Genomic DNA, 959422 nt, shown 5'->3' with positions numbered 1-959422 from the left:
CAGACATTACAGCTGATTTTCTGTAAAGCTGAATAAATAATTTGTATTCAAAGTAATGTTCAGCATCATCCAATCACTGTCAACCATGTTAAAATAAAATGTAGCATTATACAATTCAGAATCTATGCGCTGATTATCATTGTCCCATGTCTGCCAAACATGTTTAGTGGTCCAAACATCGTCTGCAGCCTGAAACTGAACTTTTGGTCGGATTTTAGGATTAAATGCACTTAGCTGCATAAAGAGCAATATGATGCACCCTTGCTCCCTATTTAGTGAATGACTTAACCTCCAGAGTGCTTCTGTCTGCACTGGTCTCAGAGTAGTTCGAAAAGCACCTTATTTTCATCCTAACTCCATATAAAGCCTCTGAAACCAACATTATTCAGCTTTTGGATGAACACATTTATTCTCAATGTGAAAATGTACAGTAAATATATATGAATGCATTTACTAATGTTAATGAATACAACCGAATTGCACAGAGATAACATAATAAACCAAAATGTAAATTTAAATGAAGCGAAATGACCCACAGATCTGTTAATGTTAAAAGTTATTTAAAATAACTAACATGCTTTTTCTACTTTTGAGGGAATAACATTCTAAAATCCTTGTATGTAGACATCATGTTTATCAGCGCGCTCACGCGGGCCAAACCCCCCCCCACCCCCCCAATGTTTTAAAGCAGCATATCAAACGAAACAAGACACTACTTTTTACAACCAAACAGGTTTCAATGAAAAGACTTTTGTTGGTGCTGCGTCCTTAGGAACATTTCAAGGACACCGACGGCACGTGTCACGTGACTCGGTGTGGCAGATGTTAACCCTTTAATTGACAGTCTAGAGTTTTGTGAACCGTATTTAGTCGATTTTATTCATTTAAATTATGCGTTGTTTACATTTATTAATCTGTTAAAGCTCATGAAGGGTTGGGGAGTAGTGGAATACATGTAACGGGATTACGTATTTATATACAAAATATTATTAACTGTATTCCACTACAGTTACAATTTAAATAATTAGTATTTAGAATACAGTTACATTCAAAAAGTATTTTTATAACTGAAGAGCTTACTTTGCATTTTATTGTCATTTGTTTAATTTATTATTTAGTCCTTTCAGATGGAAAACATTTATCCATATAAATAATAAAAAGTGATACAAAGTGCATTTGAACAGCGGTGAAAACACTTTCTTATGATGTGTTACATTCATACGTGCAGACAGAGAAGTACGATTGAAGTAAGTTTGAAGCAGAAGAAATAAAAATAAACCTTGGATAAATTGTCAGCTTTATGCTAAGCTAAAATGCTATTTCTAGCCATTTTACACTCATGTTATCAGACATGATCATATTTGTTTATCAAGAAAATTTTGATTATAATTTCTTTTTGTCTATTAAGACCTTTGATATTAGGGCAAAAATCATATTCTTGATAATAATTTTTTCATTTTTTTCCTGTAAAAATATAAAAAAATCCTTAAAACAAGATTAATTTGAATTATCTTGTTTCAGAAACAACACTGCATAAGATATTTCGGTTTTTCAGATAATATATTTTTAACATGTGTATTTTGTCTTACTGTACTGGCAGAGTTTTATAGTCAAAACAAGTGAAAATATCTACCAGTGCTGAAGAAGTAATCCAAAGTATTTAGATTACATTACTGACCTTGAGTAATCTAACAGAATACGTTACAACTGACATTTTACAGCATGCATTCTGTAATCTGTAGTGAAATACATTTCAAAGGTAACCCTCCCAACCCTGAGCTCATGTATTATTTGAGCTGTAAAGTTGCTTAAATAATACTTTTTACGATCATTTTAGGGTTTATGGCGTTCTGTCAGCATGGTAACAAAACTGTACAATTGTATATAGCTTTAGACAGAAAAGGTTAGGAAGCGATTTTGTCACACTAAAATCATATTAACACTCATTTACATATTGTGGCTATATTTTGGAAATAATTATTATTATAAGGTTTATAGATTGGCCCCATTGACTTCCATTGTAAGTACCTCACTGTAACCCAGATTGTTTATTTTTTTTAAAGAAAAGGAGGGACGAGTCAAAACAAATTTTTTGTGGTAATCAACCTTTTGCCACAAATCCTGTCGATTGAGCTTAACTTGTATTGAACCCAGACTTTTTCTTTAATACTGGGCAATACAACTAAAAGTGATGTTATATGAGGCAGATTCTCTGCATTACAGAAACACCATTAGAATCTCTGTTACATTTTCATTGCCATAGTCTACAGATGATCTTAAAAACATATTTTTGGGCCAAAGAAATGTGTAATATGGAATCATGATATGTCGCAGACAGCAGCAGTAACAGGTTTAGAGAGGGTGTGAGAAATGTGCGAATGACACAGGTGTTGCCCCCATTAAAACACTCCACAATGTGCTGAGTTTGTTCATGTTATTTGTGGGGTGAGTAATTGGATTCCAGACGTGTCATCAAAGCATATTAGAAAACAATCTAATGTGAAATCACATGGCGGGCGAAAAGGCCACACGGCACTTACCATCAAGAATAAACAAAATCCATGATGTCATTTTCCTTTGGCCTCTCCAATCAATCATTTCCATGCTGATTTTCCCCTTCATAATGCTTTGTCTGTAATTTCTCACAGAAGTTAATTCTTCATTTTCTCTTGAGCTGTAATTCTTTTCTGCAAACATAGGGAAGCAATCTTTCATTATTAATTACAGGTTTGGAGGTGTAAGAGACATTTTTACCATAGCCTTTAACCCTTGCTTTTTTAATGCGATCTGTTTCATCCATCAGTGTTGGGGAGAGAGTCAAATAGAATTTATTTCTGACAAGTCCGGGATTAAAGTATAACATTTCGGTTGCATTTGCTTCCACCCACGTATAATCAAGACACACGCACATAGTATGTTGATAATAGTAGATAATATCATAGCAAAGCACAACCCATGATGAATAATACAGCTAAGAGATTCAAATTATCATATTAATTATAATAATATTATGATTATATATAATGATCTAAAAGGAATATTCCGTGTTCAATACAACTTAGGCTCAATTGATAACATTTGTGGCATGTTGATGATTATCACAAAAACTATTTTTTAAGAAAAAAAGCAAACATCTGGGTTATAGTAAGTCCCTTACAATGGAAGTGAATGGGGCCAATCTGTAAATGCGGTCTCTGCTGCCATTTTGATTGGGCAAGGCCCTACAAGTATAAACTAAAACTTCGTAAAAAACGTAAGATGTAAACAGTAGTTTTGCAACTATTAATTGAACAAATTTTATTCTTAGCAAATTTAAGCTTATTTATGTAAATAACACACATTTATATATAAAAAATATATATTACATTTGCCAGGAATCCCTTTTTGAATGTATTGCTCATGTTGCAGATTCTGTCATTTACCACAGTCGTTATTTTTTATTTGTTCCAAGCAAAAATTTTATTTACAGAAATGCACTTACAATTGAAATCCATGAGGCAAGAAATTACATTGTGATAAACGTGAAAATCGACAAGAGCCACAAGACTTTAACATTGTATTTGCATGAAATTGATGCGATAAAATCACTTACTAAGCTTGTATGTGGAAATACTTAGGGCAAGCCCAATACTTGCCACATAGACTTCCATTGTGAGTGTATTATTGTAAACGCAATGTGTTTCTACAAACTGAGGCACAAGTCAAAATTATTGTCTGTGGTGATTGATGACATTTCAAATCACAGTTCCAGGGAAGCAAATGTAATTTTATTTTAGATTTTACCATTTTTAATAAATGCAAAACTTAAAGTTTTCAAGCTATGCAATTGGCACATTAAAATAGCTAATCAGAGGTACTTTAATTAAGAAGCAGCATTAGTAATCACCTCTCCATAAGAAAGAAAGTAATATTCATCATACATTGTTATCATCTTATCATTTAAGAAGGCAGAGGGAAAAAAATGTAATTCACAGTTACAGCTCCAATTATCCTCTTTTGATAGGAGCGCTGCCGATGACCTCATGATTGACAGAATTATCACATAATAGGACAAACTCATTTTACAGCATAGAAACACCGGTCACGTTCTGATAAGCCAAACCACCAGCAACCAGTCATCAAACCTCAAACCTCAACTGCAAAATACCATTGACTTCATTTAACACGGGCCTTGTACTGATTGTTATCGCAGGTGTCGGAGAGGATGATATTCAGGAAACAGGAGAAAAAGGAGGTGGGTCCATTTGAGTCTCTGCTATCGTTTTTTTAGCCAGCAGGGGAGAGATTTTTCTTTTGAGGCCAAACAGAGAGTGTGAGATGGAGAAAGTTTGGACAAACAGCAGGACCGATTGCGCCAATCACAGTTTATCCTGCTTCACATTAGGCTGACTTGTCAACATGTGGTTTGGAGAAGAATGCCATTGACTAACACCCCGTCTCTGTGAGTGAAGCCCACCGCTGGTTTCCAGAATAATCCACTGACCCTCAGTGAGCAAATAATGTGCTGTTGAAAGCTAGTGTCAGACCAGCCACTAGTATTGTTTGAGGAAATGGATTTTATGGGGTAGGTTTGTTCTCATATGTGTCTTATGAAATGTTAGAGATGAAACTGTTGCAAAAAAGCAATTGCTAAATCATACTATGTATTTTGTTTTCACAGGTATAGCAACTTTTTGGATATCTACAACTTAATGACAAGTGCAAATTTATTTTCTGAGTTGTCACCAGGATTTTCCGAGATAATCCCGATCATCTGTCCTGGTAGAATTTCATTCCATTTCAGGATGCAACAATTTTAACAGTTTCCTGATGCTTTCGCACATCTGAGCACTTGTTTTAATGCACACCATGCAAGAAGAAAAAACTGAACAAACGTGCTCGCTTAAATTGCTCTCTCATATGAAACATCAGAAAGTCTGTTTTCATTTTAGTGTATCAGTTCGTTCACACAGTTCATGTATGGGAAACCCTCCTAAACCTTGCTGTCCACCTCATATAAAACATTGGAAAGTTCGATTAATTTTAGTGAATCAGTTTGTTCGGATGATTCATGTACATACATTGTTTTAAAGGACTGCTTCCTAGGCACTGGGTTTCGGCTTATTTGCCCGTGATGATGCATTCATAGGGTGGAGTGCAAGCCAACTGAATTGCGTGATGGTATAGGGTTTCAAGGCCACCGCACCTGGGTTGAGCTCCCATAGCATCAGCTACTGACAAGGCGTCGAAGTTATCAACTTGAAAGAAAAGCTGTAGTTAAGCCATATTATTAAGTGTGGTGAACTAGGCTACTTTTAACTACTTTAACTAAAAGGGTAGCATTAACTCAGTGACAGAATAGGTAAATATGTTAAACTTTGTTGATGCTATTGTTTGAATGAATTATATGCGGTTTTGCAGTAATTTGCATTACAAAAAATAAACAGTAATATTTTTATTTTTATTTTATCATGAATATAATCTTTAAACTAAGTAAGAGTTAAGGGTCAGTGTTTAAACATATATTTTGTATGAACTGTAAGATTAATGACCAATGTCTATAAAGTCCATCCTAGAATAACTGCAGAAGTTCACATAGATACAATTGTCCTTGTTAATTGGCTGATGAAGGCTTTTGTTGGCAATTGATAGTCTATGTATTCCATTTCAAGAGCGTAGTCCATCAATAGACCGAGATGATGCAGGCAGAAATCATTGAGGTGTATCGCAGTTCAACCTGGCCGGTAATTTCGGTGAGGTTCGGTTGGGTCCATCCTAAATCCAAGGTTCAGACAATGGCATATGAAATATCCCATGTCTTATGGTTGGAGTTGGCATCAGTTCATCCTCTGAAGTCCATCATAATAGACTGAATTGATGTTTGGCTGGCAGCGGCTGCATTTAGTCATCATCATTCAGCGACACGTAGCAGTAGAGTCCAACACGAAGCAGGAATGGTGCTGGATCCAGCCGGTTCTGGTGTCCTCAGGATAGGAGTCCCGAGGTTGAGACAGGGAAACAAATAAAATAATATAAGCAAAGATGCTCATGATCAATGTTTCTGGTTTCTGGTTCCGGCAGACTAAACTAAAGCAGCCTAATTGTGGGTTGGAGGATAAATTAGGTGTATGCCTGGCTAAATAGATGAGTCTTTAGTCTGGACTTAAATTGAAGGAGCGTGTCTGCATCTCGAACAGTGTTAGGGAGACTATTCTATAGTTTAGGACCAAATATCAAAAGGATCTACCTTCTTTTGTGGATTTTGATATTCTAGGAATTATTAACAGGCCAGAAACTTTATAGGGAATGTGGCAACCCTTGTGTTGACATTTTTCCTGTCGAAAAAAGAAGTTGTGGTGGAACATACTGTATCGAAAGGACTTGTCCTTTTTTATTTTTAAAACCAAAAGCCATTCATTTACATCACAGCCGTGGACTATAATTTGATAATTGCTATTGCTAGTTGTTGCAGATGATATTAGGGGGAAGGACATTCTCATTTTAGAAAGAATTTTATTGGACAAAACGTAATAACGTTCACATTTAGGGCTCTATTATTGTGAGTGCACAAAGCATAGCGCTATCCGCTTCGACCATGCACAACGTCTTATCCAATTTTAGTGAGAGCGCTAATTCTAAATGCAATTCAAATGGCCATGGGTGGGAGTGTTTGCGCTACTGTGGGTGTAGGCGCACAAACTGTGGATGTATTGTATGTAAATGAAGTGGCGCAAAGCGCAATTTTTCCTGAGAAACATGTCATTGCGCTAAGATATTTTAATACCACCGCTAAACTCAGCGCAAAGTTTAAATTCAGTTCCTGATTTGCAGTTTTGTGATTTCACAAGCAGGTGGTAATAAAGTTATTGTCCAAATTCTGAAAGTACAGAACATTCAATCGCTGTTGAAAAAATTATGAGAGTTGTGTTAAGCTTTCTAGATGTCATGGTTAATTTTTTCATTTATTATTATTATTTTTATTGTTATGTTTATATGTATTATTATTCTTGTATATTTACAATTGTAAATATTATTTTATTTTAACTAGTAATTTTTAAGTCACTGCAAAAGGGGAAAAGTTGGAAAAAGTTCAAACAAAAACTTTTTTACTCTTCATTATTTTTTATTTTATTTTCATTCATCTGAAGTGTAACTTGACATTAGAAATATTTTCGGTAAAAATGTTTCCTGTTTAAATAAATTAATAACAATTTTCAAAATCGACCAGTAGAAGTGAAGTGTGTGCCAATACAATCACTGTTAATACTAGCCATGATTTGTGTCTGTCGATGAAAATTATTAATAATAATTACATAATTTAATGGAGTGTACATCCAAATTCTGACGAGAATCACATTTCCCATGCGTATAAAAAGAGCATGTCGCTGTCGTAGAAATATTCCTGACATTCATCAAGGATGCAGTTAATCCACAAAAGAATGTAACTTTCTTAAAAATTCTTCTACTTCATTGCAAACAGTCCATTTACACACTTTAATGTCTTGTCTTTGTTTAAATCATGTGTTTGAGGGAATGGAATATATAATAGGGTGCAGATGTACCACTGACTTGGCACTTATGAGTTAAGGCATTGCCATGCTCTTAATGCTTGCACTCTTAAAACAGGGCCCTTTGAGAGAAAGATGATTTGTTAATATTTTTGGTACATATTTCTAAAAGACAAAGGCTGTAAATGTGTAGATCTGCTAAAAGTTTATTTTGTCATCTTTTAGAAGTACATTAGTTTATACAGTAAATGACCTCAAAGCTAACGGATATGCACTTAATGCCACAAAACTTCCAGAAATCCACAAACACTTCCAACTTTGGCCACTGGGGGCAGTAATTAAACTTTCGGTAAGCACAGACCAATTTCAGCAGCAAAAGTTTCGACATTCTGTCACAGAATTTACTCCAACGTCAGTCTGGAAAAAGACCCTAGTAGTCTCACCAGTTTCAAAAGAGATCTCAACAATGTCTCACACTGTGTTCAGTGAACTTCACTTTCATGAATTCTGAAAGAGCAAATGTTAAGTCCAAATGATTACAAATTGTGACTATAAACTTTTAATTTCTTTGTAGCAAGTTTACTTTGCATATAATCCTAATTGTCTTTTAACAACGCTCTTTGCTCCTGGAAGAGGACTATAATATCAATTGCCAAAGCTTTTCTCGAGAGAACGCGCACCACCCACGCAGCTCTGTGATGTGGGAGGCTAACGCTGCCCCGGATCTGTCTCATGTAGTTTAGCAAAGCACTGTAGACAAATAAATGCAATACAGACCACTGCAAATACCCAGGGAAGTAAACAGAAGAAAGTGTTAATCTAATTGTATTAGGAGCTGCAGTGTCGGTTTCAACCTTCCAGTGCAATCTATTTGATTCTATCACGGAGAAGATAACCCTCTGTGCTGTCTTGTTTGTTAAGGCTGTTTTATTAGAGAGCTGTCCAAGGTGAAGCACTAAGTGCATCTTTATTGGTATTTAATCATGTCTGTTGATAATCTAAGGGAGTATTTTTCAATGCAAAGGAGAGAGGGAATTAAATGTTCTCTCTTTAAATCTGTACACAATTATGTTCCTTGTTATGAAAAATATCATAAATGATAACTCTTTAATGGAATACTTTTCTAGAAAATAATCTGATTAAATGTGAGCAAAAAGAGACATATGGTTAGCTTAAAAGGTTCACCCAAAAGACTCACACACACACACACACACTGTATATGTACACAGATGAGCCAGAACATTATGACCACCAGCCTAATATGTGGTTGGTCCTTTGCCTGTTGCCAAAACAGCACCAACCCACGAGGCATGGACTCTACAATACCCCTGAAGGTGTCCTGTGGTATCTGGCACCAAAACATTAGCAGCAGATCCTTCAAGTCCTGTAAGTTGCAAGGTGGAGCCACTGTGGGTCGGACTTGTTGGTCCAGCACATCTCACAGATGCTCAATCGGATTGAGATCTGGAGAATTTGGAGGCCAAGGCCAACACCTTGAACTCTTCTTCATATTCCTTAAACCATTCCAGAACAAAGTGTGCAGCATGGCAGGGTGCATTATCCTGCTGAAAGAGGCCACTGCTATCAGGGAATACTGTTGCATGAAGAGGTGTACCTGGTCTGCAATGATGTTTAGGTAGGTGTCACCTGTCCAGGGTTTCCCAGCAGAACTTTGCCTAGAGCATCACACTCCCTCTACCGGCTTGTTGTCTTCCCCCAATGCATCCTGCAAACAGCACTGTGGCAGCAGTGGAGTCATTCATGTTCCTGGGCACTACCTTCTCACAGGACCTGAAGTGGGAGACACACATTGACTCCATTGTGAAAAAGGCCCAGCAGAGGTTGTACTTCCTTCGCCAGCTGAGGAAGTTCAACCTGCCACAGGTGCTGTTGATACAATTCTACACAGCAGTCATTGAGTCTGTCCTCTACACTTCAATAACTGTCTGGTTTGGTGCAGGTATGAAATCAGACATCAGAAGACTACAGAAGACAGTTCGGACTGCTGAGAGGATTATTGGTTACTGTGTTTTGTGTCACATTCCTCCCATAACCATCACCAAAATTTCTGTGACTTGTGTCATAGTAGACCTTCTTCTGACTGTTCGGACCAGATGGGGCAGCCTTCCTTTCCCTCGTGCGTCTATGAGTCCTGGGCGCCAAACACCATGTCGCCAGGTTTGTGGTTTGTCCCCACTCGGACCACTGTCGGTAGGTACTCACCATTGCTGACCGGGAGCACCCCACAAGCCTTGCTGTTTCAGAGATGCTCTGACCCAGTCATCTGGCCATAACAATTGGTCCGTTTTCAAAGTCATCAGGTCTTCACTCAAGCCCATTTCTCCAGCATTCAACACGTTGACTACAAGAACTGATTGTTCATTTACCATCTAATCTACCCAGACCTTGACATGTAGGCTTTTTAGGAGATGATCAAAATGATTTGCTTCACATGTGAGTGGTCATAATATTTTAGCTCATAAATGAATATACATTTGTGTCTCTTTATTTTTGTTATCTTCTAATGGTTGTTCAAAATAATCTTTGACAAAGTTGATTCTTAAATAAACTCAATTAAGTCTCCTGAGCTACGAATGATCAACCTTTGAGCAACAACATTTTCCTTTTGTAATGTCTCTCATATAGTTTCACTTGTCATTCTGTACAAATAAAAAAAGCAAAAGCATCAAATGTGCTAAGGCACCTAAATATGCCCACTGACAATTACAAATCTGCAACTTGAAATATATCTGATGTTTTAGTTTCAAGGACTTCTCATTGATGTAAGAGGTTGGCGTGTGTCCACTGAGATCATTAAGAAGCTGCAAATCTTTGATAAAATGCCATAAAGCTATACTCATATACGGTGAAAAAATAGCCGTCTTTGGTTTATCAGAGGACAAGTGAGCTACAGTAGAAGATTCATGAGTGTTGGTGTGGACGCAGCTTAATATTTGCATTTTGGAATATTTTATTGGTTAACACTCAATCACTTTCACAACAATGACAGTTCAAGAACAGAAGAGTCAATAAGGAGCAACTTGCAAACAACACGTGCCCAACAGCACACAATTAAATCAGCAGAACACATTTGGCATTTCTCTGTAGTCTTAATTTCATTTCTTCATCTGTATGCGCATCTAGTCTTGTGTAACATACTAAATTTATTTCAGATGAACAAGAAACTGAGTAGGAGACACTCAAAACTCAGTCAACGTAGTTTTGTTTGCACACACACACACACACACACACAGAGAGAGAGAGAGAGAGAGAGAGAGAGAGAGAGATAGATATTTTCTCCCATGTGCATATTTTTCTCTTTTAATTTGTAAATAAAACTGTTCTAACATCCCAACCCTGCTAGATCCAGGTGCACATATTTCTAAATGATATTATAGCCTCATAGTCTTTCTGAAAATGCTTAATCATGTCTGTTAATAATCTAATATACTACATGTGAACATAGGTCTACCACAAACTATATATATATATATATATATATATAGATATATAGATATAGATATATATAGACCACAAAATGTCAAAATAAAAAAAAAAACACCCCAAAACTGCTTTTTGTAATATGTTTGCTGGAAAACTAACCTTCTACACTAACCTTCAAAAGTTTTGAAACACTAAGACATTTGTGTTCTTAAAGAAATGTATGTTTCTCTTCACCTCATGCATTCAATTGATCATAAACACTACCTTCAACATTAGCATTGCTGCAAATGATCATTACTGTTTGAGATAATTGTTTACATATTTTTATTTATTTTAAAATTCAATTTTACCTGTAATGTCAAACCCCATTTTAAGCAGTCAATACTACAGTCTAACAAGTTATTAATGACTTATTATTCTAATGTGCTAAATTTGGTACTTAAGAAATATTTTTTTTTGTTAGAACATTTGAAAGTGGTTGTGCTAATGAAGTATGGAAATCACAATACAATGTCTTGTTTTCCGTTTCAGTATTGAGTACACCTGATTTCTTGCAAGTTACTTTAACCTTGCAAGTCCAGTTTTGGTTTTAAAATGGCCTAAAAAAGCAAATTTCTAGAAACGTATTAGTATATTGTTCTTTTGGGCGTTAAAGGCTTTATTATGCAGAACACAAACGAAGATTTATAAAAGAATATCTCAGCTCTGTAGGTCCAGACAAAGTTAATGGTGAGTTCCAAAAAGCACATTAAGGTAGCACAAAGGTAATCAATATGACTCCAGCGGTTGAATCAATGTCTTCTGAAGCAATCTAATTGATTTTGGGTGAGAACATAAGACCAAATATCCTTTTTTATTGTCCATCTTGCCACTACAGTCTCTAGGCAAGATCTTGATTTCAAGCTCGATTACACTTCCTAGTGCTTGAGCATGCGCAGAGGGCAAGATGGCGCTAGGAAGTGTAATCGAGCATGAAATCATGATTTCCAAAGAGATTGCCAATGTCAGGTTTTATATTTCAGTCTGTTTACACCCAAAACCGATTGGATCGCTTCAGAAGACATGGATTAAACCACAGGAGTCTTATGGATTACTTTTATGCTGCCTTGATGTTTTTGGAGTTTCAACATTTTGGTCACCATTCACTTGCATTGTATGGATATACAGAGCTTAATTTGTGTTCAGCAGAAGAAAGAAATTCATACACATTTGGGACGGCATGAAGATGAATAAATGATGAGAGAATTCTCATTTTTGTCTCAACTATTCGTTTAAAATATTGAGTGGTATATGCTTAGAAATGAGTATTATGGACGAATGGATGCATCAAAGTTTGAGGTGTTGAGCTGTTGTTGGAAAATAATGGAAAATATGCATGAGACGGCCCTACAAGCCAATGACATCTTCAGGAAGTGATGCAGAAAGCATGGCATGAAACTTTACCTGGACATCTTGAAAAAACTGACTGACAGAATGTCCGAGGTGTCATTGCTGCAAGCGGAGAGCATTTATTTCAATATTTCAATGGTAATTTTTACCATTATAAATATATTTAATTCTTGGTCAATTTAAAGCATCAATAAAAATAATTGCATTTTCTTTCACCAAACTTTTTTAAATAGTGTTTCCAAACTTTTGAAAGGTAGTGTAGTAAGACAATGCAAAACTTTTTATAATCATGCCAATAGTTCCTCTTGAACCTCAATGATAAATAAAAATGCTATTAATCTTTTTCTCTGTCCACTTTCATGAATCTTAGAACTGTCCATTATTCGGTTCCAAAAGGGTTAACTGCAGTGCCGCTATCCTCCGCGCGCTCCCGTGCAAGCGTCCTATTGGCTGCGTGGCGGCGGCGCGCACCGTTAATCAGCTGCGCGAGCGGCTGAGTTCATCTTCTCGCACGCGTTACAGGGATGGCATTGCCATACGCAGCAGGGCAACACAACACTACACACCAGGAGCGTGCACACAGCAAAATCCCATCAACTGACGCACCGGTGAACATTACAGCTGTGCACGTGCAGACATCACTGGCCAGCGCAGCATCAGCACCAACATCAACAGCAGAAGAAGCTTAGAGTTCCTCCTCTCTCTCTCTCTTAGAACTGAAAGCAGTAGCACATCATCATCACAACAGTAGGAGGCGAGCAGATCACATCATGCACTGGACTTTCCTTGCGCCGAGACACACACTTAGATCTGTTTCCTGAAACCCCACGCGGAATCGATTCCTGTCTCCGAATCCGAATCAATAGCTGCCATTTTTCCCGGACACATTGGACAGATAACAAAACTATAAGTCTATACGTTTCTTTACACTAGAGCGAAAGTGTTGCGTTCATTTTCAGTTCTATTATGACTATGTAAAGTTAATGGCTATAGACTATATAGAAATGTGAAATTTAGTGCCTTTTAAAGTTTTAAATTAACTGCATTCGTTAAAAGTTAGTATTTAAGAGTAAGTTTAGCTCTTTGTTTATAAGTTTTCGACATTTCCATCACATTATCTTCTACTAGAGAGGTTATAAGTATCAAAACGGACCCTGATTCAAATTCTGTTATGAATGTTACTCTAATTTTGGGTCAAACAACAGCCAGAACATTCATATATTGGAGGATATGGTGAAATAAGGTTTTGAGGGAGTTCTTCTATATACAGCCACAGTCGTTGGTGCACTTGAAACTTTTACGCGTAAAAGCGTACAGGAGCGCACAAAGACGGGCATCTCTCATCACAAACCCTCTAAAAGCAGCACTTCTTTCTTCTGTAAGCCGAAAATCGAGACGTAGAATGGCTGATGAGCGTGTTTCCATCACTAATGGGATTGCGCTGCAGTGATTTCTCGCAACGGAGGGAAGCCTGTGCTCGCAGATATCCACACACACTCGGTTGGTGTAGCATCGCGGCGCGCGCTCGGGGATGATCAGAATCTTCCCGGATTTCAGTGTTCAGGTGACGGCGGCGACGGCGGCTGCAGGTGGGGGAGCCGGTGGAGGGATGCCGACTGTGTCTCGAGTCCCGGGAGCTACGAACGGGAATCCGCAAAACCTCCAAGGTTTGACCTCTTACCAGCAAAGGTATGTCGGATAAAAACATTTTGTTGTTTTTTCACGTTTATGTGACATTCATAACATTCATTTCACATTTGTTGCGTTCACACAGACTGTTATAAGGTTAAAAGGAAAAATGGACTTTTGCTACATATTAAGTCTCCTGAAACATCATTATTACACTAAAACCCATGTTTTGTAGTTACTTTATAATATAAAAAAGACAAATGACATAAAGCGGGTCGTTTATTGTACTCTAAAGTTTGACTTTCTGTCAAATTCCAGAACACACACTCAAACACGCGCACAGGTGTAAATAAAATACATAATATGCTTGATAATCAACATGCATAAAGCGTATAATGTACTGAATTCAAATGGATCAAATAAAGAGACATCTTTTCGACCATAATATTATGAACATAATAATAGTCATTTTGATGCACTCAAAGTATTCCAACACACACGCACACGCACACACACACACACACACACACACACACACACACACACGCACGCACGCACGCACGCACGCACACACACACACACACACACACACACACACACTTGTTGGTGCAGCTATCATTATGAGAACTCTATGAACTATAGAATCAATCCCCTAACCCAACCCCTAAACCTAACCCTCAAAAAAAAAGTTCTGCATTTTTACATTTTCAATAAAACATCATTTAATATGTATTTGAAAGCAATTTGAATGATGGGGACACTAGAAGTGTCCTCATAAACCACAATTATAGCATAATACCCTTGTCATTACCAGTTTGTAACCTTAAAAAATGTCCTTGTCAACTACCCAGATCTGCCCACGCACGCACGCACACACACACACACACACACACACACACACACACACACACACACACACACACACACACACACACACACACACACACACACACACACACTCAGAATGATCTCGCATGATGAAATTACAATGATTTGCCATGATAACTGCATGTAAACTCAATGCACAATATATCCATTTACTTTGCCCAGAAATACTCAAGTAGCGTTTTAAATAGATCAGAAAAGATCACTTCTAGACATTTACAATGATGAAGTTGCAGTTACAAATCTGTAATCACCAAAGAAAACACCATCTAAAAGTAGGCCTACACATAGTTTGATTATGATTTACAAACAATAATACAAAAAAAGTTTGTACAGTTGATGAACACACTATATATTGTTTTAAATTCTTTATTGATTTAGTCATGTAGCCTATATATGCATATATTCTGACATACATTTGAAAAACATACAAACATACATTTTTAACTATCTTAAATTGGCGTCGTTGAAAAAGACTGGCGTTAATGAACGTGAATGTTTAGTTTGTTTGTATACCAGCAGAATAAATTGATCAAATTCACACATGCTAACATATTCTGTCACGTTCAATTAAACAGTCTATTTACCGCACAAAAGAATGAGCAGGACATTAAATGGGGTGTTTGACAGCACATGACCTTGACAGGTCACAAGTTCTGTAATGCACAGTTAGAAACAGGCCTTTATTTATGTCAAGACAGATTGATTTAGTACATCTTGAATTAGATATCGATGTTAAATACACTAAATAATATATTTATTGTGCATTGGTGGGGAATAAAAAAAAAAAAATCTCGCATACTTTGGTGTTGCGCCCATGTTTACGCAGTACACTATTTCTAATTTTTCCATGACAACTGTTAAAAAATGCATAATTGGATAAAGACTCATTTCTTTAACTCCGGGTGCTTTGACATTATGCAAAATCATGTTAATCCATTACCCCTAACTACAACATAAACAGATAAACAATATTATAAGTATATGCCTAATTGCGATTAGACCTGAGTTGCTCCTTAAATTAGGCGTATGCGTTGATTTTGACACCTGTCAACCATATGATTCAAATTTTATGTTCTGAATTTATCATAACGTGTCATTAAAACAGATATAAATAAACGCAACTAGTTGTTGCTCTATAATTGACGCAAGAGCAAATATTTCCATTTGTGCATTAGAAACAACCTGTACATTCCCAATAAACTCAAACTATTTCCAACTACAACTGAGTGGCGTTGTTGCGCCGGCAGGAGAGGAAGATGAGTGGGAGAGAGGGGCAGAAAAAGATGGAAAATGCGAACAAACACACCGAGAAACGAGAGCTTTAGAGCGCGCGGTGTTCGAGGGGTCACATCCTGATTTAAATGCCCCGCTGGTGCACTGATATCTACCCTCATTTACCCCGAGAAAACCCCCGTGTGCGCGAGGACAGCCGCCGGATTTCCACTCACTTTTCTTGGCATGCCTTTGGATCTCAGTCTCGGCTGCTCTCCGCGCCTGTCTGCACGCGTTTGAACACACGGAGACACGGGCACGAGCGCTTCGGAAACACCGATGGCGTTGTTTAAATGCTCGCGGTTCCGCTGTCAGCTGCACGTCGCGTGAAATCCGAAGGGGGGGAAAGTAAGAAATCAAATAATTGCAGGAAGATGGCGCCCACCAAGCCTAGCATACAGCAAGACCCTTCCAGAAGAGAACGGTAATAGCGCTTGGTTTGTTTATGTCTCTGTGTAAACAGCGCGCGCTGACGCTCGCGAAGCTCGGCGTGCATTTTTGTTGGACTGAGATGTGCAAACTTTGCCCTTTCCGCACGAGTGTGTTTGAGGGGTTGGGTAACAGGTATAAACGCTGAGAGAAGGCGTGTGTATGTGTGTTTATGCTCTGTGTGTGTGTGTGTGTGTGTGGTGTGTGTGTGTGTGGCTGGACAGAGGACATGACCGTGGATTGAATGTGTTGAGCGATGTGTCCCACCGTTGACGCGTTTCGCGGGAAATGTGTGAACATTCGAACGCGACATTGTTGCAACATTGTATCCGTTTGTTTCCTCTGAGCGTTCGATTTCGCAGCTTTAGGCCAGGTTGAGGTTAAACACGCTGTCTGCTGCTGAGAAATGCTGCTGCTGGTGTGAAATATGCATCAGGCAGCTGTTTGAGGAATATTTAATGTACATATCAGGAATACTTCAGCAATGCATTGGCTTTGATTAGAAATACTATATAATGATGAACAGAATATATGCACTTTCATAATCTGCGGTTATGAAATTAGTCATGACTTCTTGCTTTCTAGATTTGAAATTGTGAAACGACTATATATTACATACAGTAGGCAGTTATGTTTTTGCAATTTTCTTTTTTGAGGAGTTGAAATCCTTTTTTGGTGCATTGCATTTGTTGCATGCAGTGTTTTTCTCTTATTAGAAGACAAGTGTGCCACTAAATCAATCTTGTGCTTTCTAGATCTAAAAATTGTAATAAAAGATTGTTTTATTTACATTAGTCAGGCTGTTATTTTGCTATTTTGTTTGAGTAGTTGAAATCCTTTTAATTTCAAGTGCATCAGTCATTCTACACTTGTGTAGTGGTGTAGTAAATTAATCTACAGTTGTGAAATTACTTTCATGGTTGTAAATTGTAAAAGAGGACTCTTCTTGTATACATTAGTCATATGCATGATTTTTGTTGCTATTTTGTGCATTGCCCTCAGTAATCGAAAGCCTTTTGATTACAAATGCATCTGTATTCTACACTTAGACATTTACAGGCTGTCAGATCCTGTTTTAGGATTTCGCCGTTTCTGCACATCAGAGATTACATGTCAAACTCATATAATACCTATGGTTCACATTTTCTATTTCTGAAAGCTTTTAGGAGTATTAAATTAGGCAGTGATCTGTGCAAGGCTTACAGCTTGTTGAACTGATGTTAAATCGTATGCAATAATTCACCTGCGGTGTGTATACAAAATAGCAGCCGTAGAGCCTGTGACATTTTACAATGTAAATACGGCCTGCTTCATATACTGTACTGTGAAATTGTGTCCCTGACCGGACTGTGAATGGTTGTCATGTGCAAGCTTGACTAAAATACCTCATTGAGTGCGATCATTTTATAATTCACACTCAAAAATGCACAGATTACACTAATGCACCTATGTCAAAATAGACCACAATGTTTGAATTACATTCAACCCCATGCCAGTCATAACAGCAGGAGATGTTTATGCTAATTTGTGTGCCATTCCGAGCATATCACAGAGATAGAAATCTTGAAGGAATTAATTTTGAAGAAGGGAAACTTCAGCCGGTGCAACCAGTGCCTCTCTTTTATCACCTGTTTTCGAACAGCATTCTGAAGGGCTAAATTGCTCTCTGTGATTCGTTATTTGGCTGCACTTTAGAGTTGAGCCGTATAACACTAGGCCTGAAATTCTCAGGGAAAGGTTTGGGAGTTTATTTTTTAACGCAGTGCTGTTTACTAGGTGTCGTTGCCTGCTATAGTTAGTGTAGGGAGGTGAGAATTGTGCTCTTGGGCTTGGCAACTCATAAGGAATCGGACGAGAATTCGAGAGCGATTGGTTGGCTTGAATTTATACACAACACTTAACACAAAGTTGGCTTTGTTTTGCGAAAGCAATGCCTCCCTCCCTCACTGAGTGCAAACAAAAGTAAAACATTTTTCAGTTTCCTTTCCTACGGTGCTGTAGTGGTTGTGAAATTTTGTTAAATGCTTGGTTTATTTGGCATTACTCATAAATGATCATTTCTGTAATAATCCTTTGCATGTTTGTCATAACACTGTGATATCAACAGGTCCATTAAGAGACTCTTTATTTGGGTAGTTGGCACATAACGAGTCCTTTTTTTAGGTTAAATTTTTATGTGAATGTATAAAGGAAAGTGTATATCTTTTGTCTTTTAACTGGTTGCCATTTCTTTTAAGTTTAGCAGCATTTATAATCATCTTTTGGATGACAAATATTCCATGTAGTCTTTTGTTGAATACAAGGTCATACAAGCTGCTTGCATTGTAGTTTTAGTAGCTTTGTTAGTTTCAGTGGGCTGGTTAAAAATATCGACTTTTAGATTAAAGGGTTAGGGTAAAGGTTTAATCATTTTAGTGTGATAAAATCACTTACCAGCCTATTCTGTGTAAAGGTATATCCCATTTTACTTCTTTGCCTTGACGATGCAATGCTGTAAACCCCAAAGTTTTAACAGAAAAGTAAATGTGTGCTTTTATAAAAATTAAAAGCTTTAAATTCTTTGGACATTAAACCATCCTGAAAGGGTTTCCATTGTAAGTGACTGCCTTTTTTTTTTTTTTTAAAGAAAATGAGAGACGTCCAATTATTATTATATATATATTTTTTTGTGGCAATCAGCATTATGCCACTTGAACTTAACTTGTATTGAAACTGGAATATTACGATCTTCAATTAAAATCCCAAGATCGATCTTTTACTTCAGTTTTGGTTGTGTTGACGATTATAACTAATACATAGCAATTGTACTGCATAGTTTGGGGTGTTGTTAATTTTGAAAATAATTTTGTAATGTACGTTTCATAGTGGGCATTCAAACTGAAATATAGGCCTTCCTAAATGAATCAGATTTAATCTGATTGATCTTTAATCTTGAATCTAATTGAATTGAATCGTGAGCTTGTGAATTGTAATCAAATCAAATTGGGAAATCTGTATCGATACCAAGTTCTAGTTTTAGATGGAGTATAAAATATTGCATTCAGCACAACTTCCCAAAAGTAGTCCTACTGCTTCTCAACTACCCATTGCTGTTCTTATTGCAAAATTGTTGTGGCTGTTATTAAAATCGCATTTCATTTTGTTTGACATTGTGCAAGATTATGTCTCGCTGAACTCTCAAAAGCTGAGAGGTAGAAAATCCCAAAAGTGACATGCGGAGGGTGTGCTTGTGTTAAGAGACAAAAACAAAGCGGTTATTTTCTCTGAATTCTGGAGAGGCAGACAGCCCAAGCTGTGCTATACTATCACACAAAGGATGCAGAAATTCCATCCGTTGATTCACCAGCGTCAACCACGGCGCAGAATGGAGGCAAATAAGCAATTCTGATGTGTATTTATCACAATTAAAAGTGATTTGCAGCCCCCATCTGTGGATGCTGCTTGGCGTGTTGTGCAGTGATTATTGCGGCGCTCACCAGCCACCACTCGTCTCTGTTATTGTGAAGGTCAGAGAGAGAGACAGACATACAGAAGATGCATCCCGCAAAGGTAATCCTGTAGCCCGCACTCCTGCAGCATTACTGAAAGGCTCAGGGTGTGAAAGCCATTATCAAAGCCATTGTGATGTACATCTGTGTGTTTGAGGAAAAGTGTTTGGTCGTCTGTTTGTGTGTCACATGTGGACATTCCATTCAAGTACCAGTGAATCTGTTGCAGGTGGATCTGTCACCTTGATGCAATGAATCACTGACTGACCAGAAGGAGCCTTACTAAATTCTCTATAAAATTCCTATTTTTTTATTTTGCCAATATGTATGTGGGTTTCTAAAGGTTAACCCAAAAATGAAAATCCTGTCATCATATAGCTACTCACCCTCATGTTCTTCCAAAACCGTATAATTTTTTTCTTATGATATGATGTTACCATGTGATGTTAGTTTTGCATCATTTTTCCTTACAATGAAAGTGAATGGTGACTGAGTCTGTCATTCTGCCCTAAATCTCCTTTTGTAGTCCACAGTTTAAATAAAGTCATACAGGTTTGAGTAAATTATATAAACTATTCCAAAGGATTTCATTTTTGGGAATGTATTATTATTATTAGTTTTAGTTATGATTATCATGACTTTTAGAAAGGCTACTGAGTATCTAGTTCTCTAAAAGTGGTTCTCAACTGTTTGGAAATGTCGCGACCAAAAAGGGGTTGCATGTTTGTACTAATAGGGTCATGGACAGCAGGGAAAAACAATGCTAGATGCAAAGAATAAAATTCAACTAATTACATCCACTGAGCACTTTATTAGGAACACTATGGTCCTAATAAATTGCCCGACATGGTCTTCTGCTTTTGTAGCCCATCCGCCTTGAGGTTTCACATGCTGTGCGTTCTGAGATGTTTTTCTGCTCACTACAATTGTACAGAGTGGTTATCTTAGTTACCGTAGCCTTTCTGTCAGCTCGAACCAGTCTGGCCATTCTCCGTTGACCTCTCTCATCAACAAGGAACTCTTCCATCCGCAGAACTGTTGCTCACTGGATGTTTCTTGTTTTTGGCACCATTCTGAGTAAACTCTAGAGACTGTTGTGTGTGAAAATCTCAGAAGATCAGCAGTTACAGAAATACTCAAACCAGCCCGTCTGGTACAACGATAATGCCATGGTCAAAATCACATTTTTCCCCATTCCGGTGGTTGATGTGAACATAAACTGAAGCTCCTGACCTGTATCTGCATGATTTTATACATTGCACTGCTGCCATACGATTAGCAGATTAGATAATCGCATGAATAAGTTGGTGTACAGGTGTTCCTAATAAAGTGCTCAGTGAGCAAAATAAATTGTTTTAACTTACGTAAGGGAGGAGAAAATGCTTCTTGCTTAGAGCCAGATGCCATTGCAATTCAAGAGACATTTGGAAACCGAATGTCAGTAGATTTTAGAACTGACACTGTGGATTGACCACCTTTTGTTAATTGTCCAAACAGGCAGTTATGGTTATGCTAATCTTAAAATGGCCAAATATTGGCCAATAAATTGGTCTAAGGCTATCCTAGTTGAAAGGATAATCGATTTTGTTGGACTTTTCTAAATGTTATTTTTCCATGTATAACCCTTAATGTTTACAAATTTCAGAAAGATTCTTCGTGCATGTAAGTATGACAACAAACCATACATAACTTTTTTGCCTTATGTGTGTTCATGCAAAGTGAATCCTTGAGTTCCATATAGTTGCTGGATGCTACATCTCAAATCTGAATATCATTATATTACACTGCCAGTGATATTGGTAAGATCCTTACACCCTTTCTACACCGTGCGTGTCGAAGTGAACGTATTAAACCATTTATTTGTCTCGTTGGTAGGAGTAGCGACAGTGCGTGCAGCGCAAAATGGAACGGGAAATCCGTTTATTGTCGTCACGATGCAACGTGCTGCAACTGAACGCTTTTAGTGTAGACAGTTTCACTGATTATAATGGGATCTATTTGCTTTTTATGCACCGCAACCTGCTGCTCACATCCGGTGTAGACAGGGTATATTCAGAAGGAATTCAGGCAGTATACTTTTCAGTCAGTGTCAAAGAGAAAAGATTATAGCCGATTGTGCTTTAGGCAGCTAGTGTTGCTTTTTAATATTGCAATATTAATATGGTTTGAGATCCAAGGTCTTTGTCTATGCGCTGAATGTCCGCAGTGGTTTTAAGACCTTCATTTAGTATGTGGCTGTACAGACAGATGTGCTGCCTGCTGACTCCCATCTGCTTCTTTGGTTTGGCTGTGCAGCCCCCAACCCCCCACCCCAGAGTAGCACTTCTGAGAGCCAATCAAACTGTACAGCATTTCCTGTGTAGGTGTGTAATTATCCTAAACGTATTGGCAAATAAAATTGATACAAATGTATGACGTACTTTGCGTTTGACTATCCACATTTGGGTTTGGCTCTCCACCGGCACAGAATACATTTCATGACTTTCAGTTTGGTTAAAGATCCTCGAACATCCATTCTTCCTCCAATGCAGACCGAGTTGAAATATGCTGAACGTGTTTCTTGCTACTGCTCATTGGCTATGAAATACCACTATAGAAACATACAGTACAGTGTGACATGTGTTGTCTGATTCCCAAATTATTGACTCTCATGAGCCAGTTCTTTTGAATCTGCAGCACAAAACATTCTTCTTACCAAGCAAATGACTTACATAAGCCCATTCTTTTTAATGAATAAAAAACTTACTGAACCCAATTCATAAATTTTGTCATGTCCGACTTGAAACGAACCAAGAATTCAAAAGGAATTACTGAATAGTTATTGATATGACCATGTGTAGTTAAAGATACACATTTGAGTTTTATTTTTTGAAATGAGTGGTATTTTATAAAAACAAGTGAATGACTAATATGTCTTCGTTACAAAAATCTGTCTAAAGACACCATTTCCAAGAATCTGAATTTGAAATGATTTAATCATTTGGTAACAGGCTGCTGTGAGCAGCAAATCCAATAAAAGATGTATTTCTTATTTCCAAATATTTCTTTTTCAGAAGTACTTTGGGGGCCTGGGTAATTCAGCGAGTATTAACACTGACTACCACCCCTGGAGTCGCGAGTTCAAATCCAGGGTGTGCTGAGTGATTCCAGCCAGGTCTCCTAAGCAACCAAATTGTCCCGGTTGCTAGGGAGGGTACAGTCACATGGGTTAACCGCCTTGTAGTCGCTATAATGTGGTTCGCACTCTCGGTGGGGCACGTGGTGAGTTGTGCGTGGATGCCGCTGAGAATAGCGTGAAGCCTCCTCACACGCCACAAGTCACAAGATAAGATGCACGGATTGATGGTCTCAGACACGGAGGCAACTGTGATTCATCCTCCGTCACCCGGATTGAGGAAAGTCACTACACCACCACGAGGACTTAAAATGCATTGGGAATTGGGCATTCATAAAATAAAAAAAAATAAAAAAAAAAAGAGGAAAAAAAGAAATTATTGGAACCAGAATCGTTAAAGGACGATACGCACCCCCTTTTTGAGCACAAACCATGAAAATGACATACCTGAACTTAAACGGTTGTATTTACTGGACACTTTAGAGTATGGACACAGTTGTAGTGTCTTTTGAAAGAAGACATTTTGGGCTTTATTTCCCAAGTTTCAAAATTAATATATGTTGTTACTTTTTAAAGTTAGAGAAGCTGAAGTTTATAGTAATGGAAATATTTTGTGCTGAACTTGTTTTTATAATCTAAAAAAAACAAACATTATTAGTACCAAGACAACCCAGAAATACAATGTTCTCAAAGCCACAAGTCTAAAGAAGTTACGTTTCAGATTTGACGATGATCTAACAAAAAATGAGGTTCCTGCAGCTTTATTCTCTGTAAATTCGCTGGAAGCGTACAGAGTAAAATTAAGGCTCTGCCTTTCAAGATGACACAAAATCTGACTGCACTGCTTGGTTATTGTGAATAAAACTACGCCCCATTTTTTTAAATAGACATAAATGAGACTCTAATATATAAGATAATATACAGTTTCCATAATACATGTGATTGTTCCATAATACCCTTGATTATCAATTTAAAGTTAACATGAAACAGTGTTTGAAACAAATGCTACTTCTTTGATTTGCTGTATTTCTGGGTGAAATGGAATATTCAATGAGGAAAAATGTAGGGCGGGACCTGATTTTATCCATTAGGAATTTATTGGATATTAAAAAGTGGTCTCTATATGACAGAAAGTTAAGAGAGCTTAGTGAGGCCAGCCAAAAAGGAAAGTTGTTTTTAATAACTTGAGTTTCTCCACCTCTGAAACAACATTTATTTCGGCTAAGGTTATCAATGTCATGTTAGTGGGAAATTATAATATCAGAATATTGGAATTCATGTTTCAAATGCTGTTTAATGTTGTAATGGCAGTACGAACATTACAGCCTCAGTCATTTTTTCCTCCTTATCAAGCAGCAATTTAATCATTGACACCTGCATGGCCCTGATAGGCAATCCCCTATTTTGTGTATGAAATTACAATTGATTATTCCGGTTAGTCAGAAGAGTTGCTGGAAGACACAGCCCGATTAACTCCACCTGGACCGGCCTCACACCTCATCGTGATACCCTCTGCACACCCATTATAAATAAATGTATTGCTACATATGCTCGCTAGCCCACCTGTCACTTTAATAACCAAATGTCATAGCTGCAATTTTGGCTGTAAATGGAGGTAAAGCCCCCATCACCTCGCCTCACAAAGGAGCTACAACACACGGAGGTATTTTCTCTATAGCATTCCTTACGCATGTCGTCACCTAAAGAAGCCCCCTTCGTGGGGATTTACGGACTGCTTTTGTCCAAACGTTTTCCCAGGCTTATCGCCAGCTACACTCATCTAAAGCAGCTCTGCGGGACGCTGTGTCAAGCAATTCCATGTCTCTTGCCACTTCTTGTGCTTTGACATAGCAAAGCCAAACTTTTGAATTGATAATATATCCGGCTGTAACAGAAATGCTGCGTGTGACATGTAATTGAGTAATAGCATTGCGCTCGTCATGAAAAGTCTAAAATTAGCTCACAATTCAGACAAATGGAGCCCTTTTCCACTGGCAGACTGTGGAAAAGGTCAAATTGCTTATTGATACAGCATAATAGCCATCAGCTGTTCAGTACTTTCATGGCTTTGAAGAAAATAACTTGTAAAAGTAATGAAATTACTTGAAATATAAATGATACGTGAACAATCTGCCTATCTATCTGTCTGTCTGTCTGTCTGTCTGTCTGTCTCTGTCTGTCTGTCTCTGTCTGTCTGTCTGTCTCTGTCTGTCTGTCTGTCTGTCTGTCTGTCTCTGTCTGTCTGTCTCTGTCTGTCTGTCAGGTGTTAATTTTCTACATTTTACCCTACTAAGATAAATTAATAAATATAAATACAGTGGCAAGAAAAAGTATGTGAATCCTTTGGAATTAGCTGGTTTTCTGCATAAATTGCTCATAAAATGTGATCTCATCTTTATCAAAGTCAAATGTATAGACAAACACAATGTGCTTAAGCTAACAAAACACACACCATTATAATCTTTCATATCTTTACTAAACACACCCTATTAAACATTCACAGTGCTGTGTAAAAGTAAGTGAACCCTTGGATTTAATAACTGGTCGATTCTCCTTTGGCAGTAATAACCTCAACCAAGCCTATCCGGTAGCTGCGGATTAGACCTGCACAGTGTTCAGAAGGAATTTCTGACTATTCTTCCCTACAGAACTGATTTAGCTCAGACAGATTCTTAGGATGTCTGGTGTGAACGGCTCTCTTGAGGTCATTCCACAGCATCTCTGTTGGATTAAGGTCCGTGCTCTGACTGGGCCACTCCAAAGGGTTGATTTTCTTTTTTTAAAGGGAGAGTAGCCACGGTACTATATCGTTTCAATTTATAGACAATTTCTTTAACTGCGGACAGATAAATATCTAAGCTCTTTTAGATAACTTTGTAACGCTTTCTAGCTTCATGCAAAGCAGCAATTCTTGATAGTAGGGATCTCTTTTTTGCGAGGCATGGTCCACGTCAGCAGATAGCAAACTCAAAATGTTTGAGTGCTTTTTGTAAGTCAAAGTAGCTCTAACCCACACCTCCAATCTCATTTCATTAATTGGATGCCAGGTTTGCCAACTCCTAACTCTAATAAGCTTTTGTTGATGTCATAAGCCTAGGGGTTCACTTACTTTTTCCAAAGCACTGTGAGTATCTATCTATCTATCTATCTATCTATCTATCTATCTATCTATCTATCTATCTATCTATCTATCTATCTATCTATCTATCTATCTATCTATCTGTCTGTCTGCTCTTCTAATAAAACATGCCATTATGTTACAGTTAACAGTCAATACAGTCAACATTAATGACTGGTAAATCCCAGAAATTTCCCTTTGTTTTATTAAAGCAACTATACCACAAACAAGCATTTTCATTGCCTCTTAATGATTTACAAACTAAGCACAGGATTCACATTTAAAAGAATGCTTTTGGCAGGAGCTATAGCAATTTGATTTTGCTCGAGAACAGAGCCGTGTTTACGGCATAACCGTGTATTCCAACATCAGAGCACTCCAATGGCTTTCAGATGGTACTCGAAAGCCAGAAATGTATAGGATACTCTTCAATGGAACAGAAAGCAACTTTTCAGAAGGCATACTTGAAGTAGTTGAGATTTTGCGAGGTCAAAATATATTTTTCTCCCTCCCAGATGTTATTTCATGGCTGTGCAGCTTTCTTCTCTCTAATTCTTTTCATCTCATTGTAGCCCCCTGTGTTTGAAAGTCTAGGTCAATAAGGATGGGCACATTGTGAATTTCATGATCTGTGTAGTGGAACAAATTGAAAGCAAAGCCTATATCAATCACGCTGAAGGCAGGGTTAATTGTTCTTGCTTCACAAGAACTCTGGACAGATAAAGGCGTAATGAAACACTTATGCCTCTGATGTGGGCACTTCTTAGGATGAAATGATAGAAAACAATAGAATGTTAAATCATATAGTAATTACTATGGTGCAAAAGTCAAAGAATGAGAAGCCAAACAAAAATTGTTGTCTTTGATGTCTGTGCCTTTGAAAGGTCCTGATGTATTCCACCTGTATTCTTTGCCCTTGAAATGTATTTTTTGTTATTACTTTTTTTATTGATTCCAATATTAAAACATATAAACAAAACATAAAATACAGAATAAATTATTCCCAATAAACCCCGACTTCCATCCACTGAGGATGATCTTTCTGCCAATAATGACTCAGGCTAGGACCCAACGTTTTAAATATGTATCTCCAATATAAATACCCATCCCATCACCCAGGATGCAGAGTCTGGGGTATAATGAAAATGTCCAATACCTCACCCATAATGCTCAGAACCCTCAACCAAAATTCTTAACACATCCCCTAAAAACATGTGTTGTGTCCCTGTCTTCTGATTGGCACCACCAGAAGGTGGGTGTGTCTTTAAGACCCAGCCTTTACAACCTAATCAATATATATCATAAATGGCATCAGACGGACCTTTGCATCTCTAGATGTACTGTAGAATTGATGCTTTTTAGAATCCTAGCCCACTCTCTCTCCGAAATTAATTTTTTAAGGATATCAGAAAGAGTTCCAGTAGCTCAACTGGCAGAGCGTATTGCAAGCGATGACAAGGTCATGAGTTTGATACCCATGGAATACACATACTGATTAATGGATACCTTAATTGCATTGTGGGTCACTATGGAATATCTGGTTCACTTGATGCTTTATTCCTATTCAATTTAGCCATAGTACTGAATAAAAACCTAGGATTGTTGTGGTTATTTTCTATGAGTTTGCTGAAATATGCTGACCTGGCAGCTTTTAGTGCCTGTCTGTAACTATAGACACTATCCTTCCATGCATCGTGAAATACCTCTAATTTTGTATTCTTCCACGTGTGCTCCATTTTCTGTGCTGCTCTCTTGAGAGCATGAGTGTGATCATTGTACCATGGTGCAGGGCTTATTTCTTTAATTTTCTTTAATCGAGGGGGCCACACTATCGAGAGTGCAAGAGAAGACTGTATTTATACTTTTTGTAATTACATCAAGTTCTTCTAGACTTTCTGGCTTACTGAATATGTGAGACAATTCTGTAAGATTATTAGTGAAGCTATCTTTAGTGGTCGAAAGAGTAGTTCTACCTGAATGATAGCGTGGTGTAGATTGAGTAACATTAGCTGATCGCAGCAAACAAGAGACGAGGTAATGATCTGAGATGTCATCGCTCTGTGGTAGAATTTTATAGTATGATCATCAACTCCATATGACAGAATTAAATCTAGCGTATGATTATGGCGATAATGCCATTATTGGTTCAAAAGACTTCAACTTACTGAATATCCTGTCCACTGAGTTACACCAAAATCTTCACTGTAAATTGTAGCAACACCTCTTCTTCGACCCTTCAGTCGAGGCTCATGTTTATAACAATAACCTTGGGGAATAGATTCATTTAAAATTAATATATTCATCTGGTTTAGGCAAGGTTTCAGTCAAACAGAGCGCATCCAAACTATGATCTGTAATAATTTAATTTACAATTAATGCTTTGGTAGAAAGAGAACTAATGTTTAGGAGCCCTACCTTTATATGATGTTTATCTTTAATTTTTTTTCCAAGTTTGACCTTAATCTAATTTTTTCTAAATTATTTAGTGAGAGTTTTGTGTTTGGTAGTTCGGGGAACAAACACAACCTCTATGTGATATCTAGGTGATGCAGTATCTATATGTTGTAGTTTATGTGACCTGTGTGACATCTCAAGGCAGCTAGCAGACGTTCAGATTAACCACTTTGTCTGCTTCCTGACCTGGGCCCCAGTAAGTCAAATACTTTCATTATTAATACTATGAGCCAAATTACTAGAGAGAAGAGCAGCACCTTCCCTGGAGGGATGGAGTCCGTTACTCTTTAACAGGTCAGGTCTACCTCAAAAACTCTTCCAATTGTCTATAAATACTATGTTATTCTCCAGACAACACTCAGTCTTGCAGCCATTCTGTGACACTAATCTACTATAAAACTTGTCACCACGATGAGCAGGGAGGGGGCCAGAGCATATTACAGTGTCTGACATCATTTTTGCAGGTTCACACACCTCTAGTTATCTCCGACTGGCGAAGCTGGACATCGTTAGCACGTGCATACTTATGTGCGCTTAGGTAGGGTCATGCACACATGCGAGTCTCGCACATGCACAGACAAACGTTTATTTATATTATATATACGTTTTCAGCATTTAGTTAATTGAACTCTATAGCCCATGACGGCTATCAAAACACAGTGGGTAATTCTGAAAATTAATGAGAATGATCATTCCTAAAAGACTGTTCCAGACTTTGCCCAAACTCATTAACTAAATCTCTCATTTAAATACATTCTGAAGACTTTTAGGAAAAGAAAAAAAACATTATTGCTATGTAAGCATTAAACAGATTTGAAAATGCTGAGATGCTGAATTTTATGTAAGACTGAATGTATGTCAGTCTATATTCCTGGATGGAATCATGCACTTAATGCTTCTATCTGTTATAATACAGAAAACCTTGTCACATGGTAAAGGAAAACAATCCAATGCCTCGGTCAGTTTATTTGTCTGCCATATAAATTTAGTTTGGAATTGTTGATCTTAGTTTATTGTATATCCTCAGTGACCTTTACGTGTAAGCAAAGCTCTTCCCAAAGCTTCAACCATAATAGACCACAAAACCAAATTCAATTTTTAGATTTAAATGTCCAACAACGATAATTTTGTATTAGTCTCACATGAGCATATTGTAAACAGCCATACTCACGTGAGTATGACACAAGACACACATGACCCTCAAAATATGACATAACAATGTATTTATAAACTTCTTACTCATGATTTACTCACTCTTATGCCATCCCAGATGTGTACGACTTTCTTTCATCTGCAGAACTCAAACTAAGATTTTTAGCTCTCAAGGTTTACACAATGCAAGTGAATGGTGATCAGACCTTTGTAGCTCCACAAAACACATAAAGGAAACTTAAAAGTAACCTCACCTATCACATCGCTTCTAAAGATATGGATTTAACCACTGGAGTCTTATGGATTACTTTTATGTTTCCTTTATGTGATTTTTGGCGCTACAAAGGTCTGATCACCATTCACTTGCAATGTAAGGACCTTCAGAGCTGAGATATTCTTCTAAAAATCTTTGTTTGTGTTTTGCTGAAAAAGAAAGTCATACACATCTGGTATGGCATGAGGGTGAGTCAATTATGAGAGAATTTTCATTTTGGGTGAACTATGCCTTTAAAGAGCACTCTGCGTAAGTCCATCGCAAACCTTTTGCACTGTAAGTCACTTTGGATAAGAGCATCTGCCTTAAATGTTAATGTAATTTAGAGTTGATTTACTGTTTCATGTATCTTGTCTATTCTAGCCCTGTCATCTTTCTTGTGCTAATGTTTTGAAGTGCTGTCATGTTCTGCAAGCCATTTCACAGCTTTATAGAGCTCCTGATAGCACAAAGTAATCGTTCTCTTTCTTATCACCATCTTCTGATGGTTCCAATTAGATTTTAACAAATTATATCGGACTCGTTCCCTCTCTCATTGGCAAACCTGTAGACATTACTGCTCAATTTTGTCTGTTCTCAGTAATACCCCTCTCTGCCTTTACCTCAGAGACTTAAAAACTCTGTACCTTGGAGACAGAAAAAGTGTCTGTGGTTAAAAATATGAGCAATCGAAAGGTTGGAGTTTCACGGTCAGGTCTGTGGAGGGGTGGGAATGAACCAACAACTGGAGAGTGTCTGAGGTCGTGATCTTAGTCCAACATCGATGTGCAGGTAAGAAAGACCCTCATTTCTGTGTCACCACAGGGAGACGGCCCCAGAAATTGGCTTATAGCAAGTACTGGATTTAAAAAAGGCAAATTAATTGTAGATTTCAAATTTCCAAATGGTTCTGTTGGCTGTTTTATATTTTTAGAACTTCAATCATGAAACAGAATTTTTTTAGGGTAGGCCTCTACATTTTACAAAGCTTAACCACTGCAAAAAAATTAAAATAGAATATTGGAAATAGAACATTTTTACACAATGGGAGTTAAATGGAATGCTTTTCGCAATAAGTACATTTTGGGAGCTGTAATTGTAATCTCAGTTATTTTCCTGATGAATTGTGCAGCCCTAATTTTTATATATTTAACTGGATAAAGTTCAGCTGGGAAACCAAATCCACTGAGCCCCAAAGAGCTTAATGCAAAGAGGAGTGAGAGATTGTCAGTTAGGATGTTAAAAGTGCTGGTCTTACTTGCCCTGTGGTCTGACCAAGTCTTGACGATGGAAAATCAGCTTCAGGCTAGGACTGAGGGAGCCTCTGGCACTGTGTGTGTGCTGTGTGTTTCCCTCTGAACTCTCTCTCTGCTGTCAGATGTGTGTCTCTCGCCCAGCAGTCATGGTTTACCCTTTCAGTGCCCACTCGAACCCCTTAGAGAAATCCCCAAAGAGCAGGCTTAAAAGAACACGGACCCCTCGGAATCATGGTGGGGCTTCAAAAACGTAATGAAATCATATTAGTTGACACTCAAATAGGAGCAGAACTTGTGATGTTAGTTGTGTACAATTGTTTGTTTCTTTATTGTGATGGCTGTCATACTGTCTCCATTTGTTTGCAAGCTTTTTTTAAAGGGGCCATACTGTACTTGAGCTCTCTAGGTTCAATACGATTTGTTTTTGCACTCCATAAGGTTGTTTCATTAATTAGTATATATAGTGATGAGAGATAAACAGAAGGATACACTATTTCAATAATTCTATACATTTAATTACAAATCTTCTGATAATGTTACATTTATTGGTTTAGGTTTATTGCACAAAAACAGTCGTACTATAGTTTATAATGATAATTTTCCACCTTTTTGGGGGGTATAAAGGTATAGTCACGGTTGGGAGGGTTACTTTTGAAATGTATTCCACTACAGATTACAGAATACATGCTGAAAATTTCATTTGTAACGTATTCCGTTAGATTACTCAAGGTCAGTAATGTAATCTAAATACTTTGGATTACTTCTTCAGCACTGCTTTTTTTACTTGTTTTGACTATAAAAACTCTGTAAGACAAAATACACATGTTAAAAATACATTCTCTGAAAAACCTAAATATCTTATGCAGTGTTGTTTCTAAAACAAGATAAAGCAAATTGATCTTGTTTTAAGGATTTTTAGATATTTTTACAGGAAAACAATACAAAAATACCATCAAGAATATGATTTTTGCCCTAATATCAAAGGTCTTACTAGAAAAAAAGAAATTATAATCCAACATGAATTTTCTTGATAAATAAATATGATCGTGTCTGGTAACATGTGCGTGTAAAATGGCTAGAAATAGCATTTTAGCTTAGCATAAAGCTGACAATTTACACAAGGTTTTTTCTATTTCTTCTGCTGCAAACTTACTTTAAACTTCTCTGTCTGCTCGTATGAATGTAACACATCATAAGCAAGTGTTTCACCGCTGTTCAAATGCACTTTGGATCGCATCATTGATATGTATAAATGTTTTCCATCTGAAAGGACTAAATATTAAATGAAACAAATGACAATAAAATGCAAAGTAATCTCATCCGTAATCAAAATACTTTTTGAATGTAACTGTGTTCTAATTACCAAAGATTTAAATTGTAACTGTATTGTAGTGGAATACAGTTACTTATATTTTGTATTTTAAATACATATTCCCATTACATGTATTTAGTTACTCTCCAATCCTGGGTATAGTAATGAGTTTCTATGAGACCAGCTTGAGTATGTCACAGCACGGAAGTAAAATGTATTGTGAACGCCGTTTCATGTTGAGGTTTACTGATTTTTTTAACATAATTTCAATATATTTTTTTAGTTTCACCAAACATTCCTTGAATTAGTTTGTCACAGAAAACTGCAATTATTAAGGATGACCCTATTGTACTCTGAAATACTCCAACAGCAATACCAGCTAAACTTAAAGAATACAGCCTGCATACTTGCAGCAGAGATGTGTCACAAGCAAATGCTGAAGGGTTAAAAGAAATCAGCAGGGGGCGGAGCTGTGCGTCAATATTTGGACAGTTACTGTGTAGCACACCAGATGAACGTAGCATCTGCTGTGCGCCAGAGGAGACGGGGTGGGGGGGTGGGGGGGTTATTGTGAAGGCTGGCACACAGTATGTGCCCAGACACATTCCACAGGAAGTCCTCCGATTCTGTTGGCATGCATGCCCGGTATTCATCATAAATATTTTAGCAATATCATAGCCCGACCATGCCCGAGTCATTTTGCCAAGCGAGGTGGGAAAACATTTAACTCTCCCCCTCTCTTTCACTCTCTGATGGCTTGTAAATAATTTTTCATGCTGCAAATGTCAGTGTATTTATTTCACTATGAGCTGCATCATTAGATATAACAGGAATAATCTTAAAAATCTCACTTCAGCTATGTATAATCTTGCGCTTCACTTCAAAGCCAGACTGTTTACCATATCAAGGCGATGCTGTCGGAGGGTATTTCTCTATGCTTGTTTACTATGAAATTGGCAAAATTGTCAGGAATGGAAACACAGAACATTTTTGTTAAGTTGTGATGCTCATTAAAATGGATCTTCTCTCTCTCCCTCATGGCCTTTTGCTCGTGCAAATGTTCTGTTGAGACCGTTTGTAGACATTTAAAACATTTTGTATTCCTCCGTCTTGCTTTGTCTCTGCTGTGCGTGGTTTAACCCTCGCGAGTGCATAGATTGTCCTTCTCTCTGATGTAGATCCGTTAATGAGATCTCTGACAAATATAGTAATGGCCTTTCAGATCCGTATTTGGTGAGTGGAAAGAGATTGTCTGGTGAAATTATGTCCCGCTTCATTTAATAAAAATGGCTTGTTGCCAGTAAATTCTGTAACATTCTGTAACGCGTACGAGAGACAAAGGCCTTTTGCGGAAAGCCTTTATTTATGTTATTTTATCGGTTTATTTGACCAATAGAGTGCAAAAGTCTGGTTCCCGGAAGTAAAAATACCATTTATTTATTTCCATAGGGGTACTGATTTATAACAAAAACTTTTAAACCTTTAAAGACAGACCTACCGTGAGATCTGAGGTTGTTGATCGATGGTATATGCTTCTGCTAAAGCCTTAAAAAAAGTCTTAAAAAAAAGAAAAATGTGTTTAAAAGCATCATTTCTGATGAATAACTACACTACCCATGATCCCGAGGGGGAAAGAAATCAACCAATCAGAGAATCGTGGCAAACAAAGTGCATCAAAAGAGCTCTGCAGCAGCTGCCCATTCGAGTCAGACTTTCTACACTTTCAAACTACTTATATATTTGTATATTGGAAATTTGCAATAAACAAGGTATATCAAGTATAATCTTTAATCTATGATTGTAGTTCATTCCTTCATTAATGTCATTTTGTCTGATTTACAAACACTTTTTCTTCAAATTAAGGTCTATAATGTTGTGATTCGGACTCTTCCATGAAGTACTTTCCTAAAATAGAACAATTCTTCTGAAAACATAATGGCTGAAAAAGTGAGCTGGGAAACCTGTTTGTAAACTATTATTAAAATTCCATTTGGTGAAACTAGTGGCACAGAAGTTGAAAGTTTGAGGGCTACAAGCCCTCATGTAAAGGACAGTTCAGTTGTTTGGAGCAAGAAACCTTGATTTAACGTTATAAGTGGATTTTCTTCGAAGGTATTATAAATGTCCACAGCAGGCCTGAGACAGACTTCTCTGCTCTGTAGACCTCGGCTGAAGAGGCTTAGCTGCATTTTTGTTATCCAGCTCTGGGTAGCGTCTGAACCACGCAGATTGTCTCCCTCTCTCCTGCAGTCAGAGTGCACATAGAGATGCCAGCAATGATGAATGGGGCACCTTGTCAGTTAAAATGAAAATTCTTAGCCGTATGATAGCTTCATATTAATGCCTGTTTTATGGATTGGAGCAAGTTGTCTGAACAAGATGGATGTGGGTGATGAGAGGAGAGATACCAAATAAAACGGCTCCTCTGCCTTCATCAGGAGCACGGGCTCCTAAAAACTAAAAATATTTAAATCTGATTAGGCAAAAAAGATTATATTGTTTTTAATTGAACAAGCCAATTTTCTCCATAGCTATATTCATTTTTAGCAACAAAATTCAAAACTTTCAAGACAATGAGCCCAAAAGTTTTAAAACGATTGTTAAGAGAAGTTAGCATGGTTTTGATTTCTTTTTGGCTCAACCAATGGCATGAGTTTGGCGCAGGGCAATTTGTTTGATCGACCAATGGCGGATGGTGGGAGTTTTTTTTTGGTATTTCCATTTTAGTGGACACCAGTGGCGCAAATACGCCATACTTCAACTTCATTATACTTCATCAATGCTGATGTAATTTTTTCGAATTTAAAAATGCTTTCTTGTATTTCAGATTAAAGGAATACCCTCTTTATCCCTCATTTATTAAAAAAAGAAGGAAAAATTACAGTGTCTGACAATGGAAGGGAATGAGGCCAGCCCATAAATGTTAAAATACACATTATTTCAAAAGTATAGCCTCGAGAGGTAAATAGTATGTGTGTTAACCAGCGGCGTAGCTAGACCATGGCTGATAGGACTCAAGCCCCGGATCTTTTGTTAATAGCCCAAATGTTTTTTGTGATCCTTACGGCTTACGGCTTGATGTTCATTACATCAGGGTACAAAAGCATCAAGGCAGGCTTCAATTCTGGCTACAAATGTAAATGAATTCCAATCAGTGATCCCAACTTGCATTTATTGATAGTTCTTGTTCGGTTATTCGGGTTTCATCGGGAGTCGGTACGTGGGAATAAAGAATGTATATTGCAATTTAAAATTAAAAGACATTGAACTTGTCAAATGATTGTACTTAAGTCTGCACACCAGAGCAAAAGGTCGAAAAAACACTCTCTTACCGTTTATCAAGTGGTGAAATTTGCCTTGTTAAAAACAACCTGGATTCATGCTTAATAACAGTCATGAAACCCAACGCAGGTGTTTTTTTTTTTTTGATCCAAGATGGCGGCGCGGTAGCACGCAGCGGCCACTCCGGATCCACAATGGTGCTATTTTTGTTAAAAAAGCCAGACTTTTGCAACACATCGGAGCAACCGGTGTTCGTGTCTACCATCGCCAGACACTACTGAAATATAAGACTCATGCAAAAACCAAGCTGCATGATGACCTGCAGGAGGCGCTACGCGTACTCGGCTTGCTGCAGAGACCAGGCCTCCAGCCCTCGGCGTCGCCTGATGCCGGTGGCAGGGGGAGAGAACGTCGTAAGCGGTGTGCGAGAAAGCGGAAGCGCGGGAAGAGGGTGGGGGTCAATGCTAGGCTAAAAACAAACCCTAGCCGGCCGGCTCTCCCGTCTATCCTGCTCTCAAATGTTTGCTCCCTGGACAATAAACTGGACTATATCCGACTCCAGCAGGCTACGCAGCGTGAGTTTAGAGACTGCTGCGTCTTTGTTTTCACGGAGACGTGGCTCAGCGACAGAGTTCCGGATGCCGCCATTCAGCTAGACGGGCTCGCCTCGTTTCGTGCCGACAGAAATACAGCTCTCTGCGGTAAGACTCGCGGTGGTAGCTTGTGTGTTTACATCAACACGGAATGGTGCAAGAACTCTATGCTAGTCTCTAGTTACTGTTCATCGCTGTTGGAGCTTGTGACTGTTAGATGCAGACCTTTTATCTACCACGGGAATTCACCACTGTTTGCATAACCGAGTTTACATTCCCCAGCGCTAACGCTAAGGAAGCGCTCTGTGAACTGTATGGGGCTATGAGCAAACTGCAGAATGCTCACCCCGACGGACTGTTTATTGTCGCCGGAGATTTCAACCATGCAAATCTCAAGACAGTGCTCCCTAAATTCCATCAGTATGTGGACTTTGCAACGAGAGGGCGAACGCGCTTGATCTTGTTTACACAAACATCCCAGGCGCGTGCACGGGCGGAGCCCCGCCCTAACCTCGGCTACTCAGACCACATCTCTGTTATGTTAATTCCAGCATACAGACCGCTCGTCAGACGCACAAAACCGCTTCAGAAGCAGGTGAAAACCTGGCCAGCAGGAGCCATCTCTGCTCTTCAGGACTGTTTTGAGTGTACTGACTGGCACATGTTCAGGGAGGCTGCAACATATGGCGATTCTACCAACTTGGAGGAATACACAGCATCAGTGACCAGCTACATCAGCAAGTGCATTGATGATGTCACTTTCTCAAGACCATCACCACACGCTCCAACCAGAAGCCGTGGATGACTGCGGAGGTGCGCACGCTGCTGAGGTCCGAGACTCCGCCTTCAGAGCAGGCGATAAGGCAGCCCTAAGAACAGCTAGGGCCAAACTGTCACGGGCAATCAGAGAGTCAAAGCGCGCTACGCCCAGAGAATCCACAGTCACTTCCAGGACAGCGGTGACACGCGGCGCATGTGGCAGGGCATCCAGGCCATCACCAACTACAGGACAACATCAGTTGCCTGTGACAAAGATGCCTCCCTTCCAGATGCGCTGAACGACTTCTACACTTGGTTTGAAGTGCAGAACGACGTGATGGTGAGGAAGTCCACCCCTCCTCCCAACGACCAGGTGCTCTGTCTTACCACGGCAGATGTGAGGAAAACTCTAAGTAGAGTCAACCCACGGAAGGCTGCTGGACCAGACAACATTTCTGGCAGAGTGCTCAGAGGATGTGCAGACCAGCTAGCAGATGTTCTTACCGACATCTTCAACATCTCTCTGAGCAGCGCCATTATTCCAACGTGCTTCAAGGCCACCACCATCATCCCCATGCCAAAGAAGTCTTCATTGTCCTGCCTCAACGACTACCGTCCCGTCGCACTTACACCCATCATCATGAAGTGCTTCGAGAGGCTCGTCATGAGGCAGATTAAGACCCAGCTGCCCCCCTCACTAGACCCACTGCAGTTTGCGTATCGTTCAAACCGTTCAACGGACGATGCCATCACCACAACCCTCCATCTGGCCCTCACCCACCTAGACAATAAGGACACATACGTTCGAATGCTGTTCATAGATTTCAGCTCAGCATTCAACACAATCATTCCCCAGCACCTGATTGGAAAGCTGAACCTGCTGGGCCTGGACACCTCCCTCTGCAACTGGATCCTGGACTTCCTGACTGGGAGACCTCAGTCAGTCCGGATCGGGAACAGCATCTCCACCACCACCACACTGAGCACTGGGGCCCCCCAGGGCTGAGTTCTCAGTCCACTGCTGTTCACTCTGCTGACTCACGACTGTGCAGCAATGCACAGCTCGAATCACATCATCAAGTTCGCCGATGACACGACCGTGGTGGGTCTCATCAGCAAGAACAACGAGTCAGCATACAGAGAGGAGGTGCAGCGGCTGACGAACTGGTGTAGAGCCAACAACCTGTCCCTGAATGTCGACAAAACAAAAGAGATGGTTGTTGACTTTAGGAGAGCACAAGGTGAACACACTCCGCTGAACATCGACGGCTCCTCTGTGGAGATCGTCACGAGCACCAAATTCCTTGGTGTTCACCTGGCGGAGAACCTCACCTGGTCCCTCAACACCAGCTCTATCACCAAGAAAGCCCAGCAGCATCTCTACTTTCTTCGAAGGCTGAGGAAAGCACATCTCCCAACCCCCATCCTCACTACATTCTATAGAGGGACTATTGAGAGCATCCTGAGCAGCTGCTTCACTGCCTGGTTTGGGACTTGCACCGTTTCGGACCGCAAAGCCCTGCAGAGGATAGTGAGGACAGCTGAGAAGATCATTGGGGTCTCTCTTCCCTCCATCAAAGACATTTACAAAAAACACTGTATCCATAAAGCAACCAGCATTGTGGACGACCCCACACACCCCTCACACAAACTCTTTACCCTCCTCCCGTCTGGCAGGAGGTACCGAAGCTATCCGGGCCCTCACGGCCAGACTGTGTAACAGCTTCTTCCCCAAGCCATCAGACTCCTCAATACTCAGAGACTGGTTTGACACACACGTGTCCTGAGTTGCACTTTAATTACTGTCACTTTATAACTGTCTGCTACCTCAATAACTGCTATGTGCATAGAACATTATCTCATAGTATGTTATGTTTACATTTTTAGAAACTGTCATCTTTCTGCACTACTGAGTACTGGTCGGCGCTGCACTGTCTATTGTCCTGTTCATTGTCAGTAATTTGTTGTACTGTCCTGTACTTTTTGCACATGTTTGCACGTGCACTTTATATAGGTATATATAGGTAGTTCATATAGGTATTTTATTTCGTTGTGTAGTCTCATGTGGTCCTATGTTGGTCCTTTGTTGTTTTTATGTAGCACCATGGTCCTGGAGGAACGTTGTCTCGTTTTGCTGTGTACTGTACTAACTGTATATGGTTGAAACGACAATAAAAACCACTTGACTTGACTTGACTCAAGTTGCCTTTTATATATATTTTAAAGTTATTTTTAACTTTACTCTGTGATCCCACGATGGCGTTTTATTGGCACATTAAATACAAAAATGAGAAAGGATTTCGATAACAAAGTCGTAATATTTTGCGAATAAAGTTGTAGCATTGTGAGATTAAATTTCGTATGAGAATAAAGGCAAAATTATTAGAATAAAGTTGTAGCATTTTGAGATTAAGCGATTTTACAGAATAAAATCATGTTAATATCTATGTGTGATGTCTCGTGGCTATACTTTTATACGTTTATAGACTTGCCCTATTCACTTCCATTGTAAATGCTTTATATATACATACATACATACATTTGTTAATTGATCTTAACTTGAACCCGGAATAATCCTAATATGTAGAGGCAATTATAAGACAGCCATTTGTTGGTTGATTTTACCAAAATGTGTTGCACTGTCTCTGTGGTGCTATCAGAACCCTCTGTTTATTAGAGTGGCCCGTCCATCCCGACACAGAAACATTATCTTAACCAATGGCGTGAGTTTAGGGCGGGATGATCTTTTTGTACAACCAATGAGAGACTGTTTGACAATAGTGATGATGTTTGCAATTCCGTTTGGTGATGATAGTGGCAGCAAAATTAAACACTTCACCCAGTTGATGTGTTTTATGGCTTAGACCTCTTTATTGAACAATTATTTTAATCCCTATGGAGAAAACGAATGGAAAATACCAAGAGCGCTGAAAAAGTGGTCCGGCATGTAATGAAGCATTGTGCTCCAGAACTGTAGCATGAAAGTCCTATTACATGTAGCCATTTCATTAGCATCTATTGCGGTCCAAAGTCCATCTCCTTTTTCTGGCACATTTTCTCTTTCTGCATGTCTTTCTGTTTCTATCATTTGGCTGTGCCTGAAAGCTTTAAGTGTTGTTCGTTCAGAGGTCTGTTCCCGATTGGCATGCCTCTCAAAGCTTAAGTGATCTGTGCAGACACATTTAATTCACACCCGTTCAGTGTGCTTTCAAAGCAATGATATTGATTCAGGAAAAGAGAGAGAAAAATCTCTGTTTTCCCTCTTAATTTTAATGTTTACATTCCCTTTTTAATCCTCGTGTCTTCTTTTTTTTTTTTTAAATGAAATCCATCCATCCCTTCCTCGTCTCTCCAAACAAATAGGTAATTACGCGGCTGTGAAATGAAATGGACCTTCAGTGAGCGGACACATGAAAGAGGGGATGGAAAGCGAGCTGAGAGCTTGGACACGGTCACAGCGAGAGGTCTTTGAGAGAAAAAAAGACGACTTGAATGTAGAGAGGGAGGGCTGAGAGTTGAAGCGAGAGAGAGAGAGAGAGAGAGAGAGAGATTTCAAGCCCTGGCTGGTTGCTAGTGGCCATGAAATGATGTATTTCAGCATCAATGTACAGGAACCTTTACATTCAGCTAAAAACTGAAAGAGGTAAATATCTGTAATGTTTGGTGTTGTTTTGTCCCAGAAATTTGAGTATTATATGTGAGTTGACAAAATGTACATTTATTATTATTTTTAGCCAATATTTGTCTTTCTTTTTTGATGATTAGGCTGATAATAATACCATAACCTTTTTACCTAATTCAAACAATATGTAATTTTTCTATGACAAGCTTTAAAAATACAAAGTAGTGAATGACAACAATGAAATTTTTTTTTTTGTACAATAGTGGCTGATGACCATTATTATGTCAATATATAAACAGTAGTATACAAGATGTGCACAAAATAGCATTTAAACAATCATATAAATTATTTCCATTGAAAACTGTTGATTTTGACACTTTTGTTATCAGCTAAGTGGGAAAAGTTATTTTTGATTAACGTATTAAACATTACAGTATGTTCAGGTTGTCTTGTCTGTGATAAAATTTAAAGAAGAAAAATGTTTTAATGCCTGATTGCACTTTATTTCATCTAGTGTGGATGCTGTTTATTTCCCTTAAAACAATATAGAATAATCAAATTGGCCATTGAATCATAATCCGCCATAATGACAAGAATTGTCAGCTATTGGTACAGGCATCGGTCAAAATGTCTATATCGGTTGGGGCTGTGTCGATACAATCAAATATTGATTTATTTCAATACTGTTTGTAATGATATTTTATCGATACTTTAGATCATATATCAATATTTATATTCAACTATTTGTGTTGTCATATTATGTTAAACATTTCTGTGATTATCCACTGGCTGGTCATTTTTTTAGATGTCACTCATCAGTGTTTGGGTAGTGTAGTGGCGAAGAAGTTCAGCACTGAGATCTTTTCTTTATAGAACACCTTAGAGGACAGGGCGGGAATTAATTTTTTCAAAAGTCTTGCGTGCCCTCAGAATAGTTTGCATTCCCTTTAAATAAGTTTGGCATTCCCTCACAATAAATTGACCATGGTTTTACTACAGTAACCATATTTTAACCATGAAATTCGAAGTGAAACCATAATAAAATGACAGGAAAACGAAACTAAGGTAATAAAAACCATAATTTTGTGGTTACTATAGTTTTACTATATAAATACTGTAGATGAATTACAGTTTTATTCTAGTAATCTTGTAGACTAGGAACCACAGTAGGGCTGCAGCTAGCAATTATTTTGATAATTGACTAATCTAACGATTATTAGAACAATTATTCGACTATTCGCCGATTATTGCAATGATTAATTATTAACTCTTAACTGATTATTCAGCTTGTGCCCCGACATAAAAGGTTGTATTAAACGTGCTTACTGCACAGTGACACATATATTATGATACAATAAGTCACAAGTCACCATGTTATAACCTAGCTGCATTAAGCGTACACGTTCGAGGGACGAGCATCCAGAGTGTGCATCAGCCGGGTGCAATTTCAGTCTCTCCCCCTTAGATCGGGACATTCGCACAACTCATAGAAGAGGCGCTGACTGCACAGAGAAATGCCAGTTTAGAAGTTTTTAGTTATTTACATGATCTGCTTCCATATTATATTAACTTTTTATTTATTTATTTATTTTTTCCCCAATTTGGAAAGCCCAATTCCCAATGCACTCTAAGTCCTCGTGTTGGCGTAGTGACCCACCTCAATCTGGGTGTCAGAGTACGAATCTCAGTTGCATCCGTGTCTGAGACCGTCAACACGCGCATCTTATCACGTGGATTGTCGAGTGTGTTACCGCGGAGACATCCATCCACCATCAACTGCGGCATCCACGCACAACTCACCATTCGCCCACCGAGAGCGAACCACATTATAGCGACCACGAGAAGGTTACCCCATGTGACTCTACCCTCCCTAGCAACCGGGCCAATTTGGTTGCTTGGGAGACATGGCTGGAGTCACTCAGCATGCCCTGGGATTCGAACTCGTGAACTCCAGAGGTGGTAGTCAGCGTCTTTACTCGCTGAGTAATAGTTTCAGCCCTAAACCACAGTTTTTGGCAGAAATAATTTTTATAGATATTTTGTAGTAAACATGACTTTTATAGGCTAACCATGTTTTGCTTTTTTTTTAGGCAGAAACAATGGTTTAACTATGGTAATATTATATTAACTATGAAAAATAAGTTAAGTAACCATGTTTTTTTTTTTTGGCGGAAATTATGGTTTTAATTCAGTAAACTGTATTCATATACTAACCATGGTTTTACTATATATTAACCAGTGTAATGCGTGTGGTTACTATGGATTTGCTATTTAACAGTGGAAAATTTTGTTTGATTCTTTCTTTTTAACTCGTGTCCAAAGACGAGATCCACGCAATGTATTTCTCATTGAATAATGTCTGTTTTTAATATCCTTTCTGTTCTTTACAGACACTTATTACAAAAATAACAAAAGAAATGTTTTATTCTAATTACACATAGCACGTAGTATACTGTAATTAAGCCATTCGAACAAAACACTTCTGTGAGAGTCCCTGCTGCTGCTCTTAAAGACACGGTTTAGCACTTTTTCTACATATCAGTGTTAGTACTTGTAAATAGTATAAATTAGGCATGTAAACATCAAACACATGTAACTATATATACAGTATATATCACACCGATCAGCAACAACATTAAAACAAGCAGCCTAATACTGTGTAGGTGCCCAACGTGCACAGCGACATAACACATCTCAGAATAGCATTTACCACAATTGTACAGAGGAGTTATCTGAGTTACAGTAGACTTTGTCAGTTCGAAACAGTCTGGCCATTCTCTGTTGATCTCTCACTCATCAACAAGGCATCACTGGATGTTTTTTGTTTTTGGCACCATTTGGAGTAAATTCTAGAGACTGTTGTGTGTGAAAATCTCAGGAGATCAGCAGTTACAGCACCAACAATCATCCATGCGATTATCTAATCAGCCAATCGCGTGGCAGCAATGCGGTGAAGGAGCTTTAGTTAATGTTCACATCAACCATCAGAATGGGGAAAAATGTGATGTCAGTGAGTTGGACCATGATATGATTGTTGGTGCCAGTCGTACAATTGTGGTGAGAAGAATATCATCACCGAATGCTATTCTGAGATGGCGGGTTGGCGCTGTTTTGGCGGAACGAGGGGGACCTACACAATTTTAGGCAGGTGGTTTTTAATGTTGTGGCTGATCAGTATATATATAGATATTCAATTTCAACACATCATATTTATTTATGGAATACATTGAATTCGTTTTTTTTAATCTAACATATGATCAAAATGATGAAAAACTAACAATATTATTTTTTAATTAATATTTTCTTAATTTACCAACTTAGAAGGTTCCCTGTATAATTAATGATTTCCTATTGTATGAAAGAAAAATACATTTATAAATTAAATATATAAGGAATTTGAATTAAAAGCTTGTGAATCAGAATGTATTGTTATACAGTATATTGAACCGTGACATATGTACTGGATGAATCACGTTATATCGAATCGTGACGTGTGTATCACAATGTGTATCGTATCGTGAGGTGCCTGGTGAGACTCAGCCCTAATATCGGTGCATCACTAATAAAGTTGATATCTTAATATTCAGGTTGTAAACTGCTTTGATTTTAAGCAGTCCTTATATTTTAAACAGTCTTTTCTATGGTATTGCTTTACTCATAGAAACTGAATATGATTTAGTGGACCAAAGGCCTAGAGCTTCCCATCAAAGCAGTTCTCTGAGGGTTTGCTGCTCGCTGCTTGTGTTAATGACAGTTGTGCTGACTGAGAACTTTAAACAGTGACAGCAAAGACCTTGGGTTGGTTTTCAAGCTTTTGTGGTGTCTAATTATTGTTCTAGTGAGCAGATGTTTAGGCAGCATTGCCATCTTATGATATATGTAAGAGAGACAGCCTAGAATTTGTTTATCTCAAGAAAGTAACTGAAGTGGTCTCACTCAAATCTCCCAATGGAAATCAGTCTAATGAGAATCTTATGTTAGAACAGGCATTCTGTTATTTAATAGTGCCATGTTTGAAAACTTGAGACATTATTAGGATAAGATCTTGCATAACAATGATGATGTTACTTCTTCCTAACCTTTAGCTCAACTGCTGTCTCAAATGCAAAACAACTTGGTCTCTCATTTAGATATTTTGTTTCGTCACCATCTCGCCAGCATAGTCTATTCTGCCCATCACAAACAAAACGAATTGATCCAATCCAAGTGCTTCATTGGTGATGTCACTTTATCAATCCCTGTTTTCATTCTGCCCATCCTTTCTACTGTACTACCTTTAAGTATGTGTCTGCCATCTATTTCTATGCTCACTGCGTAAGTCTGTCTTGTTCTAAATCTGTCTTTCTTCTTCAAACCACTCTGACCTCACATCCTCCTGCGGTATATCCATTTGTATTTATTATTTCAGTTTAGGATGGTCGTCTCATTGAAATATGGTGTGTGCACATCTTTCATGTTGCCCCGGCCCCTGTTTTATCTAAGTAATGTGCAACATGTCTTTTCTTTCATGCTGCATTAGACTGAACTAGGAGATGCAGTGAAAACATCCAGGGTTTCAGCACTAAATTCCTCTTTTAAGATGCATAAATATAAACATGATTATTGAACACAATGCATCAAGAAGGGTTAAGGTTGACAAAAAAAATAAGAAAAAAAATAAACAGAAAAGGAGTGATTCTGAATTAAACGTATATCTAAAGAAATTACATTTTACTGAAAGAAAATTAAGCTGACACAAATTCCTGTTAAATTTACAGTAACATCCTGGCAGCTGCGGTTGCCAGAACTTTACCGTGAAACATATGTCATACCGTATAATATGCTGTAATTTTAACAATAGTTTACCGTGAAAGTACAAGGATTGTCTTGTTAATTATAATATAAAATTTTACTATTAACTACATGGTAAAAAAAATCATTATTTTACAGTAAAATTTAATATATTGTGTTATAATATAATTTGTCACTGTATAAGGAACGGTAACTACTAGTTAACTAATTGTGTTTTGTACTGTAGAAATGTTATGTTCTTTTTTAAATAAAAAATATTTTTTATACAATGTGACATTATATTTTTATTATCTTCAGGTAAAGCACCCCCCCCACACACACACACACACAAACACACCTCATGGTACTATTGTCTTTATGCTGAGTTTAAAAAAAATACTGTACTGTATTTTTACTGTAAAAATGACTGTATCACAAGTTAAAAGTGTCATCATTGAAAATAATGAGAATTACAAAAAAAAGGCAAATGAGACATTGAGGGGGGTAATGTGCTTAATTGTTTTGATTAACATTGTTAATTATTAAAAAGTAAAAAATGCATTATTTATAATTGTCAATAAAAAAATATGTTACAGACACTTTTTTAAACTGTAATATTTTAAAAATGAAGTATTACAGTAATGAGAATCCCCATTCAGGAAATAATATGAAGAAAGAAAATATTATAATATTTATGCACAATTATTTATACACTACCGGTCAAACATTTTGAAACATACACATTCTTTATTATATATAATATATATAATTTTTTATATATTATATATGTATATTTTTTCACATTTTAGAGTAATAGTAAAGTCAGCAAAACTGTGGAATAACATAAATGGAACTATGGGAATTATGTTGTAACTAAACAAAATCATAAATAAATAAATCTGTGTTTTAGCATCTTCAAAGTAGTCGCCCTTTGCCTAGAATTTGCAGACATGTACTTTGACTTTTTCTCAACCAACTCTTGAGATATCACCATGGGATGCATTTTAAACAGTATTGAAGGAGTTTCTATATATGCAGGGCACTTATTGGCTGTTTTCTTTATTATTTGGTCCAAGTTATCCATTTCAAAAACATTTTTAATAACATTTTTGTTTTATAATTAAATAAATGAATTATATATATATATATATGATTTTGGGGTGAAATAAGACCTGGAAAAGTTTTCATGAAATTCATGCTAATATTGCCTTATGCCTGTATAGCCACTGATATATCATGTATCCTTAAGCAGAATCATGCTTCTGACAACAAAGAGAAAGTATACAGATTTGGAGGTTCACAGCATGTCATTGTAGAATTGATCCACCTCTTTATTTCTCAGTTCTTCTTATAAAGAATCTCAGGCGATGCCTTCATACTCTCCGCATGCCCATGTGATCCAGAGCAGAGAGGAAGCTGTCAACATGCTCGATGCCTGTCAGACATGGAGGCTGAGCGATGGATGCTCTTCTCTCATCCATCTGCCCTGCTTTATGTATATAGGTCAAAGACAATAGAGCGTAGAGAGAGAGAAGACTACCACTGATAAAGTGCAGCAGAAAATTAAATGTTAGCGTGCTGTGGTATCACAGAAAATGACAAATGATGTGTGGTAATGGTCTTAAGCTGATAGCAATGCCTGGTTCCCAGCCACATTAATTCCAGCAGGCAGGTCCAGGATGTGGCCACAAGCTTGTGTACTGTTTTTTGTGACCTGCAGTGGAAGTTTTGTAATAGACCAAGCTACTGCTGAGGAAAGCTGGAAGATAAAACGGAAAACTTTAAGAGGAAAACAGCAGATAAAGTTTCTATTTATTTACATTTAAATAACTGTTTTTTGTAGCGCCTCTCTTGGGCTTTAGTGTGTTTTTGTACTTTTATTTTCTTGCCCGAAAATACATGCTGTTTTAGAGTTTGAATAGACATTCATCTGTAGTAAACCATGATTTTGTTTTTGCATAGGGTAAGGCTTTTGGCAGTTGGCATAAAGTCTGGTCGTCATAGAGTACAACACTCTTGTTCGTGAAGTAAAAATCCCTTAAATTGTTTTGCATAGGCGAATTGATTATTAACAATAAATAATACATATTTAAATACAGACCTTCCACGAGCTCTGAAGTTGTTAATCGATGATATATGTTTCTGTTATTCCATCTTAATATTTTTTAAACTCTGTGATAGTGACATTTCTGATGAAGAACTACACTGCCCATGAACCTGAAGAGATGAATCAACCAATCAGCTAATTGGGGCAAACAAAGCACACCAAAAGAGCTCTGCAGCGCACTGTGAATGACACTATCGAGTCAGTCTCTCTATGTTCACCCGCAAACAAATTATATAATTGTATGAATCTGAATATTGGTATAAAATGTATTAAATATTTTTCAAATGAAATCAATAATTCAACTATATATATTTATTTATTTTACTTAATTCGCAGTGCTTCCCGGGATTTGTAGTTAATTTCCTAATCTAAAACAGTGCATGTGTATTAAAGTACACCGTCTTTAATCTTTGTCATTTCTCCAATTTTTCAAATATTTATTTGGTTCAAATTAGGGATTGACATTCATCAATAATTTGTTATTGTAATATTTAAGCTCATAAAAAAACTAAAATTCGAATATTCTCTTATTTAAATGAAGGTAAATAATGAGAAAAAGACATTGTAAAATATTTTTTTTAGTCATAAAAAATAAAGCTTCTAATTATAATCAAAAGAAGCTTCTATAATGTCCTGTGTTTTTATATATATATATTTAAACAAGCAATGCGTGAATACAAAATAAGAATAGATTGAAAGCATTTAAGCTCATGCAAAGCAAAGAAAAAGAAACCACTAATGAAGTAGACTGACGCAGTTAACGTACAGGGCGAGTATAAACACGCGCCATATAATAGTTATCATGTTTATATTGTATCTCATGTTTTAGTTGAGAAAAACAAGCATATCCACATGTTCAGTAAACTATACTCATTTATACACACCAGTTTAAATTATGGAATGTCCCTTACCTCAGCTCGCATAGTCTTTCTCGGATGCCATGTTGTTGTTCACAGAAGTGTCGCGGGGATCACGTTGCAACGGGGATGCTGCTTTCTAATGAGCTGCACATATACGAGAGTAAAGTGTACACCGCTTATCAAGTACATTTAAACAGGAACCCATAGTCCTGCCCCATTCTCATAGTGAGCCACATTCTCACAGTAACCCACTTTTCTGGTGTCCATCTGTCTTACTGAGTGACAGAACCGTTTGCTCAACAAATGTGATCAACTTTTGTATACACTCAACAGCGCCACCCAGTGCTTTCTGTTATAACTGACAGTTTTAGTTTGTGTGTTCAGGATTTAACATGCAACTCACTGTATATTGCCAGCAAATCAAAACTTTGCAAAATTCGAATAGTATTTTTACTATTCGAATAATTATTACAGAACAAATATTCGACTACTCGTGCCCATCCCTACTTCACATCAAAGTTTATAATTTTGTGATTGACCTTGGTTTTTTCATAAAATCCCTATGAACGAAATTAGTGATAGACCGATATATCGGCCAGGACAATTAATCGGCTGATATTTGGTCAATTTCGTGATTATCGGCATTGCCCGATAACAGTGTTTGCTTGGAAGATTATAAGAAGTGTTAACTTCTCTTGGTATCAGTTTCAGTGCATGCAATGCATGTATCAATAAAAAGACAACACTTTCTGTTTTCATTGTTTTTTTTAATGCAAATTTCAGTAAATATTGCATAAAAATAAGTGTTGTTTCACTTTAGAAATTTTGTGAACATTTTGATTTGCTGTTGTTAAATTGTATTATGTTAATCTGCATTTATATTGACCATCGGCCATCCTTCTCTCTATATATAGAAAAACCCACATTGGTCGACCACTATACAAAATATATGGGAGAACTACTTCCGGGACCAAGGCGACTGAAAAAGTAGACAGACTCTGTTGCTCAAAAACATCTAATTGATATGTAAAGTGACTAATGCTGCCTTCAATCAGAATGATTGTATTAATAATATGAATGCCGTCACAAATTTGGAAAATAGCAATGAGAAATGCCCCAACTTTCAGAGTTGGGGATGTATACATTCTACATGATTGCAATACTTTCTATAAATGGTCCGTAGTTGAGCCATCTGAGGTTTAGATCTCGCTAGCTTCCTGGAGAACACAGTGTGAGAACACAAGAGTGAAAGTGGGTGAACGAGGAACAGAGTGAGTGTGTATCAGCCGTCAGCAGGTACACTGGTTTTACTCCTGGCATCTCAACGTCTCAGAAATCACCACAGTAAGAGTAGCAGGTTTATCAATTTCAGCTGGCCAACTGCACAGCTAAATGTATGTGAAAGTTAACAAATCCCTGAGGTAAATTGAGCCAGATTTGAGCTGTCTGTGTGAGAACACTGAGGTGCGACATGCTGGATTGAACCTAATGCCTGAGGCTAGTGCAATCAAACTGACAGTTGAAGACTCTCCAGTTCCCAGTTGGGGAGAATCTCAACCACACAGCAAATGACTCACCTTAGAGCAAAGGGGGAGGGAGATGCTGTTACATTGTGTTTATTGACTATTAAAGCACTCTGCCAGAGTTATGATTTATATATACAGTATATATTCTTGTGTGTTAGAATTAAGGCTACAACTGCATCACAATGCGCATACAATCAGTACTGTAAAGTATGAGATTAGTGCTCCACAAATCATAGTATTTAAAAATAGTATAAAATGTTGTACTGTTTATCAGTGGATTTCTGAAGTAGGCTCTGCATTCGTTCATGCATTTCAGGGCAAATTATAAGCACAACGCCTTATGCTACGGAAAGTGGGGGAATTTCTGATGGCTCTATTTTGACTTTTAAATTGATGACTTGGTGAGGAATGCAAGGCCAAAGCTGCCACAGCAGTTTGTCTAAGTGCATGAACCTGATGTATGTAATTATGCATTTTTAAGGTAATAATTTACTGTAGCTACTGTAGATGCTAATGTTTACATGCAAACAAATACATGAAGATGCATTTTTTTTTACATTATAAGTCTCAATACCAACCTAATGCCATTAAAATTATGTTACTGTGGCATATGGCTGGGTAGTTTCCAATGCATCACAATCTTTATTTAAACAATATCGATTCTAGAGGCAACCCTATACAATGCGAGAGTAAATAACATGCATATGAAACCAAATTTCACACTGTGCAAGATTTGCCACTGACCTGGTACATTTTCAAAATTCACTTATCAGTGATTGAGTTGTGTATTGGCGAAGAAGCTCAGCACTGAGATCATGTTTGTCCAAATATGAGATCCACATAATCCATTCACCATTGAATAATGTCTCTTAATATCCTTTCTGTTCTTTACCGTCAGTTGGAGAACAAAAACAACAAAAAATAAACATTTAACTCAATAAAACATAGCACTGGTGCGGTCAGGAAGCCATTCGACTCCTCTCTCATTAATAATAACTCAACCAAAACATGGAGAAGCTCTTTACTGAACTGCCACCATTCTTAAATAGACAGTACCAGTTTATATGTTCTACAAATCAATGTTAATACTTGTAAATAGTAGAAATTATTAGTGCTGTCATTCGATTAATCGCATATTTTTTTTGTAGTTAACGCAATTAATCGCAGAATTAGAAAATGCTGAAATTTGACACCATATATACTTCTTTTCCTGTCAAATAAATGCATTTATTTCATAGGAAAGAAAGCAAAACAATATGTTGACCCAAATTGGTCAACCGCTTCAAAGAAGTACTTTGTGCACTTTCCCATCAGAAGTACACACTTTTAGTGTGTTGTTGAAGTATGTGGTTTGGGATGCAACCTACATTTTAATTGAAGATAGCTTCATATTGTAGCTTTGTTGATGGGTTGTCAGATGATGCCATACAAGAATGGGAGTTTTGTTTCAAAAGTGTTGCATATGGGTTCATTTATATCCATGTACAATATTAAACAGTTGCATATCTTAGAGACACATCAGAAGCTTGCACAGAGCAATTCATACATTTCTCTCCACACAATCTTGCACAGTCTGTCTATAATGCGTGTCTGAGAGGGAGTAACGTGTGTCCTCCCCTGTGGTTGACTTGTGTGGTGATGCATTTGTTAGGGGACGTGAAACGCCATCAATGACAAGCGCATTTCCTCTCACTCGCCCGTTGCTGCCAAGTGAACGCCTGCATGTTTTTCCTGAGTGACTGTGTAAAGTATTGACATCAGCTGAATAAATAAACATAAGCTGGGACTTCACTCCCAGGGCCACTCGAACGGACGGAGAAACAGACGTGCCGCTCTCTTCAGTAACACCCTACCCCCTCCCTTTCCTTGCCGTAACGGAACATTTACAGACAGCACAAACAAGGCCGCTCTAATCCCCGACCTCAGCACAGGATATTTATCTTAGCCGCTAAATAAATTGATTAGAAAGCGCGAGTGAGGAGACTCGTCCATCAGGCGGGCATTTCAGGGGGAACTGCATTAGGGTGCCGTTAGAGGACATCGCTCTAAATGACCCTCCCCCTCCTTCCTCATATCCATTCCTCCTCCACGATCATGCCAATCTCTCCTGTTGGTCGTCGTGTACACATTTTTTTTTTTTTGAGAGGGAGGGCACCAGTGGTCATTCTGGTCAGTGGAGCCCTAAGACATGACTGTGATAAAATAAACCCTTTTAACAGCTCAGTAGTTCTGTTGATATGTGTAAGATATGTGAGTCTAGTGGTGTTGTTTTCGTTTAGCATGCAAGAGGACCCAGGTTCAAATCTGACATGATAGGTATTTTTAAAGGGATAGTTCACCCAAAAATGAAAATTCTGCCATTATTTACTCACCCTCATGTTCTTCCATACCTGTATGCTGTTTATTTCTGTGTAGAACAGAATAGGAGAATCTTGAACAATCTTCGCATAGCTTTTTTAGCATATCATCAGAGTTAACAGCGGCAAAGTGTTTTCAAGTTACAAAAACCTAAAAGCACCATAAAAGAAGACCATATGACTATTCCAAGTCTTCTGTAGTCATATGATATTTTTGTTTGAGGAACAGACTGAAATTTCAGTCATTTTTCTGTCTCAAATCAAATAATGTATGTATTCAGTATACAGCTCTGAAATCAAACATGGCCTAAAGTTTGGTTTGGATGTCAGTTACATTAAACGTCATCGGTTCTCCCGTGTCTCGTGACCAAATAGCATGACTTCCTGTTGCACATTTGGTTACCAGACGTTATAAGAACAATGAGGTTTGATGTTATCGACGTTGCCACCTTATTTGACATAAGCACTTTATTAATATGGTTTGATTTGAGGATGAATAATAACTTGCATTCCGTTCTGTTCTTCGCCTTAAGTGTACATGCCGCTTCAGAAGTCTTGGAATATAGTGCATTCGTCGATTACAACAGTGGTTTTATTGTGTGTTTTTTTTTTTTACTTTTTCAAGCTTGACAGAGCGAAGTCCCTATTCACTTACTGTACATTAGAGTGAAATAAACCAAATGAAGAATGAAAATGTGACTTTTTGTATTACATAGAAGAAATAATTTCATACTGCTTTGAAGCGACATTAAGGTGCGTTAATAATGCCAGAATTTGAACAAGTACAAGTACTGCTTTTTGTTGTATTGTTGCACAAATAAAACTTTTGACACTTTTTTTTTTTACCTACTACAATCGTGACCCTTAATAATACAAAGTGGTGGTGGCGTGGTGGGCTAAAGCATATAACTGGTAATCAGGAGGTTGCTGGTTCGATCCTCACAGCCACCACCATTGTGTCCTTGAGCAAGGCACTTAACTCCAGGTTGCTCCGGGAGGATTGTCCCTGTAATAAGGGCTCTGTAAGTCGCTTTGGATAAAAGCGTCTGCCAAAATATGTAAATGTAAATGTTTTTTGTTGTTGTTTTGTCTGATGGGGCACTTGAAAGGTCACGACACTATTCGTTTTTGTCTCTCCTACAGCGTGTGAGTGACTGTGACATAGGGATCGGTGATATAACGAAAAGTTTACTGTTTAATCGCAATGATTTTGCTTGCAATATAAAATTAAGTATCGTAAATATTGCAATGATTTTAATGTGCCGTTTAGTTGGCCATTAAGTTTCATAAAGAGTACATTTGTAGACTAATTTCACGATCCTTCAGGGCTGCACAATTAATCAAAATAACACCAAAATGTGTGATTATAAAACTGCAAAAGGCTGCGATTAAAGACAGAATAAAAATAGTCTGTATGCGCTTGAGAATAAACGGGTGATGTGCTGTTTTTGTGTACGTGCTGGGCTCGTGTTTTTAATTAGATCTCATTCTCCTTTGTGTTCATTTAGTGAAAAACTTAGGGGAAACATGCCTTTATTATTTTTAAATAGAATTTATTTATATGGAAGGCAGATTCTGCCAATTTTAAATAAATTAATACAATTATCAAATGACATATGTCTGGGTAAAAATAAACAGTTTCCAGTGCATCACATTATTTATTTGAATAATGGAGGCAACCCGCTACAATGCAAGTAAATCACTCGCATATGCAACCAAAATTCATGCTGTGCGACTATAAATGTCTGTGATTTGCCACTGGCCTGGTACATTTTCAAAATGTTGGCCCATATTGTGCGGACACTTTTTAATAATTAAATGGTTAATCTGCTTTTCATTTTCATTTGTACCCATATAAAATTGGTAGAATGTGCCTTCCATATTATTCAAGCTCTTTAAAATAATGAATGAGCTTAGCTACAATTGCTGTTTGGATGAAATGAACAAAGAATCACTTTTAAGCCATTTCAGAGCAAATACATAATTATATTGTATATATATTGTATATTGAATATTGTCAATAGGCTGAAAAATATTGAGAAATAGGCCTAATTTTATAGCCATATCACACAGCCCTACTGTGACATAGCTTCACTGTGCCTCTTCATGGGCGTCCAGACACCTGCCTGCCTCCCTTTTGCATATGTACACAATATACTTAATGGGTCACCAGCTCCGACAGAAAGAGGCGATTTTCAGAGGGGGGAGGCAGTGGAAAGTGGGTTTCGCAGGCCTCAAGTTAGCTGGTCTCTTTTCAGATAATTCAGTGACAAAAGGGCCTGATTTCAGCCCGCATTCACGGCCAACCAGCCAGGACACATTTCCATTTTTTATTTCTACACAAATGGTCCTCTCATCTCTTGTGAAATGTTTCAACCCTCTTTGGAGGCTCTGAAAAGAAATCTGTTGCTTGTTGCCAGAGTTCAATTTTTTTCTTTTTTATCAAACAATCCACCCTCTATTTCTGCAGTTTACATATAGAGTCAATGGGTGACATTCACTAACTGTGCGAAAGCACATATTTATGCATAAAACCTGAGTGCATACTTAATCACACAGAAATCAGGATTCTTCAATAAGTATGCACTATATTTTAGATAAAGTATAGAACCAACTCAAACCACACATACGCATAACCACATTTGGTCTTAGAAACATGGAACGCAAATCTTAATTATTTCAGAATAACAAAAATGATGTGCATTATAGCTTGATCTGGATAGATTCAGCATAAAAATGTATCTGATCACGTGTAGACTAGGCCTTTATTTATTGTGGGTTTCAACTGGTTGTGAGTACATTTTCGTAAACATTTTGCAAGACCATTTTCTGTGCAAACTTGTACACAATTATTAGTTAATTAAACCCAATATATTTTGTTCAACATTGTTCATCAACTTGTATTAAATAAAGTTGTCTGCACGATTTTCGGAACTCTGGAAATGTTCCGTCAACAAGTTCAATTGTATTTGTCCTTCGTTTTTTTTCTTCAAACTCAGTTATTTCCATTTAGCTTCCACTATGGAGTTATTTTTGGGAGTTCTTGTGTAAATACATTTGTACTGCTGGAGCTTTTAGGAACGTCCTAAATTGCTGCCTGACAATTCATTTAGGCTAAAATTCAGTAGCTCCATGTTGAGGACACACTGCCCTTCCATTTGCTTAGGAATGCAGGGGAAAGTAAGTTATTTATGGACCAGATTAAACACCCAAAATTTACTGGCACTGTTAAGAGATTTTCTCACTAAGCACAAATCCAACTCCGCAATGGTAAAAGCATTCGCTTCAGTGTTGTCTATTGAGTAGCATCATTTCATTGCAGTGTTCGGGATTCATTGGTTCTGGACAATCAACTGTTTGATATTACTTAGGAGGATTGACCGAAAGTACACAGTGCAATGGTATGTGTTCATATGAAAATGTAAAAGCAACGTGTGCTGACATATTTTATGAATTTTGTCCTGTGGTCATGTGGGATTGACTTAATTGGCCAAGTGTGTGCAGGGCGGTAAAACCTCACATGATGGCTGACATGTTTGCAAATTTGATTTCCTACTCAAGTCGCGTCGCTCACACTCTCCCTTGTAAGATTTTATTGGAGCTGAAATCTAATTTATCATAATTCAAACATGATTCAAAGCACATGTCTTTCAGTTGTCTAAGCCATTTGTTTCATTCAAATATTTGCTTTGCCCATATTGAGTTAATCCCACCTCCAGTAAATCACATCTCAAAGCTCTGGGGCGCTTGAGATGAACGATATGATGAAGGAAGACTGGACAGAAGAAAACACTGTGTGCGTTTTGATCAGGGATGGGCGTTTTAACTAATGTTATTTAAAATGTAAATGTAGTTTATTCTGATTTACATTACAAAACAATTGTGCATGTAAAATGATGTACGACACTTGAAAAATATTTTGCAGAGGAAAGTAACAATGGGAGACGGAAAACACATGGCACTTGAAACATGCTAGTGATTCATTGTTTTCGTACAGCTTTGACGTAGACCTGAACGAGTTTCATGCTCAGTTTTGTGTAATTAAATGAATCTTACAGTATATTACTCTTTCACAATGTCAGTTTAACTAATCAGTTGTCAGTTCAGCACACATATTGTTTAGCTTTGGATCCCAGTTATGAAGTCATATTATAGGGGGTAGCCTATACATCCATGTGAACGATTTGTTAAACAAGCATTTTGTTTGGCCGAACACGTCCGTGATAAGTGCTACAAAAGCATAGCTGGACTCGTGCGCACCACCACCTGAAGGCGGTTTTTTTACACGGGTCGTGGTCACTGCGTGTTCCCTATCCATTTTCAATGAGAGAGACACGGAATATGGCAAAACAGATGCGGCATTCGAAGCGGTTTTGGGGATTTTTTAAGTTCATATGTAGCACTCCCATTGTAATGATTGATGTGATGTTATTTATACCAAGGGCGTAGAGTCCAGTGGGGATGGGTGCAACCCCCCAATATTTATTCAATGATCAATGGAAACATGTAAATGCTTTACGCTGTCACGGTCAGTCACAATCGACCACATTTTAGAGCACCTGCCGCCTTGCTGTCAACAGCCAAGAAGGAGATGTGCGTTTGTGTACATTATTTTAACTTTTCACGAGGGATGGGAAATGATGCTGAGTGAAGCTTTGATGCTTTCTGCTGAGTGTGTGCCATGAGTGTATATGATTCAATGTAATAATAATAATAATATTAATAATACATAAATACGACAGGTTTGTTTGAGGCAATTAATGTGTTCTAATTATTTTGTGGTTTTTATACTATTTGTAAGACATGATATATGATAATGTAATATGAATGCCATTTCTAATTAGACTTAAACTTGAAATGCTCACATGACTTCACAGTCAGGCCAGAGCCCTTCTGAAAGTTGATCTTACAAGGTTAGCTTAGAAGAGCGTAGCATGACAGCCCCATAGACATTCTGTGGTCAGTACACTGGCGAGTAGATGCTGAATACAGCACTTTTGTAAGGAAACAGCTGATCTCATATTCCAATCCACACTTCGCTACGGGGCGTCATTGGAAATTGCGCTTAGTTCTCGATACACGCCTTGAAGCTTCAGTGTCTTATGCAACATTATTATGCTTGTATTATTCTCACAGAATCTTCGCACGGCTTCATATCCAGTTCTTATTGGAAAGTTTAAATAATGTACACAAACGCACATCTCCTTCTTGGCCGTCGTCAACAAGGCGGCAGGTGCTCTAAAATGTGGTCAATTGTGACTGACCTCACTTCCAATTACAAACACGCCCCACAGTATAAACTCCCACCAATGTGGGGATGTCAATGTCAATGTGAGAATGTGAGGAACTTTTGGAAAACAGTGTGGACGGAGAGCATTTTGAAAACAAAATGCAGTTTTCAAATATATTCCTATTAATGTGAACGTAGCCTTAATATAGACCTTTGTGCTCGACTTCTTCAGACAGGGAAAACGATGATGTATTTGTTGACATGTGACACAGATATGTGATTCATTCAAACCAAAACAATCAAGATGGCAGCCCATGTTGTTGTGCCGTTGTTGTGCCTGCTTTCCACTTTGATAGCGTTGTTAAAGATAAATGCTACTTTGTACAACATTCACATTGCATTCCTTGAAAGGCAACGGAAAGTTTACTTGTAATTGCTGTCCGGTGCTGGAACACGAGGACAGCGGCATTTCAGACCGTACTTGGAAATGACACAGGGCCATGCTTCTTGTTTTATTTATTTATTTATTTATTTTTGCATGCTCAGAAAGGGCAATTTATGTGTTTTCAGATGTTTCAGTGTGGACAAGCAACTTTTGGAAAACGTTTGAAAATGGAAGTGACGAGAGCGTTTTCGAAAATGGGTTTATGTACTGCCTTTGTACTCGGTTTCTTCCGATTTTTCACATTGTTTAAAATGTTTGTACAAAAACAAGAATTTTATCTCAGAGGTTTGTCAACTAGGTATGTTAGCGTGTGTATTTTTTATTTTGGTTTGTCGTTTTAGCACAATGAATTTCAATAAACATTTAATCATCAACATTGAAAGGTTCGAAAGGCTTTAGCTCTAAGTTTTAAACAAATAGCTTGGAATTTAGCTAAATTATCTGACTTATGCGTGGATCTACTGCATGTATTATATTGTGCTTGTGAGTTATGGCAATCGTATAAAACTTAAAATTAATTTTAAGTGTCTGCACTACAGATCGCTCTCCAGTACTGAAGCAATCATGAGAGATGAACATTTAAATTGCGACTGAAAAGCAGGATCCATCTTTACTGGAACAAAGGATTGCTGCTCGCTCTCTCTCTCTGTACTAACAGCATCCTGCACACTGCCGCTCTGTGACTCCCGAGTAAAGGCATTCACACTCTGTCATGGGAAAGTGTTCATGGAGGAAGAGAAGAGCCCTTCCACTCCAAATCTCCTTTTGTGTGAGGGCCCTTAATTGAGCCCCGCTTTGAAAACCAAGGTGCTAAAAGAGGGACTTGAAATTTATTTTTCCCTATCAATTAAACAAAATGAACAATATGTTCTGAGAAAATCTCCTCATCTGCTTGTACACCTGAAAAAAGCTAGTCTTTTACATGCACGCACACACACACATAGGCTGTGGGAATTTTCTCGTATCCCGTAGCACCACAGATATTGGTTCCTGTGTAAGAGGGGCCTGTATTTACAAGGCTTAGCGATGTCGGTGCAACTGTGGACGGCAGAGATAACCTGACTAATACAAGCTTTGTGTCTGTGTTGAGAGATGGCAGTCAGCTGCCTCTTATTAGGCCAATTTAATTAGACTCATTTCAATGGAATTAATTAGTGCAGTGCCACAAGATTTAAAAAGGAAGGTGATTGAAGTTGTGCATTTTTTCCACCTCTATAAAAAGCATTGTTTCATAATTTAATTTCAGAAGTACTTTTATGGGATCTTGGATCTTTTCGCAGTGTAGCCAAGCGGTAGGAATAATATTTGAAACCATTATAAAGGTGTCGTACTTGCATTGTTCTTGTAATTGCACTGCATGCTGGTATAAATGTCAGAAGTTCTCTATCTGTCACTCACATGACGTTGTGTCAATATAGTGACACTAGGGGTCATGCTTGGGAGCCCCGAACACCTCTGATATTTGAAATAAGGCCAATGAGAATAGGCGAGTGGAATTCCACTCCCCCAGACATACGGTATAAAAGGAGCCGGCTTGCAACCACTCATTCAGATATGTACTTCGGAGTGGAGCGTTGTTGAGGAAATCCTCTGAATTCCATTCACCTCTGACGAGAGCAAAGCGAGAGTGTTAAGATGGCTGTTGGATATGGTTATTCCAGATGGACAACACATCTGTAGATCAGAAGGACCTCTCATTGAAGATGGCCCTCCTGACTGCACTCACTTCCATTAAGAGGGTTGGGGAACTGCAGGCATTCTCTGTTGGCCATACTTGTCTGGAGTTCGGTCCGGCATACTCTCACGTGATCCTGAGACCCTGGCTGGGCTTTGGGCCCAAGGTTCCCACTACCCCTTTTTGGGATTAGGTTGTGTACCTGCTAGTGCTTATTCAGGTGGAGGCAGACCCAGCCTTGTCGTTGCTCTGTCCAGTATGCTCTTTGCGTGTTTACTTGGACCGCACATAGTGCTTTTGACGCTCTGAGCAGCTCTTTGTCTGCTTTGGGGGACAGCAGAAGGGGAAGGCTGTCTCCAAATAGAGGATTGCCCACTGGATTGTGGATGCCATCACTTTGCACACCAGGCCCAGGGCGCGCCGTCCCTCCACTAGGAGTGTGACATCCTCTTGGGCCCTGCCAATCGATGCCTCTCTAACAGACATCTGTAGGGCTGAGGGCTGGGTGACACCCAATACCATTGTGAGATTTTATAATCTCCGGGTTGAGCCAGTTTTGTCCCGTGTGCTAGCAGGTACGAACAGGTAAGTATGCGGGTGTACCGCTTGCACACAGTGTCTTTCCCCTCCCTGAGCACCCTGCGGCAGGCGAATTTGGTGGAGGAATTCAGCCAGGCCCAGTACTTGTATTAGTATGCCCTGTCAGGTCAGCCCCTTTACTGGGATAGGTGCTCCATATGTGGTGGTTCCCTGTCGGTAACCCCATGTGATGTACTTTTCCACTGTACAGTTTCCCTGACGGTAAACCTGTGTCTTCCCTTTGGCAGAGCCCTGCTGTGCCACCAGTTGCTGCACTTGTAGAGTTCCTCCCTTCCTGGAAGGACCTACCACAGGGGCTTCTTTCCATATGTGGTACTTCTCGGTTGGTCCATGTGACATATTCTTCACATGTTAACCTCCACTTCGGGCAGGATGTGGTCTCCGTGGTGTCTTTTCCCCATGGAGAAAAAGAACACCTTCCACAATGCGAATACATCTGGCCCCAGTTAAGTGAATTAAAATTTTTTGGGAGAAAAAGAAGATAAAAGGCAGAAGCAGCTGGTGCGTCTTGTTCCTATTGTAAGTACATCTTGTCCCCCCCTTGGGGTATGAGGGACTATGCGACTTATGTTGGGCATTGGAAGGTTACGAGTGGCCTGCCTGCACCTGCACCACTGATCCACGTAAAACAGTTCAGCTGGTTGTGGCGTTTTGTATAGGGACCCCTAGTGTCACTACATCAACATATCACTGAGCAAGTGACAGATAGGGAACATCTTGGTTATTTTAGGTTCTCTGATGGAGGGAACGAGGCGTTGTGTCTCTCCTGCCACAACACTGAACTATCCGCTGAAATGGCTGGGACTCTGTCTCGGCTCCTCACCACAAACCTGAATGAGTGGTTGCAAGCCGGCTCCTTTTATTCTCGTATGTATGGGGGCTTGGCATGCAAATTCCACTCACAAATTTTCATTGGCCTTTTCTCAAATATCAGAGGTGTTTTGGGCTCCCAAGTACAACCACTAGTGTCCTTACAGCGACACAACTTCTGGTTCCCTCCATCAGGGAACGGAGGTTAAAACAGTAAACAAGTCGTTTTTTATTGTAAGTTAACAGTTTTTTTTATTGGAAATATTTATATGCTATACAAAAGCCTATTTTTACAGTTTAGTGAAAGAAGTTTAACAACTGTAGTAATCTCATTTTGTATGGTCATTACTGCTAACTAGATTTGTGGTGTTACTTTATGAGATTTTGGTGCTTTTTAGAATGTAGCTTGTAAGAAAAAATTATCTTTTAACCACAAATCATTTAAAAATTAATGTTCACTTATTTACTTAATCTCATGTTGTTTCAAACCTGACTTTTTTTCTTTTGTGGAACTCAAAATGAGATGTTAGGCAGAATGTTAGCTTCAGTCACCATTCTCTTCTATAGTTCTATAAATATCAAAGCTGAAAAATAACAAGGACCCCCTTACTGTCCTTTATGCAAATGTGTGTGTGTGTGTGTGTTTGTGTGTTTGTGTGGTGGGATCAACTCCTTCTATTTAATTTGTTTCTGCCTGATTTGACACTACAAGGCCATCAACTGCTCTGTTGATATATAGAAAAATGTTGCTCTTTGATATAAACAGGAGTCTAAAGATGTTAGTATTTGCATTCGCTGCAACTGTAAAAATGTAACCTCATCTCAGCACACCAGCTTTACGTCTAAAATGTACAACTTTTGAACATTTGATATGGAGATAAGCTGAGAAATTTGTGGAGATTTACATATTTCTCTGTTGCTCTGCTCTGTGTGGTGGGTAAATTTTTAATCAGTACAGAGGAAAAATTAATCTGCTATCCCGGAAAGGCGGAACAGTACCAGAGGGATGCTTACAGTTTCATTAGTTGTGTTTTGTCAAAACGCGCAACTGATAGAAAGAGAGCAAGAGAAGGAAAGAAAGAAACTGTGTGAGGAAATTTTGTCATTATTTATTAGCAGTCATGTTGTTCCAAACCCATTTGATGTAAATTTTTGTTCCGTGGAACACAAAAGGATAATGTTTTATTTGAACCTCTCCTCTTTTCCAAACAACGGCAGTTCAGATTTTTAATAACTATGTTGGCTCGACAACGCCTACAATATGTTATTAGTTTTTTCCAAAGTCCCTAAACAAAGACCAACATTTCTGATGTAACTCCTCCTACTTTCAAGCAAAATACACCAAACTTGGCATAGTTATTTAGAAAGTTCTAACTTGGGCACTAGCTAGAGCACCCTTGCAATGACCTGCAACCAAAAAGAAAACCCTATCAACCCATTAGAACAGCCTAGCAACACATAGTAAACAGCCAGAACAGCCTGGTAATCAGCAAAAACTAGTTTTATTAAACAAAATATAAAATAAAAACTCTCTCAATAGAGGAAAAGAAGAACTAAAAACTGAACTAGTTAAATACTAGAACCAAAGACAAGAACAGCAAGACATGGAGAATGAGTGTCCAGATACATCACAGGATCCAGACATCATGCTCCTAAAATGAAATACAAAACCAGACTGGGCAGACTGGGGAGCAACCACTGAGGGCGGCCACTGAGAGCCGGTTGCTGGGAAGTGGTCAGACTAAACTTGGGCGGCCACTGCGCAGAGTTCAGACTGGATGTCGATGGTAGCTGAACAGGGATCTGACTGGCCGCTGATATCGAATGGGTGCTGGTAACTGTACTGAGCAAAGGGCTAGTCAGTGGCCATTAGAGACTGGACAGGATAGTTGACAGCCTCAGTGAACAGGACAGACTCGATGACCACTGGGAACTGGACAGACTCCATGACCACAAGGAACAGGACTGGGGAACGGCCTCCGTGACCGTGAGTGTTTACAGCAACTGGGTAAAGGCCACCGTGGCCATGGATGCTGGCAGTGGCAGGGGAATGGCATCCATAGCCGTGAGCACTGGCAGCAGCAGTGGAACGGCATCCGTGGCCGTGAGTGCTGGCAGTGATCTCCTCGTCTGAGATGCAGAGGCAGTGGCCGAGGCATCCACTTCCATGTGGGGGGTATCATCATCCTCGGGTTGGGATGAAGAATGGAGGTCCTCCGAGGAACCTGCTGTGATGAACTCATCCCATTTCATGGCCAGCCTGATGGTCTCGAGAAGACTCCCACCCTCATCCCGATCTGGGACACATGATTTAATCGGTTCTGTCAAACCTGCCCTAAAAAGCTCAATAAGGCAGCGCTGATTGTGTCCCAGACCTGATCATCTCACATCCCACGTGATGTGTTGCAGCTAGCTTTAGTGCGCTTTAACCTCAGTTCAACTCTTGTATCTTAACAATGTACATATTCACTTAGCTTGTGTTGAATTCAACTCACATTTGTTAAGTGCTGCATCCACTGAAGATTCGCTAGCTGCTACATTCTTTATAAGCTACAACTGTTTGCCAGACCAGCAGAGCAGCCAGGTAACTCCGCCCCTTCCGCTATGTGCAGCAAGCTGAGTGCATGAACACTTAGTTTGTGTGCAGGAAATCAACAGCAAACAAGCTAATCAGAGTGTGGAAAATTCTCGAGATTACTCTAACCCCTGCAGCACCTGCAACATTTCTCACAGATTTCTCTCTCTCTCTCTCTCTCTCTCTCTCTCTCTCTCTCTCTCTCTCTCTCTCTCGCTGTTCTCTTCCTGCTTTAGGGTAAAACTCTGCCTGGAGAAAATTAGATGTGCATCGCATCTATATTGTCTCAGTGAGTTTGATTAATTACTGTATATAAGGCACCGTTCAGGGATATGTTCCTGCAACCTGTTTAACTCACAGGGAATTCGGCATGCAGACAGATGGAGCGAGAGTGATGGAGGAGAAGGGAGAGGCATTCTCGCAAAACCTCTTCTGAGGGGGAAACAATTTAGAGTGTTAGCAACTGCCTGATAAGAGGTTAACAATAGTGCAAGCTTTCCCTCTCTTCTTTCAGAGCCGTATAGGACTACAGGGAGGGAAACGTCAGTGCCATCTGACAATCACTGGCTCAAATATATTAATATATGGAGACACGGAGTGTTCGTACGGTGTTTTACTGAAGTGCTCCATGAGAATGTGTGGAGTTTGTTTCAAGGGAGTGGAATAAAATGTTAAAAAGAGATGGGTAAATTTACATTTTAAGTTGTCTTTAAGAATGGCAAAAACGTTCCCATTTGATGCGCTGTCAGAGAGCGTTTCTTTAGCAAACACAAACCACAAAAGCCCAAAAGACTTATGAGAAAACTTTCATTTTGCTTTTTACTTTGTAATTCATCTACTTTCCCTCATGTTGTTCCAAACTCATGTTGTTTTTCAAGAGATGCCAGACAGACTGAAAGAATCAGTCGCCATTCACTTTCATTACCTCTTTGCACGTACGATAAAACTAGTGAGATTACACAAGACTGGACGCAAAGGTGTACGATCAATATGGAGTGATCTCCATTCATGCTGCTGTCATGATGAAACAGCTGCTCAAATAGTATTTTCAACATCACAATATCTTTATTTTTTAATGTAATGAACATACAAATAATTGCAAATGAAAACTTTAAAGCATTCAAAGAGTTTGATGATTTAATGAAGCAATGTGGCACTGTTTTCTGATGTCAAACAATGAATGTATAATAAAGTTTATAAAGTTAGTCCACTTGAGCCTTCTCCCAGTTCTCCCATCACTCATTCTTACCATTTCGAGGGCATAAATGTGGAAGGGCTAGTTTTTTAGAAATGTCTTTGCTGTGAATCAGAATCTCATGCAGCATTGCGATGTAAACAACTTGGCGGCGCACATACTGGCAATCACGGTCATAAACGGTCTAATATAATCAATCATTATAAACATTTTTAAATCATATTATGCACTCACTGAGAACTTAATTAGGAATACCATGGTCCTAATAAAGTGCCCTACGTCATCTTCTGCTGTCATAGCCCATCAGTCTCAAGGTTCGACATGCATTCTGAGATGCTATTCTGCTCACTACAATTGTACAGAGGGGTTATCTGAGTTACCGTAGCCTTTCAGCTCGAACCAATCTGGCAATTTTCCATTGACCTCTCTCATTAACAAGGTGTTTGGCTGATTGGATAATCACATGAACAATTAGGTGTACAGGTGTTCCTAATAAAGTGCTCAATTAGTGTATGCTTAATAATATAAAATTCCTTCCTTCAGTATGTCTGCTGTGAAGTGTAAGGCGAACTTGTGTAAATGCAGCATGCATTAAATAACTCACGCTGGAGGATTAGTCAGTACAGTAAGACCTCACATGCAAAGAGGTTAATTTATACAGTAAATGTCCCTGGTCTTATTGTGCAATTCAACAGTGCAAGCTATTATAAAGAAAAAAAGTTTCCTCTCATTCTTCTCATTTTGATTCGTAATAAAATGTAATTACTTCATCTCTGAAAAAAAAAAACGTTTCTGTTGATATAATAGAGGCCATATGGGCAGTGACAATTACGTAATATTAAAGGAAAGTTACGGGCTCAATACAAGTTGAGATCAATCAACAGCATTTGTGGCATAATATTGATTATTATTGAAAAACAAACAAAAAAATATATATATATATATGTTTACATTAAAACGTTTACAATGAAAGTAGATGGGGCCATAACATAAGCATTAAAATACACACTGTTTCAAAAGTATAGCCACAAAACATAAACATTATGCATTTTAACATGATTTTAGTGTGATAAAATTGCTAACAAGACTTATCAGAGTAAATAGCAACAAGTAATAGCAACACATAAGCAATTTTTTCACACTAAAATCATGTTAACATGTAGCATTTTTTACGTCTTGTGGCTATACTTTTGAAACATTGTGCATTTTTAATGTTTATGGACTGGCCCCATTTACTTACACTGTATGTGCCTTCAGGGCTGGACTGGTAATCTGGCATACCGGGCATTTTCCCGGTGGGCTGACGCACTTTCGATAAGCTAAAATGAGCCGCCGCGTTATACAGAACGGACCACAAAACGATATGCAGAAAAGGACCAACAATTTTTGGGCCAGTTGCTATATAAAATCCCGGGCCGATTTCTGTTCCCAGTCCAGCCCTGTGTGCCTTACAGTTTTCAAGACAGTGGGATTTTCAAATAAATGAGGGTCGAGTTGGAAATATGTTCTGTAGTAATCAACATTATGGCACAAATGATGTGGCAAAATAACATTAACCAGTTAGACAAATAACATTGATGCTGTCTTGACAATACATTGTCTGAAAGTTGAAAATCATTATATAAGCGTACATGTTAAAGGTTTTGCAGATCCAACAGAAAAGATTAAATAGATAGGCCGACAGATACGTTAATGTGAAAGTCAAGTCTATGGGATTTTTGGCCAGTTTGAAGGTCAGATACAGGAAAACCAATAGTCTGATCAGTTAGAAAAGACATAGGACAGTCTGAATGTCTGTACCAAGTTTGGTGGATGTAGCCTGAAAGCTCTAGAAGGTCACAATCAGAAATTTTACTAAGACATGCATATAGACACACTATCACACAAACATAAGCACCACAATCAGAACACAGACAACCAGAAGATCTATGCTACTCCCTGAAGGACAGGCCATCCAGCACAGATGTATGTCCTCTTTGAGTGGCAATGAGATGGAGCGTGTATTTCCCCCTTCCTCCTCAGAGTTTGCATGACTGACTCCAGGCCCAGTGCATTCTCAGCTAATGCTGAAACCGAGGCACTGGTCCTGGGCTCTCACAAGGGGCCTGCAGTTCAACAGTGGAGATCGCTTGACAGACTACAGAGTACCTGCGGGCAGTTTGTTAACTCAAAGAGGCCAACCCTTGTGATTGCTTTTGAGCAAAGTGAATCTACTGGGCAAAGTTGGGAATTCAGTACAGAAGATTTGCACTCTGGGTTCAGAGCCGAGGAAAGTTAAAGGATTAGTTCACCAAAAAAATTAAAATCCTGTCATCGTTTACTCACCCTCGTATTTTTCTGAACCTTTCTTTCTTTTGTGGAACAATAAATGAGATATGAGCTACAATGGGTTCACTACCATTAAAAATTGGTTAAATGTAACAATTTACGGATGGAGCCACATTGAGAGCCCCATTTCTAGGATTAAACCACATAGGGCCTTAATAATAAAGATACAAAAAGGAAAGTTTGTTCTGAACCAGATAATATCTAAACTTTAATAGCTAAAAGGATATTAAGATATCTTTAATACTTATGAAGTTATAAGCGCTTCAAATTTGGAAAACAATACATAAGACTTTTATAAATTTTTGGATTCACACATTGGCATATAATGCAACAAAGGGTGCTGATGTCAACTGAGTTTAGTAATAGACCTACCTATAGCCCCTTTCACACATGCAACCATGTACATTTCAGGAAAATCGTTTGGTTGCCTTTACTGGTAAATATACCACATATGCTATTCACACATGCAACATAATTTGTCATCTTGTCAGAACTTTCTTAAGTCCATCTTGACCTCGTCGAACTGAAACCGGTAGACTTAAAGGGGTCATGACATGAGAAACCAAATTTGCCTTGATCTTTTGGTATATAAGAGGTCTTTGTATCATTAAAACGTCCTGCAAGTTTAATATTTTAAGACGTCCTCCCCATTCTAAACAAATCATTTATTTAATCAAGCTCAAAATACAGCTCGTTCTGGATTCATGGTTAGAAGTGACGTGTCGGTTAGAAGTGGCGTAACAGCGTTTGCATATGACCGCCTCCAGCACAAGATAACTACGCTTTAAGCGCCAAGACAACTCACGCTCATTTCAGTATCGCCGTCGCCTCACAAGTGTTCAGTCGATGGACAGCGAGCTCTGACAGAGACTACTTGTGCACAGGAAAATTACGATGCCACACAGATGTGCTGTTCCTGGCTGTGGTCAAACAAAACCTCTGAATAAGCTGCCGAAAGATCCAGGCGTCAGGGAAAAATGGATGCAGTTTATTTTTTGCGGACGTCCCAGTCACGGCAGTGTTAACTTAAGCGTTTGTTCTGTACATTTTAAGGATGACTGTTTTGAGAACAAATCTCAATATGATGCTGGCTTTGCCAGAAAACTGTTGCTCAAAGATAAGTCCGTGCCGACTATTCTGGGAACAACGACGACGCAAACTGTAAGTAATCTATTTTAAACTTTAAACTACTTTTTAAAGCGCAATTTCATTCATTATGAATAATCACAGTGTTTTTACTTAGTTTACTTGCATATTGTTCTGGCTGGAGGCGTCAATAATTGATACATAGGCACTGGCGTTAGCCAATCATAACAGTGGGCGTTAACACTGAAGTCTTAAATGGAAAACGCCCCCAAAACAGACTGTTTGAATCAGAGGATGAGAAACAGGGTGGGAAAAGGTCATAAATCACTAGATTTTAAAAGTTTTTCTTAAAAAAAAATATATTAATACTATAATTGCACCTAAGGGAACATAATAATACAATAAAAAAACCCATGTCATGACCCCTTTAAGGCTCTGTTCACAAATAACTTCAATATGGAAATGTATAGGTCATGACACGACTTCTCATTAAGGGAAATTGCCAGAGCAAAATGTATCTGAATTTTTAAAAGGGTTATGTTCACACATTCCATCTAGGGATGCTCCGATCGATCGGCCATCAATCAGTATCGGACGATATTCACGTCCTATGACTTGATCGGTAATTTGGCCCATGTCGCAAAACACGCACGGCTCCTTTAAGACATCAGCAGCACTGTCATGACATCACAGAGTGTGGGAATATTGGCATAGTGTTGGAGACGTATGGTGAATATGAAATGTTTTTGTACTGTTCTGTTAATGTGGCGTTTCACATGTGACAAGGCAAAGGGAAAACAGTGGGAGCTGCAAAACGGTCCTTATTATCGCTCATGGTGACCAGTGGAGTCCAGAAACATGCGGTCTTGCCCTCATGAGAGAGCATAAAAGTTCAAGCAGCAAGTGAAAAATGAACTATTAATTAACACAGAGAATCATGTGTTAGCCTATACTTGTTTTAAAGAGTTATTAAAACAATAATAATAATAATTTTTAATAAGCCTTTTAAACTTTTTTTTTATCAAGACAAAGTGATATTACTGAGAAGAGGAAAATTCAATTAATAGTGACAGTGTGCAGAAAGCTTACATATAGGCACTTTTGCTAGATATCCTGATAAAAGGTGAAATGATCGAGATCAGTGTCGGCTGACAAGAAGATTTCGGCTGTAAAAAACCTGATTGGATCATCCCTAATTCCCTCTAACCTGAAAATTATACAGCCTTTCTGGAAAAGGCTGTTTTTGTGAAAGAGGCCTGTTTTCATTTGAACCCCCCTACTACAAAATAATGGATCAATCCGTACATATTGATCCATGGTATTTAATATTTTGACTTTCATCAAGCATTTTCATCTTTTAGGTTTGTCTGCATTTAAAGTATTAACAAAATAACAAATTTCAGCCAGGGAAGTTTCTGAAATTTGGTTGATTTGACATGGAATAACACTATATAGGCTAGGTGTCAGTGAGCCTGTTTACATGCACACCAATATGCTGATAACTCCCAAAAATTAGCTTATTAAAAAAATTAGACAAAAGCACGAAATCTGAATTTACACACGTTTAAAAAAAGAGTTACTTTCCGCTTTTGACATCTAACCGTCAACACTTGTGCACGTTTGATAAGCCAGTAAGAACGTCAGTAAAGGTGTTTACATGTATCGTTTATGACCTTAAAGGTAATTACTTTACATTAAACGCGTGAAAGAACGTGCATGTAAACACGCCTAGTGTTTTATTGGATTTTACTTTCTGGATTTCTTCCTTTTTTAAAAAGAAAGTTCAAAACCACTCAAGCATTGAATTGAGCAATAGGAAAACCCTTGTGCAAAGCCATCAGTTGATTGGCTGAAAAGTAGAAGCATCTCCCATTCCATAAAGTCAGACTTCAGGGAGAGCAACTTCCTGTACAGTTCATTCTAGAAGCTGTTTCCATCCTGTCAATTAGCGTATGGTCTGTTCATCCAGTCGTTGTTTTTTTGTGTCATTTGACTGTGACTTCTTGATAGCATAATGGCAAAACTACTTATGTAAACACTTTAATGTTCACAATGCATGGTGCAAGACGCTGAGAAAGGAAAAACAATGGTGAGGCGCTGACGTGCGTTTGCTCGGACACATATTTACATAGTTTTGCCCTCCTAAGTACTCTGTTGATTTAGTTAGTACCCAACCCTATCTAAAATGACACTTATTTTGACATAACGTCCCCTTTTTAATAGCTAGCAAAGGGAAAACATAACCACATTCATCTTTAGATATAAGAATTCTTGAAATAGGCTATTAGCTATTTATAAAAGATAATAATCTGACTATTTACTAAATATTTGTAATTAAGACGAATATGAAATTGCAGTGGAAATGGCTTTTAATGATTACTTCAACCTGATTTAATCACATTTAGAATAATTAAGCTTATGAGGCGAATTAGCGAATTTTTTTAGGATTATTCAAAATGTATTTGCATAAGCTAACTGCTGTTTTAATAAATTAAATGAAGCAGACTTCAGAGAAAAATAACAGTATTGGTACCCTTTATAATACCTCTCTTTATGCCATCTTTACCCACTATGCCAATGCTGCGTTGTGAGAACTGTTCTAGTATTGAATGAGTTTCTCTTCTTTTCAAGTATGTGATGGCTGGGCCGTTTCTTTGTTGTTACTGGAAGCCTGTTTTCTAGCCTCCTTTTGGGCCCTTGCCGACCCGTCCTTGCCAAGCGCACTTGTTTGCTCCCTCTCTTTCCTCCCCCTCTTCTCTCTCCATCTCCTCCTCTTTCTCTAAACACCATCAAACTAATTTATCTCGCATCCGCAACATCTGCCCCCAGTGTGTGCGCTCATGGAAGAAGCAGTTTAGTTTAGCAAGCAACACAAATGCGATTTACTCCCAGACATCTAACGGTGAAATGTGGAAATCTTTCATGAGAATTATCAGTGCAGCACTTGAACAGTTCCCCTTAGTGCTTAAAGGTGAAGTTTGTAATTTTTGTGCCACTAGCAACACACAAACGGAATTGCAAAAAATATCAATTGTTTCCAAATATGTCAATGTTTTTACACTCCCTCAGGCTATGATATTATTGTTTAATAGTATTTCTTTCCCAACCCATATGGCATTGGTTACATCAGCAGAAAAGATATTTGAAGGTTATTACATTTTGATGAAAGATCATGGAAGCAAACAGTTACAGGGTTCCAACAGTCATGAAAAACCTGAAAAAATCTGAAAATGTAAAAATGTCTTGACTGTTCCAGGCCAATTTTTGCTAGGAAGTGCTAGCTTGGTGCTGCTCTATTGCTCTAAAATGAAATGTTCCCCAAAAAAAATTCTATGGCGTCACTGAACATTTTTTTCCTTAAGTTCCTTAAAGTACCTTGCAGTTAACGCTTCTTAAAAGAACCATTTTAAAGAAACGTTTTATAGTTTAAAGCAGTGTTTCCCAACCCTGTTCCTGGAGGCACACCAACAGTACGTGTTTTTGATGTCTCCTTAATCTAACACACCTGATTCAACTCATCAGTTCTTTAGTAAAGACTCTAAAGACCCGAATGGACACATCAGACCAGGGATATATCCAAAATGTGTACTGTCGATGTGCCTCCAGGAACAGGGTTGGGAAACACTGGTCTAAAGAATGTTTTCCACTACAAAGAAACTTTAGTTCAAAGGGAAGTTTCCATGGATGTTAAAGGTTCTTCATGGAACCAAAAACGTGCAGATAATGGACATTTATTTTTAAGAGTGTTGCTGCGCAATCTGCATAGCTATGCTGTCTTCCAGCAAAAACTGGAGAAGGCAGTTTTCCTGGCTTAGCTAGTTATTCCATGTTGGGAACCAGCATACACAACAATAATTTTCTTCATTAAAAAAGTTGAACTCCTAAAGACATGTATTGAATTTTGCAATATATGTAGGAAATCATGACCACTCACATTAAAATGAAAACTCCAGTCATATCAGTAACCTTATAAGAGCTGTTAAGAGCTTATTTTACATGGAGAGGGTCCGCACATGGGGGCTGCCATGTTAGAATCACATGACCAGCTGAATACTTCTCCCTTAATCTCAGAAACCGTCCCCTTATTTTACATTTTCACACTGATTAAAGTCATCATGGTTGACTGTGAATATCACATTTCTACAATGACATCTGAAACTGAAAACTTTTGATTTTAAATGACGCCTAGTGGCATCCAAGCCACTAGGTGTCAGTGTAAGTCCAAGATGACACAAAGACTAAATTTACCGAGTGCAGCTTTAATTGAATTTGTAAATTAACTTTTGGTTTGTTGTATCTTTAAAGTGAACATGAAATTAAAATGGATTATTTTTATTTTATTTTTACTTTATACTTTACTTTTAATTTGCATTCATTGTGCACAATTCATCAGTGCACATTATTCCCAAGAGAAAACACAATCTCAGCTCATCAATATTTAATAACTTGCTCTGCTTCTGAAATGACTTTGTGCTATAATCTTTGTGTTAAATTGTCTTTCCTGTAGCTCAACTGGTAGAACAGTGTTTTTAAAGGTCAAGATCATGAGTTTGATTCCAAGTGAACTAATGAAATATATACCTTGAATGCATTGTACGTTGCTTTGGATAAAAGCATCTGTTAAATAGGAATAAGGAATCATTGCTCCGTGTAGCCATTATCAAGCGGAGCTCAAATCCTACAGAAATAGACTGGAGCTGCTGCATACGCTATCAAGCATATGTTGATATGGTGTTATATGGCCCCTGACCCCTTTCTCTTACTGTAAATGAGGTGAAAGCACAAAGAACAAATACAAATGTGAAGTCAGACCTCATTCACTTGGATCTCACTCCTCTGCATAATTTGCCAGGGTCTGCGGGCGTCAGGAGTTAATATTGCATGCTGGGTAATTGCGGGCAGGCAATGCAAACATCTCTCTCAAGTGGCTGATGAGGGAACACACTCAGACTGTTGGCATTTGTCAACTAAATCATGATGTCTGTCTGTTGTGTAATTTTGCATTTAGTAATAGTGGAAAACAACACTCCAGATTCCTTAGTGAATGTAAAGATGTTACGCCTCTCGTATTTTGATTGTGATTGGTTTTTCTCAGTAACGTCAAGCGCAAGCAAATTCTACAATAGACATTGTACGATAAAGTCATTAGCTTTTAATAGCTAGTATTGATACCATAGAAAGAACAAATCACATTCAGCTTTATATTCAAGACCTGAAACAATCCATGAGCTAATGGCGTTGGTGCACCTTTAAGCTAATTGCAGTTTTCACAGATGTTTGCGACATATATGGCGATCGGATCTCTTCACAAAGCATGTGCAAATAAAACAATAATGGCTGTTAACTGTAGACATAACTGCCTGAGGAAAAGTGATTTACTAAATTTGCCATGAAAATATTTACAACAGTTATTGTGCTGATTCTGTGAGGAAAAAATGATCAAATCAAAGGAACAGGATTTCTCTGTCTAGTTAAAGATGTTGGCCTCTGTGAAGCATTGTGAAGTTGTGTTTAGCAGTGTAAAAGCCTCTTTTATTTAATTTGATTTGATTTTATTGTTAGTATTTGGCCTGAAATCAGTGTTTGAGCAGAAAGCTCTTTTTTACGATAATTTTTTCTTCATCCAACGGTAACAGTTGACATGTTTACCGCTTGTGTAATCTATGTTCTTATGTCCCACACTCTGAGGCTCGCTGCCACGAGTCACCCGCTTGAACCCGACGGAGCCCGATTCATCATGATGGGGACTGAAACAAGCTTCACCCCTGACCTCTCCGTTTTCTATTGAGATGAAGGCCGAGCCGCGAGCTTCTACAGCCCAACCCCCCACCCCCACACCCTGCCGCGCAGAGCACTGCTGCGGCCCGGTTCTGCTCCCGTGGAGAAATCGATACACTATATCTTTCCTCCTGACCTGCGCTGTGACCCTGATTGCCGCTCGCCCGTCAGAGAGCAATTGGTTTGAACAGCAGAGCCTGCGAATAAAACAAGTCCACATTGACGTGGAAAAGGTGCCTTGGCTCTTACTTTGAGTGAGCTATTCACCTTGGCTTTGGTTATAATCATGCATTACATGAAATGACGAATTCCTTTCATTATTGATCATTGTGCGCACTCCATTCTTGTGAGCACTTGCCCCTGTATATAAACACTTCTGACAGGCCCTGGCTGGCTCCGTCCCAATGCTCTATCAGGTATGGATGCACATCGGCAAATGGGTTGTTATATATACAGCTTGTAGATGAAATGGAGCAGGCCGTGAGATGCCAGCTGTAAAACTCTTAAGGGCATGCTGAACTGTATGACAGCAGTTCTTCTTAAAGGGGTAATGTCCCTATTTTCCACTGTATTAACCAGGGCGTTCGGTCAGTGCAGCAATAGACATTAGTCAGAGATGGCACGCTAGAGAAAGGAGGAGTGTCGGACCACCATTTTCCCCTTTCAGTTAATAAAACCAATCACCTTTTTGATCATCAACTGTTAGACATTGCCTGTTTGTTTACTCTAGAATATGCAGTAGCTGGATGAGCATATATGAGTATATACAGTAGGAGCTTTACTTGTACAGTATGTCTAATGCCTATATAGAAAATAGTGTGCCTGATTTCATGAAAATGACTTGGCTGTGGCAACATTTTTGCAAAAGGATATAACGTTGGTCCTTACAGGGATCGCGGCGAAGGTGAAATTCCCACTAAGTGGCTCTAAAAATGAGTTACATTTTCTCACAAACTTAAGGTTAATGCTGGATTGAGTTTTAAATCAACAAAACCTACCTGGCGGCTGTGGCTCAGTTGGTAGAGTGGGTTGGCCACTAATGGGTTGGTGGTTCAAATCCCAGCCCACACAACTCCACATGCCGAAGTGTCCTTGGGCAAGACCTTGGCCAATTTAATCCCATTGGCAGGCTAACAGCTTGCATGGCAGCTCAGCCGCCATTGGTGTATGAATGTGTGCGTGAATGGGCGTGAATGAGTGAATGAGTATAAACCTAATGTGAGAATAAAAATGCAATTACTGAAGAAACCACAACATTTTGTGGTGCTTTTATGACACTTTCAGCTCACGTGTCGACTCGTGTGCTCTTCAGGATTCGTACCCTGGTCCTTTGCATCGCAAGTGCAACACTTTATCAGTTCAGCTATTGCGCAATTTGATCACGCCTGAACAAGCCTTACAAGTCATACATTGTAGTAGAAGTGTTTCGATGTCATAAAATGAACTGATAATCTGCTGTTTTACTTGTGAGTTAAAGTCATTGTTGTTGTAGCGCCTCTAGAGTTTAGTGTTTCACAAGGCGATATGCACAACGAGCCACGTAAAAGTCATTTAGCAAAAATGTAGGTATAGTAACATGATTCTATGCAACCAGGTTGAATATAGCTTTGTGGTGGCGTTACCAGAATGGAGGCTAAGGCGACTGACTTACCATTAAATGGACTTTGGCCATAGGTTTATGCAAACAAAGCTTTGAGAGACATAGGTACAACCTAAGGACTATATCCCACATTATATTGGTCAGTCTGAATTAAATTTTGGCACACATATTTCGAGAGAAGACATAAAATAGATTGAAAATATGACAAATATGCTAAATTACTTTTGATATGAACTAAATTTAGACAAAGCATCTGGAATTCCCATCACTGGTCTAAACATATGCAAATGATGTAAGGGGCGTCAAGGTAAATTACATCCCTAAAGAACTGCTTTAGGCTCAACAACATTAGAGTTAAATAGAGACAATTACAAGATATTTCCTGGAGTGGATCAATGTGGGTGTTTCTTTGCTTACTTTTTTATTTTTTGTTACAGAAATTGCAATACAAAAGCAATTAAGGACATTTTATGGGCGAAGAATTGTTTTCTGTACAACCTAAATGCATTTTTTGAAACAAACCTCAGAGGTCAGAGGTCCGAAATTGGGTTATGATAACAAAATAAATAAAAACGAATCCACCAGTGTTTAAATGTGATTCACTCATTAGTCATTATTAGAAAGCCAGAGTCTTCCAGCACAAAATTTAGAGTTTTTAAGAACATTTTCACACTGCTTTTGGCTGAGAAACATGAAAACATCTATGTTTCCCTTCCAGATGCAATGTCGTGTTTTGTTCCAGTCCACCTTTGGCATTACTCCAGAACTTTACACCAAAAAACCTACTCATTTATTTTGCAGATATATACACTGAGCCTGAAGATATATATCCATCAAGCAACCTGACATTCTCTCTTTATTCACCTTCACACAGCAAATCAATTTCCTCTGTCCTCTAGCCTTCTAACACAGAAGACAACTTGCAAATGCAGCTAAAAAAAAAAACAAAAGCATGGAGTGGAAAGTAATTATGTTTACTCCTGTAAAGGGTTCTAGCTTCTCTTTTACACAACATGGTTTCAGTACAGTTCAAGACACTTTACACAAATACGGTTCACAATAGAGTTTGTGATTCTTTAAAAAAAAAACATATTTTCAGCAAATGATCAATGGATGATTGACCTTCAGAAAATGTTGTTTGTGTTATATTACATCAGCTGATGTTTTACATATATTCAATGAGATTTGCAAGTTTTGCAATCTTGTTACAAATACTAGGGTATATACAGTTGAAGTCAGAAGTTTACATACACTTAGGATGAAATCATTAAAACACATTTTTTACCACTCCACAGATTTAATATTAGCAAACTATATATCTACTTTGTGCATGAGACAAGTCATTTTTGCAACAATTATTTACAGACAGATTGTTTCACGTCTAATTGACTATATCACAAAACACTAAGTTAACTGTGCCTTTAAGCAGCTTGGAAACTTCCAGAAAATTATGCCAAGTCTTTAGACAATTAGCCAATTAGCTTCTGATAGGAGGTGTGCTGAATTGGAGTACCTGTGGATGTATTTTAAGGCCTACTTTCGAATTCAGGTCCTCTTTGACATCATAAGAAAATCAAAAGAAATCAGCTAAGACCTAAAAAAATAAATAAATCGTGGACCTCCACAAGTGTGGTTCATCATTGGGAGCAATTTCCAAATGCCTGAAGGTACCACGTTCATCTGTACAAACAATAGTACACAAGTATAAACACCACAGGACCATGCAGCCATCGTACTGCTGAGGAAGGAGTCACTTTCTGTCTCCTAGAGATGAATGTAGTTTGCTGTGAACATGTGCAAATCAATCTCAGAACAACAGCAAAGTATCTTGTGAAGATGCTGGAGGAAAAAGCCAGACTGCAGTTTGCAAGTGCACATGGGGACAAAGATCCTATTTTTGAAGAAATGTCCTCTGGTCTGATGAAACAAAAATTAAACTGTTTGGCCATAATCACCATCATTATATTTGAAGGAAAAAGGCTGAAGAACCCCTTCCCAACCGTGAAGCATGGGGGTGGCAGCATCATGTTGTGGGGGTGCTTTGCTGCAGGAGGGACTGGTGCACTTCACAAAATAGATGGCATTATGAGGAAAGAAAATGAAGTGGATATATTGAAGCAACATCTCAAGACATCAGCCAGGAAGTTAAACTTCTGTTACAAATGGGACTTCCAAATGGACAACGACCCCAAGCATACCTCCAAAGTTGTGGCAAAATTGCTTAAGGACAACGATGTCAAGATATTGGTGTGGCCATCACAAAGACCTGACATAAATTTGTGGGCAGAACTGAAAAAGTGCATGCAAGCAAGGAGGCCTACAAACCTGACTCAGTTAAATCAGTTCTGTCTGGGCCAAAGTTCCACCAACTTATTGCAAGAAGCTTGTGGAAGGCTACCCAAAATATTTCTCTCTACTATAACTACTATTATTCTGACATTTCACATTATTAAAATATAGTGAACATAACTGACCTAAGACAGGGAATGTTTTCTATGATTAAATGTCAAGAATTGTGAAAAACTGAGTTTATGTAAGGTGTTTGTAAACTTCTGACTTCAACTTTCAATTTCCCATTAAATAAAAATATTAAAAATATTAATTTGATCATTTTATTACAACAGCCTTGAACAAAGGGTTAAAAGGTCAAGTTTGATGGATACTTAAAACACTACAATATGTACAATAATTGAGAAGATTGTATGAGATATTCTTGCGTGGCACAATTTCATGGATTACTTTTTGTAACAGAAAAAGAAAAACAGGGTTGCACATGAAATGGGGACAATATGTTTTTGGAAATTAAAACTAGTGAAGAAAGGCAATTAATAAAATCGTTAAAATGGGGATTTTGGCCTGCCCTACCACATTTGTTATGTTTAAAATTACTTACTTTTGTTAATTAAAAAAAAAAAAAAAAAAAAAACATTCGATTTGTATGGAAGCACATGTGTGCCACATAAAAAAGAAAAAAAAAATCATAATTATGAGTTACTAAATCAGAATTATGAGACACTAAATTGTGATGACTCAAAATGTTGCCTTTTTACCTTATAATTATACCTCATTATCTAATAATTCTTATTATGTCTTATTAACATTTTTACTTAATCTCATAATTATACATTTTACTCTCACAATTATGAGATTTTATCTCATAATTGTGAGGTTAAAAATATATAATTATCATAATTATTTTATATAATTTTACCTTATAATTATGACCTTATTATGTAATAATTTTGATTTTGTTAGCTCAAAATGTTGACTTTAATCGCATAGTTATGATTCAACATCTCATAATTTTGATTTAGTATCTCATAATTATGATTTATTTCTCATAATTTTGATTTAGTATCTCATAATTATGACTTATCATATCATAATTTTAAATGAGTATCTCGTAATTAATACTTTTTATCTCATAATTATTACTTTTTATCTCAAATGTTTTACTTTAATCTCATAATTATGATTTAACATCTCAGAATTATTATGTATAATCTCATTATTTTGACTTAAGTGTCATAATTATGACTTCGCATTTCATCATTTTGATGTAGTATCTCATAATTTTGATTCAGTATCTTGTAATTATGACTTAATCTCAAAATTATGACAATGCATCTAATAATTGTAATTTTATTATAATTATTTTACAGCTTTTTATTTCATAATTATGGCTTTCTATCTCATTAATCTGACTTATCAAAGCACAATGTTTTTTTTAGTTTTTTTTTATGTGGCAGATATTGGCTTCCATAGGAGATTTGTGCCTCAAATATTTTAAATGTGATGTTAAAGTTTAACGTGTTCATGGAAACTGCTTTATAGCCCTTAACAAGATGAGCATTATATAGATAGAATACCACAAATTAAAGTAATTCTTTAGGTTTTACTTGGCAACATAATATTGTGAAACGAGATCTCTTTTCCAGCGGAGATGGTCAAGATAAATAGTTAACAGTCGCTCTTTGATTTGGGGCAGGTAGCTGTTGAGATGGAACATAAAGGAGGCCTTTCACAGGCCAGAAGGCCATTGCTAACAGAGGCGAAAGCAAAGCTGTTTGGCTTTGATCCTGAAAATACATCCAAGGCGAATCAACTGCACGCTTTTTTAGTGCGCACATGCAAAAAGAAAAAAAAAAAAGAATGCGCACACACGCATCATCCCCATACAGATGCTTTGCATTTGTTGTACTTATCGCTGGGTGGCTGAGCCCATGTTTCGTTTGGTTACACATGAAAGTAAAATTTGACTCCCCAGCTTGTCATGTATCAAAATGTTTGCCGACAATTGTTTAAAAAAATCATTTTGCTATGAAGTACCGTGCTTTCAGCCCAAGCTGCCAAGAGATGGATTGCTTTCTGGAGTTTTTGACAGGTGTAATTGTTAAGGCGTCATCTGTGCTTGTTTGCACAAAATACATTTTAGCCAACTGTAGGACTTGCTTGCTAATCTTTCTCCCATCATTTCATTCTTTGCTTGCCACTAGACAAATCTCCTGTTATTTGACCAGATGGTGGGAAATCCATTCTCATGATAAGTTGCCTCTAGTTTGCATTTAGATTACCTGCAAAAATGGAACAATTTACTACCCTGCCTCTAACCATAACTTGCAGTTCTCTTTGTATAGATTTGACTTGTTACAAATTATATAAATCTTGATGAGTATGTTAAAATTGGAGGTAATGTACGTCAGGAGGAAGAGCAGAACGCTTTAATGGAAGCTGACACAGTTCCTTGGAGCTGCAGAAACATCAGATAGGATATGGATTCTTTACTTGGCACCATGAAATCTGCAAAATGTGTCTTGTGATCTTTCAAAGAACAACCAAAGAACTTCATTTTACTCAACATTCCCTATTGGAAAGATTCTTTTTTTTTTTCAGTTGTTTTCCCTAGACAGCAGTGAGATTAAAAGAAGATCAAATTGTGACTTGTAAGATTGTACCCAGATACCAAATTCTGTAATTTCAATGTAAATTCAAATATTTCTCATCGAGTTATGCTATCCACATTAATTTTAAAGCTCTCTTATTTACGTATATTTTTCCCCATGGAGTTTTCGGAGAAATGTCTGAGACAAAGTTGATACTTTCCATTATGTCTCCTGAGCTAAGAATGAGCAAACTCGTGTATACATAAAATCTGATTGTTTGAAATTGGAGCAAAATTTTATATTTTTTGTCATTATTTGAGTAAACAAAATTGCATGTCGTAAAACAAAGGATATGTATCTTACACCCGAACGCCTCTGGCATTAAAAAAAGGTAATGATTTACAAATGAGTTAATGACAGCTTGTGCCAGCTTTATAACTAGATGACGGCAAACATGCTTTTAAGGTTTGCGGTCAATAGAAACGCCTTTTGCCCAGTTGCATTGCCTGCAGATATCCAGGGAAGGTGTATTATGTATAAATTCTCTGTCACCTTTTTTCAGTCTTACTATGCTGTGATGAGAGCTAATTTACATAATCCTTTTAAGGAGTCAAATTATTCTGTCATGTAGCAGATTTAACATGCTAGCCAGGATTCCACTGCCTCGCCGCTAATTAGTATGTACATTACAGCCCGTTTAAATTTGCTGTCGGGGCCCACAGCTACAGACAGTTGAATGTTCGTGTCCATTTCCTGGTCAGAGTACAATTTGGCTGTCATTATCAGTGGTTGGCTATGGATTCTTTCAGGTTTAATTTACTGACGTCTACTACAAGGAACTAAGAACAGAATTGAATGCTGTAAGGAATTTCAAGGGTGTATTGTTGAATATTCTTTTCCTAGCTTTCTTTTTTATATTTAGCATAGTGATTGGCTTCCTGTCTACAACATTTTGTGAAAGAAGAGCTTTCACCACAAATGGGCGAATGACGTGACGTACATTTTTTTTTCTCCGGATCTTTAAGTTATTTGAAATGCAATTGACAAAACAATTGAAGACATCTCTACTATACTGAATATGCTTTCAATTTCTTTCAAAGCAATTTTGAAATGTATTCTATATTTTTATTTTTATTAACATCTAATTAAAAGCTGAAGTTCTTGGAAAATTAAATGTTGGCACAAGTAGTTTCGAAAAATATTTTACTATTATTTATTTAATAAAATAAGCCATGAAACAATTTCGTTTTAAAGTATAAATTATTTATAATTTAAAAAACATTGTCCACCAAGTCAATTGGTGTAACCAACCTGATCTAACCAAAATAAATAAATTAATAAAAAATATATAAAACATAAAACCCTTTAGGTTTATTTATTTATTTATTTTAAATAAAAGACACTTTGACATTTTTAGAAAAGGTGCAATATGTTCAGGTCAAATGGAGTAACCCTAATAAAATCGTGACTCAAAAATGTATATTTGTAAAAAGTATTTTTTCCCTTGAAATATGTTTGAAACTTTTTTTTTTTTTTAATGAATGAGTAAGTTGTGTAAACATATGTATTCAATGATTTTTATAACTTTTACTTGATGGTTACACCACTTGCCATTTTTAACGCTATTAAATCAATTTGTTTGGTAAACAGTGCTATAAATGTTGTTCACATTCAAAGATTTATGAAATCAAGTGGTACAAAGGTCAAATTTCTGCGAACATTTTATATAAAACATTATATATTTTTTTTATTGTCATTTTTATCGACAATCTTATTAGTGAATGACCCAAATACAGTTGTAGGATAGACGATATGTTACAAAATATGTGTGACAACGTTTCTGAAATGCTAATAAAACATTTTAAGCTAATAGCCTAAATGCTATTAGAGCACAACATTTGTGTCCAAAATTAAAAATCCCAAAATGATAAAGTATAAACCTTTTAATACAGACTTACAGGTTAATTCCTTCTTGGTGTGAACATCCCTTAAATGTATAATTCACTCAAAAATGAAAATTCTGTCATCATTGTCTCCACCCTTATGTCATTGCAAAGCTGTATGTCTTTCTTTTCTTCTGTGGAACTTGAAAAGAATATGTTAGGCTGGATGTTTGCCTCAGTCACCATTCACTTTCATTGTATCCTTTTTCCATACACTAAAAGTAAATGGTGACTGAGGCTAACATTATGCCTAATGCTCCTTTTGTGTTCCAGTAAAGAAAGTAATATTGGTTCACAGCACATTTTTGGGTGAACTATAACTTTAAGTCTAGCTTCAGTCCACTATCATTTACTACCATTGACTACAAAATATCAGATTTTCCCATTAACAATACTGTAGCCTAGTGGAAATCTTGTAGATACATCCACTTTCAGAAGAAGTGCATCTGCCACATTTCTCCCAGTTTCTCGTGTCACTTGATAACAAAAAGCTGTTTCTCCCATCAACACTCTTGTTTTCCCAGGAAGCCTCCAAAACAACAGGAAATTAAACTCGCACTGTGTGCCAAGCACTTGGACTTTTCATTTCTACACAACAATTTTACTGATATCTTTAATGAAAATCAGCAGGGTCAGTGAGATAAAGCTCCGGCGTGAGACCCCTCGGAGCCAACACGCTCTAATCATCTGATTTCCAGAGTTTGGGGTGGTTTGTGGCTGAATCAGTGTTTGCTCAACATAAGTGCCTCGCCGTGACTCGAGATCGCGATCTTCAATCAAGAACAAATTGCCGGTTTGACCAAATGTGTAGATTGGAGGACGGACGGGGCAAAATTGTAATACTAGCAGACTAATTGTGATTAGAATCACATTTTCTTTAAATTCAAGCGGCACGTGATGAAAGCAAAGCCCTGGACCTGAGTGCGGCCTTCATTAGCCATGTGTCCCAGTCCACAGTCTCTCTGCTAGCGTCTTTCTCCCTGCATTCTTCTGTATTAATTTCCTCCGTGTTATACAGTGACATTCACTGAAGGTCGTGGGATGTCTTGCTCTTGCTCTCTGTTTGAGTGCCTGATGCTCATCAGGGCCTCCAGCCAAGTCGAGCTCCTATGCGTGTTCCGGATGACGTGTTTTGTATGCCGTCCAAGCAAGAACGCTGCTGCTGACAAATGATGTAATGAGTCTGGCCACCTGAGTATAAGGATCTACACTCATCTGTTTTCATACCCTCTATTTTTTATCCGTAATTCCTGTTGTGCTAATGCTGGTTCACATGCAAAAATAGCTTGTCTTCTGCCGCAAACATCATTAACAGTATTCTCTCATTTGTAAACATGGATAACACAAATTGACAGCTTTTTTCTGTGCGTATTTAACAAGGATGTAACCACGTGAGTATTGGGGGAACCAAAGGTAATTTTCTATAGAATTTGCCATTGAAAAAAAAACATAAAAGGTGCGTTTACTTGCACACTAATAGGCTGATAACTACAAAAATTAAAATCGTGTTTACATGAAATTTGAAATCATTGAATTATTTTCTGCTTTTGACTTTAAAATTGAATCAGTTATGCGCACGATTTTTACGACCATTGAATAAGCCGGTAAGAATGCAGCTGAAGGTGTTTACATGCAACATGAAATCAGGGTAATAAGCAAAAATCGACATATGCCAATCGTTTTTTGGGTCATTGACAAATAAGGTTGTCCAATGTGATAAAAATTAGAAATCTTTTAAAATTTTTGTTTAAACCACATTCCTAGAAATGTCATCTTTGGATCCATGTTGGTTTCACTAATATTTGAAAAACATACATTGCATTTTCTTACAATAAAACAAAACACAACATTTATTTAATGACTTTGAAAATGTCATGTGGTGTAACCGTCAATTAAAAGGTACACTTTCCTTGCACCTTGGAGACAAGAGTGTTTACAACATAAACGTTAATTTCAAATTATTTTTCAAACATATTTTTCAATGTAAAAAAATACTTTAAGAGTGAAGGATATCAAGAATATCAAGTCAATATTCATTTTTCTCAGTGTTACACTATATGACCTGAACAAAATGTGCCTTTTCATAAAAATTTTAAAATGCTGATATTTAATGATATCGCAAAAAAAAAAAAAAAAAATAATAATAAAATAAATAATAATACAAATAATATATATATATATATATATATATATATATATATATATTAGTTTTTTATATAATGTGTTTTTAATATTATATATAAAACTATATGACAAATGTATACATATGACATACATGTGACATATGTTTGTTACACCACATGACTGATTTGGTGAACAAAAGTTTTAAAAATATTAGTAATATTATTTATTGTATTTTTTTAAGGAAAAGTTTATTTCAAACAACTCATTCTAATATTTACATTTTTTTTCAAGAATTTCAGCTTTTAACAAGACTGATTTTATTTTATATAAATATATAAAAATGACTTTGAACTAAGACATTGAAAGCAAGTAGAAGTGTATGCAAGCAATTGTCTTGTGTGAATTGCATTTTTTATGTATTTTTGAATAAATTAATAGATCTGGACCAAAAAAGCCTGTCACGTCATTGACCCTTTTGCTAAACCATTCATGACCTTTAAAGCATTTACACGACCACACACGTTGTCTTCTTATTAAGCATAATCGGTGTAAGATCGTGATTGTAAACACATTCAATATCTATATCAAATAGTGATGTAATCAATTTATTGTCTATACCTTATGAAGCTCTGAAAGTCAACATAAAATAGTGTTCACAACCCATTTTACTTCCAAATTGTGACATGTTTTAGTGAAAGAGATTATTCACTCAGTTGTGGGAGTTGAGTTTATTGGACTTGATTGGATCGTGCAAAGTGGTAATTATAAGACAGGCAGTTGGAGGAGGGGGTTGCCATATTCGTTCATAAAAATTATTTGCTTGCCTCTAAAAAACTTTTTTTAATTTCTGCTGATTTAACCAAGGCTGTAGCTGGAGAAAATTTTTAATCAATAAACCAATCAAATCTTGTTGCTAAAATGCTATTTCACATTAGCAACCCAGAAGTATTTCCAAGTGAAACAGAATGTTCTGTGAGGACGGAACTTGATTTTATCCATCTTGAATTAAATGGATGGTGAAAAGTGGTCTCTATGTGACAGGTGGAGGTTAGAGGAGGAACGGCTCAAAAATAAGGGCCTGGTGATGTAAGCTAAAAAAGGAAAGTCATTTTACAATATACATTTTGATGAAAGATTATGAAGGCAAACAGCTGTTTACTTTAAAAGATGTGCACAGATGTTCATAGTAAGACTAGGAACGTGTATTAAGAAAGCAAATAGGGTAAATGTTATATTTAACATTGACTTTAAGCTTCAAAAGCAGGTAGTGTCATTTTAAATATTAGTTTTGACTCCCTCAGCCACTCACGTAGCACCATATCTGTGACATTCATTCTCACTTTGTCAAGTGCCAAAAAAACAGGAAATGCTTGGCGTTTACTCTTAACAACAACAATATCCCAAGCCGAGTTCTGGACATGTCCTTATTTCCATGACCTCTCTTCCACCTCAGAACGGTTGCAAACAGAATAGAGTGGCACTACTGCAGACCAGCTACTGTGTTTTCTATTTTTCTTTTCTTGTCCTGAACTCCTCCAGCCGAGCAGCCACAGTTCGTTTAGCAGTCCCCATTCTGACGTGCGTTCGGCCCGGCTCGCTCTGTCTGCATGCCAGTGCTTTCCACAGCCAGCAAATCATTACATGCGGAGCCCTGCCAAAGTTTTAAATACCAGAAAATAACACCATTTACCACATGCAGGGCAATTATTTCTGTGAAAAATTACCCAGGGTTTTTTTATTTGTGATAAACCCCCCTTTCTTAACAGAGAAAGACGATGCACAGCCGGTTCTTTCAGGTCCACGCAAAACTCCTCATTAATATTTATGGCCTGCTTTGCAAAGAAACGGTGATAAGCACTGGATGAATATTAAGTTTGACTTTATTTAAAAAACGCATTAAAAATATTCACTAAATTAAAGAAAGAAAGAGGGGGAAACCTTTAAAGAAAGGTAAAGAAAAGTAGAGAATTCTTCATGAAAAGGTTAAATAGTTCATTTTGCGTAGGCAGAGGAGAGGAAACTAACTTTCAGACAGTGAAAGAGCAAACTCTCAGCGATTTTAGTGGGCTGAAATGCAATAAAAATGTAGAATCCAACCGCAGGTGCCGGCATTGCCTTCCCGTCATTTCATGGCCAAGTTGTCTTCTCTTTGTTTAGGCATGGCAGACGATCCTTGAGGATGACAGGGGTTTCTCTTTTCATGCCATAAATATGAATTAGTGGGGTGTACATCTTTATACAAGACAATACAGGGCGGTAACGTCCTGCAGAGTGAGATATCTGTCTCTTGTCTGTGAGACAGTTGCTGCTTCTATACAATGCTTGTATTTAAGTTGCGTTAAAGTGTTGATGTTGCTTGTAGAGCATCATTATCATATGAAATGTATGATTCATGTATCTTTCTAATTAAAGTCATTGACAGCACTGGACGTACAGTATACGGTTTACATATTTGTGGAGATTGAGTCTCTTAAAGAGTACTGGTTCTTTGATAGGACTTGTCAAAAAACAATGCATGTCCACAGTTGTGATATCTATGTGTCTTGGCTCAAGTCTTGTTGACAACATGTAGAAATCAAAGATTAGTTGGCAATTAGCTTGGATATGAAGAATGCTACTGGTGTGGCCCAAAAAAGAAATTACAGAACATTTAATTCTCGTGACACATGTTGAAACTGTTAAAACAGCATCAGCATCCAGTTTTAGCTGGTTGCTGTTTAGAGTATTTTCTGTTCATCTGATCTAATTTAAGTGTGTGGTCCTATACAATATAAAATGCTTTCGCACTTAATTAATTAAGAAGAAATTCATATGGATGCACAGAAAATCAGTGGCCAATATATTGTAGGATTTGCCGACTACTGGAAAAATACAGGAACAGCATGTGTGGCCTGAAAAGATGGGATATAATGGTATCACATCTCTCTGTGAGGATTATTTCAAAATCTGTGCACCATGATACATTTGAATAATTAATGTAATTAAATAATTGCATTGATTCTACAAATATCCATTCCAGATATCAACAATTAGGTACCCCTTGACAAAAAGGTTTAATTTGTTAATATGAACTAACAATGAACAATATTTTTACAGCATTTATTAATCTTAGTTAATGTTCATTTCAATCTATACTAAAGCATTTTTAAAATGTATTGTTTAGTTAATGCACCATGAACTAACATGAACTAACAATGAACAACTGTAGTTTTATTAACTACATTAACAAAGATGAATAAATTCTGTAAACAAAGTATTATTATTATTTGTTTGTTCATGATACCTAATGCATTAACTAATGTTAACAAATGGGAGCTTATTTTAAAGTGACCAACTGTTGAATTACTAGTGAAACTGCTGATTTTTGATATCATAATTGTATTTCAACATGTTAGATTTGTTATTTCGGATATCTTGAAATGGATTCCAGATATCAAGAAATTGGAGAGTAATTAAAGATACTTTAAATGCTCTATCTTACACGTTACAATTGCATTACATTTCTTTCAGGGAGACTTGCAGACTTGAGTGAGATTTAAGATGACATTTATTCTGGCGGTCTGAAGATATTGTACTCGGAACTGTCATATCCTGCCGGAGATAGGATGCAGGGGCGAGGAGCCTACCCCCGTTTAGGGCGGGACTCAACTGGTGGTGGTGTGGTGGTGGAGGTTGCCTTGTTAGCACACTGAAACAGCAATGTGATAGATTGTGAGCAGACTTATAAAGCAATGGCTTACATGTGATTGGCTGGGAATTACCCAGCTAATGGTGCGATGATGTACAACTGCTAGTCTTCCCGCTAGAACTACGCTGCGCTTACATATATTTGAAATTGACATCGCCACTAGTGAAAACCAAATAAAAGATATAAAAATGAGCACTAGTTCAACAGTTCAGTTGTTTATATCAGAAATGGACATTTTATTTGCACTGGTAACAATCGTATTGTTGATATAAAAAATTATAATTTTTACTGGTGGGAAGTGCATTGCTGATATGTATAAGGAATCTGAGATTGTGTTTTGAACAGGGGCAAATGACAGATCATTGTGAAATTAGTTTTTTTAGTAGTTGAAATAAAAATTTTGATCAAGTAATGATGATATTTTTTATATCAAGAATGAAAATTTTGTAATTGTAATTACTGATATAAAAAAAATCAGCAATTTCACCAGTAGCAATTTTATCCTGACATCAAAAAATAGCATTTTAACTAGTAAAAATTAAATTGAATGATATCTATAATTCAAACCTTGCACATGATTAAAAGTCATTTCGGCTTGCCATACATTGAGTATTTAAAAAAATATACTCATTCATCAATTTTAAAGTGAACTTAATACAATTTTGGTCTGTTTATCATATAAAGTGATCTGATGGTTTCAGAAGAGTTTGAATATAGAGCATGAGTCATATTGATTTTAGTCACTATTGATTATCATTATATGCCAAAAAAACATTAATAAGACTTTTAAATATTTTTCCTTTAGCATTACACACTTGAATAAAAATCATGTGGGTTTGGAGTGACTTTACGTTGAGTAAAAAATGACAGCATTTTATTCATAGTGAATTATTCCTTGAAGTGTCTCATTCAAGGCCACCATGGTGGTAGCTCATAGTTTGCTTGGGGAATTTGAACCTACAACTTTTTTGGTAACCAGTTCAATTATTTTATCACTAGGCCACACCACGCCTTATTACTGAATGTCAGTGGTTGTAGAATGGCGGATTGGGTCTGATGTGACTCTAGGGTGAATCTGTACATGAATAGAGCAGTGTTGTGTTTAAGATGGAGCCCTGCTGAGATGGGAAGATAATGCCGGATTCTCTCTGTGTCTCCACCCGAGAGCAGCTTCACCCAGCCTCAGAACTCTCCTTTCTTTATGCCCCTGCTCATTAACTCTCATAATAAAACAGCAGAGCCATGAGAGATCATACTGACTGCGGCACGCTGTTAGAGGAGTTAAACCCTGCTGTACAGTCAGCATGTGCGGGATTCCGTTTGATTAGTGTAGTCCTCTACTTGTCTGAACAGCTTGGTGTAGCCTTGAGTTGTAGAGTTTAACATGCAAAACATACAGCTGACTGAATGCAAAGCAAGCAGGACTATGCAGTGTACCCAAATGGGTGGAATATCCTTGGGAGCATGTTTAAGGCCTGAAAAACATTCTAAGCAGGTATGTGAATGCAAACATTGACAGCTATGAAAAATGGTTCAAGCTGGTCTGCTAGCCTGGCCAAGCTGGTGTTCATCTTGTTTTGCTGGTCATCCAGCTGGTCTCCCAGTCTGGCCTGCTGACAAATGTCCCAAACCCCTCTTAAATCAACAAACCAGACTGGCAGACCAGCTGAGACCGCTGCATTGGGTTGTAAGTTTTTCCGTAAGTGGAGCGATACATCGGCATTTGGCATAAAATCTCTTATTCTACGGGCAGTTTTCAATTTTCAGACTTTTAATCAGTTTTCTCTTTGAGGTCAACTGCTGGCATGGTGGAGGAACAGTTTAACGAGAACCTTTCTGAACAAGTTGAAGTTATTTCAGTTGTTGTCATTTTTATAGCAAGCTACCTGAATAATAACACATTTATTTTAATGGCACAAATATTTGAAGGTACACTGTAAAAACAAATGTGTCAGGCAACCTTTAAAGGTAGTTCATGTAGTAACATCTACAGTAACTGGTTTAGGGTTGGGGTTAGGGTTAGGGCCAATAGTAACATTTTTATCGAATATGGCTAAATCACCCTGAAAAATTGGGATGAACCAAAGAAAGTATTTTTTATGTATAAGATCAAGTAGAATTATATCAAATGAGTTATGAGCCACTTTTTCAGTGTAACTTGAACTTTAAGGTCACCCCCTTACTAAGTGCTAAGTTTTGTTACTGAAGTTTATTTTTTAATGGAACAACGCTTGCAGTGCGTTGGCTACACTGAGTATTTTTGTCTTGTTTTCCAGTGAAAATATCTAAACATTCTTAAATAAATGTACTTGACAAGCAAGAAGACATATCTGTGAGTGAATGAGCCCTGTTGTCTTCAGTTAAAACGTTTAATCATCAGGGCCTTGATCGCCCCCGCTTTGCCGCAGTCTCTCAGGGCCGACTGTCAGAATCTCACCGACCTACCTCATCATGATGTCAACACGGAGAGACATTGGGGCTGGATCTTTCTCCTCCTCTTGTTTCCAAGTGTTTGAGCGTCGCTCTGCTGCAAATACACAGGCAGAACACTTGGGAAGGCAGAAGTGTGGCTCGGTCCCATTAGAGTTTCGCTCCACCCCGCACCAGAGGGAGAGCAGCTCGTGCCAAACACAGGAGCTTTTTCTCGCTATCAGCTGGAGGTTGCGCACAGTCACTAATTGATTGCAGCTGTGCCGTTTAGCGGTTAAAACATGATTTGAGGTGTTAAAGATCAAACATGCACAGGTTTGTTTATAGCCCAAAGTGTGTGTGCGTAACTGAGTTACATAATTGTGAGGAAATGAGGTTTCAAAAAGTGTGTGGGCGCAATGAAACTCTAGCAGAGTATGTACGAATGTCAGGTGAGTTTTGTTTTTGCTTGATCAGGCACCTTGTTTCGGAGCGAGCCAACAGAATATTGTACATTATCAAAGCACCTGTCAGATTTGTGGATACACCAATTTTGCATACTGTACGGTCTTGCCCAGAGCTTTAGGCTGTCTACTTTTACTCTTTCCCTCTCTCTTTCCATCTAAATCCTCTGTTTCATTTTCCCCTATCGTAATCCACTATTAAGGTGGAATTTCAGATTTTGTGACTAACTCTGGTCTTAACATAATATGTGAAAGAATGCAGCTATTTGCACTGCAGTGAAGAGGGTGGAAATGGTCAACCTCAGATGAATTAGTGGTGGTAGGATTCATTAGACATTGTCTACATAGGCGGAAATCGTGGGGGGGTTGGGGGGTCAGGATACCCCCTATCTGAGGGTTGTCCCCCCCTAAAATATCATTAAAATATATGTATTGTAAATAATATAATGATATATTCTTAAAATAATTGTTTAAGAAATAAAATTATACAAATTCAAACAGGGCAACAACAAAAAAAACCTTGGTGTTCCCTTCAAAAATTGCTCTAGAGAATTGTTATGTTTATTGTCCCCCCCCCCAAAATTTTAGATGAAATTTTCGCCTAATGTCGATGTTCTAATGTCGATGTTCTGCACTAGATTTGCAGACACAAATCTCTCAGAGCTTTAAAATCCTTCTGATTTTATCTGATGGCTCTTTTCTCACTTTTTCTAAACGGTCCAATTAAGGGTGTAAACAAATAAGATTTGTACCTTTCGTCTGCAGGAAGTCACAACATTGAAGGAAAACGTATGATGTCATTCGGCACATGGAAACTTCTGCCGTTTCTAGTCTTTGCAAGGATTCGATAATACTGAGATTCATTCTGCATTAGATAAGGTACAAAAGACATTGAGATAAAGCGGTCAGCTTTGATTATTGGTGTATAAGATTGGCCTGGAAACTAGTAGAGGAAACAGTTATCCACAATCAAAATGAAATATCACAAGTTTACCTTTATGCATTTGGCTGATGTTAATTTACAATTCATTTAAGGTTTACATTTTATAAGTATGTGTGTTCCCTGTGAATTGAATCCATGATATTGCTGTTGTTAGCACCATGTTCTACCAGGTGAGCTACGGGAACCCCTGTAGTTTATTAAAAAGTCCTACTAGTGCTGAAGAGATTTTTTTAAACCTTTCTTCTCTCTATTTTATATGGTTGCACAGTATATCAGTATAGTCATATATATATATATATATATATATATATGTATATATATATATATATATATATATATATATATATATATATATAGTGACCAATAGAGGGATTGATATGTGCCAATTAAAAAACTTATTTAAATTAATATTTTATGCCAATTTATACATTTTTCTTAAAGTACTAAAGATTTTAGATTACTATGAAAATCGATTATGAAATACAAATTATTACATGTTTAAAACTGTTGATAACCCAAACAATTAGTGAAGTTAACATGTACCATTTCAATTTTAAATTTATTAAAGTTTTCAAATATTACAATTGTACCATAGTTGTGGCATCATTTCTACCACAAAAAAATATTTTACTTGTTAAGCAAGTTGGCAAAAGTGTCAGTGGAGTTCATGCTTGAAATGAAATATGACACATGTTGTTTGAGTTTAATAAAAAATTTAAGACCCATATAATAAATACACACATATATATATGTGTGTATTTATTATATGGGTCTTAAATTTTTTACATTTACGCATTTGGCAGAGGCTTTTATCCAAAGCGACTTACAGTGCATTTATTACAAGGACAATCCCCCCCGGAGCAACCTGGAGTTAAGTGCCTTGCTCAAGGACACAATGGTGGTGGCTGTGGGGATCAAACCAGCGACCTTCTGATTAAAAGTTATATGATTTAGCCCACTACGCTTAACAAATGCATGTAAATATACCTAAAATTTGTATTATTAATTTAGATATAAATACACATTGATAAGAAATCTATAATGTCACAGTGAAATCGGAAACAGGTTGACTTTTCTTTAGCTAAAATCAATCTGTGCTTAGCGAAATTTGAAACACCGCCCCAGTGGCCAAAATGGTAAATGTTGTTGGGCGTATGTAGGCATGTGTGAGCTCCATTTTCCATGTGAATTGTCCACAGAGGGGCACCAAAAGCGAGATGTTTTCAGCTGTACAGAATGTGAAACAGTGAAGAGGAATTCAGATTTAATCCCCCAACCCAAACCTAACCATCAGTGGAATAAAATTGCAATTTTTTGGGGGGGTGGGGGTGGGGTGTATGCTCAGAATCACACTCATCACTGATTATGCAAACGTGATTACTTTCTGGTTCCTAACCCGGGCTTCCGGTGTCTAATGAGAGATGCTATAACGTAGCCTACTAGGTACTAGGGTACTGGCCCAAATGTCAATTTCAGTGCATTCCTACAATTGTATCCGTCATTTGAACTTTAAGGTTTTGTTTTATGTTTAGATGTCACCATTTCTGGATAATGTTGTGTTGAGGGTGTTCTGAACAGGTGCTGAATGGTGTTCTCTCTTTTGTAGTAATGTATCTTGCAAAATGCTTCTACAATAACCCTGACTTGTTCAAGCTTGTTAGCTTGTCGTTTAAACCTTGTGATGCATTCTCCTCTCTAATAAGCATCCTGCATATCAGGTAAATATGATTTTTGAGTGCGATAACACCATGTCGTTTTTGGGGGGTGGGGACCACAGTATATGCATACATATGAATGAAGAAGTGGTTTTGACTGGCTTCCTCAGATATTTCCAGGTGAAAACATCCCTCTCGGATTGACATGCATAAACACGGTAATGCATAAATACATACGTAATATATGGAAAAACATCCCCAGATGTTTTACTTTATGTGGGCAAAGACTTTCTATATTCTGTAATCATTGGCAGCAAAATGACACCACATGCAAATGCTGTGAGATGTTTACCCTCGAATATTTGCACAAAGCCACGCAAGATGATCCTCTAATTGGTACAGCAGCTATTTGGCCAAGTTCCAGTCTATCAATTACTTTAGCTGCTTTTCTAAAGTAATAGAGTGTAATTGCGATTCTTTTGCTCATATTAATAGGATGCAGATGCGGCGGTGTGCTAACACAATGGCAGCAACTTGCAGCGGCCAGCCATTTGGAAGTCATTTCAAAGACGAAAGTGTATGCGGGCTCCCTGTGTGCAGATCTTCATTGCTTTCTCTCAGTTCCTTTAAAGCGCTCTTTCTCTTTCTGTATCTCTCTCCTGCGCACTCTCGTTCTCTCCCATCGTGACTGACAGTCTCTCTGTTGAACTCCCCCCGTGCTTCATCGTGCAGCAAATCAAATATGACAGCGAGGACTGTAGACATAATGGAGAATGTTAGAAGATACCACTACTGTACACACACACAAATAGCCGGAGGCTTAATTAAACAGTACTGCCCATGACCCAAACTCTTCCAGAAACCTGCAGGAATGTTGCCCGTTCTCCGCTTTGCCTTGTCCTCTGGATCGTATTTCACTCTTTTATTTAATGTCAGATTTGCTAAAGCCTCCATCTGAGCTACTGTTAAACCTCCTGAAACATGACTTTGGTGCGAAAAAGCAATAAAACAGACAAAAAGGAAGACCCCGTTACCAATCTCAGGCAGAGTCAGCGGTTTAACTTTAATTAATTAAATGCTAAGCTCCATTGCTCACAAAGCTGCAGCGATTCAAACGCTGTCTTCCTGAGGGGGTGTAATTTTTGCAATGTTAGCAATGGGTGAATTCGAGCGCATACATGCAAGAGAAGCTCTGATGGCACGTTTGACACACAGGAATGTGCAAGAATCGTTTTAACAGGTCAGTTTGAAACCAAGCGGGAATACAGCAAATTGGATTTCCCTGCTGAAAAGACAGCCTAAAAGAATGTTCCGGGTTCAATTCTAGTTATGCTCAATCGTTAGCATTTGTAGAATAATATTGATTACAACAGAAAATATTTTTGTCTCGTCCCTCATTATTAAAACAAAAACAAAGAAAAGCAAACATCGTGGTTAAACTTACAGTGGAACTGAATTGGGCCAGCCCATAAATATTCAAATACACAATTTTTCACAAGTATATCCACAAGATGTAAACATTATACCTCGTAACATTTATTTTGTATAATAACATCTCTGTTCTACACGATTTTTGTGATAAATTCAGTTTCAAGGTTCATTGACATTGTGTTGTCATGACAGTGAAGTTGTAATATTATTGGATATAAACTGTCGGATATAACTTTACACAGATAAGATTAATATGAGATTTTATCGCACTAAAATCATTTAACACAAATAATTTTTACATCTTGTCGCTATATTTTTGAAACAATTCTTATTGAGCTTAACTTATACTGAAGCTGAAACTAAATTTAAAGGTAAAGCACATAACTAGTAATCAGAAGGTTGCAGGTTCAATCCCCACAGCCACCGCCATTGTGTCCTTGAGCAAGGCACTTAACTCCAGGTTGCTCTGGGGGGATTGTCCCTGTAATAAGTGCACTGTAAGTCGCTTTGGATAAAAGCATCTGCCAAATGCATAAATGTAAATGTAAATTGCTTAAAACCATCCTAATCTGGTTTGCCAATCTTAGCTGGTCTTCCAGTCAGTCCAGTTTGTTTGCTAGTTTTAGAGAGGTTTTGGCACTTTACAGCTAGTCAGGCTGGGAGACCAGCTGACTGACAAGCTAAACCAACTTAATCCAGCATAGACCAGCAGACCAGTTTAGGACAGCCTAACCCCACCTAAAAGTCATTCAATAGCGATTTTTTTAAAATCCTTATCCAGTAATCACAAACAATTGGAAAGGTTAGGGAAAGTAATGGAAATTCATTATTGGAAATCTCTGTAAAGTAATGGAATTCTCTTCTGCCCTGCAAAGGAAAAACACAGTAACTACTCCAACACTCAAACTGAGAAAGATAGCCTCAAAGTTGTTTAGTTGTAATGTGGATTTTGTTGTTAAAGCCATTTTCACTGAATCGGAGCATAGTTGAGCCAAACCCATCTTTCACCGGATGGATCATAGTCTAAGAGACCTGATTTCAGTCATTACTCAACTTTGACGAAATGTGTTGGTACTGTGTTTGCTTTTGCAGGGCAGTCTAGTGCGTAGATGCCATTCTCCATCATCCGTTCTGAATATGCCCTCTCGGAGTTGACGGATTTGGGTTTGAGAGCTATCTCTTTGCATCGCCACGCCGCTGTCTCTTTTGAATAATGACACTGATAATTTAAGGCACTCCAGTGAAAGAGAGGCGTTGATGTTGAGTAAATAGGCTGATTGGGGAGAGATGAAGGTCAGTCCCACTGCAGGTGACAAAACAGTGAATCGCAGACACCCGTTCTGCTCAATCCATCATTTCATTCCTCTGTTTTATCCTCCTCCTCTCTTGACATCCCCCTGTGCCTTCCCCCCAACAAACTCAGTATTGAGATGCTTTTTTGCTAAACAATCGTGTCTGTTTTCCTACAAGGTATTTCAGAAATTCAGTCTCATTTCAACATTAGACTTCTACTTTTATGAGGGGTATAATCAACATTTAAGATTTTTGACTGTGTTGTATGAGTTCTGGGCATTGCCAAATACCTCATGATATGATACACATCCCAGTATCACAATTGGATCGTGCTTCAAATCGAGAAATCATCAAACATGCATTTCTCTCATCATCGAAATTAATTGGCTGCGCTTCTGGGCATGTTTAGGTGATGTTGTCAAATGTCTTTGAAAAACATGACATATTACAGAGTAAAACAGGATATTCAGGATGGCCTTGATATTATCCAATGAGAATTGATTGAATTGTGAAAAGTTGTCTTTTTACTATTAAACCTAATACGGAAGTACTGATACTTTTGGTGTCCCTACAATGATTGAAAGATTCTGAGCTTTAGTAAAGATTTGGGGCTTAAGCCCCGGGAGCCCACCCTTAGCATCTCCCATGGCCTGTAGTAAACCTGGGCATTGCAGATTAGATTATTGTGTGCTCTGTACCGCCTAATGAATGATGTTGGACTTCCTATGCAGCATGGTTTTTGCTTCCTCACAGCTCTGCTTGCACAGAGAAGTGCACTTGGCCTTTAAGAACAAGTGTGGAATGATAAAGTAAGAGCTGTAGTTGTGAATAAATTGGCATCATTAGTGTCTCACTCAAGTTCATGACATCAGAGATGTTACCCATTATAGCCTACAGGAGGGAGTCAGTCTAGAAGCCTGCCAAGGGTATGCAGTTCTCGCAGCACGCCTACACTGTTAAGAGCTGGGAGACACACAAACACACACACACACACACTCTCGGTTTGAATCATTCACATTTCTCCTCTGGCACTTACAGCAAAGCATATGCGTGAGTGTCATTCACCTAATGTGAACTGAAACAGAGGCTGGGATTTGATTCTGTGCACTGAAAACTCAGGCTGTCTTTAGCTGCGTGTTGGCGCGGGGCCGAGTGCAGCTTTGAGGCCTGAGGGTTATGGCTGAGAACAGACTTATAGAGCAGCAGTTATCAGTGGGCTCATAATGACTTATCCTTGGCATTGGCTGGAAAAATATGGGGCTATTATACAAATATTTTTCCAAGAAATAAAATTATAGAAGAAAGAGTGTCATGGTGCTTATTAGCAGGCGGACACGTAATCTTTGCCCGTAGAACACCCTTCAATCACAAAGTTCTAGACATTCCTTGCTTGTTCATTTTGATCAAATATTTCAGCTAGTTTGATTATAGTTTCAGCTGCCTATAAGATTGGCAAAGACATTTTAACCATGTTTAAAGGTGAAGTCTGTCATTTCTTCAATGCCTTTCACCAATACACCCTTATAGAGATTGATGATATATTTTCTTGTTTCCTCACACACAGGGTTTCAAAAGTATAACCACAAGACATCAACAATACACGATAACATGATTTTAGTGTGATAAAATAGCTTACAGGGTTTACAGCATTGTGTCGTCATGGAAACAAAGTTGTATTATTGGATTTAAGTCTACACTGATAAGTTTAGTAAGTGACTGTATAACACTAAAATCATGTTAACACATATAGTGTTTACATCTTGTGACTATATTTGGGAAACAATGTGTATTTTTTCATTTATGGTCTGGCCCCATTCACTTCCATTGTAAATGCCTTAACGTAACCGCAGTTTTAGCTTTTTTGGGTCTCTCAGTGTTAATTTTCAGAGATCGCTAAAAAGAGTAGGAGCAAGTGGTGGTGGTGGCGTAGTGGCTAAAAGCACAGGGCTGTTAATCAGAAGGTTGCAGGTTCTAACCCCACGGCCACCACCATTGTGTCCTTGAGCAAGGCACTTAACTCCAGGTTGCTCCGGGGGGATTGTCCCTGTAATAATTGCACTGTAAGTCGCTTTGGATAAACGCGTCTGCCAAATGCGTAAATGTAAATGGAACAACAGTTTGTCTCTATTTCTAAGTGTGTGTGTGTGTGTGTGTGTGTGTGTGTGTGTGCATCTGCTCAGCAGATATGACGGCACTCTTGTCCCTGTACCACAGTGAATATCTCAGTCTGTCTGGTTTGATGTGGTGCAGCAGACTCTTCTTAATAATTTATTTGCGTAGCAGCACTTGAACAGTCTCTTTCTCTCACATACACACACACAAACATGTCTAACCCTCACTACAACCGAAACACAACCAAACAAAACTTTCTGCGTTGGTGTATTCTACAATCAAACACCAGCTGCAAACAGCCCACAGTTAGACTGATGAACTGAATTAAGTGTCAGGAGAATTGTTTATGGTGATTATTAACATTAATAGCTAGATTTAAGGCTGAACAATTTGACCACAAATCTAATTGCGATTATTTTGAAAAAATATTGTGTTTTGAATGGCTTTATGACTATTAACCTTTTATAAAAGCAAGTGTTTCCTTCTGACCAAAATTAAGTCATGTGCAAACATGCTCTACTGCCAATAGAAATACTGTACAGTTCAAGAAATATATTCATACTTGAGTTGTCTTTTTATCAAATACGCTCTGTCCTTGTTTAGAGATCTAACGCACAAACACACATACAGGTCTGGAAAGCTTCAGAGTTTACCATTCCGTTTAGCAGTTTCTTTACACCATAAAAGTAGATCCTTGTCTAATGGTTTGCATGACTTCAACAAGAACCAAATATCAATTTAGTATAATTCGATAAGAATCCAAATATTGCAAGAATTCCTAGTACTGGACAAGGCTTTGCTTTCAAAAGCACAGACATCATCATATCTTCATATCTATCCAACAACTCAACGATAAACATCAATAGCGCCCCCTAGTGGACTCAATTGTATCTGCAAGATTTGGTGAGAGATTAAGAGGGAAGGTACTGTACTTTATTCAGTGCTACGCACAGCAGGCAACTGCACAAAGAAAAATCTTTGATATTCGAGTAGTGTTTTTAATAGTTAACTAGCTGGTGCAGAACAAGTACTCGAATAGTCGATTACTCATACACATCCCTACCCAGATTGCACACATACATCTCAGAGATGTCTGTTTAAGATCTTTTCATCTGGAAAGCATCACAAACGGTTTAACATCTGCTAAACATCTTAAAAAGATCCGATTTATGAGTATTCTAAATCATAATGTCTCAAAAATATCTGCTGAATATCTAAACTCAATCAAATCTAATCATTGATCAACTGCTCTAACATTAAATATGGTGACATGTCAAAATATCAAAACTCATTGGTGTGTTTGGTCTCGAGACACGCAAGAACCAATGAGGTTTGATGTTACTGATGTGTCGTCATATTTGTTTGGAGCTCTGTGTATGAGCAAAGTGAATAAATAATAACAGAATTTAAATTTTTGGATTAACTAATCCTGTAAACCTGTATTACATGATTCCTTCAAAATGCCCTGAAATCTAATACGACCCCTCAGTTTGAAAATCAATTGTATTCTCAGATAACAAGACATTATTCTTTCTGAGTATTCTTGTGTGTCAGTTTTATGTCCAGGCAGACTAATCTGGCCCTTTTCTCTGTGAACGTGAGGTTAACTCTTTTGGTCAGAGCCATTGGCCCCTGCGTGCTAGATTTATTGTCTCAGTGATGGTAGTTGGTTTGTGGTCAGCACGTGAGCGGGGTACCATGGGGACTGTGGATTGGTTGTGTGTTATTGTAATGGACTCTTGCATGGGGAGACTTTACCTGTAAATGTCACTCACCCCACTCCTCTAGATGACATCGATAAAAGCCCCCGTAAATCACGCTGGGCGGCCCCTTCGCCCAGTCCAGCAGTCAATATTGCAGCCCAATAAACATGCCACAGAGTCATGGAACTCTGGCAAGTGTGTTTTCAAACAACCAGGACCAAGAAAAAGAGTGCTACGAAGACAAGCTTGTACGTCATGCTCCATCTGTTTGGTCTTCGGCGGCTTTCAAACCTGGTACAATGGTTTGGTGGGTAGTTGACATATAACATATTAAGCCTAATCTCTGAAATGATAGACTGACCCTAAACCTCAAACCTAACCTAACCGATAGTGTCATAAAAAAGATGAAAAACACAATTGCTTAAGCAACCATGCCATTTTATGGTGCTTCTATGACACTTTCAGCTGATATGTCAACTCACATGCTCTTCAGGATTCATACCCTGGTCTTTGCATCGCAAGTGCAACGCTATCACGCAATTTGAATGTCTTTCAACAAGCTTGGAAATGTAGTTGACTATGTAATGCAAATGTTAAAATGTATTGCTGTCCTATAGTAAATGTGTTAAGATGTTATAAGATAGCATTGTGTGAGGAACTATGTGAAAAGTAGCTGTTTATGAACTGAATTGAATTTGTGTGAAAGTGAATAAAAGTAGTTGTTGTAGCACCTCTAGTGTTCGTTTCACCAGGAAACTGCCTAGATACACACAAAGAGCCAAATAAAAATGATTTTGCCAAAATGTCAGTATAGTTTTTTGTTTCTATGAGACCAGGTGGTTTATTCTTAACTTCCTTGCTTTGAACCCGAGTTCAATTCAACCCTGGTTGAAGAAGGCCTAGTATTCGGCTCTTCACAGCATGAACGTGATCTCTACCGTTAGTTGAATTCCAAAGACCGCTAACACCATACAACCAAACCAAACTCTGATGGCACACAGACTCGTATCCGGACCAAAATCTCTAGCGTGAAATGCCCCTTACCTTGGTAGATTCTCAAGTTTTTCGATATAGGAAGTGTCTAGAGTTCTCTGTTCTTCATTTTTCTCCCAGAATGGGGTTTGATTTCTCATCATATTCTGTCTCCTGTCTCTTCTTGCGTCTCTCCGGATTCTATCGTTTACGCAGCTGAGGGAAAATAAGGTGTTATTTTACGGGGTTATGACAGGTGTGCGTAGTGTTCCTGTGTTTGACTGACTTGCTCTTCATTTTGTGTGGATTGAGGGTCTCTGTGATCCGGCATGGGTCTGCTGTACATCGACACTGGCCTTCTATGTTTTTTCTTTGGTGAAACAGTGTTGCGAACACTGTCGAAATACCAGAGAGGGAAGAATATTCTACTCTACTCGCTGTCTTTCTTGGCCTTTCTTTCTCGTTCTACTGGCCCTTTGGCAAGTCCATTCTGTTCTAACAACAAATGGTACAACACGGTAAAGCCACAAGATGTAAACATTACATGCTTTTAGTGTCATAAAATCACTTACTAACCTTATCTGTGTAAAGTTATATCCATTACTGGGAATCCAGAATTTCATTCATCAAAGCTGTAATATTGGATATACATTTTTTACTTTTGAAATAAAATGAAGGAGAGACGAGTCTATATTGTTTTTGTCAACATTATGCCACAAATAATTTTAATTGAACCTATTAACATTCCTGAGGTGATTTAAAGGGGTGAATTTATTGTGCTTACAATAATTGTTAGACGGTTGGCATTTAAAACTCTATCTTACAAGTTACATTTCTAATCTTTACATATTCTTTAAATTTATAAAGCAATAAACTACCGTACAAAGCTACAGCCACAAAAACTGCTTATGTACCAAATTCAACATCTAATACATTTTCAAGACAATTGTTGTTGCAATTTTTCCTTAAATATGCAGAATCCATAAGTCTCTCTTCGTTTGTGATGACAAAAACTACGTAAAAAAGTTTTAGCGCATCAAAAATAAAGCTGATGGAAACGCACATTATCGCTAAAATGTCACAAATGTCAACATAATATTTTTCTGTTTAACTCAAGCGCATAAACTCTATGTCGATATATCAAATGTCGTGAAAAACTGGTTTGGAATAAAATTGGCATTAACGCAAAAATGTAGTGTCACATGACAGAGTTTGCCCCAATCGTTAGTCTGTGTTAATCATAAACATATTCTGTCTGTGCACAAAGATGTTTTAAATTTAAAATAAATACACAATTCTAGGAGAAAAGCATCAGTGCTTTTTTTAAATTTTATTTTATTTTTTTTAAAAAAATGGAACACTTACAGCCCAATTCTATTAAATTATGTTTAGTTTTACTTTTGAAAAAATGCTGGCCAAATTCTCTGTATTAAATTAAATAAATTACCAACTGAAAAAAGCATTATATAAAATAAAAAAATTACCAAACGAAAAAATTATTAAATAAAAAAAAAAATACATTACCAAATGTAAAAAGCATTAAATAAAAAAAAAAAAAAGGACCAAACGAAAAACAAATATATATTTTTAGACCAGTTGGTCATTAAAAGTTGCTGTAGAAATATGCACGACATAATACAGATGTGATGGCGATTCTTTTGATTAGATGATTGTTCAAAATATTGAATATCAGGAATGTATCATCTGTAAACCCTGATATTACACTGCATATTTTTTTCTTTAATAGTTGTGCACACAGCATATACACATCGATTAATGGTCCTTGTACTGAGACAGAAAGTTTCCACCACTACTTTTGCCGGCAGGTTGCCAGCTTGAACATGGCCATGGCGATCTACTTTTGGGTTGGAACCGGTGCCAACCTGCGATATGTGCAACATCAGGACCAATATTACAGTCCTATCAGAAGGGCAACTGCTCCCTTTTGATTGCAATTCCTCCTCTTCTGTTTGCTTTTATTTGTTAATTAAAATGACAATAATCTCCCCATTTTACCCAAACTTCAGAGGAAAAAAATTAGGGACATCTGGGAGGCAAATTAGCGATAAACACACATTTCTGAATGGAAATGGCAGATTTCTTTTGCGCTAAACCAAAACCTATACAACTAAATGTTTTTTTAGGCATGACGTCATCACGCACACCATTTTTATCGATAAATGTCCATTTGAATGGAAATGGGCAGAAGGCGGCATATTTAAGACAGTGTGTCAATATAAAAATAGATAAACTTTAAAATATGTGCCTTGAGACCCCTGCTTTGTTTAATTCTGTTTTCCTCCAGACAGCTGTTTTTGAATACAATAACGCATCCTAGATGAATGCCCTATATTCTAGGTTTGGTCAAAAAATCATAAGGGGCTGATCACACAGAATGTGTTCGTGCAAGAGAAAAATGTAGACACGATGAAACAAAATGGAACAGAAATCGGGTGTCTACAGACGCGTTTTTAAAAGTTAAAATTCGCCGATCGTGGCACTAGATGCGTTGCATCATTAAGACGTCCATTTAGTTTCATGTTTATTGAAAAACATTTATGAAACACTGCAAAAATGTGGTCTATGTGAACGGCCCCTAATTATGCAGGTTCCGGTCAAACTAGTTGTTCAGACAACCCACCGACTAGTCAAGATTAAAAATAAATTATTTTGCCCGACCATCCCTAATATGAACACTTTGATCAAACCAGCAGCAGAACATATCTGGTGAACATTCAGCTCTCCTGCAGCCTGAAAGATTGTCAGGGAGCCTCACAGGGCCTGGATTTAGCATCTACAGGAAGTCAGACACGATGAGAAACCACAGGCCGGGTCAGCTGGGCTGTTTGTACGTGCACCCGAAGCAGCCCTGGTTACAAACCTGACACATTTTCAATCATATTGCTGATTCCCTGGAAATCACGGAAAGGCCACGGAGTACAATGCACCAGCAGGACATTTATGGAGTACAATGCACCAGATGGGGATTAGTTTTCCCAACATGTGCGGAAAAAGGTCTTTTTAAGGAGAATGCGTGGTGTAGAGGTAATATAGTCAGCTTTGAAAAATGGACCAAATCTTCTGCTGCTGTCTGCAATATACAGTGCCTTTTACGGCCATGAAACAAAATCAAAATGGGCCTACATTGGGCCGTGGAGACATAGTGCTTTATGTGTGTGTTTGTGTGTGTTGGAGCGTTATATGTGTAGATGCTTTCATTCAGTGGTGGTGGAATGGCATCACTCTCCATACCTGCTGGGAATTTATTGTGCCAAATGAATTGTGGCCCACAAAAGTTTGTAAATTGCAAGGCATCAATCTAGCAGAGATAGAGAGAGAAGCACGGCGACTCTCGCACCCGTCTGATATCAGTCCTTTGCTGTTAAAACCTCGCCTTTCAATTCCTCCCCATTCATCCTCCAGCTACCTCCGGTGTTTAACAGCAATCATGAAGAGCCCTTAATGAATAAAACCTCTTTAGCTTTCGAGTGCCGCAGATAAATGTGTGAACGAGAGTGTTTACACCGAGCAATTAGAATGCCACCCGTTATCTATAGCGCATCACAGTGGAGACGAGCCAATTGTTTTGCCTTGAATCAATACATCTGAAAATTTGTTTTGTTTTGAAAAATAAATACTACATTTTTAACATCAGTTCAGTCATGACAACTCTCTGAAAGATTTGGCATGTTAATATGTGTATGCCAGATATTGGTCTTGGCGGACTAACTCTGCTACACTGCTGCTGCTGCAGAAGAGCAAGTACTGAGGCTTGCTACCGCTAGAACATAGACAAACTGAGTTAAAAATGTTGACATGCTGCTGCATAATTAGACATAAATACAATCCCCCAACAAAGCAGCGAAGCTTCACAAACGCATAACACAAAAAGCAAAACCCCCCAAACAAGCAGATCTACCGCCAAGACTTGTGTACTGCTGCTGCTCCGAAAAGCCATGCAAACCGAATGTATGCTAGCTTTGTGTGACTTGGCCTGCTTGGCCGAATGGCTTAAACGGCTAGTGACCTGACTCACTAGGTAATGTGTACCTGGACCAGGAAAGCCCAGAGCTTATTCAATTAGTGACTTAGCTTAGATATGGCTTACCTTGTTAAAGAATTGCTTCTAAGTGTCATGGCCAAATTAGACCTCACTGTGCAAGCAACCACCTGAGCAAATATCCTTTTCAGTGAAACCTCTCGCTGCACGCTGCAGTGAAACCGGCTAAATTGCAAACTGAACAAATTACAATTTTAGGCAACGATACAGTATGCAATTTGATTGGCCACCCTATTACACTTCAAAAGACCTATCAGCTTACACCATGTGAGTTTGACGTATCACATGTGAGCAAGCTGATTGGCTAACAGTTAACAAGTTCGTAGAACCTATTAGTTTGCGACATTCAGAGTTTCATTCCTGAACTCCGCAATTTATTAAATGTTCAACATTATATCCAGAGATTTGCAATGATTGAATGTGAGAGATGTACAGCTTGTAATGCATTAGTCAGAATTAATCGCAAATGTTTTTTAAGTGCAAATAAATACATTTTGGAGGTGTGAATCAAATTCATTAGAATCAAATTCAATATTTTATTCAATTGAATCACATAACATTATCTATTAGTTTAAATATATCTCATACTAGTTTCTAACCTCATAAAAGTATAAAAGAAAATTCACTGATGTCTTATTAATTTTATAAATAAACACTTTATCGTCTTATACCGTTTTTTGGCTTTTGAGAATTCCAGAGTTTCTTCATGTAGGTTCATTCCTAACTGCTTTTTTCCACATAATACTACTGCATTACATCAGATCAGAGCCATTATTTCATAAAACATTTTACTATTTAAATGTGTTATTTACTTATTTTGTCATGTGTCATTGGAACATCTCAATCCATATATTTCTTTACGACATTATCAAATGTACTGGATTTACTTAAAAAACATTTTGACTCATCAAAGTTGTACTCATAATTGTTGATAGTGTGTACTTATTATGGGATGTTTGGGATGGGTCAGGGGCTGATGTCTCCTGCTTTACGGCCGTTAAGAGCTTTTCCACGTTTTTCCACAGCGAGCCATACTGGGAGAGGTCTGCTAATGCCAGCTCCTGTTCTGCCACTAGGCCCAAGACACTCCACCTTGGAGGGCAACAACATACCTCATCACCATGGTAATCCATCCCTTCTCCCATGTCCCAACAGGGATCACAGATGAGATGCACAAATATGAATTCAGTTAATTTGTATAGACTATTTCACCATACATATTGTTCCAAAACATCTTAAATTATTTAGTTTCTGAATTTAATTCCTAAATGCATAAGAGGTTTATTTGTGCAGAAGCAATTAAGGATGTATAATTACCAAGTCATATCTGCCAGAGTATCATTGCTACTACATTTATTGTTACTTCTGTAAAACTGTGGTAACGTGTGATGTATTCATATATTTCAGAATTATTGTAATATTTAATATCAATTTCCGACTTGAAGAATTTTAAGAACGTTTAAACCTCTCTTGACCGTTTTGACATCATACAAAAACAATCAAAATGGCAGTGGCTTAAACACTTAAAGGTAGCCAGGAAGCCACTTCTACACATATTTCTGTTTATTATTTAATTTTAAAATAGCAAGTGTTGCCTGGCTATAATAAATTACTTTATCTGTTCTTCAGTATTTGGAATAAGGTAAATTTATGTAATAATATACAATGTTGGGGAAACTACTTTGAAAATATAGCCATGGTATTACTACAATACCATAGTTTAACAATTTAATTAGTATTAAAACCAGAGTAACCATAAAATTGACCAAACCTAGGGGCAGATTCACTATGAATTAATTGCAGCCGCTAAAATCACAGTTTTTTTTTTTGCGAGCTAACTGCGCTCCTTTAGTGCCCGATTCACTAAAGGAATTATGCAGATCAAGCAGCGCGCACTCGCAAAATATCTGCTGAACAAAATTTGCATGCGCAATTCTGATCTAGCCGTCCAATTCAGAGCACAATATAGCCGAAGATGCCACAGACCACCGTATTTGACCCACCCTGCCGGGACAGAACCGCATCAGTTTGATTCAGACACCTGAATCATCTCTTAAAAATGCAGAATGTGTGATTGACGACACCATGCATCTGGATATGTCAGGTTATAGCATTCTTCAACATCATTTGATGATTATTTGATTCATTACTGCTGAAATGATCGTTACAAACAAAATGTTTTACAAACATATATTTTAATTAAAATTCCTGTTACCGCCTACTTTCATTAGGCAGTAATTGCGCAATGTAAGTTTAGTTTTGCGAATGAAGCGCAATCTTTAATGAGCCTAATTTATGGAGGCGTGTTTGCGTGAAAGGAATGACAATTACTTCATTTAAATATTGAAGACGCAGTGCAATTTCAGCGCTGATTGCGCTCTGCTAAATGTTATTGCGGGTGGTTTGTAAATAAGATGCAGGTATTTGCGTTGAAATACCAAATGCAAAAGTGGTGCAACTGTTAATTGAATCTGCCTCCTAGTCTCATAGAATGAATGTTACTATATACATGGAGTGGTGGTGGCGTAGTGGGCTAAAGCACATAACTGGTAATCAGAAGGTTGCTGGTTCGATCCCCACAGCCACCACCATTGTTTCCTTGAGCAAGGCACTTAACTCCAGGTTGCTCCGGGGGGATTGTCCCTGTAATAAGTGCACTGTAAGTCGCTTTGGATAAAAGTGACAAACTGACTTTTACATGCCAAATTCTGAAAAAACGTATCTGATTACGACACCAATTCACGCCTTAGTCGCCCCCTGCAGGACATTTCACTAGGAAACTGCAGCTAAACGTATAATTAAGTACTTTATTTTATTTAGCAAAAATGTTTCCGAAACTATTTCCGAAAGGTCCGAAAAACTGATTCACTTCAGTGATTTAGATTTTCCAGTTCTACATAAGAAAGTCAAGCTGTTTAGAACAAGTAGCATTGTGACAATACATCGCTACTCGTCAGTAATTCTGAATAAAAGCTGAACTACTGTAGTGCTACTAAAAACTCCTGAATGTAGGTAAGTTACCTGCTGCCCTACACTGGTAATAATGCATTTTGCTGTCATTATGACAAACTCGCACATGAAGTGCTTCTATAGAACATATCTTTTAGGAGTCTGAGGATGTAAATAACACAGAGTAGAATCTAGAGTTTCATAATTCATGAAAATTTGTACTCACCCCTATGTTGTTAGAATCCTATATGACTTTCTGTTTCTGAACATAAAGGGGGAATTTGTGCAAAAATGTTGTTGGCAGTTTATGGCAGTTTATGGTGACCACCTCTTCAAACTTCAAAAGAACGCAAGTATAATTCTGAAGTGTAATAAATGATTCCATGAGACTCATGATTGTTATGAAAGCATATAATAAGGTTTGATGAGGAAAAAAAAAGAAATTTGATGTATTATTTAGTGAAAATGTTCACTGACCGTTGATCTCCTGTGCGCATTCATGATTGGGCATGAGAGCAACAGTTCACACAGTCCCCTCGCAACATTGGGGTGTTCAAGCAAAAACTTGTTTTGTTTATCAAAAACAGGTCATCCACAGCGATAACGACAGCAGAACACAACGCAAGCACACAAAACAGAGAACAGAACTTACTAAACATGTCTGAAGAATTGATTTATTTCTATGCCCAGCCTTAATTTTTGAACGGAGGACTCTTAAATCAAACAGAAACAGAGAGGCGGCTACAGGCAGCCACAGTCACACCGTGTCCTAACCTGACAGGAGATGACTCACGATAAAATCTATATTTTCTATGACAATCAGAGTTTTTGTCCTAACCAGCAGTAACGAGTGACGGTACATTCTATCGATAGCTTGTTTTCTATTTTCGGCATCTCATGGGTAACTCCTGTTACTTTTGAGTGCAGCTGCTTTGTGTTCTTCTGTTGCTGTTGCTGTGGAGGACCTGTTTTTAGAGAAGAACATTTTTTTTTTGCTTGAACGCCACAATGTCGTTAGGGGGCTGTCAGTCAGTGAAAAGTTTCACTAAATAATACATTCGATTTTGTTTTGTTTCTCACCAAACCTTATCGTATGCTTTCATAAAAATCAGGAATCTCGTGGAATAATTTATCAGACTTCTGAATTATACTTTTGTGCTCTTTTGAAGCTTAAAGAGGTGATCACCATAAACTGCCACATTATGACATCAATGAGCACACATTTATCACAATTTACGAAAGTCATTTCGGGTTATAACAACATAGCGGTGAGTACAAAATGACTTAATTTTTATTTTTGGGTGAACTATCCCTTTAACATATCTAATGTTATTTTTAGACACAATGTGAAGGCAGCTTTGGTAATAGCCTCAACTGCCACCAAAAAAATAAATGAACCAAAATAGACTTATGCCACAGCAACAGAAATCCAATATGTAATAGGCTTAATAAAGCAAGCCGTATAACTTATAGCTCTGATAAATGATGCCCCTTTCTAGAAGTGCCCTTTATTGTGTCAGAAGCCACTTGCTGATTTCAAACCTGTGAAGATAAAACAAGGCATCGTGGGAAGTGGAGTTTCACGTATTCCTCCGAGACCATGACAGGCGCAAAGTTTCCCAAGATATGCAGAGTGCTCTAAACGAAGCGTGTTTGAGAAAGTCTTTGTTGCATACGCAAACGCATTTGAGAAATATGCCGCGCTGATTATGTGCGGGCGCCGCTTGATGGATTGGTAAGAAACGGAGGCACAGGGGCGCTGGGATTACTGTCACACTGACTAAAGAGGATTTATTTATCACATTCACAAAAAGCCTCGTCTAATAGCTCATCATGGGGTGTATTTAGAACTATTAGTACAACCACCCTCAGCTTCTGAAACACTACCTGCCAGTACGCATAACTCGAGACCTGCCTTTCCTGTCATCAATGTTTTCTTTCTCTATTTATGTCTCTCTTTTCAAATACACACACACGGGCACATGAGCTTTCTGTTCACGCGTTGATGATTTAGGTATGGCGTAAAGCCACTAAATAGATTTTCACCTTTTTATTCCTCTTTGAAAGCGTTCCAGCGAACAAAAGCACAATGCCAACACCATCACCACGCCAACAGACAGGCATCCGATGCCCTCACTGTCCATTAAAGAGGCACATGCTTAAAAAGCCTGGGAATTATTTAAATAGGCCATATTCCACTCTTTTGTTGGCATTTTTTTGTATCGTTGAAGCCCACTGATAACCTTAGCTGAGGTTTATTGCACCAAAAACAGACGTAATGTAGTTTGTCGTGAAAATTTTTTGCTCTATCTCCAACTTTTAAAGCTACACTGCAAATATGATTTTTCAGGTCAAGTATTTGTGTCTTGTTTTCCTGTAAAATTATCTAAACATTCTTAAAACGTGATTTAAATGCTTGTTTTAAGATAAATCTGACAAAATTTTGTGAACTTTAGACTTAAAACAAGACATTTTAGACATCCATTTTGTTAGATTTCTTTGAAAATTGCTCCTTGAGTAAATGTATATTTATATTGTTCATTTATTTTTACTAGAAAACAAGACTAAAATAGTTATTAAGAAAATTATGATTATTATTACTACTACTTTTCTTCTTTTTTTTTGCAGTGTAGGGTGGTTATTTTGTGCAGGAGAAAAATAGTTTGGCTTCTTCCATCATTTAAAGTAGGCTTTATAATTAAAGAAATAGTTAATTACTAAATTACAATTTAGTAATTATTTACTCAGCCTTATGTTATGCAGTTGTTTTTGTCCAAAAGCGATGTAAAACACCATAAATATTGTCCAAATAACTTGTGGGAGAAATTGAAAAAGAGTTCAAAAATTCTACTATTGTATTCAAGCAATATAAAGATAGAAATGCACTAAAATATCACCATTTCAAGTAACATTAAACGTTTCCCAAAGTCTAAGTGGGAGACTGACTAATTGAAATAACTAGTCCCCACATAGGTTGCATATTCATTGCATTGGGCATGAAATCTCTTAAACTTTCTCATCATTCACAATATTAATCTGCCAGCAGACTGTGGCTATCCGCATTCTGACAGCAATCGTGAAGCTGCATTCATGATTCACGTCAGAGCATCAACACCAGCATCGAGCATCGCTTTGAACTCACAATGACAAGCACTTGCATAGAAACACGTCACATTCTGGATTTTGGTGCTAGTTAAGATTTGGTTTTCTTCTGTGGTAATTAAAATGCACCTTACATAGGCTGAAAAATATTTGATTTCTATCACAAGTCCCCTTTGGGCTTGTTTTGTGCATCAAATAGCACTATGAGCTCCTTTCTCCGCCGTTTTATCACTGAGCGTGAAGCGCTGTCAGAGATTATTTCATTGAATGGGTTAACAACCTCTGCGGCTCTATCATAGGAAAGAGCGTAACAGTCAACTATCGTGTTGCGACAGTACCGCCCATAGAATGTCAATTGGACCACCGCGTCATGCTGTTTTATGCTAAGCTTTTAGGCTCCATTTAGTAGATGTATATACATTGTATAGTAGTTTAAAATATATTTTTTAAACTATGTGTTTCAGAAACAACCCAACAGTAATGATACTGATTTAAGTTTGACGAATCCTAAGCAAACAAAATAGCTCTTGCTTTGTTTCTGAAAGTAAGGATAACCTAAAATTTGTATTCAGTATCCAGTTTTTTAACTATTCATTAAAATAATGGGATCAAAATAGTAATTTGCTCATCAATCGGACTACACCGGTTGCACTGTTTGCATGGAGCCTGCGAGGACAGATCAATAGAAAGACGTCTTTTCTTGCCATTTTATTCCATTGCATTCAATTAAGATTGCAACTCTGAAAAATATTTATTTACAATGTATTTTTTTTTTGCTGTGGTTTCAATAGCGGTGCTGTTGATTTAGTAGTGGCAAAGCACTACTGCTGGAAAGCGGCACATGAAACACCGGTACCAATAAAAAAAATACAAATAGTGAACTCTTTACATTTTTGAAAACAACAAATCCCATAGGATATTAATTAATTATCTCCTTACACTTTTGAACATACACTAAAGTAAATCATTTTAGTTATACTCATCTTATTTTACACATCTTTTTCTTAAATTCTAATTTTAATTATGTACTTTAAGTGATTCTGTACAACAGATGCAGTGGCTGTCTGGTTTGGTCACTGTGAGGTGTGCTTATGGATCTCAGGCTGATGAATTCCAGCAGGGTTATTTAGTTTAAGTGCTGTTTGATTTGGGAATGCCAGGCAGACTGAAATTGAGATAAATGGCTGTGTGGAGTGGGATGGCCACCTCTTTTTCCAGTGAGGGGCCAGTATGGGCCGCAGCAGGGCCAAGGGTCTGCCGCACACCTGTCTTTCCTCGTTATGGAGTCTGGTGCTCAGAGAGAGACTGCTCTCCTTTATCAAGGCTTATTGGGACCTTTGGCAGCATAAACATTAAGACATGCAGAGTGATTGAGTCATGCACATCCGCTAGATGTACACACACACACACACACACACACACACACACACACACACACACATTATATATTCTATCGATCTAAAACCTGATGGACTATATTAGAATTGAATTCAACTAAACAGTTGGAACAGAATACTTTTGGTAAAATATCAGATAGATTGACAGGGAGCCATAGGGTTGTACTATTTTGTCATAGGTTTGCCAAAGATTTAGATAAAAGCAGCCTGATCTCATGAAAATTACATGGCTGTTGCAACATTATTTGCAAAATTACACTGCGTGGTTTATTACATGTATCACGGCAGTTCAGAAGTTAAATGTCTACTGTGTGGCACTAAAAGTGAGTTCTCCCAAACAGATGATGTTTTTAAGGTTAATGATCTATTGAGTTTTAAATCAACAAAACCTACCTACCTCTCCACCCTAAACCTTAAACCTAACCAATAGTGATGATGACTAACTGCAATCTGTGCCAGCCAGATATCGCTTCAGTCTACTATGATGGAGTTCACAGAGATTTAACTGATGCCAGCACCAACCGAGCTTACAGTCGAACTGCAGTGCACCTTACTGACCTCTGCCTGCATCACCTTGGTCAAAGGATGGACTACACCCTTAAAATGGAATATGTAGATAATAAATAAATTGCAGACTTCGTTAGCCAAATAACATTAGACAATGCATCTGTTTGCACTTCCGCAGTTAATTAAGAATGCAAATTCTAAGACTTTAGTCATTAATCTCACAGTAATACAAATGCTTTTTGTTTCAACTCTATCCCCTAACACTTACATAGATTACTCATTTTAAATCTTGACTTGTACTTCACATAAATAACTAATATTGGCATTATATTCATGCTGTTTAGCAAGAGGGGAACTGGTCCCCACAGTGAGCCTGGTTTCCCCCCGGGATATTTTTCTCTATTAAACAAATGGTAAATGGTCTGCATTTATATAGCGCCTTTTTAACCTTAGCGGGATTCAAAGCGCTTTACACTGTGTCTCATTCACCCATTCACACACACATTCACACATAAAATTGAAGTATTCTCTATATTAAGCTGTTAATAGCCACACTATTTGCTTTGTGCTGACAATACTGTTGCAATGTTGTGTTGCATTATTTACAATAGTTTTACCAACGTAGAGTGAAGTTACCAATTAATACCAATAAAAAAGTACCTTTTAGTGAATTTAGCTGAATAGCTATAACATATACGGCAAACTGGCAGATACAGGTCAGTCTAAACACATTTGTTTCACCCGTGTTTTAGGTGACTTTTAACGCTTGTATACTGTATCTGAATGAGCTGCCATTAACAGTCAACATACACGGCTCTTTAATGACTTTCTGACTGTGGTACAAAATTGACTAATAAGTGAGCTAAAGCAGGCTGTTTACCAAAGAAATTTGCATCAAATATGTGACAGTTTCAATTTGATAGCCAAAGCTGACAAAAAATTTACATAAAAAATCATAGGCTGATAAAGCTGGTTATTTACCAAATGACATATGATGGATGAAGTAGGTCAAGCTACACTGCTGATGTCCGATGCGCTTCATTCTTTGTCTGTAAACAGGAAATTGGTTTGTTGTATCATATTTGGGTCATCAGCGTTTAAAAACAAGCAAAACAGAAGTGTGTTTTTAGAAATTCTATAGACATAACTAGATTTGAAGTGGTGCCTGTGCAAAACACTGGTCTCACAGTTTGGACACAGCTAATGCTAGTCTGTTTTAATGGGTTTAGAGAGGTTTATGAAACCAAACCAGCTGAACAGTAGCTTTTCCAGGCTGAGAGACCAAGTAAACCAGCATAAACCATCCTAAACCAGCTAAAACCAGTAAAAATCAGCAAAGTAACTTGTTTAAAGCAGGCTTTTTTCAGCAGAGTACTTATGGTTTCCTTACCAAACACCACTAAGTACTATTGTCAGTTTTTAATTGCACAACTTTTTTTTCAATTTCTCTTGGTTTTACTGTAAATCTGAGGAGTAAATCTGACCAGAGAGAGAGAGAGCGAGAGAGAAAGAGAGAGGGATTCCTGTAGACCGCTGGTTAATGTACTGTATGGAAAGTGGCCTGCTTTGCCTGAAGAAGATCTGTAGGGCATGACAGCTCAGAAAAGGCATAAATCCACCTCGCTCTTATCTGCAGCCACATTTAGTTGCCATGGGAATTTTATTTATGCAGTTTGAAACTTCCATACTTCAGGTGAGATGCAAACATTTCAGCTGCTGCCTCTGTTGGCTGCAGCTCGGTCTCAAAGTGTGCAATGTGCCGCATTTCATGCTTAACCCTTTCATACGTACGACAAACATATGTGTTTCTACAACAGCTATTTACGTTACAAGCTGCCAGATTCAAGGCTACACAGGCTGCACTGGCCAAGCGTCTGTCATTTATATTCGCTCAAACAGTTACTAATACAGTCTTTTAAACACAGAATAAGTTTATTTTATATACATACTGTACATCCAAATTGTCACCAAAGTACCACGATAAAAAGTTTACAGCTCTTATACGAACAGTCCATACATCAAACACAATCTTCCTCGATGTTGCCATTTGTTTACATTAGTAGCGGTTGTCATTTGTCAAACATGCAGCTACTCAAAGAGTCTTTTCACATATTATGTTTATTTTATGTAACAAGCAGCCCAATTGTCACCAAAGTACCACGATAACAGTTTGAAACTCCTATACTCACAGTGAAAACATGCTGATCAAGCGTGATTATCCGATGCACGCAGCCAAGTCTGTTTCCATTAGCACTTGTCACAAACACACACACACACACACACACACACACACACACACACACACACACACACACACAGTGCAGATATTATTTGTTAATTAGTTTTTTACATCTATAAAAATAAAATAAATAAAACAAATACAGTACAGCAGACATAGCACTTTTGTTCACATGTGTACTATATTACATTAAGTATTTTATTTTATTTTTTATGACAAGAAATAATACATTTTAATATATAAATAAATACTCCTCTACACTCTTCCCACCTCTACCTGGCTGTGCAGTGTCATGTGCAAAAATAACTCACTCCAGGGGGCACTTCAGGGGAATTTAGACCCTACTTATGAAAAGGTTAAATACATGACAGAGGGATGCCTGTACCTGTCATAGAGGTGTGAAGACCTCTCTGTTGTAATCAAGGGAAAGTAAAAGTATCCATTTATTGGGTCATGAAGTGGATTTAACATTGTGTGTTAAAGTATTTGTGTGATGATGCTGTCCAGAGAGATTTGTGTAGCATTTTTATATTAAGAAAAGTTAAGAAAAAGAGATATATTAAGAAAAAAAAATCTTAAATGTCCTAAATGAAGGTTTCATTTTCTTTATGCAAAGTATACACTTATAATAAAATGAAAAAAGACATATTCATGACAGGTTTTATGAGAAACAAACCATTTGTACATTGTTATGTGGTAGCTATGGTGGTTGTTTATTGACCCAAATCAAAATTTGTTCACCCTCAAGTGTCTATGATATTTTGGTCCCTAGATTTGGCCCAGTACCTCTTTCAGTGTAAATCTATAGGATTTTCATTGCTTGTTTCAAGTCATAGCACAGCTCAACATAATATGCCACACGATTTGAGGTTGCAATCATGTCGCAGCAAAAATAATACTGCATGAGTTACTCACCAAGGTGTAGTTAAGGATCGGGGTTTTACAAACCCTCAGACCTTATTGTGAGCAATTATAATAGTGATGCTTGTCTTGCAAACATTACTAATAATATCATAACCTAACATTCTCACTTTTACAATCAAGTCCTGCTTTATTTCTTGTGAAATATGGCTTTTAGAATGATCAATGATTAATAATCAAGAACAGGCCGCTCTGTTAATCTCCCAGGTGTGTATTTCGACATCCAAGAATTTGTCTTGTATCTCGTACCTTTAATCCTGCAGGCATATAAACATTCAGACTCAAACATCATAAGGACTACGCTGTTTAGACTTCATTTAGTTGTGTAAGAGAATTGTTGTTATACTGTTACTCGCATTGAGACCTCTGTAAGTACTTTAAAGGCTGCTTTATATCCATCCTTGCCGATTATAATGGACTCAGTTAACCCCTGTCCAAGAGGAAGCGCTAGAATTAGCCAAATGGACACAGCACAGTAACAGCGTTGTGCTAACAGCGCACACTTGTGCTGTTCTAGTGTGCTAATGGGGCTGAATATGGATCACATTAGCAGGGAATGTCAGCATCTTTAAGACAGGGTGTTAAACACATTTGTATTGCTTTGTGTTGACTGTATTTAATGCATTAGCGTTAGCTTCAATTTACCCCTCCAGTGAAGTCTGGGGTATTTATTTTTTTTTCTTTCATTTATTATTATTTAGCTTTTTTAAATGGTAGATGCAGTAGAAGAGAAAATAAAAGTATGGGTATAATAGAGAGGAACAGAAAAAAAATAAACTTTTCTATACTTACATTATTGCTAAACCATAAAGCAACCACACAGAACTCCCTAGCAACAAGATGGTGTTGAAAGGATGCACACTTTTGTGGAGTGATATGATTTGAACATTGTATAAGTGTATTACATTGTCATTAGATTTATTTTTTATGTTATTATATATATATATATATATATATATATATATATATATATATATATATATATATATATATTTAATTATTTTTTTTCTGACCCACTTTTTTACCCAGATTGGAAAGATATATGAATTCGACTTTTGTTGTAGATTCCCAGCATTCTATTATTTAACTGCTTTCATCTCATTTTTTCAGCTACCTGTTTCTTTGTCTGTGTGCATGTGTGAATAATGTATGTTATAGATTTCCCAGAGTAGAGGACTGGAGAGGAGTACAGAGGAGGTGCAGGAGGTGTTGCTTGCTTTCTCTGGGTGTATTTGAACAGCAGGAAAACCTTGACCCTTTCTGCACCCTGTCTACCTGGCTCTCCGCTAGCTTCTTAGCATCTCAGTGACAGTTTTTTGAAGTGCAAGTTGACCGCTAATGCAGAATTTACACAGAAAAATTGGGAAAGGGGTTTAATCCCATCCCTTATCTCCTTGTGCGAGCGGCATGCAACTCTTATGGTCTCAATATCGCCTAGTGACATGTAGAACAGAATTTTTGTGTTTCATGGAAGAGAGAACGTCATATGGGTTTGGTACAGCATGATAGTGAGTAAATAATGCACATTCTTTATTTTTGGTGAACTATTCCTTTAAAGCAGAAACCCTGTGTGAGTTTTCTAAATTTGAAAGCACAATCCTTCCTTGTTGTTATGTCAGATTTATAAGCCATTTTCACTTTTTTATTTCTTGAATTCTGCATATCAAAGCACAACATTTCACAGAGGGATGCATTCATTTAGAGATGTTTAAGGTTTCTGTGTGCAAAATTTGGTCAGAATACACTTAAGTGCTGCAACACAAATTCTAGTTTGGTTTGCCTTCAGATTTCAGCAATGCACAAATCAATTGGTTCTACCGTGCACAATTGAGAGTTGGAACAGACAGCGAGTGTAGGTAGAAACCTGCTTCATCCGTTAGAGACACACTTATCACGACGAGCAGAGTTTTAGGACCTGCTGTGCTCAAAATTCCCTCCTGAGCCAGATTTCTGTGGACAAATAAACTCTGCAAAAATACTCACAACAAGGATATCATCTCTTGCTTTTTATTCTTTCTTAGTGAATGTAGAATGAGCTGTAAACACAAAGCAAACTTCTGCATATTTAGTCGGAGGAGAGCTGCTTTTTTGCTTGATATGATAGTACTTGAACAGATTGTGTGGCCTTTGGACTTAAGGAAAGATATTTTTGGCAATTCTCTTTGATGTGGTTTGAACTAATTACGCTGCATTGCCTCACTGAAAAACAGCTTAAACCAGCACAAAGTGGTTAGCTAGTCTTCCATCCTGGCCAAGCTGATTAGGCCGGTCTGTTTTAATGGTTTTTAGAGTGGTTTTGGACACTTGTCTGTGGATGAGGCTGGGAGAACAGCTAAACCAGCTAAACATAAGCTAAACACCAGCTTGACCAGATGGAAAGACCAGCAAAGTGGTCTTAAGGTGGTTAGCAGTGGTTAGCCAGGTCTATTTTTTGGGTTTTATAGTGGATTTGGACACTTGTTAGTGGGTCAGGCTGGGAGACCAGCTTGCTGACCAGCTAAACCAGTTGAACACCAGCTTGACCAGCTAAAACTAGTAAACCACCTTTCGTTGGTTTCCCTGCTGAAAAGAAGCCTAGCTTAAACAGGCCTAAGGTAGTCAAATCAAATCAAATCAAATCACTTTATTGTCACACTACAATGTACACAAGTGCAACAGTAGGTGAAATTCTTGTGTGCAGTTCCGAGCAACATAGCAGTCATGACAGTGACGAGACATATACCAATTACAATAAACAACATACTTACACAACACAATTTACATATCAAATGTACACATACTTACACAACACAATAATTATATACAATGCACAGTAAACAATACACACAATATAGTTAGCTGCTTTCCAAGTCTAGCAAAGCTAGTTAGGCTAGTAAGGTTTTACAGGGGTTATGGGGACTTGTTAAACACCAGCTTAACCAAGCTGAGAGACCAGCTAAACCTGCAAAACCACCTTTGACTGATTTTCCTGCTGAAAACAAAAAGCCCAGCTTAAGTTGGTTAGGCTGGTATTTTTGGATGGTTTTAGATGGGTTTTAGGCACTTTTTAGCTGGTCAGGCACCAGACATCACTTAGATGTGCAGCTAAACTAGCTAAACAAAAGCTTGACCAGGCTGGGAGACCAGCTAGTCAAGCTAAAACCAGCAAAGGTAGTATAAGGTAGTTAGCCGCAGTTAGGCAGGTCTGTTTTTATGATATTAGAAAAGTTTCAGACACTTGTTAGTGGTCCAGTCTGGAAGACCAGCTTGCTGACTAGCTAAACAGCTTGACCAGGATGAGATACAAGCTAAAACCAGCAAAACACAAGATAAACACCAACATGACCAGATGGAAAGACCAGCAAAGTGGTCTTAAACTAGCCTAAGGTGGTTACTGTAGCAGTGGTTAGCCAGGACAATTTTTTTTGGTTTTATTGAGGATTTGGACACTTGTTAGTGGGTCAGGCTGGGAGACCAGCTTGCTGACCAGCTAAACCAGTTGAACACCAGCTTGACCAGCTAAAACCAGTAAACCACCTTTCATTGGTTTCCCTGCTGATAAGAAGCCTAGCTTAAACAGGCCTAAGGTAGTTAGCAGCTTTCCAAGTCTAGCTGTTTTGGGGACTTGTTAAATACCAACTTAACTAAGCTGAGAGACCAGCTAAACCATCAAAACCACCTTTGGCTGGTTTCCCTACTAAAAACAAAAAGCCCAGCTTAAACTAGCCTAAGGTGGTTAGCTGCTCTGGCTAAGTTGGTTAGGCTGGTATTTTTGGATGGTGTTAAATGGGTTTTGGGCACTTGTTAGCTGGTTAGGCACCAGACATCAACATGCTGGCCTGCTAAACCAGCTAAACAAAAGCTTGACCAGGCTGGGAGACCAGCTAGTCAAAACCAGCAAAGGTAGCATAAGGTAGTTAGCTGCAGTTAGGCAGGTCTGTTTTATGATATTAGAAAAGATTCAGACACTTGTTAGTGGTCCAGTCTGGGGACCAGCTTGCTGACTAGCTAAACAGCTTGACCAGGATTAGATACAAGCTAAAACCAGCAAAACAAGCTATGGCTTGTTTAACTGCTTAAAATCTTGCTTAATTAAACCAAAGTCTTTCTAGAAAATCAATAACTGTCGGTCATCTTTCAAACTATGTTTCCAGTCATGCCAGTGCATCTCCTATGTACTTGAATGGGAAAACACTGAAATCTCCTAAATGGTTGGTCAATATTACGATCAAAGGACATATGTCAAATCAGCAGTAAAATCTGACAATATTAGTATCAAAATTGTTCCTATTTACCTCAGATTACGCTAAAAACTAAATTTTCAAGGCTTGTATAGCTAATGCGCATGCTATACAATGTTCTTTCACCTGTAAGGCAGGACTTCCTTTCTACATCCGTTGACCGTTGGCTGTAGTTGATCATTCCAATTTCTCCCATTCATTTTAATCGAAGTGGCCCATCTATGCTAAATAATCTCTGCTTAAACTTACATTTACATTTACATTTACGCATTTGACAGACGCTTTTATCCAAAGCGACTTACAGTGCAATTATTACAGGGACAATCCCCCCGGAACAACCTGGAGTTAAGTGCCTTGCTCAAGGACACAATGGTGGTGGCCGTGGGGTTAGAACCTGTGACCTTCTGACCTTCTGATTAACAGCCCTGTGCTTTAGCCACTACGCCACCACCACACTGTGTGCCACACACACATCTAAACTAGTCTAAAGTGGCTAGCTGCACTGGCTAAAATGGTTAGGCTCGTATGTTTTGATGGTTTTAGATGGGTTTTGGGCACTTGTTATGAGACAAGCTGGTCGATAAGCTAAACCAACTAAACACCAGCTTGACCAGTCATGTGGAGCGAGACCAGCTGAACAGCAAGTTAGCCTAAGCTTAGCTAAAACTAAAACACCACAATAATATAAATTTGCAGAATGTGACAGGCGAGTACATTTAGCATTTAGTGCTTGGCATACATGATAAATGTACACATGACAAACTACACAAGTTACAGTCTCTCAAAAACTTAAAAACTCACTTAAAAAAATAAGTGAGTGGTTAAAACTTCTGTTTCTTGTGTGAATTCTCTTTGGATAATATGTACGATAGCCCTTTAGCATCGTAGGCTATTGCACACTTATAATTTTCTTAACAATCACCACTTTCTAAAAGCACACCTGAGACTTCTTGAAAAACATATACAGTATGAACGATTTATTGTCATAAACGTCTATTTATAGGCTTCATGTTCCACTTAACCAACTTTTACCCCATGCCTGGCTCTCTTGAGAAACAACATTAGCATCAAAAATTAATTTCTCTCCGTCCAACACGAGGGAGGCCCTGAGAACTTTTAATTTAATGTTTTATTTTTCTTTCGTCAGAAAAATTCAGATCAAAGTCAAATTAAGTTCATCCAGGTCCATGTAATCTGTAATTTGGGCGCCTGGAGCAACAACATTCTTTGAGTATGGCGTTGCAGCCGTCTTTAGATGTGGACGGCGGTAATTACCCAGCTGTTGCGGAGCTGTGATTGACGTGTATTTGGCACAGACCATGTGCACTATTCATGAGCAGCATACCAGCAATAATTAATTGATTCATATGCCTGTAAGCTTTTTCTAAAATATTAACAAGATAAGATTAAAAAGGCATGGAGTCGTCAGAGCGGGGCGGTTCTGACCGTGGCATTTGCTGAGAGTCTATTACCTGGAGGAACGCTCCGTTTGTCTGCTTTGCCTGTGTGATAAAGTGACTCCTGCTGTAGCACAGAAACTTTCCTACATATACAAATAAAATGCATTTTTAGGAGTACAAAGTACATTTTTAGAAATGTGTGTATTGAGCCTATGTCTGTATTTTTGCTTTTGGATGTCTCTGTATGTATATAGGGGTGACTGGGGCTAGTTGTCACTTTTTCTACATTGAACATGTCTCAGGGCAGGTTTGATTTTTGAAAGTTAATTTCTGTTTAGCCGCATACCTTAAAGCTATTGAACATATACACCGTTCTTGCCCAGGAAATAAATACACACGTTAACCTTTTGTGACAACGTGCCCCAATAGTGGGGCATATTGTCACACTAAATGGGGCAAGTTGTCACAATGGAACTTGCCATTAAATCAGTGTCATAGGATTGATGTGAACATTAGAGAATGATGGAGAAAAATGTGTCCACCATCACAACCATTAAATGAAATCTACACCTGCATTAAACAGCTTATTATAAGCTTTTTAGGTAAATATAAAAAGTAAAACAATTGACACTACGTAAGAGTTTTCTTTAGTGTGAAAGCACCCCGAAACAATATTCATTGGGATATAATGTAGGGCGGGGCTTAATTTTATCTATTGGATTTTATTGGTTTGTGAAAAGCAGGCTTTGTTATTATTTGTTAATATTTGTTTTTCCCCCGCCCACATGGCCTTGATTACTTCAGCAGAAAGGAAAAGTCATTTCAGAGGCAGAGAAAGTTATTAAATTGTAATAAAACATTATGAAAACTTACTGTTTCTGTTTTCTTTAGAATGACATGCACTTAAGAATTGTGCACAACACAGACCAGGAACATTTATTAAAAAAATAAACAGGATCAATTTTGCTTTCTTATTGTATTTAATATTTGTGCATTGAATCATTCAGCAAACCATTTACTCTACCATCATCTCTTTGTCCCTCTATCTAATTGGGTCAACGTGATGCAACTTAAATCCATACAGCTATTATTTATTATAAACTGTTCTCCAAATGTCTGTGAATTAGCCTCAGTTTGCACTCTCTTTACACACACACACACACACACACGCACACACATGCACACGATCGTTCGGCAGCCTGCTTTTCCCATCTATCAGACGGAATCAGGGAGAGGAAGCCGTGTGAAGCTGCCAGATACTGACAGGTAGTCACCTTGCAGGTCTCGCTGCTTGTGTCATGAATAAACATGGCTGCTAGTGGCGTCCTGCTTGGAAAAGCACGCTGGCTCAGGTAATGGCCTCTCAAGCCACGAGAGACGCCCGCTTCACCACTATTACAGGCCGCGCCAAAGAGCCTCAGCTTAGAAACATCCAGGGCACCGATGTTTATTAAAGCGAGCGAGTGCTTAGACACAGACAAACAGACAAACAAACACATTTACTGTGGCCTGAGGTGGAGGGTCTCTATTTTCTGCCTGTCATCAAACTGTTGTGCACTTTTTATCGTGCATGATAGTGCAAGCAGCGGTTCTAGTGCTGTTGTTAGATTAGCATGTGATGTGCAATAGACTAGTGGAACAGTAGAAGTAGGCTTTAGTTAGATTAGATGCAATATTTAAAGGTGAAGTGTGACTATTTTTATGTTAAAATAATTTTTCTATCCCATCTTAATATGCAGAGAGAACTGTAAGTAAGTCATTCTCAGGTTGATTTCCCCCAAAAAGTCTACACTGGAAAAATCAAACAAACAAAAAAGTCCCATAGACTTGCACTGCAAGAGAGACTTATCCCATATCTGGTTGTTTTTTCTCCAAATTCGTCTACTTTCATTGTCCTAGGGGTTGATTCAGTTTATTTCTTTTTGCTATATGAGGGTCTCATTAAAACTGATTTGGAAACTTTTTACCAGGCCTTCGCCATTTATTTCTGGCACTTTTCAAATGCATTTTATGTATAGAGTTTATTGTGTTAGACTTGTCCCAGATGCAGACTTTCAATATTAATCTATGAAAATCCATTATAAGATGACAAATTATTTATTACATGTTTAAAACAGTGATAACAAAACAAAGAGTGAAATAAACACATTATTTTCATATTTATTGTGTGAAAATGATTCTTATCAATTTATCAAAATTATGACTGTCCCACAGTTCGGTCTGGACTGTAGGTATTGGTGGTATGGTTCTGTTCTAAGGCAAACTCCCCGCCCATACAAGCAGCTCATTATTTAATTGTGTGTTAGGATACATAAAATGTTAGCTATGAGACTGCACTTTCTAGAAATCCACAGCGCTAACTAGCGAATATCACGTAGACTTGGGGGTGGGCCTAGCAACCGAATAGCAATGCCTCGGCTAACGCCCACAACACCTTAGCATTATGGTGGTGACTCCATGTCAAACACTGCTCGCATCTAAATTGGTCTGTCATCATATATTTTGCAGAACGGATTGTTCGGACGAATAATGCATTTTTGTAAGAGGCCTATGTGAATGTGTTTTTGCTTAGCTGTCTACAAGAAACTGCGTTACCATGCGTTTACCAAACAGTAAAAAGGAATATATAGGCACAGCTTTAAGAATATGCAAAACTCTGTTGCTGCAATTTCTGCCATAGAGGAGAAATGGTAAATTATGCTTACCCTGACAGCATGAATTGATGTTTATGAGATGTTGAATGCAGTCAGCTATGTCAAAATATTATTTTTCACACACTGGCTGTTTGCTTTTGCGTTTGCGTTCGTGTGACTCTTTGGGGTGATGTAATTATCTGTCAATCTCGCTAAGTAAATCACTATGTAAACAGGCGAAGTGTAGCCGACGCAGAAAGAGAGACAGAGGTTTGGTAAATCAGCTCTGGAATGAGGTGGTTGTAGTGGGTCACTTGTTTTTTCTATTCTCAAAATGAAAAGCTACTTAATATTTAATGAGCAACACTGCATTTTCTTAAAAATAAAAGCAGAAGACCCTTGTTTATTTCTTTTTAAGTGTCTCAGAAGCATGTGGGTGGTGCTTGGTTGTGCAACTCGAGCCCCTGTGATGCTGTAGAATGCAACCGTTTGGTTCTGGAAGTAGAAATCCTATAAATTTTCTTCCAAAGAGAAATCTGTATTTAATGATAACTTATACAAAAGGTTGATAATCAATTGTATATGCTTCTGTTGAAAGTGTCTTTCTGCATTATTTCAAAATCATTTAAAAAAAAAAAAAAGTGTGTTTAATAGAGGAATTCCTGGTAAATCTGTGAATCCTGAAGAGAAAGTTCCACCAATCAGAGAATCCCGGCAAGCAAGCTTCGGCAAAAGAGCTCTGCAGTGACCGCCCATTTGTGTATGTCTAAATATTTTGCAATAAACATTAAATATTTAGTTTATATTCTTATCAACAAGTTTAAATCAAAAGTTTTATATTTTTGCTTCATGTGATTGTAGTTCATTCCCTTTTTAAATGACTTTCATGAACTCAATTAGAAAAGTAATAGAATTCCTCTCCTCCACATAATGCACAATTTCAGGAGTCCCTCATGTTTGTAGGACACGTTACATGCTGAAATGTAAAACTTAGTGTTAGGATTTGTTTAATTTCTAAAGTATAAGCAATAGTAATAGTGATACAGCCTTCCCAAACACTTCTAATAAAATATATAAATAAATAAATAAATAAAAAAACTATTTTGTTTTAATTTTTGAAATGTAATTTGAGAAGAAAATGTTTCTCTTTAACTAATCATCGCCCTGTTCCGTCCCGCGGCTACATGGACCAATCTAATGCTCTCGATTCTGAGGACTTTACCCATCATTCTCTGAGGCCTACAGTAGAGGAGCTCAGAGCTCTAATTAAAAGTTAGAAATCATCTCATTATGATGATGAAAGCATTGAAGGAACTTTGGAGAAGTCTAAATGTGTCATCGTTGTAAGGTGGCTCGAAATCAAACCACTTATTTCTCCCAGCAAATGAGTTACCTTGTCAGGCTGTTCACAGACTCCCTAATGGCCGTATCCATTAGTGCGGCCTATCAGCGCAGGTACGTGGATTAATCATGCTTTCATTTGGGGTGGAACATCATATGGACTGGCGAAAAGGTAGACTTCAGATTAATCAGCTGTAGTTTGATAGATATCAGTCACCGAATACACCATTCAGCCACACCGTTTAAGACTGCCTGAGCAGCCACGTTCATTTTCTTAGTCTAGTTTTGGACAATTCAAACTTTTTAGATTCTTTGATACTTGATTATCGATTTAGGCGATATATGCAGTGCCTTCTAAGTAACTTCTGTAAAGTGTCATATTTTTAAAGTAGAGCTGGATTTTAATCATGTAAGACTTTAAACATGTTACACAATGTTATTTTTCTCCACCCACATGACATTGGTAATGTCGACCGGGGAAAGATGGAGAAAGCTTTTTGGTTTTGAGTATATTCAAAGATATTGAAATTTACAAAAACAGCAACATGATCACATGGTAAATCAACATCGCCCTGAAATCACCCCATTCAGCCGATTACTGACACGCGTCATCCCCCATTAGACATGTTTGCATCAATTCAAGCAAGAACGCATGTCCTCACTAGCGCTACTGGTGACCTCAGAGACACGGGTTCTGGTTCCATGGGAACCAGGAAGTATTATTGTTCACATAAACAATGTTTAATGTGATTCTGAGGTTGCATTTTTGCTTTAAAATTACTTTTTCAATCCACTGACGTTTAGGTTTAGGGTTGGGGTTAGCATAAACTGTTAAAGATTGCGCCATAGAAGAATATGTCAGATTGCTTTTGGTTCTGACTGAACTATGTCATTGTGCAATAGTGGATGTGCAATAGTGGAATAGTGAAATGTGGATATGGAAAAATACGGACCGTTTATATTGGCCTTACGTTACCCTCTGTCCTTGCTCACATTATGTGTGTAGCACTTTCTCACCATCTTTGAAACTTTCAGGCAATTTTCCGGACTACCTTTCACATTGCTCTATCCATTATGGCTAACTTTTATCTTATTTCAATGACACAGTAGTATTTCATTTTGTGTTTGAAACTTTAAAGGGAGATTTAAAGGAGTTATGCTATTATGGGTCACTAAAGAACTATGAAGAAGATATTTTCACTTTTCCATTTACAGTATTTCAGATGATGGTTAGCAAATAATCCCAGGTACTGCAAGCAAGCTGTACAAATGAATCAAGATGCTTTGGATAAAAGCGTCTGCTACATGCATGCTTTTAAAGGTTGGTCAAACTAGAACATATTTATATAAAACAAAAAGAGAATGAATTTGTCTCTCATAACCTTTCATCAAAATGCAATAATATGCTTCAATAATATGCTTCGGATTACACCATGTAGGCGGTGCAGGCTATTGGTTAATGTTATTTCAGCTATTGGTTATTCAGGCATTGTTTTAAGCTACGGTTTCAGTGCAGCCTTTCTTAAATTTTGCCAATAATTGGCAAATTGGCATTTCTAACATTACTAAAGTAAAATGGGTTGTGAATGCCGCTGACTTTCATCCGTCTACTCAGTTGAATGAGTTCATCCGTGGTGTACCATTTGGATTGTTTGTTGCCATTTCTTTTTACCTTTCTTTTTTTGACAGGTCTAAATATAGAAATCATATTCTCAGCAGGGATTAATTTGAGTTCTTAATCGTGTCCAGGCCCAGTGGATTTGGTCTTTCAGCAGGCCACCTGTCGAACACATTAGAAGGGTGTTTTTCAGGGCAGATGGAGAGAGGGAATCTGTCCTTGTCTTAAATATTCCATCAAACCGTGTGGACAGTCTCAGGCCTGCCAGAACACTGCTGCTCGCACAGATTACTCAAACTACCTCCAGCTGTAAAGACAGCCAGCCGAAACCGTCTCTGCATGTTCTGTATTTGTGAAACAAAGCACTTGAAAGATGCCAAAGAACAATATGCAGAAGAATTGAGACAACATTTTGAAGGCCTGCTTTTCCTTTTTAACAATATGAGTGAATGTCACATAACCTGACAAACATATTTCATTCCATATTTCAAATGATTTTTCCATTCTCAATGCATGATTTAAAAGAAACCATTGCACTATAATGCAGAAAAATATATATATATATATTTTATGTATACAAAATAAGTACATACACAGTACTGCATTTGTATAGCGTGACCAGTGTAGTCTGATTCCCGAATGAATGACTCTAATGAGCTGGTTCATTTGAATCTACAGTGTAAAACATACAGCACAACCAGTGTAATCTGATTCCTGATTGAATTACTCTTGAGCCAGTTCATTTTAATCTACAGTGTGATACATACAGTGTGACCAGTGTAGTCTGATTCCAAAACAAATGACTCTGATGAGCAGGTTCATTTGAATCTACAGTGTGATACATACAGTGTGACCAGTGTAGTCTGATTCCCAAACAATTGACTCTGATGAGCCAGTTCATTTGAATGTACAGCTTGAAGCATACAGCTCAACTGGTGCAATAACTGAACAAAATACTTTCGTGAGCCGTTGATTTGAATCTACTGTGTAAAACATGCAGTGTGACCAGTGCGGTTTGCGAACAAATGATTCTTATGAGCAGGTTCTTTTGACTCTAGACTGCAAAACAGCCTGTTTTTTAGTGAATAATGTTACAATGCAACCATTCCTAATCGTACAAAAACATGCTTCATTTTCATTAAGCAAATAGAAATTCTTACTAATTTCTTATAATACTGGGGCTATGACTGCTTATGATACAGTATGAACCAGACGTGTTTTTGTGAGATTCACCCATAGCTGCCAACAAAACAGCCCTATTTATCTTCCGCCCCTTTCTTTAGACATGTTGTGATTGTGTGTTTTCTTAATCATTCATGCTGGTCTTTAAAAACCCAATTGCTTAATTACTCGGCGCCATATCGGATTAGAACTTGACGTAAGGGCCTCATAAAGTCACTTTCTCCTAATGAAGGCCCAGAGACAAATGAGCACTGTCTCTGAAACCAGAGGAATAACAGGAAGACATGGAGAGGAAATAGATGAAGGACTCACCAAGTGTTGGCATCTCTGAAGCCTTTGATTCGGTGACAGATGGGAAATTATTGGGAAAATGCAAGCTAGCTCCACTTCAGCACATAAGCTTTATGTGTATGCACACACATGGCACCTAAATTATCACTACATGTCGGATTTCATGCTGTGAATTATCACAGTCATGCTAATATCACATTTTGTAGTTTCGTTTATAATTTACCACCAGTATTTTCCCATAGGGAAGAACAATGACAAATTTGATCTAATAGGGGATTTCATATCTCAGCAATGAGGTGAAATGGAGAACAAATGGAGACTTTTGCTTGTCTCCTGCATTCCAGACAAGGAAATCTCTATAACTGTGCTCAGATTTGTCAAGATTCCAGAGTCTGCAATTAAAAGACTGAGATTTCAATATGACCAAACTATCTGAATTATGTGACCCACGTTACATTTATAGTTCTATACTCTTACTGTATTTCAACAATTGTCTTGGGTGAACATCTGAGAGAAAGTTAATAATGTAAACAAAGCACACTGTAACTAAGTTAAGATGTCACGATAAATCTGCATTTATAGATCTGAATCTTGCCCTTGTCACCAATAATGCTGATGTCATGTTTTAGCACTACTAGTAAAAAGGAAAATAGCCTATATACTGTATGTCAATATTTTGAAACATTTATTTTCTAGCCTGAACTATTTATACAGTCACTGAAACACCCATTACAGTAGATCTTATTGGTCTCCTTTACCTTGAAGTGTCCTGTGACGTCTCGTAACCCTGATTTGGACCTGATGTGAAAAGCAATAATGCCACATTCCCGTGGATAAGAGCTCGCCATAGCTGGCAATATCCTTTATAGTGGCTCTGTGATAATAATATGACTGATATTGTAGAGGCACTGGAAGTGCTGGCAGTGTGTTAACCATATGAATTCTGATTAGAGCTCAGATAGCGGTCGCCCCATTCCCGCTCCTTTATCATTCTCAAAGCAGATTGTGCACTGTCTCACCAAATGTTTTATTAGCACATTATACAAATTGCACATGCAATAAACACCATAAATAACAGCAACCACAGGTAAACAAACACACTATGGAGGTGTACATGCTAGCTTGATAAATAAAGAACAATGGGTTGAGACAATAAATTGAAAAGTATATACTGGTGCAAAATTCACCCTGTCAGCAAAACGCTCTAGCATTGGATGACTATCTCCAAAATATCTACCGGAACTATATTAAGGGGAGGTACAACAGGGCAGGCATAAAGGATGATGTTTAACCCTTTTTACTTACATTTTTTACTTTAACTAATTTTGGACTTTCTGCAGTATTTCACAAATGACCAAACATCCAAAATAATATGCATAATATAATATAGTATCATATAATGTCTTTATTTCATGATGTTGCTCTTATATTAAACACAGTGCCTCATGTTTCATTATAGGCATTGACCCTAGACATTTTACTTCACTAATTATATTTGTGTTCATTTTTAGTAAGATTTATTTTCTCTTGGCAATTTACCTTAAAAAAGGGGGCAAAAAGCATGGTCATTTACATTCAAAAGGTGTTTAATTAAATATTTTGTTAAATAAATATTTTAACAAAAGGGTGTGAAATTACTAAGCAAAAAACTTATTATTTAATTAAATTATTAATGAAAACAATTATTAAAACAAAAAGTAATGTTGACATTGTTATAACATAATAAAACATATTTTATTAATATAAATCTTATTTGTATAGTACCTTTCAAACATGAACATGCTTTTTATTTCAGGACATAAACAAGGTTCCCGCGGATCCTTAAAAAGTCTTTAAATGTCTTAAATTCAGTTTTCCAAAATTCAAGGTCATAAAAAGTCTTAAATATCTTTAATGATACAACAGAAGTCTTCATTTTTATTTAAAGAGGTCTTAAATTTGGGGGCGGAAAGACAGGAATCGTGATATGACCTAATGTGATTATCAAACTTCAGAAGAATATGATCTAATTAAATAAATGCATGTGCTGTGTCCTTCAAAGTGAAAACGCTGCACTGTTGTATTTTCTCCAAAAACGCGGGGGCTTGTAAGTGTTTTCTGCTGTTGCAGAGCAGTTCACAATCATTAGGATTGTTTACACCACTCTTTGTCTCTCTCCACTGGCTGCAGGTTCATGCACGTACTAAATTCAAGGCTCTGATGCTGGCATACAAAACAGTCACTGGGTCTGCTCCAGCATACCTAAAAACATTTATGCAGAGCTACGTTCCCACCAGAAGCCTGCGGTCGGCTAAGGAACGTCGCCTTGTCATACCAAAACAAAGAGGCACCAAAACACTTTCCCGGACTTTCAGTTTCATCATACCACGGTGGTGGAATGACCTTTCCAACTCAATCCGGGAAGCTAACTCACTCTCTGTCTTCAAAAAACTGCTAAAAATACATCTTTTCCAAAAGCACTTAACCGGTCACAAAAAAAAATGTTCTTTACATTTCTTGTTGCACTTAAATCTGTTTTGTATACTATGCTGATGATAGTGAAACTTTGTAGTATGGCACCTTTCGTTCCACTGTCTCCTTTGCCTAATCTGCATATTTTAATTGTTTAAGGGCCCTATTTTAAGAGCGCACGCGTAGGGCAATGCCTTAAGTCATAAATGCAAAGTCAGTGGGCATAGCCATATATTTTTGGTATTTTCGTGCAAGCATTGCGCACGCAAGGTCCTGTTTCCATCCTATACAGTCCATTCCCTATCCAGCACCAGTGATATAAACAAAGACAGCACATTCATAAGAAGTTGTTAGTGTAAATGGACTGTATGCAATGAATTAGAAGAATAGAAATATGGATTTACATCTAACGGTTGGCAGTTAAATGCATTTCTATCGGGAAGACACGCAGGTTTGAGTGAAGTTTAAGATGCCATTTATTTGATAGATGTAAAACAGAATGTAATGTCTCTCTCTTTGGCGTAGGCCCGTCCGGCGGTCCGAGGGAGTTGTACCCGGAACCGTCATGTCCTGCCGGAGATAGGAGGCAGGGGCGAGGAGCCTACCCCCGTGCGGGACAGGGCTCAACTGGTGGTGGCGGGGTGGTGGAGGTTGCCGTGTTAGCACACTGAAACAGCAATGTGATAGATTGTGAGCGGACTTATAAAAGCAATGGCTTACATGTGATTGGCTAGGAATTACCCAGCTAATGATGTACTGCTGCTAGTCTTCCCGCTAGAACTACGCTGCACTTCCACGTATTGCAACACAAAAAATGTAAATATTTCACTTCAAATGAAATGAAAATGTGATCAAAATAACAAAGTGGTCAAAAAAATCTAACTAAATCCAAACATTTTACTCTTTATAGTCAATTTTGCAGTGAAATATTAGTCAAAATAAAATCATAAATACAACTGTAAATTTACAATAATGATATGATCATGATCATAATTCATGATGCATATAAAACAATAAAAATAATAATTGAAAAATAATCCATGAGGTAAGAGGTGTTATTGAAATGTCTTCTGAGGAAATAGCAAATTGTGCTTTGTGCCACTTCATTTACATTAATAAACCCACAGTTTGCATGCCTACGCCCACAATAGGGCAAACACTCCCACCCATGTCCACTTTCGCTTTGCGCTGGGACGCAAATTGCACTTAGAAATAACGCTCTCATGAAAATTGGATATGACGTAGTACACGGTTGCTGCGTTTGCCCAAAATGTCTAAAGACATAATTCCAAAAACTTGTGTACTGTATTTCTAATAAAGCAAAGTTACATTTTGTTGAAAGAACATTGAAGAAAAAAGTGCTTATATTCACCTGTAGTATGTCCTCTTAATTCTAATTTGCTGCATTTCTGTAAACCCACCATGACTGCGACTTAAACAGGGTGAAAACGCAAGCAGGTGCAATTTTACAGGCACATTGAACATTAGAGACAGGCATAATCTGTAAAGAGAATAGCCATGAAACAAGCCCAGCTTCTGTAGCAAGTTGTTCAGGGTGCATTTTCCATGAATAAACTGGTTGTAGAGTAGAGACCTTTATGAATCAGTAGTCAGTATGTTGCAGCTTTGGCTTAAACCGACAAGAGATCTCTCTCTCTCTCTCTCTCTCTCTCTCTCTCTCTCTCTCTCTCTCTCTCTCTCTCTCTAACCGTTTTTGTTTTCCTAAACAATGATTGTCATCAGCTGCAAATCTGAACATGTTCCAAATCAAGGCAATATGAGAGCTCCTCTGCATTGTGCATCAATTATTTAGCTTATGTTCCTTTGTACAAACAAGCTCCCCTGGTGGAGGGATGGATGCCTGCAGCCAATTACTTCAAAATGTTTCGCTCATTCATTATTGAGGCTGTAAATCTTGTACAGGTTGTTGCGAGTCTGACCCGGTGTGGAGTCCGGAGCGCAGTGCTTTGATCAGAGCCCAGCTGACTGGAATGGACGGGGCCCAGACTCTGTGCTCCTGATGTAGGCAGGAGAAGAGCACTGGTGTTGCTGTTTCTCCATGGGTATGTGGGTTTCCAGGAGCCATGGTGGGTAATTAGACTGGTGAGGTTGATCTCAGAGCTGTGTGGGCATACCGTCCCCCACGACATGCCCTTATCAGAACTAATGGCCCTCCTCTCAGGCTCTATGCCCTCTGCCATGCTGTCTGTTTGCTTGGCGCGGCTGCTAAACGGCAGGAGGCGGATGTGAATACATGCATATGAAACATAAAACGCAAACATGTACAGCTTAGATTTGGATAGGTGCTGAGGCCTTTGTGTTCTTTTTAGCTGGCAACTAGATTGCTAGGTTGTTAGTTTGCTAGTAAAGGCCTATTCACACCAAACAGTCTGTTCTAACAATTTTCATGTCTGAAAAGGGGTGATGATTGCCTAATGATTAATGATCTGGGGTAGTAATACAAATGTTGCCAGTTAGAAAACAGGCAGACATGTTTCCTAGGCACTGTTAAGCAAGACTTTAAAAACCCGGCCAATCCTTGCAGTTGAAAAACTCAGTTTGTTTTGAATTTGGGAAATTGAATAAAGCATTCTGGCAGGTCAAAATACGACTCTAATCTGAAGGTTGACTTTGTTTACTTTGCTGAAAGACTTGTTTATTTTATGATATTATCACATTACTAAAACCTCTTAGTTGGTGTCTTTACAACAACACTGATCCAAGTATGTTCTTTTCTTTTTTAAACATGCCCTTGTGTTTCTTCTTTTTTCTAATGCCTGTCTGAGAACATCGACTTCATCACATACAAGCATCGGGATTTGAATTTGGTGTGGTTTTGTAGAGTGGAAGCTTTGAATTGAGATATGATTTATAGAGAGAGCGAGTGTGAGAGCGAGAGAGAGAGAGAGAGAGAGAGAGAGAGAGAAAGAGAAGTCTCATTTTGTCTCGGGCTTGGTGGGAGGCCAGGCGAAGTGAAGTGAGCTGTTTGGGGGACGGGTCAAGGGGGGGAAGAAGGGGATTGTGGGAAAGGAGAAGATGGCGTTGAGCCTTGGCTCAAGTAATTGTGTGCCTCCCAGGTGATGAGGGCTTTTATGCCATTAACAGTGTCTATGCATCCACAGAGCGTGCCAGCTCTTTAACGAGACAGCGCTGCTAATTTCACAGCTAATACTGAACCGTTCCACCTCAATGGGCTGCCTGCAGCAGGTGCAGCGGGGAAACGGCTGGGAGGGAAGGTGGAACCGTGAGAGAGAGAGAGAGAAACAGAAAGAAAGAGATGAGGAGAAAATGACCATTGTGCTTCAGCTAGTCAGGTGGTAATTTTTGATCTCTTTTTGATTGAAGCTTTGGCTTTCAGACATGAAGCTGCTTCAAAAAAAAGTTAAAGGAGGAAATTGCATTATTGCAACCTTACGGTCAGATTGTTTGTTCACCTTTTAAATGTATGGTCAGTTGAGATATGGATCAGAGCATATTGTTTGTGTGTTATGCAAATATGTGATTTTTAGTTTTGACCAACATTTGGGCAATTTTTACGATTTTCTGTATTGTCCGATATTTGGGCATTTAGAGATTTTAAGTTTTGGCCAATTTTTGAGCATTGTAAGATTTTTTGAATATGCTGATATTTGGACATTTTAAGATTGTCTGTATTGGCCAATATTTAGCCATTTTTACATTTTTGGTGTTGGACGATATTTGGGAATTTTGAGATTTTTGTTTTTTACTGATGTTTTGGCATTTTGAGATTTTCAGTATTACGCAATATTTTATTATTTTGAGATTTTCAGGCCGTGTGACAAGGAGGAGGGCAGGGCTGGTGGGGTCGTGACTATGCACGCCCGGACCCCAATCAGGCTAATCAGCCGAGGAGAGGAATAATGCCGAGCCGGATGCGGCAGTTCGGGAGAGAGAGAGCTACAGGCAGCTGCCCTGTATGCGTTTATGTTTGTTTGTTTTTGTGTTTGAGTTTATTAAAACATTCATCTGGTGCTTCATCCGGTTCCCGCCTCCTCCTTTTCATTGAACACTATTACAGGCCAATATGTGAGCATTTTGATATGTTTGATACCATCCAATATTTGGGCATTTCTGATATAGTCCAACATTTGATCATTTCGAGATTTTCGGTATTGGTCGATATTTGGCCATTTTAGATTGTCGGTATTAGCTAGTATTTTAGCATTTTGAGCTTTTCGTTGTGGCTGATATTTGGGCATTTTAAGATTTTCTGAATTGTGCAGTGTTCAAATTTGTCACTAAAACATTACCAAAATTCTAATTATATTCAAATTATATATCAATTTCATAGACATGACACAAAGTCCACAAGTGGGTGCAATGAATAAAAAACAAAAGCTGAAATAAAATAAAAACAAAGCTGAAATGGAGCAAGATCTCTACCTAAGGGGCTGTTCACACTGAACGTGTATTTGCACGCATCCACACATCTTTAACATGTTTTTATATGTTAACATGTTAGATGGACATCTTGGACCGGTTTTTCCACTTCTAGCTGCGTTCTGATTTTAATCTTAAATGTAACATTATATTATTTCTGTAATTATATTGTATAATGTCTCCTAGATTTTACATTACATGTGTTAAATTTGGTCTTAACAAAGGAGATTTGATCTCATTGTTATTTTGGCTCAAATGTGAGAATGTGTGAAAGTGAATGCAGTGTGTTTTATGTCGGCGATTTGGCTTTTCAGGCATTGCTTTTGCCATGTAATCGCATTGCTTGTGGCTTACCTGTGCCGCCCCAAATGGGTTTATTCACAGCTAACGGGATTTGCTTTGGTGCACAGTACTGGCGAGCTTTTGGCTTTCCACAATTAATTACACACTGACAGCTGATCAGCACTGACAAGCCCACCCTCTGATCATAAGAGAGGGGCCCCTGCTGGCTCCCACGGACCCCTACACAGATCTACATGCATGCAAGTGGTAACATATTAAGGACACATGATCAGGTGTCTGTCTTTAGAATGAATTCCTGTAATTGTTTGATTGAGTTTCATTGCACTAGATTTTAATATTTGTGTAAATGTAGGTGCAGTTACTGCTCAGTAAATGGTTATGTTTCCACAGTGAGCTTGTTACCGCATCCCCCCTCTCTCTCTCTCTCTTTCTCTGTGGCGCTTTGGCATGAGTTTCACTTTGTACAAGCAACACTGTGACCTTTTCCTTTGACAACCCCTCTTTGTCCTGCCCGTCAGGTCACCCTTGTGCTTTTAAACAGCCAATCAAACGCCTACAACCCCTATGACATAGCACACATCTGCAGGGCTATCAGAAACCATTGAGATGTCATGTCTATTTGAAGATAAAAAGAAAAGCACTGTGGGATTATTAAACCCAAGCAAACATGTGGAAAACTGCATTTTTCTGACTCACGTTTGGTCCACATTTTGAGATTTTCAAGCTTGCTTACTCTAGAATTCTGCATTAAAGGGATAGAGAGAATGAAATGAAAATGTTGTGGTTATTTACGTACCCCAATGTTGTATCAGTCTAGTTTTAATTTCTTTCTTCCATGAAGCACAAAAGGAGATGCTGACAAAAGCTGAAAAAAAGCAGAGTGTGAGACACAAACCTACATTTAAAGAAATAGTTCACCCAAAAATGAAAATTCTCTCATCATTTGCTCACACTCATGCCATCACAGATGTGTATGACTTTCTTTTTATTCGTCAGAACACAAAAGAAGATTTTGGAAACATTTCTCAGCTTTGCTGGTCCATACAATGCAAGTGAATGGTGACCAAGACTTTGAAGCTCCAAAAAGCACATAAAGGCAGCATAAAATTAATCCACAAGACTCAACTGGTTTAATCCATGTCTTCTGAAGCAATTCAAACAATTTTGGGTGAGAACAGACCTAAATGTAACTCCTTTTTCACAGCAAATCTCGACATCTTCAGCTTTCTTTGCGATCATGAGTTCAAACTGGATTACACTTCCTAGAGCTCTGCGCTTGTGTCATGGACATGGATTACATTTACATTTATGCATTTGGCAGACGCTTTTATCCAAAGCGACTTACAGTGCAATTATTACAGGGACAATCCCCCCGGAACAACCTGGAGTTAAGTGTCTTGCTCAAAGGACACAATGGTTGTGGCCGTGGGGTTAGAACCTGTGACCTTCTGATTAACAGCCCAGTGCTTTAGCCACTACGCCACCACCACTCTCAATTACACATGACTGCAGTGGATTAAACCACTGCAGTCATGTGGATTACTTTTATGCTGCCTTTGGAGCTTCAAAGTTTTGGACCCCATTCACTTGCATTATATGGACCTACAGAGCTGAGATATTCTTCTAAAAATCTTTGTTTGTGTTCTGCAGAAGAAAGAAAGTCATACACATCTGGGATGGCATGAGGGTGAATAAATGATGAGAGAATATTCATTTTTGGGTGAACTGTCCCTTTCAGTTATTAAACATATTTCACTACTGGAAATCTTTTTCATTTGTGTCATTTGAAAAATTTTCATTTGTGTCATTTGTTAAAGTTAATTATTTTTGTTTTGAAGAATTGTGGGTAATTTTAGTTGGTATTTTAGAAATATCCTACCAACATGGAACATTACAATTTAGATTTTATTTTTAACTAAAAGTGTGCATTTGTATTACATTTATGCCTAGTTATCTGTTGTTGCAACAGCTCTACGGTTTATTAAAACATTTTAAATGTATTTCTGTCGCCCTCTCAGCTCCGCCACTGTCTTCTTCCGTCTAAATAAACATCCTTCTTTGCAAGCTCTAAAGCTAAACAAAAAAGTGAGTCTAAATTGCTTTTAGCTAAGAGTGAGCGTTCTTTGTGAAAGTGTATAGTGAATTGAGTTCTGAGCATTATGAGAGTGTCTGCCACTTTATGTTATTGTCAAAAGACAAGAGGGACAATTCACTGTGAAAAGTGGCCGTCAAGAAAGCCTTAAGATGGGGTTACAAGGCCGTTGCCAGACAGGCAGTTAAACGGAACGAGTTCATTCCAGAAAAGGATTATCCACAGGGCTTCACCTTGTCTAATTTGTAGGTATTATTATTCTTTTTTTTTTTTAATTGACATCATAATTGAAGGCAGAGATTTGCAGTTAAAAATTGTGTTGCATGTTAAGGAGAGGTGTGCAATTTGTTTTCTTAGTGACTAATTTTGACCTGGTGGATGATAAAACTGGCAATAAAACTTTCAATTATAAACATGGTATTACGTGGCTCCTCCCTGGTCAGGCTGGTCTGGTTTGCTGGTTTCAAAGATGAGCTTGGCCAAGCTGTGAGACCAACAAACCAGTTTAGACTGGTTTAAGCTGTTTTTGTCTGAAAGTACTTTTGTGTCATTCAATTAGAATCCATAAAAAACTAAATTATGACTTTTATTGGTGCAAGAAACCTTGATTAACCTTTACGAGTGCATTTCAGAAAAACAATGCTTAAAATGCACTTAAAATAAAATCTTGAATGTTTGAAAGTAAAGTACAGTCTGGCTGTTGCAGTGATATAAAACAGCTCCGTCTAATTTTGACCGGTCATATGACATACTGTATGTATAACCAAGTCAATGAGAATATTAATGAGGTTACCAAGGAGATAGCATTTACTTTAATTAGAGGAACCAAGACTATGGCCTTTTTTTTACTGCGGCATGGCAACGAGGCACAAAAAGAATTGATTGGTTTTGGCATTTAGTCTCTGATCAAGTGTCATCTATTGCTTCAGGAGGCAAAAAGATAATCTAAAGTGACATTTCTCTTCTGCCGTTTTCTACACTGATGAAGGCAATTACCTCAACCCTAAATGATCATTTGCGCAAGTTTCAGCCTTCTTGATTTTTTTAACACATCTGCTGTAGTCGAATGCATCAGAGTGATTCACTAATTTAGTAAATTGAGCAATATGTTCGTTCACAAAGTGAGATAAACATTTTAAATGTCTTTTAAAAGGTTCTAAAGATTTCCCTATATTTAATCTAAAGATGTTTTAAAGGAATAGTTCACCCAAAAATGTAAATGCAATCATCATTTACTCAACCTCATGTCATTGCGAACCTGTATGGTTTTATTTCACCTGTAAAACACAAAAGTAGATGTTATGCAGAATGCTCAGTCATCATTCACTTTCATTGAATTGAAAAATAAAGATGAATTTAAACTTAACTCAACTTTATCATTGTTCAAACTCTTTTGGATAAACATCTCTGAAGTAGTTAATACCACGTTAATGTTCAACCAAGTCTTTTAGTATGAACGATACTATAACAACATTTTTGCAAACTGAGTTTTATGTGCCGCTTTTTATGTTTTGTTGCAGTTTCCTGCTGTATTCACTTTCACACAAATCACAGGTATAATGGCTGTTTAAGACTTTATAAACACTTATTTGTGCTCTATTACTCATACCCTGCTATGTTATTATATCAAAACTCTTTTACTCTTAACAAAAAAAATATTCATATATATATATATATACATTTTAACGCTGGTATTAAAGACCCACCTACATTTACACAATTATTCCAATGTGATTATCTTCAACGGTAGACTGTTTGAGCCCAGCCAAGGACGTTCGAAATGAAAGTGAAGTGAAAGTGCCATAGAAGCGACACCAAATGACGTGGTTGCTTCAGTAAATGTGCTTGTTATGTCGAATTTGCTTTTAAAACACTATTGGTTAGGTTTAGGATAAGGATGTCTGGTTTGTTTAGCTCACATTTATTGTTATGAACACTTTCTGTTGGGTTTATTTGTCGGTTGAGGGTATAGATGTCTGTTTTGTTTGGCTTAGGTTAACATTTTATGTTAGGGAGGTACATTTCTGTCATTAAAGCATCCATCTAATATTCACCTTAAAAACCTTGCCTGATTACAACATCTTTTCACTCGATTTTGGCACCCCCTGCTGGACATTTCACTTGGAGACTGCAGCAAAACGTGTAATGAAGCATGCCATTTTGGTTTGCAAAGATTTTGCCATTGTAACGTAAAAAAGATCATGAGATCAGGCTACTTATTTTCATTGCAGATACTCAAATAATATTTTCAAAGCAGCCTGAAAGCTAAAACCAGACAGCAAAATCAGCGCTGTGCAAAAGTTTTCACGCTCTGGAAACAGCTTGTTCAATAACACATCACTCATTGCTCGAGCAGTGTGAGTATAATCTTACATTAAACCACAAAACAAACTTAAATCCTATTTCCCTGAAATATCCAGGAAGAGTCGTGGAGGGCCAGTGCTATCACCCTCATTTCATATTTGTTGCATTTTATCATTGTACTTAATAAATATGTCACAAAAATGAAGGTCACCTAACCTCAGCACATCAAGACATATTTGTCAGGACAGCATAATGCCTTCCAAGTTTGTGGAACAAATGAAATTCTGCTGCTCTGCTGCACTTTGCATCCAAACAGCCATTACAACTAGCTTTATATACTGTCTGAGCAGCAGACCATCAAATAGTGTTTTTCTATTTGTTCAAGAGCAGTCCACACCAGTGAAAATAGAAAACCGTCTCTCATATTTAAAGGCATGGAGTGCATCTATATTTGATTGTAAAATTATAGTTTTACACGGTTGATACTTAGAGGATTAAGATTAATCATAGCATCTACGACTGCTCTTTTAGATCTGTGCGAGACATTTTTCATGGTCCTTAAGAGGTAATTGGTCTTTTTTGGGTGTGTTATTGCTGGAAGTTGTTTGGGAAGAACTGACCAATATCAAAATGGGAACAAAAAATGGGAATTCCATTGCTATATTAAGATTATATACAGTTCATATGGTTAATATTTAGAGGATTGAAATTGATTATAGCATCTACAACTTATGTTTTAGATCTGTTCAAGATGTCCTGGTGGTCTTTCGGAGGTAATTTGGCTCTTTTAAATGAGTTACTGTATAGTTGCTGGAACTTGTTTGGAAAAAAAATGAACCATTAGCAAAACAGAAACAGTAAAGTGGAAATTCTGAGGCTATTGTAAGATTAAGTAGTATAAAACATGTTTGTGTTCTATGGCACAGCTTCGTTTCATATTTTATGTTGCTTTTTGTTTGTTGATAAAATGTGAAGACAATATCCAATGTTTTTCTTCTACACTAACAGTCATTTTTCATCTATCAAGTCATTCTTCTTTCCCCATCTTTCAGCACTTGCAATAACTGATTTAGCATTTATGGTAGTAAAAAATTAATCTAAATGTCGGCCAACAGGGAGCGCAGAAGCTCTCGGCTGATTTATATCCGACTTAATTCAGAATGGCTTGACATGATGAACGCAACAGAAAGTGGGCAGTTGTGTTTTGGAAGTATTAAAGCGGCTGTTGAGAGCTGTTTGATTGAAAATCATAAATCAAGGAGCTCAAACCTTGGACAAGAGAGCTGAATCTATAAACACAGTGCAAAGCCTGTGCTTTGTACATTATTAGCTGATGGATTGAGTTTGTGCATATTTACTTGCGCTGAAAATGGATGAAAATTATGTGCCAGCAATTGTTGTGTATAAGTTAATTGTTGCTTTTTTACATAAGCAAAATACATTCAGATATAGTTTTAGATCTGAAGAGTTTTTGATCACTATAATCAATACTTGATAGGTAAAATTATTTAATATAAACTTTGTTGTTCAAGATATATAGACAGACAGACAGACAGACAGTTAGTTAATTAGTTAGTTAGTTAGTTAGTGACACAGACACCAGCCCAGAACTATAAATGCAAACCGAGCCCAAGGCATAGGTTCGACACAGAAGTATACACTGGCCTTAATGGGTCTGTTCCAAAATTTAGTGAGCTGCCTCACTGTCTCCTGCCTACATAAGCAGCTGTCTTCAATGGCAGCATCCTTACTGAAATGATAGGCGGAAGCTCCAATTTTTATAATGGAATGGAATTTTTATCTCACTTCTCTTGCTTTTTCCACCAAGCCGAGCTCATCGCGGTGCATTCTGGGATTGCCTACCTGAGGAAGGATACATACTAGTGATGAGAAGTCTTATTCATTTCTGTGAATCAGTTCTTTCAGACAGTTAGTTTCCATGAACCGGTTCATAAACCGATTCAGTGGTTGTTTTACATCATCATGTAATGACATTTCTAGTACGTGATTCTAACATCCTGGAGTCATGGTTTTAACACTCAAACATTTTAATTAAGCCATATGTGAACGTACATTGCTGATTATTACCTTTTATTCAATTAAGTTCTAATAATAATGGCGTTTATTGTCATCAGTTTAATTTTGCGATCCTGCATGTCGAATACGACTGATATTGATTACATCTTGGCTAATTTTCCTACATTATAGTTTTGCTCCTAAAGCAACCAATACAGACACTGATACACAAAAGTGGATATGTTCTACATGTCTTCAATTTTATTTAATAAAACCTGTCATAAGAATAGTTCCAGTGCATTTTGGTTGTCAATTAAGAAACGTACAATTCGCTTCATGCTCGTTCATGTCCTCGGTACACGCATGCTCATAGGATCAGCAGCTCAATCATCAGACTCTTCGGTATGGGGTAACCTCCTCATGGTCGCTATAATGTGGTTAGTTCTCGGTGGGGCATGTGGTGAGTTGAGCGTGGATGGCGCGGTGGATGGCGTGAAGACTCCACACCCCCTATATCTCTGTAGCAACTCGCTCAACAAGCCACGTGATAAGGGGCGTGGATTGACGGTCTCAGACGCGGAAGCAGCTGGGATTCGTCCTCCGCCACTCAGATTGAGGCGAGTCACTACGCGACCACGAGGACTTAAAAGCGCATTGGGAATTGGACATTCCAAATTGGGTGAAATTTGCCCACCCCCTCCCCCACCCAAACAAAAAAAAGAACCGAACATCACTAGTACATACGATGATACCTTAAAAATTGGCCAAGACAAGATTTCTTAAGAGGCAGCATAAAAAAGATGCCAAGTTTTTGCAACAGCCTCCTCGTCGGGAGTGAGCCTATGATGCCTTGAAATGTAGCCTCCAAAAGGAAGCTCTCTAGGTTTTAGAACAGACGCCTTGTCAAGCCAACATAATAAAGAGAAAGACTTTTTTTAAGACAATAGTCATAATAAACAAATCATGATTTTGTGGGAGCACGTGTTCCAGTGTATATTTTAGCCATTTTCGGACTAACATTGGATCTAAAATATTGAATGCAGGTGTGGGTACCTCTGTGTTGTCTTTCTTCCTTTTTGCTAAAGCTCTTGGCTGGGAAAGAAGATCTGTGGCCGGCAATCTGTGTCTCTGGTAAAAAGGCAGCAATGTGAAAGTCATTCACCGGGCGGTCTCACGAGAATCCAGGCCAAAGCTAATCACAACTGCGACCCACTTCGAGATTCCAATGACTGAATCAATTGAGCTGAGGTCTCCCTCAGGAGCACAACAAAGTCAGTGCGACTGCAACTTTAGCCTGCTGCATCCCAGCACCACGACACCTTGGTTGCCCGGCCTGTGTGTGATTGGCACAGGGGTGTGCACTTGATACTATATACAGTCAATAATACAGACCCCAGCACAGCTATTAAGTTCAGTTACGCAGTGTCTCTCCCGGGCCTTTTGTCTAAGATATTTTGGGACGTACAGCTACAAATTTACGTCAAGATATCCAATGGGGGATGTATCGAGTTTAATTTATGTATTATGAATACAAGTTTATAGCTTCATAGATGAAGAGATTATTTCATAATCATCCATTTTCTTTGTTCCCATAGTTTTGATTTGGCTGCTGGGATGTCGTCCCTTGGCACCTCACAAAATTAAGCATTTTAACAAGCATGAAGGATTTTCTTGAAGTTTTGTCAGTCTTAAGAGGTTTTCTAACAGGAACACAAAGTTTGTCTAGCTTTGACTTGTGGTAGCTGCTTACGTTACTGACATTCTCTCGTTTGTGCCAGGTTGCAGGCTCTGAGGAAGGAGAAGTCACGTGATGCCGCTCGCTCACGCCGGGGGAAGGAAAATTTCGAGTTCTACGAGCTGGCAAAGATGCTTCCCCTCCCCGGCGCTATCACCAGCCAGCTGGATAAGGCCTCTATCATCCGCCTCACCATCAGCTACCTGAAGATGAGGGAATTCGCCAACCAGGGAGACCCGCCATGGAACCTGCGCATCGAAGGACCGCCACCCAACACCTCAGTCAAAGGTAAGAGATGTTCTTCCATCCAGAAATCATATCCTATTCCAGAAAATGTACTGCAATTTTCAGTTTAAAGGTCATGTGTGAACACGACCCCTCTGAAAATCCCTGTTAATTTAGCACTGACTATTTCCCTGAATGAAAAGTTGTAACATTACCTGTATATTCCTATGTGTGAACAGAGTCGTAAGATTAACGATTTGAGCGTGTATGAGGTCAGGATGCGCATACATAAAACGGAGATGAAACAAAGGGAAATGATTCCATTTAGTCAGAGGATATGAATAATATTTGATATTTTAGAGCTGACTATACAGGAAATCTCATTGTGTATGATGCTCCAAGACTCAAATCTGAAGTCATATGGTGAGCAGCCAATGGAAATCTAATGTGTGTGGCCACAACACTGGACCACAAAGAAATGGAGATGGCAAAGAAATGCTCAAAGTGGAGAAAATATTTAGCGCCACTCACATCCAACTAACGTCGCAGTCTCTGTCTTTTCACCCAACACTGCACCCATATGCACTCGGCCTGTTCTTTTGAGACTCAGAACCGAGAATCAGCAATGTCAACGGCAGCGCCCCTGTCCCATACATCCATGTTTGTTTACATCTGTCATGCGTCTTGTAGAACAGTGGCGTGTTTCCAGGAGAGTTTGAGATCGGAACGACTTGACAGCCAGAGTGATTCTCAGTCATTTGTTGTGTGATGCCCAGTTCCTGTCTATAGCCATTCGCATAGTCGGTAAGTGAGTGATATGAGGTATTTTAAGATCCTGTTCAGATTTTAGAAGTGGTGTAGTGTAATACAGCCTAAAAGCATTTCTCTTCATCTCAGCAAATAAAGACATCTGTCGACTAAAAAATAACTAACTACTTCTTAGAGATTAATGGCATTTTGGCGCTGATGTGTGAATGGTAGCCAAATGGAAAAAAGATGGAAATCGTTGCATGTGTGAATAGCAGATGTGGTACATTTACCATTAAGGCTGTTAGGCTACACGGTACTCGGCCAGCCCTCGTTCCCTGTTCATTTTCAATGACAGAGAGGTGGCAGTCGAAGCGGTGCCACTTTCCAAGCTCGTTCACGAGAATCATGCCACTTTGTTGTGCACGACTGCACGCGCCGCACACCACGTAAGATAAAAATACTTTATCTCTCTGCGGCTGACGAGTGTCATTGACCAGTCAGAGCTCAATTATTCACAACCATTCAAACGTCATTTAGCTTATATGTAGGCAAAAACAACACAGAGAAAAATAAACTCACTGTTGCTGAATTTCCTGAGATATATAATGTTTCTTTGCACGTTTATAGTGACATAAATAGGAAAACAACCTCTGGGAAGCTGTGAGTAGACGAGTCGGTGTGATACTATGATTTTTCATTAATATTAGAAAATAGTTTGTTGCAATATTTATAGTTATAACACATTTTATGATGAAATAAGTGGCATTTTATTTATGTGCAGTCACTTACAAGAAAACAGGTAATACAATATTTACAGTAATCGCCTCAGAGACGCAGTATTTGAACTGAAATAGCAGGAGGCATTATTGAACTTCTACTTCTCGTGTGAATGGAAAACTCCTGTACAGAGGAGAGGTAGCAAAATTGCAACCAATGCTTGCTGCTCATCGTGTCCCATGTATAACTGCTGTAACAGTTAAAGGACGGGCAAGCAGGAGGGGGGAACCGGCTGAACAGTAAACAAAGTTATAATGCGAAACTCAACATAAACAAGCACAGATACTCATGCAATGCGGCCGCGCGTGTCTCTCTCTCTCTCTTTCGAACTGGCGCCTCCGACCAGTCTTTATCATCCTCCCGGCTGATTGTCCTCACGGCCCTGCCCCACCCTCCTCCTAGTCACTGCCCCTTTAATGGTAATCCAAAAATTTTCCAGGTTGCATATGTGAAAGGGGCTATTGATCCCTGAAGTGAAATAGGTTTCAAATGGTGTTTCATGTTGACTTTAATGTCCATATTCCCTTTCACAAATGCAAATGTTAAATATCAGAACATTGTTGGATTACTTTGACTGGTAAATGTGCCAAATCTGCTGATCACACATGCAAAGATTTCTCGCTTTTTTCCATTCTGCTACCATTCACACATCCTTACCAAAATGCCATTAAAACTCTGAGATATAGTTATTGTATTAGTCGACAAATGTCAACAAACAAAAACTGAGGATCACTCCGGCTATATAGATGATCTGATCACAGCATGTAAAAACAGACGCCCCCCTTCTTGGAGACACGTGACAGATGTAAACAAACACAGATGTATGGGAACGCTGCCGTTGATGTTGCTGCTTCTCTGTTCTGTGTCTCAAAAGAATAGGCCGAGCGCATTTGGGTGTGGTCTTGGGTGGAAAAATAGAGACAGCAAGGCGAGTTGGATGTAAGTGCTGTTAAATATTTTCTCCACTTTGAGCGCTTGTTTGCCATCTCCATTTCTTTGTGGTCTAGTGTGATGGCCAAGCATGTTTGATTTCCATTGGCTGCTCACCATGTGACTTTAGATTAGAGTCGTGGTGCATCATACACTACAAGATTTCCTCTATAGTCGGCTCTAAAATCTCAAATATTTTTAAAATCCTCCGACTAAATGGAATAATTTCACTATCTGTCCAATTATTATTTATTTTTTTTAAATCTTACGTCAGCGCATCCTCACTTCAGACGTGCTCAAACCATTAATCTTACGACTTTTCAGGTAAGTTCTCATTCAGGGAAATAGCCAGAGCAAAATGTAACAGTATTTTCGAATGGTATGGCCTCTAAACTGTAAATTGCAGTTGATTTTCTGGAAAAGGTTGATTGTGTAAAAGCGACGATTGTATCGCATGTGTGGCATGCTGTTGATTATGCAGATGGACACACAAATGCATTCGGTTTGAACTGCCCCTTAGGGTTCAACTATAAACATAATTATTGTAAACGTTTGTTTATACAACTGTTCATTTATATAAACGGATTATTTGTATTGTTGTGGTAATTGACAGCTTTCCATGCATGCGGCACATAGACTTGTTTAGAGTTGAAAGTAATCTGTCAATTTTCTTTAATTTTTCTATTACTAATGCAAATATAGTATCAACAGATCTTACTAATAAGACAGCAGCAAAGACAGGAAGTTGTAATCAAAACAGTGTATGTACATTAAATAACCCGGCCAGGCTGGAGTTGGCTGCACTACCAACTCCAGAGAAAAAAATAGCTGTTGGTTATAAATAAACAAGACTATGTGTCATGCCCTACAGAATCCTAATTAGTTACGAATGTCACTACACTTAAGCAGCCAATAGATTTAAGAGTAACTATGGATTCTTATTTGGACTGTAACGATTAGGGGAGTAATGGGGCTGGTTAATCAACTAATGTTGATCAATACAAATAAAAAAGATGTACTCAATATTTTCTTTTCTTCTTATAGTTGATGTTTAAATATAATATTTAAAAGAGATGACGCTCTTAGGACTTTATGAGTTTTTATTCATTTGCTGTGCTGTTTTGTGTATTTGTTGGCACATTTCTTGATGGGTATATTGGTTGCAAAATAGGCTACAATGGGGACCAGTGAAATGCTTCTATGTTGCTTCTTTTATGTTTGTCTATTTTAATACTAATGTCCTTCTTTTATAAAGTACATTATCAACATATTATCAACAGTTTGAGTATAAAAGTGCACATCAATGGAAGCAAGAAAATCTGACCTTTTGTACCAAGGATTTAAAACACAAAATGCACTAATTTGATTACATTTGACTAGTTACCTTAAAATAATGCAGAATCTGGAATAGGTCTTATTCATTTTACACTTGAACTTTTCCATTTATTAAAACTTTCAAAATACTAAAGCTTTCTGTTTCATTTCTAGGTTTAAATGTGATTTATGATCCCGTATTTGCACAAACTGTATTTAAAATAAATATTAGCTATAATAGTAGCATGTTTATGATGTTTAAGAGTTTCAACCAGAAAGGCAAAGTATTATTTCAGATGTTTGCTATTTGCATAAAAGCCATTTTCTTGCATGACTGTTCCTTTGGTTGGATTAGTTTAGAAGTACAGGTAAATGTTTTTAATTTAATGTTACCTTCATTAACATATTTTAGAAGTTTATGTTTTAAATGACAAAATGAATCACTACTTTGTACTTAACAATGAATTATTTACTGTAAATTTGGAATTTAATACCGTGAACATTGTTAAAGGCGAAGAGTAAATTGTTGCAGTTTTCAGTGGCTTTGTTCCATCCATTCCGGCCAACACACAACAGATGGTATCATTGTTGTCTCGCTTTGAAGAGCTCCATGCATTTTAATGAGAAAATGTATATGCTGAATAATTCGTCGGAGCTGGTCCACAGCACTGTTGCCTTTTACACGTCCAAGACCAACGTGCTTGACATTCAGTGTAGATAATGATGTAATCGCTGGAAATAAATAAAATGCAATGCATCCCTGTGTATTAATGAATGCTCAGCAAGGTGATTTCAAACCCTCCAGGACAACGCAAGGCTCTTTGCATCCTTCCATCTCATTGACAGCCACCATTTGAATTTAATCAGTTTTTATTTGCACTACATTTCGAACAGAACTTGTTATCGATTCCCGTTTTGCTGCTCTGCATCACTGAAGCTAATGGATACTCAGCCCTGCTCCTGAATCCTCCAAGCTCATGAATCTCTGTGCATTTTCCGATCGGAGAGAGAGGAGATGTGCCTGACCTATAGCGGTACAGCTCTCCTCCTTGTTTTTTTTTTTTTTTAGATAAAAGAGATCCATGTGTTTTGATTGGCATAAAGCTGACTGGGAGGCACGCCAGTTCCTGTAATGCAGAGCAGGCTAATACAAGCATATGGTGACTTATTGCATCAGGCCTGCTGCTCCGAGGGCAAGGCCCATTTCTCCTCTGGATTGTTTGCACACGAGTCAAGGTGAGCTTGGAGGAAAATGATATTGTTTCCTCTGCATGGAAGTACCAGTTCATTTGTCAGGCCAGACTTCCAGGCAATTTTCTTGCGACTTTACATAGAGAGCCGAGGCCAACGGTACTCTGTTATTATACAGTATTTGCAGTGAAAAGAAGAAAACGAAGTTGACTTCTTGTAAGGCATTTCTACATAATAACAGATGATTGTAACCTTTTGGGAAATCTCCGAGCAGTGTCTTTGGCAAATCTCCTGTGCTTCAGGAATGATTTTTTGCTTAGAGAAAAATCTACCTACTCTTTTTCATGTCTATGCGAATAAAGAACAATTTGAAGCTGGCATTTGTGTGACCACGATGGCTTCTAGAGTCGTCAAACACCATTAAAAACAAAGCCGCCTTTTGTGGAACGCAAAGCTAGGGTGACAAAGCATAGAATACAGGCTGATATGTGTACCAAATGCTTGCTTTAATACTGCCGTTACAACTGAAAGAATTTGACCTCCACATCTCAAGTGTTGATTTATTATCATAAGTCACGAGGCACACGAGCCGCCTCTCTCCTTCATGCCTGTTGACCTTTACCGTAATTGACCCATCAACTAATTTTTTTGGAGCGTTCTAACCGAAATTTGCTAGTCTCTGTCAGAAGCGTTTCACATCTGTTGAAGGACACTGCACAAACAAGCATGACCTTTCTGTTGTTTGGAGGCTGGCGCGGGCCCCTGACCCCCCTCCACCACCTGTGCATTCATTATTCATGCATGCAGAGCAGCGAGCAGTCGCCAAAATGCCACACTTCACCAACCACACACCCCGAAAACTCAACAATGCTGCCTCTACAATTGACACGTTTTATGCCTGTAGTTAGCCGCTGAGTCGAGGACACATACGCTCATTGTCCTTTTATGATCACCGGAAAGTGACTCCAAATTGGCATAAATATAAAAAAAATAGCAGGTTTTAATATTTTCCTTTCAAATGTAAAAAGAAAAATCCCTGTGTTTTAAAAACCCATGGCATAAACATCATGCGCCAACGGCTGCTTGGATGCTGATGGTAATGGTAACTTAATTGAGAGAAAAACAGAATTATTTTTACATGCTAAATCCAGGACCCATAGGAAAACAGAATTACAAATGAGATCTCTGTAATATCTCAATTAGCAAATGAAGAGCAAACCTGCTTCTCAGATTTTTCTCCTGAGAGAGAAAAAATGTCTTAATATCACAAATAAGGTCTCTTTTAATTTCTCAATTGTTTATCCTAGACAATAATGAGATTAAATGTAGAGCAAATGATGACTTTTGCTGGAGTCACCTCCTTCTCAGATTGTTCTCTTGAGAAAAAGACCCCAGAAGTTTCCCATTTGTCCACTCGAGTTTCAGAAGAAATCTCAAAATCATACAAACGATCTCTTTAATGTCCCAATTGTTTCTCTTAAACAGCAATGAGAATAAATAGAGCAAATTGAGAGTTTTGCTTAAGTTTTCTGCCTCTTAGATTTTAAATAATTTTTTGTTTCTCCATAGAAAAAGACTCCAGTAATCTCCCAACCATGTCTCAGATCTCAAGAGATCTTAACAGTGTCTCAAACTGTGCTCAGATTTGCTAAGATACCAAAGTCTGCTTGTCAAATTCATCAAATCCTTCCCTGACCAAATTATCTGGTCTATGCTATCCACATTCATTTTATATATATATATATATATATATATATATATATATATATATATATATATATATATAAATACTCTTACTGAATTTCAAAAACTGTCTAATTTTTGTCTATTTGTATTTCTCCTCAGGAGACAAAGTTGATCCTTATATACAACATAAAAGAGAACAACATTAAAGGGATAATTAACCCCAAAAAATATAATTATTTAATCATTTACCTTCATGTTTTTCCAAAGATATTAGACAGAATGTTAGCATGAGTCACCATTCACTTTTGTTGTATTGTAAAAGATGTGATGAAAGTGAATGGTGCGTGCAGCTTACATTCATCAATGATGACACAATTTTCATTTTTGGGTAAGCTAACCCTTTCAAGTCTCCTGAGCTCTGAAAGAGCAAAAATGTTGGGTTTATTTTGTTGTGGTGTGCTACTCTAAACATCCTGTTTGTATTGGATATTTCCTCATCAATAGGGTTATAATCTATTCAGCAGTCAGTGGCTGCGTGTAGAACGCACTGACAGAAACACACTGTGCTTTGTTGTCTGTGATTAATGCCTGATATGCAGCGGCTCGCTGTCTTTATTAGAGGCAGTGCTGGAAGCCGCCACGTGTTCACTGGTTATCAGCGTTTGATCTCTAGTGACTGCCGCATTGCATAGATGTGTCACTCAGCTGAATAAAACTAAACCTCCTACTTTTCAAGCGACTTGTTCATTGGAGGAAACGAAGTAGATTTCATAATCATCTACTTTCTTTGTTACAGTTTTGGTTCGTCTTTTGAGATGTTGTCCTTCGGTGCCTTACAAACGTAAGTGTTTAAACAAACAATGGTTGTATATAGTTATAAAAAGTTTTTTTTTTGTATCATAATGACACATTTCCAGAGCAGCAGCCAAATGTCCATGTACTTGTCCGAATTAGCATACTTTCATCAATAAACTCCTGAGAGACCTTGAAGTGAACGCCTCCCTCCCTCGTGCTACATCTTTGACGCCTCGTTCTCTTCCTGCCTGACATTTAGCTACATGCATCAGCTCTGCGTTGTTTCATACTGGCTTGCCAGTTTCCAAGTGTTAAGGAAGCTGCTTTTAAACGGCTTCAAGCTACTCATTTCATACTCATACTCAATTTGCTATGTGATATTAAAGCTATTTAAAGGAATAGTTCACCCAAAAATGTTGTTCCAAACCAACATAGAGATGGTGAAAAGATGCTGTCCGACTTGGCGTACTACTTTTCTCCCATAGAGACCAACCAATCAACAAACAGAATCTTGAATCGATACAATACAGGCATCAACTTTTAGCTAGCCTCCTGTCCAATACTTTATTTTAAGAAAGGAAATGTCAGTAAACAAATTTGTTTACTCGCTGGTCATATCCCTGCTGAAAAAATCAGCATTGCTGGTCACCAGCTTATTTTGTGTTTTGGGTGGTGGTTTCACAGTATGGAATGCTGGTATCCTCACCAGGCTTTTAAGCTAGCTTAACCAGCATCAACAGAAAGACCATGCTGGTCAACAAGCTTCACTAGCAAGGTTTAGCTGGTGAAAAGCATGGCTATGCTGGTCAACCAGCTAGACAAGCACCAAACCAGCACTAACCCGCATAAACCAGCGTAGACCTTCATGGGAATTGCATGCTGGTTAAGCTGGTCTTTTCAACAAGGATACTGTTATTTGTTTTGGCCGAATTAAAACGTACATTTTTGTACTTCTTTTAGGTCTCGGCCTCTATGAATGATCATTGTATGGCAAGAGATGTGGAACAATCCTTAAAAAAAATGTACTTTTTGTGTTCCACATAAAAATAACAGCGTATGGGTTTGGGTTGTAGGCCAGTAAATAAATACAGAATTTTCATTTTTGGATGATCTATTACTTCAAGGGTGATATATTTGTTTAAATATATAAAAAATTTTACAATCAAAGTTTGTATCTGACACAAAAACAATGAGGGTCATTTAGACCTGTTTAAAAAAACTGTTTATCAGCTTATCAACCCATCATACAGTCAACGGTGTGATCTCATTAAAAGCCCTAAATGGCTCGCCAAAGTGTTCGAGCAGTCACTTTAGCATCCTTATGTGAAGGGGGTCTTTTGTGGTGCAGGTTGGGAGAAAGGAGGGCATTGATTAAAGTGCTCTACCGGGTGACCAGCGTGCCACTCTCATTGTTAATGCTAATGAGGGAATTAATGCTTTTTGCATCACAATAGACACTCACAACACTGACATTTTTTTTCCATGACATTCTGGACTTGTTTGGTGAAAAATGGCAGGCTCAAAGGTGTTGTGCTATTCGGAGCGGTGCATCACAGGTAAAAATCCGCCCTCCCTGATATTGCTCACTCTATAAATGAATGGTAATTTGCCCAGCTGTGAGTTTGAGATGTTCTAGTCCCTAGTCCCCAGTCGTGGTGTAAGAAAAATTGAATGACAGTGAGCAAAACAGCAGTAATTATAAAACTAATTACTAAATGCTGATGATGCCCATAGGCCTTGCATAACTAAATTTAGCAGATGAAATTGCTTTTGGCTGCATTGTGGCTATGGGCATGTTTATGTTATTTTCTTCATTTTCAAATGCACACCAAAGAAAGTCATAATTGCCATGGAAACTATTACTCGTACACCTTTATTTTTTCTTTTCGTTCAGGGGGCATAGACAGCTTGAGGGGGCATTGTTGTCAAACAATGTGTTTTAATAACGGCCAAAACTGTACATACTTTGTCTTCGTGTGAGTTGATTAACATTAAATCAAATGCAGGCACAGAAATGCACTTAATTGGTTGAATAAAGCTGTTATTTCCCTTACTAAATCACATTCGCCTTGTATGAGATTTTCTAAGTAAGGTGCAAATCCAGCTAGCTATTTGGATCAGGACTTAATTCGAGTCTGCCATATATTTGAGCGTAACTGTGCTCTTTAATGGTCTATTTCTCTTCTGAATGGAGACAGCAAAGCCAGTGTTGGCAGCGCCCGCGTGAGACAGCCCTCCAGGGTGCCTTCAGTCTCCCAATAGCTTCGTTCGGGAGTGCGTTTCCTGTGTATTTGTATACACTCGTATTCTTGGGTAGCAGGTCTTTGTGTGTGTTTACCTTCGGAAAGGGCTGTATTTTTTTTTAGCAACAGCACTGGCAGAAAAAAGAATATGGTAATTGTATTTTGGAAAAAAAGTAAAGGTGTTTTGTGTTGACGAATGGGCTAAGTGCTTAAACTCTCATTGGCTGTGCTGTGCGTGCTAGTAATTAGTCCTTCTGCAAATAGGCCAGTAATGGAGAAATGAATCCAAGAGACATTTGGAATGAATATGGAGAGTCTCGTTTCCTGTGCTGTGATAAAAAGCTGTAGTCAGCTGTGGCTAATATCTTCACAAAGTATTACAAATTACCTTGCCATTACTTTACGGAGCACCAGCAAGCAGCTTTCTGCCTTTCTGCCTTTTCTTTAGGTATTATATATGAAGTAGTAATGTACCAACTAATGCCTACCACCCCTCCTGGGATATAGGCCGTCAACCAGGACTCTCCAGAAGACTCTTTCTTGTGCTTTCCTTTCAAGATCTCAGTGCCAGGTGTTTCTTGGTCTTCCTCTTTTTCTTTTCCCTTGAGGGTTCCAGGTCAGGGCTTGTTTGATGATGTTTGATGCAGGCTTGCGGAGAGTGTGCCCAATCCAGCCCCAACGTCTCTTCACCATTTCAACTTGGGCTGTGTGCTGGGATGTCTTCCGCCATAGGTTGTTGTTGCTGATGGTGTTTGGCCAGCAGATGTGGAGGATTCTTCTTAGACATGTGTTGATAAAAGTCTAGACTTTGTTGGTTGCGGTCACTGTTGTCCTCCAGGGCTCTGCTCCATACAGCAGGACCTACTTGACACTGATGTTGGAAAGTCTGACCTTGGTTTGTTGTGTTAAATCCTTGGAGTTCTATTGCATCTTTTGTTGGATTCAAGTAGCCCTTGCTTTGCCAATTCTGGCCTTGACATCGTTGTCTGTACCACACTGCTTGTCTATGACAATTTCCAGGTAGGTGAATGCCTCCACCTCTTCCAAAGCATCACCTGCCAGAGTGACTGGGGCTGTGCTAGTTGCGTTAACTTTCAGGAACTTGATTTTTCCTCTGTGGATGCCAGGGTTAGGGTTAGGTGAGTTGTCCCCCATGGACTATCTGGCAGGTCATTTCCTTTATGAGTTCCTAAGGATTCTCGTAAGATTATCTGGCACCCTACAGTGGCAGAGGAGTTTCCAAAGGGTCTCTCTATCCACGCTGCCAAATACCATCTCATAGTCGATGAAGTTGATGTAGAGGGGGGTGTGCCATTCCATTGACTGCTCAATAATGATTTGCAATGTTGCAATCAGGTTTATGCAGGATCTATCCTTGTGGATGCCAGCTTGCTGGTCTCGTAGGTGACTATTAACTTGTTCCTTTATTCTGCTTAAGATGACTCTGTTGAACACTGTAACACAGTTCAAGGACGGGACAGACACAAACGTCAACTTAAGGGGTGAGTTTATTTTTCTTTGTTTGATAACGTGCAATGTTCGCTTTCTGGGTCGGGTTCTCTCCCTCGTGCTCTGTCACTCCTGCCCTTTTTATGCCGCTCTCCTCATGTTACTGAAATTAGAGACAGGTGTTAGTCATCATTTAGCTCAGGTGTGAGCGCCCTTACCGCTTTTCTCTCCCGGACGGGCGCTTGACCACGCCCCCGCTGCCACAAACACTTTGCCGAGAGTTGAAAAAGTGTTATCCCTTTGTAATTCGCGCAGTTACTCAGGTCACCTTTCTTCTGAATCTTGATTAGACATCAGTCTTTCCATTCTGATGGTACAGTACTTGTTCCTCTTTTCAGATCTTTCCAAATATAGGGTAAAGCAATTTTAATAAGGTATCAATGTCTGCCTTCAGTGCCTCTACAATGATGTAGTCAGGCCCTACTGCCTTTCCATTTTTTAGTTGTTTAAATGTTTGTTTTTGGACTATTGTTTTTGCACTGATGCCAACCTACATATGTATACTATTATATAAGATATATTATTGTTTAAGCATAAATCTAATAAATAAATGTGTGAGGTTTTTGCTCAAAACAAACAAACAAAACAAATTGGCCAATGGGGGAAAAAAAAGCACAAGTTATTATATATTTTTTGAAAAAGGCTGATTATCATATGCAATTTTGCTTGTGAAGTAAATGTATATTGTTTTCTTTTTTTTAAATAATTAAAGATATAAAAAATAATTTTAGGGAAAGATTTTTTGCAGTACTTATACCGTGACACAAGATCTTGGTACAGTAGCTGTCCCCACCCATAGGAAGAATAGCCTAAATGCTACTTTAAAATGTGCAAATTATGCTTGAATAAATTGTGCTGTTTATTCGAAGGCATAATCACAAATTCTTGACTTTCTCACAAAAAGGCTTAATTAAGTTAGAATCTATTCTGTTTTGTTGCCATATGATTTAATCTAGCATCTTTTGAGGGAGTGTTTGCCGTACCCGAGGGTCTCGGTTACCTCGGATGGGCACGGCCATTGACAGACTCGTTTGAGGATAGTGCTGCTCTTTTGAAGAGGAACGTCTGAATGCACAGCATGAGTCTTAAATAAAGTGAAGGGCATTTACTATTACAAGTAATGTCCTTAATAATCTTGTTAGTCTAGTCTCTCTCAGTACGAGACAAATGGAACATTATTGGCTTATGGGCTGTAGTAAATAATTTAGTTTCCAATATTCAGGCTGCTTTGACAGTAAATTAGAATGACATGAAAAGAGCTTGTTGAATAAAGAAAGTATCCAATCAAATTTAATTGGCTCGACTAAGGCAGCCATAATATATTTTATAATTAAACCAAGTTGTCACAGAGCTTTATAGACCTTCACAAATCAAAGCATCAAAAATAATTCCTTTATATTCTGCTTTTAAAATGTCACCGTGATTCAACAAGACCGATTTCTCCTACAGTATGTGCAATGCAAAATAACTATAAATACATAATCTTTAAGTTATTCTTACCTGTAATGGGTGTCTGTTAAAGAAAATGTATTGAACATACCTAATGTGGCGTATTTCAGAAAATATTATGTAATAAAGCAATTAGCAATGAGACGTAGTGCACTACAGTGATTTTACCACAAGGGGTGTACTTTGGCACAACGTTTGCGATTGACAAGCAACTTAACAACTTGGTTCATTCGTACTGCATACATGTTGTGTTGTATTTACTCATATTACAAGATGACATCTCCGAGATACTGCTCAGAGCTGCTTTTGTCCTCGGACCTCCGACATAGTTTGTTTCTAAGGCAACACTTGTAACAACAAAATTGATCCTTGTCTGGCTATGTAGTTGTTTACAGCAAAATATTTAATCAGCATATTAATTCTTTAAAGGGTAAATGGTCTGCACTTATATGGCGCTTTTTTTAACCGTAGAGGTTACCAAAGCACTTTACACTGTGTCCAAATCACCCATTCACACACACACACACACACACACACACACACACACACACACACACACACACACACACACACACACACTCATATACCAATGGCGGCACCTTTTTATATTCTTGCAAAATATTTAAAGTAAGAGTGGCTATAATATGATATCAAACAGAAATATATGTAAACTACATTTATCTGTTGAGGCGGCTGCCATTTTGGTTCTTTTTACATGATGTCATGACGTTCAAGTGTACAAGATGGAATCTCATAACTATGGTATTTTCTACGTGACATGAATGTAGCATAATTTCATTTGAAAACATCCGAAAACTAAACGTTTTTAAATCGCTCTCCATTATCACATAATTTGGAAAATGATGACGGTTGGAAACTGAAAACAGTGTTTTCAAATAACAGCGGATGTGGATGTGGCCATTGAATGTGCATGAACATGTTTTGAAGTCATTTTACATTGGCTTCAAATGTGGCACATCCAATAGCATTTTTGGTTTGGAACTCTGTTTTACTAAGTTGTTTTCATTTATTAATTTTGTATTTTTTTTTCGCCCGCACGTGGAGCCTTGGTTACATCGAGAGAAAAAAGTTGTATGATTACATTTAATTAAATGATGAAAACAAACATTTAGTTTTGAAAAACACGTGCACTGGTAAATAATGCACAATTCCATCCGGGACAATTATTGGGTAAATATTTTGATTTCATATTCTCTTTTAAATTCTTTTTTTTTCTTCTCCCTGTTAACTGCCAAGTTCATTCCAGCGATCAGCTAATCTGTGCATTCTCTCATGCTCTGTTGTGATTTGGTGTTTGGTTGCAGTGAAGTTTAAAGGCGGTTAAAATTTCAGAGGAATGCCACTGAGGTGTCTGACTTCAACAGTGTTTGTCTCCCCCACCCCCCCCCACCCCCCAACCCAGGACACAAATGATTCACCCAAAACATCCAATTTAATCAAACCATTTTCTGGCCCTCAATAGCCCTCGCCCGGCTTAATAACTCCGTTTACTTGCTGTCACAAAGAGCTTCATATCGAAACCAATGGATTGCGACCATTTAAAGGCAGGTTGGGTGCAGGGCAGGAGTGGAGAGGTCGAGTGACTCGGGTGCTGGCTGAAAAACCAACCAATTCAAGCGTGAAACATTTAGCTATTGCTATCTCAACGCATGACTAACAGTTTTCGCTCACCCATATTATTCATTAAGATCTATAATAAACTGTTTGATAGTGGCTCAGCCAGTTTTTTACATTCATCTTGGCATTACGGTTGAAATGCTGAATTTTATTTTAAGTAGATGAAAGGCTAGGACGGCGACAGCTTTACCGGTAAAGTGTTTCATGTAGCAATGCTAATTTTCAGTATCCATGTAAATCCATGACTGATAATTAGTAATGTTAATGCATGAAAATGAACAATATTGAGCTAATTCAGGTGCTTAGAATGCTGTTGTTTAGCAATGCTGTACAGTCACTGTAGAGCATGCCAGATCACATTAGTCTGCTGCATTGTGCAAAAGATTTTTTGTGTGTGTTTTACCATTACCAGATTTGCATAAGTCTTTTAGTTACGCGGTTGCTAAGGCCACATCCACACTTATACATTTTCATTTGAAAATGCATCTTTCTCTCTTCATTGTGGCCTTCTGTCCACACTGAGATGCTGTTTTGACAGCGAAAATGGAGCTTTTCAAAAATTCTCTCCTAAGTGGATACATTTGAAAACGCCGTCTTCACATTGTAGTGTGGACAGGGGAAATGGAGATATCTGAAAATGATGATGTACAGTATATGTTGTCATGTGACCCAGTCATGTGTTCCATTCGACCCAAAACAATCAAGTTGGTGGCATTGTAGCGGTGTTGTTGTGTCTGATATTCACTTTGATAGCACTGTCAAAAATAAATGTAACTTTGTACAACCTTTACATTGCATTCCTTCAAAAGCGACAGGAAGTTTACTCAGAATTGCTGTCTGGCGACACCACAGTTGGACAATTGCGTTTCAGACCGTACACTGAACACCAATTTTTCTCATGCTCAGAAAAGGAATTTAAGGGTTTTCATTTGTTTCAGTGTGGACGAGAAACTTTTGGAAAACGCTTGAAATTGTAGTGTGGATGGAAACATTTAAAAAATTTCAATTCTCAGTGTTCAGTGGTGGAAAAGGCTGTTATAGAGTGGATGAGAGGTGTAAACGAAGAAAAATAAATGTGTTTTTGTATGGAAAAAGTTCATTTTTTGGTGGACTATCCATTTAGATCCCAGCCAATAATATTGGTTGCAGAAATTTTAGGTTTAACGAACAAGGTTTACCATCTAGACGTGACCTGCAAAGTCACCCTAGGTCCATATCCCAACATTTCTGCATCCTGTTTTGTCATGTACTTGACTTGGAATGTCCCAGCCCTGTTCTGCCAAGGGCTGTGTATTAGGTCAATCTGTGGACCCACTAAGAAGTCCAGACGCACAGCCCAGCTGCAGGCTAGCTCGGATTCATTGTCCATCTCTAAGCCTGGCGGTCAGCACCTCTGGGACCAGAGCACAGTCAATCAACAGATCGCCCAAGGCCGTCAACAGCGCCACATTCCTCCCCCCACCATCACCACTCAATCACGCTATTTGTCTTCACATTGTAGCCGCCACTAATGAGAATGTATATGTATGCATGAATAAAACATGAAATTCATTGTTTTTGGTAGCAGAGGCTCTCACCACGAGTAGCTTCTTGATGTGAGCCTGTGTTTGAAGTTCCTCACTGAATCGCAAGGCACGGTTGATTAAATTTGTTGCTCACTTTAAGTAATTAGAAATAACACTGACTTCTCCTTGTCGCGACGTCCTTGCTCTGAAAATCGCTGTTGGAAAAAATATTTCAGTTACCTTTTATCAGGTCTTCATGGCCTAAGATTCGTTTATTTTTTCTATTCTGTTCTTTTTGTTGAATACAAAGATAGCAGAACGCACAGCCGGCGGAATTCAACACCATTAACTGGAATTCCAGAGTTTCCTCCGGCCTGTTAATAAAATGTAGATTTGAAGAGAGACTTTAGTGTGGCCTTCCACTGCATACGTTTAATAAACTCAGAGTCACTATTGTCTTTGTTTGCAGTCTATTGAGTCACAGGCTAACTACTCTCATCGGTTCAATAGTAAAGTCCAAAGTTCAAAAGGGCGTGTTGATTTAGCAGCAGAGAAAGTTCTTACATTTTGATGAAAGATTATGAAAACCATTTTTTTTGCCTTAAGAATAATGAGTATTTCATTCATTAAGGTACATTTTGTTTTCATGGTGTATTTTAAATCAAGATGAAATCAATATCGACCCTATTTACTTTCTAAACACACATTTATTGCTCTTATTAATGATTAATTAGTGCATGTTATTCCAAAGAAAAGACAAGATTTTTTTCTGTAATATCGCACCAAAATTTTGTGACTTGCTCTGCTTCAGAAACAACTTCAAATTTCTGCTGACATCACAAAATTTCAAAACTCTCCATTTCTATCACCCGAAAACATCTGTCCAATTTAAAACTCTCTGTTGTCTTGAGACAATGCATTTCTAAAATTTCTACTTTTATAGAAACTGACAGAACAATGTTTTCTTTTGAGGCGATCTCAGAAACTCTTGGAATTGTGAACGAAGCGGTCAGATGATACTAATGCAGGACGTGGTTTAAGTTACACAAAGCCTGAAGACACAGCAACATCACATTTATGCAATGCAAATTCAAGCCAACAAACACAGATGGAAAAAAACACACTATGGCAGAGTTTAATTAAAGGATCTGCATAATTTGAATCCTTTAAAAGCAAGCGAGAGAGAGAGAGAGAGAGAGAGAGAGACAGAATGGGAGAAAGGCATGGGAGAAAACAGTGAGATCAGTGCTGCCTTGAAGTTGATATCATTTAATGACATCAGCTCTTTTACAACACTGCCGGTGCCGGCAAGCTGCCATGACACATGGACGACGCAGGAAGCGCTGATCTCCTCACCGATGTGGGGGTCCCTCTCTCATCTTCACAATTAAAGCTCACAGTCTCTGCTAAGATGCATCTTGTTCATACACAGACGGGATAACGTCCAAATAAACCAGACAAGAAAAGAAGATAGGCATTATTAATCAGCTGAACATGCTCGTCTGACCTGCTCAAAACAATAGGAATCAAGCTCGCGGATTTACACACTGCATCATGCTGGCACAAACTGAGCTTCCTTTAGCTGTAATTGGCTTGGCAGCTTAGAAAGTGATAGTAAACGACTGAATGTGCAATACTGCTGACATTACTAACACGCTGCACCGTTGTCCTCCAAGTCTGTCGGTGGTGAATGCAGTGTTGCAGATGCACTAGGGCTACAATGGTAAAACCGTTTTGGGGATTCTACTTTTAAAGTGTAGTTTGCCAAGCTAACAAAATGTGGTTCAGCTACCATTTTTAAGCTGTAGTTTGGTACACTATGTTAAGTTACTAACCAAAACTAGCTAACTACATTAAGCTATTCAAGGGGGTTGTAGGTTTTTAATATATGGGTGTTTTTTTTATTTTGGGCACTTTTAGCACTGTCGACTTTTAGAAAGTAGTCTCGTTAAAACATTTTCACCCTCTCTCTATTTAAATTTTTAATTGTTTAAAATTTGTATTGCTATGGCTAATTTTATTAGTGAAGGGTTGTTTAAGAAAGATTAGTTAATTTTGAATGAATCTTTTAAAGGATCTGGAAAAACGAGCAGTCTTAGCGAGTGATTCGTTCATTTTGTTTTGGCCATGCCTGTGCAAAATTTTAAGTTAATTTTATAGTTCATGCTAAATTGTTAGGTGTGGTGGAAATGATATAGGGTTGCCAAAAGTCCTGTATTAGCTGGGACGTCCCATATTTTAATGTTGAAACACCCGAAGGTGACCCTCCACCTCAGTTAAAATGCTTGAAATGCTTAAGTGTCCTGTAATTCCATGGCAAAAAGTTGTCAACCCAAAAAGTTGAGTACAATCATTCTTATTTAAAGGAGCAATATGTAACATTTAAAATGGGTACTGCTGTCCAAATTCAAAATATTGAAGAGAGAGTTGTCTTCCCCTCCCTAGATTCGAAGCTCACCAGGTTGAGGACACGCAACAGGAACGAACAAACTGACATTTTAAAAGTACCAAAAATAAATAATAAAGACCTGGCAAAATGTTTCCTAGTCAAGTTAAATGTGGCCTAAATATAACAATTTTTTTAGCTGTAATAAAAAGCAACCCCTTTGACATGATGGATCAAAGTTGAAGAAACATTCACATAGTCACCATTCACTTTCAATGCATATTTTTTCAATACAGTGAAAGTGAATGGTGACTGAGGCTGTCATTGGAACAACCCCATTGTAACTTTTGACAGAATTAAACATTTTGAATGAGCTATCCCAACTTGAAAGGATCATTTAATCCAAGTACAACAAATTATATCTATTAAATACCATCATTTATTATTTAATAATAATAATAATAATTTAATCGGCTGTAAAGCTCTGCAATACAATGCACAGTAAGATTTCATTGCATCACACCACAATATTTTGGAAAAAGTAGCTTGTTACTGGAAAAGCTATACTATTTTGAAACCAGCTGAACTGCTGGCATCATGTTAGAGTATAACCACATATTCAGGATTTGGGAGGCCAAACATAGTAACTTACCTTTGAAAAACGTATAAGGTTCTAAGGAAAGTTTACATGTTTGATCTAGTTTGTAAAATAACCCTGAACAACAATGCAAAATGTCATTTTTCTGTGTGCTGCATTCTGTGGTGGTTTAAGGAATCATCCAGATGATGGGAGATAAATCAAGTAATGATTACCTTCCATGTCAAAGTGGGCACATTTTTTGTTGTCGCACTCAGTCGTGGGAGGGGCTACATTAACATTTGAAACCAAAGGAAGTGTTGAGAATGACACCCCGCAATACAGAAGTATGACATTTTCTCCTCCGTAGGCAAATCTGTTCCTAGCAGCCGAAAGGCCATGAGAAAGTCTTTAATTGACAATTTCTTGAAAATTGATAAGGGGGAAAAACAAAAGACTAGCTTTGGGTTGCCAGAGTGTAATAAAGCGTTTCTCATCACTGTCTTTGGGATTGAGCCTATACAAAATCGATTTATTTCCCAGGTAACTCACAATAATTGAAATACAGACAACGTTTGCTTCCAATTTACCAGCAATAAAGATGTAATGGGGTTTTCTCTGCCATTTTAGACCTAATACACTCATTCTAAAAGCAGTATTTTTGCCAGTCGAACAAATAGCATCACTGGGGCTTGCAACCAGTAATAGGCCTGCATTGATGCACACATTAAACTTGTTAAATCAATTCGGTAGACACTTTCTAAAATGGACTGTCGCGTCTCTCTCTCTCTCTCGTGCAGTTCGCTTATACGGATGCTACACGTATCCATCACTGGCCGTCATCCCGAATGATTCAGCCCCTTTAGTTTGTCATTATTTATGCTTCAAAGACATAGACAGGGGGAAAACAAACCTGACATGAGAATATATTTTTAGAACTGGGGATATTCTGGCACAGGAATAAGCTGGACCGGCGCACACATTTATATTTAGTTCTTAAAGGTTTTGCTGTTTAATCGCTCAAACTTTTTTGGCTTGGTTTTCAGGGGTGGTTCATCAAGTATGTGGAGAAATCAGCCTTTCAGAAAAAGGCTTTGATTCATTTGTCGAGCACTACTTTACATAAATCTTTTTTTTAAGCATTTGTTTTGCATAATATTTATTAGTTGTGGTATTAGTTTTATAACACAAGTTGGTGTTACTAGCTTAAACCAGCCCTGTTAGCTGGTCTTAGCTAGTTTTAAGCTGGTCTAGCTGGTCTCCCAGCCTGATCAGTTGACAAATGGCCAAACCTGCTGTAAAACCAGCAAACCAGACAAGTCTGACAAGGCTGGGAGGCCAGCTAGACCAGCAAACCAGCTTAGGCTGATCAAAGAATAAAAAAAAGAACTACTGAAACCAGCCTACGGTTACTACTAATTTTGACCTGGTTTGCTGGTTTTAGGGGGTTTGTTACTTTTCAGGCTGGCAGACCAGCTAGACCAGACTGGTTTGCTGGTCAGCTGGTGTAGCTGTTGTCCCAGTCTTGCCACGTTGATATTTAGCTGGCCTTCCAAATTGTTCTTTGGACAAGTGCCACAAACTGCTGTAAAACCAGCAAACCAGACCAGCTTCACCAGGCTGGGAGACCAGCTAAGACCAGCAAACCAGTTTAGGCTGATTAAAAAAAAATATAATAATAATAAATTAATTAAATAAAAATCAGTTGAAAGATGAGAGTCACACTGGTCTGATTTGCTGGATTAAGAGTATTTTTGGGCACTTTTTTAGGCTGGAATACCAAATAGATCAACTTAAACCAGCCTGATGTGCTGGTCTTAGCTTGTTTAAAGATTGTATAGCTGGTTTCCAAGCCAGGGCAAGCTGACAGGTACCCAGAACCAGCAAACCAGACCAGCCAAACCATTTAGGGAGACCAGCTAAGACCAGCAAACCAGCTAAGGCTGATTTAAAAAAGAAAATTTTAAGTTGAAACCAGCCCATGGTTGGCTGGTCTACTAGTCATACTGGTCTGGTTTGCTGGTTTTAGAGGGTTTTGGGTCACTTTTAGGCTATCAAACAGCTAAACCAGCTTAAACAAGCCTGGTTTTCTGGTTTTAGATTGTTTGAAGCTGGTCTAAATGGTCTCCCATCCTAACCAGATAACAATTGCCAATAACGACTGTAAAACCACCAAACCAGACTAGACTGGGAGACAAGTAAACCAGCTTTTTAGCATTTAAGGCTGGAAGAACAGCTAGCTAGACCAGCGTAAACCACCGAACCAGCAGGAAAAAAAAAAACCTAATTGCTTTTTTTTTATAAAACAAGTGTATCAAATTGCTGTTAATAATTTCTAAATCTTCATTTGCACCATTAGTCTCGCAATGAGACCAAAGTTGTGAAAACAAAATGTATTTGGATTATTTCGGATCTTATGTAAGGGATAATCCATGGCTAGGTGTGCGTTAAACAATTTTAAATGCACGACATGGAGGCGAAGAACCTCCCGACGGAAAATCGTTTACCGCACACCTAGCAAAATGCTGCGTGCATTTTGTAAACAAACAGTGCTTCTCCTTTAGCGTTTGAGTCAGAGATTTGTGAGCACGGGTGGCCTCTAGTGGCTATAGGCAGTACTTCAGCACATAACATACACAACACATTAGTTTAAATCATCTTGCATTGCCTTGTCGGACAGCGAAAGACACATTTAATAGGTCCTGATTTCCTTCTCTCAAGCTGAATTCCATTATATCAGCTATGCTGATGAAAGTGGTTAGGAAATGTTTTCAATTGCTATAGCTCACTCTACTTGCTCTGTAATGTTATGTTGCTAGGTTTACAAACAGCACTTTAATATCGAATGGTGATTTAATATGACAAGAACTACCTGTGCATTCAAAGGTTTGAACCACATGCCAATCAGCCAATCAGAATTCAGTATTTGAACAGACCATATAAGTATACACTCACCTAAAGGATTATTAGGAACACCATACTAATACTGTGTTTGACCCCCTTTCGCCTTCAGAACTGCCTTAATTCTACGTGGCATTGATTCAACAAGGTGCTGAAAGCATTCTTTAGAAATGTTGGCCCATATTGATAGGATAGCATCTTGCGGTTGATGGAGATTTGTGGGATGCACATCCAGGGCACGAAGCTCCCGTTCCACCACATCCCAAAGATGCTCTATTGGGTTGAGATCTGGTGACTGTGAGGGCCATTTTAGTACAGTGCACTCATTGTCATGTTCAAGAAACCAATTTGAAATGATTCGAGCTTTGTGACATGGTGCATTATCCTGCTGGAAGTAGCCATCAGAGGATGGGTACATGGTGGCCATAAAGGGATGGACATGGTCAGAAACAATGCTCAGGTAGACCGTGGCATTTAAACGATGCCCAATTGGCACTAAGGGGCCTAAAGTGTGTCAAAGAAAACATCCCCCACACCATTACACCACCATCCTGCACAGTGGTAACAAGGCCTGATGGATCCATGTTCTCATTCTGTTTACGCCAAATTCTGACTCTACCATCTGAATGTCTCAACAGAAATCGAGACTCATCAGACCAGGCAACATTTTTCCAGTCTTCAACTGTCCAATTTTGGTGAGCTCTTGCAAATTGTAGCCTCTTATTCCTATTTGTAGTGGAGATGAGTGGTACCCGGTGGGGTCTTCTGCTGTTGTAGCCCATCCGCCTCAAGGTTGTGCGTGTTGTGGCTTCACAAATGCTTTGCTGCATACCTCGGTTGTAACGAGTGGTTATTTCAGGCAAAGTTGCTCTTCTATCAGCTTGAATCAGTCGGCCCATTCTCCTCTGACCTCTAGCATCAACAAGGCATTTTCGCCCACAGGACTGCCGCATACTGGATGTTTTTCCCTTTTCACACCTTTGTAAATCCTAGAAATGGTTGTGCGTGAAAATCCCAGTAACTGAGCAGATTGTGAAATACACAGACCGGCCCGTCTGGCACCAACAACCATGCCACGCTCAAAATTGCTTGAATCACCTTTCTTTCCCATTCTGACATTCAGTTTGGAGTTCAGGAAATTGTCTTCACCAGGACCACACCCCTAAATGCATTGAAGCAACTGCCATGTGATTGGTTGATTAGATAATTGCATTAATGAGAAATTGAACAGGTGTTCCTAATAATCCTTTAGGTGAGTGTATGATATTGTTATTTGAACTGGACTCAGTGTGTAACTGCTACAGTATTCCACAGCTGTCCAGTATCATCATATCCGTGTTACACACAGTGTGAGTATCTGGAGTGAGTTCGCTGGAGGGCGGAATGGATCGTCGGTGCTGTAGCTTCATTGTAGTGACTGCTTTTGTGCTGGTACACAGGTACAGTAATTAAACTCTCTCACCGGCGAATCCCCTCTGCCTGCCAGCCGCTGATGTATTATAGAGACATTCAGCTAATCGATTAAAAGTGCTCAGACAGGGGAGATATTTGACAGCCTGCGCTAAGATGAAATTAGTGTGAGCCAGGAGGAGTTTGTGTGTGTGTGTGTGTGTATGTGTGTATGCGTGGGCCGCAATTGACCGCAGCCCTATGGGAGCAGGACCAGCTAACAGGGACAGTGTGTGTGCTGATACGCGTGTAATTAGGACAGCCACGTTTCAACGAGATATTCAAATTATCCCAAACACATAACGAAAGGCATTAGGGTAAAAACAAGGGGGCTGAGGAGGAATCCAGGGGCGAGAGGAGCGGACGGAGGGGGGCAATGTGCTTTCGAACAAACTTGGCCTCCATTCACCATGGCTGAAAATTACATGAAATTATTCAGCTGCCGGGGAATGTGAAATCACGCTAATTGGCTTTTGAAGTATCCCATGCATGCGGCTAGAAAGGCCAAGGCGGGCTGCGCCGCACCAGCTCGGGAGCTCCGCGAGACCTCAGTTGATTTCACAGCTGATATTTCTTCGAATCAACACTTATTTTACTTGGCGGGCGGGGGCCTTTTAAATGTAAATCTGGTGTAAACTGCATTTGTTGGTTGGAGTGCAAACAAGGCATGAGGGTGTTTGGAAACATCGAAATAAGCAGAATTTATTACTTCAAAAGACGGCACCGACCATTTGCTTTCCTGGTAAACATTTGCAGTTTGTTTTCTTGGAACTGTTTGACTATAAACTCAAAAATGTGATGTTATATCAGCTGCAGCATAGAGAGGCAGAACATGGATTTTACAGTGAGTAAAATGAGGATTACAGTATATGCACAACAGAACCAGTGATGGGAAATAAATCAACTAACCAGTATAACTTTACTACAGTAGCTAACTAACTTTTTTTTTTGTTTATGCTACTTTTTCCAACAACTAGTGGCGTAGCAAGACAAAATATTATGTACACCTTTATAACTGCAGCGGGTGTACATCATGCCGTGGGTCCCCGGCCTGAGGCAAAGGAGGGAGGAGTGTGACGAGGAGGAGGACGGGGCCAGGCCACGGCCCCAAATCGGGCTAATCAGATGAGGAGAGGAATAAGGGCAGCTGGGTGTGGCAGTTTGGGAAAGAGAGAGCCACACGCAGCTGCCAAGTGTGCATTTGAGTTTGTGTCTTTTTGTTTAAGTTTACATTAATTATTACTTTGACTGTTTAGCCGGTTTCCGTCTCCTCCTTGCCCATTTGCACCATGTTACAAGATCGCTTCCATTTTAATGAGTAAAGCTGTTCAAGTCATTTACTTTTAGTATTTTAGCAGACAATTTTATCCAAAGCGATTTACAAATGAGTAACATTCACACAAAAGTCAACAATATTTACAGTGTAGCTGGAGTAGTATAGAAGTTACAGCAGAAAGATTTTATGTATGTGTATATATATATATATATATATATATATATATATATATATATATATATAAATTACAAATAAATCCTTACCATTTCTGCAAGTCACAAGCTTACGACCCAATTGCGACCCAATATTCCCAACTTTTCCTCTGAGGAATTAATTGTAAACATCTATTATAGTACACTTTCCTTGCCTCTCTCACGTAGACGCGCTCAGTATCAACAACACGTCTGGATAAGTCTCTTCAGGTAAACATTTGTTGTTCTTTGGGAAAATTATTTGGCTCAGAGTCTTATTTAAAGGGTCCAGAAATGACTCATCATTGTTTATTTTCAGTTTTTGCACATATCTTGATTGTTCTGTTTTAACTAGACTCTAAAAGTATGTGCAAGTCATTTTATTTTAACAGTTCTGAGATATAAAAATGCCAGCACTGAAAATGCTTCAGGGCCAGACATTTGCAGTAGCGTTCTAATTCCTTTATATATTGAAATGATCAATATATACATACAGTATATCAGCCTCTATCAATGCATATCAACCACTGTGCCGAATGCTGAAAAAAACACATTTGTTGCCAGCAAGCTTGTAGTGCTGACTAGTTGAACTACTTTAAATGATGAGTAGCTTGGAAAGGATCTATATAACAGCTCTGATATCATTGGTGACACAACTTGGTGTTGCTAACGAATCCTCATTGATATTAACTCTTCTTAACTTCCAAAATTTCTGTTTCATCTAGTGAATCAAAGCCAAATATGTCAACCTTTAAAACTTCCTTAGTCCAAACAACCATGGTTTGTTATGATCTTCCATCACCGCTGTTTAGAATCCACTCTCAGCACATTTCACTGTGACCCATACTGTTCCCGGGAATCAGATGAAAGCTCACGTCACCATCAAATAGCGTCAAACAGCTCTCTGTTAAAGTCTGTTTTCAGCAACACCGAAATCATGTTGCTCAAAAAAACACTGACATGTTTTATCTACATCCAGCACACATAATAAGCACAATAAGAAGCTGCGTTACGAGGGTCTTGTGCTTCTAAGCGGTGAGTTTATCCCAGACTGCTGCGCTTGGCCTCGCGGCTGTTTCGAGAGCAAACTGGTAAAACTGCGCTTTCAAAAACACTTGCTTTTGAACTCATGCTGTTTAAAATACAGACCCACGTCATATGCTGAAACTCCCGTTACATTCTGTCCTTTGTTGCAAACTGCTCAGTGTTTCAGCAGAAGTGCCATGCTGACCCTCTTTTCATTGAAGGGAGAGTCTGTTGTGACTGTATTCGTCTATAATGGTAAATGAATATTAAAGACATTAAATTAGAGCAGGAAAGTGTTGTTGACTGTGTTTATGTGCTGTCTTTAATCAATGAAATGAAAAGGAGTGTGCATTTTAAATGATCAGTTCATTTCCTGTATATGCTCATACCATGCACGTCTTCCATGCACACACTTGCGGTCACTAGTATTTGTATACAGACACAATGTGCACACATATGTTAATGCAATCACTATGGCATGTTCTGATATGGTATGATAGAGATCTATGTGAGCATGAAGTTAAAGCCCGAACCTGTTTGGCAAGTGAGACTTTGTTGTCCAACCCGACTGGTGTTGTCAAATTTTAAGACTGAATTTGACCCAAATTAAAAATTGCTTAATCTCTTTTTATTTCCTCTATGTATGAGTAAACCCAGATGCACAGATACTTATGGATTTACTCTGACTAAAAATGTTTAATAAAAGAAACTCAAATAATTGTAATAATAATCATTTACATTTTCATTCATTACTACCTCAACTTAAGTTATACATTAACATTTGTCCCGAACCCAGTCCAGGACAGATAGAAAACCACTCTATGAAAATGTCACCCTAATATCAAAAGAAACAATTAAGAAATTAGATTTTTACTTTTAAAAAGGCATTTTTTTATTTTTTATTTTTTATAGCTTACATTATGACAATATTAAAATGAAGATTAAGCAGCTTTTGTTTAGTAATGCAAAACAATGTGAAAAAACAATGATATAGTATTAATACATCATGGTAATATTTGTATCATTTAATTATTATTTAGTATTTTGTAATATAAGCTCATTAAGGAAGGATTTAATGAAATCTTAAGAATATTTAAATTACAATTAAGCACATTTCCCCACAAAATCCTCATTAGAGTAATGCAAAACAATGTGAAAATACAATGATGTATTATTTTAATTGTACTTATTTTTTTTTTACATAAGACGTTATACTGCATCTCATTATTATTATTATTATTATTATTATTATTATTATATTACAGTAATATGCTTTACAGTAATACAGTAAAAATACTATATTATAGTAATGAGACTCTTATGAGAATAGCCAATGAAAATAATGAGAAAAATAACATCTGGATGTGTTAGGTCAACGAGAATTTGCGTGATTGTCATGAAAATTAATGTTAAAAATAATGTGTCATTATTAGTCATTTTTTATTAGTAATTAAAATTAAAATGATTAATGGTTTTCCTTTTCTTTAAGCAAAATATCATTTCTTCTTTCTTTTTTTTTTCTTTTTTTTTTGGGATGAAAATTTGACCTGGACATGCTCTTGACTAACAGATCAGATCCGTGTTTCTCAGGACCAGTGCTTTTGATCATTAAACCCTAAACAGCATTTTCCAGAACCCTCTGTGAGAAACTCAAGCCAAGATACAGCAAGTAAGAGTTTTTTGTGGTTTGATTAGTCAGGCGTTTCATGGAAAACATGTATGAATTTGGCTCATTACTCAGCAAAGTTAGCTGAGAAATGTGGTGGGCTGCACCGCTTTGACGCTACGCCCGTGACAGCGTTTGCTGACAGACATATTCCTCCACGCCACTAACGAAAAAGCGAGATTACTTCAGCATCTCAGAGTGTGTGTGTGTGTGTGTGTGTGTGTGTGTGTGTGTGTGTGTGTGTGTGTGTGTGTGTGTGTGTGTGTGTGTGTGTGACCCTGGTTCTTGCTGAGGTACAGAAGACCCACTCGGACTGCCTCAGCGAATGCAATAAATGGAAACCCACCAGCATCACCTCAGTGATCCAGAGCCCCACAGCCCCTGTCAAACAATCATTCATGGTGAACAGCCTAAAAATGCCTCCATTGCTGTTGAATGCCCTGTGAAGTGTTCTTTTCTACAAGCCCAATTTTGTCCAAGCATAGAATGTAACTTTATGCCGAATTCACTTGTCTTTTAGTCAGTAACTAGACTTTCATCTGGAAATCTTTGCATCCTAAATCAAAATTGGAGTTATGTGGCTTTTTGTCCATATCTGTTTGCTGTAAAGGTAATCCTAATGCTGGTATACTCTTAAAAGTTGACCTGTAAACAGTTAACACGTGAAAGCATGAACAAACCTGACTTTCGTGAAAAATACCTTTGTGCTAAGAACACATTTAAACATCTCGCTAAAAATATGCCCTGATAATATAGTAAATACTTGCCATAATGTATACCAGTGTGGCTTGATCATGTTTGCTTGTTTGCCCATGAGCTCTAACTAAAATATGATGATAGTGGAAATTTGCTTTGGAGAATAGAATTCACAAAAACTATTCTTATTTAAAAGGATTTTAAACTGCTAGAGACAACACATTTGCGTATTTAGACTTTTGACGGCAAGTCTTATCATTACTGACATATTAGCCCTATGGAAACTAACCCAAGTCTACCCTATACATAACATTTACATGTTTTCTTTACATTCAACTTTGTTACAATCAAGTCATTTTATGGGGTCTTTAAGAGTAATATTTGTATACAAGCATCTGATGAACATCTTATCATCCTCAAATTTGATGTTACATCCAACAAGGAATGCTTTAGCAACGTAATAGAGATGACCAAACTCGCCTTGTCTTTACCAGCCACACCGCAACAAGGTTCCAGTTTCCAGTTCTTCTATCCTCACAGATAACACCGCGTGAAGTACTGCATGAAGCAGCAACAATTCAGCCAATCAGAACATAGTTGAGGTTTAATTTTGGAAGCATGTGACCAACAAAATGTCTTGATGTGCATCTTTGTGGCGGTCATGACTGGTCCAAACAGTCGTTCTTCTCTCATTTCCTCTATTGTCTCCTCTCCGTCTCCTCTTTAGCACATGATAAAACACTTGCTGGCTCCCTCTGACCAATCAAATTTGCAGCAGAGCAGTTAAACTATTTTATTACCGCCACCCTCAAAGCTTCTCAGTCTTCAGTACTCCCTGTAATGGTAGATTAATTTCTGGTTTGCTAATGCAATCCTGGACAAAATAATTTAAACAGGTTTTAAAGGGAGGGCCTGAGGGGGGAGGAAGGTGTTTTGTGGTGACGGTGGGTGGCTGGGAAAGAAGCAATCAGAGCACAAAAGCAATCGGTCTGTCATGGAGGACAAAGCCAGCGTTGCTTTCTTGAGGAAGCACCACAACATGTGAAATTGACCTGTTCCTTCACCTAATTCTCTGCCAAGGGCAAGTGTGTCAGGAGGGGAATGCACACACACACACACACACACACACACACAGGACAGTAGAAGAGATCCATTATGCTGCCTTCTGCAGGAGAGACCTTAAAAATGAAGGCAGATGACGAATAGCTGATAAGACCTTCTGCTTGTGGCTTTGCCTACACTGTGCTGCCATTCTGTGATAATAGCAGCAACGTTTTCTGCTTTGCATTTGTGGCCTCAGACACAGAAACCTGAGGAACAATTGGATGCAGTTACAAATACAGGGCATCATGCACAGGGCACAAGTTTGTGGTTTGATGTTACAGCTGAAGGGAAGAGTTTACAAAAGCTCTCAGATAATGCTGTGTACAAAAAGACTTGATAATGATCTTAATTAAACCACGATGATGATACATGATACGGTTTGGCCAAATTATGTTCTGTATTTAAGCTGAACCTCTATTGGGCTCGTTCTTTTGGCTAATTCTTTTATTTTTTAAATATGCATTGGCTTTTCTTTCCTTCAAAAGATTTCCGTATCAATATCACAACATGACTTCTTTAATCTAATAATGCTATGACTTTATTCTTATATTATAACGATTTTAAAGGCGCACCCAGTAATTTTTTCATCATTAAAGCAGGCGGGAGGCCACATAAGGGCCAGAGATTGACGGCTGGTCCACCCAATCAAAACTGCAGGGATATAAGAACAGTTTGCAAATAAAAAGTGTAAAAATGTATTTTTCGCATGCAAAATAGCTCACATGCATGATAATCATCATATTCCTGTTATAAATATAGTTAGTACTGCGCTTAGCACTAAGATAATGTATCCACACTTTGCCTCACTTAAATTAAGCCAGTGATTTTGCACCAAATCAGACCCGACAGCTCAAAATACAAATAATTTGTATAGGCTTACCGTAATGAATCGGGGTAAGGTGAGGACATTGTTTTGAACATTGGTTGTTTATGTTCTCAATCGATATTCTCCCGGTTTCACATTGCATGTAACATTTACCGGCATTATTACCGGCTTATAACATGTGTACAAGTGTTGTAATTATACCTGTTTACATTTCAACGTCAAAACCAGAAAATAATAAGTCATGTAATCGCAGGTTTCTTCTGTTTTCATATTTTTGAGCGTCTTGCTCCGCGTCATCTGGCAGAGTTGCAACTTCACTGCTGCTGTGTTTATGCATTGCAAATCCACCGATTTGCGAGGTGATGTCAGCATAAATAAAACGACATGTTTGATGCACTGTAGCACGTGACATCATTGTTTGACAAATTCGACAAGCTGCAACACTACAATCTACTTGCCATTTCCCATTGATCTTCTTGCCTATGTACTGTAAATCTGTTGCCCTATTGTCCAATGAGGGCTAAGCACCGCCTCTCCAGGTAGGAGACTGTTTCTCAGCTTCAGAAACTTCAAGGAAACATGCAATAGATTTAATTTATTGTCTACATTGATACATTTAACTTGATACTAGACTAAAGTGGCATATTAATAAAATTTGTTTTTTGGTATCGAAATTCATATCAAAAATCGTAATATTTTATCAGTATTTGTACTGACTACTGAAATTTTGGTATTGTGACAACTCTATTGCTGAGTACTGAATAAGCATTGATGTGTTAAACATCATATATGTATATTTATTTCAGTAGATCAAAAATATTCAGTTATTTCTTGACACAATGGCCGTCCATATACACCTCTGCCATCTCTACCTCTGACCTGTGCAATTAACTGGTTGTACTGTACTAAATCAATGCAAAGTATTAAACACAATGAAGGAACTAATTCCTCCATTTAACTCAACATTCACAACAGGATGACTTGCACCCTAATGGCTAGTAATTAATTCTTACCACCTCCCTCTCTCCCATCATATTCCCTTCCCCCCATTTTTTGCATCATGCTCTGAAGATAGTTCTACTTTTGTAATGCTTTATCTAATGCATAATGTTCATTTCAGGCCCCTAATTAGGTGTAAATGAAAATTGGCTCTGTAGAAAGATGGATTGGTGGGAAGGCATCAAACCACCCAGCATGTCTTGGAGTTGTGAGGCTGAAAATGCAATTTGGTGGAGCAGTGCTGCGAGGAGCACAGAGTTCATTAATTTTTACGGTGCAGGAACTATCCCAGAGGTGCACCTGACTTGCTTTTAGTCTACCTGGACATGAACACAAATACTGGCCCCTTTGTCTGCCACTCGCTTCTATTGCTGTTCTATTGCCCTACTGGTCCCTTTACACTGTACACACACACTCATACACCCACACAGACTTCTTCTAGTGTTCATAGAGGTAAAAAGACACAGCTTATCCAAAAGGAAAAGGTCTTTTATAACGATCTTACACTGAAAATGTATATACATCTGTATAATTTGTCAACATTATTAACTTCTTTTTGACTAGACTATATATGAAATATGAATTAATTTAAGCAAAGTGACATCAGTTTTGGGGACTTAAGCCTGCATTTGAGGCATAGTGTTGATTACCACAAAAAATATTTTTGACTTATCCCTTGTTTTATTAAAAAAGAAGCAAAAACCACAGTTACAGTAAAGCACTTACAATGGAAGTGAATTTGCCAGTTCATAGAGGTTAAAATTCACACTGTTTCAAAAGTATAGCCACAAGACATAAACATTATATGTGTTAACATGACGTTACTGTAAATGGTCTGCACTTATATAGCACCATTTTAACCTTAACGGTATTCAAAGCGCTTTACACTGTGACTCATTCTCCCATTCATTCATACACCAATGATGACAGAGCTGCCATGCAAGGCACTAGCCTGCCATTGGGAGCAACTTGGGGTTCAGTGTCTTACCCAAGGACACTTCGGCATGTGGAGTCGTGTGAGCCGGGAATCAAACCGCCAACCCTGCGATTAGTGGCCGACCCGCTCTACCACCTGAATCACAGCCATCCCACCCCTGTGATAACAATAGTGGATTTACAGGCATTACAGTGTTTACCAGATTACAGGGTTTATGCACATTACGTTGTCATGACTATGAAGTTGTAATATTGATTATAACTTTACACAGATGAGGTTGTTAAGTGATTTTATCACCCTAAAATCATATTAACATGTATAATGTATACATCTTATCGTGTTCTTTTGAAACAGTGTGTATTTTAACGTTTTAGACTTTTTAGTGTGTCATTTCTCACTTTCAGATCCTCCCAAGACCAAATGATCTGAGGTATGCCATCCATATTATCTCTTACTGTATGTCAACAATTTGTGTCTATTTGGATTTCATCCAAGGAATTTTTCAAAGTTGAAGGTGATACTTCAATGCAACGTAACTGATTCCTTCATTAATATGAAAGTATGAAAGAGCAACCTCTGAGCAGCACAATTTTCCTCTGTTTGAGAGAAAGGACAGAAAGAACAGGGCACAGAAAATGTACGTTGGGAGAAATTCCGTGCGATTGCAGTAAAATGAGGCCTGAAAATGGTGGATAATCGCAGTGTGCCATCAACAGAGGGTGTGCAAACATGAGACTCTGGCTAAACATGAGACTTCTGGCTATTGAATCTATAGCACAGATGATTGCAGACACATTCAGACCACTGTGGAACAACCTGTAATGCCACGGCAACGGGAATAGTTGTGGAAACGGCTGAAGAAGAGAGAGAGGTGTAGAGGTGGAAGTCTGTACACGAGCTGTGGCGCTCAGACATTGAAAGCTGATGTTTCAGGCTGCTAAACTACATAATGAGTCGTTGAGGCAGAAAAATATTAGCACCAGGGGAATATTTGAAACATCTCTGGGAAAGAGTAATTAAGAGCTAACCCACAATGACATGATCCACTGAGAAAAAGAACGAAGGAGAGAAAGTGAGAAGTCCCAATTTTGAGCCCCAGACTAAAGTGATGAGCAGAAGTTTAAAGGAATAGTTCACCCAAAAATGTGAATTCTGTCATAATTTACTCACCCTTATGTTGTTTCATATGTTCTTTCTTTCTTTTGTGGAACATAAAATATGTTAGGCAGCATATGTTTATATATGTATATTTATAAATACTGTATGTATATATACACACACACACACACACACAGTGGAAGTCAGATGTTACATACACTTAGGTTGAAGTCAATAAAATAAAATAATTTTTATAGTTTGTTCATTTTTAATATTAGCAAACTATAGTTTTGGCAAGTCATTTTGCACATCTACTTTGTGCATAACACAAGTATTTTATTCCAGCAATTGTTTACAGACAGATTGTTTCACTTTTAATTGAATATATCACAATTCCAGTGGGTCAGAATTTACTGTGTTTTTAAGCAGCTTGGAAAATTCCAAAAAATTATTTTAAGCCTTTAGACAATTAGCCAATTAGCTTCTGATTGGAGGTTTACTGAATTGGAGGTGTGCCTGTGGTTGTAATCAGCCAAGACTCTGGTTCAGCATTGGGAGCAATTTCCAAACGCACCACGTTCATCTGTACGCGCTATAGAATGCAAGTATAAACATCACGGGATCATGCAGCCATCATACCGCTTAGGAAGGAGATGCATTCTGTCTCCTAGAGATCAATGTAAATTGATGCAAAAAGTTCAAATCAATCCCAGAGCAACAGCAAAGGACCATGTGAAGATGCTGAAGAAACAGGCAGAAAAGTATCTATATCAACAGCAAAACGAGTCCTAAATTGACATAACCTGTAAGGCTGCTCAGCAAGGAAGAAACCAATGCTCCAAAACTACCATAACAAATTCAGACTACAGTTTTCATGTGCACATGGCGACAAAGATCTTACTTTTGGAGAAATGTCCTTTAGTATGATGAAACAAAAATTCCACTGTTAGGCCATAATGATCATTGTTATGTTTGGAGGAAAAAGGGAGAGGTTTGCAAGCCGTAGAACACCATCCCAACCATGAAGCATGGGGGTGGCAGCATCATGTTGTGGGGGTACTTTGCTGCAGGAGGGACTGGTGCACTTTACAAAATAGATGGCATCATGAGGAAGGAAAATGATGTGGATATATTGAAGCAACATCTCAAGACATCAGCCATGAAGTTAAACTTCTGTTGCAAATGGGTCTTCCAAATGGACAGTGACCCCAAGCATACCTCCAAAGTTGTGGAAAAATGGCTTAAGGACAACAAAGTCATGGTATTGGTGTTGCCATCACAAAGCCCTGACCTCAATCCGATAGAAATTTGTGGGCAGGAGGCCTACAAACCTGACTCTGCATATAACAGGACTACACCAGTTCTGTCAGGAGGAATGGGACAAAAATTCCAGCAACTTATTGCGAGAAGCTTGTGGAAGGCTACCCAAAATGTTTGACCCAAGTTAAACAAATTAAAGGCAATGCTACAAAATACTAACAAAGTGTATGTAAACGTCTGACCCACTGGGAATGTGATGAAAGAAATAAAAGCTGAAATAAATAATTCTCTCTACTGTTATTCTGGCATTTCACATTCTTAAAATAAAGTAATGAACATAACTGACCTAAGACAGGGAAAGTTTTCTATGATTAAATGACAGGAATTGATAGTTTAAATGTATTTGGCTAAGGTGTATGTAAACTTCTGAATTCAACTGTATATATATATACTGTATATTATTATTATTATTATTACTGTTTCCAATATATGGGAGCAACTGTAAAAATCTTGGATATGCATTGGTAATAAGGTGTCGAATCCTGCCTGGAGATTACAAGGAGTAAATTTTAAAAGCAAGAGACTTAAGTAAATGACTAGATGAAGATAAACAATTTAAAATTGTAAATACTTCTCATTTGTGATTTTTCTTTCCAGTAGAAGCATGAACAAAAACACACACTCAAATCATCTTAACTGTCTTCTAATCTTGGGCATTTTGCCAGATAGGATGTGTAGGAAGTCAAGGACATCCATGGAGGACAGCATGATAGTATTTGAGTGCACATACACACACACACACACACACACACACACACACACACACACACACACATGCATCCTTTGAGTGTGTGGTGAGACAGATTTTAGTGTGCTGTCTGTTAGATGCACATAAAGCTGCAATAGGAAAGTGGAAAACACACACCAGCCTGGAGAGCCTGGATGTTCTTTTAGACTCTCATAGAATGCCCCTAAACCATGACATCAGCCGTTACTTGTTACAATACAAAGAAATGCTCCAAAATCAGTCTGGACTGAACTCAAATCCTTCTTTCTCCCATCATGTTCCTGTATTCCTCCAATAACATATCCATTAAAGGTAATGAAAACCTAAAAAAAATAGTGTGGATGGTCTGAATAATTAAAAGGAGTTAGCAAAGTTAATAGTCAAATGCTGACCAAGTTCTTCAAGATTCATGGGACTCCCAAATCCACCAATCAGAATGCTTCATTTTGCAGGAACGCACTAAAGGTGCAGTTATAGGCTGTAAGTATGCAACATTATTTGCAGTGAATATTGGCAATAAGATATGATGTCACGTTCATTTTCCCACAAAACTTTGAAGTTTGTATTCTTTTTATTGAGCCAAGAGGCCAGTCAGACTGGGTGTTCAGTTCCCCTATTGGTCAAACATTTTTAGCAATACAAATTTTTCAGTTCAGTGTTTGCCAAACATGAATGAGTAAATTATGACAGTATTTTTATTTCTTTTATCCCTTCAAGAGAAGCCTGCCACTGCACTTTGGTAATGGATTGTGTACCTGTATGGCTGCACTCGAGGGCAGCGTAGGCAGCCTGTCTTGTGCTTTAATGCGGTTTGCCATAATGAATGCATTTCCAAATTAGATGACTTTTTTTTCCTCCATTATTTTCTTTTGCTCATCCCAGCAGTTATTGATTCAGTTGCATTGCTCCTGAACTTGACCTTGCTTGTGTTGGTCAATGTCAATAATCTCATCCGCCACTGCCTTTCCTCGTCAGAGCAAGCTATCGATGCTGCATTTAGCAATCGGGACTCTTAGGATCTAAAGATCCATGCATTTTGTAGGTGTCGGAAAAACACATCAGCCAGTTGGAGAGCACAGCATCCCTGACCGAAAGTCAACATGCAATCAAAATTGACCCTATTATATATTTATATACATGTATATGTATATGTGTGTGTGTGTGTGTGTATGTATATATATATATATATATATATATATATATATATATATATATATATATATATATATATATATATATATATATACACTGTATATGAAATCTGGGGCATATAGTATGAAACTAAATAGGGTAAATTTGTATTTAATGCTCCTTTAATAAAAATCGAAAATAGTTTAGAAGGAAGGCCACTGTTGTTATGTTGTTGTGAATAGGCAAACTGAACTGCTTTGAAAACACAGCATGGTTTCTGCCGTGTCTTTTACCATCATCTCTAGTCATTCTGTCGACATTCCCAAGGTTTTAATGTTAAAACAGCAGGTGTAAGCTGTTTTCTGTTGTTGTAGAAATGAACAAGTTTTGTTGTTGAAATCACTCTGTTTTGAGGATAATGTGAGTATGATGACGCTCTCTCGCTCTCTCACTCTCTCTCAGTGGGTTTTGATATGGATCGTGAGTGGACAGTGCTTGTCAGTTGGAGAGCCCTGTCCTGCTTTCTCTCGGCCCTCCTATCTCTGTATCTGACACAGTTGTTTCTGCCGGTGATGAGCAGAAATAGCACAATGATAAAATACCAAATCACTTCAGCGGGGACTTCACAGCCTCTACTAGCTTTCCATAGACAATTATTCTGCACTGAGCGCCTCTTCAAGGTGTAATCTAACATCTCCGTAGCAACTGAGCTGGAGATTTCCACTTGTGCCTCGTGCTTTCACTCTGTACGTGTGTTTTAGCGCGCAGAGATAATACCAGTTACACTGAGACTAAGCACATCCAAACAATCGAACATGGTTTTGAAAGTTTTGGACACTTGCTCTGTAATGCATGGATCATACAGCTTCCTCTTTTAAAACTAATTATGATACAGATAAAAGCATGATTCTAGATGGATGCAAGAATCTTGTTGTTGTCACATAACCTTTGTTCTTAGAGTAAAAATAACTTTTTTAAGTAGTATTGTTTGCCCACCAGAAGTCATTTTCAGATAACATTTTTTTTTACCTTCATGACAACCTTTTTTTTTTGTTAACCATATAAAATGACATAGTGTACTGATTGTGTCCTTGAGCAAGGCACTTAACTCCAGGTTGTTCTGGGGTGTGTGTGTGTGTGTGTGTGTGTGTGTGTAGTGTGTGTGTGTGTGTGTGTGTGTGGTCTGCCATCTTGGATGATTTTCTTGAGCAGCAGATTCATACACTGTTGCCTAAACATCCTTAGTGGCCGTTCACACATAAAAAATAAATAAATGTGCAATAAATCGAACGCAGGTGTCTCAAGATGCGTTTATAAAAGTTTACTATTTTTCACTGCACACAGTCAATAAAATGTGGCGGTCCCACATGACATTCTGAAAAAAATAAAAAACAGTATATTGCAGTGCACCGGTCATATACATCTGGCTTAAACATTCAAAAAACAGCGCAGAAACAAAACAAAAAATAAATATATAAACACTTTCATTTCAACAGCCCCTTAGAAGGCAACCACCTTAAAAGGCAGCATAATTATCTACCTTTTAAAAATGCCTTCACATTGGGAGTTCCCCCTACACATTTAAATGCTGCCTAGATAGAACTCAGTAGGTTTGAGAGAGAGAGAGAGAGAGAGAGAGAGAGAGAGAGAGAGAGACTGCTCTACTGTGAGGTGTCATTAGAGCAGAATGGAGCGGCTTAAATTTTGATGATATAAATGAGGAGAAAAGATGAACATGGATTATTGAACACATCATCATAAAACTTAAACCAGTCAAAGATGTTAAAAGAAACTAATTAAAACAAATGTTTCAACCTCCATCTTCGCAGGCATAACTTATTCAGAGGCCTGAGAGAAGAGAACGATCCAGCCCTGTCATTATCTCAACTACAGTAAATTATTTAATGACGCTTGGTCTATAAAAAAACATTAGGAGCACATTATGGATTGAAGGACACATGGTGGGATAGAAATCCAATGGGAGATTTAACTTACATTTGGATTAAAGTTTAAAATGTATGAAAATAGAATAGATTATAATGGTTTAATTGTTTTGATAAATCAATATTTACAGTATAAAATTTGTATTAATGAGCTGTTCATGAATTAAAAAGAGAATTGAATGTATTGGAAGACCTTGTGGGTTGCATATTCCTTTCATTTATCTTCTGTTCTAATTAAGTGAAGAGATTTATAATGATTTTAAGGATTTTTAAATGTGTAACTTTTTTGTACCCCTTGCATTGTTTAATGTCTTTAGTATTGTTTAGTGAACAAAAAAAAAGCTTCAAAATGAATCATAGTTCAAACTTTATCAAAATGTATCAATTGCAAAGAAATGTAGTTTTTATACTAGCATATAAATGTTTAAACTACGCTTAAAACATACATCCACAGGTGTGTGTTTATTGCTGTTTTGCAAATTCTTCAAACTTCCAATCAGAACTAAGAGTCGGAACTATCAGTTTTATGATTTGTGTGCAGTTTTCATTTTTGTTGATGTTGCAGTTTCTCTACTCTATATATGTTTCTGTACTGCATTAGGTATTATCCTGTACAAATCATTGTGACTTTTTCAAAAGTTGCTCTCTGAAATGCATACTTTCCGGCCTCCTCTTAGAAACATTTAGTGCATTCAAAGACGACGGAACAATGAAACAAGGAGAGTCTGTAATTTTCTGAATCAGATAATCACACATTGTAGTTGGTTTGGGCTCATCATCTCATTAACTCACAGCACTTTTACATGTGACTAAATGTGTGCAAGAGATGCAGATCTTTGTATGCATGTTGTGCAGGTGTGTGATGGGGCGTTCAGCCCTGATCATAGATCGTCTTGAGATTTATCAATTACAACGTGATGCATTGCATGTGACGCGGCTCTCCTTTCTAATGAGATCAGACATGGATGGAAATTATCCAGGTAAAACAAGGGAGTATATCAATATGAAATCCAAAACTGTATATATTTACTTTCGTAATGCGAAAAATCCGCCTCTGTTTAATGTGTATTTTTGTAGCACCATAACAACTCTCTTCTGATCTTCCAAGCTGGCTCTAAACGCATACTTGTTTGCCTTGACTGACCACTGCAGACTTATCGTAGACAGTTAGCATGTGAGTTTCGCCGGATTATATGGATTCCCATTGTGTCGTCCGCGCGAGCATTGACAGCTTGATGAATTAGGCCTGACACTTGCCAAAATAGCCGTCCTCTGTGCCAGCTGCCAGTAGAGCATCTATACTCCGTTAATTGAATTGGCAATTTGTGTAACAGTACCTGCCCCTGAGCCTTCGGTGAAGTCAGGGACCACCATTTAGCTCCAATAATCCAGGACCAGGGAATAAGAGGTTAGAGCTTCATGAAATATTATTGAAGATTTGAAATGACAGTCAGAAACCTTGCTGCCAGTTTCCCATTCAATGAGAAATAAATTAACAATAGCAATAATGTTGACTTATAAAAGCTACATTTAAATTGACTTTCTAATAGCACTAGCGATTTGAAATTGCCACTGCATGCAGTAACAAATTGCATTTACTGCAGTCTTGCAACAAATGCTGTTTGTGGCATGTCGGGTATTGAAGACTTGCATTATTTATTGAAACTGTCAAATGGAAACCAATGTTGTCTTACAATAAAATAGCATTAGACTTTGTCCATTTGCATGTGCGTCATTTGGCGTTAAGGACATTTGGATATTGTTCCTTTGCTGTTCTAGGTATACGACACTTCCCCTTAATGTTCATCATAGTGGTTGCCCAATATGTAGTCAATGTTTGATTTTAAAAAAAAATCTGCCGTTTTCTCCCCAATTTGGAATGCCCAATTCCCAATGCTCCCAAAAGTCCTCGTGGTGTCGTAGTGCCTCAATCCGGAAGGGCGGAGGATGAATCTCAATTGCCTCCGCACATTTTATCACGTGGCTTGTTGAGCGCATTACCGCGGAGATGTAGTGCATGTGGAGGCCCACGCTATTCTCCGCGGCATCCATGCACAACTTACCACACGCCCCACCGAGCGCGAGAACCACACATTATAGCGACCTCGAGGAGGTTACCCCATGTGACTCTACCCTCCCTAGCAACCGGGCCAATTTGGTTGCTTAGGACACCTGGCTGAAGTGAATCAGCACATCCAGGATTCAAACTCGCGACTTCAGGGGTGGTAGTCAGCGTCAATACTCGCTGAGCTACCCAGGCCCCCTCAATGTTTGATTTTAACATTTTTACAGTACATTTGGTCCCTGTAATCTGGAATATGTGGTTGCTTACTTATGCCTCTCCACGTGTTTTTTGACAAATAAGGGGCCAATAGTGCAGGATGTGGTCTTTTACTCAAAAACAGCAAGATGCAGCACAATGGAATGGAATTTCAGTATTGCATGAAATGCTGAAGAAAAAGCCAGTTTGTCAGAGTTGTCCATCTAGCACATTTTTGCATAGACCAACAATAAAACGTTTTTTATAATAACACAGACGGACTGCTCTAGCAGTTTTTAAAAGCAATAACGCATCCTTTGTGAACAGCTCCTAAGTATCTTCTACCAGGAATCGAAACGTTTTGATGATATACCAAAACCCAATAACAGATCCTCTAGCCGACACTTACCATGCTACAGAACTCTGCTCTATATTTTACCGAGTCGTTACTGTGTTGTGTGGCACCTATTAGGGGAGATTTGATGTATTTGTGTGTGTTTCCTCTGTAATTTATGTGTGTATGCTCAATCTGCTATGGCAGGGAGCTAAACAAGGAGAGATGCATTATGGAGAATCATGGCAGGACAGACATTGTGTTGCCTCTCTGCTCCCGCGAGCTCTCTATTCATATATCATTTGCGTCACTAGCAAAATGAAGCAGATTAATAGAGCATAATTCCTGAGATCAATATGCAATTATATTCATCTCTCAGGCTACTCGGGCAGCCATGCAGAGGAAAGGGCGCTGAATTCATGCCTTGTTCCAGCCATACAGACATGTCATTGGGCATTATTGAGCACACGCTCAAACCAGGGCATGTAAGAAGTATAAGGCAAACTCCAAGGCCCTCCACTGTCCAAGACAATATTTGAACGCCCTCTCGCCCGAAACTAGACATGTCTGATTAAAATAATTAATCATGGATCATTTTTTATTTTAGAAGTTTCAGAAAGAATTTTTTAGCATTTTAATTAAGGTGGATTATTTTAATTATTTTAAATTAATTGTAAGTCTTGAGTGGTCCCGGCCTCCTGGTTGAGAACCACTGGTATAAGGCACTTTCACTTGACTAGAGTCAACTAGCATCAAGCTACAGCGTTACTTCAGCACCGTGTTGTACACATGTCAAAAATTTTTACTTAACACTTAAAGTTCTAGCAATTTCGAAGCAATTGTGACCATATTTGCCTCTGACTTTTTAAAAGCATAGTTAATGGTTGCAGGAGATTTAGAATGACTTTAGTTTGCTATTTCTATTTTCACTTTTTACTGTCTACACTTCCTGCTTTCTTGCTAGCTAGCAACTCAAGTCTTGACTCTTGTACCGTGATTCACTACTTGTTAGTCGGTTGTATTAGGGGTAGTTTTCAAACTAGAGAGCATATGATTGAACACAAATCTGTGTAGTTGAAGATGAGTCTTCAGTATTTAAGGAAAAGACTAGTGTATTATTTGAGCTGTGACGTTTTAGGGTTTATTGACATGACATCGTCATGGCAACAAAGTTGTAAAACTGGTTATAACTTTATTATAACTAAAGGTTAGTAAGCAATTTTATCACTTCATAATCATGTTAGCACGTGTATTGTTTACGTCTTGTGGTTATACTTTTCAACAGTATTTACATGTTTACAGATTGTCCCCATTCACTTCCATTGTAAGTGCCCTACTGCAACATAATTTTTGTGTTAACCAACATTATATCACAAACATTGTCGATTGAGCTTAACTTGTATTGAACCTGGAATGTTCCTTAAAGACTTCTTCCATTTGTTCTCCTGTGAGATTCTAGAAGCTCAAAGACCTCAAGATATTCTCTTGCTCTGCATGAAAATGCTCCAGCCCTGGGAACTGTTAAGTTGATCTGTTTAAGACCGAATATTCTCTTGACTCCAGTGTCAGGACTTCAAGGCTTTTTATGATATCACTGGCCATTCTGGTCGCCAATGAGAATGAGTAGTTTGGCAGCAATGCAACACATTTCACAGCTTCACACATCAACTGACTGCTTACAAATCTCACTAAAGCACCAATCTGAAGGTCAAAATAAAGTCTTTGTGTTGAGATGCCTCACCAGTGTTATTTAGTTACATTCTCTCAGCCAATTTAAATGTAATAATTTTATTCCATTATATACAATTGTACAGTGATAGTATCAGATAGTAATACTGTGGTATTTTTATATATACCATCGTACTGAAATGTATGTATTTACATGTCCAAATAACCATCATAATACTATGTCCCAAAACCATGATATTAATATTGAACTTTTTGGTATTTTTTGTGTGGTTCGTTTTTGTGAATGGTACAAAAAGTACTTTGATGGTCACTTACAAATAAAGCTCCCTCACAGTACGAAAAATACCATGGTATTGCATTGGTACATGTCCAAAAAGCATGGTACTTCCAGATGGTAATAGTATGGCATTTTAGTCATGTACCATCTTATTTACATGGTATATCATAGACTACCATGGGACTACTATGGAAAATGTCCCAAAAGCCATGATATGATATTACCATGCTTAAATTCCAAATTAGCCATTGTAATGCCATGGTAATTTTGATACTTTTATGTTTGTGTTTGATGGCATTTCATGGTTCCTTTTTTGGTGTCGCAGAGAACATACAGAGGTGCAAAATGCTAGCATTTCTGAGATGGTTATTAAGAGTGGGACACCATCGGACTTAGAGGTAGCCTTAGACTACTCTGAAAGGAAACATTTTAACATTTGAGCTTTTTCATTATGAAATATTAACACAAACTAGTTTGGAGTTTGAAAAGCTCTTCAAGGTCAAGGAATTTGGAGGACATGTGGTTGATTTCCATCATCTTTCATAGCCAAGGATGCTTGTGTGCTGAGAGCTTTTGTCTGGAGATGACGTCTGTAAGGATAGAGAGGACAGTAATTTGGAGCTGGTCAAGTGTACTCTTAACTTTCATATATCCCTCATCTTCTCATTTGAATTGGTGTGTGTATGTGTGTTCAAAAATGATTCTTTGCCAGGTCACAATATATGCTGTTTTCACACTTGTTTGGTTGATACAACCTGGGTTTGATTGTGGTCTTTTTTCATATTGCATGATTTGGATCTGATTGCCAGTGGTGAGTGAACTGAGAAAATATACTGGCCATGAAACTGTATGATATCCACAAGATGAACGCAGTGTTTTTGTTCCACATATTTTCGGTTCAGTGACTGTTGCGCTCTATTCCATGCAGTTATCTCTGTTACCAATTATACTGCTCATTTTGACCAACATAGTAGATCATCCAGATATTCCTACATATATAAATTACAGAACATGTCATACTGTGCACAGTATACTGTACATACTGTAGATATATCCGTATTGCAGCAATAGTAACAGAATTAATGTATTATGCTATTCCAGAGGTTCCAGTATGATATTCCAGAAGTTTTGTGTATAGGCATGTGTGTGCATGCTTTGATGTGTGTGTCTGTTTGCATGCATTCATTTCACCATGCGATCCTCAGGGCGTAAGAGCTCCCTCTGCTGTTTGCTGTGCACTGAGTGTCCATGCGTCCCACCGGCTTTGAATTGTTTGTGTTCCCACCTGCAGTGGTGGCTACTGACCATGCAGCTCAAGGGATCCCAGCTCTCTCTCTCTCCTTCAGCTGTTGCTGTCCTTCTCGCTCATGTTATGCCATGGATTTTCCTCTGGGGCGGACACAGGGCTTAATGCTAAAAGCATTACTGGAGGGGAGAAGTGTGTTCACCCAGCTTGAGTCTCTCTGAAGGACAGGGGCCTCCCCCTGTCTTTCTCGGCACCTCTCATATGTGCTCACCTGGAGCCCGGTGTCCTCCTGTACCCCAAACACTCTCCCCGAACGCTAAACTGTTGTTTGCATCTGGTCCTTGAGACTCCTAAATGGCCGTTCAGTGCTTTATTACATCATTAATTGCACTTAATTCAGCAATATTACCCTGACGCCTGGCTAAGCTTGGAAAATTAAGTACAGAGCACTTTGTTATAAAATTCTCTGTAATGAGCTCTGGTGGGACAAGCTCTGTTAAGTTTGAAATCACCCCAGGCCATTTATTAGCAGAGCCTGGGCTGACTTTAAAGTTGGAAACTTTTGGAAAAAATGCCCTAAGGGCGCTGTGCTCCATGTGCTTTGCGGCTCAATGGATGTGGCGATATTAGTCCTGCTATAAACAGCGGGCTTTGTAGTGCCGGTAATATGCAGAGGGGCATCCATTCAAAGGGATTTTGATTTGCATCTGTGTATTTACAGTACCGGCGGCTTAGTATTATTTGAGCGAAAGTGTCTGTTCAACAGTTTACCGTAGCTATTTAAAATAATTAAAAAATTATTCAAAATCCATTTCCAAGTTCATTTGGATTTAAAGTGAAAGCGTGCGTGTGCATGCTGAAACTGAGATGCTTACAATGTGTGTTTCTCTCTGCAGCTATCGGGTCCCAGCGTAGGCGGAGCCCCAGCGTTGTTGCCTCGGAAATCTTTGAGCCTCACCTTGGCAGCCACATCCTGCAGGTAAGATGAAATACAAACTGTTTAAATGGTCTTTGTTCTTTAAAAAAACCTCCTGGTGTCCTTAGACTTAATTTTGAGACTAACATATTAACACATACACACGCTGATGAAGAGATGACAACCAATCATAAATTAGTTATACATTATACTGTATATATGCTATCTATTTAAACAAATTTATAAATGGGGCTGTCTATCATCTGGTTGTCGGTAAGTTTTACATAATTGCATATTTTCCACAAATACTGGCCACTAAGTTTTGCTGGTGGAATTTTGAAGTGACGATGAATTAAATGTTATAATTTTATAATTTACTCTCACGTATGTTGTTCCAAACCCATTTAACTTTCTTCTGTGGAAAGCAAAATTTGAAGTTTTAATGGATTTTTACTCTGCTATTCTTGTACAATGAAAGTATACAGTGACTAGGAGCCTGTCAACCTCCACAGACATCATTAAGGTACCATAAAAGTAGCCTATATAGCAGATTTGTCATTGTTGATTGAAATATCCCTTTAAAAGACTTATGAATGACTTACTTTTTTTGCAAACAAACAAAGATTTTAAGAAGAATATTTCAGCTCTGTAGGTCCTCACAAAGTAAATGGGTACCAACATTTTGAAGCTCCAAAATGACTTAAAAGCAGCATAAAAGACTCCAGTGGTTTAATCCATATCTAAAGAAGCGATATGATAGGTGTGGATGAGAAACAGATCAATATTTAAGTCTTATTATACTATCAATCTCCACTTTAACATTCTTCTTATTTTTCTTTTCTTCGTGCATATCGCCACCTACTTGCAGGGAGGAGAATATATGGACTAAATATTGATCTGTTTCTTATCCACACCTATCATATCACTTCCGAAGATATCAATTTAACCACTAGAGTCTATGGATTACTTTAAGCTGCCTTTATGTGCATTTTGGGGCTTCAAAATTTTGGTACCCATTCATTACCTACAGAGCTGAAATATTCTTCTAAAAATCTTAGTTTGTGTGCTGTAGAAGAAAGAAAGTCATGTACATCTGGGATGGTATGAGGGTGAGTAAATGATCAGATAATTTTGATTGTTTTTCATGGGAACTATCCTTTTAATAATCTGCGTTTTCATTTAGTAAAAAGGCAACATTATCAAATCTCAGTAGATTAGAAGTATGTTATCGCATATGAATGGTGTCACAGTCTACCTGTATTTGGCGTCTATGAGCTGTTTAACATCCGAGTAAATGATAAATGACATATCCTGAGGTCTACCTGTGTTTCAGGAAAGCTCAAGGGGCTGTGATTTTCCTATATTTCACCTCAGAGGGTTAAAAATAAATCTTGTCCATTCTTAGCCACAGCATCGGTGTCCTTTCAAATTCCTTTTAATGACACTGAACGAAAAGCGCAATTTACACCAGTCACCTGTGTCCAGATAAAAGCAGATAAGGAATATTTAAATAATGTTCGGTGGTCCCTGGACTGCCAGCGCTATTCCCTTTCGACAGGTTAAGTGTGCGACAGAGAAGCGGAAATTTCTAATTAACACCAATACCAGACGTGAAGTCTGTCGAGGCGTGGCCTTTTCAAGGAAGGACTTGTTCCTGGCAAATTGTCCCCATTAATCTTCAGCTTAATTGATTGTGAAAAGTTTTAGGATGACATTTTAAAAAAGCATGCTCGGCTGGTGATTGATCGGTAGAAAATGAACTAATAATGGATGCAAGGCAGTCATTAGTTGTGGAGCGCCGAGGCTAATTTTAGACAGCTTAAAGTGTGTTTGATAACGTTTAATAAAGAGGACGGAGGGGATGAGCTGCTAACCAGCACTTTACCCAAAGATAGACAAAAACAGCCTGCACATATGTGAATAATACACACATATACAACACATGGTTTTACATAGGAATGGTCTTGTATATCATTTTGCATGTATTTTTAAAATACTCACAAGGTTATGTCAGGGCAAGTACTTTTACCTTCCTAGTGGTATAGCTGAACATCAAATCAAAATGCACCATATTTACATTCTTAAAATACTCTACTTAATATCTCTCTCTTAATATATATCTATATATTTTATTGTCAAATTGGATGAGTAGTGCTGGTTAATTTTCTTGTTGCTGCTTATAGGAACTTGATTCAGTTATATGATGCTTTAATGGAAAGATATTTGCATTAGAGTGAATGAACTACAGAGTTGAACTTGAAATTGTAAGCTTTTGCTCTGTCTAGGTTGCTGTAGGCAACTTCATGCTGTTGTATTGTGTGACTGGTGTGACCCAGCTGACCTGGGGACCAGACTTGAGCACAGAAAATCCTCTGTGTCCCTTTGTTTATGCATAAATAAGCTGCATACATTTACCACCCAGTTTTGTCAACCCAGATAATACATTTGATAATTTTACCCACAGACCTGCTTTTATATGCAGACAGCTGCTCTAAAACGCTGATTTCTCACCGCTATTTAATGTCATGGCACGATAATATCAATAATGTCTTTTTCTGTCCCAACTTAAACAGTAGCCCATAGAAAACTGGACAGAGGTTATGTATTATAGGCTAAAGGATAGTTGTTGTGATACTTGTGGTTTTTAAAGGGACATATAATCGTTATCCATGAACATGTCACACTAAACGATCAAAGACTGACGGTTTTGCTCTATGGCAAGAGAAATCTTTTACGATTAGTGAATTTTGTCTCAGACTGCAACATTGTGGCTTTTTAAGTTTTAACATGGTTAACTCAGCCTACTATTCCTCCAGTAGTGTCTCCGCCCGCCTGAGGGTGATGCTGTTCCAGCGGTGTCAGTACAGCCTGCGCCAGTGCTTGCGGCCACAGAAATGATGGTTGTGTCCACTCACACAGCGCATTGTCATTGTCATTTGCGTGGGCAACGGGCCGGATTGATGCCGACCACAGCTATAGGTCATTAGCGGAGAGCTCAGAAGTCATCTGTCCATATGGCTAAATAATAGCATTTATATCACCCAGATCATGCTTAGCAAGAGATCAAATATAGATGCAGGGCTTCGTTTAAAGGCAGATGAGAGCTTAGTTGTCTGTGAAGGGCAAAAGCAGTGGATGATCATGAACACAGCAAGGAAAAAGAGAACCTTAGTCTGGGCTTTTTGGGAGAAAAGGCTCGTCAGTAAATGAGTTAATGGATAGTTTACAAAGCTGCTAAATGTTTACAATCATGCATGTTTTGGGAGCTGCCATATGGTCTGACCTTGACTGTATTTGGCTTTCAGCCTCTAAAAACTTCAGAAAACAAGGTATGTTTGCCATGAAACCTATTTTGCCACTTAAAGAGATAGTTACATCTCATTTACTCACCCTTTACATGTCGTTCCAAACCCTTATGACTTTCTTTTTTTAGGTGGAACATAATAGTACTGAATAAACATACTGAATATCTTGGTCGATAGCTTAAAAAAGAACCCTTAAAGTATCATAAAAGCTGTCCATGCAATTTGTGTGTCCTATTCCATGTCTTCTGAAGGCATACGATAGGTCATATGGCATGACAATTTAGCATACTACTGTTTTAAATGTTTGTTGTTGAATAATGTGTACTCAGGGATGGACTAACCACTGAAACCGATTGGGCCATTGCCCAAGGGCCTCTAAACCCAAAGGGCCTTGAGCTCTAAATCAATTATGTATTTATTTTGAGATATCTATCATAAATCCACGTAAATGTCAGCCTTATGTGAAATACAATTTGTTCAGCCAAATGCGTGCTGGATGACTCGAGTGCATGCTCAGGTAATCTCACAGGTGCAGCGCGTTTATTTGAAGGACTAAAGAGAACAGTGTCTGATTTACAAAATCCTTCCAAACACAAAGATAAGGTGCCGTTTACGCTGGATGTGTGCAAAGTTGATGGTTTAAATTCATATAAGTGACAGAATTTGTGAAACAGTATAGAGGACTTTAAAATGTTTATGTCCTGCATGCATTAATGTTTAATGATAAAGAGAAACGTGCCTTAATACCTTAACTATGTTCACAGAAACCTTTTGTAATATTTGGTTAACCGCAAGAGTTCACTAATGGTTATACTGTTATTTGTCGGGAGTCTGGAATCAAGAAAGTGTATTGCCGTGGATGCGTTAAACACAATCTCAGATAGCGGGAAATAAAGTGCACAGTGAGCTATGAGCCTAAATAGTGTCGGAGACGCCGGTTCGAGTCCCGTTTGGAGTGGGACACCAGGGCCGGTTACAATGGTGCCGTGACCCGGATGGAAGTGAGGTTTAGGTGGGGTGAGGTTTACACACTGCATAGTTATCTACCAGCTGGCTCCCGTTACAGTAGCACAACAGGCCTATATAAATCTTCAAAGTGTGAGTAAGAGTCGCACGTTTTGTGCAAGTCAACCTGTACAATCTCATATCATTACTATGACTTGTCATGACACCGGGTTGGTGTGAACTTCTGAACACAGCCGGTGGTTGATCTATTTTGGCATTCATCATTTTGCATTCATAATAAGGTTGCGACAGAGAAGTTATATGAAAGTGTTTGATCTCCACTGAACAAATTAACGCTGTGTTGTTTGTTGCTCATTGGCATTTTTTATGTGTTATAGTGATAAAGGATGATGTGCTGTAAGACACTGGCAGCCTTAATTACAATAGGAATGTGATTGCGTGTGCGTGCGTGCGTGCGTGTGTGTGTGTGTGTGTGTGTGTGTGTGTGTGTGTCTGCACCTGTGGTGAGTGCTGGGGTGACAGGACACCAAACACCTCTTAATATGTCTTGCGGCTTCAAGTTCCCGCACTCAATCTTTCATCAACTCCTTGTTTACTTTTTTGCCTTTCATTCTTCTTTTGTCATTCTCCTGTCGTTGTTGTTTTTTTAGTTTTTTTCTATTTGCATCGTCTTTGTTGTTGTTGGCTTGTTTGTGATAATAGGGCTTGGATTAAAAAGAAAAGAAAAAAACAGACACTTTGAAAACCCTTCGATCTCCACATCGGTGGAAAGCGCAAAGACGACAGCTTTAGAAATGACAGCTGTGTACATTTGCATAACATCAAGGCGGAGCGAGGCAATGTCTTTGAGCCTGTCTGCGTGCAGCTCTCACCGCATGTAATCGCAGGTTGATTTGCGGTTCAGAGGAATCGCCATCAAGGTGCTGATGCGACGGAGCATGGCTCTGCGTACGAGCAGGTAGAAGGTGGCACAGACAAAATCAAATGCATTTAAGGAAGATTTTCTTCACCTCACAGGGCCTCATCTTCAAGATGTCAAGCCCGTCTCGTATATTTTTAGAGATGTTGTGCCCCTGATCTAGAGTAATATGTCACATACTCTAATTCTAGAAGTTAATGGGTCTGTTAATGTAAAATTGAAAATTCTGTAATTATTTACTCACCCTTGTGTTGTTACAAACCATAATACCAAAAAGCGTATTTTTTTGTCCTTTTTAGAGTTTGACAGCACTGTTGTATGGAAAAGAGAAGCATGAACATTCTGTCTCATATATGAAAGTGAATAAATAATGACAGATATTTACATTTTTGGTAGAACTATTCCTTTAATTACGGAACTACTGGAAGCAAGCTTTTTGTTGTGTTTGTCTTTCCCATACAAAAAAAAAAAAAAGTCTATGAATCAGATGAGTTGTTTTCACAGGGACACAAAGCTGGAGCTTATAGACAGTCTGTCCCACCCACCTGTCAGTCAGAGCTTTGGTCAGTGTGTATGAAGGAAAGATGCTGTTCTTACGATGTCATTGAAATGCCTGTTTGACTTCAACATCATTCTGCACATAAATAACTTTTCTTAACAAGCTCACTGTTATGCAGGAAAAATGCCCATGAGCACACTTACCAGATCACAGGGCAACGTCTAATGCACTGCAATATTCCACTGATAGCTCTTTAATGTAGTTTAATAATCACAATTTTGTTATTTTGTAGTCTCACTGATATATTTAAGAACATGTTTTCCCAAAATACTGTTCAGACAAATAGCGGAAATATGAAGCGATGCAGCTTGTACATTAGTTGTATCAAATTAGAAGCATTTATTGCATGCATTAAATTTAAATCACATGATCAATAATTCACAAAATTAGATTAATGACTAATTCTGCATCCCAAGTCAGATGTGGGATACTTATCTGGATACTTCCTAATTGTCTCTGACTTCATAAAGGCGTTCCCTAGCACTACATTCAGAAGATGATGTTTAACAAATCAAATGTTGCCGGCACGTGCTATTGGAATTATTGTAAATACAAGTTTCCTAGTCGGAAGTTGCACATGAAAGGCTCCATAAATGTATGACTGGGAAACTCTAAGATAATTTTGATGCCCGAGTTTTCGAGTTGGGAGTCGCCATTAACTTTCAACATGGCAAGAGTATCGTTTCTGTAGAGAATTTTTGGTTTATTCATTTTTAGCTCCCTTTGTTATCGGTTGTCATTTCGTACATATACATTTATGATAAGCGTATACTGTAGCATAAATTTAAAATACTGTAGCATAAATTTGACCAAAATTCCATTATTGTCTGCAAGGTGACCATAACATGTATTATGATGTCAAAATAAGAGTTCCCCAAGAAATATGCAAGAATAAACCTGGCATCCTCTATGTTTCCTAAGAAAGCACTTGAATGTGACGTACTTGTAATTAAGACTTTAAAAATGGGAAGTACAATAATTCCGATTACAAATGAAGGCTACACAAATGGCAATTTTACCATTAGCTTTGCAGGTGTTAGATTGTCCGTAAACAATTGACTTACTCTCGTAAAGTTAAATCATTGATGCAGTTTATTTGCTTAAAGGTGAACATTTGCCACTAACTGTTTACATCTCCCAGGGTGCCACCTTGTTCACACAATCTGCATCTGTATCTTGTGGAATCTTAGGGTTTTCGGCAAACATGTTAAAGTTGGAAGTCTGAATTAGCTTTCTGTTGCGCTTCTCCAAGCAAGAAGTTGGAAATTCTGACTTTCCGAGTTGGAAAGAATGGAGCATTACAGCATAACAATTGCTAGTCATGTAACCTTAACTGTAGAGGGGTCATCTAAAACAGAAACTCTGTAATCATTTAAATCTATAAATTTTTTGTAACACTTAAGAATGTAGTCCGGTTGATGTTGTCATATCAAGTAACATTTTTGACTTACATACAACCAGTTAATTTACATGTTACCACATGAAGCACGTTTTTATCTGATAAAACTTTTTTTATTGTTTACATTGTACATTTGACACACATTTTGCCATGTACTTTGATAAACACCAAGAATCATGTTAAATATTTTCTGCAGTTTTTTTGTATTCTTTTTTGACTCCGGCACTATAGTTGGTATCTCGTCTCTATTAGTCCAACACTGCCTTGCATCCCGGCGCATAGATTTGTAAAAAGCAAGGCAGATGTGTTTTGTGTGTTGTTCATCACGTGGCACTTGATATCGCAGTGTGAGCGTGTGTGAGGTCAGCGCTTGCTGCTTTTAGCTGCTTTATTTACTTCAACTGTCGGAAGACCTCCATAGCTTTGCCTTCACTCACTAATTTGCTGTTGAAAGCAAACATGTCAGAGCCCCTCTTGTTGTGGTTCACTAGCTTGCATAACATAATGTGAACAGCATTTACATATCCATAAACACACAAACACACACACACACACAGCTCAATCTCATTTCATGTGTTAGATGGCTTCTTGACAGATCATCCGCTCATCCGCTGTGCAACACAATGGATGACTTTTTACACTCTTCCAATCTATTTTAACACACACTCTCTCTTTCTCTTTCTCTTTCTTTTTCTCTTACTCACAACGCTGGTACAGTATTGGCCACACGCTACTATCTGTACATTTCTCATTCAAACAGTTAATTTTATGTCACCTCATTTTGCAAATGCTGTTCACAGAGTCCAAAATTAACTTTCTGACATAAAATTACATCCATCCATTGATCCATCCACAGAACTGCCACTCACTGGGTGTTTTATGTTTTTGGCACCATTCTGAGTAAACTCTAGAGACTGTTGTGTGTGAAAAAATCCCAGGAGATCAGCAGTAACAGAAAAACTCATATCAGCCCATCTGGCACCAACAATCATGCCACGGTCCAAATCACTACGATTTTTTTCCCCATTCTGATATTTGATGTGAGCACTAACTGAAGCTCTTGACCTGTATCTGCATGATTTTATGCATTAAACTGCTGCTTCACGATTGGCTGATTAGATAATTACATGAATAAGAAGGTGTACAGATGTTCCTAATATATTGCTCAGTTTGTTGTGTGCAGGTGAGAATTGCAGTCAGACAGGAAGCAGGGGGCGCCCATGTGTGTATAATTTTAGGTGTGTGTTTGTGTGTGTGTAGCTGCAGGTGGCAGCTGTGTGCAGGTGTGTTTGAGTTCGCCTGTCATTGGGTGGCAGGTGTTTTTGGGGTACAGGTAGAACCTGAGCACATGTGGCTGGTGGAACTGATGCTCTCTGTTAACATGGAATAAGTGACCACCCGGACACGATCCACCCATGAGACACTCAGAACAGGCATACAGACTTGTGACTTCCCCCGAAGTCTTCAAAATTGGTAATGTCAAACACGAAACACGTTATGTATGAAACACCATTTCGTACATTAACAGCACAACATGCCTATACATGCTAATGCAATGATGTCAGAGTGCATATTAATGCACAGACTGTATCGTCTACATTCAGCAGACTTTAGTTACAGCACAGACTGTCAATAAAACTCGACTGGACATCACCGAAGGATTTTGGAGAAAAAAGGTCAGTGGCCAGTGTAAAGCAAGGAATTTTGATGATCTGCCCTCTGTTTCCTGCGCTGCCCTTCTTGGTTCATTAGCAGTGGGAATTTGGACAGGGAAAATGTGTGTGTGTGTGTGTGTGTGTGTGTGTGTGTGTGTGTGTGTGTGTGTGTGTGTGTGTGTGTGTGTGTGTGTGTGTGTGTGTGTGTTGGGTGGTGGGGTAGATCCACCCTTATCATTTATGCAGTCAATAGCAAGGCTTGTCTGCATTCATAATTGTATGATTTTATTGGACAGTCTTTAAACAAACATTGTCTATGGTAATGCCCTGCCCTGATGGATGGGAGAGCTTTTCTCTGTGAATATCATTTGGATAATTAAAAATGACAGACCAAATCGCCCACTGTCTTGACCCACGCTTTGTCTCCCGAGTGATGCGGCGAGATGCTGATTGCTGTCAATCACGGGTCTGTCGAGGATTGGTGAACGCGGGCAGCCGTAAACTCTGACCTGCACTGTTGATCTGAAATAGATAACAACCTTGAAATACCTGCAGAATTTCAACAGGCTGGGAGAGCGGTGTGGGGCACCTTCCAGCCACTAAACAGCCACTTCCTCGACACACTCTCACTTTCTTTCTCTCTCTGTTGTAGGGTTGGGAACCGAGAAGTAGTGGTGTTTCAATCGTGAACAAATTTGTGTTCTGACGATGATTGAAATGATACGTTCTTGTTCACTTACATGCACTGACTCATATTTTTTGTTTTACATGTATGTAACGATGTATGTTACATGTTGGCAAACACTTTTATTCCAAGCGACTTAAGGCTAGGGTATACTTAATTTTTTTCTGTGCCACTCTGTCCAGTTCATGGTCAGGCGTTAGCAATTTTAAGTATACTTGTTTGACCTCAAACCCATATTGAATCGTTCGACACATGTGCCCTTTTAGGGGAAAGCACTTAAAGGGGAAATTAACCAACTAGCGGCTTACTTATTGGTGTCTGGTATGTTGGAATAGGAGAAAGTATTTCAACACTAATAAGATAACAGGTGTCACCTTTATGTATATACAGTAGTTAGGACAAATTACTCTGTATGTGCTAAAAGAATCATTAATGGAGTCATTAAGAAACCGGAACTGTTATTTGCAATTGGAAACGGAATCATTAAAATCTTTACTATTTACATTTCTACACTCTAGTTCTTTTTTCTCCTTCCTTACACTAAGCAATGGATTAAAAAATCAATTTGTTTGTCCACCTACAGGGTTTTACTACACCACTCAGATTCTGTGTTTCATTGTCTTTTGTCATGTCTTTATTCTCCTACCTACATCTGTTCTTTAGCTTTTTGTTAATCTCTCATTTCCTTTCTTTCACTTTTCAGTTCTCGAGTGCGTTCCTATGGCCTACCACATACTTTTATATGATAATTTATATAAGCTGCCAGTTGCTTTTTCTTTGCCAGCGAGCTGTCTTTCCTCTCGCTTTTGTAGTGTGGGTATTTAAGAGCTTTAATTATAACAAAACAGTGGATGCTGTCTCTATTATCATATACAAGCAAGCTTCACTTTATGAGTCAAAAAGAGCAGAGTGCAGAAACTGTTTAGCATTTGTAAACTGCATATGTTACTACAGTATATCCCAAATGTGAGCTCTTTGAGACTTAAATATTTAAGAACATCTTAATTGTGAACTAACTGCTAATTTTATATAAATGTTTGAGCTAAATTGCAGACAAAGTCATTTAGCATTTCAAAACTGAATCTGTTTTACCCCAACAACAATGTACTGTGGTGGTATCGTGGAACAGTAATGTTACCAAATGTTAAAACCATAGTACTTTGATATATATTCAGTGCCATAGTACTGAGTGATTACCATTTTAATGTACCATGGTATTTATGTGGTAATTCAAGCAAGGTACTTAAAATAATGTACATACTTGTTGACTGCACCCCCAACCCATCTCCAAATTCAGCCAGACATTAGAAACAATACTTCTCATTGTAAAACTCCTCTTCGGGCGTGGTTGTAAAGGTATTAATGGAAAAGAGGAGGCGAGAACTGGCTTGACAATATAAATAATATTTTAATATTAAACAAATAGACAAACACACAAAAATGTTGGACAGCTGCCCATAAATCTCTCTCTGTCTGTCCCACTGCAGTCTCCAGTCGGCCTTTATCCCTCTCTGAGGCTTGATTAGCCTGATTAGGGGCCGGGGGTGTAGCATCACGACCCGGCCTTGCCCTCTGCCCTGTCACATTCCTCCCTTGTTCTCTCAGGCTGGGGTGCCCCCGGCATGATGAACACCCCCTCTTTCCCTGGGGAGGGGACAAGGGGAGGGAAACAAAAAAAATACGTACCTACGTAATGCCGATTGTGCCAAATTAACTAAAACATTTTAAAAAAGAGAGGGAAAGGCCAACATGGAGCGGCAGTGGGGGAGAGAGAGAGAGAGAGAGAGAGAGAGAGAGAGAGAGAAAAACACTTACTCGCCGGTTCTCCAATACGAAGTAGCTTGATCCTCGGCCACTCCTCCACCCTCTACTGGACGAAAGCCGCGCCTCCCCGGACGGGTCGGAATGCCCTGCCGCGTTTTTGGAGGACGGTAGGGGTCTCCCCCGTCCCTGGAAGCGGTAAACACTCCAGGCAGTTGATTGGGAGCCCCTCCTCCCCTCGCGTTCGGTGGCCATTCCACCACTTCCAGGCGGCCTGGCTCCTCCGTCCTCTGGCGGATGGCCACGGCTGCTCCGTTGGGGTGGATGGTAGTGGTGAGGACTCTACTATGGCACTCCCTCCTCCTTCCTGGGTTTCGGCACCAGTGTAAAGGTATTAATGGCAAGGAGGAGGTGAGAACCGGCTTGACAATATAAATAATATTTTAATAAGGAACTTAAACAAAAAGACAAACACACAAAGGTGTCGGACAGCTGCCTGTAAATCTCTCTCTCTGTCCCAATGCAGTCTTCAGTCAGCCTTTATCCCTCTCTGAGGCTTGATTAGGGGCCGGTATATACCATGATTATATACCATGGTCTGAAAGATTACCATATTCATGTACCATGGGATTTACCATGAAAATCAATGGAACTACATAAAAAAAGAAAACCTTTGTACATTTTTCAGTATGGTCCACTCCTCATCCATATGAAGATGGTGTACACCCCATCTATACTGCAAGCAAATGATGCAACAAAACTCTTTGTTGCGTCAAAACAAAAATTAACGCAACTTTCTAAAAATTCATGACAAATCCGAAGTGACAAAGCTAGAACACTCACGTTCGAATCAACGCAACTGTCTACTAAGTAATGATCAATATAACGTGACAATAACACCCCAGATAAAATCAACGAAACTATTTAAAAAGCCTTGAACAAACCAAAGCGATAAAACTAGAACACTACCTTAAAAATCAACGAAACTGTCTACAAAGTAATGACGAAACCGATGCAGCTAAACTAGAACGCTTCCATTAGAATAACGCAACTATCTACAAAGTAATGACCTAACCAAAGTGACAAAAGTATGACACTCCCGTTAAATCAATGAAACTGTCTTCAATGTCGCAAGCTTGCTCTATAGACAGCTTTGTTGCTTAAAATAGGAGCATGTCCGAGTGACCTAAAAGCCACAAAATGAAAATGCTCCTGTGATAATCTGCAGTTGTCTATATCGTAAAATTGACTTGTTTGCGGTTTAGTTTTAGGAGGGATGTCTGTATGAACGACAAGTCTGACTTTTAAATGATGAGGGGGAGAAATGTAGACCTCTGTCTCCAAATAGTGAATGCAAATCCGACTGTGGAAATTAATCCGCTCAATTCTCTGTTCCTCATTGTGTCGTGCCAAAGGAATTTGATCCCATTGAATAATTTCATTATAACTTGTGAGCTCTGGATTAATGAGTGTCTACACTGTAAAGAAGAAACTGTAGATGTGGAGCTGTCTTACTCCTCTCTTTCTGACTCTTTGTCTCTTTCTCGTTCTCTCCGTCACCTGCCGCAGAGTGAAACCCCAGACACAATCAATGTGCACAATGGCGTTCTTGTAAACAAGATTAATGCCCCATGTACTGTTTTAACAGCTTGTCAAGAAATCACATGAACACAATGCCAGCAGCTTATTTCACATCCGCACTACATTATTAAGCTGATATATACTTATTTATGATACTTTAAACCCTGGCGTGAACTATAGCATTAGAGAATATAGATGTACGTTCCATGTTGCTGCATGTTGTGACATTGAATGGGTGAATTCCACAAAAACATTTCCAGGGACTTATTTCACCCCAAAATCAAAAGGAAATGAATAATTAATTATATTTTGCTTAAAGAAAAATGTTATGCTAGTTTATTATTCATTACTGTAATGCAATGTTTTTTTTTATTTAGATTGCTATAAATCATAGAATGTGCAACAAATACTACCATGATGTATAAAAACTACAGTTAGTTCTGGTCCTCAAATCTGATAGGACGAGAGACGTTCCATGAGCACTGATGGTCTGACAGCATCAGCACTCGGACGCTTCACTGTGTGTATCACTCTGCTTGTGTTCGTCATCCTAAACTCCGCTTGTTTTCGTCATCCTAAATTAAAATGTAAGAGCAGTGCAGATGTGTTAAGAGCTAATATAGATAATTTATGTGTGCAATATGAGCCAGTTGGTGATGTGAAGTGAATCTGTTAGTCATTGTTTACATAGAACAGTGTCAAAGCTAGGAAATAGCTTTAAACAAACAACTTCAGCATTAAGGCTCATCACAGCTGAGGGACACAACAGACATTGATTACAGAACTCAAAGTGATTACCTCTTACCGGAGTTTCCACATTGGATACATACTGTTTAAAATGGTGGAGGAGATTGCGGTTTCTATAGTGAATGACTCTTGCTCACCGGCTACTGCGAAATAGAGATGAATACCCCCGCTTTGACGGCTATTTTAGCACTGAGAAAATCACAGCAGTGCTGATGTAAGGTAATATCGCATTCTTGCTTGTGTGATATTGCTTAAATATAAACAGTACTGTGCAATAGTTTTAGGCACTTGTGAAACATGTTGCATAGTGAGGATGTATTCAAAAATGATTCCATAAATAGTTTTCATTTATCACTTGATGTCATATGAAACTCGAGTAAACACAAAAAAGCTAAATCAATATTCGGTGTGACCACCTTTGCCTTTAAAACAGCACCAGCACACAGTTTTTCTTAGTTGTTGGCAGATAGAAATTTTAATTTAGCAAATGTTTGAGATTAACCCAAATATGCGGCTTTTACTTGTTTTTGCTTTCCTTTTTTTTTGTACGTTTTTCCACTTCTCTTCAATCTGTCGTAATATAATCCCACTAGTGAGGTTTGATATTGCCTGATTTCCTTCTTTTGGACAAACCTTTTTAAAATGAATATTAAAATGAAAGAGAGAAAAAGAGGAGACAAAGTAAGTGATTATTGCCTGTCAAAAGCAAACCACAATTATCTGGCATGAAATAATACAGATGATTTGTTAGTAAACTGATTACGAAGCCTGTTTATTCAAATTACTGAGTAGACTCATTAAAAAGGAAAAAAATCATTATTCTAAACACAAAATACTCTTGATATTGCATACCTCCTGCTGAGAGAGATTTGATTCATTTATATACTTTAATTCCCTTTATTGTTTTTTTTAAATCATGATAATCATCGTGACAATTATTAAAAGCCACAGTTAAAAATGTATGTTTCATTAGTGAACAAAATATCAAACATCATAAAAGTGACATCTGCCAACAAATTATGCTACTACTTTTCTCTGAGCTAACTTCTCTTTTTTTTCTTTTTTTTTAACAATGACTTTTAGCCATCTGGTGTCACAGTGATTTTTAGTGGATGTATGAAGTCAGTTTCCCTCAAGGTCACACAGGTGTCTTAACAGAGTAACCACAGTTCCCCGTCTGTCTCTCACTTCGACGTTGTGTCAAAGAAGCGAGGACACTAGGGGTCTCTCTTGAGCCCTGAATATGCCTCTGATCTATGAAAAAAGGCCAATGGGAATTAGGCAGACAGTATTTGCATACCCCGCCCCCGGACATACGGGTATAAAAGCGGGCAAATACGTAGAGTTCATTCAGGAATTTTCTGAGGAGGCGGAAATGGTCCGGCCACTACAGTGGCTCAGCTCAGCGACGTGGCCGGGAGGACACAACCTAGACGGTATAGTTCCGTAACCTAGACGGTATAGTTCATCACATTAAATATGGATATGTTTCACTAACATTTTGAACAGTTTTATATTGCTTTATATTTTAAAACCTAACAAACTATTTTTGTGTAATATTTCACTTGAAAAGTGTCCTTGTGATCTCTTTCTTTAAAATAAATGCCACTTGGTTTAACATTTTGTTATCAAATCCAATGACATTCATACAAGTGTGGCTTAAGTGTTTAAATACTTTAACACTGGCCACTGTATATGCATCTATTCTGCATCATTATATGCCAAAAATAAGCATAAACAAACAAGCCAATAAAAAAATAAGAAGAAAGAACATCTGAACACTTTCGACTCTGGCCTCCAGGCCTTGTCCTGCATTGGTTTAGTCCAGCGGAGGGTTTTTAGCATGCTGTTTTATTGCACTCTGAGATTGCCCCAAGGCTGTAATGTGAGAGAATCTCCATCTCGTTAGAGTTGGAATGGGAGACTCCTGTTGGTTTGGGTGCTGAAACACTTAGCTTTAATTGCATTTGATGGCGGCACTGCTAAACAAACCAGAGGAAAGAGCTTATTGCATTTCACCAGGGGTCCCGTCATGTGATCTTTAAACAGAAAGGCTTCATTTCAACATTGAGAATAACACGCTGCTGTTTATAATATTGGTTAAAGCTCTTTTGTTTTTTAGTCACTATGTTAAGACACTTTCATTGAAAGGGAGTAAGTACAGTAAATGTCTTTTCACAGTGCTGTTCTCGTCTCTCTCTCTCTCTCTCTCTCTCTCTCTCTCTCTCTCTCTCTCTCTCTGGCTATGGTCTCATTTTCTCTTTTTACTCATGCTGGTAGTGAGAAGTCATGTTCGTATAGTGACTCAGAGTTTCCCTGGGGCATGATTTTATGATCTACTGGCAGATGCAGCTCTCTCTCTCTGCTCTCTCTCTCTCTCTCTCTCTCACTCTCTCTCTAGCCTGGTTTATAATAAAGGAACCGTATTGTTCAATAACTCATAGTGCCAGTTTTGACATTTTAAACCATTTACAAAAAAATGTTTTTTTGCACTAAGTAAATGTTGCTCATAGAAAATACATTATTTCCTGTAAGTACAAGAAAATATGTTTTGCATAATGCACAAGCTGCAATTTTCTATACAACGAAATGTGTATAGTGGTTGGGGGCTGTCAAACACCAAAAGTACAAAAAAGCATGATAAAACTAGTCTAAACGCTATATTTAACTCTTCTGAATCCGTATGGTACTGTAGCTTTATTTTAGGAACAGACTGGAGTTTTTAAGTTCTTATTCACTGACAATCTTGGTACAAACTCACTCCACTGGTTGAGCCTAGTGATGGGCATTTTTGAGTAATTTTGTAGTCGAGTATTCTAACACCCTGTCTACACTGGACACGTTGGCACGGACATTCTAAAGCGTTTATTTTGGCAGTAGTGGCGCCAGCACGTGCAGTGCAAAATGGAACAGGATACCTGTTTACTGTTGGCGCCACAATGAATGCTTCCAGTTTAGACAGCACCATTGATTATAATGGGTTCTATATTGCTTGTGATGTGCTGCTCATGTCCTGAGTAGAAAAAGGCAGGATGTAACCCATGAAAAAAGAAGTACCTGATTTCTCGTGAATTAAAATGCACATTAAAAATAGCAAATATGTACATGCCATTCATAAGTTGATTTTATAAATTTGATTATACAAAAAAATTTATGAACAATATGCATTCATACAACTGAAAAACAAAAAAGATTTAAAAATAACAGCAAAAGTATTTGATCTCAACAGGAGCTTACATAGAAAGCAATACTGATGCCATTAGGATAATGCACAGATATAAACAACAAGAATCAAATACAAATAGAGTAGAATTCTGAATTAAGAATCAAAATCAAGGATTGCCATGTAATATAACTTGGTTTTGCTTTAGAATGATATCTTTTTCTCTCATTTACTGTAACACCGCAATGACTTACATCAACAGCACCTCCCAGTGGACTCAAATGTAACTGCAAGATTTGGTGAGAGATTCAGTGGGATTCAGTGGGAAAATACAAAGTAATTCTGCACGGCTCTTGGTAGAAAAGTGCAGAAAGGAAAATTGTATTTGTGATATTCGAGTAGTGTACTCAACTACTCGTGCACATCCCTAGTTGAGCCAGATTTTAATGTGTTGGACTTTAGTGTGTTATTACGACACCACAAGTGGCACCAAACGGAATTACAATGGTAAATGGTCTGCACTTATGTCATGCTTTTTTAACCTTAGCGGTTTTCAAAGCGTTTTACACTGTGACTCATTCACCCATTCACACGCACACTCACACACCACTCAAATAATCTGCTTGATGTAGAGTTTTGACATAACAACATTGGCTCAACCAATGGGTTGAGTTTGAGGTGGGACAACTGACCAATGTCAGATGGGGGGAGTGTTTAAAACTTGTTTAGATGTCCTTATTTTTAAAATTTTGTTTTGTGACATGGAAAATACACACTTTAAAAAAAAATCCATCACTTTTAACCAGCTTCTAGTCTTTGCCAGTATAACGGCATGTGTGACTGTGTCGTTGGCACCGAGACGTCTCTTGTTTTCATTATGTAACATCTGTGGGCGCTCCATGTTGCACTGTTTGTCTCACTTTCTCCACCTGAGTGCTGGAATCAGCTTTCTGTCACAGGCGTGCAGTCATTATTCACCTGGCGCCTGCCTGCATAAGTAACACCGCAAACCAGAAGCCAGACACGCAGTACGCACGGCTCACAGGCTGGGAGAGAGTGAGGGAATATAGTAAGTAAATATTCCATGCTGTTACCCAGCCATTCAATTTATTTGTTTGTGAGGACACAAGTGAATCACAAACCAAAGTCATTTCTCAAATGCCATAAAATAATGGATGACTATTTTTGAGGAGAGTGGCTATAATTTGTGTGGAATCATCCGTGTTGAACAAGCTTCTACCCCATGCCAAATCACATTTGAACCCTGAACCGATTCTATTGGCCAAAATAACTTTGAATGTACTTTATTCTATGGATAATTAGAAATCCAAGATAATGGTCATTTTAAAGCTGAAGTGTGTAATTTCTCCGCCACTAGAGTCACTATACAGAATTGCAAAACTAACAACTGATTTCAAACAGGTTTCCTGAACACTCCTCCCTATAAACTGCGCTATGGTTGATCCAATGTCGCTATGTTGGACCTGGTCGTGATGCTCTAACAAACAATACTGCCACTAACAGTAGTTTATGTATACACTTCGTACTTCGTTACCAATGTAAATATTACTGTAATGTCCTTTTAATGTAACATATCATATTTTAGAAGTGAAGCTACAATATAAATGGTCATATAAAAAACATTCTCGTTCTATGTAATGCTAATCTAATTGGTTAGCCTACCATCTTCACATACCACTAACTGATTATCCTGCTAACCTAGCATAAACCCAACACAAAATAAATTGTATAATTTGTAGCTAACGCTGCTGAAAACATTCTATCGTTCTATGTTTTTCAGTTAGCTCAGATGCTAATCAGTTAGCTTACCAGCTTTGCATACCACTGATAAGCCTGCTAACCTAGCATACAGTATACCCATTGTAAATTACTACACTACCATTGTTTATTTATACTATTTATTATTAGGAGTACCACTGCTAAAAATTGCTATGCTCTCATAATTTTTTTCAGTTAGCTCAGATGCTAATCTGATGGCCTTACACCTTTGCAAAACGCTAACTGATTAGCTTGATAAACTTGCATATACCCATCACTAGTCACTTTACTACTACTGTTTATTTGTACTATTTATTATGTATTAAGTTTCATAATGTATTATTACAAGTATAATGTATTATTATTACAAAGTGTAACATCAGTGAAGGAGATGCTTCAGTATGCTGAATAAACTGCTTTTGTGAGGAAACAGCTTATCACTTAATAAATTGACAGCCTGTCCACTAATCTTCAACATGTTTTACACTAAGCAGTCCTTTTGGAGTGAACTATTTGTGGAGTCAAACTTGCTGTCAAAATTGCTGTTTTATAAGAGAAGTCACGGACCATGGACAACTCACCCCATTTATTAGTATGGTGTCTGCAAACGATGATTTACTTTAGTAACACTTTGAAAGTTGTTCAATGACATCAGAGCCATCATAGAAGACTCACGTGATCCAAGTTAACCACTGAGCTCTTTCCTTTGGTAGAGCCGTAGAGGTTGGTATCTCCTTATATAAAAGAATCTCTGTTTTGCAGAGGGTTGAATCTTGCACTTCACCAGAGTCTTATTAACCTTGATTATGGGATATCTAGGGCATCTCTGAAGCTGACAAGTGTGGGTTTGGGGTAAAGTAGAGGAGTTTCCTGTCCTCTCCTTCATCCGTGTGTGTGTGTGTGTGTGTGTGTGTGTGTGTGTGTGTGTGTGTGTGTGTGTGTGTGTGTGTGTGTGTGTGTGTGTGTGTGTGTGTGACCAAGCACGGTCCTTGCATCCCACCCCCCTTCTCTTTGCTCTGACAGCCACTAATAATAAGGCATGAAGGCAGTCTGACAAAATGAAGACAAATGCAGCATGCTGCCCGGGAATCATAATCTCTGGTGGGTCGCACTGAAAGAGACATACTAACTGCACACGGATATTCTTTATAACTCATTCCTGTGACCTACACACACTCACACACACCATGCATCCTTAATAATTAATTGAGATTGCTTTATATTTCAATTCCTAAATTTGAATTGAGGTGGCAAACAGGATTGCAAGAATTCAGGAATGCATATATGTAATTAAACAAATATGACACCTTTAAGTTCAAATTCAATGTTAAAATACTTTCTCCTATCCCTGGTCATTATGCAGAGACAACTAGAAGTAAGGCATTTGTAAGATTCCAAGTGTAAACACTGTGTTACATTAAAAACATTGCTTTGTTTGTTTGATCATCCCAACCTTCCTGAAATAGCAATGTTGGCTTAACCTACATCATGAGTTGGGGGCAAGGCAACCTGTTAGTTTCACCAATGGAAGACAGGGAATGTCGAGGAAACCTGTTTAAAAAGAGTACTTAATTTAAAATAAATATATATATATATATATATTGCAATTCTGCTTGATGTCACTAGTCACACAGAAATGATATGCTTTACCTTCAAGCAGGGCTGGACTGGGAAGAGAAATCGGCCCGGGATTTTACATGGCAACATTGTACTTTTTTTGCATATCGCGGCGCCGTATTGTGGTCCGTTCTGCATAACGCGGTGGCTCATTTTAGCTTATCGCACTCGGTTCTCCCAATGGCCAGTCCGCCCCTGATCGGCCCCAAAGTGCATCAGCCCACCGGAAATATGCCCGTTATGCCACATTACCAGTCCAACCCTGCCTTCAAGGATTTGTGTGTTTATATATATAGTTTGTTAAAGCATTGATTATTAATATCAAACGTTGTGTACATGATTATATATTTATGGTAAATTTATATATAAAAATTTTAGATATTATTAAGAGTTTTTTTATTTATTTAATTATATTTAATTTAATTATATTAAATGATTTATATTTAATAAATTAACATTCATTTTATGGATCAGTGTGGAAAAACACTTAATTTCCCAGCAGTGTTGTAGTTCTCGAGATCGGTCTTGGTCTCAAGACCACTTTTTGTGGTCTCGTCTTGGAATCGACTGCATTTTTACTCGGTCTTGTCTCGGTAAAGAGGACTCAGGATTTTATTTCAAGACCACAACTGTGCATTGTCTGATTTATTTGTTAACATCATTACTGTTATTGGATGTAAAACTTCCTGCGTTAAATTCAAGCAATAACATGACCCATTTCTAATTAGAATTTTTTGTTACTGTTAACGGCTGTCACCCCTCCCAAAGTGAATGCGAGAGACAGGAGAATAAACTGTGGCTGTTTGGGAGATGTCAGACAACTCTTCTGTGATTCAATTTGGCTTAACCAGTGTTTTCCAACCACTGTGCCTTGAAAGATTGTTAGGTGTGCCATGGAAAATTATCAAATTCCTCACAATAAATGAATACATTTTTTTCCCTGTATTTTAGTGAAGGCATTGAGATAGTATATTTTCAATTACAAAGTATTTTATGCAACCAGTTTAAATATTTTGTCCATCATAACATTATTGTTCTAACAATATCTAGTCTGCTGTCAAACGCAATTCCTCACATGCCCATAAAATGATGCTTCATCATCACACTTGCAGTAAAATAATTCAGTCAGTGAACCGAATGAATGAATAAAGGTGTATTGTTTTACTCAAAGACTAAAAGCTGTTTATTTGTGCACAGCATAGAGTTACAGATGTTATGAACAGATGTGGCTTAATTGACACGTTTCTCTCATGAAACATAAAAAGAATATTTGAAACTGTTACATATGTTTATTAAAAGCAAATTCTTGTGTTTTAAACAAGTCCAAAAACTCAGTGATTCCATGTGTAGATTTTGAGGTACTGTAATCTTCACAGAGCACGTCTGACATCTGAACTGGTTGTAGAGACTGCCGGGTCCAACCTCTGTCAGTGCGAGTTAAGTGTTGTTTTTCTCTCTATCAACAATGCGGTTTTGATCAGGTGATACTTATAGTCAGGTGTGACATTATTTTCGGAAAATACAATAAATCAATAAATAAAAAATTATTTTCTGTGCCATTGCAAGTTATGTGCAAGAACAAATCTACAAATTGGAAAAGATACAAATTTGTTGTTTTTTCATTATCCCATTAGCGTCTGTGACCTCATTAACAGTGTACCTGTTATTTGCATTTTTTCGCATAGCCCAATTTCAAACATTACTAGTTCACGCTACTAAGACATAGTCCAGAAATATGGATAAGTTCATGAAACGGAAAACTATCAAAGATGGTTATGTGGGATAATGTTGTGCCATGGGATTTTTTTAATCGTAAAAAGAGTGCTGTGGCAGAAAATATGCTGGGAAACACTGACCAAAACCATAAAGAGTTCATCTGCAAAAAAGCATCCAAAAGAAAACACACTCTGTAATGCTTACCGAGACGGCTGGGACCACATTAAACTTTTATTGCCACTTAGAAAGGAAGCATAAATAAAGGTAAACTAAGTGTAAGTGATGCTAGCAAAGCTAGGTAGCTAATGTTAGCAATCTGCCTCGCTGCGTTACATTCAACTCGGAAAGATACAATATTGTTTAAGAAAAGACAGAGAAGACTTAAAGGGGTCATGACATGAGAAACCAAATTTGCCTTGATCTTTTGGTATATAAGAGGTCTTTGTATCATTAAAACGTCCTGCAAGTTTAATATTTTAAGACGTCCTCCCCATTCTAAACGAATCATTTATTTAATCAAGCTCAAAATACAGCTCGTTCTGGATTCATGGTTAGAAGTGACGTGTCGGTTAGAAGTGACGTAACAGCGTTTGCATATGACCGCCTCCAGCACAAGATAACTACGATTTAAGCGCAAGACAACTACGCTCATTTCGTATCGCCGTGCGCCTCACAAGTGTTCAGTCGATGGACAGCGAGCTCTGACAGAGACTACTTGTGCACAGGAAAATTACGATGCCACACAGATGTGCTGTTCCTGGCTGTGGTCAAACAAAACCTCTGAATAAGCTGCCGAAAGATCCAGACGTCAGGGAAAAATGGATGCAGTTTATTTTTTGCCGACGTTCCAGTCACGGCAGTGCTTAAGCGTTTGTTCTGTACATTTTAAGGATGACTGTTTTGAGAACAAATCTCAATATGATGCTGGCTTTACCAGAAAACTGTTGCTCAAAGATAAGTCCGTGCCGACTATTCTGGGAACAACGACGACGCAAACTGTAAGTAATCTATTTTAAACTTTAAACTACTTTTTAAAGCGCAATTTCATTCATTATGAATAATCACAGCGTTTTTACTTAGTTTACTTGCATATTGTTCTGGCTGGGGGCGTCAATAATTGATACATAGGCACTGACGTTAGCCAATCATAACAGTGGGCGTTAACACTGAAGTCTTAAATGGAAAACGCCCCAAAACAGACTGTTTGAATCAGAGGATGAGAAACAGGGTGGGAAAAGGTCATAAATCACTAGATTTTAAAAGTTTTTCTTAAAAAAAAATATATTAATACTATAATTGCACCTAAGGGAACATAATAATACAATAAAAAAAAACATGTCATGACCCCTTTAAGTATTGAATAATTGTTTGATATATTCTGTACTTCATGATGGTTTCTAGGGGAAGAGTCATCCAGAAAACCTGATGGGATGCTTGCACAAACATTTTATTGTTATAGGTGGATGGTAAAACTTGGAAAAGGAGTGTTGAATAAAGATGGTTAAGTTGATTTCAGCTCCTTAGTGTTTGTTTGTATTTGTTTGCGCATAGAAAACAAAGGAAAATGTGCACACATATAATTCACTTCTGCAATGCCTTTTTATTATTTTATCAAAACATTTATCATGGTACACTGAGACACACACACACACACACACACACACACACACACACACACACACACACACACACACACACACACTCACCTAAAGGATTATTAGGAACACCATTCTAATACTGTGTTTGACCCCCTTTCGCCTTCAGAACTGCCTTAATTCTACGTGGCATTGATTCAACAAGGTGCTGAAAGCATTCTTTAGAAATGTTGGCCCATATTGATAGGATAGCATCTTGCAGTTGATGGAGATTTGTGGGATGCACATCTAGGGCACGAAGCTCCCGTTCCACCACATCCCAAAGATGCTCTATTGGGTTGAGATCTGGTGACTGTGGGGGCCATTTTATTACAGTGAACTCATTGTCATGTTCAAGAAACCAATTTGAAATGATTCGAGCTTTGTGACATGGTGCATTATCCTGCTGGAAGTAGCCATCAGAGGATGGGTACATGGTGGCCATAAAGGGATGGACATGGTCAGAAACAATGCTCAGGTAGGCCGTGGCATTTTAACGATGCCCAATTGGCACTAAGGGGCCTAAAGTGTGCCAAGAAAACATCCCCCACACCATTACACCACCACCACCAGCCTGCACAGTGGTAACAAGGCATGATGGATCCATGTTCTCATTCTGTTTACGCCAAATTCTGACTCTACCATCTGAATGTCTCAACAGAAATCGAGACTCATCAGACCAGGCAACATTTTTCCAGTCTTCAACTGTCCAATTTTGGTGAGCTCTTGCAAATTGTAGCCTCTTATTCCTATTTGTAGTGGAGATGAGTGGTACCCGGTGGGGTCTTCTGCTGTTGTAGCCCAACCACCTCAAGGTTGTGCGTGTTGTGGCTTCACAAATGCTTTGCTGCATACCTCGGTTGTAACGAGTGGTTATTTCAGTCAAAGTTGCTCTTCTATCAGCTTGAATCAGTCGGCCCATTCTCCTCTGACCTCTAGCATCAACAAGGCATTTTCGCCCACAGGACTGCCGCATACTGGATGTTTTTCCCTTTTCACACCATTCTTTGTAAACCCTAGAAATGGTTGTGTGTGAAAATCCCAGTAACTGAGCAGATTGTGAAATACTCAGACCGGCCCGTCTGGCACCAACAACCATGCCACGCTCAAAATTGCTTAAATCACCTTTCTTTCCCATTCTGACATTCAGTTTGGAGTTCAGGAGATTGTCTTGACCAGGACCACACCCCTAAATGCATGGAAGCAACTGCCATGTGATTGGTTGATTAGATAATTGCATTAATGAGAAATTGAACAGGTGTTCCTAATAATCCTTTAGGTGAGTGTATATTAGGGCTGTCAATCGATTAAAATATTTTATCGAATTAATTACATGGTGTCCCAATTAATTAATTGCGATTAATCACATTTAATCGCATATACAAATAATAATTAAATATATAATGATGAAATAATTATACATAGTTATCTTTAAATATTTAAAAATTATATATATATATACATAACATAATATGTCATAAACATAAAATGTTTAGGTCACTGTGGCAAGTTAAATATAGTTTAATACTCAATCTTTAAGCACATCTTGAGATCCCTTAGTTTGCATTTGAGCTCCTTCAAGTGTTTTGAACACAAGAACGTAAGGCATGTTTTTGTTGTTCTGCCTACTGAAGTGTTTTCTTCACTGTATAAACTGTGCGTTGCTCATACAGCTGAAATTTCACTTACTGCCCTCTGGAGTAAACAGGTGGAACTACAAGCTTGCATTTCTCAGGAATCTTCCTTATTACGCTCCGGGAGCATTGCCATTAATTGCAATTGCAATTATATATATATATATATATACACATTACTGTGCAAAAGCCGCGACCCTGTACACAGGATAAGCGGTTGAAGATGAATGGATGGACTGTGCAAAAGTCTTGGGCACATAAGCTGTTTCACAAAATCATTTGCCTTAAGATGGTTATTAATATCTTCAGGTTTAGTATGATAATAGAAAATATAAATGTTAGAACTCCCAAACATTCCTTTTGCAAATAGAAAAGATTAGAAAAGAAGAACAGGGAGCCCTGCAACAGATGTCATGGCCCCCACAAAGCCCCCCACTAAACATTGTGTCTGTCTGAGATTACATATAGAGACAGAAGCAATTGAGACAGCCAAAATAGATGAGGCGAATTCTCCAAGAATTTTGGAACATCCGATCTGCCTATCTTTATAACTGTCTGCTACCTCAATAACTGCTATTTGCGTAGAACACTATCTCATAGTATGTTATGTTTATGTTTTTAGAAACTGTCATCTTTTTGCACTACTGTGTACTGGTCGGCGCTGCACTGTCTCTCACTTTGCCTATTGTCCTGTTCATTGTTAGAAATTTCTTGTACTGTCCCGTACTTTTTGCACATGTTTGCACGTGCACTTTATATAGGTATATAGGTATATATAGGTATTTTATATAGGTATTTTATTTAGTTGTGTAGTGTCATGTGGTTCTGTGTTTGTCCTATGTTGTTTTTATGTAGCACCATGGTCCTGGAGGAACGTTGTCTCGTTTCGCTGTGTACTGTACTAACTGTATATGGTTGAAACATCAATAAAAACCACTTGACTTGACTTGTTTCTATCAGGAAGACTCGCAGACTTCAGTGAAATTTAAGATGACATTTATTTGATGAATATAAAACAGAAATGTAATATCTCTCCTTGGCGTAAGCCCCATCTGGCGGTCCGAAGAATTTGTTCTCAGAACCGTCATATCCTGCCGGAGATAGGAGGCAGGGGCGAGGAGCCTACCCCTGTGCAGGACGGGACTCAACTGGTGGTGGTGTGGTGGTGGAGGTTGCCGTGATAGCACACTGAAACAGCAATGTGATAGATTGTGAGCAGACTTATAAAGCAATGGCTTACATGTGATTGGCTAGGAGTTACCCAACTAATGGTGTGATGATGTACAGCTGCTAGTCTTCCCGCTAGAACTACGCTGCGCTTATATGTCTAGGTGTACCTAGGAGAATTGGTGCTGTTTTAATGGCAAATTTGGTCACAATGAATATTGATTTAGATTTTTTTATGTTTAATGGACTTTGTATGATATTATGTGATAAATGAAAACTATTTATGTCATATTTTTGAAGATATCCTCACTATGCAAAATGTTTTTTTTATAGTAGTGTATATGGCAATTAAAGAGGTGAATGAAGAGGAATATTCATTTGTTTTCTGTGGGTGTTTTTGTGGGAAAGTGGATCTTTCAGATCAATTTGAGGAATGCCTATGGTTTGCATGTTCCACATTTTATTGTAAGAGTGTCATACAGTGTAGGACTCGCACTGGTCTGGTCTTGGTCTTGACTTGGTCTCGCCCTGCCTTGGTCTTGATCTCAACCCCTCAAAGTTTTGGTTTTGTCTCAGTCTTGATGCACTCTGTTCTTGGTATTGACCTGGTCTCGGTTTAGGTGGTCTTGACTACAACACTGTTTCCCAGAATTTCATTACCTGTTAAAATTCTTTGAATTTCACACATAAAACCTAACCTTACATAAACAGCGGCACGACAGGAACCTACACAATATTAGGCAGGTGGTTTTAATGTTGTGGCTGATTGTGTACATAGACGCACATACATAGACACATACAGTACACATGCACACAAAAATTATTTGTTGTGCCAAGAGCCACATGCAGCAACATATTTCTTCTATGGAGGTCAAAGGATGAGACATATGGGGCTTTGTTGATCAAAACAGTATCTCCAACATTGTGTGTACAGTTATGTGTGTGTGCAGATGGGTATTGTTAAAGATTCATGACTAGAATAAAAGATCTGAGGTAAGTTTGACTGCAGTGTTGAGGCACTGAGAGTGAGAACATTACTACAGATTCTGTACAGGTGCTATGTGTTTACCTCTGATGTATGACCAGCAAGTCCAATTCACACCTTACAAAGATTTACCATGGTAACCACAGGTCCCATCAAAATGCCATTACTATACTTTCACTACAATAAATCTGTGGCAACCCTGGTTTTTGCTACCATCGTGATCCAAATAAAATTGCTTACTAAATTGCAAAAAAAAACTGCTTACACAATTTCAAAGAGAACCCATACTTGGCTAGTTTACCTGGACATCAGAAAGCAGTTTATTGCGAGAAAGCTGTTTAAGCCTCGAAATCGGCGTATGCATTTACATGCACTTGGTTATCGGCTTTCTCTTTACTCCTATATATATATATATATATGCAGCTTGGTCAGTAGGCAGCTTTTTTCACAGCAACATAATCCCTGTGACGCCTGTGTAAATAGCAAACCCGGCATCTGAGGAAGACTGCACTATTTTATTCTCTGTTGCTTCACTTTATTCTCAGATATTCCAGAGTTGTTGCTGTATTTGCTTCCTTAATTTTCCATCACAACCTGCAGCAGAATCGGGCCGCAATAGTGGGGATTACCTCTTACGTCAAACTCTGGGATTCCCCCAGTGTACTTGAGCGCATATACACGAATGTGAGGGACTATAGTTGATATTTAAAATTGTTGTGTATAAATGGGTATAGTTTATAGTGTGTATGCTTTTCCCATCGTACTGCCAGAAATGTTGAATTCTTTCTGCTGAGTTGACTTGTTGAATTGATGTAGGGCTCCATCCTATGACGAACATGCGCACTCTTCAAAAATCTTTAAGAATGCCTAAAACCCTGGAATAAACCGTTTTCTTTAGTGTCTGTAAATGGCGTCATTAATTATTTATGGTTTTACCCTTTTATTGCAATAACTATGATATTTTAAACGGAATCTTTGGTAACCATGGTGATTTATTTTTTGTTTTTTATTTTTTTACAATTATCAGACACAGTCACATCAAACAAGCAATTGTCCTGCACTATTGGTATTTTTATTTTAGCCATTTAACATATAGTATAGCAGAAAAAAAGAAAGGAAATGATTAAGAGAAGTCCCATGGCTCTATGTTTTGGAAGGCTAGTCACTAGGCCACAGCACTGACTCTCTAGTGATGTTTATTATCATGCTAGTAATTTTTCTTTCTACCCATCATATTTACACCTCCATGACAGTTGGTAGTGATTTTCCTCAGTAACACAGTATAGAGTGACATTTAGTGCATTGAATACGTCTCGTACATTGAAATCAATGTTGACAAATGGCCCTGAGCAGAAATCTGATAGAAGTTACAGTGACCCATAACCTCGCTGAAGAACAAGTGTATGTTTCTCAATGCTCATTTCCAATGGTATTATTGTTCACAGTCTTGAGATTTCAGATGTTCTCATGGATGAACAGTTTTAAATGTGTCTTGTTGGCGAGGGGCCCTCTACTGGTCATACAAATACCTTCACTACATAACCACCTCTCCTCTCTAAACAATCTTATTGAGACCTGTGGATACACCTTCAAACCAAACATGGGTATTGAAAGAGAAGTCAGTTTAGTTTCCACATTAACCAAAGCCTTGATCTAATCACACAGAACACGGATGATTGAGTGTAAAGATATGGTATTCCTTGAACACTTCAATCGTCTATATCTTTAGAATGTGGAAGAATTGCATCTATCACTACACCTAAACTGTCACTATCAAGTAAATATATGTGTGTATATATGTTTTGAATTATTGAATTATTTTGTTTTCAGAACTAAAATGTTTCCCTCATAATTTCCCTCAAACCTTGTAGATCCAAGGTTTGAGTATGTTGAAGTTGTGGTTGTTTGGGGCTATTTGAAATCTTTCAGTTATCAGTAGCAGAAGAGTGTTGTGATGTACTGAAGACTGAGATCTGGTGTATCCAGGCAGACGCTTCATGTCCCAGGATAAAGAAGCCATCAGAGTCCTGTGAGAGTACCGGCCCCCTCTAATGATATTACACTGTTGTCAAAGGTTACTGATGGCATTTCAATCAAAGCAGATAAATGGGTGGGCGCTGACAGGAGGAGGAATTTTGGAAGGGTTTAGGAAGGTTAAAGCAGGCTACAGCAGCTTCCATCTGGAATGCATTAGCAAAAAAAGATTTATTAGCAGGGGCTCCTCAGCCTAATGTAGCAAGAGGAACAGAAAAAAATACACAGAGAGAGATGTAGCTGCTGTGAGTGTTACACTAGTTCACTATTACAATTTCTCATCACTGTAAAATGACAAAAATCAAGGGTCTGTTTTCATTGTTTATATTTTCACTTATACTTTTGAATTGTATCTTTACATGCTGTTCTTCAATATAAGGTGTCTTTTCAATTTTATATTTTTGTTCAATTTAATTAAATTATTGAATTAATTATTATTATTATTATTTATTTTAGTTTTTTCAACAGTTAGGGTGTTAATGTGTGAAATCATTGGTTAATTAGGAAACCATGTCTGGTGTAAAGGTAATTTCCCTGTTGACTGAGTTTGTCCTTTGTTTGTCATTCTGCTGGAGAGATACATTGACAGTCAATTTCCTTCTGTATCTGAACACTGTTTACTGTGGAAGTGTTCTCAGTAAGCTCCTCCTCCAGTCCTTATCTCCTCCCATAACTCCAACTCAATTACCCACCATTACGCTTAAACTTAAGGTCTTTTCACACCTTGTCCGATACAACTAAATGACACAAAAACATACAATGTTTACAAACAATATAATGCTCCAAAACTATTCACACAGGGGCTGATGCTGAATTTCCAAAATTATCTGGAAAAAGGAAAGTGGATACTCTGGATATCTGAGTGAATTGTTTGCCATTTGAATAATAATAATACAAATTAAAATAATAAAAATCAACCTAGCTTCTGATATGTTCTGAATATGTTTTTTTTTTTAAAGATGTTAATTTGAAAATAATATTTTGAACTTCCTGCTAAAGTTCAGAGAGATGCATTATTATGCTTTTAAATCTTGGTCTGCAAGTAAAATGTTTTTTGGACCAAAAATGTGGACTAGGTACAAATAAGCCTTTACCCTGTTTTTTGTTTGTTTATCTGTCTGTCTGTCTGTCTGTCTATCTATAAGTCTCTCTGTCTGTCAATCTATCTATCTGTCTGTCTGTCTATCTATCTGTCTGTCTCTCTGTCTGTCAATCTATCTATCTATCTGTCTGTCTGTCTGTCTGTCTGTCTGTCTGTCTGTCTATCTATCTATCTATCTATCTGTCTCTCTGTCTGTCAATCTATCTATCTATCTGTCTGTCTGTCTGTCTGTCTGTCTATCCATCTATCTGTCTGTCAATCTATCTATCTATCTATCTATCTATCTATCTATCTATCTATCTATCTGTCTGTCTGTCTGTCTATATGTCTGTCTGTCGATCTGTCTGTCTGTCTATCTATCTATCTGTCTCTCTGTCTGTCAATCTATCTGTCTGTCTCTCTGTCTCTCTGTCTGTCAATCTATCTATCAATCTGTCTATCTGTCTGTCTGTCTGTCTTTCTATTTGTAGTTTTTTTTATTATTATTATTAATTGCATTTGTATAACATTATGATATGAAATTAAGAATTTTGGTTCACTTGTATGGCAGACCTATTTTATTCTACTATATTTTTTAATCAATGGTTTTAATCTAAAAAGAGATGCCAGACTTATCTTTGGACATACTGAGCTAATAGAAAATCTTATTTGTTTCCATAATCGAAAGTTATGATATGTGAAAAATTTCTAGTGTACTTTGAAAGTATCTATTAACAAAGTAAACAGGACACATAATCTGCGTTGATGTTTTGATTTTAGCTGACTTATGGAACTCATGAATAAAACTAGGATCCAGCACAGAGGAAGTCACAGACAACTACTAAAACTACCTCTAAACCAACAAAAACTATGAGAAAGTTGGAATCAGCCTTCTCTACATTAAGATTTGTTATTTAGATTATTTTATCTAGCTCACAGTCTGATTACATCTAAATGATATAACTTGTATTAAATGAGGAATGTGTTGAATGAACAGATTGTCTAATTTTCTTGCATTGTTTTTCCTTTGCAAATAGCAAAACACATGCAAATCAGGAGGGTTTGAAGCATTTACTTTTGGGTGTGCATCGTAATGGAAATGTGTGTACGGTTTCTCCCCAACACCTCAAATGAATACCAATTGCATGAACATTAGGCTTGAAAGAATCATTAACTGAGTCCGAAATTGACACAGTCCCGGCAGAGAGCGAGAAGCGGCCTCTCCCCTTGGATTTCTGATCATGCTTATTGGTCTAATTGATGTGGAAGTTTGAACAGTTCAATTCACTGTGCTGTGGAATTGGAAACACATAGGCAAAACCACATGAGGGAGAGAGTTTCTTTCAAAACACTGCAATGTTTCATATGCAGTATTTATTATGAATAGTTGGTCTTTGAAAGTGATTTTGCACAGATTTATGCCTGTTGTCTGATAATAAGAGCCTGTGGGGCTTTATGTCTATTAAAGTATTGTATAGAAGTGTGTATAGGGGTAGTTGACATTCAAACCTTTGGGAAGTAGACATGTCCTTCGGTGTGACATGCTGTACACCTTCTAAAACGGTTTTAAATGTTGCTTTGCATATTTATTGAAAAATTCATTCTAAAAAATAAATACAAAAATAAAGAAAATTCAGGGCCATTTAAAATGTTAGTGAAGGCAAAATTCCTCTAAAACATGTATCAAACACAGAAAAGAAGCAGTTGTTTTCCAAAATCTCTTTAGTATTTCATTGACGTTGGCTACAAAAACACATGAATGTCATATTATAGGTCAGTCTTCATCTTTAGCATGGCAACAATCACCATGTTCAGTGTTGACCTGATGACTACCACATGAGTCGTGCTGAATGAGAAGTCAATTGCTGGTTAATTTGGGGATAATTAAGTGCCACATGGAGAGATTGCATTAAACACAAACCAGACAAGGTGACATGGCAGAAGAAAATATGTTGTGTTTTGTATCTGTGGTTTCCTTCTGTGTGTGTGTGTGGAAATGTGTTCGTCTTAGCTGATCTCACACCCAGGCTTGGCCAGGCTGTGAGACCTCTAAGCTAGATAAGACCATCTAAACCATGTAATGCTAAACGAGCTCAAGTCCAGCTTGACCAGGCTGACAGACCAGTAAGACCGACTGAAGACCAGATTGGCCAGGCTGTGAGCCTGCTAAACCAGCTGAGGACCAGCTTGACCTTGCTGAAAGACCAGCAAAACCAACTGAAATCCAACTTGGCCAGGTTGTGAACTCGTTAAACCAGCTGACGACCATCTTGACCAGACAAGCAGATGAGCAAGATCAGCTGAACATCAGCTTGACCAGGCTGCAAGAACAGCTAGACCAACTGAAGACAAGCTTGGCCAGGTTGTGAGCCCACTTAACCTGCTGAAGTCCAGCTTGGCCAGGCTGGGACATTGCTAAACCAGCTGAAGGCCAGCTTAGCCAGACTGGAAGACCATCTTAACCAACTAAATAGCAGCTTGGTCAGGTTGTGAGACTGCTTAACCAACAGAAGACCAGCTTAACCAGGCTAGAAGTCTAGCTAAACCAGATGAAGTCCAGCTTGACAAGACTGGAAGACCAGCTAAACCATCTGAAGAACAGCTTGACCAGACTAGAAGACTATCTAGACCAGTTGAAGACAAGGCTGGCCAGGCTGGGAGGCCGCTATACCATCTGAAGACCAGCTTGGCCAAGGTAGGAGACTAACTTTAACCAACTAAAGCCACCAAACCATTTTAAGATGGTTTAAACTGTTTGTTTGTTTGTTTGTTTTTAAATTGGGTTATCAGCTGTTTTATCAAAAACTCTTTTTTTGGTCTCACAGCCTGTCCAACTGGCCTTCTGCTGGTCTAGCTAGACATCTAGCCTGGTCATGCTGGTCCACTGTTGGTCTAGCTGTTGAGTCTTTCACTGAGTCACAGTTTCTCCTGGCACCTTGGCCTGAAAGAGCTGCCGCCCATGTGCTTGACTGACGTCGCTAATGAGATTTAATTAATCCCCCAGATGGGCTCATCTTTCAATGGCCCCTCAGGTCTAAAGGGATGCTGGTATTTTGGAGGAGTGGAAGAATGAACGGGTAATATGTGAATAGATCCACTTCAGAGCAGATAGGTACAAAGCAGCGGGCCACTCATGGGGGAATTGAAGTGATATTGAGCTTCAGCAGTAAATGTAGAAGAGGATTACAAGCTCTTGTGTCCAAGTAAAGAGACTACACGTTCATTCTGATGTCCTACTCATGTCCTTGTATCTCTTTTTATTCCTCATTCAATAGTTATAGCTGAGAGAACAGTGGCAGGGGTATGATTGATACACTGTCTGAAAATTTCATTTAGGCAATGCATTTTTTAGTGGTTTGAAGAGATGTATTTGGCAGAAAGAGTTCATTAAAGCTGTTAGTTTTGTATTCGAAATCATTTTTGTCATTCAGATGCAGTGTGAGAGCTACCTGAAAACTGTACTGTAAATTGTCCAGCTACTAGTTAATCATAATTTAAAGTATTAAACAGAAAACTGTCAAGTCGTTCTTTGAAAAGTAGTAGTTATACAAGAAGATATTAACAAAATGAGTAACTACAATGCAACTGCTTTGGGGAACAAAACCTTTATGAGTATCTGACAATCAAATTATGTAATTTAAATAAAATAGTTTTGAAATATGGAAACAAAATCACACTATTACATTTTACTATTAAGCTATTGAAGTACAATTAAATAGGAAATGTACTGTATAAATGTACTCTAAACAACCTTCTAATTAATATAACTGAATCAAAGACAGTAACAAAAATCTATATTTAACCAATTATTTGTTTTGCTATTTTTTTATGATTGCTCGAGTTTTCTCGACTGCAAGTGAAATACAAAGTTATGGGGGGAAAAAACGTGTTTGCAAGTTTTTGAAAAGCTGCTGTATTTGAACTCTTACTGTTATTATAGAAATGTACATAAGGGGCCGTTCATTTACATTTATGCATTTAGCAGACGCTTTTATCCAAAGAGACTTACAGTGCACTTATTACAGGGACAATCCCCCCAAAGCAACCTGGAGTTAAGTGCCTTGCTCAAGGATACAATGGGGGAACGAACCAGCGACCTTCTGATTAACAGTTATGTTCTTTAGCCCACTATGCCACCACCACTCCACATAACGAACACCAAACATACCGAACACATTTTTACGTCCATCTGCGTTATTTTTTTAAAGTTTTTCGTTGTAAACTTGCACTAAATGGACATCTGTGACTGTTTTGATGTTGTTTTAGCCTGTTGCGCAGGAGCACCATGTTAAAATTACGTTTCAATCTAAAAGAATCGTAACTTTTAAAAACGTGTCTCATAATACTGTTCTAACGTTACACAACATCTAGCTTTTTTAGTACAAAAACACATTAATTCTGAAAGACACCCAAAGCCACATAATTACTAATTAGTTTTCATTTGAAAGTGCTTTGATATTGCTACGTTCACACCTCTATTCTCAATCTGGAATGGCGTTTTACTCCAAAGAAAACAGATTGTGAAAACGTTCTCCATAATGCATACTTTCTACAACTATGACATTATCAAACTGAAAACATTGAGGCTTCTAACTTAAACAGATTAGTGTGGGCGTGGCCTAAGTCATTGTTACTTTCAGTTACAGTAGTTACTCCCCAGCAGTGTACAGATGTACACAAATCCAAATAACCTAGTAGCTGGCTGGATATCTCTGTTTGGATAGTGGCAGTTTGTTAACGTGACGTACAGCTCAAATCCATTAGTTGTGTGAGAGCGCTAATTCAAATGATTTTTTTGTAGAGGAAGCTCACCGTGCTAGCGTGTGTGTGTGTGTGTGTGTGTGTGTGTGTAAGACAGTGACCCATCCCCTTGCGAATCCCATGTAGGCTCTCACTGGCGCACAGCTATTGACATCTTGGCATTTGGTCCAGTCTGTCTGCTCTCCCTTGAGGGCCCGTTTCTACCCACCCCAACCGTGTATTGATTGGTTAATTTGATAGTTCTATCACCAATCAGCTTGTGTCTGACCTTTTGCCTTGGCAATGATGGCAGAGCGTTCATTTCTTCATCATCGGCCTTGCCATACATTGACCTTTGCAGAGAGAATGTCAGCGCGGCCCTTGATCGTAACCTGTCACTACATTTGTTATAAGTTGGATTCACCCTTGCCTTTGACACCCAATGGTGAGCCTTCATCGGAGCGCGGACGCAGACCAACAGCTTGCAGTGTTTAAAAAACACCAGTATGCCCGATATGCATTAGAATGCGGTGGCAATTCATCAAGTTGTCATAAGAATCCACATGATTTAAATGCTTAGGCTGATTTGGGTTGGTTGTTGTAGTTTTGTGTGATGTTTTATGTTGATAAGACAACCTGAAACATGGTACGCAAGGCCTGTAGTTTCACTAGTTGTCGAAATTGGGTGAATCTTACGAAAACATTTCCGGGCCACATTTCAACCCGAAATCAAAAGACAAATGAATATGGAATTATATTTTGCATACAGAAAATGAAGAATATTTTAAGAACCATTAAGAATTTGTGCATTGTGACATTTGCATGACTATTAAGCACATTTGCACCCCCAACTTGTCTTTTCAGTTTTTAGCAGTTATAGTTATTCTCTAGTGTTCCTACAGTCATGGAAAATCTGAAAATATCAGGGAATTTTAAAGTGGTGATTTCCATACCTGAAAAAGCCATAGAAATTTCCATAGCGAATATAAATTTTTTCTAGAAATTGTTATTTGTTTGTGCAATCTCTTAAATTATTGAATTGCTATTCAATAATCAGAAACGACTGGGAAAGTCATGGAACAATTATGGAAATCCATTGATCGAAAGGTGTGTGAACCCTTCTTTCGATTTTCATTGATAAAAATTTGCAAAAAATATCTAGATGGATGGATGAACAGATGGATGACCCAGGCATGTTCTTGATGCATGTTCCTTAGTAACATTCATCTTGTATTGTTTAACCTAATATCTGATATTTGCCTGTTCATAGAACAAAACAAAAAAAATTAATCTTCCATGGGTTTAGTCACATTTCTTGCATAAAAATGATACAGAATGAAATGGAAATTATTTTCCACCCTGCACATCGAGATCCCACAGGGATCTGTAATTATCACACACTTGAACACTCTCCACTTGGGAATACATCTGATTTTGCCTACTTTAAACTATCCTTCTCTTTTCTCTCTATATTATATTGCATTGAAAGAATTTAAAGGCACTCTGTAGATACTAAGCTACTCTTTTGGTACAAATATAAAGCTTTTCAAACAGGTAAAAGCTGCACTAGATGCAGTCTGGAAATTTGTTGCATAGAAAGCCATTGGCACACATGATTCTCACATCTGTAAATGTTGTTAAAGTTGTAAAACATGCTGTTTTATATCCATAATGAAGCAGCGTGATTAAGGAGCCATTTGGCGTGCACTTTGATTGCACCAACCGCACACATCCACCTGACACTGTGAATATGAGTGTGTTTGTGTGTTTATTTTTACACACCTCCTGCATCTGTCATTAAGGCACACAGGAGCAGCACCAGGCAGTTTATAGTGTGGTTCTTATGAGCTCATAATGTGGCTTTGGGTGAAATATTTACACACAACAGTCTTTAGAATTTACTCAGAATAGTCCCAAAAATAAAAAAACCATCCAGTGAGTGGCAGTTCTGTGGATGAAATGCCTTGTCGATGAGAGAGGTCAAAGGAGAATGGCCAGACTGGTTGAACTTACAGAAAGTCTACGGTAACTCAGATAACCGCTCTGTACAATGTAGTGAGCAGAATAGCATCTCAGAATGCACAAGATGTCGAACCTTGAGGCAGATGTGTTACTACAGCAGAAGACCACATAGGGCACTTTATTAGGACCATTACGTATTGTTGCAACTTTGATGCTGAAAAACTCCATTACTGTAAGGTAAAATGTGCTTGAATGTAATTAAAATAATGTCACAAAACATCTTCATGGTCTTAAAAATAGGCCTCATTTTCAAGGGTTAAATGTGACCTGGACGTGTTTTTTAAGATTCCCCTATGAAGCCATTGCAACATTGTGTCTTGGTGATCATTTCAGTGATTATATTTTCATGCAGACAGAGAATGATTCTTATTGGTTGACAAGAAATACCCGGATGTTTTGGCAATTTTATGATATGGCTTTAATGCGCTATACCTATGATTACAATGCCATGGCCAAGTGAATAGATGTGTATGTATAGCGGTGGCCAAAAATATTGGCACCCTTATATATTATTACCCTTATAGAAAAAAATAATGTGCTTTGTTTAAACTTTTGATCTTTTATTTAAAAAATTCACACAAATCTAAGCTTTAATTAAAGTAAAACTATTGAAACAGGGGAAATATCAAATTATTAAATAAAAGATTTTATTCAAAAACGCATTGGCCACAATTATTGGCATCCTTTTATTCAATACTTTTTGCAACCTGTCTTTGCCAAGATAACAGCTCTGAATCTTCTCTTATAATGTCTAATGATGTTGGAGACACCTGGCAAGGGATCTGAGACCATTCCTCCTTACAGAATCTCTCCAGATCCTTCAAATTCAGAGGTCCATGTTGGTGGACTCTCCTCTTCAGTTCACCCCACACATTTTCAGGTCAGGGGACTGGGATGGCAGAACCTTGATTTCGCGGTCAGTGAACCATTTTTGTGTTGATTTTGATGTTTGTTTTGGATCATTGTCCTGATGGAAGATCCAACCAGGACCCATTGTAAGCTTTCTGGTAGAGGCAGCCAGGATTTGATGTTTTATCTATTGGTATTTGATAGAGTCTGTGATGTATCATGTATAACAACAAGATGTCCAGGACCTCTGGCAGAAAAACAGCCCCATAACATTAAAGATCCAGCATCACATTTAACCGTGGGCATTGGGTACTACTTCATCTCTGTGTGTGCCAAACCCATCTCTGGTGTTTGCTGCCAAAAAGCTGTTGTTTTATTTCATCTGACCACAGAACCTGGTCGCATTTGAAGTTCCAGTTGTGTCTGGCAAACTGAAGATGCTTGAGTTTGTTGTTGGTTAAGAGCAGAGGCGTTTTTCTTCTTCTTGAAACACTCCCAAACAACTTGTGGTGATTTTTTTTTTTTTTTCTAGGCTTTCAGACCCCAAGACCCAACTAATTCTCCAGCTGTGATCCTTGGAGATTCTTTGGCCACTTGAACATCCTCCTCACTGTGGGTTGAGACAATATAGACATGTGTCATTTTCCAGGCCGATTCTTAAGATCTCCAGTTGATTGGAATTTGTTAATTATTGCCCTAATGGTGGAAATGGGCATTTTCAATGCTTTGGCTATTTTCTTTTAACCACTTCTCATTTTTTGAAGCTCAACAACATTTTGCCGCACATCAGAACTATATTCTTTAGTCTAACCCACTGTGATTGATGATTAAGGGAATTTGGCCTATGTATTACCTCATATTTATACCCCTGTGAAACAGGAAGTCATGGCTGAACAATTTCATATTCCTAGTCACCCAGGTGCTCTAAAAAATGTAAAATATGAATGGGAATATATTTCAGATATTTTTTACTCTCAAGATTTTCTAGGGGTGTCAATAATTGTTTTACTTCAATTAAAGGTGATTTATTTATTGTTTTATTGAAAGATTAAAAGATTTAACAAGGGTGCCAACATGTTTGGCCTCAACTGTATGAAAGTAGAACATAGGAAGGATTTGGGGTACGCTTCTCAGAGCTGAATTGAAATACTCTAGAAATCAGACCACGTTCAACCCAGATTAAACCACGGAGGTCCAAGGGCTCTTCAAAACAAAGACAAGTTCAAGACTTCCGTTCCCTTAAGGATGTGTCAAGGGCAGTCCAGACAAAAGACAAATGTCTTTTTCAGCAATGTGATAAGCATCTGGGCACCAATGCCTTTTCTTCCTGTGATTTCCTGTCTCTATTCAGCCTAATGTGGCTACACTGATTTAACCGAATATGGGACCCTGGCGATTCCTTATCTCCGCCTTAAGGGTACAGCTCACTAAACCCAGCTTTGAGTGATAGGTTTGTGTGCAAGTACAGGGTGAGCCGGGGGGCTCCGCCAAGAAGTCATTGTATTAAAGAAAGGTACGACTTGTTGGTATGATTAATGCCGGTTTCATTCCCTGGAACTTCCCTAGACAAAACTTTTGCTGAATCTTAAATTCAACAAGAGAAAAGGAGTTATTCTCTATTGATTTTCCCCTCCCTCATGTATCCTCTTTCTGAAGATGTTAAAAATTCCCATTCCGATTCTTTCTACGTCCGATTTCCTATGGCTGTATTGTAAGTAAGTGGCTCATTTTTTACGCGCTATACAAAAGGCCTGTCAATGTAGACTCCCATGCTCTGCACAATTGGTCCCTTTACATTAGACGAGAGCATACGAATACAATAAATAAATCAATGCACATTTCAAATCGCTAGCAGGGTAACAGAGTGAGTAACAAAACCATTTTTCCTTTCCTCCATTTAATGTTAATGCAACAGGATTGTAAACATACAGTAATGAGATACAATTATCAATGAATGTCTTTTCATAAAGCAAATTCCATTTTGTTTTGTTGCGGCTTCAGGTTTGTTGATTCTGTATTGAACAGATTAAAAGTAAATGTATAAATCTGAACAAGTAAAGCCACACGTTTATTTGAGATTAGTCTAAGGGAGACGTAATTATATATCGGGGAGACTGGGGCTAGTTGTCACACTTTTTACTAACCTTAGCCGTATTCAAAGTGCTTATTCATACACCAAAGATGGCAGATCTATTGGGAGCAACTTGGGGTTCAGCATCTTGCCCAAGGTCACTTCGGCATGTTGAGTCATGTGGGTCGGAAATCGAACCACCAACCTTGTGAATAGTGGCCAACTCGCTCTACCACCTGATCCACAGCCGCCCCAAATTTACACTGGAAAACCATTATGAAAAACCAAACAATTGATGAAACAACAAAACTGTAAAGGATATCAAAAAATCCTTGTATTATCCAACAAATGGAGTAATTAATAAGTTGTATAAATTTATAGCATTTAAAACACATATGCCAACCTGCAATCAGACATTTATGAAAAATACCCTTCGACCTTTCAGTTCAAATCTATTTTCATTACATAATTGGCCCATGACATGTATTCTAGTGTGGTTTCATTGTGTTCGCTTGTGAAAACTAGCCTCAGTCTCCTTTTATATTATCGTTGCAAAAGGAAGCAGAACTTATTTGTTACACAAACTAGTAGCCAAGCCAATTAACTAGCTCTAAATGTATGCCTTCCAGGTAATAAAGCAATATACTTAATCATTATTCTATATGGAATGGGATTTCCTATCGGAAACTTCCAGACTTGGACTTCTATTTGTCTAAAGGCCAGTTGTAATTGCCTTGTGGGTGAGAAAGATCCATGCTTTGATTAATCAGCTTAAAATCCTTCATTGTTCGGTCTCAATCATTTCAAATAGACTCCATCATAGAAGTGAAATCCATATCTCTTAATACAAGGATTGAAAGATGGCAATGATTTACCTCAGATGACCGTCACCACAGCTGAAAAAAATACATCTCATTGTAACATTGCTGTGCGACTCCACCAAACTCCTGTAGGAAGAAGAGATCTGTTCATTAATTTAAATTAGACCGCAATTGTTTGTTGTGTGGCTCCCACCGCTCAAATTCATAAAATTACAATTGATTCGTCTATGACGTGCTGTGCCCGGCTCTTGATGTACATGCTGTGAGAATACACTTTCCATATAGAAGAATGAGAATCTATTATTGAACTAGTATTATTGTTAGATCTAAGATTTGTAATGTTAGATGCATCACTGAAGTTCTCTTTTAACCTCCAGAGGAGAAACTATTCTCACAGTATATGCTCAAAGGAAAGGAAAATCAGTAATAAAGATGTTTTTAATACCTGTTATTTTTCTCCTACATAGTTCACCCAAAAATGTACATTTCCTCATCATTTACTCACCCTCATGCCATCCCAGTCCTGTATGGCTTTCTTTCTTCTGCCGAACACAAACAAAACATTTTAGAAGAATATCTCAGCTCTGTAGGTCAATTTAATGCAAGTGAATAGTGACCAAAATTTTGAATCTTCAAAAATCACAAAGGCAGAATAATAGTAATCCATAAGACACCAGGGGTTAAATCCATGTCTTCTGAAGCGGCATGAGAAACAGATCAATATTTAAGTAAATTGTTTCTATAAATCTCCACCTTTGAACACCTACGGCCAGTAGGTGGCGATATGCACAAAGAATGTGAACTGCCAAAAAAAAAAAAAGAAGAAGAATGTGAAAGCAAAAGTGAAAGTGGATATTTATGGTAAAAAAAGGTCTAAAATATTGACCTGTTTCTAATCCACACCTATCATATCTCTTCTGAAGACATGGATTTAACCACTGGAGTTATATGGATTTATTTTATGCTGACCTATGTGATATTTGGAGATTCAGCTTTTGGTCACCATTCACTTGCATTGTATGGACCTACAGAGCTGAAACATTCTTCTAAAAATTGCCATTTGTATTCTGCAGAAGAAAGAAAGTCATACACATCTGAGATGTCATGAGTTTAATAAATGAGGGAGGTTATTAACATTGTCACAAATGTTGATTGAACTTAACTTGTATTGAACCCGGAAATATCCCTTTAAGGATTTTAAAAACAAAGATGAAACATTTAAGTGGCAATTAAATCTTGTCCGCTATAACAAATACAAATGTCCTCCATTGCTCCGCCATGACCAAGCAGTTGACCTGAAAGAGCAAAATGACTGCAGGAGGAGGAGGTTTACGTTAATGCTCGCTATTGCACAAAGCATACTTGTGTTATGTACTGGCATAGAATATGTCATGAAAGATACAGATATTTTTTGAGATGCTGAACAAAAAACATAACGTCTTCTTGTAACAAATACTGTACACATCAGACTTTCCTGTGGTTTCAGCATATTATTATAATTTTTTTTTTACCTCAATAAAACCGTTTGATTCCACAATATTCAACTGGAACATTTGCATGCTCCCTGTGTATTCCGATTCCCCCTGAGCGATCTAGTCTGGTGAGTAAAATATTCTAATGTGTGCTGTTTTTCTTCCATTCGGTGTGCTTAAATATTACAAAGCATTTAATTATAAAAACTGAGAACAGACGCAGTCCTGGGACTGTCTGTGGGAAAAATAAATGTACAATCAAAATCGCAATTACCTGCAGAATTTCAGGGGTAAACACATCAGCAATCTCACAACAAACATGGGCTAGTTTGCATTCTAAAATGAATACAGTTAGATCCAAAGCAATTTTCTCTTATTTATCTAAGACTCCAAGCATAAATAAAGCAAGGGCATTGAAGCAATTAGCATAATTAGACTGTGGTGGTCAGGCCCTATTTGATTTCTTAAGAGGCATCACAGAGTGTGTGTGCATTTGTGTGTGTGTGTGTGTGATCGCTGTCCGGGGGGTGGGGTGAGGGGTGGGGGGTAGCCATCATTGTTAGACACTTTCCTACAGCGTGAAGGTTCTCATTACCTGCAGGACCGAGATGTAATGGCCGGACTGGCCTTGGGTCTCCAAAAACAAAACTTCTGCATTGCACATTAGCATGTTATCTGACTTATATACACTAATCAACCACAACTTTTAAACCAGCATCGTAATACTGTGTAGTTCCCCCTCGTGCTGCCAAAACCGCACCAACCCGCATCTCATAATAGCATTCTGAGGTGATATTCTTCTCACCACAATTGTACAGAGTTACTGTAGACTTTGTCCATTTGAACCACTCTGACCATTCTCTGCAGGGATCAACAGTTACAGAAATACTCAAACCAGCCCATCTGACATCAACAATCATGCCACAGTCCAAATCATTGAGATCACATTCTTTCCCCATTCTGATGGTTGATGTGAACATTAACCGAATGCTATTCTGAGACGCGGGTTGGCGCTGTTTTGGCGGCAGGAGGGGGACCTACACAGTATTAGGCAGGTGGTTTTAATGTTGTGGCTGAGCAGTATATTCGGTATAAATGCATATCAAAACACAGCAGAACAAAAGCTGCAACATATTCACTCTGTTTCAAATCATTTCAATCCTTGCTTCATCGTTTTCTTAAAAAAATTAAAATAAGAAAGACCAAACTTTGTTTTAATTTTGTTTTTTAAGATTGAATTCTGTCATTGTTTGAATGACTATAATAGATAGTCATCTTGCATACTAATGACCTCACTATTAGCCATGTATTTTGATCTATTTTACAAAATTTGAATTGAACAATATATAGAGAGGGAACCACGAGTCTGAGGCCATTAGTGAACATGCTTTTGTTTTTTATCCCATTTATATTCTACTTTAGCATTTAATAACAATAATGTGCATTGCAAGTTATATTACCAGCATAATCAGCATATATTATATTATTAGCATATTATTGAAGTGTAACTGAAATCTTTCTTATTATGATCAATGTCACAAATTTGCCTATTCAGTTAGGGAAATGTTTCCTCTTCATTTTACACACACACACACACACACACACACACACACACACACACACACACACACATATATATATATATATATATATATATATATATATATATATATATATATATATTCTTTGTTTTAAAAATTCTAACATTTTCTGTTTATTTCAAGGTTGAAATGAAAATGCAAATCCCAGATATTCAGTGTGGTCTACGATTCTTCACCTCACTGTATTCCCAGTGGATTGTCTGCCAGGCTCAGATTGATAGTAGCGTAATTATAAAGTGGAATACAGTCTTAAAAGAGTTTCTTTGATGAAAGCTTTGAAAAAGTGGCTCTGTTTTCTAGTAATAAATGTCATTAAAATTAATTTTAGTCATTGTGATCATTTTATAGGGAACTTTTGCCGAAGTTTCAGCCAGGCTACAATGAATATCTCTTGGCTTCTTTGTCTGTCCTCAATATTTCATAACTCGCCTTTGAAGTCAAACTGTTTTTCATTATTGCATGTTTTTATTTCTGCAGGATCTCTGCAATAGTTTTTACATTTCTTTTATTTCATGCGGGATGTAACGGTTTATGCTTGAGGTTATGTGCCCTACACATAGCCATGTGGCACCCACAAGTCAGCATGAAACAAAAAAGGACCCTGTTTGCTTTCAAAATACACAATACAATTAATTCCTGATGGATAAAATCAAGTGGTGGCCTACATGCTTTTCTCTTTGAAAATCCTGGTTCACTTTGAACTGTCACGTTACGGAAGAAAAATGGCTTGCTAATGCCAAGAAAGTCATATAGGTTGGGTACAACATGAGGGTGAGTAAATTATTTGATTGACTTGATTCTTCCTCTAAATCAAGCCAAGTGCCCTATTTGTTTGTACGGGCATCATATCATTTTATTAAGCCTGTGTTTAAACACATAAGCATTTAAATTATGATTAATCCTCTTTGGGCTGAGCTAAATCCCCCCCCATAACCCCCTGATTAGAGTCTTACTGAGCCTAACCTGGATGAAGCCGAGACGTGTCTGTAAACTCTCTCTTTCTCTATCTCTGTGCATGATAATACGTGCTGCCCAGTCTCAGCATTTCTCTTCAACTCCGATATTATTGTCCTGTGTCATCACCTGAAGGTGACTGTTATCACTTAATTAAATCCTGGCGAGGAGGGAGCTAGAAACAATATTGTTGCCTCGTCACCCGAAGGAACTTTTTAAAAGTGAGGTAGTTTGAACAAGGAAAGTTGGCGTTCTCTTGGTACTCCTGGAGTGATTCTGTCATATCCTTGATGGCACTAATTTAGATTTCATGTGTCAGTTGTCCAGTTGTTGGTAATGTCTAAAGAGAATGTGTTGTGTAATATAATATTATTATATTTATATTTTCAGGTTTATAGCTATATATTCAGGATTTTTAACTATACTGTATATTCAGATTTACAACTTTATATTCTGATTTATAACTGAATATTCAGGATTTATAACTATACTGTATTCGACTATATGTTATAGTTATATTTTTCCTATTTAGCCTACCCTCAACTCTCTATAATGCTCTTAAATATGTGTCTGGTCTTTTCTTCAATGTGAATTTATGGGATTATTTTGCTTTTTTTATCGTCCACCAGGCAGAAATCTTAAATCTGACAATTTAGAAAAGTAAAAGCACACAAGTCACTTCATTTAATTATATTTATTTGTATATTTTCAGATTTATAGCTTTATATTTAGTAACATTTATATATTTTGAATTTATAACTATACATTCAGGTTTTATAACTATATATTTGAATTTGCAACTTTATATTCAGATTTATAACTGAATATTCAGAATTTATACATTCAGGTTTTATAACTATATTCAAATTTACAACTTAATATTCAGATTTATAACTGAATATTCAGAATTTATACATTCAGGTTTTATAACTATATTCAAATTTACAACTTAATATTCAGATTTATATCTGAATATTCAGAATTTATAACTATACATTCAGGTTTTATAACTATATTCAAATTTACAACTTAATATTCAGATTTATATCTGAATATTCAGAATTTATAACTATATATTCAGGTTTTATAACTATATATTTGAATTTACAACTTTATATTCATATTTATAACTGAATATTCAGAATTTATACATTCAGGTTTTATAACTATATTCAAATTTACAACTTAATATTCAGATTTATATCTGAATATTCAGAATTTATAGCTATACATTCAGGTTTTATAACTATATGTTTGATTTTACAACTTTATATTCAGATTTATAACTGAATATTCAGGATTTATAACAATATACTCAGATTTAATTATATTGAGATTTATAAATATATATTCAGGATTGATAAATATATATTCAGATACCTACTGTATATATTATAGCTATATATTTCCTGTTTAACTCACCCTGAATTCTATATAATGTTCTTGTCCCTAAATATGTCTCTAGTCCCTCCTTTAATGTAAGTCTATGGGATTATTTTGCTTTTTTTATCATCCACCAGGCAGAAATAGTAAGTCTGACAATTTATAAATGTAAAAGCACACCTTTCCTCAATAAGTCACTTGATTTGAGGTGTCATGCAAGTGCATTGCACAAACAGTGGCAATTTATAACTATTTTGGCATTTATATTGTGAGCATATGAGTGGTTATTGCTTGGTTGGGCAAATGCAGAGATATGATTCTTCCAGTTTTACTTGGATCATCCTCATAATGTCTAAATTAGACATGTAACACCCCTTAAAGGGCCTAAATACATATGTGTCTCCTTTACAAAGAACAATATACTGTCCTGGAGGAAATGAAGTTCTAAGACATTGAATGAGAGCTCTCACACCTTTTTAAAATGGAGGTTTATAGTGGGTCATTTGGAGTGAAGGAGGCCAATAAATATGTCATGTTGAGTACCACCACATCCCCCTGCCTCCACCCATTTAAAGTCCCCACATGAAATGAGCAATCTAATGATGCTCTTATTTAAAAGAGGTCTTGGTGAGGGGTGTGATGAGTGATTTGAGCTTCCATGCTGGCGCCTTCAATAAAGAAATCAATATCATGCATCTATATTTGCACATTTCTACATGGCTTGTCAGCCTCAAAATTGACTTGAATGAAAATGATCTCTCACAGCTCCCAAGGCAATTTAGAAGTTCTGAAGATCTCTTTTAACACTGCTTATATGTCTTTCTCTCGCTCTTTCTGATCCTCACAAACCCATGTAGACACTTCAGGTCTTTCTTACTGTCTGTATGACACTTTTCAATATGCTCTCTCTCTCTCAAAGTCTGTTGTTATCAGACTCTATCACCCTCACCCCAATGGTAGATTGATATATTCGAGTTAAGCACTGTACTTTTGGTTTGTTTGTAATGGTAGGATAAGATCACATCAATTATGGTTTAGTCCACTGCTTTGATTTTTATATTGAATGAGCTGAAGGAATTTCTACATATTTTTTGGGATGTAATCAACACCAGATGTCTATTGACGGACCAAATGTCTGTTAGCCAAACATCAACATCTTAAAGTCTTTTTTAAACTCTCGTGATGTAATTTTGATATATACAATACATATAATATAATATAATATAATATAGCCATTAGTAATTATTGTAATTATAGTACTTCTGTTTTGTTATGTTTATGTTTTGTATCATCTGATACAGATGCTAATAGAAAACAGTCGAGCAGACTACTATTGCTTCTTAACACAAATGCAATTTCTATTTTCGGACTTCTGTTTGACACCAGACCAAAATGCATGCTCTGTCTTGTAATAAAATGTTTGTAGTTACCTAAATATTGTTTTTTTTTATTATTATAATGATTTATTTACATAACTTATGCAATAGCACACACACAAGTGTTCAGTCCAATAGCACAAATGCTTTTGCATAATGGTTCTATAAAGAAGAATTTCATATCAACACAGTATTTAGACACAATATGACCAACAATTTTGTTTACAATGTTCCGAACCATGGAATTGGAATTCTATGTAGCAAATACAGACAAGTGGAGTTATAAAAACACATTGATCTTAAAACGCCATTATCTTCATAAGTGTGCAGTAATAAACAATATTTACAAAACACTCATGCTACATCTACATTCATCTGGATACATTTGACAATGGCAAATTCCACTTTTTAAACTTAGCAAACATGTGTCTTCAGTCCAATAAATACTTATGTGTTATTAGAAGAAATGGTGATGTTTCAGTCAGTGGTAAACACTCGACTGACCCACATTTTTTGGAGCATGTTGCAATTATGTGATTTATTTGTTTTGTTTTTGTTTTTTGGGGAGGTTTGAGGGAATTTTTCTCCCCTTTTCTCCCCAATTTGAAATGCTCAATTCCCAGTGCAATCCGGGTGGTGGAGGACGAATTGAGACCATCAATTCGCGCATCTTATCACGTGGCTGGTTGAGCGCGTTACCGCAGAGACCTAGCACGTGTGGAGGCTTCACGCTATTCTCCATGGCATCAACGCACAACTCACCTATTCATCTCAATATTCAACAGAGTTCCATATCCCTTCCATGATATGCTTTCTTCCTTCATTTAGCTTTATAGACAGCTAGAGAATGAGAGAGAGAGAGAGAGAGAGAGAGAGAGAGAGAGAGAGCTGCTTGCAATGGCTTTTTCATTTTCAAAACACTCTCCATCCACACTGCTGTTTTCAAGCATTATCCAAAAGTTGCTCGTCCTCAATGAAACATATTAAAATGCTAGAATCCCCTTTCTATGCATGCGAAAAACCGCCATTGCATGTACAGACTGAAACGCAATTGGTTTTGTCACTGGAAGGCAATTCTGATTAAACTTCTTGTCGCTTTTAAAGGAATGCGTCATAAAACAATGCTATCAAAGTGAATAACGGGCACAATAACACCGCTATAATGTGTGCCGCCATCTTTATTGTTTTGAGTTGAATGGACCATATGACAACCAGATATTTCCATCTTCCCAATCCACACTACAATGCAAAGACTGTATTTTCAAATTTATCCACTCGGGAGAGTATTTTCAGTTATTGCTGACAAAAACGTTGTGTGGACGGAAGACCAAAACTTAGAGAAAAAGATGCATTTTCAATCGAAAACATATTAGTGTGTACATGGCCTCAGTTTTTTGTGGAGGGCTAGAACAATGTTGTTCTAGTGTGGATAAGAAGCAAAAAGTTGCGAAATTAATGAGTTTTCAAATGAAAACATGTTAGTGCAGACTTTGCCTTTAAACGCCATAGTTTTCAAAAGTATGTGGTAATAGAGAACATTTTCAAAACACTATTTTCGGTGGATTAAAACGTTCCTTTTCCTAACATTCTAGTGCAGATGAGATAAATGTATAGTGAAATTCATGCATTTTCAAACAAAAACATATTTGGAATGGCCTTAAAACGTCATCATTTTCAAAAGTATGCGATGATAAATAATGTTTACAAAAGACTTTTGAGAAAAACATTGTTCTAGTGTGGATAAGAGGCGAAACGAAATTCGAGCATTTTCAAACAAAAACATATTGGTGTGGACATAGCCTTAAAACGTCAGCATTTTTAAAAGCATGCGGTAATGGAGAATATATTTTCAAAGTACTTTATTTTCAGTGGAGGAAAACTTTGTTCTAGTCTGGATAAGAGACATAAACATAGCTAAATTAATGTTTTCAAACGAATACATATTGGTCTGGACATGTCCTTAAAACGTCAACGTTTTCAAAACAATCCATTTCCGTTTGAGGAAAACTTCATTCTAGAATGGATAAGAGGTGTAAATGAAGCAAAATTCATGCATTTTCAAATAAAAACATATTGGTGTGGACATGGCCTTAAAACATCATAGTTTTTTAAAGTATGCAGTAATGGAGAATATTTTCTAAATGCTCTATATTCTGTGGTGGAAAATGCCGGACTAGTGTGGATGAAAGGCGTAAATGTAACTAAATGAATGCATTTTCAAATGAACACGTATTAGTATGGATGTGTCCTACATAACAGTTTTGAAACACTACTTGTCCTACTGTTGGAGTATAAACCTCTTCTAAAGCTTTCCAATGTAATATGAAGAATTAAAACTGTTCAGTAAATGTGTTTCAGACCCTCAACCTTTTCTTTTGACTTCCTTTGGAGGGGTTCAAGCCTTAATTAGCAGAATCAGACCTTCCAAACCCTCACCCTCACCTTTTGTCTGAGCCCTCTCAATCTAGTATTTCAGGGTAGCCTGACTTCTCACTTCTGAATTCTTCAGAGATAGAGAGAGTCAACATGCCCCAGCAAACCCTGTGAGAACAGTTAATTGCAGTTGTTGTTCTTCAGAATGGAGGCCGGTGGAGTTCGGAGGCGATGGAGGGATTAGATTGGGGGGTTGCGGCATCTAAACATGTGGCATCTCCCTTATCCCCAGCTGCGTCTCTCTCTCCCTCTTCATTTTGTCTGACCTAATAGTTAATGATATGTTAATAGACAATGAGGCTGGTCTCGTCTGGCATCCGCTGTGTGTGTTAATGTGGACGTGCAGTGGCTCGGGCCGGGTGCAGGGAAATAGATTGATGTTTACCAGCTTGTATGTCCTTCAACTCACGGATATGTGTCCTTTGTTAAAGAAAATACAAGGCTACTGAGTTACAGATCATGTTTACTGGTCTAACACTGAAAGGCAGGTATGTTTTTGCTTCCGGGACAGTTAAACATAGTTGTAGTGTCTACCAGCTGTTTACAGTGCAGCATAGGTGCATCCTTTTTCTATCAAGATAATAAACCACTTCTGAATGTGCATGACGTCTTAAAAATATGTCTTAAAAAACATCATTCATCTGTAATGGATATCACGAACATGGGCTTGGGATTACTTTAGTAAACCTTTGTTAGTCAACACCATTCGCCGCTGCATCCACAGATGCAAGTTAAGACTTTACTATGCAAAGCAGAAGCCATACATCATCACTGTCCAGAAGTGCTGCCGACTTCTCTGGGCTCTGTCTCATCTTAGATGGAAAGTAGAACAGTGGAACTGTGTTTTTTGGTCCGATGAGTCCACATTTCTTATAATTTTTGAAAAACACAGCCGTTGTGTTCACGGGCCAAAGAGGAAATCCAAGCTGTTATCAGCGTCAGGTCTAAAAGCCATAGTCTATATGGGCAAGGGGTGTGTCAGTGCCCATGGCATGGGTAATTTGCACATTTGTTAGGGCACCATTATTGAAGACAGATATTTTCAAATTTTGTAGCAGCATTGTGGCAGGGCGGAGGGCGGGCTGGGTCATGATCCTACACACCCGGTCCCGTATTAGGCTAATCAAGCCTCCGAGAGGGATAAAGGTGGACTGCAGAGGATTGTGCGGGAGAGAGAGATGGTTTACGGACATGTCCATCATGTGTGTGTTTGTTTAAGTTTTATATTAAAAATATTATTTATATTAACAAGCCGGTTCTCGCCTCCTCCTTTCCATTGACTCCTTTACACTCTCTCGGAGGCATGATTAGCCTAATACGGGTCTGGGTGTGTAGGATCAGGACCCGGCCCCACCCTCCGCCCTGCCACAAGCATATACTGCCATCTAGCACCGTCTTTTCCAGCGATATCCCGGAAATTTCAGAAGAACAACTTCAAACCACATACAGGCCGAATAACAGAGAGTGTAGGGGCTAGATTGGACTGCCTGCAGTCTTGACCGTCTCCAATTGAGAATGTGTGGCGCATTATGAAGCGCACAATAAGGCAACTAAGACCCCATACAATTGTGCAGCTGAAGTCCTACATTATGGATGAATGTGGGAAAATTCCACTTTTTAAACTTAGCAAACATGTGACTTCAGTCCAATAAATACTTATGTGTTATTAGAAGAAATGGTGATGTTTCAGTCAGTGGTAAACACTCGACTGACCCACATGTTTTGGAGCATGTTGCAATTATCTGATTTTTTTGTTTTGTTTTTGTTTTTTGGGGAGGTTTGAGGGAATTTTTCTGCCATTTTCTCCCCAATTTGAAATGCTCAATTCCCAGTGCAATCCGGATGGTGGAGGACGAATTGAGACCATCAATTCGCGCATCTTATCACGTGGCTGGTTGAGCGCGTTACCGCAGAGACCTAGCACGTGTGGAGGCTTCACGCTATTCTCCATGGCATCAACGCACAACTCACCTATTCATCTCAATATTCAACAGGAGTTCCATAGAGAGAGAGAGAGAGAGAGAGAGAGAGAGAGAGAGAGAGAGAGAGAGAGCTGCTTGCAAGGCATGGCTGTTTTAAACAGATGACAAAAAAGGGCCCATCTTAATGTTACACTTTTCTCCCCCAGAAGTTTGTCTGGCTAGTGATTTATTGTGCACTTTACACAGTGGTTAGCCTGTAAACAGAGGCCGTTTATCATGGAGGGGCGGCAGGCAGAGGCACACAGTGTTCCTCAGAGACCTGCCCACAGATGCTGAGCATTTGAAGGAAGAGCAGCATGGAACAGGGAGGAGATGATTGCAGACTGGCTGGAGGTGACTGCTGCGGTCCTCTTTGTGTCTTTGGGGACGTAGGAGGCCATGTCAGTGCCTGAGGAGTCTTTCTCAGGTCATGAAACCGAGAAGAGACCCTCCATTTGGGAGAGGGATGGAGGTCTCTTGGTGGACAGATTAGATGAAGTGACAGGGATGGAAGAGATTGGAAGACCAGGATTTGTGTCCAGTAAACAACGTGATGCATTGGAGAGAATAGAATGAACATTGACTATTTATTAAAGCTGATCAGGTGCGATTACTTTAGGACTAGACAAGAAGCATGGATTCCTCTAAAATTTATAAAATAATAATATTTTAAAACCAAATTGTTTCACTGCTTTTTTTTTTTTTTCAGAAATAATAACAAAAGATTATTCTGCACTAATCATGCCAACTAATCACACCAAGTGGCATGTTTGACTTTAAGCCCCAGAAACCAATATATAAAAAGTATTTTGTGATTGAAAACATGTTCAAGTAAATGTTTTGTGAGAATTTTATTTTGAGCATAAAGTTATTGACCTATTTACAGCTCAGATAATTGGCTCAAAACCTTTTGTGGCTGCCATAAGGAAAGGTGTCAAAAAGATTTCAAATTGCATACTTTTTAGTGCCCGTGCCAGCCGAGCAACTGCCATTGAGATTAATAGTAATGCCAACAGATAGCTTTCTCCACGTATTATTGGCCTCCATGGAATCAGCCAAAAAGTATTCTGCCAAAAAAGCCTGATTCATATTGATAAAAGTCACACAACATAAGAAAGCATCTATTGTGGGTTTATTTGCATTATGCGCATGTAATTAGGAATATTGGACTACATAAAGCCACGTGGTATCAAGATCATGGCTGGAGGTGCTGATATTGTGTCTCCAACAGCCAACAATTAAGGCAGTGAAGTCACACGGGTTAATTACATATAGTCCCCCACTGCTGTAGATAATCTGTAGGGTGTGTGCACCCTGGGCAAGACACGGGTGAGTTGCAAATAGAACGACCAGGGGAAAAAACAAGGTATTGTTCTCAATGTCAGAAGTGATCTGATCACCTTTTTATGAAAATGAGGTTTACACAGGCACGGTGGAGAGCATTGCTCTCTTTCTTTCTCTCTCTCTCTCTCTCTCTCTCTCTCTCTCTCTCTCTCTCTCCTCTCTCTCACTCTCTCTCTCTCTCATTTATTTCCAAGTTTAAAGAAGCATCGGCAGCTGGCAAGAGAGCGCACGGTCTCTACCCACCGATAAAACAGTGCAACCTCGGGCTATTTACAGCATGCTGATATGCAGCTGACAACAGCACGTCCCACAGCGGCCCGCTGATGTCTAACTTCCTCCCTGAGCTCACATCTGCCGTGGCTGATGTGTTACACCAACACTACATTACACGCTAATGCTAAGACTGACCATTATGGGACAGATTTAAAATGCTAATATGTCAATATACATTCTTTAAAATGAGTACTTCACCAAAAACACCAAAAATATTCTGTCATTATTTACTCACCCTTGTGTCGTTCCAAACCCATATGTTGCTATTATGTCTGTGGAACACAAGATTAAACATTTTTAAAGAATGGTTGCACAGTTCTTTTCCATTCAATGGAAGTTCACGGTAAACCAAGGGCTGTTAACCCCGAAAAGGTCAAACTAAACAGCATACAATTAATCCATATCACTTGTGCAATATACGTCAAGATTTCTGAAGTCATACAATAGTTTTGTGTGAGGAACCGACCCAAATTTGACTGATAATTTTCCCTTCTGCTTTAGACTGCACAGCTGGTTATTATATATGTGAAAACCAATGCTATTTTGCCATCAATAGTCATGTTTCCATCCAAGTTACGAATTTAATTCATGCTCAAAATCGGAATATCATAAAATATGTTTTTGTGAGAGTCACCCATTTATTTATTCATCATATTACCTCTTTGCATGGCATTTGTGATCAGATGCTGTTAACGGATGTTGAAATTGTTGCTCTTTAATGATCTATCAAGGTTGGTCAAGGTTGTTACCACATGGGATGCACTTTTTTTTTTTTTTTGGCAATTTTGAGTTTGATGGGTCCTCTATGTGTTGTGAGGAATAAGCTACAGTATTTGTGAGTATCTCGCCTGACTTGTTTCCTCTTCTCTCTCTCTCTGTCTGTTTCCTTTACAGTCCCTGGATGGATTTGTATTTGCACTAAACAAGGAGGGGAGGTTTTTGTACATTTCAGAGACGGTGTCCATATACCTTGGGCTTTCACAGGTGAGTGCACTTGAAAATTCCTCACTCCGATCTTTTCGTCAAGCGGTGCGGAAGAGAATCTTGACAAATTAGTGTTATATAAAGTCCTGTGGGTTTGTTAGCGCCTGTTTAATTCGCGGCATTCATCAGTGCATATTTTAAGCACCAAGAGAGATATTCTCATTGGAATGCTAGCGTGTTCCCTGGCTCTTTTTGGCTTGAGTCAGGGCCTTTCAATAAACAGAATGATCGGTGAGGTCAGACAGTGAGCAAGTGACCTTCAGAACTTGCAGTCCTGTCTAGCTGAGCTACATCTTGAGAGCTAGCGGGCTTCAATCAAACCAGGTGCTGTTTCACAACAGGCAGAGTTTGTTCACTGGTGGTTAAAAAATCATCGGAATCATCTCTTGCTGTCCATCTCTAAGGAAGAGAAACTGCACAGGTGCCTTCTAGATGCTCCTTGTACCAGCTGCAGTAACTGTTTAAATCAACTTGTGTCTGTCAGTGATTGGAAATATTATGGGGTTAATAGGTTCGGAATGACATGCTTCCGACTATTTAAAAAATAAAGTAAGATGCAGCATGTGTACTGTACAGAGTGTGCACATTTTTGTATGCAATTATACCTATATAACTTGTTATCTTTGCCTTAGTGTGCAATATGCATCCATTCTGTATCCTAAAATTAATTCAACTTGACCTCCCATTTCCATTGTGATGAACAAAATGGAAGCACCAACATTTTTCATAACCTCTTCTTTGACTTATTATTTGATTGGACTAAAAAAACAGCATTCTATTGTTTAATTTTTTATTTTTATTTTTTGCATTCTGCATCCTGTTTTACAATTTAAAAATGGTATCAGTAAACAGTATATACTGTTATTCTTCCTACTGCTAAAAAAAACATTTGATGTGTCTGACTGACAAAATAACAGTATATTTAAGGTCATGTGACAACAATATAGCATTGTATAATTTCAAATGTCCATCATTGTATACTGTATACTGTTTCACAGGTTGTTGTTTTTTATTTTGTAAGGTAGTCAGTAGACAGTATACACTGTGCAGCCTGCAGTATGCAGTACGGTACTGTTTCACATACTATTTAAAAAAATATTAGGCAGTAGATAGTATACACTGCAAAGCATGCATTAAGCAGTATGCTACTGATTCACATACTATTTAAAAAAAATGTTGGCAGTAGAGAGTGTACATGTGCAGCGTAGAGTAAGCAGTATGCTTCTGTTTCACATACTATTTAGAAAAACATTTTGGCAGTAGAGATTATACACTGTGCAGTGTGCAGTAAGCAGTATGGTACTGTTTATATACTAGTTTTAAAAAATAGTTAGCAATAGACAGTATACAGTATACACTGATCAGCGTGAAGCAGAATGTTTCACATTCTATTTAAAGAAAATAGTGAGTAGTAGACATTATACACTGTGCAGCATGCATTAAGCAGTAAGACATTGTTTCACATACTAGTTTTATAAAATAATAGGCAGTAAAACGTATACACTGCACAGCATGCAGTAAGCAGTATGCTACTGTTAAACATACTATATTAAAGATAATAGGCAGGAGAAAGTACACACCCCACAGCATGCAGTAAGCAGTGCGCATCTGTATTACATACTAGTTTTATAAAATAATAGGCAGTAGAAAGCATACACTGCACAGCATGCAGTAAGCAGTATTCGTCTGTTTCACATACTAGTTTTATAAAATAATAGGCTGTAGAAAGTATACACTGCACAGCATGCAGTAAGAAGTGTACGGTACTGTTTCACATACTAAAACTAGGCAGTAAAAAGTATACACTGCTCAGCGGGCAGTAAGCAGTATGCTACTGTTTCACATACTAGTTTAAAAAAATTGTAGGCAGTTGACAGTATACACTTTGCAGCGTACAGTAAGCAGTACACTACTGTTTCACATTCTACTTCAAAAAATAATAGGCAGGAGAAAGTATACACTGCAGAGAATGCAGTAAGGAGTGTATGGTACTGTTTCACATATTAAAATTAGACAGTAAAATGTATACACTGCTCAGCAGGCAGTAAGCAGTACGCTACTGTTTCACATACTATTTTTATTAAATAGTATGCAGTAGAATGTATACACTGCGGAGCATGCATTAAGCAGTACACTACTGTTTCACATACTATTTAAAAAAATAGTAGGCAGTAGACAGCATATGCCATGCAGTGTGAAGTAAGCAGTGTGCTAGGATTCCTTTTCGAACGTATGCTTTCAAGTGCAACAATGACCGTCAGACTTCAACATACCATTTTCCCCAAGATGTAAATATCTTGCAGCTTCTAAATATAAAAAGGAACACTGGCTGTAAAAGACCATTTAAGCGTTTAAGCTAAATGTTCTGCTAGATAGAATGATTCAGATATGACTTAAGAAGTGAAGACTAAAGCAAGCTCTAAATTAATTCGGCATTAATTGATTGATGATTTTTATCAAATAATTGATTAATTCTCAAAATCCTGGCTTTTGGAATTTGGCCTGCTTTTCTCGTGGTATTATCTTTAGGTTGGCCCGTTGATAAAGTGCTTGTAAAATCTTTAGTTTAAGTAGGTTTTATTATCTTACATGGTTAAGCTTATCCCATAACTCTCGTAATCTTAATTGCCAAACCCTTTTCTTCGTTAATCTGTCCTATAGGCCAAAAAAGTATAAGGTGTAGTTTGTTATTTTCATTGTTTAATTGGAAGAGCAATTTGCAATTTTTTGTATATTGACAGTGCTATGCTAATGTACCTCTCCACCCATGCATGAAATCACCAGACTTATCTTTTTTTATTTTTTTTTTTATGTTTGATAACTAAACTCTCTATAAAACTGTCATTTTTTAATGAACTATTCCTTTATTGTCCTTTAGGCTATTGTTTTACAAGGTTTTTTTCCTGCTAATAAATTAAGAGTAAACCTTTTCGTCTTAGATATAATAATATCCTAACAGAAATAACCATTACAATAACATAAATTTAATGGGATCAGATTAGCTTTAATGTATTGAGTCATTCTAACTGTCAGATGTGCCACGTCATCTTTCATCTGCTTTTTGTCCAGCATAACGGTGAAGAATAGGTGTTTAACCCTCATGTTATAACCTTGAAAGTTACAACCCTTCATCACACTGGTGACAGCCAATAGATCTCTTCAGATCGCCAAGCATGAGCTGTGATTTCCAAAGAGCTAATGATGTCGGTTATTAAAGATTCGGGGCTTGAACCGTACTGCGGCCATTATGCTGGGCACAGTCGATAGCGTGACCTTTAAGCACCGCGACTCAATCATATGACCCTTCAGCTGCTCAAATCCAAGCTTTGCTCTCAGATATACGTAGTGTCCTCGCAGAGCACTAGAGGAGTGCTAATCTCTAAATCGAGCTCTTCCTCAATCCTTTTGAAAGTAGATATGATGCATTTTCTAATCTCAACTGTGATTTACATCAGATGGGATTCACTGCGTCACAATATGATTTAAAATACACTGTACAATGATAATAAACAGGGTGATAATATACAAGACTCTGGACTGGGTCATGGGTTTGTGCTTACGTAGGTAGGATGACATATGATTTGGGAGGTCTAGGGTTTTATGACAGAGTAGTAGGTTATATGCCAGCAAGGGGAACCAGTTACCTTGACATTTCCTGCCTGAACACCATTTTCACTGTGCTCTTAAAAGAGTGAGAAAAGTGTAATTTATTGTACCTTTGCATATACTACGGATGTTAACAGAATATTCCGGTTTCAATGCAAGTTAAGCTCAATTGACCGCATTTATGGCATTGATGGTTAACACAGAAAATAATTTAGTCTCGTCCTAAGCTAAAATCGAGGTTGCAGTGAGGCACTTACAATGGAGGTGAGTAAGGCCAATAGCTGGAGGCTTTAAATGAAATGTGAAGCTTATAATTTTATAAAGCACTCACATTAATTCCTCTGTTAAAACTCATGTATTATTTGAGCTGTAAATTTGTTTAAATCATAATTTTTACGGTCGTTTTAGGGTTTAAGGGTTTGTTGACATGACATCGTCATGGCAACAAAGTAGTATAATTGGCTACAATTTTAAACAGTACAAGTATGCGATTTTATCACACTGAAAATCATGTTAATATGCGTATTGTGGCTATACTTTTGAAATAATGAGTATTTTAAGGTATATAGTTTGGCCCCATTGACTTCCATTGTAAGTGCCACACTGTAACCCAGAGGAGGGAATAAATGTAAAAATAAATGTATGTAGTATTCAATATTATGCCACAAATGCTGTCGATTGAGTTTAACTTGTATTGAACCCCCAAAAAAATCCCTTTAAATGTGTGGTGAATGCTGTTTCATGTTGTGTTAACGTTATATCCAGTAACAGATCAGCAAGGCTTCTTACCCTGTTAAAAAATTATGCTGTAACCACCCCAAGATGCCAGCTAAAAAGTCCCCAAAACTCTTCTAAAACTAGCAAAATAGACCAGCCTAAGACTAGCAGACCATCTTTTAGGCTGGCTTAAGCAGGGTATTTATTAGCTTCTGCATTGGCGTACTGTAATTCAGATTTGACATGTATTTCAGATGTCCACTCTTTTCAGTTCAGTCTGAGAGTGTGTACACATTCTCTCCTCAAGTCAACGAAAGGAAGAACATGAAATTGCTTTTCCATCCACGGCCATTGACAACTTTGTATTAGATTAATGTGTGCGGAACGGAGAAGCCGGCAGACTTCTACAGCAAGAGCAAGCTTCTGCTGTTGTATGGCAGAAATGACCGTATTCCGAACAACAGCAGCGACTGCCCTCGGCTCTGATAACACAGTCAATGTTTTCGCTCCCTTATCTTGTCTTTGACTCGGCACTCAGATTCGTCTGATAACGAGGTTTGCGTCTGACAGTAAATGAAGTAACACCCCTTTTCATCCGGTTCGTATTATTCAGTTCAACAGATGGTCATTAAACCGTTTTCGTGGTGCTAATAACTGTTATCATCTAGCTTCTGTATGTAAATAGGCATATGGTGCCAATTTTTTCACCTGTCTGAGTTTTTCATCCCTCTCTGCTTGGCATCTGTGCTGGGTGATTAGTTCATCTCCCATTTTAATACGTGATGAATGCACAGACATCTTTGCCAGATTAATTGCCAGATATCCCAGTATGTTGTTGAGCTTTTAAAGGATAGTTCACAAAAAAAGATACATTCTTTCACCCTAATGTTTTTTCCAGATGCGTATGATTTCTTCCATGACCATCAATGTATGGAAAGATGCAATGAAAGTGAATGGTGACTGAGGCTGTCATTCTGTCTAACATCTCCTATTGTGTTCCACAGAAGAGAGTAAGTCATATGCATTTGGAACAAGATGGGAATGAGTAAATGATGACAGAATTTCCATTTTAAGGTGAACCATCCCTTTAAAGTCTGTTTATTCAAAGACCTTGTCACCGGGTCAGCGCACTCCCTGATGTTTGCGTACACAGGCAGCTGTCTGTTTTGTAATTGAGATGTGTATGTTCGCTTTTGTGTAACAGATGGCATTGTGTGCTTAGGCTGATGGCTAGGAAAATAATAATTGCGTTATTTCGGCCAAAAGAATATTAGCTTCTGGATTATGGCCATTTTCAGCCGGCACCCCTACGACTACAGCATATGCACTTCTATGAACTAGATATCCAAGGAAATTGATACATCTGGAATAAAGCTTAACCCTTATTCTGAGCTCTCATCTGCCTCGTAGGAATTCGATTCAACCAGTTTCCATGTACCCGGCAGTGTGCCTTTGCAGCCATCTTAGCTGTTGGACTGTACGCACGGCGACATCTGAATGCAACATATAATCTTCCATATGGCGGAGGAATTTTGCTGCTCAATGTTTGGCAATAGTGATTGCTCTGGGACGCCTTTAGGCAGCCCCTCCTGTCGGAATCTCAACTTCCCTTTCCTGCTGTAGGAAGATGTTTAGATGGGGCTTCTCTTTTATTAAAGGGCTGGTTAGTTATATAAAAAAGAAATATTAAAAGCATATTTGAACCAGTTGCATTCTATTAATGAGAAAGGAATACAAAATAATATTTTGCTTAAAGAAAATTAAACTTATCTTTAGGATAATTGTCATAATTTACCCTCATGTCGTTCCAAACCTGAATGACTTTCATTATTCCATGAAACATAAAATGAGATGTTTGGCAGAATGTTAGGGACTGATGGCCTCACTTTCATTGTATGGTAAAGAGATGCAAAGTCGGTTCTGAAATAATAGGTGGCTTTTTTAGAGGAGTGCACTGTCCCTTTAAGGCTTTGTTAGAAATAATTAGTGTAGTTACTGACTTACTGTTCATATGAAAATATGTAGTTAAAGATACTTATTGAACAGATTTTTATCTAAATAAAATGTATTTTTATGATATTAAAATAAAAAAAATCATTGAAATGTTACCAATACGTAGGATTGTTTTTGTTTAACATACAATAATTACACATTTATTGTATGTTAAAAAGAAGGGTTTGTAACAATATGAGGCTTTTTTGGGTAAACTATTCCTTTATCCTGTAAATACATGATAATTTCACCAAAAACATTTACCGTATATACAGTATTTGGATCTTTAGAGACCTGGCATGTATATCTGTCAAAAATGGATCTACAAAATGCCCAGATAGTGTACAATTTTCCAAATATTTTCAAGACAACTAGAAAATAATTAAATATATTTTGATGTTTTATTTTTCATAAATCAAAGAGATAATGCAACAATTCAGGATTAATCTAGAACATGATTCATTACTTTCACACTGACATTTCATGAGACGCTACAGGCTGTTAAAAGCATATTGAGCTAACATAACACATAATCTACACATAAGCTACAAAGTCACACATTAGTATTTTCTCAGGCACTTATTGTGTCTAACTAGATGCACAACTAAATCATTTCAATTGTAAAATAGTCATATCATACGGTTCATGTGTTAAACTTGCTATAGTTTACTTCCATGTTGTTTCTTTATCAAATAACAATGTCAAATGTAAATCAAGTCAATCAATGGAACAACAGCGCCACCTTGAGTAAGAAATAGCATGGATATTATGTTTGTGGGATACAGATAATTCACCATTGTTGCACAGAAAATCAATGTGATATAGTATTTATTTGTATGAATATAGTACTGATTTCTATTGTAATAAAGAAAGAAATATATAGCATGTGATAGTTAACTTATAGAGATATGAAATAATCAAAAAATATATAATTTACGGAAGTGTAAAGAACACACACTATTACATACCTAAGGCCTCTAATGACCTTATACACTTTTGGTGCTTAAACCATTATATTTATTTATATGTGTGTGTTACATTATTTATAAGAGATACTGTAGATTGAGAAATACAATAACTCCAAAAAATGGATGATGCACAGGCTGTGAAATAAGGTCCCGTGTAACTTAAGACCAGAGGTATGCGTTAAAGGGTTAAAGATTGTTTGACTTAAATCAGTGTAGTTACTGACTAGTTAAGTTTAATTATATTCAGTAGTTAGTAGCAATGATTCTTCCACCCCTCTGTTCCTATTCCTGTCAGCTATAGCTGCAGCCAAGCCTCCATTCAGGTTACAGAGTGACCGGTGTGCTGAAATTGAATGTAGACATCTGCTGTGCTGTAGGTGGCAGGGTAGTGTGTTTGTCCACCAGAGGCATGTCCACCTCTTTCCCATACTTTCACCTCCTCCCCTTCAATCAGCTGCTCTGGCCAGAGAGACTGGAGGACTATTGAATCTATTAGCATAACCTTCTGGCCCACTGTCTGATCACATCTTTGTGAGTCGATCGCCCTCACACCAGCCTTCATCTCAATCTTTAGTCTCTTACGTGTTCACCCCCATCTGCATCTATAAAGTTTATCCTCTTTCAGTCCAGACTGATGCGTTTGAGTGTCTTTTGCTCAGGGAAGCTCACGAAACCTTTCATGAATATGTCCAGGTCATATTTCACTTTCATATATCAAGAAAGAAATGAAGCCTATTTTAAAAGCCATTCATATTTTTGTATTGTAACATTATTTTCATGACAATTAAGCTTATACATTTTTTAAATGGTAAAGAATTTATACACCATTGTAGTATTGTAGTATTTGTTGTACTGCTTTGAATATGTGATGATTTAAAAAAAAATTGTATAACAGTATTTTTTTACTAAAAGAGCAAAAAATTATATGTTGCAGCAATAACAATATAACATGAATTTTCATAAAATAAGAGAATAACAAAAATACTCAAAATTAAAACATGCAGACACATTACAGTATTCAAATTCTTATTGGGTCCCAAAAACCTTTTGATAATGAGTGTATATATTTATTTATACTTTTGGATACATTTGGGAATTGAAATGTGACCCGGTCATGTTTTCGACTTCTTCTTTTTTTTCTTTGTTTTTTTTTTTTTTTCATTTATTTATTTTTCACTTGTTTGTTTTGGTACTTGTCTTGTCTTTTTTGTTTTTAATTTTTTTAGTTTTTTGTCTCGTTTGTACCGCTTACATATTAAAAATTGTGGAGGGGCAGTATATCATGATAATATTTACATATTTCTATTGTCCATTAAAATATGATACCGTAATACCGTAATAGCACAATTTTACTTAATATTTTTTTTCCTCCCGATAATGACCCTTAATTGAAATTATCCATAATTAAATGGTCTGCACAGTAAAATTTATTTTAAAGTTTAAAATAATAATAATACTTATATAAATATTTATATAATTTAAATAATCATTTAATATAATAAAATTTATTTAAATTATTTTTAATAAATTTAATTAAAATTATAACATTTTAAATACTTATATTTAAATTTTATTGCAATTTATAATTATAAAAAATACATTTAATTACTTTAAAATAATAATTTGAATTAATTTCAAGATATTGTTTTCATGCCCTGCGATGGACTATCCAGGGTGTCCCCCGCCTTTCGCCCAATGTTAGCTGGGATAGGCTCCAGCCCCCCGCGACCCTGTACACAGGATAAGCGGTTGACGATGGATGGATGGATGGATATTGTTTTCATTACACTTATTTTTTTTAATATATCTAATTTTAAGTAGCCGATAACCTGCTTAATTTTTTGAGAAAAAAACCAAAACAAAACAAACAAAACTGTATTATCACCAGCAAATGTCAGAATAACCAGCCAAAACCGACACAATTAAACAATAGAGTTGAATTCCACTAGCTGTTCTAACAGCCTATCAAGGTAGTCTTGGAAATACTGCTAAATGGATAATAATAAGTATTATTTTATTTATGATGCTATGGCAGCCGAGGGTCAGCATTTGCATGTGAGCCTGTAGCAGTGTGGAGAGAGACAGTGGCAGAGGAAGGTCATGTTTAATTGAGCAACCTGCGATCCGCAGCGGTCCCAGAACTGCCCCTTCTGTTCCCGCCCTCATCTTGAGCTCACACACACCATCATAGAGGAGCTGTCATATCATCCCCCTCTGGAACAATTAAGTTTTGTGTGCTTGCTGTGGTACACTGCTCTGAAACCACTTCTGTTGTTTCTATTTTAATGATACAGATTGAGATTTGAAAAGGAGAAGATGATCTTTATTTACAAGAATTCCTGAATGAACTAGTATACATCCACTAATGTACCACTATGCCATTTTGCCATATCATCACTCAAAAATGTTAATTTAAGTTTTCAGATGACACTTTACATACCAATTGTGAAAGTATGCATTACATGTTGGTAAATATTGCAATCTATTCTCTTGTTTGTCATTATTGGTGCATGTAAATGCTTTTAATATTTTGAATCTGCTTGGCAACTATGATTATGAAAAAAATCACCATTTTAATCCATTTTAGAACAAGTACATATCAGGATATATATCAAATATTGACTGAAAAATATCGAGCTGTATCGTCCCGCCCTAATCTAAAGTAATTTTTTGGTAGAACAGCTTGTAAATTCATTTTTAAACACATTATTACTATTGTATTGAATCAATTCACATCTTAACTGTGTAACATGGACACTGTAAGGTTAAGTATTACCGAAATATCTATCAACACTGCTTTTCAAACATTGAACTGCATCAAAATGAACAGTATAACGGTACAGAAGTGTATCAATAAAGAGGAGAATTTAAAAAGTGTTTCTTTTTAGAATCTGGTTATGAGTTTTCCATCATTATTATTAGTGCAGTCACATATTTAGATGGTTTGTTATTTATTTTTTTATTGAATAGTTTATTTAAAGTTTTATTGAATATAGACACACACGTGCTCCCCACATGGGAATAACAAACCAGTGACCGGTGGAAATGTTCCCCCGCTTCTTACATGGCTTAAAAGCGTTATTAATTCACAGCATTTAAATTGATAAGTACGACGAGCCAAATACTACAAGGGCACTCTGAAAAGCAAATAGCGACCTAGTGAAGAAATTGATTTTTCCGGCTGAAAATGACTGCATGATAAATGATTTGACTGCACTGCATCCAAGTGCTTGACAGAGATAATCTCGGCAGTCCCACCGGTGACCTTATCGTTCTCGGCAGGGCAGACGCGTCCGCACGCCTGTCTTTGTGCACGTCAAGGTTTCCTGGGGTGGCGTCCTTTAGGGAACCAAAGTTTCAGCCTTCTCCATCTTGATGTCACGCTGGAAACATTATGAGGAAAGAAAGTATCAGCGGTAATCTCAAAGTCAACAAAGGCTGTTAATAATTGGATGACTGAAAAATTGGAGGTGCGGGAGACTGCAACAGCAATTCCTGAACAATAGACAGTGTTTTGCAGTTAAGTGTCTTGATTGCAAGCAAAGTGTATATAGAGAGAGAGAGAGAGAGAGAGAGAGAGAGAGAGTTTATGAAAGCAGACACAGAGTTTGTAGGAGAGGAAGTGTTTTAAACTGAAGAACAGATGGTTTGGCGGCAAATTGTCAAGGTCACGGTACTTTAGAAGAATTTTTTTTTCTCACCGTTTGTTTAGATCCTTTTGTCTTTGTAGATGTTAGCACCTTAGATATGAATAGCATTTATCTATTTAACAGAACCTATGCACGTTGCCTAGACATTTATTTATACCTTTTAAGAGTTGTATTCTAATCTAATATTCTAATACAATCTTATAGTTGAGACCCCAAGTAGAAAATAGCATTTATTTTATTTCATTTTTTGGGAAGTATTGCTTTATTGCTCATACAAGGGCAAGTATGTAGAATACTAAATTACATTACATATAGGGTCGACATTAAACGTTCATGAAGCAAAGTAACTTTTCTGATATTGGCATTGTTTTAGAGGCAAAACAAGTTATTACATTTTGATTAAAGATTACAAAAGACCAACTTTTTTATCCCCCCTTCGCAGTAGGGTTGGGTATTGACACATATTCCCGACTCAACTCAATTCGATTCCAATTCAAAATTGCTTATGTTACATACTGTGTACATTTTTGTTACATTTTTATTGTTTGCTTGCATAATTTGTACCATTTAAAAGTATTTAAACTAGCTCCTTTCACACAAATGTAAATGACAGGAAATCGTTGGGTTGCCTTTACTTGTAACTGTACCAAATGTGCTGTTCACACATACAATCAATAAGGAAATGTATGGGTAATGATTCAACTTCGCATTAAGGAAAATTGCCAGATCAAAATTTACCAGCATTTTCAAAAGGGTTCATGACCTCTAAACTGGAAATTGTAGGTAATTTTCTGGAATAGGCTGTATGTGTGAACGCAACTATTGACATGTAGAACACGTGTTTTATCGGTACTGTCTCTTTAAGACTACCAGCATCAGCCAGTAAGTGCATATAAAAAGAAGATGTGCATAATCGTTTAGCACATCCATGTGTGATTAGAATTAAATGTTTCTTTTTTTTATGTTTTATATACTAAACAACTGACTGTAAAAACACAGAAAGTGTATTAAAAGATACATTATTCGATGACATATGGATCCGTGGATCTCATCTTTGGACACATAAAATGATTTAAACCAAACTTTCACTCTCAACACGCAGTGAAAGGACCTCTGTGCTAATCATTTATTTTGCACAGTAAGATCAGGTATTGTGCAGAAATTAAATGTTTAATTAAAAAGCATTTTTTTTGAAAATGGCTCATTTAAAAATGTCATTTAATATATGCTAAATAATATATTATTTGGGTTTTTAAATAAACAATTGCAGCTTATTAACTACTATTGTATTCACTATTAATGTACTATTACCTTCTACCTTTTGTTACCTATTTTGCATCTGAATAGAATATAACAAACAAAATTTGAATAAATATGAATATAAAACAATACAGTATATCTGCATTTATACATGACCATATGAAAGGAATTTGATTAAATATTCACTTTAAACAATGTTCGGTTAATGAACACGGTAACCAACCAGGCTAATATCTAATGCCACAGTAGTCATGCCTATGATCCATTGTCTGCCACTTCTTTACCTCTACATACCAGCACGACAGTAAATTAATAGTCCTTCTAAGTAAAGAGCATTCTGGGGTTGCACACAGAAACTTATCTACACGTAAATCTACACGTAGTGTTTTATTATCCTAATATACAGACTATGTACAGTTAATTTAAAGGGATAGTTCAACCCAAATGGAAAATCACTTTCTGTCGTTCCACACCTGTATGACTTTTTTACAATGCAAATATTGGAAACAAGCAGCCTGGACGTTCTTCTAAACTTCCCCTTTTGTGTAGAAAGAAAGTGATATGGGTTTGGAATGACATGAGGGTGAGTAAATGATGAAGTCATTTTCATTTTTGGGTTAAGTATCACATTAACTAGGTGTCATTTAAATATGAAGATTGTAATTTCTTTACCACAAAACTACAAAAATAATGACTGTTTTCAAACTGGTTTCCCGAACACTAAACAGATAGGGCCGCCCCAAACTCAGACATTGGTTTAGCTAGGGGTGGGCGATTTGACCAAAATCTTATAGTCACGATGTGAATAAATTTATATCATGATAACAATATATATCTCGATATAGTAAACGTTTTCTGGAAAATCAATAAAAATTGGTTTATATATTAAATAACCATATTGCCTATTTTTGGATCTCCAGTCAGTGAATTACATACTTTATAAATTAAAACTACTTCCTCTTTATTTGGAACATAAAATGTACTTACTTACTTACTCAAAGTAAGTAAATAAATAAATACAAATCAACCTTACCAAAATGATTAATATAACAGTATGCCACAATTCTTTTTATTTATTATTATTATTATTATTATTATTATTATTATTATTGTAAACTTTTCCCAAGAAACTTGAGATCTTCTCAAAGCAATGTGACAAAGAAAAGAAAATATAAGTAAAAAAATGTTTTATATCCAATGAAAATAGACACTTCTTGAAGAAATATATGAAATAAATATCACTTCTTGTTAAATAAATACTGTAAATGACTACTTAATGCGGAGTTCATTTTTCGGCTTTCAGAATATTATTTTGCATGCTCATTTTGAGGTGGTGAAAGAGATTGGATGTTTTAAGAGTGATTATCGTTGAGTGAACTACAGATGTCGCACCTGTTTTAATAACAAGTTTTTCGAGTGTTCCTGTTCTGTGGAGATTTCTTCTCCATTTGGGGATTTCCTGGTTCAAAAGTGACTGAGTAGCACGAGTGATCCCGTTCTGAGCTCTCCTGTCTCTACTGCACAAATATCAGAAAGCCTGCTGGACTTGCGCGCACCACAGAGCTCCAGAGACATCCTGCGCCATAGTCACGTGAAACGTTTGCGTGTCAGATGAAAAGAATATTTTAAAAGCGCCAAACGTGCAATGAAGGTCATTAAATTTGCTTGGGCTGCCGTGGAAAAACATTCAATGCTGGAAAAACCCTGTCCATTTTTCTTAAATTCTCTCAGTCTCATGTAAAGCCCTGCCCACCGATAGATAAGCCCACGCTGTGCTCATGAATATTTACATATCGTGATATTCACAATATAGTAAAATCTCTATCGGTTGACCCTTTATATCGTCGACACGATATATATCGTCATATCGCTCAGCCCTAGGTCAAGCCAGTGTTGCTGTGTCGGACCAGTGATTTGCTCAAACAAAGAGAGCAATGTTTTGCTTACTTATAGCTGTCTCTGCAGATTAAAATGGGATTGGTGAAAGTATTTTTAACATAGAAACACTTTAGGTCATTTTAGCCACATATAGGCCATGGCCAATCTCATATATGTTATATTAGATGTGTTAGCATACACCTGTCCGGAGCATGGCTGTGGGTTTGTGTGGCCACTATCACTGATCTTTAATAGATTCTTTGATAAGCACCATACTCCGAATTCTCCTCATCTGTGAACTGATACAGCCCCTCTCATTTCAGACGTCTGTCTGTCGATTATTAATGTCAGGTGGAGGATCTTGGCGATACTATCTCCAAAGTGCTGACACCAGGCTTTCCTAGCATGTCTTTGATCTGAACGGAGATCAGGAAGGGGAATATCGGATTGGAAATACGCCGGTTTGTGTGGATAGCTCACTCAAAAGGAGCCAGGATTGTGCTGATCATTTCTGTTTCATGTAGCAGAACTTTGTCATTAATTGTGTGCTGTTTTATCAAATCGAGAAAACAAGATTTATTTGTTTAAATGAAATCTAGGGTTTGTAGAAGACACATGGTATTAACAGTAATGTTTGAAGACTATGTTTGTAGGTTGTTGGAAGTCCAGAATGGCTTGTGTTTCTTTTTTAAACTACTATATTTCTAATGTGATAAATCTCACATTTTACCCCAAAATCAAGAAGAAAATAAAGGAATTATATTATATTATATTGAGGAAGGTAATTGAGGTTATTTTTAGCACCAATAAGATTCTTAGCATTGTGACATAATAGTGACAAAAGCACTTTTAACTCCAAAAGTCTCATTACCAAAATGCAACTGCAGTTTTGTTTTGTTTTGTTGTAATTCTAATCAAAGTCCTTCTAGCAAGTCAGTCCACTGTCTGCCATCTTTCGAATGCTCTCTAGAGAATATTTCCAATTATGCCACTGCAGCTCCTACCTACTTTAATGGTGGAACACCGAAATCTCGAAAACGGTTGGTAAAGTTTTCGATCAAAGAACATATTTCAAATCAGCAATAAAATTAGTCATTACTGGAACTCTAAATTGTGATTCTTTACCTCATATTACGCAAAAAAATACAAAATTTCCAGCTTGAATTGCTAATGCAGTGGCAGTAGTGGCTCAGTGGTTGAGGCTCAGGGTTACTGACCAGAAGGTCGGGGATTCAAGCCCCAGCACCACCAAGATGCCACTGTTGTGTCCTTGAGCAAGGCACTTAACTCCAGGTTGCTCCGGGGGGATTGTCCCTGTAATAAGTGCACTGTTAGTCACTTTGGATAAAAGCGTCTGCCAAATGCATAAATGTAAATGTAATGCTCATTCTAGAGTTGTTTGACAGCTGATTTCGGTTTCTAAAAGTGGACTGGCTCTTTTAGCTGTAAGGCGGGACTTCCTTTCTACATCCGTTGACTGTTGGGCACTAGAGCTCCTTGGTTGAGCATTCCAATTTCCACCATTCATTTTAATAGAAGTGGCCCATCTCGGCTAAATAATCTCAGTTCTAATTATTCTGAATGTGTTAGATTAGATAACATTCCAAAAAAAATTTTTACAGCAATTAATACAATTATGTATTTAAATCAGGGTAAAGTAGGCAGTTCAACAAATAATACCATGAAGTATAAATACTTTACAATTAAAATGTTGCTTCAAATTCAGAGGTCCATGTTGGTGGACTCTCCTCTTCAGTTCACCACACAGATCTTCTATGGGGTGCAGGTCAGGGGACTGGGATGGCAGAACCTTGATTTCGCGGTCAGTGAACCATTTTTGTGTTGATTTTTATGTTTGTTTTGAATCATTGTCCTGATGGAAGATCCAACCAGGACCCATTGTAAGCTTTCTGGTAGAGGCAGCCAGGATTTGATGTTTTATCTATTGGTATTTGATAGAGTCTGTGATGTATCATGTATAACAACAAGATGTCCAGGACCTCTGGCAGAAAAACAGCCCCATAACATTAAAGATCCAGCATCACATTTAACCGTGGGCATTGGGTACTACTTCATCTCTGTGTGTGCCAAACCCATCTCTGGTGTTTGCTGCCAAAAAGCAGTTTTTTTGTTTCATCTGACCACAGAACCTGGTCGCATTTGAAGTTCCAGTTGTGTCTGGCAAACTGAAGATGCTTGAGTTTGTTGTTGGTTAAGAGCAGAGGCTTTTTTCTTCTTCTTGAAACACTCCCAAACAACTTGTGGTGATGTTGGTGATGTTGGATATTTTTAGGCTTTCAGACCCCAAGACCCAACTAATTCTCCAGCTGTGATCCTTGGAGATTCTTTGGCCACTTGAACCATCCTCCTCACTGTGTCATTTTCCAGGCCGATTCTTAAGATCTCCAGTTGATTGGAATTTGTTAATTATTGCCCTGATGGTGGAAATGGGCATTTTCAATGCTTTGGCTATTTTCTTATAACCACTTCCCATTTTGTGAAGCTCAACAACATTTTGCCGCACATCAGATTCTTTAGTCTAACCCACTGTGATTGATGATTAAGGGAATTTGGCCTGTTTGTTACCTCATTTTTATACCCCTGTGAAACAGGAAGTCATGGCTGAACAATTTCATGTGCCTAGTCACACAGGTGTGAATGAAAGATTAAATGGATAAACAATGCAGATTTTTTTTTCACAGACTTCTTTGCTCATATTTACCAAGGGTGCAAATATTTTTGGCCACAACTGTACATATATACTTTATATGTATATTCTGTATATCTATCTATCTATCTATCTATCTATCTATCTATCTATCTATCTATCTATATATATATGTTTAATGTGTGTGTGTGTGTGTGTGTGTGTGTGTGTGTGTGTGTGTGTGTGTGTGTATATATATGTATATATGTATATATGCTTTACAGAATTAAGTTTTTGCATTATGGTAATGATCCTAAAAATTAGATTCTATTTTCTTTATGCAAATACTTTTTTCTTATGTCTCTCTTTTGATTTTAAGGTGATATTTTACCTGAAAATGTTCTTGACAGTTTATAGTCTTTCCCAACTGTGTTGAAGTTTCATAAAAGCCAGTTGAGCTACTGTATCTGACAAAAATCGAAATGATTTGAAAGTATTTGCCAGATTTGTAAGCTCGCAGAATTCCAACACTTTGTTCTCATTATGATTAGTCACACCACTGATTCTCAGTACCATCTAGAGCCACTCACACAAGTTTTATTGAGATTTGATATCATCTACCAAACAGGGTTGAAGAAAACTCTCTGCCGAGATTTTCAGCATCTGATATACTGCTGTTTTAATTAATGCTTGAATCTTCAACGTTATAAAGAGATCAGAGCTATACTGGTGCTGAAAATGAATGCGTTTTTTTTTTCTTTCTTTTTTACTGGAGGCTCAGAGCGAGCACAAGAGAAAGAAAGAGACAAGGGAGTGTGGCGAACAGATGTACGGAAAACTCTCATATTTCACTGGCTCGCTTGTGCCTCTAGCGCAGCGCGCAGTGGTTAAGAGGTGAAGCGCGTTAATGCCAGCGTGCCAGAGCATTCGCCACTGACCGCTGGAACGTAATACAACATCTGCTACTGTAATGGAACACAGCGGCGCACGCTGAACACATTGGCCACATACACATTCACATACAAATATACATACTTTCCTATTATATAGTATGCCAAAAGCAGTATGTCAATGGAGTAGTATGTCCGAATCCACAGAATTTATAAAACGGTTGGCGAGAAAAACCTAGATGACCTACTACATCTGGCAAGATTCTGAAAAATACATCAATAGTGTCCTTACAAAAAAACATCAGAGAATCATTAGTGAGTGGTGGTGGCGTAATCCACTTGAGCAAGGCACTTAACTCCAGGTTGCTCCGGGGGGATTGTCCCTGTAATAAGTGCACTGTATGTCACTTTGGATAAAATCGTCTGCCAAATGCATAAATGTAAATGTAAATAAATGAATCACAAGTGAGGCAGCTCTTTTCAACTGTAAGTGCAATGTAAGCCATGAAAGTTGTTCCTTGTGGTAACTTGTACTTGTTTAACAAAACTAAAGTAGTTTTCATTTCCACGATTGTTGTTCTTGTGTCATGGGACAATGCTCACATCCCCTGATGAAGTATGACTGGAATATATTCATATTACTCACCCACATACTTAAAAAACGTACTTTATTAATGGCGAGAAGTACGTTCTTTATAAAATGCAGTACATACTCTGACAGTATGCAAATTCGGACGCAGCTTCCATAAAGTTTTGGGGCTGACAACCACATGTGAATGTGGGAGTGAATCTCCTGTGTTTATGAAATTCAGGAGTCATTTTCGAATTCGTGATAATTGACATAGTGATTAAAAGAGCATTGTTGTGGCATCTCTTGGCTGTTAAGAACAAGGATGGTAAAAGAAAAAGAGTGGTGGTGGCGTAGTGGTTAAAGCACAGGACTGGTAATCAGAAGGTCGCAGGTTCTAACCCCACAGCCACCACCATTGTGTCCTTGAGCAAGGCACTTAACTCCTGGTTGTTCCGGGGGGATTGTCCCTGTAATAATTGCACTGTAAGTCGCTTTGGATAAAAGCGTCAGCCAAATGCATAAATGTAAATGTAAAAAGAAGCCACCAAAGATGTATTAACATCCAGAAATTGTTAGTAAACTTCCATCGACCAAGCCTGAACATTTCTTGGTCTTCCTTTCCCACGGTCAAATATTTGAATAAATAATTGAAATAGGGGACCTCAGTAGCTCAGCCAGTATAGATGCTGACTACCACCCCTGGAGTCGTGAGTTCAAATCCAGGGTGGGCTGAGTGACTCCAGCCAGGTCTTCTAAACAACCAAATTGGCCGGTTGCTAGGGTGGGTAGAGGCACATTGGGGTAACCTCCTCGTGGTCACTATAATGTGGTTCCCGCTCTCGGTGGGGCGTGTGGTGAGTTGTGCGCAGATGCTGCAGAAAATAGCGTCAAGCCTCCACATGCACTAGGTCTCCACGGTAACGCGCTCAACAAGCCACGTGATGAGATGCACGGATTGACAGTCTCAAACCCAGAAGCAACTGAGATTCATCCTCCTCCACCCAGATTGAGGCGAGTCACTACACCACCATAAGGACTTTGTGAATTGGGCATTCATAATTGAAAAGAAAAGGGGAGAAAATCACAAAAATATTTAAATACAAAAATAAAAATATTATTTAAATAAAAAAACTTTTACAGACTTAATTTAGACTTGTATGTGAAGTCTAACTTATCTCAGTTTAAAAATAACTGCAATAAAATTAAGCCAACACATAATTTTACACAGAAGAGATCTGTTAGAAGACAAAAGGTAGGTGTTCGCGACATACAGTTAGCCTCTATAAAGAAAAATGCTATTCATTACACATAAGGTGTGCTCCTTTTCTAGGTGGCATGGCCATAAATCAGGTAATAACCTTTTTATCAGTTGCCAGGGTGACACCTTAATGTGACATATCCACCCAGATGCTGTGCAAGAGAAAAATGCGTTTGTAATCTCCATGTATTCGAAGCAGGAATCCCATCATATAAGGATATAACAAGGGCTGATGAGCCCTGCGACTCGTGCCATGAGGAATAATAGATGAGGGTTGACCCTCTCACAGAGGAGAGCACACAGTCATGGACAGCCAGTACACCGGCCGTTTCCCATCTCTCACTTTAGACAATAAGAGTATCATTGAACATCCAGAGGAGAGAGGAAGACAGAGATCCAAACGAACAAGCGTTGTGAGTTTTCAAGCAAGTTTGAATCAAGTGAGGTACATTTTGTGGCCATATTATGCACTTTGGTAGTATTTTATATTTTTTCCTATAAAGTTCATTTATAATGTTTATCAAAGTTTTTTGCACTGAAATTCCGCCCTGTCCCTTACCCTTAGAATTAAACTTGCTTAATGCTACTATACTTTTAACCTTCTGAGACCTGAGCGTGACTGCTGTGTGCATTTTCCATTTCCCTTATAAATTTGTAACTAGTCACACCTAATAAACTATGTACTGATGTCTGCCAAACATGTTGAATGGTCCAAACATCATCTGCAGCCTGAAATTGAACTTTTTGTGGGATTTTAGGAGTGAATGCATTTAGCTGCATAGAAAGCTAGGTTGCTCCCTTGCTCCCTATTTAGTGAATGACTTAACCTCCAGAGTGCTGTCTGTCTGCACTGGTCTCAGAACAGTTTGAAATGCACCTTATTTTCATCCTAACTCCATATAAAGCCTCTGAAAGCAGAGATGTGTTAATGTTGAAATTAATAAAAAATTACTAACATGTTTTTAAACTTTTGAGGAAACAATGTCCCAAAATCTAAATATGTTTATGTAAAAATGATTTTTTTTTTAAAACAGCATATCAAATGATACTATAGATGCTACTCTTTACATCCAAACTGGTTTCAATAAAAGAAAACATAAAGAGGTTTCTTAACAGAGGAACTTTTGTTGGCTCTGCGCCCATAGAAGCGCTTCACGGAAATTGACGTCATGTTGTTGTGTCACGTGACTTGGTGTGGCAGAATTGTAACCTTTAAGTGACAGTCTAGAGTATTTTGAACAGTATTCAGTTGGTTTGAATTCATTTAAATTATGCGTTGTGTATAGCGAAGCCAAAATGCAACATCCACGCATGTTTACGCTGGGTCGCACGAGGTTAAAGACAACATGAAATAAAAAATGTACTATTTTAATACATGTATCTGGTCTTATCATGAACGATTAATCTGTTCACATTATTCTAATGGCATATGAGCACATGGCTTGATGAGCAGAGTTTTAGTTACTGTTTGAAGTATTTTCTTTTATTGGGAAGTTAGGCTGGAACATACTGTACAAGAGATTTTTTTTTTTTTAAATAGCCAATTGTTTACATTTGCTCAACTTTTAGTAGTACCATGGAAAGATGGTCTAAAAGCGGCAAATGTCTCATTTAATATCAATGGGTCTTCATAAACAGAATACAGGAAATAGATGCATGTAATGCTTTAACCATACGGTTGTTTCTGTCTCTTAGTGTCTGAAACTACATTCAATGTCTGATTGAATCATGGAAGAATTTTATAAGAATAGCTGACATGAAATACTTTTGGAAGGTTTATACTATATATCTTGCGGTGTGTCACGCTAGTCTCCATCTACAACTACCGTACTTCAAACCATTTTACTTCAACTGTTTTTAAGCTTTTTGCTAGTAGTTTGATAAGTATTCTGCATTCAACTTTTATGACTTCATATAAAATTAGAGAATTCATGGAATATTTGCAATATCAAAACTATACTTTTCATTTCAAAATAAACTAGTAAACTCAAAAAGGTGATTAAAAATGACGTAATATTTAAATATAAATTGTGACTAGTTACAGGACCCAAGATGTACACTTTCTCTTATACATTCATATACACTTTGACATACATTTTGGAGTTGATAAAGAATTAAAAAAAAGTCCATGGATATGTTATGCGTCAACTCCCCATTATTTAAGTTATTTTGTCTTGATTGATTTTTTTTTTTTTTTTATGTTGTACTGTATTTCCCTCTCTTTAGTCGCACAGGTCTTAACCATCACACCTTTAAAAACTCTGTATTTTCCCACTAAATGCCGCTAAGACAATTATCTGTATTTATGAACACAAGCTTGTACAAATGAGAGCTAATTATTGCGACTTAATGATTGTGCTCGTAGCCGCCACCTCCTCAGCGCCACTGTGAGCAGATAAGACGGGAAATTTGCTTAGAGGATTTTTTGCAAATGTAATTGGCACTTTGTGTACAAGGATGATAACTTCATCCATCCATTATCACGAGTAACACCTGCGATGATGCACAGCGCTCTCCGGACGGCGTGATAGATAATTAGTAATGAATCAATATGTAGAGTTTGGAGAGGAGGCGCCGAGTGCCCGAATCGTGCACCATGCGACTGATAAAGAACGAAAATAAACAGCAGAAGAACGTTAGAGATGCGGGTGAAGAATGAGTGCAGTCCTACGATCCACTCTCTGCCGCAGTTTTGGGAAGCTCTGATATCTTGCCTCCATCCTTTCTGCCCAGTTATGTCGTGAGTATATTAAGAAAGAGGGATGCTGAAGCTTCTATCTGCCAGTGGGCCAGAGGCATGTCTAAATACCTTCACATCCATCAGACAAAGCATGTAAACTGAACAGGACATGCTTCATTTGCTGCACTACAAGTCATTGAAGGTGTTTTAAATGACAGTATGCTACTATTTGGAGGATAGCTGTCATATAACACTTTACATAACAATTTTCATAAGTCTTGTAGGTAGCTAAAACAGATTTAATTAATGGTTAGAGAGAGGGTGGAAAATGGTTAATTACTAAATGATATTGCCACTTCAACACTATGTCGCCCTACCCAGCTGTTTCCTTTTACCTGGAGACATCCATAAGATAAGATGGACAGGACTAAAAATTGACTCTTGCTGCTGTTCTCTGTAGGGTTTGATATCAAGTCCATTTTTTGAAATCTAACACTAGGAGACATGCAAGTGAGCAGTATGAGTCGTGTCTGACTTATCCCTTATAGACAAGCAAATTGAACCTGAAATATTCTGAATAGGATGAGAAGGGATAGAGACAGACAGACAAAAAGTGAAGAAAGAGAAAGAGAGAGATAGAGATAGAGAGAGAGAGAGAGAGAGAGAGAGAGAGAGAAAAGTGGTCTGAGGAGATCTCATTTCCTCCTCTATAATATGGGATAAAGACATGGTTTCACATATGGTGTATTGGTAATGGGGTGACAGGCCACAAATCCTTTCATTTAAGTGCAAATTGCTGTTCTTTTTTGGAGGCCTAAGCATCTACCTGCTAATGTCATTCTAACCCCCTTTGGAAGACTTTCAGTTGTTGGTGTTTTACTGTAGACCATATGGAATTCTGGAAATAGCTTAAGTCTGTTAATTAATAATTCCATTCATTTATATGGTGCATTTCTAGGCATACATAGTATAGGGGGACTCTCCTCAATAACTACCAGCGTGCAGCCTCCACATGGATGATGCGACGGCAGCCATAGTGCACCAGTACTGTGACCGCACACTATCTATTGATGGAGAGTTGAGTAGAGTGATGTAGCAAATTCAGGAATGGGGATTATTAGGAGGACATGATAGATAAGGGCCAATGGGGGGAACTCTTTATGAGAAGTGCCCTGGGATTTTTAATGACCACAAAAGTCAGGACCTCGGTTTAACGTCTCACCCAAAAAGCCTTTTATAAAGTATAGTGTCCGCATTACTGTACTGGGGCATTAGGACCCAAACAGACTGCAGAGAGCTACAGGGTGATATGGCTGCTGATACAAAATCTAGAATCTTTAGAAAAGACATTTAGGATCCAAGCAACCATCTAGAACACCCTAGCAAGCACCTAGCAAACATCCAGAACACCTTAGCAACCATCTATAACACCCGAGCAAGCACCTAGCAACCATCCAGAATACCCTAGCAACAACCCAGAGCACCCTTGCAACCACCTAGCAACTATCCAGAACAACATAGCAAGCACCTAGCAGCTATACAGAACATCCTAGCAACACTCCAAAACACACTAGTAACCACCTAGCAACCATCCAGAACACTCTTGCAACCACATAGCAACTATCCAGAACACCCTAGTAAACACCTAGCAACCAGAACATCCTTAGCAACCACTTAACCATCCAAAACCATCCAATTGTACTATGCCCTAGCAACAACTTGGCAACAATCCAGAACATCCTTTTAACCTAGTGACTATCCAGAACACCCTGGCACCCACCTTAGCAGACATCCAGAACACTCTTGAAACTCTTGAGAACATTCCAGGGAACACCCTAGTAACCACCTAGCAACCATCCAGAACACCCTTGCAGCCACAATGCAACCACCCAGATCACCCAGCAATCACCTAGCGTCCACCTAGAACATCCTAGCTACTCCCTTGCGACCATCCAGAACACCCTAGTAACCACCTAGCAACTTCCCAGAACACACTAGCAACCACTTGGCAACCATACAGACAACACCCTTGCAACCACAGATTAACTATCCAGAACACCCTTGCAATCAAATAGCAACAATCTAGAACACCTTAGTAGCATCAAGCAACTACCCACAACACCCAAGCTACCCCCTTGCAACCATCCATAACTCCCTAGTAACCACCTAGATACCTCCCAGAATCCCTAGCAATCATTTGGCAACCATCCAGACAACACCATTGCAACCACTGAGAAACTATCCAGAACACCATAGCAACCATCTAACAACCATCTAGAACAATCTTGCAACCACCTAGACCTAACCAGAATGCCCCAGCAACAACTTAACAATCACCCAGAACACCTTAGCAAGCACCTAGCACCTAGCAACTACCCAGAATACCCTAGCAACCACCCATCAAACATCAGAAACAAACAATAGCCACCACCAAGCAACCCAGAACTCCCTAGCATCCATCCAGAGCACCTTAGTAACAACCAACAACCTCCCAGAACATCCTAGCATCAGGACAGTTAGAAATGCATGGGCACTTCAGAAAATGTAAAAACATAATTTATTATTATTTTTGAGTTTTGTTTAACAATTTAGTAATATTACATAATTGAGAATTGCATTAGAAATGACTTTTTATTTTAGTTACAGAAGTAGAAGTGAGGAGTTATGTAGTTACACAAATATAAGTTATCTTCTCACCCCTGTTAGCCTCTCTTCTCCCCTCAACTTTGAAAAGCTTGTATTATCATACGATCTTCCTTACATAAACACAGGGCCTGCCGAGACCCAGCATGCAAACGATGAAACGTTGACAACATTTTCATTAGTAAGATAGAGCTGTTGCATATCGAAGAAACAGAGATTAACATTCCACCTATTCTAGATGCTCAGATTTGACATGCAATAAAAAGATGCATACTGGGGTGCCTCGACAATCTATTTGTAAATGCATTAGATGCTAGATAAATTCACGGTTTTCAGAGGAGGACAAATCCCATGGGATGCTTTGGTGATTGCTGTGGTAACTAACGTTCTGGCTTCAAGGTGTAGATTGTGTGTTTCTCTATGAAAATGAGAGGATGAGTCTTGGTGTAAAAGCTTGTATAGGTTAAGCCTCTCCGTTCATTGTTTGGGAAATGCAAAGAGCCCCCTAGTAAGAAATAGTGCTTCAAATGTATGTAATGTAATGGTTAATTTGGTAAATAATAATAAACAAAATGGCCTATTATAGGACCACTTAGAATCAAAATGTCCCCTAAGGATAAGTGTCATCAGCCAACTCTAGATTTCCTGTGAGACATGGAGTTATTTTCTTTTGAAGCACAATTATGATTAAACTGTACATGTGTTGGACCAATGTTACCCTGAAAGCCACGGGTCATTAATTATAAAAAGATTTTTGTGGATTTCTTTGTAGTATCACACACCATTGATCACTCCACATACCACAGAGAGCTAAAGTATCTCAGCCCCTGATTAAAAAATAAATAAATAAAAAACAGTTTGATCTGTGAAATGTCACTTTAGAGATATTTTGCCTGGGGCTTCTGTTCCAACCTGCTAATTTGTGTTCCTTGATGTGAGAAGGAAAATGTAAAACAAATACTATATACTATAATACTACAAAGATTAAGGCTTAGATGCAGATACACTATGGTGTAAAGTTCAGAATAAAGCTTTGAATGGTGATTAATTTACAGAAGGTTAGTTTCCACTTGACTTACAATTGATGACATTGTAGCTTTATACAGTATGCCATGATGACAACTAAAAGATTAAAAATTGTATACAGTGTTTTTATAGCTTTACATTTAATTCCAGCTTCCAAACTAATAGTTTCATTTCCCCAAGAAAAGAGAGCTCCCAAATGTTAAGGTGTATGTTCAAACTTTTCTTTCAATTAAATGAATAGCTATATTAAGTTTTCTTATTTTCATGGCATTGTGGTGCAGCAAGCAGCAGAGTTCGATCAATAATCCTTTAATGGAACAGAGAGAGAGAAAGAAAGAAAGAAAGAAAGAAAGAAAGAAAGAAATTCCAGAATGCTCAGCCATGTTTCTCATCGGTTTCCTACAGGAAAAGCAAACTCGCTCTTAAGATAAAATGGATGATTAATTTACATTTACCATGTCTCTATAGTGCAAAGTTGGATAATTGAGAATAAATCAAATATCATCTAATAGAAGACAATGACTCCAACCTGAGGAGAGATGATGCATGGAAGAGGTTAGATTTGTGTATTTTGCTTCTATCTTTGTTGGGTTGCAGAATCAGTGGCCTTATTAGTTAGTGGTGTTTGTAAAGTCAAACATCAAATCACAATTACTATTGCTCATACTTAGGCTCAACAGTTTGTTCAAATCACAAACTCTAAGTATTAAACTTCACTGCACTGGGAGGGCTCTTTTAACTTGGACCAGTATGCAACCACTAAGAACACCCTGGCAACTGCATAGCAACGTTGTAAATATTACAATATTGTGAAAACACTCAGAAGACCTAATTAATGTTTTAAAAACACTCAGAACACCTAAGCAACTGCATATTAAAACTGAAGTTTGTCATTTCTGTGCATTAGCACCACCAAACAGAATTGTGAAAATACAAATTTTAAAGTATTTCAAACAGCTTTTTGAATATGCCCTTCATCTTCCATTGGTCAGTTTACAAACATCAAATTATACACATCAGCTTTAAACAACAGCAAATCAATGTTGTAAAAACAATCAGAACCGCAAAGCAACCACATTGAAATGTGATAAAAACACCTAAGCAACTGCATAGTAACATTGTAAAAACACTCAGAACACCGAAGCAACTGCATAGTAACATTGTAAAAACACTCAGAACACCTAAGCAACTGCATAGTAACATTGTAAAAACACTCAGAACACCTAAGCAACTGCATAGTAACATTGTAAAAACACTCAGAACACCTAAGCAACTGCATAGTAACATTGTAAAAACACTCAGAACACCTAAGCAACTGCATAGTAACATTGTAAAAACACTCAGAACACCTAAGCAACTGCATAGTAACATTGTAAAAACACTCAGAACACCTAAACAACTGCATAGTTACATTGTAAAAACAATCAGAACACCTAAGCAACTGCATAGTAACATTGTTTAAACACTCAGAACACTTAAGCAACTGCATAGTAACATTGTAAAAACACTCAGAACAGTTAAGAAATGTTTTTAAAACACTCAGAACACCTAAGCAACTGCATAGTAACATTGTATAAACACTCAGAACACCAAAGCAACCACATTGCAATGTGGTAAAAACACTCAAAACACTTAAGTAACGTGGTAAAAACAATCAGAACACTTAAGCAATGTTGTAAAAACACTCAGAACACCTAAGCAACTGCATAGCAACATTGTAAAAACATCTAGAACACATAAGCAACCACATAGCAACATTGTAAAAACACTCAGAACACCTAAGCAACTGCATAGTAACTTTGTAAAAACACTCAGAACACCTAAGCAACCACATAACAACATTGTAAAAACACTCAGAACACTTAAGAAATGTTTTTAAAACACTCAGAACACCTAAGCAACCACATAGCAACATTGTAAAAACACTCAGAACACTTAAGTAATGTTTTAAAAACACTCAGAACACCTAAGCAACCGCATATTCACATTGTAAAAAGACTCCGAACACTTAAGAAATGTTTTAAAAACACTCAGAACACCTAAGCAACCGCATAACAACGTGGTTAAAAATACTCACAACACCTAAGCAATCGCATATTAATGTGGTAAAAAAACATTTAGAACACCTAAGCAATGCTGTAAAAATAAATATATAAATTACACTTAAGCAACCACATAGCAACATGATAAAAACACTTAAGTAATGTTTAAGTAAAAGTAAAACGTTAAAAACACCTAAGAAAGTGCATAGCAACATGGTAAAAAACACTCAGAAGACCTAAAAAAACATATAATGTAGCAGTGATGTAACTGCTTATCTAAGCAACTGCAAAGCAGTGTGGTAAAAAAAATAAAAATACATAAGCAACTACAAAGCAACATTGTAAAAACACTCCAAATACAAAAGCAACCACATAGCAATGTGGTAAAAAAAAACACACTAAATCAACTGCATAGCAAACTTGTAGAAACACATAATGTAGACCATCTAAGCAACCAGAAACTGTAGCAATGTGGTAACCACATGAGTGGTTAAAAAAAAAAGAACTCGTAACACTTAAACAATGCACTTCAACATGGCAAAAACACTTAGACCACCTAATCAAACCGCTATGTGGTTGCTTCGGTGTTCTGAGTGTTTTAAAAACATTTCTTAAGTGTTCTGAGTGTTTTAACAATGTTACTATGCAGTTGCTTAGGTGTTCTGAGTGTTTTTACAATGTTACTATGCAGTTGCTTAGGTGTTCTGAGTGTTTTTACAATGTTACTATGCAGTTGCTTAGGTATTCTGAGTGTTTTTACAATGTTACTATGCAGTTGCTTAAGTGTTCTGAGTGTTTTTACAATGTTACTTTGCAGTTGCTTAAGTGTTCTGAGTGTTTTTACAATGTTACTATGCAGTTGCTTAAGTGTTCTGAGTGTTTTTACAATGTTACTATGCAGTTGCTTAAGTGTTCTGAGTGTTTTTACAATGTTACTATGCAGTTTCTTAAGTGTTCTGAGTGTTTTTACAATGTTACTATGCAGTTGCTTAGGTGTTCTGAGTGTTTTTACAATGTTACTATGCAGTTGCTTATGTGTTCTGAGTGTTTTTACAATGTTACTATGCAGTTGCTTATGTGTTCTGAGTGTTTTTACAATGTTACTATGTAGTTGCTTAAGTGTTCTGAGTGTTTTTACAATGTTACTATGCAGTTTCTTAAGTGTTCTGAGTGTTTTTACAATGTTACTATGCAGTTGCTTATGTGTTCTGAGTGTTTTTACAATGTTACTATGCAGTTGCTTAGGTGTTCTGAGTGTTTTTAAAACTTGTGCCAGCAAGTTTTGTACCCAGAAAATTTAAAAATTTTGTATATCTACTTTCGCTCACATCCTGTGAAGTAAATTGGAGACACTGAAGCAAATGTTTTGTTTTTTGAAATTGCTTCATGTCATTACTAGGTTTTTGTCTTATTTTCTTCCCCATTCTGTTATTATTTCACCGTACACTCCGGTTGGTTAGATGGTTGGTTGGTTGGTTGGTTGGTTGGTTGGTTGGCTGGTTGGTTGGCTGGTTGGTTGGTTGGTTGGTTGGTTGGTTGGTTGGTTGGCTGGTTGGTTGGTTGGTTGGCTGGTTGGTTGGCTGGTTGGTTGGTTGGTTGGTTGGTTGGTTGGTTGGCTGGTTGGCTGGTTGGTTGGTTGGCTGGCTGGTTGGTTGGTTGGCTGGTTGGCTGGTTGGTTGGCTGGTTGGTTGGTTGGTTGGTTGGATGGTTGGTTGGTTGGCTGGTTGGTTGGTTGGCGGAACATGAGTTTGTGAGTGCTGATATGATGTTTCCTTGCTGAGGGCATGGCCTAGCATGGCTGCTAACTGTAATTTACTTTTCTCTCCTGTCGCCTGCAGTCTGTCTCGGCGCAGCTCTGTTGAATGATGTGCTAATCCATTATATTCTTCAGACAAGTGTATCGACCAGTATAAACAGACTGGAGGGCATGAGTCTAAATGAAAGCCGTAGTTTCCCTCTGACTCATTTAACTAGATCCTCAAGCTACAACAGCACATAACGGCCTGCTGAATATACATTAAGAAGCCATTAAAGTTGGTGGTACTGGCAGGCTGCAGACACAGTTGGTCTGAATAGAGTTGCAATACCATTTGATGTATGGAAAGCCCTGTTGCATCCTCCTCGATAACACTAACCCCCAACCTTAATGATTCTACGTTCCATCAGACAATCAGATTCCAGAACGATGTGCTCCATCTGCTGGTTTTTGACATGTTTCTTGTAGGATGGCTGTGGGAACCATTGGAGACATGGTTGAGATGGTAGTCTTTACTGTATGTTTTTCAGATGGTTAGATTGTGATGGCATGCATATGCCAATACATATAATTTAGATGTTTTTATGTCAAAGAAAAGGTGATATTTATTAAGCAATAAGCCACAAGTGCATTGCAGTGATTTTACAACAATTAAGGGATGCCAATGGCTTTTTCATAGTTTTAGTTTCCTATTTCTTTCCAATTATAAGTAGTGAAGGAGAATTTTAGTGGTAAACAAATGTATTTCAGAGCTCATTTTGTAAAATGTATATTTATTAAATGTATTAATTTAAATATAATAGTTGCTTGTTTTATTTTTTGTTCAAATTTGTGTAGAATATTGGAGCCTAAAAGATGACATGAAACAGCATTTGTAATGCATTTAACTGTGATGTGATGTATTTTGAAATGGAGCAGAAAATTTGGTGGGAAATAATGTAGGGCAGGACGGTATCCATTGCATAAACAGTAAAATGACTGTAATGCACAGGCTGGAGGGGGTTTGTTGTTTTTATAAACTAAATATTACAATGTTCAATAAATAGTTAAATTTATTATTAATAATAATCACAATAAACAATTCTTCCACCAAGTAATGTAGTTTATTATTTTAACTGAAGGATGTTTGCGGTTGCCAAACAACGTGGCAACATGGTGCATTGATATTATTTGAGTGTGAATCGTCCAATCAGAATTAAGAGCCTGCAAAATCAGTTTTATGCTGTAATAGTATAAAAACTATTGCTATTTCTTAATAGTATTTACATCAAAACTAATTAAAAGTAATTTCAGAGGAGAAAATAGCTACATTTTTAATGCATGAATTATGGAAAGTGAAAAATATTAGAATAACTTGAACTGATGAATAAAATGTAAACAAACAAGAGACAATTATTAAGAAAGTAAATACAGTCAATTAGATTTCAAGTTAATGAATTAAGGTTTTGGAATCAATGGAAGTTGTTTTTCCTTTTTTTATTAGATGTTTTTGAACAAGAATATTGGCCATAAATTCAGAAGCACATCTCAGTGCTGTCAGTTTCATAAGAGAGATGTCACAGCACAAAAAAAAATCAAATGTTTGTTTTATTCATCGGTGCACAGCCATTGGTAAAAGTTAATAACAAGCACAACTCTCTCTAGCCCAGCAATTTGCTCTGACACAGCCATTAATTATTTGCTAATTGAGACATGAGCACGGATTCATTCATTAAATGCCACAAGACCCTTTCTGTCTCCACAGAGCACGGCGCTGCACAAGGATTTGCACGAAGAGCAACTTCCTTGTATTATTTCTGTGTATTGAATGTTCATTTTGTTCAGCTATCATTATCTTTTCATTAACTTTTCCTAGAGCAACTAGTTTTCCTATAAATTGAAGGCAACATGGATAGCGGGACTAAGTTGTGAAATTATAAATAATACCAAGATATTATGTTTCAAGGAGTGTTGGTTATTTGGTTATTTGAGACGTTACAGAAATTACATCAGAAATTAGCATAATTAATTCTGATTCAAAGTAATGGCCATCATCATCCAATCACTGCCAACCATAAAATAAAATTAAACATTATAAATTCTGAATCTGTGTACTGATTATCATTGTCCCATGTCTGCCAAACATGTTGAGTGGTCCAAACATCATCTGCAGCCTGAAACTGAACTTTTGGTCAGATTTTTGGTGTGAATGCAATTAGCTGCATCGAGTGCTATAGGATGCTCCCTTGTCCCCTATTTAGTGAATGACTTAACCTCCAGTGTGCTGTCTGTCCGGCACTTGTCTCAAAACAGTTCAAAATGCACATTATTTTCATCCTAACTCCATATAAATCCTCTGAAAGCAAATTTTTTACACAATAGTGTACATTGTGTTTAGCAGCGTGGTGTTTTGCAATTAAATCTCTCAAATTTAGAATTACCATCTCAGATTAAAACTAGAGAATCTTTTGACTCAAACAGGTTTCAATGTAAACACTTAATTTGGCTTCTTACCAGATGTATTTTTGTTGACAGTTCTCCCAAAGACAAACTCTGCTGTGATCAGGGCCATGTTGTTTTGTCACATGACTCCATCGTAAGTTTAACCCTTTACTGATAGCACAGAGTCTCCTGAACTGAGATCAGTCCGATTAAATTAATTTAAACTATGCATTGCAGCGAAGCCAAAATACAACGTCCATGCTTTTGTAAGCGGTGTTGCACGAGGTTATTTCAAACGAGCAGTTTTAACACCATGTCCTAACCAGACATGACACGGTAAAGCAAGAAGCGATTAAAGTCTACTACATGTAAATTTATGTTTTTAACCTTAGAAGATTTTGATGATTGCGTTGTTTCTTGGATGCTGGGTAGCCAAGCCCACAGACAAATCTCATCGCTAGATTAACGTGAGGAGGAATTGTAGATACAATTGTTGCATTTCAATAATGAATGAAGGGAAAGTATAGTTTGTCATTGTTTCCTGATGTTTGAGTAATGCTATAAAGGGTCTACAAAGCATTAGGTCAGTCTGAATGAAGGGTGAGGGGGGCAAATGGTTTCGAGGGGTCTTGGTGGAGAAATCAGCCGTGCTTAGTGTGGCAGAGCATGCTGAGGTCTCTAATGACTCCCTCAAGCCTGACTATCAACACACACACACACACACACACACACACACAAAAGCAGGGGGGAACAGAGGTCAGATTCGGGTATAATTCATTTATGTAGGCAATCAAAATTCTAGAAACAAAAACACACTCCAAACAATACTAATTTCTATTCTTATATTCTTGAGGAACTGCCTATATTAACATCATGGTTCATTTGTGGTACAAATATGGTTTTTAAACCAGAAAAACATGCTGTGGTTTTTACTACATTAACTATAGCTGAACTATGGTATTTGTAGTAAATCCATTACCACAAAATGTGCCAGGGTTTTACTACTGTAACCATATCCGAACCATTATATTTGTGGTAAAACCACAGTAATAATAAAGGAAAACCAAAAATAATCAAATTAAAATAATGGAATATAATCATAATCATTCAGATTTGGTAGCATTGACATGTGCAATGGCATATTAGGCATATTTCAACAGACATTCACATACTCAAATGAATGTGAATTTTCTACATACCGAAAACGGCTACACACAAATACACGTGCATTTTTATATTCACAAACTAATCCAGATAAGTTCTGTGAACCTGTTATCAGGAGAGAATTCATGAACTGGTCTCTTCTCTGGCTCTGAAGCTCCCTGCTTTGCACTGGACAATCTCTTTTCCTCTGCTAGCGAAACAGCTGTACGAAGATTAACATGAATCGGCAGTTGGTTAGTGAGTGTTTAGCAGTGCATTAACACATTTGCCACCTTAATGAGTCTCTAAGTAATTGCCTTCCTACCCCAGAATGCAAATAGTCCATTATCTACAACTATATGATTTCCCTGTACCAAAACACCAATTCCCTTTCTCTTTGCTTAGGTTGTTTTCAAATTAAACCACGCTGGATAGTGTGGTCTCTACTGCCCTGTGAGTGAGTTTGTCATGTGATTGTTTTTTAATGCGGTTTGATTTGGTTTTGTCCATATGTGCACAGTGGATCGTTGGAGACTGTTGGTTGAGTTGTTATGTTGATATGTGTAATGGGAGCCAGCTAGTAGATAGCTGTGCAGTGTGTAAACCTCACTCTCCTGACCACAAGAGGTACACTAGTGACTGATGCTAGAGGCTGTAGCCTTTATCCTCCTTGTTAGAGCACCCGCCTCCCACGCTGGAGATGCTGGTTCGAGTCCCGTTCGGAGTGGGGTGAGCAGGGCTGGTATGGAAAGAACATGTTAAAATGTTTTTGGGTTGTTAATGTTTTATATTTTGTTTACCATGTTTTACCAAATGTATCTGCCAAAATACCATATTTATTTCAATTATTGTTACTATATCAAAATCATAACAAATTAAATGCAATCTCCTTTAAACCAGACGGAACACATTGTAAATTCGGCAATAGTAAGTCGAAAGTTTTTGTAGCTGAAATCAGTCTGTGCTTACCAAATTTCTAACCACTTCCCCCTAGTGGCCTAAACTGGAAGTCTAAATGAATGAATGGGCATGTTTGAGCTCCAGTTTCTGAGAGAAATGTAGTTGTTAATTATGTATATCAGTCAACAGCAATGCATATTTTATTAACTATCCCCTAACCCCAATTTATATTTTTATTTTTAATTAGGGCTAGGCAATAACGATATTTATCGGGAAAAAATACATTTCAGATATCGATGAGTAATTCTCGATTTTTAGCCTATATTCTACATCTAGACAACTGCATTAGGTAATTATTGCTAAAAACGCAAGCAGTTCGGCCAATTTATGCACACAACTACTAACTGAATCGCAGTCATGAAATCAGTCAATTAGGAAGTAATAGCAGGCTAGTGGCTACATAGCACTGCTGTCGTGATCAATAAGGCTTGGTAGCTGCTAGGTAGCTATCCGGCTAATATGATATTGTTGTCAGCACTGCCAATGCAATTCAGCTATTAACTGAACACAACAGCAACTCTGACATCAGCACCATTGTTGTTTAATTATGTACTGTTCAGTTAAAAATGTTCATGATCCAAAGAGCTGTCACAGGCAAGAAAGTACTGTAATTCTTCTTTTCTTGTGATGTTTGATTGTCAGATGGCAATCCAGCTTTTTGTGCATTACTGCCACCTATTGAGCTGGACTGTAAAACGGCCTCTTAAAGAAAAGAGAACAACTTAAGTAAGAATAAATCCTAAACTGAGTATATTTTAAAGGTAACTTACCTTCTGGGGGGTTAACATACATTTTTGAGGTCTAACAAACATGTGAAATGTAAATATTGATATAGAATGATATGGAAAATTAATATCGTAATACAATTTTTGGCCATATTGCCAAGAACTATTTTAATGTGAAAATGCAGCCTCCGAATCACACTCATCAATTATGTGTACGTGATACCTTCCTGTTGTCTATGGGACCAGAAAAAGGTGTCTCGGTAGTGCTAGAGGCAAATTTGTTCACGCTTGGGGTGTCTGTAATTTGGCTAATTGGGGTTGATTTCAGGGTACATGAACTTTCAGAAGCAACATGTCCATTTGCTGTGTGATCATGTTGTTTATACAGTGTAAGAGGAATCATAGACACAGAATCAGATTTATTGCAGAGTTCCTTGCTTTAACTGAAGCAGAGAGGATGCTATTTGGAATTTTCTTTAATCATGCTGGATAGTGTATGCTGTCATTAAAGCAAAAGGGGGATATAACAAATACAATGAGACTGGAAAATATTTGGAAATGTTTTCTCTCAAAAAACAATGCTGTATTAAATTAGAAGATAACATAGAAGCATTTTCACTAGTGGTCTCAGATATTTGGGCCCTGCTGAATATTTATAGAGGCACCTCCTCCGTCTCTCATTGTGTGCTGTATTACAATCTGCAGGCTAAACGTCAGCGAGTGTGGCTCTCATATTTAACCTCTTTTCATTCCCTCAGTGTCTTAGCATCATCTTTCATGGAATCTTAACTTGGCAACCGCAGCACCAAACATATCAGAACTGCTGGGGTGGAAAAATGTTAGTTTACACAAAGGCAGGCTGAGAAATTAAGGATGATTTTATTTCCTTATCTTTCCCCCAATTCATTACTTTGCAGTGTGTGGCAGGTTTCGGGGCTTGTCAGAGGAGACTAATGGCCTGTCGTTTCCGTGGAGGAAACGGCACAAGCTCAACGACAATAATACTGTCTCTCTTTCCCCATAGAGAAATCTACTTCATCTCAAACTGAAAACAAATAGTAATTTTCCATTCTCACTTTCTTTGGAATTTACCTTCTATGAGGGCTTTTACAACACCTCGCAAATGTTCTACTGTTCTTGTATTTTAGTCTGTAATCCCACACTAAGGATTGGTTGTAAAACGGGTTAGTTGTAACAGTGATTGTTCCACAAAACATAGAAAAGCTAGAGTCATGCTGTCATTAGTGAACAGTTTCATGTTGTTAGAGCCAAAAACTTATTTTGAATTGAGAAAGTACCTTTTTGAAGATTACATTTTGATTAGTGCTGATGTTTTATTGATTTTAAGATCCATAACATTTTTGACTAGTGCAGTTTTCTGTCCAGTGTTGATCTATTTCCTTTTTTATAAACACATTTCTGGTGGGGCATATCGAAAGACTTGTCTCACCCTTTTTTTAAACAGTCAGTAGTTTTATGTTACAACCATGAGTCATGATTTGCTACTTGTCAGGTCAAGTTATTTTTATTTGTATAGTGCTTTTCACAACACACACCGTTTCAAAGGAGCTTTACAGAAAATCATGCATTTAGAGCATGTGTTGTAACTTAGAAATATTTAAATATTTATATTTCTAAGGACAGATTGGTATAAAATATAATACCTAATTCTTCGCTGAAGAAGACATTGTAACAGTACATCCATCGAGAGTAAAATTATATTTTAGCTGCTTATTTTTATAGGTTTTTGGTCCAATAGTTAGTACCTCATTTCATTGATACACTAATTTGGAGAAATGTGAAATTTCATCAGGTTTCGAAGAAATATTAAGTTTGGTATTTTCGGCATAAGAGTGGAAACTTATTCCACGATTCCTGATAATATCTCCCAGAGGAAGCATATATAAGGAGTAAAGAAGAGGCCCTAATACTGATCCCTGTGGCACTCCATACTTACTAAAAATACAATGGGGACAATTCCTGCCTGACAAATTCCTTGCATTCATCACACGTAAACCCCTCACTGCTGATGGAAGAAGCTATAGTAAACACGTGGCATGCAATGCATGAGGCAATAACATGAGCGGATGCCATGACTTACCGCAATTATTTTTTGTTGTTATGGTTGTTCTTGAGCGACAAGGGATTGAGATCGATGTGAATCCCTCACACAAATGTTTGCTGTTGTTGTGTTAGTTCCTAGGAGATGTTTGAGACTGATACAATAATCTGTGTAAAACACTGAGAAAGCAAATGCACACAGTTGAAATTTGCGATGTAGACAAGCAGAAGAAAGAAAGACTATGGGTGCACGCAGTAATATACACGCAGTTGAAACAGTAGAAAAGAGGGGGGGAAATGAAGCAAGAAGTAAAATAAAATGATGAGCTTAGAGGATTAAGCAATGCTAAGCAATCTAGCAAGCTTGTGAGGGACAGTTCTCATTCTCAAGAGCATTTCAAAGGACAAACATTTTGTAGCGCTTGATGAGTCGTCAAAATTTATGGTCCATTTTCACAGAAGAGAAAGACAAATATTTTTTATCTGCTAAAAGTTCATTTATCAAAAGTTCAAAAGTCACAAAAATGTAACCTTAAAATGCAACTGTGTGAATTAAATTTTTACTTCTTTTTCATATTGTTATAAATTGTCTCAATAGTGTTACTACTTATCTTGATGTTGGTGTAGGTTGTAACAGTGAAATGGCTTGTGTTCAACAAGGCATTCTGCTTTATAACCATAGATGTTAAAACAAGTTATATTTGCAATAGAAAGATCTAGCTATCTTGTGCTACAATTTGAGAAATCTAAAACCAAATCTCCCAGATTATTCGCAGTTAGACGAAAAGTGTTACAACCAACTCCCCCACAAGTTTTCAAGTTAAAAGCATGTCAAAAGAACCTAAGACAGACTATAAGGAAATGCTTAACCTTCTGCATAGATTTAGATTTATAATTCACAAAGGAAAGTGGCGCAACCAAAGTCACGTTACAGACAGCTGAGGAACTGCCGTCGAGCTGGCGTCGGGCCTTTCAACGATGACGGGTTGTTTACGTGAATGTGAAGTCGCACGCCAGAGGAGGGGGAAAAGAACAATTGTCCTTGAAAAGTGAAAAGCGCAGAGTCCCACACCAGCATCGCTGCCACGCTCTTTAAAGGGCCCCTGATTAAATGACAGTCGCTTTGTTGTTTACACTTCGAGGCCCCATCCAGTATCTAGTGAATTTCTCTTCACCCACGCAAACGGCAAAGATTAGAGCTGGAGAATGTACGCACGCAAGAGAGAGAGAAGTACAAAACTCCGGCAACCTCCAAAAATCTGGGACATTGTGAAGTGCTAGTGGTTTTGGATGTGGGTGGAGGACAGTTCTCTCTCTTTCCTTGGTAGTATTTTTCAGAACAAATAAAAATATCTTTTAAAAGCCTCTCTTTTGTTACGGCACCGTTTTGAAGTGCAGAGCCGAGGCAGAATGAGAGAGACGGAGGAAGCTGGAAAGTTAGCGGTTTAGTGTTCTTGGCAAGGTCATCTTGCACAGCTGAATGTATGGATCCTTTGGGACGCAGGCAGAGGCAGACACAGCCAGACTAGTAACGTGTGCGAAAGAGAGGAGAGATCTATAGACTGGATTTACCTTGCTATGAAATTAATTGCCCTAACAGTCACTCCCTATAACACCAGACACGCACAAAAAAGATGAAGGACACTATTGCCAGGCTTTGTGCCGTAGAGCAATATCACTTCTCAGTTTCTATGTAGCTTTTTTAATCTTTTTTTATTCGATTTATCAGGGCATATACAAAAACACTCTTCGTCTTTCTTTGATTTCCATGTGTTCTAATCAGTTTCAAGCATCAAGTCATTTTCCTTGCCCTCATCGTGGGGATGGTGAAATCGTAAGATGTCGAATGACTTGGCTCATACGAAGAGGTATTTTATTTCCATTAAGACCAACCAATCAACAAACAGAATTTTAAATTCATACAATTCAGGGATCCCATTTTAAGTAGCCTTCTATCCTAGCTATCTAGCTATCCTATTGGTTACTCATCCCATATTTATTTATACAATACAAATGACTAATGTGTGTCAATTACTTGGCACACGGTACCCTTGTTTCGTTCCAAACCCTGATGGTTTCTTTGATATTTAAATCATTTTTAGGTTTAGGGTATAGGTGAAAGGGGTTACACTTTATGGTGAGGTTTAGGTTTAGGTTAGTGGTTAAATTTAGGAAAAATCGTGAGAACATTGTTTGTTGATACTAATTTTTCTCTATGCTAGTAAAAGTTGTATGTATTTGTACGAGCCAGCTCCTATGATTTCTTACGATTTTACCATCTCGCACTAATTGTTACAACTTGTCATGTCACTATCTAAGGAGGTTATTATCTGTGTTCTGCAACTTTTTATTTGCAATAGTTAGGGGCAGTGGTGGCTCAGTGGTTGAGGCTCAGGGTTACTGACCAGAAGGTTGGGGGTTCAAGCCCCAGCACCACCAAGATACCACTGTTGGGCCCTTGAGCTAGGCCCTTAACTCCAGGTTGCTTTGGGAGGATTGTCCCTGTAATAAGTGCACTGTAAGTCGCTTTGGATAAAAGCATCTGCCAAATGCATAAATGTAAATGTAGTTAGCAACATTAGTGAATATGAACTAACAATAAGCAATGCGTTTACACCACTTATTAGTCTTGGTTAGTTGCAACATATACTAACACATTCTTAAAATTATAAGTTGTATTGAGTTAATGTTAATTAATGGACTATGAACAACTAACATGAATAAAAAATGTAAACTCGTATTTTTATATATTAACACTAACTAAGATGAATAAACACTGTAAAAATATATGGTCCATTGTTAGTTCATGATAACTAATACATTTATTAATGTTAACAAATTGAACCTTATTGTAAAGTGTTACCATTTATTTTGTACATTTAAAATAGCAACAAAACAAAAGATCAATATTCTAAGTCCATGTTCTAACCAGGCATGATGCAAAAGTTTCCAAAAGAATAGTAATTCATTCATCCAACCGGACCAAATGTAGAAATGCTGTTAGACAGGATGAAATTGCACACGCTCTGAACATTTTTCTTGTTTAATATACAGCAATGGGTTATCAGTGTTATGTCAGCGAAATTACTGACAAAAATGTTAGCTGATAAAGGGTTTTTGATTTTGGCAAGGATAACGAAGGCTAGATGAAAAAGACGCATTGAGAAGATAATCAAATGATTTAAATTTAAACATACTTTTTGCAAAAATATGACTTGCACTTTTGGACAGATTTACTATTAGCCAAAATCATAGGTTGAGTTCGGCATGGCATACTGATATATTACTCGTACTTTTTCTGTCGTATATAGCTTTGGCTATTCTCGTCTTTTTATTTTTTTTACTTTATGTTTACCATATGTTGATTTAGTTTCTGCCAGTAGAATACTTATAATTTGTAAACAAAACAGTGCAAGCACATAAAATATGTGTATAAAAAATGCCCCTTATAACGACTTTATGGGTCATGGTGGCCAGCACTGAGTTCGTAGCGACTAGCACTTAGTATGACAACACCTGTGTACTGAAATACAGACCGCCAAAGTCGTAATGGCCTCTCCACCCTGTTAGAGTGCTGCTCGGGCCCATTTATTTATTACCACTGTTCACTGGTTTGTTAGTTTTTAGTGCACCGTGTTTTTCATTCTCTATGGCCGATGGAGAATGGCTCAAAAACGTCTTTTTAAAGAGCAAGCATTATTATGAATGCTCTCACCATTTGAGAGATACATTTGGGTTATTTATGCCCCGGCTCTCGCATTTGTGTAAACATAAAATCGCATGCTTTATTACATCCCTACTGCACCCGGCGCCTTGACCCTCGTCCTCGTAAATTGAGAAATAGTGGAGAACTAATGGAGACAGATGGGACTATGGCATGCCATTTACTGAAATTGGTGAAGTAATTAACCTCGAGATGCCGGGGGTTTGTGCGAGAGATTGTTGGAATATCTCGAGTAGTCAGATAAACAGACTCCGGGCCTAACCGTCTCTGACAACTGTATCATAAACTAGACTAATTCTGTTCAATTGACCTGTCAACATCTCACGACCAAATAAAGATTTGTATTACTGTGTAGTTTGGATGGGCTGCTAGGGTGAGCTAGTCTCTCTCTCTCTCTCTCTCTCTCTCTCTCTCTCTCCCTCTCCTGAGCTATTTCAGTCTCTCGCAAATCTGTCAGCTAGCACCATCTGACAGTTCAGTGACAGACAGACTCGTCTGATTGGCCGTTGAGAGACGTATTATGTTCGGAGGCGAGGTTAGACACATGAGTCTCTGGCACAGCACAAACCCAGCACAACCACTGACATTAAACACAAACATTGTAGCAATTCTGATCTGACCTTAAACGATTTTTAATGTTAATACTCTAATACTCCATCAATCACACTCACTTGGTTGAAGGCGTGCCTAAGATTCGGGTTTCACATCTGCTCCAGAGGGAAATCCCCAGTGGTAAATCCTCTAAGGGATGGGGAAGCCAAGACTTCTCCCTCCCTTATGTCATCCTGAAGCGGATCTGACATAGACAGCCCCTGCTCCACCTCCCCAGCCAGCACATCACAAATCCCACACCGAGATGCACTGTTAAAAGACCCAGCTGCACAAATTGTTTTAATATACTGAAAAACACTGGCCAATTCATGCCCAAAATTAGCAGAATGGTGAGACTCGAATTAACCACGGCCCTGAAATTGAAGCGTCAAAGTCACTACAGGATAATCGTGGATATCCCCATGCTCACACCTTACCTTCACTAGCACCCAAAGCCTCATCTTGAACCAGGCATTGATGGATGGAGGTTTGGCTTCAACCCGAATCAACCAAGGCTTAATACTTACGGGTATGCGGTATACCTCAGCTAGATTGGGGCAGCCTGCAGTGCGTCGGGGACCTGAACCAATGTCCCCACCTCCATCACCAGGAATTGGTGGAAATCTCTGGCTGATTAGCTCCACGCCCGCAACAGCGGGTCCACCAACCTGGGAGTGAGAGCAGAGAGGGGCAGTGGAAACCAGCGGGTAGTGCAAGGATCAGGGGAGGAGGAACAGGATGGAAAGCAGGGGGCGGAGGGGAGAAGAGAGAGAGAGAGAGAGAGAGAGAGAGAGAGAAGGATCTCGGGCCTCGCTGGCTCCCGAATACGATGCCATGTTGTCCTCTGCCATCTAGACAGCCATTTGGAGCGATGCCGGGTGGTGACACTGGACCCACTCTGCCGTTCCTCACAGAAGTCAAGCGCTAAATTTCACCAGTACCACCAGATCGATGACAGCTCCGACGTCGCATGCTCAGCCAGCAACCACTTCTGGCAGGTGTCCCGGAGCTGTTGGACGAAGGCAAACGGGTGGCCGTGCTCACCAATTGTCATCTAGCGAAAGCATTGCCTCTGCTGTTCAGGTGTCCGGCCGACCCGTTGCAGGATGACTTTCCTCAAGTCGCCATATTCTAGGAGGTTCTCTGCTGATAACTGCTGCGCCGCGTGTTGTGCTTCCCCAGGCAACAGTGGGATTAACCAGACCGCCCACTGGGTGCTTGGCCATCCACATGCCCCCAACGTCTGCTCAAAGAGTTCCTGGAAGGCCTCCTGATCGTCTTGGGGCCATCTTGACTTGCCGGTCCTGGGGCGGGGCGATCCTGGGGTCTGGGGTCGTGGTGGCAGCACATTCCTCATGCAGCATGCTCTGGAGCATCTGCCGGGCCTTGAGGAGGTCAATGCTGTTCGGTGCGCAGCTCGAGGAGGGCATGATGGTGTGTCTGATGGAAGCTGGCGAGGGTCTTAAACACTTCCTCCAGAGGTGAGAATCCATGGCGGCGTTCTTCCTCCCTTAATCCTTGATTTTGGCACCAGTGTAACGAAGTTCACAGTTAGGGGAAAGGAGGAAGCGGGAGACGGACTTTTCAGCAGCAACACTCAAAATCATGCTTTTCAGCGGAAACAGTTCAGCACAGACTCTGGGTGTATGTGATAACTCTGTCTCCCATCACTGGCATCCTGCTCATGCTTAAAACCTGTCTCCACTCTCACTGAAATCACAAAAAGCTGTTAGAGACAATCGTTGCCAGTTGATGATCCTTACCATTCTCATCCCCTGATCTAACTCCATTCTCAAGTTTTGAAAAAATTTAAAAATGCTGAAAGTTTTTTGTGAGGGTTAGGTTTAGGGTTAAGATTAGGGGATATAATCTATACAGTATAAAAATTGTTATGTCTATTTAGAGTGCTCATAACATGTTCGGATTGCCGCACCAACATTGTGTGTGTGTGCGTGTGTGTGTGTGTGTGTGTGTGTGTGTGTGTGTGTGTGTGTGTGTGTGTGTGTGTGTGTGTGCGATTTTGTGTGTGTGTTTTGATTTCTCAAGTGTGTTTTGATTTTTCAAGTATGTCCTGCACAGTAATCAGGCAGTCAGGCACCTATTATTCCACAGCAGTCACACATTATAGCTGATTTCCATACATTACTCCATCTGAGATAGACAAATCTACCCCTCCACCACCTCTCCGGTTACTGTAAACATCTCTGTCTAATAAAACATCTCCCATCCACAACCATGTGACACTGACTTACATGCACACATTATACATGGGAAACTGGATGACTCTCACAAAAAAAATGTCCAGGTCACGTTTCGCCCCTAAATCTAAAAAAAAAAAAAAAAGAAAAGAAATAAGAGAATGGGGGCTGGGGTGCTTAATAGTCCAGAAAATAATGTCACAATGCAAACACTCTTTCTTTTGATATTGGGGTAAAATATAGACATGCTCTGAACAGGTTTTGGGGACATACCAAACCACGCAATACTGACAAATACATATTCTGACAAATACAGAACGAAAAAAAAATAGCTTTCATTTTTTGTTAAGCAAGCAGTCACTGTACAAAGTGTTAATAAACAGGTGCAATGTGTGCCCGAGGCGGTTGGAATCTGTTTTCTCTTTCTCCTTATTTTATTTTGTATAGAGCAAGCTTCAAGCTTTGTTAGCTTGACTGCAGAAGCCCTCTGAGTTTGTCTTAGCGATTTACATTTATTGTATTGACAGTTCTGAAAGGTAATAGGTTTTGTGTGTGTGTGTGTGTGTGTGTGTGTATGTGTGTGTGTGTGTGTGTGTGTGTGTGTGTGTGTGTGTGTGTGTGTGTGTGTGTGTGTGTGTGTGTGTTATTACATAGGCTGACGGGATGGCACATACCTGATACATTTACCTCTCCCTGACATCTGATTTGACAGTGACAGGTGATTTGGGTCTGGCTCTAATAAGTGAATTAATCTGAGGTAAAACATAGTGATCTGTCATGTTCGCAACACCTTAACAGCTGGCTGGCTTGTCCTTTGGTGACAAGCTAGTTTGTCCTGCACAAATCTTCTGTCACCTACTTCCCCAAAAAATGGAGATGTGCCGTGTCGGTAGGGAATAACATGGGCTTGAGGAGTGCGGGTGAGGAATTGCTTGTCACATTTAGCCAGCTATCCCAAGGATATTATCTTCAGGAGGATTTATCCATCTGTTTCTCCAGCACCTCCTCAAAACGCAGGCCTCCCTCAGAAGGCTGTCAGGACACGCCCCTAAACAACATTTAAAATCAAAACATACTGTGATTTGCCACTTTCCATGTCAGTCATACAGCTCTTCCTGTCTATGTAGGCGGTTCTTGGCCAGAATAAGCTGCAATGTGGACCAGATCTTTTGCATATAGTCAAAGTTCTTGCTACTCTAGACTACAAGAGACACAAGAACCCGTAGCAAGAGTGCGCTGGCGCAAGCAAGTGTTCTGGAGTGAGGTGGAAGTGATAAATGAGACTTTGGGGCCATACCTGGAGGTAACAATGCTCCTCCATTAGGAAGTGCATCTAATTAAATCACCCACATGTAGAATTAGAGGTCTGTTATTGGTCTTACATGCAATAAAATGAGCTCATTGCTTGCCTGCTGTCATTGGTTTTGTGGTGTGTGTGGGCAGTCATTGGATTAGGGCTGAATGGTCTGTGAGCTTTAACACATTGTTGAGGTCTTACACTACAGTTGTCATTCAGGATTCTTGTGTTTTATTATGTACTGCCCACACCTTTATACGTTACTATATGTTCTATTCACCTTAACTACGGATTAACAGGTGACAGCAAATTTCTGTCAGGAAAAGTTAACTCCAAAAACATGCACATACAAAGGTACTCATCAAAGGCCCCACTCTTCCCCAACGTAGGCTGGATTAGACATTGTGCTGGGAAAGTTTAGCTTTCCTTTGAGGGTAATATCATGGTATTAGACATGAAAGACTGCTGGGCTTCTGACACTCATTTAGGCTTCTGGGGAAGCAAAGGCCCAGAGGCAAACAAGTCACTTTTTGGAATGTAAAGTACTCGGAACACTTCTGGCACAGAGCACCCGTGGGGCTGACACCTTTCAATTCGTTTCCAGGGATGCAAAAACAACTACAGTGATTATAGAAAGTAGGTAGAAATATTCTATTAATGGTAGTTCTAAATGTAAACACATTCTATATGTGTCTCTAAATATAGGATGGTTTTACGTAAAGAATTTCCACATATGAGTTCCACAAAAAGTTGCATATGTAAAAATAATATATGTAAAAAAAAAATTTAAGATGCAAAAACAGCCGGAATGATTATAGAATATAGGTAGAAACATTTTAGATGTGCAAGTTCTATATGTAAAAACATTTGATATATTTTTCTACATATATAATAGTATAAACATATAAAACTTGCACTTATAGAATGTTATATATGTAAAAGTTTTATAAGCTGGACATTTAATATAGAGAACTTCTGTATGTAGAATCATTTTATAGGTAGGAACATTCTATAATAGCAGTTTTATTCATATAAACATTCTATAAGTTGAAACACATATAGGTTGAAAACTTCTACACATAGCAATACATATTATTTAAATGTGGAAATTTGAAAGGTAAATGCATTCTATATTAAGAATGTTTTTACATATAGAACATTTACCTTTAAAATGTACTAAAGGTGGAAGTTCTATATGTAAAACCTCTATTTGTAGTAACACTATATATGTAGAACATTTCTATAAGTAGCCGTTCTATGTTGTCACGACTACCTGGCTCACAGTAGCAATGACATAGGGGAGACCACACCATTTGTTCAGTTAAATCAAAAACAGTTTATTTAAACATTAAATTATACGATGACATAATTTAAATCAATAAATACATAAAGTCAGTAAATGAGAAACAAAAGGAAACTAATCCAAAGTGTAGTGCAAATCAGTTAAATGTAGACTATGTGTAATGCAAACAAACAAAAAGGAGTAGGATGGTGTTGCCGCCATAGCCATGCCGAGACGCACAGCCTAGAGCCTCCTAGAGCCTCCTAAGCAACTGGCAGGAGAGGTTTGTAAACAGTCCCACCCATCAGCTGCTGCCAGATGGACCGAAAACAAACAGCTCCCCCTTCAGACTGGGGGGAGAGAAATGGCCCAAACATTATTCGGTAATTGGTGGAGTGAGCACACCCAGCACGGCAAAGCCGGGCGTGACATCGTATAAACATTCTATACCTAAAAATCGCATAGAAACATTCTATACTTTGGAAAATGTATTCGTACAATCTATTAGTACATAACAATTCTATACATAGAAAAACATGTAGAAGCATGTTATACATGTAGCTCTACTCATAGTAATATTTAGATTTTATATGTGGATGTTTTATAGTGAAAACATTCTATTTGACATAGACTGTTTTACACATAGATCTTCCACGCATAAAATGTTGTAAATGTAAATGTTGTATATGTAAATTTTTCAAAATGTAGTTGTGTGTGTGTGTGTAGAAAAACTATATAGGTAGAAACATTATATAAGTAGCACTTTAATATCTAGAAACATTCTCAATCTCATGCCCATCTGGCACCAATAATAGTGCCACTGTCTAAATCACTGAGATCACATTTTTCCCCATTCTGATGGTTGATGTGAACATTAACTGAAGCTCCTGACCCGTATCTGAATGATTTTATGCACTGCAATGCTGCCACACGATTGGCTGATTAGATTATTGTTGGTGCAAGATGGGCTGGTTTGAGTATTTCTGTAACTGTTGATCTTCTGGGATTTTCACACACAACAGTCTCTAGAGTTTACTCAGAATGGTGTCAGAAAAAAAAATATCCAGTGAGCGGCAGTTCTGCGGATGGAAACGCCTTGTTGATGAGAGCGGTCAACAGAGAATGGCCAGACAGGTTCAAACTGACAAAGTCTACGATAACTCAGATAACCCCTCTGTACAATTGTGGTGAGACGAATATCATCACAGAATGCAATTCTGAGATGCGGGTTTGTGCTCTTTTGGTGTCTTGAGGGGGACCTACACAATATTAGGCATGTGGTTTTAATATTGTGGCTGATCGGTGTATATTGGAACATTCTATATGTATTAACATTCTATTCCTAGAAATGTTATACATAGAAACATTCCATAAATTGGTACATGTATACATGTGGGTGATGCATATAAGTTATATGTAACATTTTATACCCAGACATTCTTCACACAAAAACATGCTATGGATATACATGTGTGTAGAAATGTAGATACCTGTTTATAACAGATATGTAATCAGGTTAAATATATTAATTGAATTACTGCAGTTTTGATCATATGATCATTTGATCAAGTGGTCATATTCCTTTAGTAGCTATATAAGCATACAATTTGACTTCAAAATCTATGGCAACTCTGCTCTGATAATAATTGACAAAATCTTGAGGCACCTCTTCCTGAAGAGCCATTATTGATAAGTAATCCCGCACTCTGGAACACACTGCATACGTTATAAATCAAACAAGGTGAAGGAGAGAAGGAGAGCAGTGGATTTCTGTCAGGAAAAGAGATCATTCCCTTTCTTCTTGAGAAAAGCACAATCAATCCATTATTAGCTTGCGCTCTCTTGTAAATCTGGGATTTATGCTAGCACGTCTCGACTCAACGGTGCTCCAAAGCAGCACCTGAATTACTGAGTCACAGCATCATAATAAAGGGCATAATCACTGCGGGAGAGAGAGACTGCAGAAGGGCGATTGAGACCACTATTAGATATGTTTCGTTATAGGCACAATTAATAAATCAGCATGGAGTTTTGCTGTGCCACATGATCTTGTGGCTAAAACAGATGCCGTTTTATTCGGCTTAAAGGAGGGCACTATTCTGTTAGCTTAAGTGTAGCTGAGACATGCTCGTGAAGACATTCTTGAATTTGTCAGGACACCTAGCTACAGCCCAATGACTTATTAAAGGGATAGTTCACCCATAAATGTAAGTTCTGTCGTCATTTAATAATCCTCATGTTGCTCCAAACCCATATGACTTTCTTTCTAACAAGAAAAAAAGGTGAATTTTTTAAGAATGTCCTGGCTACTCTTTTCCATGAAAGTAAATGGGGTTTGTCAAGGTCCAAAAATACAACAATGCAACATAAAAATATGAATGCGGTATACTTCAAGTCTTCTGAAGCCGTATGATAGATTTGTGTGATGAACAGACAGAAATCTATGTTGATATTCACTTTTTGTCTCAAAAGCTATTGTATGGCTTCAACAAGTGTGATGGACCACTTTCATGGTGTCATTTTGGAACTTGACTGTCCCAGATTTTATTACATGGAAAAGTGCAGCCAATATATTCTTCAGAAATGTTTACATTTATGTTTCACAGAAGACAGAAAGTAATATGGGTTTGCAAAAACACGAGCGTGAGTAAATGATGATTGAATCTTCATTTTTGGGTGAACTATTCCTTTAAGGAAGAGAATATCAAGGAAGAGAGCAGAAGAAGAGGTTGAGATCTTCTTTGACTTTTTTCTTATGGTGCATGACAGATCTCGACAGCAGCCTTACCTCTGATCAATTAATATAAACAAGAAGCAATGATTCATCATACAGGATTCTGTGGAAAGCTGTCAGAGAGCAAGACTTTCATGCCATCGACTCCAATGGAATCTGGTGCATTAAGGTGAGCCTATGGCAGGGGTGTCCAAACTTTTTCGGTCGGGGTCCAAATGAATTGCTGTAATAATTAACAGAATGGCTAGAAGCTACTAGATTTCTGTGTGCAATTCATCCTCGGAAATAAGGAGTATTCAAAACTCCCGTTGAACTCTGCCCATGAATGAAGCTGATGGCGACTGCACATGATAGTGACATCCAGTGCCCAGAATATGAATTTTAGATAATTTCTCCATAGCGGGCCTAATTCTGTTCTATTTCTGAAGTCTCTCACGAGTCACTTCTGAGCAGTCAGATGGCCACTGATGGCCCGCGGGCTGGACTTCGGACACCCCTGGCCTATGGGATCGGCAGACCTTTCCAAAGCCATCATAAATCAGGCCGGAAAACAAGTGCAGCTGCGAGTGATAAGCTCTGTGCAAACAGCTGTACTGCACGCAGACATGAGCGAAAAATGGATGAGACGTGTACACCTGAATTAATGTCCAGTTGGAAGGGATAAAGAGAGGAAGGCAAAATGTTGAGATGTTCATTGGTTAAAATCTAGTTGCCATATCCCCCGCATCAGATGTCCAATTGGTATTCTTCTGATTACTCAGGGTTACAGTGTTTGGCTTTTGGTGCTTTAGAAAGGTATAAAGTCAAAGTAAGCCCAAAGTAAACCTCTTTCCACCACTGAAGAGCAGCTTTACTTGTGGGAGAGGATGCGTATCTTGCTGAGCGGAGCTTGTTAAAATGTTCAAATGCTGCGATAATAAACTGTAGTACCTTGTTTAGTTTTTTGTTTTGTTTTGTTTTTTGTGATGGTTTGATTAGACAGTATCTTCCTGGAACAACCATCCAATAAAATTACATGCCAAGAAGATCAGATTACCATGATGTAATCTGTAAATGTAATGAATAGAGGAGTTAGATCAGATACAACAGCAACACGCTCCCCAAAAATTATTACAGAAATGTCTCTGACTTCCTCTGTAAGTGCTTAGGTTTATAATCTCTGTTTCCTCTTACGAACAGGAAATGAGTGCCGGTGATAGGTAATCACCTATTAACAGATGCCAGTCAACAGAGCAGCGTTCCCTCAGTTTGAATTTTCAAAAGCACACACATTTTCAATATTTATATATATCCATTCTTACAAAAAGGACATAAATTAATGTTACAGAAAACTTTCTGGACAGACTTGTCCAACCCAATCTCATAACAAGTTGTTAGATAAGTAAGAGATGGCAAAATCTAATTTTGTATACAACAAAAGAGAAACAGCAGGGTTTTGAAGTAGTCTTCTGATGATTTATCACAAGTTTAACCCCTAACCCAAAGCCCTAACCTAAACATAACCATAAACGTAAAGTTTAATACCGTACCCAAACCCTATGAAAAAATCACTGTTGTGTATGACAGAAGAAAGATAACATGGCGGTTTGGAACGAGACAAGAAAGGCGTATTACAGGTTATTCACATACATCTGTTTTTTATTGGGTAGTGAGTGACAACATTTGTTCGTAGACATTTCTTTTATTTAAAAAAGTGTTGGATAGGTGGTTGCAAGAATTTAATGCATGTATTGTATCCAGAGAATTAAAAAAGTTCAAGGAACGAAAACAAAAACTGACAACAAACATAACCGAAAATGGGAACAAAGTCCTTTTCAATTTTTACAGCGTGAAAACATTATTTTTAAATGTTGGTAACCGGTTAATTAATAACCAGTTAATTTTGTTCCTGTCATTTTTTTTCCTTCATGAAACCAAAGACCAAAGGGTTTATCCCAGTACATTTTCGTACACAACTTCCTTTTGCCCAAAAAATTGGGCTTCACTCTTCACTCTTCATTTTTGTGCATGTGCTTTGATCCTGAAGGAAACCGCTGCATCACACGTCTTTGCCTAATTGCACATTGTTGATATAGCCTTTCATGACATGCTGAAGATATTTTTGGAAACTCTATATAATTACTACATATGCATGCATGATTAACCCAAATGCAAGAGGTAAAAAGTACATTTCTTAGTTGTTTCCAAGTCTTTACCGAATTATTGTTAGATACTATATGATGCATTAAAAAAAGGATTTGATGCTGCCGGGTTTTGACAAAGAAGCAGATCTGTAATCAAACCAAATAATTAAAATAAAATAAAATAATTTGCATAAGATTAAGTTTAGTTCAAAAATGTGCCTGTATGCCGTAAACCCACTGTTATGGGGCTTTTCCACTGCACGGTACAACTCGACTCAACTCGACTCTGCTCGCTTTTTTGGGGTTTTCCACTGTGGATAGTACCTGGTACCAGGGTTTCCGTTGTCCGGTAATTACCGGACATTGGCCGGTAAAAAAATTAAATGTCCGACAAAATTAAATCTCTCCGGTCAAATTGTCCGATTAAAATTGCCTAATAATCCCGTCCCCCTAACACAATCTGAATTTGAGAATAAGCCTAAAATGTATAAAGCAAAAATACACCGATCTCTTGCTATGTTATAAAGAAACAGGCTCTATCGTTTCAAAGTTATGAAACAACATCGCATGCTGCATTTCAAATAAAGCGCACGCCTAAAACGGCTGCAATATAGACCTAAACAACGAATGATTGAGTGAGACGTTTCAAATATGGCCAGGCCCAGACAGACTAGCTTTAAAAGCTTTTTTCAGAGGCCAGACGATGGTGAATCAGGAACATCTCATTATAGATAGATCAGTTCTAATCCGCGCATTCGTGCAGTTTTTTTTCTCTATCATCAAAACTGAATAGCCTATGTTCATCAGTGCATGGTTACAGTCTATATCAAGCATTTTGTGATTTCACCGGAATTAATAGAGAGTCTCCGCAACGGCGATAGATTGAAACGCGCGTCCTAGTGAAGATTGCGCAACTCGCAAGCAGCGTCAGTCCATGCAACTGATAGCAGCGGACACGAAGCGCCAGCTTGATTTCAAAAACAACAGATTTTAGCGCTAGATCTCTTATTTAATATCGGACTAAATGAATGATCTGCTAGTTAACTGGAGATGTTTTATTTATTTGTATTAGGTACATCCGTGCCTCAATGTTTCAAAAAGTGAATGTGTGTGAAACCACAGTAAAAAAACAATTGGCGTTGATTGACGCCAATCGGACGTTCATGTTTTTTTTTTTCGTCTATTTGAAAGTTAAGCTAATAATAATATGTTGCATTCTATAAGGCCTGATTATGTCATTTTTTAAGTTACATAGACTGCCTCCAGTTTTCCTCAACTTGACTAATTAAGAGGCGATATATTTGACCGGCATATCATCAAAATGTCCGTAAAACGAAACCGGCACCATTTTTTTCTAGCGGAAACTCTGCCTGGTACCTGATAATTTTTTAGTACCACCTCGGTCCAGGTTCCAAGTGAGCCGAGCAGATACTAAATGTGACGTCAAAATCCTGCAGATCACTGATTGGTCAGGGAGAATCGTCATTACCAGCGTCACTGGTAATGATTTCCAACACGCAACATCAACCCGCTAGTTTTAAAGTTAGCTGAAGCAATAACAGTATAATTTGTTCACGTGACTTTCGAATTGTGCAAAAAGAAATTGCTGTGCGCAAAACCACGCTGTGGTCAAGAAACGAGGTGCAGACGGTCCACTCATTAGCGATGAGCATAACAATAAAGTCTCTCAGGAAGAGTATCAGCTGTTGGCCGCACACGGCTACCACTGGACCTACCAACAGTGTAGGGAAAAGTACAAAATACTTAAAAGTGACTAAAGAACCATCAAGGAGAAGTGGAAGTGGTTCAACCAAATGGACGCTATCTAAACTGGCGAGCAATGGGAGGGAGAGCGCCCTGGACTGGCGTCGATCCACGGTGGAGGATGGTACATTTTATTACATTACCTCTATACTCTGATTGAAAGCGTCACTTTATTTAGTTGACCAGCTACTGGAAGCTTGCTTCTAAAACAACCAGGCCAATTTAATTGTTACACTTGTGTAAAATCACCATGCAACAACTGCTTTATGCAGCACAATGAGCTAGTAGCTAACAGCTAGCGGTCGTGTTATTGTTTTGGTCAGTTTGTGTCGTGTTTAAGATGATGTCACGGCAGTAGAGGTGGTGCAACTATGACGATCAGCCTATAATCCCACCCACGTTGAGGTGGCACTAAACCGCAATGGAAATGCAAGATCAGAAAAGTAAAGCGAGTAGAGGTGAGGCGAGTCGAACCGTAACGTGCAGTGGAAAAGTGCCATTAGTAGGTTAAAAAGGCTAATTGTAATTATTATAACCTTGACCCAAACCCAAAAATGTGATAGTAAAAGGTAAACAGAACTGCATACATTTCTCATAAGAAATGAGTCAAGAATACACTTGCTCAGTTGGATGAGTTTGTAAAACTAAGGACTGACATTTCATTCCTGTTCAGTAAGCAGAATTTACAGCTTTCCTGCAAACAGGTCTTATGGGTCAGAAACCGAGGGATTCAAAGCATGTAAGACCTGCAGCCCTGCAAAGACCCGGCCCAGCCTTGGAGCAAAGCTCAGACAGAGACTTTGCACATTGTGTCAGACTGCTTCATTTTTAATGTCTAGAGAGACACTGAGGGAGGATGATCAAAACAAAACCTACAATCTGCTTCTACACTTGAGCTGTTAAACAAATATATAACTACCACACTACTTTGCTGTCCATGTTATTTTTGTAGATAATTTAAGTCTTAGGTGTGACTTTTTCTTTTACATTAACATTATATTTATATGCAGATTTAAAACACCTGTCATTCATTCATAATATCCCACACCACTTGCATGCTTTATTATATATGTTGTCTAATATGATTACACTTTTAGCTTTCTTCTTCTTCTTCTTCCTCCTCTGGATGGGAGTCTATGGAGCCCCATGAACAGTTTGGAGGAAAGTTATTAAATTTGGCACACTGATAGGGGTGGGTATGTCTAGCCCATACACAAAATTTGGGGTCTCTAGGACAAACGCTATAGCGCCTCCACCAGTTCAAATATTTACTTTTATTTGCACGTAACTTTTGAACTGTTTGGTCTAGAAACGTTTATGTGCTTTGTTATTTTTTCTCATGTCTTTTATTTATCATGTCATGTGATTTCCTGTTCCCTCAAGTGATCTTTTCATGTGTTTCCCCTGGTCATGTGTCATGTTTTGTTCAAGTCTAGTCAAGCCATAGTCAAGTCATGCATGTCATGTCAAGTCTAGATTTTGTCAAGTTTAGTTATGTCCATGTTTATGTTTTTATTTCATTCACATTTATAGTTAGGGATACTGTTTACCACTTTTGAAAAATAAAACTGCACTTGGGTTCATCTTCATGTCATCGGCATCGTCTCTTCGTTAAGCATCGTTACACAGTGGCCGCCGTTTTGGATTATGATGTAAATCTTTTTTTTTTCTTGCTTCTCCTACAAATTTTGTCTGATTGTCACTAAATATTCCTCAGATGACCTTCAGATTAAGATGCACAAAATTTGTATGTTTTTTGATTTACACAACTGTTACTAAATTAAGCAGTAACGCTGTAAGTTAAAAAGGTCAGCGTAAAACAGGAAGTGAGGCTGTATCTCAGCAATGCTTTGTCCTATAGAAGCTAAACTTAAAATGCTTCATTAGGACCATGATCTGAGGGTACATTCAAAGTTTGGTGACAGCGCCATCTATGGGTCAAAAAAATGGCTATTTTTGCCCATAACCTTTAAACTGTTTGTCCTAAAAAAAAAATTTAAAAATGCATTATACCATCTAAAACTGTTTTTCAGGCTCTAAAATCTGAGACTGATCATTAAGTAGTTGCATCATTTTTAGTATTATTTTATTATCTTTTTTTTTTCTTGGCAACTATAAATAGTCTAATTTAGCTCTATTACTTGTGGAACTAACTGTTTATTGATTTCATTTCTATTCATACTTATTTTGTTGAACTGGTGTTTTTTTATCATACCCACAGTTTCATGTGATGCTTAAAAAAGCACCTGTTAAATCACTGTAACTGTAGTAAAATCACTGTAACACACGTCCTCTCGTGACTTACTGCTTTACTAGCTAATGCACAGTTATATGTTAAAATAACACCAACTTGATGATTTATTTTGAACAAAGACATTCACAAAGTGTATTGTGTGACCGTTTCCTCCTCAGAAATCTGAAACAAAGAGACAGAACAAAGCTACGGCAATGTGGATGGGGCATACAGGGGCCGGCTGTGTTCAACATTCAGTGGTCTTCATCAGCCTTTCAAGAATAGATGTGAAATAGAAAAAGTGGCCTATTAAACACGTATACAAAGCAGATGCCAATCAGGACCATGCTGTAACATAAAGAAAGAGAGACAGAGAGAGAGACAAGGGAGTAAATATTTTATGGAATCCCTCATGTAGCTCTCTATGTCCATTATCAGCATCATGTTTAGCCTTGTTCAAACTGGGTCTAAGTCTATCCTGGTCTTGTAGAGACACAGATTCGGGTTAGTTCTCAGTGATGTAATAAATACTACAAAAACTAAATGAAAAGTTACACTTAAATTTTGTCACAATGACAACATTGTTCTGTTATTTATGCATGTTCTGTTATTTTAGGCATTCTTTCAATACATACAAAAAAAAAATTACAAAAATGTATACTGCTGCAAGACAAACTGCTGAACTCTGGAGAATAATTTACCCCTGATTAATGATACTGAAAAACTCTAATAACCACTGAAATATAAACGGACCTGAGACCAAAGCCGTCACATGGCGTCCTTGGGTGTGTGTCTAAGCCCAAACCAAAAGGTCCACGAACTGTCCTTCTCCACACGTTATATGTTATTGAAGGGCCGATAGCGGTCACTCTCTCCACTATACGATCGCCCACTCCTGCACATCTCCCCATCATAAAATTGCTTTGCACACTCTCACACCCATCTAAATAAAGTCATTCATGTCACTCGTGTCTTATATTTAAATTCCTCTGAAGCCATTTGATAGTGTTGTGTGAGGAACAGACCGCAATATAAGTATCAATTCATCTTTGCCCCCATTTGAAACTGGTGCACGCTAGATATCTTTGTTTACATAAGTGCAGCTGTGAGTGCACCTGACACTGACTATAAACGTTTTGGGCTCTAATTTTGTTGAATGTGTGTGAAGTGATTTGAGAACGGGTCAGCCTTCCGCTGAATTCCAAATCGGCATTAAACATTAGCCCAACCTGCCGTCAAAACTATTGCCAGGTGGGCTGGTGTGTGTGAGGTCTTAAATCCCCCACACACTCTTGTGTCCAAGCTATTTAAAATCATAAGAAAGAGTTAACAAGACTTCTCCCAGCTGAGAGACAGAGAGAGAGTTTAATGAATGGAATGGAGATCGGCAATCACTCTTTCTCCCAGGTGAACCGAGAGCAGAAAAAAGCATATGGGTGAATGGACAGATGGATCGATGCAATCTCAAGAGAACCAGTGGGTTTAAGAGTGAGCGAGAGAGAGACTCATCAGGCATCTATATCTGTGTTTTCTCAAGTCGAAGATGAAGTTGTCTTACATCCTGTGTTGAGGAAACACAAGAAGATCTCTTATTCTCACTGGATGCACAAAAAACACCGTATTTTGCTTTTAAGTGGGCCATATAAAATATTATTTTGAAATGCATTCATTATTTTTCCAATTAAAGACGACAACTCCTCGGGTGTCTCCAAAGAAAGGTTTTTCCAGATATAGCTAGTATCTGTGGACAAATTTGTCCTCATGTTACAGCTAAGTTAACCCCAGTTTTCAGGAGTAGTTACCTAAAGTAGCGACAAAACCAACTTAACTAAATTGTTAAGTGGCGTGACAGTAGCTCAGCTATTTTCCAGTAACAAGCTACATTTTCCAACCAGTAGAGGTGTGTTATCACAAAACATTGACCCCGTTTCCACCTGCGTCCTTTCGCTGCATCTCGGGTGATCCGAAAACATGTGGTCAGGTGAGAAACATCGCTGTTTACACCTGGTCACTTAAATGCGTCTCATGTGACCACTTGTGTTCCGATTTGGAGATGAGGGTCGACATACATCAGTCACTATGTCAATGTGTTACTGCATGATATTAAAGCGCAACAAAGTCAGAAAAGGCAAAGAAATTGTAAAGACAAAACGGAGATCTGTTTCTCCCAGATGCAGTTGAAATTGAATATAACCACAAACGCAAAATGTCAAGCAGAACTATCCATTATTTTAGTGGAATACCTGTATCAAAGTAGCTTCAGGTAAAGAAGATCTGTGAAGCTCCCTTGATTGTGTATCATGTATCCACTTTTTAAAATTTTACGATCAGATGGTTATTTCCTTTTAAAACCATTCGTAATCTCCAAAGTTTAAACTCTTGTTTTAGCGCATCGGTTGATTGACAGGAGAGGGTTGGTGCTTCACTGCTGCCGGGATGCAGAACAGATTAGTGTTTACACCTCAAATGCGATGTGGTCACATGCATTTTGATGATATTCGTATGTGGTTTTTGTGATCTGATCACAAAACATTTTAGACCCCATTTAGACCTGGATTTAGGGCTGACCACATGTGATTGGATTACTCGAAATGCATCTTAATACGAGGTGGAATTGGAGTCATTGCATTGCGAACGCAGCAATGGAGCCAATGGAGTAGTTAAAAAACGCTCGCCCAAACTGTCCTCTCAGTCTCATGTAGTGCACCGTATCATTTAGGTGAATTGGTTCTTTCGGACATATCATGTAAATAAACTGGTTTAACTCAACTTTGATTCTTTTTAGTGAGTTGCCAGGCATTGCTATTGCTTGATATATTTCTAAAAGCAATGTATTTAGCTTCTTTTTGTTAGCAGCTTGTAGTGTAGCTTACTACTTTTTTAAAAGGGAAGCTTGACTATATTTGAACTACTTTAAGTTTTGAGTAGCTTATACTGTTGTGTGGGTTTCGTCAACACTGATAAACCCTCACACATACAGTAATTGTCAAATGATTAGAATCAGTCTATTTTGCAATGGCCATATTCTACACTTTCTTTTTAGTGTATTTTCTCTATAAGTAGGCTTTTTATGTTAATCAAGGTTTAAACCAAACACATTTGTAGTTTTGAGTGTTTAAAATCCTGTTCAATTACTGTATATGTCTGTTTTAATTTCAAATATCCAACACTTGTTACAGAAATACTTGTTTAATGTATTGGAAAATCTAATGTGCGGATATCCAGTTCTGCTTAAGTAGAGCCTTGAAAATGTTCACTATCTGTGCTTTATGCTGACATGTTGCTAAAGCTAACACAGACATTAACTTTTAAGCCATGGCCTATGGGCTGAAATATGTGCCACCAGAAACTGATTTGAACCATTTATATTTGAATTTGAATGGCTAAACTTGAATAATTGCATTGAAAAACTGAATTTGAATCACATCATTTGAAATTGTATTGTTTAATTAAAATTGAATTTATTCAAAAACTGAATCTGAATTGTATCATTTGAAATTGAATTTATTCGTTTGGAACTGAAGTCCAATAAAATTTGATCCTCACTGAAAATTAAACTCTCTATATATCTTCACATTCACTTCTCACAATTCAGATTCAGTTCTCAAATTCAATTTCAAGTTACTGAGACAGACATCCGGGTAGTTGGAGGATGAAGGAAGAGCAATCGAACGCAGATCGATAGATAGCGTTCATTGGCGCACAGGACTCCTCTTGGGCCAATCAGCACCAATGTTTTGGAGCACAGTACGCTACCCGCCATGAAACTATGGAATTACGATTGTGTCAATAATAATGAATGTAACTTTATAAAACTGAACGTAACTTTTTCAGAAACTATGAAAAATATTCCATTACAAAAGAAGAAAAACACAATTAAAATGAAAAAAAATGAACTCAGTCGCATCTAATTTAACAGGCTCTTCAAATATGCTTCATTTTTTGTTAATGTTTTTCAAAGATTCGCTTTGCAAATCGTGGATTCTGAATACATTGCCACAGATTTCGCTTACGCCTCGCAGTTTTTCGTTTGCTGTTTTGAGACAAACCTCTCGTGGGGGTGGGCTTAACAGTGATCTACTCTGATTGGATAGTGAGCTTTTGATGGACAGGTGCTCTCTGACCCGGATGTACAGACGTCACTCAGTGGCGCAGATATTAGAAAGCTCTCGCGGTGATTTGTAGTTATGCAATACGTCGTGCTTTGTTGTATTACTTACTAACAATATGTAAATAATATTTGACCTATAATTATATAATTTAATATTATATGAGACCTTCGATCGTCTAATAATCGTCTTCGATCAGTCTGTAAAGATGAGCTCTCAGGAGAGACACGGAGCGGCATCATCTTCCTCCTCTTGTCCTTCAAGGCAGCTTGAAGTAAGTTCGTGTTACTGAAGTAACCAATAACATCGATAAAACTTTTATTCATGTAACGCTACAGTGTGCAACAGTTCTGGCTTTATTTTGCAAATTTATTGTTGTATTGTAAATGCATGCTAAATAAAATGTTGCTGTTTTGTCATTGTCATGACTGCAAAACTGAAACCTGGCCATATCTTGGTCCACTGTTTGACTCTGCCCCGACTGCTGAACGGACTGCTGCTGACCCTGCCTTGTGCTGGTATTCCCGAGCGACTGGTTAAGAATTTCAAGGTTGTTATGTACAGCTGCAGATAATGACTAACTTAAATCAAAAGACAAACACACACATGACGGAACGGACATGTCCATAAACTATCTCTCTCTCCCGCACTATCCTCCGCAGTCAGCCTTTATCCATTTTGGAGGCTTGATTAGCCTGATAAGGGACCGGGTGTATATAATCACGACCCGGCCCCGCCCTCCACCCTGCCACAGTTCACTATCTGTGCTTTTTGCTGACATGTTTCTAAAGCTAACACAGACATTAACCTTTCATCAACCAACATCAATCACAGGCACCTGAACTCAGTGTGTGTGCGTGTGTTAAGAGTGTTTTGGCTAGTTCAGTCACTGTATTGTCTGCTCTAAGGTGGCCCTTGTAATTCAGAATGTTTACATTTCCCCTGAAGGTGTCCTGTTTTCTAAAGAGAGAGAGTCTAAACATAAATCAGACTACTAGTGTCCTTCTGCCAGCACTGCTAACTGAGAACATGGAGAATCAGGGTGCTTACACTTGGTTAGATTGCTTGGACTGAACCAGAGCATGTTTCCTCTGCCCTTCCCCTGCCCTCACTGGTCTCTTTTCACATAATATTATTTGGATCCAAACCACGGATAACTTTGTTTCTCAGCAGACTGTTAAGAACCTATGCACTTCATGTAAATCCAACCAATCAGATTTTGATTTTGAGAAAACTCTTGCCATTATTGTGAGCAATATGCATTAGAAGGTCCATGGGCTCACTCGCTAAAGACATGAGCTGTGTGTTGGCATGGTAGAAATAGATTAGAAATGTGTGGCAACATTGTCGCTCCACATGCAGCGTTTGTTAATGACTGTTGTCCGAGCAGCAGGAAATTCCTGCATATATTCACACTCTTTAACCAAGTACATGTTGAGAGCTCACTGTTGCCGTAGCTAATTAGACTTCGTTATCTGCTAGCAATGATCAAATAGACTTTTGCCAAACATTGAACTTGATTGGCTGGATTTTGGACAAGGATAATGGCCCAGTCTGTCATAACACCAATAGGTGGCTATCATATTGTGATAGTGTTTTTAAATAGTTTACCAAACTTGATCTTTGATACACATTGAAAGACAACATTTCTACACTTATGCTTGCGCTCCGGTTCTCTCTCATTTGCATCCATGTGATCTAACTGCATCCAATCTCACTTTTAAAAGTTTTTTCCTATTGATTTTGAGATTAAATATGACCTGTTTGGGATTAAAGATTCACCTGTGTATGGTATAGAATATTACATCTATTGTGATTGCTCTTTGAGAGTCTTTTTGGAGAACTTAAAGGAATATTCCAGGTTTAATACAAGTTAAGTTCAATCTACAGCATTTGTGGCATAATGTTGACAAAGGGTATAAAGTAGTCTGACATGTCCAAATCAGAATCAAACCTCACAGTCCTATCAGATAATCAGAGCAGAGGAACTGGATTGTGGCCGCGTATGCATGAATGTACCTGCTCACTTGTTGGTGTGTGCATATGTCTTTCTCACCCCTTTCCTGTTCAATAATTCATCCATTCAGAGCAGTGGGGAGCAGACACAGATTTACGGCCTGTGATTGTGCAGTGTCTGGATTTATCAGGAGCATGGAGGGAAAATTGACCAGAGCTACAAAAGGCCATTTCTGCTTGTATCTGATCAGCATGAAAACTCATCACAACAGAGCGTATAGAGAGAGATGGAGATATGGAGGGTTTGTAGGGAGGCTTTCATTAAGGATCACGACGGCCCCCTGGTGTTTCCCATCTTCATCTCGCTGATCCCGAGCCGCCCAGCCGGCCAAACCCCCGCCCTGCTCCCGATTAATATGAAACTGTTACAAGAAAATGAGAGTTTATTGATTTGCACGAATGTTCCGAGCTCTATTCAGATGCATGGAGTGCTGACGGATAAGTGATTCCAATAAAAGATTTGAGAATACAAGAGAAGACAGCATTGACAAAGAGGTATTTAAAGGGATAGTTCACCCAAAAAATACAATTCTGTTATTTTAATCCCCTCATGTTTTACCAAACCGTACAGCTGTCTTTCTTCCATGGAACACAAAGGGTGAATTTTTAAAGAATTTAATGTGCCATTCTTTTCCATTTAATGAAACTGAATGGTGACTGGCCATAAAAGTAGCCAATCATGAAAGTATTTTAAAGATAATTATTGCTTTTTGATGATAACTACATCCAAAACGTAACTACAATTAAAGAGATAGTTCACCCAAAAATGTAAATTCATCATTTACTCAGTCTCATGAGACTCATCCCAGATGTGTAGGACTTTCTTTCTTCTGCTGAATACAAATTAAGGCTTTTAGAAGAATAACTCAGCTCTGTTGGTCCACACAATGCAACTGAATGGTGACCAGAACTCCAAAAGCTCCAAATAGGAGATACAGTCAGCATAAAAGTAATCTGTATGACTCCAGTGGTTTAATCAATGTCTTCTGAAGCGATCCAGTTGGTTTTGAGTAAAAACTGATGAAAATATAACTCTTTTTTCACTGTACGTCTTGACAGCAGTCTTTTTTTTTTTTTTAAATGTGTTTGAACTATCCCTTTAACTACGTATTTCGCTTCAAAAAGGAACAAGTAAATTGGGGAATAAGCTATTTGAACAAGTTAATTTACATGAACTATCTGAATGAACTGATTCATTAAAAAGATTTGGACTTCCTAACACTATGAGAGAGGGCAGTTTAGGTAAACACGTTTGATTACTCCTTCAGCTAGATTGCTGCATGACAAATGTAGCATTTTGTAACAACTCATTTGAAAAAGGAGCTTTTTATTTCAATGTTGTGAAAAGAGCTACTATCAGGTTATACCACATTAAAGTGGTCCAGAGGCATTGCTGGGTTTAAGGGGGGGCATGGGAGGGAGGGGTTGGGGGCCCTTACCCCGCTAGATTTTGCTTGTCCCAGCTCGGTCCAATTTGTGAATAAGTCGTTTAGACTATAGAATCAATTAGCATTTTTTGAACCATATTGGTCCAATTTGTGAATGTGTCATTTAGACTATCTAATAATTTAGCATTTTTTTTAACAAGCTCAGTCCAATTTGTGAATGAGTCATTTAAACCATAGAATCAATTAGTATTTTTTGAACCAGCTTGGTCCAATTTGTCAATGAGTCATTTAGTCTATAGAATCGTTTAGCTTTTTTTGATCCAGATCGATCTTATTTGTGAATGAGTCATTTAAACCATAGAATCAATTAGTATTTTTTGAACCAGCTTGGTCCAATTTGTCAATGAGTCATTTAGTCTATAGAATCGTTTAGCTTTTTTTGATCCAGATCGATCTTATTTGTGAATGACTCATTTAGACGATAGAATCATTTAGCATTTTTTGAACCAGATCAGTCCAATTTGTGAATGAGTCATTTAAAACATAGAATCATTTAATATTTACTGAACCAAATCAGTCCAATTTGTGAATGAGTCATTTAGACCACAGAATCAATTAGCATTTTGTGAACTAGATAAGTCCAATTTGTGAATGAGTCATTTAGACCACAGAATCAATTAGCATTTTGTGAACTAGATAAGTCCAATTTGTGAATGAGTCATTTAGGCCATAAAATCATTTAGCATTTTTGTAACGAAATCAACCGATCCACTGAAAAGATCCAACTCAGTTGAATATTTCATTCATGAATCAGACATCTGCATTTTTTTCATTAACTCTTATGAATGTGCCAAGTAGAGCTAGGACGAATGTCTAGATTTTTCAGTGAATAATTACTTTTTGTCTGTTCCTTAAACAAAGACTTGAATAAAGCAATGATACTTTTATGATACTTTTTCTAATTTTGAAGCTTGACGGCACCAATCCTCATTCACATTTATTATTATAGAGTGACAGGATATTCTTCAAAAATTCACCTTTGGTGTCTTATGCACACGTTTTGAACGACATGAGAGTGAGTAAATAAAGACACAATGTTCAGTTTTGACTGAAAAGCTTTTTTCATTTAGTGGCTGATTTAATTTGGTTTGGGTGGCAGTACGTACAATCGCAATGGTAATGCTCGTCTTGAAGGGAGAGAGAAAACAGGAGTCTAGGTTTTCAATTGCCACCTACAGCTATGAAACTTCCCCTATATGGAGAGGCGCTGGGATGTGACTGGGGGGACTGAGGGGTTATTGCCTCTGCAGATTTCTCCCCTGAGTTGATTTTCATTTTCTTGATTTTCAAAGTGGCTAGTGATCTGTAACAGGCCTGTACAGCGGGACGAGGGATGGGGAAACGGACAGAGGTTAGCCAAGTTCTGGAATGGGAGTTGCACCGCAGCATTGTTCTGTATTTCTCTCTTTCTTTTCTTTCTGTCAGCAAAAACTGACCACAGTTCCCTTTACCTTTGTTTTGTTTTTTCAAGAGGAATTGGACAAAGTAAATAAGAAAAATATAAAGCGGGTTGAGGGTTCTGTATTCTTATGTAAAGTGTGGTTTTAGGACACGTACATTTGCATAGACACTGAAACGTACAATAATGACAAATAAATATAAACACATTACACATAAACAACTTTAAAGATGTCCAAATGTTTATGAATCCTTATGATTTGTGATTTTGTGTATCGTATTCAACTTATTTTACATTTACATTTATGCATTTGGCCAACATTTTAACCCACTTAAAATTCTAAATATTAAAATGGATACAAATTCTGTAATCGTTTAATCGTTATTTTTTATTTTGTTTGCTAAGGATGTTTTCTGAATGTAATGCAGCTCAAAAAAATGACCACTACAAAAGCATCATAAAAATAGTATTTTTTTGTGCACTATAATCCATGTCTTCAGATGACATATGATAGGATTACCAAATATTGAATGTTTCTAAAACTGTAAATATTTAAAAACATTTTAGATGCTTTCGGTACGTCTATATTTCACGTTTTTGCACCTATCCAAGCGTACAATTCTAACCTTAGCGTGATATTACATTTTGGTCATTTTGGTTTTACAGCTTACCCCTATCAATGAAAGCAATTTTATTAGGGTCAGATCAGGTAGAAATAGCTCTTTAAGGTAAACTGCAAGTTATCCTCTCTGGTATATTTCTGTCTGCATGGGGTATTTAGGTTATTTGTATATAGTGTATATTTTATATATATCATTTTGTGAATGATGACATTTTTGTGGACGTGAAGTTGCTCAGAAGTGTCAAGCGAGATCTTTGTTCGGTGGATTAAGCGGCTGGCGCGCTGGGTTTGCTGGTTTTGCACTCCTTTGTGAGTTGGCTTTTGGTCTTTGCTGTCATAAGTTCTGAAGGTTGACGGGAAAAGCAATGTCAGGGAGCTGATTGGTTGCACAGAATTTCTAAGACAATCTGAATCTCATATTCAGCTACTTTGCCACAGTGGATTAAGATGATCTAAGGGAGCTTTGTGGACTCGATAAAAATCAGGCACACCAGAGAAAAGAGCACAGGGAGATTTTTACCCTTTTTGTCCTTCCAAATTAATTTTTAAAGTTATTGTCTCTCTGCACAAATGTTCTGCGCTGGCTAGAATGAGAGAAGTGTTGCTCATGAATTTCATTTCTCTACACTGAAATATGATGATAAACACAAACATGCACACAAAATACACACAAGTACACATACACACAAGATGCATGTAATGATTGCACTAATACAACACACAAATCAAACTCTTGTAATGTAAGTGTATGTACATTAATTCACTTTAGTTTACTTTCCCTATAGTGCATCACAAATGTATTCTTAATGTTTGGCAATGCATATTCCAATCCATTATATATTTTCATGAACAATTCTAACCACAGTTATAATGCATTTTAATACTAACCTATTCAAGATTGTGCCTTAAAGAGTATAAAGCATTATAATTTGATGTAATGACAAATTAAGGGTTGTTAAAATGTTTATTCATTATATTTTTAGGTATAACTATAAATAGGATAGTATTATGATGGATTATTACTGTGGTTACAATTAATTTTGCTAGCATACAACTGATTATAAGGTATATAATACAGCATTATGAGTAAACGTAGATTAAACGTAGTCTTCATAGATTATTTATGGATAAATGTATATTGCAATCCATTGTATTAGTTCTTAATAATTGTAGCCAAACTTATAATACTAATCTATTCTTGGTGATGCCTTCAAAGAGTATAATGCATTTAAACATGACATAACACATGAAATTAGGGGTTTGATAAAGTGTTTTAATGCGTTATAATTATATGTGTAACTTATGAATATGCATAACGAATTATAACTGTGGTTACAATTATTTATGACTACATACAACTGATTAAAAGGTGTATTAAAAGGCATTATGAATTCATTTATAATGCATTATTCTGTAGGCTTCATAGATTATATACAGTATATAATGCTTAGTATTTGCAAACAATGATACATAGACCTTTATTGCATTTACTCTGCATGAAAACTTAACTTCACCGTTTTTTATCTGAATTTTTATCTATAACTTTAAGAAAAATAACATTTTATTTTAATGAAACAATGCATTTTCCTCATCTGATCTGTATTATCTTTCCAACAGAATGTGTGCTTGTTTTAATGTAAAGAGCTCTTCAGTTTGAAGCTACTGGTATAAATTGGTACTGATCCAGTGACTGATTGGAATATTGATTGATGGTCCGTAGAGAGCCACCTGTCTAATGGCTCATATGCATAGCCCGAGGTAAAGTGCCATGTGTCAGCACGGAGAATACATAAGGCCAAGGGTTACACATGCCCTCTATTTTTCCTGTAGTGACAGGCTTTATTTGGGGGGAAGAGGCGCAGTATTAAAGGTAGAGTTAGATAGAAATAGAGAGGTGGGCTACTGCTTTAGAGAATCTCCCCCGTCTGTCTGTCATTTAAAGGTAACTGTAATCTGAGCTATGTAACACTCGAGTGGACCTGAGAAAAGCTCTCACCAGTTAATAGCACACCGGTGATAGATATGGCCGCATCCAGGCAATAGAGGAGCTGAGATGATGGCCTAACCCTCCCTCTCATCTGAAGAGAGCATGAATACTGGGGGAATGTGAGAAAAGAAGCCTCCTGACAAACATACAGTGTGTGTCTGTTTGAATTGTGAAATTAGAAGACGTTGTTGTTAGGCTGACAAATATCACTCAGCGGCTCTGTGCTCATCTGTTTCCCCATGCATTGTGAATCAACAGCACCATGGCAAAATAAATTATTAGGGCTCAATTTAATGTGTTGCAATAATAAATAGTGCAATAATTCAACAACACTTATTCTTAAAGGACTAGTTCAATAAAAATCAAACAAATCTGCACAATCATATTTAAAACACAGATGACTTCCTTTCTTGCAAAAGGAGATGTTAGGCAGAATTACAGCCTCAGTCTCCATTTACATGCAATAAAAGTGAACATTCTGTATGATATGTCCTTTAGTGTTCCATGGATGAAAAAATGAATACAAGCTCGAAATAACGTAATTAAGTGAATGAACAGAATTTTCATTTTTGGGTGAACTATCCCTTTTAACACTTGCTGTGCTAGTATGCTGTCTATGAAGGCATCATAAGCCCTATTAAGAAACAAAGTCTGTTCCAAAAGGTAGAAACCTTAATTAGTGACGGACGAAGCAAGAGACATTTGAATTATAAATACATGTATTTTTCATTCCATATAGAAAAGTGGTGCATTATTTTGTCCAATATACATGTATGTTAAGTATTTAGCTTATTAGGGTATCACACTGTTAGTTTAGAAACATGCTAACAACAAACTCTATTGAATCTAACAAGAAGTCAAGTCTTGTTCGGAGCGTCATTTGTGACGCTCAAAGTTGCTGCATTTGTAGAACTTTTCAAATCAGTCACTTACAAGGTTCCATGACATTTAGGCCCATTCCACACTAATACACGGATTAACCAAAACATTATGACCACTTACAGGTGATGCGAATAACGTTGATCATCTCCTAAAAAGGCCAAAATCAGTTCTCGTAGTCAGCGTGTTGAATGCTGGAGAAATGAGCAGGAGTAAAGACCTGAGCGACTTTGACATGGACCAAATTGTTATGGCCAGACGACTGGGTCAGAGCATCTCTGAAACGGCAAGGCTTGTTGGGTGCTACCGGTCAGCAGTGGTGAGTACCTACCAACAGTGGTCCAAGGAGGGACAAACCACAAACTGTTGACAGGGTGTTGGGCACCCAATGCTCATCAATGCGCGAGAGCAACAAAGGCTATCCCGCGTGGTCCGAACCAACAGAAGGTCTACTGTTACACAAGTCATAGAAAATGATAATGATGGTTACGGGAGGAATGTGTCACAACACACAGTGCTTTGCACCCTGCTGCCTAGCCGTATACCGGTCAGAGAGGCCATGATGACCCCTGTCCACAGTTGAAAATGCCTACAATGGGCACTCGAGCTTCGGAACTGGACCTTGGAGCAGTGGAAGAAGGTCGTCTGGTCTGATGAGACACGTTTTCTTTTACATCACGTGGTCGGCTGTGTATGTGTGCACTGTTTACCTGGAGATGTAATGACACCAGGATGCACTGTGGGAAGATGACAAGCTGGTGAAGGGAGTGTGATGCTCTGGTCAATGTTCTGCTGGGAAATCCTGTGACCGGCCATTCATGTGGACATCAATTTGACACATGACACCTACCTAAACATCATTCCAGACCAGGTATACCCCTTCATGGCAATGGTATTCCCTGATGGATTGGCCTCTTTCAGCAGTGATAATGCGCCCTGCCACACTGTACACATTGTTTGGCAATGAGAGTTCAAGATGTTGCCCTGGCCTCCAAATATCCCAGATCTCAATCCAATTGAGCATCTGTGGGATGTGCTGGACCAACAAGTCCAAACCACAGCGGCTCCACTTACAGGATCTGCTGCTAATGTCTTGGTGCCAGATACCACAGGACACCTTCAGGGGTATTGTATAGTCCATGCCTCGGCGGGGCAGTGCAGTTTTGGCAGCATGCGGAGGACCAACAGCATATTAGGCATGTAGTCATAATGTGTTGGCTCATCTTTGCATGTTCTCATTTGAAAACGCATTGATTTTGCTGCGTTTACACGTCACATCCAAATTTGAGTGATGTTTTCCTTCACCGAAAAGCTAGACTTTCGAAAATGCTCTCCATAACTGGTAAAACAATGACATTAGTACACTGAAAATGGAAAGTATAATGGCTTTTACTCTTTTTGTTCCCCAAAAAGCATTTGTAATTCATATTCTTGGCAGTATGCTTTTATTATAAGGCGAATAATCATTCATTTACAGAATCAATGCTTGGAACATCTTTTGTGATCTCACATTAAATTTTAGCCCTGAAAACACCCCTTGGCAAAAATTACTCACATCGTTAAAAAATATTTAATTAGGCTGTAGTTTATTCGCGGCTCATGGGGGAGATGGGATTTGCATGAGGCAGGTCGCCTCTCTCGACGGTGAGGGAGATTGAATGTGAGTGGAGATCACAGGGTCACCGGCTCAGCCAAGGACTCCCATTTTCCAAGGTCAGATAGGTAGAGAGGTGCTCCCCTGGGCCTCTGCTCACAGAAGACAGCTCCTATTGGCCCTTAATTATGTCCTTCCTTTAAGCCACTGCCAGATTTTGTTTCCCAAGGGATATCACTTCTCTCTGGTGTCCGCTACAACAAAAGCACCGTTTTTGTGCTGCACTATTATTATTTAATATGCTCTGTAATCAGATGATTTTACCAAGAACTCTAATGGATGAGACCATGTATAAAGCAGAGGTTAATCATGGTATTGTCAATCATATTTTACAGGGAAATCTGTTCTAATGGTTGACTGATAAGGGTTTTTCAATGGCCAATGTTGAAATCAAGAAAGCCGAGTGGCAGATGTGGTTTAATGATAGCAAATCAGACGTCCACAAAATTCCTAGAAGGAATGTTTATTTTAATACAGTAATACCACAAAATGTACAAACAATACTGGAAAATCTAAAAACTGCATCATCCATTCAAAAGGCTGTCAACATTTCTGTTAATCCGCCAAGGTATGTTGGTACAATTATTGGGCAATGCCAATAGTTTCAAATATTTGTATATTGTATATTGTTAGTCTGCACTATTACTGTCCAAATAATATACAGTGTATAATTATATAATTTTTTTGTTTTGTTATTTTAACCTCCTGAGACCTGAGGGTGACTGCTGTGTGCATTTTACATTTCCCTTTTTGATAGTAGCACCTACTAAACAAGCAAAAAACTGAAATACATTTCTGATTCAAAGTAATGGCCATCATCATCCAATCACTCCCAACCATGTTAAAATAAAATGAAATTACCATTGTCCCCTGTCTGACAATCCTGTTGAGTGGTGCAAACATCATCTACAGCCTGAAACTGAACTTTAGGTCAGATGTAGGATTGAATGCACTTAGCTGTATAGAGAGCAATAGGATACTCCCTTGCTCCCTATTTAGTGAACAACTTCACCACCAGTGTGCTGTCTGCAGGGCTGGACTGGTAATCTGGCATACCGGCATTTTCCCGGTTGGCCGACGCACTTTGGGGCTGATTAGGGGTGGACTGGCCATTTAAAGAAAGGAGCCGGTCGGTGGGTCGGCCGCGAAACGGACCGAATGGGCCGTGATAAGCTAAAATGAGCCGCTGCGTTATGCAGAACGGACCACAAAACGGCACCACGATATGCAGAAAAGCACAGCGAATTCTCTTCCCAGTCCAACCCTGGATGTCTATCTGCACTGGTCTCAGAACAGTTCTAAATGCACCCTGTTTTCATCCTCCATATAAAGCCTCTGAAAGCAAGATTTTTCAGCTTTTAGATGAGCCCATTGATTCTCAGTGTGATAATGCACAGTAAATATATGATTTTTAAGGAAAACGTGCTGAAGCACACATTAGTGTACCTTGTGTTTAGCAGCATGGTGTTTCACAATAAATCGCTAAAATGTTTAAATTGGCATATCGGATTAAACTAGATATTAAACTAGAGGCTTTAATCTTTTGACTCAAACAGGTTTCAGTGTTTAAATTTAATAAGGTTTCTTACCAGATGTATTTTTGTTGCCGTTTATCCCAAAGACAAACTATGCTGTGATCGGCGCCATGTTGTTTTGTCACATGACTCCGTTCGCCGAAAGTTATACCATTTACTTACAGCAGAGAGTCACCTGAACTAAGTGTTGTTGCATTTGGTAGACGCTTCCAAAGAGACTTACATTTTATATAATTTTCTGGGATTTTACACCACAACTTTGGTGTTGCTAGCCCTGTGCTCTATCAATTGAACTACTTAACAGTTAACACAATAGTTAACATGAACTAAAACTAATTAATAATTTTTGCAGCATTTATTAATCTTGTTAAATATTAATATCTACATATGCTAGTGTAACGGAAGCCAGCTGGTAGATAGTTGTGCATTTTGTAAACCTCACTCTCCTGACCTCAAGAGGTGCATTAGCGACTGATGCTAGAGGCTGTAGCCTTTAGCCTCCTTGTTAGCGCACCCGCCTCCCACACAGAGACACCGGTCCGAGTCCCATTCGGAGCGGGGCAAGCAGGGCCGGTTACACTAGCATATTTTTACATTTAAAGTTGTACACATTATCAATAGTTAATGAACTCTGAACTAACAATGAAATAACATTTACTAAGAATAATAGATGCTGTTAAAAAAGAATTGTTTTCTGTTAGTTCATAATGGTTTTTGTATGCATTATAGCTAATGTTAATAAACAGAACATTATTGTAAAGTATTACCAGTTATTATTTATGGCATTGTTAGTGCTATGCTCTGTCAATTGAACTACTGTTTTATTGTATTTTATTACATTTTAAGTTACTTCAAAGATCACTGGTAATAGTTTTAACAAAAGTTATCTAGTAGTTCTTTTCAGCTTTAGCTTTGTAGAACAACCTAGCAGAATTTGTTTTATTATTTATTTATTTATTTATTGGTTCTAGCTCTGGGCGGTCTGTGCAGCAGGATTTACATAATTTAATCATGACTGTTGGTTCCCAGCTGGAACAAAAACAGAAGGACCAATGATCTGAACCCCACACACTCTATCTCAGAGTCCAGACGAGCTCGTGTTGAATAACTCCATGATTCACAAGCGTTATCAATTGATGGCAATAAAGCATGAATCATTTAGTAAAAGAGTAATTACATGCTATCAAATGTATAATGTTCCATTTTGCACATTTATGTTAAATGCGCTAATTAATTCTGAAGCCTCCAGCCAACATCACTTTATTTGATTAATACTTTTTAAAGTCACTGACATTTCCAGGAAGTGGAAGGGATTTTTCCCTCGCCTCAAATGTGTTTTCTGTCTCTCAGGAATTCTTGTTGATGTATTTTCCGTGTTTAGATTTTTAAGGGTGGCACTGCATGTAGTACAATGAAAAATAGTAAAATTGTGACTGAAGTTCCCAAGAAATTGCTTGACAAGCACAGTTTTAAAGTATTTCCTATTGAAACAGGAAGTTCTGTGGAAAATAATTATTTAGATTTTTGTTTGTTTGATGTTTTGGTTGCTTTGTGTCAGTCATAGGCATGTGGTTCCATTCTAGAGAGCATTTCATTAAACACGAATATATTTTTGGTCCATTTCCCCAGAAGTAAAATACAAAATTTTAAATACATATATCAGCCATAGGTATGTTTTGCCAAAGTTTAGGGGTACAGTTACAGAAACATATACAGCAAATGGCCTCAAAGCTAACAGACATAGACTAAAAGCCAAAAACTTTCATAGGGTCTTTTAATTCACAGTGTACTTTAATATAAAAATTATTTAGCTAAATTGGCCAAGCTCAAAAGTTAGGGGTTGTTTTAACCAATCTCCTATAAACATTTGCAGCAGGAGTTTTTTGGAAAGTGCTTTATGGATTTGCATGAGGTCAAACGCTCACAGACTTCAAACAGGTTAACTGGCAGCATGAGATGTGAGCCGTGGTGGCACGTGTTTGATGCCAGCGAGTAATTGTGCCATAATGATAGAAATGACTGCTGGCAGCTTTCTGTTGCCATTTGGAGGACTTCAGTGACACTTGACATGGTTTTTGAGCTTCAGGAAGTAAAGCATCCATTTATGTGGAGATGCTGGAACGAGAGAGAGAGCAGGGCTTGGTGAGAAATGGGTGGTGGACAGTGAAGGGGAGGGGACGGAATTTGTAGAGCATATCATATATTATACAGCAGAGAAGCAACATTTTTCCAAAATGTGTTCAAATCTGTAGAGAGCAGCAGAATTAAGAGAATGTTCCTGGTTCAAGACAAGTTGAGCTCAATCGACAGCATTTGTAGCATAACTGACTTGCTTAAAAAACAAAAAAACAAAGATTGTAGTTACAGTAAGGCTCTTACAATGGAAGTGAATGGAGCCAGTCAATAACCATTAAAAAACAAACTGTTTGAAAAGTATATCCACCACAAGACAAACATAATACATGTTATCATGACTTTATCAAAACTATTTCAATGCACTAAAACCACTTACAAGTTTACCGGCATTATCATCATGGCAACCACATTGTAAAACTGGATATAACTTTACACCAGTAAGGTTAGTAAGCAGATTTATCCCACTAAAGTCAATATTTATGTCTTGTGACTTTTTTTTTAAACGGTGTATATATTTACAGACTGGCTGCTTTCACTTCCATTGTAAATAACTTATTGTAACCACCATTTTTGCTTTTTTTAAATAAAAAAGTAACGAGTTGATTTTATTTTATATATTTTTTGTTTTACTTTTTTTTGATAAACAACATTATGCCACAAATGCTATTGATTGAGATTAAAGGTGTGTTCACACTTGTAGTTTGGTTCTCTTGGTCCTCTTGGTCCGGACCAAAAAAGATTTGAAAATGATAAATTAGTCCTGGTTTGCTTAGCGTTCACACTGGCATTTTTAACACCGAACCTAACGATATAAAACCAAAGGCATCAGGGAAAAGTCACAACCTGATTGGACAGCTTTTACGACGTATATATTTTTTGAAGGAACTTGCTGAACATCCAAGCAATGCAGGCTGCTAGGTGAAATGCGCTTGTTATATTTATATATGTATATATGGTGGTATTTTTACCAGCTGAGATCAAACGAAGAGTTAATAAAATGTGTAAAGGAGTCAAAACAGCGCCAGGAATTCTTCCGTTGCACATTCAAATGAAGATATGCTGCAAGGACACCTGACGGCAGTTCCGACACCAGTACCGAACTGTAATGGGCAACATAGCACCTATGATGAGAAGAACCAGGTATGCTTGAGGTCAGTATTAGGCAAATTGCGTCCTGTTTTTGGTCCGTTTATACGTCTTTTGTCCATGTTGCATATCAGTCAAACCGCACCAGAGTTTGTTTGGAAACGGACCGAGACCCACTATTCAGGCGGTCAATAACACAAATGAATCGATCTCCCTACGCCCCTGTGGCCCCACTGCTACCTCCGCCTATGTTATATAGAGAGAAAAGGGGAAATGAAGCACAGAAAACAGGAAGTACGCTGCCCATCATGTTTTGAAATTTGACAGCTTGCAATTATAGCTTTTATAAAGCAGAACAGTTCATATCCGATGGGTGACATTTCTGAAACCTCACAAATTAAAGGCTTTCTACTTTTACCCCAAACATAACATAATTTTTTTAATTCCTTCCTTGTTTTCTCTCTCTCTTCATGTTTGGAGAATTAGGTAGTTTCATTAATGCCTGCCAGTCAGTGTTAATAAGCCAGAGGAGAGTGTGTGTGTGTGTGTGGGGGGGTGGTTCGGGTTGGCTTGGGGGATTGCGTGACCATCTACAAAATAAGCATGTTGCTGGTGGGTTCTGTCCATGGCCCCTCTCCAGTGAGCCAGGCCTCATTTTCAATGCAAAACCTCCTTCTGTAATCCAAGTGTCCTTTCTGCAATTACAGAGTATAATCTGCCTTTCTCTTGTTACAGACAACACTTTATCACACCGGCCTGCCACACAATGAATATTAGAGCTGATATTATTTTCTGTGAGCATTGTTCACCCATCGTCATATCACAAAGATTAAGGCAAGACGAGTGCTTTGTGCAGCCACTTGTGCTGAAAAGTGGGCTCATTCTAATACTGTTAAAATAGTCCACGGGGTCCGTGTTCATGAATTATAATGGACACAAAAGGTTTGTCTGTGAGGAGCTTGTGAAAGAGAGACAGCATTGCATTTCATCTGCTACTGAAATATGTTTTTTTTAAAAGCACTTATTGTAATGTATTCACTCCACGATCACATGGAGACTGTCATCTCTTCATTTAAACTTAAAGTCAAAATGAAATCAGAATTGAACCTATTTATTTCCCTGGTCTTATCATGCACAATACATCAGTGCATGTTATTCCAAGTCGTTCATCTCAATCTAATAACTTGCACCACCTCTAAAACGACTTTCCTTATCGGCTGACGTCATTTAGGCAGAACGTAATGTTAACCAATAGCTTAATAGAAATGCTCTGAGGGTGTTTTTTAAAGATTTCCTGTTTCAGTGGCCAATATTAAAGACTTATAACTTATAAAAAACAAGGATGGTCAAGTGTTTGGTATCATTTTAAAGAAAACTTTTTTAATGATATAGATTATAATAAATTCTGAGACATTCAGCCTAAGAAAAAGTACTTTTTCAAAATGTACTTTTTTGAATGTATTTTTTCATTTTACATTATATGTCGCAGGGTGTAAATAAGGTAGCTTTGAAAAACTGCTTTTGTTTTGTTTCCAATCATGTTACCTGTAACAGAGTAAAGTTTTGTGTTGATACAACAAAGATATCAAAAGTTATGTCATTACAAATATACATTACAAATACAACAATGACTAAAGGTGTGCTCTCTCTTCAAAGCATGCAAGCATGAGTAACAAGATCTCATTCAGTTCCATTCTGTGTAATTTGAGCCACCATCGGGCCAAATGAGGGCATGCAAGTGAGCCAGGACCAGTTGCGTTCCCACAGTCACTTCCGGGGCTTCATCATGCCTCCTCTGGGCTTTCTTGGGGGCCATCGGCCAATGGCCTTTGGCCCGCCGATTATCTTGGGCCAGACAAGGCCAACTGGGGATTGAGGCGATTTCAATGTCAAAGGCGGATGTCAAAGGTGTATCCAGCACACAACGGTACAGGTTCAGGGGATAAAAATAATAATTTGGGCATGGTACAAACCCGTTAAAATGCCCAGCGGACAAAACAGTGCCCAAAGAATTTACTTTCCATGGTTCGGTGAAAGTTGAAAAAGAAGCATTTCCACTGGGATAAGTCGAGATACTGGAAACTTGTGTTCAGGTCTAGCTCCATTGTGGTATGGACTACCCACTTTTTACAATCCAATCAGTTCCTGATAGATAAAATCAAGTCTAATTATTATTTTATTATTCATATTTCTTAATATTCTGTTATACTTACAAATATGTCATATGAAAGAAATAAAATGGGTTGCCAATGCCATTTCATTATGACTTTTAGCCATTTAGTCTTCTTCATCCATAGGGTTTTGAGTTTTAGTTGGCCTCTAAAGGTTATTCCCAGATGAATGTCTTTTTTGTTTTAGTGAATTGCTTGTTTCTGCATTTTGTTGGGATTGGACTGCAGTTGTCTGTTAGCTGGTCAAAAACCTCAACCCCTTCTCTTTCTAAAAAGAATCCTCAATTCTTTGGTCTACTGGATACAGGCAGAATGTCAGTCTTCCATAGTAAGATCCAGAAAGTCTTACTTGTATTGTGCCTGCAGCTTTTTGACACCCAGGGACAAAAAAACAAACAAATAGCAGATCTGCTGTTGGGTTTCTAGTGTGTGAGAGGGCAAACAGTAAAAAAGAGACAAAGAGAGATGGACAGACCGTAGGTGGTCCCAACCAAGTTGTTTTGGTTTATGTTATCATGGATTTTTTTCTGAATGTCTTACAATAAATGTTAAATCGCTCTTTTTAATCTACAGAGGTATGTAATACGGTAAATTCTTACAATCTGCATCTTCCATCTTCTGTTCATCTTTAAAGGTCATATTGATTTAAAAATTAATCCTGTTTACTTTCTGAATATATGTTGATGTTTTTATTGTGAATAATTCATTGGTGCACGTTATTCTAAAGAAACTAAATGTACAGGTAGATGTACACAGTTAATGATAAACATTCACTTTTAAAAGGAAAAAAGGCCTAAAAAAGTTATTTTGCACGTGAAAGATTACGAATGCAAATTTACGTTTCTTTAGAATACCGTGTATGGCTGAATCGTTCAAAAAGACCAGCAACATGTATTAAAAAAGTCATTTCTTTTTATTTGATGTGAAACAGAAGATGGAAGAGCACTAAAAGGTTTATGTGCTTCCAAGAGTGAGGTGTGTAAATGATCTTGACTGTAAATAATAATTCATGCATTGCCATCATCTTCAGACCCTCGAACAACAGAATACATTGTGTCCAAATATTACAAAAGCACACTTCATCGTCCCTTTGCGAATTCATCGTTACTGCTTGGAGTAATAATTTGTGATGGACTAAATAGCTTTGAGGGATTGGACATTAAAGGGATTATTCTCATGTAATCCGTGGGCCCCTGCAGACGTGGATCTGATCACAGAACAGTGCAGGGCAGGCGTTATTGAAACAACAATAGAATATTTAAGAAGCGCAGCAGAGCCAAAGATACTTTAACTGCCTGTTTCTCTCTTGTCATCCCCAGTTAGCAACAGTAAATCCGTTTTTTCACCCGCTTAGTAAATTAGCGTGTTTAAAGATTAGACAAGCGCACGCTAATTATTTCATTATGAGGACGAGCTCTCACCCCTAAAGAGCATAAAGTTTTTTCTCTGCGAGGTAGAAAGAGGCAGGGAAAACCTCTTATGGGAGGAGATAATTAAAAATAAAAAGAGCACAAGTGCTTTTAACTGTGCTACAGAAAAAGGACATAAAGCATGCTATGATGGGTACTTTACTGTAACTCTCATGAATTAGTAATAAACTAACATTATTATACAGCTCTGTTGAATACTTGACTCTGATTGCTCTATTGCATCATTCTGCAGTCAAAAATATATATATTTATTTATTATTTTGTTGTTGCAGTCAAACAATTTATTTTTTAGCTGTGCTGGTTTCATGTGTGTCGTATTACTCCACGGTAGGGTTGCCAACTTTTCACTTTGTGAATACGGGACCCTTAAGAATTTTGAATATGTAAACAGAGTTTCACCACTTACAGTAAATACTGGACAATAGATGCCCTAGACAGGATGTCTTCATTTCAGCCAAAATATGGGACAGTTGGCAACCCTACTCTACAGTCATCTTCTCACATAATAAAGAGTTTCGCTGCTAAAATACAGGACAATTGGCGTTCTGTATAGGATGTCTTAATTTTGGCGAAAATAGGTGACAGTTTGCAACCCTATTCCTCCGTCTTTCTTCTCGCATAATAAAATAATTTCAAATAAAATCTGGCGGGGTTTTATTTTGTCATGATGACTGTATGACTGTACATTATCCATTATTTATAATGGCAGGGCGGAGGGCGGGGCCGGGTCGTGATCCTACACACCCGGTCCCGTATTAGGCTAATCAAGCCTCTGTGAGGGATAAAGGTAGACTGCAGGGGATCGTGCGGGAGAGAGAGATCGTTTACTGACATGTCCGTCATATGTCCGTCATATGTGTGTGTTTGTCCTTTGTTTAAGTTTTATATTAAAATATTATTTATATTGTCAAGCCGGTTCTCGCCTCCTCCTTTCCATTGATCCCTTTACAGTCATGAACATTCATATATGAAAGTGTATGAACATATGTATGACATTTGAATCAATAAAGCTTTGCTGATTTTTGAAGCTATTTTTTTAAATGTGATTTTTTTTTTGTTACTAACAGCAACATAAAACATGTGAAAATGTGGTGGTATATTAATGAACTATAGAGAGTTGGAAACTTGGTTTTGTCATTTCTTCCGGTCTCCAGCGTTTGGATGAGTTGTAGTTCAAGTTAATGAAATACAATGTGTAGTGTGATCACACCTGTCTGCCATATGCATGAATGTATAGTCAAATTTAGCTATCCCATTCACATTTAGTTGAACCAGCGTCATTAATCGCAATGCCATTGTTGTTTCTGGTGTTGCAGGTAGAACTGACGGGCAGCAGTGTGTTTGACTATGTTCATCCGGGTGATCACGTGGAGATGGCCGAGCAGCTGGGCATGAAGCTTCCGCCAGGGAGAGGACTGCTGTCTCAGGGTGCTGAGGACGGGGCCAGCTCTGCTTCCTCTTCCTCTCACTCTGAGACACCTGAGCCAGGTAAGACCATGCGACATTAGGCCCTATGCATGGCCATATATGTCAGGTTAACGACAAGAGGGTTTAGAGATTAGGGCTGGCATTAAAGAACTGGTATTGAGTATTAAATGCATGCAAACTCAGGCTTGCGATGTTTCAGTTGATTTGTACTTTATTTTTGCTCCATAGATTGGTTTACCTTCAGTGGCATTTTGGGCTTAAATGTGTCAGATTTACACTTTTACATTATATTATATATATAGTGATTACTCAGCTCTCTGGGATACATCTAGAATTTATTCTTAGCAATCAATAGCAGTATTCAGTGATCAAATATTGTCACAAGCAACTGATTTTCTACATGTCTGTAGCTAGGTTTCCATTTATGTATTTTTATGCTATTTTGGGGATATCACATAAAAAATGCTGCATAGAACCACCAATAAAATCTGTAAAATGCACGTAAAAACTTGTATGCTCACTTGAGGTGGATCCATTTTTTATTCGCTAAGAAATGCTTGAACTACGCAGGAAACACATTTACCAAATATATGCCTATATAATTTATATAGGAATATTAATGCACATCAGAAAAGTCATGTGACGTTTCTCAACAAACCATGTGAATACATAATTCACTCAGAGAATATCATCAATATCATCACATAGCATCTGAAATATTGCTCTGGTGATTCTGAAAGGCCGGAGCCAAAGCCTGTCATCAAAATGATTGTCTATGTCTACTATTACCTCCCAGAACCGTACAACATGCTTTCTGTGCATGTCCGTGCGCTCCAAACTGAAAGGATTTTATTACATTTAATTAAAGAGCCACAATGGCTTCAACTTATATTTTGCATCAATTTCCCCAGAAGTGGTGATTTTGTTCTGTTAAACACATGGAATGGAAACACCCCAATAATCAAAACAAGCATGTACAACCGCCCCATTATTTATACTATGATCAATGGAAACATGGTTAATTACTTCACGCTTCTACACCCTTGACATTATCCCTCACAAATATGAATCAAAATGCCATTTCTTCCATTTTTCGTTTTTTGGTCAAATCTAAAATCCATGATTCTGTCTGTTTTTTCCACATTGCGGAAATTGAAGTGTCCTAAAAGTATACATTAGACACATACAATATCAGTTGAAATATATCATTAAAAATGTTTCTGTCTGGCCCGCCCTGTCACAGGAAGGAAAGACAAAGAACACATTCAACATATCGATTTTAAAAACTAAAGTCATAAGTCGAATGTAATTTTATTGTCAATTGCACAGATCACACATGGCAGAAACTGAGCATTGAAATTTGTAATAGGCAGATTAATCTGTCATTGCCTTTCAGACTGACTGAGTTGTGCTACATGTTTTTTTTTCATCTTATGATCTTAAACTCCAAATTCTAGCTATATTGTTAATGTTGTGTATTCTTTGAAATACAATTTTTTTTTTAATTACCAGGTTTTTTATTTGTTTATTTGGTTGTTTATTAAAACCCTTAGCCATACTGATTTCAGAAGTCAGTGATCTATGTAATGTTGCACGAACTGGTGTTTATGACGCATCAAGACTATAAGTGTGCTTTAAAGCATAAGAAGTGTTTGTGCGTTTGTCCCCATGTGCGTTTGACATGATATGGCTGATGAGTGTCTTTCGCTCTGTCCCAAACACTCCAAAGGAGCCCTGTGTGGTGGCAGCACTGTAACACAGGCTCACCCTGCTCCAGAATTTAATTAGACAAATTGTATTGCAAAGATGAAAAGAGGTGACATTCCTCATTGGAATTCTTTTCAGGGCTCTTATAGACTTTGCCTTCCAAATGTTCCCATTTTCATTGTGTTGTACTGATGATAATTTAAGTATTAGGGGAAAATCCATTTATAAATTAAACAAAATGACTTGATATCCATCAGTCCCTGAGTTCATCAAGCTGTTCAAACATGAGGGAGATTGGCTGGTCGGCCGGGGTCTTCCGAGAGCTTCGGTAATTAGATCTGCCAAGGATTTATTCTTTGCTGATTGGAGCTTTAAATTAATTGAAGTTCCACATTTGTGGTTTTGTCCTTTTCGTGGAATTTTTTTTTTCTTTTTTTTTTTCTAGCCAGCAGAAATTTTACACTGGCAGACTCAATATGTGCATGTGTGTGTGTGTGTGTGTGTGTGTGTGTGTGTGTGTGTGTGTGTGTGTGTGTGTGTGTGTGTGTGTGTGTTTGAAGGTGGTATGAGAGGTAATTTCTTGTTGGGTGTGAGACAAGGGTCTTTAATAGTTGGGGGTGGTGTGGGCTTCTGACGTTGAGATTTATTTGTGTACACACAGACTCATTATAGATGTGCTTTGCAATTCCTCAAAGGGCACCAAGTTGTGTCTCATAACACCAGTGCTTAACTTGTAAATTATGAAGTCCTGGAGTATAGACTGGTGTTGGATCCAGCAGGATATATCTAGCTAAAATGAAAAAGAATGTTTAACATTTAATCAACACTCCAAGTGCACACTGTGGCGCAACATGAAGTGCTAACACTAGATTGCTCTTGTTAAATCGACAGAGAAGTTCAGTTGTGGTAGTGTGGACAGTGTTGATTATGGTTGAAAGGGAAAAAGAGCGATTTTATTATTTTTAACTTATGACATTAAAATCAGCATACAGGTAAAAATATACATTTTATATAAGCCGGTAAGAACGCCAGTAAAGATGTTTCCATTCAACGTGAAATCGGGGTAATGGGCAAAAATATGCTGTGTCAATTGGTTTATGCATAAACCGTTTATGACCATACCTCAATAAAGGAAAGCCATGTATGACGTTTACATGACCACTCACATTGTTGGTTTATTAAGCATAATCGGTGTAAGAATGTGCATGTAAACACACTGTTATGCCCGCTATAGCTCCCCTTGTGGCAACGTTGAGAATGCAATGAGTACTTTTAAGTTTTGAATTGCAGTGTGATACACTTCAGAACGCAATAACATAGTGTTCACATACTTATGTAGAGTATGTTTTGTTATGTTTTTATGGCAACATTGCAATATGTAGACATTGTTATTATACTTGATATTTCATGAAATATACGTACAGGCGTATGAGATGGGGATCCAATAAGGAATGGATCCAATTCCAGAGGGGCCAGGTTCTGTATTTCACTTGTTGTGGCACAAATTAAGCCCTGCTTGTGCTTAACAGGCACATCCACAAAGACCTCTCTCTCTCTCTCTCTCTCTCTCTTTGAATGAAAGCCAGGCTGAGCAGTGTTTAAAGGAGAGTCAAGCATTTCGTTCACCTTCTGTCACCTACCTCATATGTGTGTGCGTCCTGCGTGTACATGTGTTTTTTATTCTTTCCCCCTCCTCTTTTTGACTGTGATGTCACTTTATTCATCCACTCCACCTGCAAAGTAAATTGTGTTATCAACAGCCTATTTTAAATATTTGCAGGTGCGGAGAGGAGAGCGTTCTTTCCCTCCATCAGTTTTTCCATCTCTCTCTCTCTCTCAAGGGCATGACACGCTGGCAATAAACACGGCGGTATTTTTACTTGAAGATCGTAATCCTGCTGTTTGTCAACAAGAGGCTTTTGACGAACAGTAAAGCGGCCCCCTGTTTGTGCATAAATAAAAGAAAACGATTCAAGCTTAATTTGTAATAATATGAATTCAGAAAGAGAAGTGTGCCTCTGTGACATCTGTTGAGTAGAATTCAGCATAGAGATGCCGTACAAATGCACGTCATCTGCTGTATGGTTCACAGTTAAAATTTTTACACTGGTCTTGACATTAAATAAGAACACTTAGTGCTGCATGCCATTCTGCGATGGCTAACCTGGAAGAAATATTGTTTACTTTTTTTTTTCTTTTGGAAAATAGTATATATATATATATAGAGAGAGAGAGAGAGAGAGAGAGAGAGAGAGAGAGAGAGAGAGAGAGAGAGAGATGAGATGGATGGATGGATGGATGGATGGACTGGATGGACGAGACAGACAGACAGACAGACGGATAGACAGACATCATACCACTCAGGAAAGAGACACATTCTGTCTCTTAGAGATGAATATAGTTTGGTGAGAAAATTGCAAATCAATCCCAGAACAACAGCAAAGGACCTTGTGAAGATGCTGGAGGAAACAGGTATACTATAGTAGATCTATATCCACAGTAAAACGAGTCCTATATCGAAACAACCTGAAAGGCTGCTCAGCAAGGAAGAAGCCAATGCTCCAAAACTGCTATAAAAAGCCAGACTACAGTTTGGAAGTATACATGGAGACAAAGATCTTACTTTTTGGAGAAATGTCCTCTGGTCTGATGAAACAAAATTGAACTGTTTTGCCATAATCACCATCATTATATTTGGAGGCAAAAGGGTGAGGCTTGCAGGCCGAAGAACACCATCCCAACCGTGAAGCATGGGGGTGGCAGCATCATGTTGTGGGGGTGCTTTGCTGCAGGAGGGACTGGTGCACTTCACAAAATAGATGGCATCATGAGGAAGGAAAAGTATGTGGATATATTGAAGCAACATCTCAAGACATCCAGCCAGAAAGTTAAACTTCTGTTACAAATGGGTCTTCCAAATGGACAATGACCACAAGCATACCTCCAAAGTTGTAGCAAAATGGCTTAAGCACAACCAAGTCAAGGTATTGGTGTTGCCATCACAAAGTCCTGACCTCAATCCGACAGAACATTTTTGGGCAGGTCTGAAAAAGTGTGTGCGAGTAAGGAGGCCTACAATCCTGACCCAGTTACACCAGTTCTGTCTGAAGGAATGGGTAAAAATTCCAGCAACTTATTGCGAGAAGCTTGTGGAAGGCTACCTAAAACGTTTGACCCAAGTAAAACAATTTAAAGGCAATGCTACCAAATACTAACAAACTGTATGTAAACATCTGACCCACTGGGAATGTGGTGAAAGAAATAAAAGCTGAAATATATAATTCTCTCTACTGTTATTCTGACATTTCAAATTATTAAAATAAAGTAGTGAACATAACTGACCTAAGACAGGGAATGTTTTCTATGATTAAAATCAGGAATTGTGGAAAAACTGAGTTTAAATGTATTTGGCTAATGTGTATGTAAACTTCTGACTTAAACTGAAGATGCCAAAGAACATTTATGAAGTATGAAGATTTATGAAGATTTTTTTTTTAATAAAACATTATAATAATAATAATAATAATATTGTAGCATAATATAAGTAATTAAATATTGTTGTCTTGTATCAGATTGCACCAGTGTTGTCCACTTTGAATTGTGACTTTATCCTCTGTACGTAAAATCACTGTAAAACATGGCCTCTTGTGGCTTATTACTTTATTTTACAGTGGCTTTGAATGTGGCTGATCCAATCAGATTTTAGATCTGGAATGGTTTTATTATTACAAATTTAAGAATATATAGTGTGTTGTCATTTTTTATTTTTTTTTATCCCCATTATTCTATTTGTATAAACATCAAGTGAATGCCAACATACAAACATGCATGAAACACAAGATGTGGCATTAAAAAATGATATAAAATATAAGATACTATAATCAGAATTAACCTCTTGCAGTACTGCATGTGAGGACGATTAACTGAGAACACAGTTTGAAGAGCATATCGCCTCAGCACAGGCGTCCCTGGGCGAGCAGAGTATCAGTCGCCTGTGGGCAGGGTGATGTGGACTCTCCCGTAGGGTCAGACCTTTGATTTGTGTGGATTCTCCTCTAGCCTTTAACAGGTGTCTGCTGCTGTGGGTGACATTTCAAATGCAAATAGAGCTCTTTACCACAAGGCCTCTGAATCTACCCATGTCAGACCAGAGTAATACCCCCAGCCCAGCACTCAGAAACACAACACACACACACACACACATACATACAGTATGCACAGATATATTTGTGTCTTTGTTGCAAACACACTCTATTGTACATGAACATACATGCACATATATGCACACAGAAACTCTGGTAGATATAGGATATGTTCCAAAATGAGCTGCCCAATGATAGCATTGGGATCATGTGATCTGTTCAATTTATATATATATATATATATATATATATATATATATATATATATATATATATACTGTATACTGATCCAACATATGAGCAACATCCAAAACACCGTTACAGTTTGAATTATCATTCCTCATGATTTGGAAGGATTTGCTGTATGAAAATTCTGAATTCTTTGAAGATTTGTTACAAGAGTGTATTTGAGAGTGTGGGCTCTCTCTGGCCAGTTTGCACAAGTCTCAAAAAGCCATCAAATGGCATTAATTATCCACTCTCAGTTGTATTACAAGCATTTTAATAATAGAAATGTAGTTACACAAGTTTTTTCCCAGATAGCAAACCTACAATGCCAAGATGTCTGCAAAAGCGTGCATCATCTGGAAAGCATTGTGTTTACATTTAAGCATCTTATTTACATACAAACTAAGGGCACGTCCACACTAATCCATTTTCATTTGAAAACTACATTTTCAGTGTCTTAACGCCATCATTTCCCAAAGTAATAGAGAGCATTTTCTAAACTTTCAGTGTAGGATAAAGTAATTCTTGTGTTGATGAGAAGTGTGAACTTAACAAAATATGTTAGCAGACTGTATACTATGGTGAATAAGGCTAACATTCTTCCAAACATCTCCTTTTTTGTGATCCACATAATAAAGAATGTCATCGTTTGGAACACATGAGGACGAATAAATGATGATAGAATTTTTATCCCTTAATTTACCTAGCCTTTTAAGTTTCTTTCAGCCGTAGGGCACTTTAGACTCCAGAGGCATCTTGCTGAGGTCATTGACATAAGTCAGTGGTCACTGTCCTCTGTCTATGCCATTTGGGGATTCTGTGCTCTGCAATAGTCAGTATTCTCCCAGGTGAGTCCTGCTCATTGGAACTGTTTGGCACATATAGAAAGGTGTCCTTGAGAAGTGGAGGTGGGGTCACACAAGCAGTTAGCGTTTTCAGAATACAAATAATGGGATTAGCACTTGCGGACAGCTGACATTAGCCTAACTCACTTATCAAACAGGCACATTTTCATTGGCAAACACAGTTTTAGATACTCACTTATTTTAGATGAAATTGTTGTTATTTGTATTTAAGTGGGAACTACTAATGAGAGACTGACTCCATTTTGATTCTCTTTACAAAAAGTACCACGGTATTACCATTAAAAATACACTATTCTGACACTTAAGCCACACTTAAAAATGTCTGAAAGTTTGGTATTACATAACGTAGTATGAAATCAACTGGCATCTGCGCTCAAATGCTGCCTGAGCTTTTCTCAAAACTAACTTGGGAAAATGGGATATCAATGGGGGTCAAGAGTGATCACATGACCAAAACTATTGGAGGAGTTTTAATTGAAATCTGAACTTCGTGAGGTCTGCGGCACAAACATATTGATTTTATTCAGGCTGACCCAGCCAATGGGGTCACTTTTGAAACCATCTGACATTTCTTCAATTCATCTCACTTTCAGACCCCCAATACTTCACCTTTATGAGTGGAAATAGGTGTGTGTGTGTGTGTGTGTGTGTGTGTGTGTGTGTGTGTGTGTGTGTGTGTGTGTGTGTGTGTGTGTGTGTGTGTGTGTGTGTGTGTGTGTGTGTGTGTGTGTGTGTGCGTGCGCGCGCGCGCATGCTCATGCACTACAATACAAAAGACAGTCCAATAGTCTACTATGTCATGTGACAGACCACTGAAGTTTAAAGACTTGAAATCATAAATTAGCTATTTATTTTCTTAAAGCGGAATTGTAAACATAACATGGACATTTACATGGACACCAGAAAGCGTGTTATTGCGAGAAAGTGGCACACTGCAAGAAATTAGTGTTCTCGTTTACATGCACTTTTTGACTCTTTACTCCTGTATACATGCGGTTTGTTCAGTAAGCAGCTTTCTCTAAGCAATGTCATTTCCCCACGACGCTTGTGTAAACATCAAACATGGTATCTGAGGAAGACTTCACTATTTTATTCCCTGTTGCTTCACTTTATTTTAGTTAGTTTGTTTTCTTTAAGTTTCTATCATGATCTGCAGCAGAATTGTGCTGCAAAGGTGAGGTTTCCCTCTTATGTAAAACTCTGGGATTCCCCCAGTGTATGAGCGCATATACTTGAGCGTGAGGGACCATCAATATTTTACATTGATGTGTATAAATGGGTATAGTTTATAGTGTATGTGCTTTTCCCACTGTACTCCCAGAAATGTTTAATTATTTCCACTTTGTTGGGCTCTATCCTATGACGTTTGGTATCCGTTCTGTTCACGTACATGAAAAAAACTGTAACAATGCCGCTTATTCGTTTACATGGCCACATATGTCACGTTCTTAGTTGTGTTAAATCGCTTTCTCTTATTCCCTTAAACAGCGTAAGGAACTCAGCGTTCTTGTTTACATAACGTTTCATTACACCACTTACTGCAAAAACCCTGGGATTACCGTTTTATTAAGTGTATGTTATGTTGTCACTGTGTTTACCGTATTCAAGACATATGTATGGCTTACTTATAGCTGTTTCTGCATATAAAGCTAAGATAGGAAAGTATTTTAGCACAGAACAAGTTACACAGCTTTAATACATTAGAAAACAAATACATTTCATAACTTTCATTGCCTAATGAAGGTTACTTAGGTGAGAAAAATAATACTAAGCAATGATATTATCATAGCTTCACATTTCACAATGCAAAAACTCCAGATAGATAAAGCCACCAGCCTTTCATTATATAGGATATTATATTATTATATATGTATATATTTTTACTCTGAAATACATCACATTATCAAAGTTAAATATTTTTTTTATATAAAAGACATGTATTTTTTGCCTTTTGTTTTACCTTTTAGAATGACCAAGTTAAACATCTGAAATCACTGCTTTTTTTATTATTTTTGGTCTATGCAGGACAAATCAGGGAGGACAATTTTCAGGATATCAATAAATCATCATAATTACTTGGAGATCAGTAATTGTATGTGTGTTTCTTGTACTTTTCAGACATGCACAGTGGAAGAGAGTGTTATAGATGTAGTGAGAGAGATTGATTAAAAGGGCAGCTTTGCTGGTGATCTGGGAAATAAGACAGCAAAGGGACAATATCTCCCACCTGTTTTTGTGCATTAATGACAGGCCAGAGGCAGGAGTCTGTCTGAGATCTTCTCAGGAGAGAGATAGAGAAAGAGAGAGCAATAAAGAGAGAGAGGAGGCATCATGTTACTATACCTAGAATGATTTTTACATGACTCGTTGTATGTATCGCGTCAGTATCCTTGTGAAATGAACAGTAGATGTGCTAAAACAACAATAACTTTTATTCCCTTTCATAAAAATCATGAATAAAACCGCAGATGATCAGTTGACTAACACTAACTTTTCGCTCTGTTCTTCACACAATGCTATGCTATGACATCAAGACACATTTACTATATTTATTACATAACAAGCTACATTAACAAACTTGTTGAAGCACAATTAAATTGTGCAGTAGCTCAACTGAGCATTGCACCTGTGATTTAAAGGATTTGGGTACGAGTCCTGAAGAGCACACGAGTCATAGAAGCACCACAAAAGGATGTGGTTGCTTCTGCATTTGCGTTTTTTATCACACATTTTGTATTTTCTGAAAATATTGGTCAGGTTAAGGTTTAGAGTAAGGAGGTTGGGTTTGTCAGTTTAACTCTCTTTTAACAACACTCAGTTGACATTATGTCTCAAAACTGCCACGATATGTGTAAATGTAACTGGCTCTGATCGCCCCACCCCTAGCATTAGTCGCTAGTGCATCTCTTGAGGTCAGGAGAGTGAGGTTTACACACTGCACAGCTATCTACCAGCTGGCTCCCTTTACACTCACCCCCCTAAACCTCACTCCCATCCGGGTCACGGCACCATTGTTACCGGCTCTGATCGCCCTGCTCCGAACGGGAGTGGGAGGCGGGTGCTCTAACAAGGAGGCTAAAGGCTACAGCCCCTAGTGTCAGTCGCTAGTGTACCTCTTGAGGTCAGGAGAGTGAGGTTTGCACAATAGCACAGCTATCTACCAGCTGTCTCCTGTTACATAAGGAAGTATGTCATATCATTTTGCAAAAATGGCACCATAATCAAGTTATTTTAATGAGATCAGGCTGTCTATTTTGTTTCGTATGCTGCCTAAGACAGCCAATGTAGACAGCAAGACAGCTCACTAGGGTCTTTACCAGAGCTACTGTTTAACCAAAGTTTCTTATGGCTGATCTGTTTAAAACAGACAAATGTTCAGAGAGCCACGAGAGCTCAGAGATTTGGATTTAATGCTGACACATTATACAGCCCAGCCATAACAACCCATCTGGCTCTGATCCAAAAAGATGCTAGTTACAGAACCAGGCGCCCCCAATGCACAAATGCCTTGCTATACTATGAACACAAAGAGGAATGCTAAATAGGAGGGATTTAGCTATACTGTAGATGCATTTTTCGAATTACAGCACAGCCACAGTTTAATTCCATTCCGCAAAGCATCACTTCTGTTTATTCTGTCACACGCCTTGTTTGATTAACAATGCAAATCTTATTCTTTTGTCCATCTGCAGTTCTGTCAGTGAATGAATGCATTTTATTCAAATAAAATGTGATATCTGCTGTGTCGATTTTTCTATAAAATCAAGGTGCGACTTGTCTCAGATGTAAATACTAACAGAGGTGTTGCGGGCAGCAGTGCAGGTGGCTGTCATGAGTAAAGCATGTATATTTGTTTTCCAGTAGTGTCTATTACATGAGACACGACTGGGGCACAGATTCAGAGATTTACGGCGTGATTTTTTTGCAATGGCAGTCTGCAATCACAGATGGCAGAGGAGGATATGTGCCATTTTCACTGTTGAGATGGGGAATGGGAGATGGCAGTACAGAAAAGTGCATTGGGCTTGGTTCAGTGTGTGCTACTGTTTTTGTTTTGTTACTCTAGAGAGTACCACGAACCATGTTTTTTTTTCTTTTCTTTTTTGTATTACTATTATAATTATTACATAAGATTTTGATGTTAGTTTCTTTTTTCTTCTTAACTCAAAATAAATCTCTAGAAATTTTCTTCAAAGACAGGTCGGAGCCACAGCAGAAGTAGTAGTGCTCTTGGCATGTTGAACCTGTTGTGCTCACGTGGTTGATGCAGGTTCGAGTCTGGCTTGCAACATGTCCTGATTCCATCCCCTCTTCACTTTAGCTGTCTAATGACCAATTCACACTGTCCGAACAAACGCTACCAAATGCCAACAAACGCCAAAGTCCAACACTTTTTGGGTTTTGTCGGATCAGTGTGATCACCCTGTTGGCGTTCGTTGGCACCTGTTTTCAACGATTCAACATGTTCAATCGGCGTTTGTCTGGTCTTTGCATGAAAATGAGGTAAGTGGCCCTGTCAACTCACTGAACATTGATGTTTCACAACATTCTAAATACAACAGCCAACTTTAGAGTGTTGGCGTCTGTTGGCGTTTGTTGGGGCAGTGTGAACTGGCGAAAGAGATAAAGAAGTCAGAGACGTGGTCTGGTTGGTAGTGCACGTGTTCCGATGGTGTTGGTTATAAAATAGCGTCCCCAATTAGAATCAACTCTCTACGAGATCCAACTCTCCTCAATCAATAAAATGGCAAGAAGGCACAAATCTGAAATCCAAAGAAAATATTTTGTTGCCTTCACCACTGTGGTGCTACCAAAACTTCCCTTTGTTTGTCTGAGTGGCCCAACACAACATTAGCTCATCCAGTTTTATGAATCTGTTTGTACAGCCAATTGAATAAATCTACCAAAACTCTTGAATTTTTCAGTCTCATTTCCACATTCATGATTCAATTGTACTTCCTCCTGCTTGACATATGCACACAGTGAGGAAGTGTAATGGAGACTGCAGATTTCAAGATTTATAGTGTTACATTTTGGTCTGTTTCTCACCCAAAACCAGTTGTATCATTTTGGAAGACATGGACTAAACCACTTGAGTCATACATTGTTATGCTGCCTTTATGTCCTTTTTTGAGCTTGGACATTTTGGACACCATTGACTTTCATTGTATGGAAAGACACACATTATGTTTCCTTTGTTTGTGTTCAGTAGAAGAAAGGCAGTTATAAGAGTGGTTTAAAATGAATGTTTCTTTTAAATCATATTACGGATTCTCCTGTGAGCATGTTTGTGTAATTCACGTGTAGCACTAGTGCTGTGACAGTACTTCTAGTAGTTAAGTAAAAGACAGCCAGTAATGCTTGTTAATTTTGCATGTGTGTGGGAAAAAGTCATAACTTACTCAGTAATTATGAAAGTGCCTATCGCTTCATCAAATAGATTCACTGTCAAAAGCTCAGAGCTGGGCGTCATGATAAACTAGCCACCATAAATAAGAGAGCAGCCTGCTCACTAAGACAAATGTTTTTAATCATCTGATGTGTTCATTTATCCCAGGCCCTAAGTTTAGTCTTAAATTAAGGCTGTTGCTAGGACATAACTTGATTTAGAAATGCCCATCAATCCTGGCCATCCTTCAAGCACAGGAAAAGCTCATAGGAAGTGCATTGATCTTTATTCGTCCTTTGTCGGGCAAAGAATTGTTGCATGTTTGGTTTTTGCCCATTATCAATCTGGATCGGATGCTTTTTTGTGTTTATTCAAATGAATTCATTGAGTTAATTGTATCTTTTTTGCTTTTACGCAACATTATGCACAGATTCTTTTATTCTCAGCGACGTCACTGAGGACATACAAGTCATTAACTGTCTCTCATCTCCGCTATTATGAAAAAGCATTATCAAGCTTTCAGCCATCATGAGCCCTTCAGTATCAAACCATACAGAAACATGTAAAACAATCCAGAGTGAGGAACAAAGAAACTAATGACAGCTTAGCCAGCCTAAAAGATTGAGAATTCTGTCACAAGGAAAGCACCAGATCACTGGAGGAGGAAGGCTGCAGAGCTTTGAAAGACAAAGGAAGGATCAAATGGTCTCCAGACTATTAGAAGCCAGTTTTATTTAAGCTTATTTGGCTGATAAGGTTGTCAGAAAGGGCTTTTTATCAGGCAAGAGGAGTAGGCGCCAAGCATTATGCCTTCATTCCCAGGCAGTGGATGCGTGGCGAGTCGCGTGGTGGGAAAGTCTTTTCATAAAGCTGCTTGACGCTTTCACACAGGAAAAGCGCAATTTGAGCTCGGCTCCTGCAGGATGAGAGGGCACTTATGCCTGAACTCAGAAAATATCTTTTGTTTTATGTTTTTTATGGATTTGATTTGAGTTTATTTTGTGTTTGTAGTACATTAACAAGGGTGTGTGTGTGTGTGTGTGTGTGTGTGTGTGTGTGTGTGTGTGTGTGTGTGTGTGTGTGTGGGCATGTTTATGTGGTTTACGAGGACAATTTTTTAGTTTACAAACTGGTAATTACAAGGGTATTATGCTATAATTGTGGTTTATGAGGACATTTCTAGTGCCCCCATAATTGAAATAGCTTAAAAAACATAATAAACTATGTTTTATTGAAAATGTAAAAATGCAGAAAGGCTTCTGTGAGGGTTAGGGGATAGAATCTATAGTTTGTACAGTATAAAAATCATTATGTCTATGGAAAGTCCTCATAATGATAGGTAGACCAACATGTGTGTGTTCAAAAAAAGGTTTTGAGGGTTCACACTTCAGTCCTCTTAAAAATAACTAAACTTGGAACTTTTGTGCTGATATAGGGCCATATAGCATGATTGCGAGTGTGATATTGCTTATATACAACCGTTCAAAGGACAAGGAAATGTAAAACAATTCGGAAAAACAGAGTATGGTCACAAAAAACGCATTTGTGTATGGAACTACTTTCTCACGCCACGAATCAGAATCTGCCGTTGCTGGTTCAATCCAAATGATGCGTCCAAGCCTCCGTTAGTAATTCAAAAATTTCACTTTAGATCTAAAATCATGGCTTGGGCTGTTCCTAACAAGTTATTGGCGATACAAGGATGTGCGTGTGTGTGTGTGCGTGCGTGCGTGCATGTGTGTGTGAGAGATAGAGAGCGAGAGAGAGAGAGAGAGAGAGAGAGAGAGAGTGAGATGGAGCGTGTGTAATCACCTGTTGATGATGCTGTAGTCTGCTTGTCATCTTTTTGAAGATATTGTCATTTTGGTGAAATGCATCCTATTTTCTCAGAGGACAAATATCCATCCAAGTGGGGGTGTTCCTCCCTATTTCACTGTAGTTGGTGCGCAAGAGTCTTTCACTATAGAAACCGCAATCTCCCCTGCCATTTTGTCCTCTGCAATGTGGAAAGTCTGGTAACATTTACATTTACATTTATGCAGTTGGCAGATGCTTTTATCCAAAGCGACATACATTGTCCTTACTACAGGGACAATCCCCCCAGAGCAACCTGGAGTTAAGTGTCTTGCTCAAGGACACAATGGTGGTGGCTGTGAGGCTCAAACCAACAACCTTCTGCTTATCAGTCCAGTGCTTTAGCCCACTACGCCACCACCAATCCAAGAGGTAAGATGTAAGCGCCTTGAGTTTCTTAATCAGTCTGTTGTGTCTCTCAGCTCTGAGCCTTAATTCTGAAGTTGTTAGTTTAAAGCTGTTTAAAGCTATTTCCTAGCTTTAGTAGTGTAGTTGTAATACAAGCGATCACTGAGCGATGCTGACTCACTTCACATCACCGACTGGCTCATATTACACACAAAAATGGTCTTTTGCCTTCACCTGCTGGCTTAAATATGTAATGTCACAATATTAAATCTAAAGAGACAGATGGCATCTTAAGACATCTGCACTGCTCTTACACTTTAGTTTAGAATGGCACGAACACAAGCGGAGTAATTGGTGTATTATTATATAATATTGGTGCATGGGGTGTATTATTTGTATTTATATTAGAGGTCGACTGATAGTTGATTTTGCAGATAGCAGTAACTAGGGTGATGCAAAAGGCAGATAACGAATAATCGGGCGATAATTTATAGGATGCTGAAGTCGCCATTAAAAATAGAAGTTGAGACCGACTTTAGTTCCGTATTGTGGTATATTTCTGAGTGAATCAGCTTATTGGACAAGAAAAAAATCTAGGGTGGGAATTTGAGTTTATCCATTGGTTGTTAATTGGATTGTGAAAAATGGTCATTATGAGTTTGCAGTGGACACACACCCTTACCACCATGCTGCTTGAGTCAGAGCCGGTGAAATTGAACAGTGATCTTAATACATTTAGTATCAAACTGACAATATAAATCTATTAGCACATTACCACCCCTGGAGTCATGAGTTCAAATCCAGGGTGTGCTGAGTGACCCCAGCCAGGTCTCCTAAGCAACCAAATTGGCCCGGTTGCTAGGGAGGATAGAGTCGCATGGGGTATCCTCCTCGTGGTCGCAGTTAGTGGTTCTCGCTCTCAATCGGGTGCTTGGTAAGTTGAGCGTGGATCGTGGAGAGAAGCATGAGCCTCCACATGCGGAGTCTCCACGGTGTCATGCACAGCGAGCCATGTGATAAGATGTGTGGATTGAGTGTCTCAGAATTGGAGGCAACTGAGACTTGTCCTCCGCCACCCGGATTGAAGTGAGTAACTGCGCCACCAGGAGGACCAACTAAGTAGTGGGAATTGGGCATTCTAAATTGGGAGAAAAAGGTGATTAAAAAATAAATAAATAAAAATAAGAATTAACCAAATTAAGCTTTTTATAGCCTATGTATTCACCAGATGAAGGGTTTTGTGTGTGTGTATATATATACCATACAAGGTTTAATGAGGAATAAGGTTTATTATTATTTTATAGATAGGAGGTTCGAGACGCGATATATGTGCTGATGGTTCATGTTTTCATATAGTTGCATTTTTTGTTGCATGCCCTCTGTTCAATTTAGATACTTGATTATCTTATCAAAATAACAAAATACATGCTGAAGTGAGGATAAAAATATGGATGAATATTTTCTAAGATGAAAGATTGAGGAAGTATCGTAACCATCGGCATAGATTTTTGCCAATAACCGATAGTTTGGAAAAACGGTAAAACCAATATATCGGCCTATATTAACTGTTAGCAGCCAAACATATTTGGAATTTTACAAAAGTGAAATTAAAGTGAATCTGGAGTGCTTTAAATATAACGCGCTCAGTGCACGTAACCAAACAGACCCGAATTTTGGTTTGGATTCTGTTTGGAGCACAGAATCTCTCTGTAATAATGCACTGACACAATACATACACAGAACAGTGAAAATAAACGTTGAAGCGAGCAGCTAAAGCAGACTATTTATTTATTTAATTAAATTGCAGCCCTTTGCGGTTTAATAATAGTACAAGATCATATTGCAATTTCGATTTTATTGCAATTAATTGACAGCTCTAATTAGGTTTGGGGAGTAATGGAATTCAAGTAGCGGGATTACATATTTAAAATACAAAATATTAGTAACTGTATTCCACTACAGTTACATTTTAAATCATTGGTAATTAGAATAAAGTTACATTCAAAAAGTGTTTTTATTACTGATGAGATTACTTTGCATTACTTTGCATATTATCATTTGTTTCATTTACTATTTAGTCTATTGAGTTGAAAAACATTTATACATATAAATGATGTGATACAAAGTGCATTTGAACAGCGGTGAAACACTTTCTTATGATGTTTAACATTCATACGAGCAGACAGAGGAGAAAGTTTGGAGCAGAAGAAATAGAAATAAACCTTGAGTAATTTGTTAGCTTTACGCTAAGCTTCTAGACATTTTACATGCACATGTTACCAGACACGATCATATTTTTTTATCAAGAAAATCTAGGTTAGATCTTTTTTTTCTCTCTCTCCAGTAAGACCTTTGATTTTTAAGGAAAAAATCTTATTCTTGATGATAATTTTTCTTTGTTTTTCAACAAAAATATCTAAAAATCTTGTTTTAGAAGCAACACTTTTTTCAGAGAACTTATTTTTAATGAGTTTTTTGTCTTACTGTACTGGCAGATTTTTTATAGTCAAAACAAGTGAAAAAGTGCTGAAGAAGTAATCCAAGGTTTTTATATTATGTTAATGACCTTAAGTAAACTAATGAAATACGTTATAAATTACATTTTACAGCAGATATTCTATCATCTGTTTCAAAGGTACATTTCATACATTTCAAAAGTAACCCTCCCAATCCTGGCCCTAATACACATGTTTAACTTTTTTTTTAACTTTTATTAGTTACATAATGAAATTAGAATGTAAAATGTGGTGAGAGAGTGTGGAAAATGGCTTTCCGGATTTAAACCTGGATCAGCATGTCTGTTTACTTTTGCCATACACTCTCACAAAAACTGGTACCATACCTTTTCTGTACCTCTAGTTAAAATGTAGGCCTATAACTCATTTCGGGTACATAATTGTACACTTAAGACCTATTGTGTATCTTAATAGCTACATGTGTACGTTTTGTTGCTCTGGGAATAAAGAAAACATAAATGTTTGTGTCTGTAAGGGTACAAATGTGTAACCAAAGCAAAGGTACCAGGCCAGGGATGGCTGTTGTACCTTAAAAAGTACCATTTATTCTGATTGTATACATTAAAATTACTGGTGATTTCTTTTTTTTTGGCATATATTTATTTTATTGAGTGTGCGTGGTTGTTTTAGCTCCACTTTGGGGACAAAACTGTCCTCAGTACATGTGACAAAACTTCCCTTGGGGACATTTGGGAGCTTTCTCAATTGGAAAAACCTTATTCATAAATAAAGTAAATAATGTGTTTTTTATTCCAAAAAATGCTAAATGCATTGGGGTTAGAATATAGTTATTATAATTACATAAAACTGTGAAAGTTCCATTTCTCTCTATGAAGGAGGAAGCAGGGGCCGTGTGAACAGTCCACGTGAGTCACTACCTTTCAGAGTGACAGACAAAATACTGCTTTTCAGCAGAACATTCAACACAGATAATACGGCTTCATGTGTCACTCTTTCTCCCCTCCTGCAGTCTGGACTGCCCTTATATCCTTCTCCAGCCATCACTGCAACACAAAACAGCTGTGAGAGATAATTTCACACAGATATCAATCCTTACCGCTCTTCCTCTCCCGTCCTCGCTCTCCACAGAACGTCGCTCGACCACGCCCCCATCTCCACAAAACATAAGTCAATCTTTGTTTATGCATGTATGTGTGTGTATGCATGTCATTTTGGTCCATCAAACAAGAAAGTAACCCATATTCTTCAGTCAAACATGACACAAAATAAAGCATTACAAATACATGCTTCTACATTTTGATGAGTCATTATCATATTTAAATCGTGATCCTGACACACAGCTTGTGTCACTCTATAGATGAAGTGTTTCCCCTTTTTTCTTTTTCATTTTGCAATGCGCTTGACCTCAGAATCCATGTCCCAGATAAGACAATGAACACAATATAGCTCTTATTCACAGCTTTCTATGCTGTTTAGGCCGCATTCCCTGCAGAAGCGAATTTATTTTGTAGAAAAATTTCATATATTTATATATATAAAAACACGTTTTTTTAACTGGGCCTTACGACGCAGCAGTGATAAGGGCTGAACAGTTTAACAGGTCTTCACCCAATAAACAGGGGAAATTATTGGCCCCAGCGTTTCTTCGTGACACAATTTGTCAGACTTGCTGATAGAAAACAAATTCTATTCATAAAGCCACACTTCTCTTGGTACCGTTGCAATTCGCGAGCAATTCAATTATAGTTTTGTGCGATAGTGAGCCCAGGGAGAGAATCCAGCTGACAAGAAATATGACAGGACAGCAACGCAGTGTTTATGCAATTAAACTTTCACTGACAATACCTGCCGAGTGATGAATGTCTGGGTGGACATATATGTGTGAGTGCACTGCCCCTTAAGGACTGCACATTTTTCATGATTTAACAGCCCATTCTGATCTGTTAGAATGCTAGAGAGATAGAGAGAATGCAAGGAGTGGAAAGGTTCGACTGCACATGGAGAAAAAGGTGTTGAATAACCTTGTGAGTTTTAAAGAAAGAGGAGAGGGTGATCAAAACAGCAGAAAATAAGAATAAAGTTTGTATTTGTGACACAGTGAAATGAGAAAACTTGCTGAACCACAGTGGACTGAACCCAATGCAATTGTTATCACTAGTGTAAAAGTTTGAACGTTTCAGTTTTGTAGTCATATTAAGTTATTTTTTTAGTTTCTAAACCAAAGTAATTGTTCACAAAAAGATCAACAATTTGATATACATTTTATTGATATATTGTTTATCTTAAATTACTCAATGAAAGTTGATAGAATTTGGTGTGTCAGAATGAGGATCAATTTTACTCAAGTCCATCAGTGGTGTGCACAGAACAGGGGCTACAGGGGCGCAAGCCTCTTTCGTTCTGAAATTTAAAGGTGCCCTACACAGAGGTGTCTTTACAACCGCACAGCTGATATATCAGATGCAACAGCATCAAAGTCACGATACAAATGTTTTAAGTGTTTTAGTTTTCATTTCTGATGTTAAAAAAAGTAAATTAAATGTATTTTTTTTTATTTAAATTTTGACTCACTCTAGCTAATCTAAAATCAAAGAAAAGGATGGAAATAATTTAAAATGAAAGAACAAATGAACAAAACAAATTATCTTAATATACATATGTACAAACAAATAAATAAATGAAGAAGCTCTAAAGTCATAATACAAATTGTCTGCTGTCAATAACATAAAGAACAGAACAAACAAACAAACAAACAAACATATGAGCAAATAGAAGAAACAAGCTGCAAAGGCATGATACAAATTTTGTATCTATTTTTATATAAAAGAAAATTACATTATTTTACCCTATATGATGTAAATGGAAGTGGAGCATAGTTCTAGCGGAAAGACCAGCAGCTGTACATCATCACATCATTAGCTGGGTAACTCCTAGCCAATCGCACTTAAGCCATTGCTTTATAAGTCCGCTCACAATCTATCACATTGCTGTTTCGGTGTGCTAACACGGCAACCTCCACCTCCCCACCACCACCAGTTGAGCCCTGTCCCACAGGGGGGTAGGCTCCTCGCCCCTGCCTCCTATCTCCGGCAGGACATGACGGTTCCGGGTACAACTCCCTCGGACCGCCGGACGGGCCTACGCCAAAGAGAGAGACATTACTTTCTGTTTTACATCTATCAAATAAATGGCATCTCAAACTTCACTCAAGCCTGCGTGTCTTCCCGATAGAAATGATGTTAAATAGACAAAACAAACTAACAAACGTATGAGCAAAGAAACTAAAGTATGAACAAACCAAGAATAAAAGAAACACGCACCAAATTCACGATACAAAAGTGGATCTGCGTATTGTCTTTTTTGTCTTCGCCCAGGGGTCGTTGGCTATTGGTCATCTTCATTTCTTTGTGACTTTTATAAGGGTGCTAGTTTCAGGTTTTATTCTAATGGGGATATCAAGCATGCAGTTTTTTTTTCCAAAAGATCAGAGCAGAGGTGAGCTGTTCTTTTTAATTAATCATTTGTCCTTCAAACAGTGAAGTTTCTCTCCTCGTCGTACACTCTCCACAGATAATTAGGCCCCATAGTTCAGTTAATTCCACAGAAGAGCTTGTGCTAGCCACCTGCTCCTTTTGGATAGCTAATCTTTGTCTTGTAAGATTCCGTCCCCGTAGAATTGTCTCGTAAAGAATGAGAAAACTCCACTGTTTTTCCCCATAGTGACCCACAGTTGCTTGAATTCCTAATGCGGGAGCCCAAACCCCCCTCTTCACACCGCTCTTTCGCTCTGCGCACATTGATAGGGAGGTGTTGATTTTAGGTGTATATGGATCACAAAGTAATCCTATGAATTCAAAGTGACTAACAAAGCTGGCTGCCTCTGTTCCTTTCATGCCGTTCCATTTTTTTCAACCTGCTAGGGCTTTGTTTCTCCATCATAATTATTTCCAAGTCAGATCCGTGCTGATTTCCTGGTGGACTTGTGTACCTCTGACTAACTTGAGAAACAACGGCACGCCGAATAATTCACGCCGCTCCTCTGGGGTGGTGTTCTCTGTTTTTTTCAAGGACATTTTTATTACAAAGCTGATGGAATTTGCATATTAATTCATTTCTTTCAATTTTTAAGATTAAATGTTGTCAACATGTATCAGTGCGAGGTTTTGACAGAGCTGATGAAATAGGTCAGTCAAGCTTGAACGTCGCACCATTCAAGCAGCCAGCTGCAACCTCTCTCTCTCTCTCTCTCTCTCTCTCTCTCGTACGCGCAAACTCACGTCGCATACTCAACCACGCACTTTTTCTTTCCTCCCGTCTGCGTTTTGAGCTACTTGATTAAAGGAAAAGTGCGGCCCAGGCTAAAATGACATGCCAAATTCCGTCAACTTTCATTGAGGCTCTCTCCTAAATTAGAATGCCATTAGAGGCTTTTGATTTATAAAGTGCATTTTCATGTTTCACTTCTGTGTGTGTGTGTGTGTGCGTGACCTTTTGCGGTTGTAGTTTTGCCTGCCTCGGTCAATAATCGAAGGGTTTTACATTCATTAATATTTTCTGCATGAGTCTAATATTAAGTCGTGACAGTGACGAGACGCAGTGCAGTTTATTTATTTCAATCGGCAACCCAAACAATGATCTGATAATAAAACGAAATGATGGAAGTGTACATTTAAAAAGCTTTGGAACTAAATTTGAATTAAATCTAAATGTTGTTGTTGTTGTTGTTAGTGGTCGACCAATTTGGGGTTTTCAGTGGCCAACATAAGTACATATACAGTGGCCCCGAAATGTATTTGGACACTTCAGTCACACTTAACCCTAAAACAGGCAATGTGCATCACAAGATACATACTCTTTAGTTTCTTATAGGGGGTATGAGAAAGAGTTTCTCACCCAATTGTGATATCATTTATCATAGTCGGGTCTGCTTTGAGAATGTAGGTCACATGACTTGGTTGAAATTTTCTGTGATCATTAAGTCAGCCTGACCTAAAATCAACATGGCCGCCCGCCCATGGTGTAGGACATGCTGACTTTGTGATAATTAAGTATATATTAATGTTACTTTTCTTCAGTAACAAACAATAAAACTGCTACATTATCTTAAGATGTGGAAGTATCCCCTGAGATACATTGCCAGATTAGGGAAGAAAAAGGGTTAATCTACAATATAACATATACACATGTCATACAGGCAACACAAAAGTTTTGTGACACACAGTGCTGGGTAGTACCAGATTACATGTAATCTGGATTATAAAATCAGATTACAAAAATCAAGTATTTGTAATTGGATTTAATTACAATTTAAAATATTTGTAATTGGACTACAGTTACTTTTTATGATTACATGATTACATATTAAGATGGCAACGGCAGTAAATTGTTCATCATTTATTGATCACCCTAATCATACTCTTTTTTTCAATCTTTTGTATGTTTCATTCTAAATCATCATACCACTGATATACCTAGCAACATAATTGCTGTTGATTTGATGGTCATTCATTTTTGTTCATTTTATAATAATTTAATGTTGATTTTGTGATTTTATGACCAATTGATTTTCATAATGTTTCTTTTGTTTTATGCACTTAAAATGAACTTGATGTCTCAGTGTTTTGAATTATAAACTTTGGCCATGCACTGTCATTGCTGTTAGATTTAATGTTTATTATATTTTCATTTGTGTAATATTTAATGCACTTTTTAAAAATGCCATGAGGAGCTCTTTTTGTGAGGCTCTTTTTGTTTGTAATAAAGACTGGGATACATTTTCTTTCTTGTTGTACTTTTATGTTAAAATGATACAAGATTATCTTACACATATGCATGTGACATCAAATAAAATAGAATTAGGTTGGAAGTAATACAAAAGTAATCAGATTAGATTACCCCCAAAAATGTAATCTACAAGATAACATTACTGACTGATTTTCTTTTTTTTTTTTTTTCATGGAATTTGTAATCAGTATCGGATTACAATTCACAAGTAATCTGCCCAGCGCTGGTTAAACACTCACACACACACATACACTCTCACAAACACACACACACTCTCTCACACACACACACACACTCTTTCTCTCACACATTTACATTTATGCATTTGGCAGATGCTTTCATCCAAAGCGACTTACAGTGTCATAGCACTAGCACCTTTTTCAAGCCAAGGTTTGTTTGGTTTTAAGTGATAAAACAATAACTGTTCAATATGAAGACAAACAGTATTTTGTCTTTTTTTTTTTCATCATGAAGCTATAGATTGAATCAAACCTGATTTCAAAAGCCAAGTTTGTCCGTTAAAGGTCGAATGCACTGCTGTGTGCCGTGTGCTGCTCTGATGTAGTGAATCCCCTGGGCTCAGAACTCATTAGTTGTGATTGAAATTGTGTCTGTGACAAGTATTATTACTACAACACCTGTTCACCGCAGAACCTTTCACTTCAGACAACACTTACTGTGTTCAACTTTTAGTCTCTGAATCTGCCTATTTCTGCGTCTGAACAGTGACCAGTTTATATTGGGATTTAAAAACCATTGGCTCTTATGAAAGGATTCACATAGAATATTTTAAATAGCTTTCGATGTTTGACGGTGGTTCACATAGGCCAAATGCACACTACAAACATTTTGGGAGTGACAACAGCATTTGAATGCAAGAGTGAATCCCTAAATTAGGCCACACTAATAAATTTTTAGAATATAAATTATAATATTTTGTAATAAATCTTTTTCTTTATGTTTTGGCATTCTGTCCACACTGAGACCGCGTCTTTGATAGCAAAAACTGAGCTTTTCTAAAATGCTCTCCAAAGTGAATACATTTGAAAACACCATCTTCACGTTGTAATGTGGACAGGGAAACAGATATATTTGAAAATGGTGACGTATTTGTTGTCTTGTGATCCATTCAACCCAAAACAATCAAGATGGCAGCCCATGTTGTAGCGACGTTGTTGTGCCTGCTACCCACTTTGATAGCATTGTTGAAGATAAATGTTACTTTGTACAACATTCACATTGCATTCCTTCAAAGGCGACAGGACGTTTACTCTGAATTGCTGTCAGAAATGGAAGACAATTGCGTTTCAGACCATACATGAAGCGTCGGTTTTTTGTTTGAGCAGTAAGGGGGTTTTGGCGTTTTCATACATTTCAGTGTGGACGAGGAACTTTTGGAAAACGCTTGAAAACGGCAGTATGGATGGAGAGCTTTTTGAAAATAAAAATGATGTTTTCAAAGGTATTTGGATTAATGTGGACGTAGCCTGATGATGCGTTCAGACCAGAGGCGTCAAGAGCACCAAATCGACCGGAAGTCATTCATTTTCTGTTGCAGCCAGTGTCTCTGGCCAGCGGCGCGGCACATCTTGGGTGTTGTGGGCATCAGAGGAAAGTTCAAGTACGGGCAACATTATGGTAATGAGCTTTGATGCGGTTCGGCGGCAACCTAATGGAGTATAGAAGTGCTCCGCTCTAGCGAAGTCTAGAGAACACAACAGTGTAAACTTTGGTTCCCACCAAACAATAGTTCCGAGGACAAAATGGAGGAGAAACTGATTATTGCCATGGCGGGTTCTCCCGTAATATTTAATCTGTCCCTGTTTGCTTACAGGGCTGTATGAAAAACTAAACAATGCGTGGACAAAGGTGTCTGAAAAATGCCCCTATAAATATAGTTCACAAAACCAAGCATTCTGAACAAACGTTGCCGCCTATTTCAACTACGTCAGAGCGTCCACGAATCTTCCATAGCATTGTTGTCAGGGCACCCAGAGCGAATTGTGCCGCTCTCGCCTCCTCTGGTCTGAATGCACGGTTAGTGTTTCGTGTGAAGTCACTCCTGAAATTGTAAACAAGAATCATTAAAACATTCTAGCTGGTGTATGTTCGCTATTTTTGAAGAAAGAAATATTAAGGACGGCAAAATATTATGGCTCACATGTTCACACGAGAATTTATTTAGCACTAAAAACAAGAAATTGAGAACCTGTTTAACAAGAGAAGTTGTTTAACGCTAAAAACAACTCAATTTATTGCGTGTGGACGTTCATAAAAATGGCATAAAAGTACAGCTCCTATTTACTTGAATGGGGGAAGAATTCATCTTCAAAACGGTTGGTCACAATAACAAGCAAATAACTTATTTATCAAATAACTAACTTGTAACTCTGGTTCCTATCACATCCATTGTATTAATAAGACAGACCAGAATATTATTTTAAAAAAAAAATCCTTTAGTGTTCTGCATAACTACTGATTTTTAATATTGGACTGGTCGAACACCGATTAGTCGTGACATTGATATGTTCTGACCATTATTGGGTGAGCTATCTCTTTAAACACTTCAGTTAAGAAGATAAGTGTCAAATGAAATAGCCACAGTGCATAGGCCTACATTACTTGGCCATGTAGAGCGATTGGGAGATTATTGTTTTTAGTCTACAACAAAGTCAAAGAGACAGTGAAATGCATTTTGTCTTGTTGACTTCACTCCTTGGTGGGTGACCGGACTTCTTCCAGAACACAGAGACCGATCTGACCCCAAGACTGATAAAAACTGCCCGTCTTGTCAATAATACATGAATTCAGTATCCGGCATTTCCCTGCAGATACCTGTGGGATGGAGCTGTAAGGGAGGGCAGAGGGTTATCTGACAAACTCTTCTGCCCTGAAATGAGAGGATCCAAACACACGGGATACACAGGGGCTATGTTCAGAATAGCACACTAACATACTACTATTGCATACTAACATTTGAAACACACCCATGCAGTTCTGAAATACAAGACTCAGAGAATAAGAGGGATGACACGATCTCTGCCTTTGATTGATACTTATCTTTTATCACTTTTTTCATCTTGTCCCATTGAGGCTTTGTGGCGTGTGACGAGACAAAGAGAAATGCCTGTTTGGTGTGTGTCAATAATACTGTCTGCGCACACAGACTTTTCCTTGCCTGCGGCTGTCATAATATCATCAAACTGTAATGTCACCGATCCCTGTGAAGATTGCTGCGTATGCACTTTTTTCTTCGTCTTTACAGCTTTAGGATAACACACATCCACTGTCATATTTGTCAGCTTGTAATTCAGTGTTAATGCGTTGCATGGAGGAACCGTTATAAAATGTGACAAAAGTTTTATTTTTGATTAAAACATAAATAGGAAATTCCCTTTGCACTTGTTAGTTAATAAAATAACCCTGTAGTTTTCATCTCCAAACATTTGTGATGGAAAAATGTCATGCAGTCCATTAACACTGGGAAACACTTCCCTACATTAATTTTTGATTTGCTCTCATCAAGAAAAACCTAAAAACTTGTAAATCAAAATTCAAAGGTCTTGATTTTTTGGGATGTAAATAATTCTGCCAATGTTCTTTTGTTTCTTCAGTTAAAAAAGAAAACACTTTTAGCTTCCTCGCATTTGTGATGGGAAAATTCACACAATCCATTAACAGAGGTAAACACGACCTTCCATCCATTTTTAATTAGCTCTCAACAACTTGTTTAAAGTGAACGACTACGCCTACATGTGTACGTTCATTTTAGGCGAAAAGAGTGTTTCAATTACAGCACTTTGAAACTATTTACAACCCCAAATTTGATTATTGCCTGACTTTCTCAGATGAAGGAATAATTAAAACAGTGTTAATAGCCGCTAATTGATATCCTGTGTTTATGGTTGTCACTGCTGTGTCACATCGTCATTGAGTGATAAATGCACAACTTTATCAAGGCTGCAATTAAACGTTTACATGCTTGACATGACAAGATATTTAATACCTTTTTCGAAAAGCTGTTCTGTTGCATTTTACATTAACGTTGCATTAATGTTGCAAACTATTAACTTTACTGTTGCATATTATTGACAGCTTGTGTTAAATTGATTCCTTCTTTTTGTTTAAGACATATATCCTGCATACACTCATTCTTATGGCCATATATATTCAGATGGTATAGGTAAGGTTGAGGTTGTTTACAGGTCGCTTAAGTCTTCATCCTTTGCCTCTTTAACTGAGTATATATTGTTCCATTGTGTGAATGGATGTTAGCTACATATTATAGTGAATGTCAAAATGTGGCTGCTATGGAAACTACATTACACACATACCTATGCTACGATGGCATTAGAGGTATATCCTGAAGGTCTTCTGAGGATACAACTCCCAAATCTGTTTACAGACCATACAGGTTGCAGCCTAAATGTATATTTGCCTGTGAATATATTAGTATATTATCTCTAATGTGTGTATGACAGCTTTTTTAAACAAAAAGCTCATATTTTCTATCTTTCAAGCCACATCCATGAATTTTTAAAGCTGTTTGTGAGTAAATCTGCTATTGATGTATAGCTGAAAATTTTTTTTTTGAAGAATACAACTCTCGGATGACTTCAGACGAGAGCACAACTGCATCAAATCGATAGAACTTGAAATTTAAGGCAATGATGCTCTAGTGCCCACAAACATTAAGAACACAAACAAACCTTGGATACCTTCAGTTTGAAATGTCTTTTAAATTGTCACAAATGGTCATTTGTTTCAGACAGTGCTCTGGTTGTATGATTGAAAAATGACATTTTGTAGCAATGAAGCACTCTAGCTTTCTGTTTTCAGACAATACATAATAAACAAATCAATAATAAATGCATAAAAGATAAGTAGTGAACAACAGAAAACAAATTCTGCCTTCATTTATCTCCTTGCCAGTAGTTGGAAAAGTCCAAGCATGTGAATCGAAACTAGGCTAAGACTTGTTGCATTAATCAATGTTCAGGACATCACAAATGTTCCCAAAACGACCTGGTGTCATAAAATCAGTTTTCTGTACCTACATTTTTTGCAAAATTATTTTTAGGTGGCTCGTTCCACATATCGCAGCATGTTTCTGGTGAAATGATCACTAGAGGAGCTAGAATGTCTAAGAAAACGCGTCATTCCGCAAAAATGTCAGGATCACATTATTTTAATGAGATCAGGCTGCAAAATAATATGTCAATTTTTCAACTTTGGTGCTACATTTGTCCTACAGACATGAATGGTATCTCAAATAGCAAATAGCCTCTCAATTAACCACTCAATAACCCCACCCAGAACACCCTTGCAAACATCCAGAACAACCTAGTAACTGCCTAGTCATGCCCTGGCAACAACTCACAACACTCTAGCATCATGGACGCAACTTTTGAAAACTTTTAAAAAAAAAACTCTCACGGGCATCCTTCTGTCAGTATATCCTTGACCATCCAAATGAAACCATTTGACCTTCAGATATATTTGGGGTTGACTCTTCTATGACTTCTTCCTCATAGAACAAGCCAAAGAGTCCCCTAGGTAAAGTGTACCTGTCAAGACTGTCTGCTCCCTCTTGACTCCTGTGTACCTGCTCTCCAAGTACATAGGGCACAGGGGTCATGGTGGTGGTCTAAAGAAAGGTACTTACATCTACACCTGTAGCTGCTAATGTGTGCTGAGGGACATCTTGCAGGTGGTTCATTTCCTTCTGTTTAAACATTGCTCTTCACTTCATGTCATTCCAAAGCCAGTTCTACCACCCCTTCTAGTCTATATATTGGTCAGTGGCTAGTATGTTGATCTGTATTCTACTAATGTCTTGTGTATTTCCAGTAATGAATGACCTCAGTGGTCTTCTTCCAAACCATCATGTCTGCCTGCTGGAATGTATCGTGTTTACTGTTGAAAGACCTTTCATTCCATGACCTTTCCTCTTGTATTCCAGAGTTACAGATGTCCTGGTCTTCACCTCTTCTCCTCTCTGCATCTTGTTTCTATATTTCTCTAAGGGGTTCTTCTAAAATTTAAAAGCACAACAAGCCCAACTTTGTGAAATCAGGGCCTCTAAGAGGCGTAGATATTATTACATCATTCTAATGAATTTTGAATTAAGGTTATTAGAGCTGTGCTTATCACGTTGACTCATATGATTAATTTAAAATGTTTAACACATAAATTTTCTTTAATACAGCATAAACCAACTTAAACACTGGTTTGACGCGTGAAAGTTTTGCGATGTGTCCACTTGAACTCATTACCAGGAACCGAATAACCGAGTTGTGGCACAACGATCAAAGATGTCCGTCTAGTGCGTGTTTACATGGCCTCGAGACGCACGTGTAAACAGCCAGTATCTCGCCCTATAGCCTACTTGAATAACTGGCCCAAACCTGGCCCAAAACCTGTAGGTTTGTCGGGTACCATCGGACTCAGATCAGGTTGAAGACCTCTAAACATGTGCAGAATAACCGAATAGTGATTTTGGTACTTTAATACCATGCACATCCCAATTAATAACGCATGATTTGTGATAGGTTCGTAATTAAAAAGTACATATAACTGGCCGTGTAAGACATTGCTCCAAACTTTTCTTCTGTCACTTTGAAAAATACAACCAAATCTGGCAAGCATCCTGTAGCGCATAAAAGTGAACGTAGTCACGTGACATGTCATGGGGGCCTCAATGGTGTACTGTCCATAGGTCTCTCAGTTCTTAATCCGTCCTTGCTCATTATACTGACACACACACCATAAACACACACAACATAGAACAAGTGATCAAATGAAGGAGAAAGGAGCTCTTGATGCTATTTGTTGTACAAAACAAACCCAGATGGGACTTGTGACAGAAATCAGAAAAGTATTTTTCAGCCTATGTAAGGCGCGATGCATGCCAAGTTTTAACTAACACCAAAGTGCAGAATGAGATGGTTTTGTCTGCAAGTGCTTTTCATGTGGAGTTCAAAGTGGCGCTTGATGCAGGCAAAGATGCCCTGACGTGAATCATGAATGCAGCTTCACAACTGCTGTAGCCAAGCAGATAGCCACAGTCTGCCGGCAGATTACTATTGTGGAGGATGAGCGTTTAAGAGATTTAATGTCCATTACAATGAAAATGCAAAGTTCTTTCAATTAGTCAAACTCCCACTTAGACTTTGGGAAATGTTTAATATTACTTGAATTGGTGATATTTAAGTGCATTTCTATCTTTATACTGTGGAAGTCTTTGTTAGGAAATTGTTAATAAAGCATTATATTGTTAATTTGTGTTAGGTTTTCTTTCCTAAGATGGAAATAAATGCATTTTGACAGGAAAATAAGTATATATAGTGTCAAATTTCATCACTTTCAAAATCTTCAAATAATCATGATTAACTACAAAACAAAGTATGCGATTAATCGCGATTAAAATTTGAATATACTACCTGTATTATTCATTATACATTGGTGTTTTCATAATTTTTGGTAGTTCATAATTGTTCCAAAGTTGTTATAATTAAGTTCTAATTAATTTTAATACTGTTTTCAAATTTGATTTATATTTTGCTTTAGTGTAAGTTTATTTCAGTAATTTCTTTTGTTAGTAAGAATCAAGTTCTAATTAAGTTCGTTTTTTGTTTAATACTATTCTCAAATTTGCTTTTTTAGGGTTTAGTGTTAGAGTAGGGTTAGTTTTAAGGTTAAGGGTAAGGTTAAAGGAATAGTTCACCAAAAAATGAAAATTCTCTCTGCATTTACTCACCCTCATGCCATCCCAGATGTGTATGACTTTCCATCTACTGCAGAACACACATTTTTATAAGAATATTTCAGCTCTGTAGGTCCATACAATTGTGGAATGGGTGCCACAATTTGTATGCTTCAAAAAACTCATAAAGTTCATAAGACTCCAGTGGTTAAATCCATGTCTTCAGACATGATATGATAGGTGTGGGTGAGAAACAGATCAATATTTAAGTACATTTTTGCTTGAAATTCTTCTCCCTGCCTAGTAGGGGGCTTAAGCATAAAGAATGTGAATCACCAAAAACAACACAAGAAGAAGAATGTGAAAGGTAAAGTGGAGATTGACTGTGCAGGGAGGAGAATTTATAGTAAAAATTAACTAAAAAATGTATCTGTTTCTCACTCACACTTATCATATCACTTCTGAAGACATAGATTTAACCACTGGAGTTGTAAGGATTCATTTCTATTCTGATGTATGTGATTCTTTTGCTGAGAAAGTCTTCTAAAAATCTTCATTTGTGTTCTGCTGAAGAAAGAAAGCCATTTATATCCGGTATGTAAATTATGATAGAATTTTACATTTTTGGTGAACTATTCCTTTAACAGTTTAACTTTATTTTTAGAGTTTGTTAGTTTTCAACCACTCTGTTAGTTTCATTCAGTTTTTTATTTTTTCGTATACTTGGCATGTTGTTAAGTCAATAGTTTTAGTTTCAGCACCACAATAAAAACCATGTTTTGAATTAGTTTAGGAAGCAATTGAGGAATCAATAGAACATCAGTAGAGTTATTTTCTAAAAGCAAAAACTATTCGCTCCCCATCTAAATTTTGAACACCACAATTACAACTATTAAATAAATTCTGTTAGTCATTTTATTTTGGTTAGTTTTACAGTTAACTACTGTGTTTGGTTTTGTTTTAGTCTTTTGTCAACTTTTAATTAGCCCTTTTTTTAAATGTATAACAACATTTTTAAATCAGTAGTTTTCATCTTAGTTCTAGAATACAGTAATATATCAGCTTTCAATTAACATATTAGCTGCCAAAAGGCTCGTTTTAAAGGCTCATATATTAAACTCATGTAAAGCATCACATATAAAACAGCTTACAATGCATCGGAGCATGTTGTTTCACCATGTGTTTTTCATGATCTGACTCATAACTAAAGAATCCGGTTTTAATTCTGCCTTTAAAGACAAATTGTGGTGGCGATGCATGAACTTGCGTTCCAACATGCATCTGATTCTAAATAAAGTTATCAGAAAACAGACATGGCAATGCAAGTGCTGACAAACCATTCACACCTGACTTACAGTATACATTAACCGTTATATCTAAAGTATTTTGTGGATGGAACAGAGAGAAGAAATAAGCTCTTATTCAGTGAAGTCTGGGACTGTCTGTGGCATAGATTATTCAAAAGACAAATAGTACAATGTAAAGTTTTACTGCGCCCCATTTATCATGAGGGCAGTTCCGAGTCCATATGCTTCCTTATGCATTTCCTTTTCCTGGTGAAGAGAACATATGGCCCCAGTTATTTGATGGATGCAATTTCCTTTTAGAATATTTTGTTTCTTTGTGTGTAATTGTTTTCTCTCTATCTCTTTTTTTTGTTTTTGTTTTTTTTTGCATGCTTTTGGTCAGGATTGAAAAGCAAATCCAGATTCTATTTCTTAAAGCTGTTTTTTTTTTTAAAGCATATTTCATCTGATCAATGATCAACATTATTCTACTGAGATTTGCTGTGTTTACTGCAAGTGTCATTTGTTTCCCTGTTCGCCGTGGTGACATCTCAACCCCACGTTAGAGCTTTTCTTGCCAGGGAATCCTTTTTCATTATTGCAGGATTAAATATTGATCAAACTTTTAAGTGTCTCTAAATGCGGCTCCTTTATAATGCATTGCAACCACTACTTCAAACGAAGGCATTACAAAACCTTGAAATGATTTACTTCAGAACTATTTATAAAGATCACACTGCACTTTTGCGTGTAGAATAAAAAATACATGCATGTAAAAGACACTCGATACATAAAGGAGCTTGTTGGCTGATACAGTGACATGAAGAAATTACCTGAATTGTCAATTGTAGATAACATACTAGTCTTATACCCTTTTGCTCACTTTAGTTGGGTGGCATTGAAAAATCACCACCCGCATATCAATATGCAGTGAGCCAGCGGGCCAATTAGCACAGTGATGCTAGAATTATACATCATTACTTATGTACAAAGTAAAGACTTCATCCGTTAGACCCAGACAAGGATGGCATAGCCTTGCTTTTCAAACCAGTCTGAGATGGTGGGAGAGCTAAATGCCTGGGAGACCAGATTTATCTTTACGTTAAATGCCTGACGTCCTGAATTGATACTAATATTTATATAAATGTAAATTGAGGAATGTTAGCCAGAGTAGTCAAGCTTTCCTAGTAGCCCATAAGTCATTCGTGGAGCCTTTAAATGTGTGTTGGCTCTGTACCGTGAGTATTGTGGCAGACAAGGGTCCGTACATACCATCCAAGACCTGACAGGTGGTTATTGATGGTCAACACTCAGCAAGGATTGTAATTCTTTTAAAATCTCATCATTTACTTGCAGACACATTCATTCCCAAAGGTTTCATAAAGAAAATTAATCCCCAGGCCTTCCAGACCATAAATTGACCTCAGTCCCACACAAATAATATTTTCCTTTTAAAAACCCATCTCGGAAATTGACAGTTTTATAAGAGGAGCAGATTTTAAAGCATCTTGTAGATCGTAAAATGTTGTATTTTTAAACCTAGATACACTCTTCCATGAAGAGAGTGTCTGAGGAATCATCTAGATTTCTTGTGTTTTGATGGGTTTCTGTGTTATCGTCTCACTTGGATTGCAAGTGAAAGGGAGTTGGATCAAAATACACACAAGTTCAAGGATGTGGAGTGTTTTGCCAGTGCTGGAATACAGTTGCATTGTGGGGATGTAGGTTTTAGTCAAACATTCAAGATTTCTCAAAGTCTCCCTCGGCACACACTGCAGATATCCCTTAATCTCATGGATTGGACGATATTGATGATCTAGCAGATCTACCCACAATCTTACAGCCACATGGGTCTCTGCTTAGAGATTGGAAAACCTATTTGTGTTCAAAACAATCGTTTTTGACAGTGAAATGTGGTCAATTTTCTTTCAAAGGAGTAGATCACTCAAAAAACATAATTCCAAACCCGTATGGCTTTCTGTCTCCAGTGAAGCACAAAAGCATATGTTTTGAAAAATACAATGGTTGTTCTTTTCCACATAATGAAAGTGAATGTGGAGACAATCTGTTGAGCTTGACTGATCTCACAGTGATATCGATATAAGTTGGCTTTACTATAGCTAAAATTGGTCTGTGCTAACGAAATTCAAGACACTGCCCCCAATGCCAAAGTGGTAAGTGTTGTTGGGCGTATGGGCATGTGTGATCTCTGTTTTGCGAGTGTAATGTCCACAGAGGGGCACCAAAAACAAGTTGTAAATCGAGTTGTTTTCAGCTGTTCCGAATGTAATACAGTGAAGAGCGATTCATATTTTAAAAACTGTATCCCCCAACCCAAACCCCAAACCTAAACCTAACCATCAGTTCAAATTTGGTGTTAGGAGGGAAAACGCAACCTCCGAATCGCATTAATCACTGATTATGCAAACGCAATTACTTCCTGGATTCAATGCAGGATGTGAACCCAAGTCCCCCAGACTGCTGGTGTAACAAACTTCCAGTTGTGCCACAAGAATCAGAATCAGAATGAGCTTTATTGCCAAGTATGCTTACACACGCGCAAGGAATTTGTCATAGTGACAGAAGCTTCTAGTGCAAGAGAATGCAACGTATATACATACAAACATATACATTTAAACAGATATACATATAGTGACATCTAAAAATAATAATATTAATAAAATACGATATAACATATAAAATAAAATAAAAAAAGGTAAGGTAAGTTAAACAAGCTTGAGCTAATGCAAAAATGTCTGATGGGAGATGCTGCTTGACAGACCCATTGTACAAAGGTGCCTGGATTTGTTCCTGGAAGGCAGCAGATGCCCTAACCCCACCCATATGGAGTCTGTAAGGCTGATTAGCCTGCCAGGAACAAGCTCGGGCACCTTTCTCCCATCACGGCTTGCCAGTGAGTCAGCATAATGTGGCCTATCCTAGGGTACTGTAACTCATGATGACTTCAACATGATGACTTCCTGTGTGACCATATTGGTAGAGCACTGTTGATCTAATGATAAGTGAGTAATACATATTAGCAGCCAAGACATCTATTCAGTGATGTGCAATGTCATTTTAAGGGTTTGCTTATCTGCATATGTCACAAAACGTCCCCTGTGGGATTTTAGAACAACATACAACAGATGTTTTGTTTGTGATTTGTATTAAAAAATGTTATTTTCATATTTATATTATAGTTTAAGACAATACTATTCAGGGCACAACGCTAAGGATTTTTTCTACTGGCCCGGTGAGGCCAGTGCTTCAGATTTTTACTTGCCCTGACAACATTTTCACTGGACCCAACACAAAAATGTAAAATAGCTTCACGGCTTTAAAACAAAATGTGTCCAAAGTGAACTATATATATATATAAAATGTCTAAGAAAATTTCCCCCTCAAAAATTGTTACATTTATAATTTACAAGACATGATTTATGCCTTATGCAATCTCATACAAGTGCTTTACAGATATAAATTTATAAATACATCATATTAAGCTCAGCCGTCCCACCAGTTCTGTGGAGCAGAGGATGGGTTTTTGGTCATCTGTTATGTCATACTGTCACCTTTTGGGCCTCGTGTAGTGTTTTCACAACCACGATCAAAGATTTAGGGCTAGTGACTGAGTTAAAGATTTGATTATTGGCTGAATATAATAAACACGAAAGTCCTTGAGAGAGGAGACCTTGCTAATAAATCGGTTGTGACGTGTTAAATATAGTAGGCAGACATTAGATCTAATCTGTGAATAAACAATGTGGATATAACCATAAAATTAGACAACCCAAACAAGACCAAAACTGACTGTGATACACAAAGCACATGAAATGAAAATGCATGTACAGTCCAGAAATGAGAAATGTAACAGGTGCAGCTCATGATTTCCAGCCACGTGGATAACCACGTTTTAACAGTTTCATTCAGCACTTAATCTCTAAAGCGAATGAATGAAAGTTTGCTTATTTTACAGTGGGAACAAAACTAGTGCTCTGTCCCTTTATGAAGAGTGATGATGATTGAGATACATGGAGATAGATGGATTTTCAGTCCAACTGAATTGTTTTCTGTTTTCCAACAGTTGATTTCTTGTGTGTATTGCTAATTTTCATAAGCATGTTAAAACGTAAAAATTTGGGAATTTCGCGCACCGTGAACACCTGTGCGGGAATACTTAAAATGTTGCGTGAGATGTGCAATCCTGCTCCAAAATTCATGAAGTGAGATTGGTACACATTAGTAATTGATACTGATAAGACACTTGAAAAAGAGAGAGGACAGTTCTAGGTGTCTTGCACACTCTTTTGTGCTCACGCGACAGTGCCTCGCCTTGTCCTGTATATTATGCGCTCTCGCGTCTTTGCGAGCTAAAATATAATCACACTCGCTTGTCTCTGATAGCTCAGTTATAGAAGACTTTGTTTGCTCCTTGTAAATTTTGTGCTCTGTTGCATGTTGTCTGATTGCACTAACTTTATAAATGCTGCACTGGCCCGATCGGGCAAGTGACAGTTCTAGCAACTGGCCCGAATCTCTCTCAAACTAGCCCCAGGACATCGGGCAGTCCTTATTGTCATGCCTTGCTATTTTACGGTAAACAATTAAAAAATATTTTAGGGCTGTCGATTTTATGTGTTAATTCGGTGCGATTAATTATATACAAAATAACGTGTTAAAAAAATTAATGTAACTAAACATGTCTCCGGACTGTAATAAGGAATATTCCTTATATCTGAGCAATTCAAGTTTGTAGTACTACCTGTTTTCTCCAGGGGGCAGTAAGCAAATCTCCAGCTGTATAGGCAATGCGCTGCTTACACAGACAGAGAACAAACCTCACTTACCGACGCAGACAACACAAGATGGGAATATGTTCTTGCGTTCAAACACAGGTTGATGTAGCGTAAATCCGAAGGCAGGGATCTCAAGACATGCTTTTCTAAGTTTCAAACGTAGTTTAACTTGACACAGCGACCTAAAAATTTTATGTTTATGAAGCGATACATCCAAGATGTTCCAAAAGCATTCGTCTGATGCAGGTTTACATTGACGAGTCCTTAAACAAGCACTTATAATAAATCTCAGACTTATTGATTAATTCAGGTTCAAAATATATTGCTATAAACTGTAGACCAGTGATAGGCTTACGTTCAATAATATGGAAATGAACAATTATATTAGGTTCCAACGCCACTTTTTGTGTGCCAAAATAATGTAGTAATCTGTATTATTATTTGTTATAATATATATTTCATTTATAATCTAAATATATAGTTTATAGTTATTTAATCATTATACTGTATATTGAACTATTATTATTTTAGTGGCTTTCTCCACAAATATTCATTCATTTGATTATTAATTGGCATACCATGTTATCCATTCGATTAAGAATTGTAACCGATTGACAGCCCTAATGTGTGTGTGTGTGTGTGTGTGTGTGTGTGTGTGTGTGTGTGTGTGTGTGTGTGTGTGTGTGTGTTTTAGAAGTAAAAGGCATGATTTACCTTGTGGTTAATGGTGAGCATTTATCCATCCATCCATCTTCAACCGCTTATCCGAAGTTGGGTCGCGGGGGCAGCTGCTCCAGCAGGGGGCCCCAAACTTCCCTATCCTGAGCCACATTAACCAGCTCTGACTGGGGGACCCCGAGGCGTTCCCAGGCCAGTGTGGAGATGTAATCTCTCCACCTAATCCTGGGTCTTCCCCAAGGCCTCCTCCCAGCTGGACGTGCCTGAAACACCTCCCTAGGGAGGCGGCCAGGAGGCATCCTTACCAGATGCCCAAACCACCTCAACTGACTCCTTTCGACGCAAAGGAGCAGCGGCTCCACTCCGAGCTCCTCACGGATGACTGAGCTCCTCACCCTATCTCTAAGGGAGAAGCCCGCCACCCTTCTGAGGAAGCCCATTTCGGCCGCTTGTACTCGTGACTTAGTTCTTTCGGTCATGACCCAGCCTTCATGATCATAGGTGAGGGTAGGAACAAAAATTGACCGGTAGATCGAGAGCTTTGCCTTTCGGCTCAGCTCTCTTTTTGTGACAATGGTGCGATAGAGCGAGTGCAATACCGCCCCCGCTGCCCCGATTCTCCGGCCAACCTCCCGCTCCATTGTCCTCTCACTCGTGAACAAGACCCCGAGGTACTTGAACTCCTTCACTTGGGGCAATACCTCCTTCCCTACCTGGAGTACGCACTCCATCGGTTTCCTCACATTGAGCATTTATATTATGTTTAATAGATTTGTGTAGTTATAGTAGGTTAGTATATTAATATTATATAATTTGATGGTTCTAGTGGTTGACCCTAACCCTTGTAGTGTTAGATGGATTACCAGTCAAGGTTTGTCTCTGGCTAAGCAAAGCTGGCATGATTCCCAGTCTTTGTTATTAGTCCGTAGCATGTGCAGAATATAGTCAAGAGAGATATTCTTAAATTCAGCATATTGTTCTGGCTGAGTTCGGAAGCAAGAGTGTCTGTCGCAGAGGTTTTACCATATAATTCATTTTGCCGTCATTATCAGCAAAGAGAGGGCACGTACTAAGTGACCTCTCCATCTGAACGGCACACGTGTTAAAAAAGAACACCTTGTCTTTAAGCCTGTCTCATTCTTAATGAAAATGGCGAGTTCCAACGGCCTCAGATCTTGTGTTTTAGTCAAATAGAACTCTACGCTTGACTGACAGCTCTGATCTAAAGCATTTAAGTGTAAGTTTTGATCTCTCTGCCTTTGATTAAAACTAATGAGCTCATTTAATTCAAAATGGGAATGTGTGATAAGAGAAATAATGTTGATGTGATTGGATAAGAGAGGCGAATTAAACTCTTAGAGCTGAAGTTTGTGCTTATATAGTGTATTAAAAGGCTGTTGGCATATTCTTGTGTGTTAGATGATGAGAAAAATTTCATAGTAATTCATATTTAATCAGAAGAAACGAAATGACTAAATATAACATGGCTCTGCCTTTTCCCTAGAGTGATAAAGGACTAGTTAGATTTTAAATGACATTTAATTCATGTTCTCAGACAGAAAAAGAGAGAGAAAATGGAGGAAGAGACAGCAGTCCAAACGCAGAGCCATTTGAAGTCGAGTCCAGCAAAATTGTCTAGGTGTCCCTTAGGTCATTTTACGTCTGCTAGACCTGTCCAAACCACAGCGTCCTTTGCTCTCTTTGGATTTCTGAAGTGTAGACTGATCTTAGTTCGAGATGTCTCTTTGAAGCCAAAACTTTTTTTGAGTTGTCATTGATGTTTAGAAACCCCTAACCCTAAGTATGAGCAATATTATTTTTTATACTTTCCTTAGAAAGAACCACTAATTAAAATTATTTTAACTGTTCACTCATTTCAAAGCCACAGGAGTGGAGTCAACTACACTGTGTATGATGCCTGTTTGTAACATGTTGAATGTCAAGACAAGTTAAAATGTGCAATTAATTTAGCCCTAATCAAGCGTGTTATGGCAAATTAGAAAAGCCTCCTTTGTTTGTCAGGTGTCCTTGTGTTAAGATCAAGGCCAGAAATATGTTTTTTTTTTCCCCCATCTGGTGAGAGCAATATTATGGTGCATTGTGCATGAGAAATACATTCATTGTTTGCATAATTTTGATTAAATTATGCATTATAACTAGATTATATTTGGTAAATTTTCTTCAGAAACAAATTATATACTATAACTACATATAATTCTTCTGAAGACAATGTGAGTGGTGCTTGCTCATGTAAAACCAGCCACCACAATGTTAGAGTGTTCTGGTTGGTTGCTATGGTGTTCTGAGTGATTACTAGGGCTTTGTTAGGTGGCTGCAAGGGTGGTCTAAATGGTTGCTAGGGTTTTCTGGGTGATTGCTAGGATGTTCTGATTCCCACAGCCACCACCATTGTGTCCTTGAGCAAGGCACTTAACTCCAGGTTGCTCCAGGGGGATTGTCCCTGTAATAAGTGCACTGTAAGTCACTTTGGATAAAAGCATCTGCCAAATGCATAAATGTAAATATAAAATGTAAATGATTGGTTTCTATGGCATTGATAGGATAGGTGGTTGTCAAGGTGTTCTGGGTGGTTGCTATGGCATTGCTAGGTTGTTGATGGGTGTTCTGGGTGGTTTCTAGGGCATTGCAAGGAGGTTTTTAGGGTGTTCTGAGTGGTTGCTATGGGTATTTATAGGTGGTTGTTAGGGTGTTCTGGGTGGTAGGACATTGCTAGGTTGTTGCTAGAGTGTTCTGGGTGGCTGCTAGGGCTTAGCTAGTTGGTTGTTAGGGTGTTATGGGTGGTTGCTAGGGTTTTGCTAGGTGGCTGCTATGGTGTTCTGGGTGTTTTCTTATGCTTTGTTAGGTGAGTGCTATGGTGTTTAGATGGTTGCTAGGGTGTTCTGGGTGGTTGCTAGGTGGTTGCTTGGGTGTTCTGAGTGGTTGCTAGGGCATTGCTAGGTGGCTTCAAGGATGGTCTAGGTGGTTGCTAGGATTTTCTGGTGGTTACTTGGGTGTTTTGAGTGGTTTCTAGGGCATTGATAGGATAAGTGATTGTTAGAGTGTGCTGGGTGGTTGCTATGGCATTGCTAGATTGTTTCTATTGTGTTCTGGGTGGTACTTAGGGCATTGCTAGGACGTTTTTTAGGGTGTTCTGAGTGGTTGTTAGGTCTCTCCTATTTTGTTGCTATGATGTTGTGAGTGGTTTCTAGGGCTTTGCTAGGTGGGTGATATGGTATTCTAGGTGACTGCTAGAGTGTTTTGGGTGGTTGCTGAATGGTTGTTAGGGCATTTATAGGTGGTTGTTAGGGTGTTCTGGGTACTAGGACATTGCTAGGTTGTTGCTAGGGTGTTCTGGATTGTTGTTAGAGCATTGATAGGTGGTTGTTAAGGTGTTCTGGGTGGTTGCTAGGATGCTCTGTGTGGTTGCTAGGACTTTGCTAGGTGGGAGCAAGGGCATTCTAGGTGATTAATACGGTGTTCTGTGTGGATGCTATGCGGTTACTAGGGTTTCCTGAGTGGTTTTTAGGGCATTTATTGGATAGGTGGTTGTTATGGTATTCTGGATGGTTACTATTGCATTTCTAGGTTGTTGTTAGGGTGTTCTGGGTGGTTGCAAGGGCATTGTTAGGTGGTTGTTCAGGTGTTCTGTGTGGTTGCTAGAGCATTGCTAGGTTTATTTGGGGGGTGTTCAGGGTGGTTGCTTACATATATATTCTTTTAAGTAGAGGTTAGATTATTTTTTTCAACCTTAATTTACTCTATGTATTAATTTATTCTTAATTTTCTCATTTCTTAATTTACTCATCATCACTATGGAGACAAATATGTTTCATAAGACCAGTATGGTGAGATATATTTATTTGCCATGAAGAGTTTAAAGCAATTAACCATGTTCTGCATGGTTCTGTTTGGTTTTATTAGTAAATACAATTAAGACATTGTCAACGTTTGATTGCCACCTTTGCCCCTTATCAGGATGTGCTGTTTCATTAACCGTCTACCTAGTAATGATAGAAACTCAATGAGAAGTTATTAAATAGTGTCATACTCACTAAGGCAGTCTGATAGGTTGCCCTCTCGAGGGCTTTCCTGTGAGCTGTGTATTGGTTTGGCAATTTAGAGTAAGAGGATTTTTGTTTGTGTTTGTTTCTGCAGTGGAGTCGAGCAGCCCCAGTCTTCTGTCGCCGGATAACACTCTAGAACGTTCCTTCTTCATCCGCATGAAGTCCACACTTACTAAAAGAGGCGTACACATCAAGTCGTCCGGGTACAAGGTAAGACTGTGACCAAGAGACAATAGTGTAGTCATGTTGTAACAGAATATAAATCTTACCTAGTTCTTCAGACTCGCATTGTATGTAATAGACCGAAATATCATCCAGGGCGAATAACTGGCTGATATTTGGCACTTTGAGATTATCGTATCAGCTAATAACCATGTTTGCTTGGCTTATTAACAGAAGTGTTCAAATTTTTTAACATACTGTATTTACTGTATGCATAAAATTGTAATAGTGATAAATAAACTAGGCCAATTTATCGGACAATATTTGGCCCATTTTTAGATTATCGCAATTATCGTAATTGTTATTTCAAGTGTTTAAAGTGTTCATTTAAATTCAGAAATTTTGCGCGTATTTTAGTTGATATAATAAGGTATTGGTATTTTTATGGTTATATATACTGTATATACATATATTAATAATTATATATTTATTGGCCACTAGCTGACTGGCTCTTTAGATATTGTTATTTACAAACTTTAATAAATATTGTAGAAAAATTGTAAATATGTTAAATATCAATATCATTAAATTCTATTAATTCATATAGTGCTGTATCATATAGCTTGCGTGCACATGCGTGGATGTTGTATTTTGGCTTCGCTATACGTAACGCATAATTAGAATTCATTTAATCCTGATCTCAGTTCAGGAGAATCTGTGCTGTCAGTAAAGGGTTAAACTTTTGACGTACTGTGTCATGTGACAAAACAACATGGCGCTGATCACATCACAGTTTTTCTTTGGGAGAAACGCCAACAAAACTACATCTGGTAAGAAGCCTAATTAAGTCTCTAGTTTCATCCAATATGCTGTTTTCTAAATTGAAGCGATTTATATCGAAACTTTACGCTACTGAACACAATGTACTCTAATGTGTACAATAGCACAATATGTACAATGTCTATAATAGTCATTCACTAAATACGGAGCAAGGGAGCATCCTATAGGTTTCCTATCAAGCCAAGTACATTCAATCCAAAATTCCTATCAAAAGTTCAGTTTCAGGCTGCAGAGGAAGTTTAAAGCACTCAACATGGTTGACAGACATGGGATAATGTTAATCAGTGCATAGATTCAGAATTTATAATGTATCATTTTATTTAAACATGGTTGGCAGTGATTGGATGATGCTGGCCAGTACTTGTATCAGAATTAATTATGACAATTTCTGATTGGTAAAATGCCAATGCAAAGAGAGGACATTGATATTTTGTTGCTAAAGTAGAAAAAAACATTTTAACATAAAAGTCAAATCAAGTCAAATAATTTTTATTTGTATAGTTTTTTTATTTGTGCCTTTCACATCTTGCTCCAAAGCAGTTTACAGAAAATCAGTTGCTAGGCTTTGTTTGATGGCTTGTTTTCAATGGGGTTCAGGTTTGGAGATTGGGCTGGCAATGACAGTGTCTTGATCCGGTTGTCCTCCATCCACACCTTGATTGGCCTGGCTGTATGGCATGGAGCATTGTCCTGCTGGAAAAACCAATCCTCAGAGTTGGAGAACATTTCAGAACACAAGAATAACCTTATATGTTGCTTCATTCATGCGTCCTTCACAAAGACGAATCTGCCCAATTCCAGCCTTGATGAAGCACCCCCAGATCATCACCAATCCTCCACCTGGTCGTCTAATGGTTAGACAGAGACCTGGAGAGGCCTTCAAGCCACAGTGTCTCACACCCACTGTGAAATTTGTTGGAGGATCAGTGATGATCTGGGGGTGCTTCAGCAAGGCTGGAAACGGGCAGATACGTCTTTGTTCCCTCATCCATCTGAATGTGGATTCGATGCAAATAAGCGTGAAGTTGGGGAACACAGTAAACCATAGAATAAATATTCATGCATGTGCATTCGCATATATTACCAGCCAGACAAGGACACTTCTTATTGCATTTACTCCAAATTAGGTCAATATTTGTGTTGTTACAATATACAAAAGTATGAATTTTGCATTTGGCGCGGCAGCATCTAGTAATCGACGTAAGGTGGAGAGCGGCGAAGCGCGGCATGCATCATGGCTGTTTATATCTTCCCTCCACTCTGGAAGTCAAATCAAAGTGAATTCTTCTCCAGCTCAAACCCGGCTTTTCTTTTTTTCTTTTTTGAGGGGTCTTGGCCCTCAGCTCAGTTAATGCACTCATGTAAAAGCTCTCTATCATTACTTGGGCCGTATCGCATTTCAAAAGCACTCCAGAGAATCCCTAGGAACAGATGAATCTTATTTCTTATGTATACCTATTCTATATTCACCGAAGCGGTGACGGGCAAGAAAGAGAGAGTGAGCATTGTGTGCTGAACCATGAATTATAAAAATTGATCCCTCTGTTATGTTGGCTTGTAGTAAATTGAGATATGCTATGCGGCTGCCTCACGCCACGGCCATGGTGAACCCTTGCCATGTCAGTTTGCATTTAGCAGCCTGAGCATATTTAATGTTTTGCCAGAGCTTATGATGTTCTTGCCAAGAGCACTCCTGTAGCAATCCACCGGCGAGTCACGCTTTGTGGCAATTACTTCAAAAGTTGTATATTCAAACTAACTTTTTGATGCCCATCTCTTTGGGCTTCAGAAGAATCATTTCCATTTTGCATGTTTTTTTATACCGCTCAATTATATTTGTTGAAATGGAGATGGCGTGTTCTTTGCATGAGCTGGCACGGTCTCTGACGTAGTACTCTGTTTGCCAGAGTCAGTGTACAGGGTTTCTCTTAATACATGCATTTCTCTTAATACATGCAATACTGACTAAGATTTTGACTTTGAAGGCATCATAATTTGCTGTCTACCTTTTGGAACAGCCTTTGCTTTGGGAGCGCACCTATGATCCCTTACAATGCTGTCTAGGTAGTCAGGTGTTGACTGAATGTGACAGATGTCAAAGTATAGAATCATCTATAATTGCCTCTAATTTATGATTCTGTGAAAGTTAGAACAACTCCAACCAGGAGCTCAAAGATTCACTCTTTTAGTGACTGTGGCAGTCAGTCAGTCCCAGGGCTTGGGGTTGCTTGTCCCTCAGAGGAAATGTACAAAGCATCAAAGAGCCCCACCGACCCCAGCGCTCTGTGACTTCGGGGGCCGAGACTGTCTATATGAATGATGCTAATAGCATCTCACCAATCTCTGAGGTGAACCAATGAAAGGATGGTGTCAGAAGTTTTAAAAAACTATAAAAACAATCCCTCCAGGTTTCCCAGGGTGATTAAAACGGATGGATCCAAAAAAGAACATCATTGCTGATCTAGTCAATGCATCCTCTGGGCAAAATGGGCTACAAAGACTTTAAAGCATTACAAATTTTAAAGCCAGAGAAAAAGTAATTAGTTCCTCTGCCTTTGTTATCTTCCGATTATTTTAGAGAAAATTTTACTTTTTGTGTTTCTTAATATTTCATGTCCAACTGGTAGAAGAACCTGAAAATCTTGGTTTCAATCTTGACCAAATGTACACTAGAGTTTATACTAGTACACAAGTGTACACTTACTGAGCACTTTATTAGGAACACCAGTACACTTATTTAATCAGCTAATCACGTGGCAGCAGTGCCATGCATAAAATCATTCAGGTATGGGTCAAGAGCTTCAGTAAATGTTCACATCAACATCAGAATGGGGAAAAAGTGATCTCAGTGATTTCAGCCGTAGCTTTCAGCCGAGCTGGTTTGAGTATTTCTGTAACTGATGATCTCCTGCCATTTTTATGCACAACAGTCTCTAGAGTTTAATGAGCAGAGCAGAATGGTGCCAAAAACAAAAACGTTCAGTAAGCAGCAGTTCTGTGGACGGAAACACCTTGTTGATGATATGGGCTGATTCGAGCTGATAGAAAGGCTACGGGAACTCAGATAACACCTATTTACAATTACACTTACATTTACATTTACACATTTGGCAGACGCTTTTTTCCAAGTGACTTACAGTGCACTTATTACAGGGACAATCCCCCCGGAGCACCTGGAGTTAAGTGCCTTGGTCAAAGACACAATGGTGGTGGCTGTGGGGTTCGAACCAGTGACCTTCTGATTAACAGTTATGTGCTTTAGCAAATATTATAGAGAGCAGAATATCATCTCAGAATGCACAACAAGTCAAACCTTGAAGCGAATGGACTACAAGTGCAGAAGACCATAGTGTTCCTAATATAGTGCTGAATGAGGGTATACTAGATTATTAAAGAGTGCCATTGAAACAATTAAGTTTTCTGAAGCTGTATTTTACTATGTTTAGAATGAATGCTTGCCTGTTTTTTTTTGTATTGTAACTTTATTCCTTTATTTCTTGCCTACAAAGGTGTTTGTGTGTAATGCTGACGACACTAAGTTTAAATCTATTCTTGATTTTCCATCTGTGTCCTCCTCAAGGTGATCCACATAACCGGCAGACTGAGGATAAGAATGGCATTAACACACAGTCGTTCGGTACCCAATCAGATAATGGGAATGGTCGTGGTCGCCCACGCACTTCCTCCACCCACCATCAACGAGGTTCGGATCGACTGCCAGATGTTTGTTACACGGGTCAATATGGATCTCAACATCATCTACTGTGAAAATAGGTAACACAATGTGTGTTCATTTTGAATTCATGGAGACATAAATCATTGGCCATATTCAGTATTGTTTCATTCTTGAAGGTAATATACATTGCAAACTGGGTTGGGCTGTAACGGAATACATGTAATGGTGTTACGTATCCAGAATACAAAAATGAAGTAACTGTATTCAGCACTCGTTATGTTTTCAAGCACATGTATTCAGATTACATTTACTTTATGCAATTTTGTAGTTTATACAATCGCAGGTTAAGGTTATAGCATCGTGGGTTGGGGTTTATGGGATACTTTAAAAATGGACCTCGGTCAACAAAAGGTTTCATGGTAGACACTAGATAATGAAAATAAAACATCTTAGTCATTTATAATGATTTCATGATTGAATATCTGGCAACCTCACCGGAATGTTGTTGTCTTAATCATTTGAGCGCATGATACATTGTCTCACGCTATTCTTATTGTTGTGTAAATATATTTATTTAGCATATCATACAAAGTGATTCACCAAAAATCCTAAAAGTTTACAATTAAAGTCAGAGGAGTAAAATAATTCAAATCACCCAAAAAATAAAAGTAGTTGAAAATACAAAGAATAAATAGGGCTAAATATGGAAGCAAGCCTATTTAAAATCATTAATGTTCTACATTATTGTCGCAGGACCTCACTATGTTGCATGTTAAATTTCTGCAATTGGCATCCAGTTATCATCTGGAAAATATGGTTCATTTGCATTTCGTATCCAGTTTTGTCCATTTGTCTTGTTAGAAAAAATGGATGAGATTTTGTGGTTGACTCCAAATCCACATCTAATTTAAAGAAATCCCGGTAGTTCTAAGTTCATGAAATTAGCTGACAATTAGCTAGCTGGCTGTGTAGACTAACTTAGATGTTAATAGTGAACATGTAACGGTTCAGATAAGATAGTAATAACATATCACACACGATTCTTCCAATTGTGCCTTGCCTTTCTAAATTTGTTTTCTAAAAGTATTCTTTTATTCTGAATATGTTACTTTTTGATGTGATGTATCAGAATACATTTAAGAGAGCGTATTTACTGTTCTTTAAGTATTCTGCCCAACACTAATCGCAAACTATATATGCTCAATTTTGTATTAGCCTAGTTTTCTGTACAACGTTCTGGTTATCTGCCTAAAGAATGATTTTGTTAAGTTGCAAAAATAATTTTAATGTTGATTACTTAAGTTTAAAAATATTACATTATTGTATAACTGAATTAGGGTTGGATAAAAATATAGATTTTCCGATGCATCGCGATCTTCATTTGAACAATCTTGATATCGATTCTTTAATCCCAAGATCGATTATTTTCTGTATGCGCAACCCCCCACTCAATGAGAGAATCACTTTCATTTGCAAATAAATTTTGCACTATGTGACTAAATTTGATATATTTGACAACTGGCTAGTAAATGTTTATATTTCACTCACCAGTATTTGTGTAGTGTAGTGGTGGAGTATTCAGCAGCGAGATCCTTTTACTGCGTGTTGAGAGTAAATGTTGTTCCGTGTAATGCATGACCAAAGATGAGACCCATTTGTCATTGTATAGTGACTCTTTTAATAACCTTTCTGTTCTATAGTAAAGTCAGTTGTTGATCATAAACAATAATAAATAAGCATTTAAGTCTAATCATGCATGGCACAGATGAGATAAAGCCGTTCGAGTCTCTCATTAACACATGACGTCTACAGATGCCCTTTACAGAAAGTTTTACGGTTTTAACATGTGATCAACAAATCAATGGTAATACCTGTAAATAGTACAAATTATGCAATTTAACATTAAACATTAGCAAAAATTGTTATCTTATTACTGTTTGAATGCATTAATTTGTTCATTTTTAAAAAGCCAAAATGTGACCAAAATGATGAAAACGAATAAAATATAATTAGTCAAATGTATATTTTCATAATGTACCTAGTTAGAAGGTCCCCTGTATAGTTAACAGCATTAGCTGGGAAAGAATTTCATTCAAATGTAAGCAAAAGGGACATTATGGTAAAATGGTAAATGGTCTGCACTGTATATAGCGCCATTTTTTTAACCTTAGCGGTTACCAAAGAGCTTTACACTGTGTCCCATTCACACACCCACTCACACTCACACACCAATAACATTATAACTGAAATATACACAAATGAATTGATATATAGTTGAATCGAAATCAGGATCGAACCGAATCGAGAGCTTGTAAATCCAAATCGAATCGGGAAATCTGTATCAGTGCCAAGCCCTAAACGGAATGATCGGAATGAAAATGTGTTTTCTAAGAGTAGATAATCAGCCACACAGTATAATGTTCATGTGCAGTTCATTATGAAGCTTATTATGAATTCTGCTTTAAACACAATCCCAGAATGACCTTGTTTCAACATCAATCATTCTTTAAGCGTCCAAGGGAAAAAAAAGTTTTTGTACTTACAAAACATCTGTGGTTCCTCTGCTGCCCCGTAAAATGAGAACATCTTAATGTGGCCTGGCTTGAAAGGAAATATCATATTAGTTTTATTTATATCTCTGGGATTGAAGTCATCCCAATGTCTGCAAAAAATTTTAACACTCCTCTGCACTTAACATATTTATGAGAGAATGGAATTGGGCCAAGTCTATAGCGGAGTTATCATCACAGCAAAAGCCTGCTTTAAAATGGAGGTGGATAGAGATCAGTTGGGCTTTTTTTTTAAATGCTTGTTCTCTGATCCGTGTAGAGAAGGATTGCACAGAGGTTGAAGTCAAATAATGTCTTAAAATATACTGATAATAGTATTTACCCAGTTGAATGGTATTTCTTGTGGTTTTAACCATCTGTTTTTATCAAATTTTCAATACTTCTCTGATAATTGCTTTTAGATTCAGCCAACAGTTGGTAACGCTGCAGAAGGTCAGAATATATTACGTATATAATGAAAAGGGGCTGACAGCTTGCCATCACAGATGAAAACCCTTTTAATAAATAAAGACTTGTCTGGTGCAATATATTTAGCTTACATAAAGGCGGTTTTGCTTTGGGGGGGTGTCATCTTTACTGAGGTTGACTTAATGAAACCAATCAGGTCTCTGACCAATTTTCATCTAACACTTTCATTGGCTGGACAGGCTTTCACATTTTCAAATTATTGTTGAATCAGACTGTTTCCTTTTGGTGGGCTGTTTATTTATTCATACCAAGCCAATGGCTTCATTGGAGCTGAACACTGCAGAGGCTTAATTGGTAACTACATCTAGCACAATATCTTTTAAAACTGCTGCTGTTTATTATTGATAAGACTTGTTATGAACATTAAAACCAACATGAAATGGAGTTCACAACCCATTTTACTTCTGTAATGTGACATATTTTATAAACAGGATGATGAATGAGAAAAAAAAGTAGGACTTCATTATATCTTTGGGTAAATGATTGGATCTTGAAAAAAGGATGTTGATGATGTCAGCCAAAAAGGAAAGTCGTTTCAGTGGCGGAGCAAGTTTTTAGATACATTCTTCACAATAAGTCCAGGAATGAGTATTAAGAAAGTAAATGGGGTCAATTTTGACTAAATCTTTTCCAGAATCAGCGACTACATGGACCTGACACCTGTCGACATCGTAGGGAAGAGATGTTATCACTTCATTCACGCCGAGGACGTGGAAGGCATTCGGCAAAGCCATTTAGACTGTGAGTACATCTCCTCACTAATGCACCCAGTCAATCTGTGCGGCCACCCAACAGTGCCAAAAACTACAGAATGGTTGTTTAAGAGCAAGATTCAGTGCCTTTACATGCTTTGTGAGGACTCATTGATCATTGGTCAATGACATCCTGAGAGTACAGTGTGTTACGTGCCAAAGCTTGTGTAATCTGTTCACTGCAGCACTTCAGTGTAAAGGGAAAGCAGTGTGACAGGCAAGATTATCCATGCTAGGGGTTCTTCTCATAACTGACTATGAAGAATAAGAACCATTTCTTCTGCCTGATGGGTTGGCGAGCTCACATCTTCAAAACAACAAACCTTATATCACTCGGCAGACACAGAAGTTATATTGATATAACGTTCGTCTTGTTTAATGATATGATGCATTAAGCACTGCTGCAGGTTATATAAAAAGTTCTCCCCTGCAGAATGTGCATTTTTAGTCTCAAAAGAACTGATTCTTTGTCACATTAGTATGATATCTTAGTTTTATTGGCAGTATCATCTGTAAACAGCATTTCAAACACTACTATGGCCAGTTGTGCAGTCCACCAATAACGTTGTAGGAATGCCAACCAGCGACACGGATCGCAAAGTCTAGCGACATGCCGCCCACTACACACTAGAGAAAGCTCTGCCGTTTGATGAACAGGAATGTGCAAGATCTGTTTTGAGGGTGTGGAAAGAGCCGGGTTAGGTTGAAAGCAAGCAGGAATACATTCTCATTGGTCAACGGATGCCTATGTCAGTATGCACTGCAGCATAAAGTATAAAAGTATAAAAGAATAGTTCACCCAAATATGAAAATTGTCATCATTTACTCACCCTCATTGAAGATTGTTTTCCATGCAATTTAAATGATCGGGGACCAAAGCTTTAAAACGCTCCGATTCTTGAAAGAATCATTCAGAACAGTCGTGTGAGCCAGATCAACGATGAATTGAAAATAATAATATTTTCACAAATTTGCAAGAAATGTGAAGTTTATTCATTTTATAAAAGCACTTGCATTTATTCTTCTTTTAAAACTTAGAAGACAGGGAAATTTTTTGCATTCCCTCGCAATAAATTTAACTTGGTTTTAGTATAGTAACCATATTTTAACTTTGATATTCATAGTAAAACCATAGTAATAATACAGGAAAATCAAAACTATGGTAATAAAAATCAAATCTTATTATGGTTTTACTACAAATACCATGGTTAATCTATAATAAAACCATGGTTAATATATGGATACAGTATACTGTATTAAAATCATGGTTACTAAACTTTACTACATTGTTACTGTAGTAAAACCATGGCTTCCGCCACAAAACAAAAACAATACATGGTTAGCCCGCAACAGTCATGGTTACTACAGTATTACCATAGAAAATGTATTTCTGCCAAAACTGTGGTTACTGCAGTCTACAATATTACTTTAGTAAAACCAAAGTTAAGCTATGATACTTGTGTAGTAAAACTATATCCTCGAAATTATTATTTTTATTACCATAGTTTTAATTTTCCTGTATTATCACTTTGGTTTCACCACGAATATCATGGTTAAAATATGGGTTTTGTTGTAAAACCATGGTAAACTTATTGCAAGGGAACGCAAACTATTATGAGGGCACACAAAACTATTTCAGAAAATAGTTTTGTGTATGCAAGAATAGTGTTCGGTCCTGTGCCTGGAATTGCACATCATTGCAGGTAGGGCATTGCCGGCCAATTCGAGCATTGCGGGTAAGTATCTGTGCAATTGCGCGGTCAGCTCAAGGTGCTTTTTATGTCACATCTGACACTGTTAGCAAGGTTGAGCTCATTTGCTGAAAAACAACATGCAACCATGTAAAAACAGGTCTCTCACATGCATGTGAGTGAAAATTACTGCGTGTGAATATGGAAATTATTTGGTGCTGCTGAATGTCTGATACCTGTGATCAAAGCTTTTGAACGTATAACATCAAAATCAAAACTCCATATGCATCTAACTTTAAATATAAATGACGTTTTAAACTGCGAAAAAAAAAAAAACGAAACTAAAATCGTGGACGACTGACATGTTCGTGTCTGGTAAAACAGTGAAGTATTTGACTTGCTATCAATAAGCTACGTCACCTAGCATTGTGCTTGGCTGGTGCAAAAAGATACTTGTGTGATGGACGACGCATAAATGCATTTCTTTAACAGCAAAAGATAGGGTTATTTCATTGCATATTTTTCTGACCTTTATGACACAACCATTTTGGTATTTCTACACTAGAGGGAACACAAAATACTTTTTGCCAGTGAGAAATACACGAACTGGGTTTGAATGTTATTTTTAGACTGTGATGAAATTGAAAGAACAGTAAATCTCAGAATGTCATTCACGTATCCCCTTTGTCACCTCACGAACCCCCGGGGGTACGCGTACCCCAGTTTGGGAAACACTGCTCTAGGGGGCAAGTCAAAACAATTTTTTTTGGTGATCAACATTATGCAACAAATGCTGTCGATTGAGCTTAACTTGTATTGAACCCAGAGGTTTTCCATTAAATTTTCTATCGAATGGTTTCAGAAGACTTGGAATATAGCACACCAGTCATATCATTCACTTTTATAATACTTTCATGGTGCTTCTGCATCCTTATTTTTTTGAGTGTTTAAGCTTCAGCCCTGCTCATTATAACTGCATGGAAAAGAGCATGGAAAACAAGTCTTACAAAATGTCCTTTTATGTTCCGCGGAAGATGAAAAAGAAGGCAAAACAATTATTTTGTGGTTATGGTTTTACTGCAAATACCATGGTATTTGAGGTCAAACCAAATTGCCACAAGAATTACCATGATTGATCTATAGTAAAACAGTGTACTGTATTTAAACCATGGTTTCTGCCAAAAGAAAAACATGGTTACTTAACTAACTTTTCATATTGTCAAATGGGTTTTGAACAACTTGAGAGTGAGTGGATGAAGACAGAATTTTCATTTTTGGTTAATCTATTCCTTTAAATTGTCTAAAATGTTATTCACATGACGGACTGTCACTTTCGCAACCCTTGTGTCCTTGCGACGCACCATCCCCAATAAATCAGTGGATTCGCAGCATTCTCTGGCACACTGTCAACTCTAGTGTGTAGTGGCTCTTATGCTGGGCTTACACATTACACTCATCCTTTCAGGTTAAGATGCTCCTCTCAACATAAATGCACTGAATTTCGAGTGCATTTTATGCCATGTAGTATTTATCTGTGCGGATCCACTGCTGGAGAGCTCTTTGAAGGTTCCTCAACCTTTTGCACGCACCACTTTCATCGCTCTCGGCAGGAGGGCCGCTGACCGTCTAGAGGAACATACACACTTTTTGAATATACTAAATCATCTGTTAAGTGTGTTTTGGCAGCAAACCTTCCCCTGCCCCCTCCGCAGTGATTGCTGAAATTCAAGGCATCATTGAGAGTAGCGTAGCATTTTTATACAGTAAATGTGTGTGCCGCTCTGCTGCAGGCAGGTTGCCATTATTTAAGTAGTGAGGGTCGAATCACAGGAAGAGGAGGAGGCAGGGGATAAATTCCTCGTTTTATTAGGTGTTTGCAGAGCAGGGCGGGTGTCCTTGGGGCTGGCAAGGGAATTTAGAGCTGTCTGATTAGATATTGGGAGTTCAACTGAATTAGAGTGCAATTACCACTGTATTGCACTGTCCCTTTGCCTTAAAAAGCCACCAGATTGGGTCCATTAGTCCTTGATTTGAAACCCAGTGGAGGCAGAGGAGAGAGGAGTGAAGCCCTCGATTGCATTGATAGCGGACAGAGAGAGACGGTGTGAAAGGTTGGGGAGATGGATAGAAAGAGAGAGACTGGCAAATCCCCAGTTACCACAGACTTTCTAACCATCTATTACGCATTAGCATGGCAGCAATCGACATCAACAGCACTGTGAATGGCTGTTCGTGTTGCTACTGTAGAAAAATGGGTAGGGCTGCCTGTATCTGCATTTTAATCCATATGTTCATACTCAGTATGATAAGTTGTGATGTTGCTGGTTAAAAGGAGTGTTGCTACTTTGAAACTGTAGCTTGCTACAGTCTTGCTATCCTTTTGAAAAAGTTACTAACAAAAAGTAGCTACTAAAAAAGGAAATACTTTGAAGCTCTTATAAGGAATGTTCCAGGTTCAATACAAGTTAAGCTTAATCGACAACATTTGTAGCATATGTTGATTACTCTTCCCTCGTTTATAAAAAATAAGAAGCAAAAATCACGGTTGCAGTGAGGCACTTTCTGTACAATGGAAGTAAATGGGGCCAGTCCATAAACATTAAAATACTCACTGTTTTAAAAGTATAGCCACAAGATGTAAACATTATTTGTGTTAGCATGATTTTATTGTATAAAATAAGTGATTTACTGGTGCTTTATTCACCAGATTAAAAGGTTACCCAGCGTTACATTGTCATGACAACAAAGTTGTTATATTGGATATAACTTTAGACAGAAAAGGTTAGTAAGCAATGTTATCACACTAAAACCATGTTAACACATACGTTTATGTCTATTGGCTATACTTGTAATAAACAGTGTTTATTTGAACGTTTATGGACTGGGCCCCATTCACTTCTATTGTAAGTGCCACACTGTAACCGCAATATTTGCTTCTTTTTTTATAAATAAACGAGGGATGAGTCATTTTTGTGGCAATCAACATTATACCACAAATGTTGTTGGCAGAGTTAAACAGAGTATTGAACTTTAAGAGGTTATCATTTGATGATGTAATTTATATTTGCAATCAGAGCAAAATGTATCTGTCACAAAAACAGTAAGGATTTAAATGATCTCAATTATTTAAATTTGAACATATTAAAAATCACTCTAAATACAACTTATAAAACTAGAAAACACCCTAATTTACATTACTGTGTCCAAAACAACTAAAAATTGTGATACAGAAAAAAAATTGAAATGTGATTTTTTTTTTCCACAGTGACTCAAGTGAATCTTTCGCAGAATGAACTGATTTGGTAAAATTAAATGAATTGGAGTGCCCAAGGTTTCATTTGAGTGAGAGAGAGAGAGAGAGAGAGAGAGAGAGTGGACAGTTTAGGGGAGCGCAGTTCATTATTGCCTCGGTTTTCCCGTATAGCTGGCTGTGAAATATATTATGAAAAAAAATTGCATCTATGCAGCTACTTTTTGGAAAAAGTAGCTTGTTTGAGGAAACGTTACTTACTGAGATACTTAACTACTTTACTAAGTTAAAGACCTCACTACCCAGCACTGACGTGTGTCTTCTCAGCTTCATTCAAAGCCAAATCTTCAGGTACATGAGCATGACGCACGTGACTAAGAAGCAGTCGATCTCCCGCTGATTGCTAATCAGACACTGATATCAGATAACACAGGGCCATCAGATTGGTTAGAGCCAGGGCTGAGAGAGAAGACGTCAATCTGTCAAACCTCTCGACAGATCTGTAGTGCCGATGCGTTGTACTGTAGAAGTAGTCAGGGCTTGAGTGAATGTATGCAATAATGCACTTTTTGAACCATGAAGATACATTACAGATACAAATATTGGGGAGTTTGTAGACTGCTGACCAACGTATTTAAAGGCCTGATAAAGCATTTAGGCCTAATATCTTTAAATGGAGTACCTTGACCTAGGGTTGCAAAAAAATTGTTGATGTTCCTTTATTAACTAAGAAATTCTGACTCTGAATTCTGGTTGAATGAGTCGCATTCAAAGCCATTGTAAAATGCACACCCCTGACTACATATTCTACATTAATGCGCTAAATTGCTGCATTGCTTGACTATAGAAAACAGCACAAGTTAAGCTAATTAACTACTACTTTTCAGATCAATAGAAGACTCAGGGCAGTTTTTCGGAAACCTGTTTGAAAACAACTAATATTTTTGCTATTCCGTTTGGTGATTCAAGTGGTGCAGAAATTTCTGTTGACTGGATATCGGTGTCTTTTATCCTTCAATAGATAGATACAATCATTTTACCACATGCACAACACAAAAGCAAACACCTAAAACATAATTTTTCATTCTCATTTACTAAAATGTCAGTACCATGTAAAAGTACAGAAGATGTTTCACAAAAACATTTGTCTTAATTAGCTTTAGAGTGTCAATAGAAAATATACATTTTAGGCATCCAAACATTCCTTTTGCAAATAGAATAGAAGAACAGGGAGTCCTGCAACTTATGGCACAGCACCCACAGAGCCCCCCTCTGAAAAACGAGTCCGTCTGGGATTTCATGAAGAGACAGAAGCAATTGAGACTAAATAGGTAAATTCTCCAAGAAGCTTGGAACATCCATTCTGCCAACAACCAAGAAAAAAATGTTCACCTGTTTTCAGGTGTACCAAGGAGAATTGGTGCTGTTTTAAAGGCAAAGGTGGTCACAGCTATGTTTTTTATGTTTACTGGACTTTGTATGATGAGTATCACAAGTGGGTAAAACTTTTGCACAGTACTGTACATTTCTTGGGTTTAGCTTTATTTTTCACACAATGCTGTTTTGAGTTTTTAATACAAAAAAATAGTCCTAGTTTACTGAAGGATAATTAGAAAGCAAATGGTAGCATTCATTAAGAATTTGAGACCAGGTGTTTTATATGGGCAGAAATGCATTGTGACAGCTCTGACCTCACCTGTGTCAGCTACAGAACAAAACCAACACTGCTTAAATTAATGATACACGACCGCTTATAATACGCACCACATAAATGGTCTGTGGGTGTGTGTGCATTTGCCAGCCGAGAGAGACAGGGAAAAAGAGTGCGAGGTGGGAAACGATGGCTCACAGAAGTGTGGAGAAACCCCAGGAGACTAAAGCTCTGTGCCTGAAGGCAGACTACAAGAGACGGTCTCTGTAGACTAGTTCAAAATGAATTTAATGAAAAACTCCCTTCACTCCTTATTGTGCTTGAGGATAGACTCCACAGCTGCTGAAAAATACACCTGCCCTAACACTCATCGCAGGTACCGTTGACGATGTTTCTTCAGTTTTCCTTCATTACGGATTCAGAGTAAATATGAAGTAGACGTTTCTGTTTGTCTGTATACACGTATACACTGTATTTACTTCAATAGTTATTCTTTTGAATGTATTGTTGTGGCTGTTTCATTATTTGTATGGGCATTTTGCCTTTATTGGGACAGGACAGTATGAGCATGATAGTAAATGTCAGGGCAAAGAGTTTGGGGGTGGGGAAACAAGAAATTGGGTCACCCACTGTGCAACACATCAAAACATGTGCAGTACCCACCGGGCCACTATAAAACATTCTGTAGTTGTTGATACTCTGCCATTACATGTGGAAACATGGAAACGCTCCCTGTTTTCCCTCAAACCCTGTTAGAAACTTTTGAAAAAGGAAAAGGTTGTCAAGCTGGTTTTTGGAACATGTTAGATGGTTTGTTGCTGGTTTGACAATGGTTCCCCACCAACCTCTAACCAGTTCTAATTAGGCCCCAATGGCTTTTAGTCTAGTTGGTCAACCATCTAAACCAGCCTTGACCAGCTAATGACCATATATAGCCAGCTTTAACCATCTATAAACCATGTTGAAACAGCTACCACCCAAACCTCCAGCAGGACATAAAAAACTACTTTTGTTCAAAATACCTCTTTAAAACTGCCAAGTGATCACATATTTACTTTTTGTGAAACCAAAATGCCTCGAAATTGTTATGCTACTTTGAAAACAACGCACTCCATGCATTCGTAATTTTACTCCTCGCCATTTCTCTAAATGGCCAACATATTTACTTTCTCTGCTGGTGAAGTCACACCATTAGATCCAAAGAATACAACATAAAATCCTCCAATTCACTTCTCCAGCCAAACCCTGCATAGTCACCGCAGATCTGCACGTCTGCTCTCTCATTCATAAAATGCTTGTCTTTACAATAATACCCCAGTGGACTGCAAGGACTTTTCCATAAAGCAATTTCACGGCTGTAAATTACTTACTTTTATATGACAGTGACACCCTCTACCCCTCCTGCCGCAAGTGAGGCCACGCTGGGTAAAGGGTATCTGAAAGGTAGCTGCTATTATGGATAGGATCCAAGTGATTTAACAGAACTGAAGGACAGAGGCCCTGATGCTGAGAGAGAGAAAGATAGAATGAGAAAGAGCGGAAGTCAAGAGAGAGGGAGAGAGACGGTCCTGCAGGCTTGCCTGAGGCTTCAGGAGTAGGCAGGCAGATTAAAGAGGCCGTATTCCTTTTAAAGCCTCCAAAAGCAGCCAACGACTCGTGCACCGGAAAATAAAGAGCGGGATACAGAAAGAAAGAGAGAGAGAGGAGGGGGAAGAGATATGTGTGGCTTCATTACCACTAAATCAATAACTCAAGCGGGCCCTGATTGATTTAATGGCAGCATAACTGAAAGGGGGTTAAAAAATAAGCTTCAACTGTACAGATGTGCTGCCGGGCAGAGCCAAGATAGACAGCACATCAAATGTAATGCAGATGAGATCAGGTTTAAACGCAGGGGTACGATTGTTCGGGAATTTGTAGATAGTGATGAGGGTTTAAAGGGACTGCTCTGACTGGTGTGTTCACAGAGAGATGTGAAAATCACTTTATGTGTATAACAATCAAATCAAATCTTTTTATTGTCACTCAACCATATACACAAGTGCAATGCAGTATGACAATTACAATATACATCTGATTTACACACAACACAATATACAATATACGCCTAATTATATACGATGTATATATAGTTATATATATACATGTGTATGTGTGTATGACAATATCTATCTATCTATCTATGTATCTATCTATCTACTGTATTTATCTATCTTTTGTATTTTGTCTGTCTGTATGCTATCTGCGTAACTCCTACCATACTGTAGTTAATTAATGTGATTATTATTTATTTTATTTTATTTTTGGTACAGTAATATTCCTCATACCGGTTAATTTAATCTTTTATCAATAGTTCTGTCATTTTAGATATTTATTTTTTCTGCACTGAATATAGTTTAAAGCAACAGTTCACCCAAAAATGAAAACTCTCTCTTCATTTACTCATCCGAATGTCCTTCTTTCTTCTGCTAAATACAAAAAAAAGATTTTTAGAAAAATATTTTAGCTCGGTAGGTCTCCACAATGCAAGTGAATGGTGACCAGACCTTTCAAGCTCCAAAAATTATGTATAGGCAGCATAAAAGTAATCCATATAATGCCAGTGGTAAAATCCATGTTTTCAGAAGCGATAACAGATGTATAGTGTAACAGATAAATTTTACCATAAATCTCCACTTTCATTTTCACATTCTTTTACATTCTGAAAGTGAAAGTAGAGACTTATAGTAAAATAAATGTTTAAATATTAATCTGTTTCGCGCCCAAAGTGATTGCATCGCTTCAGAAGACATATATTAAACCACTGGAGTCGTATGGATTACTTTTTCTATGACCGTCTGCGTTTTTTGTGCTTTGAAGTGCAGATCACCATCAGGGCTGGACTTGGAAGAGAAATCGGCCCGGGATTTTACATAGCAACTGCATAACTGCGGCGGCTCATTTTAGCTTATCTTGGCTGACCCACCAGACCCCTCCGTTCTCATGTTAGCCAGTCATCCCCTGATCGGCCCCAAAGTGCGTCGGCCCACTGGGAAAATGCCGGTATGCCATATTACCAGTGCAGCCCTGATCACCATTCACTTGCATTTTATGGACCTACATAGCTGAAATATTCTAAAAATATTTGTTTGTGTTCTACAGAAGAAAAAGTCATACATGTCTGGGATATGTTTGTGGTGAGTAAATAATTAGATAATATGAAATATTCCTTTAATGTGCTTTGTTGGCATGACACATAACTTTTTGTATTACCAAAGCATTTGTTGCTTAGCTGCTTGATGACAATAGTGCAAAACAAAAGTGCATAAAGTAGCAAAATAATGGAGAAATCTATCTTGTGCTGTGTAATTTAAAATAAACATCCATTCAAAAAAATATAATATCTCTTCTTACCATAGTATCTATTGTAGTAGAAGTTCCTTTTATATAAATATTCACCATAGTTGTTGATTTGATCTTTTATCAACAGTTCTGTAATTTCAGATGTTACATTTTTTAACACAGACTTTTGTTTAGATGCAGTCAGTGTAAACAGAACTTTTCTGCAGATTGTCAGTGGCATGTGAACTTGAAGGTTAGAGCAAGGGTATGCCCACTGGCCATGTCAGATAAACAACACTCTGCTTTTTGTCTCAAGTTTCTATAGTTAAGGCTTAGTTTTACATGTATTGGTACAGAAGCAGTCGAGTGAACTAAAGTCAATTATGGGAACCTTTGGGATGGCTTCTTAAACAATGCTATTAGTCTGTAATGATTTTAATTACTTGACTTATTCTTATATAAATCATTCTTCTCAATGGACTATTTTTATGGAAAGAGCCATTTGTAGATGTAATTAAACCCAGAATCTGAATTTACAACCACGCTTGGATTCTGACAGTTTCTGTTTTGCGGAACAATGATTAATGCAAATTCACATTATTTGAGATCACCATTTAGTGCTTAATTTAGCCCAAATTATGGCAACTGCCACAGAATCTTCAAATCAGTAGCTTCAAACAAGGACACAATCTAAGAGGGGGAAGTAAGCAAACAGTCACAGCACCCTCTGCTGGATCAATGAATTGTAATGGTCAAAATGTGAATAGTTTCTCTTTCAAAGGAAATAGCCTAATGGACTGGTTTGAGCTTTTCCTGGTTACAATTATTATCATTGTTGTTTTTTAAATTGTTAAGTGAAAATGTAATCTTATTTAATATTGCCACCAAGATCTTCAGGTGAAATATCCATTATTCACACGTTTATTCCTTCCTCTCATGTGTTTACCTCTTTTTGTCTATCTTTTCCTTTTCTATGTCCTTCCTCTCTTCTTGTATACACTCCTCTCACCTTTCTATAGTGATGAATAAAGGTCAGTGTGTCACAAAGTATTACCGCTGGATTCAAAAGAACGGAGGTTATATCTGGATCCAGTCTAGTGCCACCATTGCAATCAATGCCAAGAATGCCAACGAAAAGAACATCATCTGGGTCAACTATGTTCTCAGGTAAAGGAGTCCTTTACTCTGATAAAAACCCAAATTCTTTTGCTTTTGATGTGGTCATCCTGCACTGCCACAAGTAAATTCTGTATTTCTTACTTGAGAGAGTTTGTAATAGTTCTGTAAGGTGATGAAGGCCAAATATGTCACTGTCATCTCAAGCTGCAGTGTAATTTATTGCGTTCTTTGGTTCAGGGTGTGGACTTAGAGATCATTAGGAAGCTCTGTGGATTTGGATAAATAGGAGAAGAAAATGAAATATGTTTCACACTCCTATGAATAATCTTCAACTGGCAAAGTGAATGACTTCTATCTCCTAACTTTGGCTTTTTTGTTGCTTTTTTTATGGACAGTAATCTTGAGTACAAAGACACACCAATGGATATTGCACAGCTACCCAACCTGCCAGAGAAAGCGTCGGAGTCCTCAGAAACATCCGATTCGGAATCAGACTCCAAGGAGCACTCTGGTAGGGTACCACCACTTACGTCACTAATCACAAATATGCCTCAAACTAGTGTATAATTCAGTGTTTCCTCAATTACTGTTAGCAGTGGCGCTGCGCCACTACTGAATCTACAGCGTCACTGCAAATATAAAAGTAAAAACATTTGCGATGATGTGCGCTTGAGGTTCGTCATGAGAAAAACACTGGACACTGCAAAATAATACATAGAACATGCAACTTTCTATTCCATTGTCCTGTATGTGTTGGACTCCAACAACATTCATAAAGCAAGACGTTGCGGGAAACTCTGGTCTAACAAGTGGCCTCTGCCCCTTGCAAAGAGAGAATGCACGATTCTGAGGGAACTAGACCGGTTCTGTGCACGCTCAACATTTCCATCTTGTGCATGTAACAAACGAGCTCCATTTCAGATTCACTTTATTTTCACATTTAAGTATTTCCAAATATGCTACAAGTAACTATACAAATTTTAAGTAACCCCATGCCATGACGCCGGGTATTTATGGACAGAGGCAGAGAAGAGAAGCACATTATAAAGCTTTTGTCAACTTCCTTAATTTTTCCATCAAACTGAAAGTTAAACAGTTTAGAAAACTTTGGTTTAACCAGACCACATAGCATTGCACCTTGCAAGTTAAGATTTAGTTACAGAAATACATTACTATTGTATTATTATAATAATAATAATAATAATAACAATAATATTGAGCATTAACTATAATAATAATGATGATAATAATAATACATTTTTGCATGTAATTTGAATGAGATGAGGACTCCGCTGCTGCGAACACAGAATCCTGGTGGAAACACTGATATAATTGACCTTTCGCTAAGCTCCTCCCACCTTGGTTAAAGTTGCTAGCTCTGACAAGCTCTGCAGAACTCCCCATAGGAATGAATGGGAGATTGGTATGAACTAAGCATTTTTTTGGCTAAATATTCTCATAAACGTAATGGATAATATGATTACGTGGGCTGAAATGTAGAGTGACGTTGTAAATCATATTTATCTGACATTGTTTGTAAAATAAATTGTTAAATGACACAGAAATTTGATTGAAAACTTTGCAGACTATGAATCAGAAAAGAGGCAAACAATTACCACAGTCACTTGAAAAGCGAAAGGTGTCTGTGGCAGGGCGGCAGGCGGGGCCGGGTCATGATTATACACACCCGGTCCCTTATCAGGCTAATCAAGCCTCCGCCTTGCCACAGTGTCATTTAATAGCAATTACACAACTGATAACATTAATGTAAGTGAACAGAACTGCTTATATCATCTCATAACACACTCATTTTGATGCTGTGAACTCTTTATTTACTATTGCCTTTACTAAGACCTGAATCAATCAATACATACATTCATTTATGTTAAGTTATTAGCTTTAATTTACATTGGAGCAAATGTGGGTGTCCTAGCTGATGTTATGCATGTTCATATGGGTATGAGAAATTACTCACTTTAATCAATTGTATGCTCTTCTCAATAATTATTTAAAGATTATTTTAAAAAGAAAGAAAAAACACTGCATGTATCCTTTCTAGGTACCTTGTGTCACTATTACAAGTGACAAAGCAACATCTTTTAAAAAAACAATTTTGGATCATTTTGATCAAATCCAGCTTAAAAATACTCAAACACCCATTTCTCCAATAGATTCTCATTAACGCACTGAAAGTTAGAAAAATGGCGGCGGGGCAACAGTTGCTAAGACAGGACTGGTCAGAAATGCTTTTAAGGTGGGGCTTAGCAAAGGGTCAATTACAATGCTTTTCTGGGGTTGGTGGTGAATAAAGATCTGGGTTGGAAACATGAAGGTCGATGGTCCATGAGCTATTGTGCCCTTGAGCAAAGCACTTACCCTAGATTGCTCCAGGGGGAATGACCTTGTCATAAGTGTCCAGCAAGTCCCTTTGGATAAAAGTGTCTGTTAAAGGACAACTTACGTACAATGTGCAATTCTGTTTAACATATAGTCAAAGTGCAAAATCACAATCCAGGCGCATTGAAGTAACACTGTATAGAGCTCACTTGAAAGGTTTCTTTTAACCAAATTTGAATGTCTCATGTTAGGGCTCTTACAGTGTAAAATATCTTCATTTCAATAATTTCTGGAAATTATGTAGGACAAGGAAATATGGTGTTTTTGATATGTCCCTAAAACTGGTGTAAATAGTCAATTAAGACTCCTCAGCCAGTTGAAGATATACATTATACATTCCAAAAGAAGATGTAGTGAGATTCCAGAGATTGTGGAGGCTGTGTAGTGAACAAGACTGGGTGACAGTCTGGGGAAAGTGCCAACATATTGGCCCCTGGGCATCTCTGCCTGCCAAGCCTTTTGCCAGCCTTTATCACAAAGGTTACAGTCTGTGCCAGCTGCAGCTGGACCAAACCATGTCCTGTTCTCCTTTCACACTCCCACACCTATCTTCTCTACACCCCGCCTTCTCCTCCTTCTGTTGTTTTCTCTCTTTATCTCACTGTCTTTCTCTTCTAGTGCACATTCCTCCTAAGGCCAGAATCGGCAAATGCCTGTGAGATGTATTTGCCTCACAGCTTTGAAAATGTTTTTCCTTTACTTAATTTCATGTACTTTGGAAATAAAACCTTTTGATGTAATTTTGATGTGTAGGTGTAGATTCATGATTCATGTATTAGAGTGAGCATGTCTTGTTCTTGTTAGCATGAAGCTATCAAGGTCACTCTGGTCTGTTCATGACTTAACTAATGACTAACTGGACTTCACCAAATATATTTCACAAGTAGCTAATGCTGTTGCCAAAAATAAAACAACAAATAATTTTGTCCTGTGCTTAGGAAGCATAATCGATTCAGTAATATGAAAACAGTAATTCAACTGGAGCACTTCCAAGTGTCTAAACAAAAAATTAATACCTTAACCTAAAACATTTGATATTGCTTATTGAACTGATTGTTGTACCAAGTAAAATGTTGAAGACCATTGAAAATTTCTCTGAACTCAATGAAATGAAAGTGTATTTAAAGACATGTCCTCTAAACCTTTTTTTTTCTCCCAGAAGACAATGAAAACTCCAAGTCAGATGGCAAAGGGAACCAATCATCCGAGAACAGCGAGGACCCCGAGTCGGACAGTAAGAAACAGACAGGTCGGCCACCAGAGCAGGAGATGAGACGACAGGAGGAAGGAGACAGTTCCAGCAATCCAGAGGATCAGGACAGTGAGGATAGTCTGGAACCGTCCGACTGCGAAGCCGAACACAAAGAAGGACATCTGGCACGGTTGGGTGGCCTACACATAAAGGTAGAGCGCTATGGTGATGGGGAGATAGCAGAACTGCAGGACTCGCACTCCTCTTCCTCCTCAGAGGAAGATGAGGGGGATGAAATTGTGAAGGATTGCAACAGCGGAGAAGAGCTGAGCAGGCCGGCAATGAGTAAACACCAGAAAAGAAAGAAGAGGAGGAAAAAGCAGAAATGGGATGGGAGTTGCCAACGCCTACGTCTGTCTCCCTCAGCCGCTGTCTCTCCCAGCCCTGGCAGCCTGGACCCCACCCTCGGAGACCAGCCTCCCCTCCTGCTCCCACCCTCCCCAACCAGTGCCTCTGTGCTCAAGATCAAGACCGAGATGTCGGAGCCTATAAACTTCGACAACGACAGCAGCATCTGGAACTACCCACCTAACCGAGAGATCTCCCGCAACGAGTCCCCCTACAGCATGACAAAACCCCATGATACCTTCCCTTCCCCCCAGACTGCTGGCCTGCAGGTTTCCATTCCTGACTCTGTCCTCACTCCACCTGGTGCCGAGGGTGGAGGAGGCAATAGAAAGCCCAATTTCAATGGCAACAGTAGCAGTACCAACAGCAACACCCAGACCACTGTGTCCGGTGCAACTCTGGGAAGCCTGGCTCCTCCTTCCAGTTCCACCACCGCAGACCCCCTCTCCCCACCACTCTCTGCCTCACCGCGGGACAAGCAGCAGGGTACACCCACCTCCTCTAGTTCCCTGCTATACTCTAGTGACCTAGAAGCCCTGCAGAGGTTACAAGCAGGCAACGTGGTGCTTCCATTGGTGCAGAGAGTCACAGGCACACTTGCCGCCACCAGCACGGTGTCTCCGCGAGTCTACACCACTGGAACAATACGATACGCCCCAGCAGATGTCAGCCTGGCCATGCAGGGCAACCTCCTGCCTAACGCCCATGCCGCTGTGAACTTTGTGGACGTCAACGGGCCAGGTTTCGGCATAGACCCCAAGACACCCATGGAGATGCTGTACCATCATGTGCACCGGCTCAACATGTCCACCCCGTTTGGGGGTGCGGTCAGCGGCGCTGGGCTCACACAGATGCCAGCTGCCAATGTCTTCACCACGGCAGAGGGACTCTTTTCCACGCTTCCATTCCCTGTCTACAGCAACGGCATCCACAATACACAGACTCTGGAGCGCAAGGAGGATTGAAGCAAAACATTGAGACCATATTACTGTGTTCAACTGTGTTCAAAAGACACTCATGAGGCAAAAGACTGTATCAAAGTTGGAGAAAAGTGAGATGTTCAGCACTTTGAATTTTGAGCAATTGAGCTTGTGTATCTGAAATGAATGGTTTCTCTTCCTGTGACTTTCTATCTCTTCTACTTGCTCTTTCTTCTCTCTCACAAGTTCTTGATGACAGTTTCTCTAAACAGACTCAACTCTATTGTAAAGAGTTCCTTCAGAGCCACAGGGAATTCGTAGCACTGTAGCGTGTGTTTTCTCTGCGGTGAGATATATGTCCTGAGTATGTAACATCCCCATGAGGATGTCTTAAAGGTATTTGAAAAGAAGATTAATAAGAAAAGAAGCTGTTCATGTTTCTAATTGTATCTTGATGTGATTGAGATTGTTTCAGACAAAAGGATGTTACCCTATTTGATGTTGTTCAGAAGGTTATACTGTTCTTTCTAAAAGGGGAATAGTGTTTTAGAAATAATGTTTCTTTGTTTTTTAGAGCTCAAACTTAACTTGCAAATCATGCATTTAAAAAAAAAAAAAAGCAATTTTAGCCGGGTATCGACCTGTGAATAGAATGTTACTACAAAATCCCAGGACATGGAACAGGTCAGTGTGAGATTTTTCCAGTTCCATCTTCTGTTTGCAGATCCATGGTGCTATCATTGAGTTACACTCACTCAGCTGGCTGATGTAGGTACCGTTCAGGAACTTCAGACAAATGGCGGCTTGTGAGCTTTTCTACAGAATAGTCAAACCTCTAACAGATTTGTTTTGTTTTGGTTTTGATTTTGGTTAATCACCATTGAGCGCAGGAGGGTACTTTTGCTCAATCTAATTGAGTCAGAAAAGGGATATAGAAAACTATAATTTTTTACATTTAACAGAACATTACTTTCTATCTCTCAGTGCAACTGAGGCTAATTTTGCATCACTTGAAGATGAATGTTAAACAGGCTTTGGTCAAAGCTATCCTTAATTTTTTAGTGTTTTTTTTTTTTAATTATTAATTTTAGTTTTCAACGTTTACGCTCCCTCTTTAGCTTACAAGCCTGGTGTCTTTCCCAAAATCGATTACCCTTCAACCCTTTACCCTTTACTCTCTCTGAAAAATCACATATCAAGCGGAGATTGTAATATGGACATGCATTTTCAATCAAAAAATGTTTTAAAAATCCACATGTTGCCAAAAAATTTTGCTCTCACAGTTTGGTGTTAAAACACTGTGATTTGATGTTTAAAAAAATGCTTAAGTAATAAAACGGAAGAAAACTGTCACTTTATCCTTTGGCAGCCGTCCATCGAGTCATCTATTACGCAGTGTGATAACCGTAAACTTGTACAATGTGTAAGTGTCATTGGCTGTCAGTCTCCATAGCAACTTAAGTGTGTGTTACTATATGCAGTATATACTGAGCTAATGTAGCTGTTTTGTCCTTTGTCCTCTCTGTGCTAGTCCGGGCTTGGACGAGGGAAACATTTGTTTCTCGTCCGACCCCCTTGCAGTCTTAGTGAACCAGTGGAGGTTAGTGGATTTTGTGTGGTGGCCTTTCCAATGTAGTGTCACCTTTTTTGCTGCTTCCTTTTTGTATGTATTACTTTCTTATGTTTCTGCTATTGCTTTGCTGTCGTGTAGTCTACAGATCTCTCTCTCTTCTTCTCAGAGATAAAAGACTCTGAACTAGCTCAAAGGTTAAAGGAGCTTTTTTTTTTTTTTTTTTGTCACTGAGGAATTCTGGGATTGCAGTTTCCAGCTCCAAAATAACGAGGAATTAAAACAAACTGAAGTAGCATTTACTAGACTGGAACCTTAAAAGCCTCAGATGTGAAACATTCCCAGAGTCCCTTGTGCTTCTCTTGTGCATTGGGTGTATTTCATTGGTTTCCACCAAACCTGTTGACTTCAAGGACCCTGCAACTCACAGGAAATATTAAAAGATAACGGTAGTATTTCAGGACAATAAACAGTTTTAAAGATTTCTAAAGAGATGAAAAAAAAATATTTCGCACTATAAAATCTATTTTTATAGGTGTTTTTGAAATGCATGTTTACTAAGTTGATTGTTTGGTTTACTTGATTTTGTTCGGTCCAACGGCTTTGTCGATGTTTAGTGTTTTTTAGTCTGTCCAGCAAAGGGAAGAGGGAGCCTTTGTCTTTTTACCTGAATCAGGCTTCCCCCCCCGACATCAGGAAACTTGTGTCTGTGGTTTCTGTGAAGATGTGTTGTTACTCAAACCCAGGTAATGATATTAATATGTTTTTAAAAATGATAACGGGACTTGCTGTTGGAACGATTGCAGGAGAGCTTGGCGTCACCGCTGCAGGTTAACAGGATCCTAGATTTTAGCATTTTGTACGTAGAGCAGAGACGTTCGGGACGGAGGGTGGGGGGGGGATTTAGGGGCAGCTCCCAAAACAGACACTGTGGACAAGGAAATACACCCATATGTAACTGACCGAACAGCCGGGCGAGCTGTCTCAATGTATCTGTGTTGTGTCAAAATGATTGCTGGTGATTTAATCTTAAACTAATCTCAGCTGCTGTCAGATAAATAGTGTTTAAAATTACAATATGAGAAATCACTTCATTACCTGTGAAGACTGTGTCTGTGTTTTTAACTATTTCTTGTACAATTATACAGATTCTTTTATGAGGAACTTGGTGCCAAGTAGAAGAATATGGGAGAAAGGGGATTCTCTTAATATCAGTGTTAACAGTGTGATAAATTCTAAATACAAACCAATTAAAATATTAAAAAGAAAAAACTATGGTACATTTTTTATTTTGTTTTTTGGTTTTGTTTTTTCAGAAGAAAAGACAAAAAACATAACTAACTGAAGCTAACTTTGAGTGCCTGGCTTGTTTTTTTTTTGGTTTTTTTAAACACCATTTTTGTTCATTTACCATGAATAATGCTGCAATTCAAAAATGTACATACTTCATTTTACAACAGGGTTATTTTATACTTTTGTAGGTTTTCATCAGTTAAAGCAACATGTCATACATGGTTGTCTTTCTGTAACAGTTTGTTTACCATCTTACAGGTGCCATATTCATAATAAACTTTTCTTGGATTTGTTACTATCTGGCATAATTTCTTTTACATTCTGTTCATCATAAGTGAATGCCGAACATCAGTGATTATTCTTTGCTTTCCTCCTTTACTGCTTTTTCTGTTCTTACTTGCCCTTTTATGTTTTCCCCTGGTCCTTAATATTGGTTAATGCACATACAGTATTTGATGCCTTTTTTTTTTGTTACCAATGGGTTTCAGGTAAGGGGATATCAAAATATTCCCATGTAGCCCAGCTATCTTTTACTTCCATACACAATAAATGGCAATCCAATACACTTGTACAGTGTCCATAGGGCCTTTGAGTTCGACATGTTTTAGCAGTGGCTGAGTGAATCTCCTTTTCATTGGACAGATTCTCACGGGTATTTCTGATATGTTATTCCATTATTCAGTTAGCAGGAAAATTTCAATATGTGTCTTCTACTATACTGATATCACTGTAACTTCCTACAGCAAAGCTAAATAAAAGGGAAAAAATGCTTCCTTTTAATAGTGTTTTACTTTAGATTTTTTATTTTGTTTTCAATGATAATGAGTCTTGTGACTTTGATTGTTGACAGAATAAGAGTATAAAGCTATAAAATTCATGTGGAGAGCTTAGATCAGATCGCTTGGTCTTGGAAGAATCTGATGAGCATTGGTTGAGTTGAACGCTGAAATGAAAATGTTGATAGCATATGAGATGTTCACAAAACTGAATGTTTATATTGCTCAAAATACACTTAAAATATGTTAAAACAGAATACGTTTATTATTCATTAAGAAGGTTAATGGTATTCTCAAAATGGCCAAAAATCTGCCAATGAATCGCCTGGCCAATATATCTTTCTGTCAGTAGTTGTAATCCCCGACACTGACGTTACTGAGGTTTATTCTGTAACTCTATAGGACACACATGTAATATTACTGGGGTCTTTTTCTTAGGTATAGTTAAATGGATAGTTCACCCAAAAATTTTAATTCTCTCATCATTTACTCACCCTCATGCCATCCCAGATGTGTAGGACTTTCTTTCTTCTGCTGAATACAAATTAAGATTTTTAGAAGAATATCTCAGCTCTGTTAGTCCACACAATGCAACTGAATGGTGACCAGAACTCCAAAAGCTCCAAATAGGAGATACAGTCAGCATAAAAGTAATCTGTATGACTCCAGTGGTTTAATCAATGTCTTCTGAAGTGATCCAGTTGGTTTTGAGTAAAAACAGACCAAAATATAACTCTTTTTTTTTTTCACTGTACGTCTTGACAGCAGTCTTCTTGGTGATCATGATTAAAAGCTAAAGAAAGTGTAATCAGGCTTGAAATCATGATAGTGCCTAGAGACTGCAATGACAAGATGTAAAGTGAAAAAGGAGAATATTTTGGTCTGTTCTCTTCAGAAGACATTGATTAAACCACTGGAGTCATACAGATTACATTTATGCTGACTGTATCTCCTATTTGGAGCTTTTGGAGTTTTGGTCACCATTCAGTTGCATTGTGTGGACCAACAGAGCTGAGTTATTCTTCTAAAAATCTTTGTTTGTCTTCTGCTGAAAAAAGAAAGTCATACACATCTGGGATGGCATGAGGGTGAGTAAATGATGAGATTCTTTTTTTTTGGTGAACCCTTTAAGCAAAAGTCTCCATTTGTTTTTTATTTAATCTCATTGAAATCTATGATAATAATTATTTGTATTTTTTTTCTCAGCGGTGGTTTAGCAAATGCAGTAGGTTTTCTTTAGATTTTGGCATAGACAGTAGATGCCAACACTCAACACTATTACTGCTACATTGCTTTTGAAAGTAGAAGCATGCTTTTGTTCAGTGCAAAATAACACTGTCACTTGCTCTTCATATTTTTCCTTCACTTTCTCCCTTTCACCTTTCCTATCTGCCCTGTTTTTCTCTTGTTCTCTCCCTCTGCTGCATATTATTCTCCCCTGACTTCAGGCACTGAGGGGAGGTCACCGCTGAAGCCCACTGAAGAAATCCAACCAACTTTAAATATTTTACGCAATTTTAAATGAAGGCCATGAATGATAGATCACAGGAGTGAGATAGAGAAAGTGCATGGAGAAGGAGGAGGTGTTGAAAAGGCCCAAACCTGAATCCTCCCTAATGACTGGAGCTGTCCATCTCCCCTATACAGTCCTTATTGGAAATCAGAGTGTGTTTATATAGCAAAGACCATCTCATTAGGACAGCAAAAAGTACATTGTAGTGCCTATAGGAATATGAGAGAACTGTCTGTCATCTACTGAACATGTTCATACACTGTTTGAACCAATTTAACCTGATTTTGATCAGAGACAGGCATGGTTTAAATTCATGACAGATAGACAGACAGACAGATTTAAAAAAAAATAATTGTTTTAAATATTTTTTATTTTTTATATAATTAAAAAATAATTTATTTTAATAAATATATAAAAATGTATAGTAATAATAATAATTATATAATTACTAATAATAGAATTGGTAATATAATATTCATAATAATAATAATAAATGTTAGTGCTTTTTAAATATTCCTCTCTTGTATCAGATTGCAATAGCATTTTCCACTTTGCGTTGTGACTTTACCCTCTTTACCCATGGTAAAATCACTGTAAAGCATCTCTCGTGGCTAATTACTTTATTTTACAGTGTCTTCGAAAGTGGCTGATCCAATCAGATTTTAGATCTGGAATTATCTGTTTTTGTGTTGTCATTCAAAAACAAAAACAGTCAGACAAACAGAGAGACAGACAGACAGAGCAACTAGAAATATGTTATATTCACATTTTATGAGATTGCTTATTTATATATGAGATTTATGTGTTGGAGCCTATAAAGTGATTCATCTGAACTGTGAAATTCAGTGTGGCAAGAGTGACATCTAGTGGTTAAGTCGTAAACTACAGTCAATACATCAGCTCCAGGTGCTGCATTGTATTTTTAACAGTGTTGGTTGAAGTTTTACCTTTGTTTTTGCAGGTATGTTCTAATTGTGAGATGAACACTTGAGATCTCCTTGTGAATGGCAGGATACCTCTCTGTAAGAATACCATAATTCCTCAAATGCTTTGAATGTTTCAGAATTATTATCTCATTTTTAGCTGACATTATTAAATGCAACATTCGTATCAGAAACTATTAAGATACCATAGAATTAAGTTTTACTATTGTAACACCCTGTATTAACTGGTTAAAAATGTAAGTTGGTCTACCAGCATGGCCAAGCTTGTGTTGTTCGGCTGGTTTAGCAAGGAGACCAGTTGTCCATCTTAAAAGTACACAAAACTCCTCTAAAACCAGCCAGCAGCCCATACATAGGCTGGGAGCAGGGCCGACCAAAGCCTTTACAAGGCCCTAAGCAGAATTTGATTTGGGGGTCCCTCTGTGCCGCCAATACGATTGAGTATTGGCAATGCTTGATTATTCGAACACTATAAATCTAATATTGCATTTTTGTGTAATTACCATTGTCCATTAACATAATGTATCACAAAAATGTTCTCTAGGGGGCCCCCTGGTGGCCACGGGGCCCTAAGCAGCTGCTTAATTCGCTTATGCCTTGGGCCGGCTCTGGCTGGGAGACTAGCTAAGGCCAGCTAACCAGTAGTTGTTATTAGTTGTTATTATACTCAATAATATATTGCTATAATGTGGAAATCCAGCTACTTTGTCCTTGTTATGGATAGCAGTTACCCATAACCTAATAGGCCTATTTTTAATAAAAAATTATAATAACAAAAATTGTATAGAAATCACATTGATCTAACCATGGCAATTAGATTAATCCTTGTCACTGCAAGTCCTAGATGGCACAAGAACAAAATAACTGAGTGCCCTTTAAATGTGCTGTAAGCGATTTTATCTGTCTATAACAAGAATTAGACACGCCCCCCTCGTTCCAAAACACCACCTCCCAAAGATGGTGTTGAGATCGTCATTCTTCGAGATTCTTCTCATGGTTGTTAAAACACAACAGTAGCCAAATATAGCCCTCAGCTAACAACCGTTATGTATCTGAATATAACACTGAATGTTCTACTTCAACTACTACACAATGATTGACAGGCAGAAAGCACATCAAAGTCTTCTGATTGGCTGTGTTTGCTGTAAACAAATTCTAGAGCTGTCACTGAGTAACAGTGATATATTTCAGGACACTAATTTCAGTGTTATTTTTCAGGGAGAAGGAACATTTCCTGCATACCATTCCATAAAAATTAAAAATAAATCACTTACACCTTTTTTGTGAGTGAATTTGTATGAGGCGACTGTCGGTTGATTAACTGTCATTTGGCGCCAATTTTGAAAATAGACGGAGCAAGTTTATCAGTATTTGTGAACGCGAGATAAAATTGGTGATAATTCGATGTTTAATGACATCAAATAGCACTTATACGGAAGTATACATCTGTAGTGTATTTGGAATTTAGTTAATGGTACTTATACACTATTATTTGTGCTATGTAGTGGTTTTCTAAAGAGTGGCAACATCCAGTCGGGATGTAAGGGGGTGAATACTTAAGTAAAAGTGAGCCTTCCTGGAATGTATGTTTCTGTCTGGTTGTTTCACATCAATCAGTGGCGGCCAGCATCACGTTAAGTCTACAGGTAAATGGATATCGCCATACATTTTATACACTGCTTTACTGTAATATCGTCACTATTATTTGTGTAAAAGTGATAGTTCACCCAAAAATTACAATTTTGTGATTAAAGTGAATTGTGACTGAGGTTAATATTCTGCCTAACATCTCATTTTGTTTTCCAAGGAAAATAGAAAGTCATACGGGTTTGTAACTGAGGGTAAGTACATGATTTAAATCCCTTTTAACGTCTAGATTTGTTGGCCTCATTGTGTATCCTATGCACCTATAAAAGTCTAATAAGTTTCACACGAGGAAATAGCGACATCTAGCGTTTTGTTATCGCCAATGGAAATACATTATTACTTAGACGATGAAGTAAACACAATTAGACAATAATCAAAAACAGCACTTTTCAAATGGTTTAATTTTACCATGTCAAAACTCAATTGGTGTACAGTACATCAGCCAAACTGCACACATAATTAATAGTTAATGTCCAGGAATGGTGTTACATAAAGAAACAGCAGAGATGTTTCTCTACTTTGCTCAAATTGTATAATGCTTCACGTGGTATAAACAACTGTCCAATACAATCCAAGAGTGTGGTTGAGCAGCATTGCTGACCCGCATGCAAGCTGGTAAATTCAACATGATACACACTAGGACCGAACATTTAAAGCAATATCATTACCCTAAGTGCTTCAAAAGTTATGGTGTTTTAATGTTATACTTTACAACAACAACAAAAAACACTATTGTGAACACAGTACAGAATAACTTCTATAAGCATCTCTAGTTAAGGGAGTCTCATTCAATATCAAACTGTCATGTGGTTTCAAATGTAATGATGGTATTAAAAAATAATAAAGCATCTATTTGTAAATATATAATCACACATTTACAAGTTCAAATCAACCGACCATGAAGGCAATTACAAATTCTTATGTTTCCTTTCTTTGTTAAAAAGATCTTCTCACTGAGGATACAAATAATATGTGCCAATAACCATAAACACAAAAATACCAAATATAACAAAAATGTACTTGTAACACAAACTTCTTATATGAACAATATACTACCGTTATATTTATACAAAGGTCATCTAGTTGTATAGTTCTTTTATACACATATTTTGAAAGCCATATATTTCTGAAAAAGTGTCTTAACAATTTGATAACAATAAACACAAATACAATAATAGTCCATTAATTAGTACAAAGAATCTCACATTGTAAAAAAAACTTCTTGATATTAGCAGCATGTTACTAAAAATTACTCTTCTCTGATTTTAAGGACTGTATTCAAGCAATGTAAATCACATACATAATATAAATGGCGGGGGCGGGGGGGGGGGTACCTCTAGTGCAAAAAGCATTACAAAAAGGAAAAGAAACCAAAAAAAAAACATCCTCATAGAGGAGAAAGTCTGGTGTGTCTGTATGTTAAGATGAGGAGCCTTCTTGAGATGTGGCTGAAATATGAAGGTTTAAACAATCAGACATTTAAAATTAGACTGAGTTAAATTAGACATTTTTAAATAAGGGTTAACCCCTAAAGAAATGAACAATACTTTTGAAAAACATGATGCACACTAAAATGTTGCTAAGTGCACCACTGATACTAATGAATATTTTGAACATTTGATCTGAACCAACCTGTAAGGTCTCTGAATTTCCTTTTTGCTTCGGCTCTTTCCTCTGAATCAAAGTACCACACAGTGATTGCATACCTGTGACACAAAACAAACTACTTAGCCTGATTCTGATAGCATATTTCATTTTATAATATAAAGGCAAATACATGCACATACCTCGTAGCGTATGATGGTTGCACTTCATGAGGGTTTCTTCGATCAGACCAGAAAAGCAGAAGTCGATCAAATAAGGGTTCAACATCGGCCACGTAAGATTTCCCATCCGGAAAGATCCTTAATATTCCCCCATGCTCCTACGAACATAGGTACATTCGATCAATTATTAATACAATAAATATTTCATAAATTACATTTAAAAAAAAAAAAAATAGACTAAAGGTCTACCTTGGCATTCCAGTTTTTGTTCAGATAGTAAATACAGGTGACACAGCGACCGTCTGCATTAGGGTTATCTACATGTTTCACGTATCCAGCTCCATTTCCTGGATAACAAGCCACCATCGCCTGAAAGAGAAGGCACATTTAACTTCGCTTGATAGATCTATTACAAACTTGTGACAAACCAAAACAAAAAAAGTTACAATTTACAATGATGTTGCATTGGTTAACATTTGTAAATGCATTAAGTATCATGAACTAACAATATTTTTTACAGCAGTTATTAATCTTTGAACAATTATATTTATATTAACTAACATTAACATTGTTAGTTCATAGTGCATTAATAAATGTAAACGTATCCGACGTTTGGTTTTAAAAATGTATTCATATATGTTGAAATTAACATTTAAACAAGAATAATAAATTCTGTAAAAGTATTGTTCATGTTAACTAATGGTAAAAAAATGAAAACTATTTAATTAGTTCATACCGCATACTAGGTATTAGTTCATACTTCATACTAAGCCTTGCTACCAATCATATTACATTTCTGTTGAGTAATGTCAAAAAATGGCATTTCCCCTCATGAACAAGTAAAGACAAGAACAAGTTTACAAAAAGAGCACTCTACGAAAACTACACCGAAAAACTGCATGCAAAAAATATTTTTTTTCAAAGTAAATCTTAAAGGTATAAAGTTATGTCAAATCTACTTAATTTTATGACATTATATTGATTAAAGTGAGTAAATGTAACTTGAACATTTTTGTTAATTCATTAAATTTTCTTACAAATATGATATGCATGGTGCCTAAATAAACATATGCAAAAAATATTCGAATATGTTTTTGTGTGTGTTTTTTTTCCCCTTACAAACATATGTGTAATCCTGTACTAAATGACATACAGAAAGGAAACTAAATGCATGCTAAGTGGTCTATGAGACATCACCCTGCATTACTGGCAATAGAAACAAGCTGGGAACACCAGCTTCAAAAAGTTCAGTAAAATGTACTTAATTTATTTACCAGTGAAATTTACTAAAATTAACAAAGAAATATGACAAGGTTTTCCATTTTAGGATTAATACATAATAAATTTCAAGTTCATTCTTAAACTATTTTATTCTATGTAGAAAGTACTTTATCTTTTGTGGTATATTTACTTGACCACAGAATTCTCTTTTTATATTTATATATATATATATTTTTTCAATGTATAACCAGAACAATATTTTGTAAATGTTTTAATAAAAATGTGTTTTATTGGGATGGAAATAGTCTGTTCACAGCTGTATCTTTGCCAGCTTTACTTTCGTAAAATCAGTAATTTAACTAATTCACTATCCCAAAGTGGGGTCTCCCATCTTAGTGCCAAAAACTTCAATGCAAAATCTGTATTTAATTGTATTTTCTCAAATGTTTCCCATAAATTCAGATTTTGTCTAAAAGTAAAGTTCAACTCGGCAGATCCTAAAACAGTTTCTAAAACCTCTCCGTTTCAGTTCCTTTATCCAGTTAGCTTTTAAACTTTTTGATAAAAACAAATAAAAAACAACTTCCAAAACTAAGAATCTGTGATTTGCAGAGGTTATTATGAAAAACATAGCAAAAATAAAACATTAAGCTATGCCTAACAATTAGGCTAGTTTATTTCAAGCATTTCAAGTACTGAAGCATTTAGTAACTGATACAGACAATTAGGCACTTTTTTCATTAGAAGAGTAACATTACCCACTAAGGTAGTATTCCTGAAATGATACCCAAATGGTTTCCAAAAATAGGATTAATCCCTATATAAAACCATTTCAACTTTGCAAAAAAAATAAAATGTCAACAATGCAAACAACTAGATTCAACCATCAGTAGGTTTCTTCACTATCTGAAATTAAACTCAATGGCTTGTTAAGGAATTGTTCAACTTCACAGTTTTCGGATCTTGGTACCACATGTGCCTTTTTAATAAAATATAAAAAACAAAATTTTAAAAAAGCTCACATGATAAATCAGCTCCATGCTGGAATGATTATTAATGCAGAATCTATCACATACTATCATAAATGAACTATTTTAGAATTCAAAACAAAGCACTTCATTCTCTATATCCTCCCAGAAGACCCCTGTCAACCCCTCCTCAACCCTCACACACACACACACACACACACTGGGGGCAACAGTCACTGGTGCCCATGTTTACATTTCTGCAGACAAGTCTTTATCATGATCACATTCCCACAATAAGAGTGCACACGCAAGTTTGCCGTCATAGCGCAATGTAAACATGCAGCTGCACAGAGAGCAGGAGGAAGTGTGTGCGTGCATGAGTGTGTGCGTACATGTGTAAAGAGAGCAGGCTTGGCCGGCAGCCAGCACAGCAAGGGTTTAATGACAATGCTACGTGTTGCACGTGAGTCTACAGCACCACAGAGTTTAACCCCATATCTAAATCACTTTACACTATCCAGAGCTCTGATTTAGCACACGTAGCCTTATATGCCCACATGTTTACAGTCAATATGAAAACATTTGTAAACACTAAAATTTGAAATGTTAATAGTCTTTATTTTTTACTCCTTAAAGAGTATATTTAAGGAAATGAACTGCACTAAAACAATTAGTTTTTTCATCTTTGCATAATCCTGTTTAATGCTGTTTATGCTTAATTGACTGTTTACTATTTTCTATATGATAAATGTCAGGACCATCATCACTTTTGTTACGGTTTATAAAAATTGTTTTGTAACACTTTACAAAAAAGGTTCTATATGTTAACATGTTGATGCATTAGGTGTCATGAACTAACAATAAATATTACTTGTGCAGCATTTATAAATCTTGGTTAATGTTACTTTCCATGTAAACTAATACATTTTTAAAATTTTAAGTTCTTTAAGTGTACATTAGCTTAGTTAATGCACAATGAACAACAGTATATTTATAAATGAATATTAACCAAAGTCTTTCTAGCATGTCAGTCCACTGTCGGCCATCTTTGGAACGCTCTCTGGAGGCTATATCATGCCAGTGTAGCTCCTCTACTTGAATGGGGGGACACCAAAAAATAAAACATTGTTGGTCAAGTTTACGATCAAAGAACATATTTCATATCGGCAATAAAATCTGATAATATTGGAATCATAAATTGTGCTTCTTTACCTCATATTATGCGAAAACACTACATTTTCCTGGTTTGTATAGTCTAATGCACAAGCATGTTAGTGAGTTGATTGACAGGCGATGCCTGTATCTAAAAGGTGATTGGCTCTTTTACCTGTAAGGCGGAACTTCTGTTCTACATCTGTTGACCAATTTCTCTCATTCAATTAAATAGAAGTGGACCATCTCTGCTAAATAGTCTCTGCATTAACCAAAATTAATAAATGCAGGCAAATAATAGTTCATAATGATACCTAATGCACATATATTAATGTTAGTGTATATAGAGCCTTATTATAAATTGTTACCAACTGTATAATGAAGAAATGTATGTCTGTAAGAAATTAAGTTTGGGGGTGTAATAGTAATAAAATTAGGAAACCGGTTTTGGGTTATTACAGTAGTTAAGAAAAAAAAAAAAACATAGGAGTTTTTGTAAAGGGTAGCAAGTAAATGTTTTGCTTAATAGAAACCCGAGCCTATTCCTTTCAACCCAAAGTACATTTTCGAGAATAAAATTCCCTTTCTGCCACTGACCAGGGTGAAAGTGCCTCGCTAACATCCTGTTGCTTCACTGTGCCTCTGGTTAACCCAGTGTACACCGTGCAGTGAGAGGAGTCACGTACTGTTCACAAGCAGAAACTGAAAGCCTATCATTGCCATTCATCACCAGACACAGTAAAGGCAGTGTTTGCATAATTATGTAACACTTTATAATAACGTTATATAATATTTGTCAGATCCAGTAGTTCATGTACAGTACATGTATGTAGTACATGTTTATAAATATTGCCTTAATATGAAAATATATTAATTACATTTTATTTTTCCATTTCTAACTATATGAATATACACTTATGATGTTGCACATTATATATTAAATGTTTAAATGCATTAAAATGGTATGTATATGAATCAAAGTTTCAGTACATTTCTAACTTTTTGAGTGTATATTAACAAATGATCTAACGATTATGACCAAGATATTTCATTTTCAGGAAATGTAACATGGTGTTGCCAATTAATTATATTATTCATATACTTATGAAACTTACAATGCTTAATTTTAAAGCTCTTGAAAGTGCACTGATGCTTAACTCTTTATGGGCATGTACATTGTGATGTGTTAAGGATTATATAAATGTAATGTTTATTAATGTACATTCAATCAGTTAGAAATGCCAAATATATCTGAATAAACGTTCACATTTCCGATCAACAAACTATTTGAATATACAGTAAATATGCATGTGGCAATAAGGAAAAAGTATGCAATTAATTCATTTTATAATTAAAATTTATATAAAACTTTTCAGCTGATACATTCTCATTTTTAAAGCTCTTGGAAAGTACACTGATGCGTAACTATGTATGTACTGCGAGGGATAATATAATGTTTATTAATGTATATTCAAATTAGAAATGTCAATTATGAAAATGTAGGAATGAAATTCAAATTAAATATACAATCCATTTCTTGCCATTTGAATATATTTTTACATCATAGAACTTATATGAAACTTCAATGGCACATACTTCGTTTTAAAGCTCTTGAAAGAACATTGATGCTTACCTTTGACCTTGCACGAATTCTTTTGCCCAGTCGCTCGACGCATAGAGAAATAAGCTTGTCTATGAGTTGTAATAAGAAATTCACAGCCTCTGTGCCCTTTTCGGTCCCATTAACCCAGGCTATTTTGTCTCCTCTGATGTTTCTCCTGCAAACTCCACTGCTTCTCCCCGCCAGCTGGCCGTCGTTCAGGAGCCCGCAATTATGCATTCGTTTGACCTGACCTAAAACCATATGTCCCGCTATCTCCCCCAAAAAATGGTCCACGAAAAAGAAGCCCTGGTCCAATAGAGCGGGCACGACCTGCTCCAAAGCTAGTCTTTCCAACTGCGTATCCAGTGTTTGCTGAAGAAATGGCATATTGGCTTGAGCTTGATGCATTCAAATCGTGAAAGTTCAAGTTTTTCAGAGTGATATCTAATGTCACAAGCTCGTCTTTCAAGACACTGTTAAATAATGCCACCTCTACTCAACAGAAGCTGTCAGTGGTATTCTGGTGGCTTTTATTGGTGCTCTGAGTGGGGGTCCATGAGCGGAGCGCAGCTGAAGCGCATGTGGAACGTGCAGAATGTGTGTCGCGCTTCAGAGGGCGGGTAACCCCACTTCAGTTCACTTTAGTTCAACCATTGGGAGGCACACGTGGGTAGATAACAACTTGTTCTTATGCGACTGTAACTTGTCTTCCTCTAGGGGCCGTTTGGTGGCTCGAAAAGCCGATTCCTCGAATCAATCGCATTCAAATTTTTTGAAAAACGTATTACGTTTTTTGTCTTACTTTTTTGTGCACCATTAAAGAATACAATCGTTTAAATACATTTTAGAAGAATTCATCTGACTTGCAAATGGAAAACCGCAGCAGCAATCTCTAAAAAAAAAAATATACATATATTTTATGACAAACCTCCGTATCCAGTCAGGTAACCCACTACGTGACAATACTGTGTACGTGCTACTTTAGGTGTTGTGAGGATACAAATTTACATTTGAATAATGAAAGTAGGCTATCCATTGAAATGATAATACAGGGCGAGGCATTAAATCAAGAAGATTAGATTAGATTAGACCCATCATTGTCATACTGAAGAACAAAAATACACACATTTTATTATTATTATTATTAAATGGCGGATTCATTGTGCCATATGAATAAATAAATCTTTCATTTAAAAACATGAATATAAATGTGTGTGTGTATACATGCATGTATGTGTGTGTATGTATATATATATATATATATATATATATATATATATATATATATATATATATATATATTTGAATAGTGGTCATCAAATAATATAAATGGAAATATGGGAATAATGTTGTGACTAAACAAAATATAAAATAAATCAAATTAGCATCTTCAAATTAGTTGAATTTGCAGACATGTACTTTGACATGTACTTCAAAACTTTTGACCGTGTGTGTGTGTCTCAGTATATCTTTAATAAATAAATCATGAAATAAAATAATACATAAAAATAAATAAAAAATCCTTTGGACTTTATTTAGTGACACGTTTTATGATTTATTTGGTCTATTTATTTCTTGGCGCTTATTATTTTTATTTAACACGTATCATTATTTTTTTATTGAAAGATATATTGATGCTTCAAATGAAATATTTATTGATTCACATTTTTGGAAAAAAATAATAAATGTATAAAAATTAAATATGCAAATATAAAATAGGCTAAATTAATTTAATAAAGAAATTATAATAATTTAAATACATAAAAATACATAAACACAGGACTTAATTGTTTTAAATTTAAAATGCATAAATTCACATTTGGTCCTCGCACACTGTACGTGACCAATTTAAATCAACTTCGGTGCCGCTGAGCCCCGCCCATTTTATCATTCTTGATCCATGCTAAATTCCATTCTACTCGCTTCTTCTGTTTGTCTGAGTTCAACCCAACTGTGTTGATTTACATTAAAACCAGAGCCAATGACTACCCAGCAAAAAGGGTCAGCCCACAGCAAGAGGCACGAAACTGATCCCATCTCCTCCCATGCATGCTTTACATTATAAACATGATGAAGGGACATTTTTATAATTTTGTAAATGAGGCTTGTTGCATGCATTTAAATGACTGCATCGTCTTCTGATTAGAGTAGGCCTACGTGACATTACACAGCGTAATAAATCTTAGTTTATGGGTTCATCTTATGGCCATCCCCAACCGCCATTGAGTAGACAACCAATCGCATGTACACGCGCATCTAAACACAAGCCAAGTCCTCAAGTGTAACGCGGAAGTGCAGCAATTCTTAGATCATACTTTTTATAATCTGTTGCAAAATATGAACTAAACAATACTAACTCTTTCTCTACTATTGCCTATATGCTTCTGATCAGCTTCTTCATTTTAGATAGGCTACACTTGATGTCACATGATGAATCACTTGAGTTGCATTATTCGTCTTTTGTAATTCACTTTGAATGTAGCGTTTGCTACATAAATGCATGCAATGTAAATGCATAATGTATTCCCAAAGAACACATAGTTTTAGGCTTGTCATTTTTGGATGCTTAATCTTTGCATACGCCATAATATATAACGCAACTATTTAAGGCAAAAACGGTAAATATGTCATGTAAAGTGTGTTTTATTTATTTATTTATTTTTCTAATGTAAAGCACGCGAGTAACTCTGATTTTGTACTTCTCAATTTTTCCTTCCGCGTGCTTGATGACTGTCCATTCTTGTAAAAGAGAAAGCCAATTTTTTGACAGCAGCTTTCAGTGCCATCGCCCCTTGCGATCTTATCCCCTCTGATGGCTTTGCTTTTGTCCAGTTTTCGGCTCACCTCCTGCAGCTCGCGCTCGCTAATCCGGTCTCCCAGAAAATAATCTACGATACACAAACCGTAGGAGTTTATGCACGGGACAATGTATTGTAAGACTAGTTTGTATGCATTTAGTCGCTTGTGATCTTTTACATTTTGCCCGGTTACTGCTGGGTCTCGTGAGCTCGCTGGGCAGAAGACCCTGGATCTCCAAGTTCCCATGGGTTTCATCTTGACACCTGTTCTGCTGCTTCTGTTTGCATTGATGTGGAATAATAATTTCTAGTAAAAGTTGTTTGGTCTCCTGGGATCTGTTCTGTGGTCTGGTCGTAGATATTCTGCCATTTGAATCGAGTAAATCAGGAGCGCAATGCGCGCACTTGTCGTTACTGAGCTATGTGAACACCATCACAAGTTTCAAGTCCTAATTTAGAGCGCATACAAGTCTGGACTGAAAATATGTAAAGTGAGACACCTGTTTTTTAAGGAAGATCATTAAAGTGTGTGTGTGTGTGTGTGTGTGTGTGTGTGTGTGTGTGTGTGTGTGTGTGTGTGTGTGTGTGTTGTTATGAGGATATACTGAGTTTATGTAAAAAGTATAAAGTTAAGGGGCATGTATGATACATGGTTGGTTAATAAACTATTGTTAAAATTACTGTGAAAAACTATAATCTGCGGAACCCATCAGATTTTTATTATTTTATGAAAAATGTAATTTTATTTTTTATTATTATAGTTCTGTGTTATATTGTATGTTGTTCATTTTTATTGCATCATGTTAGTGTTACCCTAATGGTGCTTTGTGTTTTGTGAAAGTTGGGGAAGACGACAATTTTTTTGGCTACATTGAAGGTTACCCAGAGCACTGTGGCCTCCATAATTCTTAAATGGAAGAAGTTTGGAACAAACAGGATTCTTCCTAGAGTTGGTTATTTATATTATTCCCTACCCGTGCTGGGTAAGTAACTCTCTACAAATTACTAATTAGTTCTCTAAATCTGTAATCCAATTCCTTTTTTATAATTTACATTAATATAATTTACATTACTAATAACTTATGTTACTGTCTAAAATGCTTTTCACAGAAAAGATAGGGTTTTCTTTTTTTGCCCAACAAATTCAAAATAATATCTATACTGTGCATTCATAAAGTATTCAGACCTCTTCGTTATTTTATGTTGCAGCCTTATGCCAAAATGCTTTTAAAAAAATCACATCAATCTATACTCCATACCCCATAATGACAAAGCAAAAACCAGATCTTTGATAACTTTACAAATATATTAAAAATGAAAAACCGAAATAACACATTGACCAAAGTATTCAGACCCTTTGCTATGTCACTTGAAATTTAGATCAGGTGCATCAAATTTCTCTGGATCATCTTTGAGATGTTTCTAGACTTTGATTTGAGTCCACCTGTGGCAAATTCAATTGATTGGACATGATTTGGAAATGCACACACCTTTCTATATAAGGTCTCACATCTGAAAATGCATTTCAGAGCAAAAACCAAGCCATGAGGTCAAAGGAACTGCCAGCAGAGATCAGAGCATAGATTTGGGGAAGACTACAATTTTTTTTTTTTTTGGCTACATTGAAGGTTCCCCAGAGCACAGTGGCCTCCATAGTTCTTAAATGGAAGAAGTTTGGAACAACTAGGATTCTTCCTAGAGTTGCCCGCCTGGGGGAGAAGGGCCTTGGTAAGAGAGGTGTCCAATAACCCAATGGACACTCTGGTTGAGCTCCAGAGATCATGTGCGGAGATGGGAGAAACTTGCAGAAGGACAACCATCACTGCAACACTCCACCGATCTGGGCTTTATGGCAGAGTGGCCAGATAAAACAACACCTAAAGGTCTCTTAGACTGTGAGATACAAGATTCTCTGGTCCGATGAAACGAAGAGTGAACTGTTTGGCTTCAAGTCCAAACGTCATGTCTGGAGGAAACCAGGCACCACTCATCACCTGTGCAATACCATCCCAACGGTGAAGCATAGTGGTGGTAGCATCATGCTGTGGGGGTGTTTTTTTAGCTGCAGGTGTCACCGGTCCTGCTCGACCCGCTCCGAGCAGGATTCGGACCGGCAAAGTAGGCACTGGAGGCAGGCGCTAACAAGGAGGATAAAGGCTACAGCCCCTTGTGTGCCTCTTGAGGCCAGGGGAGTGTTTACACAATGCACAGCTACCTGAAAGCTGGCTACCGTTACACTCACCTCCCTAAAAATCACTCCCATCTGTGTGGGTTGAAGGAAAACTGAATACAGCAAAATACAGATATATCCTTAATGAAAACCTGGTCCAGAGCACTCCGGACCTCAGATTGGCCAGATGGTTCTCCTTCCAACAGGACGGGACAATGACCCTAAGTACACAGCCAAAACAACGCAAGAGTGGTTTATGGACAACTCTGTGAATGTCTGAGTGGCCCAGCCAGAGCCCGGACTTTAACCCAATCAAACATCTCTGGAGAGACCTGACAATTCACCAACATTTCCCATCTTGAGAGGATCTGCAGAGAATAATGGCAGAAAATCCCCAAATCCAGGTGTGTAAAGCTTGTTGTATCATATCCAAAAATACTTTAGGCTGTAATTGCTGCCAAAGGTGCTTCAACTAAGTAATTGCTGCCAAAGGTGCTTCAAGTACCAATTTAAGGGTCTAAATACTTGTCAGTGTGATTATTTCAGTTTTTTATTTTTTAATACATTTGTAAAGTTATCATAAATCTGGTTTTGACTTCGTCATTAGGGGTATGGAGTGTAAATTGATGATTTTTTTTTAAAGCATTTTAGCATAAGGTTGCAACAACGAAATATGGAAAGAAATGAAAGGGGTCTGAATACTTTCTGAAAGCCCTGTATCTCCTTCATTGTCATTCACTGTCGCATACACTTGTTTTTCCCTTACAATGACTTGTTATAGAAGCGCATATGAATATTATAATTTTTTTATAAATCTACATCAATAATACTGTTTTAGAAAAGTATTGAACTTAAAAGCAGGCTTGGCTCCAGCTCTAAGATGTAAGGTGGGCAATAGGACCCTCCGGGTGGGCCGAACAGTTAGAAGGGTGGATGTAGTTCTCAAGGTGGGCCAAGTTCATGATTGATTAAATAGTAATTAGATTACAGTAAATAATTACTTTGTAATTGGATTACACCCAACACTGTCCTCTGCATAGTTTCACTTACTGTTAATTTTATTAGAATTACCTGTACACCTACTACTTCATGCGATTTATCTAATCAGTCAATCATGTGGCAGCAGTGCAATGCATAAAATCATGCAGATCACAGGTCAGGGGCTTCAGTTAAGGTTCACATCAACCATCAGAATGGGGGAACATTTTTGATCTCAGCGATTTTTACTGTGGCATGATTTTTGGTGCCAGACGGGATGGTTTGAGTATTTCTGTAACTGATGAACAGTCTCTAGAGTTTACTCCAAATGGTGCCAAAAACAAATAACATCCAGTGAGTGGCAGTTCTGCGGAGGTAAAATCCTTGTTGATGAGAGAGGTCAACAGAGAATGGCCAGACTTGTTTGAGCTGACAGAAAGGCTACATTAACTCGTATAACCACGCTGTACAATTGTAGTGAGCAGAATAACATCTCGGAATGCACAACATTTTAAACCTTGAGGTGGATGGGCTACAACAGCAGAAGACCATGTCGGGCACTTTATTAGGATTTTAGTATACCTAATAAAGTGTATATCATCAACTGTTTGAATGCATGTATGTAAGTCTTTCAGTTCCATTGAAGGGATTTTAATCATAATTTGTATTTTTCTGCAGCATAATGCATAGGGGGTTAAATCTGTTCTGCTGTGCTTCTGAATTGGCTTTAAGCACACAATGAATTGCACATTTCCATGCTATTTTTAGCAAATCAATTAAGGCGATATCACAGACGTGACATTTGTGACGACATCTGTTTGTTGGCTTTGGTTTCTACTTGGAGAGAAAGAAGATCATTAGAGGCTATAACAAGTTGCATAATGCATTATAATATAACATTATGATGTCAATTCTGTAAATGAATACATATATTGGAAAGCATGTATTACAAAATTACCTCCACCCTGATGTTTTCTATGGGTATGTTGGAGTACATTGCATAAATGGCAACTTATGTGTTTAGACTTTTAATATTAAAATATTTTTATTTTAAATACAACGCATGCAGGCAAGCTTGTACTGGATTGTGTTGGAATCAGACAATGTGTTTCTTTATGTGTGTTAATCTAAGAGGTCAGCGTTCGATAAATGTGAGATGAGTGCATATATGTACCAACACTTTCTGTGCCTAATGAAGCTTATTTGATTCGCAACTCTGGCAGGACATTCAATTTGCTTTATATCTAATGTGCAAACTCCAGTCACCCACGAGAGCATACGTGAGAACACCCTCATCCTGTAGTTTAAAGTGTAACCAGCTGCTCTTTTCATTTTGAGCGCATGCCAATGATATGAATCTGAGAACTGGACTTTATATCAATGGTTGCTGGGTATAGGCTGACTGTAATGCTTTGACCTATAGCTGACTCTCCAGCACAATGTAAGATCTAATTGGTTGACCTTGTAATTTAAGGCAATCAGTTTGCATGCTTTTTCTTAGTAAACCTACTTGTTTGGCTCAAGTAAACAACTTATCTGTGGTAAAGGTATTGTTCTTTTTATTGAATTATTTAAATTGGGTGATAGCACATCTTCTAGAGTAAAAAGAGAAATTATGATTGCAATCTAATCTAGATTATCCATATGGCACATTGGATTGTCATCAGTACTTCTAAGTGCACATAAATCTGCACTTTTGTCAAATACAATTGAGTAAAAAGAATGGCTTTAAATTAAAATTTCACCTGAGGTAACACCCTCATGACTTCAAAAAAATCTCAACAAACAACCAGCTACAACAAAACAACAATATTCATAAGAATATGTTTTGACCAAACATACATTTATTCAAGCACAAAGGCTTATGGGTGTTCCTCACAATCACAATTTTGTACTTTTTTTTTGTACTGTTAGAACGCATATATTTGAGTTATGATTCCAAAATGTGACATTTCAAGTACTTTTTTCATTTGGACCACTTAAATGTTTTTATTAATGGCAACTTTAGGATTTATAGAGTAACAGTAACTAATGGTCTCAAATTGAAAAAAAAAAATAATAATAATTATTCAAGCTTAATTTTTTTCTCTTCCAATTCTTACTAGTTTGAATTCTAAAAAAAAAAATAATAATAATAATAATAATAAGCTTGAATAAACTTTTTTTTTTTTTACAATTTCAGACCATTATTATTTATAGTGCAGGTATAGCAAAATTATGAAGAGTTTAAATTGATTTGAAAATTATACTTTTGCCATTTTGTCCTAAAATCTGTAGTTTAAGGTAAACACTGTAATGTGTAATCCAACTCAACAAAACACTAGTTTTAAAGCAACAATTGGCTCTTGGCATTGCTTGGCTGTTTTATGTTGTTAATTGATCTACTTTAAGTCATAAACATTAGTCAACTATGATATACACCGGTCAGCCACAACATTAAAACCACCTGCCTAAAATTGTGTAGGTCCCCCTCGTGCCACCAAAACAGCGCCAACCCGCATCTCAGAATGCTATTCTGCAGGTTGGCGCTGTTTTGGTGGCACAAAGGGACCTACAGTATATTAGGCAGGTGCTTTTAATGTTGTGGCTGATCGTTGTATAGTTTTAGACATGTGCTCACCAAACATGCATTTATATGGAGTCTATAACCACACCTACACACAACTTTGTTGTCCCAGTCCATAACAAATCTGTTTTAAAGTAATAGTTAAATTAACATAAAACTAGGGGAGACCAGGAGCACATTTTTTACATTTTCCATTACTCACAATTCAACTGCCATTTTTTGGTATAAGCAACATATTTGTTCCAATAATGATAATATCAAGTAAATATATACATTGATTAAAACTTGGTCATGACATTGATTTTAATACAGAAGTCAAAGTGTTAAAACCCCATACGGACGTGAATTAGTTGGAGAATAAAAAAGGACAAAACAACATAAAATGGAACAAAACATGGGCTACATTTCCAAGTCAATTAAAGAAAGGAATCATTTAACAATATTTTTCTGGTTAACGGACACAAAAGCAGATTCTGGTTTATGACCTGAAGTATCAACATAAGCATCACAAAGATAATTATTTACCGCATGACTCACAGTGCTGATAAAAATAGATTTCCAGTGGATCAATAATTCATCATTCCACTATGGCAAACCAAGTGATTTAGGTCAGTCAAAATGAATCTCTATACAACCTCCCAAATATGTATACAATTAAATATACACATTTATATCAAAATATATTCATCATCTGAAGAAACCATGAAAGAAAACTGAAGCATTATTTTAAAAAACGGTTCTATATAAAGGATTTAATTAAAGACAGGGCAGCGTGTTTGTATTTCCAGTTGCAGACAGTCACTTATATTGCCACACATACAAGACAATAAGTCAGTTTTGTATCACTCAACAACTTTGTTCACCCACAACATACACATTTGTCCTTCTTTGCAGTGATCACAGGCATTTATTATAGAGTTCTAGGGCAGTTCATCTTCCCAGCCACTAGAGGGAGATCGGAGCATCCTGAGGATCACTGTAGATGACGTCACTGGACCACTTCAAAATAGTGTAATATAGCCATTATGTGCTGGGGCATGAACACATAACCTGTGTAGACTGCCATCGCTGTAACTGTGATGAGCAGAGTATCTGTTGTTCTTATTAAGGAAACTGTCTTTATGGAAAACATGACTTCATACACCGATCAGCCACAACATTAAAACCACCTGCCTAATATTGTGTAGGTCCCCCTCATGCCTGTATCTGAGTGATTTTATGCACTGCACTGCTGCCACTCAACTGTCTGATTAGATAAATCGCATTGATGATTGTTGGTGCCAGACGGGCTGGTTTGAGTATTTCTGTAACTGCTGATCTTAAAATTGAAAAACGTATTATAGATTTTAATAATTCATATACTGCAAATTATTAAGTGTCAATTTAGCTTGAAATATCAATGGTAGCTCAGAGTATTGACGCTGACTACCACCCCTGGAGTCGCAAGTTCAAATCCAGGGTGGGCTGAGTGTCTCCAGCCAGGTCTCCCAAGCAACCAAATTGGCCCGGTTGCTAGAGAGGTTAGAGTCACATGGGGTAAACTCTACGTGGTCGCTATAATGTGTGGCTCTCATTCTCAGTAGGGTGCGTGGCGAGTTGTGTGTGGATGTCACAGAGAATAGCATTAAGCCTCCACACCCGCACTACGTATCCACGGCAACAAGCTCAACAAGCCACATGATAAGATGTGCGGGTTGACTGTATCAGACACAGAGGCAACTGAGATTCGTCCTCTGCCACCCAGATTGAGGTGTCACTACACCACAAAAAAAAGTGGCCAAACTTTTGAATGTAGTGTATTTTAAAAATGTATTATTAATATTTAATCAATTAAAAAAAAAAAATATCAGCTGGTTAAAATATTGTATTTATCATTTTGGTTTTATTATTATGTGTGTTTATAGAACTAAAAACCTTCTTCCTGTGTGTCAGGTGACACACACGTGATGACTACAGTAAATCACTAACGGGTTATATTTTTCATGGCATTAAACAAGAGGTGAAGCAGGTGAAACTGGTTAGTTTAAATGAAATAAGGCTGCATGTTCCCAGAATCTTCTTTCCAAGGACACACCAGAAAATCAAATCATGTTAATTATTTAAGCAGTTATTCCAGATTCAAATAAACAAGTTAAGGTCAGTTGACACCATTAGTGCCATAATGTTGACTACACACAAAATCTTTTCGTTGCCAACTGTTCTCTGATTGGTGGATCTTTCTCTGATGTACTATGGGTAATGTAGTTGTTTACAATGTATTCCGCTATCAAACACGATTTTAAACAATGAAGTTGAGATAACGAAGATGGATGGCTTCAACGGAAGTATATACCATCAATGAACAACCTCGTTGCTCATGGTAGGTCTGCCTTTAACGTTTTATAAGTTATCGTTGAAAATCATTTCGTCTATGGGATATTGATGAATTCGATGAATGGGATTTTTACTTCCGGAACCAGACTTTTGCACTCTATAAACTCGCTAATGTGCTATACAAGCCGGAAAAATTGTGTTTCAGTGTAATACGAGGTCAAGAAGCACAATTTATGATTCCAATATTATCAGATTTCATTGCTGATTTGAAATATTTTCTTTGATCATAATTTTGACTGACCGTTTTTTAGATTTCACTGTTCTACCATTCAAGTACAGGTGAAACTCGAAAAATTAGAATATCGTGCAAAAGTTCATTAATTTCAGTAATTCAACTTAAAAGGTGAAACTAATATATTATATAGACTCATTACAAGCAAAGTAAGATATTTCAAGCCTTTATTTGATATAATTTTGATGATTATGGCTTACAGCTTATGAAAACCCCAAATTCAGAATCTCAGAAAATTAGAATATTGTGAAAAGGTTCAGTATTGTAGGCTCAAAGTGTCACACTCTAATCAGCTAAACACCTGCAAAGGGTTCCTTAGCCTTTAAATGGTCTCTCAGTCTGGTTCGTTGAATTCACAATCATGGGGAAGACTGCTGACCTGACAGTTGTGCAGAAAACCATCATTGACACCCTCCACAAGGAGGGAAAGCCTCAAAAGGTAATTGCAAAAGAAGTTGGATGTTCTCAAAGTGCTGTATCAAAGCACATTAATAGAAAGTTAAGTGGAAGGGAAAAGTGTGGAAGAAAAAGGTGCACAAGCAGCAGGGATGACCGTAGCCTGGAGAGGATTGTCAGGAAAAGGCCATTCAAATGTGTGGGGGAGCTTCACAAGGAGTGGACTGAGGCTGGAGTTACTGCATCAAGAGCCACCACACACAGACAGGTCCTGGACATGGGCTTCAAATGTAAAACGTCTTACCTGGGCTAAAGAAAAAAATAACTGGTCTGTTGCTCAGTGGTCCAAAGTCCTCTTTTCTGATGAGAGCAAATTTTGCATCTCATTTGGAAACCAAGGTCCCAGAGTCTGGAGGAAGAATGGAGAGGCACACAATCCAAGATGCTTGAAGTCCAGTGTGAAGTTTCCACAGTCTGTGTTGGTTTGGGGAGCCATGTCATCAGCTGGTGTTGATGACAATGCAGCCGTCTACCGGGACATTTTAGAGCACTTCGTGCTTCCTTCAGCAGACAAGCTTTATGGAGATGCTGACTTAATTTTCCAGCAGGACTTGGCACCTGCCCACACTGCCAAACGTACCAAAACCTGGTTCAATGACCATGGTATTACTGTGCTTGATTGGCTAGCAAACTCGCCTGACCTGAACCCCATAGAGAATCTATGGGGCATTGCCAAGAGAAAGATGAGACATGAGACCAAACAATGCAGAAGAGCTGAAGGCCGCTATTGAAGCATCTTGGTCTTCCATAACACCTCAGCAGTGCCACAGGCTGATAGCATCCATGCCACGCCGCATTGAGGCAGTAATTAATGCAAAAGGGGCCCAAACCAAGTACTGAGTACATATGCATGATTATACTTTTCAGAGGGCCGACATTTCTGTATTAAAAATCTTTTTTTATTGATTTCATGTAATATTCTAATTTTCTGAGATTCTGAATTTGGGGTTTTCATAAGCTGTAAGCCATAATCATCAAAATTATATCAAATAAAGGCTTGAAATATCTTACTTTGCTTGTAATGAGTCTATATAATATATTAGTTTCACCTTTTAAGTTGAATTACTGAAAATAATGAACTTTTGCACGATATTCTAATTTTTCGAGTTTCACCTGTAGATAGGAGCTGCACTGGAATGACCGGAAATATTCTCCCGAGAGCATCCCAAAGATGTCCGTCGGTGGACTGACTTGCTAGAAAGACTATGGTTATATCCAGTTTTACAACTTCGTTCATTGCCATGTTGACGTAACGCCATAAACCCTGTAATCGACGATTTAAACATCTCTACAGCTCAAATAATAAACTGATTTTAACAAGAATTAAATACAAGTGCTTTAAAAAAATTATAAGCTTCACATTTCTGCCTTTAAACCCTACTAAAATAAATTGGCCCCATTCATTTCTTTTGGAAGTACCTTACTGTAACCTCGATTTCAACAAGAATTTTTATGTTATCAAGATTATGCCAGAAAGGCTGTTGACTCCCTAGTGGAAAAACCAGCTTAAGTAGCTGTGTTTTGGAATATAGTTGCTGGTGGTTTACGCTGGTCATCTTCCAAAAACCAGCTTGAGCTGACATGACCAGCTGGTCCAAGCTGGTCTCCCAGCATGGTCCAGCTAATGACCAGCTAACATATTCCAAAAAACAGCTTTAACTGGTCTCCCAGCATGAACCAACTAATGACCATCTTGGACCAGCTTCGACTAGTTTAGGACCAGCTTAAACCAGCAACCATGTTCCAAAACACAGCTACCAGCTTGTAACATTTAAAGGAATAGTCCATGTTTAATACATGTTAAAACATTAAACATAGAATATTTATTTAAATGTTACACCCACATGAAATGCGTACCATGACTCACTCAGGACATGGACTAACACTAAATAAAAACCCTCTGAATTCACATGCACGTATTAATACAAATTGAATTTAAACGAGAAACTGAGACTTATCAGCTGTTGCATAAGCAGATATCAAAAAGCGTCGGGCGTTTGTCGGCAACCAAAACACAGTTAATACATTATTTTTCATTTAGAGAAAATACAACTTGTGTCTTTGTCTTACCCATTTCGTGAATCGCAAGTAAACATTTGAATAGTAATAAAACTAAATTGATTAAATCAGCCTAATCTCTTGCTTGAGAATGAGAAAACATCTCAAATATTGCGTCTAAACAAAACCACAACATTTTATCGCAAAAGGATACTGAAGACAGTTCTCTCCCACGGTTCCAACATATAAAGCGCTGTTACGAGCAGATATTGGTAATAAAACCACGATAATTGTTTCCAGGCATCTCCAAACGCCATGTTTTCACTTCGCTCGTGTTAGTCCTTCCACTCCCTTCCGGTCGATCATCCGATTGCGCTGATTGGTGGATCGAGATTGAAACAAAATAAAAGTCCCACCACACAAGTGGTAGTTTGACATTTTATTGTTATTTTTATCAAGATTAAGACGTCAGGTTCTAATTTTTATTAAGTGTAAATATATTTCAGGTGCTAAAGGTTTGGGTTTCTTTAACTAGTTATTTCAAAAGTTACTATGGTGACAAATTTCTTTTCGTAAGTACTAATATTGTATAGGGGGCATACAAATGTAATTATGATAATTAAAGAAATAGTAAAATGCTGATTTAAATAGTTTTAGATTGCTTATAGCATGTCACATTACAGGACGTCTGCAGCTTCCCAAATCTATTAATGGACCCTTTTCACACGTCCACGAAAGCCGTCATATTTGGCTAAACTTGAATGGCGGGGAATGGGAGACCAAAGAAAATAACAATTTTTGCTTACACCCACCACCAAAATCTAGTCGCCATTTGATTTAGTACAAAATAAAAGTCTCCCACCGCCATAGAACAATACTGAACTTAACGGGATAAAGGATTTTTAAAGATTCACTCTAATTTTTCCTCATTAAAAAAGTTGAACTATATGAATTGTACTTTTGCAATGTATGTAGGAAATCATCAGCACTCACATTAAAATGAAGATTCCAGTCATATCAGTAACCTTATAAGAGCCGTTTTATACCACATGGAGAGGGTGCCACGTTAGAATCACGTGACCAGCTGACTACTTCTCGCTTAATCATCCTATTAGACACTTTCACTCATTGATTAAATTAATCATGGCTGACTGTGAATACTAAATTCCCACAATGGCATCTGAAACTGAAAACTATTGATTTTAAATTATGTTGCACCCAAGGCCCTAGGTGTAAGTCCAAGACGAGACAAAGACAAAAGTTACTGAGTGCACCTTTAAGAAAATAATATTTTTGACACAGTCTATAAAATCAAAACAACATTTATTCAAATGACACCATTAATGTGAGTATTTGATAAAGTGTTTTCCTGAATTGCTTTTCCAGTGGTGTAAAAAGCTTTTAAGCATGTTCAGGTCATATTATATTGTTTAATTCAAAATTATTATGTTCCTTGTGGGTATAAAAAAAAAAATGTCCTAAAAGGAAAGAACATACCTCAAAAGAGGCAAACGAAAAACCTTCATGGAGCTATGAAATATAATGTACACGATGGATCATATTAAAGTGTTAACACTTATACATAAAACAACATAACCACTTGTCGCAAACAACCCCAAATAACTTTCATATCTCTCTTTACCCTAAAGTTTACTGGTTTCTTCTATGCTGCACTACATAAAACGAACCAAAACTTATTTACAAGTCCAGCAAATGTCCTCAGCAGTGACTTGCAAGAATGTTGAAGAAATGGTACACTTCCTCTTTATCAAAAACCGCCACTTCAGTGGAGCATTCTGTGCATTTGACTGGATAATACATCTCCTCTTCGTCCATTCCCGCTAGGCGTGCATCAGTCAGGCCAGCTTCTGTCTCCATCTCTGCCTCTGTGGATGTGGACTCCTGACGAGCTTTCTTCCTCCACCGGTTCTGTTTTCTCTTATTGGCCGTTTTATACCGCAGCACTTCATCTTTGTTGACAGTGCAGTTCATCACGAACATGGCTCTGTACTGTGTTCGATATTTCTCATGTCTGTGGATTGAAAAGACCTTCATTAATTTATTATGAATCTATAGTCCAGTGAAATAATTGACTTTATCGGCAAATCCCTGTTTCAGTTCTATAAACTTTTGAAAAACAAGCTTTGCAACCATACCTCTGACAGTCCAGGCACAGGGTGGTCATACAGGCTGGACAGTTGAGAACAGCATCACTGCTTGGAAGAGCCGGGGGCTTGTTTTTTCTGTTTGCTGAAGGAGGTAGGCGCCTCTGATTTCTGTACCTGTGTTAAACGCAAACAAATTAGATTCATGGCATCAAGCTAAGGGATAGTTGACCAAAAAGCAAAGAAAATAATTTATTCACCCTCATGCCATCCCAAATGTGTAGGGCTTACTTTCTTCTGCTGAACACAAACAAAGGATTATTTCTCACCCCCACCCATCATATTACTTCTGAAGACATTGATTTAAACAACAGAGTCATATAGATTACTTTTATTCTGTCCTTGTGTACATTTTGGAGCTTCAGAATTTTGGTCACCATTCACTTGCATTATAAGGACCTACAGAGTTGAAATATTACTATAAAAATCTTTGTTTGTGTTCAGCAGAAGTAATTCACAAAAGTTTGGACACCTCACTTGAAGGCCAAAAGGAGGGCTACTTTGAGTTTGAAGAAGCTAAACATAGTTAAAATTGTATAATAGTTTAGATTTGTTTGACAATGTTTAGTCACTACATAATTCCCATACAATATAAGACAGAAGTTTACTTACACCTTATACAAATACATTTAAACTCAGTTTTACACAATTCCTGATATTTAATCATAGAAAACTTTCCCTGTCTTAGGTCAGTTATGTTCACTACTTCATTTTAAGAATGTGAAATGTCAGAATAATAGTAGAGAGAATTATTTATTTCAGCTTTTATTTCTTTCATTACATTCCCAGTGGGTCAGAAGTTTACATACACTTTGTTAGTATTTGGTAGCATTGCCTTTAAATTGTTTGTTCTTGGGTCAAACCTTTTGGGTAGCCTTCCACAAGCTTCTCATAAAAAGTTGCTGGAATTTTGGCCCAGACAGAACTGGTGTAACGATCACAAAGCCCACGCTTTTTCAGTTCTGCTGGATTGAGTTCATGGCTTTGTGATGGCCACTCCAATACCTTGGCTTTGTTGTCTTGAAGACATTTTGCAACAAATTTGGTGGCATTCTTTGCATCATTGTTCTTTGGAAGGCCCATTTGCAACCAAGCTTCAACTTCCTGGCTGATGTCTTGAAAAATTGCTTCAATAAATCCACATAATTTTCCTTCCTCATGATGCCATCAATTTTGTGAAGTGCACCAGTCCCTCCTGCTGCAAAGCACCCCCACAACGTCATGCTGCCACCCCCATGCTTCACGGTTGGGGGTGGTGTTCTTTGGCTTGTAAGCCTCACCCTTTTTCCTCCAAACTTAACAATGGTCATTATGGCCAATTTGTTTCATCAGACCAGAGGGCATTTCTCCAAAAAGTAAAATCTTTGCCCCAATGTGCACTTGTAAACCGTAGTCTGGCATTTTTATGGCGTTTTTTGGAGCATTGGCTTCTTCCTTGCTGAGCAGCTTTCAGGTTATGTCGATATAGTAATTGTTTTACTGTGGATATAGATACTCGTCCACCTGTTTACTTCAACATCTTCACAAGGTCATTTGCTGTTGTTCTGGGATTGATTTGCACTTTTTGCACCAAACTATATTCATCTCTAGGAGACAGAATGCGTATCCTACCTGATCGGTATGATGGCTGCGTGGTCACATGGGTGTTTATACATACTATTGCATGTGTAGATGAACGTGGTACCTTCAGGCATTTGGAAATTGCTCCTAAGGATGAACCAGATTTGTGGAGGTCCACAAATATTTTTTCTGAGTTCTTGGCTGATTTCTTTAGATTTTCCCATGATGTCACACAAAGAGGCACAGAGTTTGAAGGTAGGCTTTAAAATACATCCACAGGTACACCACCAATTGACTCCAATTAGCCTATCAGAGCTAATTTGCTAATTGCATAAAGGCTTGACATCCTTTTCTGGAATTTTCCAAGCTGCTTAAAGGCACAGTTAACTTTTAATATGTAAAATTCTTAACCACTGGAATTGTGATGCACACAGTAGATGTCCTAAATTACTTGCCAAAACTATAGTTTGCCAATATGAAATGTGTAGTGGTTAAAAAAAATGATTTAATGACTTCAACCTAAGTGTATGTACATTTTAACTTCAACTGTATGTGTCATTTCATACTCTTGATGGCTTAACTCTTATTCTAAAATGTGGAGAATAGTAATAATAAAAAGTTGTTGTGTCCAATCTTTTGACTGGTAGTGCACATCTGCCCAAACTCACTCTTTTCTTTTAGCATCCACCCACGCCTGATCCCGATCATCCTTATCCGGGTCATATAACAGCTCATCATTTGTGAGTAGAGAGCGCTGCTTCCTCCTCTGACCCCGAGAGCTGCCTGATACATAACCGCAAAGAAAACACAAATTAACAACTGTTATACCGGTTACAACACAGGAAAAAAAACTAAAATAATAATATTATTTTTAACAATTACCAGCTGTGTCATCTTCATCAGAGTCTGAGTCAAAGTAAATGCTGTCATACTCCCGAGATGGCTGTTTGGTTGCTGTGGAGGTGCCGTCACTGGTCCCAGAGGTTTGGCCTATGAATTCAAATTCCTAATCAGCATGCACATTAAGTGACATTTGTCAAGGGACTGTAACACATGCGTGTGCGTTTATGTGTTATGGTATATAGATGTTTATGTTTAAAACAGATTGACTCAGACCTTGAGTTGAGGAGGCTGTCCAGCTGCACTCCATTGTCTTTATTGTGCTGCTGAGCTCAGCCTCCATCTCCTTCTCAAACTCATCTCCACTGGAGGACTCGCTCTCCCCTGTCAGATACTCTCTGATGAGCTTTCTCTTCTGATCCGGTGTGCCGTTGAGAAGGATGTCCAACTCATCCTCAGAACTTATGAGAAACACAAATTGGAATATGTAACACTTACAGATTCCTGCGGATTCATAAACCTGCTAACGTCTGTTTTCACATTAACAACACTTCGACATATACACACACATACATATATATATATATATATATATATATATATATATATATATTACACACACACACACGTACAGCAAATATAATGAATAAAATATAACTTTTTAAGCCATTTTCCCAATACAACATGTACCAGGATTTTGTTTTTCTTGGTGTTGGTACAAATACAAACTAAACTCGACAAGTAAACATGCTCTGATGTAAAAAGCGTCAAGCAACAGAGTAAATATTAGGCCGTTTGTGATGTTTTTATTACCTAGTTGCTAGTTACAGATATTATTTTAAATAGATATTTGTCCTGCTAATGCAATATCAACTTCTAACAGACAATAAAAGACCAAATATATACAAATAATATCTCTGATAAGGATGGCAGTTTGTTTACATGTGCGGAGGCATGGTCCGCTCTTGTATTCATTTAAAATGTTTATTGTTGTTTACCTGCTTCCCGCCCCTTCCTCGTCGCTCGGCTCTTCAATTTCATATGAATCATAATCGTCTTTTCGGTTCATTTTTTTTTTCTCGTGTTTTAAATAGAACACAAGAAAGTGTACGCGTATGTCAATTCCCAAACACTTTTAAACCGGAAACAAACTTTGTAATATTTCCGGTAACGCCAGTTCCATTTCAAAATAAAGGTCAATTGATTTGGTTAATTTATCTTAATAAAATTATAGGCTACAAATGGTTTTACATTATCTAAAGCACTAACTATTAATTAGACTCATCTGACCATAAATTATATAATATTCACATTTAATTACATTGCATAAATATACTGCAAATTCGACCAAAAATCTGAGGGGGGCGCAACGAATACATCTTAAAACAAACAGCACCTTGTGATTATTGCAAAATAACATTTTAAAAATCCTGTTAAAAAACTGCATAATAAAAAAAAACAATAACGATTTATCCTGTTTCTCACATGCTAAGTAAAAGGAAAACGAACAGAAAAAATAATAATTAAAAGTTCTATGTTAAGTTAGTGTTGCACTTGTTCGCAAATATGCAATAAAACACTTATTTTGCAAAAGTAGTTTTTAAATAAATATGAACAATTTTCATTAAAACAACGAGACTTTCAGTGTCTCTCTTGTAAAAATTGCTTCAAGCTTGTAAATGAATTATTCAAAGGCCAGTAAATGAATAGAGAACACAGTTAACAGTGCTTTATGTTTTTCAGCAACAATTAAACATTTAAAAAGTATATATAATATAAAACATTAAAAAGATAATTTAATGCAAAACGAAACTACTTAAATACTTGACACTTTTTACTGTGTGATAGATTTACATTGATACTGATTTGATGCCGTAAGAATGACTATAACAAGCATGCAGCTTATATACATTTAGACAGATCTAACGTTTTGAAGAATTTTCCCGTCTACTAATATATTAACAGCTGTGTTTGCTTTAATATCTCGTCAAGACAGCGCAGATTTAATCGCGTGTCTACACTTGTAATTCATTAACAGCTGTGTTTACGTTAATATCTCCTAAATAGGGGTATTTTGATTAAAAGCAGCGCAGAGTCTCGTGCATTCGTCACAAGTGCACGCGCGTGTGAGCGTTTAAAAGCACACGGGTAGCGAATTAATTTAGTCAGATCTTGGTAATTTGTTGCATCGGTGTCTATTAATATATTGAACTGAACAGAGATTCTGTCACACTCTTGGTAATCGTGGCTGCACCCTGCAGTTTTTAAAACTTTGTGCTGGATATTAACGTCTTTGTTCGTTGCTTTTAAGTTTATTCAGTCTCGTGCAGGAGCGCTGCGTTTTGTAGATGCCATATAAAGTTTATCAACATTTAAAAACGCGTCTTGAAGTGCATTTCGAATTGAAATTTGCCCACCTTACAAATGCATGCCACTTGAACGTACTTAATATACATTGCAGAATCGTTGTCATTTAGAAATTAGATCGCGATATTTTAAGGATAAATCATTCAGCTCTATGAGGCATGGTCCGCTCTTGTATTCATTTAAAATGTTTATTGTTGTTTACCTGCTTCCCGCCCCTTCCTCGTCGCTCGGCTCTTCAATTTCATATGAATCATAATCGTCTTTTCGGTTCATTTTTCCGTGTTTTAAATAAAACACAAGAAAGTGTGTCAATTCCCAAATACTTTTACACCGGAAACAAACTTTGTACTATTTCCGGTAACGACAGTTCCATTTCAAAATAAAAGTCAATTGAAATGGTTAATTTATCTTAATAAAATTATGGGCTACACATTGTTTAACATTCTCTAAAGCAGCAACTATTAAGTAGTCTCATCTGACCATAATTTATATAATATTCACATTTAATTACATTGCATAATTATACTGAAAAATCGACCAAAAATGTGTGTTTTGAGCAATCTACTAAAGACTAAATCCTCTCTTACCAATCAGTAAATACTGTCTTCATTTTTGCACCATAAACATTAACTGAGACAATCAGATTTTCTCCATTTATCACACGTAAAAAAATACATTAAAAAAATCCTACATTTTAAAGTAAACAGCATCATTTATTTTTTGTTACTTTCATGGTCATATTATCATTTTTATTACCAGCGTTTATGTCTGCATTCCTCCATCTGAATAAACGGAAGCTTTGGTCACATATTGTGAAAAAAACAAAACATTCATATACAATGCACTTAAAAAAAGTCAAGAAAGAAATGCATTCATGTATGATTTTTTTTTTTAACAATGTATTAAATCTACATTTTAAGGCAAAAATACGTAAGCATTATTTGTTAGGAATAAAAACAGAGGAACAAAAACAAAATGCTTAGCAGAAAATTAGTCTGATTACAATGATCGATAGCTATACAGTGAAAATTAACACAAATTATACAAGGTTTTGAGTGACCATGCAATTTAATTGTAATAACAATCAGCTCAACTTGAACAACATATCAGAGCAGCATCCACATTGATCACCAAAACTAACTTCAAAGATTACAACAGGAAAAACGAAACAAGCAAAATGAAATGAACTGGACAAATATGACAGAAAGATGTAGCGTAAAGCGTAATGATGCCGCAAATCCCATGAATAACAATTAAACTTTTAAAACCGGTGGTTAAATTAAGTCATATTTCTTGTGCTGTGTGGATCGGATGATCTTACACAGTGGACTGCCTCACTTTAGGGGGGGGTTGTGGAGGGAGCATGGTGTCTCTGGTAGTGGTGAGTACAGACGTCTCTTTAGACAAACTGACCCCAGGTATGTTCTCTCCTCCATCCTCTGAATGAAGACGAGACCAAAGCAGGGAAAGCCCTATATGGAGAACCTGGTTCAAGGACCTAAGTGTCCCCTTTCAGAACTCCAAGACAGCTCTGCAGCAGTTGTAGATTCCCCTGGAGACAGAGAAGGGACGAAAAAGGACTGAAAATATGCTGGTCCTATGTTGCTCGAATATCAAAAGATACAAATAAGAACACATATTTAACCATTTCTATATAGAAAACAAATCCAATTTTAGGATCATGTCGATTATACATTTCCTGCTCATTCCTTATTTCCGCAATGCAAACATGTATTTTATTGATATTCTCATTACCGCAACACAAAAAAAAGAGCAATTATTTAAATGCAAAAGTACTAATACATCATAGTAGTACTTCCTTGGTACTGCCTTTTAAATTCGGCTGTTTTTACTTTAATCAGTGACGATTAGCGCTAGGTGTAAATAGCACCTGTCACACAGCGTGGCTATTTGCGCTTTAACTAGTCTGGTGGAAACAGAAATTGAGGACACACTGCATCCCCTATGCCGCTGCAATGGTGTAGCGGGTAAAGGCCCTGTGGAAATACTTTTTTGGTGCGGACGGCCCAAGTTCAGTTCCGCCGTTTGTCCCACTTTTTCCCATCCTGGTTCCCATCTCCACTCTTAATAGTTCCTTTAATTCTACTTATAATAATAAATAAAAATGAATATAAAAGTTGATTTCTTCGCAGTGATTTGGTCATGGTGAAGGTCGAGAAGTTGAGAGAACAGTTAAATCAGAGTGGTGGTGGTGTAGTGGTCTAAGCACATAACTGGTAATCAGAAGGATGCTGGTTCGAGCCCCACAGCCACCACCACCACCATTGTGTCCTTGAGCAAGGCACTTAACTCCAGGTTGCTCCAGGGGGATTGTCCCTGTAAAACCATGGCTTCTGTCGCTTTGGATAAAAGCGTCTGCCAAATGCATAAATGTAAATTGAACCAAGGTTTTACTATATTAATATTGCAGTAACCATGTTTTTGACCATGTTTTTTGGCAGAAGCCATGGTTTTAATGCAGTTAACAATGGTGTTACTACAGTAATATGGTGTTAATATACTGTAGTAACCAGGTCTAATTTTATGGTTTACAATAATTTTACTACAAAATAGTAGGCGTGGCAGTGGCACAGGTGGTAGAGTGGGTCAGCCACTAATCGTAGGGTTGATTTCATTCCTGGCCCACATGACTCTACATGCCGAAGTGTCCTTGGGCAAGACACTGAACCCCAAGTTGCTCCCAATGGCGGTCTAGTGCCTTGCATGGCAGCTCTGATGCCATTGGTGTATGAATGTGAATGTGTGTGTGAATGGGACACAGTGTAAAGCGCTTTGGTAACCGCTAAGGTTAAAAAAGGTGCTATATAAGTGCGGACCACTAACCAAAATACCAGGGTGATACTATGATTACTGCAGTAAATCCATGGCTAATTTTTGTAAGGGAAGGTGTAGGGTGTCTGTGGGACTCTAAATAAACACAATTAACAAGCAGCATTGATATACTGTATGTTAGTATTTTTTACTAGGGGTGCAAATTGTATCTTCGTGCAAAGAAGATGCTTTTTGTTGCTATTTACACCTAGTGCAAATAGCCTCTGTCTTTTAAAAAAATTAGTACAGTAAACATTAAATAACTGTTCCAGTAACGAGAATCAAAAAGGGAATAGTAAAAGTAAAACACCTGAATGTGAGAATTTGGGGGCATAATGTACTTAAGTGCCTGAATATACTATCACAATGCACGAAATCTTAATGTTCCTATATGAAGGCTTCATTTTATTTCTTTTATTTTTGGGGTTAAATATGACCAAGGCATTTTCTTGACAGTTTTTGCAAGTATCACCTGAATATCATGAATAAATAACCTGGGGATTGCTCATCATTGATATGGTGACACATTATGGGATGGAAACTTACCTTGGCATGTTTTAGTTCCAACTCAGCCAGTTCCACCAAGTTCTTTCTGAATGCTGCTACTCGTCTCGTCTTGAAATCGATCAGTTCTGTGGTGAAACAAACAAGAAAAGATGAACACAGTGAAATTCTAAACAACATTTCTATCTAGACTTTTCCAATTTTTTTAAGAAAATGTGTGGTAATTATTTGCAAATAAAAACAATTGCTTGCTTAGGTGTTCTCAGTGGTTTATATTACATTGCTTTGTGGATGCTAGGCTAGGGTTAGTGTTTTTGGCATTTCTATGTGGTCGATAAAATGTCCTGGATGGTTGATATGTGGTTTCTTAGAGCACACCCCAAGTATCTATAGTGTTCTGGTCTCTGGATATGGCTCAGGGTAGGGTTGCACCAGCTGTGTGTTACATCTTACACAAGTTGGGATGTAAAGTTCACACTAAGGGCTTAGTAACCACTAGCTAGATTGTAACTAAGACGGTGCTTAATTTGGTTGCACCACCTGTTCTTAAAGCAAGACTTAACAAGTAGGTCATAATATGACGTTTACTTGTATCGATCCAATAAGCAGTCTTCAAATTTGTACACAGAAGTGTTAAACAGCCAGGCATTTTAGATTGATCTCGTTCAAACCTTGTTTGCTCATAACTGTTAGCTATAATAAATTATATCCCTATTGAAATATATGTAATAAAACAAGATTTCATAAAATGATATACTTGGCTTATGTAAGTAACAATTTTCAATAACTGTATCTAAAATGAATAAGGGCAATACATCAATAAATACTAATACAACAGGCTGGAAAAATACACATTCATACATTTTAATATCTATTTCATATATGTTGAAACTTGACACCAGGAGGCATAAACAGGAAAGTTTCATGCTGAAGAAGTACACTTTTTTTACATAATGTTTTCTCCCGTAAATGTAAACGAGTGTAAATGCCAACACCACATTTATAAAAAGGACTGAAGCCTGTCAACCAAAACATGAGCTTATTGATGTCATAAAATATCAGTCTGCTTTTTTTTTCCCTCCGTTACTCCATCAGTGGCTTCCGTAAATATTTAGTTCATACGTAGGGTTACGTTCTACCCAAGTTTAATGGTGCAATGCTCAAATATTTAGCAGTGTGTAAATTGTGACATTTACACCACAACTATGCTAAGTTGCAACGTACGTATAGCTGGTGCAACCGGCCCCAAGTCTTTCATTTAGGTCTATGAGATTTGTGACTTTGTTGTCCACCAGGTGAAATATTGCAAGACATATCGCTTTGATCGAAACAAGCTACACAATTTGAGGTCCATTTATGTCTGTTGCACAAAAAGTGCTGAATGAATTATGTCAAAGATTAATAGTAAGGCTAAGGGGGTGTGTTTAAACTGCTTACCCTTTGTATGAGCAATAATATTAGTAATGCTTTTTCTATAGATTTGTAAAATCATTCAATTAAAGAAACAAGTGAATTACCTTGTTTTGCGGATTCAGAGATTTTCTCAAACTTCTGACAGCACACTTGCTGTGTGGTTTCTGCTTGGAGAACATCTTTGTTTTTAGCCCGAGCTTTGTCCAGAGCTTTATTGGCGTTCTCATAATAAACTAATGCCCTCCCTCGTCTGTACAGGAGATCCTGTAAGAGAGACAATGCCATTTACAAACCTAGACCAGAAAACCCAAGTTATCGACAAGCACATTTACACAAGCAAGCAAGCATTACAGTAGCTTGAAAGTAGCAATCATTTTTTATGGGTGTGTGGATGAATCCTGGACTACAAAAAATCAATACAGCATTGCAAAACAAAACGTTATGGCCCAAGAGATCACCATCCCAGGCAAGACAGAACTTTGTGTGCAGAGTATTATCAATTGAGAATGACCTTTTCAATAAAATGTAGCCAAGGGACCACAACAATAGATGAACTACCTCTAATAACTAGCTGTCAATGCAACATGCTGAACTGAGGTCTCTAACAGAATACCTTTGCAGCTTGTGACTCTCTGAGGTAATACTTCAACAAATCTGCAAGTTTCAAGTCCTCATCAGCAGCCACACGTGCTTCAATTTTCTGCACAAGAAACACACAGCATATGAAGAACTCATTCACACTCAACACATTTAGAGTAAGGCATCATGGATGGGTGGGTGGTTGGACACTAAACTTACCCTTGTTTTCTCAAAAAGCTCAGATACTTTCAGGAAAAATCTATTTAGCGGTGAACAAAACAGAAAGAGAGTCAAAAAAACAAACACGACTAACAAAACTGACCTAAAAGCCAAAATCATTCATATTTAGAGCTACATGGGAAAAATCAGTCTCATACTTGCACAAATCTGTAGAGTCTTGGGTTCCTAACGTGTACAGTGTGGAGGCAATTCTGTTTATGTCATCTGCCGCACCTGAAACAGATGTCCTGTTAGATCTCTATAGGTGACCCTCACAGAACCAGGGCTGTCACTCAAATTTACAAGGACCGGGACAAACATTCCCAATTGAACCAAACTCTAGAGTCTGCACTTTCACTTCGCACTTTCGTTATCTCAGTAATGCAGCACTCTGCTCCTCCATATCATGTTTCATTGTTGTGACTCATAACACGCAAGGAAAAGACAAAACCTTTGGCTTAATGACAGACAGGGAGAGACATTTGATGAATGGAAATAACCAGAACAACAAAAGAGATTTCTGAATTACCCTGTGATTAATAGTAATAGATATTGTCACCGTGATATCTGAATGATCAACTCCATCCAGTTAGAATTACCCTTACAAAACAGTAATATGGAGGTACCATAGTACAGTGATGGTATCAGATAGTAAAACCATGATACTTTGATATAATCATGGTACTGAATGATTAAAAATATTAATGTACCATGGGATTTGCATGGTACTTCAAGATACTGCAAAGAATACCATGGTACTTTTCTGTTAGTGTAATCTTGTAGCCCATTAAAAACATTATTCCGATTACTTGCTATTTAACACAATAGTTAGCATGTCATCGCTATATTATTATTGATTGTTAAAAGACCTATTCAATCACCTGACATATCCATGGCTTCCAGACAAGTGACATCTTTTCCTAGTAAGCAGCATAAAGTACTGCCCCTAATTTCCTGTTATTCCTCAATAACACAGAAAACATAACTTTCCAAAAACAGACCCAAAGAAGAAGCAAAATGTGGAAACATGCTCTTATCTACACACACTGAAATATGATATCCATTCCATTTATGGGTCTTAGTTTGTCAAGTTAAAAGAAATTTACACAGTACGAAATGCGAAAAGAGAATATTTTGGGGGTAGATGTGAAATACGATATGTTTGGTTGTGTCATTAAGCTCTATAACACAGTTCCTGTGACTGGAGAACTTTGACCTTGCCATATCCTTGACGTTACACAGCCATGTGAGGTGCCTGCTTCTAGAAATGTTTGTGAACTGAAGAGTTTACCCGTAAAAGCAAGAAACACTTACTTTTGTGAGATCGGATCATTCTATCAGATTTGGCAGAGGCGTCTTTGACACGGTTGTGGTACTCTAAAAGGAATGTTTTCTCGTGTTCAAAGAAATCATCAACGTCCTGTTATTTAAAAGCAAAGACAAAACATATTTGGAGAAATGTAAAAACAATTATTTCTAACTATATCATATAGAAAGTCTGGGTCATTGTGCATTCCATTGGCATTACTAGGGAAGTATTCACCAGAGAGTCATAAACCGTCATTTAATCTACAGACGAACACAAAGACCTTCAAGCCAAAGTCAATAATTTTTCAGAATGGTAATTTTTTACATGGCCTCTCGCTCTCTCTCTCTCACTCTCACTCCACCCCCTAACTTCTATAGCAGAGCCACATAAAACAGTCACATGACATTGGCAGAAGGCTGCAGACTGAACTGACCTTCACTCCAGCAACTAGAACTCCATCTGCAGACTTCACCACATTCTTGAAGAAGTCCTCCAGCTTTTCCTTCTTGTTTTTCCCTCGTACACTCAGCTGTAGAGACAAATATATAGACAAGTGATAATTATACCTACTCTGAAATGTTTTGCTTTTTACCATTTTGTTTTATTTAAATTTCAAACCCCCCGTTTAACCCCTTATTCTGCATTTTTGACAGCTGCCCCCAATGTTTCACAATCAAATTTAAAAGCTCACCATTCACACATACTCTGGACTAATTGCCAAAAAAAAAATACAAATTAATTTTTCAGAGAACCCCCCAAATAATGTAAATATTCATAAATTATATCATGTGAGCAAAGTAAAAAAAAAAAAAAAAAAACTATTATTTTGTTGTTGTCCTACATTTGTAAACATGTCATTCTGGTTCTGTTCACTCTACCTCACTTTGAAAAGTCTAATTTTATTCCACTAAAAATATTTTTCTCTATAACATTCCACCACAATATACAGATCTGAAATGTAGGTGGCGCTCTAATGCACTTTAGCCCTCACAGATGTGCTTGTCCATAGACATTCAGTCTAATTTTCAGTTCAAGCACCACCCTCGTTTCATTGAATATCTCGGCCTCTGTGTGGACTAGAAGCTCAATCTAGGTGTCATTAGAATGCTGAGATCCTCTCCACATTTTATCATGAATAGTCGAAAACATTTTTCTGATTATTTGTTTTGCATGCTTTTCCTTCTATTTTGCATTGGATTATTCAGCCAAGCAAGCTCACAGACAAGTAGAAAATTGCAATTTTATTTTGAAAACTCCCTAAAGTAAAACGATAAAGTTTTAGCTACTTGGGGCTTACAGCAGTGGTTATCGGAGCATAAACGAGCCGTTTGTATTTAATGACTTACACAAATCCTATTTCACTTTGTGATTCTTTTGATATTCTTGTCAACTGTGGTATTAGGACAACAAAACTAACTGTACAGTTCCCTTTCCTGAGAATGACAGCTTTGGTTTGATATAGGATCCATTAAGGTGTTATGTGAAGGACTTTTATTTTCATATAAATATTTCTAACCCTTTACCTCAAGGGGGCGCTAATTTTCAACACGAATGTTTCGAAGCCTTATTTTAACATAAATGCAGAATTTTACAATTTAAATAATACATTGTTATTTTTCCTAGGGATTTGCACAAGTAATTGACAATTAAAATACTTGTTCAGCTTTTAATATATAGTAGTAGTAGTAGTTCTAATATAGTAGAAATACTACTCGAATATTCCTATTTGATTTTTATTTTCCTTTGTACCTTTCCTTCTTACGTCTTGCCGTTACAACTAAATGCATTGGTTGGCACTGTGGATACATGACATTGTTCAAGGAATAGTTACCCAAAAAAGAAAATGTTTGCATTATTTAAAGTGATTGTATCACTTCAAAATAATTGGAATTTATTTTTTAGAGTTGTCAAAGTTAACGCAGTAACCCTTGCAATTATTTACAAAAGTTTATCACATTAACTTTCCTCAAAGGCGATTAATGTATTTACCGCTAATAAAGCATAAACCAGCATATACACTAATCGGAGTAGAGCAGAACCTTTGCAATGTGTCTGCCTGGAGCCATTAGACTGATGAACAACAAACACAACAGCCATGTCAGTGATCATATGATGGGGAAAGGACCTCTATTAGCTATTTGTTGTATAAAACAAGCCCTGGGGGGACAGAAATCAAGTACTTTGCAGCCTGTGTAAGGCACAATTTAATTACCACAGAAGAACGTCAAGTCTTAACTATCACGAAAATGCAGAATGAGACGTTTTTTGCAAGCACATGCTTGAGTTCAAAGCGACGCTTGATGCTAACTTTGACGCCCTGATGCTGATCATAAACGCAGCTTCACGATTGCTGTTGAAAAGCAGATAGCCACTGTCTGTGGAGGATGAGTTTAAGAGATTTAATGCACACTGCAATGAATATGCAACCTATGGTTGTATAGTTCTTTCAGTTAATCATCTTATCACTTAGACTTTGCCAAACATTTAACGTTACTTGATTTGGCGCTATTTATTGCATTTCTATCTTTATAATGTGGAAGGCTTGTTTGGAAAATGTTAATAAATTCTCGTAACATATTGCTTTGTTTTCTTTCCTAAGAAGGAAAGAAGTGCGTCTACTGTCAGCACTAGTATTTTTCTGTATGAGTGCAAATGCTTTTTGTATTTTGAATCTTGTTGTTGTTGTTCATGCATAGTGAGGATGTTTTTTTTTACCCAAATATCTTTCTGGCTTGACAACAAAGATTATTTGCTAATATAATACATATTTTACAATTCTAGAGCAAAGGAAAGCATCAATGACAAACATCATTGCCAATTGTTTTAGCAAACTCAGAAACAGACGAACTAGTTCACAAATGGGACACTTACATCTTGGTTGTACTCTAAGAAAACATGAAAGTTCATGTCTTTGCGTAGGACGGGATGGGCAGCGACACGACAAAGGAAGACCTCATGCATTGCCACAGTCTTCTTGAAGATGGCCAAATATTCACTGAAACACATTTTCATATGATTATAAATAAAGTATCATGTAACTATAAACTCTTAAACGACCTCATTCCACCCCTTGTACCTCATCCATTTTTTGGAGTTGTGCCCACACCTCTTTTGTATTCCTCAATCTATAGTTTGACACACAAAAAATTCAAAAATTGCAAAAATAATGATTTATATATTTTATAATGTTTAGAGTACCAAACGTGTATAGGGTCTCTAGATACCAGAGGTATGTAAGGGTGTCAGTTTGTTTTGCACTTCCACAAATTATATTTTGTTGTTTTACTATAACAGGATATCTATGTGTATTACAAGAGAAATGAGTACTGAATTCAAACAAATAAATACTATATCACGTTGACTTTGTGCATCAATGCACTATCAACACTGGTGAATTATCAGTATTTTTTATTTGTAAACATATACATAATATTCATGTTATATCTTACTCAAGGTGGTACTGATGTTTGAGTGATTGACTTCATTTTAATTTGAAATTGATGTTGTCTCTTCATCAAATAGCAGAGTAAACTTGTAGAAAGTACAACTTATGAAAAGTATTATATGACTATTGTCATTTAAGTGTACTACAGAAATAATGTAAGTTATGCATCTATTTAGGCTCAACAAGTGCCTGAGAAAATACACATAAGCTACACATACATTAAACCTGTAGATTACGTGTTATGTGTAGCTCAGTGTGTCTGACAGACAGTTGCATCTCATTAACTTTCATTGCAAATAATGAATCCTGTTCTAGATTTATCCCGATTTGTTCCATTATTTCTTTAATTTATGAAAAATAAAACATCAAAATACATTTTATTTTATTGTTTTCTACTTGTTTTGAAAATATTTTTAAAATATGTTACACTCTCTGGGCATTTTGTACATCCATTCTTGATAGATATAAGAGCCAGGTCTCTAAAGACCCGAATATGTAAGAGTGTTTGGGAAAATGACCATGCATTTAAGGGTTAATGCAGCAATGTTTACACCAACTAACAGTCAAACTACACGAAACTGATCAACTCACGCCTCCAGTTCTTGTTTCATCTTAGTGAACTCCTCTTTAGTCATAGATCCTTCACCTTCACCCAACTTCTGAAGTTTCTCTCGTGATGCATCAAAATCTGGTCTTGGAGGAGCGGGTGGAATCTGCAGAGAAATTATTTCTTTAGCTATAAAGGTCTTGGCGACATTTGAAATCCTAAACCATTTCCGCTTGCCTTCAGAGGGTGTTGGTAATAAAACTCTCCAGTTTGTAATATTATTATTCACTAAATGCAAAACACAATAGTTCACTGCTGTGCCAAATGCAAAGTGCTATGAATAATTCAGTCCAGCTTCGATGATATTATAAATGCCAGCCAGCGCAAGGCCTTTTTCTTCACAGAGTATTAAGTGTAACCCAGATTAAACTATATTAAATCAGATAGCAAAAAACCAGACCTCTTAGAGCATTACTGACCAATGTAAATACAGAACCTGACAGCCTAAAAAACAAATCAATATGGTCCTGTTTTTCTTATAGCTGGATTTTTAAATTAATATCCAAACAACATAATTTGGGAAAATCATCCATATCTCTTTGCTTACTTTTTCTAGTATGCTAACAGTTTAACCATTTTTAGCCAATTTAACCACAGGTTATGTTTAAGATGAAAAAGAGGATACTGTACAGCTCATTTCCCTTTTACTTACACCTGCACAACAACAGAATTGCAATATTTATGCGACAACATTTTAAGCAGTAATTTCAGACTTGGCAAGATTGACTGGACAGTTTATACAAAGCTGCAGTGTAGAGCAAATTTAAAAAATGCACATAAAGGCTGCAAACAACCAGCCAGCAGGTTAGCCATAAACTCAACGTACAAGTTTTATTAAAGGTCTAGTACAAAATGTATCAGACAAGTAAAGGTTACTTACAATATAACCTGCATATTCCTCATTTTCCACAAACGAGTCGTGGAGCCAGATAAATTCTTCATGTTGTCTGACCACTGAGAATTCATTCTGCTTGAAGGTAGGTAGAGTGCTCTGGAAAACAAATGTGTCATAATTTAATATATCTACTGTAGTTGACCTTCCAAGTGATGTAAAACGGAGTAGAGACTGACATTACAAAATACATTTCTGGCTGTAAACAGCAAAAAAAGAAACTTCCCTTTTTCAGGACACAAATAACATTACAGATTTATATTGTTAATGGTTTAAACAATGTTTTCCATGCTCGTTCACTGAACCATAATCAATTAATGAACATGCACCTGTGGAAAGGTTGTTAAGACACTAACAGCTTACTGATGGTAGGCAATTAAGGTCACAGTTATAAAAACGTAGGACACCAAAGAGACCTTTCTACTGACTCTGAAAAACACCAAAAGAAAGATGCCCAGGGTCCATGCTCATCTGTGTGAATGTGCCTTAGGCATGCTGCCTGGAGGCATGAGGACCGCAGATGTGGCCAGGGCAATAAATTGCAATATCTGTACAGTGAGACACCTAAGACAGCACTTCAGGGAGACAGGAAGGACAGCTGATCGTCCTCACAGTGGCAGACCACATGTAACAACACCTGCATAGGATCGATACATCGAATATCACACCTATGGGACAGGTATAGCATGGCAACAACTGCCAGAGCTACACCAGGAACACACAATCCCTCCATCAGTACTCGGACTGTCTGCAATAGCCTGAGAGAGGCTGGACTCAAGGCTTGTAGGCCTGTTGTAAGGCAGGTCCTTACCAGACATCACCGGCAACAATGGGCACAAAACCACCTTCGCCAGACAGGACTGGCAAAAAGTGCTCTTCACTGACGAGTCACGGTTTTGTCTCACCAGGGGTGTTGGTCGGACTCGTGTTTATCGTCGAAGGACTGAGCGTTACAACGAGGCATCGATTTTGAGGGTCCGTCATGGTCTGGGGTGGTGCATCACAGCATCATCGGACTGAGCTTGTTGTCATTGCAGGCATTGCAGGCAATCTCAATGCTGTGCATTACAGGGAAGACATCCTCCTCTCATGTGGTATCCTTCCTGCAGGCTCATCCTGACATGACCATCCAGCATGACAATGCCTCCAGCCATAATGCTTGTTCTGTGGATGATTTCCAGGAATGTCGGTGTTCTGCCATGGCCAGTGAAGAGCCCAGATCTCAATCCCAATGAGCACGTCTGGGTCCTGTTGGATTAGAGGGTGAGGGCTAAGGCCATTCCCCCCAGAAATGTCCGGGAACTTGCAAGTGCTTTGGTGGAAGAGTGGGGTAACATCTCACAGCAAGAACTGGCAAATCTGGTGCCGTCCATGAGGAGGTGATACACCGCAGTACTTATGCAGCTGGTGGCCACACCAGATACTGACTGTTACTACCCCCCTTTGTTCAGGGACACATTATTCCATTTCTGTTAGACACATGTGTGTGAAACTTGTTCAGTTTATGTCTTGTTGTGTTTATGTTCATACAAAATGTACACATGTTAAGTTTGCTGAAAATAAAAAGCACTTGAAAACGACAAGACATTTATTTTTTTGCTGAGTTTATTAATGAAGTTCCAAACGTAAGTTATCACATAATGGCTTTCATGGCTGGGTTTGGGGGGGCCATTGCCCCTTGATTTTCCGTGTGCACAAAGACCGCAAGTTAGTACCGGCCCTGAAGCCTATACCACTTATTATTTCAAAATTGTCTTTCTACTTCTTGCTTTAGTCATATAGTCCAGGGGGGAATCACATCTCAAGCCCAGTCCTGTGCTCAAGCTCCTCTGTTATAGACAGCACACCAAATCCATTTACCTTAATGCCCTAAAGGACTAAATGAACCAGTGAACTGGTGAAATAAATGTTGTGTACCTTTGTATGGACGGTGAACTTGACTTTGTCTCTCTCACTCAGTGCGTCTGAAATGTCCACCTGTAGTGTAGCATCGGTTTGAAGGTCCACATTCACTGCTCTTGGCTATTAAAACAATAATACACAAACATTGTGAATTACTGCAAAATATTTTCTATGGATTTTAATCACTTCACATCTGTTAACACATGCATAATTATTTTAGAAAACTGCACAAAACTCTACTATTAATCCCATGGGGAAAGTGCGACAAAAATGTTACATGTCATATTGGTGCATTTACATTAATGTTACAACAGAGTACAACAGGGCTTAAGGCCCACCAGGGTCAAATTTATTTTTGATATAATTATCTCTCTAAACAGCAATAAAAACAACCAAAGTAATTTGCTTAACACCTGTTTATCACTATACACTGCTAAATATTCTTGATCCATGAAATCATTGCATGTAATCTTTAAAGTTTAATTGTGAGGTAATTTGATCCAATATTTAATCATTTTCAAAATGTTGCACATTTAGGTAGCTAATGAGAATCCCTGAATTTATCACATTTATTTTGAAACAAAACACTTAATTTTCAGTTTTGTTCAAGGTGATTCAAATAAAAGATACAAAATTATATAATATTTTTTTAATAATTGTCCAACTGGGGCCTGGGTTGCCCACCCCTGGAGTCATGAGTTGGAATCCAGGGCATGCTGAGTGACTCCAGCCAGGACTCTTAAGCAACCAAATTGGCCCGGTTGCTAGGGAGTAAGGTAAGTTTTTAGTGCCACCATGAGGACCTGCTAAGTTGTGGGAATTGGGCATTCCAAATTGAGAGAAAATGGGATTAAAAAAAAAAAGTGAAAGGACTGTATTTGGGGTAATGATCCCCCCTGTTGCAGGGGTTAAAGGCCCCTATAAAACACTTTTTGTTATTAAGTGGGGCAAATAATTTATAATGAAATTGTTATGTAATGAATATTGCTGATAGAATACATGCAATGCTATGACATGCCAAATGTGATTTAAATCCTATTCTGAAGTGATTATTTTGAATAAGTATTTTTATCATCATTTGTTAAAAATAAAAGCATCTTGCTGTCTCAAAAGTATTTGCCTAAATTGACAAATTTTGCCCTATAATTATTCTCCCTTTATTCACACCCCTTTGGGGGGCTTTTATCCCAAGTGTGGGGTAAAAGGTCCCTTGCCACCTTTATTTAATAAATTCGTTTTAATTAAAAAATAATAAAGAAATTATGTTGCACCATCAATATTAAATAAAAAAATATATATAAATATATTTTCAATCTTGATACACTTTCTGACCAGAAAAATACGTTTTTCTTTACCATAAAAAAAATGAACATGGTGGTAACCAGTTTGAACCAAAATACCATTGTTTACTACAATTATTGTTATTATATTACTAATACTAATAATTACACTACCATTTTTGTTTCTTTTTGACGACAGTGTTGATTAAAACCATGTAACCATATTTTACTGTAGTAACAATAACTTCAGTAGCTATGGAGGAACAGCTGGAAGAGCAACGCTGCAACGTTATTCGAGTAAAAAACCCAAAGCTTTGCTTATCTACCATATTCTCCAAAAAACTGGCAATACCATAATTTTGTAGATATATACCATGTTACCACTACAGTACCATTTCTAAGGAATATCTTACATTTCACAGCGTTACATTATAACACAACATTGTATCAATCTATGTACCGTATTACAGCGCAACATTGTATCACTTGATGTTACATTACAAAGTAACATTGTTTCAATTATCTACAATTTCAATTTGATGCATTTTATTAGGCTGAGAATAAGCCACAACATTCGACTGACCCAAAAGCTTTTAACATTGCCAAATTCAGCACAAAACTGGCACTCGCTGATATCTGACATAGGCCTATATTATATTCGCAACTTTGTAAGTCTCATTAAATATACTATCGCTATATTTTATGGTTCATGGCATTCATTGTGCATGCACGGGTTTTGTATATGTGTGTATAGGGTTTGTGTTCCCAGCAGCCAGGAGGAAGTGAACGGAGGACTCAAATAGGTTACAAGCACTGGGCCACGGTGACATGAGCAGTAACACACACGTCATTTACCCGACTAAACACATGAATAACACACACCAGGAGGGGAAAGAGAGAGAACAGAAATGAGACAAGAAGAAAAACTTACTCCCCTGTCCTCTTCGGAAAGGAAATCGGGGCCGTCGTCCAGCCCTTCTTGCTGTGGAGAGAACAAACAGAAAACTCAGAATGCACACGCGGAATATAAAGACGACACAAGCACGTTAATTTTCGATGCATCGGGGGATTAAGGGTGGAAATGATGATGTAGGTAGAGAGAGTAATTGAGGAAAAGCACCCACCATCATGGTTGCTGCGGGTGGAGTATGAATGTGGCGGTGTCAGTCGTGTGACGTGAGTGAGCGAGGCAGTGGATCAGTAGAGGCGGAGCCTTCAAGTGTAAAACCTCTATACAGGGCCGTTGTTGTGCCCCTATGTTTCCCCTGTTATTGTTCCCCATAACTTCGTTAAACATAGGGGAAATATAGTGGTGACAGACTTCGAAAAAGTGGAAACATTGGGGAAACAGACTTCAACAAAGGGGAAACATAGGGTTCAGAGACTTCGACAAAGGGGAAACATAGGGGGAACAGACTTCGACAAAGGGGAAACATAGGGGAAACATACTTTGACAAATCGGAAACATAGGGGGAACATACTCTGACAAAAGGGAAACATAAGGTAAACAGACTTCATCAAAGGGGAAACATAGGGGGAACAGACTTCGACAAATGGGAAACATACATTGACAAAGGGGAAACAGACTTCAACAAAGGGGAAACATAGGGGGAACAGACTTCGACAAATGGGAAACATACATTGACAAAGGGGAAACAGACTTCAACAAAGGGGAAACATAGGGGAAACAGACTTCAACAAAGGGGAAACATTGGGCAAACAGACTTTTGACATAGGGGGAACAGACTTCGACAAAGGGGAAACATAGGGGGAACAGACTTCGACAAATGGGAAACATAGGGAGAACAGACTTTGACAAAAGGGAAACATAGGGGAAACAGACTTCGACATGGGGGAAACAGACTTCGAGAAATGGGAAACAGACATTGACAAAGGGGAAACAGACTTTAACAAATGGAAAACATAGGGGAAACAGACTTTGACAAAGGGGAAACATAGGGGAAACAGACTTTGACAAATCGGAAACATAGGGGGAACATACTCTGACAAAGGGGAAACATAGGGGGAACAGATTTCGACAAATGGGAAACATAGGGGAAACAGACTTTGACAAATCGGAAACATAGGGGGAACATACTCTGACAAAAAGGGAAACACAGGGGGAACAGACTTTGGCAAAGGGGAAACATAAGGTAAACAGACTTCATCAAAGGGGAAACATAGGGGGAACAGACTTCGACAAATCAGAAACATAGGGGGAACAGACTTCGACAAAGGGGAAACATAGGGGAAACAGACTTCGACAAAGGGGAAACATAGGGGGAACAGACTTTAACAAAAGGGAAACATAGGGGAAACAGACTTCGACAAAGGGGAAACATAGGGGAACAGACTTCGACAAATGGGAAACAGACATTGACAAAGGGGAAATATAGGGGAAACAGACTTCAACAAATGGAAAACATAGTGGAAACAGACTTTGACAAAGGGGAAACATAGGGGAAACAGACTTTGACAAATCGGAAACATAGGGGGAACATACTCTGACAAAGGGGAAACATAGGGGAAACAGACTTTGACAAAGGGGAAACATAGGGGGAACAGACTTCGACAAAGGGGAAACATAGGGGGAACAGACTTCGACAAATCGGAAACATAGGGGGAACAGACTTTGACAAATCGGAAACATAGGGGAAACAGACTTCGACAAAGGGGAAACATTGGGGAAACAGACTTCGACAAAGGGGAAACATAGGGGGAACAGACTTCGACAAAGGGGAAACATAGGGGGAACAGACTTTGACAAAAGGGAAACATAGGGGAAACAGACTTCGACAAAGGGGAAACATAGGGGGAACAGACTTCAACAAAGGGGAAACATAGGGGAAACAGACTTTTGACATAGGGGGAACAGACTTCGACAAATGGGAAACATAGGGGAAACAGACTTCGACAAAGGGGAAACATAGGGGGAACGGACTTCGACAAAGGGGAAACATAGGGGGAACAGACTTCGACAAATGGGAAACAGACTTCAACAAAGGGGAAACGTAGGGGAAACAGACTTCAACAAATGGGAAACATAGGGGAAACAGACTTCAACAAAGGGCAAACATAGAGGGAACAGACTTCGACAAAGGGGAAACATAGGGGAAACAGACTTTGACAAATCGGAAACATAGGGGGAACATACTCTGACAAAGGGGAAACATAGGGGAAACAGACTTTGACAAATCGGAAACATAGGGGGAACATACTCTGACAAAAGGGAAACATAGGGGTAACAGACTTCGGCAAAGGGCAAACATAAGGTAAACAGACTACATCAAAGGGGAAACATAGGGGGAACAGACTTCAACAAAGGGGAAACATAGGGGAAACAGACTTTGACAAATCGGAAACATAGGGGGAACAGACTTCGACAAAGGGGAAACATAGGGGAAACAGACTTCGAGAAATGGGAAACATAGAGGAAACAGACTTCGACAAAGGGGAAACATAGGGGGAACAGAATTTGACAAATGGGAAACATAGGGGAAACAGACTTCAACAAAGGGGAAACATAGGGGAAACAAACTTCGAGAAATGGGAAACATAGGGGAAACAGACTTCGACAAAGGGGAAACATAGAGGAAACAGACTTCGAGAAATGGGAAACATAGGGGAAACAGACTTCGACAAATGGGAAACAGACTTCGACAAATGGGAAACATAGGGGAAACAGACTTCGACAAAGGGGAAACATAGGGGAAACAGACTTTGAGAAATGGGAAACATAGGGGGAACAGACTTCGACAAATGGGAAACATAGGGGAAACAGACTTCGAGAAATGGGAAACATAGGGGAAACAGACTTCGACAAAGGGGAAACATAGGGGGAACAGAATTTGACAAATGGGAAACATAGGGGAAACAGACTTCAACAAAGGGGAAACATAGGGGAAACAAACTTCGAGAAATGGGAAACATAGGGGAAACAGACTTCGACAAAGGGGAAACATAGAGGAAACAGACTTCGAGAAATGGGAAACATAGGGGAAACAGACTTCGACAAATGGGAAACAGACTTCGACAAATGGGAAACATAGGGGAAACAGACTTCGACAAAGGGGAAACATAGGGGAAACAGACTTTGAGAAATGGGAAACATAGGGGGAACAGACTTCGACAGTGCCGTTAAAAATGAAACACAGGGGGAACAGACTTCAATAAAGGGGAAAATAGGGGAAACAGATTTCGACAAAGGGAAACAGACTTCGACAAAGGGGAACCATAGGGGGAACAGACTTCGACACAACACCGTAACCACAATATACATTGAGGGGGACAAGTCCCCCCCCCCAATAATTGATATCCTTGTTGCTGATATGCTGCAGTCCATTATGCACCGGTGTCTAATTGTCATTAAATTGTTGCAGGAGTAACATCGTGGTTTTATATAAAGTTACATTTTTTGCATGTTCAGTGGTCTAACACCGCTCGTCAAAGTCATTTGAGATAGCCATTAAATTGATGAAGGCGGGACTCAAATTAAAACGCTTAACAGGAACCTCATGGATTATTCCAGCACCACGCACAAAGCAGTTCAGATTAAGAGTGTCAGTGTCATGTAAGATGTACGTATCTAACTAAACATGCAATATTTGCCCACTACTTTATGACTGAAACGTAGAACCGACTGACAGTAATTTGACTGACAGTAACCATTTGCCAATATTTGCCATTTTTCATAAAAGATATATCATATACAGTCATTCATAATTGTAAATGGGAAGCATTAACCGAGTCTTTTTCAGCATATCAGGCTTAAGACAAAGAGTGAATGTGTGTATATTATTAATTAATTGAATAAATGTGGTAATCTGGCAAGATTTTTGAATAACTTTTTTATTTTTGGGGGATATTCTCCCCAATTTGTAATGCCCAATTCCCAATGCGCTCTAAATCCTCATGGTGGCTAGTGGCTTGCCTCAATCCGGGTGACGGGGAGGAATCTCAATTGCCTCCGCATCTGAGACCGTCAATCCGCGCATCTTACCACGTGACTTATTGAGCACATTGGAGGCTTCACATTATTATCTGCGGCATCCACACACAACTCAGCACATGCCCCACCAAAAGCAAACCACATTACAGCGACCACAAGGAGTTTACCCCATTTGACTCTACCCTCCCTAGCAATCGGGCCAACTTGGTTGCTTAGGAGACCTGGATGAAGTCACTCAGCATGAAGTTCGAACTCATGACTCCAGGGTTGGTAGTCAGCGTCAATACTCACTGAGCTACCCAGGACCCACCATTATATTATATTATATTATATTATATAGATATGGCAGAAGTAGTAAGAGTAGTATACTGAATTGAATACTCCCAAACATTTAGTATAGTATCACAAGCCACAAATGTAGTGCCATATGTGTGAACATGATTGTGGGATGAAATTATTAATCACCACTAGAGGGTGACAAACTCAGTTTATCCATGTAGAGTACAACTGCTGATCTTCACCTGCTGTTTAGTGTGAAGCTATGTCTCTGTTATTACTGTGATAGCCTAATGATGAGTCATTTCAAGTCAGATGCCTTTGAACAAGTCATCCAGTTTGTAATAGCTCAACACAACACCAAATTACACATAACAGATTAGTTCTCTGTCCTGCACCATACTGTAACTCAATGCTCTATTCACTGTTGTGGTTACTGATAGACTTACGGTAATGTTTAATCAATGGTCAAGTCTCAGTCTTGGTCCTACAGAAACCGCTCCATAATAAAACAGTGTATATCACTGACATTTACTTGTCATTATAGGGTTAAAGAGCATGTTTAGACAACCAGAGATCCTCATTTGAAACCACTGATGTGCACAGAATGGGGGCAACAGGGGCACAAGCCCCTGCCCCTATCGTTCACAAATATAAAGGTGTCCTTCGGAAAATGTAAAGGTGCCCTTTTAAGCGGAGGTGCCTTTAAGAGTGTGGAGGGGTCCTGCCCCAGATTTCTCTTCACACACTGTCCATGTCCTTTCACCCCTGCCCATGATCTTTTGTCATTCATGTCAAGTTATTTATTTGACTATGTCTCATGACCCTGTACATCATTTCTGATGTGTTAATAACCTGTTTTTCTGCTGTATACTGTTTGCTGGTGCTGCCGCATAATATTACTGTAATAACAGTAGCTATACATTTAAATGTTAACAGCAAATATGCTGGTGTGTAGTGTATATTTTTCATCAACATGAAGGCAGTCATTTTGTAATTGAGTCATTTTGACTTGTAGTTTAATCTTGTGACCCTACAACTTGCAACAACACATTTATATTCTGTTTCGCTGCAATAGACATAACAAATTAACTTTAAAATATCTTTTCAACTGTTTTGTTAACTAATTCAGAAGCAAAGGAGAGAAAATGGTAAAGGAATAGCTCGCCCAGTTTACTCACCCTCATGTTTCTACAAACCTATTTGACTTTTTTTTCTTCCATGGAACACAAAATGAGATATTTATATGTGTGTCTAAGCTGCCGTTTTCCCAACAATAAAAGTGGATGGGGGTCAGAAACAGATGTGGTCACCTTCAAATTGTTTTTCAATTTCAAATTGCTAGAACTTCTTTTGGGTTCCACGCAAGAACATACTGGTTTGGAACAACATGAGGGTGAGTAAATGATGACAGAATCTTCATTTTTGGGTGAACTATCCCTTTAACCATGTATGGCATATTGCAGCAGTCAAAAAATGTTAATGTTGATGCCTGTTTATTCTTTCTTTTTTCTGAGAAACTACATTACAAGCACCTCCTTTCTGAAATTTCCTAAAAGTCAGACACTCTCTTTTAACCAGAAGGAATGTCAGTGCGAGTAGACAGTATTTGTAGTAAGTGTGTGTGTGTGTGTGTGTGTGTGTGTGTGTGTGTGTGTGAGCGTGTATTTATCACTTTGTGGGGACCAAATGTCCCCATAAGGATAGTAAAACCCGAAATTTTTGACCTTGTGGGGACATTTTGTCGGTCCCCATGAGGAAAACAGCTTATAAATCATACTAAATTATGTTTTTTGAAAATGTAAAAATGCAGAAAGTTTTCTGTGAGGGTTAGGTTTAGGGGTAGGGTTAGGTTTAGGGGATAGAATATAAAGTTTGTACAGTATAAAAACCATTATGTCTATGGAAAGTCCCCATAAAACATGGAAACACAACAAGTGTGTGTGTGTGTGTGTGTGTGTGTGTGTGTGTGTGTGTGTGTGTGTGTGTGTGTGTGTGTGTGTGTGTGTGTGTGTGTGTGTGTGTTTAACGACATGTTGCACATTCTCACATGCTTTGCCACAGCCAGCTATCAATACTCAATACCCTTTCAGAGTAAGGAGAGGTCATTTGTTTATTTTCAGCACCCTTGTCCAGACACAGATTCAAGCTTATATGAAAGGCACTTTGTTTTGTGCAGTGGTTTACATACAAGTGTGCCCAAAAATTAATCACAACTAAACAGGGTACTATGACTATAGGCCCTGCAGTGTTAAAAAGCACTTTTGATTTTATTTTCTCCTAAAACACAAAAAAGCAGCAAAAACCATCTAAGTACTTTCCTTAACTTCAGTTTGTCACTATACACTGTGCAATGTCTAAAGATTGATTTTAGGTAAATTCATCTAAAATTTGATTACTTTTAAAATGTTACAATTGTATATAGGTAATGAGAATCCCTGACATTATCACATTTATTTTGAGACGAAATACTTATTTGTCATTTTTCAAGGTGATTCAATCAAAGGCTTCTCAAAAACTGTTCAATAAGTAAAAGGATAGTTTTCTTAAGTGAGGGAATAGATTTGTTATTACATTTTTCAAGTTGGGCTCACATTGACTGATCCAATCACAATGGAGATTCATTTGTTTAGAGAAAACTTCAGATGTTATGAAATACCTTGATTGAAATGAACAGAAAATAGTTAATCCTTTTCAGAAGTGGTTATTTTTTTATAAGCATTATCTTAATTTGTTTCTCTAAAAAGCATTGTTCTGTCTCAAAATTATTTGCATAAGTTGATACATTTTGCTCTATATCTACACAGTCCCTCTGGTGTACTTTTACCCCATGTGTGGAGTAAAAGGCCCCCCCACAACCTTTTTTTTAATTGTATATATTAATTTAATCAACACGTATTTATTTTCAGACAAATTATTTTGCTCCATCAATATTTGTTCGAATGTTTTTCTTTTATTTTTTATCTTTTGCGACCAGAAAAATAAAAATGTTCCTTAAGGGATGACTTTCACCCCATTGAACCATTATTTTGGAATGTTTGTGACATAGACATTTTGGCAGATGCTTTTATCCAAAGCGACTTACAGTGCAATTATTACAGGGACAATCCCCCCAGAGCAACCTGGAGTTAAGTGCCTTGCTCAAGGACACAATGGTGGTGGCTGTGGGGTTAGAACCAGCAACCATCTGATTAACAGCCCAGTGCTTTAGCCACTACACCACCACCACTCCGGTGGCATAGTGAAGATAAAAGACATAAAGTCTTTTGTCTAAAGAAGGTTTTTGTTGTTTATGAAGCATATTGTGCATATTTGCACATTTGTGCATCAACAGGCAACAGACTCCCAAACAAAAGTAGTTGATAGACTAATTATTGATAGACCTATTGAAAGCCAATTTTCCACCAATTTGAGATGGTCATCATCGGTCAGTAAACATGCCTGTTTGGAGACTAAGTTGCAAGTGGTGGTTCACCCTTGTATTAGTCTTGTCAACAGATAATTAAAAAAATCTGTTTTCTTTGTTTTAGCTACTTTTGAGTAAATATTGTGTAAAATAAGTGTTCGTTTGAGTTCAGCATTTTGTGTATGATTCACTTGCTATTATTAAGTTACATCATAAATACAGTATATGAATACAATTGGTTTCTAGAAAATGGCATTGGCTGTTAAAAAAAAAGAAAGGAAAAAAAAAAAGCCTGTATTAGTTCATCATTATTTGTGACTTTGAAAGTAATTAAAATTTGTATTAATCAAGCTAAATGATTTTCAGATATGACAATATTTTTTTATAATGACAGACCGACATATCGGCCAGGATTATCGAATTATCTAACAGTGTCTGTTTGTCCAATAAACAAAAATGTTATTTTCCCCTTGTGTCATTTCCAAACTATATGAACAGTCTTGTCAATAGATAATAAACATTTTAGGTTTTCAAATCTTCTGTAGAATAACTGGTTAATTTCCACAATTTCGTGCACATCTCATTTGCTATCATTCAATTGTACGCTGTAAAAAATGGTAACTTGCAATTGTTCCTGGAGCGATTTCTACCTGATCTAACCCTTTAAAATGAGTTTTGTTGGTGTAACCTAATGCATCCAGGTTCATTTGGTGATGTTATGTAATAGTTTTGTCTTGAATAAAACCAGTAAATTCAGATTTTACCACAAGCACAATTTTTAATTTTTTCTTCAGTGTATGTATATATATCTGCATTATTTACATTTACGCATTTGGCAGACGCTTTTATCCAAAACGACTTAGAGTGCACTTATTACAGGGACAATCCCCCCGGGGGAGCAACCTGGAGTTAAGTGCCTTGCTCAAGGGCCCAACAGTGGCATCTTGGTGGTGCTGGGGATTGAACCCCTGACCTTCTGGTCATTAACCCTGAGCCTCAACCACTGAGCCTCAACCACTGAGCCACCCCTGCCCCTGCATTATATTCATATCGGTATCGGCCATTGAAAAGTCAGCACCCCCCACCCAGCTTGCATGGAGAACTAGTTTCATAGCCACTACTAGAAAGTTCCTGGAGAAGTTGGTCGTGTGAATGAGTTCATGTCTCATAATCGCCAGCACAGATAAAACCCAATACCTTTTCCCTTCCAAGACCTATTATGAAAGTGATTTTTAGGGATTAGATCTGCAACACTCTACATCTTGTATTTTAAAACTGGCCTGTGATATTTGAGAGCAACTCCTTTGTTCTGATTTTTTTTCATGGAAACAGTCCTTTATTTGTGCCACTTCATTCAAGAGTGAAAAACATTCTTTATAGCTTCTGCCCAGCCTGTTCGGCTGCGTCCCTTTCCTAGCTCTTTGCAAGCATGTTCAGTTTTGCCATTTGTGGACAACGATGACAAGACACAAAAGCATGCTGGCCATAAATAGTGCCGAGCAGCAGAGGATTGCTCCCTGCCTGCGGATCAAATTCTCCAAAGGGAAAAAGCAGCCCCTGGCCCCAATCCCAGATCTACTCCAAGACCAATGCTCATAAAGCCCGCATGGCTTGTGAGAAGATAAAAGGGTGGGCTGTTTGTTTAAACTTCTTTTAAATACTAATGCCTTAGATTACAACCAATCAAGAAATTATTTGTTCAAAAATAGTGGCAATACTTGGTCATCTCTTATTGGATTTAAAGGAATTTTCGTGTTCTATAAAGTGAAGCTCAATTGACAGCATTTATTTAAAAAAAAAATAAAAATAATAAAAATAGAAAAGAAAAGAAAGAAATCATAGTTTCATTCAGGTGCTTACAATAGAACTGAATAGGGCCAGTCCGTAAAAATAAAAACAAATGTATATCCACATGATGTAAAAATAATTTGTTAATGTGATTTTAGTGTGATAAAATTGCTTACTAACCTTTTCTGTGTAAAGTCATATCCGATATTACATCTCCGTTGTCATTGTGACGTAACAGTGGTATACCCTGTAATCTGGTAAAAGCTGTAAAGCCAGTAAATCCTTGATTTTATCATATTATAATCATGTTAAATTGAATAATTTTGAAGTCTTGTGGCTATACTTTTGAAACAGTATATATTAGATTGTTTGTATACTGGCCCCATTGACTTCCATTGTACGTGCCTTACTGTAATGCCAATATACAGTATATATTATTATTATTATTATTTTGGGAGGTAATCAACATTATGCCACAAATGCTGTTGATTAAGCATAACCTTTAGTGAACTCAGAATATTTCTTTAAGCAGGTTAGTGGTTTTAGTTTATGACTTATAAGCAAAATATAGAAGCAGGTTGCTTGTCCTAACTAAACTGTTAATTCATTCAACGCAGCCTATAACTGCGGGATCAGTTTTAAAAGCCAAATACAGTGGCCCCAAAAAGTATTTGAACATATAAGCTACACTTAAAAATATCAGACTAGTTTCACTTTTGTTTTCTTTTTCTAAGCACTTTTCTAAAATGTTTACAGTTTAACCACTTTTATAAAATACAGTGGCAAGAAAAAGTATGTGAACTCTTTGGAATTAACTGGTTTTCTGTATTAATTGGTCACAAGTATAGACAGCACAATGTGCTTAAGTTAACAACACACAAACAATTATAATCTTTTTTATGTCTTTATTGAACACATCTCATTAAACATTCATATTGCTGTGGAAAAAGTAAGTGAACCCTTGGATTTAATAACTGGTTGATCCTCCTTTGGCAGCAATAACCTAAACCAAGCGTTTGCGTTAGCTGCGGATTTGACCTGCACAACGTACAGAAGGAACTTCTGACCATTCTTCCTTATAGAAGGTGTCTGGTGCAAACAGCTCTCTTGAGGTCATTCCACAGCATTTCTATTGGGTTAAGGTTTCATCTCTGACTGGGCCACTCCAAAAGGTGGATTTTCTTTTTTTTTTTTTTTTAAGCCATTCTGTAGTGGATGTACAGTTCCAATGATTCCTTCAAGTCTTTAGCTGTCTCTCTAGACTTTTTGCGCATTGTGCGGTGTGCCCTTTGAGTCATCTTGGCTGGACGGCCTCTTCTAGGGACAGTAGCCACAGTACTAAATAGTCTCCATTTATAGACAATTTGTCTAACAGTGAACAGATGAATATCTAAGCTCTTCGAGATAACTGTAACCCTGTAAAGGCGTGGTCCACGTCAGCAGATTCTTCTTGTGAATAGCATAGCAAAGCAAAGAGGGGTCCCTGGGTAGCTCAGTGAGTTAAGACACTGACTATCACCCCTGGAGTCACAAGTTTGAATCCAGGGTGTGCTGAGTGACTCTAGCCAGGTCTCCTAGGCAACCAAATTGGCCCGGTTGCTAGGGAGGGTAGAGTCAAATGGGTTACTTCCTCGTGGTCGCTATAATGTGGTTCTAGCTCTTGGTGGGGAACGTGGTGAGTTGTGCGTGGATGCCGCAGGGAATAGCGTGGGCCTCCACACGTGCTATGTCTGTGTGGTAACGCACTCAACAAGCCACGTGATAAGATGCACGGATTGACGGTCTAAGTTGCAGAGGCAACTGAGATTCGTCCTCCACTACCTAGATTGAGGCAAGTCCCTACATCACCATGAGAACTTAGAGCAAATTGGGGAGAAAAGGGGAGGGAAAAAAAGGAATAGCAAAGGATGCTTTTTATAAGTCGTAGTAGCTCTAACCCACACCTCCAATCTTGTTTCATTCATTGGATGCGTTAGCAAAGTTCTGACTCTAATTTTGCTTTTGTTTATGTAATTAGCCTAGGGGTTCACATACTTTTTCCAAACATTATTGCAACTTAGATGAAGATCAAATCAGATATTATACATACGTTTATACATAAATGCTGGTAATTTGGTTTGGTAAAGGGTTTATTCAAACTTATATTTTCTTGCCACTGTAGTTGAATTTAAAAACTAACAAACTGAAATATTTTAATTGAAAAGTGTGCTACATTTGTTTAAAAGAAATGCCACTTAGTTTGATATTTTGTTATTTAAAAATGCAATGATATTCATGCATTTATATGCATGACTTCAGTGTCCAAATACTTATTGGGGCCATTGCATGCTATCCTTTGGTTATAATGTGAATAAATATATAAACGCCAAAACAAAACTTGTTTTCATTAAACAACACTTTCAATTAAGAACAATTTGATGAGTGAGAAAACACACAGGCCAAAAGTAAAATGTCTTATTGTATGACCCCGATGAAAAGCATTCAAAGCATTTAATTGAGCCAACAAATCCGCCACAAGGATTTATTTCAAAGTGGCAACTTCCTTCGATCTCAAAAACAGTGTTTCACTTCAGGCTGCAAACTTTGCCATCTTTACAGATAATATGTATGCTTTTTTTACTGTTAAAAAACTTCCGAGCAGCTTGGCCTTCACGTTCTGTAGAGTATGCTGTGCATTTGTATCAAAAAGACTGCAGTGGAACAGTTCAGACCCATCTGTTTATGTCCTTTTGCGTAACAGGAATGAAAACTGTGGTAACTTCTATTTCGGTTGACAGTCAGAAATTCCAAAGTCCTCCTTCAATTGGTAGTGTAAAAAAAAAAGTGCTTTTTTACCAGCATTGACTTTTTAACATGTTTACCATATCAAATGAGCCAGATTATGTAGAAGAGTTCAAATAAATAGTTTAAAACTTGTAAAGTGCTTGTTACTGGATAATGTGTTGCTGTGAGGCATTAATAAACAGAATTCTCATATATTCCTCTTACAGCATAATAGAATATCTCTGTAAATACATTATAAAGATATACGCTGACTTTGTGCTGGTAGTGCTGTTAAAGGCATAGTTCAACCCAAAAATGAGAATTCCGAATCACAGAAGTGATGCATCAGTCACCATTTACTCTCTTTGCTTCTTTTTCCATACAATGAGAGTGAATGGTGACTGGGAAACTAACATCTCTTTTTGTGTTCCATGGAAGAATGTAAGTCAAACAAGTTTAGAGCAAGATGAGTGAACGGTGACAGAATTTGTATTTCTGGGTGAACTATCCCTAATATTTAATCTTTAAGCTTTCTACAGTCATTTGGCAAAACACGAGAGAGAGAGACAGAATAATTTTTTGGGGAAGTACAAAAAAACTACCAGGAGCTGATAACATAAGCTAGCAATAAACTGGCCGATTTTTCATATATGTAAATGTGTTGATCGTTATGTGGGGGGAAAAAACAAAGAAATCAAACTAACAAAATCAATGAAAATGAAATAAAAATAAACTCGGACTTTTCCTTCAGGATCAAATAATAGAGACAGCTGCGATGATAAAAGGGTGTGGAATCCAGATGGCACATGTTTAGTTTACAATGGTCTTCCCTCCAGCGATACGACCACACTTCCTCCCAACTTTTCTGCCAGGGTTGAGCGATCCTGAATGTCGTCTAAACCATTAACCTGCCATTCGTGTTTGATACCTGAAAAAATAAGGCACGATTGAACATCAGAATTCAAAATAACCCTTTTAGGGTGTTTTCACAATTTCAAGCACTTTTTAGTCCTGTGAATTTCTAGAAAGTAAAATACACCATCACTAGTTTATCTAACATGCATCATATTAGATTCATGTCCTTTTTGTCATTTTTTCTGAAAGTCATGAAAATTTCCACCACAGTGTCATTTCCAGTAATGTGTTAGAAATCTGTGATGGCAAAAACACCTTTAATGTTTTTGTCATTAAGTCCTTTGTCTTGCTAAGGCTAATTTTATAGGTAACATTTGATGTATCTTAAATACACAATTAAATTATATTTTTGCAAAATTATAGCTTGAATTGAAATCAAATGACTTTGATCACAACTGATATTTACCTTGATTTTTTATTTATTTATTCAAACATCACATGTCTCATATCACTTGCTCTTAGCTGTATGTTGAATTGATAAACAAGTACACAAACGTTTGAAATAAATAATAATAATAATAATACTTTTAGGTGCAAAATTGTTTGGTATGGTGGAAATAACTCCAAAACATTGTGAGAAATTTTTTAAATATTATGAGAAATAATTTTCACGCATTAAATCTAAAAGTGTTCATTTTATTTGTATTTTTATAATGGATTTTAATAGTTTAACATTGAAAGTCTGGGACTGGGTCAAAGAAACAATAATAAAATCTTTACATAAACAGCATTCTAAAAGTACCAAAATAAATTATGAAGATATTGTAAAAAGTGCGTTGTAATGTGACATTCGTATAACCAAAAAAGTTCATTTTAATAAAAACAAAAACACCCCCTGTGACATAAAAACTCCCTTTAACACAAAATAGCCTATTGCATTAATTTTAGAAATGACTCTCAAAGTATAAAGCTATACATTTCTTTGTGTGTGTGTTTTTTTTAAAATGCAAACTTATATGTCTGTTATTAAAAGTTAAAGTGTGTAATATCTGCATCACTAATGTCACCCAAATAGAATTGCAAAACGAATAACTTTTCCCAAACACTTCCCCCGTCTGCCATTGTCATGATGCGCAGCGTATTATACGGCTTTCGCTTGATTCTGATTGGTCAATTGCAACATTCTGTCTATAATGAATCCTACACTTCTACACTGCATGTATTCATTACGTTCCATCCTCAGCTAGAAGATACAACAACTCTGTATTATTCAATCAGCATACCTAACCAGAGCTATCTATTTAATAAAGATGCATTGTGGGTATTCTTAGTGAATATGACTGGACTCACCTGTAAACTTCTTCTTAATGGCATCTTTAGAGCTAGCGTAGATCATCTTGCTTTTTAACGGTGCACATTCAGGGGCCCTAAAATTAAAAACAAATCAATTAAAAATGGATGTCCAGTAAACATATAAACTAAAAAGGAAATTCAGTTTAGCTTTATCTACATGTGTCCAGACAGACTCCGTACCAAAATATAAATACCAAGTCTTCTTTTTTGGACTCTTTCGTCTCATAAGTGGCGTCATATAAGCCGTATCTGCAGTCATTGAGAGGTAGGAGCTTTACGAAACAGGCGTAGGGATCATCGACGGTCTCTCCAATGTCTCCAACTAAGATCTGCTTGCCTTCCTCTACAACAATCTTCTTCTTGTCATCGCTGAGACAGAACAGAATGGCCTTCTTGCGCTTTTTCACCTCGTCTGAGGACGAGGACTTCCGTACTTTCATGTCATTGAAGACTTTGATGACTTCATCATTGACTGTGACACCTGAAGCCTGTTGATAAGGAGATGATGAGATTATATATAGAATACAAATTAGTGATAGATGGTTGAGAAGAAAACATTCATTATTTACTCTACCTCACGTCATTCCAAAACCTTTTATTTTTTCCATAGAGCACAAATGTACACATTTTAAAGAACTCATATACAGCTTTTGTCATACAACAACAATTAATGATGACCAGGAGCTGTCAAGCCCCAAAAAGAACAAAAAACATCATAAAAGTAATCCAATGTCATTTTGCTATTTTAAAAAAAAACAAACTAGTTTATCAGCATGAAGTTTTATGTATATATATATATATATATATATATATATATATATATATATATATATTATCAGCAATAATTGATCATTTTTATCAATAATTTATGTTATAAATACAATATACATATAAATTATCCATAATTTATATTTATTAAAAATAATAAAATTTTATAATAATTTATCAGCAATAAATTATAATAGTTAATAATTTATATTTTTAAATAAATTATAAATCATTTATATAAATTAGCAATAAGTTATATTTGTAATAGTTTATCAGCAATAATTTACAGTATGTTTATTAGCAATTCATTATATTTATAAAAGTTTATCAGCAGTAATTTATAATAGTTATAACTTAGCAATAATTTATATTTATAAATAAATTAGCAATAATTTATACTAATTATAAATAAGCTATATTTGTAATAGTTTATTAGCATTAATTAATATACATTTTAATTTATCAGCAATAATTCAGCAATTTATCCAAGCAATAATTTATATGTATGAATATATTATCAATAATGTATTATTTATAATAGTTTATCAGCAATAATTTATAAAAGTTATAACTTATTTTTATTTTTAAATAAATTTGCTAAATTGTATATAGATTTGCAATAAGGTATATTTAGAATAATATATCAGCAATAATTTATATTTAAAATAATATATCAGCAACAATTTATAATTGTTATAACCTTGCAATAATTTATATATAAATACATTAGCAATAATTTATTTTTATTAGCAATAAATACTATAAATTAGCAATGAGTTATATTAATAATAGTTTATCAGAAATAATGTATAAGCTTTATCAGCAAGATTATCAGTGTAAAACGACTGTAATTTAAGTCTGTTGCTCACACAAAACTATTGTATGGTTTCATAAGTATAAAGTAACAAAGTCATATGGACTTCTTTTTCGACAATTTTATGGTGCTTTCCTGTCTTTTTTAGCTTGACAGCCATAGTTACTATCAACTGCTGATGTATTGTTAAAGCTGAGTAAAGGTTCATAAAAAAAATAAAAATATAAACTAACATCATTCGGGTTTGGAACAACACAAGGATGAGTAAATGATGACAGCATTTTCATTTTTAGGTGAACTTTAACAAGTTTCTGCATTCCAAGTTTCAAGTATAAGTGTTTCAAAATCAGTTAAATAACCAGTATCATAATACATATCCATAATAAAGAGCATTTACTGAATGAATTCCCCATACAATGTTAAATTTAACAAACCGTCACATTTGGATCACCTCATTGGCATTGAATGCTCACAAACCCTGACTCATGTACGTGCTGTGCATGGCCAGCTGGTCTGTCACTACAGTTCACATCTCTCTGGACTGCAAAGGCTAGGGAGGTGCCTGCATGGGCCACGATTGAACTTTTCAAGACTTTTGGATTCATGATCAATGACACTTCACTCCCAAAACAAACTAACCCAAGAAGGCCCTCAGAATTTTCTCTTTAGAGTTTCAGTACATTCATCTTAACATTTTTCGTTAGCAGAATGCACCCCACTCAATTTGGAAAGGTATTTTAACAAATATTCCTCAAAACTTACTCCTAATATATTCCAATGGTCATAGTGTCTATTTCAGCTTTATTTGTAACTATTCATTGCATAGCCTACTAGTATGTATTCATTAAAATAATGCATTAGAAACTATTCCAATAGTTACTCGTATCAGTTTTACTTGTAAGTATTCATTGCACACTAGTATTCATTAGAGTGTATATTCCAAAAGTTACCAGTACTTATTAATTAGATATTAATATGTATTCTTTAGTTACCACATATTTTTCCATAGTCACTAGTGTCTATACTGTGTTACTGGTAAATAGCATGTATACTTGGAACAATTCATTAGATACTAGTGTCGTAATTATTCTTTCGTTTCTAGTAAAACTACTTCTTTTTACTCACCATTTGTAATGACTAACCTACATTGTCTCCTTGATAGTTCAATTAAACATCTTACTGAGATTTAAGTATGTTAATAATAACAATTAGAATAGATACTAGTCTGAGGCTAATAGTTAATGTCAGAAACAGAGCACCACAGAAATAAATAGCAAACATTAGCATTTTGTCACCAGTAACAATTAAATAGATTCTTAACCCTAACCCTAACCTAATCCTAACCTAACCCAAACCTAACCCCAACGTCACCCTAACATAACCCTAACCGTAACATAACCCTAACATAACCCAAACCTAACACTAACCTAACACTAACCTGACACTAAAATAACCCTAACATAACCTTAACATAACCCTAACATATCCTTAACATAACCCTAACATAACCCTAACCCTAATCTAACCCCAACATAATCCTAACATAACCTTAACATAACCCTAACATAACCCTAACCTAACCCCAACATAACCCTAACATAACCTTAACATAACCCTAACATAACCTTAACATAACCCTAACATAACCCTAACCTAACACTAACAAAACCCTAACATAACACTAACATAACCTTAACATAACCCTAACCTAACCCTAACATAACACAACCCTAACATAACACAACCCTAACATAACCCTAACCCTAACATAACCCTAACCTAACCCAAACATAACACTAACCTAACCCAAACCCTAACATAACCTTAACATAACCCTAACCTAACCCTAACCAAAGAATAAGTACTAGTATGGGGAATATATTGAAATAGATAATAATCAATATAGGAATACTTACTAGTGTCTAATAAGTAGGGAGTATTTAATCAACAAGTATTGGAATAGATAATAGCTTACAGTTAATACAGGTGTACAAACAAAAGTTAATTTGTTCATTAAAATGCATTCAAATCCCATTAACTTACTACATTTAATTAAATGCTGTACTGCACTAATGTCAGTCATTCTATCAAGAACGTCTCTGCAACGTTTACGTAATCAAAGTATATCATTTAAAAAAAAAAAGATGAAGAATGAAAATTAAAAAAAACAAAAAAAAATAAATACAAATAAAAACCTTAGAAATATTTCTGTATAAATTATTATTAGGTTGTCACAAAAACCTACCTGCAACATTCTGGGAATGTATGCTTATGGGTATAAAAAAATAAAACCTATAAATAACCATAAGGGAACATTCTGTATACGTTCTTATTAGGTTGTCACACAGAACCACCTTGTAATGTTCTGGAAATGTTAGTATTTGGGTATAAACTGTTCTGAAATAATTCTTATTAGGTTGTCATACAAAAACCTCCCTGCAATTTTCTGGAAACTTTAGTTTATGGTTACTAAAATAAAACCTTAAATAACCATTAGAGAACATTCTGTATACGTTCTTATTTGTCACACAAAAACCTCCCCGCAGCATTCTGGGAAAGTTAGTTTGTGGGTTTCTAAAGTTACTAAGATACTAATAAAAAAAAAGAATCCACCAAAACTGCTCTCTGAAATTATAATCAAATTACTTTACTGATTAATTCATTGAAAACGTAATCACATAACTAATTACTTTACTTTTAAATTACTTTCTAAAACACTTGTTTTGTTTTTCCACTCAACAAATTAAAAATCTTTTTTCTCCTTGTTCATCGTCGCACATCCTTCAGCTGTCACAGAAACACAAACAGACGTACATATGGACAAATTAAATCACATTTGAAATGTATTACACATATATTCAGGGTTTTTTAAATCAAATTTAAGACTTTTAAGACCTGTTTCAAGACCTGAACGAATAAAATAAATACAGTATCCCCATACCAAAACAAAGCCACACAATCTCAAAATAAATCATGTATCACAGACTTAAACAGGGGGCACACATTCAACATGGCCTTAACATTGCTTATCAGTAAAACAGGGTATATTCAAGTTTAAAATCCTCAAGACATGTTTTCCACACACACACACACACACATGCACACACACATGCACAATATTGGTTTGTGTTCCATTATAAAAATAAATACAAATTAGAGGTCGACCGATATTGATTTTGGATTTTGCTGATATACTAATGTGTCGAAAGGCAATTAATCTGTCAATAATGTTTTTCATTGGTAGCCTATATTTAATATTCTTAATCTTCCCTTCCTGTGATGTCCAAATTCGATTACATTTTAGATGCACTTTATTGTGCACTCCTATCTACCACGTATTACAATATAAACAACAATTAAAAGTAAACATTGTCATATTTCATCAACACTATATTGTCATCATCAACAGGTGATCATTAGTGATCGCTTATCACACATTTCTGATATGTTCTAATGATTGTGAACTGCTCTGCAACAGCAGAAAACACTTACAAGCCCCCGCGTTTTTGGAGAAAATACAACAATGCCGCGTTTTCACTTTGAAGGACACCGCACATGCATTTATTTAATTAGATCATATTCTTCTGAAGTTTGATAATCACATTAGGTCATATCACGATTCCTGTCTTTCCACCCCCAAATTTAAGACCTCTTTAAATAAAAATGAAGACTTCTGTTGTATCATTAAAGATATTTAAGACTTTTTATAATTTTGGAAAACTGAATTTAAGACTTTAAATACGTAAGTATCCGCGAGAACCTTGTACATAATATATTTTTTAGAAATATTTGTAACCCAAGTAATGTACTTAAAAATAATTAGCCTACTTTCATTGAAAGTCAGTAACTGTAATCTGATTACAATAATTTAAACGTAATGCATTACACTACTTTTGGTACTCTAAATGTACTTAGATTATAGTAAATAATTACTTTGTAATCCAATTACACCCACAACTGTTTGTGGGTAAAAAAAATTATAGTACTAAAGAATCATATTAATACAATTAATAAGTACTAACGATTACGGAAATAGATAGTAGTCACTATTTGAAAATGTACTAGTAACTATAGAATAAGTACAGCTAAAGTTAAAGCAAGTTAGCAGTAAGTTTTGAGGAACGGCGCTGTCAAGCAATTTGGCGCAGGCGCACAAACGCGCATTGAGCAGCCGGTGTAGAGCTCTCCCTCTCTCTCTCTCTCTCTCTTTCACTTTGTCCACCTAAATCCTATTGTATCATGAAGAAATATCCCAACGCACTCCCCAGCACAGATAGGAACCATCTCACACAGTGAAACAGCTCATACTGCTCAGATAGACGTGTTTGTGTCCGTCAGTACAGTAGCGCTCGCCAGTAGGGAAAGTTATTTCTCATGCGTAAAAGTTGGAGAAGGCGTTCGCTCAGTGATTACCGTTATAAAGCACCGGCTAAAATTAGCTTAAAATGGCCGTCTCGGGCCAAAGGCCTGAGCTATAGATCTAAAACAACCTAAAAGTTCTTTAATGAACGACAAATCTAACTTGGAGCCGAATAAAGCGCATTTCTCCAGCGGAGCGCACACAATCACTGACCTCGCAATTGCGCGACTGCGCCGCAAGAACAATCTAGCCGGAGCTGAACAACGTGACAGTCACCGAGCAAAAGTTTCGCACAAAGATTAAGTTTAAAGATTTAATATGGTTTAGGAACGAACTATGGTGTATGTGCAAGGAAAGACCTGTGCTCACCATGCTGTCCACTGGTTGCGATGAGTCAATGCACGATTATTTTCTTTGTACTTCAATCTGGGAATGTGAACAGCCGAGACAGTGTGTGTATGAGTGTGTGAAAGAGAGAGAGATCACTGCACAGCCGCAGTTAAGACTGCTCGAGCATATGCGCTGTCATTCACAGTGTCTCTGCCGCTGGATTTTAGACAGTTGGCACAAAAATTGACAAAAATGGCACAAGAGATGTCTTGTTGAATGTACTTTTTAATGTTTAATATTTTAGCAATATTAACTGTGTGTAAAATCATGCTGACGAAATAAATGGAAATTGTTGAATAGGCCTATAGATGGGTAATAAGAATGTAGTACCAAATAAGAATAAGAGACTTACTAACTGCAACGCAAACACACTATAATACACAAACCAGTAACACTTTAAAGAACCTTTAAAAAAAAAACTTTAGTCATATACAGGGTTACTTTTTAAATGTATTCCAATACCGATTACAGAATACATACTGCAAATGTAATTTGTAACGCATTCCGTTAGAATACTCAAGGTCAGTAATGTAATCTGATGATTACTTCTGCAGCAAAATACATATAAAAACATTTCTGAAAAAAACTAAATATCCTATGCCAAGTAAATGTATCTTAATTTTTATTATTACTATTTTTTGTATAGATATATTTAATGGTCAACAATTAAAAGATTTTTACATTTATATTATATTATATCTTTCCCCTGATATCAAAGGTTTTACTAGAGGAATAAAATATATATGTTTGATCGAACATGGATTTTCTTGATAAAAAAATAATCTTATCTGTTAAGGTGCACATAAAAGGCTAGAAATAGCATTTTAGCTTAGTATAAAGCTAAATGTTCACATGACAATTTACACAAGGTTAACTACTGCTACTCCATACCTCAAAACCCCACAGTGTTTTATTTAGTTTGTTTGTTGGCTAGGGGTGCTCCTGCTTTGCTTTATTTTTTATTTTATTAATTAATTAAACTTCAAACCAACAAAGTCAATGTACAGTCAGAACTTCAAGAATATATATATATATATATATGTATATAAACATACAGCCAGGGTGTAGGCTAAACTTTGTGTAAATATATTAAAGGACTCATATATAGAAACGGTTTTAATTGCTTTCTTATTATGTGAAATATTATCTTGAAATATATTTTAATTTCTTTTTCAAGAACCAAAAACAAAGGTTGGGTTCAACTGTACTTACATTTATGCATATGAAATTTAGCAAAAATTAAAATGTATACAATTTTAATATAGCATTCGTTCTTTTTATTTGAGGAGATATTTGTAAAAACAAATATAAAGTTTTCTAAACACATTGACCACACTTTTCTATGTTATCAATTATAATTCTAGTCAAATCTTTCCAAAATGTCCTTACATTGAACACGATGCCAAAATAAATGTTTCAGCCAATGCATTGCAAAAACAACAGTTCGAATCAATATCCTTTAACAAGAAACTGATATAGGCAACTGGGTCTAAGATTTATCTTTATTTACCAATACATATATATGTGGTAAAGACCAGATGGTCTTCCATAATAAACCTTCCACCCCACAGTGTTCACAAGCACATCTTTTTCCTCATGACGTCATGTGCACTTCTCACTCAAAAGTGTAACAGCGCCCTCTGTCTGCTCGTATGAACGTAACACATAATAAAGTGTTCACTGTTCAAATGCACTTTGGATCACATCATTTATATGCATAAATGTTTTCCAACTGAATGGACTAAATATTACAAAGCAAATGACAATAAAATGCAAAGAAATCTCTTCAGTAATCAAAATACTTTTTGAATGTAACTATTCAAATAACAAACCATTTCAATTGTAACTGTAGTGGAATACAGTTACTTATATTTTGTATTTTAAATTCATAATCCCGTTAAATGTATTCAGTTACTCCCCAATCCTGGTTGGTCTCTCTCTCTCTCTCTCTATGGTACACCTGTACAAGTACATATTCATGCAATTTCTATCGTGCAGCAGCCGCCTAATGAATAAAATCATGCAAATATGGGTCAGGAGCTTCAGTTAATGTTCACATCAACCATCAGAATAGGGATCTCAGTGATTTACACCATGGCTTAACACTCTAGACCAGGGGTGTCAAACTCAGTTCCTGGAGTTTAGTTCCAGCCCTGCTCCAAAATGCCTTCTTGTAATCTTTAAGCACTCCTGAAGACCTTGATTAGCTGCTTCAGTTGTGTTTAATTAGGGTTGGAGCTAAACTCTGATGGACTGTGTCCCTCCAGGAACAGAGTTTGACACCCCTGCTCTAGACTGTTGTGTGTGAAAATCCCAGGAGATCAGCAGTTACAGAAATGCTCAAACAAACCCATCCTGTACCAACAATCATGCCACAGTCTAAATCCCCGAGATCACATTTTTTCCCCATTCGGATTGTTGATGTGAACATTAACTGAAGCTCCAGACCTGTATCTGCGTGATTTTATACATTACACTGCCCACACGAACGAATGACTAGATAATAGCATTAATAAGTAGGTGTACATGTGTACCTAATAATGTGGCCGGTGAGTGTTTATACTGTATATTATCAGTAGTTAAAGTAGATTATATATACACACAATATAAAATGTAAATAAATTAGTTTAATATTTCAAACTAGTTGAACACTTATTAACTATTGACCGGTTAAGCATTCATTTAGAAATATTTGATGTCATCAATGAAGGAAAGCTATAATAAAGTCTTGACACAAAACGTAAACAGGCAGTTTTTAGTTCTTTTTGGTCAATGTTTTAAAGTGCAACTGAAGTTTCTGCAAAATGTCACATGGTCTGGTTTACTTGCTGTGGTTCTGTAATATAAAATTGCAATGTAACATGTACACCAAGAATCTGAAGAAAATCATTGTTCAAGCCAAATATTAACAAAATTTATTTTACATACAGAATGAATGTACACAGCAGATAAAATTAATCTTTTAGACCTGGGAGAGGAACATTTTAATTTACCCAGCTTCCTCTTTGGAACTAACTAAAGCTGGCTGTTCCTTAACAAATAAGGGGGAAAAGGGACAAACAAAACCTTAAAAAAAAAAAAAAACAATCATATAAATAAAAGCAAGCAAATTATACTCGTATCTAAATAAATAACCAGTACATAAGCAAAAGCGGGAAAAAAAAAAAAAAAAAAAAAAAAAAAAAGGGGGGTGGTTTTGGTGCCTATGTAGTGTTTGAGCAAGCTATAGGGACCTGAACGAGTTTCTCTTTACAATAACTATTCACAACTACAAAACAGAAAATCTATTTGTTCCTTTGAGCTGCAAGACTTTGTTACAACAGAGATTTAAGCCAGTATAAATTTATACAAAATAGTAGTCTAGAAAGGCAGGTACAAAATACAGATGCACCATTTCGAGAAACAGACACAAAAAAAACACAATGCCTTTTGTCCTGAGTTCATTTGAATGAGAAAGGACTTTTCAGAAAACACAGTGGAATCAGTTTCACAGCACAGCTTTTTCCTGGGAAGAAAAATGCATTATGATTCAAAGATTTCCTACTAATGGGAATAAAGGTTAATTTATACTCCTGTCTCTGGCTGCAATGATAAATACCACTTGATATTTGTCAGAGTGACATTTCGTTTGCACGCTGCACCTACATTTTCTCGTTAACAAGGGATAGGTAGAATTTTTTGTGTCTCACTATACACGAATGTTCATGAACCTTCCACAAACGCAACGGAACAACATAATTAGATAGCGGATTGTGAACCGACATTCAGCCTCAGCCAGTTTGTGGTGTTGTGAGGAACTTTCATTTACATCCGTGCTTGTTTTAGTGGAGGGGACATGCGGTCAGCCAGGCCCAATCTCTGAAGTTCAGAGTGGAAGAAGGCCTGTAGCCGTAGACCGGACTTTGCTTCGTTGGTACTGCGTGGATTGTACTCCAAACAGTTAGAAAACATTAGCTCCACATCCTCGATATATTCTGCTGTAGGATTAGAAATAAATTATGGTTAGCCTTGACTGATGTTGTGCAACTTCAAGCAGTTAGGGTGCTGAAGTGAAGGATTGTGTTTACACTTGTACATTCTTTCAATAACGAAAATTGTTAACGTACCAGCAGTTTGATATTCATAGTTGTTGACCTTTTCCCTGATTGTACTCAAGGCAATGGGTTTCTTGATGATGTCATAGTAATCAGGCACCTAGAAATATAATAACACTGTGTGAATAAACAGAAGGACAATGGAACGTCCCAAATAACTTTTGTGGAGAGTACAGCTGGTTGTAAAACAGATCAGGAATTTTCTTATTGGAAGTGTTTATGACACTGTTACAAGTGTGAAGGACTCTTAACTAATGTGTACTACCTGAGTTCTGGACACAAGTTTCTTAAAGGGCCAGCTATCCTCGTGTCTGACCAGGTCCACAGTGAGCAGCTCACAAGCTGACAACTCGTGGACTCCCAAGTTTCTCCCCGAGCTTCGACGGTTGGAAGAAGAAGTGGTTGGGGCCAAGACTATCTTGGCTTTTGGGGAGACCTCTGCTGGACAAACAGTGACAAATCAAAATACACGAGGAGAACAAGAAAGCTTCAATAAAATGAAACTGAGGCAGAATAAGTTGCCTTAATATCACTGTAATGCATGGCTTATGGTGGCTTACTGTTAATATAATAGTTATAAACGGTTTATAAACTACTTTTATAAGGTGCCATTGTTGAATAATTAATAGAAATCATCAACAGTATTTTTTGAAGAAAATGTGAGTGGAATGCAAAAGTCACAATGCTAATGTGCTGTAGGTAGTTGCAAGAGGGTTGTAATGAGAAAGTGTTCTAAATGGTTTTTAGCATGTTGCTAGGTGGTTTCTATGGTGTTCTGGGTGGCTGCCTACTGGCCAAAGTCAAAAGAGCACACTCTTAAGTCTCCATGATATTCTGGTCTATAGATATGGCTTGTGCCCTCTTCTTTAATGCAAGTCTATGGAGTTTTTTTTTCACCCGTTTTATTGTTTGTCTGGCAAAAATCTTATCGGTTAAGTAATAGCATATTTCTCCACCAGTCAGATGATTTGAGGTTTCATTCATGTCTGTAGTACAAATGGGGCAAGAGGAGTTGCGAGCTTAAGTATATTACTTCGGTAAAGGGTTTTACAAAAAAAAACTTTAACATCAAGAATGAACAACAATTATGCTTACACTAATAAACATGCACATTCTGGTATATTGTAGGAAGTGAGCCGGGGCCATAATTGTAGCCGTTTACAGCTGGTGCATTTACGGGTGTAAATATACTGTATCTATTTTAAGAAGGCTTTGAACATTGCTTATCCAATCAGAGTTTAGAGCCAGAATGATTTGGTATTGCAAAGACAATTGACTGTACAATTTACAATCCTTACCAGTAATGGGTCTCTTCCTGGAGTCTGTATTCTGTGCAACTGGACTAGACTGGTTGCTGGATTGGACTGTTGTGCCATGAGTGGCAAGCACCTCTAGACTAAGACGAGCACTGGTGCGGCTGCCCGCCCGAGCAGGGGGTTTGCCGTTGGACACTGGTGTAGGTTTCTTCCCTGCGATTTTAGTGCCTCCTTTATTAACTGATTGGCTCGGTTTGGGTGTGCTCTGTTGGGAGCGAGGTGTGGAATGACCCAATTCAGCTTTTTTTGATTTGCTGTTTGATTTGCCTCCTTTATTGCTCTGTAGTGTAAGTTTGACAACAGCCTTCTTAGAAACACTAAGGAGAGTTTGTTTAAAATAAAAAGACAGGAAAAAGAAAGTTAGTCTAAAAGGGATCCTTCATCCAACAATGTATTCTTTTATCATTTAATCACCCTCATGTTGTTCCAAATCTATATTGACCTTATTCCATGGAACACAAATAGAAAAGTTAGCCTCAGTCACCATTTACTTTCACTGCATTTTTGTCCCCATTCAAATGGAAGTAAATGGTGACTAAGGCTAACATTCTGAATAACATCTCCTTTTGTGTTTCATAGAAGAAAGTCATATGGATTTGGGAAAACATGAGGGCGAGTAAATAATTTAGCATGAAGCCAGACAACTGAAAACAAAAACAAGCAGAGAAAAAGCAATCAAAATAAAAACTCAAATCCACCAGACCTCTCATTCTCTTCCTCCTCTGACTGTTCTTCCTCGGACTCCTCTTCTTCCTCTTCAGATTCCTCCTCCTCCTCCTCCTCTTCAGACTCCTCCTCTTCATCCATTTCCTCCTCAGAGTCAATGGAGGAGCGCTGGCGGGAGTTGATTCTGTGAGAGCGCTGTTTGGGTCGACACTCTGGGCAAAACCAATCTTCTGTAGGAACAGTCTATAAAAAATAATTCGATTTTGTGTCAGAAGTTGAAAAAATTTAAACTGGCAAAAATGTTTCAAAGGTGACCAATACAACTACCTTCGTGAAGTGCCAAAAAAAATAATTAAGAACACACAAACAAATGTTTACATATGCAAACAAGTTTGGGGAAAAGTGGCCATATTATAAAAATATATTCCATTAAAGAGTATCAACCGTAATCAACCTAAAATTTCCCAAATCTTAAAAAAGCAGGCAAAAAAAGGTAACATCTGAAATGTGGTAAGCTTACCTTTAGTTTTGGTCGTGCACAGTGAATATGGTAGCCTCTCTCGCAGGCGTCACACAAGAGCATGTTCTCAGCGTCTCCCTTCTTACGGCACACCTTGCAGCGGGCATTGAGGATGGATTTGGCCCAGGCTACACTGCGCTCCAGTGTGGACAGATGTAGGAAAACCTGTGACAAGCTGGAGCAGCCCAACAGAGACTCACGCCAACGCTCCTGCACGGTCTTCACTTGCCGTCCACTCTCACTACCATCTGAAGAGAAAACGCACACAAAAGGCCTTAGTGTTGGCCAATACTAACAATATAACGTGTTCAAAGGGAGCATACTTTCAGGAGTTTGGTTAATGCACGTGGTGAACCTCCTGAATTAATGATTAACAGCAAATCATACCATCTTTCTCGCTGGACTGGTCATCGTCTTTTTTCTTGTCCTTTTTCTTCATTTTTTGGTCTTTTTTGGTCTCTTCATCACCTGAACAAAACATTTATTCGTTTACATGTACTTGGAAGATGCCTTTATCCCGAGTGAATTGGGAACTTAAGCTATCAGTATGTGGGTTCCCTGGGAATCGACCTAACGTCGAACTACATAAAAAAAATAAAAAAACATTATATTGCCCAAGCTTAAAAAGATCCTCCAGTATATACAAACACAATAACCATCCAAACAACCTTTAGCATTTTAAAATATAGGTTACACAAATGTGTGAATAAAAACATAACCCAGAAGCAAAATCGAAAAAACACTGGTCATGAAATTCTGAAGAACTTACCTAGTGGAGCTTTCAGGAACTTGCGCTCTATGCCCTGCTCAATCTGAGCCAGGGCTTGTGCCAAGTAGAGGACTGTGTTGTTGACGGGCTGAGGTGTGCTCAAGCTAGTGGACATGGCGCTCTGACTTTCTGTCTTCAGCTCTTGCAGCCTGAAAAAAAGACACACAATAAGTTTCCTTAAGCACAAGGTACAGATGATGTTGAGCTGTGGTGCTCACGTGAGTGATGCAGGTTCAAATTCACCCCACTCTGCTAATCATTTCCGGTTACTCTCTATAACACAAATATGAAAATAACCTGTCTTTGACTTTAATGTAGTTCTCATCTATTTCCATCTCATTTTCTCCGTTGATCAGCCCGTTTTCTTTAGACTCTGGGCTCAGTAGTTCGTAGTTCCCGTTTTCCAGTGCTGCTCTCCATGTACTTCTTTCCATCACCTTCTCAGGGACAAACAAGGTAAAATATAAAAAAAATTAAAAATAACAGATCACCATTAATAATAATTCATATAAAAAGGTCAAACCACAGTAAAAAGACAATCATGGAATGAGGCCAATTCTGGTATTCTGCTAATCAAAAATAGTAAATAAGCCCAATGACTAGGCTATTAACCCTCCTATTGTTTTGGGGTAATTTTGATTCGGGACAGGTAAAGAATACATTATAAACAGGATTGGGTAAAAATATAGATTTCCAAAGCATTCCGATCTTCGTTTGAAATATCTCCATTTCGTTTCTTAAATCCCAAGATCGATCTTTGTGGATTAATACAGGACTCTGCGCTGCAGCTGGCAGGCTTCCAAATGTACAGAGCGGACAGACACAGAACATTCCGGCAAAACTAAAGGTGGAGGAATCTGTTTTTACATCAACAGCGGTTGGTGCAACGATGTGACAGTGATCCAGCAGCACTGTTCTCCTGACCTGGAATCTTTCATCATAAACTGTAAGCCTTTTTATTCACCCCGTGAGTTAGCTTCATTCATTTTGGTCGGTGTTTACATCCTGCCACGGGCCAAAGTGCAGGTCGCACAATGCATGCTCGCCGACCAGATACTGTGTGTGGAGCGGACCGACTCTTTAGTTATTGTCCTCTGTGACTTTAACAAAGGAAACCTCACTCAAACTCCCTAAATTCAGACAGTTTATTAAATGCCCGACCAGAGAGTACAACATTCTGGATCACTGTTACACCACAGTCAGGAATGCTTATCATGCCTTCCCCCGTGCTGCACTGGGACACTCTTACCATGTCATGGTCCACCTGATTCCTGCATACAGGCAGAAACTAAAGCTCTGCAAACCTGCAGTGAGGACATCAAGGAAGTGGACTAGTGAGGCTGTGGAGGATCTCCAGACGTGTTTTGACTCTACTGACTGGGACGTGTCCAGGACTGCTACAAACAGTCTGGATGAGTACACAGAGGCTGTGACCTCATATATCAGCTTCTGTGAGGACTGCTGTGTTCCATCATGCAGCAGGGTGAGTTACAACAATGACAAACCCTGGTTTACAGCCAAACTCAGAAGGTTAAGGTTTGATAAGGAAGAGGCCTTCAGGGGTAGGGACAAAGACAGATTTAAATAGGCGAAGTACAAGTTTAGCAAGGCTGTGAAAGAGGCTAAACGACGGTACTCTGAGAAGCTCCAACCCCAGCTCTCAGCCAATGACTCTGCGTCTGTCTGGAAAGGGCTCAGGCAGATCACCAACTACAAGCCTAAAGCCCCCCAGGCCATCAACGACCAACACCTAGCCAACGACCTGAATGAGTTCTACTGCCACTTTGAAAGACAAAGGGACAGTCCTGTAACTATTCCCCATGACACCTCCCAACAAAGGGCCAGTCCTGAAACCATCCCCCATGACACATTCCAACAGCTCCAGTGCATCACCTCCACCTCAGCAGGGGCCTGGGCACCCCCACTGATACCTACCTTAAAAGGTACCCCCTACACCCCCCCATCTCTGATGGTGACGAGTCCGACTACAGGTGGGAGGTTGACCACCTGGTGAAATCAAAACAACCTTGAGCTCAACGCTCTAAAGACAGTGGAGATGGTTGTGGACTTCAGGAAGAACTCAGCCTCACCTGCCTCAATCACCCTCTGTGACTCCACAATCGACACTGTGGAGTCTTTCCGCTTCCTGGGAACTATCAACTCCCAGGACCTCAAGTGGGAGCTGAACATCAGCTCCCTCATCAAGAAAGCACAACAGATAATGTACTTCCTGCGGCAGCTGAAGAAATTCAACCTGCCAAAGACAATGATGGTGCACTTCTACACAGCCATCATAGAGTCCATCCTCACATCCTCCATCACTATCTGGTATGCTGCTACTACTGCCAAGGACAAGGGCAGACTGCAGCATGTCATCTGGTCTGCAGAGAAGGGTATTGGCTGCAATCTGCCGCCGCTCCAGGACCTGTACGCTGCTCTTATTTTTATTCTTACTTTAATATATACTGTGTGGACATATTTATATTGCTTTTATTTTAATACTTGTTTTTTTTATATTCAGAGAATGTGTGACACGCGCCTACAACACCAAAACAAATTCCTTGTATGCGTAAAAAACATACTTGGCAATAAAGCTTTTTCTGATTCTGATTAAACCGTATCCATCTACAGGGCCATACAGTTGTATTAGTTGAGGTTGTGCCTCAGCCTGTGATTTGATGCTGCTAAACCAGATTGTTGCGTCGTTAGACTTCAAAATACCCATATAGGAAGGAACAATTGTGACCTTCCACCTTCAGATTGTCTGGATGTTATACAGCTTTAAATAGTTTGTTGTACAGCTATGAATCAAATCGGACCAAAACAATTTTGTATTCCCCACAATTACTCAAACTTGGCCACTAGTCACATACTGTTCTCTAGCTTCCTCACCTGCTCTACTGGGCACTGCAGCTTTCCTCCAAATTGTATACTTCTCTAAAACATGCATCCATGCAATTTTCCACACAAACACAGTATTTCTTAGAGTTTTGAAAAGGTAATGTGTTACTCAAGTTTAATAACTTGATTTTATATGATACGGTAACTACAAAAAATATCAATAAAAAATTATTTTCTCTTAAAACATTAGACTGCAGAAGGTACTGGTCAAAATTGACCAGAAGGACAAAAGGAGGATGCAGTCTCTTAATAATTGGAGGTCTAAAGAATATAATAGAAGGTCTAAAGAATATAACAGAAAATGCATACAGAAGTGGGGCAAAGGAACATACTTTTATTTCCCCCAGAGTTCCCTGATAGATGCGGTCCTCAATATCCAGTAGTAAATCTTTGAGACGATTCACCATGAAACACTCAGCAGGTACAGAGCATTCTGGTTGAGATGGGCCACCCTTACATTTTACAATATTGCCTTTGGCCTCCAGCAGTGGTTTATCTGTACAATAAAAATGCAAATAATGAACTTTAATTCCATAATAATCATCTACAACATTCTTCACAAAGCTATCATCACTTTACAGCATGCAGTGCTACACTCTTAATACTTAAAAGCACCTGGTTTCAAAAATACAATATTTAGGAGCAAATAACTTTAGTAGGCAAATGATAATCGCTCATTTTACACTGTTGTTCAGATACTAATAACCCAATTTCTGTAAATCAAATGTAGTAGTCAAAGAGCCCCTGAAAGACACAAGTGTGTAGTATTACAGTCAGCTAGCCTGGGTTGCAATACAATTAAATAACCTGACAGACTGTCTGACAGCTAAGTGAATCTCTTAATACCTGAGTGGTGGTAACGTTGAGCAGTACTGCCATCCAGCAGTTGAATGATTCTGTCCTTCTCCTGCAGCAGAGCCTCTTTGAGGGCACTCTCTCTGTTTCCACGCTGAGTTAAGAGCTTCTATGAGCTGCTCCACCTCCTCACGTGTGCTGTAGAAGGACCACTGATTGGTCCTTTTGACTGGGGGTGAGGTGTTCTGGATCAGCAATGGCTCTTCAGTGGTGTCATTAGTCTTCACAGGGCTCTCAGCAAAGGAAGGCTCATCTATTTTTTGTTCAGGGGTTGGACGGGGCTCTAGCATGTCCTCTGTCAAACCAAAGAAGTCATCCTCGACAAACAGAACTCCAGCAGAAGGGAACAGCCAGTAGCGCCGATAGACACGGTCTCTGCCGAGAGGCAGGATATAAGTGCAGGTCATCGATGTATGAATCCGTTCCAGAAGTTCTTTCTCTTTGAGCAGCTGTTGCTGTAGCTCCTCAGGACTTAGACTGTCTCTTACTTCAACCTCACTATCCTGCTTCTCTTTTGGGGAGCTTTTTGTTTTCTTTACTGGAAAATAAAAAGGGAACATAAGTTAGTAGACCATAATTACACAACATTAATCATTCAAATAAGTTACATGTTTCCTGAACACTCCCCCATCAGTCATGGGTCAAGACAAACAGTTCTTCCCCAAGCAACACTCTCAAACAAACAGGGCAATGTTTTGATAGCACCAGAGCCAAACAGTGTTAATTCTTTTGGGGGGAAAATAAGCCTATGAACAGCTTACTTACTGTAGTCTACACATATTAAGCTGCATTAAAAAAAAAACATTATAACTAGTGAAAAACAAACAAACAAAAAAAAAACAGATTCAGCGACGAATAGCCATTCTTTCTCCAACGATTCTGAATCGAATCTCAAAATTAAGAATTGATTCAGAGTTTAGTTTAAACTGCAGCAGCACAGTGGAGAGCGCCACAGACAGAGTGAGATGCAAGAAACAAATACGTACATTAGACATGCATACACTAAAGCCAAGCACATAAATACAACTGTTTGCAGCCTAGGTGCATCAACCACATGACCATATGTGCCCGAGGTATGATTCAGAAATTCATCCACATAGCATTGGGAGTCTATGATGTCAACATAAACAACATGAAAGACAAGCTTGCTACTGTTACTGCAATGATTTGCACAGAACGGAAAAATAATAGCTGAATATAATAAGACAGCGGTTCAGAAAACGTGGGTAATGTTTTTATTTTATATATTTTTTTGTCTCCTGCTTCCCAATTTTTTATTGTAATCGAATAGAACAGCTTTGAATGGTAATCAAATCATGAGGCCAGTGAAGATCCGCACCACTAACAACAATAAAAAAAAAATTCTGCTGAGATTTTCAAAAGCTGGAACCTTTCTTAGAGGTTGTGGTTGGTTGCTCCTCCTCATCTTCAGTGTGTTCAGCGTGACCTTCCTGACTCTCTGTGCTTGTGTCCATCTCCTCTCTACAACCAACAAACAGATTATTTGAAATCAAGCACATGGACTGAAATGCAAACTGTGTCCTAAAACAGGAATTGACAATTGTTTCTGATTGGATTATTGGTTAAATTTACCTTGCCACATGGCTTTCATTTTTTGCTTCCTCTTTGAGTTTTTCATGCTTTTCTTTCAACTTCTGTTCTTGTTCCCTCAGCTTCTCCTCCTTTCTCTTTCGAACCCTGGAATGTGGAGATGCAACCACTTAATTTCTATAAATGTTTTGAAGAAAAATATTTAGTACTAAAAGACAGTGCGTCTATGCAGTACCTTTCAGCAGCCTCCTCTCTCACTCTGCGATGCTGTTCAGCTTTAAGCTCTCGTAGTTCCTGTTTGGCAGCTCTCTGGTCATCAGCGTTGTCTTCTATGAAGTCTCGGGTGGAAACCAGAGTCAGCAGCTTCCCACACAGTGCATGGAGGATCTTTAGCTTCTCTCCTGAACACATAGATACCAAAGTAACAATAAATAATCACGTCAGCTCTCTAGGTATATACTTTTAAAAATATAATTTTACATGCACTGGTTTGCACTCACCAGGCAGCAGGTCATATACAGATGTGGAGGAGAGCTTTTTGAGCAGGCCTTGGTTTAATAGACGCAGCTCCACACAGGGGTCATCAGTGGAGCCAAACCCACCCTGTTTCTGGTAGCGGAACTTAGCGTTAGTGGAGCAGCAATCAGCCCCTGAGGCCAGGATGTGCAGTCTCAGAATCTCAGAGAGTGTACAGCTGTCCAGATCTAACTGCTTCAGGCTACAGCCTACACAGAGAGAAGAGAGGAACATGAGGATTCACTGGATGGATTTAATATATAAATTATTTACTAAAATCAATTATAACTAGGGCTGCAACTAACGATTATTTTGATAATCGACTAATCTAACTATGATTAGAATGATTATTCGACTATTCGAGTGATTATTCCATCAATTAATCATTAGCTCTTAACTGACTATTCAGCTTGTGCACAGACTAAAAAAGGTTGTATTAAACATGCTTGCTTACAATAAAGTGGGAAAAAACTGTTTTGTCTTGTTTTCCATTTAAAATGGTCTAAAATACATTTACTTGAGAAGCAATATATAAGATATTTAGAATAGCTTTGAGACAAAAAGAAGTGCATTTTGTACACAAATGTACATTTTTCACTTGGTAATAATTCTGCGAATGCAATAAAAACAAAATATACTTGTTTTTAGAAAAAATAATATCTTGAATACAAGTCTAAATATCTTATATGTTGCTTCTCAGGTGAATGCATTTTTTTTTAAAGGATTTAGAAATTTATATTTAGCAATCATGTTATAATCTAGCTGCAGCAAGTGCGCATGCTCAAGGGATGAGCGTCCCCGTGACAGAGTGTGCATTAGCTGGATGCCGTTTCAATCTCTCCCCCTTAGATCGGGACACTTCGTGCAACTCGTATAGGAGGCGCTGAAAGCTTAAAAAAAAATGCCAGTTTTGGAGTTATTTACATTATCTGCTTTGTACTATTTGAACTTTAATAAAGCTATAACACATAAAATATAACTGGATTAATGATGTAAGGCCGGGGTGTTTCCTTTAAAGATGCTCAACATGCAAGTTTTGCTTCAGCGGAATGACATCTCCGGCTCTGCTTATTCCACAACAGTTTGGAGTGCTTCTGGACTGTGAGCTGTGTTTTCATCCTCTCCTCAGTCAGGCGCGAGCTGCAGCGCTGCTCTCGCATGTCATCATTAGCGTTTCATATGATCTCATTTAATGTTAAAAAACATAAAACGACTATTCAACAATGAAAACATTTTATTGTCGATAATATCAACATATCATTTCAGCCCTAATTACAACTATACATACTGTTCATGAAAAGGCATTTGAAAGTCTTAATTAAATTGACCATGGAGGATATCTAAACAGTACAGACATTTTTCAAAAGGAATATCTAACCTTGGTGGAGCTGTGGCCAGGCAGCAGCTAGAGATGCCACGGCACTGATGGCAGACTGTGTTGGGTCAGCATCATCCTCCAAAGCCTCACTCAGATCTAAGAATGAAAACACTGTCAGACAAACACAGCATACTAAAATAATAAAGATAACAACTACAGAACCTGGACTATAAGCAGAAGTAAACAGACCTCTTTTTGACATTTCTAGATCATTGACACTAAGCAAATATGAATTGAAATGAATTTAAAATGTAACCAATTTTATTTCAGCCACATACATAACAAATATACAACACATCCTGAATTCAATGTGATCAATAAAGCATATCTGTGTATTTAAATCACAAAGATTTCAAACAATGTAATGTATCCCTCCATGATATAACAAGTCTCAAATGCAGTTTAGAAAAAGAGAATTAATGTGTGGTCTCAGCTCTTTTATAAACCCTTTTGCACGTGAGTTTTTCCTGTACTTCCGCATCCCCCAGTGAGAGTTTATTAATGTGCACTGTATTTAAACAAAATCTTACCTTACACTTCACAGCCGATGCAAATGGAGGACAGATTATAAATTATCAATGATATAATGTGATTTTCAGATGTTTATAATGATTTATTATGATGGATAAGATGCGATCACAAACTCGATTGCTGGATATGCGCACCGCCATATTGTTTACATTGCAATGCAGTATGATATTCTGAGTTTATGAAGCACAGAAGATTCTATAAACCTAACCCTTCCACTTTTGTTGCACTGGAAGTCATGAGAATGAGTGACAGACAGAATGGGAGAAGGCTGGAGTGTACTAACTAAATTATGCATTCTTAGTTTTACTTAAGAAAACATGGCAGCATCGCTGCATTAAAACAGTGCACTCTAATGATAAAGGCTTTAAACTTTTATCTAGTGATTGTTTGAATGAATATTGAATTGTTTATCATGACAACAGCTTCAGTACATTTTCACTGGTAAACAGCAGCATGAATGCAGATCGCACAGATTTGAGCGTACGTCTCTGAGCCCAGCCAAGCATAATCACATAGGTTTGATTGTATGTGCAAAAGGATTAAGAAATAAATGTTAAGCTCGACCACTCTAACCTTTGGTATCAGCTTCCGCCACCTGATCCTTGGCCACTTCCTCCTGCTCCTCAGCTAAAGCCTGGAATATGGCAGACAGGAAAAAGAAAAGAAGCTCACAGAGCGGCCCCTCAGGATCACAGCCAACCACTGCTTCCTCCAGAACCTCTGTCAACACAAACAACAATATTTAATTCTTATACATTAAAAAAGTCAGACTCCAGAAAATATTTTGTAAAAGGTAACCAGGCAATTTGTTAGCTAGAATATTTGGACACTCAGGCTAGATGTTTTAAGGGGGGAATATCATGGTAATATGGTTGATAAGAAGCTCCTGTATCTCACCCAGTGTGATGCCATCAGGGAACTCGTCCTTTAGGTCAAACAGCTCTCCAAATGCATTGAGGAATTCTAACACCATCAAAGCATCTCCAAACAGCTCTGCAGGAAGACGCGTTTTCACTGGCATGGGTTTTGGCAGCTCCTGAGAACAGGCAAATTTAAAAAGAACATTGCTTGTTATTTAATGGGGCTTTTCCACTGTACAACTCGACTCTGCTCGCTTTTTGGGGGTGTTTCCACTGTGGATAGTACCTGGCACTTTTTTTTTGTACCACATCGGTCGAGGTTCCAAGTGAGCTGAGCTGATACTAAATGTGACGTCAAAATCCTGTGGATCACTGATTGGCCAGGGAGAATCGTCACTACCAGCATCACAGGATTTACGACACGCGACATCAACCTGCTAGTTTTAAAGTTAGCTAAAGCAATAACAGTATAATTTGTTCACGCGACTTTCGAATTGTGAAAAAATAAATGGCTGTGTGCAAAACCACGCAGTGTTCAATAAACGAGGTGCAGACATTCCACTTGTTAGCGATGAGCGAAACTAAAAAGTCTCTAAGGAAGTGTCTCAGATGTTCTCACACGGCTTCCACCGGACCTACCAACAGTGTAGGGAAAAGTTAAAAATACTTAAGTGACTAAGAACCATCAAGGAAAAGTGGTTCGACCAAATGGACGCCATCTTAACCGGTGAGCAATGGGAGGGAGAGTGCCCTGGACTGGCGTTGATCGACGATGGAGGATGGTATGTTTTGTTACGTTAACTCTATACTCTGCTTGAAAGCTTCACTTTATTTAGCTGACCATCTACTGGAAAGCTTGCTGATAAAACAACCAGGCCAATTTAACTGTTACACTTGTGTAAAATCACCATGCAACAACTGCTTTATGCAGCACAATGAGCTAGTAGCTAACAGCTAGCAGTCATGTTATTGTTTCGGTCAGTTTGTGTCGTGTTTAAGATGATGTCACAGCAGTAGAGGTGGCGCAACTATGACGATCATCATATAATTCCACCCACGTAGAGGGGCACTAAACTGCAATGGAAATGCAAGCTACGAAAATTAAAGCGAGTTGAGGCGAGTCGAACCATAACGTGCAGTGGAAAATTGCAGTAAGTGGTTGATAATACTGTATACAAGCTCATGTACAGTAGACTGTCCTACATTTTCATCAGGGCACACACATACCTTCAGGTCGTCACATTCCATGTCCTCCCGAGGTTTGCTCCATATCTTCAGTCGCTCTGCATATTTTTTCTTTTCCTCCTTTAGCTTTTCTCGTTCCTAATATGCATTGCATTAAAATGGTTATGAAATGGACTTAAAAAGTAGTCCTACATAACATTATCAATCAATGCGAACATGGAGCAAAACCAGGAAAGTGTACAGACATGAATGCATCCAACTCACCCTCTCTTTCTCAATCTTCATTCGTTCCCTCTCCTCTTTTCTTCTAAGCTTCTCCTCGTCCATTATCCTCTTCATCTCCTCTCTCTTTCTCTCCTTGTCCTCCTTTTCCTTCTTTTTGGCCTCTATTATATCTTCTCTCTCTTTCTTACATTTTTCTGTACATTGCATGCAAAAAAAAAAAAAAAGAAAAACAAATTGTTATGTAAATAAACTATACATAATTTACATCATGTCTACATAAAACTTTCAGCATGCAGTGCATTCTGGAATTTAAACTTACCCATAGCCATCATCTGCTCTCTATGTTGCATCAGTTTTAATTTCTCCTCAACATAATTCATCTGAAAGTGTAAAACAACTCTACATCAGACACAATACAGTCCCTATTTGAATAAAATCAACTTAATAATACTTAATATAAAAAATTTTAAGGTGTCCAGAAATTTTCACCAGATTGAGTACATTTAGATTACACTGTCTTTTCTCTTAACATACAGAATGTCATGCTTTGAACTGCATGATCCCTGGGTGAAGACAGGCAATTATAGCTAAACATGCAAGCACAGCAACACAAACCTCTGTTGGAGAGGCATCATTTGGATGGCGACCTCTACCCTTTACAGGCGGACTGAAGGCAAAAACCGGGGGCTCATCCGGAAAGAAGTGGGAAAGATTCTGTTCTGATAACTTATATTTTGCAAATGTTGATGGCTGGAAATAATGAGAACATTCAGTTATCACTCAATTACATATATAAACAAAAGGTTGCAAAATAAATAAAAATCGAATCGATTTGTTTTCATGTCATCAAATTGAAAAAACCCATTACTGCAATAAAAAATCTTCATTTTCATACCCCGCATTTTGACTTACCTTTAGTCTAACTGTCCCATTTATTGGTTCACAATGCTGTTTAAGAAGGAGCTTCAATCTGTCACGACTAAAAACATTCTTCTTACGACTACAAGAGAAAACAACAGAAGACAGCTGTATCATCATGGTTTCGTTAACTTTACAAAATAAGTACAGAACAGGATTTATTTTTTTTAATATTAACAATTTAGTGCAACAAGAGTTTATCAATTTATCTCTAATATATATATAAAAAAAAAACATGTGTTCACTCACTTAATCTGAGCAGGTTTTACTACTAATGGTTCACAACCCTCTGTGCTGACAGGCTGAACTTTGTATTTAAACAAAGACGGACTGATGGCTTTCTTCTTCCTGTTTTAGAAAGAAATACATGAGGTGGAACATACAATTTTAGGAAATCAGCATATGCAGATATACTGAACCATGTCATGGAGATATTCAAGAATTCAGATCTGAACACTTACCCATGTGATGGAGGTTTGGGAGAGGTGACAGTGGTCTCCTCATCACTGTCACTGATGACAATTGAGTCACCCTCTATATGATGTTTGACGTGGCCGTTGACTGCTCCATTGGAACGGGGAGGTATGACCTCCAATATCTTGCAGTGTTGTCTGCTGAGCACAGAAACATTTTACTAGAACAAATCTGACTGCACAATTTAAAGTTGCTGTGTGATTGTTTTGTTTTTTTCCGATGTGAAAATACTTCCACTTTTCCCAGCTTATAGTGACAACTATAAAGACTAGAGAAAGTTACTACTCTACCTCGCACACAGTCGAGCACTCAGCCTTTTAAAGTGCACTCTGCGAGCCGATTCGGTTGAGTCAAACCGGACTGTGCTAAAGAAGAAATTTGCATCATGCGCACTTTACGTGATACGTTGTTGCTTTGGTCTATACTTTGGCTTTTCACAGTGCAACACTGTGGCGCTTTCAAAAACTGTTTGAGCATACCGACAGGGTTGGTCATTATTTTTGCAATCTTGTTTAGTGAGCAGAGATTACTTAGTGTTCGACCTATATGTTTTAGTAATGGCCAATGCCAATATCCAGAGAGCAGGGTGGCCGATAGGCCAATACAATGAGATAAATCACACAATAAAATATAGTATAACAAACAAACAAATTGCTAAAAAAAAAAATTAACTCATATTTAGCACTATATTTACAAAATTTTACATAAAACTTTAACTATTTAAAAAATAAGATTAGATGTACAACTTAAAATACACATGAATAAGTTGTATTGATGGTAGTAGCAAAGCAGCTTGTTTTGGACATAGAAAAAGTCTTGAACTTCAAAATTCACAGACCATCATCATTGTTATCACAGCTGTTCATATAAATGCCTATTTGACCCAAAACGGCTGTTGGAGATGTAGATTTTAACGAATCACACAAAATCACAAACAGGCTGATCTTACTTTACAAGGTGCAACTGCTGTGACAGATTTAAGGCCAAATATGATTCAACGATTATCTTATCTGAACAAGATCTCAATACAGGAATTTAAATGCAGTAAGGAAGTTCAATCTAAATCAGATGTTCAGTTATTTACTGTATGTGGATATAGTTAATTTATATAATAATTTAATTTAAGCAGTAATGACTGCTTAACATTGCATGTCTGATGGTAGTTTTTTTATTTTTATGCCACATTTTACAGGCTTTGGAAGGGTGTTGAATGTGTGAGGATGTGTATACAATCAACCTCTTACATGACAAACAGGCATATTGACTGAAGTTAAATCTGGTTGTCAATAGATCAGAAAAAACCTACATACATTTCTTCACTGTAAACCATAGATATACTTTTATAATAACATTAACAAACATAATTACAGTATTTAATGCCATAAATGAATGTTCTGTCATCATTTAGACTAATACTTTGTGTCTTCATCTTCTCTGGAACTAAAAACTAGGTGTTAGGCAGAATGTTTGGGACTGACATCCTCGGTCACCATTCACTTTAAAAAAAATGACACAAATGGAAGTGAATGGTGACTGAAGCAGAAATTCCATCCTAGCCATATTGGTTTAGAACATAAGGGTGAATAAATAATATAATAATTTTCATTTTTAAAATATATCACTAACAGTGGGTATAAAAGATGACATAAGTGTTCAAAAATGAAATGTTAAAATCAATAATTAGATCTTTGCAATGTCATTTTCAATATAATTAGTGACTCGCTACTTATTAATTTTTTAATTCGATACTTTTACTCTTTCTCAAGTAATTATTAACATTAGTACTTTAACTTCTACTTGAGTGAGTAATTACTTGTTAAAAGACTTAGTACTTTTACTTGAGTACAGTTTTTGGCTACTCTAACCACCTCTGGATAAGACGGTTAAAGGGAACTGTGAGGAGAGAGAGGGAGAGTAAAACACGCAAGCACTTTAACTTTGAGCACGTGTCTCTATGGTAAAAAAAAAAGCTAACTGTGATTGGCGGTTTACATGTCTCAGATGCTAAACATGCATGCTGTTGTGCACGACGACCAGATGAGATAAAACATATCAAACAGTTAAACAATGTTGCACAGTGTTTCATGGCTTTTTACCTATGATCTCACTGGGATCATACAGTTGGACAAGCTAAAAATCATAAAGCACCCTAACAATTGTACAGTGTGAAACGGGCTTTACAAAAACATAAAACATCCAGTGCAGGGTTTCAATTAGCTGGTTTTTAAAATTATTTTTTTGCTGTTAAAATGTCCTAATGTCAGGCAAATTGTCGGACACAATGTCCAGTGAAAATACTGAGACAAAGCATCAGCAAGCCCTTTAGTTGATGGCACAAATGTACAGTGTGATGCATATAACAGAGGTTTAAAAATTATTATTATGCATAGTCCATCCATAGTTACAGCACAAATATTTTGTTTTTAAAGATTTCTTTCCCCAATTTGTCCATCAAACTTTAGCATTCCCGAACACATTGGCTGGCTGGCACATTTTCTTAGCGGAAACTCCAGTGTCAAAAACTCAAATAGATCTGCAATAACAAACAACATTTCCAAAATTGATCACAGACTGAATGTACTTTAAAAAAGACAATCTGCAGTCATCAACACAGAACCAATCATACAATCTGTGCAGAGTGAATAACTCGATAGATAAATGAGACCCAGCCAGAGAGAAAAACCCAGGAGCCTCTCCATCAGTCTTCCAAACCATCCCCCACGATGCAGTAAAGGGCTCCATGATGTGTCGCAAACCACATCTGGTTGCCTCTGTACAAGCTCTGATGATGTCAGGGGCAACTCCTTGCACCAGTCCAGCCAATGAGAGGGATTTTCTAAGCTCCTCCCAATCACTTTAATCCTTAAATAGCAAGGTCAGCCTGTGATGGCTGACTCTAATCCTCATTTATAGTACAGAACAGAGCTACAACTGATATGGTTTCCTTCAATAGGACAAGATCAGGCCTACGGTGAAGTATGCGTGTTATTATCTGTGGGCTCATGATTGTACTCGGTTGGCATATTTGTTTTCCAAAGCTTAAGAATGTACTGTATACACAGAGCTGCCAAGGACTTTCAGTGCTCCAAAAGACTGGCTTGTGAAGACATATCAATGTATATCTGGGTGTTTCTCTTCTGTTAAGCTGTGGCCTGTTCTAAACAGAGCTTCATACAGGACCACTGTTCATCATATTCAAATACTTTCTCTCCACCAGCATTGTGCTTCATCTGCCCAACTGTTTGTTTTTCCTCCATTAAAAGACAAGGGGAAAAAAAAATCTATAAAAATAAGTGTCAACATGTTTCCAAAACATATTAATGCAAACATAACTATCCAAAATTATAAAACTGATAGTTCAGTCTCTAAAAATCACATTGGATGAGGTGCGCATTCAAAGGCTTTGTAAAAAATCTTAAAAATACAAGGGATGAGCAATGCTTCATATATTTTTTTTACGTTTTAATGTTTGGGTTGCCTGAAAGACTACTTCGTATTAAAGGTGAAGTAGGCAACTTTCCCCGTTTATTGCTCAATGATAACCAAGTAGAGCAGCACCAATACTTCTCTGTAGTACTCGCATCGGGCCGATACTGGGGCGTAAGTACTCTTACTATGTATCGGTTTCATCATTTCATATTTCCGAGTAGGAGTACATTAATATAATGAAGTGGTTGTACATGTGTGCAGTTGAATGGGGATGAATGAATACAAATGAATGGGGAGAGCCGTATGTCCAACACCTACATGTCGTAAAATCTTCCGTGACTTCACTTAATAAATCGCAATTTTATAATATGAAACTCAGTTTACACCAAACAGATCATTGAGTGTAAATCATGTTTAAGATAAGAGGACAGACAGGTGGTCAATTCATTAAGCGAAGGAACCGTTTCCTCACAAAAAGCACCGTGAAGCATCTTCTCCATCAAAAAGAACTCTAGTCTCCTCGCCTGTATACCACCCATAGACCGCTGCATTACACTATTCTATGCTAACCTTGTAGGCTCATCTTTCAGAAGGGCTCTGAATTGTCATTTTTAATTAAGGAGAACATTAATATTGGCAATAATAAGATCTCAATGCATATAGAATGGCATATGTCTACAAACACAAAAGTACTCGTATTGGTACACAGTATCGGCCTGTACAAAACTAGGTACTTGTACCAGCCTTCAAAAATTGGTATTGGTGCAACTCTTAATTAATTTGTGGGTTTACCTTCCCCAAAAGTATAAACACTGAGCCTCCCAGGCTCTACTTTGTGCATGACAAGTACATTTTCCAACAATTGTTTACAGACAGATTGTTTGCATAAAAAGGCCAGACTACAGTTTGCAAATCCACATGGGGGACAAAGATCTTACTTTTTGGGAAAAAAAATGTTGGTTTAATGAAACAAAATTTTTTACTGTTTAGCCATAATGATCATTGTTATGTTTGGAGGTGAGGCTTGCAAGCCAAGAACACCATCCCAACCGTGAAAGCATGAGGGTGGCAGCATCGTGTTGTGGGGGTGCTTTGCTGCAGGAGGTACTGGTGCATTTTGCAAAATAGATGGCATTGAGGAAGGAAAATTATGTGGATATATTGAAGCAACTCAAAACATCAGCTAGAAAGTTAAAGCTCAGTCACAAATGGATCTTCCAAATGGACAATGACCACAAGCATACCACCAACTGTGGCAAAATGGCTTAAGGACAACAAAGTCAGGGTATTGGAGTGGCCATCACAAAGCCCTGACCTCAATCCAATAGAAAATTTGTGGGCAGAACTGAAAAAGCATGAGTGAGCAAGGAGACAATCCTGCAAACCTGACTCCAGTTACACCAGTTCTGTCTGGAGGAATGGGCAACAATTCCAGCAACTCATTGTGAGAAGCTTGTGGAAGGCTACCCAAAATGTTTGACCCAAGTTAAACAATTTAAAAGGCAATGCTACCAAATTAGGGATGGGCATTTTGGTCATTTTGTAATCGAGTTGACTCCAATTACTCGAGCACTTGTCGAGTACTCAAGGGGCAATTACATGTACATAACTGTATATAAAATAACATGTCTGACAAACATCTTTGGCCGCTGAATTAGAGCTGGTCTATTAATTTTTATAGGCTGTTATAACAATGTTACAAAATGCACAAAAGATTGCATAATCAAAATATAACGCATCATATTTTGCCATTATGTGAAGTGTCGCTGCCCAACTAAATGAAAGAATGTGCACAACATGCGTCTGTCTGTTCTTTCAGGTTACCGTATTCATTTTAGTGAACGCGCACCCATTTTTTTTAGTGACTGTCTGAACAGCCAATTTTCAAATCACGGTTGGCTTAAGAGTAGACCCCATAACCATTTAGAAAATAAAGAATACATAAAAATACAATAAACAGCTAAATAAACATCAGTAGTACTGTTCCGTGTCTGCCAGTTGCTGTCCATTTAAATAAAAAATACATTAAAATAACTAAAAATCAGTACTGTTTGTTTAGTATCAGTCAATGGCTGACTTTTTTTAATACTGCCAGTCAGTTAGGGGCAGATTGTAAAACAAGAAGCATTTACACCTGCCGAGACGAGAAAACAGTGGCAGCAGTGTTACACCGTATTACAATTATAACAAGTTCAGAGGAAACTCTCAATGGTGGAAAACCAGACTTTCAAATATAAGATTTTGTAAATGCAATGACTGGAAATGTTTGGTTGAAGGGGGTACCAAACTACGATTCCTGAACAAAACAGTTTGGTGAATACATAATAATAAATTTTTTATTTAAAAGGCGCCTTTCTCGGCATTCAAGGACACCGTACAGGAATACATAAGACATTTAAAAGCACCAAAATTAAATAAACAACAACATTAAAAACAAAAAGAGGTAGAGCAATTGATATCATGTGAGATAGGCATTTTTGAACAGATGTGTTTTGAGTTGCGATTTGAAGTGGAAAAATGAATCGATGTTTCTAAGTTCGGGTGGTAAGGAGTTCCAGAGACGGGGAGCAGAGCGGCTAAATGCTCTGCTCCCCATAGTGGTGAGACGGGCAGGGGGGACAGACAGGTGTATGAAGGAAGAGGATCTAAGGGAGCGGGTGGATGTTGGACCATGGAGAAGATCAGACAGATATGGGGGGGCAAGTTTGTGGATGGCCTTGAATGTTAACAGAAGGATTTTGTATTGAATACGGAACTGGACCGGGAGCCAGTGAAGCTGTTGAAGAACAGGAGTGATGTGGTGAATAGAGGGGGTTCGAGTTATGATGCGGGCAGCTGAATTCTGGACCAGTTGAAGCTTATGAAGGGATTTGTGAGGGAGGCAGAAAAGGAGAGAGTTGCAGTAGTCCAAACGGGAAGTGACAAGACTATGGACAAGAACGGCGGCAGTGTGTGGTGTAAGGGAGGGGCGAAGGCGATTAATGTTTCGTAAATGGAAGTAGGCAGACCGGGTAATGTTATTGATGTGGGACTGAAAAGATAATGTGGTGTCAAGGATGACACCCAAACTCCTAACCTGGGGGGAGGGTGAAACGGAGGAATTATCAATAGTGAGTGAAAAACTGTCTGTTTTGGATAAATTAGATTTAGTGCCAATGAGGAGAACCTCAGTTTTATCACTGTTTAATTTGAGAAAATTTGGGAAAACCAGGTTTTTATTTCTGTAATACAATCAGTGAGGGAGGTGGGCAGGGAAGTGAATGAAGGTTTGGTCGAGAGGTAGAGCTGGGTGTCATCAGCATAACAGTGGAATTGAATGTTAAATTTGCAGAATATATTGCCCAGGGGAAGGAGATAAATGATGAAAAGTATGGGCCCCAGGACAGAGCCCTGGGGCACACCTGAAGTGACAGTAGAGGGACTGGATTTGAAAGACTTAAGTTGAACAAACTGAGTGCGGCCAGAGAGATAAGATGTGAACCAGTCTAACGGAGTGTGGGTGATGCCAATGGAAGATAATCTGTTGAGAAGGACGGTGTGAGAGATGGTATCAAAGGCTGCACTTAAGTCGAGGAGGATGAGGATGGTAAGGAGTCCAGAATCAGCTGCCATGAGAAGGTCATTGGTGATTTTGATAAGTGCTGTTTCAGTGCTATGAACATTTCAGTACATGTTTACACATTAGCTTTCACTCAGCTGACAAGGTATGAAAGTAGCTACGTGGGTAGCTAATTAGCTCGTGTGTGTGTGTGTGTTATATATATATATATATATATATATATATACATCTCTGTGAAAGGCTAATACTGGCCGATAAATCGGCCAGGCACTAAAACTGATAGTTGCAAGTTTTTTTAATAACCATAAGATACAATGCCATATTTCGGCAAGTTCTTAATCACATTTTGGATATGATTTCCACTGAGAAAGCTGACAGCTTCTCTACTTGGGTGTGGCAACAGGTGATCACACACACACACATTTATCCAATAACTTGTTAGAAACAGAACAAGCCATGATACCATTCCTGAAGTGACATTTTTGAATTAATAATGGAGGCTTGAACGCATCATTTGGTTTGAACCAGCAACGGCAGATTCTGATCCATCACGTAAGAAAGAAGTTCCATGCACAAATGCGTTTTTATGACCGTACTCAGTTTTTCCTCATATTTTTTTTTTTATTTACTTGTTAATTGAACTGTTATTCAGGCATATATTAATGTGTACATAAGCAATATCTCACACTCAGTTGTGTTATATGGCCCTAAATCAGCACTGCTGTGATTACCTAAGGCTCTCGGCCTGTGGCCGAATCACAGCAGTGCTGATTTAGGGCCATATAGCACAATTGAGTGTGAGATATTGCTTAAATACACATTAATATATGCCTGAACAACAGTTGAGATTATTAATATACAGGCTATTAAATTACTTACTGAACATAGGTGTCTTATGTTGTTGTTGCTGCTGTTCTAAAAACATGGCTGCAAACTGAGGTGAAAAAGGCATAGCAGGTGTTCTATATATACATTTTTAGTTGATCTGATTGTTGCAATTAAATAATTTTTGTTGCATTTAAAGCTTAAAGTGAGTGCATTTTAAAAAGGAAAATATAAAAAAAAAAAAATGACCAATTTGCGCAAATTAGTAAAAAATTTTACTTTAACTGAAAGGTGAGTAGTTTGCATCCCTGTAAAAAAACTCAGCTTTGCATTGTGCCTAAAGCACTCCTAAACCATAGTAAAATTACTGTAACACAAGGTCTCTTGTGGCTTATATTTTTTTGCTCTGCTGGAAAGTTTTGAATAATCCATTTTTTTGAAGATTTTCAGCATATTGGCATGCAAATACACTCACTGTCACATTCAAAGATGAATGGCTGATTCTACAATCTCCCATTCAACAGAGACAATCAGAAAAAGGCAGAAGTCTGGTTGAATACATCTTGCGCAAGCCTGTATTGTGAATATGTTGAGTTATGTGTGACAACAATATCCGACATCTCACCTGGTACCAGAGCGACTGACAACATCCACCAACTCTCCGGGAAAGAAGCGATCTTTGACGTAGGCATACACATCATCGCATATTTCGTGCAGGCGTGAGCGGTGTGTAAGCGCGGTCAGGTGCAGGATGGGGACCATCATTGCAGTGGGAAAGTTCTGAAGATTAAGTCTGGCCTTTCTTTCACTCTCCAGGGCCTCCTGGTAGGTCAAGCCAGGCTTTCCCGTCACCGCACAGCTCCAAACCAGGCTGTTACACAGAATAGTCCTCTCAAAGAATTTACTGTAAAAACAAAAAAGGTGTAATTTTATTAACGTTGATTAACTGTAAGCTCAATCAACAGCATTTGTGGCATAACGTTGATTAACTGTTTCAATTGGTCCCTCCTCTTTAAACAAAACAACAACAAAAAACTCAAATGGCAATAGGGCTGAGAAAAAAAACTGATTCTGATACAAATTGCGATTCTTGAGCAAAATGACTTAAAATGCATACATGTTTATCTTAATGCAACAATGATCAATAGATAAATATAAGAAGCTGTATTTGTGCAGAGTTCCACATAACAGGTTTTCTCTGAGAAGTTTTGTCTCTTTAATTCTTTACATTCAGTCCTTTAATGCACTGCTGCTACAGCCATCATAGCGCCATTTGTGCACTGCCGGACATGAAAATCATCTTATGTGCTCAAATGTTCCTGTTATTCTGCATAATATAAAAGTTAATTTGAGATGTGTTGTGGAGAGTATTTGTCAGAAGTTATTCTGCAGATTCTGTCTGACAACGTTTTAATAAATAGTTGAGCCGTAAAAAGGCTCACCAAACTGTTGGATGCCAGAAACTACAGGTGAAACTCGAAAAATTAGAATATCGTGCAAAAGTTCATTTATTTCAGTAATTCAACTTAAAAGGTGAAACTAATATTTTATATAGAGTCATCACAAGCAAAGTAAGATATTTCAAGCCTTTATTTGATATAATTTTGATGATTATGGCTTACAGCTTATGAAAACCCCAAATTCAGAATCTCAGAAAATTAGAATATTGTGAAAAGGTTCAGTATTGTAGGCTCAAAGTGTCACACTCTAATCAGCTAAACACCTGCAAAGGGTTCCTGAGCCTTTAAATGGTCTCTCAGTCTGGTTCAGTTGAATTCACAATCATGGGGAAGACTGCTGACCTGACAGTTGTGCAGAAAACCATCATTGACACCCTCCACAAGGAGGGAAAGCCTCAAAAGGTAATTGCAAAAGAAGTTGGATGTTCTCAAAGTGCTGTATCAAAGCACATTAATAGAAAGTTAAGTGGAAGGGAAAAGTGTGGAAGAAAAAAGTGCACAAGCAGCAGGGATGACCGTAGCCTGGAGAGGATTGTCAGGAAAAGGCCATTCAAATGTGTGGGGAGCTTCACAAGGAGTGGACTGAGGCTGGAGTTACTGCATCAAGAGCCACCACACACAGATGGGTCCTGGACATGGGCTTCAAATGTCAAACGTCTTACCTGGGCTAAAGAAACAAAGAACTGATCTGTTGCTCAGTGGTCCAAAGTCCTCTTTTCTGATGAGAGCAAATTTTGCATCTCATTTGGAAACCAAGGTCCCAGAGTCTGGAGGAAGAATGGAGAGGCACACAATCCAAGATGCTTGAAGTCCAGTGTGAAGTTTCCACAGTCTGTGTTGGTTTGGGGAGCCATGTCATCGGCTGGTGTTGGTCCACTGTGCTTTTTTAGTCCAGAGTCAACGCAGCCGTCTACCGGGACATTTTAGAGCACTTCATGCTTCCTTCAGCAGACAAGCTTTATGGAGATGCTGACTTCATTTTCCAGCAGGACTTGGCACCAAAAGTACACTGACACTGACACTGCCAAAAGTACCAAAACCTGGTTCAATGACCATGGTATTACTGTGCTTGATTGGCCAGCAAACTCGCCTGACCTGAACCCCATAGAGAATCTTTAAATATTTAGAATATTTAAAATCCTTTTTTTTTTATTGATTTCATGTAATATTCTAATTTTCTGAATTTGGGGTTTTCATAAGCTGTAAGCCATAATCATCAAAATTATATCAAATAAAGGCTTGAAATATCTTACTTTGCTTGTAATGAGTCTATATAATATATTAGTTTCACCTTTTAAGTTGAATTACTGAAATTAATGAACTTTTGCACGATAATCTAATTTTTCGAGTTTCACCTGTATATGTTGCACCACTTGCCATATTTATAATCTAACAGCCAGGGTATTCATGTGCAGTGTAAGTATAAATGACATCAACATAATGATCTGTACTGTAGTTTCTACTTTAACTTTACAAACGGACTTAACTGGTCATCTTAAAGTGCAACTTAAAATACCAGTCTTATGACCATGATAAATTACATTATTACAATATGTATAAAAGCGGTAAAACTCGTCACTCTAATGGCCACACACCAACAATAGCAGCGACCACGTTTCTCGCTACAACATCCTGTGTGTGTATGAGATCTGTCCCATCCTCGCCAGCAACACACCCCCCCCCCTCCAAAAAAACACCAGACCAGGGTCTTCCCAAGGACATCCCATTCGTGATCTGATACCATTTATGATTGTATAGCAAACATGTACACACCTAAAAGATTTAAAAATACTTAGTCTAGTGCCTGGATCGAGGTTGGCTAAAGTACGCTAACTAACTAGCAGCACAGGCCCTAACTGACACCTGCCGGGTGTATGAAGGGGGAAAACTATTAAGTCTTTCTGAATTCAGGACATTTTCACACCAAAGCCGTTGGACTAGAAGTAAATAGTGTTTAAAAGATACTAAAACGGAAGAAAATTTTGAAAAACAAAACTTTCAAGCAGACTGTCCCCATGGTTGTCACCTCTGTTGTTAGTTTCAGATGTTTGTTGGCATCAAAGGGGGAGTTCAGACGGATATATATGAATAAAATAACAAAATAAATATCTTCTTACTCGTATGTCCTGAAGATTTCATGTGTGACTTTACACAGGAAGACTTCTTCGTCTGGTCGGAGATCTGCGGGCGGCTTTTGCCTCACGAAGGGCTTCTTGTGGAGAAGCGGCATCTTTTCTTTCTCTTTATCTCTTTCTCCAAGACTTTCAAAAACAAACACAGAATAGACAAACAGAAAGTAAGAAAATCTCAACTGAATACGAATTCATTGAAATACATTCACATCTTCCTGTGAGACTCGTCGAACGCAACTGAAGGGAAACCTTTAGGGTTTAATCTTTTAAAACAAATGTGACGATAGTTTCCAGTCTTTGTTAGTCACACGAGCTTCCCGGGTGACGTTCAAAATCCTCCCCACATGTTTCACCTTTTCGGATTCGAACCGAATTTTAATCATACATTCGGTTCATTATAGATGAACCGGTCACACGGTCGAATAACGGTGATATTTACCAAATCTATGATGTAGAAATGATCAAACGAATCCAGAAGAGAAAGAAAATACTAAAGTATCAGGGTATATAAGCGTGTTGACGACAAGTTTTGATCCGCTCTAGTTCACTTACCGACCGGCGTAACACTGTGGGTGGAGCTTCTTCGGTAATTCTGTCATTCCATTGGGCGATTCAACCGCCAATCACGCCTCCGCAACCTATGATGGGAGGCGACAGTGGAAACTGGGTGTATCTTTTTTCCGCCACTGAAGATTCATCTATTTTGTATGTCATTTTCAGGGTTAAAATATCTGAAGAGGCGCCAGTCGATAGAAGGTATTTTGTGGTTGGAAGTAAAAAGAGTCAATTGTAGTACACCTAATTACATTCAACATTTTTTTTTTTTTTTGTAACTGATGGCAGTCAATAAAATAAGTGATAAAATAACATTAAAGGTCGAGTCGACTTAACTTACTTCACAAAAGATATTAAGGATTAAATTTGGACCCTAACATTTTATACATGTTCTAGCACAAAATGATGTACTAATTTGTGAGTCCTGTTAGATTTTGGCTATGCATATGGCAGAATTAACCCCAAAGATATTACATAATTTAACCCTAATGTGCTGCCTCATCCTACAAAAGAAAAACACGATCCTTCCCCTACTTCCTGTTTCAATAGAAAGTGAGGGAGACGGTAATGCTCTTGAACAAAATGCAAGGAAGAGAGCGCTTACATAAAGGCAACATATTTATTATACAGTATATCAATGAGGGCTGCCTTAAAACATAGTAGGCCTAGTGTAACCTCTGAATAACATGGGACAATCAAGCAGAATTGTACTCAAATCTATAACATATTAAGAGAAAGAGTGTTTTTCTTCTGACATTAATGGCTAATTACATAAATTTACAGTTTATTTGAGTATAAATGTCTTCACACCAACTTGAAAACTCAACACAACTTTAAATAGTTGACAAATGTAGCTTTACCACAAGGTTCAACTTGAAAAGGAAACTTTTTGTTTAATCAAATCTATATGCATCATTTGTCCCATAAGGCCTCATTGAGACTAATCAAAATAACTGGTTCCACTGCTGAAGAGTCCATATAGATCTTTGTTAAGAGGGTCAATGTATACTGTAAAGATGGATTTGCTTAAAAGAATCTGGGTCTGTATAATTTTTTAGATTAACAGAGTAATCGAATGGTACTTCCTCTATCCATTGGCTGAGCGTTAACGTCTCCAGGGAATGAGAGAGGGAAAAATAACATTATTCTATCTGTCACATGTCATTTTGATAAACTGCTGAAGTATTTAATTACACTGCCAACAGCAATTGGAGATAAATAGATTAGATTCAGAGACAGAGAAAAGCTTTTTACAATTGTTTCTTGAAGTGAAGCAAGTGCCTCTTGAATGCTTGGAACAGTTACCAATAATACACTTTTCTTTCGAATATTTTGACTAATAAATTGCCCAGTTCTGGAAATAGATAAAAAAAAAAAATAGAATATGAAAACTCTAAATATGCCTGATTTACTGGATAATTTTCTTGTGAAATAAGGTTGCAATCGTGGTTTAACTTTATCACATGACACTTACTGAACATCTTACTCGCACATTGAACATCTCTATAAATATACCATCCAGACAAACCATACAAGAATATAAAATATATAGAGAGTCACATGACGCCATGCGAGAAGCAGACGTGTGAACAACGAGCTCTGCGTACTTTGCTAGTTTTATTACTATTTGTGTCATAAACCGGTGAGATTTGATACACCCTGATTCTTAACTGTCCAAGGAAGACAATATGTCCAAAAATTTTAAATCCTCGGGCTCTGGAGATATTTAAAGACACTTACGTGTTCAAGCTGTCACCCCTGAGAAACAGGCCAAAAGCCATGGACTCAATTCGGATGGTGAACAGAAAAAAATCTGGCATGAATTGATGAATGTGTCGGCAATGCTGATGAAGGTTGTTGCAGACTTGGGGGATCTTGCTGTGATACGTCCAAAGCACGAGAACTCGTGGAGTTGGAAAGAATATTAAAAGTGTAGAGGCAGAGCTGATGTGCCGAATGTCGTCTGGTGTCTTCAGAGAATTGACCCGATTGAAATACAGATATAATACTATTTTATCGCAGAAGGCGGAGTTTTGGGTATTCAGTGCAAGACAGAAATATTTTCAGTCAGGGGACAAAACAGGGAAGCTTTTGGCTAGATATATAAAGCCTTGGCCATTGTTATTAATAATGCTTTTAAATAATTCTATCTTGATCTTTATAGTTCCACATCTTCGTCTACTGATGAAGATATTAGAAACTTTGTGGAACCATTAGAACTCTCTAAACTGACAACTGAAAAAAAATTCTCTTAATTCTGAGATTACCTTGGAGGAGCTTGGCGAGGTAATTATGGCCTTGCCTACAGGCAAGGCTCCGGGGCCAGATGGCTCTGCCACTGAATTTTTTAGATCTTATGTTACAGAATTGGCTCCACTTTTGTTAGAAGTTTATATGGAATCATTAAACAATGTAAAGCTTACACCAACCATGACACAAGCCGGGATCACTCTGATTCTGAGGATGCTTACAGGGGTGGGGATAGAGTCTTGTATAATCAGGCCAGGAACACACTGAATATGTAAATCAGAGTGGCTAAAAGAAGCTACTCTGAGAAGCTGAAAAACAAGTTTTCAGCTAACGACCCTGCATCAGTGTGGAGTGGCCTGAAACAACTTACTAATTACAGGACTCCTACCCCCAACCCTGTGGTGGACCAACGACTGGCTGACGACCTGAATGTGTTCTGTTGTAGATTCGAAAGGCCCAATTTCACACCCCACAAACCCTCAGACCTTCATTTCACACAGACATTAACACCTCCTGCAACCCCCCTCCTCCTGGTCATGAAGTCATTTGAGAGACTGGTGTTGGCCCACCTGAGGGACATCACTGGACCCTTTCTGGATCCGCTTCAATTTGCTTATTGAGCAAACAGGTCTGTGGATGATGCAGTCAACATGGGATTGCATCACGTCCTGCAACATCTGGACAGACTGGGGACATACGCAAGGATCCTTTTTGTGGAATTCAGCTCGGCTTTCAACACAATCCTCCCAGCTATACTCCAGTCTAAGTTAAACCAACTCCCTGTTCCCACCTCTACCTGTCAGTGAATTACTAGCTTTCTGACGGACAGGCAGCAGCTTGTGAGGCAGGGGAAATTCACTTCCACCACCTGTACCATCAGCACTGGTGCCCCCCAGGGATGTGTGCTCTCCCCACTACTCTTCTCGCTCTACACAAATGACTGCACCACCAAGGACCCCTCTGTCAAGCTCCTGAAGTTTGCAGATGACACCACTGTCATCGGCCTCATCCGAGATGATGATGAGTCTGCATATAGAAAGGAGGTTGAACAGCTGGCTGTCTGGTGCATTCAAAACAACCTGGAGCTGAACATGCTCAAAACGGTGGAGATGATTGTGGACTTTAGGAGGAACACCCCAACATTGTCCCCCCTCACCATTCTAAACATCACTATGGCAGCAGTGGAGTCATTCAGGTTCCTGGGCTCTATCATCTCACAGGACCTGAAGTGGGAGTTACACATCGACTCCATTGTGAAAAGGCCCAGCAGAGGTTGTACTTCCTTCGCCAGCTGAGGAAGTTCAACCTGCCACAGGTGCTGCTGAAACAGTTCTACTCAGCAGTTATTGAGTCTGTCCTCTGCACTTCAGTAACTGTCTGGTTTGGTGCAGCTACGAAATCAGACATCAGAAGACTACAAAGGACAGTTTGGTCTGCTGAGAGGATTATTGGTTGCCCCCTGCCCCCCCTTCAAGAACTATACACTTCCAGAGTGAAGAAAAAGGCTGTACAAATCACTCTGGACCCCACTCACCCTTCCCACTATCTTTTTGAACTGTTGCCTTATGGCCGGCGCTTCAGAGCTCTGAACACCAGAACCGTCAGACACAGGAACAGTTTTTTTCCCTCAGGCTATCCATCTAATTAACAATTAAATTGCCCCATTGAGCAATAATTATGTGCAATACACAGTTTAAGTCTATTTATATTATCCAACATATCCACTTCTGCCATTACTTACATTGCTCTGTACATAATATACTGTATTTTTGTTCTTTATATAACAGATTTGTAATAGATTTGCACTACGTGTGTGTATGTGGGTATGTATGAAGGTGAGTGTATGTACGTATATGTATAATTATTTATTTTTTATTCTTTTTTTTTAAAATTATCTATGTCTTGCTGTTGTTTTTGGTATTGTTTGTATTGTTGTACACTGGAAGCTCCTGTCACCAAGACAAATTCCTTGTATGGGTAAGCATACTTGGCAATAAAGCTGATTCTGATTCTGATTCTATTGGATGCATCCCGGGGGTTGTTTATATTAAGTATATTAAGTGGCTTGTAATAAAAGTGTCAACTAAATGTAAATTGAGGATGAGTTTAAATATAATTTATGTAAACAAACCATCATCAGCATTTTGCCCCACAGGAGCACAACTCCTAGTCTGAAACCCACACCTACCACTAATTTTCCTCTGAGATCTGGATGAACATTCTGGAACAGAAACTGGAGCTTTGGGAAGGAGAATGAATGTGAATGAACTCTGCAAGACAAGAGGAGTCTTATGACATCTCTTCATTATTGCAAAAAAAAAAAAAAATGTATGCAGTTCAACATTGAAGTACAAGTGTGCATGCAAGCATTTACCCACTGTTTCTTCATCATACAAGAGCGCATCGATATGCACACGGACTAGGTCTCTGATGAGTCTACAATTTAAAATATGAAATTTAGTCATGCTAGCACTGATTCTTGAGATAAGGAGCAAAACAAAAGACCTCTTACTGTTAAAAATCAAGAAATTCATAATAAGAAAAATACTGAAAAAGATCAATCGAAATGAAATGTGCATTTATTTCTTATATTTTATATAATTTCATTCGAATTGTCTAAATTCAAGCTCTTTACTTGTAAGCACCTGTAACTTTACCTGTCCTCAGCAAGATGTCACAAAGTTCAACAGCCAAACAATCATAAATACAAACATCAAATGAAAGATAGAGATCTGTAAGATATCAAACAATACATAAAGTAAAATGTACACTTATATACTGTATATATTATTCCATAAAACAATTCCTCACAAAGTTGTGTCCTCAATGACAATGCCGTGATCAGTTATAACTCCAAGTACCCTGTCCTTTCCCACTTCCTGCTCATGGTGAATGCAACAGTAGGACATGTGGACATTTCAAACAAACAATTTTGCTGAGGTTACAGTTTCAACATGTCAACAACATCGTCCCATTGTGATCATTTCTGTTGAGACTTGTGGAATAATTTTTGTATTGTATTTTAGGTAATAGAGGCCCCAGAGTAAAACACATGGTTAAGATGGAAAAATATTCACTTTTGTAAACTTTTATTCTGTTATATTCTGAAAATGTATATATATATTTATATATATATAAATATACACATTTTTATAAAAACCTGTTCCCATAGCTGAGACCTTTGTCTACAAATATATCAATTTCAAATTAATTCAATATTAAAAAAATAAAAACTCAGATTTAGAACATGTTTTGTCTCATATCTCTGTGAAGTGAAAAAAAGGGCAAACGTAGTGACATAGATTACATCCTAGACTACCCCAATATAAAGTTAAATAAGAATATATTATGTGGATAGCCATATTTCAATAACCATAAAGTTATTGTTATAAAAATGTATATTGGGGTAGTCTAGGATGTAATCTATGTCACTACGTTTGCCCTTTTTTGAGAAGATTGGAAATGTCCACGTTATTGTCATTCAAATTTAGGAAAAAGCTCATTTGACATTTGACAACTGTCAAATTTCAACAGCCATATATCAATAACCACATGGTATATTCTTATGAAACTTTAAACTGTGGTAATTCATGATGTAATCTAAGTCTACCCTATGTTTTCCCTTTTTGGAGAAGATTGGAAAAGTTTTTGCCTTTGGAAATTGATATCATCAGGGGTGTAGATTCCGGGCGGGGTAGATTCCATCCCCCCTGGAAACAATGCCCCTGATGATATCACAAACCTAAGACCATCACTTCATGTCATCTAGACACTCAGGTGAGGCACTATCTATAAAAAGAATCGGAAGGGGTGTAAAATAATTGAGTAAACATCTTGAAGTATTATTTTTTTGCGATTTACTTTACTCGAGTGCAGTTTAAACGGAATACTTGTACTTTTATTTAATTACATTTCCAAAGAAAAAAATATTTTTCTTTCTTCTTACTGGACTGAAGCTGCTTTTTCACTGCATTTTTTTTTTGCCATTTTTGACCTGATATTGACCTTAAGACATGCCAGTTTATTGCATACTGTGGCATCACAAAAACAAACACAAAGACAATGTTAAGCTTCATTTAATGAACGAAATAGCTTTCAACTTTGTCTGATATAATGGCAAGTGTTTTTCTAGTACCAAATTAGCAATTTAGCATGATTAATCAAGGATAAGGTGTTGAGTGATGGCTGCTGTCTTGATTTGATCAAAAATATATTTTTTTCAAATAGTGATGGTGCTGTTTTTTTTTACATCAGTAATGTCCTGACTATACTTTGTGATCAGTTGAATGCCACCTTGGTGAATTAAAGTACCAAATTCCTTCTGAAACAGCAAAATCTGTACATTATTCTAAACTTTTGGCTGCCAGTGAATAATCTATAAAATCTATAGTAAAATTGTTTATTTGCCATAAATAGCATTGTGTGAGGAACAGGGCCAAAGTAAGTGTTTATGAAATGATAATCTGCTGTTTTACTCGTGATTTAAAAAAGGGGATAAAAGTAATTGTTTATGCAGCTTTGTATTCATTCCACAAGGAAATTGCAGCATTGCGAACAACAGGCCACAAAAATTTTTAGTTATTGTAAGATGATTCTATGACCAGGTTTTGAATGCTACTGGGGGAGAAATACGACAGTCGTTAAAGACAGTAAAAAGATGACTTAACAAACCAATAGAATTTTACAGCATCCTCTCTCCCACAATCTCCTCTCTTGATGTAATTCTAGCTATGCTAAAAGTTATTTTTTGTTTTTTAATACTCAAGTACAGTTTAATGTAAATACTATGTTACTTTCACTCAAGTATGTTTTTGGCTAGATACTTGTACTTCAATTGAGTACAATTTTCATTCACTATCCATACTTTCACTTAAGTATAATTTACTTTATAGAGTAAATAATTTATAGAGTACTTTTTACACCCCTGCGAATATGTTTTTGAATTTTTTTTCAAACGTAATAACTTAGACATTACATTACCCACTTAGAGTATACGCAGATGCGAGTGAAAACACTGGAGATGGGAAATTTAAAACAGCCGAATCGTGGAACACTTCCGCATTCAGGAAAAAGGTGGATAAAGCTGTTCAGCAAACCTCTGAACGCTAAGGCTTCAAAGACATATAACATCCTTAAGGATGTCACATTGAAAATGTAATCCTTTAGATGTGATATCTTATGTATTCATTTTGTTTGTCCCTTTGTTAGCAAAATGTCCCCACTGTTGTTGTTATTCGATGTGTGTATATGTTTAATGCAATAAAAAAAAAGAGATGTTCAGTTTGTAGACCAAAAACCTGGAAGACAATTCACCATGAGTTCCCCTTGGGTATTTTCCTATGGGCTATTATAATACTGTTCTACTCAGCTGCTGCTGATACAGTTCTACTCAGCAGTCATTGAGTCTGTCCTCTGCACTTCAATAACTGTCTGGTTTGGTGCAGCTATGAAATCGGACATCAGAAGACTACAGAGGACAGTTCGGACTGCTGAGAGGATTATAAGTTGCCCCCTGCCCCCTTCAAGAACTATACACTTCCAGAGTGAGGAAAAAGGCTGGTAAAATCACTCTGGACCCCACTCACCCTTCCCACTACCTTTTTGAACTGTTGCTTTCTGGCCGGCGCTTCAGAGCTCTGAACACCAGAACCGTCAGACACAGGAACAGTTTTTTCCCTCAGGCCATCCATCTAATGAACAATTAAATTGCCCCATTGAGCAATAATTAGTCTAATTATATTATTCAACATATCCACTTCTGCCATTACGTACATTGCTCTGTACATAATATAGCCTACTGTATTTTTGTTCTTTATATAACAGATTTGTAATAGATTTGCACTACGTGTGTATGTGGGTATGTATGAAGGTGAGTGTCTGAGTGTATGTATGTATATGTATAATTATTAATCTTTATTATTCTTTTTCTTTTTCATTTTTAAAATTTTTTTAATTATCTATGTCTTGCTGCTGTTTTGGTATTGTTTGTATTGTTGTACACTGGAAGCTCCTATCACCAAGACAAATTCCTTGTATGTGTAAGCACACTTGGCAATAAAGCTGATTCTGATAATGTTTTTTTTATTTATTTATTTTTTTATTTGAGTAAAATAAGGTCTGTGGTAAACATCTCTTGACGATACATGGACGTTTTGTTCTACAACATAATTTACACACTTTCATACCTCAAACATGAAATCAAAATTCACGTTTGAGGTATGAAAGTGTGCAATTTATGTTATAGAAAAAAACGTCCACGTATCGCAGAGTAATGTTTACCACAGACCCTATTTTACACATAAGTTCAAAATCCCCATTATAAAAACCCATTGGAAAATCCAGGAACCCTTGGCGAATTAGACTTACGGGTTCACCTAAAAAATGATGTCACAGCTGAACAGCTCCATTGCTGTGCCACCGTAACATTTGCATGCATCAAAGGGCATAGATTTGGCTTGGACGTTGGGGGTTGCAGCGTAAAGCATTAATTTGTTTCCATTAATCATGGTATAAATATTTGGTGGGTTGTAATTGCTTGTTTTTAATTCCATCCCCCCTGAAATCTACACCCCTGCATGCATCTCATGATCAACATCTCTAATATAAAGAATGATATATACATTTACATTTATGAATAAAACATTTTCCATAAATCGATAATACATTTATAATGCTTTATGTTCAATTTTACTATCAAAATAAAACAGAATATCCTCTTTCCTTAAATGCATATCAATACCCATATTCATCTTAATAAAATATTCTAAATCACACTAGAACATTTTTGTATAAATACAATAAAAAAAGGTGTACAATGCTTTTAATTTCAAAGTTACAAAAAGCACATTTTAAATCAATATCTTTCCTAAATCTTGTAATGACCTGTTTAACAGTTTAAATCCAGTGAATAATCTTAAACGAGACCTCACGAAACTTATTGGTCACACAATATCTTCTTGTAATTTTAAAGGTTTCTTCTCAATTTATATTTTGAAATTGTGCATTCCAAAAACTTTTGGCTGATGGAGCTGCACAATTTTGGCAGATTTTCCTAAGATAGCTGTCATTTCTTTTTTATCTGTAATAGTTTACCTTACAACTTAACAGTAAAATCAATATTTGGTCTTGAAACAATGTTATATTTTAATAAGTTCATCAATCACAGTCATAAATTCCTTAAAAGATACTGGGAATGAATATTTCCATATAATTCAGAGTGTGTAAGTAAATTACCATTGCTGTTAAATAGTCACCGATAAAATAGCTTTTTTAAACCAACTGTCAAAAAAAAATAATTTCTGTGCTTAATGTATTTATTGTTACGAATTAATCATCTGTGAGGGGAAAAGTTGTTCTTATACATAATCATCCATGATAGTAAGAGCTGTTTATGGAAAGGCTAATCATTTGTATTTACAATAAAGGTCGGCGAAGCTCTTAACCCGGAAGTAGAAATACGTCACGGGAAGTTGGTGGTTAGATGACGTTTGTAGTCGCTTTCCCACTCAGCAAAACAGCTGCTGCGAGTTAAAGGTAAGTCTTATTTAATCGAGAAATATCTATTTAGTTTAATTATTCGCATATTAAACAGTTTGAATCGTCGTCGGTTTGCCTTTATCTAGAGAAAAAAAAGCTTTCGTTAGTTTTACTGGCTTCGTAAACATGGTTTAAAGCCTGGTTGGCCTGTTACGTTAGTAGCCCTTATTCCATCATAGAGCTTTAACTGAGAAAATCAACATTTAAATAAATAAACAAATAAACGTAACAATGATGTTATCATAACGACTAAGTAAGCCAACATTTGTATTTTCATACTGACCAGTTTCTCTATTCGACCCATGGCTCAAAATTATCCAAATGTAAGCAGACTACCATGGCTCGTATCATCAGTTTACATTAAATACCCTAAACCTAAAGTACAATTAACCCTTGTGGGACTTTCGGGACATTTTCGTCTTTTTCATTTTTGTTTTTCTGATCATTTTGGCTGTGTTAATGCCAACGGTATACATTTTGCCAAGGTGTTTATTTTTGGGGGATTTTTGAAATTTCAACCTAAGTTCCTATAATACATCTAGAATACTGTTGTTGTTAATCATTGACATATCCCAAAAAATAATCAAAATAAAAATCCAAATCCATGATAATCCAAATATATATATATATATATATATATATATCCCCCATAGCATTTAGTATATTAAAAGTATTTTTCATAAAAAACAGCAGTGGCGTTTTATAAATAAACTGGCATTTAAATGGTTAAAATCCTGAAAATTAGGTAGTTATGATCAGGACTGATGTTGGTAAAAAGTAATTTGTATTTTAAAATTTGAGTAACTTTTTTTATTGACGCATTTAAATGTAAATAATGTTTTTTCCACATCTGTTTTTGTCTTTTTAGAAGTGTTTCAAATTCATTGGGCTGATTTCACTGAAGCCTTGTGGTTCAAAGCAAGCGGTAACTGGAAGAGGGTTTTTTGGGGGAAACCCCACAACATTGGATAAGCCTGATTCATCGAGCCTAACAAGTAAAGAATGATACAGAATCAAATATGCTTTCAGAAACCCTTTTTAAATGTCGTCAACAAAGTTCTAGTTGATGCCTTTGCTACTGGGAACTGGTGATCATTAGAACTGTGTCTGCCTTTTTTAAACCTTTGTAACTTGATGTAACCATAACCCCCTGTTGCAGGTTGACTGCTCTTTAATCGCAAAAATGGTTTTAGCTGATCTGGGGAGGAAAATAACCTCTGCTTTGAGGTCTCTCAGCAATGCCACTATCATCAACGAGGAGGTATGATGAAAATTATTTCATCCTGACTATTTGTGTTTATTGAACTTCCCAAAATTATTATGGCCTATTATAAAAATATTCACATGTTGATGTATTTACAATCTTCCACAGGTTTTAAATGCTATGCTTAAAGAGGTCTGTGCTGCCCTGCTGGAAGCTGATGTAAATATCAAGTTGGTAAAGCAGCTTAGGGAGAATGTCAAGTAAGTACCACACGTTTTTGTTATTTTATGGTAAATACCTCAACAATTAGTATATGTGCTTTTCTCTCTATAAACTCTTTTTTTATCTTTATAATCACTCTATAATCTCAGGGCAGCAATTGACCTGGAGGAGATGGCCTCAGGGCTTAACAAGAGAAGAATGATCCAGCATTCAGTTTTCAAAGAGCTTGTTAAGGTAAATAATGGTTTACTATTAATGTCTTTCTGTTAACACATTTAAAATTAATGCATGTAATTAAAGAAATATTTCACCCAATATAAACAATTCTCTCATCATTTACTCACCCTCATGCCATCCCAGATGTATATGACTTTCTTTCTTCTGCAAAACACAAATGATGATTTTTAGAAGAATATCTCAGCTCTGTAGGCCCATACAATGCAAGTGAATGGTGACCATATAGGCAGCATAAATGTAATCCTTAAGAAAATAAAATGGTTTTCTTGTTTTTAAAGGTGCCTTTGACCAACTCAAGCAAAATGCAACAAAAGCCAGAATACCCTTTTATGGGAGGTAATAAAATAATTAAAACAATTATTGTTTTTCACGGACCCCATTTTTACTGTTACATTCGTCCTGCTCAACAAATGTAATCCTTAAGACTCCAGTGTTTTAATCCATGTCGTTTTAAGCAAATCCAATCCGTTTTTGAATGAGAACAGACAAAAAATATATCTCCATTTTCACTGTAAATCTTGATATCTGCAGTCTCCTTGGCGATCATTATTTCAGGCTCGATAATACTTCATAGTGCCATCCACAGCTCTGTGCAGAACTAGGAATTGTAATCAAGCTTGAAATCGTGATCTTGCCTGGAGACTGCAATGGCAAGTTGTACAGTGAAAAAAAAGTTAGTTTTTGGTCTGTCTTCACACAAAATTGACAAGATGGATCTAACCACTGGAGTCTTACAGATTAATTTTAAGCTGCCTTTGTGTTTTTTGGAGCTTCAAAGTTTTTGTCACCATTCACTTGCATTTTATACATCTGGGATGGCTTGAGGGTAATAAATGATGAGAGAATTTTCATTTTGGGTGAACTATTCCTTAAATTTTTAATAGAGTTTTGTTGGACGTTACAAGTTTGACAGTCCAATGATTTTTTTATTTAATCTAGAAGATAAAGATCAGTGCTTTTATTTTAGCTGGTGGATCCTGGAGTGAAAGCCTGGACTCCCACAAAGGGCAAGAACAATGTTATCATGTTTGTTGGACTTCAGGGCAGTGGGAAAACCACAACATGTTCTAAGGTGAGCAGTACTTGGAGATATGCACAGCGATGCCTTTTACCTTGTACAGCTAATCAAATGAGTTGGAAGCTTGGAAAGTATTTAAATATTTAGGTTGAAATAGAGAAATTTGTCTTTGTCACTTTAGTTGGCATTCTACTACCAGAGAAAAGGATGGAAAACATGTTTGATTTGTGCAGACACATTCAGAGCAGGTAATCCTGACTGTTTTTTTGATGTACTTGTATTAGACTAGAGTAATACTCTGTTCTCCAGAAGGAAAATAAAATGGTTTTCTTGTTTTTAAAGGTGCCTTTGACCAACTCAAGCAAAATGCAACAAAAGCCAGAATACCCTTTTATGGGAGGTAATAAAATAATTAAAACAATTATTGTTTTTCACGGACCCCATTTTTACGGTTACATTCGTCCTGCTCAACAAACCTAATCACTATGTTTGCTTGTGTGAATTAATAGTTACACAGAAATGGATCCAGTGATCATCGCTGCAGAGGGTGTGGAAAAATTCAAGTCAGATAACTTTGAAATAATCATAGTTGACACTAGTGGTAGACACAAACAGGAAGACTCACTCTTTGAAGAAATGCTTCAGGTGTCAAATGCTGTGGTAAGTGAATAATTTCCTGCATTTGAATAGTAGCAGTCTAGGAGGAATCAGGATAGTAGAAAGAAAGTGCTATGTTAAAGAATTCTTCCCTCATGAATTGAAGGATTTGATTTGCTTGATGGTTGATGGCCATTATTAATTGTTCCCACAGCAACCAGACAACATAGTGTATGTGATGGATGCTTCCATCGGTCAGGCTTGTGAGGCTCAGGCAAAGGCCTTTAAGGACAAGGTAGATGTGGCTTCTGTGATTGTCACCAAACTGGACGGCCATGCCAAGGGCGGTGGAGCACTCAGCGCGTAAGTACTCGCATAACCCTTTTTTAGTAAAAAAATAAAATCTTTTTTCTAATTAAATGTAGCAGTTTACATGAGTATTGTGTTTACAGTGTGGCTGCAACAAAGAGTCCCATCATTTTTATCGGTACTGGTGAACACATTGATGACTTTGAACCTTTCAAGACTCAGCCCTTCATAAGCAAACTGCTTGGTAAGGATGCACAGCTGCTGTTTATTTAAATCCTTCAGATGTAAGCTTCAAAACAAAAACATTTAATGACAAAATTGTTTTTGGCAGTGCATGTCGGGTTAATTGTTAGTTGGATGTTGGAACTGTTACAGGGGAACTATACACATTTAGATTGTTGCTCAAAACATTAGTATTATAAATTACAAGCATAGTTTCTCAGTATGCTTTTATGATATCAGTTATTTTTCAGTTTTAATGATTTGAAAATTTCGCTGAACACTATTAGGTACACTATGATCCTAATAAAGTGCCCGATGTGGTCTTCCGCTGTTGTAGCCCATCCGCCTCAACGTTCGACGTATTGTGCATTCTGAGATGCTATTCTTCTCACTTTAATTGTACAGAGCGGTTATCTGAGTTACTGTAGCCTTTCTGTCAAACCAGTCTGGCCATTCTTTCTTGACCAGTCATCAACAAGGCATTTCTGTCTGCTGAACTGCCTCTCGCTGGATGTTTTTCATTTTTGGCTCTATTCTGAGTAAATTCTAGAGACTGTTGTGTGTGAAAATTCCAGGAGATCAGCAGTTACATAAATACTCAAACCAGCCAATCTGCCACGGTCGATATCACTGAGATAAAAAAAAAATTCCCCATTCTGATGGTTGATGTGAATATTAACTGAAGCTCCTGACCAGTATCTGCTTGATTTTATGCACTGCAATGCTGCCACACGATTGGCTGATTAGATAATCTCTTGAATAAGTAGGTGTACAGATGTTCTTAATAAAGTGCTCATTCAGTGTTTATGTAAAAAGAAACCGTAAACATGGCTATGTCACTAACCTTTAAGAATACATTTTCTTCTAGGCATGGGCGACATTGAGGGATTGATTGACAAAGTGAACGAATTAAAACTTGATGATAATGAGGAGCTAATTGACAAGCTCAAACATGGTGAGACTTTTCCAATAAACATTAGATTTGTATCTATTTGTGTGGTTTCCAATGCAGTATAATTTTTAAAGAAATGGCAATATATAGACTAGGATAATTGTCAATACCTTTTATTCTTTCTCTTAGGTCAGTTCACACTCAGAGATATGTATGAACAGTTTCAAAACATCATGAAGATGGGACCTTTTGGTCAGATCATGGTAATGCAAAGATATCCATTTATAATAATCAACTGGGTTGTTCTTTTCACTTAGTTTATATCTGTTTTTCTTTGTATGATTTCAGGGCATGATCCCAGGCTTTGGAACAGATTTCATGAGCAAAGGCAATGAGCAGGAGTCTATGGCCAGACTAAAGAAACTCATGACAATAATGGATAGTATGAATGATCAGGGTATGTGTCGTTTTCTTCCTGATACAGTATCCAGTTGAAGAAGTTTACATACACTTAGGTTGAAGTCATTAAAAAAAAATTTTAACCACTCCACAGATTTAATATTAGCAAACTATAGTTTTGGCAAGTCGTTTAGGACATCATGACATGAGTAATTTTTTCAACAATTGTTTACAGACAGATTTTTTCACTTTTAATTTACTATCACAATTGCAGTGGGTCAGAAGTTTACATACACTATGTTAACTGTGCTTTTAAGCAGCTTGGAAAATTCCAGAAAATTATGTCAAGCCTTTAGGCAATTAGCCAATTGGCTTTTGATAGGAGGTGTACTGGATTGGAGGTGTACCTGTGGATGTATTTTAAGGCCTACCTTCAAACTCTGTGCCTCTTCGCTTGACATCATGGGAAAATAAAAAGAAATCAGTGAAGACCTCTGAAAAAATAATGTGGACCTCCACATAATATCCATTGTTATGTTTGGAGGAAAAAGGGTGAGGCTTGCAAGCCGAAGAACACCACCCAACCGTGAAGTATAGGGGTGGCAGCATCATGTTGTGGGCGTGCTTTGCTGCAGGAGGGACTGGTGCACTTCACAAAATAGATGGCATCATGAGGAAGGAAAATTATGTGGATATGTTGAAGCAACTTCTCAAGACATCCAGCCAGGAAGTTGAAGCTTTGTGGCAAATGGGTCTTCCAAATGGACAATGACACCAAGCATACCTTCAAAGTTGTAGCAAAGTGGCTTTAGGACAACAAAGTCAAGGTATTGGTGTGGCTATCACAAAGTCCTGACCTCAATCCGACAGAACATTTTTGGGCAGGACTGAAAAAGCATATGCGAGTAAGGAGGCCTACAAACCTGACCCAGTTACACCAGTTCTGTCTGGAGGAATGGGCCAAAATTCCAGCAACTTATTGTGAGAAGCTTGTGGAAGGCTACCCAAAATGTTTGACCCAAGTTAAACAATTTAAAGGCAATGCTACAAAATGTATGTTAACTTCTGACCCACTAGGAATGTGAAATCATTCTCTCTACTATTATTCTGACATCTCACATTCTTAAAATAAAGTAGTGATCCTAAGTGACCTAAGACAGGGAATGTTTTCTACGTTTAAATGTCACGAATTGTGAAAAACATTAAATCTTTAAATGTATTTGGCTATGGTGTATGTACATTTCTGAATTCAACTGTTGCTGCAAATTTAAATGTAGTTTTTCTAAATTCCTTTTTATTTTCTTTAAATGTAAGTTTCAGTTAAGTTATTGTGTGTTTTCTCATCACAGAACTCGACAACAAAGATGGTGCTAAGCTCTTCAGTAAGCAACCTAACCGCATCCAGCGTGTGGCCCGTGGATCCGGAGTGGCTACTAGAGATGTACAGGAGTTACTCACCCAGTACACAAAGTTTGCCCAGATGGTCAAGAAGATGGGAGGCATTAAAGGCTTGTTTAAAGGTTGGGCTTTTCATGGAAGATGATGCTTTCAAATTGTTTCAGTTTCATGACACATTTAAAATGGATGACTCATGATGTGGTGGTTGTTTTGAAGGAGGGGACATGTCCAAGAATGTCAACCCATCACAGATGGCGAAATTGAACCAGCAGATGGCTAAAATGATGGATCCCAGAGTGCTTCACCACATGGGTATATGCTCCTCTTTCACTCTAGCTAACATGGTTTTGTTTTTAGTAGATCTTGGACATTAGTGACTGATTTACCTTCATAAAAGATAGGGATAGGAATTGATTGTAAAAGTAGCAAAATTATATTCTCACATGACAACTGGTTTTGAAGTTGAATATGGCATTAAAGGGAGTTCACCCAAAAAAAAAAATTCTCATCATTGACTCATTCTCATGCCATCCCTGTGTATGTGTATGATTTTCTTTCTTCTGCTGAGCACAAATTAAGATTTTAGAAGAATACGTCAGCTCTGTAGGTCCTTACAATGCAAGTGAATGGAGACCAGAACTCCAAAAGCTCCAAAAAGGAGATTATGTCAGTATAAACATAATCAGCCAGACTCTAGTGGTTTAATCAATGTCTTCTGAAGCGATCACGTGCATTGTATGGACCTTCAGAGCTGAGATGTGGACATAAAAAGCTTAATTTTGGTTCTGCTAAAGAAGAAAAGACACTTCTGAGTTGGCTTAATGGTGAGTAAATCATGAGAGAATTATACTTTTTGGGTGAATTAATCCTTTGAACATAACATGCTTTGAGCTTCCTGATTCCTATATATATATATATATATATATATATATATGTATGCATGCCATTCCATTAAAAAAATGCTTGCAGCACTTTTAAGATCATGAAGTACATGAAATTACCTGAATAACTATATTCTAGATATTTGATTAGGAAGTTCTGCATAGATATGTTAGAACTATTCAATATGGATTGCGGTTGTTAATGTTGTGCTTAATAAGTCCAATGCTTGTTTCTTGAAAGGTGGCATGGCCGGACTTCAGTCCATGATGAGACAGTTTCAGCAGGGAGCTGCTGGCAACATGAAAGGAATGATGGGATTTAACAACATGTAAACCTCTGAGCCTGCAAACAGAGGATACAAAACTATCTGATGGTTTTAGCAAACAAAACCTGGGCATATGAAAATGGGTTGAATAATATGTCTTGCCACATACGAAGTAATTTCATTTAATTCTTTAAAAGTTGTAAAACATTAAAGGCTCATTTACATGTAAAGCCCAGTGTTTCTGAAGCAGAATTTACAATGGAGACTGTAAGGAGAAATTTGCTTCCTGAGATCAATGTGATGTTTAAAATGTCTTGTGATGTCAGAGAGTGTTCTGCTTGGCAACTATACACCTTGACATCTGAGTACTTCCCTGTATTGCCGGGTATATTGGCAACTGACATCTTTCACCATTTCTAAACTGGAAATAAAGATTGGAATAAAAATATAAAGGATAAAGAATAAAGATTGAATGATTTTACAATAATTATGATGATCTTAATAGCACAAGATCTTCATATTTAGAAATTGTTATTATTGTATAATTGTCTGTTTTTGATTTATTTTTGTTTGCCAAAGTGCTGGCTTTGTATCCAAGATAAATACAGTAGCTGCAAAGTAGTGTGTGGCAATATTTTGTCATAATGTTATAATAAAATTTATATGGCAACATTTTAACAACACTTGTATTTTATTATCGCCCCAGATTTGACTTTAAAGAAAGTATGTCATCAAAATTTCTTGTGCATAAGCCTACATACACTGTGCATTAAATGTGTTTGTAAGTCATACTTTGTAGGGTGATACCTTTATATGTGTTTTGTAGTTTGATTTTGCAAATTTGCAAAGAGATTAGTAGATCCTTAAGTCAATAGTAATATTTGTGTAGTATCACTTGTTAAACATGATTGCTCCAACAAATCAGTGAGTTAAGTCATTATATTAAGTTAAGCAAATATTGAGTGTAAATAAATTTTTCACAATTTAAGTTTGTTCTGAAATCATGCTAAAACTGCACTTACACAAAATAGTGCATAATAAAACATACAATAAAAAAATTGACAAACAGATGATAGATGTTATATTAATACTTCAATAAATTATATTCATATAAAAATGAATAAATCATTATTACATTTTATTAATACAATTTTTATATTCTTTAATATAATTTAATAAATAAATTCCATGAGGTGAGTTAAATAAGTCATTTTATTACATTCAAGCAAATACTGAGTTTAAATAAAATTTTCACATTTTAAGTTTGTTGTTAAATCACGCTAAAACTGCATTTACACAAAATAGTGCATCATAAAACATACAATAAAATTTTTTGAAAATAGATGATAGATGTTACTATATTCATACTTCAATAAAAAATAAAGTATGTATAAATCTTTAATAAATGTCATTAATTAAACTCATATTTTATTAATACAATTTAATAAATTAATTCCAAGAGGGAAATCGCAATTTTTCCCGATATAAATAATTTATAAATATTTTTCATACTTCAATGTCAAATCAAGAATACAATGCTATCACACAAAAATAGGTTGCATAGTAAAACTCAACATTCGATGAAATTAGTTTTGGGCTCTTGACGTGGCACTGACTCCATGTTGCGCTGCTACGTCATCAACTCGGGAGTGCGCGCGAGATTGTGTGCGCGCTGTCACTGACAGAGAGTCTCTGAGAAGACACCAAATCAAGACTTCAGGTACGTATAAACACAGCTTACTCTAAAAATAGATCCTTGTTTATGTTACAGTAATGATTCGATACATTTGAGCGGTTCGGAGACTTTAAGTGGACTGTGGTTAAAGAAAACTAATTTTTAAAAGGCATTTAGCTTGAAGTTACTTTCTGTGTATGAAGCATCATGTGTAGATCAACAAGCAGGTCAGATGAAGCGGTTTAGTCAAATGTTTGGTCAGATTTTATGTTTATAAATGGTCTGTTACATCTACATTACTTTTATGTTGAGGTAAGTTTGTTTACCTCTTAAATTATCGGACTAGCTTTCTGTTGCTAATTTTTGGAAGGTGGCCTAACATTGGATCCATACAGTTCAATCAGCCAAACTAAACTTGAATAAACCAAATTAAACTACTCTTAGCATTGTATCTCTTTCCTTGAGAGAAATTGCCCTAACTCTTTTGCTATGATTTTTAAATTTTTAAAACAGTCAGGAAATGTATTTGCATATTTTTTTCTTTTTCCATACATTTTGTCGTTTACATACAAAGAGACTATATTTTATATGCATGGCTCATAGTCACTGTGTTTTCCTTAATTTTCTTGTGTTCTTCTCTTCTTCACATGTGGCATGTTCTCTATTTAGGGCCAATGGCTAGTGAACAAGTGAGTTACCTACTCAGACAGCATTATGGGGCATCATGATCAAAATCAGAAACAAGAGAGAAAGAAATATAGGCTAGGATGTGACTCAAAACCTTATAACATTACTAGCTAGACAGCATTTTAAGCATCATTGTCACAACCTATAGCTTGTGCCTCGAAACGTAGAGAGCTGCCAATGTAGAGGCATAGGTAATGTTTAAAAACCATGTGAGCTACCTACTTGGATAGTATTTTTGTTCATAATAAGTGTGTTCGAAAATAATTTTTGATGCCCGAAATTTGTTTTTTGTTTGTCAGCTCACTTTATCTTATCTTTGATCATTACAGCTTATTTTAATGATGTCATGGTTATAGTTTGCCTAGTGTCCAAAGGGTAAAGCAGGTGATTAGATGATTCAAATCGGACAGTCCTTTCTATGTAATACCTTTCCACAGGTCTGATTCCAAGTCTTATCTGAATACATCATGGCACACATTTCTGTCTCTTCTTTGCAAACCTTTCCTAACCCGCAGTTCCCTGAGGGTGCTATGGCGACCTTCCAGGAGTTCATCCAGCAGAACGAGGACAGGGATGGCGTCCGTTTCAGCTGGAATGTTTGGCCATCCAGTCGTCTGGAAGCCACACGCATGGTGGTTCCAGTGGCCTCGCTGTTCACCCCCCTAAAAGAGCGACCGGATCTTCCCCCGATTCAGTATGAGCCTGTGCTGTGTAGTCGAGCCACGTGCCGAGCTGTTCTCAATCCTTTGTGGTAAGTCTGTTAAACCTGGGCAAACAGTTTCCAACAGCAAAATGAGTTCACAGATGGAGGATCTAATGTTCCCCCATTGCATTATTTACAAAGCAAGATATTTATTATGGAGGCTGGATGCAAGATGAGATGCCCTAATATTTTTATGCTTCTATGTTTTCCTTTACCCCTCCCTACAAAATTAGCCAAGTGGATTACAGAGCAAAACTTTGGGCATGCAACTTCTGTTATCAGAGAAATCAGGTAAGTTTATCCATTTTTAAATGGAAATTAGCCACAAACTAACAAAATTAATAAGATACAACACAACAAAATTATCAGAAAACAAATGGTTATAAAAACACTGTACTTATTTTTGTCCTTTTTGTCCTTTTTGTGTTCTGGCCAATGCCTGCTTTGGTTTTCTACCAGAAATCAATGGGCCTCATTTAGTAAACTTGTGTACATTTATGATTCAATTCTAAATAATTTGCACGTAAAATGAACCTTCACAAAAACTTTCCTCCGGATTCACGAATACTTCGTTCTCCCCAGATTTGTTAGTAAAGCGTAGCGAATTCCAAACGTTTGTAAATAGTGGGGGTGTGCAAATATATTTACAATTATCATAATTCATGCCCATGAAAATGGCATACAAGAAAGGCACCAGACTCACTAGTAAATGAGAACAGTAATGAAAGGGTTTTAAAATGAAGAACATTCAAATCATCATATTTTTAAGATAAATTTGACTCATTTAATTCTTAGTTCATTTTTTCATTACTTTTATAATTTCACTTCTGTCAAATGTAGTCATGGCAGTTTGTCATAAAGAACAAAAATTCTTTGAATGTCTTGCACATGATTTACATCCATTCATACCAACTAACATTTAGAAAGGACAAACTTTCATAAATCCAAAAATGTGTCAGAATGCTTTTACGAATTATTTACACACAAATTAGTTCTGCTCGTGTTTCATGAATGAGACCCAATGCACATAGCTTCATCAACATATGCTCGAATCCGTACGTGGTAATGATGAGAAAATAATGTCACAGTACCTGCAACTATTCTTGCCTACCGGCGGCTCTTATAATGTGTCCTGCTCCCACGAAAATGGGCTGTATGCAGGCTATAGCCTGAGGGAAAATGCTCAGTTCCCTGTACAACGCTCTTTCTAGGGAACTTACAGTGGAATGAGCAGCTCTCTGCATCTTCCGAGCAGCCTCATGATCTCTCATGCATTGAATCAGACTGTCACATGACTTAAAATACAGTGCTTAAAAGATAAATCAATTTCTGTAAATTTTGCTGTGCTGTGGCTTAATTTTCTTTGTGCTGTGACTTTTCCAGTGTGTTGTGGCTTTATTTCATTGTGTTGTGTTCTGTTGTGTTTTAAGCTTTTATTTGCTTTGCTAATTTGGTTATGTTTTGCACATCTCTACCACAGTATATTAGTAATAGTGATATATAGGGCTGGGTAAAAATATAGATTTTCTGATGCATCCGATATAAATTCTTAAATCCCAAGATCAATCTTTCACTCTATCTGGCGACCCTCTATAATGCAAGTAAATCACTTGCATGTGCGACCACATTTACCACTAGCTGTTAAATGTTCAGATCCAGTGATTGAGTAGGATAGTGGAGAAGTTATTAGAAAGTTATTAGTGGTCCTTTCACTGCATTTTGAGAGTACAACTTTGGTTTGACTCGTTCTGTGTGTACTAAGACTAGATCCACAGGTCCATATGTCATTGAATAATGTATCTTTTAATATCCTTTCTGTTCTTTATAGACAGTTGTTGATTAAAACAACAACATTTAATTCTAATCCATGCACCATGCACATCCTCTCTCATTATATGCACTTACTGGCTGATGCCGGTAGCATTAAAGAGACAGTACTGATTAAACACGTGTTCTACAAATCAATCTAAATAGTAAAAATTATGCAATTAAACAATAAAAATGTAACAAATACACTACCGGTTAAAAGTTTTGAAACACTTGACTGAAATGTTTCTCATGATCTTAAAAACCTTTTGATCTGAAGGCATAGGCTTAAATGTTTGAAAATAGTTTTGAAGACAAAAATATAATTGTACATATTAATTTATTTAATTATAAAACAAAAATGTGAAATTAATGACTTGGACCAAATAATAAAGAAAAGCAGCCAATATTTGCCCAACATAGACTCATGGGAACTCATTCAATACTGTTTAAAAAGCATCCCAGGGTGATTCCTCAAGAAGCTGTTTGAGAAAATGTCAAGAGTACATGTCTGCAAATTCTAGGCAAAGGGTGACTACTTTGAAGATTCTAAAATATAACACCGTTTTGATTTATTTTGGATTTTGTTTATTCACAACATAATTCCCATATTTCCATTTCTATTATTCCATAGTTTTGATGATTTTACTATTATCCTAAAATGTAAAAAAAAAAATTTATAATAATTTTTTTTTGACTGGTAGTGTATATATTTGCAATATCAGATTTGCAATTTCAAGACATTAATTGATGGAATAGACTGAATTTGAACATTTTCAAAAGCTAAAAGGTGACCAATTTGATGAAAATGATAAAATATAATTTGTAAAATTTAATATTTTCGAATAGAAGGCTCCTTTGTAATCAGGAGCATTAGCTGAGAGAGAATGTCTTTCATAAGTAAGCAAAATGGACATTGCAGCATAGTAATATGTATCGAGATTGGATTCAAATCGAGAGTTTGTGAATCAGAATTGAATCGGGAAATCTGTATCAATATCCAGCCCTAGTGATAGACCAACAGATCGTCCAGGACAATTAATCTGCTAATATTTAGTCATTCTGAGATTTGTGGTTGGCTGATTAACAGAAGTGGTCATTGCATCTAATTTTAGTTCCAAACAGACTTGTCAATGGATGGTACACATTGCCAGATATTTCTTAGTACATTTTGAGAAATGGTAGTGTCAAATAGTGTTCATTTAAAATCAGCAATGTTGTGTGGATCATAGTTCGGATTATATTGTAAAGATATCAGCCATTGGCAACCTCGCTCTCTAAATATTGGTATTGTCATCAACAGTTAATAAATCCATATTGGTCGACCACTAATTAATTCTATGTATTTTCTGTTCTAGTTTCCACCAACTTATGCTGGGATATCTGAGGTGAACCAGCCTGCTGAGCTGCTTCCACAATTTTCCACAATTGAATATGTTGTCCAGGTACAGCTTGTCATTTAAGCAACCTTTCAATGCTGTTTATATCTACAACCACATAAATGAGTAGCCATGCCATCCTAAATATTAATAGAAGTGAGGAGGATGTTTTGAAAGTCTGAAATTGGGTTGGAAATGTCATTTTGTGCTTCTGTCTTCTCTGTAGCGTGGTCCACAGATGCCCTTGAACTTCCTGTATGTGGTGGACACATGTGTGGAAGATGAGGATCTACAGGCCCTGAAGGAGTCTCTTCAGATGTCCCTGAGCCTGCTGCCTCCCACTGCCCTGGTCGGCCTCATTACTTTTGGACGCATGGTCCAGGTTCATGAGCTGGGCTGTGAAGGCATCTCTAAAAGCTATGTCTTTAGGGGCACCAAAGATCTCAGTGCTAAGCAGCTACAGGTGAAGTTTGGAATATTTCTTGGTCATTTAGGCTCATGGAATAAGATCGGAAGCTCATTTAAGATTAAAGTGTGCAGTTGAAACAGTCGGTATCTCAGTTCGGGTGTACTAAATCTACTGTATTTCAAATCTTGCATACAGGAGATGCTTGGGTTGACCAAACCAGCTGCAGCACAGGCAGGCCGAGGGCCACAGCAGCCTCAAGCTCCTACTTCAAACCGGTAAGTTATAAAATGTTTCTTTTAATACATACAGTATTTTATCATATACCTGTTGGGTTGTCTTGGTCTTTGGTGGTCACTGAATATACTATATATTCACTCAGGTTTCTTGAGCCAGTACAGAAGATAGATATGAACCTGACAGATTTGCTGGGAGAGCTGCAGAGAGACCCGTGGCCTGTCACTCAAGGCAAACGACCTCTGAGGTCACTCGGAGTTGCTCTTTCTATTGCTGTTGGTTTATTGGAGGTGATTGTCATTATTTATAGTTTTACCATGACATGTAAAGCAGGGACAGCAGCGTCCTGCTGTGTGGCATGCCAATCTCAATGTGAAACTATTATAAACATGTATTTTGTACTTTTATAGTTATGCAGTTTTATAAATTGAGACTACATGGAATATTTGTCACACTGCAGGACAATTTAAATAAATTACAAAGTAGTTTAAAAATATTAAAAAATCATGCAAGAGATTAAAACCATTAAATAGAAACTGACCAGTTATAAAGCACATCAGTGCCCGGCCACTTTTTCAGCCGTCTGGGTTCCGGAAGTATTTTCAACATTCATTTCTTCCATAGACGTTTATGAAATTCTTCATAAAAGAGTTGTAAGCCATGAACCAAAACAACCAGCTCTGATGTGAATTGTTTTGAGGCAAAAAGTATTTGAAAATCTGATAAAGACAAAGGTACAAGGCTGTGTACTTACCATATGCCACGAAGGCAAAAACTACAATCCCATGAAGCATTGCGAATTATTTGGGGCGGCTGTGGCTCAGGTGCTAGAGCGGGTTGGCCACTAATCGCAGGGTTGTCCGTTCGATTCCTGGCCCACATGAATCCATATGCCGAACTATGCTTGGGCAAGACACAGAACCCGTTCCCTCTATCCCCGCCGGGGTCTGCCCACTTTTCCATTATTTTCAAATATTTCTAGTGGGTGGAGTCAGACTCTGAGCAGGTGTTTAGTTACCCTTTAATGCAAATGGATGACTTCAACGGAAGCATATATGAGCAACCTCGGAGCACACAGTAGGTCTACCTTTAAAGGTATAACTATAAGTTATAGTTGAAAATCAATTAGTCTATGGGATAAATGAATGAGATTTGTACTTCTGGAACCAGATCATTGCGCACTATAGCAGCTAAAATGTACACATACCTTTAAACATAAAACCTTTCATTAACTTGTTATTTGTCAACTACACAGTAGCAGAAGTAAAATGCTATTCTAATAGTAAGGTATTATTACAATGTTATATTTAAAATATTTTATTCGGCTACTTAAAATAGCCTTTCCCCTCCATTTACCTTTTTGTGGTAGTGCTCTTTCCCTAACACCGGTGCTCGCATCATGGCTTTCATTGGGGGTCCAGCCACTCAGGGTCCAGGCATGGTGGTAGGAGATGAACTGAAAACACCTATTAGATCCTGGCATGACATTGAGAAAGACAATGCCAAGTTCATGAAGAAAGCCACTAAAGTAAGTCCTCCTGTGCTTTTTGTTTGCATAAATTACTTGTAAAAATTCCTAGTTTTTGCTCTTAACAATCATTTTATTAAAAAGATCTGGATGTAACTTGGGTTTTTAAGAAATGTAAATGGCACAAAGGTGCGTTGGCAGGTTTACAATCAAACTAATGTCTGTTGTCTACTTGTCTAATTTGACATTTCACAGCAGATCACTAATATTTCAGTACTAATTAAAAAAAAAAAATGAAATGCCTTTGTCATATCAATAATGACATACTTTCATGTAATAGAACATTACTGATGAATGCTGGTCAAAATGTAGTCATCCTAATGCATTTGAGTTTGTTGTTGTTATCGTTCATGTGGTTTAAGTAGTTTTTCATTCCTTTGCAGCACTATGAAGCTTTGGCCAACCGAGCTGCAACCAATGGACACATCATTGATATTTATGCATGCGCCCTGGACCAGACAGGATTACTGGAAATGAAGTGCTGCACCAACTACACAGGGTAAGTGACTGAAAAATGAACACATTTTTTAATTAGTGAGTTTTAGCATGCAAACAATCTTTGATTTGGATTGCAATTTAAGATGACTTTGGTGCAGATAAAAACATGTTGAGAGTCAGTATACACATATTTAGATATATTTCCACCCCTACATTTCAGTTTGAACAAACTTTTAATCGTAATGTGTGAAAAGAATTGTGAAACTTTCCTCCTCCATCATTATACTGTTTTATTTTATTTGTATGGATTTTTTTAATTGATTGAGTGTTCAAAATCTTGAATATTTGAAGACAAGTATTTTCTTAATACGATTGGTTATTAGCAAGACACAACCTTTGACCTCTTGGGGCCACTCAAATGTTTCTTCTTGATTTTGAGAAGCTTTTTGCTTGTATGTGAACAACAGGGGTTATATGGTGATGGCAGACTCCTTCAACACATCCCTGTTCAAGCAAACTTTCCAAAGAGTTTTCACCAAGGATGTGCAAGGTGCCTTTAAGATGGCATTGGCAGGGACTCTGGAGATTAAGGTACTTTGGTTTTCTTTTCTTTTGATTCTTATGTCATTCTCAGAAAATAAAATGTTTCGGTGATCTTGTTGTGTGTGTTGGTTTAGCTTTGCTATGTATATATTCACTTTTATTGTCATTAAACTATTATTTCAGACTTCAAGAGAGATTAAAATATCTGGAGCAATTGGCCCGTGTGTCTCACTGAACGCCAAAGGCCCTTGTGTGTCAGAAAATGTAAGAAGCACATCCATTTTAAATCAAATATATGACAGTTTACCTCACATATATTTAACATTCTGAACACACTGACATCTGCGTGTAGGAAATAGGAACTGGTGGCACAAGTCAGTGGAAGATTTGTGGACTGGACCCAAATACTACTCTTGCATTCTACTTTGAGGTCGTAAATCAGGTACGTAAGTGTAGTATTTCTAGGATTTGCTCAAAATGTACCTTGGCATTAAAACTAGTCATGCTGCATTGTTGTTCAGGCTTATATTCGAACATTCGTCACTCTCACAATTCTACATTTATCGCATGCCTTGCAAGTCCATTTATTAAACAGTATATTTTGGCTTTGTTGATTACATTTTCAGGTTCCAATAATAGTGTAACACTAAACACTGTTTAATATGTTTGACCAAATTATATTTGAAAATGTGTGTTAGTCTATGATGTGCAGAAATGAAGAACATTTATATACATTTACAGTAAAACAAGTTTGATTTTGGTGCAGTAAAGTTGTCCAATTCATCCTTTTGAAGTGGCCACTACTATTCTAGGTGGATGATATTCCACTTGATAGAGCTTAACTTGTATTTAACCCAGAATATTTCTTAACATGCAGTCTGAAACTGGCTGTATATTTGCAATTTAAAAACGGATGACCCACTAGAGGGCAAACTTTCTTCAAACATGGATTACAGTTATTGTAAAATTAATATTCAGTGCTAATTCTTCTACATCTTGTGGCTATTGTTATTTCTGGATTGTGCATTTGAATTCACAGTTTTTACAAAGTGTGTTACTAATTAATCATAAACAAACCATTGTTTTTTCATATCAGCGTTTTCATGCTTAACCGATGTCAATGGTTTTAATTTGGTCAATAATTGGCCAATAATATTGGCAGCCGATACATCGGTGCAACCCTAACGGTTTCTTTTGAAGAAACAAAACAAAAATACAACATCCTCTTCCTGATAGAAGCCTCTGTCTTTTAATTTTTTAAGAACATGGCACAGTATTCCATGAAGGTCCTTCTGTGAAGTTTGTTAACATATAAGCAGTAAAAATTGCTCCTGGTTAGCTCCGCCAACCCAGTGTCCAATTGTGCTCTTGTAAAATGATGCTGGACAAGTTTCTGTAAGTCTTGATTATTTCTATGCTATTTAAACCTCCAAGGCAGGATCCAGAGGCCAGTGAGTGTTGAGTTTAAGCCAGTGTGATGTCCTGTTGGGGTCCATTGTTTGTCTGTAGTGCCAGAGGTGCACTGGGAGCTGATGAAGGGGAGCTGTTGGTCTCATGGCCCGGCTGTATGGTTGTGCAGTGGGGGAGGGAGTTTTTATGAGGATTCTCAAACATCTGTCGGATTTTATTCAGGCTTCTGCGCAGTGCAACTCTATACCTCCTGAGATACACAAACAAGGTCATGTAAACCTCCCACATACTCGCAAGCTTTAGAATCCAAATGAAAACCACATATCAATAGTGTAGCTCAAGGACACTACATGTTCATTTTGTTGATGTGGACCAAATTGGCCATTGCATTTTTTCATCAACAGGTTTTTACCTTCACCTTCCTTTTTCAGTCCTGATCTATGATTACCGTCAGGTTTTATTTACCACACGTTATTGGATGCGACAGGTGTTAATATGGGCTGCCACTTCTAATAGGTAAAGGGCCAGTCCAGAAAAGCCTTAATCAACAATAAAAGGGTAATATCTATCCATGATTACACCACCCAAAATAGAAAGCTTGTTTTTTGTTAAATTTTATAGCTACCTGTCTTCTATCATCGCATTTGGTGTTGAGCTGTATGATAAATTCTTAAATCACAGTGTTCGCAGTTGTATGTTATGGTATCTGTGTAGTCTATATTTCATGATGGCTATTTTAATTTCTAATGTAAATTCAGTGAAAATGGTTTATAATTTAAATAATCCAGTGAATTCAATCAAATACTTTAATACCTGTATTTAATGCAGACAGGCCTACATCATTCTAATTATTTTCTCCTTTTTTTTAAATTTGTTTTTATTTTCTTCCCTTTTCTGCCCAATTCTCGTTTGCCTCCGTGTCTTGCGCATCTTGTCACGTGGCTTGTTGAGCGCGTTACCACAGAGACATAGCGCGTGTGGAGACTTCACGCTATTCTCCGTGGCGTCCGTGCACAACTCGCCACGCGCCCCAAAGAGAGTGAACCACATTATAGCGACCAAGAGGAGGTTACCCCAGGTAACTCTGCCCTCCCTAGCAACCTGGCCAATATGGTTGCTCAGGAGACCTGGCTGGATATTTTCACTTATTTAAACTTGATTGATGTAAACCAAAATATATTATTATTCATTTCTTCAAGTTTTTGTCATACGGAGTACATAAAAAGCAGCCTGGTCTCATAGAATCACGTTACCATATGCACAATTTTGCTAAATTATTATTACGTTGCAGAAGTTTCCTGGTGAAATGAACTCTAGAGGTGCTTAAACAACAACTTTCATTCCTTTTTACACAAATATTGAGTAAAAGAGCGGATTATCAGTTCCTAAACACATACTTTTCGCCCTGTTCATCATAAAATATTATTTTATGACATCAAAACACTTTTACTATAGCATATGAAATTTTATTGTTTGCGTTATATAACAAGCTACATTTCTATATAACCAGCTTGTTGGAGTATGATCAAATTGCGCAGTAGATCAACTAATAGAGCGTTGCAGTTGCAGTTGCAGTTGCAATGCAAAAGGATGGGAGTATGACTCCTGAAGAGGATGCAAGTGTCATACAAGCACCACAGAATTACATGATTGCTTCAGCAATTGCATTTTTCATGTCACATTTGCTTTTTATGACATTATCAGTTAGATTTAGGTTGAAGGTTTAGGATAAGGATGTAGTTTGTTTTTATTATTTTATTTAAAACTCGACATGCATTAATACAGTAAACCATTTCTATGGGATAGAATTTAACTTGCTTTTAGCAGCACTCGGTGAACATTTCAACTTGGAACTGCCGCAATTTGTGTAAGGAGCCATGATGCTTGGGGATGGACTTTTTAAATCGCAGCCCTTTTTAACAAAAAGCTAGTCTTCATCTTGACGTTTTAGGACACTTCCCTTATTTGTATTATTGCTCCCATGTGTAAATAATGTAAACAAGTCCTGCCACTACAATTATAAATGGTATATATAATTTCTACTGGTTAAATGTCTACCAGTGCACAGTATATAACGTCATACTGCCGATCCCTATTTGCGTTGTAGGGATTTAACTTGCCTTTGTATCCTCATTTCATAATACAGTACATACATTATAAGAGTTGGTTGCATTCAACATCACTTACGTTTGTGTCATGGTGTTGATCCATGGGTTGAGAGCTGAAGTGAAGAGCACAAGCCATGTAGCAACAGCAGAGGCAGGCTGCAAGCTCTCTTTGCCCGTCAACGTCTCATAGAAGCAGATAACGATATACGGCAGCCAGCAAACAAGCAGGCACACTGTCAAAACACAAATCATGTGACATGGTTAATGATTTTAAACTGGCATATTTTATTAGTTTAATGGCAATATTGAGTTACACTTTCTCAAGCATGTTGCGTTTGTTATTTTTATTTTATTTATTCCTTTATAATCTATCTAGATCATTGCTATTTCTTTCTCTTTTACCAAACTTTTTTTTTTAAGAAGAAAAATATGTAATAGTATCTCTCATGGATGTAAATACCAATTATGACACTCTTCTCTATCATTTGATCATTATTTGATGAATTACTGCTGCCATGATAGATGTACACAAATGTACACAAATATCTTTAATAAAAATGTAGTTACTTCCTACTTTGCTCAGGTGATAGTAGCATGATGTTTCTTTGCCCAGGGCAAACTGCACAGTTTTGTGAATGAAGTGCAATCTTTAATGAGCCTAATTCACATGGAAAGGGATGACAATGATGCAGCACTATTTCAGCACTAATGTTGCCCCCTTGAACTAGGTTGCAGGTTGTTTGTGAACAAGTTGCAGGTTTTTGTGCTGAAATACCACATGCAAAAGCAGTGCAACTGTTCAGTGAACATAGAAATTATTCGTCTATAAAACATCGGTCATAATGCCAAAGAGCATCCATGCATGTTTTGTTGTTTATGACAACAAAATACTTAATCGCTACATTAATTCACGTTTGAATTAATTCACATCTAAAATAAAATACAGAACAAAAAGCACACTAGGTAACGGTGGCTATAACAAAATGGCATATCAAACATAAATGCGTTTAAAGGTTGCTAACTGTTGAAACCGCTGCTGTTTTGATTGATTTGCGAGATGCCACTGTGGTCAAGTGAGAGAAGTCTGAGATTTCATGTAATTAACTTGTAATTACGAGATCGACAAAGACATGAATGTTTTTTATTAGTCATAAGCTCATAATTAGAGTATATCCAACATATGTCATGGCAAAATGAATGTGCTAAATAGAATGATGTCAGAAAGATAAGCACTTATTAACCATCCAAAACAGTGGCAAATCAAATATAATAAAGGTGCTTTATCTACCCTGCTTTAATTGTGCTTACCTATGGTTGTCACCATTACTATGGAGCTTTTGAAGTAATTATTGGCTGGTACATAGAAACAGTGGTCCTCATTGCAAACAAACGTCCCTCGTCGCACCTGGTTTCTGGCTATATACACTATATATCCATACATGGAGCACATCAGCAGAATTGGAACGATTATTCCCAGTCCCATGAAGAGCATGTTGAAGCCAATGCTGGACGGTTGGAAGCGGGGAACACAGAGGAACTTTGTTTTGCTGTATCCGTAACTACCAAAACCAAGCAATGGTAGAGTTGCATTGAGGAGGCTATACATCCACACCACTGCAAGGATGACTTTGGCCCTGTGTGCTGTGAAGATCCCAGTGTGGCTGAGGGCAAAGCAAATCTCTGTGAACTTCTCAACGGTGGCCCATGTGAGAGAATGGATCGAGGCGATCTGGAACAACAAGAACAGAAATGCGCTGCCCTGGCAGAGGGCACTATTGCTGGTGTAGCCCTGAACAAGGAAGAGACTGTTATGGATTCCAAAAGGGATGATGGAGATGCCCAATGCCAGATCGCTCAGACAGAAGCTTAATGTGAGAGCCCAGGTGTCCGTCTGTAAGTTCCTGTTGAGCAACACCACCAACAGTAATACACAGTTCCCAAACACAGAGCAGACACTGGAACCGAGCATCAGCACGCCATAAACTATCGCTGTCCACTGCATCCTGATGAGCCACCTATGTTTACATGGGCATTCAAATGCAGGCATTTACAGTCAAGTGAACACCAAATACTCATTCAATGGTTAAGATCAAACTGGTAGCTGTGAAGAGATGAGGTCACCGTTATCTGTGCTGTGTTCCAAAGCTCCAGGGAAGGTGTTACTGGATGGGAGGAGTGGAACTCATGCTGATCTTCACCAAGCACAACTTGTGATGCGGCCCCCCCCTACTATCAGGACCTGCCTCAGCCAGTTATAAAACAGTAAACATGCTGCCTTGAGAGCCAAAACTATGTGAACAGCTACAATCAGATGTAGCGGGGTGAATAAAGCATCTAACATTTAGAAAGTACAGTTTCTGTGGACACAGGGAGACTGGAACTGTGCTGCTCTGCAAACATATAGCTTGAGATTCAATATCCTCTCTGTTGTGGCTGCTGTTGACTTTATAAGCTTTTTTGTACTCAAATATTTTTTGGGTATAATTGCCAAGAAGCATGACCCTAATGCGGTTTAAGCCTTAATAATTAATTAGCGCTTCGGTGCCTTTAATAAGAGCTTAAGTCTTTCCCGCAGGTACATCATGTTACAGTTTTAGTGTCATATGGGCAATCACGTGTCATGACTCATGATGAAACATTTTTGGATTGAATTTTTTTTCTTTCTAAATGGACATTTGGTTTTTGATATTGATAGATCAACATTTGCAGGAGATTGAATCTTAATTATATAATTGACTATAGATAAAAATGGAAATATGTAGAATTGATTGTAATTGATCACTGGACAATTGTTTAATTAATTTTGGTCATAATTTGGTCATAATTTGCTTAACCCAATGTCATTCATATGACTTTTGTGCTATATGCCAATTCTTTAGAGGACATACGATAGCTTTGTGCAAGGAACAGACCAAAATGTAAGTCATTCACTAACAATTTGCCCACACTGTAGCTCTCAATTCTCCTTCACACGTTCACATATTTAGACTTGACGTCATGATCAGTTTATGAGACGCAAGAACCAATTCCGTTTGGTCTCACTGACATAAAAATTTGTGCAACATTTTTTGTACAAACATTGTGCAACCAAATTGGTCTCAATTTGGCATGTTTAAACATACATAGATGGTGGTGGTGTAGTGGGCTAAAGCACAATGCTGTTAATCAGAAGGATCGCTGGTTCGAGCCCCATTGCCACCACCATTGTGTCCTTGAGCAAGGCACTTAACTCCAGGTTGCTCTGGGGGGATTGTCCCTGTAATAAGTGCACTGTAAGTCGCTTTGGATAAAAGCATCTGCCAAATGCATAAATGTAAATGTAGATACACACTTTGAACTATATTAGTAACACTTTACTTTATTAGGCACTTTATTGGACCTACTAATGTGCCAGACGTTGTCTAATGCTTTTGTAGCCCATCCGCCTCTATATTCGATATATTGTGCCTTCTGAGATGTTATTCTGGTCACTACAATTGTACAGAGTGGTTGTCAGAGTTACTGTAGCCTTTCCGTCAGCTCGAACCAGTCTGGCCATTCTCTGTTGATCTCTCTCTTCAACAAGGTGTTTTTGTTTTTTGGCACCATTCTGAGTAAAATCTAGAGGCTGATGTGTGTGAAAATCCCAGGATATGAGCAGTTACAGAAATACTCAAACCAACCCATCTGGCACCAGCAATCGTGCCGTGGTCGAAATCACTGATCAAATTTGAGACCTATGTCTCTGCAGAACAAAAATAGGCTTTTCCCAATCAGTGGGCATTTTCAAACCGGGATGGCTATTTGCCTACTATAGTGAGATTCATTTGATAGTTTAGAAACACCTTTCTTGGTTTGGAAACACCCACTGATTACTACATTGACGTTCCCTACTTTCATTAGATAGTTTAGAAAGACTCACCCCGGTTTGAAAACGCCCACAGATTGGGAAACACCCGTTATTATGTTCCGCAGAGACCTAACCCCCCCCATATTTGCATGCTTTAATGCTCTGCATTGCTGCCACATAATTGGCTGAATAGATAATGTCATGAAGTTGGTTTACAGGTCTTCCAAGTTTACAGGTGCTCAGTGAGTATATAAAATAAATAAATAATGTACTGGTTTGAAATGACATGAGGGTAAAAATGATGTCTGAATTTATATTATGGGCTGAACTGGTCTTTTAATAAACTTCAAACCGTATGTAGCTTTCAATTGAACATTTATGTCACTGAAAATGGTGTTACAGTTAAGAAGATGCCTAAACTTGCAGCACATTGTTGAACAAAACATTGAACGATCTTCACTTGCTTTTCCTTTTTCCTTAGCACAACGCTCCCATCCCACAGGGTGGCCGTGGAGCCATACAGTATGTAACACAATATCAACATTCTAGTGGGCAAAGACGTGTCCGAGTGACTACGATCGCAAGGAAGTAAGTCTTTCACCTGTATTACACATTTACTGTATTTCAACCCTGAATGCCATAGGCTATTCTGAATTTGTCAGCTGCTTTGAGACAGGGAGAAGTGATACATTCTGTTGTAGAAGTGTCCACTTTGTTCATTGTAGAAGAATACATTCATCAGTGTAGTCCAGGGTTCGGGAACCTTTTTAATGTAGAGTGCCATTTTTTAATGTCCCTAGTCAATGTCTGTGACAACCCCCCCCCCCCCAACAAAATAACAAAACAAAACATGCACATGTATGTGATTCAGAGGGGTAATCACTAGCACGCAAGCAACAGCGAGAGAGGTGCAGGCTATTTTATTATGACGTTTTTCACACCTGCTTTCCAAACTACATCTTAATGTAATCCTTCCTCATGATCCCACAGCGTGTTTTGCACCTGCAAATTCCAAAATTTTTATTTCCAGGTTTAATTATATTTTTGAAAATACAATGTGGGTTTATGTTTAAGTGTAATTTAATTTGGAGTGTGCCTATGGTTTAAAGAGGGTGTACCTATATGCTGGGTTGGGAATCTCAAGGATTAATAGTGGTATTTCCATTATGCCACGTGTTGTTCTGAAAGCAAAAAGAAACGAATGAAACCGAATGTAGGCTGTCGTCCGCGCAGCCTGACCGAAGCATAGCGGGCGTGTTGACTCCTCGGATGATTAACAGAAAGTGAAGCGCTGTCGGCTTTTGATATGTGACTGGCTTGCAGGCGCTGCATGAGTCTGTTGGGTATACTGCAGTTTCGTCAATTTTTTTTACTTTTTGTTTAGCCACCCATTCAGCTCATGAAAACGCGCTGTGGGATCATGAGGAAGGATTACATCAAGATATAGATTGGAATGCATGTGTAGAATTTAAATAAATAAAATAGTCTACTCTCTCACCATTGCTGTGTGATTACCCCTCCGCGTGCCAATGCTAGCACACATGCCATAGGTTGCGGACCCCTGGTGTAGTCTTTTTGGGGTCTATTTGATCTATAGGACATTCAACAGAAGGAATTGGAAATAAACATTTTGACAGTCCAGATTGTTTTTGGGATGATGGTGACAGTCTTGCTTTATAGATGTCTCCCACTATCACGGTTTGGACATAATCTCTGCATATCATCGATTTGTTGTCTTCAACCATCATGTCCAGTTTTCATGACAACTCGTGAAGACATAAAACAAATTTCACTTTTAGAACGTGGCATTGTTTTGTGAGAATCAATGTGCTTCCAAAGAGTAAATTCAGTCTTAGACAAAGAATTATGTGTAACTTTAGCTTTCAAGTGTTTTAAGTGCCTTAAAGAACACTGAATATTGATCCAATTGATGAATGGTGTGTATGTTGCTTTTTGAATAAACCTCAAATACTTTTTTTGTCATACCAATAGCGAAGATGAATCAGATTGATGATGCAGATACTTGTGTTAGAAGGTAATAACATGTTCTCCTCATCCTCTTCTTCAGCTGGGCCGATGCTCAAATTCAGATACAGAGCATCGCTGCATCTTTTGACCAGGAGGCTTCTGCTATCCTCATGGCCCGTCTGGCCGTCTATAGGGCTGAAACAGAGGAGGGGCCAGATGTTTTGCGGTGGCTGGACCGTCAACTCATCCGCTTGGTAAGTCTTTCAGAACAGCCTGTCTTTTCGGAAGTACCAAGTGAAGTGCTACTTAACCTAGTATTTATGTGTACAGTTCCGTCATATTGGTAATCAACCAAAACATTTATTATTGTGAATTTCAATATCGGTACATCACTATTATGGGCTGGGTATTTATACAGATTTCCCAATTCAATTAATTTGGTTGTATTTCAGTTGAAATGTCCATTTTGGTTACATTTGAGCTTTTTTAAAAAATGACAAATTCCATTATTGAATACGATGTCTTGTAATTGCATAATGCATATACTTTCACCAGCTGCTTAATTGGCTGATTAGATAATCGCATGAATAAGTAGATGTACAGGTGTACCTAATAAAGTGACAGGTGAGTGTATGTACTGTATAATTATTGTAACATGTGTATCGTTTACATGCATCATTTGTATTTACAATTATTTCCATTGATATGTAGAACAATTGCCAAAATGTTACTGTCTCTTTAAGAATAGCAGCAGTTCAATGTGTCTCTCACAGAAGTGTTTTGGTTGAGCGCATATTTACACGTGTGCAGTTGAATAGCTTACCTTATGCATGCTGTGACGCATTAGAATTAAATGTTTCTATTTTTGTTGTTTTTGATCAACAACTGACTGTAAAGAATATCACTAATTTTAAAATAGACATTATTTATTCACGAATGGATTGGGGGAATCTCATCTTTGGACACACATTACATGGAACAAATCAAACTTTTAGCAAGTTTCAATGTGCAGTGAAAGGATCTTGGTGCGGAACTTCTTTGCCACTATACTACTCAAACACTGGCAAGTGAAAACTGAAAATGTACCTGCCAGTGGCTAATCACAAAAATATTTGGGTGCATATGCTACTGATTTACTCTCATTATAGAGGGTTACACATAGAGCAAAAGACCGATCTTGAGATTTTAAGAACCTTAAAATCGAATGAAGATGTGATTAATCGTAAAATCTATATTTTTCCCCAGCCCCAACACTAATTGGTATTCAAGATACTTGCTGAATTCTATAATGCAATTTTTATCTTGAAATTACAATTGAATATAGCCTGAAATGTGTAAGGCAAGCTTTCTAATGTATTTTAGAAAGCTGATTATTGTTCCACAATGAAAATAGCTGCAAAAAAAAAACAGGAGGTATTTTTTCTCATTTGCAGTGCCAGAAATTTGGAGATTACCATAAAGACGATCCCAACTCATTCCGTTTCTCCGAGACATTCTCGTTGTATCCTCAGGTATGCACCTCCTGTCTCACATTCTGTGGTCTCACCTGAACCTATATAACAAAGCAAAAATGAGAAAATTACACTGTTGTCTTTTGGCAGTTTATGTTCCATCTGAGAAGATCTTCATTCCTGCAAGTGTTCAACAACAGTCCTGATGAAAGCACTTACTACAGACACCAGTTCATGAGGCAGGACCTGACACAGTCTCTCATAATGATACAGCCCATCCTGTATGCATACTCATTCAGTGGCCCACCAGAGGTAAACCAGCAGTTCATGTCAGCTTTCACTTACTGCACATTGTCCTGTTTGCGTGGTGCGACTGACTAATGAGGGACTTCATGGATAGAAGAATGGATGTACTTTTAAACCATGAGGGGAAAATCGTGTGTTAAATTTAAATACACAAAACACATAATCAGACATAATTGGCCCATATTGCCAAAATGTAAATAATTTATATAAATATATATAATCTGAATCTTATAAAAGTTTTAGATGAGGTTATATACAGCTCAAATAATACACATTGGCCTGAAAAGTACTTGGACAATAAAGCCACACTTGAAATGCATTGAATAACAAAATATTAAGTGGCATCTGCTAACAAATTATGATTGACCTTTTCTTTGAACTACACTTTTCTGAGACATTTTGAGTTTGTGCTATTTTTATAAAAATGCCTCTTGGTTTGATATTTGGTTCTGTAATGCAGGGACATTCATACATTCTGAATATGTGCCTTAAGTGTCAAAATACTTTTTGGGCAGTGTTAATCTCGTCAACGAAATCCTAGATGAAAATTTTCATTGACGAAAGGGTTTTTTTATTTAGAAAAAGGCACGTCATGACTGTAATTTAGCAATTTTATTAAAGCATACTGTTGATGAAAATATGACTAGATAAAAATTATGCTGCAAGACATTAAAAATGCAAGATATAAACAGAAGAAGAAACATCTAGAGAATCTGAATAGAAGATGATATTAGATACTGTAAGGATTCATCGAATCCATTAATCCAGTATGTTGGGGATTTCTCTGCTTGAACTTCTTAAATTGAACACACCAACACCGGCAAAATGAACCGCTTCAAAACAGGGTGAATACCTCATTCAAATGCATCCTATTTATACACTAATTAGAACCTCTTGCATCTGGAACTAAATGATGAACAATTCAGAATACGCGTAATTTGCCCTTAATTATCTCTCTAAAGCCTGAAGCCTAACCTCTAAAAAGTAGCTAATACTTCAGTCTTTTCATTATTATTTCAGAAGCTCAGGGTTCATTATTATTTCAGAAGCTTTTTTCAACAAGGACAATATGTATATTTATGTATTATATGTTTAAATTAGAAATGTTTATAAATGTATTTATTTAAAAATAAAAATTAAATATTTGCTTAGAGTTTGACCTGTTTTGTAAGTTTGACACAATTTTTTGTCCATTTTGCACATCTTCATCAACTAAAAGATTTTTGTTATAAATTTATAACGAATACATTTTTGTTGACTAAAATTTCACTCATTTCAAAGCACTCATTTCAAAAGCACAGGACATTACCAGGTCATTTTATTTGCCCGACTGGTGTAGTATTTAAGTAAATCACACGAGAGGTCATGATGTACAGTATATTGTGGTTATTGAATAGTTATTTTTATTAAGTTCATTACACATATTAATTTTGAAGTACACAGCACATTCATATGATGTATTTATTTAATAAAATCGCAGCCTTTTGCACTCGAGGACATAGGGCAATATTAATTTGAACACTTTTCTTTCTTTTTTTGGTCCAAAATATGTCAAATTCTGCATTTTATAGCTAATGCTATTTTTATGTCTGGATTCAGTGATGCCGACATTGTAGAAATCTAGTGGCCAAATTGTAGTGGACAAGGATCGTTCATTTATTATTGAAAATTAATACACATCCCAAGGTTTAAAGGCTGCATCATCATGCAACCACCTCAGATCGTGAACTTGTTTTAAAAAAAAAAAAAAAAAAAATGAGCAGTCTGACCGTTGGCCATTGTCTAAGGTTTACAACTCAAATGTTTTTGTAGTTAACGCAACAGCAATATAAGATTATTATTATTATTTTTTTACTATATCAATACCTAAAATATTTAGTCAGGGCAAAATAGAGATGTCAGCAGAGAAAAGGTCAGAGCCCTGTAAAAAAAAAAAAAAACCTGACTAAAATTTATGAATTTGACATGACAAAATATTAAATAAGTTTAAAGGACATTTTCGTCAAAATACTAAAACTATGACTAAAACGTAAAAGAAATTAGCACTGTTTTTGGGACCACTGTAAATAAAATAAATTGTAATAGTTTGATAGAAATAGACAGCCAAACTAGCTTAATAATTTGAAATATCAGTATTTAAAATCTTCACAGTGTTTCATGTGTTGATTTTTAAAAGCAGTGTCATGATGACTGTGTACTTTAAGTCCCTGGACTCAACAGATTAAACTGTGTTCTGTTTAATTAGTGTGCCTTCAGATTTGTTTTCAAATTTTTATTCAAGCCCACATCATTGGCGTCTTTTAAATATTTTGCAAGACATGAGACCAATCACAAAAATGTACCTCAAAGTCTGTGCAGATCATTGCTGTAAAGAAAAAATATATTTTAGTGCAAATTCATCTGTTATTTGTTAATGTGGCTAATAATAATACAATAATTAGCCCAGTGTTTTTAGCATCTTTTAAATCACACTCCTACTGTTTATACATTTACAAAGTTGTCAGTTTTTCTATTCAGTCTGTCATCTTTTATAATTTATTAATTGTTGGACCTATGCAGTTCATAGTAATATTAATTATGTTTGATTTTGACGTTTTTGTTTACTTTTGTACAATAAACAGTTTTTTATTGTGTTGGGTTGCCATTTGATGTCCAATGTAAAATGTGGTTCCTGAAGAAAAAAAACAGTCGAGAACCATTGGTCTGTTGTACTTGTGTTCAGAAGTACGGAGTAAATAAAGAGCATCAGGATGGTGGTACATTGAGGAACTCAAACTGACGTGTGTATTCTCATCTACTTTTAATGGAGGGTTTATGTCAGTTACTGTTTTTCTCCTCATACTCTGACCAGAGGGAAGACAGTTCAAGGAAAGATGTTTATCACAGCATCTAATTGACAATGACAGTCCATTAACAAGCTTTGTTTCATGTTATTGTAGCCTGTGTTGTTGGACAGCAGCAGTATCTTGCCCGACCGCATCCTCCTCATGGACACTTTCTTCCAGATTCTGATCTACCATGGAGAGGTGAGATCTTGAATCACAAAGTAGTTGCTTTATTGGATTGGCTTAAGATTGGTTGGGGTCTGTGGTTCTTTCACCCCGTGACTTAGTAGACATTGGTTTAACGGCAAGTCTTTTTAATAATTAAGAATGCAGTCTGCTTTGCTCTGAACTGTTAAATAATCTGTACACATGAAATCTGAGCCAATATTTCACTGAAACAATTTCAAACTTGGCTGCGTATCAGCGGAAAGACATTTTCTGATGAAACACTTGTAGGTGTCTTGCTGAAGTACATGCTAATGAAGTGCAACATAATGGAGAGAGATTTTCCCTTAGAATCACAGCTCAAAAATGCGACCTGACAGATACTGTTTAAGATTTAATAGATATTGATGACCTATGAGAGATCCAGTACAGTGTTTTACCTCTTGCAGACAGTGTCTCAGTGGCGTAAAGCGGGATACCAGGAAATGCCCGAGTATGAGAACTTCCGCCATCTGCTGCAGGCTCCAGTAGACGATGCCCAAGAGATTCTACACTCCCGATTCCCCATGCCACGCTATATAGACACGGAGCATGGAGGCAGCCAGGTAAAACACACTATAATTTCTGAAATTCTGAGATGTTTTCTTGAAATCTTAGATATTTAGCAGTCAGTTAAACTGAAAACTAACCCAAATTAAACCACAAAATAAACAGTTTAACGTGTTCAAACATTTTACACAATACTTTATACTTTTTTTTTTTTTTTTTTCACTTTCTGAAACTTTACTAATGTTTCCCCCCTTCCTGTGGCTAAAATTGGCATATACAAATTTCCAGGAGGTACATGCTTGACTCAACTGCACGTCCTAGTACAGAAACTGATTGTGTGGAGCAGTACACGCTTATTTATTACACGTGACGCATGTCCCGTGCATAATAAATATGGTAGCTGATTTACTGTATGGAGAATTAAGACTTCACCTGCAAGTGTGAGCCAGGTGTGGGAGAGATATGGGCAAGCTGCAGAGAAAATTATAGTTTTGAGATTTTAAACTTAAGCAGTATTCAATTAGTTTTATATCTGTGTGTATAGTGTCTTCTAATGCATTGGTAGTATACACTTAAGTTTATCTTACCAATAAAGCCTGATATAAATTGAATCGGCCCATTTGATCCTATTATTAAAAAAGTCCAATGGAAAACCGCAGAAGATTTTCCCCAACTTTTAATTACAGCATCTCCACTGATTTTATGGCATGTATATTTTATCAAAGATTTATACCTGACAAATTGTGTCTAATTTAACTCTTATCTGCAAATTTGTTTTAATTATTTACATGCACATTAAAATAATTTAAATAAATCATGACTAACCAATTTCTTGCAAGTTTTTTGAGACAAAGTATAAAGTAAATATATTTATGATTATATTTTAATGTTTGTTTTAATATACCATGTAACATGATTAATCGCAGAAAACTGTGCGATTCATTATTTAAATATTTTTTTATTTATTCACAGCTGTAGTAAAAATGTAACTAAAAACTAAATTGTTTTTTTTTTTTACTTAATACAACATTAAATATTAAACTAAAATAAAAATTCTTCTTTGTTTTTAGTTTGGATTAAAAAGTAAACTGAATGAAATAAAAAATTTAACTGGGCCACCAGTTACACCCGAACTAAACTAAAATTAGATTTAGCCAAAATTTTCTTAAGTGCATCGACAGTTTAGATTTAAAAGTAATATTAGACGTCATGCTCATGAATCACTGTCCATATAATCTTGGTAAAGATTACTCTAAATGTAAAAAACAGAAAAGCATTAAGACAAGAGAGACCGTTCAATACAAGCTCTTTCCAAATCCTAGTGAGCTGCCTTCAAAGGCAACACCCAACACCTCACAAGTGACTATTTTAGTCTGCTGCAATGCATTTTCCATGAAGGAAATATGCAATGTGGCCTTAGTTTACCCAAAACAAGTTGTCATAAGGCCCATATTTTTGCATATAATGGCTTAAAATTCAAATAAATGATCAAATATGATAAAAATGGTCTGCATTTATATAGCGCCTTTTTAACCTTTGAGTTTACCAAAGCAATTTACTGTGCTTTTGTTTACTTTACTGTGTCCCATTCACCCATACATTCACTCACCAATGGCAGCAGAGCTGCCATGCAAGGCACTAGCCTGCCATTGGGAGCAACTTGAGGTTCAGTGTCTTGCCCAAGGACAGTTCGGCATGTGGAGTCGTGTGGGCCAGAAATCGACCCGCTCTACCACCTGAGCCACAGCCGCCCCTACACCAATGGTCGATAAATATGGAACTATATTTATAATCTTAATGTTTCTTCCAATTAATAAAGTTAATTTGCCTAACTGTAGGCTTTTTATGGTTTGCAAGCAGTGAAACAGAAGGCAGATTATTATAAAATGTGTGTTTACAGATGTGTGTAAATTGGCTATTACACAGCGGCTTTGACCTTGGCTCATCTGATTTATAAAGCCAGATCTGTATGTTTTAAAACAGTTTAAAAGAACCTTGTTGTGTCCACAGATTCAATTGCAAAGAACAATTTTAACACTATTTTCCCATTTTTATTGATTAAATTTTTTTTTCTCCCTTTTTCGCCCCAATTTGGAATGCACAATTCCCAATGCACTCGTGGTGGCATAGTGACTCACTTCAATCCGGGTGGCAGGGGATGAATCTCAGTTGCCTCCGCATCTGAGACAGTCAACCCGCGCATCTTATCACATGGCTTGTTGAGCGCGTCACCGCTGAGACATAGCACGTGTGGAGGCTTCACACCATCCACCAACGCACAACTCGCCATGCACCCCACCGAGAGCAAACCACATTATAGCGACCACAAGGAGGTTACCCCATGTGACCGTACCCTCCCTAGCAACCGGACCAATTTGGTTGCTTAGGGGACCTGTCTGGAGTCAACTAATTTCCTATTTAGTTGGTGTAAATATTTATAAATTGCTTTCAAAATACAACCTCCATTTTCAAAAGCTTTGATTAATTACAGACCAAATGCAAGGTGCTATTTCTGAGAAAAAAAAGTTTTGTTCCGACAGCTCTTCAATCAATTTCTACGCTTGAGAAACTCGCCCTCAGAGGTTTTAAACGTAGCTTGTGATTAAATGACTTTAATGGGCCATTGAGACTTGGCTGCAGCTCTGCATATTAATACACCATGTGTGCTGTGTTTAGGGTCTGTAATTTGACCAAGATTCAATTTTTTTCTACACACCTTTCTTTCCAGGCCCGTTTCCTGCTTTCCAAAGTGAATCCTTCTCAGACACACAACAACATGTATGCATGGGGTCAGGTGAGTGCTGTGTAGTTCATAAACATGTTTCCTTTGTGAGAAATATTAAGGAGTCCACTGTAACATTGGCTGATGTTGTATAACCATATAAACATGTCTGAGCTTGTTCAAATATTGTACTACCAACACCATGGCTGACTGAATCACCAGAGTTCCAGCGATCATGAAAAACCTAGAAATATCAGAATTTTTTAATTGTGTTTTCCAGGACTGGAAGAGCCATGGAAATAATTAAAATTGAATTATTGCAAAAGTAATGGACATTTCAATAGAGAATATGTATTTTTCTAGTTATTCTTTTCTCTTAAAATGTTGTACTGGCTCTTGTTTACAGTAAAACTTGCTTGTGAGCTTAAGTGATATTCAATTCAATCAAACGGGTTTACATATTTGTCTGAAAGGTTCATTAGAGGGTCAGTATGAATCAAAATGGTTTCTAAAAATCATTATGCAGAAACCCTGAATCACACTTCCTATATGTGTTTGTGTAGGAGTCTGGTGCGCCCATTCTGACAGATGATGTGAGTCTTCAGGTCTTCATGGATCATTTGAAAAAGCTGGCTGTGTCCAGCGCTGCCTAAGAGCCCTGAGTCTCCGCTCATCAATCACATTGTTCCTTTTCTAATCCCAGAAGCACAAAGGCAGCGGGGCACATTAGCCCGGTCCTCAGTTTTCCCCATTTATATTATGCATATATAGATGTCAGATCCTTAAAAAGAGAGTCAAGTTGATCATGAAATGTAATTCTTTCAAAAATGTATTATGAAAATAAAAAAGACCAACGCCACACCCTGATTAACACTACATGTTGAATATGCATCAGGACCGTTTTAATACAAATTTATTTAGCTATGTAACTGCTATGTAACATATTTAAAGAAATAGGTTACCCCCTCACAAAAGTCCCATCATGTTGTTTTATACTTGTATGCTGTTATTTTTCCATTAATTGTTTTTTTTATTTTAAGAATTATTACACACTTGCCATACAACAACAGTTCAGACTGACCTGAGCTTGTCAATCCCCCCACCCCCAATTAAAAAAAAGCACCATTAAAATACCATAAAAGTAGTCTAGACTACTCGTATGCTATATTCCAAGTCTTTTGAAGCCATACTTTGGGTTTGGGAGAGGAAAATATTTAAATTTCAGTAATCTTTAAGTAATAAAGTATTGCACCCTTCCCTTGCCTGTGTTCACGTCCAGAATTAAATGCCGTTTTGACGTCAGTGATGTTGACGCATCATTTTTAAAGTGGATTATGGTGCAGAATGTTGCCTAAAGTGAAAATCATCAGTGAATAACAACTTAAATTTCAATCTGTTCCTCACACAAAACTATTGGATGGCTTCAGAAGACGAATATAGCGCACAAGTATTACAGACACATTTTAAAATTTTTGTCCTCATTGAATGTCATAGTCATTTAAGAATCTTTATGCAGCTATCTGGTTTTACCGCCAAAATAACAGCATTTGGGTTTTGAACAACATAAGTAAATAATGACAGAATTAAATTTGGGGGTAAACTATCCCTTTAAATCTGATGTTTACCTTTATAAATCTCTGTGCTGAAACCTCATGTTGAACAGAGGGAGAAAATTAGGTTTTGTTTTAGCACACCTGCAGCAGACACTTTTGTTTGCCTAGTCGAGGAAGGTGAAAGCAGTGCCATTGTAGCCTATTTAGCATAAGAGCATCAATGCTGCCTCTAGCCAACAGCGCAGAACAATTGCTTATTTTTAGACCCCATTCGTGTCGCCGTTGATGGTTACTGTTTCAGTGCAGTGTTGAGAGCCTCATTTCAATCACAGACTTGTGGAATTTTAAAGTTGCCTTTTTCGCTCTGATATTTATGAGCCATTTCTAGCAGTATTGTATGTTTTGTTTCTAATAAAACACGGCTTGATCACCCCAGTTGGTCTTCAGAGTTCAGCTACTAAAGAGTGGAAACAGAATGATATATATATATAAAAACATTTCTTTCTTTGTCACTCTTCCTTTCAAATCAGAATACTACTCTCAAAGGACACGGCTTGTCTCTATGTGTCTCTTTTTCCTTTAAAAGGAAGAGTTATGCCACATCATGTCATTCCAAACCTGTATAACTTTCTTTCTTCCATGGAACACAAAAGGAGATGTTTTGAAGAATGTCTCCACTGCTTTTGTCCTTACATCATTAGTATACAGCGACCAGGAGCTCCAAAAGTTACCAAAACGCACCATAAAAGTAGTCCCGTGCTATATTCCCAGTCATTTGAAGCCGTATGATAGATTTGTGTGAAGAACAGAAAAGTACTCAAATGATTCACTGAAAATAACGACCCTCATCATTGAGTCAACTATTACTAACACCATATGGTTCTCGACCTTTTGTGTTCCACGAAAGAAAGTTATGCAGGTTTGAATGAGTAAATGTTGTACAAATATTCACTAATGGGCAAACTATTCCTTTAACAGAGAGCAATAATTGCTTGTTCCATGAGTGAAGCTGCCTTTTCACGACTGTCGCATTTTTGCCCCCTAGTTGTAGTTGCAGTGAACTTTCAATTTGCTCGCAATAGATTGGATTCGTTGCAAGAAGTCACTTGCGAATTGCGTCAGAGCACGCAGTCCTTTTGAGACATATAAAACATTTTATAATTAAAAGGAAGCTTTTAAGAAAGGTCGTAAGGTTTTTGGTTTTCTGAGTTTGTTGACATTCGGCTACTGTGGGATTTTGTTAAGCAGATGGATAAATTCGATTAAATTCATGATTAATCACTCTGTATTTCTTATTGTTGTTATTATTATTACTACTGTTTTTATAGATGTAAATAATTCAAAATGGGGAGTAGGCCTACAAAGTACAAATTTGTCGGATGTAGTGAAAAGGTGGCTTTATTGCTCACAATTTAGACTATCATTAAATAAGATTTAAGCACTGCCTGTGTACCACAGAGTCATAAAAAGATTACATATCCATTTACACCATTTCTGTGCTTATTTACAATTGCGGCCACATGGGAGCAGCAATTAACTAAGAGAGCAACGGCTGAGCTCTGAATATTGGAGAAGTCAAAATTTGGAAGCTGTTCTTTCAAATGCCACATGTGAATAATTAACCTCTTGCGGTAGTCGATCCAGACTGTTCATATGTAAGTTTTATGGAAAGACGATTATCAATTCATTGCTTGAGTGTTCATTATATCAGAACTTGCCATGTTATTTCCATAGATCTCAGTTATAGTTTCTCCCTATCCGTAATCTTATGCATCAACCCATCAAACATGCATGATTGGGTTTTCATGCTTATTAAACTGATAGTGTATATAAAAAAGAATATTAAGACTACTTACACCCCTGAGTATCTATACCCAGCAAACAGGGGACGTCCCCCGGACGTTGTGAACGTCTACTTAGGTCCGCATTTGGTCCGGTTCATAACGTTCGCTGGGGGACGTTCCGAGGACGTCCGCATTTGGTCCGGTTTATAACGTTCGCGGGGGGACGTTCCGTGGACGTCCGCATTTGGTCCGGTTTATAACGTTCGCGGGGGGACATTCCGTGGACGTCCGCATTTGGTCCGGTTTATAACGTTCGCGGGGGACTTTCCGTGGACGTCCGCATTTGGTCCGGTTTATAACGTTCGCGGGGGACGTTTCGTGGACGTCCGCATTTGGTCCGGTTTATAACGTTCGCGGGGGGACATTCCAAGAACGTCCGCATTTGGTCCGGTTTATAACGTTCGCTGGAGGGCATTCCAAGGACGCCCAATTACCTAGTAATGTTTTTTTTTTGACATTACTATGGTTTTAATGCATTAAACCATAGTAATGTAAGGAAAACTATGTCTATTTGTGGAAATGGTTTTACCAATAAAAAAAAAAGTTATATGTAACAAATCATGTTTCTTAAGAATGGTTTAGAAACTACTCAATATTCTGTAAAACATGGCCTTAATATTGATCCTTTACTGATTGTATTACAATGATCCAACTAAACCTGATTTCACTATTTAAAATGAATAAAAAGATATGATACAATGCAATTGTTTTCATTAAATAATTTCCACCACCATTACTATATGACTTAATTAGGGTCAATTTAATGTGTTGCATAATCTAAATCACAATGCACACAAAATCAGGCAATAGTGCACCACCATTGTGCAGTTATAGATTAACTGATTAAAACAATGACAATAAAAATTAAGAACAATGTTAATGTGTTTTTTTAATTCAGAATCTTTGCAAATTTCCATCAATGAAGTACTATAAAATAAATAATTGTTGCATATCCACACAAACACATTCAATTAAGAAAAAACAAACTTGAATGTACAACTATAGCCCAAATAGAAAACGTTTATTATTGCTAAGGGTTCAAAATGTAAGCAAAGCGAATGAAAACAGAAATGCAGAATGACAGGTCCTGAATCAGATGCAAGCAATGACTTCCAAACAGCAAGTGCAGGAGAGGCGACCAAAAAGGATGGGAACAAGTCCAATGCTGAAATTGCTGGAAAAGAAAAATGAAAAAGATACAGGTAAGACATGCATCCTCATGTAAACTTCGGCAATTTCACATTCTACACACCCATCATTTCAATTGACAAACTGTTGGTCAGGCTGCAAAGTAAGGTATTTTTGTCCCAAAATAAAAATAATATGAATAACAGTTCATGCATAATGGATGGGTGGAAATACATGATTCTCATTTAAAAAAAAATCTGAATAATATGAGAGCCCAAATATATATATATATAAAAAACAGGAATACAAGCTTGATAAAAAATAAATAAATGTGACTGTTCATTTGAAACATTTTGTAAAAGGTATAAACTACAAAAGAATATTGTCACTACAGACAAAAATTGTTCTCATGTACTTCAAAAAAAATTTCAACACTTTTCTGTGATGTCAAACACCAAAAATACTGCTGTAAAAGTGTCCTTAAAGAACAGTTGACCAAATAATGAATTATTGCTCATTGTAGGTGAAAAAGACGTACAGTAAAATTTATTAAAAATGCATTCAAGTATATTTGTATTGTACTAAAAACATACTCAAGTACATTTTAATAGTACGTCTTTTTCACCTAGCCACATTGGTCTGACCTGCATTGTGTGAATACAAATAATATCTCAGATCTGTATAGGTCCAAAGTGAACAGATTTTACAATGAAACAATCTATATTTATGTATGATTTAGCACCATATCAGCAGCAATGGGTATATATATACCCATTATACTGGGACGATACGCCTATCTCCCTATTTGATACTATTACGATGGCGATACAATATGTATTGCGTTTTTTTTTAAGAATTGCGATTCTACAAGACTGTATAAGTAACATTTACAAAAACAATTCATCACAACTTTCTGACTTATTTCAGAAGCATCATACAGTACTACATTCTCTTGAATAAATAATTCAATAACAAAAACATTTTTTAACAGTCACTTGTCACCACGTAGTAACTGAAACAATGTAATTGATAATTTTTATTTTTTTTACATTATTTTAAGCGTCAAGTTTCTATCAAGAGCTGATTTCTATGATAATTTGAACTATTGGATCATCACAGTGAAGTGCACTTTGGGTGTGAGCACAAAATCTGCAGGAATGAGTAAAATTTTGCTCAATACGGCGCAATCCTCGCCAGAATTCAAGCCCTGTACCACCAACAACATTAATCCGAGCAAATTAAATGAGTGAGTAAAGGGTTGGTGTGTCAACTTCATGGTCGGAGAGATTAAAGAGCGAGAACACGCAGCTGGTATCGTTTGTATCTTTTCTGCCAGAGAGTTTCAGATATTTCAGTATCAATATGTATCGAAAAATCAATATTACTGCCAACACTAGATTGCACTTAGTTTTATTATTTCAGATGCCTTTTTAAAACACTACCATTGAAAAATGTAAGGTATATAAAATTCAACCTGCCAAAGCGGTGTTAATGTCAAGCCCTGGTGTTAAAACAAATGCTAAGATTTTTAATAAATTCATGTTTCAGTATTGAACACCCCATTTCCATTTGTTTTACACAGATACATAATACCCTTGCAGCCCTAATATGTTATTAAAATAGTAAGAAAGCAAACGTTTCAGGTAGTGGTGTCATTTGAATTTGCTTACCTAAAGCATCCTCCTCCAGGAAGTAAACTATGACACCAGGGACTGGAACACAGAAACAAATTAGATTAATAGGCATTAATTGTTAGGTTAAGTGTAAATGCTCTCTTGTACCACAATCCTCCATTATTATTACAATAGTCATCTGTGGGTTTACAAAAAGGTTGAGTCTGGAATAAAAGCAACAAACTTCCCTTTAATAGGGAAAGAAGAAGAAGAAAAAAAAAAAAACACTAGCACTGATGAATTGTCACAATTAAAATTCAGCCAAACCAAAAGCTATGTCCTGACCTATAGCTTTGACTAAGAGAGGGATAAAATACATTTGAATACACAAATTTGAATGCACCTCGTGAGAGATACTTATAACTGACATAACGGAATTAACGTTTGTTGGTGAAAGACAGTGGTGGATATAGACGAGCTCCTATTGATTTTCGTATTTTTTTCATAAATTGCGTGTATTTTAAGTAGTTAATTGTTAGATAAGTTAGTTGATTCATTTAGATTTCATCATAGGTTAAGTTATAGTTATCATATATAGTATTTATATTAGTTATAGTGTACAGTTTGATAATTAGATAGGTAGTTTTCGTAGCTTAATTGACGTTAGTTAAGTTGTGTGTATATATATGCTGTTCATACGTGTTTGTGAATAGGATTAGTTAGTTTATACGAGGTTTATAGCTATAAGTTACTTATTTGTTTGATTTTTCATATCGTATTCGCGTTCATATCATAGGTAACGTTACATTAGTTATCATATTTTAGTGGATTTTAGCTTTCATAGTACGTCGCAGGTCCATTACACCACTTTCTTCGCGAAACCAGTGGAAATAAAGTTAAATTTGAGGTAAGTAACTTACGTGTATTAATATATATTAACCGTACATACATATAAGATACGCTGCGTGAAGTGCGCGAGATACAGTTACAGCTAGCGCGAGCGAAGTGCGCGAGATACAGTTACAGCTAGCGCGAGCGATGTGCACAAGATCATGCATCCTTAGCTAGTGACGAATAACTTTAATCTGTCAAAAGATTAACGTTATTGTATAGAAGAAAAACAAAGTTACTGTAGTCACGATTAAACACATTTTAACGTTCAAATTAGGCAAAAAATTTTTACCCGCAGTCTTCCAGCAACTCGTCTGCCTGCCGTGATGTGTGCATATCATAGGCGGATATGGCCCTACAACTTCCTGTTCATCAAATGGGTTTACTGGCGGGCAGCACACTAAATGCATGCCGCCACCTATTGTACTGGAGTTTAATTAAAATTAGAGTTATTTCTATCTTATAAACTGTTTTACAGTCTATGGGGAAAACACACTGGAAAGTAATGATTCAAGTGGACCTTAAAAACAATAACCACTGCAAGTAGCTTTTGGGCCAAATCAGAATAATAATTCACCTCCCGTGTTTGTAGAAAGACGTGGATTCATGAACTTATTCCTAAGGTCACAGCTGTAGACTGAGCAGACCATTGATTTAGTCTGAATTTATGTATAAATAATGCATATCTTTTTGGAATTATCTTTAAATCTGTATAGCTTACATTATACATTCAAATTAATTAAATTTAAATGTATATTTAAATATAACTTTTAAACATTGAAAAATCAAACTATGAACAATTTACAAATTGTTTACCTGAGAACAAAACCATGTGTTATGTATGACTAAGTTTTTTATGCCATACATCACAAAAAATAACAATTAAATTTGATATAAACAATATTAAGTATTATGATGTTAAAAACAGCCAACAGTGTGGCTACATCTTTTAATTGATCTTGTTTGAAATAGTTATGTATGTATATATATATATATATATATATATATATATATATATGTATGTGTGTGTGTGTGTAAGAAAACAAGGAGGATCAAAATGGAACAAATGGATCTGATACAAAACAGCCATTATCATAATTTATTCATGAGGTTAGAGCATGTCCTATGGATCAATTCATAACTAATTATAAAAATTTCAACAAATTATATTTTAACTTTTCTGTTTAATACAGGATTATTTACGCTTATGTTGTGCTTCATTTTATTGAGCACAATGAAGTTGAGGTGGCTCCATCCAGCTGGTTGGAGTTAAATAATGAGGTAAGACGAAGTCCATATATATAAAAATAAATGTTAAATATTAAACAGGTTTATTGTAAATGTGCAAATGAAAACAAATACATCTATGTCTGAAAGGTATTGTATTGCTACTGGCCTCACGTGAACGCTGGTATTATGGTAAAAAATGTGCCATTCCAGACAAGAAGCTGTGGTCAAAACATCAAGTCAGAATATTTTCTGACACAGGTAAAGTATGCAAAATAATACCTTACAAACTTTTTAATCAAGACAAAACAATAGCAAATATTTCTATAATAAGTTATGCTGCTTTGTGAGCAGATAATTATGGTCTCGCAAGATTTCGGGCAAGAAAGGCCCAAGAAACGTCGCATGTTGAGGACTCTGATGAGAATAGGGGGAGAAAAGTCATTCCCCCTAGACGATTTAGAGGTATTTAGATATGGTATAATACATAGGTTAAAGATCTTCCCTAATTTATTATGAAAGGTAATTTTTTTAATTTGTTTTTTGCAGAGGAAGAAGTCTTGCCCAGCCAGCCCAGATGGGCAAAACAGGCTCAAAGCTGTAAGCATATAAACTATAACTGAAATGAGAATGATTATGAAAAGCCAAAATTTGTGTTCTCTATTAATGTTTAATTAAATTTTGTTTTGCAGTTCATGAGAATGGTGGGTCGTCTCAAGGTGAATTCATTGTGGTGTGCTCATACCAAAAAAAAAAAAGGGTTTTAAATATCAGTGAGGATTTTTAAAAGGAGAATTTATTTAACTATATAACCTAATTCTATATTTTCATTATTCCATTTGGCCTGGAAGATGACATTACCAGCTTACAAGCAAAGAAAAAGAAAACAAAATCAAAAAACAGATCAACATTAGCAGAAACTACACTTGAGTGTAAGTAGAAAATTAATGTCACTTAAAATATATATATGAAGAGAAGTCAATATTGCCTACATGATTGCTGTCACTGTTTTTTTTTTTTTTCAGCTGTTGAGACTGATGAAGGTAAGACCACTGTTATTTAGTTTTTATAGGTTTAAACAATGTTATGTCTTTTTCACTCAGTTCTTTTTTTATTTTTACCTTAGATGAGGAACTGCAGCCAAAAAGAAAAAAACAAAAACAAACTCATTTGATGTTGCCCAATGCTCCTTCCTGTGAGTACATTTTGAGTTTTAATTTTTCAGTAACTGAGTAATTATAGAAAGAAGTTTAAGGTTGGGACTTTTTTAAACTAAATTAAATAAAACAGCAACACAACTCTTTACAACATTCATAATAATAAATGCTTCTTGAGCAGCAAATCAGCATATTAATGATTTCTGAAGGATCATGAAGACTATACTAATTCAGCTTTGCCATCACATAAATGTATTTAGTAATTAAACTGCATTTAGTCATTTACATTTACAGTACAAAAACTGTAGTAATAATTCACATTATAACGGTTTCGACTTTCACATTGATCAAATAAATGAAGCCTAGGTGAGCAGGATAACAGAAAACTTCTGCATTGTAACATTGAATCTTTTTGATTGATGTGGTTACAGTTCAATCTGCTTCAACACTCCAACCACAGTCCAGTTCTACAAGCCAGCAGATTCAAGGTACGAAGAAAGACTTTATACACATATATACAGATGACCTGGATAGATATGTACAGGCATTGTGATTCTAACAGTCATACTTTCTTTAATATGAATCAGCTCTGTTTAATCTGTCTTTTGACATTTGCTATAATATATATATATATATAATATTTTGAAGGGCATAGGCCTTTTTTGTTGCATTGATTACAATAGTGTTATTTGAAGCATTTATTACATAAATGTTAAAATTGATAGATTTTAATTATACTGTAATGCTGAATGGCTATAATTACTAAAATTGAGAAAAAAATCAGAGAGAGAGAGAGAGACAATGTTTTCACAATGTTTTCACAGATATCTCTCAGCTATTTGATGGCTTGGAGAGAAGAATACTGCTGAAACTTGACCAAATCCATGCCGATATTAAAACAGCTATTGGACTGCAGTCTGTGAACCAGCAAAGCACCTCTGCCTTGGACCTATTCGAGGTGCTAGAGGAGCCTTGCAAGTCAGTGGAGGAATTGGAAGAGCTGTGCGAAAAGCTGAAAGCTGTTGAGTTTCGCAAGAAGATTGTATGTGCTGAAACAAATGCTGTTTTATGTTATGCTGCAATTTCTTGGCACTGTTCTTTGATAACTGATTGTTGTTGTTTGTATGTAGATTCGATATCTTTGTCTTCAGAGTGCAGGCAGTTTGGGGGATGGCATTAGAAGAATGCTAAAAAAATCGGAGAGAATTCCCTTTGGGCTGAATACAGCTACAAAGGGAGAAAAGGAAAACGGGCATTTCAGCAACTGCTGATCAATGATGCGATCATACGTAAGTTCAAAACATTACTCAAGAGATCCTGTCTCCAAGATTGCAAAAAGCGCAAGTTGAATGTGATAGATTCATTCTCTTTGATTGAAATATTCATTCAAACTTAGCATATAAATATATAAGTGGAAAATTATCTGTTATGAGAACATGATGGATTTTTAGTACTATCGAGAATAATACTTTCTACATGTGTCTGTGATCTAGTTATACTTACTGTGAACTATAACTTGAAGGTGCCTGCAGTAAGGTGTATCCACACCACAAGACCCAGAGTGTGGAAGACATGATAGCCGTGACCCTTAAGCATGCTCCACATCGTGAGAAAGCAAAGAAAAATGTTCAGGTAAGAGGATTTTGTCCAAAAACTCACAATATAAGTAGGCTTACTTTTAAAAGAGTATTAACACTGGAGAGTACGTAGATGTGAATTTGAGAACTTGTACAATAAATATTCATACTTGTACGTGAACATTTACACTCACAGCTCCAATGTGAAAACCTGTCAAATTAAAATCTGAAGTTGAATGTTGAAATTTGCACTCGCAGACAAAAGACAAAAAAAATATATATATTCTGAATTTGAAGCTGCAGACAAGTAGTCACAAATGTGAAAAATGCCATTCACAGAAATACAATGACAGTCACAAACTTGTAATATATATATTTGCCTTTAATCGCAGTACAACCTCAATTAGGCACTTCTCAAATCTGTCACTACAATTTCAAATTTCGTTGCAAAACTAACTTGTGCACTTGCAACTCAGTGGCGGTGAGAGAGAAAGGGAGACGCTCTGAGATGCTAACATGGCTTAATGCATTAGACTGATATATAAAGAAATAAATGATATTATCAAACTCAGTAAACACCATACTAATAATGCATTGTACAGAAAAGCAGATGAGCACAGAATATGACGAAAGAAAGCAAATTTGTGTTCAGTGCAAATAAACCTGCTGCCTTTGTTTTATTAATAATGTATAACGAATTGTGTGGTTTTTTTAATAACTGTTGGTCTATTAAGCGTTTTCAATGGGAGGGAGATGCTTAACGTACAATTAAACACATTGCTTTGAACACCCTGCCACCCCTTCTCTCTCACCGCCCCTGAGTTGCAAGTGTAAATGTTCACGTAATATGATTATTTTTTGTACAAGTTCTCAAATTCACATCTACGTGCTCTAGGGTGTTGATACTTTTTACCTTCATAGAGTAGTGAGTAATGAATGCGAGAGTGGTGATTAGGTAAAGTGAAAGGCATCTATATATAATACTTACGAGCCATAATGGCCATGGTTGGTTATGATGTTTTTGGTATCTCTTCAACCAATGGAGGACAGCATTCCCACCTGTGGAAACAAAAGTCTAAATTAGTGAGAAGTAAAAGACTGATAAATGATAGAGAGGTATGGGCAACATATTCATAGACAGTATATTCTGATTTACAGGATAACAAAAGCAGATATCCATAAATCCCTCTGTAATTATTTCTCCATCTAATATGTGAACACAGTGAAAAACAAGGTTAAACGTCAGTAATTAGCCAGCATAAGCCGCAAAATTAAATTAAAATTGGATATTTGTGATAAATAAACTGTATTATTAAATAATATATAAAATATATTGTTTCTGTTTTATAAATTTTTACCAGTGCTAATTGGCTTTATGCACAGCTGCACTAATTCCTGAACTTCAGCCAGCTCCTTTGTTTCCTGTCTGCCATTATTGGACAAACTGATTAATCCAGGTGTGTCTGATTATTGTTGTTGTGACTACTGAGGTCAGGCACACCTGGATTAATCAGTTTGTCCAATAATGGCAGACAGGAAACAAAGGAGCTGGCTGAAGTTCAGGAAGTAGTGCAGCTGTGCATAAAGCCAATTTAAACAAAATTAATTAATTTAAATGGATGAATAAACAAACATGTTGCACAATTGTTATTTTATTTATTTGTCTTTATTTATTATATTTGCAATGAACGATTAGTTTACCTTTACATCATTAAAAATGGGTGTCTCAACTGTACCACATATGGGTACAGTTGAGACAAAGTTGAGACAAAAAGCACCTTATTTTTATGAGCTAATTGTGGAAAATATAAACTACTCATGGGTATTATTGATTGATAATATCTTAGTCTACAAGCTAATGAAATGTCATGTGGCATGTCATGTGGAAATTCACTTCTTTTCAGTATCTATTTTTGTGTGAAATATCAAAACGAAAAAAGTGTCTCAACTATACTCACTCTACCCTACAATAGCCAATCAGAAAATAGCACTATTGTATCTGGGTAAGATTCAAGATAAATCATGATCGCCTGTTTTAATGTTATAAAAACAACTTGTTTGACACAAAAAATGACAACTTGACTGATGTTAGACAATGTTTCCCAGATAATTAGCATCAGTTTTTCATGAGTGTCTGTAACTTAGACAACAGTTTTACAGCCTGTTCACTGACAACACCTGCTTAGAACAAGTAGTAGTAGGCCTAGTTATATTTTCGTTATCACACGATGACTGACATATTGTCACATTATAAACATCTCTCTCTCCAAATAGGCTTAAAATAATAACTTTTAAAATCATGTCATATTTTATAATTATATCCTGGCCATGGATGCATTAATCATTGCATCTGTCTTTCAAAGATGTCAGGTAAAAAGCAGGGGGGTTTTGGTGAATTAAATTCAGCAATTTTGGTGAATAATAAGCAAATATCACCGATTCAGCCTATATAATTATGTAACAGACTAACATGACATCAACACCAGTTTACTTTTATAATGTACTTCCTAAATGATACTTGAATAACGCACTTACCAATTAGCAATGACGGTGCAGCCTGCAGTCTTCCACTCTTGTCAGCGGGATTATGGGGTGGCGCAGCAGCTCGCAGGGGGAGGGGGTCGAAGTACTTTTATTGTACTTGACCGACCGGACGAGTAACTTAATTTTAGTGACAAAAAAACAATAACCAGGGAAGCACCGAAACGTAAGAATGATTGTGATTTTATTACATTCAATGTAACGTTAAACAGCGGTTGATAATGGGTGTATTTCTGGTAACAATGTCGCGTTGAGGCTTAGATACATTCGTGGAGAAATAAAAACAAATGAGTGAAACAGCACACAAAACTCACAGAAGAAATGCACTGAGGTAAAAAATCAAACGTTAGTGGTGTTATGTTAAACAATCATATGTTATAAATAAAACAACAAAGGGAGCTTTTTTGCTAAATATTAATATCACGATTGAAAATGTTACATTGAATTTATAGTTCATTAATCAAGTAGCGTAGTTAATATGTATTATTAAGCTATTTACATTTTAGACACAAACAATATCAACTGTTTATGTTCTATTTTGCCGACGAAAATAGTTCCAACAGCAGCGCAGTTACTGAACGATTCAGCGTTTTGAAGGAATCTTTTGTATGAATGACTCAATTATGACTCACTAATTAAGACGGTCACATGCCGCCACCTATTGGCGGTTTAGTTTCATGTTCAAGCATTGCATTTTTTTATTTGTATATTCAAACATTTATTTAAAACATCAATCTCATAACATTATTTATTGCAGTTGTAATTTTGCAGTGCGAATTATTTAATGTAATGGGTAACAGCCCTCTTATTATTATAACTGAATTTATTGATCAAATGTAACAATTTGACATGAAAGATGATACATACATTTAATAACGTAAAGTTGTCTTAATAAAAATAAATAACACACTGGGGTAAATATCACAAATATGAAGATTTAAGCGTGTCAAATCTGAAAATATTGCTTCAGAATAAATATATTTACACCACCAAATCCCCCCACTCCGTACAGTAGGCTGCAGTAGGCTACAATATTTATTTTTATTGGTAGCCTACAATCCGTGCCGCGAGATGTTTTAAAAGGTGGTGGGGACAATATCAACCCTGGCAAAAAGTTTATTTTACTAAAAACATACTCAAGTACATTTTTAATACATTTAGTATATGTCTACGTCTTTTTCACCTGCATGGGTGCTCCAAAAGTGTTTGAGCAAGATGATTCGGTGAATTGCCATGTGTCTAATCAAATATAATGTTTGCATATTTAAGCATGTCTTGCTACTTGACAAATATAGACCTGTTGTCATTGTTAATATGATATATGAAAAAATAAGTTAAAATTGTATGATCTTTAAGCATTTTTGAAGATGACTTATTTTTGTGTGTGTAGCCTATCATAGCCTAAAAAAGCGCGTATAGGCTTTATACTAAAAAGGTGTGTATCGGCAAGTAAAAGGTCATTTATGTGTATAAAGAGCACGCAGAATGAATGCATGAATTTGTACTCAGTACCAGGAGACTTCCCGAATTCATACATCTCTATGATGCTGTGCTTGTGTCGTGTGTGTATGCAAACAGACAGTGGGTACGATGCGGTAACACTTTATTTTACAGTGTCCTTGTTACATGTAGCCTACTTACAATAGCATAATTATGCATAATTACATGCAACTAACCCTCAACCAAACCCTAATCCTACCCTAACTCTATAGTAAGTAGCCTACATGTATAATATTACTTAAATATATAATTACGCTGTCAATGACACCGTAAAACAAAGTATAACCGCACAATGTGTTCTTGAATAAAATCACTTCTAGCCTAGGGCACAATGATCCTCTGTAGCCCATTTAAAAATATTTAAATTATAGAAAACTAGCTGTATTTAAGATAAAACCTAAAGGTTTACATTTTGTTACTTTGTTTTAGGTTCCAAGGGTGGAATCAGATGTGGAGGAGTAACGCTTCAACATGGAAACTTGGCAACTCCACGCAAACACACACACACGTTTTTGTTTATGAAAATAAAAGTATTTTTGTGTCCTGATATTCGGAATTTGTGTGTTTTTCCTTGTTGTGTGTTTGTTCCTTGGTTGTTCAATTTTGTGTTATCAGACTAATGCTACACTATAAAAGGGTGTTAAGATGTTAAAAGGACTTCTAGTGAAGTTCCGTAAAGGTCCCCGAAAGTTTTCTAAACGTCCCGTGAATGTCCCTCGGGACGTCGCGCGAACGTCCCCGCGAAGTCCTGCGAACGTCCCGCTGACGTCCCCGCAACGTCCTGCGAACGTCCCGCTAACGTCCCCCACGACGTCCTGCGAACGTTTAAAGAACCCTACACGAAGACGTTCAGGGAACGTTCGCAGTGGACGTTCAGGGGACGTTCTGGGGACGTTTTTTTGTTAGCTGGGTACTGAGATTCTACGTGGCAATCTAAATTAATTTTCCCACTGATTTCACCTCAGTGGTCGTGAAAGCCAAAAGCAACCCCTGTGAATTCCTCTACTGATTGGTTTATTACAGACCAAGTATCTTACCTTACTATCATTTACTCACCCTCATGTTGTTCCAAACCTGAAAGACATTCTTCCGTGAAACAAGAGTACATGTTAGGTAGTGTTAGCCTTGGTTTCTATTCATTTTCATTGCATCTTTTTCCATAATATGAAAGTCATGTTTGTGCAACGTGAGGGTGAGTAAAATGACATTTAATATTGGGGTTAAATATCCTTTTCAATTATACTTTCATCTAACATTTTCTTACATTTAAGGTGATGTTTACCTCCTTGTCCACACATTAAGATGGCAGATCATAGCTCAAAATGAAAAAAAAAAACAACTTGTGACCGAAGAATAAAATGTGTTGAAACAAACCAGTTGCCTGGGAGACGACATCAAGCCATTTTTTGGCGATGAAAACCCAAATCTGCTTGGCAGGAGTGTGTCTCAATGCATTTTATTATAAGTACTGCACTGCAGAATGTCGTCTCATATCTTTCAGGCATTGAGAGTAGAAACAAAGCATATTGTCACAGAGCTTGAGCATGAAAAGAAATCGTCATTCCCAAAGGAAATCCTCTGATGCGGTCTCAACTACTCGACTGACACCAGTGACTTAAAAGTACAGCTCACCCAAAAAAAATAATTGTCATTTGCTCACCCTCATACTGTTTCGAACCGATATGACTGACTTTCTTCTGTAGAACACAAAAGATACTTGGCAGAATAACAAAATTAGTTTGGAACAATATAAGGGTGAGTAAAGAATCAAGTATTCCTTACACCATTATTAATAATTGAAAGAGATCCCCATAAGGACTGCTGCATTTCAATGCGAAATATGCATCAGATTTGATAAGCAATCTCTTGGAAGAAATTCAATGCTAAAGATGCAGCAGGTTTTGGGTTAATGTTTCTTGCTTTTCCAGCTAATTGACTTTGCTTGATCCAGCTAATTAAACCACACTGCAGTGACCTTACACAGAGAGGTGGAAATTCACTCATTATGGGAAAAGATATATAATAGAACTTTGCTGACTGAAATTCTTAAAATATCTCGACTTAGATGGAATTAGCTTGTTGAATTAATGAACCTTCACAGTTCCATTCAGCCGCATTCAAGTGTAGCATACATGTAATGAGTGTACTACATGTCAGTGTATCCATCGCAGCCTGGGGGAAAAAAAAAAACGTAAAAAGAAAGAATAAATGCGCATATAGAAGCAGAGGTCGGAAATACCTGCATGCATACACCAATCAGCCACAAGATTTAAACCACCTGCATAATATTGTGTAGGTCCCCCTTGTGCCGCGAAAACAGCACCAACCCGTATCTCAGAATTGCATTCTGAGATGATATTCTTCTCACTACAATTGTACAGAGTGGTTATCTGAGTTACCGTAGACTTAGTCAGTTTGAACCAGTCTGGCCATTCCCTATTGACCTCTCTCATCAACAAGGCATTTCCGTCCGAAGAACTGCCGCTCACTGGATATTTTTGACACCATTCTGAGTAAATTCTTGAGACTGTTGTGTGTGAAAATCCCAGGAGATCAGCAGTTACAGAAATACTCAAACCAGCCCGTCTGGCACCAACAATCATGCCATGGTCCAAATCACTAAGATCACATTTTTTCCCAATTCTGATGGTTGATGTGAACATTAACTGAAGCTCCTGACCCGTATCTGCGTGATTTTATGCACTGCACTGCTGCCACACAATTGGCTGATTAGATAATCGCATGGATGATTGTAGTGTCAGACGGGCTGGTTTGAGTATTTCTGTAACTGCTGATCTTCTGGGATTTTCACACACAACAGTCTCAAGAATTTACTCAGAATGGTGCCAAAAACATCCAGGGAGCGGCAGTTCTGTGGATGGAAATGCCTTGTTGATGAGAGCAGTCAATAGAGAATGGCCAGACTGGTTTAAACTGACAAAGTCTACATTAACTCAGATAACCACTCTGTACAATTGTGTTGAGAAGAATATCATCTGAGAATGCTATTCTGAGATGTGGGTTGGCGCTCTTTTGGCAGCACGAGGGGGACCTAAACAATTAGGGTTTTAATGGTGGTTGTGGCTGATCGGTGTATATCGTGCCTGACTCAAGTAGCCTACTAATGCACAGCTGGTTCATAAACAGAAAGCTCTCAAAAACTTCCCACAAATTCAGCTCCGTTGCATAGCCAAGTTATATTCGTGGTTAGTGGTGTTGTATGTAAAGACCCAGACACTCAATTTGTATTTGTTTATTGTTAACGCATGGGCTTCTGTGGGCTGAAGCCCAGGGACCTACAACTCCCATGGAGCCTACAAAACCCATAGGGCCCATTTTCCCTATATCCATGTTTGCAGGAGGAGTGTGTTTAAATGCTTTCAGTGGAGATGCGTTTGTTGACACAGTGCACAACCTTTAAAGGAATTTGAGAAGTTCTTGTTCAGTGCACAGCAGTTCCACCAGTGAGACATACAAGTGATAAACATTCACTTTTATTCAGTAATATCGATAAATGAGTCAAAGTTCCCACATTAAATTATATTCAAGCTTGTTTATCAAACATCTGCAGAAACGGGAATATGAAACATGATATATTATACTTTCCTTTAATAATTGTACACCTGTAGCACAAATGCTAGTGTTTCAGCATTGTTTATAAGTTGGGTTGCCAGGAGACGTCTCAAACACCTGCTAAGCTACAGGAGTTTTGCAGTTTTGTTTCCTTATACGTCATATTCCAACTACTGTCAATACACGTCATATTCCAAGTACTGTCGGAGATCGGAGACATCCAGTAGGAATATCCCACATGCGACTTGAATGCAGCATAAACACTAAGAACTTTGCTCCCTGTGATCCAGCAGAGAAAAATCCACCAATCAGAGAATAACAGTCAACAAAGCCCAACCAACACACCCAGCAGCGACCACCCACTTTCATGATCAAGTCGGTCTCTATCCACTCTCAAACTACTTATATATTTCTATATACCTGAACATTTTGCAATTAACTTAAAAACATATTGTTTCTTTTCCTTTATTCAACAACTTTAAATCATTAGTGTTCTATAATCTTTAATTAAATTGTAATTTGCGATGATTCATTGGATAGCGGTTCCTTCCCTCATGAAAGGAGTACACGGTCTTGTACATTTGTCTTTTTGTCTGATTTTTAAATGCTTTTTTACTTCATTTTTTCTTCTAATTTACATTTATGCATTTGGCAGATGCTTTTATCCAAAGCGACTTACAGTGCACTTAATACAGGGACAATTCCCCCGGAACAACCTGGAGTTAAGTGCCTTGCTCAAGGACACAATGCTGGTGGCTGTGGGGATTGAACCAGCAACCTTCTGATTACAGCAATGTGCTTTAGCCCACTACGCACCACCACTCTAATGTTGTGATTCACCTCAGATCTGGTTGGTTTTGTTCATGGCTTAGAATTCTGCTATGAAGGATTTTATGCAATCCCTATGGAAAAATACTTATGGAAGCATGGGTCGGAACTGTTATGGATATGTTTATGACCATTGTCCTCCAACATCATAAACAAAACTTGAAGCATGAAATAATAAGAACTAAAATTTAATTCATATTCACATATTCAAAAATACCTTAATTGAAGCATTCCTGGAATGTCAAATGAAAAGAGCACTTTTTTTTAAATGATTGTTTAACCCTTTTCTCCCTAATTTCGAATGCCCAATTCACACTACTTAGTAGGTCCTCATGGTGGTGCGGTTACTCACCTCAATCCGGGTGGCGGAGGACAAGTTTCAGTTGTCTCCTCTTCTGAGACTGTCAATACGTGCATCTTATCACGTGGCTCGCTGTCCATGACACCATGGAGACTCACAGCACGTGGAGGCTCATGCTACTCTCCACGATCCACGCACAACTTACCACGCGCCCCATTGAGAGTGAGAACCCCTAATTGCGATCACCCCATGTGACTCTACCCTCCCTAGCAACCGTCCCTAGCAACTCAGTACTCACGGAGTACCCTGATTTTTGCTTTTTTAAAGAAAAGGAGGGACAAGTTGAAATTATTTTTTGTGGTAATCAATATTATGCCACAAATGCTGTCAAATGAGCTTAACTTGTATTTAACCCAGAGTATTCCTTTAATATGCAGAGACAACTGGAACTAAGCCTTTTACTGGTTATCGGTACACTTCAGCTTTAATGTGGCTGAATATGGTTCAATATTTTCGACAAGCCACCAGGCACTAATTTGTAATATCTGTATCAACACCCACTCACGCTATATTAAAGAACATGAAACCTATCTGTAACTGTCCAGTGTGTGTTGTTAATTATTTATGTGTTGCCTCGTGGAATGCTTTAAGCTAACAGTGGATTTTTTAATATCTCTGTTTATTTAATGTTTATCATATCTATACCCGTGGCACTTTAATTGGCTTCAGTAATTAATCGAGTGACTTAAAGATGATGCCTGTGGGGGACTGACTGGATGTGCAACAATAAGGAACTATGTCCAATAAGATGCTGCCATCAATTTTTTGAGGTATATCAAAGTACGTCTTTATGAGCCAACAGAAATCCACTATTTGGTAACATTTGAATGTTAACGCTGTTTTTTGATTTATTAATTAAAAAGTTATTTATAAATGGTTTGACAGATATTTTTAATGGATATTTATACTTTTACACTTAATGTGTTATCAGTTATTTTATATTGGGCATTAAATTCATAGCTTTCACAAGTGAACTATATTGCAACTAAAACTAGTTAAATGAATTCTTTGTAACCTTTAGCAGTATTAGTTTTGTATAGCAGTTCATATTCAGAGGTTATTAAGCTAAATCAACAGCATTTGTGGCATTTTCTTTAAAAAAGCAAAATTGGAGGTTACAGTGAGGCACTTACAATGAAAGTGAATGGGGGAAATTTTTGGAGGGTTTAAACACAGATATGCAAAGCTTATAATTTTATAAAAGCACTTACATTAAAACTTGTGTATTATTTTAGCTGTAAATTGTTAAAATAATAATTTTTATGGTTTTAGGGTAAAAACTTTAAACAGAAACATTTGAAACATTGGATTGGTGGTGGTGGTGTAGTGGTCTAAGCACATAACTGGTAATCTGGTAATCAGAAAGACACTGGTTCAAGCCCCACGGCCACCAACATTGTGTCCTTGAGCAAGACACTTAACTCCAGGTTGCTCCAGGGGGATTGTCACTGTAATAAGGGCTCTGTAAGTCGCTTTGGATAAAAGCGTCTGCCAAATGCATAAATTTATTGCTTCATTTAAACAAAATGAGGGACAGGTCGAAATAAGTTTTAGCGGTAATCAACAATATTCCACAAATGTTGTCAATTAAGCTTAACTTGTGTTGAACCCAGAATATTCGTGTAAGATGTAACTGCCTAATAGAAATAAAACAAGAATTAAATATTGGTTATGCATATCGTTATCTGACTCTTAAAGAGAAAAAAAAATCTGCATAGTATCGGTCATTAAAAACCAATATCTGTCGATCTCTACATTTTAGTAAACAAAAAAGTTAATTGAGTCGGACATGACTGAAAGATTTGTGATTTTGCCATTTCGTACAATTACGTTTGCATGAATTTGTACAATTTCATGACATGCAAATGCCCGGATGTGTAACGCAGAAGTAATCAGGAGGTGTCACGGACATGCTTATTAATCTTATGCCCTTACCTAAACCCCTTATCTAAACCTAACTGATCAGTAGAGTGTGTAACATGATAGGAATCTGTTGAGTGTGACAGAAGCAAGTCATTGATGCATATTAGATGGAAACGATGTGCAGCGACATCATTGGCTGTAGTGAAAGTCTTACGAGTGAAGTCGTACCATATCATCTGAATTAGCTAAATTTAGAAAAGTTGTACGAATCCTCATGATTTCACTGTGTGTTGATCAAGCAGCTAATGTGTCAGGATAGAGATTGTGGTTGATATTGCATCCAGTTAATTCGCCACACTGGAAATACACTCTGGATGTATAGCTACAGTACATTCTGGCAAATGTAATAGGTCAACTGGTAATTCCATGCATAAATTCAGATATTGAAATATTATATACTGCAGAAAAAGTATTAGTAGAATGCTATTCTGAGCATAGCCATGCACACACACAGGGATGTTTCTGGAAGTGCCTGTCAATCATATTTGTAACCAAAGCAGGCGATTAGTCAGAAATGGCTTTTTTGGCACTGAGAGGTTTTTATATGCATAGACAGTCATCACACTTTAAAGGTTAGCTGCAGCCTGTATCATTATATTTACTTTAAGAACATATTTGTCTGTCAATGTCAAATGAATTGAGAAGTGAGTTTCTCTTCTTCATTAAGATATAGAAATGTAATACTATTGATTGTTGTTTTCTAGATGGAATGTACATAATACATAACAATATAAATCTTTGCACTGGAAATGTAAGCGCAGCGTAGTTCTAGCGGGAAGACTAGCAGCTGTACATCATCGCACCACTAGCAAGGTAACTCTTAGCCAATCACATGTAAGCCATTGCTTAATAAGTCTGCTCACAATCTATCACACTGCTGTTTCATTGTGCTAACATGGCAACCTCCACCACCCCACCACCACAAGTTGAGTCCCGTCCTGCACGGGGGTAGGCTCCTCGCCCCTGCCTCCTACCTCCGGCAGGATATGATGGTTACTTCCGAGTACAACTTATTCGGACCGCCAGACATATCTGTTTTATATTCAACAAATAAATGTCATTTTAAATTTCACTCAAGTCTGCGAGTCTTCCTGATAGAATAAATGTTCCAGGTTCAAAACAATTTAGATGCATGTAATTGCCGTGGGTATACATATATATATATATATATATTTTCTACATAAACAGTCCCTTTCTGGTTACCTTGTGCGTTATACCAAAGTTATATGTTTATAGAGCAGGGTGGCCAATATAGCTTCCATATTTAGACATGATGGCAAATGAGAAAATAGCTGAAATTAAATGAAAATGATTTTACTCAATATTTACTCAAGATTCAATTTCATTGTCCATCACAGTATATACATATCAGATGTAAGTTCATAAATGTACATGTATAAATAGTTCACTAGCATGAGGAAATAATAATAATCAAAAAAACTATAAATAAGAATAAAAAGTCCCCTCTCCACATGTTATTTTGACATTAGACAGAGTTAATGATGTGTGAACTGTCAGTTATTGTGTGCCCTATGGTCCAGTGGTGCTGCTCTCTCACCATACTCTAACAGTAGTAGGTCATTTTAATCACTAGATGTGGCGCTCCACTGACATCCTCACATTTCACACCCCATACAGGAATAAGGGTTGACAGCTTTAGTCAGATTCACAGCTTTCCAAAATCACGAGCAGTGCGGAAAAGCTACATGCTATTTGTTTCCTGTCTTAAAGAGATAGTTTGCCAAAAAAAATCACATTTTGTCCTGTTTTTCCAAACCCATATGACGTTCGTTCTTCCATGGAACACAAAAGGACTTTCATTATATAGAAAAACATGCAATAAAAGTAAGATTAACTGTCCCTTTCAACAAACACAGATACCAAAGAAGCTACTTTTTGACTCCACTTTGTATAAATGTGTGTATATGTTTGCAATCAAACTCAGCTCTAAATTAGTGGTCCTTTTGATGTAATATCTTTATGCATTTCTATTAGCTAATGACAGGGGCGTGCGTTTGGCTCAGCTGAAGCTAAATTACTTTGATGACTCTCTAGTGCTGATGATTTCTAGACTTCCTAGATTTCTTTTAGTTCACTTCCATTTTCAGCTCCTACTACCTGGTACAAAGTGAGAGTTTTGCACTGAATGAACTTGGAGAATAGCATTTTTGGTAACACTTTACAATAAGGTTCCATTTGTTAACATCAGTTATTGCATTAGGTATCATAAATAAACAATTAACAATATCTTTTTTACATCATTTATTAATCTTTGTTAATGTTAGTTAATAAAAATACAATTGTTAATTGGTAGTTCACATTAGTTCATGGTGCATTAACTATATGTTAATGTTGAAATGAACTTTGATTAATAAATACTTAATAAGTATTGGTCATTGTTAATCCATGTTAACGAATGGAACTTTATTGCAAAGTGTGATCACATTTTTTATTAGTTTTAATAAACATTTTTATACTTCAGACATTATACATTTCCAGTTATCCATGTCCTTTGTACAGTCACATCCATGTCCAGTAACCCAAATGCTTGTTTTCACTAGCAGTGGTTTTAGATTCAAATACATAGTTCAAAACAATTTTAAGTGAAAATAATTTTTGTGTATTCTATTCTTTATGCTAAAATTCCAGTTTTATCATATTTTTGCAATAGTTGTTGGATAACTAGGAAAACATTCAGATTCATTCAACAATACTTTTACACTTTCGTATTGTGAAAAATGTATGTTGTGTTTTAATGAAAGGGGAATTTTTCATAAATGTCAGGTTGGGGCAAGTTGTGTTTGATAAGTTGAGCGTTTATGCAAATTACTTACAATTTCTATTAGCCAAAACTATGCATTGCCATTTTTATGGTACCATGAATAGTTTTTCTAAATTTGGTTGAAAAGCCATCAAATGCATTTACAGACAGACAGACAGATAGATAGATAGGTAGACGGACGGATGGACGGGCCGAACTAGACAGACAGGCGGACGGATGGACAGAACTAGACAGACAGGACAGACGGAGAGAACTAGATAGACAGACAGACGGATGGACAGAACTAGATAGACAGACAGACGGATGGACAGAACTAGATAGACAGACAGACGGATGGACAGAACTAGATAGACAGACAGACGGTCTGAACTAGACAGACAGACGGTCTGAACTAGACAGACAGGCGGACAGACGGACAGAACTAGACAGACAGACGGACGGATGGACAGCCTACTTTTTTCTCTTCTAGCCTACTTTAAATCTATGAGAAAGTCTGGTAACACTTTACAAATAAGATTCATCTGTTGACACCAGTTAACATAAACTAACAATGAACCATACTTTTACAGCATTTATTAATCTTATAACATAATAGTAATATATTTTTTAAATTAAAATAGTATATTATTAAATATTTTATTTTTATTAACTAACTTGAACAAAGATTAATAATCGCTTCAAAACATATATTGTATATTGTCAATTCATGATAACTAATGCATTAACTAATGTTAACTAAAAGAACCTTATTGTAAAGTGTAACCGTAAGTCTTTAAATTAACATTGAAAGGTGTGTTTTTTTATTGCCTTCTGTCTCAGGGCATACGAGGAGCTATAAAACTCATGCAGCTCTGAAGTCTTTCCTCACACACCAAATTAATCAACACTGCATTAATCTGAACTCCCAGCGCTCTGCCTGTGTTTCCGTTGCTACTTGCGATGAGGTTTTACGCTTTCCTTTTGGCAGGGAGCCAGACAGAGAAACGTGTCCTTCCTTAAACTATCAGCAATAGTGCAAGCTTAGAACTGTAAAGAAATAATACATATTACATAATATGCTAACAAAGGATCAAATTGTAGCTGTTTTTTTTTTGGTACTTTATGTTTCCAACTGGCAGTATGACAGGATGTGTGTGGAGAGTGCTGGGTAGTAACAGACTACATGTAATCTGGATTAATGAACCAAACTGCAAAAATCAAGTACTTGTAATCAGATTACGTTACATTTAAAAAAATAATTGTAATTAGATGGCAGTTAATTTTGAATGGATTATGTGATTACACATTAATCAGACAATGGAAGTAAATTGTTCAGAATTTATTGATACCCCTAATTCTTGTTTTTAAAATGTTTTATCCTAAATCAATCGAAGGGGGGGGGGTGAAATTGCACACACAGACCTGATACTAGCCACTGCAGTTAGGGAAGTGGATAATACTGCACTGAAGATGGAGAGTCGCACTCAGCATTTGATCTCTAGACTTCCAAAAATAATTCCACTTTTAAGGAGACAGGGCAAAAACATCACTGTGCAATTTAAACTCAGCTTTCCAAAACATAATATCCTATCCACTGCAAAGAAATCTGTGTTAAATTGAAAGAAGCATTTGGAGGTATGCTTGGATGTTTTTTCAACTCCTGAAGAACACCTTTTAATTATTAATTGAATCATCACTCTGTCTGTCATATAACCAAGTGTCACTGTCTTTGAAAGGGTTTTGTCCATCGAAGGCACCAAAATGCCCAAATACACATTTCGGATTTACAATCTAATCCACACATACATGCTCAATTGAAAATTGCATTAGTGTGGTAAAGTTCATTTTAGTTTTGCAAATTGCTTTTGTGCTCGGCTTCAAAAATGTACATGCATGTGCTTTTGCGATATCTCAAGACTTTGATTCACAAATATGATTGGTCTGATCTACCTCACATCGCGTTTATAATGCTGAAATTGCTGGAGTAAGATCACATTTGTTAAACAAGCCACAGATAACATCTGTCCATATGTATAGAAACTTTGAAAGTTTCTAAATTGAAAGAGTGAATTTTTCTTTTTGTGTTTCATGATCCACATTGTTATTTCACTATCAGCTATATAGTGGATACAGTGAGTCGTTTCCAATGGAAGTTAATGGGGCCAGACATAAACATTAAAATAAACATGGTTACAAATGTATAGACACAACACATTATTCATGTTAACATGATTTCAGTGTGATAAAATTGCTTATTAATCACACAACATTGTTAAAACTGGCAAGCAATTTTTTTAACACCAAAATCATGTTAACACGTATAATGTTTACGTCTTGTGGCTATACTTTTAAAACAGTGTGTATTTTAATCTTTATGGATTGGCCCCATTCACTTCCATTGTAAGTTCCTCACTGTACCTGTGCCATATGTGCTAATATATATTGGTAATCAACCTTATGCAACAAATGCTGTTGATTGAGTTTAACTTATAGAGAAACTTCAAAGCTAGTATTTCATTCCAAACTTACTGCAGCCCAGTTCCTGTCCAACTTGTTAGGAGATGAGGCAGATGATGTCACTTCCTTTCCTTTCTAAGTCCTCTGCAGACAGTGACATCAATCACTCAGAAAGCGGGACTCAATGATAAATAGAAGTGCAGGAATTCTCTGCATTTGGTCTATCCATAATTCCCCCTAAAGGCAGGGAAAAGCTAGGGGACTGACAGAGTCTGTGCGCTGAATGTTTATACATTATTCATGACGCTGGCCTTAAAACAGGGGAAATTAATTGAGCATGACACAAAGTTTAAGACTAAAGGTTAAAGGTAATTTGTTTTGTTGTGCCTCAGGTGGGCTCTCTGTTGCTGTTGTTGATCCAGAAGTTAAAGTATGATCTATTGAAACCCAAAGGGTAATGCATTCTGTTCTCAAGGCAGAAATATTTCCCTCCCACTATGACGATGGAAGAGCTATCATTTCTTTCTATTAGACCCAAGGGAGCGTGGAACAATATCTAAGCACATCAAGATCGGAAATTAGCAGCAGAGAAGTGGCAATTGTTTTGGCCCCTGTCACAGTGAATTACACAGTAATTACTTTGAGAATTAGAGAATGAACTGCTGTATGAGATATTATTCCACCAAGTCAATAATGTTCTTGAATGAAGAATAGATGAGAAACAACTATGTAAAATATGAAAATGTGAAGTTGTTATCTCAAAGAGCTATTTCTACACGGTCCAAGCCTTAAAGGGATTGCTCACTCAAATCTGAAAATGTGGTCATTATTTACTCCACCTCATGTAGTTCCAACCTCATTTGCTATTATTTTTGTGGAACACAAAATGTGAATTTCAAGCAGTTCTTGACAGTTCATCGTGTCTGTAAAGCTTTAAAAAAAACACCATGAAATCACCATTTAAGTGGTTCGCACTACTTGTGCATGATATCCCAAGTCTTCAGATGACATAGGATAGCTTTGTGTGATAAACAGACAAAAATGTAGGTTGTTATTCATGAAAATCCAGTCAACACACCTCTAAAAGCTCCAGCACAGGGGAAGATTTTCAGGGATTTTTACTTAAAAAAACAACAGCACACAGATTTGAAATGAAATTACAAGAAATTAATAAACAATGACAGAACTTTTGTTTTTCTAAGAAATATTGCTTTGAAAATTAATTTTGCATATTAAATATATATATATATATATATGACTGATATATATATCTATATATATATACATTTATGCATATATATATATATAGTATATAACAACATGACTAACTAACAACTTACACTACACACACACACACACACACACACACACACACACACACACACACACACACACACACACACTACTGGTTTATGGTCACTTACTCATTCTTTATTATTATTCACATTTAAGGATAATATTAAAATCATCAAAACTAGGGAAGAACAGAAATTGAAATATGGGAATTGTGTTGTGTCTAAAAAAATCCCAAATAAATAATTGTTATATTTATCTTCGAAGTAGTCACCTTTTGCCATGTACTCTTGACATTTTCTCAACCAAATTCTTGAGGTATCACTCTGGGATGCTTTTTAAACAGTATTAAAGTATTTTCTAACAACACTGGGCACTTACTGGCTGCTTTATTTTTCAGTCCAAGTCATCCATTTCAAAAAATAATTTTAATGCTAAAAGGGAGTGACATGTTCTACCAAAACTTAATGCTCTAACAAGTTTTAAATCAACAAAATGTACTACCCTACCCTAAACCTTAAACCTAACCGATAGTATCATAAAAGCAAATGTGAGATGAAAAACACAATTGTTGAAGTAACAAAGTCATTTTGTCACGCTTCTAAGACACATTAAGCTTGTGTCGATTTGCGTGCTCTTTTGGACTCGCAAGTTGCATCGCAACTGCAGCGCTCTCTCAGTTGAGCTACAGTGCAATTTGCTCACACTCATACACGTTGTAAATGTAGTTCCTTATGTAGTTCGTTAAGTAACACAAACATTAAAATATATCACCTTACAAATCATGTAGTGATTTAATGTCATCATAACATAGTATTGTGTGAGGAAAAACAAAGTGTTATTGTAGTTTTACTTGTAATTTTTTGTGAAAGTGAATATAAGTCTTTGTTGTTGTAGCACCTCTAGTGACAAAAAAAATACAAATAAATTTACAACGATCCATGTGAAATCATTTAGCAAAAATGTAGGTATAGTAACGTGATTCTATGAGACCAAGTTCCCATTTTTCTTTTGGTTACCTGGCAAGACATGTTTAACAGTGTTCAAGATTTCAAATGTAAAGAAAGAAATGAATTAATGCATGCATCCCAGAGATGGATCATATAGTTTAAAAGCACACAGTGGGCAAAACTGATTTTTTTTTTTCACGTGTGTTGTTATCATTGGCTAATCCATCACCTCCATCTTCTGCATCTGTTGCCATAGTAAAACCATTCTCCCATCAACCAAAACACAAACGCTTTCCAATTTTACCACAAGCTTCAGCGGTCTCTATGGCAATGCCTGTTAGAAGGCACCTTTGATACTTTGAGTTATGTGCAGCAACTGCACGAAACAATGGCTGTGTTGAACATTCTAATCAGAGAAAATAGAGCATTGAGCGCTCACAAAGACAGCTCCCATATCTCCCACAAACACAAAGCCACTGTAAACACAGCAGTTCCTGCTTTAACATACTGACACCATCTGTGTGCATTTCAACCGTCTATCAGCATAAGTTCAGAGAGTCAGACTTAAGTTTTCCCTAAAGACAATTTTCACCAATTAAAAGGAAGGGTTCACCCATACATTTTTTTTTTATTATTTACTAACCCCGGTAAGCTGGGGTTTCTGAGAAACACAAAAGAAGAATTTTTGAAGGATCTTCACACAGCTGTTTTCCATTCATTGACAGTTTACAGTAGCCACATCTGTTGAGCTCTTAATAGGACAAGAACAGGAACCGACTATAAAAGTTGTTCATACAAGTTGTGCACTAAATCCCAAGTCTTCTGAAGCAGTCCGATCTGAAAAATAAGTCATTATTCACTGAAAATCTTCCTCTCTGCTACAGCTCTTCAAACTTATTTTTAAAGGAACAATTTATTCAAATGTTATAATCATGATCAGCCAAATGGACTGCAGTTTTCAAGATTTATAGTTCAAATAAGGAGTTACATTTTGTTCTGTTCTTACCCAAAAACGATCATATCGCTTAAGAAGACATGGATTAAAGCACTAGAGTCATATGGACCTTTATGCTGCCTTTACTGAATGTCCTTTTTGTAGCTTGGAAGTTTTGGAACCCATGGACTTGCATTGTATGGATACGAAACATCATATCTCCATCTTCAAATAAATTCTTCCTTTGTGTTTCGCAGAAGAAAGTAAGTCAAACGAGATTGAGATGGCATAAGGGTGAGTAAATTATGAATTATAATTTTTGGGTGAACCGTTCCTTTAATTCCGCACATTCAAACTTGGGCAGCTAGATTACGACACATGCAAAAACCAATGTCATTTACCAGCAATGACATCAAAGCAGGTGTGACATGGCAGCGAGCTATTTTTAAATCTGAAGACGGGCGCAAATTAGATTTCAGAGCTTCGGAAATGAGGAAGAATATCAGTGAATAACAACATCGTCATACAAAGCTAACATTCAGAAAACGTGGAAAATTGAGCAGAAGTCATATGGACTACTTTAATGGTGCTTTTATCATGGGGTTTTTCTTGTTTTTTTTTTTTTGTCTTTTTAGGAGCTTGACTGATGTGGTCCTAATGAACAGTCTTTGTATCAAAAAGAGCTTGAAGAAAATTCTTCAAAATGTATTATGAGTTCCACAGAAATAACAGCATGTGAGTTTGTAATGATGACAGACTTTTCATTTTTGGGTGAACTATTCCTTTTAACCACACTCTCGGGGAAAACTGAGACAAGTAAATTGACACCTAAAAAGAAGCAAAAATCCAATGAGTCTCTCATTTTCATTTATGTTGACTAAGAGGATAAAACCATCCCTTTCCAACTCAATTAATCTGAAAATAATAAAACATCAAAGGTGACACCAAAAGTGCCATAGCACATCAATACACAGTTCAGGAACGTGTCAAGCCGAGCTGAGGTGCACACAAATAATTGGAGGCCATTCTGGACACCACAGAAAGTCGTGCAAGTCTTCAATATCTCTCCTGAAGAATACATACAATACTGAACATGGAGACATTGAATGTGGTGGTGCATTCAGTGTTTTGAAAGAGTGTTTTAGAGTTCTCCCTGAACACATGTAAAGACCTTATGTGAGGCGGTCACATCACATTACTGTAGGTCAAGGCTTACGAATTCACTCTGAAACAAAGTTTAAAAACTTGTGCAACCAGCTCTGGTTGTGAGGCACAAGCAAGGCATCTAATTTACAGATACTTCAGCCTGGCTGACCATTGATTACGAAAGATGTGACTGTATCTTCAAAAGATCTGATATTTTGCTCTGTTTGCCTCTGGCCATTTCAGTTTGTGGCCCGGATCCTGCTGTGAAAAACATAATTACAAATTTTGTGTTGGTTCAGGGGTCATTTTGGCTTGTTACATTCTTTTTATGTAGCCATAGGGACAAATAATTATTTCCTGCAGCAATGGCAGACTATTCCTTTAATCATTGAAAATAGATGGACAGCAACAATATTACATAATATCAGAGTACTTTGATGATACTTCATGTCATTTGAGAAGATCAAAACTGAGCACACTCATAGTCCATATGCATGAGATGGTATATATTACATATGTCTTCTCTATCTCCTAGAGCTGTTATGCATCAGCTAATTTATTAGCCATTATAATTGTGTTTTATCTCTCCTAAAAAGGACATTTAATGCACAATGGAAGGCCAAACATCAAGTGAAACCTGAAGAACAGTTATGATACAGGCTTTGATGTGTTAAAACGGTATAAGATGTCCTTTCAAGTGGTTGCCCTTCACTGTTTCTAATGATCTTAAAGTGGACAGCCATTACAGCTAAGACAGGAAGAAAATAGGAATGAAAGATGGGAAGGATGGACGGAAGGAGGAAATGAGGAAGGAAGGAAGCAATAGGGAAAAAAGAAAGAAAGAAAAAGAATGGAGGAGGAAGGATAAAGGAAGAAAAGGAAAATAGGAACAAAAGTTGGGAAGGAAGGAAAGACGGAAGGATGATGGAAGGAGGAAATAAGGAAAGGAAGCAATGAGGAATGAAGATGAAAGAAATAAGGGAGGAGGAAAGAATGAAGAATGGAAGGAAAGACAGAGGAGTAAATAAGAAAAAAGGAAAGGAAGGGAAAACAGGAAAGAAAGAAAGGGACAGAGAGGAGGAAATAAGGAAGGGAGGAAGCAATGAGGAAGGAGGAAAGAACAAAGATAGGAAGGAAAGAAGGAATGAGGGAGGAGGGAATAAGGAAAAAGGGAAGGAAGGGAAAACAGGAAAGAAAGGATGGAAGGAAATGTGAGAAATGAATGAGGAAAGAAGAAAGAAAAGAGTAAATATGGATGTAAAGAAAGAAAGGAGGAGGAAAGAAGGGAGGAAAGAAGGAAAGAGGAAATAAATGAAGGAAAGGGAAGGAGATAGGAGGAAATAAGGAAGGAAGAAGGAAGGAAATAGGAAATATGCAATTAAAGAAAGAAAGAAAAAAGAAAGAAGGAAGGAATAAAAGAGGAAGAAAAAAGTAATGGAGGAAGAAAGTAATAAGGAAGGAGAAATAAATAAAATGAAGGAAAGGGAAGGAGATAGGAGGAAATAAGAAAGAAAAAAAGGAAAGAAATAAGAACGGATGAGGAGAGAAAGAAAGAAACAAAGAAAGAGGAAAGAATGAAGGAAGAAATAAGGAAGGAATGATAAAGAAAAAGAAAGAAAGAACATTAAGGAAAGGGAGGAGGAAAAAAGGAAAGAAGGGGGAAATAAAGAAGGAAGGAGGAAAGAAGTATGAAAAGAAGGAAAGAGGAAATATGGAAAGAAAGATAGAGAAGGACGGAAAGAAAGAGAACGAATGAATACCATTGCATATGACTATGGTATTGAAACCTGCTATGATACCACTGCAATATTGTGTAAGGTTAACTCATATATTTTAAATTACAGTATATAAATTAATACACTTGTTTATTTATTTTTGTGTAGTTTTAGACTTCAAGACAAAAGTTGCAGAATATTGTGCCATGAATTTGTATATATTTGTTGTTTTTCCACAGGCAGTGTTTGTCATATGTGCTCCATAACAAATCATTTTGCAAGACTATGTGGGCGGCTACACAGGCAAGTGAAATTTCACACATGCCAAATGTGATTACGATCAAATGTTTGCTGCTAACATTAATGAGTGTACATTAATCTGCACCGCACCTTTCAGCAGTCTGTGAGGTGACGCAGTGTGAACACAGACAAACATCAATATTCTGTGTGTGTTGGTGTGTGTGTGTGTGTATGTGTGGGTGTGAAGGACAAGAGGTGAAGAGTTCATCTGATAAACCACAGCGAGTTTTGAAGGAAGATAGAGCACCTCTGCAGTGAATGTTGATGTGACTATAGTAAGTAAGAGTATTTTACAACACAATAGTTGGATTTTTTCCAAAAAGTGTCGAGCAAATCTTATTTACAGGATTCTGTATTCTTTTAACATTTCACTAGTCTAGCAAAACTCAGTGGTGTGGCGATAGTAATGCTGTCACTGATGTGTGAAAATGCTTTCAAATGTGCTGTGACAATTAATTGTGCAACAAGATTGCAGCACATCTCAAACCTTGCAATATACACAGTCTATGTCTTCCTGTCCTTCAGAGTTCATTCTGTTGCCGAATTGACAGTGAGATAAGTCTGATTACTGTACTTGGTGGAAGAGTTTTTCTTGTGATTATTATCATTAATGAAGGTAATTATTTATTGAACATTAGTGCCTTTTATTATTGCAATAATCCTGAGAGGCTATGCATTACAGTAGTATGTTGCATTGCACCTAACAACACCCCTTAACAGTGGTAAGATCACAGAAACACATGGCCTTTTGCGGCTTCTCATATTTTATCCTCACAAGTCAGTTTACGTCAGGCAATATGTAGTGCCTATTTGTGTTGTGAGGGAATTGTTCTTTAATAATAATAATAATAATAATAATAATAACAATAATAAACCTTTTTCCTATCCTATAGAAATTCATTACAAAGACTGACAATAAAGACAGAATTCTAATAATTTGCATCTGGTTCTTTGTAAATCACTCTCGGAGGACAGGTGAGTTATTTGCCACTGCTAGAAATGCAATTAGGGCAGCTGAGCTCAGCTATAACTGTCAATCACTGCTGAACCATATTCCATATATAGTGTCAGGTTAATGGACTAATGACAGCCCAAGCAACAAACATAGACTTCCGTTAATTATCCTTATTAAAAAGAATGACATGATGGCAGAACCATCACTTTACAGCATCAAGGGCCATGAGCATGTCTATAACTATAATATCCTCCGAAAGACAGCAGGGATTAAGCCAATTAATGGAAATATTACTTGCGATGTTAACTGCTACACTGTACTGTTTGAAGGAGCACCTTATGTTAATTATATTGAAAGAGGCAATTTTTTTCTATTTTGCTGCTGCCCATCATCCTTTGATGTAAGAACAAAGGTCTGAATGTTTTTAGGGGGGGATTTTCTCCCCAATTTGGAATGCCCAATTCCCAATGCGCTCCAAGTCCTCATGGTGGTGTAGTGACTCGCCTCAATCTAGGTGGCGGAGGACGAATCTCAGTTGCCTCCGTGTCTGAGACAGTCAATCCACGCATCTTAATCACGTGGCTTGTTGAGCGTGTCACTGCGGAGACCTAGCGCGTGTGGAGGCTCACGCTATTCTCCGCAGCATCCATGCACAACTCACCATGTTATAGTGACAACAAGGAGGTTAACCCATCATGACTGCTTAGGAAGCCTGACTTGAGTCACTCAGCACGCCCTGGATTTGAACTTGCGACTCCAGGTATGGTAGTCAGCTTCTTTACTTGCTGAGCTATCCAGACCCCCTGAATATTCTATTCCACATTAGTGTTTGACAGGAATTGAAAAAGCCAACTTATTATTCTATAAATTATCAGTGCTAATGTCTGAACACATCTGTTTGATGAACTAGGTCCGTTCCCAATAGTGAGCTGCCTACATAGGCAGCATTTTAAGGCATCATAATGGCACCCTCGGCATAAAGTCTGCTCCAAATTCTAAGGCAGTATTTTATGTATAATTAGTGGATAATGCAACTACAAAAGCTATGATGCCTTGATCCTGAGACTTTTTATCTCACAATTGTGCCTTTATAACTTGCAATTGCAACTTTATTTATCAAAATAAGGGCTGCATGTTATGAGGGTAAAATGTGATATGCAATATGTTGTTGGATAATACGATATGTGACAATCCTGTGATAACGGACACTGGAACCCCCACCACACAAATATACTAAAGTTTATTGGGAAAAAAGGATTGTCTATCCCAGAGATCCCAAGCCTTGTTGTCATTTGTTCCAAATTGAATTTAGACTGTGTATAATACTGTATATCTTATTTTACCTTTAACTACATATCTACAAATGTAATGAGCTCCATCAAATTGTGTTTCTCCAGCTTTTGGAGAAACACAATTTTAGTCTCAGTTTTCAAATTATGTCAATTTAATCACGAAATTCAAACAATACATTTTTTTATGCGCTTTTCTGCTGTGTGTGTCAGATAGTAACTATCCATTCAAATGAAGCAGGCCACAAATGCACTATTTATATCACAAAGAATACATTAAAGAATATCAGAGGCTATTTTGAAAAATACAGTACAACTTACTGAAATCTGTCATTTCTTATGTACTCGCTCTGTCTGTAAATGTTGAAATGACAATGGAGAAAGTGAATGGTGAACATTTTGTGCTTCTCAGATCGGCTTGGCATGCACAGATACCAAGTGACAACTGAATGCAAAGTCTATTCTCTGATTTCTGCTTTGCCATAAATGTCACTTTTTAAAGTATTAAAATCGTTCCATTAACGCAATCCCTTGCGATATGCGTATTGCGATATTTACATCACGATGCATATGGCGATATGCTGGCGCCTGGCATTTTCTTTTTGACGCTCTTAACTGCCCTCAATGCTTTCTCCACACCACTGTCAATCCCACAATCCACCTCGGCTCCCACAGGAATTAATTGAAAAGGCCTGCGCAGAGGTGCGTTTCCTACAAGCATCGTTAGCCAACTGTGGCCCGCAAGTTCTACCGTTACCAACATAGTTCAAAGATTTGGTGTTTCCCTAAACCTTAGTTCCAATCCCCATAGAAAATTCTGCAACTCCCTGCGTAAAGTCTTTAACGACAGCTCTATATAGTTGAACCAACGTGGTTTGAATGAGGGATGTGTGACATAGTTAATATGGTTTCCGGAAACAGCAATAACTAGCTAGTTAATTCCTCTAACGAAGCATTAGATTTAGGTTTGTTACTCAGCACACCTTATCGTATGCCTTCAGAACAAGACATGAATGGCATACAGTAATTTATTAGACTTCTGAATTATACTTTTGCATCCTTTTTGAAGCTTGAAGAGGTGGCCACCATCCTCTGTGTTAAGAAAAAGAAAGAAAGTCATATGGGGTTAAAACAACACATGGGTGAGTAAACAATGACTGAATTAAAATTTTTGGGTGAACTATCCCTTTCACACTTACTGGAGAATCACCATGTTAGTTCAGCAATATACTAGTGCCAAACTCCCTTGAAATCAATTGTTGAGTTTCCCCAGGGTCGAGTGTACCTCAGAACAATTAAGTCACATTGAATTCTTATATGGCAAGCTAAAAATTACACATATTGGTGTGTATTGATGATAATTAAGACTATTTTATCACAAGATCAGAGAAGGTATTTGTGCTTCAGATGAGAGCGAAATTAGAATAGTTCAGTCGATGCCAGGGCTCACCAGATAAAAGATTGAATTCATAAATAGCTAATGTTATAGAACTGATTTAGTGTGGTAGATTTATTGAGGTCCTAGAGACTTATAATAAGACACACTGCTTACACTGCATTACTTAATTACTAAAGCAATGTAATGTTTCAGCAGCTAACATATGGATTAAATCAGCATTCCAAATATGGATCGCATTTGCATTCTGTGCAATCAACAGAGGTGACAGAGAGTGCCTGATCAAAGGACAGGAAGGGCAGGTTGATGTTAATCAGGATTAATGGGAGGGTGGGACAGTCCAGCCTCTTGTCTGTACCTGGCACTGTATGGAGCCTGGCACTATGTAATACATCTTCTTGTGTTTTATCTGCCTTTTCCTGCTGTCCAATTTCTCTCCCACTTCAGTTCAGCAAAAGTCACATCCTCACCATTGTATTAATATTCATGGAGTGTCACCATTAATAAAACTCCACGGTAAAGTACCTTGTGAAGAACTCTGAAAGCTGGGACAGATAGGCCTGTTTCACGTCGCATGCAGTGTAAGCAAAGCAAAAGCACAAGGGGCCAATGAGACTTGAATTTTTTAAAAACCTAGATGCATCACAAGGAATGAAACTGAATACAGATGTCTCAAAATGTGACACTTAAAAACTTAATTCACACTCCTATGCGAGACGCTTAAAAACTGTGAGACATGGTGCAATGGTCAAAGACGTCCATAAAGTACATGTTTACATAGAAAATCAGTTTATAAATGTTAAATGCGAATGCCCCAACTACAACCAAGTAGGTATATCAGGCCGGAGACCTCCAAATAGGGGCGGAATCTCCAAAGGGGGGCAGGGTTACTCAAAAAGAGGGCGTTACTTCCACTCATGGTTAAGTTTAGGGAAAGGGTAAGGTTAGGGGCTCCCTATATCTTCACTGGCGATTTGGAGCTCACGCCCCTTTTTGGAGCAATACCTGCATGGGGGGGAGGCTGCAGCCAGAAATTTTCAAACGGTCCCTTATTACCACACCCTCCACAGTTTTAGTACGTTTTAGCACAATGTGAGGACTTTTCAGGTGGTCTCTTACCCACTGTAGGCACAATTTCCAGTGTATATTAAGGTTAAATTAACAATCTTGAATGATTTCACCATGACCCCATTGGACCTGCTTAAATATACTATTTTACAGGATGGGTGGCAACCCTTGTTATTAAGCATAATTGTGTAAGTTTCTGTTGCAGAACTGAACTGCAGCTCTATACAGAAAATAAATGGATTTCTGGGTTACTTGAATATTACTTTTATTAATGGCCTTAATTTCTCAAATGTTTTTTTGGAAGGGGATCTTGAGAATTATTAAGCGGACCACATTTACATTCAAATGATGAAAGAACAGAACCCAAACCCCAAACTAGCTATAAAATAAAATACTTAAATCATTGGCATTCAAACAGATTTACTAAAAAGAATGTGCTGTTGTGTGCCTGTTAATGCAAGTGGAATTTCACAAGCCTGACAGACATCCTTTTCCAAACAATGGATGTGTAGCTCACTCCAGTATTTTTTGTTGCTTCACTCCAGGCTATATTGCAAAAGATTACGTTGACAATAAGGTTTATGGTCCATTTTTATGTATTTTATGCTGAGTGTACTACATGCAGCTAAGAAATAGGATCAATGCCAAAACTCAACTCGCACCTACGCTTATACTACGCAGCACCATGCTGCTTGTGCTTGTTAATATAGGTGCAGGAATGAATACATGTTGTTTATATGAAACAGGCCTTGAAGCTACCGGTGTTGTGCTGAAATTTGACCCCCCACCAGATATTGACTCCCTGCTACCTGATTGGTCATTATCCCTAAAGCCTATACTTACACCCATCCCTAACCTTAACCATAGTAGGGAGTCTTTGGTCCCTATCCCTAAAGCCCACCCCTAAATACATGGATACTAGGGAATAAAATTTCAGCACGACACCGGCCTAACTCAGAGCAGAAAAGAAAAGGTGAGATATTGTTAATAATGTGTTCTTAACGCTTGAATGGCTCAGATGTATTGCTGGGGAATTGACTCTGTATTGATCAGTGGACATGGAGAAAGCTTTAAACCACTGTGTGTGTGAATGTAGAACTCCAGCTGGTCTCCAAACAGATGACCCTTGGGGATCATTTGGAGTTATGGCCTTCATTACTGTGGCGTGACTGGACACAATTACAGGCCCCTAAAGCAGAGTCACCTTGGCAATAGCTGTGTATGTGTGTGCTTTTTTTTTGCAGAGTCAACAACAATGATGCAGATTTACAGATTGGAAAGGTGAAGACGTGAACAAATTTGCCAAAGGATTTACTAAACCGCCAAATCGGCCACTTACATGACTCACTATCCATCTAGAACATCTCAGCTTTCATGTCTGAACACATCTGTTTGATGAACTAGGTCCGTTCCCAATAGTGAGCTGCCTACATAGGCAGCATTTTAAGGCATCATAATGGCACCCTCGACATAAAGTCTGCTCCCAATTCTAAGGCAGTATTTTATGTATAATTAGTGGATAATGCAACTACAAAAGCTATTATGCCTTGATCCTGAGACTTTTTATCTCACAATTGTGCCTTTATAACTTGCAATTGCAACTTTATTTATCAAAATTAGGGCTGCATGTTATGAGGGTAAAATGTGATATGCAATATGTTGTTGGATAATAGGATATGTGACAATCCTGTGATGACGGACATTGGAACCCCCACCACACAAATATACTAAAGTTTATTGGGAAAAAAGGACTGTCTATCCCAGAGATCCCAAGCCTTGTTGTCATTTGTTCCAAATTGAATTTAGACTGCGTATAATACTGTATATCTTATTTTACCTTTAACTACATATCTACAAATGTAATGAGATCCATCATTTGAGACAAAAGTAGCTTTTGGAGAAACACAATTTTAGTCTCAGTTTTCAAATTATGTCAATTTAATCACGAAATTCAAGCAATACATTTTTTGATGCGCTTTTCTGCTGTGTGTGTCAGATAGTAACTATCCATTCAAATGAAGCAGGCCACAAATGCACTATTTATATCACAAAGAATACATTAAAGAATATCAGAGAATATTTTGAAAAATACAGTACAACTTACTGAAATCTGTCATTTCTTATGTACATTCTGTACAGAATATGTATATTCTGTCTGTAAATGTTGAAATGACAATGGAGAAAGTGAATGGTGAACATTTTGTGCTTCTCAGATCGGCTCGGCATGCACAGATACCAAGTGACAACTGAATGCAAAGTCTATTCTCTGATTTCTGCTTTGCTATAAATGTCACTTTTTAAAGTATTAAAATCTTTCCATTAACACAATCCCTTGCGATATGCGTATTGCGATATTTACATCACAATGCATATGGCGATATGCTGGCGCATGGCATTTTCTTTTTGACGCTCTTAATTGCCCTCAACACTTTCTCCACACCACTGTCAATCCCACAATCCACCTCGGCTCCCACAGGAATTATTTGAAAACGCCCACTCAGAGGTGCGTTTCCTACAAGCATCGCTAGCCAACTATGGCCAAATTTTTAGAGCAAAATTGTTTGTTCTTTCATAGCTCAGGACAGTTCTCAGTTTTGCTTAATTGAAGTACCACCAATTAAGCTGATACTTCATGTTGTTGAGATGATTCTCCTAAAATTTCTTAGGATAAATGAAACCAAACAAGACATTATTGTAACTGTACAGTAAGGGTATAGAGCAATAAAATACATTTGGAAATTTTTGCTAAAATAATCTGGCCTCAGAAGAGATGAGAAATGTACATATTGAAATCTTTTCATTGTAGACTTTGGTATCTTGGAAATCTGAGCACAGTTTAAAATATTGTTGAGATTCTGAAACAATAGAGGAGACACATGTGAGATTATTGGGGTCTTTTTCTCTGAAAATCAGGATGCTTAGGCAAAATGACCTAATCTCATTGGTGTCTTGGAGAAAATTGTTATTTGTGATTTTTCTTTCTAACAATTGGAGGTAGAGTGCATACAGCAGAAGGTTGAGTACAAAACCACTTTACTGTCAAAGAAAAAAAAAAAAAACGCCAAAGGAGTGATGTGTGCTATTGAATCACAACACCAGTCGCACAAGTCATATCTGCTTTGATTTAATAATCACAAGGAAAATAGAATCCCCTATGTGCCCGGCTGGTTGAAACAAACACAGAGAGCAACAGAACACTCGGTAGATAAGTCATATCAACCATGACCTCAGGTATTAGAGCTGGAGTACTCAAAGAACACAGGATGCGAGGCGTAATCCAAAGGGTGTTTGTGATTCATGACACATAGGAAAGAAAAATCAAAAGTGAGATCTCTTTAATATCCATTTCTCCTCGACAGCAACAAGATTAAACTAAGTACTAAGGTTTTTCTTTTTTTTTTCCTCCTTAGAAAAAGACTAGTAATCATTTAGATGAGAGTTCAAAAATCAGTATGTTTACATGTGCAGCTATTATCAAGCTAGAGTAGGGTTTTGCATAGTGGAGATACATTCTTCATCTGTCAATCCTGTCAAGTAGTCAGTCGAATATGCAAAAGGAAGGATGTAAGCTGAGAAAGTGTTAAATGCACGTTGCTTGTCACCTCTGTCTTTCAATGCAAGTGTACAACGTAGAGGACAGTTCAAGTACGATTACTACATCATTTCTAAATAACTACATTAGTTATAGTGGATTAAGGTATATATTTTATTTACAATGTGATAGGAATGGAAGTATACATTAAAATGTGTGCATTAATTAATTTGCCTCTGGAATAGACATAATGTGTTAACAAACGGATATTAAAATTTTTGTCATCCTGTTATGTTATCACATTATGATGGACAGCCTTTTGGTTTTAGATGGCATCTCTAGACCTATGCTGACACAGAATTGTGAGGTGGCTGTTCATAAATGTCCAGGACACTTGTGATTTCAACTGTAGGTGCCTTTCATACATAATTCCAGACAAAGGACAAAAGGAGCCACTGTATAACATTTACATATTCCACATTGCTAGTCTACAAATGATCCAGGCCAAACCTGATGGTAAATTCTTAATGGCAATTGTCCCTTTTCTCGCTTTAAATTTTACAGTTGTAGCCACCATTCTACATAGACTCAGAAGAATACAATCACATATCGGTGATCACAATGAAATCTCTCAACCACTCAAATATAATGAAAAGCAGTTTAAATAGTTATGCTATCAGAGCACAGTGAACATTTTCAAAATAAAACGACCCATGTTTTTCAAGCAAATATGACCAATATGGGTTATTAAAATGGCAATGGCTCTATTACAAGAAAACAAAATACATTTCATGCATAATGCATATTACAGCGGAACACGAGACAGACCTAAACTACAGTGCAAAACAATCATTTTCGCTTATCTATTCAATTTAGGTGCGGGTAGCCTGCTAAAAGCTAATGTCTGGAAGCAACGTGTTTTATACAGAATGTCAGAGCACGATCACTATCATTGACTAAACTGGCACATATCAATGACAGCGTCTACATACAATATGCCTTAAAATGCAGTGGCATATGTCAGTTGACCAGACATGCCACAAATATTAGTGGCACATGCCTCTAGCAACCGGAAATGCCACTGAATGAGCCACAACTTCCAACGGCATGTGCGGAGGCACCAAAACGGAATATTCCATACCACTGAATGTTAATACCCCTTCTCTGGACACGTCTTATGGAAGACATGGGCCATTCTAAAATTCAAAACAGTTATTTTGATTTAAGGTACGCACACACCGCCAGTGCTCAGCATCAAAATTCTGCAGTGCCTCGGAGCGCAACTTGCATAGTTTTCTCATTTGACCCATGTATTATCAAAGGACAAAGATCCTTTACTCTAGCCATCGCTGGAGGATATACAGTATAATGTTTTTGTACCTTTTATATAAGCTACAAATTGTATTTTCATTTACATGTATGTCATTTTCTGGTTTGACAGTTTGAATAAAAGACCTATTACATACAGAGAAATTGCAAAATAAACGTAATAATTTCGAACTGTTCAGTTTGTGCAGATACACCAGTTTCATACACTAACCTGCAAACTCATCAAGGTCACTTGGTTCATTCTTGAAGAAGTACAAAAACCTTCGAAAAATTTGGACCGCCATGTGCTGTGCTGCATCAGCTCGTTCTGTGTGTTATACCAGGCTGTGTCTCGTCCTACCAAACTGATCTATGCTGTACATTTATTTCTCTATACTCATACTGTATGTCAATAATTGTCTAATTTTAGTCTTTAGTTGAGTTATTTCTCCTTATGATTTTTGTAGGAACATCTAAGATGAAGTAGATGCTTGTAATAAAACACGAAACAGCATTTGCAACCCATTGTTGGCAATTAGCAGCGATATCACCCAGCAGCTCTTGCCTTGTTGTTGTCTAAAGATAAGCAGGGTTGAGCCTGGCCACTACCTGGATGGGAGACCTTCTGGGGAAAACTAAGGTTGCTGGTATTAGGGAGGCTGGCAGAGTTTTATGGGTCCTGATGATCCAGTATAGTGATGGAGACAGGAGAGGTGTTGGCGTAGTGGGCTAAAGCACATTACTGGTAATCCGCAGGTTGCTGGTTTGATCCCCATGGCCAACACCATTGTGTCCTTGAGCAAGGCACTTAACTCCAGGTTGCTCTGGGGGAATTGTCCCTGTAATAAGTGCACTGTAAGTCCCTTTGGATAAAAGTGTCTGTCAAATGCATAAATGTAAACGTAAATACTGTAAAAAGGCACCGTCCTTCAGATGAGACGGTAAACTGAGGTCCTGACTCTTTGTGGTCATTAAAAATCCCATTAAAATTTCTCGTAGAGAGTAGGCGTGTACCCCCGAGTGCTGGCCATTGCCCCTTATCTATCATGGCCTCCTAATAATACTCATCCCTGAATTGGCTACATCACCCTACTCTCCCCTCGATCAATAGCTAGTGGGTGGTGAGCGTACTGGCGCACTATGGCTGCCGTTGCATCATCCAGGTGGATGCAGCATGCTGGTGGTGGTTGAGGAGAGTCCCCCTATACAATATAAAGTGGTTTGAGTGCCTAGAAAATTGCTATATAAATGTAAGGAATCATTATTATTGTACTTTAAGGTATTTTTGTGTGAAACAGGATGTTCAATGAGAAAAGGTAGGGCAGAATTTTATCCATCTGGGAATTGATTGATTGGTGACAGGTTGTTGGAGGGGAGGGGTTAAATAATGAGGTGCGTGATGATGTCAGAAGGAAAGTCATTTTAGAGGTACAGATATTGCTGCTTGATGGAATATTATGAAGAATTTTTTTTCTCTCTCTCTTTGGAATAGCATGCACAGATGAATCATTCGTAATAAGTTCATAATAATAATAATAATAATAATAAGCAAATAGGATCATTTTGGTTTCATGTTGACAAATAAAACATGAAAACCAAGAACTTAATTAAGTTTCCTAAACTGTGAAAAAGCAAATAGCAGGGACCTGAGAATCATCCTAATGTTTCTCTATAGACCAGCTTCAAAATGTTAGTTTGTGGTTAAAAATAAACAACATTTGTTGGAAAATGTATTTGATAACATACAATAGCCAGGAAAAAAAATCCATATCTAATTAATCCAACAACAATGTTTGCATAAAAAAATGCAGTCTATTTCTTTTTACTTAAACTTACAAAAGAATAAAAGCGTAGGTGTTTGGGAGGGGTCTTTCTCATCCAGAGATGGAGCACAGTGGATCAGGGTGCCATTAAGCAGACTTAAAAAGGCAGAAAATCCATTAGAATCACTTAGAGAAAAGGACTAATCAATACTAAGAGAGAAGGAAACAATGAAAGATGGTAATTGTTTGTTTGGTAGGTGCAAGTTCTTTTACTTAGGGTACTACATCTATGTGTTTATGAAGCTTTAAATGTGGATTCCACACAGAGCACTAAACAGATCTAGTCAGAGGAACAAGAGCACAATATGGGAGCAGTTATTTGCTGCATCACTGTTCATGCATTTTAGACTGATGGGATCCCTGCATGTATGATGAATACATTTCTTGCCAAGAAAACACAATGAACATATACAATGGGCTCCGTTTACAATGGGAGACCACCACATTGAAAATCTGGAATTTTGAAAAACAATTAACACAAGGACTCAAATCATCAAATGATGATGAAAATCATGTGACGTGGTTCATTAATGTATTGCAGAAATGAAATGTGAGAGTTAAATGTTTACTAAGCAGATGAGAAGTTTAAAGGGATTGTTAATCCAGAAATAAAAATATTCTCATCATTTACTCACCCATAGGCCATCCCAGATGTGTATGACTTTCTTTCTTCAGCAGAAAACAAACGAAGATTTTAGAAGAATATCTCTACTCTGCAGGTCAATACAATGCAAGTGAATGGCGACCAGACCTATGAAGCTCCAAAAATTACATTAAGGCAGCATAAAAGTAATCCATGAGACACCAGTGGTTAAATCTGTTTTTCCAGAAGAGAAATAATAAGTGTGGATGAGACACAGATCAATAGTTAAGTCAAAGTGAAAGTGGAGATTTATAGCAAAAAAGGATTCAAATATTGATCATTTTGTCATCCAAAGCGATTGCAAAGTTTCAGAAGACATATCTTAAACCATTGGAGTCGTATTGATTACTTTTATGCTGCCTTTATGTGATTTATGGAGCTTCATAGGTCTGGCCACTTCACTTTCATTTAAAGGACCAACAGAGCTGCGACATTCTTTTAAAAATCTTCCTTGTGTTCAGCAGAAGAAAGAAAGTCATACACATCTGGGATGGCATGAGGGTGAGTAAATAATGAGAGAATTTTCATTTTTGGATGAACTTTCCCTTTAATGCTCTATAGTTTTAAAAATCAACAAAACCGACCTCCCAACCCTAAACTTTGAACCTAACTGATAGTTTCAGATGAAACAAACATGAGATGAAAAATGCAATTGCTGAAGAAATAAAAGTCAATAAAAAAGTCAATGTTGTTGTAGCGCCTCTAGTGATTATTTCACCAGGAAACATCACGATACATACAACGAACTATGTTAAAATAATTTTACAACAATGTAGGTATAGTAACATGATTCTGTGAGACCAGGTTGACAATATTTCTAGGTCACTTTAAATGTAAGAAAATGTGTGACATTGAGCATGTTTAATCTTTGCACAAAAGATCAAAATGCCTTGGATCCATTGCATCACACAAGATACACTTCATTTAAAATGATGCTGGATAAATGCAAAATACAAGCATTTTCACAAGAGGTCTCAGACTTTTGAATCCCACTGTACCTTTATAAGGATTTTGTCCAATGTAAAACACAGAACAGAAATGTTCAGTATGGTAGAGGAAAAACACATTATATTTTTGATTATACAGTATTTGGCTTTTACACAAGGCTCTTGTTTCCTTCCTTCCTTCCTTCCTCAGTAACAACACAACCCCTTCTCCCCTATAGCCACACAGAATACACACACACACACACGCACGCACGCACGCACACGCACGCACGCACGCACGCACGCACGCACACACACACACACACACACACACACACACTTAAAATAATATCTTCTACGATTGTCACAACAATGTTTCCCCTGCTGTTCCTATAGGTCACCAGTAAATTCAGTTGAAGCAGCAATTGCTTTAAGCATTAAATTACTGCATTCCTGGGTAAATATGTTTCTTTTTTTGTATAAGCTGCCTATGAGAGACAAAATGAATCAAGATAGAAAGCACCTGAGGGCGTAGGGATTATTCTGCACCATTATCAAGTTTGAGACTTGCACTAGTAGTTCATTTACAAATGCAATCATTTTTGATGATACAGAACAAGGCTTTAATAGATATAAAACGATTACAGGAGTTCAGTCCTTTAAAATCCTTTAGGTCAATTAAACATCTGTACACTACAAAAGAACACTGCACTTCATTAACTTTTCTATTCCCGTGGCTGCACAGAGAGTTGTCTGACAGTGTAATAAGGACAATTCACATGCCCTGGAACAAAAGAGATATTTGCCCTTAGACTTTAAAGTGCACTTCTTGCATTTTATTTCAAAGCATGACAGTTAAAACATTTAAATGTAACATCTTTTCCTCATTTTCCTTTGACATAATAATGTCAATATGTCACATTTCTTTCACAGCCTTAAACTTCTAAGCATTGTAAAAAAGAAGTACAAAGTATTTTTTCCCTATTCAAACTTTCTCAGCATAAAGTTGACTAAACCACATGAGTGTACCAATCTTTTTATTCCAGTGAATGTTTCTAACAGAAGGCTTATTTTGGAAAGTCAATTTCAGTACAGGCACATACACTCACTGAGCACTTTATTAGGAACACCAGTACACTTTCTTATTCATGCGATTATCTAATCAGCCAATCATGTGGCAGCAGTGCAATGCATAAAATCATGCAGATACAGGTTAGGAGCTTCAGTTAATGTTCACATCAACCATCAGAATTGGGAAAAATATGATCTTAGTGACTGACCATGCCAGACGGGCTGGTTTGAGTATTTATGTAACTGCTGATCTCCTGGGATTTTCACGCAATACAGTCTCTAGAGTTGTCCCAAAATGGTGCCAAATCAAAAAGCATCCAGTGAGTGGCAGTTCTGCAGACAGAAATGCCTTGTTGATGAGAGAGGTCAATGGAGAATGGCCAGACTGGTTTGAGCTGACAGAAAGGCTGCAGTAACTCAGATAACCACTCTGTACAATTGTAGTGAGCAGAACAGCATCTCAGAATGCACAACAGGTTGAACATTGAGGTGGATGGGTAACAACAGCAGAAGACCACATCGGGCACTTTATTAGGACCATAATGTTCCTAATAAATTGCTCAGTGTGTACTTCATAATCTAGCCAATGAAATAGATATTGAACATTTCCACTATTATTACCCATGAAAAAAAAGTTCCTGCTCATTTAACAAATGCTGATTATAGCAGGGCATGTTGTCACAATGTATAGGGTAAGTTGCCACAAATGGAACCTATTGACACTCATTTAAGAAGAATAGCCTTTGTTTTAAATGTGAAAAAATTTATTTTGGCTATTTAAGGCCTTTTCAGCAAAAATAAAACAGTAAAACAATTACACCTGTGACAACTTCTTCCTCAATCTTGTATACTCACCCTTCTGTATACCCATGTGTTACTGATAAACAGGGAATTGACAACTTCCATGTTTGACATTAGCCTCCCCCTCCCCCATTTATTTGTATATAAATTTTTTATGAATGTTTACAACATATCACAGCAAAACTTTAGGAAGGGCTTTGTTGTGTTTGCATTAGTCCATCATTTAAAATTAATTCCTGAATAAATTATTTTAATGCGAGTAAAATATGATTTGTTTGACATCCCATTTATGTCTAGGAAAATGAACTCATGTCAGGCTACAAATATGTCCAAAAGGGGTAAACGTGTCTATGTTTATATTCAATTTATTAAAGGGATAGTTCATACAAAAATTAAAATGTTCTGATCATTTACTCCATCACAGTGTGTGACTTTCTTTCTTCTGCTGACCACAAAACAAAGGTTTATAGAAGAATATTTCAGCTCTGTAGGTCCATACAATGCAAGTGAATGGTGACCAGAACTTTCAAGCTCCAACAATTGCATAAAGGTACATAACATTAATCCAGTGGTTAAATTGATGTCTTCAGAAGTGTCCATTACGTCTCCAGTATCACTTTTTTAAGTGAAATATCCCTTTAAATATACATGCCTTATTTTGCTCTTTTATCAATTAAAATTTTCTTCTTTGAACATAAATATTGTAATATATTCCTATTCTCATGTTACTCTTCCAATTATTATATAATTACAAAGTCTCACAACATGTACTTAGATCAAAAATAACTTTATAATGAAAGGTTTCTATCAGAGTCACTTTTAGTGTACCATATACAAATCTTTTAAACCATCCACCTCCTTTCATGAATACAAATATATTTCTTTCTAGAAGCATCTTTTCTAATTCCATAATATTAGCTATGATTGGCATATTAAACAGAAAGATTAAGAGGTTTTTGACTGTAATACTGAGCTAAATGACATAGAAATAAATGAATGGCATTTTAAGAATGAGCAGTTAATTATGTCAGTGGGGTTCATGATTATGTATTTCACGGCTGGACTTTTAGAAAACAAATAAATCATTGCACAAAAACATTGATGATTTTTTAAATCGTATCTGAATTTCACTCATTGCTAAGTTCCTAGGATGAATGTTCATTAAGTGAAGTATACTGTAGGCCTAGTATTTCCAGGCAAAAAAGCCATTTTCTTTTTAATCAGCTCTGAAAAGTTCTTTTCAAGGTCACTTTTACGCAGTTAACATATTCAAGACCCTGATTCTTCCCAAAAGTTCAAAATATTCAAACTGATATGAACCCTGAATCATTCTCAATAAATGGATCTCTTTCTTGGATATTCGTGGATTGACACTGATTCTCGAGTTGAAATTCTCCAAGTTCAGACAGCACGATTATCAAACACCTTTCAAAAGAGAGCTAGCGAAAAACATCAATCTCATCTCAATATTCTCATTATCGCAGTTTTTGACATTCATTTCCTGGCATCCTGCGATAAAATCAGGAGATATTTTGTGGCAAGAAATTGCACCAAGCTGAGATTTCTGAAGGGGAATGTTAATCAAAGCAAATATCAAGATTTTGCACCCTGATAATGGTTTATAGCACTACTTTATCACCTCCCTGGTCCTTTGTTCATCTAGCAAACAGTAACTCTGATAAAAATCTCTCAAGCACTGAGAGAGGCAGAAACTGTAATTAAATATCCAGGCTTAATCCTTGAGGAATTGAGATGCTATAAATAGTGCTTATTTAGAAACAGTGGAAGACTTTGCCGTTTGCTGTATTTGGTTCAAAGGAAGCCAACAACATGGCAGGGATGTTCTCGTTGCAATAGATGGAAATCCCCTGGGCTTGAGTGCTTTTCCTGTGGTCACAGAACATGCAAGCGTCAGGGTTTATTGAAACTCACATTTGTTTTCTCTTTCGCTGCAATTACAGTTGCATTTAGAGACAGGAGATGGTTTGTGTGGCTAAACGGAACAATACACACCCTGGCTGGGGTCACAAAATTTCCAGCTGTCCTCAAATATCATTACAATCAGCACAACCTGAGAGCTAACCTTACAATTATGGAATGGACCGCTGTAAGCTTCTTCAGACTGTATTTTGATGCAGAAACCAATTATCTTTTAGCATTCTGAGAGAAAATGCATACTTCTAAGAAAGGCAACAAATTACAGCTACAAAATTTTTTTTTAACTGGCCTTTGGATGTTTCCCAGACATGGCCGTTTGGTATTAAAGTCATAACCACAGGAGTATTAGGCATATATCCTGCAATCCATTTAAAGTAAGCCACTAGTTGGTCTATGCATGAGAAACTCTCCACTTAAATATTTCCTTTGAAGCAGAAGTGTGTAATTTCTGGACCACTAGCTTCACCGAACAAATAGCAAAATATCTGTATGACTGCATGCATGGGCGTAACTTTGTTTTAAAAAGTGGTGGGGACATTAATATTAATGGGGATTAATATTTGGTTGAATATTAATTCTGTAATGCACAGATAATTTCAAATAATCTTTTACTGTTTTGATAAATGGTCATGCTTGATTGTCAATTCAAGCTCTCCAATAAATATTTCACATAATCGATATGAAAACTTTATCACTATACATTTAACTGTTGGTCGTGGGATTCTGTTAGTCTGTGGATAAATACATGGATCAACAATATGGTGTATACACCAGCATACCAGCGCTCATCATAATATTCAATATAACACATTCCAGTTCTGGATCACCACTTATAACACACACAAATGAAATAGAATCTCCTGCTCAAGAACTGGTAATGTTTCTTCTGCATCAGACACTTACCTGATGAAAGCTATTTCAAAATATGGAAATTATGCAATAAAAGGCAGTGGAGATTGAGACAAATAAACACATTTATTTTGTGTTCCACTAAAGATATAAAGTCATAAGGAACAACATGAGGGTGAGTAAATGAAAGTCATAATTTTTATTTGTATAGCGCTTTTTACAATACACATCGTTTCAAAGCAGCTTTATTAACTTTTAACCAGAGTTTTGTCTCACTCTCCAACTAAACAATACCCCAAATTTTCAACCATTTTGCATTAGATGAGAAAGATTGGCATCCCTAACATTAGTGATTGACAGTAAAGAATAATTTATGAAGTACACCCCTCGTGTCACACATAACAATTAAATCACAGACAATTAGTTGTCATCTGCACATATGCTTTAACTAGATTCACCCTCAAAATCCGCGAAAATTTGAGTCACTTCTGTTATAGAATGTGGTTACAAATAATCTCTTTCAAAATCAAACTACCATCAGTCAACAAAATAATAATAATATGCATTTTTTTTAATAATAATTTTAATAATAAACAATTATAAATAAATATAATTCAATATAATAATATATATAACTATTTTGATTATTATTTATTTAATTAACTATTTAGGGGCTTTTATTATATGTAATATATATTGAATTTAAAATAAATATAAATATTATATATATATATATATATATATATATATATATATATATATATATATATATATATATATATATATATATTATACAATTTAGATAATTCAAAAGACATTACATTATTTTGAATAAATCATTGATTAGACAATACAACAAGTGGCTTTAGAAGTCAATATATTGTTTGCACCTACAGTAAATGGGTGTCCCGTTCCATTTTGCACTGTACACACTGGCACTACTACTGCCAACAACACAAATAAACAGTTTAGAACGTTTGTGTCGACACGTCCAGTGTAAACAGCATAAAGACATGCATCGCGTCAATGGATGTGCCCGCTGTTGATAAGGGGTGTTTCTGAATTCTAAGATTGCAGAGAACGGACTTGTGTTCTTATGAAGACCAGTCTTGCCAAGTTACCTTGGAAGAACAAACTCGGAAAGACAAAAGGACATCTATTGCGAGCTTTGAGATGTGCTGCGATCTTCCTGTCACGCAATCCATCACAGCCCATTTGAATCCAGTGAGAGAACTACTGGCATTATCACACCTGTGACAGCAGGGACCCCTGCAATTGGAATTGTGCTTAATACATTAAATCGACAGCTTTAAACCAAACAGAACTGTATTTAGCACCCCAAAATAGTGATAGCCATATTCTACAACTATGTGAATGCAGCCTTTAAGAGTCCCTCCTGTAAGTAAATAAGGTTGTCAATCCCAAACACTAATTCTGGTGATAACCCTGAGAACAGGGCCTTAGCAAGGAATTCTGGGCCCTGTGAATATATATTGCTATTTATTGAATATATAATTCTGGGCCCTTTAGCTGTTAAAATAATACAGTTTCAAATTTGTTGTGGGCCACCCTGGACCTTTGGGTCCCTAGAATCATTATCACCTTTCACCCCACTAGCTACGGCACAACTCTATACATCAAGATAATACTGTGATGAGGAGCAGGGCATGGCCGGGTCATGAATTGTCTTAATCAACCAGGAGGCGGATAAAGACAAGCCAAAGGTGCCAGTTCGAGAGAGAGACACACGCGGCCGCTCTGTGTGTGTGTGTGTGTGTGTGAGTGTCCATGTGTTTAAGTAATTAAAAAGTTTTGTTTACTGTTCTACCATTTCCTGCCTCCTCCTTGCCCGTCCTGTGATTGGTTAAACTGGTGCTGAAACCCGGGAAGGAGGAGGAGGGATACGCTGTCATAGAATCCTTGCTGCTGCCATCCGCCGGGAAGCCGAGGAGCCATGGCCGACCACTAGGGGTTGGAGGACTCGCTGCCATCCACCAGGGGAGGAGCGGCTGCCATCCACCAGGAAGCGGAGGAGCCGCGGGTGTCTGAGGACTCACTGCTGTCCGCCAGGGTAGGAGCGGCTGTTGTCCGCCAGAGGGCGGAGGAGTGGCTGAGGACCAGACGACGGTGTGTCCGGGGACTGGTGAGTGAGTTTTTCCTCTCTCTCTCTCTTGCTCTTTCTCTCCTCCTCACTCTTTCACTCTCCCCTCTCCCTTCCCTCATCTCTCCCAGCGCTCCAGAGAGGTGAAGAAGACCTGCCACCAGAAGGACGGCCATAAGGGCAACACCTCCCCTTCAGGAAGAGAGGGGAGTACATCATGCCGGAGGTTTCCCCCGGCCAGAGGAGGAGAGTGATGAGGAGGAGGACATGGCCAGGCCGTGAGGATGCACGCCCGGCGGTGAACTATTTTAATCAGCTGGGAGGTGGATAAAGATGAGTCGGAGACACCAGGAGTTACAAACATTAAAAACACTAAACGGAAGGGGCCATGCAAGATGGTGTAGTAGTCGTTTTTCTGCAGAGCTATGGTCGAGCCCTTTGATTTTGACTTTTTCAGACTGAGCATTCTTCCTTAGATGGTGAAAATGTGTGCGTGGTGGATGCAAGGTATGTCAGAGAAATGACTGAACTTAAATCACACGCTTAGGGGAAGAAAACCTTAGAAGTTACTGGCCTCAGAGTTGTGGGAGCGAACACCTCCTAAAATGGCGGATGTATCATTGGCAGCTGGTGAGATAAGCCAATGATAAGCATATAACCTATAAGTCCTAGCAGGAGTGGATACAGCACTTGAAAATAAAACTGATCTGATGCTGTAAAAGCTATCAATTGTGGCGTCACATATCACAAAGGTGGAAAACCCCGTTGTCGGAGCGGAGATGCGTATATCCACAATGGATGTCAGTCACGATAGACAATGCAGTGCTGAGCAAGATGAAGGTGACCCTGAGGCATCTCTTGACAAAAAAGACGATTTGGGAAACAGAAGCAGGAGGAGCAATATTCGAATGATCGACTTGCCCGAAGGTACTAACTCCATTTTGTTTCTCCAATCCTGGCTACCTACACTGCTGAATATTGACTTTAAGCACAACCGGATCAAAATAGAATGTGCACACCGCATTTCAACACGTCAATCCATCCCAGATGAGAGACCCTACTGATTCTGAAACTTAAGTCACTGCAATATTAAAGTCTGCATCCTACAAGCTGTGCGAGCTGCTGGAAAGCTGTCCTATAAGCAGCATACCATCTCTATTTATGAGGACTTTTCAGCAGTGATCACTAGGAAAATGCATTTGGGGCAGTGAAATAAACGTCTCAGCGAGAAAGGAATTGGTTTCACCATGATATACACAGCAGTCTTAAGAGTGCAGAATGGAGGAACTAAGTTCTATAAACAACTGAAAGAGGTGTAGGCTTTTCTGGCTAACCTGCCCACCTCCACTTCCACCACCCAGGCGAATTTCAATCCATCTCGATGAGGCTGAATGACATTACATTACAACCAGGTAAATTTTTGTCAAGGGGACACAGATGTCTTGTACATAAAGAGGCATAACTACCAATGGAAATGAGGTATGAACACTTGTAGACTTCCCAGTAGAGCTGTCCACACCTGTGACTGTTTGATGGACATGAATGGCCAGCGAAAGAGGGGACAGTTCTCTCTGGCTCTTATTTCACCGTATTTCATTTGATCATTTCAGAGGGAACCTGGTACTGCACCACCTTTGTTCTGTAGGCTTTGTGTACTGGGTGCAGGTGAAAGGAGGAGGGGAGGGCAAAGAAGGGAAGAATGAAGGCTAGTTCACCTTATTTTGTCTCAAGTATGATTAAGTATGTTTTGAAAACCACAAAGTGATAACTAAGATGGGCTCACCTCTGTTGCTGCTTGTTTAACATCCATGGCTACACAATTCGAATTTGCTATATTTGTATACTTGACAGCATTTGCATTGTCTGTCTGTTGTATATCCCGAGTTTTTGTCCTGTTGCTCTCACAAATAAAACTGACAGGTGTCAGTCTCCACCTTTTGTTTCATACAACTGTTTCTGTTCTGAAGAGTAAATAGTTCTATTTTCTTGTTCGCCATGCAGGACAATTAAGTTTGTTTTATTTTTATGTGTGTTTACTTATAAATTTATATTTTCTTCCCAATTAACTTCTCTTTAGCCCTTATGGTTTAGGATATTTCATGGACATTCATCACAAAATAGCACCGGTATATTCTAAGGCAATTTACACACAGGAAAGTATATGGGCATTTAACACTTTATACGGTTGCTATGCCAACAAATAACCTGAAACTGAAACACTGTAGCTGGGATGTAAGGGGTGTTCAAAATCCTATAAGAGGAAAAAGATCCTGAATGATCTAAAAAAGGTGCAAGTTCATATCAAATCAAATCACTTTATTGTCACATGACCATATACACAAGTGCAACAGTAGGTGAAAGTCTTGTGTGCAGTTCCGAGCAACATAGCAGTCATGACAGTGACGAGACATTATACCAATTTACAATAAACAACATATTTACACAACACAATTTACATATTGCAAGAGACACACTTGATGGGCAAAGAACATGACAAGCTGAAGCGTGACTGGGTCAGGCAAGTGTTTTGTTTGTCGTTCACTAGCAAGAGTAGAGGAGTGGCCGTTTTCATTAATAAACATATACTCTCTCAAATGTAAGTTTTCAGTCTTACAGATCTGGACGGTTAGTGCTACTTAAAGAGGAGTTGAGCTGAGAACTTATTACTTTATTGTGTATACCCCCATTAAATCTAATGATTTTATCACACATATTTTTTCAAACTTTCCTGAAATGGTATGATTAATTGTAGTGTAATTGCTGGTGACTTCAACTGTGTACTCTCACCTGAGCTAGATAAATCAGTCTCATGCGATCTAGCAGGGCCTGCACCCTGATTGAAATGTGAGGAATTAGGTTTGGTAGACACTTGGTGGGTTATGCAACCTGGGGAGAGAGAATCAACTTTTTTTCTGGAGTACATAAAACCAGCAGTAGAATAGATTAAATCTTTTCACCTAAAGCTTCTCTTCGTACCAATTTAGACTGCAAGATTGGCAAATTATCATATCTGATCATGTGGCTGCATTCCTTAATTTAAGCTTCTCTAATGTCAAGCAACATCCGGGTGCTTGGAGATTCCCTACTTGGTTTACTCATGACACAAACTTCGAATCCTACCTTAAGGAGCAAATTGAATTGTTATTTTACAGACAATAAAACCACAGGGATCTCTCCTAATATGATATGGGACACTGCAAAAGCATATTAAGATTCAACTTTATTGTCATTGTGCAGAGTACAGGTACAGAGCCAATGAAATGCAGTTGTTTTCGCATATGCCAACTAAGCTGGGGTCAGAGCGCAGGGTCAGCCATGAAACAGCGCCCCTGGAGCAGATAGGGTCAAGGGCCTTGCTCAAGGGCCCAACAGTGGTATCTTGGGGAACCCCCAACCTTTCAGTCAGTAACCCAGAGCCTTAACCACGGAGCCACCACTGGCCCTATATTAGGGGTTTAATTATTTTCTTTGTATCAAACCAGAAAAAGCCTAGCAGATCAAAGAAGGCTCAAAGTGAAGCTTCGTGATCTCCAACTGAGATACAACGCCCTCCCATCTTATGAATTATTTGCGGAAATTAAAACTATACAAACCTCTTGAGACTATTCACACAAATAGAGCAGAGAAATCAGTATTTTTTGCAAAGCAATGGATGTATGAATTTGCTAATAAACAAAATAAATATCTTGCCAGCCTCTTATGCTGTCATTTCCATGCTTAAGTCATCTCCAGTATTAAAGATAAAGATGGAACTTTATATCATGATAATGAAGCAATTAATAGAGTTTTCAGGACATTCTATAAGAAACATTACATGTCCCAATTGGAGAAGAATTCGAGAGAAATACTAGATAAGATTTTTGCCAATTTATCCATCCCAACAATATCTGAAGAACAGAAACAGGCCCTTAACAGGCCAATCGAAAATAGTGAAATTCTTAATTGTATTAGAGACTTTGCCAACGGGAAACCACCAGGACCGGATGGCTTCACGGCTGAATTTTAAAAATGTTTTAAAGAAAAAGGCCCAGATTTAGATATAGTTATCTCTCACTCCCTAGCAAACTTGGAGGGTTGGCAGCTCCTTCCTTTGAATTATATCATGTATATGAATTATATATGAAGTGGTGGTGGTGTAGTGGGCTAAAGTGCTGAACTTGTAATCAGAAGGTCACTGGTTCGATCCCCACAGCCACCACCATTGTGTCCTTGAGCAAAGCACTTAACTCCAGGTTGCTCCGGGGGGATTGTCCCTGTAATAAGTGCACTGTAAGTCGCTTTGAATAAAAGCATCTGCCAAATGCATACATGTAAAAATCAGCTATCTGCTCAACTTCAGTTTAGAATGGCTTTTCCAGAATGGCATCTAGATCACCCTAACTCGACCTGGGTCAGTGGGGATGCAGCATGTCTTGGATCTATCCCTTTATGAAAATTACTTTGCATGTCACCCATGAAACAGTTTTAATCAAAGGTAACTGGATTCTTAATAATATGGTTAAAATGTGGAGGCTAGTCAGCAAAACAAAGGGTTATTCTACACAAATTTCATTATGAACACCTATACACAACAACCCAGATTAACAACAATCCTGGGAAAAATGAGGGGTTCGCACTTTGGAAAAACCAAGGGATTTGTGTCATAGGAGATGTAAAAGAAAATGGAAAGTTGATGACAATTCCAACAAGTTGCTACAAAATATAATATTAATAAGAATCACTTTCTTACATACCACCAAAAACATAGCTTTGTGACCAAGAATATTAAGTTACATCTGGACGGTTTTGGTCTGTCCACGTTAAAGGAACAGCTAAACAAAATTTAATCTCCTCGGTCGACACTTAGCTGCTTTTACAATATACTCATAAGTTCTATCAAGGATAACACCAATAAATTTAGGGGACTATGTGGGAGTGATCTTGGGGAGGAAATCCACATAGCAGACTGAAAAGCAGCATGTGTGACGCCATCCTATTTAGCATAAAACTTGGCCTGGGAAATACAAATTAAGATATTGCATATCACTCCGGCATATACAGGTCCTTCTCAAAAAATTAGCATATTGTGATAAAGGTCATTATTTTCCATAATGTAATGATAAAAATTAAACTTTCATATATTTTAGATTCATGGCACACCAACTGAAATATTTCAGGTCTTTTATTGTTTTAATACTGATGATTTTGGCATACAGCTCATGAAAACCCAAAATTCCTATCTCAAAAAATTAGCATATTTCATCGGACCAATAAAAGAAGTGTTTTTAATACAAAAAAAAAAAAAATCAACCTTCAAATAATTATGTTCAGTTATGCACTCAATACTTGGTCGGGAATCCTTTTGCAGAAATGACTGCTTCAATGCGTGGCATGGAGGCAATCAGCCTGTGGCACTGCTGAGGTGTTATGGAGGCCCAGGATGCTTCGATAGCGGCCTTAAGCTCATCCAGAGTGTTGGGTCTTGCGTCTCTCAACTTTCTCTTCACAATATCCCACAGATTCTCTATGGGGTTCAGGTCAGGAGAGTTGGCAGGCCAATTGAGCACAGTAATACCATGGTCAGTAAACCATTTACCAGTGGTTTTGGCACTGTGAGCAGGTGCCAGGTCGTGCTGAAAAATGAAATCTTCATCTCCATAAAGCTTTTCAGCAGATGGAAGCATGAAGTGCTCCAAAATCTCCTGATAGCTAACTGCATTGACCCTGCCCTTGATAAAACACAGTGGACCAACACCAGCAGCTGACATGGCACCCCAGACCATCACTGACTGTGGGTACTTGACACTGGACTTCAGGCATTTTGGCATTTCCTTCTCCCCAGTCTTCCTCCAGACTCTGGCACCTTGATTTCGAATGACATGCAAAATTTGCTTTCATCCGAAAAAAGTACTTTGGACCACTGAGCAACAGTCCAGTGCTGCTTCTCTGTAGCCACTGGTTCAAAAGTGGCTTGACCTGGTGAATGCGGCACCTGTAGCCCATTTCCTGCACACGCCTGTGCACGGTGGCTCTGGATGTTTCTACTCCAGACTCAGTCCACTGCTTCCGCAGAGTCCCCAAGGTCTGGAATCGGTCCTTCTCCACAATCTTCCTCAGGGTCCGGTCACCTCTTCTCGTTGTGCAGCGTTTTTGCCACACTTTTTCCTTCCCACAGACTTCCCACTGAGGTGCCTTGATACAGCACTCTGGGAACAGCCTATTTGTTCAGAAATTTCTTTCTGTGTCTTACCCTCTTGCTTGAGGGTGTCAATGATGGCCTTCTGGACAGCAGTCAGGTCGGCAGTCTTACCCATGATTGCGGTTTTGAGTAATGAAACAGGCTGGGAGTTTTTAAAAGCCTCAGGAATCTTTTGCAGGTGTTTAGAGTTAATTAGTTGATTCAGATGATTAGGTTAATAGCTCGTTTAGAGACCCTTTTCATGATATGCTAATTTTTTGAGATAGGAATTTTGGGTTTTCATGAGCTGTATGCCAAAATCATCAGTATTAAAACAATAAAAGACCTGAAATATTTCAGTTGGTGTGCCATGAATCTAAAATATATGAAAGTTTAATTTTTATCATTACATTATGGAAAATAATGAACTTTATCACAATATGCTAATTTTTTGAGAAGGACCTGTACTGTTTTGGGGGGTGATTTAAGGTCCAAAAGTTTTGGTCAGGCGTTTGCCAAGAATTAGATTAGAATAATATTATCTTGCTCATTACAACTAGAGCTTAAGGTCTGCTTGTTTGGACTTACACAGGAACTCCCTCAGGATTTTCAAGGTGTCCATCTCTTGCAAATATTGTTACTGTGTGCTCACAAATGTATATTGCTGCAATGGATAACAGATATATCCCCTTCAATAGCTCAATGAATCATTGTTAAAGCTTCCTCATGAAGCTTATTCCACAGCTCTAAGGGACAAACACTTTAAATGTTATAGGACATTGAACCCCTTTCTTAAATACTTAGGTGTGGACTAGAGGTCGACCGATTAATCGGCCGATTTTTTGCATTTTTTACATAATCGGCATCGGCCAATATCCACGCATATCAAGCCGATTATTAGGCAGGCGCATCTGTGGGCAGCCTAGTGTTGTTGTGGAACACGTGTTTCAGGCACACTGCCCCTAGAGTCATTTTCCAGCAGAGTGAGCAGACCTCATCCAATGCCTAAGGAAGGAAGTTCCTTGGAGAAAACAGTAAGGGTTAAATTTGTATAACTTCTTTAGATTTAATTAAAAACTTTTGATACGTTACTGCCAACTTCAAGAAAAAACGTGACAAACGCGATAGTTGACATGACGTTCGGCTACTTTGGATATTGATAGCGTAGTTGAAGTTGCATTATCACAGCAGAAGGGTTGCTATCATGTCACAATAAGCAAGCAAGAATTTTGCAATTACAGACAGTGAATCTGAGACTTTTATTTGTTCTGTTTGTGTGTCTTATATTTGAGAGGGTTGTCACTCAATGCAGATAAATAAGTAATAAAAATATACCAACGCAGTATAGGCTATTGAAGGACTGGCTTTGGTAAGCTCGGACGTTACCGGTTCTGCTGTCGGTACTGGAGAAATTAAGAAAATAAATTCTTTATTGCTATAAAGAGAAAGTTATTTTATATCGCCAGCCATTTCTATGTATAATAATATGAAACCATTTGTCTGTGATGCAATTTAGCTATTCGCAGTCAGAGAGAGAGAGAGAGAGAGAGAGAGAGAGAGAGAGAACTCGCTCACGCGGTGCCACAGCGAGCACAAAACGAGCCCAGCTTAATGAGTGACAGAACTAAACATTCAAACATAGCCTGGTTTAGATATGTGATTATTAGTCTGATTTTATTTTAGATTTCGCCTTCCAAAGATTATAAAAAGAATATTTATACATAAGCCGCATTCTGTCTAGCACAACTTCCTTCCCTTCACAGCGGTGCACTGACATTTCTCCCTAAACACACCGCAAAGAGACAAGCAAAGTATAGGCTACTTTGGGTTTCATGCGTCTAAACGATCAACTATACACAAAAATATGTCTAAACGACCGGCTTGGAGATTCACTTAAACACAGTTTATGTCTTAAATGAACGTAGTTATGGAAATAGTTGGGGAGAAAATATGCTGCATCAGGAGCTTATTAGATCTGAACTCGGTCTTAAAGGGGAAGCTGTCTAATAAACATGTGACGATTGAGCCACTGCGAATCAAACAACAAAAGGCAAAGAGAAAATCACTTACAGCTCTTGAATGAATAACTTCTGCATTAATAAGCATTAATCTATCTATGATAAACTATGCAGTGTTATTTTACAATTGATTACTTTATTAGATTTCTTTTTAGACCACACCTGAACAGTAATGTTAGTAGACCTTCCTGAAATAAAATTTTATATATATATATATATATATATAAAACAAAAAGAACCGTTAAGAATACCGTTAAAGTACCGGATCGATAAACAGTATCAGTAAGATTGTAATACCATTAAAACCTTAACGATACCCACCCCTAGTTATGCCTGTGCTTCTCTTGGATGCTCTGAATATTGGATTACGTGTCTGGATTGCCCCTTAATTAAAGCTGCATTTGGATCTCAACCTTCGTGTCTCGGAGCAGTTCGTAACACCTGCTTTGTTTATTTAATATATTTGTTATACATTATTTATACAATATGTTTTTACATTATACATTTTTAATTTAAGTGTACAAGTGCAGATTGGTCAAGTGTTCAATAAATGTATTTGTTGAGAAATGTTGTCTATCTTAAGTTAACCTGTTTATTTAATGTATTTGTTATACATTTTTATACATTTTTCAATATAATTTAAAGGTTCAAATAATGTAGTGTTAAAATGTATCTTAAGTCTATCATTATCTGGCTCAAATAAAGGTTCGAGCCAAAAATAAATCGGCAGCATTAATCGGCCATCGGCCGACCCGGATTTCAAAAGATCGGCATCGGCATCGGCCTGAAAAAACCAATATCGGTCAAACCTCTAGTGTGGACGCGATACACATGTTATCCTTGGGAATCCAAAATCTAGCCTGGAGGGTATACATGGGTAAGGGTGTAAAACTGAGCATACTCAAAAGCCTGCAAGTTCAAACTTAACACTGTATGTTCTCGCAGTTTAAAATTTGACAAAACATTAGATAGTTCATTCAACTTTTAAAATAGAGTTTGTCAGACAAAATGGCAATTTGATTTCATTCAGTGTATGTGAACACAGATGCCTCTATCTACATTAGCTTGATTTTTTACGTTGATGTGTTCCAAAATGTATGTTTTGCCCAGTCTGACTAAAAACACATTCAAATGCAAGGTCACTCAACTGAACATGCATTAAACATTGGAAAAGGTTTCAGTAGTTGTGTAGAGAGAGTACAGGGATTTGCTATGACTCATCAACATCTATCAAGTGTTTCAACAGTGAAGGATCAAGGTGTATCGTGATACACAACGTCAGTGGGCTTATTTTTCATTTACAGCTTCAGAAGTACTGTCAGCAATCCACATATTGATCTTGGTCTGCTCTGCATGTACCTGCTTGTTTTATGGGTCCTTGTGTAGTAGACTGTAACAGGTTATGTTCCTATAGTGAGCATCTTAATCCTTTGAGGATGTTTTGTTATATCCAAAAGCATTGTTTGGTCTTAGTAAAGAGTAGAATTTAATTGATTGTAGCTGAATGGAATATAAGAGACGTGTTTAAGTGACAGCTCTAAATTTCTCAATGATTAGTGCTTATACTTTAGCTGTTTGTGAAAGCATTTGACGTTAGAAGGCAAAGTGTGTTGAATGAAGTTTAAACAAAAAATGTCACTCATTCTATTAGGAATACTGGTTTAATTGTTAAAATTGCTATGAAACAGTCTCACATTAGTACCCCTCTATTCACTGATACAGAAGGCCAAATGTATGCGTTGGTTGGAAGTCTTGGCGTGATACTGAGGTTCATGGAGGAGTCTGTGTCCATTTGAAATGACTAAATAGGCCAAACTGTGTCAGTCATGCATTGGTCTGAAGTCATTGCCTGATCCTGAGGTTCAAGGAACAGTCTGTGTCCATTTGCAATGACTAAATAGGCTCTGGTTTCCCTCCCACAACTCTCAACATGTGTCACACTGACATCTTTCAAAATATTACGGTGACCCATTTTTGTGGTTGATTTAGTTCTGTGGAGAGATGAGGGTAAAACTACTCACCAGTCCACTCAGTCTGGCCAGGTTGTTGTAACCAAAAATAACGTGATTTCAGCAACAAGCACTGAATACAAAATTTCTTCACAACGCAGCACAATCACACCCAATCAGAACAAAACTGATGATTAGCCCTCCTATTCAGTTATAGAAGGGCCACTTCCTTTACTCTTCATGGTCATTTTTGACTGGAATAATGGCATTCTGGCTGTGGTAGTCTCACCCATTTACCTGTGTGTGTGTGTGTGTGTGTGTGTGTGGTGTGTGTGTGTGTGTGTGTGTGTGTATGCTTCATTGTGGGTGTGTTTTGGTCTTACGGTCTCATTATTGTGTGTCTTCTGCATTTTGGCTGATTTATCAAATTTGTTTGACAAAATAAAATAAAAAAAACTTGCTTTGTGTTATAGTGTCACCAGTTCATTTTTCTGTCTATGTGTGTGTGTATGTGTGTTGGGGTTTCATTGTGGCTTATTTATATCTTGTGTTTGACAAGACAATAAAATAATTGCTCTGTTTATTTAGTCTTTCCCAGTCATTTCCTATGACTGGGAAACTTAGACTTATCGAATTAAGTTTTTGTGTGTTTCGATGTTCAGTAGAGGAAAAGTCACCAAGTTTTTTTTACTGCTCAGTTAAATAAGACCAATTTATTACATTTTAAAAAAAAATGTGATTTCGGTAAAAGATTACAGAACAGTATCGAAAGGTTATTGTGCAGTTATGAGGAGCAGGATTATTACCAATGAAAGTTTACACGTACCAGGCGCAACACTGCAGAAACAGAAAGCCAACACAACAAAATGTCATGTCACTTCTTGCTTGTCGCAATCGCAGCTGGTAGCTGGTATGGACATCAACTGATAAACGTGAATGAGATACCATTTATTACTTGTTGCTTTATTGTGTCATGTCTGGTTAGTGTTTCACAAAGCAAATTCTTCCATCTTCACTGATTTTTATTGTATTTTCAATGTAATCATATGCAAGACAAATGTCCTTATTGAGCTTAGATTGTTGTTATGTGCTTCATTGTTTTAGTAAGCATCTCAAGCCATGAAAACCAAGTATATTAGATGCTGTGTCAAGTTAAAAAATGTGTCAAGACACTGTGTCTAGCTGTTTTGAAATGCAAGAACTCATCCTGTGTGAACAGCCCCAGCAGTAGGGGATTTTTCCCAGCTGAAAAGCTCAAAGCTGGTCACCCAATGTTGTGTTTTGGATGCTGCATTGCAAAAAATAATTTTCTTAAATGGTATTTTTGTCTTGTTTTCCAGTAAAAAACATCTAAACATCCTTAAAACAAGACACATTTACATGAGAAGCAAAATGACGGTTCATTTTAAGTCTTGTTTTCAGAGAAATCTAACACTTTTGTGGCATTTGCCAATAGGGTATGTATAATATATATATATATATATATATATATATATATATATATATATATATATATATTTCCGTTACTGACACACACACACACACACACACACACACGCACACACTTGTTGTGTTTCCATGTTTTATGGGGACTTTCCATAGACATAATGGTTTTTATACTGTACAAACTATATATTCTATCCACTAACCCTAACCCTACCCCTAAACCTAACCCTCACAGAAAACTTTCTGCATTTTTACATTTTCAAAAACATAATTTAGTATGATTTATAAGATGTTTTCCTCATGGGGACCGACAAAATGTCCCCACAAGGTCAAAAATTTCGGGTTTTACTATCCTTATGGGGACATTTGGTCCCCACAAAGTGATAAATACACGCTCACACACACACACACACACACACACGCACACACACATCAATCAAAGGAAAAACAAGTTTATTTTTATTACCACATTGGCAAAATTTTGTTTCTTGTTCTAAGCATAAACCTCATAGAAATACTGTTAGATTTCTCTGTATTTTGCTTGCCAAATACATTTCTTCTTTTAAGAATGTTTAGATATTTTTTACTGGAAAACAACACAAAAAATACTGAGAAAGAAGGGTGTCCCCATCCGCTTAAACATAAAGACCATGCTGGTTGACCAGCCTCACCAGCTGGTGTACAACATGGCAAACCTGGTCCACCAACTAGACCAGCACTAATCAGCAAGGAAATTCATGCTGTTCTAAGCTGTTATTTTCAGTGGGGTTTTCAAAGAACAACATGACTGCTCTGTGATGTAAGCTGTCTGGAGCTGATAAAGTTCACACAAATGTTTAAGTTAACAGTTTAACAGTTCTTGGCACTGAATACAACAGTGGGCTCTATATCTTTCAAACCCACTTTTAATTACATCATGATTCACCCGCTGACTTCCTTGAAGATGCTGCTGTAGGAGCAATTCAATCCAAGAGCAAGTGAAATTTATTTTTGATAAACACATACACACCACCCACTAAAGAACACTGCTCTATTGTGTAACATGTTTTCTGTGAGAACGCTGATCTAATTTTCACACAGAGCTGAAACTGGAACTATAAGTATGATAAGTGAGCCTTCAACTGCTTTTTAAAGCTCTTACGCATTTGAGAGCAATTCAGGGTTATGTTCATAAAGCTACAATCACTGGCAACAACAATGATCAGACACGAATATAAAAAAGTGATAATGCATAGATGGGGTAAAACTTACAAATAGCATATATGAGTGTAAGAAAAGTTGACCTCTCGGTTGATATACATTTAATGACATTTCACAGCTAGTACTTAGTTTCTATTTTCATAGTGTGTGTGTGTGTGTGTGTGTGTGTGTGTGTGTGTGTGCCAGTAACGGAAATCACGAGGAAAGGGTTTCCTGATCGTCTTCTCTGAATGTCTCGAGATAAAGGTTAAATATCACTCCTCTATTCTAGAATATTTTTTCCCATTTACATAATTAATGCATGTCTTTCCAAATAGGTTAATGATTGATCTCATTGGATAATGTAGTTAATGTACTGCTTTTCCTGTTCTTGCAATGATATATAATGCTGTGCTGAACAATGAAGTACAAGAAATCTCTGATGCATACTTAATTGTTTGTGTCATTAATTTCTCCCCTCATGAGGATCCGGATCGAGACAGTGACTGCAGACCTGACTTGATACTTGGGGGCCAATCCTGAAAATTCCTAACAATGAGCTTCAGTATGTCAATTCTACTATCAAGGATTCAAAGCGTAAATCTGAAAAATCACTGGCACAATGCTGGGTGTGGCTATGGTGTTGTTAAAGGAATATTCTGGGTTCAATACAAGTTAAGCTCAATCAACAGCATTTGTGGCATAATGTTGATAACCACAAAACATAATTTTTTTAATTATTACTTTTCAAAAATTAAGGTTACAGTAAGGCACTTAGAATGGAAGTGAATGGGGACAATTTTTGGATTGTTTAAAATGCAGAAATATGAAGCTTATAATTGTATAAAGGCATTCACATTAATGAATCTGTTAAAACTAGTGCATTATTTGAGCTGTAAAGTTGTTTAAATCATCATTTTGACGGTCATTTTAAGGTTTTTGGATTTGTTGGCATTACATCGTCATGGTAACAAAGTAATTGAAGAAATTGGCTATACATTTACACAAAAAAGGTTAGTAAGTGATTTTATCACACAAAAATCAAAGTTAACACACATATTGTTTATGTCTTGTGGCTATACTTTTGAAACAGTGAGTATTTTAACGTTTACCAATTGGCCCCCATTCACTTCCATTGTAAGTGTCTCACTACAACCCAGGTTTTTGCTTTTTTAATTAAAAGAAAGGGCAAGTCAAAAATAAATTTTGTGGTAATCAATATTATGCCACAAATGATGTCGATTGAGCTTAACTGGTATTGAACCTGGAATATTGCTTTAAGGATTTCTCAGGGGTTTTAAGTGAATTGCTTTGCAGTTGCGGGTGGTTGCTTACTGACCCAACTCGAAAGAGCCCACCCCCAAGTGTCAATTACATTTTGGTCTCTAGTTATGGCTTGGGTCCACCATTCAATGTAAGTGAATAGGATTTTTTCACCCATTTAATAGTCTGACAGGCAAAACAAAATCTAAGAACAATTCATTGGAAAAGTAATAACACAGGTTGCATTCATGCCAATAACAAAAACAGTAATTAATTACACCCCAAAGTTTAATTCTTCAGGTTTTTATAGCACAACAGTGCATGCCCAATTTTCCAGCAATCTTTGTTGCGGAGGTATGTTTTTCCTCTTTCATTTTTTCCATAAAGTACTTAATAAAAGAGTTGTACATAATGAACCAAACCAACCAGCTCTGAGGTCAATCAGAACATTCCAGACTTTGATTTGAAGCAGAAAAGTATTTAAAAATCAGACAAAAAGACAAAAGACAAATGGTACAAGACCACATGCTTATGCCATCTTTCATAAAGGAATAAATTACAATCCAGTGAAGCACTGCGAATGATGGAATGATGTGCAAAATTTTCTGATAAATACAGATTTACAAGTAGATTGAGAGTGAAGGGAGATCGACTCAATTCCATCATTCACAGTGCATCCAACACACAGGAAGTCAGCATGTTTTTTCTGAGAGTTCATCAGCTCTAGCATGTTTACCTTCCCTTGTGGTGTGACAGAAGTGTGTTGTGTCAGCAGAGTGAGAGACCCTGGCTTGGATCCTGCATTGAAAGCAGGAAGTAATCACGTTCGCATAATCAGTAACAAGCACGATTCGGGGGTTGCATTTTCCCCCTTAAGAGTACACTTTTACTCCAATGATGGTAAGGTTTAGGTTTGGGTTGGGGGGTACAGTTTATAAAATATGCATTCCTTTTCACTGTATTTCAGCCTGTGCAGCTGAAAACAACTCGCTTTTTTGTGCCCCTCTGTGTACATTTCACCTGGAAAATGGAGCTCACATGTGACCATAAGCCCAACAACACTCACAGCTTTGGCCACTGGAGGCAGTGTCTCGAATTTTGGTAAGCACAGACCGATTTTAGCTATAAAAGTCAACCTTCTGTTTATGATTTCACTGTGAGATCAGTCTGGAGCATCATGCAAGTGGGCAGTTGCTACGGAGCTCTTGCACAGCTCTAAATTGTCTGATTGTCTGAAGAATAATTTCTCTTCAGGATCATGGGTAGTGTAGTTCTTCACCAGAAATTCCACTATTTAATATGATTTTTTTTTAAATTAAGTTGAAATAATGCAGACTGATGGCTTCCACCGAATCATATACAATTGACTGACAACCTCTGAGCTCACAGAAGGTCTGTCTTTAAAGCTTTTTAAGTTATTGTTAATAATCAATTCCCCTGTATGGAAAAAATTAAGGGATTTTTACAGACTGTTACACTCTGAAGTAATAGTGATTCTTGCATTCTAATGAAAAATGAGAGAAAAAATAAAAAGTTGGTGCTATAACCATTGTAATTGTTGATTGTTGGCTTGCAAAAAGCAGAACTCTCTCAAAACACCTTTTTTTACCTTCATTTAAACTTCTCATGCTTTGTTCGTTCTTTGTATGCCAGTGACTCCTTTTCTTGTTACCCACAGCTCCTGTCCTTAATCCCCACCCTCGGACAATCTAGACTATAGAACAGAAAATCAAGTGCTTCTACAGCAACCCCACTTCCTGCTATTCTATGGCATTTCCTCCAGGAAGCATCTGCTGGTTTCACATAAAGCAGCCCATCAAATGAAACAATAATACTGCCTTAGTCATGGGACATTCAAAACTGCATCAGTCCCATGTGAGCCCTTGTAAACACGCTCAGGTCAATCAACGCACATTTGAATCTGACAGTGTTGAGTGCGACATGTAAACAAAGCTATAGCCCTACTGTAAAGAGAATTCTCTAATGCAATGAACAATGCTTCCTCCAGTTTTTCCTCAGCTTTGTTTGGTCATTGGATTCTGCTATGGACACATTTGTACCAGCAAAACAAATGGTGAAACGGTTAAATGGTTTCTCAGAACTGTGCCAAGGAACATTTTCCCCATGTCTTTACCTCGGTTTGAGCTCATCTATCGCTCTGCTGTGGGAGTTTGGAAGTGAGATTGTGTATTATGGAAGCTTTAGTTTCACCAACAAAAGATTTATTTCATAGTTGTGATTGTTTTGCTTTGGCCACTCCACCACCCAAGAGGAAACGTATGGCTGTATCAAAGTCGAACAGACTTCCTGTGCTTGTTGTCTTGGGAGGACCTCACAGGGCTAGCCAAGAAAGCATGCAAAAAAGCAGACATTGTCCTTTAGTTCCAGTCTGCAGAGCCAGTGAGCTGAGAGGGAACAACATCAGACGTCAAAGAACAGGAGATCTAGACATGGGATTCTGGATGGGACTATACATTGTGAGCTTTCTGAACATGGTTTGCGGCTTGCCTGAGGCATCTTACACCATTCACTTGGACAAATTATCATTCGAAGATGCTCAAATTTACTGCAAACCTGGTAGTTTCCTGACCAACATACCAAATATAAGTGAAACTACCAAGATACTGAGAGAAATCTGGGACAAAAATGACAAAACTGTCACTTCGTTCTGGATTGGATTGAAGAAGAATAAAGGTGAGTGTGTTAATCAAAATTTGCCTCTTAAAGGATTCTACTGGACGGTGGACAATAGCACTCAATCTACAGATATTTGGTGGAAACACAACCCCTCAGGTACTTGCACAGATGTACGCTGCGGACTGCTTTCAGTGGAATATGATGGCTTCGGTGCAAAAAACACTGGTGTTACGGATGCTGCCTGTAAACAGAAAAATTCTTTCATTTGCAAACGAAATGTTATGGTGGTGTGCCCCCAGCCATCTATCTTAGGCACACATGATATCACCGAGATCCCAAATGAACCATACACACGACAGATTATTTGTCGTTCTGGTGACAAATTCAGCTTGAAATGCTCAAATGATTTAGTTTGGAATGTGGTTGGCAAAAAAAACATGGATGTTTCACAACTTTGCTTGCAGTGCAAGAAAGGCTTCAAGAGGGATCCATCTGGAAATTGTGTGGATATCAACGAATGCGAACTCACTAATCCATGCAAGCACAGATGTTTGAATACAGAAGGTTCCTACAAGTGTGCAATGACGACGCCCACCACATATCTCACAGATTCAAACACTGACAGAGGCAAATATGTGAATCAGCCAACAACTGAGCCTAATGATGCAATTACAATCGAGACAGACGTGCACATTGAACAAAGCACTGGAGACATTTCACATATCATAGTACCTGTGATTATAGCACTGCTGATTTTTGTGGTGCTGTTGGTGATCATAGCTGCCATCGTAAAAGGCTGTATGAGGAGGCGCTCGAGAAAAATGTATCAGAGGAAGGTGGAGGCCGTAGCCCTGAATGGATCGAGCTCCATGGAGAAGGGGAATGAAAAAGAGGAAACCTAAGTAAGAAAGACTGTGCAAATGGAAACGATTATTCAGTTCGACACATGCAGACCACAAATGGTGCCTAATTGGAGAATCTCCTCTCTATGAACATTTCGGCGTGAAGTCTTGACTCACAAGAGCGCTGTGTAATTACTTTTGCCTTTGACTGTTTTTCCCGTACAGTTGAAATCAGGGTCTTTATTCCAGTGTGGATCTGAAATTCCATTGAAGTCATCATTGGTAATTAAAGTTTAGAGGATTTTTTGCATATGGATTGTACATTGTTTTTGTTTACTTATTCATAGTCAATATTTAAATGTATGTGGAGTTGTACATGAACTGTAGAAGATTTTTTGGTAATACTTACATTGAATCTTTGGCTTGGTGTTTTTTTTTTGGCGATTTCTTATTATATATTTCTGTTATGTTTCACAACATGAATATATCACATGTGTCTTTATAACTGGAGTTTTATATAAATAAAAACTGATGTTAAAGCTGCTGTAATTTCAATACAATGAAAATATGTAACTACTACTACTATACATATCACTGCAACAGGTGTCCTGAAAGAACATCCCTAGAGCTTTGTAAACAACAACATAATCTGACTGCAGAAGACGTGTTAGCCTGTCAGAAAACTTCACCAATAGCGCGTGTCTTAGGCTGGACTACCATTTCAACAAACAATAGAATACAGTGAAATGTTTGGAAACCTGTTTGGAGATTATTATTTTGCAATAATATCCATTTTGTACCACTAGTGGCAAAGAAATCAGCGGATTTAACAGAAAACTATGATGCGTATCACCTTTTTTGCCTCAAAAATATGATCATGTCAGCCTATTTAAGTTTGTTTTTGTGAATATTTCAAAATAAATAAATACGTAAATTAAAAGTATAACAAATAAACTAATAATTTAAGGGGCCTGGACATCTCAGCAAGTAAAGACGCTGACTACCAAACCTGGAATCACAAGTTGGAATCAAGGGCGTGCTGAGTGACTCCAGTCAGGCTTCCTAAGCAACCAATTGGCCCGGTTGCTTGGGTGGGTAGAGTCACGTTGGGTTAACCTTCTCATGGTCGCTCTCACGCTCTCGCGCTTTGACGTCTGATGTTACATGGTTATGCTGTGTTCCATTCAAGTTGGATGAGGGATATTCCTACTTGATATCTCCGACCATAAAGGCATTCCATTCCCCGATATTCGGAAGATGACGTTTAAGGAAACAAAACTTAAACGCTCCCGTTAGCTTAGGAGGGGTTTGACTCTCATTAGAGATGTCTCCTAGCAACCCAACTGATAAACAATGCTGCAGCGCTAGCATTTGTGCTTCAGGTGTACGATTATCAAAAGAGATTATAATGTTTTGTACACCTGTTTCTGCAGGCATTTGTTAAACAAGCTTTAATATCTTGTCATGTGGAAACGAACTCATTTATCGATATTACGTAATAAAGTGAACGTTTATAACTTTGTTTATTTGAGTGTCGGCATGTTTGTGTGACATCATGCACCTGCATCTCGGCAAAATCAGAGTTGAGAATTTCTGCACGAGCCTACAAGTTGTAATTCTGACAGATGCATGCCATTGCACTCAGGGCCGGTTCTAGACATTTGGAGGCCCTAGGCAAAATGTATGTTGGAGGCCCCCCGCCATGCCCTCCTCCCCTCCACCTTTCAGAATTCACGAGTTCACACTTACATCAAATTAAATAGAGTAAAGATTATGCGTATTTGGCATGCTGTCCAGGGGAGGGCTCCAGGCTCTGAATTTTGGCCAGATTTACACAGTATTACATTGGATTGCATTGTATTTTGGATTGTGTTGTTTACATCCAATAAGAGATTATTAAAAATCAAAGTGAGGAGATGGGGGCGGTGGAGGGATGCTGATAAACTGTCAATGAACAGAGGTAAATCTGCAGTATATATACCTCTTATCTCTGTGATTATCTGAATGTGCTCCTCCCGAACTTTGTTAATAAAACATAATTTAATAAAAAAGGCTTGAAAACAAATTTGATTCCTAACCATTTTATTTATACAAAACCTGTTATCAGTATTTTTATATTTTTACTTAAATGTGCATATTAATGTAACTTTAATTAAGGTAAACAAAAAGAAAATCATCTGAAAAGTCATCTTTTTTTTTTTAAGCAGTCAGAAGTTTTTTGCAGTAATTTGTTCAGTAATTTATTTATGGTAACACACTAACCCACTATTTGGGATAATGAACAGTTTTGTTTTTGATAGACTATATATAGTCATATTAGGTATATATTGTAGAGAAATACCTTATGATACACAAATCAGCTGCTAGTGGAAGTTAATTTCGTCAACTGTAATTGTGTGCTTATTCATATGCTTAAGATTGCATACTTATTTTCAATAAATATTGCAACAGTATTTATGATTGGAAAATGAAAAAAATGAAGTCTGTTATGCTCTATGGTCTATTATGATAGACTAGAGCAGTTAATGTAGGCTAAACATCTGCGTTTTAGAAGATATACAGACTGTTTTAAAACATAATAAACAATGCTTTAGTATAGTGCGTTTGCTCTTTGACTGACAAACTTGACTTTTTCTGTAGTATTTTGTGACTCATGACTAGGGCTGGAAATCGATTCTAAAAGAATCCATTCCTTGATTCAGAGGCATTAGGAATCAAGATTCTATTTCACAGGTTGTAATCGATTCCATCGAGGAGAATCGACTCCTTTGTAAGATTCAGTTCAACAGTTAATCATGAATTCGCCTCTATCTCTCCAACAGTGACTGGAAGTCCGATTCATTTCCATGAATCAGACTCTTTCGGATGGTTCATTTAGAACTTATTTCTTTTTTCTAACAAAAGTCTGCATTGTAGCTACATACGCTCGGATTCAAAGTGTCAGAAGCGAATTCAGTCCATCAACGGTGCTCGCTCTCTTTTGAACTGGAAATAATTGTCAAATGATCTATCTAAAAATGACGCTGATCGTTAGAATCAGTTTATTTTTTACAATACATTACAATCACTGCAATTTCTTTGCGTGCCTGCTTAGCCTTACGCTTAGCATCCCCTGAAGGATGAGTTCGTTTCGGCGCCATCAGATAAATTTGCAGAATAGTTGGATTTTATTCATCTACAATGAGTTGGGAGTGACTCGCATGTAAACGGTGATATTAATTGGTTTAACTACAGGTGAATGACAATTGTTACATCCAGTGGACAAACAGCATAGTATTTTGCTGCTCTTGATTGGTGGATAAGCATGTGTATGTTTTGGAGGCCCTGCCTCCAAGGCCGAGGCCCTAGGCAACTGCCTAGTTCGCCTATAGGTAGTGCCGGCCCTGATTGCACTTTTCCTAGCAGGATGATGTAAAATCCGACTTTCCGAGTTGAATGGAATGCAGCACTACTTTTCAAAACTTGATTAGACACTAAATGCTCAAGCAGATTAATTTACACTTAGAAAACGCCTGATGTTGCTACACTCTCAGAAAAAAAGGTACAAAAGCTGTCACTGTGGTGGTACCTTTTCAAAAGGTACACCTTTGTACCTAAAGAGTGCATATAAGTCCCTCAAAGGTACATATTGCTACCAAACGTGTACATATTAGTACCTAAATGGTACATATTAGAACCCTTTTGAAGGGTACTGTCCCAGTTACAGCTTTTGTACCTTTTTTTCTGATAGTGTATAACAATGAAAAAAGCACTTACCTTGAAGTGACTATCAGTCCTCCTTTCCCGCTTAATAATTAAAGCAATCACATGGTCATGCAAAACATCTTGTGTTTTTAAGATCTCTTTTTCAATGGTGATGTGGCAGTGATGACAGCCAACTCATCAGACTTGATCTTACGCTTTTTGATCTTGAATAAGGTACATCACTTAAAGTGTGATTGCGTCACTCAAGGCCAGATAGAAGGCCTCGACAGGGACATATCCTAAAGATCACACCCACCAAGAACAAATAAATCAATCTGATTGGCTGATGAATCTGACAATCTGACTTTAGTTGCCCATTCATTTGCACTGTTGAGGGACTCTGTGGAAATTCTGACGGCCTGAGGGGGTGGAGCTCAAACTCACGTGCAGCTTCCGGCATGTGATTTGTGAAACAGTTGTCATGCTTCACTTCTAAGCATCAGCGAATAAATTCTGACTGGATAAACATTTAGTTTTTCCCTATTTGTTTGTTGATTCAGTAAGAGTAGAAAGCAAATTAAAAATGCATAGGCAAAAAGGTGTTTGAGAATAAAAGGATGAAAATGTTTTAATTATTTGGCATGTTAGGCCAGAAGAGAAGGCTTTGCTGGCCCTGAGATATGGCCACTGCCAAAGTCAATAAATGGACATGAAATAATAACGATAACATTACATTCATGTGAGAAGAAAGAAAACCACTGAGTCTTCTGAAACAGCTGAATTCAGCCTCTGGTTTGGCTCAGAGTTCTTCTTATGTTTATTTTGTGAAAATGATTGCTCTGTTTGCTCATTATCCCACTTATTACAGTACTACTTGCCATATAAATAGCCTATGACATATTGACTTTAGTTTACATTATTTAATAACTTACTTCCATAGGGTATTGCAGAGTGATAGAAGTAGGAAAGATGATTAGCAATACCCGGATGACCACTGAAAAATCACTGCTTCCCAGATAAAAGGATTGAGTTGGATAACGCGATTGACCAATCAGAATCGAGTATTCCAGAGACCGCGCAATAAATATGCATACAGAATTGTGGACTGGCAAAGCGGCTCTGATTCAGCATTTCTTTATACTGTATATATATATATATATATATATATATATATATATATATATATATATATATATATATATATATATATATATATATATATATATATATATAAAACCTTTTTACAAGTCTAAAACCGAAACATAAAACTTTAATGCTTGCAAGCACTTGTATTTCCTTGAGGAAATGCTAAACTATTTATATCACATAATAATATACAGAGGGTGAAGTTTAATTAATTTTCTTTTACTGCAGCCTTTCTTTAAAGCAATGAAATAATAGGTCTACCAATTGTTTTAATAATAAAAAAGTAAAAAAAAAAACAGTTGCTGACCACAGTATCAAAGCAACAATACAAATTGCATATTGAATCTCAGCTTGCTGAAGTCACGAAAAATTCACCCCCATATATGCGTAAAAAGATTTTCCCATTGACTGCCATTGTTTGCCAAAGTCACACAAAATTCACCCCAAAACAACATATGCTAAAAAATATCAATTATTTTTTTATAATCAGTGTCTTCCTCAAAACAGTTTCAAGGAGGAAAAAAAAAATCATAAATGTCAAAGCTTTGGTCTCTGAATATATTAAAAAGTTAATGCACATTCAAATATGAATATATGCCAGGACAATATAAAAGTAAATGTATCGACAATGGCATTATACCTAAGTGATTGAATGTACATTAACTACTGATCAAGTGTTATGTAGCCTAATCGGAAAATATTTATTGTTATTAACGAAAGATCATCTAGTGTTACCCAAACATATTAACGAAAAACAATAAAATAGCATATACTTCAATGACAACATATAACAAATCAAGTCTTTTTTATGGTGTTATACTGTCCTACAGTGTTGTAGTTCTAGATGTACATGTGCCATTTCTGTAAGTGCTGTCCGATTCCAGATTATCCTGCTGAAATTCGTCCACACTATATCCTCGACTCTTCAGAGCTGTGGCATAGTAATCTATGGGCTCCTCCGTGGCGTTTTCCCACCATCGGAGGCATAAAATCCTCTGGAACGAACGTCTGAAGTTGTCCGATAGGAATCCGTACAGGATGGGGTTGGCACAGCTGTTGGCATATCCTAAAATCACAGCCAGCTGACTGAGAGTGGCATTATGTTGCTGAACAAATACACTAACCAGCTGCATGATGTGAAAGGGCATCCAACAGATCACAAACACAGTGACCACCATCATCACCATCAACGTAATTTTCCTCTCCGACTTTTTGCGCTGCTGCCAACCCGCTTTCAACGCAACCACCCGCATTTTCACTATAATGAGGATGTAGCACATGCATATGGCAATGACAGGAAATAGAAAGCCCATTAGAAAAGCATAAATCACAAATACAGCCATCCATTGCCGTTCAGGTTCGGGCATCTGCATGTTGCAAGCCACTGACCCATCAGAGTTGGGTGCAGTAGTGGAGAAGATAATGATGGGTAAGATGACCAGGATGGAGAACATCCAGACCCCCAAGTTGACTATTTTGGCGATGGTGGGTCTCCGGTAACGGGCGGCTTTGATGGGGTGCACGACAGAGATGTATCTATCGATACTCAACACAGTGAGACAATATATGCTGGTGAACATGTTTATAGCATCAACGCTCAAAACCAAACGGCACAGCAGTGATCCAAATGGCCAGTGGTGAAGTAAAGAAGAGGTCACCAAGAAGGGTACGCTCAACATGAGCAACTCATCCGCGATCGCCAAGTTTAAAATGTAAATGTTAGTCGCAGTTTTCATCTTTGCATACCTGAAAATGACATAAATCACCATCGAGTTCCCACAGAGTCCCACCAGACACACCACGGAATAGATAAAGGATATGAAGATCGCGCTGCTGCCATGAGAATCCCCGCTATGCGTCTCGTTGGAGGAGTTTAATAGATATAAACCATCCTCCAGGTTTCTAAAGGTGTCGTTGGGCAGCATTCCGACACTGTTTTGGTCTCCTTCGATTAAAAAGTATTTATATGTGCTTAAATGATGCGGTAAGACTCCAGAAAGCGCATCGCGTTGCTGCTATACGCTGCGCGGTGGTTTCAGCACCTTGGACAGATACTCCACAGACACATGCATCACATTCACAGACGTCAGACGCGCAAAATGACGCTGCTCGAGTCCTAATGTTTAACGCTGATAGTTTCTTGACGACAACTAGACCTTCTTTTCTATGTCACTATAATTAGAAATGCAAAACAGGTATTTTTGGGAATAAAAAAACATGTGAATGGCTATTCAGACATCTTTATTTTTGCTTTGACCTTTAAAAGCACTCAAATTGAAACTGAAAGGTTTATATTTATGCTTGTAATTAAGAGTGTGTGTTTGTGAGGAACCTTTGTTTTTAATTGGATTTTATAAATGAACATCTTCAAATGTAGGGGCAATAAAAGTAAATGATTTGGAAATTAAATTTTAGAGCAGTTAATTAAAACTAACCTATAGGTCACAGAAGTCGATTTCATGAGGGTCAATAGCATATGACCCTCAATTGTATTTCTCCAAAAAGGAACAAAATAAATAAAAATGTGTGGTTACAGTGATGCACTTACAATGGAAGTGTAAGGGGGCAAATTTTAGAGGGTTTAAATGCAGAAATGTGAATCGTATAATTTTATAAAAGCACTTACATTAATTCTTCAGTTAAAACTCATGTATTATTTGAGGTGTAAAGTAGTTTAAACCATGTTTCATGGTTGATTGACGGTTTATGGCATTACATTGTCGTGGCAACAAAGTTGAAAAATTGGATAACTTTAAACAGAAAATATTAAGAAGCAATCCTAAAATCCTGTTAACACTCATATTGTTTGTGTCTTGTGGTTAAATACTTTGGAAACGGTGAGCATTTTAAAGTTTACAGATTGACCCAGTCAATTACATTGTAAATGCCTCATCGTAACAAAGATTTGTGCTTTTTTTTTAAAAGAACCACAAATGCTGGTAATTGAGCTTAACTTGTTTTGAAGTCCTTACATTAAAATATTTTGCTAGAATTGGTCCCCACTAATATTCAAACACAACCCATGCCCTTGCAATTGGTTACAGTGGAGCATTTAGACTGCTGCTCCATTTGCTCAGTTAATGCTGTCAGGTAGGGTTAGATTTCATACACCGTTGTATACAATTCTCATGCATTTTCTCTCAAAATATGAATAAAACATGTTGCATATTCTGTGATAAAGCTAGATACATTTCCAATGTATTACACTGGAGGATCACTGAACATATGTGCAGCTCAGTATTTAGAGTCTGGAGCTATTCAAGTGAACCCTTATGTGGGCATCTTATGGCTATACTCTATTATGCCTTATAATAACAGAAAAGCACCCTTGGGATTTGAAGGGGAAGCTTATCTGTACTTATTTCTGGCACCACCTAGTGATGGATCCACAGCTAAAGAAAATAATCCTGCATTTCCTGACTTAGGGACTCTAGTTTTGGAAAAATGTGCAACTTTCAGATCCATATGGCTTTCAGAGGTAAAGTAAAGAGATAGCTGCAGTAATCTCTAAATGTGTTTAGTAGATGAACCTTTTCATATTTTTGCTTCTGTATCCAAAAACTTGTTCCAGGTCATGTATAACTTTGGAGAAAGCCTTGCTAAAAGTGCTGTAATTTTCAAATAATGAATTTAATATGAATAAAGGTGACCATATTCAACAAACTTTGTTAACCTGTCACTGTCATTTCATATCAAAAGTATTGGAGTACAGATCTAAAGAAAAAAACGATTCAAAATAAAATTTTCCAAAGCCTGTTGCATTTAGTGCATTGTTAACTAATGTGAACAATACTAATATATATATATATATATATATATATATATATATATATATATATATATATAAAGCAATCATTAATTTTAATTCTTGCAAGCCATAAAGGAACACTTAAATGTAACAAGAGAAATGTAATATAAAAAGAAATGCTTTAACGTAACTTTAATGTATTGAAAGTTATATAAGAATAATTTAAATGTTGGCTTGACAAAGGCTTGTCTGAAAGTTATGTATTTTGCTAGATAGATTGGCAGGAAGGTAGGTAAGATGGATGAATGGATGGGTCAATTTCAAAATGCTCACACTTTTTAATGAAAACAGCAAAACCCTGAAACTCTTGTCAGAACTCGTATGATATACTTTTTTTTTTTTTTTTTTTAAATGTAGACTTGTGTTTGCCTTGGAGTGTAATGAGGCCAGTCACAGCACAAGGTGTGAGGAGCAGATGGCTGCATTCACACACTTCTGTCGGAGATTCTCTCTCTCTCTCTCTATTTAAGACCATTGACTGCTCAGTGTCATGTGAAGGGATCAGATTGATCAGATTGAAGAAGTTCAAGGCAAATGTAAATGTAAATTAAACATCAGATAGTTACAGCTGTTCATGTTGAGCGGTCAGGTTAGTTTATTAATAGACATTCATTAGTTAAAGATGTGACTTAATTATAGTCAGTAAATTGAGTATCTAAAATGATTAAACAATGTTTCACAGCTAGTACTGTTGCTAAACATGGAAATATATTTCACCAAGTGATAAAATATTCAGCTATGACAGATAAAATGCATGGAATTGATATTCCTGAAACATTCTAGTTATCCCTCTATAAAATGTATGCAACTCTATCAGCTTGAGCTTTGTTTTGTACAAAATTTCAGTCCAAGATGTGGTAAGTTATTTCGTTATTTTATTTATTTATTAAACCTCACTATTATGACTCAAAAGACATTACTATATTACAGCCTTTTCTGTTAAAGCTAAATTTTTTGTAAAGTTGTTTGAAATGCTTTGTTGTGAAAAGCACTATACAAATAAAAATGACGACTTGACTTTGTACATTTCATACTTATTTTTTTTATTACATTTCAAACTGGAATTTAAGACTAATGTTTAAAAATCTCCTTTTGAATTACATTGATTGAATGTTTGCCATTCAATATCTAACTTTTATCAATTTATTAATATTTGCATTCTGAATTCCAATTAGATTGCAATCCTGTTTCTTATCTATTTGCATAATTAATTGGGATTGGACTTTTCTTTCTTGCAGCGACTTGACCAGATTGTCTCCTTTTTAATGCAAAGACTATGTCACATTGTGCATTAAGTGTCGTGATAACGGGCAAAGTGGCCCTGATGCAGCATTTCATGAATGCAGAACTAAAGCCTCCAACCTCAGCTAACTTAAAACCTTACAACACTGTTTTTTTCTGTCTTTCAAGCAGTGGTATTTCCTTCAGGAATTGCTAATCTAGTTGAAAATGAAACCAGTAAATGTGACATCTTTTCATTGTAGTTCTTCTGTTGTTATACCTTTAATAAGTTATGTCTTAATGATCAAAAACAACTCTTATTTTGAGCACTCTATGTGTCTAGAGTCCTTTAGATTCTTGAAGCTCAACTGCAGTCATGTAGTCCTCAAAGGCTTGTTCTGTCCATCCTAGATGACAGCGAACATCAGCCCCAAGTTTAAAGAGCAGAGCATCTCCAGGCTGCAGCCTCAGGGCTTCAAGAAACACACAGAGAGAGGTGTTAGTGTAAAAAAGTCATTACTTTCTTCTGGCTTAATACCAGTCTCACCTTCTTCTGCATTCATCAGTTTGTCTCTTTTTTACTCTATAAGGGTGTACCATTATTTGTATTGTCTTCACAATAGCAACTTTGTTCACAGTTAGTTTTTCAGGGTTTATTCTTCTCGAGCAGAGGCTAAAATTAATATATCAACACATCAAACTAAGAATATTCTTGACTAAACCATCTCTAACAGTCTGCCAGAGCAATTAGGAGGACATCTACATTTTACTTCACACAAGAGGGACAATTCGCAAGCAATTTACTAAGTGCATTTGCATAAATTACCATAGCTTGGCTGGTACCTTAACAGGCTGTGTTTTGATTTAGAGTGCTCACATAAAGGCAGTTTATGTAGAAATGTAGAAAAACAAATTGTGGAGGTGAGGGTGTGGTCGAGCGCCCATCTGGAGAGAGAGAAAGCCATAAGTCACCCACCTGAGACTGATGATGTTCGCAGTGAGAGACAGGGGAGATAAAAGAAGACCCAGTGCACAGAGAGACTGAAGAGAGAGAGAGAGAGAGAGAGAGAGAGAGAGAGAGAGAGTTGCACGCCAGACACTGTGTTTTCCATATTATAGAGTGTTGTGCTGCAAAGCTAACTTTTGGTTTTTGAGTGTAAAGCTGAAAAGTGATTACCATAATATAATAACTATAATAAAAATGTGTATGATTATGTATTATCAGCTCCCGCTTCCTTCTTATCCCTCACACAACGAACCATGTCAAACTGGTGCCAAAACCCGGCACGAGGAAGATACGCCGCTATGAAGTCATCTTCGCCACTCGAGGAAGTCTTCCGAACCCTCGACAGCATCCACCAGGCTCAACACTCGGATGGAACAGCCGAGAGGACCGACGGGCATTACGAAGCTTGGTACCCCAGGAGGGGGCACACGAAGCGACCCCGGCAGCAGCGTACCCCATGTGATGCTTGCAAAGATGGGGCGCAAGATGATCCGGAGGCCTTTCTGGAGCTTTTCGAGTGCACGGGCCAAGCTCTGGAATGGCAGCAGGTGCAATTTGGCTGTCCACCTCTTACCACTGCTGACTGGGGAGTCCCAACACGTGGCCCAACAACTTCCGGTCGACAACCAACCCGCAGGTCAGCCTCAGTCCAGAGGAGCACTGCCAGTGGTTCCGATCCTTGACGCTGAGAAAAGTCAGCCACCCGTTTGCCTTTGCACAACAGCTCCGTGACGCCTCCCGGCTGTGGGTGCTGGCTGACGAGCCCCGTGATGTTGGAATGTCATCGAACTTGTGATGCAAGAACAATTAATCTCCTGACTACCGAATCGGCAGAGTGTGTCCAGTGCCACCGACCAGAATCGCTTAATGAAGCAGTACAGTTGACAGAAGATCACTTAACAGCATATCTGGGGGACGGCTTGCACCTCTCTCTCTCTTTCTCTCTCTCTCTCTCTCTCTCTCTATGGTCCCTCCCCTTCCCCTTCCTCCGCCCTCCCCTCCTTCCTTCCGACCTAACCCGTTCCCCTGGATATGGTGGAACATTCCCCCGAAACCGGTTTCCGCTCTGCTCATTCTTCCTCTCAGGTGGGGGAAGCTGCTGTCATGGGTGAGGGTGTGAGGTTTGTGCCGGTCTGTTGGATTTGCGGGGAGCCGGGGCAGGTGCGTGAACAGTGCCCGGTGATGTAGGTGGAGATGTTGATCTGAGTCCCTGACACTCCACAGGCCGCCACGAACGAGCCAGGGTGTACCAAATATCCATGAGTATTGGGGGGTACATACCAAGCCTTGGTGGATTCAAGTTGTCACCAAACCTCCATTCATCAATGCTTGGCTCAAATTGTTGTATGGGCGTAAGCCCCATGGCGTGTTAGAAATCATGAAGGAAAATTGGGTGGCTGGACCTTCACAAAGCAAAAATGAAATTCAATATATTCTTGACCTGAGAGCAAAACTCCACACTCTCAGAGAAGAATTGGCTACAGGTGCAAGAACGTCAATCCCAGCTGTATAACAGGGGAGCTTGGCTACGGGAGTTTGCACCAGAAGATAAAGTACTTGTATTGCTGCCCACATCAAACTCAAAATTACTCGCAATGTGGCAAGGGCCCTTTGAGGTCACAAGGCGAGTCAGGGAAGTCGACTATGAGGTTGTGCGTAGGGACAGGGCTCTTCACTTTTACCACCTCAACCTACTAAAACCATGGAGAGAGGCAGTCCCTGTATCCTTTGCGACGATAGTTCCGGAGAGGGGGGAGCTCGGAGTCTAAAAGTCAAGCAGTTCACCCCTATGCCTTGTGGAGACCACCTCTAACAGTCACAGCATACAGAGGTTGCCAGATTGCAAAAAAGTTTCTCTGACATGTTTTCGCCTCTCTCCGGCCACACTAACCTCATAGAACACAACATCGAGACAAACCCATGGGTAGTGGAACGTAGTCAGCCCTACCAGTTACCCGAACACAAAAACAGGTAGTACGTGAAGAATTAAACACCATGCTCGATATGGAGTTAATAGAAGTATCCCACTGTGACTGGGCCAGCCTGGTGATTCTGGTGCCTAAGAGTGATGGCACAGTCCAGTTCTTTGTGGATTATAGAAAAGTCAAGTTTCAGTGTCTTATGGACCGAGTCCTTAGACCGCATGCTTTGTAAGCCGCTGCTAATTTGTATGAAATCATTGTTTACAGTAATGATGGGCAGCAGCATATGCAGCAATTTGTGGGCGGTTCTGAGGTTGCTGTGACGAGCGGGACTCACAGCAAACCTGAAGAAGTGCGCAATTGGCAGGTGGAGGTACGGTGACTGGGGTTCCACTTGGGTCACAGGCAGGTGCGACCCCAAATTGTTAAAACTGCAGTGATCGCGACCTGCCCATGACCCAAGACCATAAAGGGGGTTTCTGGGAATTGCTGGCTACTATCGAAGATTTGTACCTAATTTTTCAGATGTCACCAGCCTGCTGACTGATCTCACTAAGATGGGAGCCCCAGACACGGCCCAGTGGACGGAGTCATGCCAACAAGCTTTCACACAGTTAAAAGCTGCAATTTCTGGCGGGCATGCACTCCACTGATTTCTCTTTTCTTTTTGTTTTACAGACGGATGCATTGTACGTGGGGCTGGGTGCTGTTCTGTCTGTCCCAAGTGGTGGAGACAGAGGAGCACCCGGTGCTGTACATTAGTCAAAAGTTCTCTATGAGAGAGACGAAGTACAGCAACATAAGAGGAGTGTTTGGCCATCAAGTGGGGTCCTCACTCTCTGCTATTATTTGTTGGGAATAGCATCCACCCTCTGTTCAGACTACGCCCCTCTCTAATGGCTCCACCACATGAAGGATGCCAACGCCTGGATCACCTGTTAGTATTTGGCACTCCAGCCATTTAAGTTTGAGGTGGTCCACAGACCGGGGGCACATATGGTTATTGCAGACTTCCTCTCCAAAAAGGGGGGGGGGGGTAGTGGGCATGGTTCCCCTGGCCTGAGTCTGGGTATATGGAGGTGAGGGTGTGGCCACGCACCCATCTGGAGAGAAAGCGGTAAGTAGTTCCACCTAAGACAAATTACTACTAATTACCATTTCTGTGTTCGCAATGAGACACGCGGGAGATGACCCAGTCCACAGAGAGAAGAAGAGAGAGTTGCACACCAGAGACTGTGTTTTCCATATTGTAGTGTTTTGCTGAAAAACTGACTTGTCTTACCTTTTATGCTGCAAAGCAGACTTTAGATTTTTGAGTTGAAAAGCGATTACCATTATTTTGTTAAATAAAACTCTGACAAGCATGGACTGTGGAAACCTGCCCCTGCATCCTCCTTATAACACAATGAACCTTGTCACACTAATTTTTAAGGTGCATGGGATAAGCATTCATTGAGTCTATTTACGGTTCACAAAAATAGAAAGAGTACTTGAAAATGCACACTGCAATGGCAAGTGATTACTCCATTCACGGAGAACAGATTCATTAGTAACCGTAGGCCATATGTTCCCCAATATCCCACCTGTTTCAGACGCAGGCAGAGGGAATTAGTGGTGGGTTTAAAAAAAAAAAAATGTGATTCTTCCTATCAGGAATGCTTCTACATTCTTGCGTTGTGACTTTATATATATACAGCCTGGTGAGAGAAAATCTATAATTGGTGTATACTGTAACCATAGTAACCACCTGCCTCTTTTTTTACAGCAGCGACATGGTTACTGCATTTGTTTTCATTCTGTATATTTAATTTCCAAAGAAACAGCCATGTGGCCAAACCCATCATGCTTTGGTCTACTCGTACGGGCAACTGTGCATTGAAACCATCCATCTGCCACACACACATACACACTCAAACTGAGTAATGATTGCACACATTTACTGTAGCTTTGTGTAGCAAGATTATTAACATTCAGAATTAAGAGGCCTTTAATACCTAAATCATTCTTGCACTAAAAATGCTCAAAATAATTAACTGTTTTGAAAAGGGAAAAATTAATTCATACAAATTTGTTCAAATAAATTCACCTTGATGTATATTTAGAACTTTCCTTCGAATTCACAAATGTGACACCTGTTATGTTACCTGAATTGTTTTACTGTTTTAAGTTTAATGAATGTGTCTCTATAAATGTACAGGAACTTAACTTTAAAGGAAATTCTTCATTCAATAGAAGTTAATCTCAATCAACAGCATTTGTGTCATAATGTTGATTACCGCAAAAATGTATTTTGACTAATCAGTCCTTTCTTTAAAAAAGCAAAAATGGAGGTTACAGGGAGGCACTTACAATGGACGTAAATGGGGCAAATTGTTGGAGCGTTTTAAAGGCAGAAATGTAAAAGTTATAATTTTATAAAAGCACTTACATTAATTCTTCTGTTAAAACCTGTGTACTATTTGATTTAAAAGTTGTTTAAATCATAATTTTTACAGTCGTTTTGGGTTTGTTGACATTAAAGTTGTAAAATTGGCTATAACTTCACAAAGAAAAAGTTAGTATGCTATCAAACTAAAATCAAGTTAACATGCATTTGTTCTGGGGGATGTTCAGGTTTTGATGGTTGCACTAATGTTGGAATGCGGTCTTTATAATCTTGTTTTTGACACACAATATATTTTTTCTTATATGCCAAAATGTTAATATGAGTGGATTGTCTCTCTGTCCACGTGGAATGGGAATGAAAAGAAGGAAGGTTATTTCTCTTCTTAAGCGTAAGATATATGATATAGTGTTTCTTCGAGAAATGCACCTTTCTCTGCAGGAAGCCTAAAAATGTGGAAAGATATGTGGTGGGCATTTTATTTTATAGTGCTGGCTCGAGGAAGAGCAGGGAAGTCATTACATTGATAAGTAAACATCTAAATTTCAAATGTCTCAAACAGAGTAAAGATAAATTAGGAGTCATTATTGTTTTAACTGAAATTCAGGGACAAAGTCTTATTTTGGCTAATATTTATGCACCTAACTTTGATGGTCAGGGCTTTTTTTATAGATCTCGAAGGGATGTTGCAAGCCACTGGCGCCACTTATGATATAATATTGGGAGGAGACTTTAATCTTTTGATGGACTCAGTCCTTGATCATAGTGAAGCAGAAGTGTGCAAGCCCCCTAGAGCAATATTGATGCTTTACAGGATGTGGATAAATCTTGGTCTCACAGATATTTGGAGACTTTTGAACCTATCTGGTAGGGACAATAATTTTTTTTCATCAGTCCATAAGATTTAATCAAGAATAGATTTTTTTAAATATCTAAATCCCTCATTTCATCTATTGTTGATTGCTCAATTGGAAACATTCTAGTCTCAGATCATGCCCTGGTGTGTTTAGAGTGTTGTCACACATGTAGAAATAGAAATCATATTGTTGGCACTTTAATGTATCCCTTTTGCAAAATCCTGAATTCCAACAAATGCTAAAGGCTGAAATCAATGTCTATATGGAGACCAACTGGTCCTCAGTATCCTCTATAGGTGTGGCTTGGGAGGCACTTAAGGCGGTTCTTAGGGGCCAGATCATACAGTATGCCTCATTCACCAAAAAATCCAAAGCACAAGAACTAGTGAAATTGGAAAGGAAAATGAAAAGTGCCAAGGCAGAGCTGAAGCGGCAAATGTCATCTGATGGCCTCAGAGAATTGAAATACAGATATAATTAATATAATATATAATTATACTATTTTGTCATGAAAGGTGGAGTTTAATCTATTCAGGGAAGAAAGTTATACTTTGAGTCGGGGGACAAACCAGGGAAACTTCTGGCTAGAAGTATAAAGCAGAAAAAGCCTTTTTCTACCATTCCCTCAGTGAAATCTGCTGGTGTTGAAATATTTACCTCGGCCATTGATATTAATAATGCTTTTAAAGAATTATATCTTGATCTCTATAGTATCCATCTCTATAGTTCATCTATTGATGAGGATATTAGAAACTTTGTGGAAACATCAGAACTTCCTAAATTGACGATTGAGCAAAAACATTCTCTTGATTCTGAGATAACCTTGGAGAAGCTTGGTGAGGTAATTAAGGCAAGGCTCCAGGGCCAGATGGCTTTGCCAGCTGAATTTTTTAAATCTTATGCTACAGAACTGGCTCCACATTTGGTACAAGTTTATACGGAATCATTAAAGAACTGAAAGCTTCCACCAACCATGACACAAGCCTGGATCAGTCTGATTCTAAAAAGGACAAAGATCCAATCGAGTGAAAGAGTTACCATCCAATTTCCCTGGTCCAGCTGGATGTTAAAATATTGCCAAAAATTTAGGACACCTCTTATACATATATATCAGGTGGGGTTTATTTGGGGCCGTAACTCTTCTGATAACATTAGCCATATCATTAATGTCATGTGGGCAGCGGCGAATGATCAGTCTCCTGTCGCTGCCTCTCACTTGACACCGAAAAGTGTCAAGTCTATGCCTTGCCTCCACAGAATTATTCATTCCCTTTCTTCTCAGGATACAGAGTGAATTGGTATAAATCCAAAGTTTTGGCTCTGACAGCGTACTGCCCGATATTGGCATTTCAACCAGGTGCCTTCCAGTGGCCCAAACAGGGCATTAAGTATTTGGGTATTTTATTCCCAGAAACTGTGGGTCATTTTAATAAAAAGGTTTTTGAGTGATGTGGGTAGATGGGCTTATTTACATTAATCTATGACTGGGAAGTTTAATTTTATTAAAATGAATTTTATTCCAAAATTCAACTACCTGCTACAATCACTCCCTACAGATGTCCCCATTTCTTTTTTCAAGCAATTTGATAGCATAGCAAAGTCCTTCATTTGGAATGGTAAGCATCCCAGATCACACACCAGTAAGCTACATAGGCGATTGACAAAGGTGGGCTAGGCCTACCCAAGATTTTGTTTTATTATTATGCATTCGTTCTCAGACATTTGGCTCATTAGTCGCTTCCACCTGAGAACCCCTCCCTGGTTTTGTATCGAACAGGAAGTTTTTGCCCCTATTTCGCCATTTCAAATCTTTTCTATCAAACTAACCAGAGAAGTTAAGTTACACTGTTATCTCGCATTTGCACTTGGTATGGACAAAAGTGTTCAGAGTGTTTTATTTAAATGTTGCTTCGAGCATATGGCTGAACCCAAAACGATGTTTTAATAAGTCCCCTTTCTGCTGGACAGAGTGGATTGTGAGGGAGGTTAATACGCTCGGTGACTTTTATGAGAGTGGAATGTTGAGGTCCTTTGAAAATGTGGTTCAACATTTTGGGATTCCCAGGTCTCAATTCTTTAGGTATTTACAGCTGCGCCACCTGCTCTGTACTGTTTTTGGAAATAGCATACACCCCCCTAAAGTGGTAGATATTTGGGAGAGGTGATTACTGCTTTTGGAAAAGGTCATGAGGCATCATTGTATTACGCCCTGTTAATTCAGAGTCTGGGGGAAGGAGCTTCAACTTCTCCCAAGAGATTATGGGAGAAAGATTTAAACTTGGTATTGGAGAATGGAGTGAAGTTTCTCAGGGATGGGCTGTGAAGGGAGATTTGTACGTTTTTTTTTTCCTCTTGTCCGTTTTTATTTGTATTTGTATGGGGGGGGGGTCGTCATAGGAAGGGACATATAATTGTATATCATTTGTTTCTGTGTGTGTGTGTGTGTTGTTTCATCAATCCTGTTTTTTGAATCAATAAAATGTTAATAATAAAAAACAACACAGTTTAGAAACAAATGTCACTCCTGATCAAGATGCTAAAAAAACAAAAATAGCCCAACCATCAAAAACATCCGTTGATTTCACTACATTTACGCCTCTCATCCACACTGGAGCAGAGTTTTCAACCACCAAAAATGGAGCTGGAAATGGAAAAAAGCTTTCCATCACTGCATACTTTGAAATAAGCAATTTCAGAGGAAACTGAAAATGAAGTTTTTAAATGAGAATGGATTAGTGTGGGTGTAACCTTAGACAGTAACAGACCATCTGAATGACATGTCAAGCGACTAACCACCATTTGTTTTGTACATGCCGTTAAGGGGGCGGATATACTTAAAAGGGATTATACTACAATAATTCGCTGAAATGGAAAAATATTCATTCAAATAATGTCTCCACAGTCTCCGCAAACAGCTGTATAAAAATAATTTGTATAGACTTGTGAGCAGAATTTGTCTTTTCAAACATAATAAATACTGATTAAAATGGAATATCCACTTCTGCTTGTGAATATCTAATTAATTTGCTACTAAGTGCCTAAAACCAAACTCTAACTCCACTAACTTGGCAAACTTTGGTGAATCCAGCGATAAGTATTAAAATCATTAATTGTATCCACAAGGTACCTTTTAAACACAACTTTGTTGCAAGATGGTCTTGAACAAAACCTGTGTACACTTACTCCTGGATGTTGCATAAAGTCAGCCAATCAGATTTGAGCTGGTGAGCCAGCACTTGCCATTTTTGTGAGCAATATGCATCAAATGTCAGTGAATGGTCTGTGGGTGGTCCATGGGCCATCTGAAGCTAAGACTAGCACACGTATGACTAGTCTGGATTAGTTGATTATAAGGACAACTTTGCTGTATTTTCATCACCTCTCCATTCATCATCTTGACAAAGCTCTCCATAGACATATCATCTTGTATTATCAGATGTAATGAAGCGCAGGCGACAATGAATATTGTTCTGACGTGCAAAGCTCCATGTAAACTGATTAATCATTACTGACATATTAATATCACAAAGGATGTTTAAAAGTTGACACAGAACAATCTTTAAATCCTTGTCCATGAACAAAAAAATATTTCACTCTGTCGTGCAGCTTTTTGGCCTTACTCTCTTATAAAAACCTGTATGATGACTAATGTGTCCTTTTTTATGCATAGGGGCAATAAGAGGTGCACAAAGAATGAGAGATTTCTGAATACCAGCAAATTATTTGGTAGAAGGTTACAGATGAGAGTTTATGTAACTTGAAGCTGAAAGCGTCCGCAGATAACACAAACAGATTAACATCTAAAATATAGAAACAGACAAAAACAATAAAATGTAATGCCTATTCAGAGACATCTCTGAGCAGGTATAGACCTTAAAACTGTAAACCATTATGTCATTTAGAGGGGATAACCATAAAAAGACACTCACCTATCACAAAATTGTCTGTGTCTTGTCTTATAAAACAGCAATTTTATCATAGTAAACACATATTTAATTCCAAAAGGATTGTTTAATGTAAAACATAAAGATTGGTGGAGGGGAGGAGAAAACTCAAAGAAGTCAGTTCACACTATTGTTCACTAAAAAAGTTGAGAATGCAACTTATAATTACGTTTTTGCATAATGAATTGCAGTCTGACAAATTGTGGAATGCAACAATGCATGCAATTGAGTTTACGCTGCTAGAAGTGTCTTGTTCATTTCTGCCTTACACCCCATTTCCACGTGGTATTATAACGCATCTCGGGTGATCCGATCACAGGTGGTCAGGTGAGACACATCGATGTTTACACCTGGTCACTTAAATTTCTCTCCTGTGACCACTTGTGTTACGATTTGGAGGGGAGGGTCTCTGATTTATGATGACATACATCAATCACTATGTCAGTGTGTTACTGCATGATAATAAAGTGCAACAAAGTCAGAAAAGACAAAAAGCACAAAATAAAAAAACTGGTGCACTGTTTCTTCCAGATGCGGTTGAAATTTAATCTAACCACAAACGCAACATGTCAAGCAGAATTATTTCTGATTGGATGGTTATTTCCTTTCAAATCTGATCGTAACTGGTAAACTTTAGACTCTTATATTAGCGCAGCATTTAATTTACAGGTGAGGTGATGCGCTTTACTCCTGCTGGGACACATACAGGATGGATTACTGTTTATACCTTAAATGCGATGTGGTTACCTGTGTTTTTGACCACATTCGTACAGTATGTGGTTTTTGTGATCCGTTCACAAAACGTTTTAGACCCCGTTTAGACCTGTAATCGGATTACCCAAAACGCATCTGAATACCAGGTGCAAATGGGGTCGAAGGGTCAGAGGGAGAGTAATAGTCATGTAAAAATAAATAACAGCTGTTTGTGGTGCAAGAAACCTTGACTAACCTTTTATGCACACCTAAATTAAAAAATTAAATAAAATGCTTCATAAGCAGTAAGTTGGATCTTGTGGGCCCCAGACCAAAAAAACTTGATGGGGCCCCTTGCCACGCCCATCCACTAGTTAATACAAGAATTAACTTAAAATATATGGCATTAAAATGTGATTTTATGGTTTTCACAATATTGTCACTGAATGTCTTAATAGATTTAATCCCAGTGACGTAACTTCCGGCAGTGCAGGCAGGGCAGACGCACAGGAGACCAAGGTCTAATGTGTGTTCACATACAACGCGAAGCGAGCGTTTCACGCATCGCGATTATATACAAAGTCAATGTAATGATGCGAATAGACGGGTGGCACAAATGAAGCGAATGGCGCAACTCGAACACACAAAATCGCTTAATTCGCGTATTCACGTGAGTTGAAATTTTTCAACTCGAGCGAGAAATCCGCATGACGCATTGTCGCGAAAGCCTATCAGCGTTGAGATTGTCCAGATGTCACTGACGTAGTAGCAGAAGAAATCTGTAAAAATGGATGAAAAAATTGTTGTAGCGGTATGTGTGCACACGGAATTGTATGACACAACATCATACATGTACAGAGACCGGACGAAAAGACACCGCTTGGAGGAAAGGGAGCGAGGATGTTGGGACTACCTGGTAAATTCTGAAAATATGAGCGTCTACTTGATTCCAGCAATTGGTTGTACTTTACTATGAACCAAGTCATAGAAGCCCCTCCTCCTGTCCTTTTCCGGAAGAGAAGTGGGAATACTCGCGGGTTCGCTTTACTTGCGCGAATGCAAGTTTAAACACAAATTTATAATACAGCGGTCAAACTCGTGTGACCAAATCGAGGTGTCAATTTTCTTCACGTTGTATGTGAACGCACCATAAGAGAGCCGGTGATGAACAGGTCCTACCTTAAAATATTAACCTTTCTGCACAGTTTATCTGACTATACCTTCGTCAGCATTTATCACATGCCAGAGACTTACCAGAGACATTTACATGGAACTGCTTTGTATTTATAGCTGGACTACACACTATACATCTCGTCCATTTTTATGTATTTATTTATTTTAATAAAAAAAAAAAAATCTAAATTATAGTTTATTATTAACATAACATCTTACTCTAACACTAATTAGAATATTGTATTAGAAATTACTAATTTTAAGCTATACATCAAATGATTCTCTGCATTTTGTGTTCAACATCCTAGACATTCTTGGGAAATCTTACAGCATTACTCAGTGCTTTTAAGGCTACCGTTGCATTATTTTCTCTGCAGTCATAAACTAGTTTCTCCCGCCACGAGAAACCATAATCTCAACCCTGCAAAGAGCTGCAGAGTATCGATGATGCAGCGTCACAGTCAAAGGCATAATATATTTAATGATATTACAAAGCAGAGTAGTTTTTTTTAAGTAAAGTATTTCAGAATAAATAGCACAAGTAATTTGTGGAATTACATTTTTAATAATTTAAGAAATATAAATAAGATATTTGTGGCCGTGTAAACGTGCTTCCTTTTAAAGAGACACAGACACAGCAAGACATCTAATACGGATTCTTTATTTCCAACCGCGCTTGAGAAAGACACGGCATTAATGTCTGTGGTTCCCGTTTGCGTGTAGGCGTTTTACACAACAAAAAAACCCACAACAGCAGCAAAAGAACAAAACAAAATTATAACAGGATGTCAATACTCACAACAATTGTATATCTGAAATACAATATCCCAAAATAACAAAGAAAATAAACAAGAATAAAAGTCAAAATATGTATCTCCTTCCCTTATGATTATTTCACCTTTAGATGACTCAGTAGAGTATTGATTCACATCAGTGTCACTTCACAACTTCCCAAAAGGAGTTACAGATATTCTAAAGTTAAACAAATTACACAGATTATTTATGGAAGTGATTAAACCCCTAATAAACAACGGTAGTGGCTTTTACTTTTCTCTAGAAAAATAAAACAGACAGATTAATAAAGATACATACACATAAGCCACTCATACTTACACATCAGAATAAATCAGTACATTTAACACTTTTCCACATTATATTCCTTCTCTTAAGACAAATTAGAAATTGACTCAGATGAACATTAACACTTCACCACTTATCAGATCTTTCCTTAATTCAATAAATGCATTTGTCATAGAGAACAGTATAAATGACACTCACTTTATGAAGCGCTGCACCGAACAGGAACAGTCACGTGACTAATAATTCACGCGTACGCTCGCGTGTCTCGCTTCTCCCCTCTAACATCATTTGTTACAGAAGAAAGAAGAATCATTTACTTCCCCCTCAGAAATCACAGCATTAAATGTAACAAATAGCACAAATAACTTAAACATCTTAAATGAACACTCACGCTCAATCTCCGTCACGGAGGCCTCTTCAAACTCGCCCCATGAAGATCTCTTGCACACGGAGAAACACAAGTTCGGTGCAACAGTTGAATATTTCAACTGCCCAACGAACTCACTCAAACAACTGCAACCAGTACGAAACCATCAGTTGACATTCATAATTAGTTATGCCTTTTAAAGGTTTTATCAACATATATCTCACCACGAGTGAACTCTCACTCTGTTCCTCATAAATGGCGCTTCTCTCCACTCCGACACACACACCTACTGACACCTGCGCATAGGGATCTCTAACATCGGACACTACATCACGCTCTCTTTTGGATACTTCACCACACATATTCACAAGGGTGACCCCTAGGGGTATGTAGTCCAATTGCAGGCTATTGTTGGCCTGGTCACATATTTATACAAATTTCTGAAAAGGTTCCTTGAGAGGATACATTTTAAGGTAGGGCTCTTCATCAAGGACCCCCTTAGACCACAGGCCCCAGTGCGGCTGCCCTACCTGCACTGCCGATAGTTAAGCAACTGTTCAAAAGTTAGAATTTGGCATCTTTAATAAAACATCCCTTCCAATGACTCACCTTCAGTAAAGTGCATCTTGGCTGATTGGTACTCTCCGAGAGTGCAGTGCAGGTTGGCTCTATTAAAGTAGGCATGTGCTGAGAGATGATTGAAGCTGAGAGCCTCATTGAAATCCTGCAGGGCTTATGGAAGCTTCCGTAGTACAGTGTGTGTGATAGCTCGGTTCAGGATCACAGACTCATCTGAGGGCTCTAGCTAAAGCTTTTCTTTGCAGAAAGAAAGAGGCTCATGATATACGTCAGTGGCTCTCTTCCCAAGTATCTCAAGAGAATAGAGTGCCAGCAGTGAATTGTCTCAGGTTTTACCTGCTCAAACTGTCCATTATAAAAGAAGAGGTTGGGTGCATTGAAGTAAGCCAGGACATATTTGGGGTTGAGACTGATCGCTTTGTGATAGTCCTTCATGGAACTGCATCAATCCCCCATGACCTCGGTTTGTGAAGAGCTGCTCTGAGAGAGCATCACACTCATATCAGAACTCATAAAGAAGAAGAGGTATTAAAGAAATGTTCCAGGTTGAAAATAAATTGAGACAGCATTTGTTGCTTAATGATATTAGGCAAATCTTTTAAATTAACTCACTTACAATGGACATAAATAGGTTTAAAGCTGTAAAGTTACTTGCTTGAGTATTTATTAGTCTAAGGATCTTCTGGTTACAAATGTAATTCCTGTGCATGTAAACAGTAATTTTGTAGTATCCTTGCACATACAAACGTTACCAGCTTTACGTGAACATTACAGTTGAAGTTGAAAATTTCCAAGAAATTTTGGATATCATTTTGATACAGTATGTATTTTAGTTCCCCTTCTGTCGCTCTCTCCACGTTGTGTCGGAGAAGCGACACTAGGAGTCTCTCTTGAGCGCCGATATTCACCTCTGACCTATTGAAAAGGGCCAATGAGAGTTGGCAGTCAGTATTTGCATACCCCGCCCCCGCATATGGGTATATAAGCGGGGCAAATACGGAAGTTTAGTCAGAAAATTTCTTCGGAGCCGATGGTCTGTTTGCAGTCTGCTGCGAGAATACACACCCTGAACGTTCCTGTATCTCTGACGATCTGCTTGCTGTTGGATTTGACGGCGCACAACAGCGGCTTTCTCTGTACTTTGCACGGCGTGCATTGTTGCCCCTGAGGCTTCGACAGCGCAGACACACACACACACACTGTGTATTAAAAGAGTGATTTCCTTTAAAAAAGCTAATTTCTCTAAAAGAGCAAACACAGCGGCCTTTTTGAAAGTCCTTTTAAGGACGCATCTTTTTCAAGATGCCTTTCCGCCCCTGTGTCGTTCCTGGATGCGGTAGCAGTCTCTCCGCTTCAGACGGCCACAGGCGCTGTCTCGTGTGTTTGGGCCGCGATCACACCGAGGCGGCGTTTGTGGATGGTTCATGTTCTCACTGCGAGAACATGACCATGACCACGTTGCGGTCGCGGCTTGCTTTCAATAGAAAGCAAGCCACCCCAGCCACACCCTTCTTCCCACGGGATTGAGGACGATGCGGTTGGCGCTGGGGGCGGCAGCGGGTGCGGTTTCGCCGGGTAGCCCCCCGCGAACCTCCTGTTCCCCGACACGCTCGCTGGTCCCCGTCCAAGCTCGCGGCGATAGCGGCTCGCCTTACGGCCTGGCCGTCTATCCTCCCGAGTCTGAAGCAGATGAGCTTGCCGCTGCATCGGAGAGTGCGGTGTCTGATGCCGAGGACTCCCCTGGACTGCCGCCTTCGGGCCAGCAGGCCCAGGCTGAGGCCGACGCTCAGATGTCCGACATGCTTTCCGGGCGCCGTGAGCGTGGGGTTGGATTGGAACCCTCCATCCTCCCCACAGCCTTCACGGTTGGATGATTGGTTCCTGGGGGCAGCGCCGTTCGTGGCCACGCATCCCCCGGTCCCGTTTTTCCCGGAGGTGCATGATGAGCTGACGTCTACGTGGAGAGCCCGCTCTCCGCTCGTCTAGGTGCCACCCGCTCCACTCTCTCCACCCTCGACGGCGGAGAGCGCCACGGATACGAGGCGATTCCCCAGGTCGATAGGGCAGTTGCGCACCATCTATGCCCCGGTAGCCCTACCTCCTGGCGTGGTCGCCCCGTACTCCCATCCAAGCCCTGTAGGACAACATCCTCGCTCAACGCGAGAGCCTACAGTGCGGCTGGACGCGCTGCCTCCGCCCTGCATGCGATGGCCCTCCTGCAAGTCCACCAGGCCAAAGCTCTCAGAAGCATGCACGGGGGTGGACCTGATTCTGATGTGCTGCAGGAACTGCGTTCAGCGACCGACCTCGCCCTGAGAGCGACGAAGGCCACAGCGCAGGCACTCGGACAGACGATGGCCACCCTAGTGGTCCAGGAACGCCATCTTTGGCTCAATCTGGTCGAGATGCGTGAGGCCGACAAGAACCGCTACCTGGACGCACCTGTCTCCCAGATTGGCCTTTTCGGCGACACCGTCGAGGACTTCGCCCAACAGTTCTCCGCGGTGAAGAAGCAGACGGAGGCCATCTCCCATATCATGCCCCGCCGCAGACCTGCCGCTAAGGGACCTGCCCCGTCTGCCCGCCGAGGGCGTCCCCCTGCGAAGAAACCAGCTCCTGCTCCGCCTCAACCCGGGCCCAGCTCTCAGCCCCAGCGTCGAGCACCCTGCAGGAGGCGCATGCTGGCCTCCCAGCTCGCAGTTGGCGGTCTCAAACCCCACTGTGTTTCAGCAGCCGGTAGGCGACTCTTGCGCCCCTGGCAGCGGCCCTGACCGCTCCAGGTGGTCGGTTAGGAGCCCCTTCTCCCCTCACGGTCGGCGCTCCATTGGGGTGGACTGTAGTTGCGAGAACTCTACTACGTCGTATCCTCCTCCTTCCCGGGTTTCGGCACCAGTGTAAAGGGATCAATGGAAAAGAGGAGGCGAGAACCGACTTGTCAATATAAATGATAATTTAATGAAAATTAAACCAATATATTGTGAGGGAAGAGGCAAAGATAATGAGGGCAAGAATTAATTTTTTGAACTTTAGGGTTTGTTGACATTACATCGTCATGGCAACGAACTTGTACAATTTTCTATAATTTTACACAGAAAAGGTTAGTAAGCAAGGTTAGTAATGTATACATGCATATTGTTGATTTCTTATGCCTATACATTTGAAATTGTGAGTATTTTAGCGTTTACACATTGGCCCCTTTGACTTCCATTGTAAATGCCTTACAGGAACCCAGATTTTTGCTTTTATTTTTTTTTTATGAAAAATTTATTTTTGTGGTAATCAATATTGACACTCATATTTTTTTACAAAAAAAATACACTGCCTGGCCAAAAAAAAAAAAAAAAAAGTAGCAGTTTGAAAAAAAGGCAGTGGTATGATCTGGGGTTGCTTCAGTTGATCAGGTCTAGGCTCAGCAACGTTACGCAGCAATAAAATGAAGTCAGCTGACAACCTGACTGTACTGAATGACCAGGTTATCACATCGATGGAGTTTTTCTTCCCAGACGGCATGGGCATATTCCAGAATGAGAATGCCAAGATTGATCAGGCTCAAATTGTGAAAGAGTGGTTCAGGGAGCAAGGCTGTTGGATGTGCTAGAGAAGACTTTACGGAGTGGTTCGACTCTCCTGTCACCAATACAAGATCTCAGCCAAAAATGAATGCAACTGGACAGAAATAAATGTTGCGACATTGCATAAGGTTGTCAGTGTTTTTGCGCCAGTGTTTTTATAATGCATATAATAAACACTAATAACAAAATCAAAATGTAATAATTTTTATTTTTTATTTTGTTAAAGATTACTCAAATAAATGTTATGGCATGTTGTTATGAATTTGAAATTCGTAAATCATAAAATATTTTTGAAGTGCAAAATTACAAGAACAATAATGAGGATGTTGTCAACATGCTTGCCATTTAAGCTTTTGAGAAGGTTTTTATAGAATTTTAAACAATAATCCTACTTCAGCTCAAATGCTTGCACAGAATATGAAATTAGTTGTAGAACTGATGAATTATACAATAAATTATGGAGTAGTCAAGTAGTGTATTTGGGCATTTAAATTCATACCCTCTACCATGATTCCAAAATATACATATTTTGGGCATGGTTGTCCACAGGGATATTTACAGTAAGCGTATTACAAGCTAACAAATTATATTAGAGTGATATATGAATGAAATAAAATCACAGTTGACAATAGACAAGATTTCAATTTCAGAAATATGAGACAACATGACCTGCCCATGCCATCAAGGAAATTAACTGTATATAAAAGGATATTGCAGCATCTGAAGATACAAATATTGATGCCTGATCAATTCATATAAGTACAGTAAATAAATCTTTACAATATAATGCATTAGCAGTACCATGCGTGTTTAGAGTTTCAGAGTTTATAGAGTGTTAACAATATCAAAAACTGTCTTTAGATTTGCTAAAATATCAAAGTTTCCATTAAAAGTTTCATACATTTCTTTCCATGATGAAATAAGCTAAGCTATGCAATCCATGTTCATTTTAAAACTCTATACTCTTACTGTCTGTCAACAATTGTCTCATGTGTCTACTTCTATTTCACCAAAGGAATTGTAGTGGAAACATATGAGACAATACAGATACTTAAATTAAACCACTCAATTTAAAATCTCCTCTGGGTTGTTAAAAACAAGAAAATTCTCTATGTACTACCTGTAAGTAGTGTGCCAGGCCAATGCGAGCTCTAGAACAGAGTGGATTGAGATGCAGGGCAGAGAGGAAATTCTGTGCCTGCTTCCTGGCCTGATCGTGCCCGTGATCCATAAAGACATTACCTCTCCCCACATATGAGTTCTGCAAGAAGGGATTGAGTCTCAACTCTTCACTGTAAGAGTCCAACTTCCTCTAACTGGCCATGTCTTGAAAACAAAGTAAATCATAATACTTAAAGGATTAGTTCATACAAAAATAAAATCCACTCATGATTTACTTTCCTTTAAGCCACCCCAGATATGTATGACTTTCCTTCTTCAGCACAACCGAAGTTAAGATTTTTACAAGCACATTTCAGCTCTGTTTATCCATACAATGCAAGTAAATGGGCACCACCAGTCTGCTGTCTGTTAGATGGTCCAAAAGGCCTATTTAGGCAGCATAAAAGTAATCCACACAACTCCAGTCGATCAAATAATATCTCCTGAATCAAACCGATAGATTTGTGTAAAAAATAAATGGACAATTAAAACATTTTAATCTTTATAAAATAAAAATAGCATCACGTGACGTAAGCGTAATGGCGAGCTCATGCGAGAAGTTGGAAGCACACACTTTAAATCCAATAGAGGAACGAATGTCACTGGCCGGAAGCAACAATTTAAAGTTAGTAACATTTGAATTATCATTTGTTTCTTACACCAACCTATTGATTTTCTGCATAAGACATAAATTGATCGACTGGAGACGAGTGGATTACTTTTATGCTGTCTAAATATGCCTTTTGGACCATCAGACAGACAGCAGACTGATGGCACCCATTTACTTGCATTGTATGGATAAACAGAGCTGAAACGTGCTTATAAAAATCTTCACTTCACTACTGCTGAAGAAAGAGAGTCATACACATCTGGGATGGCATAAAGGTGTGTAAATCATGAGAATTTTCATTTTTGGGTGAACTATCCCTTTAATTGGATCTTTTTCACTGCCGGTGCACATGCACATATTTGCAAAACCTGTGTGGAAACAGTTTCATACAAATCATCAATAATTTTGCACTTACCTTTTCTTTGACACACATTCTGATTTTATACTCAAACTGCACATATGCAAAGATCATTAATGGTGGTCTTAGAAACGTGGAATGTGTTAAGCCAGCATGTTTGTTTATAAAACATAATATTTAAAATGCAATAATTTTATAGCATAACATATGTATGTTAATTATTCGCAAGTGGAAATTAGCAACAGTTTCATTTTCAGAAAGGTTTTGTTGAACAATTAACACTGAATTCAAGAGTTTCTTCATAAATTGGTACGTATGTCCTCCTTCGTCTTTAATGACAACATGCACTCGAGCTGGCATGAACAAAACTGGATGATCATGTACAGTATATCAGCATGATTTGAGAATATTTCAATGATCATCTCATATTTTCTAGTTTATTTCAAATTTCATGTTTTAATGGTGATTTTGTATCAGGCTCACACTTTTGAAACCCACTATGTGTGCTTTTACACTTTTCCCTTAATTATGCAGTCTGAAAGTCATCGTTGTTGTGGTTTAAGTAGCGGGTATGCTTGGATGAACATCTTAAACATTGATAAGTGTTACATCATGTGTAAAAAGAAACAAATAAAACAAGAAAATATAGGCTTTCATCTGCTCTATGTGACCGCGTCCTAGGTTGCCAACCCCTGTTGTAGGCCATATGAAAAGTTGACATCATACTGTATATTAGGCACCAAGTCAGTTTGAATCAGTGCTGGGTCGATTACTTCTGAATTGTAATCCGGTACAGTCTACAAATTACATGACTTACCACTCCATCTACGGTGTAATTATAGCCACCTGGCTGATGGCACATATCAGGTCTGTGTATGCAATTCCACAATTGAATGCATATGAACCCAAGCACCTTTTAAACGCTGATACAAAAAAAGTATGGACTATATAAGGAATGCTCTAACAGCACCATTTCAAATGCAGATCACGTTCACATCTGCACGATAAGCTGCAGAGTTCACAATTCATTAATGTCATACAAGCTTTCAGGACATCATTAATAATGCAGTCATTAGCGTATGCAGTTTTTTCAATCAAATCATGCTTCAGGACTATGCGAAAAAATAATTTTCCTTAAATTTTTATAATATATTTTTTATAATCATATTTTTTTTTTCCTGAGATCCACCTATAAGTCAAGCATTCTTGCAACAAAACAGTTTACATTAAGTTTTACACATCCATTTCCACCCTCCCTATGACCCTTAAATTGAAACAGGCCGTTATTGCTGGACCTTTAAGACTTCTACACACCTAGCCCCTTTGCATGTGAAATGAGTAGGAGCCGTTCACATCGAATTTGTGTTTGTGTCCGTTTGTATAGTTTTTTTAATCTAAACATGTGTAAACATATTTGACCATTGTGCATCTCTCTTTTTTCTACACTGTCACGTGCAGGAACCATGTTAAAAAGTTAAAAGAACATCAACTTTTAAAAACGTGTCTCAAAACACCTATGTTCTGTTCTATTCGTTGCACTACGTCTAACTTTAGCACAAGGATGCATTATGTGTAAACGGACACTTATAGTTTTATATACAATATCAATCCAATAACAACCTCCTTATAACTTCACTGTGACTGGGCAGGGCACATCGCTGAACAATGAAAAGACATTGACTCTAGTTCAGAATTCAAAAATTCATCCGTATTGAAATAAACAGTTTTTGCTGCATAGATTCAATAGATGGTTTGTCTTGGAGAGAGAAGTAAGTTTTGAGTACTGAAACTATATTTATATAGTATTTGGAGTTCTTTAATTAATGTTTTTAACCCTTTAAAAGGATAGTTCACAAAAAATTTTTTTTAACCCTTTAAAAGGATAGTTCACCAAAAAAAACTTTTTTTTAACCCTTTAAAAGGATAGTTCACCAAAATAATTTTTTTTAACCCTTTAAAAGGATAGTTCACCAAAAAAAACTTTTTTTTTTAACCCTTTAAAAGGATAGTTCACCAAAAAATGAAAATTCTCTAATCATTTACTCACCATCACAGATGATTATGACTTTCTCTCTTCTGCTGAACACAAACAAAGATTTTGATGAGAATATCTCAGCTCTGTAGGTCCATACAATGCAAGTGAATAGTGACCAGACCTTTGAAGCCCAAATATCACATAAATGCCACATAAAAGTAATCCATAAGAGTCCAATGTTGAAATACATATCTTCAGAAGTGATAGGTGTGGGTGAGAAAAAGATACATATTTAAGTCCTTTTTTACCATAAATCTCCACTTTCACTTTCAAAATGTGAATGAATGTTAAATTGAAAGTGGTCTTCAAAGTTTTGGTCACCATTCACTTTCAATGTATGGACCCAAAGAGCTGAGATATTCTTCTAAAAATCTTTATTTGTGTTCTGCAGAAGAAAAAAGTCATAAACATCTGGGATGGCACGAGGGTGAGTAAACGATGACAGAATATTCATTTTTGGGTGAACTGTCCCTTTAAGAACAATATTATACAAATCTCCTTATTTATGTGGTATGTTTCAGCTGTCATTTGAAAAAACAGAATAAAAAGGATGTGATCTTTGGAGGGGCACTTTTATGTTTAGGGGGAAAACGTTAATCGGTTCGCCATCAGTCCTGGGCCGGAGAGCTCCTTGATCGTTTCATGTCAGTCAGGTCTGGGGCATCCGAAGTTTCTGGGGACACTCGAGGTAAAACTAGGCCTGGCAATAGGTATAACATGCTGTGGCGTTATTAATAAAATTGAAAATAAACACTCGCCTGTGGTGATTACTCCCAGTACGTGGTGAATTTCTGCATTCTCTTGTGATTTCTGTGCTGCATCTTTAAAATCCTAAAGCAAATGACAACATTGCGCATTACAATTATTTTAACATATAAAATATTACATTAGGAATAGATATACACAGCAAAAGAAGTACTTGGAGTACAACTAATGCTTCTGTGATGCTTTTAAAGTCAATATGAAATCAAAATTAATTGTATTTACTTTCTTAATTCACATTCCTGGTCTTACTGTGCATGATTCATCAGTGCTTGTCATTTCTAAGAATTCACATTTGTCATGGTTCATAAATCCTGTCTCTTCCTCATCTCGTGCTCTGTTGTTTACATGTGTGTGTGTGTGTTTGTGTGTGGATGTGTGTGGGCGTGACTGCTCGTTTACGTGTTCAGCGATCAGCTGTAATCACTTCCCTTCACCAGCTGCAACCCATTTCGTCATCCTTAAATACTCACCACTTTCTCATCTCTTTGTCAGATCGTTGTTTTGTGATGTCCGGTTGTGTTGATCCCTCTAAGCTCCAGTCCTGTTCCCTCGTTGTTCCTGTTCCTGTTCCTGTTCCTGTTCCTGTTCCTGTTCCTGTTCCTGTTCCTGTTCGTGTGGATGTTATGTGGATTCGTCGTGTTTGTTCAGCACTCCTCACCACGCTTCTCACCGGATTCATCTGACCATTGGAGTTCCTGCGCCACTAAACCGTCACCCCGGACTTTTCCCCAGTCTTCACATTTTGACTGTTAATAAACTTATTGTCACTTGCAACTTGCTTCCTAGCTTCATTCATTACAACATTTTTGTCTTTATAATCTTTCATCAAAATATAATACTTGCTCTGCCTTTTCAAAGACTTCCCTTTCTGGCTGATGTCACAAATCCCTCTTATTTTTCAACCCCTTCATTCAACAACCTGACTCCATTCTAACATATAACGATTTGTGATGATCCAGTCAACTCCCAATGGATACAATCATTTTCCGTCCTAGTTTTTCACTTGGATATTTCACATTATGGGTTGCTGATCCAATTTCATGTTGACTTTAATACCAGAATGCAGCAATATGAAAAAACTCACATTGACAAACCAGACAGCATGTTTACTCTGTTTTCAAAATCCTTGAGACAAACAGATTATAGTCATTCCCCCTTTGACAGGCCCCGTCCAATCAACACTTCTTCCTTTGTGCCTACCTGAAGGGCACAGCTGTAGTCATTAAGCTCCACATACAAAAGGCCACGGATTATCAACACTTTCAGATCAAGCTCCGTCTGACTGCCCAAGAGCAGCACAATGCCATAGTCTCGGATTGCCTTGGAAATCAAAGGCAAATAATGCAGAAGGAAGAGCTAACATGCATTAAAATGCATACACTGTATGCAGAAGTGCAATGCTGCTGAAAAGCCATGCAGTATGTATTTGTATATGTTCTTGTATACAGTATATGATCTCACATACATTACTATTTGAGAATCCACCAGTTATTTGCCGGCTAATAAAAAAATGCAGTTGCTGGAAACACACACTGTAGTATGCAAACCCTACATTCTCTGAAAAAGAGCCTTAAAGGGATAGTCACCCCAAAATGATCATTTATTCACCCTAATGTGACAGACAGAAAGTAGGTCAAGAAAGTTTGTAACAACATGAGGGTGAGTATATGACAACAGAATTTTCATTTTTGGGTAAACTTGCCTTTAATATCTTATAAAACGTTGCTTATCGGGTGAATTTAGGTTGCTTTAGTGATGTTTTGATATTTTTACAGGAAAACAAGATGTGGAAAAAAAATATTTTTTGCAGTGGAGAACATTTCAAAGAGAGGCTACACTAGTAATTTGAAAGTATCAGCTTCAAGTGAGAGGTAATTATGTTGAAATTTGTGCTATTTGTACTAACATTTAAATAGAATTTAAGAGCTCCTTTAACAAGTAGGCTCTGACACTATTGGCCTGGATCCTGAGAGCTTCATTACAGTCGAGTACTGCTTTTGCATATCGTCCTTCAGCTCCATAAAGGGCAGCTCGGCTTAGGTGCACCTTTAAAAGAAGGAACATGTTTTAAATATGAACTTTTGGCATATGATCGTATACAGAATAATATCAGTATAGTCAGACTAGAGCACTTAACTTGAATGTCATCTATATGCTATAATATATGCGTAGTGCTTCCATCAGGGCTTTTGTTCACTGACCTAGAGACGGGGCCAAATTAAATAGTACAATTGTTTTTTTTTTACTTAATATAATAATGTATTTATTAAAATACCATTTATAAAAATTTGTAACATTGCTTTAGTACACATAGCACAGTTAATGGTTCTTCTCATTTCGAGTTGGTCATTATAACCTGTAGGCCAGTGAGCAAGTGAGTCATCTGAGCTGATTCAGAGAGCCAAGGAGTAGTCTGAGCTCCGCTAATCAGTTCGATTGATTCATTAACAATAACCACACACACACACACACACATATATATATATGTGTGTGCTTAATATTGTGTGGTGCCAAAAAAGCGCCAACTCGCATCTCAGAACTGTGTAGTGAGAAGAATATCATCTGTGAATGCTGTTCTGAGATGCGGGTTGGTGCTGTTTTGGCGGGACGAGGGGGACCTACACAATATTAGGCAGGTGTTTTTAATGTTGTGGCTGATCGTTGTATATACACACACTACCATTCAACATTTCTGAAACACTCGTTCTATATTATATTTATTCACATTTAGAATAATAGTTAAGTCTTCAAAACTATGGAATAACATAAATGGAACTCTGGGAATTATGTTGTGACTAAACAAAATTCCCATCTATGTCGGGCACTTATTGGCTGCTTTTCTTAATTATTCGGTCCAATTCATCAATTTAAAAAAAAAAATTACATTTTAGTTATATAATGAAATAAATTACTATGGTGGCACAATTATATTTCTGTCTACAAAACTCGTTTCAAACATTTATGCATACACCTTCAGGTCAAAAGATTTTAAAGATCATGAGAAACATTTCAGTCAAGTGTTTCAAAACTTTTGACCGGTAGTGTGTATCAGTATAAAAATATATATATACACATATGTGTGTGTACGTGTGTGTGTTATGGGGGGCCAAACAGGTAATAATTATATCAATTCTGAATATAAAGTTATCAATCAGAATGTACAGTATAGTTATACATTTGAATATATATACACACACACACACACACACACACACTGAATGTATTGTTATAAATCCTTAATATATTGTTTCAATTCAAAATATATAGTTATAAATCAGAATATATATATAGTCATAAATAATGAATATATAGTTATAAATCCTGATATTTGTAAATCTGAATATCTAGTTACAAATATGAATATATAATGTATAACATGTCAATTCTAAATATGTAGATGTAACTCTGAATGCATAGATTTCATTTAATGCTCTGGCTTGTTGAACGAAAGATGCTCATTTTCCATATTTCAGGAAGGCATTTTTCTTTTGATGAATCGTCATATTTTTACATTTATATTCAGAATTGTAACAATTTATTCAGATTTACAACTATATATTCAGCTATTATTTCAGATTTACAAATACATAATCAGGATTTATAACTATATATTCAGATTTACAATAATATATATTCTGATTTACAATTATATAATCTGATTTATAAATACATATTCAGATTTACAACTATATATTTATAATTATAATTATATATTCAGGATTTATAACCATATATTAAGATTTACAATAATATATTTTCTGATTTACAATTAATTAATCTGATTTATAAATACATATTCAGAATAACAACAATTTATTCAGGATTTATAACTATATTCAGATTTACAACTTTATATTCAAATTTTAACAATACATTCAGATTTACAACTACTCTATACTGTATATTTGTCTTCAGATTTAAAAATATATATTCAGATTTACAATTAAATATATTTAGATTTCTAACTATATACAGTATTCTGATTTATAATGTTATATTCAGATTTACTACTACATAATAAGATTTACAATGATATATTTGGATATATATATCCCCCATATATATTTTGCTGTGGCATATTTTGCCATGGCACTGCAAAATCAGCAGAAACATTGATTGTGTCTTACCTGATAGAGGTTTGGGTTGATGAGGAGTGTTCTGTTACAGTCTTGCAAACTAATGGAGTCTTGTAGGTGCATGTGACAAACGCCTCTCTGATGATGAGCTTGTTTGATGCTCAGCACTGGTAAAAGCATCTAAAGCCTGGGGGAGGAGAGAGGCTTCACACTCCTGAATTAGTAAAAGGTGATGAGAGTATAGTGACAGGCGTGGATGTGTCTCCATCTCTTTGATATTCAATTATAAACAAATAACTTGCCTGACAAAATGCTATGTTTTTATTATTGTGCAACTGTAGCCATGAAATAGACAATCCTCCCTGCTGAAAAGCATATGGTCAACAGCTTATGTTGCATTTTGAAAACTGCAGTAAGACCCAGCATGGGATGCTGGTACGTAAGAGTTCCGACCAGGCTTCTTAACTAATGGCACTTTTCTGGTCAACTAAATAAAGTGAAGCTTTCAAGCAGAGTATAGAGTTAGCGTAACAAAACGTACCATCCTCCATCGTGGCTGAGTCCAGGGCGCTCTCCCTCCCATTGTTCGCCGGTTTAGATAGCATCCATTTGGTCGAACCACTTCCACTTTTCCATTTTTTTTTTACTTTTCCCTACACGGTTGGTAGGTCCGGTGGTAGCCGTGTGCGGCCAACAGCTGAGACACTTCCTGAGAGACTTATTCGTTTCACTTATCGCTAACAAGTGGACCGTCTGCACTTCGTTTATTGACCACGGCGTGGTTTTGCACCACTTCTTTTTTCACAATTTGAAAGTCAAGTGAACAAATGATACTGTTATCGCTGTTGCTAACTTTAAAACTAGCGGGTTGATGTCGCGTGTTGGAAATCCAGTGGCGCTGGTAGTGACGATTCTCCCTGACCAATCAGTGATCTGCAGGATTTTGACGTCACATTTAGTATCGGCTCGGCTCACTTGGAACCTCGATCAAAGTGGTACTAAAAAAAGTATCAGGTACCAGGTACTATCCACAGTGGTAAACCCCCCAAAAAGTGAGCAGAGTCGAGTCGAGTTGTACCGTGAAGTGGAAAAGCCCCATAATAAAAACTCTCTTGGTCAATCAGCTTCACTTCAACCATGTTAGTTGATCAGTCCTAAACCAACATTAACCAGGTTTTCAGAAAGACTATTAAAGGTAATACATGACATGTATTATGGAGTTCAATTTACCTGTAACAAAAGCACCTGTGTCATGTAGCATACACCGATAAGAAGACCTCTGCAGTTTCTTGTACGGTTATGAGTTTAGTTTTATTGGTACACATAACTGGTAGGGCCTTTCTGAAACTCTCCTCTGCTTCCTATGTATGATAAACCTAATCAGAGAACATCTTACTAACATACCTAGAAAGTTAAGAAATCTTGAAAGCACATTATATAGAAATATGTCAAAACTGAATTAAATATAGGCAGCCGAATAAGAACAAATAATAAAAAGTTCCATGACAATTGAGAAGGAAGGCATCCTAGCAACTAACAGAAAGCATATTGGCAACCTTTGCTAGTGGCACAAAAATTACAGAACACACTTCAGCTTAAAACAAAGTATTGCTAATACGTTTTTGGAGAAGTTTGGGTTGATGTTTTGCTGGCTTAGTTCTGCTGTATCTAAGCCAGGCAAAATGTAACTGAAATCTACACCACACGGGTCTCAGACGCACCGTAGACCTGTGTGCCTTCATCAGTGTATTTCCCAAAAGAATGAGCGGTGGAAAAGAAGAGCAAGAATTGAACATTTCCTCCATGCATGCGATGGCACAGGCATCATTCCCCAGAAACGAGTGGATGACTGCTTACTGGACTGGTGATGAACCAAGATCTGTCATAAAAAAAGAGGAGATGTTTACAGCTTGGTCCTGTTGTTGTTATGGCAACATAAACCATGCTGCCTTTCAAGGTTTACTTCACCTTCCATTGTGCCAGATGGCCTACCTAGATTCAATGATGTTCATTTAAAGATTGGCAGAGATAAGAGCTACTCTGTTAGTTCTAGTCAGGAAATAAAGTATGAGTGTGATACTTTGTAGTCTGATATAAACATATTTGTTCATTACCTTTTCTCATTTCAGCTGCATAATGTATACAGAGGGTAGCCAGGTCAAACTTTTCCATTTCGAAGTACTCTCCTCTAAAAAAAGAAACAAAAATGTTCTTTGCATGAGATATAAGCACCAATTAAAACCGAAAGGGTTTTGCAGCCTGTTGCCATAAGCCTTAGTCAGGGTTGATACAATATTTATTTGTATGGCAATGTAAGGCTGTGAGGTTCAAATATTCAGCATATTCAATATTTTTTTAGTCTTAAAACCCATGTTTTTACAGATTTATGGTCCACTGACATTGTTTTAGAAAGACACATTTTCAATGTATATTTGGTTGGATGATCAATATAAATGTACCAAAAGATCTATTAAACAGAGTGTACTTCTATCCCTTTCAGTCTTGTTTTAAATCCATCAAACTAAATATGGTGTCGACCCTGATTGAGGTCCATAGATTAACCTATTTTGGACCCACTTTATATCAGGGGTCTTCAACTATTATGTACTTAAGCATTTGATTCTTGTACTTATTATGCATATATGTGTTGTTGCATTGTACTTTCATTTAAAGGACTTGCATTTAACCATCCTGTGGTCTTTGGTCATTTTTGAACGAAATCAATATTTCCTTTATCTGAGCAATTCAAGACTTCCTCCACTTGTTAACTGAACATAGAAAAAAAAATGTGGGCATGATTCGATAAGTGAAAGTGGTTGTTAAAAAAAAAGAAAAAGTGACACCTTTGGTCTTTGTGGTCAAACTTGACCAACCATTGAAAATGAATATAAACACCATAGCACAGACTGATTTGTTTATATGTTGAATACAATCAATAAATCAGCCAAAATCCAGAAAACACATACACAGAAATTATAGGGTGAGACTATAAAACATCCAGAGTGCAAAACATACACACCCACCCACACACACACACACACACACACACACACACACAAATGAACTGGTGAAAAAAAAAAAAAAACACACACATATACTTAGAAATTAGGGGGTGAGACAATAACACAACCACAATGCAGAACATGCACACACACACACACACACACACACACGCATGCACATGCATACACACACACACACACACACACACACACACACACACAAATAAATGTGTGCGGAATTAACTTATTTGCATATGCAAATTAATGGTAAAATGTATACATTTACATCAAAATAGCATAAAATCCCAAAAGAAGTGCATAATTGTATTGTTATTACTTCAGGGAAGAAGAAACGGTATCATTGTCATCATCATCATCATCATCCTCTTCATCAAAAAAAAAAATAATTACACTTCTGCTCAAAAATCCGGGATAACCGGGAGGACTAAAAGTGGGGCTCATTTATGGGTTAATTACATCTGTAATTACACTGTTAAACTTACCACAAACCCTAAATTCTAACCCTACCCCAACTCTTAAAGCTACCCGTACCTCTACCTCAGCAGCCGCAAATTAGAATCTTGTGAGAATTTTGCAGCACAACATGTAGTTACACAATAAATACATTGTATTGTATGTATTTTAATGTTAGCAAATAGTTAAAGACACCTAATATAAAGTGGGATCAGTTTTTAAGTTACGAAAATCATGCAAGATCAAGGTACTGCCAATAACTATTTTTAAGAGTATGATTATATACTGTGTATATACAGTGCATTCAGAAAGTATTCAGACCCCTTCATTTGTTTCACATTTTATTTGTTGCAGCCTTATGCTAAAATGCTTTAAATTATCTTTTTTTTTCACATCAATCTACACTCCATACCCCATAATGACTTTGCAAACTTTTTAAAAAGAAAAAACTTAACACATTGACGTATTGAAGTTTTCAGACCCTTAACTCAGTACTTAGTTGAAGCACCTTTGGCAGTGATTACAGCCTCAAGTCTTTTTGGGTATGATGCGACAAGCTTTGCACACCTGGATTTGGGGATTTTCTGCCATTCTTCTCTGCAGATCCTCTCAAGCTCTGTCAGGTTGGATGGGGACCGTTGGTGGACAGCCATTTTCAGGTTTCTCCAGATATATTCGATTGGGTTCATCTCCGGGCTCTGGCTGGGCCACTCAAAGACATTCAGTTGTCCCTAAGCCACTCTTGTGTTGTCTTGGCTGTGTGTTTAGGGTCATTGTCCTGTTAGAAGATGAACCTTCAACCCAGTCTGATGTCCTGAGTGCTCTGGACCAGGTTTTTATTAAGTATATCTCTGTATTTTGCTGCGTTCATCTTTGCTTCAACCCTGACCAGTCCCCCAGTCACTGAAAACACCTCCACAGCATGATGCTACCACCACCGTGCTTCACCGTTGGGATGGTATTGTGAAGGTGATGAGCAGTGCCTGTTTCCTCCAGAAATGATGCTTGGAATTGAGGCCAAACAGTTGCCAAACAATCTGAGAGTCTTTAGGTGATTTTTTATGTGTCTTGCACTGAGGAGAGGCTTTCGTCTGGCCATAAAGCCCAGATCGGTGAAGTGTTGCAGTGATGGTTGTCCTTCTGCAAGTTTCTCCCATCTCCACACATGATCTCTGGAGCTCAACCAGAGTGTCCATCGGGTTCTTGGTCACCTCTCTTACCAAGGCCCTTCTCCCCCAATTGCTCAGTTTGGCAGGGCGGCCAGCTGGGAAGAGATCTGGTTGTTCCAAACTTCTTCCATTTAAGAATTATGGAGGTCGCTGTGCTCTGGGGAACCTTCAATGCAGCGTCAATTTGTTTGCTTTTTTGTAGCCTTCCCCAGATATGTGCCTCGACACAATCCTGCCTCTGATGTCTGCAGGCAGTTCCTTTGACCTCATGGCTTGGATTATGCTCTGAAATGCATTTTCAGCTGTGAGACCTTTTATAGACAGGTGTGTGCCTTTTTAAATCATGTCCAATCAATTGAATTTGCCACCTGTGGACTCCAATCAAAGAGTAGAAACATCTCAAAGATGAAGAGAAATGGGATGCACCTGAGCTCTGTGTCAGTGTCACAGCAAAGGGCCTAAATACTTATGTCAATGCGATTTAATCATTTTGCAAAGTTCCGTTTCTGAACAGGAAAAAAGAAAAGGAACAGCAATTACCAAATTATTTTTGTAAATTGTATTAAAAAATATGTAAATAATAATTATTAGCATTATTATTTAAAAAAAAATTATATTTACCTATTATATATATATTTTTGATTAATTAAATAAAATATATTAAATACAGTATCCCCAAAACCTATTTGGACACCTCTTACATTGTAGTAAGCTGTGTCCCTGCATACGTAGGCATACGTATGTTGGGTCTGCTTTCAATGCATTACTGAACCGTTTGATGGCTTCATAATTTCGGTACATTTTCAGCATATTCATCAGCCCCAAACTGACCTGCGCAACAGCCGCATATCTGTTGTTGTTTTAGAGAGGTGCACATAAAGTCCACATCGAGAGATGATGACTCAGAGATGAATGTATTGATTTTTGCTTAGTTACAGCAGCTCGAGGACTTCATATCACTTTCAACCATGATGAAATCTTTTAAAAATAGAATTGCAAGCTTCATTTTTTCACTTTGGTGTGCGTGTGCAACAAAAGAAAATTAAGGGCATCACCTGTCAAGTTTGATCACAGCTACAAAGTCAACCAGAGCCTGTGGCCAACACCGGAGCTCAGTGTAGATCAGACTGCGGGTGCAGGAAAGCACTCATATTTATTTTATTTTTTTTACCACACTGGAAAAAATGCTTTTGGAGCTTTTGTAGATTCATGCTTAAAATAAGAAAGAACAATTTTGCATTTGCATTTACCACAAATAAGACAAAAACAATTTGGCAAGAGCAGTAGGGTATGAAAAATGTACTTAAAGGCACAAGTTCACCCAAAAATAAAAATGTCGTTCTAAATCCATATGACTTATGTTCTTCCATGGAACACAAATGGAGATATTAGACAGATTGTCAAGGACTGACAGCCTTAGTCACCATTCACTTTAGTTTATAGGAAAAAAGATGCAATCAAGTCAATGATGACTGAGGTTAAGTAAATGATGGTAAAGTTTAAAATTTTGGGGAAGCGTTGCCTTAAATTAAATTCCCTGAAAGCAAGTCTCTATCTACTATATTACTTTAACAAGTACTTTCGTATGCTCTTTTGCTTCTCGTGTAAATTAATCTTGTTTTAAAGATGTTTGTGGGTGTTTCTTCAACTTCAGGAACTTTTTACCAAAACTTTCCAAATAACTTTTTTTTTTTTTGTACAGATTTGACTGTTTTAGCCTTGTCAAGACCAAGACTTTCAATATAAAACTATGAAAATACATTATAAAAAAAACTAATTGTTGCCTGGTTAAAACTATTGTAATCTAAACAAATTAAAATAAAACATGAAGTGAAATAAAAATAAACAATTTACATTTTTATACAATTTTTATTTAAAAAAAAAAAAACAATAGAACTGTCCCACAAATGTGGTGTAATTTCCATCATAGAAATTTTGCCACTCAAAATAAAAGTTGACAAAATTGTCAGTGAGGATCATGCTTGAGATGAAACGTGATGTTTGAAAAACAGAAAGAAAATTCAAGGTAAATATTACTTGTGCACGGAATATCTTTATTTGGTGTCAAATTTTGCCAAATTATGCAAAAAGTATAAAAATATAATTTAATTGTGTGTATTTAGGACACATAAAATGTTAGCTATGAAATTATTCTTAGCAAGACAAAAGAGGTGGCCATATGTTTTTAAAAAAAGTTAAAAAGGTCATTTCCATCACCACTATTTTCACCACATAATTATTTTTAAACACAACATAGAATTTGAGATGTGTTGTGGTGGGGGGAATTTTTATATATATAAATATTCTGCACCTACTGTGTTGGATATATATTAGTACAAGTAAAAAAAAACACTGAGTGTGAAATATGTTTTAATGAGACTTTACATTCAAGAAATCCACAGTGTTCAAAGACCATTCGATATCTGTACTGGAAAACAAGTAAAAATACTCATTAAACATTGGTTTTTTGCAATGTGATGAGCTGTCTTCAAGAGCAAATGATTTTACTACTACACTTTGGCAAATTTCCAAAGGCATTTGGTCTCTTGGGATCTCCAGTGTTCACTTTCATTATCTTCAAAGCACCTGCCAATATACTGTAGTGTATTTATTGTTATTTAACAGCTCGTGTGTTTTCAAGGCAAGTGTTCCTCAGCCTTTACTGACAAAATTTCCTTGCAAGCTTCAGAGATCAAAAGCAGCAGACATAGTCCTTCAAATCATATAAGATAAGAACATGAAGATCCTTGTATGGCCTGATTCAACAGATCTAGCTATTAGCCCTAACTGATGATAAATTATCATAACAGTGGCTCTAATGATGGGGGTCCTTAATTCTGTGCTGGTTTCTGGATTCAGTTAAAGATTTAGATCAAAGACATGAGTACATACCACGAAAAAAATTGATTTTCCTTTATAATGATAAGCTTCCTCCTCAGTCTGTCCTATTTATGGAAACTGTGATGCACAACTGTATGATTCAGAAATCGTCATTGTTATGATGCCACAATCATGAGTAACTGAACACGATCGCCCACATTTATATATAAACGTCTATTGAATATTCAGCAACTTAGCCTGCCCTGATGTGCGATCATTTGCACAATGCTGCCACGCTAAGCTTAGCCAGTGTTAACAGGTAAATTACAAATAGAAATCTTAAAGGTACATATTTCGACTGCAGACTTTGGAATCTCTTTGAGACATTGTTGAGACCTCTTATGCTGCTCTAAAGGAAACACATGTGAAACCAGTAAGCAGAATATTCAACAGTCTTCATTAAATCTCATTATCTCATATTAAAGAGATCTCGCTTGTGATTTTTCTTTCCTACATGGCTTCCTGAGGAAAAAACCTCATGTGTAAATGTTTTAATGAATTATTCAGCAAGCAGAACTAACCCATCTGTCTCCATGGATTCTATTGCTTCTCATCCTGCTTTCTCAACAGGACATCCCTTTTCCTCAAGTATACCAAAATATTGTCAAGGTATCTTGATCAAAGCAGAGCAATAGCCATTGTAAAAACTGTGCATCCTTGTGTGTTATATCAAGTACAGGTGTGTTACCAGATGTGCTGAGGTCTTTTAAGGCCATTTCAGGGAATACATGTGAATCTTCCTCAGCAAAAAAAAAACAGTCCAAGTGCACAGCCAGGAAAAAGTCCTCAATAGCCTTCTCAAACTGACCCAGCTCTGCATGTCCAGCAGCAACATACAATATTGAAAAGAACCATCAAGGAGTATGACATCAACACTAAAAAGTAACTTCAGTTCTCTCTTGTCTTCATATTAACATTGACCTGGCTATGGCTTTCCCAGGTTGTCGCTTCAGCAGTAAGGAGAAGTCTTCCAGGGCCACCATCCATTTACAGCTGTTGAAATGCTGTTTTCCATGGATTATTATTGCATCTATCCTTGTAGAGACAATGGTGAAAATCTGGTGGTGAAAAAAGATGCTAATTATATTATTGTAGGTCTCGTGTTTAACTTTAGATTGTTGTCAATGTCCTGCTTAGACAAGCTCTGAAAACCACTGAATAATGTTCCAGTATCTTAATTGTTGTCTTATTAACCTTGTTAGTCCTTGTGTATTTAAATGTATAGTTCTCCCAAAACAGTTCTCTCATCATTTTCTCCTCCTCATGCAATCATTGATGTGTATGACTTTCTTTCTTCAGCAGAACACAAACAAAGATATTTAGAAGAATATCTCAGCTCTGTAGGTCCATATAATGCAAGTGAATAGTGATCAGACCTTTGTAGCTCCAAAAATAGCATTAAGGAAACATAATCCATATGACTCCAGAGGTTAAATCCATATCTTCAGAAGTGATATGATAGTTGTTGGTGAGAAACAAATTCCTTTGTCCTTTTTTTACTCTAAATCTCCACTTTCACTTTCACATCGGAAAGTCAAATGTGGTGCCCGTTAAGTTTCGACCTGTTTCACCCACACCTATTATATTGATTCTGAAGATTTGGATTTAACCATTGGATTATTTTTACGTTTCACTTATGTGTGGAAGGCTGCGGTAGAGTGGGTTGGCCACTAATCGCAGGGTTGGTGGTTTGATTCCTAGCCCACACGACTGAACCCCAAGTTGCTCCCAATGGCAGGCTAGCACCTTGCATATCAGCTCTGCCATCATTGGCATGTGTGTGTGTGTGTGTGACAGTGTAAAGATCTTCGAAAACTGCTAAGGTTAAAAAAGCACTGTATAAGTGCAGACCATTTACCATGTGATTTGTTTGGGGAGCTACAATGGTCTGATCACCATTCACATTCCTTGTATGGGCCTACAGAGTTTAAACATTCTTCTAAAATTCTTTGTTTGTGTTCAGCAGAAGAAAGAAAGTCTTACACATCAGGGATTGTGTATGAGGTTGAGTAAATTATGTAAGAATTTTCATTTTTGGGTAAACTATCCCTTTAAACCCTCATGTTTGCCTTTGTCCCGGGTCAAGTATCGCTCTTGTAATGTTGTAGTCTAGTCAAGTCAGTCTTTTGTATCGTCTAGTTTGGTCTAGACTAGTCCAGTCCAATCTTTTGTTTAGTTCTTGCCTTTGTTTTGTTTATGTTATCTTTGTAAACAAAACTGCTCTTGGGTTCACATCAAATCTTATATCTCAAACGTTCAACGAAAACATGATTTATTAAAGAAATTGACGATTATGATGACTAATGTCTAACTACGGGTGGTGATGTCACTGTAATATTTCCATAGTGAAGTGTGATTGGTCTTTATCATCCATCTTTATTGCTAGCACTGGTATTTCCTTTAGGAAATGTAAATCCAGTTATATTTTTCCATATAAGGCTCGCTTTGGCATAGTCGTCCTTGGCCAGCAGTATCTCACCCCTCATCTCATACATCTGTGCCCTCTTGAAGCAGTTGTTTGTTTCATCGGGCTTGACTTTGATAGCTTGGTGTAGTTGATTATGGCCAGTGTGGTTCCCCTCTTTGTTTGTAGATTTCTGCCCTAGACATAAAGACATCAGTAACACAATTGACAACAGACATGAGCTTCTAGACTTTAAAGAACTTTCTTGATTGACTCTTTACAACTATTTAAGATATGTTTACCTGAATAGGGAGAATTAAATAAAGAATGCTTGTTATTAAAGTAGACGTATTTTACATGTTAAATCCAATTAAAATGTTATTCAAGATTCCGTGCACTAAAAATAGTCATCATATAGTTTGAACCTTACAATGAAACAGGCTATTTTTGGCTATATTGTTAAAATTCTCTATGAAAATGATGACTGTTATGACTTGCTAACCTATGTAGACTGCTGTAATTCTGTTGTTCAGCATGGCTGGCCAAGCAACAAAGTACAGAATTTATTTAGATATGTAAACGTGAGCAGTCATGTGTTAATCCATGCACTGGGTGGGGAGATTTGTGTTCTCAGAATATGTTTACATCAAACGCTTTCATTTCAAAAGTGAAAAAAAAAATAATTAATTCAACAGGAACCAAATGGGCTGTGTAATGGTGTTTTGTCTAATAGAGAGGTTAAAAAAAGCACATGCTAGAACTGCATTATTATCTTGTCTCTCTGCTGTCTGGTAATAAAAGTGGAGTCATGCACACACTTGCACGCTTCTTGTTGTTCTCAATAATGAAGTTGAGATCATCCAGTGACTTATCAGGGTCGTCTCTCAGCAGGTAAATGCTGTGTCTGTGCCAGTAGGCATCCAGTAAATGGGGCTACAGGGAGATGGCCTTTAAAAATAGAAAAACAACAGATCGATCATTATTACCCAATAAACTAAGCAACAAATTCAGGTCACGTCTGGTGAACATTCTGCTCCTGTTTGGAGGATAATTATTTCTGAAATAAACATGTACTGAAAACATTTATTATACATGTAAAAATGTTCTTAAGAAAATGTGAGTGGTGCTTTCCCATGAAAAACTCTCCGTCACAATGCTAGACCATTTTGGGTGGTTACCATGGCATTGCTATGCAGTTTCTAGGGTGTTCTGGGTGGTTTATAGGTGGTTGCATACTAGAATCTGACATTTTCTTTTACCTATTTTATCATCTGTCAGGCTATAATCCTATGTAAATAAATACTTATCACTCAGAAAAGTAATAGCACACCTCTCTTCAATAAGCAGTCCAATTTGAGGTATCATTCATGTGTGTAGCAGAAACAGAGTGGTATAAGCTATGCATCAAAGTTTAATATTTAGGTTTGGGGTGTTAAAAAATCCCTAACCCTAATATGAGCAAAAATTATAGTAATGCACAGTATTAAAGAAAGTCTTACTGCATTAAGATCTTCGAGGGCCTAGTGCAGATAACCAAGTTTGGTATGTAGCACGTCGACACAGGTCAAAGGCACTGTTTTTCCCATGTTCAGTGATAGTTTGTGTCAGCTTGGTCACTTCAAGCTCCAAATCAGCTGTAGTGAGACCTTCATCCAGAACCTCAAACAGATCCACGATGTCCAGATTGTGGACCTTATCCTGTGGGTGCTGGTTCTCCTCCAGACCACCAGGAACAGAGCCTGCACTCTTGAGCTTTACCAGAGGAGGAAAGAGCTTGTCGAACCAGCCGTCCCATATGTCTTTTACCCACTTTCTGGGTGGTGTGGTGTGAGGTATTCCACCACGATCGGTGACAAAGCTCTCAAAATCTAGGAGCCGGGCAGACTAAGACTGTGTAGTGAAGACAGCTTCTCAGAGGGGTTGGGCTTCCATGGTCCCTGACAAAAAGTTTCACACCGTTTAGAGAATAAAGAGAGAGATAAACACAGTCTTATTGCAAACATCTCAACCCGGGTTGCTAGACCTATTAGAGGTAGTAACACTTTACAACAAGGTTCCATTTGTTAACACAAACTAACAATGATCAATACTTTGACAGAATGCATTAATCTTGGTTAATGTTAATTTCAACATACATGACCAATTTTATTTTCATGAACTAACATTAACAAAGAGTATTAGGGGGGCCTGGGTAGCTCAGCGAGTAAAGATGCTGACTGCCTCCCCTAGAGTCGAGCGTTCGAATACAGGGGCGTGCTGAGTGACTCCAGCCAGGTCTCCTTAGCAACCAAATTGGCCCGGTTGCTAGGGAGGGTAGTCACATGGTGTAACCTCCTCATGGTGAGTTGTGCGTGGATGCCACGGAGAATAACGTGGTGCCTCCACATGTCCTGCGTCTCCGCCGTAACAAGCTCAACAAGCCACGAGATAAGAAGCGGAGGCAACTGATATTTGTCCTCCGCCACCCAGATTGAGCCCACTGCGCCATCACGAGGACTTAGAGCGCATTGGGTATTGGGCATTCCAAACTGGGGAGAAAAGAGAATAAAATGTTGTAAAAAATAAATGGAACCTTATTGTAAAGTGTTTGACCTGTGAGAAATAGACACCTTATTGACCAATGATCAAAACTAGCCCAAAATCAGCCACATGACCAATAAAACCTAAAAACCTCTCAATAGAGTTGTTCTGGTCTTGTTTTTAAATCCCAATCCTGTATGTGACATAAATATGTACAGCCCTATTTAAAGTTGTTCTTTAAAGAAATAGCTAAATTTGAAGTGGATGCAAGTTATTATTTTATTAATAATCTTCCCCCCTACTGAGTAGATAACTCGAGAAACATTGTGACTGGATCAGTCTGATGGACAATTTTTTACAGTGCTTTTTGGTTGTTTGTGGAGCTTAAGAAGGAAAGAAAGTCATATGGTCATATGGCATATCGTTCGTTTTTTTATGAATGTAGGCCATCTTGACAGAACAAATTTTCTTTCCTAATTTTTCATTCCTGAGTTTGGAAGGGGACACTCTTGTCCTCTCTTTGCTTTCGCATGGGCTCCCCCTGTGGTTTGAGACCTGGAAGGGCCACGCTAATGTATTTGGCCAATCCTGGAGCTCAGCCTGTCTGACATCGGGGTAGGGGATCTGCTGCCTCTGCCATTGCACATGCTCCAGCACCTGAGAGAGGCTGGTGAAGTCACACTGCAGACGGAGACTGGGCTCAGGATCTGGAGTTAAGTCTGGCCTGAAATCCCACAGAGAGACAGGATATTACAAGAGGTGAAATTCTGGGTGCACTGTTGACCGTTGCAATACAGCAAAGCAGCTTAAAAACAAATATTACAATATTACTCAGTTGTTTTATGTTCACTATACAAAACACATACAATCAAAATCAGAGAACATTTTGTTGCACAAAGAAACTTGAAAGGAATTGTTCAGCCAAAAATGGAAATTATGTCATTATTTACTCCCCCTCATGTTGTTCCACACTCGTATGCTGTTTTACATTGAATATTTAACAGTGGAAGACCAAGGAAGAATTTGTCAAGAATCTTCGCAAAGATTTTTTTCCATAAAACAACAGTTGACAAGTGACTAAGACTTTAAAACTCCAAAAAGTACAAAAAACCTAGTGGTGTACCAAATGACGCATTATACACTATGCACTCAACCGTGTAGTGTATATATTTTTCAAAGTGTCAAATATTATTATTTTTATTTATTTTTTTACTATACGGAAGCATTCGCCGTTTACCAGCTGATGGAAGTGACTTTTTAAACGTGTCCGATCTGTTGCCGCTAGCTTTAGCACGTTAGCCAACTTGAGTTCAACACTTGTATCTTAAACAACGTACATATACACACAGCATGGGGTGATGGTAAAGCATTCAATTCACATCTGTAAAGTGCTGCACAATTGTTTTGTCAGACCAGCATTATGACCAGGTATCTCTGCCCCTTCCGCTATACGGCAATCTGCTAGCGCTGAGTGCATAATGTGTCGACATTCCACACTCTGTTTTGACGGTTAAAGAAATGCATCATCAGTGCATTTTCAGTGTTAATATAAAGTACTACTTGCAATACTTACCATACAAAATGAGGTAAAATAGTGCAAAAGTGTGCTGTTTGGGATGCACCTCATAAAATAGTCCACAAATGCACTACATTCCAAGTCTTTGACCTTTTGAGGTTGTAGCTATGTTTAGGTTACTTTTATTGGGGGGTTGTAACATGTGAGATGTGGTCACTATAAACAGTTTTTTATATAGAAAGAACTCTGTAAAGATACTTCACAAATTATTTTATTGTTATCCATAACGAAATATAAGCATATGGGTTTAAAATGACATGGAAGTGAGAAGATAAGGAAATCATTTTCCTTTTTGGGTGAACTATTACTTTAAATTTGCTGTTATCCAAGAGTAAGGGCGTATGGATGATTTGAAAAGTAGGGGGAACACACAATAATCATGGGTCTTTAAAAAGTAATGTTTATCTACCAAAACATGGCAGGTATGAACATATAACCTTCACAAATTTCTTTAAGATGCCCCCCTCTCATTCATAATATTTGTTTTGCACCTGTCTAAGAGTACATAAGGAGTGTTATACAAAAACTAGAATACACAAGGATAACTAGTGGACATTATGAATGGATAATCTAAATAAACAATAAAAACATGAAATATGTGTATAACCTGTTCTTTTGCTCTGAACCCACAGGGAGTGACTTTCCTGTCGACAAGACCATGATTTTAGAGAATGTCAAACAAAATTGAACTCAAAAGCTATTTTTGGAATAACATGAACACAAACAAACACATTGTCTTTTCTCTTCTTTTCTTATACTGTAGGTAGGAAGACAAATATGTAAGCATTGTTGACAACTTTTTCTATAGTCGACTGCAAAGTGTGTTATGATGAAAGGATGTCCTCTGGATTAGGTAAATTAATAAAGTGACCATAGAAGTAACCTGTTCAGCCTCCAGCACATTTTGTAGATCTTCCAATTGATTCTCTTTGCGAGGTCAGGCTTGGTTATTTAAGGATATAAAAGTAATGAAAATGGAAGTGAGAGCACCAACTCATAATAATGCAGTGTATAGTATGATGTAATCTCAGCCTTGACTTCAGTACCATTAGCATTTTTTCGATCAGAAGGCAAGTTGAGTGAATTTAATTTTCCCAATTCCGGTAAACAAAGGAAACATCATAGAATTAATATGCTAATAATCATAATTCATGTGAATTATAGGCATTCATATATAAGTCATATATAGGTCAAGTATTCATCTTTTTATTTAAACTCTTGTCAAGACCATCCTCATTTACTTTAATTGCATGTTTTTCTATTATTTTGCATTTGTAAGATAATTGCACACAAATCAAAATAATAATACGGAACAATAGTGTACAGACACAAAGCTGCATTTGAGTATATTACAGAGAGGTTTACAGTGTAAATCTTTGGGAATCTTGCAGTGGTTTATTATGTTAAAGAGTCCCTATGGGCTGGGAAGGAGGTACAGGTCCATCTGTTAATGGTACAGATATACATGGTATTTCGGAAAGAGTTTGTCTGTCATAAAAGAGGGGGCACAGATTAATTTTGGAGGTGCTGGGTTCCAGAAGATTCTGAGCTTGCAGGGATACAAAGTTACCTATGAGAAACGAGAAAATAACATAATTGGATGTTGAAAGGAGCTGTTCAAAATAAAATAAAAGAATTAATGTGAGAATTATACAAATACTTATCGTTCTTTTACTGGTCAGCTTAAGAACTGGCTAATTGATAATCAGATATGTGCACATTAGACTACTGACTGCCTACTGAGAATTGTGGCATGCTAGCAGATTGTCTTGTGTAAGACTTTGAAATCTCTCAGTATGTTTTAGCCTATGTTTGTGTGCTGATGTTGCTTGTTACTTATTGTTGTGTGTTGTATCTGTCTTATCACTATTTTCTATGTTGTTATTATTTGTGGACTGTAAAAGTCATTTTATGTTTTTTATATCTTGATTTTAGGTTGCCTTCATAATAACTGGCCAGGGACAACAGATGAAAATTAGCCTGTTGAGCTAACTCTGGCTCATTTACAGTTATTTCACTGTTAATTAATGAGCTTTGTCCCTGTAAAATAAACAAATAAATAAAAATACGGCCTGCTGTAAAATGTGGGTAATAGTCTATTTTTAAAACCTCAAAAAATGTATACTAATTGTAATACTGTTTGTATTCTATAGGGAGAAATGCCACCTAGTGATGTAATATTACCATCTTTCCTAGTGCAAATTATCCAAAGATTATCCATTGTATAATAGGTATTTCCATCTCAATCGGCTGGGAGATCATTTTATTTTGGTAGGTTTCAATATGTTTAATAGAATATAAACAAACGTTTAAAGCAAATGAATTACTGTGTCGCATCATACTGTAATAACTGTCTTTAGCCATTTATTTTATGTATGGTTGCATTGGGTGAATTAAGGTAAATTGTGCCACTTTTTAACATTGAGAAGGCACTTTACCTAACTTAAATGGTCAATTTTACCTGTACAGTAACCATAAATAAGGTCAAATAACTTTGCCTATGAAATAACATGTCATGTATCTCTTCATAAATGAGAATAGGGTTGGAGACTATATAGCTCTTTCTATCAGGAGTAGAAGTTAGTTGTCTAAGTGCTGCCCTCTGCTGGTTAGACTGTGGAGTTGCAGTGGTAAGGTTTTGAGTGTGGAAGATTTTAGAAGCTAGTTGTAGATCAACAGGCACAACTTGACTAGTAGGAGTGGTACACAAGTGGTGAATGGTTTGTAGCCCTCAATGGTAAAAAAAAAAGTACAAATAATAATAAGGGTTAAATGAGGTTGTTTAGGGTTAATCAACTATTGTCTGAATACGCACTGAGTGTTGCAGTAACCTTGGTTTTGCCAACAAGGACAACATTTGAAGTTGCATAAAAAATATTTTCCTGGATCAACATCTTTTGATGGTCCTGGAACAACATTCTTGTTAAAGAAACAGTCCTTAATCCAAGCCTTAACCCCCAACGATAAACAACTGCTACTATCAGGGCAAAATGATGGGTTGATAAAAATGTTGCTCAAGTCCCAACCCCACACCTAATAACTAATCCTTACCTTAACTCGAAAATGAGATTCTTTTTTCCAGGACCAACAAGGATCTTGAGCCAGGAATACATCCTAAGGTCACGGTCACAAAGTGTTGTTATGAAATTATGTTTTCAAGAGTGGATCTATTGAGTACGGACTGTTCCACTGAGTGCATTTTCCTTTTACAAGCTACCATTTTTGTATACCAGATGATGATTGTTTTCTCGGTAATTTTCCGTCAGCGAAAGCTCCCACAAATGTAAGGCCTAATGTTCTGCTCTATGATGCAATATCAGATTTGGCAACCGAGAGCTTGGGTTTATTCAGAACTAGTTAAAAAAAAGTAACAGAACCAAATGATTTTCAGGTCTTTCAGTTCTGTTAACGGTCCGTGTTAATGGTTAACATGCCACTGCGGATGCAACACCTTGCCAAAGTGTTTCCTTTTCAGCAGCACTACAACACAGAAATTGAATCAGCATAGCAAACCACAGCATAATCAGTGGAGTATGATTACTGAACGAATGACTCTTATGACCCAGTTCATTTGAATCATGCAGCATTTGAGTGCCCCTTGTTTTACAACTTCAAAAGTGGCAACCCTAAATCAGACTAGTTCGGGAATCAGACTTCACTGGTTGTGATTTACGTTTCGCACTGTTGATTCAAATTAACAGACTCATAAGAGTCATTTGTACTGCAAATGAACTGTTCTCATAAGTCAGATTTTTTTTTTATCTACAGCACGAAACATATAGAGCAACAGTGTTGTCTGACTCCCAGATGAATATTTCTTATGAGCATGTTCATTTGAATCTACAGCGCAAAAATATAACGTGACAGTTGTAGTCCGATTCCCGAACGAATGACTCTTATAAGCCAATTCTTTTAAACCTACACTGAATAAAATACAAAAAGACCCATGTACACTGATTACAGAACGAATGACTCTTGTGAGCCATCTCTTTTGAAATCACACCATAAAACTTACAATGAATCAAACTTTAATGAATCAAAAACGTACTGAACCGCAAGTCATTCCTTTCATCCCGTCCGACTTGAAATGTACCAAGAATTCAAAGTACAGTAGTTACTGGATAGTTGTAGATATGACGATGTGTTGTTAATTATACACATGGGATTTGTTGTAATTACTGGAATTTTATTAAAATGAATTAATAAAATATCTTAATGAAAACATCTGTGGAAATGCACCATATGCTAAAATTTGGTATATTTTTTGGGGTAAAAAACTGCTGAGGGCAGTAAATAGAATAAGAATTGCATTTCCTTTTTCCAAAAATGCTTTCTTAAAAAGAACCATTTAGAACAGAATCATTAAGGCAAATTTGAATTGGAATCAGAATTCTATAATTCCGTATGATTGCCATCCCTACCCAATATAGAAATGCATAATATTCTCATAACTGAAATAAGTATGTGCGACAGTCAATCCAGCATCAAGGTCAAACAGGACCTACAATGTTTTATTAAATTTTCTGTAACTAAAAGGTGCGAGGTTATAACTGATATAGGCCCTAAACTATAATAAAAATATGACGACTCCATATATTTGCTCAGATCGTATTGGCCTTAACTTCACACCACTGTTTGAATTGTAGACAGCAGGAGAAAAAACCTCTGAGCTGACTTTGTGTGTGGGCCCTTTGTGTCCTTCAACCTGCAGACAGGCAGTAGAGGGCCCTCCGCCACCCACGTGCCCACAGCTCCACTGACAGTGTCAATTTATTGCGTACGATTTGTTCGCTTGGGCCTGTGACAAGCAAGATTTATCACCCTGCTCTGGCATGGTTAAGACTCAACGAATGACCTGTAAGGTCACGGCAAAGTCATCACTGAATGGCAACATTCCTGAACTGCGAGAAGGAACCTTCAACCTGCCCCGCTATCCATCTGCTCCGTAGGCAGGCGGATCTCATATAAACCTTCTCAACCGCATCCAACAGAAACCTCTCAGTGACCCTTGTGACTGGAAAAAGCTAGTAATTAAAAGGTCTTTTTTGAGTGTTTTGCTCAGAGGGAGTGGCACTAGTACTGCCGTACAGGTAGTAAATCTTGTATTATCAGCTCTCAGGTGAGTGCTGGCGAGGTCAGGAGGAGGGATGCGTGGGTGCATTGGCTCCAGACAGACCCACAGCACAGCTGAGTGGCATAAGTGACAAGTAATTACTCGCTGTGTTACTGCTCCTTAAATGGGGGGGTGATGACACCCTCTGCGCCCTTCCGCTAGTGTTGCATTGAGAGATTGAAAGGCTGATAGTGTATTGAATGCGTCATGTCACATTTTGGAGAATTGACGAATTGTTCACCAAAGACTGGGGAACCTAACTTGTATTCAAGTGAACGATCCTCTCTGCCCATATTTGGATGACTTCCACCTTGGTTTAGCATTCCATGATGTTGGACAACGTACATAATTTCCGATTAAGTCATCTGATCCATGAAAGCTAATGAGTTTTTAGCTAGATGGCACATTATGCGCTGTGTGCACATTGTGCTTCATGTGGAGTATTTAATGATATACGTATCCAATTACTTTGTGTTTGGGCTCATTTGAATGGGAATTCCTTCCTCTTTGTTATGGTATGTGATATTATTTTATTTTTTGTGAAGTTATAAGTGATAACAGCTTATAAGTAACACCTGTTTACATATAACATGTCTGTCAAAGACATATACTTTGACTCACTATATTTTTGTCTTTGAGTAACACAAATCAGCTGGTTGTATTCTACTCTTTGAGAGCTCCCTAACGACATATGACACATGGCTATTTGATCAAAAATGTTTTTAACGATTACAATAATATGTACAGGGCAAAAGCACTGTGTAAAAATTTACCTGGGAGAGGAGATCCACGAGTCCTTCACCCTCAGAACTAAGCTCATATTCCCTCTGCAATACTGACTCAGCCACCTTATAGACACCAGAAGACACTGGTCCTGGAGAACATTTCTCTTTTGGTACCGAGTGGTCCCTGTGAGTTGACCCCTAAAGGATAATACACATAAAATAGTGTTCCATCCAAGCTTATTAATTTACCCATTAAGATATACAAACAGAATTCTCCCCACTGCCACAAGGTACTCAACATGTTTCAATGATGTCAGCTAATATATGGGTATTGTTACCTTTGCTTGTCATGGCAAAGCCTTTGGAGTTTCTGAAACTGGCAGCTCCCACTAAGAAGATTTTTTTACTGTTATGTAACACTTATTGTAGCCATTCAGATGAAAGATTCATGTTGTGTACACAGACTTTATACAGTAGAAGTAGCACGGATAATACTGCACAGTATTCTTCTTTATATAGACATACAGTATAATGCATACAGTTGCTCCCAAAAGTATGTGGACATTTAAGCTACACTTGAAATTAAAATGAATTGTCTTCTCTTCTTAACTGGTTTTTAATACCATTCAACAAACTTTTAACCCTTTAAGCTTGGATACGCGAAAAAAAAATAATCGTCAATGCTCTTTCCAATGTATTTAGGCATTATGACTAGGGATTATCCATTTTGATCATTTATTTTAAAAAACACATTGTACATATTATTGCAATCAGTAAAAACATAAAACTATGTTCAATGTAGCTATGTGTCATATGTTGTTGGAAAGCCCTCAAAGAGTAGAATACAACCAACATATTTGCTTTAATCACAGACAAAAATAAAGTGAGAATAAGTTAAGTATATATGTCTTTAAAAGTAATGTTGGTGTTGCTTACATGCAGTGTTTTCACTTATAACTTCACAAATATATGAAACACAAAGAAGAGGTGATTATCTTTCAAACGAGCCCACACACAAGGTAATCGGATGCATAGATCATTAGATAATCCACACAAAAATGGCCACCAGGAGATGATACCAAGTAAATGACATAAATTTAATGACGCAGAGTCAAAAGGCACTCATTCTGTGAAATGTCATTACTAAAATCATGTCTCCATGCTATGCAAACCTTTAGTCATTGTTGTGTGTAATTAGTTCTTATGTACAATTATTATGTTTTATTTGTTTGGAGAGGATTTTTGACACATGGAGACATTTTTGGACAATGTCTGGATAAATTATTTTGTAATGCTATAACATTTGATTGCTTTGTCGTATCAACTCTCAGATACAGTTGACATGATTGGGAAGAAAGCAAAAGCAGTTTTTCTGAGCCTCCTTATTTACACCCTGAGCTATATAATGTCAAATAAGAATTTAAGAATGAACAAATAAGACATTTTTGGCTCTATTTTACTTTATTTTATTATTTTTTAGCAGTTTCTTTGGCTGAGAATCTCAGAATGTATCATAATCTATATAAGTGGTTCCCAGACTTTCTACAGTGGCGTACCACTTCAAACATCCAACATCCTTTCGCATACTCCCTCTCTAAAGCATAGATCAAATTCACACAAGGTAATTTGAAAATATGTCTGTTTAACACAATTATCTTTGTAAAGATATTTAACATATTATATTTTTACATGTTTTGTACATGTTATATTAATCAGACTGAATACATGGCTTATCGATTGAGATGGTAATGCTAGATATGATATAACTGCATAACTTGAAAACAAGTATGCAAGAATAGTGTTCGGTTCTGTGCCTGGAATTGCGCATCATTGCAGGTAGGGCATTGCTGGCCAATTCGAACATTGAGGGTAAGTATCTGTGCAATTGCACGGTCAGCTCAAGGTGCTTTTTTATGTCACATTTGACACTGTTAGCAAGGTTGAGCTCATTTGCTAAAAAACATCATGCAAAAATGTAAAAACAGGTCTTTAGTGTGCGAGCAAATGTGAGTGAAAATTACTGCGTGTGAATATGGAAATTATTTGGTGCTGCTGAATGTCTGACACCTGTCATCAGAGCTTTTTGAACATATACCATCAGAATCAAAACTCCATATGCATCTAACCTTAAATATAAATTAAGTTTTAAACTGCGAAAAAAAATAAAAAATAAACTAAACTAAAATCGTGGACGACTGACATGTGCGTGTCTGGTAAAACAGTGAAGTATTTTACTTGATATCACTAAGCTACGTCACCTAGCATTGTGCTGGGCTGGTGAAAAAAGATACATGTGTGACGCACGACGCATAGATGCATTTTTTTAACAGCAAAAGATAGGGTTGTTTCATTGCATATTTTTCTGACCTTTATGACACAACCATTTTGGTATTTCTTCATGAGAGAGCACAAAACATTATTTTTGCCAGTGAGAAATACATGAACTGGGTTTGAATGTTATTTTAGACTGCGATGAAATTGAAAGAAATTGAAATCTCAGAATTGTATTTGTGTACCCCCATTTTCACCTCAAGTACCCCAAGGGTATGCGTACCCTAGTTTCGTAAACACTGATCTATACAATTAGAATTTTTTTTATTTTTATTTTGGGTATGCCACTGAAACAGGAAATTTTTAAAAACACCTTCAGAGCTTAAAGGGCTAAATGTGTTAGCATATGTTGAAATTAACAAATAACTAAGATTAATATTAAATGCTTTAAAAGTATTGATCATTGTTAATTATATGTTATAATAATTAATGTTGTTAACTAATGTTAACAAATATAACCTTAAGATGTTACCTTTATTTTTATAAAAAAACTAGTTTTCAGCCAACGATCCTGCATCTGTTTGGAAAGGCCTAAAAAGCATTACCAAGTACAAGACCCCCCTCCCTTCTCTGTAGAGAGTCAATTAATGGCTGATGAACTGAATATCTTTTACTGCAGGTTTGAAAAGCCAAGTCTCACACCCCTCCCCCACTCTGATCTTCACTTCACACACCAACATCTCCTGGAACCCCCCCCTCCTGCTACTCAACCTGCACTTATGGCCTGTGAGGAGGATGTGAGCCAGTTCATTTGGAAACATAAAATTAATAAGACATTCAGACTCAGAAGGTATTTCACCTGCATGTCTGAAAGTCTGCCGCTCCACCATCATTCCGGTCCCCAAAAACACAGGACTTAATGATTACAGACCTGTCGCTCTCACGTCTATGGTCATGAATTTGTTTGAGAGACTGGTTTTGGTCCACCTGAAGGACATCACTGCTGGACCCCCTTCTCTTTGAAGCTGAACACACTCAAAACACCATCCTGAACAGCGTCCTGAACAACACTGTGGCAGCAGTGGAGTCATTCAGGTTCCTGGGCTCTACCATCTCTCAGGACCTGAAGTGGGACACCCACATAGGCTCCATTGTGGAGAAGACTCAGCAGAGGTTGTTCTTCCTTTGCCAGCTGAGGAAGTTCAACCTGCCACAGGAGCTGGTGACACAGTTCTACTCAGCCGTCATTGAGTCTGTCCTGTGTACATCTATAACGGTCTGGTTTGGTTCAGCCACCAAATCAGACAGAAGGAAACTACAACGGACAGTAAGGACTGCTAAAAGGATTATTGGTGCCCCCCTGCCCACCCTCCAAGACCTGTACATCTCCAGAGTAAAATCACTCTTGACCCCACACACCCTGCCCACTCCTTCTTTGAACTGTTGCCCTCTGGCCGGCACTACAGAGCACCAGGCACAAGAACAGTTTTTACCCTCAGGCCATTTTCCTCATGATCAATTAAACTGCCTCAGGACTCCTCCATAGTGCAATAATGTAAATACATATCTCATGTACATATTGTAATGATATATGTAATAAATAACTGTACATACCCCTACCTTGCACATACACATTACCACTTGCACATCTACATACGCCATTCTGTTATATGTCCTATTATTTGTATGTCCATTTATACTCTTACCTTGTTTTATATTCTGTGTCTCACTGTAATGATCTGTGTGCACTTGTTTCTCCTATCACCACAACAAATTCCTTGTGTACATGAGAACACTTGGCAATAAAGATCATTCTGATTCTGATATGCTGTTCAAAATGAAGACCAAATAATAGTTGGTCACATTATTGTGGAACATGTCCTTAGTTAATGTGATGAACTACATCATTGTTAATCTGCTGAAACACCAGTGTGAAGTAAAAAATAACTTTGGGGTATAAGTATTTTTTGGGTGCCACTGTACATGAAAGTATGAAATATGATGTTATACTGTTTTTTTATGAATTTAAAAATGAATCATGTTTTGATATCCTCATCATCAATGATCATCTTCTTTCTGTGAACTGTTCATTTGTTTGGTCACTGGCAGAGAGAATTCCACCACTCACTTCCCTTTGCTCAATGATCTCATCTTCTACGTGCACACTTTCCATCACTTATGTGTCTGCCGATGTCTCATCTGGTGCCCACTGCTGGTCAGCATCACCAGGCTGTTCCAGGCTTGCAATAGGTCTGGCTTCCTCCAGCAGCTCTGAGGTTGATTTTACAGTTTGGATGGTGCTGGTGCCAGAGCTGCTGGCTGATGTTACTATTCTCCTATGTCCACCATCTTCTGAATTCTCAGATCCTGACCTCCCATTGTCCACACTGCCATTAGAGCTGTCCGAGCTCGACCAGTACTGTCCTCTACAGAAATTGGAAATACAGACTGTTGAGCACAAGTGCTGGAAGTTTTGTTCTCCATACCTGAACTCTGCTGGGAAAGAGTGTGATGTAATGCCCTACCTGATAAAGTTCTCTCTGATCTGGGCTTAGCAGGAGGTTGTGGCCTCTGGATACTGCTTTGGTGGTCCCAGTAACAGAGCCGATGACTGGCTTTTTTACTATATCTTGACCAGCTTTAAGTTTTGGAAGTGCCATTGTGTTCGCTGATTTGCCTACGGAGCAAATCTTTGGTCTTGTATTCTGACCCCCACTCATTTTGTAAGCCTTTGTTGAGACGTGGATTTGGAAGGTAGTTTTAAGATGGGATATGGTCTGTTTGGAGCACAAACACAGCTGCATGAGACATTGCTATTAGGTGATTTTTAGAATACAAGTTTGACCTATGCTGACAGGACTCACCTGGCATAGTAAGGTTGATATGTGTGGAATTTTATGTAAGTGCTTGATATGCTGGAAATCTTTTACTTGTGCTTCTCACTGCAATTCAATGTCCATAGACATTGTTTGTTGTGCAATTAAATAACCATTTGAACAAAAAAAAAAAGAATAAATAATCAACATCAATTAGTACAGTCAGCATCTGGCAGTATTAATTTAATTTATATACACATTTTCACTATTTCTGACTCTAATAATGTTACATTTCCTATACATTTCCATGGGCTGCTGAAGATGTAGGGTACAACGGGGCTAAAGCCACCCCGGTATAATATGCATTTTTTTATTTTAGTTTCTCCCAAAACAATAAATAGCAACAAACTATAAAAGCACTTTTCTAAACACCTTTTGTCACTATACACTGTAAAACATTTTGTGATCCATGAGGTCATTGCGGGCAATGTCTAAAGGTTGATTTTGATGTAATTTGATCAAATATTTAATAACATTTAAAATAGTGTAAATTTATGTAGCTCACAAGATTCCCTGAAATGATCACATTTATTTTTAGACAAAAAACGTATTTGTCATTTTCAGTTTTGTTCAAGGTGACTCAATCAAAGGTTTTTCAAAACTGTACAATAAGTGAACGATAAGTAATACCATGGAAGTCAATGGGGCCAACCTGTAAACATGAAAATACTCACTGTTATAGTGTTAACATAATTTTAGTGTGATTAAATCTCTTACTAACCTTTTGTGTGTAAAGTTATATCCAATTTTACAACTTTGTTGCCATTACAACATAACACCATAAACCCTACAACCCTAAAATGACTGTAAAAACAAAAATGTAAACAATTGTACAGCTTAAATTAGTTTAAACAGTAGAATTAATGTAAGTGCTTTTATAAAATTATAAGCTTCACATTTCCATCTTTAAATCTTTCAAAAATTGGCCCGTTCACTTCCATTGTAAGTGCCTCACTCCTACCTGATTTTTGATTTTTTTTAACCCCTTAAACTCTATGGACCTGCGGCGGGGCCAAAGGGTGGCGCTGTATCATGAAAAAAGATTAAGCTTAAAATGTTAAAGTCTCCATTTACATAAGTCAGGCTTGTGAGTTATTATTTGAAAGCGTTGAATCTGAACTTTTCAGAGATAACCATCACTTCTGCATTTATGTTATTTAGAACAACAAAATGAGGTCTCAAAACAAACGTGTTGAAAATTAGCACCCCCTAGAGGTGATGGGGTAGAAATATTTATATGAAAATAAAAGTCCTTCACATAGCACCTAAATGGACAAGTCACATATCAAATGAAAGTGCGACTGTACAGTTCATTTTGTTGCCCTAATATCACAGTTTGAAAGATTGTCAAAAGAAGTACAAAGTGAAATATCTGTAAATATTCTCGTTTATGTGCCGATCACTGCTGATGTAAGCCCCAAGTAGCCAAAAACTTTATATTTGCTTTTACCTTAGGACATTTTCTCAAATGTAAGCCATTTTTTACTTGTCTGTGAGCTTGCATGGCTGAATAATCCAATATTATATCTTAGATGTCCGGAACAAAATATGCCATCCAGAAGGAAAAGAATGCTAAGCAAATCATCCCCCGTTACTATTTTGAAAACATCACTCCAGAACTAGTAAAATGGCATGGGCTGTTACTAACAAGTTATTGGAGAAACAAGGGTGGGTGTGTGTGTGTGTGTGTGTGTGTGTGTGTGAGCGTGTATTTATCACTTTGTGGGGACCAAATGTCCCCATAAGGATAGTAAAACCCAAAATTTTTGACCTTGTGGGGACATTTTGTCGGTCCCCATGAGGAAAACAGCTTATAAATCATACTAAATTATGTTTTTTGAAAATGTAAAAATGCAGAAAGTTTTCTGTGAGGGTTAGGTTTAGGGGTAGGGTTAGGTTTAGGGGATAGAATATAAAGTGTGTACAGTATAAAAACCATTATGTCTATGGAAAGTCCCCATAAAACATGGAAACACAACATGTGTGTGTGTGTGTGTGTGTGTGTGTGTGTGTGTGTGTGTGTGTGTGTGTGTGTGTGTGTGTGTGTGTTTGAGATTGAGTGTTTGCGATTGAGCGTGTGTGATTACCTCCGTCTGTCGCGCCTCCCAAGATGAGATGAACAGTAAAGATATGGCTGCTTAACTCTATTCCTCATCTTTAGTGTTAGTCAGCTTGTTGAAGATAATATTTTCTGTGCAAACAATAGCTATCCAAGCGGGGTCTTCCCTGAGTATTTAGTGGTAAGCCTTAATGCTGAAGCTGTATTTCCCAGATGTAGTCTAGTAGTAATCCGAGCGGTCATGGAGTGAGAGGCAATTGCCGATGACTTTAAAGAAACCGCTCGCTGACTCAAATATGGTCTTTTGTCGCCAACTACTGGCTAAAATCTTTAAAAGCACAGGGAAAAATGAAACACACACCTGCACTGCTCTTACACTTTAGTTTAAAATGCCGAGAAGAAAAGCAGAGTGATAGAAAGAGTGAAGCATCTGACTACGGCTGTTCTGTGACATCAGCACTCAAGAAACATCTCTCGTCCAATCAGATTCGAGGAACAGAACTAACAGTTTTTTGTGTGTATTTAATGTTATATATGATCGTAAAGTGGAGGATCTCAGCTTTCTAATGACATCTAGCTTGAGCTAGTCCACTCAGAGGTTGAGATATTTGATGAAAATGGGGGTGATGCTTCAACGGAAAATTAGACTGAATGTCAATGGATGAGCACATCTGTGGGGGCTTACATGTGTTAGAGCGCCACCTATATTTCAGATCTCTATGTTGTGATGGAGAACAAATTCTTTGTTCCAGTGATTACTGCCAACTAGTGTAATAAATGTAGACTTTTCAAAGTGAGGTAGAGTGAATAAAACCAAAAATACATATTTACAAATTTACGACAAATTAAAAAAAAGTTTTTATTTTTTACATTTCTGTTAATCATTAGCCCACACAGTGGCAGATTTAGGTATGGGCGACACGGGCAGTCGCCCAAGGCAGCATCCCCCCATTTTAATAATCAACGTTATGCCACAAATGCTGTTGATTGAGCTTAACTGGCATTTTACCTGGAATATTCCTTTAAGTGGTGGGAATAGATTTGTTATGGAGAAAGTTCAATGTGACTCACATTGACTGATCAAATCATAATGGAGATTTATTGTTTTACAGAAAACTTGAGATGTTATGAAATGCCAAATGTGATTTAAATTAACAGTAAATGGTGCACCTGTTTCCAGAAGTGGTTTGAATAAGCTTTATCTTTTGTAACTGAAAAAACAAGTTGATGCCAACGTATTTGCATAAATTGACACATTTTGCCATATAACAATTATCTATATATATCACTAACCCTATGAGGAGCCTTAAAAGTGTGGGGTAAAAGACCCCCTCACCAACTTTTTTCTCCAAATGAATTTTAATCAAATCAACCTTCCATTATTATTTATTTTCCGAAAAAAATTATTTTGCTCCATCAGTATTCAAATAAAATATATGTTTTTTTCTTTTCTTTTTCAATATGATACACTTTTTAAATGGGTGTCTTTAGCCCCGTTATACCCTATAACGTCAGGGTTAACTTTCACAGATAAAAAGCTACAGAAAAGGAAGACTTTTGTCTCAAAGTTAGCCAGTCAGGTTGCTATTTTTAATTGCTGTGATTCGCAAAATCTTTTCAAAACTTCAATTCTTCTTTTACCTTTTCAGGAATATTTTCCCACTTAAATATTTGCCAAATGGGCTTAACAGTAAATGTCACTTAGTTGCTAAAATCTAAGTTCAGCTTTTTTTAACCTCAGAATTTCAAACAGGGAACCCCGAGCAGCGTCTTCTCGCAACCGGTCTGTCCCAATGCGCGTGCCAGAGCTGCAGTTGGAAATACTTAATGATTAATGATAAAGTTAATGATTATCTAGTTGTTAATCATTGTTATTTTTTTCATGCATTATGTTTTATTTTTGCATATTTGTGCTACCATTATGTATTTCTTGCCTGGCTGATAAAAAAGCAACAACAAACCTTACTGAGCTCAAATATTGAGCTGAGTTTTTGATTATTTGGTTGAATAAGTAATGCATTTATTTACGGATAAGATACTTTTACCTGATATTAGTGCTCTCGTTCCCCCTCTACCACCCTCTTTCTCTCTCATGGGGGCTTTGACACGGTCTAATGTTCTTTTGCTTCAAGTGCCATTTCATTGCGTCCTGTGAGAAATCGATCTGTGCTCTAATGGTGTCAGAGATCACTGGAGATAATCCGCTGTAAGTGGATGATCAGCGCTGTCATTCGCTCATTAGCAGGTGTACAGTGGGAAGTGTGAGCTCTTGTTTATCAGAGCAATAAAAGGGCGGGAGATGGCGGGGTTTCCAGCTCCTTCATAACCTCTTGACTACCAAACTTAATAGCCTTCAAAGTTGCAAAATTGCAAATCAATTTTCACAGCTATTTATATAGCCAGAGAAGCCCGTTTGCAGTGATATAGCCTAGTAACACTAGCAAATTTAATAAATAACATTAACAACCATTATAGCATTAAACGATGCTCAGATAATTTATAAATAGACCCAGACTGTTAGAGATCCATACATTTAGCCTACAAGTAAATATCTTAATATTTGACTGCACATATTTTAACTATATATCATAGGCTCATAATGTATTATGATGCATTAATGAAATGTATTATAAAGTAAAGAATTGCTTAAAGAGTTATTGTAACTTGATTGTCATTTTAAACAAACATTAGCCAAAAATAACGCTTAACTGATCAAATGGTTCAAATAAAACCTCAAATATAACGTCATGACATTTTCAGATGAATACACGTTTTAATGTATAAAGGCCTTAATTAATACTGATACGTTAATAATTCAATAACAGTCTATTGTATCATGATCAGCAGATATAATACACGTGACACTTCTAATAGAAACGTCCTGAAACTTTCCTATATTTTCAGAAGAATTCGTATTTAAATGCATGTACTAATCATATTTTAATTAAGATTATAGCCTAGGTCTGTAATGTTTATTATGTAGTAAAGTAAATATACATTTCTACCGTAATAAAGTTCTAATGTAGCATAAATGTTTAGTGCTATAGGATATGCAATGTGCAGGCAATTGCGTTGGTTTGCAATACTGCTGTGAACTTGTAATGAAAATATATTAAGAAGCCTATTTTAACTTTATGTGCATGTTGTTTAAGTGCAATAAAAACAAACGACTAATTGTTCCTGTTAAAAACAGTATAGCGTAGCCTAGAGGTGTTCCTGAAATAAGGAGAGAGAGAGATATAGGCAAATTTGACTTAGGAGTGGGCTGTACCGTGTCCTACGTAACAGGCAGGGGAAGATCTCTAGTGCAGTCCTAACATTTCCTCACTTTATCCAAAGCCGCGCGCAACACCCCATCAGTGATTGCGCACGCACGCACACACACACGCACACACACACACACACGCTCGCACACGAACCGCAGCGAACTGCATGTGGACGAGCTGCGGATTTCCTCCATAATGTTGGGCGCTGTGAAAATGGAAGGACACGAAACTCCCGACTGGAGCAGCTATTATAATGATGTCCAAGAGGTAAGAAAAAATGATTACTGCGCACATTTGGTGACTAGCAGTCTGAGATACCTTAAAATACTCAGAAAGTTTGCTGTGAATGCATTTTGGACACATATCAAAAGGGTTGTGTTTTTGGTACGGAGACTAACTCTACTAACCACTTTTAGAATTATATAATTAATTATTGCTATTATTATTATTATTATTATTATTATTATTATTATTATTATTATTATCAGAAGATGAGAAAATATCTGTAATTGATCAACCCACTTGGTGGCAGTATAGTGATCTCATTGGATGGGTCACAATATGAGATATTAAAAGAGTTTAGCAAACTTTAATTACACTTAAATGATTTGGTTTTATATATATGAATTAATTAGCTAGTATTCTAATATTGAATCATAAATTGTGTATGTATTTTTTGTTTTTCAACATGTTTCGGTCTGTTTTGTCCTGCACAATTTTAGTCAGTTAGACCATGTACAAATGTAGCCTTCAAAAAAAAAAAATATATATATATATATATTTTCGCTTATTATTTAATATCTACTCATTATTTCTACGGCAAGACAAGTGCAATATTAATTGCATAGCCAGTAATGTATTATGTTTTAAAAGTGACGTTTATAAAATATCGCTCCGGGTTGCATACAGTTTTTATTAATATTTCTCGCGGTTTAGGTCCAATTTGAGCATGATTTTGTGCATTACGGTAACTTTAATTATTGTTCATTTATAGTAGCCTTAGCTCAAACGGTTAAATATCTTGTGGAATAATTCAAATGCAATGTAAATCGTTAAAAAGCATACATTTGTGTGCATTTTGTCAGTTAGAAAACACTGTGAAATAACAAGCTATGCGGAATATTGATGCTATGTTATGGATGAAACGAAAATGCAACGTATAACACAAATTATGTAGAAATAAAATACACCGTTTTTCTTTTTATTTCAGGTCTATTCTCCCATGACGAACAGCAGTATGAACGCTGGGCTGAGTTCCATGAATAATATGAACACTTACATGGGCATGTCCACCAATGGGAATATGACTTCCAGTTCTTTCAATATGTCCTACGCGAACCCCGCGCTCAGTGCGGGTTTGAGCCCGGGCACTATGGCCGGGATGCCCACGGGACCCGCCGGTGCCATGAACGGTATGAGCGGCGCGGTATCGAGCATGGGCACCGCGCTCAGCCCGTCCAACCTGAACGCTATGACGGCTCAGCACAGCTCCATGAACGCCCTGAACCCGTACTCGAGCATGAGCCCCACCATGAGCTCCATGACATACGCGCAGCCCAACCTCAACAGGGCCAGAGACAATAAGACTTTCAGGAGAAGTTACCCTCATGCCAAGCCGCCCTATTCCTATATCTCCCTCATTACAATGGCTATCCAGCAGGCACCGAGCAAAATGCTTACTTTAAGTGAGATTTACCAGTGGATAATGGACCTGTTTCCCTACTACCGCCAGAACCAACAAAGGTGGCAAAACTCCATCAGGCATTCCCTGTCTTTCAATGACTGTTTCGTCAAGGTGTCCAGGTCACCCGACAAACCGGGGAAAGGCTCCTACTGGGCATTGCACCCTGACTCTGGGAATATGTTTGAGAACGGCTGTTACCTGCGCCGACAGAAGCGCTTTAAATGCGACAGAAAGTTGACGGCTGGTAAGGGCTCAGATGGAAAGAGGGACCAGAACAGTGGCTCGGGTTCGCCATCGAGTGACAGTGCCAGCAGCAAACCCGTGCAAATGGACTCCAGCTCCATAAACTCTTCCAACCAGTCGCCTAGTCCGCACAGTTTGGACCACAGAAGCGGTGCCACCAACTCCGAACTGAAGAGCACCGGAGCCCAGATCCACCCCGTGTCCAGTTCGGTCACATCTCTGTCCTCCTTGCCTTTACCCCCGCACTCTATGGCCCACGAGTCCCAGCTGCACCTCAAGGGAGACCCCCATTACTCCTTTAACCACCCGTTTTCCATAAATAATTTAATGTCCTCTTCAGAGCAACAGCATAAACTGGAATTGAAAGCATACGAACAAGCGTTGCAATATTCCTCCTATGGCTCAGGGATGTCTTCCAGTTTGCCCATGGCCAGCAGAGCCACCATGGACCCTTCGGCTTTAGAGGCCTCTTATTACCAAGGTGTGTATTCTAGGCCGGTTCTTAATACGTCTTAGTCCATGTTTTGGAGTTACCGATGGGGAAAAAAAAAACTCTTTTAATTTTGCATGCACCTGGTTGTAAAGTTGTAAAGATTGTAAAGTGTTCCCATTGATTGATTGTATATCCCAGTTATAAATCATCGCTAGTGTATTTAAAACAATTTTGAGCTTGTAAAGTACTTGTTGTAATCACCCAAACTTGTAGAACCCTGCCATATGTCCATGTTACTATACGTGCACGAAGGAAGGTCAACTTTGGTCTTGTAGAAAAACGCTTGTTGCTGGTAAAAAAACGCGATATCCCTGTCTGTTGCAGATGTATTTGAATGTTGTCATTTTACTCATTACTTTGGGGTTTATTTACCTCGTTTTGAAAAAAAAGAAGGAAGAAAGAAAGAAAAAAAAAAACTTCACTTTAAATCCCAATCTTGTATTGAAATAAATTAATCCGAGGTGGAAATGCATTCTGAATAAAATATGTATTTCTTAATCAAGCAAAAAATCAGTGTTTTGTGACATTTCTATGCCCATCAAGGCACGCATACATGTGATTTCCCATTTTCCCATGGTGACTTTACATTTATTGTTACAATTCATTCAAGACTATTGGCAAATAAAAGTTGTCATTTACTTAGTTTTAATAATTTATTAATTAAAATGATGTATTACATATTATTGATCACATTTTGACCGAATGTTCTTAGGTTTTATAGCCTACCTTATGGCACAATTTTATGTCCATGCAATAATTATGAAATTACAATTTAAACACAATGCTTGCTCAATAACTGAATAAGAACCAAAACAAAAACTTTCTTTATTTTTACTACATTCATTTTTTTGTAAATATTTCAATCTGCAGACTTCCCTCAAAGGCAGATTTTGGCTGAGCCCGTCTGGTTTTCACTAGATGTTGGTCAAAGACCAAGAGAAAATCCAAGTCTAACACAAGCGCAGCCTCAAAGACTCGCTTCATAAAAGATCCGATCGCGTTTTAAATGGGATTTTAAACAATATCATAGAGAGGCCAAAGCATCTTTTTGTGGAGCGTAACCTACGTGATGGGCACGTGAACCTGAACAGATTTGACTTTGATCATGGTATTTTGTATACACGCATTTTGGCTGAGTAGCCGTGAAATTCATTTAATTATCATGTAATTCCCCCCCGATGCGTAAATAAAATGGATAATTGACTTCAGGCTTGATAAATCTCTATCAGTAGAACTTGACATATGTGCTTCCGGACACGTGCATGCTTTATTTCATTTATGCAGCTGATATTTGCATCTTTTTTAAAAAAAAATGTTTTTATTCGAATTAAAAATAGAGACTAAGACCTTAAATTTCACTAAATTAGCTATTTGTGTAAAATAGGGTTGGGGTTTATGGTCATTAGAAATAATTGCGCGTTTAATTCTGAAACTATTGCAGATCTTTTTTGTAATCATTTATATATATATTAAAAAAAAAAAAAAATGTAAAAAAATATTTTGTGATAAAAAAAGTGGCATGTCCGAATAATCTAAATTGCAAAATTGGCGCGCGACAAGAAAGCGATTAGACGCAATAAAAATGCATTACAAAACGAATGGTTTAATATTGTATTATCTAACATTAGTGTTGAATTGAAAATGATTTACATCAGTCAAACAAATAGTGGGCTTCTTAGGTGAACAGTTATTTAATCTTATTAATTTTATTTTGTGAATGCCATTTCGACGATGCATTTTACAATAACAACGCGTTGTACGGGCCATTATCAAGTTCATAAATCACACAGTAGACTGCTGTATCTGCCCTTTTATCAGACCTTGTGATTTAAATGTCTATATGGTTGTCATATAATCAAATGCTTTATCACAAGCTTTAAATGTCTCTATTTAAATCGTTAAATCTGATATATATCTTTATGATCAGCGCCCGGCTTTATAATCTCAGCAAGTAACGAAACTGAAGACTTGAAACCGTCTGCTTTTGTCAGGATTTTATTGTCAAGTTGATGATGAAATCCAGTGGCGAAACATTTTCCCCATTTTAAAGGAAACGTCTAAACAAACAGGCACAGGTTGATCTGCATGCATATTCCTAAATCTTATAATTTCCATATGATCTCATATATTTATAATGAGAATTGGTAGGTTGGTGTGACTGCGCAAGCCAACTTTAATACTTCATATTAGATGCTCGTATTGCATTACAACCTATATTATTGAACAATTAGTGCACATATTAAGCCCTGCATATTTAAATGGGCCAGGCTTTATTAAAACATAACATATGTTATCAGCGGGCAGTGTCCAAGCCGGAGATTTTAGAAGCGCCTTGTTTTCAAACTTATGTGGCATTTCTCGTTACCCCATCAAAAGCTCTGGCGCTTTCTTCGGCCTTATGGACAAAAAATTCGACAACAATGCGCATGGCCCTTTAGTTCAAAGCGACCATCAGCGGGCCTACCCGTAGACCTTTCTTCTCCCTCTTTTCATTCTGAGTTTGGAAAAGCACTACAGGGCCAAGGCGCTCCTAATACCTTCTGATGGGGATTGAATTAATTATCTCCAATAACACAATTGTGCTTGGCCAACGAAAAGAGCAAAGCAATACCCCTTCAGAATCACACACACACACAGACACATACACGAAAGAAAAGAGCTTTCAAAAGGCCATGGAGAAGAGGGAGAGATCTCTATCCGAAATCAGCTTTAGAAGCAGCTGGTTTTCCATTAAAAATGATACGGGGGAAGTTTATTAGAGCTTTGTGCCCCTCTAATATGCACCGACCATGTCAGGTTGGTGGTCTTCGCACTCCCATCGTGATGCTCCATGTTTTGTGTCTTCATTATTCTTGAGCAGGGGGCTGCGGATAGAAACAGCCAGTTGGTTTTGGTATTAGTTTCATGGGGCATGTTTAAACCAATGGTTTGGTGCATTTCTTGAACACTGACATTATTAGTATGAAAACGCAACTTTCTGTAGGTTATACATAGAGTTTTTAGGTTCAGTTCACTTAAAATTTTTTTTTGAGAAAATCTAGGTAATTACTTGCAATTCTATTAAAAAGATTAGACCTACAGTATATAATAAAACATAATTAGCGACATCCAAATTCATGTTTTGTTTTAAGTAGGGATGACGACACCTTTAGATCAGCAGATAGTCTATATACTTCAATCTCAACTTGAATTCAACCCAATTTTATATATTAAAAAATGCAATTATGTAGGCTACAATTGACCCAACATAATTATCCGCAATGGTTGATTATAATAACCTAAAATAATCCCATGCAAAATGCGCAAAGAGAACTAAATAGAGGAGACAGAAAGCGAACGAGATGGAAAGCCTTGACATATTTGGTGTCGTTATAGCAACAGGATCAGTGGCGCTTTTCTCCGAGGGTCATTCAATATGTGCAGCCGAAACACGGTTTTAATTAAAGCGTATAAAAGTTTTTTTGTAAGTCGATGATCACGCACACTGAATTTGGGGTGCGATAATGGGACATTTCACTTCACATGCCCCAATAAACACAGACTCGAGCCTCCACACCTACTTTGAATATCCACATATCAAACAGATTATTCAATACATGCACATCTCAAACAAATCACTTCATGTTTTTACGGTCTTGAGAGAAAAAATATATAAATAAAGAAAAAAAAAAATAGTTGGAGCGCACCATCAAAGCACAGGTCTTTTCTATCGGGACGTGTGGGGACACCCAGGTTGTGCCATCTCCACGGTAACCTTTAGGAGGAAAATCGACAAGCTTGTCCTGGTGTCGGGGCATTTATTTGAGGGGAGGGCGACTCAGCGACACGTCTCGCCTAAACAGCCCTTTCTTTATTCACCGGTGCATCTAACATATTTCTGAGTACATAATCGATCAGACTAAAGAACAGCAATCACCAACTAAACTCTGCTGAAGGACGGCAGGGATGGGAAACGTAAACCATGCCCATATAATTGTTTGGTGTAGGATAGTCGTCGGTAAAGGTCAACAGATCTCTTTGGCCCTTTTTTATGCCTATATTCGTAAATTATCAGCATGCAAAGCACTCACAGTGTTAAAACAAACAAACAAAAAAAACTTGCACATTTTTTCATTTTTTTTTACGAATTCAACGAATCATCAGGGTTGATTTCCTCACACAGCATATGGGATTTATATTCTTTTAAAATAAGCAATTCCCGCAATATGATTCTTATTTCATTGCTTACATTAAATTATATTTTTGCAGATCTTTTAATTTGGACTACCTTAAACGACCTCATAATAAGTGAACATAGTCCATAAACATTTTATAATAAGTTATTAATAAAGAGAAAGCAAATATTAGCGTCACGCTCTCTCACAACTTTTAGCATCATTAATGAAACACTTGTAATTAAAATGAGCATCATTTAACGGGGTTTCAAGCGTTGGCATTTACGATGCGTGTTCTTTTTTCCTCATATAAAGCGTTTTACGGATTATAAAACTCTATATTTTACTGTAGGTTTATTTTGTGTGACTTCATCAGACAATAACTGTCAATGGGAAAATCTTTTATTTATTTTTTTTAAGAATACTTTTCTTTGGAGTGAATATTGTATGAGTTTAGCAAAGCTGTGACATTCAGTATGCTGTATGTATTCATTATTTCCCACCAAAACTGGTTGTGATGGTTCAGAGATTGAGCTTCTGTTGTGTGTATTTTTAAACCATTTTTAATCAAATAAAAAGTTTTTTTTTTAATTTGTTTTAAATCAAATGTTGTAATTCTGCTATCCTGGATTTTTGATGGTTAAATAGGCTTGACATGTCCTATAAATTTAGCTAAATAATATTAATAAAACGTTTAAGACCAATATTTTGCCCTCCAAAAGTCATTTGCCATTAACACAATCAAAGAATAAAATCTTAAATAATAAACGAGGTGTTTACATAATTATCATTCAGCAGAATTGAATATGTCGCTTTATATTTTGGGTCAAATATGGAAACCAAGATACCTCAATTATTCAGTGTGAAACCAATACAAATTGTAGCCTACTTTCTATTATTGGACATTTTACAAAATTAGTGGAAGTAATCTTTCTGATTTGATTTGAAAGGATTGACAAAATTGTGGTGAAAATATTAGATCACAAATAAACTATTTTTATTAAATAACACTTAAGAGTATGTACTGAACAAGATTTCATCATAAATACTGATTTCCTTTTGGTTGACTCATACATTGTCGACTGTCGTTTTATTAACTCCCTTTATCAGTTTGGGAAAAACATGAACAGAGACATGAACGTGAAATATATATAGTTCAGTTTATCTTGTAAACAATTTAGTAAAAAAAATAAAGTCCAGCTTGGTCCATAAAATAGCTGGCTTCTCAGTACCCAAGCAAGTAATTGTCCAATCAAATTTCCCTTGTTTAACCAGCTTAACAACCAACTTAACATCATAACAAAAATTGACAGAGGAAAAAAAAAACTGAAGACCTTCTAAATAGAGGATAGTGTAAGAGGTAATGCTGGCAGCAGTTTCATTGGTGGCAGCAAAGTGAATGTGGTTAAACATTTACGATGCAGTGTCTGTTCCTGGGCTGGAAGAAAAGAATGCCACTTCCAGCCTGTGTTTGCCCAGGCCAGACTTCAGCTGTTTGCGCAGAGTTAAATGCTACAGCCTGGTCACCAGATGTGGCCGTCTGCTCGGGTCGCCCAACGGCCAGTCCATCAGATCAGATCATTTTTCGGACACTGCCAGTGCCTACTTTCTTTCGTAACACCTCCACCAATCTCTCCAACCTGAAAACACACAGAGAGAACACAGCAATAAATGATTGTTTAAGTGAAAGAACTGCAAGACAAATGGTGACCAGCTCTTAGCTGTGTTCTCCTGACACAAGGGCGATCTTGGAGGAGCTAAAAGATGTGGAGAGAGGATGTAGACACTTCTTAAAGTGGGTGAGACATCCATGCTGGTGTCAATGCCCAAATCCTCCAAATATCTCCCTGCCTTTACTCTGGCAAACAGAAGCCTGTGTGTGGTATCATGTGATTGGTCGGGGTGAGCAAACCTGTGTTTATGAGGGCCGTGATCCCAGAGACTGTGGAAATGGAAGGAGCTCTATCTGGGTGAAAGGATTGTTTAGGAGCAAATGAAGAATGGGCAAAGCAGGCCAGGCTCTCTCATCCAAACAAATACTAACTCTACTCCAAAAAACACACTCTAGATACTTATATCTAGAAACTTTGCATCTGAAATAACTTCAAATGATGCAAATAAAAGCACTGATTTCAAAATACATTAAAATACAAATATTTATGGAATATTTTAGGTTCAATACAAGTTAAGCTCAATCGACAGCATTGATGGCACAGTGTTGATTACAAAAAAATCATCTCTTCCCTCCTTTTCTTAAAAAAAAAAAAAAAAGTCAAAAGGGGCCTGGGTAGCTCAGTGAGTAAAGATGCTGACTACCACACCTGGAGTCACAAGTTTGAATCCAAGGTGTGCTGAGTGACTCCATCCAGGTCTCCTAAGCAACCAAATTGGCCCGGTTGCAAGGGAAGGTAGAGTCACATGGGGTAACCTCCACGTGGTCACTATAATGTGGTTCGCTCCCAGTGGGGCGTGTGGCAAGTTGTGCCTGGATGCCACGGAGAATAGCATGAAGCCTCCACGCACGCTACGTCTCCGTGGTAACGCGCTCAACAAGCCACATGATAAGATGTGCGGATTGACTGTCTCTGACTCGAAGGCAACTGAGATTCGTCCTCTGCCACCCGGATTGAGTCACTACGCCACCACGAGGACTTAAGAGCGCATTGGGGATTGGGCATTCCAAATTGGGGAGAAAAAGGAGAGAGAGAGAGAGAGAGAGAGAGAGAGAGAGAGAGAGAGAGAGAGAGAGAGAAAAGGCAAAAATCGAGGTTACAGTGAGGCACTTACAATAAAAAAATGGGGGCCAATTTTTGGAGGGTTTAAAGGCAGAAATGTGATGCTTATAATTTTATAATATTATATTAATTCTTCTGTTAAAACTTGTGTATTATTTGAGCTGGAAATTATCTAAATAATTGTTTTAAAAAAAAACAATTGGGGTTTAAGGTGTTACGTCATCATGGCAAAAAAGTAGTACAATTGGATATAACTTTAAACAGAAAAAGTTAGTAAGCAATTTCATCACACTTAAATCATGTTAAAAGTCATTTTGTTTACATCTTGTGGCTATTATTTAGAAACAGTGAGTATTTTAACATTTATGCATTGGCCCCATTCACTTTAACCCAGATTTTAGCTTTTTTTTTTAAAGGAGGAACGAGTAAAAAATCATTTTTGTGGTTATCAACATTATTCCACAAATGCTGTTGACTACCTTAACTTGTATTGAACCCGGAACATTATTATTCAACGTATAATTTCTATACCAATCCAATTTAAAATACATTTTATTTGAATATGATTAATCAAATGCAAGATTTCCCACTTTTTGACCAATGAATTTCCATGACTTTTTCCCTAAAATAAGCACTCTAGCTACACACAACCAGAAACTTTAAATATATCAATTAATTTCTATAATGATCCAATCTAAATTATGTTTTAATTGGACCACATAAATTATATTCAAGTATAATTGAATATGATTGATATAATGCATGGTTGCCCCAACCTTTTTGACTAAAGACTTTTCCAATATCTCTCCAGATACTAACATTCAGAAAGTTTCCATCTGAAATTACGTAAAATTATGTGAATTTCAGCACTAAATATTCCACCGGGACCCTACACATGATAAGCAGGTATTAAAAATGGATGGATGAATAGATACAAATATACCTTTATACAATATAACTCTTAACAACTCTTAACAATTATATCATTAATAATTACTTGATTGTTGAAAACCATTTTATAGAGAGTGCTGGGGCACATTTCCATTTGTATCTCTTGTTCAGTATCAATGCTTGGATTTAATAGATAATTATATAATTGTACAAAAATATCTCCAATACGGCACACTGATGTTATCACGCTGACTTGCAAGCAAGTTTTACTCTTCAAAAGCACTCAAAAAGAGCAACATACATCTAAAAATCTAGACAAATTCATATTCAATATATAAAAAAAAAAACTGACTATAAAATTGCGGTACTGATTGTACTGGCCTCACAACAACAAACGAACACTAAAAACAGCCTGGCTCTATCTGAGCTTTCAAAGCAAAGCTGATAAGACGTGCTTAGCATAGCCAGTGCTGGTATTGTCTACTGAGGTTTCTCTGTCTTATCAAGTGAGCATATGGGAGTGGTCTGACCCCAGCCTTGCTCCCTCTGTAGTCTCCACCTGTTTTCCCGTACAGGGAGATTGGAGAACAGCCGCAAGACCATATGCATCTCTCAGAGGCACTCTGCGACCGAGATGTGTCACACTGCATTGAAACGATGGCATAAAAAGGGTACACGGACAACAGAAGGGGGCGGGAACAGTTCAAAGCACCAGACTAATATTTATAAAAGGTCAGTGTAGCTAAATGAACAGGCCACGCATGCAGACATACATACATACAGTATACGAGCAAACAGCATTCATATGGCACGTGCACTGCAAATCCACTTCCCCCAAAACACACAAACATGCAGACAGACACCACAAGACTGTCTCTCTTGTCACCATAAACATGCACAGAAACACCTCTCCCCCTTGTGTGCAAATTTTTAGCCTTTTAAATATATTCATTAGCCTCCCTGTCATGTTTGTACAATTAACAGGTCTGTGATTCCGTGGCAGGATCTCCAAGGTGTGCCGGAAGGCTGGGGAGGATTTGACGAACGCTGTTTGCAGAGAGTGGCCGTAAACCCAAACATAAACATAAGGGAAGAGCCGGCAAAAGCATAAATCCTGATTAAGAATTCACAGAGTCACAAAACCAACAATTCGAGCTCCGAGTAAACAGCGGCCCATGCATAAATTCTAAACAACAGCACGTTTTATGTATGACATGGAAAAACGTCCATGTTTCAATGGAAAAATATGATCCTTTCTGTTGTATTTTGTGTACATATAATCTATAATTATGCCATGACAATGCCTGGCTAGAACTCTTAAAGGGATCATACTGTAAGGAATCAAATTTTCCTTAATCTTTTGAGATAAAACAGTCCATTGCAATGTGAAAACATACTGTAACTTTCACAACTCAAAACTTACCCCAGTTAAAAAAAAGAGCCGCTATTGAAACTCGACTGCAAAATCTTTAGTTTTGAAATCTTCTTTAACATATGAACGCCCACAATGACATGTCAAACAACAACCAGTCATTGTTTAAGCAATATGAGATGGTGAAATCGTAATAAATCTTACAAGTTGGCTACACCCTCATGTTGTTCCAAACATTTATGACTTTCTTTCTTCCGTGGAATGCAAAAGGAGAATGACAGCCTCAGTCACTATTCACTTTGATTGTATGGCCAAATGATGCAAAGAAATAGAATGGTGACTGAGACTAACATTTTGCCTAACATTTCGTATTCCATAAAATAAACTGTCATTTGGGTTCAAAACAACTAGTGGGTGAGTAAATGACCCAAATCTAAAATCTAAAATCAGATTTCATGCTGACTTTCAGTTGAAAACACTTTATTCTTGCTGATAACTATAGCAACATTTGAAGTTTTTTTTAGCTGTGCAGAACGGTCTTAAACGGCCAAGGCGGTGAGAAGGGTCAGCTCTTGCTGTGCCAGACAGAAGCCTCCCTGCACGGGAGTCTGCAAGACTGTGGCATGATGGGACCCACCAGCCCATTTGTGGGCCATTGGGCCAATGAAAAGGGCCTTTGTGTGCTTCTCATGGCCAAGTTTGATTCAGTAGGTCATTAGACATTCAGCTCAGCTCCTCCGTCAGTGGGGCTGCAGGGACGGCACTCAGGTGCCACATTCTGGCCCTGCGCTGGGCTTCCTCCTCTCCAGTTTGCCCTGCTGTGGGAGCTTGGAGACCGATCGCATCACTCCTGCATTCTTCTCACCGCCGTGCGATGAGGCCTGCGTCAGAGCAGCTTCCCACATCTGCCCGTGGCCCGGTGAGTGGGGGTATCCATCTGAATGTCAGCTAGCGGTCAGGTGTGATCGGTCCAGTCATGCACGCACATTAATTCTGCCAATCATGTCTGTGTTGCTTTTCTCTAAGGGTCAAAATAGCTGTCAACCATACCCTAACCATAAAAAAGCTCTAGAGAACAGAAAATTGTTTGCATTTAAAGCTAATAGGCCAAAGTGTACTTTGGTTTTCTGTAGTATGTCTCGCACATAGTGCGTGTCTACGTACAGCACAGTACGTGTACTGTACGCATGTCTAGAAAAAGTGCCATTCAAGTCGGAAACAAAACGAAAGCTAAACTTAAACAAATACTAAATAAACAATGGTAAAAGTTATTTTTCTGTTGTACCTTACGTTGTATTCTGTGTACTTATGTTTTATTACAATAAACTTCACACAGAATGATACAACCTATTTGATTTATTAATGCACAGTATCTAGCACATTATTAAATCACAAATGCAACTCAATTCTTTTGCATTTTGACTTACTGAACTCTTCAAACAAGTAAGGCTGGGCATAGAAATGCATCTATTTTTTGACTACAAACTTTTCAGACATGTTTTGTAAGTTTTGTTCTCTTGTTTGTGTGAAGCTATGTTGTGTTTTCTGTTGTTAATATTGCTGGTGGTCCAGCTGAAGCAAAACGAGTTTTCACTTAAATGCCCCACCTCATGAGCGGCAGCATAACTATTGTTGCTATCGTGTAGACTCGTGAACGTGCACAGGAGATCCAACAGTTGGTCAAGAGTTTCATGTAATAATACATTGGATTTCGGTTTGTTTCTCACCAAACCTTATTTTATTCCTTCAGAACAAGACATGAGTTGCATACAATAATTCACTAAACTTCTGAATTATACTTTTGTGTCCTTTTGCAGCTTGAAGACCTGGTCACCATAAACTGCCATTGTATGACATCACCGAGCAAAATTATTTTCCCTATTTCTCCCTTTGTGTTAAGAAAGAAAGTCATATGGTGTTACAACAACACAGGGATTAGTAAACAATGACTACATTTTTATTTTTGTGTGAACTAATCCTTTAACTAAATTTCATTATTTATAATCCCTCTACATCCACTAAATTACATTGTGTTGGGACTATTTGAATAATATTTGTTGCATCAATGTATTGCTGAAACCGGGCAGGGGATTTGGTGGTTTCTGGGATTAGGAGAGTACATTTTATAATTAAGTTATCAAGTTATAAAAAGTTATTTTTATGTACTTCTACACAAATTGAAACAAATAGGAGACTTGCTAGTGTTTAATGTTACCATTTAGAGGTTACCATTTTGGAGAAAAGTGAAATTAATGGTTAGGTCGAGGTTGGATGCATTTCTATTTGAAAAATCACAATGTATTGCTTTTCTCATGAAGTAAATACTGAGGGATCATCTGTATAATGATTGATTTGAAACTCTCAGCAGCACTATACATGTTATACAGCGCAAAAGATCTAATATGCTAATGTGTTTTGTTGCTAGCTATTGAACTTGAAGGTTCAATAGTTATTTGAACAGATCAAATTTAAGTTAGGTAAACTCAATTAATTTTCCCCCAGTGTTGTTTGGTCACTCAAAAAGTTTTATTTACCCGTTTTGTATGACTTTAATTTTTCCGTGGAAAACAAAAGATGATATTTTGAAGAATTATTATGCAGATTTTTTAATACAGTGAAATCAGTAGTAAGCCAGGTTGCAAGCTCCAAAAAGGACACAAAAGCACCATAAATGTGAAGACACATGGCACCAAGTTTGATATCAACTGTCAAACATCATCAGTTCTCGTGTGTTTTGTAACCGATCATAACGCTGCAAGTTTGAATATACAGACGCATGAATAATATTTGTAATTGATGAAGGACTTTAAATCTTTCTGTGAACTATACCTTTAAGACAAGAGATGGCACTAATTCAAAGAATAGAGCACTTAATCACATGCTGATTCACAGAATATAGGGATCTTGTAAACTTCCAGTGATACTACACAGGCACACTTCCAGTAGCAGAGCACAGAGGGTGGAATGGATGTTGCACATCACAATTCGATTTAATGTTGTACACAGCAGGACTCACATGGCTGAACCTTGCACTGTGGACGTCGCTGGGTCAGACCTCTGAATCAGAGAGATAATGTATACAAACAAGCCACTGTGACACTGTCTCACACACACACAGACACACACATACTGGATAAGCTCACTTCTATGCACTTTGGCTGATGCATGAAGGTTTAATTCCTTTTTCGGAATCAATGTTTTGACAGCAATTAATGGAATATTTTGGGTTCAATACAAGTCAAGCTGAATTTACAGCATTTGTGGCTTAATGTTGATTACCAAAAAATCATTTGGACTTGTGCCTAAAAAAAAAAGCAAGAATCTGGGTTACAATGAGGCACTTACAATGGAAGTGAGTGCGGCCAATCCACAAACGTTAAAATACTCACTCTAAAATTTTTTTTTTAAAGAAAAGTAGGTAGTCTAAATAATTTTCTTGTGGTGATCGACATTATGATACAAATGCTGTCAATTGAGCTTAACTTGTTTTCAAACCCGGAATGGTCATTTCACAATTATTAATCAATGCACTGTAATTATATATCTCAAGATATTGCATTGCCACTTTAGCCCATTCAATTAACCAAGAAGCAGCTGATCTAAATTGGTGAATGTCATGAAACATATTAAGAAAGATTTGGTCATATATCACTGCTAAATCCAAAGGAATAAATAAGAAACATATGTACAGAACTAAGAATATTTTCCAACTCTTTTTACTATAATATTCTCATTACTGCATCTATAATATCTATGTATAATAATTATTATTTATATAAATAAACTGATCAATTATTAACATGCCATGGTAGTATTTGTTGTACTGCCTTTCATTTATGTGGATTTAAATAAAAAATAAGTGTATTTATGTTTCTATGTACTATGTATTCTCTTTAGAGTCTCATTATTGTAATACAGCCGTGGCCAAAAGTAACATAAATTGTGTTTCGCAAAATTTTCTGTTTCAGTTGTTGTGGTGTTGATTCACATTGTTTCTAGATTATTGTGCAAGAGTGATCAGATACATTTTAAATAATTGCAAAAAGCTTTATTGGCCAAAAAACCCCCCAAATTTCTCTGTTTTTTGGCCCTGGCACAAAATGACCAGCTAACATAATTTCACTAATCATATCAGCAGCACCTGGGAAAGTGTGAACGAGTACTAGTCAGGTGAAATCGCTCTATCATTCTGATTGGATTATAAGAGTTGACTGATTGCTATAAAAGCAGGGAAGAGGTGTTTCCAATCATTGTGTTCTTGTTTGCAATGGTTACCTCCAAAGAAAGACATGCAGCCATCATCGCAATGGCCTCAAATGCAAGGAAATTGCTGCAAAGAATATTGCACCCGAAAGAACCATTTACCAGATCATCAAGAACTTTAAGGAGAGAGGTTCAACTGCAGTGAAAAAGGCTTCATGACGTTCCAGAGTGTACAGAAGGCACCAGGACTGTCTCCTCCTGAGGAGTCCGCTATGGAATCGTGTCACCACCAGTGCAGAGCTTGCTCAATATTGGCAGCAGGTTGGTGTGAGTGCATCTGCACGCACAGTGAGGCGAAGACTTTTGAACAATGGCCTGGTGTCAAGAAGGGCAGCAAAGAAGCCACTTCTCTCCAAGAAAAACCATCAAGGACAGACTGAAATTCTGCAGGAAGTACAAGGATTGGACAACAGAAGACTGTTGCAAAGTTCTTTTCTCTGATGAAGCCCTTTCCTACTGTTTCGGACATCTGGAAAATCGATAGTCCGGCAACGAAAAGGTGAACGCTACCATGAGTCCTGTGTCGTGCCTAAAGTGAAGAACATGGAGACCATCCATGTGTGGAATTGCTTTTCAACCAAGGGAGTGGGCCCTCTCACAATTCTGCCCAAAAACACTTCTATGAATAAAGTATGGTATGAAACGTCCTGCAAGAGCAACTTCTCCCAACGATCCAGGAGCAATTTGGTGATGATCTGTGCATTTTCCAGCATGATGGAGCACCATGTCACAAGGCAAGAGTGATAATGAAGTGGCTCAGAGATCATTACATACAATTTTGGATCTGTGGCCAGGCAACACCCCGGATCTTAATCCCATAGAGAACTTGTGGTCAATCCTCAAATGTCAAGTGTACAAGCAGAAGCCCACAAATTGTGATCAACTTCGAGCACTAATAAGGCAAGAATTGACCACCATCCGTCAGGATTTGGCCCAGAAGCTGATATCCAGCATGGCAGAGCGAATTGCAGAGGTTATGAAGAACAATGGTCAACACTGTAAATATTGACTCTTTGCATATATTGAATGTTTTTGCCAATAAAAGCCCTTAAAACGTATGAAACGCTTATCATTGTTTTCCAGTATACCATAGAAACATGTGAAAAAATAATCTACAAATACTGAAGCAGCAAAAAAAAAAAAACACCAAAAAAATTCACTGCCAATACTTTTGGCCACGGCTGTACAGTATTACTGTGTTACAGTAATGATACTCTAAAGAGAAACACCATTAAGAATAATAAGAATTCCAAAGAAATTCAAAAATAAAATGCCCCATTACGCTAATTATATTATTTGGGGGAAATGTGCTTAATTGACATGAAAAAATCCAAATGGTCCTAAATAAAAAGGCTTAATTTTCTTTATGCAATATATAATTTCTTTTGATTTTAGGGTAAAATGTGACCTGGAAATGTTTTGTGAGGTATTTTCACACTGCACAAGTTAAAGTGGCTCTGTGCCGCCTTCAAATTCTCTGGCCATCTTACCACAAAATATCAGAAGTGGTTTTGGTTCAGAGTAAACGTAAGCCACATAAAAGCCGCCTTAATCTTAAACACCCTAGTGTCAACAATGAAAACAAGGCTTTAAAAATTGACAGTTAACTGCACAAAAAGGACTAACACAGCAAGTTTAAGACAGCAACACTGGTCAAATCAAGTGCATTATGGGGTTTGAAGTTCCCCGTATGCAGCAGAGGCTGTGTGATCTTGAGTGAAAATGGCAACCCTTTAGAGTGGCATGTGTAAACAGTGCTCTAAAGTTCTGTTGTCTCATTGTGGTTGGGTGGTGGGGGTTCTCTATGTGTTTGGAGCATCCCCTCAGCTCGGCATCTCCATCGCCTTTGGTAAATTCATCATGTAAAAAAAATAAAATCAGCAGTCCAGCCTATGTTTGCTTTATGTGGGGAACCCCCATGTGAGTAAGACGAGAGAGAGAGAGAGAGAGAGAATATCTCCCAGCCAACCAGCCTTCATAAATGTAGAGGACAGAGCAGTAAACAAAGAATAAGTACAAATGCATACTAACTACCAACCCGTATAATGGAGAACTTGTAGGCCCATATACCTAGAGTCTAGATAAACGTTTTTAAGCAAAGACAAACTTGACGATCGATTTGATATATGACTGATAATTGCCCCCCATTTGTGACTTAACGCCCCCACCCCCTCTCTTCTAATATGTTCTCAGCGCTCCCTGGCATCCTTGGAACGCCCCTATTGAGAACCCTTGGTCTAGGGTTTTTTGATGCAAGAATGCGTTTGGCTTAAACAGCCCTAATGCTGCAGAGCTTCAAAACTGAGAAAAATCCCCATCAAAGTAGTCTATATGGCTAGTGGACAGGGCTGGACTGGGAAGAGAAATAGGCCCGGGATTTTACATAGCAACTGGGCCAAAAGTTGTTGAGCGGGGATGTGGGGGTGGGGTGTTCGCTGTCCTTTTCTGCATATTGCGGCACCATTTTGTGGTCCGTTCGGCATAATGCGGTGGCTCATTTCACGGCCGACCCACTGGCCCACTCAGTTCTCCGGATGGTCAGTCCGCCCCCTGATCGGCCCCAAAGTGTGTCGGCCCACCAGGAAAATGACCGGTATGCCAGATTACCAGTCCAGCCCTGCTTGTGGATTATATTCCAAGTGTTATAATATCACACAACAGCTTTGTGTGAGGAACAAACAGAAATTTAAGTTGTTATTCACTCAAAATCGTACCCTCTGCCACAGCTCTCAAAGTCTCATTTGCTTATAAATACTGTATATTCAAACATGGTGCATCAAAATGTGTCCCTCAAAGCCAAACACAGTTGGATATAGTGTTTCTCATAACAGGTCTGTTTGAATACTGCTCATGAGTCGTACGGAGGACTTTTATGGAGCTCGACAACACGTGCCCAAATTCACTTTCATTATGGAAAAGAGCAGTGTGAACATTCTTTGACTACCATTGCACCTGGCTATACTCACCTCTGAACTTTTTCATTGGCTTCCCTCTCTTTCTCCTGGGCCAGGCAGAGTTGGGTCTGAGCGCTCTGATGTTCTGATGTCAGCTGCTTCAGACGGAACATCAGGGGTTGAATCTGGGTCTGGTTTGAGGAGGTCGGGCAGTCCTGATTGGTTTCATCAGACTGAATATGCATCACACTGAAAATAAAACAAATTACTTTGATAAATATGAGTGATTGTTACTGTATCTAACACAACAGTGTAGACCCACCTTTTCAGCCACATTATTTTCAGAAGCATTTTTCCCATTCATGTTTTTCATAGGGATTTTTTTTTTTAAGTACTTCATAAAAGAGTTCTAAATAATGAACCAAACCAACCAGCTCCAAGGTGAATCACAACATTACAAACTTTAATTTGAAGCAATTAAGCATTTAAAAATCGGGGAAAAAAGATGAAAGTACAAGAATGTGTATTTAACATCTTTAAAGGGGGAATGTACTACAATCCCATGAAGCATTGCGAATGACTTAATAGAAATTAAAAACACTACTGATTTAATGTTGTTGATTTTATGTATAGAAACGATACATTTAAATGATATAGCAAATATTAAAATATATACAAATATATTAGTAGTTTGAGAGTGTGGGGAGACGGGCTCATCATGGAAGTGGGCGGTCTGCAAAGCTCTTTTGGTGCACATTGTTTGCTGTAACTCTCTGATTGGTGGACCTTTCTCTTCAGGATTCACAGGTAGTTTACTTAATCGCCACAAATTCTGCAATTAAATGTTTTGAATAAGCACGATCTTCATTTATTACTCAAAAAAGCATCTTGTTGTCTCAAAAGTAGTTGTATAAGTTGACAGATGTTGCCCTACATCTACACTCGATCACTATAACCCCCTGGGGGCCTTTTACCCCAAGTGTATGGGTGTTTTACTCCAAGAGTGGGGTAAAAGTCCCCCCTCTTTACATTTCATTTATTTTTATTTTTTTAATTAAAAGGACCTTCCGTTATTATATCTTTTCACACAAATTATTTTGCTCCATCAATATTCAATAAAAATAAATAAATTTATTCAATCTTGAGACACTTTGTTACCTCCTTAAGGTGTGCCATTGTACCCTACTATAACTAAGCCTGATATGGAATCTCTGCCTGTAGAATTCTGCAGAATTTTAGAATCTTATTAATAACATTGTCACACTTTATTTTACAGTGTTCATGTTACTGTGTATTTACATAGGTAATAACTGAGTAATACTAAAGAACTACATGTATTGACCTTGTAATTATCTTGTAGAGTTTCTTGTACTTACATATTGATATTGTTATAATATGTAACAACATGTAATATGTGTAAACATGGAAACTGAAATCTCCCTCCCCTTGCATGTTCATAATTTAGTATTATATATATATATATATAGCCATTTCAATTTCTTTTTAATAATGTTACTACAAAAACAATATTTAACAGCTGACTGACAGTTTTGCATCAGGATTGTACCGTCTCACGCTTCAAAAACCAGAATGCCAATGGTCAAATGTCTTACACAAACATGAAACTTGACCCAGACTTAGAGCGACCATGTTTGCAGTTTACCTGGAGGTGGGGAATTGTGACTCTGTATCAACAAGCACATCTAATATTCAAACGGAATGAAACAATATCTGGGCTGATAATTCCCTGGAATGTCAGTGGAATACATTAGCGCTCTAACGGCACTGCATCAAACACGAGGTGAATTTCAGACAGGTGTTTTTCAATGAGGTGTGAGATAATGAGGGTCAAGATAAAAACAGAATGAGGGATGACAAATACATAACTGACATGAGTGTAGACTCTGCCAAGAAAAGCACACCAAGATCATGGAAACATTTTGAACTCTACAAGTACTGGCAGAAGCTCATTTGATCCAGTAAATGTTTGATGAATTATAGGCTACTGATTGTCACTTTGAGGTAAGATCAAAACAAATCAGTTTGCAGTAGTTGAGAAAATAGCTGGTTTGATAAGAATAAATCAAATAGAACTTGAAATTTTTCTTCAGAAAATAAGTGTAAATGTGTGCTTGCCAGCACAAAACTCTCTCGGATGTTGTAAGTGGCTGCCAAGGCGTTACCATGTTGTTAAAGGGTGTTCGCATACTGGTCCTAATTAAAAGAGCCTAACTCCAAGTCCTATTCTGATACCTAGATGCGGCTCGGGTCTGTTCCTATTCCCACATGTTTTATCATCTCTTGTGGAAAAAACGTCTGATCACTTATTGCATCAGACGTTGGTGCAAGTTATGTGCTGAGCTTTAATACTTTTTGTATGAACAACAATAATAGAGATGCTTGCTGTAGGGGAAGCATGTGATAGTTGTCAACCAATTTTGCAGGAATAATATGTCTTTAACAAGTCACCAACAGCACGGGATGTCAATAATTGGTCTAAATAATAATTACTCCTACTCCCCTTTTCATTTACTAGGAAACGAGATAAAGACAGGTAAACCGTGTTCACCTGCGACCACAGACACATGCTAAACCCCAGCGGTATTAAATTGGCATTCATATTAGCTTGGGAAACAATGCACCTGGTACAATGCCACGATTAATCAACAATACAAACTTCTCTTTGGCTCGCATGCATCGTGGGGTGTGTGCCTGTTGTGACGGAGAAATCTTGATTGACTGGCACCACCATTTGTCTTTTGTCATATCCAACATGCGTGCTTGTGTGTGTGTGTTTTGCCCTAAAGTCATATTACTCATTCAGTCCTGCTAATTAGTTCCAGGGCAGCTTCCATGTAAGGTTCTTCCTTTATTTCCTTTTGTCTTCTTTTAAAGCAGGAGATAATCAATTCAGATGTGATATTGATGGTCGAGAAAGTGATGTAAAACTGTGTGCTTTGTTTAATTAAATGCAAACATATTGGGTACAAAGGTCCAATGACAGTGACAAACAAGGCCAGGAAGGCATTGCCACACTATGGATTATCTTATCTAAGCATTCCCACCCCCACCCCCCCACACACACAACACAACCGGCTTCCCATCCTGGTCACAACTCTGATCACTTTATGAGAAGTCATTAGAGAGGGATAAATGACACATAAAAAGCTTCTGTCCTGATCAGAAGAATGGAGAAGTCAGGATGATGGAGACACAATCTAACCCGTCTAATCTAAAATGAGAAACTTCAACTTGTTTTTACTGAAATGACATTATATTTATGCATTTGGTAGGCACTTTTATCCAAATGACTTACTATACATTTAAAGTTAGGGCTGCACAATTATGACAAAAATCTTAATGGTTGATTATTTCCAGTGAAAGTGTAATTGCAATTATTAATTTCGATTCATAGATTTTTTTTTAGGGCAACTGCATGCCATATTCTCTATTTAGGCTACACATCCAAAACAAGCTGATTTCGTAGATTTTCCAACAAAATCAACACACACACATGCGCGCACGCACGCACACACGCACACACGCACACACACACACACACAAAGTCACATTCTGTCTGGACTTTGACTAAACTAAACACTGTGATTCATCATTGCATTCATGTGCACAATGGAGACGTTTCTGGTTGGTTACAATTCGTATTTTCCATAAAAGTTTTTTATTGTTAATAGTTAATCACGATTAATCACAGGTTATGAAAATGCTCCAATTTTACTATATATAGACTTATTTTCCAGTCAAAATGCACATATTTCCTTCTAAGGAAAGAAAAAGAAAACAATATGCAAAAGCAATGCTTTATTAACATTTTCCAAACAAAGTCTTCCACAGTATAAAGATAGAAATGCACTAAAATACTCAATGAACATTTTAATGAACATTCAAGTAACATTAAATGTTCCACAAAGTCTAAATGGGTGGTTGACAAATTGAAAAAACTATGCAACTATAGGTTGGGTATTCATTGCAATGCACTTTAAAGGGGTCATGAAATGAATAATCAAATTTTCTTTGATATTTAGACATATAAGATGTAACAGTCTTATAAAAACATACTGTAAATTCCAGAACTCAAAACTTCCTCCCCAGTTTAAAAAGAGCATTTATACAGTAGTTACTACCCTGCTGAAATGTTTCGTTTTGAAATCTGTCTGTTCATGACATCACATCACATTGCTCATCTGTATTTACACATCCCACAACATGCGTCATCGCACCCGCGGCCCCGCCCACTGGCGTGCAGTTTAAGTCAAGAGAGTAGGCCTTCTGTGGCAAACTATTCCTAACATAACACCTAAGGGGACCAATCTGGACTATTTGGAATTATTTTTAATATAAACATGAACTACACAGACTTTTTGACTGCTCCCATTTATCATCACTTTGAAAAGATGCTGTATCAAGATACAACTCTGAAAGGGAGAAGAAATTCTCTCGCATTCAGCTGCTGCCTCTAGTTGTTTTGAGCTCAAATGCGTCATGGACGCATTCTTTCGCCCATCTGCATTATTTTTAATTGTTGGTGTATGTAAACATAGGAAGTCTTTGATGATGGATGTCTTTGAAGATGGAAGATGGATGTCTTTGACTCGGTTTTGGTGTGTTTCTGGGGATGTACCTCAGTGCACCTCAGTGCGCCAACAGTATGTGTGTGCGTCATTTCACCGTTCTTTGGACTATGATGTGTTCATGTTTTTAGGCTCATATCAGCGTGGTTTGTATGTTGTTTTTTTCTGCTCATATCAGCGTGGTTTTCTTGTGAACAGTCATAATACAATTTAATAGAATATTTCAAATGACATGACTGCTGAGTGCTAACAGTGTTTGAGACGAACAGTTTAATAAATTCAGATGCCATGTGTTAGAAGTGCATTGTGTGTAGACCCTGCAATTTTGTTTCATGATGTCAAGGTTCATTCTCTTCTGATTGAGTTGCTGAATTCGATGGGGCTGCATGATGTTAGCCAATCATAACAGTGGGCATTTACGTTGAAGTTTTAACAAGGCGCTTAGGCAAAAACTGAGCATTTAAGACAGAGGGCCAAAAACAGGGTGGGAAATGATCATATATTACTAAATTGTTTTGGTGCAACATTTTCATTGGACATCATGGAAGATAATAAAGGCATCTGCCTTGGCCTGTCGATCCCTTTGTATCGCCTCGGCACTGTGTACCTTCGGCTCCACTGCGGTCCTTCAGCCTGTCGGCTTTACCGGGGTCCCTCGTCTCTCCAGTTCCTCCTTGGTCTGTCGGTCACCTGGCTCCGTCTTGGCTCTCCGATCCTCTGGCTGCGCCTCGTCCCACCGTTCCATCAGCTCCACTGGGGACCTCCATCCCTAGCCCCACCGGTTCCGCATCAGTCTTCAGATCCCCCAGCTCTGCATTGCTCATCCGAGCCTCCAGCGCCGCCTTGGTCCTCCCTGTATCCGGCTCCAGCCTGGCCCTTCGAGTCTTCAGCAGCTCTCTGTGTACCAAGTTCCCTGGTGTCGCCCTTCAAGTCTCTCACAGCCCCACCATCCACAGCTCCGCCCCTCGAGCCTCTCATGGCCCCACCTTCCGTTGACTCTGCCGTGGTCCCATGCCCTGTCTCGCCCCACGCCATGCCATTCCAGGCCACACCTCAAGAACCCCCCATCCCCTAAGCTCCATACAGAACTTTGAAAATTATGTCATGTTTTATGTGTTTTATTCATATTTTGGGGCATCGGGAACCACCCCTTAATGGGGGGAGGTATGTCATGTGTTGATTCATGTTTTTCATGTCTTTTTTTTTTTTCCCCCTGTCATGTGCTTCCCTAGTCATGTGATTCCTGTTTCCCTCCATGTTCATGTGTCTTGTTTTCATTGGGTTATTTTCTTGGGTCAAGTTTATGTCAATTCTAGTTTACAGACATGAAGATCATTTTTTGTATTTGTTAACATTCATATTTAGTTTTTTTTTTTGGATTTCACGTTTGGAATAAATTTGCACTTGGGTTGTTCAATTCATTGTTTTTGTCATGGCCAGCACCAGCAACATCGTTACAGGTTTTTAAGAGTAAATGAGTTTATCGCGATTAAGAAAATAATATAATATTGTTTTTTAATAATTCACATGTTTAACTTTGACAGCTCTATTTACAATGCTTAATGTTGTAAAATAAAAATCTAATAGTAAATAGAAAATGTAGACACTAATTACATTTACATTTATGCATTTGGCAGACACTTTTATCCAAAGCGACTTACAGAGCCCTTATTACAGGGACAATCCCCCTGGAGCAACCTGGAGTTAAGTGCCTTGCTCAAGGACACAGTGGTGGTGGCTGTGGGGCTCGAACCAGCATCCTTCTGATTACCAGATTACCAGTTATGTGCTTAGACCACTACACCACTACACCACCACATAATATCTTTTTACATAAATTGTGAAGCCCTATTCAAGGTATTTATTTGAACAGTTTGTGTGTTCCCTGGGAACCATGACCTAGGCATCACTGCTTAGATTATTACATTTCGCTTAGAAAATGTAATTGGTCCTTGCCCATGCAAAACTTGCCGGTGTTGGGTTGCAAACCAGTTGCTAAGGTATTCTGGGTGGTTGTTTACTGGCCTATGTCAAAAAAGCCCATAAGTCTTTATGATATTTTGGCCACTAGATATGGCTCGGGTCCTCCTCCTGTGTAAGTCTATGGTATATTGTTTTGCTAATTTAATTGTCCACAAGGCAAAAAGCATAATTCGGATCATTTAGAAAAGCAAAAGCATACTTTTACCCAACAATCCACATGATTTGAAATATGTGTAGCACATATAGTGAAGGATGAGTTTAAAACTAAGGGTCAGGGGGTTGTTGAAATCCCTAACATAACAGTGATGAAATGATTAGCTATAATTATTAGTAGTGTTAGTATTTATGATTACTAGTGACTAATAAAGCATCTAATAATCTCATGTTAACACTTTAAATCTTAACATTTTCAGTGTACTCCATTTCACCAAAAGCAAACCAAATATACTCTGGTTTAATTTAATATGGCCTCATATTATTGTGTGTGTTGCTCTAGTTTCCATAAAGGCCACCAGACAGCCGCTCTGAGCAGTTAAACATTAACTAGAGCCATAAGATACCTGGTCACAGGGGCGGGATCCAAACAAACCTGCCCTCTAACTCTCCAGGCCAGTTAAACATTAACACATCCACAAAATACTATCTGATGGCAAATGTAAAATAACCTTTTAATAGAGAGAGCTTATCTACAGCAAAAACAGCACAAGGAGACCGCTGCAAAAAGAGAGACATGGAGACCTTCTACATACAGGTGTCTATAGCAACCTGTGGTTGATTTAAACAAACTATTGCCCACGATCCACTGTCAACCAACATTAATCAGTCAAGCTGGCAGCTACTGATAAAGGCCATCATAGTTTCTATACTTCTGGTTTTCTTTCTTGTACACAGAAAAATGAGAACACACCCAATTGTGCACGAAAACATTAAGGCTGGCCTAAAGATTTGATAAGAATTTCATGAAAACTAGGGACATCAGTGCTGTTTCTGAAAGCTAAGCCTTGTTGCTTTACTTCCCAGTCAGTCAATGACTTCACATGCAGCGTTTTGTGTGTTAAGGCACCTCTTAAGGAAACTGGTTTTATACAGTCTTCCAAGGCACCATAATGTCACGTCTAATGAGCTAAAACATTCAAAACCCACTGTCCAACAAAAAAGTGCCCAAAACTCCTCTAAAACCAACCGCTAAAAAGTGTCCCAAACCTCTATAAATCAGGCCATCGACCAGCCTGGCCAGCTAAGAAGTTCCCTAAACCCCTCTAAATCCAGCCCATTGACCATCATGACCAGCTTAATGTACACAAAACCTCTCTAAAATCAGCCAACTGATCAGCCTGCCAGCTAAAAAGTGCCCAACACCCATCTAAAATCAGCCCATCGACCAGCTAAAAAGTGCAAAAAAACCAAACAAAAAAACCCCTCTAAAACCAGCCCCATGACCAGCCTTACCAACTAAAAAGTGCCCAAAACCCCTCTAAAATAGCCAACAGACCTGTCTGACCAGCAAAAAGTGCTAAAAGCCATTCTAAAAAGAGACCATTGGCCAGCCTGACCAGCTAAGGAGTGCCCAAAACTCCTCTAAAATCAGTCCATCGACCAGCCAAAAAGTTAAAAAAGAACCCTCTAAAACCAGCCCACTGAACAGCGTAACCAACTAAAAAGTGCCCAAAACCCCTCTAAAACCAACCCACTGATCACCTGATCAGCAAATAAGTGCCCATAACCCATTAAAACCAGTCCATCAACCAACCTGACCAGTTTAAAAAGAGCCCAAAAGTTCTCTAAAACAAGCCTATTGACCAGCATGATCAGCTAAAAAGTTCCCACCTTCCCCCTAAAAATTGCTCGCCTGACCACGATGGGTGACCTACTAAGACCAACCAACTAGCTGTATTTATATATAGTATATAGTATTTATATCTTCGCACACACACAGCATTGTTGGACATCAAAGGATCTGAAGAACATATCTAGGCTGCCTACAAAAACTGAACGGGTAAAGACATCTTAGTAGATGGGATGGGTTGTAACTATTGAATTTAAACCTGTCTTGATGCCTTCATACCTCCGTATACAGTTTGAGAAGGCAGCATTTTGCTGAGCTCTGGCAGGATCGCTGCAGTGCATTTGAATAAAGGAACTGTTGCTTGCTGGGAGGGGTTTCATACAATCTACAAAATGTATTTTGCTGCACAGAATGGCGAGGACAGCTAATGCAGTGAAAGCAGTGTGATCTATTTTGAAGGTAAAGCCTGTTAATGCCACAGGCGCTATAAATATTACATAAATATAAAGGGGGACCAAAGGAATGGAAATAATTGGCACCGAAAATCACAGAGATGAACGATTAGAAATCTCTCTAAAGCTCAGAGACAATATTAGGAACTTGCAACTGTGGGAAAAACACCATGTTACACCTCATATCATCATAAATGAATAATAAACACATCTTGATTTTTAAATATTCTGTGAAGAAAATCCTATTGGTGCTTGTTTGTGTAAAACTCACCGGCAAAATGCCAAGGGTTGCTCCTCATTTTGTAAGGTGCTATTGATAAAAACGTCTGCTATATGACAATGTAAATTTAATGTAAATGTTGCCTCTTTAGTCAATGCCAAACGGTCACCAGGATAGTTATTGCATTGTCTCATCAGCAAGCAGCATGATTTAGGGAATCATTCATGTCTGTAGCACAAACAGTGCAGTGCACTTTAATACTGAAACTTTGGGTTCTGAAAAATCCCTAACCTTATGTACGTAAAATAGTAATAAAAATGAGAAAGAAAGAAAAAGAGAGAGTAAAACTGTAATGAAAAGGTGTATTGGAAAAAGAGAGCTCATGTACATGTACTAAGTTGTATTTGCTAATGACTATTGAGCTGGGAGTGTTGACAGGTCGAGCTGTTAGTGTGTGTGATAATAATGATCACTGGGGAGTTTGGCTGTATGGGAACATACAGTGTTAATACACATCTATCTATCCAGCCGTGCCTCCCTCTCATGTTGGCCGATACTCAAACAAAACACCTTAAACTCAAAGTCAAACCTCTCCTTCACCAGCCGGCCAATGATAACCCATTAAAACAATTCTCCCTGAGAGCTTAAAACTGCCAAAATGTTGTTCTTTATCAGTAGGGAAGCTTGCTGAACTTTTAGGAGATGGTTCTAATCAGAACTAGGGCTTGGCGGAATTGCTAAAAATTTATATATGTATATGTATATATGTATTTGCTCTGAAATGGCTTAAAATTGACATATTTTTCCAATTAGAGGAACCATAATTTACACCAAACAGCCACAGTTGCCATGTAGATTAAAATGTTTTAATGGAAAATCTAAAACAAATAATCAAGCCATGTTTTCCACACATAATTTTTTTTTTCCACTAAATGAACAAAAATGTGCACAATAAAATGTGTATATTTTTATATGATTATATTTTTTTATTGTTACTGTATATTTAATCATTTTTATTTATAAACACCAATATAACAATTCACAGTAGTTAACAACATTATTTCTATATTATTTATATTATCTAACAATATTTTAGTTTAAAAATTGTGAATGTTCAATATATCGGCCAGTCGTAATAAGAACTCGAGGTTCACGCAACGCAAACGTTTTTCCCACCACATTCTCTCTCTCATGTGTTCCCTGCTCTTTCATGTGACTCAGACTGTCTGTTATCCTAAAAGACACAATAGAGGTGGTCGGGCAATCCTGAGAGCAAACACATGCAGCCATCCTCTGGCCTTTGTTGGTCTGGAGGATTCACATTTTAAAGGTTCAGCACTGCGGCCACATGGGCAGGGGCTGTGGACCAGCACTGGACACCCTGACACTCACACAATGCAGATTGTCTGGAGGAAAACAATGTGCTCCTTCTCCTCCTCCAACGGGGACAGACCAAACAGAAAAGAAAGTGAACACTCTTTTCAGATTAAGAGTTATACTAGGTAGCAACTAATGTTCACAAGCAATCACACTTTTAGGCCAGAAACTCTACTAAAGGATGTAAATGAAGATTTCAATGTCCAACGCATTGCAAAAGTGCAGTCCCACTGTAGAAATGTAACACGCATCCTTGCATTATTGTGGCGGTAAACAAACAGGGCAATAGTTATCCTCAAATGTCTGTGCCATTAATAAAAAATGATAGTTCACCCAAACATGAAAACTCTTTTATCATTCACTCTCTCTTATGCAATCCCAAACTTTTATGACTTTCTTCTGCAGAACACAACTGAAGATATTTTGAATGCACGAGTTGTTTTTGTCCACACAATGCAAGTCAAAGTGGTCCAAATCTTTCAAGCTCCAAAAAGGACATAAAGGAGCACAATAAGGAATTCAATTTCAGTCTCACCTAAAGTGATCGTATAGCATTAGAAAACATGGATTAAACCACTCAAGATGTATGGATTACTGATGTCCTTTTGGTGCTCGAAAGGCACCCTTTGACTTACACCGCATGAAAAAATACACCTAAAATATTCTTCAAAATATCTTCATCCACAGAAGAAAAAAAGAGATACGAAATTGACATTTGTGGGTGAATTATACCTTTAAAGCATATGTGTTATTATTCATGTAAGTAACTTGTTGAGCAGGAATCTCTTTAAAGTAGTTGACAATACAAAAAAAAAAAAAGAAGAGAAAAAAAAAAGATTTTGTGGGGAAGTAAATATACCGTAGCAGAAAAGATAAAGTACTTTCTACATTGAATAAATTAGATTAAGTGTGAACTTGAAAATATTAGTAAATTCTACATTTGTACTCAATTCAAACGTGTAAAAATGTATGTTCTAGCTTATAAATATTATTTATGTTTGTTTGTTATCTTTACAATGCATTATCATGTATCAATCCTAATGTAGAAAACCTTGTCATATTTACTCGCTAATTTGAGTAAATTTCACAGGTAAATAAAATAAGTAAATTTTACTTCACTTTTCGAAGTTGGTGTTTCCAGCATGCACTAGGCATTCTTGTTTTGTGAAGTCTGAAGTTAATTTTCTACCTGCTCATGATATATAAAAAAAATTATATGTTGATTGTTCCCATCATGGTGTTTTGCGCACCAACTGTTGAGGTCTGCGTGTGCAGCTCTGTATCTTATTTCTTTCGCCAGTAATGCAAGGTGATATTGTCTAAAAGACTACATGGCCCTCAATAAAGTCTCCTATGAAAGGCATCATATGTGCTGTTACAAGATCAATCTTGTTTTTATAAGGAAAGTTTAAAATGTTCTAATAAAATGTTCACTGACTAAATTGTACTAAGATTATTTACTGTGAGTACTATGTCCATAACTTTTGTAATTAAAAGCAACTGTATTAACTGAAATGTTTAAGTTTGTTTAATTAGTTAGTTGTTGACACGAAAGAGAACTGACTGTAGAAGGAGACAGCTTATGCCAATGCACAATAGAAGAATCCCAAGAATCCTACACTTACAGAGAACCATTTTTGCATCATATGGCATCCTTGGGTTGGCCATATGTTTCTTTTGATTCTTACAAAATGTACTTTTGTGGTATCATGGTACTGTTATGGTGTCAGATGTTAATAGAAATGTACTTTGATATATGTCATTGTAAATGATTATCATATTCTACATGGCACACAAAATAAATAATAAAAAAACATGGTATTAACATGGTGCAACAATAGTATTACCATGGTACCATGTAAAATTTTTTGTCAGTGGAAATTAAAATATAAAACAATATGTTGATGTTACATTAAAGGGTCCTTCTGATCAACGTATTGGTTTCTGGGATCTCTGAAGCACAAGTACATATATGGCTTTAAAACAGAGAATAAAAAGTTATTTGTGGAATTTAAAAAGGTTCTACTTTGTCGAAAGCCTGTAAAACCCCTCTTGGTTCAAACTGGAACCTTCATTACTAAGAGTGAACCACAAACACACAATCATGCACAATGAGATGTGGATGAAACGTAATGAGATAGAACAAATGCAAACGAAGAATCATTGATGCATAATGGTGTACCTCTGGCGTAAACCAGACACAGCTCAATTAACCAGCACAACCAGTTTATGAGCAAAACACTCAGTATCATCTATCAGACCTCTCCTCACTGACAGATAAACCCCAAGTAAAGCAAACAGTCCTCTGGCAGGAAGACAAATACTGGGTTTGTGGTTGTCCATCACGACCATTGGGAACGAGTGAGGTTTGGTTATTCCAGACCCCGACTATTATTTTGAATAAACCCTAAATAAGCACAGGGTTGGACTTGGAGGCCAAAACGATCAAATGTAAGGTGGTGCTGAGACATTTGTGGTCGGAACCTCTGGAGGCTTCTACGCTGTAGAAAAACAACTAGGAGTATCTCAGAACTTTAAAGCCAGTGTAGAAAGACCTCCGACAGGGAGAATATAGGAGGTGCATCTGCAGGAGATGTGGACTGAGATCACGTTTTCACAACAGCACCAATCTTCCAGATTATGAATTTGTGACGATATAATGACTCACTTCACTTAAGCCGAGCAGTTTATTTTTCCCTGAGCAAAGCAAACATTACACATAAAAGCCAGTTTCAATGTTTATAATCTGTTTCAAAGCCGTATACTTAATTTCTTGCATTATTCACAGTCAAGAAACAGAGTGAAGTCAAAGTAATGACGTTGGGTAATGACATTGAGTGATGTGGCTTCCCCAAAGGACACCTTTTCATGCACCTCTATTTATTTATAACTACACTGAACATTAAAGGCATGACACCACAGGTTTGCTGGAGTTTCATGTTTCGTCACAAATCAAACAAACTGTAAAATGCCCAAGTCATTTAAGGACATTCTGTGAAGGGTAAGGTGAAGAGGTTTACTTGTAATACCTGTGTATGGTTTGTAGCTCCACTTCCAGTTTGTGAGTAAGCTCCAGGGCTTTATCTCTTTCTCTCTGGGTTTCCAGAAGCTCTTCCTGAAGCTGTTGAATTGGGAGAAACACATGTCATATCAAACTCTGTTGCAACACACTATTCATGCATGAAAACAATAAAGAACTAAACCTTCAAACAGCACTAATTATTCCACTATTAGAACAAAGGGGTCGCGTCGCATGATATTGGTTTTTCGATGGCAAATGCCGATGCCAGTATCTACAGAACAGGTTGGCCGATATAATGCTGATTTATAATACAATGTAATAATAGTAAAGACAGGCACAGTCTAACTCTGTTAATTGGCAAAGCTGGCATGGTCAAAGACTGGTTGAATGGCCAAATATCAGCTAATTAATCAGCCTGGCCGATATATCAGACTATTAATAATGAGAACCAACAAATACAAAAAATATGATATCAACAAAATGGTGCAACGTTGTTCCGGAATGAGTCAGAATGCAATTCCTAGGCCAAAACCACATCAATAAATTTTGGTCTGAGAACGCATTGATTTCACTACATGTACGCCTCTCATTCACACTGGAATGCCATTTTTCTCTACCAAAAACGCTCTACATTACCGCATGCTTTGGAAAACAATGATGTCATGAAACTGAAAACAGAGCACTGCATATTTGATCAAAAATAAAAAAAGAGCTAGAGATACCACCACGAAAAGAGCAGATTGCAGGTGTCTCGAGATGCATTTTTAACAGTTAATGTTGTTTTTATCTTGACAATGTGTCTGAAAAACTGACGCTGTGCTGAAAATAAACATTGAAACAGTGCAACCAAGGGCGCAGATTTGGCTTGAACATTGGAGGGGTTGCAGCATGAAGCATTTACATGTTTCCCTTGCTAATGGTAAAAATAATGGGGGGGTTGTGTAATTGCTTGTTTTGATTATTGAGGGGGTTACCTCCCCCTCATTCCCCCAGGAATACGCCCCTGAGAGCAACGGTCAAACATGTCTGTCTAGAGTATGTTTTCATAGAAAAACTATTTTAAAAACAGCATGGATGGACACAAAAATAAGTGTTCGGAGTGTACGGCCCCTTGTAAAATCTTGAGCAAGTTTTAAAAGTAAAGTGTGCTTTTGAAAACTGCAAGCTCCATCTGCAATGTTACTTTTAGGAGTGAGTGTGCACAGGATTTTATCAGTACACTGGGAAACAGTAATGTTTAAAAGATACCAGGTTGATACATGAAGCGATTTGGAGGATGAACTTAAAGGCATAGTTCACCCAAAACTATTACCCTCATGCCATCCCGGATGTGTATGACTTTGTTCTGCTGAACACAAATGACGATTTTCTGAAAAATATTTCAGCTCTGTAGGTCCATACAATGCAAGTGAAAAGTGACCAGACATTTAAAGCTTCAAAAATCACATAAAAGCAGCATAAAAGTAATTTATATGACTTTAGTGGTTTAATATATGTCTTTTGGAGCAATGTAATCACAGATCAATATTTCAATCAGCAGAAGAAAGCAAGTCATCCACATCTGGGAGGGCATGAGGGTGAGTAACTGATATGAGAATTTAAACTTTTGGGTGATCTATCCCTTTAAAACTGGATTCTTAGGGCCCGTTCATGCTGAATGCATGCGTGCATTAAAAAATAAACTAGAAGCAGTGCAATGAATACAGTAAAACGCAGATGTCTCAAGATACTTTTATAACAGTTGACGTTGTTTTTTACTTGACTCTGCATTTGAAAAAACAGTGATATTGATGCAACAGTCAAAGATGTCCATCCTAGCATGGGTTTACAAAGGAAAACAATAGAAAAAAAGCATGGACTAAAGAAAAGCTGGCCTTGTTCAAACTTGTGAAAGTTTGAAAAGTGAAGAGCACTTATGCAAGCTTCAATTGCAACACAACTTTCGGGAATCAGGGTGTAAAGGATTTTATCAGTCCGCCAGGAAAGATTTGAGTTTATAAAAGCACCAGGTTGATACACTAAACACTTTTTAGGATGAACTAACAACTGGATTTTCTGCCAGAAATCTTAAGTTAATTAGATATCCTTGAAGAAAACTACATCCACTTGCATCTACATCAACAGATTCCCATCTGAACTGCATCTGAACTTCATTCATTTAACTCACTGAGAGGGTGATCCAACTGACTCTATTGTCTCCTAACTCAGCACCTACTCAGCAGCACAATGTTGTGAGACTGAAGAGACCCTGGGCCAGTGGGTGCGGGGAGGGCTGGGTAAACACTGTCCCTTACCTCTCAGTGCCTAAACCTGAAGCACAATAAAGCCCCTGCTAATGACCTGCCGTTGAAACAGATGTATTGATGGTTTCATCCTCTCAACAGCTGGGCGAGCAGACAGACACAATGGAGGCTGTCTAAACAAACATGACAACCTCCCCTACTGTAGCGGCCTGCAATATACTCCCCGAGGCAAAGAGGGGGAGAGTTGGCGAGAGATAAACAGAGAGATAAAGGAATAGGAAAGACAGAAGGACAGTGAGAAATCATGACAGACATTTCATTTTTTGGTGAACCATTCCTTTAAATGAAGGTAAAGACTTGGGTTCACTATAAGGGCTAGAGATTATACAGTAACTTTTGCTGCAATTGGGGTTTTGTTTAATTGAGGTGTGTGGTTGATAGGCTTGACATTTCAACCACTTCCTTAAGAAGTACATGAATGCGGTATGTGCCTTATCTTCTGACTGAGAAATGGGTGTACCTTAAACTGTGATAAAGCTGGACGTATTCTCCTCAAAACTGTTGCTAAGCACCTGTTGGACATATATCAGTATCTTATCAAAATGCGGTGGATGGAAGTTTCTTTTTTATTTAAGTGAACTGGAAAAGAACAGCTTACATCTTCAATGCCTCATTGCCTCACAATGATGTCACCCGCATGCTTGCAATGTGAGTGCATACACCGTTATAAAGCTCTGATGCAGTCTGTAATTAAAAATCTGCACTATAAAAGACACTAATGCAAATAGTACCTTTACCAACTAAGGATAAGTCTGCATGCTCTCTTGCCACTATGTCTGCAATAGGTTACTTTTGGGAAGACGATATGCCCTGCGGTGCTCCACCAAAAACTATTTTAATTAGACTTTTGTTCATGATTTTATAATTATTCAGAATAAAACTTTTGGAATAGACCATTTGCACTTCTAAAAATTATTTGTCACAGCTCAAGATCATTTAAAATGTTCTAGAGAAAAAAAGTGTTCCAAAATTATGAAAAACTCAAAAAAGGATTGTGACAAGTTATAGAACCTATTATACACGTTATCTTATACATATCAATTTTAACCCAAAATCTCGATGGACGTATAGATATATATTTCCCGTTAAGCATTCATATCAGTGGGGATTTCTTGCAAGGGAAGCTCAGCTTCCCCTATAATGTCAAAAAAATAATGGTCAAATATGTACTATTGTGTAAACAATTTATTGACTAAAAATGCGTTAGAACACGTTCATCTCGAAGACGAGTTCATTCAGAATCAGCTACATTACATATAGCAGGTCGGCTGACTCGATTTACTTCTCATACATTCCCGTAGCGTCAGTGCATTTACCTGTTGAAGCCGAGCGTCCATTGACTTCAATGTGGCTGCTCTGAACAGTTTTTTTCAGTGCTCCAAAAATAGACGGTCATTGGATAAATGCTGCGATTATGTCCCGCCCACGGACGCTCAGCGTCTCTGGGGGTGAATGAGGAGTGGGCTGGCCCGGACTCCGGGCTTCCGCGTGATGATTGGAGGATCTGTCGAAAGACTGCATCTCCTTTTGATTGACAGCGAATCTGTACTATAAGAAGTCACTGAAGCTATTTCGCGCTCAGTCCCATCGCGGATTTCTCAAGTGTAGTCGAAAGACAAACTGCTGCAACCTATTTCTTTATATTTGTTTGGTGAAATTGCTAGTCAATTTGCATAATACATTTCACACAATTATACACCACATTCCTTGTTTCAGTTTTACCAAGTTTAATATATTTTGTTTTAGAATGTTTGTTCATTCGTTCGTTCGTTCATTCATTCATTCATACAGTAGGCTAGGCTAGCGTCGTACGGGTGAAACTGCGCACGATGGCAGACGGTGCTAATATTGTCGACCTGATTTTCAACACCTAAGATTGATTTAGTGCAAAAAATAGGGTAAATAAGTTTATAATGTAGGCCGAAAATGAGCTTCCCCTCTTTGAAAGACCAGCAGCCGCCACTGATTCATATACATTTTAACCTAAAGTCTTGATGGACCTATAGATGTACATTTTACATTTACATACATTTTAACCTAAACTCTTGATGTAAATCACATAGAAATGCTCTTTCCTTTATGCACTCCAATTCAATTGAACCTGAAATCTCAATAGACACATTATGCGTCAACTAAACAGTAGAAATAGGCCCATTCTCTGTTTTTTGTTACGGTAAGGCTCTTACACCTGTCCCGTTTAAATCTCTGATCTCAAGCACTATAAATACTTTTATCCATGCAGCTTCCGCCAGTGGCGTCCCAATCATTCTAATTACTGGAGTGCAGGTCTCGCAAGTCAAAGAGAACATCAAAAAGCCTCAAACCTCTAAAGTCAATATGTACTTTTCTCCAACAGGGAGAGGAGCTCGACTTCAAAGCTCAATTCTTTTAATCTTATGTATTTTATCAGCATTCATTACAATATTATCCAAATTAGGTTCCCAGAGTAACGTGTTAACCTGTAGAGATTAAGCCGAGCAATGGAGGGTCGCAGCCTTGACCTTTACGAGTGAGCGTTTGGTGGGGCAGAGGTGGGCTGCTCGTGGCCTTTCTGACCCAGTGGGGAGAGGAGGATATGATGGAGGTTATCAGTGTGTCACAGTCCTTTCCGTCACTGAATGAAGCTCTTTAAAAGCAGCGCGACCTGTATAATGTCAGAGGTCACTGAAGAGCGAGCTGGCACTTCTAAGGTTGCGCAAAATGTTAAAGGGGAAACATCATGGATTTTACATTCTTTTGAAAATAAAGAGTTTGATGCATCGAATAGACATCATCAAACCTTCAAAACACAACAATTTATGACAACTAAGCTACATTCAGAAATTGTCTTGGTTGTGATGGTTATGAACAACCATAAGCACACTAACATTTGACTACTTTTGTTTACATATCAATGCCATTTCGATACTCAATAAGAATAAGACCCGCTCTCTCTAGTCTCAGTCTGCACTTTTCTGATCAACTTTGGTATTAACACACTTTCATACTTCAAAACTAATGTTACGGTGTCCTTAAGATTAATTGCTTTTTCTTTCCTTTTTTATAAGACGCTTTGGATAAAAGCATCTGATAAATGGTTAAATAGAAATGTAAATGTACAATATAAGTAAGCAACCGATATTGTGTCTAATTGTTGTTAAAGATGAAACACTTTCCCACTTTTCCCTGTGTAATGTGAACTGAACTCAACGGCCACTGTATTTAGAGGACTAATCCTGTGGAATACACAGGATTCTCTATTTCCGAGTCCATGTCACCTGATGATCTGTGATTAAACATTTTTCTCTCTGCAGGACAGACACAAATGACTAGCATCCTCGCCTGACAAAAGAAGAGCACTAAAATACAAGAGCCCTCTTCAGAAGAACACACTCATAAATCTCTCGTAACAAGAGTCAGCACAAAACAGCAGAGCCCTTTCTTTAAAAATTCACTAACACTCACACCAGGGACGCTTTCATAGCTGAAATATCTACAAAATCACTCTGAACGTTGTAGGTTTTTATTAAACCTTTATAAGGGGCCAACCATCATTTATTTGGGAGCTTTTTGCCAATTTTTCATTGACCGAGACGGTAGACGAGACATGGAAATATTTCGAAAATGAAATGGCTAAATGATGCAGGCCGGATTTAAAACAACGGGTACTAATTTGCTTTGTGGGTCTATTGCGAAAGGCGGTGGTGTTGTGGGCTAAAGCACATAACTGGTAATCAGAAGGTCGCTGGTTCGAACCCCACAGCCACCACCATTGTGTCCTTGAGCAAGGCACTTAACTCCAGGTTGCTCCTGGGGGATTGTCCCTGTAATAAGTGCACTGTAAGTTGCTTTGGATAAAAGTGTCTGCCAAATGCATAAATTTAAATGTATTGCAGGTTTTGAATTACTACGAATAATTACTAATAACTGCACATGCAAATAAGCTGGACACACCCTCAAATGTGGCTTAATGCTAATTGTACCAAATGTAACCATGCCGCTTAATTACAGCTCTCACTAAATACAATTTCTAAAAACTATCGTATGGCTTCTGAAGACATTGAAATATAGCACACGAGTAGTATGGACAACATTTATGATCCTGTTACAGTGCTTTTTGTTCTCTTTGGAGCTCAACAGTGTGAATCACCCTCCATTTTCATTGTTTGGAAAAGAGCAGCTCAGAGATTTTGCACAATATCAGGTCATACAGGTTTGGATCAAAATGAAGGTGAGTTAATGATTATCTAATTGTCATATTTGGGTGAACTATACTTTTTAAAACAAGATCATATAGTCCTTTCTGAATTTATGACCATGTGGGTCACAATTAATACAATTTGTAAGAGTAACATCAGTTATAAAGTCTATTTATGTTGTTCATGGATGGAATTAAGGATGAGTTATAGACAGAAGTCAGTTGTAAATGATAAAGGTTACGAGCGTGATGGGGGCAGGAGCGTGAGATCACTTTGCTGCTGTCAGTACTCTGAGAGAAAAGCTGCAGAGCAAACACAGGTGGTTGAGAATGAGGGAACAGCTCTATGCAACAGCCCCCGCTCACCCATCCTCATCCCCCACTCCAGCATTTAGAGGGACTCACTTAAAACTAACATCAGGCGACAAGCAATAAAATCATATATGCTAGGATGGACTTTCTATTTACATATATTATGTTTAACATTAGCTAATTATAATTACTACTAACCACAAACCTAAAATACAATGTTTGGTATTTTTGGAAAAACATCGCAAAGACAGCCCAGTCATGTAGATTTGCACTTCACAACATTAGGAAAATCAGACATTTCCTATCTGAGCATGCAACCAAACTTGTAATATCTAGACTGGACTACTTCAATGCGCACAAAATTACTTTCTTGGGGACTTTCACTTCCACTTCCACCTTTCCTCACTAGTGGAACGACCTTCCGAACTCATCCCAAGCAGCTGATTCTCTAACTGTGCAACTCTTTCGTGAGCACTTGACCCAATCAAACACTGTCTTCTTTCTTCTTTCATTTAAAAAATAATTTCACCATTTTCTCTCACCTTCCTCCCAACTTGTACTTCTCTGAGCAATTTGCAACTTTGTATTCCAGCACTTCTCGTGTCATTGCTTCCTGAAGACAAATTTACTTTTATGTATTCCTCATTTGTCAGTTGCTTTGGATAAAAGCTTCTGCTAGGAATAGAAATAAATGTAAATGTAATTTAAAAAAATAGCGAGGGTGCACGATCATACACACGATCTTAAATAAACGATCTTGCCAATTATGCATAATAAGCCTACAATGTGTATGGTCATGTAAATGCCTTAAATATCTTTCCTTTATTGGGGTATGGTCATATATAGTAAAAAAAATTATCAGTACATGTAGAGTTTTGCCTATTAATCCCCTCATGTCCTCACCTTTTCTGCCGTTTTTACCGGCTTATCCAATGTGCGCAAGTGTGAATTCCTGTTTTCGTTTTAATGTCGGAAGCAGAGAATAATCTGATCATTTTAAATCTCATGTAAACGCAGTTTTCTTGCGTTGTTGTAATTTTGGATTAAGCAGATTTTTGCTGGCTACCATTGTATTGGTGTGCAAAAGCGCACAGCGAATTACAAAACGGTGATATCGATAAAATGCACTGACTGGAATACCGCAAATATTAGCACTCCTGAATGCTGCTTGTCGAATCAGATTAGAAGATTTACATTTATTTTTAAATCCTGGTATTTATGGAATTTATAGAATTAAATGTAAACTTTATTTAGTCCCTTTATGAATCTGTTTTCTTGGAGGAGGTTGTGCCCTTGAGCAAGACACTTAACTCCAGGTTGCTCCGGGGGGATTGTCCCTGTAATAATTGCACTGTAAGTCGCTTTGGATAAAAGCGTCTAACAAATGCATAAAAATGTAAAATGTAAAATAATGTATGACATTTCAGGTTTTACCATCTTTTCTGGAGGCAGAAAAGACAGCAAACACTAACCCCACCACACATTAGTAAAGCTTTTAGATACATTTGGTGCTGTGTCTCTCAGATGGTTGTTAAACAGGTTCTTTTACAGGTGCCAATGTGAAAACCAGACCGCCCTGAGAGATAAGACTAGGAACTGCCTCAAGGTTTTATCAACTGACAAAAGTCCCCAGCCAAATAAAAAATTTTTTGCAGGTGCTTTACTGCTCTGGTGAAATTGGTGATTAAATGACAACAAAAGCTAAATATGTCCCTAATTTCAATTTAAATAATAATAATTTAACAAAATGGCCTAACTTTGATCATTATTTTCATTATCATTATTGTTATTTTCCATGATGAATAACAACATTGGTTAATGTTCTCCATCTCTAAAGAGTGTGGCGATTAAAAAACAATAATTAATTATCCCTGTTAATCCCTGTAATTATGAAATCCCTGAAAGTTACTGTGGGAAAAAAGCTAAACAAAGATTTCAGAAGGAAAATTCTTTGCTCATCTTCCTCTCAGGTCTTTTTCATTTTAGCCCTGCAGATTTTCTGGCTTTCTTTAAAGTAAAATGTCAATTGATAAGTGGAAGTCCTGTTCATTTTTCAATTGTTTTGTGGATATGTTCCCGGCACTGTTGACTAATTTTACGACAGCTGTTCCCATTTCGTTTTAAATTAAAAACCCTGCTATGTAATCCCAGGAGTCAATCTATAATTAAGGGGATTTATAGAAAAATCAAGTGCTACATTAATAACAAAATTTAATATATTTCTTAATAAGCCATCAGCCAATTGAGCCTTAAATGTGAAATATCATTTTTTTTTTTAAATCTCCAGAAAGCTTTGCCTAGAGACACAGACTGGACTTTTTCCAGATTACAAATAATTATATATTTTTTATCAACTGATAATCATCGCCATGTGGCTCAGTTGTGTCCCAGACCACAATCCAAGTGATCACTTTCAAATACAAACAATAAAATTAATATGAATTCCAATTTTGCCACTTGCCATTGTTATGTTTCATGAATTGTGAATCCAACAGCAAATGTTCATCTTATGGCTACATGTCAAAACAAGGAATTACTCGCCCAGAAAGAGCCTTCACATCAAGAAAAACAATGCATTAAGCCACCTTTATATACTAAGAAAAGGGGTAAACAAAATAAATTAACATTTTATTTGATATAAGGTATGTACATTCGAAATCAATTAAGTTTAAAACCAAATTAATCAAAGAAACACCTATGTTAATTCTACATATATGCACATACCAGAACATGTACCTGTACTGCTCATATATTCTTTCCACTATGTATACTTTGTACAGCTACATACCTGCACAATGTATACTTGGTATGCCGCAGTGCACATGTATACCTGTTCTGGTCATTGATTCTTCTTTCAAAATCATATTATGTCTTATTTATTTAATTTACATATACATGTACTGTACATAGGTACAACAGAAATGAAAGGCATTGTCTTCCAACCTATCCTTGGTTGCACAATCCCATAAAAATAAATACAGTAAAATAGACAGGGTGAAATCAGGTTATAATTTCCTATATTTAAGAATTTTATATTATACCAAGTACATACTGCTTATTTTTAAGGGCTGGAAGACAAAAAAATGTCATTGCTATTGTACAGATGTATATGTGACTTTGGAACAATGGAACAGGACATAGCTATTACATTTTCCATTGGGCTTTCTAACATTCACTCAAAATATAGATTAATTTTAGTATAAATGCTACTAATACAAGTGGAAGCCCCCCTCTTATGAATATAGCCACTGGGTGGTGAGGTTAAGTGGATGACTACAACACATGCAGTATGTTAGTATATTTTGGTGCAGATGCAGGCTCTTATGTGTTAATTTGTCATAAAGGGGCCTGACTCAGCAACCCCACTGAAATCATTTTATCTCGGCACGTGTTTACTCAGCTCTATCTAATGACGGCCCATTTACAGCACTCTGCATTAAACTCAAGGGCTCTAGCTGCATCAGATAAATACGGCAAATCAAATAGGCTCGTGTTTGCCCTGCGTCTCCCTAACAGACCCACAGTGAGGCATCGAGGCACACTGACCAGCCTGTGTCATCCTAAAACCCTGTCAAACATATGCCCGGGGCCACCAGTCTATCGCTGCAAATCGCTGGAAAACAAGCACAGGAGAGAGCAAATACAAGTTAATGAACGATACAGTGGAGAGCGTAATGAGGGGATGATAAAGGGTCCAGGGGCATTCATTTTTGTGTATGGAGGACTGCACGTACGGTGAGGGTCGTATTCTAGGATGGTATTGTTGGCAAACAGTCCCAGCGTGTTTCGGCGAGCACATGTATTCCGTGAAAGCGAGCGAGGGCTAGTGACATTAATTTTCAGAGGAGCCCTACCACGTGGGTTTGTGTGTGTTTTACCTTGCTCGCTTGATCCAGATTGTTTTGGGCGGCCAGGTGGCGGGTGTTGTTTGCAGAATTATGGCTTGGTTCTTTTGCACGAAGCAGCTCTTGTTCTTTGCGACTGCACTGGAGAAGAGAAAGAAAGAAACAGAGCTCACTTTGAATGTATTGAATCAGAATTTATAGCGTCAGGTGATGAGACTAGACAAACACACAGCTGTTTTATACTTTGTTTGATTACTTTTTTATCATTCCGAATTTAAAATTTAGGATGAACTGTACCTTTAAGTGTATAATTTCTGTGCCACTAGCGTCACCAAATGAAAATGCAAAAATAGAGACGGTTTTCAAAAAGCTTTTCTAAACACTCTCCCCACCCCCAGGGCCTTTATTTATTTAATAAATAACTGGTAAAATTGTACAGCCTTACAATCTGGTGGTATTAGATTATTTTTTTTGAGGCTGGGGCTTCAGTTTCTTGACAGAATAATGTAAACTGCAAACATCAGTGCAAAAATATTTTTTTTGAAAGAGTTCTCAAGTTGGCTCAAGAAGTCTGTAAAATGCAGTTACATTGCCATATGGAAAATTAATGTGTATCTTAGACTGTTCAATGAGAGGTGAAACCTCTGCGGGGCATAAACCTTCATAAACCTTCTCAGTTATTACTACATTTACTGTAAGAACCTGGGTAAACACTGCTGATGCTACTCTTCATGTGTGTCTGTGATCTCTGAAGGGACAAACTCATTTTTGGTATATTTCAAAATAAAATAATCCTGTTTTTACAAAGAAAAATATGCACCAAATTTAAGAGAATGGCGTCAAAATGTACAATGGAAAGAAAAGTAGAGAAAGCTGACTCAGTAGCTCAGAGGCATTATGCAGTAGCTCACTAAAAGTCAGTATTATTCAGTAATTCAGTGCTATTTTGTGGATCAATTCAATTAATTTGTGAATGTTTTTATGCATACTGAAAAAAGTGCCTTAAAAATCCCCAGTAGTTCATATGGATTCAGTATTATGTTAGGCCTATTTAATAATACTCATGTAAGTATCAATTTAACATAATAAATCAGCAATAAACGTAACAACGTTTAACAATTATAGGTCTTCACCTCAAATCATGCGTAAAATATTTTTTATTTTTAGGCTGGTCCAGCATATGTGTATGTGTGTTCAAGAGTAAACAAACTCTATCAAATAGGTGATTGGCACAATCAAATAAAAATGTCAAGATTCCCTAGACTCATTTTATTTAGTAATTCAGTATTATAAAAAGTATTCAGTAGTTCAGTACAATGAAAAAGTATTCAGTAGTTCAGTACAATGAAAAAGTATTCAGTAGTTCAGTACAATGAAAAAAGTATTCAGTAGTTCACTACAATTCAAAAATATTCAGTAGTTCAGTGCTATTCAGAAGCATTTAATAGTGCAGTAATATTCAAATATATTCAGTATTTTAGTACTATTCAGAAGTATTCAGTAGTTCAGTCCTTTTTAACAGTATTCAGTAGTTAAGCACTATTCAGAAGTATTCAGTAGTTTAGTACTATTCAGAAGTATTCAGTAGTTCACAACAATTAAAAAGTATTCAGTAGTTCACTATAAATAAATAGTATTTAGTAGTTCAGTACTATTCAGTAGTTTAGTGCTATCTAGAAGTATTCAGTCCTTCAGTACTATTAAGCAGTATTCAGTAGTTCAGTGATATTCAAATGTATTCAGTATTTTAGTACTATTCAAAAGTATTCAGTAGTTCAGTTCTTCTTAGATGAATTCAGTAGTTCAGTACTATTCAAAAGTATTCAGTAGTTTAGTACTATTCAGAAGTATTCAGTAGTTTAGTACTATTCAGAAGTATTCAGTAGTTCAGTTTTATTCAGAATTATTCAGTTCTCAGTACTATTCACAAGTATTCAGTAAAATTCAAAAGTATTCAGTAGTTCAGTACTATTCAGAAGTATTCAGTAGTTCAGTCAAATTCAAAAGTATTCAGCAGTTTAGTACTATTAAGAAGTATTCAGTAGTTCACTACAATTAAAATGTATTCAGTATTTCAATACTACTCGGAATTATTCAGTAGTTCACTACCATTCAGAAGTATTCAGTACATTTTACATTTACATTTATGCATTTGGCAGACGCTTTTATCCAAAGCGACTTACGGAGCCCTTATTACAGGGACAATCCCCCTGGAGCAACCTGGAGATAAGTGCCTTGCTCAAGGGCACAATGGTGGTGGCTGTGGGGCTGGAACCAGTGTCCTTCTGATTACCAGATTACCAGTTATGTGCTTAGACCACTACACCACCACTCCATATTCAGTAGTTTATGACTATGCAGAAATGTTCATTAGCTCAGTAATACTCAAAAGTAGTCAGTAGTTCAGTACTAACCATTCAGTAGTTCAGTAATATTTAGAAGTATTCAATAGTTCAGTAGGCTAATATTCAAAAGTATTCAGTAGTTTAGAATTAAGTAGCTTAGTATTATTCATGAGAACACTTAGTAGTATTCATTTTTTTCAGTAATATTATTTATGGCTTTTCTCTACCCACACACCCAACTCCTCCTGTCCATTTTCCATACAAAACAAGCCTCCACTGTCAGACAGACCTACTGAGAAACAGACAGATTCTTTAAACATACAACAATGTGTCCAACTCTTTGGTGAGTATTATTGTAAGTGAGCTTGTTTTGTACCATTCCATATGTACTCCTCTCCATGTGCACATTCCAGGACCGATGGACACTTACCAGGAATGTAAACCATCCTCACGGCCTGACAAGTCCCAATGTTTCAGCATTCAGCCGTCTCAAAGACCAGCAGCCGCACAAACAAGCCCATCAGCCACAGACCCCACTCCCGTCTCTTTCCTCTGTAGACTAAAATAATACTGCTGCCATCCAGACCAAACATACAGCTTCTCTTTAGTGTCAGCCGGAGTTGTGGCTCTTGGGCAGCAGATGTCTTTTAGGAGGAAATGCATTTTAATCAGAATGCAACTCTGCACTGACGCAAAATGGTAACATTGCTGTTAGCTCCAAAAATAGCCGCAACCAGGGGGAAATGGGCAGAAGAAACAGAAATATTAACTCATTTTAACTTTTTAATCCGTCAACTGAAGTCTCAAACAAATCTGAATTAATTAGGGCTGTCAATAGATTAAAACTTTTAATCAAATTAATTTTATAATATGTTAATTAATCAAATTAATCACAATTAGTCAATATTTGCTGAAAAAAAAAGCCCCCATAAAACTCAAAGAAATTTTATTTTGGTAGAGAAGTAAGGCTTTGAATAGATATTAGGGAAAGCTGCTTTAAAAGTCAATATTGTTTACTTCCGTATCATTAAACACAAGACTGTCGCTGGCTTACAATTCACAGCAATACATTTTGCAGTCAAGTTTGTCAATCTTAGGGGCCATTAACACGGGATGCGTTTGTGCATTTTTATGTATTTTTTAACACTTCGATTTGCAATTATACTAAATGAATGTGTTAAATTGACAACCCTAGAGATGAAACAAAGCACAATAACACAAGTTGGAATAAGAGGCTTGAACCATGACAGCGTGTTATGCGAGGAGAGAAAAAAATTCTGTGGAATAAGATCAAGACAATCATTCAGTTCTAATTCAACACGAGATGCGACTTAATTTCTTCTCTCACTTTAACATCAGCACTCTATCAAGATCAAGAGAAATTCAATAAGCGCCCGGCGCAGAGACATAACGAAGCGGAGAGGCAGGAAGTGAGAATAAGATTTATTTTTTCCAACACTTATCCAGCTTTTCATATTCCATATTGCAGGCCAAAGGGATGTGGCAGCCCTCTGTCTGCAGCCGGGCTCTAATCCCTGCAAGATGAGAAGAGAGATGGGCGGAACGGCAGGGGAGGCAGATATCCTTGAGGATAGAGAGAAGACCCATTCCAGTCTCAGAGGGATTAGGCGTGAGGTTTTGCAACTTACTTCTGAAATTGCCCCATAGATTCAAGTTTTTGGCCCCAATGAAAAATCAGAGCAGCGTTTCTTAGGGCAGTACTGCGGGCTGTGGGATTGCAGTTATGTGCTGGTGGGTTTTGGGCAGAGTTAGAAGACTGACACCTGCTCTTCATCTCATATCAGGGAGATTGACACAGGTTTTTATGGTCTACTGGCATTCCAGCAGCATTTATCTGCACGCCAGGATTTATTTTATAAAGAAGGCCTACCTCCAATAAAGTACACACTTGATCGGGAGGTTGCAAGCAATATCAGTACATTTACACTATGAAGAGTGCAAAAGCTAAAGATGTGGTCATTTTCATTGCATTTGATTTTTTCTTTTAATTTGATCAAAAGAAAAAAAATATGAAATGAGACCTTTTGGACCCTACTGTACATTTTGTGTATATCAGTGTATCTTCAACATTTCATTTAAAAAAAATATAAAATAAAAATCACAACATTTAATTGTTTTTCAGCTGATTTAGTGTATATTTTTCATACTGAAACTCAAGTCGGTTTCAAAATAATTTTAATGCCAGGTTCTATACAAAACCCTGATCATATTATTATAAGTAGAAGTCTACAATCGATCTAAAATTACCAGATTCATACATCAAATCAGAATAGTCAGTAATACATTTGCCAAAGTGACGTAACCAACTTCTTCCCATTCTAGATGTATACAAGCATGAACCCAAACTGAAAATAGGAGGTATGGTTACTCTGTCATTGAAGTCTAAGTATCAGCCAAGAGTTTATTTTACAGCACTGAGGTATGTGATGGAACTAAGCAACTCTCTTTATGACACAAACTCTGCAGTCATTCATTTACGAGTTCACACACACACACGCACACGCACACGCACACACACACACACACACACACACACACACACACACACACACACAAACACACAAATGTAGAGGTGCACAGCGAGTCCTATATGTACCTGTGTTTGTTCCATCTGGTGCATTGCTTTGTCCCTACACACATTTCAAGTAAAACACTTTAGATTATGATACTATAGGTTAATATAATTTTGCCCTGTCCACACAGTCTCAGTTACATAAGAAAAAAAAAAAAAGAAAAGTCATTTCAGAGGGGGAGAAAGTTATTACTTTGCGATGAAGGATTGTGAAAACTGTTTTTTTTTCTTCTTTAGAATAATGTGCAATAGGGCTGCAGCTAACCAGTAAGTTAGAGTACAAATATTGTGATTACCGAATCCGGGACACTTCCACTTGTAAAAAGTAACAAATTCTGTTAGTTCTGATTTGTGAATTCAGATAACATTATATACGCTCACCGAATCACCGATATTACAGTTTGACCAGTAACCATTTTATGCACATAATGAGTAGTTGATTAAGCATCAAATCATTAGTATAAAATGTTGTTTGTTTGAGTGTTGTAGCACAGGTCTAAAAAAAAATCCAATATTCAGAAAGTTACATCATACCCGCTGACCCAAAAAACAACACTGGGAACTACCAATAGATACAATCATCCACATTATACAACCCCAATTATGAAATATAGGTAGCATTTATCAACAAAAAGAAATCTCAGCAAATACATTCACTGCCCCACACTTGAACTCTATGATGAAGCGGAATATCTAGATGTCAATATTTAGCTACCTGCTTGTTTGTTTTCATTTGATTGAATTTATGTGTGTAGGAATGATATACCAAATATTTGAGGTTATGCAGCAATATTTGTCCCTACATCTGAATTAGGTAGCTGGTGTGTTGATTCTTAAATCAGCACAGGTTCAGTGGATAAACACAGATATATGTGCTTTAATAGACCGATAATCAAAGTCATCTTGCAGAGGTGGTAAAAACGCAGGAGGAGAGAGATTGTCAATATTTAGAGAGTCGTATTTGACTTTTTTCTTTCTGTGGTGTAAAGGTTTCTGCTTGGTACACAACTACTGTAAGTGTTAAAGCTGTTGTGTTAGGATTGACCCTTTAGCCAGGCGCACACTATACAACTCAAGCTTGTTGCTTTTACATTTTTTTAGGTGGTAACAAGTCAACGACTACATGTCTCAGGTTGTAGCAGGTGTCATTAGTCCACTTCATTTTAACCTTTAAAATAATTCACCCTTAATAGCGCAATTTGTGGTAGATAACTACACTACTCCTAAATCCCAAAGAGAAAGTTCAACCAATCAGAGAATTGCTGCAAATAATACGCGCCAAAAGAGCTCTGCAGCGGCCTCCCACTCCCATGAGTGCACAGTGGAAGACGCAATCGAGGCGGTCTCCCTACACTCTCAAATTACTTATATATTTTTACGTATCTGAATATTTTGAAATAAACAAAAAATTAGGGCTGTCAATTGATTAAAATGTTTTATCGAATTAATTACATGGCATGCAGATTCATTAATCGCAATGAATAGCATACATAAATATTTGCTGAGAAAGCCCCTCTAATAACAATAATTCAATATATAATGATTACATAATTATTAATAAAATGGATGTATTATAAAATATAATAAAACAGATTATTAAAATGCATTACATTATTTTGGCACACAAGTGAAGCATTAAAAAAGACAATACAAAAAGTGGCTTTAGAATATATTGCTTATTTCCATATTACTGAACATAAGCCTATCATTGGCCTACAGTTCACAGAAATCTATTTTGCAATTGAATAGGTCAATCAGTCTGAGATTTATTATAAGGGCTTGTCTAAGGACGCATCAATGTTCACCTGCGTCAGTCAGATACTCGGTCGTGTCATAAACATACTGGTTTTAGGTGACTGTGTCAAGTTAAACAAAGTTCGAAACTTAGAAAAACACATCTTGATATCCCTGCCTTCGGATTTGCATTCCATCAAACTGTATTTTGAATGCAAGAACACGTTCTCATCTTGTGTTGTCTGCTTTCGGTAAATGTGGTTTGTTTTGTCTATATAAGCTGCGTGTTGCCTTGAACGAGTTTCACTTACTGCCCCCTAGAGAAAACAGGTGGTTCTACAAGCTTGAATTGCTCAGATATAAGGAATATTCTTTATTATGGTCTGGGGATATGATTAAATGCGTACATTTTTAACTAGTTATTTTTTACATAATTAATCGCACTTAACGCGATAAATCAACAGACCTACTAAAAACATCATGTTTGTATACTTATAAATCAACAACTTCAAAAAATCAAAAGATTTAAAATTCGATGTTTTTACGACTGCGTCATTTGTAATGCTTGACGGGATTGTAATTCATGCCTTCTTTTACCTCTGAGCTGGTTGGTTAGTTTCATAACTCAGAATTTAATGGGAAAAATCCAAGACAGACTGAAAAGTGGGTGGGCAATGTTAGCTCTTTTGAAAGCAGGAGTAAAAAAAAAGAAATGTATTCAGTAAAATATGGTTGCAAGCCATTACTTCATGTTGCTTGTTGACAGATCACAAATAAACTCTGCTGTTTCTTTGTGTGTGAGTTTATGCGAGAATGAATTTCACGATTGTAGCTTCATTTGTGGAGTTAATCTTATAATTGACGCACCCAGTCTGCATTCAGTCACGCAGTGTGCGTACCAACATGACAGAAAACAATAGACTGCGAATCTTGTGAGCGCATGGTGCTGACTTTCAGACTTGTAGTGTGTGCTTGGCTTTAGTGGAGAGTGTGTGCACATTGGGGTGAGAGGAGCTCTGTTGTAGGGTCTTACCCTGGTTAAAGCAGTGTCTCTCTCCTCTATGACAGATTTCATCTCTTCTGAGGTGATCTGGGAACGGCGCTCTCTGGCCCTCTGAATATGTTCAATGATGGCCACACCACTTTGCTCGATAGCGAGAGCAGAGTCTGCGCTGTTAACCCTGTTCAACAGCTCTTCCAGGTCCTAAACATACAAACAATAACGTCACACTGTTCATACGGAACAAAGACCCTCAATGTCATTCTAAATATCTTCACTTGTCTCTAGCCAATTGTTTTACAGTATTTCTTTGACCTTTTAAAAAAACATTTTTAACCATCCTAACTTTATTTCTAAGCCTTAACAGCTGATATATGACTATATAGTGGTACATGGCCATGCAAAACCCACTGCAATGATGTTCTGGTTTGTAGTCACCAGTCTGGGCATTGCTAAGGTGTTATTAGCACGTAGCTACAGTATGTGGTCGCTAGGGTGTTTTGGGTGGTAGGCCAGGCATTGCTATGAAGTTGCTATGGTGTTCTGAGTTGTTTGTAGTGCATTGCTATGTGGTCACTATGGGTTTTAGGGTTTTTAAAACACTTAATTCCACAGTAAGTATTGGCGATAGTAATAGTGATGGTTTCCTTAGCGGGTACCACTGATAAAGAAACCTTATATAAAAACATCAACAGCACTTCTCACTACCCTGTTTCCTGTAGCTGATTTTTCATTTAAAATAGTCAGACAAAAAGGGTACACACAACAATCAAGAGATGAAATTCTCCAGTGAGGAAGGCTTACCATATCACTTTCTTCAGGTTTAATATTCTCCAGCCTGGAGTGAGACAGGAAGAGAGAAAAAAAAACGAGTGAGAGAGAAAGAAAGAGAGAAATGAAATGAAGTGAGCTTCCTTCAGTTTCCTTTCTGTCACTCTGCAAAATGAGATCACTTCCCAAATCCAGTAATTGCATTCTGTGGGTTTTGGTATGAGAGCAGAAGACATTCTGATATCAAAAGTGATGCCCGCTCAAGCTGTTATTCCATCGTAATGCCAATTCTGTTCAGAACTGACTGTGAATTGTTAAGTTATTGGGATCAATTGTTCATATGTGTGGGGAAATGGAGAGAGAGATTAGGGATGAACCTTTTGTGCCACACCTGCCATGAGCATCTTTATAGAGGTAAAGACAACAGTAATAAAGCCAAATGCCTGATACACATGAGTCGCACTGTTGGAAATATTTATGATATTTCTGGTTTTTCATATGGAGTTACAGATTCATAAAGATTTGCTCATAGATACAGTAGATCAACACCAAGGCAAGTCAAATCGTGGGGTTTTGTAATAAATGTAGGAAATAAATACAATCGTGTCCAAAAGTCTCAGACCACACATCAAGTTTTAGTATTTGCAAATCCTTTTGGAAATTCAAAAAAAAAAAGAAATTTAATGATAAAATTAAGAAGAGACATTTAGGATTCAGTGAAAAAGCACAAAGGGAACATACTAAAGATATTATGAAATTAATCTTAATTGACCTATCACTTTTCAAATTGATAAGCTGATCATTTTATATAAAAAATATATTTTTATCCAAATACTAAGAATACTAAATACAAAACATATTAAATACTTAGTAAATTTAAGTTGTTATGTTGATTATATAATTTGAAGAATAAACATATTAAGTCAGACAAATGCTAAAAAGAAGCATTTTAACTAGTGATTGGTTTTTGACCCTAACTATATAATTGCATTGTCTCAGATTCACTGGGTTAAATAAACGGTAACCATTTTCCATACTTTAAATACACAACATAATAATAATACATCTAGTCCTCGTTGAAATTGATCCGACTAAAGAGATGACAGAAGATAAATAGCAGAAATCCACCATGCATGCTCTAGATAGAAGCCACCATCTGTGTGATTCTCCTTTAAGAGTAAATCGAATTTCCTCTGTCAGCCACCAGGCCGAAAAAACAGCAACCCCTCCACTCATTTACAAAGGCATTACATGGATCTCCATCCATTATAAAGGTACATACTCATTCACACACTGAACCCAAGAGTGACCTCCAAAAATAAGGGCTTAGAACACATGCGTCCATTTTCCCCAAAGATAATGGGATTCCACTTGGCTATCAATTATCATATTTCTGAGAGAGGGGCCGGAATGGGCCCTGGAATACAGCTAAGAGAAAGACGTGTTTTTATAATTAGATTCTGAAGAGATCTCGCACTCATTGTGGAACTGGAAAATGCATTTCATGCCTCTCAATAATTGCGGTTCATTTGAGTGACTTAAGGAGCTATCAATAAATCATGAGATTGACTGAAATATTAAACAGGGCATAAGGTGACGAATTCCTGTGAAGGTGACGTAAAGCAATGATGATTAATGTAAATTCATCAATAAATAAAATTTAAAACATTTCCAAAAAGCTGCAAACATGCCAACTAGTTGTTGGGAACTTGCTTGTTAAATGGGTCATTTCAGTTATGTAGTACATTACCATATCTCTATCATATATGTCCTTATATACTGGATCCAATATTAAATATACAGTTTCTAAATATGGAAGTAATAGCAATGAATTTGATGAATTAAGTGAAATTTTGAGGGATTGTTTGGCTTGTTTCACTCTAAAAAACTCTAAAATACTTAAATTGGTCTGATGCTATGATGGTATCATGCTTTCATATGCAAAATCTAAAAATGTGGTTAAAAATATTAAGAACTTCAAATTGACACATTTAACATTTATGCAAGCTTACTGAGAAATGGCTCTTTATTTCCATCCTGTTAGCCAGACACTGTTATTTTACTTGCCATTGTCTAAATAGCCAAGTTATAATTAATAAAGTTTAGGTGTCTGACCTTGACTAGAGTATATTTCTAAAAATCTGGTATACTCCATTATAGAAATACTTCCTAACATTACAAACCAGTTAAACAATAAATGGTACAGCATAAAAGGAATGACCAAACATAGATGTCTACAAAGACATATTTAAAAAACGGTCATTACAACCTCTGTAAAATATTGATAAGGACATATAAATAAGGATATATATATATAGATATATAGATATATATCCTGCAAGGTCAATCACCAAACAACAGCACCTATTGCCACCAACACCTGCATTATCAGCAAGTTAAACATACAAGAAAGATCATATTAATTAGAACCCAGCAGGCAGGGCGGTAAAAGGTAAATACCCACAGGTCTAAAGCACAGGATTGATTTCCTATACAGTGGAACTTTTGACTGACAACTCCGTACTAGGGTGAAGGGACTCTTAAGAAATGTCACACCCCTCTGATATATTTCCAAACCAGTCGATATTGGATTTTCCCTCAAACCCTTGTCTATTCATTCAGCCTGTCCTCTAGCAGCAAGAACAAAGCAGATTCCCATAACTACATGCCTCGTGTGGTTCGCAAACCCTTAAATCCAAAGCCTTAAAGAAGGCTAATAAACACTTAAAGCGCTTTGACTAAAAAGTTAAAATAAAACCTGATGTTTCCAATTTAGAGCTTCAAGGAAGTGTCAACCACATTCAGCATTATAAAAAGTAGCTTAAGTTTTTGGTCTGTCTGCGCTTGTTTTTCTTTGTAACAAGCTAGATGGAAGTCTTTGACCGTTGTGCCACATCTCGCCATTTAAGCTTATCGTGCTGATGTTTTTTAGATCCAAAGTAAAGTTAAAAAGAACATTAAAAGTGCTGTAAGCAATTTTAGCCGCTTTAGAATTTCCAGAAGCTGAGCCGTTGGATTAGCAACATCCTCTCTTAACAAAACCCTTCACTCTAAAGATACCAATTGAGACTGACATAGAGCAAAAACGGTTTTCAAAAACAACAGCAGTAAAATAGCGCCCTCAACTGACATCTGCTATGAGTAGAATGGCATAAAAATCGCATTAGGCCTCAATATATCCCTGTAACTCCAATACTATGAGAATGCACAAAATGTTTGACAGGCAAAAATTGTCAGAGACTGAGGCCCATGAACAGAGTCTGTTGTTGTCACATAGTCCACTGAGATATCTCCCAACGCTTATTTAATTAATACCTTTCAGGGAGTACAATTTCATGAAAAATTCATGAAACAAAAATTGCTTACAGCAACTTTCACTTTTTTAAAAAGTGCCTCTAGTGCCTGTTGCGCATCACACTTATTTGAAACCTTCGTTTTCAGTTTCCTAACATCAATTTTTTCCAAATTACGCAGTAATGGAGAGCATTTTTGAAACGCTCCATTTGTGGTGGAGGAACACTCTCCTAAAGATGATAGGTGTAAACGTAGCAAAAATCAATGCGTTTTTTTTTTATGAAAACCTGTTATACCTTGTGGACATTTTCTTGGCCACATCTAAGGCCACACCCAAAATCGTTCAATATTTCATTTGAAAACGCATTGTTTTTGATGCCTCTGATTCACAATGGAACACCGTTTTCCTTCACCGAAAATCTAGACATAGAAAACTAAAAAAAAATGTAAAACAAAAATGAATTAGTGTGGACGTGTCCTAATCTTTCATGTAGTCTCTACATCTTAGTAGAGAGAGCTGAACATGCCTTAAAATGAAACCCAAACCCAAACCCTACCTGAACGGTACTGTCAGATTTCAAGCCCAAATCTGACCCGACCCTGAAATCGCTCACTCTTTACAATTTCTTCTCCTGAAATCGCTCTTTACAATTTCTTCTCCAAGCAAATATTGTTGCAATAGGTTGTATTTTATGTTAGCATCTCAGGCAACATTCGTAACCGTTTTGTAACAGAAAACATACACCGTTTTAAAAAGGCAAGCCAGATCCTCAGCACACTAGAGCAGAATTAAAAGAAATTGGCTTACCGTTTATGAAGTGCTGAACATTTTCTTGGTACAAAACAATCTGGAATGTGTCAGTCACCTCTTTGTAGCCTGAACTTGTTTAGAACATTGAATATTTGTGACACCTGCTCTAAAAACAAGCTACAGTAGAGGCAGCGCTTGACACGGTGTCTAAACATTTTATGGTCTGTGCAAACAGCGATATGTGGTGCAACAGTCAAAGACGTCTGTCCAGCATATGTTTAAATAGGAAAACAATGGAAAAACAGAGCAGATGCATGCATAAACACTTTTGGTGTTTATGGTGTTTAATCATTGAAAAAAAAAAAGAGTTTTGGAACGATTCATTAAAATAGACAGCTTGAGCTGATTCACATAAATGAAGCAAACTTACTGTCTTCTATTTAATTTTTGCTGCTTTATATGTATTAACACTCCTATAAAATCGCAAGACAAGGATGAATCTCAGAACTAATCTAACGAAACACCCTACTTGGCTAAGAAATATTTTCAAATCAAGATGATCAATTTCCATTTTCAGAGTGCAAAAATTAGACAACAGAATATTGTGTTGATGGACATGCTGAACTGAAGATTTGAAAGAGGGTTTGAACAGCACATACTCTAGTGTTGTTTCATGAAGATTTTTGGCCCGAAGTAAAGCTTCATCTCTCTCCTCGTTAGCCAAACGCAGTCTGGCCATCACAGCCTGGTCTCTGTCCCTCTGAGCCTTATAGATCTCCTCCACTAATGCTGAAAGAGAGAGAGAGAGAGAGAGAGAAAGGGAGAGAAAAAGGGAGGGTTATTATTCTGGTATTGCAGACTCCAGAGCTCCAGCTGCACAATAACAAGGCTAAGCTCCTCGGGAACAAGGTTATTGCAGTTGAAACACTATGGCATAAGTATTAATAATTCTAAGTGAGCCTTATTTTGAGAAGACCATTTCCCACAGGGAGGTGTGTGTATGTGTGTGTGTGTGAGAGAGAGAGAGAAAGAGTGTGTGTGTATCTGTCTGTGAGCACCAAGAGCAATAACACCCTGAAGTCAGAGTTCCAGGCACTTGGAGAGTGTGAGGACATTTTTATTTATGAAATTTCAGCAAGGAAACACTCTGGTTTATCAACATTGTAAAGCAACATTGAGCAATTACGCCAGGCTCATCTTTGTCAGAATCTATCAGAAAAATATCCTCATATAGGAGGACAAATATGGCTGTGTTTGACCTGCAGTCCTCAGAAGATCCATGGGCATGCTGCCGGATGAATTTCAGAGGCCATATTGGAGACAAAGGTTGCAAGCAAATGGAATAAAAGAATGAATGAAAAAATGTTTGTCTGAATATGTTGCACAACTCCTTGTCCAAGCTCTGGTCATTTCAAGACTGGACTACTGTAATGCTTTGTTGGCTGGCCCCAGCTAACACAATTAAGCCACTGCAGATGGTCCAGAATTCAGCACCACATCTGGTCTTCAATCAGCCAAAAAGGGCTCATGTCACCCCACTCTTGATTTCACTTCACTGGCTACCTGTAACTGAACACATCAAATTCAAGAATCTGACTCTGGCATTCAGGACAGCCAATGGAACTACACACTCTAACTACAAATCAATTTTACAGGTCTATGCTCCAACTCGCTCTCTGCAGTCTATGAATGAGCGGTGCCTGGTGGTACCCTCACAAAGTCTACTTCTTGATCGTTCACTTTCTCTGTTCCACTGTAGTGGAATGAGCTTCCAACCATCACACGATCTGCTGATACAATCACAACATTCAAGTACACACACACACACACACAGTCTCTTTCTTCTGCGCTACTCCTATACTAACTATACTACTCCAGCCACCTTGTTAGCTTGGCAGTACAACAATGTAGATGTTGTTGAACTTTGAATGACAAATTGCTTGCTATATTCCTCATTTGTAAGTTGATTGGTTAAAAGCGTCTGCTAAATGACTAGCATGATGAACTAATGAATGAAAGGAACAAACAAACAAATATACAAAAGAAAAATAAACACACAAATGCATGAATAAATTAATTTATGAATTAACAAAACAAAAACAAATCGAATGCATGAATGAAACAAATAAACAAAAACAAATAAAATAGAAAAACAAACAAATACACAAACAAAAGTGATACTAATGAATAAAACAAATAAACAAATATACAAAAAACAAATAAACAACTATACAAACAAAAGAAAATCTAATGAATTAATACAAAAAGCAAAGAAAAATCAAACAAATGAATGAATGGAACAAACAATGTATGATTGAATCAAAAGAAAAACAAATGAAATAATAAATGAAAAATAAATTATGAATGGAACAAACAAACTAAATTCTTTCAAACAAAATTGAAAGAATGAAACAATGAATGAATAAAACACAAAAATACAAATAAAATAAGAAAAACTAATTTATGAACAAACCAAGAACAAATTAATAAACTAATTAATTAAAAGAAAGAAAGAAAAACAAACAAACAGATAAACAATGGATGAATGAATGGCAAAGGCTGCTAGGAAATATAAATTATTTAATTAATAAAATTAGGAAAAAAACAATCTAAAAAAACAAAAAAGCTAATAAATGAATGAACAAACAAAAAGGGAATTTTCACAACAATATTGCAGACAAAGTCTGCTAGAAAATATAAATAACTGACTAAATGAATAAATGGCAAAAGAAGAAAAAAATGTAAACAAACAAATAAAGGCGTTAATTAATTGGTAAACTAGTAGATAATTTGAAATAATATGACCCTATTAAATATAATCAAAAATAACACCATATGCTCAGAATCAGGAGTCTCCAACTAAGATAGGTTTAATTTAACATGCCTTGATTTTAATTCAGGTTTACCCTGCAAACACCTGACCCACCCTACACCAGACCAAAACCCACCACACAATAAGGCAGTTTGTTATAATCCAAAAGATTCACAAAACCAAACCGTCCTTGGCTCCGTCTCTAATCCCACCGAAAGCACCACTGTTATCAATCACCTGCATCAATTATTTTTTTCTCATGTTACAATGGCTTAATGATAAACAGTCATTCCCTCACTAAGCCATTACAAAGTTCACAAAGCAAATCAATATTGCGTTTTAGCTGGAATTTGCTGATTAAACATCGCCACCCCGACCAATGCAAATCATATTGAAATGAGGGCGGCAAATACATGCATGATCATCGTTTTATTAAACTAACAATTGGCTGCCTAATTGTACTCCATATATGTCACATGCCACATATTTTCATTTAACAAAGTGTGAGATTGCGAGTTTTAGCTAGTTAAGATGAAACAAAAAGTGAATATTGGCTAAATTTAAATATTTGCTCAGCAAAGGCGAGGAGCGTGTAAAAATAATGACACTGACAAAATTATTAATAACAAAGTGGAATGATTACTCCTGATGAGGGTGGTTTATGTTAAACATACTAGTTTTTGTTTACAAATGTGAAAGAGTCCTTTTCTCATGTTCTCTGAATAATTAATTAAAAGTGTTTATCTTTCAACAATGTTCATAGATCAGGTGTAGTTTCAATTTAGAAATCTATAAACAGTCAAAAGTTTGGACAAATTGGCTGAATCTATGTTTCTCATGACCTTAAAACCCTTTAGATCTAAAGGCGTATCCTTAAATGCTTGAAATTAGGTTTATATTTGTAGACAAATATAAACGGTTCCTATATATTTTGACTGGTAGTGTATGCAGTGCTAGAAAATACATGAAAAGCTTTGAAAATGGCCTGAAAGCTAACAGGTAAATACTGTTACCCCTTTTCCTTTTTTCGCCAATCTACTTCTCTCCTTCTCACTCTTATCCGTCTCTATTACTACATCTACATATACGTTTCTTTCTTTCTGTCTGTTTCTGAGTGGTGGTGGCGTAGTGGGCTAAAGCACATAACTGTTAATCAGAAGGTTGCTGGTTCGATCCCCACAGCCACCACCATTGTGTCCTTGAGCAAGGCACTTAACTCCAGGTTGCTCCGGGGGGGATTGTCCCTGTAATAAGTGCACTGTAAGTTGCTTTGGATAAAAGCGTCTGCCAAATGCATAAATGTAAATGTTTATCTGTCTGTGTTCTTTCCAGCTATTCCATGATATCTCTCCCCATCTCACCCTACCTGCAGCTCTCTCACTGGCTTGTGCCTCCAGCTTGGCCTCCTGTAGTTGACTGTCCAGTAATTTGGTTTCCAACTCCTTCTCCTTCAGCGCCAACTTGTCCTGAAGCTACAAACACACACAAACAAACAAACAAACACAAAACACAAAACCAGAACAACTGTGAGACTTGTGTGTGTGAGTTCAACTCAAATGTGTCAAACAATGAGACCAATTTTATAGAGCATAGATAGATATACAGGCCAGGCCGATTAACCTGCTGAAATTTGACAATTTTGAAATTATCATTTAATATAAAAATATTATATGCTATACATATAATATAATAATATTATATGTATAGCTATGTTCAACATAGCTATATATTTTCGCATTTTTATAAATGTGCAATCATTTCCTGAGTAAGAATGAATGATCTCTTCAGTCAAATCTTCCACGCTGTTGCACTTGCCGGGACTGTCTTTTGGCTTCTTCTTATGATGATACCATTTGAAAGGCACACTCTTTCTCTGCGATGGAAGAGCTGCTACTCAAGCTTAACATTTTCGGGACCCCGCGGTTACCATTTGTACCAGTTTTAGACCATTTTTGTACAGTGGCAAGAACATATAAGTGAGCCCTTTGGAATTAGCTGGTTTTCTGCATGAATTGGTCATAAAATGTGATCTCATCTTCATCAAAGTCACAAGTATAGACAATCACAATGTGCTTAAGCTAACAAAACAAACTATTATAATCTTCCATGTCTTTATTGAACACATATCATTAAACATTCAACATTATTACATTAAACATTCTTGTGAACCCTTGGATTTAATAACTGGTTGATCCTCCTTTGGCTGCAATAACCTAAACCAAGCGTTTGCGGTAGCAGCGGATTTGACCTGCACAACGTTCAGAAGGAATTTTGGACCATTATTCTTTACAAAACAGCTTCAGCTCAGCCATATTCTTAGGATGTCTGTGTGAATGGCTCTCTTGAGGTCATTCCACAGCATCTTTATTGGGTTAAGATCTGGGCTCTGACTTGGCCACTCCAAAAGTTGTTTTTTCTTTTTTTTAAGCCATTCTGTAGTGGATTTGCTTCGATGTTTAGGGTCATTGTCCTGCTGCATCACTCAACTTTGACTAAGCATCAGCTGGTACACAGCCACCCTAACATCATCATGTAGGATATCTTGATAAACTTTGGAATTCATTTTTCCCTCGATAATTGCAAGCAGTCCAGGCCCCGAAGCAGTAAAGCATGGCGCTCCCAACACCCTACTTCATCGTTGGGATGATGTTTTCATGTTGGTATGTGATGCCCTTTTTACACTATAAGTAGGGCTGTGTGTTCTTTCCAGACAGTACAACCCATGTCATCAGTCCACAAAACATTTTTCAAGTAACATTGTGGAGTGTCAGGGTGTTCTTTGGCAAACTTCAGGCATGCAGCAATGTTTTTGTAGGAAAGCAGCAGCTTCCATTGCGGTGTCCTGCCATTGACACAGTGTCCGTTTAATGTTTTCCGTATAGTAGACTTGTGAACAGAGATTTTATCCAGTTCCAATGATTTCTTCAAATCTTTAGCAGTCTCTCTAGCGTTCTATTTTACCTCATTTAGCATTCTGTTGCTTTATACAAAGCAACAATGCTTGATCGTAGGTGCACTGAGATCTTAATTTTGTGAGGGATGGTCCACGTCGGCAGATGCTTCTTGTGAATATCAAACTCAAAATTCAGGGGTAGCTCTATAGTAGCTCTAATCTACACCTCCAATCTGGTTTCTTTAATTGAATGCCAGGTTTCCAACTCCTGACTCTATTTAGCTTTTGTTGTTATCATTAGCCTAGGGCTTCACAAAATTTTTCAAAACTACACTGTGAATGTTTGAATTATGTATTCAAAATGTACAATACTGTGTTTGTTTATTATTGGAACTTAAGATTTTAAGAAAGATTTATACATACACTGATGAGTCAAAAAAACATGACCACCTGCCTAATATGCTGTTGGTCCTACGAATGCTGCCAAAACAGCTCTGGCCTGCTGAGGTGTGGACTCTACAAGACCCCTGAATGTGTCCTGTTGTATCTGACACCAAGATATTAGCAGCAGATCCTTCAAGTCCTGTAAGTTGTGAGGTGGAGCTGCCATGGATCGGACTTGTTGGTCCAGCACATCCCATAGATGCTCAGTCAAATTGAGATCTTGGGAATTTTGAGGCCTGGGCAACACCTTGATCTTTTCATCATGTTCCTCAAACCATTCCAGTACAATGCGTGCAGTGTGACAGGGCGCATTTTGGTGCTGAAAGAGGCCACTGCCAACAGGAAATACCATTGCCATCAAGGGGTGTACCTGGTCTGCAATGATGTTTAGGTTAGTGGCACATGTCAAATTGACGTACACATGAATGGTCGGACCCAGGGTTTCCCAGCAGAACATTGCTTAGAGCAGGGGTTCTCAATCTTTTGCAAGCTGGGCCCCCCCAAAGCTGGTTCATTGCAGTTGGGGCCCCAGTGCCCCCCGCCCCGCCCCATGCTTTATTGTTGTTATTATTATTATTATTATTATTATCATAATTGGCAGTAGCACCAGACTTCTAATGTAAGCTTGCAGGCATTATTATTATTATTATTATGAGTAGTAGTAGGCCTATCATCATTACTAGGCTATTGCTATATAATTTTATGAGGTTACATGCTTTATTGTTGTTATTATTATTATTATTATCATCATCAGTAGGCCTATTATCATTACTAGGCTATTGCTATAATTGGGAATTGGCACCAGACCTCTGATATTAATTTATGCTTTATTATTGTTATTATTACTAGGCCTAATAGTAGGCATCATCTGCATTTTTTACAGAAGCTTGCTGGTAGGTGATGTTAATGTGAGACCTGAGCCTGCTTTGCCTTGCAAAGATCCTCAATTCTTGGCTCAATGTTTGATAAACATAGCCTCAAATCATCCTCGATTTGTGCACGATTGCGGTATTTCGTTTTGAGTGCAGTCATTTTTGAGAATCCTCCCTCACACAAATATGTCGACGCGAAAGGAAGGAGAATCTTCAAGGCGACGTCACAGAGTTCAGGGTATTCCTGCATCAATGCTGCCAGAATGCAGAATGACGAAAGAGGGCAGGAGCCAAAGAGTTCCTTCAGTCTACTGTCACACTTCAGCTCAATAAGCTGTTCCTGCATATCAATTGATAGCTCGTTTGCTGTGCACACAAACGGATCTCGAACCCATGCAAAAGAGCGATAATCCTCTTTAAAGTACGTCGCAAATTGTTTTCTCATTGCTGACAGGTGCTCAGACGCTGATTGAAATAGGGAGGAGAAATCGTGTGACGTGCCTGCATCAGTGATAAAGTCTGCAAGGCTGGGGAACATGGCGCAGTTCCCTCGACTGATGCGGCCATGCCAGAGGTCTAATTTTTGTGTGAAGGCGTGCACTTTGTCTGCAAGGAGCAAAATATGAGTTTCGCGGCCTTGCAAAGACAGGTTGAAATCAAACAAATGAGCACCGTTTTCTAAAGTCTGCAGTGGCGGAGCTAGGGGGTGGCCAAGGGTGGCCATGGCCACCATGGACTGAAGCCTGGCCACCCCATTGGCCACCCCACACACAATTGACGTTTTTGAGCACAAGACTTAACATGTACTGTACTAAAATTTCTGTGCCACCACAGACTGATCGCTGGCCCCTGCCCGGCCACCCCTGTGAAATACTCCTGGCTCCGCCCCTGTCTATGAGCGCAGCAAACACAAATAAACTAAATTGACATACTGCAGTTAAATTTCAAAATGTGCTGTTTTTATATTTATAACATTTGAATACAGTTCAGCAACATATATCACACGACCTGACGACCAAGAGAGCTGACAATTGACCATCACTTAATTTACCATCACCTCACTGATTGAAAATGTGACACTGATTTCATATGACAGTTCAACAAACAAGTTAATAATATTAAGTCACTTACATTTTAGACGAAATAATGACTGTTTTGGTCTATTTTAGCAGCGAAAATAGATCCGATGAATCCAAACAAAGATCACAGCATAGCCATAGCGCATCTCACAGCAATACTCAATCGTGTTTTGAATGATTCAGTGTTGTGAACGAATCGGTTGAGTCAAAGATTCAATGACCCATTCACAAACATCTGTCTCATTCTTGATGAATCGGCCGTTTGAACGAATCGTTTGAATGAACGACTCAATGACTCGCTTAATGAAACCGCTTATCAGCTGCATTTGCGCTCACTATCGACAAACCAATCAAATTTGTTCAAAACTTTTTTTTTTTAAATCAGTCCAAACACATTTTAATTTTTATTCAGGAGTTATGTATATACAAAACTATAACTTTTTATGACAGTAGTTTAGTGATAAAAAAAATGTGCCCCAAAATTTTTTTTTTCCAGTTTTTTTCCCCTTCCATCGTAGCCTACTCGCGCCCCCCCACCGGTTGAGAACCACTGGCCTAGAGCATCAAACTGTCGCCTTCCGTCAGTGCATCCTGGCTTTATCACTTACTCAGGTAAACGGTACACACATGCATGGCTGTCCATAAAAGAAAAAGGGTCTCATCGGACCAGGCAACCTTCTTCCACTGCTCCAAGGTTCAGTTTAGATGCTTGAGTGCCCATTGTAGGTGTTTTTGACGGTGGATGGGGTCATCAAAGGCACTCTGCAGCAGGGCGCGATGCACTGTGTGTTGTGACACATTCCTCCTGTAACCACCATGAACATTTTCTGTGACTTGTGCCACAGTAGACCTTCTGTCGATTCGGGCCAGATGAGAAAGCCTTCGTTGCCCTCGTGCATCGATGAGCCTTGGGCGCCCAAAGATGTAAACATTATATGTGGTAGCATGATTTTAACCACCAAACATCTTAGCCAGAATAAGCTGCAATGTGGACCAGACTTTGACAATAGGACTATTGGTGGCTGTTGCAACTTTACAGTTGTTTTAAAATAATAAAAAATTTCTACAGAGAATCAACAATGAAATATAAGGAAAACTTGGAATTCAGAAGATCAGCTAGTCTAGTCTCTGATTGGATGAGCGGTTTACAAACCAGTTTTCAAATCATATTTAACCTAGAAAGATAAATTAGCCAAAGGGTTAGCTTGGCTTTGTGAACTTTACATGTGGATTTACATGTTTCTTTACATGTGAATTTACCTTCTTATTGAGGTCTCTAAGGGAATCCAGCTCCTTTAAGAGGAACGCAATGTTTTTCTCTTTATCCAGAACTGGGATTTGCTTTTTGGAGTCACTGATAACTTTGGAATTTCCATGATCTTCATGAGCATGCCTTAAGAAAAGACAAAAGTTCATTAGAAAAGCTCTTATATTAGACTCCCTATCGGGAGAGAGAGAGAAAAAAAAAAGAAAATCACATCCTGCCATGCAATTATCAAATACACAAGGGATGCCATCTCCCACTTTCAAGAATATTACTGTGACTTATTTACTTTGAGATATTAGTAAAATCATACAGATGACCTTTAAGGTAATATTAAAGTATTACTACACTCTATTGCACAGTAAATTACTTCCCTCTAGTAGCCAGAAATTCGATTTAGTTCTTATTAAGGAGGTAGAGAAAATGCATCGGAATCTATATTTATCGGAGGACAATATAATTAAAATCACCTTACAATAGACATGGATGCTAAAATTGAAGAGTTACGTTATGTCCATATTCTATAAAGCCCTTCTTCATAGCAGTCTGACTCCACTGACAAGGACATACAGTTCCTGGATGGCCTACTACATGTGACAGAATGTTTAAAAACAGTTTACAACAATGCAATGTGCTTAACCCAACTTTCAGGGTGATGAATGGACCGGATGCAATATCATCCAATGACTTTAACATTTCTCCAAAAAAAAAGTGAATGAGATGAAATCTGGATGCCACTTTGCTGGATCAAACATGCAAAGTTTTGGACATGGTCTAAAATTAAGTTTTAAGCAAAACCTGCCAATGGCATGTGAACTGAGAACATTTCCAGACCATAAATATTTAGACCTGAAACTACTTTTGCATTATTTTAATAAAAAAAATCTATTTCTATCTTTAAGAATATGTGCTTATTCAGCTGTTTTTCCTTGCATATTTGCATACTGCATTCCGTTTCTATTATTATTTACAACTGAGCCTTCGCATAGCTCCACCCCCTTGGTTACCGTTGCTCGCTCAAACAAGCTTCGCAGAACTCCCCATTGGAATGAATGGCAGATTTTCGTGAACTACATTGTTTTTCGAAAAATGTTCTCATAAAAACTATCGATAATGTTCTTAAGTGAGCTAGAATGAAGAGTGACATTTTAATGCATATTTATCAAGTTTATTTGTAAAAAAAAAAAAAAAAAAAAAAAAATTTAATTACACAGTAATTTGATTGAAAACTGTGGAGACTGATTCAGAATAGAGGCAAATGATTATCAGTCACTTGGAAAGTTTTCAATTTTAACTTCACTGCACTGTGCACTTTTTTCTCACTGGAATTTCGTAAACAATAAAGATGGATCATTTTAGGTAGACTACACTAGTCTGGATAATTTTTCAGTGTGCGGACAGCAATCTCTAAAATTGATCAAATTCGACATTAAATTACTCAAACACACATAACTCCTGCAGACCCTCGTTGGAAAAATCAAGCACTTGTCAGAGAAATGGCGGGTGGCAAAAGTTGCTAAGATAGGATTGGTCAAACACCTTGAAGGCGGGGCTTAGCAAAGGGTCAATTACTATATATTTTTTTATCGTAGGCAGTTTACAATATATACACCAATTAGAATGTAGTATGCATGTGCTAGATTTACGTCTGTGACCGACAGTTTTTTCAGTGTCTCAGGCAGGAGCGCTGCATTTCAGATGCCGTGCCAAGTTAAAAACAACTTGTGTCACAACTGCATTCTGTTCTATTTGTTGCGCTGCCTCTAGTTTTATTTATTTTTTCTCAGAATGAAGGTGTCTCAAGATGTGTTTTTTAAAAGTTATTTTTAACTTGACGCCCCATCTTGAAAAACCACAGCGTTCCTGCATGAAAAATACAGCAAGATAAGGTGCAAAAAACTCCTGTCTAGTGCAAAAATGCTTTCGGAGTGAACAGCCAATGAGACGGAGATGCAAAACTGAGATGAGAAAATATGCAATGAAAGTGAATGGTGACAGACTAACATTCTGCTTAACATCTCCTTTTGTGTTCCATGGAACAAATTAAGTCATATGGGTTTGGAACAACATGAGGGTGAGTAACTGAAGACAGAAATACATTTTTGAACTATCTCTTAAAGTTAGCAGCATCACTATTTTTATATTGTGAAATAAATTATCTTAACACTAAAAACAGGGATTTTGTTTTTTTTGCGTAAGAACATGTTTGGTCTGAACAGCCCCTTATACAACAGAAATGAACTGTCTCGAGATTTGTCTTTTATAATGTTATTTTTAACTTGACATGCCGTCTTAAAGGAATGTTCCAGGTTCAGTACAAGATAAGCTCAATCGACAGCATTTGTGGCGTAATGTTGATTACCACATAAATACATTTTGACTGGTTTCTATTTTTCCGCAACAAACAAAAAAAGCAAAAATCTGGCCCTCACGGCCCGGCCCGGCCCGGCCCCACCCTCCTCGTCACATATAAGCGTCACATTTTTGTGTTTTAACCCTCCAAAAACTGGGCACATTCACTTCCATTACAAGTGCCTCACTGTAACCACGATATTTGCTTTTTTAAAGAAAAGGAGGAACGAGTCGAAATAAATTTTTGTGGTTATCAACATTATGACACAAATGCTGTCGATTGAGCTTAACTTGCATTGAACCTGGAATATTCCTTAAAAAACCACAGCACTCGTGCACAAGATGCAAAAACTCTTTAGGAGTGAATGGCCCATGAGGCTCTCTCCTCTTCTGACCTGAGAGTAGTAGAATCTACCCTGCTGACGTAAGGTGTATGAATAGGACTGCTGTCCATCTCTTTTCTATCCTGTTCTTGATGTGATGAGGGTCTCTGTGGGGACCGTCTCTCCTCCTCCATCATTTTCACTTCAGCTGGAGTTTGGCCTGGTGTGGGTGGGGGTGGAGGGGTCTAACCGCCAAATCTTCTCTGAGCCTGGGACTCTCAAGTACTGTGTGAAAAATACAGCAGTGATGGTGAAGTGACTCTGAATCTGTAGTTTTGTAGTTAACTACAGTCAAGCTAACCTTGCAAGTAAGCGATCTTTTAAATTATATAATTGGATAATTTGATTCAGATATAAAGAACAGCATTTATTAATAAAGATGTCTATTAGGGTTGCAGCATCGAACACACTACATTTATTTTTCTGACTAAAATAAACAGCTTCCATATTACTAAATCAAATGAAAATTAAGATAAATCTGTGAATCATTTTTTGCATGCCTAAAATAAAACAAAATGAAGAAACACAAAAGGAGATAATAGGCAGAATGACAGCTTCAGTCACAATTCGCTTAAACTGTATGGGGGTGAAAAGCTGCAATGAAAGTGAATGGTGACTGAGACTAACATTCTGCTAAACACCTCCTTTTGCTTTCCATGGAACAAAGTCAGTCATATGGGTTTGGAACAACATGGGGGTGATTTAAATGTATGGACTTTAAGTTAGCAGCATCACTACTTTTAGATACAGGAGTTCCTCCCTAACACTGATAAACAGGGAGGTGTAATAAAGAACCACAATAATGTAGTATGGGCTAATTCATGTTCCAAAAAGGGGTTTCACAGCAATACCATAGAAGACACATGGTTTCCCAAAGAACCTTTCAGTGAACCATTTTTAAATAACCTTTTTATAGTCTAAAGAGCCTTTTTACACTACAAAAGAAACTTTTGTGCAATGCGAAGGTTCCCTGGATGTTAAATGTTCTTCATAGAACCATACATGTTCAACTTATACAAGTTTAATTATTTCAGCCACAGATTTGTTCGCTTAATGTAAAACATTAAAACTACAATATCTCAAACTTCAATTCTTCTAGTGAGAGAACAGTCTGACACTTTGAAAAGCAGTTCTGTTGGCTGGTTTGCGACAGCTCTCTGAAAAGGAAACTGGGTCTGGCCGTCTTTCACAAGGGGATTGTGGCGAGCCGTGCCGAGTGACTGGCAGGAGGAGAAACGAGGTCTTCTGTCAATGTTTCTGTTGCGCTGAGGGAGAAAGACGCAGGCGAGGAGGCAAACACAGAGCTCTGTCCCTCTGGCAGCTTTTCTGAGGACACGCTCTGTTCCAGAGGGAAAGCTGGATGTAGTCTAAATCGGCTGTGATCAAAACCCGGAGATTGACAACCCTTATAACAGAGACATTTTCAAAAACTGCAATTGCGATGCCAAAGCCAATCACTCGATGGCAGGAGAGAGGACTTGTACGGTAACACAAAGACACAAATTGTAATGGGGTTACATGAAACACTTCTTTAAAGGTTAAGTGTGTATTTGCTGCGCCACTTGTGTCACCAAACGATAATATGATTTCAATAATGTTTTCAAACAGGTTTCCTGAACACTTCCTCATCAGTCATTGGTCAGTCAAAGAGATAGCCCGCCTCCAAAATCACACCATTGGTTAAATCCATGATGCTGTGTCAAGCTTCGTATACACTGCCAGCGACACAAAACGACCTCATCTCATTCATTTTCAGTGAGAGCTGGCAACACGAGCGATGGCGACCGGATGTGGGCATGTCCAGTGATGCAACAAAGTTGAGAAATGTTTAACTTTATCCAAATGAAGAGTGACTTTCGGGAGTGACAGCCAATTCGAGAGAAGATGGTAGAGCTCAGGTGATCCTAATGTTTGAATAATAATATTAATTGTAAAGAAACAGTGCTGTTTAGACTCTCCATACACACCACTAGTGACCTAACCGCCAGCCACTGGCAACATGCAGCGACAAAGTAGCTGGCAGTGTGAACGCACGTTCAGGCTCGTCATGATGCTTAAGCAAAACAATGTAGAAAAGCACCAAAGTGCAAGCGTTTAAACTATTCATGGGAATCAACGTACAAACAATTAAAACTGTTATCATTCACTCACACCCATGTTGCTTCACACCTGTATGACTTTAAATCTTCTAGTTACTAGTGAGTAACTTATGTAACTAGTGTTACGTAAGTTACTCAAAAAAGTAATTCAATACTACTACTAATTACTACTCTAAAATTGTAATCAGATTACTGACTTTACTAATTAGTTCATCGTAAAACAGTAATCACGTTACTAATTACTTTTAAGTGACCTTCTAAAACACGTTTTTAAAGACAGTTGAAGAAGTTTTCGTTTTTCCTGGTCAACAAATTGAAAATAAGGTTTTCCTCATTGTTCGTTGACTCGTTAGGGGGCGTGTGCCCTTCAGCTGTCACAAAACGCAAACAGATGTACATATTAAATGTAATTTAAGTTTTGCATTTCCTCTACATAGAGTATTTAATATTATTTTATAAATATGTGTAACCCAAGCAAATAATGTAATATTATTCACTTCATTGAAAGTCTGGAACTTTCAATGATTACAAGAATTTGAAATGTAAAGTGTTACACTAAATTACAGTAATTATTTACGTTGTAATTAGATTACACCCAACACTGATTGCGGATCATTCTGCAGAACATCACTTTTTGTGTTTCATGAAATATATAGTTATAAAGGTTTGGAAATACATTCAGGTGAGTAAATAATGACAGAATTTTCCATTTTGGGTGATCTGTCCCTTTAAAGCAAGAGTGCATATTTACTGGGACACTAGCATCACCAAATGGAATAAAATAATGACTTTTTTCAAACCAGTTTCCAGAACACTCCCCTATCTTCCATTGGTTGTAAAAAAGTTAACCTAACCCCAAAGTCATGCCATAGGTTCAGCCAATGTTGCTATGTCAAGCTGGTCAAAATACTCAAACAAAAACAGCACAGAGTCACAGTGTTTACATTTTTGGGGGGGAATCAACATACTAATGGCCTACTTATAGTTGTCTCTTCATATTACGCCAGGAAAGTATTAGTATTTTAACATCAAAAAAATTACACACTTCACCTTTAATGTCAGCAAGCAAATTAAACAGACAGTGGTGTATGTGCATACACAGGGTCAAGTGCTCAACAGAAAAGCAGTCTGGTGGTTCTCTGATTATAAAATATACATAAATCAGCTCAACATCAATGCAATTCAAATTGAGAGCAAAACTCAAACACGGACCAGTTAAACTGCCACAGCATCAAAAGCATAATAAAAAGGGGGAATCATTCAGTGTTAATCAATGCGATGAGATGCTCTAGTTGCAGGCTTCTGACCACGATGTCCAAAAAGCTCCAGCTTAGCAGCCACAATTATTTAGCGAAAGGTCAGGTTTTGAAGTCGACATCAGGGAGGTCTGCCTCATGGCTTTGTTGCTAGGGCTTGGCTCTCAGGATCGCTGGAGACAGTTATTAGTATTCCCCGTTAGACTCGCAAGTGCAAACACCATATTCAAACCATGAATAATAACGCCAAACACACTTATAGGAGCCCTTTGTCACACTGCAAATATGCGACTTTTTGATACATTGTTCCCTAACCTGGGCTACTTCTTTAATTTTATCTCCCTCTCCGGGTGTCTCTCACAAAGGTAACTGCCCCTGAGAATGTGTGTTTAAAGCGGCATTTCCCTCACAAATGGGGTGAGCAGGGCGTTTAATCTAAGCGTGCAAAGTAAAGGCCCATATCCTATGGGAACCGAGTGAGAAAGATCTCTCGTTTTAAAAATAACATTTCTAAGAGCACCCGGGTTGGCCAAAATTCCGAATTTAAGAATTGGCTCCCTTTCAATTCATGAATTGGAATTAGACTTGAATTGGCCACGCCCCACAGGATGTTGGAATGAAATTTACGGATTTGTAATTCCAGAAACTCGACACAGTAAAAAGGGGGAATTCCAAACACAACAACAAAATGGACAATAACAGATAACTTATTCGATGTTCTGTTTAAGGTTTGCACCTGATTCATGTTGTTTGCCAACTTTTTGAAAGAACATAACATATAATGAATATTATGATGAAATACATCATCTTAAATTCAAATTTCTCTAAATTCGCATTTGAAAAATTTATTATGTCATCTAATGTTCTGGAAATCATACATGCATGTAATCACACAGCATGATTACATGTTTATGGGTAATTCTGACTACAAAATTGGTAACATTTTACATAAGGTTATATTTGTTAACATTATTAAATGTATTAAGTATCATGAACTAACAGTGAACAATGTTTTTAATCAAATGTATTAATCTGTATGTTAATCGTTTAATGTTATTGGTAAAACTTTATGATACGGTTCTATTAGTTAACATTAGTTAATGCATTATGTATCATGAACTAACAATGATCAATAAAGTTGTATCAATAAACCTTTCTAAATATTCATTTCTAAATATAGTACTTTTCATTGTTAGTTCATAATGTACTAATGTTAACATATACAACTTAATGTAAAAATGTAATAGTAAATGTTAAAATGAACATAAATATAAATAAGAGCTGTAAAAAATATTATTGTTAGTTCATGCTGTGGTTAAATAATGTTAACTAATGCAACATTATTATAAAGTGCTATCATGTTTATTTCTAAATATACTCTTTGCACAATGTTAAATTTCATAATGCATTCATTACATTTAACAAAAGCAACTTTTAATGTAAAAAGATTATTAGTATTTGTAGAAATTAACATTAACCAAGATAAATAAGTGCAATAAATGATTGTTCATTCATGTTAAAGTAGTTAACTAATGTTAACGAATGCAGCCTTATTGTAAAATGTTACAGAAAAATACAACTATATTATTAAAAATTACACTTACAGCAGTTTCATACATACATACATAAAATTAGAATTATAATTCTGCTTCCTGATACTGCTAATTCAATTCAAATTCAGGAACAAAATGACTTTTTAGGTACTTAATAGCCTAATTCTATATAGCGCACAACTCTGAAAGTGCAGCCATGAAAAGACGTTTTACACGTTAAATGGGGCAAATAAATAAACAGACGTGAGGTGGCAATGCTTGTGTGGCCATTATCCTCTATTGAGTCCTGCTATACCAAACACAACAACCATAACACTTTTGTGTCATCGTAACTAATGTCAGTCACTAATAATCAAACATGAGCTGATTAACTGGCTGCAAAAAGATTGAAGTGTTTCACCAACAGCCCAAATGTATATTTGAGCAGAGCGGCAGAATAAATTTGCATATCAGGAGCGTCTGGCGAAGGGTCGGTAAATACTCTGTTTATCTCTCATTGTCATTCCAACCAGTCTATCTAAATAGTGGCTCTTCTGCACCATTATGGCCTAGGTAAAGTTATTACGGAGCAGACCGGTGATATGGTGAAGGCGATTTACACATGTAAATAAATGTTTATGTATCGCATCGGACAGAATTTAGTCAACGGGGAGCCCGTAACCACAAGTATTCAGATGTAAAAACAGACACATTATGGTGAAAGAACATAAAGAAATGGAATTTATAACACTGATATCTACACGTGTCTAAAAAGCAAACAAATTATGGTCGATATCTTTGTTTAAAGATATGTAAAACTAGAATGTGGCAATGTTATGATGACTGAGAAATTACACATTAAATAACTTGTGATTTGTTGTGATTGGATTGTCATTATGACAGAAAAATCTGATTTATTATTTATTACCTTGTATGAATGTTTCCTCCAGGGCTTTTGATAAACTCTGACATTGGCATGCAGCTCTAGATTGTCGTTCATAGGATCTGACAAAAGAAAATATAAATAAAACAATAACAAAATCAAGACACTTTTTTTTGGTATGGGCTTTACGCAACATCCCTTTTGATATCTAACAGCAGTGAAACAAAACGTAAATCGTTTATTCGACACGCTCAGGTGAAGATACATAAGCTAAAGGATATTGACAAACTGTACATCAATGACACTGCTTTGATGGTGGTTGTGTTTTTTCAAAAGCTCAGAGTAAAGGTAAAACATAAAGCAAATATCAAAGACCTTCAAGAGTTCTGACCCAAAGAGGACAGTGTTAACCCTTTTTTTTTTTAGAAGTTGTACACTTGTTCAAAAAACAAACAGAGCGATCCAAGTGTCAAAAGTAAACAACAAATAAAATGAAATTCGTGAATATATACATCTTGCTTTAAAACACTGTAAAGGTGAAAATGCTAAAAATGTTATAGAATAAATAGAACTACAAATCGAACACGAAGCTAATTCAATATTCATTTGTTTTTAAACAATTAAAGAAATAAGACAGAAAACATGCATTCTTGGAATTAATGTTTTTTTTTTTTAATTGGGCTTGTAACCAATTGAAATGCAAATGTAAGTTGCATACTTTTACGAATTGGAAAGCAGCTATTGTAGTGTTAGAAGTAAATAAATAAAACTACATAGCTTTTCAATATCCTAGATGTGAAAATACTAACTGAAATACAAGTTTGAACTGTACAACAAGCTAATTTGGTTTTAAATTATTTCATATAATTAATGCAGAATTGCTCAGGGCACATTAAATGTGCATTCCCAGCATGAAAACTGAGCTTGTAACCAATGTAAATAACAGATTTAAATAATACACTGAGCTAATTTAGTATTTCAGTATTCAAGTTTCAATCTAAAAGTTGTTTACTTCTATGGAAATAAAGCACAAATTGAAGTGACATAAAATAAGCAAATAAATTAAAACTAAATTTGTACATAAATACATTTATTTTCTAGTTAGTTCTAGTCATAGTAGTTGCACCAAAATTGCTCCTTGGGCTTATAATAAGGACTACTGCTACTTCTAAAAGTGCTATGTTATAAATGTGAAAATACAACCATAATGTAACATAATTACTAGTTAAATTGTATACCAAGCTAATTCAGTTTTAAATTGTTTTAAATAATTCATATAGAAAGGGTATGTTAAACATGCGCTCTCTGCATGAAAATTGCTTGTAACAATTTACAACAAAACCAGCAGCTGATTGTTAAACATCATAACACTGTTTTGGATTTAGAAAACATATCTCTGCAAAGATATCATTACAGCGTGTAATCATCGCCTGCAATGTACACTGATAAACATTTCACACATATTAAAAAAATCTTCCTTAATTGTAACATGTGGGAGAAAGCCATTGACAAACACTGTAAAATGAGCCATGGAAGGCATCTTTACCCAAGTTGTGGTGTGGTCTCTGAACAATGGTGCTTTACAGGGGACGGCAGCCTTTGTTTCAGTTCTTCATTGACATTAGGATTAGCTGGAAATATATAGAAGGGATATGATTAATTTCACTGTGAAAAAAAAAAATGCTTTTCATCACAGGCTCACTAGCGTGCTCCTTTTCCATTAGACTTAGAAAGGTTAGTATTAATTACAGCCTGTCAATATGATTTCAGAGTGCTTGGTAGAGAGCAATCTTTAATAACCTCTGGAGTACAGGCAGCAAAACAAGGCAGGCGGCTTTTAATTTGCCATGTGAAATTATGCTTTAAGACTTTGTCTTTGTCTCATCCACTGTGTACCAGTGCTTTACCTCACAGTTTATGGAGGACTAATCAACGTGGGCAATTAACAAAGAGTAATCCCACCATGCAATCGTTTTAATGCTTTTAGCTATCAGAAAAGTAAACAGCTATTTAATACAGCTCAAGCCATATCAGATCCTAGTCAGGAACCGCCAATTAAAGCATCATCTACTCAGGTGTAATTAAATAATGGTGGATAATTTAGTTCTGTGAACGGAAGCTAATTCATAAGCAAGCAACAAACAGACAGGAGGCAATTAGGAAGAAAGCTGACATTCAGACAGTAGAGCCTGTTGCTGGCTGACAGTCATAGAGCCGTGGTGGAGAGCTACCCTCTAGTGGTGGACCTACTGAGACTAAAAGACCTCCAACACATCACACGAGTTTCAGAAAACACATGCTTAGAAATGCTAAAATTCAAGCGATCTATGAACTGTACACTGTAAAAAATGTCTGTAATTTTAACGGTAAAAGACTGTAAAAATGCTACCGGAAAAAAACCTGTTAATTGATTAACGAGTATTAACTGTCTGGTGAACTTCATGTCATCATGTGAGTGGTGGTGGCGTAGTGGTCTAAAGCACATCACTGTTAATCAGAAGGTCGCTGGTTCGATCCCCACAGCCACCACCATTGTGTCCTTGAGCAAGGCACTTAACTCCAGGTTGCTCCAGGGGGATTGTCCCTGTAATAAGGGCTCTGTAAGTCGCTTTGGATAAAAGTGTCTGCCAAATGCATAAATGTAAATGTCATGTGCTCTTCTGTAATTTTTACAGTAATTAACAATACCTTACAAAGTAAAAAGCAGATTTTTACAATTTCAGAAGATTCATATCATGTACATTAAGTTTTTTTTACTGCAAATATGATAATTTATTTATTTTTATTTACATTGCCAGCGTGGTAATGTAAATGACAACCATTTTATACTGTAAAAATGTACACGTTGTTCTGTAAAGTTGTTTACAATTGTACTATATTTCTTTACATATTTTTTTTTTTTTTTTTTTGTAAAAGCAAAATGTAGCTACTTGTGGTGCCAAATTTACAATCTAAATAAATGCAGAACATCTTCAAGAAACAGTCACACTGAAAGCAATACGAACAACTTTCGTTAATGCTATTGCATTGTTTTTATCTGGGTATTTTTTGGGAAGCAATTTGTATGTTCTATTAGGTTAGGAAAATCTTAATCATTCTTGAAGTTATAAAGTATTGACCCCTTATCTGGATTGCCACACTTTTTGACAAATCAATTGTCCATGACTTTTCCTTGACTTTCCCATTCGTTTGAGATTAGTTGATAAGGATGTTTAAAAAATCATTTTGATTCAGACCGATTCGCTAATGAATCATTCAGAACGATCGTGAACTGGTTTAAACACTTTATTGAATAGACCCATATTCAACCATGATTCCCAACAAATCAGTAAATGTTTCACTGTACTCAAGCTCTACACAAGAACAATAGTCAATCGAATATTTTAGAGTATAACTAGAACCATTTATATTCACTATAGAAACAATTATGAAATTTCCTAATATTTCCAGGTTTTCCATTACCTTTAAGACCAATGAATTACCATAGCTTTTACATGAGTACTATGTGAAAATTATTTTATAGAGACTGCATTCACAAACCGCAATTTCTAGCCGATGAACTGAGCATAACTACAAAAATTTAATCGAAATTTCAATGACTTTTCAAAAATATTTGGAAGGCCTTCAACTTTACATTTTATGCATTTAGCAGATACTTTTATCCAAACTGCTTTTATTATCCACAGTGCACTCAACATACATACATACATACATTTGATCATGAAATCATCACTAAAATCTTTCCAGATATGTCCAGGTTTTCCATTACTATGAAAAGTCTGAATCTTGGCTTGGGGAACTTTTTAGAAATGCTGGACCACACTAAATTGCTATCATTTTGTAAAGATTGTATATACAGTGGCAAGAAAAATATGTGAACACACTTTAGAATTACCTGCATTTATGTATAAATTTGTCTTAACATCTGGTTTGATCTTCGTCTAAATGCCATTAATGAACAAACACAATCTGTTTTAGCTAATAAAACACAAATTATTGTATTGTTCTTGTACATACTGAATACATCATTCAAACATTGACCATAGCGAAGGTTGGAAAAAGTATGTGAACCCCTAGGCTACAAAAGCTAATTAGAGACAGGAGTTAGGAAAACTGACATCCAATAATGAAACGAGATTGGAGGTGTGGGTTAGAGCTACTTTGACAAAAGCACTCAAACATTTTTAATTTGCTATTCACAAGAAACTTCTGCTGACATAGACCTTACCTCACAAAAAAAAGAGATCTTAGATTACCTAAATTGTCTATAAATGGAGTTGATTTAGTACTGTGGCTACTCTCCCTAGAAGTGGCCATCCAGCCAAGATGACTCAAAGGGCACACCGCAGAATGCTCAATGAGGTCAAAAAGAACACTTGAGTGACAGCTGAAGCCTTGAAGGAATCATAGGAACTGGTTAACATCTCTGTGCATGAGCCTACTATACGGCAAACATTAAACAGACATGGTATCCATGGCAGGACACCACGAAGGAAGCTGCTGCTTTCAAACCCTATTGGGTCACCAATTGATGTCCAGGATAAAATCTGGGTCCTGAAGCAAAACCAGCTGAGAACCACTAGGGAAGAAAGACATCGAGATACCAAGAAATAAGAAAGTGCAAGAAAAGGGGAGTGCGAGAGCGATGGCTCATGGGAGGTTGTGCACTAGGCGGGTGGGGGTGACCCCTGGGGCAGATGCCAGTAGAACGTTATCCCCACGCTGTAAGCCAGCGCACACACCTCACACACCGCTCATTCTATTCAACTCCGACACAGTGAGACGTGAATGGACAACTGGCTTTTTGTGCCAAACACCACAGGGTTCTATTAATCTCAGTGATGGACTGGGAGCAGGAGCTGGCCCCGTACACTGCACTTTCACAGAGAAAGAGAGGAGGACCAGGATGAAGAAAGACTTTTAAGATAGTAGGTAAGGCTAAGATGCCTGGTAATCCTTTAACGCTAACAAGAGAAAGCAGCTTTGAAAGAGACAGAAAAGAAATAAAAAAACAACGCAAATCACACAAACCTGACCTTTAGATGTCCGCGTAATTTTCGGCAAGACACATTAAACAGTTCTGCGAAAAGAGCGCTTTGCCAAATACATGTGGGCCTGATTCATTGACTGACACCGTTTCCTGAGAGAATCGGCACCAAGAAACTTAATGAAACTGATACTATCCAATAATCCGATATTGAAAAACAGAGAAGCGCTCGTTGGGGTTTAATGAAAGTTTCAATTGTGCAGAGTGCAATGGGAGGCCTGTTTCTTTTCGGCAGTCGCTCCAGGTGGTGAATTAGAGCTTGTAGAGTATAACATGGTATAATAAAGCCAACAATCAATCATTGTGAGTAAACAGAGGCACTTTAAGAGCTGATTCAAAGCAAATCACAGTATATTTACAAAAATATGGCATGCATCAGAAACTGCAACTCATGAAATGCTATTCCTAAAAGCGCAAAAATATAGAAATCACTAAATTATGCCACCCTTACAATGAACGTGAATAGTGACTGGGGCTAACATGCTGCCTAATATATCTTTTTGCGTTCCACAGAAAAGAAAAAAACAACATGAGGGTGAGTACATGACAAAATGTATGTTTTTGGGTGAACTATCTCTTTAAGTAACCTAGGTTTATTTTCATAGAAAAAAGTATGAACCATAATTAAAGAAAAAAACATCTATCAATTGTAAATACTGTATGCCAATTGTGAAATACTGTATGAAAATGTGAAAGTCTGTGAAAAAGTCTTTGTGACCATAGCAATTGGAGTCATTGCTGATTTCGATGTGTCAACACGCTAGAAATGTTCAATTCCTTCAGATAATGAAGATTCTTTCACAGGGATAAAACAAAGTAAATAAAGAAACATAAATGGGTTATAAATCGACATCAAATGTAAAAGACAGCTGCATTTGGCACTTAAAACCCTTTTATCCTTCCTTCAAACTTTTCTCATTTCAATTTGTCCTTTGCTGTCGCTCGGTGATCTTCATTTTCCTGTCTTGTAGACTTTAAGCTAATTGCCTCGGTGGGCTACTTATTATTCATGTACAATTATTGCAGTGTAATGTCTTTAAATCCTTTTAAATGGCCATTCATGCGTCGCATTCATTGAAAATGCCTTTGATGTCTGTCAAAGATGGAATTCTTCAAAAAGAAATGTCTAAGCCCAATTTCAATCACTTTCGATGGGAGTGTTGGCGTTTGCCTCCAATATTAACTAAATTCCATTAATTTTTTAAGCTGCATTTAATGCATTTCTTCAGCAGCAAAAAAGTTTCCAGATTCTTCCGCCTGTCATTTGTATTCCAGCTGACTTTATGAATATTAATAACAGTGTTATCCTGATTAAATAGGCTTCATGCAAAATCCCTGTGAATCTACGAGCTCAGGATCCTCATCTTACCGATTCTTTATGAATTTTGATATGGACATTAATGTGGAGATAGTCTTAACACAGGTTTAATTGTACAGCATGCTTGTGCCTCAGAAGCAAATAGCAGACATAAACTGATTTGATATGGATAAACAGGCTCTTTTATAAAGGGAGGTGCGCACAAGCACCTAGGAGCACCCTGCTGTGTAATATGATTGTCACGGGCTGTCGTGAAGCTTTGAATGGTCTTGACTTTTCTTGGATCAAAATATTTTTGACACACTGACAGACATTAACAATAGACACTGTTTTGTCAGCCAGTTACATGCGCAGTAGACTGATTATATCGCACTGGTGGGCTGTATACAGACACACACACAGCTGGGTGGATTACTTCTGAATTGTAATTTGGCACTGATTACAAATTACATGACTATAATTGTAATCAGTAATGTAATCTCTTGAATTAAATCTATATGGTAATCTAATCTGATTGCTTTTGGAATATTTATTTTTTATTTTCTCCCTAATTTGGAATGCCCAATTCCCAATGCGCTCTAAGTCCTCATGGTGGCGTAGTGACTCGCCTCAATCCGGGTGGCGGAGGATGAATCTGCCTCCATGTCTGAGACGTCAATCACATGGTCTTATCACATGGTTTGTTGCACGCGTTACCACAAAGACCTAGTGCGTGTGGAGGCACTACTCACCACACGCCCCATCGAGAGCGAGAACCACATTATAGCGAACACGAGGAGGTTACCCCATGTGACTATACCCTCCCTAGCCACCGGGCCAATTTGGTTGCTTAGGAGACCTGGCTGGAGTCACTCAGCACACCCCGGATTCAAACTCGTGACTCCTGGTGTGGTAGTCAGCGTAAATACTCGCTGAACTACCCAGGCCTCCCTTTTGGATTACTTTTGACCTGACTCACATGCATACAAGTAGGATAAGCTTTAGGATAAGCCATTTTGACATTATGTTGCTTGAATGCATTAAAGAAAACATACTTATTGGATCAAAATATGAGAATTATTGTCTTTTTTTGTGTGCGTTTTAATCGCTAATTCTGTTTCTGAGTGAAATAACAAGAAAAGCATTTAAAATGTTCTTATTTGGGCAATTTTGGCATTAAAATGTGACCCATGTGTGGTAAACAATCAGACCAACTATGTTTTTTATATTTTCTCAAAAGTATTCACAAACGCAAAAGAGCATTCCCGTTCATTTTTGAAGCCGAGTAGATCAATAAATTATGAACAATTTAGTGCCTTTGCCCGATTAATATGTAGTCCAAAGAAAAGTAACGAATCTGATTATTAATATTTTAAAATGTCATTTAATCTAAATACATGTACTTGATTTTTGTAATCTGATTACATACACCTGATCACATGGAATCCTTTACTACCCAGCACTATGTGCTTGTATATCTTATAGCCTAAATAACTTAACATTTGATTAAGTTTGATGTTTATAGTGTCCATGGTACTATTAATTATTATTCATCACAACAATTTGTAATAACAAGCAACTCTACAAATGAATAAGACTTATAGAAATATAAAAAAAAACAGGAACACTGTAATGTAAAGTGTGAATAAGGATATTTACAGCGCATGTCATTTGCGATGTATATTTATAGAATAAAGAGTATAGGCTACATATATTCTAAGTTTCACTGTCACAAAATCAAAGTATAAGCTTAAATGTAATTCACACAGGTATAAAATAAATACTATTTAGTGGGACTCCATCCTCTGCATATATTCTTTTATTTCACAAACTATTAGACAGAAAATAAATAAAACATAAATAAAAATTAATGCATTTTCCCATTTTCAAATTGTTCAATTTCTGAAAATACTCTAGGCGAACTCTAGATCTGTGGCACAAATGAGCAGTAATTAAACAAATAAATTCAGAAACAATTATCAACTTGTGGATCTCTTAACTAACAAATATTGATTGAGCTAAATCGAAGATTAACCCATCCTGATTAAAGAAAAACGCATTAGGCAAAAAATAAAGTATGTGTGGGACTTCGGCAAACAAACCACTCAAATAGGCCACAAATCAAGATTTTGTCCCACTTTGAAAGATTAGCTGTATTCAGTTACGTTACACAATTCCTTTCATAAATAAAAACTGTGAAAAAGAATTTCAGATACATTAACAGATAATGGAAAACTTCTAAGAGTTTGTCAAGACACTGATTTCACTGGAGATATCTATATAATGGTTTTCTGAGATCATTCTCTATGACAAATCTAATTAAGGTTGGCTAATTAAAATATTAACTTATCAGAATAAAAAAAATATAATTCAGGGCTGTCAATGTCACGATTTCGTTAAGATAACTATGCAGTAATTCCTGGGATTACTTGACAATTCTCCAGCTAGCCTTATGTTTCTTAGATGATGGAGACGTCTAGCAGGGAAAGTAGGATCTGTGAAGCAGGACAGCGTAAAGCTCATTCTCAGAGCTGGCGCAGTGATAATTGAATTGAGCCTGGGAAAATGAGCATGCGGTAGCATCTCAGATCACCCTGACGGTTCCATCTTTGGTGGCTTCTATCAGGCTGCGATTCCCTGATCCTCCTGCATTATTGGGGGAGGAGAAATGACCCTCCAAATCTACTAGGATGAGTGCCTCAATTTCAACAGATCCAGCTAATTTGGCTGCTAAAGAACTGTGAGAGAAGAAACTGCTCCCCCACCCCACAAAACTGCCTTTAAGCATGCCTGATTTTGCATGAAAAAAAAAAGGCAGGCCTACTGCCTCCACAGATGTCCAATAAGATAAAACCTGAATAGTTTTGTGTCTTTGATATTGTCAATTAATAATTATGACATCAGCCAATTAGTTATTTGATTTTATGACACATAGATTCAACATTCCATCAACGTTTTATCCAACGCAAATACTATCAGCAATGATTGCATAATAATGTATACTTTAAATAGTAATTTAAACCACAAATACTCCTGCTAAAAATGTGTAATACCATAAAATAATATAGATAAACCTTTATTATCAACTAAGCCATTAATTTAGCAAACATTGCATAGATATTCTAAACAATTATCAATGTCACTCAACTCCCATGTGCTTATTCTGAAATATACTGTATAAAGGCTACATCTCTTCTCTGATTTTTTTTTTGGACTATATCAGTCACTGCCTCCTTTGGTACTGATAATGAGAAAATCAAGCAGAAAATGTATCTTTTTTTTTGTGCAAAATACACATTTGTCATCCTTTTATTAATATTTTGTTTTGCAACGTACGAAAATATACCGGCTGTATTAATGCTAATAAATGTACCGTGTTCACAGAGCATTGATTATATGTTATGCTATTTTATAATTCCTATCACATTTGGAAATAGCGAACTTAAGGTTTGCAATTCATGATTCAAATACATGAAATGACCTTTGACCTCCAACCTAACCCAATCAACCATTTAGTCTAGATAATGCAGAATCTGTATTAAATTGCCTGCTGTTATACAACCACCAAAAGCTTTTTGTCATATTTATTTATTCCTAAATTCAATATAACTTAGTCAAATGTGTTTACCGGTATGTACTTGGTTTTATCATGTCCAAAATACTTAAAAATAATTTGTTCCATTTCACCTACAGCAAAGGTGTGTACAGTTCCATTAAATGACATCTTGATTTGCTAACAAAGGTTGTCCCAGTTAATTTAAAAAAAAGAAATCTGTATTTGCAAGCACTTACACAAACAGCAAATTTATTTCAATTTTGCAATTCAGTGTCAAGAGTGAACATTGCAGCGATTGGATAATTCCTCTGCTGAATGTAACCTCAAAATTGGCTGTGTAAATATGGACTAATCTGAGATTTGCATTGGCTAACATTTGGGAGGAAGAAGTTATTTAAGGATGGGCTTAATGCAGTCTTAACACAAGGAAAGGAAGGTTTCACTTATAAACACTGTTACACTGTAGTTCTGAAGCACAAAAAGGCAGTTCAAATACAAATGTCTTTATTCATAGGAAATACTTATACACACAAAACGCCCTAAACAAATACATTTATAAAAAAAAAAATATATAAACATATTTCATTACAAATATTCCACTTGGCAGGTTTTACTCCTTTTTAACATTCCTACATTTTTTTTTTTTTTCTTTCTTTTTCATGTTGGACAAGATTTATCAAGCATAACACAACCACCCTGTTGCACAAAAAATACTCATAAAAGTCATATAGTTGACTTGCTCTTGAATATTAATGATAGCAGGCCATAACCTTGAAAACAGGGAGCACAGCAGCTTTTTTGGTTCAACTCACTTTTCTTACTGCCAAAAATCCAATTTATCCAAACATGTAAATTTGTACAAATGTATCTTTAGAAGGCACAATTTAATTTAGAAGCACTTAAAGACATTCCTTGTCTAAAAGAAAGTTAAAAATCATACAATTCTAAAAAAAAAAAAAAAAAACACTTTCCAAAAAAGAAAAGCCATCAGCTTAATAAAATCACTCCCTAAGAAATATGAAAGTTTGAAAAAAAAAAAAAACTAAATGTTTTTTAGGCACTTTACGAAAATGAAGAAGAAAAAAAATAAATGTCTTGGATTTTTTTCAAAGGTGCTTTACATTTTTTATAGTACCATGATAAAAATTGTGATTTTATTAGTGACCATCCTTGCTCTTACACTGATCAAAAACAAAAAACATCAACCACATTCCTTTTCACATACGAGGTTAAAAGGATTTTTACTCGGGCAAAGAAACCAAGAAAACAAAGCCTTATTGTGGCAGGAGAGATTGTGAAACTATTGCAAGGTGGCGTCACTAGTAGTGAGACTGTTATTACTCATGGAAGAGACGCCAAACAGGAGAGGTGGGGCTCAGCAAGAGTCAACTCAAGGTCAGCCGTCTTATGAAAGACCAGAACGGCCAAGTGTTGCACCTTCTCGGCTTCATGCCGTTTCTACTGAAAGCTGTGCAAATTTCGACTCATCATTCTACGTACAGATACTTTACAATAAAAAAACAATCCAATGTAATGATATCCTGCTCATGATGGTTCAATTTTATAGCTTGAGTCTTTGTATGTATGTTACCGTGTCCTCAGGATGGATTGCTTTTGTAAAATTCCTTATTATTTGTAAGTTACATTAGATACAAGCAGATGCTAAATGAATAAATGTAAAACTATAAATGTACTCATCAATGAAATCTTCTTCCATTATATGTTTGTGCCCACTACAATATCTACATGTAGTCAATATCTGCAGCTTTTTTTAGTATTTATTGTTCATTAGTGATAATCAATAAGGTCTAAAATTGTATTAATTTATTTGCTTTAGTTTAATGTGCTTTACAACATTAGGGAATTCAGACCTTTCCTGTCGGAATATAGTACGCTGTTCCTGGTCCAATCTCTAGTCATTTCATGACTGGACTACTGCAACGCTCTCTTGGCCAGCATCCCAGCCAGCACAATTAAGCCACTGCAAATGGTTCCGAATTCAGCAGCATGTCTGGTCTTTAATTAGCCAGAGAGGGCTCAAGTCACCCCACTTTTGATTTCACTTCACTGGCAACCTGTGGTTGCCTGCATCAAATTTAAGGCTTTGACTCTAGCCTTCAGGACAGCACCCTCTTACATCAATTCAGTCCTCTAGCTCTATGTCCCACCTTGCTTTCTGCAAACATTGAACGAGTGGTGCCTGGTGGTCCATCTCAACAAGGCACAAAGTCTATTTTACGATCATTAACTTTCTCTGTTCCTCTATGATGGAATGAGTTTTCAGCCTCCACCCTATCTGCTGAAACCATTTCAACATTCAGGAAACACCTGAAAGTACATCTCTTCCATGAACATTTAACCAGTCCACTAAAAGGCATCAACTATTTTAATTTCATTATTTAATAATAATAAAAATAAATTCTTCTGCGCTAGCTTATACTACTCTAGCTACTCTGGAAACTTGGCAGTGCGATACTGCACATACTGTTGACTTTTGTATAACAAATTACTTATGTTCCTCATTTGTAATTTGCAATGGATATAAGCATCTGTTTAATGACTAATTGTAAATGTAAGTGTAATTTATTACAGTAATAATAATAATAATATGTACTATTTGTAATAACAATGCTACTTTGGTAGAAACTGATTACCAAGGTAAATTTTTGTAAGTGAGAGGAGAGCAATGTCTACTTTAATCCATCTTTGATCCTTCTAATGACAAGGCAAATATTCCTATGAGATCCTTTAACATCCATCAAATGGAAAACTTTTTGAAAACAACATTTAAAGGGCTACAAAATCCATTCTGATTGCTCTACATGTCACCTCAGCGCCCGGTGCTAAAACACACACATAGCTAGTGGTGCGAGGATCCTCGACAAACACATCTTCCTTTGTTCAGGAAATCCTTTCTCCAACACGAACTGCAAAGCTGAACTTTGGGCAATGCACAAGCGTCAAATCCAAACAAGAGCTTTTCTCCTTTTTTTCACCCTTAAGGATGAGCGATGCTTGTGCTTTCGACCTGTCCTTCAAACAAACCGACTTTAACCAGCGGGAGACTGAAGTGAGACAACACTCCAGGACATCCCAGGGTTCTTTTTTTAACTGGAGAACATAGTAGGCACTTGGGTGATGTTGGTGCCGCTGTGGGCCACATGCAGAGATGCTTGTGGGAGGTATTGTGTGCGCAGGGTGATGTACATCACTGCAAATATTTACAGAAGAGCTGATGTACAATAGAGGAATCACATGACTATCTCTTGTAGAATACATGTTAGTATACATGCACTTCGATCAAATCTACTGCAATGATTATTAAGAAGTTAAAATTAGAGGACTATGCAACGCTAAACCCAGAAACATGCTCAACGCAAGTACGCAAACTCTGACGTTAAATTGCACTGCAAGCATATGGTTCCATTGCACATCCTTAAATATTCAATGAAATCAAATGTTTTGAGTCTTTTAGTCCATATCTATAAGCATGGAGGCCATCTATATGCTAAAGTGTGACAAATTTCACATTTAGCAGATAAACAATTTTTTTCTCTTCTGGGAAAACGGACCAAAAATATTGATGACTCATGCTGCACTACACAGATTTATGGCCAATCGAATGCTCTCTAGAATGAGAATGCCAACTTGAACATACTAAGTAGAAAATCATGGTTCATAAATATGACATTACTAAAGCCTATTGGCTATAAACAAAAAGACAAGACCTTCAACATGTTCCACCTAAACAGGAAATATGTCAACAACATAAGATCTAACTTGCTCAGCACAATTGTCTTTAGACCATTGCTCCAGTAGTTGACCTAAAAGAGAAAACTGACCACAGTAGCAGACAATTTACACCCATTACAGCGACCCATGTCCTTGCACTGCATTATGAATTTAGCTCAAACACATTTTGGAATGCAGTAACACATGTAATTAGGGCTGTACAATTATGACAAACATCTCAATTGTTGATAATTTCCCTTGATATTGTAATTGTGATTAATATTGATTAATGCAATTTACATTTATATATTATTTTGGGTGGATCAACTGCATGCCATACTTTTTATGCAGGCTACACACTGAAAAGAAGTCAAGAACAGTTTCTGAAGTACTTCATAGTGGTTTTATCGATATATAAAGATAGTGCCTAAACGGTTCACTTCACAATGGCCCTCTTACCAGTAGGAACAACAAAACCGTTATTACAATTTTGCATACATTATACATGGAAGCGATGAAAAGACTTGGTGGCAATGCTTTATTGCTGCAAAAGCACACGTTAAATAGAAAATCTGATCAATTGACACTTTGACAATTAGCTAATTTTAGTAGCTGTAATTGTGCAGCTGTACATGAAATGAAGATTCTTTAGCTTGAAACATCTACATTCACAGTTGCATTTTCAACTGTGTCTTTTAATGTCAGGCCAAATCATTTCTCATCTCTTTCTGGTTACCTAAATAAATTCCCCAACACAAGTTTCATCCCTCTATGTCCATTGATCATTTCTGGTTCTTCCAAGTTTGACTAAACATTGTCGAAGTGCTTAAAAAAGCAGTAAAAATGCCACTCTGTGAAAGAGGCCCGTCATTGTTGGGCCTGCCTCTTTTGGGAGCGTGAATGTGTTGAAAAGCCAAGGGGAGACCAGGGCAACAAGACCAGGCACTCCGTCCTCATTACCACTTGATGTTTGAACACAGGCCATAGGAGTGACCATTTAAATTGCTCCTTGTTCAAACAGTTCCCAAGCATCTGTGGTTCACAGCAAAGCAAGCCTTGTTTGTTTTCCTCTCGGCTTCATGGGCCATCACTAGGTCATCTGGAATCCCAGCTCGCAACTGGGTGGCAGGATTGTTAGCATCATACAAGTGTCAGTTTGACCTGACGTGAAAAAAAAAAGAAAGGTTCTTTCGAGTTGCAGGATAGAAGAGTGATCTCCCTTTGACATAAAGAGGCAATATAGTAAGCAAATAATCATTACATCTAAAATGAAAAACCTGACATATATATATATATATATATACACAGACACATACAAACTCATTCACTTACATTATGCCACAAATGCTGTCGATTGAGCTTGACTTGTATTGAACCATGAATATTCCTTTAAACTGATTCAAGGAAATTAATCAAACTGGCTAGTTCTGTTTTTGCATACTGTTGTATTTAGAAAAATAAACAGACAAAAAAAAAAGTGCATTAAATCTTTGCAATATTCCCAATGATGCTAGATTTTACACCACCATCAAAATCATTGTGAACATATCATACATCTTAAAAACAGTCCAGAACATCTGCCAGCCCTACCTAACGTCGTAATGTCATTAGGCAAAAATCCTAATTGTCCTAAAAATAGGCCTAATTTTCTTTATGCAAAATTTAATTTCTTATTTTGTTCTTTTGATTTTGGCGACCCAGACATTTCTTGACAGCTTTTGTGATTCTCATCCATAATGATGTTTAAATTAGTTACGCAACAATGCAAATTTTGTGAACTGATACCAATATCCGATTATTTAGAACAACATCCGTTGATACAGATAATGATAGTTTGGTGGTTTATGCTACCTTGTTTCAAATAACTGATAATTAATTACATAACTTTGAAATAAATTTAAATAATAACTTTAATCTCTACGTCTCTCGATGTCTTCCATGTTTAACTGGTCTCAGTTATAAACCATGAAGCAAACAACATTCTAAACTCACATTAACTGAATAGCCGCTTGTCAGACTCACATTAAATTGGTAATACATTTTTTTCAATGTTTTAACTCACATTAACTGAATTCTAAATGATGAAACTTTTTTAGCTAAACAAACTCATATTCTTTGCTGTGTTGAGTATTAAAGTGAGTAATTAAATTAGTTCTTAAAAGCATTAACAGTAGTTACACCTCATGAAATCCTAGAAGTGCAAAACCAACAAATTGCAACTCTGCTGTCGTCACCTAATTCAAAGAGACATTTTCTTTCACACACAGCACGAGTTGTACGGCGATTGTCCAACACATTTTTCCTCCCCCTTTTGACAGGAAATAATCGGTCCTGATCATTGGCTGTTTTTAAACAATCGGCCGATGTAGGATGCAGATCATTCCTTTGTCAGTCGTTACCGATGTTTGGCCGATACCTCGGTGCATCACAGTTTAACATTTTTGAAGTTTAGAAAATACTAATGTGAAAATAAATCCAACCTTTTGAGAGATGCCAATCTCAACTTTGGTTTTGTAGCTCCACTCTTTGTATGTTTGTGAGTGTGGATGCCTTTCTGCTAGGTTTGTTTGGTTTCAGATCACAGTAACCAGGCTTTCAGAGTTAAGCAGTGCCCATCCTAGGTCTATTCCTTAAACCAACACAGAAAGACAAAAGAGGGGGACAGAGCCCTGTGGAATCCCTCTGTCGCTGCTGGACCACCCACTTAGGGAGCAGACAAGCCTGTTAGGCCACACGGCACTCCATTTGAGGGATTTTGAACTTCAATGGGACCCACAAGGAAGCAGCGAAGGATCCCCAATGCGCCTCTTGCCCTCCATGAAGCGAAGCAACATTGAGAGAGAGTGAGACGTGATATCGGGGTGGGTGGCTGTCGGAGGAGGACCACACTGTACCATATTAGGCAGAGTCGAGCGGCTGGGACTAAACAGTGCATTTCCTGCCTGGCCGGCTCGCACAGTGGGAGGGGAATAAGGGGTTAGGTCAAAGGTCGATCCACCTGCTAAGAACAAAGCTTGATGAGAACGTAGCCCTATTTTTGCCCTATTTTTTTTACCAACTTTACAGGAAACTATATTTCTGTAGTGTGTCTGTTATGGACTCGGTGTGTGTGTTTTCAATTTGGACTGCAAAAGGACAGTTTAGCCATGCAAGAAAACATAATAACACAACCCAGCCTACAGCAGTCAGCTTATCCCAAACCATACCAGACAAATAAAATCAGCAGGGAAACCGATGCAAGAGGAAAACATGCAAACACGGTTTCATTGGTGTGAAATTCAGTTTGGGTTTAAAGATGTGAGTTCACCTTATTTGGCTGTGCAATACCATTTTGAGAATCAACAAGTCTAACAATTTGTGGTTATTTGAAATTGAATTTTCAATGGCCAATGTTCTATATAATGCTGATATTTATACACATTTATATGCACATGGTATCCACAGAGTATGTCGAAATTACAATTTAATGATGGCAATTGAAATGTTAACCGAACTTTTGCTGCACAATTTTAACAAAAAATTGACTAAAAGAAATCACTTATCAATAGCCAAATATTGGTGATTATTCAGTCTAGAAGATTTGTCAGATTACTACTAGTTGTGAGTCTAGCAACTAAGCTAATTAATTAGAATGTATGGAAAGTATCAAATAAATCAAATGCAAAAATGTAAGCCCTTTTAAAAACTTAAATATATAGTACAAAAAAAAAATAGATTGCAAAAAAATACAAATACTGTGGCAAGATAACTGTGAACCCTATAAAATTGCATTTATCTGGTCTGATCTTCATCTAAGTTACAAAAACAGTCCGTTTTGACACACAAATAATTGAATTGTTCTTGTACATATTGAATACATCATTCAAATTTTACAGTGTAGGCTTGAGAAAATATGTGAACTCCTAGGCTAATGATGTAAAAAAAAAAAAAGCTAATTAGAGTCAGGAGTTGGCAAACCTGGCATCCAATTGATGAAACGAGATTAGAGGTGTGGGTTAATGCTACTTTGCACTCAAACATTTAGAGTTTGCTATTCACAAGAAGTATCAGCTGATGTGGACCACCCCCCAAAAAAAGAGATCTCAGAAGACCTATCAAGCATTGTTGCTTTGCTTAAAGTTTTATGCAAGGGTTACAGAGTTATCTTGAAGAGCTTAGATTTTCAACGGTCCACATTTAGCCAAATTAACTATAAATGGAGATGATTTAGTACTGTGGCAACTCTCCCTTGAAGTGGCCGTTCAGCCAAGATGACTCAAAGGGCACACCGCAAATTGCTCACTGAGGTAAAAAAAAAAAAAGAACCCTAGAGAGACAGCTAAAGACTTGATGGAATCATTGGAACTGGATAACATCTCTACTATGTGGAAAATATTAAACAGGCATGGTGTCTATGGCAGGACACCAACAAGGAAGCCGCTGCTTTCCAACAAAAACATTACTGCACGCCTAAAGTTTGCCAAAGACCACATTTACACTCCATAACACTACTGGGAAAATTTTGTGGGCTGATGAATCTAAGGTTGATTTGTTTGGGAAGAACACGCAGCACTACAGATGGCATAAAACACCAACATGAAAACATCATACCAATGGTGAAGTATGGTTGAGGGAGCATCATGATTTGAGGCTTCTTTGCTTCTTCAGGGCCTGGAAAGCTTGCCATCATCATCATGAATTCCCAAGTTTATCAAGATATACTACAGGATAATTTCAGGGTGGCTTTGTGCCAGCTGAAGCTCAGAAGTTGTTGGGTGATGCAGCAGGACAATGACCCTAAACATCCAATTAAATCTATTTCAGAATGGCTTCAACAATAGAAAATCCACCATTTTGAGAGGCCCAATTAAAGCCCAGACCTTAACCAAATAGAGATGCTGTAGAATGACCTCAAGAGAGCTGTTCACACCAGACACCCTAAGAATATGGCTGAGCTGAAGCAGTTCTGTAAGAAAGAATGATCCAAAAATCCTTCTGAACGTTGTGCAGGTCTAATCTGCAGCTACAGGAAATGTTTGGTTGAGGTTACTGCTGCCAACCGAGGATCGACCAGTAATTAAATTCAAGGTTTCACATACTTTTTCCACAGCATTTTGAATGCTTAAAAGGGATGTGTTCAATAATGACATGAAAGTTTATAAATGTTTGTTTGTTGTTAGCTTAATGTTCATATACTGGTCACTCATGAGCAAAGAACTCCTTTCAAACTGGGTTTAAGACCCATAACTTTACCAGTGTGTGTGCAGAATTAAAGTAACAGGGACTGAATAGGCAAAGTGCTTCTTATTTTAGAATGAAATTACTGCATCAACAAGACAGTGTGCACAGTACTCACTGGTACACTATGGGCCTAAAAGGTGAATGCATATCATTCAATTCAACGAAACTACAAGCTAGAATAAGCATGACTTTGCTTAATCTACTTCAATGCATAATGCATATTTGATACCAAAAATAAATAGATACACTAACACGCATGTCTTGAATATGTGTAACTGCAATGCAAACGTACACTGCGGCACATCATATTAACAATCCTAATTCAAATGCCTATATTTATTAGTGTGATTTGAGTTATGAGTATATTTATAAGCCTGGCCTCCAAACATACACGAAACCATAAAAACAGGCACACAGCCATATACCCACAGGCACATACTGTACATATACAAACACCTGGCGTCTAAGATATCAGGATACATGCTAAATAGATCCTGTTGCAGGTATTGGCCTCCACCCATGACTAGGATGTAATGCTTTGGGTTGGGCTCGTCTACTGCAGGATGTGTCAGCATATCAGAGAAACAGCTAACCTGGCATTAAATCCAATAAAACAAATACACACAACACAGAGGTCACAGTGGGGAAGATTTAACCTCACCTGTGGCCTTTACAATGCACGTGACTGATACTCATTAGAGAGAATCTGGAAAGCCCTCAACCTTATACCGTGTATATATAGATTAGACCATACAGATGGGGACTATAGTGTGCTAACTCGATGCATAAAATCAAATAATATTGCAGAAATGTGATCCGATCCATAAGCCATTAAGACAAAAAATGTGCATTTTCTTTCCATTGCAGTCCTGATGCAAACCACATAAAATGTTTTCCTGTACAAAATGATGTGGATATTCATATGCATGCTAAAGTCATTACACTAACACTAAAAAAAGGTACTATGGATTTACCATGTTTTAGTTTTTTTGGACATATGCTGTGGTGGTACCGTGGAGTAACATGTAATACCATGGTATATGAATATCGAAATCTTTCAGTGCCATGATATACCATATATATCAAAGTACTATGCCTTTTAGTAAGGGTACTATAGGGCATTACATATTATTTCCAGGTTTATGTAATTCTAACAAGCTTTTCAAATGCTGGCAGTCCTATTTGTTTCCTTTGACTCTATTGTGTTTGATTGTTTTCAAAGTCAATAAATATTATTTGTCTTTGGAGTTAATATAATACAAAATTTCCCTTTGCAAAACACAGCAACACAGACAATTAAAAAGCACTGAAGCCTTCTCAAAATCATCTGATATGATAAAGGCACCCTCTAGTGTCTAAATTCAAGAATGCACCATCCTTCACCTATTAAAAATATATTCTGTAAAAAATTGGGTTTTGGCTAAAATTTCAAAAGCATTATCAACAAAAAAGAAATGTAAAGGATTTGTCGTATTATATTTCAAACTATGGTCTCATTTCCAATTCCAGCTTTCCCCACTTAAATAATCTTGATTCTTAATAAAATTTTGGATGCAATCCAAAGTTCAGCACTAAATTGGATCCATCAATCTACATTTTGTATAAATAATAAATATATAATATATAAACACCCTTATTAGAGTTAAGAAAGTCTCAGCCTTTTAATTATATATTTAAGTGTTAAAATGTAGTCAGAAAAATCTCCTTTTTCTAATGTTTATAAAAAAAGGTTCATAATTTTTTCATAGATATAGATAGAACAATAGATACAATGATAGGTAGATACAACAGACAGACAGACCGTGATAGATAGATAGATAGATAGATAGATAGATAGATAGATAGATAGATAGATAGACAGACAGACAGACAGACAGACAGACAGACAGAGATTGCTTTACTATCAAAATACAGTGGAATCGAAGTACAGAAATCACAGCATTTCTAGAGTATACAATTCTACTTAGTAAATTTTGCATGTCATCAACAGATACTGAACATAGCATTGTATAGTACTCATATTTAAGTCTAAAAGCACTCAACCACTCCAAATGTTCAGAATAAATTAACTACAGATAGTATACAATTATCTGTCATGATCTCCGAGTTCAGACTCACCTTTGTATCAACTATATATAAACTAGACAGTCCTTTATTTCCTGTTTATGCATCCATGAAAGCTAATGCAGCTCTTCTTCGCTCTCCCTTAAAATCAACAGACAAAATATGTTTCAATAAATTATTTCTATTTTTTCTAAAATGCAGATGTCTCTGTACTTGCCAGGCTCAGTGTGTTGGATAGGTTCTGGTCATATGTTTACTAGGTCTTAGTGTGGGTGAGACTAATCTCTTCAACAATGTCCACATAAGCTCCAGGCTCACACATCAAAAGCTCTGAGTAAGTGACCAGTCCGCCAATCTCTCTTTTTCTTTTCTGCGAAAAACATCAAATCAACTGCAACATTCATAATAAAATGGATTTCTATGACTCTGAAATTCCATTATATCCCAAACACCCTTGTGTGTGTGACAATGCAATAATCGTGACAAAAATACTGGTTTGATTATGTGTTAATATGCAATTATTGATGCAGATGAAAATAAAGTCCTATGTAACTAGGAATATTTTCAATAGTGATATTTAATGATAACTCAAATTATATGGCTAGTTGAGGAGTGGTGTGATATTACTTTCTAAGCGATCAGACTTGCAAATGTCTGGCAGAAGAGAAAACGGATGATAAAATCCCATAGACTTGCATTGAAGTTGGTACCCAAGCCATATCTAGGGACCAGATTATCATAGAGACTTGGGAAACAACCTATATACTGTATATATTTCCTATGTAAGCAGGAATCCATATACATGTTTTGTTTTTCTGCATTATGAAAATGAAGCCTACATTTAAGATTTTTTGGATTGTGATATAATTTTCATAGGACACTTACGCACATTTTACCCATCAATTCTCATTACTTTTATTATCCCCATTGCTTTAATATTGATTTTCATTTTTTTACTGTATTACAACAAAAAAAGATGCTGCTGAAAAAAGATTTTGTTTAGGGAGTGCTGCTATGATGTTTAAATAATTTGCATACAAATAATATATACTTTTTTTCATGTCACAAGAATGAGAATATCACAATGACCATCATTTCTTTCATCACGTTAATGACAATTGGGAAGGTAAATTGTGCATAAACTCTCATGAAATGAATGCAACTATCTTAATAATCTTGTAAAAAATCTTAATGATCCTAAGTTGCGGTAAGCCATTTTAGCCGATTCTAGAATTTCCACAAGCGGAGCCCCCTCTTTCCAAAACCTGCACTCAAAGATACAAAATGAGCTTCATTGAGACCTTCATCAAGCAGAAACAGTTGTCAAAAACAACAGCAGCAAAATAGTGCCCTCAACTGACAACTGTTATGAGTAACACGGCATAAAAATGTCATTAAGCCTCAATGACAGTACTATGAGAACGCACATATTGATTGACAGGCAGAATGTGTCAGAGGCCGTGGACACATTTTTGTTTACAGTTTACGGAGTCCAGTGCTGTCACAGAGACAGTTGAGATATCTCAGGACACTCATTAATTAAAATCTTTTAGGAACTAGTAAAAATGTTTTGCATACTTTTTGCTAAAAGCACCTGTAAGTGAGAATCATCCAAAAAATGACTTGCTCATAAAAGCTTTAGAAAGAGCTGCACTGTCATATTATTCAAAGCCTACAAATTATGGGTAAATAAACTAAATAAATCCATTAAAATCACCTTAAAATTGCATTTCTTAAACTATAGAGGGAGTTTTTTCAACATTAGTTCTGAAAAAGTTGCAGATGCCACTCGGTTTGATTTTGTTTGTTGTCTAATACAATGACGTTCATATATTTGAAGTATGGCATTTTAAGGATGTGCAGTTTTAGGCTTACAAGTAACAAAATTATAGAAGAATAACAATATTTTTAAGAAAATAAAAATAAGTAAAAGAAAATGTTTTACCATCTACTTGAAAGACTTTAATGTCCACTGCACACCTGCCTAAGTCTTAAGAAACAACACTATATGGCTATTATCATGAAAAAAGTCTGGCATCTAATTTCTATCCCTTTACATATATTCAAAATCAACATATCCTTAAAAACACATATTAAACTCTAAACTGAAATCCATACCAAAGCAGCTACAAGTTTCTGTCAATTTACACACATCCACATATCTGCACATCCATCTGACTGGTTAATAACAGAGACCCCATACTCACTTCATAGACAGTTCATTCTCCAAGGCTGATATTGTGTGTTTCACCCTCTGAAGTGCACATTTAACATCCCATGCCATGTTGCTCATGTTCATGTGTGTGTTTGTGTGTGTGTGTGTGTGTGTGTGTGTGTGTGTGTAAAGCAAGCCAGAGGTTTCTCACAGTATACTTCACCTCAGCTTACACATCCTATCAAGTATAAGTCTCTGGAGAACATTAATGGGTGTTTTCAAATCTGTGGGCATTCTCAAACCGGGATGGGCGTTTCTTAATGAACCAATGAAAGAAGTGAATCTCAATGGTTTGAAAATGTCCACTGATTGGAAAAGCCCATTTCTGTTCTGCACAGTCATAAGCCTCCATCCCATGCATATGCATGCAACATGATCCATGCAAGGTGACAACGGCTGTGTCTCAAAACCTTGTGAGCAGCCTACCTGCCCTTAAAAATAGTACAATATTAAAATCATAATTTGGACATGGCTGCATTTTAGTACATTGTTTTTTGACAAGTGCCATGGCAATACTATAGTTTCTTAGAAGTATCATACCATGGTATATAAATATGGTAAGCTAAACTATGGAAGTAAATTCATGACTAAAGTCTTTGAAGCATAAACGCTTGTTGAATTGCTCTAATGGGAAAAAAATGAATGCATTGTATTATCAGTTTATTGCCTTTAAATGCATTGCATTTACGGTACTTGCATTTTGGGAGGCTGAAATTTAACATTGTATTTTTAAGCATTGAATATTGCATTTGGAAACATTTTGCCACTAATTTCATTATTAAAAATTCAACAATAAATATTCACTTTTCAAAGATAATTTCCAAAAAAATTCAGTTCATTTGAAAATACAATCTAGATTTTTCGCCAGGTAAAATTCACCTCATTCTATTTTGCTTAACAAAATTTGCTTCTTCAAATTCAGTGATCAAATTCGGTTGGAAATGACCTGCCAACATGTTAACCTCTTTATATTTGTATATAGTCTTCACAGACCCTAGAAGCTTGCATCCCAATGGTCGACCCACAGATGATAAATGAAACATTGCAAACGCACATTTGATGAACAAAGCAGTGATTGTGTAAAAACAGAAGATGCAGCATGTAGAGAATGCTCATAAATGCTAAGACCCATAGCTAAATAAAACAGGCTGTGTCTAAGAAGTTGGCTAAGTAATCTTATGTGCAGATGAGAGGGACATCAATTGGCTATTACCCCTTCCCCCCCCAGATCCACCCATGTCTACTACATTATTCGTAATACCTACATACACAGAAATCAGCACTTCAAACATCTAGTTATGCAATAACCGGGACAATGCATTCCACATACTGGTCTGCGCTTAACTACTATGGTCCAGAGGGCAGTGCTGGATGCGCCACTTCGCCACACATTTTGATAGAGCTTTTGATAGCTGACTGCTAAATAAAACAGGCTGTGTCTAAGAAGTAGGGCAAGTAATTTTGCGTGTAGATGTGAGGGACATCAATTGGCTATTTCAAAACAGACAACTAATATTTCTCTGGCACACATAGGTTGAAGAACCCATGCCTATGCAGAAGAAAGTTGGCACGAAGCCCTGTCTAGACCTTTCCCTGACTAGTACGGTTTGTGTCACAGGCATTTCTTAGTCCGGTTGTTTGATAAGAGAGAGATAATATGTAGTTGCAATAAAAGTTTAATAGCGTGGATAATTATTCTGTTGCATAGCATTGAGGAACTGATGATGACCAATCAGTGTAAAGGTGCGTTTCCAAATGTGCAAATCAAATATTTATCAATTTTCTACCCATGAACAATTCTGAAAAACAAACTATCAAAATGTACACTGCTGTTCTCTCTACCTGTAGATTTGGTCTTCAGCAGTCAACAACCAGTTGCGTTGCACCACCTACTGGTGAAAACGAATAGCATCAGGTGAAGATTGTGCATCGGTACTCCGCTGCTTTTCCTGCAGTTCCCAGATGTGGAAGGTTGAATTTCCAACCAAATTTGAACCACTGAATTTGAGGAAGCAAATTTTGTTAAGCGAAATAGAGCAGGCTGAATTTTAATCTAGATTGTATTTTCAAATTAACTGAATATTTAGAAAATTAACTTGGGAAGGAGAATATTTATTGTTGAATTTTTTGTAATTCTTAAAGGTCTTCAAATGCAATATTCAATGCTTAAAATTACAACAATGTAAAATTTCAGCCTCCTGAAATGCAAGCACTTTAAATGCAGTGCATTCAAATGCAAGCATAACACATTTACATTTACATTTATGCATTTGGCAGACGCTTTTATCCAAAGCGACTTACAGAGCACTTATTACAGGGACAATACCCCTGGAGCAACCTGGAGTTAAGTGCCTTGCTCAAGGACACAATGGTGGTGGCTGTGGGGATCGAACCAGCAACCTTCTGATTACCAGTTATGTGCTTTAGACCACTATACCACCACCACTAGAGCAATTCAACATACTTTTACGCTTCAAAGGCTTTAGTCATGAATTTACTTCCATACTAATCATTCAGTGCCATAATATATTAAAGTAGCTACCATCTGATAGCATCACAGCACTTTTTTGAAAACATAGAGAGCATTTATTATCTTGATGCCCAAAACTGCTGCCTAGGTAGGCAGTTCACTAAGTGTTGAGACAAAGTCAGTGTGTCCTCATCCAAACAGCAACGCACGAGTATGCAGCAACAAAGTAACACTTGTAACAGGAATGTTTTAAACATGTTTAATGTGTTACTAGTTTCAGTAACTTTCCTAAGCTGGTCAAACCTTTAATAGTTAACAAGTTCCTTCAGCTTGCTCCTAAAACTCCTCCTAAATCTAGAGTTAAAACACAAACATTGCCGTTTCCTTTACGTTTCCCACTTTTATTGGTCCAAACAAAATAAATGGAGTTATGCGATGAAGACAGCAACAGGAGAGGTCATTAAAAGAGGCTTAATGACTTACCATAGACAGGGTGAAGGTTATGGGCTCGTTGTTACTTTGGGGCTGGTCGGACAGGTTAGTTTCCAAAACGATTCGCAGGGGAACTTCATTTGATGTCACGCTCCAATCCGGTCCCACCCGGCGAACGACAGAGGAAATGAGAAAAATGCAGCAACAGGAATTCTGTTTGTCCATTAGAAGGCAGCATTGCTTAACACACAGACAGACAGACAGACAGACAGACAGATAGATATCTTTGGAACTTTCTCGGGAGGCTATTTCCAGTAATTGCTGTGCAGCTCCTATCAACTTGAATGGCGAAAGACCAACATTTCAAAAACAGTTGTTCGGGATTACGATGAAATAGGATATTTAATCAGCAATAAAATCTGACAAAACTGGTATCATAAATTGTGATTCTTTCCCCTCATATGACGCTAAAACATGCCATTTTACCGTCTTGTATAGCTAATGCGAGTTGATTGACAGGCGATGTCTGTATCTAAAAGGTGATTGGCTCTTTCATATGTAAGGCGGGACTTCCTTTCCACATACTTTGACCGTTGGGCGCTAGAGCTCCTTGTTTGAGCGTTCCAATTTATCCCATTCATTTAAATAAATAGAAGTGGCCCGTCTCTGCTAAGTAGTCTCTGGTTGTGAAGTGTAATTCGGACACATGATCTAAAGGGGGCGCTGCTTCACGGCTCTTATGTTTCCTACCTTGTTTTTTTCTTAATCGACCGAGTAGACTTGAGCGAGCGGTGATCATCGTTCTCTCACGAACTCTTTTAGGATATACCAAAACACTGAGCATTATGTTACTTTTAGCAGTTAAACTTCGGAAAACAGGATATATTAAATTAAATGTAAGAGAAGGATATTAAGTTAAAGCTGATGAATGAATCAGTGACGTGTGATATTTACGAGCTCCTAGTCAATTCGATAATAACTTTGATTTAGTTTATTTAGGCTAATTTAGGTAAATGAGACAACCTCTCGTTCAGATGTTATAATGGGGATTTATCGTTGGATCCTGCTCGCTTTAGTGCACTACAATGTGGGGGTTCACGGTAAGTTTGTTCCTTGACAATCGAGTTTAGGGACGTGGAAACAATTGTTTCATTTAAACATCAGTTATTTATAACATTTGAAGAAAGTTTTTATAAACCTGTTTTATATGCATTTGTCAGCTAAGAGATTAAACCAATTCAATGTTTCGAGTTTCTATTGTATAATCTAGTGTCATGTCCCTTTAAGTTATTTATGACTGGGTTTTGGGTAATATGTTAATGAATATGTATAGTTAACCAATACTTACACTTAAATGTAAATCCTAAACACTGTTTATTTAAATTTACAGAGACTTTCCCTTACAATACTTTAATCAAATAATTCAGATTTATTACCATTTTTTTTTTGATATATATATATATATATATATATATATATATATATATATATATATATATATATATATATATATATATATATATGGGACTTCAAGGTACCTCAGAGTGTAAATGTAGAATAATATATATATATATATATATATATATATTATTATTATTATTATTATTAATATTTTAATATTTCTGAGGTACCTTGAGTCCCATGTAAATGCAATGTTATTGAATGGTTACCATATGTACAAAGTGGTATTTACAAAGTACTTCAAAGTACACTTAAAAAATTTAAAATAAAAATAAACTATATATATATATTTCTATGGTACTTTTTTGTTTGTGGGATTAAAAGTAATAGATTATTAATATATATTAAACAGATTGTCATTAAAAAATCTCATTAACACAGACATGCAGACCCATTCTATTCTGCAGATTTTCTCAATGTCATTTGTTTTTCATGGATAAATAGATATTTTATTGATTGTAATTGGTCAGTTGGTGTTAAAAGTAAACTACATCAATAACAAGATACTGATACTGTTTCCTCATGTTGCACTTTCCTGGGAAGTGAATGTGAAAATTGATGTGGATGTTTTGGACTGTTTTGTGGCATTGCTGAATCCGTGATGTGTTGTCACAGTAGAGATTTTTCACCTATCTGCAGCACTCATGACATCTGCTGTCCAGCATTGAAACATGCTCGTTGGCCAAGAAGCCGGAAATGGAAATTGAACAAGCACAAAAGTTGTCTCAGAATAGGGCACAAAAGCCCATTGAAGCAAATCTGACATTTCTATCCCAATTTTGAGCGTAGTTTATATATTGCACATGTCTTGTGCTGTTGTTTTTCTGTCTTCACTTGACATTTAGAGGCATGTACACTCCAGTAAAACACCAGACGTGAATCTATCTACACTGGGAAAAAAATTATTTGTTGGCTCAGCAACCATGATGTATGAAAAAAATCACTTCTACTCAAAATCGGACATATACATTTTTGAGCTTAATTTGAATTAATGTGTACAACACATTATGTTGTTCCCTTTGGTGAAGTTGGATTCTGTTCAATCCATGTAAATTTTCCATGCTCATGTGAATGTGCAGCTGGATCTGCTCTTCTTTGGGGAATCAAGTTTAAAGACTGACCTTAGTCCTTATTTTCTTTTGAGGCGATTAAATTAGGTAGACACAATAATATAAATGTTGATTTGAAACAACATGCTATTAGTTGTTAAATCTTATTCATGTGGCATAACTTTTAAGTAAATAAAGTGGAATTAAATGATACATTTGTGTATATCTAACAGGTCTTCTACTTATGCTGGCATAAAATGATAGTAAGTTGAATTATTTAACAAGTGTGATGCTAAAAATGCTACATGAATATTTGAAGTAAATCCAACACATCATTTTCACATTTTCAGTGTATTTTTCTACAATTAGAGAATTAAATGCCCCCCTTGATCTATGTGGTTCAAAATGTATTGGAATTTGAATACATTTATGGGTAGATTTTATACTAAATAAGTTTACAAATGCATTGAAAACACCTCAAACTGTGTCTCCTACAGGGTTAAGGTTCACCAAAAGCCCCTCCAACCTCACAGTAACTCAGGGTAACGTAGCCCGTCTAGGCTGTGCATTTGAGGGCTTGAGTGAACCGGAAATTGTATGGATGAAGGACGGAGAGAAGCTCTACAGCACTGATCAGATGTACATCACAATAGATACACATCACTGGGAGACCTACCAAAGGTATGACAGTCAGATGGAGCTTAAGTCCTGGTGTTCAGTGTTGACATTTTCAGGGGTCTGACATGTATCTGGTCGAAACTGGTTTCCATGTAAGAACTGAAATACCAGACATTGTTGAACGTAAATACAAGGGTTACATTGAAGAGAATGTTGGAATATATTGCAATCTGACTGATGGCAAATATCAGATTTAACAGTGTGAATTTACTGCGATGGACTGGCGACCTGTCCAGGGTGTCCCCCGCCTTTCGCCCAATGTTAGCTGGGATAGGCTCCAGCCCCCCGCGACCCTGTACACAGGATAAGCGGTTGACGATGGATGGATGGATGGATGGACAGTGTGAATTTATTGGCTATGTTTACACCACTCATACTATTTTCTGAAGATATATTTTGCAGACTGTGCACAGAATGAAAATGTTTTTTGTGCATTGAATAACCGAATGGCCTACTGCATTTGTTTATATGTGCTCAAAAGAGCACGCTGCGTGACACACTGTATCCCTCAATGAAGTGCGCCTTCCATTTCATCCTGACCTTTCGTTTATTGTTGACAAATGAGCCAAAAGTGACTTGTACTTCCAACAGTTTTATTTATACATTTTTTTTCCAACAAATTTATTTCTGGATGCCATTTGCTGAAGTCATGTGGAGTAACTTCCTTGTGGTATCAATAATGTGGTTCGCTCTCTGTGTCTCCGTGGTAACACGCTCAACAAGACACGTGATAAGATACGCAGGTTGACGGTCTCAGAGATTGAGATTTGTCCTCCGCCACCCGTATTGAGGCGAGTCACTACGCCACCACGAGGACTTAGAGTGCAATAGGAATTGGGCATTCCAAATCTGGAGAGAAAGTCAGCAACAGCCATACACGCTCACAGTCTGTAAACCAGATACCAACGTGTGATCCATGCATTAGTATCCTTCATGTGGTGGTGCCACCCCAACAGCAAAGTGCAACTTTCACCTGTGTAAAAGCCTGTTGAATCTGCTTTATCCACTGGACAGGCTCTGGAGCTCCCTTATTAGTGAGATCAGTCAGTGGGCTGGTTACGTCCGAATAATCAGCACCTGCCCATGACCCAAGTGAAACCCCATATGCCATACCTCCACCCATCCAATTGTGCACCTCTTGGGGTTTGCCATGAGGCCCGCTTGTCAGAGCGACCTCAGAACACCCCTCAGATGCTGCATATTCCACTGCCAATTGTGACTGTATGTCATTCGGTGTAAGTCGAAAAAATTCTTTCTGCAACTTGGCAACCTCTGTGACTTGAGATGGTGAGAGGTGGTCTCCACAAGTGACCAGGGAGGCATAATTGGCTTTTACGTTCACCTCCAGCCCGAGCTCTGCCCTCTCCGGAACTACTGTTGCCAACATCACGGGGACCGCCTCCCTCCATAATTTCATTATAGATTTAATGTACCATCCTCCATCATGGATTACAGCCGTGGCTGAGTCCAGGGCACTCTCCCTCCTATTGCTCGCCTGTCTAGATAGCGTCCATTTGGTCGAACAAATTCCACTTTTCCTTGATGGCTCTATAGTCACTTTTACGTTTTTTTGGTACGTAGGTCCGGTGGTAGCCATGAGCGGCCAAAAGCGGAGCCACTTCCTGAAAGACACTTCCCGCTAACGAGAGGAATGTCTGCACCTCGTTTATTGACCACGGCATGGTTATACGCACAGCCACTTCTTTTTACAATTCGAAAGTCGCATGAACAAATGATACTGCTATCGCTGTAGCTAACTTTAAAACTAGCGGGTTGATGTCCCATGTAGCAAATCCAGTGATGCTTGTAGTGATGATTCTCACTGACCAATCAGTGATCTGCAGGGTTTGACGTCACATTTAGTATTGGCTCAGCTTGCTTGGAACCTCGACAGAGGTGGTGCTACTGTCCACAGTGGAAAACCCCCAAAAAGTGTGCAGAGTCCAGTGTTACCGTGCTGTGGAAAAGCCTCATAAGTGACCTGCCATCGGAGTGTCACTGTAGGGTAATTGTGAATATCTCCATGCACACACCGCACCTTCACCCTTTTATTTGTGCCCAAAGCCTCGTCTTGGACCAAACATTGTTAGATAGTAGTCTGATTACAGCCAGTATCCAGCAAGACTTGATATGTTCTTCCCCTGATACTCAAAGGTATATTGTATGCTCCGGCTCAATCTGGGGCAGCCCGTGGAGTGTCGGGGACCTGGACCAATGTTCTCACCTTCATCACGGTGCATTGGTCCCAGAAACGACCAGGTTCCCAGTGACTCCAACCGGCCATCCCAGGTGTTACACCTGCAGATGCGACAGCGGGTTCAACCACCTGAGGGGGAGAGCGAAAATACATCGGGTTCACTGGCAGCAGGGAAAACCCCCGGGAATGGGAGGCTGGCTTCACTGGTACCTTTCCTCACCTCCGGGATACCGGGACAGGCTGCATGACAGTGACCGAGTGAGAGAGAAGAGAAGGGGGGAAAGAAGAGGATGGGCAGACAGAGGAAACATGGTTCTCAGCCAGTCGGACGGCTTCCTCCAGCGACGCGGCTGGTGGTACTGGACCCACTCCACCATTCCTTCTGGCAGACAATGGATCAGCTGTTCCAGCACCACAAGATCGATGACTCCCTCTGCATCATGGTGCTCAGCCAGCAGCCACTTCCGGCAGGCATCACAGAGCTGTTGCATGAAGGCAAATGGGCGGCCGCGTGAGTCCATCTTCATCTAACGGAAGATATGTCTGTGTTGTACGGGGGTGCGACTGCTGAAAGACAGACTTCTTCAGGTCGTCGTACACCCGGATACTCACCGCCGGTAGTTGTTGCACAGCAAGTTGTGCAGGTGTTAGACATATTGTGCTCAGGTGTGTGCTACCTTACCGCTTTCTGTCCGCTTTCGGCCGTACATTCCACCACACCCCACCTCCACAGTGGTATACTAAAGTTTTAAATGTTTATCGTTGCAAAATGCATACATTTTCTCAAACTATTTTTAAAACACAGTATTGCTCAGTATTATTCAGGAAGTTCGTAGCAGTTTGAGACACCCAGAGAGATTAATACATTTTATCTAGGACTTTTTGTTTTTCTCAGCAAGACTAAGACATTTATTTGTTACTGTTGCCAGTTTCTGACCTTCAGAAATAAACAAGGTTAGATTTGACATTGAATTAGCTGATTCTTGTGCACAGTATTAAAGTGTTTTGAGTGTTTCTAGGAGAAACTGTAGTGTTTGGTGGCCTGTGGTGTTTTGGCATGTGTTAATTAGGGATGCACCGATTCTGGGCCGATGCAATGTTTAAAATAACAATTTGGACGATGCCGATTATTTTGTTTATTTTGTATTTGCTGTTTTTAATCCCCTTTTTGTGCCAGTGAAACAAAGAAATCTTCATTATAAAAAAATTAATTAGCTGTTTTTAAGTCTTTCATCCCTGCATCACACTATCTTTGAATGAGATTCAATCATACAAATTTATGAAACAACATTTAATATAACCTTCTTTCAAATAACAAAAATTCTTTATGTGAAAAATTACTTTTTCAAGAGCCTTTTTAGCCTGCTATACACCTGCTATACAGCAGAACTTTTCACTAAATCACAGACCAGACAGTAAAATACTCCCACACCACCGTCTTTTTATTGCACTTATTTGAAAACAAACCACACATGCGCACGGCATCTGTTGCCCTCCTACGTCATGCCAGAGTGGCGTCCAGCCAGTGGCTGTGGGTGGTACTATAGTTCCACCTGTTTGATCTTCTCCGAAACTGCAGCTGCGTAGGCAACTGTTGTCCAAGTTGACCACAAATAAACAAGACATATAAACAGATAAACATCGGCCACTGCCATCGGTGAATGACATCGTATTTGCCAATAGGCCGATGTCAGTCAACAAGGCGAATATTGGCTGATACCGATGTTTACCCGATACATCGGTGCATCCCTATTAATGAACAGTCAGTGAAATACTGGTACCTTAAATCAAGGCATGTATTTCAATCCCTGTATATCCAAATATTCAGGAAAATAATAGGAGAGGAGAAGGGCTTTGGAGTTTAATTAATCTGATTTGAGCAGCTTTCTCGAAGCTGAGTCTGTAAATAACAGCATTTAGAGCTCATTGTGCAGTGATGCATATATACTACCTTCAACATTTTGAATGGATTTTTCATCAGGATGGTTTAGCCGGGTTTTAAAAACAAACTTCAAGAGCTGCTACAATTGCCTCATTAAAAACGGCTAAATACTCTACCATGTAGAGCAATGTAATTGGGATTAAAGTTCTGGTGACCTTCTTTGTGTATATGTAAAATTAGCCATCTGATTGGATTGTCGGCAGGCTGACAAAAAGACTGGATGGCTTTTAGTACATGGTACCATGATAATAATCATGGGCATGATCCGTGCAATACCATGCATTTTGGACATGTTCAGTGGTAATGCCAGTGTTGGGTTAGTTACTCAAAGTGATTAATTACTACCTACTAATTACATCTTCTACAGTGTAAATAGATTACTGTACTAATTAATCTGTCTGAAAAGTAATTGCATTACTTATTACTATTTACTTTCTTAAACCCTTATCAACCTCGACCAGATGAAAAATACAAGGATAGACATGAAATTTCACATCTTTCAAATAAATCACATAAAATCAAATAATTTGTTCATGAACTGGCCAAAGAATTTAAGGGGGCTGCATTAAATTAGAAAGCAAACATTTTAACATTAGATGTCAAATTTCTATTTTAATTCACTATTGTTTTACAAGATAGTATTTAGCTAAATTACATCAGAAGTAACTGTAAATAAATTACTGAAAAATTAAGAGTAATCTTTCTTAATGAAAAAGTAATTTAGTAATTAATTACTTAGTAATGCATTACAACCAACACTGGGGTAACGCCATGTTTTTGAGCATGAACAAGGGATGTGCAAAACTACCAATTTCCATAATCGACTTGTAGGTCAGTTGTTTGATCGACTAGTCGGTGTTAAGGATAAAAATTCAAAAGTAGGCTTCATTATGTTCACGTGACCACGATCAGGCTCGTATCAGAGGGATATACGGACACTAAGCACAGCACTTCAACATGGTAACTAAAGGATATTCAACAACTTAGAGGGCTCAAACAACTTAATGTGCATCCTGAAAACGATAATGACATCCTTCAAAATAAACAGAGAGTTTGTGAGTTTCAGGATGATCCTCGCTGTGCATTCAAAGCCGCAGAACTGCAAGATAATGATGCATGTACACGTCTAGTTCATGACATTGAACAGTTTAACCTGTTTTAACTGCAACTGTTTATTGAAGAAGTGTCAGACAGAATCAGCAAAAGACTTTAATTTCTCCACAACTCCTGACAAATACAAGAATATTACTCGCAGCAGATGATTTAATTTCCAACAGTGATTGTCTTTTAATGATGGCTGTAACAGCAGTGGTGCATAAGTGGACTAAACTAAAAGCATTAAAGTGACAAAACTTCTTGCAAAAGGTTCTACTGTGCTGACTGTTATTCATGTTTCCAAGCCATCACTGTACCATGATATAGCTCATATTGATTGATTGATTAATTTATTGTCGTTGCTTTTACAATAAAATATCGAGTATAGCATCATCTCCAAATAGCTCACACAAAGTGCCTACACCTATAGAAAAGTGCACAAAAATAATATTAAACATATATTTGCATGCTGGGACATTTCACTATGTGGCATGACTTGTGGCAACAAAATAAGTATCTCATCCTAGATCAGTCCTAGTATGTATGTATGTTAGGGGGTGGGGTCGATCTATAGCAGCAGAGGTGGAGGTGCTCCCCCAATAACAGACCTACCAGAGTTTAGGGAATTTACAGCCTGTGGAAAAAAGCTGTTTTTCAGTCTATTTGTCCTTGTTTCCACTGTTCTGAACCGCATTCCTGATGGCAACAGCTCAAACAGTTGGTGTCCTGGATGAGTTGGATCTTTGCTAATGCTCCTAGCTTTCTTAAGGAGTCTGTTTGAATGTAACTCATCCAGGCTTGTGAGCTTATTTACTTTTTGCAATAGAGTACCATAATAAATGGCAAATGGACAGCAAATAGATATTTGCAATGTCAACCTGCTTTACTGAATGCTGGCATGACTGGTAAACCCTTGCACAAGTGCTAGCTTAGCACATATGTTTTCCATATTCCAATTATGCCTAAAAACAGTTTGGGTGGAAATGTACTTTTGAAAGTTGTAAGATTAGGCTAAAGAGGCTAATACGCAGGCCTACTGATTTATAGATGTTACGTGTTCATGCTGAATGCCATGCTGCCAGCGTAATCTATAGCCTAAATGTTTTTACTATTTTTCCTTGGCCTCAAGTCTCATTTCAAGTCTCATTTATTTATAAAGCACTTTCAAATCACACTGTAGCACCAAAGTGCTGTGAAAAGAAATAGAAAAATAAAAACAACCATAAATCACATCACACAGTAGCCATAACAATAGGAAATGAAAAATGCATTAAAAAAAGACCAAGAGTCCATCAAATATTAAAAGAAAACAAAGTTTTTAAAAAAGTTTTTAAAGCCTTGCACAATCTCAGACCAGCAACAGAAAAGGCATGATTATTTTTTGGTGACAGTCATAGCTGTTTGAAAACAAATCTATAAGTCATGGTATTATTTTATGTGAATGCAACTCGTGTAGTTGTTTGCGCAACTGACCTTTATTTACATAAACCTCAATTCTAATTACTCTTAGAATCGTTTTCTTTACTGTAGTTGTAAAACTTTGAGATTTCCAAGCATACCTGAAATTATTCTTTGATCAAGATACAAATGTTAGGCATGTTGCTACATGTCCATCCATTGTTTTTTGTCTAATAAAAATCTGTCAGTTTAGTACTTACCCTCATGTCATTCCAAAAGCATATGACTTTCTTTCTTCTATGGAATGCAAATAGAGATGTTTTGTTGAATGCTCATGCTGCTCTATTCCATACACCAAAAGCATACAGTGACACACCCCTGTCCCATACAGACACTGGCTTTTGGACCTGACGCTAATAACAGCTTGGATGGTCCTTTTCCTCTTAGGCCCAGATAACACGACGGCTGTGTTTTTCAAGAACTTTTTGAAATGTTTTGAAAAAACAATTGAAATGACTCTTCAGAACAAAAAGCACAGTTCCACTGTTCTACTTTCCATCTAAGATGAGACCGAGCCCAGAGAAGTCGGTGGCGCTTCTGGACAGTGTTGATGTAGGGCTTCTGCTTTGCATAGTAAAGTCTTAACTTGCATCTGTGGATGCAGCGGCGAGTGCTGTTGACTAACAAAGATTTACTTAAATTATCCCAAATCGTCAAATTGTTATTAGACGTTATATTATATGTTATATTGTTCACAAGGCAAAGCATCATATAATGTGTAGTTATAGTGCTTTCAATATAGCAAATGGTGAATATAATTTACAAAACTCTCCTTTTTGTTTATTAGCATTTTTCATACTGTCCCAACTTTTTGGAAATTGGGGTTGTATTTAAATTCATATCATATCATGAAATTGCATATATAATAATGTTATGAGTTGTCACTGTTTGAAATAATGTGTAAAATGTACAAGTTATAAAGTTGAGTTTACATTCATTTCTATAAAAATCGCTAAAATGGTGCTGCCACTTTAAGAGATCAAAGAGCATGTTACACAGAGTTGCACACGAGAAAGAAGTCTCTCGGTTTGTTAATCACATCTGTGCAATTTGGAAATATTTTTTTAATCTGACTGTAAAGAACAGAAAGTATATTAAAGACACATTTTTCAATAAAAGTCGATTTCATGTTTGATGAACATGCATTACACGGAAGAAATGGTCAGTTTTTATTTCAAGCACTTTTCATCAAAACAAGGTGATTTTCCAGCTATTCCATTACTTACATTTCTAAAAGTTAAATTCAAGCACTTTAAGCACTTCAAGGTCCCTGTGCGAACCCTGTAAATAGTGTAGAAAAATAAAGTGCAGTAGGGGTAAAATCAAGTTTTGCCTCAAGATGGTTCTTCATTTTTTTGGTTTGCGATATTCAATATATAATTTCATCCCTTGTTACAAGCTATGTAAGAATTTATCGTGATACACCAAGTTTGAATATTAACAAGCACTAAAGAGACATTAGAGCTTAGGGGAACATTTTAAGTGAGTAACAACTTAAATTTTGGTCTGCTCCTCACACAAAGGTATCATATAGCAATGGAAGACTTGGAATATAGCACAGAAGTTGTATGGACTACTTTTATGATGCCTTTATAGTGCTTTTATTTTCCTCTTAGGACTTCCCTGGTCAGTTTAGACTTTCATTGCTTGGACAAGAACAGATAAACATTTGTCAAAGTTTCTCGTTTTGTGTTTCAAAGATGAAAGTAAGTCATATGGGTTTGAAACAACATAAGGATGAGTAAATCATGTCAGAATTTAGGTGTAATTTTTAGTTTTTTGGGTGAACTATACCTTTCTGTTCTAAGTGTGGGTTGTTTTTTCTTTAGTGTTAAATCCATTCAGCAGCAGGATGCTGGGAAGTATTGGTGTGAGGTTGAACATCATGACACCGTCATCTCATCTGAGCCTGCTTGGATTACAGTGGAAGGTATGTTGATTACAACTTCTGAAACCACTATTGTCAAGTAGTGTATTCATCAGAGCATATCTTGTTCTGTCAGTGCAGTAGTGCTACAATGTTTCATCTGTCACTTGCTGATGGTCACAGGTGGACTGGCCATCGAGATCCTCAGGCATTTCCACGATGGGCCGCTGGGTAATTTGGGCCGGCCCGTTGCTGCACAAGTACCGCCCTGTCCTACAGGCGATATATACAGCGCCGCGTACATATCCGAACGTACTACACAACTCCGTACCTCGTGTGGACCTCATTATTTAATATACAAATCACAATAATGGTGACAACCAAAGACAACATATTAAGTATAAAATGAGCTCTGAATAATCGCAAAATGACAAATAACTGCAAGTTATAACAAATTCAATAATAGCAGTGTATATAAAATCTGCAAAGAGTAAAGCTATGAACAGTACATAGTCATTTGCATAATCTATACATAACGCAGGGAGCTGAAGTGCGGCTTGCTGTATAATGCTCATGCCTGATAAAAATGTAGAAAATAAGATTACTTTCTTGCAATTTGAGTCTTTAAGACTAACTTTGTTTAAAGGATAGCAGAAACAGCACTTGTCAAAGCATTGGGCTTTTAACTTTTTCTCAAGAATAATCTGGTTAATCCAGGGCATGCTGAGTGACTCCAGTCAGGTTTTCTAAGCAATCAATTGGCCCAGTTGCTAGGGTGGGTAGAGTCATGTTGGGTTAACCTCCTCGTGGTAGCTATAATGTGGTTCTCGCTCTCTGTGGGGCGCGTGGATGCCACAGTGAATAACGTGAAGCCTCCACACATGCTAAGTCTCCACGATAACGCGTACGAAGATTGACTGTCTCAGACGTGGAGGCAACTTAGATTCGTCCTCCGCCACCCAGATAGAGTCACTACGCCACCACGAGGACTTGGAGCGAATTAGGCATACCAAATTGGGGAGAAAAGGGGAGAAAAAAGTGGTATGTTTATTTTGTTTTACATATATTTATATTTATATATGTACATATTCAGGCCAATTTAGTTTTCATTTATTTTTATATTTTTAATTTACGTAAAATTTTAAGCATTGTCATCAGTGTCCTGCTGTGTGACACTTTCTTCATCTAACTATTTTAAACAACATTTTATGATCTTGTATAGCTACGTATATACTGTATACATATATTATTATTATACTTGTTGTTTCCACCACCTCATATTAACTAGAATAATGCTTTATTTGCACATCCACAAAAAAGTTGAAAGGTGATTAAGATCTTTAAACATTTGAAGAAATACTGCCTTGTCACAGCACCTAAAATACATACTTTCCTTTGTACTTTCATGTACAGGTGAAACTCGAAAAATTAGAATATCGTGCAAAAGTTCATTAATATCAGTAATTCAACTTAAAAGGTGAAACTAATATATTATATAGACTCATTACAAGCAAAGTAAGATATTTCAAGCCTTTATAATTTTGATGATTATGGCTTACAGCTTATGAAAACCCCAAATTCAGAATCTCAGAAAATTAGAATATTGTGAAAAGGTTCAGTATTGTAGGCTCAAAGTGTCACACTCTAATCAGCTAAACACCTGCAAAGGGTTCCTGAGCCTTTAAATGGCCTCTCAGTCTGGTTCAGTTGAATTCACAATCATGGGGAAGACTGCTGACCTGACAGTTGTGCAGAAAACCATCATTGACACCCTCCACAAGGAGGGAAAGCCTCAAAAGGTAATTGCAAAAGAAGTTGGATGTTCTCAAAGTGCTGTATCAAGGCACATTAATAGAAAGTTATGTGGAAGGGAAAAGTGTGGAAGAAAAGGTGCACAAGCAGCAGGGATGACCGTAGCCTGAGAGGATTGTCAGGAAAGGCCATTCAAATGTGTGGGGAGCTTCACAAGGAGTGGACTGAGGCTGGAGTTACTGCATCAAGAGCCACCACACACAGACGGATCCTGGACATGGGCTTCAAATGTCAAACGCCTTACCTGGGCTAAAGAAAAAAGAACTGGTCTGTTGCTCAGTGGTCCAAAGTCCTCTTTTCTGATGAGAGCAAATTTTGCATCTCATTTGGAAACCAAGGTCCCAGAGTCTGGAGGAAGAATGGAGAGGCACATAATCCAAGATGCTTGAAGTCCAGTGTGAAGTTTCCACAGTCTGTGTTGGTTTGGGGAGCCATGTCATCGGCTGGTGTTGGTCCACTGTGCTTTATTAAGTCCAGAGTCAACGCAGCCGTCTACCGGGACATTTTAGAGCACTTCATGCTTCCTTCAGCAGACAAGCTTTATGGAGATGCTGACTTCATTTTCCAGCAGGACTTGGCACCTGCCCACACTGCCAAAAGTACCAAAACCTGGTTCAATGACCATGGTATTGCTGTGCTTGATTGGCCAGCAAACTCGCCTGACCTGAACCCCATAGAGAATCTATGGGGCATTGCCAAGAGAAAGATGAGAGACATGAGACCAAACAATGCAGAAGAGCTGAAGGCCGCTATTGAAGCATCTTGGTCTTCCATAACACCTCAGCAGTGCCACAGGCTGATAGCATCCATGCCACGCCGCATTGAGGCAGTAATTAATGCAAAGGGGCCCAAACCAAGTACTGAGTACATATGCATGATTATACTTTTCAGAGGGCTGACATTTCTGTATTTAAAATCCTTTTTTTATTGATTTCATGTAATATTCTAATTTTCTGAGATTCTGAATTTGGGGTTTTCATAAGCTGTAAGCCATAATCATCAAAATTATATCAAATAAAGGCTTGAAATATCTTACTTTCCTTGTAATGAGTCTATATGATATATTAGTTTCACCTTTTAAGTTGAATTACTGAAATTAATGAACTTTTGCATGATATTCTAATTTTTCGAGTTTCACCTGTACATTTGAACCTAACATCTTAATGTTGGGAAAAAGTTTCCAGACATGTTATTTGTCTGAGCTATACAGTAATGTGCTTATTTTAGTGTTTTCTCTAAAATAATTCACTCATTACATTTACATTGGTTTTATATGTTTTAAAGGAGAAATATGTAATACATTTACTGTATTAAAGCATACAATTATCATAATATGTTATCAAAGATTTGGGAAACATGCTAAGTTGAAATACTGGCTTCTCTGAAAACAATGCTACAGCCAGTATATTCTATTTTGAAATGTCTATTCAGGGCCAGAATTTATGTTTGTGTTTTGGCTTGTGTGATCCCACCCACTGCCCATTTCCCAACAGTATTTTGACACCCCGGGTTGCCAGATTTGATAAACACAGTGCGCTGCAGCCATGGAATCCAGCAATACATCTAGCTAATATTGAGAGAGAAAACAGAGTTATAAAAAATCCACATGAGCTGGTTTATAATTTGCAAGCAATAAAAATGTTGCAAATATATAGATTTATTGATCAATTTTCAGTTTAAGGCTCGTGGCTAGCCTTTGTCAGTTTGCTTGTTCCTGTTGCATGTCCTCAACCTGCCAAACTGCGTGAGCTTCAAGTCTGGGGAGGAGGGGGCAGGGGAGACAACTCTCTCCATTATTTTGAATTTGGACTGCAGTGCCATTTTAAACGCTTGATGTCAATGATACATATTGCTCCTTTAAAGTTATGACCATTTTTGCACTGTGGGGCCCATTGTCATGACTAGTGGTCAGGACTAGAAATATTTTTTTTTTTTACCACAATTATTTGAAATTGAGCTGGAAAATGAAATCAATGAGCCGGTGTGGTGTGTTGCGGGCCGGGTTTGGTGGGCCATTCTGGGCCAGAAAGTCCAGGTCCACTTTTTAGTCTCAGTCCACCCCTGGTTACAAGACAACATAAAGGTAGCAGTTATGGCTCCATTGTGTTACAAGAACATGATCAATTCATAAAGTTTATGATGATAACTCAATCTGTGTCTCATATACTAAGATGATTCACTTATGTTTTCCTCTTTTGTAAGTTGCTTTGGATAAAAGCCTCTGACAAATGAAAACATTTAAATGTGAATATACTGTATTTTCGTTGTCTCTTACTGTTCATATTTTCAGGTGTGCCTCATTTTCTGGTGGAACCCCAGGATGTGGCCAAATTCGCAGGGGAGCCGTTTAACTTGACGTGTGCTGCATCAGGCCCTCCAGACCCTGTTGAGGTTCTGTGGTGGCTTGGGGGTGAACAGAAGGGTGATTTCATGCCCTCACCCTCAGTTCTCTTTGTTAAAGGTGAGACACACCAAAGTCCTTTTGAAGTATGTATGGATGTAGGTGAATATATGAAAGAAATTCTCTCTCAGCAAATGCTGTTTATTATTCAGGGGACCATCTAAATTGGTACTTAATGGAAGCATACATTTTACATATGTCATGTTATCATTAGTTTTTTATCATTGGTCACATTTTAGCTTTTTAATCCATGTTTTTCATCAATAAATATGTCTTGAAATTGCATATATGATATTGTACATATTTACAAGTATTTCCATTGATGTGTAGAACAAGTGCTAAAACGGTACTGTCTCTTTAAGAATAGTGGCAGTTCAGCGAGCATCTGCAGAAGTTTGTTTGAACACATATTTACAAAACTGGAGTCACACAGCTTCTATACTGCATCCATGCCATGTGTGATTAGGATAATATTTTCTTTTTTGTTGTTTTTGATAAACAACTGACTGTAAAGAACAAGCAGGTTATTAAAAGAGACATTGTTTATTGACAAATGGATTGCGTGGATCTTGTCTTTGGATACACACTACATGGAAAAAGTTAACCAAATGTTTACTACTCAATCACTGAAATTTGAAAATGTAACAGCCAGTGGAGAGAAACAGATATTTTTAGTTGCATATGTGAACGATTTTCTAACATTGTAGAGGGTAGCGTAAAAGATCGATCTTGGGATTTAAGAATCTATATTGAAATCGTTCAAATGAAGATTGTGATTCATCGAAGAAAAAAAAGAAGTATTTTTGCTTATATAACATTGAATCGTCAAGTATTCAAGAAACATCATGTGAAACATCGACATTTCAAAAATCCTTTTTTTTAGACGCTCTTTAAGATGAAACATTGGGCAGCTAGATCTATAACTGAGTCAATGGTTGTTTTCAGTGCGTGGGCTGACTTTCCAGGGTTTGGCTTGTAGAAAGGTGAACCGTGAAATTATGCAGTTTGTCATTGGGAGTGTTTTTATATTCACCTGTAAGTAGAGTCTAATATGTTAAACAGGCTGAGCAAGATAATTTCTAGCCACAAAGGTGACATTGTGAATATCTGTTGTTGCATATATCATGTGCCGTCCAGATTGATATTTATTTAATACTTTATCTTATATAGACTTTGAAAGGACAAAGAATCCAAGCTTTAACTTTATTGTAACTTTATTAGAAGTACGTTTTGATATGAAGGAGGTTACTGAAATATTGTTTACATTTCTTATCATGTCCTAGTGGAGAAAAAGCCTTCTGTAACTGTATAATGTCAAGGCCTAATGTCAGCTCACCAACCTGCTTTGACGTTTTGTAACTGGATCTCTTGAATCTAATAGTTCTGAGTGGGAACGCATTATACTAATCAATACTGCATATGCAATACAGTGAAGTAAACTTTCCATTTTAGCAGCTGATGCAGAGAACGCATTGAGTCATTAAGCTTATGTAAGTCTATGTGTCTTTGGTTCATATTATCAGACATGAGAACCTTTTGCATAAATTACTTTTTGAGAATTTGACTCAGTGTTGGGAACCAGTGAGTTGTTTGTTACGCACAGTTTACTAAGCCATCAGATAGCTCTGTCATTATTTGAAACTAAATATCACAGCTGTCATCACCTTGTTCATGAGGCAAGTTGAGACATGAGATTAGGATGGTTTTAACAGATGTTAAGTATCTTAAAATAACACATTGTAACAGATCTCTGTTCATCTGGAAAAGGAGGAAGCAGGAGCCAAATCCACATTCAACGAACATTAGTTACAACACAATATCAAACTAAAAACACAGCAACATAAAACACTGACACACACACACTTGGCTTCATGTGGACTATATGTGGGTATTTGGAATTGCATAACTCCTGACACAAATTAAGACAAATACTGAAACTTGAGTCATATCTTTTTAATGATGTATTAGTTTGTCAAGGTAATAACATCTAATAGTCCATCAAAATGTGCAAAGCTTATTACAATCACTGCTTGTTCTGCAATTCACTTGCCTAGTAACCATAGTAACGGTGCGCACGCTTTTGCGCTTTCTGCTATGACGTGGAGTGCGGGATGCACTCAACGTTGCATGAATTTTTAATTAGCCTGCATTAGTAACAGTTAATTTTGTTATGGTATGAACTTAATCCTAGTAAAGGCAAAAAATATATAATACCTTTGTAACGAAATCCAAGACTTTGTATACCAAATCCAAGGCTTTTAAGGCCTTAATTTGAGATTATTTTTCTAAAATTCGCGCTGTGAACATAAAGCCCGCCTACTTTGATTTGATTGGTCATCTCAAATATTCTGACATTGACGAGCAGTGACAGACCAATGAGGCTCCAGATGAACACACACACACACATACACACACACACACACACACACGCTCGGCGCCGCTGCGGAAGAGCGCGCTGATAACAAGACTGAAGCGAACACGAAGGCTTATCACATATTTAAAGATGGAAAGGGAGAAAACAGGACAGAGTAACACGGCGAATATCGCTCATATATGTTTTTTTGACGACGTAGTTAAGGCGGCAGGCGTGTGTTGCTTAGGCAGCCGCCTTAGTTTCAAAGTGCTGCGGGAAATACTGTATATATATATATATATATATGCCCCGGACCGTAATAAGGATGATTCCTGAGAACTGCAAGCTTGTAGTACCACCTGTTTACTCCAGAGGGCAGTAATTGAAATTTCAGCTGTGTAGCAACGCACAGTTTATACAGTGAACAAAACAACACTTCAGCAGACAGACACAACACAAACATGCTTTACGTTCTTGCGGTCAAATCACTTGATGGAGCACAAATTCAAACTAAGGGATCTCAAGATCTGTTCTAAGTATTAAACTATATTTAACTTGACACAGTGACCTAAAAATGTTATGTTTATGACACAACACATCCGAGACGCATCACAAGCATGTCTGAAGCAGGTGTACATTGACGGGTCCTTAAACAAGCCCTCATAATAAATCTCCAACTGATTGACAAATTCACTTGTGAAATGGATTGCTGTGAACTGTATGCCAAATATTGACTTGTGATCAATAATATGGTAGTAAACAATACATTGTATTCTAAAGCTGATTTTTGTATTGTCTTATCAATGATTAACTCTTCTGCCACAAGAATTTATATTTTGACTTTTTTTTTTGCTAAAAAGACAATAAAGCCTGTTTGTGTACTGTTAAGAATTTTGACATTGTTTTCATGACAATTAAGTAAAACATTTCCAAAATATCTGTAATGGAACAGTATTTTTTACACCGTAATGACAATCATCCTGTTTTAACCAATTTATCCAAAGGCAGTGCAAGATAAATACTTAGATTTTATGTAATTCATTTTAACATTTCAGTATAAAGAATAAGATATTTTGCATTAAAGTAATGAGAATTGTTGGTTAAAATTTGCTTAATTGTCATGAAAATAACATCACAATGCATACATTTGTAATGGTTGTCTTTTTGATTTTTTTGTGAAAAATTATCCAGCCATGTTTCTATATTATCTTGTGACCTCCATAAAATGTTGAAATGAACTGTTAAGTGCTGACCACAGTGATAATGTTTTCTCATTTGCTTCACCAGGTGTGAATGAGAGTATAAAGTTTTACTGTGAGGCCAAGAACACCCGTGGTATCTCTGTGTCACGCACAGGCACTATACACGTTAAAGGTGAGTCATACCACAGACTTTTTCCACTTCTAGCTCATGCAGAAACAGTGCAAAAGTTGTTCCTCAGAGATCTAAGAGCTTAATAACTGTAAACCACACTAATACAACCACAAAAGACCAAAGTTTACAAGACTAGCAGGCTTGCATAGAGAAGATGAATGTAGTTTGTTATCATTGTGTTTCATTTATTTATTTATTTATTTATTTTGTGATCATGTACAGTCCGGCCAGATTTCCCACGGAATGTTGAGGTGCACCAGGCATCTGATAGTAACGTAACCCTAACGTGGAGTCCAGGTTTCAATGGACACTCGCACCTTTCCACTTGCACTATACAGGTAGATTATTCCTATATTTTATGTGCTTTGTTATTAAAGGGATAATTCACCCAAAAATGAAAATCTGTCATCATTTACGCACCCTCATGACATTCTAAATGTGTATGACTTTCTTTCTTGGAACACATGGCAGATTTTAGGCAGAATGTTAATGCTGTTTTTTGTTTTTTAGTTTTTGATACAGTAAAGTTTAATGGGGCTGGATGATTTATAACTCCAAGAAGGGCGAAACAAAAAAACACCATAAAAGTAGTCTTGCATGCTATAATCCAAGTCTTCTGAAGCCATATAATAGCTTTTTGTTTGGAAAATGTTATCAGTTGTAAATCACTGAAAAGCCATTAAAATTCCTTCCCTCTATGATAGCTGTAATATCTGATTTGAGAGCTACAGCAGATGGCAAGTTTTTAGGTTAATAACTAGTTGTTGTTGTTTTTTATCACTCAAAGCCATCATATTGCTTCAGAAAACTTAGGTTGCTTTTTGTTGCTGGACTGCACCATTCCCCATTTACTTTCAGTGTATCTACATTTTCAGTGAAGGCTTTGGGTCGAAGATATTTAACATTTGTTGTGGCTTACTGGAGAGGAGCAAACTAGCCTCACTGCTCTCTTGAGAAAACGTTTAGCATGTAACCGCTTAAAAAGTGCAGTCTTAAAATAGGTAGCTAGTAGATGTATGTTTGGATGTCAATACTACAAGGATCCACACAAATGAAATTAGTCTTATAGGGCTGAAATGAATTCTTACTTTTTATTTTGTGAATACATGTCCCTTATACCTTTCTAGATGTCAAATGGAACTGGAAAGAAGGTGAAACTTCCTGACATTAGCATGGCAGTTCCTCCCTTCCAGTACATGCTTAATTCACTCAGCAGTCATTCAAATTACAGCGTGAGAATCCGGTGTGATAATGAGGTGGGCTCTTCCCCCTTCTCTCCATGGGTGGACTTTTACACTCCAGAGGCAGGTATGTTAAACAATGCCATCATTTATTGTGTTTCCTTTTTAAATGTGCTGAGTCAAATACTATAAATGGTGTTTTACCTGAAATTGCACAGCTGTATGCTATATGCATATCACAAGGGCTTGCGATAACGGAATGATTTTAATACATAACATTCAAGGCGATGCAGATGGCAGAGAATAGACTTTGTGCGCAACTGTCATCAAGCACGTTAAACCAAAGCAGAAAGCGAATGTCTATAGCAAGCTTTTCTGGGCATCTTTTTTCAAAATAAAAGCCCCACATTGAATTAACTAATTTAGTATTTAATAAGAACAAGAATTAGATTAATTTGAATATCTGCTACATTTTTGTACATAGTACAAAAACTCTAGGCTACAAGATCCAGTTCTCAAAAGTCTTGTGGTTTAGTATGTGTTATATGGCCTTATTTCAATGACTTAAAATGTTTGTTTGTTCAAAAAACATGCATAAACATTATTTTCTCAAAAATACAAACATGTACTCACATGTTGCTCACATTTTATTGTAGCCCAGTTTGTGCTGAATACAGTGTTATCAGACTTTTGCCAATAATATGTTTTTAAGCAACTGAAAAAAAGCCCAAATATCAAGGCATGTCAAAACTTCTCCAGGGCCCAAAACACCCTCAGACCCCAGAGGGTTAAATAAGCCCTGTGCTTTCCAGGTCCAGGTTCACATTATGAGTCGGGTCACTAGTGGCTTAAGCCATTTGTCCAAGCATAGCTAGCATACACTCAGTCCATATGGCTTTTCAGAGACGCAGCAGTATACAAATCTTATTGCTAGATCTACTTGTTTGAGGGGTTGCGTTTTGGTATTTTGTATTATGTGTTTCTGCAGCTTCCCTGCTTTGTTTGGGGATTGCATTTTAGTCTTATTGTGCTGCAGCATGTCTTGTGTTTTTCTAATTGTGCAGAAGTAGCAGCAGCATGTCCACATGCTTAACTCAGTATATCTGTGTATGTTCAAGCGGTAGCAAGTCTCTGCGTGTAGCAGATCGAGTCCGTCAAGACCAATATACGATGAATGTGTCTTACCCACATTAACATGCTTAATCTTTCCATGAGTTGTCATGACTGATAAAGAGTGAATCTCACAAATATGTGCAAGTCATATTTCACCCCAAAATAAAAAGACAAAAAATAAGAAATTCTATGTTATCATTACATTGTGTTACTATTAAGTGAAATTTGGCCCAAAATTTGTATTAATTAATTTAAGTAAAACAAAAAACAAATCTATTTACTTCATAATATCTACATAATTTTTTTAGATTTATATTTTTTTAGCTAAATTAAATTTAGTACAACAAATACTACCATGATATGTAAATAGTATAGGGAGAATGATAATTTTTGGCTTTATAATCAATAGAGTTAGCGGTATAATTTGCTTAATTGGCATGCAAAAAAATCTGAATTGTCCTAAAATAGGCCTTCCTATTTATACTTTCCTTGTATTTATTTTTTTCTTTTAATTTTGTGGTGAACTATAATTTAGACATGTCTTAACAGCTTTCAGGAGTTATATATTAGGTTTTTGAGGACAACGCTGTTTTGAAGAAGACATAGCTATACATTGTGTATGTATATGTCTGTTAGGTTACAAAGAGGAGCGGGAGTGAGGAATGAAGGAAGGAAGGAAGTTGTGTCTGTAGAACTCAGATCCATCACAGAGGTCGATGACAGCTTTTTACAATATGTTTGGCATACATCACTAAATGACTGTGTTTAGATCAAGAAGTGCTCATTAGAACTAACAAATTGAATTCCAAACTGTGACAAGACATCTACTTCCTTAGAAAAGTTCACAGTTCTGAAAAGCAGAGTTGTGAATGACTTACATTTTTAACATTCCATTGGGACTAAAACCGTTAACCATTCCGTCCGACGTTCTGGTGGTTTGGAAGTAAACAAACAGCCCAGAGAGCTTTTTCTGGCCAGAAACCTGGGGTGAGGGGGTTTGGAAGGGGAAGAGCTGGCAGGTGGGTTTAGGGAGCAGAGAGAGTTTCTAAAGTTGGCCCTGTTTGTATGTTTGTAAACTAGTAGCACTGGCTACAATCCAGTAGATTCCAGGCTGAGTGGTACAATGCACCATTGTGTGTGTCCCCAATCCCTACCAATGCACTGCTTCTTATACATAGTCCAATATGCTGCCACCTACTGGTCAAGGCTGTCATTAGAACTATTTTATTTTGATTTTATTTACTATCTTTGAATTTGACTAGTTAGCACTTTGCATACTTCATTTTAAATCAAACAATCCTCAAACATAATTTGTTGTATGGAGGAGCGTCTGAAAAGTGGCAATCGACCCTATGTACTTTCCCTTTTTACTGTGTTTATATCTTCCATACACAGCACCACTTGCAGCTCCAAAGAACTTGACCTTTGAACTCACAGAGCAGCAGCTGATTCTGTCTTGGGCGCCACTGAGAGAGGAGGAGCTACGAGGAAGGTTACTGGCATATAAAATGCAGTGGAACCAGGAAGGAGAGAGACAGGTATGCAATAATCAGTGATGCATAAAGACATATTTACAGAGGAGATATATTCAAGCAAATAAAGATAATTAATGACTATTTCCTGTTGTTGTTTTTTTTATCTTATCACACGCCTTTCTGGAATACCTCATTCTGATTGGTCAATTGTAGCATTCTGGAATCAAATATTTTTGTATAAGACTGCCCCAGTCAACTGATTTCTTACATAGCTGCACTAGTTTCATGTCTCTCATAGTACTTCATGCTCTCTCTCTACTTGCATAATAAAATAGTTTAAACTCAAAATAATATTTCATGTCCATTTATTTGTTTCTTTGAGAAGTAGATCTGTAGTCAGTATCTCTTCGCAGGACTTGTGATAGAAATAAAGTATTTTTCAGCTTACGTAAGGCGAATTTTAATTACCACAGAAGCATGTCAAGTCTTAACTACTACAAAAATGCAGAATGAGAGGTTTTTTTACAAGCGCTTTTCATGTGGAATTCAAAGGGAGCTTGACGCTAGCATTCAAGCTGGCTTCACAATTGCTGTAGCAAAGCGGATAGCCACAGTCTACCAGCAGATTTATATTGTGGAGGATGAGAGTTTAAGAGATTTAATGCCCATTGCTATGAAAACGCATCCAATGGGGAGACAAGTTCTTTGAATTAGTCAAACTCCCACTTAGACTTTAAGAAACATTTCATGTTACTTGAATTGGTGCTATTTAAGTGCATTTCTATCTTTATAATGTGGAAGGCTTTGTTTGGAAAATGCTAAATCATTATATTTTTACATTTTGTTTTGTTGTTTTTTTCCCTCAAGAAGGAAATGCATTTTGACAGAAAAATAAATATAAAGTGCATACAGAAAGTATTCAGACCCCTTCATTTTGTTCACATTTTGTTATGTTGCAGACTTAATCTTGTTTCTCACAGTCTGAAAGTCTTTTAGGTGCTTTTTTATGTGTTTGCACTGATGAGATGTTTCTGTCTGGACACTCTGCTATAAGCCCAGATCGGTGGAGTGTTGCAGTGATGGTTGTCCTTCTGCAAGTTTCTTTCATCTCCACACATGATCTCTGGAGCTCAACCCAATTGACCATCGGGTTTTTTGTTTTGTTTTGTAGACTTCCCCAGATCTGCGCATTGACACAATCCTGTCTCTGAGCTCTGCAGGCAGTTCCATTGACCTCATGGCTTGGTTTTTGCTCTGAAATGCATTTTCAGCTGTGAGACCTTATATAGACAGGTGTATGCCTTTCCAAATCATGTCTAATCAATTACATTTCCCACCGGTGGTCTCCAATCAAAGTGTAGAGACAGCTCGAAGATGATCTAGAGAAGTGGGATGCACCTGAGCTAAATTTCAAGGGTCTAAATACTTATGTCAATGTAATTTTTCAGTTTTTTTCTTTTTAATACATTTTGATTAAAAGTTATTGTTATGGAGTTTTGATGTGGATGCTAATTAAAGCATTTTAGCAAGGGGTCTGAATACTTTCTGAATGCACTGTATATAGAGTAAAATTTCAGCACTTTCAAAGTCTGTGATTTAATCACAATTAACTACAAAAACATTATGCAATTAATCACGATTAATTAATCGACTGATGGCACTCATTTTTATGTGGAGAAGATGCATGCCTAGCGATGCAATGTTTTAAACTTTCTTTTTTGTCTTTTTAGGATGCCTTACTGTTTAAGGAAAACTACGCTCATCTCTCAGGGGCAGGACGATTCTTTAACGCCACCTTGCAGGTTGCAGCATGCACAGTCGCAGGATGTGGCCCATGGAGCCAGTCTGTTCTCGTGATGCCTGCCTTAGGTCTGTCTGCTCTCATTGTGCCTTTGAAATGGAATCTGAGTTTCTGCAGTCAGTGCAGTTTTCTTTTGGGACAGTATTTTACAATGCAATGAAAGCCAGTGTGTATTCATTTGCTGGTCTTTGAGTCATGTGATGTTCATTACGCATACATGGAGTCAGAGTTTCCGCTAGAAAAAAATGGTGCCGGTCAGAGGTTTCGTTTTACGGACATTTTGATGATATGCCGGTCAAACATATCGCCTCTTAATTAGTCAAGTTGAGGAAAACTGGAGGCAGTCTATGTAACTTAAAAAATGACATAATCAGGCCGTATAGAATGCAACATATTATTATTAGCTTAACTTTCAAATAGACGAAAAAAAAACATGAACGTCCGATTGGCGTCAATCAACGCCAATTGTTTTTTACTGTGGTTTCACACACATTCACTTTTTGAAACATTGAGGCACGGATGTACCTAATACAAATAAATAAAACATCTCCAGTTAACTAGCAGATCATTCATTTAGTCCGTTATTAAATAAGAGATCTAGCGCTAAAATCTGTTGTTTTTGAAATCAAGCTGAGCGCTCGTGTCCGCTGCTATCAGTTGCATGGACGACGCGCTGCGCGAGTTGCGCAATCTTCACTAGGACGCGCGTTTCAATCTATCGCCGTTGCGGAGACTCTCTATTAATTCCGGTGAAATCACAAAATAAAATGCACACAAACGTGTCCCTGCTTGATATAGACTGTAACCATGCACTGATGAACATAGGCTATTCAGTTTTGATGATAGAGAAAAAAAACTGCACGAATGCGCGGATTAGCACTGATCTATCTATAATGAGATGTTCCTGATTCACCATCGTCTGGCCTCTGAAAAAAAGCTTTTAAAGCTAGTCTGTCTGGGCCTGGCCATATTTGAAAGGTCTCACTCAATCGTTCGTTGTTTAGGTCTATATTGCAGCCGTTTTAGGCGTGCGCTTTATTTGAAATGCAGCATGCGATGTTGTTTCATAACTTTCAAACGATAGAGCCTGTTCCTTTATAACATAGCAAGAGATCGGTGTATTTTTGCTTTATACATTTTAGGCTTATTCTCAAATTCAGATTGTGTTAGGGGGACGGGATTATTAGGCAATTTTAATCGGACAATTTGACCGGAGAGATTTAATTTTGTCGGACATTTAATTTTTTTACCGGCCAATGTCCGGTAATTACCGGACAACGGAAACCCTGCATGGAGTAATTCCAAACATGCCATTTACATGTAAGCTTCAGGCACTTTTGTAATGCTCTTATTCCCTGCTTTCAGCCACACAAGCTCAATCCCAGAGAGGCCACATGTGGGTGGGGCTGCTTTTCGGCCTTCTTGTAGCCACCATGGTGGGGCTTTTGCTGACCATACTGGTACGCAAAAGGGGAAAAGAGACGCAGTTTGGGTATGTTTTTACAGAATTAGACACATACCTAAGCTATTTAAATTCAGGATCTGTTTAGTTAGGGTGTTTTTAAAGACTTACAGTGGTCACAGTAATTATTTGGACATTAAAAGGGATAGTTCTCCTAAACATCACATTTTTGTCATCATTTGCTTACCCTCATGTTGTGCCCAACCTATTTGACTTTCTTTTCTCTTGGGACACGAGGAGATGTGACAGTAACCTATCACTTTCATTGTATAAAAAATATATATACAACAGTGAAAGTGAATGGTGACTGAGGTTATCATTCTGCCTAACATCTCATTTTGTGTTCCTTGGATGAAATAGTCACATGGGTTTGGAACAGCGCTAGAGTGAGTAAATCAAGTCAATTAAACAGAATTTTCATTTTTTTGGTGAATTGCTTTTTTAAACGGATTGTTTACCCAAAAATTCTCTCTCATGTGTATGACTTTCTTCTGCTGAACAAAAACACAAATTTTTTAAAGAATATCTCTTACAGTGCAAGTGAATGGTGACCAAACCGTTGAAGCTCAAAAAAGCACATAAAGGCAGCATAAAAGCTTATGACTCCAGTGATCACACACATGTCTTCAGTAGTGATATTTTAGGTGTGGGTGAGAAACAGATCAATATTTAAGTATCCTCCCTGCACAGTAGGTGGCGACATGCACAAAGAATGTGAATTGCCAAAAACAAACGAATAAGAACTCTTAGGATAGTAGAGCGCATAGGGGGCTGTTTGAAAGTGGCTATTTATATATTTAAAAAAATAACTTAAATATTTATCTGTTTCTCACCCACACCTATCATATTGCTTAATTGATTAAACCACATGAGTCGTATGGATTACTTTTATGCAGCTTTTATGTGCTTTTTGAGCTTTAAAGTTTTGGACTTGTTGGCTTGTATTGTGTGGACCTTTTAGATCTGAAATATTCCTCTTAAACATCTTTGTTTGTGTTCAGCAGAAGAAAGAAATTCATACTCATCTGGAATGGTATGAGGGTAAGTAAATAATAAGAGAACTTTAATTTTATTGTGAGCTATTCCTTTAAGCTAACATTCCAAATGTAGGAATATATCATTGCATTTGAAAACAAAATGTCAAGATTTAATAGCAAACAGGTTCACATATGCTATGTTTCCATGCAACCTTATAATCTGTTTATACGTACTGTTGCCCTTGCATAAATGTGAAAGTGTGACTTGATACATTTTGGCCCACAAGATTTCCAAAGTTTCCTCTCTATTTGAAAAAAGGGGCAATTGTAAGTAATTTAGTCTGCTCTTGGTTTGTTTGGCAGGGCTGCATTCACAACTCCAGGGACCGAGGTACCAGTTTCATTTACAGCTGCCAGGTCCTTCAACAGGCAGTTTCCTGAGCTCCCAGAATCCACATGTAAGTGCACATGTCACTCCCACACATAAAGGCAACATTATAGTTGTCCTACATGCTTTGGTGGAAATGACGTCTGAGTCTATCTCCCTCTAGTGGACAGTCTTGGAATCAGCAGCGACTTGAAGGCCAAGCTACAGGATGTTCTCATCTCAGAAAGGCTCTTAACTCTGGGACACATGCTTGGCAAAGGTTTGTTTATGGTTCAAGTTTATTTTAGTCCCATTTTTTGGCAGGTGGTTGCATTTCTGAACTGTGCAGGTCCAGTGATTTAGTAAATGAGTATATACTGAGAATATTCCTGTTCAATTTGAAGAGTATTACTTTAAAAAATGTTGTTGTGTTTAACCTGGAATATTCCTTTAAACCTGACCAGTAACCAGTATGTACACTTATAGTACACACACTTCATAATATGTGCTGTATATCTGAAGAACCCCTCTGTTTTTGCACTTCAAGTGAAAATGAAACCACATTTCACAATATGTTTTTAGTGACAACAGGCATGAGTTCTTGCTAAATAAATATTACTTCACATAATTAGCTAATATGGCTTAAAAATTGCTATCATTACTTGCAAAATAACAGCACACATTAGGATGAATATTAACAATACATGGATTTCATTTTCTAGGTGAGTTTGGCTCAGTGAGAGAAGCCTTCCTTAAAACAGAGAACAACTCAGTGCAGAAGGTTGCTGTGAAAGTCCTTAAAAGTAAGTAAATGTCCAGTAAAATGAGCATTATGAGCAGTGGAGCATCTTTTGACCATTCAGTTTTGTCATTGTTGTTTCTGTGTAATAATGCTCCTTTTCTGTCCCTGCTCTTAAGGTGATACCAACTCTTCCAGTGATATTGAGCAATGTCTGAAAGAGGCTGCCTATATGAAGGACTTCCATCATCCAAATGTCATTCAACTCATTGGTTAGTGGACAAATTCTACTTTTGCATTAGTTCAGAGTCGGACTGCTTTAACACATTGTGCAAAAATATACATAAAGTTCAAAATACCAGGGATGCACCGAAATATCGGCCGACCAAATCTTTCAGCTGAAAATGGCATTAAATGCTATTTTTGGTTTTCAACCGAAAGAAAAAAGGTTAGAATTATTCGCCAAACATTTGAAGGGAAACCATAGCTTCGGTAACAGAAACACTGACATGGAGAAAAAGCAATGTTTATGTGAAAAGATTCTGATTGAATTCAATTTAATGTAAAGGGCAGTTGATGATTGATTGATTGATACAATATATTGACATAACCAGGTCATGATTACAGTTGAGACGCCGCGCACATCTATAGCGGAGAAATCCACTAGAACAAGCGCAACAGCACCATATAATTAACTCACTATTAATTTGTAATAAAAATTCTAATGCGATTACAAATTCTGTTTGTATTTGCATTTCCTAGTTGCATATTAAAGTCCACATCCCCAGAAGTGATTAAGTGATCACTTTCTTATATGAATTAGTTATTAGCCTGTTAATAAAGAGCGTTTCTCATGCTTGTGCAGAGGCTTGGAGGCTGTTGGATGCTTTTCCACTGCACAGTACTGCTCGCTTTTTGGGGGTTTTCCATTGTGGATAGTACCTGGTACTTTTTTTTGGTAAATGGTCTGCACTTATATAGTGCCTTTTTAACCTTAACGGTATTCAAAGCTTTACACTGCATCTCATTCACCCATTCTTACACACATTCATACACCAATGGCGGCAGAGCTTACACACATTCATACACCAATGGCGGCAGAGCTTACACACATTCATACACCAATGGCGGCAGAGCTGCCATGCAAGGTGCTTGCATGACAGCCACCCACCTACACTTTTTAGTAACACCTCGGTCGAGGTTCCAAGCAAGCCGAGCCGATACTAAATGTGGCGTCAAAACCCTGCAGATCACTGATTGGTTTACTATAAGCTGTTAGCTTACCCTTGTGCGTTGTCTCTGAACTAACACATTGAAGTCCTCATTTGTGCTTTGATGTATGATTTCCCAAACTCTCCTGTTTTTTTAGCTGTATTTGGTCTTGCTGCCATCAGGCTCTTTTGAAACAAAGTTTGTCGTCTTTCTGTGAAAAACAGCCACATGCCGAGACTCAAGAACACCATTCATTCATTGCTCGTTTGTTGTGTGTTTATGTCGCGTTTAAGATGATGTCAGGGCAATAGAGGCAGAGCAACTATGATGATCAGCCTATAATCCCAACCACGTTGAGGCTGCACTAAACTGCAGTGGAAAAGCAAGTTCAGAAAAGTAAAACGAGCAGAGTTGAATTGTGTCGAACTGTAACGTGCAGTGGAAAAGTGCCATAAATGCAGTAGTCAAATGTCCACCTAATTATTCATGCGATTATCTAATCAACCAATCATGAGGCAGCAGTGAAATGCATAAAATCATGCAGAAATGTTCACATTAACCATCAGAATGTGAATAAATGTTGGTGCCAGAAGGGCTGGTCTGAGTATTTCTGTAACTGCTGATCTCCTGGGAATTTCACGCACAACAGCCACTAGAGTTTACACAGATTGGTGCCAAAAACAAAGAAAAGATCGTCCAGTGAGTTGCAGTTCTCCGGATAGAAATGCCCTGAAGACAGAAAGGCTACAGTAACTCAGATAACCACTCTGTACAATTGTAGTGAGCAGAATAGCATCTCAGAATGCACAACACGACAAACGTTGAGGCGGTTGGACTACAATAGCAGAAGACCATGTAGGGCACTTTATTAGGACCAGCGTGTTCCTAATAAAGTGCTCAATGAGTGTGTGTGTGTGTATATATATATATATATATATATATATATATATATATATATATGTATATATATATATATATCGGTTCGCCAAGAATTTTCATTTCGGTGCATCACTACAAAATGCACATCATGGCTGATCTTGGCTATAGACTTCATTGTCATTCAAATGTTCCTTTTGTTCCTATCAAACCAACCCTTTTAAAGAATGTTTTTCCAACATGTTTATTAATTCGCTGCCTGCAGGAGTGAGTCTGCACCGGCGAGCTCCGCAGCGCTTGCCAGTTCCCATGGTGATTCTGCCCTTTATGAAACATGGAGATCTACACACTTTTCTCCTCATGTCTCGCCTCGGAGACGAACCCTTTGTAAGTTTGTGATGTCCATTCTTGACACATACACACACACACACACACACTATACAGGGTACCAAATATATTCTATAAGCTTCTGTTTCTTTAACAGTATAGTCCTTGAAAACAACCTTCCTGGTTTCATAACAATGTAGCACATTGTAAAAATTGTTAAAGAATACAAGAATACTACATATTTTACTGTATCCAGACGTCTTTAATTTATTTGTTTACATAATTGCTTTGATAAATCACAATCTGTAGGTATTTTCATGTCTTTTGTGGTGCTTTTGTAGATCTTCTGATGTTGGCTCTTATTTTTTTAGACCCTCTCTCTGCAAATTCTTATCCAGTTCATGCTGGATATCGCTCGAGGGATGGAGTATCTTAGCAGCAAAAACATCATCCACCGGGATTTGGCTGCTCGCAACTGCATGTGAGTAGTATAATGTAGTTCAATAGTGTTTATGTATCCGAAGAGCTATTATTCATCATGTTTAAAAAGCATGTAAACTGTATCTAAATAATTAATTAGAGTTAAATATTTGCCCATCATTTGCATCTTTAATTTTAGGTTGAATGAAAACATGACAGTGTGTGTAGCAGACTTTGGCCTCTCCAAGAAAATCTACAGTGGTGACTACTACAGACAAGGGTCTGTCTCAAAGTTGCCTGTGAAGTGGATCGCTTTGGAAAGCTTGGCAGACAATGTCTACACAACACAGAGTGATGTGGTAATGAATACTGACACATGTGAAAAATCCATCTACAGTATATAAGACTTTTGGAAACCATACTTTTGACACCAACTTGGTGAGAAATATTAATGAATAATTTTAAATATGGCAGCTAATTATGACAAAAATAGTTAATGTGTTTGTTAGGCTTATAAACCTGGTATGGATTTTATTTCTTCTTTAGTGGGCATTTGGCGTGACCATGTGGGAAATCATGACTAGAGGCCAGACACCTTATCCAGGTGTGGAGAACTCTGAAATCTATGAGTATCTTATCAAAGGAGAAAGACTCAAACAACCTCCAGACTGCCCAGCTGATATGTATGTTTCAGTTGTTGTATTTGAAATACTGTATTGTAGAGATGATCTTGCCATCTTGATATTTGGACATCCCTCATTGCCAAAAAGTATTTGGACACATTTAAAAATGTATTTTGTGTCATTTGTGTCAAATGTCATTGCATTATAACAAAAAAGCTAATCATATTTATTTTAAAGAAAGATAGCACAAGCACACTTTTCAAGCTCAACGTTTCACAAAAAGAATATTTTTAGGTTTTTAATGGCTAAACAAATGTGGCTGAGAACAAGTGAAGTTATAGCGTCATTAGTTTGCAGATGCCAATTTGTTTTATATTTTGTTATCTCTGCAATACAATCCATACATTTTGTGTGGCTAAAGGCCTAAACATAGTCTACACAAGTAAGTGAATGGAGATGCTTCTAGCTACACAAGCTCGATTTCATGTGTTGTTTTGTTCCAAGATTTATCAGACCGCAATTCGTAACACAATGCAAGTACCAATTGCATTTTCAATGTTACCGCAAGGGAGGCGCTATAGCGTACATTAGTGTGAACTGTCCACTTTATTGGTGAATTTTCTCTAAGCTAACTACTGTCACAGTGGAGCAACAACTTGAAGAGAATATTGCTGAGCAAATAAGGTAAAGTCAATGTACTGTATTTTTAGCAACTTGAAGGTAACTCTATTGCCCCCTTGAGTACTGAGGTTTTTAACGCCACAGTAACAAGAATGCGTTGGAAATGTGCTCACATCTGTGTATGCATACATGCGTCAACAATGTTTTTGCCCTTAAATGCCAGAAACGGAATAATAATAATAATAAATAACTTAGGTTAATAATAAGGAATAACATAGCTGAATGAAGAAAAGACCAGGAGACTTTGATAAAGCTTCAGCAGGATTCCTTATTGTTGAAGAACAGGAACATCAGTCTACACATCAGAACGTGCTGTCGTGCACTGCAGTCATCAATTCTGACTTAGGGAGGCAAACGTAATCTGTGTTTCCACTAGAAATGTCAGTGCGAGCCAGGGCTATTAACTGGTCAGCCAGTGCTGGCTCGGATTTCGATCCGCAAGTCCAAAATTGATCCGCAATCCCATTGGGCCAATAGCCTCACGGCGTTGCTATTAAACATGCCCTTAATATGCTGCCATAGTACAAATGTCACACACCCTGAGCATTTAACATAAATGTATCGTCCAATTGCCTTGAGACATTCACACCTTGGCATTACATTCATACTTGACTCAGAAAGTGATTTAATCATAAACAATGGTCACCAACCAAAGAATGGGACTGAGCCATCAAGAACCATCACAGACAAAAAGGGGATAGACCTAGTAAGCATGAGAAAATTGTTTTCCAAGTACATGTCCTTGAAAGCCCAATACAGTGTGTATCGCTTTAGTTTTTCATGTGATGTTATGGGAAAGACAGTGGACCACCTGATCTTATTGTGACACTTAAATGTGCAGTCCCTCAATAACTTAATAATAACAAATCCAGTTTAATGGCTCAAACTTTTAAAGATAACTCTATTACCCCCCTTAAGTACTGAGGTTTGTAACCACCAAAATAATGCAAAAATGCTTTGGCCATGCGCTTGCATCTGCAGAAATGATGTTTCTGGCCTTAAAGGGATAGTTCACCAAAAAATTCTCTTATCATTTACTCTCATCTCAACTGAGATGTGTATAACTTTCTTACTTTTGCTGAACACAAATATTTTGAGAAGAATATCTCAGCTCTGTTGGTCCATGTGATGCTAGTGCATAGTGGTCAGGTCTTTGAAGCTCCAAAAAGGAGATAAAGTCAGTATAAAAGTAATCCATAAGACTCCAGTGGTTTATCAATGTCTTCTGAAGTAATCCAATCGGTTTTCGGTGAGAACAAACCAAAACATAACTTTTTCACTTTACATCTGTCATTGCAGTCTCTAACAATGATCATGATTTCAAGATGGATTACACTGCCTAGTGCTTGATGCATGCGCAGAGTGCTAGATTGCGCCATAGGAAGTGTAATTAAGCTTGAAATCATGATCGCCAAGGAGACTGCTGTCAAGATTTACAGTGAAAAAGGAGTTATATTTTGGTCCGTTCTCACCCAAAACAAACTAGATTGCTTCAGAAGACATTGATTTAACCACAGACTGTTTGATTATGTTTTTGCCAACTTTATCTGCTTTTTGGAGCTTTAAAGGCCTGATCACCATTCACGTGCATTGTATGAACCTGGAAATATTCTTCTAAAAATCTTTGATTGTGTTCTGCAGAAGAAAGAAAGTCATACACATCTGTGATGGCATGAGGGTGAGTAAATGATGACAGATTTAAACTTTTTGGGTGAACTAACCCTTTAATGCCAAATACTTCTTGAGGCAAATTTAAATCCCCAGATAAACAAAAAACTAAAATATGTTATGTTCCTTTTACCACAGTTGTTCATTAGATTAGTCATTTATTCTGCTGTATGAATAACTGTTCCATTCCCTCTGATTTCCAGCTATGAGATCATGCATAGCTGCTGGTCTCCTGTCCCAAAGTGCCGCCCTAGTTTCCAACACCTAATAGAGCAGTTGGAGCTCTTGTGGGCGAAGCTAAGTCCAGCTCCTGTGAAAGAGCCGTTGCTCTATGTGAACCTGGAGGAAGAGGATGGGGAACGGGCCTCTGGGGTAGAGGTTAATACAGGGACCCATAGAAGTGAGGAGCCCTTTTGGGGAGTACCCTGGCAGTGTGAAGGTATGGAGGAAGATGAGAAGAACTGGCTTATGGTGTCATCAGGGGCGGCCCTTGCTATTGGTGGAGACTACCGGTATATCTTTGGTCCACACAGCAGAGGTATTGATGAAGAGAGCAGACATTCTGATGACGGCCAGTCAGAGGATGTCAGGGACGAAGAAGATTTCATCATTAATGTGTGATTATTAGTTTCACATTTTCTATGAGTCAGTACTTTGGGGCTGGTAATAGTCGCACAAGTGGAGAAGGATTTTGTAAAAGAACAAAGAGTCCATAAAATGCTAAGCATTCCTAAGAAGTCATACTGGGGAAATTCCTGGAATAATGCTTAATGCAAAGCACCTTTTCCTTGGGCCTTATGGACACAATCAGCTGTTAATACTTATATATATGTTGACCAATTTCAATGGCAATAGATATTCACTTACTAATGACTGTAAAAATGGCAGTATTTCACCAGATAGAACATTTACAGAAAAATCTGTGATTTATGATGTGTAAAATGTTAATCTAATTCCTGACAAAAAAGTGTACCAAGTGATATCAAATAATTTTGACCCATCCTTACAAGGACCCATTGAAAGATTTTTTTTTTATATACACTCACCTAAAGGATTATTAGGAACACCATACTAATACTGTGTTTGACCCCCTTTCACCTTCAGAACTGCCTTAATTCTACGTGGCATTGATTCAACAAGGTGCTGAAAGCATTCTTTAGAAATGTTGGCCCATATTGATAGGATAGCATCTTGCAGTTGATGGAGATTTGTGGGATGCACATCCAGGGCACGAAGCTCCCGTTCCACCACATCCCAAAGATGCTCTATTGGGTTGAGATCTGGTGACTCTGGGGGCCATTTTAGTACAGTGAACTCATTGTCATGTTCAAGAAACCAATTTGAAATGATTCGAGCTTTGTGACATGGTACATTATCCTGCTGGAAATAGCCATCAGAGGATGGGTACATGGTGGCCATAAAGGGATGGACATGGTCAGAAACAATGCTCAGGTAGACCGTGGCATTTAAACGATGCCTAATTGGCACTAAGGGGCCTAAAGTGTGCCAAGAAAACATCCCCCACACCATTACACCACCACCAGCCTGCACAGTGGTAACAAGGCATGATGGATCCATGTTCTCATTCTGTTTACGCCAAATTCTGACTCTACCATCTGAATGTCTCAACAGAAATCGAGACTCATCAGACCAGGCAACATTTTTCCAGTCTTCAACTGTCCAATTTTGGTGAGCTCTTGCAAATTGTAGCCTCTTTTTCCTATTTGTAGTGGAGATGAGTGGTACCCGGTGGGGTCTTCTGCTGTTGTAGCCCATCCGCCTCAAGGTTGTGCGTGTTGTGGCTTCACAAATGCTTTGCTGCATACCTCGGTTGTAACGAGTGGTTATTTCAGGCAAAGTTGCTCTTCTATCAGCTTGAATCAGTCGGCCCATTCTCCTCTGACCTCTAGCATCAACAAGGCATTTTCAGCCCACAGGACTGCCGCATACTGGATGTTTTTCCCTTTTCACACCATTCTTTGTAAACCCTAGAAATGGTTGTGCGTGTAAATCCCAGTAACTGAGCAGATTGTGAAATACACAGACCGGCCCGTCTGGCACCAACAACCATGCCACGCTCAAAATTGTTTAAATCACCTTTCTTTCCCATTCTGACATTCAGTTTGGAGTTCAGGAGATTGTCTTGACCAGGACCACACCCCTAAATGCATTGAAGCAACTGCCATGTGATTGGTTGATTAGATAATTGCATTAATGAGAAATTGAACAGGTGTTCCTAATAATCCTTTAGGTGAGTGTATATATATATATATATATATATAAGCTGTTGGAAGTCTAAATTATGTTTGCTGGTCATCATATTTAACCCGGAACATTCCTTTAAACTGTACAGCTGACCCTCATCAGAGCATTCTGTGAATGGGACATCAAGGGACATTAGGTTTGAATTTATGCAAGTTGTATTTTTGTCTGTGTGCTGTGATAGTTCCAGACACCAAGCATTGTAGCACAGAATAAAGACTTGTTTTTATTAATTGTTTTGAACCTATAGTGGGTTCTAGATGAGATGTATAGTATATATAATCTGTGATGTCTCATTTGACTTGTATTAAGGGCATTTCTAAAATCTTATTCATTGTAGCTGTTGTATTTTAGTTCCTCTGTGCACAGCCGAAAGTCAGCCTTGATTTTAGTGTTAGATCATGTAACAAACTTCACAAGTTTGTTGTGGATGTTTGGATGTAACTTAGACATCTTTCAGTGTTATTAGCTCTTATACATAAGGCTGCCTGCTTCTACACCGATCAGCCACAACATTAAAACGCCTGCTTAATATCTTGTAGATCCCCCTCTTGCCACCAAAACAGCTCTGACCTGTCAAGGCATGGACTCTACAAGACCTCTGAAGGTGTCCTGTGGTATCTAGCATCAAGACATTAGCAGCAGATCATTTAAAGGACTTAAGTTGCGAGGTGGGGCCTCCATAGATCAGACATGCTGAAAGAGGCCACCAGGGAATACCGTTGCCATGAAGAGGTGTATGTGGTCTGCAACAAGCTTTAGGTAGGTGGTATGTGTCACAGTAACATCCACATGAATATCAGGACCCAAGGTTTTCTCAGCAGAACATTGCCCAGAGCATCACACTGCCTCCGCTGGCCTGCCTTCTTCCCATGGTGCATCCTGCTGTCATCTCTTCGCCAGGTACACGGCGCACATGCACCCAGCCGTCCACATGATCTAAAAGAAAACGTGATTCATCAGACCAGGCCACCTTCTTCCTTTGCTCCATGGTCCAGTTCTGACACTCACGTGCCCATTGTAGGTGCTTTTGGCAGTGGACAGGGGTCAGCATGGGCACTCTTGCTTGGCCCATACGCAACAAGCTGCGATGCACTGTATGTTCTGACTCATTTCTATCATCGCCAGCATTACGTTTTTCAGCAATTTGTGCTAAAGTAGCTCTTCTATGGATCGGACCAGACGGGCTAGCCTTCGCTCCCCACACGCATTAATGAGCTTTGGGCTCCATGTCGCCGGTTCATCGGTTCACAAGACCTTCTGTTTTGGTGATGCTCTGACCCAGTCGTCTAGCATTTACAATTTGGCCCTTGTCAAAGTTGCTCAGGTCCTTACACTTGCCCATTTTTCCTGCTTCCAACACATGACATTCAAGAACTGACTGTTCACATGCTGCCTAATATATCCCACCCCTTAGCAGGTGCCATTGTAACAAGATAATACATTTTATTAACTTCACCTGTCAGTGGTTTTAATGTTGTGGTTGATCAGTGTATCAAAATAATGAAATGTGCAACTAGTATGTGAAATAACTTGTAATGTCAACAAAGCTATGAGACTAAAACATTGTAATATGGTTAGAGCTATACAAATTTCAACAGACATTTGAGTCCAGACAAAACAAAACACTTAATGTAGGCAAAAAGATATTCATTGTTTGCCGATTGATGATTTATATGTTGAAAATAGCAAGAGTATTGCACAGAATAAGTCATGTTTGTTATCTATGTGGTGTTTACAACTGTGAACTTGTACATGTATAGTTGTCTTGCAATTTAAGAAACTGTAAATAAATATGAAAAACTTTTAAAATGTTATGTGCATTAATTATATTGGAGAGTGGCATCAGAGGACAAAATAAAACAATTCTATAAGTATTAAAAAGACATTGTACAACAATCTCAGGATCAGCAATAAAGACAAAAGTCAAATTTTCACAAGAGAATAACCAACAAAATTCTATACAAGAGAGAATTATACAATAAGAACAGGTTAAAGTAAAAAACAAAGAAAAACCAACACATGGCAGAGAAACACAGACATAACTCAAACAGATACAAAGGAAAGCACCTAGTTACCAGGGGTTTCTTCTTTCTTTCTTTTTTCGTTATAAGAGTAAGAGATTTTTTGAGTGATCTTAATCCAATAATAAAATGGGGAAAAGATAACAGGCAGTTTGGAAACTTCTGGTATTGATTGAAGAATTTAGCATACAGTATGACAAAATTGACAATATATTCAAGACCAAAAGGTTTATTTGCAGTATTGTTTTAGTAAAAAAAAGAAAACATGCTAAAGGAATGTGTGTCATATTGGTAGAATCAAATAGGTGGGAGCCAAAGTCAGACCAAAATTGTTTGGATATAGGACAATCAAAAAACAGATGGCGAGATGCCTTTTCAACTTGTCTACAAAAAGAACATGAACTGTCAATGTCCACATATTAGGAGATGTTAGAGTTAACAGGATATATTTTGTGTAGCATTTTGACATGTATTTCCTTGGCCTTGTTGAAAAATCAATGTTTTGTGTTATGCGCATGGTGACATGGCATCTGTGGATGTTTTTGTTATTCAATATGATGTTCTGAAATGTAAATAATAAAATGACATACTTTTGAGATTATTCTTAGAAAGTTATATTTCTTTCGGACCAGCAGCAAAGATTGGCTTTATGTCGAAAGACATGATGTCTTTCTCTTTTCTTTTTTCCCTCTTTGTCGAAAATGTACCATTCCTCTGGAAAAGACGACTAAGAGTATCACCAAAAAAGCAAGAGAGAAGAGGGTGGGAATTTCGTTTGACGTGGCTTAATGTACTAAAACCATGTCCAATGAGAACAATATTTCCCTCAAACACTGCTTGTAATAAACATTATCCACTGCCATAAGAACAAAATCGTAATCCAGTGAAAAGACTATATTTTACGTTAAACCCAGAAGCCCCATTATAAGGAAACTTCATGCGCCATTGGAAGGACCTACACATAATTTCTTTAAGTTTAGCGTTAGGCTTTTTACCGTTGTTTTAATATATAAAGCCACTTTCTCCCTTTCGTTGGTACCGATTATATAAGAAAAAGTAACGTAAATTATTGTTAACTGAGTTTAGATCATGGGCTAATCGATGTATCTGTGGACGGTATTTATGAACAATGTCTTCTACTGTTTCAGTACATTTAAACTGTCCGTATGGAAGAGAAAACGCTCAAGTAAAAATATTGTTCTTCTTGGATTATGGTGTAGTTGTTTTGGCAGTACAGTAGTGGAATATGGTTCTCTTTTGTCGTTGTTTAAATCCACAATTATTCTAAAGCTTGCTTCCTGTAGGTTTCCTTCAAGTCAGAGGAAAAAACGGATGTTTTCTTCTACTACCACATTCCTTTTTCTACTCAAAACCGACGAGGTACGCTCAGCACTGGGCTAGCTATGACGTAAACAAAGGCGTTAAGTTAACGCATGCGCAGTACAACCGACGAGACCGTTCAGTCAGAGGTTGCGCATGCGCACGAGAGCCACACGTCCTCATGTGCTGTTTTGATCTGCGGCGCCATGATGTCACGGACTGTACGTAAACCTTCGAGGGTGAGACGCACGGTGTAATGATGTGAGAGTGGAGAGAGAGAAAAAACAACATACACGAAGACAGGAGATACAGTATGCATATTATGCATTTCATATTGACAAAAGGTAACAGTGCGATCCGGATACATCGGTATCTTTTAAAGAAATCGGGAAAAGGTGACCGAACAAGGTGTTTTTTCCTCATTAATTCGAGGCTAGAGCAGATCATCTCGCAGCGAGCTCGCCTCAGATTCGCCCGCCATTCGACATGGTTCTGCGTGCACGCGCCATCAGCGCCAACTTTTAGTTCACTGGCCGATTAGAGACACGCGCCGTCGACGAAAAACTCGACGCCCGTTACTCAAAAGGTGATTGAAACTCAATTTCTTGACTTTGAATGGTCAAATAACATATATGTACGTCCGTAGCTGTCGATATTGCCACAATAATACACCTGGCAAATTAGGTTATTTTGGCAGTGTAGTAATGTTGAGATCGTGCGCCACTAGGCTGTGGGCCCTCTCGATTTTCAAGCGTACGTCGCGTTATATATGCGTTATACAGACCAATCTTCGCATGATTCAGTTTTTGTTATTATCATGGGGTGTGCATTTAGAATGTCACTTGTGTCTTGTGCTATTTAAAAATCCAAATGGTTGCTGACATGCATAATACCAGTTTTAGTTTGCGCATATATAGATTTTTTTTTTAACAAATAAACAAACATAAAGCTAAATTATGAATAAAACGTTTTTTGAGTTTGTCCCTACCACGGCATAATGTTTTTATAGGAAAATAATTTGTCGGTGCTTGTTTTTTTTTTTTTGTGGTTTCCAATTGTGCATGGAAATGTGTTCACGTGTTATACCTAATTCGAATCAATGCCTTCAGATGCAAATACTGTTGTGTTTTCTCCATTAAGCACCCATATACTTTATATTAACCCTAGCTTTTGCAATCATGTGAGTGGCCATTTAAGGTTAATTGCAATGGGAGCACTCACACAAAATGGCACATTTCAAATGTAGTTCATTTGGCGTTGTATAAAAAACTTGTTAAATATGCCAATGCTTTTGTTTCCGACATTGCAGATTTGCTCTCTGGTCTTCTGATTGCCAGAAGAAAATATGTTAATTGCATGTTTGCTGTATGCAAACATTGAGGTAAAATATAGTGCTAAGCGTAACTAGTAAATTGCATATTCGAAAAGGAAATTCAGAGTAATTACACAGCCCAAATAGTAGTAGAGTAATTATAACAGTCTTATATATATGTGGAGTATAATGGGTCAATTATTTGAATTCGCTTTTTTTCTTAATCTAAATTTACTGGTTTAAAATGCAAGTACTGTATCATATTATTGTTAGATGTGGCATAGCTTTGGGATTTTTGATTTATTTGAACAAATTAATTATTTATTATGATATTTTTGTAAGTGTGGTACAGTCTGGTGCGATCAATAAATATGCAATGGAAGTTAGTGGGGAAAGGCTTTGTACTGTAATAAGCATTAAAAGCGTTTCGAAAGTATAATCAAAAGACATGAACGATACAAATGTTAACATGTGGCTGGTGTGATAGAATCACTTACCAACCTTGTGTGTTCGATCTAATCTTTCAACTCCTGTCATGACTGTACAGACAGTAAACCTGGCCCTTTAATTGTTGTGTGAACATTACCCACATAGAACGGTTCACATTGAACAAACCCACAGCAATGAAGTTGGAAATACATAACATAGAAGTTCATCTGCCTGAACTCATAACATGTAAACAATTTTCTGAAAACAAATGTTATGCAGTTTCACATAACCATTTGGCATTAAGTTAAACATTAGACATGAATCAGTGTAGATGCCATATTTATTTTCTCATGATTGAAAACAAGACTGTGGGAATAGACATACAGTCTGTTCAAGCGGTCTTACTGATTAAGACCTTCATGTTGATTGTTCAGCTGATGAAACATGGCGTGCTCTTGAACATGTGTAGTACAGCCCATTGAATAGTCTGGACATCTATCCCTCGCAGCCTTGTTTGCAGTTGTGAAGAATTAAATATGGCCTCTACCCTGACTATGAGTCCATGCCTTTTCAATATTGAGAATTTTTTTATGCATCAAAAAATATTTAGTGTGATTACTTTTTTACTTTTGTCAGTAACCTACAGTATAGTGTACTGTACAATATAAGTACAGTATAGTGACACTGATTTGAGGACCGCATTTCATAAAATGTTGACAAAAAAAATCTGACTGCTTCATAACTCGCCATTACTGACTGATTTAAGTTGGTGTCATTTCTGTTCCACTAAGATCACAGCGCAAGGTTTTGCACAGTTCTACCACCCCTCTCACCTTTACCACTCCTCATCCATCCAAAAACGTTCAACTATTAAATATGCATACAAAAGGCTTGAACAGCAACCACAAGACTCCAGAAGTTCAACAATTTGTTGTAGCTCAGTAGTAAGAGCTTACTTCCAATACAGAGCTCTGTAGCTAACATTTTTTAGCAAACTAACTTGGAAATCTAGCCAGCAGCATTAAGCTAGTCCTAATAAGCCAATGTAGCAAAGTTGGTGTTTTACGGCATTCTCTGTCATTTGTACTCAGGAAACACTTCTGATTTTGGTCCTGGAAATTGGTGAAAGCAAAAAGAATTTTGTTCTTTAAATTAACTGCCATTGCTAAGCTAAAATAGTCAATTCCATGCTACAAACTCATTAATGGTATTTCCACCCCAACTCATGCCATTGGTTGAGCTAGAGGTTCATAAGTGTAACAATTCAAAAAGATCAGCCATGTTTAGATCCTTTGGCCAAGTCAACTGGACCAGTAATGGTTTGTCTCTGCACAGTATGAAGAATTTATACAAATACATCCTTACCCTTAAAATATATTTTGTGGATTACAATTAATTGGGTAAGAGTTTCTGTAATTGTAGTGACCTTTGGTTATCTGCATGCAGCTTTGTAATCGAGGAAGTGCACTATGCTAAAATGTTCTTGCTCTGAAGTAGCATATTAGTACTGAACAGCCCTGAACTCAAACTGAACTAGGGTTGTTTCTGTCATAAATGTCTTTGTTTTGAACTAGGCCTGTTGCTTTAGTTGAATGACACAATTACCAAAACCCTGGTGTTAGATACTCAATGGGCACTGTATACTGGTGTAACGATGTGGCCTTCAGCCAAACGTCTTTCAGGGTATCATGGCTGTATCTTGTATGCTTTTCCCTCCATTAGACAACAACACTTCTTGAAATACTGCAAGTCTTCATATGATCAGTGCCTGTATTTTTCATGTGTCCTAAAGACCTTGATTAGCTGAAGTGTGTTTGGTTATAGTTGTGGCTAAACTCTGCAAGAAGGGTGTCTTCTAGGAGCAGGGTTGAATACCCCTGGTCCAATGTATATATATATATATATATATATAAGTCTAGGACATACATTTATATTTCCTTAATGTGAAAGTGTATGGCATGTGAATTTGTGATACATTTGTTGTGTTGTCCTTATTCGTTATGTGTTCAGCAATTCAATTTGTGTTGTTAGCTTCAATTTGTTGTGTATCCCTACCTCCAATGGACGACTGACCGACTGCAACAAGCCTTCAATGCTTTATAAAGGGAAATTGACCTACGTGCCTTAATTGTGAAAGAACCTAGTGGGCTGTGGTGGGAAAACCACTTTTTACATTTATAGTCCACAAAGCACTTTACACACCGGTTCAGACATCTTAAGGTTGACAACTGTCTGGAATAAACTTGTTGTCTTTAACAGATCTATGCATGGAGGTCAAGCATCTCTGCTACTTACAATTATTTTGGTAAATAAGTACACAAAAACTGCTTATAATAGATTTATTATGTTTAGCCTTTCAGTCACTAGTAATCAAACACGCTTTGACCATGCTGTGTCATGTATGTCTTGTTTTCTTAAGGATATAGACCTGAAATACCCTGATGTTACAGGGTCAGAAGCTATCCAGATGACTTCTTAATTCCCATGGCCAATACAGAGAAGCAGAGTGCAATGGTGCCTCATGAAGAAGGCATGACTGCCCCTAAACTGGCACCTCCCACTACCTCTGCACCTTCCCTCTTTGTTGTTCTCAAACAGTTGCACCCTGGTGAAGGTACAAAAGACAAGAGCAGTCTGTTGACAATTAATGAGGCAAATAAAGTGGTGAAATCTACAATCAGCTCTGCTGTAATGGGCATCCATGCAACATCATCCACATCACTTGTAGACACCAACAACACCACACAGGCAGAAAACTTGCCAGCAGATACTAGATGTAAGGGCATCACAGTTACACTGGACAATAATAGTATGTGGAATGAGTTCTATAGATGCCAGACTGAGATGATTCTGACCAAGCAAGGTCGTAGAATGTTCCCTTGTTGCCGCTTTCGTCTCTCTGGTATGGAACCCTTCCAGAGTTACTTGCTGGCAATGGATATCGTTCCAGTTGATAACCACAGATACAAATGGAGTGGGAAAGGATGGGAAACGAATGGGAAATGTGACCTTCATGTTTCACGTTTGTTTGTACACCCAGAATCCCCTGCTACCGGCCTACACTGGATGCAGTACCCTGTTTCATTTTATAGATTGAAGGTTTGCAATAACACCTTGGACCAGGATGGCCATATTATTTTGCACTCAATGCACCGGTACCTTCCTCGACTTCATGTCATACCTGCTGACAAAACCACTGAAGACATTCAAATTGACAGGCCTGATGTCATAACACTTAGTTTTTCTCAGACCGAGTTCTTTGCTGTCACCGCCTATCAAAACCTACGCATCACTCAACTAAAAATTGACTACAACCCCTTTGCCAAAGGTTTTAGGGAGGATGCCGTCAATGCCCGATCTTCTAAGTCCAAGAATGGAATATCCAAAGAGGAACCAGAGACTGGCCTCAGGCTAAGTAGGGAGACAACAACTTTGAATAATTTGAAAACTCTGTTCATGAAGAGAAATGCTGCTGTGAAGGTCAACAAGGATCAGAATGTTCCAAGCCCGACAAATGGGGAAATTAAAGTTGTTAATGGTGATGCTCCCATTGTAGACAGAGATGTTAAAAGTTTGTGGTAAGCCTAGTTTTATCTACATTTATAAAGATGTATATAAATAAATTTTTTGAATAGAAAAAAGTTGAATGCTTTAGTTTTAATCAAGCCAGAAACATTCTCAGCACAGGTACAGTTTAAGTCAGAAGTTTACATACACCTTAGCCAAATACATTTAAACTCAGTTTTTCACAATTCCTCCCACTTAATCATAGAAAACATTCCTGTCTGAGGACAGTTAGGATCACTACTTTATTTTCAGAATGTGAAATTCCAGAATACTAGCAGAGAGCATTATTTATTTCATCTTTTCTTTTTTCATCACATTCCCAGTGGGTTAGAAGTTTACATGCACTTTGTTAGTATTTGGTAGAATCGTCTTTAAATTGTTTAACTTTGGTCAAACATTTTGGTAGCCTTCCACAAGCTTCTCACAATAAGTTGCTGGAATTTTTGTCCCATTCCTCCTGACAGAACTGGTGTAACGGAGTCAGGTTGTAGGCCTCCTTGCTCGCACACACTTGTTCAGTTCTGTCCACAAATCATCGGATTGCGGTCATGGCTTTGTGATGGCCACTCCAATACCTTGACTTTGTTGTCCTTAAGATATTTTACCACAACTTTGGAGGTATGCTTGCGGTCATTGTCCATTTGAAAGACCCATTTGATAACGAGCTTTAAATTCCTTGCTGACGTCTTGAGATTGTGCTTCAATTTATCCACATAATTTTCTTTACCAGTGCACCAGTCCCTCCTGCAGCAAAGCACCCCCACAACACTATGCTGTCACCCCCATGCTTCACGGTTGTGATGGTGTTCTTCGGCTTGCAAGCCTCACCCTTTTTCCTCCAAACATAACAATGGTCATTATGGCCAAACAGTTCAATTTTCAGTTCAGTTCAGTTTCATTAGACCAGAGGACATTTTTCCAAGTAAGATCTTTTGTCCTCATGTGCACTTGCAAACTGTAGTCTGGCTATTTTATGGAGATTTCAGAGCAGTGGCTTCTTCCTTGCTGAGCAGCCTTTCAGGTTATGTCAATATAGAACTTGTTTTACTGTAGATATAGATAGTTATCTACATGTTTCCTCCAGCACCTTCACAAGGTCCTTTGCTGTTGTTCTAGGATTGATTTGCACTGTTCACACCAAATTACGTTCATCTCTAGGAGACAGAACGTGTCTCCTTCCTGAGCAGTATGATGGTTTGCGTGGTCCCATGGTGTTTACAGATGAATATAGTACCTTCTGGCATTTGGAAATTGCTCCCAAGGATGAACCAGACTTGTGGAGGTCCATAATTCTTTTTCTGAGGCATTTGCTGATTTCTATTTATAATTCCAATTATGTTAAGCAAAGAGGCACTGAGGTTGAAGGTATGCCTTAAAATATATCCACAGGTACACCTCCAAACCAGTACACCTACTATCAGAAGCTAATTGTCTAATGGCTTGACATAATTTTCTGGAATTTTCCAAGCTGTATAAAGGTACAGTTAACTTAGTGTGTGTAAACGTCTGACCCACTGGGATTGTGATAGTCAATTAAAAGTGAAAAAATCTGTCTGTAATCCATCGTGTCATGCACAAATTAGATGTCCTAAACAACTTGCCAAAACTATAGTTTGTTAATATTAAATCTGTGGAGTGATTTAAACAATTTGTTTTAATGAACATTTGTTTTATGTAAACTTCTGACTTCAATTGTACATAGTTACAATCAGGTCCATAAATATTGGGACATCGACACAATTCTAATCTTTTTGGCTCTATACACCACCTCAATGGATTTGAAATGAAACGAACAAGATGTGCTTTAACTGCAGTGAAAGTCTGCAGCTTTAATTTGAGGGTATTTACATCCAAATCAGGTGAACGGTGTAGGAATTACAACAGTTTGTATATGTGCCTCCCACTTTTTAAGGGACCAAAAGTAATGGGACAGATTAACAATCATAAATCAAACTTTCACTTTTTAATACTTGGTTTCAAATCCATTGCAGTCAATTACAGCCTGAAGTCTGGAACGCATAGACATCACCAGACGCTGGGTTTCATCCCTGGTGATGCTCTGCCAGGCCTCTACTGCAACTGTCTTCAGTTCCTGCTTGTTCTTGGGGCTTTTTCCCTTCAGTTTTGTCTTCAGCAAGTGAAATGCATGCTCAATCGGATTCAGGTCAGGTGATTGACTTGGCCATTGCATAACATTCCACTTTCCCTAGGGAAAGAATTCTTCGGTCATCCACCACAGTTGTTTTCCGTGGTCTTCCGGGTCTTTTGGTGTTGCTGAGCTCACCGGTGCGTTCTTTCTTTTTAAGAATGTTCCAAACAGTTGATTTGGCCACACCTAATGTTTTTGCTATCTCTCTGATGGGTTTGTTTTGATTTTTCAGCCTAATGATGGCTTGCTTCACTGATAGTAACAGCTCTTTGGATCTCATATTGAGAGTTGACAGCAACAGATTCCAAATGCAAATAGCACACTTGAAATGAACTCTGGACCTTTTATCTGCTCCTTGTAAATGGGATAATGAGGGAATAACACACACCTGGCCATGGAACAGCTGAGCAGCCAATTGTCCCATTACTTTTGGTCCCTTAAAAAGTGGGAGGCACATATACAAACTGTTGTAATTCCTACACCGTTCACCTGATTTGGATGTAAATACCCTCAAATTAAAGCTGAACATCTGCAGTTAAAGCACATCTTGTTCATTTCATTTCAAATCCATTGTGGTGGTGTATAGAGCCAAAAAGATTAGAATTGTGTCAATGTCCCAATATTTATGGACCTGACTGTACCTTCACATTTTTGTACCATTAAATTGGATAACATTAAACTGGGTTATTATTAAGGTAGCTAGCTCTAACATGGTGTCAATTAAAATAACTTGCTAATAACAGTTTGCTTCAAACGGTTGCTCTCCCATGACAGTAGTTGACCATAGTCGAAAGCGAAAAATTACAGTAGAAGACAGTTTACACTTATTGCCACCTTGCAGCAACACTGGGAATGCAACTGGAAATGTGTTCTGACACATTTCAGAATGCAACAATGTGTGATATAAAACTTGCATAGATAGAATAGGTGTTCATGTACTTACAGAGTATATTTTGGGCCTAGTTTGCATTTTCAGACATTGTATATATTTTCCTCTGCTTGCCAATTATGGCAAATTTAAAAATAATACATTTTCCTCTTCCCTTCTCTGAATGCAGTACCAAGAAGCGCCCGTTGCCAGGGACATTTTCAGACTTCATTAAACATGCTCATGTGAAAATCAAAAGGTTATCGCTTGAGAATATCCAGCAAAATAGTGGTATCCTGCACACAGCCACGTCTTGCACAGGTGGAATTAAGGAGGTGATGGAGATATCATCCAAATCAGACAATTTATTACAGGTTGCTAGTAAGGAGGAAACTGTAATAGGTGATGGTCACAGATGTAAAAGCCCTGACACACCCTCAAATATAGAGTTAATAAAAACTGATGAAAATAAACCTGTAAATAATGAACGCAAAAATAATGAGTTCACATTGCTATCCAGTGACCAGAAAGCACCAAAATTGGGTGAAAATGGAAAAGAGGAGTCACTTTCTTCTCTGAGCACTGAGGCCAAGCCTGAAGCAAAACCGAAGAAAACCTTGCCCCTACCGCTCCTTGCACAGTTTCTCAAACAGAGGAAGTCTAAAACAAGACCTGCCACCCCAAAACCTGAAGTTCTTAGTGTGTCTTTAGACTCTGAAAAGTCATCTAAACCTGTCTTAACCACTGAAAGCTCATTTGACTTGATGTCTTCCACCCCTTCTGATGCTACTCAGTTAGATTCACAACCAGTATTTACATCATTATCTCAGACTGTTACATTATCAACAACAGAAGCAAATGAAATAACATCTTTGTCCACTCCTCTCTTATCATCCTCCTCATCAACTGTAGTTCCCACCATACCAGTAGAAACACAAATACTTGAAAGATTTTCACCTTCCCCATCTGCAAATGATCCATTTCATGCCCCCAACACTACCTCTAACTCAAAACCTAACTCTGACCCAGCACCTGAAAGTTCCTCTGATGTGTTCTATGATGTTGATACTATTTCTGAGCAAGGTATTGACAACACACTCAGGTCTCATTCAGATGTTTTATCATCCCATGCATGTAACACATTAGATGACACTCATTTTCCCACTATACCTGAAGTTAACACTGACTTAATCACACCGGAATCCCCATCTGTCACTATATCTTACTCTGTTTTTGAAGTTCCATCTTTAACCAATAATGAAGCTAGTCCTGAAGTTATTAATAACCAGGAACACACAGCAAAGTCTCAAGTTGTTGAGAGTGAATCTATTTCTGATTGCCTCCTGGATAGTGCCAAGGTCTCTTGTTCTGAACTTTTTACACAGGAAATTCTTACAGATGTTCTGTCCACACATGAGGAATCCTTTACCCTGCCATTGGATGACCCATGTTCCCCAGCCTTCTCCTTACCCAGCCCAGCTCCTTCATCTCCTGACCCTTTTCCACCAGATTTATTCTGTGACAGGCCAGTACCTCCTAGAAAGACCCTTGATTCATTCCCAGAACGACTATTGGATTGCACAGGTCATGCTAGTTCTGACCTTTTCCAGCTAAGTCTATTTTGTGACAGCCCTGCACCTCCTAGAAAGGCCCTTGATTCAGTTCCAGAAAGACTACTGGATGGACCAATAACTTCAAAAGATACATTGTCGCCAAGCCTCTCCGACTGGTCAGGACATCCCAGGGAATCACAGGACTTGTTCTCTCAAAGTCCATGCACTGATAGACCAGGTCCTCTTAATGACTTGGAGTCAGTTGTTAATTATAATAGCAGTGAGATCACTGTTTCTGATCCTATTGTTCCTGATCCAATTGTTTCTGAGCCAACTAAACAATACTCTCATGGAAGGACTTTCAAGAAATCCAAGACAAAACAGAAAAAAATTGGAAAAATGAAGCTTTGTGAAGATGATGAGGTGGCTGTAGGACCTGTACCTGTCCCAATGCAGCCTAGCCTGGAGGATGTAGAAGGCCAATTATTTGTCTCCTTCATGTCAAAGGTAACCCAAATAATGTATATATATTGACTGAAATGGTAAAAGGAAACCTTAAAAGGAAGGGCACATAAAAATGAATGCTCACCCTTTCAGTGCCATTTCAAACCCATATTATTGTCCCGTCTTGGGGGTGGCTGGTTAAAGACCTCAATATACTTCCGGAGTAGTTCTTATTCGTTCAAAGGTAAAAAATAAGTTCTAAAGAGTCGGCCAATGGTATAATCTTTCCGAACATTCAGACACCCGGGAGGCATTTAGAGGTACATTTAAATATGAGGATGCTACATGTAAAACCTAAACTAATATGACATTAAAATGTGTTCTCAATTACTTTATGCCTCATTTTACGAGTAGAATTCATTAGAGAGGTCAGTAAAAGAAGTTTTAACCACTCAATGATGATTTAAATTAATATACTGTATATGAAGTAGAAAATGTTTCATTTGTCTTGTTTACATTTTGAATTCATGGCGCTAACACGCCATACGCGGGTATAATATGCGCCAATTACACTCTTTTTGTAATTTATAATGACACTGGTACTGCTGCAAAGATCAGTGTACAAAAACATTTATTTGCAGAATAAAGACAAAAGAATGATGCTAGGCTTGCTTTGGACAGATGTGTGACTGGCTTTCACTGCAAATGACACATGAATGAATGGGCACTTCAGACTATTTGGGTAGATTTTATTATTTTTGTTGGCTAATTAATCAAAACTTAAAATTACATGACATGATCTTTTCTCTACATGTACAATTGTGCAGATGTAGGTAAATTTGCACCAGCTTGCTAATAACTGTACACGCCAGTGTGTTCTTGTTGATGGATTTTGACTGACTGAACAAGATAAACAGAATGAGCAGTCTACGTCAAGGTAGGTGGAGCTCCAGGTCACACCTACCGATGACGTGGACCAATGGCAGCAAGAAGGCATTAAGCAGTCGGTTAGAAGTTTTCCTAAAAGTTCGCCCAGGTGAGCTCTTATGAACCAAATAAACGAATGCAAAAGCACAGTCCTTTTGGCCAGATTATGTTCTAAATAATGTCACACCCGTTCTTTCTTCATTTTCGTATGAAATATATTTGGGCCTTAACAGGCCCCCTTTAGCCCCTTCTGTTAGATGCTGAAACTACACCCTATGAGGGTAAAAAACATTATTCTCCATTGACAGCCATTTAAAAATAGCCATGTTTTCTAACAAAACATTTAAATTGCGATGATTTCGTTACATTATAGTACATCTTTCCCATGTGACATTGTTTTGTAATGGCTGTCAAAAGCATGTATTGGACTAAAGGCAGGTTTATACTTCTGTGTTGTAGGGTCTGCCTATTTATTATTAAGTTAGGTAATACATATTTCCATGCAGAGAGAAATTAAAGTAGGCATGTACTGTAAGCTTTCGCTTGAGTTGCCAAAATAATAAACATATATTTAGGCATACTTTGCTCTGTGCTGGAAAAAAATATATAAAATTAACAAATAATTACTCCATAAAATGTAACAGTTACCAACACAAAATGGGTGTTGTGTTAAAGCTCAGAAGCAGGATTTAACATGCGTATTGGCAATATAACAAACTCTTAACTGGTGCTTTTTAATTTGCTGACAAGTTGTTAGTGTTCCATTTTCATAACTTATTAATATTATTATTGACTTGACATACTGTCAAAACACAGAGAGATCGGAAAGTGGAATATATTGTTTTAATTCTTAATTTGTTGTTTTAGATGTTAAAATAATTATGGGGGAAATGTGATGCTACTTCAGATATCTTTTTTTTCATCCTGGGGGAAGGTTTTGGTTACAAAGCAGACCAATCACAGCAGTTGTAGTCTGCACTGATGTGACACGTGACATTTAATAAATAATATGTACATAATTGTAACCGCTTAAGGAGGTTTTTGTGTTTTTGCCAGGCTGTTATTGTAAATAAGAATTTTATTCTCAAGTTACTTGCCTGGTTAAAGGTAAAATAATTTTTTGGATGAATTATACCTTTAAAGGTGCACTCAGCAATTTTTGTAAAATGTTGTCTTGGATTTACACTGACACCTAGTGGTGTGGATGCAGCATCATTCAAACACAGTAGTTTTCAGTTACCGATGCCATTCTAAAAAAAATATTTATTGACAGTCAGCCATGATTAATTTAATTCATGAGTGAAAGTGACCAATAACAGGGCAGTTACTGAGATTAAGTAGTATTTGGCTGATCATGTGATCCTAACATGAATGCCCCGTGAGGGGGACCCTCTCCATGTAGAATAAAACAGCTTTTATAATGTGTTGCCAGATTTCCTTCCTGCTATCTAACTCTCTAATCAAATATTTAAACAATTTACATGGTGTTTGGTACATCTATGGTGCACTTACTATATGGAGTTAAGACATTTATTTATTTGACATTCTGCGGTCCATACTCATTATTACCTTGAAATAGGAAGCTCTTGAGGTTCACCTTGGAGATGATGCCAATACGGAGGCGACACAAACAACATCTGAGAATGTAGATGGTAAGAATTAAATATCTGACTATGATTGTAGTGAAGAAACCTGTTTTATATCACCTCCAGTTAGTATTTATTTTTATTTATTTTTTCCCTTTAAACAGGTGAAGGCAAGGGATATGTTGAGGAAAAGATTGAAATGCTAGAGAAGGCCCTTTTACATGATCTGAAAATCATGAAGCACAGACAGGTCATTCATCCAGTGCTGCAAGAAGGTTTGGGCTTCTGTTTGAAACTCACAGTGATGTTACTTAATACAACAAAGTTCTAATCTCAGTTTTATCTTAATAGTTGGTTTGAAGTTGAATCTGCTTGACGTCTCCCTGGAAATTGATCTGCAATATCTGGGTGTGCGATTACCCATACCCCCACCTGTTCTCTTACCTGAAGAAAGTTCAGAATCATCTCAGGGTAACATAGCTTTAAATAATAACTTCTCAAACAATCAGCAAATATGTCATGCTTAATGATGATTCAGGTTTTCATTGTTAATTGTTAATTTCATTGTTAATAATAAAAGAATGTATAAAACAATTATACATAAAATACATTTTTTTCTCTGGACCTTCTAGTACGGTTTGTTTCAAGGACAGGGAAAACCAGCGACTTCACCAAAATTAAAGGTTGGCGAGATAAGTTTGCTGGCTCAGGAGCTCTGCATGAAGGTATGCACAAAAATAAATTGCCATCTATTAACAATTTTGACAGTGATTAGTTACAGAACTTGTTCTAATATCCTCTTTGACATGAAACTAAGCGTAACTTGAAAAGCTGATAAGATACTGCATCCAAAAGAATGTGATTTTGCATTACACTTTATTTGCAGGGGAATCAAGCATAGATGTAGAGCAGAAGAACCTCTCTGCATTCTGTAGTGACATGTTGGATGAGTACCTGGCCAGTGAGGGCAAACTTATTGATGAACGAGCTGCCAACTTGTCCCAGACTGTCACCATGCCTGTAGCATACCAGCTACCCACTAAGAGCACTAGCTACGTCCGTACCCTGGATAGTGTGCTTAAGAAACAAGTACCTCCCTCTTCATCCTCCTCATCCAAACGATCTCCAAGATCTAATAAAGGCAAGCCGACATCCAAGCCCAAAGAGGATAAAAAATCTAAAAGGTCTTTGAAATCTGTTACAGGAAAGCAAAACAAAATTACAACAAATCCTGTCCTCGGTGTTGATAAACCTGCTTTGAGCGTGAAAAAGCAGCTACAAAGCAAAAGATCCAAAAATATGATGAAGTCCAAGAGTTTGAGTGCAGAAAGGCGTATTGTACAAACTGCTGCATTGGTATCTTCTGATAAAACTTCCACTGTTGAGGGCTCTAGCTTCACAGCAGCAAGCTCCTCAGGGGGTCGGAGTCAAGGCTTGCCCAAGACTCTGGTGAAGCTGATGGATGTGGAAGATGGAGCAGTGTGGGAAGGCAAGCATCGGACCTTTATTACAGAAGAGAGAGCGGCCATCGCATTAGCCACTCTTGTCACTGCTGAGGTACAAGTGAAACTGAAGCCTATCTTGAATTACTGTTACTGAGGACAGATTTTGTTTTTTGTATTGATTGCCATCATCAAAATATGAGATAATGTTCTTTAAGACACTACAAATATTGAGTAAATCATTATATGTTTCTAGTTACACTTTTTTTCTCTCTACGTTTTTAGGGTGTAACGAAAGGAAACCCTGATGCCATCAGAATTATAAAACGACGTGCACCACCTTGCCTCAATGTCTTCTGCAGGCTTGGCTGCGTCTGTGCCAGTCTTGTTCACTCAAGGCGCCATCATCACTGCGGCAAACCACAGTGTATGTTGGGCTGTAGCTGCCTGCGACGCAAAGTTATTGCACTAAAGATCCCCAAAAAGGAAGAAATTGCATCAGAGGAGTCTGAACCTCAGGTACTATCCAATGAGAACAAGAATAATTGGAAGAAAATTAAAAAGAGAAAAACCTATGGTGAGTGTTTTCAAAAGCCTGATGTATTTTCCAAACATGATGTATTTATTGGTTTAGCTGTACCATCATTACTATTGTACCGTGATATTCCACATCTTCTGCAGTTCTGACAGATCCTGAGGCAGCACCTGAGCCCGCTAAGCGTGTGAATACATTATGGGATAATAAAAGCGAAGATTCTGATTCAGAAATTCTTTTCTCCCCTCCACCTCCGAGATCCCCTTCTCCTGCACTCTTGTCTCAAGAGCTGCAACATGATCTGGAAAGCTTTTTCAGTCCCTTAAAAAAGAAACGGGTAAGACATCCAGACCCATGGTTTCTGAAAACAAATACACCATTACATCATTATTAGGCATGTTTGATAATTTGTTTGTTAACTATGCTTTTGTTTTACGTGGAAATGTCATTTCTTGTTTGAATGGCTGCCCCCAACCAAAGATTTTCCTAGTAGGCATTAGATTAAGCCATTAGTCAACTAGTTGCACGTTTATGATATTAATTTAATTACTTAAATATATAAATATTTTGGAGTAATCAGAAAATAGTTTGAGATCCAGGGCTGAGAAAGAATATTACAAGTAACACTGTTCTACAATACAGAGAAATACTAAATATTGAGCCTTTAAAATATACATTTTACAAGCGCACGCACAAAGCGAGCTGCAGCCACACTGGCAAAAGCAGTAATGATTCTGAATGTGTTGGAAAAACCAGCAATGATACTGTCTGAACATTTTGTTCATTTATATAGAGAAATGCACATTAGAGTTGTGCCGAAAGATGATCTCATGGATCAACATTGGTCAGAGTGATCTGCAATAGCTGATGCCTTTGACAATGTCAAGATGATATTTGGCTCATTTTCCCATTAATGTATTCAATTATTATTAATATTATCATTAGGCTATTATTGTTTTCAAATTATTATATTACATATTACAAATCATTTGCCCATAGACACACAGACACATGCTTAAAGAAACACACTTTATTATATTATTAAGAGCAAATGACAGAAAAGCCTTCTATGCGCATATATGACACGCTGTTTGTACGGAGACATGCAGTCTCGTGGAACACGGCCATGTAAAATGTTCTCACTCTTTCTTTATTTCTGTCTTCTTTTTTGCACGAAAAGTATCGTCTATGAGTCTTGCAAATGACCTCAGACATCTCCGCTCAGGAGGTGCTTGGAGTTCAGATCCCTTTATTTCCACAGAGCAGTTCATTGTGACAACTCTGCAGCCTATACATCTGTGATTAAAACATAAAATAATACAAAAACACGTTCACCTCGAACCATGATTTATATTTCAGTGATTGTTATTATTTTTACATTTTATAATTGTTTTTATGTGTTAATGTTTATAAGTAATTTTTCTCCTGCATGTTTTGTTTTGACGGATACTTTCCTGGCGGTAAATGGAAAGGTGGTTCATATATGTATGTGTGTATATATATATATATATATATATAATCACTTTACTAATTTCTTTTTCGTTTCATTTGGATTGCAATTTGAATTTAGAAATGTATTTGATTTAAGCTTTTTGTTTTTTAAATAAACTTGGTCGACCAAGACTCTTCTCATCGACTAATGTTTGGTCGACTATCAGGGGCAGCCCTACTTGTTTGCATTATTTTGTAAGTTCAGTGTCTTGTACACTTTGACATCTTAAACATTTCCTATTTTGCATTCAGGTGGTAGAGAGAAATTTGAATATGACAAAGGACCTTATGGAGACCAGGTCAACTTGTGCTCGTGTGCGACCATTTCTCTGGAGGTGTGAGGATAAACAAAAAACGGTGAGACTCATACATGAAGTAAGGCATAATTTCTGGGAAAGTCAGTGTAAAACTTTACACTAATTGATACTATAAAAATCTTTTTTTTTTTTGTTGGCAGGTTGACCAACACCACATCTCACAGGTCTCTACACAAGGTAAGTTTGGCACCTACTGATAATAATTTAATAGCTACTTTAATTATGGTTCATGCCAAACAAAATGTCATGATTCGTATGTTTTTAAATGTCTTGAAAATCTAGTCCTTCAACATCATTGAAATCCACCTTATGCTTTTTTAATATTCTCTCTAGATATTGAGGAGGGGGAGCTTGTACCTCTTAATTTGTCTGGCCCTTCCAAACGTCTTGAGATCATATCCGAGTGCAGTTGGGCAAGTACAGACAGCAGGAATGACGTTCTGCGGATAGTGTGTGAGCACATGGCTCTGGATCGTTTAAAGCACCCTTTCTGGATTGGCAAGTACTATATCCAGCCAATCTCCAAGACCCTAGAAGAGACAGAGGAGGGTTCTGTCTACATATACAAAGTCAACATCTCTCAACCAAAGGGAGAGGGATCTTTCAAGAAAAGGGAAGATGACAAAGTTCCACAACAAGAAGCTGATTTGAAAAAGCCTGTAGGGAAGAATGAGGTGAAAGGTCTGCCCTTCCTTTCCAGGTGTTCACCTGCTGGCTTGCTCAAAGCTGAGAAAAAACCACATGATGCCCCAGGCCAGATAATGGTATGGACTTAACCTATTTTGAAATAGTTAGAAAAATATTGTATTTATCTTCATATACTTTCCTGGTCTTCTAGACACATGATTCATCAGTACTCCCCCAAAAGAAAATTATATTATACATGTCTGGCTCAAAAAAGAACTGTTTTCCTAGATTGTTGTCTTTGTATTTTACATAATGTATTTTAGCTTTAACTTTTAATTAATTTTAATAACCATCGATTGTATTTGCAGGTCAATGGAAAGCCATACCCACAAGCCAAGCTAGAGCTTGGTCAGATGGGGGCTTTGCACCCTGCCAATAGACTGGCTGCTTACATAACAGGGAGAATATGTCCAGTCAGTCAGTCTGGATCTAACATAGCGACAACTACAAAGGCCTCTACCACACTGGTTCCAGTCACTAGTGTGGCCACAGTTACCAACACATTATCTTCTACAACCACATCGCCTGTCAAGCCTGTAGGTAAGTCAAGGACAGAAAATGTGTGCTGATCACAGTACACAGTATAGTATCTTTTCCACATTTTGTACATCCAGATGGAGCATACAAACCTTATGCTCACACAGGTATTGACCAATTTAGTATATGCCGTTAAGTGGCAGACTTAACCTGCTCCTTAATTTGTTTTTGTATAGTGACAAAGCCCCCAGTGGGAAAGGTCTTCACCCAGTTTGTGGTCAACCATATCAACTCTCAAAATGTGCCCAGTAATAGCACTCCTCACTTACAGTCTTCTGCTCCAAATATTGTCATCCCCTCCACTCTGTTGATGGTTGACCAAGAGGCTGGAGCTCCTGGGGTGGCTCTTCCTTCTCCAAAAGCAGGCTTGGATACTCAGGTGTCTGAGCCCTTAAACACCACAGGTAGTACCAGTTTTCCCACTGAATCAAAAACTCAAGCCACTGCCATCACCATCCTCACTAAATCTCCCAGCCTGCCTCTGGGTAAGACTGGCTTCCTTGGTTTGCCATCCTGTGTCTGTGTTTCTCTGTTCTATAAACCCTTTATTTTACCATGTGCTAGGAAAATGTAACACTTTTGACTTTATATGGGTGTGTTCTTGGGATTTATAGCTTGCTGTTTCTTCAGTATACCCTGGTATACATCTTAGGCCCGGTCCCAAATGGCGCTTTGTAGACTTACAGACTCATGATTGTCATTGCGTACTGTTAAGTCCACGAGACCATAGGGAGTCGTATTAGTCATTTTAGGTTTCAGAAGAGTGCTCACAAGCACCCATTTTGTGGCTGCTGTGCGCCCTTAATGCGCACTTCGGCACCGATGCGAGTTCCACAGCGGACTTCTACCAGACATTAATGCGGCACCATTGTGTCGCCAAAATGTAGAGGAAGTGCCATTTGGGAAAGGGCTTGTGATTACTTTCATTTCCTGTCTTTGAATACCCTACCCATGTTCCTCTGTTGCTGTGGCTTGTGACTGTGGCTATTAGTGTATTAATTTTAGATCTTGTATGCGTTTCATTTGATGCAGAAATACAGAACATCACCACATATCCATCATTGAGTTTGATATACATTGTATCAAAAATGGCTTTCCTTTATTAGCCTGTTGCCTGATTAAATTGTAACGTACAAGTCTAAAGGGGAACTCACATTGACAGTGATTTGAAGCAGCAAAGCAACTGAAGTCACTAATTTTAACTGAAATATAGGGATAGAAGGTGACATGAGAATCAGAGATGATTGACGATGAAGGTGAGCAGGGTTCAACTTACAACAAATGCACAGTGATTCGATAAGTTGACTATCAATGGGAATAGAGACAGTGAAGCTCATGTGATCTGCCACCTGATACAGCTGGATGCTGCATTTGAGTAGGAACCTGCTACCAACGAACTTCTAATGATTTTACTGTTGTCAGTTAATAGATTAATGATTAAGCTGCTTCCCAAATATCTATATTCAAATGGTACGATCCTACTTTGCATACTACTTACAGAGGAAAAACAATATAGAAAAAATTTAAAATTGCTTTAAGCTACTTGGTATTAATAAATATTTTGTAGTTACGGCCATTGTTACAATCCGTTTTCCCTGAATCTGAGCATAGTTGAACCATCACAGGACAGATCATTATCATAATGACCTGATTTCAGTCGATTTCAGTTTGTACAAAATGTGAATTTAATATGTTTTGCTTTTGCACAGCAGTATACTATAAGACTTGCTATTGTGAACATAATGTATTACCATCAACATTATTTTTTGTTGTGACCACAAAGTGGCTTAGTTTAGTGCTTTGGGTCTGCTAGATTTGTATGCTTCACAGTGTCCTTTAAAGACTTCACTAAACTTAAGTCAGTTTTTTTTATATTTGCCTAATGACTCCTTTCCCTGTTGCCAGGTGGGTCTAGTTTAACCCCAACAACTGTCTCGTCCTCTGGATCTGCCACTTCTGGGAAAAAGACTGTTTTGATCACAGTTATGTCCCAAAATTCAGCGCTCGCCAACAGTAGTTCACAGCCTCCAAAGCCAGTCACGCAGATTCGGTCCCCACAGACACCAGTTCAAAAGATGCTGCTTCAGGTTGTGAAAACAGCAGATGGCAAAACTTTGTACCGTAATGCCAATGGACAACTCGTTCAGTTGGTGCCTCTTAGTCAGATCAAAGCCATCAAGCCCAACCTCCTTTCTCAAAGCCCAAGTAAGTACTTCTGGAATACAATATAAATCTATTCAGGAAAACAAAATATAAATGCTAAGAGTTATAAGGAGGCCAAACATCCCATTTACTAAGTTGACTTTGACAAATTTGTGTAGCCTATCTTTGGATGATGCTTTGTGTACAAAGGATTGCAAAACAGTGACTGCCAAAACCTTCAAACTTATGAGCCCATTTAAACATTTATTTTTACATTTTGACTAATAGGGGGTGCAGTCCCAAAACTTAATAGTAAGGCATGTTCCCAAGGTCACTAAGGCCCTGTTTACACCTGGGATTAGGATGTGTTTTGTGTGATCCGATCACAAGTGTAGAGACCAGACAAATCACTTTTTACACATGGTCATAATATGTCTCTTCTGACCTTTTGTGTTCAGATCTTAAGAGCAGGCTCTCATTCTACATACATCAATCACTATGTCAGTGTATTACTGTATGATAAAGTGCAAAAAAGATCAAAAGTTAGAAAACGCTGCATTGTTCTCCTAATTATACTTGAACCTAATTGAAGCACTAATGTGAATTTTAGAGCAGAATTCTCAGTTACTTTAGTGGGATACCTGTGTTAACTGAGCTCCTGCATGTTGATATTAGGCATCCTGAAGAAGTTTTGTGAAGTTCTTGTGGAAGTATATACAGTATATGCTCTTTTCAAATTTTCCAATCAGATTATTTTAGTTTAAAAATGAATGTAACTGGCAAAGTTTAAATCTTTGTTTTAGCACGTGGTTAATTGACAGGAGAGTAGACGGTGCTTCCGAGGTTTTTGAATGCATTTGCACGGATGAGTGTTTACACTACGAGCCAAATGTGGTCACAACTGTTTTCGACCACCTCTGAATGTGGTTGAAGGGGACAAATGTCAAAACATTTTGGACCCTGTTCATACCTGTCTGAATTGTTGTCCCATTTCAAACGGATTACCCAAAATGCTTTCTAATACCAGGTGTGAAAAGTGCACAAGTTTGGTTGTCACCTCAAAATGTTTTTTGTGTTTCAAATTTATTTGTTCAGTTTTGTGCATGGTTTGAAGATGGTGATACTACAATTTTGTCAAGATTGGATGAAATTTGTTGGAGGAGTGGCAAAATCTCAGCGTGACCCCAAAAGACAATGTATTGTTTTAAAATGTTTTAGATTTAACTGTTAAACGTCTTTAAGCTTTAGAGCAGCATCCAAGTAAATAGAATGTAAATGTATCTGTGTTACATTCAAACCAGTACAAAGTTTATTTAAAAACAATTTGGTATAATGGTTAGCATAATATCAATTGTACTTTTTTTTCTTCTTCAGCAACACTTATCTGTTTCCCCGGGCCTAATGCAGACCACCATCTGAATAACTCTAAGGCTGGCAGCACCACCATAGTCACGTCATCCAGCCAAACATCTCAAACTCAGGCAAAAACTACTGTTACTGTACCAGTCTCTAAATCTTTGTCTGTGACTGGCAAGCCAGTCACTCTTACTGCATCCAAGTCAGTTTCCTTCAGCAGCCTTCCTTCCACCCTTAAAGTTGCCCCAAATTTTCTGGGACAGTCTGGCACTTGCACATTAAGAATTCTCCCAATACCCAAAATTGTCAAAGACACCATGACTCCAATTTCTTCCCCTAGCTTCAAACAGGGTGGCTTCACATTGCTCACAAGTTTAACGCCACAGAACCAACCCTCCACAAAGTCGGAGACCACAATTTCTGTGAACTCTATTCCAACAAAGGGGCCAATCAGTCAGGTCCAAGCATCACTTGACACAAATAAACAATCTGAGATGGTTCCTGATCAACAGAATAGCTTTAACTATTCCAACATGTCTGAAAAAATTGCAGAAAATGTGACACAGCCTCCATCTTCTGACTCCACTTCTCAAAAACCCAGACAGTTTTCTGGAGGTGGTTTTAGCCCTGCACATATGGAGCAGGCTGAAGCTGGTAAAAGATCTAATCCCAAAATGAATGAAATGGAGTTTAACACCACACCACATCACAAAGAGGAAGACAATGATTCTGACGAAACAGAAATAACTGATGACTCTGACTTGTACAGTGAAGATGACCACGACAATGGCGCATATAGTTTGAGTGTAAGAGCTTACATACTGTAGATGTGTATGGTTGACTTTTTCAACTTTTCTATCTTTTTCTGTGTCATGAAAACTGTTATATTTATTGTTTGATTAGGCTACTATTTCTGCTATTTTTCAGGATTCTAATAAAGCAGAGACGACTGAGGATAGAGACTCTGAAATAAAAGATTTTGTGGAGGTGGAGGTTGATATTGAGACTATTGAAGAGTCTGCAGAGAAAAACAATATTTCATATCTGAGGGCATTTGCAAAAAGGCGAAAACAACATCAATGGTATTGAAATAGACACTACTTTAGACCCCATTAATTGCCTTGTGTTTAAAAAAATATATAATCTCAACAAAAACCTACAACATTATCTTTTATTTGTTACGCTTTGCTCTTGCAGTCACCGGAAGCAAGTTCTTGATACCAAGAAGCAAAAGAAGGTTAGTTTTATCCTCCAGTTCTACAAATATGATTGACTTGTTAACGATTGGACCAACCCTTTCTATGTTTTTCTTTTACTAATATACACATATAAAATTCCTTTATAACAAATTTGTGCTTTTCAGCTAATGGTGCACATGGAAAAAGAGAGACACAGACGCGTTTCAATTGGAGAGTGCTTTCTTAACCTTCAGGCAACACTCAAAAAGCCTTCAAAGAATTTTAAAGCCTCCAAAAGTAGCATCCTCACCCTGGTTTGTTGACGTTTTTATTGCACTTCATGCTTAAATTAAATTAAACATTGAAAGTATTGTTAATACTGTTTTTTAACACTATTTTCTTAATTATTCCAAGGCTCAAGAAGAGATTGAGTCACTAAATAAGCAGGAAGACCAGTTAGTGAAAAAAAGAGAGAAGCTGAGTATTAAGAGAGAGCGTTACATACAGACCCTGTCCCTATTGTCTGGTAAGAAAATCCTTAAGATTTATTTTGTATTGCATCCAAGGTTTTATAACAGATTTGCTTCATCAATTACTTTAACTGATTGCCAAATATGATATAATTGAAACGTGTGAACAGTTTTTTTTTTTTTTTTTTCACAGACAAGAGTGCAGAGTCCATCAGTCATAAGCTTAATGAAATTATTACTAAACAAAAAACTCTGGAGGCCCAAGATAAAGCAAAAGAGATTAAGTCCAAGTTTAAGCAAACAATTTCCAAACCCACACCCAAACCTAAAGTAAATGATCTCAGTAGTAAGCGGAAAGTGTTAACAGTCAAAAACAAAGTGAAACCCACCCATTCGCCAACAAACCCAATGGACTTAAGTGTTAAGAAACAAAAAAGCCTGGAAAAGTCTGAAAGTTTAATAGGGGCCTTGAAACCAACATATTTTGATGGTAACAAAAACACAGCTAAAACTCACAAAGATATAGTGTCTAAACCTACACAGCCAACCATTAATTCTACTCCACCAAAGAAACCTGCTCCTGCCCCTAAACAACATTCTGTAATTCCTCGAGAGAGAACGCGGCCAAACATCCTGTCCCGCTCTTCGTCCCAGACAATACCAGTATCTCCAGTCAAAGAGTCTACTGTAACTAACGGTTAGTCCTAGAAGAAAACAACTGCATACAATTATGTAAAATTGACATGAATGTGTTAATGGAGTAGTTTAAGATTTATAAAATATATTTTAAGATTAATTTCTAAATTATGACACTGTAAAATAACTTTTTTTTTTTACTTTTTTTTTATCTTGGTTTGGATGTTCATGCTTTTCAATGTTTTTGTGTTTTGTTCAGTGTGTATTCCCCAAGTAATTCCTTTGATGAATACAATGGTTCCATGCAATCAAATCATAACCATAAACAACCCCCTTCAACCCCTTGGCATTACCTCAGTAGGAGGACAGCAATCACTCACACCAGGTTTGTCTCTGAAAATGTCAATGATGCTTTGAAAACTTAAAATTTAATGATTTGTTGACAAACATTCACACTTATAACATTGTTGTGTTTTAACAAGGTGTAGCATCTGTGTCCATATCGGTTCCTGCAATATCTCACCCAATTAGACTTGAAAATCCCCTTCCGATGTTGCAGCCTCAGTTTTTTAAATTTACAAACACGCAAGGTAAGTTCTTAAGTTGTTGTACCCCATTATTTTTTAAATGGTATTACTAAATACCCACATTGTACAAATATTATTAATGTGGATTATTTTATAATGCCTTATTTTCAGTGGAATCTCCCAACATTCCAAAGATTTCCAACGTTATTTCTCTAGTCCCACCAGGGGAGAATGTGTTAATGCCACAGCAAGGTGTGACTGAAAAGGAAAACACTACACCTGTTGTCCAGGCACAACCAATTTCTATTCCTGCACCTGTGGAGTATCAGCAGAAACTCACAGATGAACAAATTCCAATTTTGGAGGAAAGAGAAATTGTGGATGGGCCTCAACATCAAGATGTTCCTGAGCCACCTGTTGGAGGAGATGAGTTAAACACATCCATTACCTCATCCAATCGAAATGAGTTGGAGGGAGAGGATAAGGAAGATAGCAATGATACCGAGGATGAAAATCTGATGTCTTTATTAGATGAACTTGTTCTCCTCAGCCAGCAGCTGAGTGATGATCCCGCTGAACCACTGAATGAGAATTCTAGAATTGTAGTTCCAGGTGAGGTTGCCTCACGTACTGACAACGAAGATCAGAGAATTATGATTCCAGGTGAGATTGGCTCATGTACTGACAAGCAGGTAGATCTAGACAAGGATGATGATGATCGTGCCCTTAGTCCCTTGTTCCTAACACTTGATGAAGATCTGATGTCTCCAGATAACTCTAAAGATGACATTGATATCCCGCCTAAAGTGGATGACTTGGTCAAAGTTATCTTTGGGTCAGAATCGCCTTCTGCTTCATCTGAATCTGGCATTCTAACATCAACAAACATTGAAAATCCTCAAAGTCCACCTGTCCCATCATGCAACGTTAAAAGTGATGCTCCTACTCCGCCGCCTCTGTTACACATGAAAGCTGCATGTGGGGCTGCATCAAGTCACACTGCCAATGAAGGAGCAAATGTAGCATGGCGGCCTATGCCTAAATTGGTTCCTCTAGGGTTAAAGTCTCAAGATCCTGTTCTGAATAAAGCAATTTGCTCCTCAGTTCTCAACCCAGACTCGGAGTAAGGTGTTCATAGACAACATATGTGATCTACCAATCAGTGAATCAAGTATAGCTGCTACTCACTATAACATGTTTATGTAGAAAATTGGAGTTATTTATATATATATATATATATATATATATATATATATATATATATATATAAATTATTGCAGTGCAAGTCCTGATGCAGCAGGCACCAGCTGTTATGCCTCTTGTTTCTCCAAAGAAGTTTTGTTGATTTTACTTTTTTTTTTTTTTTTTTTAACTATTTGATTACTGAAGCAACCTACTTGATCAGTAAGATGTTTCAGTTTGATTTTGCTGTTGAGTTTGTGTATCCATTTAGAGATAGGCTGTTTGAACAAAGATTTGTTCTCTTTGCGGCAATTGTTATTAACTCTGTGGAAGAAGCTTTGAACTCTTCCTAACCTCCATATTGGAGTATGTTGTCTCTTTTCCCATTGGAGTTCATGTAAATAAATTAAAATAAGAGGGGTTACTTGACCTTTAAATTTAGGATTTTTTTTCTCCCTCAGCGCATAGTGGAAGGAAACCATGTGAGGGCGAATCTGCTCCTAATTGATTGTGCTGAGGATTTTGTAGGATCATTAGGGTGTTTTTCTGGGTGACCTTATCAGGAATAATTGAATTTGCCCAATGACTTTTAACAGTTGAGTTAACCAGTGAACCCTTGAGTTTATCTGCTAATGAGATCACACATGTCTTTTTCTTTGCATCTAGCGGATACTTGGACCACCTTCTATTTACCCATTACATTAATGCATGTTTTAACACTGTTAAGGCAATAATAGTTGCAAGCCTATGTTCTTATTACAGAGAAGCTGTCTCATATACTTTACACTTATATAGTATGTTGAGTGCCTTTCAAAAGGTCCTTCTATATGCGTTCTAGGATGTAGAAAAGTTTAGTGTATTATACAAAATACTAATGCAATTAACAGCAAAAGAATAGAAGGATTTAGTGCATCCTCTTTGGTTTATATTTTTGTCAATAGTGCTTTTTTATTTATTTTTGTTTATTATTTTTATTTTACTTCATTATGTTTTCAATGCAGTTTGATTTTATTCAGAAAATTATGTTTGAAAATCGTGAGCTTAGTTGTGGACTGCCTACAATAGTTTCCCTGTTTGTTACAGACAACCACAACATACATTTTTCTTCATATATAGAACACTGTCTGAAGTGGAGGTATTTTAAAGCTATTGAAACACATCCTTATAATGTCAGATGAGGTAGTTAACAGTAGGGGATCTCTCAGTTTGACCTAAAGAAATGTAGTAATCACTATGCAATTCTGCTTTGGATTTGGAGGACACAAGTACACAAAAACATGATAGGAAAATGAAAAGGATTGATAACATGAGATGTAATGTCTCATTGTTCCTGAAGTGTGTTGTATGTAGTTTATGTTAGACTGGTTTATTTTGTAGATAAGTTAAATGTTTTGTTATATGTCTGTATATTTCTTGGATACTGTAAATATGTAAAAATGTATTTCTTTTTTTTTTTTTTTAGACCTCCAAACCTTCTGTTAAAAACATGTATGTTTTATATGCTATAAATCAATGCTCTCTCACCTTTTTTATGAAGGAGATAAGAAATGTCCTTTTAAGTGAATAAAAATGTGCTCAATTCTTAAGGAAATGTTTTAAACATCTCCATTCATGATTCTAGTCTTTGGGGTCAATTGAAAAAGCAAAATTGATACAACATTCAAGAAAATGTGTATATTATTTTGCTATCTTGGTTTTAAGCCCAATACACACTATTCTCAGTTCAATTCCAGATTTCACAACTTGATATATTCTTTATTAAAAGTGAATTTTATTGGTTTGCTATCACGTTTATTCCTCCCAAGTAGCACTTTGTAAAATGATTTACCTCAAAGACCTGCAGTAGTGGTTTGAATTGATACAGACTCTAGAGAAATATAGAAGCCGGTAATTATTAGCTGATGGTCACGAAACCCTGCTTACTGACACTTGGAGCCGACTCCCAAGAGAAAAAACGAGAAATGTATTTCCAGGAAGGATCAGGGTTGATATACAGAAGATGCTGAAAGGTTTAATCAAACCTCATTCAGCTTTGTGAAGGTAAGATTTACATCCATTCTTTTCATGCACATTTCGTCAGCCAGATAGGTTGAATGATACATTTGAGACTCTTTAATACATATTGCATCAAATACAAAAAATGTGAATAATTTATGAGATTATATTTAATTGGTATGTTCATTTAAACCATCTGGGATTTAGAATACAACTAATTTTGATGTTTTTCCTCCCCTAAAAAACAGTATCGGGCAAGAATAAGAAATGTCAGCCATAAACCGCAGTGCTTACTGGGTTTGGACAAAGAACTGCAGCTACTCCCACGATTTTGCTATTCCTTTGGTTCCCTACATGGACTGTCCCTCCAACCGCAAGTATGCTTCACACTTCATACCGCTTGTCTTTTACATACTGTCCTTTCTTGGAACAATTGGTAATCTCTGGAGCCTGTGGGTTTGCCTACGGCCATCCCAGCCTTGGAGTATCGGATCCATAGGTGTTCTTAACCTTGCTCTGTGCGACCTTACCTATCTGGCCTCTATGGGACCCTGGGCATTCTACATCAGCTCCGACTACAACTGGAAAATAGGTCATTCTCTCTGCATCATGGTGAAAATTCTGTACTTTGTCGGGCTGACGTCCAGTACCATGTTCATCTGCGCCATCAGCACTGACCGATTCCTTGCGATCATCTTCCCTCTTGAGTCCAGAATGATCCGCACACCACGGAACAGTGCATTGGTTTCACTTCTACTATGGACTATTACAGCCCTCCTTGTTTATTTCAGTTATCCTAACATTCTGTACTGGGTCAGGAAGGATGGCATCCATGTATGTGGGGCTATGGTGATCTCCAGGTTCAGAACCACCGAAGCATCGTACAATCTCTTGTCTTACTACTCTATTCAGGTAACTGTCCCACTGCTCCTCCTCATTCCCTCATATGTGAAGATCATTGCCCGGATGAAGCAATCACGACAGCAGTGGGGCGCAGGCAACATGCAAGGCCTGGACAAGACCATCTGTCTAATTGCAGTTTTCATTGCCAATTTCTTGGTGTGTTGGGTTCCAGGGCAGCTGCTTCACATCATTGCCTGTATTATTTTCTTCAATTTGTATGACTGCAAAAACACTTGCTGGGTTGCATGGGTGGTCAACCTACTCGCCGAAGCCTCCGAACTACTGTATTGTCTCAATGCATGTCTGGATCCCTTAATTTTCCACATGCAGCAGGGACATGGTGAGCTGCTTCATAAGGTAGTGTTGGCAAACTGGTGTAGAAAGTTATGTAAGAAACCAGACTTGGGAGGGCCTTCAGTGGAACCTGTCAGTGTGGTCCAAATTAATGGAAGTTTCAAAACAAAGAAACAGGAAATAATAAAAATAGTAAATTAGGAAAATGTATGATATTTTTAATGGCTAGTTTGTCATTCGCACAATTGTGAATTGATGCATTCGGGGTCTTCATATTCTTGTGTTGTGGTGTATTGCAACCGCAATAGACTTAGGGGTAGGTCTAATAAATTATAACTATTAATGTATTGTTTTATCTAGTTGTATCTAAATATTCTTGGCATGTTTTACACTGTTTCTAAATCTGTTCAAATATTAAGCAATCATTCAATCAATATTCCCATTTTTATACCCATAGATTCATATAGATGTTAATACTTAGTGGATTGCTTTTAATAAAACTAGCTAAGGTATATTTTACAATCACTAGATGGCAGAATTGGCGTAAAATAAATAGAAAGTCTAAACGCCAGTGTACACACGCCATAAATCAATAAAATAATAAATGTACACTTTTAGAAATTACTTTAAAAGAGTGAACAATTAAACATTTTCCAACCAAGAGTTGGGGTCTGTAGTTCTAAGTCAATTTAACCTAAAACAGTTGATTCTGCCATTGTGCTGTTTTTATTTTATTTGTTTTGTCTTAATAGCACAACGGGTTCAGTATGTCTGTCGCTCTACATCATAAATCTAAATTTGCCAGCCCTAAATACCCCTCATCCAACACCAAAACCATTGTTGAAAAGGAAAGACACCTGCAAGTTTAGGAAAAAATTGGGAGTGTAATGTCTAGATACAATATAGCCTAAATGGAGATGTGCGTTGGTACTATTCATTTTTTAAATACATAATGTAATACAGTTATAATGCCTGTTTAGTATTGTAACCCTGTTACATGCAATGTAATTTGCATTCTAGCCATTACTGTAAAATGCAAATGTGAGCAATATAAATAGATGTGATGGGTTAAGCCATCTTATGAGCTGTACTTCAACTACTTGTACAATTATTGGTCAACATAAAATATATATATATATATATATATATATATATATATATATAACATTTTACCTCACATTCTCAAGAACAAATCGTCTACACTTAACAGAAACACTACCGTATATCACAACCGCCCATATGTTCAGTAAAATCCATCCTGTTGCAGTCATGCGTGTTGTGTGCTGTTATTATACTATGGCGAAGGCATATCTTATGAATATTAAGTTACTTCGTAACCTTACTGGAGCGTCTAGTCACATGACCTAATTAATATTCAAAAGAAAATACGTCCTGTGTTCTTTATTAACGAATGTCTTGTTAATTATGTATTGTCTTTTAATTGTTAATTATTGTAATTGATTTTGTTAAATTACTAGTAGGCCTACCTTTTTTTTTTTTATTGTCACTCGTTGTTATTATTATTATTTTTTTATTTATTTTTTGTCAGGTTTTGATGTGTATATTGATGCTTTGGCAATATTGTACTATTATCTCAATAAAATACTTTGGAAATTGAAACTGACCTTTGCGGACAGGACATCCATCCAACGTACTTCATCTAACATCTGTTATATGTAGCCAATCACATAAGCTACAGAACCAACGTCACGGTACCTAATTAATATTCACGAGTCAAGCCGTCGTCATAGTAGTATTCGTAAATACACACTGTACCGGTAAAGGTATTACGGATGAAGGTGAGAGTGGCTTGCTGTCAAACTGCTGACACCAAACAGGAGTCATGATCCATTTGAACAAATATGCGTTAGTTTGGAGCGCGACTTCCACAGATAGGAAAGACGACGGGACTACCGAACGGGATTTAAAGCTCCGTTTATAGTGGACAACGATGACGGTTCCGATGCTTTGGTTTAGTATATGAAATATAAGGCTGTGGTCAGATCATGGCTTATTTTACTCGTTTATTGTTGAATTGATTATCGACTGCGATTGTACATACAGCAAAGGGCCATAGCTGTATCGCCGTTTGTTTGTTTGTTTGTTTGGTGGGTCTGGAAACATTGTTGCAAACATTATCAACAGCACACCAAATCAAGATGACAGTGGAAAATACAACAATTAAAAGCCGGATTAAAAATCTGCTCCGATCGCCTTCCATCAAATTAAGAAGAAGTAAACCTGGGAACAACAAGGAGACTCTCAGTAGTAAGGTACAGTGCATTACTGTATATTTGCCATGAAGCATATGGAATCAAATGTATCCCATTATAAACCACTGTGAATGCCATTTAATGCCAGGTGACAATGAAATGGCACTAATTTGTCAGATTCTTTCCATGGTTTTGTTACGCAAGGTCTAGAGATAAACATTTTGGAGCTCTCTCGGTGAACTGTAACAAGGCTGTGAAATGCACTGACCTATATTTGCCACATGTCGCAAATAATTTTAAGCCTTGGTAAAGAGCATACTGGGTGCACAATACAAAGCATTATGTGAAAATGTAGTATATTTGCCATATGTTATGAAAATTAAATGCAAAACGAAATACGAAAATAAAGCAGGATGTACCAGGTATGGATTTGCACAGATATGATGCACAAAAAACCCAAACACACATGTCTTTCATATAAGACACTCTATACATGAGTGCATGCATGTTATTACAGATCAGTGTGGGATGCATAATAATTCACATGATTCACATGCCTTGTGTTTCATATATCCAGTTTGAGTTGGAGCTGAAAAGAAACAGTTGCGGTCTAAATCTTAATGTCCAATGTGAAAAGGCACTCTTGGTCTTTTTATAGTAGCTGTAACTATTAATGTATAATTGTGCGTGTGTAAGCTCTGACTGTTACATTCCGTTGTATATGTCAGTTTACTGGTCTACACTCTTGGGTGACTGTACTTCCCTTTCACATGCAGGAGTCTCTGTGACTTTAACATTGTTCAGACTGTTTTGCAACACAGATGAATTCCTTGAATAACTCTGAGACAAGAGCTGCACATGGTTTGTTGGTCATAAATGACACATTGATGTGGACACTAGTACATTTGAAACCAAATCAATGAAACTGAGAAAAAGGCCATCAACGTTTTTTACTATTATTGTACATTGAGAAAGTATTCAGACCCCACCATTTTTCTCACATTTTGTTTATTGCAGCCTTATGCTACACTCCATACCCAATAAAGACAAAGCAAAAAACTTGATTACTTTGGAAACTTATTAAAAAAGAAAAAAATGAAATAGTACATTGACATACGTTTTCAGACCCTTAACTCAGTATTTAGTTGAAGCGCATTTAGCGGCGATTACAGCCTCAAATCCTTTTGGGTATGATGCGATAAGCTTTGCACACTTGGAGTTGGGGATTTTCTGCCATTCTTCTCTGCAGATCTCAAGCTCTGTCAGGTTGGATGGGGACTGTCGGTGGACAGCCATTTTCATGTCTCTCCAGAGATATTTGATTGGGTTCAAGTCCGGGCTCTAGCTGGGGCACTCAAGGACATTCAGTTGTCCCTAAGCCAATCTTGCATTGTCTTGGCTGTGTGCTTAGGGTCATTTTCCTTTTGAAAGGTGAACATTTGGACCAGTCTGATGTCCTGAGCACTCTGGACCAGGTTTTTTATTAAGGATACCTCTGTATTTTGTTGCATTCAGATTTCCTTCAACCCTGACCTGTCCCCCAGTCCCAGTCCCTGTCACTGAAAACACCTCCACAGCATGATGCTACCACCACTATGCTTCACCGGTGGGATGGTATTGTGAAAGTGATGAGCAATGCCTGGTCTCCTCCAGACATGAAGCTTGGAATTGAGGCCAAACAGTTCAATCTTTGTTTCATCAGACCAGAGAATCTTTTTTCTGACATTCTGAGAGTCCTTTAGGTGCTTTTTTTATGTGTCTTGCACTGAGGAGAGGCTTTCGTCTGGCCATAAAGCCCAGATCGGTGAAGTGTTGCAGTGATGGTTGTCCTTCTGCAAGTTTCTCCCATCTCCACACATGATCTCTGGAACTCAACCAGAGTGACCATCGGGTTCTTGGTCACCTCTCTTACCATGGCCCTTCTCCCCTGATTGCTCAGTTTCGCCAGGCAGCCAGCTCTAGGAAGAGATCTGGTTGTTCCAATCTTCTTCCATTTAAGAATTATGTATGACACTGTGCTCTGGGGAACCTTCAATGCAGCCAAGAAAATGTGTAGCCTTCCCCAGATCTGTGCCTCGACACGATCCTGTCTCTGAGCTCTGCAGGCAGTTCCTTTGACCTCGTGGTTTGGTTTTTGCTCTGTGGATTATTATATGGATTTATCATGTCCAGTCAATTGAATTTGCCAGAGGTGGACTCCAGTCAAAGTGTTATCTCAAAGATAATCCACAGAAATGGGATGCACCTGAATTAAATTTCAAGTGTCATAGCAAAGGGTCTGAATACTATAATACATTTATTTTCTTTTTAAATTAAAAAATAATAATAATAATTTAAAGCATTTTAGCATAAGGCTGCAACAAAAGAAAAAATTTGAAACCATTAAGGGGTCTGAATACTTTCTGAATGCACTGTAACTCAATTTTGACAAAATGTGTAATTACCACTTTTTTCTTTTCAGGACTTTGATCAATACTGAACCCTAAATATTAAAATTTGTCGTATATCTCAGGCACCATCTGTGCTATGGACAGACAGTAAATGATACAGTCTTGTAGAGTAGATGTGTGCTATTACTTTTCAGCTTGCTCAGACTTAAGATTTTTGTTTGCCATGTTAAAAAAATGTCAAAGATTGTTATAGACTTGAGCCATATGTATGGCTGTGAATATCATAAAGACTTAGATGTTGGCTCTTTTGACTTACAGTTGAAGTCAGATGTTTACATACACTTAGGTTGAAGTAATTAACACTCTTTTTTTTAACCACTCCACAGATTTAATATTAGCAAACTATAGTTTTGGCAAGTTGTTTAGGACATCTACTTTGTGCATGACATGAGTAATTTTTCCAACAGTTGTTAACAGACAGATTGTCAATTCCAGTGGGTCAGAAGTTTACATACACTAAGTTAACTGTGCTTTTAAGCAGCTTGGAAAATTCTAGAAAATGATGTCAAGACTTTAGACAATTAGCCAATTAGCTTCTGATAGGCTAATCAGAGTCAGTTGGTGGTGTAAATGGATGTATTTTAAGGCCTACCTTCAAACTCAGTGCCTCTATGCTCATGGGGAAAAAAAATGTCTGGTTCATCCTGGGGAGCAATTTCCAAATGCCTGAAGATGCCACCTTCCTCTGTACAAACAATACGCAAATATAAACACCATGGGTCCACGCAGCCATCATACTCCCTGGGAAGAAGATGCATTCTGTCTCCTAGAGATGAATGTAGTTTGCAAATCAGTCCCAGAACAACAGCAGAGGACCTTGTGAAGTTGCTGGAGTAAACAGGTAGAAATATCTATACCCGCAGAAAACGAGTCCTATATCGACATAACCTGAAAGGCAGCTCAGCAAGGAAGAAGCCAATGCTCCAAAACCACCATACAAAACCAGACTACAGTTTGCAAAAGCACATGGGCTATTAAGAAATTTCCTTGAATCTGATGATACAAAAATTACATTTTTGCCATAATGAACATCGTTATGTTTGGGGGTGGCAGCACCGTGCTGTGTGGGTGCTTTGCTGCAGGAGGAACTGGTACACTTCACAAAATAGATGGCATCATGAGGAAGGAAAATTATGTGGATATATTGAAGCAATATCTCAAGACATCAGCCATGAAGTTCAAGCTTGGTCATAAATAGGTCTTCCAAATGGACAATGACCCAAATACTAACAAAGTGTATGTAAACTTCTTACCCATTGGGAATGTGATGAAGTAAATAAATAATTCTCTCTACTATTATTCTGACATTTCACATACTTAAAATAAAAAGTGATCCAACTGACCTTAGACAGGGAATGTTGTCTACGATTAAATGTCAGGAATTGTGAAAACTGAGTTTAAATGTATTTGGCTAAGGTGTATGTAAACTTCTAACTTCAACTGCATGCCAATAAGCAACCACCCTAGCAACCGCTTAGTAATGCACTTGTAATATGCAGTTTTAATTAATGTTTTGTTTTTGGTTTCAGACCAAAAATTTAAACCAATTTGGCAATCATGGTTTTATAAATGTACTGAGTGTGTGCACAGCACTATTTTATTCCAAAGTCTCATTGAATGTTGCATGATCAGAGATGGCAACTGCTGCAAATCAATAGCCACTCTTCCACTATTGGGCCAGGGCTATCAACTGGTCAGCTGGGGCCAATAGTCTCGGACCTCGAGCCGCGAGACAAAAATCGATCTACATTCCCACCATTGGGCCAATACTCCCGCAGCGTTTCCCTAAAACATGCCCTTAATATACCACTCTGGTGCCAACGTCTCACAGCCCACCCATTTCACAAGCAAGAGTGAAGCTCAAGCTGAGATATCATGTTATCTAGAATATCAAGTTAGCTAGCTAGCAAGATAAGTTAGCATTGACAACTCATTGACCATGATCTCAAACCATGGAAAGTTATTTCTTTGTTCATTGTGCATTTAAACGGATTTGTACTGTACCCGCAGTATTTGTTTATTTTTTACCGAACCTGTACGGTAATGCACTGGATACACAACTTTTAAGTTCAGCAAAACTCTGCCTTTGACATTGACCCCTGATGGCCTTTTTTGTGGAAATTCGGCTAATGAGTACGTTTACATGGGCAGTTATAATTGAGCTACCATGGGTTTTTGCATAGTCGAGCTACAGTCTTCATCTCTCTGTCCAAGTATATTTGACACCAGGCGTAATCAAATAGCTGAGGAAGTGTCGTAGACAGTTTCCTGTTTTTACCTGTAGTAGCACTTCAGCTTACTAGCTTCTCAACGGCAAGACTCACAACAGGCACAACAACATGGAACACTTTAAAGCCATGTGCATTTCTTACATTCTTTACATGTTGATTTTGGTGCGGATCAGATGCATGTTATCCATTTTGCTTATGGTGATGTCCGAAGGCAGAAGACGATTATATGCGATTTATCCCTTAAGCTGGTCAGATGGCTTCATGTGGAAATTGTTCCACATTGTTTATTCAACATTGATATAAGGTGGACATATTTATATAGTGAGTAAGGGGTCATCTGAAAAGTCCACACATCGTACTGAAACATGCTAATGATGTGAAGGGAGTGGTAAGGGACCATCTGAAAAGTCCACACATTGGGCTAAAACAGTGGATATTTTTATTGAAAAAAGGTTAAATGTTCAGTAAGATGTATAAAATTACTCAGATCCAGCAATATTGAATACAATCACTGAGTCATAAAGACAAGTACAGGTGAAGGGACATTTTTTTATATAAAACAAAATACATAAACCGACACAGATGTTAAGATAAAGAAGATAAATAATCGAAGATATAAAATAATACAAATGTTTATAAGTCATGGGTCAGGAAAGTTCTCATCTTATTTGAAAGGATATACACTTTGTATTATTAAAAACTCCAGAAGCATTTGTTGCTAAAACTGTCAAAGATGTTGTAAGGGACTATCTGAACTATTCTTATTCTATTCATTTTCAATGTGGTATTACTGATGCTGTAATGCTGTTCCCTATACGCATGTTACGCAGTTTGTGTAGTGCACCTACTACCTATGGGGGCACCAGCATCTCTACTGGCTGCTGTTCCTTGCACATACAAATGTTTTTTGGAGGCCAATTGTGGTCCGATTAACATGTATACATGCTGGACGAAGCCTAGCTACAATCGCATAATCTAAGTCTGTTTGTTTGATTTAGCAAAAACCAAATTGGAACAATTTTAGTCTGACTAAAGTGTATACATGACATTTTACAAAGACAAATTCTTGCTTTAGACTGAAATCGAACATTTCAAGTGCATGTAAATGCACTCATTGACTCTTTCATATATTAAACATGCTGTTCAAGCGCTATGCAAAAGACTGTCAAGGTGTCTTTGTTCTGTTAAAAAAACATCTCTTTTCACATCTCTCTCTCTCTCTCTCTCTCTCTCTCTCTCTCTCTCTCTCTCTCTCTCTCTTTCTTTCTCTCTTTTTCTCTCCCACTGCCTAAAGCAGTTAGGGAGTCTCTGGTGTATTGAGCCAGACAAAGGAATCATAGCTTTTTGTTAGTCTACATATATCCGTTCATGACTGAGGTTTCTGCTTTTTAAGGTTTACATGCTTTGTTGCATCGAATCAAAGCCATTCCTCCAGGTTCTGCATACTTAACTGACTTCTGGCTCAAGTTCTTTGCATTTATCTGGAGATTCTACATGCATGGATTGCAAAAAGTTTGTGGAAAAAATGCTTTTGGCTCAGAAATTCCCAGCAGAGATGTTGAATGAGGAATAGCTAAAACAGCTTACATTTGAAATTGAGCATCTCTTTTCTTTTTCATGAACTCCAGGGCACTTATAAACAGTGTATATACAGTTTAGATGTCTGTCAAAAAATATGTGCAACAATTGTAAATTCAGGCAAAAACTAAAATTGTAATGCTTTTTGCCAATTTCAGCAACTTCACCAAGTTTTGTGGTAATAGATTGTGGCTACTTTCTTCTTTCAGTTGGAAAATGAACAAAGATAAATAGGGTTTGAAATATTGCTGCTTGAGCTGTCTTAATGTTGACTTCAGAACTAAGTGGTATATTGCAAACATAAGGTGCTAAACCATTTCTCACAAATAACTTCCAATTTTTCGATTGCATTTTTAGAGTAAATTTTAGTGTTATATAATGGGTCTTTCTCTTTTTATAAACCAGTGGAACTGCCTGAGATGGCAGGGTTGGGCTCATTGTGAAGTCCACGTCATAAACCAGGTGTTCTTCATCTCAGTCCTCCATTGAACCATATTTAAAGTGACTGTGATTTATGTGAGTGAGTGTACTTTGCTTGGATGTGGCCGTACTTGCTTTGAAGAGGTGACCTGGCAGACTTCAGGGTTTCATGTCAGATGACAAAACAGATGTTCATTTAACCGGTCTGTGTTGTATTGTTCTTACAATATAAAAAATTCAAAAGATGGTACATGTGGACTTCTCTTTGTTTGAGGTAGCATTGCTAAAGTCTGCCTAACATATCACATTTCCATCGTACAAGAATTAATTGTGATAGCGAGCACAATTATAGGGTATTTCACCAAAGGATTGCATGTAAAGTACATAATTCATACTGTTACTCAGTGTGTTACAGTGTTAACATGTATATTGTAATGAAATATGTGACTGAATGCTAGTTAAATGTTTTTTTTATTGCCAATGTGTGAACGGCTTTTAATGCAACTTAAAAAATTAGCCCTTCCCGGATTTCCTATGTTGCCTATTAAAGCCTGTAGACTGATTTTCATGTGAAGGGAGTGGGTCACTTTTGCCGGGAAAACCCAAAGGATGTGACGTTTATCCACGCTCCCGAGAGCCTTGCCTCAGACAGTAGCTGACTTGACTTGACTTCTCTTCCACTATTCAACAGCGACAACAAACTGCAACACTAGGTAATGTTATCTTAGAGATGGAATCTAGCAAACGTCCAGCTCCCAGCACAACACCGACTCATACACAAACTCAGAGTAAGCCAAAAACAAACAGAAAACATTTATCTACTGAATCCCATCTGGCCCAGCGGGAACGTGGTCGAACGAAAACTAGAGTGAACATCAGTAGGGCATTTGATTCCTGGAGGGTCCTTCGTTCGGTTTTGGGGATCAAAACCGACCCTGAATTTTCGTTTTTCTTATTGGACAGGTAAGCTTACATAACAGCAAAGCATGGGAAATTCTGCTACCTCATGTGTCAGCATGATGCTGGTGAATCACATCGTCTCTTTGTACGTTACGTCATTGTTTTGGTCGATGCTCGTGTAACCGGCCCTGGTCGCCCTGCTCCGAAAGGGACTCGAACTGGCGTCTCCAGTGTGGGAGGCGGGTGCGCTAACAAGGAGGCTAAAGGCTACAGCCTCTAGCATCAGTCGCTAGTGCACCTCTTGAGGTCAGGAGAGTGATGTTTACACATTGCACAGCTATCTACCAGCTGGCTCTCGTTACACTCACCCCCCTAAACCTCACTCCCATCCGGGTCACGGCACCAATGTAACTGGCCCTGGTCACCCCGCTCCGAACGGGACTCGAACCAGCGTCTCTGGCCTGGGAGGTGGGTGCACTAACAAGCTGGCTCTCGTTACACTATGGAGTGTGTGCGTGAGCACGAGCAACAGGTAGCTGCTGCAGTTCACTTATCGGCCACAGGTGTCATTAATAACAAGGGTTTCTGAATCTTACACACTGCACCTTTAAATATGATACATATTAGAGGTAGACTGATACAGGTTTATCAGTTTTACAGATAAATCGGTAGCGATATTTCCTTTTCTGAACTATCTGTTATCGGCAAAATTCTATGCTGATAGTTGGTGATAGTTTTTCTTTCTCAGTGTTACTCTACAGTTGGAATGGCTTAATTCTTAAGTATGACAGCAGCCTTACTGACATCCCGTGGGGATTTGCTATATTTAAATATTTTACATTACTAATATTCATCCATATTTTTATCTTCACTGTAAGCGTATGGTGGTGGCGTAGTGGGCTAAACCACATAACTGGTAATCAGAAGGTCGCTGGTTCGATCCCCACAGCCACCACCATTGTGTCCTTGAGCAAGGCACTTAAATCCAGGTTGCTCCAGGGGGATTGTCCCTGAATTAAGTGCACTGTAAGTCGCTTTAGATAAAAGCGTCTACCAAATGCATAAATGTAAATATTATGTTGTTTTTTTTTCAATCAAGAGTTCTAAATTGAAGTAAGGGCATGCAAAAACAATGTGATTATATTGAAACATGCCTCATCAGCACATGCATTGTGTCTCCTACTATCTTGTAAAGAACAATTAAGAAAACCTCATCTGCTAAATATATATCATTATTTGTCTTTTAACCATATTGTAAAGAAAATCGTGTTTTTTTTCATATAAATTTAATATTCATATGTACATACAGACATAAACTGAATATATACAAACAAAATTCTTCAGCTGGTGTATATATAGGCTATAAAAAGCTTAATTTGGTAAATAGTTAAATATAGAGCATTGTAAGAGAGCCAAGTCTCCATTTTAAAATGAGAATCCCCAGTAAATTTTGGGCTTGTTTACAGTTAAAAGTCCCATGTTATGCACCAAATTTTCATTTTTTCATAGAGTCACGAACTCCAGTTCCCGAATCCACCCACTTCCAGCTCTCACACTCGTTCCCAATCACCCTAGTATTAGTTTCACCTGTACTGTTGCCCTTTCAGTCTAGCTTTGTTGGTTATTGCTTGTTATTCTCTTTGATTTGCTAACGCCAGTGTTCGCTTAGTCTACCTGTTTGTTTGTTCTCGTGCTTTGGTTTTGTATACTGATCTCCTGGCTTTGACTTTGCTCTCGTCTCAACTACACTCCTCTGGATTTGCCCTCTGTACTATTACCAGTCTGTGATTAAACCTGTTTTCTGCAACTGAATCCATCTCGTCCAGTTTCCTCACACATAGTAAGAATGATAAAAAGGAAACCCAAACATTTGTTATTTTTTTACATTATTGGCCGATTAATCGGTTATCGGCCTTTTCCAGCACCTTAGTTATTGGTATCGGCAAAATCCCCTATCGTTTGACCTAATATATATGTTAATACTCCTTTCAGTCTTTGATTAAATGTTATGACTTGTTCACTGAGTTTGTGCGGTCCTTCTTAACAAATGTTTATGAAACATTTCTCATGATTTCTATATAAGATGACACCACTGTTTAGGAGCTCTATAGTTACCAGATGAGTTTTTTTCTACGGGAATATAAAATGTCTCACTCACAGCCTGCACAATAAACAATATTTTAGATCAGTATTGTAATTAGAAGTGAAAAACTTTGGAGTAAATTTGTTGCATGTTGACTTTCATCAGCTACACTGCTGCTGTAATTTTGCTCATCTCTCATTGGCCAAACAGACATGATGTTTATAGGATAATCATGTTATTTATTTACAATCACAGTCTCTGGACTTTGTTCTAATCTAAAGTAGTTTCAGAACAATTAAGTTGTTGAAATTTTTCTCAAACCAACTTAGTCTTGACTTGAGTTTTTCCCGTTTGTCTTGGAACTTTTGGTCTCAACATTTCTCATGGCCTCATGATATTTGAGGATGTCTGTATGTGATAGATGAGATTTTTAAGATCACAACTTTGTGTCCCCACACAAAACGTCCAAACAGTTACTGCTTAAATGTGCAAAACTATTCAAATATCAACCAGAATTTGGTCATATTCCTTTTCTGCATAAGCCAGTATATACATGGTAAACACGGTCTGTGTTATGTGTGTTTTTGGTCATATGGTCATATTTTTATGTAGTGTGATGATTATGGCTATTTGTTTTTAATGATTGGTTTTCTGTAACTTAAATTAGACTGCAGGGCCCATCATAACGTTTCTTTACTACTTTGTTTTTTGTAATTCCACAGGTGACTTTGGAGAAAGTTCTTGGAATCACTTCCGCTGGGAATCGTGCTTTAGCGTGTAACCCACACTCAGGACTTGTTGCCTACCCAGCCGGGTGAGTAAATCGGTTTCACTTGATAAACTTTCTTTTAGCAGTTTGAATAGACAATTGCATGAATAACTTTTGTGAATCATTGTGATCTATGACAGTGAGTCCGTTTGTCCCTTGAAGGTAGTTTTTCTTCCACCGGAACTTAATTACTCAATTGCCAAATCCCCATTGTATTAGGAGGTTAGTTTTGCAGCTAAGCACTAGAATAAAGCTAGACTGAGGTGTGATTAAAGCCAGAATTCAATTTATTGTGAACTCATGCATATCCTCAGGTTAAACAAGACTGAAATGTCCTGTTGGCGAAAATGAGAAAAAAGACCACAGGGAGAAAACAAGATAGAAAGAGATAAATATCTGATAATAGATTAGTGATCTCAGATTGGGTGTGGTGCAAACAGGAATGCTTACAGACTCCTGTCTACTGCACATTATCCTGGTGGTTGGTCTGCAATTTTACTAAAAGAATTTGGTTTTCGAAACATCTTATGGGTGCATGCAAGGCCGGATTTACCACCGGACCGATTGGGCCGGTGCCCGGGGGCCTCCAAGACCCCACTAACTGTGTGGCCTCATCCTTTTTTGTAATTTTTTTATTAGTATTAAATTAAATTAAAATTCATGAATGCGTGTGTAATTGTGCGTATGTGTGTTAACAATAATTTATTTACACGCAAAAAAGTATCATGATCAGTTTTTCGGCTGTGTCGGATGATGACGAGTCAGGTTACCGCTGAAACTGTTGATAGCGGCAAAACAGGCGGTAGAAGAGAGTTGAGGACATCGAAAAAAACTAACAAAATGGATAAAAACGGTGGAGCAGCGGAGCCACAAAACGTAAAGCTAAAAAGGAGAAGGATAGCCGAGAGGTTTTAATTAGGAGTAATATTCCAGCCATCTCTACTTTTTTCAAAAGTCGGCTCGACGAAAATAAAGAGCCTGCGGTGATGCTGGGTTTAGCACAATATCCAGCTTTGCTATTTTAGATGAACCTGAGCACCAGCACCAGCACCAGCACGACAAGACAGAGAACCCCAACCCCAGCCCTATTCAAATGCCTCCCCACCACCACAGTCTCCGACTCCGCTTGAGACCGAAACCGAAGCAGGTGCTGAAGGCGGCAGAGACCAGGCGGTGACGTGCATTACCAGTTTGACCGCCTCAAAATGTAGGCATATCTATTACCTTTTCCCCTTATTAAAAACCCTGATTATTAGATGCCCGGATCTAGGGAATTGGTTGATGAAACATTGATTAAAATTAAGATTTAAATGAATACAAAACGAAATTCACTTTAAAGAAAGGCTTTGTGCTTTCTGTTTGAGGTCTCTGTGAAAACGTTTTAAAGCATTCTTTTACTTTTAGTGCCGCTTTCAGAGCGGTCACGTCCAGTAACGGAGAACTGTCACGTCCGTAACATTTTTTTTCCTCATAAATGCGAACACGAAAAATAAAATAAAATGAATATTTTATTCTGTGGAGACTGTCAATCCTTCTTCATCCGGTGCCGGTGGGTACTATTACTTTTGATTTGCGCAGTGTAATTCACTGAATTGATTGCTCTGCTACCAGCCTCTGTCACGTTACAACCTAGTATATCGTTGATCATCTGTTTCTCCGTAAAAAAAACAGACTGTACAGACATGACTATAGTTATTCTTAGTTATGTTATTAGCCTGTATTTTCATAGATTTTAATCTGCTTTTATTCCAATAAATTCTGTTGATTTTGTTCCGTGATAGTTTCCATTTTGTCTTTTGTTTTATAGATATTTATAGATCTCTTTTGCTGTCACAGTTAACATCACAAGAAATGGAGTTGGTGTTTTTGTTTTTAACTAAAGAAAAAGGAGGAAAGGAAAAAGAAAAGAGGAGAGGAGGAGGAGGAGGAGGAGGGGCCTCCAAGATTTTGTGCCCAGGGGCCTCTGCTTCCTAAATCCGTGCCTGGGTGCATGGTGTCTTCCCAAAATACAAATGTAGCCTACTTTAGATATTTTGCTAAATGGATTGAATTAGGCCAATGGGCGAGGATTATACTGGTTTACAGGTGTGAGTATTTGCACCTGGACTCGTCTGTGATCTATAGCTTTGCACATGTGCATTAAAATCATCCACTAACAAAAAAGTAACATGGGTTATAAAATATATATATATTTACATACAATGGAATATATAATATCATGGAGTTCTACGCAAATACCATTGTATATGTTTGTATATTGCTGTTAAATGTTTCTCACAAAACTTTGCAGGCTTTAGAAAGCTACTTATTTGTTTCTCTTTTCAGAGTTTGGCATGGAACTGATTAATGCACCAAAGCATTACTGTACAAAGTAGTCAATGGTTGTGTTGTGATGCTGTTTATGCACATACAGAAAACAAATCCTTCCTCTCCCTCATCACATGGTGCTTGTAATCTGATTAACATGTTAAGCTTTAGTTCTCAGTATGTTAACAACACTCCTAACTTTCTGTTGCCATAACATGCAGCGTATACATATAAAACACCAATTCTGGGGTATAGTGATCCATATGGTAAATAGTGATTGATTCACTTTGTTCCTGGAGGCCCATAATCAATTGCTCTTCATATGAAACCATTTTAGTGGTCTGTTACAAAGATTAAGTTGTTTAGGAGTAGGACACACTACTTTGCTCTGTGTCCAGCCTCAGAATCAATGTAGATTGTTGTATTTTAAGTGTCTAAATGAAATATTCAAATAAAAAAAATAATAAAAAAAAGAGTCTGTGAGGGAAGGAAGTGCACTTTGTTTAACATAATATAATTTTTATCACTTAGCCCACGAAACATACACATTTCCAATGGCCAAAAAACTCTATGACCGAGGACCTTATACTTGATATATTTCGGGTTTAATACAAATAAAACTCAATCAACTGCATTTGTTGCATAATGTTGATTACCATAACAAAATAATTTTGACTCGTTCCTCCTTTTCTTTAAGAAAAGTGAATATTGAGTCACAAGTTCAAATCAAGGGCATGCTGAGTGACTCCAATCAGGTCTCCTAAGCAACCAATTGGCCAGGTTGCTAGGGAGGGTAGAGTCACATGGGGAAACCTCCTCGTGGGCGCTATAATGTGGTTGAGTGGTGGTGTGGTGAGTTGTACGTGGATCTGCGGAGAATGGCGTGAGCCTCCACACTCACTACGTCTCCGCGGTAACGCGCTCAAGCCACGTGATAAGATGCGCGTATTGGCACTCTCAGACGCGGAGGCACCTGAAATCCATCCTCCGCCACCCGGATTGAGGCGAGACACTATGCCACCATGAGGACTTAGAGTGCATTGGGGATTGGGGATTCCAAATTGGGTAGAAAAGGGGAGATGATAAAACAAAATGTACTGTTTTACTGGCTGAGAAATGTGTCTTTCATCAAATACAGTACATACTCTGACAGCATACATTTGGCATACATTTGTATAGACCAAGGAGAGGAAGAAGTATTTTTTGTTTTCCTAGATTTTGTCTCATTTAAATAATAAAAAAATACAATTATTTCATATGTCAGGCTTTATAGGGTTTACAAGGAGTCTGTCACAGTGAAAATCGTAATCCTTTCATGACTCTTTTAAACACAATGTCATGATGCTTACAATGTTTTACAATATTTTTACTCATTGTCTTGAGGAGATTTACTGTAAAACTCCATATTAGGCATTGTTGTACAGTTTTGTGTACAGTAAGTGCTATCTAGAGAGGTGAATAGTTCAGTATGCTTCAGGACAGAGTCTTCCACTTAACCAGAGAAAACAGGGAAACCAGATGCAGATACTACAATCTGAGTGACACGTCATGGCATTTGATTTGAGCAATGCTTCCTCAGTATATGAATAGCTTAATAACTTTTAATATTCAAGGGTATAATCTACGTTCAAGTAGATATATTCTTTTAAATGTTCCTTTAATGAAGACAGAGTTTGGAAAAACTGCTTTTATTTATAGTGCATCAGCTGCTTGGAATGAGATCCAAAGTTCATTGAAACTTGATGTACTTATTTCTATAAATGAGTTCAAGTTACATTTAAACAAATTATTCAAATCTGTCTGCACTTGCTCTTAACGTTTAATCTTGTTTTATTGTTGTATATGTGTGTGTTGTGTAATCTGTTTTATGTAGTTATGTATATTGTGTGTTGCTACCTTGGCCAGGGCTCACTTGTAAATGAGATATTTATCTCAATGTGATTATTTCCCTGGTTAAATAAAGGTTAAATAAAAAAATAAAATAAAAAAAATAAAAAATAAAAATTTCTCGACCCAAAGGATGTTATGGGTTAAACTTGTTTTTAAAATGCAAGGAAAATGTGGTTAATGTATTTTTACAAGCTGAACCAAAATAGTACCTAACCCATAATTCAAAATCAAGGTCATCACAGCATGCATGTATAAGGACTATGCTTGCTCACAGCATACAGTATGTGCGCTTAAGCCCCATGTAGTTCCTTGACGAGACAATTTTTATATTAACATTTATGCATTTGGCAGACGCTTTTATCCAAAGAGACTTACAGTGAATTATTACAGGGACAATCCCCCCGGAGCAACCTGGAGTTAAGGGCCTTGCTCAAGGACACAATGGTTGTGGCAGTGGGGATCGAACCAGTGACCTTCTGATTACAAGTTTACCAGTTATATGGTTAGAGCACTACACCACCACTACTCCATTTTTATTTCTTGTGTTGCCGTATTTCCTATTGAAACTGGAAGTTGGGTCGGGACATTTCGAGGGACATTCTCATTCTAGAGAGCATTCGATTGAAAATAAAAGTGGGTGCAAGATGAGTCATTAATATTTTTAATGCTTAGGGAATGTAAATACGACTTTTAGGAGTACACTAGCATATAAATTATATGATCTCAAAGCTAACAGACATGGACTAAAAGCCACAAAACTCTAATTTTGACTTCTTGGAGTCTTTTAAGTAAACAGGTCAATTTATTACAAATCTTACAAGGACGTTTAATAGGGCCAACCTCCTATGTCTGTGGCGCCCTTCACTAATTTATCCATTTTGGCATTTAGTAGCATCGGTGAACTGTACATGAGTGTTTGAATGAGATCTGGTGTAATGCAGCGGTCACTGTTGAAAAGATATGAGCACAATGAATAAACGGCCCTCTGTGTTAATCAAAGATGCATGAAAATGTGTGTCAGAATCTCTTTCAGCCCTGTGTGCTGCAGTAATGTGGGTCACTATAGCTGAATGGATCATTGCAGTGAAGGAGAGAGAGAGAGAGAGAGCCTCTCATGATGGATGAATGGAAGGAAAGAAGGATGACATGGGGAGAATGAGAAAAGAGAGAAAGGAGAAGAAACAGAGGATGGCAGAAAGAGATAGAGAGGTTGATAGTGTTGTTGAATATGGTCTTTCTCTCTGCTGCATTGCAGTATGCAGCGCTAGTGAGGCTCCACGGCTCCACACACACTCACTAATGACTTTTCACATGCACACACACTCACTGAGAGGAGACCCGCAATCTTAATGCACCTGCGGGGAATACCAAGTCCCCAGAACCCACTCGCATTTGAGATAGTTTTAGGATTGATTCGATTTTAAATATCAATATTTTGAAAATAATTTTGGCTAGCTGTATTGTGCAAGAAAATCGGATTGATGAATTTTAAGTGATTTAAATTTTCAGCATGTTTTCTTAGAATAATGCCATATTTCATGATCATAAACACTTTACACACAAGTACAAAATATTAAACTCAAAACACACTCAGTCAATGTGTTTTTTCTGCGAATTCCAACTTATATCAGTTTTATGCCCTTGAAGAGCACTGCAGGAAGTGAGCAATGTAATTACTTCACAAAGGTCACTTCTAGAAGACTGTTTGGTCAATGATGTGACGCTCATTTTTTTGTTCGGATCGATTACGTTATTAAAATTGCAATGTACATAAAACAATCACTTGAATACTCCTCTTAACATGTTTTCAATTACTAAGTTCGAAGTCATTGTGATTTTCTTTCTGGGGCTTTAATTAAAAAAAAAACAATTGTGGTATAAAAAAATTAAAGTCTCAAAAAAAGCTGAAATTCTTGAAAAAGAAACGTTGAGCATTGCAGAACAATCTTTTATTAAAATATATTTTAGTAGGTCCTTCAGTTGGTGTAACTGACTTTTAGGTTGCCATTTTGTTGTCATGTGACAAAAAAACAAAAAAAAAACAGAGGACACATTTAGAGCCTGATGACTGTAAAGGAAAGTAAAAGGCTAGTATTGGCTAGAAAAGGCTAATTTTGTTCATGCCATATGGAGTAACCCTGAGAAAACTTAAAGTTAATTATGTACTCTCGCGTTACATTTGTAGTTACACTGTTAATTTTGCCCCCAAACCTTACCCCAAAACCTAACTCTAACCCCTAACCCTACCCTTACTTCTAAACTTACCCGTACCTCAACCTCAGTAACAGCAAATGTGGATATTTTGCAGAACAACATGTAGATACATAGTCTTGTATATATTTAATGTTAGTACATAGTAGTTAAGGCCACTTAATATAAAGTGTTACCACAGTATTGGCAGATGGTGGCAAATTTAAAGCTTCTGTAAGTAATTTGGTAACACTTATGTCACCAAACAGAACTGCAAAAGTTTCCAAACATGTTTTCTAGAAACACCCACTGTCTTCCTTTGAAAACAGGTAGTGTCTCCCTTACTCGTGGCATTAGTAGAGATCCACTTCCAGGTTTTCTGAACGCTTCCTAATGCTTTTTTTTTTATTATTATTTGCACTTTAAAAAAGCTAGACACACTGCAACAAATAGAACAGAACACAGGTGCCTCAAAACACTTTTTTTAAACCTTGAAGTTGTTTGACATGGATGCTAAAAAATGTGGCGCATTGGTCAAAAACGTCCATTGAGCACATGTTTACATAGAAAAACAATGAACAAAAATATCTCAGACAGATACAAAAACATTATGTGTGATTCCCCCCCTAGAATATAAGTTTGGTGTTACTTCATCAAGACAATATTACTATTCAAGACAAAGTGCCAATGACATACAGTATGTCTGTGTCCACTAGCTTCATATAGGTGTACCAAACACTTTTGAGACAGTAATGCCCTCCACCCTTCGGGGTACTCCCTTCAAGTGCTCTGAGTGAGTAGGGCCAGAGACGGGCCACTTCTATTAAAATGAATGCCAATCATCTATTAGTTACAGACATCGCCTGTCAATCAACTCGAGAAAGCGCATGCGCATTAGCTATACAAATCAGGAAAATTGCGTTTTTGTGTAATCTGAGGTAAAGAAGCACAATTTATGATACCAGTGTTGTCAGATTTTACGGCTAATTTGAAATATGTTCTTTGATCGTAATCTTTTTGGAGATTTCGGTCTTTCCCCATTCAAGTAGATTGGAGCTGCACTTTCATGACTGGAAATAGCTTCCAGGGAGTGTTCCAAAGATGGCCACCATTGGACTGACTTGCTAGAAAGGCATAGCGATGAATGGAATTTACTACTAGTAACTAACCTGAAGTGAATTCCCTAAGCATATCATAGCACCAGGTCATCTTTTCATTGTGCAATCCCCTTGTTATCTGAATATATCTTAACTGCTGGGCTCAGACTTGTTGGATTTGGGTGTTCTGGTCACCATCTGCCCAAGCTGAGAAGAGAACAGGCCTGGATCACAGGAGTAGTACTACAGCTGGGCTCAGGTTTGGAAAGGTTTTTGAGTCTGACAGGGAGCTGGGGTGTGCATGTTAGAGGAAGAGGGAGACAGGCCTGACCACCTGTCTCTGGTTTATCCCACTCGCCAGATGGACCAAAGCTACAACTGTCCTTATTTACTGGCCACAACATTTGATCTGCCTCCTCTTGAACACTTATACATGTACAAAACAGTCTACACTCTAAACAGTTGTGAAACCTGAGAGACCATAACACAAGCTGTTTAGGATCCAGTTATCTATAGCTTCTGTTGTACAACAGCTTTTAGCTTGTTTTAATTCTCATTTAATTCTCCTAGACATGGAGTCTGTCTCCCTCTGTCTTGTTTTACACTTGATTAATTTACAGTAAAGCTCTTTAATTATATGGTTAGATCTCTATAAAGGAATATTCTGGGTTCAATACAAGTTAAGCTCAATTGACAGCATTTGTGTTATAATGTTGATCACCACTAAAAAAGTTTTCATTTCGTCCCTTGTCTATTTTTAAAAAGTATAAGTAAAAATCTCAGTTACAGTAAGGTGCTTATAATGGAAGTGAATGGGGCCAGTCATTAAACATTAAAATACATATTGTTTCAAAAGTAAGGTAAAGATGTAAATAAAATTGCTTTCTAACCTGATCAGTGTGTGAAGTTTTATTCAATATTAGCCTACAACTTTGTTGTCATGATGTTGTAACACAGTCATGCTGGTAAATTCCTGATTTTATCACACTAAAATCATGTTAACATGTATAATATTTATTTCTTGTGGCTATACTTTTGAAACAGTATGTATTTTTTATTTGTTTATTTTTGTAATTTTGTCCCATTTTTCTCCCCAATTTGGAATGCCCAATTCCCAGTGCACAAAGTCCTCATGGTGGCGTAGTGACTCGCCTCAATCCGGGTGGTGGAGGACGAATCTCAGCTGCCTCCGTGTCTGAGACCGTCAATCCGTGCATTTTATCACGTGGCTTGTTGAGCGCGTTACCACGGAGACATAGCACGTGTGGAGGCTTCACACTTTTCTCCGCGGCATCCACGCACAACTCGCCACGTGCCCCATTGAGAGCGAACCACATTATGGCAACCCCGAGGAGGTTACCCCATGTGACTCTACCCTCCCTAGCATCCGGTCTAGTTTGGTTGCTTAGACCTGGCTGGAGTCACTTAGCATGCCTTGGATTAACTCGCGACTCCAGTGGTGGTAATCAGCAACCTTACTCACTGAGCTACCCAGCCCCCCGAAACAGTATGTATTTTTATATATATTGTCTGGCTTCAATTGTAACCACTATTATTACTATTTTTGTTTATTAACAAGGGACGAGTCAAATATTTTTGTGGTAATCAATATTATTCTGCAAATGCTTGTATTGAACCTGGAGCATTTCTTAAACTGGAATGTTATTTTTAAGCAACCACCTTGCAGCACGCTAACATTAACCCTAACCCAACCAGAACACCCAAGAAACCACATAGCAATGCCTTGGCAACCACTTCTAAACATTCTAAAGAACATTCTAATCATTGTAATCTGTGTTACAAAGAGTCACTTACAATGGAAGTGAATGGTGCCAGTCCGTAATCTTACAAATACTCATTGTTTTAAAAGTATAGCCACAAGACATAAACTATATGCATATTACCATTATTTTAGTGTAAAAAAATGACATACTAACCTTCTGTGTAAAGTTATATTCAATTTAGCAACTTTGTTGCCATGACGACGTAATGCTGTAAACCCCAAAACCCTAAAACGACTTTAAAAATTTTATTTTAAAAAATACAACTTTTACTGCTCAAATAATACAGTAGTTTTAACAGAGCAATTAATGTGAGTGCTTTTATAAAATTGAAGTGTATGAGACCCATTTTTCTAGGGGTTGAAGGCAGAAATGAAGCTTATACTTTTAATTTTTACTGTTGTTTTTGAGTTTGGGGGTTTACAGCATTATGTCGTCATGGCTACAAAGTTGTTAAATTGTATATAACTTTACACAGAAGGTAGTATGCCATTTTATCACATTAAAATGTTAACATGTCTAATCTTTACATCTTGTAGCTTTACTTTTCAAACTCTTGAGTATTTTTACTTTTATGGACTGGCACCACTTCCATTGTAAGTGCTTCATTGTAATGCAGATTTGTTTTATTTTCTATTTTTAAAGGAGGGAAAAAGTCCAAAATTTATTTTTATGGTAATCAAAATAATCCCACAAATACTGTCGATTAAACGTAACTTGTTTTTAACCCAAAATATTCCTTTAAGGCATTTACATGACCTTAAACATTATCTGCTTATTAAGAAGAATTGGTGTAAGATTGTGTATGTAAACACACTCACTAAAAAATGTTCCTTTTCAGGTTTATACATACATAAACTGGAAAATCTCACAGTACACTGTAAATTTAAGTTAAGCTTAAGGCTCAAACTGTACTGTGAGGAATCTACTGTAAATAATGTTGTTCGAACAGTAACATGAATCTCTCTGTGCGGTCAATCTGTAGTCACACGCGAGTAGGTTTCTGAGAGTCTAGGCATCCTGCCCTCATTACTCCTGCAGCTTGGCTCACCACACAGAAACAGCATTTGTATCTTGCACAATCCCACAATGATCCTCCCAAATTAGAGATTCCATTACTGTACTGAGAGAACGGACTCCCATGAGGAAATCTGGAGGAAACAGAGACAGTGTTGAAATGTGTGTCAGAGGGAATAATACATTTTCACGACTACAAGAAACACTGAGTAGCTCAAAAACTGTTTAACAAAGTAGGAAGAGTTGTAGGTAGCATTGGCTCGATGCTAAGCAAGTTCACAACATTCAAACATATTTCACTATAAATGAAAGTATTAATGAAAAATAGTTCAGTTTGATTAATTGAATTTATGATTTTCCTTAATGTTTGTTTTGTCCTCCGTGTTTCCGGCGACCTGTGGGGACACTCCTCAGCCCCTGGCAGCAGTCCTACCACTCCAGGCAGTGGGGGAGTCACTTCCCTCCTCCCCTCGCAGATGGCGGTCTTCTCTCGACCCCTCCATTTTTCTGGGGGACGGCAGGACACTCCTCGGCCCCTGGCAGCGGCTCCATCGTGCCAGGTGGTCTGAGAGTCCAGTCCCCACTCTCCCCACGGACGGCGGGCGTTCCCTGTGTCCGGGCGGTCGGACTACTCTTGGTTAAGATGGGCAATGAGGAGGCGGGAACCGGCTTGACAACATAAATAAAGTTTAATGATAAAACACACACAACAGAAACACATACAGGGCAGCTGCCTGTAATTCTCTCTCTCTCTCGAACTGTCGTCACCCTCCACCTTTATCCCTCGCGCACCCCATCAGGCTGATTAGGGACCGGGTGTCCGTCACTCCAGCCCGACCCCGCCCTCCTCCGCTCTACAGGTGATCCTGTCCTAATCCAGGCTGGGAATGGTTTGTAATCGTACAGTACTGAACCATGCTCAAGTGGAAATGTACTGAAACCTTTACTTTGCATGCTCTGAACCATTCGGCCTGATGGTGGAAAAGTGCTTATTGTTGCAATCCTAGCTACCCTTTCATTTATTAAAAGAACATTTTTTATTATTATGGTAATATACTGTATTTGGTTCTGTGCAACTGAAACACTTTGCAGCATATTTTAGCCAAGAACCACCCACTTAGACAAGCATTAATACAGTTGGGCTCAAGAATATCCCATTTACTTGCTACTACCCTGCTGAAAAGACCAGCATTTCTTGACACCAGCATATGTTGTTTTTTGGGTGCTGGTTCCCCAGCATGGAATGCTGGTGTGCTGGTGTCCCCCCAGGCTTTTACTAGCTTAACCAGCTTCATCAGAAAGACCATGTGGTCAAAAAGCTTCACCATTAAGGTTTAGCTTGTGAAAAGCATAGCTATGCTGGTCCACCAGCACCTAACCAGCATAAACCAGCTTTTTACAGCAGGGTAAGTCCTTCAAACTAAACCAAACTGGGTGAAACCAGACAATCAGTTTGGAGCTTGATGTTTCTTGCCATTTTGGGAGCATAATGCATTACACAGTCCATGTACATGTGCTGTCTTAGGTTTGTGTTGACTCGTGATTCTCTGAAAAACCTCTTCATCTTATGCAGTGTTGTTTCTAAAACAAGATCAATCAAATTGTGCCGGGTAATGTCTGCATGTAAAAGGGCTAGAAATAGCATTTAGCTTAGCGTAAAGCTGACAATTTACACAAGGTTTATTTCTATTTCTTTGACTCCAAACATACTTCAATCTTACTTCTCTGTCTGCTCGTATGAAAGTAACACCATTAGATGCAATGCAAGATCCAGCCCTGCATATACATGCGTAAGGCAAATCTGCTGATTGTGCTCTGATTCACATCAGTTGATCTTTGTAAGTGGATGAGCTGTAGACAGTCTTACAACAGTCATGCATAGTCATTGATCCAAGCCCTTTCAATCCTGTCAGGAGCTTGGCAGATATATAGTGCAGGAAATCCATTAATGGTATTACTTGCCAAAAATGAAGCTCCTCTTCTTTTCTCGTTTCCCTGTCTCTGCCATCAGCTGGGGTTTGTGAAATTGGATTGCTTGTGTGGCTTTGTCTCAAACATCTCTGGAACAGACACCAGAAGAAAGAGAGCACCAGACAGCTAGTGCCTTGCTCACTCTCTGTGTGTGTGTCTGTGTGTGTGTGTCTGTGTGCAACCTGACCTTTAGATCTGGCCCTTAGCCAATGGAAGAGGCCTTTACTCTAAAGATATGGTTTTGTCAAGCCAAATTTTTAACCGCCCACTTAGACAGGAAGGGGCCTTCATGTAACCAGTTTACATAACATTAAGAGACGCAACTTTAAAAGTGGTACAGTGGTAGATTTTTTACACCATCGACTCAAACGGATCATGAGCACGGCGAGGAACAGTTCTAGTAATATTTCCACTTGACCGCGGTTTAGCATGGTACGTTTTTAAACCGTTATGGACACAGATTTTTTGTAATCGTTAAATAATTGTTTTAGTATGTGGCGAACCACGATTGTCAATGCCAAGGTAACTACTTTGTTTCTAGGTAGCTGGCCATGTTTGCCTATATTTTTTGTGAAGTTAATAAAAGTTAATAAAAATCTTTATGATATTATGATGATGGTTTAACTAGTATAATACATCATTTTCTTCACACCTGTTTTATCAGGGAGGTCGATTACCCTGTATAATATATACAAATATTACTCATATAATATTTTGTCAATAAATTTTGCTTTTAGCTAGTCTTGGCCTTTTATACCTTTCTGTGTTTTATTGTCCGGTGGCATACACATCTAGGCATGGGATTGGTGTCTTTTATCATTAATCTGCATTTGTTCAGATATAAATTTGGCTGCTCGTTGCACAATAGTCTTCATCTCTTTAAACAAATACTTCTCAACATATTTCTCAACACAACTTTGATAAAGTGTGAGTGGCAGTGTAAACATTTTTTTTTGGGGGGGGGGGGGGTCGCTCCGCGGATGTGTCTGACGGATAATATTGAGCATTCTAAATTCGAAACAATTACTTTCTACGAAGGTACGCACGCACACAATTCTGCAGCTTCACGGAGCTCAACTGGCATAGTTTTCTATTACATTTGACCCATATCAAAATCAAAGGATGTACTCTAACCATCAGTGGATCATATACTGTGTATATGCATCTTTCACATAGCCTACACAATGTATTTTCATTTACAAGTATGTTGTTTTGTGGTTTGACAGCTTGACTGAAATCAATTCAAGGCTACTTAGAGAGAAATTGCATTATAAACATTGTCATTTCTAAACATTGTGCAGTTACACCAGTTTCATACAGTAACCTGCAAACTCATCAACATCACTTTGTTTGTTCTTAAAAAGGTACAAAAACCTTCTTAACTTTTGTATATATGGTGACTTGATCCACAACTTAGTTTGGACTGCCACCTGCAGCATCGACGGGTCCTGTGTTGTGATACCTGTGCCTTGTCCTACCCGAACAGCTTCAGTAAATGGTATATCACCCTCTTGTGGTCTCCCATAGCTATTATGCCAGACTATGTTTAATGGAAGGAAACTGACTTTTTGTAAAGCACACCACTTAGGCTTCTAATTTAAATGTTGGTTTGATGCCTCAAAAATGTATCAAGAAAAAAAGTGCCGATCAATAATCAATATATACTGTACATATTTTATGCCATGCCTATACACAACCCCTCAGCATACAGTGGTAAACCTCTCTCTTTTTTCTCTTTATTTTCATTAATGCGATATGGGACGTGTCTTTCTTGTACTTAAGTAAAGTAAAAACTAGTCTTAATAACTGGATTATGTGATTGTGGCAGCGGGGGCGTGGTCAAGCGCCCGTCCGGGAGAGAGAAGCGGTAAGGGCGCTCACACCTGGGCCAAATTATGTCTAACACCTGTCTCTAATTGCAGTAGAGTGAGGAGAGCGGTTAAAATGCCAGCAGCCACAGAGGAGGGGAGAGTGACCGACAAGCAGACCCAGTGTTTTGCCATTTATATGTAGTGTATGTAAGATAGTGTGGAAAGAAGATAATTAAAGCTTACCGTATCCTGAAGACCTGTTTCCTGTTGTCCTTGCAGAGAGAGAGAGTTTTACACTAGTGGCAAAACACTGGGTCTGCTTGTCGGTCACTCTCCCCTCCTCTGTGGCTGCTGGCATTTTAACCGCTCTCCTCACTCTACTGCAATTAGAGACAGGTGTTAGACATAATTTGGCCCAGGTGTGAGCGCCCTTACCGCTTCTCTCTCCCGGACGGGCGCTTGACCACGCCCCCGCTGCCACAGTGATCATCCTCCATAGCACACTTGCTCCAATGTTTGCCTTTCATGTCGTCGCCAACATGCATACATTGTTGCATACATTCTGATCTTGATTTCGTAGCACCATGGTGGAAAAATAATCCGTAACCATGCCATCTGGCCTGGATCAGCACGGAACAGCATGGTTTTGCAATGAGAATTGGCCCTATATTGGAAAAGTGGCTATTGTTGCCAGAGTTTCCATTCATCCCAAAGTAATATGTGATTTTTACGAATGTGAATTTGGTAACAATGCAGAATTAACAGGTGTGCCAACATAGTCTCATTACAACTCGTCATAACTAATGACATAGCCATGAATTTAAAAGTATCATGTGACTTGGCTCATACGAAAAAGTACTACTTTTGTTTCCCATAGACACCAACCAATCAACAAACAATGTCAAATCCATACAATACAGGCATCAGCGTCAGTGAACAAATTTGGTTACTCATTCCATATTTATTGATTTATGCAATACATAATTGATGTATGTCAATAACCTGTAATTTTCCTATTAAAGTCATGGATTGATATATCTTGGCTACCGGAAGACATGTAAAATTGGACTCTTTAAAGCTATCGTCAATTTTTGTGTGCAAATAGACCTAACTGCAATTTCCTAAAATCATCTTTTAGTTTTTTTTTTTTAGATATTTATTTTTGAAGCATTTAAAATATATCTAAAAAGTGCATTGACTTGCTTTACTCATCATCAGATAAAGGAAGTCAACTCATCTCCTTTGGGTGTTTTAGGAAATGCATTGCAGAATGTTTTTGTTTTTCTATAAACTGGTTAAAGGACTTTCTGTCTCTATATCAACATTTTACCTTTAGTGAGGCTTCAACATTTTATTTATTTATGGAAAAAACTTTCCATGATCCTTTTTCTGGGCTTACTACTGACTTGAAAAGGGCTAGTGTAGATTTTGTCATTGGAAGGGTTTTTAGTCCCAAAATATTAAGAATTTTACTGCGTTCATTGACATATTTCCATTGTGTTTTGTTTGTCTCTCTACCTCTCTATTCTTTCTTCAGTACAGCAGGCTGTTTCCCCCACTGATATTGTCTCAAAAGATCTTTACATGAGCTCTGTGCTTCCATTTACAGGTTATAAAAGCTGTGTGTTTATTCTTTAAAAAGGTTTGAGGTTGTTCCTGTATTTGGAAGATAAAAGACACCGACGTCATGAATAGACTCTTTGTCATGCACTGCACACTTACAACACAAAATCTATGAAAGCAAACAACCTATTTGCTCCAATAAGTGAACAGAGCAAGGAAATTAGGCATTTTTTAATTGCATTTTTACACCAAAAACAAATGTTTTGTTTTTTTTTTTTTTTTTTTTTTACAGTATTTGACATCTTTCTCTTTGTCATTTGACAGGTGTGTGGTTGTGCTGCTGAACCCTAAGAAAAATAAACAACATCATATTCTCAATAGCTCCAGGTAAGACTTTCATACTTGTATAAACAAGCAAAACATGAACAAATGTCACATCGTATGGCTCATTAGCTGCACTAGTGTACTGTGCATGAGTGTTTCTAAACAATCATACTCCTTTTGCTTACTTGCCTTTAGATGATCTCTGTTATAATAAGTAAATTATAAACTTTTTCAGATATTGGCTTATAATTCATTAAAGTCTCTCGTACTGTGTAAATGAACAATTCTTTCCTGCTTTAAAATCAAAGGAAACTTTCATATGTATTATATATGGATAGTTTACATAAAATACTTTTGTGATGTTTACTTGTTCTGTAGTATGACATGCTATATCTAAAGCTATTATAAACAGCATTTGGCTAATTTTGGTAAACTTGTTATGCATGCAGCACTTATGACATCATATTAATTGAAAGAACAAGTCAAAGCACAAATGTGATTGCAAATGGTGAGAAACAGGATATACACTCACCTAAAGGATTATTAGGAACACCTGTTCAATTTCTCATTAATGCAATTATCTAATCAACCAATCACATGGCAGTTGCTTCAATGCATTTAGGGGTGTGGTCCTGGTCAAGACAATCTCCTGAACTCCAAACTGAATGTCAGAATGGGAAAGAAAGGTGATTTAAGCAATTTTGAGCGTGGCATGGTTGTTGGTGCCAAACGGGCCGGTCTGAGTATTTCACAATCTGCTCAGTTACTGGGATTTTCACGCACAACCATTTCTAGGGTTTACAAAGAATGGTGTGAAAAGGGAAAAACATCCAGTATGCGGCAGTCCTGTGGGCTGAAAATGCCTTGTTGATGCTAGAGGTCAGAGGAGAATGGGCCGACTGATTCAAGCTGATAGAAGAGCAACTTTGCCTGAAATAACCACTCGTTACAACCGAGGTATGCAGCAAAGCATTTGTGAAGCCACAACACGCACAACCTTGAGGCGGATGGGCTACAACAGCAGAAGACCCCACCGGGTACCACTCATATCCACTACAAATAGGAAAAAGAGGCTACAATTTGCAAGAGCTCACCAAAATTGGACAGTTGAAGACTGGAAAAATGTTGCCTGGTCTGATGAGTCTCGATTTCTGTTGAGACATTCAGATGGTAGAGTCAGAATTTGGCGTAAACAGAATGAGAACATGGATCCATCATGCCTTGTTACCACTGTGCAGGCTGGTGGTGGTGGTGTAATGGTGTGGGGGATGTTTTCTTGGCACACTTTAGGCCCCTTAGTGCCAATTGGGCATCGTTTAAATGCCACGGCCTACCTGAGCATTGTTTCTGACCATGTCCATCCCTTTATGGCCACCATGTACCCATCCTCTGATGGCTACTTCCAGCAGGATAATGCACCATGTCACAAAGCTCGAATCATTTCAAATTGGTTTCTTGAACATGACAATGAGTTCACTGTACTAAAATGGCCCCCACAGTCACCAGATCTCAACCCAATAGAGCATCTTTGGGATGTGGTGGAACGGGAGCTTCATGCCCTGGATGTGCCACAAATCTCCATCAACTGCAAGATGCTATCCTATCAATATGGGCCAACATTTCTAAAGAATGCTTTCAGCACCTTGTTGAATCAATGCCACGTAGAATGAAGGCAGTTCTGAAGGCGAAAGGGGGTCAAACACAGTATTAGTATGGTGTTCCTAATAATCCTTTAGGTGAGTGTATACATTCATGTCAATTGTAACAATCTCCATGGACACTATTCATCAATTACCCACATATGTATATGTATACTACAGTATGTATATATACAGTGAGGAAAATAAGTATTTGAACACCCTGCTATTTTGCAAGTTCTCCCACTTGGAAATCATGGAGGGGTCTGAAATTGTCATCGTAGGTGCATGTCCACTGTGAGAGACATAATCTAAAAAACAAAATCCAGAAATCACAATGTATGATTTTTTAACTATTTATTTGTATGATACAGCTGCAAATAAGTATTTGAACACCTGTCTATCAGCTAGAATTCTGACCCTCAAAGACCTGTTAGTCTGCCTTTAAAATGTCCACCTCCACTCCATTTATTATCCTAAATTAGATGCACCTTTTTGAGGTCGTTAGCTGCATAAAGACTCCTGTCCACCCCATACAATCAGTAAGAATCCAACTACTAACATGGCCAGGACCAAAGAGCTGTCCAAAGACACTAGAGACAAAATTGTACACCTCCACAAGGCTGGAAAGGGCTACTGGGAAATTGCCAAGCAGCTTGGTGAAAAAAGGTCCACTGTTGGAGCAATCATTAGAAAATGGAAGAAGCTAAACATGACTGTCAATCTCCCTCGGACTGGGGCTCCATGCAAGATCTCACCTCGTGGGGTCTCAATGATCCCAAGAAAGGTGAGAAATCAGCCCAGAACTACACGGGAGGAGCTGGTCAATGACCTGAAAAGAGCTGGGACCACCGTTTCCAAGGTTACTGTTGGTAATACACTAAGACGTCATGGTTTGAAATCATGCATGGCACGGAAGGTTCCCCTGCTTAAACCAGCACATGTCAAGGCCCGTCTTAAGTTTGCCAATGACAATTTGGATGATCCAGAGGAGTCATGGGAGAAAGTCATGTGGTCAGATGAGACCAAAATAGAACTTTTTGGTCATAATTCCACTAACCGTGTTTGGAGGAAGAAGAATGATGAGTACCATCCCAAGAACACCATCCCTACTGTGAAGCATGGGGGTGGTAGCATCATGCTTTGGGGGTGTTTTTCTGCACATGGGACAGGGCAACTGCACTGTATTAAGGAGAGGATGACCGGGGCCATGTATTGCGAGATTTTGGGGAACAACCTCCTTCCCTCAGTTAGAGCATTGAAGATGGGTCGAGGCTGGGTCTTCCAACATGACAATGACCCGAAGCACACAGCCAGGATAACCAAGGAGTGGCTCTGTAAGAAGCATATCAAGGTTCTGGCATGGCCTAGCCAGTCTCCAGACCTAAACCCAATAGAGAATCTTTGGAGGGAGCTCAAACTCCGTGTTTCTCAGGGACAGCCCAGAAACCTGACTGATCTAAAGAAGATCTGTGTGGAGGAGTGGGCCAAAATCCCTCCTGCAGTGTGTGCAAACCTGGTGAAAAACTACAGGAAACGTTTGACCTCTGTAATTGCAAACAAAGGCTACTGTACCAAATATTAACATTGATTTTCTCAGGTGTTCAAATACTTATTTGCAGCTGTATCATACAAATAAATAGTTAAAAAATCATACATTGTGATTTCTGGATTTTTTTTTTTAGATTATGTCTCTCACAGTGGACATGCACCTACGATGACAATTTCAGACCCCTCCATGATTTCTAAGTGGGAGAACTTGCAAAATAGCAGGGTGTTCAAATACTTATTTTCCTCACTGTATATATTTATATGTATATGTATGTAACCCAATGATTGCATTGTGGGTCAATGGAAGCCATTGTTATAATTGTGATGAGCAATATGTAACCAGACGAACAGGAAATCTCTCAAGCTGGCAGAATGTGTACACTTCAACACAGGCTTAAATATTTCCGTCCACTCACTCCTTTCTCAGGAAAACCATCACTACGCTCTCCTTTTCTCCAGATGGCAAATATGTGGTCACGGGCGAGGTGAGTACTCAAGTTTTCAACATCTCAAAACATGGTTAATTCACAGCCACATAGTGCAATCCAGACAAAGTCAGCAGCTCTATAGAATGATCTCACACATAGATAAAGCTGAAGTAGCCAGAGTGTATGAAAATAAAGTTCTCTATCCTCCAGGCCTCTAAAGTGTAGGCAATGACTACCTATCAGTATAATTTGTCTATTATCAAAGTGGAGTCAAGTACTGAAAAATATGATTATTATGGGTTTCCTTCCTGCAATTTACTTCCTTTTGCACTAACATTTGGATTGGAAGGAATCTATTGCTTTTAATGCAATATACGAATCACACAAAAGCATGCAAGATATGTAATTTGTCCAGCTTGAAAGAAAACAGACACAAAGTGATACAAACTCCAGAATAAAAACAGACGATTGAAGAAAATACAGTAAAGTTTAAAAATAAGTCCGCGTCCACACTAATACATTTTAATTTAAAAGCGCATTAACTTTGCTATGTTTACGTATCTCATCTACACTAGAACGGCATTTTCATCCAACGAAAACAGAGACTTTCAAAAATGCTCTCCAATGGCCTAAGACTTACTTTGTTTGGTTTAAAGTCAAGTTAAACAGAATATTCAGTGGGACATAATGGAGAGTGGGACTTGATTTTAACCATCAGGTTTGATTGGATCACATGGTATTAATGTTAATTAATTAATGCTATTGGTTAATCTTATTTTCCCCTCCGTTGTGGCCTTTGTTTCATCAGCAGAAAATAAAAGTTGTTTTAGAGGTGGATAAAGTTAATACATTTTGAAGAAAGACTACATTTTCTGAAGAAAATGTGAGTGGTGATTACTGGTATTAATGCAAAACTAGCTAGGGTTTGTAGTGTTTTTCTATGTGGTTGCTAGGTGGTTTCTTATTGATCCAAGTAAAAAGAACCCACCCACAAGTTTTCATGATATTCTATTTCCTAGATATAGCTCAGGTCCCTGTTTTCGCCCGTTTTATCATCCCCCAGCCAGGTGAAAGTTGTGATCTCTGGCGTAAGTCTGGTCACTTAGAAAATGAATAGCATAACTTTCCTTAACAAGCCACAAACCATTAGGGATTTCAAATCCCTAACCCCCAGTATGAGCAATAGCAGTACAGTAATAGTGCCTTAGCTAGCATCACTACATTGTTTTTCTTGTGAATTGGGAAATTATTAACAATAACGGTACATATTGCTTTCATATTGTCTTTTAAAGTGCACAATTGGTATGAAACTACTGAATGGAAACAATAGTGTGGTGTATCTATTTACGACAGTATTCAGATCTGTGTGGACTTTGTTTGCAAGGCTGAACACAAATACAGATCCTGTGTTTTCTTTTCTAATCCACTGAATCATGCGGATGGCTGATTTGTGTGTGTGAACAAGTAGTCCTTTCCATTCGGGAGCAGTTTCTTACTCCAGCATGTGAAAGTAATGTGAGTTTGTGCTTACTGGCTGCTGTGGCAACAGGCGGCATTGGGCTAGCCTACACATAGACTGTGTATTACTACCGTGATAAAAAGGTGAAGGGAAACTGCGAGCCAAGAAAGGGCAAGCAAGAGAGTAAATGGTCTGAACTTATATAGCGCTTTTTTAACCTTAGTGGTTTTCAAAGTGCTGTACACTGTGACTCATTCACCCATTCACGCACACACTCACACACCAATGACATCAAGGCTATAGCCTTCCATTGGGAGCAACTTGGGGTTCAGTGTCTTGCCCAAGGACACGTCGGCATGTGGAGTCACGTGGGGCTGGGAATCGAACCATCAACCCTGTTATTAGTGGCCAATCCACTCTACCACCTGAGCCACAGCCACCCCCAAAGGAAGGAGGAGAGAGTAATGAGAGATGTGCCTAGAGGAAGAGACCAGAACATTCTGGAGTCTACATTTGTCTGCTTACTCTGGTTTGACCTCTGACCTCTGACCTCCACATTCTCACAATGAAACCCCTGTAGCCATGAATGCTAATCAGATGTTGGCAACAATGTCTCGTGTTAAAGGGATAGTTCACCCAAATATTAAAATTCTGTCATTGCGTGTTCACCATCATATTGTTCCAAACCCTTATTACTTTCTTTCTTTTGTAGAACACAAAAAGAGGATGTTAGGCAGGATGTTTATACTGCTCTCTTTCCATACAATTAAATTAAATGGAGACCAGGGACAGCCATGTTCCCTACAATATGGGGGGAAAAAATCAGCTTGGAAATTCTTCCATGAATAACTCCTTTTGTGTTCCAAACAATAAAGCAAGCCATGTGGGTTTGGAGCGACATGAGGGTGAATAAATAATTACAGAATTGACTTTTTTGCGTAAACTATTCCTTAAAAGGGGTCATGGCATGCCTTTTTAATTATTTGTATATGTTCCTTGAGGCTCACTTATAATATTAGTTATGTTTTTGCCCAAAAAACATTTGTAAAACATGATCATTTTCTCCCTTATTCTGACACACTGTCAGAAATGCCCGATTTTGGTGCAGCTTCTCCTTTAAGACTTGACAATAAACGGCCACTGTTATTATTGGCTCTCTGCTCTTGACTGACCTCCTCTCTTCTTGCCATCTCACTGCTCTCCGCTATTGGGTGGGCTGTGGAAGTGATAAGGTATAGTAGGCCTTGAAGTGTTGTTGTGGAGATGGTCAGATGCAAATGTCTACCACAGTGTGACATCACAATGTGGAGAAAGTAGAGAATGAGTCGTTTCGACAGCTTGGTTTCAACAAATGCTCTTTTTGCGGTGAGGGGGAAGTTTTGAGTTCTGAAACTTACAGGATGTTTTTAAAGTACAATGACCTCTTATATGTCAAAATATCAAGATAAATTATATTCTTCATGTCGTCATCCTTTTAAAGCAGTATGTTGTGTGCGAGTCCCTTTTTGTAAATCCTCTTGAGTCATTGTTTGGGGGTGCCTGATCTGACTTGATTTGAGTTGCATAATATGGGATTGACCTGACATGTCTCGACTTCTCTGTTTACGGGTTGTTAAAGTGTTATGCACACATGTATGGAACAAATCAAATGGTGCACCTTGAAGGCACGTTTGCTGTACTAACATCAAAATCCAAGGTTCCCATTTTCATGTAAAACCTGGGAATTTTAAAATGGTCATAGAAATTGTACTAAATCAATACAAGTTATATAGACATGTAGTAGTGATACATTTATATATATTGTTTGTAGTTACACTGTGCTCTGAAATATTTTACCAGCTAGATATTATGTTGAGTTGAGTTGGAGTAAAACTTGCTTTTTTTCTTTTCTTCTCTTTTTCTGTCGGACTGGTCAGGCCAGTAGTTTAAATTTTTACTTGCATTGCCAACATTTTCACTGGCCACCCTACACATTTTTGTTCTTTTTTCTCAAAAATCTCAAATTATGTGTTTAAATTTATATTTTAAAAAATCATGACAATATATTGGTCAAACATTGCGTGTAATCCCATATAAATCTCTATTTTTCTCTTCCTATAGAGTGGTCATATGCCGGCGGTACGTGTCTGGGATGTGGCAGAGAGGACACAGGTGACGGAGTTGCAGGAGCATAAGTACGGTGTGGCATGTGTGGCTTTCTCCCCCAACAGCAAATATATCATCAGTGTGGGTTACCAGCATGACATGATCGTCAACGTCTGGGCCTGGAAGGTGAATAACAATATCCGTACAGCCATAAAACACTCACCACAAAGCTGCTTTCATTTTATTATTATATATGTCAAGTACAATGCATCAACTTTGCATCATCACTGTCACAATTTATTTTGCAATAATGACCAGGTAATTGTATGCCATTCTGTTTATTACATGACTACTCGCCTAATAAATAATAACCAAAAAAAAATTAAATATTGATTTGAATTGAAATAATGTTGTTATTATGTGAGAAGAAAGAGAATGCTTAGAGAATCAAAAAATTAACACTGCTGTGGGACAACAGTCAATTATAGAGTGATTGACCAATCAGAATCAAGTATTCCAGTGAGCTGTGTAATAATTAGTTTAAAGAAATAATGATCGAATCTGCATATTAAAGTCGAATTATCCATCATGATATTTGCACAACCAATGAAAATCCTAATTCAAGACTTTTCAAAAAAATATCTGAATAAATAATTCCACTGTCACCTAATTTTAATGTTTTCTTTTCAGAAAAATGTAGTGGTTGCCTCCAACAAAGTGTCCAGTAAAGTGACAGCTGTGTCTTTCTCGGATGACAGCTCTTATTTCGTCACGGCAGGAAACAGACATGTGAAGTTCTGGTATCTTGACCACACCAAATCGTCCAAGGTACACCATAAAAATGTGGAAGACTGCTGCTAACCTCCACCAAATATAGCTCAGATCTCTGGCCAGATCTTTGCCTCAATGTCTCAATTAGGCTTCAGTTCAAAATGACTGATATTACACAAACTTCTAGTTTGTCAACACTGTACTAAAGATGATCATGGTCTTACATGAATGTCTTATCAATCTCTCAGTTGAACGCCACAGTCCCATTACTGGGCCGATCTGGTCTTCTCGGAGAGCTGCGGAATAACTTCTTCAGCGATGTGGCCTGTGGAAAGGGCCGGAAGGCGAGCAGCACCTTCTGCATCACTTCCTCTGGGCTGCTCTGTGAGTTCAGCGACAAAAGAATGCTGGACAAGTGGGTGGAGCTTAGGGTGAGTGACAGTATGCATGCATTTCAGGGGTTCTAAAGTAAAAATACTGTTTTAAGGATTTTTTTTATATTTTTACAGGAATATGATATTTACTCTAATATCAAAGGTCTTACTAGAAAAAAAGAAATTATGATCCAACGTGAATTTTCTTGATAAACAAATATAATCGTGTCTGCTAACGTGTGCATGTAAAATGGCTGGAAATAGCATTTTAGCTTAGCATAAAGCTGACAATTTACACAAGGTTTATTTCTATTTCTTCTGGTCCAAACTTACTTCAATCGTACTTCTCTGTCTGCTCACATGAATGTAACACATCATAAGAAAGTGTTTCACCGCTGTTCAAATGCACTTTGTATCACAACATATATATGGATAAATGTTTTCCAGCTGAAAGGACTAAATATTAAATGAAACAAATGACAATAAAATGCAAAGTAATCCTTTCAGTAATCAAAATACTTTTTGAAAGTAACTGTATTCTAATTACCAATTATTTAAATTGTAACTATAATGGAATACAGTTACTAATATTTTGTATTTTATATGCGTAATCCTGTTACATGTATTCTGTTACTCCCCAACCCTTTGAGTAAGAGTGCTACTGTACTGAATATAAGCATGGCTGTGATTCAGCTCTAGGTATGTGTCAGCAGTTCTATTAACAAGAAGGTAGTATCGAGAGACATTTTAAACAATATAAAGCCAGCCACTGTATTTTCTTTATTTAATTTTGCCCCACCAGTGAAAACAGTTTGATTACAATATCCACAGCACCAAGATGATTCTGATTGCCACTGGACTGTTGTCGGGTTCCGGTCTCCATAAAAAACAATGTAGTGAGCAATCTAGATGAGAACAACAACCATTTTAAAAGTTAGTTGGTGTAAAAATTTGTTTTGACCCAAATTGTGTAGTTGTTGGTTGTCATTACAACTTTACCTGGAGACTGGAAAATAAAACAGACTTCCGTTATGAATCATGGAACACTCAAATGTGGATTGCAAACAATTGAATTAGAATTCTATGTTGCGAAGAATGATAAATTTTTCAATAATCCATTTTCTGATGGACATCCATTCTGTTTCTGACACGCTATAGAGCTACTAAAGCAACTTTACTGTCACGTCCTTTTAAAATATATGATTTTACTTCACCAAAAATCATCAGATATGGTGTGAAGCTACTTTAGACTGATCAAGTTTTGGAATTTATACTTAAAGGGATAGTTCACCCAAAAATACAGTTCTCTTATCATTTACCATCCCAGATATGTATGACTTTCTATCTAATACAGAACGCAGAAAAATTATTTTTGAAGAATATCTCAGATCTGTAGGTCCATACAATGCAAGTGAATGGTGACAAAAGCTCCAAAAAGAACTTAAAGGCAGCATAAAAGTAATCCATAAGACTCCATTGGTTTTAATCCATGTCTTCTGAAGTGATCCATTTGATCCTTTGGATGACAACAGACCAAACTCCCTTTTCACTATACATTTTGACATATGCAGTCTCCTTGGTGATTGTGATTTCAAGCTTGATTACACTTCCTAGAGCCATCTAGCCCTCTGCATATGCATCAAGAGCTAGAAAGTTTAATCAAGCTTGAAATCATGATTTCTATCGTTTATTGTGAAAAAGGAGTTTTAACCAATTGGATCACTTCAGAAGACATGGGTTAAACCACTGGAGTCTTATGGATTACCTTTATGATGCCTTTATTTGCTTTTTGGAGCTTCAAAGTTTTGGTCACCATTCATTGCATTGTGTGGACCTACAGATCTGAGATATTCTTCTAAAAATCTTCATTTGTGTTTTGCAAAAGAAAGAAATTCATATACATCTGGGATGGCATGAGGGGTTTTTGGGTGAACTATTTCTTTAAAATGTATAAGCTTTTTATTTTTGCAGTTAAGCTTTTTTCATGTGTGTGTTTTTTCCATTTTCTTTCACTGATATCAAAGCCCTTGTGCTTGTAGGGTGTTTCTAACCTAGCTGTTATGTAACACGAGTCTGTGTCTGTGTTAATTAATGATGCTGCTGCTGTTGTCTAATATTAGCCTGTTCTGCCTCTCCTCTTACACTGCACAGAAAAATGACAGTTTCGCAGTAAGTCTCATATCTGGGTTGCAACTTTCATGCCTCATTGTAAAAGACATTGAATGACATACTGCTGTCAGTCACCATTCTCATCTGTTTGACCCACCTCACTGCGGTGACATCACTTAGATTCATTTTGTACTAGTTTTTACTCTAATATCAGAAAGTATTTCATATTGCTGTGTCTAATTACTTCTAATACATGTGTTAAAGTGATAACTACTGATAGACTGATATATATCGGCCAGGCTGATTATTTGCCTGATATGTGGCCATCTACCTAGCTGAAGTGTAAGCTCAGAAATCTGCCAAATTCCTTGGAAATTGATAATACATATTTTCTGTTTTCAAATATTTGTGAGTAAAGTTTTAGTTCATAGAGTGTAAAATATATTTTTTTCATTTGAAATGTGTTATATCATATAACAGACCCTGCTGTCTAGATATCTGCATCGGTTATTAAAAACCCAAATCGGTCCACCACTAATCCTAATTTAAACCACCCAATATACTCATACACCCAATATTTTTTCTGACGTGTTCCATTGTTTTATGTCTTCCGAGAGAAAAATATTGGATAAGTTGTAAAGTTTATTGAAAAAGTTATCTCTATCTCTAAAAGAGGACACAAAATAGTATTTCTGCCAAGTGAAGGGTTCTGAGCAACTGTGATGCACATGATTCAGAGATCTTGATCTGACTCCTTCTCACAAACTGTCAAAGTGGGTCATGGTCAGAGCAGGTGGGCGCTCGCACAATTCTGCTTTTGTGGCAGCCCCTGTGCCGACTGCGCTGAGAAAATACAGAGAGGAATAGTGCCAGAAAGAAAGAGAAACAGAATGAGACTGAGGCCTCAAAAGCCTTTCTGTCTTACAGTTTATCAACTTCAAGAACACTGTGGATCAACACACAATGTTATTCATCCAAACATTTTACTTGTGCTTTCCTTGTTTGTACCTTACCTCCCAAAATTAAATTAGACGTTCCAATATTAGATATCTCTTATCTAATGCATGTACAACTGCAGCTACATGATAAATCACATGGATAACTTACTTTTATCTGCTACGGCTTTAAAAAATATTCTCCCTTACAAATGGATATTCATCGTTTCCTGGCTGCCTACTTTTGTTTCAATCTCATCAGCTGTTATATGCATGCTGCGTATGTTTTCCATAACATTATCATTGGAATGTCATGATACGGTATATCTCACAGACACACTGTAGCTCTCATTTTGTCTGTTGTTAAAATTGGTTCCTTTCATAATATTGACTTACTTCAGATATCACTTCTAAAGTTTGATCTCTTTGATTTATGTATCTGATCTGTAATCTTTCAGACTAGTATGGCCACGTCTCTGTCAGTCACAGAGGATCTGATCTTCTGTGGTTGTGCTGATGGTACCGTGAGAGCGTTCAGTCCTGTTGACCTGCACTTTATCTGCACGCTGCCTCACCCTCACAGTCTGGGCACAGACATCGCTACTGTTACTGAGGCCAGGTAAGAGTTACAGTACAGAAACAAAAACAGCCTGTTTGATATGAAGGGTCAGAGGGAAGGCGAAAATTGTTAAATTAAATTTAAGCTGTTTTTAGTGCAAGAAACATTGATTAAAATGATTAAGTCCTACTACAAGGGGAAATTGCTACAGTAGTGTAGAATATAAATGTGAATGTTATTAGATGCTATTAGATGATGTCATGTTATTCCTACTTTATCAGTAGTACAGCGTGTATTTCCTGTTGCTCAACTGGAAGAGAATGGTGCAAATTTGTTCAAATGTAATAATTGTGCCCATGTTAATTTCATACGTTTTTGAAAAACATTAATAGCATTTTCTACAAAAAAAATTATTTTGTAATTACTTTAAAAATGTAATGTTGTGTAATCATTTAGTTAAAGGTTTTAAAATACTTTCCTTGCACCTCGGAAACATGTAAATGTACTCTTTTCATCACAAATGTTAAAGTTTTCAAACATACTTTTGAAGGTAAAAATTGTTTTGAGTCATGAATATACACTCACTGAGCACTTTATTAGGAATACGCATGGTCCTAATAAAGTGCCAGACATGGTTTTCTGCTGTTGTAGCCCATCCGCCTCAACGTTCGACCTGTTGTGCATTCTGAGATGTTATTCTGCTCACTACAATTGTACAGAGTGGTTATCTGAGTTACTGTAGCCTTTATGTCAGCTTGAACCAGTCTGGCCATTCTCCATTGACCTCTCTCATCAACAAGGATTTTTCATCTGCAGAACTGGCGCTCACTGTATGTTTTCTGTTTTTGGCACCATTCTGAGGAAACTCTAGAGACTGTTTTGTGGCGGCTGTGGCTCAGGTGGTAGAGCGGGTTGGCGGTTCGATTCCCTGCCCACATGACTCCACATACCGAAGTGTCCTTGGGCAAGACACTGAACCCCAAGTTGCTCCCAATGGGAGGCTAACGCTTGCATGGCAGCACTGCGTCATTTGTGTGTGTGTGTGTGTGTGTGTGTGTGTGTGTGTGTGTGTGTGTGTGGCGTGTATTTATCACTTTGTGGGGACCAAATGTCCCCATAAGGATAGTAAAACCCGAAATTTTTGACCTTGTGGGGACATTTTGTCGGTCCCCATGAGGAAAACAGCTTATAAATCATACTAAATTATGTTTTTTGAAAAGGTAAAAATGCAGAAAGTTTTCTGTGAGGGTTAGGTTTAGGGGTAGGGTTAGGTTTAGGGGATAGAATATAAAGTTTGTACAGTATAAAAACCATTATGTCTATGGAAAGTCCCCATAAAACATGGAAACACAACAAGTGTGTGTGTGTGTGTGTGTGTGTGTGTGTGTGTGTGTGTGTGTGTGTGTGTGTGTGTGTGTTGTGTGTGTGAATGGGTGAATGAGTCACAGTGTAAAGCTCTTTGAAAACCGCTAAGGTTAACAAAAGTGCTATATAAGAGCATTTTTTTGTGTGAAAATCCCAGGAGATCAGCAGTTACAGAAATACTCAAACCAGCCCATCTGGCACCAACAGTCATGCCATGGTCAAAATCACTGAGATCACATTTTTCCCCATTATGATGGTTGATGTGAACACGTTTCTGACCCATATCTGAATGATTTTATGCATTGCACTGCTGACACATGATTGGCTGAAAAGGTAATCACATGAATAATTAGGTGTACAGGTGTTCCTAATAAAGTGCTCAATGAGTTTATAGGGCTACTCTATTTGGACTTAACAAAATCAGATTTTTCATAAAATTGTCAAAAAATCTGATTTTTTTTTTTTTTCTGGTGTCATGCATATCATCATGCATATGCAAATACCCTGAAGTGATCCTGAAATCTCTGTCTGGTTGAAGATTCAGTCTGGATTCTTGTAGTGTAGATGAAGAAGCTTAGCCTGTGACATCTGTTCTCTGCTTTCCCTTCAAACTGTTAGAAACACTTGAGACCTCTTAGTCTTCCGCCCATAAATATGCAAAGACGGAGCTTTTGACCTCTATTATATATTATATATTTACATTTATGCATTTGGCAGACGCTTTTATCCAAAGCGACTTACAGTGCACTTATTACAGGGACAATCCCCCTGGAGCAACCTGGAGTTAAGTGTCTTGCTCAAGGACACAATGGTGGTGGCTGTGGGGATTGAACAGCAACCTTCTGATTACCAGTTATGTGCTTTAGCCCACTACGCCAACACCACTCCACAAATTCAGGGAGTCTGTTCTTGACTGCAAATGACTGCTAAAATGCAACAGTTCAAACTGGGATTATTTTTGCAATTCATTTGGTGGCTATAGTGGCACAGAATTTACACACTTCTGTCATCCTGTCTGTCTCATTATAATTGTCCGTAAACAAGTCTTTTAAGTGCGGGTTCTTCCCTGACACATTCTCGCATGACACTTTCGGATGACCTTGAGTGACCCCACAGTTCAGCTGTCTTTACTACTAATCCACCAAGATGTCTCTCTTCACAGTCACCTCTTTGCCTACAAGGAAAATGTACGCTATCCTGATGCAGTGGCCGTGTCATATGACCCCACGAACCGCTGGCTGTCCTGTGTATATAACGACCACAGTCTGTACGTGTGGGACGTCCGTGATCTACGTAAAGTGGGCAAGGTTTACTCGGCTCTCTACCATTCATCCTCTGTGTGGAGCGTGGAGGTGAGAAACAAGACATTTAGACCAACATTTAATGCAAAGTCAACATGAAATTTAAATTCACCTTAGTTACTGTCTAAATGCACATTCCGGGTCTTATTATGAAGAATTTACAGAGTGTCTACTCACTTTTAAAAAAGAAAATGAAAAACCCAAAAATAAAAATAAAAAATACTCACCCTCGTGCCATCCCAGATGTGTATGACTTTCTTCTGAAGAACACAAACAAGGATTTTTTTGAAGAATATTTTAGCTATGTAGGTCCTTACAATGCAAGTGAATGGGGTCCAAAGCTTTGAAGCTCATAAAAAGCATTTAATGGCAGCATAAAGGTTTGCATAAAAGATCCAGATTTTTTTTTTGTAATCGAGCTTGAAATCATGAAGACTTCAAAATTTCAAGTGAAAAAGGAGTTATATTTTGGTCTGTTCTCACCCAAAACCAATTAGATTGCTTTAGAAGGCATTGAACCACTGGAGTCTTTTGGGATGGCATGAGGGTAAATGATGAGAGAATTATATAATTTTTGGGTGAACTATAACTCTAGGTGCATTTTACATGTAATGACAACAGAAAACATCAGTCATCAAAGAGATGAGCTTTAGTATCTTAGAAAGAGGAGGAATCTTAAAGATCTACTAGTTTTATTTTAGCAAGGTATTGGTGTCACAAATGTCTACATGGACTAGCCTGTATGATGGAGAGTGTTTGCGCTATTTTGGCTTATCTTTCATTGTGTTGTGTGTTGATATTTCCCTGATGGCAATTATTGTGAGGCACATCTCTTATGTTTGAGCCCAATGTTTTTGTGTTTGGGAATGCTGTGACCTCATAGTGGGTTATTGTGCCATTGAAAACCTTCCTCCTGTGGGTTCCGGCCTTGCCTGTTACTGGTGTAACTACCTACGTCTTTGATTGCCTTACCTTGTTTAATTATCCTGTAATCAAAGCCTGTCCTTTTAGGAACTTAGGGCCACGAAAATGCCAAAAATGCCAATAAATCCTTTCGCTGGAAGATTGTTTCTGACATGTCAATTAAGGTTAAAAGTTGGCCTCAGGAATGTAACAATTTTATACATTTTTTTTAACATACTTCAGAAATGCAGTTCAAATGGTGTCCCATAAAAATATTGTGTCACCTTTTATGTATGTTGGAGGGGTGATTAATACCCAGTGCTTTCAGACGTTAGTGACCTCCCTTTTTTATTTGATTAAAGATGACCTCATAGAGGTTGAATAACATGCTTGAGTAAATACACCTGTATTTGTGTTTGTGATGTGATGCTGTTTGGTATTGTCAGGTTGAATTATTTCACCCTCCTTTGTCCTGCAGGTGTACCCAGAGTTGAGGGATGGTGAACAGCCCCGTTTGTCTCCAGATTGTTTCCTCAGCTGTTCATCTGACAACACTATTCGTTTATGGAACACAGATGCTCAGAACACCACTCTCAGCCGAAATGTCATCAGCAATGTGCGTCACATGACCTCAGTTGTTCAAAGTTCACAAATCAAATTGTTTGTCTTATCTTGATAAGCACTATTTTGCAAAAGTAACTTGCCTTGCCAAAAATATGTTTTTTTGTTGATTATGTTTTTTTGACAAAAAGCAAGCATTATACTTGGGTAAATCCATATGCATATAAAAATAATCTGATTTATAAAATGTTAAAAAACATTGTTCGCCTTCTTGTGAATAGAAATTGACCAACAGTGGATTTTGCCGATACCGATAACTAAGGTGGTGGAAAAGGCAGATAACCCATTAATCGTCCGATAGTGTCCAAAACTGATTTATAGAATGTTAAAAAAACATTCGCCTTCTTGTGATTAGAGGTCGACCGCTAGTAGACTTTGCCGATACCGACAAAAAATGTGGTGGAATGTCGTTAACCAATTAATCATCCGATAGTGTCCAAAACTGATTTATAGAATGTTAAAAAAAACGTTGTTCACCTTCTTGTGAATAGAGGTTGACCAATAGTGGATTTTGCCGATACCGATAACAAAGGTGATGGAAAGGCCGTTAACCCATTAATCGTCCGATAGTGTTTAAAAGAAAGATACCTTTCTATTTTCAGAGCCATTCATTTTTTGTGCATTATTTTCATGACAGTTTTATTTGTAATTCATGTTATTCTCAGTGGTGATTCTTATAAGTCTCATTATTGTAATGCATCATTTTTAACTTTATTATAGTAAAAAATATAGTTTTTTTTTTTTTTTATTAAAATCAGCATAAATTGAAGATCTAACAAAAATTACCATTATGTAGAAATATAAATAATGTATTTAGGATGAATAAATCATGTCTAAACATTCATATTTATTGTAATATTTTTACGGGTATAAATCTTTGATAAAAGTATCTGTATACATTCCATAGAATCAGTGTACATGCTGTAATTAAAGGTTTTCAGGGTTTTAGAAAAAATAGAATCAAATGGGCAGATTCAATTTATATCACGCTTTATTGGCAAAATCAACCTAAGTGTACATTGCCGATGCATTGTTAGACACTATACTTACAGATATTAAACAAATTGAATGATGAAGTTTAATTTGCTGAAGTTTAAAATCTTAAAACTATAATTTCTTCTGGCTGCCGTTCAGTCTGTATCGCCCACATGCTTTGTCTCTCACACGCGGTTTCGCTTTTGACACTGGTTCGAATTTCAGGGCAAGGTAACTGAAGGGAGTGTTATCAAAACACAAAAGCACCATTTTCAGTGAGTGAGCATTTTTCAGGTGATGCAGAGAGTTACGGCAGCTTGTCTTTTTCTCTCCCACACTTGGCTTACCCCTTGCAGGTTGAAGTCTCCATTCTCTGTACAGCAAATCCGCTCAAGTGTGGATAATGAATAAGTGGGCATTGCTCCACACAATCAGTTTCTATGCTAGGATGTGCAGTTGAGTTGAGTGTGTACCACCAATTTTAGTGGTGAAAACACCGGATACTGCTTTAATTATGTTCATTTTTTAACACGATAAACAGTCAACAATTAATTCCCAGCCCTATTATTTTAATTATGGTCATGGTAATGAGAATTTGGAGGAGGAAATGTACTTAATTGTCATTCAAATATTATTACAATATAAAAGCCTTAATGGTCCTAAAATTAGGCTTCATTATCTTTAAGCAAAATACAATTTATTGTTGATTTCTTTTGATTTTGTTGTGAAATATAAATGGACATGTACTTGCCATCAACATCTTCCTTTCACGTTTTCAGTTACTATACACTCAACTGAACAAATCACAAATGATTTTTTAATGTTTTTGATTAATCTCCCCACAGGACCTTCAGAAGGTCATTTATATGGACAACAACACCTCCACCCTGCTAGACACAGATTGCATCTCCAGCAACTCAGAGAAGGCAGACCCGCAGACCTGTGAGAACCGGACGGGCATTAGGACCATGTGTGTGAGTCCAGACGGGCTGCACCTGGCATCAGGGGACCGCAATGGCACACTGAGGTCTGACCCAGCAGAAGAGATGTTTATCACAACACTACTTAACACTTCTACCAGCATACCAGCAATAAAAAAGGGGCTACATAGCCCAACTGGCCAAGCCTTAAATGCACTCATTCAGTAGAAACTCTGCACGGTTCATGAAAGGACATACTTAAATAAAGTTAGATAACACTTGCGATTAATGCATATATTATTTTACACATTATATGTTATTGTGAATAATTGTAACTACATTTATAATGTAATATAATGAAAATGTACATCCTGTGCATGTTATACCTTTAAAGAGTATAGTGCATTAAAACCACACAAATGTCATTTTTAATATCATGTGTAATTATTATAAATGCACTACACTCTTTAAAGATGTAACCACGAATAAGCCAATTATATTAATGTATGTGATTGCAATTACTTACAAAAGGTATGTTGGCATTAAAATACCTTTTTGATACACTCACGTGGACTTGGTTTGATATGACGCCACTTTTTTTAAAATATTTATAATATAATGAAAAGACACTCATATATGTTTAAGTTTGGCTGAATTGTCCTAATATATTTAGCGGCCCACAGGCTTCAGAGAAATTGCTACAAAGTGTGAATAGAAAACAAATCCTCACTAAACTGCTGTTGATGTGATTCTAGAATCCACGATTTGGAGAGTATGGAAGAAATTCTGGACGTTCAGGCCCATGATTCTGAGATCTTATGTCTGGAGTACTCTAAACCCGAGACCGGTAAGTTCTGAGAGCTTAGAGGTTCTTTAAACTTCTCTATATAATTGAATCCTGCACTGAGGAGCTGTTTAATGTCCCAGTAAAAAATAAATTATGACCCAACTCAGATGTTCAGCAGATGCTTTATAACTCTGGAGTCACTACTTCACAGATATGCCACCAGCAGAATTTACAACCAGTGTTTACGGTTAAAAATGTACAGGGCGAACTTAAAAGTAGTAAGACAACATTGCATAGTGTTAATATGTCATTTGATCTTTAACTATGTGTTTTAAAAACTTATCTGTGGCATGCTAATGTTACTACAGAAGATCATTTTGACAGTAAATTTTGTTTTTATTAATAAAATGGTAACTCTTTTCAGAGGAAATTAAATTGTGAAAATAAAGGAGCCTTAAGCATCTATTGAGTAGAGTGGAGGTTGACGTGACATGGATAGAGGAAATTGATATACCAGTCATGGTTGACTTCTATCAGACCATGCAAACAAGATTTTATTATTTGAAAACCGTAAGCTCTGAGAAAAAGGAACTGTTTACAGTACTATGGTACAGTGATGTATCAGATAGTAATACCATGGTACTTTAAGATATATCATTGTACTGTATGAGTACAGTATAGTTTTCAAATGCCATAGCATTTACATGGTACTCTAAGTCACTGCATTTAAAAATACTTTCTGAAATTACCATTCTGAGTTAATTATAGAGACTGTTGTGTATGAAAATCCCAGGAGATCAGCAGTAACAGAAATACTCAAACCAGCCCATCTGACACCAACAATCTTTCCATGCTCCAAATCACTGAGATCAAACATTTTTTCCCCATTCTGATGGTTGATGTGAACATTAACTACAGCTCCTGACCTGTATCTGCATGATTTTATGCACTGATCTGCTGCCACACAACTGGCTGATTAGATAATCGCATGGATGATTGTTGGTGCCAAATGTGCTGGTTTGAGTATTTCTGTAACTGCTGATCTTCTGGGATTTTCACACAACAGTTCCTAGAATTTACTCAGAATGGTGCCAAAAATAAGAAACATCCAGTGAGCGGCAGTTCTGTGGATGGAAATGCCTTGTTGATGAGAGAGGTCAACAGAGAATGGCCAGACTGGTTCAAACTGACAACGTCTACAGTAACTAAGATAACCACTCTGTACAATTGTAGTGTAGTGAGTTGGCACTGTTTTGGCAGCACGAGGTGGTTTTAATGTTGTGGCTGATCAGTGTATCTGTTTCTTCTTTTACATTTTCTCTTTATGTTACTATATCTGTTCAACATGCACATCGAAAAACAAACGCAGTACTGAGCAAATTAGTTCTGCTCCCTTCTAAATAGTCCATGAGGATCCTAAAGCCTTGAGGGTCACATTATGATTAGATTCCGCATTGTTCACTGAAGAACATCACAATATTGTATTTGTGTTTCTGCTTTGAAGACATAAGAATATAGTAGAGTTTTCAATTTGGGAATATCTCTATTGAGAGGAACGCTTATTTCAACATGCTCTAGGCTGCTGGCATTCTGCTTACTGTTGCAGAAACATATGTTCTGTTCTCACACTGTAAGAAGCATTTGCATTCTCTCCTTACTGTGAAGTCACACATGAACTCAGTGTGTTAAAGGATCAGCATGTGGTGTGAAAAGTGTGAGAATGAGAACAACACAGGAGCAACACTTCACACGGTTCGCCTGATATTGAACTTTTTATCACAGTAGGCTATTTCAGAAATGCAGTTAAACTAGCAGACTTTTCAGAAATGTACAGTGGAATTAACATAGGACAATGATTTTATCAGATGATAATAAATGGAGGGCAGCTGTGGCTCAGGTGGTAGATTGGGTTGGCCACTAATCGCAGGGTTGGTGGTTCGAATCCTGGCCCACATGACTCCACATGCCGAAGTGTCCTTGGGCAAGACACTGAACCCCAAGTTGCTCCCAATGGCAGGCTAGCACCTTGCATGGCAGCTCTGCCGCCATCGGTGTATGAATGTGTGTGTGATGTGTGAATGAGTCAACAGTGTAAAGCGCTTTGAATAACGATAAGGTTAAAAAGGCGCAATATAAGTGCAGACCATTTACCATAATACCATGGTACTTTTATTTATGTTCCATGGTACTACTGTATGATTACACTATTCATGCAACATGGTATTTACTGTAAGGTACTTCAAAGATTACCATTGTGGTTATGTACAAAAAATATTATCACAGAAAACATGGCATTATAATGATGGTATTCCCAAAAGACCATGGAATTACCATGGTACCAAAACATTATAAAATATGTAGAAAAACATGTCGAAAAAACATGGTATTATCATGGAACTATGTCCAAACACATGGTGTTACCCTGGTACCATAACCAAAAAAACATGGTAAGATCTTCAAACGGGATAGAACATAAAACAAAGGCAACCTGAGTAACACAAAACATAGTTTCCAAATATATATATATATAAGCAAAAAAGTTATCCAACACTTATATCACACATGTGAAAAACTAACTGCCCCCTTAAACTTAATAACTGGTTGTGCCACCTTTATCAGTAACACCTGCAACCAAATGCTTCTGATAACTGGAGATCAGTCTTTCACAACGCTGTGGTGGAATTTTGGCCCACTCTTATTTGCAGAACTGCTTTACATTTATGCATTTGGCAGACACATTTATCCAAAGCAACTTACAGTGACTTATTACAGGGACAATCCCCCTGGAACAACCTGGAGTTAAGTGTCTTGCTCAAGGACACAATGGTGGTGACTGTGGGGTTCGAACCTGTGACCTTCTGATTAACAGCCCTGTGCTTTAGCCACTACGCCACCACCACTTTTCTAGCATCTCAATCGGGTTCAAGTCTGGACTTTGACTAGTACCCTCCAAAACTTAAATTTTTGATTCTTTTGAGCTATTCAGAGGTGGATCATCATGCTTTGGATCATTGTCTTGCTGCATAATCCAGTTGCGCTTGAGCTTCAACTCACGGACTGATGACCGGAAGTTCTCCTTTAGGATTGTCTGGTAGAGTGCAGAATTCATGTTTTCCTTAATTATTGCAAGTCGCCCCGAGGCAGCAAACATCCCCACACCATTACACTACCACCACCATGCTTGACCATAGACATGATGTTCATTCTGTGGATCTGTGTTTGATTTATGCCAGATGTAATGGGACCTCTGTCTTCTAAACAGTTCCACTTTTGACTCATCAGTCCACATAACGTAAAAGGTTTGAGGATCATCAAAGTGTGTTTTGGCAGAATTCAGACGATACTGTTCTTCTGGGTTAGCAGTGGTTTTCACCTCGCCACTCTTCCATGGATGCCACTTTTGGCCAGTGTCTTTCTGATAATGGAGTCATGGACAATGACCTTTATTGATGCAAGAGAGGCCTGCATTTCCTTGGATGTTGTCCTTGACTTCCTGGTTGAGTTATCGCGGTACTCTTGGAGGAATGTTGGAAGGTCGGCCACTTCAGGGAAGGTTCACAACTGTGCCAAGTTTTCTTCATTTGGAGATAATGGCTCTCACTGTGGTTCTTTAGAGTCCCAGAGCCTTTGAAATAGCTTTGTAACCCTTCCCAGACTGATGTATTTCAATCACCTCTTTCCTCAATTTCTGATATTTCTTTCGACCTTGGCATAGTGTGCTACTGGGTGAGTCCTTTTTGCCAACTTCTTACTGCTGATAAAGTTCTATTTAGGTGTTGATTTGATTGAACAGGGCTGGCAATAATCAGGCCTGGATGTGTCTAGTCCAGCTGAACTCCATTATGAATGCAGTTTCATAGATTTGGGGATTTAGTAACTAATGGGGCTAATACTTTTCATGCAAGTATTGGATAACTTTTTGCTTCAATAAATAACATTATCATTTAAACATGATAATTGCCTTTGTTCAAAAAATTCTAACAAAATCTAACATAAAACAGTTTAGTTTGAGATATACACAAAAACAGAAGAAATCAGGATGGGGCAAATGCTTTTTCAAAGCACTGAATTATGTAAAACATGGTATTATCATCAAACTATGTCCAAAACATGGTGATATCATGGTATAATGTCAAAAAACATGGTATTATCATGGTACTATGACCAAAAACATTTCTGTGATACTATGTCTAAAAACACATTGTATTATCATGGTACCATGTAAGAAAAATCATGGTAATACCATGATAGCATGTCCCAAAAAACATGATATTACCATGGTTACATGTCCAAAATACCTTGGTAATATTTTGGTACTTTTTGTGAGGTATATATGAGGGAATGCCAGCATTCATGTAGGTGTGGAATGTCATTTAGAAGGATTTTCATGCATACTAACACTGTTTGTACTCCTATGTGTGTTTGTTCTTGCTTGTGTCTGCAGGGCTGAAGCTGTTGACCACCGCCAGCAGAGACAGGCTGATCCATGTGCTGGATGCGGAGCGGGAATATGGTCTGCTACAAACACTGGATGAACACTCGTCCTCTATCACTGCTGTCCGTTTTGCTGGTGAGACTCTGTCAAACAGATAACCTGTCCTGCAGGAGCTTTATCTTTGCTATTTCTGATATACTGTACAAAGAACAGCTCAAATGTTCATATGTGGCACCTTTGTTTTTGCTCAGCTAATGATGGCAAAGTCCGAATGATCAGTTGTGGTGCTGATAAAAGTATCTACTTCCGCACAGCACAGAAGGTGAGACTTAAAACTTCAATATAATAGTTGAATGTTCTTCAAAGTGTCTCTATGTTTGTTACCTCCAGCAGTTTAATTCAAAGCTGTCAGATTCCTCAGCCCTTTAGAAACCGTTAATAGTGGCTCATAATTCAAATCAGCCACAAGCAGACACTGAGTACCAGTTTTTTTAACTATCATGTTTTTCTACTTGGGAGTTAAAAATAAGAGACAAACTTTAAATAGTCTCAATATATATGGTGTTGTAGTTTCTGAATCTGGATTAAAATATAGTAACTGTTAATAATATGAGAACACAGCAGTACTTTAACAACAATATGATTAAGGGGGATTGGTCCATTTTGAAAAAAATGGTATGTGCTGGAACACAAACAGCCATGGTATGTATGCGGGCAGCAAAATACAAACAATATACTTAATTAAGTCACACTGCAATATGCATCATAGAACAGCTTTTAATTCAACCATAAAACCAGATTAGAGTTGAGAAATGGTTTAGTAGTGGAATAAACTGATATAGTGATATATGATATATGTATATATGATATATGTTGTGACATAATAGTGATCAGGTGAGACATCCGGACGTGTTTGTGTAATTGTAATATAAGACATTCAAAATCATCAGTAGAAGGTTGTTTAATCTGTTGGTAAGAATGGTACAGTTTTTACCTTGAGGTGTGAAACTGCTCATAAACAAACAACTTGCTCTGTAAATTCACAATGTCATGCATAAAGATCTATTTTGTTCTTATGGAGGAAGGGAAATAAGGTAGAGGAAACAAGAATATTGAACTCAGCCGTGATATTTAGAAAAGAAATAGATTATTTTAGATCAAAATTTTTTGTTTTTTGTTTTCACAATATACTCATCTGAATAATGATATAATTTTTTCTTTTTTTTTAAAAAACAGAATTAAATAAATCAATAAATTCTTTGAAATTAACTAATTATTAAATATCCCGAAACAGACCGAGGAAGGCACAGCGTTCACACGTACTCATCACATAGTGAGGAAGACTACGCTGTATGACATGGATATCGACCCTACACGAAAGTATGCGGTCGTCGGCTGTCAGGATCGCAGCATCAGGTTCGAATGCTTTGATTTCTTGTGGTGGTTAGCAATTATAAAACCTGTAATAATCTGCATATTATTATTATCATTATAATCCCCTCCTTGTGTGCATCAGATAGTTGAGTCTGTCTACCAGGAAATTGTAATGTTATTTTGCTTATTTATATATGCATTCATTTGTATAAATTACTGTTGTATTAAATTAATTAAAGTATTTTGACTTATTTGTGTGAGGATTTAACTGTACATGTTCAACATGTACTTGGATATATCTAGAGGTGTGATGTCATGTGGCAGGGCGTTACAGTTGTCTGTCGCATGGCTTGCACTGTTATAAGATTATCACATTTACAGTAGGATGGGATTAGATGCTTGACTGGTTAATCTTGTCACATTAAAGCATGTTGTAGAGCATGAGCACACACACTAGATGCAAGTCACACACATTTAGTCAATCTGATCTGTGACTCACCTGTCCAAACTGTCACACTAGTCTGATTGTCTCACATTGTGAATCGCACAAAAATACATCTAGGTGATAAATAATACATATTTTTTATAAGACTTTTTTTTTTTGTTGTAATTCTCATTATTCTTTCTGATGATTCTCATTGGATTTCAATAAAACAATCATGTTAAGACATTATTTTTGTTTACGGAAATACATCAATACAAATCAGCAAAAATAAAAGCCAGGATAACAAATACTAACAACAAATACTAACATGATATATCAATATTTTACAATTACGGTTATACACTGATGAGCCACAACATTATGACCACTCACATGTGAAGCGAATAACATTGATCATCTCCTAACAAGGCCACGTGTCAATGTCTGGGTAGATTAGATGGTAAGAGAACAATCAGTTCTCGTAGTCAACATGTTAAATACAGGAGAAATGAGCAGGAGTAAAGATCTGAGTGATTTTGACAAGGGCCAAATTGTAATGGCCAGACGACTGGGTCAGAGCATCTCTGAAACGGCAAGGCTTGTGGGGTGCTCCCGGTCATCTGTGGTGAGTACCTACCGACAGTGGTCCAAGGAGGGAAACCACAAACTGGCAACAGAGTGTTGGGTACCCAAGGTTCATCGCTGCGCCAGGGCAACTAAAGCTATCCCGTATGGTCCGAACCGACAGAAGGTCCTCTGTGGCACAAGTCACAGAAAATTGTAATGATGGTTACGGGAGGTATGTGTCACAGCACACTGCTGCGTATGAGGCTGTGTAGCTGCAGACCGGTCAGAGTGTCCATGATGACCCCTGTCCACGAATGTGCCTACAATGGGCTAGCAAGTGTCGTAACTGGACCTGGAGTAGTGGAAAAAGGTTGCCTGGTCTGATGAGTCCTGTTTTCTTTTACATTACGTAGCTGTGTATGTGTGCACCGTTTACCTACGGAAGTGATGGCACCAGGATGCACTGTGGGAAGATGACAAGCTGGTAAAGGGAGTGTGATGCTCTGGGCAATGTTATGCTGGGAAACCCTGGGTCCAGCCATTCATGTGGATGTAAATTTGACTCGTGTCACCCCTTGATGGCAATGGTATTCCCTGATGGAGTGGCCTCTTTCAGCATGCTAATGCACCCTGCCACACTGCACACATAGTTCGGGAATAGTTTGAGGAACATGATGAAGAGTTCAAGGTGTTGCCCTGGCCTCCAAATTCCTCAGATCTCCAATCTAGCATCTGTGGGATGTACTGGATCAACAAATGTTTTGTTTTTTCTCTGTTTATTACAGTAATGAGAATTTGAAGGGAAAATGTGCTTCATAGTCCTGAAAATAATTTTTCTTTAAGAAAAGTATATTTTCTTATTTCTTTAGATTTTGGGGGCATGTTCTTCCAAGGTTTTGTGAGATTCACGCTTCTGCTGAATTTATCCTCTTCCACATTGAGTTTCCTCAATATGCTACAGCATTGGCACTCTTTGCCTCATTGTGTTTGTGCGGTCCCACACAAAGGTCAACATTAGGAAGTAACAAACACAGCGCATGGTTTGAAACTGTTTTCCTTTGTTCATTCAAACTACGGCTGCAAATGTATTCTGCAACGTGGGCTAGAAAAATGTCAGGAATGTCATATATAATACAGCCGTACTGTATCTTTTGCCCTGTGTCTCATGTACGGTGTAGAATACAGTGTTAATACAGATCAACCAATAGAGTCAATAGTCAGTGCAGGTAGCCTCTGTACTGGAGCATGTTCTGTGTTTTTAATGCCTCTAATAGGCACAGGTTTGTTTTGTTCCCTGTGTAAGTCATGTGGAGCCTGAGGGGTTCATTGGTTGTGCTCCTCCCAAAGCTGACAAACAAAGTGCGGTTGTTTGATCTGCCATAAGAGGAGGCAGTTGAAGTCAAGTTATTTTTATTTGTATAGTGCTTTTCACAGCACACATCATTTCAAAGCAGCTTTACAGAAAATTATGCTTCAACAGAAAAACCTGTAATATATTAATGAAAGCATGACAATATAGAGCCCCCTCGTGGCTGAAAGAGAAAGGGGTAATTCAGCAGCACCTTTGCCTAGTCAAAGATTTAAAGGGGCCATATTCAATACTTATCATTTTATTTTGTTCAACACAAGTCCACTTCTAACATTTATTCACTGTTTAAACGGTCATAATTTAGCTTTGCATGATCATTTTCTACCCACTTTCGGACTGTTTTTGCTATTGCATCTTTAAGATTATCTATGCAAATAATCACTGCCATGATTGGCGAACCTATTTCTGAATTACATCGTTTTGCTGCTGGGTTTTCATAAATGGTCTGGATGGACTATGTTGGAAACTTTGCATTGTGAATGTCAGAGTACGTCTGCATAGGTTTTTCCTTGATCTTTTGAAACAAAAGTGTTCAAGGTGCATTGTTCAATGGTAAAAGCCTTTAAATCAAAACATGATTATGGGCATTTGTGATTAATTTATTTATTTAACCAGACTTTTTCCAATAGCTGTCAAATTAAAACACATCTAATTTTCTCTTTTGTTTACAGAATCTTTAACATCTGCAATGGCAAACAGAAGAAAGTCTACAAGGGCTCTCAGGGTGAAGATGGGACCCTTATCAAGGTAGGCAGAACTTGAATTAAAACAAATAAGTGGGATATTAGACATACTCTTAGTTCAGATGCTGCTTTTGATCTCAAACCTACAAGCATTGTTTATTAGGTCCAGACGGATCCCTCTGGTCTGTATGTGGCCACAAGCTGCTCAGACAAAAACATCAGCATCTATGACTTCTACACTGGAGAATGTGTGGCCACCATGTTTGGCCACTCCGGTAAGATCCTTCAAAAGAGTCTGTTGTTACATGATTTAAAATAAAGTGATGTGTGTGTGAGAGTATGCAACTATCATGTGTTGATAAGAGTAAAAACTTGAAACTAGGTCAAAACATTGTGTTATCTTTGTGTTTGATTTTCTCTTTTAGAGATTGTAACAGGGATGAAGTTTAGTAATGACTGTAGGCATCTGATATCTGGGTCCGGAGACAGGTAGTGTTGAGGGATGTTCTGAAATCCTGTTTCAAAGATTAAAAAATAATTTAATCATGTTAGTCTTTTAATTGAGAATAGAACATTGTATGTTTTGATTGAATTATGATAATATGTTTGTCTGCTGGGGTATTCCTGTTTTCCAGCTGTATATTTGTGTGGCGACTGTGTCCTGAGTTGACCATCAATATGAGACAGCGGCTCTCAGACCTGAAACAAAACAGCAAACCAGTTCAGAAGACCCCTCCAAACAAACATCACACACTTAGGTAAGAACATACTTGCACACATACAATAATATGCATATGGTTAGGTTACAGTTGCACACCAGGAGTGGTGGTGGTGTAGTGGGCTAAAGCACATAACTGTTAAGCAGAAGGTTGTTATTTCGATCCCCACAGCCACCACCATTGTGTCCTTGAGCAAGGCACTTAACTCCGGATTGATACGGGGGATTGTCCCTGTAATAAGTCACTGTAAGTCCCTTTGGATAAAAGCGTCTGCCAAATGCATAAATGTAAATGTAAAATGCAAAGGGCTTTCTCAACATTGCAAGAAACATCATCAATTTGAGATTTTCCTACCCCTTAAAGTGAACTGTGGTTGGTCATTTTGGACAGATGTCAGTCAGATTGTCGTTCTGTCTAGGTGGGTGTCAATGGTCAAATAACTAGCTTCAAGGACATTTTCATTTGTACAGTTTGCTGTTCACTTAAATAGTCCTATGTAACAACAAATGCATTTATAAAAGCACAAATATTCCAGTTTCTCAATTGATATATGAAATATATGAAAATATTTTGTTTAAAATAGTTTTAGAAGAGGTATACCATGTCACAGTCTCACGCTGAACTGCAGTCACTGCTTGAAATCTTGTCCAAAATGGCAATTTTTTGCACAAAATCCTAAAAGAGTGTTTTGAAAATGTTTTCGGTTTCTGGCAGCACAAGGAGAGAAATCCACAGTGCTCCAGTCATTGGTACCATGTCATCTGACAGTGACAAAGACGTTGAGGAAGAGGAGTGTATTGAGGAAGAAGATGAGATGTTTCCTCAACTGTCATCAGGGAGCAGCGCCAGCGAAGAGACTGGTAATCCATCTGAAATTCTCTAGTAGTCATAGTAAACTGGTTTGGCTAGTTCTACTCTACATCCCACGTCTGGCATTTTGGGTTGGATTGGTTAAGACCTCTTGCAAATATTTATTTTGAGCTTCATGAGCTTGCAATATTAGTATTTTGTTTCTGTTTCAAGGATCGTCAGAGGAGAAGCGCAATACTCTCAATTCCCAGATGAGGAAGGTAAGAAAGTCTGTGGCTACATTACATAATCTCATCTTTTATTCTCATTTTGTTTCATTCTTTTTTTGAACAGATATACACTCTCTCTCTTTCTCAGCAATCCAACAGCAGTACTGAATGCGAGGGATCAGGTCTGCGGCCGAGGCGCCGATGGTCCAGACGTTTAAGCAGTATGGATCTAAAAGTGAAGTCCATGCTGGATCTAAGGCAACTGGAGTCTTTCGCCATGCCCCTCTTCCCTAGCAAATCCCCTCATGTTCATAAAGAACCTCCACCGCACAAGAACCAGGAAATGGGCAGCACTATCAGCCTGCAGACCCTCGCTGCATGGGTGAGAAGTAGTCTTTAAACCATCTTTATATAAATATAAAACATGCAATATTCAATGTAGTCTTTCATGGTAAAACTTTTGACCTTTGGCACATTTTACTAAGTCACTGCAGCTTATTTTGGCCATGAACTTCGACCAGAATGAAATATTAACAACTACAGATTTTTTTTTACAGTACATGATGTTGGGTGGTGGGAGTAAATCTGAAATCAGTGATACCACAATAACAAACCATCATGTAACAAAGTGGAAGCTTGTTTATATGATGCCTCTGTAGTCTCAGCAGAAGGTTGTTATTAGAATACCATTTCGATTCAACAGCCTCAAGCCATACTCTTGAATAACTTTAAATGCCATAAACCTTTGAAACTTGAACAATCCAGCAACAAATTATTTCTTGAAACTGCTCACCATAGCAGCATGGTAACTTGCAAACCAAACTTTGTCATCGGACTGATAAAAACTATGCAACCCTTCGGTACGGATCCTCTCTGTAGGTACCAGAAGAAAATGGACCAGGTGGACAAACACGTCCTCATTACATCCAGCTGTCACCTCAAACCCCAGACACAGAGGTGCTGTTTCCTGAAGGATGTGAAGATCAGACCAGTCTTGCTGGCAGGTCAGTCTAAGACATTTTTAGGTGGATGTCATATCTTTTGGATCACTGCATACTGGTTTGTTTTCCTTGGGAGATCTTCTCACAAAGTTGCTTTAGCAAAACTACAAATGCATCACACAGTAACACAATTATTTTTGTAGAAAGCTAGTCCTTTTAAATGTACAGTTCAGATCCATATGTTTCTCTCTTTGTGTATAGTGAGTATCAGGTGAAGAAGATACCTCATGGCGTGAGATGTGCTAAAGTGAACTCTTGTCCTGAGAAGCAAAGTCCAGATAGTGCCTGCTCTATGGAGTATTCCAGCAGTCGCCTGTCCAGCCCTGAGCACCCTGGAGAAGGTAAAAGAACTAAACTTAGCACAATAAAGGCCCCTGCACACTTCCTACGAAATCAAAGATTAAACGTGTGAGATGTAATTTAGAACAACATTTAGTTTCGGTGGTTCCCTCGCACAATCCTCAATAAAGCTGATATAATCAGCCAGGAGTCATTGCTTCATCGTATAATGGAAATTCTTAACAGCATGTTATTTAATTGCTGAAGTTGCTACAAGTTAAGGAAATAAGATTTTCGGGAATGTATATTTTTGTCCATACACTTTAGATTCAGAGCCCACTGAACCACTGAGTGTAGATGGAAACTCATCAGAACTGGATATGGAAGATCTTGATGAGGAAGAAGAGGACAGCTTGAGGAAGAATGACGTTCAGATACCTATTCCTCAGACCCCAGACCAGGAGGCTTTTCTCAAAAGGCACTTTGCAAACCTGTCAGACCTCAAAAATTCTGGTACGGTCTTTCTAGGTTAAACAAATTGCATGTTAACTGCAACTTTAATGCAGGTATAAGGAGATCTCATACTATTTTTTTGTTGTTGTTGTCTCTTCAGCAAGTCCAACCAAAGTAACTTCAAACATCTCTGACAGCATGTCATCGAAGTTCCTCTCTCAGAACTCTCCTAGCAGGTAAGACACAATGACCAGAGACCAAAACTCATCCAGACGTAACATCAATTCTCAATGACATTCAAAAACATGACTATTCTTTTTCGTTTTTACAAGAACTGCATTCCCGCTCCATTCAAATAAAAGCAGTGATGTTAAAACCGCCAGCGGATTGGTGCGACCCCTGATCTCTGAAGTGCGCCCTCTCATGGAGAATAAGAGTCAAGACAAACAGCAGGAGTCTCAGGGCTCTGAGAAGGCAACAGGTCAGCATTTAATCCAGAAGAAACGCACACCGACCGCAGACTCCCGCAGACTGATCAGCCCTGTTGCAAAAGCCGCTGCAATTCATGCTAGTTCTGCAGGCATGAGGAAAGCCCAATCTATCCACAACATCTCCTCAGAAGGTAAAATATTCTGCTGAAATTGTGATGTAGAATAATACTGCAAAAACTATTGAAAAACAGCACAGATGGGTGCAAGAATTTGTTAAACAAACAAAAATCTCTTTAAAGTTTCTCAATTTATTAATCACCTCATCCCTCCCTCCTGTCCTCTCAACAGCCGACACAGACCAAACACCTGTTCGTCCCTCTAAGGAAGTCCACCCTCAACCCCAGACCCCTGAAAGAGGTGACTCCACTATGCCACGCCGTTCCCTTCCCATCGTCCCGCTCACAAGCCCCGCGATCAGCCTGGCAAAAGACATCACCACTCCCACCAGGCTCAAGTCTCGGTCCTACATGAGCCCCACCACAAGCTCTATGGCCAAGATGTCCCGCTCTGTGTCCATGGGGGACAGTCTGAACATGGTAGAACTTGGAGAAGACACTGTATCTTCTGGATCTGACTCGTCCAAATCTCGGAGCACCTCCCAGAGCAAGCCCACCACTCCTGTCGCCCTCATCTCTTCCCCTTCATCCCCATTTCCAGGCCCCAACACGCCCCATGCAGCCGTCATACCTACACTCAGTGCTGGATCAACTGGAAGCTCCTCTTCTAAAGGCCTCCAGGCCAAACTGATTGGTAATGCTCGGCCCCTACTCCATATAGACATTCCCAATACTCTTCCAGACAGACTCTCTATATCCACCCTATCGCCAAGCAACAAGAGCCCCAGACTTGTACAAAAGGACAAAGAGTCCACAAGTAGAACACCAACAACTCCATCACTTCCAGAAAACTTTCAGCTGCCCAGCAGCATCGTACAGCTCTCAGCTGTATGTTTGACCATGTCTGAAACAACAGACTTGGACCAAATTGAGCTTAAAATGGGACTCAATCCAGACCAGCCTAAAGACTTAACAGAAGTTGAACTAAAGTCAAATTTGGAGCCAGGGGAAGAGGAAACCCAGAGGGCTGACTGCTTTCCCATGGGCCAGGGCAGTCTAGGTCTTCTTCAGCCTCAGGATTCAGGTTTGCTGGGACATCTGTCTTGCCTCATTCCGTCTTGCACACCGCTTCGGCTGGGGCTCTCTAAACACTTCTTTACCAAAGGGATCTGGTCTTTCTCCACCTCCTCTACATCTTCCATCACCTCTCTCATCTCGTCTTCCCCCTCGCCATCCATTAACCATTACTACCTGCAGGGTGAGGCATGCCCTTACTCACACATTCTGTAACCTCCTCCATCTAAGCCAGTGATACTCCACCTTAAATTAAACCACAGATGACTTACTTTCTTCCATGGAACACAAAAGGAGATGTTAGGATGGCTTAGTCACAATGAAAGGTCACTGAGTCTAATGTTCTACCTAACACCTGCTTTTGAGTTTACAGAAGAAATGCAAACAGATTTGAGACAATATCAGGGGAGTAAATGATAAATTGGTAACATTTTCAATTTTGGCTGAATTTTCCCTTTAATAAGTTCAGAAGCCAAGTTGACAAATTTCTTGTCTGCGAGAGCCACAATTTAAAAACGCTCTCTTCCTCAATCAAGCCAAAAGAAATGGAAAGAATGATCTTTAGTGCATCAACTGTAAATCATAGTGTAGAGACATATGCACATACTAATCACGTAACATGATTTACAAAAGTAGGATATTTTCAGGATATTCAACATAATTTGTAGACCCTGGAACAACATTTATATCAACCAATCTTTGCCCAGTGGTTTAGGATTAGGGCTAAGGCAAGGTCGTTCACTCCCGGACAGGCTGGGCAGCTATTTTCAATGTAAACAAGCGGTGTAAAAGTACAGCTCTTATCTACTTGAATGGGGAAATCTCCAAAACGCTTGGTCAATATTTTGATCAAAAAAATATTTAAAATTAGCATTACAATCTGACAACAATGGTATCATTAATTGTGCTTCTTTAGCTCAGATTACCCTAAATAACGCTATTTATCAGGCAAGTTCAACGAATGCGCATGCGTGATTTTGAGTTGACTGACAGGTGATGTCTGTATCTAAAAGGTGATTGGCTTTTTTACCTGTAAGGTGGGACTTCCTTTTCTACATCCATTGGGCATTCCAATTTATCTCATTCATTCTAATACCAGTGATCTGTCTCGGGCTAAATAATGATTGACCCCTGAATTTAGGCTCTGGAGCCTAAATTTAGTCTGGAACACCAATTCTATCAACATATCATTGCCACTTGATTTTAGGGTTAGGACTGGTAACAACATTTCTATAAACTAATCACTGTCCTCTGATGTTAATGGCTGATCTGACCGAACACCCCAACCATCCACCATGCCAAAACAATATATACAGCTCTGGAAAAAATGAAGAGACCACTCCAAATGTTCAGTTTCTCTGGATTTACTATTTATAGGTATGTGTTTGAGTAAAATGAACATTTTTGTTTTATTCTGTAAACTACTGACAACATTTCTCCCAAATTCCAAATATAAATATTGTTATTTAGAACATTTATTTGTAGAAAATTACAACTGGTCAAAATAACAAAAAAGATGCAGTGTTTTCAGGCCTCGAATAATGTAAAGAAAACAAGTTCATATTCATTTATAAACAGCACAATACTAATGTTTTAACTTGGGAAGAGTTCTGAAATCAATATTTGGTGGAATAACCCTGATTGTCAATCACAGCTTTCATGCGTCTTTGCACGCTTTTCACAAGTCTTTCACATTTCTGTTGTGTGACTTTATGCTGCTCCTGGTGCAAAGAATCAAGCAGGAATTCAACAGACACTGGAATGGAATGGCTGCCATACATGTAGAGATGCTTATTTAAGAAATATTTGGAGTGGCCACTTAATTTTTTCCAGAGCTCTATATATATATATATATATATATATATATATATATATATATATATATATATATACAGTATATATATATATAAATATATATATGTGTGTGTGTGCATGTGTGTGATTTTCCAAAGTTTGAGTCCACTTGTGAAAAGGTTTCTATCTTGCATTTTTCTAATTTAATAGTTTATTTAATTATCAGTTAATTGTATTATCAGCATAACAGTTTGAGTGAAAAATGTGTGCAAAACCCGATGATTATGATATAATCATGATCCTGCATGTGAATTTTCACAGAGCATCTTCTGAAAGTGCTTTAATGAAAGAAAAACTGTCCTTTTACACAATATGTTTTAACACAGTTAATGTCACAAATTTGCTTATTTGATTAGTACAACATTTAAACATTTCTTAAATTATGTTATGCTACATTTTTCTAAATCACACAGAGGGGTAATCACTAGTACGCAGGCAATAGTGAGAGAGGAGCAGGTTATTTTATGTATATTGTTTTTCGCACCTGCATTCCAATATACATCTTGATGTAATCCGTCCTCATGATCAGGCAGCGTGTTTTCACTAATAATGTGTGATGAGACTCGCGCTGCAAAAAAGCCGACACCTTTTTAGCCCTTTTCGGTGAATCACACCTTGTGCCACGTGCCAGTGATTACCCCTACGTGTGCCATAGGTTGCCGACCCCTGCATTGAAATGAATCAGCTTCCTCATATTTGAGTGTTAGTATTACACCAGTGATTTGTTGATGAGCGTGTCCCAGGTACAGTATGATGATGTTGTCCTTGCATAAATCTGACTGTGCTGAGTACCTCTGCTCTAAACCATCTGTCCCTCACAGCCCTCATATTTCTCAGTAGCCTAAGCTTTGTCAAAATTGTCATACAAATGCATGCTTTTGTTGTTCAGATCATTGTAAGAGCAGTGTTCTGTTTCTCCTCTACAGACACATCTCTCAGTGTTGACTCTTGTAGGCTGGTTGCAAATGAATTGCAGAGCAGTTTTAAAAGAGCCTCCCACCTCTACAAAATTGTAGGTTATCAGTTGACTGCATTCACATGTAATTGTAGTGTAGGCTGCTCTTCAGCCCACAAGTCTGTCTAAACCGCTCAGTGCTGAATCTAACTTTGCTTATATGTGTGCTCTTCTGTAGCTAAGCAACTCCACCGTCTCCGGCGACGAGCAGCAGCAAATGACATTTATGCTCGCCGAAGCTTTTGAGGCGATGCGAGCCGAGCTGAATTCCCTGCCGCCCTGCCCTCCTTTAAGATCGCCATGTGCTGGCACTGTGCGCACGTCTGCTAACAGTGATGCGGCTCTGGGTGACGATAGGACACTAGCGCTTCTAGAGCAGTACTCCAAACTGCTCCTTACCGCAGTGGAGAAAAGGATGGACAACAAAATCTGACTTTTCCATCCAGATATCAAGCCATAGAACCTACATAGATGGCCAAGAGCTTTTAATAAAAACATTGAACTGAAATGCAGCTACCCTACCTCCATGTTTAGCGTACAGTTACAGTGGCAACGGACCACTGACTTCTCTCACCTCTTTGTGAAATTTTGTGCCCTGCTACTAAAAAACATGTCAGGATATTTTCACCATTTGGCATGGCCGTCAAATGACTTGCATGTCTTCAAGGAGGGTTATTCCTCAAGGTTTTGTTGGTTGCATGATAAAGCTTATCCAAAACGAACTGGATTACATGGTCACCACTTTAAAGACCAAGAAGAAGAAATGGATACAATACTCTTTCATACTTTGAAGTTCAACACTGTTACAGTGAAAGCAAAACTGTTTGGAGGACTCTCCAGTAATCATCATGTTTTGAACTTATTCTTGTAGGGGATATTTAAAGATTTTCTCAAAAAATTGTCTTTCAGAGTGATTGGTCTCCCTGGAAGTCTTAACAAGCCAGATTTATCTCACTTTTACCTTTTATTATGAAATGATTTAATACTGTATGTTGTGTTTGTGCTGATACTCTCAAGTTGAATTAGGATGACGAGGTGTATTTTTATTCTCATTTGATAGGTCAATGAGTCTCTTGAGAGCATGTTTGGTGTACAGTTTCAATATTATGTTACCCAAAACAGGGATGGATTAATGATCGGGCCAATGGGGCCAGTGCCCAGGGCCCCTTGACTGCCCAGGGGCCTTGGGCTTTAAGGATGCGCGATCTAGTTTGGTGATCCCCCACTCGAAAACCCTTTTGGGCTGGAAAACGAAACCCCGAAAACTTCAATTGGAGGTAGTCCCTTGGAGATAATTGTCCCCAGGGCCAAGTTTGCAAGTCATAATCCGTCCCTGACCCAAAAGGGTTGGTTTGGTGCCAGAAGAGAGCTCGGTGTCACCAGAAATCTGAAATTTTGAGTAAAACATTGTCTTGTGGAGTTCTTACTAACCTAAATGAATTTTGAAGGATGATTTTGTATTGTTTTATTTGCTGAAGCTTTTGTAATTGAAATGGTAATTGTCTCAAGGATACGGGTGCCTTAATCTTGACCAGCAATTTGTTGTTGAGGAATAATCCGGCATTTGTAATTCAAACAGGTTATATGATGATCAGTACTATTTGGATGCACTCCTCTTGTAAATGATTCATTCCTGATTACAAAACAGAAAGAAAACTGCCATAAAACAGCTAAATTGAATTGATGATTCTGGTGACACTCATGATGATGCCATATCTTCAGATTTTATATTGTTACAGATGAATTTGCGCCAAAACACAGTAGAGTATGATTGGACACACCGCTTTTGACACCAATAACAAAAGATATAGTAAGCATTTTCTCTACCATTTTTAAAATTGATAGAACTTCTTATTTTGCTATTCTAACAATGCAATTAATTAATTATATGGTTAATTGCATTTAGGATTGGCTGTGACCCACCAGTTGGGAAGCACTGTCCTAAGAGATACCAAGACAACTTTGTGAAATATCTCTTGAACTTTCTGCAAAAGTATAAGAAAAGTTTACAAATTTTCCAGTACTTGGGTTTTGATACCCTTTTGTCCATTTTTAACTGGAGGACTTTGCTTGTATCAGAGTTTTTTTCCAAAGATTACTTAAAGGTATGTTTTATTATAATGTGACATGCTATTAGTCATTTCCCCAAAAGCTTTACTTTTGTTTAGTCATTCTGTCTTCACTTCTTGAAAAAAATCCTGGTGTATTGCCAACAATCCCTTGAAAATTAGGTTGAGGTATAGACCAACTTTTCCGTAATGATAATGAACAGTAAAGCACTCTTTGTCTCAAAGCCAACATTAATTGAAATGTGGACATTCATAAGTGTACTGTAATTTATTATCTACTTTGATCTATTTTGTACAATCCAGGTGCTCTTGAACTAGTTCAGAACAGCTGCAACATGTTTGACGACTGAAATGCATCAATTTTATTTATGGAAACGTACAATTCCACTTGTATCACATTCTCTCTATTGGTATAAAAGTGTTCACAGTGAAATGTGCAATTGCTGTACTATTGATCAACACCAATGTCCCCATATGTTTCTATGATTTACCAAAAAACATTATAAACATTTTAACTAACTCCTGGGGTAAGTGAGGGCATTTACATGCACACCAATATACTTTTATCTACCCAACAATCAGCATATTTAAAATATCTGAGAATGCAAGAAAACTGCATTTACATGAGATTTGAAATCAACTGATTAATTTAGTCAAAACGTAAACAGGCATGCACACAACACTTGCGCTCATTGGATAAGCCGGTAAGAATGCCGGTAAAGGTGTTTACACGCAAGACATAATCGTGGTAATGGGCACAAATCTACATGGATCAGTTTTTGCTTAACCACGTGCAACCCCACGTCCACATGCGTGGACGTTGTATTTTGGCTTTGCTATACGCAACGCATTATTTAAATGAATAAAAATCAACTGCATACTGTTCACAAGACTAGACTGTCATTTTAAGGGTTAAGGGTAAAGTCACTTGACACGTGATTTCTTCGAAACGCTCGTATGGACGCAGAGTTAACAAAAGTGCCTCTGAAAAGAAATCCCTTTTAGTTTTTTTTATTGAAACCTGTTTGGTTGTAGAGACATCAATTGTCTAGACTCTAGTTTTTTTTTCATATGCCACTTTAAAAAATCAATTTGTTTTTTGCACATCAGCGTGCTGATAAACATGATGTCCACATAAGAGGATTTTGGGGCGTTATTCCCTCAAAAGTTCAAAAAACATATTATTTTGAATAACTTTCAACATTAACACATTTGTGGGTCATTTTGCTTTATTTTAATATACATTTTGTTATCTCTGTGCAATACGTTCTATTCATTAACATTAGTAAATGCATTACTATATATTTTACTGTGCATTTTCAGACTGAGAATAAATGGGTTCATCCAAAAGCTGAAAAGTTTTGTTTCAGAGGCTTTATATGGAGATAGGATGAAAATAATGTGCATTTCAAACTGTTCTGAGACCAGTGCAGACAGACAGCACACTGGAGGTTAAGTCATTCACTAAATGGGGATCAAGAGAGCATCCTATAGATCTCTATGCAGCATTCAATCCTAAATCCAACCAAAAGTTCAGTTGCAGGCTGCAGATGAATGGTTTGGACCACTCAACATGTTTGGCAGACATGGGACAATCATAATCAGTACATAGATTCAGAATAGATTCTAGACTTTCTAGAGCTTAGTGTTGTTTAAAAATGTACAACGTGGTCCTGCTGTCCACATATGTGGACATGAATTTTTAGGATTTGCTCTAGAATAATTGTTTTGCTTGTTTATTAGGTGCAACTAGTTACAAATCAAAAAGGGAAATGGAAAACTCTGTTTTTATTTTCTACTACTGATAGTCTCTGAGACTGCTTGGACGTCTCCCGTTTTAAGGTGTTCTTAACCTTGTTGTACTGTTTTATGATGTGCTACTACACATGGTGTTGGTGTCTTTTAATTTTGTAGTTCTGTAAAGCACTTTGGTCAGTCAGTGGCTATTATAAAATGTGCTATATAAATAAAATGAACTTGAACTTGAAAATGTACACAGCAGTCATGCGTGGGTCTCAGGAGGTTAAACTGTTTATGACCTTACCCCGATAAAAGAAAGACATAGCATGCACTAACATGAATGAGTGTGTTTACATGAATGTTCTTAAACAATTTATGCTTAAAAAGCTAACAACGTATACAGTCATGTAAATTCCTTAACAGTTTATCATTATCAGGGTAAGGTCAAAAACAGGTTAGGCATAAACCGATCAGCGCACGTACCAAAATTTTGCATTGCATTTAAACACCTTTACTGCCATTCTTACCAGTTTATCCAATGTGCACAAGTCTTGTGCACATGACTGTTTTCGTTTCAACACCAAAAGCAGAATAATCCGATCATATCACATCTCACTTGCATTGTTTCTAGCATTGTCAGATTTTTGGGAATAAACAGTTTTTTGATAAACTCGATGGCAGTCGAGTGTGAAGCGGCTGGGATGAGGATTAGCACCTCTAAATCTGAGGCCATGGTTCTCAGCAGGAAACCGATGGAGTGCGTACTCCAGGTAGGGAAGGAGGTATTGCCCCAAGTGAAGGAGTTCAAGTACCTCGGGGTCTTGTTCACGAGTGAGAGGACAATGGAGCGGGAGGTTGGCCGGAGAATCGGGGCAGCGGGGGCGGTATTGCACTCCCTCTATCGCACCGTTCTCACGAAAAGAGAGCTGAGCCGGATGGCAAAGCTCTCGATCTACCGGTACATTTTTGTTCCTACCCTCACCTATGGTCATGAAGGCTGGGTCATGACCGAAAGAACTAGGTCACGAGTACAAGTGGCCGAAATGGGCTTCCTCAGAAGGGTGGTGGGCTTCTCCCTTAGAGATAGGGTGAGGAGCTCGGAGTGGAGCCGCTGCTCCTTTGCGTCGAAAGGAGTCAGTTGAGGTGGTTTGGGCATCTGGTAAGGATGCCCCCTGGCCGCCTCCCTAGGGAGGTGTTTCAGGCACGTCCAGCTGGGAGGAGGCCTCGGGGAAGACCCAGGATTAGGTGGAGAGATTACATCTCCACACTGGCCTGGGAACGCCTCGGGGTCCCCCAGTCAGAGCTGGTTAATGTGGCTCGGGATAGGGAAGTTTGGGGCCCCCTGCTGGAGCAGCTGCCCCCGCGACCCGACTTCGGATAAGCGGTTGAAGATGGATGGATGGATGGATGGATGGATAGACAGTTTTTTGGTAGTTATCAGTATATTGGTGTGGGTGTATACTGCATAACACACTTGTTGTCAGTTTATTAAGCACAATCGGTGCAAGATCATGCATGCGAACGCTCTTAAGTGATGCTGTTTCATTGGCGGATTTCATTGGCAATCTTGTGGTAGAGAATTCTGCCCATAGAATTGAAAAACGCATCGAAATCAACAGTGAAACAGAAAAACTTCACTTCAAAGTTTTTTTTTATGTGGATCATACATTTTTCACACTGTTTTCCCTGAATCTGAGGATAGCTGAGCTGAGCCAAACCCGTCTGTCGCAGGACAGATCATTGTCTAAGGGACCAGATTTCAGTCAGGAATCAATTTTGACAAAGTGTAGTTCCTGCACTGGTGTTAAAATTATCGTCTGCCCATTTTGGCATGCAAAAACGCTCACATTCCCCATGTCACACAAAGTGCTATGGCTTTAAACAAGACTTTTAAATGCATGTGATCATATTTAATGTAAAACCAGACTCGATTGGGCTAGCTAGTGGGCTTCAGTGATGTAGCAGAACTGAAAATCATGCTGCAGTGATTGACGTAGGACTGCATTGGTAATAAATATGATATGAGAATCACTCTACTCTTAAGCTTGTATACACTAAGACATACTGTATGCATGAAGAATGGTGGGCTTCAGGGTCTGCTTACTCCCTGAACTAGAATACATGGTTAAACGCTTGATTTGCTCCTCAAACCTTCAGCTTCCAATGCTATCTTTGTGGTGACCTAGCTCTGCTCTCATTTCATGTATGGCCAACTGATCAAGATGTAGCCTAGGAATACAGATGGACCAATGGTTTGTTTCTTTTTGGAAACGTGTGACTTTTGTCTTACCTTTTCCTCAAAACTGAAGTCAAGTGTTTCAGATCTCAGTGTTTATACAATCTGTCATCCAAAATATCTTTCTCAGAGAAGTCAAATAAAACTGTGTTTACTACATGGTCAATTACTTTGTTTATTGTAATATGTTTTGCAACCACAAAATTATACTTGCACACCTCTCATGAATTGCATGATGTCTCTGGTTGTCCATATGCATCTGTTGGCTTGATTTTTGATTATATCAAGCAGGTCTAATCATTTTTGTGATAACAGTCTCATAGTGAACCCACAGCATTTGTCAGGGACTCCACCAGCTGGAAATAATTGTACTTGATATCGTATTCCATATCATACCAGAAATTCACTGCAGAAACAAAAAGATTTTTAAACATAATATTCATGCATGATTATTTGCAATACATTGTTAGTTACATACTGTCTGTGTAGTGAACGACCAATATGGATTTTTGAATGGCCGATGATTATGTATGAACAGTATTTGCAAACTAAATGTAAATGTCTTTGAAAAAGGTTTGCATTGTTCTAATCTTGCAGGTAAGAAAGGCACATCATTAAAGGTGTTACCTGCTATGCAGCCGTGAGACTGTCGCACATGATGGAACCACAAAGAGGGCAGGTACAACATCTCTCCTGCTTTCACAGTGCAGTGCAGAGGTTTAGTCAGTCTATATGAGGGATATCGGTCTAAATCTGGATTCAGGGGGTCTAGAGGAATCCAGGGCACCTGGCAGAGAAACACTATATCAGCAGTGGAAAAAGATTATGGAGTATTGTTATAGTTTCTTACTTGCGTACCGGAAAATTGTTTAATTGTACATTTTAGCAAAAAAGTTTAATGTAAAATCCTGTTTAACTATGTTAGTTTGGGCTGGCCTAATCCAGTGTCCTTAAATGCATACACTGAAAAAACTTGCTTTTATAAACTCACTTTGAATGAACCTTCTTCATCTACTATTTCAAACGTGCCATCTTCTTTCTGTCTGTATGTTGCTGGCTGATAGAGCTCTATTGAAAGGTAACATAATGCAAAGAACCTTGAGGTCATTTCCTTGTTTAGACTTTTTTTTTGTTTTTTTCTCAGCAGGCAAAATTAAGGAGTTTACTGAGGTATAGAGTCACAGAAAATAACAATTCCTTACCATATGGTATGAAAGGCCTATCAGTGGGAGGAAGTAAAATAAACTCTTTCTGTCCTGATATCACGCAGTATAGATTCTCATAGTGATCTTTATGCACTACAGAGAGAAAAATAACTTTGTGTTAATTAGTGTTGAAATGAAATGAATGAAATCATCTTACATTTTAGAATGAGTGCAAAGACAAAGGCTAATACGTTTTTGTTTAATAACGTATTAAAGGAATAGTTCACCCAAAAAAATGAACATTTCCTCATCATTTAATTACCCTCATGCCATCCCACATGTATAGGACTTGCTTTCTTCTGTTGAACACAAACAAAGATTTTTTGTAAAATATCTCAGCTCTGTAGGTCCACACAATGCAAGTGAATATTGGCCAGAACTTTGAAGCTCAAAAAAGCATATAAATACAGCATAAAAGTAATCCTCCAGTTTTTAAATCCATGTCTCAGAAATGATATGATAGGTGTGGGTGAGAAACATTTCAATATTTAAGTCCTTTTTTTAACTATAAATCTCCACTTTCAAACAGCACACCTTTCTCCTAAGAGTTCTTCTAGTTTGTTTTTGGCAATTTGCATTTTTCATGCATATCACCACATTCTGTGCAGGAAGGAGACTTAAATATTGATCTGTTTCTCACCCACACCTATCATATCACTTCTGAAGATATTAATTAAACCACTGGAGTCATATGGATTACTTTTATGCTGACTTATGTGATTTTTGGAGCTTCAAAGTTCTGGACCCTGTTGACTTGCATTGTTTGGACCAACATAGCTGAGATATTCTTCATTTGTGTTCTACAGAAGAAAGTAAGTCATGGTATGCCATGAGGGTGCTAAAATGAGAGCATTTTCATTTTTGGGTGAACTACCCCTTTAATTTCTCAACCACACTGGAATGGCGTTTTCCTACACCGCAAATGGAGCATTTTTGAAAACGCTTTGCTTTTTCGCATGCTTTGGAAAACCATGTCAAAAGCGGATTAGTGTGGATGTGGCCAAACTCACTTGATGTGACAGCACTTTCCTCCCCTAACCAGAAATTTACAGCATCAGGCTGCTTTCCTGAATTTGAAAACAATCAAACGCTTACGTCAAAGAGAAAGACAACTCAAACTCACACCATCATTGCATAATTTTCACAAGTTACATCCTCCTGCTCTTAAAAGCCAAAGTAGAGCTCAAACTAGAGGTAAAATGTGTGACAGTACCAAGAGCTTCACTCATCCAGGGGATGTGAGTCTGTACGTCTCCCGTCAGCTCTGGTAACTCCTCAGTCAGATTGGAGCATTGCTTCTGAACATAAAACACCCCACTGCTCTTCACCTTCCCTTCGATGATGTCCAGCAGAGATGAAAAGGTCATGTGACGCTCCTCTGGCATCACAAAACGATTCCCATTTACAGCATCTGCATATCCGTTTGGAGTGACGGCAACACTGATGACTTTAGTGCCTACTTTCTCTCTGAAAAAAACAACAACAACAACAGAAAAACAAGTTTTTAAATGATTTAAAGACATATGAGGTACAAACATAAGAGGACTGATAGCCTTGGCTAAATTAAGTACAGTTATTTCAAGTTGTCCTCAGATTGGCTCACCTGAGATAAGCAGGGTTCCATTTAGACAAAGCTGGCCAATCACTGAAGCTGTTGCGAAGGATGCAGGGCTTATTGGGACCAATCCATTCCCGATAAAACTGAATAGGAGAGAGGGGGCCATCCAAGTATGGCACTACATCATTTAGATAAAGCTCTAAGAGAGAGAAGACATATTATATCACTCACACAATGCCTCCTAAAGCCTGTCAAGAACATATCTGGGTCATGTCTGAAGCCTATTTTTTGTCTCACTAAGATGTTTTTCATTGTAACATTGTTTTTATGTCGGTTGAGCACAGTAATTCCCATTACTGCATATTATTTAAATTGTAAAGCATTTATACATCATACTCGTATTTGTTGTACTGAAATTATGCCTATTTTCTCATTTACAAAGTCATTGTGTCCAGAAAGGATGGTTCTAATTACATATAATGAGACTCATTATAATCTCATTATGCTGCTGAAAATAATGGGAATTAAAAACAAACTCCAAAGTAATGAACAGGCCCCTTCCAATTGTCAGTAGCCTACAGTTACGTGAAAAAACACTCTCACCATAATGCAATAAAAATAAGTAAAAAAAGTGCATCTATCTGATTTGAATTAAAGGAATAGTTCCCTAAAAATGTTTAATTATCTTATCACTAACTCACCCTCATGCTATCCCCAGATGTGTATGACTTACTTTCCTCTGTTGAACACAAATGAAGATTTTTAGAGGAATATCTCAGCTCTGTAGGTCCATACAATGCAAGTGATTGTGCAATACACCGATACTAAAGAAATATCACAATACCAAAAAATTTTAAATGGTATAATATCTTGTTGTTCATTTCAGTACCATATTAAAGTATGCTGCCATTAGCAAATCTAAATGTAATGTGAAAGTTCTGAGATGAAGTCAGAAAAAAGTCTCAATATGTCAAAATGTGATCATTAATCAGCAGAAGGATGTAATTTAATGAAACAATACACAGTCACATATGCACCACAGAATGAATGAAAGGCTCTGCGTCATCTCCTTCACGCACACGCAACACACACTGCTAATGCTTGATTTTCATGCAGTGTGTCCAATAGTATCCATCTGCAGAGCCGCAGATCAGTGTATAAACGGCTGTGAACTCTATAATGAACTATTTCTCCGCTGCAGCTTGGAGATTTCAGCTCACGAGTCGTGGGAAGCTTGATATAACAAACCCTTCAAAACAGGAAGAACTTCAAAGATCTTTCAAAATAAAAGTCCAGCTGAAATGAGAGCTCTATACAATTGGATTCATAAAATTTAATTAGTATTATTATCTGTAAGCAATATCACAAAAGCAAGTGTACTGAATATCAGCAAGCTCTGTTGTGCATCTATTTTGTTTTTTACAAAAAACAAAAACAAAAAAAATACTAGTTTTTTCTTAGTATCGAGTGAGAATTGATACCGAGGTACCCAGGCTGTTATCATACCGAAGCCAAAATTTTGGAACCGGCGCAACCCTAAGTGAATGCGCACCAAAAGCACATAAAGGCAGCATACAAGTAATCAATATCACTCTAGTAGTTTAATCCATGTCTTCTGAAGTGATCTAATTTGGTTTGGGTGAGAACAGACCAAAATAAAACAAATTTTTCACTGTACATCTTGCCATTTCATTCACTAGGCACGATAATGATTTCAAACTTGAAATCACGAACATGCCTAGAGACTCCAGATGTCAAGATTTATAGTGAAAAAGGAGTTATATTTTGGTTTGTAATCACCCAAAACCAATTGAATCTCTTCAGAAGACAAGGATTAAACCACTGGAGTGATATGGATTACTTTTTTACTGCCTTTATGTGCTTTTGGAGCTTCAAAATGTTGGTCACCATTCATTTGCATTGTGTGAACATTCAGAGCTGAGATATTCTACTAAAAATCCTCGTTTGTGTTCTGCAGAAGAAAGAAAGTAATATATCTGTGATGGCATGAAGTGGGTGAGTAAATTTAATTTTAGGGGTGAACTATCCCTTTAAGAGTAACTAATACTGATTTTCATTTTAATTCTGTAAGCCACAGATCAGATGAGGCAGAGAAAGCGTTATATTTATTAAAAAAAATCTGCTTTGAGTACTGAAATTGCTTTTAGGGTGTGATTATGCATGCGTATTGGTGTCAACAGATGGCCAATGAACTTACCCCGAGCTTCTTTAGGAAAATCTCTCAAGCGGTCCTTCACTGCATCCATTCCACAATTCACATGTTTACTAGAACAATTAGTTCTTCATGCACTGTGTTTACATACAAGCGGAACTATTCTTATATAGCTTTTTTAAAACATAACATGCTATTCAAACGACACATCTAACTGTTAACGATTTAAAATAGCTGAATGACATATCTCACATGTGTTTTGGCATGGATCTTCCGCTCATGCGCAGTAGTGACAGAGTTAGAATGTTGCTTTTGTCTCCTTCTACTGGCTGAAGATTTTACTGCAAGAACAATTCATTTCTTCTTATTCACTTAAGTTACCGTAAACGTTAAACGAAACACTATATATCACACAGTTCTGATGAGATTTGGGAAAGTTTTCTATTTTCATTTTCTGTCAATCCCTTTTCTTCTCATTGGCCTTATGAAATATGGATGAGGAGGCAGCCCAAATAACTTTGACCAGACAGAAAGTCTAATTAATATATTACTGAGATACACTGAGATAACTTAGCAAGTTTGTTATGATGCACATTTTCTTTATTCGATTTATAAATTTGCATAACCAGCCTCCAAAATTATGGAGCAAGGACTAAATACGAAAATAAACAAATCAATGAAGTGTAAAACACATAGACTTAAATACATGAAGGGATACAAATGGCGAAATAAATATATAAGAATAAATACATAAATACATTTAATAAATTGCTACAGAAATGCATAACATTGAACAAATAAAAAATGTCAATGAAAATTAAATGTCAAAATTTAACAAAAATATGTATACATTTTAAAATAATATATATATATTTTATAATATAAATAATATACTTTAAAATACGTTATATTTTGTCAAAATGTAATTAAAAACATTTATTTTGAAATAAATTATTTAAATAAATGATTTATCTCATCTTCATCATTTATTTATTAACTAATTTTGGAAGTAAATAGAAAAGTAAATAAATACAATAATATATTAAAATAAAATGTTAATATAAAATATTAAAAAATCAAAAATGTACAAATGTTTTTAGGCATTTTAAAATGCTAATATCATATTAAATATTACATTTTAAGAAAATTTATTTAATAATGTCATTTGTTTTTTACAGCTATAAAAATTTTATTAAAAAAAAAACAGTACAGCAGACATAACCCATTAGTTCACATGTTTACTATATTATATGCAGTATTTTGTTATGACAAGAAATCAAAAATGTAAATAAAATAATACAAATAATACTCATCTACACTTTGCCCAACTCTTCCGGCTCTGCAGTGTCACATGCAAAATTAACTCACTCCAGGGGGCACTGCAGATGAATTTAGACTCCAGGTTTAAACTGAATTATATTTCCTTTGAATCCCACATTTTTAATGAAGTCTCAGACTTTTGGGCCCCAATAACTGAACAAAATTGTATTAAACCATAATAGACAACAAGCTCAGATGTATGCCTCGTTTATATAATGCAAAGTGTTGAAAACATGAATGTACAGTATGCAACATCATACAGTCTTTCAGCTCTGTAACTTTGCTTTTGTTAGCATTTGGCTGCTGTCATAATGTAGATCCGTGAACCAAGAACTACTGCTCTTGTATTCAGCTCTGGAAAAATGGTCTGCACTGGCACCAAGAGGTATACGTAATATATATGTTCAGACTTTAAAGTATGATGCAGTTGTTTGTAACATGACTTTAATATCAGGATAGTCCCAGATGGGTCAGACACCCTATATTTGTCTTTTCCATTGTTTATCTTTCCAAGCAGTGAGAAGAAATCTCGGCTTGCTGCACAGAAGTACGCACGGGTGGTGCAGAAGCTTGGCTTTTCTGCCAAATTCCTTGACTTTAAAATCCAAAATATGGTTGGAAGTCGTGACGTCTGTTTTCCTGTATGCTTAGAAGTCCTGGTCCTCACTCACCAGCTGTTCAGCAGGCCTGTGCAGGCAACTGTGTTTCTTAGAAAAGAGTTTAAGGTTTACAGGCCCTCAGTAGTTAATCCACTGCCCAACATCTGTCTTATATCTGTCAATAACTTTGTCTCTCACGCTATGGGCCACAGTTCTTTCCTGGTATGATAGATTGCATGGTGAAACCACGTATTGTTTTGCTAATCTTTGTATCTGGAAAAGTTGTGCTCACAGGTACTGTAATCACTAGTGTAATAATAGGTGAATCTCATGAAAACTGTAAACAACATGTCCGGGGTCAAATTTCCCACAAAATCAAAGGAAAGGAATAAGAAAGCATATTTTGTATGACCATTGAGAAGTAAAAAATTAGCTCTATTACAATGAAATAAATATTTATTTCAGTAACAGCTTCATAGTATTTAATAATATATAAAATATTATTAAGAATAAAATATTAGTTATTTTATATATATATATATATATATATATATATATATATATATATATATATATATATATATATATATATAAATATTGATATTTAATAAATGTTAATATATTATAAATAATATATATATACATGTGTGTAAAGTGTCAGTATGGGCAGTGACCGGCTATGCAGCCCCATACGCAGCAAGCTGCGATGCACTGTGTGTTCTGACACATTTCTATCATGACCAGCATTAAGTTTTTCAGCAATTAGTGCTACAGTAGCTCTACAGGACCAGACAGGCTAGCCTTCACTCCCCATGTGCATTAATGAGCCTTGGGCATCCATGAACCTGTCGCCAGTTCATCGGTTGGCCTTCCTTGGACCAGTTTTGGTAGGCACTAACCACTGCACCTTCAGTTTTGGAGATGCCCTGACCCAGTCGTCTAGCCATCACAATGTGGCCCTTGTCACTCAGATCCTTACGCTTGCCCATTCTTCCTGCTACCAACACATAATATTCAAGAACTGACTGTTAGCTTGCTGCCTAGTATATCTCATCCCTTGACAGGTGCCATTGTAACAAGATAATAAATGTTATTCTCATATCTCATGGATCAAGAAAATTATGCAGTGCATATTGAAATACAGGTTTTTACAAAAGTGTTTGTTGCTATTTAGAGTTTTAGGGAAAAATTTAATCAAAAGTGCCTTTTACCTGAGGGTGTTAGCCCTGTTATAACCCACACAAGCAGGTTTTTATGCCCCCATTTCAATAATTGAGAGGATACATGGAATATTTGTACATTAAAAAAAATCACATCATTTTATGTAAACCTGCAAAGAAAACTATCTTTTGCTAGCTTTTGCAAAAACTTTAGTCTATCTTCAGTGAATACTGCCATTAAATCAGGACAGATCCCACTGTATACATACATTTTTACATAACATGTTTGTTGAAAAAAGTTAAGGTCCATGCTATTTGTCATGCTTTAGATATAAATGACTGATCGTATACTATTCTACATTTTATAAACACCCTCAACCACTCAACCACTACCATCAACAACATTTGCACCCATCCAGCTCACCACCACACACAAACACACATCACATGGTGCATGGGACAGCCACTATTCATCAATCAACACACAGCTGGTCATAGCAGACAGTACGGGACTTTTAGAACCAGATTTGTTTTTTTATATTTTCAAACGCAGAACCGTTTCTTATGGGCTTATAGTATTGCTAAGAGTCTGTATCATCATGACTAGTCCCCTGGCTGGCGAACCCCGGGCTGTGGGGCCTGGTGAAGTTGATCGAGGGTCTGGATCAGAGGCCCGGGTGCCCGTGCGACCGCAGCCGCCTCAGCAGCACCTTCAGGCGGCTTGTGTTAGCGCTGCTGTCGTGGCTATGGTGGAGGCGCTGGATGATGCGGAGGGGCTCTTTGTAGCCGTGGAGAGATGCCCGCTGTGCAACACGGCCAGACGGAGACTCACCTGCGCTCGCTGCATCCAGACCGGTGATTTCGTGTATTTTGATGGAAGAAATCCGGAGAGGTGTAGTTTTATTTTTCTGTTGTCAACACTGTGTGCTAATACAATTAGCTTTAGCATGCTAACAAAATTTGTTTACAAAATGAGTTTTCTGTATTTTCGATCTGATACATCTCATGTCAACTTGACCTATTTTGTTTAAGTAATTTTTTTTTACTATGATTCAAACATTTTTACTTTTGAAACGTAATCTTGTATCTTCAGCATGCTAATTTGCTAACTGCTAAATTTTGTAAACAGTCTGACAGACAACAAATGTTTCAGTTTCTGTCATGTTTCACCTCACATCAAATTTCCATGACATGTTTATTTAAATTAAACAGTTTTATAGTGTTGTCATGGCTTATACAAGCTCTGAAAAAAAGTTTTTCTTTTTAACAGTATTTGACAATGTGTTGAAATGGTTAGTTTCAGCTGAGTCATGTTGACAAATGCGAAATCATTTATGATTACTGCAATATCTTATATTGATTATGTAATAATGCTACAAATGGCTTTGCATATCAAACAGTATAGAAGTTGCAATATCTAGTCTTAGTATATTTAACCGTATATGACATATGGATGATGTGTAATATTGTTTCACATGGCTTTTAAGAAAATACAATTTTAGGGATATTTCGGGTTCAATACAAGTTAAGCTCAATTGACAACATTTGTGGCATAATTTTGATTATCACAAAAAGTTAATTTGACTTGTCCATCCTTTTCTTTAAAAAATGATAATAAAAAAATAGGGTGTACAGTGAGTCAACTACAATGGAAGTGAGTGGGGCCAATCCGTAAACATTAAAATACTAACTGTATCAAAAGTATAGCCACAAGACGTAAAAAATATGCGTGTTAAAATTATTTCAGTGTGATAAAATCACTTAAAAACATTTTCTGTGTAAAGTTATCCAATTTTAAAGATTCGATGCCATGATGAAGCAAAGCTATAAACCCTGTAAGCCTGCAAAAACAACAATTTAAACAACGATTTAACCGCTCAAATAATTCACGTTTTAACAGAATAATTTATGTAAGTGCTTTTCAAATTTTCTAATTTTAAGTTTCACACTCTTGCCTTTAAACCCTCCATAAATTGCCCCCATTCACTTCCATTGTAAGTGCCTCACTGTAACCTTATTTATTGCTTGTTTTTTAAGAAAAGGAGATACAAGTTGAAATTTATTTTTGTGGTAGTCAGCAATATGCCACAAATTCTGTCGATTGAGCTTAACCTGTATTAAACCCAGAATATTCCTTTAAGCAGGTAACAAGTTTATTTTATTCATATTCTATCTCTATATTGATGTACTATATTTTGGTATCACTATAATTGTAGTCACATATTGTAGTTGTGGACAGTGATATGCATTTGTGTAAAAATCTAATTATTCTTGATATATATAAATCTGTACTTATTACACAGAAAAAAATATATATATATATTCTGTGTACAGGTACTCGGAAAAGCTTGAAAGACTTCAGAAGCTGAAAAATGAAAAAGAGAATCTTCAACAAAGGTATGATATCAGCATCCTGTAATGCACAATTCAAAGTACAATTTATGTTGCATTTGAAGCACATTCTGATTTGTTCCTTTATTTCAGTGTCCTCAATGCCATGGACAAGAAAGTTCAGGCTGACCAGCTGGTAAAAACATTTTGGGAAATTAAAAAACATTACAAACATTTTTTAAGACATTTCACCATTCTGGTTGTGTTTTGTTTCACTACAGAGGTGGAAAATTATGTCATGCAAGATGAAAATCAAGCAACTCAAAGAGGCCATATGCATTGGCAATGATGATGTGAAGAGTGGTGAGTCTAGTTTCCTAAAAAAAAAATTATTCCTTGAAGAAAGCGTTTATTGTGTAGGGCTGGGCATTGATACAGATTTCCCTATTCGATTCCGATTTGGTTCTGATTCATACGTATATTTAAGTTCCAATGTCCATTTTGCTTACATATGAAATAAATTATTTCTCAGCTAATGCCGGTAATTATACAGGGACATTCTAACCTAAACATTATGAGGTTATTCATTTTTCAAATGTTATTTTATCTTTTTATTTTTTCATCATTTTGGTCATATTTTATTAAATGTTTTAAATGCATGTATTCCATCAATAAATATGATGTCTTGAAACTGCATTTTTATATTGCATATATATATATATATATATATATATATATATATATATATACACTCACCTAAAGGATTATTAGGAACACCATACTAATACTGTGTTTGACCCCTTTCAGCCTTCAGAACTGCCTTAATTCTACGTGGCATTGATTCAACAAGGTGCTGAAAGCATTCTTTAGAAATGTTGGCCCATATTGATAGGATAGCATCTTGCAGTTGATGGAGATTTGTGAGAAGCACATCCAGGGCACGAAGCTCCCGTTCCACCACATCCCAAAGATGCTCTATTGGGTTGAGATCTGGTGACTGTGGGGGCCATTTTAGTACAGTGCACTCATTGTCATGTTCAAGAAACCAATTTGAAATGATTCGAGCTTTGTGACATGGTGCATTATCCTGCTGGAAGTAGCCATCAGCGGATGGGTACATGGTGGCCATAAAGGGATGGACATGGTCAGAAACAATGCTCAGGTAGGCTGTGGCATTTAAACGATGCCCAATTGGCACTAAGGGGCCTACAGTGTGCCAAGAAAACATCCCCCACACCATTACACCACCACCACCAGCCTGCACAGTGGTAACAAGGCCTGATGGATCCATGTTCTCATTCTGTTTACGCCAAATTCTGACTCTACCATCTGAATGTCTCAACAGAAATCGAGACTCATCAGACCAGGCAACATTTTTCCAGTCTTCAACTGTCCAGTTTTGGTGAGCTCTTGCAAATTGTAGCCTCTTTTTCCTATTTGTAGTGGAGATGAGTGGTACCGGTGGGGTCTTCTGCTGTTGTAGCCCATCCGCCTCAAGGTTGTGCGTGTTGTGGCTTCACAAATGCTTTGCTGCATACCTCGGTTGTAACGAGTGGTTATTTCAGGCAAAGTTGCTCTTCTATCAGCTTGAATCAGTCGGCCCATTCTCCTCTGACCTCTAGCATCAACAAGGCATTTTCAGCCCACAGGACTGCCGCGATACTGGATGTTTTTCCTTTTCACACCATTCTTTGTAAACCCTAGAAATGGTTGTGCGTGAAAATCCCAGTAACTGAGCAGATTGTGAAATACTCAGACCGGCCCGTCTGGCACCAACAACCATGCCACGCTCAAAATTGCTTAAATCACCTTTCTTTCCCATTCTGACATTCAGTTTGGAGTTCAGGAGATTGTCTTGACCAGGACCACACCCCTAAATGCATTGAAGCAACTGCCATGTGATTGGTTGATTAGATAATTGCATTAATGAGATATTGAACAGGTGTTCCTAATAATCCTTTAGGTGAGTGTATATATACACTACCTGTCAAAAGTTTTAAAACACTCATTCTTTATTATTTTATTTTTTTCACATTTTAGAATAATAGTAAAGTCATCACAACTATGGACTAATAGAAATGGAAATATGTGAATTATGTTGTTACTAAACAAAATCCAAAATAAATAAAAACGGTGTTATATTTTAACATCTTCAAAGTAGTCACCCTTCACCTAGAATTTGCAGACATGTACTCTTGATATTTTGTCAACCAACTTCTTGAGGAATCCCATCTATGTTGGGCAATTATTGGCTGCTTTTCTTTATTATTTGGTACAAGTCATCAATATCAAAACCATTTTTTTTTTCTTACATTTTATAATGTTTTTTTATTAAATACTCAAAACAGCCCGTCTGGCACCAACATTTGTGGCATGTGCAGTGCTTAAAATAATATAGATACAGGTCTGGAGCTTCAGTTAATGTTCACATCAACCATCAGAATGTGGAAATAATGTGATCTCAGTGATATGAACCATGGTATGATTGTTGGTGCCAGATGGGCTGGTTTGAGTATTTCTGTAACTGCTGATCTTCTGGGATTTTCACACACAACAGTCTCAAGTATTTATTCAGAATGGTGCCAAAAACAATAAACATCCAGTGAACGGCAGTTCTGTGGATGGAAATGCCTTGTTGATGAGAGAGGTCAACAGAGAATGGCCAGACTGGTTTGAACTGAGAAAGTCTACGGTAACTCAGATAACCACTCTGTAAAATATCAGATAACCACTCTGAGAATAACATCTGTGAATGCTATTCTGAGATGTGGGTTGGCGCTGTATTGATGGCATGAGGGGGACCTACACAATATTAGGCAGGTGCTTTTAATGTTATGGCTGATCGGCGTATATATACATTGTACATTAATATATGTGTGTGTTGTATGTTTATTATTTACATGTATAATTTGTACTATTTACAATAGCAGCCATTTGTCTCACAGAAATGTTTCAGGTGAGCGTATTTTGAGTTTGTGAGTCGATTAGATTCTTTACCGCATCCATGCTATGTGTGATTTGAATAAATGTTTATTTTTTGTTGTTTTTGGTTAAAAACAGATGGTAAAGAACTGAAAGGATATTAAAAGAGACATTATTCAATGACAAATGGATCGCGTGGGTCTTGTCTTTGGAAACACATTACATGGAACGAGTCAAACCAAACTTTTACTCCTGACAAGCATTGAAAGGATCTTGGTGCTTAATTTTTTTGTCATTTTACTATTCAAACATGTTGAGAGAAATCTAATAATTTACCAGCCAGTGGCTAATCACAGACATAGAGTCGCATAGTGCAAAAAATTGGGTGCATATTCAAGTGATTTAGAGGATTGAGAAAAAGGTAAATCTTGGGATTTAAGAATCAATTTCAGGATCGCTAAGATGAAGATTGTGATGCATCAGAAAATCTATGTTTTTACCCAGCCCTAGGATTTTGTACACATTTTAATATCAAATGCATATTTAAATTATCCATATTATGGCTCTACATAAGTACAGTTTAGGAAATATTTTGGTGCTCTTGCAAGTCTTAGTTTTTTCCATAAATAATAATACATTTTTATTTGGATGTCATTGCTGGTTTTCCCCCTTAGGCAGGGAGCTGTTGCTGCGTTCACAAGAGGAGGGCCAAAGACTGCAGCGCAGGGCCAATCGGCACCAGGAAAAGAGGGACAAAATTAAGCGTCATAACCAGCGTTTGGGTGAGCTGCTGGAGAAGAGATCCAAAGAGCTGCAGGGGAGGCTGGAGGCCCTGGCTGAAGTTCGGAAGGAGCACATACTGGAGCTCACCGCACACATATTCTCCATACAGGAGGAGAAACAGGGCAGCAGGTCAGAGCCAATCAGAGTCTCAGGATTGTTTTTATTTCATGGACTGATCATAATTGAAACCCACATGGTATTCATAGTGAATGCTGTCTTGCTTTATTAGGAATTTGCCCTTGAGAAAGGCACTTAACACTCAGTTGCTCTAGAGAGACTGTCAATGCAATGACAAATGATCATAAACTAAGCTTGTTTTGTTCCAGTTACAAACCAGTTTTTAACATAAAGTATTTGTCCCAAATACATCATCTTAACAGCATTTCTACACTTCAGGGACCCAGTTGATCCAGTTGTGGCAGAGTACGATCTTGCTCTGACCTCCAGCACTGTCAGTGAACTCGCAGAGGCCAGACGAACCACATACCACTCAGGTCGCTGGATCTGGGACGATCAGAACGGAGAGACGAGCATCAATATCACTGGGCCACATGTCACATTGCCTAGCAATGGAGACTGCTCTGCCTATTACTGCTGGGTGGAGGAGAAGAGTGGAAATCAGGGGCCAGGTATAGAATTCCCATCCTACATAATTTCTCGCTGAATATTCAGTTTCACTTGGAAATGCATCCCATTGTGGAACTTGCTTTGGTTCAAGTTAAGCTCAATCGACAGCATTTGTGGCATAATGATTAACATAAATAAATATTTTCGACTCCTATCGTTTATTCTACAAAAACATGGTTACAGTAATGTACTTAGAATGGAAGTGAATGTGGCCAGTTTCAAAAGTTTAATTTATTACACTGAAATCTTGTTAACATGTATAATATTTACATGTTTACTTGCTCCATTCTCTTCCATTGTAAATGCCTTAAGGCACGGCCACACGGCCATTTATATGGGAATCCACACAATAGTGAATTGCATGGTATGGCCTTGACTTCTGTGTGGGCGGTGCTTCGTACACAGCTCCACAGAATATTCACAATGGACAAGGATATCTTTGTCTGAATCTCTGGCGGGTTTCTTTTTAACATCACTCTCACAGAGTATAAAATGCAGAATTAAAAAGCGTCTGTGTTGCAATTCGTGTTTTGCTGGTTTCACTTATTCTTAACGTCCACCCACGCCTTATGAGCCCACAAAATTCTGACTGCGCCTGCACAGTAACCACCCTTTATTTTTTTTAACTAAATAAGGAAGTACATGACCCTTTTTTTACCCCAATATTTTGCTAGAAATGTTGTCAGTTGAGCTTTAATTGTATTAAACTCTGGAACAATTATTTTGTTCAAACGTGCAAACTTTGTCTTTTGATAGATAAAATGTTAAGAAATTGTTACATAGTATTGTTGAGTTTTGCTTCTTTCTTTTTTTTTTTATATATTTTTTGTGTAGAAATGGACCACATCAACCCAGCTCACACCATCAGTGCGGCCCTCTGCTATGCTACCCAGCTAGTCAACACCCTGTCTCATATTCTGGATGTCAACCTTCCGAAAAAGTTGTGCAACAGGTTAAAACAGCATATTTATTGTCAAAACTATCCTCCCACTATCTTTTATTTTACTCACTTTCAAATTCCTTCTGCATTTTTGTTAGAGTTTGTCATTTTTCTTTTTCAATTTTCAAGGGGACTAAAAAACAACTTCTATGTGTTGTATTTGACACAGTAAAAAACATCAGTATGTAGTACAAGTTTTTTTTATCTTGTGGAGTTAAGGCTCAGTTTCCTGACTTCTCCTGTATTGCCTGTTTATTTGTCTCTCTGTCTTCTCTACAGTGAATTCTGTGGCGATAATCTGACCCGATACAGATTCACCCGCGTCGTAAACAAACTCAACACCAACATCCTGCACCTGTGCTTCTCACAGGTAACTCTTCCAGTCACATCTCAAAACTGAGACTATATTCTTGTATGGAGGTTTATTTTGAATGTGTGTATGATCACCCCATAGCATGTTGACAGCGAGCTGCTCCATCCTAACCACACTTTGAGGAATATCATGTTTTTAGTGTCTCCAGCAAACAAGAACCTTGGCAGGTGAGAAAATCATTCCATATTATGAATGCATGCTTTACTTTTTAAAGGAATATTCTGGGTTCACTACAAGTTAGGCTCAATCAACAGCATTTGTGGCATAATGTTGATATAATAATAATAATTACGATTAGTGGCCAACCCGCTCTACCAACTGAGCCAAAGCTGCCCCAATATATCACAGCGACCTATCCTTTAAAAAATGTATCATACTAAAATCATGTAGAACAGAGATTTAATCACACTTAAATCCCTAAAATGTTAATGTGTAATCTTTTCATCTTGTACTTTTGAAACAGTGTATTTTAATATACTGGTATTGTATATTGTACTGGTATTGTATTGAATGGTCCCATTCTCTTCTATTGTAATTTCCTTTGTAAACCTGATTTATGCTTTTTTTAAATAAACGAGAGATAAGTCACTATTATTTTCTGTGGTAATCAACATTATACTACGAATGCTATCGATTGAGCTTGAACCTGCAACATTACTTTTAATCTCATATAATACAGCCCACTTTTCATGATCCAATCAAATACTGAAGGATTAAATCAAGTCATGTCCTTCAATGTGTTTTTTTTAATTTTTTAAATGTTAGAATACTTTCTCCCAATGTTTCATGTTATCTTGAAAGGAAAATTAATCTTGATCTTTTCCACTCTCTTTCCGTGCACAGAACCGGACCTTTTGAGGTGAGTGCAGACTTGGAAGACTCAATGGAGTTTGTAGAACCAGAGGCAGCCGGACCTGTGGAGGAGAGTGGAGACGAGGCAGTGACAGATGAAGAAACAGACTTAGGCACAGACTGGGAGACAGTTCCAAGTCCACGCTTTTGTGATATCCCCTCCCAGCCTATGGATCTTTCCCAGAGCGGCATGCAGGCGTCCCAGCCAGTGGGCAATGCTGGGGGCATGATCTCCTCCGCAGCGGCCTCTGTCACGTCCTGGTTCCGGGCCTACACCGGGCAGCGCTAATGTCAGGTGGTTAGTTAGGGCTGTATCTATGCAAACACCCCATTAAAATCACCATCACCTTTGTCAACTTGGCTTTAGGGAAAAAGGGGAAGTTTTCATCTGACTGCTCAAACTAAATAAATGTGTGGTTGAATCCAGAGAGAAGCATGTTGTCTCCAGAAACATCTTCTGTGTGATAGTAAATCAGTAATGAAACGGTCGTGAACTGCTGCTCAGTTTTACATTACTGATCCTCTGTAGCTGACATTATACTGGAGACACAACTTTATCCAATGTGCATTGCCAAATATTCTTTCATTTTTGTTCATTGGTGCAGACATTGTACATTCAAAGCATTGTTGGACAGACTTGACTCTGTGCTGGCAAGAGTTTGATTGATGGATTGAGTTTTCATGGAAGAATGAAATTGCACCTTCACACCAGCTCTTCAAAGAACCTTACCGTATAAATGTTGCTGGACCTTGAGAGAATTAAATATATTATTGCGGTGTGTCGCATTTTATGAGATTATAAATTTACAAAAAGGATTGTATTTTGTGAAGAAAAAAAGTATGTGATGGTATTATTGCAGTTTTTTGTTCATTTTACATTTCATCAAACACTACAAGTTGTACTGGGCATAAATATTGTGCATTGTTTTCGAGAGGTCTGGATTTTTTTCACCATCTTTAGTTGTTCAAAGAATGCATATTTACTCTACTAAATTATCAGCTTCTAGTCGGTGCATTCTAGAATATTTTTTATTTGTATTAGACCTCTTGAAATATTAAACTGAATACCTCAGTTTCTGCAATAGAAATGAAGCTTTATTCCTGTTAATGCAAACATGGGAAAACTCCTTGTTATCGGTGTATTAACTCAGAACAAACATAAACGTAACTTTGTGAAGCAGTACTTTAATGGTGTGATGCCACTTCTATTTAAGAGACAAGCGTGGCAAAACTAAATGCAGTTATTTGAGTGCATTTACAATCTAACATTGTTATATACTCAAGGTGTCTGCAAGGTTAATGATCTACACTTTTTATACATTTAAAAATTATTACCTGCAAGAGATCCAAAAAAGTGCCCTTAACTTTTTCCAATGTAAAAAGGTTTTAGCTATAAATAGTACAATATATATGCTCACATAGCCAGCCGAATACTACTTGGGAACACTCTATTCTCAGACACTTTCGGTTGCAGAATAGTGTCTATGGTTGACAAAAAACAATGTTTTTAACAATGTTATTTGCATGATACTACATTCACACAGATTGGCACTGAATACAATTTAGAAGGTTACTTAGTGCACCTTTAATTTGGGATACAATTAAATTCTTGCACACCTTTTATTGTTCAGTCACATTGTATAGTCCTCCACTAAATGTGCACTTGGAAAGCAACATGACTTGAAGGGAAAAAAGATGCATTGATCCAGTATTTTAAGAATAAATTATCCCCATAATGGTTATAAATGCTATATATGATATTTATTGTACATTTTATGTACAAAATGTGTAATATATATATATATATATATATATATATATATATATATACATACATACATACATACATACATATACACACACACACACACACAATATTTAACAGCTTTATATCTAGGACTAGAAATAACAGTGGCAGCACTTAAAAATAATAATAAAATATATATATATATATATATTACTGGCTAAACAAAGAAAACCATACAAGGTTTTTTGTGGATGCAAACATGGATAAAAAAATTACAAATAAAAAGAGCACAAAACAGCATCTTACAAATCCTCTGAGATATACTTTATTGAAGTAAAATGCCTTAACAGGCAGAACACAAATGTTATTAACAAAAATCTTGAAAAATCTGAAACACACTTTGGAAAGCAGTCTTTCTGTTGCATTGAAATTGATCTTTTTTTCAGATGATATTCAGTTTGTCAAGATGGAGAAATTCTCTCTTCCCACATACAAATGTTTCCCATAGACACAATACATCACACATGGGAGATAAACACTTAAAAATTTGAGAAGACCTATTTACAAGGGTTTAGCATGGAGTCCCATTTTAGAATGGGAGCAACCATTTCACATAGATATCTGTATATACAAAAGTTAGCATAAAAAGAAAAGGCGTTTTTCCCCATATTAAGATTAAATGCATTTCACGTCACACTCTTGCCATCATCACCCTGTTATGATATATATGATTCTGTGCTATGTACAATGTAAACATCTGGGCTCAGAACAATCTCAAAACAAATACATCACAAAGCCATTGCACCCCATAACATCGCAGGAATTGGTAGCGGTAAAATAAATGGTAAAAGGAATTCATCAACTCATGGCCCTCTTTACACGTTTTCCCATCAACAATGAGTGTGCAGGGAGATAATATAACTGTAATGCTTATCAACATTTAATATTGCAGCCGATGTCAACATCAGTGCAGGAAGATCAGGCTGGGGTGTGTTATAAAAAAAATGAGACATTTGCAGAGGTGTTGAGAGCATAAGTTAGTTGTAAGTAGATTAATGCTTATTCAAAGTAAAATAGTCAAGCAGTACCCAGATAGAACCATTCAATCTTTAAAGGTTAAAGTGCAGACCAACATTAAGGACCTGAGGAGGGTATCCAATAGGGAGTTTGTGACTGGTAGGCAGAATATAAGTGCAGAGATCCAGCAATTTCAAATTAGTTTCAGCAACCTGGTTTTAAGCACTATACATCAAAAAAGCACACCTGCTCTTTGGCAACACACAGGCACAGGAAAAACAGCTCATTCACACAAGTTACTCTCATCAGAAAATAAAACACACACTGCATCCTTCCATTCTGACACACTACGAGCCCACATCATTGTTCCTGCTTTTCTTATAAATTGGCATATTGATGCTATAATAGGCAGGGACCCAGTGGTTGTCGTGGAGTCCCACGTTACAACCAGGTGTGTCTTTATGGGCCCCCCGGCAACACATCCAGTAGCCTGGGCCATAAGGCAATGCCTGGCAGTAGGGCTTATGGTGCCAACGGCAGAGTGAAACATCGCCACGGTCATAGCGCTTCTTGCACTGCTTACAGGGGTCATCTTTGTAGCGTGGATCACTTACCCAACGAGAATCGGCCGGCCGCACGCCGTAACTCTCGATAATAAACTTAAAGTAATGGCAGGTGCACTTAAGGGCAGCCAGGCTTTCGGTAGGCAGCAAGCAGAAGATTTTTAGGATGATGTGGTGGGGCAGGAAAGCCATGTACTGCTGAGGCTCCAGAAGCAGCTGGATCTTGAAGCGAGTTTCGAGAAATTCATGAGACACAAGGCGGCGAAAAGGCACACACTCTCGACCAACCATGCTAGTCTCTCCCTCTGTCTCCTCAATGTTTGGATAATTTTGGTAACCCCCAAGTGCAACCCTGCTGTCCTCTCTGACTGCCACTGAAGTGTCCACAGAAGGGTCACTGTCCTGGACAAGTGGAGAAGGCTCTTGGTTCAGAAGTCTGCTCTCTGAGGAGGGCTGGTTCTGCTCCTTAAGAGTCTGATTAGGAGAATGGACAAAGAACAACATGCCTGGTTGTGGTTCCTCATTGCCTTCACTAGCCTTAGAGCTGACATACTTTGGCGAGGATTGCACGTTTTTTCCCATATCAACAGCTGTGCAAGTTTCCTGTTCTGCCATACAAGAACCTTCATTCTGCTTGATGGTGCAGCAGACAAGACCACACTGTGAGGTCTCCGTATTTGCCAATTCAGGGGTCTTGAATGTGCAACTCAATTTGTCCAAATCACTACCCAGTTCCTGTGGGACACTCTCGACTCTACTGTCCTGTGGCTTTAAGGGCAGTGAATAAGGTTCTGACCCTACCAGAAGCACTCGTCCCACCTTCCTCCTCAAGCTGTTGTTTCGAGAAAGGTCTCCACCTTCCCGAAGGCTCTGTCTGTTCAGGCACTGTGACTCCAACTTGGCCACCATCTCCAGAACCCGCACAGATTCCCCCTCTTTCTCTTGGACCTCTTGTAGTTCTGAAACTTTGGACTGCTGTTCTTCAGGCTGGGGGATGGATACAACTTTTGACAGAGTAATGGTGCTGGTACTACGCAAGGATGGGGGTTTGGAGCTCACCTGCTGATCACTTGCTCTTTGCTCCAAGTATGCCACCATCTCGACAACCGAGAGCAACTTTCCATCCTCCTCTCCCTCTGTTCTTACTGTGTCTGCCATTCCTTGACAAGGGTTGATGTTTTCATTGAGGGCCATGGATACTTTATGTATATCAGGTGTTGGGGGTGGAGATTCCATACTTCTCGGCTTGTCTGGGGTACCAGATCTTCTCCTGCGCTTGGCCACAGACCAGTCACTGACCCAGCAGCCTTTATTTTTCACAGAGACAGTCCGCAACTCTGGGGCAATGCATTCTTTTTCAGGACTGTTGTCAATTTCACTGTCGCAAACACTGCCACACTTCTGAGCTGCAAAAATGGCAATTTTCTCTTTTGTGTTCCCAGGTTTAATGACAGCCCATATGTCCAAAGATCCTTCTCCATCCTCTTCTTGGTAGATCCTTAGAGAGCCTTCATTTTCCAAACCAGTTGAAGACGAGAGCAAAACTAAAGAACTAGTAAATGTTGTGACAGGGGGTGCTTTGCTCTTGCGGGCCCCACATACTCTAGTTGGTGCATTGCTCCCACGGTTGGCATTTTTATTGTTGCTACATTGTAGGGTATTGGTGGAGATGACACTGAGGGGGCACCGGTTGGTTGTGCCGTTGCCAGGTGAGCCCATGAGGCCACACGCCTGGCGAACGCCCCACTCTGTCCTGAGCACTCCCTGCTGGTTGGCATGGAGGCCTGGTGTTCCATCATGCACAGACTCCAGATGTATTTCTTTATCTTGTGGTTTGGGGTATTGTTTGAGGTGCATGGTGGTAAACCTGAGTAAAAGGACAGAAATAGTAAAAAATAACTCCAAAGCATGTCACTGAACTAAAATGTATTTGTCACATTAATATAATATCTTGAATTACAAAATGATTTAAGGTAGCATAAGCAGAATGACTAGGCACATTCTTGAAAGGGGAAAAAAAAAACAAAGTTTGAATATGCACATTCACAAATGAGATGAGTGATACAGCTACAGGAGGGAAAGCTTATCAGTAAACAACAACTTAAATTCCAGTCCATTTCCAACACAAAGTTATGGTATGGCGTTCCAAGACTTGGAATATAGTACAGGAGTTATATGGACCAACTTTCTGCTGATTTTATGATGTTTTTTTGTTGTTGTCATTATTCTCAACAGCATCAATCCCCATTCATTTAACTTGTTTGTAAAAGAGCCCCTGCAACATTTTGCTAAACATCACTTTGAGTTCCGCAAGTAGGAGGAAGCTAACAGTTCTTTGTATTATAAAGAGGCAGCACAAGTATTGCAACAATAATTTTAATTCCGGAGCATGTCAGATGCCAGAATTATGACACTATCTACAAATAGTCAAGAGATGGAAATGGTTAATAAAATCTGTCAGTGCAGCTTCTTAGGAATGTGTTTCGGTCAGGTGAGTGTTTGTTGGACATAGTGTGCAGAATTGCAAAGAACTCTTCAGGCAGTAGTCACAGTGAACACAATGGCTATTGCAGTTCTCTCTGGCCCTTAGGCTGACATAATGGGAGTAGAGCCACCCTGGTCCAGACACAGCTGGGCTCTTACTCAAGCACTCAGATGACAGGGACCTATCTGCCCTACAAACAGCAGTATTTATGTGTCGGCAGCCTAAAGCCTAACAGACACATGAGCATATTAGACATTCTTCCATTATACAGACCAGATAAAGTGGTACAGGGGGTTCTCACGTGACTAAACTTGGGATGGCAGGTATTTCAGTGCGGAGCCATGAGTGGGAGGTGACCGGCTTGCACAAAAATGGGGTAGGTATGCTGCAGCCATTGGCAAAACATGGAAAGTGGCATGTCCATTGACAAGTGTGAATACCATTTGGTGTGTCCTTGGAAAGTTTGCATTGCCCTGAACCTCTCACTCTGGGCCAACATTCTTTAGAGGTAAAAGCAGGAGAGGCAAATCAGTAAGGTCAGAAAGGTTTTTTTTGAGCTGGTGTCTTGGACAAGAAGTGGGACAATATAAAAGGCAAGTCAACAGTGGCTTTGATTGTCCATGGATATGGGTACACTCACACTTCCTGGAACAACCCTACCTTGGACTTCCCCTGCCAAACTTGGGTTTTAGCTAAGCTCAAACTCTTCCTGTTGAAAAGACACACAACTACAGAGTATTCTGATTGAAAATGTCAGCAGTGAAATAAAGCAATTGATTTAGTTGCTAGTTGCTGCATTTCTTTCTTGTTCTATTTTATTAATGAAAAGTTAAACAAAAAAGGTTACACATCCAATTTGACCAATATGCCAATTATTGACTCATGACAGAAAATACCACATAAAGGAGACTGTAGCAATGTACTGATTACAACATAATGTCACTTGAACCTCACAGTTTGCTGAGGAACACATTGCTGGACAGGAATACAATTTCCCTGGAGGCAAGCCAGCTCCTATCTGGTGTTCAAATACAGATTTTTACCCATTGCACAACCTGGCAAAGACATACAGCCCCCTCCCAGCCCTCGCCTTCAATGCACCCAAACAACTCAAAATTTCCTTAAGACTGCGTGCCAAAACACATGCATGAGCCAATGGTAATTTGAGGTCAAAAAAGCACAACAGCATTATGTAAAAAGAAAACAAATACCCAGAAGCGAAAAGCAAAACATGGCAAATAAGTAATGTCAAAGGATGAGGTGAGCTCATACTGAAATCAGCACACTGCATCAGTTAACAGGAGATTTGTTTGCTCCCCCTTCTTGTAAACGCTCATGACTTCCTACATAAGGGGCTTGCCAGAGAATCTGTCCAACTCATGGGGGAAAAAAAACATCACGGATGAGGTCACAATTATGAAGTGTACTTTACTCCAATTATGTTGTAACACTGTATTCTTACTGAAGCAAATACTGAGCATCTAGGTCTGCACACGTCTCCACATGTGTTGCCCCTGCCTATAGCTCAAGCCATGTAGTCATAGCTTAGAAACAGACAAGAAAAAGGAGGGGTAATTATAGGCAAGATGGAAACAGAACCTCAGTTTTTGTGAAGCTAAATGCATACAGAACAACATGGCTATGTCCGGAATACCATATTACCAAGTATGTAATTTTCTGTATGCATAGAATACCCGGATGACCAACTACATTTGCCGAAATGAGCAGTATACATAGAGCTTATTGACAGTGGATAGTGCCTTGCTTTAAAGCTTAAAAAAGGACCCAAAAAGTCTAATAAAATTAGTACATGCAACTTGTGTCATATTCCAAGGCACACGATTTACTGCAGATACAGACCTGATAAAAAGGTACAGGGATTTTGGTGAGACACAATCCGTAATGGAAGTAATATTTCTGTGTAAATTTTGAGGTATGGAAACATCCGTGATGATGTTGAACACATGAAAAAGAGCCCATGTTGTTTTTTTCAGAGTGTAAAATCTGTATTCAATCTAACTAAAACTTAATTGAGTGAATTACCATGGGCAAATTATCCTCAAATTATGCAATGTCATGTATAGACTTGAGTAAAGAAAGTACCTCCAGACTGATGGCAGATTGGAGGCTCGTAACCGTGGATCCCTATAAGGGGTGGGGTTGCAGTAACTAATAGTTTCACATTTCTGAGGCATTAGGCTCCTCCCTCCAGTCTGAGTGATGCTTCCCGACAGAAGGGCTCAGGACTGCAGCGTCACTGCAAAACAAAAACATTCATGGAAAAAAATAAGAACAGTTTAACTTTCCAAATCAATTCAACCCCTTTTGAAACATTGGTGCATAGTATAAACTCTATAGTATAATGTTACTAATTCTTCTTTATAGCATAGTTAAGATTTATTGCAAACAGTTTATTGTTTTGTACAGTTTGGGTGTTCTAATACTAGTAAAAGACACCATTTAAGACATTACAGTATGATATTCTCTATGAGAATATTCTCTTTCCACCACTAGTATTATGGTTACGGTAACATTTTCTAGTGATCATTTTAAACACTTAGTGCAACCGCATCAAATTCTCTGTGCCTCCATATTCATTGAAATTGTACATATAAGCTAGATGTCTTAAAGAGATGCACTACTTTGGGCCTTGCTGCATTGCAACTTGAAAATATACAGTATGCACAGTGTAATTTTAAAATAACTAGGCTATATCATATAATGAGACACAGAAACCTAGATAAGAGACTGGGGAACACTGACAAGTAGAGGTCATTACAACCATAATCATAAATTGGGTCAGAGCACATTTTGTTCAGATTTAATTTTACACTGCATGTACTCATTAATTACTTGGCTTATAAACTCTATCATTAAAAAGCCCATTCATATGTTTCTATGCACTGGTATCAATAAATCCTGTAACAGTTTGTCATGAAATATGAAGGAATATTCCAGGTTCAATATAGGGCTAGGCGATAGGATGATGTTATCGGATATTGACGATGTCTTACAAATCTCCCAATGTCGAATTCGACACTCATTGACAGAAGATGATCGACAATATCGGTAAATGGCTATAAATGATTATATTTTTAAGAACAGGATAAAAGAAAAGCCGTCAATTCCCATGTCAATGCGCAGTTTGTTCAGAGGCATGCAGCGGAAGAGTCTCATGGAGTCTCAACAGATTCACGTAAAGAGTTATTACTCTTACTTCTCTGTTTCAGTTATCTGAAAACAGATTGCAAGAATAGTGTTGTGTTTGAGAATACTGCAAATGACCTAAGACCATCTTAGGAGGTGCTAGAAATTTTGTTTGCTTCATTTTCACGGAGCAGTTCATGCCTAACACACATTGTGAACACAACTCTGCCGGTTCGCTCAAATATTTCTTTCTATTAAAGAAACAACAAACAAACAAAAAAGTGATTAAATCATAAAATAATATACACCACATTTACCTTGAACCTAAAAATTTTTCCATGATCTTTTCTTTACAACATTAACAGTATTAACAAAACATAATACAAACACAAATTTGATATGGACACATAATTGACGGCATTATTTTGGGAACACAAGAACATATATTAGGCTTTCAGCTAATATAAAAACTGCTGTTTTCTATTAGTTTAAGTGCAACCGGTCCTGCTCAACCTACTCAGAGCGGGATTTGAACCGGAGTGTCCGGCATAGCAGGCAAGCATGCCAATGAGGAGGCTAAAGGCTATAGTCTCTAGTATCAGTCGCTAGTGTGCCTCTTGAGGCCATGGGAGTGAGGTTTACACACTGCACAGCTACCTTACCAGCTGGCTACCGTTACATAAGCATAGACTAAGTAAAGTTACAAACTGATTTGGAAGCAGAAATTATGAGGGTTGTGTTGAACTTTCTAGAGGTATTTTTTTTTTAATAATAATACAAAAATAACATATAATAATAATAATTATTATTATTATTATAAAAGTTAATAATAATTAACTTTACACGAATAATTGTCTTTAGTTCTTAATTTTTAGGCTATTAATAATTACCCACCTGTTGTCGTAGACGAATACTTGCGTGATGGCAAATGAGGTCGTTGGAGATGGTAAATGTTTGGAGTTTTGAATTATAGAAGATTATGTTTATCACTTTGTTATTTTAATTGTTTTTTGTTTCATTTAAAGAACAATTAGAATTTAGAAATATCTTTTGTTTTAGTTTTTTTTTTTGTGTTTCAATAAATTAATTGAATTTTTAAAGCAAAATCAACAACGACCCTTGGCAGGGGGGTTGATGACATAATCGGATATTGCGATATTTATGGCGATTATCGCTAAAATAAATACAAAATTAGGATTGTTACACAAAAACAAAACACATGTTGTATCTCTTTGCTGTGATAAGCCTTAATGCTGAAGCTGTTAGTTTAACTGTATTTCCCAGCTGTAGTGTAGTAGTAATTTGAGCGGTCATAGACTGAGTGGTAATTGCGATGACTTCAAAGAAACCGCTTGCTGACTGAATGTCAGTTCAACTTGCTCATGACACACAAAAATGGTCTTTTGTCACAATCTGCTGGCTAAAATATTCAATGTCACAGTGATAAATGAACAGACACATCTAATTCTTTTACACACCTGCACTGCTCTTACACTTTAGTTTAGAACACCACAAACACAAGCGCAGTGATACAAACAGTAAAGCGTCTGAGTACTGCTTTTCTGAGACATCATGACTTTTGGAATGTCCCTTGTCCAATCATATTTGAAAACTGGAATTAACTGTTGTTCATAATATAATATAATCAATATATTGGCTATTCAGGTTCGCTGGGGTTTCAACAACCACCGTGCAATTGCAAAATGGACCAAGACTAAAGTTTACCAAAAAGAAACAGATATTTTAAGTATTTTGAAATATATAGATTTGTATAATTCATTGTGAAGCCCTAAAACACATTTAATCGCCATAATCGTGAGAGCCCTAAAACAGACAATTAATCATCATCGCAAATATTTATTTGACAATCGTCAGCCAAATTTCCTAATCGTGACAGCCCTAGGCCTTAAAAACAAGTAGGCTTACACAAAAATATTCTCTATAACAGGATAGATAGTGTTAAACTGAAGTTGAACTGATAACCTGATAACTGATAACTGATAACTAAAAATACCCTGAAACTTACATCTCTGATCCCAATCTCCACCTTTAAACAAAATCTCGAAAATTACATAAGTTGACTCTTGTTCCTGCTGACAATCATGAACCATATTTATACACACATATTTAAGCACTCTATTCCTTTTCTTTTCCCCTTTGTTGTCTATCTTTTTTAATTTAGTTGCTTGTTTTATGTGTTATGTGTTTGACTATATACAGCTGTACAGTATGTTCTTGTTTATTCCTGTAGCCTCTTGGCCAGGTCATGTTTGTAAATGAGAAGTGGTTCTCAAACAGTTTACCTGGATAAATAAAGGTAAAAAAAAAATAAATAACCGATAGGTATGATTAAAGTTAATATGGTTATTATTTTTTCACCATTGTATTTATTTTTTATTCTTCATAATTTTTTTTGCATAAAATAGCATTTATTGCATCATAATATAGTTTATAAATATTTTACATCGAATTAATTTTTTGCATGTTTGTAATATTAGTTCCTCTTTAGTTCCCCACTTTAATGGGGTGTGATGGAAAAGACGAGAAGAGAATGAAAAAATAAATTGCAACTTATCCTTCCTTTTCAGTTAGTAAAGTTACAGTGAAGCATACTGGAAGTAAATCTGTAAAAGTTTCAAAAGCATAGCTACAAAATGTAAACAATATGAGTGATAACATGTTTTTAGTGACAAAATCCCATGCTAACTTTTTTTGTGTAAAGTTAGATACAATTTTACAACTTATAAAAATTTATTAACCCTATAAAACCTTATAAAATTTTTATTTTTTAACAACTTTACAGCTCAAATAAAACAAAGTTCTAACAGCAATTAGACTAACGCAAGTGCTATAAAATGATAAGCTTCATATTTCTGCCTTTAAACCCTCCAAAAATTGGCCCAATTCACTTTACTGTAAAATCTATAAAAAAAAAATATTTAAGGAGCCAACATTATGCCTCAAATGCCGTCAATTGATCTTAACTTGTATTGAACAAGGAATATTCCTATTAATTATTAATTCTGTACTACAGCTCCAATTATTATATGAAAACACAAAATAGCACATACAGTTTATGTACAGAACTGTAATAAAGCTGAACAGAACATATGGTCCTGAATCTCTAATGCCCATTCTCTCTCCAGGGGCTAGAAAAGCAGCCAAGCGGTATGTTTTTACAGAGATACATCACACATGAAGACCATAAGCCTAGATATGTTTTTGGAACTGTATTCGTGCGTCCCATCCATAAGCCCTCACCGAAACACAGACTAATAAATGGACACTGGCTGAGCTCACCAGTAAAGACAAGATTATGTGGTCTGAATGGAGGGACCAAATAAAAGTAGAGATAAAATTTCCTCTTTGCACTGCCCATCCAGACTCATTCTATCCATGCAATCCAAGTTCTAGCATGTTCATGCAGCTCACGGGGCAGAGCCACAATCAAGAAACCTCCAAAAACAAAGCTAGAAACCTGCGGAGAGGCAAGAATTACCCAATAATCCAACATTTTGTTGTTACTTCAGACCAGGTCTCCGTTTCCACTCCCTTTCAAATAAGTGTCATGTGACCGTGACTTTTAGTTTTACTCACATGCATCCAACATATACTGCACAACAAGTCATTCCATTGTGAATTCCTTTGAGTTGACATTTGCGCAGGGTTCCATTACAGAAGCTAGTGTGTACATAGTCCTCATCCTAGTACAGCACGTGGGGTTTATTGGTCTCACTGACACCCTCCAGAATTTCACCTAAGAAGCTGTGATTGGCCGAGACCGGAGGGGCTCTGCTTACAAGCACGTGTGTGCCTGCCGGAGCAAATAAATGCAGGTCTGATAAGGAGCCAATGGGCTATTCAAGATCCCTGCATGCCTAAAAATGGCAAAAATAATCAATACTTTTGGCCCACCACTGAAGGAAGGGGAAGGAGCCCAGAATTCACACAGGAGTTGACGCCTCCATATTCACCAATCACCAGCACATGTTTTTGTACACACAAAGCGAAAACTTTACATCGCATGATGCAAGAGAAAAAACAGATTTGAAATGAATGGTCACAACAAATCTCCACATAAACATCCACATAAACAATACAGTTACTAACATCAACAAACGGCATTGTAAAAATAATCACAGTTTTCAAACACCTTCAGAACACCCCGTTTTTGAGCAGTCACAGCGTTACACTTTTAGGTTAAATCAATGTACAAATGGTCACTAAATAGTTAATTGTGGATGTTAAGCTGGGATATGAGAAAGAACACACATCAGCTTTAAAAGACTGAAAACTTTTCACATCACACTTCCTATCCCTGAACTTGCTCAAGCTTTTCCAAAAACAATGGCACCCATTCAAAAAGAGAGGTGGGGAGGCAGCTAAGCTTACACAATGCCGTTTCCAGACAATCTAAAACAGACCAGCTGCTACAATAGCTTTCATAGAACTTTCCAGATCTCAGAACTTGTAAAAAAAAACAAGATCATATTATCGATAATGCAATATCATTGAAAACTATTTCGATTAGTTGGATGTATACCACGAGCACAGAGAAGCTCTGTCAGTGATGTCACTTCACAGCTCGGTGGAAAATGTGTTGCATGATGAAACTCATTTGAAAAACAACGGAGACAAGCTGAAGCGGGAAAAACTTGTCCAGCACACGAGAGCACTTTATAAACACTTCACAGAAGATCATAACAAGCCTAAAGTTTGGAGTGGTTGCTGCATCAGGTTAGAGCTGGGCGATTAATCAAATGTTATTTTCAAATTACGATTTCGCTTGAAAACAAGATAATCGAGATAAAATAATTATTGTGCCGCATTCCATTTCGCAATGAAACACCCCCCACTTTATATCTTTAAAGCATCCTTTATGAAAGTTAAAATAATAAGGAAGCGGGTTATGAAAATAAACACAGAAACTGACATTTCTCTTTGCGGACAGCGTCGTGTCTATGAGTTGTGTGAAGTGACCGGGGAAGAGATTGAATCTTCTCTCGGCTGATGCACACTCTGGCGCGGGGGCGCTTGTCACTCATGCGCGCTTGCTGCAGCTATATAATAACGTGATGGCTCGCAATGTAGTGAGTCATAATAGGTCACGTTCACTGTGCACATCTTATCATGAAGAACACACATATTGTATAATGTACAATAATGCTGAGGTTCCTGATATACGTTCGTCCTGATAATGCCAAATATAATGTCTGATTCCAAAAGTAAATCTATACCATGGCAAACATAAAAAAAGTAGTTTTTTAATCGTATTTTTATAAAACAGGAAATAAATGTATTTTTTTCCGATTAATCGAATAAATTATTGAAGATTAATCGGTTATCAAAATAATCGTTAGTTTTCACAAACATACACACGTTTTACTAACAAATCTGGGGTTAAAATGCATTTGTGAATGCGGAGGAAAGATTTCGGGATGATCCATTTTACGAAGGTTTCAAGAATGAGGCCCAATAACTAAATAATAGGCATTAAGCGACCAACAGTACCAACATTGTTGTTTCAAATTCATTAAAGTGCATGTTTAATCCAGTGAGTGGTACCTGATCATCATCTCAGATTTTTTTTTTTGCATGTTTACTTCAATTTTACAAAGTACATTTGGCTGGCCAAGCAATAAGTCAAGGAATAGATTAAAATACACAGTGGATTTTATTAGGCTAGTTCCTGTTCATCACACCAGAAATTTGAGAATTTTCACTGTGGGACACTTTATTCCACACAGTATAGCCCATTGTGCACATTTTGGCAAAAGTTAATATCCGGGCATTCTATAAAATACCCATACTAAGCACAGTATTCTATATAATGCAGAAATGATAAGAGCAGTATGGTAGTACACTATTCTGAGCATTGCAAATGTCTCGAAAATTACAAAAAGATGTCAAAGCTGTATAAAATGACTGATGAAAAAAATAACAAAGACTTAAATTTGAAGAAAAAAAAAAAAACTGGTGTTATGTTGTTCTAAATTCTAGCCCTCACAAGAACATTGCAGCACACTATAGAAGTTCACATCCTCCATGTTTTTCAGAACAACTTCCCTTCTTTAGAAACATTTAAGCAACTCTGTGGTTTTCTATTTCAAATCCAGCAAAAGGAGTCAGAGCATTTTTCAATGCATTTGGCATATGAACAGAATATGCTCTTATATTTGATTTGAGTCTCTTTCAAATCAAAGGACTTGGGAGTTCCCCCATCAGTGAGATGTAGATGGGTTGTGCAGCTATTGTGCAATAATTTGCCCTCTTAAGTTGCCTTTCTGCACCTTCCTGGGTCACACGCAAGCTTGTAATTATCTTTGCCTTTTCTCCACACCAGTGTTTCCCAACATTTTTCTGCCATGGCACACTTTTTATAATTAAACAAATCCCATGGCACACCTCTATCCCACTGTCCCACATAACCATCGTTGATAGTTTTCCTTTTCAAGATCTTCAATTTTTTGTTCATTTTAGTTGCGCGTTTACTCGTAATGTTTGAATTAATTCTTGCGATGCCACAGCAAATAATGTTTTATTTATCTATTTATTTACATGACTCCAGAGTCAGACTAACATTTAAGAGTGGTAGCACAGGTGTTAAATTCTAAAAATGGTTACACAAGCACTTGAGTGTGTTGGTCCAACTTAAAGTAAATGTGTTTTCTTTCACTGTTTCTTTCTTTTTATCAGGATCTTGATTATTAAAATACAGTCATCTGAAGGAAAAAAAAAGCCTTTTTCTACAATCAGATGGCATTAGAAAAATGTTTACACAGAAGTAAAGTTCCATTGCATCCATAGTTTTAACTGTGGCATTTGCAATAAGATCATAGTAACCAAAAGTAAAAGAAAAAAAACATGATTATCAGGAACCATAAAACAAATTACATTTTTATTTTTGCATGGCATTTCTCGTTTACCATCAAGTTCATGGTAAATATTTTTTTTTAAATATCTGTGATGTGTGGATTGAAACCTTTTTCTGTCTGTCAATTTCTTTGTTCATTGTGCAGATATCTGTGCAGAATATTGAGGCCGTTTAATAGAATTTTAACCTGATTTAATCATCAACACATTATGGGCTTTCATAGAGGTTTTAAACAAATAATCAAAGCTGAATTCATGACCCAGCCCATGATTCTCGCAGCTCTGTTTATGATGATCTGCGTTGTTGAGTGCTCGAGACCGGTCCATGTGTAAATGCACGTCTCTGCACTGATCTGTCCATTGAGCGGCGCTGAATGATCCAGGTAAAACTGTTTCCTTTTGCATTTGGAACGTTTGCCTTTGATATTTCTCATACGGAACAAAAAACAACAGACCACAATCAGAGTCAGCAAACTTTGTAGTCGCACCAATGCGACCTCTTGCAAAGTTTAATCGCACTGTTAGGAGAAATGGTTGAATAATTAGTCTCAGTCCGGGCCCGGATTTATTTTGTGGAATCTTATCACTGAACGCATTCACGTGAAAAGATAGGCCCCTAGTGGTGCTCAAGCACCTGCCCTCTTTCATTAGATAAGTGCCCTTTTTTGCAATTAATTTCTTATCTTTTTATTTATATTTTAGTTTTTATTTAAATTTGGTCCTTGGCATCAATTTTCAATTAAACGTGTGCCCGACATCTGCATTTATGTTGAAATTCTGCAAGACCACATGAGACCCTGCCCCTCCCCCTCTTTGAAATTATTTGTCACAGACTCCACACAACATCAAAGTCTACCTGACCAGCCTTCATTTGTGACAGCCAGGAAAGGATAATGCTTGCCCTAAACATCGACATTGTTTGCCACTGCTGTGAAATTAAACCACTATAAAAAAATCTCCATAAAGCCAGCAGATCTTAGCCAATAGCCCTTCATTAAGCTTAACAACAAGCAAGCTAAATGGGCGTTGGTGTTGTCCAGTGTCGGAAATGCCCACAAAATTAAATTTTTCAATTGATCCTGTTTAAGTTGTATTTTTATATTGATAACATAAAATAGTCAATCCTCTGTGTCACCGGAGGCGCCGGAGTGATCACCTGACTTTTTCCCTGATAACAGCAGAAAGAAATACTCTGTAATTTTTCGTCATACATATAAGAGTAAGATATCATTCGAAACTATAAAGGGTTTACACTCACAAAAACAGCAAAATGTTGTGGTTTTGTAAAATAAAGAAATCATACAGGATGCGCTTTCTGCCGTCTCGGTCTCCGTGAACTTCTGTCTGGAGCGCGTCACGAAAATAAACCAAAACTCAGCGTATACTTTCCTCGCAGACATGAGATATATGTCTATAGAAAGCTTGAATTGTCTACTTTTAAATAAACCAAAACAAATATTCTTTGATTGTGTAATCTGTATGAAACCAACAAGAGATATACAGTCTTTCCTGTTTGAGCTCATTCTCATTTTTGAAAGATGACACGCTGTGAATTTACTACAGAAGAGGGTGATCCGATACGGTCTAACACAAAAAGTATATCACAAAAGTTACTTTTGTGAGTGAAAACTGTAGTCTACAAAATCTATTATGTGTTTCATGGCCTTATTTCTGTGACTTAAAAATTGCTAACCACGCATAATCTTGATTTTCTCAAAAATGCTAACATTACAACACAGCTGAGAAATTGTAGCAGTTTAATTAATTAATTTAGTTAATTATTCATGCTTTACATGATGACTACAATCATGTCAACTGTATCTGGACAAAATTTTCTTTGATTTGTTATCTCAAAACAAGTTATGGCATTTGGAAGCAAGGTAGCCTTTATCAGAAGTCCAAAAAAACTCTCCAAAAAAGTGATCTGAGTGATCTTTTACTGAACCTAAGAACTACTTACATTTGTAAATGTCACAATAAACCAGAAACATAATTACATAGAATAAGTAACAAGTACTAAGATCCAGCACTGTTTCAGTTGTGAATATGGTAAATTAGGGATGTCCCGATCCGATACCTAGATCGGTATCGCATCGATACTGACGTTTTTAGACGGATCGGGTATCGGTCCGGCAAGCCCGACCCAAATCCGATACTCTGTGTTAGTCATGTTCGTTACTGTCAAGCTTAAAAAATGACATAAAAGAACTGTTAAAACACCATTAAAGCGGTTCATATGACTAGTGCATTTTATTCAAAGCCACTTGAAGCCACGCGATAGCTCTGTGAATTGCAATAGGCTGTGTTTAATAAGTAAACATATATGTTCTTGCACGCGCAGCTTTAGCCCGTTAGTGAATGGTGCTTTTACACACACGCGCACGGCTATTTATAGCCTTCACCCGTGCACAATATTTGTGCGCTACAAACGAACATCTCAGATATAGATGCTCAGCAGTTCGGTTCACTTATAATATGGACTTAGAAAGGCACTGGAGGTGCATTTAACCAGAATTTAATTAAGAAGCGAATTAAACTATGAATAAAAAGGGTGAGGGTTTAAAAGTTAAAGCTGTCACGGGAGACTCACGGAGAGGCAGAGATATGAACTCAGTAGCAGGGTTTATTGAGCAGAGGATTGAAACAGTGATGTAAATATTGTGAGTAAATTCAGTTAAGCAGAGTGGCAAACAGCAGGTAAGTAATATCCAGACAGTGTATAGATATGATGAAAGAGATAACTCAAAACAATTTTATGATACATGCAGGCAATAATGAAGACACATGATTGACATAGTAGAAAGTTCTGGAGTCTCAGAAATACTATCGATGAGAACAGGCACAGAGTGAGAAAGTGAGAAAGTGAGTGTGTGTTGTGTGTGTGTGTGTGTGTGTGTGTGTGTGTGTGTGTGTGTGTGTGTGTGTGTGTGTGTGTGTGTGTGTGTGTGTGTGTGAGCGTGCGAGAAAGCGGGGTATTTATTTATGCAGTCATTGATTAGCCACTAATGATATGCAGGTGCGTGTAATCAGAACTCACTGAGTGCCAGTATGCTAGTTAATAATAAAGTGTTTCTTAAGCTATACATTTATATTGAAATAATGTGTAGTTAACACATTAACTCTTTACATAGCCTATTAAAGAGTACACCCAATTATTTCCACACAATACTGTAAAGATATTATAAACTGATTATGTTAAAAAACAACACTGTATCGGATCGGGATCGGTATCGGCCAATACTGAGATTTCCGATATCGGAATCGGATCGGAAGTGGAAAAAGTGGTATCGGGACATCCCTATGGTAAATCAAGACTTGTCAATCTAAGTGATCAGTCCAATCTGAGCTGCAAAACAGTGGCCGATTGGTCTCTACACATCGTCCCTTCCCACCATACCTGAGATCAGAGATGATCTTATTATTGGTTTAAGAGGTTTATCAAGTTTGCTGTTTCTTAACTATAAATGAACTCATTAGCTGATATGTTGTATTTAATTAATTTAATGTTGAACAAGTTAGCTATATTTTTATTAAATAAGCTATAAATTGATAATTATAATTTTCTTCAATCATCTAATTATTAGAACACCTAAAATATGTTGCTTGTAAGCGTTTGCTTCAGCCAGTGAAAGGCATGGCACAAGTGTATGTGTGCACATGATCAGGATGGTACCTGATCCTGCCTCATTTTGAGCCAGGAAAAACCCTGCAAAGGCTATACAATTGTCCTTTTTTAACCATTCTCAGTTGACCTCTCATATCAACAAGGCAATTCCATCTGCAGAACTGCCACTCACTGGATGATTTTTGGCACAATTTTTAATAAACCCTAGAGACTGTTGTGTGTGAAAATTTAAGAATATCAATAGTTATAAAAATATTCAAACCAGCCCTTCTGGTACCAACAATCATACCACGGTTGAAATCACTGAGATCACAAGTGAGATTTTATGCGTTATAGCTTTATTAAAGTTAAAATAATATGGAAGCAGATCATGTAAATAACTGCAAACTCCAAAACTTGCAGTGAATATCTTTACCGAATTAAACTTGATAAAAAAAATTGTTTTCCCTTTAATTCAGTAAATGTCATTTAGAGGTATTTTTAAAATATGATTTTGTCCTCTTTATTGTAAGCAAGCACATTTAATCCAAACTTTTATGTCGGGGCACAAGCTGAATAATTGGTTAAGAGCTAAAGATTAAACATTGCAATAATTGCAGAGTAATCGTTAGATTAATCGATTATCAAAATAATCGTTAGTTGCAGCCCTAGTATGTAAACATGCGCTAGATGGAAGTCTTCAACTGTTTTGTGGTATCAAGCAGATTCATCGATTTTTAGATGCCTTGATAGTTTAAAAATGTGTCTTGAGACAGTGTTTGCATTTGGTATTACCAAAGGCCTTATCTTATGGCGTAAGAACCAACCAGAGTTTACCACTCTGATTGAACTCCTTTAAAAGAGGTCCACAGTAGTTCAATAAGCTAACAGTACAGACAAATCAATTTGCCTCAAAGTCCCTAATGAAGGTATCCTTTAACCAAAAGCCAGGAGCTATTCTCAAAAAGCACCTGTAGAATCTGAGGGCCTCTGATTAACCAACAACCCCGGGTCTAAAGTCCATATCTCTACAGAAGTTCACACCCACTCTTTAATTGCTTCTCAGGCACTTTTAAGGACCGTCCTGCTTCATTGCTTGTTGTGTGAGAGGTGTGCATATCTGTGCACACTCTGTTGCCAAATACATAGCTGCAAATTTGACACCATACTAGGAATAGTTAGGTCAGGTCAACAAGCATCTCAACAGCCCACCCCCACCCAACTGAAGAGCCCTTGACAAAAAACATAAAGGGGCCATCCCAATATACATGGTCCACGGCATGGCCTTAAACACAACCAGGCATGTTTAAACCCTCTTTCCCAGCTGAAACTTGACACTTTGAACAAACCTTGTATTGTTTTGCTATCCAGGGCAAATTCTTTGCCGTTATATTGGTCTTCAACCGTCTCGCCCATTCAATTGCCCAGTGTCATAAAGTCTGTACTGAGCTGTTATGTGAAAATCCCCACCACAGTGTTTCACCACATCTTAAACTCTGTATTGTGTTTAATAGAATTTTATGGAAATGACTGTGATGATTTATTTTATATTTTTTTACTTTTTGAAATAAAATGGCAAAATCCTTTGTCTCACGAAAGCTCATTTCATAACTAAAATTTTATATTTCCTTAATACACACAATTAAATAATATTTTCAAACATTTGGCATAATTTGGCAAATTAACCAAATTAGATTGGAATGATGCTCAATAAATACATTCTGCGCACAAGTGAAATATACCTTAATTTTTCTATTTTCTTCAAACATCACGTATTTCATATCAAGCCTGCTCTTCACTGACACTTTTGTCTGGGTTAACAAGTATACAAACATTTGAAAAGACATTATTAGGGGGCAAAATAGTTTGGGGTGGTGGAAATAACACACAAATAAATAATTTTCACAAAATAAATCTTGAAATGGTTTAATATTTATTTTACTATTTGTTAAGATTATCATAGGTTTACACATGTAATAATTTGTATGTAATAATAGATTTTCATTGTTTAATATGAAAAGTCTGCGTCAACGCTAAAACAATAAAATCTAAATATACTTAGTAAAACTGCCTGCAAAGAGCCCTTCTCTGAGGTGTGTGTCTGAAAGTTTAGCATTAACAAAACTCATGTCGATCTTGTGCATTGGTGCTTGAAAACACACTACACCAAAAACAAAAAATCTTCCGGTCAGAAAGAGATGGGAAAATTGAATGGATCAAGTCTGCATTAATTGTAGAAAACAAAGGCTCTACATTTCATGTGCTCCTCGAATAATGCGGAGTGTGGCAAGCGCACTACAAAACCATGCCACACATATACTTTAAATAATTTAAATCTTATAATATACAATAAAACCCATATATAGATTCCAAATGGGGACAGAGGCAATCAGAACCACATACGGCAGACAAGCCTATGAACAAGACAAAAGCTTGTCACAACCTGCAGAATAATTCTTTCCTACCAGAGTTTGTATAAAAGCTCCCAGTGGTTTGTAGTGTGAGGTAATAAAGTGCCTTCAGCCCTGCCACATGACTCAAGGCAGAGTGTCCTAACAGGTTTTCATCTTAATCTGTGCAAGCAGTCCAGTTGTCAGACTTCCCTAGCAAGAACCAAGGGGGCTGATTCCACTTAAACAGGTGGTCTGGCTGTACTGTTCATTTTAAGGGTTCATTTCAAGGGTTCATTTCAACTCTTAAAACTCTAACATTTTCAATCCAAAAGATAAGGCTGAGAGAACAGCACTATCAAAGGAGTGTTTCCACAATTCTGCTTGTTTCAACATGACAACGAGGGATGGGCACGAGTACTCGGACATGGCAGCAAAGATCGATCATGAAAACGATGATCGATAGTGATCTCGCATGATGTGGCTTTTCACTTAATTCGAAATCCAGTGACAATTACCTGACAACTAAACACACAAAGAAAGGAGGAGCTTATATTTAAGTTGTGGTTTTGAGGGATACAATGATTATCAGAAACGTCTCATAGCAACAAAACTGATACAAATCTGCAATGCTATCGTTACGATAATCAAAAGAGAGTGTAATTAATCGTGTTTTAACACCTGTCTCTGCAAAACATTTGCTAAACATGTTTTATTATCATTTCATGTAAGAATTTTGACACATTAATGGATATTATTTAATAAAAATAAATGTTCGTCACTGACTGTAAACCTCTCTGCCCTGCGTGACGTAACACGCACCTGAATCTCGGCGAAATGGGAGTTGAACATTTCTGCACAAGTTTCCAAGTTAGATGTCCAATATAAAGTGTAATTCCGTTGCACTTTCCCTAGTTAAAAGGTGGAAATTCAGATTCTCAAAGTTGAATGGAATGCTTCATGAATCACAGCAAAAACCATACAGACCATCACGGCTTTCCTCACACGAGCGAACATTTGGACGGACACACACACACACATTCACTCACCAGGCACGTGTGGCGGTGGACTCAACGTGCTGAAGCAATGCATATAAAGCAGTCGAGTGTTTCAAACAGCTAGACAGAGCGCAGCTAAATGGAACAAAATGCAGCGTCTTCAAACTGAACTTCAATTTAACACGCATACTAAAAACGCAATGGTTATGGTGTCTCCTGTTATTTGAAAATATGCGGTTCAGACAGTCACTAAAAAAACTGGGGCATGCTTACTAAGATTACTACGGTAACCTGAAGGAAGAACAGACAGATGTGCATTGGGCACATTCAGAGTTGGACAGCGAATCTTCACATAATGACAAAATATGATGCATTATAATTTGAAACTTTTGTACATTTTGTAACTTATTATTTTACAAAAGCCTATAATAATGAATAGACGATACACTGGAAAAACAAGGCACAATGCAGCAGCCATAGACGTTTGCCAGACATATTATTATATATATACACACACACACACACACCCACACACAGTTATGAACATGTAATTGCCCCTCGAGTACTCGCCAAGTGCTCGAGTAATTAGTCCGAGTCCTCAAGTAGACAAAATGACCAAAATGCCCAACCCTAATGACAACTTTTGCTTAAAATAAGTAGTTCACCTAAAATTTTTTATCTTGTATGCAAATACGTATAAAAAATGCACCAGATGTATCCATATGATTTGTGCTCTTTATTGCAACTCTTCAGAAGCCAAGCATTAGATGTGTGATAAGACAGATATTAAAGTATTTTCCTTTTGTACCAGCTATCGTTTATTAAAATGTTTGTGAAGATGCATCACAGCTGGTTCTCTCATGTCTCATATTGTATTACAATACCGCAAGTTTGAATTTCTGAAATTGTGAATGAGAGATGGCAGAGATGTCGGAGGTCAATATTTTCAGAGAAAAACTAATTCTTTTGGTCTGTTTCACACACAAAGCTAACGTATGGCTTCAAAAGACTCTGAAGAGAACACAAGTCATACGGACTATTTAATTACAGTATTTTTATGGTGCTTTTTTTTGGGAGCCTGTCAGCACAGGGTCACTGTATGCTTGTGTTGATTGGAAAACAGCATTTTTTTTCAAATTGACATTTTTGTGAATTGTCACTTCAAAACTTAAAACGCCTGTCAAATAAACAAACCTCTTTGTTGATCGAACACCCCATCTACACCAGACACGAGCGGCGCGGCATGATGCGACAACAGAATACTCCCATTTTAATCAACGATGCCATTTACACTGGATGCGCCTGTCGCTTTACGCCGACCAAGAACGGATACCCCTATTTGCTAGCACTACTCCTGCAAACAAAACAAATAAATGGTTTAGAACATTCAATTTGACACGTCCAGTGAATACAGCCTCAAAGTGTTGGGATGCGACATCACTTGCGTCCAGTGTAGACAGAGTGTATGAGTATATTTTGCATTTCTGTGGTAAAACTAAAATAACAGTAAAAACACTCAAAGATTATTTGCATGTCATCACTGTACAATAATGGTATGCCACTGCATCAAAGTATCCGCCAAAATCACTTACTGGTTAGGTTGGTGTTGGACCCATTCTGGTTATTGTATTACTTTACAACTTTAAAGAGTTTATTCTGAATTTCTCTCAGGTTGTTCACAAAGATATGTGATTTAAAGTAATATTGCGGTATCAATAAAAGTTAACCTCAATCGGCAGGATTTGTGGCATAATGTTCATTACCACTAAAATATATTTTGACGCCCCACATTTTCTTGAAAAAGGGAAAGAAACTAGGTTACAATGAGGCATTCGCAATAGAAGCAAATGGGGCCAATCCTTAAATGTTGAAGTACAAACTGTTTCAAAACTAAAGCCACAAGACATAAACAATATGTGTGTTAATGTGATTTTTTGTTTGATAATATAGCTTTTTTTTTTTATCTCCTTTTCTCCTAATATGGAATTTCCACTACTTAGTAGGTCCTCGTGGTGGCGTGTTTACTCACCTCAATCCGGGTGGCGGAGGACAAATCTCAGTTGCCTCCGGACCGTCAGTCCGTGCATCTTATCACGTGGCTCACTGTGCATGACACCGCGGAGACATCCAGCACGTGGAGGCTCATGCTACTCTCCGCGATCCACTCACAACTTACCACGTGCCCCATTGAGAGCGAGAACCCCTAATCATGACCACAAGGAGGTTACCCCATGTGACTCTACCCTCCCTAGCAACTGGGCCAATTTGGTTGCTTAGGAAACCTGGCTGGAGTCACTCAGCACACCCTGGATTCAAACTCATGACTCCAGGGGTGATAGTCAACATCAACCCTCGCTGAGCTACCCAGGCCCCCTTTAAAATTGATTATTAACATTTTCTGTTTTAAGTAATACAATTTTACAACATTGTTGCTATGACAATGTTGTAAGGCAGTAAACCCTAAAACGACCATTAAAATTGTGAGTTAAAAAACTTGACAGCACAAATAACACTACGTTGTCACGTTTTAACAGAAGAATTAATGCAAGTGCTTATTATAAGTTTCGCATTATTGCCTTAAATCACTCAAAAAATTGGCCCCATTCACTTCCATTGTAATTGCCTCACTCTAACCTCAATTTTAGCTTTTTTAAGAGAAGGAGAGGCAAGTCAAAATATTGTGGTTATTAACATTATGCCACAAATGCTGTCGATTGAGCTTAACATGTATTGAACTCAGAATATTCCTTTTACACCTTGGAACGGTCTACAGAGTGTCTACATGCCCCAGCTAAATTAAATGACTTAAAAAGTGATTCTGCAAATGGAATAAATCTGAATAAACTCAGCTAGTCAGAAAACAAAAGGAAAGTAAAAAATAACTGGCTTAAGAGCTGAAACTGCAAAAGAGACCTCAGTACCACCACAGCATCATCTGACAATTAACCGTGAGGAAGTTTATCATGTCTATAAAGGGATGTATGGCCTGGTTTTGACATGCCACATAACAGCAGACAGTTGACCGGCGAAAGATAAAAGCCACTCATTGCACTCCTGATCTGCAATTACCAAAACTGCACAGCTTCAATGCTCATTTGACCTCCCCCATTACAGCAAAACAAGGTCTTTGGATCAGCCCGCTGTTGGTAACAACTGACCTGTTAAATACAAGCCAGACTTCAGCTCAAAATCTGGCTACAAGCTTGTCTTCAAGAAAGTAAACTTGCACAAACTTGTTCCACACACATCTTCATAACCTATTTTTAAAAAAATGTTTCACTTTAAATTATATTCCACACATAATATAATATATAATTTTGCATTTGGCCAGACTGAGGTGCTTGGATCATTGCCTCACAGAGGGGCAAAGTTCAAATGTCTAATCAAGTAGTTAAACATTTATATTTTCTTTGCTTGTAAAGTTTTGAATTCACCTAATCCTTTACAAGTGTCCCATGTTCTACCAGGTTGTATAGTACACATGCAAATGGACAGCAAGGCGTTTGTTTGCTTGCTTGCTTGTTAGAGCTTTTGAGGTTAAATAACTATGACAGCAGAGAAGTTCGGTCACAAAGCTAGATATAGATATCCTCACTGGATCTATGATTGCCTAATTCAGTATGCTTGACCAAAGTCCCATTTATATCACACATATGAAAGACTTTAAATGTCAATAAGACTATTTAAATGTGACTCAATTAAACTTCAAATTATAAACCACCTTAAAACAAGAACTCTTTAACTCTGTACATCTAAATTAGCATTAAACTCTCCAGTGTAAGATGCACTTAAAAAAAAAGCAAAGCTGAAACTTAATTTAAATGAAAACACACACACACACACACACACACACACAGAGAGAGAGAGAGAGAGAGAGACAGACAGACAGACAGACAGAGAGAGAGAGAGAGAAAACAAGCCCTTGCACAAGTCGACACAAGTTATTTATCGGTGACCAGAAGTACAACATGTGTCATATCAACTCACTAACACCCTTACAATAAGATGGCATTGCAAAATATATAGAATATACTTGGAAACTATCAGAAAACACACATTTCCACCAGTAATAAATGTGACATTGCTGCGTCCATCCTCATTAGCACTGAAGCTAACTGACAGAAACGCCATCACACACACATCTGCATTTTATAAGAGCAAATAATGCGAGTTCATGCAATTATATTGACATAAATCGACATGTATATCAATAAATAATCTAAAAATAAGTAATATGGACTTAAGTCTATATTCAATATTTGTGTCCTGATTTATGGGTTGTTTAAATGCTAGTTCCGCACAGCATATGCAAAAAAAAAAAAACAAAACAACAACAACAGGAAAAACATAGGATAACTAATATATTTTTACCATTTGAAATGCAAAATATAGTCATTAAAACGCCGTAAAGGACAGCGAAATTGATATTTATGACTGACACGAAGAAGTAACAAACCAAACATGAGGAAATAGCAGATTCAAAACTGACCTGGGCAAAATAAAATTGAAGAAAGGTCGAGTAAATTCACTTGCTGAGGGCGTAACTCTTCAACAAGTTGTTCTTCTGTCTTTACTCTGGTGAATTAATCTCATGTTGTCATTATTTTTTAAGTCTTGCGTCTTTCAGGACACAACGCTTCTTGCTTGAGTGTGTTCAGCTCTAATCACGTGAGCGCGCAGCGGTCACAGCTTCATGTAACGTGAGCACGCGCACATAGATGCGCGAGCGCGCACGCATGCAACCGCCTACTGTAGCAGGGCAAAGTAGAGCAGTGTTTGGGCTGGCAATATTATTATAGTGTTAATAGCTTTTTAAGACACTTTAAAAAAATATTTATAATTTCTTACAAAAATGTACCGTAGCATTATATTGAAAAGTATGGTTACCATTTTGTAAGGGGAAATCGGTTTTAGGTCAAACTTTATCATAATGTAACCACATATTCAAAATATCGGGACCTACTGTAATCATTTAAGAAGACGTGCATATTAAGGGAGGTGTGTCTCCTTCAATGACTATGATGGCTAAGGCCCTGCTTAATAGCATTAATAAACATTATTAATGTTTAACAGATCATTATTCATATGGTAATAAATGTCATAATACATCTGTCATAGTATATTTTCAATATAGGGTATTTTCATATATTACTGCACTCAAACTACAGACCTATTAAGCATTATATAATGTTTATGAGTTATAAATGAAAGTTATTATGTTAACACTTTTGAGTTACTTAAAACTCAGGTGATGTTTATTTGCACATGCATGTATCCTTGCATCTGAAATGTATGTATTAATGAGGCAGTACACCAGTGTGGGTTGTTGTGATGTACAGTATGAGTGTGGATGAACATTCTTGAAATTTGTGCACTTAGTAATACAATGCTGGAGGTTTTATGTCTAGGTTTGCAACTGGGTTAAACTCTCAAGAGTCAACATGTGCTGCAGGCTCTTTATAAAGTGACCTTTGAATAATTAAGGTCAGTTCTATTAGATTTCTGTCATGGCTACAGTCTCTGACCGACTGTTTCCATTATTAAAAATGCAACACTATGCTGACTTCAGTTTAAAGTGGTGTTATTTTATTTATATTGCAGGCAGTACATGTGTGATAAACAGATATTTTGACTAAAGGCACACTACTCACATTTGTTGCTGTCTTTTCTGCTGTTGTTCTTTTTAATCCTAGTTACATATTAATTGTGCATATGATTGGCAACAACAATATCACATCATTTTCATCATCTTTATTCTTCTTAGAAATGTAGCAGACTTTGTGGGTGAATAAATAATGACACTTTATTCTAATATCTCATGCATCAATACAATGCACTCTGTATTCTGTAAAATATTATCTTTTCTGGAGTGTCTTCAAATTCTCCCTGGCAGTTTAACAGCCCCACATAGAGGTTGTAAATTCTTTATAACTATGGTACACCATTTAGCACTAAACACAAGCATGTGAAAAACAGGATCTATCATGATTTACATGAAGATTTATATCACTCTTACACTTATTGTCAATATCAACTCTTACTGACACACATAGTTTTTTTAAGTAAGAAAGTTGATTATTGGAGGTAAATGGCCCAGCAGATAAGGCTGAAACTTGGTAGGATATATAGGGGTCATAACTTTCAGATATCACAGAATAATGATCTTATTGCAGTGTCTCCACATTGACAGATTTGAGGGTGACATCATTGTAGATACCAAGACTTTTGATTTGGTTGAGCTCACGGATCCGATGTTTGTACTCCAGGAGGTGAGACTTGCCCACTGCCACTTTGAATTCAGTGGTAGTGCACAAAATCTTCATCTGAAATTAAAAAAATATATTTTTTAATTAGTTCCAAATGAACAACAATGGAATAGAACATGTCGTTTTGGACCAAAAATAGAAAGGAGACAAATGTTTGTATTTCTAGTGATGATGTTTTGAGGCCATTTCTCCACTGTTTAATAGACATACAACTATTTTATATCTTTGACATTCACTTACTCATCTATTGAGGCCCTAACAGCAAATGTTTATGACTTTTGTGGCATCACAAAAAAACTATTGAGAAAACTACTGAGAAACATTATGGTGTAATGCTGAGCTCACCTCAAAAGGATTTCCTGGGACAAAAGGGAAGAAAGGGCTCTCTCTCTCTTCTTTGCCCCACTTGTTTCCAATCAGACTGTTTCTCAAAATCACTTTCTTTCCGTCTTCATTGAAGCGGGTACTTAAATGAAGTGCAATGTCTTTTCCTTTATTTAGATCAATAGTGAATCTAATTAGAGGAGAAAACATAACATTATACAAAAGGATTAATAGACATGCACATACATTTCAAAGCACTTGCAAAGGACAGATTCATCCTTAGATTCATCCATAGATCATTAGATGATGATTTCAGTTTTAAAGTTAACCTCTTATCAAAATTGATGCTGTCTATTCTAATACACATTTTTGGTCTTATTGCGAATGATTCATCATTGTACAGTATTCAATAGAAAGAAATGTATCAACGTGTATTAACTTGTTCCGCCTCTGAAAACACTTGCCATCAGTTGACATCACCAATCCCTCTTACTTTTACAACCCTTCCCATCCAACCACCTGTCACATAAATACCACTTTTCAAAGACTGACTGTAAATTATAAATTATGATGCATTTAATTATAAGTCATTATTTCTGATTACTATTCCAAATGTTCCTTAAATTACATATAATGCATGTATTTAAACCAAACCGACAAAGAAATGCTCACAACACCATTTATTTAGTACTTTATAATTCGGTGAGTTAGATATCTGTTGTGTGTCAGTATTTGTCCTTACTGTTTAGCATTTTGCTTGACCTCTCCATTGATGGTGATAAGCATCTTGTTATATACTCCATTTTGTAGATGGAGGTCAAATGGCACAATCTTGTAAAGAGACATAAAGTGTCAATGCATATAGTAAATGGGCAGAGACTAAGAATTAAATGTCCAGTATTTCTACAGTAAAAAGAGTGGCATATACTCTATACCTTATGATTTCTTAAAGGAATATTCTAGTTAAGTTCTATTGACAACATTTGTGGCATGCTGTAGATTACCACCAACAATGGACTTGTTTTTCATTTTGTAAAATCAAACAAAAATCTAATTTACAGTAATGCACCTGTAATGGGAGTCTATGGGGGAAGTCATGTTGGATGGTTTAAAAGCAGAACTGTGACGTTACTGTATATCATAGCACACTGCACTTTTCAAATTAATTTCAAATTAACGATTCAAATATATATTTTTTAGTGACTTCCGGCATTCTGATATCCTTGTATGTATTCTGCAAAAGTTACCAGGTTTACTGGCTTTGCATGGTTATGACATGAGATGAAAGACTGAATGTAACTTTGCACAGACAAGGTAAGTAGGTGATTCAGTTACATTAGTCGATTGGGGTTGTACTTTTAAAACGTGGTGTATTTTAAGGTTTATTCCGGTGCAATGTCTTGCCCCATAGACTTCAGTTGTAAGTGCATTACTGTACACATTATTTTAGCTTTTACAAACTTAAGTACAAGTCAAATACTATCAATAGCTTAAAATGTGTTTAACCCTAAACATTCCATTAACAAGATTCAGAAATTTGTATTAGTATTTAAATTGTATATTCAGGAGTATTAAACCGTAAGAACAAACATCTAATGGAATTTGTAAAAATCTAAAAACGATGATTTTTTTAGTCTCACTAATGGTTTTTGAACTTGCTCAGGAGCACCACTAGGGCCGGTTTGTGGAGCCGGTCCAGGCCACCCCGCAGCTGCGGGCTGTCCAGGCTGACCAGGCCAGGTTGGCTGAGGTGGTTGAAATGGCTGTCCTGGCCAGGCAGGTTGGGTTGGCTGACCAGGCCAGGTTGGGTTAGCAGGCTGCCCAGGCCAGGTTGGGTTAGCAGGCTGCCCAGGCCAGGTGGGGTTGGCTGGCTGGCCGGGCTGTGGAAAATCACTAAGGGCATCTGAAAGCTAAAATGGAACATCAAATAAATGATATGTGTTGTTTTTAAGTAGAAAAATGTAAGTCATTAAGAGACTAAGATGTACTTACATCCATGCTATCTGAAAACCAGACAGAGAGAAGAAATAGTTAGTATTAATGCATCTAATAACAAAGCAACAAGGCACTCAAGGCTGTGCAATATTGTGCCTTATGTGTTTATAATACTGGTTCTACATAACAAATATATAAATATAAAAAAATGTAAACATTATTTTATTCAACAAATTCATTAAGTGCCGTCCTTCTGCTCGAACAGTGTTTTTCAAATTCCGTAAATGTTTGGGGACTGGTGCATTATTTTTTTTTTTTTACATATCTCTGACACATAAACTACTGTGCAGTAGTTAATAGTTGGTCACTATGCTGCACAGTGATACACACTGTAGGTGAATATAAGTGTTTTGCATCATAACTGTTACTACTGTATATAGACCAATTTTAAAACACCATTAAATGAATCTCCAATTTATGATATTACTGGGTCCATGTGAGTGCATTACATGCTCCCATAATAATCCCTGTGGGGTGTAGGCT

The 959422-nt window shown here is 37.6% G+C and overlaps 22 protein-coding genes, 4 long non-coding RNA genes and 1 pseudogene across 31 annotated transcripts; 12 read left to right on the top strand and 15 right to left on the bottom strand.

The window, feature by feature from the left end:
• Positions 1–16035: 16035 nt before the first annotated feature.
• On the top strand, positions 16036–391250 carry LOC127656553 (neuronal PAS domain-containing protein 3-like). Its single transcript, XM_052144935.1, has 12 exons — positions 16036–16533; positions 106590–106688; positions 144710–144954; positions 189634–189716; positions 244235–244324; positions 322953–323124; positions 364480–364598; positions 368971–369164; positions 372739–372845; positions 383789–383936; positions 384284–384399; positions 387445–391250. Exons 1-12 carry the CDS (start codon positions 16403–16405, stop codon positions 388848–388850), a joined length of 2910 nt encoding a protein of 969 aa, XP_052000895.1. The 5' UTR covers positions 16036–16402; the 3' UTR covers positions 388851–391250.
• Positions 391251–396930: 5680 nt separating this feature from the next.
• Positions 396931–403853, bottom strand: LOC127657337 (prolyl hydroxylase EGLN3-like). The gene is made up of 5 exons (XM_052146077.1): positions 403289–403853; positions 398564–398683; positions 398336–398472; positions 398181–398254; positions 396931–397996 (listed from the first exon to the last, which is right to left on the bottom strand). The coding sequence occupies exons 1-5, from the start codon at positions 403664–403666 to the stop codon at positions 397968–397970; spliced, it is 738 nt and encodes a 245-aa protein (XP_052002037.1). The 5' UTR covers positions 403667–403853; the 3' UTR covers positions 396931–397967.
• Positions 403854–410764: 6911 nt separating this feature from the next.
• Positions 410765–417147, bottom strand: LOC127657115 (serine palmitoyltransferase small subunit A-like). Its single transcript, XM_052145770.1, has 2 exons — positions 417044–417147; positions 410765–412862 (listed from the first exon to the last, which is right to left on the bottom strand). Exons 1-2 carry the CDS (start codon positions 417144–417146, stop codon positions 412759–412761), a joined length of 207 nt encoding a protein of 68 aa, XP_052001730.1. The 5' UTR covers position 417147; the 3' UTR covers positions 410765–412758.
• A 1039-nt stretch (positions 417148–418186) lies between these two features.
• eapp (e2f-associated phosphoprotein) lies at positions 418187–424091 on the bottom strand. 2 transcript variants are annotated; one of them, XM_052145907.1, is made up of 6 exons: positions 423964–424091; positions 421671–421855; positions 421437–421544; positions 421223–421337; positions 418986–419111; positions 418187–418861 (listed from the first exon to the last, which is right to left on the bottom strand). In XM_052145907.1, the coding sequence occupies exons 1-6, from the start codon at positions 424032–424034 to the stop codon at positions 418549–418551; spliced, it is 918 nt and encodes a 305-aa protein (XP_052001867.1). In that variant the 5' UTR covers positions 424035–424091; the 3' UTR covers positions 418187–418548. The 2 variants fall into 2 exon arrangements, with proteins under 2 accessions (XP_052001867.1, XP_052001866.1); XM_052145906.1 differs by lacking the exon at positions 423964–424091 and adding an exon at positions 422393–422529.
• A 330-nt stretch (positions 424092–424421) lies between these two features.
• Positions 424422–439922, bottom strand: LOC127656954 (sorting nexin-6-like). The gene is made up of 14 exons (XM_052145528.1): positions 439868–439922; positions 439675–439725; positions 437479–437583; positions 435550–435660; positions 434654–434775; positions 433489–433612; positions 431051–431146; positions 430623–430728; positions 429467–429542; positions 429309–429348; positions 429124–429210; positions 428615–428774; positions 427140–427225; positions 424422–425313 (listed from the first exon to the last, which is right to left on the bottom strand). The coding sequence occupies exons 1-14, from the start codon at positions 439871–439873 to the stop codon at positions 425260–425262; spliced, it is 1224 nt and encodes a 407-aa protein (XP_052001488.1). The 5' UTR covers positions 439874–439922; the 3' UTR covers positions 424422–425259.
• Positions 439923–450052: 10130 nt separating this feature from the next.
• Positions 450053–460560, bottom strand: LOC127657301 (cofilin-2). The gene is made up of 4 exons (XM_052146033.1): positions 460444–460560; positions 454313–454620; positions 454130–454206; positions 450053–452852 (listed from the first exon to the last, which is right to left on the bottom strand). Exons 1-4 carry the CDS (start codon positions 460444–460446, stop codon positions 452740–452742), a joined length of 501 nt encoding a protein of 166 aa, XP_052001993.1. The 5' UTR covers positions 460447–460560; the 3' UTR covers positions 450053–452739.
• A 3095-nt stretch (positions 460561–463655) lies between these two features.
• LOC127656981 (bromodomain adjacent to zinc finger domain protein 1A-like) lies at positions 463656–495636 on the bottom strand. Its single transcript, XM_052145584.1, is given in 29 exon segments — positions 463656–464441; positions 464571–464658; positions 464824–464999; positions 465857–466191; positions 466578–466783; positions 467061–467308; positions 467448–467528; positions 467830–467978; positions 468127–468266; positions 471063–471226; positions 471577–471682; positions 471684–472123; positions 472976–473067; positions 473179–473283; positions 473372–473537; positions 473637–473861; positions 475031–475126; positions 476135–476281; positions 476459–476597; positions 477649–477744; positions 477871–478025; positions 478151–478211; positions 478447–478581; positions 478744–478831; positions 478999–479097; positions 479211–479363; positions 487662–487940; positions 490614–490757; positions 495622–495636. Coding segments are annotated over 28 exon segments (4455 nt in total). The 5' UTR covers positions 490727–490757; positions 495622–495636; the 3' UTR covers positions 463656–464268.
• Positions 495637–500895: 5259 nt separating this feature from the next.
• Positions 500896–509312, top strand: LOC127656878 (signal recognition particle 54 kDa protein). The gene is made up of 17 exons (XM_052145404.1): positions 500896–500966; positions 501838–501964; positions 502129–502230; positions 502342–502433; positions 502545–502629; positions 503600–503704; positions 503832–503898; positions 503993–504050; positions 504160–504310; positions 504462–504610; positions 504700–504800; positions 505647–505733; positions 505860–505933; positions 506019–506127; positions 507419–507589; positions 507684–507779; positions 508590–509312. Exons 3-17 carry the CDS (start codon positions 502153–502155, stop codon positions 508679–508681), a joined length of 1515 nt encoding a protein of 504 aa, XP_052001364.1. The 5' UTR covers positions 500896–500966; positions 501838–501964; positions 502129–502152; the 3' UTR covers positions 508682–509312.
• Positions 509313–510256: 944 nt separating this feature from the next.
• LOC127657133 (protein transport protein Sec23A-like) lies at positions 510257–538262 on the top strand. 2 transcript variants are annotated; one of them, XM_052145796.1, is made up of 21 exons: positions 510289–510334; positions 510959–510978; positions 511492–511727; positions 511913–511970; positions 514844–514930; positions 515091–515327; positions 515469–515548; positions 515653–515797; positions 516877–517035; positions 517419–517534; positions 517941–518064; positions 518200–518280; positions 518369–518458; positions 525845–525951; positions 527432–527585; positions 528765–528842; positions 528933–529094; positions 532028–532114; positions 532528–532683; positions 535356–535421; positions 535913–538262. In XM_052145796.1, the coding sequence occupies exons 2-21, from the start codon at positions 510964–510966 to the stop codon at positions 536000–536002; spliced, it is 2328 nt and encodes a 775-aa protein (XP_052001756.1). In that variant the 5' UTR covers positions 510289–510334; positions 510959–510963; the 3' UTR covers positions 536003–538262. The 2 variants fall into 2 exon arrangements, with proteins under 2 accessions (XP_052001757.1, XP_052001756.1); XM_052145797.1 differs by lacking the exon at positions 510959–510978 and having other exon boundaries at positions 510257–510334; positions 535913–538259.
• LOC127657134 (adenosine receptor A3) lies at positions 521610–523816 on the bottom strand. Its single transcript, XM_052145798.1, is given in 3 exon segments — positions 521610–521767; positions 522843–523551; positions 523554–523816. Coding segments are annotated over 3 exon segments (924 nt in total). The 5' UTR covers positions 523611–523816.
• A 1225-nt stretch (positions 538263–539487) lies between the features above and the next one.
• On the bottom strand, positions 539488–543211 carry LOC127657266 (uncharacterized). The gene is made up of 3 exons (XR_007972259.1): positions 542671–543211; positions 541545–541586; positions 539488–539920 (listed from the first exon to the last, which is right to left on the bottom strand). It is a non-coding gene; the product is annotated as an uncharacterized LOC127657266 (long non-coding RNA).
• Positions 543212–543612: 401 nt separating this feature from the next.
• Positions 543613–551114, top strand: LOC127656779 (uncharacterized). Its single transcript, XM_052145240.1, has 13 exons — positions 543613–543640; positions 543756–543866; positions 543960–544070; positions 544155–544205; positions 544298–544324; positions 544457–544537; positions 544631–544648; positions 544732–544800; positions 545194–545250; positions 545587–545804; positions 545893–546051; positions 546285–546394; positions 550810–551114. Exons 1-11 carry the CDS (start codon positions 543613–543615, stop codon positions 546031–546033), a joined length of 912 nt encoding a protein of 303 aa, XP_052001200.1. The 3' UTR covers positions 546034–546051; positions 546285–546394; positions 550810–551114.
• A 50425-nt stretch (positions 551115–601539) lies between these two features.
• LOC127656659 (uncharacterized) lies at positions 601540–604114 on the top strand. The gene is made up of 3 exons (XR_007972199.1): positions 601540–601635; positions 603301–603434; positions 604012–604114. It is a non-coding gene; the product is annotated as an uncharacterized LOC127656659 (long non-coding RNA).
• A 355-nt stretch (positions 604115–604469) lies between these two features.
• Positions 604470–607860, top strand: LOC127656977 (uncharacterized). Its single transcript, XM_052145575.1, has one exon. It carries the CDS (start codon positions 604526–604528, stop codon positions 605870–605872), a length of 1347 nt encoding a protein of 448 aa, XP_052001535.1. The 5' UTR covers positions 604470–604525; the 3' UTR covers positions 605873–607860.
• Positions 607861–610777: 2917 nt separating this feature from the next.
• LOC127657145 (somatostatin receptor type 1-like) lies at positions 610778–612685 on the bottom strand. The gene has a single exon (XM_052145808.1). The coding sequence runs from the start codon at positions 612565–612567 to the stop codon at positions 611467–611469; it is 1101 nt and encodes a 366-aa protein (XP_052001768.1). The 5' UTR covers positions 612568–612685; the 3' UTR covers positions 610778–611466.
• A 2235-nt stretch (positions 612686–614920) lies between these two features.
• Positions 614921–629407, bottom strand: LOC127657350 (uncharacterized). The gene is made up of 4 exons (XR_007972268.1): positions 629321–629407; positions 629121–629242; positions 628928–629007; positions 614921–616144 (listed from the first exon to the last, which is right to left on the bottom strand). It is a non-coding gene; the product is annotated as an uncharacterized LOC127657350 (long non-coding RNA).
• A 36929-nt stretch (positions 629408–666336) lies between these two features.
• Positions 666337–671529, bottom strand: LOC127656533 (uncharacterized). The gene is made up of 3 exons (XR_007972175.1): positions 671367–671529; positions 666912–667163; positions 666337–666812 (listed from the first exon to the last, which is right to left on the bottom strand). It is a non-coding gene; the product is annotated as an uncharacterized LOC127656533 (long non-coding RNA).
• Positions 671530–672671: 1142 nt separating this feature from the next.
• On the top strand, positions 672672–675546 carry foxa1 (forkhead box A1). The gene is made up of 2 exons (XM_052145910.1): positions 672672–672854; positions 673798–675546. The coding sequence occupies exons 1-2, from the start codon at positions 672783–672785 to the stop codon at positions 675028–675030; spliced, it is 1305 nt and encodes a 434-aa protein (XP_052001870.1). The 5' UTR covers positions 672672–672782; the 3' UTR covers positions 675031–675546.
• A 4589-nt stretch (positions 675547–680135) lies between these two features.
• LOC127656778 (mirror-image polydactyly gene 1 protein-like) lies at positions 680136–747949 on the bottom strand (annotated as a pseudogene).
• A 24603-nt stretch (positions 747950–772552) lies between these two features.
• Positions 772553–810445, top strand: LOC127657236 (tyrosine-protein kinase receptor TYRO3-like). The gene is made up of 19 exons (XM_052145935.1): positions 772553–772872; positions 774780–774963; positions 783482–783582; positions 787622–787792; positions 791373–791459; positions 791682–791797; positions 792587–792767; positions 795149–795291; positions 796959–797097; positions 798395–798521; positions 799832–799926; positions 800020–800115; positions 800558–800638; positions 800754–800846; positions 802928–803049; positions 803361–803470; positions 803609–803768; positions 803956–804092; positions 806585–810445. Exons 1-19 carry the CDS (start codon positions 772815–772817, stop codon positions 807000–807002), a joined length of 2619 nt encoding a protein of 872 aa, XP_052001895.1. The 5' UTR covers positions 772553–772814; the 3' UTR covers positions 807003–810445.
• Positions 810446–812264: 1819 nt separating this feature from the next.
• mgaa (MAX dimerization protein MGA a) lies at positions 812265–839023 on the top strand. Its single transcript, XM_052145672.1, has 25 exons — positions 812265–812573; positions 816148–817306; positions 820503–822372; positions 824816–824888; positions 824987–825097; positions 825174–825293; positions 825455–825547; positions 825709–826379; positions 826550–826841; positions 826946–827136; positions 828543–828647; positions 828748–828784; positions 828941–829371; positions 829603–829834; positions 830008–830316; positions 831737–832036; positions 833348–834135; positions 834257–834411; positions 834527–834566; positions 834693–834821; positions 834922–835033; positions 835171–835674; positions 835873–835998; positions 836096–836203; positions 836312–839023. Exons 2-25 carry the CDS (start codon positions 816213–816215, stop codon positions 837265–837267), a joined length of 8847 nt encoding a protein of 2948 aa, XP_052001632.1. The 5' UTR covers positions 812265–812573; positions 816148–816212; the 3' UTR covers positions 837268–839023.
• Positions 839024–839086: 63 nt separating this feature from the next.
• LOC127657302 (type-1 angiotensin II receptor A) lies at positions 839087–841992 on the top strand. The gene has a single exon (XM_052146035.1). The coding sequence runs from the start codon at positions 839585–839587 to the stop codon at positions 840713–840715; it is 1131 nt and encodes a 376-aa protein (XP_052001995.1). The 5' UTR covers positions 839087–839584; the 3' UTR covers positions 840716–841992.
• A 346-nt stretch (positions 841993–842338) lies between these two features.
• On the top strand, positions 842339–905315 carry LOC127657021 (mitogen-activated protein kinase-binding protein 1-like). 2 transcript variants are annotated; one of them, XM_052145657.1, is made up of 31 exons: positions 842339–842787; positions 853112–853203; positions 869110–869172; positions 872725–872782; positions 876285–876455; positions 876960–877097; positions 877289–877471; positions 879566–879583; positions 880917–881077; positions 883545–883734; positions 885065–885202; positions 887028–887209; positions 887858–887949; positions 892334–892459; positions 892576–892646; positions 893619–893740; positions 896730–896805; positions 896905–897016; positions 897167–897230; positions 897377–897499; positions 898175–898320; positions 898484–898530; positions 898628–898861; positions 899359–899483; positions 899682–899821; positions 900087–900272; positions 900373–900448; positions 900545–900834; positions 900992–901843; positions 904614–904699; positions 904821–905315. In XM_052145657.1, the coding sequence occupies exons 1-31, from the start codon at positions 842674–842676 to the stop codon at positions 905073–905075; spliced, it is 4731 nt and encodes a 1576-aa protein (XP_052001617.1). In that variant the 5' UTR covers positions 842339–842673; the 3' UTR covers positions 905076–905315. The 2 variants fall into 2 exon arrangements, with proteins under 2 accessions (XP_052001617.1, XP_052001616.1); XM_052145656.1 differs by having other exon boundaries at positions 900992–902017.
• A 5517-nt stretch (positions 905316–910832) lies between these two features.
• jmjd7 (jumonji domain containing 7) lies at positions 910833–915894 on the bottom strand. The gene is made up of 8 exons (XM_052145658.1): positions 915669–915894; positions 913496–913649; positions 913106–913359; positions 912903–912959; positions 911890–911985; positions 911679–911755; positions 911315–911474; positions 910833–911093 (listed from the first exon to the last, which is right to left on the bottom strand). The coding sequence occupies exons 1-8, from the start codon at positions 915715–915717 to the stop codon at positions 911005–911007; spliced, it is 936 nt and encodes a 311-aa protein (XP_052001618.1). The 5' UTR covers positions 915718–915894; the 3' UTR covers positions 910833–911004.
• A 3238-nt stretch (positions 915895–919132) lies between these two features.
• Positions 919133–929264, top strand: LOC127656898 (beclin 1-associated autophagy-related key regulator-like). The gene is made up of 10 exons (XM_052145430.1): positions 919133–919594; positions 921037–921099; positions 921187–921229; positions 921315–921396; positions 924630–924867; positions 925135–925367; positions 926200–926317; positions 926585–926675; positions 926760–926845; positions 927522–929264. Exons 1-10 carry the CDS (start codon positions 919302–919304, stop codon positions 927817–927819), a joined length of 1545 nt encoding a protein of 514 aa, XP_052001390.1. The 5' UTR covers positions 919133–919301; the 3' UTR covers positions 927820–929264.
• Positions 929265–929576: 312 nt separating this feature from the next.
• Positions 929577–955031, bottom strand: LOC127657128 (F-box only protein 34-like). 3 transcript variants are annotated; one of them, XM_052145788.1, is made up of 4 exons: positions 954844–955031; positions 951549–951708; positions 935446–935599; positions 929577–932724 (listed from the first exon to the last, which is right to left on the bottom strand). In XM_052145788.1, the coding sequence occupies exons 3-4, from the start codon at positions 935535–935537 to the stop codon at positions 930642–930644; spliced, it is 2175 nt and encodes a 724-aa protein (XP_052001748.1). In that variant the 5' UTR covers positions 935538–935599; positions 951549–951708; positions 954844–955031; the 3' UTR covers positions 929577–930641. The 3 variants fall into 3 exon arrangements, with proteins under 3 accessions (XP_052001748.1, XP_052001747.1, XP_052001749.1); XM_052145787.1 differs by lacking the exon at positions 951549–951708; XM_052145789.1 differs by lacking the exons at positions 951549–951708; positions 954844–955031 and adding an exon at positions 940087–940197.
• An 893-nt stretch (positions 955032–955924) lies between these two features.
• On the bottom strand, positions 955925–958942 carry lgals3b (lectin, galactoside binding soluble 3b). Its single transcript, XM_052145239.1, has 5 exons — positions 958937–958942; positions 958585–958854; positions 957687–957775; positions 956966–957134; positions 955925–956677 (listed from the first exon to the last, which is right to left on the bottom strand). Exons 1-5 carry the CDS (start codon positions 958940–958942, stop codon positions 956519–956521), a joined length of 693 nt encoding a protein of 230 aa, XP_052001199.1. The 3' UTR covers positions 955925–956518.
• Positions 958943–959422: the final 480 nt, after the last annotated feature.

Source organism: Xyrauchen texanus, chromosome 16, assembly GCF_025860055.1.
Source record: "Xyrauchen texanus isolate HMW12.3.18 chromosome 16, RBS_HiC_50CHRs, whole genome shotgun sequence".
Taxonomy (NCBI): Eukaryota; Metazoa; Chordata; class Actinopteri; order Cypriniformes; family Catostomidae; genus Xyrauchen; species Xyrauchen texanus.
This window is presented reverse-complemented; position numbering and strand designations above follow the sequence as displayed.

Bases quoted from the DNA above. Each gene is read 5' to 3' on its own strand.
- LOC127656553 (XM_052144935.1), top strand. From the start codon at position 16,403: ATGCTCGCGGTTCCGCTGTCAGCTGCACGTCGCGTGAAATCCGAAGGG. The intron at 369,165-372,738 runs GTAACACAATGT...AATCTTTTCCAG, and splicing joins ATCATCTACTGTGAAAATAG to AATCAGCGACTACATGGACC. The intron at 384,400-387,444 runs GTAGGGTACCAC...TTTTTCTCCCAG, and splicing joins AGACTCCAAGGAGCACTCTG to AAGACAATGAAAACTCCAAG.
- LOC127657337 (XM_052146077.1), bottom strand. From the start codon at position 403,666: ATGCATCAAGCTCAAGCCAATATGCCATTTCTTCAGCAAACACTGGAT. The intron at 398,684-403,288 runs GTAAGCATCAAT...CTTCTCTTTCAG, and splicing joins GAATTCGTGCAAGGTCAAAG to GCGATGGTGGCTTGTTATCC. The intron at 398,255-398,335 runs GTATGTGCATGT...TTTGTGTCACAG, and splicing joins CAACCATCATACGCTACGAG to GTATGCAATCACTGTGTGGT.
- LOC127657115 (XM_052145770.1), bottom strand. From the start codon at position 417,146: ATGGCGTTTGGAGATGCCTGGAAACAATTATCGTGGTTTTATTACCAA. The intron at 412,863-417,043 runs GTATCCTTTTGC...TAAGAACAACAG, and splicing joins GTGGGAGAGAACTGTCTTCA to ATACTCTGCTCATCACAGTT.
- eapp (XM_052145907.1), bottom strand. From the start codon at position 424,034: ATGAACCGAAAAGACGATTATGATTCATATGAAATTGAAGAGCCGAGC. The intron at 421,545-421,670 runs GTCTGAGTCAAT...TTGAATTCATAG, and splicing joins GACAGCCTCCTCAACTCAAG to GCCAAACCTCTGGGACCAGT. The intron at 418,862-418,985 runs GTATGGTTGCAA...TTCAATCCACAG, and splicing joins CTGTGCCTGGACTGTCAGAG to ACATGAGAAATATCGAACAC.
- LOC127656954 (XM_052145528.1), bottom strand. The intron at 435,661-437,478 runs GTACACAACATT...TTTGTTTTCCAG, and splicing joins AGTTCACCGTCCATACAAAG to AGCACTCTACCTACCTTCAA. The intron at 433,613-434,653 runs GTGAGTTGATCA...AATGTGTTTCAG, and splicing joins ATGAAACAAGAACTGGAGGC to TGAATATTTGGCCATCTTCA.
- LOC127657301 (XM_052146033.1), bottom strand. The intron at 454,207-454,312 runs GTACGGAGTCTG...TTTTAATTTTAG, and splicing joins GACTTGGTATTTATATTTTG to GGCCCCTGAATGTGCACCGT. The intron at 452,853-454,129 runs GTGAGTCCAGTC...TTATTTTTTCAG, and splicing joins CATTAAGAAGAAGTTTACAG to GTATCAAACACGAATGGCAG.
- LOC127656878 (XM_052145404.1), top strand. From the start codon at position 502,153: ATGGTTTTAGCTGATCTGGGGAGGAAAATAACCTCTGCTTTGAGGTCT. The intron at 504,051-504,159 runs GTAATAAAATAA...GTGAATTAATAG, and splicing joins AGAATACCCTTTTATGGGAG to TTACACAGAAATGGATCCAG. The intron at 504,801-505,646 runs GTAAGGATGCAC...ATTTTCTTCTAG, and splicing joins CTTCATAAGCAAACTGCTTG to GCATGGGCGACATTGAGGGA.
- LOC127657133 (XM_052145796.1), top strand. The intron at 511,728-511,912 runs GTAAGTCTGTTA...CTACAAAATTAG, and splicing joins GCTGTTCTCAATCCTTTGTG to CCAAGTGGATTACAGAGCAA. The intron at 529,095-532,027 runs GTAAACCAGCAG...ATGTTATTGTAG, and splicing joins CATTCAGTGGCCCACCAGAG to CCTGTGTTGTTGGACAGCAG.
- LOC127656779 (XM_052145240.1), top strand. From the start codon at position 543,613: ATGAAGTTGAGGTGGCTCCATCCAGCTG. The intron at 543,867-543,959 runs GTAAAGTATGCA...CTTTGTGAGCAG, and splicing joins CAGAATATTTTCTGACACAG to ATAATTATGGTCTCGCAAGA. The intron at 544,071-544,154 runs GTATTTAGATAT...TGTTTTTTGCAG, and splicing joins TCCCCCTAGACGATTTAGAG to AGGAAGAAGTCTTGCCCAGC.
- LOC127656977 (XM_052145575.1), top strand. From the start codon at position 604,526: ATGGAAGCTTTAGTTTCACCAACAAAAGATTTATTTCATAGTTGTGAT.
- LOC127657145 (XM_052145808.1), bottom strand. From the start codon at position 612,567: ATGCTGCCCAACGACACCTTTAGAAACCTGGAGGATGGTTTATATCTA.
- foxa1 (XM_052145910.1), top strand. From the start codon at position 672,783: ATGTTGGGCGCTGTGAAAATGGAAGGACACGAAACTCCCGACTGGAGC. The intron at 672,855-673,797 runs GTAAGAAAAAAT...TTTTTATTTCAG, and splicing joins ATTATAATGATGTCCAAGAG to GTCTATTCTCCCATGACGAA.
- LOC127657236 (XM_052145935.1), top strand. From the start codon at position 772,815: ATGGGGATTTATCGTTGGATCCTGCTCGCTTTAGTGCACTACAATGTG. The intron at 787,793-791,372 runs GTGAGACACACC...TTGCTTCACCAG, and splicing joins CTCAGTTCTCTTTGTTAAAG to GTGTGAATGAGAGTATAAAG. The intron at 791,460-791,681 runs GTGAGTCATACC...GATCATGTACAG, and splicing joins AGGCACTATACACGTTAAAG to TCCGGCCAGATTTCCCACGG.
- mgaa (XM_052145672.1), top strand. From the start codon at position 816,213: ATGGCCAATACAGAGAAGCAGAGTGCAATGGTGCCTCATGAAGAAGGC. The intron at 817,307-820,502 runs GTAAGCCTAGTT...CTCTGAATGCAG, and splicing joins AGAGATGTTAAAAGTTTGTG to TACCAAGAAGCGCCCGTTGC. The intron at 830,317-831,736 runs GTAAGACTGGCT...CCCTGTTGCCAG, and splicing joins ATCTCCCAGCCTGCCTCTGG to GTGGGTCTAGTTTAACCCCA.
- LOC127657302 (XM_052146035.1), top strand. From the start codon at position 839,585: ATGTCAGCCATAAACCGCAGTGCTTACTGGGTTTGGACAAAGAACTGC.
- LOC127657021 (XM_052145656.1), top strand. From the start codon at position 842,674: ATGACAGTGGAAAATACAACAATTAAAAGCCGGATTAAAAATCTGCTC. The intron at 842,788-853,111 runs GTACAGTGCATT...GTAATTCCACAG, and splicing joins AGGAGACTCTCAGTAGTAAG to GTGACTTTGGAGAAAGTTCT. The intron at 900,273-900,372 runs GTACGGTCTTTC...TTGTCTCTTCAG, and splicing joins GTCAGACCTCAAAAATTCTG to CAAGTCCAACCAAAGTAACT.
- jmjd7 (XM_052145658.1), bottom strand. From the start codon at position 915,717: ATGGATGCAGTGAAGGACCGCTTGAGAGATTTTCCTAAAGAAGCTCGG. The intron at 912,960-913,105 runs GTACTGTCACAC...TTTCAAATTCAG, and splicing joins CTGGATGAGTGAAGCTCTTG to GAAAGCAGCCTGATGCTGTA. The intron at 911,756-911,889 runs GTAAGGAATTGT...ACCTTTCAATAG, and splicing joins TAGGCCTTTCATACCATATG to AGCTCTATCAGCCAGCAACA.
- LOC127656898 (XM_052145430.1), top strand. From the start codon at position 919,302: ATGACTAGTCCCCTGGCTGGCGAACCCCGGGCTGTGGGGCCTGGTGAA. The intron at 921,230-921,314 runs GTAAAAACATTT...GTTTCACTACAG, and splicing joins AAGTTCAGGCTGACCAGCTG to AGGTGGAAAATTATGTCATG. The intron at 926,676-926,759 runs GTAACTCTTCCA...ATCACCCCATAG, and splicing joins TGCACCTGTGCTTCTCACAG to CATGTTGACAGCGAGCTGCT.
- LOC127657128 (XM_052145788.1), bottom strand. From the start codon at position 935,537: ATGCCTCAGAAATGTGAAACTATTAGTTACTGCAACCCCACCCCTTAT. The intron at 932,725-935,445 runs GTACTTTCTTTA...CCTTTTACTCAG, and splicing joins AATCTGCCATCAGTCTGGAG to GTTTACCACCATGCACCTCA.
- lgals3b (XM_052145239.1), bottom strand. The intron at 957,776-958,584 runs GTGAGACTAAAA...TCTCTTTACAAG, and splicing joins AGCAAGTTCAAAAACCATTA to ATTGTGCCATTTGACCTCCA. The intron at 956,678-956,965 runs GTGAGCTCAGCA...TTTTAATTTCAG, and splicing joins TCCCAGGAAATCCTTTTGAG to ATGAAGATTTTGTGCACTAC.